Source organism: Odocoileus virginianus, chromosome 27 (genome assembly GCF_023699985.2).
Source record: "Odocoileus virginianus isolate 20LAN1187 ecotype Illinois chromosome 27, Ovbor_1.2, whole genome shotgun sequence".
Lineage (NCBI taxonomy): Eukaryota > Metazoa > Chordata > Mammalia > Artiodactyla > Cervidae > Odocoileus > Odocoileus virginianus.
Genome location: NC_069700.1, coordinates 12,211,077 through 13,246,850, shown reverse-complemented (window position 1 = coordinate 13,246,850; position 1,035,774 = coordinate 12,211,077). Strand labels below are relative to the sequence as shown.

The following is a 1,035,774-nucleotide window of genomic DNA, read 5'->3' as shown; positions in this document are numbered from 1 at the left end:
GAGTGACAGTGAAATCAGTTTGCAAGTTAAAAGCAATCACAGCTACAGCCTTGATGTAAAAACAGCAGCCAATAGCCTCAGTGTTGCTCCTAATTTGGGTCTAGATTGACCTGCTGAGGAACCTGCCAACACAAGAACACTAGTTGGTCCTGTCACTTATGTCCCACTGAAATGAACGCATTCAACTTCAAACTGGTAGCTTCAAATAAAGGCAATGATTTTTTCCAGCTGGTACAATTATTTAATACAATACCTGCTGGCTCTCCAGAAGTAATATTTTCCTCTCCTCGGCAACAATGAAAATTACCCTGTCTTGGGGACCACCAATTCAAACCATACAAAATGTTCTCAACTTGAAGTATAAGATTTTTCAATGACAGTGATTTGCCATATGGAGGAATGGGGGGTGGGGGGGAAAGTTCCAGAGATACAGAATAAACTAGAGGAGAGAGGGGAAAAAAAAAGTTAACAGAAGGCCAAAGCCATTTCATTATTGTAATAATTATTCTTGTAATGTTTTAATCAAAGGAAGCAGCCGGTCTCTCTCCCCTCATCTATATTCAAGCTCCCACACTTCGTAGGTGTTAATCTCCACGCCTTCAGGCTGTTAGGAGGGAGCGGAAACTGGCAGCCCCTGCGCTGCAGAAGCCTGTAGCATAACAGTACCTGGCACTGCCCTTAATTATCTCAATTATGTTAATATGTGTTGTTTGTCAACAGCTAGAAAGAACTGCGACTGTTAGGCAATTGGGGAGATCGGTTTTTAGATGTAAGCTTGGGCAACTTGGAGGTTTCCCTTTGGTTATAATTTTTAAAAGATTGTTTAAGGGATTTTATATTTACAAGAGTGAAAGAAGAATCTAAAAACTCATTCCACAATCTCATCTGGTGTCTGTTTTCCGAAAGTCATTTGTCCTATGTTGTTACAGTAAGTTTTTATTCTTCTTCACTGGTGATCAAAAAATATGTAAATGTGTAAAGCATATAAATGAGTAAAGACAAACGGGATACCCACAGATTGTAAGGGGATGTGAGAGATTTATTTCTCAAGAGCTAAATTAACTAATTAATATATAAAATCAGTAGCACATGCTTTTCAAATACAACAGAAAAACATTTAAGACTATTCGTGTAAGAGAAAACAGTGGTATTAGTATTCAAAACCCTAACACTAGCCTCTGTTTTTCAGAGCAGCATGGCGAAGCTTATATGAGAGTTCTGGTCCATTTTCTAGTTTCCTGGCATAAACAACGCCTGGAACCCAGCCCAGTCCAGTCCACCCATGCGGAGACCGCAGAAGTGAATCGGACCAATGGCAATAGAGTCATTACTAAGTCACCAAACACATGCCGGGTGTGATCCCGTATCAGCAACAGAAATGAGAAACAGCACTGTGTACTTTTTTCGTAAGCCATTTCTATTCACAGTGTGAGCTTTTCTGAGGATTTCCAGGGCTGCCTGGGCTGATCATGGCCTGATCACTGGAGGGAGAGAGGCGAGCGGTGGCTTGCCTGCTCTGATATCAACAATCTGACCTGCAGTTTCCTCATCTGTGGAAATAATGTTAATCAGCCTAGCTGGTTTTGATCAGCCAGCTCTCAGAGCCTCTGTCCTGGCTTGCTGGGTTGGCCCAGAACTGGGGCCTGTGTAAAGATGGGCATGTTACCATTCTGTCAAAAGTGTCAAAAAGGCACTGAAACTTTCTTTCCAAATCCCCAGGGGACCCTCGAAATATGTGACTCTTCCAGAAAAACAGTCCTTAGACAGCAGGGCAGATGGAGGGAACTGTGGTTAAGAACCTGGGTTCAAGCCCCATCTTCCATCGACTTGCTGGGTGATTTGGGGAAAAAGTGTAACCTAAGTCAAATTCTTTACCTGTAAAATAAGATTAATGCAATAATCTTCTCACTGAAAAGCATTAGTCACTCAGTTGTGTCTGACTCTGCAAACCCGTAGACTGTAGCCTGCCAGGCTCCTCTGTCCATGGACTTCTCCAGGAGAAGTTGGTAACCATTCCCTTCTCTGAGGGATCTTTCTGACCCAGGAATTGAAACTTGGTCTCCTGCATTGCTGGCAGATTCTTTACCATCTGAGCTACCAGGGAAAACCCACAATTTTCAATGGGTTACTGATAAAAAATTAATTGAAACAATGTAAGAAAAGTTTTATAAGCTATCAAAAACTACATAATGTAAATCTCATCCCACTTTTCTTGTGAAGGTGAATCCTGCTTTTAGATTCACAGCACACTTATTCTCACTGAGGTGCTGGTACGTCACCCTCAGTTCAGTTCAGTTGCTCAGTCATGTCTGACTCTTTGCGACCTCATGGACTGAAGCACGCCGGCTTCCCTGTCCATCATTAACTCCCAGAGTTTGCTCAATTTCATGTCCACCGAGCCAGTGATGCCATCCAATCATCTCATCCTCTGTCATCCCCTTCTCCTCCGGCCTTCAATCTTGCCCAGCATCAGGGTCTTTTCCAATGGGTCAGTTCTTCGAATCAGGTGGCCAAAGAATTGGAGTTTCAGCTTCAGCATCAGTCTTTCCAATGAATATTCAGGACTGATTTTCTTTAGGATGGACTGCTTGGATCTCTTTGCAGTCCAAGGGACTCTCAAGAGTCTTCTCCAGCATCACAGTTCAAGAGCATCAATTCTTCGGTGCTCAGCTTTCTTTATAGTCCAACTCTCACATCCATACATGACTACTGGAAAAACCATAGCTTTGATTAGATGGACCTTTGTTGGCAAAGTAATGTCTCTGCTTTTTAGTATGCTGTCTAGGTTGGTCATAGCTTTTCTTCCAAGGAGCAAACATCTTTAATTTCATGGCTGCAGTCACCATCTGCAGTAATTTTGGAGCCCAAGAAAATAAAGTCTCTCACTGTTTCCATTGTTTCCCCATCTATTTTCCATGAAGTGATGGGACCAGATGCCATGATCTTAGTTTTCTGAATGTTGAGTTTTAAGCCAACTTTTTCACTCTCCTCTTTCACTTTCATCAAGAAGCTCTTTAGTTCTTCTTCACTTTCTGCCATAAGGGTGGTGTCATCTGCATATCTGATATTTTCCCGGCAATCGTGATTTCAGCTTGTGCTTCATCCAGCCTGGGATTTCGCATGATGTACCCTGCACAGAAGTTAAATAAGCAGAGTGACAATATACAGGCTTGACGTGCTCCTTTCCCGATTTGGAACCAGTCTGTTTTTCCATGTCCAGTTCTAACTTGCTTCTTGACCTGCATACAGATTTCTTAGGAGGCAGGTCAGGTGGTCTGGTATTCCCATCCTTTTCAGAATTTTCCACAGTTTATTGTGATCCACACAGTCAGAGGCTTTAGCATAGTCAATAAAGCAGAAGTAGATGTTTTCCTAGAACTCTCTTGCTTTTTCAATGATCCAACAGCTGTTGGCAATTTGATCTCTGTTCCTCTGTCTTTTCTAAATCCAGCTTGAACATCTGGAAGTTTACAGTTCACGTACTGTTGAAGCCTGGCTTGGAGAATTTTGAGCATTACTTTGCTAGTGTGTAAGATGAGCGAAATTGTGTGGTAGTTTGAACATTCTTTGGCATTGCCTTTCTTTGGGATTGGAATGAAAACTGGCCTTTTCTAGTCCTGTGACCACTGCTGAGTGTTCCAAATTTGCTGGCATACTGAGTGCATCACTTTAATAGTATCATCTTTTAGGATTTGAAATAGCTCAACTGAAATTCCATTACCTCCACTAGCTTTGTTCATAGTGATGCTTCCTAAGGCCCACTTGACTTTGCATTCCAGGATGTTTGGCTCTAGGTGAGTAATCACATCATCATGGTTATCTGGGCCATGAAGATCTTTTTTGTATAGATCTTTTCTGTATGTCACCCTCACAAAGTGAATTTTATTCCAATGCATACAGTCTCCAAGATTTTTTTGTTGAGGAGGACCTACCTCCTTGCTTACATGGTAGAACTTGATTCCATGGAGAAACAGAAAAAAAAAACTGTCTGCTTATACTGAAAAGGAGTTGTTATTACTTTTTTGCTTTTCAATGCTGATTAGAAATGTGGTCAAATTACAAAAACTACCACAATATTGTAAAGTGATTAGTATCCAATTAAAATAAATAAATTAACTTAAAAATTAAAAAAAGAAAATGTAAGAAAAAAACCACATTATTGAATCAGCATACACTCATTGAAACTTCAAAATAGTGCTGCTTTAAGGGTGTCTATCTCATGAGTTTCACTGCATGAACCTAAGGAAATAAAATGTTCTCTGCAACTCAAAAAAAAAGAAGAAATGTGACCAAATTAAATAGAATGTTGAGCTTTTCTGCCTAAAAAGATCTGGAGAGATTTTAATTTGCTGCATCCCTGATGAGAGAAAAGTTGAGTGAGACAGTGGGGTCTTCTCTTGTTCTGCAGTCGTGGTGACCAGAGCGATGGGGTGGGAGGGAGCCTGTTCTCACAGGTACCTTCCACTGGTCCTGCTTCCAGCCTGGGTCAGGGAGCAGAGCCTGGGTCAGCTGATCTCCTCCCAGCAAAAATGTAATTGCAGTAGGGTTGCTAGATACAATACACAACACTGGGCTGAATCTGAATTTCAGATAAACAACGAATGTTTTTTTTAGAATAAGTGTGTCCCAAATATTGCTCAATCTGGTAATCCCTAACTGTTGCCTGAGGCAAAAGAATTGTGGAATCATGTCCTTTTTTTTTTTTTTCTTTAGAAGAAGATGAACCATAGCCATCTTCTAGTTCAACCTCCTCGTTTCATGTCTGAGAAACAGGAAAGCTACTTGTCCTCATAAACACTACGAGAGCCAGGCCGAGAATCCCCCGAGTGCTAAGGTTCTACCAACAGCAATTCTGGCACGGCAATTTCCTCTTCTTCTTTTTTTACAAAGCTACTGAATTTACAGTATCTTCCATTTTTCTGAATATTTTTTCACATAAATACAGGAAATTATTGAGCTGCTGTTTTTCTCTCTGTGTATGTGTGCTAGCCGCTCAGTCGTGTCCGACTCTTTGCAACCCCATGGACTGCAGCCTGCCAGGCTCCTCTGCCCATGGAATTCTCCAGGCAAGAATACTGGAGTGGGTTAGCCGTTCTCTTCTCCAGGCAAACTTCCTGACCCAGAGATCAAACCCAGGTCTCCTGCATGGCACTGTTTTTATACTGAAGCCTTTGTATGTCTGTGGCCAACAGAAACAGCCAGCACTAAACGGTTCACTAATGATTACCTAGACCTGTGCTGACCACAGGATGCGAGGACAGGAGAGGACTTTGTGTGAGGTCAGTTACTTCACAGGGTTTCCACCATGGCTTAACTTGAGACAATGAGGTCATCAAGCCAGGAAGGTGTAGAATAAAGAGGGAGAAGGAAGGAGGCCCATCTGAACTCAAAAGCAAAGTATGTGTTTTAGTCACAGTCTCATCCTTTGCCCTTTGTCCTCTGACCTTCGCCTACCTGCAGATTCAAGGCTGCCCTTGCCTCCTTCCGCTGCCATAGCTGGGGCCCGTGAGGACGCAGCCATTTATCACACTAGCTCCCTTTCTTCTCTCAGGAGAGCTGGGCCTGGGCATGGTTTGGCAGCAGATTGCTACCTCAAGGTCAAAGCACACAACAAAAACATCACGTAGCACAATTAAAGCTGGATTTGAAAGAAGGCTGGGAGCCTTACCATGTTTTAGGTGCATACGGGGCAGGGGAGGTTGGGGGAGACGACATTCAAAGGCTTCAGTTTCATGAATATAAGGCAGGACTTCTCCCCCTTTCCTTGTCTTTTCAGATATTTTCCCCCTGTGGTATGAGACACTTTGTACCCACTGAACCTTCTAAAAAGAATGGTGGGGACAGGCTTTGTCTGGTCACTTTTCCCCCCATCGTTCAGAGCTGGCCAGCACACGGCAGCTCTGCAACAGGCCAAGCCTTGACGCTTGCAGACTATCTTTGGAGCTGATATTCATCATGCCCTCTTCTGTGACTGGCACGCAAGGGACTTTCCCCTCTGTGCTCCCTAGTTAGTGCTGAATCTCCTTGGCAAGGCGGATGGTGACCGCACAACTTCACACCTGCCAGTGCTGGAAAGTTCTGGAAATACGAACTCTGTGCCAGACATTCCTCTGGAGCACTTCACCCCATCCAGTTCCTCATTCTCCCGGCCGTTAGCCCAGTCACCAATTTCCTGTACTTGGTTCAACTTTTTGCAGCGAAAAGTATGCAAAGAATGTAGCTGAGAACCAAGTGGCTGCCCAGCCCTCGGGCTCCAGCTCTGGTTCCCTGGCTGCCCTCAAGACCTCCCCTGGGCAGCAGGCCTCGCATTTTCCCAAGCGCCCTCACAGCTGTTCCTGCCTCACTATTTGGGCGACTTTCACTTCACTTCACTTCACTTCACTGTGAGACTGAGTGGGCAGATTCAGATCAGGCAACATGTTGTGAGGATTTCCCTCATGACAGGTTCATACTGGGCCATTTCATCTATTTCACCTAGTGGTATCCTGCTGACCATCCTACAAAGTCAAGAGAAGTTACCCATCATACAGATGGAATGCTTGAGAAGCAGAGAGAGGAATGCCCCAGGACTGAAAGCTGACTCTTCTGCTACATGACAGCTCACTTACTTTCAATTCTGTGCTCCAAACAGACATATGGATTGGTGAACAGAAGAGAGAGCCTAGAAATAAATCCACACACTCATAGTCCATCTTTGACAAAGGAGGCAAGAATATACAGTGGGAAAAAAGGCTCTTCAGCGAGTTGGGACAGTTGGACAGCTGCATGTAAAGCAACAAACTTAGAACACACCCTAAGAGCACACACAAAAATAAACTCAAAATAAAACAAACATATGACACCATAAAACTCCTATAAGAGATCATAGGCAAAATGTTCTCTGATATAAATCATACCAATGTCTTCTTAGGTCAGTCTCCCAGGGAAATAGAAATAAAAACAAGAACAAGAAAAAACAAGTGGAACCTAATCAAACTTACATGCTTCGCACAGCAAAGCAAACTATAAACAAAATCAAAAGACAATCTACAGAACTGGAGAAAATATTTGCAAAAGATGCAACCAACAAGGGCTTAATTTCCAAAATACACAAACAGTTCATATAACTCACAACAAAAAAGCAAACAACCCAATTTAAAAATGAGGAGACCAAGATAGACGTTTCTTCAAAGGAGAAATTTGTTGTTGTTGTTTAGTTATGAAATTGTGTCTGACTCTTGCAACCCCATGACCTATAGCCTGCCAGGCTCTTCTGTCCATGGGATTTCCCAGGCAAGAATACTGGAGTGATGCCATTTCCTTCTCCAGGGGATCTTTCCTGTATCCCAGGAAATTGACCCACGAATTGAACCTGTATCTCCTGCATTGGCAGGTGGATTCTTTATCACTGAACCACCAGGGTAGTCCAAAGAACAAATGCAGATGGCTAATAGGCACTTAAAAAGATGTTCAACACTGCTAATTACTAGAGAAATGCAAGTCAAAACTACAGTGAGGTACCACTTCACGCTGGTCAGAATGGCCATCATTAAAAAGTCTACAAATAACCAATGTTGGAGAAGGTGTGAAGAAAAGTGAACCCTCCTCCACTGTTGGTGGGAATATAAGCTGGTACAGCCACTGTGGAAAACAGTATGGAAGTTTCCCAGAAAACTTAAAATAGAACTACCATCTGACCCAGCATTTCCACTCCTGGGCGTACATCCAGACAAAACTATAATTCAAAAATATACATGCACCCTTTATGTTCATAACAACACTATTTACAATAGCCAAGACACAGAAACATAGATGAATGGATAAAGAAGATATGGTACAAATATACAGGGAAATATTACTCAGCCATATAAAAGAATGAAATAAGCCATTTGCACCAACATGGATGCAACTAGAGATTATCATACTAAATGAAGTGAGACAGAAAGACAAATGCCATATGTTAACACTTATATATGGAATCTAAAATATGACACAAATTAACCTATCTATGAAACAGAAATAGAATCACAGATATAGACAAGAGACTGATGGTTGCCAAGAGGGAGGGGTTTGGGGAAGGGATGGAATGGGGGATTAGGGTTAGCAGATGTAAGTTTTTGTATACTGAATGGATAAACAACAAGGTTCTACTGTATAGCATAAAGAACTATTAATGTATTCAATATTCCATGGTAAACCATAATAGAAAAGAATATTAAAAAAAAAGAATCATGTGTGTGTGTGTGTGTGTATCAACTGCTTTGCTATACAGCAGAAATTAACACATTGTAAATCAACTATATTTCAATTTAAAAATTTGATAAATAAATTCTGTTAAAATTCTTTCATTAACTGATCCCCTTCAAATGTATGTTCTTAAGTACTATTTCCCTAGGAGTGCTGAGTTAAAGTATATGTGCATTTTATTTTTTGTAAATGTGGCCAGATTACTTTCCTAAAAAGTTGTGATAATAATTCACATTTCAGACAGAAATGTGGGTCCAAGAGCACCCATCTCTTCCATATCCTGGCTAGCTTTTGGTGTTTGTTGGTTAGTTCTGTCATTCTAATAGGTGTAATGTGACAGCTTATTGATATTTTAATTTGCATTTCCCTTGCTATGGGAGGGGGGGTGGGGGGGGCGAGGCTGCATATCTTTTTATGTTTGTTGACCATTTGAATTTGTTCTTCTTCAAATTCTCCGTAATTGTTTAATTATTTTTCATCTCCCCCTGGAGTGCAAGCTCCACCAGAGCAGACACCGTGTGTCTTATTATTCTGGTTGTTAGCTCTGGATCCTAAGATAGTTGCTGGCAAACAGTAAACACTCAGTAATGAGTTGCTTAATGAATAAGTGAATATCCTTAACCCAGTCATTCTCCTCCAAGTAAAAATACGAAAGAAATAACAATAGCTGTCTGTAATGACCTGTCCATGAAATTTTCAGAATTAAAACAGGTAATGATATTTGATACATAAAATAATAACTATAACAGTGAAGGTTTCTTTAGTGGATATTAGTAGGTTGTGTGTTGAAACTTTTTTTTATAATTTACCCTGTTTAATCCTCACAATATATTGAGTTAAAAAAGCAATTATAATACTGTATACACAATATAATTCTCATTGTTTAAAGAAATGGCTTTGAATGCATTGACAAATAACTGGAAAGATATATACCAAATTGTTAATAGTAGATTATTTCTGTGATTTTAAAATGATAGATTAGTTTTAGCTTCTTTTTTGCTTAAACCTACTTTGACCTCAGTCTTCTTCACCTCTTGAAACAAGAAAAAAATGGAAGAAAAGCAACTCACAAATAATATTCTATTATCTAGTGCTTTCTTCTTGTTTTTAATAAAGTATATATATGTATATACAGTTAAAAATATACATACATATAAATATGTATATAAAAACCAAATAAACTCTGACAATAAAGACTAAAGCTGATAAATACCTAACGAAACAGCTCATTGGCCACCTCATTTTTCCTAGATAATATATGTCCCGGGGCTTGTTTCCCCAGGAACGAGGTATATTTGTCTCCTCCGTCTTGGAGGGTTGACCTAAGGGGCTATTAATCATTCTGTCGGGAGCTCAGAGAGAACACTCTGGAAACAGAGAGAGGAGTTACAAGCCTGTCCAGCCTCAGCATCAATGATGGAGACGCCCGGCCACTGGCATGGAACCGAGCACAGGCACGGATAGAATGATGGAGAGTGTCATTTCCTTTCTCGCCACCCTGAGCCGCAGGTGAGACCCCCGCCAGCTCCACTCACACCCTCAAAGCAGTTCTTCCCCATCATGTTGTATGAAATCGAATGAAATTTTTCTCTCGGTGGAAATCAAGACTGGAATCCCAAGGGCAGAGGTGAGAAGAGGTACAATGTGAAAACGAAGAAGCCATTGACCACAGTGCTTAAGGAGGGTTTCCTCTGAGCAGCAGAAACCACCCGCCACCCCAATCAAACAAGTAAATCAACAACTGAAATTCCAGAAAAACCTACTCTGCCTCTCTGGTGTGTTTCACCCTAAATTCCCTTTCTGTGTTGAGCAAACTCAATAGAAGCCACACAAATCAATCTCCCCATTCTCCGCCCTCAGAAAACTCAGGCTGATTCCAGTTTTGTGAATGGAAGCTATTTCTAAGTACCCTGTGGACATCGAGCAAAGCCCAGGCCCAGTCTTGGGACTTGAAGAATGCTGGGTTAAGACACGATGTGAATGCCACAGGGTCAGGCCCCGAAGATGCACAGTAAGAGCCTTAACATAAGCATAGATTCAAGGTGTTTAAAAGAAGAAGCAAATGTAAAAGCACATGATGAATATGATGGCTTCATCTGCTGGTCTCCCCTCAACACACATAAGTAGGAATGGAAAAATGGAAGATGTTGGTAAGCTAACAGACTTTCCAAGTCCATCCAAGAAGCCGAATTCCTTCACAGCAATTATTCAGATGATGTTTTTGCTTAGATGGTTTCTGTTTACAAAAAAAAAACAAACAAAACAAAACCAACCTCCAAGAGCATTTAGCTCACAGATGTAGAAATCTCAGCAACTTCTCATGCTTTGCAAAGCTGCTGTTGGATCCAAGCATCCTTGTGAAGTGAGTGGTAGCAATAAATATCTTTTTTTTTTCCCACACGAATAAAGTTCTATTTTACCCAACACTTCACTGACCCAGGCAATCACAGTCAAGTATTCAAATCTGGATTTCTGTTTCCCGCTTTGGTTTCTAGCACACTGGGCCCCCTGCCTTCTTTTGGACTCTGTGACTTCAGGTATTTATCATTGCAGGGACAGACTTTGCCAAGAGCATTTTGGTTTCAGGCAGAAAACAAAAATAGATGCACTTCAAAAATGATCCAAGTGGCACTATGTTTTTGATTATTGTTTATCCCCTCAACCATTAAAAAAAAAAAAAAATCCTGCCGTTTGAAATAATCACCTGAATCCCTGAGAAGCATGAAAGCACGTTAGACAATTAAACAGGTTCCCGGCATCACTAGGGCCAGCTGTGTGTGTGGGTAGCCGCAAGCAACACAGTGCAGCCAGAGGGACTGATCGGAGGACGCGCAGCGGGTGTAGGGAGCATCGTTTTTCCCTAGAAGAAACCACATCTCCAAGTCGCTTTGATAATATCCCCAAGACTACTTGTCAGCAGGAGGCTTCTAGCACTGTTGTTGCGAGATGCCTTTTGTGCTGAGGAGATGTGAAATTTGACCCCCATCTTGTTTTTTCACATTTAATAAATTAGAAGAAAACAGAGTTAGTGGACAGTACTCCAAAGACATGACTCCAGAACTTTCTTTTCTGTGATTATCCGCAGCATAGCGTGTGCCCGAGAACACGGACAGGAGGCACTGCCGCAGTGTGATAATCCTGCCACCAAGGAGCTAAAAGGAGGCTTCAGGTTCTGAGCATCTACTCTTTCCGGACAGGGTTCCTTGGCGGCACTGACAGGGCAACACAGAAGCAGCGCCGTAATGCAAGAAGAACTCTTCCGCCTCAAGTAGGTACAGTCTGCTCTCCTACTCATGGGTTTGGCGTCACAGATGGAGGGCCAACGATACTACGTCATTTTAGATAAGGGACTTGACCGTCCCCCAGTTTCGGTACCATGGTCCTGGAACCAATCCCCCATGGACACAGAGGGAGGACTCTACTGTGACTGTGACTCTGCGTTCATAAAAAAGTTATGGGTATAGGAGCAAAGATGGGTACTGCATGTCAATATCAGACGGTCAGAATGAAAGGATGCAAATGTATAGAGACACCATGTATAGCGACAGGTGAGCAGTTACAGGAATGAAGAGCAAATCCACCGCAGCTCTCATGAGACCAGCCAGGAAATGAGTTTCAGGAAAGGCAGGGGCTGAAGGGTGTTGACAAGAAACATACATGAGAGTAGACAAAAAACCAACCAACCAACCAGAGGTGGATGGAAATGAGGCAGAAATGAAGAGAATCTAAATGAAACTAGAGGATCTTCTAGAGTTCCCCAGGCGGAAGGATAATCTGCAGTTTGCTTGACCCAAGTTGGAAGTGAGAGATCAAGACAGTTCAAAAGAACTCAATCTTAGACCCAAGAGCAGCAAACAGCAAGCTAACTCAGATGCTTGCTGCATCCACGTGGGGAAGTCCTCTATCCACCCAAGTCAGTGGATAAAAGAAGAAAATCCACCTTAAAATCTACTTTTAAGCTAAGCCTAAAATTTATTTTCAAACAGGTAAGTTAGATTTCCATATTCCTCCTTTCATAACACACAAGAGTTCTGAGATTATATACTACTGAGGAAAATCCTTCGGAGGCCGACACTTGAATCTACTAGGAAAAAAAAGGGGGGGGGGTTTCTTCTAAATCCAGGCATAAACAGAAATGAAAATCTGTCCCACGGGATTGATGGCATGGATGGTATGGAAAAGAAAGTTTTCTCAGATTCTCAGAAAGATGCTTTTAGCTCCACAGAAGAGAAAATGTCCAGTGTGGACATTTCCTGTCCACATTGGATATGGATGTTCCTGACAGCATCTCCCAGCTTTACCTGAAAGAATTTCAGCAGTGTTTTTGAAACCTGGAGAGTTTCCAAGCATATTGTATGGCTTTTTAAATAAGTCTATGTCCTATAGAACTAGAATATTCCTCTCGTACCTGATAGAAACACTCCCATTACACTTAGGCTGTAGTCGGTGCCGGGGGGAGGGAAGGGCATTGGTGTTAGGTTTCAGGACCAGTTCCCAAATTTATTAGCATTGCAACATGGGGAAAATCACTGAAACTCTCTGACCTTTAGATTTCCATCTGTAACCTGCAAGTGATAATACTGTCTTATGAAAATCATTGGGAGGAATGTGCCTTGAGTTGCATGCAAGAATGTGTTCAATGGATTTCAGGATATAATATTGAATTTCCAGCAGCACGGCAGATGAACCTGATGCGGCCTCAATCCCTCCAGTTACAAAGATACTCAAATGCTGGATAAAGCAGAACACTTACAAATACAGAGGGAGAGCTGAGCTTGAAGGAAAACAGGGGAAATGGCCAGGTGCCAGAAAGGAAAGAAGTCAGAGAAATGAGCAGAAGCTGATGCAGAAGCAGTCCCGAGTTTTCGCTGGGTTTCCCAAGTTCCTAGATGGAGACTTATGGGTTTCTGGTGTTCACGGAGATAAGTGGTAGAGCCTCTGCCTGCAGACGGTGATGGGAGAATACAGTCCACAGTGAAGAGCTGCCCTGGCCATTAAAAAGAGCTGTGCTCTCTGCTCAGGCTACCAAAACAAAATGCCACAGGCCGAGCGGCTCACGAGAAGTTTGCTTTCACACACTGGCGGAGGCTGGAGTGCACGATTAAGGTATTGGCAGATTTGGTTTCTCCTGAGCCCTCTCTCCTTCGCTTGCAGATGGCCACCTGCTCCCTGTGACCTTTGCATGGTCTTTCCTCTGTGCATCCTTGCTGTCTCTTTCTCTTCTTATGCCGACATTTGTCAGATTAGATTAGGGTCCCACCCATATAAGCGCATGTAACTTTCACTCCTCTTTAAAGATCTCCTCTCCAAATACAGTCACATTCTAAGGTACTAGGGATTAGGGGCTGCACCATACGAATTTTAGGGGACACAGTTCAGTCCATAACAGAGGCTGACAAAAACCCTACACAGAGGCTCAGAGAGGCAGTAAGAAAGTTTAAGAAACTTCCTCACCATTTATAAGGGGCTTTGGATGAAAAGGGTGTGACGATCACCAGAGAGAAAAGCCCTTGTAATATGTACAAGGTGTAGACGTACATATCCTCACTGGATGTTGTGAGAACTGTACACTAAGAAACTGATATAAAGTGAAACTTCTCAAACCCTACCAGAAACTTACCAAAAATAAAAAGACTAATCAGAGCAAAACTGTTACAAGCCAAGATATGACACATGTATGCTTTGATCCTGCTAAAAACTGATTAAACAACAACAAAAAGCCACAAAAACTACAGAGAGAATCGACAAACGCAACAGACTGACTGGGCTTCCCTTGTGGCTCAGCTGGTAAAAATCCGCCAGCAATGTGGGAGACCTGGGTTTGATCCCTGGGTTGGGAAGATGCCCTGGAGAAGGGAAAGGCTACCTACTTCAGTATCCTGGCCTGGAGAATTCCATGGACTACAGTCCATGGGGTCGCAAAGAGTTGGGCACGACTTTCACTTTCTTTTTCAGTGGTTCTCAAAGTGTGTTCCCTGGACCAGCAGCATCAGTCCTATCTGAGCAACCTGTTAGAAGTGCAGATCCTTGGGCCCCAGTTAGATCTTCTGAATCAGAAACTTTGGGAGTGGGGCCAAGAAATCTGTGTTCCAACAAACCCTCCAAGGGATTCTGATGAAATGTGGGAAGCCCTGCCACAGAGGAGTGCTGGGCCGCAGTAGCAGCATCACGCTTCCAACAACAGCTCCCTTCCCCCGATGACACCACCAGCTTAGACACTCATGCCATCCCGGGCACTGCCACTACCCTTCCCTGCTGGCCTGCTGTTCACAGCCCCAGGTCATTTCTTTTCGCTCCAAAATGCCTTTCCCCCTCGCTCATCAGCTCTCCCCACAGTCCTAGGGCATAGCACATAGTTGGTGCTCAGAACATTTTTTACTGGAGAGAATAAATAAGAGGTGCATGTGCTGTGGGGCTATGTTGTCTTAAAAGATGTTAGCCTTAGATGGGGGTGGTGGTCAGCTACCTCTGACACTGCTAAACCTAGACAGCATAGCTCTGAGGCAAGGAAAGTAACTCTGTGGGAAGAGACTGTATCAGTCAGAAAGGGTTGCCCTAACAAAGTACCACAGACTGGGTGGCTTCAACCTCAGAAATAAATTCACTCATGAATTTGGAGGTCAGGAACCTGAGATCAAGAGGCTGAAGTAGAGGATGAAATGAACCTGGAGACCAAGATGGTGAGAATGACGAAAATGAAGATGATGGCAAGGAACAGGGCCATACCTAGCTGTAAAATCTCTAGGAATAATAGAGATTATATTGTAACTTTGAAGACAGAGTCTTAAGAGAGCACTTTAGTTTGCTTCTGCAGAAAATGATTTAGAAACCAAGTGAAAAACATTCACTAGTATGACTGTTAATGTATTTATTTAAAAAAATGATGCCACCCATGTTGATAATCCTATTACTCTAACTTTATGCAGAACACACATCTTTTACTTAAAATTATCTGAACTGTCCCAAAATATAATTTGCAAAGAGCTACAGACACCAAAAATATAACATTTTGAGGCACATGGTAGCAATGCTATTTGCCTTAGTTCATTGCTTGTTTATATAAGTTCTGTTTTTGTCTGCTATTTTTACTTTTCAGAATTTGTGACTTTAAGTACTAACACATTTGATTTAATGTGTTGAAATCATTGTTTCTAAATTTGATACTGCAGTACTTGGCTAACGATTTCCTTTCAAAGAAATGGATTTACTTAAAGGCAAGATAGCATGGTCTGGGGGTAACACAGCATCAGCCCTCCACCCAGTGTGACTCCTAAGATGAGCAGGACAGCACAGTCTAGAATGTGCCTTGACACGTGATCTGGCTGCATCTGTACCTTGGTGAAGAGACAGAAGGATGCTGACACAGTGCAGAGGAGGGCGTTTCTCAGAAACTTCTGCAGCAGTGTATCACATGTGTTTGGTTTTATTTGGTTTTTGTTTGTTTTATCTGGTTTTATTTTAAGCTCAATATTGAAACGAACTATAAGTTAAAGGCTCATACATCTCAGGTTGAGTGTTACTGTTTGATTATTATTAAACAGATCATGTTGCTAGTTTTAAAAAGACCCAAACTATAGTTTATATTATTTATTGGCATTTTTTTGCTGAATAGGCTTAAGTCAGAAAGTAGGTTTTTTAAAAAGCAATAAAGCAACATGTCAACATTCAATGTTTTCATAATAAAAATAGACATTATGGTGCACTTTTTAAAAAGAGGGGTGACAGGGTTCCCTCTGAGAGCTGGGATGACCTGCTCCCATACCTAGGGTGTTCCTTGGCTTATTCAAGGTGTTCTCCTGTGTCTACACCCCGTCTTCCCCCTGGAGGGCTTTCTATTCCCAGGATGTTCTGTTTGTAAAGACAGCAGTCACAGGGGCTCACTCGACTTCAGCAGGGCCACACCATAACTCAACTAGTCTGCAAAAGTACTTTTTCCAAATAAGGCCAGCTTCTGAGGTCCTGGGGGTTAGGCCTTTAACAGAGGACTTCACGGAGACAAAGTTCAACCCATAACAGATACCATCAGCATACTGCATAAAATTTTAAGTTATATACAACTGTAAAACAAAAACCATGGCAGATATAATTCATGGACACATAAATGCACAGTGAAAGTATGAAAACATGTGCGGGAGGGAAAAGACCCGCTTCAGCACAGCGCTTCCCTCCAAGGGAGGAGGAAGGAAGCTGCGCTGAGAAGGGCTCAGGAAAGGAACGTGACTCGTCTGCACCCTGCAGCTTTTAAAACCTGAAGCCAGCGCAGTTCAATGCTAATGTTTGTTTAGTGTTGATGGTGGGGTATTATTTTATCTCTTCATTTCCTCTCTCTCTTTTGTTGGCATGTCTGATATATTTCAAAGTATCTTGTTTGTTTATTTGAGAAGTTAGCATGAGGGAAAAAACACTGGGTTGGCCAAAAAGTTTGTTGGTTTTTGTAGCATCTTATGGAAAACCGTGAATGGACTTTTCAGCCAATCCAATATTCCTACCTATAGTGAACATGACATTAAGACATGTCCCAGTGTACAACAATACGAACTTTGCGCAGGTGACAACATCAGGGGGGTGCTCAGTGGCAGGCGGCTCTATGAAAGGACAAGGGATTGAAACCAAGGGCCGGGCCAGGCTGCAGGGGGACAGACAATGTCCCATGTCAGGCCACAAGTCACAGGAGATGGGGGATCAGGCAAGTTAACATGTGCAAAACCCAGGGAACCCCATCCAATCAGTAGGGAAGGTGAGGCTGTGGCATAGATGTAGGTGAGATCCAGGTAAGCCAGGCCTGGAAATTCAGTCCAAAGAGGCAAGCATCCAAGAGGCAAACTTGCTGCAGGCAGTAAGCTCAGACTGGTGGCTGGAACAGGCACCTGGCAAGCAGGACTGGATTAGGAATTTTGCCTTAGAATACTAGTAGGGGAGTGGGGGTTAGATTCCTACAGTTTCACAAGAGATGCTTGGAAAGTGAATGGCAGAGATTTAGCAGTGGCCCCAAACCACCTGGTACCTGGGTGTTCAGTTTTCCCCACATCCTGGGGCAAAAGTTAGGCAACAGATCTACGTGGGGCAGGAGCAGGGAGGGGAGATGTGATATTAACCCTGGCCCATCTCTGCCTCACTCCAAAGACTGAAATGTTGCCAGGCTCAGAGTTCAACACTGAGCCCAGATAACAAGCATTATCTCACTTAAGCTTCACGACAACCCCATGGAATTGGTACTATTACCCTCACTTTCCAGGTGAAAAAGCTGAGGCTTAGAAGGATGTCATAACTTGCCAGTAGACACAAGATGACACAAAATCAAGTAGATGGCAAGACTGGGGATACAATCACAGTCTGGATTCCAGAACTCACAGTCTCAGGCCTCCTTTCATTAACATCAGAAATACTGACCTGACCCCCGTTCAGCTGCTAGAGATACAACATTGAATAAGTCAGAGAGGGGCTCTGACTTCCTGGTTCTTATGTTCTAGAAAGTAGCTCAGCACCCCCATCTTAAATAGCAACCATAGCATTAGATGCTTTTTCAGAACATGCCCCAGTAAACTTCAGTCAGTCAGTTCAGTCGCTCAGTTGTGTCCGACTCTTTGTGACCCCACGGACTGAAGCATGCCAGGCTTCCCTGTCCATCACCAGCTCCTGAAGCTTGCTCAAATTCATGTCCGTCAAGTTGGTGATGCCATCCAACCAACTCATCCTCTGTTGTCCCCTTCTCCTCCTGCCTTCAGCCTTACCCAGCATCAGGTTCTTTTCCAATGAGTTAGTTCTTTGCATCAGGTGGCCAAAGTATTGGAGCTTCAGCATCAGTCCTTCCAGTGAATATTCAAGAATGATTTCCTTTAGGATGGACTGGTTGGATCTCCTTGCAGTCCAAGGGACTCTCAAGAGTCTTCTCCAACACCACAGTTCAAAAGCATCAATTCTTCAGCGTTCAGCTTTCTTTATAGTCTAAGTCTCATATCCATACATGACTACTGGCAAACCATAGCTTTGACTAGATGGACCTTTGTTGTCAAAGTAATGTCTCTGCTTTTTAATATGCTGTCTAGGTTGGTCATAACTTTCCTTCCAAGGAGCAAGCATCTTTTAATTTCATGGCTGCAGTCACCATCTGCAGTGATTTTGGAGCCCCCAAAAATAAAGTCTCTGTTTCCACTGTTTCCCCATCTGTTTGCCATGAAGTGATGGGACTGGATGCCATGATCTTAGTTTTCTGAATGTTGAGTTTTAAGCTAACTTTTTCACCCTCCTCTCTTTCATCAAGAGGCTCTTTAGTTCTTCACTTTCTGCCATAAGGGTGGTGTCATCTGCATATCTGAGGTTATTGATATTTCTCCCAGCCAATAACCTTAGCCTGACTTTTCTTTTTTTTAAAGTGGAGAGGGTGGGGTCTGGGGAAAGAAGTACAGGCAGGAGGACCTACTACACGGAAAGGCCAGGATCTCTAAAAGACACCTCTAATCATTTGTGATGTGACGAAACTGTAATGATGACCTTTGAGCTGAAAGGAGAAGGAGGAGGCTTGTATGGATGGAATGCCCATTGACAGGGAGCCCCTGGTCTGGCTGAGGTGCGCTGTGCTTATTATTTTAGCCTGGGGAGAAAAGAAGTCAATTCAAAAATTGCTTGTTCATGTCATGGTAAATCCTTAATACTTTTAATGAAAATTCTTCTCCTTCATGAAATATTTTCTATTTTAAAGAAGAACGGCAAATTAATACAGCATTTCCAATAGCCTTTAAGTCAGGTTTAATTGGGGCAATTCCCTCCAGTGAATCGAAAGATGACACTCGTCCTCATTGCCTGGGTGGAATGTTAAACTAGAAGCAGGGGAAATGTCAGCGTAAAATAATGCTAATAATTATTCTGAATGTTACATTCTCCTTGACCTTGGAATTTAAAGGGCCAAGATGAAGGCTTTTTGTCAAAAGTCAAGAAGTCATCTAGAGACGCTGCTGACATTTATGATTAATGTAATCTGGGATTATTAGGAGAGAAATGCAGAATATGATTAGCTTCATAGGATCTCAGTAATTCATTTTTATATCATTATAGAAACCATATAGTATATGGACATAAAACAAGCTGACATGCTGTGGATAATCCTAATCTCTAGAAATTTAAAAAGGAAACCTCTAAAGATAAGTAAGAGTTTTTAATTAAAGCTGCAGTGACCAAATAATTAAATTTATAGGTTGGTAGTAAAAAGAGAGAAGAAAATGACCCCAGTCTATGGAAAGATAATGATTTCTTATGCATAACACACATGTGCACACAAAAGAAGTCAAGCCTCTGTCTGTTGGGTCCTGTCGCTTCAGAGAATTTTCTGGTTCATTTGCGGTGACAAGAGAGAGTGTCCTGGGCACTGAGCGAGCAAGTCAAGTGCTCCCTGAAAAAATGACAGTGAATAAGAGCAAAGCACCTTTGTAATGGGGAAAGATGGCTTTCTGTTTTTGTTGAGGAAAATGAAGCTCCTGTTTTAAATAAAGCTTTTGGTCCAAAGCTCTAGCTGAAAAAAGTGCAAAGGGGAAGGGGCATCCCCTCTTTGGGGCCTGGTTTCCTTGCCCCCAGCCCTGCCCCCCACAGCACATTTCATCCCATTCTTCTCCTCCTTTCTTCCTCAGCCAGAAAGCAGGAATGCGGGAGGGGTGGGGCAGGCAGGGAAACTGATCCTTAGGAAGAAAAATAATAAGAAAGACTCACATGTACATGACAAAGAAAAAAGAACAAATAACTGTTCTGAGAGAGAGAGAAATATAAACTGTTTAACGCACCCATTTTAAAATTAAAAACTGGAAATGGGAAGCTTTATACCATACACTCAAGAAATATATATAATTCTGTTACAGGTACAAACAATATATACATATGTATCAGATGTGTGATACATGTACAGTAATTCTTCATCAACTGTTCCCAAAAAGGGGGCAGATGAGAGGCAGCGAGAAAACAGAGAAAGAAGAGGTAGGAAAAAGTGAGAAGGCATGTGCAGGAGAAAAAAATGTGGAAGGGAGAGGAAGCCAGAAGGAGGAGGCACAAAGAGAGACCCACATGGAGCGGTTTTCCTTGTATATCCTAGTCCATCCTTTATTGGAGGTGTTTTTGATAGCTTTGACTTCTCCCCGGTAACTGAGAACAGGCTCTCTGTTTTAAAGTCTCACTCTCATCATCTTGCCCCGAATACGGGCAGATTTCTACGTTGGTGCACATGTCAATCAATTCCATGTACAGAATCTGTGTAGGTCAAGAGAAGGGCTTGCTCTTCCAGGGGGTCTGCACTGCCTGCATGACACTGCTTGTCTTCAGCATTGTAAGAAACAATTCAGGGGGAGTTGAGAGAGGCATTATTTGAAAAGGCCATCAAATGAGTATTTCTTATGTTGTACTGAATGTACCTGTGGGAACAAATGAAAGGAATGTACTTACAAAATCCCAATAAGGTTGAGAAAACTGTGTTTGAAAATGTCTCTGAATCAGTATGGCCAATGAAGGACTTGAGTGGACTTCAAAGCATCTGGGATCAGAGATGTAATCAGTTTGCTCTACTCATTCCAAGCCTCCCCTAACCCACCCCAGATGTTGCCATCTTAAATAAACACCCAAGGGACATCATCAGCACCTTAAAAGGCATAACACAGATAGACATGGAAAAAGTCTCTAAAACTTGCCGTTGCTGCGTGGCAGCTGGGAGGCGTAATGGTGACCACTAAAACCTGGAGAGGAGCTCCATTTGATTTCCACAAACATTCTTTGTGGACCATGTGCAGACACTGCGCTAGGCCCTGAAAGAGGGTGACAGGTAAGGCACAGGGTTTGTTGTTCTCATGGTCTAAGGGAGGAGACAGACATGAAACCAGTCATGAGAAGACACTGGTCTGAGTGCACAAACGTAAATACTGAGCACCAGGGAAGGAGGAGGGGAGAGACACTCACCCAGCCTATCTCTGGGTAGGAGAAGGGGAGATAAGGTTTGTGAACAGGCAACTCTCGAGCTGAAGTTTTAAAGAAAAAGGAGTTGGCCAAATCAAGAAGGAAGACTAGGGTGTCTGAGCAGGAGCTGGGGTGGGTGGGCATGAATGGGGACTCCCACCCCAGGAAACTCTGCAGGAACATACAGCTGCCCACTTCCCAACAAATGGCACCAGAGTCCATCCAGTGGCTCAAACTAGAACCTAGAAGTCACTTTGGATCTAGTTCTTTTCCTCACTGTTCACATCTAATCATTGATTCCTATTGAAAATTTCAAAGTGAGAAGACACTAATACCTGGCACAGCCAAATAAATAAATATTGAAAAAAAAAAAGATTACTCTTGATACCAAATAGAAGATGGACTGGGGGGTGGGGAGAGAAGAGGAGCTTTAGCCTTATGTGTATAGTTACAGAAGTTCATCAAGTCAAAGCTATGGTTTTTCCCATAGTCATGTATGGATGTGAGAGTTGGACCATAGGAAGGCTGAGCACCAAAGAATTGATGCTTTTGAACTGTGGTTTTGGAGAAGAGTCTTGAGAGTCCTTTGGACTGCAAGGAGATCAAACCAGTCAGCTCTAAAGGAAATCAACCCTGAATATTCATTGGAAGGACTGATATTGAAGCTGAAGCTCCAATACTTTGGCCACCTGATGCGAAGAGCTGACTCACTGGAAAAGAACCTGATGCTGGAAAAGCTTGAGGGCAGGAAGAGAAGGGGGCAACAGAGGATGAGAAGGTTGGATGGCATCACTGACACGATGGACATGAGCTTGAGTACCCTCTGGGAGACAGTGAAGGACAGGGAAGCCTGTTGTGCTATAGTCCATGGAGTCTCAGAGTCAGACATGATTAGTGATGAATGACAACAGTATAGCTGAGGAGCTGTGACCCTCCACAGCTGTTTAAGAATTCTGAAAATATAACCACAGTATCTAACTTTCAACTCAGTTTGACAACATAATTTTTATGATTCCCAAGAACTATATGGTAACTGCTAGACTAAAAGGTTTCTTCCATTCCACATAACTAGAAAATTCATCTCCATAAAGGAAATCAACAGCTACTTCCATTCCTTAAAAGAGTTTATAAACCACATAAGTAAAGATCTCAATACTTAATCAGGATATACTATTTTCAGTTAAAAATTATATTTTCCAACCTGATAAACCATCTTAATCATCAAGTTTGACCCCAAAATCCAGTTGTTTATCCCAGTTGTTTTCAAACAAGCCACCCTCCTAGGGCAAAGGTTTGTCAACTTTACTGTTTTAAAAAATCTGAGACAAGTTCTAGCTGTATTTATTTTAAATAGTCAAAACTGGTTTGAGCAAAAGAAACATTTGACCAACATTGTTTTAATAAGTTTTTAGTCTCAGAGTGATTAGGTGGTAGAAGCCATTGGGATAGAATTTCTAACATGCGTATTTTTTAGAAATCAGATGTGACTTTCTTGTTAAATGATATGTTTGCATGTGCTGGGGTGATGGAGGGGCAAGGCAGAGAATTTATGTATATATTTCACGCATTCAGATCATCACCAAGATTCTAATGGAATACTCCTAGAATCTCATTATTCCTGAGGTTATGGGCCACACAAAATGTAATTAAAATACATGCAAACCAGCCACATTATAATCAACCTTCTGTTCAGTTTCCTTTTATAAAACAAAAGAAGTAATAGCATTCCTTTGGTTCAGTTTCTAAACTCGCACTGCTTTAAAAAATGACACTAATTTGGATACATTAATACACATTAATGTAAGATCCCATTAAGCAGTCATAGAGAAAAGCCAATTACTCTCGTTTCTGACAACACATCTTTTCCTGGCTAGCCCACACCGGCTTCAGCCAATTCAGAGAAGGAAGAGATAACAGTTACAGTCTACAGAGTTAATTCTCCTATTGCCCACTAAATACATTCTCTCACAAAAATTGCAAAAGGTTATCTCTAAAAACCACAGTGGAATTCATAATATATTGGAGGTAGATGATAAATATTCTGCACAAAAATTTACTTTTAGAACTAAATATATGTCATCGACTTCGGTACCAATTACCCAATTACACAATACTTTTGGAAACTGAGTTGGCCAACTGTACCACTTACTGCGGTGTTAAGGGTTGATGCCAGAACAAACTCCAGATATGTCAAATGTTTTAAAAACCAACTAAGAGATAAAGGAGATTTGAACACTTTTTCCCAGGTGTATTGAGATATAACCGACATACAACACTGTGTAAGTTTAAGGTGCACAATGTGTTGGTACACTTACCATAGCATTAGCTAACCCCTCTATCACATCACATATATGTAATTACAATTGTTGTTTTGTGATGCGAACATTTAAGATTTACTCGCTTAGCAACTTTCAAGCATACAGTACAGTATTAAGGATAGTCATCATACTGTACATAGATCCTCAGAACTTACTAATCTTCTGATGAAAAGTTCATACCCTTTGACCCACATCACCCCATTTCCCCCATCTCCCAACTCCAGGGGATCTTTCTGATCCAGGGATCAAACTGGTGTCTCTTGCATCTCCTGCACTGGCAGGCAGATTCTTTACCTCTGTGCCACCTGGGAAACTCCTTATTATTTAATAGTAAGAGTTTAAAACAATATACTCCAACTGCAAGCCCTCTATTATATACAAAAATATATGATTTACAGTGAGACATATATATATAAGACATACTTATAAAATACTTGAGATTTATATAAGATATTTTATAAGGTATTGAGATATCTATAAGATAGTATCATGTGTGTGTGTATGTGTGTTCTGGATAGAAGTCTTCTATTAGTTTTGCAAGCATTATCTCTTAGTCTGTGACATGGCTTTTTATTTTCTTGTCTTTTGGAGGGCAAACATTTTTAATTTTGATGAAGTCTGATTTATCAACATTTTTAAATGGAAGTTAACTTTGGTGCCTAAGAAACCACTGGCTAACCCAAGATCACAAAGATTTTTCCCTAAGTTTATCTCTAGAGCATTAGCTCTTACATCTGAATCTGTAATCTATTTTGTTTTTTTTGTACAGTGTAAGGTCTAGGTGGAAATTCCTTTTTAACTTAAGGGAAAAAAAGTTACTAATTGTTCCAAAACCATTTGTTGAAAAGATTGTTCTTTCTCCCACTGATCTGCTTTGCACTCTCGTCAAAAAAGACTATAAATGTAAAAGTTTATTTCCAGATGCTAAATTTTGTTCCATGGATCTATATGGTTTTCCTATGCCAGTGCTACAGTCTTCTTAGTTACTATGCCTCTACAGTGAGTTTTAGAATTGGATAGTGTAAGTTGTCCAACTTGATTCTTCTTTTTCAGAAGTGTCTTGGCTATTCTAGGTCTTTTATGCTTTTATATACATGAAGGATCAGTTTGCCAATTCCTACCCCCCAAAAGAAAAAACTGATGGGATTTTGATATGGATAGTGTTTAATCTATAGATCACTTTGGGGGAGAATTGTCATCTTAACAATATTGAGTGTTCTAATTCATGACCACGGGATGTCTTCCTACTTATTTTGATTGCCTTAAATTCCTGACATCAATATTTTACAATTTTAAGTGTTAGAGACATGCTCTTTTGCTAATTTTTTCTGAAGTATTTTATTCTTTTGGAAGCTATTATCAATGGAATTGTTTCCTAACTTCATTTTTAATTATATATTTCTAATACATAGAAAAAACAATTGATTTTTGTATACTGATCTTTTACCTTGTTGTTGTTCAACAGTTGTGTCTAACTCTCTTATCTTAGAATCCTGCTAAATTCTCTTGATTAGGTTTAGTAGCTTTTGTGTAATTTCCTTAGGATTTTTTATACTGGATTCTGTTTCTGCAAATGAAGACACCTTTACTTCTTTCTGATTTAGACCCCAATGATTTTTTTTTTATTGCTTTATTTCACTAGCTAGAAACTTTGGTATGTGTTGAATAGGGATGGTGAAAGCATTCAGTTTACTATTAAGTATTACATTAACTATACATTTTTCATACCTGCCCTTTATTAAGTTAAGGAAGTTCCCTTTAATTTTTTGAGTCTTTATAATGATTGGGAGACGGATTTGCCAATGGCCTTTTCTGCATTTAGTGATTATCATTAATCATGTGGGGAAGTTGGTCCTTTATGTATTAATATGGTGAAAGCGAAAGTTGCTCAGTCATGTCCAACTTTTTGCAACCCCGTGGACTATATAGCCCATGGAATTCTCCAGGCCAGAATACTGGAGTGGATAGCCTTTCCCTTCTCCAGGGTAATCTTTCCAATCCAGGGATCGAATCCAGGTCTCCCACATTGCAGGCAGATTCTTTACCAACTGAGCTATGAGGGAAGCCATTAATATGGTATGTTAATTGATTTTCAGATGTTACACCAACCTTGCATTTCAGACATGAATCTTACCTGTCAATGAAGTATCATTTTTTAGATGTTGCTAGATTCAGTTTGCTAACATGTTTAAAAAGATTTTTGCATCTATGATATCTTTGATTGGCTTTGTTATCAAGGTGATAATGGCTTCAAAGAATGAATTGGGAAGTGCTCCTTTCTCTTCTACTTTCTGAAAGCATCATCTAGAAATGGCATTAGCTCATCTTTAAATAACTGATAAGATGCACCACTTGGGACTGGGGGACTCTATCTGTAGCAAGATTTTTAGTTACTACTGTAGTTTCTCTTACTTCTTATCCTTCTATTCAGGTTCTCTACTTTCTTCTTGAGTTAATTTTGGTAATTAATGCCTGTCTGGGAATCTGTCCATCTTTTAAGTTGTCTAGTTTATTAGCATAAAGTTGTACAATAGTCCATTTACAGTTCTTTCCATTTCTGTGGGGCCAGTGATGTCCCTTCTTTCATTTCTGTTTTTAATGGTTTGTGTCTTCCCTCTTTCACTCCTGGTCAGGGTAGGTAACAGTTTACCAACTTCCTTCATCTCTTCAAAGAAGCAACTTCGATTTCTCTGGATTTCTTTATTGTGTTTTTGCTCTCCATTTCATTGAGTTCTACACCCTTTATATTTCTTTCCTTTTGCTTGCTTTGGGTTTGATTTGCTCCTCTTTAGCTGGTTTGTAGTAGAAGCTTAAATGATTTATTCTGAGAACTGCTTTTCTAACATAGGTATTTAAATCTGTAAATTTCCTTCCAAGTACTATTCTAGCTGCATTCATAACTATTGGTATGTTATGTTTTAATTTTCACTCAGTTCAAAATACTTCCCTTTTGATGTCTTCTTAGATCCATGTGTTATTTGTAATTGTTAATTCCCAAATAACAGGAAATTGCTAAATTTCTTCCTGTTAATGATTTCTACTTTAATTCTGTTAGGGTTGAATAGTTCTAATCTCTTTATTCTTATGAGATAATATATGTTCTATCCTTGAAAATATTCCTTTTATATTTGAAAATAATATATATTAATTACTGTCTTTGGGTGGAGTGTTCTATAAATGTCATTAGGTCATTTAAGTTTGATAGTGTTGGTCAAATCTTCTATATCTTTGATCATGCTCTGTTTAGTTATTCTATTAATTATTGAAAGAAGAGTATTAAAATCTATGATTCTTCAATTTGGCATTTTTTCTTTTCTTCTGTCAGGTTTTGGTCATGTATCTTGGAGTACTGTTGTTATATATATGTAAGCTTATATTGTCATATCTTTTTCATGTATCGATTCTTCTGTCATTATAAAATGTCCCTCTTTGTCCTCTGGTAATAATTTTTTATTAAGGACTACTTTGTCTTATAGTAATATGGTCAAACTCTCTTATGATTATTATTTGCATAGTATATCTTTTTCTACCATTTCACATTCAATCTATTTGTGCCTTTGACTCTAAAATGTATTTGCTTTAGACAGAAATATTGTCAGCTTTTGTTCTTTATTCTGGCAATCTCTACCTTTTAATTGGAATGTTTAGTTCACTCAAATTTAATGTAATCACTGATCTGGTTGGATTTATATTTGTTGTTTTGCTGTTTTCCATATTTCAAGTCTTCTTTATTTCTCTTTTACTTTATTTTGTGTTAAATAGATATTTTCTAGTGTGCCATATTAATTCCTCTTTTTAATTTCTTTTTTAAAGTTATTTTCATAGTGGTTGCTCTAGGGATTACATTATGCATCTTAAATTAGAACAATATACCTCAGTTTAATTCCGGTAAAATATAGAAATTTTGCTTCAGTGTATCTTCATTTCCTTCATCTTTCTATATGTTATTACTGCCACACATATCATGTGTATATATTATAAACCCATCAGTACAGTGCTGTAATTATTGCTTTATACAATTCTAAATGTCTTTTGAAGAACATAAAAAAAATATATTTACACAGTCTTTTATATTTACCCATGTATTTGCCACTTCCAACCCTTAGTTTTATTTTCTTCCCATATGTTCTCTACCTCAACCTTCTCTTCTACTTCTTTCAAATTAGCCCAGCCACAGAAAAACATGTTAGTAACCAACCAAAGAAAACATCCTGAAACAAAAGGCTGTCTAGAAGTCTCATTTTTGATGTAAGTCAGAAAAGAAGAAACTTCAAAATGATTCAAGCGCCATCTTCCTAAATAGCCTCTTCCTAGAGGCAATCTTTCTGTATAAGATGAAAGAGCCTTTTAGCCTATTGTTTCACATTCTTCTGTTTTGAGGGTAACTTGCAACAACTTATGAACCTCATCTTTGAATACTTGCTGATTTATTCTTTCCCACAGATATTCTTGGCAATCTCATTTGCTGAGCTTGCTGTTCATTTCTAAAATTCAGGTGTTTCCCTTTACCTCTCAATAAGCTGATTCATTTCCTAGGTGTGATTTCTTGGACTATTCTTCCTAGATGTATTTGAATGATAGGGTTAGCAAGAGGGTATCTTTCTGTCCTGCAGAGACTGAACCCAGACTTAAATCTATACTAAACACTACCCTGGAAAAAAATCCTTCCATTTTCAAACTCTTTCGACTGTAAGATAATTAATTGAACTCTTAGACTTCTAAGTTTGCATCCCTAACAGAACAGTAAAATAATTATTCTTGGACCTGTTAAAACTTGACGAAATGCTTCATTAAGATTATAATTATAGTTCTGAGACATCATTAACGAAATATTCCAACATGCCATATCAGTGTAATTGTATGTATAACTGAAGTATGCAGTTGATTCATAAACAAGCACCTAGTTGCTTTCTATGTTTTGTTGTTGTTTTCTTGTTCTTGCTGTTACTCCAGTGGTTTGGGGTTCCTTAAAATACCGTCCATACATCTTTTTATCAGTTTATAATAGAAATAAAATGTTTATAGGTGTAAGCTTCCTATACTGATTTCTATACCTATACAGTAGGGTCTGCTTAATTCACAGTTGAAGGAGAAAGAAAGGAAGGAAGGAAGAAACAGAGGAGGGGGGGAGGGAAGGAAGGAGCAAAAGGAAGAAGAAAGAAAAATTATAAGCAAAGATATGTGTGAGAATTGGGGAGAAATAACCTGTGCCTGAATCCTTCCTTTGATCTAATTATACCTGAGAGAGTGAAACCTTGGAGCCTTGAAGAGAAGGAAGTAGAGAACTGGGGTCAGGGTAAAGTCTAAAGAAATTGTATACTAGTCACTGAGGTGCTTTAATTAAAAAAGGTAAAAAGGACATTCTTCTCCCTCTAAACAAAAGGCCTATTGAAATGGAAACTAATGATATTTTCAGGAAAATAGAAGGGGTTTGATGCGGAAAATAACTAACATCCTACACAGTAATATTTTGTTATTGGCAAACAGAAATAGTTCAAAATTTATCAAGCTTATCAGTTCCACCTAATTAAGGATATAGCCAGAGGGTATAGTAAACAAAACTCTAATAACTCACTTCTGAGCTACTGGCTCCAGTGAAATCTAATATCCTTCTTGAAATGTACTTGGTGGTCTCTGCTCATCTTGACCTTCGTCCAAGAGGCGACCACATGGAAACACTCTATTTCTGTTGAGGTCAAGGATGGAACTCTTTAGAGATTACATTTTTGTCCTCAATGGCAGACTCTTGTCTCCAGCCATAATTTTGCCAGGGGATGCATGAAATTTGTATGTGATCCTTCAAGGAAAAAGAAGGTCTATACAATCTGGAGGAGGAGAATTTAATCTCTATCTCAATTATAGACACCATTTGTTTCAAAATGAAGCCCAACATTTTCCCAGAAAACCTCCCCTTTGAACTGAAAAGATATTTCAATGTGAAAGTTAAAATGTTCATCAGAATGTTTAGTCAAGTGTCTGGAAAGGGTCTCTAAAGCTAAAGTTACAAACACTGGAAATGATACATGAATGCAAATCTGAAGACCTCAGCTTCCTCATTTCTAATCCTCTTTCACCTCTGCCCTCAATTCTCTTTTTCATTTTTTAAGACAAAATGGACTTTATTATTTTTTCTGAGTTAAAGAATTTTATTTTATTGAAAATATAGTTGATTTACAATGCTTCGGGTATACTCTGTCTTTTTCCTTGGAAGTCACTTCTTACCCTCTTTCAAACTACAGTCAGAAAGGAGAAAATATTATAGACTAAACACTTGTGTCCCTCCCCCATTTCTTTGTTGAAGCCCAACCCCGAATGTGATGGTGTTTGGGGATGTGGCCTTCAGGAAGTCATGAGTATGGGACCTCCATGATGGGAACAGTGTCTTTACAAGAAAAAGGTTTGACCAGAGCTTCCTTTCTCTCCACCATTTGAGCACAAAGTGAGGAGGTGGCCATCTGCCAGCCAGGAAGAGAACTCTATAGTTCTCACCAGAACCCAGAGTGCAATCTGCTCTCAGGCTTCCAGCCTCCAGACTGTGAGAAGTAAACATATGTAGCTTAAGCCACCCAGTATATGGTATCTTCTATGGCAACCTAAGCAGACTAAGAGAGAGATATGCCCTTAAGAGGGGCTGGTCGGCCTTAGACCACAGCATCTAAGTCACGTGGAGACGTGGGCAGCCACAGGAGCCAACAGCCCAGAGGGGCAGGGCAACTGAGTCAGGCAGGCAAGACATCTCTGCCCGACGTGGATACGATGACTGGAAGGAGCAGGCTGATAAATGAACAAAAGGACAGCTTTGGAAACTGGCCTTTTTCTGTAGGTCGTAGTTTCTCATGTGAAAATGTTAGAGTCGCCTAAGAGTTATAATTAAAGAGTGTAAGTGTGTGCATGCGTGTGTGTGTGCACACATTTTCCTGGGAAGAGTTTTTAAAAGATTCTCACAGAGGTAAAGAATAACTGCTGTGGGTAGAGAGGAGTCAAAGAACATTTTTTTAACCTGGAGAAGGTCATGACCCAGAGTCTTTTCTCCTGTATTACAAAGAAAAGTTGGGAATATGCCACTAAAGTATCACTTGTAACAACCATCCTCACTTCCTTTTAAGGAAGCTAGGATTTTTTTTTTTTTCTGTCAGTTTTACACTGTCAAAGAGATACTGAGTTGGCCAAAAAGTTCTTTCAGGTTTTTTTAAGATGGGCTTATACTTTACAAAGTATTAGAAACTGTTTATAAGCCAATACTTCTAGGAGTAAAATTCCCTTTGCTCTCCACTGGACCTAATACTCTGTCCAGATGAGGAATCCTGTTCGTTAGGCCCAGATATACCTAGGAACTTGTTCTGGGCAGGTGGTGGAGAACCAAAAGTTCCCTCCTCCAGCCCAGAGTTCACCTGACGGTCCAAAGAAACCACATTCCAGGGGCCCATCTGCTACTCTGTCATCCTGCCTTTTCACCATGCAGGACATGGAAGTTTCCGGTTCCTAGTCCACCTGCAGGGCTTGCCTTCAGTGCAATTGAAAAGTAAGAAAAGCTTGCCTTAATTAGGCTCTGCGACCTTTCTGGCTTTGGGCTTCTAAAAATTGAGTCTGACAGCTAAGTAGTTTGTGGTTTTCAAATCACATTGTCTGTCTCACTACAAAATCTTCCTTTTAACCAAGCTCTCCTTGTCTTCTGTTTTATGGGCATTTCCAGCTCCTCCTCTCTCTCATGTCCACGCTGAAAAGCAAATTCACCACCTGGTCTGGGACATGCATGCCTTTGGAAATGTGCTACTTCTCCCAAAGGTGCTGAAATAGAGAAAGGACTTATAGAAGTAGAACAAGAGACTCTATCAGAGGGTAATAGTATCATAAGCTATTTGGAGAGGTAGGACGTTTTTTGACTGCCTAAAATCACACGAGAGGGTCCTGCCTATAGGCAAAATTTGACTTGGCCATATTCACCTGTAACCTGGGAGAATTTTCCTTTAACACACAACTCTGTTTGGGAAAAAAGTGGAGAACCCCGACTCCAAAATAGTTATACAGTCATCACCACAGGATCTCCTCAAATATGTATTCTAAATCTGTTGACAATTCTTCTCTGTATACAAATACGTATATACAATAAATCCATCTACTTTGTACTAAAAAAAAGGCTGAAATAGAAAATTTTAGTTCAACATGCAAAATGATTATTTTTTAAAAAAATGCAGATGTCATTAGACTCATAGTTCCACCCAGGCATGTAAAAGATCATTTTACACCAGGACTCCCACAAGGAACTCTGAGCCAGGAACTGTGGGCTCATTTTTCTTATAAGCCAGAGAACTGTTTTAAATCCCTTCCACACAATTTGCAGAAGTCTTACTAATGCAAACCATATAAATGGTAAATGACACACACAGAATGACTAAGCCTTTTTAAAAATATTATTCCTTCAATATCCTTGAGAGCAGGAACCAGAAAACCATTCTGTACCTTGGAGAAGCCCAAAGTCAAGTCCTAGATCTTTCTCTTAAATCACTGGGGAAAGTTAATCTTCACCTTGATTATTCTGAAAAGAGTGGCAGTATTTGACCATCCCCGCTTTAAATATGACATGGTTATTCCCACTCTGCTTCACTCTGGCCAGAAGAACATTGCCAAGTTTTTCTGTTCTTCTAAAGGCTGAACAAGTATGGCTTACAAAAATTCAGTTTGACAGTTAGGGAGTTTGAGGACTTCAAATCACATTGCATGTCTTGCAGTAGGATTCTAACATTGTAATCAAAACATGTCTCTGTGAAATCTAATTTTGACCAACCAGTTACAAGCAATGGGCATTATCAAACAGGAAATTCCATAATTCAAATAGACCGTTTATCCATTTTCTGCATTTCAGAAAAACCCTTGATGGGATTTGAATTTTTTCCAGTTTTCTTCTACATCACTGATCCTCTGTGGGACACACAAAGGCCCTCTTCTGGCTTTAAAGTCCATTATCTTCACAAGGGGCTCAAAATGTCTGGCCTTCCCACCAGGGAACTAGAAAAACATTCTCAAATGGTCTGAAGTGCTTTTGGCTCTAGATGGTAAACATGTTTGTGGCCCCCTTCTCTTGAAAAGAACCCCTCAAACGCCCTCAAAACAACAAGGATGTAGAAACACAAAGTTTATGTTTAATGAAACCAGAAGATAACTGTAATGGAAACAACACCATATAAAGATATATATATATATATATATATATATATAAAGATAGAAAGAAAAGGAAGGAACAGTAAATACTTTGCAGATAAGGGAGGATTCAAACTGAAGAGTTGGCAGAGATGACAATGCTGAGAAACCAGCTACTTTGCATTACTTTGCGTCTCAGAAACCCAGAAAAGCATACTGGAGACAGTTTCAGTCTGAAGGACATATATATGAGATATGAGATAAATACAGGGAAATTGTTTGAAATTCTGTATAGGAAACAAATTTGACTCTTGCCGCCTCCTCAGCCTTTGAGGAAAACTTCCCAAATGGAGAAAACTATAAACATATAACTGCCCTCCCCCACAAAAGACTCAGGAAATAAAAATAACACAGAAAGTCAAAGAAAACTTAGACATTACATTCATGAAACAAGAATGAAAGTGAAAGTGAAGTCGCTCATTCATGTCAGCCTGTAACTTGCACCAGGCTCCTCCATCCAGGGGATTCTCCAGGCAAGAATACTGGAGTGGGTTGCCATTTCCTTCTCCAGGGGATCTTCCCGACCCAGGGATCGAACCAGGGTCTCCCACATTGCAGGCGGACACTTTACCCTCTGAGCCACCAGGGAAGCCCTGATAAGATATATTTAATAATCATAATAATAATCAGCATTTAAGAGCTCTTGGAAGCTAAAAAATATGAGAGCCAGACTTACAACTTTAATAATACAATTAAAAGATAGGTAAGACTTTAAAAAAAAAAAAAAGAAAGGGAAGATTTTTAAAAAAATGATAAAAATGGACAATAGGAAGAAAAAGGCAAGAAAATTAAGGGCTGGACAATAATGTCCAATACCCAAATAATAGAAATTCCAAAAGAAGAAAGCAGAGAAAATCTTAGGGAGATATAATAATACAAGAGAAAAACTTCAAAACTGAAATAAATGAAGCTGAATCTCCAAATTGAAAATGTCTACTAAGTTCATATTTTTTAATGACTCACATCAAGATGCACTATCATATTTCAGAACATTAGAAACAACAGATCCTAAAGACCTCTAGAGAAGAAACTAAGGTTACATGCAAAGGAGCAGAGGCAGAGCAGCGTGGGGTACTGGGTTAGCCTGTTTGAGTTGCCCTGACAAAGCATCATAGACTGGGTAGCTTAAACAACAGAAATCCCTCTTTTCCTCTTCTTATTAGGCCACCAACCCTACTGGATTACGACCTCACTTTTATGACCTGATTTAAACTTAATTACCTCCTAAGAGCCATGTCTCCAATCACATTGGGGGTTAGGGCTTTCACATTTGAATTTGTGACAATTCACTCTCAATGGCAAAATTAGAAACTGGAAATTCTGCCTCAGGATGAATCTTACCTCAAGTCCCCTCCATATCTGGCTTAGGTGATCTTTAGGTGAGATTTTAGGTTTTAGACTTTGGAGTTGATCCAGGAATGAGTTAAGACTTTGGGGGCTTTGGGATGGAGTGAATGTATTTTGCACATTGAGAAGGACATGGATTTGGGGAGCAAGGAGCAGACTACTATAGATTGAATATTTGCATCTCCCCCCAGATTCACTGTGTTCAAAGCCCTAACCCTCAGTGTGGCTGTATTTGGAAATGGGGTCCCTAAGGAAGTAAAGTTAAATTAAGTCATAAGAGCAGGGCCCTGATCCAAGAGGATTAGTGTTCTTATGAGAATTGGCACCAGAGTCCACTCTCTAACCATGAACATGTGCTCAACAAGAAAAGGCCATGTGAGGACCTAGAGAGAATGTGGCCATCTGCAAACCCAAGAAGATGCTCACCAGAATCTGAATCAGCCAGAACCTTGATCTGAAACTTCCAGCCTCCTTATCTATTGTTTAAGCCACCCATTTTATGGTATTTTATTATGCCACTCTGAGCAGACTAACTCACAGTCCAATGCTCTAGTGTGTTTGTAGTTGAATATAAGATTTTCTAAGTTTATCCCAACTATTTAAGAAGTGCTTTTAAAATAGAAAATATATTGTGTCATGGATGGAGAGCAAATAAAACAAGAGCTTCCTTAATATAATACATAAGTACAATGTAAAATTGCTAGTGCTAAGTGAATATATCAAATAGCAGTGAAAAGAAGTGAAGCAAGAAGCAAAGGAGAAAAGGAAAGATATAAGCATCTGAGTGCAGAGTTCCAAAGAATAGAAAGGAGAGGTAAGAAAGCCTTCCTCAGCGATCAGTGCAAAGAAATAGAGGAAAACAATAGAATGAGAAAGACTAATGATCTCTTCAAGAAAATTAGAGATACCAAGGGAACATTCGGAAAGAGATGGGAATACCAGACCACCTGACCCACCTCTTGAGAAACCCGTATGCAGGTCAGGAAGTAACAGTTAGAACTGGACATGGGGGAAAAAAAAAAAAGAACTGGACATGGAACAACAGACTGGTTCCAAATAGGAAAAGGAGTACGTCACAGCTGTATATTGTCACCCTGCTTATTTAACTTATGTGCAGAGTACATCATGAGAAACGCTGGGCTGGATGAAGCACAAACTAGAATCGAGATTGCCGGGAGAAATATCAATAACCTCAGATATGCAGATAACACCACCCTTATGGCAGAAAGTGAAGAACTAAAGAGCCTCTTGATGAAAGTGAAAGAGGAGAGTGAAAAAGTTGGCTTAAAGCTCAACATTCAGAAAACTAAGATCATAGCATCCAGTCCCATCACTTCATGGAAAATAGATGGGGAAACAGTGGCTGACTTTATATTTTGGGGACTCCAAAATCACTGCAGATGGTGACTGCAGCCATGAAATTAAAAGACACTTACTCCTTGGAAGGAAAGTTATGACCAACATAGACAGCATATTAAAAAGCAGAGACATTACTTCGTCAACAAAGGTCCATCTAGTCAAGGCTATAGTTTTTCCAGTAGTCATGTATGGATGTGAGAGTTGGACTATAAGGAAAGCTGAGCACCGAAGAATTGATGCTTTTGAACTGTGGTGTTAGAGAAGACTCTTGAGAGTCCCTTGGACTGCAAGGAGATCCAGTCAGTCCATCCTAAAGGAGATCAGTCCTGGGTGTTCAGTGGAAGGACTGATGTTGAAGCTGAAACTCCAATACTTTGGCCACCTGATGTGAAGAGCTGACTCATTTGAAAAGACCCTGATGCTGGGGAAGATTGAAAGCAGGAGGAGAAGGGGATGACAGAGGATGAGATGGTTGGATGGCATCACCGAGTCAATGGACATGAGTTGGGTAAACTCCGGGAGTTGGTGATGGACAGGGAGGCCTGGCATGCTGTGATTCATGGGGTCGCAAAGAGTCGGACATGACTGAGTGACTGAACTGAACTGACTTAGAGTTTTGCCAGTGGTTTCAAAATGAAGGCTCATGAATTGAGCACTTAATATGTTCCAGATTCTAGGTGAATGTCCTTGGTACACCGATACTCATATTTAATTGTGTGCATTTTTTCTAGGAATGTGCTACATTGTCATGACCAAGGTACTCTGATAACACCCTTCTAGAAAGACAATGCAGCTTCCTTGAAAAGTTATCATGCATGGGTAGATAAATCATGTTCACAGTTCATGAATCACTTTGATCCACACAATGTTCACTGCAGACAGGAGCCAGTTTGGAATCTTGTCCTAAGAACTGCAGGGACGGGCCAGGGAAAAAAATGCCAGTCCTAGAAACTGGAGTGGAAGTGGCAGCTCACATCTGGATGTGTGGTGGTGGAGGACGCAGGACATTAGTATTCAACACTGCACATTAGACTTTCCGGCAAGCACCACGCAAACAGATGCCGTGCAGTGCACACAGTGATCTAATTAAGGGCATGGGCTATTTCTCCAAAAAGAAAGGCAATTACTATCCATTGTAGTTGTAACTGCTTGGCTTGTGCAGAACACTTTAGGAATTTGTTACAAAATCAGAAGGTATCTATGATTTTTTAAATAAAATCTATAGAAGATATAAAGAATCAGGCAATAACTAATACCTGTGTTCTCACTTTCTCAGTTTAAGAAGAAGCTGGCATTTTTCTCCTCTGATGTAACTGCTGGAGTTTGAGAAGTGTCTTGAAAGATGACTCTGATGGGAGTCCCTTAATACACAAGACTGAGTTGATTAAAACTGACCAACATGTGGGTGAACTACAGAACAAAATATGCTTCCATTCCTCTGCCTGTGATGTTTATCTATCCTCAGAAGTTTCCAGATTATCTCATTTTTTAGATAGAAGGTATCTGATTACACATCAGAATAGCTCTTGTCCTCAACTGAATATGGGTTAGAGATGCTTCTATCTATACCAGCCCAACGTCTCCATCTCAGACCTACCGCCAGGTTCTCTGGCTGTGGGTTCTCCCCTCCTATATTCCGTCCCATTTCCCAAGCTCAACAGTGCCAATCATACTGGGAGCAATAGTGAGACCTTGGAGTAACAGAAACCCACACACAAGAATGTCTCTGCTAGGGGAAGATCATTTACATGCCTGAGGCAGAATTGTTAATGAACATCAACAAAGCTCTAACCAGAAAGGCAATGGAACAGAGCCTCCACACACATACGTTACCTAAGAGAGATTTCCTGGACCCTTCTCCTAGAACCTTTCCAAAAGCAGTCCATAGTCATGCTACTGGGGACCAAGTTTTCCCCAGGGAAATGCCAATGCCAGAACCAGTAATAACATCTTGTGGCATTCAGTAGATTCACTTTCAAGACAATCACATCTTTCAAACACCTTTTTGTCTCAGCATTTTAGAAGACGATTCAAAATCAAGAATCTTGCTTCCAGAACAAGGAGGTCATTCTTATGTGTGCTACCTAGTTTAGGACTCAGTTCAGTTCAGTCGCTTAGTCATGTCTGACTCTTTGCGACCCCATGGTCTACAGCACGCCAGGCCTCCCTGTCCATCACCAACTCTCGGAGTTTGCCCAAACTCATGTCCATTGAGTCGGTGATGCCATCCAACCATCTCATCCTCTGTTGTCCCCTTCTCCAGCCCTCAATCTTTCCCAGCATCAAGGTCTTTTCAAAAGAGTCAATTCTTCACATCAGGTGGCCAAAGTATTGGAGTTTCAGCTTCAACATCAGTCCTTCCAATGAACACCCAGGACTGATCTCCTTTAGGATGGACTGGATCTCTTTGTAGTCCAAGAGACTCTCAAGAACTTAGGACTAAGTGGTCATTATTACTAATACAGTTATCTATTAATTGGTGGTAGATACTTAAAACACTTTCAGTTAATGTTGCTGTTAATCAATGTCAAAAGCATTTAATCTGTGTCCATCATCTGACGAATGAATAAACTAAATGTGGTCCATCCATACCACACACTATTATTCAGCCATAGAAAGGAATGAAATATTGATAAGAGGCAGACCCAAAAGGCCACATATTATATGATTCCACTTATATGAAATATACAAAATAGGCCAATACACAGAGACAGAAAGCAGATTAGTGGTTGCCAAGAGCTGCAGGGAGATGGAATGGAGAGTATCTGCTTAGTGCATAAGGGTTTCCTCATCGGGTGATAAAGAGTTCTGAACCTGGATGGTGGGAACAGATGCACAACATTGTGAATGTACTTAATGCCATTAAACTGCATACTTGAAGATGGTAAAAACTGCCAATTTTGTGTTCTATGTATTTTATCCCAATTAAAAACAAAAAGATTTAACCTCTGGGTTTCTGTTTCCTCAGTTATATCCTTAGATCTATTGTCTTCGGTACATTATGGGAGATATAACTGATTTTGTGAAAATCTTTGCAAATGGAAACTTCTGAATTTTTTTTTTTTTTTTTTTTTGGCTGCACAGCATGTAGGATCTTAGTTCCCTGGGCCTGAGTTCAGGGACTGAACCTGTGACCCTGCATTGGAAGCACAGAGGCTTGACCACTGGTCCACTAGGGATATCCTGCAAATGGAGACTTTTTGGGAAGAGAACTGTAAGACCTACCATACTGAGCACATACTCAACGGCTGAAGAAATCCATGACACCAGGCCACTGGGATGATACTAAAGGTGACAGCTGCACTCTCCCAAGCATGTTCCCCTCAATATCTCTCGTTCTCTCTCCACCCACCCCCAAGACAGACTGCTATTCACAATCAGAACACTATTTAGAAGCATCAACAGGCAGTTGTGCCCGTTCCTAACAGATTCTAAGCACATGATGTGCTGAGAGCACAGGATGATTTCTTTCACATGATTGAGCTCCATAGGGTCGGTCTTCTAGACCATTTTGTTGGTTTAAAATACACCAATACTCAAGCATTGTGAAGTCCGCCCCTGTGGGGAAAGGGGGTCAATTTGGCTCACTGTGCAGAGAATTTTCTTTTATTTAAATCACCTAAATTTCAAACCACATCTTCTATTTCTTTCAACAACATCAGGCATTAGCATGTCACTTGCCTCTCCGTTTCTAGGAATAAAGACTAGAAATCTTAATATAAAACATTAACTCAGTCGGCTGGACTGGCAGAGTAATAGATCTTTGGATCTGCAGTGGCAAAACCTTGCTGGGGCTTCCTCAAGTCACAATAAAGCACTGTAATTCTTTTATTGAACCAAGAGCAGTTAAGTCACAACACAAATGTATCTATGCAGAAAGCAATTGTGGCAGCAACTCAAATAGATGACTTCAGGAACCATTCAGTACTGGTGCTGAAGGGCCCTGATGCTAAAGGTGAAAATAATAGATTGGATTAGAAAGCACTGCTCAGACCCAGAGCAATCAATGACACCTCAGCACTCTTTTTATTTGAGCTCTGATCGCTCTTACTTCACATGCAAGGCACACTGCATTAGCGACCAGATGGTATTTTCCTTTTCCTGCCGGACTTTCTAGGATTTCCAAAGACTCTTGCCTGAATTAGTTCACTTTCTCTGGCCAGCCTAATAAGGTTACAGCTGACAAGCCTGAATACAAGGAAAAATGAATCCCAACAGATAGCACAGCTATTTATTGGGCTTAATAAGAAAAAAGGAGAAAGAAAAGAAAAAAACACAGCTTAGATATCAGGTATAGTCAATGCCTTTGGGTTTCATTTTTTTAACCTCTGAAAACTCATAGAACCCTACAGGTCTGGAAGCAATATCAGAGGTCAACTACTCAATGTGCCAAAGTAGTTATCTACTGCTACTTAACAAACCACTCCCAAACTCAGTGACTTGAAACACCATTCATCATTTCACAGTTTCTATGGGTCAGGGATCCAGGTGCAGCTTATGTGAGTCTTCTGCTGTCAGAGACTCTCACAGGCTGCAGTCCCAGTGTTGGCAGGGGCTGTGGTCAGCCGAGGACTTGACAGGAGAAGATACTGCCCTCGATCACTCTAGAGGTTGATGGCAGGAGGCATTTCCTCTGGGCTGTTGGACTGAGGGCTTTGGTTCCCCATGAGCTGGCGGCCAGAGGCCTTACTCTGTTCCTTGCTTCCTCACATGGCAGCATGCAGCGTGGTGGTTGGCTTCATCAGGCAAGCAAAGGGGATGGCGAGAGAGAGAGAATGAAGACAACACAAGTCATGGTCTTTTGCAAAGTAATACAGGCAGACCTTGAAGATACTGTGCACTCGGATCCAGACCACGGAAATAAAGGGAATGTTTCAATAAAGTGAGTTACACGAATTTTGGGGGGTTCCCAGTGCATATAAAAGTTATGTTTACATTATATTATAGTCTAATACATGGGCAATAGCATTATGCTTAAAAAATGTACAGACCTTAATTTACAAATATTCTATTACCAAAAATTGCTAACCATCATCGGAGCCTTCAGAGTCATAGTAATGATATCCAAGATCATGGATCACAGGTCATCACAACAACTATAATAATGAAAAGGTTTGAAATATTGTGAGAATTAGCAAAATGTGTGTGGCTAAAATCTAACTCATCAACTTAAACAAAAACTTCTAATGAATTAGCAAGATAATTGACTCAGATAGACATGGGTGGCAAAAGGAAAATTGAAGCCTTTGTATCCCAAAGAGGTAGAATGCCCCCTGAATCAATCTGCTGGAAAGGTTATTTCCAATCAATACAATGGTCAGATTGTATTGTGGCAGTGTTAACCTGTTTCAGTCCCTTTCCTTTTTCAGTTTCTCTCTCTGCCATTTACACTCTTCTCAGACACAAACCATGAGCTCTCCATTCTGTGTAACTGTCCTCAGCTTCCAGGCTGATGGTCAGCACCCACGCAGCAGGAGTTCAGTGTTTGTCTTTAGTTGAAGGGTAAGAATGAGAAACAAAAAATGCAATACCAACTCCTAACTCCACTGCATTTTCAAATGCCCTGGAGCAAATTCAATATGCTCACTTACCCTCAAATCTGAGCCACTGGTAGATGATGAACACAAATCCCAACCAAAGTTAGAAATACCCTGACAAGACTGATGAGAGTGCATTTGGGTGTAGTTCTCCAAATGTTCTGCTGAGGACCAACCAACATTAGCCTTTTAGAGATACATAGATGACAGTGTGTGTGCGTGGGGATGTAACAAACATGGATCCAAACTTGCCCTCAGATTCCGGAAGTGCTTTTAGCAAATCTGAAGTTCTTTGGGAGTATAGAAATATTTACACAGCAAACCTAAATTAACACACAAGCTATAGGCTGATGACTTCCAGAATCCATGGGGCCTCTCAGTTCAGTTCACTCAGTCATGTCCGACTCTTCGCGACCCCATGGACTGCAGCATGCCAGACTTCCCTGTCCATCACCAGCTCCCAGAGCTTGCTCAACCTCATGTCCATCCAATCAGTGATACCACCCAACCATCTCATCCTCTGTTGTCCCCTTCTCCTCCTGCCTTCAATCCTTCCCAGCATCAGGGTCTTTTCAAATGAATCAGTTCTTCATATCTGGTGGCCAAAGTATTGGAGCTTCAGCTTCAGCACCAATCCTTTCAATGAATATTCAGGATATCCTTGCAGTCCAAGGTACTCTCAAGAGTCTCCTCCAACACCACAGTTCAAAGGCATCATTTGTTCAGTGCTCAGGTTTCTTTATGGTCCACCTCTCACATTCCTACATGACTAGTGGAAAAACCATAGCTTTGACGATATGAACCTTTGTTGGCAAAGTAATGACCCTGCTTTCTAATATGCTGTCTAGCTTTGTCATAGCTTTTCTTCCAAGGAGCAAATGTCTTTTAATTTCATGGCTGCAGTCACTATCTGCAGTGGTTTTGGAGCCCAATCTTGGGCTCCAAGGGCCCTCTAGGCCAGTTCACAGGTAACTAAGTAATGATAAAGCATTTTAACTTTTTGAAAGATAGGTGCTTTAAAGAAAAACCTATTAGCCAATGAAGAGAAGAGGGTCAAAGAATGGTTTCCTCTCCTGTCTTTCTTTTCCCATTAGGAGGGAAAGCATGTTGGGCTTCTCCAAATGTGGGCTACATACATTCTCCACATGGTTTGTCAGCTGGCCTCTTTGTGAGACTCAAGATTACAATGAGGCCAATCCATGCCTGTCTCTGGCCTGACTTAATAACTTAACTAATTGTAATTGACTAAACACCAGGCATCAACTCACACATGTCAAGACTCATTTCTATCACCATCTTGGATCTATTGTAGTCTATGGCGAAGCATGCTGGGAAATGTCTGATGGGTCACCCAAACATGGCAGATCCTAGGTCGATATCATGACCCAGAAGATGAAGCCAGATGGTCCCAAGGCCAGGGCATAGGAGCGGGGAGCTGAGGTCAAGCAGGCACTGTAGCTGAGTGAATGAGGTCACTGAGCCCGGGCCACTGTGACTGCACGTGCTTAGTATGGGTGAGTAAACCCACATCAAGGGTTTTAAAACAGGGCTGATCGCACACTAGTGAGGCACACCACCCAAACCTTCTGAATGTCTTCAGATCCAGATATCTCTGGTCTCTCTAACCCTCATACCTGGAATTCACTGCTTTGGGGGAGGAGGGGAGGAGGGGCCTGAGCCAGTCTTCTTTCAAAAATATGAATTTGTCTGTATCTAGGGGTGATGAAGATGCAAAGGGGCAACACACCGCCCAGGGCAGTGGACAAGCCCATTAGCACCTCCGTCACCATCAAACAGGGTTGTCCTGAGAAACCGGCATGGAGAGAGATCACGTATCTTGGCAAAAGAACTTCTGAATTTAAAAAGTACACTCCAACTCATCGGGACTTCTGATTCCTGATTTGATACTCTAAGGACCCAGCTATTTTTACTTGCAAATTATTAGGATGCAATGTGTCTCTCCATTGCCTCCCAGCAACAATTATGAGACTGTGTCACTTAGAGGCTTATACAAAACTAGGCCCATGAGATACTTCTTGAGTAAGAGTACTATGACCAGAGACTATTCAAAGAACTAGAAACAGGAGGGCAAACTAGAGAGGGTTCCTCACCTCAGGAAGGGTGCGCTGGGGGCTCGGAGCTACATGTTCACGCATGTTCTCTACCACGGGAAATCTTCCCTTGACTTCCTCCTCTTGAACTCCCTCAATGACAGGAAGCCCTGTTATAGAGGAGCTGAGGTATCTCTTCTCCACCCCGAGCCCTTCCCTCAGCTCACGTGGAGGGACACTGAGCCCAGCCAACAACCTTTGCCTCAAATCTCTGCGAAATGGAAGAGCCTCTGAGCAGAGTCTGTCCCGAGCCCCGTGCGTTCGCTGGGACAGATTTCGCCTCTCAACACTGTATTTATTACTGGGGTGTGAAACACAAATCTGCAGATGCCCGTTCCACTCGCCTGCTGTTGAGAGCCTGCTCAATAATTTAGCGCTCCCTCCCTTAAGGACAGGACATTTGGTTTCTGTTGGCTGTTGCCTAAGACAGAAGATGATGTGGGATGGGTTCCGAAGTAGCTGGACCCCTGCGTCCTCTCTCTGGACTCCCTTGTGGTTGGTTCTTGCAGACACTGGTTTACAGCTGCAAAAGCAACAGCTCCTTAACTCTTGGCCAGACATTATGGCTGTTTCACAGATACCTTACTCTTCTGTCTCCCCATTCCATTATCACAGTGAATTGATGACTACTTTAAAAAAAAAAAAGCTGTCACAATAGGAGACCAAACACTGGCAACAGATAAAACAAAAGGAGGCACCGAGCTCTTTAATTAAGGTTTGCGAAGGCATGTGAATCCTCGCTCTGAGTTAGCCTGCTGTGTCTCTGCCTGATTAGCGACGATGCATCTGCTCGGTTTCCTGGTATCCATCTGTACTGCTACGAAGAAATGTATTCGGGTCGCCCTGATCCTCAATGAGATGGCTCAAAGGCATCAGCTGTAGATAGACTAATGGTTATGCGTGTTGACAGAGTGTTTCCTGCGCCCCTTGCTGTGCTGACATGCAAGATCGCACCACCTTACACGCACCTGAAGTTAACCCACATCTACACAGACAGCCCAAATGAAGTGCCTACTGCCAGGAAACCTGAACAGTTTTAGGATGACCCATTTCTCTGCTGGAGTGTTCAAGACTGGAAATAGGCCTCAATCACACTTTTTTCAGAAGCTCCGCCTACCTGTTCTGCCTGGGCTCTTGCCATAGAATTTCTCCTTGAACAGATTAGAAGGACCAGGAGAACTGGGATCTTCCTGCATGTTACAATGGAAGGGACTTCTCATCTCAACGTGTCCTGAAGATCTGTCTGTATATCCGAGGATTTTTTATCACCAAGAGAAGGGCAGCCAAGACCTAAGTGGCCACTAGTCAGAGGTGTTTGGGCAGAATACGCTGCACAACTGAAGTGATGCTGGCCCTGTATGATTTTTGTTCTCCCAGTGACTTTATTCCTCTCATTTCTAAAAATGTCGTAGCACTACGTGGATCTTAAAATTCTCTACTATACCATTCTGTGATTCAACATCACCAGCTTGAGTTCAGAATAGAACTTGAAACCACTGAACTGACCCATGTACACAGACTCAGACATCGGAGATTTGAAAATATTTTTCTAAAGCTGGTAAAACCCAAATAAAGTCTGGAGTTGCATTAATAGTGGCTATCAGTGGTTTCTTAGATTTGACAAATGTACCATAGTAATGTGAGATGCTAACAGTAGAGAGAACTCCGTGAGGGTTGTGTGGGAACACTGTAATATCTTTGCAACTTTTCTGCAAATCTAGAATTATTCAAAAATGAAGCATTTATTTAAAAACATTTTAAATATATACTTTCCTCACTTGGGTGTAAGTGAAAGAAACACTGAGTTTAAACTAAACAGGGGTATTACAAGATGACATTTTGTCAGCCCTTTCATTTCAGAAAAGACACGTTATTTCTGCTATTGCCATGAATACAATGTTTGCACCATCAGATCATGGTCACTTCTTGAACACTTTGTATTTCCTCTCTTAATGTGAGAAGGGTCTCAGAATTTGAAGAATTCACATTCTTGGAAAACTCCAGATTGCATGCCTTGAACTATGACAGTAATTAGTATAAAATACAATAAAATATTAGGAGTAGGACAAACTCCAGGGGGAATTTCCCTTAGATAATGACCAAACCAGGGAACCTCAAGTGAAAAGCCTTCTAAATCCTGAGAGTTTATCGGCAAGTGTGGACCAAGCATTGTTGAGTCACTGGATACTGGAATTCCTACTACCTGTTCACACTAGCATGTCAGTTAGGCTTAAATTTGGTGCAATCATCATTAGGCTAGCCTTTTTTTTTCTTTCTCACTTAACCACCTTATTGAACTCATAGTGGCAGCTTCAAAAGAGACTTAGAAGGGCTTGACCCGTTCTCTTCCTGAGTCCCTTAGGCAGATTTCAAATGAAACAAGGACACACAGCCACAAATACTTTGAATAAATTGCTGCAAGATTATAAAGTAAAATTACTACTGATATCATGACCAGCCACTTGGCTAAGGTCACCCAGCTGCATAGACCATGGAAGATTCTAAACTCCAAAGAACCTGGCATGGACTCTTTGCACTTTAATTATGGACAGTAGTGAACCCCACGTGAGGAAGTGTTTAATAAACAAGCAACCCATCAGAATGGGAAATCTTCAGTCCCAAGCCAGTAGACAGGCTCGCTTTCCTCTTCAAAAAGGGCAAAACCTGAAGAGAGAGCATTTGTTTACCAATTTGAAAAGGGAGCAGAGAAAAGTCTGCATTTATTCCTGGGGGAGAATAATGTAACTGTTATAAGCTGCTGTGTTACATCAAATTAAAAGTAATTTTTCTGAATTAAGCTTCCTTTTGGAAATTTAACTCCCAACTGAGTATTTATATGCTGATAGTTTTCGCAAGTACATAGACTGTAAACTGCTTCACGTGCCAATAGCATCAACCAGAACAGGAAAAGAGGCGTTCTTTAGATAGTCATTTTCCTCCCAGCCTTACCCTCTCCACACCCCCAACTTCTAGTCCTTGTGATCTCACGAAAGCCCAAGCCAGCTCCTTTAAAAACAGATTGGCACAAAATAATCAAGTTCCATGATGAATATCAACAAAATCCATGGCCATGAATGGGAATGAAGGAGAACATTTCATTTCATATTTAAAATGTTAAATTGGGCACTTACAATTCCCCTGATTTAGCTTTTTTAATTAAAAAATTCAAGCTTTATTCAACATTTGCATATTCATGCCTCTATAATGTGCACTGATTGCATTAAAGGCGGAGAAAAAGCATGTAAGTGCAGTACAAATATAGTTACTCATCAAGTGCACCATCTATGTGTGCATAGATAAATATTTCCAAACAAATTAACATACCCCCAGCACAGGTGCCCTGGCCTCACAGCTCCCTCCAGCTATTTCAGTCTGACTTTCCTTTCCACCAAGTTTCCAGAGCCAGAGCACCAGTTTAAAATTTTTATAATTTGATGATTTGTAGGCTTGGTGGGTCCCTTTGCCAAAGGCTCTGATCAGTGACTAACCCTTCTGATAAGTAATAGACAGGGAAGAAAACATTCAGCTGCACTTTTTACTGAAAACCAAAAGTACGGCTTCCACGATTCAACAAAGACTGCCAATGTCTAGTTTGTGGCCTTCAGTCACAGGAAGGGGCATTTCCCATGCCTGAGAAGAGAACGCCCCTGACCAGGCATGGCTGGCCCTGTTAATGGCCCACCAATCGCTGGGGTCCCCTGCCTTCATGCTTACGGAATCATGACTGTCTGCAGCTCCAGTGTCCCTGACTCTTAGAAGTAGGTCATGCTTTGTCTAAGCCAGAGGCTGGAAAACAACCCCTGGGTCAAATCCAGCCCACCACCTGGTTTTGTCCATAAAATTCTATGGGAACACAGACCTACCCACTCATTTACTTGCTGTCTGTGGTTGCTTTCACACTCCAAGGACAGATTTGGATAGCTGCAAAAGAGAGCATATGGCCTGCAAAGCCTCAAATATTTACTGCCTGGCCCTTCACAGAAAACACTTGCCAAGCCCTGGTCCAAGTCAACTCCAGCCCAATTTCCCAGCATCCCTTGCAGCTAGAAAGATGCTGAGTTATATTCAGTAGATGAGGAATAAGATATTACCAAGAGCTACCTTTGAAAACATAATAGATGATAGACACATTCATGGAAGTAAGAACCACAGAAGAGCATTTGAACTGGGGAGCGGAATGTAGGAAGGAGGATGTAAGTCCAGGACAGCTGAATATATGATTTGGGGTACTTTGGGAAAGTCCAGTAACTACTTCAACATACAAGGCTAGAACTCAGAAAAGAGGTCTAGCCTGAAGACCTCTAAGGTCAACTGGTCCGTTAACTTTAACTCAAAGAGACTCTTTTTGGAGCTTATCCCCTGTGAAACATTACCTCCAATTAAAACCTTCTGACACTGCCTCCTTTTTACAACTCTGTCTTAACTTAGTTCCTCTGGCACCAGCCTGTCCTGCTCCTCTTCCCACCTCTTTCACTGTTCTTCCATCTTCTTTCTGTTAGTTGCTCAGTCATGTCCGACTATTTGAGCTCCCATGGACTGTAGTCCGCCAGGCTCCTTTGTCCATGGGATTTCCCAGGCAGGAATACTGGAGTGGGTTGCCATTTCCTTCTCCAGGGGATCTTCCCGACCCAGGGATCAAACTGGGTCTCCTGCACTGGGGGCAGATTCTCTACTGTCTGAGCCACAAGGGCATCTTTGTCTGCTCACATGTTGTCCTTCACTCCTTAAATTGGGAGATTCCTTTAGGATTTATCATCAAGCTTTTTTTATTTCCTCAATATTCTTTCCGAATATTCTCACCAGCCTCCCAGCTCTCAAGCAAATGACTCTTCAAGTTGACATTTCCAGCCTGGACTTTTCCCTAGATCATGATCCACTGTTAACTGGTTGCATATCCCAAAATGGGTGCCATGTTGCCAACTCAAATGCTATGTACCTAAAATATTTATTGACCTTGCCCCAAATAGAGAAAAGACACTGGTCATGGAGTTGGAATTGCATGTTCAGAGTCCTGGCTTTTAGTCCTACTGTGTGAGCTTAGCAAGTTTCCTCATTTCTGAGCCTCAGTTCCATCATTTCCATAGGCTTCAAGAGAGGTATGAAATTCCATTTATGGCTGTGGATGAGAATAAATGATAAGAGAAACCTAGAAAGAGTGGAAGAAGAGGATGGTATTTAAGCTTGAAAAGCATGTGGGGAACTTCAGGAATCTACCTGTCCTCTTTTCATGGGAACTATGTGGTTTGATTTGAGTATACACGTGGGTAGAGCATACTTTGACTTCTGGCCCCTTGTTGAGAAGAAGACAAAGACCTGAACACCATTTTTGCTTCTGTCCTCTGCTCCCAGCTTCATTTCATACTTGCTTAGTTGCAACCTGGTTCCAGCCTCAGCTCTGGTATCCGTGACCTCTGCTAGCTGGTGTGTATCCAACTCACCTTAACTAACTTCTGGCCCTTTCTGAAGCCTGTGCATCTAAGTTAGCTCAAATGTGATCTCAGGTTTGCCTCTGCTTTTCGTAGGCTTAAACTTCCCAGATTTAAACCACCATCACCACCACCAACTGTAAATGAACTTTACAAAGAGGCAGACACTTAGAGTGGCTTTATATCAAATCAGAGAATACAGGCAAAATAGCAGAAGCAACCTTCAGGGATGTTCTCTTAGGCTGTGGTCAGCTGCATCCTGGCCCTTCCCAGCTGTGGCATAGTTCTCGCTGATCACCCTAAGACGCCCAACTGAAAAATGTCACAGCAGTGAGCTTCTTTTGTCCCGTTTCTATTTCCTATACTCCAGTTTTTATTTAGTGTTTGCTTAAAGATCAGCTTCTAGCCTTTACACGTGTCCTGAGAGGACTCCTTTGCCAAAGAAGGCATTTTCTGACTCCATAAGCATTCCAAGGGCAGGTTCAGAATACTTTATTCATTTCCCTTTGAAGATCTTTCCACGGGAGCCATCATTTCAGAGATCTACACCCTGGTCTCTCTGTTTCTACTCCCCGAGAACACGAGAAAGCAAACTTGACCTGAGAACAAGAAACAATTTCAAGCCAGGGTGGTTCCCAGCAACAGAAAGTAAAGATGGAATCCCGCATCGCTCTCTCTCAACTGTTGGTTGAGAACTGGGAGCTGCCCGGGAAGATGGAGTTAGCGTAGACGCCCCACTCCTCCGCAAGAGTCCAGGGGCAGAGTTCTTTCTTTGTAGTGATGACAAGATAGTTCTGCCAGTTAGTGTGAGGCTGCAGGCCTGGCATTTGAACAGGAAGTGAGGCCAACCCTAAATGAAATCACACTGTGAATAAAGGAGGATTCAAATAAAAATCGACAGCGTAGTTCACAGAGCTCGTGGGTGGCTTGGCTGCCTGGAAGTCACTGCCGTCGCTCGCCTTGGATGGGAGGCCTCCAGAGCGCTTGGCTGAGGAGGTTGTGTGAAGCGAGTTTGTCTGCACTTTGTCGTGCCTGTGACATGGAGAAGGTAAGAGGGGCTGGTGAGAAGGCTGACAGGCTGATAAGTTTCTCTGGAGACAGCCTGGAAAGGCTGCCAGGAATGCAGGAAGCGGAATGTTCTAATTCCAAAGCGCTACTCCACATGCTGTCTAACTGCGGCCATATGATTTTAAAATAACTATTTTAGATTAGTACTACAAACTCTGGTCCTGCCTTTGCTAACTGGTTGTATAACCTTGACAAATTGCTTCATGTCTCCAGGCCCATGTGTTTAAAGTGGGTATCTCCTATTGCGAGAAGAGAGAATAAGGGGGTTGGGGGTGAGTAGGAGATTGACAAGGGGGTGGTAGAGAGAGATGAGATTTGGCTCCTGGATTCCTGGGTCCAGTCTGGGGAGCCCTAAGCCCTGAAGAACAGAGAAAGTCAGAACAGAACTGAGCTGACATGGCTCCCAAGAGGTTTTAGCTTATGGGCGACCAGCTCAGTGGAAACATTCCCACAAGCAGTGGGTTGAATACAAACTTTCCAAACAAGAAGTCCAAGTCCTAAGCACCAGGATCTGTGAAGGTGATCTTATTTGGGAGAAAGATCTCTGCAGATTAATTAAGGGTCTCAAAACCTGATCACCCTGGATTTGGGTGGGTCCTGCATAAAGTGACTAGTGAGTGTTCTTATAAGAAAAAGACAGAGTAAGGGTTTGAGAGACTCAGACACTCAGGGGAGAAGGCTATGTGAAGAGACAGGCACGGGTGGGATTCTATAGACCCAAGTCAGAGACGGCCTGGAGCCACTGGAAGCTGGACAAGGCACGGAGGAAGAACCCCTGGAGACCCTAGAGGGAGCGTGGCCCTGCTGCCAGCTTCATTTGAGTCTCCTGGCCACCAGGACTGGGGGAGACTATGTTTCTGTTGTTTTAAGCCACATGATTTGAGGTAATCTGTTACAGAAGCCCTGGGAAATAAATACAACATCCTTGAGAGTCCCACAGCCAAGCATCTCTTGAAACAGACTTCCTTCCTCCCTTTGGGATCCTAAAGATGTTCATTTAAACCAGATTTGAGTCCCAATTTAAACATGGGCAAGGGCAAAGAAACATGCTTCTCTTACACTATTAGTGGCTCAGTGGTAAATAATTCGCCTGCCAATGCAGGAGATGCAGGTTAGACCCCTGGGTTGGGAAGATCCCCTGGAGGGGGAAATGGCAACCCACTCCAGTATTCTTGCCTAAAGAATCACATGGACAGAGGAGCCTGGCAGGCTACAGTCCATGGGGTCGCAAAGAGTCAGACAGGACTTAGCACAGCACAACCCTATTAAAGTCTATGCTATTCCCAGGAAAAAAGAGACCCTGCTGCTTTAGTTTAACTCCAAGACGAGCACCAAAGTGTCAGAGGTGTCTGAAGCTGTCTCCACCGCCCCCTTCTCCCCTAAAACCTCGCCACAGACTCCCAAAGGTGGCAGGGAGCCTGCTTCTCTTCTGGGTCCCTGCGGTTCTTAGTGTGCAGAGTCTGGCTTCTAGAAGCTGCCTGAGGAGCCAGCCTCCAGTTCTCTCCTCCACTCCCCAGCTTTCTCCCTCATGCCACTGACAGGCTCATGAGGTGACTGTGGCCGTCTCTGATGGCTATGCGTCTTTGTTGCACACTAGCTCATCAAGAGGTGGGAATCAGCCTCCATCTTGCAGACGCAGGAGCAGGAAGCCCATTTGGGGTTTAGGCTTGGGCCTTTCGTTTCGGGGAGCACGTTGTCCAGTTTCCCAGGGGGCGTGCTTTGGCTAGTGAAACTGTTAACTCTGTTACTCATCTGACTGCTAGTGTTTGTCCTCAATTCACTGAATTGAGTCGACGAGCGGCACGTGGATACTCCAAACACTCCGGCAAGATCACACAGCTACTGAGGACTTGCCAGGCGCCAGGCACTCAGTTATCCATGTTTTTGGATTCTTGCGTCTTTTCCCTCAATGCAGATGGCTTTCTGAGACTATTTCCCCATGAACTAAAGAGAATCTTCCATCCTATCTTTCAAGCACATGTTTCAAATTGGTCTCCTCCACAAAGCCTCTAGAAATAATTTCAAGGTCACAGATACTACATCTCTACTTTGAATTTCTTTATATTTATAAATGTCATATATTAATTTTTAATATGTCTAAACACCCTGGTTATTTCCTACATATTCATCATTCTACTCTATATCTGCTCAAAGTTATACAATCAGGAATGATCTTTTCCCAACATGTCTCCTGTCCATATGAACTTTTCCAAATCTCAGGTTCTCTGAATGGAGTTTCAATTTTGTGTCATTTTATCAATTTATTCAGCCAAACATCTACTGAAATCCTCCAACAGGCAGGCACGATGCAGATAAAGATAAATAAAACATAGTTCTGGCCCTTGTTGCTCTCAAATTCCACTGGGAGGGAAGTGTCAATAGGAAGTATTGTTATAGGCTTTACTTTATATTTACTTTACTTTGGGAACAGAATCATGAAAACCGAAGACAGAACAACTCACTCGGCCTAACAGTCAGGAAGGCCTCACAGAGAGGGGATGTACAAATAAGGCTCTTGTGGATGGACAGAAATACACCCGACAGATTAAGAGGGAAAGGAATTCGAAATGGAAGAAATAGTATATGCAAAGGCATAGAGTCATCAGTGGACCAAGCACCACCCAGGAAACAATGAAAATCTCCAAGGAGCTGGAGTTGCCACGGAGATGACTGGCAAGGGATTAGGTTGGCAAGGCAATTGGCAGAATGAGGTGAGCCAAGCTAAGGTGTTCAGATGTTATCTGGTCAACAACTGGCAGCCAATGGCAATTCCTAAAATCACCTTTAGCTTTAAGATTTAAAAAACCAGAAATTGAGAATAAATTTCTGGTTTGAAAATTATGGCTAAGGTGTGCACAACACCCAGGATAATGCTAGACACACAGAAGGCACAAGATAAGTCCCTACAGAACTTGAATTCCTACAGAGCATGAATTCAGAGTCAGAAGGGAGGAAACTTGGAAAGAAATGCTGAGGCCATATTTACCACTTTTCCAAATCTTAGCTGCCATTGGTAATTCTACCACAGATAGAATGCGCCACAATGATACAAAAAGAAGTCCTTTTCCTCGAAAGGACAACTCTGTGCTCACAGAACTCTGGTCCCACTGACGCTCACTTTGTAGTGAGGAGATGGCAGAAACCACACTCACACACTCAGTTCACACTTGGGGAGGGCCTGTCATGACTCCCCCCGCCTCTTAACATGGTTGATGAAATGACTATCCTATGTCTAGAAATAAATCTGGAGGTGGAGTCATCAGATAAAAATATTTTGAAAAATTAGCCACAGATGGTTGAACATTTCTGTAACACTTTCTCAGATTTTTTTCTCTTTCTTTTTTCCTTCTCCTTCTTCTGTAAATAATGCAATTAAAGGAATTCCTTAAGGCATGTGTCCCCAACCTCTGGGATCTAATGCCTGGTGATCTGAGGTGCAGCTGATGTAATCATAATAGAAATAAAGTGCACAATAAATGTAACGTTCTTGAAACATCCTGAAACCATCCCCCCATTGCTGGTCTGGAAAATCGTGTTCCATGAAACCAGTCCCTGGTGCCAAAAAAGTTTGGGGAGTGCTGGCCTAAGGGGAGACTCAGTTTCAAATCTCCAGGCAAGAATACAGGAGTGGGTAGCCATTTCCTTCTCCAGGGGATCTTCCCTGACCCAGGGGTCAAACCGGGGTCTCCTGCATTGCAGACATATTCTTTAGTGCCTGAATCACCAGGGAAGCCCTCTGTAAAAAGGGCTATTGTAAGGATTAGATAATATGCAGAATAGACCTAGAAAAGCATCCTGTACAAAATAGGTACTTAAAACACAGTACCTATTATTATAACAAACTCATATTGATACTCCAATCTCTCAAACCTTTGGATAAATTCTAAGACCAATATACATACAGTGTATCAGGGTGACATTATGGGGCATTATCCAAGAAACCTTCTTGATTTGGTTCCACTTTGACTCTGAGAGCCAAATCTATGTTTTCAGTTTCAAAACTGTCTTTTGTACTAATTATCAGTGAGACTCCAGTCTCAGGGGCTTCCCTGGTGGCTCAGGGGTAAAGAATCCAGTTGCAGTGGAGGAGACACAGGTTGGATCCTTGGGTTAGGAAGATCCCCTGAAGGAGGAAATGACACCCCACTCCAGTATCCCTGCCTGGAGAATCCTGTGAACAGAGAAGCCTGCTGGGCTATCGCTCATGGGGTCACAGAGAGTCAGACATGACTTAGGAACTAAACAACTCTGGTCTCATCTCCTTCATCTTTACTGTAGAACTGTGTTCCTCAAAAGGGGCTTTAGCTTACCTTCTCCCTAAAAGAAACTTTTGGGCCATTGAGCAAGCTCTGGAAATGGTTTAAAAACATTTTAAAACCATGAATCAAGCCTCTGAAGTAATGTATTCTGCCACAGGTGAAATCATCCAGCTCAAAGATACATGAAACAATTTCTATTAATTATAAGTGAGCGGGGAAAAAAATCATCTCAAGTTTGTTCTGATCTCCATTCAAAATCAAAGCAGTCAGGTTTTGAACACAACACACACTCACCCTTCCAGAATTAGCAGGATAGTATGACCATAGACAAGGATACACTGAAAATAAAACCCCCAATAAGAGTTTGAACAACTCACAGGGCAGCCCCGGGCAGAAAATTCATTATCTCCAGAAGAGCTTCTCCCTCCTACTCACGGCACCCTGCAACCCCACCATCCACAAATAAAAGGTATAATACTCACCTAGCTGCTGAGAGGGTCCTCAGAGAAGGAACTGAAGACCTAAAAATATCCAAGGATGAAAAAGTCCTTTGCAAATCTCTGCCGACAACTAGTGCTTTGTAAGCGTGTCGTTGTTTAGTTGCTAAGCCGTGTCCAGCTCTTTGCGACTCCGTGGACTGTAGCCCACCAGGCTTCTCTGTCCTTCACTGTCTCTCCGAGTCTGCTCAAATTCATGTCCACTGAGTCGGACATGAATTGGACAATACAAGGCTGTAGAAACTGAATTATTCCTCTGTCTTAATCATTGTCTTTCAAAAGCATCCTCTCCGTGGTCTGTCTAAAGGCTCAAACGATACCAACTCTGAAATCCCAGTTTTTAAGAGCAGGAATGGCGACCCACTGCAGCTCCCGACTCAGCACCCACGCGCTTTCTGCTGAGAAAGGAGCTGCCTTCACATCGTGGTTCTCGGGCGGACTGCACATTGCCATCACCTGCGGAGCGCGAACAGCTACTGAGGGCCGGGCTTGCTGGGGGCATGGTGGCTCCCAGACGTTGCTAGGTATTAGAATCACCTGGGAGCGTTTACCCCAGAGCAATCACATTATTTTCTCTGGAGGTGATACCAGGTTATTAGGAGTTCTTAAAACTTCTCAGGTGATTCCAACGTGCAGTCAAGGCTAAAACCCACCGTGAGACGTCAGTGGTCTGGGGTGAGACCTGGCAGTGGGATTTTTAAAAAATATATATTTATTTAGTTTTGGCTGTGACTGGTCTTAGTTGCAATGTGTGGGCTCCTTCCTAGTTGTGTCTGGGGCACAGGCTTCAGTTGCCCCCAGGCATGTGGGAATCTTAGTTTCCCTACTAGGGATTGAAGCCTCGTTCCCTGCATTGGAAGGTGGATTCTTAAGCACCAAACCACCAGGGAAGGCCCCCTGGCATGGGATTTTAAAATTCCATTTCCTTCATCCTTGCTTGATCTCACTGCTCACAGAATGTGCCCAGCTTTTAAACACTCTATTTCCCAGCTTTTTGTCTGGATGGGAGGGGAGGCTGCAGGAGAATGGATGTATGTACGTCTATGGCTGAGTCTCTTTGCTGTCCACTTGAAACTATCTGCTATACTCCAACATAAAATAAAAAGTAAAAAAAAAAAACAAAACAAACCACTCACTAATTTCCCAGCTTCTTGCAAGTATGACTGGATGGACATACGATATGTTTCTTACCAATGAGCTGTAAGCAGCAGTCACAAAGTGAGGATTCTGGGAAAACTCTTCAAAAAACAACCAAATCCACGAGGAGTGCTTTTGGCCTCTGTCCTCCTTATTCTTGCCTTAAACACAAATGCGAGGCTACAGATTAGATACCCATCTCACCACCCAGAGGACATCACCACCACACACTAAGAAGGTCTCACTAGAGATCTGAAAAGAATCTGGGTTCCCGAAGCCATAGGGAGCCACTTTACCAGCCAATCCACTCACTTGTTTAAGCTTTTTCTCCCTCATATTCCTGGACTGTGTGATAGGCCCTCCGAAGACGAAAGGGACCAGATGAACTAACAGGAGAAGATTTCCACAGCAAAGGTAACAAGGAAGTCTAGATGGAAAGTGTGAACTGAAGACAAAGTAGGAAGAGAGAGAACCATCATTAGCAGAGCACATTTATATTTTAGAGACAAACTTCTTGGAAAACACGGGTTTTTTTTGTTTTTCTATCCTCTCATCACTTGTTAGTTCCATGACTCTTTTTGAAATTTTCTTGGATCTGGTTGCTTGTCAATTTTCATGGCTCCAGAATTAAAGACCATACCATTTTTTCATAATATAAGGTGGCTGAGATGGTAAAGAATCTACCTGCAATGCAGGAAACCTGGGTTTGATCCCTGGGTTGGGAAGATCTCCTGGAGAAGGGAATGGCTACCCACTCCAGTATTCTTGCCTGGAGTCAGGTTTTGGACAGAAGAACCTGGCGGGCTATAGTCCATGGGATCATAAAGAGTCAGACATAACTGAGTAACTAACATTTTCACTTCTTTATCACACACACACACACACACACACACACACAATGCAAAACAACAAAAGCATTATTTTTCTAGCATTTCTGAGCACAAGCACAGATATTTCTTTAACATCCCCAAAAGGCATGCTGCTAAATAAACACTATTAGCTCTTTGTGGATGAGACCGTGTTTCTTTCAACTTCATATTCCCATCGTTTAATAGAACTTAGCACATAATAGATACCATTAAGTGTCTGGAAGAAAGAAAGGAGGAAGGATGTGTCGTCAGGAGGAAAGAAGGAACACACCCATAGAGGGCTGGAAAGTAATGAGGAACAGTTTGTAAACAATTTCCCATGCTGGCCTCTGGTGGGGAGGCTGGTTTAAGGCAGTTTTGTTGTTATTCAGAGCCCATATAAAAGGATTTAATCATTTTAAGAGGACATTTTAAAAGTCAGGTCTTCATAAAAAAGTATTTTTTCATTACAAAGCTCAACTCCTCTCTACTTCTAGGTTTCTTCCCTGAGTTTTATCAAGTGTCCCTAGGTATTTCCTTAAAGAAAACATGACCATCTTCAACTTGTCTTTGTATCATATTATTCACAGGTCCTGTCTCAATGCTATATGGATTAAACTATTTCCAAATTTTGAGAACTCTAAATACTATTAATTATGTTCAGTGAGACAACTCCTATAAAGTGCCTAGTTTGTGTCTGGCAAAATGAAAGAAGCACATGCTGGCTTCCTTCCCCTTTCTTTTTTAACTAGTGACAAGAATTGAGACTTACAGAGATCTCTTCTACACCTGCTGTGTGTTACTGAAAACTCTTTGAAAAATTATCAAAAGCATTTTTTGAAAATAAATAGTAAGTTGAGAAAATGTTTCTAATTTTCCAATATTTTCATTTTTCTCCTCCTTATTATCTCTTAATCTTTCATCTTTCCTGACAGTAAGATGACTGGTTATAACTGTACAGGTCATAGCATAGGGAGAAAGTGGCTGACAGCTATGAGGATGACAGTTTTGGAATATGAATGAAGGACAGTGAACCAAGAGCCACGGATTCATTCTCCTGGTGCTTTCCTCATTTGAATGGGCAGTGGACTTATGACCTTTTCTTCCCTTAATTAATATTCTGTGGCTCATGACATCAGACATGTGCTGGTATTGAAATCTCTTAGGAAAAAGAACTAATAATGAATAGAAAAAGTAGGTTCATTATTTTGTAAATGTCAGGAATAGCGATCGCAGGAGGATACAAAGATCCAAGAACCTCAGACACTTTTAGAAAGTAGGTGGGAGAATTCATCTTAAATAAAGGACCTCACAGACAATTCTCTTCTCAAAAATCCATAGTTGTACAGTAATATGATAGCAAATGTTAATGTAAGTATTCTTTATAAAATATAAAGAACAGTGTTTAAGAAAACTTACTTTAGAGGATATGGTTAATTTTAAGAGCTTATCGAAATAAATCTGCTCAGAGAAGTGAATCACAATTTAAAGCAAATGCCATCAGTAATTTGAAAGTTATCCCCAAAGCTATTTAAAAGCTTTCCGTCAGTTCAAACCCTGCATTCATACTCAGAAGATGAATTATAAGATTGTTTGTTAAACAAAATTATTTGACCAAGTGATTTTAGATGGGGCAATGATTCAACAAATTAAAAAAGGAACAATAATTGCTAGGCAATTAACACTACATTTTTATAACAATAAATGTAGTTTTAAGATATTCCAAATAATGTTATACAAGTACACATTACAATATCAATATTTACAATATTAAGACATGCACACAAGGATATTAAATTCCCAAAATCCACTAAGAATTTATCCTTGCTAGTCACACTCAGAATAGAACATTGAATATATACCAATGTATAAAATAAGGCATTTGTTGTCCACAACAATTGCCATTATCTATTTATTTATTGCTTGCCATTTATTAACATGGAATGAGAGAGAAAATTAGTTTATAAGGTTGGCCAGATGTTGCTTTAGCAGTCTTTCCAGTGCTTTCTGACCTACTACCCATGGTCAGAACAAATACAAACATGACAAATATAGAAAAAGAAATGTCTAAGATAGATAAAATATACAGCATCTGGGATATACTGAGACACCCCGTCAGCTATCTGAGACCTCTCTTAGACACCTTACAGCTGAGGAAATCCACATTTTTCCAGGCCCAGGTGGGGACCTGAGTTTAGTCCTTTCCTTGGATAATGAAGCTGTGGGTAACTTGAGATGTCACTGAATCAGCACAGTGAGTGTTGGGTGGTCATTTCTAGTTTATCTAGGGTAGCATTAGAGTAGCTAATTCTTATTTATACTGGGTTAGTTAGTTGGCTACCGTCTACGGGGTCGCACAGAGTCGGACACGACTGATGTGACTTAGCAGCAGCAGAAGTTAGTTGGGTAACTGAAATGTATGGTTAAAGTGTGGAATAAAAAGTGACTTTAAAATATACACATGTCCCATCACACTGCACCATGAAGGTGAGGCTTCTACCTTGTAGCCAGGGACCACCTGCAACTAAATTGCCTGAGAAGCTTGCTTAAGATGCAGATTCTGGTTTGTAACCCACACCTCCTCAGTCAGACTCTGGGGAGCAGAGGGGAATATGAAGGGAGGGGCACAAGGGCCAAGAATCTGCATAAAAAAAACCTCAGGTGACTCCTACTGTTGGTTTTAAAGTCGGAAAGAAGCTTTACATAAGAACTGACTACTGCAGGAACTGACTACTATGTAAGAATTGACTCTTGTAAGAATTGACTGTATCACTATTATAAACAAAGTATGTTTACCTTAACAGAGAACATCAACAATACCACGAGGAAGAAACTGGTTCATTCAAAACGAGAACCTTCCGTGAGACACCTGCGTGCTGCGGCTTAGTTGCTCAGTTGTGTCCTATTCTTCGCAACCCTTTGGGATAGCCCGCCAGGCTCCTCTGTCCATGGGATTTTTCAGGTAAGAATACTGCAGTGGGTTGCCGTTTCTTCCTCCAGGGGATCTTCCCAACCCAGGGATCAAATTCGCATTTCCTGTATCTCCTGCATTGCAGGCAGATTCTTTACTTGCTGAGCCATCAGGGAAACCCTGACCTGGTCTCTTTCATACATCAATGACATGGATAAAAGGGAAAAAGATTTGGGAATTCCCTGGTTGTCCAGTGGTTAAGACTTGGGCCCTTTAACTGCCATGGGCCCTGACTGGATCCATGTTGGGCCACTAAGATCCACAGCCTCAAGGTGCAGTCAAAAGAAAAAAAAAAAAAAAAAGGAAAGATGCTAAAACCAACTTACAGGGACACTTCAGATATAAACCAATGAAATACAATGGATCTTGTTTGGATCCTGATTCAAATAGACCAAAGGCAATACAGTATTTTAAGACTATTGGGGAAATTTAAATATAGACTATTAATTGGTTCTTATTGAAGAATTAATGTTAATTTGGTTATGGTGATAATGTAACAAGATTCTGCTCTTTATTTTTAGTAGTATACTTAAGTTTTGATTGGGGAATGGAGGGATTATATGATTCACGAAACCCAAATGAGGTAGTCTGTGGGGAGAAATAACGAAACAGCTTGTAGCAGAAGGTTGATGGCTATTGCAGATAAGTGGTATCTACACAGGACTTGTACTTTAAATTTCTAGATATGTTAGGAAATTTTTAAAGCAAATTGTTAAGAGGATCTAAGGAAACGGGAATGCATACTCCAACAGAATGAGTTACCAGAAGCAGATTTGTAAGAAAACTGTTTGACAGTTCCTCAAAAAGTCAAACATAGAATTACAATATGACCCAGAAATTTCGCTCCTAAGTATATACCCCAAAAGGGTAAAATAGGAAATAAAATAGGAACCAAAATACATATGTACACATATTCCTAACACCACCAGTCAAAATAGCCAAAAGATGAAAACGGCCCAAACAACTACCAACAGGCGAGTGGACAAACAAAATGGTATATACATACCACTGAATATTATTTAACCATCAAAATTATGAAGTTCTGATACATGTTCCAATGTGGATTAAAAATATTATGTGAAGTGACATAAGTCAGACACAAAAGGACAAAAAATAAAACAGAGGCTACAAAGAGAGGAGGGACAGGAAAATGAAGCTATTGCTTACTCCATGCAGAGTTTGTCTCTGGTGATGAAAAAGTCTTGGAAATACAGTTGACCCTCATATAACATGGGTTTGAATTGTGCAGATCCACTTAGATGCAATTTTTTTTCCAATCATAAATACTATAGTTTTAATACTACAGGATTTGTGGTTGGCTGAACTGAGGATATGGAGGAAAATTAGATATAGAGCAACCTCAGGCACTGGGAATCAACTCTAAGTTGTGTGTGGATTTTTGCACTGAGGGTTGATAGCCCTAACCCCAAGCTGATGAAGGGGTTCAACTGAACACAGAAGCCGAGGTTGTACAGCATTGCAAATATACTACATGTCACTGATACGATCCTTTTAAAGTAATTTTATGTTATTTGATTTTTACTGCAATTTAAAAACAAAAGGTGGAAGTCAGCCCCCAAAAAGCTGAGAAACAGGTGTCCTACCTCTGTACTCATGGAAAGCATTGGCTCCAGACACTGCCTGATGCTAAGTGATCATTCTACATAAAAGATGAATCCGAGGATTACTCTCCATCTGTTACTTAATCTTAGTAATTTCCTTGTCTTTGTATGCCTTATTTTAGGACAGTTTTATATTTTTTCCCTCTAAAATGTAATTTTTATTCAATGTCATAATTATTTCCCCTCCTTTGCATAATTATTTCCCCTAGGTTCTTTTGAGATCAAATTGTGAACAACACGACTGAGAATGGACAGGTGAGGTTTACCAAGGGGGTGGCCTTTGTTGGTTACCTGGGGTATGGGAGCTATTGGAGCATCCCGAGGGGTGATCACAGGAGCTAAGTAGAAAGGTTGCAGTAGAAATTTAAATTTCTCATCATCTAACTCCTTTGTCCCAGAAATATCGATGTGGCCAGTCTGAGTCTAGCCATGGACTTTCACCTATAGATGACCTTTTCATTAAATACAGTTTTAAAAATGTAGCTGAAACAGGTCTTAATATCATTCCCAGAAGGGACATGGGTTTGGTGTGGAAATTTTAGAAAAACTCTTTCAGAAGATAAAGATTAACTTGGAAAATAAGATGATAAAATCACATGATTTGGTAGTTGTAGAGAAAAGACCTGCTTCATAATTTTTCTTTGAAAAACGGATCAGATCAAAACGAACCAGGGGTATAACTGGATAATGTGAAAACAGTGAACAAAAAGTGTCCCTGCTCGGGCCTGTGTTGCTGAGTGGGGCACTCAGGAAGGAGGGAATGAAGTCAGGGTGTGGGAGATACATCTCCCAGCTCTGCTCCATCAAGGCTCCTGACCACTGAGAAATTTCGGAGCAGAATGGGTGTTACTGGGTAACTGCCAACTCTCACTGGCAGGTCTGCGTGTTTCTTCATCAGAAAGAAAATGAGTTTTACCCACGTGCTTTCGCTTGTAAACTGACATCAGGGTCTGGGGAGTAGAGTGAAAGAAAGACTCAGAGGGATTAACTCCCTTCTCTGCTATATGGTTGTCTATTTTCAAATGCAAGCAGGAGACTACAGAAAATGAAACAACAGGCTCATAGAAAATGATCAGATCCACAAACACCTGCAGGGGTGAGTAGCTAATGGGGAAGCAGGACTGAGACATCCGTTCAGGGAAGACGCTCAGACTGGGGCAAGAATGCCCTGGATGCTTCTCTATCATTTCTCTTGTTTCCTCTTTTCCATTTTACTTTTTTTAACCAATTAGAGTAAGCCCCAAATCCAGAGCCTTCTTCACCAGTGCTACGTAGAATTCATTAACACCTTTTTTCTTTCATTTTTTAAATGGTAACTTTCTATGGATGGCAAGTGATAAACGTTTCCCATTTGTAATAATTGTTTTCTTTTAAAATAGATAAACTTAAGTTTCCAAAGTAATTGATTAAAAGCAAACTATTTAGTAAGCAACTCTGTCAATGGTACTTGGCTGTGACAGAAGTCCTGAGGTTTGGGAAACTTCATAACTGAGAAAAGCCTTTATGTTTGGTCATAAAAGCTAATATCTAATCAGCAACTACTATGGATAGGCCACTGTGTGGAGCACTTTTCACATCCGACCCATCACAAGCTGCTCAGTACTGTCTGACTCATTGTGACCTCATGGACTGCAGTACACCAGGCTTCCCGGTCCTTCACTATCTCCCAGATCTTGCTCAAATTCATGTTCATTGAGTTGGTTCATTCATGTTCATCCAACCATTTCATCCTCTGTCACCTCCTTTCCCCACTCTCAATCTTTCCCAGCATCAAGGTCTTTTCCAATGATTCAGCTCTTCACATCAGGCAACTGAAGTATTGGAGCTTAAGCTTCAGCAACAGTCCTTCCAATAAATATTCAGGGTTGATTTTCTTTAGGGTTGACTGGTTTGATCTCCTTGCTGTCCAAGGGACTCTCAAGAGTCTTCTCCACCACTGTAATTAAAAAGTTGGGAAAGTAATGCCTCTGCTTTTTATTACAGTCTAGGTTTGTCACAGCTTTCCTTCCAAGGAGCAAGCGTCTTTTAATTTCAAGGCTGTAGTCACCATCTGCAGTGATTCTGGAGCCCAAGAAAATAGAATCTGTCACCCTTTCCCCTTTTCCCTTTCTATTTGCCATGAAGTGATGGGACCAGATGCCATGATCTTAGTTTTTTAAATGTTGAATTTTAGCCAGCTTTTTCACTTTCCTCTTTCACTGTCATCAAGAGGCTCTTTAGTTTCTCTTCACTTTCTGCCATCAGAATGGTATCATCTGCATACCTGAGGTCATTGATATTTCTTCCAGCAATCTTGATTCCAGCTTGTGATTCATCCAGCCCAGCATTTCTCATGACATACTCTGCATTTCCCCTTCAGATCACAGGCTTGCTGTGGTGAGGGGGCTTGCCTAACTCAATGAGGCTATGAGCCATGTCAGGCAGGGCTACCCAAGATGGACAGGTCATAGTAGAGAGTTCTGACAAAACATGGTCCACTGGAGGAGGGAATGGCAAACCACTGTGGTATTCTTGCTATGGGATCCCCATCAACAGTATGAAAAGGCAAAGAGATTGGTGTTATGAGCCCCATTTGACAGAAAAGGAAGTTGAGCCTTGAAGTTTTAAATTTTGTTGTGAAAGATAACACAATGAGAGGAGAAGCCAGGACTAGAACTCAGGTCTAATGCTCAAATGTCTGAGTTTTCTGTTAAAACACACTACTGCTTTTCCTTTGCAGGGCTGGAGCAGAAGAGAACAATGAAGACCTTTTAGAGAACGTGGTAAAGGTCATGTGCTTCTGTGTCCTTCCCCAGGTTAGGGCTCAGAACTTGTCCGTGTTCTCATTTGGTTTATACAATAGCCAGGGCCCCTTTCTTTCTTCTTCTTTATTTTTGGCTGCATCACACAGCATGTGGTATTTTAGCTCCCCAACCAGAGATCGAACCCACGGCCCCAGCAGCAGAAGCCCAGAGTCTTAAGTGCCAGACCGCCAGGGAAGTTCCCCATTTCCATTCATTTTCTTCCTAGTCTGAACACTTATTCCCCTCCCAAGCCCTCTTTCTGCTTCATCATTATGAAAACACCTGTCTTCCGCAATCTAGTGCTATAACAAGTTATGCTGGAAGGAGGCAGTGCCCGCTGACCTCAGAGTGAATTACAACATATCAAAGAGTCCGAGTTTTAAAGTTGTCAGACCTCTGTTTCCATGAGGAGGAACTCTTTTTTTGCACTCATACCCCAGCAAGAGATTAGCAGCCTGAAATCACTTTGACAGTGTCAGTTGCTCTATTGCAGACCACAGGGAATTTTAATTCCAGCCTGTGAAATTGTAATTGCTTCTCAAGGAGAAGTGAGGAATCCTGGGTAATGGCCACAGCCGAGCTCAATGTCAGAGTTGCCAGTTGCTGCCACATCAGATATTACTTGCTGTTATTCAAAAATCACTCGAGTTTTCCATATGGGAAGTTGGACTGGGGAGTGAAAGTAAATTAACAGAAACTGTCAGCTGCTCAGAACAGCATGGACAGCAGTGTGACAGAGGGGACTGACCTCCCATCAAAAAGGGTAACTTTTTCTCTTTTTGGGGGGATTAAGATAAAGAGTTTCACAAACAACTTTCATTATTTAAGGTATGCAGCTAAATGATATCATTATTAAGCAAAAAACTATCTCGTCTTTGGCATGATAAGATTAAAGCTGCCAATTTCTATTCACTTCTTCCAGGAAGGATGGGGGGGGGGGCATGGGGGAAGTGGCCCAAAAGAGTAATTAAAATAATGAAGATAGCAAGTCCACGTCAGGTTGATGTTTGCAATGGATTAAAATTACCTGCTATCAAAGTTAAACTGTCTGAGAAATTGCTTCCTGCCTATGTTTGGAATAAAGGGAATTTAGAACTACCACATCTGATTACGAAACACTGAGAGATGGAGAAAATTATCAGCAAAGGAAAAGACTTGTCACCTGCCACCTTCTGAAGATGGGGGGGTTCTGACGAGTACTAAGTGGTTCCAGAATTAATTTTTTTTTTTCCCTACAGAGGGTCAGAAAGAAAAGAGAAGGGGCTAAATAAAATTGCTTAGGTAAATAGCTACAATCTGTGGCTTTTTTTGTTCTAGATGGTAGAAACAATTCATATATGGGCTTTACTTTTCCTCATTTGATCATTTTTAGGGTAAATTTTAGGCAAGACATTTCACTCGTCCGATTATAGGAAACTTGCCCTTAGAAGGTCCATCAGCGGGGATGACCTTCTGGTGAAGGTCCTACTGCCCTACTCTCTACTGGCCCTTGCCTTCCGTCTCTCCCAAACTCTACCCGACCTCTCTGCCTGGCTAAATCCCCTCATTGTTTAGCAACCTGGTTTATACTCTGCTTGCCCCCTGATCTCATGACATCTGCCCTTTCATTGTACTTAGTATTTTTTTTTAATTTTTGGGCCATGCAGCATGTGGGATCTTAATTCCCCAACAAGGGATTGAACCTGTGTCCCCTGCATTGGAAGCACAGGTCTTCACCACTGGATCACCAGGGAAGTCCCTTAAGCATTCTTTAGAAAGCCTCTGAGGACCTCCCCAGTCCATTGTTTAGATGTCCCTCCTGTGCTCTGATGATTCCTTGTATTTTCTATCTTCAGCAGCTGGATTGCAACTGCCCCCAGCTTCCCAAAGGTAGGGATGGCATCTGTCCCATTCACTTTTTGCAATTCCAGTGCCAAGCACAGTGCCCGGCACCCAGCACCAAACAACTGCCAAGTTGTCCTTCTCCTTCAGAAAGTCTTCAACCTGCATCCAGAAGGGATTCTGTTTCTTCCAGTGCCCTCAAGTTAACGTGAGCACCTCCCATGTTCATGGTCTCAGTGCATCTGTGGGTGCCCTGCCCACCCTCTAGCTTGAGAGCAATAAACTGGTTGAGAACAGGCTGTAGTACCAGGTTGCCTGGGCTGTAATCTTGGCTCTGCCATTTACCTGCTAATGACCTTGGGCAAGTCACATCTCTGTGCCTCAGTTTCCTCACCTAGAATAATTGCTTGGAGTGACTACGGGGATTAAATAACCTAATGTATTCAAAGTGCTGGGGAAACTGCCTGACCATGTAAATGATAGCTACAATGATGATGTTGTTCTTTACTTTTACTATTACTGCTACATGCATCAGAGGCATTCTGGCTAAGCTTCCATTTGCCTTGATTCTTGTGCCAATCCAACTAATCCTTAAGCATCATTTCTAAAACTAAAAATGGCAGGAAGGAAATACACTCGAGCTTGAGGAATATACATTTTATAACTCTACTCAAGTTTCTTCTTATAACTCAGCTTTTTATAAGCCCATTCCAGTGGAGAGATAAGTCAGTCTGGGTTGATTCAACACAGAGCCCCCCACTGCCTCTTCTGGGGTTGGGACTGACAACTGAGGGGATGGAGACAGGTGCAGGGGACATCTCTGACCCCAGCTGGCATTGGGTTGCATAGCATTCTCTTAGCCATGAAGAGGGACCTCAAGAGACCCATTGTCTGGACACAGGTAAGTCCCAAAGCATCTCAACACCAAAGAGAATACTTGGATTTCCTGTTCAGAAATGCTCCAGACTAGAGGGATGGATCTTAGACAAGTTACCAAACTCCTCCTAAGCTCAGTTTTGCCATCTATAAGGTCAGGGGGTTCAACTCTATGGTTCCCATGAGCCCCTCTTATTTTTATTCCAGGCTGACCTGTAGGGTTCACCACCCCTACTTTTCCTGCAAGCCCAAATCATGGGTGAAGCAGAAAGACGTGTGGCAATCCCAGGCTTTTATCAAGCTATGAGAAAGAACAGTTTCTTTGTGTGTAACTTATTCAAATTTCCAACATGACTTGAGGAAAGTTTAAACTCCCTGACATGCTGCAAAGAAACAGACGCTGTTTGGGACTGATTACCAGAAGGCAGCCGCTGGTGACCTTCCAGGGGTTTACACTTGTGACTTCAGTGTTGGACTGCTACGAGTTTTGCTTCAAATATTAATTGGAGTTACTGCAGCTCCTCAGATAGACAGCTTGACTCTGCCACACAGCGTGAGGGAAGGCTGGTGTTAAATTGCTCCCCCCAACCCCCACTCTCCTTTCCATTTGTGTGTCCAAAGGCATTAAAAATTTTCTTCAACCTGAAATACGACATTTTTAGTTAGTGAATGTTCTTGTAGTTGGTATAATTCTGACTGCCCAAGGCAAGCTGGTTTGATAAGATTAATTTTTTTTCAGACTGGGATCCAACCAACTTGGGCTTGTCAAACTGCTTTGGAACTTTCAACCTCTCTAACCTCAAAAATCTTGGAGGATGTTGTGTTAAAAGGGGAAAAAGAGAAGATGGATCTTAATTGGAGGCTTGCGAATCTTATCCCGCCTGAATAGGGTTAGAGATCTTACATGTGAAAGAAATGTATAAGAAGAAAACCTACTGGAAAATCAGAGACCAAAAAAGACACAAAAACAGGAAAGGTGAAAAACGGTCAAGGGCAACAGCTAGAGCAGACCTTTTCAATGACACAAAACTCAACCCATCCCGAATGCCTCTTCATATAATACATTTAAAACTGAATTTTAAAGCTCCTTTACTTTCTCTTGAGGGGACCCAGACTCTACAAGTTCCATCTCCTGGTTAATTTTCTGTTTACCTTCCAATTTTATTATCAGATATGGAACCAAATAAGACACGGCATTGACTATTTTCCATTGATTCCCCGGTGAGAGAAAGTGCTACAGTCGAGTTTCCTTCCTCAGGCCCAAAACATGGAGTTGAGACCAACTGGTAGCCTAGTTTCTCCTTGTTCTGTGGACACGACAAGTGTTAACACTTCCATGGGCCAATAATCAAAAATCTGGAGTTTTTCTGTGGAGTTCGGAGTGGAGGGTAGTGGACCATGAAGGTTCTGTGGCAACAAAAACCCTTCCCTTGTATCTCAAATGACACCAGGTAAGGCTGCAGAAATCACACTGACGGAAACCTCCAAAAACAGAGAAACCAAAAACCCAGGAGCATCTGCTGTCTAAGGTCACAGCCTGAGATAGTTAGCCCAGGTGGCTTTTTGGTTAAGGATTCTCATCCATGTGTTGAGAACAAAGCATGTGAATTCTTAACTGAACAGGTGTAGTAAGAGAATTTGAGATACAGGAGATCAAGACAAGAAAGCTGGAGTCACTGATTGGAATCGCTGTAGGTAAGCAGAGTAAGTAGCAGGTGCTGGAGGAGCAGAGGGCTGCTAGGTCCCCAGAAGCTCCTCGGTGTAGGAGTGCCAAAGCAAAGATTAACGCTCAAACACGCTGAACTACGAAGACAGGAGCTGGACTCTTACTGAGGCACTCTCTTAATTGAAATACTGATGGGATCCACACAACCAGCTCTAGTTACGTGTTACGGCAACAACTGTAAAATAAAGCCCCATATCAGCAATACCAGTGTCAGGAATAGCAACGATAAGAACTATCACCCACTGGCTAAGTGAGGCTTGGCAAATGGTTCTCTTGAAAATGGACAAATTTGAAGCTTGGCAGAAGATAAAAAACTTAAAGCCAAGGACAGAGGTTTAACCTTCCCCAAGTCTTGCTTTGTGGTCCCTGAAAAGTGATGCATGTTTTCAAAAGTGGCAGAATAGGGTGAGGTAAGGGGAACCCATTGACCTGATCATCAACAGGAGAACAGGCCATCTTCCAGACTGCTAATCTTTCCAATCAGGAATCTCTTCAGACCTTAGAAGCCCATTTAGAGTCTACAGTGGCTCTTCTTTGACTATCAAATAGCCTAAATTCTTTAGAATGGGATAAAAACTTTTCACCACCTGAACTGCTTTTTAGTGTAATTTCCAGGCACTTCTCTTGTATACCTTTCACTCTAGCTACACTGTTTCTCAAACTCACCATTTGTAGACTACAATGACATTTTTATTTTGGTAAAATATGTATAACATACTATTGATCATTGTAACCATTCATAACTGTAGAGTAGATAAACTCATAGAGACAGAAAGTAGAATAAAGGTTACCTTCCACTTCTGAAAAAAAAAAACTTGTTTCAAACGTGAATGTATTGAATCTGTAGCTTACTTTAGGTAGTAATGACATTTAAACAATGTTAAGTCTTACTATCCATGAACAGTGGATATTCTTCATTTTGATATGTAAAAATGTCTTTCAGCAATGTTTGGTAGTTTTCAGCACACAAATTTTTACCTCCTCTGTGAGATTTATTCCTCAGTATTTAGTTCTTTTAAATGCTGTCATAAATGGAACTGCTTTCTGAATTTCTCTTTAGATTGTTCACTGCTGTTGTGCATAAACAACTGATTTTTGTGTGTTGATCTTGTCATCTACAATTTGGCTGAATTTATTAGCTCTAGTAAATTTCTTGTGGATTCTTCGGAATTCTCTATACATAGCATCATCATGTCATCAGCAAATATAGTTTTCCTCTTCCTTTTCTTCCTTTTTCTTAGCTAACATTTCTGACTAGGATTACTAGCACAGTGTTGAATAGCAGCTGTCAAAGTGGGCGTTCTTGTCTTGTTCCTTATCTTAGGGGAAAACTTTTGGTCTTTCACCACTACATGGATATTTCATAAATATCATGTTGAGGAATTTCCCCCATACTCTTAGTTTTCTAAGAAGTTTTTGTCATGAAAGGGTGTTGGATTTTGTCAAATGTCTTTGCTGGATCAGGGGAGATGATCACAGCCCCCGCCCCCCCCAACCGCCCCGGTTTTTTTAAAATTAATGTGATGTTACATTGATTAACCTTACATTGATTGGTTTTATATTGAACTTGTATTCTTGGAATAAGTCCCACTTGGTCATGGTAAACAATCCTTTTGATATGTCGTTGAAGTTAATTTGCTCATACTTTGCTGAGTATTTTGGCCTCTATATTCATCAGTTCAGTTCAGTCGCTCGGTCATGTCCAACTCTTTGCAACCCCATGAATCGCAGCACGCCAGGCCTCCCTGTCCATCAACAACTCCGGGAGTTTACTCAAACTCATGTCCATTGAATCGGTGATGCCATCCAGCCATTTCATTCTCTGTTGTCCCCTTCTCCTCCTGCCCCCAATCCCTCCCAGCATCAGGGTCTTTTCCAATGAGTCAACTCTTCGCATGAGGAGGCCAAGTACTGGAGTTTCAGCTTTAGCATCAGTCCTTCCAATGAACACCCAGGATTGATCTCCTTTAGGATGCACTGGTTGGATCTCCTTGCAGTCCAAGGGACTCTCAAGAGTAACACCACAGTTCAAAAGCATCAATTTTTCGGTGCTCAGCTTTCTTTATAGTCCAACTCTCACATCCATACATGACCACTGGAAAAACCATAGCCTTGACTAGATGGACCTTTGTTGGCAAAGTAATGTCTCTGCTTTTTAATATGCTGTCTAGGTTGGTCTTAACTTTCCTTCCAAGGAATAAGTGTCTTTTAATTTCATGGCTGCAATCACCATCTGCAGTGATGTTGGAGCCCCAAAAAATAAAGTCAGCCACTGTGTCCACTGTTTCCCCATCTATTTCCCATGAAGTGATGGGACCAGATGGCACGATCTTAGTTTTCTGAATGTTGAGCTTCAAACCAACTTTTTCATTCTCCTCTTTCAGTTTCATCAAGAGGCTTTTTAGTTCCTTTTCACTTTCAGCCATGAGGGTGGTGTCATCTGCATACCTGAGGTTATTGATATTTCGCCCGGCAATCTTGATTCCAGCTTGTGCTTCCTCCAGCCCAGCATTTCTCATGATGTACTCTGCATATAAGTTAAATAAGCAGGGTGACAATATACATCCTTGACGTACTCCTTTTGCTATTTAGAACCAGTCTGTTGCTCCATGTCCAGTTCTAACTGTTGCTTCCTGACCTGCACTCAGGTTTCTCAAGAGGCAGGTCAGGTGGTCTGGTATTCCCATCTCTTTCAGAATTCATAGGGGGATTTTAATTTGCAATTTTCTTTTAGTGTCTATCTGGCTCTAATATCAGGGTAATTATGGCCTCATAGAATGAGTTAGGAAGTGTTCCTTCCTCTTCCATTTTTTTGGGGTAAGAGATTAAGAACTGATGTCAATTATCTTTAGATATTTGGTAGAACTCACCTGTGAAGACATGTGCTCCTGGACTTTTCTTAGTCTATGCTAGTCAGGGATGAAGCTCTAGTGCTAAAGAAAACAATTCCTCCTGCAAGGTATTTTCTCAAGAGAGCCAAAGCCCACAAAAGAATTTTCCCAGGAACCCCTACCAATACATTTAGTTCAGTCTTTTGCTTCACTGTTTAAATTACTTCTGGTTATTTAAAAATAAATTACACCTGCAAGAGTGAGAAATATATGAATTCCTATTGCAAGGGCAAAGATTCACAAGATAGCATGAGGAACTACTTTCAGGATTGATCATCAGAGTAATTCCAAACTGACATTTTGAGGGAGATAGCAATTTAAAAGTAAGCTGCAGTGCGTAATTAGATTCATTACTTCATTACGTATGCATACATTATGTGAATGGTGTGCTTCAGGTCAAAAAGGCTGGGTTAGAGCATATCAAGTCACAAGTACACAACTTGCTTTATTATCCACTTGAAAATCTTGAGGTCTGTTTAAAAAACACATGTGTTATATTGCTCTTTATAGAAACTGGGAGTTAAAAATCAAAGGTAAAAGCTTGTTCTCAGAATTGGACGGTCTGGGATAACTCTATAGTTATTATGACTAATCAGGCATATTAAAATCAGATTAGATAAACCCAAGAATTAAACTTCCTGGTTCTTCAGGCTTTTCTGAACTCCCAGCTTTCCTTTACCTTGATCCAAGATTTTTGGGGTTTTTTCCCTCCACAATTTTTCTAGGCACTTATCAGTGCCTCATCAGTACTTATAAGTGTATTCAGATGCCCATAAATTAAGAAGACCATAAGAAACCAAAAGAAACTTTGCTTCAACTGCTGCAGCTGGGATATTTTGGCTATAGAGCTCTAGGAAACAGTATTGGTATGAAATAATTGACAGAAAACTAATGAAGAATAATAGTGTCTGCATTTCCTTTTATCCCCAAGGTAGGGTGGAGGAGGGCATGACTTCTAGACCTCCCTATTAATCTCTTTACTCTTTTCATCTTTGGCCATGGAAAAATCTGCTTCTTGATCTTAGATTGGCCACCCAAATCTGTGTAGCATTCATTAATGTGATCTCCTCAAATACAGCTGCAACCCATTTTCTTTGAATTTTTCTTCGTCTGCTACATTTGTTAAAATTAGACTGTAAGTCCCTTGAGGCAGAGATCTTTTTATTCCACATATAATTCTTTTGGCCATGTGTTAATATCGAAATTTAAAACACCTACCCTTATTTATAAAATCAATTTTCATGTTTAAACTGCGAAAGGAATCATGAAAGGGGAAGAAAGGATGTGTCCTAAGGACAGGCTACTTGATAAATGTGATCTCATTTCATCTTTCGAAGACCCTGCAATGGAGTTTTGTTCCTATTTGACAGATGAGGCTCAGAAAGAAGAAGTGGTCTGGCTGCAAATGTAAACCAAACTTTGGTTGATGTCAAAAATCTCATGCTCTTTCCCTATACTGTCTTCCTCAGATTTGTTCTGGAAACAACTGAGATCTGAATCCAGTCGATCCAGGCCCTTAACTCCTTCATGGTTCCTTAACTCAAATTCTGCAGTTTCAACACTGCAGAAACCAAAGTAAAATAAGTAAAGTCGCTTAGTCATGTCCGACTCTTTGCAACCCCATGGACTGTAGCCTTCCAGGCTCCTCTGTCCATGGGATTTTCCAGGCAAGAGTACTGGAGTGGGTTGCCATTTCCTGCTCCAGGGCATCTTCCCGACCCAGGGACCAAGCTCAATGGTAAAGCAAGTGTAAGTTTATTAAACATGTGCTATTGATGACTTAGCTTTTAACAGCACTTTGAGAAGTGATTAGGACACCAGATTAAATATAAATTTGGCATGGATGCTATAGATTAGGCTGCATCATAGAACAGAGGTGCCCAAGCTTTCTTAATTCAAGGTACTCCTAGGCCAAAAGAAACAGCTACCCATTTTCTTTCATTAAGTAGGTAGGGACTAACAACTTAATAAGTACTTCCATCTTAATATATTACAAAAAGTGTTTAAAAATATACATGTAGATCGAAATAAAGATATCTTTATTTAATTCTAAAATTATAATTATCTGCATCTATTGGGCACTGCTCAACTTCTCAAAGTTTGAAATAAAATCACATTCATTTCTTGTTAAAAGATTGATTTTTCACTTCATACCTGCTTTTTCTCACAGCAACCACCTAAAACCTAGTCTTAGAAAGATATTTTTGTTGTTGTTCTTTAGTCCCTAAGTCATGTTCAATTCTTTATGACCTCATGTACTGTAGCCCACCAGGCTCCTCTGTCTGTGGGATTTTCCCAGGCAAGAATACTGGAGTGGGTTGTCATTTTCTTCTCTAGGGAATCTTCCTGATCCAGGGATCAAATCAGCATCTCCTGCTAGGCAGGTGGATTCTTTACTATTGAGCCACCCGGGGAGCCCATGGTAACATCAAAAAATGTGCACTTTCATGTTGAAACTGTAAACTATTTTGAGCTATTATTCTACATGGTATCTGACAGATTCGCTCTGTTTCCTTCAAAAATTTAAAATATCCCATAGTTCTCACTACAGCACCTTGGGATGCCTAGGGTCAGGCGAGCCTTAAGAAAATCATTTAGCTTCCTTCTTTTTTCTTCCTTCTCTCCCCACTTTCTTCCCTTCTCTACTTTCTCCCTTCCTACATTTTTTTCCTATGCTTGTTTTATAATGCTAAAGCCTCTTGAAGCTTCATTTGTAACTCTAATTCTTTCTCCATGACATCTTATATTTTACACTGAAATATGCAACCTGGAGTGAAATCAATGGAAAAGCCTATGTTTTGACTGAACGACATATGGAAATCTGATGTTTAGACACATTTCCCCAGCAACAAAGCAAAGTTTTCACCAAAGAATTTTTACATTATCTTATTGACAGTCTCACACTTGGTGCATCAGGCAAGACAGAAAGAAAAAGAGAGAGGGAGAGGGAGGGACGAAGGGAGAGAAAATAAACTTGCATGATACATCTTTTAAAAGTGCATCAAGTACCACGCACATTCTTGGAGCAGGACAACACAGAGGGCAAGGCTGGGCTCCCACAGAACCCAGGCATCACAGGGTCAATCCTAGATACACATCTACCGGCTCAGGTCAAGTTCACATGGAAGATGGAGTCAAGGGAGTAGGAAGAGTATACAGCCCAGGAGCATATAGGCTTTGGAGTCAAGCTGAGTTCAGGTTCTGCCTCTACAGCTTAGTGGTTCTGTGTCCCTTGCAAGTTACTTAATCTTGTGGGCTTTAGTTTTTGTTTTCCCTCAGCAAAATGAGAATAACAATACCTATCTCAGGGCTGTGTTTTCAAGAGGAACACTTGTAAAGTCCACATCATTTTGTCTGATGCTTTTAAAGGCTAGATGGTTAATGATTATCAGCATTGTCATTATGATGAAAACAGGGCTAGGCATGATGAGAGACAACAGAGACGAGATCAGCTGAAGAAAGGCAAAGGTGCAGCAACAGTGGGGAGAATGGCAAGGTACACGTCAACAAGTGGACACATACAGAATTCTCAGTGACCGCTGACGGGAATGGAGATTGGTACAACCCTTGCAAAGCACCATTTGATGGTGTGCACAAATGCAACACCACTTCTTGATATAAGTTTACACAAATGCATACATATGTGGACCCAAACATACGTTCACAGCATCATTATTCCAACAGCCACAAAATCAGAAACAACTCAAAAGTAGGATGGATAATCACAATGGGGTATATTCATACAATGGAATTGTATTCGGCATGGAAAGTGAATGAACGACTGCCACATACAACCACATGGATGTGTCTCACGTGCAATGCTGAGCAAAAGAAGGCAGACACACAAGACAGCACATGCCATGTGATTCCATTTCCATGAAACTCATGAACATGCAGACCAACCTATGATGTTAGAAATAAGGACTGTAAGCTCTTGGGGGGCAGAGCTAGTGACTGGGAAGGTGCACAGGCAGCCTGCTGTCTTGTGTCAGAGGTGACGCTTTTCTTCTGCCCTGGATAGTGTGACTCTAGGCTTTCGGTGGTATTTCCACGTCTGCAAGGTTTTCATTAAATCAGTACTATGCTGGAACCCACTGTTTATTAATAAAGAAATGACTGCACGTATCTCAAAAAGGAAGCACCGAGCAGGCTCCCTCCGATACTCGGCCAACACTTCCCCCTCCTCGTGCGGATGGAACAGGCTGATCATAAGTGGCTGAGTCACTGCAGGGCTCCCAGAGGGTCAAGAGCAGATCCTTGCATTTTAAATGTGATCTCTTCCTAGAACCACATAGCGGGTTTGGGAGGTATGTACTCAAGTCTTTTACTTTTTTTTAACTCAATGACTGATGACATAATTTGAACTTAGATTCCTTAAAGACACAAAAAAGGCTGAAACATTTTGGGATAAAGCCACAAGCTGAAGAGGGTGGAGATTTAAAATGAAAACTGTCCTGTAACCACAGGGTGCCTGATGTTCCTGTGACTGTACAATCCAAATAAATTATTTCAATTCTGATAGTTGTGAGACTTGTTCATTACACAAACTGCTTTTATTGTGACAGAAATCACTTCATTTAGTGAACACCAATGACATCAGGTAGAAATAAACAGTTGATGTAAATAGATCCAAAAAAAAAAAAAATGCCAGAAAAGAGGCAGAGCTTATTTTAGACAAATCCAGTTTTTGAAAGTTTGTGGGTTATTAAAGAAGGGGGTGATTCCTCAGATTTTTCAAAATATTGCCACGATTGTTTAATTGGCAGGCTCTTCCTGTGCATTCCGAAAGGACTGAAATTCCAAACACAGGTTTCCATATAAACTTTTCCGTAACACATCTGTTGTGGAAAATAAAAGCTTTGTAATATGGGGCCCCAAACAATGCATAAAGAGAAAGATAGGATTTTAAAATGTTTATTGAAAATGGAAAATTCTTCCTGCATGAGGAAGAGGTAACCAGACCCACCATACAAACAGGTTCTGACTTGAAGACTGGTGATTTAAAGAAAATGCAACCACTTGCATTTTTTTTTTCCTAAAAATAAACCCAAGGGCGCTTAATTGAAAAGATATGCTATGGCAGCCGTTATTAGATTTTAGGTCAAATAACCAATGGGTTCAACTCAATGTGAGACAGGGAAGCCTCATTAAAGACTGTAGCTGAAGAGCCGTTAGTGAGGCCAGTATAAATCATTGCCCTTTGAAAACTGATGTGGTTGCTCTCCTTTGCTTTGAAGGTTTGAAATAGAAATTTATTCTTCTTCACAGATGCTTCAGCTGGTTGTGTTTTAATTATAGACCTTGACTAAAAGCGCAAGAAGAAGAGCAAACAGAGCCAGGCCCACAGACATCTTCAGTGCAAAGTCCCGGTGCAGTCTTTGCAATCGTAGCACCATTCGGGAACTGGCCGAGTCTCGTTGGGTTGCAGCTGAGGTGTGGGATACTGAATTCAGGTGGTTCCCAAGCCTATTTCTGAATTCCTACAGAGAGAGAAACATAGAGGAAAGCGAAAGGTTTTAAAGACAAAAAAGAAAAAAAGCACTGATATTATATCAATTCAGCAAAAGATCCCTAGAAGGAACGAATTTTTTTATTGTGATATAATTGATATATAACATTGTATTAGTTTCAGTTGTACAACATAAGGATTCAATATCTGTATGCACTGTGAAATGAGCACCACAGTAGATCTTGTTACAGCACAGTTACAAAATTCTTCCCTAGTAATGAGAGCTTTTAAAGATCTATTCTCTAGAACTTCCAAATATATAACGCAGAATTGTTAACTATAGTTACCATGCTGTACTTGCATCCCCGGGATGTATTTCTAACTGTAAGTTTGTATCTTTTGACTCTCTTCACCCATGTCTCCCACCTGCCATGCCCCTGTCTCTGACAACCACTGATTGGTTCTCTGCATCTATACAATCGGTTTTGTTATTTTAGATTCCATGTCTTTCTCTGACGCATTTCACTTAGTATAACGCCCTCAAGGTTCATTCGTGCTGTTGTGAATGCCAAGACTTCCTTCTTTTTTATACCTGAGTAATATTCCATTGCATATATAGGCCACATCTTCCTTGTCCATTCATCCATTGATGGACATTTGGGTTGCTTCCATGCCCATGTCTTGGCTACTGTAAAAAACACTGCAATGGACATGGGAATGCAGGTATCTTTCTGAGTTAGTGTTTTTGTTTCCTTTGAGCTAACACTCCAAGTAGAATTGCTGGATCAAACCATAGTCCTATTTAATTTGTTGAGGAAACTCCATACTGCTTTTCAGAGTGGCTGCACCAGTCTGCATTTCCACCTACAGTGCACGAGGGTGCCTGTTTCTCCATGTGCTCACCGGCATTTGTTAGCTCTCATCTCTTTTGATAATAGCCATTCTAACAGGTATGAGGGTATATCTCATTGTGTTTTTAATTTACATTTCCCTGATGATTAGTGCTGAAGAGCATCTTTGCACGCACCTGTTGCCCATCTGTATGTCTTCTTTGATAAACTGTCTACAGTATTCAGATCCTCTGCTCATTTTTAAGTTCACTTATCTGTTTTGGTATTGAGCTACATGAGTTCTTTATATGTTTGGGGTATCAACCCCCCCATCAGATATCAAAAAAACAGTCTGCAAGTATTTCCTCGCATTCGGTTGGATGCCTTTTCCTTTTGTTGATGGCCTCCTTCGCACTGCAGAAGCATTCTAGTTTGATGTAAGAAGGAGCTATCACTTACTCCTTCACCAGAGACGCATTCAAACACCCACCACAGTCAGGTGGGCCAAGTCAGGTATAAGCGAGGGTTCCTTTCCTTTAAGGGTCAGACCAAGTTCATAAATTTCCAGGTTATACTCAAACTATATGGGAGAGACAAAGAGTGCTTATGGAGAATCAAGGCAGAATTCCTGAAGGGCAGAACTGATGTGGAGTTGCATCACAAAGGAGCTTAACTTTGCGGGATATGACTGTATCCACTCGGGCAAAGAACAATGACAAAGGAAAAGCCAAGGAAGTAATTCCATTCAGCAAACACACTGGTTGGAGGAGGGCGGCTCCAGACCCTCAGGGGTACCTGAAGGGGTCTGGGTGGCCAGAGGGATCCACCCCACACGCAGCCCTTCCCTTGACCCTGGGGTGCCATGTAACCCTCTGGGTACCACACATGGAAAGACTGGGAAACCCAGCTCGGCGGGGGCACAAGGAGCCAGGAGACCTGGCAGAATTTTGAGGTGGTGTCTGTTCCCTGAGGCATCTCTGCGGGTGTGGGGAGGACGGGGGCCCCTGGCCACTCTCAGGGTGGTTCTAGGGTTTCAAAGTGTAGTTCTGAGTCCACGATGTAAGATTCCACCTGATGCCTGGGCCTTAGAACCAGTGCCTCCCCTGCTGAAACCTGAATAACATTTTGAGAGATGGAGGTGGGGTTGGGGGAAGCAGAATACTGGGTGGAAGGAATGAACCAGGGATGGGGAGGAGGGGGCGACCCAGGGGCAGGACCACGGAAGAACAAGAAATCTACAGACGCACCAAAGGTCTCTGAAGAGCCACTTCCCTTCGCTTATTCTTTCTCTCCACGCTTTCAAACAACCCGCTGGTGATGGCTTCAGCCTCTGTGGGGAATGGCAGCCCCACTGCGCACAGCAGAAGCGCTGCTATGGCGCTTCACAGAGGCGACGCTGGCAGGAAAGCAAGGTGGAGTGAGGGGAGCGCAGAGAATGCGGGTCGGGAATCCAGGCAAGGTGTGGCGAGAGATGGGGTGCAGGGGGATGAGGACTGTTAGGATGGTGGCGGGAGGCATGGAAAGGAGGGAATGGCAGACTTCTGAGCTCAGCCAAGCGGGTAATGGAGGGACGAAGAATAGGAAGGGGGAAATGAATAGAACTTTCACAACCCAATTTCTACCAGCAAAGATATCCATGTGAAAGATATGGAAGAATTTTCTTGCTTTGACTGCAGGAGACTAATTGTAAAATTAATACAGCTTTTGATCACAAGGATAAATCTCTCAATCCCAATGGCAGTCACACCGTCATTTCCTTCTGGGCTCTTGGGGACCAGGGCTGACCCCCTGTTGTCCCTGTGCCAGGGGGCCCAGACAAGGAGGCTCGCAGCCGGTCAGATGGAGATACTGTCCCCACCGCAGAGACATCTGCACCTTGACACGCCCTGGGAATCACTCTCCTGTAAGATGGGTGTTCTGTGTGGTATTTTGGAACCGGGAATATGATGACAAGCTTTCATTTCTGATTGGTTTAAAATAGCCCCAAGGTCTCGAGGACAGCACTCATATGGATAATGGCAGCCTTGGGAAAGAACGTGTACTTCTGCAGCTGAAATGACAGAAGCTCTGCAAGTTCCTCAAAAGCAGGGAGGTTGCCTAGTTCATCGCTGGGCTCTTGGAACCTCCACAGCTGCAAACACAGAGCAAGTATGCAGCAAGTGCTCAGAAATGAATGGATGGATGGATGGATGGATGGATATGAGGATGTATTGCAGATGAGATCTAGCTGGTCAAAAACAGGCTCAGCCATGTCTCTGGTGATCAATGGGCATAACTGTACACGAGTCATGAGTTGTTGCCTCTAGCAATTAAAGCATCACTTTCTAAGCTTATAAGACCAGAACTAAGAGGCTGATTAATTTCTCCTAGGCCTGCGTCCTTTGACCTTTTTAAGTCGCAGATGGCTTTGAGAAGTCAGTGAGGACTACAGACTGGTCCCCCAGAAAAATGTGGAGGCGTCTGTGCACATACACACACAGCCTGGCTCACACCTGGCAGATAACTTCAGGAGGTTCAAAGGTCCAGATACTGTGGGGCCTGATCCTTTCTCTCAAAAAAAAAAATCAATTCAAAATTATGTACAGGTACTTGGAGCAGGCCCCTCAAAGTGTGAGGTCCTGAGTCTTAAGCTTTACTAGCTTCAGGGAAGATCTATCCCAACCCTCAGCTCTGAATGCTGGACCTTGGTTCTGTGTCCACAATTCCAGAAGCTGCCACTCGGTGATGACTGGTGTTGGACCAGGGGTCAGGCTGCCCTGGGGCAGGACTAGGTGAGTCTCAAGCTTTAATCATTTGTGTATGCTTAGTCACTCGGTTGTGCCCAACTCTTCGTGACCCCATGGATTGTAGCCCACCAGGCTCCTCTGTCCATGGGATTCTCCAGGCAAGAATACTGGAGGTGGGTTGCCATTTCCTTCTCCAGGGGATCTTCCTCATCCAAGGATCAAATCCACGTCTCTCATATCTCCTGTGCTGGCAGCCGGATACTTTACCGCTGAGCCACCTGTTTGGTTGGTTTTATGAAGATCCGCTGGAGAAGGGATAGGCTGCCCACTCCAGTATTCTCCGGCTTCCCTTGTGGCTCAGCTGGTAGAGAATCCATCTGTAATGTGCGAGACCTGGGCTGGAAAGTCCCCTGGAGAAGGGAATGGCTACCCACTCCAGTATTCTGGGCCCTGGAGAATTCCATGGACTGTATAGTCCATGGGGTCACAAAGAGTCGGACACGACTGAGTGACTTTCACTTTGTAACACCTTCTGCTTCACAAAGCTACAAGAATAGGTAAAGTATTTGTGCTCCGAGTCTGAAAAAAAAAAAAAATCCCTTTGACTGTTAACAAGAGTTTCATAAAAATTTTTCCTCTGCTCCTTCCAAGTCATTTGCCATAAAATTATGCTCAAAAAAGAAATGGCACCTATTAAACTACTATTGTAGATTACCTGGGGCTGGGTCTGCCTTAGTCATTCTTTCTCAGGCACTGATGTTTTTTCCTCTCTCACGCAAACATTGAACACACTTGAACATAACTGACCCTGTTATGCTCAGCACTCTCCTGTCCTGGAGGGACAGGCTGCATCAGAGGAGCATATGGGAGTGCAGTGGCATCTCTCCACAGCCACAGGAAGCCCCCTGACCTGCCACTCTCCCTGAGATCAAGGTGAGCTTGACAACAGGGCAGCAGAGAGAAAATGCAGCCTGTCTTTACCACGCTGTGCTTCTGTTTTTATCTCTGCTCAGGCGTATCTGACCCTTTGCGACCCCATGGACTGTAGCCCGTCATGCTTCTCTGTCCATGGAATTCTCCAGGCAAGAATACTGGTATGGGTAGCCATTCCCTTCTCCAGAGGATCTTCCTGACCCCGGGATCGAGCCCAGGTCTCCTGCATTGCAGGTGGATTCTTTACCATCCGAGCCTCCAGGTCTTCACTCTGTACCAATTCACGATCTTGATTAAGAGAGTCTGATGATATGTTTTTAAATATGATTGAAAAAAAGTTTCTCAGATGACAGAGTAATTGGTAGCCAATTACAGTGTAGCTTTGTACATTTCAATTGTCAACTACCACTCGGACACTGAAGGAAAAGTAATTTGGAAATAAGGAAATATAAGGACTTTCTCATAAAGTCCAAGTTCCTCTAACATGCAAATGCACAACTATTGCAGTTTCCACAGTCAGAAGCAGCATTCACAGATAGAAAAGAATGTATATAGTATTTCCATGCTGTACTGAAAAAAAGTGCTTATAGGTGAAGTGATGATAAATAACCAGTAGCAAGATAAAGTTTAAACATATGCATGTGCATAGAATAATGCACATAACTGACTTTAGAGAAGAAAAACTCGGCATAGTCAATAGTTCTGGAAAGTAAACAGAAGGCTTGAACCTTCCATAAACCTCTTAAATATTTTCAGAGTTATTAACTCTTGAAATTCAAGACACACTTGTTTCTCTCAAGCTATATTACAACAAATACAAGAAATTTTATTATTTACTATAACCAAACATCAACACTCAGATTTATAATTCTTAAGAAGTCAAATTCCACTTAGAAGTGCCTTTACAAAACCGATAGAAACAAAGCAGGATATGGCCTTCGCTCAGTCAAAAAGATTCATGTATTTATCTAGTCATAGTAGATTAAGGACATATTGAGAAAGTGTTAACTTTAATTAACATGATCTTTCCTCCTTGTAAATCTCACTGTTTCACTGATTAATTTCTAAACATACTTACATCCAAATTCTTAAACATATTCTATGAATTTTCAAAGGTGTAGCTTATCAAATCCTATTAAAGTAATAAATCTACTAGAATAGAACCATGAATATACACTAAAAAAAAAAAAAAATTCTAGAAACCAAAACAATTTTGATGTTCAGAACTTCAGGAACCAGATAACACTTTCCTCCAATATCTAATATTGTTGTGGTGCTATTTTCAAGGAAACTAAAAAGGAAAGAACCAAGTCACAGTCAACTCCAACTTCCTTCTCTTTTCACCAAAAACATTTATGAAGTGAGACATGGCTGCAGAACCAGAGGCATAACGATCCAGCAAGACAGGCAGGAGGTAAGCTCTGCGTAAAAACACCAAGGAGAAGCAGTGTTTCTGGAACGTCCCCCAAGTGTCCAGCACATGTTTTTATTCTCCATGCCATCTCTCCTTTAATTCTCCCAACCACTCAGTGAAGAAGTTAACATGAGTTTCTCCCAACTTGAAGTACTTGCCCAGTTTATAGAGTAGGTGTAAATGGGGAAGGAGGGGAGAGGCATGCCTTTAGTCATATTAAGTCTAGCTTGGTAGTTACACGCCAGAGATGCACTTATAATGCAACGCAAAGAAATGAGAAAAATCAAGGCACTGCTTAATTATTAAAACAACCGCCAGTATCAAGATTCCTACCAAAGTGAGTGTGTCCACTTCCCAGGGAGGTAATGGTGTTCTTCTGTGTTTCCCTACAGAATGCCTTTCCGGGAAAACCAGCCTCAGGTCGGGTGATTTCATAGGGCCTGTCTCGCGGCTCTGAGCCACGCTGAGACTCAGTAAGCGTGACCGGTGGATGGTCTGTCATTGGGTTTTCTCTGCACGGGTGACACACACACGTCCCTAATCTGCTCACATTAGAACAAGTTGCAAAATGTGTTTTAATGAGGAACAGTTGGTCTGGTTCTGCGCAAATAAAAGACATCCCTGTAAGAGCGCTGCCACCTGTCTCCCCATCTCGCAGCGCGGCTTCTAAATGAATTCTTCAGCCCCTGCCACCTGCAGGTGCTGCCAGGGCGCAGCGACGGCATTCCACGTGCCAGTGCACCGTCCTGGACGAACAGACCACCTCGTCCCTGTGTTTGTCTCATCATCTGATGCCAGGACAGACGGCATTACTGGGGCCAAGGTACCTTTCTCCACTATTCTTCGAGATATTTCTCTAATTGGGAGCATATTAATACCATGTCACTAAGAGGGTTCACGATCTCCAAACCAAACATGGGAGTACTTTCTAGCTCTTGTAGTCTCTGGAAAGAATGCTACACGTATAGTCCATTAGCGTTATAGGTACATCATCATGTAAGAGGGTCAACAAATGAAACTGGGAATCTATTACACCTGTTTGTTTATTCTGGGAGAAAACTGACATTGGAAAACCTCTGTGCAATTACAGGATGACAGCACAGCACTATCAGCCTTTGGGCGCTACTCTGGGGCGTGAGCAATTCTAAATCAGCCATTATTCATGTGTCATTTCCCCTCCCCCTCACCGCAAATGGGTACTTGCTATCAGATCATTAAAACTGCAAAGAAAATGTTTTCAACACATTTGAAAACATACACACAAAACATACACACAAAACATAAGTGTGACCACATACACACTTAAAAAACTCACTATGATCTTAGTTTTTTTCATCTTATTTTGGTGATCGAGTAAACACATGGCTTTGCTAATAAGGCCAAACATAAATTATTAAACTATCTACCATAGGATCAAATGCATTTCTATTCTGAATAATTCTGGCTTGACATCCACCAAAGGAATAGATCTGATGTGTCCCTGTGTGGTCTCGGTGACCCCCCCTTGTTAGGTGCCCAACCTTCTGACTTGAGCTGCGCCAAGTGAAAGAAAGATACATAATCATATCCAAAACCAAAGCTCGGCATCTGCCCATCACCTAATTATTTCCTGTAAGATCGTATTTCATCCTACTCAAGAGATCTGAAAACAACTCTTAAGCTCTGAACTTCTCTTAACGAATTCAAAATATTTCTTATGTGTAAATATTCTCATGGCCCAGAGGCACTGTTACAGCTTGAAGTGGAAGCTAACAGGGGGGAAGGAAAAATCGTTTGATATCTTATAACTCAAGATAAATTAGAGTTTAGAATGTTTTTTTTAACTGAGCCTGAACATATGGGCTACACAGACAATCTATCGAAACCAAATATGTGATCAATGCAAGGAAACTGTCTTAAAATATACATTATGCAGTGCAGTACACTATTGGAAAAGAAATTCAAGATCTCCTAATTTTGAAGTTTGCTTAGAATACAAAATTATCTTCATAGCAGAAATTTATGTCTATCGTAACCGCATTTAATCCCTAAAATATAAACTTGGGGAGGCACATCTTCACTTGAGCATCCCTAATGTGCACTGCTGAGAGAGTTCCAGTAAGAAGGGATGAACGAAGGCGACTACTCAGTCTCGCTGCCTTCTCAACCCTCCATTGTGGGCTTCTATTTGAATGCTTTCATCTTTTTTGATCTTCTTAATCTTAGCACCAAATGTCCATTCAAATAAACCTATACTTTCCTTATTTTCAACTTCTTACACTTACCAAAATAAGGAGCAGGGTAGGGTAGAGAGTCAGATTCAAAATTAATAGTACAGTTCTCTCTTCTGCTTACTAAATATCAGCCACAGATGTGTACTCACACACACACACACACACACACACACACCTCCACTCCAAGAGGCTCGCTTAGAACTATGAAGCCTGGGATTACAATGTTCATGACAGTAGCAGAAATTAGAACTCATCTATTCCAAATTACTGGCTGGAAATAAGCAAAATGCTCCACAGGTGTGGTAAAGTTAAAGAAAAAGAACGGACGAATTGGGTCAAAATGCTTCGTTGACAATTAAGTCCTTTCCATAATCTCTTAAACCACAACCGAAGCCATCCTCCTTCTTACATGGAGGAACTGGGATGCAGATGAACATAACAATTGAGTGCCTTAAAGTTAATCTTTAATCAATTCAACTCAAAATAATTACTCTTAAGGATTTTGTCCAAATAGGTCACCATGAGAGTGTTTTGGCTGATAGTTTGGGTTTTAAACAATACGAACAACAACAAAAATGGGTGATGTTCCCTGCTGTCACAATCAACTCTGTCATCCTAAGTATTATCCTCAGCGCCGCTGGATATATGGTTTTAGAATCAATGAGGTAAGGGATATCCTAACAGCGCAAATACATTCATTCATTCATTCATTCAAGAGACACTGAGTGAGCAGGCACTATTTCAGACATTCAGGCCAAAGGTGTGAACAAAGCAGAATAGCTCAGCCCTCATGGATGGGACTCCTGTTGTATTAGCTGGAGACAAACACGTACATATTTGCTATGTCTGATGATAAGGTGTACCATCAAGAAAAGCAGAGTAAGCACAGTGGGTACTAGGTCTGATGGAAGGTGGGGGTAACTATTTTACAGAGGGCTCCTCAGGAAGCCTCGTGGATAAGGTGCTATTTCAGCAGCGACCTGAATGGAGGAGATGACAGACATGTCACACAGGCATCTAAGAGAAGCATGCTCCACGTGGAGGGACAAGCAAGCGGAAAGGCCCTCCGGACGGAGCAAACCGGGTGTGCTCACATCCAAGGAGCGGCGTTGAGCTGGGGGCTGGCTCAGTGGGTTCGACGGGGAAGATGTCGATGATAATAAGGTGGAGAGACCAGCGGAGTGTGCAAGGCACTAGCTTTGGAGGTCACTACAGGGCCTTTGGCTTTCATTCTGAGTGTCATGGGAAACCCTAGACTTTTTTTCTTTTTAATTTGTGATGAGATATATACATATAACATAAAAATTACCATTTGAATCATTTTTAAGTGTACAGATCAGTGGCAATTACGATTGCCATGGTGTACAACCATCCCCACTGTCTCTAAAACTTTTTCATCACTCCAAACAGAAACCCTACAACCATTAAGAAACAACTCTTGTACCCACAACCTCTGACCTCTAATCTACTTTCTGGCTCTACAGAAAGAGGCTCTGCTTATTCTAGATCTTGTATGTAACTGGAATCATGTAATATTTGGTTTTTTGTGTGCCTGACGGGTCATTTAGCATAATGTTTTCAAGGTTCATCCTTGTGGTAGCATGTATCAGAACTTCATTTCTTTTTATGGCTGAACAAAATTCCACTGCATGTATATAAATCAACATATCAAACACATTCTGTTTAATTCATTTATTTGTTGATGGACACTTGGATTGTTTTCAGCTTTTGATTATAGTGAATAATGTTGCTATGAACACTGGTATACAATACAATTGGCATACAAACAGAACAAGTATTTATTTGGATGCCTGCTTTTAATTCTGTTGGGTACATATGTTAGGTCATGGAATCCTAGATGGTTTTGAGCAAAAGAGAGACATGATCTGACTTTTATAGAGGGTAAAAACAGGGAGAACAATTAGGCAGATTGTTTGTGTTTATTATCAGATTATACAGTACAGAGCATGGACAACCACCTCCTACAAGAATAGTTTTTTAAAAAAGGCCTGTAGCAAGTAACACTATCCTACACCCTGGATGCTTTTTGACAGTTCAGAGGAATTGACATCATCTGAAGGAGAGCAGAAAAGAAACAGCACTCAAAGTCAACGATGAGGGGAAACTTAGAAACACGATCACAAAGTATTTATTTTAAGGTATTTAACTATACTTTAAAAAGTGCTGTTGCGGTCATAAACATTACTGAAAAGGCCAACGACCACCTCCTCTTGGTGTATATGTCATGGATGTGATATTAGAGTCTCAGTTAACCGGGCCCAGATCAATCTTCAGTGATCATCAGCATGCCGCCAGTCTCGTACCACGTAGTCACGGATCACCTCCTCCGTGCCAGCACCACTGGGGCCCGCCATGCATCACCTCATTTCATTGCCAGAATTACTCTATTGAATAGATTCTATCACCCTCAATTCATAGAAGAGGAAACACACCTTGAGATGGTAAGTAACCAGCCAATGATCACACAGTTATAAGGGACAGAACCAAAATCCCAAATCTCTGTAGACAGATCACAAAGTTAATGTGCTTGAGAGATATACTAGTCTTTCAGTGTAAATATCTGCAAGAAAGAATCCCCAGGAGCCAGGGGCCTCCAGAAGGAAAATGCTGACCTTGATTAAGTAAATCTCCAGTGTTTTTTTGGCTTTTATTTTTTTGTCCTTTGGACTTCTTTCTCAAGTGGTGGCAAATTTGAAAGTTACCAGATCTTATTTTACAGGTTGACTTCCTACCAGATAAATGCTGACTTGACACATGGCTTCTACATTTATGTTTCTCAGTAATTTTATACAATGGCATCGCGGAGATTGAGGGACAGGAGAGAATTTCTTTCTCTGAAGCCCTTTAAATATAAAACACGGCAAACTATGCTACAAAACAAAAGGTATTCATGGTTCTATTATTTTAGGCACAACTCAAAGTTAGTACTCTGAAGACAACAGGAGAAATTGGCTGAAAATTTATGGTTAGAAGCATGCCTGGCTGTAAGGTACTCATCGTTACAGTTTCCATGAAAAGAATTTAAGCTCACAAGATTATTATCAATTTAAAACGGGCTTTTGCAATCTGCTTATCAAGATGTCAAATGACTTCAAAGAGCAGGTTGGGTGGCTTGACTGTGATTTTTTTAGCCTTTGAAGAATATACTAATGTCCTAAGTTGAAGGAACTGAAGATTATCAACCTATCATGCACTGTTAACCTCCTGCCTCTGGTCAAGAAACCCTCCCTCCTACCATGTGTATCAGGGAGAGTCAAGTTCATCAACAAATGTGTACAGAGCACCAGCTCCGAGTCAGGCTCCGTGCTATGACCCAAAGCTGGCGGTGGCCCTGCCCCTGTGAACTTGGCTCACACAGGCAACTTTCACCATGGCACTCGTGCTCAAAGACCTTCCAACGTGCATGGCAGAAACTTCCAGTACTCCTGCATATCTTATTCATGCAGAAGTGTGTATCTCCTAAACTCTAGGCCATGTGAATACTTCTGGCCAATGGACACAAACAGAAATACCCTACACCCCTCCTGTGCTGAGGCAGTGAAGAGCTGGTTCTCCAGGCAGTCGATCTGGGTCCCTGAGTGCCTGTGTAGAGCAGACAAGCCCTGATTCGAGATCATCCATTAAATGGTACTAGATGCATTGCAGTGAAGAGTAGGAAATTAACCTTTTCTGTGTTAAGCCTTTTCAGGATTAATGTGTTACTGTAGCACAGCCTGGCTTATCATAGACTAATATACGTGCTTTACTGTATTGGGTTGGCCAGAAAGTTCATTCAGGTTTTCCTGTAACATCTTATGAAAAACCCAAATGAGCTGTTTAGTCAACCCAGTGTAATATGCTGTTGTTGTTGATGTTTGGTCGTAAGTCATGTCTGACTCTTTTTTGACCAGGCTCCTCTATCCATGGGATTTCCCAGGAAAAAATACTGGAGTGGGTTGCCATTTCCTTCTCCGCAGGATCTTCCCAACCCAGGGATTAAATCTGCTTCTCCTGCATCGGCAGGTGGATTCTTTACCACTGAGCCCCCTGGTAAACCCAATATAATCTGCTACTTCACTTCAAAGCCCAGAGGCCCACTCTTTACAATGAACATTATTATACACTTGCGCCCAACTGCCCACGTCTACTTACAGATGCCCAAAGAAAGCCAAATTCATTCCTGCTCATTCTGTCACTGAGTTATATTCCTTTGGCATTGAGAAGAATCTTCTCCTTCACTTGCCTGATTAAGTCCTTCTTATCTTCCAGTCCAATTCTAATCCCATCAGATCCATGACACCCTCTGCAGTGGGAACTGTGTGAATACCCTTGTCACACTGGTGTTCTCCACACTGTAAATTCCACGTCACTGATACAGATTCCAGGAAACATGTTCCATCTCCCCATCCTCCTCTGTCCTTCTGGTGCAAATCTGAGGCCCTGGTTCTACACTCAGATGCAACAGGTCTGAGACCTGGATTGTGAAGCAAGCTTCGTGGGGAAGTAGACAGGAGCTTGGGGCTTCTGTCTTGCTGGGGCAAGACGGGCAGAGGCAACATCTCTTACCAGCAGCTTCGATGTGGTTTCGGTCTTATTTCTGGAAAACTCAGCAAAGAGTCTGCTCTGCAGCCCTTCTAATTATTCTGTGAACTGTTCAGTATCCCTTTTTAGACCCCTTTCTGTTTAACTGTTTTCTGTCGTCTTTAGAGAACCCTGATCCACATATTCGCTGATCCCTCAACTCTACAAAGGTCTCCCATCTTCCAATTTCTTATGATGTGACGTCATCTCATTTGTCACCTTATATGTTACAGATTTTGTCCAAAAGGCACCTGCCTTCCTTTTCCAACCACACTTCCATCTTCTCGAGGGCAAGGGTCACACCTTAGACTTCTGACCCCAAGCAGTGACTGGAATAGTGCTGGACCTACTTCACAGGCTGATTGGAGGACCACTTACTTAATTTATCATCCAAACGAGGACCCCTCAGAGAATGGAAAAAGGGCACTGTTATTAATTATACCAGGACTGTGGATCTATGGGGTCGCACAGAGTCAGACACGACTGCAGTGACTTAGCAGCAGCGGGTATAAACCAGGACCGTCCCAGACAAACCGAGACATGATCATACTCGGCACTGCTCACTGATGCTCAAGACTTTTGAGAGGAAAGTAACATAGTCCAAATGAGAGCACCAAAGAGAGTCTTGCACACCTTAGATTTGGTGAGCATCACCTATAAAACGGTCATCACCAGAGCAGAGCACACCCACAGGACCCTCTCTCTCACTCCAATCCCTCCCAACAAGGGTCACAACAGAACAGCAGCACTACCAGAAGAACATCCAGGCTAAAATCTCCTCGGAAGCTAAGACCATATTTATTACTTCTATCTCCAATATGCAGTCCAGTGCTGGGATAATATGTTCCTTAAGTGCTGAGACATATCCCAGGGCCAGGCATTACCTGTGGGTTGAACGTGTGAGTCATTCAGGCTCGGGAGTCTGCCCCCCGCCTTCGCCTCGAGCCCACTGCCCCTTGCACTTGCTTCCCCACATGTGGGCAGAGGATGCAGAGGACCCAGCCCCACCCTAGGATGCCTCTTCATGAGTATGCACAGCTGTGTAAAGAACACTGTGAGTGTTCTTGCTGCTCCAATCCAGGCTGGAATAATAAGTAGCGGTAACACAGGTAAGAAGCCTCAACACTCAGTACACAGTAGAGGCTCAGTAAATGGCAGCTATTATTATTATCACTGAGACACAGTCAGTTCCTTGATGCATGCAATTCCCCTCACCATGCCCCGGCCACAAGCCTCGGGAGGGGGAAAATGATCATGAGTGATTGCACAGTTAGTGATACAAGTGAAATGAAAGCTAATTGTTTAGCTTCTGCTTGCTCTGACCATACTGTGGATGGTACTCAAACTGGAGAGTGGAAGGCACTGCTAACATACTAAAGGCCTTTTGAACTCACATAGTCATACGAGTTAGGCTGTAATCCCCAATAAATTCAGCTTAAGAGCACCGAATAAAAGCTATATATCCAGACTGTGAAACCCAAATACGCCCTAACAGATCTACAAATGAAACTAAGTAGAAGCCACAAGAAAGGCAGAAATGGACTAAATATTCAATGTGCTACAGTTTTCACTGTGACACCAATTTAACATGTGGGCAATGAAGAATTCAATTTTATATGAAGTTAAAAAGGAAAGGAAAAAAAAAAAACAACACTAGGGAAAACTGCTTTGGGATTGGAGCCAGCATCTTGGGGGGTGGAAGGAAAAATAGGAAGGAACACGCCCTCATTTGCTTCTAACACGGTTAGCTGATCTGTTTGAAATTAGATCTACTTTCAACTGTTTTAACTTAATTATTAAGCCATTTCTTAACCTCATGAATGCAGTTTTCATGCACTTTCAAATCTGGCCCTGAACTAATAGACCCTTTTACTTCAGTGGTATTGGAAATGAATGTTAGATGGAGAGGGAAGCATTTTAACGATGCTTTTCTAAGGGTCAAAGCTCTGAAAATATAGTATAGTTTGTACATAAAACTCAGTACACCTGAATACCCTGCTGGCCCTTTGTCTGGTAATGAGGCAAACCACGCCACCCTTTAAAACTCCCGCTTCCTCTCTGCGGGCAGTCGGCTGTGTTGGTGCTGAGCTATCTGACCGCTCAAGTGAATACATTATTAGGATCAAAGTCCCGGCAGATGAGAAACAGGCGACAGCTGGGGACCCGGGGGCAGCCTTCCCTTCCCTTGTGAGAAACAGGGCAGGTCCTGGTCTCCATTCTAGAATATTCTTCTTTAAAAGGCGGTGTAAGGAATAAGAGAAAGAAATGCCTGGCAGTAAGAACAGTCAGTGTTGTAAGATTGTTATGAGTCTCTCTCTGGGAATCTGTCATTCTCTCTGTGTGGAGGAACCCTTAAATTGATCTGGTTTCATCTGCCATTCTGTATGAGATCAATGGCTGATGAGCACAATGTTTGCGATGATACAAGACTGTGCAATTTTTACCTTCATTGCCTAAAGTAAAATGATGCCCTAGCATGTGCTGGAAATTATAATGATAATTATTATTAATTATCAGTGACCAACATTTACTGTGACAGGAGCTGACATTTATTGATTGCTGAGTCATTTCTCTGGAAATCCTATGAAGTGGGGACTATTATTATTCCCCAGTTCTAGAGGCAAGAACTAAGTGGGGAAGAGGTTGAATAAGTGGCCCAAGCTCTGTTTCTTATGGTAAAACAGGGATTCAAATGCAGATGATCAGAAACAGAATCCATGTTCTTATTTGCTATACTGTGCTGGATGGCGAAGACCAATGGAAGCAATGTACCACTTAGAACAGTAAAGACATTAAAATAAAAGCCATTAAATCACTGATTTTTAAAGGAATACTTACTACATCACTTTATCGAATACTAACATACATACTATGCAGTGGGTATGTTGTCCACATTATCTAATTTAATCTTCTGCAAATCACTTATCTCCATTTTACAGATGGAGAGACTTGACTGAAGAAGGTGTGCTGTACAACATTGTAGGAATTGTGGTCTGAATCCACACTTGACAGACTCCAAGTCTCAAGCTCTTTTCAGAAAGTTACCCTGCCTCTTCTTTCTTTAAAGTGATTCTTTACAAATATGAATAAACCTAAAAAGAGGAAAACTGCCTACTTCTAAGTTTAGAATTAGGAGAGAATTTTTTTTTCTCTTTTTCAAGGCACAAAATAGCTCTGACTTCTTGACTGTGGATCTAAGCAATGGGAGGATTCAAATGGTGTGTGATAACAGGGGCCACAGAAGGAGGAGGAACATCAGCAGTGAATCTGGCTCGTCTTAATTCTTGTTAATGCTCACATTACCTGGTATTCCTAAGGCAGACTCACAGCTCAAACACCTCATAGAACAAGGGGAAGACGGCTAACACTGTACATTTTCTCATCCTTTTTCCCCTCTTTTTGTACCTAGTGTAAGCTCACTCTGGTATATAAAAAGTCTGGTATTACTACATTAAAATAGCAAAACCGCTTTTACAAATATCAAACACTCCTCCCCCACTTCAGCATCATTTTCCTGGAAAAGTGGGTCTCAAACTTCAGTGTACATCTGTATTATCTAGACAGCCTCTGAAAAAAAAAAATAGAGGACTAAGTCCCTCTCCCAGAGTTTCTGGTTCAGTTTTGGGTTGTGGCCCATGAATTTGCATTATAACAAGTTTCCATATACCGCTGATGCTGCAAATCTGGGGACCACACTTGAGAATCATTATCATAGTCTTGTCCAACTTAGTCATGTCCAACTCTTTGTGACCCCATGGTCTGTAGCCTACCAGGCTTTCCCGTTCATGGGATTTTCCAGGCAAGAGTACTGGAGTAGGTTGCCATTTCCTTCTCCAACTATCATAGAACATCTTATGAAAATGTACATTTCCTCTGCTTTCTCCCATCTCTTCTTCATCCTAAGAACAAAGCTGCCTGACAGTGTCCAGAGAAAAATGCATGATCTGTCCTTTATGTTTTTACCCCTTTGAGCCCTATAGTGCTTTCTATAGGATAACTATTACATAGTTGTTGTTTTTTTTTTTTTATGAAATTAATTATCCTTAAAGAATACTTATTCAAAAATGTTCCCTATTTGGTTAGAGGTGGCATTTTTGGCTCCCATCTTCTCTAAAAATAATCAGAGAAATTTGTCTCTCTATCCTAGTCTCCTCTTCTTCCTGTATTCCTCTAACCAAACTGAAAAGAGGAATAGCAGTAACGATTAAAAAATGTTACTATATGCTGTTTTTATTAGAATATAATTTCTTAGAGGACAGTTACCTTTTGACTCTATAGACGCTTTCCTTTTCCACAATGCTATGGGTATTTATATAACTATCATTGTTTGAAAATAACTAGGCCTTATTTCTATTAATATTTACAGAATTCAAAGTCCTGCCAAAGCGTAGGCATTCAATCCGTTTTTGTCAGATGAAATATTTCAGATACAGAGTCTTAGAGACAACAGAGGTCCAGGGAACCTAAGTGATGTACAGAAGGTCACAGAGTCAACTACTGCAGAGGCCAGAATCCCATGATCCAGATCTCGTAACTCCCACCCGGCCTGTGCTTTCCCCCAGTCTGTTGTACCTCTCCCAGTTTTATCAGAAGTCAGTGGTGCCTAAAGTGAGACAAAATAAGGCCAAAGTAGTGTAGGACTAAAGACTTAGAGAATAATCATAATATTCTCAATTAAGGAAACACATTTACTATGGGAAACACTTTTTTTTTTTTTTTAACAGTAGTTTGCTTTAGATGCTTTGGCTTTTCTAGATTTCTTTATAATGTGCGGAGGAGGAAGCATTTACTGTAGAAAAACTCAGGAAAAGCCAAGAAAATTTAAGAAGATAGAAATTCTGATGGGATTAGTTTCTTTGGCACTGAATAGATTACCCTACCAGAGAAATTCGCTTCGCCCCCCCCCCCCCCCCCACCCCTGGGATTATGTGCACTGTATAATCACAGCTAACTAATTAACAACCAAAGGTCATCTTCAGAGTCTGCTGTTTCTAAAGCAGCTAGATTTAGCAGAAAGGGGAGATAACCACTTAGTAACTACTTACTCTGTCCCAAGCCTAGTTTTAGGTGGTTTACATACCCTATTGAATGCGTTCCTTTCAACAACCCCATGAAAGAAATGATTATCCCCATTTAACAGACTAAACCAAAGCTCACAGGAGTAAATTGACAAGTCGAGATGCAAACTCAGGTCTATCTGACCCCAGGGTCACATTTCATCCACAGAGTGAAGCTCATTTTTTCACTGAAGAGTTCCAGCACCTTTATCAGAGCTCAAAATGTCTGAGGCAGGATTATAACCTCTATTGCCTTCCTCTAAATCCTATAAAAATGGAAGCTGTTCTTCTGTTTAATCTATTTTGGTTCATATCATCAGCAAAAACATTTGTAACACCAGGACAAATGCTTTTTTGAAGAAGGCTTTTTGAACCCCGAGTTTGGCATATCTTTAAAAGCAGACAAATAATGAAGCGGAAAGCTCTGTTCATTAATTTACATGAAGTCACAAATGGTGATAAAGGGCTTGCCGGATGTTCCCCTTAATGTAAATGCACAAATCAATATTCTGAACCCTCTGGCCTCATGCCTGAGATCAACCTATATTTCCTAGAGGGGAAGAAGGGCCAGCAGTCAAATAACCTTTATCCTCATCTCACATAGGACTTCAGGGTCAACCCAGCCCAGAGGAGGGCTGGTCAGGGAGCTGCTGACACCATTTCCCAGGCTGGAGGGAGGCAGAGGAGAATAGAAAAGGCTGGCCCATGGCATTCAAATGGGGCTGCCCTCTTAGAAAGTAACATTCCAGAGAAGGAACCAGTGAAAGGGTGCTGTTTTTCCTCATTTGTATATAATTATAATGTGATGTTTTAAAATACCAGCAATTTTGATAGGCATACATGAAGGAATTAAATCAGGCAGGTTTCTTTGAAATAACACTTTGGCCACTGCTGCTATTTGCCATAAAATCCTTTTCACTGTGGCAATTTAAAATCAACCTTGTAAAACAGACCATGAGGAAAAAGAGTTTTTTTTTTTTTAAGTCACTTGCTTGAAAAATTTCTGAAGTATTACCTAACATATCAAAAGCAATATAATTTAAATGCTGGATTTCATTGCTCCTTCCTGGTCATCCATCCAAACCCCCCAGTATGACGTATGATTTTTTTCTAAACAACAGAAAACATTAATTTCTATGGTTATCAAGTTGGAGAGTTCACTCCTGGTCAAGTAGGCTGACACAATTGGCAGGGTTTAGACAATCCTGATGTCCTACCGACATCACTCGGTATCAGTCAGAGGGCTGTACCCACAGAGTCCTCAGTCAGAGGGCTGTACCCACAGAGTCCTCAGTCAGAGGGCTGTACCCACAGAGTCCTCAGTCAGAGGGCTGTACCCACAGAGTCCTCAGTCAGAGGGCTGTACCCACAGAGTCCTCAGTCAGAGGGCTGTACCCACAGAGTCCTCAGTCAGAGGGCTGTACCCACAGAGTCCTCAGTCAGAGGGCTGTACCCACAGAGTCCTCAGTCAGAGGGCTGTACCCACAGAGTCCTTAGTCAGAGGGCTGTACCCACAGAGTCCTTAGTCAGAGGGCTGTACCCACGGAGTCTTCAGTCAGAGGGCTGTACCCACGGAGTCCTCAGTCAGAGGGCTGTACCCACAGAGTCTTCAGTCAGAGGGCTGTACCCACAGAGTCCTCAGTCAGAGGGCTGTACCCACAGAGTCTTCAGTCAGAGGGCTGTACCCACAGAGTCCTCAGTCAGAGGGCTGTACCCACAGAGTCCTCAGTCAGAGGGCTGTACCCACAGAGTCCTCAGTCAGAGGGCTGTACCCACGGAGTCCTCAGTCAGAGGGCTGTACCCACGGAGTCCTCAGTCAGAGGGCTGTACCCACGGAGTCCTCAGTCAGAGGGCTGTACCCACGGAGTCCTCAGTCAGAGGGCTGTACCCACGGAGTCCTCAGTCAGAGGGCTGTACCCACGGAGTCCTCAGTCAGAGGGCTGTACCCACGGAGTCCTCAGTCAGAGGGCTGTACCCACGGAGTCCTCAGTCAGAGGGCTGTACCCACGGAGTCCTCAGTCAGAGGGCTGTACCCACAGAGTCCTCAGTCAGAGGGCTGTACCCACAGAGTCCCCAGAGGGCTGTACCCACGGAGTCTTCACGTCCTTGTCAAGCTCGTGAGAAGTGTCACTCACTTTCGGGTTTCAGAGACTGTCATCACAATAGGTGAGAATATAGATAATACGACCTTCTTTGTCACTATTCCTAACATTTAATTAGCATGCCTTTGCCATTTCTTTGGGGTGGGGGGTGGGGTGGGTGGGGTGCAGATAATACATCTACTAAAACAAAACTGGAGTTATACAGCCAGATAAATATCACTCATCATTCTTCTGAATGTTAAGTCATTGCTCTACTTTTTATTTTTTTTGGAGCACTTAACAATTGTGTTGAAGAAAGGACATCAAATGATGCTTAGAAACGTGATACACATTTTCATTTCACACTCCATCAGCTTTTACAGCTGTAGCTCAATGAAATGTAAGAAGAGCCTGGCAAACAGCCATATTTACCAAGGTATAAAATAGGGGTCAGGTTACTTTTTTATACAAAGAAAAAAACATGTTTAATTTTCACTCCACATGACTAAAGCAGATACTCAGCTAACACCCTAGAGAAAGGCACCATGACCACATACACTGACATGGTTTAATGCCTGTTTAACTGTAGGTAGGTGGGGTTTTTTTTTTTTTTTTTTTTTTACTGTATTATAATCATTTTCGCAAAGCATGAAAATGATCCTTTTCTTACCTGCTTCCACTCAGGATCTACTGACACAGAAACATACTGGATCAGATCATCTTTGGTGTTAAATCTTTCACCTGGAAATAATGGCTTCTGCCCTCTGCCTCTAGCCTAGAAGCAGAAAGAGCTTCTTCCCTCCGCAGGCAGAGAAGCAAAGCTATAGGCATCAGCAAAAATGCATCTTTCTAATTCGGATTTCGATCTGTCAGAAAGGATTAAAGCCTCATGCATATATAAAATGGGAACTGTACAAGATAACAGAAACATGGTTGGAAATTGCAGAGCTTCCACAGCTGCCTTTTTACTAGCTGGGCAGAGAGGAAGGCCGCTTTTACCTACCTCTGTTAAACCCGAGACTTCTCCTCTTGCTAATGGTTTGCTGATGGATGGCGTGTATACTTTGGCGTCTGAAACTGGCTGCCCCTTCATAAAATGTTTTCCTGATTCATAAATGTCCACTTCGACCATTTTCCCCATGAATGTGGGGTTCTTTGGCACTAAAACCTGAAAAAAAAAATGACAGAAGAGTTAGTTTTTAAAAATAAAATTTTATTTTAGAACAGTTTGAGATTTACAGAATTTTTGTTAACATAGCACAGACAGCTCACATAGCACAGACAGCTCACACACCCCAGGCGCAATTTCCCTCTCATTAACATCTGACGTTGGTATGATACATTTGTCACGATTAATAAGCCAATATTGATGCCTTGTTGCTGTTCAGTCACTAAGTTGTGTTTGACTCTTTGTGAACCCATGGATTGCAGCACGCCAGGCTTCCCTGATCTTCACGATCTCCCACAGCTTGCTCAAATGCATGTGCATTGAGTCAGTGATGCCATCCAACTATCTCATCCTCTGTCGTCCCCTTCTCCTCCCGCTCTCAGTCTTTCCCAGCATCAGGGTCTTTTCCTATGAGTCGGCTCTTGAGGTGGACAAAGTATTGATGTATTACCATTAACTAAACTCTATCCTTTATGCAAATTTCCTCACTTGTCCCTTAATGTCCTTTTTCTCTTCGGGGATCCCATCTTAAGCGGGCTCTATCTTCCAGATGCTCAAAAATCTGGGTATCTAGCAGACAAGGAGGGCATTTCTGGGAGGGGTGGGGCTGCAGACAGTGCTCACTCCTCGCAGGACGCCTGTGTTCCTAAGGCACGTGGAAGGCATGCTCGGAACCCCTCAGGCATCCGCCAGTTACTTCTGCACAGGCCTTTGATATCCTGCTCTCGGCTGTCCCAGGCAATGAAGGAAACTGGGACAGCACCGATGAAACCCTCATACGTTTGGAAGCTTCCAAGTTCACTGTCAGAGTCATGATTGAAGCAGCCACTTTAAACTAAGGCCTGTGTGTTTGGGTGCGCGCGCGCGTGTGTGTGTACATGCCTGTTGTTTTGGGCGGAGAAGAACATTTCACAGCCCCCTTTGCCACAGTTCAAACCTTGGTGTTGAGCTAAATGACTTCTTTAACTGATGGTTTCCATCGTTTCTTTCACTCTGTTATAAAATGCATGTTATTTGCTAGTTCTGCGTCCACACAGAACCAGCTCCTCTGAAAGGTATTTTGGCTGGCTCACAGGAACCTGTCAGATGGTCTCTTTCCACTCGAGATTATAGATCAAGGTACTTGTTTACCTCCAGCAAATGTTTTCCCTCCTCTGGGACTTACAGGTAGCCCGTATGTATTCTGTTCTCCCTGACACTTCTATTTCAGAACTGGAGCTACCTGCCAATCTTTTCAAGTCAGAATCCAAAATAAACAGACTAATTCTGATCCAGCAGTCTACTCTGATATCTAGATACAATCTTCACTTCTGGAGGTCATCTTTTGTAGAAAAATAATTCCTATGAAATCTTTGATAGGCTTGGTTGTAGAGACAAAAAAAAAAACAAAAAAAAAAAACAGTCAGATGAGAGCCAGAAATTCCACATCCAGTTTCTCCAAGTGGCTAAATTGGATCTTGGTCCTTCTGAGTTTGATTTTTTATGACCGCTGAGTACACTGCTTCATCAAAGTATAGGAAAAAGGTCACCTGGGTGGTGGATTACTCATGGCAAGCTAATGAACTAAGAGAGCCTTAGTGTCAGGATATGAAAGCTCTTTTAAATCAGTTTTTATAAAACAAGAAAATCTCTAGAGTAAACTGTCCCTGGGAGATCTGGTACTATTCTGGGGGAAAATAACTCTCCTTGATCTGCTGCCTTGATCTGAATGAAGGGCTCAGTGTTTTTTTCCCCCTCCAGTTTTAATAATTGGAAAAAGCTCCACTGCTTTAAATTGGAGGAAACAGCTAATGAGGCATGCCATCGCCTTTAAAATGAAGGGGAAAAAAAGTTCCCTGCTGAGGCAAAAACCCAGATGGCAAGAGAAAGAAGAGGAAAGAGGCTACCAAAATATAATCCAGCTCCTCCAGAGAGCTGAGCAGAAGGCTGACCTGAAGAGGAAGAGGGTTTTCTGGAGTCGAGATGGAAAACGGGGAAGGCTCAGCTCAAACATGGAGGGCTGGGATCAGTCCTCAGCTGGCTGGCTCAGAAGGTAAAGCGTCTGTCTGCAACGCAGGAGACCCGGGTTCAACCCCTGGGTCGGGAGGAGCCTCTGGAGAAGAAATGGCAACCCATTCCAGTATTCTTGCCTGAAGAATTCCACGGGCAGAGGAGCCTGGTGGGCTACAGTTCATGGGGTCGCGAAGAGTCAGATGCAACTTAGCAACTAAACCACCACCACCACCACCTCAAGTGCAGTCTCCACTGGGGCCTGAACAGGGCACGCGCGGCCTGGGCCTTGTAAAGCTCCCCCCTGCCCCTGAGAGCCCCGTGCCCGGTGTGAGGCGTCCACATGGGGCGCCACGCTGGGACCGCCTCCCACTCCTGCTCCGCTGCTCCCAACACAGGCGGTCGGCCGCACCCGCTCGCCCCTCACCGGGGTGGCCCGTGCTGGCCTGGAGAGCCTTCCCAAGCCACGATCCTCAGGAAAAAAGTCCACTTCTCATTTCATGAGAGAAGAACAAAAGAGTAGGAACACCCACCTGATATTAAGAAAATATAATCCAGGGATGACCCACGGAATCCCTCTCCCCTAGGAGTGTCTCTGACCCGGAGGGCCTATGGCACTTCCTCCCTGCCAGGGCCGATGGCCCCTGGAGGAGGCATCGTGTGCTTTAGTCACTTCTGAACTGCTTTACCCCCTGGGGAAGCGCAATCCTAAACACTGAACGAGAAGTCTGGCTGCTGGCGCGGCAAGGCACGCTGCCTTAGACGGGCGGGGACTGGGGAGTCCCTTCAGGTGGGCCTCGAAGAAAACTCTCAAAGTGAAGCTAGCTTGATCCTCACTCTGGTCTCCAAAGTTGTTCACACAATGTGAGCTGAGTCCAAGGAACACACTCTTTTCCTTTGGCCCTCAGCACTTTTCATTATGATGGAAGTTAAAAAAAAAAAAAAAGGCAATACAAAAAAATAAAACCCTGAAACTAAAAAAGCCAACCAACAGACAACCAACAAAAAGGCTGTGTGAGCGCTGAGACAGGGAGAGGAAGTCCCCGCCCTTCCAGGCTGATGTCGCCGGTGCAGACATCCTTCCTGTCCCCTGGACAGAACTTTTCCCTCCATGGTGCCAGGCTGTGGGAGGCTGGGGCGGTCAGAACTGCCTGTTTCAAACTCCCCAACACCAGAGGCTGCTCCCATCAAAGACGAATGAGGACTAAAACACACTTACTCCTTTGGATAGAATGTTTTGTAGATTAAGCCACAAAGATAAGCCCCATGTTAGTTTGGCTGGCCTGATGCTATAAAACAGCCTTCCTGCCACAAAATGCTATCAACACAAATCTCTGCTACTTTAAGTCTCTTTTGCTTAAATTGATTTACTTTCAGAACTCCTCCTTATTTTGGAGAAATCCCGAGAGTGTGGGAGTGTCTCTTACCTGCTCGTAGAATCGATTGTGCGCAACATAAAACTTGGAATCAAAAGATTCTTCGGTGACTAACACTTGTTGTCTCTGACCAATCTGCGGAAAGAGGGGAGGAAAAAAAATAGAAGCCATCAGGCCAATGTCTGAGAAGCCAAAATAAACGCCAACCCAAAGAGTATGGACCAGTAAGTCATGTCTTTTAAAATTGTTTTTGAAGATTTCTTTTTTTAAATGTTGGCCATTTTTAAAGTCTTTGTTGCATTTATTACAATATTGCTTCTATTTTATGTGTTGGTTTTCTGGCTGTGAGGGATGGGGGATCTCAGCTTCTCAGCCAGGGGTGGAACCCACACCCTGTGCACTGGAAGATGAAGTCCTAATCACTGGACCACTGGGGAAGTCCCAAGTCCTGTCTTCTTGAATTTAAAGCAGATCCAGATTGCTAGCAGATCCAGATTGCTAGCTACTTAACAGCCAATACAAGAATCACTGATTCAAATTTCCAGAAAGGCATTATTACTTATGTAGTAATATAAAATTTGGGTAGAAAAAATTTTATTGTCTTAGAGAACTATGAAGCAAAACTTGGTCTTATGTCTTCCTTTAACAGAAGTTAGATAATTAAGGCTTCTGAGACATACAAAAATCTTCTAAATATCACTTTGTTTCTTGAAACAAAGTTGCAAAACAAGCCAGAACAAGCTGCTTCTAATCCAAATTCATGAAAATATTTTGGCAATATGAAAGACTGGTAATAAACATTAATTTGAGTTATGAGGGATGTAACACTAAAGAAAATGCCTCAAAAACTAGTCATTAAGTCTTTGCACCTAAACATTTCATACACTGCATGCAATTCTGAAATTATTGATTAATTCAGTTATTTGCTTAATATATACATTTTCTCTCTCATGGGCAACTGTCTCTTTTTTGCTGCAGCTGTGACTGCATATTCATTTTATTTTTTTAAGAGGCTATTCTCTACAGGATCTGTATTTAAGATTTAAGCATGCATTTTTAATAACCAAGAAGTTAAATTAGCCAAAACGTTGGTTAAAGCATTGTGACCATTCTAAATTATTCTACCATTTCCAAGTTTATTCCACTGTGAAATGCAACATTTAAAGTATCAGTTATTTTTTTTTTTTAAACAAGGTTGTCAAAATGGCTGATACAGCAAACCAGCTATATTAGATGATTATGACTAGAATCGTTTTTGCCACTGCCCCTTGATAAATACAACCCTCCATGTTAAAGTACATTGGCAAGATTTTTTTGAACAAAATCCCTTTTCTCATATGTAGGGACTTGTCACCATGTTCAGGCAGTTACCACTTAGGAAACATAAACACAGCTGCACTAAATAGACCACCTAACAATTAAAAAGAAAAAACTGAACACACCAAACTCCTCTCTCCATTATACAGTGCCAATACACTATAATTTGCTCTTTTTTTTTTTAACTCTATCATTCAAATGTAGCCACTTAGTAAGGTCTCCAAGACGATACATCACAGATTGATGTAGTTCACTCCTTGAAAACCACTGAAAGTTCCCGCAACATTAATCTCTTTTAAACATCAAGTTACAACAAAAGGAAGTTCTCCTAACTTCTACTTTGAGTTTTAATGGCCCTGTTTATTAAAAAAAACAAAAACAAAAAGAAAACAACAAAAAAAAACTGATCAATACTGGGTTTCACTGAAGTATATTCTTCTGGAAGGAAACTTAGAATGTTTGCACACATTTCACAGTGTGAGTTGCTTATGACTTAGGATAAGTATCTGTCAATGGTTCTTAAGGAAATCTGCAATTACACTTCATCTAACGTTAAGTTTTCAGGAAATTAACAATACGAGACTGCAAAGCCACCTAAAACGAATGCTGTGACTCTCCTCTTGTTAGAATCAATGTGGATGGTTGCAGTTATCATTTTGGGGGTTATTCCATTTTATCTGGAGAGACTAACCATGACAGTAATACATACACATAGAGTTAGAAAAACTTGCTATGTTTATACAGCACAGGGCAGGGCATTTGATCAACCATTAGAGAACAATCTGTAAGGCGTATTTAACTATTTGCCAATGGGATTCAGGAAAATTGCGATGGGAAGTCATTTATAGCGGCAAACACCTCTCCAGTCACCCTTTTGGTCCCTTCAGCCATTGATTTTGTCTCATTGGCTCTTTAAGTTCCTCAGAAGCTACTGAGCAAAAATGAGCATGAGCAACCTAGGACTTTGACCAAAAATTGATGCCATCTATCCCCACCCCCTGAAACTGCCCTCCCTGCCATAAAAAAAAAAAAAATGCTCTAATGCAGTATTTTTTAATGAATGAACTGAACATCAAATATGACTTTTAAGAGAATTTCAAATAACCTTAAAAACAACAAAGTTAGGGAAGTGTGTAGAGGGGGGATTGAGCTGGAATTCTGGAAGAGGCAGCATTGCCTTGGTGACAGTAAGGAAACTTACAGGCCAAATGTGTAAGTCTCAAATCTTTTTTTAAATGAGCCATCTCCCTATTTTCCAACCGCTTTCTCCCCAACCCTATGTGAACTGTAAACCCACAGAAGGATCCAGAGGGTGACTCCCAGATAACGGGAACTTTCAAGGACAGGATGGAAGGGGAAAGTGATGAAGGGAGAAGGAAGGGTCAGAGCAGGAATGCACAGTTCCAGCAGAACCCTGGGGAGAGGAAGAAGGGTTATTCAAAGACATCAAATGCCACATGTTCAAATTGGAGAGCGGGGCGAGAGGACACGGGTCTGAGTAGATTATTTTTAAAAGATATAAGAAATTTGGCTACATTTTGGGCCTTTGATTTCCTCATAGGAAAAAAAAATGAGAGTTTGGTAGAAGTGACATGGAGGTGGAGAGGTGAGCAGACAAAAGAGGAAGTGGATTCTGATTTTTAGAGGACCTTTCGGTTCCAAAATTCTAAGTTGTCATTCATAGTAGATTTGATCTGCTGACAAGGTTTCAGATGAAGGAAATTTGTACTCTGAATCCAGGCTGTCCCTTTTCTCCCAGTCAATGAGTGCTTAGAGCCCTCTGCAAACTAGAGCCATTTTCTTGCTGCCCTGAAAGGAACAACTTGATTTTAATACCCACCAGAGAAACATTGACCAAGTCTCTCATAAAGCTATCCAGTGACCTGTACCTGAAGAATCCTGTTAAAATCTTCCCAACAAAGCCCTTTTTAAAAATAATTTCTTTGCCTTTTGATTTGCTTTACAGGTACATAATCTATAGCTGATTTAACAAAATGCTTTTCTAATTTCTAAAACATTTTAGAGGTTAAGAAGTTGGGCTAGGAATACAGTCTCTTGCACTTCTCAGTTTCCATTTACAAAGTCTGACCTTCAGGACATGCGTCAGAACTTTTCAAAGTGGCTGTCAGACCTGGCACCTGCTGTAAGCAGCCAGACATACTCTAATTTATTCATCAGATGTCAGTGAAGACAGTGGCTTTTCCTAGGACATGCACAACTTCCTACAGTCCATGTGAACCTGACTTCAAAATTACATTTTATGAGAAATGAACTGCAGAAATGTTGCAGGGAGGAAGCCAATTCTGACTCCATGTTGGAAACTTTCCTTGACTTGCATTTTGTTGCTTTTATTATGATAATCAATACTCCATGGCTTATTATTATTGGTACTCCATGGTGTGCCTGGAGGACCCTGCCCCTCTGTTTGACTGTAAGCTATAGTGCCTTTGTTCGGCTCTTGGAGAGACAGTTTCTTCCTGCCCACCTGTGAATAGATTAACACACCCCTTCCAAGGGCTGGCCACTCCCTTGGAGATGTTTGGCAAGATGGAAGACCCTTTCACTTGACTTCCCCACTGCCTCTCCCTCTCTGTTCTGCCTTTTGACTTTAGTTCCTCATTGTTTCTTTCTCTCCGATCGATTAAAGAATCTGGCATCCAGACCCCAATAAGATGGTTATTTTGAGGTGCTAGCCTGCCATCTTCTCGGCCTGCCAGCTCCTCGATTAGAGTCTCTTCCCTGCCTCAACACCTTGTCTCTGGGATTCACTGGAACCTGTTGTAACAGAAACAGTCCTATGAAACCACCCCACCATTTCACAGATGGGGTCACTGAACGTACAGAACAAGCCCACAGGATCCTGCATGACTGCTGATCTCACAGAGCTGATGGGAACCATGGTCCCTCCTATGAAGGGGGAGGTGCAGGTGGGGGTAGAACTTTCCAGGCTTTGTTGGAAAGATGTGAAAAAAAAAAAAAAAGCACTTCTGCTTTTTTTTCCCCCCAAATACAAAGGCAGAAAATAAAGACTGCATTCCCTTGAATAGACAAAGAAGCTCAGAACCTGAAAGGGGCTTAGCAAACTCTGATTTCACAGAGAGGAGACTGAGGTTCAGCCGAATGCACTGATCTGTTCAGTGGCCGAGAGAAGTCTCGGAAGCGTCCTTGCTACTAGGTGTCTCCTATGTAATTCTGAGCTGCAGAAAACATACAACATCGTGGCTCTGATTCTGGAGTGTGCAGCTTTCCTTGAGCAGGGAAACATCTGTGACAAACAAAAAGCAGCAAAGCAGTGGCTTTTTTTTTTTTTAATTCAATTTAGGGGCAGATTTTTCAGTCCGTTATATAATCAGCTGGCTGTGTTATTTGTGTCACATCTATGCTTCAAATTTCCCCAGTGCCTGAAGTGGTGAGAAACATCAGTTCTAACCATATGGGCAGATAACACACAGAAAACACACACTTGCATGAAAAAAGCAGAGGTTTCCAACAGAACTGGGTTGCTGAATGAATGCTCATTCAAGTACATTCTATTTCTCCACGGGTCCTAAAACAAACAACATTCTGCACGGCTATTTCAGGATGTAAAGAGAGATGTAAAAGAACTGCTTCAAGACAGGCAGATAATACTGAAATTTAACAAAGACATTAAGAGTACTTGGGTTTTTACCTTTAACCCAGTAAGAATTGTGACTTGTATCAGCATTCCTTGAACTAGAAGAAGCAGAGTTTCTTTTAAGCCCATAATGTGGCTTTAAAATACAAACTTTATGTAAATTTTACTTTTCTCAACTTTTTTTTTTCCTTCTCACTTTTGTTTTACTTAAACAGAAAACCTTATGTGTGGCTTTGGAAAATAATTGCAATTCACCTTCTACTCTTAAAGGGTCAGGTTACAGAGATTTCAATAATTCAATATAACTGCTCAGAGTACCCAAAAACATTCATAAAGGACAGATGTATATTAGACTTGTGTAAGAGAAATATTTATTTCTTGAAAACAGTTATAAGAAGGTAGAGGAATTATTTTGCTTCCTCTGAAAAGTTTCTAGCAATTAATTTTTCTGTCTAGTTGCCTTAGGTGGAGAAATGGAGATTAAAACACATGTATCAAAAGCTCTCATAATTATTTACTGCACATTTCTAATAAACTTGAATTTTATCTCTGCTTATCCTATATAATATTTTGACATGCTACTTTTGTAGCTAAGTTTTTTTTTTTTTTTTTAAATTGTAGATAATAAAATACAATTTTTCTACCTGACTGGTTTCTGAATGCATGACTCTGGAAAATGTCAAATGTCTTTCTTTAGCTCCAGTCAAATTAGTTTTTTTTTCCCCCTAAGCTGCCTGGAACATGTTAAACACAAGGCTGTGACCTTAAACTCTGAAATAATATTTCTAGTGTCTGTGCAGAAGCCTGCCCTCACATACACCTTTAGACTAATTACTGCAGTGTAATGTTGCCAGTGAACCACTGTAATTACACTTGGAGAAAAGTATGGTCTTGTTCTTTCCTAGCTAATGAAAATGATAACCTTTCCATTTTGATTCATCATTCACAACAGGCAGAGCATGCGATGCTGGGTCTCCAGGGTATACAGTAATTTTCCTGACTGTTTATGCACACTTCTGTTTTCTGGCCCTGCAGAAGCTGGAATTAAAGAAGCAGGCATACTTAAGCTAAAAACAGTCAACAGTAATAATAGCAATAACATTAAAATTTAATATCATCCTTATCCACAATGCCATTCTATAACGAAACAGGGCCGTGACATGGGAATGTGTGTCAACACGATGATAGCACAGAAAACAAGTAATGAGCCTGTAAGTCCAGCGTATTGAAAATGCCTGCCATCAGTTTGCTGGTCTACTTAAGGATTCCCGAGAGACGATGGAGGACAGTTCACTGTGAAAGGGGCTGGACTTGTATCCGACTCTTAAACAATGATGGGAAATACATTCTATTAGATTTCTTTTTAATACTATCCTCTGTGTGAAAAAAACACATATTCGCTAGCTATTCTTACTATTAGAATTAAGCGTGTTCAAAGGGAAAGAATGCTCCTTTAATGCAGAATATCCATACCTCTAAAGTGTTTATATATCTAGTAATTGCCATGAGTATCTTAATGTCTCTATTATTCCTTCCTCACATTTCAGAAATAACCTAAACACACACAAAAAACAATCTGGCTTGCTGACAGTCCTTCCTCCCAAAGCAGTGATGAAAGTTACAAAGACCAGACCCAAGGTGGTTCTGCTGAATCGAATCAGACAATGAAATTTCTTCTAACAACGGCCCTTGTGTTTTTGTCTTCAGTTGCTGGCTGATTTTCTTCTAGCTATGTGCCCATCCCAGTAAGAGAAAGGCAACCAAAGGGGGTCTCTTCCCAGGTGGAGGCAATTTCATTCCTAACAAAGGGTTTTTTTCTACTGTTGGTTGATCAGTTCAGTTCAGTTCAATTGGTCAGTTGTGTTCGACTCTTTGCGACCCCATGGACTGCAGCATGCCAGGCTTCCCTGTCCATCACCAACTCCCGGAGCTTACTCAAACTCATGTCCATTGTGTTGCTGATGCCATCCAACCATCTTACCCTCTGTTGTCCCCTTCTCCTCCTGCCTTCAATCTTTCCCAGCATCAGGATCTTTTCCAATGAGTCGGTTCTTCGTATCATGTTGCCAAAATATTGGAGTTAGCCAACAATAATCAGTATAGTAACAGTGCTTTATTGATATAGTAATTCTCAACAGCGAATAGTTACATGACAAATGTTGACCTGATTCCTTGGCTGCATTAGAAATCTGCACCTCAGCGCTGACTGAACTTCCAATTTGAAAACCAGTCAAGTTTTAATTATATGCCTGGAGATTTTTGGTAATCTAGAACATTCTGAGGTATTATCTGCAATGCTTTTGTGGAATTTTTAAAAATTGTGATAAGAACATACAACATGAGATCTATTCTCTTAACAAGTCCAAATAAATTGCCTTTCCTTATCACATATTTGGCACAAGTACGTTACACGTATTTTTCCCAAACTAGGCAGGCTCTACAATGCCCACGTGGTATAGGAAAGAGCTCAACATGTAAAACTATCAAAAGTGCTAAAATCAGATGTTGCCAGTAAAATCGATTCATGAGATCTTATTAATGGGATGACCAAGCAGGGGCCAACATGGGATATGTATGTGGAACCCTTTTTTATTAAGATTTCAGTTCCAAGATTGAACGAATTATCTCCATTTGCTTCTGCCTTCCCAATCTTTTCCCATTGGTCCCTATCAATCATTGCTCAGCATGTCTGGGCCACTGTTCTTTGACGAGCTTTTCACATAAGTGTAAAGGTGACCATACTTACATCTTAGAACTGTTGAACAGATTACCTCCTTGGAAAGCATCTTTAGAATTTTTTGCTTCACTGGTAACACAATAAATGATTCAAATTACAAAAAGAAAGGAAGGTAGGCAGGTGAGTTTTAGAGGAGATTTAATGTTAACATATAACTCATCAAGTTTATCTGTAACTTTAAAATTGGATTTTATCCTGACAGGTGCTTTCAGGCATGTGGTAAAGAAGTAATCTAAAACTGCACTACCCAGTCCAGTGGCCACTAGCCACAGGTGGCTGCGGAGCACCTGAATGTGGCAAACCCTCAGTGAGATATGCGGGAAAACATACACCAGGATAAAAAACAGCAGATCTCAAAAATTTAACGCAATTAAAAGTATACAAACTAACTTATTAATTTTACATTGATTACAGGTTGAAGTCGTCAAAACTGATAAACAGAAACCTCAATTAAATTAGTCAAGAGGCCGGAAGAGGAAGCTCTGTGCTTCAGGAGGATTGTACCAGCCAAGAATAAAGAAGATTTCCTCTACTTTCCTGGCAAGAGCTCAGCCAATGTGAGACTGAAACAACGCAGCCAAAAAAAAGTTACAATAGTGCTCTGAACTCTCAATTCCTCCAGGGAACTCTTCGCTTCCTATAGCCCTCCTGATGACTTCTCGCCTTCTTTAAAAGAGTTCTCTTCTCCCTGCTTTGTGGAGACTTGCATGTGGCTCCGTGGTTGTGGCTTCCCAGGTGGCTCAGTGGTAAAGAATCCACCTGCCAATACAGGAGACCTAGGTTTGATCCCTGGGTCAGGAAGATCCCCTGGAACAGGAAATGTCAACCCACTCCAGCATTCTTGCCGGGAAATCTCATGGGCAGAGGAGCCTGGAGGGCTACAGTCACAGAGCTGGACACAACTGAGTGACTAAGTACCCACACATGTACCATGGTTGTAGGCACCAAACTTGCAATTCTTTGTTGATCTGTAATAAATCTATTTTTTTGGAGAAACAAATGGCAGTCTTATTTGTTGTATGGCAATGAAATAGTGATTTCTGATATGCTGAGTTAAATAAAATATATTAAAATTTACTTCACCTAGTTTTTATTTTTTTAGTGTAACTACTAGAGAATTTAAAATAACATCTGTGATTCATTTCCATTGGATAGTGCTGTTCTAAAACATTACTATGTGATTTTAAAAAATTTAGCAGAAATTCCCCCTTTCACTATTTAGGACCAGATTAATTTTTTCCCCTTTAACTCACCCCAAACACCCTTATTTGCACTAATTATGTAAATACAATGCTTTAATTTTAAGAAAGAATACCTACATATCTATAAATTTTAGTTAAACACAGGGATTTTAAACTACTAAATTTTTCTTTTTGACCTTTAAATTAATCTTGTTTCCTTTTTTTCCTGGTCAACCCTAGCCTTTCCAAAAGCTTAAGGCATGATCAATTTGCTGGTTGTTTTCCAGGTAATCCGGGCAACCAAAGAAAGGCTGTCTAAAATTTCCAATCTGTCATTTCCCATTCTGTGTGGCTGCAAGAGCAACCATATAAAAAACAATGATGTTTGGCAGAAATAGACCATTCTCAAATTCATTTTTTAAAAAGCCAAAATGAACATCCAAAATCCCTACCGCCTTTGGTAAGATCAATCTTTTGTTAGCAACCCTATTACCAAAGAACTCAGCATAGATGTGAGCAATAAATAACACGTGCGGCGCACCCACCATCTTTCAACCATTTGCCAGTCAGGATGGAGGCAGAGGAAGCAGAAAGGATTAAGCAGAAATCAAAGACAGCCAAGCTCTAATGGTGTCTAATTAACATAACAAAAGACACAACTACAATCTTTCAGCAGTGGGCAATACATCTCATTAAAGACTGAATAACAATTATTCTCTCCTGCTCCCTACCAGCCCCGCCCCCCTCCGTGCTTCTTGGCTCGGCTCAGGGAGACCCTGAGAGCTGGGCTTGAGAGCGTCTGCCTTCTGGGCCAGGCATTATGGCTGCAGGCAAAGAGGCCACTTGTATTGCTCTGCACCTGCATCTCAGTGCTTTATTCTGCTTTCCTCTTCTGCTGTGAAAATGTAGCTTCTCCAAGCACATGGCAAGTCCTACTATAGGGCTGTTTATAGGTATATAATATTGAGAAGTGGCAATGACGACTTAAAAAATAAATACCAGTTCCCTCCTGAAATATCTTTATTTAAAGACAATTGATCTGTTTCTCTTCCCTTATTCTGTTTTTCCCCTCCCTTTGATATCACTATCCTGTTTCAGAGTTAATGAAGCTAAATTGAAATTCAACCAAATTTATTGCAACCAGTAATTAGTCTGAGCATGTGTGCGTGTGTGCATGCACGCACACACACACACACACACCATGAAATTTAAATGTCTGGTTCAGACCTATCCCTTCTCCCCATCTTCTCTTGATGATAGACAACTGAGAAAATATATGAAATTCAACACAAGGAAATTGAGGTTGCGGGTGAACACGTGGGTAGTTTTTGTATAAATTTAAACCAAAAACAAAAGATTCTAGTTAAATCAAGGATAAAGAAATATTCTTCCAGGGTGATCACTAAGAAAGATGGAAGTGTCAAGAAATCCTATGTACTTTTTCATATCAATCTACTTCAGGGGAAGGACTGAGTATTGAGAGGGTAGGAAAGAGAAAATAATGCAGTTATTTAAATTGAACAATTTCCAATTCTAAGCTGTAATTTTTTGGTCAGTAACCTTTCAAAAAGGAATCTAGTTGTGAGGGCTGCTTTGATTTTTTTTTTAATGGCCTTTCCTGCCAAATACCAGAGTCTACTTAAACCCAAACACCACTCTAGGAAAAGCTGTTGATCACAGGGGTGGACAGGGACCTCTATAAGTGTTACAGAGACTCAAGAACAGAAACTGAGCCAACGCATCAAGCAGCTGGGAAAACGTCCTCAGCCCGTGTAGTACGTCTGGATTGTCCACACTGGCAAAGTCACTGCCGTGCAGGGACTGAGAGACCTTGAGAATATTAAGGTAGTTCACATCATGAATGGCAGACTGGAGTGAGATATTTTGATGCTACATGCACTCTGCATGTGGCAGCATACAGTTAAAATAAAACTTGAGAAGTCACTTTACTCTTAAAAGACCCTTCTCCTTCTGGTGAACTACTCCACATTCAAGAGCCGGTTTCCACCTTCCACCCGTGAGGAAGAGTGAGTTTTTAAAAATCTTTTCTTCCACTAAATTTTTTCTGTTTAGTAGATCACCTTATACCTTTAGAGAAAACAAAACAAAACAAAACACCTTCTTAGAAGTCTATCCCAATTTATATTTTAAAGCATAACAATTTGGTGTTTTAATTCTCAGTCAGTAACTAGATCTCTGGAAACCATCACAGTCTGAATCTATGGTCTAATATCTTACAAAGCTTTCTGGGTACATTGGTAGAATTTCATTCTCTTTTAAGACAGAGCCCTGGCCAACAGAAAAGCTTGAAGACTACTAAGCAGGGAATCAAGAATTCTTTTGTTTTCCAGATGAAGGAACAAGATAAAACCCCAGAAGATCAACTAAGTGAAGTGGAGACAGGAAATCTACCCACCAAAGAGTTCAGGGTAATGATTGTAAAGATGATCCAAGAACTCAGGAAAAGAAAGGATGCACAGACTGAGAAATTACAAGAACATTTTAGCAAAGAGAAGATGAAACAATCAATCAAACAGAGCTGAAAAATACACTAGAAGAAATCAATAGCCGAATGAATGCAGCAGAAGAACAGATCAGTGAGTTGGAAGGCAGAGTGGTGGAAATCGCTGTCATGGAACAGAATAAAGAATGGAAAGAAACGAGGACAGTTTAAGAGACCTCTGTGACAACATCGAAAGCACCAACATTTGCATTATAGGAGTCCCAGGAAGAGAAGAGAGAGAGAAAGGGCCTGAGATAATAGCTGAAAACTTCTCTGACATGGAAAAGGAAACAGTCACACAAGTCCAGGAAGTGCAGAGTCGTTCCAAATAGGATGAGCCCAAGACACATAATAATCAAACTGACCAGAAGCCTGTGGTTTGACCTCTGCCACTAACAAGCTGTTTTGACTCCACAAATAAATGACTTTGGGGCCTCAGTTTCCTCATCTTAAAGGGGGTTTGAAACCAGTCAACTGAAAGGCTACTTCTGGTTCACATATCCGTGGAGGCAGCAGTGCCAGCAAGGTGTCCTGCAGTGAGGGCTAAGCGCCCACAGTGGAAACTGCACTTCAGCAGGCAGTGGTCGTGGGGGCAGCAGCAGGTTCAAGCATCCGCTGGACACAGCCGGGCTGGCCCTTGCTGCACACCTAGCACTAGTCTAATCACCATTGTTCCTTCCCTTCACTTCCAGAGCTGACAGGTAGCCTGGAATTAATAAAATTTGCCAAAGGCAAGGTTGAACAGAAGAATGAATGGGGGTAACATTTCAGGTATTCAGTTTACCTGTCTGAAAGAAATAATGACAATAATTATCTGGTTTGAATCTTGAGTTGTCTTTAGATTAATGACCTAACTTTTGGGAGTCAGTATGTGTGCTGGAAAAGTTGGATGACAATTGGCATTACAGCTGATGGGACTCCTGTTTCCGCCAGGAGTAAATTCCCAAATTTCATGTATCTTTCATTGGCTGTAGAAGGTAGATCTGTTAGCTGAAACATATTTATGAGTTCAACCTTACTCCTGGATATCTTGACTGAAGGAGTCAGGAGAAAAATTTAATTTTAAGTAGAAAACCATCTTGGGGCTCTATTCAATTACTGCTGCAGAATAGACATAAGTTTTAGAAAGCAATGCCGTATGGATGCAGGACTATTTAGCGTCTATAGATGGTGGCTAAACAAGCTAACAAAACAGAAGGCTGCAGGGGCAATTAGGACCAGGCCTTAAGGTCCCCAGGTCAGTGTCTTACTGGGCTTGTTGTTACCTCTCTTGAGGAAATCTGCCCCCAAAGCAGAGATAGCTCTGTACTTCCTTTTCAAAGCCATGACTGGAAAGGATTTCAGAGAAAGCAGAACACATTTAAGGGGAAAAAAGGAAGAAGACTGTCCAATATTGATAAACCTACATTTTTTCAGAAGCTATTGGAAAGATGAATTATGCTAAAAAAAGAAAAAAAAAAAAAAAAACCACCCCAAGCAGCTTCTTGTCATTTCTAAAACATGATCCTGTGCCTTCCTGAAAGAGTTAAGGCTATATAAATATTTATCATTCTTCTTTCAAAAGGATAAGAAAAATTCCTTCTGCATACATGAATTTCAGATTGCTAGGCAAACATCAGGATATGGTCAGAGGCCCATCATCTTAATGAGGATATGGTAGTGATAATTTTTTTTTTAAAGCTTGCTTATATGTGATCAAAAATACCCTAGAGATTTTGATTTTATACTTGGGCACGCACAGGCCCATGAACAGTTAATGCTTTCAGAAGCATATGGGTGGGATAACAGGAATACCATCAAGGGCTTACAGTGGGACTAGGGTGAAAGATTCATTAAAAGTGATAAATAGGATATGCCTTGCTTAATGTCTTGCAACTGCAAATTTAATACAGCAGGCCAGTGACTATGCATTTTAACTGTCTTTATTTTTAAGAGAGCTGCCAGATTTTAATTACAGATTAAACAGTTATTTGCAAATGAGTACCTCTTCATTAACATATCAGAATCATAATAATAAACAATTCTGTTACCAAACAGTGCATAGGGCAGTGGGAAGTTCAAGAACAGTACATACACATGGCCCCATAGCAGGGCAAAATATCCTACTTATGGTAGGCGAGCTGATACCTTAAATTTTTTTAGGGGAAGTAAATAACCTAGATGAAAGCTCACAAGATTCTACATTTTATGAGATCAGAGATTGTGCTTCTTTTATCTACAGCTATATCACTAGTGCCAACACCATGCCTGGTTCACTGTAGGTGCTTAATAAATGTGGAATGAATGAGTGAACTAGTTTAAAGAGTTCATATTCGTATTTTGCAGTTACACTCAAGCACTGATATTTTGTAAAAATTTGCTAAACTGGAATCAAATTATCAGTGAGGTTATTCTCAAACAATTTAATTCTCAAGTTTATTCCAAGGAACATAGAAGAAATACATTTTTCTGTTACCACCTTCATAACAAACTATTGCTGTGTGTGACTCAGTCATGTCCAACTCTTTTGTGACCCCATGGACTACAGCTTGCCAGGCTCCTCTGCCCATGGGATTTTCCAGGCGAGAATACGGGAGCAGGTTGCCATTTCCTTCTCCAGGGGATCTTCCTGACCCAGGGATCAAACCTGCTTCTCCAGTGTCTCCTGCATTGGCAGGTGGATTCTTTACCACAGCGCCACCTGGGAAGCCCAATAGCAGCTGCAATAATTTTGCTGACATAGCTCCTTATTTATTGTTATTAAAGACCTTATTATTTTTAGGGCAGTTTTATGTGCATAGAAAAACTGAGAGGAGGATTCAGAGACTTTCCATGTATCTCCTTGTCCAACAGAGGCACCGCGTCTACTGATGTAAAAATGCAGGCTCACAATGGGTAACAGATGCACTACTCTGGTGAAGGATGACAACAGTTCCCTGTTTCTCATTTTCACCAATACTTCTGTTGTTTCTGACTCGGAGACCGAGAAACACAAAGTGAAGTAACTAGCTCAAGGCTAAGTGAGTTAGATACAGCTCCCTGGGCACCAAGCATCCTAGCCAAGTGTTTTCTGCAGTCTCCAATGCTGCACCATCCTTCTTATTTTGCGTCTGGAAAAGAGCAGGAAACAAAGCCCTTGATAAGAGGTATAAGAAAGTCAAGGTCACATAGTGTATGATGGTGAAGCAGAATAATTTCCTTTTTAGGGAGGCATAGTTCATAGCCTACAATATTCAGTCACAAAAGTTTTATCTCTGAGTTTTTAAAAATACAAAGTAATTTATTATGAATAAACAATTCCTTCCAAATTCTTCAGCTTGCCAGAAAGCTAGTAGGCAAGAAATAGAAAAAAAAAAAAAAAGTTAAGGCTAATTACTGAAATATACCCACCCTAGAAAATAGGGTGGGGGGGGGGAAGCCCTCCTTCCCCCAAACTATTTGCTTCTAACTAGGCAGCTTCAAGTTCAGTATGTGACTTTGTTTAGATTAGTCCTGAGGTTAAATAAGGCCGCAGACTAATAAATGAAGGAAACATCTGACTATCAACAAGCACACCCATGATAAAGAACTGTTAGGCAATTGACTTTATAAGTCTATTTTGGGTTATGTTTCTATTATGGTCTCATTCATTCTCTCTCTCTAATTCTTTCTTCCCCTGCCCATCATGCCCCCACCCACGCACCCCACTTCCTCTTCCCTCTTTGAAAATCCCAGACCTTCTTTGCAAAGATATTGGGGCCTTTTCACACCCTGAGAAGAGGTGAGGGAAGATATGCAGCCATACTTGACAGAATGGAAGTCACTTCCCTTCTAATGAGTCTCTCACTTGCTGTGTCCTAGGTTAAAAGATAATAGCAACGCTGGCGAGGAAGTTTTTAAACTTGTAAAACTCATTGTGACAGCTATCCTCTCACACTTTTTGAGCTGAAATGTTGCTTGTGTAAAAATTCAGAAAAATGTGGCAGGCTGGACTCACTCCCTAAGCCGTGTGCCCTGCAAGGGGCCCAAGTACTACAGAGAGAGCATGGGACCGGCTGGAGGCCAGAGCTGAGCTCTCCTATGTTTTGCTAAGTCCTCTCTGGTCCTCAGCCAGATGCAAGCACCGCCAGTTCACTCAACAACTGAGAGCAGGTGGGCTTTCTGAAGAAAGTGGTGCCTGCTCCACGAAAGTACGTGGCTAGTGATGCTGGTATCACCATTACAACTACAGAGGCCCAGGGATTGTACAAGTGAGGAAGTTATTTCTGGAAGCTGCCTAGGATTAGAAACTTTTTTGGGTACCATTTTTTATCAAACAATTCCTTCTGCTATGGCTTTTAACAGGATCATCTTTGACAATGTGATTCCTCCTTGCTTTCAATTAAAACACCTTATATACAACTTAGGGCTTCCCAGGTGGCACAGTGGTAAAGAATCTGCCTGCCAACACAGGAGATGCAGGTTCAATCCCTGGGTCAGGAAGATCCCCTGGAGTAGGAAATGGCAACCCATGCCAGTATGTCTTGTCTGGGAAATTCCATGGACAAAGGAGTCTGGTGGGCTACAGTCCTTGGGGTTGCAAAGAGCCGGACATGACGGAGCTGCTGCTGTTGCTAAGTCGCTTCAGTCGTGTCCGACTCTGCGACCCCATGGATGGCAGCCCACCAGGCTCCTCTGTCCCTGGGATTCTCCAGGCAAGAACACTGGAGTGAGTTGTCATTGCCTTCTCCACATGACTGAGCATGCACACACATTTACAATTTAAAATTAATGCTAAAAGTGAATGTGAAAGTGTTAGTCGCTCAGTCGTGTCTGCTCTTTGCGACCCCATGGACTGTGTAGCCCACCAGGCTCCTCTGACCATGGAATTCTTCAGGCAAGAATACTGGAGCGGATTGCCATTTCCTTCTCCAGATGAGCTTCCCAACCCAGGGATGGAACCCTGGTCTCCCGCCATGAAGGCGGATTCTTTACCATCTGAGTCATCAGGGAAGCCCTAAAATTAACACTGAAACCAAGTTTTTTTTTTTTAAAGCTAAAAATATAGCCTCTTCTTCATTATTTGAGCTCAGAATCTACACAGAGCACATCTATATTATTAGCACATTGGTGTCTTTTCCACTATCAGTGCAATCACAACATCGATGGTGAAGGATTTACAAAGAACAATAGGCACGCGCTTTGTGCAAGAATTTTATATTATTAAAAATCATAAATATATCACCCCTGTCATATGGTTTAGAACGATGATAAGAATGTAATTTCACGACAGTTTCCCATTCTCTCTCATTTTACTCTCTCCCCGGTAACTTGCCCTCACCTTGGATACTGTATGATGGCCCCTTGAATCTTCATTTCTCATTTTTTTCTGCTGTTCTGTGCTTGCAGCACTGGCTACTCCTATCTTGTAAGTGACATTTTCTTACTTAGTTAACAGACTAGACTGAACATCAAGGGGTGACAAAACAGGTTGAGGTCAAGTGAGATTCTGACTTTTGTTTGGATAAGCCATTCACTTCTGCTGCCTATAAAATGGGAAAAGCTTACATCCAACTACCTTAGAATTAAAGAAACATACATAAAAATAGCAGCTAAAATACTATGAAATATATTTTAAAATGTCATTCCTCATATTGGTTTATTCAACACTTCTGGTTAGGTTGCCAGGCTCTAAGAAAACTTTTTAATAAAAAATAAACTATTACTCTATGTGTTTGCTTTCATTATCTTTTTGGAAAATCATCAAATATCTCAGTAAATGACGATTCTCCAATTTCCTTATGGAACAAATGTTCGAGTAGATCCAGCAGTTATCTTTGAGGTAATGTATCATTGTCTTGCTACTAAAAGATGAAAATCTTAAATAATACCTAGCTGGGCTGAAAATCATATCACACTCTTTAAATCAAGTCTTTGTTTTTGACTCTTTAAATCAAGTCTTTGTTTTTGTAAATCAAGTCTTCTGGTTTTGCTCAAAACACCTACTTTTTATATATTCACGTTTAGAAGTTAACCAAGAGAGTAGAAAAATAATTAAAAAAAAGAGAAAATAATATGAGGTTTCCAAACAGAATTACGCAAGCAAATCAAATCGATGAAAAATAAGTAATCGTTAGAAACTGGAACTAGTTCCTCCTTGTGTTTGATAATAGATATACTTTCTACAAAATAGGATTTATGAGTGTGTGTGTGAGGTGTGTTCAATTTAGCAAAACAGTAATTATCGTGACATATAAAAACAAAATATCCTAAAAATGGAAATAAGCCAGTGTATTAATATGGAGGAAAAAACCCCCAAAACCTCCACAGTAGAAGACAAGAGACCTAGTTTTAAAAATAAGGCCCAGGGAACTCTGCACAATATTCTGTAATAACCTAAATGGGCAAAGAATTTGAAAAAGAACATGTATATAAATAAGCGAATTGCTTTGCTGTACATCTGAAACTAACATAGCACTGTTAACAAACTGTACTCCAATATAAAATGAAAATTAACAAATACATATTAAAGTGGAGCACAAAATAAATTTCTCATAAGAGTATATTTTATCTGTGTAACAACAGTTTCAAGCTCTGCCATACCACAGGGCCACCACTAATACTCAAATGGGTTAACAGTCTCAATTTTCTGTCTCTCAGATCCATTTCCTATAATCCATCTAAAGAGATATTTTAAAAACTCAAGTCTGGTCATGTCGTACACCTCCATTAAAATCCTACAATGGTTCCCCAGTGCTCTCAGGAGAAAGCTATCACATAAAGCCATATTTTATTTTTTAAATTAGTGCACAGGAGACCATGTAATAAAGATGTCATAATTTATTTGACTACTTCCCTATTAATAGACATTTGGCTTGTTTCCAATTTTTGGCTATGAAAAACAACAATGCATACCTTTCTGAACACATGGGTGAGCATTTCTCTAGGAGTGGAATCACCAGGTTGAAGGAAGAATATTTACAGTTATAATTTTCACATATACAACCAAATTGTCCTTAAAAATGGCTTTATCAATTATACCTTCCCATTTAGCATACCCAACAACATGGTATGTGCATGCTTGCTAAGTCACTTCAGTTGTGTCTGACTCTTTGCAAATCTACGGATTGTAGCCTACTAGGCTCCTCTGTCCATGGGATTCTCCAGGTAAGAATACTGGAGTAGGTTGCCATGCCCTCCTCCAGGGATCTTCCCAGCCCAGGGGTCGAACCTGTGTCTCACATCACTGGCATTGGCAGGCAGGTTCTTTACCAGTAGTGCCACTTTTGTAGTATAAAAAGTAATGAAATATTTTTGGTGTAATTTTCATCTCCCTAGTTGCTAGTGAGATTGAATATCTCTCATACCTTTGTTGAATGCAATTTGCCCATTTGTCTATTAAGTTGCAATTACTGAAGTACAATGATTAAGTATGGATGTGAGAGATGGATCAAAAAGAAGGCTGAGCACTGAAGAATTGATGCTTTTGAATTGTAATTCTGGAGAAGACTCTTAAGAGTCTTTTGGACACCAAGGAGATGAAACCAGTCAACCCTAAAGGAAATCAACCCTGAATATTCACTGGAAGGACTGATGCTGAAGCTGAAGCTTCAATACTTTTGGCCAACTGATGCAAAGAGTTGACTCAGTGGAAAAGACCTGATGTTGGGAAAGATTGAGGGTAGGAGAAGAAGGGGGCAGCAGAAGATGAGATGATGGGATGGCATCACCGACTCCATGAACATGAGTTTGAGCGAACTCTGAGAGACGGTGAAGGACAGGGACACCTGGCGTGCCATAGTCCATGGGCTCGCAGAGTTGGACACGACTTAGTGACTGAACAACAACAAAATATTAAAGATATTTTCCCCTGATTTCTGCCTATCTTTTAATTTTATCATTTATTGTATAGAAATGCTTACTCTTTGGTAGCAAAATTTATCAAAAAGTCCTGTTGGCCTTTTGATTAAGATTATATTGACAATATAGAATAATATGGGGAAATTTGACAGTAGCATGATATTAAACTGTCTACAAAGGAAAGTGTTACGTTTTATAATTTAAATATACCTTCTATATTTTTCAAAAAAATCAGCTTTCATCCTAAAGATCTTATCATTTGTTACTGGATTTATCTGTTGGCATATGTATTGCTTACTTTCTATTGCGAATGGGATCTTTTTCCATTACTTTCATTTAAACAGTCTTTTTCTGTTAATTTTAGTTTTGATGGAATCTTGTACCTGGCTCATACCCCTTAGTTTTTCAGTTAATTCTCTTGTACTTATACACTTGTCTGCATGCTCTACCAGAGTAAAACTTTCATGAGAAAGGAGATGACGTCTATCTTTTCACTGGCATGTTCCTACTACCTAGCATAGATCTTGGCACACAGTGGGGGAATCAACAAACAGTCGTTGAACTGAACAGAATTGAAAATGTAAATTCACGTATGAGCGTCAGTTCATGTTCATTCCTCTCTATGATGGTCAAATTTCTTGAATGGAATGAACTTAAGATTCTACTATCTTAAGACTTATTAACCTATTAAAATACATATGAAAATTAAAAACACTATGCTAATCAGTAGACCAAAGAGAAAATAAAACCTCCAAATAAGTCAATTTAAGAATAAGATTAGAACACTACATACTAGACAGGGAAGAAGACAACAAATTAACAAGTATGTAAGTTTGGCCATTAGAGAAATAGAACAACAACCCCAAGGATGGCCACACACTATGAAATGCAGAATAAAGGAATACAATTAAAGACAGAAATAGAAAACATAAAAATAGGAACAATTAATCATTCAAGCATATTTTTGGTCATGTTGAGGGGGGAGGAACTCACAAAACCAAAATGAAACACAGCAACAAATCAATACTGAAGCAGATAAAATGTTAGCAAACCAGTCAAGATGGGGGAAAAAAGAAAAAGGAGGAATGAAAAGGGCAAGAGAACATTACATACAACTCTATGCTAAAAAAGGTGAAAAAGGAAATCAGTGTAGGGTGGATTGTAGGACTGTATTACAAAAATTGACTCAAAATGAAAACTGATACGCATATAAGCAACTGAAAAGGTTATTATACAATTTCCTCTTAAAAGACTATGCAAAAAAAAAAAAAAAAAGACTATGCAAGAAAGCTTTTTAGCAGTCAACTCAACCTTTTGAGAAACAGGTAACATCATGCTAGAGAAACAGATCCAGAGCATCGAAAAATATGGCAAATCTCCCCATTAGATTTTTAGGAAGTCAGCTTTACTATAATTAGAAAAAACCTGAGAAAATAATATGAAAAAGGAAGATGAAAGATGAGGTATCTTAATCTCAATACAATGTAATATGTTGGATAAAAGGGCAGGTTCTGGAGCTGGCATCCCAGCTGGCCACTCACAGCTGACCCTTGAGTAGCACAGGCATTAGCAGTACCGACCCTCCGTGCAGCTGAAAATCCTTGAGTAACTTTAGTCTTTCCTCCACATCTGTGGTTCCGTGTCTGCAGATTCAGCCAATTGTGAATCATGCAGTACTGCAGGATGGATTTATTGAAGAAAAAAAATCCACATAGAAGTGGACTTATGCAACCTGAATGCAGGTTGTTTGAGCATCAGCTGTGCTAGTTATGTCACTTTGAGTGAGTTATTTTCCTCCGTGATGCCCCAGACTGTGAGGATTAAATAAAATAATCCTCGTAAAGCATTTAGTATAATGGCAGCCACAATATTTTAAGGGGATGACTGTGGACAGTCCTCCCTTGAAAATATGTAAAATTATGCATTTTGTTGGTATGTCAATTTTTCTGAGCGGAAGGTTAATGGTTTTCATGAGATTTTCAAATGAATCATGACTTCCTCCAAATTAAGACCCACTGTTACACATTAATCTTACTTTAGAGTACAGATGTAGAAAATCTGGATGCGATAGAAGCAAAATAAATACAACAGCACATTAGAAGAATCATTCTTCGGTACCCCCCAAATTAATCTTTGAAATTGAAGGCTATACTGGGTTGAGAATGTACAGTGGTCAGCTTTTCTAGAAAACAATTTCACAGCATCTATCAAGAACCCTTCACTGAGTAATATTTATACTCTTTAGCCTAAAATTGTGCTTCCAGAAATACATTTGCTGAAAATGGATATTGGGACCAAAAAATGTGTGTTATATGATGCTTATTATGGGGTAATTTATAATAACAAAACATGACAAACGATCTGAGTGTCCAACAATAGATGAATAGCCAGCAAACTGATGCATCCATTCCAGGTTTAGTGTGTAGCCAATCCTGACTTCACGAACTTCAAAGACACAAATGACGTTCACAATGTAATTTCTTAAAATTAACTTGAATACAGAGTATAATGCCAGCATCATAAAATAAAGGAACATAAGCTAAAGGAAGTAAATACACAAAAAAGTGCTAACGGTTAACTCTGGGTGGTGGGATTATGAGTGACTCATTCTCTTCCTTCCTTCCCTTCCTCCCTCCTTTACAGATGCTCTACAACAGGCATTTTAAAAACAATCATATAAAACTCATTTAATAAAAATATCTTACTCAGAGGGGCTTCCCAGGTGGCTCAGTGGTAATCATTCACCTGGAACAGGAGAAGCAAGTTCGATCTCTGGGTCGGGAAGATCCCTTGGAGGAGGAAGTGGCACCCCACTCCAGTATTCTTTCCTAGAAAGTCCCATGGACAGAGGAGCCTGGTGGGCTACAGACCATGGGGTCCCAAAAGAGTCAGATATGACGGAGCAACTAGCATACAAGCAACAAACAAGATGTGTATCTTACTAACAAAGGTGAGCAAACAAATGGATCATCAGAACCACCACTCCCCATTTTGTAACTTTAGCTTATAAAATTGTTTCAGCTTTCTATTTAGTATTATGATAATTAAAGAATACTGACAATGAATGACAAGAGTTGCAAACAAACCATTACCTTACAACCCTCCTAAGCAGTGAATTAATGTTGGCTTTGCAATAGAGTCTGTTTTGGTAGGTTATGGTATCAATACTTTCTCAGCCTCTGTAAATGGCAGGAAGTTTTCCCTACCATTCCTGTGAAAACAGTGAAACATATTCATGGCCTCAGAAATATTTTAGAAACTGGGTCATGATTTTTTGCTCCAAACTTCACGAAGTAGCAGGGAAACCTAAAAAAATCCTTAAGTAGGTAATATGTATGAAATAAGATGACTAATAAAACTATTAATTCTTTTGCAATCTTCCCTTGTAACTCTGGCCTTACTAATATTAAACGATTTCCTGGTCAACCAGCCCATCTTCCGTGACAGTGCGGTATGGTCCTGATAATGGCCTCGGGTGATCGGGCATGCTTTCAGGCACCTTATCGGACACACCAAGCTTCACTTGCAAGTTCCACAGGTCATGAGCTACTCTCATGGTTACTTCTGTTCTCTCACTGGCAGGTATGTGTTCATCTACGTCCAGCAAAAACTTGATGGCTTTTCTATTTTCTTTTTTTTTCTTCATCCTGTCAAAAGACTGACCAGGCCACTGAGGGTTAGGCTAGGTGTGATACGAGGTCTCAGTAGGGACCCAGGTGCTCAACATTGGTATCAACATTATACTGTGATGGGGTGGACTCTGTGAAACATTCTAATCTCATATAGATTTTTAATGTTCAACTTGTAGACCATCTTATTTTGTTTCTTCCTATATTCCTCTCATTGGGATAAAAACTGTCCTGTGTAGGTTCCTCCTTTCTCTAAATAAATAATTTATTGCCTCTCACATGGATTTCTCACAAGTCCTCACTGATCTGGAACTTTGTTTAATAGCCCAAGAGATCTAGTCACATCACATCAGCTCTTGTCTCAGATAGGAAAGAATACACTTACATATTTGTTTTGGGGAAGGAGGATATTTGTAAAGAGGAAAAAGGAATCTCTGAGAAAGAGAGAGTGGGACGAACAGGAGTAGAAACCAAGATGGAGAGAGACAGAAAAATACTGGGATGGGATGGGGAGGGAGGTGGGAGGGGGGTTCAGGATGGGGAACACATGTACACCCGTGGCAGATTCATGTCAATGTATGGCAAAACCACTACAACAGGGAAAAAGAAATACTGTAAGTGCTCTTGGTTTGGGGTTAAATATATTACCTAAAAGAAAGCTTCTGAAAGCTTGCTATTTACCTGGGCTATGGAGACATTAGAAATTGTTTCTATAGCTCTTGGAAATCACCCTGATTTTCAGAATATTCCCTTTAGCCCTTAAAAACAGATGGTATGCATTTTATTTTGAAATTACTCCTATCAACTTTTCCCAGCTGTGGTGTATTACTTTCTGATTTGTAAGACAACAGCTTTGAGTCTAAGGAAATGTCCACTTACAAAAATGTCCTCGTGTGTAGCTCTGTCAGTTAAGCATTAAAGGTTCTTCCCCAAAGTGACTCAAAACTAATCTCTCTGTAGCCTCCATGTTTGCTTGTAGAGCATCTGCTCAAACGAGTTGTCTTCCAGGCTGGCTGACACTTGACGACCCTGATCATGACCCCATCTTGCTTTAATCTCAAATGCCCTTCGTAAGCGTCACTGATGAAGCAGCTTGAGTGCCCGGATGTTACCCGCGTGGAATTCGGTTCTTCACTGAGGAGAAAGTTGAGTTCAGTGGTGTGAGAAGCTGTCTGTTATCTTCTCAAAGGAGATACTGACAGACTTCATTTCATCTTCTGCTTCTGTTGTTCTCAAGCCACCAGTCAGCATGCTTCCTTCAGTCACCTGCAGTCTGTGGCCACAGACGGGACACCTCCCACACATACAGCCTGATAGAACCGCACCAGGCCTCAGGCTAACTGTCAAGCACTAATGTGCCGCCAACTGTGCACAGCCATTTATAATACAGCACACCTTCTAGGCATCTATCACACATGACAGGTTTGAGGGTTTCTGAAGACATCTGTCGAAGGCAATGTAGGAAGGCCTCAGAAACTCACACATGTACTCCGACATCAGCTTGCAGGCCCTTGTGTCTCCCTGAGTAAGGCGCATAATGCCTCATGGAAAATACAGTTTATTAAATTAAATCAAATAGAATCTCTAACAGTCCTGATTTACTTCAATGGCAGAGAAGAACATGTTAGATAAGGGCTGCCAACTGGCCATCCATGTAAACATACTCATGAGTTTGGTCCCTTAGTTTACAAGCTTTGCAGCAGTCATCTGAGAGGGTACATTCACACTGTGTCAAAGGGAGGTCACAGAATAGAGTACAGAGACCATAAAACTGTTGTCAGTAGTGCATATACTTTACCACAGTGAGGCCTAAGATTGTTAAATAATTCTAGTGACCTAGGCAGAATGATAAAGTTGAGTAGCCATTGCTAGGTAAGATCGTCATGTCTATTATAAACTAGCTGCTGTCTTTGTTTCCAAGCTAGTTAAATATTTTCTGGTATTTATTAAATAGCCCTTCATATGAATTAGTTATGGTTACTTTTAGCGGCATTTTCATTACAAGTGATTAAGTCAATCAACTGTCAGCTTTGACAGTGCATTTGGAAGAAATATTTTGGAAAAGCAATTCAAAAATTAAAATTGAATAGCATTACAACTCAATCTCCTCCCCTGGCTCAAAAACTCCACAGAAACTAAACCCAAGTTCATAAGAACCAGAGGACAAACAGCTTAAAACAGCCCATAGGAGACGCATAGCTCGGCAAACCACAGCGCCTCTGCTGTTTTTCTGTTCCACATGACTCTCACCTACATTATCACATCTGTTTTTCATGACAACCACCTGAAGTTCAGATGGCCTTCTATATCTGTGGATTCTGCATTAGCAGATTCAACCAACTGCAGGTCAAAAATATTTGGAAAAAGAATTCCAGAAAGATCAAAAAAGCAAAACTTGAATTTTATGTATGCCTGGAAACTGTTAGATAGCAGTTGCATTGTATTTACAGTTATTTGCATTGCACTTACATTGTGTTAGGTATTATTAAAATCTACAGACCATTTAAAGTATACAGGAGGATGTGTGTATTTTATATTAAAGTATTATGTCACTTTTATATAAGAGACTTGAGCACCCGCAGATTTTGGTGTGGGTATTATGTGTGTGTGTGTGTGTCCGCATGCACGTGCGCGTGCATTCTGTAATTCCCAAGGATACCAGGGCATGACTATATTATCTCCAGGAAACTGAAAAGGAAACCAAGTCTCTCACAGGTTAAGAGATATGCTCGTAGTCACCCAAGGCTTACCCAATGGCTCAGCAGTAAAGAATCTGCCTGCAAATACAGGAGCCATGGGCTTGATCCCTGGGTCAAGAAGATTCCCTGGAGAAAGAACTGGCAGCCCACTCTAGTATTCTTGCCTTGACAATTCCATGGACAGAGGAGCCTGGCAGACTACAGTCCATGGGGCTGCAAAGAGTCAGAGACAACTAATCATGCACACATGCATTGTCAGTTGTATAGGTTTTGTATCTTCCACCCTCATAATAGACCAGTACTGATGCAGACAATAAATAGATGTTTAGTAGCAACATATGAGATAGTCAAAGTGTGGTACCCATGTATTTATTAGCTTCTGCTTCAAAAATCACTGTGGATAGTGATTGTAACCGTGAAACTAAATGACACTTGCTCCTTGGAAGAAAAACTATGACAGCCTTTCTAGACACCGTATTAAAAAGCAGAGACAAACGTCCAGCAAAGCTTTGCCAACAAAGGTCCATATGGTCCAAGATATGGTTTTTCCAGTAGCCATGAATGGATGTGAGAGTTGGATCATAAAGAAGGCTGAGCACCGAAGGATGGATGCTTTCAACTGTGGCGCTGGAGAAGAGTCCGTGGGAGAAGGGGACAACAGAGGATGAGATGGTTGGATGGCATCACTGACTCAATGGACATAAGTATGAGGGAACTCCAGGAGACAGTGAAGGTACAGGGAAGCCTGGTATGCTGCAGTCCATGGGGTCACAAGAGTCGGACACGACTTAGCGACTCAACAACAACAACCTTCACTGAAGTTATTTAATTATTCCTCTATTTTAAAAATCCATACTCCCAATAGTTCACAGGTCTAAATTTTTCTTTTCCAATAATAATTTTTGACTATGTTCTCTTTGATTAGTCTATTGAAAGCTAAGCCTTTGTCCATCTGAAGATTTTTCAGTAGTTAAATTCGAAATGAGGACAGTATACTTGTAGTAGTGTTTGATTTGGCTGATGACTAGTGTATCAAAGGACGTGGCCCATCAAAAGGGACGCAAGCAATTAGGCTTTAACAAAACGTCCATGTGAGGAGTGGAGCACCCTCTCCTCTGCCGCTCCTGTGAGTCCACCCTGCTGCTTGTCTGCCACGTCATACTATCTGCCTTAACGTTATCCTCAATCTCCTTTTCCTGCCTTAAAACTGGCAGGAGGATATTCTTTACAAAGCCCAAACCCAGGCACCTAGAGCCTTTTAATGGGTGCCCCGTCACTTTATCACAGAGTAAAGTCCCAACCCCTCTGCTCACAGTTTTCACCTCTCTACTCTTACATGTAGCACCTCCTTTGGGGGCACTACTGAAAAACCACACAAAGTTCCCTGAACTTCGTAGGCTCTCTCACACTCCTATTCCCCCACACTGACTTCTTTTCCCTAATGCAACTGTCAGGTCAACTCCTAATGGTAGTTAAAGTTAATTCTGTGCCAGGCACTGTCCTAAGTGCTCAGTGAGTATCACATGAGTCATTTCAAATGTGTAACACTTAGAAAAAATTGTAAGAGGTAAGGACTACATCTACCCTCCATTTACTTATGAGAAAGCTATCAGTGCAGGCAGGTTAAGTTACTTTCTGAAGGTCACGCAGGTGGTAAATGGAAGCACTAGGATATGAATCTGGGCAGTCTGCTTCCAGAATGTCCTCCTACGCTCTGAACTAGACTTAAGGTTCAGCTCAGGTTTCTCTTCCCCTGCGAAAGGTCCCTTCAGTTGCCTGCCTGCCCCAGTCCTCAGGTAGCTAAGGCCCTCGCAAAATCTTCACAGGTATCACCCTGACAGCATCCTACCCACTCCTCGGTGAGTGTTCGGTGACACGCGGCGCTGACTCCCACCAGCCTCCCTGTCTGGGGCAGTGGGCAGCGCCCTCTTCACCCTCTCCTCGGTATCTGCCACAAGCCTGGGACATAGTCCATTCTGAAGAAACGCATTTTGCTTGAATAAAATGAACAATGTTCTTACAATGAGAACAATACATCAACACAGCAGTTTATTGATCTAGTCTCTTCTGATGGTTCTCAAATTTGAGTGTTTTTTTAGCAGTTCCTTCTCCATAAGGCAATATCAAGAAATTTCATATAAATATGAAAGTAAAAAGAACCTACTAGCTTATTTATCATATCAGACCACTCTGAGCAAATAAAAACAATCTGATATTTTGATTAGCAATCAAGTATTTTTTTGGCTCTTTTGTTTAGACCCCTAAACAATACTATTGATACTTCTTTTACTTTACCACCACACAAAAACTTGAGCACCAAATTTTAGGTGAGCTGGGCAACAGAGAAACTGATTTCAGGAGTGGAGTGATTGCTCAGATACTCTTAGAAGAGTTGAGTGATTTAAATAAGAATGAGGTGGTCCCACCCCTCATGAAAGAGAAAGTGGAAGGGAAGGGATGTAAGAAGTGTTCTTTGTTGCTGCCAAAGCTATGGTCAGTAGCTTTGCAACAGGGTTTTAACCAGGAAGGAAGTTTGCTCCTCTGAAGGGTCACTTGGAGAAGGAAGAAAGAAAGTGCTTCCATCCTGCTTAGCCACATCTTAGCTGTCTGTTCCATTCGTTTCAGTTCAAAAAATCTTCCGAGTGTGTGCAGAGGTTACAAAGATGAAGAAGTCAGACAGATTCCTTACCTTGTGGAACTTTCCAGCTTAGTGATGGCGACAGATGTAAAAAAAGATTCTTTCTGATATAATGTGCCCATGCTCTTGAGGAAAGCAGTGAGCATTGGTGTGGAGCACAGAGACTGGTACACTGATGGTGAAGCTGGTAGTTAAGTGTCAAGAATGAATAAAAATTCATCAGATTTCAACACTGCTAATTATTAGAGAACTGCAAATCAAAACTACGAGGTATCACCTGATGCTGGTCAGAATGGCCATCATCAAAAGTCTATAAACAACAAATGCTGGAGAGGGTGTGGAGAAGAAGGAACCCTCCTACACTGTTAGCAGGAATGTAAACTGGTGTAGCCACTATGAAAAACAGTAATTCAATTTTTAAAAAAAGAAAAACAAATCAAACCTCCCCAAATTAATCAGGTTTACAAAGGTGGGAGAGCTGGTTCAAGCAGAAAAGAAGCCACAGAAGAGGAAAAGGCATTCTGATCTAGTCTCAGGATTGAGAAAACTTTGACCCTGACTTTATGAATATAAGTTTCTCAGTTTATATTATACCATCATTGATGTATTTTTCCCCAGCCAGAACTTTTAGGAATGAATGCCATCTAGCCAATTGAGTTCTGAGGCAGGAAATGGTAAGAGATGATGGAAAGTAGAGGGGGCCAGTCCAGGCCTTTGTGTTGTGCTGAAGCTTAGATACCAGTGGGTATTATAGGGTATTAGAGAGAGCAGGAATACTAGGAAAGTTGGGGAAGGGGGCAGATGAAGCTTCTAAAAAAAGAAAGAAAACCAGTTCGTTTATAAGGTTAACCATTTGGTTTTTTTACTTTACAAGTAGGGGCATACTTTTGTGAAGATTTAATATTTATGATCATAATCACTTCAAAATAGGAAGGCACTTTAAAAAGTATCTCTTCAACAGTGATTTTAAATTTACTGTATTTTACTATCCTTGTGTTAGATTGGTGAAAACATCACCCTGGACCAGCACTGAAGGTTTAAGAGCACTGGGACAGACCAGCCTGGGACTATAATTTAGACAGAGCTACAGAGGCAAGACTGCGAGCCGCAGCCCAGCTAATTAAACCACAGAATCACTGTAAGACCACAAAGTTTATGATGATTTGCTTGAGAACTCGGTTCCATATGCCTTTTCCTGATATTCATCTAACAAATGTCTGTGGTTTCCAAGCCTCCATGGAGTAAGGATTTTGGCATTTGGTTGGAGAACCATTAAAGGTTCAGAATGGTAGGGACTAAGGTGGAAGAGAAACAGCCAAGGAAAGAGCAAACGGTGGTGACTAGAAATCAAGGGCTACTCGGTCCCCAAACCACACAGGGTTCCTCCTGGGGCTCCACACTGGCGTTTGCTTCCTGTTATTGTGAAGACCGAGAGGCCAGGGTGCAGCTCAAAGAGGTGAGGAATGCACCGAGGCCGCTGCAGTGTGGAGAGGTGTGAAGTGGCACGGGGCACTGCAGAAACCCCGGAAGGAGCCAGACGCAGCCAGGGCCAAGAGACCACCACGTCGGCCTCTGCCACCTGAGAGAAGTGTCTTTTTCACAAGGCGGGGCTACCGAGGAGTACAGAGGAGGGGAAGAGGGCCATTTGCTGGCTCCCTACATTGGGCAGGAATTTAAGGCCAAACGCCGTGTGTTTTGTGAGACAGATGTCCTGACTTCACTCTGTGGGTGTGGTGAGTCCACCCTGATGGGCTCAGGTGTGACATAGGAAATGAGACATCAACATTCTTATTCTAGGTCCATGAGAACAAACGGGCAGCACAATAACTACAAATGTGATGCTCAGCCTGACTGATCCCTGGGGTTTTGTTTTCATTTTCAACCTGAGAACAAAACCTCCATTAAACAGAATTCATCCAACTTAAATCCTGGGCCAGGGCTGGCTGTACGCAAAACAGTGGAATGAACTTTACAGTTCTGAGCCCCATTTACTCCCTTCCCATGAAAACTTTCCAGGGTCTCTTAAATTTTAAAATGTTGCCTCTCTTGGGGAAATATTTATTTTCACGACCCCAAAGAGATGTAGCTTTATGGGGAATGAGGAGTCTGTAAGGAGACAGGATGGGGGCTTCCGAGGTGGCTCAGTGGTAAAGAGTCTGCCTACATTCAATGCAGGAGACTCAGGTTTCATTCCTGGGTAGGGAAGGTTCCCCTGGAAGAGGAAATAGCAACCCACTCCAGTACGCTTGCCTGGAAAACTCCATGGACAGAGGAGTCTGGCGGGCCACAGTCTATGGAGTCACAAAGAGTTGGACACAACTGAGCATACGTGTGGAGAAGGAAATGGCAACCCACTCCAGTATTCTTGCCTGGAGAATCCCATGGACAGAGGAGCCTGATGGACTGCTGTCCACGGGGTTGCACACAGTCAGACATGACTGAAGTGACTTAGCATGCATGCATGCATGCATGCATTGGAGAAGGAAATGGCAACCCACTCCAGTATTCTTGACTGGAGAATCCCAGGGACAGAGGAGCCTGGTGGGATGCCATCTATGGGGTCGCACAGAGTCGGACACACAGCAGAGCATACATGACCACACACAAGGAGACAAGACAGGACAGGAAGTATCACCTATCTGTTGCCCTGACAACCATGCCACTAGGAAAGGCTCTGGATGTTCTCTAGACTTCTGGGAGAAAACTGTAAATTAAGGCTCATAATCAGAGAGACAAAACTTCAAGGAATTTTGTGAGGACAGTAAAGTTCAATACCTTACAATATCCACAGAGAGAATTTCAGTACCAAATATATTAATATGCAGGGGAAAAAAAGTCCTAAAAAATCAAAGATACCACACTCACTGACACTCTTCAGACAGAATTTTTAAAAGCAAAGGTTGAAACTGCAAGGACAGAAGACGGCTGTTCAGTCTTCCAAACCAGTCCCAAATTCACGCTGCCGAGTCCTGGAGCTGTTTCAGTGTGTTTCTTGAGTCAATAATCAAATTGAAAACCTTTCTAAGATTTTAAATTGGTCTGGCAAATTAGTCACTACATTTTTGGAATTTGAGACCAATCTCTCCCTTCACTACCAAGGCACATCTCCATCTCCAATGATGACTTGCTGCAATTAACACTGTTTCAAGAAAAATATCAGCATAAATTAGGGAACTCAGGCAAGCAGTCTTATTACTTATTAAAAGCCTCATGCTAGGCACAATAGGCACTCGCATTCAAGTGCTGAATTAATGAAAATGGCACTATGTACTTTCCATTCAAACACATCTTTTCCTTTGCGCCGTAGTTTAACTTCTTTCTAAATGTGGCTTTTAGTAGAAAATGACAACAATTATGAGCCCTTTGAGATTTAAAATCTGAAACTCAAATTATCCAGCCTTAATAAAAGCCTAATAAATTCCTTTATGTGTTATATTATGTCTGCTTAATTACTCCAATCCCATAATGGCAGCAACGGAGAGGCAGAGTTTATAGTCAGCTTTACAGAAGAGTGATTTTTGAGACTCTTTCCTCTAAATTTAATTTTTATGTGTACAATGAAAAACATATATTCAGAAACATTTTAAATCTGAAACTAAGATTCCTTCTATTAATATATTAAGTGGACAAATTCTCCTGAAAGGCAAAAGTGATTAAAACCACCCCAAAGTTCTTTATCACAAAACAGTATATTCTCAGTTCGGTGGGCAACTCTTCATTATTGCTAACGGTTTATCTCCTGCAGTGATTGGGAAGAGAGATATTGGTCCAACTTGCTTGCTGGAACTACCATTTCAATAGTGTTTTGCTACAGAACATAAATAATCTTTTAATGAAGCAGGAAGTCACTGTTACTTAGAAAATGGCCTCTGCTTATCTGCTGCCGTTTAGGAAAAAAATAGCAAGCAACATTATTTTCGTTCTGATAATGTCAATCTTATACAGTATCTTTGGAGGGGAGAAAAAAATGTAGCCTCGTCAAGTATGGGAGGAAGATGGGCCCATTTATATAAGGTTTCCATAATCTCTCAGCTCAGAGGAGTGGGTTATTTCATTATTCTGCACTTGTGACATGCAAATTGAGCTGGTGACACCACAAGGTCATTCTCTGTCCATCCTGACCCCACCTCCACCACATCTCCTAGGCTTCCTGTATTACAGTTGACTCCTGTTTTTCCTAAACTTGCATTTTCTCATTAACAGCTATTTTCTTGACTGAATTAGCCACTGTTTAAGTAAAAATATATGTATCAAAAACTATAGTGAATAAAAAAATCATTTTTTTCCTCCTTGAAACTAAAAGATAAAACAAAAATGAAAAGGTAGCATGCTTAGACGTCATTTTAAAGCTGAAAGATTCTTACTGATCTTTCCCTGGAACCCTCAAGCCTAGGTCTAAGCGTGGTTTAAAGTGGATCTACAAAACTATTTACAGACCACAAACATGCCACATACTGCCCAGATTGGCAAAGCAATCCCTGAGAGAACTGTCACAAATGGACAAAAAGCAAAAGGTAATCCAAAACTATAGGGACAGATCCTGTCCATCTGGTGTCACGGCGTCTTTTTCTTTTTTAACATCTCTTGTTCTAAAAAATACACGATATGAAAATAATCAGGTCTCATTGGAAGAATCTTTTCCAAGAGGTGCTAGGAAGTCAATAATCTTCCTCTCTTGTCTCTGATGGAAACATCCTCAAATCTGATCCTTTGCTTGAAACTAGAGGGAATATTATGGGCTTCCCTGGTGGCTCAGAGGTTAAAGCGTCTGCCTGCAATGCGGGAGGCCTGAGTTTGATCCCTGGGTCTGGAAGATCCCCTGGAGAAGGAAACGGCAACCCACTCCAGTATTCTTGCCTGGAGAATCCCATGGACAGAGGAGCCTGATGGGCTACAGTCCACGGGTCGCAAAGAGTCGGACAGGACTGAGCGACTTCACTTGCACTTTCTTTTTGAATTTCAAACCCTGCTTGGAGCAGGCATTTTAATTTTTAAAAGGCTAGTCTATACTGCAGACTACAAAGTGAATATACAAGGGAAGCAAGTTCTCAACAATGATAATTAAGTGAATTAGGTGTCACTGTTAAGAGTGATTACCTGTAAAGGACAGGTTTGTGGCTGTGGGGGGGTGGGGGGGAGGGAGGGAGGGATGGGTTGGGAGTTTGGGGTTAGAAGATGCAAACTATTATCTATAGAATGGATGAACAACAAGGTCCTACTGTACAGCACAAGGAACCATAATGGAAAAGAACATAAAAAAATGTATACATATGTATAACTGAATCGCTTTGCTGTACCGCAGAAATGAACACAACATTGTAAACTGACTATACTTCAATTTATTTAAAAAAAGGTGCATATCTGTGAAAACTGTAAACCAGGGTGACTGAGGATATATTTTCATAAAACAGAAAATACTACAGATAGGGTTGTCTTCATTCCATTCTCCTGCAAGCTTCCACTGAGCACGTACCATATGCCAGGCTTTGGGCTGGGCTCTGCTGACATGGTGAGCAAAACCAGGTATGACCCCTGTCCTTACGGAACTCAGTCTAGTGAGGGACATGAACCATGATCAAACAATGACACAAGTATAAAACGGTAACTCGGATGCGTGTTTAAGAGGCGTGTCACCTGTTATTAACAAGGATGGTAATCTGGCCTTGGCAGACAGGTCTGGGAAAGGTTCTCTAAGGAAGCTCTGGGGTGAGATCACAAGGTAACCAGGAGCTAATGGTCTTAAAAAAACAAACGGTGAGCAGAGCATTTTGGGCAGAGAAACAGCACAGAAGGAACAAGGTTTGCATGAAGGAGCTGAAGAAGGTGACGTAAGCTCAGAGCAGAGAGCCAGGGGTGCACGGGGAGAGATTCAGCTTCATGTACAGGAGGGCTTTCCATGGAATGAAAAGTCCTCATAAAGTTTCAAGCAGAGAAGTGATATGATCAGATTTATTGGTATGCAAGATCATTCTAGTTTCCCTTCAGTGAAAAGATTTGAGAGGGAAACAAGAATGAATGCAGAGGGATGAGTAAGCAGGTGACTGCTGAAGTCCAGGTGAGAGAAGAGGGCTGCCCTGGTCAAAGATTTTAAGGAGAAATACACAAATGTTTCCCTGAATCAGGGTGGCATTTTTCACTATTGGCAGATTTTCTCTTACCTGAACAAGAGAAGTTGCATTCTATCCTAGCAATGAAAGCATCTTTTGGAAGCACAAAACTTCAACCCAGAAAGACAAGTCATATATAATTAGATGTATGATTACAGCCATGTAAAACCAAAAATACATAATTATGTATACATGTGTCTAATTAAAAAAAAAGAAAGTCTAGAAGTTGAAGAGTTTAAACATCCAGTGGGAAATTCATGTGCGTATTTAGCTATTCTAGATTGAGTTTAGATACAAGGATTCCTATTTATCCAAATTAAATCACTCAGATTACAGATTGTATACTTGTAGTTAGTGATGAAACCCACACTGAATTTCTAGACTTACACTGTCAATACTTTCATGAGTGCTATCACAGATGATTTGCTTGTAGTTATTCACTGCTCAGAAAAAGAGTGATGGAAATATGTAAGAAACTACCAGCCAGCCAGAAAATGGAGCACACTTTTGCAGTCTGGTGAGGGAAACAGTGGGGCAGAAACCTGAGTATCAGCAAAAGGGTTAACCAGTGCCTACAGCCCTCATCTTGTGCATTTCAGAGTTTCCCCCAGAGTAAAGCAGGAACAGCATATCAGATCCCTGCAGATGCTGAGAGCTGAAGGTAACGGAAAGAAAAGCTTTGACATTCTGTCACTGGAATGACAGGACAAACTGGACTGTAATAAACAACAGTTTGAGCACGATAATTTGATGCATTGGGACCTTAAGCTTCTTCAGATGCTGAACTCGGCTTGGGCTGTGAGATAAGAGGACAGCATTTACCCTCTTGGATAAAGCAAGGGTGGGTGAAACCAGAGAAAAGAAACCTCCTTAGGCAAACAGAAATCAGTTCACCAACATGCACAGCTTCAGGTATTATATACACCAATTGATGTAGAGACCACATACAATATCCATACATGTTACCAACAACACATGTAAGCCCTCACACTCACGCTTATGTATAAAATATAACTTGTCCATTGTCCTAATAGGAAATGAGAGTTAAGCCAGAAAGAAAAATAAATGCTCATGAGGAATCTTCACATGGAAAGTGCACTATGCCACTATTCAGCTCACCCACTCTCATGTTGCTCCATAACTATTACAAATAAAATGTCTCTGAATAACATTTCTTTTCCAAATAAACAAGCACATGCAGACACAGACTTCGACTGTGAAGATTTAATTCACAACAGAAGGATGTTGCTTATGGAGTGAGAAATGGAATCACAGTCCCTGTGGGCACATCCAGGTGTCTGCCAGTTTTCCATAACAAGGCTGAGTGATGTGCTTGCATTTCTCAAAGACTGTTTTGTTCTGGGAAGGCCAGTTTAGGTGACTGCTAGATGTCAGAATGAAACAGAAGTATCACCACACTATTGATTTTGGTTAGGATCACTCAGAATCAACAAAGCAGCTTGCTTTGACTGCGGAAGATTTGAACTTTTTAAAGATTTTGACTAGTTTTTCTTTACTTATGTAAAAAAATTTTTGAAAATGACAAACAAAACAAGACATCAACACAAGCATATGGTTTTGTAGTTATAAGATACACTGTGCTTGTGTAAGCAAGAACAATGAGAAAAGACAATCTTAAGGACAATAGCTAACATTTATTAGCTTTCTATGACTGTGAAAGGCATTGAGCTAGTGACTTTATATACATCCATCCTGTTTAAAACCCTGCAAGGTACTTGTTATTAGCCTCATTTTAATACTCTTGGCTTAGGGCATGGAAACAAAGTTGTCCAAGGTCATAGAGCTCAGAGTTGATAAAGCAGGGCTCGAGCTCCTGTCTGCTGAATTCGGCCAAGCTCAAAAGCCCACCTCTTTCCACTCTACCCACTGTCTTTCAAAATATCACTGCAGAAACAAAGAACAAGGTGCAGAAAAAGAAAGCAATAACGCATATTAGAGTCAAACGAATACATGGCTAATCCTACGCTGAAAAAAAACCACCCAGGCAGAATACAGACCCTTGCTCTAGACACAACTTACCAGGATTCTGTTTTCCACCTACTACACATGGCTTAATATTCTTCAGAGGATTCCATGCCAGAGCAATGACAAAGGTGATGCATACCAATCTTGCTCCTCAGGTCCCAGGATCTCTCTGCACCAGGCGAGCTAGCCGAGCTCTACTGACCCCGCCAGACAAACGCTTTGGTGGCTGTCCCGCATGACCACTGAGACACCTGTATCTTGAGCACACACCATCTCTGCTCTTCACCATCTGGTGCCCTTTCAATTCCTTTCTCATGCGTTTGTCCCACAAAGTGACATTGGAAAAACTTCCTTTCTTCCACCCTTCTACAAAAGTGCTATGTGTTTGTTTTAGAAATTTTCAAAAAATTCAGAAAGGCCACCAAAGGAGAAAATGGAAACCACCCAGGATTCTGTCACTTAGAGATAACTACTATTAATGTTGTGCTATGTGTTAACAGTCTTATTATTTTTTTTCTAAGCAAATGTGTAGTAATTATTATTTTAATAAAGTTGATATCAAAGATATTGTTTCAATTTTTGACACATCAATAAACATTCCCCCATCATTAAATATTTCTTTACAACATGATTTTCACTGACTGCATGGCCTTATCCTGTAAATGTAGAGTATCTCATTACCTATTTTTGGATATTTAGGTTTTTTTTTTTTTTTTAACATTTCATTATTACAAACAGTTCTGTAATGAACATTCTCATAGATTTATGTTTACTCAGATTCACGACTGTTTCTTTTAACATATTCCTCTATACACTTGGAAGGCCTTGATATGTACTGGCAGGCTGTCCTTCTCACAGATTTTATGGATTTAATTCCCTGCCAGCCTGAGTACTAAGACATGGGAAAGAGGTCTTTGGAACACAGTGAATAATCACCAACTTGCAAAGTGACGTATAAGTGAATTTACTAATTCATTCAACACATACTCGTTAGCCTTCTAAAGGCCCTAGGTACTGGGAATACAGCAGGCAGACACAGTCCTTGTTCCTCAAGAGCTCTCATTGTATCAAGACAGAAAATGAAGGAAGCAATAACAATAAGATGTAAAAAGTGCAAAAATGGGAGGGAGGTCTGAGAACAGAGAGGAAAGACCAGGTTGGAAAAGTGTCTGGAGGTAAAGGGGGAAGTATTGAGACGGGCCCGATTTCCTGAGTGAGGTCGGATTTCTCCATGTTCTTCTCAAGTCAGGTCCCTCATCCTTTTTGCCATCATGATTTCCCTTGTTCTCCCATGTTTCCTATTTCTAACTTGTGCTGAGCTGAAACAGAATATTTTATTTCAAAAGTTCCCTCCCAACTATAAAAGAAATCACTATTAAATAGTGTATCTTTTTAAAGTTGCGCCCCTACAACACCCTGCCACCCTACATACACATTGATTAAAAGGCAGAATAGGGGACCTCCCTGCTGGTCCAGTGGTTAAGACTCTGTGCCTCCAACGCAGGGGACATGGGTTTAATTCCTGGTCAGGGAACTAAGATCCCACATGCCTGCAGGGCCAAATAAATAAATTTAAAAAAAAATAAATAAAAGGCAGAATAATTCTGGAGAAAAATTAGGTAAAACAAACAGTTATTTAGGGGAAAAGGTTTTCTAGAAGATTATTTAGATATAAATTATAGTTTTTCATGGCTAAGTTTCTAGATATATTGGAATCAATAGGGTAAAACAGTTTTTATGAACATAAATGGCTACCAAAATTGGTCAGTAGTAAATGGCCAAAAGGTTTAAAAGGAAGCAATCAAAACACACAGTAATTACATTCTCAAAATAACATCACCATCCCTGTAGTTTAATATTTTACACAGGGCAGCATTTAGTAACCGCTGAAGCTAATAACTTCTACAAAGTAAGCTGCTTTTCTTATGGAGACAAGAGCCCAATGATTAAAACTATAAAAGTTATGTCTAATGAGTCCTAGTTATCCCATTACTTTAGAAACAAAGCACTACCTCTGAAGAGCAAATATATGTGGATTGGAAAATGTATCAAGACTTTGATAAGATTTTGGTCTTATATAATATATAATGAAAAAAATAAATATAAGACGACAAAGGGAGCCAAATAATATACAGATAATATATATGGATTCTATATCTCAAGATACAGATCAACATATAGATATCTATATCTCAGTATATAGATATCAATATATATTCATACATAGATATCAATACATATTGATATACAGATTAATCAATTACTCATTTAAGTATAAACTACTTTTTTATATTTAAGAGAGAAATAAGGGTGTTAGAAAAAGTGGATTTTGAATCAATTTTAACTACTTAAAATGGGTTTTATAGATTTTCCCAATGGCACAGCAAGTAAAGAATCTGCCTGCAATGTAGGGGATATAGGAGACACAGGTTTGATCTCAGGGTCAGGAGGAAAATGGCAACCCATTCCAGTATTCTTGCCTGAAAAACCCCATACAGAGAAGTCTGGTGGGCTACGGTATTCAAAGGGGTCCCAAAAAGTTCAGTCACAACTAGCCACTCATCAAGAACATGGCTTTTATATGTATTACTTCTTTGGAACTCAGTTTTAAGGGTATACATGGAAAGCAAACCCAAATGTTCTATCACATGCATGCTTGCATGAGGATGGATGATGCATATGGCCACATTCAGTGCTTACTATGTACAGAACTTTTCCAACCTCTTCACATGTATTAAATTATTTCATCAAGAGAACCCAGTTAAATATATATATATATACACACATATACATAGACTTCCCAGGTGGCACTAGTGCTAAAGAACCCACTTGCCAATGCAGGAGACACAGAAGACTCAGGTTTGAGCCCTGGGTTGGGAAGATCCCCGGGAGGAGGGCATGGCAACCACTCTGGTATTCTGGCCTGGAGAGTCCCCCGTGGACAGAGGAGCCTGGTGGGCTATGGTCCACAGGGCTGCAAAGAGTCAGATACAACTGATGTGACTTAGCATGAATGCACGTACATACACATACATACATATATATATATACACACACACATATATACTTTTATTATTTCTATTTTGTGAATGAGGAAACTAAGGTACAGTGCAATTATATATCTTTCCGACGGGTACACAGCTGGTAAAAAAGGCAGAGCTGAGAATCAAAGCCAGGCATGACTATATATGAAACACAGATGTCAGCTGGGGTCTTCTTGCTCCTTTAGATCTAGGCTCCAATGTCCCACATCTTGTCTTATCAAAAAAAGTACAGTTCCTTCTCCCCATGACTTTCAACATCTAGGGGTCCTGCATTCTCAAGGTCACATCTAATTTCCAACTTCTGGTCTTCTGACTCAGTTTTGTGATTTAGGGCACAGAGGAAAAAAAGTACAAATCACCTATTAATTATTTAATTGAACTGAATATTATTTCCCCAGTTCATTCCTCTCTTTAATCACTCTTTCTTCCATTTATACGGAAAGAAAAATTCCTTCTATTTTTCTACTGCCAAGCACTCAGTTCTATCTTTCACAGTTTTGTTTCCTTCTAATTCATGGCCTCAGGTTCTTTTTTCATCCATAAAACTGTTTCTCAAAATAGTTTCCTAGATAAAGCTATTTCCTTTCTTAAGAGAAATTCTTTTCCAAGCTAAGAGAGTAATACCCTCCCCACCTTGCCCTAAATATGCACACAAAGATAAAGGTGAGACATCTTACATTTTGATTAACATGAAATATTGCTATAGATACCATACTGCTGCCGTAACAGAAGAAATCTGACATATGTTCACTGACATCAGAACAGAAGCAGAACCAACTCAAGTTTAAATGACGTTACGTTAATTCTCTGAAGTCTTAAATCCATACAAGAGCAATCATTCTTTGAGAGTCCATGGTTAGAAACGAAAACCCTCAATGACAAAAAGAAATCACATGCCTCCACCCTTCCAATGAGGTTCTCAATATGTATAACAAGTGTTACAAAGTCATGTCAAAACACCATTAGAAAACAACAGGTTAGGAATTTAATTGGAGGCATACATAGATTCCTAAACCATACGTATCTGATTCATAGGAAAATGAATTTTCAAAACATCACCTACTTCTGAACCAGTGAGTATGAATTATTTCCATGGCTTTATGTTCTAGAGGAAACTGAAGAGAGGAGGAGAAAGAAAGGATTTAAGGATACATTTTTGAAAACAAAACAATGTTTCATAAATTGCTGGCATCCTAAGAGTCAAACAAATATTTCTTGAGCACCAAGAGTCACTTAGATGGAGATGTGTTTGGTCCCCTGGGAGCTGAACAGACCATAGCTTGAGGGGCTGCAGGAGGCAGCCCTGTGCTTAGCGTCCCCTGTCAGGCAATGACCATTTGAAAGACAAAAAGCAATTGAGTTTTGGAAAAACTGTCTTTGCCTTCAAAATGTTTCTACCAAAATTGAAGAAAAACCACATGAAGCATTCTGGATACATGTAAAATACACCTCAGAATTTGGGACAGGAAACAAAGGCAAGTTCAAAATGAGATGTGAGGCTGGCATGGGCTCATGGAATTGCAAACACTATGCAATCCCCAAGCAAGCAGTGTCATTAGCCATCACTGTGTCACTTGGATTTGACTCAGGAAATGTTTGCTGAATGACTGTGGGGGTGACACATAGAACAGGTTACCTGTTGAATCGGTTTGACAGCTGTCAGCTACTGAAGAGATTCGACCTTATTCAAAGCTATATATATATATATAGATAGATATAGATATACACCCACGTGGATTACTTGGCCCAATGCCTGGGACCCATTGAGTATTCATTCATGTTTAGTATTTAATGGTCGTTAAAGAAGGTGGGCTTCCCAGGTGGCGCTAGTGGTAAAGAGGCCATGTGCCAATGCAGGAGATACAAGCATTCGATCCCTGGGCCAGAAAGATCCCTTGGAGTAGGAAATGGCACCCCACTCCAGTACTGTCGCCTGGAAAATTCCATGGGCAGAGGAGCCCGATGGGCTACCACCCAAGGGGCCACTAAGAGTCAGACATGACTGAGCGAGTAAGCACACAAAGAAGGCAGGTTAACCCGGGGATTATTAGTAGGCCCATCAGAAAGCAAAAAGGAAGGAGTCCCAGAATTGGGGAAACTAAAGACTCCTGGGGACAAGTGAGAGAATTCCAGGAAAGCCAGCAGAGACCTGATTGAGTCGAGGGGAAGGAAGAGAGGAACCTATTTGGGACAGGAAGGAAAGGAAAGATCACGAACCAAGCGCAGGGTTACTTCTGAGGGGGAAAGGCGAGAATATTTAGAAAGTCACAGTGGTCTCCATCTTCTCAGTTAATGAAATAATGATACTTATTTTTAAAGTGCATAGGTCGTGGTCAGCAAAGCCAACATTATTATCTGACCAGGAATAAAGCTGGACTGAGTAGAATCTGAGTCTTGAAAATGGAACCTGAAAGTGACTGCGTGTATGGGGAGGGGTGGCATGCTAGCGAGAACTAAAACATCTAATAAATTAGATATGAACCGTATTTCCCAAACCAGTGCTGTAATGTTCAATAATTTTATCAAGAACTGTGCTAGGCACTGCGGGGAATTGAGAGAAATGTAAGATACGGCTCTTGTCCCTGAGAAGTTAAATAACAACCCAGGGATACTTCATGGTAGAATGTGAACAGATGCCAAAAAAAAAAAAAAAAGTGAGAGAGATAAGGGCAAGAAGTTCCATAACAAGAACTACATTCATTACATGTTACTTCTTTTTACATTAAATTCTAATAATTATCTCTTCTGCCCTTTTTTTTTTTTCATTTTTGCTGCTGCACATTTTGTTGTTTACAGTCAATAAGAAGTCATTTTCCGGCTTTCATCTTGGAATAGTTATTTTAGTACGTATTTGAGTTCTTTTGTTTGTGAAGAAATTGCTTCTCCTCAAGGTTCACTGAACAAAACAAGTCACAAAGCTTTGGTTGAAACAGGGTCATTTCTTAAGTAGACAGAACAGATTCTTTTAAGAAACATTCTGTGCAAATACAGGCCTGTTTCCAAGCTATGCAACAAACAAAAGCTGTCATTAATGTCGGTCCATGCCGGGGCTGGGTCTGAGAGGGTTAAGGTAAAAAGCAAGTTATTGTTACTTCTCCTTCAGTTCGGTATGGCTTTTCTGTAATTCTCCAGAGCTAGGCAGCTGACAGCATGGATTTTTATTGAAGAAATGCTATGACATTTGTTCTAAATGTCACATTTCTCCCCCACAACCTAAAAATAGCATGTCACCATACCCCTACCCCTAATAAAATTGTTGGCTTGGAAATGACATTGATAAGCAAAATGAAGCATATAACCTTTTCTCCCCTTTCTTATAAATGTTTTATTTATTCCTGAGTAACATTTGGTATCTTTTGGAGGCTGAGATCAAAGGGACAACGCAGTAAATTTTACTGCCGAAGGAGTCTTTACAGTACGGGGCTGTCATTTTTAAAGCTTGTTTCAGGCTGGTACTGCTGCCATTTGAGTAGTGATCTAGTGACTGACAGAAAATATCTGTAGAAATAATGTGTGCTCTCATAGTGATGTGACATTTTATGAGCAGTTTGACTGTTTTCATTACTCTGATTTCAGTCTGGTGAAGAGTGAGTGAGAAAGCCAGCAATGGAATATGGAAAGCCAGTCAGGATGAAGTTGATAGGATAACCTTGAAATCAGGCTGCTGTATTTAATAAGGCTCAGTGGCAATTATCTGAAAGCCTTTTACATATTAAGTTGGCAGGAGTACTTAATCTGATCAGTTCCAAGGTTACTGGTTTTATTGATAAGAATGTTTGGCTAGCTGACACTTGAGCCAGGTTTCAAGGAACTTTATGGAGGCTTTGACTATACTTGCCCTCATCATCTTAACTAGGTTTTAAGGGTGACAATTTGGTTATATAGAGAAATGTGCATTACAACAAAATTCCTGTCTGAACCATTCCCTTCAGTGGTGGGATTCTGTTAAAAAGAACATATTGCTAGAAAACACAGTCCTGGACCAAAGCCATGTAAACAAGCTTCCACCAGATGCTTTCAAAGCCATCACTGGAAGTTTTGACTTTTAGTATTGCAAATGAGGGATACCTGTGTACCTTGTTTATGAATACCCAACAGCCATTTTCTCTTGCTCCTCAAAGTGTGTGCTGTTTGATAAATTTGCAATTAGTGCAAGAACTCTTACAAATGAGTGTGAGATCCTTACTACTCCTTTGAACTGGGATGTTCAGGACAAATATCTCCTGGCTTTTTTGGTGACACACAATCTGGAATTCCCAACTTCAAGACTGGTGGATGGGACGGACTTGCTTAAAGAGTGAAGATAGCCAACTACCCAGTGTTTACATCTTTACATGGCTTCTTTACCACCAGTGTACACAGTCTCTTTCAGAAAACCCTGAAGCTGCCAGGCCTTAATAAATTTTCAAATACTTTTATTAGCATAATGTAGGGGGGTAATGATAAGCTGTAAGGTTGTTGGGGAATCTGTAGTTTCACAAAGGCTCTAGGATATACAGCTGGCAGAATGCCAAAAGGCCATTGTATATACAAATTACTGCGACCAGATCAGTGCTATTTTCATTGTATACTACCAAGATCATTTTATTATATAAATTCTCCTTAGAATGTTTTTTTTGTATATAAAGGACTACAATTTCTTTTTGCTTTAGCTGCTAGTGCCTCAAATGTTGACTGACACCATGAGCTCCTTGAAGGAGGCTGTCTTTATCTTCTGTCTCCCTGAGCACACGGCAGATACCGGGGCACACAGCGGACACTGGTGTTTCCTACACAGAACGAATGCCAATGTCTCTTCTGCCTCTAGATATAAAATTGCATCCGCGTATTCTCGGACTTAACCAAAAATTCAGTCTTCATATAGTTTTTAAGATTTCAGTCATGAGTGGCCATCTTTTCCATTTGCAAAGTAGGTAGCCTTGGTTTTGGACAACAGCCTGCAGCTCCAATTGTGTCTCATCTCTCCCCCCACCCTTCAACTTTATCCTCTATTTCTGTGGACATTTTATCAGTACACTACCGTTCTCTGAAATTATAATCAGATGTTTTAAAAACCTCTGATCATTCTCTGTAGCTGTGAAAACATAATCAAAGTGTTTGAAAAAGACTGCTGTGGTAGAAGCTAGCTAAAAAAGGAAATCATGTCCAGAAAATCTGTAATTTTTTTCAAAAAAGGATAAAATAATTTATTGGGGGCTCAAAAGTAAAGCACTCTGATTCTGTGCTTTGCTCAGAATACACAAAACACTGAAAAATCAATGCGTCTGAGTTTCATAAAATAAAGATCTATTCTTCTGTATATATTCTGAATGAGGTTATCTAGGGTATTATTATTGTTGTTGTTATTAGATGGTGATTATCTATGAGATCAGATTTTCTTAAAGGATGATTTAAGACTATTTCCCAATGTAAACGTTAGCAATAATGTGAAGCACAGAAGGGCAACACCAAAACCTCAGTCGTACATGTCTAGCATTTAACTTCATAACCCCTCAGTTAAGACACAGTCTCTTCCTTTGGTTCATTCATAAACATTCCCATCTTCTTGACTGCCTCCCCATTCCCCTCCAAAACAAAACATTTATTAACTGAAGCTTCCAACTGTGACAGAAATTACAGTCATGTTAATGGTACAGATGGTGTACAAAATGCAATCTAAAAACATGATTAAAAACTCAGGAGTTAGGTAACCCAAGTTCATCTCGGATATGGCTGACCAGACAGCTCTCAGGAAGGAAATACACGTTTTTGGTTAATTAGGTTGCTTTTATCCATCCCTGTAATTAGAACATGCTTTCCCCCTACTTAATCCTCAAACAGTCATTAGATTTAATAAACCTTTCTCGATTGCCACAAATGAGAAAATGAATTAGTTAAAAAGTAAGCATTAAGCTGGTATTAGCAATATGATTGTAACATTATGTGAATAAAAATGTTTTTGTTTAATTATTCAAGATTAAATATATCATTTTATAGCTTGTTGCAAAAAAGTGCACCAGGCTTCCTGTTTCTTTTCTTTCTTCCTTATGCTGCTTTATAAGGGAGTAAAAGCATTAATACTGCCTCCACAGATTACATTCCACCAAATGGAAGTGATTATTAATCATTCTTTCAAAAAAAAAAAAAAACAAGCCATAATTAACTTCTTCTCAAGTCAAAGTAGAGTCAGAATCCCACATGACTAAGGAGAGAGGGTGGTCCTGGTTGCAGGGCACTAACCAGGGAGCTTGGCTCAAATAACTTGCAAGGCTCCCGTGAACTGACAAGGGAAGTGGAGATGCAGTTTAGGCTTCTTTATTCCTACTAGTTTAGGCTCTAAGTCCTTGTGTGATGGTCTGATCTTTCCTAGGTCCAGACCGGTCCAGAGAGGCCTCCTAACTACAAAGGTCCCATTAATCCCCACCTGGATCTACGGGCCGGTTTGGTAAGAAAGTTACTCACTCACACGGTGCTACTTTTCAGACGACTAAAGGTGAAAGTCATTTTTTAAAGTGAAAAACAATACACCATAAAGTTGAGGACCTAATTCCAGACTTTCATCTTGCTGAGCGTTCTCTGTACTAAATGAAGTCACTCTGTGTTATATGTCAAGAAGCATCTCAATAAAAATGACTTGATATTTGAAAAAGAAGCCAAGCTGGTCCTCACCTGTATCGTGTGATACAGTCACAGCGAGAACCAATCTGCTAGATGGCAGGGTCTAGGGCATCAACAGTCATCTCTCTGCCTGTGCTAGCTGAAGAGCCTCTGGCCATGGCGCCCACAACCATGACGGCTGATGGGCATGGACAAGTGTGGGCTCCCCGAAATGTAGGTATGGATCTAGATCAGATAGGAGAGTGCAGGAGAAAGGAGGTTTATTTTGATCATAAGAAAACAGCAAAGATTTGAATACACCTGGGTAGGAAAGTGAGTTCAAGAATGTCTTAGTGGGACCAGTCTATTCCAGGAACAATGCTAGACTCTCTAGAAATATGTCTACATATTTTCCCTCTCACTTCAAAACTCATAATGTTAAGAGTGGAGGCAACTGAGTCCAGTCCAGTCTTTCCATATTTACTCTGAGTTGAAACTACCTTCAAATTTGTATGGTAGATTGGAGAGGTTAGGGTCTGAAATCAAAATCATTTGTTCCTCTGGGCTATGGGACAACAACTGTAATATTTTGGGGTAATCTTAAAGGAAGAATGCTATGCTGTGGAGCTGATAGCTGGTCATGTCAGCCATCTTATCATTCTAAATTTCAGAGCAGGGGGAAAAAACCCAAGACCCAGAAACTACATGCTGGCGCTTAGGCAGCTGCCTGGTCCCTGACTCCCAGAGCCATACCCGAGGATACGTTTTCTTTTACTGGGCGATTGTATTGCATACAGTCCAGACCCAATAAGGAGAGCAGGAAGATGTAATACTGAATGCTAGTTTGGAAGTGCAAAGTCTCCAAGCCAGTTGTCACATGTATTTATTTTAATAAGAAACATTACATTTTAGTCCACCATAACCTTTAGGAAATATCACCCTTTATGTTGCCTAGTGTATCAAATTATAGAATCGGTCAGAAACCAGCCATGTGATTTTAGACAGATACTCAGCTTCTCTGGGCTGTGGCAGCCTCAGTGCAAAATGAAGTGGTTAGATAAGACGATCTCTATGGTTCTTCTAATGCTAAAATTACTTGATTTCACCTGTTCCCTAATACCACAGACTGCAAATCCAAATTACTATTCTTTGTTGAGATTAACTTGGAATGCTCCCTAAAAAGAGGTGAGGAATCAAGTTAAGAAAAAACTGCTCCTTTACAAATGAGGTAGAATAAGAGAGATGCGTGTCAAGATGGATGCTTGACCTAGGGGTTAATAGAGAATTCCAGTTTTCTGGGATGTTGCTAACACAGGAGGAAAAAAACAATCTCTTCTCATAATAATGTTACAAGCTTTTGGAATCTTTTTTGCTTTTTAAGGAGTTACTACAAAGGAGATGTTTATTCTGAACATGAAAAGTTCAGTTCTATAAATGAAGACATTGACATTATTACTTTAAAATTTTTATAGACTTTCTGCTCTTCTTTGTTAAAAACAAATACAAAAATCTGCACACTTTTACAAGTCAAGACATTGTTCTGAGAAGGCAAATGTAACTGCCTGGGAAGAGAGGCTGTGACTCCAGCACACGTCCTGCACACGCAGCTCTGCAGACCTCACAGAAACACGTGGAAGATGTTAACATCTTCAAGGCTACAGGCAACTGAAGGGGACGTGACCACCTAGCGCTCAAGCCTTGGGAAAGTGGAGAGCTAATGTTGGTCACTTCATGAGGCTGAAGCCGTGTGTAAATCTCTGATTGAGAGTAAGAATACTTGAAACAGAAAAGTCTCAGAAAATAATGTGAAGTGATGGCGGGCATTCTCCTGGGTTGCCTCCTCACTGGGGTCCCAGCTTGCCTGCACCCGTTTCCTTCATTTTGAAGAACTGACAGGTGATTCAGAGTGACCCACCCCATCACAGAATCCACTCCTAGCGCCTGTGAGACACTGGGCTCTCCGCTCATGGCTCAGACCTTACCAGTGGGTGGTTTGTTTAAAAGCAGTTGTTAATGGATGTAGGCAACTTTACTTGAGCCAAGGGGAAGAGACCTGACACTTGATTGACTGAACTCTACATCATTTGACCTTTGCAGGTCGGTGGGGTTAAGAGGACCATTTGCAACTTTATGCTCATTCTTTTTTTTTCCCCCATGAATAAGAAAACTGAGGCTCAAGGAAGTGAGAGATTGAAGAGAACAGGGCTTGGTGGTGCCTTGTGTAAAGTACTATACAAATGAAAGTAATTACTAGGATGATTTTGGCACATCTCTATAAATGAAGGCAAAATTAAAACTTCACCTAGAAGGGGTATGCTATTCTTTTCTGAATATGACTACTAAAATATTGGTGTTTCCCACCTTCAAATTCCCTCTTCACTTAGCCACCCATGAAGAGGTGTGCCTCCTCTGTGGCAGACAGCAGGCCAGTCAGCATGGGTAAATGCACTCTTCTATGACCTGAGCTATTCCAGACGGCCTGTCACTGGGCATTCAACAGAAAGCAGCAAGACACACAATTACCCTCCTGACGATGCTCCCTGGGGACACAGGCCTGGAGAATTATGGCATTAAGAAACGGGGTTTGGTACAATCAATAGTCTTTCAAAAGGGTTGACTCTGTGTGGAAAGAAAACAGTATTAAACAATTACACTGCACATAAGCCTTCTCTAGAAGAGTTTATAGTTGATCATTTTTATGGTTTAATAAAAATGCATTTGCTTTCACTTATTACAACTTCACCAGGAAACTGAAACACCTAGCAAGACACCAGCTGAAAAAAAAATGAAAGCCTGGCAAATTTAAGAAGCAAAATATCAAGTTCTAATTTAAATAACATTAAGCCGATTTTGTTTAAAAACAAACACAAAGCTTTTGTGTGAGCTGTTAGTCACCCTCGTTTTTCTGCCATTGAAAAATGAACAGCAGAGCTTTGGGGAGGAAATACTAATATTAAAGGTTGACATGGTCCTACCTTGCACTCATGAGACATGAGTCATCCTTACAGACACTTGTTTGATGATACACACGAAAATAGAAAAAAACAACACCTATAAAACAGAGATATGTTCAAAGAAAAACAAACTTTTAGAAATTTATTACTGTGTGTGTTTTTAACTTCCCCAACTAAGGGTATACTGACCTATCCTGGTTGCTCTTATTTTTGATGTCCTGGCAAAATTGTTTTGAGCTTTTAAAAAATAAAATATGAATAAATGAAATATGAACTTACAGATTATTGTTTCTTCATTGGAAAATAAGGATTAGACCAAATCAGCAAATTAATTATGCTCCCAACACTTTCAGCCTGATGGAATGATTATTTGGTTGGCTACAGGCTGTCGGATCATGCATTCTTCTCTGTAACAAGGCAAATTAGATATTTATGCTGCTATTCCAAACAAAGCAGACATGTTGTCTGGCAGGGATTTTTTTTTTCTACACTAGTTAGAACTCTTGTGAGTAAAGCTTACGAGTTTTGTCATGTGGCACTTCTACCCCATCACACATAAACAATCTTTATGAGGGTCATACTGTTTCTTATTTAACAGTCAATAAATGTACTACTGCCATTCCTGTCTCTGACTTTTTGCAAGACTTTTGTAAAAATGATGTTTTCTTGCTTTAATCTGTACACAAACTAGTTCATGTTTATTCTTTACGAATGTCTTACTACAATTTGTATTTCCTGTTTCTCTGAGAGGGTTCTGTGTTCTGGCCTATGCTTTGGCTCAAATTGTCAACACAACTGTTCACCTCTGAACCTTCGTAATATCGGACACAGTGCTCCTCACATCCTCGGCATGTCAGCTTCCACCTCCTGTAACCTGCTCAGTTGTTGCCAATGAGAGTTCTCAGCTGATGAATCTAGCCAGTCTCACTTAGTTCTTGAGCTAAATCATTGTCAGCGTGGAGGGTACCTTGGTGGCCACTAGCTCACTAGGAGGTAGCAGCTGAAATTAGGTGTGCTAAACCCCGCTGCTTGAAGTGAAAATGGAGTATCCCAATTTCTGTGGAGTCTCAGCTCTCTGTAAACTCCTGACAGGTTGACTTGATCCACACAAATTCTTTCTTTCTTTCTTTTCTGTTGGTTTTCTGATTGGTGACCCCATGGACTATAGCCCACCAGGCTCCTCTGTGCATGGGATTCTCCAGGCAAGAATACTGGAGTCGGGTTGCCATGCCCTTCTCCAGGTGATCTTCCTGACCCAGGGATTGAACTCGCATCTCCTGAACTGCAGGCAGATCCCTTACTGACTGAGCTGTGAGGAAAGCCCCAGGTACGCAGAGAGGCCCCTAATTCTCACCCTGTGGCTCTGTCTCAAGTTCACTAGTCCCTTGCCAGCAGGGGAGGAAAGGAAGGTGAGAATTAGCAGGAAGTTCCTGCTTTCGCATCACCCAACTTGAAGGCTGGTGAGAAACAAATTCATCACTATTCTGGGATTGCCTGGACCAATGATGCTCAAATTTCTGAGGTGAAGAGCAGCTTAAAAAAATTTTCCCCTCTTTCCTCTCTTCCTTTCTGAAAAATATTTCAGATGCATCAGGAACCAATTAACTTATGAATTACTTTGTCAAATTCTTAAACACTTATTCCCACCTCTGTACATAGCTCCTCTGAGATCAAAATGTTTGAGGACCTGCTGGATCTGATGACCTCACTTAGAACAACATGGGCCAGGCTTCTTATGCTCTTGGGTCCCACGCACAGTCTCAGAGCTACTGAGTGAATCAAACCTGAGCTGGCCCCACTGGAAGGATAATTTTCCATCCTTTCTCCTGACCTCATCCCTTCCCTCGCTGTCCACAATGCCAACGGTGCTGATACCCTCGTATGCCTCGTGGCAAAGGCTCTTCCTAGTTATGAAAGGTACACAATAAATATTTGCTGAATGAACTCCTGTGTGAAAATTGCACTGATTGATTCACTCACTCAAAAAAGTCTTTATGAAGTGTTCAGTATGTGTCAGGCACTCGGTGAGATCTTGGGACATCCAACTTATTCTTAAGTAGATTTCAGTCTATACGAGAGACAGGAAACAAACCCATAACCACAATTTCATGGGGATACACGTCACGGCAGAAGGATGGACACATATGAAAGTGCCACTTATGCCAGTCTGGGTTTGAAACAAGCAAGGGCTTCCTGGAAGAGCTGGTGCCTGAGCTGAGTCCCAGTGGGTTAGAAGGCATTCATCACAGAACGCAGGGCAAGAGCAGAGGAAACAGAACCTGCAAAGATAACGAAGCAGACGGAGCCTGGCATGATTGAGAATCAAGTAGGGGAGTGAAGCTTAGACACGGTGGGTAAGCGGCAAGGCGTGAACATGAGGTGTGAGTCGGAGGCAGGGAAAAATAGGGAATGCAGTGTGTCCTATGAGCTCATGACCACAAGTTTATGCCGTGCAGGACTGTGCTGTGCAACACTCATGATGTTGAGCATCCCTGACCCTGGGTACCACATGTCAGGTCATCATCATAGTATGACAACAACCCTGGTTGAGAACTTCGGGTAGACACATTATTTGGTCAAGAAGTGGCTAAGTCTCTTAAGAAGATGCAGTGGAACCGTTAGTCTGAATTAAAAGTGTGATCCTAAATCACGTGTTCAAGGAAGATCACATCAGTCACGTCCAGGTTTTTCCCAAGAAAAATCACATCAGATTCCTCCAGTGTTTACATCTGGCCTCTACAAGGGGGGAATCTGCAAATAACTTTACCGTAAATCCAATTCCACTCATCAAGTATCTACTTAGAACCTATTAGATGTCAACCTCTGGCCTAGTTTCCTTTAAAGCATTTGAAAATGTAAGACATGGCCTCTACCCATGAGAAATTTATAATCTAGTTGCCAAGACATAATTAAGGATACACACAAGGCGGTATATAATCCCGTGCTTGACAAGAGCATTATTCATATGTTTCATGGGAACATTTAGCAATTAAGTGGATTCCTCTTTACTCCTTCTCCTTGATCTTTCATATCTGACCACATCCTCTATCAGGGAAGTGCAACAAAGAAACAGAAAGTCGGCAGAAAGCAGAGATTACCACCAACTCCCTACCAGTCTTCCCAGTCTCTCCCTTACTAGGGATTTTGGAGAAGATGCAATTTTAATTCCCCTAAGAGGAAACAAAGTTATTCTTGCCTGTAACATATGTCCTAACAATTAACATGATTTTCCTATATTCTCCCTAAGTGATGATTTTAAGAAAAGACACACTACTACCGGTTTTGCGCTGAAGGTGGAGGTTGTTTTTCTCTGCCTTCTCCAGTGCTGTTATGTCCTTCTTAGGATACGCTGGTGACCAGAAATAACTCCTTCTGGTCACTGTGCTGCTGCTGCCATCCTCTCTTCACCCCAGTTCTCTTCCTCAATGACACTGCATTTTCCTCAACTACATGGTCACCAAGTGTTATGGGTTTTGCCTGAAAGGGATAGCTGCCAGTGATTTGTGGATCTCTTTGCTGGGATCATAGTCACCAAAAGTAACCTCCCACTGGGGAGAAGGCTAATTTCAAGTTATCATTTTCATAGATTGCATAATTGATCAGTTCCAGAAAGTCTGTTAGAAAATAAGAAGGTTCATTAACACAGGTGAGTGAACAATTAGTTATGAATACTTGGGCTTGAGTCCTTGTCTCTTCTATTAAAATGAAAGTAGCCAGGGAGATTCTCACACTGACCCTTTTCAATAATTTATACCTGGTAATGGACATGTTTAGCATATTCTTTCCTGCAAGTGGCTTGACTGTGAGAGGTGGAGGAGTTTGGGAGCAACGAGCAGGTCAGGCAGAGAGGAAAAGGGGACGGTAACAGCCAGAAGAGGCAAACTTGACTTCACAGCCCTCTCCAGGCCTGGGCTGGACTTTGAATTTATGTATAAAAATGGCCTTGACTGAGTCAAGCCATGATATGTGTGTATTTTCATTACGATGTATTTTTCTCAGCTGCCATGGAAAGGCGTGAGAAATACAACATGAAAATATTCAATAATTCAGTATTTCTAAGTGTCTAGACTCCTGAGCATATTAAATAGTAATTGTTCAGCAGGAAGGGAAAGGAAATGGGTAAGAGACTTTATGAGCACTTACGTACAATGAATCAGTTGTTTTGAGAGGTTCATTTCTCACAACAATTAGACACTGTGCTCCTCTAGCTTACAGATGACCAATGAGAGGGTCAGACAGACTAGGAAATGCGCCCAATGTTTCACAGCTAGTAAAAGGGAAAATGCACTTTTCAAGCTAGGTTCACCTAACCTTCAGATTACTTGCTCTTTCTCCTATTTGATATGCTGCCCAGATGTTCTGCCAAATTTAGATTACAGAAATGGGAAAAAAATTATGTTCGCTAAAGGATGGGCATTTAAAAAGCTTTGGGTTGTGGTTGCCTGGGTTGAAATGTTAAATAATGGTTTCCTCCAAACTCACACACCCCCTGATAACGTTGGTTACTATGCCTGAGCTACTGACTTTGGAGAAATTGTTTTCTTTAGCATGACAAAATCGAGATGGCAATAAAGTATCTACATAGATCTTCTGGGGTTAAGGGCATCAAGCATCATTTGAAATAAAAATATGGTCTTAGTAACACATTTGAAAGTGAATTGCTTTGCTAATGTTAAAGGGAGAGAGAGGAAAATGAATAAAACAGCAAGAATGAAACTGAAATGAGGCTGAAAGGAGGGAGGAGGATCTGTGAGGAGAACAGGGCACACTTGTATGTTACATGGAGCTCTTCTAGGAATGTTTATAAACAATAGATGTGGAATGAAAAGCTGAATAGCTGTGATATTAAGACTTTCCATTCTTAGGAAAAATAGGGACACCTTGACCTATATATTATTTGATTCTGACAAGTGACTTCCTATCTTGTCTAACCTTTCTATTAACGGTGCAAGAAGCTTTCCTTTCAGTATTTTTTCTGCCATCTGAAAAAAATGAGCTTTAACAGCCATCATGCTGTCATTATGCCCTGTGAATAGATTCTTTTAATAAAGAATTCTAGTGAAATTACTGCTTAGGAAAAGAAAACCGATTCACAGTTTTATATGTGTCTTATTTAAAAAAAAACCCTACATTATAAAATGAAGACTCTTTCAAAAGGTAAATATCCCATATATTTAGAAGACTTCAGTCTATTTACCATTTCAAGACTTTTTCATGCTTAAACTACCTTTTGAAAATAGGTAACAGATTGAAAAAGAAGGTAAGTTAAGAGTAGTTCCTTTCTTTAATATTATAAATCTACCTTTGGCAGTGAAGGTCAAGTGCAGGTTGTAAATAATTGAAATAACTCATAACTAATACACAGGTTGACCAACTATTATAGAAAACAGCCAGCTTTTTTTTTTTAAAATAGCAAGAATGGGTATTTTCAACGTGAAACTAAATAATTACAGCAAACTAGGTTAACTATGACATGTAGAATTCTACAGAGCCAATGTTCTTTCCCTGTTGTAAATGAGCCTTGATGACCTTTTGTTCACATTAATGCTGACAAACTCTGCATAATGCATGACTGTCCCATCCTCTAGCTCCTCCCAATAGTTTCCTGCTTTTATCCAGTCAGTGCACTTACTCCATGTCTATGGATGTGGCGCAGGGCACACATTAGTCAGGGGTCGGGGTGAGGGGGTGGAAATGGTAGACACCAGTCTGGACTATCAATAACCTTGGAGGCCTTGGGGAAGATACAAGGGCAAATAATCTATTGTGGTAGAGAAGAGACAGCTAGGAAGCAATCCCTCAGTATTATCTTTATGATTTGAGTTAGCATCAAAAGACATAATACATGAGAGTATTTCCTCCATCAAGGAAAAAGCACTGGGAAGTTACCTGCACAGGCACATGCTGGTTCTTTGGTTACAATTTAAGCTGGATGTAGAAACCCACAGAGGTACACTGGGACCATTACCCTCTTGGTGAATGAATACAAGGGCCATGACAATTTTAGATAAACTTCTAAATGTGAGTTTTAGGGGGGAAATGTGGGTAATTTTAGGACTTAGGAGAATGAGGAATACATTGACCTGAATCAAATAATGAATGAGCCTTGATCCCCACCACTGTCTTCAGGTGTGAAGCTGGTACAGCATTCCTTGTGCTTTCAAAGTTTCCTAGGATGTGGTTCCTTTGAACTGTATCTGTAGCTTGCTATGAACAATGTTACTATAATAGAGTCACTGCTAACAGTGGTGTGAGTGGCACTCAGTGTGGCTGTTAGAATTAAAATTAGCTGCTCACTTCTCTCCTCCTCAGCACACCACCGTGTTGAGACCTTGGCCTACATGATTCTTTGTTTCCAGTGCCTTGCTTACAGCGACTGAATAAACAAATGCAAATTTTATAAAATTTCATATAATGATTTCTGAGTCCCGAGTTAAATGGGGACAAAGCTGGCATCAGGGCAAGACTTACTGTTTACAGACAATAAAATCCGCCCTGTGATATCAGGCTCAGTTCACAGAGGCACCTGATTTCATCCAAAGTCAGAGCAAACACAAAATCCAGCCTTGAACAGAATTTATTTTTTGCTGATTAGCAGAACCATACACATTCCTCCAACAAGCTGGCAACATGAAAAAGCACCTAAAACTCAACAACAAGTAAATGTTTATATATTCATGATAATGCGAAATCAGGATAGTGTAGATTCATTAAAAAGTTACAGATTTAAAAGTCACTTGTGTTCTTGTATTTACTATTTGAAAGAGGTTTATTTGGCACTCTGGGACTTTATCGCCTTTTGAATCAAAGTCTAACGATGAGTCGTGGAGGAAGGGGAAAGCTGTCTAGTTTGTAACTTGTCCATCTGTTCGTGCCCTCTCTCTGCGTGGCCCCAGTTCTCCGAAAGAGAAGTGAAGCACTGGGCTTAGAAAGCTGTCTTTCAGGCATTGCCTTCCTGAACCAATGAAATGTTTTGCTCAGAAGCCCTACCGTTTCAGTCCTGTCCAGGCTTCAGGATGAATGTCCTTCATTTTAAAGAAGCACGGTCCAGTAGTTTAGATGTTGCTTGAAGAAGGAGTTAAATTAAGTTTTATTTCACTAGCATATGGTCCTGTACAGGAAAAGAAAAGTTTTCAACCTCTGCTGGAAACTCTAAAGGGATTTTATACAAGAGGAGGAACCCAGGCACCAGGAAACACATGTGTTCATCATTTCACTGGTTTTTAAATTTACTGTGATGTAGGACGGGTATGTACCACTGTGCAAACTCTCTCCCATGAATATAACAGATGAAATCCAGGGAAGTTTCATCGACACAAATTATAACACATATATTTCTCATGCACATTATACCATTTGACCCTCACAAACCATGTTTAATAAATCAGGTTTGAATTAAAGATATTTCTTTTTCAGATAAAAAGCTCAGTGAGACTATTATGTATGAGAAGGATAATTATATATTTTCTACTCTCTAGTTTTTCAATGCAGTGTTCTTAGTAGTTGAGTGTATTTTTAAAAATCAATTAATAGAATGAATTAAGAAATAATGGGATGTAAATACTGAAAATAGGCTGGCCAGTTTGAACCCATTTTCAATACTGTTCAGCTAGCCGAGTGGCACTGCCAAGATATGAATCCTGCCTTTCCTTTAGCAAAATCAGAGTTTTTCACAAATTCCTAGAACTACATCGGTGTTCTCATGGTCATAGATCTGTTTATCACAGATTTTCTACTCTCTAGTTTTTCAATGCAGTGTTCTTGGCAGTTGAGTGTATCTTTTGAAATCAATTAATGGAATGAATTAAGTAATAATGGGATGTAAATTGCTGGAAGAAATAGCTTAAAAGAGCTTTAAAATAAGAAACAGATGAGATGAATATTTTATGTTACTGCTTTAAGTCTTAAAAACTATTTTTTTTTAGCTTTATAGATAATGTTACCTTAATATCATAAACCCTTTGGATATCCATTTGGACCCATGGATTACATCTTATACAATTGCTACTGGTATTGCTCACAGTGCTCACGTGACACATTAAACCTCAATGAAATGACATTTCAAACAGAAATTGCAGTTTACGTCTTTCTCAACAAAAAAAACACAGTATCAGCCTTGTGTTCCATGTATTCTTCCAGGACTGAGCCCTGTTAAGAGTTGGGGTTGAACTTTGCATACAACCCAAGTTGAAGCTTTAAGAAGCTTTAACCTTCACTCTTTCTTTAGGAGTAGGATTCATTAAAATACATCCTTAGAATTTAAGGCACACATTAAGAAGACGTAACCACTGAGGAATACGGTGCTGTTAGGATAAAATGTAATTAATAAAACACAAAATGTGTTTTAAAGTTATGGTTTTAATTTGCTACCTTAAGAAATATGCTCTTGCAACTGTGTACAAGGGAACTTCCCAAGAGAATTTAATCCTCTTTTACCCTTTCTCCTTGAGGTGCTGAAACGATTATGATTAATGCACACTGAATCTCTCTTCACTGGAAAGGGCCTAGCAAATTTCTAAAACCAAATTTAAGCTACTGAGAAGTACGATAGTCTGGAATCTGGAACAACTTCCTCAGACTTGAGAATTTCTAGCCTCTCTCTTCTTCCCTTCGATGTTATGACACAGCAGGAGACAGAATGTGTCAAAGGTGGGCCCCGCCGGAGGCAGCACAGCAGAGCGGGCCACATACAATCCCAGCGATCCCAGCAAATGGATGACCTACATTGGATGCAAGCAGTTCACAGGAGAAAAAGTGAATCTGTGTTGCAGCCTGCATTTAACCTGCATTTTAAGAAGCAGTTAGAGAGATATACAAAGTAAATACGGGCAAGATAAGTACTATAAGCACGCAGTGCTCTAAATTCATAGGTGACATCAGCAAAACATATATATGTTCATGTAAATGTGCACATGGCCTTCTTTCTCTTAATTCCTCAATCTTCACAAACAAATGTACTAGTGGGAGGTTAGCACAAGTAAAAACAGCATTAATGGGTCGCATATTAATATTTATGCTTTACTATATAAAGACCTTGCATACATTATGACTCTGTTTTGCAAGCTGAATGAATAACTAATGTTACATTATGTATGGGTACATATTAAACAGACGTGTCTACACTTTCTTAGTTCAGAATATGATTAATGCAGCCTATCAGAAGCCAGATGGTGCAGAACTAGAACCATCAATCAAAATGAAAAGACCACTGCGTGCTCTCCACAATGAGGTTCTCACAAATGGAGATGCTGTTCACAGACCCTAACTGGTAATAGGCAGAAAATGCCAAGAACATAGCTGCACTGTCCCACTGGGATAAAAAGTCGCAGCTCAGGCTTGGCGGGATACAAAATCTGGCGTGGGCATTCGTCGCTGGAGCCCTCCAGCATTAGAGCTGGGAAAACCCCAACAACCAGAGAGTCTGTCCTTAAGGTTAGCAAAAAAGAAATTCAGAAGTTTTTTCATTATTTTAATAATGTTTGCACTGATGACAGTATCTGTCAAACAGCATCCATTTCCCACTTGATTTGGGATGGGACGGTGCCACGTAGCGACACAGCAGCTGCCACTGTCTGCCTGCCACGTGAGCTGGCGTCTTGCTTCTCTCGCACAGGCTTTATTACAAATAACCCCAAATGCTTTAGTATTACTTTGCAGCCTTTCTCCATGGATCTATGGGAAACAATTTTAGTCTCTGTTATGTTTAATACTAATGACTATTTTGGGGGCAGTTGTAGGCAGAAAGGTGGTCGAAAGATGTTTCCTGTTCCTTTAATAGCTTTACATAAAAATAACTACAGAAACACAAGGTGCTTTGTTTTTGTAAATGGATCATGTGTGCTTAGAAAATGTTAAATAATCCCCATGCACTGCAGGACTAGGAAAAAAAATTAAAACAAATATATATAATAGCCACTGAAATACCATCTCGGAATTCTAATTTTCTAGAATTTAGAGGAGGTAGACAGATGTGCAGGCAAGAAGAAAATTCCAGGAAATGTATACTCCTTCCAAAAGAGTTATGCAGCAAAGTGAGATATTTAAATTTGTTGAAAACCACAAATTTAAAAGGCTAATGGAAATAAAAATATTTGGAAAACTTAAATGTGTTATCTAAAGATATTTTCACCTAAAGATAAAAATTATATTATGACCTTCATAGCCTGACATGTGAGATAATTTGGAAAGAGAACAGCCTACTTTAACTTTTGTAGCAATAATGGAAAAAGAAGTGATTATGCATATTTACATAATTAAGACCCTGAATAGAATTGCAGTACTTAGGAGAGTTTTTAATTTTTTATATTTCTATTTTCAGTATTTCATTGCTTTAAACCAGGACTAACATGCAAAGTTATGTAAAATTCTGTTACCATCTTTCCCTTAATAATATGACCATTTCTTACATTGTTATAAATTCTGTGTAAATAATAGTTATCAGCTGGGTATTATTCCACTGCAATTATATATTATGATTTACTTATATAATTAATTTCCTTAATGGCAAATGTTTGAGTTTTTTTTCTCTCTCTTTCCTATTATCATTAATAATACAGTGAACATTTTTGTGAAAAGTGGTGTTTCTGTCTTAAATATTTCCTTGGAATAATTTTCAGAAGCAGAATTGCTGAGCTAAATGATACAAATTTTAGGGCTCTAAAATTTATATTCTCATTCAGCACTTGGTAGTCTCTATTTAAAAGTCTTCATAATTTTATGGTTGAAAATAATACTTTATTATAATTTAAATTTGTACTACTTTAATTACTGGCTAGGTTAAGAATTGTTCTGTGGTTAAATAACCACATTTCCTTTTTAAAGTCTTATTGATGTCTTAGAAAATATGTCACTCTTATCTACTCATAAAATGAATCAAAGATACTCCTCCTTGGAATACTGAATTTGTCTAATTCTTTGAAATCAGTTGAGATTACTTGAAGGTAATAAGCTTTCAAGTTTATGTATTTATTATCCATTATTATTTTAACTAAATATTCCCTTATTTAAAAATAAATATTTTTCACTAATTTGGACCTTGCATACATTATGACTATTTTGTAGGCTGAATTAGTAACTAAAGTAACATTATGTATGAGTACATGTTAAACAGAGAGGTGTCTATACTTTCTTAGTTCAGGATATGACTAATTCAGTATCTAGTCTCCCTGGAAACTACCTCAAATCAATGAAACTTTAATGTAAAGAACTAAACAGTCTGAACTGATCAAAAACATTTTAGAGTAGCCATCTAGTTTTCATTAAAATTTTTCAGTGTCAGGAAAGTTGAACATTTACCTTTCTGAGTAATTCCCTCCCATGTAATGTTTCTCTGTTTGACGTCTACTAAAACTTGAATATTGGGTGGTTTGTCAAGCTCCTTTTGACTTATTTATGGTGACTTTCTGTTCCATACAGAACAGCGTGGACCACACCAAAGTAATGAAGATGCATGGTGATAGCTGAATGGAAAATAGTTGTGACCTTTTTTAAAGTTAACTTATGCATATAGTGAATAAATTGCTCTCCATTAGGAAAAAAAAAAGAAAATAGTTGTGATCAACACATACAACATCACTCCATCAAAAAGGGCCAATAAGAAAGTGGAAATTAAACTGATACAGAAATGGTATATCCTTCTAGAACTACAAGTTATTGAGATAAACGCCCTCAAAGACAGTGTCTGTCCTCCATTGGTAGTTCCAAAATTCAGTAGTATTTATATTTAAAGCAGATAATACAGATAAAAAAAAAAAATCAAGAGTCTGAAAAATCTAGAGGCATCCAAATTTTCTCCAGCCCAGTCAAAGACTTCTGAAAGGAAAGGGATATTTACTCCTTTTACTCCTCTTAGAGAAATCATATTATATAAAAGGTAGACAATTCAGAAGCGCTGATACCTAACATTGCATCATACTGAATATGCCATTTTGAAACTGCTTTTTGAACTCTGTACAGTCATAAGCGCGACTTTGTATGGCTAGGTAGTCTTTGAGAACACACTCTTTTTCAGTCCACTGAGGCAGGCAGCTATTGCAGAGGGCAACCCAGGGGGAAGAGGACTGATAGCTTATAACAGAGAAACCAAGTTTACTTCTGGTGGCAGGTCCTTGCTGTCTTGGCACTGGAGATTTCTGTCACACTGTCCTCTCTCAGCCCTAACCACTGAATTCCTTGGGCTATGGAGAGGTCTGCCAGGGAACCGAAGGCTTACCAACTAGCTTGGCCAATTCTCTGACCTTCTACTAGAAGAAAAGCCAAGAAGGCCACCACAGTTGCTTCCTTCCATACAAATCCCAAAGAGGCCTAGGTAATCTGAAAACAGTTGGTGTGTTATGATACTGTACCACTAAAACTGATAAAAAGCTAAAACTAAAACCTGCAAAGTCACATTCACAAATCAACTGCACATAGACCTGAAGGGCTTAAACTGTTAAGTCCAGTTTGCTACAATGTGGAGTTCACTGAAGGTATGAATTCCAGAGTAATTAGAAATAAGGAAGCTCTTATTCTGTAGAAAGCAAATATTGAAAATCAGTAATAGCTACAAACAAAAGTATACAATGATGCCCCCAAATCTCCAAAGCACCTTGTGGTGAGGTGAAAGGCCTCTCAGACTAGGAATTGGCAAATCTCACTGTAAGGTGTAGTTTTATCATTAATTAGCTAACTGCCAGGGCACGTAACCTCTGTGGGCCATAGTTTTCATATCAAAATTAAAAAGAAAGAAAAAAGAAGGAACTGCTTATTAATTTGACCTTAACAATTCCTCTCAGTGCTAACATTAATGCTTCTAAATATATACCCTATTACTTTGACTATTTAAGGGATAAAGGTAAAAACCATCTACTGCCAATGTATTAGCATGTAAAATAATCTAAGTAACCTTATTTTGGATTATATCTACAGTTATCAGTACAATTTATTTTTTTCTCCTTGTTCTTTTTTGGGGGTGGGGTGGGGGAAATGGTAAACTAGAGTTAGCATCCTGCAAGACAATACTGATTATACAGAGGAATGGCTGGACCACAACAACTAGGCTGTGATATGCTAATATGGCAACACACATCTAAGCAGCATTCTAAGGCAGGTACTGTCAGTCAAAGTGTGAATTATGAAGTCTACTTTGGGTTCACACATATTAGTTAGCTCTTTGGCCCTTCACAGCACAGGCTTTTCACTGTTATGCTATCCCGGAGTGCCTCAGTGCTATACTAAAATGACTTACTTCGAAAATATACATATAACAGAAACTATCAGTTTACAGAGAGAATTGAACAATTATTTTCACTTCTCTCCTTTAGATTTCAAGTTGGTTAGATTTTTATCTAGTTGCAGGGCCCTGGTGATACTTTCTCGTATCCAATCACATGGATGCTTTAACTGCCATAAAATTACCTCACTGCTGATAGTCTTTAAAAGATATCTAATTATAGCAATACAAGTTTACTGGTGGATTTATTTTTTAATGTTTATTAAGCACAACATTTGGAGCACTGTATCAATCTCTTCAACATACACTCTCTTTTTTATTTCTTGTAATAATCCCATGGGGGTAGGTATTATTTTTTAATCTCCATTACAGAGATGAGAAAGTTGAGGCTCAGAGAAGTTTAGCAAACTGCTTATGTCACACAGCTAATAAATGGCCTATTAAAACCCAGGCTTCAGTGTTCTCTTTTGAAAACTGTCCAAAACAGTTTGAAAGCTTACTGGGTTTTATAAATTTGATGGTACAATAGCCCATTATGCTGTTCAATGCCCCTTAACAGGAAGATTGATGGGGTATATTCTATTTAGAGATTTGCCCTAAGAAAGGGTGTCACTCCTCCTGAGTGATATACTTTCCGTTATTACAAAATGAAAGCTGTGCATTTAGCTGTTTATCTATTTGCCTTTGCTTCCCAGAAGCCCAGGCTCTTATTCTCAACTGGAGCCATGACTCAGACTTTATGGGCAGACAGCACAACTCTTCTTATTCTGTTCTAAAATGTATTATGTACTTTTATATAAGCCACGCTGAAGCCTCAGATAAAGCCAGAAAATAAAAACAAAACAGGCTTTAAGTAATGAAGGCAATGTGTCAGTAAAAGAGAATAATATTTTAATTATAATGATACTTTCTTTGGTCAGGTAAACTCAACCTGATGAAACAGTGAAATAAATAACAATTTGTTTTTTATTATATGGTTTAACATGTATCACCTCATTTGATACAATAACTCTATGAGATAAATAAGACAAGTATTGCTTGTATCTACATCTAGCAGTTAACAAAATTAGTGATCAGACAGAATAATGTATCCAACATCAAGTGATGAAGCACTGATTTGAAGTTGGTTCTTCAGACTGAGGGCATAAGGAGAAGGGGATGACAGAGGATGAGATGGTTGGATGACATCACCAACTCAATGGACATGAGTTTGAGCAAGCTCTGGGAGATGGCGAAGGACAGGGAAGCCTGGCGTGCTGCAGTCTATGGGGTTGCAAAGAGTCAGACATGACTGAGTGACTGACTGAACGAACAATAACTTCAGACTCTATTTTACCACAATTCTAATATTTAGTGGAACAATTTTATTATTTGTAAAAAAATTAAACTCATAAATTCAAATGACAGAGAGTGATTTCCTATATTGTTTATAAAAACAGAGCATATTATAACTGTTTTGGCATTCGCTTCACTAGAAAATCGAAATGGTCCAATATGACCCAGCAATTTTACTATATCCACATGTATGAAACTTCAAATTAAATATACATTGCTCAAATGTGGATGAAATCCTTAAAGACAGACTACATTATGATAATGCAGGGACTGTGAACATTTGTTGTTTGCCCTAGCTGCATCCATTCTTTACTCCTTGGGGAATTCATTGGCCCCTTCATCTCTCACGCTGCAGCCAATGTGGTCTGAGTGAGTTAACAACATCCCCTGCCTCCCAGGGTAAGAACGCTGACTGGCTTCAGTCCATAAACACACTGACCCCAAGTCAGGGAAGAACATACAATTCAAACTGATCAGGTTTGGTGGAACTTCAGCTGGATGTTTCAGGAGAGTGGCTTTCTCTCTTCCTTATATTAGGTGGTGTGAGGAGGGGGCTGGCCACAGCCACTTTGCTCACTCCAAGGCGGGGAGCTTGAGGATGGCTGATACATCAAACCCTGCCAAGTGACAGAGCAGAGATTGCTACTGGTGACTCCATGTGAGTTCTGAATCAAACCTGGCTTAATGCAAAAATCTACCTTGACAGTTCAATTAAGGAAGCCGATAAATTATACATATAAATTGTCTCTTCGTTTAAGTCAGCATGAGTTGAGTTATTCACAACATTACTTTAAATAAAATATCCAATAAGTCAATTAGGATCCTTAGGGATATGTCACATTATCAAATTAAGTACAATGTGGGTAAAACTAGCAAATCAAAATTGTAGACTTGGGTCTTCTGTTTGAGCAATATTAACAGAAGACCAGTTCGTGACTGGGCTGTGTGTGTGTGTGGTGTGTGTGTGTGTGTGTGAACGTGTGTACATGTCACAGGTAGTGGTGAGACAGGAGGATTCAGAAAAGTTATAAAGGCTTAGGATACGTGCCAAGAGAAATGAGAAAGGGAGCTGACTGCTGATATAGAAAAGGCTAAGACTGAGAGCTCAGCTGAGATGGGAATGCATAACTTTATAATGAAGCCAATTACACTCACATAGAACATTTGGAAGCAATGTAACACACAGACACACCCCCAAGTTGTGCAGACAAGTGGGATGCAAGCATTAGCACATTTTAAAGCACCCCCATTATTCTAATTTGCCATCAAATTTGTAAACCTTGGGTGTGGAAGAGTCAACACACCCTTGTACACTCTACTCAGCCACAGAAGAAAGCAAACCCTGCTTTCAAACCATTCTCCTTAATTTTATATAAAGGTAGCATAACTGGGAACAGAAAAGATAAATCTTAAATATGAAATACAGAAATCCAGTGGGATCACTGCTTGTCCATACAAGCTTACAAATTTCCCATGCGTGCACAGATATAGATGCTTCAGAGATACACAGCCAAGAGTATGAGACAATCAGACCTTGAAAAAACATTATGTTCATCTCTTAAATTACCATTTATTAAACATCTTCTGTGTGTCAGCCATCCCTAGTCCTTCAGGGCTGCAGACCTCACAGACACAAACTCTGTCCTCAACAAGTTCAGTCATCCAGGGCAGACAGAAGGACCAAGAGGCTGGGGGAGCAGGTGGAGAGGGAAGAAGACAAGGATGGCTTCCTGGAGGAGGTGACTGGATTTGAGTTTGGAAGAGGAAAGATACAGCAGGGAAATGAAAGAGGAGCAGCTCCCAGAAATGGAAAACAGGGAGTATAGAGACACGGGGGGCAGAAGGAGCGTGGGGTACCTGGGAGAGGCATGTAATTCTGTTGGCCCTGGGAGAGCCGGAGAATGAGGTAAAAGGAAGGAGCAACCAGCCAGAAAGGGCCTTAGCCATCTCTCTGGGGCTTTGTTCTGTAAGTGACTCAGGGCTGTGGAAGTATTTCATGCAGGGGATGAACACACTCTGAACTGTATTTCATAAATATCCCCATCAAATTGGGAACTGCATACATACACTGTGTGCGTGTGTGCTCAGTCGTGTCTGACTTTGTGGGATCCAATGCATGTAGCCCACTAGGCTCCTCTGTCCACGGGATTCCCCAGGCAAGAATACTGGAGTGGGTTGCCATTTCCTTCTCCAGGGGATCTTCCCGACCCAGGGATCAAACCTGCATCTCCTGTCTCCTGCACTGGCAGGCGAATTCTCTACCACTGAGCCAGCTGGGAAGCCCCATATATACATGGCTATGTATAAACAGAAAACCAATAAGGATCTACTGTACAGCACAGGGAACTCTACTCAATACTTCGTAATGACCTATATGGGAAAAGGATCTTAGGAAAAAGTGTATGTGCAGCCGTTTCACTTTGCGCTACAGCAGAAACTGACATGACAACTGTACAGCTACACAACTACAATCACACAACTATAGTCGCAAACAACTACACTGTGACAGAAAAATAAACAATCTGCTATTAAATTTAAAAAACACAATCAACCAACCAGGTGAAAAAAGAAAGCAGTAGAAGAACAGATTGGGGTTTGAGAGCACAGTGAGAATGCAAACAGGGAAATCAGTCTGAGGCAGGTGAAGAAACTCAGGCGAGAACTGTCAGAGGCCCCCATGAGGGTGTCTGCAATGAAGACCATGGTCAGATCTAGATAAAGCACAGGAGGAGATCTGGGAAAATCTGTCCAGGCAAAGGTGGTGGGTAAAGGGGGAGGGAAGAGGCCAGGGACGCCATCCTGGACTGTGGCTGCGGAGCCAGGATGACCTGTTGGCATTTGTCAAGGTGGTAAACACAGAGGAGGAGTGCTGGGTGTGGAGTGGAGGGAGGGGGTAAATCCAGTCCAGGATGTGGTGAGTTTAAGGGATGATTCAAAAGGAGATGCCTTGGAGCCTGCTGCATGGATGCTCAGGTTCCTGGGAGCATCCACGGGCATGCAAGGAATAGAACACTACTGTGAATGGGCGAGAGCTACCTTCGTCAGAGACACAAACGAGGAGCATCCTGCAGGGGAGACCAGGGGAGGTGAGGGGAAACCCTGGAAGAGATCAACAAACTAACATGTGTGTATTACACTATGAACCTATTACCTGAAAATCAGCAAATTATATCCTTAGACAAGGGTTTTGCAATTCTTAAGGGACATTTTAAAATACATGTGTGTTCCATCTTCAGAATTTGTCATCATAAATACTTAATCTGAAAAAGCGTCCTCATCCCTGAATTAAAACCATGTCTTAATTAAAATGAGTATATTTGCATATTACAACTGAAGTGAAGACTGGTGGATGTTTACACCTATCAAGTCCAAAAAGAGAAGCTGAACTCAGTCATCAGGCAGAGAGGCATCACCGAAGGACCTGAAGCCTCGGCAGCTGCTGACCTTCGGTGGCGCGAACTCAGTGACAACTCAGTAGCAGTTCTCTTCTGTTGTTCTAACCTCACTATAGATTGTGACAGCATTTCAGCAGGAGAAACCAGGTTTGCCTCAATTTTTCAGAGCAAACTTTCAGGTTTTGACCTTATCTTCTTCAAGTAAGTGAAAGGTAAGCGACTCTAAAGTCAGATAAACCCATCAGCAAATGGGGCTGTGATAAAAAGGGACTTTTATAACCCATGGGATTGACCTCCATCTACACCAAGATGCTCATACAAGAGCAAGAGGCCCTCTTTCCTTCACTAAGGGCCCGAGAGCAGGGCCAGGCTCTGCTGATTTAAGAGATAGCTGGATTTTCAACCCAACTGTCACTCAAACACTCAACTAAATTTAAGGTAAAAACATCCACATTTAATTTTTGAGTACCGTTGAAGCCATTCAAGGAATTTTAAGGTCACTTCTAAGGTGGGAACAATTACCCAGAAATTGGCTATTTGTAGAGAATTAAGTTATTCAAGCTAACCTTGATATTGCTTGCGTGCTCAGTTGCATCTGACACTTTGTGACCCCATGGATTATAGCCCACCAGGCTGCTCTGTCCATGGGATTTTCCAGGCAAGAACACTGGAGGGGGCCATTTCCTTCTCTGGGGATCTTCCCGACCCAGGGATCGAACCCATGCCTCTTTGCATCTCCTACATTGGCAGGCAGGTTCTCAACCATTGTGCCATCTGGGAAGCCCAACCTTGATATTAGCTAGAGCTTATATTTTCATCATATCACACATGCACCTCTCTCTACACACTTAAACACACATACCCCACAAATATTTATAAGACACATACACACACTTGAAGTCTATATTCCATATCTCCTGTATTTCATAGATGGTGCTAGTGATAAAGAACCTGCCTGTCAATGCAGGAGATGTAAAAGACCTGGGTTCAATCCCTGAGTCAGGAAGATTCCTGGAGAAGGAAATGGCAATCTGCTCCAGTATCCTTGCTTGGAAAATTCCATGGATGGAGGAGCCTGGCAGGCTACAGTCCATGGGGTTGCAAAGAGTTGGGCACAACTGAGCTCACACACACAGAGCAATTATTTCCACAGAATTTACATTGTATTAGGTATTATATGCAGAGTACAGCACGTGAAATGCCAGGCTGCATGACTCACAAGCTGGAATGAAGACTGCCAGGAGAAATATCAATAACCTCAGATATGCAAATAATATCACTTCAATGGCAGAAAGTGAAGAGGAACTAAAGAGCCACTCGATGAAGGTGAAAAAGGAGAGTGAAAAAGCTGGCTTAAAACTCAATGTTCAAAAAACAAAGATCATGGCATCTGGTCCCATCACTTTAGGGCAAATAGATAGGGAAAAAGTGGAAACAGTGACAGATTTCATTTTCTTGGGATCCAGAATCATTGCAGACAGTGACTACTGCCATGAGATTAAAAGACGCTTGCTCCCTGGAAGAAAAGCTATGACAAACCTAGACAGGGTATTAAAAAGTAGAGGCATTACTTTGCCAAGAAAGGTCCATATAGTCAAAGCTATGTTTCTTCCACTAGTCATGTACAGATGTGAGAGTTGGAGTGAGAAGGCTGAGTGCTGAAGAATTGATGGTTTTGACCTCTGGTGCTGGAGAAGACTCTTGAAAGTCCCTTGGGCAGCAAGATCAAACCAATCAATCCTAAAGGAAATCAAACCTGAATATTCATTGGAAGAACTGATGCTCCAATACTTTGGCTACCTGATTGTGAAGAGCTGACTCACTGGAAAAGACCCCAATGCTGGGAAAGATTGGAGGCAAGAGGAAATGGGGGCAACAGAGGATAAGATGGTTGTATGGCATCACTAACTCAATGGACTTGACTTTGAGCAAACTCCAGGAGACGGTGAAGGACAGGGAAGCCTGGCATGCTGCAGTTCATGGGGTCACAAAGAGTTGGACATCACTTAGCAACTGAACATCAAGGTATTATAAGCAACCTAGAGATGATTTAAAGTACATGGGAGGATGTGTGTAGGTTATATACAAATACTATTATCTTGTATCAGGGACTTGAGCATCTGTGAATTTTGTTACCCTTGGGCGAGGGGGCTGTCCTGGAATCAATGCCCCATGGAAACTGAAGGATGACTATACCATGGTTTGACAATGCAAACTCTAAAAATGTAGGACTTACACAAACCTTATTAGTTCTTATTAGAATCATGTATGTGCTAAATTGCTTCAGTCGTGTTTGACTCTTTTGCGACCCCATGGATTATAGCCTACCAGGCTCCTCTGTCCATGGGATTCTCCAGGCAAGAACATTGGAGTGGGTTGCCATTTCCTTCTCCAGGGGATCTTCCCAACCCAGGGATTGAACCCACATCTCTTATGTCTCCTGCACTGGCAAGCAGGTTCTTTACCACTAGCGCCACCTGGGAAGCCCTAGAATCATGTACAGATTATATAAAGCTATTTCTTTTTTTTTCAACTGAACAATAGTCTGACTATTGTTTAGAAAAAAAAAATTATACTAACAATATTCTGAAGAATTCTTTCTATTCAAAGTTTTTAGCTTTATAAATACAGGTTTTTAAGTGTTTACACTGAGCTCCATAGGGCTCTGCTATTTCTGGAATTAAAGCAGGTGTTTTTTAATAAGGTCTAGGAGTTTCAGTGAGTATGGAGGTGGCTGCGGGGGGGGGGGGGGGGGGGGGGGTGGGGGGGTGGTGGAGTGCGGAGAGAAGAGCCCAAACCACAGAACCCTAAGATCCCCAAATGCTGCTACTCAGAAAAAATGAAGATTTCTACATACAATTCTGCTGAAGCTTTGGAGGAGGCAGTAGATTAATTTCTTCAATCAACATGCATTTATAGAGCACCTGCCATAGGCCAGCACTGTTTCCGATGGAGGAGAAACATCATTGAACAAAACCAACAAAATCCCTGATTACATTCTAACAATAAATTTTGCATTAATAATAAAAATAATTACAGCAGCAGTTATTTATTGAGAATGTACTATATGTTTAGTACTAGTGGTGGAGCTGATATTCTGTTAATTATGATTTTACTGCAAGAACAATAGTGGACATTTTTTGAGCACTTATTATGTGCCTCTGGGTGCTATTCCAAATGCTTTTCATCTTCAGGACAACCCTACGATGCAGGGTACAAGCAAATTTCACTGATTCTTAACTGCACATTTCTCCTTTACATTTTAGCATTTCTCAGTTTGAGATGCATCTTCTAATGAATGGTGTCTCACTATTATAATAGCTAGAGTTTTTTCTTTTCTTAGGGTTATATACATTTTCATTTTGCATAGGAGAAAATGGAGATAAATACAGCTTCAGTTTCTTGGCAAAGGTACACAGCTGGTACGTATTGGGTTGGCCAAAACATTCTTTCAGGTTTTTCTGTAAGATGGTACACAAAAACCTGAATGAACATTTTTTTTTTTTTTTTTGCCAAGCCAACCTATGTGTCAGAATTTCAAGTTTTAAATGTGGAGACAGCTACATAAAATCAAAGATTCAATTATTCTATCTTTTGTGGCTATTTCTGACAACTGAGTCACTACACTCAAAAAAGAAATACAAATGAAAACTACAAGAAGATGTCTTTCTCTAATAGGAAAGGATTTTAAAAGTCAGTTGACAAAGTATGTCAGAGAGGGTGTGGGGGAACGACCCTGTTGATGAGCATCTACGTTGCAACATCTTGTCTAGGGGGTATTTGGCAATTCCTATCGTGACTTAAAATGCACACACCTATGATCCTGTCATTCCACTTGTAGAAATTTATCCTACAGTTAATATTTATACATGCATGAAATGACATGTGAGATTATACACTGCAACAATGAGTATAAGATCAAAAGATCAGAAGTTATCCAAAGATCTATCAGTAAGAGTCTACTTAAATAAATACAGTACACATCTGGAGCAGCACATATACATCAATTTTTTTTATAAGAAGGAAAAAGGCAGCTCTTCATATACAGATTGAAATTATCTTCAAGACACATTATAAAGTGAAAAGGAGAAGCATTTGAGATGGGTGGGAAGGAGGCTCAAAAGGGAGGGGATATATGTATACTGATGACTGATTCGTGTTGGAGTTTGACAGAAAACAAAATTCTGTAAAGCAATTACCCTTCAATTAAAAAATAAATAAATTTTATTTTTTTTAATGAATAAATTAAAAAAAAAGAGTATGTATGTACATAAAGACACATAGGAAAGTATGTGTTTTTATATGCAGAAAACAACTTAAGGTATACACAAAGAACTTAAAACAGTGGTTGCCTCTGGAGGGGAACAGGGATCTCTAATAATGGGTTAGGAGGGAGACTTTCTTTGAATATGGTATTAAGTGCATGTATTACCTACTTTATGATTAAAAACCAAGAACAAACTTAGTGCATCCTCCTGCAGCGGTGGTCATTACTACTGGAACATTCCAACTACACAGTGTCATGGCCAGGGCACCAAACTGGCAGTTAGAAGGCTGCATTTTCACCCTGTGTTTGCTGTGGGATAACAGGCAAGGGCTTGGTATGTTATGGTATGCAGAGCAAAAGAAGAACAAAATACACTTCATACACACAACACATTCGATTCTAGTCCATCAGTCAGGGTCTTCCCCTGGAGGGGAAAGAAAAAGATAAGACATGATCTTTATCCTGTTGACACTCACAGTGTAATAGGAGGAAACAGCTATGTCAGCAACAAATATATAACAGAACAAAATGACTCTAATGCAGCATTTGTTGCCACCTCCTTCTCTTGCCCCCTGGATTCTAAGCATTTTATCCCAGGTATTGTACCAGTTCCCTAAAAAACAAACAAGCAAGCAAACCTCATGGTTGTTGAATGGAGCTGAATTCTAAGAGCGTGAGAACTCAAATAATAAAGACACACGCCCGTCATAGAGGCAGCATGAGAACAGTTTCCCAGGTACATCAGAAAAGACGCAAAGACGGTAAAAGGAAACTGAGTCTTGAAGTAAAGGGGAGAATTCAACAGGACCAGAGAGACTTCATGTGTACAAGAAGTGGAATGGGGAGGGTGGTCGGGTTACAGGAGCTCTCTGGTTTAAGAAGGGGGAAGGGCCGGACACACTGCTGATTTTTCATGTTTCTGTCTCCAAGGGAAGGGGAGCGAGTCCCAGAATATGCCACCAGGTTGAAGATCCCAAGAATTATCACCCATACAACTCCAAGCAGGAACACGTTAGAGGGTAAAAAGCAAAAACATCTAAGAAACTGTGTGGAGAGATGTAAAAGTAAGTGGGAATAGTAAGGAAATATAGTACAAACAATGGGTGAGGAAGATATTTAGCTCATGGGGAGAGAGAGAAGCTGAAGAATAACCAAAGGAAGCACCCAGGCCCTAGAGGTGAGGGTGTATGTGCACGCTGGTTACTCAATCGTGTCCGGCTCTTTGCCACCCCATGGCTGTTGCCTGGCAGGTTCCTCTGTCCAAGGGATTTTCCAAGCAAGAATGGAGTGGGTTACCATTTCCTTCTCCAGGGGAGGCTCCCAACCCAGGGATCAAACCCAAGTCTCTCATGTCTCCTGCACTGGCAGGCGTATTATTTACTATTGTGCTACCTGGGAAGCTAGAGGTGAGGGGAGGGAGGCAACTGTAAAAGTGTTAACTACATCATAGCTTTAAATTAGAAAAATAAAGAGTTGATAAGAAATAAGAAGTGAGGGATAGAGACAAACAAGCAACTTTAAAATTACCCCCTCAAAAAAAAAAAAGGGGGGCCTAAGTTGAACTAGAGATCTATGTCAGATGATTATAGTTTACAGCAATTAAAAATGGGATAGTTTCCTTTCTTACTCACGTGCGTGCCATATAATGACAGAGCTACATTAAAAAGAACTAGAGTCTTCAAAACTCCTTTATTTTTATTTGACACACGTGCATTTAAAATACTTCTGGAATTCTGAAAAGCATCCAAAGCTAGAACGCTGAATAATGAAAAATATTAACAATCATGACAAGAAGCTGGTTAACTCATTTTTTTCTCAGATGCTAAAATTCTCTAGATTTCCAATTTCAAGAGAAGAGAGTTAATGTATACATTTTAAAAATGCCACCAATGCTAACCGTAATTTTTTTTTTTGTTTTGCTAACCGTAATTATGTCTTCTTAACCTTGCACAGAAACCCCAGGGAGAATGAATTACTGGCCCATGGAAATACCTTCATTTCACTACTCTTTGTCAAGAGAATTCTGGAAAATGTGGAAGTCACAATCTGTATTGAAGGCTGGTGATCATAGGAGAGTGGTACACAGAATGAGGTCTGTACCTGTTGCTAAAAATGTGCTGAGGAAGATAGAGGCCAGGCCTGAGAAGAAAACTCTGCAGACAGCATCCACCCTCACATCACCAATGAAAAGATTCTCAACCAGTTGAAAACTTGAGCAGCAGAGCTATAGATGGGAAAAAAAAAAATCAGGAGTAGCTTCCTCATTTCTCTAGTGGATGCCTGCATTACTTGCTTTAAGCATCACTGGCATTAATGCTTTTTAGTGTCAAAATATCTCAATAAAAAGAACTTCAGCTGGAGAGAAGTCATTAACATATTTTACAACAAAATGTATTGCTGGAGAAACAAAGTACTTTTCAGGGGGGATCTGAAAACTCTTCCTTGAAAATAAGCTACGAGCACTTTTTAATTTTAACTTCTGTGTCTTCCAAGCAATTTTCCAAACAGGTTTCCCAGTTTAAAACACAGTCACAAGATTTTAGAGAACAAAAGTTAAATGAATAACTTGTTTTATCTTCTTCATTAAAACAGTAAATGTTAGAAAAACCATTTGACATTGGTGTCAGTCTTTGCAGGGAGGCCAGGCACATTATACAAGGATGGGGTTAAAAAAAGGAAGAAACTTGCACATATCCTTCATATTATATATAGGGGAGGTTTTAAACTCATTTTTTATTTCATTTTCTCTGGGATATTCTTTTCCCTTTCATCTTTCTATCTCAATTTGCCAAAATGTAATGAACATACAACTGGGGTTTCCAGAAAAAAACAAAACATCCACTTACATGTGAATTTCAGATGAACGAATAAATTTTTAGTACAAGTAAACTCCAAATATTGCATGAGACTTACTTATACTAAAAAAAAAAAAAAGAAAAAGAAACAAACAAACAACAACAACTTGTTGTTTATCTGAAGTTCAAGTGTAACAGGCGTCCTCTGTTTTCATTTGCTAACTGGCAACCTGACATGTTGGAAGGACTGATACTGAAGTTGAAACTCCAGTATTTTGGTCATCTGATGCAAACAGCTGACTCACTGGAAAAGTCCATGATACTGGGAAAGACTGAGGGCAGGAGGAGAAGAGGGCGTCAGAGGGTGAGATGGCTGGACAGCATCACCAATGCAACGGACATGAACTCGGGCAAACTTCAGGAGGTGGTGGGGGACAGAGAGGCCTGGCGTGCTGCAGTCCACGGGGTCGGAAAGGGTCAGACATGACTGGGCAACTGAACGACGATGACAACCCAACATGCAACAGGCCTAATCCGTCAAGTGGAGGGCTGCCTAAGTATGCTGTTGGGCAAGGCTGGTAAGTGATAGTGCCCGCTGGTGGTCAGACACAGAGAAAAAGGTTGGGGCAGGGTGTGGATCAGGACAGAAAGAGGCTGGTGATACATCTGAACTGCACGCAGAGGCTGATGGTAGAAGACTGGCCTGGGGGGTGACGGGTGGAGCAGAGGGAGGCAAGCAGCTCCGGGCTGAGTGGTACACGCACACACTCTGATGCAGGTCCTCTTCCCTCCTCTGCCGATTTCTTCCTCACACTAGTGAATTTCATAGAGGCAGTATATAACAACGACAGCAGAAAATGAGATACCCTTAGACTTGATAAATAATTTAGAATATAGTAACTGCCACTTCCATGTAGATTTTATTTTTTTCCTTGAGATATGATTGAAACACATTATGTTAGTTTCAGGTGTACAACATAATGATTCACTTTTTGTATATACTGCAAAATGATCAGAGTGGGTCCAGTTAACATATGTCCCCATACATGTAAGATATTTTGCTTTTAATGAGAACTTTAAAGATTTACTCTTTTAGTGATTTTCAAATACACACTACAAAATTATTAACTCTAGTTGTCATACTGTACATTGCATCTCCATGGATTATTTATGTTATAATCAAAAGTCCTATATTTTGACTCCCTTTATTCATTTCTCCCACATACCACCACCACCTGCCTCCGGAAATCATCAATCTGTTTTTTTGTTTGTTTTTTAATCTATGAGTTTATTTTGCTTTGTTTTAGATTTCACATTTAAGTGAGATCATGCAGTATTTGTCTTTCTCTGCCTGACTTATTTCACTTAGAATAATGCCCTCAAGGTCCACTAGCAAGACTTCTTTTTATGGCTAAATAATATTCCACTGTGTGTGTGTATGTATACACACACACTTGTTTTCCTTATCTATTCATCTTTCCATGAACACTCAGGTTGTTTTCATATCTTGACTATTGTAAAGAAGGCTGCAATGAACAATGCAGTGTATATCTCTTGCAGAGTTAGTGTTCTTGTTTTCTTTGAATACATAACCAAAAGTGGACCTGTTGGATCACTTGGCAGTTCTGTTTTTAATTTTCTGAGGAACCACCGTACTGTTTTCCACAGTGGCTGCACCAACTGACAACAGTGTGCAAGGATGCTTCTTCTCCACATCCTCACCAACACTTATGTCCTGACTTTTTGATGATGGCCATTCTAACAGTGTGGGTTAATACCTCACTGTGGTTTTGATTTGCATTTCCCTGATGATCAGTGATAAGGGCTTCCCTGATGGCTCAACTGGTAAAGAATCTGCCTGCAATGCAGGAGACCCCGGTTTGATCCTTGGGTCGGGAAGATCCGCTGGAGAAGGGATAGGCTACCCCTCTCCAGTATAACTGGGCTTCCCTTGTGGCTCAGCTGGTAAAGAATCCATCTGCAACGCGGGAGATCCCGGTTAGATCCCTGGGTTGGGAAGATCCCCTGCAGAACGGATAGGCTACCCACTCCAGTATTCTGGCCGAGAGAATTCCATGGACTTTTTAGTCCATGGGGTCCCAAAGAGTTGAACACGACTGAGAGACTTTCACTTTGATTCCTCTGACTCTGATGATCACTGATGCTGAGCATCTTTGCAGGTGTTTGTCGGCCATCTGTATACCTTCTTCTGTAAAATGTCTATTCAGATTCTCTGCCCACTTTTTAATTGAACTGTTTGTGAGTTACTTTGCTACTGAGTTGTATCAGTTCTTTATATATTTCAGAAGTTAATCTCTTATGAGCTATAAGATTTGCAAATATCTTCTTCCATTTGGTAGGTTGCCTTTTCATTTTGTTGATGGTTTCCTTTGCTGTGTAGAAGCTTTTTAGCTTGATGTAGTCCCACTTGTTTATTTTTGCTTCTGTTGCCTTTTAGATTTTCTTTTGATTACTTTTTATCAATTCTTTTACATTGAATGCTAGCAAAATATTTGATCAAGAACTTTGTTTCTCCTTATTCCCGATATTTCCTGGGAGCAGCTGGGCAAAGAGGTGTGAGCTAAGAGAGCATGCTATTAAATAAAACATTCTTAGACTTTCTGACTTCTAATTTAGAGCCCCAGCTGCCTATAAAAGAAGTCAGAAATGCCAGCGGGGTTCCTGATAAATGAAACAGGTTTCCAACCTGTCTTGCTGCCATTTTCCCATCTCCATGTGACTTCGCGATTCCCTCCTCAACCTTTCTCTGGGCTCGAGGCTTATAGGCTGGCTTGCCCTAGTTCTCTGGCTTGGATATCTCCTGCTGTCTTGGCCCTAGACACTCCAACCTTTAGCTGCAACTTGTCCTGCACCCGCCCTCACAGATGGGAGCTGAGAGGGGAGCAAGGTGAACAGGCTCTGCAAACAGAGTGCCCAGCAGTGCTTAACAGTCAGCTGTCAGTCTCTGATGGTAGGAGCCCTGGCGTCCAGCATCGATTAAGTTCCCCGTGCCCCGGGCTGACGGTGGACTTATTGGACTGGGGGAGAGCGAGGTGAGGGCAGCGGCTCTCGGCATGGTTGGCTGCTCTGTTGTCTGCCTTATGGGGAAGCAGCCTGTGGAGTCCCTGATGCTCCTCCCCTGGACTATTTCTGTCCTCTCTTCTTATTCCTTCTCCTACCTCTGTGTCTACATAGAGTTTGCTTATTTAGATTTAGATTTGCAGGTGGAGGGTGAGAAGGCCCATTTTGACCTGGAACTTGAGTTGCGCTCATCAATCCACCTTTATTAGAACCTCTTCATCTGCAGATCTGCAGCAGCTTGTGGCGCAGGGGTGCTAAGCGTGGACTCTGGAGCTAAACTGCCCTGTAACTTACTAGCTATGTGACCGTGAGCCGTTTCTTAACCTATGTGTCAGTTCCATCATTTGTAAAACAAAGGATACTGCTGAGTTGGCCAGAAAATTTCTTTGGGTTTTCAGTAAGATGGTACAGAAAGACCTGAATGAACTTTTTGGCCAATCCAATAACAGTACTGATAGAGTTGGTATGAAGATTAAATGTGTATATGCAAAGCTCTGAGAATAGTACCAGTTACATGGTGTGTGCTTTAAGTAATGTAATGATGATGATGATGACGATGATGATAATTCAATCAGATTCCAGTCTCCTTGCCAATCCTCAGGGAAACTGCTGGAGCGGAATTTCTGACATCTATGGGTCTCTGGATATATCATTTTAACATACCACTAAAATCTTCATTATTTACATAAACTTCCATACAACCTAACCCTGAAGTTACAGTAATAAATCAATGTGTTTTAAAAAAAAAGTTTAATTTTTAGAACAATGCCATGTTAGAAGGAAAAGAGAAAAATACAATGGTACAATATCAAAGTTAGGCTCCAGGAAACATGACCTATTATTCAACTTGAATCACAAGCTGAGAAAAGTTAAAAATAAAGAAAATGCTTTTGGATCAGGTTGGCATGGATCAGGAAGCAAAAGGATGTCTAGAGATACCTATTCTTGAAGCCAGAAATAACAGAACTATATCTGCCTCTTTTGTAACAATCATATGGTTACCTTAAGCAGGAAGCACAGATTTTACACCAAAAGAGCTCTTTAGAATGTCCATTATTTTGAGACTGAGTTACTCATACGACTATAGTGTAGAGTTCCTGAGGCCAATGAAATGAGTTTAATATTTACTGAAGTGCTCACTTCCCTGTGTTCCAAGGCCATAACCTGAGCATGGTTTTAATATGCTCTATGCTTTTTAGTCTACTAAAACTAAAACTATGGTTTTAGCATGACATGTGACAAATGTAACAATAAGGAAACTTAATCAGACATTTATCCAATTGTTCCTGCTATTTAGCAACATCCCCCAAATTACTTTTTAAACAACTTTTAGTCTTTGCCAAAGATGGGGACTAGAGTTAAGTGCACAAATGGCTTTGCCCAATCTGCTGTAGAGAACCGTTTTAAGCATGGCATAAACATGGCAAATCAATAACTTGTCTCTTCCTCTGCACGTGCCATGAAAATCTGGCTATCAAAGAGTGCTGGATCCGTTAAGAACTGAAGTTGCTATTTTCAGACAGCAGATAGCTCAAAGCCCAACAGGGCCAGCAGGCAATAATCCAAATTCGCATCTCCTTCTCTAAATGTACAACCCAAGGCACTCTGATGCCACTTCACTCCAAGCACAGGGCATGATGAAGCTCTGACAGTTCTGTAGCTGCCTCAGGATTGAGTCAAATGGCTGTGACTCTTCAAACATAAAGAACTGGATAAAGTAACTTCTATCTTAAATTACTACACAGATGTGATTAATGGAAAAATGTAAATCAGTAGATGATTTTCTGAAATGCAACTGTTCCTTTGGCTTAAGTTGTGATACGTGGATTTATGAAACTTGATGCCATAGAGATTACTAGTCTCTTAGGGAAGAAAGGACGGTATATAATCAAAGACTTCTTTCTCCCAAGACTTCTGAAATAGATTGGGCTTCTGCCCAAATGAAGCTGCAGAAAATATAATTTTACACTTTCTGTTACATAGTTCACTATACTCTAGTAGGTACGAATTCCAAGAAGTATTTGTATTCACAACAGTTCTTAAGGTAATCTTAGGAAATGTGGATAAGGGAAATACATGTCAATTATTTTCGTATATTTAATACTGCAGGTAAAGATGCACTGTCCTGGACTTCCCTGGTAGCCCAGTGGTTGAGAATCGGCCTATCATGCAGGGCACATGGGTTTAATTCCTGGTCTGGGAAGATTCCACATGCCTCAGGGCAATGCTACAATTACTCAGCCCGCGCGCCTAGAGCCCGTGCTCTGCAACAAGAGAAGAAACCACACTGGGAAGCCCATGCACCATAAATAGAGAGAACAGTCCCACTCACTGCAACTAGAGAAAGTCTGTGCACAGTAATGAAGACCCAGTGCCACCCACAGTAATTAAGAAATCTAAAAAAATGCATTGTACTGATTCACTACTTACAAGTATTCACTCAAGTTATGCCTAGAATAAGCTTTAGGATAAAAATATAATGATTCTCAAAGGCTTTAATAAATTTAGAGTATCTAATTAAATAAATAAATAATTGGGGGGAAGACAGATTCTACCCTCTCACCTCTTATGCTCTCATACATTTTCTGTCCCACCTGGTTAATTTCTTTACCCAATTACCAATACATGTTCAACCACTCTTTGACTATTTCTCATTTATTAAACCACTCTCTACAGTAATACGTACTTCATTTATCCAACGTGATTAACAACCAGCTCTTCCTAAGAGAGTTTTCAGGATAAACACAATTTATTCTTAAAAGATCAATGTTTGCAAAAATAGATTATTCACATCTCTACTATTTTTTAAAGAAAACATCTGTTTCCTGAGGTAATTTAGGTCCAATTATTTTACTCTGGGACTACAAAAAATGTATTATAGGGATATTTGGATTCACGTTAAGTGGCCTTGGGCAGCTGCACATTTAGAATCCCTCTGTTAATGACTTAGAGCTTTTACAGCCGACCTTGTCCTTGCATTCGTTTTGCATGCTGCCACTTCTTAATGGAGCTCTGACTTCTTGAAGCAATAACCACCCTCTTTTTAACTGCTGCTAGAGTTGACTGTGGTTTGGGAAATCAGGCATCTATGTTTGTTAGAACTTTTTTTTTTTTTTTTAAGTGGACTGTTTGTGAATGGAGAACTGAAGAACAAACGAGGCAGGGAGAGAGAATTAGATGATTGTGACAGTCTGGACCTAGGCTGGCTTACTTTCAGGATCTGGGTTGTGTTTTTGACAGCTAAGATTGCTACACAAAAGACCTCCAGTTGAGTGATTTTCTGTCTATTCATATGCTAACTTCTCAAGTGTATTCAATTCACAGGCAGCTGTTTTTTGGACACACATGAGTCTGTTTACAGTTCAAGCGATACATGTCTATGTGTGTAGAAAAAAATCATTAAAACAACCTGGTCACCAAAAGACAAAGAAAAGTTTACTTCACCAACACAAGTATGTTTCTACTCATGTGTGTCCACTGATTTATGTAGAAAATTATTCAAACAACATCAGTCACTAAAAGAAAATGAGAAGCCCACTTCACAAAATACAGAAACTGAAACCATGACAATCTGTTAAAAGACTCACTTTTAATGGTCGAATATATATTTATTCATATAGATTATCTATGTTTAGGAAGTATTGAATTTTGCAGATGTAAAAACCACTACAGACCTAAACAGAATTGTGAACCTTTTCCTTTCCAAGTATGCTCATATTTTATAGTAGCATTTTACGATAGCAAATTATAAACATCTGTGTTTAGCTGATAAACCTAGACTTCCCCCAACACGTAACTCTGATAATATGTAACAAGAAAGAAAAGAAGGCAATAGGAAAGGGGGAGACATCTTATATATGCATGGCAATTTTTTCTTCAGGTCAGAGACAAAAAGCATATGCGAATCTGCATAGCTTTAATAACAACGTTCTCATAATAACCTATTCCACTTATCCTTGACTTATCCAAAGGAAAAATGCAACTCCAGGCTGGCTGTCCTTGGCCTGGGAGACCTTTGGTCCTATAAACTTGTGGTTAGCTGTGATGTGGTTTCAGAAATTCCAAGCTCTGTTTATTATGTGTTTATTAAAACAACAGAGGAAAGAATATAATGTATAAAACACAATCGGATTACCTGCAGCTACTGGATTTCCTTTACCAATGTTCCCTTTTAACTAGGAGAGAGAAATGAGACTTAGGGTTTGGTCAAGCCTTTCTGTGTACGTTTATGAGAATTTCTAAAAACAGTTTTTAAAAAAGATGAACACAGGACTAGAGATAACTATCCAAAGCGAAATTCTTTCAGGCTCCAGCAAAATTTGACTTAGAGTATAAAAAAAAACAAATCGAGTATTTTCCTCCAGACTCATTCTGAGTGCTCATTTTGCCCTAAGCTCTATTTGCTTTCTGCAACAGCACTTAGAGAACACCAACTGACCATTTACAACCTGAACAATGGCTTTCAAGTCTGATTAAGAAACACACCTGGCTTCACTCAAATAACAGATTTGTTTAACCTGGTGACTTTCCTGTGTCTGGGGTCAGGCAGGCGCAGTCTCGGTTTGGTGGAGAAAAGGAGAGCAAACATAAGTGACTCACTGAGAACAAAATGGTGGGACTGACTCCCCTTAGTCATTACAACTCTTTTTAACAGTTTCTTGGAGGCAAGACTATCATTTAAGTGACCCACTATAATTTGGGATGAACCCCCAGAAAATGATGCCAACTTTAGAACAGGATTTGCATTTCTGAGTTTACTCAGCATGATGAACCTTCTGAAATGCTAAGTATTCCTTCTTTGGTACAAATTTACATCAAGGGAAAAACGAACAATTAAAAAAATTTAGCTAGAGAAGAACAGAATACCATAACACTCCTAGGAGTAGACCATAGTGGTTTTTTTTTTTTTTTTTTTTTACTTTTGGCATCATTTTTATTATGGAAAATTTCAATCATATAAAAAAAATACACAGACTAGAAGGATGAACTCCCACAAACCAATAATTTAGTTTTGATAATCAACACAAGGCCAACCTTATTTTTACTGTGCCCTACCCACGTCCCCCTTTTAATTCTTTTTTAAAGCAAATCCCAGACAGCCTATATTTTATTTTATATAAGCTTTCATTTACAACATATGTATATATTTAACCTGAAAGATCTCTCCAGAAAGCTCACTGAGCATGAGATGTTTAAATCAATTTTAACCACATCTTACAAAACATTTTACACTAAAACCTATCTGTCTAGAAAACTAATTTGAATATAATTGGGTAATTAAAAAGACAAGGTAACTCAAATCACAATCTTCTATTACTTTATTTATGGAGAAAAAAGGAACATTCTAACATTGAGAAAACAGTGCACCTCACTCAATGCCCATGATTCAAGAGACATGGTTAAAACTAAAGTGGTTAAACTTGCCTGGAAGGAGTTTAGAAAAACATGAGGAAGTGAGTAAGGGGAAAGAGAAATTTTCCTAGAAAATTTCCCCCTTTTTACTGCACATATAGAATAAAACAGAATGCCATCAGGCTAAACCTTGGGTGCTTCAAAAATCACTCATCAAGCCTTCCAGCTACTTAACAGTAATTTAGGACTGACCTTAAAGCAAAGATCAAAGGGAACTCCATCTAGCATTTATGTTCAGTTCCTCACTGCCTGATGACTAATTTGTAGAGGAATGAAGTCTTCACAGAGGAAGCCAAAATCATCTGAGGTGACTTTGATACAATGCCACAAAGGATATGAAGAGGAAGCCAGGAGAAGCTGTGAGTGGCTAAGCTCCATTAAGAGTTCTAATAAAAGAATAATGGAATTTCCCTTAACAGTGAATTCAAAAAATGTCAGAAGTGGGCAAAATTAGACAAGTCAGGCAAAACCTTTGATTTGTCACAGCCTATTGCTGCTGCTGCTGTTAAATATTAACTTCAGCCACTGTTGCATTTATGTTAATTAAATGACACTGTCTTAAAAAAAAAAAAAAGGCAACTTTCCCATCGGAAATCTGGCCAATCTCATTCCTCTGGCTGTTGTGTTACTTATCAGTCTGCACCTTCCGCCTGCATTGTCAGACACTCCTGGCTTGCTCAAGTTCTTTCCAACAAATTGCTATTCTGCAGTGATCGATTTCACTTGAAAAATTTAACTTGAAATGATAAATGTTTAGTCTTGTACATCGCTGTGGTCACATGGAATACAAACATCTCTCTTGACAGATTTCTGATGCTTAAGTCAACTGGTCACTATAGAAAAACCAGGAGCTATTCAAATTCTTTCAACTTCTATGAACAACTGGCACATTTTTCCTCCCGAATCCAGACATCTCTGTATTCTCAAACGAAGAAAGTAGTTTTCACACTCCTTATTTTGGCTAGTTAAAAAATCCCTACCACATGTCTCTTTGTAAATTCACAGATAAAGATTTAAGCTTATATTAGCATTTCAACCATGCAAATGTTTTGTTTGCTTCTGAAATCACCTCAAATTAACAGATTTATCAGAACCTTACAAGATATAGAAGATTTAAACAAGTCTCAGGATATTTTCATATATTTCCCCATGAAGATGTGGTATTGCGCATTTTCTTTAAAAAGTTAGTGAACTTTTTTTTTAAGAATTTATGTTTTATAAATATATAGTGAAATATTTGTCAGTGAGAAGAGGCTTAAGAATTCTTCAAAGACAGGGAGTGGAGAGTGTGGGTATAAATGCAACAAGACTAGCTGTGGATCTATGAAGTTACTGGATGGATGGGGCAAGGTCATTAACTATGTGGTCTTCGGTACAGCAAAGCTCTTGGGAGTGAATATTTCAGCTATAATTCCAGGCACTGCTTTCTGTTAGAGGGTTTTTTTTTTTTTTTTTTTAATAGAAATATAACTTTCTGTCAGGACCAATGGTGAACTGAGAGTTGGCAGATAATATTTCAACTATCTTCATCAATTCAAAAGCCAAGTTCATTTACTACACTGTTTGGAAAGAAAAAACCCACTAATCGAAAAACACCCCCAAATCTGTCTTTTCACAGTCTTTGAGGATTCAGTGACAATATGTAACCAGATTTTAATGTGAATACAGAAGAATATTTTAGTTCAGAAATACAAATTTTCTCTCTTCTTTACAAGAGATAAAGAGTTAAAAATTAAAACTGAAATATAAGTGTAATTGGTAGAAATGTACTTCAAAATCACTGTGTACTGGTGAACATTGTGCTCTATGTTCAGAAGGACTTATATTACCCAATTACACTAATAACATGCTTCTCTTACCTTGTGATCATATGGGTTGTACGAATGAAATATCCGAGAAAGCTCCTTTGTTCTTTGCTTTTTCTGTGGGAGAAAACACAAACCTTTGAGTTGACAGGTGGCAAAAATACACACATGTGTATATATCTAAATGTAGATCTCTAGCTCCGTCTCTCTATCTACTTTATGACATTATTTTGAGATTTTTTCTTTGTGCAGGCCGAGGACCTACACAGCTAATTTGGGATGAATGGATACAAGCAGAAACCAAGGCCACTTGATGGTCATGTGGATCACTGTCACAGACCAGCCAGGCAATCTCTTTCTGGAAAGTTTCATAATTACAACTCTACTTATTACAAATGCATAATTCAGACACTAAAATTAAAAAAAAAAAAAACTATGAGAAGAAAGAAAATACATTTAGAATACTTTCAGATTCACAGCAACACCAACTTCTGTTACCCTGAGCTGGGCACGAGTGAGTCTTCCCTGGAGGCTCAGTGGTAAAAGAATCCACCTGCAATGCGGAAGCTGAAGGAGACAGAGGCTGGAGCCCTGGACTGAGAAGATCCCCTGGAGAAGGGACTAGCAACCCACTCCAGTATTCTTGCCTGGAGACTACCACAGACAGAGAAGCCTGGTGGGCTAGCGTCCACAGGGTCACAAGGAGTCGGACACAACTCAAGTGACAGCACGCATGCACGCACACATATATATGACTGCTATGGATATAATGGTGTCTCACACACAGTAGGCCCTCAATAAATATTTGCTGAACTAATGAACAAATGAATATACCTGAGATAAATAGGCATATACCAACTGTATCAGTAATGACAACACGTGACTCTCATACACAGTTACGAGAAGAAAAGCCCCCTTCCCTTCTCATGATGTTTTCTTCATTACAAGAAGCAAGGCCTCTCCATCTCCTTACTCCCAGCATCTGTGATAATGAAGGGTGCTGTTCTCTTAGGAGAGGTGGCTGTAAGAATCAGCTTGTTTACTTTTGTTTTACTGATTGTTTTGTTTACTAATTGTTTAATCAGCGTGTTAATCCACTGTGATCTGTCCACCTTCCCATAACCACTGTGAGAAATTTTGTGGATGGTTCCAGACCTCCCGTGCATGTATCTTCACACACAACTGATAACTTTTACTTTCTAAGAAAAAGGATCATTCTGTATACATTCTTCTGAAATTTACTTTTTTCCCACTTCACTATTTATCCTTGCCAAACTTAAGTGCCTGTATATCCAGCACTGTGATCCCTTAAGAGTTCTAAAATCCAAAAACTCCTGAAATCTGAACTTTCTTCCTGCAATGCATTTCAATTTATAAATATAGTGATAATCTTTGCACAAACATCTAGGCCAGCTTGAGAGTGTGTGTTTTTTAAAAGGATAAATTATGGAAGTCCAGTTGCAGGATCAAAGAGTAGGCATGTTTATTACTTTGATAGGAACAGCCAGGCAGACCCCTCCTCCAGAGAGTAGACCAACTTTCCCTCTCACCAAGAGTGAATGAGAAAAGGGATTATGGCTTAGGTTGGAAATTCTTAATTTCTCTTTGCCGTTTAAAGGTTAGAACATTGATAAATTTAGAGAAAAGATAAGACATTTTAAAAAACAGGTATTAAACACCATCCCAGCTGCTGATTATAGAATGCATTTCTTGTATTTAGATTTTGTGTATCACAGAGTCAGCCCACTTCAGTTCAGTTCAGTTCAGTTGCTCAGTCGTGTCCGACTCTGTGACCTCATGGACTACAGCACGCCAGGCTTCCTTGTCCATCACCAACTCCCAGAACTTGCTCAAACTCATGTCCATTGAGTCGGTTGATGCCATCCAACCATCTCATCTACCACATTTTAAAATTCTGTCATGAGAGTGGCCAGTCTGTCCTTAAGACTGCCCCCCATCTGGCTTCTGGGTCTACTCTGATGTTGTTGATCCTTGCCTAGTAGCCACATTTCCTAGGGAAGGATTTCCTTCCTTTTAACTCCAGTCTCCTCCTGAGCACATACATTGCACCTTCCCAGGGTGAAATCCACGTAGATCTCCAGCATAGGTCCTGCATGACCTTTGGCATCTACTTGGTTGAAGAGTCAGAGCTAATATCAATGAGGCCCTTGTGTTAAGAGTCATTTGTACACACTCACGGGTTTCGTACAGGTTAGTTCTTTACTTCGGAACTGTCTTTGGAGCCCAATTCAAGTAAGCAGTCCTTCAAATCACTTGGCCTGTTTCCACATTCTGACACTCACTAGCAGACATCCCTCCCTGCAGCTCAGCCAAAATTCCCACTTCCCCTGTCCACCTCTGAGCCGTGTTGCTGACCACCTGGATGCCCAGTAGCTAATTCCAATTTCTCTGGAGAGCAGAGATGTATGTTTAACTGTATGGAAACAGTTTCGTGGCTCTCCAAGCCCTGGCATCTGTTCTGAACAGGTCACCTGCCCGCCAGAGTTTTCATTAGCTTCTAATTTTCTCTTTCCTTTCCATACACCCACTTAGCTGGTTTAACAGTTTTTGGCTTATACTTCAATCAGAAGAGAAATGACGGATATTAACACTTCCTTTGGTAGGAGACAATATAAAACACTGGGGAAATTTTTTTTTTTTTTTTTCAGAAAGGAAATTATGCTAGAGAAGATAAAATAGGTGGCATATCAGTATTCAGCTTAGGAGGTGTCCCCAGGACTGATCAGTCCAAAAATGGTAGAGCTACTAGTGTGAGTCAGCAAGTGGATGAGAGATAGGCAGAGGTAGTTTGGTGTGGCCTTTTTATGTGGGTTTGGATTTTATATCTTTATTTTGATGCTAAAACCTAAATATACCTTCTATTATTTGGGCAAGAAAGTAGGGTATAAATAAATAGCAAATAACACTATTCAGATTAAACCCCAAAAGAAGACAGTGAAGAAAGAATGCCCTTTTGTCTGACAACAAATTTACTATATACAACTATAGTGAAGTCTTGGCTGTGACTACTATATTATTAGTCCAGTTAACTGAATACCACTGCTGTTTTCCCTGTGAGGTCAGAGTCATGTAGCCCAGAGCTGCATCTTCTGGGATCTAGAATAGGGTTTGACAAATGATGGCCCCTGGGTCAATTCAGCCTATTGTCTGTTTCTGCAAATAAAATTTTAATGAAACATAGTCACACTCACTTGCTTATGTATTACCTATGGCTGCCTTCACGCGATAACAGCAGAATTTGAGTGGTTACAACAGAGACTCCATAGTTCATAAATGTTGAAGTATTTACTCTCTGACCCTTTACAAAAAAAGTTACAGAAACAGCCATCTCTGATCTATTCATAGAATCTCTATCTTTGACCATGTCCACTTCTGGCAATAGTCCCATGACCCCAAACCAAATGAACAACTATTTGTCTAGCAAAATTCTTTGTTCCTTTTGCTCACTGAATGAAGACAGTTCAAGAATCAATCATAACCTATATCCTGACACATCAGGATGAACATATCAAGGAAAATATCAATTAGCTGTTTTTTCAGAATTTTGCCTTCTGAGCATTCTACATTCAGACAGAGAATGTTACAAGTTGTTTTTGAGAGCATGCTGAAAAAGATATAGTGCTTCTGGAGCTTTCTGTACTCACATTATAACTGCTGGTGACAGAAACTTTGAGAAGAGACCCTTTACTAAGTTCTAGCACTAAAGTCAAGTAGAAGGTTTTGTGTACAAGTTACTAAAGTAAGCCAGTTGCTAGTGAGTCAGTTTCTCACATGCAGACCATGTTAACAATATGAAGCTACAAGACCTGTTAAGCCTTGCTATCAGCAGTTTTAACTGAAACTAAAAGCTGAGCCAAAAATAGAATAATTAGGTATTTTCCTATTGCATCACAGTGTGTGTCTAAATTACCTCCCACTTTTTCGCCTGTTAAAACAAACATCTAAGTCATGCAACCACCTGTTAATTCTCCAAGTGTTTAAAAAGTAAACATGTTAAACAAGTTGTGTGATGAACTTGGAATGAGGGTGGCCAAAGTACAATAAGTACGGCAACACCTCCCCGAGAACTGTGTAAGGTGCCTTCAAGCCCACCTCATCACTAATCTCAAGGTCCAGGTCACAGAGATGTGCGTGCATGCTCAGTCGTGTCCGACTTTTTGCGACCCCATAGTCTGTAGCCCACCAGGCTCCTCTGTCTGTGGGATTCTGCATGCGAGGATACTGGAGTGGGTTGCCATGCCCTCCTCCAGGGGAAGCCAGAATCTCACTCTGCAAGGACAGAAAACACCAACGACCCCTTTTATGTCCATGTTTAAACTCCCTTTCAGACAAAACCAAACAAAATTAAAGGTCCTACGGGAGAATTTTTTTTAACAGTTCAGGTTTGCAGATAATGTAATTATTTCAGTTTTCATCAAAGATAACAACAGAGCTCAGATCTGAAAGGCATTCCACATGCGATGAGAACCTGTATTTCGAAACAAGATCAAAATATAATCAATTGAATTTTAACAATGTCCACCAATTTTACTTCTCCTGGTTCCCCAAACAAATTCAGTGCTTTCTGGGCCCATTCTCTATTTATAGATTAAAGTTTTATAAAATAAAATAGTGCTGAGTATAAGGTGAAATTTTAATAACTCTACATATGGATTCTCAAAAACAAGAAAACCTACAAGCTTTCAAGGAGTTTGATGTGTTAAGGCATGTTCTAATAAAACACAAGTGTTTCAGCAGGTCTTCATCATACTTTGTGGTAAGAAGACAAAAGAACAAGTTCAAGTTTCAATGGATTGACTGCTGGTTTCTGGTTCTGTCTATAAGGAACTTGGAAGTTACTGTTCTGAAAAATCAGCAACTCGTCTTGGACCCAGAGCAAAGGACACACGGAACACTGTTCCCCACCCACCCACCCACAACTGGAGAGACCAATAAGCAACCGAGCAGAGAGGTCCTTGCTGGGACCAGGGCTGGGGCAGGGAAACCCGAACAGTAATTACTGGAAGCTCAGTGCTGACAACTTTGGGAGTTAAGGACTCCAATGGGATCCAGTTGTAGGGGGGCCCCACAAGGCTGTGAGATTTACCAGCAGAAGCCCCACAGAAAAATCAGAGAAAAATCCCCTTGGGCTTCTGGTGGGAGGAGGGGGAAAAGGAATCGTTTTGGAATACACCAGTGCATTTTGCTCTTCTGCCCCCAGGAGAAGCCAGTTAACCAGAGCCTAACCCGCTAGGGTATTACCACAGCCTAACTGACCTCGGAAGGGAACACACAGCTCCAGCCCACCTCACCATCCTATCCCACCTAAAGAGAGAGAAAAACACTGAGAAACACTTGTGAAGATCACTGCAGAGGCCTAGGCTAACTAAAAGACTGAGATGCAATCACAGGAATACAGAATACTTCCCCTCACACACATTGTGCCATATTATTAAAGGCAGTTCCTTTTAACCAGGACATCATATCTGATGATCAAGGAACATCACAAGGTATGTCAAAGGAAAAAAACACCCACGATTTGAAGAGACAGAGCAAATGTCACAACCAGACATGGCAGAGATGTTAGAATGATCATAAAGCAATTATGATTAATATACTAACATCTCTAATGGGTAAAGCAAACAGAATGCAAGAACAAATGGACACTGGAAGCAGAGAGATAGAAATCCTAAGGAAAAAAAACAAAAGAAATGTTAGAGATCAAAAATAATGTAACAGAAGTGAAGAATGCCCTTATGGGCTTATTAATAAGAGTGAACACAGCTGGGGAAAGAATCTCTGAGCTAGGGGATATTTTGATAGAAACCTCTAAACTGCAAAGCAGAGGATAAACACTGAAAGACAAGAGAATTTCCAAAGACTGTGAGATAAGAGGTATCACACATATGCTATTAGACTTACAGGAGGAGGAAAACAGAGAAAGGGGAAAAGACAAAATACCTGAAGTTAGAATGACCAAGAATTTCCCCAAACTAAGGTCAAATTCTGGAAAATTCTGGAACCAAACCACAGATTCAGGAAGCTCAGAGAACATCAAGCAGGACACGTGCCAAGAAAACTACACCTTGGCATATCATTTTCAAATTACAGTAAATCAAAGATAAGAAAAAATCTTGAAAGACGCCAGAAAGGAAAAAACACATTACCTGCAGAGGAGCAAAGGTAAGAGTTACATTAAACTTCTCTTCAGAAACCATGCAGGGAAGGAGAGAGTAGAATGAAATATTTGAAGTGTTGAGAGACAAAAATCCACCAACCTAGAATTCTGTACCCTGAACAACGATCCTTCAAAAATAAAGGAACAATTAAGACCCGTATCACATATGGGTGTGAGAGTTGGACCACAAAGAAAGCTGAGTGCTGAAGAATTGATGCTTTTGAACTGTGATGTTGGAAAAGAGTCTTGAGAATCCTTTGGACAGCAAGGAGATCAAACCAGTCAATCTTAAAGGAAGTCAGTCCTGAATTGGAAGGAATGATGTTGAAGCTCCAATACTTTGGCCACCTGATGCAAAGAACTGACTCATTGGAAAAGACCCTGATGCTGGGAAAGGCTGAAGGCAGGAGAAGGGGACGACAGAGAATGAGATGGTTGGATGGCATCACCTCCTCAATGTACATGAGTTTGAGCAGGCTCCGGGAGTTGATGATGGACAGGGAAGACTGGCATGCTGCAGTCCATGGGGTCACAAAGAGTCAGACACGACTTAGTGACTGAACTGAACTGAAGACTCTTTCAGACAAAGAAAAATTGAGGGAATTGGTTAAAAGAAACTTTTTACAGAAAAGGAAAATAATATAGGTCAGAAATGAGAGCCTTAAATAAATTGATCTAATGGCAACAGTTTGTTCAAAACAATAACAACAATGTTTTTGATTATGCATGCTCATGTATATGTGAAATAAGGCCTTACTCCTCCTGTAAGGGCACCATACAAGGGATGGGAGGAAAGAATGAGCATTATTTTGTTATTACAAAGTATTCACACTACTTGTGAAGTTTATCATCCTATGTGAAAGTGGATCTTTTTTGGGGAGGGATTAGTTAGAAATGGATGTTGTAAATTCTAGAGCAACCAATAAAATAAGTTAGTTGCTTTTCTAAGTATAACTGATATGCTAAGAAAGGAGAGTTGCAACACTTTCGTTTTCCTGCTTCTTTTCTGGCAGTGAGTCTAAGAAGTGGTTAGCTGATTAACTGGCAAGTAGCAGCCGCAAAGTCAGAGTGAGAGGACGGGAGCCGAGGAAACTCAGGCTCTGGACGGTCAGGTCTGAACAGCTGCCCTTTATGCTGTGCAGAGGCAGCGGTGACCATCGGGCAGTGATGGTGCCGAGGAGACTAGAAGAGTGTGGCTCTAAGTTCAACTCACGGGCTGGAGTCAAAACTCCAGGGAATAAGGGCTAGGGAACAAGGACTGGTCAGTCACCACGTGACACAGAAGCGGCAGGTGTTCCACAGGAAAGCCAGCGAACCATGTCCTGAGACAAAAGGGTGGAGAGAGCCAAGAGTTGCAAGGTGATAACAAAGGACTGAGAATCCAAAGGGCTGTTGGTGAAGGACTAGGAACTGGGAGAACCCCCGTGAGAACAAGGACTCAGCAAAGAGTAGTCAGGGATGAGAAGAAGTGGCTGGGACCCCTGCAGAGGCCAGCGAAGGCCGTGACTCCCAGGGACGTGGTCTGGGGCTGAGGCGGGTCTGATGTTGATCATGGGATCCTCTGTTACATTTTCTGCATCGGCAGGTTCCTCCGGTCAGGGTATGGGCAAAGTGGGGCCCATTAAACTCAGCTGAAATAGGACAACGTTTGGTTGAGGAGGGAAAATCGTATCGCCCTGGGGGGAGGTCAGTTTTTGATAAAAGCAGAAAGAAAAGAATTGAGTCTATAGATAGATTGTGCCGTTTATAAGCCATAAGAAAGTAGGTCGAGCACAGGCACGCAGAGACAGAGAAAAAAGGAAGTGGCTCTGTTGAGCCAAAGAAACGGCTAAATGATTCGAGTGCACGGTGTAAGAATTGTGACAAATGATCAGATGTGTGTCTCGGAGAGGGTTTTTGTCATGGTGTTAAAGATGGAGCATGAGAGCAAGGCTAGAGGCTGAAGACTGAGAGAGGAGGTTCCAAAAGGTGACACCATCCCACAGGAAGCGAGGGGCAAGGAGAGCGGGTGAGATGAATGGGAGAAACAGCCCAGAGGCAGGACGGGGGCACTTGGGTTAGACAGCAGTACAAGGGGGCGGGCAGAGGAAGACACCATGATTTCTGGCACAGATGGCTGACGGCAGAGGGGTGCCCTACGCTCAGATAAGAAACCTGGACTGACAACACCTCTCTGACCACTGCTCAGGGCATCTACTCTGGACCTCAGTGTGAAATGAAGGAGTCGGGTTAGGTTCCACCCTGCTTGCAGGTCAGAATCACTGTGGAGCCTTTCAAGCAAACCTGTGCTCCAGTCTTCATCCCTGGTGATGCCGACTTCACTGGTGTGGTGGAACCTATGCAAGTGTGTGACTTAAATGCTCTTGAGTTTTCCAGTGAGCAGCCAAAGCTGACAGCCACTACCCCAGGTGACCTCTAGGGTCTCCTCCAACTGGTAACCTCTGTTCCTCTATTTCAGTCCCCTCTGTCTTTCAGCTGCTGCCATCCTGGGTTGTGAATTAGACCAGACATTCCCATTCTTAATCCCCATATTATGTCTGTGGCTTTGCCTTATTTCCTGACCTCTTCCTTTCCTTAAAAATGGACTCCACGCAGGAATTCCTCTGGGGCACATTGAGGCTTTGACTGCAGAGAACAGGCTGCTGTTATATATTCAGTTCCCTATGTGGTGAGAGCTTTTGAAAAAACAAGTCGAAAGCTAATTTAATAAACCTGAACCTTTACTTTGTTATCAATGTATAAAACGTCAGAAGCTTAATTAAAAGCACTTGACATTATCAGTGTTCAATCACAACCTCACTTTTATGTTGTATGTTTTTGGCTAGTGTCCCTAAAATGATGATAATCATTCAAGGTCACTGCAAAGAAGGAAAAACAAGTCCCTGGAATTTAAACAATGGACCCCTACATTTAGAAATTGGTGGGAAAAAAATGAGTGATGTGAAGTATGTTTGGTGATCAAAAACACCCCAAAACACTCAGTAAAACAGACTCTTCAGAATATCAGCTGCTTTTCCTTTCTATGTTAGGTTTACTACTGCCGTGTTCTTTGAGAAACAACTCTACTGTGAGGATGGTAGGAAAAATAAAGAAAAAGAAAACTGCTCTAACTTCATAGATTTTTTTTTTAACCTCTTATTTTCTAGTAAGATCTGCAAGAAAATGGAAATGATCATGAACGCTGCTGGCTGTAGTCTTAAATCTCCTTCTCTCCCTCCTGTAAGAGCAAATTCAAGGAGACTGAGTCTGTTCTTTTGTTTCTTGTCTTCACAGTTGGGTGGGGTCAGGATAGGCATCTCTTGGAGAACACTGAGATGCAGACTTCTAAGAGTGAAAGTCAGAAAACAGGTAAGTGAATCTATTCACTCGACATAATGGTGCTCAAATAAAATAACCAGGCCATCGTGGAAATGTACCACTGATTTTAAAGCGCAGTAGGTATCAGTGGGAAACTTTCACCAGCATTATGTTTCCTAAAATAGTGAAAAGAAGGAGCAAGAATCAGTCTCTGGGTTTCATGGTAGGGGTGGTGGAGGAGCATTTACCCGGGGAGGTCCTTAACTAGGCAACAAATGCTGGAAGAAAATGGAGGGGGGAATTCTGCATAAATTCAGAGGTATCTGATAAAATAAAATATAAGTAGCCCTATCTCCTTATATCAGGCTCACCTTACTTTCTAAAGAGAACATTTGTTTGCAAGGAAAGGTCATTCTTTGAAAACAAAGGCATGGCTGGCACATAAGAAAGGAAGGAGACTTGGCTCTTTGGAGGTGATGGGTGCTGCTGAATGAAAAGCCATCACAAGCAGTGGGAAAAGAAACAGCCTTTCAACGTAAAACAAATCCCCGCAAAGAGAACAAAGTCAAAGGGGAACCAAGCTCTACACACTAGGAACAATGGTTCCTCCTTCCAGGCTCCTTTGTACCTCTGGGTGCTTGAAAGTAGTGCATGAGAACGTGAGTCGCTATAAATATCGACTCAATATCACTTATCTTCACTCTGCCCTTGCAATGAACCACAAAAGAGAGTTAACTTTACCTCTTATCTGAACTGCTGTAGAAATGTTTTCTTTCCTGGACTACCTGAGGCCAATTTTCACCCTCTAAATCAAGAACTGGCAAAATAGACTCTGTGGGCCAAATAATGACTGGCTGCTAGCTTTGTACAGTCTGCAGTGTGCTTTTATATTTGCAAACGGCTGTTAAAAAAAAAATTCCAGAGAACAAGAATACTGGTGACCTGTGAACATTATATGAAATTCAGATTTCCATAAAGTTTTATTAGCACACAGCCACACTCATTCATTCACATATTGTGTGTGGCTGCTTTTGTGGGCCAAGGCGGCCTGGGACGGCTCCAACAGAAACCCTGTGGCCCGTAAAGCTAAAAATACTATCTGGCTTTTGACAGAAAGAGTCTGCCAAACCCTGTTCAAAATCATTGGTGTGTAGTCCTCATTGCACGCTGGAATCGCTGGGGGATTTAAATACTGGCATCTGGGTGCCGCTGTTAGAGACTCTGGTGACTCAGATAGTAAAGGGTCTGCCTGAAGTGTGGGAGATCTGGGTTGGGTCCCTGAGTTGGGAAGATCCCCTGGAGGAGGGCATGGCAACCCACTCCAGCATTCTTGCCTGGAGAGTCCCATGGACAGAGGAGCCTGGTGGGGTGCAGTCTATGGGGTTGCAAATGACTGCGCGACTAAGCACACACAGCTGATTGAATTGATCTGGGGTTCAGCTTGGGATGTGGAATTTTAAATCTTTGCAGGTGAGGCTAACGTAAAGCCAAGGTTGAGAACCACTGCTTAACCCAACTCTGTCCTGAGGCTGGAGTGAATTTTCTAAGACACGATCATCTGTCACACTCCTCTTTCAGAACCTGCAAGGGCTCCCATCACTCGGAGAATCAAGTTTCAAGTATTACATCAGGGCTTCATCCCACTTTCCCCACTAACACCAAAGACAATGTCCCGCTGCTGGTAGACCCTGCCTTTTCCTGAGTCCGTATCTTGCTAACGCTAGGTCCTTTGCCTGGAACGCTTTCCCTACCACCTCCATATATTATATCCATTTGAAAAGCCCAGTTCAATCGTGCTCCAGTTCAAATTCGTGCTGGATCTCCGCCCCTCCCTAGCAAAACAGAAAGAAACTTTTAAACCATGGGCTTCCACAGATCTCTCTACCACCTCCCTGTCTGTTTGGGGCAGAAGCCATGTCCTGGTCATCACTTCCGTCCACAATGATTTATTAAAAAAAGTGACTTGCATATGGGATCTAACCAACAAATGCTGCCACTCCCATAATCCCACATCATTTTGGTTTAATTTTCATTGATCCTTTGAAATTGAGCCTCAAACGACTAACCCAGGTCACCTATTCCCCCAGGCTCTTGATTCATGAACACAACACTCAACTTGGTAACACTCAATTGTGGGCTTCCACATATTCCTTTGTACTTCATTTTCCCTACCACTCCTGCTCCCCCATCTCATATTAATCCAATCTTGCCCCCTGGGTAATTTGGGTACTACCTCTGAACCAAAGCCACTGCAGCATTACTTGGTCATTCCTCAGAACTTCCTCAAGAGTTTTTCTGTCTTCACTCTCTTCCTCTAAGCTTTAAAATTTAGTTACTAAACCCCTATGTGCATGGCAGCATTATTTACAAAAGCCAAGACATGGAAGAAGCCTAAATGTCCACTGACAGATAAATGGATAAAGAAGATGTGGTGCATCTACATAATGGAATACTGCTCAGCCATAAAAAAGAATGAAATGATGCCATTTGCAGCAACATGGATGAGCCTAGAAATTATTATACTAAGTGAAGTCAGTCAGAAAGAGAAAGACAAATACTATATCACTTATATGTGGAATCTAAAATATGACACGAGCTTATCTACAAAGTAGACTCACAGATCTAGAGAACAGACTTGTGGGTGCCAAGGGGCTGGGGGTTGGGGGAGGGATGGAGTGGGAGCTCGAGGTTAGCAGATGCACACTATTATACACAGAGTGGATATACAACAAGGTCCTAACTGCATAGCACAGGGAAATATATTCAGTGTCTTGTGATAAATCATAATGGAAAGAGCATGAAAAAACAATGTATATATACAACTGAATCACTCTGCTGCACAGCAGAAATTAACACAACAGTGTGAATCAACTACACTCCAGTAAAATAAATTAAAAAGAAACCCTCAGCTACTAATAGAATCGATTATTCATTCAACTGATGCACTGACTGTGTACCCAGGGGGTCATACTAATCACTGTTGAGATGGAAAGCAAGTCAGATGAGGCCACTGGACTCAAAAGAACTTACAAACTAGCAGGGAGAAATAATAACATTTAACCACAACCAGGAACACAGACAGCAAGTACTTAAATGTTTGCTAAATGAATTGCAAAAATTCTGGCTACTGACATTTTGGCATTAACACTGTTTATTAAGTGACTGTGCTAACGAATGACCTGTTTATGGTTTGTATACAGATTACTAAATCAGTACAAATTAATTTTATGCTTGATAGTTATTTTTATAACCATAAAATGCTGCTTCAAGATGATAATCATAAAAACTCCAGAATTTGAAACTTATTTCCATGGGACTTTGCTTTTGAGTCAAGTTATATGTACACAAAATTTTTTGTTAGCATGTCTACACTCTCATAAACCCTGCTCCTCTCTCTAACAAGTTATATACAGGATAGGGGAAGGACAGCACCAGTATCTTTTGCCAGGTAGAAAAAATACTAGGAAACGACAACATCAACAGCTATTAGTCATGCATTACCCACAAGGGCTTCCCTAGCGGCTCAGAGGGTAAAGTCTGTGTGCAAAGTGAGAGACTTAGGTTCGAGCCCTGGGTTGGGAAGATCCCTGGACAAGGAAATGGCAACCCACTCCAGTATTCTTGCCTGGAGAATCCCATGTATGCAGGGGCCTGGTGGGCTACAGTCCACGGGGCTGCAAAGAGCGAGACATGACTGAACTACTAACATTTAAAATAAACAGGTAAATAAAATAACCAATAACAGTTCAGAATAGAGTCAGATAACTGACTCGCTATCCATATATTCAGTACTAGCTTTTACAACATACCCCAAACACTTGCTGAGCAAGAATAAATATTACCTCTCCATGGAGGTTTTTCCACTCCCCCACCCCATCCCTTTGGTTACTCTTTATCTAAGCAGTTTGCCAAAGGAAAGAAAACTGTTCAGTTCAGTCGCTCAGTTGTGTCCCACTCTATGAGACCCCGGAAGTGGGCTTAATCTAATTCCTGTAAAATTTGCTTTCACACAATTTGAGAATTTCTAGACCAATTCATATATATAAATATTACCAATACAAGAAGAGGTTTCACTGTTTTAAAATTTTAAAAATCCCTTTAACATGTGACAACTGTTCTCACTGTGGTATTTTAGAATGACCAGTTAACAGTGCTAAAGCCCTCTGGAAGTCTGGCTCATCATCACAACCCAGTGAACAGTGTCAGGCAACAAATCCGCTGCCATCTATGCACTTCATGGTCTTTATTTTTGTCTCCAAAGTTCGACTATGCTATGACCTGTTTGAAATTAGGGAGAGGGCGGGGACAAGTGATTTTATTTAGCTTTTTTCTACTTGCTTAATAATAACATATGATGTCTGTAAACCATTTTCGTAAGGACAAATCATGTAACTGAAAAAAGGTAAAAATAGTAAGTCGTAACAGAGATTTAACTATGAGAGGATACTATTTTGCAAGTGGATAAAAATAAATGCAGGTTGGCTTTTTCTAATTAGTGCTCTGGAGTCCTAGGTCTTTCTGTATTGCCATTAAATACTTTCCTTCCTGTCCTTCACACAGAGATGGTAACATGCTTTTACTGTATCTAACATTTGGTGAGTTTGGAGCCCAACACAGTGAAATGCACAGGGTTATACAGTCTGTATCTGCACAAACTCTATTAAGGCTCAGAGTCTCATTGTGGCTTCCAGAAGCTAACCCACCTCTCACCCAAGGGGAAAAACGATGACAAGAGAATGGAGCAAACTAAATTTCTCTGACCCACAAATAAGCTGCTCTACGTTTCTAAAAACTGATCAAAACCAATGTATCTCCTTCATGACCCCAAAGAACCCCTGGTATCACTCCTTCAAAGAGAAGCTCGAAAACTGTTCTGCGCCAGTTATTGCTGCATCTTGAGATAAGCCCACAACTCGTTTTTATTATGATTCCATGACTGGGACCTGGAAGGTCAGACATGACAATGTAGTTTTGATAACTCTTCTGCTTTCTACATCTAATTCAGCACCTACTGTTAAAAAATCACTTTTATCAGCAACACGACCATCACCCATATCTCTCTCTGCCCCATCACATCAATAAGAGTCTAAAATTCATTTCAGGGGCGGCTGGGCTTTTTGACCTATTTTCTCCTCCAGTCCTATGTCAAAAATAGACTTATTTTTGTTCTGTGTATTAAACACACACATTTTCTTTTTTTTATCGTTGGCCTTTATGACAGAGGACTCTTTATTTGATAACCAGAAGACAATTTAATATATAGTTCAATCTCCTCCACTCTCTTGTCCTCGTCACTTCAGAAATCAGTCGATTCTCTTTCACGTTGCAGAACAAGGTTACTAGGCATCCAGCCAGTGGGTGAAAATTTCTGAGGTTGGCTCTAAGACAAACAATATTTTCAACCACTGTCAGGAAAGAGGCAGGTGGAGGTGGGTAGGTGGTTGAGGCCTGGGAAGTTAGACAAAGGGCAAGACAGGAGGAACATAAAGTGGCTGCGGGTTGCCCTGCGCCCATTCCAACACTTCAGACTACTCCAGCTAAATGTAACTCATGTTACGTAATAGCTTCTGGGGAAATTCACCCATGTTCACACAAGTAGGAAAAAAAATCGCCCAGAGAGGGTAGGTTTCTGTACCAAACGACAGGCCTGACTAAGGTAAGCAATGAGAAGACAGGCATGCTTCTACTAAGTCCAGGATTACAAACGTCCCTGGAGGCTGAACAACTGTTGACTTGTCCGCCAGGCTCCCGGTTCTTAGGGAGTCATCCCCTGAGGCGTTTCCTCGGGCTCAGGGTAGGACTCCCTCCCCAGCCTCCGGGAACCACTCTCACATCCTCACAGCCTCATCAATCTCTCATCTCTTACCTATCTTTCTGTCTCCAGAGAGGAAGAGCTAAGGGACAAGACCCTGATAGCTACTTATTGTCAATACTGTGTGCTTTCTGCTTTTTCACTGGGAGATGATCCTAAGGTGAGAAAAAGAGAAAAGCCTGCAGGTAAACACACATGCACGTTTACAATGCAAAATTACAAGCGTGTCTTAGAAAAAGCTGCACAAACTAGCTGACTATGATGATTTTTAAGAGTTAGGCTTAAAGTAACTTTTGTGTCAAAGTCCAAACACTATTTTTTGACATTTATATAGTGCTTTACATATTTTCAAAGTGCTCATAACTGTACAATGATAAGTATTTATCTATTTACTCAAAGATTTACTGAATGCTCCATGCACTTTATCAGCAATTGGGCTTCCCTGGTGGCTCAGCTGGTGAAGAAACCGCCTGCAATGTGGGAGACCTGGGTTCGATTCCTGGGTTGAGAAGATCCCCTGGAGAAGGGAACAACTACCCACTCCAGTATTCTGGCCTGGAGAATTCCACAGACTGTATAGTCCATGGGGTCACAAAGAGTCAGACAAGAATAAGCAACTTTTGACCTCCGTCTCGTCACCCAGTGAATGGATAAACTGGTTTCCTCTGCCACCAACAGCAAATGACCATAAGCTGCTTTTTTTTTTAATTTCAGAGCAATGTTGGAAGTTCTTTATGAACCTATTCGTCGTAGAGAGCTATACATTCTTTATAACTCTTTTTCTTCTTCAACACCACTGGCCTCTTCTTTGGCTTTTATGTGCACCCCGACAAGTTCCTAGGCTGTAGAGTTTGCAGTGATGGGGTAGTCTCTTTTTCGTGTGTGTTGTTTGAGCAACTCTCTCAATCCTAATCTCCCCATCATTTGCTTTTCTTTTCTGTTGTTTTAAAAAATCATTTATATCTGCATCTAATCTGAAAGAGTCAACCTCAACACACTTCCCAGCTGCCCTTTGCCAATTCTGCTTCCTCGGTAGTATTTACTCTATTTACCATCATATTGCTAAGCAACATGTCTTTATTACTATTCTTACTTTTTAGTCTTAAATACTATGCACTGCTCTTTCACTATAGGACATAAGCTTTCAAACCTTTCCCTCCCCCTATTTGCTTATATGTTTCCTACCTCCACATCCGGATGTGATGATATCATACACATGCCATTCAGCATCTGGATGTGTAACAAGCCAGATTATGATTACATTTCCTTTCATGTATATTTTCTTTTCCTGGAGTTAAAGTCATTTTTCTCACTTACTTAATCTTCTATGCATTTGCTAATTCAATCCCCAATTCCCTTCCACTTATCTAAGTCTTTGTTCAAGAAATTCATTCACATGAAGTAGTCTATACTTTTAATCTTCTTGAAGTCTTTCCCTCAGACTAAATGTTTAGTCTGGTTGTTCTCCAAGCTCTTCTCATTCACGGCTCTCTCTTTAGCCATAGTCTTGGAGACTCTGCTTGCCTCTCATCTGTGTTGTCTTCTGTTTCCTTTATCTTAAATCCTTTCTCGGTATACTCCTTTGTTTTGATGATGCCCAGAAATTCTCTAAAAGCTTTCTGAAAAAGAGGTAACTTGGAACCTGATTGATACTTTGGTGAGATATTAAATTCTAGGATGGGAAGCATTTTACTTCAGAATTGAGATGGCATCATTTGTTTTCTGGGTGCCATTAAAAAGTTTGAAGCCATTCTGATTAAAGATCCTTTTAATGTGACTTGGATCATGTTTCTTGTCTTAGTATAGGTCTAGTCTTAATACATACTGCTGGGCTTGGGATGATGGCTTTCTGTTGGCAATTCATGTCCTATAGTCATAGGAAATATCCCTGACTTATTTCATTGATAATTTCATCCTTCTCTGTTTACTTATTTTGGAATTCCTAATATTTGAATGTTAGCCTGTTCTGGATTGGTTCTTTAATTTTCCTTTCTTTCCTGAGTAAATCTGCTATCTCATTTCCTTTTGTTCTACTTTCTGGAGATTTCCTCTACTTTATTTTCTAACTCTCCTGAATTTTTTGCTACCATGCCTTTAATGTCCAAGAATTATTCTTGTTCTCTAAATCTTTACTTTTGGCAGTCTGATCTTGTTTCAGGAATATAATACCTTCTTTCATTTCTCTGAGAATATCAAGGATTTTTTTTAAAGCTTCCTTCCTTCTGCATAGTCCTGTGTCTATTTTTTTTCCCTTTTTCTCATCCCACTTCTCTTTGTTTGCTTTAGCCCTATTCTTCATGTTAGTTAGTGGCGTTCCTCAGCTGTTTAGTAATCTTTGATTGCCTAAGTGTAAGATACAGGAACTGAACTGTGTCTCCCCCAAAATGCAGATGATGAAGTAAGTTGGTTGTTTGGAATCAGGCTGCACTGTTTTCATTATAAATGATGATTACATTCTGATAGAACTTCCACATCCCCTAAACCCAAAACAACAACAAAAATCCAACCAATCATTTAACCTACAGATCATGTGCGTTGTTTCGGTTACATTTAAGTGCCATTTATAAACTGCTTCAGTGGATTCTTTTCCACTTTCAGGTCATATTTTATGACTCTCAGAGCAGTCTCTTTCTCATTCTATCTCAGACCTCTATAAACCCAGTTTCTAGAAGTGCTGTACTATCTTTGTTCTCGACTTGGTTTTCTCTGTCAGGTTTATCCAAAGCATATTCACTAACCATATGTTCAAGTATGTTTTCCTCATGAAAGAATCTAGATATCAAAGTTATTGTTTTCATGAGACTTCTTCAGCAATCATGTGGTTAGTCTACACTTAATCTTTCAATCCACTCAGCAAGCATTCACTGTTGGCACCTGCCACCTCTGAGGAAATGTCCAACTGTGGACAGGAAGTCAACAGAGACAACAGTAGGCCAGTCAGGTTACTCTGCACATTGGTGCTTATCATGGGCGGTTTAAGGAAATCTATATACTCTAAAAACATTAACATTTTTAGGAAAATTTGCTTTTTTTCTAGAAAGAATGCACATGTATGAATATATATGCATGTATGTATGTGTAGTAAATACTATATTTATATATATCATCAAATTCTCAAAAAATGTTAAGACCCATTGACCTAGAATTAGAGACCTAGACTAACACTTTGACTTTTTTGACCCTAACTATAGTTTTAACTATATTTTTAAAAATAGCAGATCCAATTTCCAAAGGGATCAAGAGACTTAAATTACTCCCCAGCACCATGTTTTTGGTCATTATGGGCACTCTGACTGCTGCGGTTACATTACACTGGTGTGAGGTGCCAGCAGAGAGCCTCTGTTCATCTTCCAATCTGTCCCTGTATAATTCTGGCCACTAATAGAAGATGAAATCAAATTAAACTACTTCACAGTGGTCTTTAAATTCTCTAATGGAATAGGATTTCAGGTACCTGACAAATTATCCATTTGGATAACCTTTCTAGACCTTTGAAGAACACTCTGATTTTCATTTTAATAGCATCTGAATAAAGAGGGCTGCTCCCTGGGGGGTCTTGGAGCTCCTGGGCTCTCTAAGAATTACTATCAAGTTAGTTGGGAAGAGATCCATCAATTACTGAATCTTTTCATTAACTCTGTAATGTCCCCAGTGATCTCAATCATGTTTCTGTGCTTGATTTCAAGTAGAACCAACAGTAACTGGATTCCGCCATGGAATTTACATACAGAATTCTCCCCTCCACCTTTTTATATTTGTTTGTCCTAAAATAATAAGTTAAAATGACTCAGAAAGTAGTTTGAGAGGATACCTTTTCATTTCACTGATAATAAAGTTTAAGAGGAAAGACAGTAAAGGAATAAAAGATACATGGAAAATATTTCTTATTCCAACAGTTATAACTTTGACACTGAGTATATTCCATCAGAGTTGGTAAGTATCACAGTATTTCAAGAGAAATATCTCACTCATGACCTACGAAATCCCTCCAAATGTTAAAGATCCATGAATTTTCCTAGCTCCTCTTGACCCACACAAGTTTTTGATATGCACAATTTTTAAGAATGAAAGTTCTACATGTGCTTATTTGCTGTGTAAATATACAAGCACGTCAATGAAACAATTTTTCTGCCTTTCCAATTTTAGTTTCCCCTCTCTGTCACTGCACACTCAGTTTAAAGTTCAGGGGTGGGGAGGGCTAAATTAGGAATTTGGGATTAACAGATATACACTACATTAAAGGAAAAAACAGATGGACAACTAGGATTTGCTGCATAGCACCCATAACTATATTCAGTTTCTTGTAATACCCTGCAATGGAATATAATCTGAGAAAATACACAAATATACACATTCACAAAACTGAATCACTCTGCTGTACACCTAAAACATTATAAAGCAACTATACTTCAATTAAAAGACAGGAAAAGTAGCTTGTTTAAAACAATTGTACTCTAAGGATTAAAAACTGATAGAAAAAATCCAAAAATTTAGAATATATTAAAACTAAGAAATGAAAAATTGCTTTGATTACATCAGTATGGCAGTTCAAGCTATCATAAAATTGAAAGTGTGAATTAAACCACTAAAATTTTTGAGTTTTCAAGGCCTTTTCTTTTCTTATCCCAGTCTATGATCCTATTAAATACTTGAGAATAAACATTCTTTTGCTAAAAATAGGTAAGTATTCAGTGGAGAAAATCAGACTCCACCTTAACCGCATGATCACCAGCAAGGGACAGAAAGGCATTATGTGTTTCCGGATGTGATACGCTGAGAAGGACATAACATCATTTATTTACTTAAACAGGGCCAAATATGTGACACGAATCTAAACAGGAGGAAAATTCACACCCCAATTGAAGGACATTCCATAAAATAACTGGCCATTATTCTTAAAAAGTGTCAACACACCATGAAATAAAAAGAAAAGCTGAGAAACTATCTTGATTAAAGAGGACTAAAGAGCTTTAAATGTAAGATTCTGAACTAAGTCCCATATCAGAAAAATGACAGTTATGAAGGACAATGTCGGGATCCTTGACAAAATTGGAATCTGAACTGTAGATTAAAGAAAGCACTGTATCACTGTTAAGTTTCCTGAATTTGATAAAAAAATTGTGACTAAGAAACTGTTTTTAGGAAATGCACACTAAATATTAAGGGGCAAAGCAGCATGATGTCAGTTTTGTGAGTGTGTGTATTTTCTCAGATTATATTCCATTGTAGGTTAGCGGGAAAAGCCAATGTCTAAATGTCTGTTTCTTGAGAAAAAGCAAATGTAGGGAAATGTTAAAAATTGATAAGTCTGGGTATAGTCTATACTGGAGGTATACAACTTTTCTATCAGTTTAAAATCATTTTTAAGAAATAAAAGTTTTTAGAAATCACTGCTATGATAGAAAAACAACTTTGGGAACCAACACTTTTTGGTAAAAATACTCCTAAAATTATTTTAAGTCTGTGGGATAAATGCTTATTTTACTGTTTATAAGAGTATGGAGCCAAGAGTCAGAAAGAGAGGAGTCTCAGACATGTCACTTGTGTGTACGTGCATGCTCAGTCGTGTACTCTGCAACCCCGTGGACTCCTTTGTCCATGAGATACTTCAGGCAAGAACAGTGGAGTGGGTTGTCACTGTCTTCTCCAGGGGATCTTCCTGACCCAGGGATTGAAACTGCATCTCCTGGGCTGGCAGTGGATTCTTTACCATTGAGCCATCGGGGAAGTTCATGGATGAGTTTATTTAACTTCTCTGAGTTAAACTAACTTCACCTAACTCACCCCTAAAGTATGAAACAACACCTAAAAGTATTGTTGGAAGAATAACATAGGACAAAGTATATGAAAAATACAGACTATATGATTCAGGCACATATTAATATTTAAACAATGGAAGGTTCTGTTCCCTGCCAATATATCTTCTAATCTTACATACCACTTCAATAAAGGTATTTTATTATGAGTAGCAAAAATAAAGATAGTCCTTAATTATGAAATAAACATGATCCTAAGAGGCAGAAGTTAGAAAAGAGTGTCATATTAAATTACCAAATATATTCTGTTGACCTAAATACACATTTAACATTAGCTCTAATACTTGGAACTACACATATAAATCCCTTGGAAGGTCATAATATGGAGTTATTAATGAACCATAGTTATCACAGAAAAAATAATATAAGATCAAAAAACAGGATAGATTCTAAGGTTCTTTATCTTTAGAAGTTATTTTGAAGCGTCTACTCAGTTCTAAAATTGTTATTAAGGTAATAAAAATGAGTTCAAATTGAATATTACAATTTTAATAAATCAAATTCATATAAAAGGCATAAAAGAATTATGTAGCTCTTTCCAACTTTTCTGAAACTTATATGAAACAAAGCACGTAATCATTACTGAAAAAAAGTTAGACTAAAATATAATAAAGATGACTTTGCAAAGGATAGAATTTATATTCTCTTTATTTAATACAAAATCACTCAGTCCTTCTCAATCCGAAGACCCACAATTATTCAGCATCTGAGAGAAAACTTACAACCAAATACCTTCCCACTATTTTGGTAATTCTAAATTCATAAAATAAGCAGACTAAAAATAAACACCAAAATGAAAGCAACAAATCTAAAAAGAAATCATAAGGAACAAGTGCATTTTTTTCTAAGAAAGGTTAAAAAAGAAGACTTTCTATGAGGTCACTATAAAGTACAAATTCAGACTGCTATCACTGAACTCAAGGCTCTCAAATCATATCTGACTTTTCACTGTCCTAAACTTGGGTTATCTTAGAAAACTTGAAATACTAAGATTTTCAAGACAAACTATGGTTCTAAAGTATGGCCATCTCTAAAGGCTTGTATTTAACAGAAGAGTCATATGAAAAGGTTTCGGGTACTAACAAAAATCTGTGCTTTTTCTTCCTTTACCATCCTGAGCAAAACATGGCTCCATCCTGGAGTTTCAGTCTACATATGTCTAGTCCTGTGGGCTTGACTACATGAGAACTGATTTACATGATAATGGGATTAGTTCATTAACGTCACATCAGGACTTAATAAAAAGTTAGGCAGCGCTCTGTGGCAGGCAGGGAGGCAAAAGGACAGATTCAGATTGCAGAAAGCAAGGTAGGGGCAGTGAGGAGTCACTGAGGGCGGGCTGGGATTGTCTGAAGAATGAATGATCAGGCCGAGAGGAATCAGGACCAATCACCTTAAAAAACAAAAACCCACCTATGGCAGTAAAGATGAACAGTGGTCTCACTCATGCTACCCCATTCCTAGTTTTGGAGGTGAGAAGCCTACAACAGGTCTCATGGGCTAAGATCAAGGTGCTGGCAATGCTGTGTTCCTTCTGGAATATCTAGGGGAGAATCTGTTCCTGGCCTTTTCCAGTTTCTAGAGGCCACGTGCATCCCTTAGTTCATGGTCCTGTCCTTGATCTTCAAAGCGTATTAGTTGATCTCTGCTTCTGATCTTACATCTCCTCTCTCTAGGTTTAACCTTCTTGCCTTCCTCTTAGAAGAAGTCTTGAGATTACACAGAGCCCACTCATTTCACATGGTTTCACTTAATCACATCTTAAAAGCCCTTTTTATTCTATAAGGCAATGCATTCACAGGTTTGAGGATTAGCCTGTGGACATTTTTGGGAGCCAATTATTTTCTCTACCACAGTTGGTCTCACTGCTGCCATTTCAAGTCCCCACAAAAAACTAATTATTGTGTTTACTATTAGTAGTTTATATGCAAGAAAAAGCCATTAATTGACTATACAAACAAAAAGTCATCAGATTTATAATAAAGTAAAAGGTGAAAGAATAGGGAAATGCAGAAAATATATTTAGGTGGATGATCTAGGAAACTAAAGCACCCAAATTTTCTAAATATTGGTTTGAATGGTGGCCTTAAAATCAAATGATAGAGAATCAAAGACAAGAGTTTCAAGGGGCCTTAGAGACCATTCAAGTTGATTCTCCATTTGTTAAATGAACACCATCTGTATTAAAACTCATACAAGGTTGGTGATTCCCAACCAGCTGCTACTGCTGCTAAGTCACTTCAGTAGTGTTCAACTCTGTGCGACCCCATCCCTGGGATTCTCCAGGCAAGAACACTGGAGTGGGTTGCCATTTCCTTCCCCAATGCATAAAAGTGAAAAGTGAAAGTGAAGTCGCTCAGTCGTGTCCGACTCTTCGTGACCCCCATGGACTGCAGCCTACCAGGCTCCTCCATCCGAGGGATTTTCCAGGCAACAGTACTGGAGTGGGGTGTCCCAACCACCTATATGGATGAAAATCTAGCTCATACTTCTCACTGTTACTCTAGAGTCATCATAAAAGATTCTAAGTAATCTACTGAAATATATAAAAACAAAACTATTGTCAGGCTAAAAACTCTATCAAAAATGGAAGGAGAAAGAGATATGACATGTCCAGAAAAAAGAAACTTAAAAGACCCACTGGAGGAACCAAATGCTATTAATTGCTTAAGAAACTCAAAATATTCCTTCTGAAAAGATAAATCAAATGAAAAAGACCATGAGAAAAAGGGCTTGCCTTGAGGTATGACTGGAAATTGGTTTAGAATAAAATACAATGAACAATCTAGAGTATAAAAACTCTGGAAAATACTTCTCCCTCTCCTCCCAAAGAAAAAAGTTTAATTTGAAAATCAGAAACTGTGTAAATAATGTAATTATGCTATCAAGGCAAGGTAAAAATACCAGAATTCCTTCCATTAAGGCAGCTTGAGATTCTCTAAAATATTGAGCTGTTAAATTTTTACATCATATTCAGAAACAACAACATGTTTTAAAAACATTTACAGAAAGTGACAACGTTCTTTTCTATCTGCTTTATTTCTCCATTCTGCTTTTTGAAAGAATTCACAGGCAGCTAGACTTGGGAGAGCAGTTATATGTCACTGTTCTTAAATCTGCATATGATTTAAGAACATTTCTTATTTGACATCTATTCCAAGTGGTCACCTTGCCCTGATCTGAAATACCTCCAGCAAAATTTCACTCCCTCAGTGAAATCCACTAGGGACAGTTTCAGCAAAGCTACCTTCGTCTGCCCCAAGGATGGCCCTGCAGCTGTCTCAGAAACAAGCACCCACACTGTTCAAAGGTGAGGAAGAAGTGTTCTCCCTAGGGTAAATGTACTAGAAACTGCACGTGAGTGAGTTACGAGTATTTTATGCTAACATAGATCTAAAGACATTATCTCTATCTCTGGTTCCAAGATGTAAGACAAGCAAGCAGGTGGATTTAATATTACAAGGTAATGTTTTAAACCAACATGAACATTCCAAAGCTAGTCTTGTCACCTAAAATTTATTTTTTTTAGTCATAGGCCTCTTAAAACACAGACTTCATTACAGTTTCATTATTCTTCATCAAAATTTTCTTAAAAAGAAAGTCTGGAAATGATAGCTAAGAATCAAAGGACTTTTTCAACTTAAGTTACCTTTTCTAGTTAGACTAAGAACCTCAGCCACAATTTTTAAAATACTAATAGAATTACTTAAGATTAATAAAGACTAATAAATGAAGATTCAATGAAATAGAAAATATAAACATGCAAATTTGACCTTTTGAAAGAACATTTGGGGAGTTTGATTTTAATGGAAATAAAATATATTTAAGGCAACAACATATTTTCACTAAGAGGCATTCTAAAGACAGGATAAAAAGTGTTGTTTGAAAGTAACTGTTATTTTTTCTTTCAGTATGGGTTACAGCCCATTTTTATCACTGGTTTTTTAGATAAGGAAATGGGAAACAAATTACAGAAGAATTTGCTATCTAAGTATTTGGTAGCAGTGTTTTACTTCAGTGAAGTCTAGTTACTAAGGAGTTTCATAAAGTACCTACTTTAGAGTAGACAATTGTTAATTTCTGATAAATTTAAGAAAACCAGTGAGATTCAAGGCACATGATACATCCTCGCTTTGATGGAAAGTCTCTGAAGTTTCATCATTAGTACTTAATTCCCTTTACTTAAGATTCTGAATTTTATAAAGATGAAAGTCTTTCAGGCTACAGTTTTCACCTAGAGCATAATTACAGAAATTTAGAGAAGTGCTGTGGATTGTGTTGTATGTTGAAGTCATAACCCCTTAACCTCAGAACACAACCTTATTTGAAAAGGGGGGTAACTGCAGATGTAAGAAGTTGAGATGAGAAGTGCAGTGGGTCCCAAGCCTGTTCTGACCGGAGCCCTTACAGGAAGACGGCCATATGAAGGCAACAGACACATAGGGACACCGCGTGAACACAAAGGCAGATCATTAGCCATGAGCAAACAGAAGACGATCTGGAAACCACCCAAAGCTAGGAAGAGGCAAGGAAGGATTCTCCTGTGTGGTCCAGAGAAGCAGGGGCCTGCCTCTGGGCTTTAGTGTCCAGAATTGTCAGACAATGGCTTTCTGTTGTTTTAAAATGAAATGAGCTATTAAGCCATAAAAGGACATGGAGAAACTTTAACTGCGTATTACTAAGTGAAATAAGGCAATCTGAAAAGGCTACAATACTCTAGGATCCCGACTACATGACACAGTCAAAAAGGCAGAATTATGAAGACAGTAAAAATAATCAGTGATATTGAGGGGCAGGGGAGCAATGAAAAGGGAGAGCACAGAGGATTTGTATAGATGATCAAACTATTTTGTACGATACTATAATGGTAGTTACATGTCTGTACACATTTCCCCAAACCCACAGAATATGGAGTGAAATGAAATATAAGCTACTGACTTTGGGTGATAATGATGTAACCAACATACCACTCTGGCGTGCGATGCCAGTATCAGGGGAAGCTGCATGTGTATGTGGCAGACTATATGGGAACTCTATGTCCCTTCTACTCAATTTTGCTTTGAATCTAAAACTGCTCTAAAATATATAAAGTCATTAAAAAAAAAAAAAAGGTTCTGCTACGCCCGGGCTGGATGACTGAAGTCTAATAATGTAAGGAAGATGCTGAGGGGTTATGTGTAAAAGATGAAAGAACAAAATAAAAAGCATCTGAAAGCTGATTTTATGCAGAGTTCTGCTTCTGGCTAAGGCAAACCAGCTTGTATCAGACCAGTGATCTTGCCAACAAAAGTTAGAAAAGGTGAATAAAATTTATAATATGTACTGTTTCAATGTCAAAAAGCTATCAAGGCAGTGAGAACCTGAGGAATTAAAATCCTAGAGAAAAGCTCAATATTGAATCTACCTTTCCCCTCTGGGTATTTACCAACTTGTAAGCAGTGGATGGGAGCCTGAGAAGCCAAGTAAAAGCTAAGACGCTGAGTAACTATGCAGAGCCTTAAGGGTTTTCATGAGCTTGCAGAGACAAAAATTAAAAGTTGAAAACCTGCCATAAAGAAAAGGCCCTGGTAACCACCACAGAATTTTGGTTTGCTCAGGCTTTTTATCAGTTCACAAGAGTTGATTATGTGTTTCTCTTTCCAATTTCATGTTGAGTGATATCACACTGGTGATCTGAAATTGGCTACAGTGGAAGTATTTACACTATGGAAATCGGCAAAAGCTGCAAGTCAGAACCCATCCCAGTGAATGTCAGCTGTTAAATACCAACACACCACTCTCCGCCTTCAAAAAGTTAGGGCAAGCTAGAAATAACCCAATCCTCAGAAAGATTGAAAATTAGTTTCAAAAATCAATCTCAGATCAGTTGCAATAGCCAGTCCTTACCTTAGAGTCTAACAAAACCAAAGTCCTCCCAGAGGAAGATATATTACAGTCTAGAACCCATAGCTGTTTTTTAAAATTAATCATAGGTAATCATAGAATGAAAATGATCATATATATGGAAAGAGAAGACAAGTTATCAAAATCAAGGGAAAAAAAGACAATACAAACAAACTGACATTAGATTCAGATATTAGAGAATTCAGTATGGGCTTTAAGGTAACTGATTAAACATGTTAAAAAAAAAATACAGAGGAAAGTATGGGGAACTTCACCAGAACACTGGAATCTATAAAAAAAAGAATCAAATTGTAATTCTAGAAGTAAAAAATAAATTAAAGAAAGTTAGAAATTCCTTAGGTGGATTTGAGGACAGATTAAAAATAGATGAGTAAGTTCAGTTCAGTCGCTCAGTCGCGTCCGACTCTGTGCGACCCCATCAGTTGCAGCTCTCCAGGCGTCCCTGTCCATCAACAACTCCCGGAGTTTATTCAAATTCATGCCCATCGAGTCGGTGATGCCATCCAGCCATCTCATCCCCGTTGCCCCCTTCTCCTGCCCCCAATCCCTCCCAGCATCAGGGTCTTTTCCAATGAGTCAACTCTTCGCATGAGGTGGCCAAAGTATTGTAGTTTCAGCTTCAGCAACAGTTCTTCCAATGAACCATAGCCTTGACCAGATGGACCTTTGTTGGCAAAGTAATGTCTCTGCTTTTTAATATGCTATCTAGGTTGGTCATAACTTTCCTTCCAAGCAATAAGCGTCTTTTAATTTCATGGCTGCAGTCACCATCCACAGTGATTTTGGAGCCCAAGAAAATGAAGTCTGACACTGTTTCCACTGTCTCCTCATCTATTTCCCATGAGGTGATGGGACCAGATGCCATGATCTTAGTTTTCTGAATGTTAAGCTTTAAGCCAACTTTTTCACTCTCCTCTTTCACTTTCATCACTCTCTGCCATAAGGGTGGTGTCATCTGCATATCTGCAGTTATTAATATTTCTCTCGGCAATCTTGATTCCAGCTTGTGTTTCTTCCAGCCCAGCGTTTCTCATGATATACTCTGCGTATAAGTTAAATAAGCAAGGTGACAATAGACAGCCTTGATGTACTCCTTTTCCTATTTGGAACCAGTCTGTTGTTCCATGTCCAGTTCTAACTGTTGTTTCCTGACCTGCATACAGGTTTCTCAAGAGGCAGGTCAGGTGGTCTGGTATTCCCATCTCTTTCAGAATTTTCCACAGTTTATTGTGATCCACACAGTCAAAGGCTTTTGCGTAGTCAATAAAGCAGAAAGAGATGTTTTTCTGGAACTCTCTTGCTTTTTCGATGATCCAGCGGATATTAGCAATTTGATCTCTGGTTCCTCGGCCTTTTCTAAAATCAGCTTGAACATCTGAAAGTTCTTGGTTCACATATTGCTGAAGCCTGGCTTGGAGAATTTTGAGCATTACTTTACTAGCATGTGAGATGAGTGCAACTGTGTGGTAGTTTGAGCATTCTTTGGCATTGCCTTTCTTAAGGACTGGAATGAAAACTGACCTTTTCCAGTCCTGTGGCCACAGCTGAGTTTTCTAAATTTGCTGGCATATTGACTGCAGCACTTTAACAGCATCATCTTTCAGGATTTGAAATAGCTCAACTGGAATTCCATCACATCCACTAGCTTTGTCCGTTGTAATGCTTTCTAAGGCCCACTTGACTTCACATTCCAGGATGTCTGGCTCTAGGTCAGTGATCACACCATTGTGATTACCTGGGTTGTGAAAATCTTTTTGTACGGTTCTTCTGTGTATTCTTACCACCTCTTCTTAATATCTTCTGCTTCTGTTAGGTCCATACCATTTCAGTCCTTTATTGAACCCATCTTTGCCTGAAATGTTCCCTTGATTATCTCTAATTTTCTTGAAGAGATCTCTAGTCTTTCCCATTCTGTTGTTTTCCTCTATTTCTTTGCACTGATCGCTGAGGAAGGCTTTCTTATCTCTCCAGGCTATTCTTTGGAACTCTGCATTCAAATGGGAGTATCTTTCCTTTTCTCCTTTGCTTTTCACTTCTCTTCTTTTCACAGCTATTTGTAAGGCCTCCTCAGACAACCATTTTTCCTTTTTACACTTCTTTTCCTTGGGGATGGTCTTGATCCCTGTCTCCTGTACAATGTCACGAACCTCTGTCCATAGTTCATCAGGCTCTCTGTCTATCAGATCTAGTCCCTTAAATCTATTTCCTACTTCCACTGTATAGTCATAGGGATTTGATTTAGGTCATACCTGAATGGTCTAGTGGTTTTCCCTACTTTCTTCAATTTCAGTCTGAATTTGGCAATAAGGAGTTCATGATCTGAGCCACAGTCAGCTCCTGGTCTTGTTTTTGCTGACTGTATACAGCTTCTCCATCTTTGGCTGCACAGAATATAATCAATCTGATTTCGATGTTGACCATCTGGTGATGTCCATGTGTAGAGTAAAGTAATGGTAAACTAGGATCAGTTCAGTTAAGTCGCTCAGGCGCATCTGACTCTTTCCGACTCCATGGACTGCAGCACGCCAGGCTTCCCTGTCTATCACCAACTCCTGGCGTTTACTCAAACTCATGTCCATTTCATCAGTGATGCCATCCAACCATCTCATTCTCTGTCATCCCCTTCTCCTCCCGCCCTCAATCTTTCCCAGCATCAGGGTCTTTTCCAGTGAGTCAGTTCTTGGCATCAGGTGGCCAAAGTATTGGAGTTTCAGCTTTAGCATCAGTCTTTCCAATGAATATTCAGGACTGATTTCCTTTAGGATTGACTGGTTGGATCTCCTTGCAGTCCAAAGGACTCTCAAGAGTCTTCTGCAAGACCACAGTTTTAATGTGCACACAAATCACTTGGAGAGGAAGACTGACTGGGGAGGTCTGCGGTGGGGTGGGGCTTCAGAGCCTGCATTCCCAGCAGCCCCACGGGTGGACAGCAGCTTTACTTCTGTCCAAACATGTCACCGCTGCTGTTCGCCTCGCTCCTCGCTGCCACAACAGCAAGAAACCAGAAAAGAGGCGGAGAGAAAACATCTAGAAACACGCTTTCCTGCATGCATTTCATAGTTCAAAACCTTTTTTTTAATTTAAGAAATTTAAAAAAGAATGAATTAGACTATTTAAGGACAATAGAACAGCAGTTGCCAGGAGCTGGGGATGGAGAGAGTAGATGACTACAAAAAAGTAAAAGGGAATTTGAGGGGATCTGACGGAACTGTTCCATATTTTGATGGTAGGTGCAGTTACAGTAGTGAATGCATTTATCAAAATTCAAAAACCACATGCTGGAAGGAGGTAATTTTGTTGTATGCATATTATATGTCAATAAAAATTAAAATTTAGATATAAAAAGCAAGGTTCATTTGATTTTTTATGTTTATGAAAAATTAATGGTAGCACACAATTTGTTTTAGCTATCAGAAACAAAGCAGAAAATTTTCATTGAAAAAAATTCTACTTCCTCTTAAGACTTACTAATATTTTTTCACCTTGAGCCAATGAATTTAACTGAAATTGGCCTACTGTGTGAGAAACTGTGTGAGGCTATTAATTTCTGGGGCATTCTGGGAAACAGTTTGCCCTTCCTGGATCTCAAGCTCTTTCACATTTATTTCATGTCATCTTATTCTAATATATCAATGAACATGTAAGGATGAAATTGAGGTTCATTGTGAAAGCAATACCACATACAAAATAGAAAGACAGCATCAAATCTATCCTATGGAAAGGGAGAAAAACCAGGGGACTCCCCAGTAAGCAACAAATTATGAAAAGCAGCTCTTATGAAGCAGGGAAGCCTCCTTTACTCACAGATATTTATATTTTGCCTTATTTTCAAACATCCAAGGACTTATCTTGTAAATATAGTTAGTACTAAATATAAGTTAAAAAATTTTTTTCCAGTGTTATCTGACCCTCATTCCCCAAGAGGAAAAAAAAAAAAAGGTAACATTTTAGTCGCCTAAGGTCATTTAGTGTATTAAGGTCTCCCTGCCCCTGACCCCAGCTGGGAACAAACACTCCATAATTTGTAACTTAAGGGTCAAACCATGAGCTGGTTGCGTGAAGGTAGGCAACACAGCTGCATTGTTATAGCTACTGGCTAAATTTAATATCTTACAAGAAAAGTGTCTTACCACTTGTGCTGGAACTTGTTCCATTTTTGCAGCAGGAGTTCCTGGTCTTGGGTAAAACTGGTTAATAAAGAGACTTGGAAATTTGTACTCTTCAACAAGTTTCACTGTTTCTTGAAAATCTTGGTCTGTTTCTCCAGGAAAACCACAGATGATATCTGTAGCAATAGTTATTCCAGGAACTCTAGGAAATAATGAGACAAAATGTACAAAGTTGACTACAATCCATAATTATTCTACTTCCTTGACATTTTAAATACCATTATTCCTTTAAAAATTAAATTTTATTTTTAGGAAAGGGGCGTTTGCAAAGAGTTTTAAAATGCCCTAAATAGTAAAATTTTATAAAAAACATGGCCCCCTACCATTCCCCAAAAGTACCTATTTTTTTTTTAATAATTCAGATGTTTGTCTTTTCTTTTACATTTTAGTACTGATGCTTATTCTGCTATTTCTAGATTTACTGATTGTTAGGCAGCATTTGTTGACTTCAACAAGGATTTAGCTCTTTAAACTACTTTATCCTTCTCTTCCCAACATAATCAGTGCTCAACTTTTAGTTAAATTAACAGTATTAATGGTATTTCCATTGGTGTAATTGCTAAGATATTGTTCACTCTACAGTCAACTGGTATACTCTCAATGGGGTTTCTTTTGCACATTTAATTTTTTGTATAACTGCCTAATTTTTAAAAAAATGTTTAATATTCTATATACTTAATTAAATGTTTTCCAGATCCATCAGTTCTGTCAAAACCCAATATTATTTTCTAAATTCTCAAAGTACCATATAATTCACCGGTTTCTTCAAGCATGAGTTGCTTTCATAATGGACCAGCTCTCATTCTTGAATATGGTTCCTTGGTCTTTTCAATCACCTTTTTTCCTGGATCCTATGCCTTCCTAACACTTGACTATTCTGTTCTCCTTAACTCTGCTGGAGTATTCTTTCAAAAGCTTCATCAAAAAGAGTGGCAGGGAAATGTTGTTGTTATTGGCTTAGCATCTCTGAACATCTTAATCCGCACAACTGACCAATAGTGTGGCCATGCATAGTACTCCAAAATAAAAAGTATTAGCCATCAGAATGTTGTGTTGTTCTTTTTTTTTTTAACTAGGCAAGATGCTGATGAGATTTCCAGATTTACTCTGATGCAAACTTTTTACATGGGCCCCCCTAACTTTTTCTAAGTTTTTAGGGTGTTCATTTTATTTTGAAAGTTTTAAAAATTTCATGTTAGCCTCTTGGCAGTCATTTCTCTTTGGCTATTGGGCTTCTCCATAAGTATGCTACAATATTGTGTGAAAGAATGACAAATTCATTTTTAAAAATGTTTCTTGCTTTCTGCTTAGTCTCACCCAGCTATTAATTTGGCTGAGCTTTAATTAGAAAAAGTTCCAACGTCTGGAACTTTTCTATGTGCTGCTAGATAGAAAAAGAGACAAACTGTGCAGAGAAAAATGAAACAGCATATTTGGAAAAAAATTTTTTTTAATTTTTATTGTGATATAAAAATATATTTTCTTTTAAGGGTAATTATAAAAATTATTTTTAAATATCATAAAAAATATGCTTTAATAGTAAGTTGTAAATAAAAAGATGGTTTTTTAGACTTACTAAAGCATGTGAAATAAAATTATGTCAATAACTTCAATTAGCAATTTTTTTTTTTTTTACAGCTGACATAAAGCTACTTCTGAACAAAAGAAATCCACAACTAAAAATAAAAGTAATAGATCACAGCAGAAATGACAGAGACGAGTCCATCTCCCTAGGAAATTAGAGGAAAAAAAATCTGAGAAATTGCCTGTGAAACACTGCAGTGACAAAGACAATTGGCTATTGTCCTAGGCTATGAATTGGAATGAACTTGGCACTAGACTGTGGGGCATTCCCAAAGGAAAGTACCTTACTGCTCCTCCCCCCTCACCCAGCATCCTTCTTGATCCCGTGTAATTCAGTTCAGTATGATGCAACACCTGCTTACTTTGGCCTTCAAGTCCATAGCCAAAAAGGAAAGACAAACCTTTACAGTAGTTGCCATAAATGTTAAGGAAGAGGGTGTTCAATGCATAAATACGTTTGATAATCTGCAAAAAAGCTGACCAATAACAGAGGTGAGGGTAGGACACTATGAATTAGTGAAAGACCTAAGTTAGTATTTAAAAGTAAATGCAATTTAAGTTTCAAAGTATATAACAACATAAACTGACTACCCATAAAATGTTTCAAACTAGAGACTACACATTAATGTTGAAACTCATCTATATATTGATTTTATATATGCAAATCATTCTACATAGGTTCTTCAAAATAACTGGGCTCCTTAGATGAACCAAAAAAAAATCTGATATTTACACTGTTAATTGCTTAGTAAATAATTCTCTTCAGTACATGAGAAAAATCAAACAAGTTTGAAGTGGACCAAATTCTAAATTAATTGTATATGATTTCAGAGACTGTTAGGAAATTTTAAGGGGCGTAAAACAGAATATTAATGCAAATATTTAATGCTAATTGTGAGTAAATGCTGCTTTTTGAGACGGTATAAGTTTTAAAATACTAATATTTTTAAATGACCATTTCCACAAATTTATTGAAACTGTGAGTCTAATAAATATAATTACTAGCTGTTAAGCCTTTTTAAAATCTAGAAGACCTTCTGTATTTACATTTTCATAGTAGTATTAATTCTGAAAGAATGATGAAAATGTTCAATTAGCTTAAATAAGAGAAATTTTGATGTATTTTTCCCGACTTACACTAGTTATTCACTTGCAAAAAGGTTCATTAAATAACTTGGGAATGGAATTAACGAGAACGTTTCTAACTATGCCTCTGCTCTGATCTTATGATTAGTTCTGAGAAATCAGTCAGGGACGTGTGAAGAGAATACTACCTATGTAGTAGGTAGGCCAGCATTTAAGAAAACTCCAAATATTTAAAAATACTTATTATTTAGACTGACTGAAAATATGTACAAATATACACTCCATACTATATCTGAAATGCTACAAAAAATGTGGTGCTTTAATTCACTTCAATATTTTCACTTGCAATTTGGTGTTTTATTAGCAAAAGTATAAGAAGGATGATTCTATATCATTCTTTAGGTCTCAATAAATTATGAGCTTCAAATTCCACATGTGAAAACAGTAAGACTAACACACATGCTATTTATCAAAGCAGTAAAAAGGATCAAAAAGGATCAGACCTATTAAAATTATTAAGCATAAACAAAATATATGATTAAAAGAATTATTTTTTCATTTTATGGAGATTAATTTTAGGACTATCAGTCCATACTTTCAGGAAACACTAACTTAGAAGTAGAAAGAGAAAAAAAATCCAGAATGAAAATAAAAATATAACATATCTAAATATATGGGATACAGTTAAAGGAGTGCTTAGAAAGAAATTAATAAATTTAAATGTCTGTGTTAGAAAGAGGTAAACAATAATCTAACCTTCCATCTTAAGAGGTTTAAAAGGGAGTAAATCAAGCCCAAAGTAAGACAAATAAGCTAATAAAGGTAATAGAAGGAAACAAAAAAATAGAAAAAACAACAAAAGTAAGGGTGTATCTTTAAAAATAATAAAATTACTAAACTAGTAGTAGACTGAGAAGATAAAACATAAATAACCAACTTCAGGCATGATGAAGGAGACAGCACTATAGATGCTATCAATATTCAAAGGATACTAAGGGAATATTATGGGCTTCCCTGGTGGCTCAGAGGTTAAAGCGTCTGCCTGCAATGCGGGAGACCTGGGTTCGATCCCTAGGTCGGGAAGATCCCCTGGAGAAGGAAATGGCAATCCACTCTGGTATTCTTGCCTGGAGAATCCCATAGACGGAGAAGCCTGGTGGGCTACAGTCCACGGGGTCGCAAAGAGTCAGACACGACTGAGTGACTTAACTTTCACGAACTTTCACTTTCACTAAGGGAGTATTATAAGCAATTATAAACTAAACACTTAGATGAAATGGGCAAATTCTTTTAAAGATGTGAGTTATAAAAATGGACTGAAAAAGACAGGAAAATCTGGACAGTCTTTTATCTACTACAAAAATCCAACTTGTAATTTAAAATACTGTCAAAGAAAACAACACAAAACAACCCAGTCCAGATGTATTCCAGAGGGAATACAACCAATTCTACAGATTCTTTCTTTCTTTTTTTTTTTCTGGCCAGTTGGCATGCCATATCTTAGTTTCCTGACCAGGGATCAAACCTGGAGCCGTGGCAGTGAGAGCATTGAGTTCTAACCACTGGATAATCAGGAATTCCTAGACATGATTTCAAAAACAGATGAGAAATAAACTCATTTTACAAGTCTAGCAAATGGAGCTTATATGAAAAAACAGAGAAAGAGATGGAAATATTAATATTTTCAGACCAATAATCCTCATGAACTCAGAGACAAAAATCCTTAACAAAATATAAGCAAACCAAGTACTGAAATACATAAAAAGCATTCTATATCTTGACTATGTTTTTAATCAGAAATGCAAGGGTTGGTATGACATGCAAATATTAATGAAATAAGCCATATGAAAAGAAAAAAGGATAAAAACCCCATGGTGATCTTAGTACATGCAGAAAACTCAGTTGACAAAACCAACCCCTATTCATGATAAAAATTCTCAGCAAAGAAAGAACAGAAGGAAACTACTGCAACCTGATAAAGGTCTAGAGCAATTATATTTATTGGTAGAATACTAAATACTGTTCCATTAAGAACAGCAACAAGGCAAAGAATTCTGTTCTTCTTCAATTCAGCATTTTAGTGGAGCAGAACATATATTCAGGGCAGGAAAGCAAGAGAAAGAAATTAAAAGCATATAGATTGAAAAGAAAAAGGTTTTTTTTTGGGCAAGTGACATAATCTCATATGTAGAAAATTCAAGGAAACTAATGAATCCACTAGAAAAAATGAGTTCACTAATGCTAAAGATTAACATACAAAAATCAATTTTATTTTTATATATTAAATGAATGAGAAAATTAAATTAAGAAAAGAATTTCATTCACATTAGCATAAAAATACTTAAGAAAACATTTGAGCATAAAAACAGATAACTTACAGAGAGTTTCTTAAAATTTTCTGCAATGTTAAAGAATAGTCAAATAAACTGAAAAATATCATTTTCATGGATTGGAAGATTTTACTGTTGTTGAGATGGGTGGTCTCTTCAAATTGATGGAAGATTCAACGCAACCACCATCAAAATATTTCAGCAAGTTTTCCCATGGAAAACATCAGCAAGCTGATTCTAAAATTTATATGAAAATGCAAAGGACCTAAGAGAGCCAATACAATTTTGAAAAGGAACAAAGTCAGTGGAATGGATAAACCCAACTTAAAGAGCTACTACAAAAACTACAGTAATCAAGACAGCATGGTAGCAGTGTAAGGACAGACCAGTGAGAGAAACAACACAGAGAGTCCAAAAATACACCTATAAATTTAGAGTTCATTTTCAACAAAACAGCCAATGAAATTCAACAAGGGCAAGAGACAGTGTTTTTGGTAAATGGTGCTGGAGCAATTGCATACCATATGCCAAAAAAGAAAAAAAAAAAAAAAGAACTTATTAGACCCTCATCTTGCATTATACATAAAAAGTACTTCTACATGAATCATAGATATAAATCTAAGAGCTAGAATTACTAAATTTCCAGAAGAAACTTTTTGAGACTTGAGTAAGGCAAAGATCTATCAGCTATAACACCAATACCAAAAGCACAATATACGAAAAAAAGCTGGATAAACTGATAAATTGGGCTACTGAAAAACACACCGTTAAGAAAACAAAAAAGAGAAGCTACAGACTGGGGAGAGCTTTACAAATCATATATCTGATAAAAAGATTTGTATAGTTTGTACACAAAATATATTAAGAACTCTTAGCTCATCAACACAGGAAGACAACACAACTGTACGCTGGGCAAAGGGTTTTTAACACTTCACTAAAGAAGATATACAGACAGTATAAAAAAGCGCATAAAAAATTGTCCAACATCATTAGTAATCTGGACAACCCAAGGTAAAACCGTGTCAGATGACACATACTCAGGAGAATGGCTATACTGAAAACACTGGAAAACAGCAGACATCAGTGCACATATTGAGAAACTTAAACCCTTAACCCATTGCAGGTGGGAATTTAAAGGGGCACACTTTGGAAAATGGTTTGGCAATTGTTTAAAAGCTAAAAACACACTTAGTGTTTCTAGGAAAGTCTATTTCTAGTTATGCACCAAGAGAAATTAAAACATATGTCCACACACAGACTTGTATGTAGATTTTTACAGTAGCTTTCTTCATAATGGTTCCAACCTGGCAACAGTCCAAATGTCTATCGGCTGGTGAATGAATAAACAAATGGACATGCATACAATGAAAATTTACAAAAAAAAGAGAACCAACTAATGATACATGCACCAACATGGATGAACCTTGAAAACATTCCTAAGTAAAAGAAGGCAGACAAAGGATTACTTATTGTTTCCACTTGTGTGAAATTTCTTCAAGAAGCAAAACTATAGAGACAGAAAACAGATCAGTGGGTGCCTGGGGCTGGGAGCAGGGATTCACTCCAAGCAGTCATTAAGAGAATCTTTGTCATAACGAAAGCATTCTAAACCTGAGTTGTGATGACGGTTGCACAAATGTATACATATGCTAAAAATCTTCAAACACACACTTAGGTTGGGTGCATACTGGATGGCATCCGAATTATACCCACAACAACCCTCTTAAAAGGGAAAAAATAACACCCAAACAAAAACTATCTGTCTGAAGATAGACAGTTACGGAATTCTCCATAATATACTTTATTCTAAAAAGTCCTTAGCCACGCTCTTGACAGAGCATAGCCCAAGAGTTAAATACGGTCAAATAGAGGAGAAAAGGCAAAGATAATAAAAGGTAAAGTTAAGGTTGAAAGGGAGTTATGTTCAGAGCCTGCTTTCACGAAGGACTAGAAGGAAGAAAACTTGAACTTATTTCCCAACTACTGATTTATGACAACAAGGAGTCATTCTCTTCATACTGAAAGAGGAAATTTAGGGAGAAACAGTATGACATCTTCAAATGAAGTTAAAAAAATTTTCAGCAGCTTTAAATTTCCTTTCATAAATTTACAAAAAAGTTCTCAAAGGACCTGGACTGAAAACAGAAAAATCCCTGACACATTTAGCTAAGGGCTGAAAAGCCAAAATGGGTCACTAGGACAAAGATAGAATAGAAGGCTTGGGAATCCATTCCTAATCTTTTAACATGGGTGAGTAGGAGAAAAATCTTCCCTGAAGGGCTCTGCTACTAACTAGCTGCAAGCTTTTGGGCAAGTTACTTATTTAGTACTAGGATGCTTCAGTTTCCATTTCTATAAAATGAGGATAGTGAAAGTATTCACAGATAAAGGATTAATGAGTCAGTACATATACTAGCTGCTTAGGATAGTACATGCTACATACTACCTGACATGTTTTAACCAGTATTATTCTAATCCCGTCAGAGAGATGTTAACAATAACCATCATATATCATATGATACTAAGTAATAGGCAATATGTGAACTTAAATATCTTGTTTAATATAACCTCCATGTAAGGTAGAGTCTATTTAGTCCCTATGAGAAGGAAAGTAAGATGAGTGAAACAAAATTCAGAAAGGTAGAAGACATTGCCAACAGTCACAGAATCACTAAATGGTAGGACTTCCCTGGTAGCTCAGCTGGTAAAGAATCTGCCTGCAATGCAGGAGACCCTGGTTTGATTCCTGGGTCGGGAAGATCCACTGGAGAAGGGATAGGCTACCCACTCCAGTATTAGAAGGGAACAACTACCCACTCCACTATATGGCAAAGGAGGGTCAGTCTTATCTGTGATCTGTGTCACTTAGGTACTGATCACACTTATGTACATATTTGAGCAAACCTTACCAAACAGAAAATTGTGTATAGAACTGATGGTTAAGTTACTTTCTAGGTAGAAACTTGGCTCAGATATTTTAAGTTCTACTTATTTAATTTTATTTTTAGTTATCAACTTCTATGGACCAGTTTTTATTTGTGCAATAGGTTTTAACATAATTAACTACAGAAACAAACTCAGTGCTGGTATAATTCCTGTGTTAGATATTTTTGGACGTTTGTCAGGTTGTGCTGAGGCCAGAAATTGTTAGTATTAAGAGTATTTTAGAATTTCTTATACTTTACACATTAGTTCAGTTGCTCAGTCGTGTCCGACTTTTTGTGACCCCATGGACTGCAGCACGCCAGGCCTCCCTGTCCATCATCAACTCCCAGAGTTTACTCAAGCTCATGTCCATTGAGTCGGTGATGCCATCCAACCATCTCATTCTCTGTTGTCCCCTCTTCCTGCCTTCAATCTTTCCCAGCATCAGGGTCTTTTCAAGTGAGCCAGTTCTTCACATCGGGTGGCCAAAGTATTGGAGTTTCAGCTTCAACTGATCTCCTTTAGGATGGACTGGTTGGATCTCCATGCAGTCCAAGGGACTCTGAGGAGTCTTCTCCAACACCACAGTTCAAAAGCATCAATTCTTTAGCACTCAGCTTTCTTCATAGTCCAACTCTCACATCCATACATGACTACTGGAGAAACCATAACCTTGACTAGGTGGACCTTTGTTAGAAAAGTAATGTCTCTGCTTTTTAATATGTTGTCTAGGTTGGTCATAACTTTTCTTCCAAGTTTACACATATTCATACATATTTATACTTTAATCACATCACCATGTCAGTATCTTCTAATTTTTTGTGTGATGAAGAGTATCAAACTAATCATGGCATGTCAACTCTTAAAGTCTTTTATATTTTCATCATATACTACTGCTACAATTTTTTACTACACTTACCCACACTATCCTGATAGCTCAGTTGGTAAAGAATCCGCCTGCAATACAGGAGACCCCGGTTCGATTCCTGGGTTGGGAAGATCCCCTGGAGAAGGGATAGGCTACCCACTCCAGTATTCTTGGGCTTCCCTTGTGGCTCGGCTGGTAAAGAATCTGCCCTCAATGCGGGAGACCTGGGTTCGATCCTAGGGTTGGGAAGATCCCCTGGAGAAGGGAAAAGCTATCCATTCCAGTATTCTGGCCTGGAGATCTCCATGGACTGTATGTATAGTCTATGGGGTTGCAAAGAGTCGGACATGACTGAGCTACTTTCACTTTAACTACCCACACTATCAGATTCAGAAGAAACCTGAGCAGAAATAGGGGCCCTAAGTGTAGCAGAAGGAGACGAGTCCACGTTCAGGGGAGTTGGCATGGTCTTGTTCCCCATTTCTGTTCGTCTCTTAAGGAACACAAAAGCAAGCTGGCATCTATTAAGCATGTACTGTACAACAGCTGCTATTATAAATGCTTCATACTCATCACTTTACTTGGTCGTCACAGCAGTCCAGGAAGGGATGTGTTGTCATCTCTATTTTGTGAAAGAAGGACCCAAGGCTCAGAAAACTAAGATAATCTATGACGGAGTGGCTAGAAACTGGGGCTAGAGGCCCAAATCTGTTTGGATTTAAAATATGATTTCTTTCTAGGGATATTATTACTGCTTCCTTTCTCGGAACCATCTGTTAATAGGAATAATTACATCTAGCTATTTCTTGATGAGTGATGATAAAGATAAAAAAGTATATATCAGTATATATCAGGTAACCATTTAGGCTTTAAATGCTTCTATAATCACCAGAGAAGAGCAGTGGAAAGAGCACTGATTAGGCTGAAATGTTTGGGTTTATTAAATATCCTCTGTTAGAAAAAGCTTGCAAAATTTTTCCGTATGAAAGGACACTGATCAAAATAATCAAACTCATCAAAGTTCATATTCTACTACCTTAATGAGATCACATTTACACAGACCACATTCCCTGAGGATAAAATTACAAATAAATGGTAAAAACATAGGTTTAGAAAAACTTCAACCCTATTTTTTAAGAACCTGAATACAGTAAGAACATAAATGTATTCCTACAAATAAATAGCTGTGATCTTTTTCAAAACAGAACATATAAAATTCCTGACCTTCAGAGAGCAGTTTAATCTACTTGTTTGAAGAAATTACTTTCAATAGTAGCCAAAATCTACATGCTAATATATAATTCACATAGTAATTTTAAGTGATATTTATAATCAGGGATAGACTTTCAAGGTCTCTCTCTGAGAAAGAGCAGCTAGCAGTAATTAGTTTTTAAAATTATTCCTTCTCTTTGAAAGTAATAAAATCTTTTGATAAGCTTAAAAAAATTCAGATGTTTACTGTTGAAATTTGGTACAATTTTACTTTTTTGAAGTAAAAAAAGTAATATACATGAGACAAGCAAAGGAAGATGGATAAAATGACAGATAATCTGTTAAAGCTTTGCAAATTTCTAGAAATTCTAAGAAATCAGGATTTTAAATGGATTAAAAATTTTAAATCAGAATTTAAAAAGAAATGGGTTGGTGGAGGGATGGCATGGGAGGTTGGGGTTAGCAGATGTAAGCTTTTATATAAAGGGAGAGAATGGATAAAGAAGGTCCTACTGGATAGCACAGAGAACTATATTCCATATCTATGATAAACCACAATGAAAAAGAATATTTACAAAAAAGAAAGTACATATGTATAAGTGAATCACTTTGCTGTACATATGTATAATAACATTGTAAATCAACTATACTTCAATTAAAAAATATTAAAAAATGAAAAAAAATAAAATGGTAAAAAAAAAAAAGACTACAAAATGTCTGTGTAAAAACTAATCAGGTTCATGGGCAGAAGTGTTTCTGAAACTCAGAAAGAAGTGTAGCTGGTAAATAGGGGGGAAAAAAAAAGGTGGGGCTGTGCATATGCATAACACCAAAGAATTTAGTGTCATCCATTACATTTCTAAACCTGGTTTAAATCCAGAATATACAGTTTGGCTTCAAGCAAAAAAATCAAATGAATCATCACAGTTAACTAAAAACTAAATAAATACTATGTTAAGTAAGTTTTTTATCCTGTAACACCATGCTTGCTTTCCACAGCAAATATGTAGGAGTAAGCACAAAGCCCTACATAAGACCAAAGATATTGCTTTAAAAATTAAAAGCAAGCAAACTGGATAATATTGTTATAATAGTTAAAGGAACCATATTAAATTTCACACAAGTTTTACACATCTTTTATTAAAATCATTTTATGATATTGCTGGTTAAAGTGAAGGTATTTACTATCTATGCTACTGTTAACACAATTCTTATATGAGTTTTTCTGTTTCTATGGTAACATGAATTATAAGGTTCAATGAAGCCAGATTCTGTAATGTGTATTTTTCTGTTACTCAAGGTGAAAAGGAAATGAAACATTTCTAACATTCATAAACTGCTGCAAATGTCTGAATTCCATTTAGAGATAAGACGATAATTACTAAAGTAATTAGAATTCTTCCTGGATGGAATTATTTTGCACACAGTGGAAATTTAGATTTGGGAATGAAAGCAGGGGCCAGGGTATATTCAGCATCGGTAATTAATTACAACCAGAACCAATACAATATTCTGATACCTTGGAACAGACTAAACCTTCTGTCTGCTTCTGACTACAACATGAAAGAAAACTGGTCCCCCACCCCCATCCCTTAAGTCAGAAAGATAAAGTGGGTAAAATCATTTTATTCAAGAGAAAATCCAATTACAGAAATAATCAACTTTTCTCTCTTGCTTTATTTTTTTCATATTTGAAAGGGTTTTCACATTAGCAGAACCAATTAAACGAATAACAGGACAGGGCAAAAACTACAAAGTTGGGCAAGTTGCTTAATTTTTTTTTTTTTAATTAAACTTTGAAAAAAAAAATCACTTATTGAAATTTTAGAGACTCAGAGCCAGATCACAGCATTCTCTAATAGGAAAGCATGACTGGAAGGTGACTAAACACTGGGTTCAGGAGGAATAATTTATAAAATGCTATAGTGATATACCTATGTTATCACTATGTTATCCAGTCAACTACAAATAAGAAATTAGACAAATTTCTACTTTTAATAGAAACGTTATCATCAAGAACTCAGAGATGTCACATTTCAAGTCTATGCTATCCTAAGCTGCAATCTGTACGCGTCTTAAGTAATACTGGAAAAATGCAGACAGAGGGGGCATGCCAAAAGCCATCAAACCAAAACACAGAAGCAGTATTCACACTTTCTTTATCCCTCACTGGTTGAACTCCTGTTTTGTTTTGCTTACTCTCAAAATCAGATCAAGGGTTGGCAAACTGTGGCCTGTGGGGCAAAATTGGCCACTGCCGATTTTTATAAATAAAGCTTTATTGTAACTTGGCCATACTCATTCATATCCATGTCAACTATGGCTGCTTTGGCTACAAGAAGAGAGCAATTGTGACGGTTGCAATCACAAAGCCAAAAATATGTATTACTTGCAGCGTAAACAACCAAGCAAACTGATGAGTCTAATTGTCGGTAAGTACTCCCAGGGACACTCCAGGGTAACTGGCTGGGGGATGGGGTGGGGGAGGGGGGAGGTGTCAGTGGGCATGTGATGCTCTGCAAAATGTAGCCCAAATCAATCTTTTTCATTATCACCAAAGTCCTCTTGATACAGTTCAAATCAGAATACTCTCTCCCTGAGGAATCTGGTGCACAATCTATTAGCACCTATCTGTACAATTCATCCCTCGTGACACATTTCTCAGACAAAATATTTTATGATTTTCTCTCAGCATCTTGACTCCCTGGTTCCTACTTCGTACCTCTGTGAAGGCCAGATTATGATGGCACCTGGCATCTTTCACATTGGTTGTCTTCTTATGTGTCCCAGTAAATCATAAGCACCTGGTGGAATTAGGATGGGGTCAGAGTCACATTCTCATACTCTTCAGCAAGGCTGCAGCAGCTTTACTGATAGTTGAGGCTCAATAAAGGTGCCCATTGAATTAAAGGTGACGGGTAAGGGAGAATTCAGAAAAAAGACAGGGGTGATGAACAAAAAATTTCAATAAAGTAATAGGCTTTATTCATACATGTGTGTGTGTGTGAGCATGCTCAGTCAGTTGTGTTCAACTCTTTGAGACCCCATGGGTATAGCCCAGCAGGCCCCTCTGTCCAGTGGAATATTCCAGGCAACAACATTGGAGCAGGTTGCCATTTCCTACTCCAAGGGATGTTCCTGACCCAGGGATCAAACCCGTGTCTCTTGTGTCTCCTGCACAGGCAGATGAATCTTTTACCACTGCGCCACCTGGGAAGCCCCTTATTTATATGCACTAATGAGTAATCTCTGTTCTGATATCAATCTCAGCATTCTACTTCAAAGCCCTAGAAGCCCACTTCTGGCCTTTATCTATCTGGCAAGGGAAGAGAAGGGGCGATTCTTAGGGCCTTCAAGTGACAAGCTTCTCTTTGGAGTAAAGGCTTCATGGATGCTGCCCAGACACTGGCCACCAGAGTTGATCTATCCTGCTTACAGTGAGGGCAGTGATTCTCCAGTGAGTACTTTTAAAAATATGTATTAGTTCACTAACAGTTGCTTCACTCTTAATTCTTATTTCTAGAAATAAGTAAAACGTTTACAAGAAAGCTTATTTTAAATGACCTGCGTTTATTTGTAACTTTCAGTTTAAAATTTGGTGAAATGGGGTTTGAGCTGGAATGTTTGAAGTTGAAGCCAGATTTATGAGACTTGGGAGAGGAGTTTTCATTATAATGCTGCATTAGAGTTGCTTCCTTGTGTTCTTGAGGGTGCTAAGTCCCATCATTCAAAAACTGCTTATTAACTGGACGGTACGTTCTCAGTAAAGTGTGTGTGCACTCAGTCACTTCCGTTGCATCCGACTCTGAGACCCCACGGACTGTAGCCCACCAGGCTCCTCTGACCATGGGATTCTCCAGGCAAGAATACTGCAGTGGGTTGCCTTGCCCTCCTCCAGGGGATCTTCCTGACTCATGGATCAAACCCGCATCTCCAGCGTCTAACACATTGAAGGCAGATTCTTTACCCAGTGAGCTCGGGGGATGCCCCTCTCAGCAGATGGCCAGGGAACATCTCCGAGGGCTGCTACGGCAGAGAGGCAGCAAAGGACCAGAGCTCTTTCCACACAGACGTCACATGAAATGGGCCTGTGTATGAAACACTACAGACTTTACGTGACGGGCCCGTCCCTCTTTACGCCACTGCCTTCTGGATCCCCCGTTTGGTGCAAGTCTCTACCTCCAAAAGAGCAATTCTGCTGTCTCATACCACGCTAGACTGGTCTGTCAGCAGTGGCTGTCCCCCAGCCCTCCACAGCCGGCCTAAGACACGCTTCTCCAAGCCTGAAGATGCGGGAGGCGCTCCCCGACGGTGAGTAATCCAGTTCCATTCTGACCACAGCAGCTGTGTGCAGGCAGCCTGCGCCTCACACGCTGGGTTTAGTGGGGCTGGGATTCTGGGCCTCACTCTGAGGCTGCTGGAAGCCGATCCTAAACCAAGAAACATTCTAAAAGCCAGGAGCAAAGCCACCGCATAAGGGAACATCAGGATACTATAACAAACTCTGAAGTCACTGTTAGGAGAAAAGACAGGCACAGCTAGTCACACCTGAATTAGCTCAGTTCCAGGTTGACTGTGTGGCGCTTTCTGACGCCAGCCTCTCTGAACCTTATTGAACACTTACCCTAGTCCAGGCATTCTTTAAGTATCTTTCATATACTGACTCATTTAATCCTCACAGCAGCTAATGAGACAGGTAATATTTTCTCCATTTCACAGATGTGGCAGCAGAAGCACAGAGAGATTAAGTCTCTTGCCTAAGGTCACGCAGCAATGAGCAGTACAGCCTGGGTCTGTTTTCAGAGTCTGTGATCTTAAATGACAAACTGCCTCCCTGCGATGCTGGGCAGTGCATGTCTAGTAGTGCTAGATACAATTATTCCAAAAGACCTCCTTTTTCAGAAACACGAACTACCGGACGTCATTGTACAGTGACTTGACCGAGACATTCATCCAGAGACTCAAGTGCCATCTGACGAGACCACAACCATGAAATAACAAAAATACCCACTTAACATTATCTGCTCAGTCTCTCCTCAGTTATGCAATTATTACTTTCACGCTAAAAAACAAGGTCACTGAGGACAAGGTCGCTTGTCCAGAGTCACACACAGTGAGTTAACAGGACAGCAGGCCTGGGATTATGGTTTCTGACTCCCAGTCCTTTACTCAGATACTTACCCTTTCAGCCAAGGAAAAGAAATGTAGAAGGGAAAGCAAGGAAAAAAAAAAAATCCTCACCAGATAGCCTATCTGTGCCAGTAGCTAGCAAAAAGATATTCATGAAAGTTCAGATTTTATCACACACATTTTCAGCAGTGCCCAAATCAGAAGAAGAGATAGGTTCCCAGGAGATTAGAAACATGAGCAGACAAAACTAGCCCTTGGCTCAGAGAGTCAGTGAGGAAGCAAAAAATCTTGTTAATTTTTAACACTTCACAGCACGTCCCAAATTATGCAAGGTCTAGAAAGTAGTCCTGACTGTATCCTTTTTTGGTGAAGTAATCTAAGGAATAGTCAGAAGATAACTATGGCGGTGCTGGATTCCAAGTCCTGGACAGTTCACGGGCTGGTGGTACCTCTGTCTTGCGTACAGCTCTGAGACTACTAGCGGCTCTAAAGAACCACAATGTGTCACATGCTGATGCTGCTGTCTCTGTGCTGTCTCAGACATCAAAGCAACCGTCTCAGAAGGATGGGGTGAGATTCACAGAGGCTCTGAGAGGCAAAGCCTCTGCCCAGAGGAACACTATTACCTCTCAAACCTACTGAACTGGACAATTCTCAGGAACCACACTCCATCTAAAAGGTTTTTGTACTGTGATGTTAGACCACCAAAAATTTTTTTGTGTGAGCACCAATGTAAACAGAGATGTGTAGTCTATCAGAAAGGCATTGGGGTGGTAAGAGCTACCAGATGAACGCCTGATTTAAAGGCAATTTGATTCATTCCAACACACAAAAACTGAAAGGTGTGGGCGTGCCCAGTCGTGTCCAACTCTGTGACTCCAGGGACCGTAGCCCACCAAGTACCTCTGTCCATGGGACCCTCCAGGCAAGAATACTGGACTGGGCTGCCATTTCCTCCTCCAGGGGATCTTCCTGACCCAGGGATTGAACCCAGGTCTCCTGCGTCTCCTGCATTGGCAGGCAGATTTTTTTTTATTGCTGAGACACCTGGGAAGCCCACAATAACTGAATTTCACCTACAAACCAAAGGACTGAGCAAATAGAATCAGAGTCCACTGGAGGGCTGTGCATCAGTGGGAGTAACAGTAACACGGCTGACAGGGCCAGATTTCATACCTGGGAGAAGGTGGTGAAATAAATGGGATTATGAGCCATAGGAAACATGAAATTAGGAATAACATGGGTTTGGAGATGGGGAGAGAAAGGACACAAGGAAAAACTGCAGAGGCTTGCTGGCATGATAACAACAAGGCATGACAGGGCGCACAGGGCCCCACAGTGCCACCTTCTAATGTACAATCTCCTGAAATGAACAAAGTGTGACATCACTAGAATCTACATTCCACTTCAGTCTATGTATGTAGCGCCAATCATAAAGAATACTTCTAAACAGCTTTAACAAATCAATTTCTGATCAAAAAAGTAAATGAAGAAACTCAAGGTGATAAAACACAACCGATGCTACCACATCATACCTAAAGGGTAGATCTTTTTTAAAAGTCCTCATCGGATACGCACACACAATTTGTAACTCTGCATGAAAACAGATGTTAACTAGACTTATTGTGGCCATCATTGCATAATACATTCAAATATCGAATCATTATGTTGTACACCTGAAACTAATATAATGTCATATGTCAATTTTAGACAGTGTTTGTTAGCACAGGAGCAGGGATGGGTGGATGGTGGTAGTGGTGGCAGAGTACATAGCAGGAAAGTTAAAAGATAAAGTTGAAAGGTAAGCATAACGACTGCACTATATGAAGCGCTGGAAAGGCAGGTGCACTCTCTCAAGATGGACTAAGACTTGACTGTACATTTCCCATGTAGTTCAGAACATTAACGAATAAAAACAGAACCAAAGGAGAAAAACAAAACAAAACACCTTTATCAGAAAGCAAATTGCACTCTTAGTATTATAGATGACTATTCCTTTATACAAAGCTAAAACTGTTATGCATGTAATTTATTATATTAAAACAAATTGTGCTGATGAACATGAAATAACAAGAAAATGAAATTTTGTACATCAACTATAATAAGAGCTGTTTACAAATCTGTATGCTACTCACCATAAAAATTACAACCAAGACAGACATTAAACATTAAACATAATAGTCAAATATTAGAAATTCTACAAAAACCATTATCATATTATGCAAAGGACACACCACATATGATAGGCAGTTACTGCATATTGTGTGTTAAAGTATTTTCAAGGGGAAAATATGAAATACCCAGAAATATGAATTTCAGAATAACAGTGAAAAATCTAAGATAAAAGGTAATTTGATGAAGAAACTCTATTTTATTAAATTGGAAATTCAGTTTAAAGGAGTTACATGATTTTAAGCCTGAGTTTTTTATTCAAACTTGGTCCAATTACTTTTTACAAATTTAAATCTGCTGATGGTGTGCATATTTCCAATAAATACAACAGCATGAGATTCCATACTAGCAGGACACCTGCTAACATCTTTTATTCATGTGCGTGTTCCCAGTGCAAAGCAATTATATTATTTCAAATATTTTAAAATGTTTTCTATTACTGCCTAACATAACTGCAGGTTACCTTACAAATCATGACTTTCTTTTTGCACTCCCTCTGTCTAAATCTTTGGGGGGGAGAAGGGGAGACTTATCTGTGGTGTTATTTGTAGATGTCAGTAATAGCTCAAAAAATAATCTCAGTCTAGTTTACCTGCATCTGATTATAGATGCGAGAATATAGCTTCCTATCAAATGCAGGGAAAAGGCATGAATATATAGATTTTGTTTCTTATCCTTGATTCAGCTCTTTGGGACTGGTTCCCAACATTATAAACTCTGGGACAGGAAATAAGTGCTAAAAACTAGTTACTATAGCTCTGAAAACCTTTCAGTCCTCACTGTTCTCAAGGGCTCAGCATCTCATGAGCCACTGCCGTCTTGTCAGCTTCTCATCCACAGGAGCGGGCATAGAGATACGTGTGGGGGCACGATGCTTCAGAGAGTGAGGGGTGCAAGGAATTAAGGAATGCACAATGTGTGTTTATGTCATATTTTTCTACATTTGTTGAAATAACAATTGTTTAGGCATATCTCACAACTGAAAATGGTAAATCTGAAAGGCAATGAGTTTCTTTATACTGATTTTAGATCATCTTTTTATAGATTATTATGCTAAATTAATTTATGTTAATTTTAGATCATCCTTTTATAGATTATAATATTATTATAATAATCTGTAATAATAGATTATTATAACAAATAATATTATTTATTATAATAAATGACATTATATTACGTCATTTATTTTAGTACAAGTAGTTGTACTAAAAGTTACAAAGCTTGGCTTTGAAGATTAATACAGAAATCTCACTTTTAGCATTGAAGTAAGGACCCCAAAGTATTAATGTAACAATATTTTTAATAAATCTGAAACTCTTCATTGACATATGCCTATGTCATATGTCATAAAAGAAAATCATGTAAAGATTTTTCAAGAAGCTATTCAATGTATATGGCTTATAAAGTATTAATTATAGCTAGTAACTAATTTTTAACAGCCTACTATTTATCCCTTTTTTATCTAACTTTCTCAGCAATGGTGAGCACTCAACAAAAATATTTTTAATCTTGACAAAGAGACATTCATCTAAAACAGAACAGGCTCACACAAAGCTTTATCACAGGGGCACAGGACTTCAGACCATTATTGTTTTATGACTGAAAAATGAATGACTTAAGACAAAAAGCTCAACATCCTTAAACTTCATTTCTATTCATTCTCTAATAAATGCCATCTGTTGTGTACTTTAGGGATATAATACCCGTCAAGAACTCCATCGTATTATGAGAACCAGCACCAAGTTGATCTGAAATGCATATTTGAACAGATGTGTTTAAATTACATCTCCGTCAATCCACATGCATAAATTCAGAGCAAGCGTGTGTTGATTTAAAATGCATAAAAAAAGGGATTTGGAGATGCATCAAAAGTGAAGAGCACCTCAGTGGATCAAGGCTCACATTACGAAAGGTCATTACTAAAAATAAAGTTTGCATTTATTAAGGGTTGCACCAAGGGGCTGTTCATGGGAACTGATTTAATGTTTGTTGCACAAAATCAGCCACTGAAACTAAACTAATTTTTAATATAACTCCTCCATGTAAAACATTAAAATCATCATGCATGAACAGAAAAAAAATGTAATAGAAGACATCAAAATAGAGAAAATTATATGACAAGTCTACTGACTGACATTGGGTTCATGTGGCTCAGTTCCCCACATTTCAACTATACTTTGCAGTTATTCAAGGGAAAATACATGAAGTGATTTCTATAGGCATAATACTGCTCTGATTTCATTTTTTACAGACATGCTTCCAAAAGTAAAAATTAATTAATTGGAATTATGAAGATTATGAAGTTCATCAATATTTAGCAAGAAATTAAGCACACTAAAATACAAGTATGATGGTAGAGGCCCTAATTAAATGGTTCCTATATTCTACAAGGTGCTAATTTCTAAATAGGTTTTTCACAAGTTTAGAGCAGGCGTGTATCAATGTAAAGCTTAATGGTGAGCTGTTGAAAACCGCGCCCACTTCTCATTAGGTTAGTGGTGTAAGAAGAAAACTATGCTGAGTGAAATGCCTAGTTATCAATATCATCATCAGACATTTAATTAATGTATACTATTTTACATGATATATATGTACAAGCAGGTCCCATATATTCAGCTCTCAAGGAAGAAACTGAATATGAGAGTAAATATACTCATGCATGAGGTTTCATTCTTAGGCAGTGCTACTACCTACACCAATGCTAAATACACCAGGCAACTGATATTTTCTTTATTCATAGATGAGGAAAGTAAAGATTAAGCATAAAAATGATATGGGAGGGAGGAGAGTTAAATTGAGAAATAGGGATTTATTGACATATACATACTACTACATATAAAATAGATAATTATAATGAGAACCTACTACATAGCACAGGGAACTCTACTCAGTACTCTGTGATAACCTACATGGGAACAGAATTTTAAAAAGAGTGGATACATGTATACGATTCACTTTGCTATACAAAGAAACTAACACAACACTGTAAAACAACTATACTTTAATAAAAGTTAACTTAAAAACTGATAATGGAAAAGCTTTATATACTGGCCATCTTTCAAGTGAAGCTTCTGAGGTGGCACAGTGTAAAGAATCTACCTGCCAAAGCAGGAGATGCAGGTTTGATCCCTGGGTCAGGAAGATCCCTTGGAGAAGGAAATGGCAATCCACTCCCATGTTCTTGCCCAGAAAATCCCATGGACAGAGAATTTTGATGGGTTACAGTCCATGGGGTTGCAAAGAGCTGGACATGACTGAGCACACACACATATATCTCTTGAATAAGCCTTTAAGGTACTATAATATGTTAACACAGTTTAAGAAAAATGACCATTTCAAGAGGAATTTCAGATTTGTACAAAAAGGATTTTTCTGAGGTGTAAGAGGAGAATCATCTTTCTAAGAGGGTAGATTTACAGTTCTTACTGAGTGATCCCCCAAATTCTCTCAAGCTGGAATTAATTAATAAAGAATGGTAATGAAAGTAAGCATGCCTAGTAAGTGCAGTAGTAAACAAACGAAAAAAACTCTTTTTATTAAACCAAAACACCATCTAAGTTTTAAAATTTGAGCCAAGTATTCTGTCCCCTGCCCCCTGCCAGCCCTTCCTAGCTTCTGTGTCCTGCCATGCGCCCCTAGAGAACTGAGCTGCACAGGATACGTCTGAACTTCGCATCCTGTGTTACAGTCCATCCCACTGAACTTCCATCCCTTCTTTGCAGTCCCTGCTCTCTAGCTGAATACGTCACAAGCAACAGTCTCCTTACTGCTCCTCTATATCTTCTTGGAAAAGCTAACCCTGCCTCATGATTCAGGTCTCTAACTAAAGGGCATTTCCTCTAGGAAAACTTCCCTGCACTTTGACTAATTCACTCCTTTTCCAAGCTGCCAAGTCTTCCATATTTTCTAATGTTCCAATGTAATTGCTTGTTATGTCTACATTTTCTCCACTGGGACTGGTAAGTTTCCAGACGACACTGACTGTCCTGCTACCACTGCATTCCCAGGGTCCAGCTCAGGGCCTGGCACAAAGTGGGTGCTGACTAAATATTAATCGATCAGTGAAAGATCTACTCCTCCTTTTAAGGAGGAAAAATCAAATCCCATAAATGCTTTTTTATTGAGGCCTGATTGTCAGCTTTTTAGTTTAAATAAGTCTAATTAAATATTTATTGATACACTGACAAAATAGTCTAAGATAAATATAAATCACATAATAATCTTTCCAAGGAAATGAAAGTAAGAGGATCATTGGAGAACAAATCAGTTTGAATGAGACTGTTACTTAGAGCTGAATTTTCACATATAGGAGATGCTATCTACCTATTTAAATGAAAGTGAATTAAAAGCAAATAAATTTAAGATTCAGTTCCTCAGTTACACCAGCCACCTTTCAGGTGGTTCGGTAGCCATACGCCTACTTTCTATCATATTTGGCAGCACAGATAAAGAACTTTTGTTTGTAACTATCATGAAAAAAACTCTATTGAATAGCACTGTTCCTGAGAGCTGAGATTCTATAGATACTTAAAAAAACAAACAAACAAAAAACCATCTCTCTAACCATGATTTTGAAGTTTCTTTTCCCTCGTTTCACAAATTGGTGATATCTACTCATTATATTGCCATGAGGATTGAGATATTTTAAAAGACTTACTAGCTCAATGTCTAATACATAATAGGGATTGGTTAGGTTTCTTCCCTCTTGCTCTGGTAATGCAATGGCACTTTGCTCAAAGGACATTTTATCATATGTTCCCCAGTCAAGCTAAAAACAGTGGTTTCAAATTGTTCTGCACAAAAGGCTAAGGGAACAGGGTTGAGTGGCAGTTTAGGACCACAGGCTCTAGGTCTCCCACTTCCTGACTTTTCAACCAAAACAACTTCATGTTTAACTCTTCCAGATTGGGTTTACCCTGGAGATATTTTTTTCCTCTCAATAAAGGCCTGTGAGGCCAAGCAAGCTAACAAACAAAAAATCCTAAAACTTCCAATGTCTTGGAAGATACATCTCTAGTATTATGAACAGCAAGCAGGTAAGGCCTGTAACAACCTAACTCCTCTGACCTCATCTCTCCCCACAACCTCCTTCTTTTCAATGTTCTATCCACACAGAGTTGAGGATATTAGGACCAACGCCCAGAATCAACTAGAAAACAAAGCGAATGATTCTGACATGTAACCCTTGGCTCTGATGAATTAACAAATGTCACAAGTGCTGCAAAGTTATTTTTGTTTCTGGGTTAAGTAGAAGGTGTGTGTGTGCTCAGATGTGTTCAACTCTTTGCAACCCATGGACTGCAGCCCGCCAGGCCTCTGTCCATGGGATTTCCCAGGCAGGAATACTGGAGTGGGTTGTCATTTCCTTCTCCAGGGGATCTTCCCCACCCAGAGATGGAATTACGTCTCCTGTGGCTCCTCCACCGGCAGGCAGATTCTTTACCACTGAGCCACCTGGAAAGCATGTTTATGAGTGAAGTCCATGCCAAAATTGAAGTAACTGAAAACTGGCCTCTGTGAATAATCTGCACGGCACACCTACAGGCAAGAATATTTTCAAAGGAGTTGAGAAGACAGCGATTCATTACAATCTGAAGTGGAATCTGCTATGATATAACTGATGGCAGGTAAAAATGATGAAACACAAAGCCTTAGGTGAACAAATTTACAAGTTTGTGAGAATGAAAGCCAATGATACTGATGAGCAGGTACTCTGTGGAAATATTTGAATCTTATATTATCGAGCCAGGAGTACCAACAATTCCATTTACTCCTGTGGACTTAACTTTCATCAATTCCTTGAATTTTTGTTAGAGACAGAAGTTGAATATTTGGCCTCACCCTACCACAAGCCACTTCAAAGGCTTAGCAGTGATAAAGTCATATAGTGATTTTTTTGAGATGGAGGTTGATAACTGAAATTTTTCTTGACAAGAAGAATCAACTCCAACCAATATTATCAAAAGGTCTTGAAGATTATATGTTGTTATAGATTTGATAATGTTTCTTAATGAATTCAACTCAATTATTCAATTTCTTAATGAATCAACCTGTTAAACAGTAAGTTTCGCTTTTATGCAAAACTTATTATACTGTAGTAAAGTCATTTATGGGTTTCCCTGGTGGCTCAGGTGATAAAGAATGTGTCTGCAAGGCAGGAGACCGGGTTTAATCCCTGGGTTGGGAAGATCCCCTGGAGAAGGGAATGGTGACCCACTCCAGTATTCTTGCCTGGAGCATTCCACGGACGGAGGAGTCTGAGGCCGGGTGGGCTACAGTCCATGGGGTCAGAAAGAGTCTGACATGACTGAGCAACTAACACACAGAGACAGAAAGTCATTTACGATGACAACTAAGTTGTTTAAATCACAAGTGTTTACATCACAATGTTCATCTGCTTTGTATATTTACTATGCTGTCAAAAGTGAAGCATGCTCTCCATTCCCACACAAATTTCCAGCAGATTTATTTTTTGAGTTCAAACTACAGTATAAGCAGCGTTTTTTTCTGATCTTAATACAGGTGCTTGGGAAACATCCACATTTAAAAATCATTTAATTGTATGACTTAGAGGAGTTTCCACTCAACCTTCAGTTGGAAGTGACAGATTTGATAAAAGGAAAATATATATATAAAAAAAAGGATCTAACAGAATTCTATAAATGCCAAGTGATAGAAATATTGAATTGAAACCATGATATACTGATATCATGAAGTGATACCAATATTCAGCATTATGGATCTGTGTGAAAAGATATTTTCAAAAAAAGAAATACAAAAAGTCTCATTAGATATCAACACTGACAAATGAGTGATGGTAGGGAACATTAATTTCTGTACTCCAGTAAGTGAAATGTTATTCAAATAAATTAATTCCATCCTTCTTACTAGCAGGTCAATATTTTAAATACTATAGTACATTATTATTATGTTTTTAATTTTAACAATAAACATTTGTGAAGGCTGGTGTTCTTTAGAGATGGATGGTACATAAATCATCCTTGATTTTGTTTCTTGATCTACAAAATCTTAAAACACTATCCAGCCCTTTATCAAAAAATCTTGCTTATCCCTATAACAGATGCTTCTCTAAATACTCTGAATAGCTTAAAATATATATAAAAGTAAAGCATTCCTCTCAGATATGTTATGCTGAAAACAAAGTCTATGGCAGCTATATCATTTAACAGTAAAGATAAGCACCAGAGCACGGGGGATTCCCAAGAAGCCACTAGGCAGGTGGACCTCGTCTCAGAGGCTGCCTGCACTTTAGTCTGAACAATTCTATAAAGAGAACTTCAATAGATTTGAAACAAGCCCAGTCTCCAATCGAGGGTCTCAAAAACTTGCTTATTGAGAACTTGACTCTTTAGGCAATATTTGATGTTAATTAAATCTTATCTGTTCATGTGATATGTTCCTAAGACTGCCTAAGACTGCTGTCAATAAGGAGAGAAAGATGCTGAAATAAACTTTGTACTGAATCTCAGGCATAAACACCAACAAGCATAAACACTAACAGAATAAATATATCAATATGAAAGTTCTTAGCATCCTATAAAAAACGAGAACCAGTAAAACACAGTGTATCTTCACACATGCCATGCAGACAAATCCACTACACTGCAAACTTTATAGATTAAAAGGTTTCACAAGTAACTGAGTTTACAACTCACAGATAAAATCCTTAAAACGGAATTCTGTGCCCTTGTCTCTTTTGTTTACACAGGGAAAATGTCATACGTGAAGTGCCCATGTTTTATTTCTTCATATTTATCTTGAACCAAAATTGGTTCTTTAAAAAATAACAAAAATAATTTGCTGAGATTAGATTATCCATTTTTTGGTTGGATGAACAAACAGCTGCATTAAACTAACCCTATGTTCACATGAGCAAGTCTTTTATGCATTGAACTTGTAGGCAGTTTGTGTTGGCCTGATAACAAAGCAGATGTTTTCCTCAGTGATTTGGCTAACTCTACTAGGTACAGGCCAGCCCTGAAAAAACTACATGTGTGCTTTGAAAAACTGCATTCATCTCTATAACATAAAGCCTATCGGACAAGCTCATCTATGAGCTGCTTTAACTGGCCACTTATTTAAAATTAAATAGGTGTAATTCCAAATGGTTTTTTACTTTACACTTTTTTAAATTAAAAATACTTGGAGGATGTTAGAATCTCCAGAGACGAGACAACCACGGCTCAAAGGTAAAGAGTGGGGAGCTCATAAGAGGACGAGCTGCAAAGCCAACATGGTGAGAGAAAATAACACTGGCTCCTGGAGGACGATGGAGACCACCGGGCAGGACCAGCGTTTTGTTTTCATCCACACGTATCAGCATGGTTTGGTATCGTTTTCTGTATCTTCCTTCCAGGTTCCTAGAAACACACTTACTGTTTTCTTCCTGCTCTGCATTCCATTTTGCTGGAGACCCTGACGGGCTTTCTTGTCCTTAATGCTTGCTCCTTCCTCTAGCAGCACCATGCTCTTCTCTATACAGTGGCTTGCCTACACTAAGTAAAAAATCTACCCAGCTGGTCTTGCCTGGGTCCTCCATCACTTTTCCCTAACTGGCTCCAAATATTTCCTCTTCTTCCTTTCCCTTCCAGACTTCTGGAAGAACAGTCCATCGTTGCTGCTTCTACCTCCTCATGATTAACTTCCTGGTAAACCTGCTATAACCTGGCTCCTGCCCCAGCACAGTGATGAAATGATCTCACCTCTGGCAAATCCATGGATGTTATTTTCTGCCCTGATTCCACTTGACCTACTTACCGTATTTGACGCTGTTCATCATCCTTTCCTTAATTGTGCATATGACAAATGATGTAGCGGGGTGAGCTTTAAGGTCGGTGGGTTGTCAGTAGATAAAACAGTATCAGGATGGTAGAAAGAAGAAGCTGAAAAAGATGCACTTTGTGGAAGCTAAATGATACAGATTATGTGTCTAAGCAATTTATCCTTCATACAAGCACAGGCACTGTGGAGTGAAATCATGGTGTTATTAATAAATATGCCAGGACAACAGGCATAAACCAGGAAAGTCCTAGGCAAACAAAGGAAAAGAAAAAGAAAAGTCACCACAGGTAATGCAAGAATAAAGGCCTAGATGACTCCACACTTTGGGGAAACTTGGGACATTGAAGCATTTTCCTAATAATATTCAAAGGTCATGCAAACAACACACTTGAAAGAGACTGGGCTTTGAGATGTCATAATCTATCACTCAGTAATAAGAAATGAAGACAGAAAGAGTGAACTAAGGCCAAGTCCTAGACTTGTACTAAAACCTCTGTCAGCTTCAATGAAAAGAAAGGATGGAACAAGAGAGTAATTAAATCAACTCCCTTCAATTAAAAATACCCCAGAAAAAAAGAAACTGACTGGCTGGAGTGAGAGACTTATTTTTGACTGCATCCCCTTTGTAATTTTTTTGAAATTTTTCCTCTACTACAAAAAAAATGAGAATGAAATTCATCATGACAAATCTGCAGATGATTTCAAGAAAGCATCAGAAGACGGGATTTAGTGGAAACTGATGTTCATGTGTGGATCACAATAAACTGGAAAATTCTGAAAGAGATGGGAATACCAGACCACCTGACCTGCCTCTTGAGAAACCTGTATGCAGGTCGGGAAGCAACAGTTAGAAATGGACATGGAACAACACACTAGTTTCAAATAGGAAAAGGAGTACGTCAAGGCTGTATATTGTCACCCTGTTTATTTAACTTATATCCAGAGTACATCATGAGAAATGCTGGGCTGGAGGAAGCACAAGCTGGAATCAAGATTGCTGGGAGAAATATCAATAACCTCAGATATGCAGATGACACCACCCTCATGGTAGAAAGTGAAAAACTAAAGAGCCTCTTGATGAAAGTGAAAGAGGAGAGTGAAAAAGTTGACTTAAAGCTCAACATTCAGAAAATGAAGATCATGGCATCCGGTCCCATCACTTCATGAGAAATAGATGGGAAAACAGTGGAAACAGTGGCTGACTTTACTTTTGAGGGCTCCAAAATCACTGCAGATGGTGACTGAAGCCATGAAAATAAAAGACGCTTACTCCTTGGAAGGAAAGTTAAGACCAACCTAGACAGTGTATTAAAAAGCAGAGACATTACTTTGCCAACAAAGGTCCATCTTGTCAAGGCTATGGTTTTTCCAGTGGTCATGTATGGATATGAGAGTTGGACTATAAAGAAAGCTGAGCACTGAAGAACTGATGCTTTTGAACTGTGGTGTTGGAGAAGACTCCTCAGAGTCCCTTGGACTGCAAGGAGATCCAACCAGTCCATCCTAAAGGAGATCAGTTCTGGGTGTTCATTGGAAGGACTGATGCTGAAGCTGAAACTCCAGTACTGTGGTCACCTGATGCGAAGAGTTGACTCATTTGAAAAGACCCTAATGCTGGGAAAGACTGAGGGTGGGAGGAGAAGGGGACAACAGAGGATGAGATGGTTGGATGGCATCACCGACTCAATGGACATGGGTTTGGGTAAACTTCGGGAGTTGGTGATAGACAGGGAGGCCTGGCATGCTGTGGTTCATGGGGTCGCAAAGAGTCGGACATGGCTGAGTGACTGAACTGAACTGATGCTCATATACACATACAAACCTTAAAGTTAGAGCACTTAATCCACATATCAAAACGTATTTATCCTACAGAGAAGCTCTAAGTTTTATAGGAAATTTTATAGGAACACAGGGCTTCTCCATGACCACCTCCATCACTCTGACTTCCAATGATCTCCACTCTGACTTTCATCTAATTTTTTTTCTCTTTTTCATTCAGAGAGTGATCAACATTATAAAAAAGAGAGGGAGAGAGAGTAGTGACAACCAGTTAATTGCTAGATGGGAGGGAGAAGGAGGAGAAGAGCATCAAGTTCAGTATCTCCAAATTTTAAGTTGTAGCAACTGTGAAAGCATAAGTACAGTGAAGAGAAACAATAAAGCTTTAAATCAGTGAGGCCAGCTTGAGGAAGGGAATATGATTTCTGTTGGAAGCTGAATCTGAATCATCAATGGGACATTCAGGTTAAAAGGTCTAGCAAGTACTTGGTAAAGAGCTGTATGATCTTTAGCATCACCCCCCAGTTTTAGAGAAATTTTGAGCCTCTTTAAGGTTGTATGCTTTAGTCTACAAACTGAGGTAAAACCTAACTAGCCGAATGCTGGGATGACCAAATGAGATTAACATTTATGTAGTTCTAAGATACTGCCTGGCACAGATCCTTAAAGGTTAACTATTATAATTTTTGGACATGGGAGGTGAGTTAAGAGTCAGAAAAAAGGACCTAGTTGAAAGGTCTTTCATAACCAAGGTTTTTCACTGATTCAGACCCTGGGCTCACCTTCATCACAGTGACTCCATTCTTCCCAGATGACCCTGTCATACCAGCTTCCTTCAGATTCCCTAGAACCAGGGCCCACCTGTTCCTTTCTTTGCTTCCCTGACTCCTCCTCAGTTCCTGTGTTTCATCCCTGGATTTCATCCTCTCCAGCCCTACCGAACACCCCAGACTCCCAGCCCAAAGCCTTTGGCTGTAACTGCTTGGCTCTTCTCCACTGCATTCTGTTATCCAGAACGTGGTCCATGCCTCTTGTTTCCCTTTCCATTAGGATCTGCATCAGTTTGGCTTAAGAGAGAAGCAAGGAGCAACAGATTCTTAGGCAGGCTGGGTACAAATACCTTCTGAGCTGCACAAGGAGGGGAGGTAAGGTGGTGCTTGCTGGGAGCCCCATCTCATTGCCAAATACGTTAGGTGGGGTATTACACTGAAAGAGACAGCGGGTGGGGTGGGGTGGGGGGAATGGATGTGGCTAATTTGAATATGGAAAGCAGACTGAAAAAGGAAACAGAGATGACCAGCAAAAAGGGCTAAAGATTTAAAACATTTGACTCCTTTGGTTAAGCTTTACGCCAGACTTCTATAAGTATATTTAGCAATCTGGAGCAGGGAGAAGTGAACGCTAGGGGTAGGGGCAAGGCTAGTGGTAGGGTGGGATTAGAAGTAAAGGAATGTCAAAGCTGTTATCAAAGAATGTCACTAAGAGAGGACAATGGGGTCCAGGCCAGGTGGATACCAGGAGATGAGAGAATTAGGAGAGATCAAATGATGACAGTTTATGACAAGGATGAAGAACAGGAAAGAGAGAGCATAGGGAGGCTGAAGTTTACCCTCTGGCAGCCACTCATTATTGTAAATGGACAACATAATGTATAAAAATCATGTCCAGTAAGAGATGAAGTGTCTAGAAATGAGGCCATTTTTTTCTGAAAACATCTTAGTTAACCACACATTTGTTTGTTTTCACACATGAGTATTTTCCACTTTTCTCCAAAATAAATTCCTGGAAAAAAACATCATGAAAGTCTGCCTTTTCTCAAAGGAATAATAAAGATATTGGTTGCTGTCCTCCTGGTTGTGACTCAATATTAAGTAAATCAGGGCCAAGAATATATCATAAAAAGCAAAGATATAATGATAATCACATATAACAATTTAAAACAGCAAAACTGTGTTCCAAGTTTTAGAATGGTAGCATTTTTAGAGCAAAAGTGAACTTCAGAACATGTTGAGTCTACTCTCTGCATTCAAAAGATGAGACTCAAATTGAAGTTACAACGATTAAATCAATTTTTCCAATTCAACAAACCTATTTTTTTTATTTCAAATAAATGTCTTCACAGTCTGTTTCAAAAGAATCCCATAATATGAGCAAAATTATACTGTTTATTTTGAATATACATGGATATATAATTTACTTACAGTGAATCTACAGAAATGAAAAATCCAACTGTATAGTATCATAATTTTGGCCTATCTAACATTAATACATTAGCTGTACATACAGTCGCCCATCCGTATCCAAGGATGTGGAACCCATGGGAGCCGAAAGTACTAAGCCACTTTATGTAAGGGACTTGAGCCAATATGAATATGGAAAGCAGACTGAAAGAGAAAACCCATGGATTCTGACATGTACTGGGGCCCTGGAACCAATTCCCCGAGGATACCAAGAAACAACTGTACAATGAATTTAATTTCTATAGTCTCCACTTCAGGAAAAATCAAAAGGAATTCTTAGCCAACTCTTTACATGATAGTTGGAAGTTGAAAACAATTCAAATGTTCAACAATGAGGCATAACTAAGGAAAGAAGTGAATGTTAACTTACTAAAATGTTATATAACCTCTAAAACTGATAAATACATGGACAACACTGAATCATGGAAATGTGTATTCAAAAGAATGATGTGAGAGAAATGGATACAAACTAATAGGTATTCAGCTGTAAATTCAGCGAACAATAATAAATAGTTGAAAATTAGCCGACATTGTATTTCTTTTCTATAAAGTTCTTCCATGTCCATAATATAAACCAATGAAAAGCAAGCAGATGAATGAGCAAGCTGTCAGGCAAGTTTGGGATGGGATGAAGCTTTCTCTCTCTTGATATTAAGTTCCTTGGCAGCTAGAGAGAGCAGCAAGTGTTCACAAAATCAGTTTACTATTTATTTATTTCAAAGAGAATGATTACAGCACATATATATTCAAAGAATTCCCTTAAAGCTTTCGTTTCCAAGGCCCAGAGAAAACAAAAGTTTGAATTCTTTTCATTCATCTCCATTTCACTGCTCATTTAACAGACCCAAATCTCTGTCTCCAAATGGAATAAGGAAGAAGTCAAAGGGTGGCCTGAAAGTTCTAGAGAGAGACGGATGACAAGAACATTTATCCACCTTTGCATTTCTTTAAAACTTGCTTAAATTTATAACAAATATAAACAAGCAAAACCAAGTCAAGACAAAAAACTAGAGCAGACAAGTAAGTCTTTAAAAAAAAAAACAAACGAACTGAAAGCATACAGAAAAGCAACTAGATAAGAGCATGCTTAATCAGAAAAAGTGTGTCTGAGTGTTAATTACACTGATAAGAAATACTATCTTAGCCCATCTTAACAATCCACAAAGCAGAAGGAATTTGGGGGAAGAAGAAGGATGGGGTGACAAATGTACAAGTAACAATTAACCAGAACCAACTTGAAAAGTGCTCGACACTGGAGGATGTATATTTTTAATAATAACTTGACCATTGGCATCATCTTATCTCGCCAACATTAATTTTCTCCCTTTTCTTGATTTCTTCAACTGCATTAAAAAAAATACATTCCACATTTCTCTATAAACTACTCAATTCCTGCATGTAGGTATAAATGAATAAATTTTGTTAATATATGTTAAAATTATATAAGCTCATGTCATGTATCAAACTGTTTCATACCTTGTCCCCTCAAAAATTTACTTCTAATATTGATGCTTTTTATCAAGTCATCTCTGTAAAGTAAAACCTAGCAGATTTAAAAATATGCATATTATTTTGTTGGCTAAAATAGAACTGTCATGTCTTGTTATTTTACTATCTCTATGATATATTTATTTACAAAATAATATAAAAGGAAATGCCACACACTAAAATTCATGACCCATTCTTCAAGGACAGTTTCTTCTCATGTGAAGACATTATGTAAACCAAAGGAAAACAATTGTAACTTTCCTTTCCCATGTCACACCATGTGAGTAACTAACGTACCCCAGTAAAGTGAATGACACAGAAAATGATTAAAGAGCCATGATGGATTTGTCCCCATTTTGCCAGGGAAAAGCGAAATGGCCATGATCAATGGTAAATAAAAATATATCATGCCACTCCACTGCTTCTATTCTCATGAAAATTTGCACTCTGTTCTAAGATAAATGAAAATGAAACAGAGAAGTAAAATAAAAACCAAGGGAAATTTGTAGCAGATATTCTCTAGAAGGGGCTTTCCAGGTGGCACTAGTGGTAAAGAAGCTGCCTGCCAACGCAGGAGAGAGATGCTGGTTCGACCCTGAGTCAGGAAGATCCCCTGGAGAAGGAAATGGCAACCCACTCCAGTATTCTTGCCTGGAGAATCCCATGGACAGAGGAGCCTGGAGGGCTACAGTCCATGGGGTCGCAAAGAGCCAGACACGACTGGAGCAACTTACACACACACACACACACACACATACACACTCTCCAAAAGATAAAATACTAGTCATTAGAAAATGGAATCATTTATGATTGAGAAGCAAATCTTTTAAATGATTTGGAGACTTCCAAAATTTTAACAGGAAAGAGACAGGGAATAAAGTGTGATAAGGCAATGGAAGAAGAAAATCAGTTGATTTATGTACTTAAAGAGCTGCAGCTTTTTGGCTTTCCAAACCAAAAACTAATTCATAGAAAGAACATGAAGATAACCAATCAAAGCACGGTCCTCAAGGGTTGCCGAGACTCAACAGTCAGGTACCAACAGGAGGGTGTGAGGTCACAGCCACCTTGGCTCGCCCTCTGGGGTCCAGTTCCTCACAGGACCTCCCCATGAAATAAAAGTATCCTTTAAGAGGATCTATTGAAACAAACATACCTACAGATGGACATTCAGTCACTTCAGAGTAAATACACTTAAACCCATATCCAAGGGCTAACAAGTTTCCATTTGTCTGTGTCTCAATTTCGAATCACTACTTATCTTCAGACTAATGGTAGAAAACAACTGAATATAAATTGAGAAACATTTACCTTCAAACTTAAAAAAAAAAAAACACATTGAACTGTTAACGTTTTGCCCATATTCATCCTCATGCTTTCAACCTTAGATCATTCTTTCAACCAGTATTAACCCGAGTGATCTAATCATGAGGTAACAAGGATGATTAATGCTGATGCAATGTACTTCTTGCCCTGCCCTAGCCTAAAATATATTGGACAGATATGATTCCCTATGAAAATCATGAAGTGCAACATAGATGCAGCACATGATAAAGTGAATATGAAAGCACTTCTTATTAAACATCACTGACAGAAATAAATAGAGATCAGACAAAGCACACAGTATACTGGCTTAGTGATTTAGTGACTAAAACACAACAAAGAGTCAGACACGACTTAGCGACTACACACCACCACCACACTGGCATCTCCCTTGGGCCGTGACTGGATAACCAGTGATGGGAACAAGTGGTATGAAGAAGCCAAAGCCTGGGCAGATGAAAAGTCATTGAAAGAGCCTCGTGGCCAGGCTGGTAAGGCCACTGAGAGTGGGAGGAGGGGTAACATGACCAGAGGTCATCCCCTCCCTCCTCACACACAAAAGCAGCCTCCTTTACTGGTAATGGTTTACAGATAAGTCAGCTGATCCAAACTGGTGTCAGGTCTAAGTATGAGTCAAGCTCTCTTGACAACTTAAATCAACAGTTTGGGCGCAGTCAACCCGCCACTTACTGGAGTTCCCGCCACAATCTATTGTTTAGAATTAACTGAAACTGATTACATCTCCCAGCACTCTGGGCAGTAGCCAGGCCATGAGTTTTGAAGTTAATCTACCCTAACCACTGCCTCTTCCTTTTCTGCCCCCAGGTACAAAATGTAGTTTCATTTAAAAGCAGAATTAGTTCTGTCATCTCTGGGTGGTGTAACACATTACCCTGTTCCACTGTTTTAAAATAAATACAGAAAAGTATTCTCCTGAGTTGTTGCACAGGTTTCTGCCTAGCCCAAGAGTTAATTTTGAGCACTATTGAAAGAGGGTAGATTATCTATCTTGCATACTGGCTCTTCAGAGTTCTTAACCTATTCTCTGTTATTTCTTCTTTTCCTTAAGTCAATAAAGACCCCAGCCAAATGTAAATTTTATTTAGGAAAGAAGTTTTCAGGCATTATCAATCAATGACATTTCAACAAGAATAATTTCATGCAAAATTAACTGCCAGTGACGAAGATTTTGAGGTGTTCCAGGAAAGCAAAGGTTTACAGTGAAGAGGCAATTTGATTTCTGGTTCCTCTGCCTTTTCTAAAACCAGCCTGTACATCTGTAAGTTCTCAGTTCATGTACTGCTGAAGCCTAGCTTGGAGAATTTTGAGCATTACCTTGACAGTATGTGAAATGAGCACAACTGTAAGGTAGTTTGAACATTCTTTAGCACTGCTTTTCTTTGGGATTGTAATGAAAATTAACCTTTTCCAGTAATCTGTGGACACTGCCGAGTTTTCCAAATTTGCTGACATATTGAGTGCAGCACTTTAACAGCATCATCTTTCAAGGATTTGAAATAGCTTGGCTGGAACTCCATCACCTTCACTAGTTTTATTCCCATTAAGGACAGGGGAGCCTGGTGTGTGGCAGTCCATGGGGTCACAAAGGGTCAGACATGACTTAGTGACTGAACAACAACAATGAAGAGGAAAGACTGAAAGGTTTAGAGGACTGGCACAACTGTGGATTGAATGAGGCTATGGAGTAAACAAGGGAGAAAGGTCTTGAAATGGTGATGGAAATTCTAGTTCTTAAAAAAAAAAAAGTGACCCCAATTCAAAGCATGATCCTTAGAGACATTAGTAGACTTTAATTAGTAGGTGTTACACTTTCACCTTCTTCTCAATCTTTTGGATGAGTTCTGCCAAATAAACTACATTTTCTAAAAATTTGCAGAAGAAAATAAAATAGAAAAATATTTTCAGTGAGTTTTTCTTCTTACATACTGATTTTGTGTGTATCTTAGATTGCATAGGCCATGTGCACTGTATTTTTATTTTTCACTTATCACCTAACACTTATCACCTATTGTTCTGTGTGGTGGTTGTGCTGCTGTTGTTATTGTTATTAGAAGAAAGAGTAGCAGCAATAATTTAAAGAGTGCATACCAAGCACTGTACTAAGTATGTCTTGCTGCATATTAGCTCATCTAAGTCTTAGAACCTTAAAGAAAGGGTATTGCTATCCCCATTTTAGTAAGAAAACCAAGGTCAAAAAGGTTAAGCAATTGGGTCAATATTACAAAGATAGTCAGGATTTAAACCTAGTTTATCTGGCCTGTGCTCCAATATTCTGACTTTAACTATTTCTACACAAAAAAGTTCTTGTTTAGAATGAAGATATGGGGCCATCTCCAATACAACCAACTTACAGATTTCTGTCTGATATTTTCAGAAACAACCTTTTTTAGGGCAGTCAAGAGGTGCCACAGAAAACCAGAGATTGATGTGGCCACTTGTTGGTATTTAGTTGCTAAGTCATGTCCGACTCTTTTGCAACCCTGTTAAATATATATAAAACAGAAAAAACAGAATCAAAGAAACCCCAAAACTTCTCTAGGCTTTGGTTGAAAATAAGGAAAGACAGACTATGTTTCTAAGCTTCCTTCTCATTCCTTACGTTCATGAGCATACTAATTAAACTGGCAAAACCACATATCTTTTCTTTTTTTTTTGGAGTAAAGAATAAAAGAAAAAGAGGAAGAAACATGTGTTTCTAATGAGGTTACCACCATAGCTCCTAAAACTTCTAAACAGTATCATTTAGGATGCTGGTGTTAAAGAAGCATTTTTACTTTGCAGATAAAATATTTGGGGGGTGAAGATGGAAAGAGAAAATGACCACTGCATAAATAAAATGCTTTGAAAAAAGGTAAAGTGGAAAAAAAAAAATATATATATATATATAACGCCAGAAGCAACATTTCAGGTTCCTTCCTTCATGCTAGCTGACATAAATAAATTAAATGGCCATATTGTTATTTAGCATCTCCTAGTGGCCTGCCGGCATATGATACATTTTTAAGGATAGACTTAAATAGGTTATATTTTGCTTAATGCTGTATGGATGATGATCCTTATGTACATCCAATTAAGTAAGGCAAATTTTTTTTAAAAGATGCACGCCACACCAGACAGCAGTTCATTGTGAACAACAGCTGAAGCATAGGCTACTAACTACTATACTGAGTGACTTCTAAGGCTCTGGCAAAGTTATTATTTACATTTCATATATCCAATCATACCCAAAACCACTAAGACGAATGCCATTTAGACTCCAGTCTGTTTTTTTTTTTTTTAATGCAAAGAACAACTCCTTTAGAAACTCTAATTCTGCACACAGCACCTGACACAGCAGTAGGGATCTCAGTTAGGAAAAAAATAATACATCTGCAGGACTGTAACTAACGGGCACCCAGAAATAGTTTCTTTTTAAGCTGAGAGAGAGAGAAAAGAAAAAAGGAATAACTCAATGATGAGCACAATAGAAATCAATTATTATAGTTAAAAATGAAAACCAAATCAAAACAAGAAAACACCTAACACCAAGAAAACACCAAATGAGACATATGACAAGACAACAGAAATGAAATAAGGTAGCTGAGGTATAACCTCCCTTTTGCCACTAAGAAAACACACCTAGTTGATATATGGATGTAACCTAAACAACATGTAAGGGAATGTAGACCAAAAAGAGTTCACTTCCTACCTTCACAAAAGATACCCTGACCACAACAAGGAATGGAAAGTAGTGACGAAATGATAAAATAATGCAGAAACTTGTATTATTTCATTTTAGGCCATTAAAGGTTTGCTTGACTTAAGAGTTCACCTTTACCAAAAGCACTCAAAGTCACAATATTTGCAAAAGGGTAGACAATCCTTCTATTTTATATGTAAGTATAATTTCTATTACTTAGACACAAGCTTATTCCAATATTTCAATGACATTTTTATAAGAATACATTCTATTAAACCAGTATGAAATAAACAGACACAATGAAAAATTGCAACATATACATATTTATACTTGAAGGATCAACTTTGGTTTCTGCATTTTCTTTTAGGGAATCAGCACCAAATTAGTTCCTCTGAAATCAGTGTTTCTTTAGTTTTTCTCAACTGCTATTACAGCAGAAACAGAAATGCTAAATCCTGTCTTGAAACATACAGTATAGACCAAACACAGCCTGTCTGTATATACTAGCCTGCATTGTTAGATTTATTTCTCTTGGCTTGGTATTATTTCTAGAAAAGTAATCTTGAGCCCTACATTTAGCTAAGTAAGAAATTCTATTAATCTACACCTATCTTAAGCAGGGAATATTCTAGCAATTTGTTTGAAGGAAGGCGTAAATTCACTCTGCCCTTTCTGCCGGTGCACCAAACACTGCAACGGCTTACCCGAGGGAGAATGTACGGAGGAAGGAGACTCCCGTTTGACCCCTGCTGGCAATCAATTTATGGCCGCAAGCACAGAGCTTGAGAGTCCCTGCAATTCTTTATTAACTTCTGTAACTCTCGGTATTATTCTTATTCATATAAATGTCAAATTCCTATTGGTAACCCGACCTAAAAGTGTTCACAAGCTCAGCTTACACCCTTTGAACACCTCAGAAATGGAAAAAAAATTAAATTAAACTTTATATATTTTAAATTAAACACCCAAGAAAGGAAATTAAGAAGAACCGTTTCTGCTGCTAACCAGAGAATACTGTGTTGTGTGAAGGCTGATCATTTAGGAAATAAAAAACAGCTTGGAAGAGTCAGCTCTCTTATAGTAGCGATAACGAAATCACTGTCTTTCAGTGAAGGGGGTCGGCAGTGAAGAATGAGACCAACTGGAGCAAGGAAGGGAACCAAATTTCCAAGGCCATTTTCTACAGAATACAATTATTTTGCCTTAAAATATGGTGCATGTGGGCGTGAGGCTGCTAGTGGGAGGCTGTATGCACTGAATCAAAGCATAAAGACCATCGTTTTCACCCTTCCTGAGACCTGCTGCATCTAGGTGATGATGAAAGAGGCAGGGGTGCTGGGTTACAGGGCCTCTGGCTCCCTGAGCTGGGACAAGTATTCTGTCCTCACTAGCAAAAGCCTTTGTCGTCCTTACTGTAGGCTTTTCTACTACAGCTTTCTGAAATCTCCACATCCTGCAACATAAGTTAGTCCTATGTCAACAACAACAGAAACCCTTCATTCAGCAGAAGTAGAATGGGTTTATGTTTCAGGCACTATAGCAGGTGCTGGAGAGAAATACATGGAGAGACTCATGAAGTTATACAGGGTTGGGGGAGTGTCTATGGAGGGAAACACAAGCATAGATCCATGTGGGAAACACCACAATGGAGATAAACTATAAGCAGATTATGCAGGTGAAATCCTTTGCAGAATTTCTGGCTTACACATCAGTAACTAGGAGTTGGTATAAGGGCTACTGTTGTCATTTCTGGTACTGAAGGCCAGAAATGGGGATTGAAGAATGATTTTTTTTTTTTTACTGGAATATAATTTTGATTAAAAAATACGAGGTCAGTACATATTTTAGAAAGAACAATCTGGCAACAAAGATAAGAATGGGTTGGAGGGAATGAGCCTGGAGTTTGGGAAGGAGTTTAGGAGGCAACACAATTCAAAGAACCTCCACGATGAAGGCAGTCACAGTGGGGATAAGGTGCGGGACACGAGTTGAGTGGAAGATCAAACTGATGAAACCTGGTGGCAGATGAGATTGAGTGGGAAAAGGTAAGAGGGAAGTCCAAAAAAAGCGTGCTTCTGACTTGGTGGATGCATGGGGGGCTTCTTAGTAAGATGAACAGAAGGGCAGGAAGAATAAGCATGAAAGGTGAGCACTTGAGGGACACCCAGGCGAAAGGCTCTCATTGAAAAGCAGTCTGTAGATGGATGCACATGTGTGAGGCCCGGGGTGGGAGGGGACAAGCCTGGACTAGACTGAGCCTGACTCACAGGAGGGAGCTGGCCAACCTAAGAGAGGAGAAAACTGAGGCTGGCAGAAGACGGCCTGCCAGAGTCTGCAATGAGGAACTTGACAGGAGTGAAGCAGAGTGGGCAGAAACCAGACCCCAGAGGACTGAGGAGCGGAGAGAATGCTGAGGCTGGAGGCAGGCAGCGGAGGTGGCGGCCACTCTTCAAGAGAAAGTGGGCGTGAGGAGGAATGAGTCAAAGGTCAATGCAGGCTCCAAGAGGGGTTTTTGGAGAATGGGAGTAACCGGAAAGAAGAAAAGACTAACATTCATCAGAAGAAAGCTAAGAAAAGGGCGGGGCGGGGGCGGGGGGCTGGGGAGAGATACAAATCTTCAGTAAGACTGGAATTCAAAATAACTTAGCTCATCCTTTTGAAAGTTAAATTAAAAAAAAAAATTTTTTTTTGGTAGTACTGCATAAGCATGTGGGAGCTTAGTTCCCCAACCAGGGATCAAACCCGTACCCACTTTGGTAGAAGCGCCACTACACGCCAGGCAAGTCCCAAGCCCTTTTCATTTTATAGATGAGGAATCTGAGGAAATGCCACCTTATCCTCTGCTGTTACCATAAGAAGATCTGAAGTCCTCATTCCAAGCAATATTTACTAGTAAGTGAAGGAACTACAGTTGTCAATAAACATTTGAAAAACTGCCTCTAAAAAATAAAAATACTATCTTACCAAAGTATTAATAAATGACCAGGTTGTATTAGTCTCTGTAGAGTTCAAGAATCTTTACATTTTTAAAAAATTCTTACTTCCTCAATCAAAGTTCTCTTTTACGAAGATAACCGACAAAAGAAAAAAATATCTTGAAAGGCTTCAACAAATTTATATGTTTCAATATGAATGTCACCAGGGACAGAAGAATATGGTTTCTGTATTTTACAGAATAAAGAACAGGCTTTGAATTGTAGATCTATTATATATATATATATATATATCTTCTCTGATCTTTAGTTTTTCAACCTAAAAAATAAGTGAATAGCACCATAAACTTCCAAGGTTACTGTGAGAACTGAATGAAATTTTGAATTTAAATGCACCTAACAGCCATAAAAGGCACTTTACTCAGAACAGTGCTTCTTGAACTATTTGTGGAGAATAACCAGTTTTCCTTCCAATTCATTATGGACTGATACATTTCTAAAATGTAAGTAAGAAGAATTACTAAAAATATATATCATAAATTTGATGTCCTGGAAATGTTAAATGACTAGAAAATCTAAGTGTTTGCTTTCAGTTTCAGTAATAATCTTGGACATCGATGACAAAGAGTTTGCAAAGAGGCACTGGTCTATGGGCCAGTTTTTGAGCAGTACTTATTCAGAGGAGGGCACATTCACTGGCAGAGGACAATAAATAGTTAAAAAGAACTAGCTCTGGTGCCTGGCAACTAGGGCTCAAAGTTTTCTCTGTCACTCACTATCTATGTGACCTCAAGCTCTCTGTGCTTCAGTTTTCTTTGTCTCTAAAATGTGACTGTCAAAGATACCTGTTTCATATGGTTGTTTTAAGAATTAAATGAGTTCATATATATAAACCAATCTGAAGAGTGACTGAGACATTTGTAAGTACTCAATAAGTATTAGCTATTAGTATAATTATTCAGTGAGTAATACATATACAAAAGGTCATGACACTAAGTGTAAATACTTATATGCAAATGTTTTTCTATTTGTATATTTCTGCTGTTTATTTATGTGGGAAAAAAACAGATTTATTTTAGCTTACAGAAAGGGAAAACATACATTTTTTATGCATGAAAATATTGCTTGAAAATGTTTTAAAATTTAATAGTTTTCTTAAAGCTTCCTATGTACTAGGATTCTTAATGTTGTAAAGTGTTTCCCATTAAATTTAGTCTCTTTTATCACTAGAAGAAAAATTCAGGGAATTACACTGCTATAAAAGAGAATTCTGACTTTCTTATAAGTAGAAAAACATTCTGCAAAATTTAATTATATCATGATTTTTGAAAGCACAAATTATTTAAAAAGAAGAAAAAAGAATGAAACCCAATTATAACTGTTGAAAGAGTCAGAACAAACTAGACAATGAAGCAACTTTTTTCAAGGAAAAACTGAAAAGAATAGTATTTTTTTCAAATGATACAATTAAAACACTGAATCACAATAAATTAGCAGAAAATATACGAAAAAGAGCCATTATTGGATGGTTAAATTAAAACAGTATTTTCTAAACATATTTAATGCTTGGTCTTATTTACATGTTTAGACTAAAAACAATTTACTCCAAATAATAATTCAGGGAAGAGAAATATGCTCACTTTCAAGGACACTGGGCTTCCCTGGTGGCTTAGATGGTAAACAATCTGCCTGCTATGTGGGAGACCCGGGATCAATCTCTAGGTTGGGAAGACCCCTTGGAGAAGGGAATGGCAACCCACTCCAGTATTCTTCCCTGGAGAATTCCACGGACAGAGGAGTCTGGCAAGCTACAGTCCATGGGGTTGCAAAGGGTCAGACATGACTGAGTGACCAACACACTCATTTTTAAAGTCTTTATTTGATTTGTTACAATACTGTGACAGATTGGCAGCTCCAGTGTACTGTCATCTTGAATTGGAGATGGTAGCAGAAGAGATATACCTAAGACTTTACACCTACTTTCTTATAACTAATTAATTTATATTCGGCTGCACTGGGCCTTCGCTGCTGGGTGCCATGCTTTCTCTAGCTGTGGTGTGGAGGCTTCTTTTTGAGGTGGCTTCTCTTGTTGCAGAGCACAGGCTCTTGTGTGCAGGCTCGTCAATAGCGGTGGCACTCGGGCTTAGCTGCTTTGCAGCATGTGGAAGCTTGCTGGACCAGGGATGGAATCCGTGTCCCCTGCACTGGCAAATGGACTCTTTATCACTAAGATATCAGCATCTACTTTCTGATCTAGCATGACAGATACAAGCAATGGGTAGAAGGATATGCCCTAGAAGTTACAGAGCCACCAGAAGGGACTCACCATGACGCTGAAGCAATTAATAGTATACACGAAAAGGACAACAAGATAAAAAAAACTGAAGTTAACACTGATTTCTATTTGACATGAGAGCAAAAAAATATATATATATATAGATGTTAAATGTCTTCAAGTCTTCAAGTTTTAAATGACATTTTCTGACAATCACTCAAAATAGACAACTGATAGTTTGCCAAAATATTATTTAGTTTGGGAGGTGGTTTCAGTATGTGTTCATTTTAAAAAATAAAATCACCATCCCCACCAGCAACAATAAAAAAATAAAGAATATTTATTGGCTTATGTGCAAAAGGAGTATGATATTGAGAAAAGATACCTAGATGCTTAGAATTATGATTACAAATACAATTCATTTTAGAGGCAGTTACCAAACTTCAACATGAGAACTTTTTAAAAAGTATATTTAATAATGGAGATTGTTAGTGACCCATCCATATTCATTCCCACCATCTTCCATAGAAACATATCATTAGCTAGACACATGGATACCTGGAAGGAAGTATTTCCCATCTTCCCTTGCAGCTAGGGATGGCCATGTTCTAATCAATGATATATAAGTGGAAGTGTCATATACAACTTCCAAGAAGCTAACTTTTAAGGTAAGGAGGAGTATGTGCGTGCTCAGTCGCCAAGTTGTGTCGAACTCTTTGCAAAACCATGGACTGTAGCCCACCAGGCTGGTCTGTCCATGGGATTTTTCAGGCAAGAATACTAGAGTGGGTTGCCATTTCCATCTCCAAGGAATCTTCCTCACCCAGGGACTGAACTTGTATCTCCTGCATTGGCAGGTGAATTCCTTAACACTGAGCCACCCACGAAGCCCTTTCTTCAATTCTTTCTCCTTTTTGTTAGCTGGAATGCAGATGATGGATGGATTTTAAGCAGTCATCACGGACCATGACACAGAAACTAACGTTGAGGATAGCTGAGCAACAAGATCAAATCCTGAATCTTTGCTACTAGGGACCATCCCATCAGCTCAAGATCACTACCTCCTCAATTTTTTCTTTAAATGTGAGAGGGCAATATACATCCATCTTCTTTGAGATATTATTTTATGTTTTTGGCCATTCATAACCTTATCTAAGGTTGCCAAAGCCTTTGACTGTGTGGATCACAATAAACTGTGGAAAATTCTGAAAGAGATGGGAATACCAGACCACCCGACCTGCCTCTTGAGAAATCTGTATGCAGGTCAGGAAGCAACAGTTAGAACTGGACATGGAACAACACACTGGTTCCAAATAGGAAAAAGAGTACATCAAGGCTGTATATTGTCACCCTGCTTATTTAACTTATATGCAGAGTACATCATGAGAAATGCTGGGCTGGAAGAAGCACATGCTGGAATCAAGATTGCTGGGAGAAATATCAATAACCTCAGATATGCAGATGACACCATCCTCATTGCAGAAAGTGAAGAAGAACTAAAGAGCCTCTTAAGGAAAGTGAAAGAGGAGAGTGAAAAAGTTGGCTTAAAACTCAACATTAAAAAAAAAAAAACAAAAAAACTCAACATTAAGAAAACAAAGATCATGGCATCCGGTCCCATCACTTCATGGGAAACACATGGGCAAATAGTAGAGAACAGTGGCATTATTTTGGGGGGCTCCAAAATCACTGCAGATGGTGATTGCAGCCATGAAAATAAAAGACGCTTACTTCTTGGAAGGAAAGTTATGACCAACCTAGACAGCATATTAAAAAGCAGAGATACTACTTTGCCAACAAAGGTCCGTCTAGTCAAGGCTATGGTTTTTCCAGTGGTCATGTATGGATATGAGAGTTGGACTATAAAGAAAGCTGAGCACTGAAGAATTGATGTTTTTGAACTGTGTTGGTGTTGGAGAAAACTCTTGAGAGTCCCTTGGACTGCAAGGATATCCAACCAGTCCATCCTAAGGAGATCAGTTCTGGGTGTTTACTGGAAGGACTGATGTTGAAGCTGAAACTCCAATACTTTGGCCACCTGATGTGAAGAGCTGATTCATTTGAAAAACCCTGATGCTGGGAAAGATTGAAGGCAGGAGGAGAAGGGGACAACAGAGGATGAGATGGTTGGATGGCATCACCAACTCAATGGACATGAGTTTGAGTAAACTCCAGGAGTTGGTTATGGACAGGGAGGCCTGATGCGCTGCAGTCCATGGGGTCTCAAACAGTCGGATATAACTGAACTACTGAACTGAACTGAACCTTATCTAAACTGGAGTGCTACATGCAACAGAACCAAAAAGTATGGCAGAAGTTTAGTTGGGCAGGAGGTAGAAAGAGCTCACACTACAGGCTGTAAAGCTAATTAATGTTACAAGTTGGTAAAATACTTGGTCAAATTGTTACCTGCTGAACCTCCGGAGACAAACCAAATGTTAACTAAGTCTGTGCAGTAGAATTGTTACAAATGCTGCAGCAGTGGAATTGTTATGGGTGATTCAGAATGTTAAATACTATTTGGCTTCTCCTTGCTGTTCTTAGCCACAAGGAACAGACTTGGGCTAGCCAGCTGCAAGCTGAGATCGAAGAAAACAGAGCTTTTCTAAGAAAATCTTTGCGAATTACAGTCTAATTGGACTGAGAATCCTGTGATTTTGAGGTCTGCAGGTTTGCAAAAGCCAAGGAAGACTCTGGCTACAATACCATGGAAGATGGAACTGGTGACCTGTCATATACTAGCCCAAGTTTACCAGCAGTGATGGGATTAAGAGTGTTTTAGATGGTCTGAAAGGAGTCATCAGTAAGTTCAGAGGAGGGAGATAAAGAGGCCAGAGGTCAATAAATAAGACACCCTTCAGGTTCAAAACTATGTCCAGACATGACTTTTGACTACACTTGTTCATGGAACTGACAAGAAACAAACAGACTGAAAGCATACTAAATTTTTGAGGGGATCGAATTGCTTAAGATACAGCAGGATGCCATGTATAGACTGGACAGCTCTTAAAGCAATTTCCACGTCTCTAATCAGCACCAGAAGGAAGCAGGGATGGGAGTGTTTGAACCCAGACAGAAGATCACATTGCTTACTGTCTTTTCTCAGATATGGCCATGAAGGCCTGTCAGCTGGGGAGCTGCCCTCACAGAAGGAAATCAGGGCTTATCAGATGGGACAACTAAAGAATGTACTTCAGTACTAGGGCAGAAAATCTTCATGATTTCTACCAAGCAGGGTTTATTAATTCCCACCAAATGGTAGCGGAAATGTGTTTCCTATTCTCCCTTTCTTCAAATGGGAACTTAAAAGTTATAATACTCATCTTATTTTTATTCCATTTTAAACAAAGACTTTACACCACCCTTTAGTTTATAGCCATCAGTCCACAGAAAGCCACATCTGGACCTTCTAAAAAGGAAGGAGCATCAACCACAAATCATGGTACAATAGGACAGGGTAACTAGATGGGCTTGGGTTGTCTCTCAGATAAAGGATGAGCTCTGTACATAGCAAGAAGAGTGATCAAATGGGACAGGCTGAGACAGAGACCACTAGTTGTTCCCCACTGTCTCACCTACTCTTTACTTCCAACAGAGTTCTTCATTTACAAAGGGGGACAAAGCCACTCAAAGGTTACCTTTCTTAGCCTTTCTTTCTGCCAAGTGCAGACACATGACTAGGTTCTGACCAACTGGATATAAATAAAGTAACATGTATGACTTTCAGAAGTATTTAAAGAGAAGGAACACATACTCTTCTTTGCCTCTCACATTCCTACAGACTAGAAAGCAAATCTGATGGCTGGCGCTCAATCTTGGACCACGAGATGAAAGCTTTATCCTGCCTGCACCCCTGATATGCCCAAGCCTTATAAAGCCCTACTTCCTAGCTCTGGACTTCATTTACATGACTGAAAAACAAACTACTTTCTTTATGGCATTATTATTTTTTTTTTCCTGTCATTCACAGACAAGCTGAACCATGACTTTTATATACATAAATATACGTGTTGTTTTTGTTCCCGTTATTATAGTGTTAGGCACAAAACAGATAAATAAAAAACTGAACCATTTAATTAGCATTATTAGAATCAGATGGAAGACTGAAGCAGTAGAAACTGAAGATCTAGTCCTACAATGAATTAAATCACTATGGGATTTCAATAAGTCTTTTTAACCATGTGAACCTTGACTTTCACCCTATAGTGCAGATTGAAAACACGTAACCTACATATTTGCCTAGGTTTCTGTGACAACATTATGACAATGTGTGAGCCTTATGAAATAAAAGAATCACTCTGATAGGAAAAATGCTTACTGTTAGTACATGACTTTACAGTCTCTAATATTTACAAGAAAACACTTAGGTAGAGAAAACACACAATGGATTGAAGGAAGGTAACATCTCAGTTTCTACAAGAAATATCATATTACAATCATATTACAAAAGAAGGTGGGAAGAGGTTAGGGGTGATGAGACTTTTCTCTTAACTGGGCTAGAAGGAAAATAGCTAAATCAATAGAAAAGTTAATTACCTTCAAACCAATGAGTCAAGTTTGGGGTAATCCACAAGTAAAATGGTATTTACTATATAATGTCAAAATCTTACAAATATAATACCATGTTCAAAAAGAAAAAAGTAATTGCTTTTTGACCAGGTAACTGCTCCAATGATACACATTCATTCTTGTGAAAAAATTTAAAAGCAGCAAGGAAGAGAAGGGAGAAGAGCAGAACTTCACTAACTCTGAAAAAAATCTGACAAAAGATAAAAGTGTGAAAAAGACCCTAGGGTCGCCCCAAAATAACAACCAAGTTAAAGATATTAAAGATGATGATAAAGAGCCAGAAAATATATTTGAGGGAAGTGTTTTGCCTAAGTTATTTTGGAGGTGGGTATTCAGAGAACAGAAACACATTTGGGAAGGCATCTGGAAGAAAACTTAATTACCAAATCCTTCTTGAATCACCCTTCTTCTTCTTCTTCTTTTTTTTTTTGTGGCAATTTTCTTTTCTTCTATTCTGACAAATATTGCTAGTTTCCAAGCCACTAGGAATAAAACTAGATGGAGGTGGGAGGGGATGAAATAAAATACAAGTTTAATATAATCTGCCTTTTATCAGATTGTGCTCCAGTATGGGCACAGGAAAGGAAGAAAAAGAACTCAGCATGCTAAAAAGAGAGCATTACTTTTTTTCAGCTAGATGGACAAAGCAGGGCATAGGACAGACTGGACGTGGTAACTCCATGACTCACTTAGAGAAATCAGCCTGCCCCGGTGATCCCGGCTTCGCGCCCTTGTGACCCTTCGCTGTCAGAGTGGAGAGTGGAGAGATCAGAGGTCAGAACTTTCTCTGCAAAGCTGCCACTTCACCTCTGTTTTGTTTTCACCACTAGAAGATTCCTCTTTAACCCCTGAGTGCTCACTAGTTATTGGTTGTTGGCATTTCACCGGGAAATCTGAGTATAGTAAACGTGGTGTGTGAATGGATATCACAGGGTGGAAGGGACAAATGATAAAAGGTAAATTCTGAGACAGCAAATATCATAAAATTATAAGGCAACACAAAGATGCTATCATATGGTGCGACTTACTTTAGACCCATGCAACTTGCAAGTAAGGTCACTAGTTCACTCAAATTTCATTTACTGAGTAAGGGAGATGAATCCTTTTTTTTTTAAAGTCCACTGTGTATCTATAGGACTTCACTGGTGGCTCAGATGGTCAAAGAATCCACCTGTAATGGGGGAGACCTGGGTTCGATCCCTGAGTTGGGAAGATCCTCTCGGGGAGGGTGTCATATCATATCTTTTTTAAACTAATTAATTTATTTTAATTGGAAGATAATTGCCTTACAACATTGTGATGGTTTCTGCCATACATTGACATGAATCAGCCACAGGTACACATGTGTCCCCCCATCCTGAACTCCCCTCCCACCTTCCTCCCTGCGCCATCCCTCTGGGTTGTCCAGAGTACTGACTTTGAGTGCCCTGCTTCATGCATGGAACTTGCCCTGGTCGTCTGTTTTACATATGGTAATATACATTTCAGTGCTATTCTCTCAAATCATCCCACCCTTGCCTAGGAGATGGATCTTGTCTCTCATGTTTAAGGTCTACTTAACATAAACCGCAAGGCCACTGGACTTTTAACAAAATAATTTGTATAAACAGTTAGGTCTTTTAATTCATAAACTATTTCATTTCCTAAGAGGCATCTATCAATAGGACATTCTTGCTTGTTCCGTTATGTGTGAATCTGAGGACTAAGCAGTTCTTTTACTTAGCATTAGAACACATGATTGAGAGGAGAACTCTGCATGTTATCATTTTTAAAACATATATGACAATATATAGTTTTCATTGGGGAGTGACTGTGTAAATTCAACCCAGCTCAAATGGGGAAGGACTCAAAGTTTATATCTAAGGCCCCAAGGTCCTGGGAACCCTCATTACAATCTCCTCATATATCATGATGAAAAATTCTCTCACTGGGAGGTAACTCTTTAAAATTACACGAGAAAATAAAAGTAAATGATTCAAATTTTCTACTTTCTTAAATCCCAGTATTATCTTAAAAAGGCAACAGAGAAACCAGTAAAGTGACAGGGAATGAAAGCGAATTTACGAGGTATTTACTAAAAATTATAAAAACACAAATCTCTTGAAAACTCGAATTGCATCTCATGCTTTGTTCTATATCGTTTCCTTCCATATCCCTATAAACCCCATTACATCTTTCAAGAAATCATCTTATTCATTTAAATAAAAACATCAAAGGACTACAGTTAATTTTCCAACTAGATTAATAAATTTGAATAGAATAATTTCAGTCATATGAGTGTCTGCTCATGACCAGCTGTTTTAAATTAGGACATTAAGTAATTCAGACACTTTTCTTTGCAAAGGTTGCACGATTTAATAAAGTCCCATATGCCTGCACAAGTGCCAACACTGCTAGGTTATCTTCAATCCAGCTGCTGTTATGATAGTAGCTGCCAACTTTCAACCAACTGAAGAGAATAATGAATCAGCTTCAAGTTGGCTCATATGTAAACTTCTACTGCTCCTAGCTAAAACACGGGCCAATTTCAACTGTAAAGAAAATTAATTAAAAAGATTTCACCTCTGCTGTTTGAGAGACATGGCACCACAAATACTGCTGAATGAGGAGTTTAAAAGCGTGCAGCTTCAGGTAAAATCCCATAGTGTGGATTTCACTCTTAAATGCAGTAGGTTGTTTTAAAGATTGGATTTTTTTGAAGAAACAGATTAGGAAATGCCTCGTCCCTAATTCATAACATGATTATTTGAGAAGCCTCACACTGCTGGAGAAAAAATGAATTAATGTGACTCTTCATTTGTTAAAGGCTCATTACAGAAAAGGCTTCAGAGGAAACAAGATGCAAATAAAAAGGGCCACATTTATACAGAGGCTAAAAAGCAAAAGAGGCAAGTACCAGACCTACCATTTTCAGTGAGCACCATTGTCAAGTATTTAGTATGAGGCACAAAACAGGGCAACATAGCAGCCAGTCCTATCACTTCATGGCAAACAGAAGGGAAGTATTTTCTTGGGTTCCAGAATCACTGCAAACAGTGGCTACAGCCATGAAATTAAAAGATGCTTCCTTTGTGGCAGGAAAGCTATAACAAATCAGGACAGCATATTAAAAGGCAGAGATATCACTTTGCTGACTAAAGGCCATATAGTGAAAGCTATGGTTTTTCCAGTAGTCATGTACAGATGTGAGAGTTGGATCATAAAGAAGGCTGATCATTGAAGAATTGACGCTTTAGAACTATGGTGCTGGAGAAGACTTGAGAGTCTCTTGGACTGCAAGGAAATCAAACCAGTCAATCAATCCTACAGGAAATCAACCCTGAAAATTCATTGGAAGGACTGAAGCTGAAGCTGAAGCTCCAACACTTCAGCCACCGGATGCAAAGAGCTGATTCACTGGAAAAGACCCTGATGCTGGAAAAGATTGAAGGTGGGAGGAGAAGGGGACGAAAGAGGATGAGATGGTTGGATGGCATCGCTGACTCAATGGACAAGAGTGTTCGCAAACTCCGGGAGATAGTGGAGGACAGGGGTGCTCAGTGTGCTCGGTGTGCTGCAGTCCATGGGACTGCAAAGAGTCAGATACGACTTCCAGACTGAACAACAACACAGGAGTAACATGGTAATATCAGACCTTCTTTCTAAGAATGACAAAATTGTATTAAATTTTAATAAACACTAGATGAAACAACTATGTGCTGCATCAGTTACCCAGACTACTGTTCTATAGAAATCCATGAAACTTTGGTGTTTCCAAGAAGCAGGACTCTATTTGGCTTGAAGTTACGCTAGATTTTTATAGGGAAAAATAAGCAAATGTCAGAGCTTAAAATATTTCATTTATTTCTATATATCCATCATCACTGGAAATGATTCACTGGATAGATGGACTGAGAGGACAGGAAAAATTTTCTACTCAAGAGTAAAGTTAGATTAGAGTCTGCACAAGAGTGAGCCTATACTAGTCTAAGCAAGAAGACAGTTTGGACAAAACATACAATTTTTTGGTTCTGATGAACTGTCTAAAACTATAAATAGTACAAGAGTTAATTTTAAAAAGAAGTTTAGATCCCAACTGGCTAGACTTGTATTTTCCAGTTCCAGTGATTCACAGTACCTGAAACTGAAACTGTGGATGGCTGGGTGGGATGGGCTATGTTCTCCAGGAATCTCTAATTCCCTCTTGTAGGGACCTCTGATATTTCTAGTGCTGGAAATCCTGGAGATTCCTGAGTAGGTTCTGGAGTCTTCTAGACAGTTTGGGTAATTCTAGAAAACCTCTGTGGATGCCTCAGAGTAATTCAGAATCCAAAGAAAGAAAAATGAGCTCAGCACTATTTTCTAATACCTTGATGTCATCCATCTTTTGACCCCTATTTAGCTCATGGATGTTGCTGAAAGTGTTCAAGAGGCAACAGATTTAAAAGGTCCATCTTTGGAGTAGCATAAAAAGCTAGAACTTATCAGGAGATTGTTGCCCAGTTAAGCAGCCACAGTAATTCCCCCAAACAACTGAGTTAGCACTCACCCAAATGGAGGCAAAGGAAGCTGTTGATTCCTCTACCTCACTGAATCACATTAATAAAACTATTTGGAAAGTGCTCTTGTCTATTTTGCACAATAGGCTACATGTCTGCTCTCGGCAAAATCTTGTGCAAACGTATGAACCATGTGCTTATCTGCTATTGCTACTGCATTACCTGCTACTGCTCTAGTAAGCAAGAGGCAAGAAATTTCACAGGTGTTAACAATTTATTTGAGGCTTCCGAGGTGGCCGAGTGGTACAGAATCCTCCTGCCAAAGCAGCAGACTTTGGATCGATCCCTAGGTCAAGAAGATACCTTCAAAGAGGACATGGCAACCCACTTCAGTATTCTTGCCTGGAGAATTCCATGGACAAAGGAGCCTGACAGGCTATAGTCCTTGGGGTCTCAAAAGAGTCAGACACGACCAAGCAACTGAGCACAGCACATATCACAATAATTTATTTGTAATTCTGAAAACAAGACATTCACCAATACTGGTGTGCCCAAACTTGTCTGCACATGAGACAACTTTACCTAGAATAAGCTAGAACAGATTCAAAGGAGGGACACAGGCCAACAACAAACATCTAACATAAAAATCCTTATTCTTAAAAAAAAAAAAAAATCCTTATTCTTTAGCATTGCCCTCAGTTCTCAAGATCAGGAAGTATTAGTGATTCATCATTATTCTGTTTTCTACTTTGAAGGTTGTATATACTTAATGATTATAATTATGAAATCCTAGAATAAGTATACTTTCCATTTACTGATTTGAATATTTGAACAATTAGCTGGATTTGCTTGAATGCAAACCAAGTGTCTTTATTTCTGGTGGTTAGGATAATCAAGAGACGCCTAGAGGTGAAAAAAAAAAATTAGACACATAAAGGGAAGATGAGGAAGGAAGGAGAAAGTAAACAGAAGAAAAATGTTCATATGTAGTCAGGATAAGTGACTAATTGAAGGTGGAAAAAATAATTGCTTACAATTTGTATAAAGCAATCATATCCAGTAGTACTTGGTACAAAGGTACATAATTATAAACAAGATGGAAATAAAGAGTTGTATTTTAATTAAGAAAAACAACAGAGGAAAAATTATGGGAAAAAAATTATGGAAAGTAGACAGACCCATGCCACAAATATGCCAAGATAAATGACATACTCCCCAAGGGGAGAATAGTGCCCTGGACTTGAGAACGTTCGAATGACCTTGGCCGGCACTATTTCCTGCCCTGTATAATCATAGAAGGCATTCAACCCTTGGTGATGATGAGAAGTAGGATTTTTAAGAATATAATTATAGGCTGCAAGTGTTTTCTGTGGAAGCAAAATTATCATTCATGTCTGAGATTGTGTAAATATGCCTTAATTTTGGTCAATGGCAATTTGAACTTTAAAAAAAACAGACTCTCAAAACCTCCTTATAAAGCTCTATTCTTCAAGAAAACTACAGGGGTAAGTGTGTAAAAGCAAAGACGTTCCCAGATACTCTTCCAAAAATGTTATTTCGTAGAAAATTATCTCTTTTGTAGTGACATGATTTGACCTATCTCCATGTCAGAAACAGTTGACAACTTCAAAAAACCACATGAAAGGAGATGTAAGCAGAGCAAAGCTAAAGCAGTTTTCATCTTCTAGGTCAGGTACAGAAATGATCACAATGCACATTACCTTGGGAAGACCGGCAACCTCACACAAATTAATGGTGTGTGATGCACAGATGGAAGGTGGATAAAACTGAGAGGAAAGAAGAAACCACATCAAGGGTGTCTAAGGAAAACTTAAAGGCTTTGAAAGCTTCAAAAGTCTCACCTCTCTCTGGTGCCTTTAATTGTGGCTACCATAAGTGCATTTTTGCCACATGCTTTTAAAAGAAAAAAGAAACGGTGATTTTCTTAAGTGCTAACAGACTTACTTGTCTTTCAGAAAATCCACCACTCTTTTGAAGTCAGCCACGCAGTATTCTCTTTTCATTTCCATGAGCACAGTGTCAGAGGCAGACTGGACTGGTATGTGCAGAAAAGCATAGACTCGGGGGTGATGAAGGATTTTTGCCATTTCCTTGAGAAAAATGGAAGGAGAAAACATTAATCATTTTAACAAATCAGAGAAGGGTTTCCCTCAGATTAACTCTCACAAGTGCAAGTGAATAAGCACAGCTAAAAACAGACCAATCCTCTAGGCTCCTCAAGTGAAGTCCACTGGCTGCACTCTAGGATGACATCTGGGAGTTTAACACTTCTGGAGGATTTAACAGAAGAGCTATTTCCTCATGGTCATTGCCTCTCTCAGGTGACGAAACAGAGATAAACTCATGCAAATCCTAGAGACTAAAAAGATTTCTGAGTTCTTCAAAATAAGCACCACTCCTCCCTTGCCTCAAGGCAGTGTTAATATTCTGGCCTGCTGCATTAGCAGCAGAAACAACAATATTTAAGGCAAACAGTTGAAGCTGTAGAATCCTGAGTACTTGAATAAAGTTCCCAAATTTACAACAAGCCAACACTTTTTTTTTTTTAATACTAAAGAAGAAAAAGAAATCTGTGCCTCACCTGTTTCTTTTTCAGTTAGTTAGCAAACACTTATTTTTGAGCATGCAAAAGGCACAGGATCAGACAACGACGCCAATCAGTTCGCCTCTGGTCACCTACTGGCATCTACCTATAAGCTGCAGAGTTTCAAAGAGGAGAAAGAAGGGAAGAGCAGGAAGAAGATCTGTCTGGCAAAGTTAAAGAGAGCAGGTTTGAGTGAAATCATTAGGAAATACACAGATTTTTCTAAATTCCTCCAAGGATATGAAGTGGGCAGGAAAAAGAATGGTAAAAGGAAAACTGAGGTAAGGAAACCATTTATGTGAGCAATAAGGAAAATGTGACGAACTTACGGCCCATCAATGGTGGGGGGGGAGGGGGGGGAGGGGGAGGAGAGGGAGAGTGGTCGCTAACGGTCCGAAAGAGGTCAAGTCAAAGCAGGAACTGCTCTGTAATAACTTCATGTGTCCAGTGATTTTAGTTTTCAAAGTGCCATACTGCACTCTCACATCTGCTGTCTAATTTTATCATTAGAAAAGCATTTTGAGGGATCTTGTGGAGTCAAAGAGCCACCTAATTCCACAGAGGTGACTGCCTCTTTGCTATTCAGGGCTCAGTCATATATATGTATCACCCATGCCCTTTGTCCCTTCATTTTCTTTCCACTGACTATGAATACTAGTATTTTGACCAAAGTGGAAGAAAAGAATGACAAACTCAAGCGACTTAGTTTCTCAGGAGCGGCTTAGTTGGTTTAAAAAAATCCTTCTGATTAAGAAATTCAAATAACCAAATTATATTACTCATGGATATCCTTTATCGACCTTCTCTTTCAGGAATTAATTGGGATATACGACTGAGTGACTAACACACACAAACACACTGTGTTAAACATAGATTACTAAATTGGAACTGAAGTTCAAGAATTTATCTGGCAGCAAAATAACTGGCTAACACATTACCTGAAGTTCTCCTTCACAAAGCTTACATTTCTTGGCTGGGTATTTAGTCAGAAGGCTCTTCACCTCCTTATTCAAGGTTACCATTTATAAGGCTACGGGAGGCAGGGCTGAACACTTATCACCACTACTGACTCAGTAGATACACTGGCCTCCTGCTATGATTCTTCGTCTTCCAGGTTTTTTACACCTGAGTATCAAGATTCCTGAACAGTGTGAAAAAAACAATTATACAAAAATCTCTGTTTTCTAAAGGGGCAGGACTCAGCTTTGGCTAACTTGCAACGTACATACTGTGGCAAAAAAAATGACACCTTTACAAGTAACACAATTTGTGAATTAAAGTTCTACTCTTAATCTCTGTGCACTGGTTTTCTTATCTGAAGAATGAAGACAGTGGTAATACCCACCTCATAGGGTTACTGGGCTATGGTAAGAATAAGACAACCCAGTAAAGTGCTTATGTGTTAGCATTTAAGACATAAATTATCTAATGTTCTTCTTCTTTGGAGAATGTTTAAAATTCACAGTAACACATTTTCATACATGTTAATGAAGCACCAATAAACAGAATAGCTTTTCAACAAGGTAGCTTCCTTAACTAGTAAGTGAAGGAGCGATAACTTGTACTGATTTGCAAAAAATAAATTTGGAAGGGATTCCCAGTGAACATGACCTGGGGCCAGAAAGGGTGCAGTTTCTGTTGGAAACACTCAGGGTGGCCCTTCTAGTATAAACAGGATACTTCAATAGATGAAGCATTGCCCTATTACAGTATGACAATTTTCAAATTAAAACGTTAATAGAAAACAAGCAGGATAAATTTGGTGGGTTTTTTCCCCCTTTGGCTCTCAAAGTAAGATTTCCCAACAGTAATTATCTTCAGCTTCATACTACAGACTTTGTAACTTCATAAAGGTAGATTCCAAAACACAAAATAAAAATAAACTCGCCCCTTGCAAAAAGTCTATACTTCTACCACTAGAAGAACCACAACTTAATGTATATTAACATAACCCAAAGAGACAAGTAGATATTTTTTGTATTGTTTTTCCTTCTGTCCCTCTTCTCACTTAATACTGTTGGTTACATACACTCCAATACTTTGGCCAACTGATGCAAAGAAATGACTCACTGGAAAAGACCCTGATCCTGGGAAAGATTGAGGGCAGGAGGAGAAGGGGACGACAGTGGATGAGATGGTTGGATGGCATCATTGACTCAATGGACGTCACTTGCAGTTTGAGCAAACTCCAGGAGATAGTGAAGGACAAGGAAGCCTGGTGTGCTGTACTCATGCAGTCACAAAGAATTGGACACGACTGAGTGACTGAACAAAAAATGAATAATCTTTGGGCTACTTCCCCTTTCAAAATTCTCTATTTTTAAGGTTTAGTTTGGAGTTCCAGATTCTCCGGTATAAAGGATGACTTCTTATTTCGTGATGCCTCAGCAACCTGTTCCTGCTATCACCAATGTATTTCCTTAAATCTACCATGCAACATGGCCATGCATCTCCCAAGCAGAAGGTCTACAAGGGCAGTAATCAAGTCTTACTCCACTCGCTGGATTCTACAATGGCTGGGACTATGCCAAGTATACACCACCAAACATATAAATGGAGATTTAAGTCAAAACTACATCCACATACAAAGAGAAAGATTTAAAATATAATTGATGTTTGACAGTAAAACAAACTTTCCACTAGCTCCACTTGGCTAAAGCAGGTAGATAAGCACATATTCAGGCAGGTATACAAGCAGATAATTGGCCCGCCTTAATTGTAGATCTTTGGTCACCTGATACAGTCCAGTCACTGGAAAAGACCCTGAGGCTGGGAAAGGTTGAAGGCAAAAGGAGAAGAGGGCGGCAGAAGATGAGAGGAGAGTGTGAGGGACAGCGAGTCCTGGCGTGCTACAGTCCACAGGGTCACAGAGAGTCAGACACAACTTAGCGACCGAAGAGCAACGAACAATTTTAGAAGCCAAGATCAGATACTTTCTAGGTAGCCCCACCATGGTTTATTGCTCTAAAAATCTGCTGGAGCTTTGAATTAAAATCACAGTGTATATTCTTATGGAAGTAATTTACAAATGGTGCGTTCCAGAACAGCAGTCAAGAGCAACCCTAAGCTCTGAGGTGGGTAATAGAGACTGAAAGCAGAGATATCACTCTGCCAACAAAGGTCTGTATATTAAAGGCTATGGTCTTCCCAGTGGTCACGTACAGTTGTGAGAGCTGGACTGTAACGACTGTAAAGGCAGAATGACAAAGAACTGATGCCTTTGAACTGTGGTGCTGGAGAAGACTTCTGAAAGTCCCTTGCACAGCAAGATCAAACCAGTTGATCTTAAAGGAGGATCAAACCTGAATATTCACTGGAAGGACTGATGCTGAAGCTGAAGCTCCAGTATTTTGGTCATTTGATGCAAACAGATGACTCATTGGAAAAGTCCCTGATGCTGGGAAAGATTGAGGGCAGGAGGAGAAGAGGGCATCAGAGGATGAGATGGTTAAATGGCATCACCAACTAAATGGACATGAATTTGGGCAGACTCCAGAGATGGTGAAGGACAGGGAGACCTGGCGTATTGCTACAGTCCATGGGATCATATAGAGTTGGACACGACTGGGTGACTGAACAACAACAGTAAAACAGGCAAGTATGTGAGCAGGCATGTGTGGGTCTGTGTGTGTGTGCACATGCCTGTGTGTGTTTGGAGGAGCCCTTGTGGCATCTAGCATAGAAACAGTATCTATTAATATTTTAATGCAAGTTCACTTTTAATGTGAGGGTTGAAGTATCAAGGCTGCTTAAAATACAAATGCTGACTACTTTGTAGGTAAGGACCACAGAATGCCTAATAGATCAAGAAAATAGTATTTCTATCTGGTGTTTTCATATGGAGTTTTCCTATCACAAGCTGGTAATCATCTCAGTGCTTGTGATTTTTTTAATGAAGTTAAAAAGCAAAGAAAAAAATAATGAATGAAAACAGATTTAATTTTGAAAAGTAATTTATATATGGTATATTTTTTTAAAACAATGTTAAGTCTCACTTTTATTGCCCTGCAATTATCAAATTAGTCATCATTTTCTACCTGGTACTGAATATATATACACTCTAGGAGCCAACAAAGTCACTCAGTGTGTGAGAATGTATACATTAATATACATTAATACTTGCATTCAGATGCCCCTGCAGTTCATTCACAGGGAAAGCCCTCTCAGATTCTAACTTTGTTAGGAAGTATATGCATACTGACAATGCAAAATTTAACATTGCTATTTTTTTTTTAGCTAACTTAAGATACATGAACTAACCTAAGAAGCAAGCATACACAATATACATAAGCTAACCTAAGAATACCTTAAAAAATAAAAAAGAAACTATGCCATTTACCCTTAGGAATTAAAAAATAGCTTATTTGATATATAAATACATACCATACCATTCGCTCATAAAAAGTAAGCAATTATTAATAAATGTTTTTAGCATATTCACAGGATGGTGCAGTGTGCCTGGAAAATTCTTATCACTCCAAAGTAAACTCCACCCAGCAATCCCACTCCTAGATATACACCCTAAGGAAACCAAAATTGGAAAAGACACATGTATCCCACCGTTCACTGCAGCACTATTTAAATAGCTAGAACATGGAAGCAACTTAGATGTCCATCAACAGATGAGTGGATAAAGAAGTTGTGGTACATACACACAATGGAATATTACTCAGCCATAAAGAAACCACATTTGAGTCAGTTCTAATGAGGTGGATGAACCTAGAGCCTATTATACAGAGTGAAGTAAGCCAGAAAGAGAGAGATAAATATCGCATATTAACGCATATATACGGAATCGAGAAAAATGGTACTGAAGGATTTATTTGCAGGGCAGCAATGGAGAAACAGACATAGAGAATAGACTCATGGACATGGGGAGAGGGGAGGAGAGGGTGAGATGTATGGAAAGAGTAACGTGGTAACTTATATTACCATATGTAAAATAGATAGCCAGTGGGAATTTGCTGTATGGCTCAGGAAACTCAAACAGGGGCCCTGCATCAACCTAGAGGGGTGGGATGGGGAGGGAGCTGGGAGGGAGGTTCAAAAGGGAGGGAACCGATGTGTACCTGTGGCTGATTCATGTTGAGGTTTGACAGAAAACAACAAAAGTCTGTAAAGCAACTATCCTTCAATTAAAAAATAAGTAAGTTTAAAAAATAAGTAAACTCCATTTGGGGTGAAACTTTCTGTTGCCTATAAAACTACATTTCTCTGTCCCGTGTTCTAGTTTTGTAATTGATACACATTTCCATTCCAATGTGTATTGAAAAGTGGCTAAGAGAAAGGACTTAGCAGTCTGAACAGGCTTAGGCTCTAACGCTAGTTATTCCATTTACAGTTCTTCACTGTGGACACATTGTTTAAATGTCTCTGAATGCTTGTTTTCTTCATTCATAAAATGACAGTGTATCAGTAGGATGCATCAGATGATGCTGTATATGATCTCAAAACTCTTGGTGGCTTGTAACAACAAAAATGTAACTCTTCCTCATATTACAGGAATGTCATGGACTGGTTGAAGCTTTGCTTAAGTCGCTTTCACTTACAATGTGGAAGAGGGGAAAGCAAAGAGAGACACAAGAGAATCATCAACTTGAACCATATGCCCAGAAATCGAGCCTGTCACTTCTGCGTGCATTTCACTGCCCACTGCAGGTCTCACAGCTACTCTCAGGTCTAATGAGAGGGAAACCAGAATGTCTGGTAAGCAGTGATAACAATCTACCAAAGAAATAATAAAAAATACCTACACCAAAGAGGGAGGGGTCAGATGAGATATACATACTTAGTGGAGTGCCTGACACAAGTGAGCGCTTCTTCATCAAAGGAGGCTGTTTACATGTTCACATGTTTGTTTAGAAAACAAATGTGCAAAGGAGGTTACTGCCTTCTTTGCATCCCCATCCCAGAGACACAGTCTGCTGTTTAATAAACACTTGTTTTGCTGCATCATTTTACATACCAAGCATACCAACTAGAGCAGACACATCACCAGAACATACTTTCCACTCTAGTCCATGTGACACATGAAACAGAAGTTATCTGAAGTTAGCATCATTTGGGATAATCAGATCATAAATAAAGGAGAGCTGAATATTTCTAGACAGATCTTTAACATTTACCTTCTGATTGGATTCTTTAATTGGGGCTTCCCGGGTGGTGCTGGTGGTAAAGAACCCACCTGTCAATGTTAATTATTTATTTACTTCATATTAAAGAGAAGCCAACTGAACTGTCTGAGCTGAATGCTCAGTCTAACTAGGTTGAATGTATCAGTACTATCCCTATTAAACTGATCAGGTATTGATTTGTTCTTTTAGTGTTTGGTAAACATGGTCTTTTTTTAAGGGAGAAGTATATATACTTTTCAAAGTACACACATACACACACATATATATACTTGTTTTTTACCATATACTTGTTCATGTTATATAGTGTTTGAATCACAACAGATTTTGTTGTTAGTTTTCTGTTTTATCTTATTTTAAAATGAGTACAGTAAACCTGACTTTTTTCCTATGTGTTCAGTTTCATGAATTTTAATATATGTGTAGGTTTATGTAACTATCACCACAATCCAGATATAAGAGCTTTCTCTTGATTTCTTGGCCTTAGCAGAATAGAATAATAATTTAAAAATAAAGCAAACCATTGATAATATCAGTTGAAAATAAATGTGTGTATAATTACAACTCTTAGCACTCTGACATTTAGTATTAACATATATTCTTATCTTCATAATGTAAAGTCTGATTATTGACTCTGACACTGAGCTGACTATGACACTGAGGTGAAGTGGTAATGGTAAATGAGCACGAACGTCCTTTTAACATTTCTATGAAAGCTAATTAGGACAGACATTTTGTCTTCACTTATTTTAATGCAAATACTGAAAATGTTAGCTCTCTGCAGTTTAGAAGTGAATTTCCTATTATAATTAAGTTATAGATCAAGTGTAAATTAGAATCTGTTCACAATATCGACTCCTTCTCATTTGGGATATAAGGATGGGAAATGTTCTCTTTTTATGCTCCCTAGTTCACTTTCTAATGCTATTAATGAGAATTTATCTTTAGATGGCTGACAAGAAGCTGGCGCGCAGGTGTGCTGAGCTGTTTCAGTTATGTCTGACTCTGCCACTCCATGGATTGTCGCTCGCCAGGCCCCTCTGTCCATGGGATTCCCCAGGTAAGAATGCTAGCGTCAGTTGCCATGCTCCCCTCCAGGGGATCCTCTCAACCCGGAGATGGAACCCGAGTCTCCTAAAGCTCCTGCACTGTAGACAGATTCTTCACCACTGAGCCACCAGGGAAGCCCCAAGAATAAGTTTAGATGCTGGGAATTGACTTAGTGACTGATACAGTGTCATTAATGACGTAATGGGTGAAATATAACTCTGGTCTTATTTTACATTGACTTATATGACTTTAAGAGTCTTGAAGGGGACTCCGGAAATAGGATCTCCGAGAACACAGGCACTGATTTTGTCTTTAATGCAAATCTTCAAAGAGTTAACATTTTCAGTGTTTGTATTAAAATAAGTGAAGACAAATTTCTGTCCTAATCAAACATTTTACCTTTACCTAGAACCCTTTGTAGGACTTACTCCAAAATAGCCATGTTGATTATTCGACTGAATCATTCCATCATCCATTCATTCAACTATAAATTAATTGTTTAAGTGCCAGGCATCAAGCAAAGAAATGAGGAGAAACAGAAAAACACAGTATGCTCCTGGGGTATGTGCATGGATGGTAAAACTGTAGGACAGAAGAGCTAAAGGGAGTCTGTACAGAGTGCTCTGGCGGTGAGAATAAAACTACCCAAAAAAGAGATATTTAACGTAACATAATGTTGCTACAACAGGGATGAACTTTGAAAACATTATGCTAAGTGAAATCAGCCAGACCAAAAGGAAAAATATTGCATGAGCTCACCTACATGAGGTGCCTACAATAGGCACACTCAAGAGAGACAAACGGGAGAGAGGCACAGGGAATGTATTGTTTAATGGACACAGAATTCCAGTTCAGGGAAATGAAAAAGTTCCAGAGATGGACTGTGGTTATGAGTGCATAATACTGGGAATGTACTTAATGTCAGTGAGCTGTACACTCAAAAACGGTCTACAGGTGTGACAACACGTAAGATATAAGGCGGTACATCTTATAAAGTGACCCAGTGATCTGTCATACCAGTTCTGCTTTTTTAAATCTAATAATAGAAATTCTATCTTTAAAAGTACATTTGGGAAAAGTAATAAGTACGCTTGGAGACCACTTAATGATTCTCTACCTATTTACTCTTTTATCAAATACACTGACTGTAAAATTATTTGTTGAAATTACTTTAAAGAAAGAATCGTTTAAGGGTTGGACTCACTGTTACTCACTTCTAAAATAAAGATGTACATGGTAATTAGTCAACATAAAATAATGAAAAAAACACACTATTCTGTTTTAAAAAATGAACGTCCTTATGTTATACAAAGGTAATAGACACTCATTTTTAAGGTTTTGGAAAAACAGAAAAAATAGAGAAAAACAAATCACAGTTAAAGCAAAGTTGTTACTATCATCATGAAACAATGATAAAATTATACTTGATACAATCTAGTGGGCTTAGAAAAACTAAAATGATTTTCAAAGACCAAATATCAAGTTAATAATATTTCTTGACAGTATATCATTCTGTGAGAGCTCTATTTCTTCAGAAATGAAAGAAGCAAAACTTTCTTCTAAGCAGGGTCCAAATCACCCAAGTTCTTACACTCAAGGGATTCCCAATGCTCCCACATTAGCATAACAGGAGAGAGAAACTAGAATATGAAAACAACAAACAAAGGAAAATCAGAGATAAGAATCAGCAAAACAGCTCAGAATCATTCCTGGAGAAGTTATTACCATTAGAGCAGCGTTGTCCCTGGTGCTATGATGAGAGAGTAGGGAAAAACAGACATGGAAGAAATTTCTTTGTTCAAAAAGAAGACAAAAATGGGAATGAAAGTAAAAGGAGAAGAGGGATAGGAAATTCTTTCCCCACTCCCAAATTTATTCTAAGGGAATTCTTGCCTGGAGAATCCCATTGACAGAGGAGCCTGGCAGGCTACAGTCCATGGGGTCCCAAAGAGTTGGATAAGACTGAAGCCAACTAGTACAAGGGAATTAAAAAAAAAAAAAAAAAAAGGACCATAAGCAGTCATTTAATTGGAATGATTATTAGAGGAAAGGAGAAAGATCTCAGGAGTCTCTGAATCACCTACTATTAAGTGGTACAGTAGTAGTAAAAGTGAAAGGGAAAGTTGCTCAGTCGTGTCTGACTCTTTGTGACCCCATGGAAAGCGGCTGCTCTGCCCATGGAATGCCAGGCTCCTCTGTTCATGGAATTCTCCAGGCCAGAACCCTGGAGTAGGTAGCCTTTCCCTTCTCCAGGGGATGTTCACAACCCAGGGACTGAACCCAAGTCTTACACATTGCAGGTGGATTCTTTACATCTGAGCCACCAGGGAAGCCCAGCAGTGGTAGCAGTCATAGTAATAACACCAATGATGACAGATAGCCTCCTTAGGTGCCAGGGGGTACCATTTGCTGATTCACATTGAAACCTGGAGAGCTGAGGGGCAAGGGCTTTCAGGGGAGTTTTAGTCCCTCAGGCCTCCCCCAAGTTCCAAAGAGCAGATGCAAAGTCTAATTATCCAAGTTAGAGAACGCAGATACAAAGGAAAAGTGGTGAAGCAAGAAAAGTACTAAAAGCCTAAACAATAGTTTAGGGATAAAAGAGAGTCCAAGTTCCTCCTCAAGGGATATACATAACAATCTGACACACACCTTTGAGATGTTCTACAGAAACTTAAGACCCACACCCACATGGAAGATGGCAATTACATACTGACCACAAGCTGTAGACTTCTGACTATGGTACAACCACAGGTCTGTGAACCACAAGGTGGATGATTAAGATTTCTAGAACATCACCCTGTTACCTCACCACCAGTGGATCACAGGAAGTCCATGAGCTGCAACCCTCACCCCAAATTCTGTCTTTAAAAATCCTTCCCTGAAAGTCATCAGGAAGCTCAGGTCTTTGGAGTGGGAGGAGACATTTCTCCTTCCAAGGCACCCTGCAATGAATGCTATACTTTCTTTCATACAATTTAGTGCCAGCAGACTGGCTTTGGTGACTCAGGAAAGTAGACTCAAGTTTACTTTGATAACAACACTCAGTATCTCATTTAAATTCCTGCACAAACCTAGAGAGTAGTTTTACTGAATCTAAGACTCAGGGAAGTTAAAACCTTGTTCAAGGTCAATGGTACAGCTGTAATGTAAACACAGTCACCCTGACTAAAGTTACAATAGACCAATTCTCAAGTATGCCTCTTTCACATACACATTATTTTGAAGTAAAGGTGACTGAGAACCAGCAGACCCAGGAAAAGTTAAAAAAAACGGCGCCTTCATTTTCCTTTGGTAAAAGGTATTTATACACATAAAATTTCCATTTTTAAAGGTAGAAATTTTGGGCAAAAAAAGATGTAAACATGGAAATTCCACACTGAGAACAAAATTTTAACAATTCATATCAAGAGTGGTGACAGAAGACTCTTGAGAATCCCTTGACAGCAAGGAGATCAAATCAGTCAATCCTAAAGGAAATCAGTCTGGAATATTCACTGGAAAGACTGATACTGAGGCTGAAGCTCCAATACCTTGGCTGAAGCTCCAATACTCTGGCCACCTGATGCAAAGAGCCAACTCATTGGAAAAGACCCTGATGCTGGGAAAGATGGAAGGCAAAAGGAGAAGGGGCTGGCAGAGGATGAAATGGTTAGATAGTATCACTGACTCAACAGACATGAATCTGAGCAAATTCTAGGATACAGTGAAGGACAGGGAAGCCTGGCATGCTGCAGTCCATGGGGTCACAAAGAGTCGGACATGACTGAGTAATGGAAAACAACAACAAATCAATGGTGAAGACAAGACTTAAATATGCATAAGAAACCTTTCTAAACAATCCCTGTTCACTATACATTTCCTAGTCACTTTCCCATAACTAGTTTTCCACACCCAGAAGCTACAAATACATTTTCTTTAGTTTTAGCACACGATGGTAAGTAAACCCAAGTTCTAATAACCCTTTAGAGTTACTGACAACTGGATCTTCCATGCATGTAGGCTGGAAGCACATGTAAATAACCTTTTTTCTCTTACTAATCTATCTTTGGCTAGTCTAACTTAAAGAAACCACCTGGAGAACCTTAGATAGGGAGAGGAAAAGATTTTTTACTCTCCTACACTCTGCTCCACCAAAATGTGTCTCACAAATGTGTCCTTACTAAATCTAAAATAATTTCTGAGGAACAGCATTAACTAATTCACATGACAATGTAAACAGTAAACCATTACCAGAAGCAGGGCTGCAAATAAACAGTGAAGAGTTTTAGCTCCAAAACAACACCCAAACCACAAAGACAATTAAAAATATTCAGTTTGCAAAATTCTCCTTACGTTTGATTTATTAAAATGTGAATTTTTCCCAAGTGTCTCAAAATGCATGAATTAAATGGCTCTTACTACAGTACTTGAAATTAAAAGGTAACAAATTAATAGACTCTTCTTACTCTTTTGTTATTGAGTAATATGGAATTTGAGTTCAAACTGATAAATGGGTATATGATTTTTACAAAGGAACAAAGAGGACTATTTCCTTTTTGTACTACTTTAATTGTTCTCACTTGGTAAAACTGGCTTCACATGTCAGTTCCTTAATTGGACCTGAAATGAAAGCATTTCCAGTTACTGCATGGTAGGCTAGCTTGTCTAAAAACACCTTAATAGAGTATTTTCTGAGATTTGAATCTGCTGCTTTTTTAAGCACCGTGGTTCCAAAGTTATATAGGATCAGATAGCTTGTCTAGAATGTAAAGAAATATCAGGAAAATTTTTCATTTGATGACCAAATTTACCTGTTAAGATTTGAGCTACTAGGTTGGTGCAAGCATAATTGTGGTTTTTGCATTGTTGAAATCTTCCCTTTGATATTGGAATAAACAAATGTGGTTATGTTAAACATCATTTGAATGGGGACTTCTCCTTTATGTTTTTTGCTAAAGATTTATTACTTGATGCTTGTTTTATATTTATTTTAGACTAGGGAAATGATGTTAGACAAAAAGCAAATTTGAGTGATTTTCTTATTTGAGTTCAAAATGGGTCATAAAACAGCAGAAACAACTCACAACATCAACAACGCATCTGGCCCAGGAACTGCTAATGAACGTGCAGCATAGTGGTGGTTCAAGAAGTTTCGCAAAGAAGATGAGAACCTTAAAGGTTCAGAGTGCAGTGGCTGGCCATTGGAAGCTGACAACGACCAACTGAGAGCAATCATTGAAACTGATCCTCTTACAATTATACAAGAAGTGGCTGAAGAACTCAACATCAACCATTCTATAGCAGTTTAGCATCTGAAGCAAACTGGGAAGGTGAAAAAGCTTGTAAGTGGGTGCCTCACAAGCTGACCAAAAACAAAACAAGTCATTGTTTTGAAAGGTCATCTTCTCTTATTCTATGCAACAACGATCATTTCTTGATCAGGTTGTCATGTGCGATGAAAAGTGGATTTTATATGATAGCCGGCGATAACCATCTCAGTACTGGGACCGAGAAGAAGCTCCAAAGCACTTCCCAAAGCCAAACTAGCACCCCAGAAAAGGTCATGGTCACTGTTTGGTGGTCTGCTGCCCATCTGATCCACTACAGCTTTCTGAATCCTGATGAAATCATTATACCTGAGAAATATGCTCAGCAAATCAATGAGATGCTTTGAAAATTGTGACACCTGCAGCCACCATTGGTCTACAGAAAGGGCCCAATTCTCCACAACACTACCCAACCACATGTCACACAACCAATGCTTCACAAGTTGAATGAACTGGGCTACAAAGTTTTGCCTCATCTGCCATATTCACCTGACTGCTCACCAGCGGACTACCACTTCAAGCATCTCGACAACTTTTTGCCGGGAAAATCCTTTCACAATCAACAGCAGGAAGAAGATGCTTTCCAAGAGTTTGTTGAATCCTAAAGTTGGGATTTTTATGCTACAGGAATAACCAAACTTATTGCTTGTTGGCAAAAATATGTTGACTCCAATGGCTCCAATTTTGATTAAAAAAGATGTGTTTGAGCCTAGTTATAATGATTTAAAATTCATGGTCCCAAACTGAAATTACTTTTGCACCAACCTAATATTTTTTTAAGTGTTTTTAAAATAAAATTGAAGTTAAAATCCTATGCAATTAAAAGATTTTCTCAGATAAGAGGGGAAATTGAAGATTTTTATTTTCCTTCATTCTGTCAAAGTCTGTGGCCTTTAAAAATATAAAAAACGAATGTACTTTTTTTTTTCTAAAGGATCAGCCTAATAAGAGAAGTGATCATTTGATACAAAAGTATTTTCAGATCTTACATGTTGCCATTTTTAGAGGATTTACCTATTTAGAAAATAAAGATACTAGAGTAGGACTTGAACTCCATCTTTCCAATGATCAAATGTTATAAATATATATTATTCACAAATTATGTTTACTTGGCTTCAAAACTGGATAAATATAGGTCTAAATAACAATCATTAAGAGCTTCCCTGGTAGCTCAGCTGGTAAAGAATCTGCCTGCAATACAGGATACCCTGGTTTGATTCCTGGGTTGGGAAGGTTCTCTAGAGAAGGGATGGGCTACCCACTCCAGGATTCCTGGGCTTCCCTGGTGGGTTATCTGGTAAAGAATCCACCTGCAGTGTGTATTACAATATGGATTAACAATCACTAGGAGATTTAAGACACCATATTACATGCTATGTATTTCCTTCTGTCTTAGGTGAGAAAAAGAATTTCCAAGTCAATTATTCTGTCTTTCTTAATATTTCAAAATTATCTAGAGATTGATAATCTAAAAGACAGGAAAACAGAGAGTCAAAGAGAGGCTAACAAAAATGCAATACATTGAAATGAACCCTATGGAGCATGATGGTGCCATCCACAGTTGTCCACAGAATGTTCAGATCATCTCCTTTGTCCCATCTTCACAGGACTCTAAATAACCTCTCCACAGAACTACCTAAATGGGCACAGTTCATACAGGTGATCTATAAAGATCTGGGATTATACTGAAATAAGAATAACTTATTCTGAATAAACAATACTTAGTGCCCCTGAAGAAATGGTATTAAGAAGTAGGAGAACAAGGTCCAGATAAAGAAATTTCTCCCAAGAGGCTGCCCTGAGAACAATCAACACTGTGAAATGTTTTCAGCTGAGTGAAATGAAGACAGGAAAATCCAACCCCTTAGAGGTTTAAACATTAGATATTAAAACAACTCATTAAAAATTAAAAACAAATGGGATACTCCCATCTGGGTGTTTATTTTCCCCTTAATAAACTATTGAAAGACCTTCCCAAGCACTGATTATATATATGACGTTTAAAAATGAACTCACTGTGGATGAATGGATAAAGGAAATGGGGTGTATGTATACAACAGTATACGTATTATTCAGACCAAAAAAAGAAGGAAATCCTGTCATTTGCGACAACTTGGATGGACCTTGAGGGTGTTATGCTACATGAAATAAATAAATCAGACAGAAAAGACAAATGCTGTATGATCTCACTTACATTCGAAATTTAAAAAAAGAAAGAGAATTCCTAAGACACAGAGAGCAGACTGGTGGCTGCCTAGTCTTATCACCTACTGTGATCACTTCAGAATACATGCAAATAACAAATTTTTATGTTGTACATCTGACACTAGTAAGTAATATGTCAATTATAGCTAAGTTTTACAAAATGAACTCAGCATATCTTTGCCAAAGAATTACAACCTTTTCCTGATCAGTTTCAAAATCTCTGTGTTTCTCACCTTCATCCATTACACCCCGTGAGCTACTGCATGTTTCTTCTACTACTGAACCCTCAGAAATCTCTGATATTTGGCCAAATCCACCTTCTGAACATGATTTTGCACTGTCGAGGTCACATACTTCTTATAAAGCATAGTGTAAGTGCGGCCCTTCAAATGGGCAGAGTATTCCTAGAGCAAAACAAACCAGTAGGCGAGGGTCATTTAAAAATGAATCCATGTCCAGGTCTCTAATTTGCATTTGTACATTTTCATAAAACCCATTTGTCTGTGGTCAAGGCTTCATTCGGAGTTCTCCCGTCACACCTCCCTCTCACTTTTACTGAACACCTTCAGGTCACCACACAGGGACTTATGAAGCTGCCTTTTTCAAAGCAACATAAAGAGTTACCATGCCTGCCACCCTCAACATCCATTCATTCAAAGCAGAATTTATAATGCATTTCTATACTAATGCTTACTAAGTATTTATAGTTTCTGACGAATTGTATACTACTACTAATGACAATTTAATAAAACAGTGTTCTTTAAAAAATACAAATAAGCCCATATGGGCTTAATTGCTCAGTTGTGTCTGACTCTTCACGACCCCATGGACTGTAGCCTGCCAAGCTCCTCTGTCCATGGGCATTCTCCAGGCAAGAATACTGGAGTGGGTTGCCATGTCCTCCTCCAGGAGATTTTCCCAACCCAGGGGTTGAACCCAGGTCTCCTGCACTGCATGCAGATTCTTTACTGTCTGAGCTACCAGGGAAGCCCATATATGTATACACACACACACTAGAGTATTACTCAGCTGTTAAAAAGAATGAAACAATGACATTTGCAGTGACATGGATGGACCCAGAGGTTGTCATGCTGAGTGAAGTCAGAGAAGGTGAAATATCATATTTATATATTTTGATACAGAGAAGGATGATAAAATGATCAGTAGATGACTTTCAAGCTTAAAAATACACTCTGTTAGGCTTCTGTAGTCGGAGAAGGCAATGGCAACCCACTCAAGTACTCTTGCCTGGCAAATCCCATGGATGGAGGAGCCTGGTGGGCTGCAGTCCATGGGGTCGCTAAGAGTCCGACACGACTGAGTGATTTCACTTTCACTTTTCACTTTCATGCATTGGAGAAGGAAATGGCAACCCACTCCAGTGTTCTTGCCTGGAGAATCCCAGGGATGGCAGAGCCTGCTGGGCTCGCACAGAGTTGGACACGACTGAAGCTACTTGGCAGCAGCAGCAGCAGCAGCAGGCTTCTATAGAGAAAATGGAGATTTAAATCCAGGGGAAAAAAGGATGATGTAAATTTTTCTAATTTTTATTATTTATTTGAATACATATGAGTGATAACAATTTAATTTGACTACAATTCTTTACTTAAAATATAGCAAATATTACATCTTTTGTAACTATTTAAACCTACCATGAAAAAACTTTAGTATCAATCAAAAAAATGTATGAGGTGGCACATGATTTTAAAAAATTATTTTGGAGTAATATCAAGCATAAGTTTCAATACCACTCATGGGCTTCCCAGGTGGCACAGTGGTAAAGAACTCGCCTGCAACGCAAGAGATGCAGGTTTGATCCCTGGATCAGGAAGATCCCCTGGAGTAGGAAATGGCAACCCATGCCGGTATTCTTGCCTGGGAAGTTCCATGGACAGAGGAGTCTGGTGGGCTACAGTTCATGGGGTCACAAAGAGTCGGACAAGACTGATTAACTGAGCACGCACAGATCTGTAAAACCAAGTCCCAACATCGTAGTCTGGCATTCTGCTCTCTGAACAATCTCATTTCCGTGATGGCTTTCTTTTCTCTTTCCAACATATACCAACTCCCTGGTTAGCCATTTCCACTCAAAAAAGATCCATGGCATTTTGCCTGGAATGTGCTCAAGATTTTTCACCCTTGTTCATATGTCAGCCTCAGCCTAGAATGCAACTCCTCACTTGTATGTTACTTCTGCCTATGAAAAACTACCCACATCTTATGTATCAATTCTTCCTGTGTTTCACAAGGTACACGAAGGATCATTTCTTTTCAATATTCATTTAAAGCACTTTATATTTCAACCCCCCACCATATCATAAGTAAAAAAATATTTGATATCTTTTTGTTTGAGTGGAATAGCAGTTAATTTCATCATGGGTCAATGCGTTTAAGTGAGACAAATTACAGACTCAGTATTCACAATTCTCATTTTGGCTTTTTCAATGATTTTGCATGTCTCTCCAAGGGAATCCTCAACTTTATAGGCAGCGTATACCTAAGTTTCTGCACTTTAAGCTTGAAGATTATAGTGTTGCTTTTTTGTACAGTTTGAGTAACTTTGTACGGTGGTACAACCAAAAGCAAAATTGGCATTCATTTTCTAAAATTGAGATATAATTGATATATACATTATATCAGTCTCAGGTGTACTTCATGATTTCACATACACACACACACACACACACACACACACACACATATTGCAAAACGATCACCACAATAAGGTTAACATCCCTCATGACACAAATTTTTTTTTCTTGTGAAAATAACTTTTAAGATGGACTTTCTCAGCAATTTTCTAATATACAATATTATTAACTATAGTCACCATGCTGTACATTACATTCCCAGGACTTGTCTATTTTATAACTGAAAGTTTGTACCTTTTGACTACCTTTAGCCATTTTGTCCCCTTTCCTACCCCTGGCAGCACCGATCTGTTCTGTTTTTATAAGGTTTCTTTATTCTTTTCACATATAAGTGAATTCATACAGTATTTGTCTTTCTCTGCCTATTTCACTTAACATAATGTCCTCAAGGTCCATTCAGGTTGTTGTTTTTTTTATGCATTCATTTCATTAATGGACATCTCACATTTTTATACAGTAGAATTTTTAATGAAGTTAATAAAAAATAATTTGTCACCATTTGCAAATATGAGACCAATTATAGGTATTACTAAATTATAGGAACCTAAAATTAAAGCCATTTTTAAGATGCAAGGAGGTCACATGACAAGGCCAATCGGTTGAAGAGCAGACAATACTGCTCAAATGCTAAAATACTCAAACATATCTTAAATTTTTCCTGTTCAAAATATGAAATTTTCTAAGTAGAAAAACTACAATCCCAAAAAAACAAAAAAATTCATATTCACTAACCATTTTACTGTGTATGTCTCTCAAATAACAACCAATAACAAAATGACTAAACATTTTAATTTTTTTGCTCAACATTAAAATGTGCAGTGATAAATCCCCATGTCCATTTCAAACAGAATATATAACATGTCATAACTCAGTAATATAATTATTAACTTATAGCCCAAAGAGAATATGAAAACATGGTACTCTTCAGATACAGCTCAACTTTATAGTTATCTGTATGTCTAACTTAACATCTGTTTCCTGTTTATATTTTCACAAGGTATTCTGCATTGCTCAGTGTAATTATATACTCTTCAGTAAGAAAAAGTACAATATAAGGCTTCCTTTAGTCCCATCTGGATGTAATAGAAGAATCAAATTCTGAAATGGCAAGACTGTGAAAGGAAATTTCTACCTTTAATCAGAACAGAAACAGCTATTGCCCTTTTCCCTACACTATGGCACTTACTAGTAACTGTAAGAAAAACACTAGCCACACGTGAAACTCGGAATCAGTGTAGGTAGGATCTGAAGGGCCACAGACGGACTGAATCTGTTTTAAGCTGACTTTACAAAACCCAGTCCAAAGCTGAACCTCTGCAATGTTATATGTAGAAATTCCTTTAGGATTCTGATTATGTAGTAGCGGAGTAGACACATCTGTGACATATTACAAAACCAAAGTAGTTGCCAGAAAAGTTGCTAGCATTTTATTTTTTAAGAACTTAACATTTTTGGTTTACTAAATCCTACAGTCTCAGCAGTCGAAAATTTGAGAGTCACCTCTCATGTCCTTGAATCTGTAACCACTTCTATTCTTTGAGTTAATGAAAAATAATCTGTTAGGTCATTAATTTATTATTTAGATATTAATTAGAATACAATATTAACTTTAACTGACATATTAAAAAAATCATAGAATGAGGAAACTAAGTGATATATATATATATATCAAACTCCCATTCTACCTCTAATACTTCTATAGGAAGATTTAAAGGAGTTACATGACTTGCCTAAGGTCAAACAGATATATAGTGCTAGAATTAGGGTTAGAACTAAGATCTTCAGATTTTCAGAGCAGTGTCCTTTCAAATATAAATCTAAATTGTATTGTATGATAGGAAGTTTAAACTAAATTATATCAAAAGGCATTCTAACAGAATATTTGGTTCAATCTGCTATCATATAAACATATTTAACATAAATAAAACCTGCACATTTAAATTTTTTAAAATTCTCGCACCTCCAGCTGTATTAGTGCCATTAGAATAATAAACTTGACATGGTGGAAAAATAAATAAATAAATAAATTTTTAAAAATTCTCTTGAATAGGCATTACATCAAGTACGTATTGGAGAAAACCAACTCGCAACCAATTCTAAACTATTAGCCTTACAGGGGGAATATTATACTAGGCCACCTGTTGAAGGGTCTTCCCATTCAAAAGTCTATTTAAGGGAATAGTGACAACTCTCACACAAGGCTGGCAATACCCGATGGCCCAGCAATACCACTCCTAGAGAAATACCTCAGAGAAATGAATACATTGGTTCAGTAAAGGATGCATATGATAATGTTCATGTAAGCTTTATTCACAATAATTAAAATCTGGAAATCACCTTAGTGTTCACCAGGAAAATAGCTGAACAAACTATGATATACTCACACGATGGAACACTTCACAACAATGGAACAGTAACAAATTCCCAATACAGAGAATAACGTGGGGGACTCTTGCAGACATTCTGGTGGTCAGTGACAGAGAGCAGCATCACTGCAGAGCCCAGATGAACGATGGCATCCCTCCATCTCTGCTCATAGTTACCAATTACCTACAAGCCATTCTTCTCCCAGAGCCCTTGGAAAGTCTCTCACTTCCCAAATGAGTCCTGCTTCACTCCCTCACTAGATCTCTTTCTCCTTCCCCATGAGGACCCTATACTTCAAGTTTATTCTATTAATTGTGAGATTTCTGATAAGCGAATTCATGTATGATCCAAAAGATACCTTTATACAGAAAAAGAACAGGTTATGTACTTTCTGATCTGATGCATCGGTTTAAGATAAAGTTCCAAAACTCTGATATAATAATAGTAATATTAATAGCTAAAAACTATTAAGTACTTCTGTATGTTAGATACTATTCTAAGATGTTCACTGTTCTGCCAATGTTACTCTAATCCAACTAAAACAAAATTTTACATTTATATAGCATCCCATAGAGCACTGGTGATACAGTGTTAATACTCTTTGTACAGGTAACTGCTATTATGCCCCGGCTGATATGTGAAAACATCAAAACCCAGAGAAATGTGAAAAATTCCCTCAGTGCCCCACACAAATCAGCAGCACATCCAGGATATCAAAATAAGGAAGTACAGGACTTCCCTGGTGGTCCAGTGGTTAAGACTCAGCATTTCCACTGTAGGGGGTGCAGGTTTTGACCCCCTGATTGAGGAACTAAGATCCCACATGCCACACAGCACAGCCTCCCCATCACCCAGCAAAAAAAGGACTGGAAGTATAGAAGAACAGAGAAACAGAAGTAGGTTATTGGTTTTCCTGCTCTATTTTGACAGCTTCTTTACAGAAATGGAAAGGACTCTGAGGAATTAAGTTCTAGGAATCTAAAGCACAGCATGGCAATTATAGTTAACAATACTGTATTGTATCATGGAAATCTGCTCTGAGAACAGAGCTTTAATATTCTCACTATAACAAGAACAACAACAAAGTGGTAATTACGTGATGTGAAGAATGTGTCAGTTCACCTTGTTGTGGTGAATTTCACAACACATATTTGAATCAAATCATCACATTGTACATCTTAAACTTACACAATATTATGTGTCAATTATATTATAACTCAAGTTGGGGGGGAGGGAAAAAGGGTGGGAAAATTTATGTTTATATTTTACTGTAGTCTAGTAAGTGGGCAATAGCATTATGTCTAAAAAAGTGTACATACTTTAGCTAAAAAAAACTTTACTGCTAAAAAATGCTAATCAATCATCTGAGCCTACAGCAAGTCATAATCTTTTTGAAATAGATTTATCAAAGATCACAGATCACCATAACAAATACAACAATGAAAAAGCTTTAAATATTGCAAGAATTACCACAATGTGACAAGAGACATGAAGTGACCAAATGATGCTGGAAAAATGCCACTGACAGGCGCCCAATGCAGGGTTACCGCAAACCTTTTAAACCTGTATAAAGCACCATATTTGGTAAGTGCAATTAAGTGAGATAGGTTTGTATATAAAAGAAGAGCGGCTGGTGCCCTGGTAGGCTCAGAGAACAGAGAGTGGAAGTGAAAGTCGCTCAGTCGGGTCTGCTGCTTTGCAACTCCATGGGCTTCCCGGGCGGCTCAGCTGGTAAAGAAGCCGCCTGCAACACGGGAGACCTGGGTTCAGTCCCTGGGTTGGGAAGATCCCCTGGAGAAGGGACAGGCTACCCACTCTAGTCTTTTGGCCTGGAGAATTCCATGGACTGTATAGTCCATGGGGTCAAGTGCTCCAAACCCAGCAAGACTGGGAGCGAACACTGGCGGCATGCCCAAGGGCTTATGGTGCCAGCCCCCCAAATGATCCCCAATTCCTCTCCAGGGTTGTAAGTGGGGAACCAGAATGGTCTTTGGAGCAATTATTCCTTCAATGAGAGAGAGATCTTCTTGATACGGTTTTCTACAGATTCCATTTTCTCCTGTATCATCTGCAGCATGAAAAGCACTTGCAAGTGAGGAGCGCCATGCTTCTTTCTCGGGTGTTCGGCAGAGGATGCAAATTAAGTGAGTCCCCACACTTAACTGCAGAATCAGAAAGCTTCTGTGATCCAGGCCTCTCATTTACAGGCTTATATAAACATGATACAAGTGTCAAAGAAGTATTAGGATGATTATTTCACACCAAATATGGAATGATGAAATGACACAACATTTCTTTGGCTTTTTTTGTTTGTTTTGGTGGGTTTCTTTTTTTTTTTTTTTTTTGGCTGCACTACACAGCTTGTGGGATCTTAGTTTTCTGACCAGGGATTGAACCTGTGCCCTCAGCAATAAAAGCATGGAGTCCTAACCACTGGACCACCAGGGAATTCCAGCAATTCTCTGAAATGCTATATTTTAAAGTTCTAGGTCACATCAAGTAAAATGAGTTTGTCAAGATTTTAGAAGGCTCAGAATTAAAGAGATCAAATGGAAAAATTTCAATCTATCTCATTCATCTCAATCCCTTCAGAATGATGTTCCCTTTTCAAAAAGACTGAAATGTAAATAGAGTGATCAAGATTCAACTAGTTTCCCAGATTAATGACAAACTGATTCAGACTCAGGTCTCCTACTTCTGTGAACATTTCAGTTCAGTCATGTCCCTTTCAGCTAGACGGATAATAAAGAAAAACGTCATAAAGATATTTTAACAAAAATTTTGGTAAACCTTAAAATCTATGTTTACTTTAAAATCTGTTTATTTTTGTGACAGTAAAACAATGCACTGAAAATTTCAAAATGACTCTTTAATTTCAGGAGTTACATATCTGCAAATTACCAATATTTTCCAGAGCTTCACTGCAAATTCTACAGCATACAGCTTAATTCTAAGTTTGATATCTTCCTAGTTTAGTAAAACAGCATCAACAGCAAACCTCTTCCTAATTAACAAATACCTAGTCAGCTGGTGCACAAAGCTTTCTGGAAGACGACCCAGAGGATGGAACACAGATGGAAATACCACGTATCAACAAGATGAAGCATTTTCATGAGAAGAGATTTACAATAGCTTCAAGAATACAGGAGAGTGATTTGGAGGCTGATCTATTAGAATATATATAACAGAGTAATATTTGGTATGGTTTTTAGAAAAGGACTCAATAAAAAAAGACAGGGGAGCAACTATATGTCTCAGGCAAGGTTCCATAGATGTAAGCGACATTATCCTGTTTGATGCCCACAGCTATGAGTATCTAACGAGGGATGCATTTTAGTTGCTAAATCTCGGTGCATTCTGTGAGGGTGTTGTTTGTTACAGGCCACTGAGAGACTCAATTAATAGTCATCTGTTGCAGTCAATAACATACTAATAACATGAGTTCCTCCTCACAACTTTTACAAGGGCAGATGGAACCATAAGTGGCTGATGGCACCTTTGACGTGGAACGCAAAAATTAACGAAGAATATTGAGCCAACCTCATACACTCCTGGCCTGACAGACACAGAGGCAGCCCATTTTAAGGTATGAGGAATATTTATTGACATCAGCAGGGATGGCAGAGTAAACACCCCAAACGATGAGGACAGTGACAAAAATGGTCAGAATCAATTTTTCTCCAGAACTCTGGAAATTAACTAAAGGCTTACAGCAACCTGAGGAGTGTTTATTCAGGAAAAGTGGAGGAGTCTCGGTAAGAACACAGAGTTACGTGGCATTTTAAACTGGCTCTTTTCTCACCTCCCACTCCTCAGTTCTGTGGTGGCCTTAAAAACCAACCGTCTTTAATCATGGTGAAAACCGGCAGCTGTGGCAGCCACTGGAGGGGGCAGAAGAGGGTTGGAGCTCCTTCAAAACTCCATTCCCAGAAAAACTGTCACTATTTGACCTGTGTCGTGGTTTCATGGAAGACTCCACTCACATGGATTTCTTATTTAACCTGACCTGGCACTCACCCAGTGAGAAAAGCCTTTTTCCCAGGGGCATTTGTCAAAAATAATCAGCTGCAATTGCTTAACATCATGGCTGCCTGGGGCTGCAAATAACAGAGCAAATAATAAGCAAATCAAAAAGCTTAAAAGGAAAAGCTAGGGAATGTGATGTCCAGAAGGGGTTTTGAAACACACTGACATATTCCTGGGACTCTAGAAGGCTGTGTGCATGCACAAGGACGTGTGCATGTCTGGCTATGCACCTACTCAGCAGACATGAGAAGGCCCTTAGCTCTCACCTCTGGCTAAGTCTGAGATTTTACACAAACGAGAATGGTAAGCAACCTGAGTGCTGAAGGATGCTCCAATATGCATAAAGGGCTCTTCTGCAAAGACAAAAACTTATTGGTTCTAGGCATTTAAGGAAATTTCTGTCCAATCATTGGTTGACTATTAAGATTTTAATTTGATAGAGACTTCACTGGCCATATATAACAAAGTACTGACTTGACTGAATTTTAAAAAGTCACTAAACCATCACCAACAACAATAAATACTGGGGAGTAAAGAGTATCTGATTTCCAGAGCTGCCACATTATATTTAAAAGTCTAGTTTTCAACAAAAAATTACAAAGCATGAAAAACACACAGAAAAAAAGCAACCAATAGTAACTCACCCAGCAAAAGCCCACATGGTGGACTTGCTAGGCAATGACTTTAAATCATTATTTTAACCATGGTGGCTCATGTGGTAAAGAATCTGCCTACAATGCAGGAGACCTGGGTTCAATCTTTGGGTTGGGACAAATCCCTGGAGAAGGGAATGGCTACCCATTCTAGTATTCTTGCCTGAAGAATTCCATGGACAGAGCAGCCTGATGGGCTATTGTCCACAGGGTCGCAAAGAGAGACATGATTGTCTGATTAAGACTTTCAAAGAAGTAAAGAAAATCATGCTTAAAGAATTAAGGAAAAGCATGAGAACGATGTCTCATTGAATAAAGAATACCAATAATGAGAAGACATTCTGGTATGAAAAGTAAAAGAAATGAAATTTAAAAATTCACTGTAGGATCTCAGCAGATTTGAGCTGGCATAAGAAACAATCAGCAAAATTGAAGCTAGGTTAATTGAGATTACTCAGTCTGAGGAACAGAAAGAAAAAAACAATGAGTAAAAATTAATAGTGTCTCAAATATGTGGGATACCATCAGACATATGAATATATACATAATATGAATTTTAGAAGGGAAGAAAAAAGTAGAAAAATATGAGACAATTATATCCCCAAACTCAGAAATCTGAGGAAAACCATTAATCTGCATAACCTTGAAGCTGTATGAATTCTAAATAGGATAAATTCAAAGAGATCTATACCTAGCGATCTCACAAAGCACTGAAAGACAAAAAGGGAATCCTGATAACAGCGAGACACGTATTTCATTATTAATAAGCGATCCTCAATAAGATTAACAGTTGCTATCAGAAATCAGAGGCCAGAAGGTAGTGGAAAGACAAATATAAAGTGCTGAAAGACTGCTAACCAAGAATTCTCTCTCCAGAGAAGCCATCTTTCAAAAATAAAGAAAAAAGCTAAGCTATCCCAGGTAGCGATAGTAGTAAAGAACCCATCTGCCAAGGCAGGAGACACAAGAGATGCAGGTTTGATCCCTGGGTCAGGAAGATCCCCTAGAGGAAGGCATGGCAACCCACTCCAGTATTCTTGCCTGGAGAATCCCATGGACAGAGGAGCCTGGTGGGCTACATCCACAGGGTTGCAAAGAGTCAGACACGACTGAGACAACTTAGCACATGCCTAGATAAACAAAAACTGAGAGAATGCTTTGCTAAGAACCCCAATTTAGAAATACTAGATAGAGTCCATCAAGGTCCAAATGAAATGACACTACATAGTAAACTCCAATCCACATGAAGAAATAAAGAACATGGGTAAAGGTAAATATACAAGATGATATAAATGTGGCTTCTGTTTGTAACTCTCATTTTTGTCTTTCTAACTTAAACAACTGCATGAAGCATTAATTATGAACATGTAGTTATATGTACATTTTATAAAAATATGCTTGTGTATGATAACATCAGCATAAAGAAGGGGAGAGAGAATTGAGCTACATATAGAAACAAAAATTGTGCATCTTATTGCAAAGTTGATATTAGCCTAAACTAGACTACTATAGATTAAGATACCAAAGTAAGCACTGAGAAAGTAATTTTAAAGATTATAATATATAAATTCAAATGGCATATAGAGGATATGTATTTACCACAAAAGAATGCTGTTGTGGGCTGAACTGTGAGTCACAAAAAGACATTTTTGACATCATCATCCCCAGAACCTTTGAAAATGAGCTTCTTTGGAAACAGGGTCTTTGCAGATGTAATCAAGTTTAAATGAAGTCACAGTGAGTTAGCGTGGGCTCTAATCCAATGACTGGTGCCCTTATAAAGGAGAGGAGGTTTAGTCACAGAGAGAGGAGAACACCATGTTACAATGGAAACAGACTGCAGTGATATGTCCACCTGCCGAGGCACGCCAAGGACTGTCAGCAATCAGCAGGAGCCGGGAGAACAGGTCAGAAGGAACTAACCCTGACAACACTTCGATTCAGGAACCTCTAGCCTCCCAAACTGTGAGCCGAGATTTCTGTTATTTTAAGCCACCCGATTTGTGGTACTCTGTTAAGTGACCTTAGGAAGCTAATACAAAGACAGTAATTGTCAGGCGAGTGTATGCTCCTCAGTTCTTTGTCTCCTCACAACAAAGATTTGGAGCGAGGGACATTAAAGCCCGCGGCGCGTCACAGCTCTTGGGTCTTGGACAAACCCTGTTATAGCTCTAAGACAAATCAGTGTTACAGCTCTATTTTGTTCAGAAGATAGCAGGAGAACCCATCTTCCAAGTGTGCGGGCATGCCGGCCCAAAGACACGTAAAGAAGAGAGTGGAGGAGTGCAGGCATGTGGGAGAGAGAGACAGAGTGCAGGCACGTGGGGGGAGAGAGACAGAGAAAGTGCATGCACGCTTGCGGGGGGTGGGGGGTGGAGAGAGAGCACGCACACACACGGGACAGAGAGAAAGAGTGCACGCACGTGGGGGGGGGGAGAGTGAGCAAGAGCAGCAGGAGAGAGAGAGAAAGCGCATGCACACGTGGGGGGAGAGAGCGAGAGAGCGAACACATGCGGGAGAGAGAGAGAGAGAGAGAGAGTGCACGCACACGGGGGAAAAGAGAGAGAGAGAGAGAAAAAGCACATGCACGCGTGGGGGAGAGAGAGAGAGCACATGCACGCATGGGAGGGGTAGAGAGAGAAAGTGCATGCACACGTGGGGGGGAGAGAGAGAGCGCGCATGCACGCATGGGAGAGGAGAGAGAGAGAAAGCGCATGCACGCATGGGAGAGGGGGAGAGAGAGAAAGTGCATGCACGCATGGGAGAGGGGGAGAGAGAGAGCGTGCATGCACGCATGGGAGAGGGGGGAGAGAGAGAAAGTGCATGCATGGGAGGGGGGGAGAGAGAGCACATGCACGCATGGGGAGGGGGAGAGAGAGAAAGCATGCACGCATGGGAGAGGGGGAGAGAGAGAAAGAAAGCATGCACGCATGGGAGAGGGGGAGAGAGAGAGACAGCGCATGCACGCATGGGAGAGAGGGGGGAGAGAGAGAAAGTGCATGCACACATGGGAGAGGGGGAGAGAGCGCATGCATGCATGGGAGAGGGGGGGGAGAGAGAGAAAGTGCATGCACGCATGGGAGAGGGGGAGAGAGCGCATGCATGCATGGGAGAGGGGGGGAGAGAGAGAAAGTGCATGCACACATGGGAGAGGGGGAGAGAGCGCATGCATGCATGGGAGAGGGGGGAGAGAGAGAAAGTGCATACACGCATGGGAGAGGGGGAGAGAGCGCATGCATGCATGGGAGAGGGGGGAGAGAGAGAAAGTGCATGCACGCATGGGAGAGAGGGAGAGAGAGAGAGCACGTGCACACACACGGGAGAGAGAGAAAGAGTGCACGCACGCGAGGGATGGGCAGAGAGAGAGAGAAAGAGCGCATGCACACGCGGGGGCGGGAAGCCCTTTGGCTCCTCTTTTTATATGTTTTCCCTCCCCCTGGGCCTGCCCTATGCAAATCGGGCTTGGCCAGGAGTACTGTTTGTTCTCCCGGAAGTCCTCACTCGGGTCTTCCGACCTTCCTTTGACCTTCCTCTGTTCTATTTTCGCGGGCTTTTCCCTTCCTTGTCTTTTCGCCACCGCCATTTTGGACTCCTGTTTCCTATTCTAAGTACCTAACAGTAATAGAGCAATTGAGGATCAAAAAATAACATCTACTGAGGTGGAAAAACGAAGCATGAATATAGAGCAGACAATGAAGGAAAAGATGAATGTCTGAAATTTCAAATGAGTAGCATTTAGGCTGCTATTCCATATGACTGTGTAATAAAAGGTTGATGTAAAGCTTGCTTTTTAGACATATTTTAACACATAACTATGAAAGTTACTTCTTTGTTGCTACATATTATAGATAGATTTATCAACAATATTTTCTCTAATCAAACAAGGTTTTACGAGGAGCAAACTTTTCACAGCAATTTGAAAAACGGAGAAAAATACAAGCTATAAAGCTACACAACAGATTTCTGCCCCCCTAAACTAATGAACAACTGGAGAACTTTCAATATCACTCTCAACAGTTTGACTCATCTGGCCCACGTGCAGCACCCACCAATGCTAACAATGACTTATTATACATACATTACTCACGCTGATTATCTACTTGATAGTTCTGTTCAACGCATTCAAATACAGGCATTCTTAATAGTTTAAGAACCCTTATGTTTCCAATTTAGGACACAATCATCATTTACTGTTAAATGACATTGAAGAATTTTGGACTTAAAATGCGAAAGCCTAACATTTTCATGTGGATTATCTTTGTGGTAGGCAAAGGAAGATATGGGAAACAGGACAGATGCACACTGGATCTAAAAACAACAAACAACTTATTAGATTAAAAATAAATAGAAGCAAACCAAGGAACTATTTCTGAAAAATATGCAGAATGTCTCTCAATTATTCTATGAACCATTAACTTCATTACCAACTTTTCTGTTCTACACCACGAATCACGTGAAAATTCCATTACCCACCTGATATAAAATATGAAGATTTCACTTTACTAAGTGCTGAATTAGCAATGGTGTATGGTAGCCTTTTGTAGGCTATCAGAGCAAAGAAATCAATACAGAAATGATCCTAGTATTCAAAGAAAGGTGTAAAGAAAAAATTACATCGAATGCCTTATGTGTTAGCCATGTTCTGTGCTGTTGAAGGAAAAGTCAGAGGCAGCTTTTCTCAATGGTTTGAGCATAACTGACTTCCTAAATTAATGAGGAAGATAAAGCCCACAGATGGTGTATTGTGGAGTTTGAACTATACTAATTTTGACAGGTGACATGGAAGCCTTCTCAGCTACTCCTGTGAAATTAAGGATTCAGGAAAATGGCAAAGTGAAATGCCTTTAAGATGCAAATTAAAGCATATACATATCTAATGCCCTTCTTTAGAAACTGAGATGTACACCAGAATACTAAAAGATGAAACAGGATTATTTTGTATGCCACAATCAAAATATGTAAATTTCCAGACTTCTAGTATCCTAGAATTATATTTACAATTCTGACATATTAAAGTGTTCTGCTTTGTTAAAGGATATATATATATATATATATATATATATAGAGAGAGAGAGAGAGAGAGAGAGAAAGATACACACACACACACACATAATTCCAGATATTTGACTGTGACATAAGTTTCTTTATAAGTCATTTGCTGAGGACTTTTCACTTATTATCTTGACCCACGTTTTATCTCTATGTTTTTTCCTTTCAGGAAAATGATCAACTCTTCGGGGAATGATTGTCAGTAAGTCACTGGATTTCTTGAGCAATACGTAAAAGTTTTGGCCAATGGCAAGAGAAAAATGTTATCAGTGGTTGCAAAGTTCAGATAATTTTATCATCAAGTGGATTAAACCATATTATGATAACCAAAACCAATCTATCTATATTCCTTTGCTGAGTCTACACTCCCGTCCATGCTATCTGGTCATTCAGAAACTGGGGGCGGCAGGGCGGTCCACAGGGTGAGTCGCTGTATAAATTACCGCCACATAAACAAAATCTTAAAACATGGATTTTCCACTGTTCTCCCCAAGAAGACAGAGATAATGTTTTCAACATGAGAAACAGTCATGCACAAGGTAGCTCCTTCTCCCCCTGGGAAAAATATACCTGGGATGACAAACATAAAATTCCTGATGAAGCTGATGAGTCTGTGGCTGTGAGGATAGCAACAGTTATTTGTTGAGAGCAAGTCTAACTCTTTATGAGCTCGTTTCTTTTCTGGGTCCGCTGGCCTGCGTGCTGTTATGAGACTTAGTCACTGAAACACTACTATAAGCAAAATAGATAACTAATAAGAGCCTGCTGCAGAACACAGGCAACTCAGCACTCTGTAATGACCTATATGGGAACGGAATCTAAGAAAGAGTGGGTGCATGGATGACTGACTGACTTGGAAGAGTGGGTGCATGGATGACTGACTGACTTGGCTGAACAGAAGGAACAACACAATATGGTAGAGCCGCTATATTCCAATAAAAATTAATTTAAAAAATACAAACAGTGCTTTCATAAATAAATGAATTTATTTCATGATTTTACCAGGATTCAAGTCATTCAGCCAACAAGACTGGGGCACAAGCCCCGTTTATCTTCCTTTCTGGGGGGGCTGCTCCCAGCTCTCAGAATTAGGCTTGATGAGCTCTTTATTAAGGATATAGAAATCCTTTTAATAATTGATGAAGGCCTCTTCCCCCTAAATTTTCAGAGGCACAGACTCTGGTTTCCAGTTTCAGAAGTTTCACTGATCTCTTAAAATCCAGTCAGAAATCAATGGCAGGTTAAAAATGAAGTAAAGTGCTGGTGATTCTAATTAGTAGAAAGCTGGGTGCCAACAGTCACATCAAACCACACTGACAAGACTCAAAAAATATAGTGGACTGCAGAAATAAAAGATTTTTCCTTTTCATTTCCTTGCCCTTCTATTCAAGGAAAGGGTGAAATAGTTTGCATACAAGAGCACAAAATCTGTTTGCATATTTTTCTATTATGCTGCAAAGTACAAATCTCAAGGAAAAATCCGAAGGTTTAAAGACACATGTGAACTGTTCACTTCAATCTGAAAATTCTGTATTGCTTTGATGAAACATAAGCACAGCAGGTACTGAGTTCGCTATTATTTTGAAACTATGAGGCATTTTTCAGAAGTCGACCAAGCCAAACATACCGTTAATGTTCATAAATTACCATACAGCAAAAGTCCTTGACAGATATCTACTGTTTTTTACCAGATAAATTAACTTTGCTAAATCAACAATTAGATTAAAATGTAAGGTCTTTTAAATAGAAGTAAGTAAATAAAATATACAAAAATCAAGAGTAGCAGAAAACTATCTTATAGTAACTACAAGATTTCTCAATCAAAAACGGATGGAATATGTAAAATATCACTATGATTAAACTTACATAATATATATAACAAATATACTAAATATAAATCTTGTAAAAAACTATACATTTTAAATCAAGCTGATTAAAATCTAATAATGTAAATATGAGTGGCAATACTTTTCAGCAATGTTTTGCAGAGTAACATAAATTTAAAAGTAACCAATTTGCTTTATTCATAATCCGAACATAAGAAAAGTCCTTAATAAAAAGCATATGTACTACAGATTAATCAACTCCCTCTCTCTGAACCAGGCTGTAAGTGGTACACCAAAATTCTTATATGACTCTAAGACATACAGGCATCTTCAAGGAAGATAAAAGTTATTTTAAATTATTCGTAACACAATGAGAACAGGATAGGTTAGATAAATTGAATTCACAGATAATCTGCATATCCCTGACAGGTCAACAGCTTTCATATCTTTTCCCTACCAGCCAACGTATAAAATAAAGAGCAAGACAAACTGCCTGGTTTTAATTTCTCCTCCTTGACCATCTACTGTTGATTTCTCTGATGGAGGTGATAAAAAGCAGTGAAAGCTAAGAGGCAGGAAAGAGAAGAAAGAAGCTAAAAACCTAAATAATCGACAAGTTCAGTAATCATATAATGAACTCATTGGCTCTAGGTAGTTCTAAAGAGATGATCTGTCACCATGATATGTTAGCTGGCAAATAACTAAAGCATACCACTCAGGTGGGTTTTCCCCCACCACCTAGTGCCTCCTCACACTAGGGTGACTCACAGTGAGAAGCATGTATGACAACCATCCACAGACTATTCCAAAACCAGATGCTCGGCCCAGATATGAAAGTGCCTCAATACGTGTAAGACATGCAGTCAAACAGCAGGTAACATGAGAGCCAGCACATCATTCCATACACGCTTCTCAAGTACATGTCTTCCGTGGCGCTGAAATGCAAAGACAGACAATACAGCCTCTCCCTAAAGATGAGAACACTTTTGTTGGATTTAGCTATAAATAAGGAATCATGATACCCCATGATGAATGCCAACAAAGATATGTCAGACAGAGTCTGACAAAGCAAGGAAAGAAACTGGAAATTATTGGGGAAGGTATTATGGAAGATGCAGGATTGTAGAAAATATTTCAGAATCAGAGGAGATTAGAGACCAGGCAGCTGCTAATCATTTATGTAACACAGTCAATTATTAAAGCTTTCTAAGACTTGGCTTCTCTGTCAATAAAATGAAGATGCTGTTAACTTGCCCAGTTGTGTTCCACTCTTTTGCAACCCCACGGACTAGCCCACCAGTCTCCTCTGCCCATGGAATCTTCCAGGCAAGAATACTGGAATAGGGTGCCATTTCCTACTCCAGGGGATCTTCCCAGCTCAGGGACTGAACCCACATCGCTTGCATCTCTTGCACTGGCAGGCAGATTCTTTACCACTAGAACCAACTGGTCAGTCTGAAGTAACATAATACCTTACCTGTGGACTACCCACAACGCAGAGGGCAAAACCAAGCAATGTAGTTTCAAGAGTATCAAATTCACAAGCCACTCCATCTCAAAGGTCAGAGTTCATTGAAGAGGAATATGCTAGCATTATTATCTTAGCGGTATCAATAGGAAAGCAAAAATAGAGGGAAAATCTCTCTTATTAGATGCTATAAGAGCATATATTAGGGGAATATATTAGTCAACATATGCAGTAGCAAACATTAGTAATTCTGATTAACTGATTACTACCCACTGTCATCATATGGTAAGTATGAAATGTCAAAAAAAATTAAAGTAAAAATAGCAGGAGTATAAAATGGTTTTTAAAAAATGCAGGTTATACAGGAGGCATCGTAAGAACAGCAAAAGGGAAGAGCAAACAGGAATGTAATGAAAAAAGCATCTTAAGGACCTGGTCAGTCAGTTCAGTCATTCAGTCATGTCCAACTCTTTGCAACCCCATGGACTGCAGCATGCCAGGCTTCCCTGTCCAACATGATGGACATGAGTTTGAGTAAGCTCTGGGAGTTGGTGATGACATCCAACCATCTCTTCCTCTGTCATCCCCTTCTCCTGCCTTCAATTTTTCCCAACATCAGGGTCTTTTCCAATGAGTCAGTTCTTTGCATCAGGTGGCCAATGTCTTAGAATTTCAACTTTACCATCAGTCCTTTCAATGAATATTCATGACTGACTTCCTTGGGATTGATTGGTTGGATCTCCATGCCGTCCAAGGGACTCTCAAGAGTCTTCTCCAACACCACAGTCCAAAAGCATCAATTCTTTGGCACTCAACTTTCTTTATAGTTCAACTCTCACATCTATACATGACCACTGGAAAAACCATAGCTTTGACTAGATGGACCTTTGTTGGCAAAGTGATGTCTCTGCTTTTTAATATGCTGTCTAGGTTGGTCATAGCTTTTCTTCCAAGGAGCAAGTGTCCTTTAATTTCATGGCGGCACTCACTATCTACAGTGATTTTGAAACCCCCCAAAATAAAGCCTCTCACTGTTTCCATTGTTTCCCCATCTATTTGCCATGAAGTGATGGGACTGGATGCCATGATCTTTGTTTTCTGAATGCTGAGTTTTAAGCCAACTTTTTCACTCTCCTCTTTCACTTTCATCAAGAGGCTCTTTAGTTCCTCTTCATTTTCTGCCATAAGAGTGGTGTCATCTGCATATCTGAGGTTATTGATATTTCTCCTGGCAATCTTGTGCTTCATCCAGCCCGACATTTCTCACGATGTCCTCTGCATATAAGTTAAATCAGCAGGGCGACAATATACAGCCTTGACATATTCCTTTCTCGATTTGGAACCAGTCTGTATTTCCATGTCCAGTTCTAACTGTTGCTTCTTGACCTGCATACAGATTTCTCAGGAGGCAGGTCAGGTGGTCTGGTATTCCCATCTTGTTCAGAATTTTCCACAGTTTGTTGTGATCCACAGTCAAAGGCTTTGGCACAGTCAATAAAGCGGATTTTTTTCTAGAACTCTCTTGCTTTTTTGATGATCCAACGAAGGTTGGCAATTTGATCTCTGGTTCCTCTGCCTTTTCTAAATCCGGCTTGAATATCTGGAAGTTCACAGTTCATGTATTGTTGAATTGGAGAATTTTGAGGAATACTTTGCTAGTGTGTGAGATAAGTGCAATTGTGCGGTAGTTTTAACATTCTTTGCATTGCCTTTCTTTGGGATTGGAATGAAAACTGACCTTTTCAGTCCTGTGGCCACTGCGGAGTTTTTCAGATTTGCTGGCAGGACCCTATAGGTCATGATAAAGAGTTTATCTTTATGTGGTGAGTAATGAAGAGGCATCACAGATCTTATATGAGGTAAAATGCTTTTTTAATCTATTATTTTATCAATAGTTTCTATTTCATATTCAAATTAATAATTATTACATAGATTATAATTATGTTTCTTCAATTTCAGGATGTTTTCCCACCAAGCATTTTATACACACACATACATGTATATATAGATTATATATACATGTATATGTGTGTGTGTATAAATAAGATATCTTTGTCAGTTATGTTACCATTTAAAATGAATCCCTTACGGTTTTTTACAGCATCCACAAGTTAAAAATAGGGTTTGTAGGTGTTCCAATCAGATACTCAACTTTGACTGCCTGTTAGGGATTAAGAATTCTCCCCCCTTTCCTTTTATTCATTACACATCTATGCAATATCTGCTATATAAAGTGCCACACAAAATGCTAGACTCTCAATAGAAACTTAAACCTACATCCTATGTTAAGTGTGATATCTTCTGTTCCTAGGAAGATTTAATAAAATATATTTTCAACAGACCCATTTTTCCACACCATACATTTAAATAATGATAGAAACTTTGGTATTTTCCTTTAAACTGTTCAATTTAAAAAAAACTGTTAAAAGAGTTTAAGAAAAATCTCAAGAGTCAGGTAATATGAAGTGAACAGAACCAAGAGGAAGGAAAGCCACCTAGTGAAGTGCTCTGTAATTAAAGTCTGTAGCATGAAGCATCTTCCAGAAACACAAAAAGGCTGGGTCCTCCCAATATAATTTGCCAGGAATGCCCACCATAAAGGTATTAAAGCATCAGAGAAGTTATTCAAGAGTGGCTTCCTTCTATCCTGATGTTTAAAAAAAAAAAAAAAATCGGTCATCCACTGGGATTTTTCTTCCCTCTATTTTCAGCTTTTCTTCTGTTTTCTTCCTTTCCTTATTGATGGACTCTCTTCAGCACTTTAGATGAATCAGGTAATTTCTTCAGCGTGGTCTAAGCTTAGCAAGAGTAAAATGGGTAAATCAACGCACTGCGGGTGCGGGCTGAGGCTCCCCCGGGGGGCTGCTCCCTTCCCTGATGGCCTTTTTCACACATGGGAGCCCTTGAAGCTCATTTACTTTGTCATCTTGTGCTGCCTCTTCTGGCCAGAATGTTAAGACTTTGAAATTCAAAACTATAGCATGGGCTCTACAATCTATTTTATGAAGAAAGCTCTTCTTTATTCACCCTTTGATTTACTCATTCACTGAGTCACTACTGGTTGGGGTATCAAGAGACAGATAATGACAATGCCTTCATGAAGATGAGAATGAAGGAGGGAAGGCCAACATTATAGATATCTTAAAGCAAGCATTTTTATAAAGGTAATGTTATGACCAATACTTTGGTCACCTAATGCAAAAAGCCGACTCATTGGAAAAGACCCTGATGCTGGTAAAGATTGAAGGCAGAAGAAGAGGCCGACAGAGGATGGGATGGCTGAATGGCATCACTGATGCAATGGACATGAACTTGGGAAAACTCCAGGAGATAGTGAGGAACAGGGAGGCCTGGCATGCTGTAGTCCATGAGACTGTGAAGTCAGACACAACTGGGTGACTGAACAACAACAATGTATGACAAATGAAAGTTATTTTCAATCTAACTACAATCTATGAACTAAACACCTATTGTTTTTCCAGGTAAAGTATAAAGCTGCATTTGGCATCTTCTGTTGATTTAGTGGCTCTTCTTGGAGCATCTATTTGAGGGTCAACAACTCTAGCACCATGCTAGGAGATGAGCATTAGGGTTTGCTATAACTGCAATATTAGCTTCTGCAATTTTGTAATTAATTAAAAGGCTGAATTTTTTCCAAGAGATATTAGGTTGCTCATCTCAGAGCCAATACATTAATTTTTTCCCCTTGTGTTTATACCCACCTGAACTTCTCTGACTGTAGCTACTAATGTTCCCTTAATCTTTAATGAGTTTTTTTTTTTTTTAATTCAAAGAAAGTGGCCTGTTATCATCTGTATACTGGCAGGGCTTACTTCTCTTCCTACCCACCAAAGACCCAACACATCTCCTGGTCTTCATGATGCCTCACATTTACTGCAAACACAGCAAGACTGCTCTTAGCAGATTTGATTTTTTACAGAGAATCATCTTGGTTTTTCAAGTTCAAACAGTTAAATAAAAACAGACATGCCTGCAACTTATTTTTAAATAGCAAATCATAATTGTCCCACACTGCCCAAAGTACCACAGTTAACATATAAATCACACACAGTTACTAAAAAGATCTTGCTGGGAAAATGTAACAAAATTGCTAAATCTCTTCATTATTATATATTTATATTTAACAACCAGATTGCGATCAACTGTTTTCAGAATTTCTAAAATAGTTTGTTCATCGTAGCGTAACTTTTCAGCAACAACCTCATGGTAAAGGCCTCTAAACCAAATCAACAGAAGCAATTCAGGGATATTTATTTGCACTTACACATTTAATTTCAGCCACTATACTTGCTTTTAAAATTTTGCAATGTCGTTTTTCTATGCAAACTTATTGCAAAGAACACAACTGATTAAAAATATAAGTGACTTGTTTCTACACTTTGTGCATGATTTTCCAAGAGTACTTGTCCTCAACTATGAGATTAATAGCATAATTTATTTCTCAAATAAAAATCATGGATCCCAGCACATAGTTTTTCATTTAAATGGTTGCTCCCTTGTCCATATTCTTTGCTCATACTTATTGTACCATTTGTCATCGAGTACCCCAGTTACTTGGGCTTCCCTGGAGGCTCAGTGGTAAAGAATCCACCTGTAATGTAAGAGACATGGGTTCAATCCCTGGGTTGGGAAGAGTTTGGAGGAGGAAATGCCAACCCACTCCAGTATTCTTGCTTGGGAAATCCCATGGACAGAGAAGCCTGGCAGGCAACAGTCCATGGGGTCACAAAAGAGTTGGAGATAACTGAGTGACTAAACAATAACCACCACCATAGTTACTTGTACAAATGTCCATTTTCCTAATTTAGCAGTAGGCTACTTGAGGGTAAGCAACCTGATCCATGGAAGTTATGAAAATAAGACTCTGGATCTTGCATTATTATAACTCCTTTTTTCACACTGGTCACAAGAGAACCAAGTGGAAGAATACGAAGCTCTGTGTCTCTTTGATCTCATTTCACCCCTAACTATCGCCAGACAAAGGGATGGAGTTTAAAAATTCTGCAGCACAGTATCCTTACTGGTAGGGCTAACAGCAGTTCAGATAATGCAATGTTCACAGTTGGTTGCAAAATCAATGCACCATATTATCTGTCCTGAAATAGACAAGGGTTAAAAATGGAGGGATTGAGGCAAATTTACACATTGGAAAACTGAAGGGTTGTAAGCAAGATGCAAAGAACTGGGACAAGATGGCAAATGCTAGAAAACCGAGGCAACATTAACTAAGGGCGAGGAAACAGAAACAAGATGTGCAGAATGACAAAGAAGGGGACTTGAAATTCCCAATTCATTCTTGGTAACATGAGACCACAAAAGAAATGTGAAAAGTGGTCTTAAAGGAAACTTGTGGGATGGTGCTGAGGCTGCTGCCACGCTGTCTGGGTTGGTTCAGGTCTGTGTCAGCATGGAAATGAGCTGCTTTTCCTTACCTCCAGGTGCTCTAAAATATAGGGTGGATTGGTCATGCCCAGCCTCAGCATCGCTCCCTCAGGAATCACTTCAACCAGCTTCCATAGCAGGGCTGGGAGGCTGGAGCCAATATCTCTGCCGTAAGCCCCGGTGTCTTCACTGGTCAACCATATCTCACAAACACCCTCTGTGAATCAAAGGAGATAATTAACAAATCTGTTGCAGAGCTGTCTCCTTCATCATACAGCTGCTCACTCTTTTTAATGCAGGTTTTTTCAACACTATTATGCAAGCAAGTCTGGGTATTCAATTGCAGAGAGAAAGCAGCTTATTCCATGGTGGCACCGGGTTATTAAGTTCATTTTATGAACACCAGAGAGTTACAACAATGCTGTAAATTATCAGTGCGTCCTATGGAGTGATTAACATTCACAGCCAATCAGTTCAACCATGCTTCCTTCAAAGCCCTTTGATCAAGACTAAGGCTTTAGTCCCATCACAGAGGATACCTAGTTGATTGAACAGCATAAGCCCCAGAACTGAAAGAGTCCCTCCACAGAATAGGTACCATCAGCAGTTAACTCACTAATCAGTCTGTCAGCGACCTAAGGAAAAATGTCAAGTGTAGTTAAAGTTGGACTCACAAATTATTCATCACGAGGTACCCACTTCTCCTGCAGTAACTATGCCAATTTGTTTTCTTTATTCAATTAAGAATAGAGTGCATTGTATTGCTGCATTCAAAGAAGCTGGTCACTGTAGGAACTAAGCATCTGTGTTGGAAAACCTGTTCACTAAAAATAGGACAGATTGCATCCTATTTTCTATCAGTTGGAGTTTAGTGAAATGTATCTACGTTTTCTTGCTACTGTTACAAAGAATCCTGACTTCAAACATTACCACTTGCAATAACAGTCTTCCAAAAATTGAAAGGAAATACTTTGGGATCACCTAGTATTATTTAAAATAAATAAAGCAGAGTTAGCAAGAGCCACCCAAGTTTGTAGGGTGCACAGAATGTTTCTGAAGGCATATTCAATTAAAGGATTAGCCTATTTTATAAGGCCAAATGATTCACAAGGGGAAAACAAATAGTGACAAGGGCCTGTGAAATTTGCTCAGGCTAATGTGGTTTGTTGCTTCCGAAGAATCTCGACACACACACAAGGCACACAAACAAATACGACAGCCTGAACTAAAAGAAGTTTCTAGGAAGAGACTTAAAAATTAAAATTTTAAATTGTCTTTGGTTGACAGTTCTAAAAAATACACTTAAATATTCCTAGTCAAGAGAGACAACAAATAAAACATATCGTTTCTTTGTGAATGTGAACTTCAACAGAAAAAAGAAGCAAAAAAGAAAGATATTCACTCTTTAATGTGTTGCACAGAGGTGGAAAAATATACATGAAGTTAAGATCTCCAATCACAGGTCTTGCCATTATTAGAAGAGATATATTTACTTTATCAACAAACTAATCAGCTGACATAAAAACATATTAATTCTTCCCCACTTGATTCTCTTTCTCAGACAAGCACATCCTCACCCACACCCAGACAACATGGAAAACAAGGATAGAAATAAAATTTAGTTTCCCCGAATTAAAGAAGACATTTAAAAAAAAAGTTCATTTTAAAAGTTAGAGATTTTTTTAAACATTTCTAACACCTCATATTTGAAAATCTGTAATGTTATGAATATATGTCTTTTCTTAATTTAAATATGTTGTTTCAGAAACTAATAAACATTTGCTTAGTTTTAATCATTTAATAAAAAGTTTTATCCTCAAAGTAAATAATCTGGCATATAAACAGGCTATCTTTGTGGCTCTATAATTTTATAAATATCCTCTGTACAGAGTGTTTTTCTGTTGAAAAAAACTGGTTGCAATTAGTGGTATCATCTGTATTTTAACATGACATATGCCATCAGACACTAGACTCATACAACCATTTTTTTAAAAAAATCTTATCACAAAATCCACTCCAGGAAAAGAGATGGCTAAGTAACAACATAAACGGATTTTAAAACACTCTGAAAGAGGTTATAAAAACAGGACATTATCCATGATTTTCCAGTTACTGGCATTTGAGCAACACAATATGAATATTTTAAAATGAACAGAATAATTTTAATTTATAATTTTTCCATCCAAATGGTTCCATGTTATGCCTTATGTAGAGGGAGCAAGTTCCTGGAACAGTGCCTTGCTGTTTGCTAGATGAATACAGAAGGGGAAAAATCGCTATGAATAGGATGGAAATAATAGCCACGCGAAAACAGCAGCCAGCTCTTCAGCCTGCATAGGTGGGGACCAACGGCCCCCTGGTGGGCTGAAGCTTCAAACTAAATCACAGAAAGAGGAAGCAGCTGTAGCACTAAGTCAGCAACAACACGAGTAATGGTCTCCCTGCCTCCAAGATCAAGGCTGCTAAAATGCTTGATATAATAGCAACCTGGTGTAAAACACAATGAAATGAGAAAACATGTGCAAAATGTGAAGTCCTTGGACTTGAGGAGAACTGTGTCTTGCTCATTCAATTCCCAACTTTGTCAAAGATGATTTTGCTCTTTACGTCAGAAAGTTCAGGTTTTGGAAGGCGACCTTTCAAGCGTTCATTCTAATAAGAGTGGATCCCTCCCACCGTTAGGACACAGAAAACCATTTCATAGCACAGGTGAAGCTCTGTGGTGCAGAATCTCCACCACTGAAACCCTGCCCTCTGGGAAGCCTTGTGATTATTCATAGCACAAGTGGTTCCCGTCAGGTCAGCCTGCATATGAATTCACCGGGGAAACCCAAGGCTGCAGTCTGTGATCACTAATGGATATTGGGACGCATGCTGCTTCAAGCTGCACACTTAATTGGCTATACTTACGGACAGAAGTGCTTGCCTAAACAGCTTCATTCCTCAAGGACTTCAGTTATGAGCTCTATCCCTTTGCACAGTCATTTCTTTATTTGTCCATCAAACATTTATTAGGCCCTTACCTACTGTGTGCCCTGCAGATCTTCCAGCTCATGACAGATATGGATTCATCATTAGACTTTTGTGATCTGAGACGGGCTATTACTCAGGTGTCGGTGAGGGGACACTGACAGACGCCCTGGGAACTTCATATACATACCTATCAGTGGTGATGGTGGACAGGGGTGGATGCGGGAGAACACAGCCTGAGAAACGGAAATCAAGGGCAATCTGAGGGGCCTGAAGTGCATATGAGGTAACCCCAGGGACACAGAGCCAGTCTACACTGCAACACAGATTTTAACTAATACTGATATATTTTAGAAAAACAAACACATGGAAATGAAAGAGAGTCGGAGGCAGGCAGAACTGAGATAAGAGAAGTGAATCACCAATAAATCCTTCCATATTTATGATAATAAATACATGCATAAAAAGAAAGTGGTGGGTAGAAACTCAGGAGACAGGAATGAGGTTTTTTTAAGCATCCATGGAGATATCTTATTTTTTTCCTAAAAATGACTTTTGTTCATGTTCCTTACTATCTATCTGACTTTTCTAATGAACACTAGGTTCATAAGATCATCTATCATACTTTGGTTGTGTTAATTTTGGTTTTAAAAAAAGCAGATACCAGGAAGAAATGAATTGCATCTTACAAAGGAAAATTCTTTAAAAAGTTTAGTTATTGGAATTTATTATCATTTTACGCAAGTAATTACAGATCAGCCTATAGCTGAAATGCTCTTTTCCCTGAAAACAGAGCAACATCAACAGTTGGATTTTGATCTCTGCTCCACAGTAATTTGAGATGACAGGGGATGGAAAAAGTAGAAGACATAAAAGGTTAATAGTAAAAGAATGATAATATTCTCAGTAAACAGTCTCAAAATAAAGAAAATCCTTTCTAAAAAACCAAACTTTGCCAAAACTCAATTCCAAAAGACTATGACTCACTATAAATTTTCCTGTGCCTAAGCTTTATTGTAATAAATTAAAATATGGGTGATGATCGATTTTATCTGATCAGACAAGTGATATTTCTCTGGTAGCTCATGTTTTATCACTGGGAAAAATTTCCACCATCATGAGTTGTTTCAGTTATTCCATGTGAGTAGTCTCTAGAAATAGAGACTATACCAATATAAAAACTACAAATTGTGATGTTTTCTTAGCACTATATGGTAAGAAAATCAATACCAACTAAACATAATCTCAAAAAACCCACCTCTTGTGAAGAAAAGAGAATCCTCTTCCACTGTTGGTAGGGATGTAGATTGGTACAAAAACAAAGTTGCCATATGATCCAGCAATTTCACTTCTGGGCACATATATCCAGAAAAAAACTATAATTTAAAAGATTCATGCACCCTTATGTTCACTGCAGCACGGTTTACCACAGCCAAGACATGGAAGCAACCTTCGTGTGTTCAAGGCAGGTGCATGGATAAAGACGGGGTACATATATACAATGGAATATTAATCATAAAGAAGGACAAAATGCCATCTGCAGTAACATGTATGGACCTAGAGATTATCATACTAAGTGAAGTAAGTCAGACAGAGAAAGACAAATATCATATGATATCATTTATACATGGAATCTAAAGACATAAACGAACTTGTTTACAAAACAGACTCACAGACATAGAAAACAAACATACAGTTTCCAAAGGAGAAAGATACTGGACGGAGGGATACAGCAGAAAGTTGGGACTAGTAGATACAAACTACTATACATAAAATAAACAACAAGGTCTTACTGTACAGCACAAGGAACTATATTCAATATACTGCTGTGAACCACAATGGAAAAAAAATATGAAAAAGAATACATACACACACACACACACACACACACACTCACACACACACAGGTATAACTGAATCACTTTGCTGTACACCAGAAACTAACACAGCATTGTAAATCAACTATACTTTTATACTAAAAAAAAAACCACCTCAAAATCTGCGACACCTTGCTTCCTGAAAAGACGCATTCTGTCTCCTGTGCTCTCCACTACTAACCCTGTCTTTCCCTTTCTCCTACAATTCCATTCCCCAGTCTTTCTCACCATCCATCCCAGCCTTCATGCTCCCTTTTCTTCTCCAGATAGGGAATATAGACCAGTAGGGAACAGGTATTAAATATACATTATTTGTTATCTTTATTTGGCTTCCCTGATCGCTCACCTGATAAAGAATCAGCCTGCAATGCATGAGACACAGGAGACACAGGTTTGATCCCTGCATCGGGAAGATCCCCTGGAGAAGGAAATGACAACCCACTCTACCACTCTTGCCTGAAAAATCCCATGGGCTGAAGAGTCTGCATTACATTCTCTGCTCTTAATTCCCCATTCTCTCTTTTAAGGGTCACAGTGTATATGAACTAGACTTTTATGGGCTCTTTCTTCTTAAAAAATTATCTTAAAGAAAATTCAGAATTGAACATGATCCTCTGTTTAATCATATAAAAGGTCATGAAAATTTCTTCAATGGCAACATTTCTAAATAATAATATACACAGGTAGCCTTCTATGTATTTAGCTAATTCATTTAAGAGTGAATTGGACAATGTAACTCTTTGGTCCTTTCTAATCCTACTATTAGACACTCAGTGATCTTATGTTTCCATTGAGATAAAACGGGCTTAAGTAACACTTTTATTAAAGGTAGAATCACAGCAGATCCAATCGAGGCTATCTTTTATACAACAATGATTTATCATGGACAAATACCCAAACAGGCCACCAAAGAAGACAGTTACTGAGGAGCTAATTCTTCAATTATGTTTATAATATTTTTGTAAACTTAAAAAAAAGTTTATTAGTGGCCTGAAGGTTTTTGCCCCATTTTTATTTTGAACAGTGTTGAATTTCAAGAAAATTTTCAAGAGCAGTACAACAAATGTATATACCTCTTTCACCCAGACTCAGGAATGACATCTTGTCACATTTGTGAACACTCTCTCCACATCCACAAATACAACTTTCTTTCTTTTTTTTTCCCCTGAACCATCTGAGAATTAGCTGCAGACATTAGGGTACTTTACCTCTAAATATGTCAGTATATGTCTTCTAAGATCAAGAACATTCTCCCCCACATTCTCACAATATAACCACTACTCCAGGCAAGGGGGACACTGGAGAACACCGTGGTCAGAACTCAATGCTTTGGCACACACTGTTCTGTCTAAAAGTCACCTCACTCTTCTTGCATAATGAACACGTCTTCCAGGAAACTTTGTTGACCAGCCAGGCTAATTGAGATGCTCCTCTCCTGTGCTTCCCAGCATCTTGTACAAAATTCCATACCACAATGCATTATAATTACTGGTTTAACTGCTTGTCTCTCCTGAGAGGATGGAAGAATCTTCCGGGCAGAGATGCAAAATCTTCCTAATACATTTATGCTGAGGACCTATTATGGTGCCTTAGCACACAGGAAGCCCTCAATAAACTTTGGTTCCAATCAATTTAATTAATAAGATTGTGTTCAGTAAAAATGACTAATTAAGTTGAATTCAGCTAACATTTGAAAGTGCCTCTTCCTTGCCCCCATATATGTATGCACATGAATACACCCAGACTGTACACATTAATGTACCAGGTTCTGCACTAGGCAATGAGAAAATATCAAAATCAATTTTCTTTGGACATTATGAAAATGCAACTTAAATACTGCACGTTTGTTGCCTAGTTTCTTAACTTCTAAGCAATCCTTACTTACAGTTCTTTGTTAACAGATAGTAATTACAGGATACCAGGGCAAGTGAATACAAACCATCTTTTTACTTAGAGGTAAAACTTCCCATGTACATGTAAATTCAGATGAATCAATTATGCATAAATTTACTAAACTTTAAAATGATCTTTTTAAGTGCTTTAACAATAAGAGTTAACAAAGAAACAGTATTTCCAGAGTACACTGACATCTGACTGCAGTCATACACAGAAAAAAAAAAAATTGTTGGAATAGATTGACGATATTGCTGTTAAATAAAAACAACCTACTTAATTCTTTTTGAAAGGTCATAATCATATAAAAATTGTTTATTTCCACACTTTCGTAAGAATTTGGAAATAATGGAAAGCTAAAACCAAACTAAACACCACAAAAGGATGACACGTTTTCTAAAAATAAGGCATCTGACTCCCCAGTCTCCAAAAACCTGCAATAAGCCTCAATGAGGCAGATTAAGTTTATCCTCTTAATACCAGTGTGTTCTGCTCCATACATGGGGCTTTTTAAACACCCCTAGAGAGAATACAGACAGCCGTGTCTATGAAAGGGCCCTCTGGTGTTTCAATAGGATGTAGGGAGGGATGTTATTCTGTTTTTGTTTCTTTTTTAAATTACAGCAGGCCCCACTCCCAGCAGTCCAAACAGTATAGATAAAAAAGGAAGTAGGAGCAGGAAAGAACAGACACCTGTAATGCAGGACCTAGTCTCAGAGAAGATTAATATGAGCAGATCCCAGTCATGGGCAGAAATTTACCTAAATTCCAAGACAAACTAGAACAGCTACAGAAGAGCTTAGAGGGTAAAGGAAACTAAAGAAGCAAAAAAGATTTGGTGTTATTCTGGCTACTGAACTCAATTACAGAATGAGGAACAAACAGAACTTAAATTATTACAGAATAATTTTACCTAATTACTACATATAATTATTATAAAAACATTTATAAACAGAACTTTTTCTTTTTTTTTCCATTTATTTTTATTAGTTGGAGGCTAATTACTTTACAACATTGCAGTGGTTTTTGTCATACACTGAAATGAATTAGCCTAAACAGAACATTTTTATGACTAACATTTTCTGATCCTCAATGTCTTTCTCACAAGTGAACTCCACCAAACATACAGTCAAATAGGATCTGAAATTCTGTAGTTATAACCAGGGAACTTTGACATTAAATATAAAGCTTATTAATATTTCAAGTATTTAAACAGCAAACACAGTTTTCTGTTTTCTAGTACTTTTTTTTTTTACAGCTTTTTATTTATTTATTTTTCCATTTATTTTTATTCGTTGGAGGCTAATTACTTTACAATATTGTAGTGGTTTTTGCCATACATTGACATGAATCAGCCATGGATTTACATGTGTTCCCCATCCCGATCCCCCCTCCCGCTTCCCTCCCCATCCCATCCCTCTGGGTCTTCCCAGTGCACCCACCCTGAGCACTTGTCTCATGCATCCAACCTGGGCTGGTGATCTGTTTCACCCTTGATGGTATACTTGTTTCAATGCTGTTCTCTCTGAACATCCCACCCTCGCCTTCTCCCACAGAGTCTAAAAGTCTGTTCTATACATCTGTGTCTCTTTTTCTGTTTTGCATATAGGGTTATTGTTACCATCTTTTTAAATTCCATATATATGCGTTAGTATACTGTATTGGTGTTCATCTTTCTGGCTTACTTCACTCTGTATAATGGGTTCCAGTTTCATCCATCTCATTAGAGCTGATTCAAATGAATTCTTTTTAATGGCTGAGTAATATTCCATGGTGTATATGTACCACAGCTTCCCCATCCATTCGTCTGCTGATGGGCATCTAGGTTGCTTCCATGTCCTGGCTATTATAAACAGTGCTGTGATGAACATTGGGGTACATATGTCTCTTTCAGATCTGGTTTCCTCAGTGTGTATGCCCAGCAGTGGCATTGCTGGGTCATATGGCAGTTCTATTTCCAGTTTTTTAAGGAATCTCCACACTGCTCTCCATAGTGGCTGTACTAGTTTGCATTCCCACCAACAGTGTAAGAGGGTTCCCTTTTCTCCACACCCTCTCCAGCATTTATTGCTTGTAGACTTTTGGATAGCAGCCATTCTGACTGATGTGTAATGGTACCTCATTGAGGTTTTGATTTGCATTTCTCTGATAATGAGTGATGTTGAGCATCTTTTCATGTGTTTGTTAGCCATCTGTATGTCTTCTTTGGAGAAATGTCTGTTTAGATCTTTTGCCCATTTTTTGATTGGGTCATTTATTTTTCTGGAATTGAGCTGCAGGAGTAAAAATACGGAACGCTTCACGAATTTGCGTGTCATCCTTGCACAGGGGCCATGTACCATTCCAATTTTAGTGTATGTGCTGCCGACACGAGCACTGGTTACATTTTTTAATGCTTTAATTTACCTCTATTAAGTCTGCAAAATCTCTTCTAGGAAATCTAATCTCAATATTTCAAATGGGTTTACTTAAATATTCTTAAAAAAATTAAAAATGCTTTGTGTGTGGGGGGGGGGATTTATTCTGTCTTCTGAAATTTCCTAGTTCTTTGGTATTATTTCATGTGACTTCAACTGGCTGAGGATTAAGCTGAGGTCCTAGAGAGGGTCTCTTTCACCCTCTACCTATTCTTAAGATCTCCAAAAGTATCCCTGGTAACTCGGTGAATAGCACAGGAGGGAAGAGCCAGCAGAAGGAAATATGGAGAAAAATGTCTAACACAGAATAGCTTACTTCTAATTATGTTTATAGTGTATTTTCATTCTTCCCTACCACCAAGTAGGATGAAAACTACAATAAGACTGAGATTTTCACCTGTTTTCTTCACTAATGTATCTCCTGAAATAGACGACTGCCTGAGACTTCATGAGCATCCAATGTATATTTGTTGATTTAGTTACTCAATTAATAAAAAGACAGGAAGAAAGTGCTAGAGAAGGAGATGACAACTCGGGGGTGAGAACATGGAGGACTAAACTAGGAGCCTACAAATGCAGTTCTTAGGTTTAAGTGTCAGGAACAGAAGAAAGTCATAGAATATCAAGCAGAATACAAAATATAAATATGGGGGGGGCTGGGAGGAAGCTTCTAGAAGGAGGGGATATATATAGTTATGGTTGATTTGAGATGCTGTATGGAAGAAACCAACACAATACTGTAAAGCAATTATCCACCAATTAAAATTTTTAAAATGCAAAAAAATGCTTTCCTCATTATAGTAGAAAACTGCACAATCAAAAAATACTTAAAATACACATTTAACAGAAAAAAATCAAAGACTATAAAATAATCATAATAAATTATTTGAGTTTCAGTTAATACATGTTTTCTATTTAGGAATTAATTTGTCATCTTTCATACATCCAGTCAAGTAAAGGCTAGACATCAAAATAATGAGAAAAAGTTCTCTGAAAAATACTGACAATTGAGATACTTCTATGAATTAAGTTAATATTTTCCTTTTGAAATGAAGAAAACAGCATTATTTTAATGGGAAAAAAAAGTTCCACTAGAGAATCATTTGAAGATCATCACTTTATACAGAAGTGCACTTTATTCAGTTCCATAGAACTCCACACATTTGAAATGTCAAAGATCAAGCCAGAAGATGATAAGCTAGAAGCAGACAGCACAACTAGTGACCTTGGGTTTAAACACCATTCCCCCATAAAAACAACACAAATCAAGAACCCATTTCCTTTAGCAAAGAGTACAACTTCCTGATTTAAAGTAGCTAATGTCAGGATGCTTCTAAAAATTATCACCTTATTTTTTTTTTTAAATACCATCAAATGAACCAAATTTGAAGAATTTGTCTTCAAATTAAAAGCTTCACACATAACATAAAGAAGAAAACTGTTATATACTTATTTGCTATTAGAAGTGAAAAGTCCGGCTTTTGAAACAGGTCTTATTACTGCCATTAACATCACAAAGTAGTACTTATTAAAAAGTCACCACTGAGTCCTATGTGACGTCTGCCAGTTTCTTAAGGCACTTATAAACAAAATGGATGACACGTTTATGAAAGAGAATTTAAAAGTAAATGCACAGAATATTTTTAAGTTCCATATTTATGAGATATTGTCTATCTTGTAAATAATCATAAGGAGTAGGCCAGGGAGATGTGAAAATGATAATGCCAACATGCAATGGAAAGAATATTCCATGTTTCCGAGGTATTAAACTGAGATATACCTGGGTTCCATCACTGGGTTGGGAAGATCCCCTGGAGGAGGACCTGGCAGCCCACTCCAGGATTCTTGCCTGGAGAACCTCATGGGCAGAGGAGTCTGGGAGGCTCGTGCATGACTGAGCAACTTCGCACAGCACAGCAAATGACAAAGATAAGCCGTATTACGTCTATTTTTATTATTATATAAGCACTAATACAAAGGAGAATCTAGAAGAGAAGAAACTGTGGTGCAAAGGAATCAACACAACACTTGAGACTGATAAGGAGCAGACCCCATCGCTGGGAAGGTGCGGACCTCTCTTCCACAGAGAGGGCAGGTGAGGGTGTGGCGCGCGGCAACAGGAGTCCAGTTCCGCAAGCGCACAGGGCGACCTGAGCAACTGGAGGAGAAACAGTGGGAAGGACAATGGGGGACAGTGGCTGGCTTTTTATCAAATATATTACATTTCATCTTGAAACCATGACTTGCATAACAGTTACCAGAGGAGACCAAAGGTAAAGAATATTTATTATAAATTACAAGGCTATTAATAGTCATTAGCAATAAAAAAGGGGCTTTCCTTGATGATGGCTCAGCGGGTGAAGAATCTGCCTGCAATGTAGGAGACCTGGGTTCAATCCCTGGGTCAAGATGATCTCACGGAGGAGGAAATGCCAACTCACTCCAGTATAATTGCCTGGAGAATCCCATGGACAGAGAAGCCTAGTGAACTACAGTCCACGGGGTCACAAAGAATCAGAACTTAGCGACCAAACAACATGCAAGAAATATGATTCCGTCTTCTTTAAATCAGATATTCATGGGAAATCATTCTCTCAGTTAAATTCCATCCTTCTGAAATTTTCCATTTCACATCCTCTAGTTCCATTTTTGACTGAAATTCTTTCACACCACGTACTGACCCATGGTCTTTTCAAACGATTGTGATCAGCACCACAGTGCACATGATGCTTTGCACATCACCAGTTTCAGCAAATAACAAACCAGCTTTACTATTAAAATAAATGAAAACGAACAATGAACCTAGATTGCAGAAATCTCTATTGACCACAGAATTGCTGTCAGTGACCCTAACAGCTATTTTATTATAAAAGGCCCTCAAATGACAAAATATGCAAATTATCTTTATGCAAGAAATGTACCGAATATAGTCTTAAGATTCAGTGCTTAAAAATATTCATCCAACTGGGATGATTTCAGATTAAAGAAAATAAGGACTGTGTAATTATATACACTTACCTTGACAAATAGAAAGCAATCTGTGATTAGAACATAGCAATTAGTTACAAAATGCTTCACATGGATTTAATTACCCATCAGTCTACATGTAGCTTAATTACTTTTATCTCATTGCATCAGTAAAAGATTTCTGCCTAAGGCAACTGCCAGTCATATATTTATAAGGCTTCTAGACTTTACAGTGAATACATTATAACATTCAGTCGAATGTGCTAAAGCTACAGTTGCAGAGACAATCTTAATTCTGAGGCTCTAGTTTTAGTTCAGCAATGTCTCATCACTGTCTTAGCGTCAACTCTCATCCAACTTTCACGTGGACAGCATCACCTATTTGGCTGTATAATATTGTTTACTAAAACATAACTTCTGTTTATTCTAAACCTGTAAGAGTCAAAAGAAAAGACCTCTAAAACCAAAACAAGTATCTTACTGTTCTGAGGCAAAGGACAGTATAGACACTATAGCCTCATGAGTAAGGTAAATACTTAAATTCAGAAAGAGGGTGACTTCTCTTTCAGGGGAGATGAAGAAAGTCCCTTCACTCAGTACTAATCTGCTGAGAAACTTGGAAAGATGTTGGCTTCATGGGATGGGAATTTCTGTGTGTGGGGCTCAGAATGGGAAGTGCTGTCTTCCATTGTTCTTGCCTTAGGAAGAGGGTTGTGCAATTCAGCCAACCACAGTTTCATTCCTAAAATCTTCGCTGATTAACTTGGTATCTTTGGGCTAGTTATTTAACTAGGATGTAAGGATAAATAATAACCATCTCACCTAACTGTTCAATTCATTAACACAAAAATAACTAGTAGAGAGTCTGATCCGAAGCAAGGATATAACGAAGTCAACACTGTTTCCTGGGAGGGGTCTGTGAGGATTACATGAATTCATCAGAAAAAGATGTCTCTTTGAAACTAAGTAGAAAAAGAATAAATTCTCCCTCCATTTTTTTTAAGGGAATATTTTTGGTGTTGGTTAGGAAATTAGATTCTTTGAGAAGTGGGAGTTTTCAAAGCTCTGGAATCTGGTGTTACGGAATTCTGGCCTCCCCCCACTTAGAACCTTTGAAGAAAAGAGCATCTCATCTGTAAAGGAAGGCACAGCTTTGGGCCAGAAGGCACATGGACATCTAGTAAGGCTTTCTTTAGGGCTCACAAGTCACTAAGTATCTCTCTGTGATTTCTGTTTTACTCAAACCAGAGTTGCTTCTGCTTAAATACATACAAAATCAACAAGAAAAGAGATTTGAAGTGCTACTGTGCTTAAGAATCACTTACAAAGCATCTTAAAAATTCAAGCAGGGTGGGTAAAATTCTACCGAAGTACCTCTGGGTGATGTCTATCCAAGTCTAGGTATTCTGCTGATATGGATAACCACACCTAGAGAAACACCAGGGGTTAGGCTTCGTGGGAGTATACAGCAACAACAATTAAATATATTATCAAAATTCTTTTAAAAAATCTTTTCAAGACTTTTAAAATTCCCTCCCTAAAATCAGTTAACACACTATGATTTCCTACTTCCCAATTATTGATTCCCAAAAGGATTATAGGCTCTCAATCCTTAACAAGAGTTTGCAAATAGTTCTTACGTCACCATGATGAACAGGTTTCCCACTACAGTTAAACACAGAACAGAGAGAGATAAGACAATGGCCAGATTTTACGGTTAGGAGTGGGAGCTAAAATACAGAATAACATCTCAGTGTTTTGAGATGCATATTAAATATGTAAATATAACCTATACTATAAAATCAATCCCCTGAAGATCTTATGGAGTTTTACTCCTTTACTTGTAAACCTCAAAGTAAGCAGTACACAGTAGTTGCTCAAAAAGCACCTGGAAGTTCTTACAGGTCACACGGTGTGTTTCATTCACTTAGTGCTCTCAGCTCTTCATACAATGACCATCAGTTCAGTTCAGTTCAGTCGCTCAGTCGTGTCTGACTCTTTGCAACCCCATGAATCGCAGCACGCCAGGACTCCCTGTCCATCACCAACTCCCAGAGCTTACTCAAACTCATGCCTATCGAGTCAGTGATGCCATCCAGCCATCTCATCCCCTGTTGCCCCCTTCTCCTCCTGCCCCCATAGCACGTAATAACTACTTAACTAATATTTGCTAAAGGAAGAAAAGCAATGGGGCAGAAAGCAGGGAAATGATTCAAATATTTAACCTTTGTGGAAAGGATGCATTCTTTTTTAATAACAAAATTTTCCAATATTTCTGTAGTTAGGAAACAATTTTTTAGAAAGTGTTCTGAAGACGATTAGATCCCACAAATAACCACCACACACTACAACAAAACAAACAAACCACCCCCCCCCACATCTGTACTTTAATCCTTTTGTGTAGCTTGTCCAATAGTACAGAAATAGAAAATAGTTTTTCTATTTCCTAAATAGAAAACCCAGAAATAGAAAAATAGTTTTGTTTGGAGAAAGAACAGGTTCTTTTTCTTTCTTAATTTTTACTTATATTGTACCATAGTTGATTAACAATGCTGTGTTAGTTTTAGGTGTAGACAGAAGTGATTCAGTTGTACATATACATGTATCTATTCATTTTCAAATTCTTTTCCAATTTAGGTTATTACAGATTATTGAGCAGAGTTGCCTGTCCTGTACAGTATGGGTCCTTGTTGACCTAAATTCTAACTAGAGCAGTGTATGCATGTCAATCCCAAACTCTCAACCTCCCCTTCGTCCCCATGCTTCCCTCCTGGTAACCGTAAGTTCGTTCTCCAAGTCTGTTTCTACTTTGTGAATAAGTTCTTTTTTTTAGATTCCACGTACAAGTGACATCACATGATGTCTGTAAGAAAGGCCAGGCTCTAACGCCCCACGACGGCCGTTCACTAGTCGGTGACAATGACCACATGAAAGTTGTCTGCACTGTTTGTCAAGTGGGCACAGCAACGTTGGGTTGTGACGAATCAACGATGGCAAACTTTCCAGTAAAGAACTCAACACAGGACCTGAAGCCAGCAAGGCCAACTACTCTGTATAGTTACTCCTCTAAATTGAAGAGGCTTCAAAGATGAATTATCACTAGAAACACACACACAGATATACATCCCTGGGTATCAGTACAGTACAGATGCTCAGTATGTTACAGGAACTTTCGAGTCAGCCTGGTTTAGAATTCTGGCTCTACCATTTGCCAGCTGGGTAGTAGACGCAGGTTCGATCCCTGGGTTGGGAAGATTCCCTGGAGAGGGAAAAGGCAACCCACTCCAGTATTCATGCCTTGAGAATCGCATGGACAAGGAGGAGCCTGGTGGGCTACAGTCGATGGGATCACAAAGGAGTTGGACATGACTTAGCAACTAAACAAGAAAGCCTTGGGTAAAGTCAACTCCATAACTCAGGGCACAAGTTTTCTCAGGTGTGAGATGAAGATAATTATACCCACACCTCACAGGGGAGATATAAAGATAAACAAAATAATCCATACAAAGCAATTCCCACTCCGGCTGCCACATAGTAGACAACAAATACTAGAAACATCACTATTATGTGAAACACCAAAGTAACAAGGCGTCTGGGTCCATTTCAGGCCTCAATGCGGGTTTTGTTTGCTGGATCAGGGGCCATTGCCTTTGGAAATTGGAAATGACAATATGTTTACGAAGGCATTTGAGTTACTTTGAATTTCCATTTGGAGAAGAAAACTACTTAGTTGACAGTCGAGTTACAATAAAAAGGATAATTGTGGCACAGTCTGTTCAGACCTATATGCAGAAACAGCCCCATTTGCAAATGGAACTACCCAAGCACAGAAATAGAGCTTGATGCTGGGCTTTAAAAACAATAAAGTTAATTAAAAGAAAAAAAATACTTTTTATAGAGTTCAAAAGCAAGTTAATTTTTCTCAAATTCACGTTTATAGTGTTAACAGTCAAGGAGTTAAGAAAGCAATGAAATAAGTGCTTAGAACCACTTCAACTGACTTCTCTTAAATAGCTTTCATTAGTTTGGTTTGAGTCTGCTTTTTAACACATGAAGTGCTCTTAAAATTAGATTTGTTGTTTTAATGCAGCTTTTCTTGGCACTTTTTGGTCAAGAAAGAAGTCCAGAAATTACTGACACTTTTGATCTGGAAAATCCAAACCAACTTGATAAATTTTTTTGAAAATGAACTTTATGAAGACAAGTTAAAATTAGAGAAGAAAAGAAAGGACAGTTTTAGAATATTTAAACAAGTACTTACATCGTAAGCCAGGAGCTGACACCTTTTTTTTTTTTTTTAAATAAAAGTGCACTAAATCTCTAGGCTTTCTTCCTTGTATATTTTCTGGTCCAGATGGGATGGGAGACACTGACATAAGTTGGTCCTTGAATGATGTGCGGGAAGGGGCCATCAGCAGCCCTCCTGCCCATGGAGAAGAACACAGGTGCCAGCGACTACTGAGGTGGACAGGGGTAGATTTTCAGTGAGGGCTGGTGTGAGCCAGCAAAAATTAAAAATAATAAATCTAGCCCATGCCCTGCCTGCTACAAATCAAACCCCAAAACCCTATTTTGATGATTATGAATGTTAAAGAAAGGCCAAATACAAAGCAAAAATCTCTGCTACTGACATCAAGATATACAGAAAGACTATTAAAAAACAGGATTAAGATTAAACAGAAAACATCCAATCTGCTATCATTCCTTCCTTGTGAGTAACTGCCCCTGTCAGAACATCCCCATCCCACTGTCTTCTTGACTGTATCTTACTTTCCCTACTGTGGCTCTGGATGAAGACCATCTCTGCTCCTTGGGACACTCTCCTCCATCTTCTCCTACACTGGTAACTAGTATCCTTGCCCTCAAGTTAGCCTTTAATACCAGAAAGAATGGGATAATATCTCTATGTGCCCTCACCCCAAGAAGACCAGGAGTATACCAAAGAAAACCCAACAAATGAGCGGTTGCATGTATTAAAGCTATATGTTGTCACCATCCTCACAGGAAGGCCATCTCACTAAGCTGGGGCCTTTAAGTGAAGGTCTTTCCAGGGTCTACTGGGAATCCTCCTTATTATCTGGGAACGAGCAAGATTTATTCAATAAATGTCAGAAGAAGGAGAAGCTAAATCTACACTGTATAAGGTTAAAATTAGGCAGAGGAGGAGGCATTACTTCCCCTTACAAAATGGAATCAATACTGGCTGTCTTCTGCAGATAATGACTTCAAGCTCAGATGCAACTGAAAACAGTATCTCAGATGTATTATAAGTCCAGTTCTCTAGCTCATATGTATCTTGGGTTGAATAGATTTTTGTATGGAAAAGGTCCATAATTTTTTTCAATTCCAGGTTTTGCACATGTAATACTTAAAATAGGGAAAACTCAGGGACAGTCTATGGTGGGAGAGAGGATTTTAAATGAAGCTCTTTCAATACTGTTTACCTTTAAATAAGTCACTTGACTTTGCTGGCTCTTACTTTCTTCATCTGGAAAATAAAGAAATTAAGATAGGCTACTTAGCTCAAATCTTCTGGGTTAGAGATTGCCTTTGACATGGTGGAAGTTATGGATCCCTTTCCAGAAATAAGCCACATATTTAGCATGCTATTTCAGGGGATTCAAAGATGCCTGAAAGCACATGTGTGGAAGAATTCTTCAATTATGTATTAAAAATGTGATGCTAGAGACCATACACATAATAAACCATTAAAAAAAATTAAGATACACAATTTTTACTACTAGAAAATCAGCTGCCTAACATCCACACTAAATAACTGTCAAGCAACTACTTGAAAGATATAAATTTAAAAGAACTCTGAAATCACCAGACTGTCCATGGTACCCACACACACCCATACTTTCTGCTAGTTGTAAATAATCACTTTATCAACCAAGGATGGCCACTAATGACTGGAAAGTGACTTAAGTAATACAAGGGTCATAATTTCTCACCAACTAGAAACTTTCAAAGCTCTCACCAAACATTAATGAAGTAGTTGGATGAACTAAACTTGTTTTCAGAAACAGTCATTACCCTTTTACATCAAATGCAGGCTGTTCACTTAGAAAGAGAGAGTAAGAGTGGTTAAGAAGACAGCATCTCAATTATCAAAAGTCAGATGAGACAGTTAATAAACAACCTTCTAAGATTTTCATAAAAATTCACAGAACTCATTTTTATATTCAGCAAAGCTCTTATTAAAGAGAACAAATTTTATCATGACTACTCAAGACAGTAATATAATTAAAGATAGATAGTTCTTCCAAGTTTAACCTAGAAGACATCATTCTCAAAGGCAAAAAAAAAAAAAAAGTATTATTCCTGGTTAAGTGTTATTGGATGGTTTCCAATAAATAACCATCATTCAGGCTTATCAGCTACCAAGGCAAATAGAAAATAGTAAAGCAAAAGGGCACATCCTTCCTTCAGGAAACTAAGGACGTGACTCCCAGAGTATCCTTTAAGTTGCAGAATTCTAGAGTTTAGGACATATCTTCTTGTACAACATAGGTCAAAAATTTGATTTTCCACTTATCTTTGTTACTGTGGATAAGAATCAATGAAAAAGTAATATTAATGCAAAATAGGTGTACTCCTATTGAATTATTAATAGGCAATACAACTGTAAATGTTTTTGTTCATCATTCTTCACTGCCCTTGCAAACAATTTCAAAATGGAAGGTGCTGAAGCATGAAGATTGTTTGCAGCCATTTCTTTTTGAAATCACAGTGCTGGGAATTGGTGGAATTCTAGCTTCCTTGGGTTATTATCAGACATTGTGAACTTTTCTTTGAAAGTAAACTATAAATTCACAAGGGGGTCCCTTGCCTTCAATCAAGGAAATGTTTAAAGCAACCCCCATCTGCCATTTTAATGTATTCTTCTCAAAGACTGCCATAAATATTTAATATAAGAAAGGCACTGTTTAAACACAACGAATAGCTTATGAAATTAAAGTTGGCTGACAGATTACACTATGTACATAATACACTGTAAATAGTGACAAAGAAAATATAAGCCGCATTACTAACCTTCTCTTGCTTCTCTTGACATTTCTTAAGGAATATGCAAAAGACACTTCAATATGAAGGTCAGTTTAATTGACATCAAAAAGTGGCGAACTCTATAGAACCATTCTATTCTTGACTGTATGTAACAGTGATATATCACCTCACGGAATAGATACCACAGACGTTTTTCCTTCTCAAGAAGTCTCACTAAGCCTGCTAACCACTTTCATGAATGAGAATTAGGAAGGGTACTGTATATCTAGTCCTTAGTTTCCTGGCTTCAAACAAGAATCAATACCTAACATTAGACCTTCCTATAGAAGACATTCAATATTTATGAAATGAGTACATAGTTATTACCAGGTACAACTATGTATTGTACTCAAAATTCCTAAGAATAGGTTCCTCTTTTTCTTTCTGTTACTAATACAGTGACCAACCTGCTTCCACTCTTATTGATACTCATTTATTCTTACTCTCTGTTCACAGCAATGGGGGACAGCTGGTACCTCTTCTTATAACTCAATCACTTGATTCTTCTGTTTAAATCAAACCATTTGAATTTTTAAAAATTTTTCTCAGAGGTCACTTTTTCTAACCCATTTTCCCTGAATTTCCCCAGAGACTAACAGAAGAATTATTTCTCAATACTTATATATCAATAGTTTACCCCAAAGTAATATTAACTCTTATAAGAACAACATATCCTTGACATAATCTAAATGAGCTGCCCAGACCCCCAACTCCCCAAGCAGGGTGAGTGCTAAACCTCAATTCTTTATAGAAATAATTATACAAGCTCAACATACTAATTCACTTACTGATGTTTTAGACCAAATCTTCTGCAGTTAATTCAGAGTCTTCCATTCTGTTACCACCACCAGTTTCTCCCATACTCATGTCATACATCAATACCTTCTGTATGCTTTTCATTCTATTTACTAAATAAAGTGCAATAATGTTTCAGTTTAATGATATCACCTGTAGGAAACCATCCACAGGCTAAATATTAATAGACCGTTGTAGAGTATCTTTTAATATGTTTGAGTTCATCTTCCTAACATTCTTATGGAAAATATATATTGGAATTTGTCAAAATTTTTATTGATGTCTGGATAATCAACATTAATTTCTTTTCACATTTTTGGCTGGGCCATCCCTATCATAAAAGAGAGAAAATTAATTGGAAGTATTCTTCAAGATGCCATAGTATTTACCAACCCATATCACTGGTTTAACACTAGAACCTCAAAATTGGCTGAGGTTCTAGTATCTTTACAATTCTTATTTATTGATATGTATACTTAAAAGATAATTACTATATATAATGGAATGTAAGACAACAATAAAAATACCCTGTTTTTGTTATATGTCAATTGTGTATCAATAAAACTGGGGAAAAATAAAATACATTTTGTAAAATGTGGTTCTAAAGGAAAAAACTACCATAAAATGTTTCCAAATAATTACAAAATTTCCTCATTTATAAAATTTATTTAGGTGTAAAATGATATATAAATGCATCCTCACTTCAAAGTAAAAATCAATGTATCCTAAAATTTACTAAACAGGGTACTGTGGATTTTTGCTCTTGCAACACTATATTCTATAGTAAGTACATCTTAGAATATCACTAATGTAGTACTTATAATGTAAGCTAGAGAGTTAACTAACAAGTCAGTGTGCTAATAACCAATTTTCTCTATTAGAATTTTGAACACCTTTAATACCTGTTTATATGTTCATGCTTTTCTCCTCTAAATACCTTTTAAAAATGACAGTATCATTTTTATAAGCGCTACTTTGCATAATAGAACACTGTTGAGTCAAATACCATCCCACCTAATAAATATTCTGGTTCCTAATGCTTAAGACCTATACCTTAGACATAAGTTATGCTATACATTATTTTTAATATATCAGCTCAAATGTATGAAGATGCAGCTGAACTTACAAACTATTTGATAAGTGATGGAAATTTCTGTGCATTATTTAGACTTACTGAAATAACCTATTTTTGTAATGAGCAAAAGCTTCCAAAGGGATAGTTTTTGGGTGAATAAAGTCAAGCCATAAAATTCAACTCCCGTTTCTCTATTCTCATCCCAGTCTTCAGTCAGATCTTGCAAACTGCAGACTATTTTTCTGGGTGAAAAAGCTTGGAGCTGTTTGACTCAAATAATTAAAAAAATAATATTGAATGCAATACACAGGGAAATGAAGGAACCCTCAGTTTAACCTCACCACTTTTTCACTATAGCCGTTTGCCTGTCATCCTTCCCAAAATAGTACATATACCCACATGACTAGATGTTACTAATTATTACGTAAGACTGAAAATCTCCATTTCCATACTTTCTCCTCTTTCTGGCTCCAGTATTTCTCAGGTGAGATCACTGTCTTGTTAAGTTCTTCCTTCACCCCTACTCAGACATCCCAGAAAGAAGAATACTGAAGAGGGTCAGGAAAGAAAAACTTCAAAACCACAATTTCTTTATAGCTGAAAACACACAAAAAAATTTACAGGGCTTCCTTTTATGTCTGTATTTTGAGTATGTGATTCATTATGGAACATGAAGCTGATCCTCTGAATGTTGACGGGGTGATGATCTATTCAAATATAAAGTTTGTTCCCCAAGTAGCACAGGAGGACTGACAGGAGTTTGATGTGCTTCTTCTCTCTGCGTTGGCTCAGAATGAATGCCCTGATCGCAAAACCAGGTGGAACTTTGTTCAAATGTCCTGTTATAGTTTATTCAAAATATCCTATACTTTTAAGTACTACAGCTCTGGAAAATCTATCCGAGGTACTTCACAGTTAACAGCATACAAATAATATATTAAGGCTTCTAAAGTAAGTGCAAATCAGGCCTAGCATCTCCCAGGATAAGAGGAAACGTTTGACTTATTTTTCCTTCTTAGAACAAGAAAACAGTGGAGGTATCTGCAGTTATTGAGAAACAAGTCAGAGGGTTTACATTCTCAACACAACACACTCTCAACTCATTTTACTGTTTTGGCCATGCGTGAAGAATGGAAACTAGACAAAGTGAAGCTGAAATCTATGAGGAGTTACTTCAACAGGGAGTGAAATGAAATCATTCTCAGTAGTCACTGCTGGTTGTTACAAGATAATAACTCGTGACATCAAGACACAGATCTGGTCCACAGAGTAAGTACAACTCTTCTCTGAGTATAAAAGCTAGGATGGGCCACAGGGTCACTATACTTAACACTCTGAGATCAGGTTCAGGGTTAGGCAACAAGTAAAGATTCCTAATAAAAGCACCTTTGTCTCCTTTTGCTTAATTTAAATTACTCTGAGAACTTCCCTAGCAGTCCAGTGGGTAAGACGCGGCGCTCCTGCTGCAGGGGGCACAGGTACCATCCATGGTCGGGGAGGATCCTGCCTGCTGCTTGGCATGGCCAAAAACAAACAAACAAAAAATTACTCTTAAACATCAACTTTAAACAGACCTGGAGGGCTATGAGCAAGTCATTTAAGCTCTCTGAGCCTTATATTCTTGGTATTAATATGATAGGGTAACAACTTGTCTTGTGGGTGTTGTTTAGATTAGAGATAATTTATGTAAAACATATAACACAGAGACTGGATCCAATCACCACTAAATAAACGGAGGCTATTTTTATTATTATCATTATACTTAATAAGAAAATTTTAAGAAGGAAACCTTCAGTTGTATAGGTATGAGAAGGACTTTAAGATAACCATCTGAATCTCAAGGAAGAGAGGCACTTAGCATTTGGTTTGTATTATTAAAATAACATTACCTCCTGACTGCCATATTCCCAAATTAAGAGTCAGCATTCATTTTAAGTAAAACTCTCAATATTGTAATAAACCTACTAAACTAAGAGTATACAAATGATAAATTCACAGGTCCACAATTTTTGAAGCGTATTTTCATTTTAAGTACTTTCTTGCACATACTGTTCACTAAAAATTGAAAAATTAGCATCATTATTTGAAAATCAACTAAAAAAAAAGGAAAATCAACTAAACAGAAGTGTGGATGATAATACATAAAATAATCTTAAAGATAATTTAGGCTTAGTCACTTCTGTATATAGTAGACAAAGAACCCAATTCTTTGAAACTTTTTAAGACTTAATATCTTGGAAATATGACAAAGGAAAGTCAGAATCAAAAAATGGTATTGAAATCTAAAATTTTCTAAAACCAAGACAAAAATTACCCATATTTCAACATGCCAATCAAGCATGAATCTAACATATTCCATTCACTTTATAGACTTTGATATCTACTGTTACCTCATGTTGGAGTTGTCTCTTCCCAGAGTGAACTCAAACCTTTACCTTGAATCCAGGCATCACTTCTCATTGACAGGCCTACCGTTCTAGGTCTAGTCCTAAAACTGACTCTTCAAGTTCTAAACCTAGACCCTGCCTTTTGCCTTTATCTGTTACTGAAATACAGGCATGATACATTTAGTCTGGCACCCAAATGAGATGCTTCAGTGTTAATTGAGAATTGATACTATTCAAGTTCCTAATTGTAAGTAACAGCAGCGGATTAGGGAGAAAAGGGAGTTTATTAACAGTATACCGAGAATTAGGCTCAGTACTAAGCTTCCGGGAACAACACATGACACAATACAAAACAGGCTGAAGGAGAACGTCAGTGCCTCCGCGGCACCAAGAATCCAACCCTGCAAACGTGGCCACTCCCAAGCGCAGGCGGCTGCTCCACCTCTATGGCTAGCAAAAATGGACTACAGGTGGAGCCTCTATCCTCAAGTTGCTCATTTCAGAATTTAGATTTCTTGGTGGAATCGAGGTCATGCTCTAGTGCCCTAGGGCACAGGAGGTTGGTTTTCTGAGCTCCATCCACGGGAAGTGGTTCTCCAAGGTTGGAAACATCCCAGATTACACCCAAGAAAGTTCAAAAGGTACTGGGTGGCCAGCAAACACAACTAATGCCAACAGGATGAAGTTATAAATTGCTAAGACCAAATAAACAGCCTCACAAAGAAGAAAGTAAAGAGCTTTCCTCCCTACATCGTGGAAAAGAGAATGTTTTAAAACAAGCAATTATATCAAATACAGCAAACAAATATGGTCTGGCTCAAGTAGTATCTTCAAGCATGATTTAAGTCCATTATAAACAGAGAAGAAGAAAATCTGCAGTGTTTCAAATTGTCTGGTGCCAACATTTCCAATACATATTAGTCACCCTCACCCTTTTCAAATTGTACAGGCACAGCTGATGCTTCACGCCCTTTACTGATTTATGTCACACTTGGTGAATTCTGTTTGCTTTGAACCTCCTTTTCCTCTTGCCTTTTTCCTTTTACCTTTAGTAACCAATGACTACTGACATACTAGTTTTTGCTAAGTTCTCACAAAAGACCACTTTTATCATTAAACACGTGTATTCACGTGGAGCCACCTCTGTAACATGACACTGTGTTCTGACTCATAAAGTGAAGGATTTCAGGATAAGATACATACAAAACTGCTACTAGTCAATCCTAGAGGGTAGGATCGTCCAGGAAAGCCAAGCGCTGGTGGCATTCTTGCTCACCTCAGCATCATGCATGGATAAACACAACAAAGATGGGTGGATCTCTGTTTCTTAATCCTCCACAAGACAGCATCACTTTATGGAGCCTCCCATGTGAAAAATTGTATTTAGGGGTAGGAATATAAGTGAGTAAATAGACTGAGAAGTAGATGTAAGAGGATTATAACCTCCAGGCTGAAGTCCTAAAACAAACACTGCATTTACAGTGGGTCTTCACTGCATCTGTGGACTCTGCATCCTGGAATTCAACCAATCCCTGGTCAAAACCAACCTACCATTGGCTGAATCAGTGAATGTAGAACCATGGATACAGAAGGCCTGTACTGTTCAAATTTATATAAGGGACTTGGGCAGTCTAGATTTTTGTGTCTCCAACAGTTCTGGAATCCCTTCCTGTAGTCAAGTAGAATGACTGTATAAGCCTGAAAAATAATTAGAAGCACACACAAAACTTCACAGTACTTAAATGTGGGCAGAATTATAGAATGAGCATGACTTACTCTTCTCTGTGGCTTTTCTCTGATGTGCAAGAAAGACCATGTGTCACAATTCTTCCACTAGGGAAAACAGGCAGATTCGTTAACTGAGTAAATAGTTCCCAAATCTAACTAACCTACAATGCTGTCTTCTAGAAAAATTCAAGATTATTATGATTTTCATTTTCTTTTAAATAACATTAGAAAATACTTTTAATAGAGAAAGTTTTGTGTGAAACATGGCCTTTTAAAAGTGAGTGACCTCGCACAAGGCAACGTGGAAAATGAGATGTGCAGAAACTTCCCTGAGTTAAAGTTGATTCTTAGATCAACTGTCTGACCGTGTGTGCCTCCAACTTAATCCAGCTTGCTGAGCTATCTGGTTTTTCACAAGATGCCTCTGATTTCACTTCTGATTACCCACCTCATTCAGCTATTCCTAAATTAGATCACCCCATTCCTCATGTATCTAGACTCCTGAATGCCCTACCCTTGGTAAGGAACTGAAGGCCAAAGTAATACACCACTTCCTTGATAAAATTATTCATCAGCAAAATCTAGGAGACCAACTTCACCTCAAGAGAAGGTGAAGCTGGTCTCCGAGTTGATGCCAGAACCCAATCCAGGAAAGTCTGCTGCTTCCCCACCGAGACAGGGAGTCAAATAGGTTTCACTGAACTCCACTTTAGATGAAGGAAAAACAAATAGCTAAAGAGAAGCTGGGGGGTGGTTGGAGGGAAAAGAACATGGGAAATTTTTATGAATTTGAATGAAACAATAATAACAACAATAAAATCACCCAGTAGTTTCCTGGTAAAAATCAAGAGCAGAAACAGGGGCTTCTTCATATGCTTTCACTCCAAACAAAATGACAGTGGATCATGGGAACATCAATCACCAAGTGGTTAAAAAAAAAAAATCAAGAACTATCAAACTATTGGGTGGTCCTTCTCAGAGGAAAGTTGTCAGATCCATCTGACTTTGATCTCTCATTCACAGAAATAGCCTGGAGAAACTTCTCCACCCCATAAAAATAATAAATCTCAGAAGCCACACACTCTGTATGCCAGAAATCACCTCTGGTGAGAAACTGTCCTTTCCAATGTTACTAGGCAAACATTAACTGTTAAAATGCTGGACTAGACACATTGCAGTGAAAACTCAAAGGAATAAATCTGCACCACAAATCTCAGATGCTGGGGAAGGCACAGGAGGAAGACTGAAGTAAAATCTTAATATTTCCCTCATCAGAAAGATTTTATTGACAGCAATCCTATAGGGAAACTGCTGAGCAATAATAGGAATTTAAAACTCAGAAATTAAATTTGACAACATCTATTCTGGTCTAAAGGCAAAACAGAAAGAGCATGAATTAAAGTGCCTGTAATAATATGAAAACTTTACTTTTACCATGTTCTTCTAATTCTTGGTAAAAACTCATGAACAAAGGCCTTGTGGGTGATCTTGCCCACATCAAAGATTACTGATTTATGTGCATATATGCAAAATGAAAACATGAAGCAAAATACATACTGCTACAGCATTAAAAAAATCCAACTAAATAAATAACCTATTTTTCTCTCATCTATTCCTTTACAGAGCTACATGAGTGGTGAGTGTCTTTCTCGTCCAGAAGTAGTACAGAATAGAGCTTGGAACCAGAGGACGTGAGCTTGATTCCTGGCTCCTCCTCTTGAAGCAGCACTACTTGACTGTGCCCAAACCCTTCATCTTCCTCAGCTTTGATTTTCATCCATATGAAAATCAAAAATGATTTTGATTTTTTTGAAAATGAAAAATTAACAGTCCCTAATCACTGGTTATCTTGAAGATTAAATAGATAATATATATGAAGTGTTTGGCATAAGACAGTCACTCAACAAAGGTTAGTACCTTTTACTTTACTGGAAATAAATATGATTCCTGTTTATACATTAATAAATGCTGGTAAATATGAAAGCCACCTTGATCAGTGGCTTGCTGTGCAAGCTGGTGTAAGTCATTTAACTACTTTGTGCTTCAGCTCTCACATTTGTAAAATGGAGATCATGCCAGTTGTCAAGCCCACATTCTACAGATTTTCCACACCAAAGTGAGAAAAAAAGATCATCAGCCCAATTTTTGTAACCGCATGTTTATTAGCTTGCTAGGGTTGCCCTAACAAAGCACCACAAGCTGAGTGCCTTAAACTGCAGAAATTCCTACTCTGGAGGCTAGAGTCTAAGACCACAGAGTCGGAACAGCTGGTTCCTTACAACGGCTGAATCTGACGCCTGTCTCCTAGCCTCCTGTGGTCACTGGCCACCTTTGGTGTTCCCGGGCATCACCCTCGTAGCTGCCTTCAGCTTCACATTGCATTCTCCCTGCGTGAGTGCCTGTCAACAAGATTGCCCCTTTTGATAAGGACACCAGTCATAATGGGCTAAGGCCCATCTTAATGACTTCGTTTAAACTTGACTATCTCTGTAAGAACACTATCACCAAATAAGGTGAGGTACTGCGGCTTAGGACTTCAACATATGAATTTGGGGAAGGCGACACATTGAGGGTTTGAAGAGGCACCTCCATTTTATGTCCGAGAGACTTCTCACTCTGGCTAGAATTTATCTGGCCCCCAGGCTATATAAGTTCAAACAGGTGCGTCTACAGTAGAGATCTATTTTTTCCCCAAAGGTAGGATTGCCAGATAAAACACCAGGTTAAATTTGAACTTCAGATATACAATGAATAATTTGGGGCATAAGTGCGCTCCATGAGTCTCGGCTGTTTTATTTGCCAAAGCTGGCATCCTACCCATATATGGATTTGCTGGAGCGCTGCCACACGGAGGTCGAGGTCAGGCAGTGCCGCCGAAGCCCTAAGAATCCCCTGAGGTGCTTGTTATACCCGTGCGTCCCCAGCTCCACCCAGAATCACAGGAGCAGACCCTCCACGGGCAAAGGCTAGAAAACTAGAAGCGTAACCAGTAGCCAAGATGACTCCTACCAAAGACATCTGGGAAACAGTGGGCTAGCTGAGGACACAGAACAGCTGCTAGAATAAGAACAAAGAATGATCAAGTGGAAACACCTAGAAATAAACCAGTTGGGAATAACAAGCCTTTTCTCATTTAAAGCATGAGAACAGAGGGAAGAGGACGTGACAGCCAGAGGTACTGAGGCGTGTCTTCTGGAGGGGTGGGAGTGGGTGTGATGACTGGGCTACACTGCTCCCCACCGGGCTCAATCCTGCTCCCCACCAGGGCCTCTCCTGGAGGAAAACGAGCAGCTGCGGCTGCCTCTCTGGGCACCACAGCTCTGCTCTGCCCGAGGCCTGCCCGGGAGTCTGTTCTTCCTACCTCCCGAGTCTCGGCCTCCTTCCTACCAGGGCATCCTTTTTCTCCCTGTAAATGGAGAATAAGGGCAGAGTTGCACCTCGTTGGTGGGTGGTCTGGGTGCAGCTCAACGTACTAATGTATGTTTCAAACGCTGGAAAACAAAACCAAACCAGGGCAAAGACTACATGAAAATAAAACCTGTGTTTTAAGTTGATTTTAAATGAAGCACCTAAAGCATTTAGATAAATCTTATTGACTGCCTATGCAATAATAGTCTAGATGTGACTAGTGGCCTTTTAAGCAAAGTATCAGTGGTTTACAAAACTAAATTATAGTGAATAAGTCAAGACTTGTTGGATTAATTCTAAGAGGTGCTGATCCGTGACATATTCTTGGGGAAATCTGACCCATTTTTGGTCCCTTCATCAATTCTGATTACCTAACCTCAATTTTCTTCTTGTATGAGATATTTAGAAAGATTTCTCAGCCCTGTGTAATTTGAACTGTCCTAGAGAGGCATAAATTCAACAAGACCATTATATGTATCGCATCATATACACAAATCACAGAGAGAAAAGCATACATGGTTTTATCACATTACTGGTTATTTTAGCTTTTGGGTTTTAACATACAGTGCTTGAGCTTTTATTGAGTATAGTTTTGTATATGAGGAAAGGAGACAGCACCAAAGAGGAAACAACCACAAAATCTGACAAATCATCAGAACAGATCAATGCCCAGTGCTCCTTCAGATGTGCTGTACAACAGTGCAAACAAGGATATAATTTCTAGGATGAAAATGAATAATTTTCATATTATTAAAGCTGACCCAGTACTTTCACTGAAAATACAGGTGAAGAATCCTCTTAGAACAACAACCAAGAAATATGAATACTTAAATTTTATTAAATATATTCTGTCAGATTACAATTGCTTGAAGACAGACTTCACTGCAGTCAGACTTACTAGGTATTGCACATAGTCTATTCGTTAAAAGGTTGTTACTTCAAATAAAAACATTTATCAGTTAACCTTTTGTCGATTGGAGGGAACTTTTCCCCTGAAGACATAGTAATATCTGAAGATTGTATACTGCTTCTTAGTTTTCACTTAGTTTTAATCTCCATAAATAAAGAAGGTAAAGATGAAAAACATTAAATATTTATGCCAAGTCACATAGCTGTGTTTGTAACACAGCTATAAAAAATCGAGAGAGAGTCATGCCAGGCCCAGTCTGTCTTTTTATTTGCCTACCAACGAAGACTCAGGAAGGAATTCACTGTATCACTAATTAAATTTAAACTTATAATTCCTAACATTTTGAATCAATACTAAATATTTTCAAGCAATTACACTTAGGCCCATCTAAATCTGATAAACATATGCAGTATGTAATTTTAATAAGCTGACCTTACATATTCAAGACTTTTGTTTTCGAGTGAAAAATACATTAACATTTCTTTTATCTCCACTCGATAATTCTGGTATTTAAAGTGGATGAAAGCAAACATCAACTGTCAGGAGCCCTGTTGCTCAGATTCTGCACTGTGGCTGTCTATCTCTACTTTGCTCCATCCTGAGTAAAAGCAGCCCAAGGAGGAGCTCACATCAGGGTTGGAAACCAAAGTGAGCCAACAGCCAACTCTGAATGAAACTCATTGTAATTAGGAGTGTTGACAAAACAGAAATGCCAGCACATTCGAACTTCTCATTCTCCTCCATTTGGTTTCCAGCGCGTGTGTCCAGGCTGTGGATCAGCAGCAGCCTGAGGCCCTAGGCCAGTCCCCCGCCCGGACGTGCATCCTCAGTTTCTGCCCCACTGTGGAAGCTCCACCTCCTATCAGTCCAGTTCAGTTCAGTTCAGTTCAGTTGCTCAGTCGTGTCCGACTCTTACTGCAGCACGCCAGACTTCCCTATCCATCACCAACTCCCAGAGCTTTTTCAAACTCACGCCCATTGAGTCAGGGATGCCATCCAACCATCTCATTCTCTGTAGTCCCCTTCTCCCGCCTTCAATCTTTCCCAGCATCAGGGTCTTTTCCAATGAGTCAGCTCTTCGCATCAGGTGGCCAAAGTATTGGAGCTTCAGCTTAGCATCCGTCCTTCCAATGAATATTCAGGACTGATTTCCTTCAAGATTGACTGGTTTGACTTCCTTGCAGTAGAAGGGACTCTCAAGAGTCTTCTCCAACACCACAGTTCAAAAGCAACAAGTCTTCAGTGCTCAGCCTTCTTTATGGTCCAACTCTCACATCCATACATGACCACTGGAAAAACCATAGCCTTGAATAGATGGACCTTTGCTGGCAAAGTTATTCTCTGCTTTTTAATATGCTGTCTAGGTTGGTCATAGCTTTTCTTTCAAGGAGCAAGCATCTTTTAATTTCATGGCTGTAGTCATCTTGGAGCCCAAGAAAATAAAGTCTGTCACTGTTTCCATTGTTTCCCCATCTATTTGCCATGAAGTGATGGGACCAGATGCCACAATCTTCATTTTCTGAATGTTGAGTTTTAAGCCAGCTTTTTCACTCTCACTTTCATCAAGAGGCTCTTTAGTTCTTCACTTTCTACCATAAAGGTGGTGTCATCTGCATATCTGAGATTATTGATATTTCTCCTGGCAATCTTGATTCCAGCTTGTGCTTCCTCCAGCCCAGCATCTTGTATGATGTACTCTGCAAATAAGTTAAATAAGCAGGGTGACAATATACAGCCTTGACGTAGTTCTTTCCCAATGTGGAAACAGTCTGTTGTTCCATGTCCAGTTCTAACCATTGCTTCTTGACCTGCATACAGATTTCTCCGGAGGCAGGTCAGGTGGTCTGGTATTCCCATCTCTTTTAGAATTTTCCACAGTTTGTCATGATCTACACAGTCAAAGGCTTTAGCCTAGTCAATAAAGCAGATGTTTTTCTGGAACTCTCTTGCTTTTTCAATGATCCAATGGATGTTGGCAATTTGATCTCTGGTTCCTCTGCCTTTTCTAAATCCAGCTTGAACATCTGGAAGTTCTCAGTTCCTGTACTGTTGAAGCCTCACTTGGAGAATTTGTCGCTTCCCCCACTGCCTATAGGGAATCCTTTATCCCATAACTCCCAGTGGCCCTGCTTCCCCTGACAGGCCTAACTGATCCATACACCTCCTAGACCACAGTGGTGAGAGGACCAGCTAACGGTTGTTATTTGTTTTCCTAATTACTAGTTTTTCTTCATAGTCACTTTTGAGACTACAATTTCTAATCCTAAAAGGATTTATGTCTACCATGACAAAATAAAGCAAGTCTAGCTCTGTTCTATGACAGGACTGCATAGAGATTTGAGTTGCATTTACTCCTTAGAGTTGGTTATACGCACCTCCAAGTAAAACACTTTCTATTTAAAAATAGCATGTTCGTTGCCAGAATTCTTTTGTCTTCTATGTTACTATATGCACTACATAGAAAATGCAATCATGACTGAACCATTGAACTGAAGCATGCAGGAGCAGAAAATCATCTGGTCTTTTCCAATAAATACATAAGGGCACGTAAGAGCAGTAAAGCTAAGAGAGGGAACATCAAGATTGATCTCTGCAGACTTCTAAAATGATGCATATTACTAATGCTCAATTACAAAGTCTCAAAGGAACTTGGGCTGAGTCAAGTAATGAACATACACATTTACTAATTCCAGCAGCACTTTATTCAAGAACACATCTCCAAATAATGATGCTTGGGAAGATTAAAGGAGCTAGTGTTTCAAAGACTAACATCCTCAGAAAAGCTTTGATATCAAAATTAAGATATTCAGCATTAAAGGTATGTGTGTGTGTGTGTGTGCGTGTGTATAAAGGGGAGGGGGGGAGGGAAGACTGCAGTTAAGCTTGGTTGTTCAGATATAGAAATTAGGCATAGACATTTTGTAAGCAGGACTGGCAAATATATATTAAAAATAGTCTGGCTTTTTCATCCACAACTTCAAACTTGCCCATTTTCCCTCAAAAATCACCACTTACACTAATGCTGAAGCCCCAATACTTTGGCCACCTGATGCAAAGAACTGACTCATAGGAAAAGACCCTGATGCTGGGAAAGATTGAAGGTAGGAGGAGAAGGGGATGACAGAGGATGAGATGGTTGGATGGCATCACCTACACAATGGACATGAGTTTGAGCAAGCTCTGGGAGTTGGTGATGGACAGAGAAGCCTGGCATGCTGCAGTCCATGGGGTCACAAAGAGTTGGACATGATTGACTGAACTAACTTTTATAAGCTAAGTGCTATTTAGCCTATAGAATGCAGTGATAGCCACACTATGACAGATGAATGACTTGTGGGCAAAAGCCCTAAGGTCACAACCAAGCATATCACTACTTTCCTGGGCTCCCAAGAGGGCTTTACCTCAACAGGCTCTTCATCCATCATCCATGTGGATTGCCTGCCTAAATGACCTGCTGCCATCCACAACCAATGGCCATTCTTCAGTAAATGCCTTTTGGATCACATCTTCATTTCTCTGTCTCCCTTTTATGGTATCCCATGCCTTCTTAAATCATGTCCTTTAGCGATTCTCAAATTCAGATCTTCAGCTCAGCCTCTTTTTCTCAAACTTCAGATATAGCTATATATTTAACCACCTCCTTGATCATGCCCCTTTGACAGCTCAGGTATTTCAAAATAATATGCCCCACACGGACCTCCAGAGCTTCTGAGACAAATTTGTGCCTCTTCTGGTTCTTCTTATTCAGTACATTATATCACAACGATAAACCTGGAAAATATTAGTGCCTCCCTTGCTTCTTCCTCACACGTTACACCTAAATTCTGCTTACCTGACCTAGCCAACTGTGCAGGCAAGGGGTGTGTGTGTGTGTTTTCAATCTGTCCATTTCTTCCCATCTGCACTGCCAGGGCACTAGGTCAAACCGCGAGGTGATTTCATCAAACAGCCTCTTATCTGGTCCCTCCGCTTCAATTCTGGACCTCTACTACTTGTTCTCTACACTGCAGCTACTGATCTCTTATGAATGCAAATCAGATGATGACACCTCGCTTCCTCCAAACTTCTGCTATGACTTCTTTCCATTGTTCTTAAATACAGTTCAAACCTATAATCTGGCCATTTACAAAGGCAAAACTAATCGATGTATTAGAAGTCAGGGAAGCAGTTACTCTGGTGGATGACTGGGAGATGAGAAACTGGTTTCTGAGTTGCTGGGAATGTTCTGGTTCTTAATCTGGGTGCCATTAGATGTTACATTTTATGGTTTCAGTTTCCAAAAATCAAACTGTACACTTAAGATTCATATAATGTTTTGTATATATGTTATACCTGAATAGTGATATTAAACAAAATTCAAAAGAAAAAAACAGACTCTGTAAATAAAGGTAAGAGTCACAAATAAAGACTCCACCTTTATAACTGTATATCACCAACAAACTTGACATGCACGTGACAGACCACAGAACTGGGAGTGGAACAGAAAGATTCTAGGATACTATGTTTTGTTGTGCTGAGTTCACTAGAACTAGTTAGATAATTATATAACATGGGCAAGTCACTTAGCTCCTTTTGCTCTCAATTTCCATACAAATAAAATATGGAATTTAGTAAGATGACATCCAAAATACTCATTAGCAATAAAATATTTTATATAGAGGGAACCTCTGGAAGTCATCAATCTTAGCAATAAGCTAGCTTGAGCAAACATAAATTAGGAGGGAACTGTTTTGCAAAAAGCTCCATCATAAGATTAACTACAGAATCTTACTGTTTGAGAATGAGATAATATATATGATTGACTTCATAGAACATTATTTTATTTAATAATTTTCATGGTGGTAGTATTTAAATGTTGGTCCATTTATCAGTACTCTCAATAAGTATTCCCAATCCTACTGAATTCATAGTATGTAGAAAACAGAATTGGTTTTCTGTTAGATTTCAGATGCCAAGAAAAATAGCCATTAGTCAAGAGTAGGCCACTTTAGAATAATGATAGCATTCCTACAAAAATGAGTTCACTTCTGAGAAGAAGCTAAAGAAAACTAAGCATGAAGCCACTCTTTGGATGACAGTCACATTTAGTGAGTCTGCTCCAGTCATTAAGGTCTAGCCTATCTAAATATCTCATCAGAATGCCCCAACTAGAGAGGGCTACAAACTGATCAGGAACAAGAAGGGAGACAAAAGGAGGGGGTGGGGCAGAAAGACTGCACCCCTAAGGACCAAGAGAAGATCTAGAGGCATGGAGAAAGACACACCAGCCAGAACAGTGTATGCTGAGATACGCAGAGGCAAACGAAACAAAACTCAGACCAAGCAACAACAGGAAAACAGAGTCCAAGGAGTCCCCCATTACAGAGCCCAGCTGTTATAAGCTGTCACAAACTGAAATGTACCCAAGAGTCACTGGGATATCCTTCTCCACCCAGGCGTGAATGAGTAAAAATCTGTTGATTAACAAGACTACACCCTGAAGAGTAACTACACTTTTCCCGGACTTTACTTAATTTCATCAATTCATCAGACCTTGACTGAGTCATTCATATAATCCACTCTTAAACAGATTGATTTATTAGTTGCAAAGACATTTAACTGAAAAAAAAAGAATAAATAAATGACACAAAAATCACAGCTGCCATACATCCTCCTACTTTCTATGCAGCATTAAAACCATTAAGTGCTTTAGCTATGTATTTTTTTATTACTTTATAATGGGGGGGTGTGATTCACATTAATTGTGTGAAAAAAGATTTCACTGTAAAAATTCTATATAATATAAAATTAAAATAAGTTCCATTACTGATAGATAACTACTTATTTAAATTCTCATCTATCCTTTATATCTCAGTTGTTTTTGGTCTAAGAAGGTCATCTTTTCCATAAAGATAACCATGTCTCTAGCAGAACACTGGTTGTTGAACACATTAAGATAACTGTCTAGGACAATTCTGAATCTACATTAGTAGCACAGGAGTCCTGGAAACAATAAAACTTAACAATTGGTTTCCAAATTATTAGGTACATTTAGCCAAGACTGTCACACTTCTCAACACTCTACCTGGCAGCTCGTCATTTAAATATAAGTTTCATACAGAAATTCTTTTAAAATTCACTTTTACCAACAGAAGTTTCAAGTCCTTTTCATTTACTGTTGGAGACAGCAGGTCTAAGTAAAAAATAATTTCTGAGACCACTCTATGAACTCAAGAACATTTTAACCCAACTGAGTTCTACAAACTACAGGGTTCCAAGGCCACAGCTCTCTTTGAGAAGACAGATTTATTTTGAGAAAGACAGGGAGAGAAGAGGGATGGAGTTTTCATCTTGGTGGTTCCTGCTGCACTCCACACCTAATCTGTAACATCTAGCAGTCTCAAACAGTGGGGTGCAGAAACCTAATCAACATTGAAATGTTAACTGAAAAATGAAAGAACCACATTAATTTGATGAGTTCACAAATTAAACACAACCAGACATACTTATTTTCTAAACCACAAAACCCAATCCTGGCTTTCGTTATTGACTTAAAATATTTTTTACCTTTTTATTTCCATTCTCAGATGAGCAGAAAACACTCATATAAGCAATTTCTGAAATATGCATTTTTCATCAACTGGACGTAGGTGGCTCAGTGAGTAAAGAATCTGCTCACAATGCAGGAGATACAGGAAAGATGGGATTCGATCCCTAGGTAGCAAAGATCCCCTGGAGAAGGAAATAGTAACCCATTCCGGTATTCTTGCTTGAAGAATTCCAAGGACAGAGGAGCCTCATGGGCTACAATCCATGGAGTCACAAAAGACTCAGACACAACTGAGCACACATACATAGAGGACATAATATATATGTCCTACTTGATATGCTTTTACCAAGACTTTGTTATCCAGCCTCCTGAATATCATTTCTAAATTTCATAAAGTGATTTCAAAAGAAAAAAACCCATTTCCAAATCCCAATCTTTTAATTTTTATCTGTCAGTGTTCCCTTTTAGCCTATGTCCAGAATGCTAAGTTATTTTTGACACGCTGCCATGGTGCACAGGAAATCAGACTTTGAGCTTCTTCAAAAGGGGAAAAGAAAGCTGAGAAACAGAATTTTAAGGAGTGATTAAGAAACATGCATATTTCTACTGGGTAATCACACACCTGAGTGTGGTTTGGACACAGCAGTGCTTGCACTAAGGCAGATTATCACGGGAATCCATTCCTGTTCTTTCTAGGAATGATTATAAACAGTGGAAGTTAAACAAAGCTAAAGAGACAAGAGACGTATCTGACCTTCTCACAACAGCAAATGTTAGATGTAACCTGCAAATTCTGAAATCTCCTAATGGAAATTATCAATACAATGATGGTAAATACCTACTGAACAAAGGCACCTCTGTCTGTTCACTGGTCTATGTACCTGTCAGCTTACATCATTTTTCTGACAGAAATTTTAGATTCTGAATTCTAAAAAATGAATTGTATGGATGTGGGGAAAGAGAAATACTTATATGCTTCTGGAAGGATTATATGAGAGCAGTAAAGTAATATCCAGTAAAGCTGAAAATAAACACATCCATTAACCCAAGATTTCACTTAGAGGTAATAAACCTTGAAGCCACTACCACACATGTATGCAGGGAAATAAGCATAAGGATATTCATTTTGATTTCAATATTTGTAATTGTGGTTTAGTTGCTAAGTCGTGTCCAACTCTTGCAATCCCATGGACTGTAGCCTGCCAGGCTCCTCTGTCCGTGGGATTCTCCAGGCGAGAATACTGGAGTGGGTTGCCATTTCCTTCTCCAGAGGATCTTCCCAACCCAGAAAGAATCCAAATGTTCATCACCAAATAAATGAATAAACTGTAAACTCATAAAATGAAATACTATAGAGCTGTTAAAATGAGTGAAACAGATATATGGACCAACATGGATAGCACTGTAAAAGAACATGTTGAGTGAAAAGAGAAAAGCTAAAAAATATTTTAGAGTATGAAACCATTTTTCAATGTTATAAAGTTACAAAACATACACACATGATAAATACCAAATTCATGACAGCAGTTACTTTCGGTAGAAAAGTAGGAGAATAAAACCTGGTGGGAGATGATAGGGTATTTCAACTTTATAATATTTTATTTCTTAAAAAAACTAAAGAGCATGTGACAATACCAACATCTATTCATTCTCTTTGAAAAATTCAGTTTTTGCTATAATAGCTATGTATCTCACATGTTATTTTTGTTTGTCAAAACTAAAGTTAGAAAGTGCATAGCTTAGTGAAAAATAAAAATAATGGTTATTTCTAAAAATCTGTGGTTTAGCTCTGTAAATGTAGGGTCACTTATTATACCTGAAACAGTCAAACATGAAATAAAAGACCTTCTTCCAACTTTCCCAAATGGAAAATCTCTTATTTAGAAGAGCCGCCTTTACAAACAAGATTATCATTCAAAATTATTTTTAAAAACAGCTTAAATTTAAGGCTTTAAAAAAAATTTAAGGTGTTAATGTGCTTTCCCCTTGATACCACTTGAAGAATTATTTCCTATATGATTGAAAACACAGCAAAAATAGTTCACAATGCAAGATCAGAGGTTAATTCTCCCAAGTTCTAACACTAATAAATTTATTACTGTCGATTTATTAAGACCATCTGAATGGCATGGTAAAAAATAAAAGGATTTTTGTTGAATATGTATACTAATTTACTAATTTACCATTTTGACTCAAAAAATAGTTAAGCTGAATTTTTAAAAACCAAATAGTTGAGGTCAATAATACACTGAATTGAAAACCAATCTATCAGACTGACTCCAAAATGACATTTTTAATATTTATTTGTATTTATTTGGCTGTGCCAGTCTTAGTTGTGGCATGTGGGATCTTAGTTCCCTGACCAGGGATCCAATCCTGGTCCCCTGCATTGGGAGCACAGAGTCTTAGGCATTGGACCACCAGGGAAGTTCCCAAAATGACATTTTTAGATACTAAGTATGCAGCCAATAAGCAAATGAACTACCAGTATCCTTGGCAGTAATTCCATTCTTGCCTTGATAAAAATGGGCTCAGTACACAATTATATGTCAAAAAGCTTGCAACATTCTTTTATGTATTTACATGTCATTTATAATCACACCACTTGAATGCTTGAGCAAGGTCTGTTTTGTTAGCATGAAATAACGTTAATTTCTAAAACTGTCCAAAGTTATATACCCAAACTCTTTGTTCACACACTGCTATACTACTACTCCTGCTCACTTCACCATCACCACCACCACGATATCACCATCATCACCGTCACTTAAAGAGCTGTTCAAGCCCGATCCCTGCCAAGCCCTTCATTTGATTCCCACTGCAACTCATGAGGTTAGTTCTATCATTTTCCTCACTTTGTAGACAAGTAACTGAGGATAATTATGTTAAATAAGTTATTTAAAGTCATGGAGATTCACCAAATAGGAGAAGAGCAATTCATTTAACTATGGAAGTCAATTACTTAACCATTATACATTCTATACTCTACCAGACAGATAACCTTGAAAACTGTATAGATAAGTGCAACTCTTACTACAAATAAAAATCATGTAATGAGACAAATACACCTTAAAATTTACATTAAGTGCCCTGCTGAGTCAGGCCCTCCCCATTCAAACAATCCAGCCTTAACACAGCATGTAACATGCCTTTGTGCACACAAGCTAAGTCACTGCAGTCATGTCTGACTCTCTATGACTCCATGGACTATAGCCCTCCAGGCTGCTCTGTCCTTGGGATTCTACAGGCAAGAATCCTGGAGTGGGTTGCCATGCCTTCCTCCAGGGGGTCTTCCTGACCCAGGGATCATCTCCTGCATTGGCAGGCAGGTTCTTCAGCACTCGAAACATTCCTGCACTTTCCTGCAATTATTAAACACTTGCTACAGGCCTGAGATCTAAAATGAATGTGCCAAGAAGCATCAAGCCATACAGCAGGAAGGCAGGTGCACCGAGTCCTACTATCCTGTGGCTCTGAGGCAAGGAAGAGGCCAGCAAACACCTCAGGAGAGTAGGCTCTAGACTGCATTTGGGGCAGGTAGTGGCATGAAACACAATTACTTGACTCCAATCAAAATCTCAAAGAATTTAGTACCTTATTCGGATGTCCTAATGTGTTTCTTCTGTGATGCCAAGTTAAAGCTATCAGCTATTAAAAATGAGGCTGCAAAGAGAGCTGCCTATTTGATATCATTCCAGGCCCACCACCTACAGAGTAATACTATTCTGCTTTCCACAGCTGTTTCTCCTTACCTGAGGTGAGGCAGGTGCAGGACAAAAGAAGCCAAGGACTCTGCACCTGCTCCCTCAAATACAGTTCAGGTAAAGCAGGTAGCCTGACCTTTGTGAGCCTGTCACCAGGAGCAGATGTTCGGTGAAGACCAGGAGGTTCTCATGCACTTGACTTTGCCTCAGTTGAATTCATTTAATTTAACCAATCTGATCAGACTCTACTGACAGATGCTAAGGGGAACTGCTTTCTAAAGGCTTGGTTTATCTCGAAGATCTTGTCAGAAAATACTGGAACAAAATATTAGCAGTTCAAGGTAGAAGTGGACAGTTACTATAAGGTAAATGAAAACTCCTGATAAAGAATCCATTTTAAAGTAAGAACTGCTCATTAACTCTGGAGGTTTATGCAGATAAAGGAGTATAAGCACATATTTCATTTTAACTATTTATAATGAAAAACTGCAAATATATATACAAGTAGATAGCATAGTATAATGAACCCTCATATACTTACCAATCAGCTTCAACAAATAGAACCCATAGAGACCCAGGACCACACACTCATACATGCCCTCCCTTCTGACCCCACCCAGAGATTTTTGTGGCAAATTGCAGATCTATCACTTCACTACAGATATTTCATCACCACATTTAAAAAGTTTTAAAATATTTTTTAACTCATCAGTATTCAATTTTGTAAGTGTTCATCTATTAAAAGTTTGTCTGAATAACGATCCACATGCACTCCACACTCCACAATTTTCTTTTAAAATCCTTTCATCTATATGGCTCCCCTTCCATCTCTCTTCCTATCACTCTTTTTTTGATGAAGACACGTATCTTTGATCCCATAAAGTTCCTCAGTCTGGAGTTTATTGACTGCACCGCTCAAGTACAGTTTCCCAGGTCCCTATGTCTTCAGCGTTGCCTTCATCAAATTTTAGTTCAACTTTAAGGTACCGATTCTTCATGGGGGGTGGTGTGAAACACTTACTTTTACAGAGATACACAATAAGCAAAAGTCACAAAATGCTAAAGAAGAGGAGAGATACAAAAGCAGAGCAGCTCTAATGAAGCTTCAGGAACTGAAAGAGTTGAGGAGAAAACTCCCTGGAGATTAGACAGAAGGCCCTAGTGGTAAAGAACCTACCTGCCAATGCAGGAGATGTAAGAGACTCGGATTTGACTTCTGGGTTAAGAAGATCCCCTGGAGGAGGGCATTCCAGTATGCTTGACTGGAAAATCCCATGGACAGAGGAGCTGGTGGGCTGCAATCCATGGGGTCACAAAGAGTTGGACATGACTTAGTGACTAAATAGTAATAGCTAAAACGAAAAACAGGCAACATCAAGAAAAGTGGATGAGCCCCATATGCATAAAAGAGCAGGAAGGTCAGCAAAGGGTGAAACGGCATGGGAGTAGAAGACTGGTGACATACCCCTTGCATCCCCGGCCGTGATCCAGCCACCGCAGGAAGCACTGTGAGCTCAAGGGAAGGACAGGCTGCAACACGCCCACCATCCTGCTGCTAATAAGTGATCCTGCCACAGGTCAAGCCAAAGCCTTCCAACCCCTATGTGGTTCAAGGTCAAGAGTGCTAGAGAGTCAGTAAGGAGAAAAGAGAGGAAGGATCCAGGCACTGGATCATTGTTCTACCTCATCACACTTGTGGAGAAAAGTTCCTTCCAACCTTCAAAAGAAGATATTCTCGGGACTTCCCTGGTGATCCAGTGGCTAAGACTCTGAGCTCCCACTGCAAGGGGCCCCAGGTTCGATCCCTGGTCAGGGAACTAGATCCCACACGTGGAGACTAGGATTTTGCATGCCCCAGTGAAGATGGAAGATGCCACGATGTGCCAAATCTAAGATCTGAGGTAGCCAAATAAATAAGCATTTTTAAAAAAATTTTCTCAAGGTTTAAAAAAAATTTTTTTAAGAGGTTCTTTCCACAACCTATTTTTGTGGCCAAGCAAAGTGCTAGGTAGGGGATGGGATCTGCAGCCAGAATATCTAAGTTTAATGCCTGATCCTTCACCTTCTATCCTCGTGACCAAGGGCAAATTAAATATCTGTCCTTTCTGGGCCTATTTCCTCATTTGTAATATAAGATAATAATAGCACCTTCTTCTTGTGTGGCGGATTAAACAAAGCAATAAAAACAAGGTATTCAGAAGAGTGACTGGACTACATTAACAGTACCATATTCAATAATATTATTGTATAATTATTATCCTACTAATTAAGCTATTATTGGTCACCACTAAGAACTACCAGAGTACTTCATGTCTGATGTTTTTACATGCAATCTGAAGGCAGTGTCTCCCAAACAATTTGACATGAACTGCCTTATGCACCTGTTCAAAAGACATGTACCATGATTCCCATCCAGACACACTGGGGCAGAATGTCCAGGAGGGGAGTGTAGAAAACGTATTTTGAACCCACACTCCAGGTGATTCTTATTTTAAGCAATATTAAAGAAACACTTGGAGAAGGAAATGGCAACTTACTCCAGTATTCTTGCCTGGAACATCACGTGGAAAGAGGAGCCTGGCATGCTACAGGCCAGGGGGCTGTGAAGAGCTGGACATGACTAAGCGACAGCACACAAAGAAATTAGGAGGGAAAAATCTGGATGTCACCAGAAGGTTCTTTGCCATCAGACTAAAATTAAAAGGGGCACAAACAGAAAAAGATGATTTTATAAATACTCTGTTATCCCCGTATCGAATTATCTACTGCACACTTTCCTCCATTTTCATTGTTGAGCACCTTTTTTTTTTTTTTTAAACAAATGCACACAGTGTTCAAATTTGGGCCCCAACGACTTTATCACTAGACAGGAAGTTCTTGAGAAAGGAAAGCTTCCATAAACAGCATTTATGCATCCTGCTCAGAGTCTACAAATTGATAATTAAGCAGCCAGAAACACCAAGATGTAGCTTAGAGAGTTTGTTTTTAAGATGCATGGTGAGTGCATTGTAAAACAGCAGGCTCTTGCTGCCCAAGGCCATTGATAACAGCCCCATAAGACATGCAGTTGTTTTATGCTACTGAGCGACTGACTTCGAAGCTTAGAATTATCCTCTTATAGCATGAACTAGAGTTTTTTTTTTTCATTTGATGCAAAATTTACATAAAAGGAAATGCACAGATCTTAAGCGAGTTTTGACAAATATACACACTTGTGGAATCCAAATGACTCTCAAGATGCCATCAGCACTCCTCTGGAAAGTGATCCCCACACACCTGATCAATCAACCTCTACAACTGCCTCCCGCGCCACATCCCAGAGGAAACAATACACTGAACGTTTTCCCACCGTATGTTAGTTTCGCCTGTTCTACAGACTCATGTAAATAGAAAACATATCTTGAGTACTTTTTGTGTAGTGCTTCTTTGACTTAGCACGTTTTGAGACAAATCCGTGTTTGCTTCTATCAGTGGTTTCTTTTAATCTATAAATAATACTCTCCTGTGTGAATAAACTATCCTTGGTTTATCCATTTTCAACTGATGGACACGTGAGATATCTCCAATTTTTTATTTTTTTTTTTTTGGCTACTGTCAACAAAATGGCTATGAATATTCTTGTACAAATCTTTTCTGACCACTTGCTTTTCTTTCTCTTCAGTAAATGAGTAGACTACCTGGATCATTAGAAAACTGTACACTTTTGGGCTTCCCCGATAGCTCAGTTGGTAAAGAATCACCTGCAATGCAAGGGACCCCGGTTCAATTTCTGGGTCAGGAAGATCCACTGGAGAAGGGATAGGCTATCCACTCCAGTATTCTGGCCTGGAGAATTCCACGGGCTATATAGTCCATGACACTGCAAAGAGCTGGACACAACTGAGCGACTTTCACTTTCACTTTGACAAGAAACTGCAAGACCTTTTCCTAAGTGGTTCAGTTCAGTTCAGTCGCTCAGTCGTGTCCGCCTCTTTGCGACCCCATGAACTGCAGCACGCCAGGCCACCCTGTCCATCACCAAGTCCCAGAGTTTACCCTAACTCCTGTCCATTGAGTCAGTGATGCCATCCAACCATCTCATCCTCTGTCACCCCCTTCTCCTCCTGCCCTCAATCCTTCCCAGCATCAGGGTCTTTCCAAATGAGTCAGCTCTTCGCATGAGGTGGCCACAGTATTGGAGTTCCAGCTTCAGCATCAGTCCTCCCAATGAACACCCAGGACTGATCTCCTTTAGGATGGACTGGTTGGATCTCCTTGCAGTCCAAGGGACTCTCAAGAGTCTTCTCCGACACCACAATTCAAAAGCTTCAATTCTCTGGCACTCAGCTTTCTTTATAGTCCAACTCTCCCATCCATACATGACCACTGGAAAAACCATACACAGTCTTGACTAGATGGACCTTTGTTGGCAAAGTAATGTCTCTGCTTTTTAATATGCTATCTAGGTTGGTCATAACTTTCCTTCCAAGGAGAGAGCGTCTTTTAATTTCATGGCTGCAGTCACCATCTGCAGTGATTTTGGAGCCCCCCAAAATAAAGTCAGCCACTGTGTCCACTGTTTCCCTATCTACTTGCCATGAAGTGATGGGACTGGATGCCATGATCTTACTTTTCTGAATGTTGAGCTTTAAGCCAACCTTTTCACTCTCCCCTTTCACTTTCATCAAGAGGCTCTTTAGGTCTTCTTCACTTTCTGCCATAAGGGTGGTATCATCTGCATATCTGAGGTTATTGTCAACCTTTTAAATTTTGATTATACTGAATGTACACCAGTGGTGGTGTACACTGCAGATGAGATGGTTGGATGGAATCACCGGCTCAGGGAGGCCTGGCGTGCTGCAGTTCATGGGGTCACAAAGAGTCGGAGATGACTGAGCGACTGAACTGAACTGAAAATTTTGCTAGTGGAAAGCAGTGGGCTCCCAGATGTTAGCTAGGAACCAAGAGCAGCAAGATTGAATGTCCTTCTTACCTGTTACCTAATGAGCTTCTCCCTGTTTCCCCGAAGACTTTGATCTCCAGCACCCCTTTCTGTGCTAACCTCCCCTGCCTGGTTAAGAGGAACAGAATACACCTCTTGGTTTAAAACAGCTCATATACACTTTAAAAAGCTCTCAATAAATAGTATTTTCTGCCAGTTATGTTCAAGGTTTTTGAATAGTTCCTATGTCATTTAATCTTCAAAACAACTTTTTTGGGTAATTATTATTCCTGCTTTTATATATGAAAAGCCTGAGATTCCAAGATACAGAAAGCAAAAATGTATGTCCCGGTGTCAGGCTTACTGCTGTCTCTGCCTGGTGTTTTGAAATTAATTTAAACTTCATTCTCCTTTCTATCAGCTAATTCCTTCTTATCCTTGCTGAATTTCTACACTTTTTGCCCCTGACCTCCTCTAATTATTCTTACCTCTCTCGTTTTAGAAGTCATCCCTGATTTCCTGGACTTCCGGGTCCTTGTCTGTGCAACTATCCCTGCTATTTATTAGCTGCCTGCATCCTGTAGTGATATTTAGTGGGAGAATCCAACCCATTAAAAGCAAGCAGTTGACCATGTGTCTTAAACAGGCTTTTCCTCATTGTCAATTAAAAGGTTCACCACGACTGCCCATTTCTTAATTACAGGCAGAACTGTGGTGCTGATTATCCTCTCGCTATTCCCAGCCTTCTTTCAATTTCTGTCTTACTGTGTTTTACATCTGCTTGCTCCTTTCTTCTTCCGTCTCAGGCCTCTTTGGCTATTACGAGCAGGAATGCTGCCATGTTCTTGCCATTGTTTTCCAGTGTTTGGTTCACCAAGAGAGTCATTTTAATTTTCTCAGAGGTTGTGACTTAAATAGTTCAATTATTATTTTTTTTATTTTTATAAATAAATTCCATGTCTTCAACGTAACAGGCAGAGAAGCACTCAGGAATATTACATTGGAATTGTTGTAAGTAATTTCCTGATGCATCAACACAAAGAAGTTTTGGTGAGGGCTCCAGAATATTTAAAATGGGAACATGAGGTAAGGGTAAGAAGTTCTACATATTTTATGTTATGGGCTTCCCACTCCCACACCCCAATCAGAGAAATGAAATTCTTTCAGTTTTTACAATATTTTAATGTAAAATATGTAAATTAACATTTACATTACTTCTTTAATGTAAAAGATGCTATATCATAAAAGGTATTTCTGTTATTTATATAGTTCTCTGGTGGCTCAGACGGTAAAGCATCTGCCTGCAATGCAGGAGACCTGGGTTTGAGCTGGGCTGGGAAGATCCCCTGGAGAAGGAAATTACAACCCATTCCAGTATTCTTGCCTGGAAGATTCCACGGACGGAGGAGCCTGGTCAGCTATAGTCCATGGGGTCGCAGAGTCGGACACGACTAAGCAACTTCACTTCACTATGACCTATATATCTTATATGATCTACAGAAAGTCTCCTGAATTTATAGTGTAGATCTGAAAACATATTGGAAGGTTGACTATCTAGAAATTTGAGTTATATGTTATATAACTATATATATATATATATATATATATATATAGAGAGAGAGAGAGAGAGAGAGAGAGAGTGTGTTAAATGTTATAAAGGGCAGAAGTTTGCTAATTAAGTTCCCATAAGGCTTAAAGGAAGATTATGAAATTTGTTATCACTGGTTCTTGTGACACCCGAGCAGCTCGGCAGGCGGAAGAACATCCACAGATAACTTGGCTGGATGGGTTTGGGTGTTTCCTCGGCAAGGGGTCACCAGCTCTCTGAGGATGGGGCGTTACCCAGGCATCGCCCTTAGCTACTTTTTCCATCTGGCGCTTATGCAGGATAAAATCTGTTAATATATATACGAGCATATGTATGTGTGTGTGTGCTCAGTCACTCAGTCACGTCTGACTCTTTGAGACCCCTTGAACTATAGTTCCTGAACGAGGCTCCTCTACTCATGGAATTTTCCAGGCAAGAATACTGAAGTGGGTTGCCACTTCCTCCTCCAGGGGATCTTCCTGGCCCAGGGATAGAATCCACGTCTCTTGCATCTCCTGCATTGGCAAGGCGGGTTCTTTACCACTGCCCCACTTGGTACCCTTAAGTATAAATTGTGTATATATTAATTACACAATTAATTAATGTGGTGTCCTTCCAGATATCTGCTAAGTCTTTGTTCCATCACTATTCCTTAGATAAACTACCAGTTCTCCGAGTATGATCCCAAAAGCAGCATCAGCATCTTGGTTCTCAAACTTTGAGGAACATCACAGTCACCTGGAAGGCTTATTAAAAACACAGATCTCTGGGCCTCATCCCCAGAGTTTATGATTCAGTGGATCTAGAGTAGAGCATGAGCACTTGCATTTCTTTCAGGTTTGAAGATGCTGCTGCTGGTGGTGCTCTGGGACTGTACTTCAGGTATCACTGGAAAGAGACCTTCCTTTCTCCACTGTATTATTCCTTCTTCACTATGCCGACTTCAAGTGCTCAGTCGTGTCTGACTCTTTGCAACCACATGGACTGTAGCCCACCAGGCTCCTCTATCCATGGGATTTTCCAAATAAGAATATGGGAGTGGGTTGCATTTCCTTCTCCAGGAGATCTTCCTGACCCAGGGATCAAATCCAGGTCTCTTGAGTTGCTGCATTGGCAGGGATTTTTTACCACTAGCACCACCTGGGATGCCCCCTTCTTTAAATATTTATAAACATATATCCCATATATATGATATGTAACTCTAAAAACCTTACTTTTTTTCTTTATTTGTTATGATTTTATTTTTAGCTTATTCTTGTGAATGGATTTTCTTATTTAGTTATGTCTTCTGACTTTATCACCTACAGATGGGCACGCTATTGATTTTGCTATATTTATCCAGACATTTGATTGAGCTTCCTTATTAATTATTAATTCTGTTGATTTTTAGTTGCTTCTTTAGGGCTTTCTAGGTAAACACCCATATTATCTGTTTTCCTGTTTGAACTCTGCTTATTCTAGAAATGGCTCTCTGTGAAATGTTTTTCCTATCTGCTACCATGTTGCTGTTATTTGTTTGTTAAGATTTTTTTAAGTCTGTCCTTATTTATTTTTATGCAATCTCAAATCTCCTATATCTGCCTTCAAATTAAAAATTTTTAAAAATTTACGTAGTTTTAAATTCATTCTGCTTGAAAATTGTAACTGCCATTACAATCAAGATATTAAAGAGATGTGCGTGCTCAGTCACTTAGTCAGGTCAGAGTTTTGGGACCCTATGGACTATAGCCCGCCAGGTGTCTGTCCATGGAATTTTCTGTGTGAGAATACTAGAGCGAGTTGGCATTTCTTTTACCAGGGGAACTTCCCAACCCAGAGATTGAACCGGCATCTTCTGCATTGGCAGGCGGACTTTTCACCACTGAGCCACCTGATAAACCCATTAAACAGCTGTTACCACCCATGAAAAATGGCCTCTTTGTTCTTTTCCTGTCTAACCCTCTTCTCACTGCAAGCCCTGGAAACCACAGATTTTTTTTTGTCCCAGTAGTTTTGCCTTTTCCAGAATGTCTTGTGAATAGAATCATATAGTATATATGGTATGTAGACCTTCCAGACTGGCTTCTTTCACTTAGCATAGTGTAATTAAGATTCACCCATGTTGTTGCATATTTATTCCTTTTTATTGCTGAGCAGTATTTCATTGTATGAACATTCTACAAGTTGTTTCATCAGTTCACCAATTGGAGTACCTTTGCATTGTTTCCAAATTTTGGCAATTATCAATAAAGCCACTATAAAAATTTATGTATAGATTTTTGTGAAATAACATCCAAGGTAGTTTCTGACTTTCCTCACCAGTTTTTCTTTTTCAAGTAGTCTTTACTTACTGTGATGTCTTCTCTTCTCACCGTGGCTTCCTCTGATTTATGGACTCAATGTCTTTTGCATGTTAAGAACAAGTTTCCAAAAAGTTCTTATATTCACATTTTGTACTGATGGAAACTTGTCTGTCTTTAGTACTTGATTTTTTTATTTTCTGTTTTTCTGCTGAAATTTTTGTTCAGTGTGAGTTTTTTTAAATTCATCCTTTTTAAGAGAGTGGTCTAAAGTCATTTGTGAGCCATCGATAAAATTGGATACTTTAAGTATTACCATGAGTTCTGTTACAGATTAGCCTAGGGCCCCAATTATTCTTTCAACAGGAGCTTCTCAGATCAATACTGAAGCATAATAAAACCTAATTCTTAATAGGTGACTGGATGGGAAACAGAGCCTGAGGAACTGAACTTGAGCTCTTCTTACCTTCTCTGGCATGCTTTGCTTTCACAGTTGTTGCACTGTCGTCAAGATCAGGATGTCTAATTCCAGGCAGCTGCCACTTTCCCACATGTGGTGAGCAGAACTGAAATATGGTCCCTAAGATTCTCGCCCTCTGCTGTACATGCCTTACATAACTCCCTCCCTTTGAAAGTGGGTGGAACCTATGAGCGTGATGGGGTATTCCTCCAGTGATTTTGTAGCCACTAGGTACACTGGCAGTTTAACACTGAAATCTGGCTAATACAACTGAGCAGCTGAATGCTTTTATTTACTTAATGTTAACTAATTTAAAAATAAATAGCCACATGTGCTTGCTGAAGTATTTAGAATGAATTGTACTGATGTCTGCATCTTACTTTGAAATGCATAAGAACATTAAGATGGATAGTTCAGTTCAGTTGCTCACTAGTGTCCAACTCTTTTCGACTCCATGAACCGCAGCACGCCAGGCCTCCCTGTCCATCACCAACCCCCAGAGTTTACCCAAACTCTTGTCCATTGAGTCAGTGATGCCATCCAGCCATCTCATCCTCTGTCGTTCCCTTCTCCTCCTGCCCCCAGTCCCTCCCAGCATCAGGGTCTTTTCCAATGAGTCAATTCTTCGCATCAGGTGGCCAAAGTACTGGAGCTTCAGCTTCAGCATCAGTCCTCCCAATGAACACCCAGGACTGATCTCCTTTAGGATGGACTGGTTGGATCTCCTTGCAGTCCAAGGGACTCTCAAGAGTCTTCTCCAACACCACTGTTCAAAAGCATCAATTCTTTGGTGCTCAGCTTTCTTTATAGTCCAACTCTCACATCCATACATGACCACTGGAAAAACCATAGCCTTGACTAGACAGACCTTTGTTGGCAAAGTAATGTCTCTGCTTTTTAATATGCTATCTAGGTTGGTCATAGCTTTTCTTTCAAGGAGTAAGCGTCTTTTAATTTCATGGCTGCAGTCATCATCTGCAGTGATTTTGGAGCCCCCCAAAATAAAGTCAGCCACTGTGTCCACTGTTTCCCTATCTACTTGCCATGAAGTGATGGGACTGGATGCCATGATCTTACTTTTCTGAATGTTGAGCTTTAAGCCAACCTTTTCACTCTCCCCTTTCACTTTCATCAAGAGGCTCTTTCGTTCTTCTTCACTTTCTACCGTAAGGGTGGTGTCATCTGCATATCTGAGGTTATTGATATTTCTGCCTGAATCTTGATTCCAGCTTGTGTTTCTTCCAGTCCAGCATTTATCATGATGTACTCTGCATATAAGTTAAATAAGCAGGGTGACAATATACAGCCTTGACATACTCCTTGTCCTATTTGGAACCAGCCTGTTGTTCCGTGTCCAGTTCTAACTGTTGCTTCCTGACCTGCATATAGTTTTCTCAAGAGGTGGGTCAGGTGGTCTGGTATGCCCATCTCTTTTAGAATTTTCCACAGTTTATTGTGATCCACAAAGTCAAAGGCTTTGGCGTTGTCAATAAAGCAGAAATAGATGTTTTTCTGGAACTCTCTTGCTTTTTTGATGATCCACGGATGTCGGCAATTTGATTTCTGTTTCCTCCGCCTTTTCTAAAATCAGCTTGAACATCTGGAAGTTCACGGTTCATGTATTGCTGAAGCCTGGCTTGGAGAATTTTGAGCATTACTTTACTAGCGTGTGAGACGAGTGCAATTGTGTGGTAGTTTGAGCATTCTTTGACATTGCCTTTCTTTGGGATTGGAATGAAAACTGATGTTTTCCAGTCCTGTTGTTTTCCTCTATTTCTTTGCATTGATCACTGGGGAAGGCTTTCTTGTCTCTCCCTGCTATTCTTTGAAACTGTGCATTCAAATGAGTATATTTTTCCTTTTCTCCTTTGCTTTTTGAGTCTCTTCTTTTCACAGCTATTTGTAAGGCCTCCTCACACAGCCATTTTGCTTTTTGCCTTTTTTTTTTTTTTCCCTTGGGGATGGTCTTGATCCCTGTTTCCTGTACAATGTCATAAACCTCTGTCCATAGTTCATCAGGCACGCTATCAGATCTAGTCCCTTAAGTCTATTTCTCACCTCCACTGTATAATCATAAGGGATTTGATTTAGGTCATATCTGAACGGTCTAGTGGTTTTCCCCACTTTCTACCTGAATGGTCGGGTCTAGTGGTTTTCCCCACTTTCTTCAATTTAAGCAAAATTTTACTTAGAACCTATATGTAGGTTCATATAGGTAGTACATATGTGCTACATATAGACAGTACATATGTGCTCAGTCACTCAATCATGTCCAACTCTTTGTGATCCCATGGACTGGAGCCCACCAGACTCCTCTTTATTCATGGGATTCTCCAGGCAAGAATACCAGAGTGGGTTACCATTTCCTTCTCCACAGGACATGGACAAAAACATCTTATGCTCTAGTAGAGGGGGTAAGGCACAAAACAAATAAACTACAATGCAAAGTAGAAAAAGGAAAGTATTACTAAATACAAGACAGTTTCAAACAGGGAGAAATTATTTCTGGTAGGAGAAATCACCTCAAATTTCAAAACCAATGTGGCAACTTCGAGCTTGACCTGAAGGAATGAAACAGGTCGGCAAAGATCCATCATCTTGGTGGGAAAGCCTGAAACACACGTGGAAAAGTCTAAGTAGGTGAGCTTGACAGGAGCAGCAGGAAGTGGGGTGGTTAAGCCACCGGCTGGAAATAGAGACCACAAGTAGCCTGAAGTTCCAGGCTGTGAAGCTAGGATTATAACCATACAAAGCCAAACACAGACACCTCAAACAGTCAAGGGCTGAGTCAACACAGCATAAGTACAGGATAAGAGATTCTGCTTCTAAGAGAAGGAAGGCTCAATTAAGAGTGACCCCAACGCACACATTTAAAATGAGAGCCAAGCCATGAGTCATGCATGGATGAGTAACGGTGAGAAATGCACAGAGAACTAATTTAGGGTCACAAAGAGGTTCTGAGTTCACACTGAACTCCCACTGAGGAGGCAGTCAGGGCCAGTCAGAGTAACACAAGGTGAGTCACTAGTCAATCGATGACACAAGTCTTCGCGTCAGTGAGCTCAGGCAGGCCTGGTGGGTACTCTCAGGACTGGTCAACCTGGGCAGACACCTGAAGGTTCTGTGATGGTGGTAACAGGACAGAAATTTTAGACAAAGAAAGATCTGAAAACTCCCAGGATACTTTCACTGTAATTACCTAAAAATTCTCTAAATTGTGGTCAGGTCTTAGACCACGCAGGTTTGTATATGGCCTGCACAAATCTGTCACAGTCAGAATCACTATGTTTATCGAACAACGGAGGCATTTTCATATCCTTGTCCTAACTGCTATTACAGACATTTTTGGGTAAAGTGTTGCAGATTTTGTACCACTTGCTACAGGAAAGCTCCCCTCACCACACTAGTCTTCCCCATCACAGCACTGGCCAGATCACAGTACAAATGCTCGTCTTTTCTCAGACATTTGCAGCCGTCCCAACCATCACCCCCTCCACTCCCATTAGAATGTCAGCTATGTGAGGCCAGGATTGTGACAGTCACAGCTAGGTTTCCCCATAGCTAGCACATACAGTACACTAAAAATATTGTGCGCTGACTGAATAAATATTGACTTCGAGCGGTTTCTGGCTAGCATGTAAATCTAGAAGACTTACAATATCTAGAAGACTAACTGGGAAGAAGATAGACAGTCAAGAGGTAAGAGGGAAACATCGAGATGTGTGCATATGTGTGTGTCACACTGGGAACTGATCAATCTATTGCATAACTGTTTTCATTACTTAAAGGTGCTAAAAGCAAAACACTTAAAAGTGACTGTCCTCTTCAATATGAGGAAAAACAGCAAAATGTTTAATGATCACACACTGAATTCGAAATCTGTTCTAGAAGCAGAATGTATTGAATTCTCATGATACTGCCAACGTAAGGATGTAGGACACCGATGTTTCAATTCTGAAGCAAACAAATTTTTAGTAAGCATTTGTCCTTTTGATAAGTCTACACCCAGGAATTGAAGAATCGAACCAGGGTCTCCTGCATTGCAGGTGGACTCTTTAGCAGCTGAGCTCCCAATGTAATCTCCTATCTGTGAAATGAATACAGCGCCATTTTGGCACATTATTACTCAGTGAAGCTTCACATCTGTGTCTTGGTTACTACTCACAGTATCACAGATCTTAACATGTGGAGGAAATTAAGAGATGACTGAGCTGGGTCTTATTCCCTCAGAAAGGCGTAATGACCAAACATAAGCCATTGTTGTTTTTCTCCCTCAATTTAAATATATTCAGGGCTATAGAAACAGTTATCAGAGTGAGGTGGCTTTCCAAGGTGTCAGAATCGTCCTGACAACTTCACCAGATAGATACCATCATTCTTTTATAGATGGGGAAACTGAGGCGCAGAAGGTTTAAGCAACTTCTTTGACAAGATCACATACCTAAGAAACGACAGAGTCTGAATTTACTTCTAGGTATGTCTACTTCAAAGTTCAATTTCTTTCCAAGAAATCATTCTCTCTTCTAGGCTCATAATAAAAGCTTTGGCAATAAAATGCAAGAGGAAAAATATTGAGAATTTGGAGTATGAAATTTCATGGCAATATACAAATACTGCCATTTAGCCTAAAATGTACCTACTAGAAGGGCTGAAGCTGAAGCTGAAGCTCCAATACTTTGGCTACCTGATGCGAAGAACTGACTCATTGGGAAAGACCCTGATGCTGGGAAAGACTGAAGGCAGGAGGCAAAGTGGATGACAGAGGATGAGACACTTGGATGGCATCACCAACTTGATGGACCTAAGGTTGAGAAAGCTTCAGGAGTTGGTGATGGACAGCGAAGTCTGGCATTCTGCGGTCCATGGGGTCGCAAGGAATCTGACTCGACCAAGTGACTGAACTGAGATAAAAGATGGGTGCCATTTTTTCTTTTTTCCCCTGCAAGGACAACTCCTTGCTCAAATACTACTGCTGAGGAGTCAGAACAGCATCCTGAATGTTCTGACTCCTTCGCAGCAGGTAGTGGTACCCATCTTCCTCCTTTGTACTTAACATCTATACACAAAGTGTGCCCTTATTTCCTGCCTCAGATGGAAGAATCTCTGTTGCTTAAAACTGCAGCGGCTTCTCTAATCACTGGTCCAGCCCTCCCTCAGTCTAAACTATAGGTTCTTATATCCATCAGTAGCAACCACCCCATCAGTGTGTTCAGATCCTGAGTTAGCTTCCAAACCCCAGCAGCAGCTGGTAAAATGGAATGCTAATTCATTACAGATGGCAAAACACTGCCTAACATTTTAATTTATTTATATTTTGAGAAATTTTGAATCTGCACTTAGATTGCCAAATTATTTTAACATGGAAGTTTAGCCTTTTTCAATTCAGTCTGTGCTCAATAAAAATTAATGTTTATATGTTAAAATCTCTTTCAACAAGCACAATTAGTCCTATATTCCCACAGTTTACATTTTAAAAGCCATTTAAGCTGGTGAGCTTTTTTTTAAAAATTTTTTATTATACAAGCCACACACAGACATGAGGCAAAATTAGGCCAATCTCAAATCAAAAATTTTCAAATCAAACTATTACATAGAAGGATAATTCTTAGTACTTTCCACAATTGCTATGATTAGTAGTGAGACAAATTAATAAATTGTAAAACAATTAAGTACCTTTATAGACTGTATTTTTTTCATTAGTTAAGGTAATAGGGACAGAAAACACATTATTACTTAATTTTTAAAAGCCCAGTGAACAGAGGAAAGAAATATGTACCCAAATTAAATGCTTATAGCGCTGCTGCCCCCTCCTGGAATCAGTCTTCCAACCCCCACCAACACATCTCAGAAACAACAGTGAAGATGAAACGTTTTAAATACTGAAACATCTAAAAGCTTCTATTACTTTTTTCTCTTACTAATCTTAAAGGTCTACAGAAACATATAATTATCAGGTGATATACAACCATTCTCCTCAAATCCCCAGTGAGTCCTGGGAGCCAACGACCTTGCTATCAACTTATTTAAAAAACTGGAGAACATTCATCTTGAAAGTCTCTCACCTTCCTTCCATCACTTCAAGATTTCTCTCTTTTTTTTGACATGAACTCTCCTTTTTCCTTTTTGTGTCACAATAACAAGTGTTCCTAGTTTTCTGCTTGTCTAACCTTGCTATCCTTTCCCATTTCCTTTGAAATTGCTCTCCCATTATGCAAGATTTGTCTCTCCAGTCAGACCAAAATCTTTATCTCTACTTTCTTTTTCCTTGTCATAGCGACACATGCATAAATAGCCCCTAATGTAAAAATAGCGGTCCCTCCATACAATTTCATCATCTACCACATCATTTTTGTTCTTCTGTCCATAGTTGGGGATACTGAAGTGTAGTTTTCAATGGGGCTTTAGCAATCTCCCCCTGACCCAACTCCCAACCTCAATTGTTTCCTTCTGTATCCCTGGCCCAATGCCCTAACCAAGTAGTACAAGTTAACATAACTCAAGTGGACTCACTTGTGTTTGTTTTAAAGCCACAGCTTCCCCACTTCGGATGGTCTCCCTAAGTCTCTTCTACATAGACTTCTGGGCCAGGCGCTACTCCTTAACCCCCAAACCCAGCTACTTTTGACTTCTCTGCCTCCCCTCACCTACTAATTTCACTGCAATCCAACTCCCTCTGCAATCACTTGCCTAGGGCCTCTGGAAAGTGAAAAGAAACCTAGTCACTTACATTTTTCAAGGCTCAAATAATATTAAAAATTAAGCAAGGTCAAAACAGGGTTACAAGAATTATAACAGGAAACAAAGCAATGCCTTTTAAGACACCCACAGAAATAAATAAATACAATGACTAAGGGCTTTGGTAGATGAAAGGCTGAGTCAATGGTCTCACTTTATCTGCCTTTGACGCCGGGTATGCTAAGTTACTGATTCTCAGCGCTCTCTGGAAGCAATGCTGTGGTCAAGATCACAAGCTGTGGAGTCATCATTTCTTGGCTGTGTAAACCGGGGCAAGTTATTTAATCTCTTTGTGATTCAGTTTTCTCATTTGTAAAATAGAGCAATTATGGTACATACCTCATAAAGTTCTTATGACACTATGATTATAATCAACTTAAAACAGTGTCTAGTATATAATAAATCATATATATGTGCGTGTATATACATGTATATATATGTGTGTGTGTGTATCAGCTACTTATAAACATCACCATCATCATCATCTGAGTAATTTTCAAAGCAGACTTCTAGGCCCTGCCCTAGTCCTAGAGACCGGTGATAAAGATTTAATAAACCTACATTTTAGACAAGCTTTCTAAGGCCATTCTAAAGTCTGGGGCTGGCTACTATGATAGAATTGCTCTCTTCAGGTAATCAATGAGTTCCTAATTTTCGCATCAATGGTATCTTCTTAAATCTCATCCTAGTCAACCTCTGCAAAACAGATGGCACCTCTTTAGCTTTCTGTTTTAAAGTTTGACTCCCTAATCTTCTTTAAACTTGAGCTTCTTAGGACAGCGTCAGATGAGAATTTGCAATAGGCAGCTATATTTTTCTATGAAGAAAAGCTTCCAACACTACACCGAGCCTAAGCCTAAAACTGCCTTTTCCTCTAAAGCAAGCTCTTCCTTTTTCAATTTCCATTTCCTTTTCCAATCACGCAGGCTAAAATGTCAGTTATTTGCGACTGTGTATGTTTTTCCCATCCTCTAATTTTTTAAAATCTGTATCCTAAGGTATCCCTTGGTTCTAACGCATCCTTTTCAAAATTCCCAATGCTAAGTTCAAGTCTCTCACATGAAACATTCGAACGGCCTTTGACAATCTCATTCTCCAATTTTTCCCTTTTCTCATCATCCTTCGTAACACAACCTGAATTATTTCCCTAAAATGTAGATTTGTTCCTATGTTTTTTCTGATTAAAAAAAGAAAAGTTTATTTCCTTCCAATAATTAGTGGTTAAGCTAAAATAGTGGTTAAGCTTCTTAGCTGTATACATAAATCTTCAATAATTGGGCTTCTATAGAGTCCATCACACACTGATATGAACCTAGCTGTTCGGACTGCTCCTAATGAAATATGTACGTCACTCTTCAGTATTTGATCATGTTCTTTCTCCAGCCTAGAAATGTCTTCCCTGGTGACTCAGCAGTAAAGAATCTGCCTGCAATGCAGGGGGGCTAGGGTTCGATCACTTGGTCGGGAAGATCCCCTAGAGAAGGGAATGGCTACTCAGTCCAGCATTCTTGCCTGGAGAAGCCCATGGACAGCGGAGTCTGGCAGGCTACAGTCCAGTGACTAACACTTTCACTTTTACTTTTCATTACTTCCTCCAGCCTAGAAAGGTCCTTTACCACATGACCATCTATCAAATCCCACATGTCCTTTGAAATTCAGCTTACAGGTACCTCCGACATAATCCTGCATCCATCTTGAAAGCCAAAATTCATCTTTCTCTGCATTCTGATGACTCTCACTAAATTATTTTTACTTAGCTCTGAGTACAACTTTGATAATCAAAACCCTAATCAGAAAAGCCCATATTAGAAAAAATAAGATTTTCAGAGTTAAAAAAAAAAAAAGGGAAGTACTGCTGCTTTAAAGTATGTACTTTAAATTAAAATGTTTTCAATAGTATAAGTTGCTGAATATGTTTTTAAAAACATGGTATAGTTTTGTGCCTACAATCTTCTATAATTAAAGATATACAAAACTATGCAACTACAATTTCTAAGAAACATGCTTGGATCTTTCCTGTTGCTCCATGTTTGGACAAAATAATCTGAAGATTTCAATTTAGGTATTTACTCAAGCTAACATCACATGGTTTGGGAACTCCAAGTCTACCGTGTTTCTGAATAATCTTTGCTCACAGGTAAAGGAATAGATATTTTCTTATAAACTAAGTGAATGTTATAGACCTATGACAGATCTAACAAGAAGTTATATCAATTTCATGGAAAATCTGTATTCTAGTTCAAATAAAATAGTTAAGTGTATTTGTAAACATAATCAAATAACAAGGAACTATTGAGTATAAAACCGTGACGGGATGGACAGAGGTAGTATTGAAGAGTCCATTTATCAGGGATCTTGGTCAAGGGCTAATACAACAAAAAACCAGCTGGTCTGAATCATTTTTGGATTGTTTTGTTGATATTGATAAGTGTATATATTAGCTTCTGTCATTGTTGTATACATCTCTTCCTTCACTAAGAAAGCTAGTTGAAAGTTACCTATCCTCCACCTAGGGGTTTTATTTTGGGTACAAAAAATCTGAAGGTATGACAGATTTGAGGGGTGGAGGAAAGAATGCCTGAACTTGAATGAGAGGGAAAAAATATATATCACAACTCTGCTTTCACTAATCTTGCCAAATTTTTGCATTTCTAGAATAATAGTACCAAGTTACAAGTATTTACAGTACCTATAATTTTTGTCCTTAAAAATTATAGTTTTATATATTATAGTTATTCCAGATATTTTGATATATCACTATTAGGAAATTATTAAAATTATTAGATATATAGCTGCATCTTGCTATTTAATATATTCATTAAAAACCCATACCACAAAAATGTCCTTTCTGCACATTGATGATATTTCAATATAATTGGTTTCTTTTATTCTTATGTATTTTATTTATTTTAAAATAATACATACATAATACATACATACATACATAATACCACAATGAGAAGGGATATACATGTAAGTTTTTCTCCTAATTGATCAATACATGGCTGCTGCATTTCTAACCTATTAAATACCTTGGAACTATGTAGGTAAATGTCCACCTTTGCCTTTGAGAAACGTGTGGTGCTAGTCAGTATAGGATGACTTGCTCTTGCATTTTTCTGGGCAATGGTTTCTTTGAAGATAATCTAAACACTGGAATACAGGTTCTTAATCACACTTGTAAGTAAAAAACCGTAACCGCAGCAACCGTCCACTGAGGGCCCATTCACAGGCCCTCTTCTAGGAATACATTATCGAGAATTCTCATGATTTGTGTAAAGGATTCTTATTTCCAGGTTATAGATGAGAAGACTGAGGCTTCGGAAGGTTAAATCACTAGCTCAAAGTCACATATCCAGTAAGTGGCCAAGTCAGGATTCAAATGGTTTGACCTCTTGCCCAGACTTGGGCTAAGCTCACAGCCTAATAAACAGGTGATTTAGCTAATATCCGTTGAATGTATGGGGTGGGGGGGAAATCCTATTTAAATGCTCTGAACACAAATGCGTAAACTTTGAGAGAATAAAGTACTGCTGACATGTTCTCTGTACACTACCATACTACTTAGTAAGTAATAATCAAATAATTTCCCGAGAGATAACTTACAAGGAGTTTTCAACCTCTTCTCATCTGCTGCCTTAAATAAATTTATATAAATAGAAAGGAGGGGAAATGTTCCCTAAATTAATGTTTTAGGAACCTTATTCAACCTAAAACATTAATGTTTTAGGAACCTTATTCAAGACAAATATGAAAAAAAAAATAGTTGGGTATTTTAAAGCAGTAAATTGCTTTTAACTCTCTCCTTCCATGCAGATGGGGGTATCTGGTACCAGGCTGGAGCCACTGAAGCGATGTTCAGATGGCAGCACTGCCGCACCTAGAAAAGCCCACGGACAGACAGAGACATCTGGGGCAACACTGGGGGCGTTCCTAGAGTTTTTAGAAGAAGCTGATATAGTTTTCTTTCATTTTTCCATTTTAGGAAAATTCATGGAAATGGAATGACAAAATGTATGGGGATTCCCTTGGTGGAAAATTTCAGTAGGGGTATTTTTATTATTTATAAAAAGCTCTTAGAGAACAATGCAGACCATACAAATATTACATTTGTATTTATTAAAGACTGTGAAATCACTAATCTCACGTCAGTTAAATGCAACCACAGACTCCAGAAGACTGTCCACATTATTCTGATATATCAAACTCTGATATAAAATATATGGTGTAAAACAGTCATCCAGTAGATGTTACTTTGTTATTTTTTGTATTTATATGAATGTATACTACAGATTTCACTAAAACTTTTTAAGATATTAATATTTATATTAATAAAGCAGCCATGAGAACTACCTACAGATGCTATGCTAGGTCCCTTAGATTTATTTTTCTTAATATTACGTGAAAATATTTATAAAATTCATTTAGCAAATTTCAAGCATTTAACTTCCCTACAAAAAACATACATAACTTCAAATATCACTTTCCTATTCCTTTTTTAAGAACCATTTTAATCATTCTTAAATGCACAGCTCAGGGGCATTAAGTGTATTTCTGCTGCTGCTGCTGCTAAGTCGCTTCAGGCGTGTCCGCCTCTGTGCGACCCCATAGACGGCAGCCCTCCAGGCTCCCCCATCCCTGGGGTTCTCCAGGCAAGAACACTGGAGTGGGTTGAGATTGTTGTGCAAATAATTTATCCCTAAGCTTGGCTGTAAACTAAGTTTTTGTTATTATCTGAGACAAAAATTATATCACCCTGTAGAAATAAGACATATAATTAGTAATTACCAAAGAAAATGCACTTTTGTAAATTTTATAAATAAAATAATCTTGTGTTTTATAAAATGTTTTGGAGAACCATGCACATTTAGCCAATGTGAACAGCTATTCTACTTATGTTATTAAAAAATAACTACAATGTGGTGAATCGTTTATAACTAGCCATGTGGATATTACCAAAGACAGTTAGCTTTACTGCAAAAAAAAAACAAAACAATCACCTCGATGATTTGCTCTCATATATTTCACATAGCTGAGACTGTGAATTACATCATATCAATACCACTGCTGAAAGCAAGTCCCAACTAAGATGAGATGAGATACTGAACAGATGAAGCACTGTTCCAAGTCAATGTAGCCCAGACTTAGGGGACAGAAGAATTAATGAGAAAATGAGAATCTACCAGATGGTTGCTGCAGGGTCCCTCGCTGCACATCCGCCACCTCAAGCAGCGTCTATACATGCAAAGCCCCAGGGCCCCACCTGGTAGCGGCATAATTACCCTAAATGTGCACTTATGTTTCATTACACCTTGGCCGTGACTATGTGCGCTGATTACAAGTATCAATCCCTTTCATTTCCATACACCTCTGCAGTTCCACAGCGCTCAACTGTGAAAACCCAGCACTCCGGCTGCTGCTAACATGCGGCCCATGCTGATAAAACCGCAGAGGGTAAATTATTTGTCACTCTACAGGGTGCCAATTCAGTCTGATAAGGATGACATCATCCCCATTTTACCAATAACAATGGCACTAACAAGAACGTGTAATCAACAAACCTCAGTCCTCCACTAGCCCTGGCAGGTGCAACTCTTTTTATGCTAAAAATAAGCCAACATTAGCTTCCAGCTCAAAACTATTTCTTTTATCACAATGCTAAGCAGAAGTTGGCTTCCATAAGGCACTGCAGCTGCCGCCGCCGCCGCCGCTTCTGCAGATGCCTGCATTAATTGTATCAAGGACATACTGAAATAAGTGCTTATTCAGCACAATGGCTATTGGGGAGCAGCTGGAGGCATAAGACAAACTGTCTTGAAGAGAATGTACCAGCCCAGTGTGTAAATTACAATGATGAAGCACAAAGAGAGTCTCTAAGTTTAAGGGTCTACTATAACTGCAGAACAGCATGAAAATGTAATGCTATCAATGGAGTCTAAACCCAAGTATTCTCAAAGGAACAGACCCTTTTGGATTTCACTAAAACCACTTTCAGAAAGGGGGGATATAGAGTACCCCTTCAATAGAGCAGAAACAGAAAAGTTACCATTAAAAATATCAAACTACAATACTGGTCTCCTTACATGTGTATGTCATAATTCCCCTCAGGTGTGTGTATATGCAGTGTGTACATTTCAAAGAAACAGTAATTTTATAATAACATTGTTTATCACACAGAAGCAACCTGTAACTGAAAAGGACTGACTTGTCTTTCTTCCTCATGCTATTATTACACACTCATGCCCCCTTTATACATCACTTTTATTTTCTTCAGTCATTTCCCTCCTACTTTCTAACCTTTACATTAGAGGGCAAAAATGAATTAATGGTGATTAAAGGCTATTTCAGGTGATAGGGTACTATAGAGATTCAGTTGTGCCAGTTTGGGTGGGGAGAGGGGAAATGGGTCCATAAAGGTACTGCTGGAGAGGAATGGAACGTGAGGTCAGAGAAGTCTAGGGCCAGATCACGACATCTCATGATTCTTTGTCAGCCTGGTCCCCCCTTTCTAGAACAGACTGAGGATGGCCACACTCTTGCACTGGTTCTGAAACTGGCCTGAAAAGAAACAATGGGCCTAAGAATCCATCAGTATATCTGATCTGACTTATAGTTGAGATCACGACCAAGCTGCTCTATATTTATATCACAGACATCACACCCATGCAGGCTACACTTCAACCACTGACATGTTTTTTGAACTTCCACAAAATGATCTGTACTCCTGAAAAAGCACTTTTACAAATCAGAAATGACCTCAAATCAAAATAACTAAGCTTTTTAAACTTTTCAAATATTCAATTATTAAGACAGTAGCTCATATATAGATCTCCAAATCCACAAAGTTTACACCACTAGTACTGGCTTTCCTTTAGGCGACATCTTGGACACAGAAACGAAGATTTAGTCACTTACAACTAAAAAATTACAAGAGACTTACTCTACATCACATGAGACAAATGCTGAGCTGCTATCTAAACTCACTCATCAGATAAATGACTTGATCTTCCACTTTAGCCTTAGAACACATCTGCTACTGCTAAGTCACGTCAGTCATGTCCAACTCTGTGTGACCCCATGGACGGCAGCCCACCAGGCTCCCATCCCTGGGATTCTCCAGGCAAGAACACTGGAGTGGGTTGCCATGTCCTTCTCCAGTGCAAGAAAGTGAAAAGTGAAAGTGAAGTCACTCGGTCGTGTCCGACTCTTCGTGACCCCGTGGACTGCAGCCCACCAGGCTCCTCCGTCCATGGGATTTTCCAGGCAAGAGTACTGCAGTGGGGTGCCACTGCCTTCTCTGCAGAACACAGCTACTCAAATACAAATTCAAGCTTCAGAAAACTCAAACTGCTCTTCTCCACAATTTCAAAGTATCAAAAATAGTTAGACACATGAATGGTAAGTCTTGAACTCCAAAGATATGCCATGTAAGTCACTAAAGTACGACAGGAAGAGTTTCTTTTATTTTAGCTAAGCACACAAGGCGTACTTTACATAAATAGACTGGGGTGGATTTGCAGAAACACTGCTCAAAGCACACAGAGACAGTAATAACTGTACTTGTAATCAGTGTGGGGAACCAACACCTCACTGAGTCAGGAATAATTTCCATCTCTACGTAGCATTTTCTAGCACAATTGCCACAATGCTAAAATGTTATTACAGCCATATTCAAACCATTATGTCATCTTCAATCCCATAAAATAAAAACTAACAGTATGTCTTCAAATGACAGACAGCTGAATTTTAAAGTTCCTAACCAATGTAATCACAATGGATACCATTCAAAGGATTTCATTCACTTACCCATAACCTTTCACTCTATAAAATAGCATCCCTAAGAATATATGAGGGGTTAGAAATGATACATTTAAAAAAGAATAAAAATAAAATTCCACTGTAAACCACAAAGCAGGATAGCTATGCTCCAAAGAGTCTTAATAGTTTTTTGTTTTTCTAAAAGTGTTTTTTTTTAATGTATTTGATATTTGACAGATATATAAGCTCTCAAGCATCACTTATCATGTTTATTTTTAATAGGGTTCCCTTAGAACAGCTGCCTAAGATGCTAATCTTTTCTTTTTTCTTGGGCCTTTTGTAAATATTTGAAATAGCTATTCATTAACAGTTGCACGTTTATTCAGTCCTGTTGTATGGCTTATGAACTGGAATTAGCTTTTATTTTATTTTTTCTATCTGTTGGCCAGACTAGAGAAACCCTGCTGTTTGGGTTCAATCTGTCAAGGTTCAAATTATCCTCCAACTGAGAGCTAATCAAGGGCGTCTGACCTGGTTTGCAAATAAACTAGGAACAAAAGTGGGTTTATTTTTTCTTTCTTTAGAGCACTGGTTCTCAAAAAGTAAAGCCAAACAAGAGTGGGTCACAAATGCAATTGCCTAAAATTAAAAACAGACACAACTGGCAACTGAAGATGAACTGGATTTACTTGGCATTTACGAGGTACCCAGTTTTCAAGCTATAAATCCATTTTTTAATAGAAATTGGTTTCCAAATACACTTCAAATTAAAATTCACAGTTCATTTAGTGGAAGTCTGTGGCGTGAGGAGAACATAGATTTTAGGCAATCAAGCTACTCTGATGGGTACACTAGAAACTAAGGATCTTCACGGATCCGAAGTCTCAAGTTAATAGTTACATACAGAACTAATCTTTCTGCATCATTAGCATCATTTCTATATTTGTTTCACATACACTGAAATACACTTTTAAACATTTTTAAATCTCCAAACTTGAAAAGAACAGGTAATTTTACAATAAGGCAGAGTTTTAAATGTACCTTAATGAACTACTTAATGAAAGGATTTAAATGTAAATACTTTCTCCTGGTGTACTAAGGTACCTAGAACCTAAAATTTCTGTGTGGGCCTGATTTTTCCGCATTCTGTTATTTTTCTAGGTATCTGATCTTTTGAAAGAGTGATGACCAAAGAAGCCGAACACCTGTGGAATGTGGCAGTGCCGCCATTCGAGAACATGATGACTGCATCTCCACGAGGGGCGTCTCTCAAAATGATCCAGCGGGCGAGACGACCCCAGTTACCGTAACAGGTTAAAGCGCACTACAGCAACTAATGCATTTGCAATGTTCTCCCTAAGGAGCAGCAAGCTACAGTGCAAAGCACACGGGCCCATCCATCAGGAAATCTCTACCTTCACATCCTTCTTCAGACCTTCAGAGCAACCTGTGTGGCAGTAAAACAGGGCCAACAAGCTCAGCAGCTATACTCACTCCATGAATGTGAGGGTGAAGTGAAACGCTAGATGTAAAAGTACAAAGAACATTACTTGACACACTTCTTACACAGCTTTATTAATTGTCTGAACAAGATTTACAATTGTACCTTTATTCATCACATACAAAAAATCAGTGTCACTAATATGAATAAAATAAAGCAAGGAAGAAAATCAGTGATGTGCAAAAATTCTATGCTGCTTGGTGGTGGAATATAATAAATACTATGCAGCATACAAAATAATTTTTTCTTTGCTTAGGGATGGCAATTTGGTTTCCTGAAGTCCATGTTTAAAAATAATTAGCAATGTAGGGGCTGAATATGTGATTAGATGTCAAGACTTAGCTGAAATCCAACTTGAGAAATATCCTGTCTTACCTAAAATACACTGATCCAAGTGTCCATTTACTTTTCCTTTGATATGAATTATTCTGAACAAGTCAGTCATTTTTAAGTAGCAACTTTTATTTTATCAAATTCTGTATTTTAGTGAAGAAAAATATATGTCTCATAACCTGCTATTAAGTCATACTTAAAAATTACAAATTGTTTCCTCTAGATGTCCCAGGATTCACTACAGAAAATGTAGAATGTAAGCAGGATTTCACTATCACATATCCCCACTTACTAGGTACTTGACAAATGTTTGTTAAATAAACAAATAATAATAACAATTAATCTTGGCCAACACTAATCTTGGCCAAGGGTCTTAAAAAATGAAACAACATACACTTCCCTGTATGTACTCATTTCAAATCAAGAACTATTCAGCAAAATGTCAGTCAATCAGAGCAAAAAAATTTACAGATTTTTCAAAATTCACACGGAGAGGTATATTTTCATATGATTATAATATTTATGAATTTATAAAAAGCACATACTATTTGAAAATTTAGGTGCAGAAATAATCCTGCTGGAAATATTCAAATACAGGGCTAATACATTTAGGGAAATTATTTTTAAAATCTTTATTCAATTATTCTCCACTTAACATAGTCCCAGGATTCTCCTACTCACCTCCCCTTATTATTATTATTTTTTTACTAAAAATAATTACACAGTGAATTATATCTGAAAGTCAGTACAACTGTAAATGAAGGTCAGACCATTGCATATAAATTATTTCTAGTTTAAAAGATAAAGCGTAGATGTAGCTGGAGTGAACAAATATAGATACAAAAGCAGAAATGAATTCACTTATACGTAATATGTAGCAACCCAATTTTTCAAAGGAAACAGATATTATCTTTTTAAATACAAGCTTTCTTTAACATTTCCTACCTAGAACATTAAATTTGCTTCAAACATTCCAATTTTCTACTATTTGCTTATATGATATAGTATGGGTGTACGTTAATATTCACAAAAAGAAATAGTCTGAACTGTGCCCAATCCCCATTATCCTCCCCAAATTATTCACATCTGTGAACAATCCATTCCTCTCTCATTCCCAAGCAAGGACACTAGCTGACTATTCCTTCAAACTCCAGGATTCACAGCCAGATATTGAGAAGGTTCATTCTCTGCACATTTATTATTTCTGATTAGTAAAATGGAAGATGAAGTTCCCAGTTCAGTTATGAGAATCGTAAGGGCATGCATCAAAAGACATTTATTGAACATTAACTGTGATATGAAGAAAAGTGAGATCCAAGCAGTTCTTATCAGAGAGATCACAGCGGAGGTAAGCAGAAAAATATAAACATTTAAACAGATCACTGTAACTACACCTGGCAAGCGCTATCACAGACGCATGAGGAAAAAAGTTTGAGTGAGTGAAGAACAAATTATGAATGGTGAAAGATGATGGCTGAAGAGGGGATTCAGGACTAAAATATAAAAGGTCATGAGGACCAGCAGTTATCAGTACCAACAGAGAACTAAAAACGCAAATTCTCAGGCCTCACTCAAGACTCATCAGAAACAGAATCTGCATGCTAACAAAATCTCCAGATGATCTGTCTGCCCTTTAAAGTGTGAGAAGCACCTCTACCAGACCATGTTTCCTCTTAAAAGTAGCCAGGCTTGGGCATGTTCCTGTATGCACTAATACACACAGGGCAGATTTGGAAAGAAAAATAAAATGGCAACATTTTCTTTTTTCTCTTCCCCTTTCCCCTTCTTGCCCTTTTACTAAGTCATTAAGAACAAACACAATAATAATTAGCGACCATTTATTAGAAGGGGAAAAAGTGGAAGCAGTGACAGATTTTATTTTCTTGGATTCCAAAATCACTGCAGACATGGACTGTAGCCACGAGGTTAAGAGACTTCTTCAGAAGGAAGGCAATGACAAACATAGCATATTACAAAGCAAAGGCATCACTTTGCCGACAAAAGCCCATGTAGTCAAAGCTATGGTTTTTCTAGTAGTCACATACAGATGTGAGAGCTGGACCATACAGAAGGCTGAGCATCAAAGCACTGATACTTTCAAATTATGCTGGAGAAGACTCAAAAGTCCTTTGGACAACAAGGAGATCAAACCAGTCAATCCTAAAAGGAAATCAACCCTGAGTATTCACTCAAAGCCTGATGCAGAAGCTGAAGTTCTAGTAGTTTGGTCACAGGCAAAGAGCTGACTCACTGGAAAAACCCTGATGCTAGGAAAGACTAAAATCAGAAGGAGAAGGGGACGAGAGGATGAGATGGTTGGATGGCATCACTGACTCAATGGACATGAGTTTTAGCAAGCTCCAGAGTTGGCAATGGACAGGGAAGCCTGGCGTGCTGCCGTTCATGGGGTCGCAAGGAGTTGGACAGGACTTAGTGATTGAACAAAAACAACAGTTTTCAAGTATTCTCAAAGTATCATAGATTTAGTATTACAGCATCTTGCTTAAAATCCATGCTGATTATTTAACAAGTATGCTTTATTTCTACTGCTCAGACGAAAAAACTGAACCTGAGAGAGAGAACAAACTGCTTTCTTAAGGTCACAGAATTTAACCCTTTCTATTCATAACCAAAATGTAATCCTGAATCCATTTGGCTAAAATGAACAGGTACTGTAAATATAATGATAGCATTATTACATTTTAATTTAAAATATATTTTTAAAATAGCTAATATACTTAATACTGCAAAACAACTACACAAAAAGTTAGTGGCACAAAACAGTAATTTATTATTGCTCTAGCTCTGCGATGTGGATTTTGTTTTTTTGATCAGTGTGATAGTGGGAGCATTAAAGATGGCTTCCTCATTCACATCTCGAATCTCAGCTGGTACATCTGTGGGCTGACTATGTCCACGCAATAACTGCAGTAGGTTAGCTGGACCACTTTCAAGTAGACTCAGGGATCCAAGCAACGTTCCATAAGAACAAACCTCCGTATACCAGTGCTTATAAAACTGCTTGCATCAGGCTTTCTCATGCTCCAATGGCCAAAGCAAAACACATGTCAAGCAGACGGCCAATGCAGAACAGCCCTGTCTACACAAAAGCATGACTATCAGGGGAGTGAGTCAATGGTGACCACTAGCAATAGATTTTTCACTGTTCATCCACATGATATTTAGAGAGAAGAAAACAGGGATTATGATTTGCTGGGTTTGTTAAATCTCAGATTCTAAAATGCATTTATAAAATATGTAATTAATTATGAAACATAAAATCAACTAAGCTTATGGGACTTCTTCAGTGGTCCAGTGGTTAGGACTCCATGTGTTCACTGCAGGGAGCACAGGTTGGTTCCCTGGTGAGAGAACTAAGATCCCACATGTCAAGCAGCACAACCAAAACAAAAAAATAAAAATCCTAAGCTTAAATATTTCAAACAGTTTATAATGCCAAAAGTGGGTTTTGTCCATTGCACACATTGCCTTTAAACCCTGAATTAGGTTCATCACTCTGCAAGTAGCAAGCAAGCAATATGGCCCATTCTAATTAATTAGTTAGGACTTTCACTGATTTATTCTCCAGGCACTTGGATTATATTTTCTCTCTGTCTTTTTGGTTTCAGACTCTAGTTTTAATCTCTGGCTCAGATCTCTGCTTTCATGCCTTTCCAGGCTACTTTTTTTGAGTTCGACCATATTTCTGGGCTCTAATCATGCCACATCAAATGTGCACGCGTGCACACACACATTCTGTATCAGGCCTGACTCATGAAACACTGCTGCTGTCCCACACCCACCACTGAAGCCTGTCACTTCACATCCATTGACAAAGGTATTTAGAGAAATTAAAGATGTATTTTCCAATAAGATAAACATGTAGAAGACCATTTGTGTAGCTTATGTTGTTTATGCTGATATTCTTGACATAAACATTACATTTCTTCTTCCCTTCAATATTCTGATCAAATGACTTGGTGTGTTTAATCAAGAAAATTCTCTAGACAAGTTTCTGGAAGTGTTCCCCACAACACCTGCATCTGGGTCATTAGGAGTGATTCATTTGAAAATATAAATTCATGGGCCATGGCAGACCTACTGAATCGCAAATTTGGCCAGATCTGTTCAAGCTTGTTCAAACTCATGTTCATCAACTCGGTGATGCCATACAACCATCTCGTCCTCCTACCTTCAATCTTTCCCAGCATCAGGGTCTTTTCAATGAGTCGGTTCTTCCCATCAGGTGGGAAACTCCCAAAGTATTGGAGTTTCAGCTTCAGCATCAGTTCTTCCAAAGAATATTCAGGACTGATTTCCTTTAGGATTGACTGGTTGGATCTCCGTGCAGTCCAAGGGACTCTCAAGAGTCTTCTCCAACACCACAGTTCAAAAACATCAATTCTTCAGCACTCAGCTTTCTTTATAGTTCAACACTCACATCCATACATGACTACTGGAAAAACCACAGCTTTGACTAGACAGACCTTTCTCAGGAAAGTAATGTCTCTGCCTTTTAATAGGCTGTCTTGGTTGCTCATAGCCTTTCTTCCAAGGAGCAAGTGTCCTTTAATTTCATGGCTGCAGTCACCACCTGCAGTCATTTTAGAGCCCAAGTAAACCTCTCAATGTTTCCATTTTTTCCCATCTATCTGACATGAAGTGATGGGACCAGATGCCATGATCTTCATTTTTTGAATGCTGTTTTAAACCAGCTTTTTCACGCACCTCTTTCACTTTCATCAAGAGACTCTTTAGTTCTTTTTCGCTTTCTGCCATAAAGGTGGTATCTGGCCAAATACTTGCATTTTAAACATACACCTCCAACGTCCAAAAGTTAGTCTCAGAGACAGGCAAGTTTAAGAACCACTTTACTACCTCACCATCATTCCACCTTGCTTAACTAGAATTCCGCAATTCAAAAGGATCTATGTGTTATGTATGATCATCGATGGTGTAATCACTCATGTAGAGCCAGACATCCTGGAATGTGAAGTCAACTGGGCCTTAGGAAGAATCACCATGAACAAAGCTAGTGGAAGTGATGGAATTCTTGTTGAGCTATTTCAAATCCTGAAAGACGATGCTGTGAAAGTGCTGCACTCAATATGCCAGCAAATCTGGAAAACTCAGCAGTGGCCACAAGACTGGAAAAGGTCAGTTTTCATTCCAAGTCCAAAGAAAGGCAATGCCAAAGAATGCTCAAACTACCGCACAATTGTACTCATCTCACACACTAGAAAAGTAATGCTCAAAATTCTCCAAGCCAGGCTTCAGCAATACATGAACCGTGAACTTCCAGATGTTCAAGCTGGTTTTAGACAAGGCAGAGGAACCAGAGATCAAATTGCCAACATCCGCTGGATCATCAAAAAAGCAAGAGAGTTCCAGAAAAACATCTCTTTCTGCTTTATTGACTACATGAAAGCCTTTGACTGTGTGGATCACAATAAACTGTAGAAAATTCTGAAAGAGATGGGAATACCAGACCACCTGACCTGCCTCTTGAGAAACCTATATGCAGGTCAGGAAGCACAGTTAGAACTGGACATGGAGCAATAGACTGGTTCCAAATAGGACAAGGAATACGTGAAGGCTGTATATTGTCACCCTGCTTATTTAACTTATATGTAGAGTACATCATGAGAAACGCTGGGCTGAAGGAAGCACAAGCTGGAATCAAGATTGCTGGAAGAAATATCAATAATCTCAGATATGCAGATGACACCACCCTTACGGTAGAAAGTGAAGAAGAACTAAAGAGCCTCTTGATTAAAGTGAAAGAGGAGAGTGAAAAGGTTGGCTTAAAGCTCAACATTCAGAAAAGTAAGATCATGGCATCTAGTTCCATCACTTCATGGCAAATAGATGGGCAAACAGTGGAAACATTGGCTGACTTTATTTTGGGGGGCTTCAAAATCACTGCAGATGGTGACTGCAGCCATGAAATTAAAAGACGCCCTCTCCTTGAGGAAAGTTATGACCAACCTAGAGAGCATATTAAAAAGCAGAGACATTACTTTGTCAACAAAGGTCCGTCCAGTCAAGGCTATGGTTTTTCCAGTGGTCATGTATGGATGGGAGAGTTGGACTATAAAGAAAGCTGAGTGCCAAAGAATTGAAGCTTTTGAATTGTGGTGTTGGAGAAGACTCTTGAGAGTCCCTTGGACTGCAAGGAGATCCAACCAGTCCATCCTAAGGGAGATCATTCCTGGGTATTCATTGGAAGGACTGATGTTGAAGCTGAGACTCCGATACTTTGACCACCTGATGCGAAGGGCTGACTCATTTGAAAAGACCCTGATGCTGGGAAAGACTGAGGGCAGGAGGATAAGGGGATGACAGAGGATAAGATGGTTGGATGGCATCACCGACTCGATGGACATGAGTCTGGGTGAACTCCAGGAGTTGGTAATGGACAGGGAGGCCTGGCGTGCTGCAGTTCATGGGGTCACAAAGAGTCGGACACGACTGAGCAACTGAGCTGAACTGAATTGATGATCATCGAATTATTTATCCCTTCCCTTTTTCATTCAATTCATTCTTTCATCAGATCTTTTTCATTCTGTTCCAATCATAATTTTACTGGTTAAATCCTCTTACTCCCATCTTTTTCTTTTGACAAGACCAGAAATGAACTAAAGGGCATAGTTTTTAAAGTCAGCAGTCTAAATCAAACTTTTCTTTCTTATATTACAAATAACAAGAAACTTACCAAGAGAAATAAAAACCATAACTGAGAGTAACAAATAAGAAGAAATACAGAAATTTATAACCTGTGCTGAACCGCCAAGGTCCCACTAACAAACATTTTTTTCACGCAGAAAATTGTGCTTGCTGTACCTGACACTGTGCAAGTATGTTTACTGCAATTTAATATCCACACAAGCAGGAGAAGAAATTTAATAATTTTTCAGCTGGAATGAATTGACAGCCGGTGTTAGAAAACTGCAGACTCTGCAGAATCAATAAAAGCTGCTGGCATCACAAAATAGTACTTTTGCCCAGAAAACATCTCACAAAGGTCAGGTTTACAAACCACCAGGTAGCAGTATCACTTTCACATCTTTCAAGGGCTATTAAAATTCCATTAAACAACCTTCCAAAACTAACTTGCAGCCTTTAAAGTTCACCAAAATGATCCCAAAGACAGATTACCTTCAGTTCGAACTTCCGAAAGCAAACCCTCAGTTAACTTTGGTCCCCGTGTCACCACAAATTGTTTGCTGAATTCTGTTTTGCAGAAGAGAAATGTCAAAGCAAATGTTGAATTATAACTAGAAACATGGGACCTACATGGATATACTCATTTGGTAAAATGACAGGTACTGTTAACTACCAGGAGATACTTTCCAAAAGTAAATTAATTATCTTCTGCAAAGCTTAGAAAGCCACCACCACCAAATGTCTGGTGTCATAAAATCAAGCCTATGTTATGAGACAAAGTTGTGTCTGTCTGACAGACACTCAATTGTGAAGGAAGAGCAGCTGAAACTAAGCAATATCCCTTGCCCACTTTAGAAATATAGCTTTTCCAGGCTACATTTTCATTGCAGGTTCCAAGTCACATATAGAATTTCATCGAGCATAATCAATTCAGGATCAGCCACCGATTCAACATTTACTGAGCACCTACTAAACCCAAATGTGGACTGTCACCGAGGCCTGACCTGACACCCTCCTGGCTCAGTCTTCCAGTGATCTGAAACCCAGATGGAAGCAGAGTGGAAACACATGTTGCCGAGGACTTAGAGCCTGCCTCTGAGCAGATGCTCGGCAAGAGTCTTCATTAAGTACTACAGGTTTCCTCCAAAGGTCATCAACTTTATTCTTTGCTTATTTGATCTCAAAAGCAGATGGATTTGCCCTCAATCAAAACAGAATATGGACACCTTAGGACCTTGACAAAGAGCAAACCCTACTCAAACCAGATGACTGGTGGAAAGAATTGGGTTTCTAGTGGTAAATGGGCAGGATATTTGTTCTCTGAATCAGTAGTCTCCATATTTTAGAAAATCACTCTCCCGAATGAATTTTAAAAAAGGTTTAATGAATCCCCACGGAGATGTACTTACTAATTATAGTCAAACACTAATGTGCTATTATATACAATATAAAACATATACCAAAAAAGCTTTTAAGGAAGAGAAAATGCAAATCAATACAAAACCTCATATCTTCTTTCTGCACTCTGACGTATCATCTCGCAAAACAATCTCAGGTGTGCAAACCCTAAGCTATTAGCCTCTACAACAGGATTCTTTTGTAGTACCCAAGGACCACGGGAGTGGAGCCAGATCACTAGCAAGTCCCAAACACTTGGAATATATTCTCTTAGGCTCCCAAGAAATCCTGTCAGAGTGTTATGCTTTACAGGGCATGGCTGCAAGTTCTAACAAGGAATGCCAAAACATACAACTGTAAGAAACTTGGTATGTGGATCTGAGTGTTAAGGGGATGCTGTTGAGACCTAATGCATCTTTCCCATTCCCTACAAGAGCTCACAAGTGAAAATTTTCTTTCAAATCTAATGCCAAGCTGGTTTTTTTAGTCTTACAGAAAATAAGCTTTTAAGACAAGTTCAGAGTCGAAACAGCATATGTGACTATGGCCTACTTTCCCAAGTTCCAATTCCACACCAAGTCTTGACTTTTCCCATCTGTTTTGCAAAGGTCTTATCATATTATACATAATTTTTCATATCTAATTGCATACTTGCAGGTTGTTTTGTAGAACAAACAGTGTGGAAAAGGTAAAACTCACCAGTAACAGTGGGGGATTGATTACACTCTAGTTTTCCTAGGGATAGACTTAAAACGATACTCCCAGAAGCTCCAAATTTTCTGTACTTATGGGTTATATGTACTCTGAACTATGAAAGTTTACAGAATTATAAACAGATGCTGTTTTGTAAAACAGCCTTGGGACTGCATCTTTCTTTCCCATAGCAGGGATAAGCATACCTCACCACTGGTCTCCCTATCTTACTGGCACAAGTAATCAAAGATTGATTATAGTAATGCATTGTTATCACCACATATCTAAAGCACATACCTCTCAGTAGAACTAGGAACTGTTTCTAATCAATGTTCAATAAGTATTTGTTGAATGAATGTCAAAACAACAACTATACCGTTCCAATAGTTACTGTGGTTTCTTCCGTCTACCTCCAGCCTAATACAAACTTTAAGATTCAGAATGGCAAGTAGAGTTTATCTAGAATACTAAGCAGTGGTGAATAGCATTCAGTATTGAGAGGGATTCTAAGGGGAAAGCTTGGCTGATCAGTGAAGGCTGCCTGGAGCTGGGAAGGTGGAGGAGGAGCACAAGGGCCATCAATTTGCTGATACCACCCAGACAGATCATGGATCAAAATCCAAAGTTAAAAAAGCTCAATGTTTTTTGCCATCTGAACACTGTCTTTCCTGGCTCGGTGTACTTTAATTTTCATTAGTCCAACTGGCTACTCTGTCCCCCTGAATTAGGAGGAGCTCCTTGGAGACAAGCCTCTTCCATCTTTCTGATTTCCACAGAGCCCAGGAAACACTTGTAAAATGCCAGCTGACCCTTCTGTGATACCTAGTGAAAACAAAAATCATTGAGCCTCTTCACCTAAGTAAGCACCATCAGGGGATTCTGAAGCCAGTCATTAACCAGCAGGGTGGTATCTACAAATGAACAGTACTATGGGAGAAGGAAACAGCAACCTACTCCAGTGTTCTTGCCTGGAAAATCCCATGGACAGAGGAGCCTGGTAGGCTACAGTCCATAGGGTCACAAAGAGTCAGACAGGACTGAGCGACTTCACTTTCACTTTTCATTCTGCCCCGCCACCCTCCCTGGCCTGGCTCATTCTTTACTAATCAACCAGGATTTCCTCCTCACAGTCCCTCTCAGTAGAGATTGAGAAGGTCAGTTCACTTAGTAACTTCAACCAAAAAAATCATCTAAACTAGTGGATCTCAATTCAAGTTCAAAACTCTGGCTTATACGTTAGAATCATCTATATTTTAGAAAATGCAGGGCCTCCCAATCCACAGAAATGATGATGCAATTGTCAGCAAGGGGACACAGACATCATTGTGGTTTGGTTTTACAAAATTTCCAACTGACTAAAATGAACAGCCAGACTGATAATACTAATCGATGCCAGAGGAACAGTAGTTCCTAGAGACTACATCCTTCTCTTATGAATTTATGTGTATTAGCTAGCATATCAGAGACCATAAGATAGTTCTCAATAATATCTTATTTAAGTTACCTTTCCCCAAAGCTGACCACCAAGCCCTTTTCTAACACAGCCACACCCATTCTTTCATGTCCACAGGTAGCTGGTTTTATGCTACAAGGACAAAAATGAACAGATGTGACAGAGCTTGTAGCCCATACAGCCTAAAACATTTATGATGTGGCCCTTTAAGAAAGCATCTGCCAGCCCTGGACTGGTGTATTTAAGGAATAGAGCAGAGAAATATTAATCAATACCAGCCAGTTCAGGCTGAATCCTAAATGTTCTGAGGAAAGAAAGGCCTCAGCAGCAAAGGACTCATATTAAACAGGACCCCATCTCTTACCTTCAATCCTGGCAATTCAGCTTTTACTTTTCAAATTTCATTTGAAAAAAGAGTTGTTTTATTGCTAAGAAAACTTTGAACACCACTGACTTAGAAACTCAAAGGTCTGAAGAGGCAAGAACCAAGTCAGTTATACTCCGGTCTGCTGTAGATAACCTTTACTAACATTCTCTGACACCAAAGTGATTAATCTCATCTTATTCAAACCGAATATCTGACAAACAGCTATTTAGGTATCAGATCCTCCTATCAAGTTATACATATTACATAAATTTATGTAGCTCTGCCATTAAAATTTATTTTAAAAGTTACAGTTTAATGTTATATTGGGGGGGTTTTGTAACTGTCAACAGAAGAAAAGGCCATGGAGAGACTATCTTGAAATTCTATACATCACCGTGCTAAATCACTCAGTCGTGTCTGACTCTCTGTGACCCCCAAGGACTGTAGCCCAACAGGCTCTTCCGTCCAAGAGATTCGTAAGCAAGAATACTGGAGTGGGTTGCCATTTCCTTCTCCATACATTACAGGCTAAAGGCATTTCTATTATATTTGTCGATGTCTCTTAGAAAAGGATGTAAGCAAATAACTCTTCTTAGTATTTACAGTCTAGAGATATGTGGATTTCTCTGATTAAAAACTGATTATCAAATTATATAAATCACCCTAACCCTCTATTCTTTGGGAAAGCCAAGATTCACGAGTTGATAAAATTATCTTTCCTCTTTTGAAACATAATACAGTATTTCATATAGCCTTTATTTTTTTATGGTCTATTACATATAATCCTTTAAAGTAAGCTGCCTAAAATCCTTTTGTGGAAGTTGACAATGTATAAGAAATATATATATTAATGTTATTAATCCTACAGAAGAAATAGATTTCTCAGTTTGAACACAGCACAAATGAAAAGATAAAAGAATAAAAGAGACATTTAAACAACTGCCATATAAATTAATAGGATGCAATTATTGGTCTCTTTTTCATCTTAGATGAAAATCAATATACAGTATTAATTGCTAAAGGTTATAAGTCAAATGTGACTTCATGTAAACCATACAACTCAACAATTTCAAGTTTATACACCAGAAAATCAATTGTTGCTCATATTCTCTCCCATCCAAAAGGGCAGGAAGTAATGTTTTCCAGCTGCATTGCATAATTAATCTCATACACATTAGATGGTATCTTTGCAAGTCTTGAAATAAAACTGAATTCATCAAATTCCAACATAAACCTCTAAATTACTAAGCATCAAGAAATTTTCTCCTTGCTCTGAATATTTCATCTTAATTTATTCATCTTTCCATAACCGGTTTATGCCACTTATCTTGTGGGGGGCTGTTCAGATTTATGAGGAGGAAGAAAAAAAAAGTAACTACACAGAAATGAGATCTAGAAAAGCACACCAGAGCTATGAAAACAGCCCATCCATCATCTCTACATTTTGATTCCAGAGACAGCAGAGAAAGGTGCTGTTTCCACACCACTCACCCAGCACACTTAAAAAGGTTTGCTCCATCACTTATACAGCTGAAACTGATTGATTAGCTGCTGGAGAAAAATCAATACAAATATCCTAGAAAACACTAGCGTGTAAATTCATTCTGGCCCCAACAAAGTCCTGGTCATCGCTTGACATGTTTTTCTAGATATCTAAAATGCAACCACGTCAAACCCCAGTCCCCAAAGACTGTCATGGCTAGGAATTTTTAAAACCTAAAGCTCAGCACAGGTGAAGTGAGGGTGGGAGGTTTCCCAATGGTCTATTAGAACAAAGAGATGATACCCAGAAATTAACCTGGTAAATATCACACTCATAAGCAGAACTGAAACAAAAATGAAAAACACATGAGAAGGTTAAAATAGTCAATGAAAATGTAAAAAAAAAAAAGCTAGGAAACCAACAAAATATAAACTATATATATGTTTCATAAAAGGTAAACTAAAGTTTCTATTAAAAAATATAAAGTTTGTTTAATGATATCCATTCAAAAGTTAATGGGCTCCTTTTCCCATTCTTGGCAGCTGAACGTATAGTCAGTATATTTTTAGTACTTTAGGAAGCCACTTTATATTCAGAATGATTTCATGATTATTTCAGAATCTCTTCTGAATGTTCCCTTGCCTATGGGCTAGCACTAGTCTCTTCACTCATTAGATGTCTAAGAAATAAATGTTTATGAATATAAAATGTTCCATGAATATGCTATTCAGAAAGAAACTGTTACCTTATTGTATAGTCTATCACATGACAGGCAACCAGGGATGTAATCTCTATTCTACAACTGGTATAGAGATTTTCTAAAAACCATTTTGTATTTGTGACACATAGTCATTTAAAAATTTAAGAAAAAGTAAGAAAAGGAACGCCATTTTCAGTTGGGAAATCTAACTTGCACTGACATAACAGCTTTAAACACTAAAATTTAGTGACAGCATATTTAGACTTTTCTTCTTAAATTCTCAAAGAACCATAATGTTTATTACTGATTATGGGAAATTTTAATAATGGAATAATGTAGAATTTAAGGGGCTCTGATCCTCTAAATATTCCTAATTTCTTAATTATTAAAGAATAAGATACACAAGAAGAAAAACGGGCTATTTCTACTATTACATTTAACTTCATAATTATTCTTTTCAATTTAAAAACTCACAGCAATTTTAAAAACTCATAGGAAGTCTATACAACCATTATGATACCAAGGCTTGTTGCAGAACAAAAGACGATGCTGCTAACTCAATGTCTTTAAAATGTGAGCTTATAGATTGCTATTTCCTCTTGGGAAATTATAAGGCCGTCCTTAACATGATTTTGCATTTGTCAAACTGAGAAAGCAAAAGGTGACTGTCATACTCAATAGTTCCTATCTGTAAAAGACATTCTTCATAAAACATATTTTAGAAGTAAAAGAAAATGTCTCCTGGTTCTAATCATTAATGTTATAGATATTACAATATTCTCACTCAAAATTGGACTTCTCAAAAAAAAATTAGACTTCTCTTCTTCAATTTATTTTAAATTCCTCCAGTTTAAGTCACATGCCTTCTTTATGATAAGGGCACAACCAACAACTTCATGTAAGTTATCTCAAATTCAAACAACAAGCAACACTACATGTCACAGTAATGAGAAAACCATGACTTGCATACATCAAGTACCTTTGTCAGATCACGTGGCTGGAACCCAGCAGAGCACCGTTGTGAATTCAGACTATCCTATGGCAAAGAGCGTCAGATACTCACAACTTAAAATTCCCTAAACACACCAGCTTACCTAGAAAGTTAAGACCTTGGTATTTTAGTAACAGTTCCATGTATCAACCCATTGAGCCCATCAGTTCAAATATTAGCCTTCAATCAACAAGACAATAGAAAAACATTGTACTGCACACATTTCATTGGCGGGGTGTGGGGGGTGGGAAACGGGACTAACCAAGCACATATGTATCTAATGATGATGATGAAAGTAATATTAAATAAATCTCTTTTAATACTTTCTCTAGAAATAGCCACTAAGTCACTGTTAACCTCTGATATATTCTTTGAGTCACTCATCTTAATCAGTAAACCCACTTGTAATTTGTATGCCTTCTAACCACAGAGTTAGTGGATAGATCATACAGTTCTAATATCTCTGTTACTCAATAGATATAGGGAAAAACAAACACCAAGTAAGAATGCCAGCAAAGGATCATTTTTCAAACAAAGTAGGCTTCTGTACAAATTCATTCCCTTTCTAAAGAATCCTTAAAGTAGCCATATTGCAGAAAAGACAACCACTCAGACTTCTCTGATTAGCCAATTCAGCGGGTTCTGAAACAGGATAACTACAAGAGTCGATGAGTGTCCATTTATTTCTTTCAATACAAGTTGAATGTGAACAGAAAATGGGACTGTGCTAAGGATATAAAGTTAGAAAAAAAAAAAATGTCCAGAAGTGTTGAATTAATCAAGAGTATTTTTCTCTTTGTTTTAAAGAACAGTTCAAATTCATGTTGATAAAAGCTTTTGACTAAATACATGTGTTTGTAACACATACTTTCTGAGATTTGGGGTGTGAAGTACTGGAAGTAGCACTCTAAGTTACTTGCTAAAAGGAAAAGCACATTGTCAATAAGTATTAACCCACAAGATTATGAGACAATAGATTATCTCATGTTGGTTATAAAAACACACCAATGTTATATATACATACTATAAACAAAGACAAAAGAGGAAATGTACGGTTATGTGTCAACACAATTGTGATTCATGTTGCAAATGTCTTACTGTATGCTGAGAGATATCAAGGCAATGACATTTTCCAGCAAGTGATGAATCAGAAGTAGCTGGCCACCCACACAAAGAATTATTCTTTTTAGGACTCTATACCATTACCAATCTTCCCAGCTCCAACAGTCCTATGGATGAGCAGGGGTTATCTTTACTTGCTCAAAGTAAAATCCACCTTCTCTTTCCAAGACTTGATAATCGTTATTAGTTCTGTTTTCTAAATGGCCCAGAAGTTACCAAAGAGACAGAAATCTTTAAAAGATATTTCACTCAGTCCACAAAAGTCTAATTAACACACACCAGAAGGTCATGGCTTTCATTTTTATTTTTTTGTCTTTTCCATGAAATATAAAGACAGGTGATAAATTTCAAAGTATGTCACCTACCTTAGAGTCATAAGAAAACAGAAGAGTGGTGAAAGAAAAGTTATGCAAATATCATAACCTGAATCTGACAACATCTTCTATTAGATAAGCTGAAACATTTGTAAACTCTTCAGAAAGCTAAACAAGCATAACCTAAAGTCAAGTTTTACTTAGAAGACTATTAAAATTTATTAAAGAGACTGAAATCACATAGAATTCTAGAAACTCTTACCTTGAAAAGACTGCTTGGCTCTATCTACTAATTCATCAATTGGATAACTGGCCAAATTTCCTCTGGCGTGTTTAGTTTTGCAGTAGGTACAAGCATTGAGACACCTGTTCAAATGATAGTGATAAATACAGTTAAAACTTTTAAAGACACTTAACACGGGGGGAAATATCCAAGATATACACCAAACTGCTGTTTTAGTATCATTTGCCAGTTTATATAAGAGATATGAAAAATGAGTATCTAGCAACCTTCACATTTTATTTCCACCAGGCACAGAAATCTGCAATGTGTAATTCTTTTAAGTTTCAACTATTTAAGAATGGTTGTACAAACCACATAATATTAACTTCAAATGCACACATTAATATGGAACAAAATTTATAAATGCTTAAAATGGTCACTCAAAAGAAAAAAAATTCCTAATTTTTAAATCAATGGAATTTATTTGGCTATTATAAAACTAAAACTTTAGTGTCACTTATATATACTGCATTATTCATAAATGAAAAAGTTTTAACTATTAACTAAAGAATAAATCAGCAACATAGAATTCTCATAAGAAAATACATTCTTAGTAATCTTCAGGTAATATCTTTAACTCTTCGAAATCAGAAAGAAATACTAAAACAGGTCCAATGAATGCTCTTTGGGATTATATTAGTCAAAGAAACCAAATGACAACATTAGTTTTAAAAAACTAAAAAACAGAATTATCTCCCAAAATATATAAAGTGATGACAAAGAATTGTCTTTTAATAATGAAAATGTTGGTTCTACTCTTATAACTTAAAAATAGTTTAAATACATTTTATTATATTAAAAAAAACCATTGCACATAATAAAATATCCTTTTGCCAAAAATATAAGTCTCAGCAACACTGAACAAAACAAAGAATAACATCTCTTCAAAGATTCAACTGCTATAATAAATAGCAAGGTTTTTAAAGACTATCACTAAGAAAATGCTTTAAAATTTCAAACTGAGAAAAATTAAAATTCTAATAATTACAAGTGGCCAATGTGTCATTTTATTAATATATAATTTAAAAATACATATAAATCATATAAATCAGGAGGCAACAATGTAATGTTTAATTTATAATTATTTTTGCATGGAACTCGAGTAAACACATTTGTTTTGGTAAGGATTTTTAACTGTCAAACTGACTCCATACTCTTAAAAAACTAACATCCCTTTCTTTCTAAGCCATTTATACACACACACACAAACTGTGGTCTCTCATATGAACACAGGTTCTGGTCCCCCAACTGTTACATGTCTTCTCTTTTGAACTTTCATGTGTTCCATAATAAGGAAAAAAAGTAAGCTTTTTAAAAACTTCTCCTTGGAAGACTAGGGCTTTCCTTTGTGCCTCAGCTGGTCAAGAATCTGCCTGCAATACGGGAGATCTGGGTTTGATCCCTGGATTGGGGAGATCCCCTGGAGAAGGGAAAGGCTACCCACTCCAGTATTCTGGCCTGAAGAAGTCCATGGACTGTATAGACTATGGGGATGCAAAGAGTCGGACACAACTGAGCAACTTTCACTTTCACACTATGGAAGACTAACTTCCTTTTTTTAGCCCTGACTGAGCACCAGGCATTTTTCTAGACATTGTACATACATTATCCCATTTAAGTCTTCTCAAATTGGGTGTTGTTGTCTCCATCTTACAGATGCTTTGAAAAAGTTAGATAATACAGTTGATTCCACAGAAATACAAAGGAGCATAAGATACTACTGTGGCAACAACTACACACCAACTAGACAACCTAGAATAAATAAAATCTCCTAGAAACATAGAGCTTTCTATGTTTCACAGCCCACCAAGACTAAATCATGCTCCCATTTACAACAGCATCAAAAACAATGAAATAACTAGGAATAAATTTAACCAAGAAGGCTAAAGATCTGCAGAATGAAAAGTTAAATACATTGATGAAAGAAAAATTTTTAAAAAGAGCAAAGCCAAAGACAGCTCAATACTTAATTTCAAACTATACTACTAAGCTACAGTAATCAAAATAGTAGGTGCTAGTGAAAAAACAGGCATATAGGCTAATGTAAAAGAATTGTGAGTCTAGGAATAAACTCATGAATATACAGTCAACTAACATTTGACAAAAGAGCCAAGAATACTCAATACAGAAAAGACAGTCTATTCAACAAATGGTGCTGGGAAAATTGAATATTCACTTGCAAAAGCACTTATTATATCACTGAGAAGAATTAATAGAAAATGAATTAAAGACAGATATAAAATCAGAAACCATATAAATTACAATTAAAATTAAATGTAAAACCAGAAACTCCTAGAAGAAAACACAAGGGAAAAGTTCCTTGACATTGTTCTTAGCAATGATTTTATTTTCGGATATGACACCCAAAGCACAAATACAGAAGCAAAAATAAACGAGCTGGACTACATCAAACTAAAAAGCTTCTGCACGGCAAAGGAAATCAATCAATGAGATGAAAAGACAAACAACAGAATGGGAGAAAATATTTGCAAACCACATATCTGATTCAAAACAAGTGATTCATAATATGTGATTATTATTCCATAATTCCGTTCCATTTAGTCCCTCAGTTGTGTTAGACTCTTTGCGACACCATGGACTGCAGCATGCCAGTCTCCCTGTCCATCACCAACTCCCGGAGTTTACCCAAACTCATGTCCATTGAGTCGGTGGCGCCATCCAACAATCTCATCCTCTGATGTCCCCTTCTCCTCCTGCATTCTTTGGCACTGGAATGAAAACTGACCTTTTCCATAATAAGGGATTCATAATATCTGATTAGGGGTCAATATTCTAGATATAAAAATCCTCATACAGCTCAATAAATAATAATTGAATATTAAGATGGTCGAAGACTATGACTAGACGTTTCTCCAAAGAAAATATTCAAGTGGTCAACAGTCACAGGAAAAGATACTCAAGATTCCTAATTTATCAAGGAAATGCAAGTGAAGACCACAATGAGATAGCATCTCACCCCTGTTAGAATGGCTATTATCAAAAATAACAAGAGTTAACAACACCTGACAAAAGGAAACTTGTGCACTATTGGTGAGAATATAAATTGGTATTGCTAGCATGAAAAACAGTATAGAGGTTCCTCAAAAAATTAAAAATAGAATTAATATGATCCAGCAGTTCCATTTCCGGGTATATCTCCAAAGGAGATGAAATCACTATCTCAAAGAGGTACCCACAACCTCATTTTCACTGCAGAATTACCTGCAACAGCCAAACAGAAATCAACCTGTTTCTTCAACAAATACATGAATGAAGAAAATGTGATACATTTATATAAGGGATATTTCTCAGCCATTAAAAGAAGGAAAAACTGCCATTTGCACCAATATGAATGGATCTTGAGGACATTATGTGAAGTGAAATAGTCAGAGAATGAAAAAAACTGCATGATCTCATTTTTATGTGGAATTCAAAACCAAACAAACAAAAGCAAAACAAAAAACAACTTCATAGAAATAAAGAAAAGATTGTTGGTTGCCAGAGGGTGGGATTTGTGAGAGGTGGGGAAAAAGAGTGAAGGTGGCTTAAAGGTACAAACTTCTAGTTATAAAATAAATTCTGGGGGTGTAATGTATAGCATGATGACTATAGTTACCAATACTGTATTGTATATCTGAACAGCAGTAAGAAAAGAGAACTGAGAAGTTCTCATTACAAGAAAAATCTGTAATTATATAAAAAGAGGAATATTAACTTAATGTGGCAAACATTTCACAATATACACATGTATCAAATATTTATGCTTTATGTCTTAAGCTCATACAATATTATATGTCAATTACAATCTCAGTGGAACTGTGGTGGCAGTGCAGGGGGACCAGAGTCAGATAAGCGGCTTGTTCAAGACATCTAACAACTAAAATCCAGAACACAGGGCCATCAGATTTCAAATTCCCTTCTATTGCCATAACAAGCTGCCTCCCCAGAGTAAATGTGTATCAAATATCTTGTGTGTGCGTGCTAAGTTGCTTTAGTCGTGTCCAACTCTTTGCAACCCTATGGACTGTAGGCTCCCAGGTGCCTCTGGTCCATGGGACTCTCCAGGCAAGAATATAGGAATGGACTGCCATGACCTCCTCCAGGGGAGCTTCCTGATCCAGGGATCAGACCCTCATCTGTTACATCTCCCACACTGGCAGGTGGGTTCTTTACCATCGGTGCCACCTGGGAAGCCCATCAAACACCTCGCTACAGACAAATGCAGATGAGACATAATAAGCAATCATCTGCCATGAGGTGTAAAGTGATGCAGCACGGACATTCAAAGACACAGCCGGTGCTCACCATCTCGTGTTTGGAAGAATAAAAGTGCAGTCACTCCGCTGTGTCCAACTCTTTGTGACCCTGTGGACTATAGCCTGCTAGGCTCTTCCATCCAAGGGGTTTTCCAAGCAACAGTACTGAAGTGGGTTGCCATTTCCTTCTCCAGCGGATCTTCCCGACCCAGGGTTCAAACCCAGGTCTCCCTCATTGTAAGCAGACGCTTTACCATCTGAGCCACCAGGGAAGTCCTCTTGTGTGTGGAATTACTTGTCTGAAACCCGTTTCTCTTTCATTCTTTGGAAATCTCAGGCTAGGCTTCCTGTCCATCCACTGGCCCAAACTAGTTATTTCACCCTTGTTTATAAGAGTTCTATTTTCACCTTACAGCTGCTCTGTGGCAGAATGCGTCACTCTCTTGGTCTTGCCATGGCTTTTAAATTCTACAGCTAAGGTCCTACAAGCTGAGTGCTCTCTCTGCCCCTCTCACCAGTGGCTCCATGATGGGCTCGATGCAGCACACCCCGTATTCATCCAACCAGGATCCCTCTGCCATTCACTCAAGTTGAACCAGCACCCTTCCAGGGAAAATACGCTCTACCCCCTGATACTACTTCCCCTAATCTATTTTTCCTGACCCATTCTCTTATTTCTCCTACTCCCAATGCAGACCTCCATAAATTAAGTAGACAATCTCAACAAAAGCTGATACTATTTCTAACTTGGGCTATTTCTTAGAAATAACTTTCTTAAGGGACACTAGCCTAGGGGAGGGGAAGGAAAACAGAAGGGAAAAATGCAATTTAAGTATATATAATATAAATGAATTAACACAAATAAAACACTTGGAATACTGCTGGCGCCTAGTTAAGTGATCAGTAAGTACCGGTCAGTGGTTGTTCACTGTGACCATGCTCAACAATTCTGTAAGGAAATCATATGCACCATCATGTTCCAGGAATACCTGACCTCTGGAACTGATGTGTTGCTGATAGGTTGACTTCAATCAACTATGGAAACCAAATCATGTTTTCCTACTGGCTCACTTAATAAAGGTGGGAATGCACTCCCCATGGAAAACCAATCAGGAAAATGTACTAAATGTACTTGTTTTAAATAAAACAAGGTGACTGATACTCGGAAACATTTATAATAATCAAAACAAGGCAGTAAGTATAAATGTTACATTAAGAATTCAAAATAGTCTTTACTAAACTGCTCCCTCCAGGTTAGAGTTGTTGATGTTATGCATTTTTGACATTCTAAACTCTCCATTGTATAGACAGGTTCATCCCTATCTGCAGTTACCACAATAATACCTATTATTATTTAAATAAAGTGAAAATTTCTATGTAGAGTATTTCTTAAGCATGTTAAAACAGCACTAATCAAGCACTAAGTCTGCTACATTTTACATTTAAAAAGGAGAGAGGTTTGTTACAATACACAAGAAAAACAGCCAATGAAAATCAGAAAAGAGTGAGCTTTTTGATGCTCTTTGGTTTAAGAACAATCTTCTCAATCACCAGGAATTATGATGACCAATCATTTCCACACATAAGCCTCCAACAAAAGAGATTCATCACAGAAACCTTTCGTAGTTTCAGTTATCTGTAAACAATTAAGTAATTGTTTAAGAGTAAGAACACTGAGCCTGTTTCTTTAACTGTCAGAAAACAAAAGATCTTTGAGGGTTGACTGTTGAAAGCCAAAACCAAAAAGGGATGGCTGTTGAACTGTAAGGAAGAAGCAAAATCCTGAACAGACATACCCTGTTGTCACAGAAGGGTAAAGCTAGCACACTCCACCTACCCATCTTTGTACAGGTTGTTAGATGGCCACATGCCAAGAAATAACTGAAAACCTCAGTGAAGGCAGAGGCAGACCAGGAATTTAATTTAGCAGGATAACTCACGTCCTGAAAGACATCTGTGGTAGAATAGATTTACATTATAGAAATGAAACAAAATAATGAATTTCCACAATTTTAAAATTATGAAAAAAATATTTCAAAGGGTTCAAATGCATAACATGCTAATTTGATACCTAAACCACATAGAGTGAATGAAAATTAAAAGTTTTGATACATTAGGCTTTCTCTTCTAAACAGCATCTTCTGCTATCACAAGCTTTAGAATGACTTAAAAATAAGTGTTATATTTCTAAAAATTCACCCATACTGATATCTCTTTTTAAGGGGAGAAAAAATTATGTGACTGAGGATTCTGTCTCTGCTTCCAGACAAAGATGATTTTAAATATGCAAAAACTATTGTTTTTAACAATAATATTAACACTTCAAACTAACTTTCTGTGTCATTCACATACTCTATTCCTTATTTATTTTTAATCAGTTGACAGAGCATCATCTTTCTCAAAGCTTCAAATTTTACAAAGTAAGTCCTTTGTAGACCAAAACCTTGGAGAAATCATATTGTGGCTTTCCATATGGAACCCTCATGAAGCAAAGAAAAAACAAAAGCTCAAGAAACAGAAAGGTTTACACCCTGCAGGCTGTGCCAGACTTCATTGCTAAATATAGTCTATTGTGAACCCTCATCATGGTTTTTAAAGTATTCAAGAGTACTTCCAGGAAAATTACAAACTTTTTGATCTTTTAAACAAATCCAAAGATACTCTTTATCAGCAAAATCTGATTGGAGCTTCAGATGATACTTTCTGTTTGCCAAGAACAAAATCCTGAGCAAGCAAAGGAAAAATAACATACCCGAAAAACTAGAATATATCCTAAATTCTTTAAGCTTCCTATGGACATGGAACAACAGACTGGTTTCAAATCGGGAAAGGAGTACATCAAGGCTGTATATTGTCACCCTGCTTATTTAACTTATATGCAGAGTACATCATGCGAAATGCTGGGCTGGATGAAGCACAAGCTGGAATCAAGATTGCTGGGAGAAATATCAATAACTTCAGATATGCAGATGACACCACCCTTATGACAGAAGGTGAAGAAGAACTAAAGAGCCTCTTGATGAAAGTGAAAGAGGAGAGTAAAAAAGTTGGCTTAAAACTCAACATTCAGAAAACTAAGATCAGGGCATCCAGTCCCGTCATTTCATGGCAAATAGATGGGTAAAAAATGGAAACAGAGACTTAATTTTGGGGGGCTCCAAAATCACTGCAGATGGTGACTGCAGCCATGAAATTAAAAGACACTTGCTCCTTGGAAAAGCTATGACTAACCTATACAGTATATTAAAAAGCAGAGACATTACTTTACCAACAAAGGTCCATCTAGTCAAAGCCATGGTTTTTCCAGTAGTCAGGTATGGATGTGAGAGTTGGACTACAAATAAAGCTGAGCACTGAAGAATTGATACTTTTGAACTGTGGTGTTGGAGAAGACTCTTGAGAGTTCCCTGGGCTGCAAGGAAATCAAACCATTCAATCCCAAAGAAAATCAATCCTGAATATTCATTGGAAGGACTGATGCTGAAGCTGAAACTTCAGTACTTTGGCCACCTGATGTGAAGAACCAACTCATTGGAAAAGACTCTGATGCTGGGAAAGACTGAAGACAGGAAGAGAAGGGGACGACAGAGGATGAGATGGTTGGATGGATCACTGACACAATGGACATGAGGTTTGAGTAGGCTCCGGGAGTTGGTGATGGGCAGGGAGGCCTGGATGAAAGAAGGCCTGCGTCCATGGGGTCATGAAGAGTTGGACACGACTGAGCAACTGAACTGAACTAATGGCCAGGGCTCCTCCCATGGAACAAATCTCTCCACTTGAGTTCCTGCCTCCATATCCAATCTCAACGTCCTACTCCAAAATTTCATTGTAATAACTGTTGCTTCTGTCTTTAACTGTAATTGTGCCCTTTGCAGTTGCAGGGGTTGGGATAGAAAGGTCTGGGAGCACAGCTGCTAACCTTTCTTCTATTTGTACTAAATTAAAAAACAACTGCAACTACATTTTTTCCTTATCCTACTCCCATTAACTGCTGTGCTACATCCTTTGCTTCAAGGAGTTGTGTCAATGTATTTAAACTCTGTTCCCTTATTTCTCATTTCCTTTACCTGAAAGATATCCTTATCATCATCATCAATCTCCATAGAAGTCAACACAAGCTTTAAAATCGTCTGGGGTGAGGAAGTGCTAGTAAGAGTAAAAGATGGTTGTGGAATGCTTACAGGCACTCAGCCACACAATAATTTTATATTAATTGTTTCATTTATCCTTGCAACAATCTCGGTATAATTATCTTATTCCTAACTTTCATACAGGAAACTGAGGTTGAAAAGGATTAAAGAATTTGTCCAAATTTGCATAGATGGCCAAGTGAAAGATGCAATCAATCTTATCAGAAATTCCTGTATCATGGATTGTACTCTACTTCTCATAAAATACAATAATTTACTCTAGGTAAGAATACATGATTATTGGGGAGGATTATGGTGAGATGGCAGAGTGGAAAGCTCTAGGCATCTGTCTCCCCACCTAGACAACAACTGCACTGGCAGAATCTGTGTGGTGTGACTATTTTGGAATTCTGGGGTCCTCTGATGGTTAGCAACTTCCAGGGGGAGATCTGAATGCAAATTGCCCAATAACAATAGAATAAACATGGGACATTCTCCAGGACAGACGAGATGTTAGACTGAAAGTTAAGACTCCAACTATTTTAAAAGACAGGTATCAAACAAAGTTTCTTCTCAGATCACAAGAGAATGAAGTCAGAAGTAAATAACAAAAAAGGAGAGGAAAATTCACAATATTATGGAAATCAAACAACACATTTGTAAATAACCTATGAATCAAAAAAGAAACCACAAAAGAGAAATTAGAAAACAATTAGATATGAACAAGAACAAGCACTGCACACCAAAAGTTATGGGGTGCAGATAAAGGAATACTATGGGGAAATTTCATAGCTAGCTAAAAACACATAAAAAAAAAAAAACTCATATGAATAGTCAACTTACAAAGTAAGTAAACAGAAAAAGAAGAATAAACTAAAATCAAGACTAGAAGAAAGAAGAAAATAAAGATTTGAGAGAAGATAGAGAATAAAGAGAAAAATCAACAAAACCAAAAGTTGATTCCTCAAAAAGATTAATAAAAATGACAAACTTTAGCTAGATAAAGAAAAAAAAAGAGGAGACTAATTATTATAATCAGAAATGAAAGTGGGCCATTATTACTAACTCTAAAGATATTCAAAGGATTATAAGAGTGACATGAACAATTGTACACCAACAAATTGAATGACCCAGTTGATATGAACAGATATCGGAAAATAAAAAAAACCATTCAGACCAAATAGGCTTCCCTGGTGGCTCAGGCAGTGAAGATCTGCCTGCAATGCAGGAAACCTGGGTTCGATCCCTGGTTTGGAAGATCCCCTGGAGGAGGATATGGCAAACCACTGCAGTATTCTTACCTGGAGAATCCCGTGGACAGAGGAGCCTGGCAGGCTACAGTCCACGGGGTGCAAAAAGTCAGACACGACTAAGCGACTAAGCACACATACATATCCAGACTAAATCAGGAAGAAAGAGAAAATGTGAATATATCTGTAACTAGTCCAGAGCTTGAATCAGTAATTAAAAATCTCTCAACACATAAAAGCTTTGAAGCTGATTACTTCACTGGCGAATTCTATCAAACATTTAGAGAAGCACTAATAATAATTCCTGTCTAGCTTTTCTGAAAACTGAAGAAAAGGGAATATTTTCCAACTCATTCTGAGAGCAAAATTACCTTAACGCTCAAGTCATAGAAAGCCACTGAAAGAGAAGGAAATCACAGAAAAGGAGAAGGAAATCCCTTGTGAACATCCTCAATAAACAAGATGCTAGCAAACAGAATTCAGCAGCACATTACAAGAATTATATAGTACAACCAACTGGGATTTATTGCTGAAATGCAAGGATGTTTCAACAATGTGAATTGATCAACATAATATGTTATATTAACAGAATGAAAGAGAAAAAAAAAAACATGATGTCAGTTGATGAAAAGAAAGCATTTGACAGAATTCAACATCTTCTCACTATAAAAACAATCAACACATAGAAACAGAAACTTCCTCAACATAATAAAAAAAAACCCATCTATGAAAAACTCACAAAGAACATCATGTGCAGTGATTAAACTGAAAGTTTTTCCTCTAAGATGAGCAACAAGGCATGGATGCCTACTTTCACCACTTCAAATCAACATAGTACTTAAAGTTTTAGCCTGATCAATTAGATCAATTAGGCAACTAAAAGAAAGAAGGGACATTGAAATTAGGAAAAAGAAGTAAAACGATCTCTGCAGATGATTCCATTTACAGTAACATCAAAAAGAATAAAATACCTACAAATTAGTTGAACCAAAGTGCTGTAAATAAAGTCTTTTGCATTGAAAACTGCAACACTGCTATAAGAAATTGAAAACACAAAAATACATATAGGTGTCAATTTAGATTAGAAAACTTAATATCATTAAAATGTCAATGTTACTCATAGAAAATAAATAAAACATAAATAAATGTGACTAGACCCCTGTTAGATTAGAAACCTAATATCATTAAAATGTCAATGTTATCCATAATGATTTCAAGATTCAATGCAAATCCATTAAAGAAAAAAAAAAGACTCCAATGACATGTTTTGCAGGAATAGAAAAACCTATCCCAAAATTTATATAAAATATCAAGGTAGCCCAAACAGCCAAAACAATCTTGAACAAAACAGAAAGACTGGAGGATTCACAGTTCCTGATTTCAAAACTTTGTATAAAGCTACATTAAAACAGTGTGGTACTGACATAAACAGACATGTAAAATAGTGGAATAAAATAGAGAGCCCCAAAATAAACCCTCATGTATATGGTGAAAAGATTTTGACAAGAGAGTAAAAATCACTTTTTCAACAAATGATGCTCGGAAAACTAGATACCCATATGCAAAAGTGAAGTTGGACCCTTACCTGAAATGATACGCAAAAAATAACTCAAATGGATCAAGGACCTATATGCAAGACCTAAAACAATAAACTTCTTAGAAAAAAAAAAACAAAGGACAAAAGCTGCACAACATTGGATTTGGCAATTATTTCTTGGATGCGACATCAAAGACACGGACAATGTAAGCAAACAGACAAAGGACTTCAGGAAAAGTCCTTAATTTTTTGCATCAAAAGACATTATCAATAGAGTAAAAGAGCAGCCCCAGAACTGGAGATAATATCTGCCAACTAAATACCTGATAAAAGATAATGTCCAGAATATACAGAGAACTTCAAAACTCAGTAACAACAAAAACACCAGCCCAATTCAAAAATGCGCAAAGGACTCGAACAGACATTTCTCCAAAGAAGATACATGAGTGACTAAAGTCTGTGCTGAGTCACTCAGCTGTGTAACTCTTTGCAACCGCATGGACTGTAGCCTGCCAGGGGGATTCTCCAGGCAGGAATACTGAAGTGGACCACCATGCTCTCCCTCAGGGGATATTCCCCACTGAGGATTGAAACCCAGCTCTCCTGCATTGCAGGTGGATTCTTTACCACTGGAGCCACCAGGGAAGCCCAGAAACACCACAATGGATAACCTATCCCATCTCCAGGGGAACTTCCCGATCCAGGAGTCAAACCAGGCTCTTCCACATTGCAGGCAGATTCTTTACCAGCTGAGCTACCAAGGAAGCCCTACGAATGACCAAAAGAAGGACATGACGAGATACTCAAATCACTAGAGAAATAAAAGTCAGAACTCCAGCAAAATACTAATTCACACCAATTAAGACGGCTACTACCAAAATAACAAAACAAATCCAAAAACAAGTGTCGGAGTATATGTGTAGAAACCGGGATCCCTGGGCACTGGTGGAAACGTAAAATGGTACAACCACTGTGGAAAACAGTATGGTGCTTCCTCAGAAAAGTAAAAGTAGAATTACCATATGATCCAGCAATTCCACTTGGAGAGCTATACTGCAAAGAATTGGTGGTTCTATTTTTAGTTTTTTGAGGAACATAGATACTGTTCTCCATAGTAGATGTAACAATTTACATTCCCAACAACAGTATAGGAGGGTTCCCTTTTCTCCACAACCTCTCCAGCACTGAGTGTAGACTTTTTGATGATGGCCATTCTGATCAGTGTTAGGTGATACCGCATTATGGTTTTGACTCACATTTCTCTGATAATTAGTGATGCTGAGCATCTTTTCATGTGCTTTTTGGCCATTTGCATGCCTTCTTTGGTCAATGATAGCCTTTAGAATTGAAGATGGATAGGTGAAAAGAGCAGAAAAAAAAGATGACTTTTACTGAATATTAGCCTAAATCAAGTAAATGTCAACTGATACAAACATAGAATATAATTAATAAGCAACAATAAAAATCACCAGTTGGATTTCCAAATGTGTTCTATTTGTAGCTAGTGGCTTACTCCTTGGGGGATACAGTTCCACACCCATAACAGCAACAACTGTTTTCTGAATATATTTACCAAAACAGCATGGTGAGAGATGAGGAAATCCTGACATTCATAAAGCACATACTTTTCCAAAATATTCTTTGATTCCATCTGCATTGTTATTTTTAATTTTATAAAACAATAACAGCAGTACAAACAACTAAGGTTAAGTGATTATCTCTCTCTCTCTCAGTGGAGATAGCTGTAGTCACCAAGTAATATTGACTAGTGAAGCAAAAACACCTGATTGGCCAAAGTGACTATGTGCAGAAGATGTGAATTAACTTATATATGTCCAAGCTGAAAAAGAAACAGGGACTCTGATGGCAGCTATTTATCTGCTAACAGAGTAATAAGGCACTTTACTTACAAAGTGTGTGTAAATCATATATATATATATATGGTAAGGTCAAAAAAGCAGTAATGAATACTCTTTTAAGGTAATATAATCAAGTAGATGTATACCTATATGTAAAGCACAGATGCGCAAGTACACAGACATACACACAGAGAGTTCTGCCACTTTCACTCCTAAATATTCACTGCATCTCTGAGTTTGTTTTTAGTTTTGACTTTTTTTTTTTTTTAGATAGAGACAACTGGTCCCTTTTCCAAACATACTGAATCAGAATCTACAAGAACGGAACCAAGGCATATGCATTTGTAAAAAGTGGTACTGTTTTTATATGCCTGAGTTGAGGCCAAATTTACTTGGTGAAATTAGAAACAACAATTTACTTCTTGTGGCTTAATAGTTAACATATTTGCTAACGTTATCTGCTATTAAGGAAAACTGAAGCTTCACTTTCAAGTATTCTAATGAATAACATATGAGAAGTAATCTCCAGCAACACTTATCTAAGGGCTAATCTCCTCAAAGTTTGATGAACCATACACTAATTACACCAAGAGAATAAAAACCTGAATAATTGACCCCAAAATCTCTTAAAAAGTAAAGGAGTATCAGCGAAGAGCTATTGTTTTTGCTTCCTCAGTGGCTCTGGAGGCAGACATCTGCCAGGGTCAAGTCTCACAGAAAATACTAGCAGGAATGAATTCTATAACACATAACAGGTACCATATTTTGGTGCCTAGGATAAAAGGTATTGCTCCAACATGGGTCTAAACATCCTGTGGAAAGAAAAAAAAAATATCTTATATTCCAACTGTGTTAAAACTAGAAAGCTAAACTCAGGATTTTCAAACCTGTGTAGGAAAATAGTTCGGGCCAAATAATGGTGGAATTACATAATGAAGAGGAGGTGTTTTAAATTTAAACGTAAAAGTAACACCTAAGCAGTTATGCAAATACCCACCATTTTAACTTCAACAAAACCTCCAAATTTGAAAAGTACAATTCTAATTAGAATTAAAATAACTGAATGAGTAAAATCCATCTACCTATTTCTTCCATTTGGCAATTGTACCTAAAGCAGGGCCAAGACAAAATAGCACATATCAACGATAAAATGAGGGGACCAGCAGGTCCCTAATGTAAAGTCACTGCCCATGAAGCAAAACACCAAAACCTCCAAAATGTTGTCTGCACTCAAGTCTCAGCTGCACAAAGGTTTGTTTTGTGTACAGTGTTCTCCTCCTTCATACATATTACACCTATTTCCTTGAACAACTGCAAGAACCCCTAGTGATCCCAAAAAAGCTCTTTTTCTTCCCTTTTTAGGGGACAGGGAGAGGAGTGATAAAAGCTATCCCAATTAAATACAGAATTTAATCCTTTCTAAAGAATCATGCTTGGGTAAAAACATTTACCCAAATTTTGGAGATCAGACCAGGTAGCTGAGTGCCCACAACTCCCAAAGAATATAAAACAAATGATAGGAAATGCTATTTATTAGTCTCTTCCAGAGTAGATGTCTTACCTTCGGGTTTTTTTTTTTTTTTTTTTTGGCTTTCAACAGATCCTACTGGAAAATTCCAGTATCTCCTATTCAACTTTTCTTCTAGATAAAATAGGGGAAATCAGTTCATTTTCAGATTTTTCAAAATAAAATCATTCTAATTTGTCTTGGTAATTCCATTTCCAGGGTTTTCAAAGGTTGCTGATAAGGGTGCAAATTGGTCTAACTTTTCTGAAGACAAATCTGCTAATATGTGTTAAAAGCCTCATAATATTCCCCAATATCTCTACTTCCAACCTAATACTATTTTATGGCATTTTTAAAACTGTACAATTTACAGCAGGATCCTCTATGACCCACCTCCCAGAATACTGGAAATAAAAGCAAAAATAAACAAATGGGACCTAATTAAACTTAAAAGCTTTTGCACAACAAAGGAAACTGTAAGCAAGGTGAAAAGACAGCCTTCAGAATGGGAGAAAATAATAGCAAATGAAGAAACAGACAAAGTATTAATCTCAAAAATATACAAGCAACTCCTGCAGCTCAATTCCAGAAAAATAAATGACCCAATCAAAAAATGGGCAAAAGATCTAAACAGACATTTCTCCAAAGACATACAGATGGCTAACAAACACATGAAAAGATGCTCAACATCACTCATTATCAGAGAAATGCAAATCAAAACCTCAATGAGGTACCATTACACACCAGTCAGGATGGCTGCTATCCAAAAGTCTACAAGCAATAAATGCTGGAGAGGGTGTGGAGAAAAGGGAACCCTCTTACACTGTTGGTGGGAATGCAAACTAATACAGCCGCTATGGAGAACAGTGTGGAAATTCCTTAAAAAACTGGAAATAGAACTGCCATATGACCCAGCAATCCCACTCCTGGGCATACACACTGAGGAAACCAGATCTGAAAGAGACATGTGTACCCCAATGTTCATCGCAGCACTGTTTATAATAGCCAGGTCATGCAAGCAACCTAGATGCCCATCAGCAGATGAATGGATGAGGAAGCTGTGGTACATACACACCATGGAATATTACTCAGCCATTAAAAAGACTTCATTTGAATCAGTTCTAATGAGATGGATGAAACTGGAGCCCATTATACAGAGTGAAGTAAGCCAGAAAGATAGACCAATACAGTATACTAACGCATATATATGGAATTTTAAAAGATGGTAACAATAACCCTATATGCAAAACAGGAAAAGAGACACAGATGTACAGAACAGACTTTTAGACTCTGTGGGAGAAGGCGAGGGTGGGATGTTCAGAGAGAACAGCATTGAAACAAGTATAGTATCAAGCGTGAAACAGATCAGCAGCCCAGGTTGGATGCATGAGACGGGTGCTCAGGGCTGGTGCACTGGGAAGACCCAGAGGGATGGGATGGGGAGGGAAGCGGGAGGGGGGATCGGGATGGGGAACACATGTAAATTCATGGCTGATTCATGTTAATGTATGGCAAAAACCACTACAATATTGTAAAGTAATTAGCCTCCAACAAATAAAAATAAATAGGAAAAAAACTGTACAATTTGTATACAGTTTATAAAGAAATAATCTTTCAACTACAGATTCTTAAAACACTACTGCTTGCATAATAATAAAGAGTAAGCTAATACGGGCACAATGTTTACTGTGTGTGAGGTACTATTTTAAGCACCTCACACGTAGTAAATCACTTTATTGGGCTTCCCTGGTGGCTCAGTGTTAAAGAATCCGACTGCCAATGCAGGAGATGTGTGTTTGACCCCCAGTCTGGGAAGATCCCCCGGAGAAGGAAAGGGCAACCCATTCTGGCCTGGGAAATCCCATGGATAGAGGAGCCTGGTGGGCTACAGTCCATGGGGTCAGCCAAAACTTAGTGACTAAGCAAAAAATCACTTTCAGTCCTTATAGCAACCTAGTGAGGTTCATGCTTTTATCGACCTTCTTTCACACACGAGAAAACAGGTTGAATAAGCCTAGGTATGTATAAAATGGATGGCTAATGAGAGTCAAGCACAAGGAACGCTACTAATGCTCTGTGGTGATCCAGATGGGAAGGACATCCAAAAGAGAAGGGATACATATGCATATGCATAGCTGACTCACTTTGCCATACAGCAGAAACTAACAACAATGTAAAGCAACTATAGTCCAGTGAGTTCTTTTTTTAAAGGCTGCTTATGAGTGGTATGGCTGGGATTTGAACTTAAGAAGCCCTACATCATCTGACTTCAAGATACATAGTCAAAATAAGCTAGATTAACAGACAAGATCCCATCGATGTTCTGATATCCATGACCAAATATCAATATCCTACGGCATTTAAATTTCAAGAAAAGTAGCTTGTAAGCTACACTAATGTTAACCTAGAACAGCTGCAGACCCTGCAAAGTCACTACTCAGCCTGCCAGGCATCCCCCACTGCAATGTGCTACAGGCGTAGGAGCGTCTATTTCTTTCTTACTGTAAAGTCATTCAATTCACCACAGAAGGTAAGTTTAAGCTGAGTTTCTAGGTATGATTGCCTTGGTGGTGCTGCCTTTTTATTTCTAAGAGAAAATATTTGCATAACATGCAAATTAATTACGTGTACAGTGAGCTAATGAGCAAAATTCAGCAAATTAAACAGCCTTTGAAACACAAGAGACATTACTTTGCCAACAAAGGTCCGTCTAGTCAAAGCTATGTTTTTTTTCAGTGGTCATGTATGGATGTGAGAGTTGGACTATAAAGAAAGCTAAGTGATGAAGAATTGATGTTTTTGAACTGTGGTGTTGGAGAATCCTCTTGAAAGTCCTTTGGACTGCAAGGAAGTCCAACCAGTCCATCCTAAAGGAGATCAGTCCTGAATATTCATTGGAAGGATTGATGCTGAAGCTGAAACTTCAGTACTTTGGCCACCTGATACGAAGAACTGACTCATTTGAAAAGACCCTGATGCTAGGAAAGATTGCAGGCGGGAGAAAGGGATGACAGAGGATGAGATAGTTGGATGGCATCACCAACTCAATGGACATGAGTTGAGTAAACCCCAGGAGTAGGTAATGGACAGGGACGCCTGGATGAAAGAAGACCTGCAGTCCATGGGGTCGCAAAGAGTCAGACATGAATGAGTGACCGAACTGAACTGAAACACAATCATCAGTTTGATTCACTTGAAGCCTTTTCTTTTCCCACTGCCATTTCTTGAGGGCATCTCCAAACAAATGACACCAGGTACTCAGTCAATTCACAACTCAATAGTGCATGTGTGGGCAATATTACCTTTCCATTACACAGGAGGAAAAGGAGGTCAAGGCTGGAACCCACAGGCTATTGCTCCAATGCTCAGAAGAAGGAAGGAGGGAGAGGTAGAGGGTTAATTTGAAGGACACAAGAGTTCTCTCTCTCTCAGCCTTTCTTGAGAGGCAACCCAAAAATGATGAAATGATGATGAATGATAAAAGAATGATGAAGAATAATGAAATGTGTTGCCTACTTAAGATAAGCTGAGGCTAAAAGCAGAGAGGGGAAACAACAGATCTTTGATACAAGAGACTCTCTCTGCATCTAAAACCCAAATAACCTAAAAGTCTGGCCTTATGCGGACTCCAGCAGGGTTAAAACAAAAACCAAGCAAACAAAAAGGTAAGTTGTGAAAGCCAAACTAAGGTTTGTGAAACAGTCTGGGAAGTCAGATTCCACAGGACAGGAGACTGCAGCCTAAAAGACACCTAACTCCCGCCCCCACAGCTGTCCTTTCCAGAGCACCTCCAGCTAATAGGCCTTGCCCTAGACTAACAAAGAAGACAATACACTTCTTTGTGAAAATGTATTTGAAATGCAGCCTAAGGGTAAGGAGCAAGCAGAGGCCAAGATAGGGCAATGGCCTTTAAATTAAGGTCCCAGGGCCTGGGTGGAGGCTTCACGTTCTAACAGGCTCCAGAAGAACAAGTCTGGGTACCTAGAATGGGAAGTGACCACAAATCAACCAGTAGTCTACTTGGGTTTTACGGGAGCTAATCTGCCAAAGAAACCACAAAACCTGCTAAATGTCTACGTCAACGGCTCAGAAACTCGAGAGTAGGTCCAGAGCTCTAGAAAGTGCTGTCAACAGACAGGCTGCTGGTGGCCCTATTCTGACTCAGTAGGTCTGGGGTGACACCTAAGACTTTGCTCTCTAGGTCGTCATTGTGCTTCTGGTCCAGAGACCTCACTGAAAACCACTGCTCTGAGGCAGCCTCCCATCCACTGTGAGAGAGTTACTAGAAGCTGCAGTTCCCAATGGACAGTCCTTCCCAAAGGCCACCCCAGATGTGCCATGGAAGACAAGAAAAAGGAAACATTCTCAGAGGGAAAACTCACTTGCTGTCAAGAACACTGACTAAGATTGCAAGACTGAGAGGGGTTCCATCAGACCGGAGAAAGAAGACCTGGCCTTGGAACTGAACGAGGTATTGAAATGTCCCTGTTTGGAGAAGTGGTGAAGGTATCTTGTTGAAGAGCAAATTTTAGTTAAGGACATGTATGAGAGGAGTCTGGGAGTGAAAAGTGAACTATAGGGCATGTCGTTAGGTTCCTGCCCTGGACTTAGTCCCATTCCCTTTTCTAAAAGAATATTGGCTTTGTTCAGGGATCGATTCCTCCCTCATGTCATCCATAAAGCTCATGAAAACCGGCTCCAGCACCAGCTGTAGAGTAGGGCATGATTACAGAGAAATCCCTTTTCCTTTTCCAATAAATGATTTCAGGAACTCAGAACTAAGCCAATCAGGACAGGGCATTCTTATGGAAACTGGAATTAGTTTTGAAGTGTGTAAGAATAAAATTCTTATCAACAAAATGCACTGAGACTTTGGGGGAAATATTTTGCTCTTAAAATATAGATAGTCCCTCTCCTTTAGAGATCATAAAGTACAGGTTTGCACTCAAGACCATTTGATGTTCTGAAAGTCAGAGGAAGATCGCCGTAAATACCACATAAAAATGCAAACAAAGCAACTGAAGTAAGGTATATCTCTTAACTTAGCATTATATAAATCATTATATTTCATTATCATTAGGTTATTGATGATCTGTAGTTGAAATATGTGAATGCTAACAACAATATATGCAGCAAAATCCATTAAGAGCTTGTAAGAACCAATTAAATGCTATCTGCCACAATAATTTTATACCTTCCTTAACTCGAACAGGGCTTCCCTGGTGGCTCAGATGGTAAAGAAATTTGCCTACATTGTGGGAAACATGGGTTCCTTCCCTGGGCCTGGAAGATTCCTTGGAGGAGGGCATGGCAACCCACTCCAGTATTCTTACCTGGAAAATCTCATGGACAGAGGAGCCTGGCAGACTACACAGTCCATTGGGTCAAAGAGTCGGACACGACTGAGTGACTTCCACTTTCACTTTAACCTGGACAACTTTCTTTGCACTTGCACTCTTTCTAGGTGCCAACTTTGAAAAATGCCTTATATTGGGAGATATGAGGTTTACAAGACAGGTCAGTTCAATTCAGTTCAGTCGCTCAGTCATGCCCGACTCTTTGCGACCCCATGAATCACAGCACACCAGGCCTCCCTGTCCATCACCAACTCCCAGAGTTAACTCAAATTCATGCCCATCGAGTCGGTGATGCCATCCAGCCATCTCATCCTCTGTCGTCCCCTCCTCCTCCTGCCCCCAATCCCTCCCAGCATCAGGGTCTTTTCCAATGAGTCAACTCTTCGCATGAGGTGGCCAAAGTACTGGAGTTTCAGCTTCAGTACAAGACAGATAGACCCTTCAAATTAGGAAAGAATTATATCATAGACATATTATCAAGACTCCATAAAGATTACCTGGGTAATGTGCTAGGTTTCAGAATTTGGGGTGTTTCTAAGAGTCCAGTATCATACTCCTCCCCCCCTACCCGTGCCCCCCACACACAGGAGAAAATCAGAGTTAGAAAAAACATCCTTCTAGTTCAATCCTCTCATTTTACCAGTAAGAAATGGAGACTGAGTGATTCAGCTAACTAATTTGAAGAAGAAAAGAAAAAAACATGTTTTCTAAAATGCAGTTTAATGGTACTACTTGTCCACCTTTTCTCCTGACCAAAGACAATGCTGAGACAGGCCCCAGTCCCATCAACAAGAGGGATCCTTGACTGAAGAGGAGAAAAGAGGTGGAGTGAGACAGCACCACCTGCTTCTTTTAAAGCTTAGAGAATAAAAAACCTACTGTTAAAATACTTACGAAAAGTCATTATCATATTCACATTATCAGAGTCACATTGAAAACAGCTAACCCAAGTACTAAGAGGTACATGATATAGTCTCTTCTATGAATCTGAGAAATCAAAACTATAAATGTTAGATCACTGCCATACCATCAGGACAGAAGGACCTGAGATAAAATACTTGAAGCTATTTTTTGTGTTGTGTCACCTCAGTCTTTTGGTAAGCTTGAAAAAAAAATTGTTTTTCAGGATGACTTGAACACAAGATTCTACTTAATCCTATAGCTACCTATTTTGATGTTAAGTCATAAGACTAAAGCTGAAAGGTAATGCGGTGCATTTCACCTTCCCAGGGAAGTTTCGGTAGAACAAGGAAACAAGTGGGTGGCTTAATAAAAATAATGTCTGGAATACAATATTCACTGTATTAGGTATGTAGGAACTAAAATGAACCTGATAAGGACCAAATACTAGAACAATGGCTCACTTTGAGACTTTGACCAAATCTCATAATTGATTCCCAAGAAAAAATGTATACAGTGCAGAATTCTACAGACAGTAGAATATAGCCACTGTGGCTAACAGTAAGCTGGTTCCAGAAGAAATGAAACACAGAATCACAATATGATCCAGCAACTCCACTTCTAGGTATACACACAAAGAATTGAAAGCAGAAACTTAAACAGCACATCAGTGTTTATAGCAGAATTATTCACAATAGTCAAAATGCAGAACAACCCAAATGTCTGTCAGCAGTTTAATCTGTAAACAAAATGTGGTCTATACATACAAAAGAATGTCATTCAGCCTTAAAAAAATAAAACTCTGACCCATGTTGCAATGAGGATTAGCCAGGAGGACAAATGTATAATTCTACTTATTTGAGGTATCTAGAGTAGTCAAGTTTCTAAAGACAGAAATTTGAATGGTGGTTGCCAGGGGCCTGGGGTTGGGGAGGGGATGGAGAGTCACTGATTAATGGGCACAGAGTTTCAGCTTGGGGTGATGAAAAGTTCTAAGAGATGAACAATGCTGATGATTACACAAAAATATGAATGTATTTAATACCAATGAACTAACTGTACACTTAAAAATGGTTAAAATGGTTAATTTTGTTATATATATCTTACTATGTTAAAAAAAAAAAGTAAAAATTGATTAGTGAAAATATCATAAAGCCTTCAAAAACAAAGTAAACTCTACAGCTAATTTCCAGAGTTCACAGATCACCTAAAGATCCACAAGGAATCCCAAGTTATAAACTCCTGCTAAATTTCAACACAAATATAATGAAATGGGCACCATAGGACTTTTTATAGAAATTAGCCTTTCATGATCCCCATAATGATTGCCAAGAAAATCCCATGCCTAAATATAATAAAAATTTATTAAAACAGCATAAAGTTTTCTACTTCTCTGAAGTTGTCTTTCCCACACAAAAATAGAGCACCAGCAATTCCACATTTGTTGTTTGTGTTTCATCACTGTTTTCAGACAGAACAAGAGATCTGCAGCCTACACACCATTTCTCAGCATCAACACCCATTTTCTTATGCAATTTTAAGTTCTCTTGGCAGGTTAAAGACATTTTTTCCAACCACAAACAAAAACTTCTTCTGATACTTTAAGTGAATGTTCAAGGAAATGTTCCCAATTAAAAAAAAGACTATTTAAAACAATAATGTGGAAGTGTATCAACAGTCAAGAAAACTTAAGTGGTAACTCAATGAAAACTGAAGTTTTAGATAGAAGACACAGAAGATTTGGTATCTACTTTCTGTAGAAAATCAGATGTTTTATGTCTTGAACTAGGAACTTAAGTAAATCTTAAAAGAACAAAGAATGCTAAAAATGGTAGAACCACATTCCTTGATCTTTCATACAACTCCAGGTACAATTTTTTTTTTTTTAATGTTTAAAACACTACTTTGCAATTGTCTTTGGTAGTGAAAAGTGTTTTGCTTCAATTGTTCACTTCTTAAAGAGTTATGGGTGAAAAATGGTTTCTACAGGAAATTTTTAGCTTTAAAAACTATAAATCCCAGTACATACTTTTAATATAGAATATATTCTTGTTATTAACAGTTTTATTCGTTAGTGACACTAGACAATCACAAAGATGATTAATAATAGCTAAGACTTACATAAACCTACCTATTGTAAGCACTTTATATATATTAAGTTAATCCTGAAAACAACCTTCTGAGGTAGGTACTATTATTGTTCCCTATTTTTCTGAGGTACATAGAGACAAAGTGATTTGACAAATGTTACAAACATCACAGAACCAGTTAACTGGTAGAGCTAGTTAGTATATAAGCCCAGACGGGGCAGGTTCCACATCCATTCTTTTAACCATTACACATACTATATTTGGGAAATAAAGGTGATCTTGATCATGCTGAACAGGTTTTTCAATAATATATGAAATATTTCAGTTGCCTTTTTGATAATTAGTATTGCTTTTTAAAACTATGAGCAACTGAACTAGAGAGTGTAACTCACAGGATTCAACACACAAATGAAATCTAGATTTTTGGTACTGCATATGACTAAGAAGGATGTAAGTTACAGAGATTGAGTGATACTTTTTTAACAAAGTTGGTGCCAACAGGACTTGTAGATACTCAACCAAGACAAAACTGCAGCAACCTATGAAGGAATAAAAAGTATAGATGAGTCAGCTATCCTTTATAAACAGACACACAGTTGAAAATTTTATTATTAGCTTCTAAATGCCTAGGTAAGTTGTTCAAAATAATTAGATGTTTGGAAGAAGGACACAGTTCATGATAAGTATGACTCACATGTGTCTCACAGAAAAACAAAAACCACCAGACGTTTATCTCTTAAAAACAAAAGGCACAGCGTCTGGCACCAGCCGGCCAAGCAAGAAACACCACGTGCGAGTCAGACACTCGTGTGCCGTTTAAAAATAAAAAAGGGAGATAGGCATGTGATGACTGATGACCTTTTCCAAAATACACAATTCCATTTATAACTTCCCTCCAAATCAAAACACCTGAAAATAACAAGTTTCACCAAAGAAGCAAGAAAGAAAGACAAAAAGAAACTATAAATCAGAGGATGAAATATGTCACAGTAAGAAATTATTATATTTAGGGAGAAAACAGTCACAGTGTTTTGTCGTAAGGACTTAATTCAGCAGGTCCCTCTCCTTCCTGCATTTACATGAAGTCCATGAGGACAACCATTCTCTCCTCAAGCCAACTGGCAAAGTCTACCAGGATGCGGGACTGGCTTCCCTTGAGAGCAATTTTCCCTCAAAACTCCACTTCTATCTCAAAAGAGAAAGGCTGCAGATAGACTGTAAGTTGCTACATCTACTTAAATGTGGATCCTCTATGAAGAGGACATTAAATAATTACATGTTGCAAAAACCTCTCTTCCAGGACCAAAATTACTCTGTGAATAAAAAGAAATTAATTTTCCCCTCAAATATAATGTAACATCGGAATCCCTCAAATTTTATTTTTAAAAAAAAAGTAGAATGGAGAGGAGATATAAATCTAAAAGAAATAACAGACCACAAGAGGTTTAAGGGCCTGCGGAGCCTGCCCATATTTGGAATCTGGCAATACCTTCATTAAGGCACTTACAAATAACCAACCTGGGTCAGTATCTGTAAACTGGGATCATTTAAAAATTCATTTATTAGACTTATCAGCAAAAGTTCTTAATAGTCTTTACAGTGAATACAGTGTGTCACCAAGGGATATACCTTCATGTCACAAGTACTGCCAAGAAGAATCACATCACCCCCTAAAAGTTTACAAGAGCTGTCATAAAAGCACAGGGTGTGACACAATGAAATATTACTTATATCCAAAATGACCAAAAAACAAAACAAATTTAAAAACCTGACGCAAAATTTCTCAACACTGACTATTTTTCTGTATGGACCTTGTCTTACACCAGCAACATATTCTTTACAAGGTTCATATTTTGAGCATCTCAGTCCATAGAGCTAGAGCGCCATACTGCTTTCCACAGTGGCTACCAATCCATACTCTCACCAACAAACAGAAGGGCTCCCCCTCCTCCTCCGCCACAGCCACCACCATCACGCCCGTTAAAGAACAGACTGGCTTTCAGACATGAAAACTGGACTCCAGCAAGACTAAATGTGTTGGCGTAACCACTGGCAGCAAAAGGAGCTGAAATCAGAGTTGGAAGCCTACACTCTCTTCTGCCGGCACTATTACAATCCTCGTTTCTGAGGGGCTGTGAGCAGTGACAATACTGTTGACACATTTTAGGCCTAAGCACTTCTGCTTACTTTCGGGATTTCTGAGGCGCACCAACGGAAAGCAAGCACAGGCTTCTTGCAGAGAATCCACTGGTCCCAGGGCAAGCTACACCCTAGACTCCAGCCCTTTGGAGTTCTTGGAGTGGAGGGAGCCAGGGCAACCACGGATACTAGGCAGCCTCCACATCAGCTCACGGCGTCACAGGCAGGAGTGAGCAAGGTTCTTGAGAAATCCTCTAAAATATTCACTCAGAACACTGGATGAGAGGTAACATTTTCTGACATGGGATTTACTGCTACCTTCCTATCTCTGTAATAAAAATCCATTTGTAATGCAGGATATAAGAAAAATATTCATATACCATAAATATATCTTTCAACTCAGCATTTTTTTCAAGTATAGAAAAGCCTCATGTGCTTAGTGATCCAAGACTTCAATGCATCAGAAGATGAATACTTAGATCATCTGTCACCACAGGGCCGTATCTAGTTAGTTGGTGTTTTCTGTCACCAAAGGGGTGAAGCAGAGTTCAGGTATCAGTTAGACCATCAGGAATATAGGAGATAAAGTTCTCAGTTCAGTTCAGTCACTCAGTCATGTCCGACTCTTTGCAACCCCATGAACCGCAGCACGCCAGGCCTCCCTGTCCATCACCAACTCCCGGAGTCCACCCAAACCCATGTCCATTGAGTGGGTGATGCCATCCAACCATCTTAAGATAGAGTTCTAAATGAACCCAAAAGAAATACATTTGCCAGCAACAATGAAATATTCTGCCACTTCTTCAAAAAACTCCAAATCACTGTATCCATAGAGGCCTGGAGTCAGAAGAAATCTACAAGGCATGCCTATCACATTCTCATTCTTTTCCCAAGCAAATTAAAAAAGATGTTTGCTTATAACCCACATGAAACATTTTTGGACAGCCCAGTAGACTATCATCTTTGCCAAACTATCCATCAACATAGGTAAAGAAAAAAAAAAAAATGCAGATTCTTTGCCAGCTGAACCACCAGGGAAGCCCAAGAATACTGCAGTGGGGGGTCCATCCCTTCTCCAGCGGATCTTCCCAACCCAGGAATCAAACCTGGGCCTCCTGCATTGCAAGGGGCTTCTTTACCAGATGAGCTACCAGGGAATCTCTATACTCTAAATCTTTTCCCAAGCAAATTTAGAAAGATGTTTGCTTATAACCCACCTGAAACATTTTTGGACAGCCCAGCAGACTGCCATCTTTGCCAAACAATTCATCAATATAGGTAAAAAACACATACTTGAGATAAACACTTGAGCATACCAAAACATGGGGAAATAAAACAGCAAACAGATAAATCAAAGTTTTGCAACAAGATACACTGACCACATGAGGGCTAAAAATATAGAAAACACCATTGAAAATGGCTCTATGAGAAACTGCTCAACAGTCAGATCAACTGAGTAACTCGCAAACACAATTAAGCCAAACAATTGTTTTAACAGAAAACATATATCAAGCTCTTGCATCATCTATGTACTGGAGAAACACATACTCCTGCCATCAGTTAATAACACATAGAGGTTGAAAAGACTTTTAAAACATTCTATAAGATGTGTCACAAGAGGATGAACACTGAGCCACTCCACTCTTCTTACTCCGCAGGGTACCTCAGCATCTCACCGTGACTTGACAAGGAACACTTTTAAAATATATATACCACACTGGTATAACATAATTCACTGATATGAATTTTACTATGAATTCTTAAATGTTTATGTAATTTGAACACATCTGTTCTAACAAACCTTAGATTCTGAATGAAGTCTTATTAAGGAGAAGCCCAGAATGGGCAATTATGTAGTTACTCTTCTTTATTTTCTGTGGTTAATACAGCTCTACAAGTCTTTGAAGTAACTGATTTCAATTACAGGAGGTAGAAAAGTAACACTGGCTCGATTTTAATGAGAAGAACCTTATCACTTTTCTTAAATACAAAACACTCAGACAAAAAAGATAATTAGTTGATACTGGCTTACTATTTATAACACTGACAACCCAATAATGTTATATAATAATTTGACTTTCTTGCTCCACAGTATGTGAGTAATGACTGAGGTACTAATCTGAGACACAGGGCATTACTATCAGAGAACAGTTTACAGGATTCAATTCAGAAACACCCCTCAAGTGAAGAAACAGTGCTTATTCCAACTCTGAGACATGTTATCAAAGACTGTAATCTACCCCTTGATTGTGACAGTGTAACATTTGGTTCTACAAGACCAAATAAGAGACTGTGAAAGCTCTGAAATAAGCCATCATCATAGAAATGACTCACTAGTTTGAGGGGAGCACCTTTGGGAAAAGTTGATACCACAGTATGAACCATAATGTAATGACCACTTGGTAAAGTATTGACGGGGATGGGGTTGGGAATGGGAAAGCAAGGCTTGGAAAAGAGTAAAAAGACCTTTTTTTTAAGGAATAGGGAGTTTCTTTGAGAGCTAGGCACTTTAGGTTATACTCATGTTCATCCAGTCTGCCATTATTTCTGCAAAGCATTTTGTAAAATCAAACCATTTTTTTTCCCCACAAAAATTCTATGATAAAGTTCTTTGTTGACATAAACCATAAAAACTCTCAGTATAATGTAGTAAGTAGGCTTTCTCAGGTCACACCAAGCTGATTAGACAGTGGTGCATTTGTGTGCTTGCTGGAGATGGAGAGCAAATTTATATCATCATTACCCTTCAAAAAATATTAGTAATTTCTTGTTAGACAGGTTTTTTTTTTTTAAGGTAGGTTTTCAAAATACCTGAAAAGTCCCCTTTTATTTAATCCAACAACATAAAACAAGTCAGTAGCATAAAATAAAGGCAGTTTGAAAATGACTTTCTCCGACCTTTTGACAAATAACTTTAAACCTATGATGATGATGAAGGGATAGTGTATGGCTGAGAATTTAAATGATTTAAATAAAAAACTAACTAAGCAAAATTCCACTTCAGCTCTTAAATATGGGTTTCCTTACAGAAGACTTTATAGAGGATGCTTACACACACACACACGCACACACACACACATCTCTTGTCTCTACACCGGGGCCTGTGTGTACATTTACTAATATGAACTACACACTTTCCTCAACTTACAATGAGATTAGGTCTTAAGATACTCCTTCAAAATTGAGAATATGGCTATATCTAAAATGCATTTAAAACAGTAAGCTTCCAAACCTCCTAGTTTAGCCTACCTCTCCTTACACATGCTTACATTATCCCACAGTCGTGTAAAACCACCTAACATAAAGCCTATTCGACAATAAAGTGTTGGATCTCTAGCATACAGAATTTGTACTGAAAATGAAAAACAATGGCTGTTTGGGTCAGGAATGTCTGTAAGTGTGCAGGTGTTTACCCTCTTGGTGGACTGGCAGGTGGCGGGCTGCTCACCACTGCTGCCCAGCATGAAGGAAAAGCACTGCACCCCCTACCACTAGCCTGGGAAAAGATCAGAATGAAAAGTTTTAAGTAAGACTTCTGCTGAATGCGTATCACTTTCACAATAATCTAAGGTGAAAAATCCTGTCTGCAGTGCTATAAGCAAAATTTTGAATATTAAGGCCTAAATTACATTTCCAATTATATCAATAACAACTGATATAATTTTGTCTTCATGTTCCTAACACTGAAAGTGGTGTTCAGTTCAGTCACTCAGTCATGTTCTACTCTTTGCGACCCCATGGAATGCAGCACGCCAGGCTTCCCTGTCCATCACCAACTCCGGAGTTTACTCACTCATGTCAATTGAGTCGGTGATGCCATCCAACTATCTCATCCTCTGTCATCCCCTTCTCCTCCTACCTTCAATCTTTCCCAGCATCAGGGTCTTTTCCAATGAGTCAGTTCTTTGCCTCAGGGGGCCAAAGGACTGGAGTTTCAACTTCAGTGTCAGTCCTTCCGATGAATATTCAGGACTGATTTTCTACAGGATGGACTAGTTGGATCTCCTTGCAGTCCAAGGGACTCTCAAGAGTCTTCTCCAACACCACAGTTTAAAAGCATCAATTCTTCAGCACTCAGCTTTCTCTATAGTCCAACTCTCACATCCATACATGACTATTGGAAAAACCATAGCTTTGACTAGACGAAGCTTTGTCGGCAAAGTAATATCTCTGCTTTTTAATACGCTCTCTAGGTTGGTTATAGCTCTTCTTCCAAGGAGCAAATGTCTTTTAATTTCATGGCTGCAGTCATCATCTGCAGTGATTTTTGGAGCACCCCAACTCCAAAAAGTCTCTCACTGTTTCCACTGTTTCCCCATCTATCTGCTGTGAAGTATCGGGACCAGATGCCATGATCTTAGTTTTCTGAATGTTGAGCTTTAAGCCAACTTTTTCACTCTCTTTCACTTTCATCAAGAGGCTCTTTAGTTCTTCTTCACTTTCTGCCATAAGGGTGGTGTCATCTGCATATCTGAGGTTATTGATATTTCTCCCAGCAATCTTCATTCCAGCTTGTGCTTCATCAAGCCTGGCATCTCTCATGATGTACTCTGCAAATAAGTTAAATAAGCAGGATGACAATATACAGCCTTGATGTACTCATTTCCCGATATGGAACCAGTCTGTTGTTCCATGTCCAATTCTAACTGTTGGTTCTAGACCTGCATACAGATTTCTCAGGAGGCAGGTCAGGTGGTCTGGTATTCCCATTTCTTGAAGAATTTTCCACAGTTTTTTATGATCCACACAGTCAAAGGCTTGGGCATAGTCAATAGAGCAAAAGTAGATGTTTCTCTGGAAATCTCTTGCTTTCTCGGTGATACAATGGATGTTGGCAATTTGATCTCTGGTTCCTCTGCCTTTTCTAAATCCAGCTTGAACATCTGAAAGTTCACGGTTCATGTACTGTTGAAGCCTGGCTTGGGAGAATTTTGAGCATTACTTCACTAACATGTGAGATAAGTACAATTGTGCAGTAGCGTGGACATTCTTTGGCATTGCCTTTTTTGGGGATTGGAATGAAAAGTGACTTTTTCCAGTCTTGTGGCTATTGCTGAGTTTTCCAGATTTGCTGGCATATTGAGTGCAGCACTTTCACACGATCATCTTTTAGGATTTGAACTAGCTCAACTGGAATTCCATCACCTCCACTAGCTTTGTTCACAGTGATGCTTCCTAAGGCCCACTTGACTTCACATTCCAGGATGTCTGGCTCTAGGTGAATGATCACACCATCCTGGTTATCTGGGTCATGAAGATCTTTTTTGTATAGTTCTTCTGTGTATTCTTGCCACCTCTTCTCAATATCATCTTCTTCTGTTAGGTCCCTACAATTTCTGTCCTGTATTTTGCTCATCCTTGCATGAAATGTTCCTTTGGTATCTCTAATTTTCTTGACGAGATCTCTAGTCTTTCCCATTCTATTGTTTTTCTCTTATTTCTTTGCATTGATCACTGAGGAAGGCTTTCTTATCTCTCCTAGCTATTCTTTGGAACTCTGCATTCAAATGGGTATATCTTTCCTTTTCTCCTTTGCCTTTAATTTCTTTTCTTCTCTCAGCTATTTGTAAGGCCTCCTCAGGCAACCATTTTGCCTTTTTGCATTTCTATTTCTTGGGGATGGTCTTGATCACTGCCTCCTGTACATTATAAGGAACCTCTGTCCATAGTTCTTTAGGCACTCTGTCTATCAGATCTAATCCCTTGAATCTAATTCACAATTCCACTATATAATCGTAAGGGATTTGATTTAGGTCATACCTGAATGGTCTAGTGGTTTCCCCTACTTTCTTCAATTTAAGTCTGAATTTGACAATAAGGAATTTATGACCGGAGCCACAGTTCCCGGTCTTGTTTTTGCTGACTATATAGAGCTTCTCCATCTTTGACTGCAAAGAATATAATCAATCTGATTTCGGTACTGATCATCTGGTGATGTCCATTTGTAGAGTCTTCTCTTGTGTGGTGTAATACTTACCTTTCAGTCAGTTTAAGGAAACAAGCAAAAACAACCGGATAGCACACAGTACATTACATGTAATATCCACAAAGAATGTTTGGGTCCTTGCCCATAACCTGCCCTCTAGAATCCTGAATCCAGACTGATTAAAATGTAAAATGTTAAACAGCCACAACAGTAAGTACTTACTTATTAAGTCATCACAATAAGGAAAAGCCATTGACTTTTGTGTTACAAAAACAGGAATGGAACTAGACCAATATTTGTTAAAGAAATGTTGATGATAACGAGACAATGTTATAGGGTATGTGAGGACCAGGATGGGTATCATGATAAAGGTCCAGGAAAAACCACCACCACCAAAAACAACCAAAAAAAATAACCACTCAAGCCACCCATTTTTTTTTTTAAGTTTTCCAATGACACAATTTGACTAAATCTATTTGCTTTTTAATAATACTTAATTTGGGTTTAAAAATACCAAATTCAGTCTCTGCACTTATATATGATACATTTAAATTATTTTCAAGAACATTAAGAGAAAGAACATTCTCATCCTCTAAAATGAACCAGAATATAAGCTCTAAGGAAACGTAATGCACCCTGCTCCTCTTTTCTATGAGGACGTTTTGTTAGGTAAAGACAGCAATTTGTGCCTGTGGGAAAACTGTAAATGTAGTTTGCTGCTAGCTCATCACAATGCTGATTAATTCTAGCACTGACAGTGCCAGCAGCAGATCCTAAAGTTCATCTATAAAAACAAAAGTACAAAGAAGGCCTTGTAATAAATAGAAGGGGAAGTAACAGAATATAGTATTTGGGTGAATGGTGAAAGTCGCTCAGTCATGTCCAACTCTTTGCAACCCCACGGACTGTATAGTCCATGGAATTCTCTAGGCCAGAATACTGGAGTGGGTAGCCTTTCGCTTCTCCATGGGATCTTCCCAACCCAGGGATTGAACCCAGGTCTCCCACACTGCAGGCGATTCTTTACCAGCTGAGCCACAAGGGAAGCCCTGGGTGAATGGTACACCCCCTTTATTCATGCCCACCCAAAACCTGTGACCTTATTTGAAATATAGTCTTAGCAGACATAATTAGGTTGACCTAAAACACTGGCTTCAGATGAGCCCTAACTCACTGAATACAGTCTTTAAAAGAACAGGGAAAGTACAAACACACAGAAAGAAAGCCACATGAAGGTGAACAGAGATTAGAGTTCTGTTTGGAAGGCACATGGCCTTGCCTACTCCTTGATTTTGGATTTCTGGCCTCCGGAACCATGAAAGAATAAATTTGTTATTTTAAGCCACCCAGTTTACTTTGTTATGGTTACCCTAGGAGATTAATACGAATATGTGCACAGAAAAGTGATCTCAGTTGTGTTAAATTAACATGCAATTAATTACACACATAGCAACACATGAAATGTCACCAAACTGTTAACAAAGGTTATCTCTAAGTGGTAGACTAGCTGATTTTTATCCTGTTAGCTGTGCTTCTTCCAAATTTTGTGAATCATTTTTCAATAAACATGTTTACTTTTTAAATCAGAATAAAAGCCAATAAAGGATGACTCCATAAAAAAAGTGTACAAACACTAACCTAATCAGGAAGCAAGGCATAAAAGAAAAAACATGCAGAATCAGAAAGGCCAAGAAAGAAAGAATCATCAAAACAGGCAAATTTTAAAAACCAGAAATTACTTTGCATAAACTTATGTAAATGATTTTAAGACTTTAGGTAAAATGAATTAACTTCTAAAAAAATACAAATTAGCAAAACTGATCCCAGAGAAGACATGAAGAAAAAAGACCCAATATCAGAGCAGACAATCTAAAGCATCCTTCCACCACTGAGTCTTAAGAGAGCAGATGATTCAAGTGCTACATAAACTCTTCCTAAACACAGAACAACAAGGAATTATCCAATACTTTTCTTCTTAAACAAACATGACAATAATTCAGAAATCTTACAATTAAACCAAAACTGCAACCATTCCCGAGAATGTTGGAGCAAAAACGCTAAATAAAACACTTGCAAAAAGACTTTAGCTTCTGGCCAAGATGAAGCAATAGGAAATCATATTTATTATGTGGTTTAGAATATATAAAAAAGCAAAATGGAGGACAGCTGAATAAAAGAAGAAAAGAGAACGCAATCATACACTGCTATAAAGTTCTTAATCTGTATCTAAAATGGTATGACTTGGACGTATAATAAACACAAATACTGCAGCAACTGCTAAGCAAATGGAACCAAAATATAGGATAGAATAAAAAAAGTTCACATTTCATGCAAAAGAAGGCATGAGAAGAGGACAAATGGAATCAAACCACATGTGATGACAGCAAATAGCAAAATGGGTGAATTAAATCCAGTACACCAATAACCACACTAAATGAGTGGTTTAAACATACCAAAAAAAGATGGAGGTCAGCATTTCCCATATATAAAAGCTAGACTTCAAGAAAACTACAGACCAACATTTTACATGAAAATACGTTTTTAAATTCTTTGCAAACTTTAAGCAAATTGAATCCAAAAATACATAAAATAATAATATGTCTTAACCAAGTGGAATTTATACCAACCAGTAAAGCAAAGTTGGTTTACCATTTAAAAATCTTTTAATGTAGTTCACCATACTAAGACTAAAAATGAGTAAATATGCTCATGATCATCTCAATAAAAGCAGAAAAAGCATTTGACAAAATTAAACATCCACTCATGATTAACATCCCTAGCAAATTTAGGAATAGAAGCAAATTCTCTCAAGAACATAAAATTCACAATTAACAACAAAATTTGAATGTTGAAATTCTAATCCCCAAAAGTGATGGTATTAGTAGGTGGGGCTTTGGGGAGGGGAATAGGTCATGAGGGTGGGGTCCTCATGAATGGAATTAACACCCTTATAATTTTTAGGCTCCAGAGATTGACCCTTCCACATGTGAGGACACAGCAAGAAGGTGATGGCTCTGAACCAAGAGGAAGGCCCTCAGCAGAAGGTGACCATGCTAACACCTTGATCTTAGACTGCCTAGCCTCAGGAGCTGCGAGCAATAAATTTTTGTTGTTTATAAACTATTCAGTGGTATTTTGTTATAGCAGCCCAAACAGGCTAAGTACAGCTTAACGAAAGTAAGGTAACTAAAAATAAGCCTCCTGATATGATGCATAAGTAGTACATACCACTTGTTATGAAGTATTTTTGCCAAAATCCTAATTCTGATCAAGCCTCCAGATCTAATTTCCAGTTCACAGCAGAAACTGGGAAATAAAGAAACATATTAAATAACATGGTGAGGATGTAATCAACAAAACCCAGAATGTGAGAAACTGGAGGACACATGAAATGATTTCCAAGATCAAAAAGAAAGAACAAAACTAAAAAATACTTAAAGAGAACAGGTGAATAAAGGGTTAATAATGGCCAGGGCTGACATCATGGGGATGATGTCAGTGTCCTTCTTCTCCCACTTGGAAATGTTGGGGTTATAAAATCAGAATGTTATGCCTGCTTCATCTGCAGTATGGAACTGCCCCTGGTATTCAGCAAAGCAGTACGCAGGGTGGGGCCTACTTCACTGAATGGTTTAAAAATTTACGAAAAAACTGAGGCTGAAGCTTCACTTGTGTCAATGTGGCATCCACAGCCTTGACCATGGCAGGTGAAATGCTCAACACAGGTGAAGGCTAAAATAAGCTGCATGTGGAGTAGGTAGGCCAGGCTTCCTGCTGAGATGAAAATGCTGTACCTGTTCTGTCTCCTGGCCTTGGTCCTTCTACGAACTGAAATAAAAGCAGTATTAGATTAAAACTCACTTGAGTCTCATGAGTCTGACAGCCAACTTGGACACGTAACACCAGTGCTATGATGGTAGATATATCAAGTAAAAGCATGTGTGGATCTCCTTCAGGACCTGATTCAAAAGAACCAACTGTAAAGATGGTTGGGGAGGAGGAGGAGAAGAATGAGCAAGGGCATCAGCGGGAAGTTTTGAGACTGACTATGTATTTGTTGATAGTAAGGAAATTCATTAATTTTATTTTAGGTATAACAATGATATTAGATTGGTCTCTCTTTCCCTTCCCCTCAACATAAGGAAAAAGAATGAACAAGATCTTTTCTTCAGAGATATATAACTGATATACTTACCAATTAACAATGTCTGAAACTTGCTCCAAAATAAATCAAGTTGAGCTAGGGCAGACAAGGGGCAGGGGGTGGTGGGAGGCACATGAAATAATACAGGTTGCTCATTAGTTGGTAGTCACTGCAGCCGAGTGAATGCTTGAGGGTTCATTATACTACCCTTTTTTTTTCCTATATGCTTAAAACTTTCCATAATGAAAAAAAAAATAAAGGAAATGTGGAAGAGTACAGGCAGAAAAATGCAACACAAAATAAAGTAAAGGATAACTGTCAGTCTACAGTGATGTCTACCTGTAAATAAGTTTGTTATTGTTTAGTTGCTAAGTCATGTCTGACTCTTTTGTGATCCCATGACTGCAACCTGTCATGTTCCTCTGTCCATGGAATTTTCCAGGTTGGAATAGGTACCATACTGGAGTAGGTAGCCATTTGCTTCCCAGGGACATTCCAGAGCCAGGGATGGAACCTGCATCTCCTGACTGGCAGGCAGATTCTTTACCTCTGCATCACCAGGGAAGCCCTGGAAGTTTAGATGCACCTTTAAACTGATTCGCTGCATTCCCTTTCTTTTTGAATTTGTTTTTTCATGTGACAAGATTGGAATATTAAACATGGTTGATATTGTTGAGTAATTTCTATTCAAAAGACCTCAAAAATAAAATTACCTTTCTTCAGGGAGTTACAGTCTTAAAAGAAAAAAAAAAAATCAGCTAAAAGGGACAAGCCAAACTAATCCCCAAATTTCTGTCACTCTTTAAGAACCAGAGCAACTCATCTGCAAGTGTCTCCTTTCTCCCTTTCTAAAATGTACTTATTCTTCAATTGTTAATCCTCTATTTCACTGATTTTACTGAGTTCAACTGAACAAATATTTACTGAGTATTCACTAGAATGAGGCATTCTGATGAGAGCAGACAAGAACAAAAAGAAGTGTGTTGCCTCCTTGGGCCAGTGCTTGATCTCACATACTCCAGATACCAAAATATCAATACATTAAATTCTCTGCTCACAGTTGGCTATTGAAGAGATATTACTACTCAGCACACTGAATTTCTAATTTACTTTTTCAAAAAAAGGCAAAAATAAAAGTTAAAAATCACTTGTGATATGAAGTAAAATAACTTTTTGTAACATATTATTTTAAGCTAAAAAAAGCACAGCCCTCACCTCAGATGCTGACTAATAAGTTGAAATACATGCCGTATTATGGAAGGAATGTGTGTATGTGTGTGGGGAGTGTGTGTGGGGACTGTGTAAGGAATGGCCCTATGGGTGATGGCTGGGACTGGGAGCCCCAGCTCTAGCTGAATAGTCTTAATTAGGAAATACTGACCTTAGATGTCTGTTACAGTAAGTTGTTTTGGAAAGAGTCCTCAGGCAAAAAAGATCACAGATTTTGTTATGCTTTCCACTATAAACAAGTTTTTGCTTTCCCCCTGATAAAAACACTGTGGTTTCTGCAAGCAACACTGGTGGAGCCAAAATGCATGTATGCCGTTTGCCTTCAAAAAAGATCTTCTAGATGCTACTTCAAGCACTGTAGCTGAGAATTAAAGGTGTGTGTAGTGAAAGAGAATTCTATCATGATGTCAAGAAAATAATGTGAAATATTCCACTTAGTATAAAATCAAAGACCAGTAGTTACTTAGTGACCAGAATCTGTGTTTTAAGAAGTTCACAAAAAATAAGCCTTGTTTCAAAACAGAAAACACAGTAGAAAAACATACTTTTTTCCTAAAGGATTACAGAATACCTTTAAAACTATACCCTTGGTTTCTATCATCATCTTATGCTAGTGACAGCAAATCTAGTCCTGGTTTCTCTCCTGAAACCCAGACCCAAATTTTCAACTGGCTCCTGAAAATCTCACCCAGGCAACCCAAACACAGGGCCAAAATTCAACTGCTCATCTTTGTCTCACCACCAAACCTCTTCTCTTGACCTGTCTGTAAGAACATCACAGCAATGGCCCACCAGAAGCCATGGGCTGCTCCTGCTACCATGGGTAGCATCGTGTCTCCTGCTACCATCATTCCCTCTCCACATTCAATCAACTAATAAAGGCATGGAACATTTTATTTTTTTAAATAAAGGGCCAGGGAGCAAATATTTTTTCAGGTCAGGCTTTCCAGGCCAAAAGGCAATATCGAGGTCAATATGTAAGTGCTTATATAAAAAATTAATTCTGTTAATAAAATAACTGAACTAATCCATACATTAATATATTAATGTAATAGAAGTATATTAATGAGAAGAGTGACATTCTTTCCTTACGAGAGAGAACATTTTACTTAATTTCAAAGTTAATGTCCCCTAATCATCAAAATCAACTACAAATGTTCATTTGTTAAGACTGATACATGAAGAGACTTTATCTATTTTACCTTTGAAAACATCTTTTCACAGAGATAGGTAATGGCAAATATGAAGAGCCACACAAAAGGATGATTTTAATTGAGCATACTCATCCCTTGGAAGGCATCTACAGGATTCTATTCTTGATATTTGCCTTTTAGTTTGCCATTTACAAGACAGATGAATCCTTTTCGATGAAGACCAGGTGGGAGCTCCTCACTGCACATTCAAATGGATTTTGAAGTATGGAAATTCCCTTTGCTCTGACACTGTGGTTCAAAAAATGCTGCTAGATGGTAGTTGCAGATCGAAAGATGTATCTGCTACAAAACCTGTGGGGAATGGAGAGTGTGTTTCCTAGTTTAAGTTCTGATGGCACATGAAGCAGAGAGTAGGTGGAGATTACTTGTGATGTGAACATTAGTTGCAAACAATGAATTTACTGTAGTATAAGCTTTACATGTAAGTCCCATTTTACCATTTCATTTTAAGAAATATTATCAAATCTTTAGCAAAGATTTGTTATTTCCAAAGCCATTGAACATTCAGCAATAGTAGCTAAGAGTGGTTCTCTCCATTCAAAAAATTTCAATTCCAGCCCCCATCTCAAAAAAAAAAAAAAAGTCACAGTACAACTTTGCCACTGCTAAGTAGCCAACTGCTGTGTAGTAAGGCAAGTCACTATATTTAGCTTTAGTTTCTGACAAAAATTCATGGAAATGAGAGAGACTTAGTCTGAGACAAAAAATGAAGTTCACCAATGACATCACTGGTAAATAATACATGCCAAGATTCAGATTATTTTCCTTAAATCTTATCTGCTGATGAATAAGACAATACATAACTATATGCTTTACACATCTTACAATTTCCCTTTGTAACTTCATCAAAAATTTGAACACATCTTCACAGATTCCATTTCAGCTCATACTAAATTAGTGCTTTCTTACTTTCTTTGTAAAAATTCTCACCTTTAGATCATTCCACACAGTCTATTCAGAGAGGCTCATCCATCCTTCCATCACCACAAATTCATCAGTGACTCCACTAATAAACCATAACCAAGCAGCATTAGCAACATCTGTTGACTAACAAAGACCCAGAGAAAACCACACAAAATCATTTGTCTTGCTTTTTAATTAACTCTTGATGTAGCATCCCACATCCTCAACTCTTTGAGCAACTGTTCTCACCTAACATTTAACAAGTTTATTTTCACTGGATACACTTCCTTAGCACTACAATCAAACATGATTTAATTAAGTCACTATTGATGAGCAGCTTTTCTTATTTGGCTAACAACAGTACTCATCAGAAACTTAATTTGCTTGCAAGCCTCACTTTCATTTTTTCACTTTTCTAAAGAAATTCTGCTGTGAATAGATATTTTATGTTAAAATGCCAATTTTTCTGATTGCTGCCATCCTGTGGATTGAGAAACCTGTGATGAGTGCTCATTCTGGTTACGTCAAAGAGTGTTGTATTCTTTCGGCACAGTGCCAGGGGATAATAACCACAATGCTCTGCCACCGAATCTGGTAACAAACTTATCCTCATTACACTATACCTTTAACAGTGAGACATTCAAAGTATACCTGTCTTTTGTTTGGGACGATGGCTATGCGCTGATCATCAAAAATATCAAAAATAAAATAAAAACAGCAATACACATCTCAAAACACTGCTGAATTAGTTACAACTGCAAACTGTAACATGCTGAGCATCAGTGCAATATCCCACAGTAAACTCCTGCTTTAGGAGACCCGAGACCACGCCCAGATGTGGTGACTCACCATAAGGGAGACTGCTGCACTCAGGACTATAGTTGGTTCTAGCAATCAGCAAGAGAAAAACAACTTAGTACGTGAAGACTGGAGGCATCACACACAGGCTTCCTGTTTTCTCTCTCAGGAAGGGACGTACAGAAAGCACTCCTTTCTCCAGCAGTGACACAGATAACACACATGGATGATATTTTGGTATGTAAGACATGCTACGACCATGACATACAAGCCCACCCAAGGAGTGACCAGTTTGACATTCAAGTAGTAAAGGCTTTACAGGAGAGAAACACAGAAACATGAGAACTCCATTACACAATTACTGCTGGTTCTTTGAAAAGAATAAGCCAATTTTCTGTAACTTATTCAGTAAAAAAGCAAACTTAGCAACCACCCTTAGTAAAAATTTAAGTCTACACAACGTAAGGGAATGTGGAGTGGAAAAAAAAAAAAAACTGGTATCCAAATGAAGTCAATCAATGATGACACTTCTTAGAAAAGCAAGTTTTAAGAAGGGTATTAGAGGGTCAGATAAAGTGAATAAACCAGACTTTCTCAACCAGTGTGCCAAGATAACTAAGTAGTAGAAAAAATAATCTAAGTGATCACTTTCTCACTTCTCCCAAGAATTGTACATGGCTATTTACCAATCCAGATGTCCATAAGAGAAGATAATCCACGAACCACAGTGAATGCCTACAACATTTGGGTTGTAAGTTTAGGCTTAATTCTCTAAGCACAAACTGAGAAAGGCTGGAGTACATGGCCAAGTCAGGAAACAGTGACACTTAAAAATGAAAATACACCATTACTAGGTCATAAAATCATTTTTGAGAGCATCTGCATGCTAGTTGTTATTAGCATACAGGTGCTAAGGATACAAACACATAAACCAACAGGAATAAATGTAAGGTACAGATTAGCACCAGAAATATTGACAGAAAAGGCAAATAATGAGTCAATAAAAGAGGAACATAAGGATATGTGAGGTCTGGAGCTGCTGTGAAGGTTCTCACACATCAAATGAAAATCTTAGTTCTCAATAGCCTTGTTAATCCATGCAATCCAATTCACTTCATAGAGTCACTGTTTTCCATTGTTTATTGGTCAAACATTAATGGCCAAAGTGATACCACTTTCTGGAGTTTTGATCTATATTTAACTCAACACAAGCTAAAATAAAATATCATCTTTATGATGTCTTGCAGACCATAAATGCTTCTAATCCTCCCACCAACCTTCGAAATCCTAAAGCTGAAGATCTACCACCTGTCAAAGTGGCTTCCGTTTGTCATGAGCCAAATTCTCCAAAGTGAGTGTGACAGGCAAGCCACCAGACCTCAGGCTGTTGTGTCCTGTGGGCCTCAGTTTCATCACCTGTGAAAAAAAGATTTTGAATCTCTAAAATCTTTTCTAGCTCTAACAGTCTCTGAATATATAAATCTGCCAAAAGGATTTTTAATTATCCAAGAATAGATTCATATTAAGAAGATGTGTGGGCAGTTGGTATTTGGCCATGGGGCTACAAATAATAAAGAAAATTTTAAATAGTTTGCAAAGTCTATCCCTAATTAAAAGGTTTTATTTTTTCCATCCCTTATTTAAAAGGAGGCCTCAGACCATTCTCATTAATTGGCAAAAGATCTTAGGCAGTATAACCCATTACTAAATAGCTTAAATGAAACTGCTGTTTAAAATGCAAACTACTACTCTATGACCCATCCAAACATTTGGCAAGGAAATGTTACAAAGGACAAATCCATATGTTTACAATAGACATTTTTAAGTTAGACTAGTTCTTTCTCATCTAGTATATCAAAATAAGAAGGCTATTAGTAAAACATCGTAATTATATAAAAGCCAAAGATGTGGGTTCTAAGCTGTTTGGCTAACTGGCTGGCTTTCTTTCATGCACACAAACCATGGTTTGAATGGTTCAGTAATCTGATTACCCAAATGCCTATGTTGTTTTAGAAAGAATAATGGTGACAATGATAACAATCTTTTATACAGCAATTATATTTACCAGATGCTTTTCTAAGCTATATATATATAGAGAGATATACTTAATCCTCACAATAATCCTATGAAACATACTATTTTCATTATTATTCCTACTTTAGAGATGAGAAAACTAACAATGAAACCTGCCCAGAATTACATAGTCAAGCACTGAAGCCAAGATTTAGTCCCAAGTAGTATGGCTCCAGAATTATACTCCTAACACCAGGCCTAAGAGGCCTCGTTAACAAAATGAGGCTGCAAATTTTAGCTGTATCTATACAAAGGTGGTAGTTCTGGGCACATTATTTAATCTCTCCAACCTCAGTTTCTCTAAAACAGGAATAATAATGAAGACTTGACACTGAAGTAAAACGTGTGCCTCTTGTTAGCATTGTAAATGACAATATTTTGGAAAGCAATTTGAGTTTATATTCCAAGATCCATAAAAAGGTTCTTAACCTTGACATAACAATTTCATTTCTGTAAATTCACCCTAATGAAATTATGAATTTATTTGAAAATCTATGCTCTTTAATATGTAATAGTACAAAAGTTAGACGTGTCAGAGCTAACTGCCTTAAGACCAACAGTGTGCGCAGTCACTTCAGTCATGTCTGACTCTTTGTGATCCCATAGACTGTAGCCTGCCAGTCTCCTCTGTCCACGGGATTCTCTAGGTAAGAATACTGGAGTGGGTTGCCATGTCCTCTTCCGGCGAATCTTCCCAACCCAGGTCTCCTGCATCCCCTGCATCACAGGCAGATTCTTTACCCAGTAAGCCACCTGGGAAGCCCATCAGAGTAAAAGGACAAAGATAAACTTATAAAGAACTATGTTCTAAAAAGAAGAGATAATTGAGCCTAGATCATAAAACCAACTTTCTGACTGTTGTCACTATATCTATCTCAATTCAGGAGAAAAGTCCTGCCAGGGTCCACTCTTCAGAAAAACCACAAAAACAAAAACCAAACAAACAAAATACTAATAATTCCATATCAGATGTAGAGGAGAAAACAGTACATTAGTGATTTCTTAAGACCAAACTATTCTAGTAATCAAAGCACCTTCACGGTAATGATACCTCACACAAAAAGACAGAAGACATAAAAGGTGTAAGAATGGGAATGGGAAGGGAACAAAGAAATAATTTAAAGAAAATAAAGAGACTATAAGACAAATCAGAAAATATAGACATGACAGGATCAATTAATTAAAGCTGTCTAGGATATATTTTTAAGATACAAGCAAAAAAGATAATGAAACTAAAAAATCAGGCAAGTCACAGTGATGTTGCTTCAAATAAGCATTTTTAAAATATATCAGGAAACTACTCTAAATATGAGTTTTACCCACATTTGGATTCTGAATTAGGGTATACAGAAATAAGATAACCCAATTAAAACTTTATAAAAAGAAGAAACCCTGAAATATCTGTATTATTCTTATTTTCATCATTCACCTTTGAAAAACTATCACAGAATTTAAAGTTAGTGGAGTATTAAATTATGTTAGTCATACTGCAAATACAAAATTTAACATGCTCTCCGAGCAAGATGACGGGGGGGGGGGGGGGGGGGGGGGGCGCGAGGCTGGTGTGACTTTAGGGCAGCCACACCTTTCTCGGCAAGATCTCGCTACTTTGGATGTTTCCAAGTTGACGCCACTTTCACATGAAGTTATCAGCAGACAAGCCACAATTAATATAGGTACAATGGGTCACGTAGCTCATGGGAAATCTACAGTTGTAAAAGCTATTTCTGGAGTCCACACTGTCCGTTTCAAAAATGAACTGGAAAGAAATATTACAATCAAACTTGGCTATGTTAATGTTAAGATTTATAAACTTGACGACCCAAGTTGTCCTCGGCCAGAATGTTATAGATCCTGTGGAAGTAGGACACCCGATGAGTTTCCTACAGACATTCCAGGGACCAAAGGGAACTTCAGATTAGTCAGGCATGTTTCCTTTGTTGACTGTCCTGGCCACGATATTTTGATGGTTACTATGCTGAACAGTGCCACAGTGATGGATGCCGCTCTTCTGTTGATAGCTGGTAACGAGTCTTGTCCTCAGCCTCAGACATCTGAACACTTGGCTGCTATAGAAATCATGAAACTGAAGCACATTTTGATTCTACAAAATAAAATTGATTTGGTAAAAGAAAGCCAGGCTAAAGAACAGTATGAACAGATCCTTGCATTTGTTCAAGGTACAGTAGCAGAAGGCACTCCTATTATCCCAATTTCTGCTCAGCTAAAATACAATATTGAAGTTGTCTGTGAGTACATAGTAAAGAAAATTCCAGTACCCCCAAAAGACTTTACTTCAGAACACAGACTTATTGTTATAAGATCCTTTGATGTCAACAAACCTGGCTGTGAAGTTGATGACCTTAAGGGGGGTGTAGCTGGTGGTAGTATTCTAAAAGGAGTGTTAAAGGTGGGCCAGGAGATAGAAGTCAGGCCTGGTATTGTTTCCAAAGACAGTGAAGGAAAACTCATGTGTAAACCTATCTTTTCCAAAATTGTATCGCTTTTCGCAGAGCATAATGATCTTCAATATGCTGCCCCAGGAGGTCTTATTGGAGTTGGAACAAAAATTGACCCCACTTTGTGCCGGGCTGACAGAATGGTGGGGCAAGTACTTGGTGCAGTTGGAGCTTTACCTGAGATCTTCACAGAATTGGAAATTTCCTATTTCCTGCTTAGATGGCTTCTAGGTGTTCGCACTGAAGGAGACAAGAAAGCAGCGAAAGTACAAAAGCTGTCTAAGAATGAAGTGCTTATGGTGAATATAGGATCCCTGTCAACAGGAGGAAGAGTTAGTGCAGTCAAGGCTGATTTGGGCAAAATCTTCTTGACTAATCCTGTGTGCACAGAAGTAGGAGAAAAAATTGCACTTAGCCGAAGAGTTGAGAAACACTGGCGTTTAATTGGTTGGGGTCAAATAAGAAGAGGAGTGACAATCAAGCCAACAGTAGATGATGACTGAAGAATTAAATAACAGATTTGGATGAAGTTGGAATTTCTCTTAACAACCTAGGGGTATATTTTCAGAACAATACTGGGAAAGTAATTTCACAGCTCATTACCTTAGTAGTAGCTGTAAGGTTATTCTCATTTTTTGGTGATGAAAATTTAACCTCTAGTACTGAAATAGAGCCTACAGTAAATGTAGAAATTAGCATCATGTTGGGTTGAATTTACATTTTACCAGAAATTAATCATTCCCAAATAATGTCTAATTTATATGTCAGTGCAGATTTGAAAGGAAACCTTCACAATCAGACTTTGCTGTAGTAGACATACCACTGAACCTGTTTGAAATAAAGTCTTTGTTCTTATTAAAAAAAAAAAGAAAAAGAAAATTTAACACCAAAATCACAATAAAATTAAGAGGAGTTATTATTCAAAATATTAGTGTAAAAAGCAAAATATGTAAGTGTAAGTCAACTCAGTTACACATAAGACTTGCAGTATGCCAATCACCATGTAGCAACCATCAGATGTCACTAAATATTACTAAAATTTGCTTTCAGCACCAACAGAACCTCATTCTCACTCTCTCCTCGTAGGCACTGGACACAGAGATATTTTTTTTAAATATGAAAAAAATTGGGGGAATTCCCTGGCTGCTTAATGGTTAGGCCTTGGAGCTTTCATTGCCAGGGCTTGGGTTCAATCCCTGCTTAGGGAACTAAGAGCCTACAAGCCGTGAGATGCACCAGAAGAAAAATACGTGAAAATTTTTCAAAATTTTGTTTGCTTTTACTGTTATTGTTTTGCTTCTTTGCATGTTATTGACAATTACGGTAGTAAAATGGAAAAGTAAACATAATAGTAGAAATAAGAATGAGAGAGAAGTTGGAGGAACCAAAAAGGGGTCTTAACAGTTTCATTCTTTAGAAAGGAAATCAGGTGTTTCACAGAATAGGCAGAGGATCACATTCAAAAGATCATGGGTTTCCTGAATTCCAGAGTGAAAACAGTATGTAACAATGGATGATGTAATTCTCAACAGTAATCGATTTACCAAGGAGGCCTACCCAGTTGACCTGTTACAAAAGTGATATCCTACTGTTGTACAAATCCATTTTCAGCCATCATATATGAGACAAGTTCTGTTCTATACATTCTTTATATTTGTGGCCATTTCTAGGCACATAGCTCTATGTCTCACACATTAAAAAAAAAAACCTGATGATTATTATATTAAATGAAGATTAAAACAGGGTTACTTACCAGTTAACTAAACTACATTAGTAATAAAAGACTCATAGGGGCTGTGATAAAATAGGTAAACCTTGTTTTCTTTCACTGCATTTAATAGAGGATTTGATACATACAGATACCTGTAAATGTTTGCTGAATAACTGAACAACTGAAGAATAAACAAATGAATATGTGAACAAACCAATGACTAAAGTATATGATCATCAATGATGACTAGGGACATTGTTCAGTCAGAAGGGTTATCGGTCCTAAATAAATTGATCCATCCGTACATACCTTGTTCCCAAAAATTTATAGAAGGGGTAGAAAAGAGAAACAGAGACGGGGAAAAGGAAGTGCGGGAGGAGGAGAACAGACTAAAAATCTCATTTCAGAGTTTGTTTTCCCCAAGAGCAGTAATGGAACAATACATAAAAGGTACTCTTCGAGGTACAAAGATTTTCCTAAATCTGTATTATCTCTCACCATTAATATTTTAAGAACAACCTAAAAAGAACCACAAAAATACACATGACAAATCACAGAACTATATATGCATTGTTTAAAAATAGAAAACCAGGATTTTAAAAGGTGACCTCGTCTTAAATCCCGTTTCCTTAGTGGATTTACAGAAAAACAGACATTCCTCAGAGATGACTTCATCAGATAAAGTAAAGGAAGTCTTAACTACACGCACTACTGCCTTTTTAAAAAGCCAAACAAAACATGCTGCTTTGTTAGGGTTAGCAAAAATAAAACAACTGGTGTGCTACTGCACTGAGACGTAGCAGAATAAAAACAAAGTGGTTTCAGAAATAAATATAAAATATTCATTATTTTTGTATTAAAAAAACTGACAGGCTTTTACTACATGTGTGTCCAATTATACTTAATTATTTTTTTATTTTTATTTTTATTTTTTTTACCAATTATACTTAATTAAAGTTGAGCAACCCACATATTGGGGGTTTTTTCTCCCCTTCCTGACAAGACTGGAAAACAAGTTTTCTTGAAGCAACAGGAAAAGTGACAAATGGCAGTGCTTTGGGAACATCCATTCATCCACTCCTACTGCACTCGTCTAAGTGCAGCCTGGACTTCCCAGGTGGCTCAGTGGTAACAAATATGCCTGCCGATGCAGGAGAAGCAGGTTCAAGCCCTGTGTGGGGAAGATCCCTTGGAAAAGGAATGGCAACCCACTTGCTTGGGAAATCCTATGGACAGAGGATCCTGGTGGGCCACGGTCCATGGGGTCACAAAGAGTCGGGCACAACTTAGCAACTAAACAACGACAAAGTGTGCCCTAACTCAAGCACTGATTGAAAAACACACCAAACAAAAAGCCAAACAAACAAGCAGAGAGGAGTGCATACTGATCACCTATCTCTAAATCTCTATGACTGAGCAGTCCTAGACTTTAAACATCGGAATAGGAATCTCAGATTCTATCCCACTGGATAAACTTAATGTATCGTAAGAGGCAGCTGACACTGTACAACCTAACAGCAGAAATTCTCCCAATCCAACTTCACTTGACAGCCCATGTTTTCCATTCTCCTCATAAAATCACAGGGCCCAGAGGATCTTTTTTTAGTTTAGTTGACTATCCTATAGACTAGCTTCACTTTCTGCTAACTAAACAACTATGGTTCCAATGCAAGGAAAAACAGAAAACTGTGCTAGAAGCCAGTGAGCCTGTGGTTTACTGGGAAAAGAACTGGTTAGATGATGTGGTTTAAGTTAGGACTCTGTCACTTACTTCTCCATGGTCTTAAGGAAACTGAAATCTAGTGAAGCCTGAGGTCTAGCTTCTATACAGTTGATTGTTGTTGCTGTTCACTCACTAATTCATGCCCAACTCTGCAACCATGGACTGCAGCACGCTAGGCTTCCCTGTCCTTCACTATCTCCCAGAGTTTGCTTAAACTCATGTCTATTAAGTTGGTGATGCCACCCAACCATCTCATCCTCTGTCACCCCTTTCTCCTCTTGCCTTTAATCTTTCCCAGCATCAGGATCTTTTCCAATAAGTCATCAGGTAGCCAAAGTATTGGAGCTTCAGCATGTCATTTCAATGAATATTCAGGGTTGATTTCCTTGAGGGTCAACTGGTTTAATCTCCTTGCAGTCTAAGAGACTTTCGAGAGTCTTCTCCAGAACCACAGTTTGGAAGCATCAATTCCTCGGATAGCAGTAAACAATTATCATTGCATGAATAGATACTACATGCTATGCATTGTGTTAATTACTTTAAATGGATGATCTCTTTAAATTCTCACAACACAATCACTACCCCCTTTTATAGGTGAACCTATGGACTGCGTGCTGCAGTCCATGGGGTCGCAAAGAGTTGGACAAGACTGAGCGACTGAACTGAACTGATAGATGAGAAAATTGAGATCTATAGAGGAGCTGAATAACATATAATATCACAAAGTAAATGATAAAATGAGGCCAAATTTGAACCCCAGGAAACTCAAGCTCTCTCTTCCCAGCCTTTCTCCTACCATTCCCTTATTCACAATACCACCACACTGATCCACTCATCATTCTCTGTGTGACATACTGCCTTTCACAAGTCAATACCACTGTTCATGGCAGTGGGAGGGGGGCCTGCTTAAACTGCCTCTGAACCCATCTATGAGATACACGTTGAGAGACAGGATCCACTTTTCAGTGAAGCTCCTTCTAACTCATCCAAACAATCCATCATGCTCATAAACAACTCTGCTCACTCCTATAACACTGCACTTACAACATTACCATTTAAGTGTTTTGTGCTTGTTTTACTTCCTCTCCTGTGGAATTCTTAAGGGCAGACAACAAACTAACGCACCTTTCAACTCTCTGCACTTAACAAATGTTCAGCCATGTTCGCTGAATAAATCAATGTCCAAAAACAGGGTTCTTTAGTTTTCTTAAAGAATAAATATAAAAGACTTCTATACATGAAATAAAATAATAAACTTTCTAAGCTATAAAAGCATTTTTAAGCATCTATAACTAATGTATATCCTCATGATACAATCTCCAAAACTGAAAAAAAAATGTGAACCATTCTATTCAATTAACTTTAAGGTTTCTTTAATGATACACTGAAATTTGTTGTTCTTCAGTTGCTCAATCATGTTTGATTCTTTGTGACCCCATGGACTGCAGCACACCAGGCTTCCCTGTTCTTCACCATCTCTCAGAGTTTGCTCAAACCCATGTCCATTGAGTTGGTGATGCCATCTAACCATCTCATCCTCTGTCGTCCCCTACTCCTCCTGTCTTCAATCTTTCCCAGCATCAAGGTCTTTTCCAGAGAGCCAGCTGTTCGTGTCAGGTGGCCAAAGGATTGGCGCTTCAGCTTCAGCATCAGTCTTTACAATGAATATCCAGGGTTGATTTCCTTTATGTCTTGATCTCCTTGGGGTTTAATCTCCGTGCTGAAATTTGAGTACTTTTAAATTTTGCTTTTTTATCCAAATTCAGAGTTATTCTAGCTTCATCAAACTAAACAATTTTGTTGATCAGAGAAATATAGTAAGGAAGATGCACTTTTTAGTTACAACGATGTTATAGACTGTAACATGATAGAACTTGAAATGGCTTTTAAAAATCAGCCATTATATATAATTACTAAAAAAGTTACATATTCGTTTCAAAGTTTATGTAAAATAATGACACATAAAAAAGAAGTTACAAAATTTAAGAATAAATATCCACCCTAACACTGCCTAAAATGTTTAACTGGGCCACATAAAGCCATTTATTAAACCTTGCATTTCAAAGTTCTGCAGCTTAATGATAATTACTTCACAGGTCTGAGCCAATGGTGCCATCAACTGTCCTTATGAATGATCTTGCCCAAATACAGTTTTTATGATGCATTAAAAATAAGATTACTTTAAAATTTTATTTGCACAATAGTTAAGTGGAGATAAGGTATCTGGAGATTTCACTGAAGATATGAAAAAAGCTGCAAGTTTCAGGAAACTAGTTCTGGGATAAAAGCAAAAATGTAACAAGTTCAAAATTGACATAAATGCTTCAATTTCAAACATTTAATTTTTTGAGATAAGTTTCACTTCATTCATGGTCCAAATTAACATTTTTTTTCCTCTACAAAACAATCATCTATAGCCGGAGAGAAGTAATTAGAATTATATTCCAGCTCAGCCAGAGAACTTCCTGCATTTTAGTAACCTGCTGTCACTGAAATACTAAAATGCTTATGAAGTGAATATGTTGAGTAAGACTGCTATACAAGCTATGGGTGAGACTAAGATTAATTTTTATTCCATTTATTTATCAAACATTCACTTAAAACTCAACAAGTGAAATAGGAAGTTGAAGAGCTGATGATTCTCAGATATACTCCTAACCTTAAATTCTAGTACCAGCACCTTTCCAGCTGAAAAAGTACAAAGGGTGAAGAGAAAGGATAGCAGGGGTGGCTTGGAGGATGCTGGTGGAGAACAGGATACGGCAAGATCACAATGCTGTGGAAAACACTTACTGAAATGCCCATGATGTGTCTGGCTACATCTACAGCAGGTAGTACGTGTCCAACGTACAAAAGAGACCTGATCTTAGCAGTTACCCAACTTATCTGAAACATGGAGCTAGAAAATAACAGTGTCTATGACTCTAACGGAAAGGGCAAAATGGTTGTCTGAGGAGGCCGTACAAATAGCTGTGAAAAGAGAAGAAGCGAAAAGCAAAGGAGAAAAGGAAAGATATTCCCATTTGAATGCAGAGTTCCAAAGAATAGCAAGAAGAGATATGAAAGCCTTTCTCAGTGATCAACCCAAAGAAAGAGAGGAAAACAACAGAATGGGAAAGACTAGAGATCTCTTCAAGAAAATTAGAAATACCAAGGGAACATTCCATGTGAAGATGGGTTCAATAAAGGACAGAAATGCTATGGATTTAACAGAAGCAGAAGATATTAAGAAGAGGTGGCAAGAAAACACAGAAGAACTGTACAAAAAAGACCTTCACGACCAAGATACTCATGATGGTGTGATCACTCACCTACAGCCAGACATCCTGGAACGTGAAGTCAACTGGGCCTTAGAAAGCATGACTAGGAACAAAGCTAGTGGAGGTGATGGAATTCCAGTTGAACTATTTCAAATACTGAAAGGTGATGCTGTGAAGGTGCTGCACTCAATAGGCCAGCACATTTGGAAAACTCAGCACTGGCCACAGGACTGGAAAAGGTCAGTTTTCATTCCAATCCCAAAGAAAGGCAATGCCAAAGAATGCTCAAACTACCGCACAATTGCACTCATCTCACACGCTAGTAAAGTAATGCTTAAAATTCTCCAAGGCAAGCTTCAGCAATACGTGAACCCTGAACTTCCAGATGTTCAAGCTGGTTTTAGAAAAGGCAGAGGAAACAGAGATCAAATTGCCAACATCCGATGGATCATCAAAAAAGCAAGAGAGTTCCAGAAAAACATCTATTTCTGCTTTATTGACAACGCCAAAGCCTTTGACTGTGTGGATCACAATAAACGGTGGAAAATTCTGAAAGAGATGGGCATACCAGACCACCTGACCCATCTCTTGAGAAAACTATATGCAGGTCAGGAAGCAACAGTTAGAACTGGACATGGAACAACAGACTGGTTCCAAATAGGAAAAGGAGTATGTCAAGGCTGTATATTGTCACCCTGCTTGTTTAACTTATATGCAGAGTACATCATGATAAATGCTGGACTGGAAGAAACACAAGCTGTAATCAAGATTCAGGCAGAAATATCAATAACCTCAGATATGCAGATGACACCACCCTTATGGCAGAAAGTGAAGAGGAACCAAAAAGCCTCTTGATGAAAGTGAAGGAGAAGAGTGAAAAAGTTGGCTTAAAGCTCAGCATTCAGAAAACTAAGATCATGGCATCTGGTCCCATCACTTTATGGGAAATAGACAGGGAAACAGTGGAAACAATGTCAGACTTTATTTTTTTGGGCTCCAAAATCACTGCAGATGGTGACTGCAGCCATGGAATTAAAAGACACTTACTCTTTGGAAGGAAAGTTATGACCAATCTAGATAGCATATTAAAAAGCAAAGACATTACTTTGCCAACAAAGGTCCGTCTAGTCAAGGCTATGGTATTTCCAGTGGTCACATATAGATGTGAGAGTTGGACTGTGAAGAAAGCTGAGCGCTGAAAAATTGATGCTTTTGAACTGTGGTGTTGGAGAAGACTCTTGAGAGTCCCTTGGACTGCAAGGAGATCCAACCAGTCCATCCTAAAGCAGATCAGTCCTGGGTGTTCATTGGAAGGACTGATGCTGAAGCTGAAACTCCAGTACTTTGGCCACCTCATGCGAAGAGTTGACTCATTGGAAAAGACCCTGATGCTGGGAGGGATTGGGAGCAGGAGGAGAAGGGGATGACAGAGGATGAGATGGCTGGATGGCAGCACTGACTCGATGGACATGAGTTTGAGTTAACTCAGGGAGTTGGTGATGGACAGGGAGGCCTGGCATGCTGCGATACATGGGGTTGCAAAGAGTTGGACACGACTGAGTGACTGAACTGAACTGATGACTCTAAACCCCAAGCACAGAGGTCCCTTCGATGAACCATAAATTCTATCTTCTCTGGACTACACTGGAGCCACATTCCAGCCTCATTACTAAGAGATATTTCCTGTCCTCCATAAGCTTGCAGAAGCACAGGAATATTAACAGTTATCTACTGACTTTAGGGATGTGCCAAAAGAATAGTTATAACCTTCAGGTTCAAGATTCATGTGGCTCTGTTAGGACTTCTATAAGTTACTTTCCAAAACCCTAAAGTCAAGTAACATAAAACTGTGTGAGTTATTTTAAGCTACAACTAAGAACAGACTCTTTTTGCTAGTACTTAATTAGAAAGATTACCTTCCAGAGATAATTGATACATTTTAGCTGTCTTTTATCTTTGGTCAACAGCAGAGGCTGTTCAAATTAGCATAATAAATGACAGAAATAAATTTTTATTTCTGAAAGTAATGGCTGAATCCTAAACACAAGTGCTTACTGATCAGCATAAAAGATAGTACAAATGGATTCTCATTATGGAAATCAGTGACTCTCAAGATTAGTTGATTGGCTGAAACATTTGCTGGAAGAGGGTAAAGAATCTTGCAACACTCTAGCTGAGACTGATATTTCTCAAACTGTAGTGACAGACCAGGATTTTTGCTTCCAACCTCTTGTAAACCAGTATTTTTGTAAAATACAATGAAAGGAATTGTAAGACATCACAGCAACGTTAAACCATCTTAAAAGTTTCTAAGGTGCTTGCTCTCAATTTCTATACTTGTCACAGACAAGCCATCCACAGTTGTTAATGAGCTGGCACTAGTCCACATATCACACTTCAGGTAGCACTATCTTGGACCATTCAGTTCAGTCCAGTCCAGTTCAGTTCACTCACTCACTCACATCCAATTCTTTGCGACCCCTTGGACTGCAGCATGCCAGGCTTTCCTGTCCATCATCAACTCCTGGAGCCTGCTCGAACTCATGACCATTCAGTCGGTGATGCCATCCAACCATCTCATCCCTGTCAATCCCTTCTTCTCCTGCCTTCAACCTTTCCCAGCATCAGGGTCTTTTCAAATGAGTCAGTTCTTCACATCAGATGGCCAAAGTATTGGAGTTTCAGCGTCAGGATCAGTCCTTTCAATGAATATTCAGGACTGATTTCCTTTAGGATGGATTGGTTGGATCTCCTTGCAGTCCAAGGGACTCTCAAGAGTCTTCTCCAACACCACAGTTCAAAGGCATCAATTCTTCGACGCTCAGCTTTCTTTATAGTCTAACTCTCACATTCATAACATGACTACTGGAAAAACCACAGCTTTGACTAGCAGAGTAATGTCTCTACTTTTTAATATGCTGTCTAGTTTGGCCATAGCTTTTCTTCCAGGAGCAAGTATCTTTTAATTTCATGGCTGCTATCACCAGCTGCAGGAAGACCTTTTAAAGGAGGTCACCATTATCTTCATTACCTTCACCATAGTTTGGTCTCAGGTCAAACAATGGGAAGAGAACACAGTCCTGCCCATTAAAAGAAAATTGGACTAAAGATTTACTGAGAATGGCCCTGCCCATCAGAGCAAGACGCAGTTTCCCCCTCAGTCAGTCTCTCCCATCAGGAAGCTTCCATAAGCCTCTTGTCCTTATCCCTCAGAGGGCAGAAAGAATGAAAACCACAATCAAAGAAAACTAATCAAACTGATCACAGGGACCTCAGCCTTGTCTAACTCAATGAAACTATGATTCATGCCCTGTAGGGCCACTCAAGATGGACAGGTCATTGTGGAGAGTTCTGACAAAACATGGTCCACTGGAGAAGGGAATGGCAAACCACTTCAGCATTCTTGCCTTGAGAACCCCATAAACAGTACAAAAAGGCAAAAAGATCTGACACCAAAAGATGAACTCTCCAGGCCGGTAAGGGCCCAATATGCCTCTGGAGAAGAGCACAAAAGTAACTCCAGAAAGAATGAAGAGACGGAACCAAAGCAAAAACAACGCCAAGTTGTGGATGCCACTGGTGATGGAAGTAAAGTCCGATGCTGTAAAGAACAATACTGCATAGGAACCTAGAATGTTAGGTCCATGAATCAAGGTAAATTGGAAGTGGTCAAACAGGAGATGGCAAGAGTGAACATCGACATCTTAGGAATCAGTGAACTAAAATGGACTTGAATGGGCGAATTTAGTTCAGATGACCATTATATCTACTATTGTGGGCAAGAATCCCTTAGAAGAAATGGAGTAGCCCTCATAGTCAACAAGAATCTGAAATGCAGTACTTGAGTACAATTTCAAAAACGACAGAATGATCTCTGTTTCCAAGGCAAACCATTCAGTATCACATTAATCCAAGTCTATGCCCAAACCAGTAATGCTGAAGAAGCTGAACTTGAATGGTTTTATGAAGACATATAAGACCTTCTAGAACTAATACCCAAAAATGATGTCCTTTTCATTACAGGGGACTGAAATGCAAAAGCAGGAAGCCCAGCCAATGCAAAAGAGATACAGGGAGTAACAGGCAAATTTGGCCTTGGATTACAGAATGAAACAGGTCAAAGGGTAACAGTTTTGCCAAGAGAATGCACTGATCATAGTAAACACCCTCTTCCAACAACACAAGAGATGATACTACACATGGACATCATCAGATGGTCAATACTGAAATCAGATTGATTATATTCTTTGCAGTCAAAGATGGAGAAGCTCTATAAAGTCAGCAAAAACAAGACCAGGAGTTGACTGTGGCTCAGATCATGAACCCCTTATTTGCAAATTCAGACTTAAAGTGAAGAAAGTAGGGAAAACCATTAGACCATTCAGGTATGACTTAAATTAAATCCCTTACTATTATACACTCGAAGTGACAAATAGATTCAGGGGATCAGATCTGATAGACAGAGTGCCTGAAGAACAATGGACAGAGGTTTGTGATATTGTAAAGAGGTAGTGATCAAGACCATCCCTAAGAAAAAGAAATGCAAAAAGGCAAAATGGTTGTCTGAGGAGGCCTTACAAATAGCTGTGAAAAGAAGAGAAGCTAAAGACAAAGGAGAAAAGGAAAGATACACCCATTTGAATGCAGAGATCCAAAGAATAGCTAGGAGAGATAATAAAGCCTTCCTCAGTGATCAATGCAAAGAAACAGAGGAAAACAATAGAATGGGAAGGCTAGAGATCTCTTCAAGAAAATTAGAGATACCAAAGGAATATTTCATGCAAAGATGGGCACAATAAAGGACAGAAATGGTATGGACCTAACAGAAGCAGAAGATATTGAGAAGAGGTGGCAAGAATACACAGAACAACTATGCAAAAAAGATCTTCATGACCGAGATAACCACATGGTGTGATGACTCACCTAGAGCCAGACATTCTTGAGTGTGAAGTGAAGTGCACCTTAGGAAGCATAACTATGAACAAAGCTAGTGAAGGTTATGGAATTCCAGTTGAGCTATTTCAAATCCTAAAAGATGATGCTGTGAAAGTGATACACTAATATGCCATCAAATTTGGAAAATTCAGCAATGGCCACAGGACTGGAAAAGGTCAGTTTTTATTCCAAGCCCAAAGAAAGGCAATGTCAAAGTATGTTCAAACTACCACACAATTGCAGTCATCTCACAAGTTAGCAAAGTAATGCTCAAATTCTCCAAGCAAGGCTTCAATAGTACATGAACTGTGAACTTCAGATGTTCAAGCTGTTTTTAGAAAAGGCAGAAGAACCAGACATCAAATTGCCAACATCCACTATATCATCAAAAAAGCAAGAGTTTTCCAGAAAAACATCTGCTTCTGTTTTATTGACTACTTCAAAGCCTTTGACTCTGTGGATCACAACAGACTGTGGAAAATTCTTCAAGAGATGGGAATACCAGACCACCAGATCTGCCTCCTAAGAAATCTGTATGCAGGTCAAGAAGCAACAGTTAGAACTGGACGTGGAACAACAAACTGGCTACAAATAGGGAAAGGAGTACATCAAGGCTGTATATGTCACCCTGCTTATTTAACTTATATGCAGAGTACATAATGTGAAACGCTGGGCTGGATGAAGCACAAGCTGGAATCAAGACTGCGAGGAGAAATATCAATAACCTCAGATACACAGATGACACCATTCTTATGGCAGAAAGCAAAAAACTAACGAACCTATTGATGAAAGTGAAAGAGGAGAGTGAAAAAGTTGGCTTAAAACTCTAACATTCAGAAAACTAAGATCATGGCGTCTGGTCCCATCACTTCACGGTGTCTGGTCCCATCACTTCACGGCGTCCGGTCCCATCACTTCATGGCAAAGAGATGGGGAAACGATGGAGACAGTTCGACCTTTAAGGACACTATTCTGTCTTGGTCCCTCCTTTACCCTCACTCTTGACACTGGGTAGAGGATTCTGGCTGCCTGAGGCTAATCATACTGTCATCTGACTCAAGTGACCCTTTCCTGCAAGGTATGATTTAATCACCCAGAACAGGTAGAAGGTGCCAGCTTACTTAAACTCTCATTGCAGATTTTGTGCTGGGACTTGCTTTCATTATAACCTGACAGCTGGGTTGTAGAAACCAAACCAATCCTCATTGGTAGCTACTACTGTCTACCAAAAAACCTCTAGAGTTATACATGACAAAACTGACTTACATTAGTTTATAGTCAATCAGTGGTCTATATGTAAAAAAATGGTGCTGACCATAATTTTTAAGTAAATGAGTGACTATTAAGTCTGCTGGATTCTTTTTGGAACATGTTTTATCTTGAGATACTGTCTCCTAGAGAAAGGTATCAGGACCTGGATGTCTCTGAGGATGGCACCAGGCTTAGGGAACTTTTCTCAGGAGAGTAGATTCAGAATAGGGACATGGTTAATACAATCAAGACATGTGAACAGAACAGTACAGTATAACTGAGCAGAAAAGAACATCTTATTTATCGACACCATGCTAAGATATAGCAACTTACAAAATATTAGAAAGATTCAGTGTGAATCTGCATATATTCAACCCTCTAAGGATCTCTTTGGAAACTTAATTCAAGCTTTATAAGAACACTTACAATTAAATACCTCGAAAAAAAAAATTTTAAAAGAACATTATTTTCTGAAAGCTATCATTTAAAAGTAACATTTAAAAAATAGCATTTGAAGTTTATATTTTCCACGTATGTACTGATAAGAGCAGTAGTCTTGTTTGATGACAAAGGTCAAGGAAAAGATGACCATTTTTCTGTGTGGCTGTCCATCTCATAGGGGCAGTAAGAGGATAACTGAGTGTCTCACATCTCTTACCTTCAGAGGTCTCAGGAGTCACTGCTGTGTATCCTCACCTCTAGACGAGGGTCATGCTGGAACCTATGCGCATTCATTCCCCAGAATACAGAACAGAATAAGCTCCCCAAACAGGAGCTGCTATTTACTCTGCATTTAGAGCCGCATGTTTTAATTAGATTATTTCAGTCAGTGTTGGCCACCTGTTGACTCCGGAAATGTTTATCTTTGTATATGTCATAATATCTAACATAATACCTGGTAATGTGGAAAGCAATAATAATTGTATTTTCAAATGCATTGTGATTATATCAAGTTAATAGCTACTTCATGTTTTACCATTAGAACCAGAAAGATAACCAAATGTTATTAGTAATTCTGTTTCTCTAAAAATAACATCACTTATATGTGAGAAATTTGTATTTTTGTTCTCTCATTCATTCAGTCACCTACCTATCTAGCTCTGGAATAGGGACTTATAAATTCTGGACATTACAGAAAAAAAGTTAAAACATCCGAATTAGTTTATTTTCCCAAAGCTAAAATGTCATGGGGTGGGGAGGAGAAGTAACAGATACATTTAAAATGATAATAAATTCAAGTATGTAACCTCAAAAAAATTAGATTCCCCTTTAAAGTTCCCATATACCATCATTTTATGTATGGCAGATGGCAAATAACAAGAAAGACAAGATAAATTTTAAAAGGGAAAGTATCAGTAAAGTATTACAGGGTCAGAGGGTATTTTCTAAGATGTGTTTAGCCCTGGGGAGGATTATTCCTTCAAATTGGGGATAATCTGATAGTAGTGTCTAAAAAATGATATACCTCATATCAGAATCGCTGAGCAGCACCCAACTCCTGGCTTCAGAAGAATGAAAATTGCCAAGGGATTGTAAAAAATGATGACTTTAATAATGACAGAGAAGGCAAAATGAACCAGAGATTTTCTTTATGGAAAAACTTCTGATTTTTAATTTTTGTCCCTAGCACTACCTTCTATCTCCACACTCCATTCTCACTACTAAAAAAAAAAAAAACAAACAAACAAATAAAGCAATCACACAAATGGGGTCCCTGGACAAAACACTGAGCTTTTCAACCTCAGCATACTTCTTCCTTTTATGCACATGTTGACTCCCCATTATATTGACCAGAACACTTGGTTGATACGCTTTACATAAATACCCACAGATTTCCTACTCTCTTGTGTGTCAGAACCATGACCTCACTCCATGAATTTAATGAAGGAAAAAAAAAAAAATCAGAAACAAAAAAACACTCTGGATGAATCTTCAAACTTCATTAACTATATCCTCAGAAACAAGATTATTTCTGGTCAAATATTTCATTAGAATCTCAGATTGCATATGGCTTCCAGTTTATAGAAAATGCCAAGGGTAGAATATCAGCTGAACACTATCACCAAAGGCAGAAAAGGGGGGGAGAAGAAAAGTGATAAATCCTAAAAGGTGAGGGTTATTCTGATCAAGCACTGGCTGTATCTGAAGTCAGTGGCATCAAAAAGAGACTATAGCATTAATATATCAACCAAAGCATTAAGGGAGGTGACACATATCCTCCACCTTCCATCTTACCTGATAGCATGGAGGGACTGAACATCTTTCTCTAAATCAGTGAAAATCTTTAGGAAAAATGAAGTGATAAGTTCTGCAATTAAACTTACATCCTTAAATCCTATCTCTAAGGAATTATGAAAGCATCTTTCTCCCCAGCACTTACCTGTCTACCTATGTTCACAACTGTTCCTGTTCAGTTTCTCCTGTCAATATATTTCTAATCCTTACCTCTCTGCCTCTATAAACAAGCTCAGAAAAATCTTTCTAAAGACCATCTCTCTCATTTTATAGCTGAACTCCTCCAAAGAGGAGTTTAGCAAAGTCTACTAATTTCTAACAAGATTTCTAATTTTCCTACTCTTTCAAAGAGTAGGTTCATCTATGAAATTAAGACACTTTGCCCCTTGGAAGGAAAGCTATGACGAACCTAGACAGCATGTTAAAAAGCAGAGACCTTACTCTGCTGACAAAGGTCTGTTTGGTTAAAGCTATGGTTTTTCCAGTAGTCATGTAGAGATGTGAGAATTGGACCATAAAGAAGGCTGGGCATTGAAGAACTGATGTCTTTGAACTGTGGTGATGGAGAAGACTCTTAAGAGTTGCTTGGACAGCAAAGAGATCAAACCAGTCAATCCTAAAGGAAATCCACCCTAAATATTCATTGAAAGGACTGATGCTGAAGCTCCAATACTTTATTCACCTGATGTGAAGAGCTAATTCACTGGAAAAGACCCTGATGCTGGGGAAGATTGAAGGCAGGAAGAGAAGGGGGCGACAGAGGATGAGATGGTTGGATTGCATCACCGACTCAGTGAACGTGAGTTTGAGCAGTCCAGGAGATAGTGAAGGAGAGGGGAGCCTGGTATGCTGCAGTTCATAGGTTTGCAAAGAGTTGGACAGGACTTAGCAATTGAAGAGCAACAACAATCCCAGTATTGCTTCTCCTTAAGGAATCAGAAGTAATAGATATGTAGACATTACACATTTATAAAACTTTCACCTCTGACTAGTTCTACCTCATAAATAACCCCTCTCTCTTCTTTTATTTTCTCTACACAGGCACTGACCATTCACCTTCAATGACCTCAACTCTCATCCCTCCAACTAAGGCTTCTTTTCAGCCTTGTACTTCTACCTCCAACCGCTCTTTAGAACTTCTGACTCCATGGTAACAAATAAATCCACTGAAGAATGCCAAAGCCCATCTTCTTAACCATTTCACAGTTCTGCCACCCTAGCCTTTCATTCCCAACACTGCCACCCAAGCACGTGTTCCTTCCTGGCTGGGTTGCTATCAGAACCACGGGCAAGAAACATGGGTGGCCTACAGATACTGATGTGTAGTGTATATATGTGTGTATATATATATATACACATATATACATATATATATATGTATATATAGCATTTCAAATGTTATTATAATGCAAAGATTATCCTGTCCCCTCACTTGTCCCCTGGTTCCTATGAACCTACAAAAATATCTGATGGAAACAGTAGATAAGTCACAGTCTTGGCCACCTACTAGCTGCAGGACAAAGTGAAGTCATCAAACTTCTCTGTAACCTAGTTTCCTCATCTAATAAAAAAACCTCCTGGGCTGTTGTGAGGATTAAATACAGGAGAAAATATGCATTTCACAGAATTGTGTCTGGCACATATTAAGCACTTAACATACATTGTTGTTGTTATTGTTCAGTCATACTCCTTTCCCAATTTGGAACCAGTCTGCTGTTCCATGTCTGGTTCTAACTATTACTTCTTGACCCACATACAGATTTCTCAGGAGACAGGTAAGTTGGTCTGGTATTCCCATCTCTTTAAGAATTTTCCACAGTTTGTTGTGACCCACACAGTCAAAGGCTTTAGTGTAGTCAATGAAGCAGATGTTTTTCTGGAAATCCCTTGTTTTCTCTATGATCCAATGAATGTTGGCAATTTGATCTCTGGTTCTTCTGTCTTTTCTAAAGCCAGCTTGTACATCTGGAAGTTCTCGGTTCATGTACTGCTAAAGCTTATTAGTTTGAAGGATTTTTGAGCATTACCTTGCTAGCATGTGAAATGAGCACAGTTGTATGGTAGTTTGAATATTCTTTGGCATTGACATATACATTAGCAATGATTAATTTTACTCTCATTTGTATTGAGTCATATCCAAATAGCTTTATCATCCTATTAGAAAATATGTGCCTATTTATGTCTACAAGGAGTCTAGAAATAAGAGTGACATTGGACAAGGGGCAGCTAACCTCAAAAGGTTCATCTCAAAAGCAAAAAAGAACATTGTAAATTGGGACAAGGAACAGAGTGGACCAAATTTATACAGGCTATATAGCAAACATGAGCAGGATGAATAATTGAACATGAAATTGGGAGAGTATAGAAGGAAAAGATAAGTGTTATTTAAGAAATAAAGGTACTCATATTATACACAATATGATCAAATAAATAGTCGTCTCAGCTCATCCACAATCTAGCATGACCTTAGAGTTTCAGTTTGTTCCTTGGCTAAAGCAACTAATATAATCCTTTTACATTTTAAGTTAGAACTGTAAAACTGTAGAGTTTAACAGTCACTTTGATAATTTACCAACACATGGAATGAAATTTGTTATGAATGGAATCCTTTCCCTAACTGATAAATACATTTAAATGAAACTTGTATATCCATATTTAATTTGAAAGCCATAAAACTTTGAAAAGTTTAAGATGTTGATGGAGATGATCATTTTCACTTGAAAGAAATAACTACCCACAGAACTCTTAAAATATTTAAATGTAAATGAAAAAAACAAGTTATGAGTTCTATCAGAAGTTTAAAAAGAAAAAAAATCAAGGTAAAGATGTTAAGAGTGATATCGTTGACAAACATTCACAGAGATACTTTCATCTGGGAATAAGGAATAGGGCTCCAATTGACTCTGAAGAATGATTAGCAGTCGGAGAAGTTTAGAAACTCTTACCTCAACGAGTGACAGTATGAACTGAATCTTCTTAATAGCAGAAGAATGTTTGCTAATTTACTAAGGGGCAATCCTATACAGTAATACAAGAGATGTAAGAGGATGAGAGAGTGAAAGGAAATATCCAGCAAGCTTTAAAAAGTCCACAGCCTCATTTTAGGAAACACTAAGTCCAAGAGAAGAAAACGTTGAATTATAGGGAAGAAATTTAACTTAATGCATTTACAATGGCTATCTAGGGGAAATTTTGGAAAATGTAGGGCCAAATAAATTAGAAATAATTTAAAAATACAACATTAATTGAGTACTCACTTTGTACTAGACACTGAAGTCAGAGGTAGTAACAGGGATAACTGAAATACTTCCTAAACTCACGATGCTCCTGATGTAGTAGAAAAGATAAATTATACATTCTGAGAAGTGCCACGATCAAGGCAAACAGGGAATGCTGTAGGTGTAGAGGAACCAGCAGCCACCCACAGAAAGGGGCACACAACTGTCAGCAGGACGGCGCACGAGTGAGTGGAGGAGAAGTAAGACTTGCTTGGGGAGGGGGCGGGGGCTCTGAATCTTCCAAACTGAGAGCCGAAGTTAGTCCTGGACGAGTTCACAAAGTCAGCTAAAAGTCCCCCAGGGCTTTTAGGGAAAAATCAAACGTCTTCAACGTTCCCTGTTCTTTGGTCGCAGCGGTGGGATGAACCAGAAGGTGATGAGACAAGAGCAAAGATGACCAGTGACAAGACAGTTGCCATAGTGGAAGGGGAAAGGATGGCATGGGCTGGGAGAGTGGCAGGAAGATGCTGAAGCAGGAAAGATAAGTTCACCTGTTCTCAATGGGAAAGAGCATGAAGAAAGCAAAGGGCAGGTAAAGAACAATTTTTTAAAAGAGGGAAGGAAGACAAACTTTTAAAGGAGCAGGAAGGTTTAATCTGTGGGAAATGTGAGGCAGCTGCATAAATGGAGGGACCCCTTGAGGTTTAAGTATATTATCAGCCTATGATAATATAGATCAAAGTGGGAAATAAGTAACTTTATCAGAGGCAGTCATAATTTAAACAAAAGGAAATAAAACCAAGTATGACTGGTTATCCCAGGAGTTAAGAGTCAGGCAGAACTTCAGATCAACATGGAACTCAGAGTACTTGATATCCAGTCCCAATGTGTATTTATTTGCAGTTTAAGGCTCATAAAAGTAACACTGAAAAACCTTCATTTCAGATAGTTAAGAATCAGAATATGGTTAGGATCTTGGACAATATTTACTATAAAACCCACTGAAAATAGTCAAAGATGACGGGTATAGTAACCATTTTACAGAATGAAATACTCTTCTTAAAAAGATTTTATCCAAGGGCAGAGCTGAAAAATAAAATCTGTATTTATAACCAAAAAGGAGAAGTTAGAATAATGTTAATTTTTTAATTTTTTATCTTTATAAAGACAAAAACCCTTGCTGCAAATATAAGCATAACTGTGTACAGGGAATATCTTAGAGGGAATGATATACAGGTATTATTCTTTAAAAAATTCACTTTTTATTTTTCTTTCCCATGGAAATGTTCCATTACTTTCCTATGTCATATAGCCAGGAAAACAAACAAAAAAACTAGAGTACACTGAATATTTAATGAGTAAGTGCAAGAGAAGCTTACCCAGTATTGATGGAAATGATTTCTATGAGTGGATTCTTCCTAATCTTCGGCAAATCCAATCGTGCTCCCCCCAAACGTTTTCCATTATCCTTTTTCTGACCCAACAGTCTCACAGAGTGACCTTCAGATAAAGCACATAAATATATGTAAGCATGAGTCATACAACATCACTTTAATTTACTGCTTTCAACAAATGTGTTGATATTCGCATTTAACTTTTTCTTTTATGAAAACAAACAAAAATGACCCAGAGAAGATATGATCATTGACCCTAAGTAATATTACCAAAGGGAAAGGCAGCTGTGGCCAAGTCCTCCAATCATTAAGCGCCTTGCTTAGAACATTTGCACATTTATACTGCACAGATGAGAGAAATAGGGAAATCAGAGTGCCATTCCACAGGTCTGAGTGATCTCTAACACACATCAGATGTGTACAGGACGTAGGAAGGCCTCACTTGGGCACTGGTCCTGAAGGCCAAGTGCAAAAGCAGATCATCTGCTCAAGGCAAACTGTCAATCAAAGAAATAAAAACTAAAAAGCTGAGATAAAATGACACGTGAAGTTTGGATTTTTAAGAAAAAAAAGTTTTAAAACAATTTTTCAAAAATATTACAAAAGAATCAGAACACTAAGACCCGTTAAAATTCTGAATTAACTGTAGACTTATAGACAAGTTGAAGAACTGAACAAAGAATTTCCATCTGCTTGATATATCCTGATTATTATTTTCTGTATTTACTTTACTTTGCCATTTTATTTATATACATACATATGATTTTTTAATAATATCACTGAGGTACATCCTATATAACTCACCCATTGTACATACACTATTCAACAATTTTAAATAAACTTACACAGCTGTACAGTCATCATGACTGTACATGACCCATTTTTAGAACATCACCTCCAAAATTCCCTCAAGCTTATTTATAGTCTATCCCTGCTCCCATACCAAAGATACTACATTTTGTTAATCTATCAACCAGCTGATGAACATTTGGACTGTTTCCAATTAACACCTTTTATAATAATGCTTCTATGAATATCTGAATGCAGATCTTCATGCAGATATATGTGTTCATTTCTCTTGGACAGATATCCAGGAAAATTGTGGGTTATGCTGTAAATTTAAATTTTCTAAGAAAAACCTGTTTTTGAAAGAAGTGCTACCATTTTATAACCCACCAGCAATGTATGAGGGTTTGAGTTTCTGCACATCACCAAGACCTCATACTGTAACTTCTGAGAACAGCTATTCAAGTGGGCATGTAGTGGTATATTGTTGTGCTTTGAGTGACTGTGCATTCCATGATGATAATGATACTGAGCACCTTTTCATGTGATTAGCCAACTGTATTCCCAATTGGTAACATGTTGTGATGGTTAATTTTATACGTCAAGCTGACTAGGCCACAGGGTGCCCAGACATGTAGCCAAACACTATTTTGGGTGTGTCTTTGGGAGTGTTTCTGCATGAGACTGATATTTGAATTAGTAGACTTGAGTAAAGCAGACTGCTCAGCCTAACACTGGTAGGCATAATGCAATTAATCAAAGATTTGAATAGAACAAAAAGGCTGAGTAAGAGGGAACTCCTCCCACCTGATGACTGAGCTGAGTAATCGGTCTTTGCCAGCCTTCAGACTCAGACTGAAATATTAGATCTTTTGGGGTCTCATGCCTTCACAGTTTCCTACCAGAACTTACACTGTCAACTCTCCTGATTCTCTGGCCTTTGGTCTTGGACCAGAACTACACATCAGGTCTCTGGAGTCTTCACTTTGTTGCCTATAGACATTGGGAATTCTCAGCCTCCTTGATGGTGGGAGCAAGTAACATAATAATACATGCCTTTTTACACACACACATACACACACACCCTACTGGGCTCTCTTTCTCTGGGGAACCCTCACCAGTGCAGATGGCTACTCTAGTATTTGCCAATATTTTAGTTGTAGTGTTTGTCTTATTACTGAATTACAAGAATTCTTTACATATTCTGGTTATATGACCTTTATGACATATATGATTTGTAAATATTTTCTCAGTCTGTGTGCTTACAGTTTCACTTTCATGATAGTATATTTTGAAAACTGAAGCTTTTTTAAATTTAATGAAGTTCAACTCACCTATATTTTATTTTATAGCTCATGCTTTGGGTGTCATACCTAAGAACTCTTTGACTAGCCCAAGAGCCCAAAGATTTCTCCTACATTTTCTTCTACAAGTTTTATCATTTTCACTCTAATAATTAGGTCTAGGGTCCACCATGTTACTTTGTTTTAATAAAGGTCTAACTTTATTTTTCCACACAGATATTCAACTGTCCCAGCTTCATTTCTTTTCCTTCCTCCTCCTTTGTGCTATTGTCATCACATATATTAACATACACTGCTGTCAAAGTGTTAGTTGCTCAGTCGTGTCCGACTCTTTGCGACCCCATGGGCTGTAGCCCGCCAAGTTCCTCTGTCCACGGAATTCTTCAAGCAAGAATACTGGAGACAGTAGCCAGTCATTCCCTTCTCTAAGAGATCTTCCCAACCCAGGGATCGAAGCTGGGTCCCCTGCATTGCAGGCAGATTCTTCACCATCTGAGGCACCAGGGAAGCCCTCAAATAGTTGTATAAACCCAAAAATATAATGCTATAACATACAATTGCATGTTTTTTAGACGAGATTGGACGCATTCAGGGTGGTATGGCCGTAGACTCAATCGCATGTTTTTTAAAATGTTAAAAATATCTATGTACAGAGCATAATATATTTACCCACATAATCACCACTTCTAGCACTCTTCATTTCCTCCTGGGAATTTCCATTTGGCACAATTTTCTGCCTGAAAAATCATCTTTAATATTTCTTGTAAACCAAGAAAAATTGTTTTTTGGAAATATCTTTAGTTTGCTGTTATTTGTGCAGGATACTTTGGCTAGATATAGAAATCTTGGTAGACAGTTTTGTTCTCTGAGCACCAAATGCATCATTCCACTGTCTTTGACCTCTGTTGCTTCTGATGAGAAGTCAACCATTAATCTTGTTGTTCTCCCACACATAGTATTAATATGTCATTTGTCTTATGCAATAAAGATTTTCCCTCTCTTTCAACAATGACTATGATGTGCATAGGTGCAGATCTCTGGGATTTTTCCACATGGAACTCACTTAGCTTTTTGGATCCAAAAGTAACAGTTTTCATCAACTTTGGGAAGTTTTCACCCAGTACTGTTAAAAAATGTTGTTGTTATTGTTATTGCTTTTTCACTGGATTCTTTTGTGACTCCCATGATGATACATCTGTTGGTGTGCCAGATGCCCCACTGGTCTCTGAGGCCTTTTTCATTTTTCATCTGCTCTCCTACCCAAGTCAGGTCTCTCTCTTAGCCTACCCACAAATGTTCTTCTTCTGCCATCTCAAATCTGCAGTTGAGTCTCTCTAATACATGTTTCACTTCAGGTACTGTACTCTTCAACTCCAAATTTCCTACTGGTTCTCATATAATTTCCATTATTTTGTGATTCTTTATTCAAGTCACTGTCATCATCCTTTTCTTAAGACTTTTAACATCACTTCACTTAGTTCTATCAAGTCTCTGTCTTCTAAATCCAAAATTTCTGGCCAAAGACAACTGATACTTACTGCTTGTTCCACCTTGATTATGGTTATACTTGGTTTTGTTTTCATTTCACTGAAGCATAGTTGATTTACAAAGTTGTGTTTAATGTCTGCTACATAGCAAAGTGGCTCAGTTACACGTATATTTGGTTTCTTTGTATCTATTATAATATTTTATTAAATATTAGAAATTTTAGGTAATATATTGCAGCAATTCTCAATTAAGATTTATCCCCTAAAGGTTGCTGCTGTCTTTGTTTAGTAATTCACCTGGACTAAATCTATGATTTCTATGTCTCCACAATGAATGGCCATTGATCTCCCTTCTTGTTTTTTTTGGCTTTTATGCCCCCAAACATAACTTTCTAGCAATCAATTCTGTATCTGCATAGCAAAGCTAAGGGAAAGACTAGTCAACAAATGCTCAAACACCTTAAGCCAGTAAAATTCCTAACTATGTGTTGTTGACTAGTCTGTGTGTGAGTTGAGAGCATTCAATGTTAGGGCCATTTTCAAGTCTGCCCCACCTTTTACCTTCTCCTGGACTTTTTTGGGTCCTCTCCCATCTTCTCAGGGTGTGCATGCAAGCTCCAGCAGACAGGTAAGTTTAAGTGGCTTGGGTCCACTCTGGTCCCTGCTGGGCATATGCACTCTCTAATCAACTTACAGTTTGTGAAGAGTTATCAAGCATCCTCTCTGTCTCACTTCCCAGAAGTCTCTGCTAAATCTGCGGCTAGTCTGTCTGTCTACTATTTCTGCTGAACAAGCTACAACTTCAGGTGTATAGAGTCAGAGACACTCGATCCCCTACCTACCCTCCCCCAACCTACTCACCACTAGTCACTTGCCATTAAAGTCTAAACAGTTCTCCAAGTCAATTACGCCTTCTTGGTGCAGCAGTGAAGCTGCTGGTTTTCACAGCCTGCTCTGCCCTAGGTGACCAACCTTGCCTATGGAGCTGAGGAAAGAAAATAACAGTACCACCTTAGACTCACACTGTTCTTACCCAAAGCACAAACACCTTAGACTCACAGTGTTCTTACCCAAAGCACAAACACCTTAGACTCACACTGTTTTTACCCAAAGTTCAGTTGTTCGCAGAAAGAAACACTTCTCAGTTTGCTGACTGCTATTAGTCAATTTCCACAGTGCCAGAATAGCTTGTTTTAGACCATCTGTCCAGTTTTATTGCTGCTTGTGGGGAGATTTGTTGACCTTCACATATGGTCATGCCACAAACTAATCAAAGCCAAATTTTTTAAAGCAATTATTTAAAATAACTTCAAATACATAATTAGCACAGATATAAGATTCATATAAGCAATTACATGTATGTTTCATCATCCCTCAATTCAGAAAGATATATTGCTTAAACATCTCCTGTACAGACAGCTTTTCAGGACTAGAAGTAATAAAACCATTAGTCATAGCCTTTTTGTACTAATCACTTTAATAAGAAACATTAAGTACTTCATTTACTCTGAAAATTCTTGCTCTGGTGGAGAAACATAGCTCGACTCAGGCAAGCATTTGGCATACCAGATTTCACAGATTTCCAAGATAAGTTCAACTCTTCCATCACAAGTCCAGTTAATGAAGAGGTGAGCAAGATTGGCATGATAACATAATAGTTCTGAGAGATGTCAAAAGTTCGATAATGACTATGCAAAGGCATGCTACTTTCATACTAGCATGAGACAAATTTCATTATATCCTGCTGAGACTTCAGCAATATGAGCCCGTACTAATAACATTTGATAAATTATTCATCTCCACTATCTACATGCAAATAAAGGAACATATCTCTGCCTGATGATATAATGAGTTATTTTCCAATCCAATGATTCATTAAAGAGTGGCAGACGTAATAGTCTGGGTTTTTTTTTTTTTTAATTGAAAAAATATACTACACCAAAAATAAAGTAGGAAATAATATAAAAGCCCTTCATTATATCTGGCCAAAGATGAAAGAAAGGAAATTCAATCACATAATGATTACTAAAAATAAAAACAGGCTAGCAGTATAAAACTTTTATACCTGTTATATACCATCTCTTTAAAAAATCTTTTTGCAAACAGAATTGCTGCATCAAATTAACTCCTTATATCTACAGACCACAGAATAAAAACATATACTCTTAATATTAATACAAATCATTACCCATTATATGAGTAGGTATCAATACTACCCTCTAAAACAAACTGAAATTTGGCAAAATAAAGAATAAAACTGAAGCTGTCTTAAACAAGGTTTATCTGTGGGACAGAAAGATAGGAAAAAAGGACTCAGGAAAGGGAAACATGCTCAAGGAATAAAAATATGGAAGGCAAAAAGGAAACTCTGAGAACAAATTTATATTGAAAATGAACATGCTGTACTTCTGAAGGGACCAAGCCACATGGACCACCATTAGACACTCACACATGGCTTCTCTGTTCAATTCCTTCTGGATGATCACTGATGCCTAGCACTGTAACGGAAAGAGAACGCTGTTCAATGAATACTGATTTATTTTGTGACTACTGTGAATTTCATCACCCTTTGTGGCTAGATAGGAAGAGAGGAAGAAAAGAAAACAGAACAACAGAATTTGAAAGAAAAGCCAAGTGAAAACATTAATTTTTACATCATTTCAATGGGCTTCCCTGATAGCTCAGGTGATAAAGCATCCGCCTGCAATGCAAGAGACTGCGGTTCAATTCCTGGGTTGGGAAGATCCCCTAGGGAAGGGATAGGCTACCCACTCCAGTATTGTTGGGCTTCCCTTGTGGCTTAGCTGGAAAAGAATCCACCTGCACTGTGGGAGACCTGGGTTCGATCCCTGGGTTAGAAAGGTTCTCTGGAGAAGGGAACAGCTACCCACTCCAATATTCTGGCCTGAAGAATTCCATGGATTATATAGTCCATGGGGTCACAAAGAGTTGGACACAACTGAACAACTTTCACTTTTTCAATCACACATAATAAGGGGAGGAAGTACTAATAGGAAGAGTTGGAAACAATTATGCTCAGGGTGACCAGGTCAACTGATAATAACATGAGACCACTGAGAAGACAGAAATAGACATAAGTGATTAAAACAGAAATGTATGATTTTAATGCAAGGATGGAAAAAGAAGATCGCCTTATATGTAGAATGGGACACACTCAAATGTCCTATTTCCAGAGATCTTCTATCTTTCCAATTTTCAATGTAAATTCACATTTCATCTCCTTTAAAAATTGGTCAAATATGTCTCAGGGGGCTTATTAACCATCTTTAATAAACATCTAAGTTGTTACTTACAAATGTCACATAAAATTTGTCTTGTTAAACCAAATTTAATTTTAAGCCTGCGGCTTTCAGCAGTTATTTATAAATCAGCTACAAAACCCTGATTCTGTGCTGGTTTTTACATTTGATCTAATTCAGTAAAGAAAGTTACTAAACCATTAGCTAAAATTATTACACATTACAAAGTATGGAACCTAAAGCTAACTTGCTTTATATAATTCACTATTTATGCATATTTGTGAATTCATAATACTGATAAAATTATATGAAAAAAGGCATGTTTCTGAACAATAATTGCTATACTTGTTGAATCAACATTCAATGTTGTTTATGGATTTTTCAAGAGCAAATAATCTTTCCCAAATCTCACAGGGCTAACTGCATTGAACGTTATTAGAGCTGAGGAAAAACATCCCACCCATACATACTAGAAAACCCAACCTGTCGACATATCAGGAAGCCAATTATAATGGTCATTTACAAGCAGAAACGTACCAACCCCTGGAATATAAGTGTATATATAAACAGACACACACACAGTGATAGAAATAGAATTACCTACAAAATACATATTTATTATTGAAAATATGTTTCCATATAAAAATCAAACTTCCCCCTCTGATTCTTCAAACTAAAGTGAATTGTACAAAAGCTTTAGAATATCATTACACATTAGAGAAGCACTGGTAATCTGGCAACTTGTATTTCAATTGTTTATTTCTTCTCCCTTTAATTTCTTTTTCTTCTAAGGGCTCTATAAACAGCCAGACTTTCCTTCAATATTTCATTCATTCCACTAAATTTTAAAGGTCATTCACTATTTCCTTAATATGTGACCACCCACCTCCACCACCACCAGAGAGGCCTCATGCCAAATTTTTTTCATCCCTTACTAACTGCTCTCACTTCACACAAATTCAGTCCTATTAATAGACACTCAGAAGACCTATCCGAACCCTAAGCTCTGGGTCAGCCCACTGGAAAACTTCCAAATACAGCAATCCAACACGATGCCGGGGACAGAGGGTAAGAGAAGACAGACAGATACTCAAGCAAAAATTTCTAAAAACGAGTAAATGCACTACAAACACAACTCTCACCTAAGTAAATACAGTCCCATCAATTTGAATATGGTTTAAGAATATTAGAAAGCCAAGGTTCAATTTACTCTGTTTTTCTACAGTATGCTTGGTGTTTCTTGGCATAGACTCCAAAGGCTTTTTAACTACTTAATTACACAGAAAAACAAAAATTTGGCCAGAAGTTTGTCTCTACTCCAACCAATGTCATTCTTTAGAATGTAGGCTCCTCCCAAGAAAGCCAGCATTCTCCAATAGTCACACTTAGTAACTCTCTTGAAATACTGTCATCTTAAAAGAAGAGAGCAAAGTAAAACAAAGAAGTTGGGTTAAGTGAGAGAAGCAGCTAATCTAAGCTGGAAATCTTTACCTGAAATTCCAGAAATGATGCAAAAATGTAAGATCAGTACAATTCGAGTGCCAATTTTAACTACTAAGATTTCAGCAATCATGAAAATTTTTAATGTTAACTAGAACAATGACACTTAGAAAAAAGACAATAAGAGAAGAATAGTAAGAATCAACTGTCCAAAAAGACAGAATTCAAAGCATGAATCAAAGTAAAAGTGAAGAAAGCCTACTAAGGTTCTGATGTTACCAGCATGCATTTTCAGAGTTTGGGGTTGGAGAGGAAGACAGGACAAGAACAGAATACAAAGTCTAACTCCCCCCTCCCCTGCAAAAGTTTGAGGGTTACTTAAGTATCAAAACTCTTGTTGCACAAAAATGTATTTATACTGTAATTATCATGATGTGAAATTAATGTCTGATCTGGAACTATGGGGAGAAGGCAATGGCAACCCACTCCAGTACTCTTGTCTGGAAAATCCCAAGGACAGAGGAGCTTGGTAGGCTGCAGTCCATGGGATCACACAGAGTCAGATATGACTGAAGTGACTTAGCAGCAGCAGCAGCTAGAACTATGGAAGATGTAAAGAGGAAAACATGTTGGAATGGAATGTTCTAAGGCAATTTTTTCTTTTATTTGCACAGCGTATAACAAATGGCAACTATTTTAAAGTAATCACACTAGACAAAGAATACTTACAATAAACAATCTGCATAAGCAAGATATCTTCATTAATGGAGATACCCTCTGGAGGCAAACTACTAAAAGCATTTAATTGTATGTTTTAATTACCTCTTTTCTAGGTGGATATATCTTTTATGACAGTGAGAGGTGACTTGTATGGTGCCAACTTATTTTTCACAATCTAAACCACGTGTACATCAAAATACTCAAATATCCAAGCAGTCCCATGTCAGTGACTCCACCTTAGTACTGACTCTTAAAAGAACTCCGGTCATTGGCTACAGGAGGCCCTCCTGAATTCTAAAGGTAAGTGGCTCCAAGACTTGAATGTTTATAGCAGTAAAGCTACTGAACACTTCAGTGTCGACAAGGAAAGCACCCATGGCAGCGATGCAAAACCTTAATCACTGCTCGTGCTCAAACCCATATTCCCCACTGTACCAGTAACGGAAAGCAGAGATAACAGACCGAATAACAGATGGCATTCAAGGTCCTTGAAAAAAAAAAAGGAGAACGATATTATACAAGAATAGAGAACCTGAAAGCCACATTTACCTTTCAAAAACTGAAGCTCCAGTCCCCAAGTCCAATCACAAATGAACACGCCAAGTTCGTCCTGCTATTATTCAAATCATTATAAAATATGACAGAGGAGAGTGGGAACAGTATAAAAGCAGCCTCCAAGGAAGGAAGGTAGGAAATGGGGCATCTGGCACTTGCTATTGGCTTTAAATTCACACTTGTGGTCCTCAACCCCTTGTGACAGGCATTATCACTGCCTTTCTGCAGAAATGTGGACAGTGAAACAAGTGTAGAAATGTAAGGAAAACAAAGAGGAAGCACATTTTATATCACAACACAATACACTGATGCACATGCATAACTGAGAAAAGTTCCAAAATGCTACAGATGAGTAAAAAAATGAAGTATGTTTGAAATATTATATCCGTATTTGGGTACAACATAAAGACTCCCCAAATACAAACACCCCGACCCCCAAAAAACTATTCTGTCCTGAGTCACCACAGTGACTTCTGCCCTACAGGGACTTAAAGTCTTGAGGGAAACAACTTGTAAACAAAGAACTGGAATGAAGTGCCAGAGGTGATCAACATCTTTAAGAACGTTTTTAAGTGGTTCACCATGAGAGAGTGGTCAGCTTTCCTTAAAAAACGAAAAAGATCAGGAAAGGCTTCAGGGAGAAATGACATGGTAGTGTGGGAGGCCAAGCAAGACATGCGCCAAGTTACACACACTACTGCATACATTTCCCAGCACATCTGGACCCCACACTACTAACACAGCGAGCCCAGACCGTTGCTACAATTCCTGCTTGTTCACTTTCCACTTCTTAAAACCAGCCTATCACTAAAATCAGAATTCACTGAAAAGACTTATTAAGACTTGGCATAAAGGAGCTCCACTGTGAAAAACCACACCTTCAAAAATTAAATGTGTCTAAACATAGTTTATGAGGTAGAAATTATGTGGGTTTGAGATGCATTCTTAGTTCTAATCAGAAGACTGGCCAAACATTATTTTTAAAGCTTAATTCAAACCTTGAGTCTTGAATACTGGAGGGAAAAGAAAAACAACCTTAATTGAAGAAATTACAATTAATACTGACTATGAAATGTTAAAGACTGAAAGCTATCTACATCAAAATCCTCTGGTTACAGCTTCAATACTTATCTGGCCTAAACACAAAACTAGAATTTAGAACATAGGATGTATCCTTAAAAAACATAGGAAGATTTTCTTGACCTAATCATTTGACAGTAAAAACTATACAAACTGTGTTTAACTTTAAAACCCTCAAAATTACCCTTAAAAAAACACCCAAGAGAATGTTCTGCAGAATCTCTAAGCTTTTTTTTTATTTTGGTTAGATTAACTTTTTATTGGTTGCTTACAGTTAACAAATATGTGTACTCACTCATTTCCTAAATTAAACACCTTTACAACAAGATTAAGACTAAAATATGCTTTTCAGAATTTTTAAAAAAGATACAGCAAATCTTTATTGAAGTGAAGTGAAAGTCACTCAGTCATTCCAACTTTTTGTGACCCCATGGACTATACAGTCCATGGAATTCTCCAGGCTGGAATACTGAAGTGGGTATTTCCTTCTCCAGGGGATCTTCCCAACCCATGGATTGAATCCAGGTCTCCCACATTGCAGGTGGACTCTTTACCAGCTGAGCAACCAGCAAATCTGTATTAACTCCTTACCAAAAAGTTTTTTATGTTGGCACGAAATAAAATCACATGCAAAACTGAGAAGAAGCGAGAAAAAGAAATCAAAGAGGGGAACAAGAAACGTAAAGGAACAAAATATGTGAGAGAATATGACAGGGAACTAGAAATAGGTGAGCCAGGACCTTAGTCAATAGTCAGGAGGGATGGAGATAATAAATAGGTCTCACTTTCTCACTTCTCTCCATTCCAGGTAAGCAGCTTAACAGAATTTGAGATTACAGGACTAGGTTTCAAATTATGGTACACTGTAATGTACCATAATTACGGTATAATCAGCAATGCCAGGGTTCCTGTGGAGTACAAATGAATTAACGTATATGAAAGGGTAAGTTACAAAGAGCCAGAAAGAAGTTAATTACAGTTGCTACTGTAATTAATGCAATTGTAATCCTATCAAGACCTATAATGCAAATGACGTTTCTCAAAAGGAAGAAAGCAGCGAGATTTTTACAACTTTAAAGCACTGTAAGTTAAAGTTAGATTCCATTTATCTTTAAACCTCTGGAGGGCTAGGATATAGGTCACAAATAATTGCATTGATAATGATAATCAGGTTTTCGAATGGTTTTTTTTTAATGTATAAACCAAAGTAGATTCAAGGTCATCCCTCTCAGATCACTCACTAGCATTCTGATACAATTTCTTGGATATGAAGGAAGAGAAAGAAGGCAGGAGGGCACCAGGAACTGTACCTGGCCCTGGGTAAGTCTAAGCGTGGGTGCCCGGACAGTCACGGCTATCTTCCCACCCCAGGACACCTGAGTGACAGGATCCTTGGCATCATACCAGCGACTCACAAGGCAATGAATCCAGGTGAGAGGCCACATGGCAGAGTCCCCAGCAGCCCCTGGCTTCCCTGGGTTCAGATAAAAGACCCTACCATCTTGCCATTCTGGCAAAGGTCCCCCTCCCAGCAAACACTCTAGAGAATCACTGCTGCAAGTGATGTTCATGCCTTACACTAAATCCTCTCAAATTACTTTTCCCCCCCAGCAATCCCAGCCACCAAGATGCAAACTACCTGTCTCAAAGCCCCAAAATAAACATGCCCCAGGGTAGAACTGAAGTTGCTTTAGAGAAGCACGAAACTCTTAAGCAACACTGGGAAGTACACAGCCTGTCACCACCTAGGAGGGCGATACCAGGGAATGGAACAACGGCAAAGGACTGAGGGAACTGTCTTTACTCAAGACCCTTTTCCCTGGAGAATATGAAGACACAGAGAAGAAAAATGCAGTGTGTCTGCCACAAATGCCTTCAGATTCATTTTGTAAGTAAGACGACATGGGGGGAAAAAGGAAAATCTGGCATGTGGAGATTAGTCTGCGAGAAAAAGCTACTGACATTACAGTAACTTTTGTTAGAGATCACTGTCCAAAATGTCACCACTTCCTTCTAATGACAGGCTCGGAAGCTCAGTTTTATATTGTAGACTCCCAATACTCCTAAAATTTCCGAGTTGAAGGGACCTACCATGTCCTACAATTTACGGCCCAGGAAATGGAGAACCAAGGAGCTTGTGTGGGTTGTTAAACACGAGACTGGGAGCAGCAGAGCCAAGTATTTCAGCATAACCCTACATAGTCTCAATCAATGATTCTTACCCATTACAGCACCAGACTTCAGGGCAGCTTAAAGAAATGGTGCACTTGAATTTTCAGAGTTACAATAAAGATTTCATGTGTTAGAAAGCATCTTTTATGAAGACATTTCAATTACTATTTCTTTCTTACTCAATACAGCATATGCTTTGTTATAGTGGTACTGATTAAGTTTCTGCTTAAAAATCCATCCCCCCAAAAAAATCCATCCATAGTTGATCTCCTAACTGGAGATTCTGCAAATGAATTTTTCCATCCTCTAACTAGTAAGTAAGTGAAATTGGTCTTTATTCTTGCAGTCTCCGAAGTAATGGCTGTACATATGCTGTATGCTTTGTAGAGGGTTATGGGATGAAGTTTTCAAAGAAAATATGTGCATCTCCAAACATTAGATACAAAACTTTAATATTAATTGAGCATTCTTTCTCGACATCAATTGCTAGCAATATTAGATTTTCTAAGGAAGGGTCAATGACATCACTTAATAGAAGATATCCTACAACTTGTCTCATTAAGTAAATTCTTCTGTCAAAATGTTCAAGAAAAAGAGAGGATCAGATTTCAATTTCTTGTCCAGTAGCATCTGAGCCATCGAATTGCTCTATGTGGCCAACTTTCTCACTTGTCTGTGATATATGATTTTACTGGCAATAATATGTTTTTAAGAAATTTTTCAAAGATGTCAAAATTTTATGTATATTTTTGCTACTGAAGTTTTAGATAGTGCACCTCTATCATGACCTGGTTTTTCACTTTGTATTTCTATTTTTATAGAACTCAGCTATAAAGTACTAAAGAAGAATTACCATTACAATTTACTATTTTGTTGACAGTCATATTGGAACAGACAACACCACAATCAACCTACAATTTTACTCTCTATTTAAAAAATGTAATAAAGCTGATAGAATTATTCAATAGTCTCAACTATTCTTGCCACATTTTACTAAACAAAAATAGTAGAGTCTTTAAATGAAGACAAACTTTTCCAAATAGTAAGAAAGCACATATACACATGCAGAGTATAAAAGCAGGGTACCACATGCTAATTCTCTAAAAAGATAGTTACAATAAAAGAACTTAAGTACACTGAAGTTTTTTTAATTATATTAATTTTAAGGACTTCTATGAGAGCCTCAAAATAGGATTAATTGATCTACTTGGCATTACTGAAGAAAGTAGCCAAGTGAAGTGAAGTCATTTAGTCCTGTCTGACTCTTTGCGACCCCATGGACTGTAGCCTACCAGGCTACTCCGTCCATGGGATTTTCCAGGCAAAAGTACTGGAGTGGGTTGCCATTTCCTTCTCCATAGAGTAGAGTAAACAGAAATTGGAACTACAGGACTCAGAAACCTAAGAATACCAAATACTTGAAAATTATTAATCTACAGACATGAATAATGTGACTGATGTTCAAAGTTTATAAACTGTTTTAATATGAACAGCACTCACAAAAGTTTAGACTACAATAATGCATTTTTAGAGAATTCAACAATCTGCAATCTGCCAAGGCAGTATCAAACTTTGCAAAGAGTTAACATGTAAGCCTAATTTTCACAGCAGGCAAGTCCTTGTTAATATTTAAACAAGAAAGGATGGAGCTGCTTTACCAGACAGATCACTGAGACCACAAACACATGGGCTGGGTCATGGGAAGCCTGAGAAGTTCAAACTTAAAGTAATTTCCTTTCCTTGTTTTGAACAATCAAATCCAGTGAACCATTATAATAGTTATGTGAAAACCACATTACAATCATCAACCTAACAAACTAATCAACACTATGCACCCACCCCACTCCCACTCTGGAATAAAGAAATCAAAGTTAATGAAACACCCAAGTCTTTGTATCAATAAATCCCATTATCAGTGAAAGAAAGTGAAAGAAAAGTGAAAGTGAAGTCACTCAGTCGTGTCCGACTCTTTGCAACCCCGTGGATTGTAGCCCACCAGGTTCCTCTCTCCATGGGATTCTCCAGGCAAGAGTACTGGAGTGGGTTGCCATTTCCTTCTCCAGGGGATCTTCCCGACCCAGGGATCAAACCCGGGTCTCCCGCATTGTGGGTAGACGCTTTAACCTCTGAGCCACGGTACCACAAACCTTTATAAAGGTTTATAAACGTTCACAAATTATCAGTGAAGGTAGCTGCAAACCATAAGATCATGCATCTCTGAATAGAAAATGTAAGTGATGAACACACAAAGGGAGAGTAATTAAATTAACACAACCAAAACATACAAAACACTGAAGTTAGCATAGCAGAATTCACCTGGGAAACATACTTATGCATTTGAGTTTTAAAAGCTTTAAAGGCAGAAAAGTATTTGACCAACTTAAAGTTCTTTAACTACTTTTATTTTCAAAAATAAACATGACTATTTCCCATGTTTAAAGAAGACTCTTGGGAGAGCATCTATTGGCTATTTTTGAAGCAGATAAATAATATCGGGACTGCTTATTATTTCTGTGGTTAGAAACAGGATTAATAATTTATAAAGTTATAGATATCCAGACAAGACATGCTGGTTTCCTCTCCCAAACAGTCCTATCCAGTCACTATTCCAAACCATCTATGATAGAATAAAGTGATGTGAAGAAATCAACTTACAGTCTTATGGGAGAACTTTGCTGTTTGGGGTCATAAAGAAATTTGCTTGGTCTTATTTCTAAAACTATTATGATTTGAAAAATGCTATCTAAAAGACATATGATGAATAAAAAGTTCATTCTAGGACATACAAGAAATATAGAGGACAAATAAGTAAAGGGAGAGAACTATGGTTATTCAGGGAAACTAAAGGAGAGGAGAGAAAGGAAAGAGGATGGAAAGAACATTAACCGACACATCTAAGGAGGTAAAAATGCAATGCTTACCAACCTGTAATCACAGGTTAATACAGAACATACAGGTAAAACAAATATGCTCATGAAAAAAAGAAAGACTGCAATAAATTTCTGGCTCCTTTAGTTCTCAGAAGGTAGAAGTTATCACCTATCTAATTGCACCAGTGAGACTGGAAAGTGTTCACAACATGTAGAATCAACATCCACCTTTTTCCACTATATTCAGACTATAGTAACTACATCAGAGATAACACATAACAATAGGCTGTGTAGGAGTGTCCTTTCAAAGCATATTTTGAAAAATCAAGAAAATTATTTTACTGAAAAGCAAATACTGAAAAAGCAGCTGTGATCCAATTCTATGTGTGATCCAGTACTATCCCAGGTGTATGAGGCTACTTATCCAAGCTCAGGTCACTTGCTTATTAAGTATGAAACATCTTCAAGAAAATCTCCACTGGACTTTGTAGGGAGGTTACTCAGTCATTAACACTGGTAAAACCATACTTGAGACAGTTCCATCTTTCAGTTTCAATTTACAAAAAGTTTATATTCTAAATCAGTAATAAATGCAAAGTACAGTTCTGACAGAGTAAAGATTAATAGCAATGTGTTAAATAAGAAAGAACTGTTTGGTGAAGTACCCTGAGAGTTCAGGTCAGTCTAATCCAGGACCACATCAATTACCAAGAAGTCAGAAGAAATGGAAAATCAATTAAACTTGCAGATTGTACCGTATTGGAAAGCTTTGAATTACTAACACTGGAGGCATCTGGAATTAGACGAAATGAAATACCAGCAAAACATATAAAACAACAGAGGCCTCTTTTACTAGAGACTGATGAGGGAAGAAATATGACATAACAGAAAAAACATTTTTTCTATTTTCAATATGTAATATTTATTTGCAATCATTTATCTTAAGTTACCTGGTTAGGCTATCTTTTACAAAAATGAGAACATTTTTTTAAAGATTTTTTTTTCGTTTAGAGGACTTCATATATCAGAAAAAATGCTTAGATTTGTATTTCCTTCAAAGCTTTTGTACCAAAAAGTGGGTGGGGCGCTTTAATGATCATGTGAAACATGACTAAGGTGCAATGAGTATTTTTTAAAGAAACATAAATCCTTTAAATACTGTACTCCTTCTGTTAGCTTCATCTACATATCTTGTTGAACTGTGAAGATGACACAGAAGAAAATCCTAAAGTCATCATAATCTGGTCTCTCCTAAAGCAAATGATATATATGGATGGTATTTTCAGGCCACTAGTGTTAAACATTGTAAGTTTTTAAGCGTTAACTTAAATTCTCCATTTTCCTCCAACCAAGAGAGACATAAAAGGAATATGCTTTATATGGTTTTACTATAATTATTTGGGTTGGCCAAAATATTCATTTGGGTTTTTCTATAACATCTTACAGAAAAGCCTGAATGAACATTTTGGCCAACCCAATACAATAGATTTAAATATCTGTCACCAGAGTATCTTACTATGTTTTTTTTAAAAAATGACTTCATATAATGTAAAAATAACGCAAACAGGCTGTGGTAGGAGCTGTGTGTCCAAACCCCCATCAAGGAAGACATATGAAGGGAGCCCTACAGGAATCAAATGTGGAAACAAGACAGTTACAGCAGAATCCCCTAGTCAGCCTGTATTCCATCTGGCCCTTCTGGGCAGAGTCTTCTTCTCCACGGAGCATTTATCACCCAGGGTCCCAGCAAAGCAGATGGCACACTGCATAATGGAAGAGATTTTAATAAAGGTGCTAATTACTAAAGTTTGGCAAAGTTAGGAAGACCAACAAGAGACAATGCAAGAGCCTCAGGCAAGCAACAACAGGGTGCTGTTTCCAGCCTTGGGCCTGAAAAAGCAAAGGAAAGGAAGAGTGACAGGAACCAGGAGAAAAACAGATGACTAGAGAGGGCCACCTGCTAGGAGTTATGACCTTCGGGTTAGGATGAGCAGGAAAGAAGGAACTGAGAGAAGGGGATGAATCCTCCCATCTCACACCTCTAACAAGAGAAATGCAACTAGACAGCGGGTAGCAAGGATCCTACCAATGTAGTCCACACAGGTCTGCCTCCATGGACACATGTCGAGTGGGGGGAAGGGTGGGGAATGGGTCTGGCCGGCAAACAGAACTTCTCTGCTTATGTGTAAGTTCCTAAAATGAATGTGGAGCAAATTGGAAATAATATACAAGACACATCAAACAGTGAAGTTTTCTAGAGCAAAAGGTTTAGCATGGAAGTAATGGAAGAAACAGTGGAAATGGCGGAAAGAGGCAGAAGTCACCAGTTAACTTGGTAGGTAACAGGCAACCACGGAAGGTACACGTGCAGGAGAGGAAAACATTTCCAGAACATGAGGGTCGTATACACAGTCCCATTGAAAGGAGCATCTCTGCAATTGAAGGCCAGTTAGATTATTCCAGCAGCCTGAGTATTAAGGAGGTAGAAATAAATACACAAAAATTTTCCCCTAGTATACCCCAGGTATCACAAAAGTCTTACCCATTTAATCCTTTCCATTCTAAACTGAGCCTCAGAGAAATAACTTACTGAAAGACAGACAAGAAATAGTTAACTGTTACAAGGACCACATTATTTCACTAACTTGTGCTGTCTTAACAAAAGTAGGGATTGACGGAAGAAATAGAAATGAAGAATGGAAAAGAATCAGGCCCAGATTTCCATTCACCAGAAGATCTCAGATGAGTCACATAACTTCTTCCTGGATCAGCTTCCTGATCTGCAAACTAAGAACATCTACCAAAATTATTTCTTCTGTCTCTAAAATTCTCTTGTTGTATTCAGTTCAGTTCAGTCACTCAGTTGTGTCCAACTCTTTGCAACCCCATGGACTGCAGCACGCCAGGCCTCCTGGTCCATCACCAACTCCCAGAGTTTACTCAAACTCAAGTCCATTGAGTCGGTGATGCCATCCAACCATCTCATCCTCTGTCATCCCCTTCTCCTCCTGCCTTCAATCTTTCCCAGCATCAGGGTCTTTTCAAATAAGTCAGTTCTTCACATCAGGTGGCCAAAGTACTGGAGTTTTAGCTTCAACATCAGTCCTTCCAATGAATATTCAGGACTGATCTCCTTTAGGATGGACTGGTTGGATCTCCTTGCAGTCCAAGGGACTCTCAAGAGTCTTCTCCAACACCACAGTTCAAAAGCATCAATTTGTCGGCACTTACCTTTCTTGGTAGTCCAACTCTCACATCCATACATGACTACTAGAAAAACCATAGCTTTGACTAGACAGACCTTTGTTGGCAAAGTAATGTCTCTGTTTTTTAATAAGCTGTCTAGGTTGGTCATAGCTTTTCTTCCAAGGAGCAAGTATCTTTTAATTTCATGGCTGCAATCACCATTTGCAGTGATTTTGGAGTCCCAAAAAATAACATCTGTCACTATTTTGACTGTTTCCATCTATTTGCCATGAAGTGATGTGACTGGATGCCATGATCTTACTTTTCTGAATGCTGAGTTTTAAGTCAGCTTTTTCCCTCTCCTCTTTCACTTTCAAGAGGCTCTTTAGTTCTTCTTCGCTTTCTGACATAAGGGTGGTGTCATCTGCGTACCTGAGGTTATTGATATTTCTCCCAGCAATCCTGATTTCAGCTTGTGCTTCATCCAGTCCAGCATTTCTCATGATGTACTCTGCATTTAAGTTAAATAAGCAGGGTGACAATGTACAGCCTTGATGTACTCCTTTCAGGATCTGTATTACTAAGATTTAAATCCTCAGCCTTCCCATCCTCAAACCAACCTGCCAGTGAACACCTACATCAACTCCACATCAACTTCATTTTCAACTCAACTCTTGCTGTAGACTATCAAAAACTCAACTACAATCTCTCCAATAAATCTACTTTAGCAAAACTCTTCAGTGAGAGGCTATCCCTAATTAAATCAACCTGGAAGTGATAGGCCTTCTGTGATTCTGTGATACAGAAATATATAACCATCCCTCATTCCTGGTACCAATTTCCTAAAACTCTTATTATTTCTTGAGTGACAGCAGTGGGAGGGGCATCTTTTGTTATTCATAATAAGCTCCTTTCAAGCAAATCTGAATCTGTACTAATGAGTTAACTCCTGGAGCAAAGAGGCTGGTTGGTATCATCCCTGATGACATATCATGTGAAGTATCTTTTCACATGGTTATTTTCCACCTGTGTGTCATTGGGGACGTTTCTGATATAGTCACTGGCCCATTTCTTCATCAGGTTGTTTATTTTCCAACTGCTGGGTTTTAAGAGGTATTCTGTGTAATTAAGCTTACAGTTAATCAGGTATGTCTTTTGCAAAAGCCTATAGATCATCTTCCCATTCTCTCAATGCTATCTTTTGCAGAGCAGAAGTTTTTAATTTTATCGAGGTTCAACTCATCAATTATCTTTCACAGACAGTCCCTCTTTGGTATATCATCTAAAAAGTCATCGCCACAACCATAGTCTGCTAGATTTTTCTCCTGTCTTCACTGTCATTTAGTTTTTTTAAAATATAATTTAGGGACTAGTATATGCTTGGTGGGCTTCCAAGATGGTTCAATGGTAAAGAACCTGCCTGCTAATGCAGCAGAAGTAGGTTCGAGCATTCGGTTGGGAATATTCCCTGGACAAGGACATGGCAACCCACTCCAGTGTTCTTGCCTGGGAAATCCCATGGACAGAGGAGCTTGGTGGGTTACAGTCCACAGGGTCACAAAGAGTCAGACACAGCTGAGTGACTAAACAACAACAACAGTATATGCCAGGTTCTCAAGATAAACAATAGAATCCTCAAGCATCCTGAAACACTACCTTCAGAAGCTCAACTGAACAACTGTTAAGGTAGTGATTCTCAACCAGGAGAGAGCAGAGCAGTCATAGTATAGTGTGAATGGAGTGGCAGGGGCATCGCAGCCATAATGCTTAGATTCAGATTCCAACTCCGCCATTTACTACCTGTATACCCCTGTGTCCAAACTTTCTCTTCTGAAAAATGAGGAAAACAGATGTACCCACTTCACAGCACTGCTGCAAAATACTGAAATGGCTTACTCCATGCTTAGTATAGTGCCTGTCATTCTGTAAGTGCACAATAAATGCTAGTACTTCTAAACCTTAAAAGACTGTGTTGAGGTATGGTTTGAAAAAAAGTTTCAACATTATCACTGCTACAAAGTTTTAACCCTGATACTTCATTTTATCTCAGAATTTCAAGGAAGACTAATATATAAGTCTAAAATTCTCATATTCTGTGGTCACCTAATAAATTATATAAATCTGGACCATAAAGAAGGCTGAGTGCCCAAGAATTGATGCCTTGGAATTGTGGTGCTGGAGAAGACTCTTATGAGTTCCTTGGACAGCAAGGAGATTAAACCACTTAATCCTAAAGGCAAACAACCCTGAATATTCATTGGAAGGACTGTTGATGAAGCTGAAGCTTCAATACTTTGGCCACCTGATACAGACAGGTAACTCAGTGGAAAAGACCCTGACACTGAGAAAGATCAAAGACAAAGAAGAGGCCGGCAGAGGATGAGTTGGTTCAGTAGCATCACTGACTCAATGGAGATGAATCTGAACAACTCCAGGAGACAGTGGGGGACAGAGGAGCCTGGCATGCGGCAGTCAACGAGGTTGCAAAGAGTCAGACACAACTTAGCAACTCAACAGCAACAGTAAATTAAAGATTCAAAATTAATGAATAACAGCATGTGGAAGGTAGTAAATACAACCCAGCAGGAAAAGTATGTGGCTAAAAATCTCAACTTTGTGGAAGTAGACTTTAAAAAAAAACCCACAAAATTTGCATTTATTAGAAAAATGGTTAAAATTTTGAGAACCTCAATTCACTTAATATTTTAACATCATATTATCAGTTTTCATTTGTACTAACAGAAGTAGACTATAAATATTTACAAATTAATCCACAGAATTAAGAATGGTTTATTCCTCAGTGGCTTCAATAAGAATCTATTTCAAAGAATACTGTAAACTAATTAGCCTCCAACTAATAAAAATAAATGGAAAAATAAATAAATAAATAAAATAAATAAATAAATAAATAAATAAAAGCCAAGCAGTTTCAGCAGGGGAAAAAAAAAAAAAAACAAAGAATACTGGCTAATAAAACAATCAAAGGATAATTCCATTTTCTGGTGTAACTACAAAAATTACATACAGAAGACAAATCAAAATTGAGTACTACTTTTAACAGTACTTTCAGAGGAAATAACTACAACTAATTACATGATATAAAAACAAACAATGTCATTGTAATAAAACTGAAAAAAGAGCAAATAAAGCCAGTTCCTTATTTTAAGATTAAATCCTGTCTTCCTGATTCCAGATTCAAATTAAGTCTACTTTACACTAAAATAAAAACACGATTTATAAGCCAACCAAACACATGCCTCCCATATTGGACTGGTCAATGCATGAAGCAGGCAAGGACAAAATTTTATGATATTTGTCCAACAATAACTTTCATAAAAATTCTTAACAAGTGTTAACTAAGTATAGTACGTTCATGATATATTTCAAACATATACATTACCCCACTCATAACACCCCCTAATACTACTCCTCAGATGAAATCATTTTATGGTTTGATGAGCAGATACCAAGTGTTAACCATTTATCCATAGTTGTTCCATAGTGTTTTTTTCCCCCTTACAAACTATGAGATAAAGTAACAGACCTGTCTCTTGATTTTTTCTATACATCATCAATTCACTTAGATCTACTTCATCTGTGATACAGTTCAAACAATACACACATTATCTCACTTTCAACGTTTACCTTTAATTGTTTCCTCCACAACTTCTACTACACGGTCTATCTGTTGAACCTAAAAAGAAAACAAACTGTCAGGCAAGCAATATACATGCAAAAGAAACATTAATGTTTGTTTATCCTTCTACTTGGGTCAAGAGAACACATTTTGAAACACATAAATGCAGGTCTTCTTTAATTAAAGCATTTGAAGATAGTATAAAAATACTCCACATTGTTTCGTGTTACAATGAAGTATGAAATTATCACTTGCCACCCTATAATTATAATTAAAGAAATCATATTACATTTAAATAAACTGCCTGGAGTTCAATTAGAATAGCCTATCAAATATAAACTCAGCACATCCTGAGATATAAAATGCAGTTTAATTAAAACATGTATCTTCACACAGAGCTTCAAGGAAAATAGCATAATATGACAACCTACAAAAAAGGACTTGCTGGTATTAAGAAGATCTACTTCAAATTTGATGCTTTATTATTTTAACACTGAAACCCCTTTTAATGAATTTCTACCATGTGCTGAGTACTCTGCTCAGGTCCATGGAATACAAAATCAAATAACAGCTCCTGCTCCAGACATCAGTGACTAACGATTTCCCAGGGTGCCATGGGAACACAGAGGGAAGGCATTAATAATAAAAGATGTCTGAGTAATCCAGCAATGCTTAGTGGGAACCAAAGGTGACTCTTGCGGGATAAACAGGATTAAGATAGAAGCCCACTAAGGGGATTCAGAACAGTGGCTAGAGTTTGGAAGGAAAATGAAAACAGGCAAAGACTGTAGCCCAAGAAGCAAGAAGAAGGAGAGCAAGACAAGTAAGAATAGGTCATAAGCTGATATTTTTTTCTACATTTAAAATCCTCAAAATCATTATTGTTCTATTACAAAACAGAAATATTAAGGAGAAATAAAGTAATTTGTAACACGCTCCATTTTCCACTCCTTAGATGAAATCACTCAAAATAGTCTGATGAGTAGATATCAACTGTTAAACATTTATACATAGTTCTGTTCCATAGCGTTTTTTCCCCCTTACAAATTATGAGATAGATGACAGATAAATTAACAGAACTGCACCTTGATTTTTTTTCTAGACATCATCAATACACCTAGATCTACTTCATTAATTTTTCTAGTGCATATTATCCTATATATGGATATAACATAATGTGGAAAGCGAAGAGGAACTAGAGTCTCTTGATGAGGGTGAAAGAGGAGAGTGAAAAAGCTGGCTTAAAAGTCAACATTCAAAAAACGAAGATCATGGCATCTGGTCTCATCACTTTGTGGCCAATAGATGTCATAAAAGTGGAAACAGTAACAGATTTCATTCCCTTGGGCTCCAAAATCACTGCAAACAGTGACTGCAGCCATGAAATTAAAAGACACTTGCTCCTTGCAAGAAAAGTTATGACAAACCTAGACAGTGTACTAAAAACAGAGACATTACTTTTCCAACAAAGGTCTGTACAGTCAAAGCTATGGTTTTTGTAGTAGTCATGTACGGATATGAGAGATGGACCATGAAGAAGGCTCAGTGCTGAAGAATTGATGCTTTCGAACTGTGGTGCTGGAGAAGACTCTAGAGAGTCCCTTGGACAGTAAGGAGATCAAACCAGTCAATCCTGAAGGCAAACAACCCTAAATGTTCATTGGAAGGACTGACACTGAAGCTGAGGCTCCAATTACTTTGGCCACCTGATGTGAAGAGTCAACTCACTGGAAAAAACCTTGATGCTGGGCAAGAGAGAGGGTAAGAAGACAAGGGGGCAACAGAGGATGAGATGGCTGGATGGCATCACCGACTCGATGGACATGAGCTTGAGCAAACTCAGGGAGACAGTGAAGGACAAGGAAGTGTGGTGTGCTGCCATCCATGGGGTCACAAAGAGTCAGATGTGGTTTAGCAACTGGACAACAGCAACAATCCACGCATTCCCCTATTGATGAACATTTCTGTTATTCATCTTTCATTATTATACAAAAACATCACAATAAACCCAACTGAAACAAGAACCTTTTAAAAACACTTTATTAAGTCTCTTTGAAACATTCTTCTGGCCTCGGTGCCCTATAGGAAATAAGGGAAGAGGCGTGAGAACACATTGAAGCCAGCTCCACCTGTGATCACTCAGCCTAGCATGATGGCGGTGCTAACAATAATTGCTGGGAAATTGTCAAAGGCAAAGTAAATCTCAAAGTTAGATCTTCACTCCTCAACAAACCTACCTAACTGGAGATGGATGTGTCCACCTAGAACCACTGGGACCATTGAGCTTGGTTATAAAAGAAATCCACATGGCTTCCTTATGTTAATAGACTGTGATCAAAGCTGAGATAGTAGAGTTCAAAAAGGAAGGAGTAGCCAACAGTGTCAAATGTTTCAGAGGTAACAAGTAACAGAAAGACTAAAGTGAGCATGCCTGATTTAACAATAAGGGCGTCAATTAACCCAGGAGAAACAGTTCACTAATCATGAATCATAAGAAAATGGCGACAGCTAATTTAGATGATGCTTACTAAAAGCCAAGGAGAAAAAAAGAGAAAGAGGATGCCTGTAGCTAAAAAAAGATAATTGAGTATATATGTGTTAGTGTATTAATCCTTTTTTTCCTTCTTACTCTCCTTTTTTAAAGTATACATGCTAAGTAGAGAAGGGGCACAGGGAAAAAAGAAATGGAGACAGAAGAAATAACTAACAGAGCTAGGCCCTTCAGGAGGTAGAAAGAGTAAGATCCAAAACACCAGTAGAGACACAAGCCCAGCATGGGAGAGGGGCCAAGTCATCCTCTTCGGAAACAGGGGGTTAGGAAGGAAGCATGAAAACAGATGCTATTATTCTTGTAGAAGCCAGAGAATATTAAGCAAGATTCCCATCTGTTGGCCTCAACTTCCTACATGAAATAGAAGTTCATCTGCTATGAGAGAGAAAGAATATTGTTAAATAGGAACACAGTGGATGTTTAAAATACGTGTTAAAAGGTTTAGTACCTGTTAAAAGTAGTAAAGACTAGAAATACATAAAAATTGCCAAAGTACTGAGACACCAGTTGAAACACGGTATTGAGACACCATGAACTTCTAACAGGGACTCCTTGTATAGGTGTCATTTTTCTCAGGGCCCAGCAGTTCTTCTGCAGGAACTGAACAGTTAAATTAATTGATCCAAGGTTTGTTCATTCTATCATTCATTCATTCACTCATCATTTATTGAACATCTAACATATGTGATGAACAACGAGTCCAAGCAAACTCTGGGAGACAGTGAAGGACAGGGAAGCCTGGCGTGCTGCGGTTCATGGGGTTGCAGGCAACTTAATAACTGAGCAACAACAACATGTGTGAGGAAGGTTCAAAAGGCTGAGGAAAGAGCATGGAGAGATTTACAGGATGGACATGAAGGATACAGAAAAAAGGGAACAAACTATGCCTGTTGGAGAAGATGATACTTCAAGTACAGGGTGGAGAGCAGAACCAGGAAGGAGAAACAAAGTGGCTGGGCACTGGAGAAAGCAAAGAAAGAAAGGAGGACGGGTAAGAGGGAGAGAGGACAGGGAGAGAGAAAGAAGAAAAAGAGAACAGGAGGTGATGATAGAGGACAGGTATAAGCATTTAGCATTTTTGAAGAATAGCAAGATCTTGTCATGAGAACAATTTGCTGGAAAAGGATAAAAGTGATAACCACTGGAGTTAAGTAAGGAAGGTTAGAATGTTGGCAAGACATTCCATATGGACACTCAGATTGCCCACGATATTAGAAACACGGGTAGGACAAGGAAGGAAGAGTTGGTCACATTTCCCAGCCAGTGTAGGTGAACAACCGACACATCAGTTGAGGATGAAGGCAGCATAAAAGAAGCACAATATGAAATAATTCAATAATGGAATCAAAACAAAAATTCTTTCTTAGGCACTTGGAGCACAGCAGTTCAAACGGAGGACTGCACCCAATCTCACAGCTCATGGACTCAATAAGAAGCAGGATCTCTAGAGAAGAGTCAGAATAGCATGTGGAAGGAACAGCTGAAAAGTTGGAGGTAAGTTAAAACTGCAAAATTTAGAAGAAGACACAGCCATAAAGCTAAATGAACTGTGTATAAGACAATGGTTTCTTACTATTACATCAAAAGTATGAGTGACGAAAGGAAAAAAGGCAAACTGAACATGAAAATTAAAACCTCTTGGTATATCAAAAGACACTACCCAGAAAATAACAAAACATAGAAAATGGAAGAAAATTTTTGTAAATCATATACCTGAGAAGAGACTTGAATCTAGACTATATAAAGCACTATTCCAATGCAGTAAAAAGAAAAATAAGCCACTTAAAAATGGGCAAAAGATCTGAACAGACACTTCTCCAAGAAGATATACACATGGCCAATAAACACATGAAAAGACGTTCAACATCATTAGCCAACCAAAGAATGCAAATCAAAACCACAATGGAGAAAGTGGAAAGTTATTGTTTAATGTGCATGGATTTTCAGTTTGGAAAGATGAAAACGTTCTGGAGATGGATAGTGGTGATGGTTACACAGCAGAGTGAATGCACTTAACACCACTGAACTACACACTTAAAATTGGTTAAAGACAGTAAATTTTATGTTATGCATATTTTATCATAATGAAATACTACTTCATACTCATTAGGATGGCTATTATAAAAAAGACAGACAGTAACAAGTGTGGGCAAGGATATGGAGAAATTGGAACCCTCATCACATGCTTCTAGTAGGAATGTAATAAAATCATGCTGCTGCTTTGGAAACCAGTCTAGCAGATCGTCAAACCACTAAACAATATGATCCAGCAATTCCAACCCTAGGTGGATATCCAAGAGAAATGAAAACATATGTCCACACAAAAAACTTGTACACAGTCACAGCATTATTCATAATATGCAAAAGGTAGAAACAACCCAACTCCCAGTTTCTGATGAACAGATAAACAAAATCTGGTATTATGCATACAACAAAGTATCATTAAACCATAAAAGGGAATGAAGTATTAATAATGTTAAAAACATTATGCTAAAGGAAAGAGGCCAGAGGAAGAAAAAATATTGTCTGATTCCATGCAAAAGATATAACCATAACAGGGAAACCTTGAGAGTCAAAGTACATGAGTGATTGCCTATGGATGGCTGGGGGAAAAACAGAGAGGCACTGCTAAGGAGTATTGTCTTTCTTTTTGAAGCGAAAATATTTTAAAAGCTGATTGTGGTGATGGGCACATAACTCTGTGAACATACTAAAATCCATGGAATTACACACTTTAAATGGAAGGTAGTATGATGTTCCAATTGTATCTTTAAAAAGCTGTTTTGTGTATCTTTAAGGAAAAGGGGGGAGGAAGCATTTGGTTACAAAAGGCAGGGGAGAAGTTCATGAAATGCTTTAAAGAGAATATTGTGTCATTTCCATCTCTAGTAAGGAGGTTCCTGGAGGAAGCAGTGGGAGAGAAAAAGAAAGAGGAGGGGCCAGCGAAGAAAGAGAAGGCAGGGGAGGGGGAGTCAAATGGAAGAAGGAAAGGCCAAGAGGCAAAAAGCACAGGGTGGGCAGCAGGGAGAGAAGAAAAAACAGTCATGAATGAAAACAAACTCAAGATTCACATATAATAATGAAGAATATATTGAATTCATTCCAGGGAGAAAAAGAAAGCTGTTCTTAATTAATACTATAAATTGTAGCCCCGAATACACAAGAGCTTAGTCTCAGGCATATAATTCAAATAAAATAAATAAAACAGTATCTTGTGTCCTTCAGGCACTTCGTTATAAATATACAAGGGGAAAAAAAAGACATGCAGTATGTTCTATTACTGACTCCATATGTTCTTGACAATGAAGAAAAGAGTTGGTGAATAAACAATTCATAAATAACATTAATGAGTCATTCTGCTCCAGAACTTTTAAAAGAAGCCCATAAAAATATTTTTTCAGCTATTATGAACTACTCCAAATTTATAATGCAACATATATTCAAGAAATAAAACTATACAAAGTTACCCAAAGCAAATAAAAGAGCTAGTCTGTTTCCTAATTCTTTTGAGCAGTGTTAATAGACCTTTCTACAAAGAGGGAAATGTTTACATGTGGGGCTGCCCAACATGGCAGCCACTAGTCACATGTAGTTACTGCCTGCTTGAAACCTGGCTAACTGTGACTGAGGAACTGAATTCTAATTTTAATTCATTCAAATATACACCTGTGGTTATTGGCAACTGCAGTATGGCTAAGACAGCCACCCGGTTTGCCCTGATAAAGGCGGCCCCAGGAAACTAACACACACCTCAAACACAATTTTGCCAACCAGGCTAAAATAAAAGCACAGACCAGGAAGAGGTTGAAACTGCCCTGCAGTCAGAGATACAGCTTTAGTATGTGCATGAAGCATCCTTTGTTCTCAACAACCAGCAACTAGATAAATTAATGACTAGTAATAATGAACAATTACCTTGCCCCAGGCTCTGTACTAACATGCCACATGCACCATCACTTTTAACCCTCACAACATCCCTCGGCAGTAGATACTTACTGCTATTTCCTAGGCTGAGGGAACTAAGGCATGAAGGTATCCTGCTAAATTCTTACCAAGTAGTCTTGAAAAGACCCTGATGCTGGGAAAGATTGAAGGCAGGAGAAGGGGATGACAGAGGATGAGATGGTTGGATGGCATCACCGACTCGATGGACATGAGTTTGAGCAAGCTCTGGGAGTGGGTGATGGGCAGGGAAGCCTGGCGTGCTACAGTCCACAGGGTCAGACACGACTGAGCGACTGAACTGAACTGAGTCTTAGTAAATCTTATCTAGAAACAGCACCAAGGGGGCAGGTTTCTCGAATTTCCCTTTTCCTTTTTATCCAGAAGTCATTACTAAATAATCACAAAATGCTATCCAACTGAACTTGGACTTTCAAGTGAACCCAGGCAACAACTATCCCCCCAAATGCTCATCCACAAATCACCTCTGCTGTGCATGCATTCATTCGACACGTATCTATTAAGCACCAACCAAGCACGATGACTGTTCTAGGAACCCAGGAACTAATGGCGAAAAACACCAAGTCCTTGCTTCTGGCTGGGGGAGATAAACAGCTAAACAACACAACGCATTCATTTCCTATCATGACAGACCCTATGAAGAAAGCAAAATGTGGCAGTGACTGGAGGAGGAGACGGCAGTTTTTTTACAGCAGTCCAGGCCAACTTCTGGACAGGCAGTATTAATGCTGGGACCTGAGCTATACACCAGAAACACCAGCCTGAACCTCCAGGGGGAAGGTCACACGCAGACACAGAGGAAGAGACACAGAAGCCATGGCGAAGGAGGGGCGCCGTGGTAGGTAATGAAGTGAGATAATCACAGGAGGGAGCCTATGGAAGTCCTTGCAACTCATGATGTGCCAATCAGATTTTATTCTACCCGCTGAAGGAAGTCACTGAAGGGTTAACAGAACAATCTCAACAGCATCGCTCATGTTAATACTATCGAAAATATGCAAAGACTACTCTTAATCCATATTTCTCTATTACTTGGTGTGGGTCTTTTTATACCTGCATGAATCTGGCTGGGGTTTCACTATCTCTTGATTTTATCCCAAGACACTTCAGATCCTTTCAGGAGTAACAAAGGTTATACACTATAGATACACATCAACATAGAGACTCTCTCTCATTAGCACTCCTAACCCTGCCTGCACATAAATAAACTAGGACAATCTGCCATTTCATTCTAATTAAGCAATATCAGACCAAAACTTTAAAACCACCTAAAAATTCTATCAACCTTTGAAAGGAAAAAAAAAAACCTTTTCTTTTTCTGTGAGTAACTATACTATAAAAAGCCTTTTCCATTAAGTGTATATTCAGATTTTTCACTCTTACCATAATGGGAGTTTGATCCAATAATCAGCATTTGACAGGTTAAAATTCAATACTGACTTCACGGTTAAAAATAAAAATTTTTCTCTTTAAAAAAATTTTTCTTTAAGCTATTAAGGAAAGTCCCTATCTCTATAAATGCTACTGGAAGAGAACTCAATTTCCAAATCTCTTAAATTTGGGGAAGTCCAGAGTAGTCACTAGTTAACTCTACTGGAGTAAAATTTTTTTAATTCACAAGTCCCTGAACAAGTTTACTCATGAATTACACAAAAGAGCATTTGATGCTACATGTGGTTTAACTTTAAAAAAAAAAAAAAAACAAAAACTCTCTCATCTGCCAGTACATGATCTCCTTTCATCTCTTCATTGAGAAAAATTCTTCCCCAGTGGTAGAAATAGCCCTTTCATCAAAAGTTATGTGACAACACATTCCACACACCACTGAAAGCATACTTTCTACCTGAATGGTACCAGTGAGTGACGAACACTAAGAGATAAAAATTACTAAGTGAAAGATGAAGCCAGCCTAGATGGATGCCAGCAAAGTGGCGATTGGTACCAGGAATTTTTCCCTCTTAAATCCAATTAAAATACCTATAAAACATTCTGGGGGCAACAGGGAGAAACCTTAAGCAGCTAATCAACACACTAAACTCAATTATACAAAGAAACATTCCCTGGAACATTAGAATATTATGGCCATGTTAAATAATAGGACATGTTATAAAGTAAAAAATTATTTTTAAAGTAATACTAAAGTTGAAAAAACAGTACTATTAGAATTAAAACAGACATATACATTAGGGATGTAAATCATCAATAAATAATTTGCAATGCAATAGGCAGAATAATGGTCTCTCAAACATGTTCCAATCATGATCCATAGCTGGGAGAGTAAGTTACCTTTCAAGGCAAAAGGACTTTGCAGGTATGATTAAAGACCTTGAGATGATGAGATTAACCTGGATTAGGCAAAGGGACCCAATCTAGTCCCTAAAAAGGGAAGTCCTTAAAAGCAAAGAATCTTTCCCATCTCAGGAGATGAGAGGCGATGCTAGAGGGAGGTGCAGAGAGAAAGACAGCATTGCTGGCTGTAAAGATGGAAGAAGGGGCCACAAGTCAAGGAATGTGGTGCCGCTAAAAGTTGGAGAGACCAAGGAAGAAGACCCCCAGCTAGAGACTCCAGGAAAGAATGCAAGCCTATCAACACCTTGAGTTTAGCCCAGCAAAACCCAAGTCCAACTCATCTCCAGAAGCATAAGATAATAAAAGAGTTATTTTAAGCAACCATGTTTATAGTAATTTGTTAAGTGACATACAAAACTCATACACTAATTAAGAAACAAACATGATAAGAGTTAGCATCAAAGGAGGAAAAGAAATTTTAAAAATAAATGCTGCTGATAAAACTGAGAACAATATGGAAAAACATAAACGCATACTTGATATTTAACAAATATCCACTCAACAAATATTTACTGAGCCAGGCACTAAGTACAGAAAATAATGTAAAATATGTAAAGCTGTAAAATAACAGCAAAAAAATCCTTGGCTTTCTGGACCTTGTAAGTGTTCACCATGGTAAACTGCAAACAGATTGAAGAGTTGAACAAATCCCTTCCATTCTTTAAAAAAAAAAAAAAGGGTGGGGGAAGGTTAAAAGAGAAAAATATACATATTTTATCAGACCTGTTCCTAGATCCTGGAAACATAAATTCTAAATTTTGAAACCACAGGAGATATTATCCACTCATTCCCTTCTCCCTCAAATTCCAAGCTCCCACGATATCAATATTTTAAAAGGCAATAAAAAATAATGATTAAAAGAAACACACACACATTTTCCCCCATGTTAAAATAGGTTGATTCCCTGCTGTTGAGTTGTAGGAGCCCTTCATATATTCTGGATATAAACCCTTTAGGAGATATGTGTTTTGGAAATATTTTCTCCAGTTTGTGGCTTATCTTTTCATCTTAATAGTATCTTTGAAAAGTCCGATTTATTCATTTCTTTTCCTTCCTGTCCTAAAAAACAGTGCTGTGTGTGTGTGTGTGTGTGTGTGTGTCTGTGTGTCTGTGTCCTATCTAAGAAACACTTCCCTAACTCAAGGTCACCAAAAGAGAGGGTGACTAAAAAAAAAAAAAAAAAAATTCAAATGTTCTATTAAAGATATATGGATAGCAAATAATCACAAAAAATACAGTCAGCATCACTAGCCAACAGAGAAAAGCAAATTAAAACCACAATGAGACACTATTAATACCAATCTCCTACTACAACTGCTAAAATTAAACTGGCAGTACCAAGCTCTGGTCAAGAGGTGAAGCAACTGAACTGCTGGTAGAAATGCAAAACAGTACAGCTGTTTTGGAAAACACTTTGGCGATTTTTAAAAGGCTGAGCAAATGCTAACTACATGACCAGCCAGTATCATTCCAAGGTATTCACCCAAGAGAATGCAAACACACAAAGACTGTGCACAAATGTTTACAGGAGCTTTATTCTTCAGAGCCCCAAACTGCAAACAACACAACTTTTCCATCAACTAGCTGAATGGATAGACAAACTGTGGTCCATCCATATAGTGAAGTAACTCCATACAATAAAAAGTAAAAGAACTATTGACCACAACATGTATGAACACTGAATGAATTATGCTAAGTGAAAAAACAAAGTAACATACACAAAGGCACAGCGTCTACCATCGCACTTTCCAAATACTGAGGCTTTTAAATTGAAAGTTTATGGAAACTCTGTATTGAAAACGTCTTTTGGCACTATTTTCCCTCCAGCATTTGCTCACTTCCTATCTCTGTGTCACATTTTGGTAATCCTCACCATATTTTCAACTTTTTCACTATTATATTTGTTATGGTGATCTGAGATAAGTGACCTTTAATGTCACTCCTGTAATTATTTTTGGGCACCATGAACTGTGCCCACATAAGACAGCAAACTTAATTGACTACTGAAATGACAAAAAAGGCTTTAGAATACTACATAAACTTAGCTGATAAAGAAGCAGCAGGATCTGACAGAACTGACTAATTTTGAGAGTTCTTCTTGTAGGCAAAATGCTATCAAATAGCATTGCAGGCTACAGAGAAATCATTCATGGAAAGGAGAAATCAATCAATGAGGCAAACTTCATTGCTGCCTTATTTTAAGAAATTGCCACAGCCACCCCAACCTTCAGCCACCACCACCCTGATTAGTCAGCAGCCATCAACACCAAGGTTAAGACCCTCCACTCTCAAAAAGATTATGACTCACTGAAGACTCAGACCACAGCATTTTTAGCAATAAAGCATTTAAAATTAAGGTATGAATATATTTCTTAGATACAGATACACTTAAAAGACTATGGTGGTGGTGGTTTAGTCACTAAGTCATGTCCCACTCTTGCGACCCCATGGACTGCAGCCTGCCAGGTTCCTCTGTCCATGGGATTCTCCAGGCAAGAATACCAGAGCCAGTTGCCATTTCCTTCTCCAGGGCATCTTCCCAACCCAGGGATTGAACCCAGGTCTCCTGCATTGCAGGCAGATTCGTTACCAACTGAGCTACAAGGGACTATAATATGGTATAAACATAACATTTATATGCATTTGAAAAGAAAAAAAAAATCATGTAACTTGCTTTACTGTGATGTTTGCCTTATTGGAGTGGTCTAGAATCAAACCCACTGTATCTCTGAGGTATGCTTATGATTTTATTTATGTGACATTCTGAAAAAGGCGAAACTGTAGGGACAGAAATCTGAAATGTGATTTCCAGGGACCCTCTTTACATCTGTTGAGGGTAGGGGGTGGAGGATGTAAGAGAACTTTCCAGGGCAATGGAAATGTTCCACATAAAATTCAATGGTGATTTCATTACATGTTAATTATATCTCAATAAATCTTACTTAAAAGAGAAGTTAGTACCAATAACATAGAAGAAGAGTTTAAAATAATGAACAAAGGGTATATAGAAATAGCCACCAGATTATACTGCTTGTAACACCTTTTCATACTATCTTACTCCTACCCTCATCTTTCACCCAGTCATGCTGATTCTGACTTAAGCACTGCATTGAACTGCTTCTTTCCACTCTATTTATCACTAGTCTGCAGTACTTCAAACCACACCTCTTAAAGCTAGTGGCTCCAAGTCATACTCAAATCAGGATACACTTCGTGATATTCCTTCTACCTCCACGGTACTCTTAAGCACACATGCCTTTCCTTAGATATGAGCCTTCTGCTCAAAAGCCCTCACTCCTTCCTCCATTCATCAAACCACTACTCAACCTTTGCAACTCAAATCAAGAATGACTTTAACCTCTGTGTGCCCACCAGACTGTATCCTTATGTGTATTTATCATGATTACTTGTGGCTTTCTTCAGATTTCACTGTCTTTAGGGAACAAATTTTATTCAGCTCTGTATCTCTAGCAAATAGCTTCATTCCAGGCACATAGCTGTACTCAGTGTTAATCCTCCTAGTAAGAGAATTAAATAATTTTAAAAAGCTAATACAGAACACTAATGATGTGCCAGGGACCATGCTAAGCACATTACATTTATTAAATACTTTAACCCTTACAAAATTCAGAGTTAGGTTCTATTATTATTCTCCATGCTACAGATGAAGAAATTGAGGCACAGAGAGGTTGAGTAACTTGAACAAGGTCACACAGCTAACAAGCTGTGGGCCAGGGACATGAACCTGAATCGTAATATGCTAGACCTCCTTTTATATAATTCAGTAGGTGAAAAATATGTACACATATACATAGAAGCCCCAAAAAGTAAAGATAATAGATTTAGGAAGGCACAAAAATGAACGGGCTTTTAATCTACATGTCATTCTGTTCCAATGCTGTCATTTTGATAATTAAAGATTAAAAAAAAAAAGGAATATGACAAGAAGAAATATTAAATGACATGAAGTAGAAAAAAAAACAGAAGAATAGTTTATCAAGTTTTGCCCTCAGTATCGATGCCACTGTTACTGGGACATTGTTTCATTTTATGAATTCACCTGTTGGAACACAGTGTATCATAGAAATATTCTAAAACGTATCCTCTTTCAAATGCTCTTTTATTTACACACATAATTTTCAAAATTAGCATTCATATATGAAACAATCATCATGCTGTCTGACTCTTCAGGATTAGAGCAGCCTGCCTGAAAAAATGTTTAAACCACTGCAAATCAACCTGGTAATAGTCCCTGAGATAAGTGGACACCTGTGTTAAAGCACATTTTTGTTCATTTCTCCAAAGAAAATATGCACCTGCCTGCAGGGCTCACAGCTGGCACATCAGGAAGTTCTATCACAAATTTTCAACATCCAACTGTATATTCCATTTTGAACTGCATGTTTTAAAATGTTACAACCTGTTTATTAATTGAGTTATTTAGTATTTCTAGAGATGTTATACAAAGACAAGACTAATGAGCCAACACCTAGCCAAGTTCAGATGCAAGTCTTTGTCTACGAGCACAAAAAACTACACAAAATGTATAGTTCTGTAAGCCCACTTTCTCGTAACAGAATAAAAACCAACCTTCTTAATAAACATCATGCCTATCAATAATGACTACTCTAAGAACTGAGGAATAACACCACCTCAGGGAGAGCTCAAGTAAATAAATACTATTTCATCTGTCTATTCTAACAGAACTCCCAGCTGATGGACACAATGTGTATTTGCATCTGACCCTTACAAAGAAATTCCCACCTCATCAATCTCCCTGTTGCCTAGGCATCCATCCCACCAAATCCTCCAGGAGGCTGAAGATGTTCTGGGCTCAAACCAGATTTCTCTCCCCAAGAAGTGGAATGTAAGCTCTGTGGGGACAAGGATCTCTGCTGATTTTATAAACCACTGCATTCCTTGCACCTGGAACAGTAGCTAGCACTCAGTAGGTACTTGGTAAGTATTAGCTGAATAGAAGAAAGAATGATGTGGCAACCCTGGGATTTAAAGTCTGGCTTTCAGAGCTCTGATGTCTGCTATTCTTTCCTGCTACCAAACTTCAAAAGAGAACATCCTTTCTGGCTAACTAATTTAAAAGCAACTTTCATGCCAAAAAATGAACAAAGAGAAGAAAAATAGCATTCAATACAGCAGTCACACAGTCTTGGAACTACCTACAGCTAGGCAGAGTAACCAATGTAAACAATTAAGAGCAGGGATTAAAAAAAAAAAAAGGTGGCATTGCATGAAAACTAATTGCAAGGTGAATAGTTAACTATAAGTATTTGTCAAAAGAGGAGTAACAGTTTTCATGGTAAGGTAAAACGTTTCAAGATCCCTTAAAAATGGAAAAGATCTTGATTCTTCACTGATTACCTATAAATTTATTATAAATTTATATTCTACATATAAACTCCATTTAATCACATTAGGAAAAGAGTTTTGGTTAAAAAAGATCTTTTTATCCAACACATATATGTTTTCAAATCTGTCCTTTCTCTTCTCCTACTGTAAGGAAAAAACCAGAATGGGAGAAGTCTAAAGATTACTGCCACCGAAGCCAGTACTTCTAGACCCAGAGGTTGATAGGTATTACCTCTGGTTTTGATATTCTGTCCTCTTTCTCTATCCCACACAGATAATATTAATCACAACTGGATTCAGAGGGCATTAAGACATGACATTATGAAAGCGCAGGCGTCAAATCACCAATTACTATGTGCCCCCACCACACTGCCATCTCTGATTATGGAAACAAATTAAATGTCCCATTTTTTTTTTGCAATTAAAAATAAATGTTTTATTTATTTATTTTTTTTATTGTAATGGTTTTTGCCATACATTGACATGAATCAGCCATGGATTTACATGTGTTCCCCATCCCGATCCCTCCTCCTGCCTCCCTCTCCATCCCATTCCTCTGGGTCTTCCCAGTGCACCAGCCCTGAGCACTTGTCTCATGCATCCAACCTGGGCTGGTGATCTGTTTCACCCTTGATAGTATACTTGTTTCAATGCTATTCTCTCTGAACATCCCACCCTCGTCCTCTCCCACAGAGTCCAAACGTCTGTTCTCTACATCTGTGTCTCTTTTTCTATTTTGCATATAGGGTTATCATTACCATCTTTTAAAATTCCATATATATGCGTTAGTATACTGTATTGGTCCTTATCTTTCTGGCTTACTTCACTCTGTATAATGGGCTCCAGTTTCATCTATCTCATTAGAACTAATTCAAATGAATTCTTTTTAATGGTTGAGTAATATTCCATTGTGTACATGTACCATAGCTTCCTTATCCATTCATCTGCTGATGTCAATGCCCCATTTCTAAAGGCTGATATGGATGGAAATTAGCATGTCCCAACGGTAACAAACATCATTCTTCCTTAGTAAACATCCTCTTAAATGCTTATTCCAGGAGCACTTGCAAACATGGGACAGAATGTCTTTTTAACCCCAGGGTTGTCATAAGTACCTTGCTCACGATCTAAAGCTTTTTTATTTCAATCACTTGGTCAACAGTGCAGACCACCCTTCCTGGATTGTGGAGCAAAAAGACAAATCTTAGCAGGAGGTGGAAGCACAGGACATAGTTACAGCTGGTCTTCCTTCCATCTCTATTAATGCCTCCATCATAGAAACACTGGGAGGGAAATACTGAGAAGGAGTAACAGTTTTCACACAGTCTGTAAATCAACTGTTTAATACAATTCTAAATATCCTCCTAAAAATAGTTTCCCAAATCACTGAATTTAAACATCTTCATATTGTTTTACACTTCAGAATTGGTAAACCAATATAATTTGTTTCTTTAGTTGACTATAACTCACTATATTTCAGAGGGTTTTTTATTTTGTAGCAGTTCAACAATTCAATTCAGAAACTACTGTTTCTGTTTTATTCAACAACTACTGTTGTTGGTTTTTAGTCGCTAAGTTGCATCAGACTCTTTGCAACCCCATGGACTGTAGCCTGCCAGGCTCCTCTGTCCATGGGATTTTCCAGGCAAGAATATGGAGTAGGTTGCTATCTCCTTCTCCAGGAATCTTCCTCACCCAGGGATCAAACCAGTATCTCCTGCTTGGTAGGTGGATTTTTTACCACTGAGCCATCACGGAAGCCCTATTCAGAAACGGATTTCTCCAAATGCCAATTATAAATGATACTGGTTTCCTTCTCCAGTTTTTTTTTTTTTTTAAGATTTCCATTCTCCTGGACACGGTTTTTATACATAGTCAGTTATGACAGATGTCATATAGCTGCCACATATACAAATGCTGTGTAAAAGGATGTTGACAGAGAACAATCTTATACTTTAGTAGTTATTACTGAAGATATAATTATATTACAACTCTGAAATGTTGTTATTGATAGAGCAATTCTACTTTTGGGAACTTTTCACAATATGCTGATCTTAAGATAGAAAGCCCTTGATGAGCACTATTGTATTATGTATATTTCCTAAAAATTAGAGAACTACTTATATCCAACAATTAAGAACAGTTAAGTAACTTGTGGTATATCCTTCAGTAGAATACGAACACAGGACTTAAAATGGTTAGAGTTCACGGGATAAAATCTCATAGAAAAACAGGAACACAAAATAGTTCTGACACTGCAATTAAGTAAACTACGCAGAGGTTAAAAAAAAGTCTGAAGAGGATGAAAGTAAAAGTGTTAGTCGCTCAGTCATGTCTGATTCTATGCAACCCCATGTACTGTAACCCACCAGGTTCCTCTATCCATGGAATTCTCCAGGCAAGAATACTAGAGTGAGTAGTCATCCCTTCTCCAGGGGATCTTCCCGACCCAGAGACTGAACCCAGGTCTCCCGCACTGCAGGCAGGTTCTTTACCGTCTGAGCCTCCAGGGAAGCCCCTGAAGAGAATAAGCAAAGTTATACGTATTGTGTTAGGGTGAGAGGATCATGAGTTTTCCTTCTACTCACTTTTTTCAAACGTATTATTTCTCTAATTATGAAGAAACTAAGTAAATCTAAAGAATTTTAAAGGTAATAAAATGAGACAAGGAGACAGAACACAAAGCATGCTAGGTTAAATGGGGAAAAATTTTTACTGCCACATCCGTGAGTCACATCATCTCTGAAAATTGTCTCCCGTATCCCCAGCACTGGCATCCTCTCTTACAACATCTCGAGAATCTCTCCAAGATCCTCACATACACTGAACGCTTCACAGCACATAGCAGAGTTCCGGGGAGTGTTCCTATAATGCAAACAGGGAGGAGGCTTCTGCCATACTGCAGAAATTCTACTATTCTGGGAAGTTAATTCCCTGAGACAAACTCAAAAATGAATTCCCAGCTTTTGCCACACTTTGTCTCTAAAACAGCATTCTGACTAGTTTTCTATTTCCCTAACACAGCAGGATCATGTTTATGGAGAAAGCTAGTTTGACATGAAAAGATAACTCAGGAGTCCATATTCAGTTCATTCCTTAAACCAAGAGAAATCAAAATGTAAACAGACAAGTGGTAAAAACAAACTAGAGTTCCCAAACATTCAGGTTCTGTTTGTTTAACAGGAGAATGTTTGTTCAAAGATTATTAAATTTGCCAGTGGGGCAAGAACTTCACAGTAGAAAACAAGTTCATTACACTGAGAATACAGTATAAGAACCTATCAACAGTACATCAAAGAAATAAAAAATCCAATGAGTCTCAATCCAGAGGGCGATTTTATACATAGTCTTTTCTATCAGCATGTAATATTTTTATATATTTTTTAAACTATGAAACCTCTTTAAAAGAAGATCATCACTGAGCACAGTGAGTACAGCTGAAGTAGAATGGTGGAAAGGATGAAGCACCAACATTTGGTCACAAATACCATCCGAATGCTAACTACCTCTAGGCATGTGTGAATAGTGATGGCCACAAAGATAGTAGGTCGTTGTCTCCCGACTTCAGAGAGCTTACTGCCCAACAGGGAAAGGAGCGCACCAACCATCAAAGTACAACGGGAAAACTTCTTTCACTCAGGCACCAAATACTGACTGAGAGACTGTCTACTGTATCTCTGGCACCATGGGAAAGGCTGGAGAAACACGGTCAGAGTTTTTAAAAAAAAGATAGAAAAGCTTCTGGCATGGAGCTAATAATTCAAAGAGAGGTGGGCTGTATTCAAAACATCATACAAGTTAACTCCAAACTTACGACTCTGTGAAATGCTGAGAGAGTAAATGAAAGATAACTGCATAATAAGTAAGGGAAACCAAGAGACAGGATTGTCAAGGCTGGTACAGAGCGCTCAGCACAGACTGAGACAGCGTAATGGTGAAGCCAAGATTCAGGGCACAACTATGACACAAGTGGGACATTCCAAATGAAACAGCAAGAGATAGTGCAAGACAGGCAGACATAGACCAGGTTATAATTAACAAATTTAAATTCCATACCATGGCTTTTTATTGTGTTGGGTGTTTTTTTTTTTTTCAAATGAGAAAACCTAGAACCTGTTTCCATGTTAGGTTCAAATGTTACAAAGACATAACAAAATTTTCACAACAATAGGGAAAGTGTGTGAAGGACAGCCAGGAGTGTAACCAAACTTGTAAATAACCTGGAAACAGAAAATAAGGGGCCATGACAAGTTTTAACAGTGTGGGACTATATTCCCCTCAGGCGCGAGCTTACCCCAATGATGCTCAGCCCTTTGAGGTAATCCTGACGAGGCTGAGCTTGAGGAACACAACCAGCAAGCACTATTTTCTTGTTCTCCTCTTGAGCTTTTCTGAAAGATAGAAGAGAAAACGGTGTTAATTCTTTTCCTCACAAGTGTACCCTGGGACACCGATGTTAGCGCACACACGTTCCCTAGAACTCAACAAGCCCATCTAGCACAAAACAGGGTTTTCTTACAGCTGCTTCAAGAAAGTACAGTTTACAATATGACTTCGGAACTAGGCGCCTATTTATCACACCGTAAAGGACACCATGGCAGTTCAATCTGGTAAGGTCATTCATTACCGCCTCATTCAAAAACAAAAAAATTTTACTTATGTGGAATTCTCAAGGATATAAATCATTCTTGAAAGCCACATTTTCCAGACAGACATTAGCCATTCAAATAAGTTATATTTATTTTAAATATTAATGAAAATGTTCCTAAAACATACTATATGATTTCCTAGTCTTTTTGTCTAGTATAAAAGTAAAATATACATTTAAAAAGTTGAACAGAAAAGAAACAAAAGGTATAATATCCCCCTCTCTTTGGAGAATTCACACAGCTTCTCACTTCTGTTCCTCAGAGATGTCTACAAGTTACAGATTATTTATGCTTATGTCTAGACAATCCCTCTCAATGCAGGTATGTTGTGTAAATACACCTGTGTTCACTATAAATACACAAAGATGAAACAATATTTCAATACTTTATTTTACAACTTCCATTCAATACACCTTGTTTATCATTTGAGTCTTTACCTAAAGATTAGCCTCATCCCTTTTTTTGTATTCTACTTTTTTTAACAGAAGTACATTCGATAATACAGTTAATAGTACAGTACAATATTATATGTTACAGGTGCACAACATAGTGATTCAGTTTTTAAAGGTTATACTCAACTTACAGTTATTATAACATATTGGCTATATTCCCCATGTTGTATAATATGTCTTCATAACTCACTTTATACCTAAGTTTGTATCTCTTGATCCCTTACCCTGACCTTCCTTCTTCCCACTGGTAACCACTAATTTGTTTTCACTGTGAGTCTATTATTTTTTGTTAAATTCACTAGCTGTTTTATATTTTAGATTCCCCATACAAGTTGGTATCATAAAGTACTTGCCTTCCTCTGTCTTACTTCATCAAGCACAACGCCCTCCAAATCCACTCCTGTTGTTGCAAATGGCACAATTCTGTTCTTTCTTATGGCTGAATAATATTCCATTGTGTATATAGTGAATATATACCACATCTCCTCTATCCATTTATCTGTTGATGGACACTTAGGCTGCTTCCTAATCTTCACAATTGTAAATAATGCTGCTAAGAACATTGGGGATGCATGTATTTTTTTTTAATTAGTATTTACATATCCTGGATATACACCCAGGAGTGGAATCGCATCCTTTTTAAACATAACAATGTAGGTATACTATAGCTTAACTAACCTTGTTCTGATAGGCATTTAGGGCATTTCCAATTTTTCACTATTACAAATTATCTTACAATAAACATGCATATAGATATGTGCACACATATACATGCACAAACACATGTGGATGGATAGATAAGATAATCTTTGAATATTTGAGAAAGTATTCCTGGATTATAAAAACCTAGGTGCGAAAGCTATGCCAAGTTGTCTACTTCCCTAACATAAATTCTAAGTGGAAATGCTGGTTCAAAGGTATATATGTCTGGTTATTGTATTAGGCATTTCTTTACTTAGGAGGAAGCTGGTACATATTTGATGTGGGTGAGAGTTAGGGTGTCAGTCATTCGTTTAGGTACATGTGCATTCAGCAAACACTGGTGCTTTGCTAGAAGACAGTGGTAAACCAAGCAGAGCTAACAACTCTTCCTGGAAATTATCCATATTCTTTGCTTATTTTACATTAAAATTTTAAATCTTCAATTCTTTATCAAGTATGTGGGTTTTGGTCCTGTGATACTCTGTATATTTTTTTCACAGGTTGCTCGGGTACGGTGATTTAAACACCCAAATGTGCTTCTGACTGCCCGCTCCAGGCAATGCGTAGGGTTCTGAAACCAACCAAGAAAGCTAAGGGAATCAGCAGCCCCATTTCCAGAAGTGGAAACTTTAGGCTACGCACTGTGAAGTGAAAAGTCTGTATACCTGGCTCACCTTGTTTCTGTCAACTTTCTCAAGTATACAGATTCAGAACTGAAAGCCTAAAAAAGGCGGGGGGGGGGGGGGGGACAAGGAGTGGACTAACAGAGCCAGCTATGTGTGACCAACAGCCAACACCAAAACCTGCTGGGAAGTATGCAGAGAATGATAAATGAATGAACAGGCAGAGGACAAAATACTAGTTTATCAGCACCTATAAGCATTTCACTTCCATAACTTCTTAGAATATTCTGGTATAACTTATCCACTTGGAATCATGAAAAAACTTGTTAACAGAATCAGGGAAATGTGACTGTGGTAAATTGCTTAACATAACCAAGAGAATTACTGCCTGGGTCTGCCACTTAGTTTTACTTTAAAAAAAAAAAAATCAGTACCAAGCACATCATTGCACACAAATAGCTTCCTCATAGTAAATGCGAAATACCTTATCAAACAAACAAACAAAAAAATCAATCCATTGTAACAAAATTCTTTACATTAATAACACATACAATGGAATAATATCTGGTTTCTTCAAAAATTTCAGCTATGCACCTAGATTCACTGCCAAATGTGTAAGGGTCTGACTGGTCACCAAAAAGTAAACCCTCCCCCCAAAAAAGCTGGCTTCCAATAATGTGATTCAATTACTTAATTATTAAGTACATCTATGACATGATGGAGAAGAAAATGGCAACCTACTCCAGTATTCTTGCTTAAAGAATTCCATGAACAGAAGAGCCCGGCAGGCTACAGTCCATAGGGTTGCAAAAAGTCAGACACGACTGAGGAGTATCCACACAAGTCACGACAGAGAGTGTTTAAGGGGCCACAGGAAGAGGAAGACACGCACTTTGTACTTGACATGGTTCTGGTTTATAACAGATAAGAAGTAAAAGAACAACATCACAGCATTAAGCAACAGAAAGATATACAAGCAACATATGATGGAGGGAAAAAGAATATGCACACAGGAAAAGACAGTAAAAAACTTTATGAAAAAATCTGAGAGGATTTTAAAGCAAGAAAACAGTGGAGAGGGCTTGCCAGGTGGCACAGTGGTAACGAATCTGCCTGCCGATGTAAGAGATGCAAGAGAAGCGGGTTCAATCCCTGGGTCAGGAAGATCCCCTAGAGAAGGAAACGGCAACCCACTGCAGTCTTGCTGCCTGGAGAATCCCAGGGACAGAGGAGCCGGGTGGGCTACAGTCCACAGGGTCGCCAAGAGTCAGACACAACTGAGCATGCACTCACAGGAGTGGAGAGGGTGAAATGGAGGCAAAAAAAGCTTCAGGCAGTTGTTACAGCATGGACAAAGGCAAGAAGAGAGAAAGCTGGGGGAAAGCATTTCATTACAGAGAAAACTTCTGTGTAAAGGACATGAATAGGGTTTATACTGTGGAAGAAGCCTCACAAAAAAAGGCTGGGCAGGCTCCAATTTAGTGGGCAGTGGGGAAAGTTTTTAAGTTTCGGTGGCAGAGTGGACACCAAGTGGAGCCAAACTGAGTAAAGGACCCTGGTGGCGAGGTGCAAAATGAACTGCATGGGGAAAAGAAGCCAAGGGGTGGTGAAATTCATTGAGTACCCCAGGCAAAAGGACATGAGGACCTGAACACACAGGGAGGATCCAAAAAAAAAAAAAAAAAAGAAAAGAAGTTAAAAGGAGATTGCGTTCTCTTGGGAAAGCTTAACGATGAATCAAAGGTGGTGCCAAGGTTTTGAGACTAAGGCAAGGATTAACATTTTCTAAAAAACAGCCAGACAGTGATTAATTTAGGCTTTGGTGACCACAGGTTTCCGATGCAACTGCTTAGCTCTGTCACCTTAGAGTAAAAGTAGATAGACGCGGTACTTAAATGGGTGTGTTTCAATAAAACTTTATTAGCAACAAGCAGCAGGTGAGATTTAGCCCAAAGGCCAGAGACTGCAAATCCCTCCTCTAAGAAAATACAAAAGAAGGTGGTGCCACCAGCTCTCAGCGGGAGCTGAGAATAAGGATAGAAAGTGAAAGTGTTAGTCGCTCAGCCCAGTCGGACTCTCTGACTGTAGCCCGCCAGGCTCCTCTGTCGGTGGGATGTTCCTGGCAAGAATACTGCAGTAGGTTGCCATTCCCTTCTCCTGGGGATCTTCCTGATCTAGGGATCAAACCTGGGTCTCCTGCACTGCAGGCAGACTCTTTACCATCTGAGCCAACCGGGAAGCCCCAGTAAGGACAGAAGGAAATTCAAATAGGACAAATCAGATCTGAGGTGACACTAATGCCCAGCAAGTCTCTGGAAATGCAACTCGGCTGGCTGGCTGGGAATAAAGTTGGGGGTAGGTTTTAGAAATGCATTCCAAAGTGATGGTTGATGATAATGGATGCGACAGTCTCTAAAGATGTGGAGGACAAAACTGTAAGGTTCTTTAGCAATGTATAAAACTCCCATAGGCTAAAAAATATTAGTGGGAAAAACAAAAAAGATAAAATCACTACCAACAATTCTATAACAGCAGTAATAATCATGGTTAGCATTTATATGCACTTCCTCAAGGTCTTCATTATGTACTTTTGAAAACAGTACAGCCAACATACAACAGCCCAGGGAAAGTGTTCTGCTGACATTATCAACACTAGACCAGGTCAAGAAACAACAGTCCAAGGCTGATTTTAGGGCGTAAGCAGAACATCAGAAAATTAGTAGGAGAAGTTCAAAATAGAGATGCTTAAATAATTTATTTAAAATATTATTTCATGCTTTTTGTTGAATTTGGCTTTAAAATGCTAGGGCAGACCAGAACTATAAGCCAAAAATCATACCCCAGCTATGGAATATTGATGCTATACTCTGTGACCAAAAGTTTTAATACAGTTTCTCAAAGAGTGTTCTTGTTCTAAATATTCCTTTCTTACATCCTGTTCTTTTTGCTTACTGAACTTTGTTTAGGTTAATAAGCCTGAAATAAAGCCTGAAATTTCTTTTATTTAGAAATGTACCTAGCACCGGCATATTTTTTAAAGCCTTATCCTTCAAAATATGAATGCTGACAAGAATAATACTTTAAGAAATTCTAAAATACTATAAATTTTAGATAACCTTGAAATGTCAATTAAAATGAAAATTGAAAAGTTAATTCAATATAATCGTTCATATTTCTGAAGCCTATTTCTAAATTGAAATAGAGATATATCCTTGTCTAAAGCATTAATCTGAATAATACAGAAGACAAAGAAACCTTTTCTTCTTTTCTGCCAAGCATCAAAAGACATAATTCATACAGAATCTTAAAATTCATAGCATCATAGAAAATAAGGGGCTTCCCAGCAAGGTAAAGAATCCTCCTACCAATGCAGGAGACCAAAGAGATGACCCTGAAGCAAAGAGCTGACTCGTTGGAAAAGACCCTGATGCTGGAAAAGCCTGAGGGCGGGGGGAGAAGGGGGCAACAGAGGATGAGATGGTTGGATGGCATCACTGACTTAATGGACATGAGTTTGAGCAAACTCCAGGAGATAGTGAAGGACATGGAAGCCTGGTATGCTGCAGTCCATGGCAGTAGCAAAAAGTCAGACAAAACTTAGTGACCGAACAACAATAACAGAAGATAAAGATGACATGATATCACTATTTCACAACTGAGACTCAAGAAGATGCAATGGTCGAGGCCCAGAGTTCCACACTTTGTGGGGTTAGTGCTGGAGCTGGGATGAGTGCCCAGGATCTCCTGGGTCCTTGAGTATCACATTTCAGAACATAACTCAAACTTGAGTTTTGACTGTATAATAAACATTGAAGCAAAAGCTTCTTGATTAAAACACAGAATGACAAAGATTAAATTATGTTGAACATCTTCAAAGTAGAAACACTATTTAATACTTCACAGTTCTTGTTTTTCTGAGTCTTGTGAACAAAATCATAGTCTAACAGAAGAGTAATAAATTCATGGATCTATCAAGAAAAGCAAAGTTCTCTAAAATAGCAGACAAGGAGGAAATGTTGCTTCTTCTCCATGTTCATTTCTCTTATTCCTTATATCCTTTCTGCAAATTGACACTTAATCTATATAAAAATAGTCATAGAATATCTAAGCCTTCAATCAAAATTCTCTTTCATGAAAAAGTATTCTTAAATGTACATCTGATTTTTTTTATTTCTAAATGTCTACTGATAACACTTCTAAAAACTCTTATTCACAGCAGTACTGGAAAGAGGGTCAAAACCAGCTGCTTCTATGCAAAGGAAGCAGCCTAAACTACTCTGCCCGTTAGTATTGTCTCCATTCAAATACTCAAGTGAGAGGATGCTATTTTAATTATTTACATGCAGGCCTACAGCCCTCTGAAACTCATAAAAATATCTCAGCAAATAATCTAAGACAAAACAACTAAGGATCTAAGTTTGTGATCTGCGTCAATAACCACAATGTCCTTCCTAAGTTTTGGAACAACCAGTCAAAGAGGAAAGTTTACACCAACAGTGCCACTGTCTCCAGACATGACTGTTGTTGGGACTTGCAGAGTTAGGCCAGGAGCTGCCAAAGGTTGAAAATAAAGTTACTCTTAAGTCTTGATAGGATTTATCAACCTAAAAAATAATCCAGATGTATTCAAATATGTAACTGGGGCTATCTGGAGACATTCAAATCCAAAGTAACTGGAGTATAATCTCAGGATCACAAGACTGAATATGATTTTAACCAACAAAGCTAAAAACACATTCGCACACTGTACTATCCATGAGAATAAAGAATGCTTCCATAAGGCAAGTGGTCTTCACCGCACTAGAAAGGAGGAGTCTGAAGGCTCAAAGCTTCTCAACACTTCTAACAGTGGCAAACAAAGTAGGCCATCACCACAGTGGTTAATCCTTTTAGACACAGCAGGCATTTCTTCAAGGTGTATCTGGATATAACAAGCTACCATTCCCTGAGGAGCTGGCCATATAAATCCAGTCAGGCAATCTGTACTTAATTTCAGGTCCAATAGGTTTCCTTTACTGTGCTTATTGCCAATACAAGTTTCCTGGGTTCACCTCTAGGAACTATTATTTATTGAAAAGTCACTAATTCAGCATTTCATGTTTCCACTCTACCACCAGCCCGTCACCACATGCTAAACAAAGGAAAATGAAAAGAGGATAATCTCTACTCTTCAAGATGTTTACAATCTAGTGAGAGGAGGAAGAAACAGGCCTTAGAACCCAGGTTTTTGGATAAAGGGGGAGAACAGAGATGTCCAGATCGCAAGGAGAGCTGCAAACATCTCTGTGGGAGAAGCAGCACCTGAGCATGGACGGAGACCCGAGGGAATCCAGCTATGAAGAAGAGGTGGGTTCTCTGACAGCCAGAGTCTTCCTCTTCCTCCTGCAGCCTGTTAACTGTGCTTTCATCTGCTCTACATACCAAGAATCTATGAAACATTTTGTTTGACCAAAGGATTCTGTGACTTTAAGAAAGACCGTGAGAACAGGGCATGGACTTTTTTTTCTTCCCAGTGTCACTGATGTATAATTGACAAGGACATAGACCACTGTGGAGAAGTTAACAGGGTAAAGAAGGTTGGTTCATTATAGGAAAGGGAATTACAATGAGAAGTATAGAAAAGTTTTTTTAAAAAAACTACAGGGGAAAAGTGATGGGGGACGGGGAAGAGACCCAAGACAGGAAGTTCGGGAAGAAGCTACAGTCATCAAGATTGGTACTGGCACAAAAACAGAAATGCAGACCAATGGAACAAGAGAGAAAGCCCAGAAGTAAACCCATGCACCTACGGGTACCTTATTTTTGACAAAGGAGACAAGAATATACAATGGGGCAAAGACAGCCTCTTCAATAAATGGTGCTGGGAAAACTGGACAGCTACATGGACAAGGATGAAATCAGAACACTTCCTAACACCATACACAAAGATAAACTTAAAATGGACTAAAGACCTAAATGTAAGACCAGAAACTATAAAACTCTTAGAGGAAAACATAGGCAGAACACTTGATGACATAAATCAAAGCAAGATCCTCTATGACTCACCTCCTAGAGTAATGCAAATAAAAACAAAAGTAAACAAGTGGGACCTGGTTAAACTTAAAAGTTTTTGCACAGCAAAGGAAACTATAAGCAAGGTGAAAAGACAACCCTCAGAATGGAAGAAAATAATAGCAAATGAAACAACTGACAAAAGATTAATTTCCAAAAAATACAACCAGCTCATACAACTCAATACCAGAAAAACAAACAACCCAATCAAAAAGTGGGGGAAAGACCTAAACAGACATTTCTCCAAAGAAGACACATAGAGGGCTAACAAACACATGAAAAGATGCTCCACATTGCTCACTATTACAGAAAGGCAAATAAAAACTACAATGAGATATCATCTCACACCGGTCAAAATGACCATCATCAAAAAGTCTGTTGGTGGGAATGCAAATTGATACAGCCACTAAGGAAGATGGTATGGAATTCCTTAAAAAATTAGGAACAAAAGCACCATATGACCCAGAAATCCCACTCCTAGGCATACACCCTGAGGAAACCAAAACTGAACAAGACACATGTATCCCATTGTTCATTGCAGCACTATTTACAATGGCTAGAACATGGAAGCAGCCTAGATGTCCATCGACAGATGAATGGATAAAGAAGTTGTGGTATATATACACAATGTTAATACTACTCAGTCATAAAAAAGAATGTCTTTGAATCAGTTCTAATGAGGTGGATGAACCTAGAACCTGTTATACAGAGTGAAGTAAGTCAAAAAGAGAAAGATAAATATTGTATTCTAATGCATATATACAGAATATAGAAAAATGGTACTGAAGAATTTATTTACAGAGACGCAATGGAGAAATAGACATAGAGAACAGACTTATGGACATGGGGACTTATGGACATGGGGAGAGGGGAGGAGAGGGTGAGACGTGTTAAAAAAAAGAAAAAGAAAAAGAAAATAAGAAAGAAAGAAAGAAACAAGACTTCTGAAAAGAATCCAGATCAAAGTCCTTTTTGAACAGTAGGCGTAGGATGGCCTTGGCAGGGGCTTTCTCAGATGATGTCTCATTATTATCCATATACTGTCAGAGTATTAGTGGACTTAATGATAATTTTAGTATTGAACTGAAATCCTATGACAAGGCCAGGTGTTGATAGGGCTGAAGGAGCTCTTATAACGGATCAGGGACTAGGATTTCTTCTGTGACATGCAGGGGTTTGGTGAGTCATTGACTGTTGTCATCTAAGTAGAGACTTACAGAAAGTCTGCTATATATGAACCTTCAAAAATAAAAATAGAAGTTTTTTTAAAAAAAAAAGCTATAGGGTAAAAGTGATGGGGGACGGGGAAGAGACCAATGACAGGAAGCCTGGGAAGGGGGAGGAGGAAGGGCCTCCTGCACGACTCAGAGAATGGGTGAACGGTGCTTGCACGCTGGGGAGACGGTAAGAAACATGGCTACAGAGCGCCGGGTGGGCCTATGACCTCAGGCTCCAAGGGGAGTCAAGGGCAGAGAAAGGAACGATTCCTCAGGCTTATGGGAAGACGCTTCTCTCTGAATCCCACTAGGGATTCTGAAAGAAAATATCCCAAATTGTAAATAATAGTCCCCAAATTGTAAATAATAGTCACCTCTATTGGATAAAGAATTAAGAAAAATAAAGCGGACACTCATAACACTGTTTTTAGAAGCCTGACACTCACACAGGGCAAGGGAACGATTCTCCAATGCCTGCAGTAAGGCAGGCCGACCAACTTCTTGGAGACATCACCTTGGAACAAAAACCAACCTAAGAGGACAGATGTGCCATATACTTCTCTATCTACATCCCTAACTTACTTCAGTTCAGTTCAGTTCAGTCGCTCAGTCATGTCCAACTCTTTGCGACCCCATGAATTGCAGCACGCCAGGCCTCCCTCCCTGTCCATCACCAACTCCTGGAGTCCACCCAAACCCACATCCATCGAGTCGGTGATGCCATCCAGCCATCTCATCCTCTGTCGTTCCCTTCTCCTCCTGCCCCCAGTCCCTCCCAGCATCAGGGTCTTTTCCAATGAGTCAACTCTTCACATCAGGTGGCCAAAGTACTGGAGCTTCAGCTTCAGCATCAGTCCTTCCAATGAGCACCCAGGACTGATCTCCTTTAGGATGGACTGGTTGGATCTCCTTGCAGTCCAAGGGATTCTCAAGCGTCTTCTCCAACACCACAGTTCAAAAGCATCAATTCTTCATTGCTCAGCTTTCTTCACAGTCCAACTCTCACACCCATACATGACCACTGGAAAAACCATAGCCTTGACTAGACAGGCCTTTGGTGGCAAAGTAATGTCTCTGCTTTTTAATATGCTATCTAGGTTGGTCATAACTTTCCTTCCAAGGAGTAAGTGTCTTTTAATTTCATGGCTGCAGTCACCATTTGCAGTGATTTTGGAGCCCCCAAAAATAAACTCTGACACTGTTTCCACTGTTTCCCCATCTATATCCCATGAAGTGATGGGACCAGATGCCATGATCTTAGTTTTCTGAATGTTGAGCTTTAAGCCAACTTTTTCACTCTCCTCTTTCACTTTCATCAAGAGGCTTTTTAGTTCCTCTTCACTTTCTGCCATAAGGGTGGTGTCATCTGCATATCTGAGGTTATTGATTAGTTAGGTAACCTCAAAGTGGTCCCCAACATTCCCAGACCTCCTCATGGATAGGAAGGTTGCCCAGATTTTACTCAAATGGTTAATATTTTCTACAACAGCCTTGTAAGTGGACGTGTGTGTGGCTTAGGCTTTACTTCCTCAAAGGAACCAAGTTTATTACTTCAAAATTTCTTGTTTAGTCACCACATACCTGTTTTTGTCCATATGTTTGTATTATTAAACTCTAACTCTAGATAGCTTCCAGTTAGTCATTCTCATTTGCCTTCTTTCACCTCCCAAAGCTTTATCCTCTACACACTGGCCTACATCCCAGGCAAAATATATATAACCGTTTCAAGGAAATATTTCCAAAATACGTGACAGGCCTCCATTTCTTATTACATAAGGTACTGTGAACCTAATTGAACCTGTATTTGACTGCCATCTAAAACTTTCCAACTCTGTCATTTCACTTTTAAAAAAGGAAACAGAGGACCACAAAGATTAAATAGATTTCCCAAGATCAGAGTAAAGACAGTACTGGTGGTCATGCATCACTACTCTTTGCTTTGATATAATGATGTCCTAACCAGGGAGGGTAACAAGATTCATAAGGTTGGGTGGCCCCATAATAAACAATCTCAGTAAGCCATATACATTGATTCTTCTTTTTCCTGCGTGTCAGCTATTACTTCAAGATACTTCTAACTTTTCTATCCAAATCTACCACCATTTCTAACTGCCATGCAATGAATCTACAAAAATTTCTGGAGTAATTTTGAAACAATCAAAAACTTCATTTTAAATTATTTTCACAAATTCATTAATGAAATATTGTGTGTCTGTTATGTGTACAATATATGCTTAGAGGTCTGCCAGATACCAAAAGGAATTTGTGCCTCCAGGAATACACATGAAATTTAAAAGATCAAAACAAAAGTGTGAAATATGCAAACTGAACAGAAATATAAAAGCAATATATTTTAAGCACAAGGTTAGAACTTGAGTAAATACAATTAAGTTTACAGACAAATAGCAACCAGACTTTTTATCAAGGAACCCGCCAGTTAAAAACAGGGATGGCTCAGTGCTAAGAGCCCACGTGCCAATGCAGGAGATGGGAGTTTGATCCCTGGATTGCGAAGATTCCCTGGAGGAGGAAATGGCAACCTACTCCAGTATCTTTGCCTGGGAAATCCCATAGACAGAGGAGCCTGGCAGGCAAGAATCCATGGAGTCGGAAAAGAGTCAGACACAACTTAGTGACTAAACAACAACAAATAAGGCCTTATAAAATCTAGTGTAATGTTATCAGTCACCTAGGACCCTTTCTCATTGAAGGGTTAGAATATGCCAACCCCAAATATGCCATAAGAACTATTCTGGGCTGAAGGCAATTAAGAAATAGCAGACTCAGGACATAGATTTTTTTTTATCTGTAAAAAGCAGGACATAGATTTCCATTTGTAAAGGTTCTCCCTCTCTAGTCCTAGGAAGAGAACTACTCCAGAGACAGCTCTTATCACCAGACTCTTATCTGCATAATAAGTCTTACTAAAAAGCCTTTCTTATTGTATATCTTCTAATTACCTTCTCATAATTTATACCTCCCCAATAAGCCCCAAACCCCTTAATTCTTCTCAATTCTTTACCCACTTCGTTAAGAGGGTAATAATCTCCAAATTCTAATTCCTGCATACTTACATAATTACATCTGTTTTGTTTTTCTGATTAGTTTGTCTTTTATCACTTTAATTTACATGGCCCAGTTGCTAAACCTAAGAGAATACATAAAAAGAGGTTCCCCGGAATCCTATATCATGACGTTTAAGGTTCAGTGAATTTACATAACTTCAAAATTCAAGGCAAAGTAAGATGAATGAAGCTAATGAACATCAGACCACTGTATACATGATACCTCACTACAAATCAACTTTTTAAAATATTTTTTAAAACTGCATTTAGAACTTGCATAGCACTTAATATTTCCATAAAATGAAAAGCAAATCTGTAACTATTTCACCTCCCTACAATCAATACACTGATACTCCAGTCATAGCAAACACTTGAGAATATCCTTCAACAGAGAAAAGGAACAAAGAAAAGAAAAAGAAAAGTTATCAAAAAAAAAAAAACTCAAAAAATATCAGTATATAGGAGGACCTTAATAAGACGACATTGAAAGGAAGTGTCCTGATCAGCTGTTACACTTATTCAATTCACCATCCAATTTGCACATTTAATTATAATTTACTCTAATTATCACGTACACCAAGAAAGGCCAAAATTAACTTACGATAGGAATCTATATTTTGAGGAAGGAACGAAGAAAATTCACAGTTCTTGTTCCAACTAAACATAATATTACAGGGATAAAAGTTCTGAAGAAAAACACATACTTGGTCTTTTTCACCCGTATTTAGAGTTCCAACCTGAGTACAATTTGAGCTAGAGTACAATTAGATCCCAACCTGATTTCTGGTGGGAGACCCAGGCAAAATTATAATTTACAATTGGCTTAGTCTGAATAAAAAGCTGTTGTAAAAGCTTATAAAAGGTTCCTAAACAAAAGTTTCGGTTTTTTCACATCTTTTCAAAATCACTTTTCCAAAGAGGCGTTAATGGAAAAACCGATCCTCTGGCGGCAGTACCAGAAACGTGCTCTGTTTAAACTGGCCAAGCAGGAAACACTTTGCCCTGGGAAAGGTGAGAACCTGCAGCTGTCATCTCTTTGGCTACTTTACACAGTCATGGAATCCCCAACTCACAGGACTGAGGCAACAGAAGAGACTCAGTGAAACTGCCCTAACTGGGCTTCAGGCAGCTCTAACTCCTGCACGATCAAGAGGCTGCATTAGAGGGGAAGAGACAGAGAATACCAGCATTTTACGGTGTTATTTTTTAAAATATTTATTTACTTATTTGGCTGTATTGGGTCTTCATTGTGGCAAGGGGGATCTAGCTCCCCAAACAGGGATCAAGCCCAGGCCCCCTGCATTGGAAGTACAAGTCCTAGCAGTGGACCACCAGAGAAGCCCCTGGGGTGCTATTACAAAACTCATTTTTAACATACTCTAGTCAAACCAGCTAATTCAGAAGAAGTCATTGTTTTCAATAATCAATACTGTTCAGGCAGATGATTTCCAATCTTCAGCACTCTAGTACTATGTCTTTCAATAGATATTTCTGCCCTACAAGACCTTAAGTTCCCTGAGGAAAATTCTGAAAGAGATGGGAATACCAGAGCACCTGGCCTGCCTCTTGAGAAACCAATATGCAGGTCAGGAAGCAACAGTTAGAACTGGACATGGAACAACAGACTGGTTCCAAATAGGAAAAGGAGTACATCAAGGCTGTATATTGTCACCCTGCTTGTTTAACTTATATGCAGAGTACATCATGAGAAACCCTGGGCTGGAAGAAGCACAAGCTGGAATCAAGATTGCCAGGAGAAATACCAATAACCTCAGATATGCAGATGACACCACCCTTATGGCAGAAAGTGAAGAGGAACTAAAAAGCCTCTTGATGAAACTGAAAGAGAAGAGTGAAGAAGTTGGCTTAAAGCTCAACATTCAGAAAACTAAGATCATGGCATCCAGTCCCATCACTTCATGGGATATAGATGGGGAAACAGTGGAAACAGTGTCAGACTTTATTTTTGGGGGCTCCAAAATCACTGCAAATGGTGACTGCAGCCATGAAATTAAAAGACACTTACTCCTTGGAAGGAAAGTTATGACCAACCTAGATAGCATATTAAAAAGCAGAGACATTACTTTGCCACCAAAGGTCCATCTAGTCAAGGCTATGGTTTTTCCAGTGGTCATGTATGGGTGTGAGAGTTGGACTGTGAAGAAAGCTGAGCGCTGAAGAATTGATGCTTTTGAACTGTGGTGTTGGAGAAGACGCTTGAGAGTCCCTTGGACTGCAAGGGGATCCAACCAGTCCATCCTAAAGGAGATCAGTCCTGGGTGTTCATTGGAAGGACTGATGCTGAAGCTGAAGCTCCAGTACTTTGGCCACCTGATGCGAAGAGTTGACTCATTGGAAAAGACCCTGATGCTGGGAGGGACTGGGGGCAGGAGGAGAAGGGAACGACAGAGGATGAGATGGCTGGATGGCATCACCGACTTGATGGACGTGAGTTTGTGTAAACTCCAGGAGTTGTTGATGGACAGGGAGGCCTGGAGTGCTGCGATTCATGGGGTCGCAAAGAGTTGGACATAACTGAGTGACTGAACTGAACTGAATACCTAGATGATTCTCTTTACACACCTCAGTACATTTTCAAGAAACTTCTTGCAATGTAATAAACCAATGAAAAAGCAATTAGCAGGAAATAACACTAGAATCAATTATTCACTAAAGTTATGGTTAAAAGTCATGTGTATATCCCTTACAATTTAATAAAGTCAACACTAAGCAGGAATCCATCTTTTTCATCACCAGGAATATAGATAATCCTATCATAGGAACTACCTTTGATTAGTATCAACACCATTTATGTACTCTGAATTCTATGGTAAGTCCTTAAAGGTCTCTGACTTTCAGAAATCAAATAAACAGTTTATAAGAATTACTATCATATTCAGAACTATTTTCATAGGGTTTAAACAGCACCATTTTCCTTTCAACTCTCTCCTTTGTCCCCTCCATTACTCCTTCTTTAAATTTTTATCTTCAGAAAAGTAATATAGCTATTAGTTATAATTACTCTGACCTCAGATGAGAAAGGTATCGATCACAAACACCTTTTTTTTTTAACCTCACAGACAAACTTTAGAAGCAAAACAATCTCAGCAAAATAAACCACTGCCTTCTATGTGAAAATGCTCCATTACCAAAATCCACTTTAGGGTGGGGGAGGCTGTCAAGGTTTTCCTGCTTGCAACACCAGCCAAAGGATAAACTTCATCACCTTGACACCAATTCAAATTATCAACTGAAATAACCAAGCAAATGGCATTTACCATTTAGCAAAATGATTCAAACTAAAGTATACCATAATAAACTAAAGAGAAGATTTCATCATTATCAGCAGAATCATATAGAAAGGGACTACAGGCTCCCACTGAGACATGTAAAACGACATGTGTGTGTATATATACACACCCACAAAGAACAACATGTAGGACTGCAGCAATTAAAAAAATTTTACTTAATCAACAAATACTTATCGAATAATTGCTATATAGCAAGCATGCAATATCTGGAGTCAAAAACTATATATGTTAAGAATGAAGGGAATGATTTGGTTTAGTTTAACTGTATAACCTGACTAATTATCCATTGCCCTTTATCTATACAAACAAAGCATGTCATTCTTGTGGTTTTCTTTTTTTAATTATTAAGGCTAGCTGACATCCATGGTTAATTTAAAGTTTACATTTTCCTCTGGAGACTTTTCTCTGAATTCTACTGAAATTAATCAATTAATTGGTCCTATAAGTAACTATATTTTACTAATGCACAGAAATAACACACACATATCTATATACATGAGAAAAAGAGAGAACAGTATTAGACTCATATTCCTTCATTTTTATCTCAGAACTAATAAACAAGGTACTTCATATTATCTGTAATTAACAGCTAACATGTTTTCTCCCTAAGGTGAGAAATAAGGCAAGGATGCCCATTCTTATCACTTTTATTCAGTATTATAATAGAGGGCCTAGCTATAAGGAAAGGAAAGACACACAACCATAGGGGAAAAGAATTAAAAAGGTTTCTTCACAAATGAAATAACTGAGTATGTATAAAATTCTAAAGGAATAAAAAGCTACCAGAACTAACAAGTTAGTTGAGCAAGACCACGGGATTCCAGAGAAAGTAGCAGTTAATAGATAGTCAAAGACAAGCTATCATATGAATAAGAGGAGCTCTTAAGAGAGAAAAATAAACCTGAAGGCAATGGAGCGGTGTACTAAAAATTATAATTCAAGAAAAGCCATGTAAAAACATTTTAAATGACTTGTCTATATGTTGGAAGATTATACTATATACCTGAGAACATCACCCCAGAACAACAAAAACAACCAACACCAAGACACACTCTAATAAAATTACTGGACTCAAAGAAAACAATTCCTTTGAGCTTCGAGGCAAAGACAACACATGATTTTAAAAAAGGGGAAAACTTACACTGTCACCAGACTTTGAGCACAGTGCTCTACGCCAGAAAGAACATGTGACCCAGAACTTTATATCCTACAGAATTTATTATCAAGTAAAAAGAGCACTATTTTCAACATACCGTGACTAGGAGGCTGCTGTTCCCAGGAATCCTATCTAAGAAACCTACTCAAATGCACTTCAAACCACCAAAAATAACCAGAAGGAATATTTACATGGGATGTTGTGGCAGGCATTAAACACACAGTCATTTATGGAATGAATGCCAAATAAGGGTAGAAAATGAGAGATTATATAATAACTACATGATGATAGAGAATTCCCATGGAAAATAATTGGGAGGAGAATGGGATTATAGTATTAGCAAAAAACAAACAAAACTTTTTAACATTGTCAGTAATCATAATTGGTGATGAACAAGTAGTATTATCCTGAAACTGTCATAGGGCTTCTCTGGTGGTCAGACAGTAAAGAATCCACCTGTCAATGAAGGAGACCCAGGTCTAGTCCCTGGGTTGGGAAGATCCCCGGGAGAAGGGAATGTCTCACCACTCCAGGCAAGGAAAGCCTGGAGAATGCCATGGACAGAGGAGACTGGGGGGCTGTAATCCATGGGGTTGCTAAGAGTCAGACACGACTGAGTGTCTAAATCTAAAATTTTCACCATATGTAGAAAGTAGGAAAAGCTAATGACAACCATGAAGTGAAAGTGAAGTCGCTCAGCCGTGTTCGACTTTTTGAGACCCCATGGACTGGAGCCCGTCAGGCTCCTCCATCCATTGGATTTTCCAGGCAAGAATACTGGAGTGGGTTGCCACTTCCTTCTCCAAGGGATCTTCCCAACCCAGGAATCGAACTCAGGTCTCCCACACTGCAGGCAGACTCTTTGCCGTCTGAGCCACCAGGGTACCCCATGACAACAATGGGATAATTCTAATTCTATCAACCTCAATGCACTTGAGAACTAGGATTCTTGCTGAAGAAGGAAATATATATATGTAATATATGAGATTAAGGTGAAAACCCTATAATCTTAAGCATAAATTGGAAATGTCAATATGAACTCGTGATCTATTTTATCTTAAAAGTTGTGTTTTTGTCCATTGAAAAGGCCTAGAAATAATAACCAACACAGAAGCAAAGCACCCAGGTGTGGAGATGAAACTCCATTTCCCATTAAAATAACTGAGGCGTCTTGGAGAAATGGTTGATTGTATATCTGGGACAAGAAGTGTACACGATGAGCTTGGAACATCTTATCAAACTACCTGAGAGCAAGGAAGCTATCAGAGAGCACCAGGGTCATGTCAAAGGGTCTCAGAAACCAACCTGAAGGGCATCACAGAGGCCAAAGACAGGACAGTTTGAACTTAGGCAAGAATCGCCTAAATATGTTTAAATTCATGAGTTTCTAACTATGGTTTCTAAAAATGGATTATCATTCACCTTCTGAGAATGACAGAAAACTAAGTTATTATCTAGGCAACCTGGTAACCAAGAAGAATCTAAAATTTAATCTGCTTTCTCTATAAACTCTACCAACAAGTAAATAGCAGATAAGGAGAAACATGTCCTTATAACATCATTACAGCAAATTTCTGACAACAGGATGATATGGTTGGATGTCACCATTTTCCAAACTCCACAGAAATACAGACTCTGGGCATTATGCATCAAAGGCTGGTAACACTGCAGACAGACAAACCACCAAACATTACGAGCCTCCTGATGAGAGAATACAATTCACCCTAAAATCCCGCCAAGGCACTGCAGCAAGGGGCCAATCCACAGCAAAAGTCAGACAGGGGAACGTACTGAACCACACTGGTGTATGCAGTTGAGCAAAATCTGGACTATGACGAATTCGCAGGTCGAAAGGCCCAGGTTCTTCAACAGGTACATTTTCAACAGATAAGGAAAGAGATAGAAGGGGAACCTACTGATTAAGAGAGATTTTAAAATACACTTCAGGTTTTTTCTCCTTCAGGTTATTTCTTGAACTGAGGGGATAGTGACAGGGGCGTTTGCTTTAAAATAATTCCCTAACCTCTACACTGTTCGGCATATAATTTTTATATATTATAAAATTATAATAAATTTTAAAATTTATTATTGGAGAGTTAAAATAAAATAAATCTCTAACAATGAAAAAAATACTCTAGAACTAAATAACTACAGATTTCCCAGTAAACAAAAAGAGGAACAGAAGTAAAAGAGCAGTAGCTGTCTCTAAAGTCTTTTCAACCTCCCTATATATCTCAGAACCCACACAAAAGCGGTTTGAACCCATGGTATGTAAACAGGATGTCACAGTTAGCTGGAAGAACCCCAGTGCATGCTTGTAGAAACAAGACTGTATTTTGTCCTCTGACCATCTTTGGAGGAGGTGACTAGAATGGCACCAAAAGAGACCAAGCAAGTCAGAATTATTACTGAAGAGATTCCAAGAGAACATCACAAAAAAACTTGCTTATTTTCTACATTTTGTGGCAACTGGTTGCTGTTTACACCCCTGAAAGGGCAAGAAAATGAAAAAGCATGAAGAGTGAATAGAATTGCACTCTGTCTGCTCTCCTGTACTGGGGATAGGGAACTTCCTTGTTCTTTCTGAGAACACAGCTGAGAGCTTTAAGAGGCACGCGGTTCAGGAAGGAGATCTTAAGCTGTCCATTTGGGTTCTGGCCGTGTCACAAATCATCAGCAAGACAAACTGCCTTCATCTCTGAGTCTGTTTTCTCACATACACATGAAAATGGTTCAACAAGATGAACACTGACACTTATTCCAGCACCAAAAATCTTGGTTTGGAAGTATTTGCCCCCAAAAGGTAATATTTGCCATGAGAATCCACCAAGATTAAGCAAATAATACCACAGTGGCAAAGATCATTAGACATTTTTTTCTTTCCCATTTAGAAAGTTTTATTTAACTAGAAAAAAATTAAATTTCTTTAAAAATTCCCCCCAAAAAGCTGTGATGGATGCTCAATCTCTTTACACCCCACTGAGCTCCAGTAGAGTTGAAAATCAGCAAATGAAAACAGGAGAAATTCCATTTTGAATATTTTAAAGTCTGGTTTATGGTTTCACAAATTCATTTGCAAAACTGTCATGATCATCACGACCACAGAATTTTCCTTTTTACATCACGTTAGGATTTTTCAGAACGATTTTCACGGACATTACATGCTGCCTCATGCAAGCTTCATGAAGAACCTGTGAGTTAAAGGATGGATTATCACTTTGCAAATAAGGAAAATGAAGGTTAGAGAAGCAAGCTTTAAAAAATGGCATAAAAGAATAAGAGAGGAAATTAACATTAGGCTCTAGAACTTAAAAGGGATACGTCAAAATACTCAGGAAGAAACAAAACAGAATATATGGAAGAGATTGCTACCTGCTGAAGAAGAAAGATGAGACTTCACTTAAAACCTGGACAAAAGCATCTCTCTACTTGGGTCACCCTCACTAGAGGGGTAGGGAGGCCACTGGAGCTTCAGAAGTTGGAACACTTCACTGTAGGAGGAATGTGTTTTCAACTACTCACAAGTCTTGTAAGCAAGTGGATGCTGCAGAAAGTAACTGAACTGGGTGAATCCGTCTTCCCTCTCTACCACTGAAAAATTAAAGAACTAGAATACAGAGAAAACCCCAAACCTTTCCTACAGTTACAGAATTTCAAATCCCCATATTCTGAAGGCAGTGGGAGGAGAGAAGGTGGAGTCTGATTTATGATGTACGAGCCCTAACGCAATTCAACTCTCTCTGTTTAAATAAAAGGTATTTGGGCATGGACTGCTAACCACTATAGCGACAACAAAAGCCAAGAGCTAAGGGGAGAATATATCTCTAAAATACCATTTAGAAAATGAAACATTTTTTATGGCCTCTCTCCTCTAAGGTTCTCAGAAGATGATCTCACCTCTTGTTTCTCTGAAAATCAGAAGCAACCAGAAGAAAACTGGCTTCCTCCCACCGCTGTGTCCATCCGACTACTTGCTCTGTGTCCACATCTGTTAAAATAAATCGACTGCCCCGCGGCCATGTAAGCCCAATACTTCTGTTGGTATGCTGGACTCCAGACCCTCGTGTACACTTTGCTCCCATGTGTGCTTAGATGCTCAGTCACGTCCAACTCTTTGTGACCCCGTGGACTGTAGCCCTGCCAGGCTCCTCTGCCCGTGGAAATTTTCCAGACAAGAATACTGGAGTGGGTTGCCATGCCCTCCTCCTGGGGATCTTCCCAACCCAGGGATCAAACCCAAGTCTCCTGCACTGCAGGCAGACGCTTTACCAGCTGAGCCACCAGGGAAGCCCATGAACACTGGAGTGGGGTAGCCTCTCCCTCCTCCTGGGGATCTTCCCAACCCAGGGACGGAAGTTGGGTCTCCTGCATTGCAAGCGGATTCTTCACCAGCTGAGCTATCCTGTGTGCTGCAACTTCAGATCCCACGTGCCACATCTGGGACCTGGTGCAGCCAAATAAATTGCTTCTTTTCTTTTTTAAAATAAAAATGCAAAACAAAAACTCTCTATGACTCTAAACTTTTCCCCACTCAGCTCCAGCTCCATTTCTGCTTCCCTTTATATAGCAAGCCTCCTTTAAGTTGCAATCTGTACTCTGTCTTACTCTTTCATCCTGTTTGAAATTCACGCACATCGGTCCCACCTCCCCACTGCAACTGCTCAGCAAGAATCACCACCAGCCTGCTCCCTGTTGACAAACTCAGCAGATCAATTCTCGGTCTGCAACTGACTCAATCTCTCGGCAGCACTTACACAGCGGACCGCTCTCTCTTGTTGAGACGTATCCCTCACTTGGCTTCTGAGACAGAACACTCCTGGTTTCTTCCACCTGGACTGGGACCCCTCTGCTGGCTCCTAGCCCTTGGTCTTCTCCTCCTCTGTCTACCCTCATTCCCGAAGCAAACTTCTTCAGGCTCGTGACTTCATATACCAGAATGAGGATTCCCAAATACTTTCTCAAATCTCAACCTCATCTGTACAAACAGCTGTCCAGTAACCATCTCAAATGTAGCATGATCCAATCAGAATTCCTGATCTCCCTTCTGTGAAACAAGCAGGAAAATCCATCTCTTTTCTATCAAAAAGGGCCAACTGCATATGCTCTGCATCCTAATCAAAAAGAAAGGTCTCTCATCTGTACTTCCTGAATAATGAACGTCATCCTAGTTTTGTTCTACTCAACACTTTGCTCACTACAAGGTGTCAGGTAAGTAAAAGCTGCTTCATACAGGAGTTACGAATATCACAATTACAGTTCTCTGATTCTTAGACTCCTATATAAGAGTTTCATACTTGGACTCTGTGGAAGAAGGCGAGGATGGGATGTTCTGAGAGAATAGCATTGAAACAAATATACTATCAAGGGTGAAGCAGATCACCAGCCCAGGATGGATGCATGAGATAAGTGCTCAGGGCTGGTGCACTGGGAAGACCCAGAGGGATGGGATGGGGAGGGAGGCAGAAGGGGGGATCAGGATGGGGAACACATGTAAATCCATGGCTGATTCATGTCAATGTATGGCAAAAACCACTACAATATTGTAATTAGCCTCCAACTAATAAAAATAAATGGAAAAAAATCTTTAAAAAAGAGTTCCATATTAAAAAGATATGGCCCTTGGAAAGTTATTTAACTTTTACTTGAATAAGAAACATTCTGAACATTAATTGTTATAGCTGTAGGTAATGGGTCTTAAATCTGTTGGGTATTGAATCCAAAACTTTTGCCCTAAAACTTTTCTTAAAATAGTCTCAGATACACCATCATGACGTTTTGACCGCTTACAAATGTGGGGAAAAGAAGCGCAGCCCCATGACTAATAATTGCCTGATTTCCACTCATTCTTCAAGTAACAACTTAGATGTCATTTCCTCCAGAAAAGTCTTTTCTAACCACTGCAACTTTAGGTCTGAGGTTTTTTAATGTGTATTCTTCTGTAGTGCCTGATACATTTCCCTAGCATAGATTGTATCATATTCTATTATCGCAGTCTCTTGGTTTATGTGCATCTCCTATTAGATTCTGAGAAAGCTGGAGTGCTCACTATTGCTTGCCAACTCATATCTCTTCTCCCAACTTATACCTTTTTTCTTACTAACAGAAACTTGATTTTGTTTGTTGTCAATCCTTTGAGGCATTGTGCTTGGGAATGTCTCCCAAAATCCCAGGTCAGGTTAAAAAAAATAGTCTAAAGAAGTCACTGAAGATGTCCCCATTCTCCTTGCTAGTAACTTTTAGGTCTGACTTTGGGATCCAATTCTAGCCAGAGGTATGCAGTTCGAGTTTTGAGGAATGATTCTCCTCTCTGCTAAAAAAGAGAATGATGAGGGTAATATCTCTCTTCACTGGCTGTGCACCATAAATGCACATAATACTGGAAACTATTGCTACTATAGCAATATTGCCACAGAGAAAGAAGAGCAGCATCAAAAGGACCATGTATCGTAGAAGATACTGCTGCCACGGAATTAATCAAACCACAACTATGACCACCAGGCTTCTTGCTATGTGAGATGATAAAACCCTCATGGTTCACGCTACTTTTGGTTGGGTCTTTTGCTACTTATAGCCAAAGGTATCCAAGCTGAAATGTCTTGGTTCATCATAATATATTGATGTAGTGGTAAAACCAAACAAATCCCGGTGTCCATATTATTCTACTGTACTACCAGGCTTTCTTCTTAACTGGCTAAGCCAGAATTTGAACTTTTTTTTTTTGCCTTAGCGCAGGACTTGTCACAACCAGACATGACAGCGACAGTCACTACGAGATGCTCCTGCCTAACAGCTGACAGAGTCACCCTCAGTGGCGCCACTTCACCCTTTCATAGGCTGAACAGTGATTATCTATCTCAACCAGCCTGACTCCAAACCCAGACCTCTTTTTACTGCATTACAGTTGATCTAGGAAATCTAGGCATCTGCATTTTATTTACAAACTTACTAGCCTGACATTATTCCAGATGCCAGACATCACTAGAAGCTCATTTTGGCAAATGAGGTACAAGAAGTGTTGGGAAAATATAAGACTCTTATACCTACAAAATACTTGCCTTTCTGATGAGTTAATATGTATGTTTCAGAACAGAAAAACTCTTTTCTGTAAGTATGATATGCACTAAAGACCAAACACCTATCTAACTCACAACCAGGACTCACTTTTTATCTCTCCCTCCTAGTTCAAATAAACTTAAAGTACACATAATGTTAATTACACTAAAAACCACACCTCTAAAGGAAAGAGATATGTCACTAAACTCCAAGGAAAGGAATGGTTTCAACCAATGAAGTGCACAACATTTTTAGGAAACTAAAGGGGAACTCTTTTACAGATAAAGAAATGAGGGCTTACAGAGGCCGTTTCACTAGAAATCAGATAATTAGGGCCAGAATCAGAACTAGAAATCTGGATTCAAATTCCTAATTCAGTGCTTTCCCCACAATATCATAGTGCTTCCAAGTTGTGCATTAAATATTTACTGATAATTCTTGGCCAAACAAAAATAATCCATTACTGTATGTTCAAGTAAAGCAAAAACCTTTTAGTAAGTTAAGGTGACAGATGCACGTTGCCTTGTATGTTGACTTTTTATTTTTTTAAGTAAGCTTCACTATGTCCTATTTATCTTTTTCACTTTTCAAGTCAACAAGATTTAGTTTTCTTTAAATAATTTAAACACACCAATTGTTAACAGTGCAAATACACTTAAGGGGGGGTTATGGTTCTGCCTTTTACACATCTACTTTCTAAAAGCACTGCAGCATGTCATCTTTATTAGACTTTCGCAAGACATACCAAAATTGTCACATTTTTTTAAACACTATAATTTCCCTAATGAAGCAATTATCATGATAACACTGACTTTACTCAGCATCCTCTTGGTTATGAACCTAATTCCTTTGGGAAGTACTAACCTGGAACTCAGGAAATCAACAGTCTTTAGAAATTTATTTTAAAAGGTTAATTTATGTGAGATCTTAGTGTTGTACCCGATTCCAATATCTATTTCACTAGAGATGATGAGTCCAAGTCAATTGCTATACTTCCGTCTTCTTTGCCAGTGCTCAGGAAGGAGTAGTCTGACATCAGTTTGGACCAATGATATGTGCAGAAAGTCTTGCTTAGGTCTTCAGAGAAGGAAAAGCCAGTCTCTTCCCCACTTTTAGTAAAATAAGGACTCAGCTGTTGCTCCTGTCCTTATAACCACAAAAAGGACCAGGTTTAAGGACGAAGGTAAGAGTGTAAAAGGAAAAGGAAAAAGAATAAATGAACCTAGATCTCTTATGGTAACAGTTAAATTCAGTCAACCCACCTTGAAGCTTCCCAAGGCTTCCTGTTGTGAGAATAATCCACCTCTTTATTGTGTAAGTGAGATTCAGCTGAGATTTCTACTACTTGCAGCAAAAAGGATCTTAACTGATGAAATAGTAAAATCAAGTCTAGGGACAAAAAGCACTAGAAAAGGAAGAGGCTTGTAGGCCTATACTATTACAACAAGAATCACTACAAAGAACTTCCCCCCTCAAGAGACGGTTCAAATACCAGCCAAGACTCAGGTTTTCTCTAGAGCAAGGGAACTCCAAGACTCTCCCCAATTAATACCTTGACTTAATAAACTATCAGGAAACTAAAGCATTTCTATTCATTTTTTCACATAGTTATTAGCCACCAAGCATACTTCTAGGCTCTGGGAATACAGCTATAAACAAGGCAGAATGCCTGCCCTGGAAGCTTCCACTGCAAAGAGGGAAAGATAATTAACTAATAAATAAAAATCTCCCTGATGGATTTAGTTCCACTGTATAAAAATCAGGAAGCACTGAGCAAGTTCTATCATGATCAGTATCTGAAAATTATGAACCATTAGGGTAGAAATATACAAGAAAACTGCATGAACTCTCACTAACATGAAGAAAAAGTCAGAGAAACACGACCTGAGAACAGTAAGAAAAAAAACTGAAAGAGGGGGGGAAAAAGTCAGGTCAGAGTTGTTGAAAAGAAGGGAAAGATGGAGAAAGATCAAGACTATGAAATCATCAAGACACAGACACAATGAATAAAGAAATGGAATTTAACATCTATTTCAATTCTTTTTCACATTAGAAAGAAAGAGACTAGGGCAAATGGTGTGTTAGACCAATTAACAAGGTCTAGAACCCCAAATCTTCTAATACCTCTCTTAAAAAAATTTTTAAAAACCTATCTCAGACCAGAAAAAAACACTGAAGTTCCCAGCCCACCATCACAGACTACCTCTAAACCACAACTGACTTTTCAAAACCCACCACACTGTAACCCACATTCCAGGGTACAAAATCCACCTCATGAGATGGCCACATGAGAAAGAGACACCACTTGATTATCTCATATAGAAAAAGAGAGAAATTCCTGCACCCTTTTCTATGTCTTACATGTAAAAAATAAAGGCTAATAGAGAAAACTCAAATCAAAGAAAATTTTTAAAGTGATAAACACAAACTTAAAGCTCTGCATAAAAATTATCCAGAATTGCAGTGCTCCCACACTATGAATTTCTCTGACTGGGTACTATCAGATGACTAAACTGAATAACTTGGTGTCCTAATTTTGTCAGAAGAAATTTAAGGAATCACTAAGTATCTAATGAATTGTTTAACAACTTCAAGTAACAAGGTAAAGTAAGTTACTAGGCTAAGTCATAAGCACTTGACTAAATGGTTCACTCTTTTAATATGTATTTTAAATTATTTTAGACAGAACCTTAGGCAATTGCAATTTTCTTATCCTACCTTTATAGCAAACTACATAATAAAATGGTTTCAGAGTTCACATCATAAGCCAATGGGGACTATCACTATGGGGCAGCCTGAGACTAGGCCCAAATATCGGGAAAATACACAGAGGATTTTTAACCCAAAGTTGCTTATAAATGTACATTTTTAAAGACAAATGTCTTTAAATAGCAGGAAACTTTAAACATCTTAAAAATATAAACATTATTCAAATTGCAAATACTGAATGCCTACTCTGTATGGGGTACCATACCAGCCACAATTATTGCAATTTATATAAAGAAATTATCCTTAAATGCATACGGAATATTTGGCTATTCCTGATCACAGGGGAGGATAAAGATGCTTTATACACACAGGACTCATATGTCGTCATCTATGGCTCTAACCCCAGTATGATCTTAGTGGCTCTCTGTCACTCTCAGAGGGTCCCAGGCTGGTCACTGAATTACAGGCTTACTCTACCACAGTGGGTAAGCAGACAGGTGCTATATGGTAGCTAGTTACCATAATGCCAAATACTGCTACTAGATTTTTGTTACTGTGTTGTAGGTAAGAATAACCCAACCTCAGATAAAATGTTAAGGACTCAGATGTTATATCAACAAGATAAACGCATTCTGTGATTGCTGAATAACAACTTTAAAAGGGATTTGTTTTCTTAATTCAAACACCCAGTAGTCAAATATTCCATCGTTCAGTGCTACCAGATTAATGGTTTGCAACTAAACCCGGCAGATCTCCACGGCCACGTGACCAAGGAAAGAACCAAAACACTGGGGCCACTTGCCAGACTGCCACAAGAACAAAGGCCTAGCAGGTGGCCATCCGCTGCTCCAAATTAAATCACGCTGCCCGGAACATTATCTCCAACATTGTATGATGTTGTTTTTGTGTCATGTTACTCCTCACATTCAATTTTCAAAATTAAGACAAAATTGGTTTTAACGATGGGCAAACCACAATAGGAGATAACAATGAGCTAAATAACACTGTTCAAGACTCAGTGAAAAGGGCCCCTCCCAAGTTGCAGAAGTAATCACCAAACCCCACCCGCCCCTCACCCCAATATTTGTTCAATGAAGCAGTGCTGTATCTGGACCAAATCCCGGGGCCTAGTTAAACACCAGGTGGTACACCGGGGTAAAATTTTTTTAAGTAACAGATGGCTCAAACTTTTCATCTTTATGACAGGCAGCAAGGACTTAGGCAAGTGAAACTGTCTTCTGAGCACTTCGCACAAGTTATACAATTACTCCTGTGACTCATCCCTTCACATCGTAAAGAGCAGCAGGTGAGAGACAGATGCTGTGCTCCTGGGTTATTTATTACTCTGTGTAACAGACGTGCAAATGATACACATAAACAGATATGCAGTTACGTACTTAAATATGCTTCTGTACTTACATATGGTTATATATTTGATGGTATTCTGCTTCCTCTGTTATAAAATTAGGGGGCTCAATTAAATGAACACGCCTGTTTCAGTAAATAAAGGTGAGAGGTTACAAATCTGAAATAGAGTCAAGAGCAAGGAGAAATGTGTGGCCAGCTTCCTTGAATTTGACTTGCAGGATATTTTTAATAGAAATTTAAGAGTGGGAAGTAGGCAAAAGCTGGATGGGTCAGCCTACAGGCATCTTATCACTACTTCAGATTTGCCAAAAAGGACCAGAAAACCCTAATGTAAAGTAAAAGGAGTTAGGCTGGGTGGTTTTTTCTTCTTTCCTCCCTATCTATTTTCTCCCACCACACAATTCACTCTCCAGCCAATGCCCAAGCACAAACAACCCTGCACCCCCACATCAGGCAAAGTTAGTGAAAGGGGTGGGTATCCCCTCATTAGAGTCAAGTTAAGTCAATGGAATTGTCACAGGACACACCTCGGGCCATTAAGTAGAAAGAAGGCAAGGTACTCAGCCTTCACCACCTCCTACTATGGGACACGGCGAGAAGCACATGGTGGGGTCAGGGGCTGCCCTGCCCATCGCCTCAGCTTTCTTGTGGCTGAGAATCAAGGGACGGTGACCCATGGGCAAGAACTGCTGACCCGGGGAAGAGCTAGTGACAGGTTAACTGTTTGGTGACATCAATAACAGCCTCACCAATACCTGAAGCAATCCTACAAACACAGACTTCCTTACCCATCACAGGGGACAAAGCAACACAGGCAGCAGACAAGTGACTCTAAGCAGAGGAGTGTGCTGCTGAAACACGTGCACCAGGGAAAGAAAAGCTACAGGTTTTTACTGGAAATTAGATCTGCTCAAAATTGCACCAGAGTTGTCTCTAAAATCCATTTGAATAGATTCCTAATACATTTTGAGCTTGGCTGAAAATCAAATATCATACATATTATTACTCCTGAGTAAAAATGAATCCTGAATTCTGCCAAGTTTTTGCAAAAGAACTTTTTTTAAACACAATCTGTTTACATGTAGAAGCTTTCTTGGTGAAATACTTCTCTGAATGGTACAGATCTAATTAGTCTTACCTTTGTATGGCATTTCAACAATCATCACTGAGTTTCAAAAACCTGCACTATTTTAAATATAGTAGCTTTATAATAGTTGATTATTTTCTTTATAAATATTTTTTGAATAAACTGAAGTAATAATATTATGCCTGAAACAAAATCTCATTTATTGAGAACTGTGTCTAAATTGAAAATCATCACACAAAAAAAAGTGCTCAATGATATTACAATAAATTAAAACTCCACAAATATTTTCTTTGGTAAAATGAAAAAAAGCAATTATTTTTAAATATCTGCTTTTACTAAAGCATATTACACAAGCCCTGAGTTAATTAGTTCACACTTGAGGTCAGCTACCTAGCATGCCTGTCAATTACAAACACTATGATCTGAGTTTCTACAATTTCTGGAACTTGACCATTTTGCACAACACTTCCAGGAAAAATTAACACTTGGAATAAAGCTGACTTTTAAATTTACAACTATTAATTATCATTCTACTTCTGGTCTCCCCTTAACCCTACTACAATGAAAAATTATTGCAGGCTGTGCACATTTTAATTGAATGTGAATTGTTATTCTCATTTTAGTCAGGCTTTCTGACCCATTTATTCCAAACCTCATATTCTTTGTTGCAATTAACCGGATGGCCACACTGTAATGGGTATTGGCACACCATAAATTCAACAATTTATACAGACCTCAGGGCATGGACTATACCATGTAGAATTCCACTTTGAAAGAGTAAATCGCCAAGAGAGTCACAGAAGTGAGATTTAATTTCAGGAACAATGAGCAAATTGATTCTATTATTTCCTGGTCTGGTCTAGGGACATCTTCCACAGATCCTTATTTTCTTGTTTTATACCACTGTCACTTCATATAGAACTTAGCTTGGCCCCATGTGACTTTACTCCTGATATGCAAGCATAGCCATTCATTAAGCAGAAAATAAACTCATCTCCTATCCTCCTTCCGCTGACTCCTTCTCCACCACCACACTGGTCTGTCCTAGCTGTTCACTCAACAACCTAACACGTTCCCATCCCAGCACTTTCTCACCACTATTCCATTTGCTGGGAATATTCTTTCCTCATATATCTCCACTGCTAGCAGTGTATTTCATTCAGGTCTCAGCTCAAATGTCACCTGATCAGAGAAATCTTAATCTTTCTCAACCATTCTATCCAAACTAGAATCCCCAATCTCTCCCAAGACTTTGCTTTCATTTTCTTCGTAACATTTGTCACCAGAATTACCCATTACCTCTCTTCTCTAACTACAATGTAAACTATAAGAAAGACACATAAAAGATTGCATAAAAGACCTGCTTTAATCTTACTATGTCCTCAGGACTTAAGAATATTTGGTATACCTCAATAAATAACTTATCAATGCATATTTATTTCTCTCTGTGCCCATATAAGCTAAGTGTTTTTTTTATTCAATGAAGCCCCAGTGCCTAGAACAGTGCTTAATTCCTGAGACACTTTGAACATCATGCTGACTGAACCTCACAACACAGGCCTGTTACTTTCAAATGTTCTCAAAATAAACAATAAACAATTAACAATAAAGATCTTTAATTCATGTTTAAATTGATCATAAATTAAACTTCACTATTTCCCTAATAATTGAAACTTTTAGCCGTTTTCAAAGTTTAAATTAATACCACAATGAACCATATGTGCACATTTAAGCATTAAATATATTCCTGAAAATATATTACATGTAAAACTGGTTACATAATGTCATGCTTACATACTTACTGCCATTATATTCTTCCCTCCAAAAGAGTTGTGGCCCAAAACATAACAGAAGCTTTATTTCACTAGTTTTTACTAATATGATTTTACTAACTATATTAATCCATGCTTTCCTGTTTATTATTATTATTATAATCTTCCCCAGCAATAACAACATGGTGCATGAAGGGGGAAACAAACCTGGCAATTTTAAAATGGGGAACTGCCTAATGGAACCTGAAGGTAATAAAACCCCATTCCATTAAAAATTTGCATTATTTTCTAAGAAAACCAAAAAAAGTACAATTCAGGTATTCCCAAGTATAACTAAAATTGCTTTCTCCTTTAAAAAAAGCCACTATGCTCCAAAGACTGAAAAACAAGATGTTTTAGAAACAGACAATATAAAAAGTATTTTTTAAGAAAAAAGTCCAGACCACCCTCCTCCTTGGGTGTTGAGTGATTTATTTCAGTCAACATGTAAATCAATGTAAAAACTCATCTGTAAAAATTCCATCTGGTTCTGAAGTCACATAAAAGGTGACTCAATGGACAGTTTCCTTTCTCAGTATTCTGTATATGTTTCTCCCTTTGCAGCTGGTATCTAGTCTCAATCACTGAAGTCTTATAGCAGAAGGTGAATTTTGTGCTATAAAACAAATCTGAGCTTGCCATGAAATCTAGGCTACTTAACTCAGGTCAGACCTGTCACAGGTCAGGCCTGCCAGCTGTTCTGCAACTGCTGTTCTAGTTTCTGCCCAGGCCTGTAATTATTTACAGTTTTGCACCTGTCAAAATCTTGAAACAATGACTTCCCTTGTTTCTCAGGATTTATAGACAGTTAAGTGTACTTAGTTTCAAACCTGAACACTTAAGGCACACATGTGAAACGGTGGTCATTAACATTTAAGTTTTTAAAATTTTATTTAAACAGAAGTAAAATAGAAATGAGGGGGAAAACATAAACTCAGGTTTGATGGTTAATAAATAAAACATTAAAAGTAGGTATTCTCCCACTTCATGAGTAAGGAAATTAACCCACAAATTGTTTTTGAAAAAATGCTTAATCCAAGGCCAGATCTCCAAAATCAGAATGTAGAAATAGAGAAAGTAGATATACCTTTACTATGTGGCCTAGAAAACATGGTTTTTAAAATACTGAGTACAAATAATAAACCATAACCATTATATTAAAAGTTTGATCACTCTTTACTGTTGAGTATACAGTTGAGGGTGGGGGTTATTTGCTTAACCAGTAGGCAGGTAAAATAAAAATACTAAGTCAGTCAAAAGAAGGAAAGGTAAATAATAACTGAAAGTGGTTCTTTCAACTAATGTGACCACTCATGAAGACACAGAAATCAGTGTCCTTAGTACAGCTGATTTTGCAACCGAGGACAGGAGCGCTCTGGCTGGCAGAGCTTTTATTCCTTCTCCTAAGTTATGCAACTCTGTCCAGAAGGTGTCTACTCCTTTAAGAAGTCAGCAGCACTGGGTAAACAGACTGCATCTGGTGCACACATGTCCACGTGCAGGTAAACACATGATTCCAGTAATTACTTCCAACACCATCTGTCAGGCAGATAGTTCAAAAGCTACTCAACAGGAAAGGCGGTTTGAAGTAATTTTTAAGTAAGTACCCTTCTCGTCGGCCTAAATGAAAGTAAAGATCAAAATACAAACCTGGAAGCCTGTCTGCTCCATCCTGAATTTATCCAGGGCAGAAGCAGGCAGGTTCATTCTTGCCGCTAAAAAAGATGACAACCCAACACTGGTGGGGAAATATACGAATCTGATTAATTATCCTCAAAAGAAATTTTCTTCTGATTAAAAATGGCAGTAATTTATTCCTCACTAATCAATAACTAACAAGACTAGTCTCTGCAACAGATTAAAGTGTGCCACCCGTCTGCAAAACCACCTCACCATTAATTAAGGGATAAGCTACTCTGGTGTCAAATGCTTTGAAATGTTTCTCAATATCATTAACTCGGCCTGCAAAATATCAACCCTAACGCAGAAGAACACAGGGAAAGCAAAACAGAGCCGCAAAGGAAAAAAAAAATACCATGAAGAATGTTTCTGACTTCAAAAAATTGGTTATTTGAGAGACTTTTTATAGATCATTGCAGTACTACCTTGATGTGTATAATCTATTATACCACTGGCCTTTTCATTGCTCTGATTTGTCTCACTCAAGCATTTAAATAAATACTACCAACTCTCCAACATACAGCACAATGCACGACATGAGTGTCAAGGACTGAATTCCCCCAGATAAGTTTACGTTTTTCTTTAAGACTCAGAGTCCTTGCCTTATCCTTACCACAGTTTTTAGCATGGCAAAATGGATTTAAAATTTCACCGTCTTGCTCTCTCCACCTCTCCACTCTGAGATTGAAATATTAAAAATTTGTTTAGTATGTACTCCTGATAAGTGGCACTTCATCTCTGATCTTCCTCCCTCAAACCATAACCCCACTATAAATATGAAGAAAAATAACAGACAAATGCAAGCTGAAGGACATTGTACAGAACAGCTGACATTCTTCAAGATAGTATTCCTCAAAATTGTCAAAAACAAGGAGAGTCTGAGGAACTGTCACTGACTAGAAACTAAGAAGACATGAGCATCAGATGCAATCCTGGAACAGAGAAAAGGAAACTCGTGAAATCTGATTAAGTCACGGTGTTAACTTAATAGTAATGCACCAAGGTGAATTTCTCAGCTGTAACAAAAGCACTGCAGTGACGTAAGAGGTCAACAGTGAGGAATGGGTAAAAACAAGGCTTCACAGCAATACTGGGTGAAGGGTATACAGGAACTCTACATTATCTTCCAACTTTCGTGTAAACCTAAAATTCTTCCAAATTTAAAATGCCGTCTGACATTTTATTCAGCAGGCATTTTGACTGTCCATTATGCAGTCAATCACAACTCATTCAGCAGCCACTGTATATAGCCACACACAAGGAAAGGTACTGGAGAGCACACCATGAGACAGGGACCACGTGCACACACGCTGGACCACTCCACACGTGGGACTGAAATCAACCCTGATAGGAAACTGATTACAAGCAGGTGGATGTGAAACAAGGGTCTCATTGAGAGAAAGCAGCCAAGTATCTGTTGTTACAATGTCTGTCAGCTAATTTAAATACTTGAGCATAAAAAAGGAAGTTTCTGTAGTTCAAACCTGGAGTCTAGGGACATTCAGGGTGCTCTAACCAGAATCCTTTCACTTTTCACTTTCATGCATTGGAGAAGGAAATGGCAACCCACTCCAGTGTTTTTGCCTGGAGAATCCCAAGGACGGGGGAGCCTGGTGGGCTGCCGTCTATGGGGTTGCACAGTCGGACACAACTGAAGAGACAGCAGCAGTAGCAGCAACCAGAATCCTAATTCCAGACACAACAAGTATAGATATTTCTATTATCAATATCTCAAGTAACAACTTTGTGCTTGCTAATTGGTACATTAAATGTCAGAAATGAGGGTTTCTGTTTTTGTTTCTTGTGTGTGTGTAAAAACAGTAGCTTGTTGATCTGCAGGATTCTTGCCAGAAATGGGTTTCACTTACTGAAAGTAACGGGAGGCAAGACACGTGAACTGACTGAACAAGTCAGGGGTAAGACACTCTGAGCCGACAGGGCAGACGGATTAGTGAGGTCCATAGCTCTTTCCCTTAGAGACAGCTCCCAAAATTTCATCTCCAGGAGGTCCTGTGTCCAGTTTTGGGTGTAGGAGGATTCTGTCAATGCTGAATATAAAGGTGACTGAATCCTACTCCTAAAATGTCACTGCATCTGCCTGGATGAAACTTCCAGACAAAGGTGCCAGTTGAGGCACCAAAGAGAACAGAGATCTGAAACTTCAGTCAAGCTTATATAACAAACTGCATTAACTGTTCTGAGCCTGTCTCACTAAGGACTGACCAACACATACTGTGTATTAATGTGGTAGGAGACTAGTAGAGAAGAAGTCCCCCTGCCTCAAACTTATTTGACAAAAACTAAGTGTCGTGAAGGACAAACCCAACTCACGCCCATTCTCTACAGTCTCTACAGAGAGACCTGGTGTCCGTGTATGTTCTAACTTCACCCCCATGGATGGCCTTCCAGAAATCCAACTGAAATGGTATGAAAACTTCTCACATGTTTGTGAATGTGCTTCTTTTCAACAGGGAAGGAATGTCCTTAGCTTGTACCAGATTATTAAAATGATTTGTTGCTCAAAGATCATATAAGTCAACCAACAACTACTGTTCCTTTCCATTAAAATCACTCTTCTTTTAAATTATGCAATTTACATTTTCCCCAAAACAAGTGGGCCTTCTCATTTGATCTACATGATCACTCCATCCCTTCCAAAAACAGATAAGATCTTAACTATTAGGAAATACAATTTACTTGACATCCCAAACATCTCACCCTAAGCAGAAATCAAAACTTTCAAGAAGTCATTATTTTTCAATCAATGATGCATTTTGGATTTCCAACCATTTTATCCAAAGGTGTGAATGATCTGCACCACTCAGTGGGGTTTAGTTTGGCTTGTTTTTTGTTGTTGGTGTTCATTTTAAACAAAATCAGTTTACTTCAGCTATGTTTTACACTAGTTGCACCTCTCTCATCTTTTTCACCCTGAATGAGCTGATACAGAAAAATAACTTTCTATGTAGTCACCAGAAATGCTGCTAAACATTAGATCATCATCTAAGCAGTCAAGTGTCTGATAAAACAACATAGGGGATTTTTTTTTCCAATCCTCATGAGCAAATGTGGGAAAATGCTAAAATTTATTACAAATGAACACTATGAAAAGTGAGTGTCGAGAACCAACATCACACTAATATCCTTCAGCATGTACTATTTTGGATCAAATCCTACCTGGGGAAAGCTGGAAGGAAAATGAGCAGCGGACGCGGTCATGGACTTACTTCCAAAAAGCTAACAAAAGGATAAAACAGCATGGACTCAAATGCTATATAACCATCAGCTGTGATACTTCTTCCATCATAGTATATTTCAATTTCATACATTTTATATTAAAAATAACTTCAGAGATATTTGGTTAAAATACACTTTTGTCAAAATATTTACTGTAAAAAATTATTAAAAAAAAAAAACCAAATTTCTCTAATCCAAGCATGAAATGAGAGCTAGAGATAAAAAGGAGTTCTGAATTTAAATGTCCATATGCTAGTGTTAGAGAGGAAAAAGCTAGCCAAAGGAAAATGTCCTTGTTGAATTGCTAGGCAAAATTCTAATTTTTGTTTTCTAAGAATGGACTTTATTTCATTCACTAATTTGAGATGCCTTTAGCTACCCAATTTCTTAAAAAATTCACAGTTTAACCTTAAAAATCTTTGGAGACTAAGTAAAGCCTAAGCAACCTGCAATTTGTTCTGTTTTGCAGAACTACAACATCGCTGTCACTGAGGGCTATAAAACACACGGGAAAGAACTCTTTCACTTTTAGATAACTTCTCAGGATTAGTTTTTATTATAAGGAAGAAGGCCCATCATCTCCAGGGTCTCCCTGCATGTTTTCCTCTCTTGCTTCTAGCTGGCCAGTCACTGCAGAATGCCTTTTGGGGCCACAGGCTAAGAGAAGATGAAATGTAAACTTAACTGGTGATTTAAGCCATGCATTCAAGAACCATGGTAGTGATCTTTTCAGATCTATGTTTTACATTTCAGTGAATCCACTTATATGAGGTACCTGGAACAAATTCATGAAGACAGAGAGTAGAATGGGCGTTACCAGGGACTGGGGGGAAGGAAGAAAGAAGTTATTGTTTAATGGGTAGAGTTTCAATTTGGGAAGATGAAAAAGTTCTGGAGTGGAAAGTGGTGAGCATTACATAGCAATCTGAATGTACTTCATGTACTTTACTTTATATTTAAGGGTTTAAAATGGTAAATTTTATGTTATGTACATTTCATCATGATAAAAAATAAAATCAGCAAAACCCAGACTGGCTACACACAGCATCTTGCAGAATGAGTGGCAATCAAGGGTATACCTTCATGGCCAGAGAATATGTGAACAAAAGAATGATGGAAGTAGCAGGAACAGGTATCAGGAAGCCAGGTAGCAACTGAATTAGCAGATATGAAGACCCAAAGCTCCCTCGTGGTATAGAAATACCACTTCCTCCAAGGACAACCTGACATCTGGGCTCGGCTCTAAAAGAGAAAACTGTGTGTGTTTATGAACATCTGGATAGCCCTATAACCTGAGCAGCCCTAGGGGATGAGTTTTACAACAAGCCCTCCATCAGGGATGGTGGGCCAAATGTCCTACATACCCTTTTAGAAACAATTCTGGACAAACCTATCAGGATCAAATTTCATCTAGAAGTATGAGAACATCGAGTTCTGAAAGTGCTAGACAACTCAATTTTTCCCAGGAAGACAACATCCTAAAAAACAGTCCTGCATCTACTTTCAAAGTTACAAGCTGGCAGAGAGGCAGCTATGCATTATATAGGGACTTAAAACATTTTTACTTCTTCTCTAGAGGTGAAATGGAGTGACAAAGGTCTTCAGGACATTTTTTATGTATTTCAGTACGTGAGTGATGACATGCTTCATTACCTTCTTGGGCTGTACGGGGAAAGACAGAAAGGGCTTCTTTAGCCCTGGCATCTGTGTAGCTGTGGTTCCTGTTACCTCTGCTGGATGCCTCCTAACAAATTAACGTGCAACATACAGAGAAGATGGGGGCAGAGAGCACTCTGCACAACTCAAAGAATGACATCCATGATGCACAGGTACAGATGTCCTTTCTTCTCCTGCTGTGGAAGGAAAGGGGTTCCTCCTGTATCAAGAGCAAAAACTGACTCCTTACAAATTTAGCTTGTAGGTTCTGAACTCCAAGTTAATTAAACCAACATATTTCTAAGTCAAGTAACCTCAAGTTCAAGTATAACTATGTCTTATGAAAAGCTTTTACTATTAAGACTTTAATCATCCACATTAAATGGATGAGACATGACAAGAGAAGGCAAAAGTATTTCTGTGGTCTTGACCTTTTAGCAAGCCACAGGCAAGAAAGTAAGGCTGTTGTTGTGTGTAGTACTAGGTGTACATTAATATAAAGTCTATCAAATTTTTTAAAAAAATCAGAATATTCATCCCTGGAAGAAACTCGTCTATCTGGAAAGATAATTTGGTCATCTGTCCTGTTCTTCACTCCTGGGTTTCTAGGAAACAAGAAAATGACTGCTCTTCTTACCCTGATTTAAAAAAAAAAAAGTTCTAATAGCTGATAATTCTACAAGTTTTGGTTTGAAAAGAATTTCAGTGATGTGCAAGTAACAAGAATTATCTTATCTCAGTTGGGTAAATTATCACAAACGGTTAGTATTCCTGACTAACAAGAAAAGCCAGTAAGTATTTGCACATTTAAAACATATGTCAAGGAAATGACAATATAGAAAGAAAAGTGAGTCTCCCTTAGAACTGGAAGGGTCACCCCCCTCAAAAGACCAGCTGAGATCTGATCCCTTCCAAGTTCTGACTTCTTCTTAACTTCTTGCCACTGTTGGCAGCTCCTATTTTCTCTTAACTGTGACCCCTCAAAATACGGGTATTCCAAATTTATCCAAGTGGTTTGGTTATTCTTTCTCATATTTGGGGCTGCGGAAAAACAACAACTAAAACTAAAAATGAAGCACTGATAAATTATTTATTCTAAGGGCAAAAAAATGCAAAAATGAGAATTACTATAAATTCTCACAGCTGATATTCCCCATCAATAAGCTTTCTACAATGGTTTCACTGTAGGTTTCATGATTTTCAAACCACAAGAATAATAAAATATCAGAGTTCCCAAAAATAACTAACCCCTCAGTGACCCATACAGAAACTGTGCAATACACCAAATTAAAAGGCCAGAATGGTTTCAACATCATAAACAAACACTTAAAAGAAGTAAAGATGAAGAAAACCAGAGACAAATTACCATCATTACACCTATTTATTAGCTGTAGACAGAATTCACAAGAGCTCACAATGGTTGGGGCTCCAAACAGAGAGCTGCCTAAAACAGTTATAAGACTCCAGATGAACTCTGAGGTTAAACAACAAACCGAGAATACATCCATACTAGCCATCTCTAAAGTATTTCCTCTTTTTGACATTTTTAAATTCAGAATGCTATCCTGGCAAAGAAACAGTGAGAACTGTCCTCAACCTCACGGCCTTCATATATACTCTATTAAGCCTGATTTACTCTGAGTGGGAAAAAAAGGCAGAACAAAAAAACTCTTAATAGGTAGACAGTAATCTTAAGTAAATGTCCCAATGACAGGGATAGAGTAGGATAATGAAATAGTTACTTTCAAAGTCCCACTAAGGGATTAAAGACAGAAAGGGAATTTTAAGGGAGTTTGGGAGACTATCCTAAGCTAATGACCACTCAAGAAAAGAATCCAGTAACCCAGCAACAATCTACACTACCTTGAAGCAAGAGCAGGCGCATTGGAGCTCGTGGCACACCCAAGCCACCAGTCCTCAGAGTTGGAACACAAGACGGTAGATTTGGGGTCTGGATCTTGTTACATGACGACAGGCAGTTAACAGTCCTTGAAGAGCTGCATTTCTGCTTTTGCCCAAGACAGGAATATAGGTGAAGGGGGAAAAAGCTAGGTGAAAGGGGAAAAAAAACTAGGTGAAAGGGGACACTACACCGAAACCTGAGATGAGTTACCATATTTCAGTGTCTGCTACCACTCTTTTGCTAATACACACATGACTTAAGCAGCACCGTGACAGCTCCAGTTTGGGACGGTCATGGACACACTGCTGTGTTTAAAACAGACAAGCAACGAGGACCTGCTACAGAGCACAGGGGACTCCGCTCAATGTTACGTGGCAGCCGGGACGGGAGGGGCTTTTGGGGGTGAACGAGTAGGTGTCTATGTATGGCTGAGTCCCCTCACTGCTCAACTGAAACTATCACAACATCGTTAATCAGCGACACTTCAATGTAAAATAAAAAGTTTTAAAGAAATAAAGAATAAAACAACAACAAAAAAAAAAAGACAGTGGGTTTGAGTCCCACTGTCAGGGATACTCAGGGATCATAGATTCAAGTCCCATCCAAGAAGGACTGTGGCTTCACCAATGTCCTAGTATTAATACGCAAAAGTTACCAGACCTATACAACAAATCCCAGAAGACAAAGTCCTACAAAATGTAAAAGCTGCATGCTATGAAAACAAAGTCAAAACTAAAAGGCTTCTGAGCATACCACCCCAATTTATAAATGTTTATTTATAAACTATATACTTCTTCAGGTGGCACTAATGGTAAAGAACCTGCATGTCAATGCAGGAGACATAAGAGAGATGGGTTTGACTCCTGGTTGGGAATATTCCCTGGAGGAGGGCATGGCAACCCACTCCAGTATTCTTGCCTGGAGAATCCCATGGACAGGGGAGCCTGGCAAGCTACAGTTGACGGGGCCACAAAGAGTCAGACACAACTGAGGTGACTTAGCATGCACACGTGCAACTCACTGTACAAACTGATTGTGTATTTTATAAAAATATACAGAAACAAAAAATTTAAAGAATGAGATAAAAATGAAGCTTTTACTATTTTCTTCCCACCCGACTCCCAATGTACTGTTTTATCTATCCTATGGGTATGTGTACTCTATTTTGGAAATACCTACAAGACAAGACAGAAACCAGACTGAGGCACATAATGAGCTGCCTTTACACTGCCTTGGAGTCCATTCAAATTATGAGAGCACCGATGACTGAATATCTTCTGCAACTCAAGATGTTTGCTTTCTACCCTTTCTGAAACCTTAAGTATCACCTCCATCAGAAGATACAGGGCAAGAGATGGACAAGGAGGCAAAACAGCATGTACAGAGGCCACTGCTTAAGAGCACTAATGAGGAAGTCTAATAAAATTCAGATTAAATTAAGTGTGCATGTTTGCCCTGCCACTGCTGACTTTCACCTAGCCTGGTACGCTTGCTGCCCTTGCTTCAGACCATCATGCAGGGCAAGCAGTGTGATCAATCACCTCCAGCACCACCCAGCAGAAGGCAGGCTGGCCCCACCACACCATCTGCACATGCACCTGCTCTCAGCAGCACTGGCTGCTCAGGGTCTGCTGGCCCAGAGATGCCCGAGCCCGGAGGGCCACCACTGTGAACTCATATTTTCAGCAGAAACAAGTCCAAAGATGAAGGAAGAAAGCTGGAGAGAGCGAAAGACAAGAGACGGGATAATGAATGGCAGCTTACAAATGAGAGCTACAAAATCTCTTGGGAGCTAGATCATACAGCATTTTACCCACCCACAGTCACTAAAGATTTTTTTAGGCAATACTGCCCATTCCCTTGGATATTTCCTACTTTTAAAAAAGTCTAATAATACAGTATTTGTTGCATGAAGTATATATTTTATCTTATTTGAAAAATATATTTATCATTATGTATGAGAAAAATGGTTATTAATATAACATACCATAATCTCTATTTCCTGTTTCTGTACACTGATGAAAGTACTCAAGCAAACCATGGTGGATACATAGGAAAAATAGCAAAAAATGATCTGCAAAACCTTCTCCCAAGATCTGAATGTTAAATTCACTGTCTTGATTACTGTCTAAATGGGCTCCCCTGGTAGCTCAGATGATAAAGAATCTGCCTGCAATTCAAGAGACCCAGGTTCAATCCTTGGGTCAGGAAGATCCCCTGGAGGAGGAAATAGCAACCCACTCTAGTATTCTTGCCCAGAGAATTCCAAGGACAGAGGAACCTGATGCGCTACAGTCCATGAGATCACAGACAGACACGACTGAGCAGCTAATGCTTTCACTTTCACTGTCTTTTTAAGAGCACAGTAAAGCAACCCTGACTTTAAAAGTTCTCCTATGGCTGATTCTCAATATACAAAGCAGCTCACATGAGCATACATGAAAAACAAAGTCTGTACTTAAAGACAAGATAAATGGTAACTAATCCAAATACATTAAAAATAGTCGATTCCACTCATAATCAATGAAACACATACTAAAACAAGGAATTATCATCTGAATCCCCATTAAATTAGCAAAGTCAAAAGGTGTAATTCTAAAAGAACATGAGGGAGAAGTGTGTCTCTTTCACTGTTGCACAGAGAACTAATTCATACACCTTTGCCAGAGAACAATGTGACAAAATGTACCTGAGTTTTTGAAATGCTGTTTTCACCCAAAATTATTCTTTTGCAAATATAAGCAACATTAAAAAATATATACAATAGCCAGCAATGAACCCAAAGACTCACACCTGAGATGTTCATTTCTTTCATGTTTATAATACATGTATTGTAGTGAATGACAAATTGGATGAAATTTAAGCATCAGCCAATATAATATATATATAATACATATTATAGTTTTAGTTTAGTATAAATAAACTATAATATACCCATAACATGAAATATTACACAGCCACTGAAAATTAATATTAATCAAGTAATAAACTTGAGTGTATAAGTAGGACACAAAAATAGCACAAAACAATTTCATCTGTATGAAAGAGGAACCCATGCAGATAAACACTGGGAGTCACAGAGCAGCATGCTAATTGCACAAAGGAATACAAGCAACTCTGAAATTGCATTTTCCAAACATTCTACAGTCTGCTGCTACCTTATTTTTTAAATAATTGGGAAGAAAACTAGCTTTAAAAGTCTAAGGATCAACATGATATTGGAAGATCATAAAGGTACAGATGTTATGGTACAGCCAGGACCAGAGTTGCCTGAGGGATGTGGCCTGCAGTGTCATCATCGCCGGAAAGGATCTGTACTGTCCACTCCAGCCTCACCAGGCCTGCTAGGCACCTGGCCTGGCTCTGAGAATGAGAAAGGAAGGAGGCCTAGAATCCAGAGAAGTGCTTTCCTGCTCCTTACAGCCCTGCAATTTCCCACCAGCACCCTCTACTGACCGCAGCAGCTAACAAGAGAACTATTACCACCAGGTCCAGTTCCAGTTCCACAAAGCCAGACAGAGAAGGCTGGACTAGGGGCTAAGAGATGGTAAACTGAGAGCTGGCACACTCTCTCTCCTACAAATAAAGACAGGACTCTCCCGTATTCATTTTTGGGTCCTTGGCCCCTAGTAGGAATTTAAGACCTGGAAAGAAAACAATTTGGACCCAGGCAAATACTTGTTTCAGGAGGACACAGCAACCCACTCCAGTATTCTTGCCTGGAGAATCCCAGGGACGGAGGAGCCTGGTGGGCTGCCGTCTGTGGGGTCACACAGAGTCGGACACGACTGAAGCGACTTAGCAGCAGCAGCAGCAGCAAATACTTGGTTCAAGCCTGTCCAGCCAAAGGCCAGGGACAACACATAACTCAGCAGCAGAAAAGCACTGATTTCCCCGATTCAGCGAGCACAGGACTGTGGCTGCCTAGAAACATTTCTGACTCCAGGTCACACTTGGGAGTTACTGTTACAACTTCCTATGTTCTTTATAGGGATTCATCTACAAAAGAGAGGCCATCTTGCAAAAGAACTGTAAGTGCATTCATGACAACACTGAACAATTGAGGCAAAGCGGCCAACAGGAAAGAGGTTTGATCTAAAGATCCCCACCTAAAGTGACGCAACAAACAAAACTGAAATCATGGATCCTTCCCAACCTGTTTCTCAGTTTTCATGAAATGCTGATTGTTCATCTCGGATATTAAAAACTTTAGTATCATTGATATCTAAAACTTACTTTTTTTCGTCTTAAAATCACATCCTGATGCCAGAAAACTTAGATGATAAAACAAAATACCTCTTTACAAGCAAGCAAATAAGAAATATGGGTTTAAGTTTTGCCCTATTATCAAAAGCCTCACCTTGCTGAACAGAACCATCATTAAGTTGTCTTTTTCAAGGTTTTTTAAAGCTCAAGATTTGATCCACAATTGCCCTGTCCAGCCAGATTTCTATGTAAAGCTACACGTGTGTGCTCGGCTGCTCTGTCATATTCGACTCATTGTAACCCCAGGGACTGCAGTCTGCCAGGCTCTTTTGTCCATGGAATTTTCCAGGCAAGAATACTGAAGTGGATAGCCACTTCCTCCTCCAGGGGATCTTCCTGACCCAAGGATCGAACCTGAGTCTTCTGCATCTTCTGCATTAGCAGGTGGAACTAACATTGAGCCACCTGGAAGCCCCACATAAAGCTACATGCGGAAAGTAAAGATTTTCTTTCAATCAGAATAAAGAAAACCGCAGATGTAGACAGTGACCGACAACACTCAGTCTTAATGAAGTCTTGCTTACTGAGAGAACAATTCGAGGCAAGTGATAACTTGTCTAGTCTTAACCATCTTATATTAAAAAAAAAAAAAAAGACTAGTCCTAGAGTAGTAGTGCTTTGAGCAATAAAGATAAAAAAATCAAACACTGCTAACAGCACTGTCAGGAAATTCACTCCCAGTTTTCCTTAATTTGGCACATACTCACAACAAAACTAACTTCAAATATAATATTGTAGCTTTAAAAACTACTAACACATGGGAGTCTACAATCATTACAAAATAAAGCTTTTCTTAAAATAGAAACATAATTGACAATGTCCTTGTATCCTAAGATGTTCTCCCAATAAATTTCAGAAGGAACATTCATTCATCTTTCAGAAACTATACAATTATGCCAGAATCTCCCTCTAAAACCATTCAACACAAAACAGACCTAGACTCAAAGCTCTCCCCTAAAGAGGCTTATCTATAGCTGAGGACAGGGTCCATGCTCCAGTTTCCAGAACACTGTCCCATGTGTAAGACATAAGGGATGATGGTGTGCTGGAAAAATAGCTAAAAGGGTCTCTCCACATAGAAGTCTAACACACAAGCTGGCCCAGGTTGTGGATAACAATGCCACTCATTTTATCTCATAGTCACTATTACTAATTAAAAATTAATTCAATTTATTCTATTCACTGCTACTGGTCATAATGAACCCTTTGTCAGCTGGTTCCAAGCAGAACAAAATACTATCCACATATAATTTCCATTCCTACTAATAATCTAGGTCTCACCTAAGGAGGGCTGGAAATGGAATGGCAGAAATAGGAATGGCAATGGCAATTTAACACACGTGTTTTTTAAGTGTTTTTCTGCTATGTTTGAAATGTTCTTCTCTTACTATGAATAAATATTCTAGAATTCATTTGAAATCTAGATTAAAAGTTATTCTTTCAAAAGCCTTCCCAACTAGTTCACCCCAAAATGATCCCACCTAACTATAAAGAACCATTCTAAAACTAATAAAAATGCAATAGAGAATAATTAAGAAATGCAATAAATCAATCAGCACCAAAAAAAAAAAAAATGAAATAAAGAAGCTAAAAAAAAACCAGCAAGTCAAAGAGAAAGTGAGAGAATTAGAGAACAGGAAATGCGAATAACATTCATAATACTGGATTATTTAAAAAAAAAAAAAAAAGGAATACAGCCAATATTTAAAATTAGAACCCAAGAAAATTTTCCGGAAATAAACAATGATCTGAGTCTACATGTTCTTCCAATACCTAGGAGAGTTAACGTGGAAGAATTCCTTGGATAAACCTTAGTAAACTCTTAGGCTTTAAAATAAAGATACTCAAGGCCCACAGGCAAAAACAAACAAACAAACAAACAATGAACAAAGGCAAGCAAGTCTGACTGACATCAGAGTTTCTAAAACACAATGCACGGCAACAGCAGAGCAGCTTTTTGTTTTTGTTTTTATAGAAATTCAATGCAAGAAAGTATGGATAATGGATTTTATATCCAATCAAGCTGTCCTTCAAATATCAATGCTATATCAAAAGTCTTAAACATATAGGAATTCATAATCCTTTCTTGAAGAATCTACTACAAAATAAGCTTATTAATGCAATCAACCAATGACTAGGGAAATTTCAGAGAAACAGAGTGGTAAGTCCATTCATACAAGTAACTGTAAATCTGAGACTAAAAAGTGAGAACATTAATCTTTGAAAGCTGAAGATTAACATACAAACATTGTAAGTTGTAACAAAGTACAAATGGTGCAAAAAAAAAAAAATCTGAAGAAACGGGAGAGGAAGTGAGAAAGAAAACTAAGTTCATTGGTTGGCAAAATGTCAGAAGTTAAACTCTAACATTGAATAGATGGTAAATGATTAAATAGGTAAAAGAGGAATGCAATCATTTAAACAGTACAGAGACAAACGTAACTACTAAAATAAAAACACAAATGTTCCTAATTACAATTTAGTTAATCTAAGGAAAAAACTATATCTCATAGAGAAACATAACAAACATAAAACAATATATATATAAAGAGAATCACAAAATAACACCACGGAGATGAGACACAAATATGTCAGTCATATCAATAAATACAAAGGAGCTTGGCTTTCTTTATTAAAAGAAAAAGATTTTAAATTTGGCTTACAAAGTAAAGATCCAACTCTGCTCTATACACAAGAGACAGGTAAAGCAAAGGAGCTCAGAATGGCTAAATTGAAGGGACAGAAAAAGGCATAAAAAGTACAAAAGAGAGCAAAGCAGAACCCAAGCCACAGGGTTAGATACGAAGAGAACACTTTAATTCCAAAGCCACAACTGACAACAGAATTCTAAGACTTAGAAATACTCATGGATAGTGCTGGAACCACACTTATAAAATAAAGAAGCTGAGTCTGAAAGGATTTTAATCTCAATGGAACTAGAGGATATGAAATGGAGAATCTCACAAATGTGCCATCAGAAGAAAGAACCTTAAAAACAAAGAGACTGTCCTTTTTTTTTTTTTTTTTGGAGAGTACTTTGGTAACTAATATCTATGTATGCACTTACCTTTCAACCTAGCCATGTCTACTCGAGAAATTAATCGTGAAGATACACTTCCAATAATACAAAAATATATATGCAAAAGTTTAGTCACTGCAGCACTATTTGGAGCTACAAAATATTAGAAACAACCTAAATGTGCACATGTATGAAGGTAGCTGAAAATACAGCCAATCAAAGTACTATTCAGCCTTAAGAAAGGATGATCTCTATCAACTAAAGCAGAGTTTCCAGCCTCTATTACCAAAAAAGGGTAAAGAATAAAGAAATATCTAGAATATGCTATCATTTAAATTAGAGGGAGACTTCTAAAGCTTACATGGATTCCACATACAGAATTCTGTATATTTATTATGTGGAATAATGACCCACAGAGAAAATGACCATGAGTCAAAACTGATATAAATAAATGATTAAATAGAGAGGGGACAAAACTGTTACCTTCACAGTAAAAGTCCAATTAATAAATGTAAAAGACATGATGGACATAGAAAAATCAAGACTTGACTTGCGCTTATATGTACCAAAAAAAAAAGGAGAAACCAGAAGCTAATGGAGACAGGTGGGAACAGGATGGAAAGAAAAGAATGGGGATGACAAACAGCATAAGTTGCCAGTGATACTTCTGAGTAAACCGTTCAGTACAGTTTTGACTTTGAGAACCATGCTAATGTTTCACATACTCAAAAAAAAAAAAAAATTAAACCAGATAGGAAGTAGGCAGAGTTCACAATGAAATGCTAAAGTAACAAATTAACCGAAGTAAATTACAAATTAATAAGATAACCACACTCAATGGGATGGCAAAGGAAAGAACTAACCATAGTCACTTTGGAAAGCAGAAGTCTGACTACATGATGTAAGGCTAAAGACATAAAGGACTTAAACCTTATATTCTAGTTAGTAACAAGTCTTTCTCTTAGGATGAGTAATTATGAAACTGTATGTTTAACAGGACTGGACAAATAACATAAATATATTGTTAAAATAAGAGTTGTATTTCTCACTCTGATAGAATGCAGTTACACAGAATAAAGAAGCCTAGAAATAAATCCTATGCAGTTGAAATAGAATTGAAGGGTATATAGCATGATCATTATACTTTTTAATACACATACAGATACTGGGTTTAGAAAAGGCAGAAGAACCAGAGATCAAACTGCCAACATCCTCTGGATCATCAAAAAAGCAAGAGAGTTCCAGAAAAAAAAATTTATTTCTGTTTTATTGACTATGCCAAAGCCTTTGACTATGTGAATCACAACAAACTGTGGAAAATTCTTGAAGGGAATACCAGACCACCTGACCTGCCTCTTGAGAAACCTGTATGCAGGTCAGGAAGCAACAGTTAGAACTGGACAGAACAACAGACTGGTTCCAAACAGGAAAAGGAACACGTCAAGGCTGTATATTGTCACCCTGCTTATTTAACTTACATGCCGAGTACATCATGAGGAATGCTGGGCTGGAAGAAGCACAAGCTGGAATCAAGGTTGCCGGGAGAAATACCAATAACCTCAGATATGCAGATGACACCACCCTTATGGCAGAAAGTGAAGAAGAACTAAAAAGCCTCTTGATGAAAGTGAAAGAGGAGAGTGAAAAAGTTCAACATTCAGAAAACTAAGATCATGGCATCTGGTCCCATCACTTCATGGCAAATAGATGGGGAAACAATGGAAACGGTGACAGACTTTATTTTTGGGGGGCTCCAAAATCACTGCAGATGGTGATTGCAGCCATGAAGTTGAAAGACGCTTGCTCCCTGGAAGAAAAGCTACAACCAACCTAGACAGCATATTAAAAAGTAGAGACATTACTTTGCCAACAAAGGTCCATCTAGTCAAAGCTATGGTTTCTCCAGTAGTCATGGATGGATGTGAGAGTTGGACTATAAAGAAAGCTGAGCACCGAAAAACTGATGCTTTTGAACTGTAGTGTTGGAGAAGACTCTTGAGAATTCCTTGGACTGCAAGAAGATCCAATCAGTCCATCCTAAAGGAGATCAGTCCTGGGTGTTCATTGGAATGACTGATGCTGAAACTCCAATATTTGGCCACCTGATGCGAAGAACTGACTCATTTGAAACGACCCTTTTGCTGGGAAAGATTGAAGGTAGGAGGAGAAGGGGACGACACAGGATGAGATGGTTGGATGGCATCACCATCTCAATGGACAGGAGTTTCATTAAACTCTGGGAGTTGTGATGGACAGGGAGGCCTGGCGTGCTGAAGTCCATGGGGTCGCAAAGAGTTGGACATGACTGAGCAACTGAACTGGACAGATATACAGATATAAATATGTGTGTACAAATATACTTTCCTAGGCCTGTCCACAATTAACAGTACCTAATTACAATGGTAACAAGGAGCGTACCTATTTCTCAGAGGTTTCTTTATACCCTTCACCAATGAAAGAAACCAGAGCTTCTTAGAGAAATGGCTCAAATCAAGACCAAAGCAAGAAAAGCACAAGAGAAGAATAGATTCTCATGGTACTGGGAAGTAGCCAACTTGGAGCAGTGTCCATTGGCCAAATCCAGAACAATCTGAGCGGCAAAATAATGACAGCAAGGAATTTTGTCTAAGATTAAAATAAATAACCTTTCAATCATGTCCGACTCCTTGTGATCCACGGACTACAGCCCACCAGGCTGCTCTGTCCATGAGATTTTCCAGGCAAGAATACTGCAGTGGGTTGCAAATTCCTCCTCCAAGGGATCTTCTTGATCCAGGGATTGAACCTGCATTTCCTGTGTCTCCTGCATTGCAGGTGGATTCTTTACCGCTTGAGCCATCGATAGACAGATGGAAGGGGGAAAGAGTCAGCTGTTTCTTACAGCAAGATTCCTATTAATTAATGCAGAATGCATGATGGCAACAGGAAAAAAAATCACTTGAAAAATAACACAGTATTAATTGTTATATGCAAAAGTAATCAATGAAGGCAAAAATTAATGGTGAAAACATAAGAAACAGGATACATGCATAATACCAAAGTATCACAAAATATTCATTCATTCCAAAGGTGAAGATAGTAACTTCAGTGCAGAAAGTTGAAAGCCACCACCTTAAGCAGATAAATTTAATACCCAACTACTATATGCCATTGGGGAAGGAAATGGCCACCCACTCCAGTACTCTTGCCTGGAAAATCCCATGGACAGAGGAACCTGGTAGGCTACAGTTCATGGGGTCGAAAAGAATCAAACACGACTGAGCGACTTCACTTCAGTTCACTATATGCCAAAGTTAACAACAACAAAAGAACATTTCACAACACCCTGAATCTTCTCGGTATGACACCCTGATAGGACACACACCTATCACTTTCTGTGTTCTCGATAAAATGCGTAACATCTGAATCCAATCATGAGGAAATATCAGAAAAGTTCCAATTAGGCAATATTCCACAACAGAGGTCACCGGTACTCTTCAAAAGTGTCAATGTTGTAAAAGACAAAGACAGACTGAGGAACCTGTCCTAGATCGGAAGAGACTGACATGACAGCTAAATGCAATGTAGAATCCTAAACTGAATCCTGAACCAGAAAAACACAAAACTCTGAATGAAGTCTGTACAACAGTTCATAGTACTGTATCAGTATTAATTTCCTGGTTTGATCACTGCATCATGGTAATGTAAGGTGTTCAAACATTGCAGGAAGCTGATGAAAGGTCCGCAGGAAGTCTCGGCACCATCGTGGAACTTCTCAGTATGACATTATTTCAAGATGCAAATTAATACAAAGGTTTAATACTCTATAAAATTCCTACCAAAGCATGTTTATAAATATTTCTAAAAGCCAGTATTGGGAAAAAACCTAAATGTCCATTGGTAGATGAGTAAATAATATTTCATGTATATAAAATAGAACATTTATGAATCCATAAATAAAGGAGAGCACAAAGAAGTATTCTATGAATCTCTTCAGGGACACAAAGATGCTGTTGCAGAATGTTCAAGTCACAATCTAGAATGAGAACTGGATATCCAACTTTCCTCTAATAATATCCAATGGCACCTACAGAAATCCAACAAGTATTATAGGACTCTTCCCTTTGGTTAGCTTTTCACTGATTGTATCTAATTCTCCATTTTCAAATCAAACACAAAACACTAAACTTCCATCTGAGAACAAGAAGCATTGTTTTCAGATGAAACAAACTTTTTAGAATTATATAAAAATACTGTTTTCTAGGAGTTAATTATAGAATGGATTTAAGTCTCAACCTGTCTTCCAATTGTTTACGACCTTCTGTGATAAATTTCAAACTCTGCTTTTGTTTTCTGTCTAAACTGTTGTAAAACTTTTCTAAACCAGGTTTACTTGTTATCACAAAATGAAGTATCAGAAAAATGAGATACATACTTTCCTTATAAATTCTATTTCAAATATGGTCACTGCAGTTCTTAAGAGTAGAAAGTATGTGAAAATTCCCATTTTGCTATTATTATTTCTGAAATAGTGCAGGGTAACCAAAAAGGAGAAAAGTTTTCAAACATCAACTATGCTGTTTCTTAAATATTCTGAATAAAGTAAAGAGGAGGGAGAAGGACCACCGGTTCACAAATGTGCTAAGAATGTCACCCAACATTCTAGATGTGATAAATGAGGAAGATAAATAAAACACATATCTTGCCTCAAAGACTACAACCTGTAGCAGAGGTATCAAGACACAGTAAGTATTCTCCCTTTCTTCAGTACTGACAGGTTCCTCAGTACTAACAATTCTGCTGGGAGCAAAAACAAGACTGAAGTGTAGTAAAAGTGTTAGCTGCACAGTCCTGTCTGACTCTTGGCGACCCCATGGACTGTAACCCGCCACGCTCCTCTGTCCATGAATTCTCCAGGCAAGAACTAGTCTAAATCGAATGAAAATATACTGCATTTCCTAGCCTCCCTTACAAATAGAGGTGGTCATGTGATATGGCTCCAGCCAAGAGATGCAAACACAAGGTTTTGCGTGAGACTTCCTATGAAGCTCCTTTAAAAAAGGGACAAACTCAGCTGGCATTGTCCCTTTACGTAGTTCCTCCTCTCTGTAAAGTACATACAATGCCTGAAGAGTAGCAACCATTTTACATCATAATGGAAAGATCAACAGAACTTTAGGGACTCAGCCCTCAACATCCTTGAGTTGGTAAACCAAAGCCAGCAACTTCCTAACTATGAACTTTGTATTATATAAAGAAAAACAAACCCCAGAACTTACTTAAGCTTCTATTTTTAGGGTCTTCTATGACATGCACCTGAACTTAATTTCTAAGTAATGCAATCTAATAGGAAAGACATACAGAAAAAGTTCTATGAAAAGCTACAAAGGAAGACATTTGTTCTGACAGAGGCAGGGAGTAGAGTAGGTCAGGAGAAAAAGAAAAAAAAAAAAAAGCCAACATATCAAGAAAGCAAACACATGGGTTGGTTCATTCATTTGTTCAACCATTATTGTCAACCACTGTATGAGGTGCTGGGATACAGATAAAAGACATAGTGGCTGTCCTTAAGAACTTCAAAATAGGTTACAGACAAAGATATGATTAAAATTCAGGGTTATTTATAGGGGCAGCCACACGCAGCTGTGTTAGATTGTGTCTACGAAGATCGACATACCAAGTCTGTGCTCAAAGCTGTGTCTTAAGGACTGCCCTCAGCCCTCGGGCTATAAAACCAGTCACAGAGAAGCTAAACACAGGGAACTTTGGATAGACTGTGCATCCACAGATAAGACCACTCATTGAAGGCAGAGCTGCACTTAACCTGATGATTTTATGTATCCTTCACTGCACCCCTATCCAGTTTTCCATGATCACCGACGACCAAGTCTTAATGTAGTCTAAAATTCAGAGTAACTATTTTAATATGACCCAGAAGACACCTAAACCTAATTGTAACCACAAGGAAGGGACAGAAACAGTTAACATTTAATATTTTAGTATCTTATCCTATGGGTTTAAAGGTCATACTTTTTTTTATTATCGGCTAATAGGCAACACTACTGAGTCACCAAAACTTCAGAAGGATGATGTTTTTCACATTTAGAGCATAAAAGAAGGGGAAGAAAAAAAAAACACAAGCATCTTTTTTTCTCTCCAAGAATAAGTAGAATGTCTTTCAAACCAAAACAATAGGAAATCACTCTTGGCTGAAAGCACAGGCTTAGATCATGTTGATTTCATCTTTAATCCTGCTGAAGCAAGTTTCTGCATGCTTTCTGGGCCTCCACCTACAGAGATGTTAGGACAACAGCCAACACATATATTTAATTACGTAAGTATTCAACGCTATCAGCCAGCTGTTGCCAGTACATAATACACTGACCTCTTTCACTCACTCTCCTGTTTAAAACAGCAAATACAAAGCAAGGGTTGATGTAACAGTAATCATGAAATATGCAAAATACTATTCTCCAAAAACATTTTAGGTAACTATGAAACTCAGCTTTGCATTTTAAAATGATTTACTACATCTAAACTACTTTTTTTGTTCCTGATTTGCAAATTAAGTAACTAATCTTTCAACTGTAAATTTAACTATTCCTTTTCTGTTTGTTTGAAGTTAACCAGGACTTCAATCCTAAAATATACTTTCTCCTTTACTCCCCATCAAATTTCTCACTGGGATTTGTCACATACCAATCTCCCCTCACTCCCATTCATTTCCATGCTTTTCCATGGATAGGGTACATGCAAATGAAGCCTGTAACAGGTCAATATCTGTCCTGAATTATTTAAGTCTCACCCTTCACTTTAGGAATCAACAGAGAGTTCTTCATTTATGTTTCCAGAAAGCATGTTCCTCCAATACCATCATTAACCCCAGACTAGCTGACAGGGGAGAAAAACAATACAAAGTCCTAGGAACAACAGAAAGTAGACTAAACAGACCCATGACTTAAGACTTGAATAATATGAATTCACATATGGTAGACAGTAAGAAGATCTAACACATAAACAGCAACTTTTCCAGAGAAATTTGGCCTGCATCAAACCAGCTTTCAATTAGATGAAAAACTCAGTGCCAAATACTTACCAGGCACCATTCTAGAAACTAAAGATCCCTCAGTAAACAAGAAAACATCACTGTCTGCATAGATCTTACTGTTCCACTTCTCTCACAAAGATCCTGTATCAAGTCAACCTCCCCAAAACATCTACTTCTTCCCCCACAACAGTCATGTTGATTTTTTTTTCTCCCACTTTGGGGTTTTTAATATTTTGTTCATTCATTGAAACTGGACAACTTGATACTCAAATATAAAGTTATATAATTAATAATATACTTAACATAACACATAATAATATATTAGCATATGACTTGTTGATGCCCGGACAGAAGAATGATGCCAAGCACTCTTCCCTCAAAAGGAAGAATCAATTTAACCTAATTGTACAAATATATGTGGAGTACAACTTTGTGTCTAAAACAAGGTCAAATACTACCTGTTTTTTATCTACCCATTTCTATCCTCTGACTTGAGATGAGAAGCTTCAATTAATCCAATGGCCAAGATTCTGAAGCAGGCCCAGCTTGCTTCACGTGGCAGGAAGAACAGGGTCCTGCCACTCAGAGCTGAGCTTCTGCCAACATGACCAAGCGAAACTCCAAGAGGGAAGAATCCTCATTCCTTTCACTACCTCCCTCTGGGAAGAATTGTGGACTCATTGTGACAAGCACGTTTCTTATCTCATTTAGGACAACAAGGGAGCAGGTTTCTTCCTAGTTGATAAGCAAAACATAAGCAAAATGCCATGATTCCTTAAAAAGAGAGCCTCTTTGTACAGTTTTGCAACTTAAAAAGTTCTTCCCCCTTTTAGCAAATAAAAGCCTGTGTCTACAAGGGAGTCACAGTGGTCTTGAGAGTTTCCAAACAGCTGACAAACAAGTCTTACTCTATTGATAGTATCTGTTTCCTAAGAAAAAGAAAATCATTATATGGTGGGGGCAGAGGGTCAAAGACTTCATGCAAAAGGATTTTCTTGAGGTCAATAACCTGACTTAAAGACCACAATCTAGTAGAGAGCCAAATATGTAAACAAATAATAAAACGTAATATGCAACAATAGATGTTTGTCTGGAATGAAGCAGCAGCACAGAGCAGAAGGTGATTACCTCTGTGGACCCTGGGAGATAACCTTACACAGAATTACCTCTGATAGTAGTGCCACAAGATGACTAGGTTGCCAAGTAGGATTGCGTGGGGTGCATAAGAGAAGAGAAGAGAGAGTATTCACATGCATGCATTTGTGGGGGAAGAAGAGAATACTCCAAGGAAGAGGAAAAATATATGCAAACACATATGTGTCTAGAAAATCATACAATTTTGGCAGGAAGTAAAATTCTATGGAGTAGAGAGAAAAGAGGCAATGGAGGCAGGCAAGGAACAGATTATTTCAAAATACCTTGTTAAACTAAGAAATTCTATCTTTATTCTGTAACTGAGAAGGAACTGTTACAGAGTGTGAAGGACAGGAAAGCATGAACTGGAACAGAAAAGAAGCTGGGAACAGGCTCAACTTCTGCTGTAATATTAAGAGCAAGAAACACGGAGGACCGTTACTAAGACATTAGCAACAGGGATAGAGAGAAAACAATAAATTTAAAAAGTATGTGTCCAGTCCATGGCAATTTGGTGAAACATGAGAACATAGCGGTTTACTGCAAATTCCAAGAAGCAATAAACACTAATAGCAATGGGCAAAAGCAAAGAGAAGGAAGAAGCTGAAGGGAGGGAGGAAAGGGTATTTAAGGAGGAGACTCAATTCTAAAGGAAAGGGAGGGAAACCTGGGGAGGGAGAGAGGGAGTCAAAGAAAACTCCCAGACTCTGTGGTCAGTGACTCGTAACCCACCAAGACAGGGAATCGGAACGCTGCTGGGGAAAAGTGAGGCAGATAATGGAGAGCTTCAGACACGATGATTCAAAGTGTCCACGGGGCATCTAAATGAAGAAGTCCAGAAAGGAGCTGGACCTACAAGCTTGGTTCTTGGAAGGGGAGACCAGGGTCAGGAACAGAAATTTGGGAGTAATCAGCACACAGATAGTATCTATGAGAAATGGTAGGAGGAAATGTAAGCTCATGTTAAAAATAGCACTGCTTTGAGAAAAACAGTCGCATTAGACAAAACTTGAGCAATAATACACATTAGGTCAAACAGTACAATATTTTGAACTAACACTCCATATTGAGGGAGACCTTTAAGGTGGGAAAGGAGAGCTAGAACCATGATACTGTGACTGGTACAAACAATGATTCGCCTTCTGTGGCTGACACTTGAAACAGTAACATAAAACTGATACTGAACCAAAGCCACTTCATACAATCAGAAAAGCCAAAATTAAAATATCTCAGTTTAAAGAAAAAATCCATAGCCTACAGCATTAAAAAAAAAAGTTTAACAAAACAAACTGTTATCTAACCTGTTTCTTGCGAAAGGCCAAACTAAAAGCTAGTATTTTTATCTCCCAATGCCAATTTTTTTAATTAAAAAAAGATTGCTTGATTACTAACAAATCTAGTTAAAAATAGAACCTGTTGAGTTTTTTTCTTTCTTTAAACTGTATAAGTACTAACTGAAAACGAAAGCATTTTCTGTTCTTAATAAGTCAGCTTTTTTGAAGGCAATTTATTTTACAAATTCAAGTTGAAATAATATTCTGATGTGTCCCCCAACTTTAACTTATGATGAGGAAGTTCACTAAATCCACATAAAACCAAAAATATTTTCATAATAGGAATGAAGTTCCAATAATTTGTTTGATCATCAGGATGCTGTTTCTAAAAAGAACTCTCCTTTAAACTGAAGATATCATACAAAGCAGGTTACCCTCTGTCTCAACACACACTTTCATCTTGGTCCATTTGTCCTTATATTTCCATGGTTCTTTCCAGTAATTTCACTTAGATATCTAAACCATCCCTTTAACATTACCATTTATTTCTTCAGGCAAAGGTGGTTCAAAGAACTCATGACTTGTCTATCTACTATCAGTATGGCTAAACCACAGTGCCCATTTGGGTTAATAATGCACAAGGTCAAACAGAGGTTGACAGTCCATGATCAAAGCAAGCTGGCTATTCTTTCTGTCATTTATATAGAACACACAAGACGTGTTTATTTCCACCAGCCTCTGAATGACCTCCTTTAGGTGGCATGGAAAAGATCCCACATTTCTATAAAGCACGAACCAAAGGAGTTTTCTTATTTGATACTCTCATTAAGAGGAAATTCTATTTTTTTTTAAACTTTTGATCTTTTTCATTTACTCAAGAGCCCCTCAAGTTAAAGGCCATATTGTCTAAATCAAATTGGTATATTGGATAAAAACAAGGACGGGGCAACTGGCAAGGGCTCAAGAAGAAAGAATATGCATGCAACAGCCTGCCATCACAAAACATGGGGATCATTAGCGATTTTTTTAAAATTAGTAAAGGCAATAAGCATTTAAGATTTCAGAGTTCAAAAGCAGACAAAAAAATCATTCTTAACTCCTTTTTTACTACTTAAAACTGCTACTCTTTTATCAATCTGAGTATCAATAATATAAACACTGCAAAACCTTAGTGATTAGATCAACTAGTAGAAAGTCCTGAGCGGCAGAGCCTACAGATGAACAGACACGCATTTTCATCCCAACTATGTTATTTTGACTAGGTTAAGAAATTACTTAGGGATACAATGATTTATTATCAGCACCAGTGTATAAAATGAAAACTTCCTAATAATTTTAAGCCAATGTGCTCTGCAACAAAGGTTAGATAATAGTCCCAATATTTTTTATACTGTGATGCTGCAAACCTAATACTTTTGACCACCACCACAAAGAGAAAAGGAAAAGGCCATGGCTGCCTTGTCACAGATTTACAGTTCTGAGATCTTAATCAAGACTGCATTAATCACATAAAAGATAGTAAATCTCTCAGAGTTTTCTTTCTTTTCTCCTGTTAAAACAAGAGGGTCAAGAGATAGCTCAAGAGATAAAATGATTTGATAGCAGACAAACTACTCTTAAATATCAAGATTACATCAGGAGAGAAACAAAAGCAGATGATCAGAAATGATGACAAACACCCAGACATAAATGGCAAAGTGAAGCAATCATCATTTGTAGGGCTTTCAGACTAGAGAAATACAGCCCCCAGCCCATTCAATAAAGGGTGATTTCGAGCGTAAGGGATTAGGTGCAGCTGCACAAGGAGAAACGCGACACCCTACCAGGTACTGTGCTGTGCTGAGTCGCTCAGTAGTGACCAGCCCCATGGACTGTAGCCCACCAGGCTCCTCTTTCCGTGGGCATCTCCAGGCAAGAGTACTGGAGTGGGTAGCCATTCCCTCCCCCAGGGATAAAACTCAGGTCTCCCACACTGCAGGTGGGTTTTTTACTGTCTGAGCCACCAGCAAAGCCCCGATATGCTCTCCTTGCATTTAAATGTTGCCTCAGTATCATAAGAAGAAAAAAATCCATCTAGTGAGCAAGCTGAAGGGAAAGGATGGAGCCAGAGGTAGAGAGAAGACAAACATGTCGCATGACTGAAGGTATAATAAAGTTTATGAACTATTCATCTTTGTTTTGCTTTGTTAGGAGACAGTGATGAAAGAGGGGAAAACATTTAAATAAAGTGAAATGCTTGACGAGAGTAGGTAATCTTTCACTAAAAGTCTTTACATATATAAATGTCACTTGAAATGGATGTTTTCTCAATGTTAATTGTTAATGTGCCTTCTACAGGATTATATTTATTCTGGAAACAAATCCAACGTGAGCTTAGGTGTTACGTTAACAAGAGCTAGTTGTGATTATCAAAAGCCATTAAAAAAATACTTAATCACCTATAATACTGCTTTTAAATTTTCTCTCAATCAAGCAGAACAGCGCATGAAAGGAACCTGCGCTCGCTACCACTAGCTTTGCAGTATTAAAATGACAAACACATCTTAAGTGATTACCTCACTTAATCAAACACCGTATCATTATCTTGAACCACTTTCACAACAGTTTATATAAGAAGACCCACTGACACAAGTTATATTGAGTTTTTAAGTAAACTTGTAGAAAGAGTCTAGAAGTGTATCCATTAATTACATTATAACATTGATAATCACAGAAAATAAGTTCTCTGGGTTTTGAGTTTAGAGGCTATCAGTAGCACTAAAATATCTTTGTATCTTACGCCTTTCCCGTGGGGAAAAAGTAGATTATGTGGAACATGACAGACTTCTCACAAAATAAAAAGCATTCTTTGAAAATAAGCAGCACCTGGCAAATTTCATGCTCTGCTCTTGTTTTAACTCTCCCTTCTTCTGGTCCTAGCCACAGCCCTAACTCCCCAGTTCCTTCCCACATCACCACCACCCTCCTAAGCCTCCCACCATCATTCAGGTAGCAAGTCTTCTCTGCTCCTTCCATAGTTACTGAGTTGAGAACACCATCACATTCAAAGGTCACTTCTATGGAAATAAAAAGGCTGTATCTCAAGTGTTGTCTGATAATCTGCCCCAAATCTACAACTGGGTACCTGATGTCTTTACCTGGAAAGCATAGTATTAAATTTAACAAGGCACAGGCTGTAGTGAGACTGCCTACTTTAACATCCCACCTCCACCATTTATGAACTTAAGGGTTTTAGAGAACTTTAGCAACTGCAAAACAGATGCTGCTTCCTCTGTAAAACAGAAGTAAAAGTGAAAACTACAATTCACTGGAAGACTGCAACAATCAAATAATATCCAATTGATGTAAAGCACCTTCAACAGTGCCTGCCATACAGAAGACACCTGATAAAGATCAAATATTATCCATTACTTTATTATAATATTTAGCTGTAGCTTTGCATTTTCAAAACTAAAACATGTCTTCCTTCAAATTGAAGGACAAAAAGGCACTAGTGCTATCAAACATTTAGGCCTATTATAAATCTATACTAATTATGACTATGTAGAATAAGCACCAAAACAAAGAAATAGCTCCATGAAACCGAACACTGTGCCAAGGGACAGGCCCAAATATCTACAGACAATGAGCCTATAACAAAGCGGGTAATCAATAAATAAAAGGAGAAAGGGCAGGCTTTTTAAAAAATAATAGATGTTACTGGAAAAGTTGGTGTTTATGCAAAAGATAAATAAAATGGAACCCCCGTCCTGGTAACACAAGAGAAAAAAATAAATTCCAGATGAATTATAAATATGAATGTAAGAATTAAAAACCACAAAATTTTTAGAAGAAAATACACAGAATATCTTTAGAGTAAGGAAAAACATCTTAAAGAATACAAGCACAGACCCAAAAGCAAAGATTGAAAATTTTAAGCCAGAATTTCTCTTCAGCCTGAGATACCATTAAAGAAAGTGAAAGATAAGACACAGCTGATAGCTGCAACAAATGTAATGTGTAAGGGTGAGTACACAGAATGCATTGAATGTATTTCCACAAATAAAAAGACAAGTATCAGAAAAAATACTTTAAAAGCATTTCACAAAAAAAATACAAAATTCAAATGGCAAACATACAAAAAGATGCTCAATATCACTAGTAATCATAGAAATGCAAATTAAGACCACATTGAGATACCATCTCTACCACCAGATTGGCAGAAATTTACAACCCTGACCATATCAAGTATTGGCTAGAATGGAGAACCACCACACACATCCATGACTGGTGGGAATGAGGTTCGGTACATTCATCAGGGAAAAAGTTCAGCATCACCTAAAAGTTTGAATATGCACGCACCTGTGACCCAATAATTCAACTCCCAGGTATATATCCTAAAATAATTTTAGCATGGCTGCACTGGAAAATGTTCGAATATTCAGAGCACCAATGCTCATAAAAGCAAAACATGGGGAAAACTAAAAACTCTTTCTATAATAAAATGAATACATTATGACATATTCATTCAGTAAGATACTACAAATGGCCCGAGTTATTTTACATCCATCAACGTGGATAAATCTAAGAGCAAAATGGAAGAGAAAAGAAGCAATTCTCAGAACACAACAGTGTAAGTCCAATAAATAAAGTTTACAACAGGGCAAAACTAATTAAACACATTGTTTACAGATGTATTTAGCAGACGATAAATAAAAGGAAGGGAATGACTCACACAAGTCAGGATAAAGATTACATCTTGAGGATATGACTAAAAGAGGGACACAGGGCATTTACCTAAGGTCTTGGTAATGCCTTATTTCTTATGCTTGGTGGTGGATGCATAAGTGGTACATTTGTTACCCTTATTTAAACTGTACATGTTTCATAAACTCATTTATGTATGACATATTTCACAATAAAACCAATGTGGTGGGGATTGAATTTGAGAGTGAAGCCAGGAAATGAAGAATCTTAACAAGTTTCTCAGGAAAGGCAAGAAGAAAAATAGGATCATAGCTAAAAGGGGTGCATGGAGCTGAATAGACATGAGTGTGTTTATAGGTCAATGAAAAGGCAGCAATGGGGTTGGAGAGGTTGAAAATAGAGGTGAATGAGAATATAAATTTAGAGAACAAAGGGTCTAAGAAGGTGGGTGGAATAAGATTCAGAGACGTGAAAAAAGAATACTTCTTTCACTGTAAGTTGAAGAACAATTCAATAACCATGGATTACATGGCTACTCCCCCAGAAAACTGCAATTTCCTTGATGGCCAGGCATTATTAGCACCTAGAACAGCACTAACTAACAGGCAGGCAAGAGAGAAGAGGTAAGGACTGCTTTGGGTAGTTTCAAAAAGTAGGGACTGGATTCCCTGAGAAAACTGTTATTAATACTTAACAGATACTCAAAACACTTATTAGCCACCTTTATAAATACTCAAACATCTATTAGGAAAGTCTACATTCAAGTTTCGCTCTTTATCAGATAAAGTCAAACAGTATAATTACAAAAGTCCAACTCATATTTTTATTGATAACATCCTGAGTATTTGTAATGTTAGGAATCTTTTAAAAGCTATTTTCCCAAAATTCTTACAACACTTAGAAAAGATGAGGGGAAAAAAAAAATCAGCTTTCACTTACTTAATTGAATTTCTAAAGTGGTCTTCAGCCGGGTTTTTTACAGTACAACTATTCAGGAGCCATAAGTCTGCATCTGATGCATTTTCTATTAAAAACAAATATGAAACAGGAAAGTAAGTATCACATTTAATCAGCCAAAAACATCCAAGTGCTCACTCAGATGGCACTGGGACTGCGGGTGTTGGGAGGTTGGGGGGAAGAGCTAGTAGATGAGTCAAGTCAATGGGCCATTACAATACAATATGTAGCTGCTTCAATATGGAAACACTGGTGAGAGATAAATATTAAAAATATATAAACTGTGCTCTTATCTTCTCATTTAAAATATAAAGAGGATAAGCATTTTCTTCCTACATTGTCAATACCTGCAAGTATTTAATAACATCCAAAAGATAAAGTAAAACTGGCCTAATCTTACCTCTGAATATAAAATTAATTGCCTCTCTGGGGACTGTGTGTTAACATTATTCAAGCACATGTATTATACACTGAATATTCTTCAGCTTGAGATGTTACTAAAAATATGGTTTGTCCTCTTTGAAAAAGTTAATGATTTACATCAAAGTGAGCCTTTTATTCCTCTCACTAATTCGATTAGATAGTTATATACAATAATAAACTCACTAGCAATGCAACAAATCACCTAAACTCAAGTTAACTGAAATGAATTTATAAATGCCTGAAGTGCTTGATGCTATTCCAACAACCTTACTGCCTAAAAGGACTTAAACAGTAAAATAGGATTACCACGATGAAAGGAAAACCAAAATTGAAAACTGCAGCACCTTCACTGGTATTTCATTAAGAACAGAAGCAAAGGTCAAAAGAAATGAAGAACCAAGGACACTGATGTCTGTGTGTGCATTCTCTACCTGGGAACGGAACTTCCAGTGAGAACGCAACATGAAAGGGAGGGTGAGCATGTCCAAGCTTCCAATAAAACTTAGCAAAACCTTCCCCAGCATCTTTTATAAAAATGGTAAATTTCTTTTTACAAAGGGGCAAGATACACAACTATCTGAAAAGAAAAGCCCCTCATTACTATACATCAGCTGAATGCTAAGACTCCCTCTAGCCTGTCTTACTCCTTCCATTCACACACCTCATTCACACCCCAGAGTCTATCTTCCCTCCCAGAAGCCAGAGGGGCTGTCCATAAAACATCGATCTCAGAGATTACGAGTATTCACCCACCTTTTCTAGTTCCTCCCAAATTAATTCGTATCTCCTCCCAGAGATACGATCTAAAAGACAATCTTCTTGTAGCAATCTGATCAGATGCCTTTTCAATCTTCCAGTGAATTCCAGTTGGTATTCAAAAATCTCCACCTCCTTGACTTCAATATTCATTTCTCCCTATATTCATTATCCTTCCAGCCACAGCAAACCAAATTCCTCAAGTTTGCACCAGTCCATCTGAGGAGCACACTTGATTTTCTTCACAAAAAAGCTCATGCCCCTTTCATCTGCCTACCCACTTGGCTAACTCCTATTCACCCTTCAGTTTCCCCTTGATGTTGGTTCGATGCCTCCTCTCTGCACTCCCATAGTAGACCGTGTGGAGACTATCCTTGTACTTTATAATTCTGCATTACAATAATACATTTTCCCAGTCTGTCTATATTACTATTAAAGAGATATTGAAGACGACATTTTTTTCTGCTGTTATCTGAATGTCCAGGGCCTAACACAGTGATGGGCACAGAACAGACATTCAAATAACCACGGAAAACAAAACAAGGCACAAGCAGGAACAAGAAAAAAGATCCCAGAGGGACAACGTTCGGGGCATTAGATGCCTCCTACCAGCTTCCTAAAGCTCTGAAGGCCACACCAGTCCTCTGAAACAAGCTTCAAGAAGCTCACCAACTTATTTAACAAATACTTAGGACTGGGATTTTACCTTATTCACAGCCAGATCCCCAGCACTTATCACAATGCCTCATTAGTAGATACTCACTGAATACCTATTTACTGAATGAATGTTGAATCCTGAAAGACAAAGCAGTACTATGAGCTATGTATTATGCACATAAGAAAAAGTCACGGGTGTCTGTTAGCTAATGATGAAGAATCTAGAGACTATGGACTTACTTCAAACAAACAAAAGTCAAAAGACAGAACCATATGTGGCAGATGCCAACTCTATATCCTGGCACATTCTTTTCTTACCTTCAAGTCATCAGACCACTTTCCCCATACTTCAACAAAAGACTTCTCAAGGAGAACTCCATTAATAAATAAGGCCCATTATTCTACTTTGCCAGGAATTCTGCCAATGTTGAAATGTACTGCCTTTCAAAATAAAGTGAATACTATGCTTGGTGATCCAGTACTCGTCATCAACAGGAATCCTGTGACTATACCAATAAGCCCACAATGTTATCTAACTTTTTGGTGTCTGTGTGTTAGTTGCTCAGTTGTGTCCGACTCTTTGTGACTCCATGGACTGTAGCCCACCAGGCTCCTCTGTCCATGGAATTCTCCAGGCAAGAATACTGCAGTGGGTTACCATGCCCTTCTCCAGGGGTTCTTCCCAAATCAGGGATTGAACCTGGATCTCCTGCATTGCAGGCAGATTCTTTACCATCTGAGCCACCAAGGAAGACAAACTTTTTGGTAACCACCTCCAAAAAGACAACGTCCTTTCTCCAATGAACACATGAGTTTCTTATCCAGTTATTTGTGAACTGAGTTTTGAGCTAATATATCTTATTTAATATTGTCAAAAAGATCATTCTGCTTAGAAGTGAAAAAGATTGTTCTACTCAGAAGTATAAATCAACCAACAATCAAAACACAATGAGGTTGTACTATGTGTCAGGCTCTGTCCTAAGTGCTGGGGATGTGGCTGTGAAAAGAGATTCCAACCTCAAGGAGTTTACAGTCTTAAAGAGGAAATCTGATCAAAACAAAAGAAACAAGCAAGGTAATTTCAGGCACTGGTCAATACTAAAATGATTAAAGAGGGTAATGAACACAGAATAACTGTGGGGTTGCTGGTCAAAGCAAGTCTCCCTTAGAAGTTTAAATCTGAGTTGAGATTGACACAATGGGAAGGAATCCGCCAAGCAAAGATCAGAAGAAAGAGCACTCTGAGAGGAAAATACCACAAGTGCAAAGGCCATGAAAAAGGCCCAAGCTTGTCAAGTTCCAGTTACAGAGATGATCAGCATGACTGGACACAGGGAGAGAAAGGTCAGAGAAGCAGGCAGGAATCAGATGATGTTGGCAACTTAAGAGCTTTCAGTTCAGTTTAGTCACTCTGTCATGTCCAACGACTCTTTGTGACCACATAGACTGCAGCACACCAGGCTTCCCTGTCCATCACCAACTCCCAGAGCTTGCTCAAACTCAGGTCTATTGAGTCGGCGATGCCATCCAACCATCTCATCCTCTGTCATCCGCTTCTCCTCCTGCCCTCAATCTTGCCCAGCATCAGGGTCTTTTCCAATGAGTCAACTCTTTGCATGAGGTGACCAAAGTACTGGAGTTTCAGCTTCAGCATCAGTCCTGCCAATGAATATTCAGGACTGATCTCCTTTAGGATGGACTGGTTTGATCTCCTTGCAGTCCAAGGGACTCACAAGAATCTTCTCCAACACCACAGTTCAAGACCATAAATTCTTCAACACTCAACTTTCTCTATAAGCCAACTCTTACATCCATATATGACTACTGGAAAAAACATAGCTTTGACTAGATGGACCTTTGTTAGCAAAGTAATACCTCTGCTTTTTAATATGTAAGAGCTTTACATTTATTCTGAGAGTAAGGGGAAGTCACCATCGGATTTCAAACATATAAACTAATTTCTACCTCAGTAATGCCATTCTGCAATCACTCTGAAGAAGTCTGTAGATAGGGTAAAAGCAAAAACAAGTGGGAGAAAAAAGTAAAGGCAAGAAAACCAGTTGGAAGCTGATGTAATGTAATGGTCTAAGAGTAACGGAAAGGTGATGGAAACCTGGACTGGGGTCAGAGCAATGACAGGAATCAGAGAAGTGAAGAGAGGCATGTTTCAGAAGTAGAATAAAAAAAAGAACTGATAGCGTAGGTATGTGTCATGCAAGAAGCAATCAAATAGGATCCCTAAGCACATGGCAAAGATTCTGGCCTGAGTATCAATTGCCTGTGGTGCCATTTACTGAGATGAGGAAGGTTTACAAAGACATGATTTGGGGAACAGAGAATCCAAAGTTTTGTTGTGGCCATGTTACATTCGAGATCCTGATTAAACATTTAACTAGAAATACTGTTAAGTCATTTGATCTCAGGAGTCTTCCAGGCTGGAGACACAAATGGGAGACTCAAAAACCCCAAAAAATAACTCAATTCATAGGAATGGATGCACCCACCTAAGGAGAGAACATAGGGGGGAAGGAGAGAGAAAAGTAGAAGACAGAACACTGGTGCTTTTAAGGAATGGTGGAGAAGCGGAGGTGAGAAAAGGCCATCGAGAAGAAAGAGCCAGTAAGATAAGAGGATAAAAACCAGGACCATGGCATCACAGAAATCCAAGAAGAGAGTATTTTTAAAAGGAGTAATCCACTGTACCAAATGCTAAGAGTTCAAAGAAAGATATCTGTATAGTTACTAAAAAATTAAGATGATCCTCCACCCTTTATCATTTTCCTTTCTCAATTTTGAGTATTTGCTTGCTCTGTGCCAACCCACACACAGTCAGCAAAGGCCTTTTTCTAAGGTTTTTAAATAACACAGAACAATTCATTACAAAAGGGGAGTGAGGAGAAAAATTATATATGGCTGCTTGCCATTAAGAAATGTTGATTCCACATGTTCTGTCCCCTTATGAACCCATTTTCTGGGTTTTAAAATGCCATCAACCATAAGAAACACAAGTCAACTTTGTAATAGCTCTTCAAGAGCTATTACACTGAACACTATATTCAGTTCTTTTTTAAGATACATCCCAACTTCAAACATTACTATAGGAGGCAGGGTGAGAGTGACATGCATTTGAAATGGAAGAAATAAGCTAGTATTTGGTACATCTACCTTAGAGCAGCACCATCTAGAACAATCAAGAAATAACAGAACACCTGCAGTGTCTAGAACCTCATCACCCAAAACAAAACACATGTTCAAACATCCTACTGCTAGAAGGTAAGTCTTATTGGACTAAGTACCTGCTAAAAGAAGGTTAACACCTCATGGTCTTGCCTTAATCCATGGCAGCTTCTCCAGTCCTGAGAGCAGCAGAATTAGAGCAAGAATGGACCAATGAAGGGAAAGCAGGGGGAAGGCACCAAGACGGGAGGCACAGGCTTCGAGAAGCCGAGGGACTGAATTCCACCCACCCTCAACCTGTTCTCTGGCGCTTGTCAACCCCTGATCTGCAGCTGAACATCATCTGGACATAAGCCAAATATTGCCAATACCAGAGCTGGGATATCAGGACTGGTGTGAAAAGCTACCTGCTTGAGGCTGGCCAGATGGGATCTAGAGCCCAAGATTTGATGATTCACAGACCTTTATTATTACAAATGGTGTTGCAATGAACAGCACTGTGCATGTATCATTTTGTATTTTTCCCATATTACCTTTGGAATCAAGTCCAAGTGAGGCTGTTCAGTCAAAGGATAAATTCCCATCTGTAAGGGGTACACAGCTTTGCACTCCCATAAGCAATGCATGAGATTACCTACTTATCCACAGCATCGCCCATGGAGTGTGCAATCAAACCTCTGTACTTTTGCCAATGCAATGAGAAATAGGAAGCCAGTAGGATTTGAATATGTACACCTCTCTTATGAAGAATGAGTTGAGCATCTTTTCACGTGTTTAAGGATCATTTGCAGAGTCATTCCACACCCCCACCCCCATTTTCTGTCTGTTCAGATCTTTTGATCACTTTTCTACTGGGTTAAAGAGTCATTTTAATTTCACGTTTTAATTTACTCATACATACAAATACACACACAAAGAGGATGTTAATCTTTTGTCTGTGATAGAAGTTACAATATTTTCTCCTGGCTTGTTATTTTACTTTTTATAGTTTCCTCATGCTTTTTAATTTTCAGGATATCATATTTATCAAACTCTTAATTTTATTGAAGTATAGTTGATTTACAGTGGTAATTTCTACTATAAAGCAAAATGACTCAGTTATACATATATATATTGTTTTTCATATTTTTATTATGGTTTATCACAGGATATTAAATATAGTTCCCTGAGCTACACAGTAGGACTTTGTTGTTTATCTCTCCTACATATAACAGCTTGCATTGGCTAATCTATCAAATATTTCTCTTATTGTTTCCAGATTCTGAGTCATAATTAGAAAGCTTCCTCTACTCCCAGATTACTAAGGAATTCACCCATATTTTAATATACTCAGGGTTTTACATTTAGATTTTGGCTCTATTAGAACTGTATCCCAATGTACATTGTTCGCACTGAATTTTTTTCATGCAAACCAAAATAAGATCCTTTGTTCTCATGCCAAATTGAAAAATATTAAAAAGTATGGAACTACCTAGTGATAGCCAAAGAATGAGGAAGCTGTCAAGCTCTACTCTATCGATGGAGCCTCTACTGATGAAGCTGTTTGGAATACAACATAGGAATAGCTATCAGATAGTTAAACTTGCCCTAGAATCTCTCCTACACATGCTTGTAGGATACTTGCACCACACACGTTTATATACAAACACACACATATACATGTATGTGTATATATGTACACACACACAAACTTTAAAGTTCACATGGAAGATTGACAAAGAACTCAGAAAGCTTATATATTTATTATAAGGAGACATTAAATAAACAATGGGACTGCAGCTACAAAGCCATTTAGCTGTTAAAAAAGCAAGATATATCTATAAGTACTTATTTATAATAATTGTTATATCATCAGTGAAAGCAAGGTAAAGAGTAGGTCTTCTACTTCCCCTGTGTTTTAAAAAAGGAAAAGGAGAAAAGAGGAAATTCTAAGTAAAAAACAAAATTTCTTGAAGCATAAATATGAAAAGTGTTTGAGGTGTTTACCCTTGGAAATAAGATGAAGGCTCAGCTGGCCTCCAATACGGTCTAATGTGCACCTTTTATAGTCTCACCCTCTCTTCTTTGTTTAAACTTGCATGGATATTACTTTTATAATTTTATGGAGTTTAACCCTGAGAAGGGACACGTTAATATTTAATTTATATCCATCTGCATTGTTTGAATTTCTAAAAGCATTTCAACTAAAAATACTAGTCCAGTCTTTTAAAAAAAAATCATTTTTAATTTCCTTTTTTTGTAGAGCTCAAAATCAACAGCATTCTTTCATTTTTAAGGTAAGAACATAAACTGTGCTCCTGCTGTGATCCATCATGAAAACAGTGACCTGATAAACATTTTCTGGGACTTTTCTTCACACTGCTAAGAGCTTTTGTACTCACTGAACCAAGAAAATGATGGCCATTGACACACCACCCACTTTGAGTATGAGGATAGAGAAACAAACTATTATTTATTTTAATAGAAATACATTTACTTTCCAAACTATTTCTTTATGTACACAAGATAAATCACTTCCAAATCCAAAGTAATAAAAATCTGATTAGCAATAATGATAATAGCTAACATTATTGAGTATATATTATGCACCCAGCAATGAGCCAAGCATGTCATATTCCTTTTCTTTTTATCCATCTAATCCTCCAAATTGAGGTGGGTTCAACTTTTACTCCGGTTTTACAGAGGAGCACTCTAAAGGATAGCAAGGAAAAGTAACTTGCCTAAAATCAGAGTAAGACAGTGGGGGCAGGATTAGAAATCCAGACAAACTGACTCCAAAACTGTAAACTTAAGGAAATCAGAATGCCTCATTAGTGGTTCTTTGCCTCCTGATCAAAAATAACAGCCAATACCTAAAAACAAAATAAAGCAGCATTCCATGACCATGAGACTGCCTCATGATACTATTTCTAAAAAGGCAAATAACCAGGCTTCAAAAGGAGCTGTGAGGCTATTTCCAAAATTTCCAAGACCATGAACACGTCAGTTCTTGGCCTTCCATAAGCAGTGGGAAACTGGCAAGTGAAGAAAAGCTTACTACTGAATACAGGAGCATCATTGGAAAGCACAGACTGACTCTCAAAGCAGCCCACCTTTCCGTCTGCCTGCAGCCTTCTGCATAAAGGTGGCATTACAGAAGAGATGGGCATGGTTCACAACAGCACTACTCACAGTGAGACATTTACCTTAGGTTAGCGAACCGCTCCACTGTGAAGTGCACAGAGCAACACCCTCAAACAGTACAAGGAGCCTTAAAAGACTTAAATTCATAGAGGTAAGTAAGGAAGCTAGCAAGCTGATACCAATAAAAATCCATCAGGAACACAAAGAAGGGGGACAAATGGTCCTGACTGTTTCAGACCCAGCAGCATCTGGGGGCAATTTCTTTACCACCAAACTCTGGAAGACAAATCATGGCCCAACAGTTTCAATATCCATTATGTTTAATCCAGCTGGGGAATTTCTTTATGTAAGACAAACCACTGGATGCCTACGAAAAACTCAGAGAATGGAGCATGCTTTAATAAGAAAATTTTAAAGCACTTTTAAGGAACATATTGAAAAATAATATCTTCAAACCAATGAAAGGCAAAAAATAAAAATTCCAGTCAATGCATTCATATTTTCCTTCCACATTTTATTGTTCTTTATAGGGAATGTATAAATGCATGAAAGCATGGAATATCCATGCTTTCAAGATCTATTTTATAAAAGCAAAGTGATCCTGACAAAGTACACTCTCTTTAACCAGTTAGGCTTAGAGGGCTGGGAGGCTGGGGATAAGACAAAAAAGAAAAAGGAGTAGGAAAAATGAAGAGAAGAAACGAACGGGGGAGAGAGGGACAGACTGACGGAAAGTATCTCCAGCTCCCAGGCTGAAATGCTTGGAGCCAGAACTGACCCTCCCTCTCACTGGACAGCGCTGGTGACTGTTTGGCATGTTTCTGAGTGAAGCAGAATACAACATCTCCCGGGGAAGCACTTATGCTTGGAGATTACATACATAATGAGTTTGTTCTTTTAAAATACTCCTGCTGAGCGTTTCATAGAAATACGAAGAAGAAGCCAAGGGTCAGCTTGAACCCTGTTTACTGTATGAAGGGAAAAAGAACATTTTTTTTTTCTTCTTCTAAATGACAAATAAGAGTCGGCAAAACTCTACCAATAACCACTGAAAATTAATTATATACCTAAATAGACCTGGTCATAATCAAAATCAGAATGCTAGACAGACCTTTTACAGAACACTGCTAATATTCCTCCATCCTCTTTCCAGGTTAAACTGTTCTGCTAATCCTGACACAAAATTACTTCAAAAGTAACTGTGTCCAAAGAACCCCTATTTCAAATTTGTTAAACAGGCTTCTAAACTAAGAAGCAATATACACACCAAATGGACTTTACGGGGCACTGCATGATCGGGTTCCCATCCCTCTGTCCAGAGCCCACCTTATATGCTATGTTCCTGCCACTGAGCTTCTAGGCCCTCAGGCCTAGCAAGTAAAATTCAAATATTGAGACAACCAAAATCTAATTGGATTAAAAAAGGGATATAGAATATGAACAGAGTTTATGAAAGAAGAAACATATAAGGCTCTTGAACAAAGACATTCAACCTCCTTCTTAATCAATGAAAACTAAAACTGCACCAAAAACAAAACAAAACTACACCTGTACCATTTTTCTTCACTTCCTATATTGTCAAAAGCCCCAAAGCTTGATAAAACACTGAGCTGGTGTAACTATGAGGAGACAGGAACTCTCGTGCATAGTAGGGGTTACAAACTAGACCATCATCCATGGAGGCAACTTGACATTATCTCCAAAAATGGAAAACGCATATCCTGGGACAGAGAAGTTCCATGAATTTAGCCTATGACAAACATATTTGCACGGGTGCAAAGTCATTCATTGCAGCATTATTTGTAACAGCAAAAGGTGACCAGCTAAAGACATATTAGTATATTCAGAATTGAAACTCCTATAAAGTTGCTTTTAAAAAGGGAAAAAAGAATACCCTCAAGGTCCTAAAGTAAAAAGATGTCCAGAACATATGGTTCAAAGAAAATAAGAAACTAAATAATAAAGATACTATGCCACCAGGAGAAATCAAGAATATATATTCATATTTGCTTGCATTTGCATCAGAAATTTGGGGATGTGTATACAAGAAATGAATAGCAATGGCTGGGACTGGAAGAGGAAGTGGAATGGGATTGATGGGAGACAAGGGGAAGATATTTTCCTTGTATAATGTTTTAAAATTTTTGAGCCTATTCAAAACTTCAGCATTTTAAAAGTAAAAAAAAAAAAGCAATTTTACAAAATGTAGCTTGTCTTAATCATCCCACCATCTTCCCATTTCTTATACTCCCTTCCACAGTCAAATATCTGGAAAGAACTTCCTCTCTGCATCAGCTATACTCTGTTACCTCCCAGTCACTCTTCCACCTCTTCATTTTGATGAAGAGCTTCAACCACTCTCAATTTCCTGCAAACTTCTTTCATCAAGGAAATGGATAACCAAACGCAACAAGACAGCACGCCATGCAGTCGAAATTCCTTTCTTCCCGTTGTCCAGAGCATCACTCTCCTGTTTCCCGCTTACCTCCTTGGCTACTCTACTTTATCCATCCCCATCTGTCCTCCACGAAGTAGATTTAAAGCCTAGATTTTGGTTCCCTTGTCATCCATTCACTGGATGCTTCCAACTGTATTTCTCACAGTATTAAACACTACCAGTGCACTGAGAGGTGGTACCCACATTCACATTCCCAGTTCAGACATCCATCTGAACTCATCATCCAACTCATCTGGCAACATCTCCACTGGAACATACCGAAAAAATATTAAATTCAACACCAACCATTTCCAAAATTGAACTCTTAAATTTTCACCCTCGTATTCTTAAGGGTCTAGTTAGGAAAACAGAAACCACTCTAGGCATTAAGATAAAGAATAATTAATACAGAAGGTGTGGTTACATGGGCAAATGAAGAAGCCAAGGCACCAAATGGAGAAGGTTAAGTAACCAGGAGCTGAGTAACAACAGGAAACCATTACCAGCCCAAGGGCTAGAGGGACCCACTGGAAGAACCCAGAAGCTGCCTCTGACCACTGGCAGCAACAAGAGCAACAGGAGCTGCCCATCGCAAACTAGGACTGCAAGCAAAGGAAGAGCCCTCTGATAGGAACTGAAGCCACAGGAATGAAACCGCCATTTCCTGGGACCGGACCCAGAGTGAAAAGAGAGGGAGGAACAACCCTACCTCATCCCTACTCCCATCTGCTAGGCTTACATCAGTGCCCACAACATGCCAAATCTGACCACAAACGCCAAAAGGCAGGGAGACTGTGAAATGCAGTTCCCTGCAATACAGAGGACAGAAGTCAGGAAACTGAATCTGAGAGCCAAGAGGCAAAAGACTGACCCCACCCTCTTCCAGAATTCCCCATCTCTATAAATGTTGCTGCTCAGCTGCTAAGTCATGTCCAACTCTCTGCGATCCCAAGGACTGTAGCAGGCCAGGCTTCCCTGCCCTTCACTATCTCTCAGAGTTTGCTCAAACTCATGTCCGTTGAGCCAGTGATGCCATTCAACCATCTCATCCTGTAACCCCCTTCTCCGCCTACCTTCAGTCTTTCCCAGAATCAGGGTCTTTTCCAATGAGTCAGTTCTTCCTATCAGGTGGCCAAAGCATCAGAGCTTCAGCTTCAGCATCAGTCCTTTCAATGAATATTCAGGCTTGATTTCCTCTGAAGATTGACTAGTCTGATTTCCTTGCAGTCCAAGGGACTCTCAAGAGTCTTCTCCAACACCACAGTTTGAAAGCATCAATTCTTCAGCGCTCAGTTTTCTTTACAGTCCAACTCTCACATTCATACATGACTACTGGAAAAACCATAACTTTGACTATACAGACCTTTATCGGCAAAGTCATGTCTCTGCTTTTTAATAAGCTGTCTAGGTTTGTCATAGCTTTTCTTCCAAAGAGCAAGCGTCTTTCAATTTCATGGCTTATGTACTCAAATACTGAAACCAGAAACCTGGGAATCATCACTGATCCTTCTTTCACCTCATCATCTCCCACAGCCAATCCAACAACTTCCAAAGGATTTCACCTCCAAAACAATGTGCATGTGTCTGCTCTTTATCTCCACAGCCAACACTCTTGTTTAAGTCACCTGGACCACAGCACAGGCTCATCCCTCCCTACGGCTGCCATTAAGGTAACTATGAAATTAGCAATGAACCACAGGGAAGCAAGAGCTGTTTTCGCCTTCACTAGATTATCATGGATAATCTACATATGTGGACAGCGAAAACTGGGTGAACAAGATACACACTATCAGCAGCTATTTGCAACTATATTTTGGTAAGGAGAAAATAGGTCATTATTAAAAATTTGCTGCAAACCAGAAAATAGAGTTGTTTAAAAAAAAAACTGTCTTTTTTTAAAAAATGATTCAGTAAAATACAATTTCAGTTTATTTTTGAACAACAATGCTTCAAACAGGCAAAAAAAAATAAACAAACAACTTCGTGGAAAAAATAAACCTTTTATCTTTGACCTTTATAATCATCTCATAAAACTACTTAGGGTACAGTTAAGTACATACACAGAAAAGGTTACCAGCATCTTGGGAATAAGACTGCTTTTGCTGTTGCTTTTGTGTTTTTTTTTAAACCAAGTTTTTTTTTTTCTCCTTTGAAATTATAATGAATATGGTCAGTCAATAAGTCAAGTCAGAAATAGGATGGAGAACACTCCAAAGGCTGGTCTGGTCACTCACAATCATTAAAAATGGCTAAATTCTAACAGTATGTTTAAAAATAAAAATCCAAATTAAAAATACAAACAAATCTTCCTTTCAAAAGTACTCTTGTTAAATTGGAGTATAGCTGATTTACAACATTGTGTTAGTTTCAGGTGGATAGCAAAGTGACGCAGTTATACAAATATATATATTGTTGTTCACTTTCTAAGTCATGTCTGACTCTTTTGAGACCCCATGACCTGCAGCATGCCAGGCTTCCCTATCCTTCACTATCTCCTGGAGTTTGCTCAAAATCATGTCTATTGAGTTAGTGATGCCACCCAACCATCTCATCCTCCATCACCTCCTTCTCCTTTTGCCCTCAGTCTTTCCCAGCATCAGGGTCTTTTCCAATGAGTTGGCTCTTCACATCAGGTGGCCAAACTATTGGAACTGCACCTTCAGCATCAGTCCTTCCAATGAATATTCAGGGTTGAAATAAATATAAACCTATTCTTTTTCAGATTCTTTTCCATTTTGGTTATTACGAGATACTGAATATAGCTCCTTGTGCTATACAGTAGGCCCTTGTTGATTATCTACTGCACATATAGTAGTGTGTATACATTAATTTCCAGTTCCTAATTTACCCCTCCCACCCTGGTTTTCCTCCTTGGTAACCATAAGCTTGTCTTCTATGTCACTTTTAAGAAGGACATGCCTAGAAAGCTTGGGGGTTTTTTCCTTCTCTTAGCGCAAATTCATGCTGTGAGTTTGTTGGGTGGTGGAGAGCATGCATCACCTTTGGGTGGGCTCTGCCCACAGTGGGCAGCCTGGACAGCCTCGCCCCTCCAAGGTAATCATATTGTTGAGGTCCTAAGAAAGGAAGTAGACAATGAATCGCTCAGGGTGGCCTTTTTTTCCTCTTTATTTCTTTTTTGTTGTCTAGTTATCCTCATCTGTTTTCTTCTTCTTGTGTCAATATCATCATCCCTCTTTCCTTCAGCTGCCCTGTTGCCAGTAGCTGCCTCAGTTTCCTCATCTTCATTTCACCCTTGTCCTCACCAACACCTCCTTCCTCTTCCACCACTTCCTCCGGGCCTTCTTCTACCTCACTGGCAGCCCACTTTCCTCACTAGCTTTCCCATTGCGGGTACACCTCTCCCACGTTTCATCTCCTCCACAGCTTCCTTCTTCTCCTTTAGGTCCTTGGCAGTGATATCAGAGCTGGTGTCCACAGCGGTGTCTGACATGGTGGGGCACCCTGGATATCCGATGCAGCAGACTGAAGAGAAAGCCCAGTTCACAGACTCTGGCAGTACAGTCCCCTGAGTCCACATCTGATGAGGAGGTGTACAGACCTATGGCCGAGGTGCGCAGGGAGCTAGGCTCAGGGACAAAGAAAAGATGGCTTTTCGGAGCAGCCAACTGTCCGATTATATCTTTACAGTCATGTATTCCACGAAAAATTTTCTTCCTGATTCAAATATTTTTAAAGTGGTATACTGAAGAGAGTTCTATTCAGCTGAGGAGTAAATCTTAACGACCTAAAGAAACCACTCACGAGCAAATTCACAAAACATTTGGTTTCCACTCAAAATTATATACAATCCTCAACTGGTTAGCAACTGATAACTCTGTTTGGAATAGTACACTTCCATGACCAATTTTAGAATGCAGAAGTATCTCCTTGAAGGAAAGTTTACGATATCTGCTGAATATTATTATCTCTAATACAAGAGTTATCTCTGATTTTAACACCCAGAAAACTTACTGGGCCAAAATAGTTATCAATTTGGCAATCAAAAGAGAAATACATGAAACTACCAAAGGAGGAAAGATCCACATCAAAAAAAAAAAGCAAAAAAAAAGCTATGGACTAGGCATAGGTTCGCTAGATTTCAAAATTCAAAGAATAATATAATACAAAGGATCTATGACTAAAATAATGAAACTGTGAGTGAAGTACTTTAGAGTCAGTCTCCATTTTGATTTGCTAATGTCCACACAACACCAATGTTAGATATTTTGAGTATGACCCCCGAAGAGAAACAAAGTGAGTCAACCATATACCTAAGCAGGCATCCAATAATTGCTGTTCAACTGACTGACAGATATGCATAAATAATATCCCTAAATCACAGTATCACTGTCTGAAGTTACAAATGTGTTTGACCAACTTGAGATAAAGAGAAGAAAAACAATTGCCTTAAAGGACTATTTGGGCAAGAAGAACTACTAGAAAATGTTGCCCATTTGTCCCAGTAGCTGGGGACTCTCTGAGAGAAGTCTGTAATGCTCTGACACCCGTGCACATCAGTGGGGCTTCCCAGGCGGTGTGGAAGTAAAGAAGCCAATGCAGGAGGATGCAGGTTCGATCCCTGGGTCGGGAAGATCCCCAGGAGGAAGGCATGGCAGCCCACTCCAGTGTTCTTGCCTGGAGAATCCCATGGACAGGGGAGCCTAGCGGGCCACAGTTCAAGGAGTTGCAAAGTCATACACAACTGAGAAGCTGAGCTGGCAAGGCAGTGCATATAAACAGGGAGAATACGCTTGATAAAAACAAGTATGATCACTTAATAGCATTTGACTTGTGGAACCTACGAATTTTTTTTTTTTTGAAAATTAGTATTGATATCCCCATCTCCAAATCTATTTTTCAGATTTAAATTCTTTCTTTTTAGGCGGTTCAAAATTTTGATTGAATCATTTTCTACTTAAAAGTCAAAAGCAAAGTAGTATTAATTTTGCTTCAAAACACTTGAGACAATAAAAAATCACTATATTCAATGATAAAAAGGCAAATAATCTGACTTAGAAATAGGCAAATGCTCTGAATAAGACATTTATCTAAAGATATACAAATAACATCACATGAAAAAATGGTCAACATCAATAGTCATCAGGAAAATGCAAGTCAAAATTACAAGGAGTTACTTCTCATCTACTAGGATGACTATAATAAAAATAAGTGCAAGCCTTGATGAGGATGTAGAGAAATTAGAACCATGATATACTGCTGATCAGAATGGAAAACTGTACAGCTAATTTGAAAACAGTCTGGAAATTCCTCAAATTGTTAAGTATAGAGCTATTATATGATCCAGAAATTCCTTTCTTGGGTGTAGATCTCAGAGAAATAAAAATAAATGTCCACACAAAAATATGTACATCAATGTCCACAGCAGCATTATCTATAATAGACAAAAAGTAGGAAAAACCCAAATATCCACCAGGTAATAGAGAAATAAAATGTGGTATATCCACACTGAATTATTAGGCAATAAAAAGAAATGAAGTACTAACACATGTTAGAACATGGATGGACCCTGAAAACCTGAAAAGTGAAAGAGGTCAGTCACAAGGGAGCACATGTCATATGATTCTACTTAAACGAAATGTCAAAAGAGACTACTGGTTACCCAGGGCTGGGAAAGCAGGCGGACTGAGGGGTGATCGCTGAAGGAATTTCTATTTCAGGCAGTGAAAATGTTTCTAACTGACTGGTGATGAATGCACAACTCCAAATACACTCAGAACTACTTAATATAGTACACTTTAAATGGTGCATGGTAGGAGAATCATTATCTCAATAAAACTGCTTTTAAAAAATAACAATAACAAAGTACTACAGATAAGCTAGAGCCACACCTTCACCACTGTTCTCATTTCTCTGCCTACTGCCTAAATACCTCTTCCACCCACCTGCCCTAGCAAAATCCTCCTCACCTTTCACAGTTCAGGTACAAGTCACCGCCCCAGGAAGCCTTCTCTACCCTCTTCAGAAACAGTAAGGCACTGCTCCCCATGTGCACCCAAATGAGCCTGGGACACAACCTGGCAAAGATTCATAAATGTGTCTCTCCCTTGGTAGAGGTCCCTCAACTGTCTATTCATCTTTAAATCCCCAGAGGCAAGCTCGGGACTTAGAAGAGAACATGCTCTTATTGTGGATGGATGGATGGAAAGAAGGGAGGAGGGGAAGGGAGTGGTAGAGGAAGGAGGGAGTGAGAGGCAAAGAGGTGAAGGTGGGGCGGGAAGAGAGAGAGAGAGAAAAGGAGAGGGGAAGGGAAAACACGTGGATGAACAAATAAGCAAAGTAGCAAAGGTCAGGACAGTTAATGAATTTGCATCAAGACCAAACTTTGGAGGCAAAAACAGTAGCTTTTGTCAGCAATCAAAAGTTAAATCTAGAGAAACACTGCTTTCAACAGAAGCTGGGGTCAGGCTCTGACAGACAATCCAGTATTTCTTCCAGGAAGAAAGACAGCAGCAACTTTTCATTCTATGGAACACTATGCACCAATCATTTTTTTCAGTTGCACTTGCAAAAATACCATGGAAAATGTTTTCCATTTAATAGATATTATGCAATTTATACATACAATTATATAAAAAGTTTTTTTTAAAAAAACTATGCATTAAAAATAGATTGGAAGGAAACATACTAAAATGTTAACTGGAGCTGCATCCAGATAATGCCGCTCATGTTCTAAAGATGAGCTCTTCCTAAATTCTAGAGGCTTTCAGATAGGAGTCTGAGCCTGACAAGGCAGAGCTTCTTCCCCAAGTCTGATCTCAACTAAGGTCTCTGGAGACGTGTTCTATATCACCCTACTGACGCAACTGCAAGGGCTGGCCCCTCTGAGACCTGGCTTTGGCCCCAAGGTTCCTCTTCATCCAGTTATTCAACAGATACCCAGGCTGGGACCTGGCAAATCAAGGTCTGACACTGGCCTTGAAGAAGGCTATTTTGATAGCTCAGAGATTAGGTAATAAGGGTCAGAGATAGGCTGTTAATTACAGGAAGAGGAAGACTCAGGTGGGAAAGAGGTTTCTGCAAAAACAAAATAATTTAGTGAATGATGATGTGATAGGAGTAGAGCGACCGGAGATTCGTTCCCTGTGGACCTGAGAATGGGAGGACGGCTGAAGGAGGAGGCTGGGTCCTGCCCAGATGGGAGATAAGAGACCACATATTCCTCATCCTTGAAGTCAGGAGACCTCCCTGACCACACAAGCACACAAAGGCTCCTTAGAGGTCAAAACGGGAGTGATGCTAACTGATGTTCTACCCAAAAGCCTCTTTGGCATGGAATCGATCCTGGCTGAGATGCGTGTGCACACATGGGAGGTATCTTGAGATGTCAAATGTGGGCTCGGAACCAGGCAAATCAAAAGGACTGGCCACAGGAAACCTGGAAGAAATGCCCCATACAAGTAAATCAAACTACCACAAGGGCGCAACTAGCAACTCTGTGTCTGCCTGTGTTTCTATCCACACTTACTGTACTCTTTTTCCTCCTGATAAATACTTTACTTGTTTCACTACCTTCCGTCTTTCGGGGAGTTATTTTTCTGCAAAGCCGAAGGGCCAAGGCCTTGTCACTGAACACTGGTCTAGTGGCTAGGATTTGGTGCTCTCAATCTCCAGCAGGAAACCAAAGCCCTGCTTCAAGCCACTGCAGGCCCAGGCCACCCAAGATCAATTAGACAGTAGGAAACAACAGAGGGTTTAAAGTTTCTAACCTAGAAGGCGCATGCAGAGCGTGACAGCAGTAACACAAATGGAAGCTGTAGGGAAGAGCAGGTCATAGGAAAAGCGTGTGACTGCAGCATTAGACACATTCACTTAAAGATACTCTCCAGTGATCTATGAGAATACAACTGCACCACAAACAACTCATATAAGGTCAAACACAGAATTCACATAAGGTCGATGATGCAGATGTCACTATGGATGACAGCAGGCAACGTGGTGAACAGGACTACTGTACACCAGGGGTAAAAATCAAGGAGGTGGAAATGTGTCACAAAGGCAGAATGGGTGGGCAGGACTTCAAAAGAGGAGTGTTTGCCTGATTGAGTAACGGTGACAGAACAATAGATTTAAAGTGGTAGCGAAAAGCAAAATCTATGCTGACCTCTTTCCTGCCTTATGAATCAGAGGGAATTTGCCTAGAAATCACAAGTGTAATTTAAATGCTTGACTTCATTTCCTGTAGATTCCCATTTGACTCTGCAATAAATTAGAACTGAAGAACCACATCTGCATGACATTTTACCCTCTGCACAGCACTTTCAAGTACATTATCTCATCGGAGCTCCAACAGCTCAGGTAAGTATTTATGATCCCCAGGTTGTGGATGAGGAAACAGGGATAGAAAGATGTCATGACATGGAGACGAGCGTCCTAAGCTGGAAGCCAGGAGGCAGGACCAGGATGGATGTGTCTCTCTAACAGGTGAACTGAAGCACTTGTGCTCTGAACTATCGCTTTGCCTTTTGAGGGAAATAGTGATGTTGCCTTAAGGCCCATGTAGGGAGATTATTTTTTTCATGATACTTAAAACAGCTAAGATCTGCACACTGAATCACAGATTACAGTCATCTACTTTTCTCCAAAGAAAGTAAATTTAGCACTTTGAATGTTATAAATTACCTCTAACTATTCCTCATAAAAAAGAGCTACAAAGGAGAGAGAGGAGATGAAGAAGCAACAAGGTGGGGGCTGGATAAGAGTAACGAGAGGAAACCTGGGCGCCCCTCACCCTCCCTGCCTTCCATACAATTTCCCACAGGGCGATGAGGGGCGCTGAACAAAGGGGGCACTGGGGAAGGTGGGTGGTGGCCATGAACTGGTACCAGAGCCCAAGCGAGCGGGCGGGGCTAGGGACGGGAGTGTCAGAGCACAAGCAGGAGGATGAGAGTGACTGGCATGGGGTATCAGCAGGAGGATGAGAGTGACTGGCATGGGGTATCAAGCAGGAGGATGAGAGTGACTGGCATGGGGTATCAGCAGCCAAGAAAGGAAGACGGCAGGGACAGTCTAAAGGAGTGCGGCCTGACCCCAAGTGCCAGAGTCTGAGCAAAGCGGTAACACCCACTAAGGCGGACAGCCCAGCGCAGGGTCTCAGGGCCCAGGAAGAACAAGAAGGGCATCCCAGCTGGGGCGTGGGGGACAGCCCAGCGGGGTGTCGGAGCTGGAGCACAGTAAGAGGGGCGTGTGCACAGAGGGCAGCCTGGTCTGGGAGGTGCAGAGGCTGCCACAGGAGGCAGCTGTCCGCTGTCCGAGCATAAACAGGGTGAGGTGACTGTGCACACAGGAGGACGGCCTTGTGAGCTGTGAGGAGGGTGTGCTCGCAGGACACCAGGATACAAGAGGGCTGAGGAGGCCACCCCTGTAGGACGCAGCAAGGTAGAGGGTACAGGAGTTCGCGAGAGGTGAAAAGTTTTAAGAAGAAATTTACATAGCTCAAAGAACCTTCTCACAAAATACATTATTAACTATATAACAGGGAAAAAAATAGCCCTATGTCACCTTAATCAACTGATCAAAGTTAACGTCATCAATAGAGACAAATCCAAGTCAGGTGTCACCTGACAGGATACACTAAGAGGATCGATTCTCAAGACAGTCCTTCCAAAAACGCCTAACATGAACCTACTCACGAGCAACATCAGACAAACACAAATCACAGGATGATCATTCAAATAACCGCCTGTACCCCTCAAAAAGGACAAAAATAAAAGGGCAAGGAAAGAGAAATCGGTCCAGAGTAAGAGAGTCTTAAGGAGATGCGACGCCTCAATACATAATGTGATTCCACTTTTCCCAGCACCACTTACTGAAAAGGCCAACTCTTCTGTGTTACGTTTTTACCTCCATTGTCAAAGATAAGGTGCCCAAAGGTGTGTGGGTTTATCTCTGCGCTTTCTATCTTATCCTATTGATCTATACTTCTGTTTCTGCACCAGTACCATACCCGTCTTGGTTATTGTAGCTTTGTAGTACAGTCTGAAGTCAGGCAGGTTGATGCCTCCAGCTCCACTATTCTTAAGATTGCTTTGGCTATTTCGGATCTTTTGTGTTTCGATAAAAATTGTGAAATTGTTTATTCTAATTCTGTGAAAAATTTCATTAGTCATTTGATAGGAATTGCACTAAATCTGCAGATTGCTTTGGGTGGTATAGTTTCTTCCAACCCAGCAGCGTGGAATATCTCTCCATCTGTTTCTGTCTTTCATTTCTTTCATAAGTGTTTGCTGTAAACAGGTCTTTTGTCTCCTTAGGTTTATTCCCAGGTATTTTATTCTTCTTTTTGCAATGGTGAATGGGATTATTTCCTTAATTTCTCTTTCTGATTTTTCACTGTTAGTATATAGGAATACAACAGGACAGCTATATGTAAAAGAACAAAATTAGAACACTTCCTAACAATATACACAAACTCAAAATGGATTAAAGACATAAATGTAAGGCTAGAAACTATAAAACTTACAGGAAAACATAGGCAAACACTGTTTGACATAAATTACAGCAATATCCTCTTTGACCCACCTCTTACAGAGTAGTGGAAACAAAAAATAAATAAGTGGGACCTAATTAAACTCAAAAGCTTTTGCACAGCAAATGAAACTATAAACAAAATGAAAAGACAATCTTCAGAATGGGAGAAAATGATTCAAATGAAACTGACAAAGGATTAATATCCAAAATATACAAGCAGCTCATGGAGCTCAATACCAAGAGGAAAAAAATAAAAAAATTAAAAACTGAGCAGAAGACTTACACAGACATTTCTCCAAAGAAGACATACAGATGGCCAACAAACACATGAACACACGCTCAGTATCGCTCATCATTAGAGAAATGCAAATCAAAACTATAATGAGATATCATCTCATACTGCTCAGAACGGCCATCCTCAAAAACTCTACAAATAATATATGCTGGAAAGCGTGTAGAGAAAAGGAAACTCTCTTGTGCTGTTGGTGGGAATGTAAATTGATACAACCACTAAGGAGAACAGTACGGAAATTCCTTAAAAAACTAGGACTAAAATCACTGTATGACCCAGCAATCCCACTACTGGGCATGTGCTATAAGAAAATCGTAATTGAAAAAGACACATGTACCCCAAGGTTCACACAAGTACTGTTTACAATAGCTAGGACAAGGAAGCAATCCAGGTGTCCACAGACAGATGAATGGACAAAGCAACTGCGATACATATATACAATAGAATATAACTCAGCCATAAAGAGGAATGAATTTGAGTCAGTTCCAATGAAGTGAATAAACCTAAAGCCTGTTATAGAGAGTGAAGTAAGTCAGAAACACAAAAACAAATACATTAACAGATGTATATACATGGAATCTAGAAAGCTAGTACTGATGAACCGAACTGCAGGGCAGGAACAGAGACACAGAGAACAGACTTTGGAAGACTTTGGACAGAGCAGGGGAAGGAGAGGGTGGGATGAGCAGAGAGAGTAGCCTTTAAACACATACCTCGCTGTATGTAAAACAGCTAATGAGAAGGTGCTGTGTAACACACCGGGAGTTCCACGCGGTGCTCGGTGACAGCCTGGAAGGGTGGGATGGGGTGGGGAGGGGGAGGCTCAGGGAGGGGGGGACACATGTATACTTACAACTGACTCACACTGCTGTATGGCAGAAGACGACACAATATTGTAAAGTAATTATCCTTCACTTAATAATAGATTTTTAAAAAATAAAACAAACAAAATTCCAAAGCAGATCCTCCTGCTATAAAGGACATTATGGGGATAACCTGTGTGAGGGTCAAGGAGGAGGTGAGGGTGAGGCCTAAGAGTCAATTCCCTGTTTTAGATGGCGGTATTTTGACTTTTCTTGGACAATAACTTTACAGGAAACAGACACTCAGTATTTGGGAGTGACAAGGCATCAAGCTTACTATCAAATGGCGTAGAAAAAGAAAAGAATTTTCTACAGTGCTGCTACAACTTTTCTTTATTTTTTATTTTTTAAATGAAGTAACTAGAGAAAACAGACTGTTCCACAACATAAACACAAGCTCAGCTCAGCCTAGCCGCTCAGTCATGTCCGACTCTTTGCGACCCCATGAACCACAGCACGCCAGACCTCCCTGGCATCACCAATTCCTGAAGTTTACCCAAACTCACGTCCACTGAGTCGACGATGCCATCCAACCATCTCATCCTCTGTCACCCCCTTCTCCTCCTGCCCTCAATCTTTCCCAGCATCAGGTCTTTTCCAATGAGTCTTCACATCAGGTGGCCAAAGTATTGGAGTTTCAACTTCAACATCGGTCCTTCCACTGAACACCCAGGACTGATCTTCGTTAGGATGGACTGGTTGGATCTCCTTGCAGTCCAAGGGACTCTCAAGAGTCTTCCCCAACACCATAGTTCAAAAGCATCAATTTTTCGGCGCTCAGCTTTCTTCAGTCCAACTCTCACACCCATACATGACCACTGGAAAAACCATAGCCTTGACTAGACGGACCTCTGTTGGCAAAGTAATGTCTCTGCTTTTAAAGCTGTCTAGGTTGGTCATAACTTTCCTTCCAAGGAGTAAGCGTCTTTTAATTTCATGGCTGCAATCACCATCTGCAGTGATTTTGGAGCCCAGAAAAATAAAGTCAGCCACTGTTTCCCCATCTATTTCCCATGAAGTGATGGGACTGGATGCCATGATCTTAGTTTTCTGAATGTTGAGCTTTAAGCCAACTTTTTCACTCTCCTCTTTCACTTTCATCAAGAGGCTTTTTAGTTCCTCTTCACTTTCTGTCATAAGGGTGGTGTCATCTGCATATCTGAGGTTATTGATATTTCTCCTGGCAATCTTGATTCCAGCTTGTGCTTCCTCCAGCCCAGGGTTTCTCATGATGTACTCTGCACATAAGTTAAATAAGCAGTGTGACAACAGACAGCCTTGACGTACTCCTTTTCCTATTTGGAACCAGTCTGTTGTTCCATGTCCAGTTCTAACTGTTGCTTCCTGACCTGCATACAGGTTTCTCAAGAGGCAGGTCAGGTGGCCTGGTATTCCCATCTCTTTCAGAATTTTCCACAGTTTATTGTGATCCATACAGCTAAAGACTTTGGCATAGTCAATAAAGCAGAAATAGATGTTTTTCTGGAACTCTCTTGCTTTTTCGATGATCCAGCAGATGTTGGCAATTTGATCTCTTATTCCTCTGCCTTTTGTAAAACCAGCTTGAACATCTGGAAGTTCATGGTTCACGTATTGCTGAAGCCTGGCTTGGAGAATTTTAAGCATTACTTTACTAGTGTGTGAGATCAGTGCAATTGTCCGGTAGTGTGAGCATTCTTTGGCATTGCCTTTCTTTGGGACTGGAATGAAAACTGACCTTTTCCAGTCCTGTGGCCACTGCTGAGTTTTCCATGTTTGCTAGCATATTGAGTGTAGCACTTTCACAGCGTCATCTTTCAGAATTTGAAATAGCTCAACTGGAATTCACACAAGACTGCCATGAGAAAAATTGCAAGAGAATGAAAGGCACTAAAAATCATGGAACATGACTATCCAAAAGAAGCATTTTTCCTCTTACAGGAAAACAGGCATCATTTTTATGGGAACAATGTCTGGCAGGACCAACGAATATACTGACAAAGTAGGTTTTTTGTAAATCTCTTTATTAAGGGAATATCTATTTTAAAAGCTAGAGAGAAAAATATTCACATGTAATTATATTCATAAATCTTTTTGTAAATATGGAGAAATAAGTGAAGTTGCTTCAGAGCCAGATCCTTATGTCTTTGGTGTATTAAGTACTATATGTATTAGGTAAGAGACTTTATCATTCTGCTATTCATGCAGTAACATTCTTCCAAGTAAAAAATAATTCAGTTTCCCTCACAGCATTTTTAGGTATCTATAATTCATCCACACCCTTTCCTGATAAAAACACTCAGAAAACTAGGAAAAGAAAGTATTTTCCTCAAATAGATAATGAATATCTACCAAACTTCTACAGCTCACATCACTTAATGGTGAAAGACAATGCTTTCCCCCTAAGATCAAAAATCCAGGCAACTGCCCCATCTCACCTCTCAAATCCAACAAAACACAAGGCGGTCCAGACAGCACAATGAAGGAAAAAAAAAGTGAAATGCAAACAAATTGGAAAGGAAGCCTTCTGTTTTTGCAGATAATATGATTATCAATATAGAACATCCCAAGAAATTTACAAAAGAAACTGTTAATAATCGAGTTCTGTAAGGTCGCAGAATATAAAATCAACAAACAAAAAGCAAGTGCACATGTATATTCTAGCAACTAACAAGTGAAAAAAAAAAAGTCAACAAAAAGAATAACACTTAAAAGTGCTTCAACAAAAATGAAATAGGTATAAATCTAAGAAAAGAAAAATATGTACCAGATCTGTATGCTGAAAATTATAAAATTTCATTGAAATAAATTAGAGAGACTTACCATGTTCATGGATTAGAAGACTCAACATAGTAAAGATGTCAATACTCCCCAAATTGATCTATAAGTTTAATGTAATTCCCATCAAACTCCAGTAAGATTTTTGGTAGAAATAAACTTACTCCCAAATTTAAATGAAAAGAGAAAGTCCCTAAAATAGCACAAACAATTCTGCAAAGGAAGAGAAGATGGGGAGGAGTCAGTCTTCCTGACAGCTACAGGAAACAAGACCTTTATGACAGAGATTCTCCCAGGAAATATAAAATGGGGCAGCTGATAGATTAACTCAGGAAGTTAAATTCACTGCCAGAACAGAAACCTTTGATATTCATATCCTCCAGAGTATGCTGTGTTTGTGGACCAGTGAGTTTCTAATTCCCCGCTTTCCTAAGTGGGAGGATTTATTATCTTGTTCCTTAATCCACTGTAGTGTACTAGGATGAAGATTTTCTCCTTTAGCTTTAGGTCACCAGAAGACAATAGGCTATAGCCAGAGCTGATGGAGAAAACTACATATCAAGCAGACATCCTGGTCTATAAGGTAGATGTATGTCATCTCCCCAGAGAGATGGTGACTGCAGTCGTGAGAAGGCGGCATTTTGATTCTGGCGAGCCAAAGTGATATACTTTGCAAATACTATGGATGAAGCACAAGCTGGAATCAAGATTGCCGGGAGAAATATCAATAACCTCATATACACAGATGACACCACCCTTATGGCAGAAAGCAAAGAAGAACTAAAGAGCTTCTTGAAAGTGAAAGAGGAGAGCGAAAAAGTTGGTTTAAAACTCAACATTCGGAAAACGAAGATCATGGCATCTGGTCCTATCACTTCATGGCAAATAGATGGGCACAGTGAAAACAGTGACAGTCTATTTTGGGGGGCTCCAAAATCACTGCAGATGGTGACTGTAGCCATGAAATTAAAAGACACTTGCTCCTTGGAAGAAAAGCTATGACCAACCTGGACAGCATATTAAAAAGCAGAGACATTACTTTGCCAACAAAGGTCCGTCTAGTCAAAGCTTTGGTTTTTCCAGTAGTCGTGTATGGATGTGAGAGTTGGACCATAAAGAAAGCTGAGCGCCAAAGAAATCATGCTTTTGAACTGTGGTGTGGGAGAAGACTCTTGAGAATCCCTTGGACTGCAAGGAGATCCAACCAGTCCATCCTAAATGAGATCAGTCCTGAATAGTCATTGGAAGGACTGATGCTGAAGCTGAAACTTCAGTACTTTGGCCACCTGATGCGAAGAACTGACTGACTGGAAATGACCCTGATACCGGGCAAAGATTGAAGGCAGGAGGAATAGGGGACAACACAGGATGAGATGGTTGGATGGTATCACCGATTTGATGGGCATGAGTTTGAGCAAGCTCCGGGAGTTAATGATGGGCAGAGAAGCCTGACACACTGCAGTCCATGGGGTCACAAAGAGTTGGACATGACTGAGGGACTGAAGTGAACTGATGGTTAATAAGGGGCTTCCTGGTGGTTCAGTGGTAAAGAATCTACCTGCCAATACAGGAGATGTGGGTTCAATCCTTGGGTTGGAAGATCCCCTGGAGAAGGAAATGACAACCCACGCCAGAATTTTTGCCTGGGAAATCCCATGGACAGAGGAGACTGGTGGGCTACTGTCCAAAGAATCACGAAGAGTCAGACATGACTTAGGGACCATGCAAAAACAACAGTTAACAAACTCAATATCTCTTTCCAAACTTTCTCCCTTCCTCCCTCTTTACCAAAGGCTGGAAAAGCTTTTTCAGCCTTCCTTTCAGTTAGGAGAGACCACTTGAAACAGTTTTGGCAATAACACTTAGGGCAAAGTCAGCTGTGCTACACGGTTTCCAAGACAGCTTCTGGTTTCCTGGTGAAATGAAGAGAGATGTCTCACAAAGGCTTTTGGCTTCCTGACAGATACTTCTGTCAATCCATACCCTTTTCTTGACATCCCACACAGAAAGGTGATACCTAGAGCAGGAGCAACCATCTTGCAACCATGAAGGAAAGGCCAAGAAAATTACAGAACAGACCTGACACTGTTGAGCAGCTCAGCCAATGTCAGCAAGATACCTGCCTCCAAACTTCTCCTCAGGTAAGAAAAATAAATCCTCATTAGTTTAAGCCACTGCTGATTAGGTGTTTTATTATATACAATATAAAGCATCCCTACCTAGAAACAAGGTATGTTATCTAGTAATAGATTCTTTTAAAATATGAATAATGATTTACTACTGCATGAATATCACATATAATATCTTTCTAAAGCCTTCTGGAGCACTTTTATAAGGGATATTAATTTGATAGTATGTGTTATAATATACACTCTGCACATATGTTCACTTAGCCTCTCTGGGATCTCATTTCCTTTCTTTCATTCAACAGGTATCCTGAGGAGCCTACTATGTGTTAAGCATTCTACCAGGTGCTGGGAAAACAAAGTGATCAAGATTTTGTCAAAGCCTGTTTCCAGTCAGCTTACATTCGAGCAGGAAGCTGATTTGTAAAATGAGACACATGGAAAATGGTATCTCCCAATACCCACACTTACAAAGCAATGTATATAATACAGGCATCAGGAAAAAAACAATAAAGGGAGGGGGCTTCTCAAAGAGACTACTCCAACTCCCTGAGTCTAGGAGGGGAAAAAAAGGTAATAACTATGAAGTTAGAAGTTAAATAATTACAAAATAAAAGAAACAGGAAAAAAAAAAAAAAAGAAGCAGCAGCACTCAATTCACATTTTCAACCCCACTCTGCACAAAGGAACTGCAGTAAAGAAAACAGATCCTAAATCAGACGTAACAGTTGGGTAATAGGAAACGCAATTAAGGTAGGTCTGGGAGACAGTGCCATGGCTTTAAGCCTAAACCAAAAAAAAAAAAAAAAAAAAAGCAGGATTTGTCAAACAAGGGTAGAGTCTCTCAATTTCGATTTTATAAAATCTCACAATTTTTCTTAACTTTACCAGTCAACATTTTCTTCTACGATGTTATTTTATAACCTTCACTACAGCCAAATCTGTTTGTTCTGTTCTACCCAGAAGCAATTCATTGATTGTTAAATGCCTTACTTCTACTTAACCTCATGGGGCAAATAGATCTAAATATTACAAATCACATAAGAGAGTTAAAATACACAAAGTGCATTTAAGTCAAATGTGTCTAAACACTTATTAAAATGTACCTTAGAGCAATATATTGACTTCTTACACACTACCTATATAACTCGACTCATTAGAAAGCCCCAATTTTCAGCAATTTGTCATGAGTCACAAAGACATTAAAAACTTTTCATTAATTGAGTGAAATTCACACATTTCCCTGGTGAGAAACTATGGGTAACATTCTAGACTAATACAGACACCCTGGAATTCTTGTCTAACTAACCAATGCAGAAAAAGTAAAATGAATGCACACTGACTACACACTAGCTTAATTAACCAATAAAATTTTCTCTAACAGCCATTCTTACATTTGATAGATGAGAGAACTTACGTAAATAAAAGTTTTACAACATATTTAAAAGAAGTTTGCCAAAGTGGAATAGAATATGGAACTATATCTAGGTTAGTTATTAAAACAGATACCAATCATATCTATGACTCTATTCTTACAAAAAGCTTTAAAAGAAATAAAGTAATTTTTTCTAGGAATTAATTGTCCATAATATCTTTATCCATAATGCGTCAGTGTTTTATGTCACTGCAACCACAGAAAAGACAAATATTGTCTTTTTGAATTAAGTGTGCTAACTATTCTGGGAATTCATGCTACTACTCAGAAAACAGGATGAAAAAGAAGGTGAGACTATTTTTACAAACCATAATGGTAAGATCTATGCAAAAAGCATATAAGCATGAGAGACAGAATTTTGTTTCAATAAAATCATTGTTACAAAGAAACTTTCTATTCTACAGCCTACTCTAATACCAGTTGTTGGTGTGAATAAAACAAAGTCAATTAAAAACAAACAAAAACTGGCTTCCATCAACTCTGCAAAAATATTACCCTACACAGCATTTTAAACATAGAAGTTTATGTACATATTTTAGTACTAAGTCATCTTATAATTTGAAATACTTTTCAGATTTTCGTGTCTCTTTTTTCCCCCTATTATTCCCTTCGTTTGTGGAAATGGATGCTTTTAAATTAAGTCTGGCCCTCGGTTCTCATCTGAAATGACAGCCCAGTTTCATGTGAGTTTGGGGAGCTTAGGGTGGTGGTGAGTTGTTGAGACAGAATAAAGATGAAAAGAAGTAGGGATCCAAGTATATCAGAGGCAGGACTTTCATATTTTATATACAAGACACCCTATTACCTGCCTGGCAGCTGGATACCCTATTACCTGGATATCCTATTATCAGAGGATAACAATAAGCATCTTCAAAAGAGAAGGAAAGTCTTACAAAAACAGACAAAATACTATGAGTTTTTCCTAATGAGTCATCCTCACTGACTGAAGAGAAGAGACCATGTCCATGGGTCTCACCTCTTAACTACTGCTATTCCATTCCTAAACCAAGAGCTGACCAGCCCCTTGCCCTAGCAGTCACCCCAAATCACCAAATGCTTTCTCATTAACTTTGAAAACAAATCCCTTGAATTAAGTAGTAAACTCCCCCAAACTTCATAGGATCTAGTTTCAAGAAAAGAATTCCTTGAAGAAGAAATTCTTCAAGAATTTCAAAAAGAAAAGCTGCAAATAAACGGTTCTACAATCTCCCAAAGAAAGCACATGAATAAACCAATATGCCTTTTTAAAATGAGATGTAAACAAAATAACAAATCATAACTATTACTTATTCAGCACATTCTTGTGCCAGATTTTGAGAGTTCTACATGCATAAATTCATTCAATCCTTACAACAGTTCCACAAGACAGGAACATGGTTGTTTCCACTTTACAGATGAGGAACCTGGGCGTAAGTAACAGCCAAGGTTACACATTGCCAAATGATAAAACAAGGATTTGAATTGAGTAATCTGGCTCAAAACTCTCAATTTTAATCACCAGTTATACACTCCTGCTGTCAAATGTATTTAAAAGCACTTCAAAATATATCAGGAATAATAAAAGGGTCTATTACATAGCACTATTTTTCTTTATGTCAGGCACTATGACTTAGAAATCAGCAAAACCTCCCTATCAATTACTAACTTCCATCTTGATTTACATTGCAAAAACACATACAGTAAGCATCTTGCACTTGATAAAAAAATTTCTGAATCAGTATACCTCTCTTTCTGTAAATTACAGTAATAAGACTTCATTTTAACAAGATCTGAACACAACATAGCAATTTCCCTTTCCTGTGGAGTTTGGGAAAGTATATTGTAAAGGATCCCATTTTAAAACCTTTAATACAGTAAATAATTTAAGTGTTACAAAATAAGTGAGTTGGCAGGCTCTTATAATATTGTATCATCTCCCCACTGTCCACAGTCCAAATAGATCACTACATAAACTTACTAGCTTTCTTGGCTTAAAAAGTTAGCTTGTATAGTGATTATCTTCAGATCTTTCAAAATTAATTTCACTAAAGTCAGGGTATATATTTCACTGGAATGTTAAAACTCTTTGTTACTAAAAAATGAATGGGATTTCAGCAATAACAAAACTTATCTACAACTGTTTATTTGAAGAGAAGTTAGTTTTGCTCTGGAAATATACAGTTTGATTTATATTTCACTGCTCACTAACCAACAAAACAACTTTAATACACATTTTTCTTCACCAAAAAGCCATATAAAAATAATACAATTAATCCCCACAAAGATGCTTGGGAACAAAAACAGTTTATTGAAAAAGCCTGGCAAATCCAAGTGGTCTCCTTTCTGTTTCAGATTAGTATAAAAAAATCAATTTGTCAGTTTCTAATGAAAATGACAGCTGATTAAGTTCTTTAAAAACTGAGAGTTGTACTAGATAACAGCTAAGATTAATAATTAGATGACACAATAGTACTGAAATGAAAATAGTAAATTTGAGGAAGCAGTAAACCAGAGTAGGAAGGCTTTCAGGAAAAAGTGTGCTGGTGAAGGGAAAAGATGGCAAATTAACACAGAATCACTGAATTTGTCTTTTTCAAACCCCAATGAACTAAACAGAAAAAATAAAATTAACAAAGAAAAAAAAATACCATTGACATTCTAATCTGAGAAGGGACCAAACTTAATCTATAAATTTTTTTTTAAATGTCATCTGGAAGCAGAGCAAACATATAAAACTGAAAACAAAATATTTTAATCATCATCTCAGAGTTATCCTTCACTCTTTTGCCCCTATTATCCATTCAAAATCAGAAACTATGAGGGAACTTCCTGATGGCCCAGTGGTTTATAAGACTCCACACTTCCACTCTAAGGGGTGTGGATTCGACCCCTAGTCAGGAAACTAAGATCTCTCATGCCTCATGGCCAAAAAATAAATAAATAAATGTAGAAATAAAAGAAATATTATGAGGATGAAAGGTGAATGGATAATATTTTTGAATATCTCACTGATAGAACTTAAATTTTTATTTTTTATTCTTTTTTAAATTTTATTTAAAACACTGGGGAAGGAGGAGGCAGCAACTTGAGTATAAAAAAGCTATACAGTCCATAGAAGAATGAAGATGACACAGGAATGGAAAAGTCCTTACAGGAAACAACTGGGAGGGAACAATGAACCCACCTAATATAGCTAAACAAGCAAGACTGAATAACAGAAGAGGGTATCTATTATGGGACAGGATAAAATTGCCATAAATTTAAAAAAAAAAAAATTTTTTTTAATTACTTAAAAAATTAAAGTTATACTGAACTAGAGTTGGAGACATAAGAACTCATGTTTAACCCAACATAGATACAGATAGAAATATTTATACATATGTACATATACATGGGTTGGAGAATTACTAAAGTGAAGTCGCTCAGTCGTGTCCGACTCTTTGCAACCCCATGGACTGTAGCCCACCAGGCTCCTCCATCCATGGGATTTTCCAAGCAAGAGTATTGGAGTGGGTTGCCATTTCCTTCTCCAGAGGATCTTCCCCACCCAGGGATGGAACCCGGGTCTCCCACATTGCAAGCAGATGATTTTACCATCTGAGCTACGAGGGAAGCTCCACACATGGGTTAGAGTACCTATATGTATTTCCTTGATCTGCCATCAGAGATGGTCTAAAAGAAATGACAAGCGCTGGCAACCAGTATACCCAGCACCCCAACCTTGGTTTCGAACACCTCTCTCCAGTAAAAGGAACCAGGGCTCCCTGGAGAAACGGCTGCTTCTGGGGATGAACAAAGAAGAACAAAGGGTGTTGCCCGCCACCCAGGTGCACAGTGGTGAAGTGGGCAGTCAGTGCAGCTGCTGACTGACAGGCACCCTAGAGCAACTTAGGATGAAAAAGAGAAAAAGAGGGTAAGGCACTCTGTGTTTTTGATGAACTAGCTCCATAGATAGTTAGAAGCTTACCTGGGAAGAATTTCAATGACCCCAGATTCCGCATCTTCCCATACACAGAAAAACACTAAAATCATTAACTTGAGATAAAGAAAGCTGAGCACCGAAGAATTGATGCCTTTGAACTGTGGTGTTGGAGAAGACTCTTGAGAGTCCCTTGGACTGCAAGGACATCCAACCAGTCCATCCTAAATAAATCAGTCCTGAATACTCACTGGAAGGACTGATGTTGAGGCTGGAAACTCCAATACTTTGGCCACCTATTGCGAAGAACTGACTCACTTGAAAAGACCCTGATGCTGGGGAAAATTGAGGGCAGGAGGAGAAGGGGACGACACAGGATGAGATGGTTAGATGGCATCACCGATTCAATGGACATGAGTTTGAGTAAACTCCGGGAGTTGGTGATAGACAGGGAGGCCTGGCATGCTGCGGTCTCTGTCGACTCACAGAGAGTCAGACATGACTGAGCGACTGAACTGAACTGAAATATTCATTTTTTGTGTTTAGCAGTAATCTCTTACCAAGAAGAATGCTTTGCTGCATATATTTCCTAGCCAAAAATCAGATATAGACTGGCTTCTGCTCTACCTCTTCAGAGCAGTTTCCTCAGAGATGAGTGGCGGTCTCTTGGTCTGAAGAGGAGCCTGGCAACCTACATCTGGATTTAGTAAAAAATGCATCAATATTGACTCTCTAATTGTAATAAATACACCATATTAATATGTTAATAATAAGGGAATGCATGGGGGAGTAGGGGCATATATATGAACTCTTACCATATGTTTAACCTTTAAGTCTAAAACTGTCCACCAAAAAAGCATATTAAGAAAAAACATTCACTATTTTAAAGTTTAAAGTTCTCCAATCTACCCCGCAAAAATAAGAGTTAGATAGACAGGGAATAAAAGTACAATAAATGTCAGAGTGCTATCGATAGTTTTTTCATCTTCATGAATTCAATAGAAACCATCAAATGCTGCAGAGTTAAGAATTTTGCATTCAGAAATGTAGCTTTGAATCTTCACTCTGCATATACTAGTAGTGTGAATGGCAATGACAACCTCTAGAGCTTCAGTTTCTTCATCTAATGGGGATAATATTCAGTTTATGGATTTGTTCTCAAAATTAAAGATGATATACACAAAGTTGTTACTAGGACAAGATAGAGCAAATTGTGAAGCAAACTGTTGAAGCTTAAGAGACGGTACAAATATTTAAATTCTTTAAGTATCTGGACTAATAATTACTTTCAATAATTCTGAATTTAGTAGTTCTGAAAGAAGGTTAGAATTATAAAAACTGAAAAGCTATCTTGTTAAATACATAGTGCCTAGATACTACTTTGAGATTTTTACCATTTCCCTCAAACAGATTGAGGTTTTCTGTTTGTTTTTCCTCAAAGTATGGTTTTTTTATATGTAGAAAAGTAAGGTTTTCAGCCCACATTCTGTTTTATCTACTTAGCCAGCACATATGTATTAATAAGAGACAAAAACCTATCAGAAGGAAACGAAGAAATTCTAACATGGAAAAATGGAGTCTATTTGCCATAGATAATTTGCCACAGGGTGAAAAGACGATTTCAAACAGTTTATTCAAGTCAAATAAGAAAGGTGTGCTTAGACTTCCACTAAATTATTCATTAAGAGATTGCGCTATAACCTTCCCAAGTCAGCTGAATTACACACCAGAAGTTAAGGGGATATTTAAAAGCTCTTAAGAATATGGAGAGTTTATTTCAATTCAATCAAATGACTAAATAGTAAAAATCAATGACATAAAAGAAAAAGTGCCTCCACAGATCATTTCTGGGAGTTGTAGGGCTCTGGAAGACCTAACTAGTCAAATATCTGTGAGACTCACTAGACAGTAACAGATTTTAACAAGGCATATACAACACTGTGAAACTGAAGAAAATCAAGGAATGGTAAAATTCTTAAAAAAAAAAAAAAAAGGAGGAATTCCTAGTCAAATTGGATATACGAAATGTGCAAATGCTAACTAAATTCCAAACTCATTTTATATCACAGTAAGATATTTGGTGAATCACAGTGAGTATCAGGGCTATTTGATGAAAATGGCTTATCATTTCCAAAAGTTTTATAGTGTGAGACATGTTTTAAGTTTCTGAAGCTGCCTTTGGAAGTAAATCTGAGGATATAATTGAATTATTATGAACAAGCTCTATGAAGTTAGTTCAGTTGTAAGATTAAACTGAAAGGAAATGTACTAGCCATGAAATCTGACAAATATAAGTTAAACTGAAATTTATAGTTATGTAAAACATTTGTACCCATCTGGCATCATGGACGTGTAATTTCTCATATGAAACGGACACACCTGAAACTGAGCACTAGCGTTAGTGACAGAACTCTAGAAACAAACGGGACACACAGTCTGAAGCCCTGGTTCTCAAGTACAATTTCTAGCCTCCTCTACAGTGTCAGAAATAGATTAAGATGTAGCTTAACTGCTTATGTATCACTCCCTTGCTCTCATCCATACATTTGGCTATATTTAACCGCCATTTACAATTTTATTATTCACATACCCTACACACAGACTGGTCATTATGCAGCCCACTAGTGAAATCATCTGAACACCTCTACACTAATAAAAACATCTCAAAACCCATGGTACACAGATCCAGGATCTTCAAAAAAAAAAAAAAAAAACAGTGCAGGAGGAGAACTTCATGATGATTCAACACTAAACAACCAAAGGGCTAATATGACATCACCCTCTAAAGCAACGGATGACTAATAAAAGCACAGAGACACCAAACGCTAGCCTCAAATGTTTTTTCTCTTGAATTTGAAATTAAAAAGTCAAATATTTAACTTATCTTTTAAAATATGTGTATTTTTAGAGTTGCAGGCAAAAGTTATATAAGGGTCAAATAACATATCTGGGACTGCTTTAAAATTCCTAAGTGGAAACAAATAATGAAAGAAAGATAAATTTTAATTACTGAACCTGCTGATAGGTGTAGAGGGTTCACTCAACTATACCCTCTACTTGTGTGGATATTTGCACTTTTACAATAAACAAACATAACTCCTAATATGGAAAAAACTACAAATGCATATACAAAATTAGTGTATGGTAAAGGTACCATTTCAAATTAAAGGAGAAAAGATAAATGACTCAGTTAATAGTGTCAGGAGAACTGGTTAGTCATATGGGGAGAGGGTTGGATCCACATGTCACACATAAATCAAAATGAATTCGAGGCAGCTCAAAGATTTAAATGTAGGAAAATGAAACCATTAAAGTCACAGCAGAAGCAATGAGAGAATTATGATGATCATCTAGGTATAAAAGAAAACACTGATAAAGTCAACTGTATAAAAAAACAATTACTTTCTTCATGGCAAAAGCAACCATAAACGACAAGTACAATAAAGAGGGGACAATCTGGAAATCATTTCACAAAGGAACACTTTCCCAAACAGCGATGGCCTACCAATTAGTAAGCATCACCCAATGGAAAAAGGATAAAGGGATATGGACAGGTCACAAGAGATAAAAATAGTTCTTCTGAGAAATGCAAATTAAAAGACATTGAAATACCATGCTTCATTCATCACATTAGCAAAAACAGCAACTTGGCAGCAACCAAAATTATAAATGCATACACTGTTTGACCCAATAATTACACTTCCAGATATTTATTCAACATATATATGTGCAAAATAACACACAAACACAAGGATGTGTGTATCCCTGCAGTGCTGTTGGTAACAGTAAGAGACAACAGAAGCAGTGTGAATGTCTAGAACAAACAGTCCAGTTTAAAAAAAAAAAAGATCCTATACCTATACAGTAGAATACAATACTAGTTCAAAAAATAAGGAAATTTGCAAATGAAATGGTAAAAACAATCACTAAGTCATACTGTTAAATAAAAAGGGTGCAAAACCATGTGTATTATATGCCAGCTTTTAGGTAAAAGGAAGCAAAAAAATGTTTACACATGTGAGTGTGATCATGTATGCACATTTATTGTTATAATTCCAAGTCCTTCTTTATAAAGAGAAAGAAATTTTAAAACCAGATTTCTTCAGGAAGATTTAGTAACTAAAGTGGATGGAGACATTACTGTACACCCTTTCATTCCTTTTGAATTTTGTGCCATGTGAATAAATTATCCACTCAAAAACTTTTTTTTTCTTTTTAAATATTCTCCATCTGATTCAAAAGCATGATGGCAATAGTAAACACCAGAGTCTTGGTTACATACACTATTAATGTAAAACTGAAAGACGTAACTGGGGAAACAGTGGAAACAGTGGCTGACTTTATTTTTCTGGGCTCCAAAATCACTGCAGATGGTGATTGCAGCCATGAAATTAAAAGACACTTACTCTTTGGAAGGAAAGTTATGACCAACCTAGACAGCATATTAAAAAGCAGAGACATTACTTTGCCAACAAAGGTCTGTCTAGTCAAGGCTATGATTTTTCCAGTGGTCATGTATGGATGTGAGAGTTGGACTATAAAGAAAGCTGAGCGCCAAAGAATTGATGCTTTTGAAATGTGGTGTTGAAGAAGACTCTTGAGAGTCCCTTGGATTGCAAGGAGATCCAACCAGTCTATCCTAAAGGAGATCAGTCCTGAATAGTCACTGGAAGGACTGATGCTGAAGCTGAAACTCCAGTACTTTGGCCACCTGATGCGAAGAACTGACTCACTGGAAAAGACCCTGATGCTGGGAAAGATTGAGGGCGGGAGGAGAAGGGGACAACAGAGGATGAGATGGTTGGATGGCATCACTGACTCAATGGACATAGGTTTGGGTGGACTCTGGGAGTTGGTGATGGCCAGGGAGGCCTGGCGTGCTGCGGTTCATGGGATTGCAAAGAGTTGGACATGACTGAGCTACTGAACTGAAGTGAACTGAAAGACATAACAAATGCTTTGGTCCTGAGTCACAAAAAGTCCTCCCTACTCAAAATATGCTGATAAAAAAGTTAAGACGCCAGACAATGATACTATCACTTAAAAATAATCTCTAATTTGTCCTCAATCAGACTATTAGAATTCCTCCTACATCCACAGAAGTAGCAGGCACAACTAACTGCTCATTATAATTACTGGTCTATCATCAAGGCACAATGTCTGGTTTGCCTGCCATCTTTCTCTGCACTAAAGAAGTAAGATGATGAAATGGTCACAACTAGAAGAAAATTATTCTGGGGTGGGTAGATGGGCACTTACACACTTTCTCAGGCTAGGAAAGAGGCAGCAAAAGCAAAAGATGATTTAGTTAAAAGAAAGTAACCTACAGCAGAGAACTGAGAGAAAATTCCAGAGAGGCATGAAAGATGAGCCCAGAAGTCACTGTTGATAAAGAGGTGGTCATCCTAGCACACAAAATTAACACTGTATCTGTATATATAAATTTGAGAATATATTAACAACCTGCATGAAAATATGGAATGTGGAAAACTTATTTCTTTAGGTATAGTTATTGCACATATGAATTTTTAAATATGCACTAAAGTTAACTGCTACCATGTATTTTTTCATGCACCACTGTAAAGGAAATTCCAGAAAGCAAAAAGACAAACAGAAGATAAGTTAAAAGGCAAAGAAGTTCGGCCCACAACATCTATCAGAAGACTGGCAGAAAAAGACAAAGGAAATAAAGTATGGAAATAAAGAAAAAAATTGAAAATTTCCTGGAGATAAGACTTTGGAACCTTCTGACTGATAATAGAGTGCTAAGTATGGTAACGGAAAGATCATCCACACCTGGAAATACCCTTTTGCTATTTCAGACTGAGGCTTTCTGAAGATAAAGTCCTAAATGTTTTCTAAAAAGGAAAGATAAGAAAAGATAAGATACCTACAGAGAGAAAGCCAGATTGTCATCAGACTTCTGATCTATTAGACTGAACTCTAAAAGGAAAGAATGCCTCAAAGATCCGAGGGAAAATCATTTTCGGTCTAGAAAACTATGTCCATTCCAACGAGTATGAATCATGTTTGGTCAAGGAGGAGCAGGCAGTACTATCGCAGACCTCTTCAGACACAATGACTCAGGACAGATTCTAAGTTAAAGTTGAATTCTGGTGCCATTTCTCCCTACCTTTTATATTTTGTTAATTTTTGGTTTTGTCACCTGGATAAGATTTACTCATGGAAGGGAGAAAGGGGGAAAGGAGGGGGAGAGAGAGAGGGAAGGCAAATCCTAACCTGATACTGGTTATTGGTCCTTTAATGAGTTTGGGCAGGAAGGGTGAGTCAAGAAGACACCAGACAAAAGCACAACCGTAAGTAATTTCAAAGTCAAATCTATTAAAAAATAATAAAACTGTTCCAAGAGCCCAGCGGGAGAGACCAGAAGAGTGACAGCATGCACATTTACTACCCCCCACAACACAACCACAGAGGGCTGTAAGGAACCCCAACAATGTGCATACTCCCACCCCCCAACAAGGCCTCTAAGTGTGCTATTGCCCCATACAGGCAATGCAAACTTTTATTTCACAATAGAGTCAACGCCATGAAAAGGAGCAAATCATAAATGTCTAATAATTTTCTTAAGATTTATTTTACTGTACAAACTTGTCCTAAATCCAAGTCTATAAAAATCATTCTTGTAAAAGTTTCTGCCTCATTGTATGAACACCTTTTTGAATCCTCAGCAAGTTAGCTGCAATCACAAACCACAAACACCTGTAGTTCGAGAGCATTAAAAACAAAGCATATCATGCAAATCTTTTAAAATAACTTAATCAAGTGTTATTTACTTTTTATAACACATTACCCTTTTGCTAAGAGTAAATAAAGATGCTAAATCATGTTCTCTCCTGATCTGGTTTCCCAAGGTAGCACCAGCACCAACTGTTTGACTAAATCCATTGTAAAGTACTTGACTGCAGGCAACTTCATACATACTCTCGTTTACTCCATGCTTACAAACTAAATAAATAATTGGCTTCCTCTCTACTGGTATCAGTCATAGTTCTAACAGATGGTGCCATTAAATGAGGAAGGTACGGTACTGAATACAACTAATGACTAACCATATGCCAGCAACAAAATAGTGTTCTTGTCAAGGATATAACAATGAATTTTACTTACTTTTTGGTTTTGGCTAGAGTAAAACATAGTACAGTTCAGTTATAAAAACTGATACCAATTTGAGACCAGGAATCTAAAAAGTACTAAAAAGATCTTCAATTTCTTAAATTTTTAAATTTCCTCAAATATCAAGTATATGGGCTTCCAGTGTGGTGCAGAAGTAAAGAATCCACCTGCCAATGCATGAGACGCAAGAGACACTGATTCGATCCCTGGGTCGGGAAGATCCCTGGAGTAGAAAATAGCAACCCACTCCAGTATTCTTGCCTGGAAAACTCCACAGATAGACGAGCCTGGTAGGCTACAGTCCTGTGGGGTTGCAAAGAGTCAGACATGACAGAGCATACACACACACAGGGAAAACAAACGCACACAAAGTGCCAATTTCACTGTCACAATCACACAATGAGAATTATTTTTATTAGTGCAAGAATCTTCTCAACTTTGGCCACAGGCTTTATACATTACCAAAAGCAGAAATATCTTTTTTTTTTTAAGAAATATCTTTTATATGATGAGCACTAAACTGCTTTCCTCGGTAAACTTCCATCTGTCCACATGGTGATATCTCAGAATCTACTACTCATATATTATTTTAGGAACTACAGAACATACTCAGACTTAAAGTAACATGAGCTATCTAAGTACACCACTGTTTAACATTCTTAATAATGCAACAGGTTTAACAAAAGAATACACGCTGGCATTGAACATGTTCAACTCTATTCTTACACTGCCTTCAAGAAAAAGGTACAGCCACCACCCCCCAGTCATAACAACTCTACTTTTATAGTATTATTCAATTGTGCTTCAGGATCAGATGATTTTATTTGGAAAATGGACCCTGAATCTTCCTGAGATACTAAAATTATGCCTCCACGTGCTATCTGATACAAAAACTTACTTTAACCCTTGGATCGTTTACAAGAATGCATGATTAGCTAGTTTAAAAAATGCATTAAAAAATATGTAACTATTTTATTTAGAAACATATATGGCCACTTCAACATAGTGACTGTGGGCATTTCAACAAAATGTACGTTAAGTCAGAACAGGGGAAACACAAAACTTGGGTGTTAGACAGGCTACTCAGTCTATACTTCCCTTTTTCTGTTAATTTGGTGGCCAGAAGAAACTGAGATAACCTAAGAAGTACTTTCGGTTCAGTTTTTGCTCTCTACCCACGGAAAGAAAGCTTTATCTATTACCTTCAGAAGGAAGGTATAAACACACAACCCATGTATGTGATCAAGTATAAAGAATATCGTCTATGAAGTCAAAACCCCAGCATAATCCTTGCTCACTAACCAGCAGTGACCTTAAATAAACTACCTAAAACCCTTATAAGCCTCAAAAATCTCCATTTTAAAAATGAGATTAACACGAAATACTTCACAGGATTTGTCAAGGAAAAAAAAGATGAAATAATATATGTAAAGCACCTGGCATGAAATGAAAAAGTTAGTTGTTCAGTCGTATCCAACTCTTGGTGACTCCATGGACTGTAGCCCACCAGGCTCCTCTGTACATGGAATTCTCCAGGCAAGAGTACTGGAGTAGGTAGTCATTCCCTTCTCCAGGGAAAGCACCTGACATACAGTAAGGCAAAAAGAAGTTAAAGAAATAAAAACCTCACTTCATAAAGACTCAAACCAACAACCAGAATAGCCTTCAAAACCACGGTGGGAGCCACAAGGTTTTGCCAATTTCTCCCTTAATTGAGATCGATTCAATGAAAAGTTGCAAAGTTAGCTCTTTGCTCTCCCATTTCTTACCCAGCATTCCTGCAGCATGTTTGGATCATCTCCTTCAGCCTGATAAATTCTCCAACGTACACAAAGCTGATCTCAAATCAATAAACAACAAACACAGAAACATATACTGAAGACAAGAACTTAGGAATACTGGGCATTAAAAGCTTCTCTTTTGATTCTTCATTTTCATCCCATATTTATTTACAAATGATTCTTTGGTGCTCAGGTAAACTTCTCAACTTCTCTATCACCTTGAAATTCTACACATTGAACTGCTCTGCAAACACAAACCTACAGAGGCAATCAGGTCAATCTTATCTGCATTCTCTCTTCTCTGTGTTCTACTGATAGAATTTATGAAGAAAAACTCTGGAGACAACAAAAATCTTCAAGAAAAATGCATCTCGCCAAGATTAAGAAGTGGATAATAATGGATAAAAACAGGTTCCCATGATGCAGAAAGGTTTTCTTTTTGACTTTTGAAGTAATGAATATGTTTTGTTCTGTTTAATCTTAGCCTATTAAATGTTACATGAATATGTGGCCTCAAACACTATACTAAAACCTCCCACCTGAAACAACCAAAAAAAGACATGCAAAATATATAAAACAACAGTTTAAGATACTGAACATCACACTGTGACAGACAATGAGCCTTGCAAGATGGGATACAAAGCAGGTGGGCTCTCAACTGCCCCAGCTTACTGCCTTCACAGTTTCTAGTCTGAGATGTATTTGACAAAGACAGTCTAGAGGAATCTAAATTGAGAAGAGTTAAGGGTCTGGAGAAACCAAGGTTTCCTATGGTTTGCAGGACAGAGTACCGGAAACAAGAGAACTACAAAGAGAACTCCAGAGATCTGTAGAAGAAACTCTTCAAATATTCAGCTGAGCATTAATCAGTGCAAACATGTGAGGAAACAAGCCAAAGTCAGAAAAAGAATGACCTCGAAAGAATGGAGGTGACAGTGCCCAAAGCTCACTCGGGGTTGGAATAGTGCCTGTTCTCTCCAGCCAGATGGAAAAACCTTATGATTCACGGGACACGATGTAGAGTACACAGAAAGGTCTTGCCTCAGTGGCAGCCCCTGATCAAGCATGGCTCTGGTCATGCTCCAAAGCACCAAACTGCTTCCAAGTAACTTAGCCGGATCCCAGAACAAAGCTTAAGAATATTTACAGGAATACAAAAATACCACATCCAACAAGGTAAAGTCTGCAATGTCTAGCATCTAATCAAAAATTACCAGCCATGCAAAAATGAAGGAAAATAAAATCCCATAATGAGGAGAAAAATCATTACATCAAAACTGACCCAGAATTAACAGACATTAGAACTAGCCAATAAAAACATTTAAAAGTTATTATAACTATACTACATATGTTCAAGAAATTAAGCACAGACCTGAGAGACTAAAAAAAACAAAAACTGAATCTCTAGAGATTAAACTATCTCAGCTGCTCTGGGTTCTTCAACTGGCAGAGTGAACCCAAACCTTCATTTTTAAAAGACGAGTCATTAATCAGTGTCCTTTTTTGACTGACACAGTTTTCCAGTGACCTTTATCACTATGAATAAAAATACTCAGTGGAATGCCCCAAAACCCTTTGGGTTCCAGATTTTGTCTCCTTGACTCCATAAAATAACAGTAACCCAAATTCCCCTTAGTAATCAACATCAATCACTCCAGTGCATAAGTTAGCCTCATTTTTCACCACATGTTGGTTCAATGGCACAACGTCTCTAAAATAGCCAAATGGTATCTTCATCTTCCAATTCAGCAGAGCCACCGTCATTACCCCTAGTGGAAACATTCTCCCTTGGAGACTAAGATCTCCAAAACCACAGAGCTTAGTATTCCCAAGACGGGAAGCAAAAGTTCTACAAGTGGATTATTAGGTAAAACAGTGAGAAACGCCACTCTCACTTCAATCCTTAATTCCCAGAGCCATGAATTCTAACTGTGGAAGAGAGAGAATTGTATAATTCAGTCCAGACTGCATCCTACAATACAGAAATCCATCCTTTCGTGGTACTGAAGGATGCTACTGTAATGGAGTGTTCAGTAAGCCACTCCACCTTTCAGTCAGGCTAGCCACTTTCAGGTAACAGGGTACGTGGCAAGACCAGTTAATTCCAAGGACAGGAGCCTATTTCACACCTTTGCTGCTGTGAAATGAATGCCCTGACCAGAAGCAATACAATATAGACTGCCATGTTGTTGTTGTCTAGCCGCTAAGTCATGCTCAACTCTCTGCAACCCAATGGACTGTAGGCCACCAGGCTCCTTTGTCCATGGGACTTCCCAGGCAAGAATACTGGAGTGGGTTGCCATTTCCCTTCTCCGGAGGATCTTTCCAACCCAGGGATCAAACCTGCATCTCCTGCATTGGCAGGCAGATTCTTTACGGGTAAGCCACCAGGGAACCCACAGGATGCCAGACAGTGGGTGAAATATTCTGTGAACCCAGTTGGTGGTGCTGGCAGAAGCATTAGAGGTGAGAATGCAAATTCATATGCAGAGTATGTGACTATTCCAGTGAAGGTTTAAACCTCTGTTCTCTCCATGATAGAAGAGGTCCAATATAATCAACTACTGGCAGGCAGATGACTGGCTCCCTTGGACAACAGGGTCCTGTCAGTGACTCAATGTTGGACCTGCTGCTGGCAAATTAGGCACTCAGCAATAGCATAAGTCTGGTCAGTCTTGTTAAGACAAAGTCCACACTGTTGAACCATGAGCACCCCTCCAGCCCCGCCAACAGTCACTTTTTCATAGGCCAACTGAACAAGACCTAGGGAAGCTGGAGAAAGAAGCTAACTGACTGGCTGATTCATGTCAATGTACGACAAAAACCACTACAATATTGTAAAGAAATTAGCCTCCAACTAATAAAAATAAATGAAAAATAAATAAATAAATAAAAATTTATTAAGATCAGAAAAAAAAAAAAAAGAAGCTAACTGACATCCACAGAATACATCGTTTCGTCTAACTCATTTGCTGTAATGCCCTTTGGTGGGCGTTCACAAGGGAAACAATCTTCACAGCCTGAATATTCAGAGTGGTCCATCCATACACCTCTTCCCTAGACTTCTTGTCACCAATCTTCAGACTATGTTCCTTCTACACAAAACATCTGCAACTGCCTGTTAATCAATCTAGGTCTTTCTCTCTGGTCATCTCCCACTCCAAGAATTGCAGGCAACAAAATACACTGCTCAAAGTTTGCCAGCTGTAGGGATTCTCCTTCACCACTGTCATGCATGGTTAGTCTTGAGTGGGGCTTTAGTGCTATAGCGTCTGCTTTTGAGTGATAACCAACATATCATGCAGACTCATCTGTAAACCAGGCTCAGGTTGTTTTCTTCTTTGCTTAACTGATCATAAGGAACTCCAAAGAGGCCAGAGACACAAACTAAGAAAGAAGAAGCAATGCAACAAAAGCTGGCATTGAAGGCGTTGGACCCCCCACTCACACACCCAACTTACACGTTCCACACCTGCCCACATTTCATCTCACATATCATTCCCATCTGACAGCAGACTGCTGCTGTTCACTCCCAATCTCTGGCCAAATGGGTTAGACAATACCCAGTGCTCAGGAAGCTCAGGTCACATGGTCACCTGGTATCTCATGATTGCATATTCAGTCTCCAGTAAGGCCCAATATAGGCCAGCAGCTATTTGTCAAAAGAATCATTATCTGCATAAGAGGCCATAGATTTGCCTCTAAATCCTTGACGTCTGCACTGTGATTCTTACTGGTGTTTGCCAGAGGCAAATAGTCACAAGAAAAGGGAAAAAGTAGGAGGGGGAGAAAATCACAGAATACAACTTTTGCTCCCAAAAGGGAACAAGTGAATGTTGCTCCCTAAATCTATCCCCTTGAGATTTCATCAGTACGCCAGGACTACAGTCCCAAGCAAGAAAGGAGACCCAGAGAAAAGATGATTACTGAGTTTTTTCTTGCCTTGAAAAACTGGATGTGACCCTTTTCTTCAGATCAGAGAAGAAAACAATGAATGCGACAAAAAGGAAATAGAGGTGAGGATGAGGAAGAATAAAGTCTCTCTGCTCTAAATCCAGCCCAGGTGATTGATACCTCAGGTAATGAGAGAACAAGCAGGTGAGGCTGCCGAATCCATCACTAATCTCTGAAGTTTTGGAGAAATAAGGAAACATGGGAAGACAAAAAGGTAGGTAAATATTCCAATTTTCAAAGATCAAGTACACTGGGCAACTTGTCCATTTGCCATTAATCCTCAAAGGACTGTAAAGAAACCATTTTAAAGATCGTTTCAAACCACTTCAGAAAGTAATCACTAACCAGTCAGGGGAAGCCTGAAATCTTGAGGACCAAAATTACATATTTATTTGCTTATCTGCGATCAACCTAACCTCACTGTTCCCTTTCTAAGGGTTATCAGACCATCCAGCACAAGCTCTATCACATAAAGGAGTCTACTCACTTAGAAGTTAGAGTGACTTCCAATAAGCTAACTTTCCCATTATAACTGAAAAACAGAAGAAAAGATACTAAAATTCAGTGGTCACTAGACGTTAAGAGCTAGAAAGGGCTCTGGGTTTTTTCAAAGGCCTTCCCTTAGATGTTGATTGACTACAATGGGAAGCAGAACGGGATATGACAGGAGTTCAGATCTGCGCTCCTACGCTCAGCAGATACTTATCTTTAGCAGATTACTTCATCTCTTTAAGACTTACCTTTTGCATCTACAAAATAGAATAACAATGCTCTCTAGTTCCCAGATCTCTTTCGAGGATTACAGGCAAGTGCATGGAAAGCTCTCTGCTCCAGGGCTCTTACCCAGCAAGCCCTCGATGCTATAGTGGCTACTATGCTTGTCAGCCACCCTGGTCCTCGGTAGAACTGTGAAAAAAGGAGGTCTTCCTACCTCCTTTCTCAATCACACCTAACCATCTGATAGCCCAATAATTATTCTGTATAACCAACAAACAAGTAAGGATAGTAGCAAAAGAAAAGGTGCTGGGCTAAACAAGTAAGACCTGGAATCCAAGCGGTCACTTATGAGTTCAATAACCTGGCACAAGTTCCCTATTCTCTATGGGCCTCAGTTTTCCTATTAATACAATACATGTGTGAGTTAAGTGCTGGCAAGGGTTTCTTCCTCCACTACAATTCTATAATTCTATAATCACAAAGCAAACTTTTAAGTTCTGTGTTATTAGTGTACCTGTGCTTGATCCTCCCAGATTTTTACTCTATATATCATCACCTTCATCACCATCACACACCAGCTCACTACCAGGGATGCTCTGAGTACTCCCATTCCTCCAAGGACAAATTTAAATAAATTCTCGGGGCTTCTCTTTTCCTTCCACTTATTAAACTCAAAACTTTAATCACTACTTACCCTTCTCCCAGAAAAAGTTTGCTCAAGCTTAATAAAAGTTTGCTATACTCAAACATTAATTTATCTAAAAGGAAAACTAAGAATTATTAGACAGACCCCGTATCCCCAAGTGGTCAAGGGCGTGGGATTAACCTACATTAACTCAAAATTAAACAAGTTACTACCATTTGCATTTAATTACATCTCTCCTCTTTCTCAGAGGTCCTGAGACTTCTATAATCGTGTGCAAAGCATTCATCAGTAACACTGAATGTCTCAGCAATCTGACCTCAGTGTGGGCCACACGGAGAACAGGTCAGGAAGAAACTAGAAATTTAGAAATGCCATTCAAGGGAAATTACCAGTTCCCTCAGGGGATCCAGGGTCAACCTGACTAAGAACATGACTGTTTATCACTCAGTACACACAACACAGAATTTGGGAACAAAAAAACATGCCAGGTTTCATAGAGGCATTTGCCTGGCTTTATGTAACACACGTCCTAAACTAATACTGTATATAAAGTGAATTTTACAAATCTAATACTTTAAATACACTAAGGAGTGCACATTAGCCAGAAATAACTTATAAATAATGCTACAAAATATTTTATGTTTATATATCTATAATTCAAGGCTTTTTTGGACATCATTAGATTTGTTCAAGGCAGTCAAAACTTTACAAGTATCTTGAGTATTACTCAATTACCATCTTATTAAAAACTTACTTTAGAAGGCATAGAGACTATTCATAATAAAAGGAGAAATTTAATTGAAATTGTGCTACTTAAGGACTGATGTTTGTTCAGCCAGTACCTCGAACCTGATATCATCCTGAGGTCCTACAGAGAATAACGACCTCAGTGGAATTGATAGAATCAAACTGTTCAAATACAGCCGCCCAGTCAAAGGCCTAACACCCTTACCAATATATTTACAGTAGGTTTAACAGATGGAGAAAGTAAAGTAAGAGGTGTGATTTTCCTCTGCCTTCGCAAATCTCAGGCAATCACTGTTTCAAAAGTAATCAACCTCTGTAAATAACCAAGAACTTTATCTGAAAAGATTTATATAAGCTCACTGCCTCCAGTGAAGGTTTCCCTAGTAGCTCAGATGGTAAAGAGTCTGCCTACAATGTGGGAAACCCACATCGGGTTCAATTCCTGGGTTGGAAAGATCCCCTGGAGAAGGAATGGCAACCCACTCCAGTATTCCTGCCTGAAAAATCCTATGGATGGAGGAGCCTGGTGGGCTACAGCCCACGGGGTCACAAAGAGTCAGACACGACTGGGCGACTATCACTCACTCACTCACTGCCTCCAGTAGATCACCACACACAGATACACTCACACAGTATTTAATAAAAAAGAATCCGCTTCTAAAAACAATAACAAAAAAGATGAGATGACTGGGAAGTTATCAGTTAACACCAGAAATAAAGCCTACAATGAAACAAGAGCCAACATGAAGTAAACAAAATTAGTGCAATTTCTTTCAAAATTATAAAATACACCATTCTCCTGAAAGATCCATATAGAGAGGATTTAACACGGCACAGCTTCTAGGATTTGAAACATGCCATCCACCATCTCCTGTGTGAAAAGGCAAACCTGTCAGACATGTGTCTGACACTGTGACATGATACCACAGCTAATTTCCAGAAAAAATTATCAGTAAACTAAATGTGCTTAGATTAGCTTTTCATCATGACAGTCAGTTAGAGCTGCACATGCTACATAAATAAGGAGTTAAAATTTTGCTCACTATACCATAAGCTATCAAGCAGGCCAATTTTATGCAAATCTTCATCAACTGTAAATGGAGTTGGGTTAATAATCATAGGTCTAGATTCAATATGCAAATTAAAATTTGAATATCTGAGACAGAGTTATCCTGAGAACGTTGCCTGTCACAGAACTTTTCTGTTTGGTACACACTATAATGTTTCATATCCACAGCATTTGAACTCCTAACAATATACAAAACTAGATAAGCTGAATCACTATGCAAATTTTACCAAAAACTCCTTTGAGAAACACAAATAAAAAATACAGGTGGTAATATTTGTATAAAGCACTCAGTGTTTGCATGACTGAGTAAGTTTGCATAGGATGGGTCCGACAGAAACAGTTCCAGATAGGGTAGATCTTCACCAGGAACTTTCTATTCTGAAGATGAAGCAAACACGTGCAGTAACAGGGGAGCGGGTGATTCACGCAACTGAACGACCTCCGAGAACAACAATACTCTGACTTTGTTCTTTCCAAGGGATTACTAACATTTGCTATCTATTACCTTATATGCCTGGATCTCTACCTTTTTTTTTAATGTGACAATGTATTTGTTTGCATTTTTTAAACTATGGAAGGATACACAGAAACTAATCAATGTTTTTCACAAAGAGAGGATATGAGAACAGAGCAAATAAGGAATGAATTCGGACAGGAACATACCTTTGTCTGTGAATCTTTTCATGTCTTGGGTATTTTAAACCATGTGAAGACATAAACCACACTAGAGACTAAGAAAAATGTAAATAAAATGATTTGACAATACACCACAGTAGCAGAAAATACCTTTTCATTAACTGCAGAAGTTAAAGAAGGAATTTTAACATTTCAACAGACTGTAACTGAACTTAGGTAGACTAAAAAAGCATTAAGTATATTTTATAATTATAGTTTTATAATTTAGAAAACTCAGTAAGTTCTTTTGTTATATATAAAGGCCCCAGAGAATAAAAGCAAAAATGCCAATATTTAAGTGTATGAAAAATAAATGTCCTCTTTCATCTTCCTGAGGCAGAAATCTTATAGCATGGAGTAAATCTATTTTAATTACCTTTATTCTTAGTGCTAAAAACTAATTAATTATTAAGAGTTGATAAAATGAGCTGTTTGAAATGTTTAATTTGATTCCAGCTTCATATGTATACTTTAATGAACACAGTAGACATTTCTCAGTGGGCCACCATTTATGAATTTAAAACATGTGTCTGTGCTCATGACAGGAGGTCATGTCATTACCGACTTGCTTCAGCAAGATGTGTCAGACACATAGCACATGCCATTCTTAATGCAGAAGTTCAAACACATTCTCACTTCAAAAATGGCTGTAACCTATTTTTCAGTCATCACTATACAGCCCTCAAAATCAATATTAAGCTTAGTAAGCTGAGGTTTCAGTTTAGAAACAATTTTGCCTTCTGGAGAAAAGAAAATCAGCATGTGACATTAGCAAAAGCAAGTTCTGACACAAAACTAGCCCATGCCACAGCCTTCCCTAGGTTCCAGATTATTCCCATGCTTTCTGTAACTATAACCATGACAAATGTCAGAATTTAAGGAAATGCAACTTCATCTTTCTAACAGTGCCTCTGAAGCTCATTTAATCCTTTAATGCCTTTACAGTTTTATGTGGCCCCATGCCGACACTCTAAAAGGACTGTGATTCATATCATAGCGTCTGCACCGTAACTCCAGGCACTGTAACAACCTCACAACAGATACAATAACGGACAAAGAGGAGGGCCTATCTGCAGACAGACAGGAGATAAAGGAGAGGGGAAATGTTGGCCCAGCACTCACATCCTCACACGCAGTGGTGAAACCATAATGGTCCCCACCATGTTTCTTCCACAGCCAGCGATTAAGCAACATTTATTTCAATTCCATCTAAAGTCCTGAATTCCAAAAGCGTTCCTCTCTTTTGGAAACTCTCTAGCAGGATACAGTGAAACATTACAACAGGTTAAAGAAAAAGGAAAGTGGATATCAGGCAGGATTTCCAAGAGAAAAAAATACTAAATAATACGACTGCTAGTAATAAAGTTATGATGCCCTACTCTGCTTGGAGATCAGTGTAGCAGATGATCTGGATATGCGTCTATGCCTCCTGATGACTTGTATTAGGTACAACATAATATAATCTTCATTTTAAAGATGAAAATTTAGACGTGAAGTAAAGTAAGCTGGGAGAGTCGCATAAATATTCAATGACAAGGCAAGAATCCAGGCACAGAACTGTTAACACTAATAAGGACAAGAATAATAGTAGGAGCAGCTGCATTACTATCGGACTGTTTCTTCTCAGTATACTTTAATGCATTTCTAAGTGTCTTAAATATTTTCATCTAAGTTCATTTATTATTCATAACCACCACACAGAATAGGTACTATCATCCTCCTTACAGATGAGAAAACTGTGTACAGAGAGGTTAAACAGCTTATTCAAGGTGACAAAGAAAATAAGTAACGAAGTGGCTCTTGGACTTAGGCAGCCTGGTGCCTGCTTTCCTACACCATCCCTCTAAGGTCCAAAGTAACAGAATGTGGTTCTACAGTCAATGAGTCACTCTGTAAATCTCTGAAATGTAAATTTGAGCTTCATAAAATTTCACCGAAATAAGAGCAAACTCACCTAACAAAATAATTTAAGTATTTTTGTGCAATATACTCTTTTTCTGAAATTCAGTCTCACTGATGTGAACCGGGAGGCTCTCTACTTTCCTAAAGAACTGAGAGACAGGTCATGGATAATTTTCTAATCAAACAAGAAGTATTATAGGATCCTGGAAGGTTCCATGAGAAAACCTACCAAAGGAAAAGTTGAGAAACAATAATTATTAAGTATAGAATTAAAGAAACAAAAACTCTCTTATAAAGTTAAGCCTTTGAATTTCACTGACTTTCAGTAAGAGTATCAACGACATCTAAAATCAAGTAGCAAGTGATCTGAAACCAGAAGGGGTGTGTGTATGTGGGTGTACGAAGAATAAAGGAGAAAGCAGAGGCAAAGCCATCACCACAGTAAAAGCCCAACATAAATATGCAAGGCATTATGATACACGTAGTGTAACAGCTCTGACTAATGCTATTTACCCTGAACATTCATAACATATGAATCTGATAACAAAAAGCAAAGCACATTTCTCAATGTAGGAGAGTAGATATGAGACAAAAAGACTACCAATAATCTCACTTAGGGGTACCTGAATGAAAAAACAACAAGATACCTTCTTTTTTATAGTGAGAGTTTTCATATTATTCCCTGGCCCAAGACTCTGATTCATGTAAAACCACAAAATAAAATCTCACATTGTAAGTTTTCAGATTTTTCATTTCAAAACTTACATGTATAATCCTATTAAACAGAAATGGATAGTAGCTAGACTAGACTCAAGACATCTTGATTAATTGAATTTTCTAGTCTAGACAAGGAAAACAACAGCTTGTTCTTAGGACTATTATACCTACAAGAGAAGCAAAAATAACATGTAAAATAGATTTTAAAAAACACTTTAAAAGGAGATCTAACTCAAGCAATAATATTGGTAGAGAGGTGGAGTCTGAAAACAATAAACGAAGTTCAAAGCCTAATTTTACTAATTTTGCCTCTGAACTTCTGAAAGACTGCCAAAGAGACCTAAGTGAAACAGGAAAAAAAAAAATGTTTTAAAGAAAAAAACCCACCTCTGAGCCACTGAATGTAGGAGTGCTAGAGGGAAAAACTGCAACAGAAAGAAAACTTCAAAGAGATTCCATAATCGAAGATGCCTGACTCTTGACTGCCTCATCTCAGAGATTAAAGAAGATTTTTAAAGCTGTTCCATGGACTTAGAGATCAAACATTTATAAATGTTTATAATTTTACAAGTCCAAAATTCAAAGGTGGGCTCAAAGAATTAAGAGGAACATAGGCAGCTAGAAGGAAAGATGAGTTTTCTTGGGTGAGGGAGGGATGTTGAAGGTGACTTTGAAGAATATACTCTTTGGGTTGAAGAAAAGGAAGTAGTTTTGAAAAGCTCATTTGTCACCCAGGACATCTAAATGAACCATAACACGCTGGGAAATGGGTACTAAGACACTGCCTCAGTTTGTATTTACTCGAACTTAAAAAGCATTAAATTTATCAAATATTCACATAGTATCTACTCTGCAGCAATCCAAGATTATCATATCAACCTAGCTAGTGATCCTCTTTTACATGAAAATCTTAACAATTCAGATTTGTAATTTTTCAAAGTTCATAGACAACTGATGAGTTTTATTGGCCTGGTCAGATTTCTACAGAACCTGATCCCACAATGAGAAGAGGAGGGAGGTAGGAAAAAAAAAAAATTTGATCCCCATCAACAACAGCTTGGAGCAAATCAACCATGAGGAGGAATGGTCATTATTGGTACTGATGGAATCAAACAGACATTTCTCAATATATTTTTATATGTCAATCTCTTAATTATTAAATAATGCACATATCATTTAAATGCTAACAGAAAGAGCTGAACTTAAACTTTTCACTACTTTACTCTATTTCCAATCAGTAAATATCACTATATCACATACAATGAGTTCCTGGAAGGAAGCAAGAACATCATATTAATCTTCTTTATCTCACTAGGACCCAGCACAGAGTCCACCACACAACAGAACTTGTGTATTCATTTGAGTTGCCTAAATGTCACCATTGTTGAAAACGAGGTAAAAACAAAATATAAATTAAGTCACATTAATTTTATCCCTCCTAAAATAAGACAATTTTCTATTAAGGCCTAATTCAAGTTTCAGTGTTCTATGAAGACAGTCCTAGTCCTGAATCTGAAGTCATTACTAATTCCTCCATAACGACAAGACACCTTCATTCATCAGTCAACAGGAGTATATCATCACCTTGACTAATCTTACTCATTAACTAGTTACTAACTGCCAACAACTGCTCTAGGCTCTGGAGCTACAGTCTCGCGACACCAGGCCCCTGCTCTCACAGCACTTACACTCTAGTGAGGAAGACACAGATCACAGACAAATGTCTACCAGCTGGTGACCATTACTCAAAGGAAATACAGAAAATCAGAGAGAGAGAGAGAGAAGGGAAAGATGCCATTTCATATAGGGGAGTCATGGAAAGACTCTCTGAGAAGGTAACATTTGAACAAAGTCTGAAATGTGAGACAAGAACAAGCAGACACCTGGAGGGAGGACAGTCCAGGCCACAGGAACAGTAAGTGTGAGCACATGCTTCCTGTGTTCAAGGAACAGCAAGAACATTAAGGTGACAGTGGTGGTAGATGAAGTCAGAAACAAAAAGGGTGTTCATCCAACACCTCAACACTCATGATAAAAACTGGCTTTTACTCACATGGCTATTTATATTTAAATTCATTAAAATTAAATAAAATTTAAAATTCAGGTTTTTGGTTACACTAGCCAATTCTCAAGTGCTGAACAGCCACCTATGGTCAATGGGTATCGTATTGCATGCATGTATGCTCAGCTGTGTCTGACTCTTTGTGACCCCATGGACTGTAGCCTGCCAGGCTCCTCTGTCCATGGGATTATCCCAGCAAGAATACTGGAGTGGGTGGCCATTTCCTCCTCCACAGGATCTTCCCAACCCAGGGATCGAATCCACATCTCTTGTACCGGCAGGCAGATTCTTTAACATGGAGCCATCTGGGAAGCCCCAGCTACCACATTAGACAATGTAAAACAGAACATTCCCATCACTTAGAAAGTTTTATTGGAAAGTGCTGTGATTTTTGAGCTGAACAGCAAAATATGGTATTCAAAGAATCTCTTGACTGCGGGGTGGAAAACAGATTGTAGGAATGAAAACAAGGAAGTAAGTTGGGCAACTATTTTAATCTAGGCAACAAGATGCTGCTGACTCAGTGTAAGATGGTAGCCTAGGTGTGGGTGATAAAACTAGCAGGACTCCAGATGTCAAGACAGAGTCACCAGGATCTGCTGATAGATTCAGTGTGGGGTGTGAAAACCAGAGGTGTTATCCTTGACGCCAAAATTTTGCACCCAAGCAACTGAAAAGTGGACTCCTCTTACTGAGATAAGAAGACAATGAAGGAACAGATTTGTTGGAGAGATCAGAACTTTTAAATATGTTAGATAGACAGGCCTATTAAAGATCCATGATCGAATAATACTCAACCAGAGAACTTAGGGTCCAAAGGAGAGATTAAATTCAGAAATATATACTTGAGAATGCCAGTATATAGTTATTTAAAAGCTGTGGAGCTCTATAAAATTCCATATCAGTGAGTATAGGCAAGAAGATAAACAAAGAAGTACTTTGGAGACTCTCGGACATTCAGATATCATAATAACGAGAAGAAACCAACAAATATGACTCAAGGAGCAGCCAGTGAAATGGGAAGAGAACCAGTAACCAAGAGGGAGTGGTGTCCAGGAAGTCCAGTGAGTGTATTTCGAGAAGGAAAGAGCTGTGACAAATGCAAACAGATAAAAACTAAGAGGACAAAGACATACTGATTGCGTTTGGTCACTGGTGAACTTGACAAGAGCATTTTAGTAAAGGGGTACAACTGGAGTAAGCTGGGAGCAGAAGGGGAAGCAGCAGGTATAAATAACTGCTTACAAGGAGTTTTGCCACCTACAAAAAGACATGGAACAGTTGGAGAGAAATATGGTAACAAGGAAGGAGATTATTTTAAGATGACATGTTTGATGATAGGAATAATCCAATAAAGAGGGGAAATAGTTCAATAGAGGAAGGAGAAAACAGAAAAGAGCAGATGAGAGGAGGTGAGTTCACAGTGATAAAGCTGGCCTCAGTTCAGTTCAGTTCAGTCGCTCAGTCATGTCCAACTCTTTGCAACCCTAGGGACTGCAGTTTGCCAGGCTTCCCTGTACATCACCAACTCCTGGAGCTTACTCAAACTCATGTCCATTGAGTCGGTAATGCCATTCAACCATCTTATCAGAAGGGTGCATAGACCATTCATCAAGGGCCATGGAGGGGCCAGGGTGGGTTGGTGAAATAAACTCATGCAGACAGGAGGATTTGGTATTGGGAACATGTGACTATTCTCTTCTGATGGTTCTAAACATTTATGTGCCTCATTAGACACTGCTTTTCAAAGGAATCAACTGTGTTTCGGTCATCATTGTATTCCTAACACTAGCAAGCTGGCACACATTAAATTATTCAAGAGCTCTATCCAACAAACATATTCTTGGAACTACGTGACTACACAGGGACCTCAGCTTAAGCCCTGACTTGTGCAGGACTTACCAATCCATTCTGTATGGAGAACACTCAACATGCCACAGAAGAAAAGGTGTCAGTCATCACCAACCACAGCGTGCCGCCTTGCCCTCCCCACACAGCGCTGTTACTCCAGGATGGGGTGGGAGGATGATACACATATCCAGCTTCCCTGTGCAGAAAGTGTCTCCTGCGTGTTGAATTAAAATCCCCAAATGGCAACAACCCCCCACTTTTATTTTGACTGATGCCCCCCATCAGACAGTGGTCTGTTTACTCAGGACAGACCAAGTGGTTCTACTTTCTTAGACTACTGAGCCTCTTTGCCTTTAAGCATACCATATAGAGTACCTTTCTCATTGTGATCAAACCCAGCTCCTGTGTGGTCTTTCCCTTCCTAGCCTCCAGAACTTGCAAACACTACAGACCCCTGTTTACAAAGAGCTTTCAGAAATTACACAAAACTTGAACAATATTAGAAATTAACTATATAAAACATAATTCAATTTCCTGAGCCCTTTTCTAAGAGTAAGGGCATTGAAAACAAATCAAATGTGAAATAGGAGTAGTAACATTAGGAAAAAAAAGCAGTCAACATTACTGATATTCATTAAAGGGGCAAAGTCCCCTCTAATCTGGACTACATCTAGTTTGCTTCCTATACTTGCTTTCCTAGCTTAACGTAGTATTTTTCTAACCAAATAAATTTAGCCTTATTAAATCTGTTAAAACTTGACAAAGATAAAATAATATCCTCAGTCTTTCAAAAATTTTGTAAGTAGTTTAAATTGTTGAGAGGAATCATTCTCTGCAATAAGCATGCTGAAACTAATGGGGGGGACGCTTTGACTAACAAAAGTGTCTGATTAGATAAGATAATGCAATACATCTATTATATCTAGTGTAACAATACCATTCACTATAGCTAAGACTCTTAGCATTTCCATTATAAAAAACCTGTTTTTCAACTCTGCCACCTGCCATCCATTAAAATAATTTTCTTTTTCTCCTACAGCACTCAAGTGTTGATCCTGGAAACATTCTACCACCACTCCCACTAAATGTTTTTGTTCTTTAGATTATCATGCAAATATTTTAAAAGCGTCTTTTGTCTTTCTGCACTGCACAGGTCTGAATTCAAATATTAAACTTCTGATGTGCAAGGATGGAACACAGGAACATTCATTCCAGAAATACATCAACATGCACTAGAGGTCAAGTTGGTAGAATCTTAGCCAATAGAACATTATTCTAATGTCCCAAATAAGAGTTACAGATATTTATGATCCTGAAGACATCAACAGTGATAAATGGTTCTTCACCTGATGAGGGAAAAAAATCTAACAAGGTAATATGAAACCTAAAAACATAAAAATAAAAATCAGGTAAAAAGAACTAAATTCATGGCAAGGAAAAGCAAGTATGCAATGGTGACAGTACAGTAAGAAAAAAATGGGCTAAAATACAACTATCCACTCTCTCCACAAGGTGTTAGGTAGCTATTAAAAAAAAAAGCCCAAATGCAAAGGTACTGTTTATTTTTCCTAGAACAATTATCCCTCAGAAGAGAAAATTGTTTCACATTCCTTTTAAGTCTATATCAAGTCTTTCTTTTTTACCGCAGCTCTTACTCTCTCCATCCCCTTATTGTGAGTTACAGCATCACTTCAAGTTACCCCAAGTAACAGGATCGCTGGAAGCCTAGGGAAGTTGCCTGAATCAGTCACCTGAATCGGTCAGAAGGGCTGTAAAGGATTTAAGACTGATTTAACTCCGAAGGATATAACCTGACACTGGCAAGTATTTGATTTCACTGTAAACAAGTCCTTCCAAAGACAAATTTTTACAAAGCATTATAATAAGTGGTTACACTTTAGAGATCAACATATATGCTTCTTCAAGAGGAAAGACAAAACCAACTGTCCTTTAATTAAAAGAACGGGCACCAGGGAGACAATTTCCAGGGACCTCAAAGACTCAAAATATGTTGGATTTCAAACAAGTCAAATGGAAGTAAAGTCTTGAAAACTGTCAGGTAATTCAAAGTGATTTAAGGAGGAAGAAAAAACCCTTATGTTCAAGATGCCCTCGAAGTGTTTAAATCACTTCATGAAAAGCCAGGGGAGCAAAGCAACATTTAAAAACTACTTCATATGATGCAACTTTAAAGCACACCTGTATAACTTAATATAAGGATATGTGACAATTTCATCTGCATTCCTAAACTTTATATATTCCAGTTAGTCAAAACACTTTACTTAACCTACTCAACGGGAAAAAAAGGGCACCACTTTATATCAGAATCATACATATTTGCCGCCTGCAATAATTGAAAAAAATAAGGACAAAGACCAAATCTTTTCATTTTTAAAATCATTTCTCTCAACCCGCAGCAGTGTATCTCACAGATTCATTCAATAGCTAAGCAACATGTTAAAACTGACTTCACATAAATGAAAAGGTTGATATAAAATGTCTTGTGAAAGAAATAGCATTTTATGCACTAGATACATGAATTAGAAAATTGCAGTATGTCTTCTTTTGAAAATATACATCTGTAAGCACATTTTTTTTTTTTTTCCCAAAAAAAGGAGTTGGGGATACAGTGCTAGGCTTTTCAAACCCAGGGTCTGCAAGACAGCTTTGTTCTATTTTCCCAGAAAGATTTAGTATTACTTTTTGGAAAACCATGCTTAACATGAACCTAATATATGTAAAGCATTCAGAGTAATGCCTAGCATACAGTAAAAGCTAAGTACGTTTTCAATATAACCATGAACAGCTAAACCAAAACTAGGGTGTTAAAGGTTGTTGACTGACTTGTACTTTACTGAAAAAGGCAAAACCTGCCTTTTTCATGATATTTAGCATAAAGCATAAGCAAAACAACACCCAAACTGGAGACTGTACTCCAAGACCACTGCAGGCACTCCGCACTGGCCGTCAATCTGCTCAGGTTTGAAGGGCTGCAGCAGCCACCATTGCTGACTGTCACACTGCATGGGTCACTTTAATGCCTACACTGCACTAACGCAGGAACAGCATGAAAGGAATAAGGAACAGCATTAAAAATGAGGGTTAATGAAATTTGTGAAAAATTAATAATTATGTATAGAATTGTTCTTCAAAATTTTACCCATACTCTAACAAAAGGAATTTATATTTGGTTTGCCCAAAACGTTAACACCTTTCAACTTTTAAAAAAGGATGAATGTTTTTTAAGAATGGAAGACAAGGTTTCATCTCCAAGTCCCCCACAACACAAACCTCAGTATCTTTTACACAGTTTAGTACACCCTGCACAGGTGCTACGAAAATGACTCCTAAGAATTTCAGACAATTGTAAGTTGGCTGTTTACCAAACCAGACAGTATATCTCATGAGTGAGTATATGAATAAAATATTCTTTTACAAAAGAATTCTGAATTTGAAATAATCTCTACCAGACAGGATATATGGTATATTTGTTAAGATATAAATGTGAGATAACCTTTTATCCCCAAATCACAGTACAGTGAAATATGACTTTGAAAAAAATGAAAAATTTGTATTATAATAACCCCATTCCAGCTTTCCACAAGGCCCAAAGTTCCAAGTTAGTAGGAAGCAAAGAAATGATCTACTGCATCAAGGCACTACTAAGGTTCTGAAGGCCGTGCTGAAAAAACATCTGGGCTCCTCTTGCAAACATTAATAATGTATTTTAAGATGAAAAAAATTAGAGAGAGAAAAAAACGTCAGTGAAGCCAACCTAACCGTGAGTTGAGGGAGAGATACAAGAGTTAGAGCAGAGTGAAAAAGGGAAAATACTATCCAGAATGCTCGAACCCACAGCTAAGAAAGATGGCAGCCAGAAACAGTCTGCGTTACAACCTGGAGAGGGAAGACAGACAATAAATGATAAAGGGATTTCATCCTGAAAGACCAAACAGGAGTAAAAAGGAACTGCTCCATAAGTGACAAGGGGGCGAAAGTTACATTGAGGGCCTAAATCCAGGGAAGAAATTTGTGCCAGTGTGGACAGAGTGACAGTGCCTCCTTGACACGGCAAATGGGTGAATTGAGATCCTCCCAAATTCATGAACATCAAAAGGCAGATGGGAACCTCAGCTGGGTCACTGTCTAACAAAAGGACTAGAAATTGTAATCCTACCTCCTGACAGCGAACTCCTACAACTACCAAACTGATAGTATTCTCATAACAAACTACCAAATGTCATAGACTTTCTGGGTGCTTGAAAATAATTGAAACCCCGAAGGCTAAGTTCACAAATGTCAAGGACCTAGTGCAGATGTGTCCAATCCTTCTAAGCACAAGAACCCACATGGTGATATACTACTTTCAAATGCCAATGACTAAAAAAAGACACACATACATATATCCAGAGACCTTCCCTGCAATGAATCTGCTGAGTCTCTCACCCCCAGGGTGTACAGACAACTAGCTGAGAAGCATCAATCCTCTGTGCATAAAGGCTTGAAGAAGCACTATTTCATGGACAAGTCTTAATTTAAGTTCCAATCACTACCTCTGTATAAATATTGTCAATCCTCCCTAACCCAATACTCAGCCAGTATCACCACCAAGATCAAGCAAAAGGAAGAAGTTGGTTGGGGGACTGTGGCTTATACTGTAGTGACTAAAAGCAGCGTGGGTTCTGAAACCAGCCAGCCTGGGTAAGAATCCCAGCTCACCTTTATGACTCACGTGACTTTGGTTCAGGCTTTTAGCCTCACATGCAAAACAGGAATTAAGAAGAAAAAGTTCCCACTTTGCACATTTGTGAGAATACACGTAAATCAGTTAGGACAGTGTCTGGCACAGGGCAGGAATTACATAAGTGCAAGCAAAACAAAACCGACATGAAAACCCAAAGTTGGATGGAAAATCCTTTACAAAAAGAAAGGCACCGTATTATTACAAGCATCTTTAAAAAGTCTTAACACAACAACTTTTCATATATACAAAGGCTATTTCCTTGCAGTCACGGCAGGGGAATCTAAGCAGAGCTACTGCACAGCTTTCTTCCCTGCCCCGTGCCACTCTTCCATGGCCCTCTTACGCTCCTGCTCTTGGTTCATGCTTTAGCTCATCAATACCTGCCATAAACATGGCTTGGTCCTGAGGAAAGCAATCAGAATTTTACAACAATGACAGTCCTTCATCAGATGTCAAGACTTTCACCAAATAGGTCTGCCACAGAGGACTAAATAAACACATAACCACAGAACTCAACTAAATAAGATAATGTGTGCAAAGAACTTAGGATAAGGGCTGGCACTCCATCAATGTGAGTTGTCATCATTACTTCTCTTAACAATGCTCCTGAAAAAGCACTGCTCAATCTCTTGGCTTTAGGTAAGAATAAATTTTTATTTGGTTGTCAGTGTACACATTTTGTTATCGGAAGCAAATAGAATCTGCATATGCAATAATATGAATTTCAGAAACATTATTTTTGAGTAAAAGAAGCCATACACAAAAGGGTACATACCATATGATTTTGCTTATATGTCTCCCAAGAACAAGCAGAGATAGTATCAGAAACTGGCTGCTCAGGATGGGAAGGAAAAGGGAGGATGGATGGAAAAGAAGCACAACAAAATTTTCTGGGATGATGGAAATGGCCTCCATCTTCTTTGGGTGGTTGGACCATGGATACACAAAACGGGAAATATTCATCAAACTGAAACTTAAGACCTGTATATTTTATTGGATATAAATTATACCTGAATTTTTTACTAAAAAAGCAAATACCTCTTTTTAAATGAGAGTTAGGGATGTTATATAGGTGATTTAGGGGAAGGAAGACTAGAAGAATTGTGAAATTTAGGGTCAAAACTTAATGAGTTATGGTCTACGGAGAACAAATATATGCATCTGTGCTTTCTAGTAATAGCACACCTCCTATTTATATCCACCTCATGCATCTCCTCTTGTCTCTCTCAGTTCTGATCACTGGCTCATTCTTCCACTCAAGGCAGAGAGTTTGCTGTCTCTGCTTATACCACGATGCTAACAGAGTTAACAGAAAGAAAGACTATGAATACTCAATCAAAACAGCAATGTTTTTATTAAATAGGCGAGCAGCTGTGTGAGCAGAGACTTGTAAATGCATCTGTTCTACAGGATTTTATGTTTAATTCAATTTGTTCAAATCAGAGCGGCAAGGCCCTATAACTATGGCCTAGACATGGAAACAGTTTTGCAGAACAGAACAGAATCCTACATTTAAATGGTGTCTGTTAGGAAAGAACTGCACCTATTCATTCATTCGTTCATGCAACAAGCACTCACTGAGCACCTATTCCACCCCGTGATTGTGTGCAGTGCTGGGAATACAAAGGTGAGGCCCAGGCTGGCAGAGCCGACAGACATCTGAACAGATGGCCATAATATATTGGGTTCAGAGGCCTGGAGGATAGTACTCTGAAAGCACAGAGGAGGGGGGAAGATTTCCTTTGAAGGCTAGAGCTTTTCTGGAGAAAACAGGCAGAAAGAGAGAATGAAAAATAGACTCCCCCCTAATCTCCACCCTATACCTAAGGGAGCTGCAACTGTACCGAGAGCATTTGTTTCTAAATCTGGGTTGGGGGAAGTACGTGGCTGCTCTGTGCCTTATTCTTTTAACTCTTTTTCTCTGTCGAGTATTTTGTAATCAAAAAATTTAATGCAATCTGCCAAGTAGTGCCTGTAGACTTTGAAAACGTTCCCCACCAGTGGCTGCTTCTCCCACAACAGACAACTTAGAGATGCCAGGGTTAGCTGGTCAGAAGTGGAAGTGAATGGGAGAGGAGACAGGCTAAGATTTCTCTAGTGACGGCTATGTGTTAGGCCTGGGGTGTAGGACATATTTCAACTTCATTTTATATATCCACAGAAAAAAAAATGGGAGTATATATACCTTTGCCATAGGAAAAAAAATAGTTTATCATAAACAACTAACTTTATGGATCATTCTGATCTCTGTTCTCTAAGCAAATGTTAACTGAACACTTGCTCCACGCAATATTCACCCAGAGAAAAACAAGCTCCTGCATCCTAAGTGCCTGCCATCCAAATAGGAGGGATAGTCAGAGGTGCCAACTGCAGGAATACAGTGGGTAAACACTGGAGAAGACACAGCACAAGTCTGCAACAGGGGGTGCATAATGATTCAGTAATGATTCAACACCCATTAGCCTCCTATTCCATAAACAAGTGGTAATCACATCATCTCACTAGCTCCTCCCAACAGGGGGAAAAAAAAATTGACAAAATTCTGGAACTCGCTGTGAAGTTCAAGGTGCTACTCTCATGCTGAAACAATACTGCCTTAAGCCGAAATGACGGAGGAGAATGTGCTAGAGCCTTTAAGCAAAGGTAGACTTTTCTTGACTGGAGTGACTAATATGTTTACATGGATAATACAACTCAGTTACTTTTTCTTCTTTTGCTGTTCTCATAGACACTAAATGACCAGTCTCAAATTAGTTTTTTGGAAATTTCATTTTTCCATCCTAAAAAAAAAAAATGTTTGGTTCAAAATAAAGTCAACCATACACACACACATAGCACATGTGTATAACAAAGTAAATTTAAAGTACTTTTGAGATTAATTTTTTTAATTGACTTTCCTCTCCTTCCTCCAACCCTTCTGTAATCCAATATGCTCTAAGAATAATGCCACTGCTTACACATCTCCTTCTTCCTGCACTTGAGAGTTTAAAGGTAAGGGACAAGACAGATTTGCCATGTTTTGATAGTGTGTTGCCATGGAAATGACTGGCTTATTCCTTATGAAGCACCATGACTTCATGGCAAATGAGAAAGGAATAGGATGATTTCTGACGATTCAACCCCGAGAAAAATTAACAGCTAGGGGGAAAAAAAATCCAAAAACTGAACAGACAATCTGGAAAATACTGCAATGTCAAAGTTATAGTGAAATATTTTCAAAGAACTTATACAAGCCTGACCTTCAAAACAGGAACCCTGCAATCAAAAAGGAAGATATAATATTAACGTGAAGATAAACCATTCAAATAACATGGACCTGTGGTTTCTAAATAAATACATTACACCCTCAATCCTGATAGACTATGAGCAAAATCCTATGACTTTCTGTGGATACATTATAAAACTAAACCTACACCATATTTTTCCCTTCCTGAAAACAGCCTGCTTTTTTTTTCTTTTTCTTTTTTTTTTTTGCTGCCCCTGTTTATACAGCTTATGCCTTATCACACTGACAAGACTGGGAACCACAGCAGATGGTCCCCTCAGACATAATTCTAACAGGTTTTTTGTGCAAACAAAAGATAAAGAAGGCTACAGCAATGATTTACTGATATCTAAAGTTGAAAACTGACAAAACACAAACTGCTTTTTTCTTACTGTTTGAACTGTTTATCCTTTAAACTTCTAAGATAGATACGGCCAAAATTAAATATGATTTCAAGCTACAAAACCAAATACCCAGCCATTAAGTCTTGTCTTTTGAGTCACCAAAATGTCCTAAATCACATTTTTTAAAAACACTATTTACCATTCCTTTTGTACTGGCAAAATGGGAAAATATTTGTAAATTTCTGACTGATAAATTCAACCCAGTTGCTAGTTGTGAAATAAACTACTCATCTGGATTTTTCTTAAGCAAGGAAAATGCATTTGAATTGAAAACTCCAAAATATTTTCCCCAAGAAGAGTTAAGAATGAATTAACTGAATCAATTATGGAATCTTGGTTGTAGAACTAAAGTCTGTTCTATTTGAAAATAATCTACCAAGTGAATATAACACAAAACCAAATGAAAACCGTCCTCCAAATTACTCATCCTTCAAGATTAAAGAGTGTTTACATACCATAAAACAGAAGCTCCCTCATGACAATCTAATTGCAAAGAGCACTGTTTTTATGGTATACCTGAAAACCTAGCAAAAGCCACAAACAATAATATATAATGAAACTGACAAGCATCTGAAATAAACTACCCAGACATCAAGCAAAAATACACCAGACAGACCCACAGGGCTCTTGTAATGTAGGTCATGACTGTCAGACCATGGCGAAAACATGGTGACCCTTGATAAAAATTAACCTTGATTATATGTAATCATGCACATATTTTGCTCTCAGTAACCAGCCCTCTGAAGTAAGTCCATAAAGCTGCAAGAGGTGGATATCAGAGTCTGCTGTGAACTACTTTTCACCCAAGAAAATATCTGCCTCATCATCTGTCGATGGAGGTATAAGGTAGCTTCCAACAAAATTGTCCAAGACTTCTGTGGCCTCCATACCTCTTACTTCTGAGAGATCTTACTACTTCAACAAAATGCACTTCCTCTATAATGTGTTTGTACAGATGTCTAACCCTCCATAAAAATCTACATGTACATATATTCCAGCTAAACTCATCCTTTCTAGAGGTAGAATATGGCTGGGTTGTTGTTTTTTTTTTTTGGTAGAAAATTATAAAATAAGCAAATAAAAAGTCAGATCAGGAATAATAGGCCTGACCATATCATCTTATACGGTCTCTTTTTTTGTGGAAGTGACTCACAAAGTCTCTGACTGGAAAAGAGGTGGTGTTAAAATACTGATTTCTCAATGACTCCAGACTCAGATACAAAACCTCTTACAAAACCTTACAGAGGGACAAAAATTCCCCATGCAGCAGAACAAAAAGATATTGACCATGTTCATATGGTATAAGACAATTTATCCACAGCTAGTTTTAACGCAGGTAGTGACAGCATAATACTCATCAAGCCAGTGCTGTAAATCTGAACCCAGGATAAGCCAGCTAGTCACACTGCCTTCCACAGTCACAAAGCAGATGTTTAATTCTGCCAGCCAGCCGTCACACAGGAGGGCTGAAAACAGGACCCAGTGAAAGACTATGCTTGAATCAGGGCAGACCCACGAGCACGGGAAGAGCGGTGGGTCACAAAGGTCAAAGGTCAGGTCTGGAGGGCACACATCACTCACAGGAAACAATAGGTGTTCTCTGTACAATGATTCCAAATCCGATCTAAACCCACTGGATCATGGGTAAAAGTACATAATTTTCTGATGGAGGAATATCCAAGATTCAGGACACTAAAACTGTACTAAGAAAGTATTGTCTAACAGCTGTTATTTGATGGTCTCTATCCTAAACCAGATGATTTATTTCTGAACAGAAAATTGTCAGACAGAGCAGAAACCTAATTTTGATATTTGCAGCAAAAGTATGCCATTTATTACAACTCTAAGACAAAATAAAAAGCATGAGGCTGATTCTAAAAAATAGAATTTAAAACAAATGCAGTGTATTTTCTTTAAACACATATTAGGTTCACTTCCATCTGCCATCTTTCTAAAGGATGAAAAGCTCGCTAACTGAAATGTTTGCTAATAAATATAACTTGAGATTCTTCTTTGAAATTAAACTGTAAAAGTGTTATGAAAACTGTCTTGTTTGCAGACGGTGCCAATCACATACTATTCCCATTATGGTCACTACGTGTGCTTATCTATGTCTTATTTCACCTTGCTTGTCAGCATTTGTTACTTATCTATTAAGAATGTGTGTATAGTAAATGTGTATATATGGTCACATATACACACACACACACACGTTTGTTACTTGTGTGTAAATATGTATACACATATTCTTAATACATAAGCACCAAACAGTGACAAGCAAGGTAAAATAAGAATATTGTATTCCACAGTGGAAAGTTTCCATCTGAGAAGGCAGATCTAACATACTTTTTTAAAAAGGCAAACAGGAAATGTGTAACAATGAGTTGCACAACGTGGTCCTTAAAATCCTAAACTCACTAAATGTCATCATATTAGTAGGAGACTGGCTACAGGCTAATTTAATACTTAAATGTTAATGTAATTTTCCCATTACTACATCTGCCATGAATGTTTCTTTAACCAATATAAGCAAGGTTAGAAAATGGTACATAAGGAAAAGAAAAATCCTCCAGCAATATCCTTACTACATAGTCACAAATAGGCATTATTTCCAGGCCTAGTTTGTTAGAAATTACTATACTTTCAAAAATGTGTGATTTGAGCAGAAATAAAGGAAGGAACTAGCTTAGTTTAAAAAAAAAAATCTGAAAATAATATAACTGAAATTAGACTACTTGTCTTGCCAGGAATATCTTAAAAAATAGTGTAATTTTATTTAAAACATTCAATGACTAAATTCTAAAATAATTAATTTCTTTAGCCACCTCAAGACGAGTCACAAAAAATAGCACTGGATAAATCTTGCTACAAACACAGCAATGTGGACACACACATATGATAAATAAAGTATAAGAAAGCACTCAGCATTTCTATGTAAACTGCTTCTGAAGGATTATTATGGAATGCACACACTGGCTGAACTTAAAGTGTTCACGTTTTAAACATTAATTTACTTTGACTATGTGCATGTCAAAATGAAAGATTGCTGTCTGGATCCAGACATGCCATATTAATATTGAACACAAGCATTCACTTCAGGTCAGCAGTCACTCCAAGTCGACTTCAGCAGGTGGTAAAAGTAATGTACTCATTAAAATGTATGTGTTACAGGGTTATCTCCCCAAAACAGCTCTCAAATAGAGGGAGCCTTGAAACTGAAGCATTAGATATGCTAGAACCAACCTCTAATTGTCACAAGTCTGGAGAAAATTGAACTTACTCTCGCTCCCTAATAACCAATAAATTTAGCTGCTTTCGTCAGTATCTCAGGAAAAGCCAGAGTTTTAAATTCTCTGAAGCTAACCTGGTGGCCTCCAAGAGAGTAAAATGCTCTTGAACCAATCTACACAGACTAGAGGATCACTTCAGATGCAGAAGCCAAATACAGGAGTTTCCTTCATTTTGGATGCCTCAGTGTATTTCTTAATTAAGTAAAAATTTACTCCATTTCAATTAGCTCCATTCAAATTGTTTCCCCCTTTTCTGAGATAAATTTAGTTCTCCGACTAAAGGCATAAAGCTCAAGATATTAGAGCTGATTCAAACCAAGGAGATTCCCCCCCACCCCTCTGCCACCCCAAAAAATTACATCTGACCTTCAGCATGAGTAAATATTCCAAAAACTCACTTCTTAAACTACTTTTCAAGACCAGGGATAAATCTATTCCATTTATAACTGGCACACCTAAACTCAAACAAGATCATTCTCTAGCCATCTTTCAGTTCTCTCACTCCTAAGTCACCCAATCATTTCCACTAGCAGATGACTCACTTCATTTTAATAACATTTTTAATATATACAAACTATGTTCTTTACAAATTGTTCCCCCACCAAAAAAAAAAACAAAACCACTGATCCATTCTGTACATAAATAAGCAGGGCCTCCAAATTTGTAACTAATCACCTCACATTGCTTCATTATCCACCCAATTACCAGATAAGCGAAGAACAGGCAGAAAGACAGGTCAGCAGAGACAGGAGAAATAGAAGTCTTCTTACAAGGAAGAGACTGTATCTGCCTTGTTCACTGATGAATACACAGCACCATAGGCACACGATGAATATCTAATGAATAAATGAATTTATAAAGAACCAGAGAACACTGGAGTTCAACTCACTCATTTTAGATATAAGTAGACTGAAACCCAGAAAGATTAAATGGCTTGGCTAAGATCACAAGGCAAGTTGGTCAGCCCTGCAGAGTCTAACACAATAGATGCTGCTTTAACATCGAGTTTTTTCTTGTTCTCCCACCTATAATACTTATTCTTCAAGCTCAACATAGATCTTTCTAGAGATTAAGAAATACAGATGCAAAGTAGACCCTCCCCAATCAGGGGGCTAATGTTTCTAAAGATTCCCATAGCAGGAGAATAATATATTTGGAAGGAATTTCAGATCTAACTGGATGACAGGACAGGGAGACCAAAGGTAGAAAAAGAACCCACAGAAGCCCCTACCAATATCTGTAAAATTTACTACAATCTAATGAAGATATCACACTAAAAGAAAAGAACAGTGACATTTTACTTTTAGTTCGTAATGACAAAGACTGCACTTTTCAGGTTCTCTAACCTCCCCTGCTCCCGAGAAAATTCAGGATTTCCTTTGTATAGTTTAATTTAAATATGAGTAAACTTCTTTTGACTTGCAGCAGATTAAATGCATACTCAGGATGTATCCAAACATTTATAAGTCCAATAGATTCTTTCTGGGAATTCCAACAGATTCCCATTTGCAGGGAGGGGTCCCAAGAGGCCCCAGGGACCCTCCAGCACCTATCTCAGCTTCCTCCCATCTCTCAGATAAAAAATGATAAGCACTAGGGCCCCAAAGTATCTCTTTCTTCCAGTGTGAAAGGTTAAAATCTCTACCAACGATCTAGGAGCCATTTTTCTTCCTTTTTAATCACTAACCCTCAGTGTCCTCTTTTCTAAATTAACTTAAAAAGGAGTGATTTAAATATACCTGAGGAAACAACTTCTAACAATCCTGAAGGATTATTAAAAAGTAAGTATAATCTATAGGAACTTCACACAATGTAAAAACCATACTGGGAGAGGGTTAAGTATTCAAACTTGGTAGCTAGTTTCATACTCCGATAAAGGATTTTTCCATCCTCCATAACACCTTTAGGTTTAAAAAGCAAAACACCAGAATTAAGCATTCTAGTGGCTGCCAGTCAAGGCTAATTAGCATAACATGCTTAGATTTCTCAGGTGCTCCATAACCTACACCATAATGAAATCTAACTCGCCCCAGATGTTCTTGACCAAAGTAAAAGCATATCTTTGGCAGGTGGCAGAAGAAATGATGAGTCAGGAAGAAATACTCAGCACTGGCCAGATGCCTTAAGGTATCACCAGTAGGAACAGGAAAATTAAAAGAACCAATTGAGGAAACTAACAAAGAACAATGTGTCTATTCTGTTCAGTCATTTCAGGCAGGAAATCTATGCTTAAGGTGCCCATGAATCACAGCATTTGTAATGCACCAAGAAGGCCCCTTACTATGGTCAGACTCATTAAATGGTCTCAAAAACTTAAGACTACTTGACCTAAAAAAAATGCTAAATTTAATTCTTTCAGGTGGTTAAGAAACCATCAGTGGTTTACACCTAATAGTAAAAGAAAGGGCAACGAAAATGAGAAACCACCTCGGTACTTCATGGTATCACTCGGTAAATTTGACCCATTTCTCAAGAATGACATGAATATTGATATAAATTCATTCAACAAACATGAACTGAGTGTTTATTATAGGCCAAATATGGTAATGGGTACCAAGAATACAAGAAACAAGGGCTATATCTGTACTCAAGTTCAGTTTTATAAAAGAAAGATATGTAAACAAATAACTCTAGAGTCTAATGAGTGCTATAAGGAAAGACAAAGATGATCTTGGTGGTAACAGCGTGTTAAGGAAAAAGCCTGATTTGGGAGGTGTGGTGAGGGAGATGGGATAAGGAGGAATGGAATTAGTAAGATTTCACACCTGGTACTTAACCTGGAGCTTTACCTCTTTCAAAGTGAGACAAAGTACGTGAAAAAACATGATATGTCCACTCGCCCCCTACATTTCCATATTGTCAAAATGTGTTATTTCACAAATGAGAATTAAAAAGTAAAAAAAAAGATACGTGTGTATGTGCAATGAAACTAACACCGTGGGCATGTGTTGAGGTGCTTCAGTCGTGTCCAACTCTCCGCGAGCCTGTGGACTGCAGCCTGCCAGGCTCTTCTGTCTGTAGGATTCTCCAGGCAAGAATACTGGAGTGGGTTGCCATGCCCTCCTTCAGGGGATCTTCCCGACCCACGGATCAAACCCAATGATCGAATCCAGGTCTCTTACATCTCTGCACTGGCAAGAAAGTTCTTTACCACTAGCAACTTCTGGGAAGCCTATGTATGTATACACTATCAACTACAGTTCAGTGACAGCAAGGAGATCAAACCAGTCAATCCTAGAGGAAATCAACCCTGAATAGTCATTGGAAGGACTGATGCTGAAGCTCTAATTCTTTGGCCACCTGATGTGATGAGCTGACTCAATGGAAAACACCCTGACGCTGGGAAAGATTGAAGGCAGGAGACGGGGATGACAGAGGATGAGATGGTTGGATGGCATCAACAATTCAATCGACATGAGTTTGAACAAACTCCTGTAAAGGACAGGGAAGCCCAGCAAGCTGCAGTCCATGGGGTTGCAGAGTCAGACACTACTGAGCGACTGAACAACAAAAACACAGTCCAACGTAAAACATTTTTTAAAAAAACAGGGGAGGGAAGCCAAAGAAAAGATAAATTCCCTGATAATCCATGTCATCTTAGAAGCAAGACCTCCAATCTCCCAACTTCTAATCTCTTATTTCTTCTATGAAATCACTCCATTCTGCCTCGCTGGTTCCCTGAAGAAGCCATACATTACTTCAATATACTAGCCTCATGTCCTAGTTAGCACTCACCATAAGAAAAAGATGTGCAAGAGAAATAGTTTAAAAGATACTTAAACAGATTACAGTAAATTAAGTACATGTTTAAATTAAATTTCATTAAGTTACCAGTTCATTGCAGAGACTCAAATTTAAAACATAATGGTGAATTTTCTTTATTAAATACTTAACAAAAGCTAACATTTTATCAACCATTTATTAATTTTCACAACAACCCCATAACCCATTTTAGAGACAAGGAATCACAGACTCAGAGAGGTATGAGAAATACTTACTCAGTGATGCTAAGTATGCATATTTAAAAATTACCCCATGTTGTTCAAGCATCTGAGTTGATCAGTGTCTTTCAGATTATGACAAGAACCAAAAACTGGGGGACAAAAATTCCAAGACAAAGCTACAGGGGCATTACACTTTCAGATAAAGGGCTGAATAATAGAAGGATAAATAATCCCCCCAGACTATTTTTCATAGAAAGAATAGAAAGACTAAAGATACTTTGTAATTCTCATTGGATGAAGAAGAATGGGTAAGTTGAATTACTTATGTTTAAGTCATATACATTGTTCTCTAAGAAATTTTTATTTTAACACGTTTTTAAAAATATTTTAGTTCACCCATATTTTAAGCCTTGGTCATCCTCACTGCATATTCATCATAAGGTCTTGCAATTTTCAACCACAGGTAGTATTTTTCTACTATTGGGGTTTGGGGATACATGACCCTCAAAGTTCACAGAATAGGTAAGAAGGATAATAAAATGGTTGACTTCCTAGAAACTGTCGATGATGTCTATTTCTCTTGAGATATTTTCTCATTGACATTTTTAAAAATTAAAAAATAAAAAGATGTTGATAAGCCTCTGCTTAATAAAACCAATGATCCAATTCCCTTTCCTAATTAAAAGCTGACAGTACTTGGAGTACTTACTATTTTCAATGAATGTTCAGATGTAACAGTCTTATTAAAATTATGTCTATTTTGTAATTTCCTTCATTACTAATGCATGCTTAAAGAAACTGATTCTGAGATTCATTTTTCTTGTTCTTTTCCAGTCCCTGATATAGACTGGTGAGTGGTACGGTGGACTAACAAGCATATTCAACCAACACAGATGAGTAAAATTAAAAAGCTGTAACAGATTTACATATCTAGGCCACAGAGAAGGGTCATACCATTAGACCAGCAGCATAAATTAGCACATTATGAGGGCATCTAAAGGAGCCAAACAAAATTTGTATGATGAATCTTTTTTTTCCGTACAAATATATAATGCTGATTGACTGGATTTCTTTTAATCACAAGCATTACTTAGGGGAAAGAACTGCTTGTATAATATCACATTTTATTACTTCAGCTCTTATCCTGAGAAGCACATCTGAAGCTATGGGGAGCCTGGGGAAGGGCTGGTAGGTGGGAACCTATTGAAAGCATTTTGAGGACACTGAGCTGTCTCTCAGTTTCATGTACAGAAACAATTTTTTTTAAGTTACTATGAGTGCATTTTTGCTCTAACTTACAACCAATCTGTAAACGCAAAGTCATTTAGGAAAATAATCTGTTATTTACCAAACCCACAAGTTTTACATATATTAAAAGACTAGGTTAAAAAACAGATCTGTCTCTTGCTGAATAATTAAGACACTATTAACCTCTACAACAAGAATTTCCTAAGAGTATGGGCTCTGAAGTATTAAAGTGTCATAATACTTTCCTTTAATTTTTCATACTATTCCATAGCTCACGGAAAAATTGTCAACCACTGGAAGAAAATGTCTAAATGATAGTTTTTAGCTACTGAAACAGTTGCTGAATAGTCAAATCCTTCTTTAATTATGCATTTTTTAAATAACTCAGACAAATCACACATGTATCATATTAGTAACACCAGCAAAAGCAGCAGTAAGAGTGAACATTTAGATATAAGCACATACACTCTCATAAACATAATGAGCCCCTCTAACTGCCAAGTATGTCTTCACTTCCCCCAAGCTACATACATTTAGTAACTGAGACAATCACGTCAGCACTGTAAAGATGAGTTTTTAATGGAGCAAGATGTTAACCATTTCTAAGGATTAGCACCTTACAAAGAGATATTTAAGAAAATAACATAAACTGAAATGTACAAGCTATGTTGGCTGGAAATATTTTCTACTTTTAAGTAAAGGAAACAGGGGAACCACACCTGAAGTTGTCTTAGATTTCTTAATCTTACCCCCAAACAAAAGTCAAGCATTTTATAATACTAGTCACAGAAGCATTCTGTGCTGGTCTACATCCAGCAAAAATCACTGGCAAATTCTATTTATATTTAAAAAAAAAAAAAAAACTACAGATAGCTTTGATTGGACATTAAAAATATAATATTAATAGTTGTATTATCTTCTTGGGTCATAAACTACATTGCATGTAATACGCTCCATGAATTAAAAAAAAAAAATCAGGAGGTTTTCACCTAATAGCATGGGAAATGTATTCACCACATCCTATTATATAAATAATCCTCACTCCGAGTCAAATTCACTTTATTTAATTTTTGCATTCTTCACCTAGAGAAGCTATTCATAGAATCTAGAGTCTCCTTTCATCACACTACTGCCAGTAGGAATTTCAAGCAATGAAAGATCTTGGTAAATTTTCAAAGGTATTTTTACCATAAAATAACACTGCAGAATGGATAACCTACGTGGTATGACCTAAAAGCCACACAAATCATTTATTTATAGCTGTTATGTTTTAATCACTGGATAGTTTTTAGAGGCTTAAAAAAAATTAATGGTTTTTGCTACACAAAAGCAACTGTGTTTTCCATGAAACATCAGGCTGTCACATTAATACAAGGTTTTATCATTAATTATACCGGATTATACAGGAGTTAATGTCTACAAGATGATTGTTAAATATCTGAATTTCCAAACCATTTCCAAATAAAAATGAAACCTGGTCCTAGCAAACTTCACATGAATTAAAAATCCATTTACGAAAGAGAAAATTAAACCTAAAAAATATAACCTCAATTTAATACATTTGCAGATAAAACAGGCAACATTTTTTTTCATCAAAAAGCAGAGTATACATATGTAAACAGTGCCACCTTTTGGTATATTTAGGAACTGAGCTTCTAAATTGTACAAAAATATCTTTAAATGTAACAGATCAAAGAGAAATTTTTAAAATACCAGTTTATAATTTAGTAACATTAAAGTGTAATAAATGAGCTGTTTGTTTAAAACCTAAAAATATTTTAAAAAACTGAAGCATTATCTCATGTGTATATGCTTCCATTTCATTTTCATGAGGTTGGCAGACCCACCATGTCATTTCAAAGAAAACTGAGGTTCACAAAATGTTAATGCCTGAACAAATAATCCCTCAGTTAAGAATGGCTGAGTCCTCAATATCTTGAAACTGCTAGTTTTTAAATTTCAACATTAATTCCTTACTCAGTCAAATCCTGTAAGTTATAATAATGCACTGTACTGAACAACTGAACAATAATGCACACATTTCCACTCTACATAAAATTTTGCAAAATAACTATTATTTGTACAATGTTTTTTGTATATACTTTCAAAGAAAAGATATTTATGTTTAAATTATTACATGAAGAACATGCATTGACTACATTCACACAGCTGTTTACATTTTACAAGCACAAAAACTCTTCATCTAACACAGTATTCTTCCTGCCTCTATGCTAACAGAGAAAACCTTCACTGAAAACTAAAAAACCTTCTCTCATTTTTTTTCTCTCAGGGTAAAAAAGCCCTTGTTTATGGCTTGCATGTGATTTGCAACTTACCTAAGACACAAGATAAAAAGCTGCTTACAGATGAGATGGAAATGATAAGCTTCAAATACTCTCCCTAAAGCTTCTCTGTCTTAATTTGATCTCATATTTAGACATCTGTAGAGCATTTTCAACGTCTTCTATTTTTAATCTCTTTCATTGATTTCCTGAATAATTTTTATGAGACTGTAATACATTTATTCTAAAATACCCTCACAACTCCCTTATTTTTGTAAGCTCACTAAGAATTCAGCTCTCACATGGAAAAAAGAAAATATTCAACAGTCTTTTATCTTTGATTCATTTGTTACCATGAATTTTACTCAAAGTGCAGTCATTGATAGTAATTTATGGAAATTTCAGAAATAGTTAATATATGTAATGAGTACTTAAATTATTGTATACTGCCACTCAATGAAGAGCTGGTAAGATGGTAACTAAAATGGTTCCTGAAAATACTGAAAGAGTAAAAGCAAAGAGCAAGCCAGAGGGAAGAGTCAGAAGTACTACATCTTCTGGGAAACCAAACTCCACAATCAAATGCAATTATCAGACATTAACTACAAATGTTCGTTAAGTAGCCTCACCTCTTGTTCCTAATATATTCAAGAACAAGCACAGTGTGAGGCATAAAAGCTGGTAAAGCTAGCCATTTCTAAAAATAACTTAGTGGGAAAGATTGAATATAAACATACTAAATACATTTTTGAAGGATTCCATTTCACCCTCACAGTTCTTTTTTCATCCCTGGGACGGCTGAATGCACCCCCACCCCCCAAGAGTAAATAACATAGAAATCTTCTCTAGATACTCTTAATTTCCCTCCACTATTTCTGAATGAATGAAAATCCCATTTGGAAGACCCTTGGTTTTATTTCTTTTGCTTCTTACCCTAGGTAGAAGGGTAAAAAAGGAGAAAATGTCACTTTCGTTGACACCCTGTACTATATGCCCCCTTACCAATTCCTGCAAATAACTCATTTGACTACAAGCAATGCTCCAAGATCACTTCTCTCTGCAAATGTACAGGCACACGCATAGATACATGAAAATATATACATAACTAAATTTTACTGCATTTGAAGGAACATCAAGATTCCTAATACTGAATTCAATCCCACTAAATTGAAAGCAATTAATTCCAATTTATAAGAATGGATTAAATTAGACTGCTGATTCAATATAATTTGCCGTGTCCATGCCAGGCAAAGTGATAATATGAGGATCTTACCAAGGTATGTCAGGACCATGCAGTCTGGACTTGACAGCCACTAAATAGGATTTTACTGAAAAAACTCAAGGGACTCACACACACACACCACACACTTTTATTGAACCTTTAGAATATACTTATAATTTGTATATTTTGCAAATATTCTTTAGAGCATAAAGAATAAAGTTAACTTCATTATAGTCAAAAAACAGTTTTCATTTGTTCACTAACGCACACAAAAAAACACCTGAGTTCCTATTGTGCGCCAGGTACTGAATTTGATTATAATGATGAAACCACACACTTCTGTATATACTAACATTTAATGTTTAGAAAGAATTGCTATTGTCATCTTCATTAAATAAATAAAAATACTGAAGCACAGAGGTACTGTCCTTTGCCCAAGTCATAAAGCTAATACTGTCCTTTGCCCAAGTCATAAAGCTAATACACTGCGGTAGCTGGTTTCACAGTCTGACTCAATATTAATAGCTGGCTACAGTCTGCTCTTAATCACTAACCTACAGTGTCTCGGAGATGGCAAACAAAGGCAAAGATGATCAAGACAGAAGGAACTCACACACCATGGGAGAGAAAAGGTAAAAAAAAAAAAAAAGAAAAAAACACGATAAATCATCCTAAGACAGGAAGTAGCTGTTACTACGCTAAGTCAAGGGAAGTAAGCCGAACCGGAGCAGAGCAAGTGGAGACACAGCTGTAAAAGGAGTTAAAACGGATCTAAAATGATCAGATCAGGTGATCAAAATAACCACACCACACACACACACAGCCCTTAAGCACCCATATACATGAATCGGTGTATACAACACGACACAAAAATTCGTAGACACTCTTCAATTTGAGAATCACCATGCTATGATGAAGAAATGACCAAACGGAAAGTCTCTGAAAATGCCTGGACATTCAAACCATCTTGAATTAACCAAACACATGTTGGTAAGGCAGGAATGAGGGGGAAATTTTAAAGTGCTATAATTCACTCTATTCTCCTTTAATATGGAACCTCTTTAACCTCAGTATTTGTTAGCAGATTTGGGGAGTAATGAGATACTCAAGATGTACCTTACACAAAGCTTAGTTTTTAGTTAAGCATGAAAGCAATATAATAGCAAAAAGAATCAAATGTTTGTCCTCAGATTCAAAATCTCCCACTTTAGCACAGCAAAAGGACAATAACCACATTCTAGAAGAACCACAGTCAGGGCAACAAAGCAACAAGGATGTCAAGTAGTACGCAATGAAAGAATAATTTCACATGCAGTGTCCAGCACACACATGGTGGGCTGTATCCAAGCTGAATCATGCTGCCTCTGAAAAGGTCAATTTGTCCAATTCTTACACAAGTCCTACTAAAAGTTTAAAAAGCAGTAAGTCAGAATAAAATAGAGTTAACAAACTTAATGACTTCTAATAATTTTATTAGAAGACTATTTGTAACATGAAATTCACGTTTCCTAGTAATGACACAGCTGCAGTGATCATGTAATGTAATACTGCCATCTATTGTCCAAGAGCTAAAAATACATGTCTGTCTAATCCAAGCCCACTGAAATTTAAAAGCCAAAAAAAGCCAACATTATTTTACATTTTTTGGTGTCAATATCTCAAAAAAGTGTTTTCCCCAGAATCAGAGAAAACAATGCCTAGAAAGATTTTGAAGTGAAGCCTTCGTGGTAAATTACTCATCTGCCCATTTTCTTAAAAAATAAATAAAATTTTAAAATAGCCTATTTCTAAATTATCCAAAAAAAAAGTTTTATAAAATCTCAAAGGGTAATATGAATCATTAAGCAATAAGCAAAAGTTTCTGAAAATCTATCAGTCTATGTCAATTTGTCACTCATAAAAATTCTAAAATACTGAATCTAGAAACTATTTTAAGTTGTTCAGTACCAGAATGCTAGCAATTCTGAAAAGACATTATCTTAATACAACTCAGCACTCCACAGCAGTTTATTCACAAAAATTAATGAAACTATGTGTGAGTTGAATACTACCACTTACATGCTACATGGCAAAAACCACCACAATACTGTAAAGTAATTCGCCTCCAATCAAAATTAATTAATTTAAAAAAATGCAAACAAGAAGTTTAAGTGACTTGAAAAGGTCAGGCCAAAAGTGGAACAGGATGAAAAATGATCTTCACGTTCTCAAAGAAAGATGATAAAAAAAAAAGGTAAAGCTTCCCCACACCTATTAGTGAGAAAATTAAGAAAAAGAACACAGAACTTTTATCCAAATAATTTGATTACCATGCACAGTATTACCTATTACTGGGCATTCACAAACTGGAGCCAAAATATTCTAGAATTCACAAGAGTAAACTAGATTTTCTCTGTATCGCTGAAAAAGGAAGATTCTAATCAACCATGCAGGTTCACTCTCAAATACAAGGGAGACACTGCTCAGGATGTAAACAACAATGACAAAGCTGACACCACTCAATCCACATGGAAAACAGAACAACCAAAACCAGTGCCACTCGTTGGCTGCTGTCTGAAACACATGTAGTTTTGTGCTTCTTATTATGATAAGAGGACATTCCTGTTGAGACAAAAAGAGGAGAAATAACAAACTAAATATTCCCATGCTCTATTTAAAGAAGAAAAAACTAGAAATGTAAAGATAAAAAAAAAAAAAACCAGCATGTATCCTGATCTCTATCACAGTAACAGAGTCCCAACACACCTTTTCGAGATGTTTCATTCCACTTAAAGCATTGCAGGATTTAAGTAAACTTTTAGCATACAGAATTTAAATTTTAGGAACTTGAATAGAGAAAGCTATTCACTTTTACAATATAAAGCATACTATTACTCCTTATGTAACAAAAAGCAATTTTCTCCTATTTTCTCAGTCATCTCAGGCTCATTTTAAAATAAAGACAACTTCCTTACAAGACTTTAGAGAGAAAATAGGTAAATTTTAAGGGTAAATATAATCTAAATTATACATCAGTAAAGTTGCTTAAAAGTAAAAAAAAAAAAAGAAAAGAAAGAAAGAAAACTTACAGGAAAACCATTCATCACAATATGCCAATTAAGATATGCAATTCTTTATTACAACACTTATGAAACGTACATGTTCAGCTCCATTTTCAGGTAACCGAACAATGTTATAACACTTCTATGAAGTCTACTTACTCCCTGAGCTCACAAAGGCAACAGTTGATAGTCTTCCAGAAAGTGATGCACAACATATGGCAATTAATTATATGTATCAATGGCCTCCCAAATGGAAGCACTTTAAGATCCAATTATAAAAATTATTTCTCATTTGTCCACATTCTTCCAAATGACGGAGTCTTTCATTAATACACATTCACACCCTCAGCTAATTAATTCTCCTACACTGACTTTCATTTCAGTCTTTAGTTTTATTTAGGAAATCAAATCTGTAGCCTGCAATTTCCACTATAAAAATCATACTTTTAGCCCCTTGAAAATAGCTGCTCATCTTCCACACTTCAACCATTGCATCTTTTACTTTGTCACCATTCCTAATCAACTTTCTTCAACAAAAGAGGGATGTGGCTGAAGACTAAGTCTTGACTCGATTCCTTCTGAAATCACAAAAGGATGTTCTTGTTTCAGGTAAGCCATTCCAGAACTCCAAGTCCAGGATTCCAAAGTCTCACCCAGCTAGGACAGGAAATCGTGTCCGACTCTTTGCGACCCCATGGACTAGACAGTCCATGGAATTCTCCAGGCCAGAATACTGGAGTGGGTAGCCATTCCCTCCTCTAGGGGATCTTCCCAATCCAGGGATCGAACCAGGGTCTCCTTATTGCACGTGGATTCTTTACCAGCTGAGCTATCAGGGAAGCCCTACCCAGAACAGGAGGTCTAATCAAAAAGGAAGTGGTTTGACTTTCTGGTTTGACTGTTTCAATCACAATAAATAAAAGTAAATAATATATATTTAGATTTAAGATATAGATATCACCAAATTACTTTCTGTCTACAAATCCTAACATTGTGAGTTGTTTTGGTTTTTCTTCTGTCTGAGCAGATAAAAATGGTCTTACTTCTCTTTAAGACCTCTATCCTTAAAAGCTGAATCTGTTGGAGAGAGACTCCATAGAAAGAACAGAGCTCAGTGATCCAATACCAACTGTCATCCCTGCCACAACTGGTTCATCCCTTTTATTTTGTTGGAAGACACACCCTGAAAGAAATGTTTACTCTTACTACCCCTGCACCATCAGCTCTCCATACAAGACCAGCTTTTAATAAAATTCTCAATTTTCTAGGTGATTTAATAGTGGCAAAAAGTAACCATAAAAATATTATGACTTATGAAGAATATTCTTACAATATTACATGAAAAGCACCTAATATATTCCACCTAATATACTGTGGAATATATTCCACAATAACCAGGGAGAGAAAATGAAAGTAAATTACTGGGAAGTTAGTAAGAAGTATTTTCTTAAAAGTACTTTCTTATTTAAAAGAAAGTACTTTTAAATAAGAGTATAGTTTTCTTGAACATATGATATACATAAAAAGTAAAAGCTTATAAAATTAGCCTGAAATGCCCACATGAGGACGTTTTACAGATCAGATACAGCTTCTATTTTAGTGGAGGAAAGGCTTTGTTTCCCTTTATATAATCCTTTCTATGTTTAACTTCTGGGCTTTAAAATAACGCTAAGATTCAACAATCTATAAGCTGCAGTCCCCTCTGCATTACAAGCACTCTGCAAATGATCACAATAAAATTTACTTTCACTGTAATTCCAGACAGACTTCAAAACCTTCAGATAAAAGCAACATCTCTGGCTACACAATAAAGAGTTTCTGCAAGGAAATTCTGTATTACATTAAGAAAATGTTCTATTCAGCACATAACCAAACCTTTCATTGTAAACATTAATGACTAATATATATAATTTAAGTCAGCCACCTATATGTCAGGATATTTTTAAATAACTTTTTCAAAGCCTAGGTCAACAAAGTCTTTGTTCTGTCTTTATCCCGAAGCTACATAAAGCTAACAATTAGATATGAATGCATTTTACAAACTGTAAGACACTACCCACATGTAAGTAATTGTGGCGATGGTGAAGGGGCAAGAAGGCTAAATTACAGAGGTCCATGGAAGGCAAGCTAAGAGCTCTGCACTAAGATGGCTGATGATTCTTTCACTGAATTGCACTAGAAATTCAAGAATACAAAAGTCAAGAAGATAGGAGATAAGCTTATAATTAAGGAGGTAGGAATGGACCAGGAAGCTCTCAGCTGACACCACTGACTGTAACTAAACAGTGAATCCCAACTCCTCACTCAGAACAGAATAAGCTGTGCACATCCCTGCAGCATGGAGTCCAACGGTATATATCCCTCTCGCCCACCACTCCAGGAGAAAAATGGCTTCTAATAAGGATCACGTAGAGACTACTACATACAAGAGAAGAAATTCCAAAATGAGGGACAGCAAAAAACAACTACTCTAATCATTAAAGCCATTAATATTATTAAATGTCCACACGAGATCGCCCTTAAAATGTCATGAAATTAAAAGACGCTTACTCCTTGGAAGGAAAGTTATGACCAACCTAGGCAGCACATTAAAAAAAGCAGAGACATTACTTTGCCAACAAAGTTCTGCCTAGTCAAGGCTTTGGTTTTTCCAGTAGTCATGTATGGATGTGACAGTTGGACTATAAAGAAAACTGAGCGCCAAAGAATTGATGCTTTTGAACTGTGGTGTTGGAGAAGACTCTTGAGAGTCCCCTGGACTGCAAGGAGATCCAATCGGTCCATCCTAAAGATCAGTCCTGGGTGTTCATTGGAAGGACTGATGTTGAAGCTGAAACTCCAATACTTGTCCACCTGATGCAAAGAACTGACTCACTGAAAAAGACCCTGATGCTGGGAAAGATTGAGGGCAGGAGGAGAAGGGGACAACACAGGATGAGATGGTGGGATGGCATCACCGACTCAATGGACTTGAGTTTGGGTGGACTCCGGGAGTTGGTGATGGACAGGGAGGCCTGGCATCTTGAAGTCCATGGGGTCACAAAGAGTCAGACACGACTGAGTGACTGAACTGAACTGAACGAATGAGGACACTGAAAATAATTTAACAACTTTCCAAAAGAAATAATCCAAAACCAATAAACCAAAGGAAGCATTATGGTGAGGAGGGGAGTGCATTTTCTAGTTAGTCTATAAGAAATCACTCATTTGAAGAATACACTCATGAAATGTGTGTTCAAATCATACTTCTTTTAAAAGCCACTGTACCTACCAGGACAGTTCGACAGTTTCCATGATATTAATTTAATTGTATCATGTAAACAGGTGTCTGAGTTTTGGGGAATGACATCATTTTTCCCTCAGCAGGGCAGAAAATGAAATGAAAAGCAAGCAGGAATTATTTTCTAAGGTTTAAATCACCTTCTCCTCAAAATAAAAAGGGTTTGAAAGAGTCAACAAACAAGCACTTACTACTTTGAACAAGCCTCTGTGCAGTGTTACTATGGAGTAATTATATTCCTAGATTTACACAAAAGCAGCCATTTCAAGTATATACTGACATAATCTCTCTTCTTTCCTCAAATAGTAAAAAATACCCACTTTCCTCAAATAGTAAAAATATCCACCATTGGTAACTGAGAATTCTGAATTTCTCTGTATTCTGTTTTCAATAACCTCTGTGTACATTATACATAAACTATTTTATACCTCATTCTTATCAATTACAGAGTTAAATGAAAATATTTTAGGTCTGTGCAATGCTTAGATGCTCAGTGATGTCCAACTCTTTGTGACCCCATGGACTGTAGCCCAAAAGGCTCCTCAGCCCATGGGATTCTCCAGGCAAGAATCCTGGAGTGGGTTGTTAATGCCCTTCTCCAGGGGATCTTGCCAACACAGGAATCAAAACGCAGTCTCCTACATTGCAGGTGGATTCTTTACCAGCTGAGCTACCAGGGAAGCCCATTTTAGTTCAACATTTGATTAGTTATAAGCTATTAAGCAATAATATTTTTTACAAAATCCCATTATTTCACAATAACAAAAGAGACCACTGGCATAGGCATCCAGAAATTATTGATGTATCTAACTTAAATGAGAGATTTCCTCTAGAGATTTCCTTATTAAATGTCTTACTGAAGATAATGATTCTATTTTCGGGGCCTATAGCATCTAGACAAGTATGAAAAGTGGTCCTAGTGTCTACTGCATGCAAGCCATACTAAACTGAAACCGATTAAGATTTCTCAAGTGGGTAAAATCAACAGCATATAAAATTAATACAAATATGTATGAGTAACACAGGCATATAAAATAAACCACATTAAGAAAAATAAATTTCAGATGCAAGTGATTGGTTCCTTAATGTTCCCTTTTTAGTAGTCCCAAATGAGAAACCAAAATTAGGTGGGCATAACAAAGCTTAACGTTCTTGTGTAAACACATTAAGGCTGTTACTTCACATAGAAGAGTACTGTTATAAGATTTTTTTTAAATGCTAATAGACAAAAATATTAAAATATGCTGGATATTTAATATCACCTAGGATACTGGAGACCCACTCCAGTGTTCTTGCCTGGAGAATCCCAGGGACAGAGGAGCCTGGTGGGCTGCCGTCTACGGGGTCGCACAGAGTCGGACACGACTGACGTGACTCAGCAGCAGCAGGATAATGGCAGCCCACTCCAGTGTTCTTGCCTGGAGAATCCCAGGGACAGAGGAGCCTGGTGGGCTACAGTCCATGAGGTCGCACAGTCGGACACGACCGAGCAACTAACACACACACACAGGATAAATCAAACTTTGAATTTTTTTTAATGTTTCAGGAAATTACCTTTAAAGTGATTTCCTTAATTTTCAAATGCACCATCAGAAGGTATTAGATAAGTCTAGGCTAAATTATACAAAAATTACTAATGAACCCAGAGAAGTAATTCTAAAAGCAGATTTGGAGTGTTTTTTTTTACCTGTTTTAAGACTGATTTTGCTCTCTAAACAATGTTATCAAAAACAAAATTAATGACATATGATCATTTACTTATTGAAGGAAAGAAAGCTATGAAAGGAGTTAACTTTCCAATCCTCCCTACTCCTAACATCTGCACTGAACCTAGGACCAGCCAATTACACATGCAAAAGCAAGTTGCTATGTGACATAGACTAGCAGTTAAAAGCAGTGTTTTGGAATAATGGACTTCACTGCCCATGAGGTTTAAAGAAACAACCTCTCTGCATTCTCACTTATAAAGGTGGGAATACTAGTAGGTCCTTTATATCACAAGGACTAAAGGTGGTGCTAGTGATAAAGTATCCACCTGCCAATGCAGGAGACTCAGGTTTGATTCCTGGGCTGGGTAGATCTCCTGGAGAAGGAAATGGCAAGCCACTCCAGTATTCCTGTCTCTGTTCACGCCCCTGGAGAGGAGCCTGGAGGGCTACAGTCCATGGGGTCGCAAAGAGTGGGGCACGACTGAGCAGAGTACAAGCATGATAACACAAATAAGGCACCGGGCCACTGCCTGCCACACAGCACTCAAACTCTGTTCCCATCTAACACACATACAGCAGAAATAGAGATGTGTGCGCGCCAGTCTGCACACCTACATATTTCCTAACTGTCTGCGGAGAGGACCTAGAAGCACTGGTACTTTGTGGTGGAATGAGCACACCTACTGCCCAGGTCTTTGGTCCGGTTCTAAACACGAGTCTCCTAACGAAAAGCATCAGGATTCCTCGCAAAAGTGGTTGCTTCCGCGGCTGGGAAAAGGACAATACAAGACTAGAACCTCTTGTGGTGCCAGAAAATAAGGACATGCTCAGAAAGCAAGGGGGGCGTGTCTGAAAGACACAGGCGCCAGCCTGATGAGGTCCTGTGGCCAAAGCTGGAACAACACAAGCAACACCATGATAACAGCACTGAACTATAACCTGCAGAGTAAATATCCTTTAGTTCATACTGATGCAAACAGGTAAAACGGTGGCCAAAGGCCAGCGCTTCCTTAGAGGAGAATGTGTGCAAGCTTAGCCGCCCGGTTGTGTCCGACTCTGTGAACCCACGCACTCCTGGACTGCAGCCCACCAGGCTCCCCCGTCCATGGGATTCTCCAGGCACGAATACTGGAGTGGGGTGCCATTTTCTTCTCCAGGGGATCAGAAGAATCCAAACGATTAAATGTGGAAGGAAAGAAAACAGAAAACCACCACTATGCAACTATCACAGTAACAACTGTTGCAGACGAGATCCACCAACAGATACTAAAATTAGTATGCAAAAGGTTGAGGAAACACAGGAGATTTATTGGTTACACTGAGAAAAATAACTCAGAGGAGAAATCTGGCAGATAAGGGTTGGTGTGTTAACATCATGAAGCCCCTTACGTGATGTGCTGAGAAGGATACAATATCACTTGTATGCTCCTCTTGCCAGAAATGCATTCATTACCTTAATCTAACCATGAGAAACTACCAGACAAACCTAAGGTGATGGACATTCTACAAAATGACTTAATTCTCTTTCAGAAGTGTCAAGGTCACAAAAAGTGAGAAAAAAATTGAGAAACTGGCATAGATTGGAGGAGGTTAAAGAGACATTCCAAATAAATGTAAGGTGAGATCTTAGACTGGATCCTGGAACATAAAAAGGATGTAAGTGGGAAACCTGGCAAAATCCAAACAAGCTCTGTCATTTAGTTAATAGTATTGCATTAATGCTCACTTCCCAATGAATTATACCATAACCACGTAAGATGTAAAAGGCATACACAAACTTAATTTTCTCACTTTTCTGTCAGTCCAAACTTATTTCAAAATGAGGGATTTTTTTTTCTTTTTTTTAAATGAGATATATACAGTCATCCCTCAGTACTTGCAGGGGATGGGTTCCCAGACCTGCAGCCAATACCACAATCCACATATCCCCCAGTGCCACAGCTGGCTCTCCTATTGGAGAGCTCCACATTCCAGGACTCAGCCAGCCCCAGACTGTAAGTCCAGTAGCATATGCACTGGAAAAGGTCCCTAAATGAGTGGCACACAGCTCAAAGCCACGTTGCTCAAGAGTCTAGACAATATATTAGCTTTTTATTTTCTCTTAAAATCATTAAGTCACCCACCTCATAGAATATTGGAAATAAAAGCAAAAATAAACAAATGGGACCTAATGAAACTTAAAAGCTTTTGCACAACAAAGGAAACTATAAGCAAAGTGAAAAGACAGCCTTCAGAATGGGAGAAAATAATAGCAAATGAAGCAACAAAAGATTAATCTCAAAAATATACTAGCAACTCCTACAGCTCAATTCCAGAAAAATAAATGACCCAATCAAAAAATGGGCCAAAGAACTAAACAGACATTTCTCCAAAGAAGACATACAGATGGCTAACAAACACATGAAAAGATGCTCAACATCACTCATTATCAGAGAAATGTAAATCAAAACCACAATGAGGTACCATTATACGCCAGTCAGGATGGCTGCTATCCAAAAGTCTACAAGCAATAAATGCTGGAGAGGGTGTGGAGAAAAGGGAACCCTCTTACACTGTTGGTGGGAAGGCAAACTAGTACAGCCACTATGGAGAACAGTGTGGAGATTCCTTAGAAGACTGGAAATAGAACTGCCATATGACCCAGCAATCCCACTCCTGGGCATACATACCGAGGAAACCAGATCTGAAAGAGACACGTGCACCCCAATGTTCATCACAGCACTGTTTATAATTGCCAGGACATGGAAGCAACCTAGATGCCCATCAGCAGACGAATGGATTAGAAAGCTGTGGTACATATACACAATGGAATATTAAAAAGAATTCATTTGAATCAGTTCTAATGAGATGGATGAAAATGGAGCCCATTAAATAGAGTGAAGTAAGCCAGAAAGATAAAGACCAATACAGTATACTAACACATATATATGGAATTTAAAAAGATGGTAACGATAACCCTATATGCAAAACAGAAAAAGAGTCACAGATGTACAGAACAGACTTTTGGACTCTGTGGGAGAAGGCGAGGGTGGGATGTTCTGAGAGAATAGCATTGAACCAAGTATACTATCAAGGGTGAAACAGATCACCAGCCCAGGTTGGATGCATGAGACAAGTGCTCAGGGCTGGTGCACTGGGAAGACCCAGAGGGATGGGATGGAGAGAGAGGCGGGAGGGGGGATCGGGATGGGGAACACATGTAAATCCATGGCTGATTCATGTCAATGTATGACAAAACCCACTACAATATTGTAAAGTAATTGGCCTCCAACTAATAAAAATAAATAAATACAAAAAAAAAAATCACTAAGTCATGCTAAAATATTCTTTAGTTGTTGAAGCTAGAACTTCTATCTCTAAAAACCTTGGCTTTAAAAAATGTAATCAATAAAACACATTACAGATCTCATTACCTGTAATTTTATATCCATAAGCAGCCAGTTGTCCAGCCATGTATTCTCCATCTGAATTATTATGAGAACAACCCCAAGTTCGTATCCAAATTTTCTGTATGCCTGGAATAGTGCTGTTAATCAATTTTAAAAAACAAGTCTCATTAAGGGATTTTTTAAAAATAAAAAGCACTAGTTAATTTCTAGGCATATTATGCAAAAGCACTCAGTGCATTCTATTCATAAGTTATTCATTAAAAGTACCAACTTAATACATAATCTGCTGTTACACCAAAAGTCTAAAATCAAGATAAAATAACAGTATAAAATTCTAAGACTCTCTATGTGAAGAATATCTTTTCTATAAGTTGTATTTTAAGTTCAATACTACTAAATACTACCAGTAAGTTCAACTCTTGGAAAGGTACCAACAACAATGGCACAGAAAATGGTTCTAGCAGCAACAGCAAATAAAGAAAACCTAAACACATCTAAAGACTACTGTATACTAACCACAATCTTTATAACTTAGATATAAATAACTGAATCAAAATGAAAATCTGTCACCCTACAGCACTATTAATAATAAAAGTATTCCACATATAGAGTTCTAAAAAATGTAATTTTTAGAAAGGGAATAAAAGGACTCTCAACTTGGATTGCCATAAATAATTAACAACTAACTAGACATTACATTTAATGATATGTTCAAGACAAATTTAATAAATTTCAGGCATTAAAATAAGTAAATTTAAATTCATAGACTATGACTCTGTTCCAAATAACCAAATGTATTAAAATGCTCAAGTTTACTAGATATACAAATATAAGCATGTTAAAACTATATAACTGCATAATCCTTTCTGGCTAGGTTGTATTAGAATTTCACTAGACACCTAACAGTGCAAACAGCACAAGAATTTGTGTCCAAAGCCTTTAGTTAATTCATAAGTACTTTAAATGTGCTAAGAAAAACCACATGCTCAAACCACCGCTATCTCGTAAGAATCACAAATTCCAATAAAAATATTAATGCAGAAGTAACAAGAACATAACCACCACAGTGATATCAAAGAGATCTGGCCAGAGGAGGGTGGGAGGCAGGGAGATCTATCTTTGTGCCAAATACACTGCCCTAGGCCAATATGCAATTCGACACGTTTAATATATGACTTTGCTAAATATAACCATTCAAATTTTTAAAAACCCTACATATTTCCTTTAAAAACTTCAAAGATTCTTTTAAAAGATACATTATGTATATCACATACAGTAGTGTCAGCCTCTCCCATGGTACAATGCCGAATATAATTTCAAAAAAAGCTTACCTATCACTTGGTGGACTGTTTTCCTCTTGCAAATATTTTTGGGTATTTCGCCTTCGCACCTTTGGAACAACGTGCTTTCTCGAAAAATGCCTATCTTGTGGCTTTGAATCTTCTTGTGACACAATATCTTCTATGTCATCCAGGAATGTATCACAGGATGCAGAAGGCATCTTCTCTATCGTATAAACAAGTTATAAATGATACAGGCATGAGTCCTCAGAACATCTGTTTAACATAGCACCTATGAAATATTCTTGCCAAACTTGAATCTAATAAAGCCTTTAGATTTTTACTTCAACTTTACAGAAAATACAAGAGATACTGAAAAACAAGAAACATCGGATAAATCAGACAAATCTTACTGAGTGGGACATAAAGCACATGGAAAGAGATTTAACGTTATCAGCAATCAAAGAAATACAAACTAAACCACAATGAGATATCACTACAAACCTGTAACACACCACAGCACGCATACCACCAGGCATTTACAGGCGTCCTCCCTCCCCAGGCGCAGCAATGGCGCACGTGACCCACACCTGCCAGAGTAATTCACCCTGAGCCACAAAGACCGGCTCAGGGTTGGACGTAACACGCCCAGTCAGTCACAATCACCACGAGGAGTTCCACGCCAGTGCTAACTTCTCTTTCACTGAAGTGGCTCAGTTAGGAGGATGTCAGCTTGAGGCTACTGGGGGGCCATCCTGCCTGCCACAAAGCAGAAGAAGACCCAAGGCAGGAAGTCTTATAAAAGCTGGAGAGATAAGATACTTGAGCAGCTGGATCCAACCAATGCCTGAAGCCAGACATAGCCCTGCTCTGCCCATTCATGTGAGCTCAGGAATTCCCCGAGGCTTAAATTCATTTGAGGTGGGCTTTCTGCTCTTGCCAACAAGAGCCCTGGCTGACTCAGCACACTAGGGAAGGTGAAATGACCCAAGTTTCTTCCAAACTGGTTCTATGAACTATCAGTGAAAAACTAGTTCTGTGGTCAAATAAATTTGGAAAATTCTGCCTCTCACAGACTCCCAGGATGTGTGTGCATCCATGTATGTATATACTATGAGAGCAAGACTGGGAAGAACTACAGTAAAGAAACAAACTCATTTATCTTAGAAAGTTTCTGAAAATTAATTTCTCATGGACTGCCTGTTCATGAGGCTGTAGATGGTACTGAAAACAGGAGGCCTGAGTGAAGCCCACCCTCAGATCCCCCCCCTGCATTCCACAGACAGAAGACGGCATTCTCTAATAGGAAATGGTCCTTTGCCCACATATCAACCTGTTACTAGGAACTACCCACCCTCTAAGAACCACCCCTCTCCTCTAACCTGCTTGAGCACAGAATTCTAGTCATGCTCCTCCCTACCTAATCACCAATTGTATATGGGTACTGTTATTTCTCCCATTTAAAAAAACAAAAACCTTATCGTGGCCTCACTTCCTCTACCTACTGTCTCCACCACATTTCTATCCTTTAAAACTCCTTGCAAGCACTGTCTCGTTTCCCCCTCCCAGTCTCTCATATGCCAGGCTTTCACCCCCCCATCCCAAAACTGCCGACCTGATTCAGTGACTCACAGCGATGTACGTAACAGTCAGCTCTCAGCCATCTCATGTGATCCTACCGGCGGCACTTGACATTACTGACCCTTCATTCCCTCAAGGTATCTCCTTCCCTGGCTTTTGGGGTCCCGCACGCTGAGTTCTCTTCCTACTGCATTAGCCCCTCCCCAAGTCTCCGTGGCCCATTCCTCATCTCTCCAACTTCTCAAGGTCAGAACACCCACAGGGCTCCGTTACAGGCGCACCCTAGGTGATCTCATACAGCCTTGTGGCCTTGAAATACTAACTATATGCTTCTATAACCAGTCCCAGGCCTCCCTTGAACTTCAGACTCTGATGTCCATCCAACCGCCTACTCAACACCCTGCTTGAATGGCTAGGAGTTACTTCAAACTTAAAATCAAAAACAGAACTCCTGATTCTCACCCCACCTGCAGCCAGGAGGAACACACAGATCCTCCCATGACTTTCTCCATCTCACTGAAAGGCAATACCAACCTTCTAACCTCTCAGGCCCAAAATCCTGGCATCATCCCCAACTCCTCTTTCCTTCACCCTAAGTCCAATACATCAGCAAAATCCCATTGGCCTGAGCTTCCAAATATATTCAGAATCTAACCATTTCCGATCATACCCACTGTTACATTCTTGGTCAAAACATTAACTCTTGCCTGGATTACTGTCATAGTCACCTTGCTTCTACCCTCAATTCCCAAAGGAATCTTGCTGCACACAAGCCAGGGATCCCTCTAAAACCTAAGTTCTTCTCAGGTTTCTGATCAAAACCTTCCATTGGTATTCCATTTCAGAGTAAAAAGCCCAGAGTTAAAACCGTTACTAAGTTCTACAAGGACAAGGGGCTTTCCTGGTGGTTCAGTGGTAAAGATCCAGAATCCACCTGCCAATACAGGAGACATGGGTTTGATCCCTTCTTGTCCAAAAAGATCCCACAAGATTCCATGGAGCAACTAAGTCCATGTGCCACAAATACTGATACTGTGTTCTAGAGCCGGGGAGCCGCAACTACTGACGCCCGTGCACCCTAGAGCCCATTCTCTGTAACAAGAGAAGCCACAGCAGTGAGAAGCCCGGCACTGCAACAAAGAGTAAGCCCCACTCTGCAACCAGAGAAAAATCCATGGAGCACCAAAGACCCATCACAGCCAAAAATAAATAAAACTATATTTTAAAAGAATTCTACAAGGACATAATCAGCTTCCTGCCTCAGAAAAGTGGAAGTGACAGGACACCACTCCCACTCTCCTGCCTCACTCTAAAACAGGAGGGAAGGCGGCAGGGCACAGCCGTGGAAAGAACGACTTAGCCACAGGACACACTGCTAAGAACCAACTAGGTCTGAGGCGGCAGAAGACTCAGCTCCCAGTGGGCCCTGGGCCTCACAGGCTCCCTGGACTCCCGGCATGGCAGCTCAGAGCTAATAAAGGCTGAAAGGCTGAAAAGCAGCCCAGCTCCTGGAAATCCCCACCCCTTCCCCAGAATAAGTGGAATAATCCTCTTGCTCGCTAGCCTATGAAATTAGAGGCTGGTGGTTGAGTCGCTACGTCATGTCCAACTCTTGCGACTCCACGGACTGTAGCCTGCCAGGTCCCTCTGTGCATGGGGTTTCCCAGGCAAGAATACTGGAGTGGGTTGCCATTTCCTTCTCCAGGGATCTTCCCGACTCAGGAATCAAACACAGATCTCCTGCATTACAGGCAGATTCTTTACCAACTGAGCTACAAGGGAAGCCCATGAAATTAGCCTATGAAATTACCCAGACATAAACACTAACCACACCATATTTTGGGGCCTCTTACCTTCTGATAAGGTCCACATTCTGTGGAGTGTGTTTCTCTCTAAATAAACCCACTTCTTACCTATTACTATGTCGCTCACTGAATTCTTTTGATAAGAACAACGTGAGCTTCTTAAGAGTCCTGAGACCAGGTATGTGTTTCGAGCTAGTCGCTTGGTTGTGTCCGACTCTTTGCAACTCCATGGACTATAGCCCACCAGGCTCCTCTCTCTGTCCATGGAATTCTCCAGGCCACAGTACTGGAGTGGGTTGCAATTTCCTTCTCCAGGGGATCTTCCCAACGCAGGGGTCGAACCCCGATCTCCTGCATTGCAGACAGATTCTTTATCATCTCGGCCACTGGGGAAGCCCTGAGACCAGGTGCTTGATCTCAGTTAAGACTGTGGGTTCAAGTCCCAGTCTGGGTTCTGGCCGGGTCTGGGTCCCAGCCCGTGGATTCAAGTCCCGTCTGAGGTGCACAGTTTCAACTCCACTCAGACACATGGGCTTTCTGGCTAGCTCACACCCACCAGGCACACACTAATCTCAAGGTCTTGGTCATGCCTGGAATGCCTTCAAGCCCTTTGGAACTCTGTCCAAATGTCACCAGCGAGGTCTTTCTGAACAACCCCCACCTCACCACGTACACACACCTCCTGCCCCCCTCCCCCCAGCCTTGCTTTCGTACCATAGCACTTCCCCACATGCTTAGATACTAAACAGGAGCAAACCTGCCACCCGAAAATGTCTCTTGCCATGTGGATTATTTTGAGCTGAAGACAAATCAAGGCCAGGAAGAAACTTTGACCCTCCTTCTAATTGCTAAAAGAATGTAAAGAAAGACATGTTTCAGGAAGGGATGCGATCCCCATAGATAACTATAGTATGAACTATGTGCACAGATGGGGAGGAACCAGGCAAAGTCTGTCTGTTAAAACTATTACCAAACATTTGCTTTTCCATCTCACGGCAACTGCCTTCCTCCCCTTTGAGGTCCCAAATCACTACACCCAAGATCTTTTGTCTTTAGCTGAAGACAATACTTAAGGTAAGAGTTTCAGCCATTTTGGCAAGTTACTCAGTTTCCCTGGGTCTGTCCCATGTATGTGAAAGTGTTAGTAGCTCAGTCATGTCCCACTCTTTGTAATCCCATGGACTATAGCCTGCCAGGCTCCTCTGTCCATGGAGGAGAGGAGTAGGTATCCACTCATTCTTCTCCAAGCCAGAATACTGGAATGAGTAGTCATTCTCTTCTCTAGGGAATCTTCCCAACCAGGGATCAAACCCAGGTCTCCCATATTACAGGCAGATCCTTTACCCCCCTGAGTCACAAGGGAAGTTCATGTATACATGCCACATGCTACTAAACTTTTGTTTGATTTTCTCCTGTTAATCTGTCAATTTAATTCTTAGACCAACCAGAAGAACTGAGAACTGTAGAGGAAAATTTCTTCCTCCATGACAGTATCTTCATCATCTTATTACTCTCTTTCTACTAGGATATATACTCTGGGGGTGGGGAGGTTTTTGAGTGTTTTGTTCACTGCTTTATCCCAGGTGGTGCCTACAACTACCTAGCGTACTGCAACTTCTCAAAAAAAATTTTTTTGTGACCACAACCCAGTCTACAAAACATGGTCCCTCTGCCACCTTCCACTCTGCCCCAACTGTAATAACTTTTCCGACATTCTCCAAGCAGACCAAGCTAGTTTCTGACTCAGGGCCTTCACACTTGCTCTTCCTCTGTCTGGAATATCATCCCCAGATATTTGGATGGTTTGCTGCCTACTCCTTTACTCAAATAACACCTCCTTGGAGAGGGCTCTTCCTAATGACCTTATCTGAAATAACCACACACTGATCAGGCATCCCACACACTCTCACCAGCCTCTAACTCCACTTTATGCTTCACTTCCCTTCATCACACTTACCTGACTCCATGTATATAACTGCTTGTGTCTTTTCACTAGAGTGTAAGCTTCAGAACAGAGGTACCCTGTCTTTTTCACCACTATAACTACCAACATTTGGAACAATGCCTAGCACACAGCAAGTGCAGAATATTTGCTGAATGAAAGGATGAATAAATCCTTGTTTAAGCTGAATTTAGCTAGTCTTTCTATAACACAGAAGGAAATTCTTACACTAGATGGGAGAAGTCCAGAGGAGTTAGAAGATCTATCCACTAACAGAGCTAGAACTGGACCCTCTCTCAACACCAAGATCTCCCCAGATGACTCCATTTTGTTGGCAAAGCACAAACAATGCAAGAGTCTGAGATGACCCTGAGGAAGAAAAACATTCCAGAAAAAAAACGGGCAAAGGAAAAACTGGCAACACACTTAAGCAAGTCAAACAGCCATTAAGCATAGGAAAGAATGCTCAAACACACTAAGGGCATGAGCTTAAACAAGAAATTATTTTCCATCTACCCCACTGATGACAAAGACTGACAAAAACCCAACCGTTAGCTAAGAGCATGGTAGGACTGGCATACCCTTTCTGAAGGGCAATCTAGCAATACATATCAAACTTTAACACATATATATCCTTTAGCCCAGCAATTACATTTCTAGAAATTCACTCTAGGAAGACGAAAGAGACAGATAAAAAACGCAGAGGTTCCTAAACCTGGCCGCATATCATAAACACCTGAATAAACTCACCTATCACTATTTTTTTTTTTTTTTTTTTTTTTTTTAGTTTTTTTTTATTTTCACCTATCACTATTAACAAGCTTTTTACTTCCAACAAACCGGTAAAGCGAATTGTTAGCCTTCAGAAAATATTAAATAAGTGAATAATGAAAGTGTGAGAATAGAAGGAAAGTAAGATAGTAGTTAAGTGCTACAGAATGAATCATATAAAGTTCTCTCTTAAAGGTAGAGAAAATCAAGCTTGATAAAGGAAATAAAAACAGATAGTGAAAAAGGAGACATGGAAAATGATGAAGAATAGATTCAGTACAGAGTACTGGCTATTTACAGAGGTGATTTATTAGGAGAGGTATTATAAAAGCAAATACCGAGGCCCCATTTTGAATTAGAATCTCCAGAGTGGAATTTATGGGTGGGTATGTAAAACCTGTCCAGGTGATTCCACTATACATCCCACTAAGAACCCCTGTTCTACAAAGGTTCTCAGCTGATGTTCATTATAGTCACCTGAGGAGCTATAGAAAATCATCAACAACAAAATTATAACTAGAGCAAGGCTCTTAGTTGTATCAATCTCTAGAACTCAGCCTAGCCATCAATATTTTTTAAAACTTTCCAGTAAGTCTCATGTGCTGCCACAGTTGGGAACCAAAGTCCTACACCCGTAGTTTTTATAGTATGGTTCCCACACCAGCACAAGTAAGTGTCACTAGAGAACTTCCTAGAAATGAAGTCTTGGTCCCCCTCCAAACCAACTCAATCAGATGCCTGGAGTAAAGCTCAGCAGTCTTTAACAAACCCTTCAGGTGGTTTTGACGCGCACTTACAGTTTGAAAGTAACTGTCCTGGAGTTGTTTGTTTTTTCATAAAAATCATCTAGAATGCCTGTCAAAAACACATCACCTAGTCAGCTGATTTTCTAAAAGGGTACCAAGAATATTCAATGAGGAAGAGTATGCTTTCGAAAAATGGTGTTGAAATAGTTGATGGCTACGTGCAAAGAATAAAGCTGGATTCCAACTTCACATCATAAACAAAAATTAAATTGATTACAGACCTAAATTTAAGAAATACTTAAAGAAATCATAGGTATACATTTTTATGACAGCTTTCTTATAACAGGGAAAGAAAAGCAACAAAGGAAAAAAGACTGGACTTAAAACGTTCATGCTTCAAAGAACACCATCAAGAAGATACATATGTATCTTCTCCAAAGAAGATATACAAAGGACCAGTAACATGAGATGTCAACATCATTAGCTATCAAACAAATACAAATCAAAACCACAAGACACTTCTCACACACTAGGATGGCTAAAATAAAAAAGAATAGTGTTGCTGAAGAAGTAGATTAGATCAACTGGAGAGAAAAAGAATAGAATTTCTTCTAATTGGAAAAGGTGATGGACCAAGCCTTAAGGAACTTCAAATTAACCTACCCAACAGAAGACAAACCTCCTATAATGGAGACCAAGAAGCAGTCACCAAAGGACAAAAATCAGTGGGTCAAAGAAGGAAAATGAAGACAGTATGTCAAACAGGTGGACATGATCAGTGCTGCTTGTGATGCAAGTGATGAAAGCTCGAGTAAAATGAGTGAAAATGTTTCTTGGATTTAGTGATATGGAGATCTTGGCATTTCCATATAATGACGGCGAAAAAAAATCCCTAAGAAATTAAAATTAGGCTACCTCTTTGCATATTACATTGGGTAAATATCACTCCCAACATAAAAGTTTTAAAATAAACGAGTACCTTGATTATTTGCAATTAGCCTCAAATCGTCTTGAAAGATGAGTCTGGAAAATAAAAACTGTTTAGAAAAGAAAGTTCGCAACAAGTTTACAAAACCACAGTAAGGCCTCTAAAACTACCTAAAAGGGATTAAATTCTATAAAAGGCTGTTTCATACAACAAGGTTAACGGTGTTCCGTACTACTCCCAATTTCTTACTGATTAGGACAGGTATGTTGACATCTGCCACATTTGCTATGACTGAGATCCAGCATACGGTCTTAGTTATAAATACTATGCGGCACTAGACTACGTCTGCGTGATCCAGTAGTAAGGACACTACAAAACAGATCAAAGAAATAGGTGTCCATATCACCCGACACCCGAAAGACACGTGTCGTCCCGAGATTCAGAGACAGGTTTCACCAGCAAACACGAAAGAAAAGTGAAAAATCAAGACACCTGCTCTTCAAACTAACTTCAATTTAAATTTTTATTGAGATGCAGCCTTGTGAGAGCATGGTAACCGTAAAAGCCTTATCCCGTCCCACGAACTCACTAACGCAGAAAGTAGAACGGAGGAAATTAAATTTGACAGTAAGCAGCGAGATCTCTTAAGTACTCCTAACAGTCCTGCAGCACCTAAGGCCACCGTCCCGGTCCTCACTTCAGGCAACGCTATCTGCTTCCCAATGCTCCCTACCCAGCTGGTAAGTTTCCTTTCAATTTCGAAACAAACCAGCGACCGGCCACGAGAAGGACTGAAACCGGGGGAACAAGGCTCTGCCGTAAAAGGAGCTCTGGCCAAACTCTGCCCCACACTGATCCACCCGCCACCCTTACCCAGCAGTCGGGAAATAACAAGCCAACCAAAAGTAACAGAACCTACACGCCACTCTCCGGAAACTGCAGAGACTTCAGCTGGAGCTCGCCATGACACGTACGTGCCGCCACGTTTATATACGCATGCTCGCAGACGGCGGCCCGGAGAGGTCAAATTACATCGGCGCCGAGCTTGCGCGTTCAGGTTTAACCGATTACACTTAACAATTCCTTTGACGGCAGCAGGGAGAAGACGACCTTCAAGACATAGAGTTCTTCAGAATCGTTTGATAGCTAACCTCCCCGAGCTCTTCTCTGCAGAAGGAAACGGCAGCCCACTCCAACATTCTTGCCTGGGGAATTCCATGGACAGAGAAGCCTGGCGGGCTACATACAGTCTATGGGGTTGCAGAGGGGGACGCGACTGAGCCACTGGGCACGCATACGTGCCCAAGCTCTTACTACTGTGGGACAGTGTTCAACGCTTTATATAAACATTACCTCCCCATTTATTTATTGTTATTTTACAGAAGAGGAAGCTAGGAGTTTAATTACTTGTCCAAAATAACTGTGCTAGTCGTGACTGTCCTCCATACCCAATCCAATTCTGCCGCACTCCCAAAGAACCTGTACTTTTCATTACATATCCCCAGCTTCCTCAGCCTTTTGTGAAAAGAGGTCGTGTTAACGAACATGGAAAAGGGTAAAGAAAGAACAGCGGCATTAAACTTAATATAGATCATTTAACACCAAGCAAGGGTTTTTGTTGGTTTTTGTTTTTGCTTTTTAACGGTCAGAAGATAGTTTAGGAGTAGAAGTTTAGAGTAAAAAGAGAATTTTTATAAGGGGTATGTACAGATTCTGACCTGGTTACCTTTTACATGAGTTATCTCACCTTATTCTTTACCCTAGACATCGATCGTATTTGACCTTGTTTACCAGAAAAGCATCTCCACTATAGAAGACAGTAGGCCACAAACAGGAATTCAGAATTATGCCTGACTCTGGGTTTCACACTGATTTGGGGTTATTGCCTTGTTTTGTAAATACATTTCCTAGTGCAACTCCCTCCAGTTAAAATGCCACACTTTGTTCATCCTTATCTATAAAAAAATTCTAAATTGTGACGTAAGGTCCATGGCAGTCTTTACCCAAATGAATTAGAATTGTGTGTTACGTTGCCCCACCTCTTTCTGTAGACCAAAAGTAGGCCCTGATTCTTCTTCTTCTTGGTGGTAATCTCACTGCCTAATACATAATCTTGCACTTAATAACCTCCCAATAAACATATGTGAGGTGAAGAAATGAGTGCACCCCTTCTCTACAAGATCTGATTTAAGTTCAATCAAAGAAAGTGTATGGAGTGCATGCCATGTGACCTCAAGCAAGATGATGCTGGATGCTAGGGTTAGAAAGGAAAAAAGACAACTCCCTACCACTCTTTGAGGCTACTTCAAGGATATAGCTTCAGTAGAGAAGAGCAGTCCCTATGGAAGATGGATGCAAGGGGCCTGTAGGCACAGCAGGGAGGTTCCTTCTCTTACGTGAGGAAATCAGTACTTCTGCCTGGGGTGCCGTGAAGGTATTCCAGACTCGGAAGACAGTGAGGGCAAATACATGGGGGCCTAAAACTATAAACTGTTATATATTATAAAAGCAAAAAGAGTAAAGTTGGGTGAGAGCAGAAAAGGCTGAAACGGATTAAGGTGAGCTTTGTTGGCTAAAATTAAGACATTAAACTTAATCCTGGTTGTATTGGGTAGCATGAAAGTACCTGAGCAGGAGGCTGGGTGTGAAGACATTTCAAACATGAACAAACAGCGAAAAGCCTAAATGAAATTGCTGGCTGTGAGCAATGGGAAAATGAAATGAGAAGACAGAAGAGATATTGAGAAGGTAAAATGAGCAAGACTTAGAGATTGATAGGTGTAAAAGAGAGGATACAAGGATGTTTCCAAGTTTGGGAATAAAGCAGCTGACACTAGCACTCCTTTGGTGAAATCTGTCTCTTTAAGGCACTCAATCTGAATAATTTGAAAAGCCAGTGACACTGCTTCTAGGAATTTCACTTATGGAAATGCTCACGGTTACACAAAATGACATATGTGCCAGATTAGTCTTTGAAAGATTGCTTTCAAAAGCAAAAGACTGAAAACTCTCTGGCTTCTCAGTAGGGAATAGGTTAAATATCTTTATGGTATCTATACAGCTCTTGAAAAAGAACAAGGTTATTTTTAATGCACTATCTATTCTTTTTTAAATTTATTTTTAATTGAATGATAATTTCTTTATGCACTATTCTTAAGTGGAAAAAGAGTGTGTGACTATAGCTATAACTACAGTTTTATACATGTATAAAATCTCTGGTAGGATGTGTAAATAATTGGTAATATAATCATGTCTCTAGGAAAAGATACTGAGTGGCTAAAGGAAGATTTGCTTTTCCCTGTATGTCATTTTGAACCTTTCATTTTTGGACCATGCAGATGTATTATTTATTCAAAAAGTAAATGGATGCATTTTATAAATAAAATTAAAATGACATTTGATAATTTATTATTTACTGATTTATCTGCTTACACTGTATTTTTTTCTTATGAACATTTAAATTTCAAATCTTTTTATTTTGTTAAGAGGTACATAACATAAAATTTACCATTTTAACCATTTTTAACTATACAGCTGAGTAAGTAGCATTCAGTACCTTCACATTTTTAGACAATCATTTATCTCCAGAACTGTTTCATCTTCCCATACTGAGACTCTCTACCTATTAAACAATAACCCCCTAATCCCCATTTTTCCCAAACCCTGATGGCAACCATCCTGTAGAATTTGTTTGTATGAATCTGACTATTATAGTTTCCTCATATAAGTGGAACCATGCAATATTTGTCCTTTTGTAACTGGCTTATTTCACTTAGTATAATGTCTTCAAGGTTCATCCATGTGGCAGCATGTCAGAATGTCCTTTCATTTTAAGGGTAAATAATATTCCATTTATGTATATAGCACATTTTGTTTATAAATTTAAATATTCATGCTTTGTTTCTTAAATTAGCTTTTAAACTTGCTAAGAATAGACACTCCATATTGTTATTGTTTTTCCAGCCAACAATATAATATTAAAATATTATAGTTTTAATGCTTTATAAGTGATTGGTGGTAGACAAACCAGTTGGTGTATAAAAAGATACATTTAAACATGCAACTGAGCCTATAAAATAATTGTAAAAGCTAACATATTTTGAGAATTTACACGTGCCAGTAACCACCCTAAGTCCTTTATGTGAATTATCAAATGTATTCATTACAATGACTCTATAAGTAATCCTATAAATTAGGAGTACTAGTATTGGTCTCATTATCCCCTTTTTACAGAGAAAACTGAAGGTTAGGCAGTCTGACTTTAGGTTTTTGTGCTTGTTTCAACTCTATATAAATAACTCAGAAGAAAGAAACTGTATACTTTCATTTAAAATGCAAAATTTCAAATAAAGAAAATCACTGGAGAAAAAAGGAAAAGAATGAAAAGGGAAATATGGAGTAAAATTATAAACCTTCAGAGTGATTAACTCAATCTTTTAATTTTATTCTTCACAGTGAACATTGAAGAGAAAATGTGGGCAATAATGAAGTTAGAGAATTCTTACTATCGCAGCCACTTAACAAAGAAAGAAAGAATAAAATATGAAAGTTATAAAAATTTAGGAGCCATATTTAACATTTAGTTTATGATTTGAGCAATTAGCTGGCATACTTATAAATTTGCTCCAATCAGTATCTCTTTATGATAAATCATGCATTTAATTCACTCTTGAAAAATGATAATAAATATATATGAAATTTTCTGTGTAGAATATTAGATAAGTTTAGTAGAATGAAATTTAAAATGAATTAATCTATTTATATATATGTTCTCAATTTTTAAGGTTCAGAAGGTCAACATGTATTATGCAAATATATTGTTACATATGCTACCTTCCCACCATAGTTAGTTAGTAGAAAGCTAACTATGATTTCTCAACTACAGAAGAATGAGGGGACACATGAAAATTAATTCTAGACCCAGGGATTTTGATTGGGTTTGATAAATTGTTAGGTAAACTTCCCAGCTGAATGCCATACAAGTAAAGCAGTTTTTTAGTAAGAGTTTCAGGTGTTTGTTTTCATAAAGGATAAAAAATAAGGATATTATCACTATAGTCTAAATATGAAACCAAGAAGATGATGATAGCAGAAACAGAGAATTAAGAAAGGATACAAGAATAGTCAAAAGAACATTCGTTCCAGATGGGTGAATGTTTCAATGGAGAGGAATAAAAGGACACTGGTGTCCTTAAATAAATTGAAAAAGTGAGTGAGTGAAAGTTGCTCAGTTGTGTCTGACTCTGCGACCACAATGACTGTAGCCTGCCAGGATCCTCTATCCAGGGAATTCTCCAGGCCAGAATACTGGAGTACTGGAGTGGGCAGCCGTTCCCTTCTCCAGGGAATCTTCCCAACCCAGGGATTGAACCCAGGTCTCCTGCATTGCAGGCGGATTCTTTATCATCTGAGACACCTCATGTTAAAAACATGATGTGAAATAAATTAACCTGCTATTGTCTTTGGGCTAATGATGAATTTTCTCAGTGTAATCTAACCACTAGGGGTCAGAGTGCTATACTTCTAGTATCAGCTACCCTGTTCTATCAATTTACACAAATTGGTTTAGCTCAATTTTATAATTAATCTTATCTTTCCCTTCTTCCACTCTCACTGTGGGTGGTTGGGGGCTGTTCTTATGGCCCAGGCCAGAGTAATGAGATCACCACATTGCCTTGCCCCAGGGCAGGTAACCCATGCCAAGCCAGAGAGGATTCTGGGCTCTCAGTCAGAGGGAGAATCTACGGCTGGAACTTCCAGGGCCCCCACGTGGACAACACCTGCCTGAGACCTGGGCTATTTCAGAGGAAAGTAGAGCTGAGTGATGTAGGGAGACATCAAGAAGTTCTAAAGACAGCTGTAAGCCCCCTACTTCCACATGCCTGGAGCTAGGTTTACTTCTGAGTTCTTCAGTTTTGTGAACAAATCAATTCCCCTTTCCATCCCTAAAACTACTTTGAGCAGATGTCTTTCAATTGCAACCAAAAGAGTCCTGGCTAATCTTTTTTTTTTTTCCCCCCTGGCTTCCCTGGCGGCTTAGATGGTAAAGAATCTACCTGCAATGCAGGCTACCCAGGTTCGATCCCTGGGTCAGGAAGATCCCCTCGAGAAGGGAATGGTAACCCACTCCAGTATTCTTGCCTGGAAAATCCCATGGACAGAGGAGCCTGGACAATCCTTGGGGTTGCAAACAGTCAGACACGACTGAGCAATAACACTTTCATAATCTTATTTTTACATATTCTCTTAGCTTTTAAACAATTGATATTGGTTGTCTAACTCCCTGATTGGAGAAGAGACATATGATATTTTCTCTATCCTTCTCTATCCTTTCTCTATCCTTCAGTAATATATGACTCAAATAACAAATTTATTGAGCTATATAGTAATATATTTATTGAGTATATACAGTACACCAAGAACTATTTTAACACTCAGGGGAAATAGTACAGACCAATATCTCATCCCTCTTCAGAGTCTATATGACAGCAGGTAATAGACAGAAAATACATAATAAATATGATATAAATTAAAATTATATAGTATGTTCAGAGGTGATAAAATAACCTCAAAATTGCTGCAGATTAAGGAGAACCAAGAGTGAGCACTGCAATTTTTAAAGATGGACTTGCAATTTTTAAGCCTACATTGGTTGGGTTGTTGAGAAAAAGACCTTTAGGCAAAGACTTCAAAAAGATAAGGAGGTTAGCAAAAAAATGTGTGTGAAAGAGCATTCAAATAAAAGGTACCAGCCAGGGGAAAGTCTCTAAGGAAAAAGCACACCTGTCATGTTCAAAAGATAGCAGGGTCCATCAACAGATGAATGGATAAAGAGGATGTGATACCCACTCAGGCATAAAAAAGAATGAAGTTTTGCCATTTCCAACAACATGGATAAACTTGAAGAGTATTATGCTTGGTGAAATAAGTCACACAGAGAAAGACAAATACTGTACATTATCACCTACATATGAAATCTAAAAAATAAAACAAATGAGCAAATATAAAGAAACAGACACAGATATAGAGAACAAACTAGTGGTTACCAGTGGGAGAAGGAAGTGGAGGGACAAGACAGGATTAGGGGATTAAGAGGGGTAAACTGCTATGTATAAAATAAATAAGCTTCAAAGATATACTGTACAACACAAGGAATATAGCCAATATTTTATAATAACTATAAACAGTATGACCTTGAAAGACTGTAAATTGAAATTTTTCTGTTGTACACTTATAGCTTACATAGTACTGTAAGTCAACTATATACTTCAATAAAAATAAATAAATAAACAATTTTTTTGAAAAGAGATGGAAGATAAGCATGGTTGGAACAGAGTAAGTAATAAGATGTCAGAGATTGAACAAAACCAAACTACAAGTGTCTTCAGACCTTTGACTTTTCAAGAGTTCCAAGAGGAGGGGCAGATGAAGAAGTTTGGTTAGAAAGCTGTTGAAATAACCCAGGGAGTCACTGATGGAATCCTGGACTAAGGGGGCATGCGTAGGGGGTGATAAAAAGTGGTTAGATTCTGGACATATTTGAGGACACAGTCCTTAGAATTTCCTGTGGATTGATTTAGGGTATCAGGAGAAAAAAGAAATAAAGGATGATGACTTCCAAGTCTGGGGCCTAGACTACAAGAACAATGAAATCGCTATCAATGGAAATGGAACAGTCTGCTGAAGGGGGAGATTAGGAACTTAGGGTATTTTTGAATCTTCTTACTTTTTTTTATTTTGAAAAAATTTTAGATTTTTTAAAGTTGTAAAATTATTATAATTATTTCATGTATAACCTCCACCTAGCTTCCCCAGAGGATAGCATTTTGTATAACCAAAGTATAACCCCTGGTGTCTCAGACTATAAGCAATCTGCCTGTAACGCAGGAGACCCCGGTTTGATTCCTGGGCTGAGAAGCTCCCCTGGAGAAGGGAATGGCAACCCACTCCAGTATTCTTGCCTGCAGAATTCCATGGACAGAGAAGCCTAACAAGTCATAGTCCGTGGGATCGCAAAGTGTCTGATACAACTGAGCAACTAACACATACCCACACAAAGTATAATTATCAACACCAGGAAATTAACACTGATACAATACTATTAACATTGATATGATATCCAGCCTAGGGCAGTTCTTCATTCTTCGTTTGGGTTTGGTGACTTTGACACTTTTGAAGAATATGGATCAGATGTTTTGTAAAATGTCCCTCAATATGAGCTGGTCTGATGTTTGCTAATGACCAAATTCAGGTTACAAATTTTTGGCAACACTCTCCAGCAGTGATGTTGTGCCCCTCTCGGTCCATCATATCAAGGAGGTACTTGATATTGATAGGTCTCACTTACCAGTGATGTAAGTGAACATGGCTTCTGCAGTGTAAGGTTACTATATTTCCCATTGTTATTAGTAAGTGTCTTGTGGGAAGATACTTTAAGAGTATATAAATATTCTGTTTCCCACCGTGTATTTGCCTCCATTTTAGTATCCTTTAATGATCTAGGAATGTAGACAACAGCTATTATTATGCTGTTTGACAAAGGTCATTTTCCATTTCCATTATTCCTTCTAGTTTTACTATTAAATGGGCTCCCTTCTCATTTCTCTATTCAATTATTTATATTAGTATGGCTTCACAGATACTTACTTTATTCTCTGGTTTATAATCCACTACCAAAATTAATTTGATGCTCATGTTATTCCAGGTTTGACCATTGGCCTTCAGGTTAGCTTCTGTGCTCTTTTGACACATCCGCCTTGTTTTTTCTTTTATGGCCGTGTTGAGCAGCCTGTGGGATCTTTGTTCCCTCACCAGGAATTGAACCCCTGCCCTTGACAGTGAGAGCACAGAGTCCTAACCACTTGACTGCCAGATAATTACTCCTTTCCCCCCTCCCCCAGCACCTCATTTTCTGGCAGCACAACATGCCCTAGGCTCATCTTGCACTTGCTCTGTCCTATGCCTGGAACCAGCCAGTTCTCCAAGGAGTTGTGGTTCCTTTCAGGAGGAAATGGTATTTAGAAACTAGATGTGAGCTCACTGCTATTGGGTGCATTCACTGCTATCAAGTGGCATTGCTTCTGGAGCTCGGTTTCAAAACTATTTAGCTTGTGATGCCTACTAGACATCCAATTGGGTTGTTAACTTGGCAGTTAGAATTGTGATTCTGAGGTTTGGGTGAGAAATTTAGATGATATTTAAGCCAAAATATTAAATGAGATTAGAATTGACATAAGAAGTGAAGAGGATCAAAGACTGGGACACCTGGGGCACTCCAATACTAAGATAAGAGGACAGAAGAACCAGCAAGGAAAACTGATAAGGAGTAACCAGTGAGGTAGGAAGAAAATTAGGAGGGTTGTATCCCAGAAGTCAAATGATAACAGCATATTATGGAGGAGTGAGTGATCAGCTGTGTCCAGTTACGTGCACAGGTCAAGTAAGAGGAAGCCTGAGAAAAAGTTACTGAATTGAGCAACTTGGAAGGGTAGTTTTGGTGGATGGGAGTGGGTAAAAGTTGAATGAAGTGGATTCAAGGGAGAAGGGATGATAACTGGAGGTAGGACTTAGAGACAACTTTGAAGTTTTACCACAAAGAGGAGCAAAGATCATCCGGGTGCTCATGAAGACCTACGGAGCAGGGGTGGGTGGGGTGGGAGGGAGATTCAGGAAGGAAGGGACATATGTACACCTATGGCTAATTCATGTTGATGTATGGCAAAAATCAAACCAATAGTGTAAAGCAATTATCTTTCAATTATAATAAATAAATGTTAAAAATAAATTTTTTTAAAAGAGGAGCAAAGATACAGGACTATAAAAGTGCAGAAAGTGGGTTCAAAAGGAGGGAAATTTTGTTAAGATAGGAAAAACAAGAGCATTATTATGTGTTAAATGAGAATAATCCTTTGGAGATGGGAAAATTCATGGTACTGTAAAAAGAGGGAAAAACTACTGAAGTCATACTTCTGAGAAAGGACAGTGACGATTTTCTAAGCATTATATCATAGTACCTGAGACATAAATATTCGGAGACTAAATAAAGGTTGTTCACCTAGTTTTAAAAAATCGAATACATTTGGCTGATGTTATTTTAAAAAGCATATTTAAAGAAATGTGACTTTTTAATAACTAGAACTCTCTGTGAAATAATAAGACCTTAGCAGTGATCATCAAGAGTCAACTAATATATTATATTGGAGATGTATTTCACTGGAAAATAGCAGAATGTGATCATTGCCAGGAAAATGTAGAAACAGAAAATCCTTTTTTCTTTTTTTCTCCTTAACCATTGGATACTCATGGCTTGTGTGTGTGTGTGTTTGATGCATTCATTAAATGCTCTCTATTAGTCATATCTCTCACTGGCTTCTTTCCAAGTACTTTCTTACAAGTGATAAATCTGTAGGGGAAATTCAGAGATTTGCAATTCCACTGAGAGAAAACCTCTTTGAGAGTGAGTGGTGAGAATGACAAAGGCCATGGAGGACAATACTAGTCAGAGTCTCTATGCCAGAGAACAGAACAACTCTTACAACCCAATCCTATCAACATATAGCTGATATCATGAGAATTTATTCCCTGAAGTTGCAGAGAAATCAGGTTTAAACTGCAACAGCAAGGACTTTCCTGGTGGTCTAGTGGCTAAGTCTCTGTACTCCCAATGCAGGGGGCCCAGGTTGGATCCCTGGTCGGGGAACTAGATCCCACATGCTGCAACTAAGACCCGGTACAGCCAAATAAATAAAATAAGTAAATAAGCTGCAATAGTTAGGAGGGGAGGAAGTAGAGTGTCCAGTTATTCTAAATTTCTCAAAGACCCCCTTTAGTTTGTTGTCCATTCAACCAGAAAGTAAGAACAAAGATCAAAAGGAAAAGCAAGGAAAATGAAGGAAACAAGACATTTTGTCTTCTTTTTGTTGTATTCTTATATTTACCCACTTTAATTTCTCAACAAATGATTTGTAAGGAGGCAAAAAAGTCTGTTTAAAAAAAGGCACTCACTGAATAATTAAAGCATTTCTTTTCAAAGGATATATTTATGTTATGTGTAAATATGGCAAAATTCATATCCTAAATGAATTTGCTCAAAACAAAACTGTATTCCCTGAAGTTGACTTGTTTTGACAAAATTATGATGTATTATTAGACAAATGACATATAAGTTTATTTAGTTGATTGTTGATTATCTTGGCTAATGGAGGAAAACAATGATGTGGTTAATCCAAAATAATCTAAGGTCATTTATATTTGACTTTGAAAAAAGTGTTTGATATTTGGCAATGAATGTGGATATTTTTAACATGCTAAGATCTTTTTAAAAACTTCAAATAAAGCAACAAAAACATACTGAGTAAAAACTTAGACCATAGCTTAGCCCTGCATATGAAAAAATTTCCAATAAACAGATGTACCAGGAAGTTTCTCAGCTTCATTATCTGTCATTAGCAACTACATCAGATGGTCATTGTTCTTCTTTGTCCAGAAGAACCTACTCTAATTCTGTGTGGTTCAGGCAGCCATGGACTACTTTCAGCCTCTATTAGTGGGAAAGTGACTAAGACCAGTTCAATCAGAACACAGAATTCCTCCAACCATAGTACTGGATTTTACATATAATTGGGCAAGCCCATCAGCATATCTTATCCTCCCTGGCCATAAGTTCATGGATGAGCACATGGTAACACAATCCCTTGGTAACAAGAGTCCCCAGCTGCCATTTTTATAAAACATGACCATGGGACTTACCTGGTGGTCCAGTGGTTAAGCATCTGCCTGTCAATGCAGGGGACATGGGTTCAATCCCAGGTCTGGGAAGATCCCACATGCTACGCAACAACAAAGCCCATGCCCCACAATTACTGAGGTCACATACCCTAGAGATCGTGCACCACAAGAGAAGACACCTCAATGACAAGCCTGTGTATCGCAACTAGAGAAAGCCCATGTGCAGCAACAAAGACCCAGTGCAAACAAAAATAAATAAATAATTAAAAAACAACAACAACAACAACATGACCATGCCCTTCTGGCCCTAATAGATTAATCTAGAGTTGACCTCTGACCAAAATTGGCCCAATCAAAGGTCTTCCCCTATGAAGTCAAAATTGAGACTAAGAGTCCAATATCAGTTTTGACATCTAACAGAAGAGTTGTTTGTAAAGGAGAATCCATGTGACTATGGGAGATGAGAAAGCTGATCCAAAGAGAGAGAATGAGAGAAGAAAGAAGCATTCAGGCAGACAGAAACAGAGATAAAAATGAAGAGAGAAGTCCTGAGCGGGTGCAAATGTGAATATTCATGATAATTTCCTTTGAAGCTAGCTCCAGTTGACTTCTCGTTGTCAATAAAGAATCCTTACTGATTCTGCAGCCCCTGAATGTAGTTGAATGAGTGTATTGACAGAGAAGGCAGATGAGCGTCTTGACCCAATGTTGGGGATCTGTAGGACAGATAGAGTAAAAGGACCAAGAAGAACAGGAAATTCAAGGTACCAGTGAGAACGAAGCCACAGTGGTTGAAAATGAGAGTCAAATTGGAATGAGAATCCCAAATGGGATAAATCCAACTGGAAGAAGGAAAAGAGCTGAGAGGCTACAGGACATGATTAGATGAATTTGTTGCTTTGTGGGAGTCAGGAATCAAGAAGAAAGATGTGGTCTGAGAGAGCAATGTCATAGGTGGAGGAGCCCCAAGCCATAATAAGGTCCAGGATATGGTGAGGAGAGTGAGCTGTTGAAAGGAAGTAAGAGTTGGAGGAGAGACTAAGAAACTCTGACAGTAAGAAATGGAATGTGTAATTTATGTGCAGAAGTGGCAGAAATTAGGTAGAGAACGTGACCCAAGTGTCAAAACCCTGGTGTATATGTGTTTGTTAGAAATACAGGCAAGTGACAGACTCAAAATTATGCTAGAGATTTTAATTCTCTATTGTCAATATGAGAGATTGAGTGAATGAAGTATTATATAAAAGGTCCTGACATCTTCAAATACAGAATTAATTGATGTTTGTAATAAATTAAATGAGGTGCAGGAATTCTATTTATAGTGCATACATAATGTTCTCCAGGCCATTAGTTGTGATAAAAACAGAAATTAATAACAAAAATATTAAACCAAAAAAAAGCCTAGTTACATACAAAAAAATTTAATTCTCCTAGAATTAGACTTATCAAGCAGAAAGAACACAATAAAAACTTATTTTAAAAAGTAAAGTACTTATCAAAAACTGTAAAAGGCAAGTAAATTCAATACGCTGGGAATTCCCTGGTAGTGCAGTGATTAGGACTCCATGCCTCCACTGTGGGGGCGGGGCGGGGGGAAGATGTGGGGGACCCAGATTTGAATCCTGATTGGGGAACTAAAATCCCATAAGCCATGCGATGTCACCAAAAGAAAAAAGAAAAATTAAAAAAAGAGAAGATATTCCTCTAAATTATTTGGTTACTAATAATTAAATAAACATTAAATTAAGATCTTAGATAAAATTTTTAAACCTTGGGTGAAAAAATAATAAAAGCATAATAAAACAAATTAGAAATTAAAAACACATGACAAAATCAACAGCTGATTTTTCTAAAAGAGACTACAAAACAAGTGACAGATATAACACAGGAAAGAGAAAAAATAATAATTAGAAGCTAGAACATAGACATGGCAAGCAAATAAAAAATAATATAAAACTATACATGAAAATAATTAGTATCAAAAGAATTTTTGCAGAAATCAGGAAATGTTCATAAACTTCATTTTTTCAAATACCAGAAAAACCTGAAAGCAACCCAATGTCTTTCAACTACTAAATAGTTGAACTTTAGTACAGACATTTAATGGAATATTATTCAGGAAGAGAAATGAATTCCTTAACATACATAAATATTCTGCATGAAAAAGGCATAAATGGTTACATACTTACATGATTCTATTTGTATAACATTCTGGAGGTTAAACTATAAAAACAGAAAACATCAACTGACAGGAATTGGGAATAAAGGAAAGGGTTACTGTAAACAGTGAGAGAACATATTAAGGTGTTAAAAAATGTTCAATATCTTAATAATGGTTGTTATATGATTCTGTGCATCAAAATTCTTAGAATTGCACACCAAAAATGTTGAACTTTATTGTATGCATATTATACCTCAATAAAACTGGAATACCCTGATGCTGGGAAAGATTGAGGGCAGGAGGAGAAGGGGACGACAGGGATGAGATGGTTGGATGGCATCACCGACTCAATGGACATGGGTTTGGGTAGACTCCAGCAGTTGGTGATGGACAGGGAGGCCTGACATGCTGCAGTTCATGGGGTTGCAAAGAGTCAGACATGACTGAGTGACTGAACGGAACGGAACTGAAAACTGGATTTTTAAAAATTTTAATGGACAGAATATTGAAGAATAGTTCTGAAAAGAATAGATAAAAAAGTGCTCTTGGGCTTCCCAGGTGGCAGTAGTGATAAAAGACCTCCCTGTCAATGCAGGAAACATAAGAGATTCCCTGGGTGGGGAACATCCCCTGGAGGAGGGCATGGCAACCCACTTCAGTATTCTTGCCTGGAGAATGCCATAGACAGAGGAGCTTGACGAGCTATAGTCCATAGGGTCACAAAGAGTCGGAATGACTGAAGAGACAGCATGCATGCACATGCAAAACAATGCTCTTATAAAAGAACATCTATAGACTAAAATTAAAATGATATGTTAGTAGCATGAAAACAGAAATCCAGAGCAAAAGAAAAAATTAAAGAAAGCAGCTGTGTTTTGCTGCTGAATCTCTAAGCCGTGTCTGACTCTTTGTGACCGTTTGGACTGCAGCCCGTCATGCTCCTCTGTCCTTAGAATTCTCCAGGCAAGAATACTGGGAGTGGATTGCGATTTCCTTCTCCAGGGGGGTTTTACTGACCCAAGGATCAAAAGCTTGTCTCCTGCTTGGCAGGCAAATTCTTTAGCACTGAGCCACCTGGGAAGCCCAGAGAAACCAGACATAGACATAGACTTAACTATAGGTGATAGTTTACAACTATCTCTTCCTTTTCCTCTTTTCCTTCCCTTCCCTTGTTTTCCCTGCTTTGCTCTGCTCTGCCTGAACAATTTAGTGAAAAAGTCATTAGACTAGGAGAATGTAATGGGGTAGAACCACTCTGGAAAAGAACTTAGTGTGGTTTTAAAAAAAACTAAACATCAGATGATCTATAATTACATTTCTGGACATTGATTCCAAAGAAATGAAGACCCATGTTAACACAGAAACATGCTGCTGTCCACAGCAGCTTTATTTGTAATACCACACACTATTACTGGACTAACACATCCTTCAACAGGTAAATGGTTCCATGAACAATGGTATCTCCATACTATGGACAGTACCTGCCAGGGATGACCCAGGATATCTGTATGGGACAGCACCTGTGCCAACCTGGCACAAAGTATCAGAACTCAGACCGAGTAAGAAGAGTGTCTGCCAAGGGTGAGGGTGGGATTCCAAGGGTGAGAGGGTGTCTATGACAGGGGAAGAGGCATGGTGGCCACAATGGGAGATTAGTTACATATAAGAGGATCAAGCAAATAATTTATTGAGGATAATGGGAGCCAAGTTTCTCACTAGCAAGAGAATGAGAAATACAAAAGCAGACAGAATAAGGAGGAACCATGTGGTACTGGATTTAAATTAGAGATGTCAGTGTGTACTCACTTTTAATATAGAAGTAGATACAGAAGAAAATATAAACAGAACAGCATGTGTATATATGTGTGTATATACATCTTAGGTCTGTGGGGAATGATGTGTGTGTGAATACACATTAACCAGATTTTCTTAAGTAAAACTGGATGTTGAAATCTTTGGAAGGTTCATGCTTCAGGCAAAAAATAGATTTAGAGCCTCTAATAATTTCACCCACAACCAATTTCTCCCTCCATGTCTTGACTCTGTCATTCAAAATGTCATTTTCACTCTCAGACTCTGTCATTAGTTTCCCGGCCAATTTCCAGATTCAAATCCAGAAGAAAAGAAGAACAAGTTACTTTTCACTAAATAATCTAAAAACAAAAGTCTCATTGGAGACCGTCAGCTCTGACTGGGTACTGTGCCTTTCTTTGAAGAGTTGCTATGACATGGGGGCTGCAGTACAATGACTGAGAGGCACTCACCTCTGGATGCAAGTGTGGAACAAGCTTGTTCTAAACCACCTGCACTGGTGTGGAATAGGGGGCCTCCATAGAGGAACATTGGAATGATGACCAAGTACTAGGTAGAAAAATGGATTTTCACTAGTCATTTCATTCCTTTCAGCAACTCAACATTCCAACACACCCTTCTTTCCATATGCACACCTGAAAACATGCCCACACTTCTATACAGGAATACCACATGCAACCAAAACACAACCACTCCATTCTTAAGACAACTCAAAGGCCTGTCTAGTTGCTCCATTGAAATACGTGTCTAAGTCCTCTAAGTGATTCCATATGATCTAGGAAAGTCCAAATTAAATGATAAAAATGACTCGTGTGCATGTGCATGCACACACACACACACCACCACATATGCAATATGTATTATTGGTAATGAGAGACACAAGCTGCTCAGATGGTCAGATCAACTGATCACCACCCTGTGGCAACTATGGAAGTGCAACCAACAGGGCTGCTCTCAAAAAAGCTGTGACGAGTGCAATTAGCTACCAGCTTCAGCCAGCAGCGCCTTCAGGATCCACCCCGGCCTCTCAGCTGAGGTCATGCTCTTCCTGAGCAACCGCCCCCAGGTAATGATGAAACTTGATAGACTTATTCATATGTAGCCATTACTCTGACTGCAGTTTTTGCTACAAAACTGCCCATGGCACTGACCTAGACTTCATTTGATTGCTGTTGTCAACTGAAGGTTTTCCCTACCCAACTTGCTCCCCCTCTATCTTTTACAGACATTTGTTGTTGTTGTTGTAGTCTCTAAGTCATGTCTAACTCTTTGTGACCTCATGGACAGTAGCCCACCAGGCTCCTCTGTGCATGGGATTTCCCAGGCAAGAATACTGGAGTGGGTTGCATTTCCTTCTCCAGGGGGTCTTCCTGACTCAGGGATCAAACCTGTGTCTCCTGTATTGGCAGGTGGATTCTTTACCACTGAGCCACCAAGGAAGCCCTTATAGACATTACTCCCAATATACTTTTTTAAAGTAGTATAAAGCTCTCCCCACCCGCACTCCCCATCCCTCCCACCCCTCAACCCCTGGCCAATACACCTTTTTGCACTTCTGACTTCATCAGCATTTGCTTCCTGATAGGCTAGAACCAACACTACACTCTAAACCGAATTTCAAGTTATCTGGGGAAGAGAATCAGAAATAAAAGTGAAGTCATGATCTGTCTTTGTTACCAAGCTTCCATCAACCCTTTTTTTGAAAAAGGAAAAGGAATGAAAAAACACACAGTGGTCCCCAGTTCATATAGATCATACACTGCTGAATAAGAATAGCAAGGTTCCCAATCATAGCAGTGGAGTCTGTTTCTTCATTGGTCAAAATGGTCCCTGTTCTCCATGACTATTTTTGAGGTGGACTTTGGGGAGGATTTCCCTTCCTATCTCTTTAGCTACTAATAGTGTGGCAAGAGATTCAGATGTGAGATAATCACTAGTCTTTGTTTACCAGACTTGGAGTTTAGTTGGCTCTTGCTTCTTTGCAATTCTCTGGGCTAACAGCCAAAGCCAGACAACTAGTTGAGTCTAGAACAGGATCTCTGGACTTCTGTTTCTTAGCAGCGGGTTTCAGTGCCCTGTTGTTCTTCTATAGCCCTTAGTTTAGTGACCTTTCTTTCCACATCTGTCTTGAAGAGTTCAAAATGATGTGCTGGGCTAGGTAGGTGAGGTTCTTCTGCTCCAGCCCTATGTTACAGCCACTCTTTTGTAAACAGTACTTGCTCAGTTTCTCAGGCAGAAGTGCTTTTTGCAAGGTGGTTAGACTGAATCTGTGGGGTTAGGAGTATTTTTTAAATGTTGATGCTGGCTCTTCGATTTCATAATGAATCACAACCCAAGCCCTCCTTTTTGGAGCACAAGAACATAGGCCACAAGAAATAGCCAATATACTCTAAAATTCTGACATCATTCTACTTCGTCCTCTGATGTTCCATCCTTCCGTCAATAAACAGTCTGAGTCCCAAGATAAAATACATGATAGTCATTTGATCAGTTATTTACCACTTTACATGAAAGGTTAAGAGTTACCAACTTTCTAGCCCAGAAGAAAGGATTCTTCACTCTTCTTGAAACTACCCTACCCTAGATTGTTCTACAGTCTAGTGTCCTTCTAGTATGCATTTCTTCATCATTTAGAACTTCTTTGTCATTGCAAATAACAGAAACTATAATCCACATTGGATTAAATAAAGATAGGTTATTGGCTTGTTAGTGAACTCTTGATTAAGATCCCACTTCAATCAAGGTTGGATTGGGAGAAAAGAGAAACAAAATGTCATCAGGAAATACCATTTCAATTTCTTGTCTTGAGAAGCCTGGGCTTATTCTCTGGCTCCATGAGGTAATGAGATGGCTACCTGTAGAAACATCTTCCTAGATTCAATTCAATTAAAAAAAATTTTTTTAAGTGTGCCTTTCAACAATCCCTGCAAAAGTCTCATTTCTTCTTATTAGCTTGATTAAGTTGCATAACTGTCCCTGAACAAATTTACTGTGGCCAGGAAAATGTAATGTTTTAATTTGCCAGTCTAAGTTGCATGAATTCTACTTTTTAAATGACAGCTTTATTGAGATAAAGTTCACACGCCATAAAGTTTATCCCACACCAACTCTTTGGAAGTGGGACATGGAATGAATGCCACCTACAGCACCTGGACTGAAGGTTGGGGAGGCAAGGTTTCACAGTATAAAATGAGCGTTCTTTTTAAAAGACAGGTGAATGGATGCTATATCCATCAGAAACAGTTTAGGAAGAATGAACTGATTTTCTAAGACTCTCCCCTGATATGTTGATCCTTTGTCCAGTTAATAATGATCCTCTGGGTTGCCTCCAAGATGCAGCACCCTGTGAAATCTGGCCTAAAATACTTTAATCACTGCTTTTCTACAGATGTTGAAAAGGTCTTAGCTCCAGTTTATACTCACAGCTCTATTTGGCTTTGTGTTTCGCACTAAATTGACACAAAAGAAAAGTTTTCTGAATTTCCATATTTAAAACAGTTTGAGTCATAGTATTAATTCTGTTGTTCTCCAGCAACATCCTGAAAAGACTGTGGGGCTGATGGAGAAATGACTCTATCAGTGCTTCTCAGCCAGAGCTCAGTGACACAGCATGGTTCACAGGTGCACTTAATGTAAAATAAAGATCAAGAGCCCACAAATGGAACCAGACAGGCTGGCTTCAAATCCTAGTTATTCCACTTCCTATCTCAGTGAGTTTGAGAAAATGGCTTAAACTCCTTGAACTTCAATTTCCTAATTGGTAAACTGAGATAATAATATCCCAAATGACAGCCATGGTATAAGAGATGACCTATGAATAAACAGAGAGGAGATAACATTCTCTTGAATTCCTCTTATGACCTAGCACATTAGAGTTTAGAAGAAATACTTTGGTGACTAAGATCTCAAGAGTCAAGCTATGCCAACAAAATATACTGCCATATGAGAAAGAAATGGCAACCCACTCCAGTAGTCTTGCCTGGAAAATCTCAAGGGCAAAGGAGCCTAATGGGCTACACAGTCTTTGGGATTTCAAAAGAGTCGGACACGGCTTCACAACTAAACAACAACCTCCACACATGGCAGAGTGAGCTCTGGAAAACAAACCTAAGCATCTAACTTTCCTCCTGCCGATTCTTCAGTAGCTTCCAGCTGCTTTTGGAATAAAGTCCTACATCCAAAGACCTTGTGTAAATCAGCCTCTGCCTGGCATCACCCACTCTTGGTTCCCCATGTTCCAGTCACACTGGCTAGCTTTCTGTTCACTGTCTTCCTGCCTCAGAGCCAGCACTCAGGCTGTTCTCTCTGCTTGCAACACTCTTCCATTTCCCACCTTGCCAATCCTAAGTGTTTCTTCCTCACAGAGACCTTGTCTGATTTCTCAATGTAGGTCAAGACATTCTGTTAAATCTTCTCTTAGCACCAGGCCTGTTTCAGAGCATTTATTATATTAGTAATGTTAAAATTATGGATGTAATTGGCTGGCTGGCTGCTAGATTATAAACTCATGAGGACAGAAAGCTTGTCCTCCTTGTTCACTGCTGTATTCTAAGGTTTGGGCACATAGTTGCTATTCAATAATTTTGATCAAATAAAAAATATATATACTGCCTTCTAGAAAGGCTGAATCTTGTTGACTGAGGCCCTTTGTTTTTCTGAGTAGGTTTTAGATATGGGATGTTTGATAGTCAGGAGCTGAGAGAGAAGTTAAATCTGTGAGGAAGAAGAAAAGAATCGATGTGGTTGGTGTTAAGGGGATAGTAGGGTACTCTAGTTGGCTCCTCTTGGTTCCCAAGGGCTGATGATTGGCATTTCTTCATAACTCCATGTTCAGTAATATCATGTTGATGGTGTTAAATCAACTATGATGAGAATATTTACACCACAGCAGTTGGCAACTCTACGAATAAGTCCTTTCTACCCCTGAAAGAGCTGGTTGGTAAACATTTAACACTGGATAAAATAAACCAAAGCAGCAAAGAAAGTTGCTTAGAAACGGAGATATATTTGCAGATTATTTTCTTCTCATTCTTCCCATGACATCTTTAGTAAAGTCCCTTTTATTCACTCTTTATGAATTCTTAAAAGAGATGAGGACAAGGGTACAACTGCTCTCTAAGTACTGACAAATAATAGCAGTAATTTTATCATCCTTCATAATAACTGTAAAAATGGTGCCATTTCTTCCCCACGTGGGTGCTAATGGAGCTGCGTTCCTCAATCAGAGCAGAGTTCTTTTCACCTGCTTCATGGCAAGATGTCAGTTTCAGGGCCCCCCCCCCCCCCCCAGTTATGAGAGGCCATTACTCGTCTGAATCTCATATGAAGAGGAAACTACTCTCTGAAGTAGTGATATGTAAACTGAAGCCTAAAATAAGAAATCAGAGGAGAGAGAATATGTGAGGAAGCAAGGAAAAAAATTCTAGGCAAAGGGGTCTGCAGATTCAAAGGCTCTGAAGTGGAAAAAACGGCCAGTGAAACTGAAATATATGAATGGGAAGAGAGTGGCCTGACAGGAGGTAGACAGAGACCCACTATGCTAGTCCTTCTATACTGTCAGCCACCAAGAAAGCTTCACTGGTCTCAAGGAACCAGTCAGTGATTACCGTGTCAAATTTTCTGATACTCAACATTGACTAAAGCTCGGTTGACAGGTTCAATATTAGTAAAAGATTGCCTCAGGGGTATGGAGTGCATGCTTGTCTCCTGCCTGCCAATGCAGGAAACTTAAGAGTCACAGGTTCGATCCCTGGGTGCCCTGGGTCAGAAAGATCCTTGGAGAAGGGCATAGCAACACACTCCAGTATTCTTGCCTGGAGAATCCTGTGGACAGAGAAGTCTGGTGGGCTACAGTCCACAAAGTCGCAAAGAGTCGGACATGACTGAGGCAACTTAGTGCACACACACACACACACGCACACACGTGGATTAAGTCAGTTGAGCTGAGAGCTAGATTACACTGTTGAAAGGTTTCATGACTTAATGCCACAAGGTGAGGTTAGAGGACATACAGCAGCCAGTGTCCAAGATGATCCCAACAGGCTCAACTTTATATATTCCTCTTTCACACCAAATCTGGCTAACTTGGAGAACCACTAGGATATTGAAGAAATGACTGTGTATGACTTGGAAGGCTAGGACATAAAAAAACAGTGTAGCTTCCATCTTTTTCTTTCTCAGATCATTCACCCTGGGAAAGTCAGTGGCCATGAGCTGAGGACACTCAAGTATACCTATGAGGGGGTCCACATGGGATGAACTGAGGCCTCCTGCCAAAAGCCCACACCAACATACTGACCACGAGTGAACCAACATGAAGGGGATACTCCTGTCTCAGTCCAGCCTTCAGAAGACTGCTGCCCTGGCTGACGACTGGAGCATCATGAGACCCCTCAAGCCAGGACCACCTAACAAAGCCACTCCCCAATTTCTGACCCATGGAAACTGTATGAGATAATAAATGTTTATTGTCATTTTGAGCCAATAGCTTTTGGTATTTTGCTATGCAGTGATAGATTAAAGCAGACATTAAAAGAAATGACCCTAATAAACTATTGCTAAAATACCAATAACACTGTTCATTAAGGGTATTGTCTGTGAGTTTTGGCAGATTACTTAACCTTACTACCCTGTTTTCTCATCTGTCAAAAGGGACTAATGAATAGTACCCATTTTTCAGAACGTCTGTAACATTAACTAGAATAATAGATGCAGCTATTTCAAAGAATAAAACAGAATTATAGAGACATAGTAGAAGCTCCAACTCACTCCAGTATTCTTGCCTGTAGAATCCCACGGACAAAGGAGCTGGCAGGCTACAGTCCAAAGGGTTGCAAAGAGTCAGACACAATTGCATGACTACACACACACACAGTGGAAACTCATGAGATGTCATCTATATTATTATTTGCGATTTTTGTTGTGACTATTTTTTTTTAATTTTAAGCAAATCTGTTTCCCCTCCTCTGTTGTCTTTTTTAAAGTCAGTAAGACAATGATCCAGTCAAAATACCAGAAAATTGGATATTATCCTTGACTGCTTTCATTCTTCCTCTTTACATCCACTCACTCATTATGCTCTAATAATAATATCTATAAGTACTTTCAGATAATTTTCTTTATTCCTACTCTCACTGCCTAGTTCAGGCCTCCATCCATCAACTCCCATCTACACTGTTAAACAGTTTCCTAAATTATTTCCTGCCTCTAATCTTATTCCCCTGGAACTTGTTTTTCACACTGCAGCCTGTGACCTGTCTACAACACAAATATGATAAAGGCATTCCCTGCTGAAACCTTTCCTGGCCTTCTGAGAGCTGTACAGCATCCAGTCTCCTTAGCATGACCAGAAAGGCCTGTCAGGACCCGGCTGTTGTCTGTCTCTCCTCTAATGAACACAGTGTAACCAAGAGTTAATTCTCTTCCTTGCTGCACTTGATGCCGCTCTTTCAAAGGGTTGATCTTCCCCAGATGTTTGGTGGATCTTGCTTTGTTTCATTTTTTTCTTTCTTGTTAATGTTTGCTGTGTAGACCTAAATTAAACATCTTATTTCCACACTCCAATGAGCATGCATGTGTGCTGTCACCTCAGTCATGTCTGACTCTTTGCAACCCTATGGACTGTAGCCCATCAGGCCCCTCTGTCCATGGGATTCTCCAGGCAAGAATACTGGAGTGGGTTACCATGCCCTCCTCCAGGGGATTTTCCTGACCCCAGGATGGAACGCACATCTCTTTTGTCTCCTGCATTGACAGAGTGGGTCTTTACCACTAGCGCCACCTGGGAAGCCCTCAAATGAGACTCTCTGGTTACCTATCAGTGGATTCAAGTTTGTTTGTTTGTTTTTTAAACAGAAGGTCCTGCTTTTTTTTTTCTTTTAAACTTATTTTTGGCTGCACTGGGTCTTTGCTGCTGCACGTGGCTTTTCTCTGGTTTCAGCAAGCAGACTCAGTAATTGTGGCGCATGGGCTTAATTGCCTCGCAGAATGTGGAATCTTCAAGCCCAGGGATCAAACCTGTGTCCTCTGCACTGGCAGGTGGCTTCTTAACCACTGGCCCACCAGGGAAGTCCAGTGGGCTTAAGTTTTGATCATGAAAAACTATTTCTGATGATGGCACGTGAGAGCTGGGTCATGGGGCAACAGGAGCATTCACACTCTGACACTTGGGCATAAAAGACTCTGCACAGAAATAAATTATTAAAGAGAACACAGGTGCCTTTTCTACTCAGGACAGGAACTCAGTCCTGGCACATTGAGATCTGCATCCCTAAACATCGGCTGCCATGCCAGTACCTTCCCTCAAGTCTGTGACCTTGAAATGGAAAAAAAAGCAATCCTGTCCAAAGGCCCTTAACATTTGTTAGCTGTGTTCTGTCAATTTCAGAAATGGGTATTGTTTCAGCAGGGAGGCTTCAAGAGGCAGAAACACTGAAACACTGAAGAGAGAGAAAATACAAAATAATACTTGTAACAAATCCTTCCTCTCAAGGTGAATGCAGTAGATTCTTGCATAATGAAGGATTATTCTCTAAGAGGGCTCAGCATCCATTTTTCTTGCCTGCCTTTGTGAATCTGAAGATTCTTTTACATTAGCTCAACATTTGTAACAATTGTACAGGTGAATAAAATTTCCCAATATTATCATTCATATTACTCTTAAATTTGCATATATATATGTACATGTTTAGACATAATAGGCATGTCACATGATGCTGATTCTATTGACAACCAGATGGATAATAAAAACTAAATATGTGACTAGCTTTTAATGTATTTTATTTTAAAATTATTAGCATTTAAATAAAACTTTTAAAATAAGATTAAATTTCAGTTTTAAAAGTAATTTGAAAAATTCAATATGCATTAACTTAAATTTATAGTTTGTCATTTTAATGATTTAAAACCTTAGAAAAAATAGCATTTGAAACCTTATGTAAGAAATAATTTTCATATTTTCAAACACATTTTCATTAAAATAATTCAAATGTTATACATTTAAAGATATTTACATTTTCAATCCCTCAGATAATAACTGCCAGTAAAGCACCAGTTATGTGAAAATATTGATATAATAATAGTTCGCTGGTATGGTCGGAAAAAGAAATGCTATGGATTAAATACATAATCATTTATTAATTACAGATTTTTTTTTTTTACACATTTAAGCATGATTGGTCCCTAAACTGACCATCCAGACAGGTGCAATACTTTTAAAGTCAGACATCTTGAATATTTTGCAAACCATGGCTTTGAATATAATACTTAAAAAATTTTTATTATGAAGGAGTATTTGTCAAAGTAGAAAGATGATATATACATAATATACATGCGTGTATGTATGTACTTGTTTATATACAGAGAGAGAGATGAAGAAAGATTGAGGATGATTTTTGGAGGCACCTTCCTCTTACCTGAGGCCTCTACCTATCTTTTGAAATACAACTCTCTTTAGAGAGCAGTGCTCCTGACTTTAATTTAATCTTTCACCCTCCATAGTCTTGGCCAAAGTCTAGAGTTACCTCTGGCACCTCCCTGCTTTGTTCTCTGACCCAAATATCCATGATAATTCTAACCTTAACCATGCCTTGCCACGCTTAGAAAAAACATTCCCAGGCCTTTATTCTGGGAGCAAACTGTTGGCTAGTACATAGGGAGGGGAGGGAGATCCAACAGATCCTGCTGTCCCAAGTCAGACTTTTCAGTAATTCCATTTTGATGTATCCAGGCTCTTTTCTTTTTTTTCTATGTGTGGACAACGGAACTTGAGGTTTCCTTAGGAAAATTCATTCTTACTCTTGAGATATTACTGAAGTGACTTTGTCCTATTTGTGTTTTGCCTATAGTTTCTCCATTTTGTTGCTTTGCTAATGTGATGCTATAAATGTTCTATTTTCCATGAATCCCTCAACTCTTCTATCTGCTGCCTACAGCCCTTCTACATTTCTTGTGTCATTATGAATTACATTTTTAAAAATATCTTTCCTGACATTACAATAGGCGCACACACAGACAGAAAACCATCATGTTTAGTGTATTATCTGAATCCCTGAACATTCACTGACATTTTAAATCTCCTTGCCTGCACTGGGGCGCTTTGGTGATACCAAAATGCTTGTGCTCCCCTCTCACACACTGCCGCGTCATGCCTCTATGCCTTTAGTCCTGTTATTTTCTCTCTCTCACTCAAATACACTTCCTGCCTTTCTTCCCCTGGTGAACTCACACTTGTCCTTTAAAACTCAACCCAAGTGATCTTTTTCCAGAAAAGAACTAACCAAGCAGATATAAAAATAAATAAGATTTCTGAGACAACATAATTTGAATTAAGCAGCCCCCTCCTCTAACAGCACTTCCCAGGTGGCGCAGTTGGTAAACAATCCACCAGACAATTCAGAAGACACAAAGGAAACGGGTTTGGTCCCTCGATCTGGAAGATCCCCTGGAGGAGGACAACCCACTCCAGTATTCTTGCCTGGAAAATTCCATGGACAGTGGAACCTCATGGGCTACAGTCCATGGGGTTGCGAAGAGTCAGACATGCTTGAGCACGCACGTGCACACACACACACACACACACACACACTTCTCTAACATCTTGTCTGTGGTTTATCCTTTCATTGGGGTTGCCAGATACAATATTTGGGAATCACTTATACTAAAATGTGTTCATTGTTTATCTGAAATGCAAATTTCACCAGGCATCCTGCTTTTGTTTTTGTTTTCTAAATCTGGCAACACAACGTATCTCCTCACTTAGTATACTGTATAGACTTTATCTGCTTACATGTGTACCTCTCCCTTAGGTACTGGAAGTTCCCTGCAGGAAGGGACCATATCTTTTTTTTTTTTTTTTGGTGGAGAGTTGTGGGCTGGTGGGATAAGAACAATATCTTTTATTTTTTAATCTCCATATCCCTACTGGCTGATAAACTATCTGACACACTAGGTTATTAAATTGGTTAAGTGGCTTTGGTTGCCAGTAATACAAAAAACTCAAGCCCAAGTAAGCAGTGAAGAATTTATTAGAAGAAGAATTTCAGGGCTGGAGGGCTGCTGGCCTCAGGAAGCATGTGGAACTCACAGCTCTCTTACTTCAGTTCTTCTTAACTTCTGGAGTTCCTTTTTCTTTAATTGCCATGGCTTCCTCTGCTACTCACTTCATGTGAAAAATGGCTACACAACACTCCTGAATCGTTTGCTCTCCTCTATTCAAGAAATAGATATGAATTTCTCTTAACTTTAATTCCGATTCCTAGAGAAGAGACTTCATTCAATCAGCTGAGTCTAGGAAATGAGGGCCATGTAATATTAATCAGAGGGCCCACCAGTGTTGACTCAATGGTTTGACTTTGGAGGAGGTGCAGACACAATTTTTTACTATATAGATGCTACATTAGTCAAGTTCTCCAGAAAACAGAACCCATAGGATATCCATATAACAGACCAGTCTTTTTTTTAAAAAAAAAAAGTCATCATGTTACTGAGCCCAAGCTTGTTCTGCTTACCTCACAACAGGCCAATAAATTGGGAGACGAGTTCTTGGAGCAAGGAATAATGATTTTAATCAGAAAGCTGGCAGACTGAGAGGCCGGCAAACTAGCCTCTCAAAAAACCAACTTACCTCATGCAGAATTCAGGCTCCTTTTATATACAAGAGGGGGGAGGGGGCGCCCCTGTGGCACCGACCAATGGCTGAGCAGGAGCGCTAACGGTCAGTAGTTGACAGTTGCTCACTACTGGTCGCTCGCTTGGGGGAGGGGCCGATGTGAACACCAACCAACGGCAGCCATAATTCGTACCCGCCATAACTGGAGCCCATCTCGCCACCACAGCACCCTGAGCTGAGAGGTTTGACTCCAGAAAGCTGCCAGGTCCGAAGAAGTAACCGCCGCTCCAGCAATGTCATCCTCCAATCCTCAGTGGAGTGCGGCTTGCAGGCGGCAGAGATCATGAAGGGCACGCAGAGGCAGTTGACACCAGGATCACTGCCTGAGGTGGCGGGAACCGTGGGCTTAGCCCTTCCCTGGCCCCACCAGTCACCTCACGACCAACAAGGCGGTCTGGGAGCTGGCACCTCCAGAGTCGAGCTCCCGTCTGCCAGTTTGTACAGCGGTGGGTGGTGGGAGCAGTGGCCTAGTGGGCTAGGCGCAACTGGGCTAAGAAAGGGGCGATGGATCAGCCCCAGCCTCAAACAAAGAGCACTAGCCAGTCCAGGAAGGGAAGAAGGAAGGGATCATCACACCTCGGATTTGGGCTGGGGAGCCACCGCTACAATCATGTGCTTTGATTCTCACATCCATTCCATTCCAGCTTTCCTGTTTAGAGTTTCAAAAGAAACAGCACATATCATCAATCTCTCACCATTAAGCATAATGAAAGCCAAGTGCTCAATGATGCAATGTGTTGTCAAAACAGCTCCAGGCATTTTTTTTTAATTGAAGTATAATTGATTTAAATAGGGTGTACCTTTCAGGTGGAGAAGACCACAATTCAAAAAGATACAGGCACCTTCATGTTCATTGCAGCACTATTTACAATAGCCAAGACATAGAAGCAACCTAAATGTCTATTGTAAATAGTCATTGACAGATAGATGGATAAAGATGTGGTATATGTATACAGGAGCTTCCAAGGTGGCGCTAGTGACAAAGAATCCACCTGCTAATGCAGGAGACTTAAGAGAGGAGAATTCGATCCGTGGGTCAGAAAGATCCCCTTGAAGAGGGCATGGCAACCCACTCCAATATTCTTGCCTGGAGAATCCCATAGACAGAGGAGCTTGGCAGGCTACCGTACATAGGGTCGCACAGAGTCGGACACATCTGAAACAACTATACACATGCGTATATATACTTTTTTTTCAACCGGCTTAAACTCTTCTCCATAAAACCATCTTAAAACACATGCTATGGGACTTCCCTGGTGGTCAGGTGGTTAAGAATCTGCCTGCCAATGCAGGGTACGTGGGTTCGATCCCTGGTCCAGGAAGGTCTGACATCCTGAAGAGCAACTAAACCCAAGCACCACAACTATTGAAGCCTGAGTGCTCTAGAGCTCTGCAACGAGAGAAGTCACTGCAATGAGAAGTCCATGAACCACAACTAGAGAGTAGCCCCCCAGGTCGCCACAACAGAAAAAGCTCATGTGCAGCAACAAAGACCTGGCACAGTCCCCCCGCCCTCCAAAAACTGCTGTTTTCCTCAGATCTACAAGCATAATGGCTTCTAGAAGAAGCCCTTTGTTTGGGGGTATAGTGTATAGTGTGTTAGTCACTCAGTCGTGTCTGACTCTTTGCAATCCCGTGGACTCTAGCCGTCCAGGCTTCTCTGTCCATGGATTTCTCCAGGCAAGAACACTGGAGTCGATTGCCATTCCCTTCTTCAGGGGATCTTCCCAACCCAGTGATCGAACCTGGGTCTTCTGCATTGCAGTCAGATTCTTTACTATCTGAGCCACCAGGGAAGCCTTGTTTGGCGGTGGCAGGGCTAAAAAAGTAAGTTAAAGTAAGAGAGAGTTGCTGAGATCAAGATAAGAACTGAGAAAAGGGTCTTTGTCATTATAACTGAATCTGTTCAATAAACATGGATGGCACTAGAATTTTCCTGAACCATCTGGAAAATCTCCTTAATTACACAACTATATAATTAAGTTTAGGAGGTTACATTGAAACCACTATATTTTAGATAACTGAAGCAATAGGAACTTTATTATGTACGTAACACTAAGAGTTGAGGCTTTCTATGTGATGTTCGTTCAGCATTTCCCAGGCATCTCCAGAGTAGCAGCTCTAACTGGTACATAACAAAATGGGGAAAGGCCAGAGAGTGGTCCCCATTTCCTTTTTTTTTTTAATCTTAATTGAATTTGTTAAAATATCGCTTCTGTTTTATATTTTGGTTTTTTGGCTCTGAGACATGTGGGATCTTAGCTCCCTGACCAGGGATTGAACCTGCAACCCCTGCATTGGAAGGCAAAGTCTTAACCACTACCAGGGAGGTAGCCCCCATTTCTTTTTCTATTATCATATCACCTTTTTACCCTACAAAGAAAAATAGTCATCCTAAAACAAAAGTTTTCATAAATGACATAGCATTAGTACTATTTCTGTTATGTCAAAGAATCATGTATATATATATGAAGACCAAATTGTGATTTCACCAGAAACAAAATACATCTGTGATTTTCCGAAGCTAGATAGCTGGGGCGGTGGAGGATCCTGGCTAGTCTGGTTTCAAGCTGGAGCTGGGTTTTCTCCATCTCTGTTTCCAGGCACACGGGGCTGCACAGGGCAGGGAGTCGGCTCAGCAGAACCTTGGATTTGGTTCTAAGGGTCCTGGGTTGAGAAAGGGTGAGCGGAAAAGATCTTGGGATGGTCAGAAGCTAGTCATGGCTGGGAGTGAGAGAGAAGATTCCAGGAGGAAGAGGGCTTCCAGTCTGAAGGGGGCAAGAAAAGGTGTGAAAGTCGCCTGAGAGCATCGGGTAGGCGGCAGGCAGGTCACTGTCACTGGTCTGTTTGGGAAGCACAAGCTTATGGGGAGAGCCAGCGAGGGGGACGTAGGGGAGTCCAGGGTGCTTCCGGATGATCAGGAAGACTTAAGCCAAAGGGACCTCGCACAGCTGTAGAGAACTGGGGAGAGAAATTTTTAAGGTCAGTGCAGCCAAGAGCCAGGAGCCAAAGGGTGCAGGCAGTGTGGGTCGGACTTAGGCGTGGCTGCCCGGTACTAGGTGGGAGATATTGATATGGAATTTTCTAGTCTTGCCCTCCTTGGGGAGAATCACAGAAGGAAGGAGCCAGGATGGCCTGGGCTCTGCAGCTGCCTCTGGTGGATGAGGTGACTGAATATGGCTGGTGTAGGACTTTGATGCTAGTCTTTCCTGGATCCACCAGGAACTGGGTGCTGGTGCCTGTAGCAGAGGTGAAGGAGACCCTGAACCTTCTAAATAACAAAGGTAGGGTACAGAATAAGGGGGTATAAAAAAAGGTGTAAAGAGTTAGGTTTTCTTCTGCATCTAGGGAAGAGGAACTTGTTTCTTTTGTTGTTTTGAGTATTGTGGGAGAAATGGAATAAACAGCTAGTAGGCAGTGTCAAGAAGAATGACTCGTAATTAGCAACCAGATGAGTGTTGACTGTTGTGTGTTGTGGGTGACTTGGAGACTCTTAATATGTGCGTATGTGGGTAGTTTGCACTGGACTAAAGAAGAGGCCACATTGAACTTGTAGGTGGTAGGGAATTGGGCTTGATGATGAATATTGGTTGACTGCTTAGGAGGAAACGTGAGACTTCCGAGACGAAATCCACACAACTGCAGCTTTACTCAATATAGGGTTTCTGATTTTTGAAACATAAGCAGCTAAATGAAAAAGTGTCAGGAATAAATTTTAGATGCTTCTAGACCTTCATGTGTTAAGCCAAATGTTGATAATACCTAAAAATCTATTTTGAAAGAAAAGAAGAGGAAGAAACTAAACAATTAAAGGATAAAAGTATATAGATTATATAGAATTTTCCCTCAAAGTACAATAAGTGGGGGAGAAAAAAGATCAGAGAACCAAAGAAGGTTGTAAAATGAGTTGAATGGCTCTTTCCAGAGAACAGTTAATGCAATATTGTTTGATTGTCCCTGCTCTTTCACTAGTGCATACTGTGAGAGTCAGAATTGGAATATTAAGGTCTAAGATGTGAAATACTAACTCTGGGTGGTAAAAGGGGATTTGGGCTCAGGGGTGGGAGGTCAGTGACGGGTCAGTATGCATCTGAATCAAGTTCACACTGGTTGTGATCTTCTGACAAAGAGCAGGCCTGAAGGAAGAAAGAAGTAAGATAAGGCAAAGATGGTATGATATGAGCTGTGAAATTTGGAGGTGAGACAGAGGCAAGAGGGAATAAATCAGCAAGAATGGCTTAAAAAATCCTTTCTTACTCCAGTTTTTGCGGAGTGTTTTCATGAAATTACTACAGAAGGGGCAAGGCACACAGTTCAGTATCAGCGGTGGTTCCTGCTCTCACCGACCTCTACCCTGTTGTCACCCGTCCACAAGCAGGTTGTGCCTGGGGCCTTTGAAAAGGTAACTGAACCCAGCTGGACAAGGGGCCTGGAGGAAAAGCAGTCTTAATCGAGGGCAGTTCGTGGAACTCTGTCTGCACACATCAGCACTTCAAAGAAGGGCTAGGCAGAGCATGCCGTCGCCCTGCTGAGGTGAAACTAATTTTTTCTGTCTACTTGTTTCTCTTCTAAGCATTCTGTTTCTGATTTAATTCTTGGCTTTAAAAAAATAATGAATTGTAAAGCTTTGCCTTTCTCTTAATTCTACCCAATTCCCTATTTTTATCTATCAGAAGGCTTTATGGTAGTGTGCAGCACAGAAAAAAAAAAAGATAAATCAACCTATGGTGGGTTAGCAATATATCAGGTATTTATCATATCTGGTACTCTAAAGAGCAGTTGTCCCCCTTCCCAGGTGGCTCAGCTGGTAAAGAATCCGCCTGCAGTGCAGGAGACAGGGGTTTGATCCCTGGGTGGGGAAGATCCCCTGGAGAAGGAAATGGCAACCCACTCCAGTCTTCTTGCCGGGAGCATCCCATGAACAGAAATGCCTGGCGGGCTGCAGTCCATGGGGTCGCAAAAGAGTCGGACATGACTTAGCGAATAAACCACCATAAAGAGCAGTTGGTTGTTGCAGAACATGCCAATCCATTACCTTTATCCTTCTGACATTTTGAGGCCCAACTTCAAAATTTAAGAAAAAAATTGTGTAATTATTTTACAAAGTATTATGTGCAGGGTGAATGTAAGGTTGATGCTTAATAATAAAATTAGTACCTATGAACTCACTACCTACTTTTAAGAATAAAGGACCATGACTATCGTATCAAACTGACTAACTTATCAAAACAGTTTTCACAAATCATACTTTTGGTGTTGTATCTCAAGCCCATAACCAAACCAAAGGGGACCTAGATTTTCTTCTGTCTTCTAGAAGCTTTATGGATTTGTGTTTTACATTAGGCCTATGATTAATTTGGAGTTAATCTCTGTGAAAAGAGTAAAAACTGTGTCTAGATTTTTTATCTTTTGCATGTCGATGTCCAATTGTTGTAGCACCACTTGTTGAAAAGATTGTCCTTTTTCCATTGAATTGCCTTTGTTACTTTCTCAGTGATCACTTGACTACATTTTTGTGATTCTACTTCTGGACTCTCTTTTCTGTTCCACAGATGAGTTTGTCTATTCTTTCACCAGTGTCATACTGACTTAATCACTACGGCTTTATAGTATTCTTCAAGTTGGGTAGTATCAGTCTTCCAACTGTGTTCTCCAGTTTTGGGTTGGCTATGCTGGGGATTTTTTCTTTTCATATAAAATTTAGAATCTCTTTGTTGATATCCACAAAATAACTTGCTGAAATTTTAATTTGGGATTGAATCTATCGGTCAAATAGGAGACAACTGATCCCTTAACAATTTTTAGTCTTCCTATCCATGGACACGGAATAGCTTTCTATCTATATAGATCTTTGACTTCTTTCATTGGAGCCTCACAGTTCTCCTCATGTAGATCTCATACATATTTTATTAGGTTTATGCCTGAGTATTTGTTTCTGGGGGGCACTAATTCAAACGGTGTTGCTGTATCTGAAATTAATATAGCGAATCCACTTGGCTTTGGTTAGTATTTTCATGGCATATCTTTCTCCATTCTTTTATGTTTAATTTAGCTGTCTTTATATTTAAATTAGATATCTTATAAATAACATATAGTTTGCTGTCTTTTTTTTTTTTTTTTTTTGGTGTTTTAAAGGCCAGATTTGGAGGTGATGGCCAGTGCTATCATTCATTCCATTCCACTGCGTAGAAGGCAACCATGTGCTGTGTCTCACTGCAAGGGCAGCTGGGAAGTGCAGTCCAGCTGTGTTGCCAGGAAGCAGGCAGGTACAGGTTGTGATATGTGTCTGTGTCACAAAGGGTTGCACACATGTGTGAGAATATTCTGGAATTAAGTGAGGTCAGCAAGGGCTTGGTCTTTTATACTGAAGTCATCTTTTTGTTTAAAAAATGTGTTACAAAACTCTGCACCTCCCCTGTGTAGTGTCAGCGTCTCCAGATAAGGCTAGAATGATCTATTTTGCCCACCTGTTCTAGTTGCTTCTGGAGGTGGTGTGGCAGAGTGAAAAAACATTGGAGTCAAGTGTCCTTGGGTTCACATCTCCAGTTTGCCATTTACTAACCCTGTGAATTTGAGCAAATCACCTAAGCTCGTGGAGTCTCGGTTTCTTTATTGTTAAATGGGGGGCAGAAAGAAACTAGGTTAAGCAGTCAACATTTATGGAGGTGCTCCTATGTGACGCGTTCTGTGGCCCATTGGGAAATAGTGGAGATCTGCTAGTGTTGGAGGGTTTCCTGTGAAGATGTGGGTCGCAGTGGCTCACCGTGGGGGTGGGGGCACTGGCAGCAGCAGTCCTGGGAGGTGCCCCCTGGTCTGAGCCCTCGTTGAGTCTGTAATTCACTCTGACGGTTGCTGATTTTCACGTTGTTCAGTCTTTTCCTTGTTCTGAGGACAGGCGTGACAGCTTCCACACTCTACATGTTGGACCGGAAACCACCCACCACCTCTTTTTGTACAACCTGTGAGCTAAAAACAGTTTTTACATTCTTAAAATGGTTGAGAGAAGTCAAAAGAATATTATTTCATGACAAGTGAGAAATACATGAAAATCAAATTTTAGCATCCCTAATTTTATTGGAGCACAGCCATGCTCATTTATTTACTGACTGTTTATGGCTGCTTTCATGCTACAGAGTTAAGTAGTTTTGACAGAGACCTTATGGCCCACAATGCCTAAAATATTTATTATCTGGATCTCTCAAAATGTATTTATATTTTCCATTTCTTTTTCTCTCGGTGCTACACTTTGGGTAATTTTGTCATACCAATTCATTTCGATCTCTTTAGCTGTATCTAAACTGCTGGTTTAGCCATCATTTCTTTTCTTCAACAACTGTATTTTTAATTCCTAACATTTTATTCTTTTCCAAGTCTCTGCAGGTTTTGATCATTTCTTCTTGGTCACTCGTTTTTGTAGTACTGTTTCTTAAACACTTCTTACATATTTATCTTATATACTATATCTGATTTCCATTATTTGAATTTTTTGAGGTCTAAATCTGATGTTTTCTGCTTCTGCTATCAATGCTGGTTTGTTTCCTTTTGTATTTGTTGACCTTTCACTGTGATCTTATATTAGGGGCTTCCCTGGTGGCTCAGATGGTAAAGACCCTGCCTGCAATGCAGGAGACCCAGGTTCGATCTCTGGGTTGGGAAGATCCCCTGGAGAAGGAAACGGCACCCCATTCCAGTATTCTTGCCTAGAGAATTCCATGGAAAGAGGAGCCTGAGGGGGGCTACAGTCAATGGAGTCACAAAGAATCGGACACGACTGAGTGACTAACACTCTATTTGGTAGATACAGTCTGTGGTCCTATGTGGTCTTGTCCAGAATATGGATGAGTTTGCTCTGCTGAAAGCCAGAGAGATGACTCTGAGCTGGAGCACTAGAGCCTTCTTCTAGTTTATCTTGTTTAATCTGAATCTTGTTTAGTTCTTCAGGCTTTCTTTGTTGACCTGAGACATTTTTTTCTCAATTCCAGCTACAGTATTAGAAATGCAACTGGTAGCCAACCTTAGGCTTATCTATCTTTATTGTTTACATGCTTTTCAATCTTTCTTTTTAGCTCAGTTCTTTTTTATTCTTCTGGCTCATGGGAATTCCTTGTAATCTCAGCAGTATAATACATTTTTTTCTGTGCAGTCTAGATGTTTTGTAACAGGAGGGTTTCCTGGCCATTTAATCTGCCATACTGCCAGAGCAGGAGTCCTATCCAATTCTTTCTTCTTCACTGAGATATAACTTTGCCCCCTGTTGCTGGTTTAGCTCCTTCTCAGGACCAGGTAAGGGAATCATTTCTACACTTCTATTGTTGCCTTTTCTTTGTTGCACCCCTATGCCTGTCCCTGTCTTTAGTACTCACTTTATTCCTTTGATAGATAACCAAACTTTGAGTCAATGGTGATGGTACCTTCTCTTTGACTAAAGAACAGCTGTACTTTGGTTTCTTGCCAAGGGTAGGATTTGGCTGTGGCTCTTTTCAAGCATCTTGGGTCTTGTTCTGCTTCCTCCCATTTCTCAGCACATACAACCTCTCTTCCCTTCCCTAACCCATTGAAACATGCTCTCTTTGTTGACATGGTTTAATTTTTACTTACTGATGTCTTTATTTCAGTTCTCTCCCGTGGAATCACAGTGTTCTTTCTTGTTCCTTGGGTCTCCAGAATATGGCTTAAAGCTAAGTGCTTTTCATCCTTTCTTCATATCACTGCCCACATACTGTTCTGTCATTTTTAGATTGATTAGTTACTTCTGCAGCTAATGCCATCAGTTACAAATGGCTTTAGATGCAGAGATAAGGCAGATGAAAATGCCTTGTAAACTGTAAAGTCCTGTACAATGCTAAGGGCTGTTTAAGGCTGAGAGATACAGTATAATTTAGGTTTCAGCTGAGGCAACTATTCCTGAATTTGATTATGCAGAAAAAAGTCTTAAAGGCTTCTGGAGCTGAAAAGTAGTCTGTACAGGAACAGAAGTTTGAGTCTTTCAAGGGGGAAATGGAACATCCTATTTAGAAGCTGTTGTGGATTCAATTCTTCCTCTGTTTAAATACAGCAAATCCATTTTTATCAAAGACTGAGGACAAAAGAACCACTGAGGTGTCCTTTGACTTAGACTTCCAATGGTTTCCATCTCTCTCAGTTTGTAAAACTGTGCACAGAGGCACAGAAGACAGTGATAGCATCCATGAAACATGATGGGGAAGAGTACAAGAAATTAGTGCCAGTGGACAGGATGTCACAGATCTTCCAGAAGGTGATGTTAACTCAGAAGGATGAATTAACCACGTCAGCCAGGCTGTGGTTTCAAGAGTAAAACTGGGAAGAGGCAGGTTTCTGATATGTGTGTCTGAGGAGGAGGAACTAGGAGACTTTAAAATATTGCAGAAAAAGTACTGGATTAGGATTCTGGAGATGGTTTTTTTGATGAAAAAAAAAAAAAAGTGATGGTTGAATTGTCACATGATGAAACCAGCTCCTTGTTCAGGATCAGGTTGCTTTCCAACTCAAATCCTGTGACTCTCTGGTCATTATCAGTTGACATGGTTTTGTTCAAGTTGAAAAAAGTAGGCTTTATTTAATGTTTTTGGTTTATCTGAATTCCCTGCTTAAATTAAAACATGGTTCTGATCCCCTTGTTTCTGTATTCCTGATGTGTGCAGGTAGCTACTGAAATTGATGTAGCAAAGAGAAAACACACACATCTTCCCTTTTCCCTAGGAACTAACTCTGTTTTTTCTGTTGTATATACTCAAGTCCTAAAACAGCCCAACAGAAGCCCAACATGCCAGGATTTCCAGTTTTGTTTCTAAGGCACGTGATAACATGGGACTTTGTCCCTTCTGTTTCCCACACTTTTCAGACACCCCAGCATAAGGAATTCCAGAAGTTTTTGATAGTACTCTTTGCACAACAAAATATAATAGTAATTCCTAGTGTTATAAACATTCCAGAATATTTTAAGAAACTGTTCTGTCTTTCAGTCTTCAAGTCCCAGATTTAAGGGCACAACAGAAAGCTTGCTCTTTGCATTCTGTGGATCACTGCAACTTCCTGCTGTTAATGGTATTTCGGTTAAATTCTGACTGACTCCTGGCTGATTAATTCTAAGTAAGCAGGGCAGGGATTCTCATTTGTATCCCAAGGCATGACCTACCATTTAATCTTTCCATTTTCTTTCATGATATCTGGATTGTAGTCTAGATTGGATTCAGGTGCTCCCCAGCTTCGGCGATCCTAGATGAATCCACTGGCTATTCAAGTTTGAGTCGTGCCCACCCAGGCAGTCTCCTGCATTCAATGCATAGCCCCCTAAAGCTCTCTGGATCAGAATCTCTCCTTGTACAGCTCTCCAATAGCAAGGCTTTATCTTCCCTTCATTTCCATTTTTGCCTCGAAGCATCTATCCTTAAGTCTTCCAAATATGGCTTCAGAAGAAAAAAATCACTTAGGAGCCTGTCCTCAGAATTTAATTCTCCTAATTAAAACTTATTTCCCTCCCTACTAGACTGTAAGCTTCTTCATGCTGATAAAAATCTATGTCTTTTTCAATCTGGACTCTAGCACTTACACCTTATCCGACATGTAGTAATCACTTCCTGCTTATTCAAAGAGTGACTGAATGAATAAATGAACAACTACTTCTCTTAATGAACATGGAGTGAATCGAGAACAAAGGAGGCAGTTACCAGTATTGAGAAATAACCTACTGGCTTCAAGCTCCTTATGAGGAAGACGACTTGGTGTTTTCTCGGTGTACAGATCCTTCTTCCTTACCTGGCGTGGCTTCTGCAAGTGATCAGACACGGCAAGTTCTTTTGCTTCCTAAAGTGGCAAACACTCACAAGTGGTCAAAAAACTTTTTGCTTAACGTTCCCCAGATCCCAAATAAATGGTAAGGCATATGATGTTTTGAATTTTTTTCAAACTTCCCCCTTAACTTAAGCACGTTTTTAGAAATATAATGTAGGAGCATAAGACAATAGTAAGAAACCATCCACAAGGCTGAACTCTTAAAAAAAAAAATCATTTTATTGATCCTTTACCATACAAAATTTATTCAAATTACACCCATTTGAAGTGGTAAGATCACAGCTAGAGAACAGGTTACCCTGTAACAAATCTATTTACAAAATCCATCATAAAAGCTTTTTTTTTTTTTACATTATATTACATATTTTCTTTTTTAAACTAGCATACAACACAAAGCTAAACTGATTAGTAGTTTGCATACTCCCAATTCTGGGAGAAATACTTCCTTTTGACAAAATCTCGTACCCCACAGGAAAAGAAATTCCCACAATCGGACAGTTGCCACCCGACTCACTCTGCAAGGCATCTTCCTTCAAATCCCTCATTTCGTACACACAAGTTGTCATGCACACACTGAGTTCTTACTTTCTTTTTCCTGAAAGCTAAAGCTTTAAATACTGCAATTATATTTACAGATCTACACTTACAACAAAAATGAACACAAGAACCACCACAACAAGAACAACAACAAGAAAAAAAAAACAAAATAACACTCTTAAAAAATTACAAACCAGCTAGAAAATATTCTGGCAGTGTTTACAAATTAATTGCTATTTTTGTACAAAATTGCTAGATAATGAAAATATGAGGAGACTGCATATCAACTTAAATAAAATGATTACTACGCACAAATCTGTACATATAAACACACACCTAACACTGTTTGACAGCTCATGTGTTGCTCTTTATACAATTTACTCTCTAAGGCTCACGCAGTCATAATTCGCACACTTGTAACTTTTAGCCATTTCATGTGTGAGCTTTAATAGCAGCAACTCAATGGTACCAGGAAACCTGCATACTCAGTACTTAAAGTAACACAAATACTGTAGTACTAACCCACTTCGTGTGCCAGAAACTTCTGTCAAAAAGAAAAATGACTAATGCAAACAGAATACAGTATGGACGTCTAATTACTGTACACCAGTTAAGCCCATTAACTGGGAAAGCCTTATGCATGAAGGAACTTTTAAGACTTAATAGGATTCCTTTCATTTTTTAAAACAATAAATACGGCATCACGTTACGAAAAAGTTTAACAAGAAACTCAACCAAACACACAACCACCTAGCCAGGTGAGCTCAGTCTTTAGACTTTGGAAAAAAATCAGCTTTGTGCAGCTGGCAAAGAGAATGACACAAAGCTGGAAGCAGAGGCAGCTAACCAGATGAGATAAATATGGGAAATAGGGAAAAGCTTGGCATAAATGGTTTCCCATACAGGAAAAAAACCCCACAGTGCATTTCCAGTAGGCACTTGACACAAAGCTCCCCCTCCCTCCCCCACCCAATGCTTCATCTCGGACCAAGTCCAGTGTGTGTCCAGGGGAGGAGGGTGGGGATGGAGGCCGAAGAAAAAGGAGGATAAACTGCACCTTTGTTTTTCTTCTCAAACATACACCCATGCATACCTACACAAATAGTTTAAAGTGCTGGTGTCATTTGTGTTGACCCCACCACCACTTTGCATATTGTGGAAATCTACCTAGAGTAAATTGGCTGGGGCTTCCGTGGGTTTTGTTTTGTACTTTTCCTAAGGGATATAAGTAAGGAATATTCCGTAAGATGGTATGGAAAAGCCCAAATGAACTTTTTGGTCAACCCAGTATTTCTTTTTTCCCATTCCGTTGAACCGAGTGCCTACCACGCGCCTCCCACTGTGTCAGGCAGAACAGCAATTCAACTCAACCGTTCTTGGTGTTGAGGTTTAATTTATTTATTAGATGACTCCTCATTCCCACAGTCATTAGCATCCAAGGAATGGACGTGAGGTACTCTGCCACATTCCCAGTGGGAGATGGCCATCTGCCCCCTGGCCAATGGGAAAGCCATTCTTGGACTCAACTGGTAGGATTTTGCTGCTATCAGGAAGCCTCCGACTTGGGACGCTATTCCCGAAGAGTTCAGTGCGAGATGCCCTGGCATCCTGCCCTGCCTTTTTTCTACAGCCCCAGCTTTCCTTGGTCCAACCTTCTCCTTCACAGTGGAAGGGGGAACAGGGGTTCTGGCCAGGACTCCTGTAGCCCCCGACACAGTGGGAGCTCCCTGCTCTCAACGGCTGAAGCAAAGTGCCACTGATAGCATGCTACTCATGACGGGGGATGTCCTTCTACCCAGAGGCCTCTCCATCCGACCCCATCCTGAGAAGTGGTCTCCCTGAGTGCAGTGTAAGAGCCCTTTCCCCGGTCACAGGGGGCCTGGGAAGCCCAAGGGACGGAGGGATCCATCCATACCTGCTGCTCTTGGGGTCTGACCTGGTTCTCTCCAATGGGCCGCCCCGCTGTCAGCGAGCTCCACTCGCTCCAAGCACCCCCTCCTGGGGAAGGAAGCGAGATGGGGCAAAGCTTCTCACCAAGGCTATTAAGCCTTAGATCACACATGCTCTGATCAGTAGAGGTTCTCTACCTCTGCTTAAAATAATTTGAATTAGCAAAAACTGCTTCAAAGTAAACAATTAAATTGAAATGGTTGATGGGTGCCACAGGAATGCTTAAATGGCAGCTAAAAAAAGGAAAAAAAAAAAAAAACAATCCACAAAGAACTCCTAAGTAGGCATTTGCTATAAACTTCAAACTTACAAATACGTTGGGGGCAAGAGTGGGAGTGGTTTATGGAGACAGGATAATCCACAACAGCTTAGAGGGGCAGAACTCGACTGTTCTTCTGTATCTGCGATGAATATTGGAGAACAGTTTCTTCATCCGAAAGGCTGTGGAATATCTCTTGGCCTCCAAGTGGGACACGCGGTCCATAGCTTAAACTGAATTATGACAGTAATTTAAATATTCCTAAGAAGAGCTGAAGAAATCCATTTCATACTTTTGCATGACTTCAAGTTTACAGTTCCTGCAGTTTCCATCCCAAATTAGCAGACCCCAAAGACATGCATTCTGCGGAGAAGGCACGGCTTGAAATGCTATTAAGGAAGATTGCTGTTTTCGAGTGGGCCAGGTGGCCAGACCCCATTCTACAGCCCATCCGTCAGGCACAGCAAGCCAATCCGGGAGGGAGGGAGGGAGGAAGAGGATGGGTGAGAGACACCTGATTGCACATTTTCTCACTTGCTGACTCATCCAGGAGATTTTGGAGCCTGGGGCAAGGCAGGGCTTTCCCAAGGGAGCCTGCAACTGTGCGTTGATAGACAGTTTTTTTTTTTTAATTCATTAAAATGTCAGCTTTGTTCTGAAGTCTGTAGTTTACTTCATGATACTATCTTGGAGGAAGAAGGGAGGAAGGGACAACACTGCATGACACATGTTCTGGTTCCATAATAAAAAAATATTGGTTTATAAGGGGAGTTCACACAAAGCATAATCAACTACACATAAAGTCTTCCACCAGCGGGAGCTTTTCCAAATCGTAAGCATCAAAGAGATCACTGATGCCTTCTTCCTCCCCGAGGCTTAGGAGATAGTCTTCTTGGAGCAGGGGAGGCAGTAAGTTCACAAATGGTCCTTCTAGGTTGGAAGGAATTTGGTCCTCAGTCTGCTGTAAAAGGTTGGCCGGGGAGGCCAGAGGAGAAAGGTTTGCCATAGAAATTGAGCAATCACTATGTCCTGAGTTGGTTGAAGCCAAGTCTGAGAAGAAAGAAAAAGGTGGTGGAAATAAGAAAATAAGTCAGGCGAAAATCTAATTTGGGGGAAGCATATACATGTTGCTGTTATAGACGCATGCACTCTTTTGTTAAGGGCAATCAGACAACTTGATGACATTGTTGTTGTTTACTCTGTAAGTCACGTCTGACTTGTGTCTCCATGGACTGTAGCCTGCCAGGCTCCTCTGTCCATGGGATTTCTCAGGCAAGAATACTGGAGTGGGTTGCCACTTCCTTCTCCAGGGGAACTTCGCACCCCAGGGATGGAACCCATGTCTCCTGTATTGGCAGGCAGATTCTTTACCACTGAGCCACTAGTGAAGCCTGACATTATGGTATAGATCACCTCCTATACTAATGGGCATTGTTAAGTAGGGACTCTGGTCAGCCTTTTTTTGTTCTTGTCTACTCACTCATCTTTTAAAATATCAACTGTTAGCAAACAAGAATACAGGTAGCTTCAAAGATTAGAGACTAACAAGTTCAAAAACAAGTTCCTGATACCAGTTAGTCATCCTTTAGGAAAAACAAAAGAAAACAAAACACGCAGACTGAAAAGTTGGCTCCCAAGTAGAGATCACTGATTTTAACTTAGTCTTTTTTTGAACAACTAGCTTATTAAAGATAATTCTAAAAATACAAATAAAAGGACACATCCACTTTGAAGTTCTAGGGTGGGGGAAAAAGTGGTCTTTGGTTTTACCATTTGAGGTACCTTTTTTTTTTTTGCTCAATATTGAGTCAGATCTGGTTATTTAAATCACTTCTTGCTGCTATCTTGGGAGGGAGAAAAAAATTAAGTACATATCTCCAATCTGAGACAACAAAAAGACTACAAAGAGCTTCCTTTGCTGTGGAGACAATGAAGGGAGGAATTAGATTTATTTTTTCTTCTCCTCCCTTATTCTCTCCCCACTACACTGGGGGGGAAAATTAAGATAAAAGTTCTTGGGCAAAAGGCTTCCTTCTCCCAACTTTTTTCCAGTTCCCTCTCCAATGATCTCTGTGGTATCACTCAGAGGTATGCGGCCAAGTATAGCTGGTAATTCAACTGGATAGCTCACACCTTTACTCTTCACTTTGATTTTCCAAAACACTGCAAAGAAATGGTTTCTGCTGATAGCAAAAGCCTGAGGGGACTCCATTTAGTGGGTGGAGGAGCCGTTTGCCCAAGATCATTATTTTCTTCTGCAAACTATTTGGAATGTTTTTTTTTTTTAATGTAACATTAATGATAGAAATTTTTGTTTCTTGCCAAGACTTGTGATTCTGATAAAGGATCCTTCTAGTTACCTTCATTTTTAACACAGTTTCCAAATGACAAAAGTGGAATTTTTACCTTTGGAAGTGGGTTTAGGGATATTCCCATTGTGGTCTTGGTTGCTTGTTTTCATTGGACTGTGTGTTTCAGTCTCTTCTGGACATAAATAAACCTCAATGGGTCCTTGGGTACTTGCCAAATGTATCTGGAGGCTCTATGAATAGAAGTGAGGAAAGTTCAAACTGGAAGCTGTTTTGTAATTTTCATGGAAAAATGGGAAGTCAGAGTAATTTTCATTGTTGCTTTTGCTTCTCCACCGGTAGTCTATGTCTATCTCAGTCAATGACTGTCAGCCTCTAGAGCAGGGGTCAGCCAACTACAGCCCGAAGGTCAACCCTGTCCACCAACTGGCTTTGTAAATAAAGTTTTATTGGGAAAAGTCACACCCATTCTCATTGTTTATATGTTGCCTCTGGCTTCTTTTTTTTTTCTAAATGCTATAACGGTATGGCTGTGCAGTTGAGTAGTCCCAACAGACTACAGGGATCACACAGCCAACAATATTTACTGTCTGGCTCTTTATAAAGAAAAGCTTTGCTGATCCCTGCCAAGAGGAGGTGAATCTTTAAAAAAAAATTATTTCTTTTATGCAAACTATTAAAAGGTCTTTTAAATGTTCCAAATACCATATTTCCATGTTACTCATTCCTGAAGAGTAGGGTTTTTTTATATTGAACTTTAATCGCCACTGCATGAATAGTAAGTAGTCTTAAGTGCTAGGAACTGAGTTTAATAAAAGAATACAGCACACTAATATTTAAAATTCTTCTTCATCTAGGTCATAAACCTATTATGATCATTTAAGGTGAGAACTCTACCCTAGATGGGAGTTTATAAATTTCATTCTTTTCATTTTGTATGCATTCTTTTACTACATTTCTTTATCTTGTAGTCTAAGCTTGTATTATCAAAGTATATCCGAAAACAATCACAAAAATATCCTCCTTATTTTCTTATAATATTCTCATCTATCAACAAACCCAAAGTCTCATTTGATTTTGTAAATGTTCGTGTGTTATAAATGAATAAATTCTTTAAATGTGCTAAGATAAAGTAGGGAGCTACTTTAAAACATCTATATCTCTATTCATGGTGGAGACCATATCCAGGGTAATCAACATAAAAGTCCCCACTGGTTCAAATCAATCAGAACCACCAGATAACAAATTATGAAAAAGAGTAATCCACAAGAGGCACAGGACCCCATATACCACTTTGCAAACTATCAACCACTTTGAGTTGAAGGCCCTGCTATGTTAAAATTAGACTTTTTGGACATTCAATACATAGCAAGCTGTTGATATGTTTTTAAGGTTAGGATTAAGTAAAACAGATGGGGAAAAACTCTCAAGCTTTCAGGAAAATAAGGATATTAACTGATGTCAATGATTCTTTAAACACTAGGCATTCCAATTTGCAGCAACATGGATGGACCCCGAGAGTGTCATACTGAGTGAAGTCAGTCAGAGAGAGAAGGAAAAATATCGTATGGCATCCCTATGTGGGGAATCTAAGAGGAAATGGTACAAATGAGCTTACTTACAACTTACAAAACAGAGACTCACAGACTTAGAAAACGAACTTATGGTTGTGGGGGTCGCAGGGTCGGGGGGGAGGGCAGCTGGGAGTTTGGAATGGTCAGGTACACACTGCTATATTTAAAATGGATAACCGACAAGGACCTACCATACAGCACATGGAACTTTGCTCAGTGCTATGTGGCGGCCTGGATGGGAAGGGAATTTGGGGGAGGATGGACGCGTGGCTGAGTCCCTTCACTGTTTACTGAAACTATCATGACATAATCAGCTATACTCCAACACAAAATAAAAAGTTTATAAGGAGAAAACCAAAAAAACACCGGGAATTCCAAAAAGATCTCTGCAGATGAACAGAGATATTATCTCCTTACCTCTATTGGGTCAGGCACTTCAAGTCTTGTTTCTGGAGGGGCTTTCACAACTATAACAGTTTGGTCTTTAAGGCCACTAATTTTTCGAATATCTTGATATGTAACATAAGCTAACGTGATGAGCGTTAAGGAACTCTTCCAACTAATTGTCTCAGATGTAACCATTATGAACAGAGCAAAATAGATGCGTGGAAAAAATTTTAAGTATTTTATGTCTTATAAGAAGATACTGATATCTTCTTCTAGATCTTCCAAACAACAAATTAAATATATAGCTTTTTTCCCTGCCCATTTCTAAAAAGTCCTTGGCTACTTAAGATATAAGCACAGAAACAGAATAGTTAAACTCTCAAAAGAAAACTAATACTCAGTTTGGTCAGGGCTTTTCAAACCAGATTCCGAGTGTTCTGTCACTCAAGTTGAATGACGGCAGAATCCCAATTTACAGAAAAAAATTTGAGCTCTATTAGCCATAATTTTGTTTAAACTGCAGTAACTTCTATCTGCTACTCTATTAGAAAGTGTCAGCAGCCACCCAAAATGAATGAATGAGTAGCAAATACATTTATCCGTGGAAGAACTCCAAGTCCCACTCAGGCAGACAGCTTGTTTTCTTAAGTGCACCTGGGCTGGTTGTGTTATAGACTGCTTGCTGATAAGAGTGTCATTATTTCTCTGTTAGGAAAACTGTCCTTTGTATAATATTATTAGCTACAATATTTCAGTGCTCACAAGGAGGAAAGCAGCTTCCAGATGCTCTGCAAACTAAATGATTGAGGAAAAGAGAGTAAAATCATATTCAGTACTCTCGGTAGCTACTTCTGGGCACTGAACACTTCTTTAAAGTGCCCTGACTGACAGTCAAACCTAAGAGGATATTACGAAAGAATATGGTATTTATTATATGATAAAAGTATTTGTGCAAGCTTGCTTAGAGAGACAGGCTTTGACTTGGTGCTACTAGAGGATAGGTCACATAGCTTTCTTTTATAAGGGACATGGAATAACATAATTAATCTACAATGACTTTAGCCAGTTGCTTTTTTATATTAACTTACCAAAAAATGCCTAGGATGAAACAGCAAATCATAAGCCAATGAAGGCATTCCCAAAGGTAACATAGTGAAAGGAGGCTGTGATCTAATATGTTCGATATAGTCATAGGACTTAGCCTAGAGGAAATGATGTCCCTCAGATTAGTAGCTTTTTATTAGAAATTAAAGAAAGCTATGAACCTACTGTCCAGAAAAAAACACCTTCACCCATAATCTGCATGCACATTTAAAAAAATTTTCCTGACCATGCTGTGTGGCATGTGGGATCATAGTTCCCTGACCAGGGATCAAACCTGTCCCTGCAGTGGAAGGACAGAGGCTTAACTACTGGACCCCCAGGGAAGTCCCTGCATGCACATTTAGGGGCATCTCTCACAGACTATTGAAGTAGGAAACCACAACCCACTCCAGGCTTCTTGCCTGGCGAATCACATGAACAGAGGAGCCTGGTGGGCTACAGTCCACGGGGTCACAAAGAGCTGGGACACGACTAAAGCGACTGGGCAGCCAGCATCTCACATACTATCATGTTAAGTCTCAGAACTTCAGACAACAGCTAATTTACTGTTGAGCTTGACAGAACAGCTCATGCAGGATTCTGGGTTTTAGGTCATCATCAGTCTCATCACAGAAGCCAATTTCTATCTTAATGGGAGACTTGATGGTTGTGGATTTTTCCTGAGAACAGTGGGGAAACTGATAACTAGGTACTTGCCCCACAGCCCACTGTCAGAAAGCTATCTGACAACAACTTATTAAAATAAAAGCTCATCTACAATTACCCAACATGCTGCAGGAAGGAAAATTTCAACACATCTGTGAACAAGCTGTACCACATTCGGAACTGAATGGAAAATTGAAATAAATTGTGCAAACATATTCTCTACTCTTAGAAACTTAAAAGTGCTTCCACTGTGGCTCCCTCCTGAATTTGTTTCTTGGGATAGCAGCCCCCTACAAGGAAGCTTCCACCTTCTGCTACAAAGGTGCAGGTGGAGGTGATATGTAGGTGATAAGACTACAATGTAGCCTTATAATGTAGGTGCAGGTGTAGGTGATAAAGCTACAAGCTGCCAATCACATGTAAAAACCACATCTCCTCCTCTAAGGGGCTCCTGACTACACAATGTAGGAAACAGCCCAGCTACAGCTATTCTTATTTCTTCCCCTGTAAACCCACCCTGGCCACTGAGGGAGGGGGGATGGGCGTCAAATCATCACACCTCTTCTCCAGCTCACTAACCATCAGCTGACAAGGTTAATCCTCTGGCCAACAGGAAATGAACAACTGAGTTTTCAAAAAAACTGCTTCAATTGGAAAATAAATGTCTCCATAACTTTAAGGGAAAGGTTACTTTAGATGAGACACTACAAGAAACTGGGCAGGTCACATTTTGGTTTTTGTCTGACAAGGATAAATGTGGAGCTAAAATTAGAGATAGGATTATTTAAAATACTGGTTTTGTTTTCTGCTAATAACTGAGAAGATTGCAAAATCTTCTTGTCAGCACAATGAAGTAATTGCTCTCCCCTATGGTCTGACGTGAAGTGATGACCAGGAAGTTTCCTTCAGGTAGTCAACAGATTGTCAGCCAGTTAAGAAAAAGAGTTGGCTTTTTAATACTTTTACTTCCAAGGACTAAAACAGATAAACTGAGATTTCTTAAGCCTTAGGGTGCTTCTGAAACCAGTCTTCAGTGCTATGATTCAGCGCTGTTGTTTAGTCGACCAGTTGTGTCTGACTCTGTGACAGCATGGACTGTAGCCCACAAGGCTTGTCTGTCCACGGGATTCTCCAGGCAAGAATACTAGAGTGGGTTGTCATTTCCTTCTCCCGGGGACCTTCCCCATCCAGGAATCTGACCTGCCTCTCCTGCACTGGCAGGCAGATTCTTTACTGCTGAGCCACCATAATGTGCTTTCAAAATTACAGAACAATTCTTACACTCTTTCAATTCCTTCAACTATAGTTCAGTCACACAGAGTCAATAAATTCCAATTGCTTCCAATATCTGATGAAAAGAAAATAGAATATGAGAACCCCAACAATGATAGCTAATACCCACTCAAAATCTGGGAAGCCTAAGATGAATGTGCTGAATGTTATCATTAATATGAATACTGATACCTTATGGATCTCATTAATAGTGTTGCCCTATGCTATGAATGTACCTGTATGTCCCAACCACATGTGAATAAAACACTTTAAAAAACAGTTCCCACCTGGTTATCAAAAGAGAGATGATAGGATGCAGTCTAATAACTATCATTTCATAAATACTGAATACACATACACGCGCCTCCTCCCATCCCCCCACTTACTTGGACGAAACTAGGGTAAAATTCTCCCTTGTACATGAAAGTCAGATGGTCAACTCTGGAAATAGTCTAGAAAGCACTGACCCCCACTGAACAGGTGGCACAAAGGATATCTTTGATTCTCTGAATCCTCGGTTAACAGTTTGAGGTCCAGGGTGCAGCTTTGGATCAGTTCATCTAATTTCTTCTCTTCCTGACTGAGCTCGGTCACTTCTTTTGACAGGCCTTGACACTGGGCCAGCATGCCCCCGTCCTCAGACAGACTGCAGCCCCTGGAAATCCAAACACAGACTCTGCCTGGCTGTTCAACAGGCCAAAGGTGGGGGGGTATTGGGGGGGGGGCAGTGAAAGGGAGGGCTGGGAGAAATGGTCCTTTGGGTAAATGTCCCCTCTTGATGCAGGAGGTCACATTGCTTGTTAGCCAAGTGTTAAAATTAGAACATTTATACATATTTTTTTTTATACATACGGTCCTTCACTTTTCACACTATAGAAATTAAGTGAGGAAACACTGCTATTTTCAGGTTTCTTTCCTCCATAGGAGGCCTGTTTCTTTAGAAGACTCAAATTCAAAAGGCAGAAGGAGGCAGCTCTTCTTCCCGCCACGTGCCTCCCAGCAGGGAAAAGAAATGGAGGGGGAAAGTCAAGAAACAGCAAAGTAGAAAGACTGGAAGGAAAAGATGGAATGGTTCAAAAATTCAACCAAACATCATCCCAAAAAAGCATGAAAAACCTAGGTAATTTCTGAGGGTCTTATACCAACAACTAAAAAGGAAAAGGAGGTTAAGGAAACACAGATGTGGTGGATGCAAGAACAAAGACCAATCCCCAATAGGTCTGTCTCAACCGTTGGCTAAAATGGGTTACTGAATCGTCACGAAATTCCAAAAAGTACAAAAAAACTACCTGTTTGTTTTACTATGTTCGAAGTAGTATTTTTTCAAAGTCAACCCATAACAGACTTATTCCCTCTAATAATGCTTTGGACGTTGCTTCTCAAATACTGGGTGTTCAGATTCTCTGTCCATAATTCACAAATGACGTGATCATACATTTAATCATGTGTGTGGGTGTGTAGGTGACAAGTATTATCATCTCGGCTTTCCAGAAGGAACCAAGGCATTTAAGTCTTGACTTAGTTTACACAGAAAGTGAGTTAACCTACAGTGAGAACCATGGATAAAGATACTGTGTATATACACGTATGTGTTGATACACAGCCATAGATAGTTTCTAAATTCCTATTAGAGACAAGCCAGAGACCTGTGTAAGCATCTGTGAGATTACATGGGAGCACACACGCTGATATCATGGGGACCGCTGAACAGCGTGTTACTGCACATCTGCGGAGCCCTATTTAATCCCAGGATCCCCTTGCTTGAGGTTGATTGAATATAAGTCCTTTTATCTACGACACCATCTAAACAGAAGGTCTCTTTGTAAAGAGACTTTGAACTTCGGGCTAAGGAACTGAGGAGGGAAGAGAGGAGAGAGAAGAAGAGAGTAGGAGAAAAAAGGAATGAAAAAAAGTGTGGGCATGAGTGTGAAAGCTGGGGCTGGGAGAAACCCCGCTGCAGTTTGCAAAGAACCCCACCCCCACCCCCAGCCCAGAGCCAGCGAACTGGGGGGCGTGGCGGGGTGACCCATACTCACATCCACTGCACGTTGTTTTTAGACTTCTTCTTAATGAGGTGGATGCCTTCCAGGACGTTGGTGATGTCATAAATCCTTCTCTTTTGCACCTTCAGCACCTCTGCTGCCTTGTTCAAATCCAAGACCCCATCAGGGGACTGGCTCAGCAGCTGAATGAACTTCTTGGTGAGCAGACCAAGGGATGTATCATACCGTGTTTTTTCTGAGGGAGATTTTGGAGCTTAAAGAAAAACAAAAACCGAGCGGGTGGGGGGGATACGGGGAAAGGTAAAGAAATGAAGGGTTTCTTTGCAGTCAAGCAAGCCCCCTCTCCCCCAGCAGCCCAGCTATTAGCGTCAGAAGCAAAGCTGTTGTTGCTGATGTTTTTGGTGAGTCATAGAAAGCTATGAACTGCTTTATTAGAAAGGGAAGGGATGTAAAAATTCCTGTTTGATGAAAGTGTTTCACTGTGAATTTCTCGGTAGTTTCTATTTTGACTTATCTTACTCCCTGGGACTAGTGAATTATCTCACACATGGTAGGTGTTCAAAACTATCTGCTGAATGAATGAAAAGTGCTGTAGCCTCATGGAATCAGCACACAGAGCCTAACTCAACGGGTTCAGACTGTGAACCTCTCCAGCCTTCAATGACAGACCCATCCTAACTGGCTTTTCAGACTCCTTTATCTGTTTGCATATAACTTGTTCACCAACTTTTCAAATAATGTAGATGAACAATGCCTAGGAAAGTCTTTCAGGCCCATCTCCCCATCCCTCTGGTATGAAATATCCCCATTTAATATTGTATTTATTCTCTTATAGGTATACAGGTCAAGGGTTTAACTGAGTTTGACACACCATTTGTGGACTGCCTAATTCATAAACTACAGGTTAGGAGAGGATGAAGTCTAAATTAATTTAGCCTCCACATTAAACGCCAGAGACATAAAGGACAATTTAGCTATTTACAACCTCCTTTTCTCTCAAAGAAACAATTATTGTGTCGATGGAAACGCAAACTAGCTGCAATTCATTGGTCTCCATCAATTCTTATGCTGCCATATGCTGAGCTAGAGATTTAGGCCAACAGAGGTAACATCTAACGCCCAGCTGGCCTTGGTCCCTCAAGTAAGGTCCATGAAGGAAAGTTAAAAGTTAGCTTTGATTACAGAATGGTGCCAAAGGGTTTGCATTCTGAGTTGAAAAATGAAACTGCGCACATCAGCAGAGGCCTCCCCTGAAGTCAGCACACAGGTAACAGGACTCACTCTGTAAACCTTTCACTGGATGTCTGCAGACATTATATTTATTTTTTTGGACAGGCAAAGACAGAAATGGAAAAGGACCAAACATGCCAAAATTGTCCACACCTTGGCGTCCCTTCAGCCACAAGCTCTGAAAGTCGGGAAGCTCCCACCTGGGAGAGGGAGAGAGGACAGAATCCTTACTTTTTGGGCTGTCTGGACTTCGGAGTGCAGCTCGTCCTTTGCCCTTGGGGGTTTTTAAACCATCTGAGAGGTACTGCTGACCGCTTTCTCCTAGCTCCAGCCTGCGCTTTGCCTGGAATAAGAGAGTACAGTTGTTGGTGGCGGGTCATGTGGACAGTCACAAGTGAGGCTGTGGCCTGGCTCCTGCCAAATGCAGCAGGCTCGCATCAGCCCTATCCTGGGCCTCTCAGCCTCCTCTGGGTCTCAGTTCCCTCCAGCCTGGGCTCCCCGGAACCCTCTGAGGTGGGGCTCTCGCCTCCTGTGCACAGATGGACAAATCCAACGCTCCGTGGCCACTTTGTTCATTTACTCATGGATTCAACACACGTGCTAGGCATGGGGCTGGAGGCTGAGAATACCGCAGGCACCATGGCACTTTAATTCACTTTCCCCCAGCAAACCTTGGCTGCTACCTCCATCTCTGACCTGGGCTGAACCCCCTTCCATGTGCTCCCCCAAACACTCTTGTGTTTGTTGGTATCATAACACTTGCTGGATATGAGAGTTATTTTACTTATCTGTTTCTCATTTCCTTTAAGGCAGGGACTGTTTCCCATTTATCTTTGCATACCTAGGGCTTGGCACAGAGCCTAGGTTTCTGTAAGTATTCAATCACACACACAGTCTCCCTCTCTATATATACATATATTGATATATTCAATGAAAGAAAGAGTGATTGAACAGGAACACAACTAGTCACAGACTACAAATGGTCATTCATCAGAATAAAAAACACCACAAACACTCAATCTTGAGCTTCCACTAGGATTACTTTCTGCATTTTGTTACCAACCTAGGCAAACGAGTAAGTTCTCACCCAACTTTTTCCTCTGATTTTCACTTTAAAAATATCCACTTTGGGTCTTCTGTGTATTGGGCTCTGGGCTTAGGGAACAGAGCTAAGCAAGACAGATAAAGAGTCCCTTGGTTCCCAGTGTGTAGAGACCAGGAGAGAAGCCAGGTAATTAAGTACGTAATTGCTGACTGCTGACTGCATGGGTGTGAAGGGTGTTCAGACAGGGGTGGTACCAACTAGACACCCACACGGCAATGTGCATTTAGGCTCATTTCAGGGCGGATTCCTCTAATGAGAAGATTTACAATTTCAAAATAATTCCCCATGACATAGACAACGAAGTAACAACTTATCAGTTGATGACACATATCCAGTTTCTCTACGGAAAAGTTATCAGCTAAATTCATTCTGTTCACTACAGTGGCCATAAGCCACAGGAGGCTCATGTGAACTGACATGTGCTGTCCATTTAAGACACACACTGGATTTCAAAAACTACGGGTGAAAGAGCTCATGAATCATTTTTTATATTGATTACATGTTAAAATGGTGCAGTTTTGGCTTTATAAATTATTAAATAATTTACTATTAATCATTTTACCCATTTCCATATCTATATACATACACACATTTATATCTTTTTATAGTGTGGCCTGCGTTTGTGCACACATTATCTTTCCACTGAGCAGTGTTGAGCTAAACATCATCACTCCAAAGGCCCAGAAATGACAATTAGCAAATTAATCTTGTGTGCGTGCTAAGCAGCTTCAGTCGTATCCGACTCTGTATGACCCTGTGGACTAGCAAAGCCTGCCAGGCTCCTCTGTCCATGGGATTCTCCAGGCAAGAATACTGAGAGTGGGTTGCCATGACCTCCTCCAGGGGATCTTCTGGACTCAGGGATTGAATACCGCGCCCCTCCACCCCCGTCTCATGCTTTCTGCCTTGGCAGGAGGGTTCTTTACCACTAGCACCACCTGGGAAACCCTCTGCATGTCATCATCTGCTCCCAAATAGTTTGTCAAATCCTTGTATGGGCCTGTTGCTTTGGTTGGCCCAGCAAACATTCCCTCTTCATTGGGCAAGTTCCCTGATTGTTCTTTGGGGAGCATCTCTTCCCATAGGCAGGTGTATCCGTGCACACGGGTGACCCTGACTGGGCTGGTCTTTCTTCCCATCCTCACTCTCCCCGACAGTGAATCGAGTCAGATGACCCAAGACCAAACCTGGGTGAACAAGGCAACCCAAGGAAGTTTTCTGGAACTACTGCTAGGAAGGAGTATGGCTTGTTAGTAAGGTTAAATTATTAGCTGGAAGCGGCCTGAAAATGAGGCCTCCCCAGGGGAAAGCGGAGTGCGGAAAAGGAGCGATGGGAGCCTGAGGCCATCCTTCAGAACTCTGGGTCAGGACATGAGGTTGGTCTTCCCCAGACTTCTCAGTTACACTAGCCAATAAAGCCTCTTTATTTCCTCAGAGCACTTTGAGCTGGGCTCCTGAAGGAGGGTGAGGTGGGCAGAATGACTGAGTCACAACGGTCTCCAGCACAATGTGGAGCCAGTGTACGTGGCTAAAAAGGGGCAGGGTGTGGGGGCCACTTCTTGTGGTCTTCAGGAAATTACTACTGGGAGAGACAAGCTTCATTTGAGGCTTACCTAAAAGTAGAGAAGAAGAAAAGCTCTACAGCTCTGCTCTAGAGACGCTTTCTCTCTGTAAAATGAATCCAAGAACTTGAGAGCTGTATTCTCTGCCTGGGCTAGCGCCCACAGAAGGAAAGTCAAATGGGAAAAGAGCTTGGGATCCTAAACTCCTGCACCCTACAGGCTGCATCCTCCTTGACTCCTCAATAAAGAACCATCCACTGGCCAGCAGCCTGGGGACATACTCGTTTTTGCTTCCCTATCCTAGGCTGTTGTTTCCAATTGCTCTGAGGCTAAGGTCCATGGAAGCAGTAGGCTGCGGGCTGGGGGAAATTCTGAGATCTGTTGCTAAGAAACTCAGATTCAACTTCAAGGACCAGAACTAAGTCAGGCTGTGTGACTTTGGTAACCAAGCACCAAACCAAAGTGGACCAAATCTCAATACTAGATAGAAAATTGACTCAATTTGAAAGGCACCCAAGAAAGCAATGGCCTATGAGACCTCCGTCTCTAAGGGAATCAATCACTAAGCCTGTGAATGAGCTATGAAAGAAGGGCACCCTCAGAAAAATCCTCCCAAAGGATAGAAATCAGAGTGGCCATTTTGGCCCCACAAGCAGGTCACATCTCCAGAAAGCCTTCTGCTGTGGGGATGACACGATACCCTTCGGGAGGTGACCTCCGTGTGTGATCTCCCCTTTTTCAAATGGAAGTTTCGGGTTATTCTGTTACCTTTCCTCCACTAGGCAGTGAGTAGGGACTCAACTGAACCATACATAACTTGTGCAAGTCCTAGATCTTAAGACAGGCACAATAACTAGACTCTTTTGGGGGAAGGGCTCCACACTTTGATATATGATGCAGCAACATTACTTTAATGGTTACCTTAGCAAGTTCGAGCACACGTGCTTGCTGAAACAAACAAGAAGCCAGATGGGAGGATTTAAACAGGGCAGGTAGCCTCCACCTACCCTGGGCAGAGCCCTGGGCAGAATATCAGCATAGAGGAAAATCTCCTCTTGGTTATCTCAGTGTTTATTTGCTCTTAGTGTGAACGTCTTGCTGAACGGAGAGCTAACCTGTTTATAAAGGGATCTTTACATTACATGTCCCCAACCAGTAAAGCAACTAATACATCTGGTACTTAACAGAAGGCCCAGCCATTTGGTCCTGAGGAGGAATAAATGCTGACCATGAGCCATGCAGCATCTTCCTGAGCTGTTATTATCAAGGGTGGTTTTTACTGGAAAGGAAGTATGTGCTAACTTCAGGACCTCAGCCCTAACTATGGTGACATGACTCTATATGGAAGAGTTGCACCATCAAGCGTTTCAGAAAATATACACATGAAAATAACAGGAGTAACTGTCAGGCAGCCAAGCAGTGGGCTGAGGGGAACATCCATGCTTTCTGTCTACCTTGGTATTTGTTGCTCCTATTTTTTCATCTGGGGAACTTCTTCACAGTTCTTAGTTTAGGTGGTTCCTTTGTCTCCAAGCTTGAGAACGAAATGCCTGACACTGCTCAGCATCTTAGGCTGGCCCTTCCCATTAAGGCTGCAGAGGTGGGTGCCTTAATCTGGGCCCATCCATCAGCATGGTCCAGCCGGCTGGCTAACCTGACTGGTTGATGGATGGGCCCACGACCAAAGCAGGATCAAACAGTCAGTAACAGGATTTCTGTTGCAAAGTACTGGGTTCTTCTCACTGTGAGTTATTAGGCTAGTAGGACGTGAGCCTGGAGCTCCCTAGGAGATGAGCCAAAAGAGAAGAAAGCAGAGTTAAGAGCTGAAGAGAGACTGAGTCCCTTCAGAGGGGTTGCTAGATGTCACCAGTCCCAAAGACAGAGCTACCCTGGACCTTCATTTGTGTGAGCTGACAAATGCCCCTTTTTGGTAAATGACAACAGTTAGATTACTATCACTTGCAACCAAGAGTCCTAGATACAGCCTTTTAGTATTAACTATGGCACACTCAACATTTGAGTGCTTACAATATATCATATAACAGGTTAATAGCTTTCCACTCAACTATGTATCTTATTTTTACAACAACCCCATAAAGTGGTTAATATAATTTCCTACTTTACAGGAGAAAATGGAGATTTAGGTTTCTTAAATAACTTTTCCAATATCCCCACAGTCAGTAAATATGTACTCCAAAGTCTGTGTCTATAACCATTCCATAAAATGATAGTGAAAGATTGGCATATAAAAATATTTGAAGTTATATTAAACTGATACCATCTTACTTTATGATAAACCTGTTTTATTTTATTCATAATTTTAAAAACTTTCCTTTATATAATAAACGCACAAGATAATTCAAGCAGCACAAATAGATATACCTGGACAGCTAATCTTTCTCCCATTCTTTTCTGTTCCTTTTAAAATTTTTATTGAGGATAGTTGATTTTCAATGTTGTGTCTTTCTCCCACTCTCGATCCCCAATTCCCTTCCTCAAAGGCAAGCATTACTGAGTTACTTAGATATCCTTTTAGACAAGCTGTGCAAATACAAGTACATATAATTTTAAATCATCACACCTTATAAAAATTTTACACAAATGGTACCAAACCACACACTGTTAATAATGTCTTGGAGTTTGGTCCCTATCAGTATACACAGAATGACTTTATTTTTTAGAACTGCATAATAGTGTATCCATCAAAATATATCATGATTTGTCTACTTAAGACAGACACCTACTAATGGGCATTCAACACTCCTCTGCTATAACCACTTCCCCAATAAATATTCATGACAGCATCGTGGGCTAGGCATTCCTAAACCCATCTTGCACTGAGGCAGAGAAGTTAAGGATTTACCTAAAATCTCAGTTAATAAATCACAGAAACCAGGACTGAACTCAGATCTGTTCAAATAGCTTGTGAGTGACCATGACTTCCCTGGACTGATTGACATATCCCTCCTTTGCTGCCATAGTGGTTTCTGAGCTGTTGGGGCATGATTTCACTATCATAACACATAGACTCTCCAGGTTTCCACACTGGACCATGAGCTCAGATCTTAAGTAGCTTAGTTTCCCCAAAGCCTTGCATATGGTATGCACTCAATCAAACTGACGTCTTTATTTTCAATGAATTGAGGAAAAGTTTCTTGGCAGGTAAATCACAAAGCTCCAACATTACCAACCTATAAAAGAGATAAATATATACATACATATACATACACACACACATATACATACATCTACATGTTTGGAAGTATTTTTTTAAGACATATTTATAAAGGGGAAAATTAAGGTTACACAAGGATATGTATAGTATTATCTCAAGGGGGTAAAAAAACTATAAAACTATAGACTCAATATGAAATTTCCCATGTATCCACAGAGAAGTCTGAAAAGATCCACATCCAATGTTAATGGAGATTATGTCTAAGAAGTAAAATTAAACATGAGGTAATGATTTCATGTTTATAGTTCTATAATATTTGGTTGGATTTCACAAAGTGAGGTGTCTGTATACACATTAAATTTATATCTTTCAAACTAACACTTCCACTTTTAAGAGTATATTCTGAGAACATTTATGTTGTTTCTACACTTTGTCTATTAAAAACAGCACACCCAGTTTCTTGAATATTTATACTTTTCCACATATGTCCAACACAAATGCCCAATCTCAGAAGAAAAATTCAGGAAGTTATTCTACATTTATATAACGGAATGTTATGCAATTAATAACGTACATTTATGTATGTAAGGTTTTTTTTTAAGCAGTAAGCAGTAAGATTTACTACTTCTGTGGGAAAACTATATCCATAGAAAGAAAGTATCTAAGGATACATAATAACAGTTTAAGAGTATTCATCTTTGGGTGGTAGGATTACAGTGATTTTATTTTCTTAACTTGTTTTTTACTTTTTTTTTTTTTAATGTTTTATTTATTTATTGGCCTCACTGTTCCCTGACCAGGGACAGAACTCATGCCCCCTGCAGAGGAAGCACAGAGTCTTAACCACTGGACTTTCAGGGAAGTCCTCTTAACTTTTAATATTACTAAGTCACTTTAAAGTGAGTGTGGGTTTCTTGCATAAAAAGAAAAATAAAAATCATTTCCATTTGGAGTTCAGCAAAAGAAGTCTAGTGGTTTATACCCACTCAATGTGTATGGGTACTGTACTGGTTCAAAACAAAAATGGGGGTATGCTACCAGAACAGGCATCCCATTTTCATGGTGGGAAGGGAAGGGGTATTCTTATCTAGCATTCAACTGAGTCATAGGGAAAAAAAGATAAATCAAGAAAAAAATCATGCTGTGAACATTAAAATAAACTCCCTTTACCCTGGTTAACAGATCTGAGCAAAGGAAAGAATTTAGAGATATTTTGTCTCAAAGTCAAGGGCAAGACAGGGCATTCTGAACAGAGGGAGGGAAATAAGAGGAAAACAGACTTTAAATAAATAGCATGAGGACCAGATTCAACACAACAGTGAAATAACCCAAAGGAGGCGATCTCCAGCTTGAGACCAGATCACACTCGAAACTCACTTGGATTCTGGCCATTAGGTCAGTGGGTTAGGGCACCGGGATTTTAAGAAAAGAATACCTAGTTTCCAGCTGTGACTACATATTAACTCAACCTGGTTAGCCATTTAAAAAGGGAGTGGGAGCTGGGGGCCTTAAGCGGGCTGTCCAAGCACCAGAAACACAGTGACTTGCAAGGGCCCTGGTTTGGAGGGGCTGGCGGGTGAGGAGGGGGGCTTGGGTGCAGAGGATGAAAAAAGGGCCAGATCATCGTCCCTGAACTACCAGACTAATAACCACACTGCCAGCATCCATCTTTCATTGAACATGAGGTTACCTAAGAGCAAGAACTCTGGTCTTCCTAGGAGTTTTTTCCAGCAACAGGTTAAGTTTAGAATCTATTGAGAGTAGCTGTTAGATGAGAAGCCTACTCAGAAACCAGTATCTCCAAGGACTGATGAACAGCACACAGGAAGCTCACATGTGAGCACCTGGCACTGGCAGTAGCCAGCGTGCATTCCTCTGGGTGGAGATGCCGCCTCATGTCCCACATTCCAGCCACGAGCGTCTGGTGGGCAGAATAGTATCTTTTCTTTTTCAGGTGTCCCCCTCCACGCCTGCTTCATGGCCCCAGCCAAATCCTTTCATCATTTCTCACTGGACTACTAGAATGGACCCCAAAATTGACCATGTTGCTTCTTTTGATTTGTAAACAATAGATCTAGGCATTTTAAGTTCACTCTAACTTGTATCCGTGGACTAGTTTGGGAATCTAACCAGGTACACAGGAGTGTTTCTAAAGGAAAAGAGATCTTAAACTGAGGTGCAACTTTTGGAACAGAAGTCAATTACTTATGAACTGGTGACTACCTTCCTTTCTATATTTAAAAACTTTGAATTAAAGTTACTTGACTGTTACAACCTAGAGAGGTGGGATGAGGTGGGAGGTGGGAGGGAGTCTCAAGAGGGAGGGGACATACGCATGGATACTGATGGCTGATTGACGTGGGTATGTGGCAGAAACCAACACAATACTGTAAAGCAGTTATTCCCCAATTAAAAATAAATTTAAGTTAAAAAAATAAAGTTAGTTGAGGAAATAGATGGGAAAAAATATGTTAAAAAAAAGAAAAAAAAACAACCCTGTCTGTCCCCCCAATGCCCACCCCATTCCCCATTAAAGTGGGAAATACTCTCTCATATGAAGGTATAGAAAGCCTCCTTATCACCAGAATTAGGGAATTCAAGGGTAAGGAAGCCGTATAAACAAACTTTGTTACTTCTTCATTAGGTTGTTACCCCAAGCACAAGCCCCTTTGTGGTTAAATTTTCACAAGAAATTGGTTCTTCATCTAAAATGATAAACAGCCTGCTTCGATCACTTTGGGGATCTTAGTCCTCTGAGACTTCGTGCGTATGAATTGCTTCCCCCGCCCTCCCCGGTTAATCGGTTTTGTGTTAATTAAATCATTACACTAGCCAAAGGAACTCAAGAGGGGTAGGGGAGAAATTCCCCCCTCTTGAATCAACCACAGAAACTGAAGACTCCCAGTCCTCTCTCCCAGTTTCCTGAGAACCTGGGCTAGGGTTCCCTGGGCTGGGGACAGGCAGATACACCTTCCCTGGATCTGGAATCTGGAGTTGCTCCAGCACAATAGATCGGCGGCTGATGGCTGCGGTGAAATGTTTTAGCTGTGGTTCTGGCTACAGATCCTTCCTTGTTTCTGCCTGTTTGCCAAGCCTGGTTCTCTAATCTTCCTGACAATTCAGTGGAGTTATCCAATATCCTTTCAATAAATATCTTTTCTGCTTAAGCTGGCCAGAGTTGAGTACTATTGCTTGCAACAGAGTCAGTTTCCTGGTCCCGCTGTTAATCCATTTTTTTCCTGGAACACCTTCCAACAGTAGTATGGAAGAGAAAATCTGAGCCCTTATATACCTGAAACGTATGTTCCACCCTCACACTTGACAGTTTGTCTAAGCTAAGAATTGAAGGTTGACCTTCAGTAGTCCTCGGGACTCTGAAGTCACTGCTCCCAGGGTTTTGATATCCAGAGTAGATGATGAGAAACCTGCGGTCACAGATTCTCATTTCTTTGAAGCTCTTCGATTTTTTAACTTCCCTGAAAGCTTCCAGGCCTGTCTCACACTTGTAAAATTTCACAACACATAGGTGTGCATCTTTTTTTCACTTACTGTGGGCTTCTAGAAACTACATGCTTGGCCTTCAGCGGTGAGGAATATTTATGCTGTAAACCATTCCCTCTCGTTGTGGTCTAATCTTTCTGGAATTCCTATTGCTCTTGGATTGATCCTCTAAAGCTTTTATCTTCTATTTTCCATGTCTTTTTGTTGTTGTTGTTCTACTCACTAACATCAAATTTACTTACTTGCTTACACCAAATTTAGCTTTTATTTGACTTAAAAAAAGGGCAACTAGATTTTTAATTTCCAGGTACGTTTGTTTCGCTCCCTCAACCTATTTTCATAGCATGTTGTTCTTGTTTCATGAATAGCAAAGCCTAATACCACTAATTATTTTTAAGGTTTTTTTTTTTTTAAATTGTGGTGAAAGTCACATAACAGAAAACATACTATTTTAACCATATTTAACACTATAGTTCAGTGGCACTAAGTACATTCACTAATGCCTGAATGTGGAATCCAGAAAAATGGTACCAATGAACCTGTTTGCAAAGCAGAAATAGAGACACAGATGTAGAGGGCGTATGGACACCAAGCGGGGCGGGGAGGGCGGGCACAGGGAATTGGGAAATGGGATGCATTGGAAGGTTGGGATTGACACATACACTATTGGGTCTCTAGGTATAAGGCACTGTGCTTGGCACTTTATATCAGTAAATGGACCCACACAATAAAGGCAATTGTTTCTTTTGAAAATAGGAGCTGAAGCTGTAATGTCTTTCTACCCCTAATAATATGCTGGTCTTAAAAAGTGAAGACCTCTGAAAACCTTTAACAGATTAATTCTGTCAATCTGTCTGGTTATGTATCTCAAACTAAGAGTAAATGGGTAAGAAGCTTAAGACAAAGTAATGATTAATAAGTTATATAGACCTAATGCTACTCAGATGAAATAAGAAAAAATGGGTAATACTTTTAATAATAAGAAACATTACGATGACTCTTTTTATCTGTGAGTCATAGAGGTCTCTAAATCAGAGTGGGCAAAAGATTTTTATCCCCTCTGCAATGCTTAAGCTTTATTGCTCCCTTCAAAGTCTGAATTTTCTATGCTCTTACAGAAAAATAAATGACAGGGAAAATTGTGCAATTAAATTGCTAACTTAAAAGACAGTTTTACATTTATTCATATTACCAAATTCATAATGTGTTCTTCTTTAATTTAAATGATTGCTAGACTTGAATATGTAGTTATTGCCCATAAAATGGAATTCAAGAATTCTTCTCTTCAGACATCTGAATTTCCAATTTGGAGGTTGGCAAAAGTATTTAAAATATATTCAGTGATGGGCAGTTAGGAAACTTAGGCTCTCATTCTGCTGCTCTCACTGGAGTACTATCTAATCTCCACTTCCCTTTCCAATTCCTAGTGTTTTTCCTTCAGATTTTACCTCCTTTCATCAGCAGTGGAATAAATCAGGAAGACCAGGCAGTAAATATTTCAGGCCTTGTGGGACACAGCTCTGTGGTGACTGCTCAAATCTGCTGTTGTAACAAGAGAGCAACCAGAGCACATACAGATACAGGCTTGACTCTATTCCAACAAAACTTTATTTAAAAACAGGCAGTGGAACAGACATGGCCTTGGGCCACAGTCTATGGACTCACAGGATAAATCATTATCATCTTAACAAATTTTCATTATGTTTTATCAAAGGACATCTATGTTGCTCACACCAAACACTAAAATTTTATGAAGTGACAAAGCCAATCATCTTTCGGGTTAATGAAATTACATCTCTATCGTGCTTAATGTTATCTGTGAGGACTCAAAACAAGTACTAAAAATAAAAGCAACTCTGAGCCATCCATTTGAATAGTTGGACCTCATTCCATCCATGGAAAACAATGATAATTAAACACACAAAGGTACTGCTTTCTATGTCCTCAACCATTCACCTCTAAAAAGATAGCTTATAGATGTAATAAAGAGATATAAACAAATTCTTACCATGGGTTTGATGGATCAGTTTTAGAGAGTAGTAATTCACTGTTTCATTACTAGCACCAAAAAATGTCAGCAATCTTTCTCCCATTGAGTTACTGTTAACACATGAGGGTAATTGTTCTGAATCTAGACTGGTAAGTTCACAGAAGCTTGCTTCAAAACATAGTTGCTAAAACAGCTTGCAGCACAGTGCTGGTACCTTAAATCTCAGAAAAACAGCATGTGTTTAATTATCACCCAGGGTTCAAGGGACAGGGCACTTGGCTATGGAGGACATAGATTCACAAACTATCTCCTGGTACAGAAGTAAGATATTAATAAATGGACTTCAAGAAGTAAGAATGGTTTTGGAAGATTCATGACCCTAGTTGAAGAACTCCTTCTTAAAGTAGTAAAGTGTTACTTTAAGAAATACAAAGAACATAAAGCTAACATCTGCTAGTGTCGAATCATGTCAGCAATATTCAGTACTTGTACAACTGACTTGATGGCCAAAAAGTGCTGCTTTCCTGCTCATTCAACTTTCATTTTGTGGCAAACTCAATTCCTGTATTTGAGGGCTGGGAGTTTCCAGGCTGCAGTAGTACAACAGGAAGGAACCCAGGTGAAGGCTGAGTTGAGAAGATGTTGCTTAGAGTCTGGGAGTTCAAAATAGCTACAATTTGGACAAAGGACCAAAAAGGAAAGAACTATTTAAAGACAGAATCTTGGAAATCTGCAGAAGGTCCCTTGAATTCAGCAGACCCCTGATCTGTTGATGTATGTGAAGACACGAATCAAGTCTAGGAACAAGAAACACCCACAAGGGATGGAAAACACTGTTGAGAGTTCCCACAGGGCCTGAAACCACAGGCACATTGTTCCTACAACTGTTCTCAAGCTGGAAGGAAAAAAAAAAACTACCCATAACTCATGAGGTATAGGGTAGAAAACTCAGAAAAGTGTTGTCTCATTGCTGAGGCAAAAGCAGCCCTTAAATAAACATTGCTCTTGTCCCACCCAAAAAAGCAAGACCTGAAAGATCAAACTGTTTCTAAGAAACTAAACTGCATTTCAAAACAAAACTCAAGAATATTTACAGAAATACAAAATTGTCTAGCACCCAACAATGACTGTTATCCAACCAGAGATAACCAGGCTTCCAAGGAAGCATGAAAATCCCACCCTATACTTAGGAGAAAAAAAAAAAAAAATCAATCAACAGAAATGAGCCTAGAACCAACACAAATGTTAGAAATAGTAGACAAAGACATATGTAAAAGTTAATGTAACTATATTCCATATGTTCAAAAAGTTAAGTAGAGACATGAGTGACATAAACGTACAGATTCAAGAAGTCCAGTATCTCAAACACATAAAGAAAACTGTATCAAGGCACATCACAATCAAATTGCTCAAAACTCAATGACAAAGCGAGAAAATCCAAAAAGCAGCCAGAGGGATTAAAAAAAAGGACAAGTTAAAAAAGGAAATAAAAATGACGGGAACTTTCCCATTTCTAACTATGTAGTCAGAAGACAGTGGAGCAACATCTTTAAAAGCATTGACAGAAAAGAAACTGTCAAACCAGAATTCCATACCAAGCAAAAATATCTTCCAAAAATCCAAAGGCAAAACAGATTTTTTTTCTGAGACACAAAAGCTGAAAAAAACTTTAACCAGTATATGTGCACTAAAAGAAATATTAAATGAAGTATTTCAAGTAAAAAGAAATTATGCCAGATGGAATTATTTGTTGTTCAATAGCTCAGTCAGGTCAGATTCTTTGCGACCTCATGGACTGCAGCATGCCAGGCTTCCCTGTCTTCACCATCTCCCGGAGCTTGCATAAACTCACGTCCATTGAGTTGGTGATGTCATTCAACCATCTCATCCTCTGTCATACCCTTCTTTTCATGCCTTCAAGCTTTCCCAACATCAGGGTCTTTTCAAATGAGTCGGCTCTTTGCATCAGGTGGCCAAAGTATTGGAGTTTCAGCTTCAGCATCAGTCCTTCCAATGAATATTCAGGGTTGATTTCCTTTAGGATTGACTGCTTTTATCTCTTTGCTATTCAAAGGAGTCAAGAGTCTTCTTCAACACCATAGTTCAAAAGTATCAATTCTTAAAAAAAAAAAAAGTATCAATTCTTCAGTGCGAAGCCTTCTTTATGGTTGAATTCTCACATCCATACATGACTACTGGAAAAACCATAGCTTTGACTATATGGACCTTTGTTGGCAAAGTAATGTCTCTGCTTTTTAATACCTTGCCTAGGTTGGTCATAGCTTTTCTTCCAAGGAGCAAGTGTCTTTTAATTTCATGTTTGCAGCCACTATCTGCAGTGATTTTGGAGCACAAGAAAATAAAGTCTGTCACTGTTTCTATTGTCTCCATATCTATTTACCATGAAGTGATGGGATCAGATGCCATGATCTTTATTTTTCGAATGCTGAATTTTAAGCCAGCTTTTTCACTCTTCTCTTTCACCTTCATCAAGAGGTCCTTTAAGTTCCTCTTTGCTTTCTGCCATTAGAGTGATATCATCTGTATATCTGAGTTTGTTATATTTTTCCCAGCAATCTTGATTCCAGCTTGTGCTTCATTGAGCCCAGCATTTCACATGATGTACTTTGTATATAAGTTAAACAAGCAGGTGACAATATACAGTCTTGACATACTCCTTTCCCAACTTGGAACCAGTCCATTGTTCCATGTCTGGTTCTAACTGTTGCTTCCTGACCTGCATACAGGTTTCTCAGGAGGCAGGTAAGGTGGTGTGGTACTTCCATCTCTTGAAGAATTTTCCACAGTTTATTATGTTCCACACAGTCAAAGCTTCCAGCGTAGTCAACGAAGAAGATGTTTTTCTGGAATTCTCTTGCTTTTTTTTTCTGATCCAACAGATGTTGGCAATTGGATCTCTGGTTCCTCTGTCTTTTCTAAACCCAGCTTGAATATCTGGAAGTTCTCAGTTCATGTACTGTTGAAGACTCACATGGAGAATTTTGAACATCACTTTGCTAGCATGTGAGATGAGTGCAACTGTGCGGTAGTTTGAACATTCTTTGGCATTGCCCTTCTTTGGAATGAAAACTGACCTTTCCCAGTCTTGTGGCCACTGCTGAGTTTTCCAAATTTGCTGGCATATTGAGTGCAGCACTTTCACAGCATCATCTTTTAGGATTTGAAAAAACTCAACTGGAATTCCATCACCTCCACTAGCTTTGTTCATAGTGATGCTTTCTAAGGCCCACTTGACTTCACACTCCAGAATGTCTGGCTCTAGGTGAGTGATCACACCATCCTAGTTATTTGAGTCATTAAGATCTTTTTTGTATAGATCTTCTGGGTATTCTTGCCACTTCTTCTTATATCTTCCACACCTGTTAGGTCTGTACTTTATTATGCCCATCTTTGCATGAAATGGGAATCCCTGACTTTATTATGCCCCTCTTTGCATGAAATGGGAATCCTTTGCCTGTGCAATGCAGGAGCCCACAGTTCGATTCCTGGGTTGGGAAGATCCGCTGGAGAAGGAATAGGCTACCCACTCTAGTATTCTTGGGCTTCCCTTGTGGCTCAGCTGGTAAAGAATTCACCTGCAATATCGGAGCCCTAGGTTTGATCCCTGGGTTGGGAAGATCCCCTGGAGAAGGGAAATACTGGAATACCCACTCCGGTATTCTGGTCTGGAGAATTCCAAGGACTGTATAGTCCATGGGGTCGCAAAGAGTCAGACATGACTGAGCCACTTTGCAAGAAATATTCCCTTAGTATCTCTAATTTTCTTGAAGAGATCTCTAGTCTTTCCCATTCTGTTTTCCTCTACTTCTTTGCATTGATCACTTAGGAAGGCTTTCTCATCTCTCCTTGGTATTCTTTGAAACTCTGCATTCAGATGGATATATCTTTCCTTTTCTTCTTTGCCTTTAGCTTCTTTTCTTAGCTATGTGTAAGGCCTCCTCAGACAGGCCATTTTGCCTTTTTCCATTTCTTTTTCTTGGGGATGGTCTTAATCACTGCCTCCTGTACAATGTCAAGAACTTCTGTTCATAGTTCTTCAGGCACTCTGTCTACCAGATCTAATCCCTTGAATCTATTTGTCACTTCCACTGTATAATTGTAAGGGATTTGATTTAGGTCATACCTGAATGGTCCAGTGGTTTTCCCTACTTTCTTCAATTTAAGTCTGAATTTGAAAATAAGGAGTTCATGATCTGAGCCATAGTCTGCTCCCGGTCTTGTTTTTGCTGACTGTATAGAGTGTCCCCATCTTTGGTCACAAAGAATATTATCAATCTGATTTTGGTATTGACCGTCTTGTGATGTCCATTGTAGAGTTGACTCTTGTGATGTTAGAAGAGGGTGTTTGCTATGACCAGTGTGTTCTGTTGGCAAAATTCTGTTAGCCTTTGCCCTGCTTCATTTTGTACTCTGAGGCCAAACTTGCCTGTTACTCAGGTATCTCTTGACTTCCTACTTTTGCATTCTAGTCCCCTATGATGAAAAGGACATCTTATTTTGGTGTTAGTTCTAGAAGGTCTTGTAGGTCATCACAGCACCATTCAACTTCAGCTTCTTTGGCATTAGAAGACCCCCCATTATATTCTAATTGGTTTTTCTCCAGTAAGTTCCATGGAGGCTTCCTGTTTCTGGGAAACATTATTTTAAATGTATTACCCACTTACAAAAAAATGCCAGTTTATCTGCTTTATAATGACAGAATTTTACCAACAGGCCCACCTATTCTTGAGAAACTTCCCAGAGTTTATAAAAGATAGAATGGATTCACTGGAAAGTGAATAAAATAATACTGATAAGACACATATTGGCTCTAAGATGAGAATTCAGCACTCTTAAAATGTTCATGTTATTTCATGGGGCTATTTTTTGGTATCCTTTGTACCTGAAACATTTTACAGTAAATTTTAAAAAATTACACAATGAACAGGAGTTGGCTACTAAAAGAGTAGGTACATGCCCAACAATTTGGAGGGTAATCTAGCAGTGTGATCAACATTTTAGACGCGCACATCATTTTGACCCTACAACTGCACTTCTGAGAACAAATCTATCCTAGAGATATACTAAAAACATATGCACAGGGAGGTAAGTACAAGGATTTAAATACAGCATTGTATTTAACAGTGGGGGGGGGGGCGCTAAAAAAACAAACAACAAAAAAAACACCTAAATGTCTGTTGTTCATTAATTGAGGAATGGTTAAGTAAAACGTTACATTATACACCCACATTATGTAGCTGCAGTATTTTATGGTGAGATCCACCTTTGTCTTTATCTAGTTAGAGAAAAATAAAAAGCAAGTCAGAACAGTATTTGCCCGATGGTATCCTATGTAAAAGCAAAACCAACCACCATTGAAAATACACAGAAAAGGCCTAAGCGGAAGTCCATCGATGAGGAGGAAGGTGAGGGGTGAAGGAAGGCAGTATGATCTATAGACTTCTGCTAGAAGGTGTATCATAATACACTACCTTGTGATTCACTTTAAAAACTGATTAAAAAAGAATATTAATAGAGGAAACGTTAGAAACAAAAATGCCGAGGGACCAGGAATTCTAGTTCTAGAGGAACTAGAAACTAAAGATGAGAAGTGTGAGGGCCAGCCAGCCCTGGCCCTCATGATGATGAGGTTTTGGGATGGCTGGGCTTCTGGGAGGTAGGGTGGGCGGAAGCTCCGTGAAGACTGACAAAGAATCAAGTCTATGAAAAGGATGGAAGGAAAAGAGAGAGAAAGGAAGAAAAAAGGGGATGAGAGCCTTCAGGTTCTAGGGTTATTGACCATTTCTATAATATCACTTTTCTGCTTCCCTCTAATTAGGTAACTTTCAAATTTTCAGAAAGGAAATTGATTATCCAATGCCTACTATGTATTTTCATATAGATTATTTTAATTAAGGAAAGGTGGGTCCTCTGACAAATTTTTCACTTGCTAAGATGAAAATTTATTTTTAATAAAAAAAAAACCCAATGTAAACATAGTGATGTCAATTCTCAGATACACTGACTATTTAGAAGCACAATATTAAACATAATACAGCAGTAACTGGAGAATTTCGGAATTCCTTTGTCCTTCAGTGTCCACAGGGAGATTTGTTCCAGGACTGCCTCCCCACCCCTCTGCCCCTTAACCAGGATACCAAAATCAAAGGACCCTCAATTTTTTTGTATAAAATGTCATAGTATTTGCATGTAATCTATGTACATTCCTCCCATATACTTTAAATCATCTCTAGATCATTTATAAAATCTGATATGCTTTGTAAATACGATGTAAATGCTATGTAAATAGTTGCTGGTGTGCATGGCAAATTCAAGTTTTGCTTTTTGGAATTTTCTGTTATTTTTTCCCAGAATATTTTCAATCTGAGGTTGGTTAAATCTGTAAATGGAGAACCTGTGGATAGGAAGGCCCGATTGTAGTCTCTCCATATAATGGTAATAAGGGAGTCTTGGTTTTTATAGGTTATCCTGGGATTAGTGAGTCTCTTCAGATAATCCCTGTAAATTCATTCCACCCACTGGTGTTCGTGGCAAGATCACTGAAGAGCAAACACTTATGGAAAATTTAACATAGATCCCAATTCATATGATCCCCAACAAAGTAAACATGGGATTAAACAACTTTTGAGATGGGAGAATCACCCTAAAACACCCAGACAGGGAGCACATGATAGAAGACCCTCATTATTCTGTTTCCTCTCCAATAACTTTCACAGAAGCTTCCTGTTTCTGGGGAACAAATTACTTTAAATGAACTACCCACTTGCAAAGAAATGCAAGTTACCTGCTTTATAATGACAAAATTTTACCAACAGGCCTTCCTATTCTTGAGAAACTTAACCAGAGTTTAAAAGACAGAATGGATTCATTGGAAAATGAATAAAATAATACCCATAAGACATGTATTGGCTCTAAGACGAGAATTCAACACTTAAAATGTTGAATTTTCAATGTTAAATTTCTATCCTTTAAACATTAAATTTTTATTCTTTAAATAATAAAGAATAGAAATCTCTCAGCAAGTAGGACAGCTAGTGAATTTTCTAAAGCTGAAGAAATGGAGAAATGGTCTGAGGCAAGGGAGGAGAGGAGTCGGCTGGCTGAGTGGGGGCCCTGGTTTAGCTGCGGAGCAATTCCTGAAGAGTAGGTACTGCCTGACCTCGGTTTTAGAGAGCCCTCAGTCTGGGGAACACAAAGCATGGATCCTCTCTTTTTAGATTTGCAGGGAAAAACATCAAGATAGAAAAATACATAACCCTTTGAAAGGAGTCAAATTCTCTCATGCACTTTTGCAGTTCTGACTTCTCAGGTTCTGACACACGAAATGGACTTTAATTCCCTGTTGTATTAATGTGAGCAAACATTTTGATAGAGATTATAATTCAGAATCCTTTCACTTACCCAGGAAAGGTTCAGAACAATGTCTTAGCTTTTTCTACTTCATAATGAGCCACTACCTTTGAGGTCCAGAAGAAAATCAAACAGAAAGGCCTATGGCAGTGATGGCTAATGAATACATATGAAATCAGTTCATTTCCCAAGCGCACATAAAAAGATCTTGCAAACATACTAGGAATAAATGCTATGAAAAATGTGGGATTGAACACTGGTGTTACAATAGCTCTAAAAACGTACAAACTTGATAATACTGAATTCAAAGAGCATGTAGGCAAAGATATTTCTTATCGTAACGAGTTAAAAAAAAAAAGCTACTGCGTTGTATAGGAGATGATGATAAATGTTAACCTTTAGTAATGATGAAAATCAATAACAAACTGTAAAGCTTATCAAGGACCTGGCTCTATTCAGCAGCTTGGTAATTACAGGAAAAGCAGCGATTTATCTGAACAGCGCTTAAGCTCAGTTGTGGAATAAATCAGGTTCTTTTTTAGGGGCCAATGAAGCTTGTCTCCTTTTTTACAAGTGAGTTTTTTTTTCCTAACCCCTTTTATGTTTTTACTACCTCTAGCCTATGTACCTTACTCGGGGCCCTGGATGTTATCTCGATAGATATTATATTAATTGGGAGACAAAAGAGAGATCACGAAAATGACTCAAGTTGAACCTGACAACTTGGAGAACAATTTCTCCCTTAGTCTGTATACAGTCCGCCCTCTGGCTCAGTGGGTTCCGCATCCAGGGATTTTGGTATACGCAAGGGTCCTGGACCCGATCTCCCGGGGAAACCGAGGAACGACTTAACTTTCTTCCAGATGGCGGCATGATGGAGGCACGAATCACAAGCACGCTCCTCATCTCTGAAGTGGTACCTGCATCGCGACTTCTCACCAATCCTCCTCCTGCGGCTTCTCGGCCAGGAAATCTCGCGGTTAGCAACGTGAGGTCACAAACCGGAAATGCATAGCTTTTCTTGACGTAGGACCTCTGGCGAATGTTAAAGAATGGCCGGAGGTCTCACCTCAGAGTTCATCTAGGGACTCCTATAACTTGTGTTAAACTTTTCCACAATTAGTTATTATAAATGTGCAATAAGTACCTGGTTATTAAAAATAACAACTCATCTGTGCGATAAGTCAAATTTCCTGATCTCTGCAAACCAGTTATGTTTACTGACCTGAGGATGTTAAGATTTTTATAGAATAAACGGAACCAATCAAAAGAAAAAAAAACCTGGATAGTTTTTATTAAACATATTATTAATGAATCCTGTAATTACTTTGGTACTTTTTTCAACTCATGAACTGACATTGATTTTTCACAAAAATCTCTCTATTTGTACTCACAATTGCATTTGCTCACTGAAAGACATGTGCAGTGTAGGCAGCCACTTCATAAAAAGCAGAGAGGAAAAGAGGGCTATTTGAGTCACATTCCAATTTTGGAGAACGCTCTTTATTTTGATATTCTCAGAGTGGTTTATAAAGGGGAATAAAATAAGAAGCTACAGGAACATATACATTACAGTTATTTCTACCACAGTAGTATATCATTCTTTTTGTCAGTTCACAAAATATAACTTAAAAAAAAGATTTTTCTTTTAACAGGGAGACTGTGGAGGAAGGGCAAGAAACGTTGGCCAAGCAGCAGAGCTTTCTGGGCCTCAGTTTCCTTGTTTGTACACAGTGAAGAGAGGACTAGAAAGATCCCTATAATACTGTTCCAGAGCCTTAATGCCTGTGAACATCTCTGAAATCTCATCTACTAATAAAGTTCAGTTGTATTTACATTTCTGAGCAAGATCCCTTCCATAAGAGGGTTCTAACCAGACCCTGGGAAGTGCTAAATTCACCAGAAATTTTTACTAGATTAGTAATGAAAATAAAGACACTTCAAAAGCTGTCATAGATCCTGAAGCAGAAATTTAAGAAGAGCAAAAGTCTCTTGATTTGTGACTTACTTTGTAGCCAAACACTGTTGTGCCCTCTCCCCAGCTCCTTCAACCGTTAAACGTGAATGGCCAAGGTGTGTGTGTGGGTGTGTAAGCAACCTCTGGATCATTTCCCAAGCTCTTTCCCTGGGTTCCTCAGGGTTTGGTGCTAGACTTGTCTGGAGATGTAAAAGGCATGAGAGAATTTCACTTCTGTCCCCACCCTGTTATCACACTGTTTATGACCAAATGGCACCCTTGTCAAAGCATTCGGGACACCCTTGCCTCAGGGCTTGTGCAAAAGAATGTTTGCTTTATTATTAACAGTGCCCTGTCTTCAGGGAATGCAGAATGTTCAGAAAGTTTGCACTCAATCTTCATCTTCCCTTTCGGCCAACTATGATTCTCTACAGAGAAAATTATATGGCAGTCAGTTAATAAAGTCACAGACTTCTAGGCGTTGATTATCTCCTCTTGCTGTAGAGAAAGCAGTATCTGATGGGCAAAAGGCAGGAAAAGATCTGAAAAGGACCACAGCTTTCCAGAGGCTCTCAGATAGCAGAACCTTCGGAAGTTCAAAGTTTCCAAAGGGGGTTGGAATCAACCCACTAAATGCATGAAAGCGGAGCCAATGGGAAAGTCCAATAATGACCCACCTGGCACTTTGTCACTTTCTCTGCAGCCAACCAAATGAGCAAGACTATTACCACGAAATACAGGGGCTTTGGAGAGAAACACATGCTATCACCTGGAATCATCAAAAGATGAGAAAGTCATCCCCAAAGCAGGTGATTTAAGTTTCAAGCCAGTTGCTGTTCCAACTACAAGTTTCTTGTTCTGATTGTGTTTAGCATTTTCAGGACCCTTTTCTTGCATGTGATGTCTGGTCACTGTTAAGAGTCTTTGTTGTAATATCCAGGAAGACGGTAAAATAAACACCCAAGTCCTGGTTCCCAAACTTGGACATACATTGCAATCAACTGGGACATTTAAATAATTCTGATGCCTGGGTTCCACCCCTGAGATACTGATTAGGTATATGGGTGTGGTTTGGGTGGCAAAATTGTTTTTCATATTCATTTATTTAAGCCTTTTAAAATGAAGTATCGTTAATTTGGGCTTCCCAGGTGGCTTAATCGTAAAGAATCCTCCTGTTAATGAAGGAGACGCAAGTTTGTTCCCTGGGTCAGGAAGTTCCCCTGGAGGAGGAAATGACAACCCACTCCAGTACTCTTGCCTGCAAAATCCCATGGACAGAGGAGCCTGGCAGGCTATAGTCTATGGGGTGGAGAAAGAGTCAGACATGACTTAGTGACTTAACAACAACATAGTTAATTTACAATGCTGTGTTGTTTCAGGTGTACAAAATACATATATGAATATATATATTCTGAAAAGGAATATATATTCTTTTTCAGATTCTTTTCCATGATGGGTTATTACAGTTCCCTGGGCTATACAGTAGGTCCTTGTTGCTTATGTTTTATATATAGTAGTGTGTTTATGGTAATTCCCAACTCCTAATTTATCCCCACCTCACCATCCCCTTTGGTAACTCTAAGTTTGTTTTCTATGTCTGAGTCTATTTTTGTCTTGTAAATAAGCTCATTTGCATCATTTTCTAGATTCTACATATAAGTGATATCATATTTTATTTGTCTTTCTCTGTCTGACTTACTTCACTTAATATGATCATCTCGAGGTCCATCCATGTGGCTGCATGGGTAGGAAGAGTTTTTAAAAGCCTTGCAACTGAGTCTCACGCCTAGCAAAGTTTCAGAACTATGGCTCTAAGGTAAACCCTGGTTGGCAATTAGGCTCAGAAGGTACTGCTGTTTATGGGAAGTCTGCCTTAACCTGCCAAATAGAAGCACAATTTTGGTGTAGTGAACACTCATTGGAGGGAGATATGTATTCTGTTCTGATACCAAATTATTTTTAAAGGCAGAAGGGCAAGAGACAGAAGGAACAATGATGCTCTTGTAGGAGTAAGGCAGGTCTTCAGTGCTACAAAACTTCCTAGCGTATGATAGAAACCAGTTTTGCTGGTTTTTTATTATATGACAAAGGGAAGCACTGATCCAATCAGCTGAATTCTGGATGGAAGATGTACTAGTCCAAAGCACTAATGACATTATCTCTGTGACTTCTGGGAGAATCCAGAGAAGATGTCTATTCTAAGACTACTACTGCTAAAGTGCAGATATTGTCATTTCTTACCAGTCTTTAATTTTCCCATGACAAGAAGATAAGGATCAAACCTATCCACCCTAAAGGCAGTGCTCTAAGGTTGCAATTTTCCATTCATAGATTGAACATAATTTCTAAGGCCATGGGTCCCAAACTTAAGTACGCTGAGAATCACCCACAAGGCTTGTTAAATGCAAATTGTTGGACCCTGCAGGACAGATCTGTGATTCTAGAGGCTGAGGATGTGAAGCTGCATTTCCAAGTTCCCGGGTCCCACAGATGCTGCTGGTGTGGGGACCACATGTGGAGGACCCCTGTCCCCAGGGCTCACAGATGGCATGCTCTGAAGAAACAAGAAATGTTTCTGTCTTGCTTCAGGCTTTGTGATAAAGAGAAAACTCACTTTGACTGAAACGAGATATTAAGATAAATCTTGAGATTTATGTCAAGAGGCAAAACTGTATCATCCCCCTAGAAACGTACAGATGGGTAAACTTCATTCATTCACTTGTGAGTAAATGTTACCCTCAGAGGAGAAAATGAAAGAGATGTCTCAAGTTAAAAGAGGAAGACCTTAAAAAATTTACCCTCACAAAAACACCGACTCATGATTTCTTTTTTTTCCCCCCATGGTTTCCTGTTTCAGAAAAAAATAGTGGCTATTTTTCATACACAAAATGCTCATTTCATAATGTGGCATTTGTGCTGTGTGTGCTAAGTCGCTCAGTTGTGTTCAACTCTTTGCAATCCTATGGACTGTAGCCAGCCAGTCTCCTGTGTACATGAGATTCTCCAGGCAAGAATACTGGAGTGGCCCCACGCCCTCCTCCAGGGGATCTTCCCAATACAGGGATCGAATCCACATCTCCTGCATCTTTACCACTAGTGCCACCTGGGGAGCATTTAATTGGGTGTAAATATAGACTTTTTAACTAAGTGGTCAGGACCACTAAGTAGTATCTGGAAAAAAACAACAACAACAAAGTTGAGTCTGTGCTTTATAAAAGAGCAGGAAAAACCTCAAATGAAGCAAATATTGAAATGTTAAAAAAAAAAAAAAAACCTACATAATTCTGCAAAAAAAATCGCTCAATTTTGTATGTGTATATGGAAGGGGGATAGTGGAGGATGCTTTCTGTGACTCAAAATCTGGAAGTCAACAAAGAAAGAATGGAAAAAAATATGCTTTATAAAAATTGACTTCTGAGTGTGGCAAATCAAAACCTTAAAGACTAAAGAAAATGATAAACTGAGAAAAATATTTGGAGATCATACCATGGTCTCAGAGCTAATTAATCTCCCTATTAGATAAAGCGCTCTATAATAACAAAAGACCAGCAACTCAGTAGAAAAGTAAGTTAAGTACAGGAAGATACAGTTTGCAAACAAAGAAATACAAATGGCCTTTAAATGGATAAGATGTCTCATCTCACACTCTTTAAAAAAGGCATGCAAATATAAAATATATATTGAGATATGGTTTGCATATCAGACTGGCAAAATTTCAACAGTGTGAAAACTCACTCTGTTGGTAAAACTCTCGTATGTTGTTGGAAAGAGAGCAAAATAAAACAAACCCTAGGAAGGGCAATCAACAACATCAAGTATGTGTGAACATATTCTCTGATCAAAATTTTGACCCGTTTTTCAGGAAACTGCTCTGCCGTTACAGCTGCAAGTGGGTGAAGCTGATATACCTGCAACTTTGTTTGTAATAAAAGAATGACAGAATCTGATAAGACTATTCACAGAAGCTTGGTTTAGTAACTGACACTTCCATGCAGTGGAATATTATTTACCTCTAAAAATCATGAGGTGGCTCTGTATGTTCTGACATGGAAGGCTCATTAAAGTATTTCATTAAGGGACCAACTGTATTGCCCAGGGAGCTCTACTCGCTACTCTGAGTATATGGGAAAAGAATCTATAGTAACAAAGACTGGATATATGTCCATGTATAACTGATTCACTTTGCTATACACCTGAAACAGCATTATAAATCAACTATACACCAACAGAAATTTTTTTTTAAGTTATTTCATTAAATGTAAATACAAAGTCCAGAATAACAATAGCTGTCATCTTTTGTAAGAAAAGGAGGAAAATTAAAATATTTAATTTTTTCAGTTTGCACAAACAGTGGAAGAATTCACAAGACACGAATGGAAATGATGACCATTATATCTACTACTGTGGACAGGAATCCCTTAGAAGAAATGGAGTAGCCATCGTGGTCAACAAAAGAGTCCAAAATGCAGTACTTGGAGGCAATCACAAAAACGACAGAATGATCTCGGTTCGTTTCCAAGGCAAACCATTCAATATCACCGTAATCCAAGCCTATGCTCCAACGAGTAATGCTGAAGAAGCTGAAATTGAACGCTTTTATGAAGACCTACATGACCTTTTAGAACTGACATCCAAAAAAGATGTCCTTTTCATTATAGGGGACTGGAATGCAAAGCAGGAAGTCAAGAAACACTTGGAGTAACAGGCAAATTTGGCCTTGGAGTATGGAATGAAGCAGGGCAAAGTCTAATAGAGTTTTGCCAAGAGAACGCACTGGTCATAGCAAACACCCTCTTCCAACAACACAAGAGAAGACTCTACACATGGACATCACCAGATGGTCAACACCGAAATCAGACTGATTATATTCTTAGCAGCCAAAGATGGAGAAGCTCTATCCAGTCAGCAAAAACAAGACTGGGGCTGAGTGTGGCTCAGATCATGAACTCCTTATTGCCACATTCAGACTTAAATTGAAGAAAGTAGGGAAAACCACTAGACCATTCAGGTATGACCTAAATCAAATCCCTTATGACTATACAGTGGAAGTGAGAAATAGATTTAAGGGACTAGATCTGATAGACAGTGCCTGATGAACAATGGACGGAGGTTCGTGAAATTGTACAGGAGACAGGGATCAAGACCATCCCCATGGAAAATAAATGCAAAAAGGCAAAATGGTTGTAGACCTTACAAATAGCTGTGAGAAGAAGAGAAGCGAAAAGCAAAGGAGAAAAGGAAAGATATTCCCATTTGAATTCAGAGTTCCAAAGAAAAGCAAGGAGAGATAAGAAAGCCTTCCTCAGCGATCAATGCAAAGAAACAGAGGAAAACAACAGAATGGAAAAGACTAGAGATCTCTTCAAGAAAATTAGAGATACCAAAGGGACATTCCATGCACAGATGGGTTCGATAAAGGACAGAAATGGTATGGACCTAAGAGAAGCAGAAGATATTAAGAAGAGGTGGCAAGAATACACAGAAGAACTGTAAAAAAAGATCTTCATGACCCAGATACTCATGATGGTGTGATCACTCACCTAGAGCCAGACATCCTGGAATGTGAAATCCAGTGGGCCTTAGAAAGCATTACTACGAACAAAGCTAGTGGAGGTGATGGAATTCCAGTTGAGCTATTTCAAATTCTGAAAGATGATGCTGTGAAAGTGCTGCACTCAATATGCCAGCAAATTTGGAAAACTCAGCAGTGGCCACAGGACTGGAAGAGGTCAGTTTTCATCCCAATCCCAAAGAAAGGCAATGCCAAAGAATGCTCAAACTACTGTACGATTGCACTCATTCACAACGCTAGTAAAGTAATGCTCAAAATTCTCCAAGCCAGGCTTCAACAATATGTGAATTGTGAACTTGCAGATGTTCAAGCTGGTTTTAAAAAAGGCCGAGGAACCAGAGATCAAATTGCCAACATCCGCTGGATCATTGAAAAAGCAAGAGAGTTCCAGAAAAACACCTATTTCTGCTTTATTGGCTATGCCAAAGCCTTTGACTGTGTGGATCACAATAAACTGTGGAACATTCTGAAAGAGATAGGAATACCAGACCACCTGACCTGCCTCTTGAGAAACCTATATGCAGGTCAGGAAGCAACAGTTAGAACTGGACATGGAACAACAGACTGGTTCCAAATAGGACAAGGAGTACGTCAAGGCTGTATATTGTCACCCTGCTTATTTAACTTATATGCAGAGTACATCATGAGAAACGCTGGACTGGAAGAAGCACAAGCTGGAATCAAGACTGCCGGGAGAAATATCAATAACCTCAGATATGCAGATGACACCACCCTTATGGCAGAAAGTGAAGAAGAACTAAAGAGACTCTTGATGAAAGTGAAAGAGGAGAGTGAAAAAGTTGGCTTAAAGCTCAACATTCAGAAAACTAAGATCATGGCATCTGGTCCCATTACTTCATGGGAAATAGATGGGGAAACAGTGGAAACAATGTCAGACTTTAATTTTGGGGGCTCCAAAATCACTGCAGATGGTGATTGCAGCCATGAAATTAAAAGACCCTTACTCCTTGGAAGGAAAGTTATAACCAACCTAGATAGCATATTAAAAAGCAGAGACATTACATTGCCAACAAAGGTCCGTCTAGTCAAGGCTATGGTTTTTCCAGTAGTCATGTATGGATGTGAGAGATGGACAGTGAAGAAAGCTGAGCACCGAAGAATTGATGCTTTTGAACTGTGGTGTTGGAGACTCTTGGGAGTCCCTTGGACTGTAAGGAGATCTAACCAGTCCATCCTAAAGGAGATCAGTCCTGGGTGCTCATTGGAAGGACTGATGCTGAAGCTGGAACTCCAATACTTTGGCCACCTCATGTGAAGAGTTGACTCATTGGAAAAGACCCTGATGCTGGGACGGATTGGGGGCAGGAGGAGAAGGGGACGACAGAGGATGAGATGGTTGGATGGCATCACCGACTCGATGGGCATGAGTTTGAGTAAACTCTGGGAGTTGTGATGGACAGGGAGGCCTGGTGTGCTGTGATTCATGGGGTCGCAAAGAGTCGGACACGACTGAGCGACTGACCTGAACTGAATGGAAACAGGAGGGCAGGGTGTGAATGGGAACAAGCCTGAGAGTAAGATTTTCAAATACACCTTCTCATAAAATTTCCTCTATAATAGTGATTGAAATCAAAGTGTGCTGTACTAAGTTGTTTCAGTCGTGTCCAACTCTGTGTGACCCTATGGACTGTAGTCCACCAGGCTCCACTGTCCATGTGATTCTCCAGGCAAGAATACTGGAGTGGGTTGCCATGCCCTCCTCTAGGGGATCTTCCTGACCCAGGGATCAAAGCTGCGTCGCTTTGTTTCTTTACCATCTGTGTTATTACCAGGGAAGCCCCAATCAAAGTGTAGTACTATTTAAAACATGAGAAAACTTTGGTGTCTGTGAGTACTTTTCCTTTATATGTTTTCAGCACCTTTCAAAGCCCTGCACCCTGCCCCCATTCAAAAAAAAAAGGGCTTAGCAAATACAAGTCAAGTGATAGGGTTGGGCCAAAATCACTGACCTCTAGGAGGCCAGACATTAGATGGCAAAGTCCACTCTGCAGGCAAGGGCTTTTCAGAAGAGAATTTACTACAACAGGTCTCTGAAGATGAAAGAAGCCAGGCTTTTAATTTTACTGGATCATTCAAGTTCTATAAATATTCTCTTCCAATTAAGTCAATGAATTTCCATTTCTTTGCAGCCCAGGCTTTTAAGCCACACTCAGATGTTTACCATCCAGTGTTTTTTTCACTCCGTGGCACTCTCCCCCACTTTTGTTTTAATAAATAAACAATCAACAGAAGCGCCTAATTATAGACTTCAGGAACATAAAATTCCCTAGATCAGATCAAGAATGACACCCTCTCCTCTCCCCTCCTCAGACCTGTCTTTTCTCTAATTCAAAACCAGGAAACATCTTTTGATACTGCACAAAGTATAATATATAGAATATACAAATAAGTCAGAGTAGCCAAATTTTTAATACCTCCATGCCTCCCTGAAGAGATGCCAGTTTTTACATAATCCCTGAAGTATCTTATTTTAAAATCATCCTCTATGTTCAGACTGTTGTTGCATAAAATTTATAAGGTAAATATAAACTTTAATTCGTAGTTACCTGAGATGAGGGGTGGGGGGGAGGAGGAATTGGATGAAGGCAGTCAAAAGGTACAAACTTCCAGTTATAAATAAACACTAAGGATATAATGTACAATGAGAGAAATATAATTAACAGTGCTGTATGTTAAATATGAAAGTTAAGAGTGTACATCCTGAGTTCTCCTCATTTGCCAAGGGTGCTAAGTTGCTTCAGTTGTGTCCTATTCTTTGCGACCCTCTGGACCATAGCCCGCCACTGTCTGTGGGGTTCTCCAGACAAGAATACTGGAGTGGGTTGCCACTTCCTTCTCCAGCAGATCTTCCTGACCCAGGGATCAAATCCACGTCTCTTATGTCTCCTGCACTGGCAGGCAGGTTCTTTACCAGTAGCTCCACAAACACTTTTTTTTCTTTTCTTCTATTTTGCACGTATATGAGATGACAGATGTTCACTAAACTTGTGGTAATTATTTGATGATGTAAGTAAGTCAAATCACTATACTGTACACCTTAAACTTACATGGGGCTGCATGTCAATAACACTTCTATAAAATTGTAAGAAAAACAAAAACTAAAGTTAATATAAACCTTATATATATATAAATGTTATATAAAAATTTTTTTAAATAAAAACAAACACATTTAACTTAACACATTAACTCTGGGAACATGTCAAGGCACTAGAGTTACAGTTCTATGACTCTGTGTCACGTATCAATGAAAGAAAACAAGTCAGCTGACCTTTCTTGAATGGACCCCCAGCGGCAGGAACCTACAAAAGGGCGTTTATCAGCAAGCAGAGACCCGGCCAGTGCACAACACTCCCTGGAGAACCAACGATCATTTCCCGGGAGGTGTTTCTAGGCTGTGCACAGACAGCGCTCCTGACAACCGAACCAAAAAACAAAAAAACAAAAAACCACCTACTCCACAAACTAGCTTTCCGGCATCTCTTGCTCAATTTCTACAATTGCTACCTGTAACCTACTTGGAAAAACAGAATGGGGTTGGACAAGTGAAAGACCTTTCACTTCAACCCTAAAGAAGGAAATCTGAGCAAAATCCTATCCACTGTGTCATCAGGAAATGATTAGAAAGACCCAAGGACAGTATCAAGAACTACCCATTTCCTAACCCTCGATACGGCCCTGAATTGCTGTGTGACCCTGGGCAAGTCAATGCTCCTCTCTGGGCCTCTATGTGCTCATCTCCAGAAGGTGGTGGTGGTACTTGAGGTCTCACAGAGGTCTTCCCCAGCTTTCTCCAGCAGAGACGGGAACTCCAAGTTGCTTAATTCCACGAGCTTACTCTGTCACGAATAAATTATGGCGACGACAGTGGCTTCTGTTGCTTTACAATGAATGAGTGTGTTGTAACCCAGCTCGTGGGCAGAGTGACTTCACGGCCTAATCCTTTCGATTTCTGACTCCCGATTATGTAGCAGTCTCTGCACGAGATGACATAATATAAAAATAAATTCTCTATTTCATCCTGTCCCCTTCCCCTTGGAGGCTGGATCAGTACAAATCACTGACACTCAGGAAAAAGTATCCCAGAAGATCACCATGGGTCTCTGTCGGGGGCAGTGGGGGAACTAGGCTTGGCTGGTCAGATGTAAAGCAAAATGGCAGGACCTGTTCAGCTCTGCCACTGTGAGTTTCTCTCTCTCTCTCTCTCTCTCTCACACACACAACCAATAATGCGGTACTGCTTAGCTCATTTGTCCCATGGGCGAAAAAACCTCACAAGAGAGCCTGGGCCCTTCCCCCAAGTTTTTCAAAAGCTGCAGAATACCAAGGCAGTGGCTGGTCCTATTCCCCTTCCAAGGGCATTCAAGATGGCATGGAGGGTCCTCTCTCCTCTGTGCTGAGGACCTCCCTGTTTTCTCTGAAGCCACAGCTAATATAATACATTAATCTAACTTATCATACTATATCCTGATATTAGTCAAGGAAGACACTTTTAAAAACTAATGTCTTCTGGGTCCAAGGTGGCTGTGTTTCTTTATAAAGTTGCAGTAAACCAGTGACATTTTATAAAGCTGCTTTTATGGCATGAAGGTTTATTTGTTCTTAAACTTTCTAGGTTCTCTCTCTCTCTATATATATATATATATATATAGAGAGAGAGAGTTGTCTATTCTGTCAAAAATAAGACAAAGGTGGGTTACAAACCTCACTTTCCGTTTCCTAATCCAGAAACAGGTATTTTACATCAGGGGTCAGTAATGTGTCCAGCTTAAGCACTGCCCGTGGTATTACCCAACCCCTGTATGTATGTCAAGAGGATGTTCCTTGAACTTTCAGGAGTAAGTCCCTAAACTTTTGGTGAAATAATTATAGTTAGCATGCAATGAGCCTGTGCTGAAAGTTGGATTGGGGTGTTCAAAATTATTATTTCATCTTTCCTGAACTCCTGTGGCACAGATGAGGAAATGATGGCAAAGCGAGCAGCCACTTGAACCCATCTTTTAAGTCCCAGAACCTGTCTCTCTAATACCCAATTTCCCACCAAGAGTGGATGAGAAAACAAAGTCCTTGGCTCTGAGAAGCCCGGATTGCAAGATGTACCATCATTTCATAAATGAATGGAGAGATCAATGGTAAGAGGCAAATGACATCCACCAAAAAATGTCATGTCTTGGAAAATGGAGAAAATACACTGATTCTTACACAAAAGCGACAACTCACAATGACCTGCTCCCCACTTCCCACCCTGATTGCAGAGGAGCCTGAGGTTCAAAAGGCTGTGATTTGACCAAGGGTTCAAGGCGTGGCAGGACCAAGGCAGTTAAGTTCCAAAAAACATGCACCTATTATGTGGGAGAAAGTGGGCTAGACCTGGGTCCCGTGTGATACCTGCCTTCGGGGAACTTAGCATCAGAATGAAAGCTCAGAGGTCCTGATGCTACATCCTGGCCATAAACTACACACATTCATGATTCAGGGTGACTTTCCAAGGCCTTTGGATTGACTCTGCAACATTTCCTCAGACTTGGTAGAAAGTCTTGAATTGAACGGTCAAGAAAGAAAATGTGTTTTCTCTGTTCTTTTTGTTTTGTCTTTTGACATAACATTTCATTTCCAAGGATCTTGCCACTACTGGGTGAGGATGTGAACAAGGTGGGCAGAACTGCCAGGATGGCACTCACTCTGCTTTCCTGCCTTTTCTTCTGGAATCAGTCACATGAGGAACTGACACACAATGGGATGAAGAGAAATAGACCCATGACATGGACAGGTGGAGATGGAAACTGACATCTTTTGAGGGCTACTAGAGATCATACTAGAAACTAGATGTTCTTGTTTTGTGAAGGGATGAACTAAGAGATGGATAAACCTTTAAACTGTTCAGGTGGAGCCACTGGGAAAGAATCTGCCTGTCAAGGCAGGAGACACAGGTTCGATCCCTGGCTTGGGAAGATCCCCTGGAGTAGGAAATGGCAATCCACTCCAGTATGCTTGTCTGAAAAATCCCATGGACAGAGGAGCCTGGTGGAGGCTAGTCTGTGGGGTCACAGAGAGGTTGATGCAACTGAGCACGCACTGGCTGGCTTAATCTGTTCAAGGTGTCGACTACGTAACTCTTCTACAAAACACACTGGACATTTCAAGGGTTTGAATGAAGCTTATTTCACAGAGGCTGAACTTGTGATGAATCATGAGTATCTAATGTTAAAAATCTCTTTGCGAGACTTCCCTGGTGGTTTTAGTGGTTAGGACTCCACACTCCCAGTACAGGGGGCCACCAGTTCAATCCCTGACCTGGGAACTAAGATCCTGCATGCTGCAGCACCTACCCCCACCCCCGCCAACAAAATACCTCTTTGCTCGAAAGTACGGTATCAAATCATAAATGTGTGGTACAAGACACCATAGGGAAGACACTAATGTGTCTTCATAGGTACAAGGCACTAATATGGAACTTTTATCTCAACAAAACTTACAAGCTAAACAATGATCAAATAGTTGATAGGAAGTTAAATAAATAAAACAACCACTAAATTTTAACTTACGGAAGACATGCAATATTAGTACACTGTAGTCCACCAGACTCCTCTGTCCATGGGATTTACCAAGCAAGAATACTGGAGTGGGTTGCTATTCCCTTCTCCAGGGGATCTTCCCAACGCAGGGATTAAATCCAGGTCTCCTGCATGGCAGATGGATTCTTTATTGACTAAGTTACCAGGGAAGCCCATTATTGTCGCTCCGTTGTGTCCGACTCTTTGTGACCCCATGGGTTATACAGTCCTTGGAATTCTCCAGGCCAGAATACTGGAGTGGGTAGCTTTTCCCTTCTTCAGGGCATCTTCCCAACCCAGGGATCGAACCCAGACCTCCCACATTGCAGGCAGATTCTTTACCAGCTGAGCTACCAGGGAAGCCCAAGAATGTTGGAGTGGGTAGGCTATCCCTTCTCCAGCGGATCTTCCTGGCCTGGGAATCAAACCAGGGTTTCCTGTACTGCAGGCAGATTCTTTATCAACTGAGCTATCAACGAAGCCCCTATATTAGTATACACACAGTCAAAAATTTCCATAGGCAATACAGCCATGGGAATTCACACAGGCTGAGATAGCATCTGAAGCACTACAGTTTTCAAAAAACATTATCCCAAATCCCTGAGGATAATGGGGATTATCTCCATACTGGGGATTCCAGATGAAGAAAGTGTGTATTTTGTAAAGTGTGAGGGCATGGGGAGATGACAAGTTGCGATGTGGGACAGTTATGTCCATATCCAGCATAGTAATCCAGGAAGAGAAAAAGAATGAGGACCCAAAAAGGATAAGGCTACAGAGAGAGACAGAAATGAAAGCAGATGTCTCTGCCCCCACTTGTGTCTACACAGCTCCCACCACAGATGGTGGTACCCAGTCTATACTGGCCTTTCCCACATCATACCCCAAGAGAATGTGGCAGGTCCAGCTTTCCTCACTGCTCACTTCTTCATCTGCCAAAAAAATGGTGCTCAAGCTACCTACTTCATACAAATGTTTCAAAGGTCACAATATAAAAGGTTTCATAGGTTTACGATAGCTAGGACATGGAAGCAACCTAGATGTCCAACAGCAGATGAATGGATAAGGAAGTTGTGGTACATATACACAATGGAATATTACTCAGCTGTGAAAAAGAACTCACTTGAATCAGTTCTAATGAGGTGGATGAAACTGGACCCTAATATACAGAGTGAAGTAAGTCAGAAACAGAAACACCAATACAGTATATTAATGCATATATATGCAATTTAGAAAGAAATGATGACCCTATATGCAAGACAGCAAAAGAGACATAGATGTGAAGAACTAACTGACTTTTGTACTATGTGGGAGAAGGTGAGGGTGGAAACATTTGAGAGAATAGCATTGAGACATGTACATTACCAAATGTAAAACAGATGACCAATGCAAGTTCCATTTATGAAGCAGGGGACCCCGAGCTGGTGCTCTGAGACAACCCAGAGGGATGGGGTGGAGAGGGAGGTGGGGAGGGCGTTTGGGCCCGGGGGACACATGTACACCCACGGCTGATTCATGTTGATGTATGGCAAAAACCTCTACAATATTGTAAAGTAACTAGCCTCCGATTAAATAAATTACTTTAAAAAATTAATTTAAAATTTAATTAAATTAACTAATTTTTAAAATCTTAGATTTCCATAAAAATGATTATTTGGCAAACCTACATGAAAGGCTTTATCTGCATTGATGAAGGAAAAGAATCATGTCCAAATATAAGCACACACACACAGACACAAACACATATGCAGTTGAAGGTGTCATAGCATTTCGAATAATTCTAAAGTTTGCTTAGTTTATTGTTACTAATTATAAAAAGGTGCAAAAAGTTGAAGGTTATGGAGGCTCAAATAATTCTAACCTTTGCTGGAAGAAATGAAAAGTACAGAAGTTACCAAGATAATTGGTAAAACAATATCTGACATGTGAGGAGCCTTTCCTTTGGGTGAGCAGCACTAGATAAATTTTTCATTTAGACGACCCAGCAGCTATTAAGACGGTTACTGAGAGAATGAAAAGACGGAAAGTAGACTGCTTCCAGGGGGAGGGTGAGCCTTTGCCACGCGGCTGCCTTTACAGTGGAGAACCCAGAGACCACAGCACCCTCAGCCAGGCCTCAGGAAGCCTTCCTACCCCTCATCAACAGGCTGGCATGTCCAACCAGGCAACAACAGAACAAATACGCTCCTTTCCCCAACCACAGCCAGCTCACCAGATGGTAAAAAACAGCTACTCATGGGAAACCCAGTGAGGAATGAGGCCTGATGAGCAAATCAGAGTTAGGTGACATTCAGAGGGGTCAAAACAGCCTTGTGCAAGGCTGGTGGGAATGTGGAAAACAACCTCTGTGGAAAACAACCTCTGTGGAAAACAGTTCAGAGGTTCCTCTAAAAAGTTAAACACGGAAATGCCATATGATCCAGCAATCCCACTGCTGGACCTACACCCAAAGGAATTGAAAGCAGGAACTAAGATGTTTCTATACCAGTGTTCATAGCAGGATTATTCACAATAACTCAAAGATGCAAACAACTGAAGAGTCCATTGAAAGATGAACAGATAAACAGACGGGTGTATTATGTACACAATGGAATATTATTCAGCCATAAAAAGGAGTGAAATTTTGATATATGTTACAACATGGATGTACCTCAAAGACACTAGGCAAAGTGAAATAAGACAGACACAGAAGGACAAATAGTCCACCATTCCACTTGTATGAGGCACTCACAGCTGTCAAGTTCAAAGACAGTAAGTAAAACAGTGGTTACGAGGGACCGGGCGGTGGGGGATGTGGGGAATTACTGTGTGGCAGGTAGCAAGTTTCTATTAGGGATGGTGACAAAAATCCTGGAAATAGTCGTGAAGGTTGTACAAGGTTATAAACGTACTTAACGTCACTGAATTATACACCTAAAAATGACAAATGTTATGTTATATATATCTTACCACAATAAAACAAACTAAATAAACAAAGATTCCTAAAGGATATGCTCACCCCTGCAGGTCCTTCCCCGGTGTGGGCTTCACTGGATTGCCGGGTCTCCCCACCCCTGCCCCTGACTACTTTCCCTCTCCTTGACCATCTGTACTCAGTGAGATATCCACTGAAATTACTCCTGGCAGAAGTAGGCTGAAATAAATTTGAGAGTTAAAGCAGCTTCGTGATCCTCTGGCCTGTTGTTCCACTGTGAGCTCCAGCCTGTGACTTCCCAGTCCAGAGGAAAAGAACTCATTCCTAACGAGTTTTCACAGAGACGGTAACTACCAACACTTCAGATCATTATGGAAAGAAAACTTCAGTGTCTCCACTGGTTTCCAGAGAACAGACCAAATCTTAAGTAAGAAAAACGGCCTTTTTGTACTGGTGTCACTGACTTCCTACCAAGAACCCTGAGAGACAGAGGTGAAGCCTCGAGGTGTGTGGATGGTTTTTGCTCTCCCTGATGGGCAGGGGAGGGGGGGCTAAATTTTCTCTTCTTTTTTGGACAGATGGATATATAACTCTCATGATAGGAAGTAAGCTAGGGCTAAGGTAAAAATTCACAGCAAAAAAAAAAATAATAATAATAATAATAATCACAGCAACCACTTGTTTCCACTGAATAACTCTACAGTAAAGTTCAATGTAAGATCATGGTGACACTATTAACCTGGGTTATTATAATTAAATAAAAATAATTCATTATTACCATTTCTTTGGTAGTAATAGCTCTGCCACAAAATATGCATTGGTTAAGTGTTTGTGGAATGATGAATACAATCCCTCCAATGAAAGATGAGTTCAAAATCTCTGAAGCCTATAGTTCAATAATGTGACTACATCCTTGATGTATAGTGACAGGAGTTCAGAAAGTGTGACGAAGGGTTCTGATAGCACAAGACGTGTTTTTGTTGTTGTTTTTTTAAATTTTATTTCTTTATATTTATTCTGCTTATCTTATCATTATAACTGAGTTTCATTCTATTTATTTCACTGCACCAGGTCTTAGTTATAGCATGCAGGACCTTCAGTCTTCATTGGGGCATAAGCGGTTTTTAGTTGCGGTGTGTGGAATCTAGTTCCCTGACCGAGAATCGAACCCAAGCCCCCTGCAATGGGAGCTTGGAGTCTCAACCACTGGACCACTACAGAAGTCCCCATATAATGTTTTGATAAGGGGATTTCACAGCAACAGGTGAAGTACTGGGCAGAGAACACCCTGGCTAGGCTGATGGTTCACTTTCTCCACTGGAGTTTATAAACAAAATACAAATATATAGAAAGCACGGGTCATAAAGTATTTTCATTACATATGCTTAAGTAGGATGAGGTTGGTGAGGTCAGTGAAAGGTGAATTTTTTAAAGATTTTTTTTTTTTTTGATGTGGACCATTTTTAAAGTTTTTATTGAATTTGTTACCGTATTGCTTCTGTTTTTTGTTTTGCTTTGGTTTGAGTGTTTTGGTCCTGAGGCATGCGGGGCTTAGCTCCTTGACCAGGGATTGAACCTGCACACCTCCACATTGGAAGGAGAAGTCTTAACCACTGGGCCACCAGGGAAGTCCCTCTTTCTTTCTTTTTTTTTTTAAAGAAAAAAAATAGGAGGAAAAAAAGATGGGTACAGACGGACACGGAGCTGCACTGGTAATCAGTTAAAAGTATGTGGAAAGAACTGCAGGATTAAAATCAGATCCAACAGAGAAATTAGCAAATAAATTAAGGATAAACATACACACAAACAAAATGAAACATGTGAGTAAGCATCTTCCTCACTCTTTTAGGAGAGCTTGCTTTGTCAACCCATGTGGAAGGGTGGTGTCTACATTCTAGAATTCAGTTCAAAATTTCAGTCATTTTACATTCGTTTTCACATTGACAAAGCAGTGCTTTGCTGCTACTTATTTATAATTTAATTCCCCTGATGGTTCTAAAAACAAGAGAAGAAATATTTTCAAACAAAAATCATTATTTATACAGCTGGAGTTTCCATTTAGTTAGGAAAATTAGTAGAAAAATATTTGGTCAGAATGTGAGATAGGTTTTGAATATTTCACAAAATCTCAGACCATCAACTTCCAAATCTCTTTTATTGTATGTAAGTCTTTCCCGGAGTCAACAAGGGAGCCCCCCAAATCAACTAAATTCATGAGTTCTCATCTGGGTAACTCCTTTGGCAAGAGATGGGGGACCTTTGAATCAGTGGCAAAAATAGCTCAATTAAAATACCATTCTAGTATGTAGTTCGGTTTTGTTTGAAAATGGAAACCAGCAACTTGCTTGCATGAGTAAACAAGACAATTACTCAGGCTGGGGTCTACAGAACAGAGCGCAGAGGAGACAGCTGGCAATTATCTGGCTAACTTAACCAGATAACTCATGCCTAAAAATTCACTCTGGTGCCCAAATTGCCCAGATCGGCTATATTCATAGAAGAACAAAAGAGTGCGATTACCAGATCTCCTTCCAATCTGCGTTGCCTAGGTGGGCTGTTTTAAAGCGATGATCTTATCACAAACCATACTCCGTTCTCCACTGCGCCAGTGGAGAGCAAGGATTTTCACAATGTAAGTTTGAACATTTGAAAGTCAAATGAAACAAAAATTTAAGACAGATCGAAGGACTGACAAATCGCACCAGAGGTACTACTTTGAGTGTATACACCTTGAGACAAAGGCCAGATCAAGAGAGATGCTATCATTCCTAGCATCTAGAAATTCTAATGGGAAAAGATACTCAGAGTAAAAAACAGAGAAAAAGCATTTGTACTGATTAGGCAAATTCAGTTCAGTTCAGTTCAGTTGCTCAGTCATGTCCGACTCTTTGAGACCCCATGAATTGCAGCACGCCAGGCCTCCCTGTCCATCACCAACTCCCGGAGTTTATTCAAACTCATGCCCATTGAATCAGTGATGCCATCCAGCCATCTCATGCAAATTAGGGTGAGCGAAATTTGAAAACATGAATACCCCTATGCTTATTTACTACTTTATACTTTACAAAGCTTTTCACAACTAATCCTCACACTGTGGAGGGTAAATTGGGTATTATTATCCCCATTTTATGGATTAAGAATACAGGGCTCTCAGATTTGCTGAAGAGAAGCTAAGGTCGAAGCTGAAACTTGAACTCAAGTCTTCTGGATCCAAGTTTAGTGCCCTTTCCAACACACCATGCTAAGGGCTAAAGTTAACTTAAAGCAAATAAAAAGGATCACATTACCCAGTCAAATCTGTGGTATTCACCATCACAAACAATCCTAGGTCAACACATGTCGTTAAATAAATCTTATAACCAAGCTCGGCGGGAGAATACAGATGGCACGGGGAAGGTGGTAATGAAGAAGGCAGCATTCCCACTGGCTTTCTCTGACCCTGGACAATTGATTTCTCTGACTCAGTTCCTAAATAGTAAAGCAAAAGTACTAAGTAGAGAATCTCCAATAGTCCTTTCAATAGCAAGTTGGTTACACAACTGAGTGGCTTCACTTTTTTTCTGTTCATGCCTACTCAGAATTCCATGTTGAATTTCTTTCCCTTCTGGATATTAGCTGCTTCTCCAAATCAATCCCTCTCCATCCTCCCCAACTAAACAGAACGTTGTTGTTGCTGTTGTTCAGTTGCTAAGTCCCGTCTGACTCTCTGGGACCCCATGGACTATAGCCCACCAGGCTCCTCTGTCCATGGGGTTTTCGCAAGAATACTAAACTGCGTTGCCATTTCCTTCTCCAAGGGATCTTCCTGGACCAGGGATCAAAACAGAAACTGGGTTATGAAATGCATTTTGCCAACTTTTGGCCAACCTAAGTAAAGCAATATGTGAACAAACTGCAGAACCAACATTTTGAGAATCATCTAATGTTTTCTGTAGATTAGAATACTGTTTCGTTTCCAAATTGGATTTGCATCAGCCAATTTTTATACTCTTCTGATAGATCAAGGTTATCAGAAGCCAGAATAAGAACAGTCTTGCCCTAGAGAGAAAAACTGTTCCTTTAAAATTGGTGCCATTTCAAAAGCTGATAAATTCTACTCAAAATGACCGGTCACCTGTAGTTGGCAATGACTGATGTTTCTTTCACTTTCCATATCAGTTAGGTCCAACCAAGAGACTTCATTTTCTCAGTAGTACATCCTACCTGGGAATGTTGATTTTTGATGTTTTAAAAGGTATGAAAGATTTCCCTGCTCCCTAAATGGACTTAATGGATACAATTTTATGTTAAGCCGATATTAGAACTTTACTGGAATTCAAGGGCTTGAATTACAGTCACTGTGATCTCTTTACCTTCATGCTTTCCTACTCCTGCCTGGTACTTTTGTTTAAGGGAGGGGGGAAAGGGCTGCTAATGAGAGAAAGCTTCTCATGTACAGAGAGAGGAAGAAAATCTAGAATTTCCATTCTACTGTAAATGTTCTAAGAGAAAACGCAAATATTCCTTTTTCACAAAGGCAATTCTTTGGTGTATGATCTTAGTTTTGATAAAGTTCTCTTTTTCCCCAGGGGAGGTTGAGAGGAACAAGAAAGCAAGGAAAGAAGGAGCCGTAATAGCAATTGCTGACACCTGAGTTCGATCCCTTGGTTGGGAAGATCCCCTGGAGAAGGGAATGGCAACCCACTCCAGTATTCTAGTATTCTTGCCTGGAGAATTCCATGGACAGAGGAGCCTTTGGGGCTAGAGTCCATGGGGTTGCAGAGTCGGACATGACTGAGGGACTAACAACAACACTTTTTTTATTCTAGAAGAACAAAAGGAGCTCGTTCTTCTTGCGTCCGGTATCCCTTTAATCACGGTATTCAGCCAGTGTAATGAATTTTAGTAACGCATATTGTTCCCTCTTTTTTTTAAGTTAACAAACTGACTTAGTAAACTTTTACAACTTTTACTATGCTAAAGCAGTCTGGTCTTGTTATCAAGTCAAAAAGCCCAAGCAATATTCAAGTCGCCACATGTTCAGGGTGGCCTATTATTTTTTTACATGACTTTGGGCAAGTTATAACCAACCTAGGTCTCAAGTTCTTCTGTAAAATGGATCCACTAGTAGACTACTTCAAAGAGCTGTTGCTGGGAAGAGCATATAAAAACCATCATGAAATATTCTGAAATAATCCAGTGGGACCTCACTCATCCACGGCGACACCCACCAGCACATCAGTGCTGTACCGAGGGTGGGGGGCAGATGCCAACTGTCCTGGCTCTGGCGCCGCACTCCAGGGCCTTTCTCCATGGAGTATGCCTGGAACTGGTCATCCTCTAGGTTGCCCACCTCCTCTCCATCTGCCAGGCTCTGATTGTGTGCATGTGCCTGTGCTGATTTTGAAGGGGAGAAGCTACTCGCTCTGCTCAGTATGGTGCGAGACTGGTCCCCAGTGCTCAGTCATTCCGAGGATGCCCAGAGGCGTTCAAAAGTTTGCAGCAGTGAATGGGGTGTCCGGGCAGGGAAGGGATATTCAGCTACCTGGCCCCCTTCCAGTCCCAAACGAGACCAAGAAGTGAAGCTTCCAAGCTATGACAGTTAAACTGAATAAAAGGACATTTTGGAAGAAACCTGCATTGCTCTATGTATTGTCCAGAGAAAGGACAAGCAGAACACTTTTGTTAACACTGAAGAATCCACTGATGCGTTGAGACGCTTTTTGTGGGTCTAAGAGGTGTCTCGCATGAGAAGTGAAACTGAGATCTATCACTGGTAAGTTGTTCTTCTAACACCTTGACATCACAGTTTAAACTATACGTAAATATGTCACAGATCACTGTGTCTTCAGGTTCAGAGACTTTCAGATCTTAGTGACCAAACCACCCCCTAATTATATGGATCACAAACTGTTAAGTGACCGGTCCGAGGTTTCTTGGGTACTCTGCACGAGGTTCACCAGGATTCAAGCCTCCTGACCCCTGCTGGCATGCTCCTTTCTTTAGACCACAACAGAGACTTACTCATGGTTATTTTCCTTAAATAAATTCTTGCCAAAAGTGAATTTAAGCTGTTTTTTAATTAAGGTCTTAAACCAAAAGATCATTTGAAAGCCCTGTCCCTCCCACAAGGCAGGACAAGCTTGTTTTGACCAGCTGTCCTAAGATTTTTCTGCTCTATCATCAAAGCTTGCAATATCCTCTTACAGTCCTGTCAAGGTGAGTACATCTTCCAATCAAACTATGAGAAAAAAAGAATCTTTCACACAAGGTCCATCTCAAAATTACAAAAGATCCTGGGGGCCGGAAGAAGACTCAAAAAGAATCAGTAAGCCCAGAGCAGGGGGCCATTTTTGATAGGAATTACTAACTATCCTACTTTAAAATAACGTGATAGGACCCGGGTATTTTTTGTTTGTTTGTTTTACATAATTCCACTAAGGCTCTTAACTTCTTTTGTGCTATGAGCTTCCTTTGGTCTTCTGGGGAAGCCCATGAAAGCTTGCTCAGACAAATGTTTTTATATGTCTAAGATAAAATACACACAATCATAAAGGAAACACTTGAGATAGATACGGCTACCCAAAATATTAAAAAGACATTTATGATACAGTAATCTGTGTGTTTTACTAAGCATTCAATAAAATATCCAGTAGCAGGTCCAAGAATCACTGTCATTTTGAAGTTGTGATGAGCATTTCAAGATATCTACCAATAAGTGTAATGTGATATGAAAATAACTGTGATTTCTATAGGTGATGAAGTCACAGGTACTGTCAGTACTGCTCTGATTTATTGCCTACATTCATAATGAAAGGAAAGGCTAAATTTCAGTCATTGCTGTTGTTGTTTAGTTGCTAAGTCATGTGTCACTCTTTTGCAACCCCAAAGGTCGCCAGTCTCCTCTGTCTGTGGGATTCCCCAGGCAAGAATACCTAGAGTGAGTTGCCATTTCCTTCTCCAGGGGATCTTCCTGACCCAGGGATGCAACCTGCATCTCCTGCATTGTCAGGCAGATTCTTTATCACTGAGCCTTCTGGGAAGCCCCAGATTTCAGTTAGAGGCTAGTAAAAACAAAGAAAGAAAATCTAGAATTCTATTTGGGGGCTCGTCAAGAACCATATACACTGGGGCCTTCCCTGGTGGCTCCGAGGTCAAGAATCCACCTGCCAACGCAGGAGACGTGGATTCAATCCCTGACCCGGGAAGACCCCATATGCCACAGAGCCACTGAGCCGGTGTGCCGCAGTGATTGAACCTGTGCCCTAGAGCCCAGGAACCACAGTTACTGAGCCCGCTACTGAACCTCAAGCACCCTAGAGCCCGTGCTCTGCAACAAGAGAAGCCCGTGAACCTCAACTAGAGCGTAGACCCTGCTCCCCGCAACTGGAGGAAAGCCCGCGTGGCAACGAAGACCCAGCACAGCCAAAAATAAATAAATAAAATTGTTGAACGAAAAACAAGTTACTGCAAACTTAAAAAAAAAAAAAAAAAAAGAAGGATCATACACTGACCTGTGATCTCCTTGAGGTCTTATTTGCTCTGTGATTCCTGAGACCTACTTCACAGTAAGCTTAATGCACAGCCTGGAGGAGGGCATGGCAACCCAGTGTAGCATCCTTGCCTGGAGAATCCCATGGACAGAGGAGCCTGGTGGGCTCCGATACCATCAGGCAACTAAGCAGAGCACAGAACGACACACAGCAACAAGACAGGCACTCAGTAAATGTTTGAACTGGAATAAGTAAATATGACCTTCAAAAAAAAAAGTAAGATGCTGAGGAAACTCTCAGTGACCTTCAACCTCCCAAATCTCAGCTAGTCCACCTACTGCCAGCAACTGAAAAGAAACGTATCCTTAATACACTGCAATAGACTCGCAACTCGGTGCACGGGGCCCGGAAGCCAAGTCCACGAGGACAGCTGGTCAACTGGGCGGTCCGGGCCCTGGAGCCCAATCGAGTTCTTTCATTTAGCAAATATTCACCGGGCACCTGGTCAGTGGCGGGCGACATTCTAGGTTCTGGGTGAAGAGCCCGGGTCCATGTGGAGGTTAGTGTGACATAAATAAAATACAAGAAGAGGAGAGAGTGGCTGGTGGGAGAGAGGCATTTTTAGACTGGCCGGTGGCAGGGCCCTTTCTGAAGTGTCGGCTGAGTCAGTCACGACCAGGAACCACGGTCACGTGGGAAGACGTGAGTGAGGCGATTCCAGGCAGAGGGAAGAGCAAGTACCAAGGCTCTGAGGCAGGAAGAAGTTTGGCTCAGGCCTTTCTTATTTCCTAACTTTTCCCTCGAAAAAGCTGCTCTACTCCCTAGACCCCCTTTCCCTCCCACAAAACACCCAGAGCATCTTCCTTTGTGCTGTGGGACCCTCAAGAAAACACATAAAAAGGTCCTTCTCCTTCCACACAGCTGACTGCGCCATGACTTGTCAGCGTTTCCTCTCACAGACCCTCGGGTCTCTTCCAAGACCCCAAAAGAGGCTCTGTTCATCTCTGCCATAACCTTCCCTTCTTCCCTCCGTCTATCACACGTGTTCACATGCTCCAGGCCACACTGATCTCTCAGTCGGGGAATCTCAGGGTAGGAGTTCCCCAAATCATCCAATTCTACCATGACCTGTCATAATCTGATCATTCTTTCAGGGATAAGGAATTCAACCCCACCGAAGCAGCCTGTCTCCCTTGAACTTGTAAGTTCATGGACTGTACCATATAGTCAGTTGTATCTCAAACAGTTTTCTGCTGATGTATGTCTAATGATCTCTTTTTCTTCTTTAAGACATTAAGCTCCTTCAGGCTAAGAGGCAGCCTTGCCTGGCATGACTGCTCCAGAATACAGGGGGCGGGAGTGGACTCATACAGGCTGCTCGCTAAATTTAAAGCAAGATAGCCAACTACTGTAGTTTTTTTCCCCTCCAAGGTCCTAGGATAGACAAGATGGAAAATTTTTGTGGAAACAGCCACAAACTTGGGACCAAATAATTATGGTGGGGCAGGCTTCTCTGGTGGCTCAGACGGTGAAGAATCTGCCTGCAACTCCAGAGACCTGGGTTTGATTCCTGGGTTGGGAAGATCCCCTGGAGAAGAGAATGGCTACCTGCTCCAGTATTCTTGCCTGGAGAACTTCAGGGACAGAGGATCCTGGCAGGCTATAGTCCATGGAGTTGCAATGAGTCGGACACGACTGAGTGACTAACTTTCACAATAGTTCGTTTTCTACATCAACCTTTTCTTCTTCACAGGTGTTCTGGGCTGAAGAGCGTCCACCTCAGAATTCACAGGTTGAAGCCCTAGCCTCCAGTACCTCAGAGTGAGTCTTTCAAGAGATGACTAAGGGAAAAAGAGGCCATTAATGTGGGCCCTAGCGCAATGACTGGTGTCCCTATTAGAAGAAGAGATCTGGACACAGAGAGACACCGGGATCCACATGCCCAGGGTCCATGAGAAGAGGCAGCAAGAGAGTGGCCATCTGCAAGCCAAGATGAGCAGCGCCTCAGGAGAAACCAGCCCTGCTGGCCTGAACTGAACCTAACCTTGATCTTGGACTTGCCAGCCTCCAGAACTCTGTAAAATAAATTTGGTTGCTGAAGCCACCCAATCAGTGATAGTTCATTATGACGGCCCTAGCAACTAATACAACAGGTGTCTTAACATTAGACATTTCCAAAAGCAAAAACCGAGACAAGGATTTGGGTGCAAACAGTTTATTTGGAAGTGTTCCCAGGAAGAAGTGGGCAGCAGGGGGCAGGAGGCAGGTGTATTGTTTAAGAGTGTGTGGCCCAGTTCACAGCCATGAGTAACAGAATGCCCCCTAAAATTGTTCTGGGAGGCAGGGCCATTTAACTGATGGCTTCCTTCCTTTCCCAGGGTGGAGGGTTGCCTCTGGGGGTGTTAGCTCCCTTGACTTGTAGGCTGCAGTGTGTATGGCACTAGAGAAGCTCCTCGGGAGAAAGCAAAAAGTAGTTCTGCAGGTACCGGAGGTTGCTGAAAACAGGGTGGACCGCAGGGAGAAGATATGGGACCCGAGGGAACGTGCAGTTAGGTGACGACAGTTGACACAGCTGGCCCTTCCTCCAGAGGCAAAAACATCCTTAAAACAGCAACGTTCTGCAATGGACCCATTTCCAGGCCACAAAGACGTAAAAGATGTTGGCATCCATGACAGCTGCTTTCCTCCCAGAGGGTAAATATGGGTATCAGTAGATAATTGAGAGGAAGGTCACAGAAGACTCACTTGGGCATGCTGGCTTTCAGTAGACTCTTGCAAATCCTTTTATTGCTTAAGATTCTTTTTTTAACATGGACCATTTTTAAAGTCTTTATTGAGTGTTAAAATATTGCTTCTGTTTTACGTTTTTTGGTTGGTTGGCCACGAGGCATGTGGGATCGATCTTAGCTTCTCAGCTGCCTAACCAGGGATCAAATCTGCACCCCCTGCGTTGGAAGGTGGAAAGTCTCAACCACTGGACCACCAGTGAAGGCCCACAAAAACTTCTGTCTTTCAGAGAAGAATTTTGGTTGGCTTTTTTTGGGGGGTTTTTTTGCTATTTTCCAAAGCCAATCTAAAGTCATTAACATCTACCTGTTCCATTTGATGTAACTGGCCCTTCAGCACTGAAAGGAATTCTACCGCTTAACGAGCAGCAGAAAGTTTAGAGATTATTAAGTCCTCAAATAAGTTTCAGGTAATCTCTGGAAGTCAAACCATAGAAAGGATTCTCTCCCATCCAGGTAATCTCTGAAGCTGGGTTTTAAGGTCAGATATATGGCACTTCTGAACTTCAGATAAGATTACTTCTAGTTTATTCAAGCTATCCTTAAAGACCGATGAATGGGATCACAGAACGAATTTTCTAAATTGCCTTCAGAAAATTATTTCCATATTTTTAGCAAATAATTGTCTGAAACGTAGTATTTAACAGTTTTGTAAAGTACAGCATCCAAGATGAAGTTATGCAGGGAGATGCCAGACATGAGTGGTATTTCCTGGTATTTTCCAATACTCTGAGTTCTATCACTAGAGTTGCCAGATTTAGCAAATAAAAATGTAGAACACTCAGCTGAATTAGTTTCACACAAACAGCAAATAATTTATTATAAGTATATCCTAAATATCGCATGGAACATACTTAAACTAAAAGTACTTGTTCATCTGAAGTTCAAATTGAACGTGGCATCTTTTATTTTATATGGCAATCCTACCTACCTTAAAATCCCGGAATGGAAAATTATCAAAATTAGGATTTAAAAGTAAGATTTCTTTTAGAATTTAAACTTACTATTTTAACTTCTATAAACCACATGCTCAAAAGCATGACTAGTTCAAATAAGCTGCTATTCTAATAGACAGGATTCCCATTAGAACTGATGGTTCATTCTAACAATTATGGCCGTTCAATTTGAAAGAAATAAAAAAGTTTAAGAATAACTATTAAAATTCCCCTGAAATCCATGTGTAGGAACAAAAAGTCATAAACTACCTGTACAAAAAAGAGCGATTAAAATGTAGTAAGAAAAAAAAAAAAGTAGTAAGAACCCATTTTATTTGTATAGCTTGCCACTGTTTACCTAGTGCTTACAAAAACTAAAATATTAATGTAGGCTATATGACCCTGGGGGGGGAAAGAAACAAAAAAAAAGAAAGTTGTTGAGAAAATATGACTGGATTTGAATACTTTACAAAGAGTATGAACAATTTCCTCTCCTGTCTCCTCCTTCCCTTACGGTCCAAGACATGGTCCAAGGTTTTCAGGACTTAGAAGACTGCTCACATGGAAAACACTATACCTCAGGAAATGAGTACACATTGTTTGGAAAGATTTGAATGATTCTGCAATAACGGAAGAAAGTCTGAATGCAGTAGAAGTAGTTACCTGAGAGCACGACCTCTCAACCTCAGCACTACTAACACTGGACTTCCCAGGTGTGAGATGCAAGAGACATGGGTTCAATCCCTGGGTCAGGAAGACATCCTAGAGAAGGAAATGGCAACCCACCCCAATATTCTTACCTGGACAGAGAAGCCTGGCGGGCTACAGTCCATGGGGTTGCAAAAGTGTCAGACACAACTTAGCGACTAAACAACAACAATCCTTTGCTGCAAGGAGGGCTGCCCCTGTGCATTTTGAGGTGCTTAATTAACATCCCTGACCTCTGCCCACCAGATGCCCATAGCAGCCTCCTACCTGCAGTTATGACAAGCCAAAATGTCTCCAGACATTGTCAAATATCCATCCCCAGGAGGGCAGAACTGCTCCAGTTGAGAACCACTGGCCTAGGAGAACCTTTAGTGTCTTGGTTCTCTCTCTAGTCCTGAGCTCCCGGCAATTTTTAAAAGTATCATTGCAGGGCAGCTTGGAATAACAGAGAGAAGGGGGGAAGAAAAGCTATAACAAAATATGCACCAAATCCAAGATGATCAAAATTGCTCTAAACATATTTATAGTATAATTAAATGCAACAGGTCTATCTATCTAAAGACACCTCTAATTCTCTTTATATGAGGAAGTGGAGCACTAATGCAAGGTTTAGACTGGAGACCTGTTTTCAGCTCCATCTCTCCTACTTGCTCACCACATCTAGGAAGACCTAACCTTCTGGTCACTTTATATGATGTACCTTCTCATCTGTCTCTCCATCAACCTGGAGATGCAGGCCATGAATTGTCCCACCTTATGGATGAGTAAACTGAGGTCTATAAAAGCAAAATAACTTTGCTGAGCCCCCACAGCTTGAGAGATATTAAAACTAAGTAACTGCAAAGTTCTAACCTCTTAACCTCAGGGTGGGGGAAAAACAAGTCACTAAATGTCTCTGACCTTCATTCAGTTTCCTCACCTGCAACCCAGAAATAACATTTCTCAGTATTTCTCAGAATCGCTGCAAGAACTTAAATTTCAGTTCAGCGAGTTGTTAGACAGATGGCAGGGATCAAAGTCCCGGGCGCGGGCAGGCAGCGATCTTCAGCGATTTCTGAATGACTGTGGCATTCTCTAGGCCTGCTGCACTTGAACTGTGCCCATCTCAAAGGCCAGAAGAACCACACCCTGCTTCTGAGATCTACTTAGACTAGAAAATGAACTGGAGCCAACTCACTGTGAAAGAGCACAATGAGGAATGCAAATGTAAATAGTAAACAGCATAATTAACCCTTAGGACTTGAAAAGAGGAGAAGTGAGCGACATCAAGTCTGGCTGGGAAAGGGTGTGGTAACTGCCGGGGAGGCCCCCGCCCTCCGTGGTTTCCCCTCCTTGCTAGGGGCCCAGTCACCTCCAGTGGAACACCCAATGCACGGGTGCACCGAGTGGCTACCTGAGCCCCTAAGTACTCCCATAGCTTAGTGGACAAAGTCACAGGGGATCTGAGCAGGAGGAGGCCATAAAGATCGCTCAAACCTCACAGATCAGAAATGAGCCAATGTGTGAAAGAACTGATCTGGCCCTTCCAAGCTGTGAGCCCCACCAGGCCCCAGGTCCCCACGAGAACCCTGACCCCCCAGCAAACCCCTCTGCCGGCTGGGCCCTGGCCCATCCTTCTTTCCTAAGCAGCCTCCCAAGAAATCACCGCGCAGTCTGGCCCGCCTCCAACAGTCATATTTGTCACATGCCTATCTTTGCAGGAGTAGATTCGGGACCCAATTATTGTTTTGAACTTCTAAAGGAAAACGCCATTTGGGCAGCACGTTCCCTAAAGCACAAGTGAAACGTTTCATCTCTGGGTTACAAAGTTCCACTAGGGTAAGAAGCAGCTGTGGGTGTGAATACAGGGAAGGTTCTCATCCCTATCACAGGATAAGAAATGCAATGAGGTTGAAGTCCATTCAATATGCTTGAGGGGAGGGAGCAGTTAGCAATGGTGGGCAACACCCTGCTGCTTTATTATGGAGGCAAAACCAGCTAACACAGTGCCTTATACAGAACTTTTAATTCTATTTCCCCATTTCCCCCCACCCCCCCAGTTATAGTGGGGAAGGTACAGATAGGTGGTTTGGAGTAGCAGTAGATCACACAGGCTAAGAAAAAATGTCTCACCCATCGTTCCATGAAGCCGCATTTAGATTCTAGGTCTAATTTCAACAGATATCAGCACAACGGAGCTACAGTTACAGTGGACAGATCATTTGTCAAGAATGGAAAAAGCCAGGATGCCGGGGCAGTTGTATTGGGGGTGGCGGGGGCGTGGATGAGAAGGAAAAAGTGAAAGTAGATTTTAAAAGAAAGATGGAGAAGAACGGCTAATAGAGTGGGCAGAGTTAAAACTTCAGCCCCAGGAGCGAGGGAAAGCTCAGGTCAGCGGAGGTGAAGCCAGGGCGTCCGAGTTCCCGGCACCACGTGGTCACCGCCAGAGCAACCCCACGGCCCACCTGGGGGTCACAGTCCCGGGACAGTAGGTGGTGACTGGAAAGATTTGCCCAGTGGGCAGGTGGGACTGAAACGGATGTACCCGCCATCACTGCAGACATAAAATCAAGACCGGGCAGCCAGTGCTAAATAGGTAATAAAGTAATCATACATTTACCTTTCAGTCTGGAAGGAAACCATGCAGGTTTTCACAAAATTAAGAGTGCAGTCATGCAGCAAAAGAATTCTTTGATGAAGTGCTTGTGTTTTATGGTAAAGTGGGCTGATTAAACAAGTGAACAACAAAACACAACTATATATTATTGTTTTTATATAGGTCCCTGAGATTTAATAGCTACGCCTCTATCCTTACACCTGTGACTGTTGAAGAAAAGGAAAAAAAATGAAAGAATTTAGGACATTAAAAAACAAAATTTGACCTGCTGATTGCCAATTTACTGCACACGAGAAATTCACTAAGCATCTAGTAATTTATATTCGGGGGGTAGTAGCTCTTCCCCGGCTATTCTGTTAGGTATTTTAAATTATAATTTCAAATGGACTCATTGTCACAGGCCTCTGGGTCCATTTTACACACAAAATCAATATACTACTACTAATAAATAGGATTACTTTTCCACGGCTCCTGGTGGGAGCTCAGCTGGACTTGTTTGGGAGGCAGTTTCAAAGTTCTCTGAAGAAAATTACTTTCCTGATGTTCACCCTTAAAAACCCACAGAAGACACCCGAGAGAAACTGAATCCAGAGGCAACCAGCAGTGGGATGCAAGTCTTAGACTGGTACTCAGGAGCTCAGGCGTGACCGACTCTTTGCGGCCCCGTGGACTGTAGCCTGCCAGCTCCTCTGTCCGGGGAATTTTCCAGGCAAGAATACTGAACTGGGTTGTCATTTCCTACTCCAGGGGATCTTCCCAGTCCAGGGATTGAACCCGCGGCTCTTGTGTCTCCTGCATTGGCAGGTGAATTCTTTGCCACTGCACCTCCTGGGAAGCCCCACAGACTGGTAGGAAGATGGATTTAAAGAGAGAGAAAGCGTCCCTGTTTAAACCCGCCTCTTAGGATCTCTGCAGGCCTTTGTTCCTCCAACATGTGCTGCCCTTTCTCTGAAAATGTAGAAGCTCCCAGGATCCTGTCTGTGGCCTCTTCCATCACAATGCCCCTCCTTTAACATCCAGGGCTGTGTATGCCTCACCTCTGTATGATCCATGCCCTGACCCAAAGGTACTCTCAGAGCCGAGGACGAGTTAAATCAGTATCCTGGTTGCCTATCCAGATGCCTAAGAAGCATCCGCTAAGTGATTTTTCTCTTCTCACTTTCTATATTTTACACTGTGGCCCCACCTTGACTCATCCTAAATTGGAAAAACTACTCTTGGCAAAGCCGGGTCTTTCAACTCTTGCTGCCCCAATGTGTGAGTCCTTAGCAGAGATCCTTGTTAGGTCTTCTTCGCACAATAAAGACTGCTTAAGTGCCATCAACTGCCCCACAGAACATAGAAACAGTTGATAACCCACCCCAGACAAAGGCCTTGTAGGTATCCCATGAAGACACTCCACGTGTCTGGGGGTGGGCGGGGAGCATCAGAGTTAAGGGAGAGGTTTGAAATCCTTTCTTGTCTGGAAGTGTAGCTGAGGACAAACAGCTTAATCACTGAGCCTCACCTTCCCCCTTTACAGATGAGGGAGGGTTGCTTTACAAGATGAAATAATATATATAAGACATTCATTGCCATTCCTCGTGTACAAAACTATTCAATCAGGTTGTTGTGGGGGTGGTTTAGTCACAATAAAATAGGCAACTGTTATCTTTCTTATGGCCCCAAATTGGCAGTGGATAGGGAAGAGAGAACCCCAGTCTGTACAATTGCAAGAATGTATAAAAAAGAATGAATAATGAAAACCAATAATGAACCAATAATGAAAAGCAATTTTAATGAAAAAACCAAGTATAAGATGAAAGGAGATGGGATTTTTCCAATTTATAGCACAATATAGCATAAAGTTACTGTATTTAGAGGGATGGTATTTCCTTAGAAAGAGACAAAGATATCAGTAGAGCAGAGTAGAAGGTCCAGGTACTGATCAACACAGATCCATGCATGAGGCTGCACATGTGTGCGCACACACACACACACACACACACACACACAACAAAAGTGGCATTTCAAATCCATGGGTAAAGGCTGAACCACTCAATAAATGGCACTAGTATAACTGGCTATCCATTGGGGAAAAATACAGGGTCAGATCTTTAACATCTACACATAACCCCTTCCAAAGAGGTTAAGCATCAAAATGATAAAATTATAAGATCAGAAGAAGAAAACAGAGAATAGTTTATAATTTGAGGATTAGGAAGGGCCGCCAAACTGACAAAAGTAAAGACTATAATTTTATATATTAAAAAATGAGCAAAATTTCTGTACAGAGAAATACATCTCACAGATAAAAGAAAAATGACAAACTGGCAAAAAAAATATTTAGTACACACACGTATGCACACACATACATACAGAGAAAGTGCAGTATCTGAGAAGCTCCAATAAATCAGTAAGAAAACTATAAATAGCTGTATAAACACAAACGATAAAGGATTCAAAGAAGCAACTCACAGAAATACATTGGGCAGAGATGCTTAAATTGACTAATTCCTCTTTCTTTCATCATTTGTAAAATCACAACAATAATCATACCAAATTCACAGGGATGTTGAACTTTAAATTAGTAAATTTCATTTAAAGTGCTTAAAACAATCATGTCACATAAAACATCCAACAAATATTATTAACCAGCAGCAGTAATAATAGCAGCAGTGGTAGTGATGACAGTCGTATAATTAAAGAAACACAAAACAAGAATCAGGAGATAGTATCTAGCATTTCTAGCAAAACCATCATGAGCAAAACTGTAAAACAACTAAGGTAATCTCATATTATAAAGAGTATGAGAAAAGAAGCATTCTCCATACTGGTAAGAGGAAGAAGAACAGCTTTGGCTTTTAGTGGGGGACAGTTTGGGTTTCCAGGTAGCTCAGTGGTAAAGAATCCATGTGCCAATGCAGGAGACATAAGTTCAATCCTTGGGTCGAGAAGGTCCCCTGGAGAAGGAAATGGCAACCCATTCCAGTATTCTACCCTAGAAAAATCCCATGGACAGAGGAGCCTGGTGGGCTATAGTCCATGAGGCTGCAAAAGAGCCAGACATGGCTTAGTGACTAAACAACAACAATCCATCATTTTACTATATGCGTTCTGTGACAGAAATTCAATGTATGTACAGAAATCTACATATTCAATACAACATATGAATATGTATTCATAGATATGAATGTGTCTACATATTCAATATAATATATACAATCTACAAATTCAATATATGTATAGAAGTCTACATATAAGAACTTCAAATGGAGTGTTAGCTATAAAAAATTTGAATCGCCATGTTGTACACCTGAAACTAATATTATTGTAAATCAACTATACCTGAAATAAAAAATTTTTAAAGAAATCTAGCCTTCAGAAATACATGCATACACAAAAACATATGTACAAGGATAAGCAGTGTAGAACTGTTTATAAAATTAGGAATAACAATCAAATAGGAAGAGTTAACTACATTCTGGCATATCCCATATAATGGGCAGCAGTTCCCTGGTGGCTCAACTGGTAAAGAATCCGCCTGCAATGCAAGAGACCTGGGTTCAATCCCTGGGTTGGGAAGATCCCCTGGAGAAGGAAACAGCTACCCACTCCAGTATTCTGGCCTGGAGAATTCCAAGGACTGTATAGTCCATGGTGTCGCAAAGAGTCGGACACGACTGAGCGACTTTCACATACAAGGTGTAATGGACATCGAGATGGAAATACATCCAATACCTGTTAAGTACAAACTGCAAGCTGCAATTTGCATCTGCATATAAGATATATATTTGCAAGTGGATATAAAAGGGACAAATCAAGCTGTGGTAGTCACCTCTGGAAAGTGAAGCAGGATTAGGAGGGAGTGGAGAGGGTATTTCAAATTTTACTTCACTGACTTAGACCATCTTTGATTTATTTAAATAACAAACCTGGACTAAAAACAAGTGTTTTCCCTTAAAAAAAAAAAAAAGGCAACAAAGTCAGTGTTATCCTAACAGACACCACTGGATGCCTGAATAAACGACAGTGTCCATTATGTTCTTCCAGCAGAAGGCAGACTCCCAACCCTGCAGGTGAGCTCCAGAGGGGAGCTGGCATAGTGGGAAGATGCTAACAGGATGAGTCAACCCCCTGTATTCTGACTCAGCTAATAACCTTCTGATCACAAACCCAAGGCAATACCAATTTCTGCAACTGTCCACTTGGCAGTTAAGTTTCTCAGAGTAAATTAGTAAGTTTGCATTCCAGTTCATCAACATCTAGAACTCTGATTTACACCAAGTAGTCCCCAGGGCAATACATAAATAAAGTCCTTAATCATGCCAAGTTGGGGTCTATGTCTAGTCTGATTGAGTGCCCTTCTCCAAGGTGCAAAGAGCTGGAGATTTAGCTGACTTGAGGGGGGCAGCCCACAACCTGACCACTGCAACTTTATTCTTCCATTACAGCAAAACTCCAGCACTCGGTAACTTGTTACTGTCAAATGTGACAATGCATGTTTAGATCCATCTGAAAATTATTTATCAAACTCAACTAGGCAGCCAGCATGGCTCTAGTCTTTTGCTTCTAGTCTAGATACTTCTTTGACTCTGCACGGCACAGGGGAGGCCCGCACCCTGGTCCCCAGACCTGGTTTTGGAAAGGGTGGTGGGCACCGAGTCATGACAGATCTTCAGAGGTGGCGGCACTGCAGGGCCACACCCTGGCCACCCTCGCCGTATACAGGAGCCAACGTCGAAAGTCAAGGACTGAGAAAAGCCGATCCTTATTCTCGAGCGAGGCAGGAAGCAAGAAATGAGTACTGCTCGCCTTACTTTCCCAACCTCTATAATACAATCAACCACAAATGATAAACTGAAAACCATCACTGTAACCAGAAGTTGTTTTGGCTGAAGGTGGGCAGATGGAAGGGGGGTGGGGTGCAGGAAAGGCCCACCAATGGCCGGAGAGACACTTTAGAAGAGGACAGCAACAGAACCAAGCTGGACCACAGTAAAGCTTTATAACCTTCCATGTGCATTTTCAAGACACAACCCTTTATCAAAAAGAACCATCAGTCCACCTCAAGCACGCCTTTTAACATAATCAACATAATAGTAATTAATTAGCATTTGTAAACTGCAGATGGCTGCTATATTAACAGATTTCATATAAGCAGAACCAGATTTGGGTGAGTGAAGTAAAGAATTTCTGTTAATCTGATTAGGGCTTTAAAAAAATAAAAATCCATCTTTGGGACTTCCCTGGCAGTACAGTGGTTAAGATGCCACGCTTCCAATGCAGGCGGTGCATGTTTCAAACCCTGGGCAGGGAACTAAGATCCCACATCTCTTTCAGACAAAGAAAAAAAAAAAATCCATTTTCATGAAAAAAATAAAAAGAAAAAGAAACATCAGGTAACATCTACTTCTTTGAGGTCTCTAAGTTTATTTAATTACATACATATTTAATACAAGTTTTAACAGATCAAAACTTCTGATTCCATGATTTTGGTTATAATTTATACGGTTATTCATACTCAAACTGTCTATAGTCAAAAGCTTTTCACATAAATAACTGTGGTATCTATTTAATGCCTTTATTGGTTTTCATAATGAGTTGGGAACAGGGGCGGGAATTTATCAAGTGGCTGGACACTCTGTGCCCAGCTCCAGGCTGGATGCTGGCCCAGGGTCTCTCATTTCATTTACTCCTCACGGTATCTTTAAATACCCAAATTACCAGACATGTAAGGAGAGCTACCATTTCATCTCCAGGGAAGCCTGGTCCATCTAGCTGGCTTATGATGTGAGGGTTGTTTTTTTTTTCTGGTGCTAGATAGAAAAGAATGGGATTCCCTGGTGGCTCAGATAGTATATGCCTGCAGTGCAGGAGACCCGAGTTCGATCCCTGGGTCGGGAAGATTCCCTGGAGAAGGAAATTACAACCCACTCCAGTATTCTTTCCTGGAAAATCCCATGGAAAGAGGAACCTGGTGGGCTACAGCCCAGAGGGTCGCAAAGAGTCAGGACACGACTGAGCGACTTCATTTTCACTTTCACTTTCAGATAAGAGGACGATTAAAAGAGAAGACATTAAAAGAAGGAGCATAACTGTCAAACACGTACATCACAAGCCTCTGGAGAAAAGGGAAGGAAGCAGTTTTCCCATTCATGGGATGCGGAAAAGTCCAAAGAAGGCTAAGAATGTCTGTGACTGAGTTCTGCGCTGTGGCTTGCAGGATCCTCCTGTTTCAAGGAGGGAGGCCAGGCCTAGAAGAGATCAAAGCACACTGCCAGTTTTGAACTGTCTCGATACATCTGAGACTGTCTTTCCTAAGCTCTGCTGTTTTGGGAAATGTACTATATGGGGCAGGGCTTTCCTGGTGGCCCTGAAAGCAAAGAATCTGCCTCCAACACGGGAGACCCAGGTATGGTTCCCTGGGTCAGGAAGGTCCCCTGGAGAAGATGGAATGGCAACCCACTCTGTATTCTTGCCTGCAGAATTCCAAGGACAGAGGAGTCTGGTGGGCTACAGTCCATGGTGTTGCTAAGAGTCAGACACAACTGAGCGATTCACACACAGACACACACACACACAGACACACACACACAGACACACACACACACACACACACACACACACAGACACACAGACACACAGACACACACACACACACACACTATATGGGCAACTCCCTCTCTGACGGCAGCACGTAACACAGCCCAACCCAGACCCTGGTTTCCCCTAGTCTTTTTTGTTGAGGGGCATCTTTCCCCAAACCACGCCTCTCAAACTTGATGCTTCAGAACGACCTGGGCTGGGGGTCAAACCCCAAGCTGCTGGCCACCCCCAGAATTTCTGAGTCAGTAGGTCTAGGGTATAAATCCAAAATTTGCATTTCTAACAGGCTAAGTGCTGCTGCTGATCTAGAACCACAGATTTAAGAAACAACATTGTGAAAAAAACAAACAAACCATAAAACAGGATCCATCTAACACAGGAACGGGTGCTCTGGGACAACCCAGAGGGATGGGGTGGGGTGGGAGGTGGAAGGAGGGGGTGACAGGCTGGAGGGGGCACATGTGCACCCATGGCTGATTCATGGTGATGTATGGCAGAAGCCACCACAACACTGTAAAGTAATTGTCCTCCAATTAAAAAAAAAAAAAAGACAGGAACGTTGGGAGGTGGGTATTTTGCCAAAATGTGGCAAGATTTTCATCAATCGTGATCCAAGCCACATGAAGGCAGGGGATTTTTGTGTCTACACTGCTGCATCTCCAGAACTTAGAACAGGGGCTGGCATATATACTCGGTGCCCCAAACATACCTGCTAAGTAAGTCAAATGGATCAGCTTGCCCCGTGGTGGAAACTGGGGCCGGCACGGGGATGGGGGTGCGAGGGAAGTGCTTGCGGAAACACCAGCAACAAAGGGAATGGCTTTTAATAGCTGAACTGCTCTGAGAGGGAAGCTCAGCTTGATAACAATGACTGCAACAGCAATAACGATACACATGATGACGACAAACATGTCGGAGTGTACAGTTTGCGGCCAGCGCTGGAGCCAGCACTTAACATGAGTTAGGGCGTTCAATTTGAACAACTACCTATGAGATGGGAAACTTGATTCTCCTCATTTAACGGGTGAGGAAACAGGTTAGAAAGTAAGTGATATGGCCAAGTCCTTAGTCTATCTATGGAGAAGCTGGTCCTGAGCAGAAGGTCCCTGTTTTTTCAGAAAGTCTTAACTACCCAGTTGAGTCAATCATAAATGCAAAACTTCTTTGGCCTTCGTGGAACTGCAGACTTTGATCCCTTCTTCTCCAGGTTAGGGAGGGGCTTCGAGTGGCCCATTCCTAGTACGCCTGCCTGATCGGTAAAACAGGGCTTTGCTGGCTACACAGAGCCTGTCTTCTCTGTATCATGTCTCAGTAGTGGACAGTGATCCCAGCGCTGGGATCCATGTGGTTTCATGTCGGCTTGGGCATGCCCAAGCTACAGAGCTAGTTCAGTGGTTCATCAACAGGCCGGGGGAGGGGGCCAGGCAGAGGTGCAGGCTGATTTTGCCCTCAGGGGACCCCGAGGCAACGTCCAGAGATATTTTGCTTCTCGTAACTGGAAGGCGCTACCGGCATCCAGTGGGTGGAGGCCAGTGACGCTGCTCAACACCCCACGGTGCACGGGAGGAGTCTGGCCAAAACGTCAATGGTGCCAAAATGCTGCTCCTGTTTTGAACCTCCAAAAGCCTGCTCCATCCTCACCCCTAGGGTTGGATCCCTAAGAAACTTCATCGATACTCACTTAGGGCCCTCACCATCTTTTATCTCATCTTAGTTACTGAAAACCTTGTTTCATCTCCCCTATCTCCTGATGAACTTGAAGGCAAGAGTATCTTAGTCACTGGAGCACCCAGAATACTGGGAACCCAGTCAGCTCAGAGTGGGTGTTCAGTATCTGTCCTGTAGTTTGTTTTCCCTCAAATGGGTAAAAACACTGAGAATTCAGATGTAATCAATTCTCAAGAGTTCCTACCAGGGAGGAGGGGCGGTGGGGTGTATACACTAAGTTAGGAATGCACAGTACACTTCCTATAAACATAGGAATTGAATCCTTTCAATTACTGAAGGAGACAGGAACACTATTTTCGGTAGTTACAGCTCAGAGATGGAATTTGTGAAGGATCACATGCTGGTAACTGACAGGGCCCATTTCTGGAGCCTGATCACCAAGCCCTCTTTCTCCTTCCATACCCCACAACCAACGCCATGGGTCCCCAGAGCTGAAAACCTCCCTCCTAAAGACCAGTCCCAGGATTACAGTATCTGAGATGCTGGCAAGGAAAACAGGAATAGAAAAGGTTGAAAACTTTACCACATTATTAGTGAAATCATCACAAGTTTGGGCATCCACCACACCAACAAAAATCGGTCAATTCAAGGGTTATTGCAAATAGGCTTAAACACAAGTTACATATTTAAAAATCAATAACAAAGAATTTACACGGCTCTTTCATTTTTAAACTTTAATATGCTAGGACTTAAGAAAAATATATCCAAGATTTTTTTTTTTTAACCTGTAAAATCAGAGAGCCTAGGAAATCATGGTCAAAAAAGCCATCTTAGTTCAAGACATAATTATGTGACCTTTCTCTATGCACAGCTCTCTCCAGCTGGCTCCTCTCTGCTTTGAGAGCCTGCAAACTGTGGGCTTTCTCAAAGCAGCCAGGAGCCAGGCCCAGACCTGGGAAAGCACGTCATAAATAACAACTGATGGCTCGTCTCTGGGAGCCCTGACAGTATTGATCTCCCCCCTACCCCAAATCAACCTGATGAATCTGTCTTGTTTTCATATTATAAAGGCAGTGAAAATGAAAGGTTTTTTGTGGCACCACATTAATTTTTTTTTGTTTTTAAGTTAGGGAGATCAGTTCTTGGCTGGCTGTTGTTCATCAAGCCTTCCCCTCTAACCTCTGTGCCAAAGTCATATTTCTAGTGCTGGGTCCCAGCCTCTTAGAAAGCTGGGTGGCCCCTGGCATCCCTCACAGCCAACACATTCCAAACTCATCATTCCCTCCACGTGGTGCAAAACCCTGATGGAGGAAAAACTCAGTCCATTCTTTTAGCCCCATAAGCTAACCATGTTGGGAGCCAAGGTCATGTATTTCCTCTCTCTTCCATCTTGCCTTTCACACCATTCCTGTTGCTGTCCTGCTTCTAGATTCATCGACACTGTAGCACTCAGGCTCTAAATGGTATGCCCCACTTCTCTTTCCAGGGGGATTTCTGGCTTTTTGTCCACTTAGTAACCTGTTCCAGGCAGGCCCAGACCCAACAGAATGGAAAGCCTTCCTACTATCAGGCAAAGCAAATCCCTCAAGGGCAGGGTGTCCAGTGAACTGCCATGGTTCCCAGTGGTGTTGGGCCAGGCAACAGTGCTCACTTGGACCCCCTAAGATTCTTGGCCTTTTGGGAAGTCCTTGTTTCACCTCCTTTGGGTTTTGGGTCACATTTCTTTGGATGGTTTGCCTTTGGCAATGAGCTAGAAATCCAGAAGTTGGGAAAAGGGGAGGTATGGGATACCGGTGCACCTGGCCCATGTTTCTGGGGTCTGCGAAGAAGGACTTGGGATGAATGGAATGTGCGCTGATTCTGGAGGCAGCTCCTGATTCTGCAGGTCATTCCAGCTGCAAGAACCTTTGCTTGTGCTCAACCGCCTGCAGCAGTGTTTCCCAAATGTTCCAGAAGGCCAGGGCACTTCTCTGACTGAGGGTAAAGTGCCTGGAAACCTGCATCCGGAACACACGCTGCAGGCAATTCTTATTTTCGAGTAGCTTGGAAAAAACACTGGATCCCTTCTTTTTGACAGGTATCTGGGGTCCGTACTATGGAATCATTACCCTAACAGAGACCATAGAGGATAAAGACCAGGAATAAGCAGAGACCTTGGAGCGAGGCTCCTTGGGTTCAATTTCACCTGCCTCACTCCTCAGTGAAACCCAGAGCTAGCCTCTTAACCCCTCACTGTCTGCTTCTTCCTGCATAAGCATGATAATGATACCCACTTCACAGGTTATATGGATAATGTGCTAATGCACGTAGAGCACTTAGTTTAGTGCCCTCCACGCGCAGGCACTTGATAAACATTAGCTATTATTATCCCATAGACCAGAGACTGCTGAGAGGCCGCGCTGAAGCCAGATCTGGCCTAGAGACCTATTTTGTTTGGCTTGCACATTTTCCTTTTTAATTGAGCCAACATTTAAAAACTGGTAGATTCCTGGCCATTTTAAGACACTTGAAGACCTGGCAACAAACGCGGCCTGCTTTCCCCTCTGGCAACCATCACCTGGGGCGGGGTCCCTTGGCACTCTTCAGAAAGGGCATTTCTTCTCTGTTCAAGAGCAACCTCCATGCTACTTATTCTCACCTTCCCATACCCCCCCACCCCCGGTGGCTCAGCCAATAAAGAATCTGCCTGCAATGTGGGAGCTCTGAGTTTGATCCCTGGGTCAGGAAGAGCCCCTGGAGATGGGAATGGCTACCAACTCCAGTATTCTTCCCTGGAGAATCCCATGGACAGAGGAGCCTGGCGGGCTACGGTGTGAAGGGTCGGACACCACTGAGGGACTAACACTCTCACTTTCCCATACCCCTGGCCCTTGCAGCAAGGCAATCTCTATTCTAGACCAGTCGTCCCAAGGTATCCAGTGTCAGGTCTGAATATTTCCCTGTATGGACGCTGGTCCAGCTGGTCTCCTTATGCTACTTCCTGCCTCCCTATTTGGCCTCGTGATGTCTCCCCAGCCATGATCAGCCTCCCCAGCCCTCCTTGTCCACCTAGTCCAGAGGTTCCAACTGAATGCACATTAAAATGACCTGGGACACTTTCAAAATCTCATGTCTAGAAGGGGGTACTTCTCCAAAGTGCCCAGGTGATCCAGAAGTGGACCTGCACGCGCTCTAAGTTTGGTGACCAGGGGAGCCATAGCCTCCCCATTCTGCTGGCCCAGCGGGCACATCCTGTCGACACTGTACATCCCAAGGACGAGATGAGTCGTGTTTTCCTCCTGACTCCTGTTTAGTCTTGCCTGCGACTCAGTTTGTGTTTAAAGCCTGGCTCCCCACAGACTGTAAACTCAAAGAGTGGGTGGATCGCACACCTCATACTTCTTTTGTGTCCTCGACAGGAAGACTGGGGTGCCAATCACATTATGGTTGCCTGATGAAAAGGCCTCTTCTCAAATAATTGAGCATCCACGATGGAGAAGCCAATGCAAGGACAACATGAAGACAAACCACAGGCTGGTTTTCTTGAAGCTTGTGGGTTTGGAGGAAGAGCGAGTCAAGGGCACCGCTGATGGGGATGGAAGGAGAACTAAGAAGTGCTACAGGAAGGAAGGAAGCAGGAACTCGAGGAGGGGAGGCGGCCCGAGGCCCCGGGAATCAGCGGAGGCTCTGTGCAGGACGTGCCCTTGATAGGCCACCGGGAAGGGCCGAGAGGAGCGAGCAAATACATGCACTAGAGCCAAAGCTCCTAGCGAGCTGCAGTCCACGGGGTCACAGAGATGGACGTGAGTGAGCGACTGAACAACAGAGGGAAGCAGCAGCACCTTAAACGCTGCGCCCGCCAGCATCCCAGCTGGGAAGAAGAACGGGAAGGGCGAGATTTCCCGGGCCCTCAAACGGTAGGGAGGAGGTTGTAATTAATTTGATAAGTCATTCGAGCGAGCATCCTTCTATAAACGCCAGGCAGAGGGAGAAGTGAGGGGTAAGTGGCAGAAACAGGCATAACACACCAAACCACCGGGCGCCGCCAGCCGGAGATGAGAAAGGAGTGGGGGTGGGGTCCACCCAGAGACAGACCCCCTCCCCCACACTGAGTGGGGACTTCCCCATCCTGCCGGGGCCCAGAGACCTCAGACATCCTGATCTCCGCCATTCTGTCTCAAGCCCTCGTTTACTGTACAGAGGTGACAGCACGCTAATAGTTGCAACTTTCGTAGCACAGATAATCACAGAAATAAAAATTCTAGTCATGAAACTATCACTACTGAGAGGGCTATTATAATAAAGAGCTTATTTTTCTGCTCTTTCTCCCAAGTCCATGCACAATTTATAAAGACATACAAAAATCCTAAAGAATACGTTTAGGAGAACCCGCCTCGTGGTTCACGGCTCCTCCCCATCACCGTCATTTTTAGAGGCATCACTGGGTTTGGATGAACGCTGGGGCTGGTTCTGAAAATAAACCACCGGAGGAAGGGCCTGAGACAGCGTGAATGGAAAGAGCAATTTCATCAGGAATCCACCGAATTCTTCCCATGGGCCAGGCACTGGTCTAGACACCTTACGATATGAACTCATTTAATCTTCCGGATCCCATGAGGTAGGTACAATGATGTCCCCATTTTACAGGGGAGGAAATGAAGATGCAGAAGTTAGGCGGATTTGCCCAAAGTGACACAGATGATGAGAAAATAAGAACCCAGACACTGGCTTCACGCTCCATCATCTGAATCTTCTACTTGGCTGCCGTTTACTTTGCCCTTTAGGTGGAGGGTATGGGTTCGGTACATAGAAGCTTTCACCTCTCCTAAGGGCCGCCAAACCTAGAAAGGCTCAGAAGGGATGGGGCCACAGCATGGCTGCTCGGGTTCTATTTCTGGAGCCTCAAAGCATCAGACACAGAAAAGGAGCAAAGGAGGGGTGAAGTCTACAGGCTCTGAGTGGACCTCCCGTGACCCCCAGTGTCCAGAGCTGCAACATTCAGGATCATAAAAACCAGAGCTCAGAGAAGCCCTTCTCAGCAGTCAGGCTGGAGGAGCCAACGGGATCTCCTGGGTAGCCAGGCATGGGCTGGCTGGCAACACCAAGGGTGGTTAGCTCCCCCGCTTCTTGAGAGATGGACTCCATCCTCCATAGAGCCCTCCAGGGGAAATCAGCTTCACTGTTGACCACAGGTCTCACCAACAGTTACCCTGATCTAGACTGTACCTGCATGCGGCACCTTTCCGGTCTGTGGATTATAGACCAGCCATATATCCCCGCCTCCTAACTAGTCAGTGGACTACTGCCACATTGGATTATGTTTCACTTTTGGGCTTCAGGGCTTGAAGTGATTCTATTTTTAAGCTTTCTCAATTTCAGGAGTAAAAGAAGACGTTTTAAGGAAATTAGTTCTGGCTTTTAGGGGATGAGGACTTCCTCTGAAAGAGTTAAACTGACCGGCCATTCTGTTTAGCCAGCAGTCTTCAAAGACGGCAGGGCACCTGGTCTAAGGTCACTAGGCAAGGGCCCCTGACCTCTAAAAAGCACAGCAGTCACCCAGGATGTGGACGGACTAGACAGATCTCCAACACCAGAGCGACGGCATGCCCCTCTCCCAAAGAGGATGGCAAAAATCCTTCCAGGTTCTATTCTCTGTGAAGTATATGTTTCACTTTCCGAGCACCGGAAGTGTCATATCCACAGAAGTCTGCAAATAACACATAAAGCTTTAAACATGCTACTAACACGTTTCTATGAGTCAGTCATTCCTTCTGTTTTTTTTTTAAATTCCCTTTCACTGAACATCTAAAGGAGCTTCACTTATTTTGTATCTTTGAGAATGAGCTGTTACTCTAAAGCCAACTGTTCAAAGGACACTTTTGTATGTGTCTATTTTCAAAAAGTGTAACCATTCCTGAAGGCAATCTGAAATGTATTCTACTCATCCCAATTTTCCCATACAGGGCACATGGGACACAGTTAACTTTCTCTTGGCGAATGAGGCTTCTAAGAATTCAAGTCTCCGGTTTCAGTTCTGGCTTTGTCGCTAGTTAGCTTATGACCTTGGATAAGTAACTCAACTGCACTGGGTCTTAATTCCTCATCTGTGAAATGAAGGGTATGGGGTCACATGATGATTCTTCTTTTACAGCTCTCACATGTTATGATTCAAAGACCATCAAGAATATCAATTATTGCCTGTGCTAATTATAAGAATTGTTATAAGAATGCTGCCGGGACACTAGAAATGGCCCCAGACGGTTGGGCTAAAGTAATAGAAAGCAGACGGAAGTCAATTACTTTTATTCTTCCTACCTCCTCTGAAGTCCTTTCTATTCCATCAGCTGTCTGTTCTATCAACCTCCGCTGACCTAAACCTAAGCAGTGGTCTGTTTCACCCAGGTTCTCCAGCAAAGCAAGGTACACAGGCTTTGTGATTACAATCTGGTGACCAGGGGGTTTACCTCTTTGATCTAGGAGCTTGGGCACCCCTACTGTAGATGACCGTAGCCGCCACAGCAACAAGATTGATCCCCAGGTAAAGTTGGAGGCGGCCTGAGAATACATTCTTGTAACTCACACATTCTTTGAGTTCTAAAAATGCATTGCTTTGGGGGAAGAGCGTTTGAAGCAAAAGTGACAACAGAAAATAAACCGATTTCCTTTTTACTGATGCAAAAGCTGTATGTATGATCCCTCTATATTATCCCGTCCCCTTTGTGGACTCCTTGACCCCATCCCAGTTGCTGCTTTTTTGTCTCTTCTGCTGTACAACTTGGCCTTGTGTAAGATACATTTTCCAAGTCACTCTTGGAAGCCAAAGAGGGGGTCAGGGTAGGAGGAAGGAGATACCATTGGTGGTTTCCTAAACTCACTACTTTCCCAGTGAGCTGGACCTCTTACTCCCCTGAAAAATGATTAGTTTAAGAAAAAAAAAAGCGTCTTAGCCATTGCAAATACAGTACCCAAAACACCATTTTTAAGCTGCTAACAAGCATGAAAAATATGCATTAAACCACATGCCTAGTACCTCAAAGAATTCAGGGAAGTTCCTCTATTTAAAAACTAAAATGAAACAGAGCATCTGATAAGAATTGCAGTCTACCTTCTTTGCCATGCACTATTTGTGGTGGTTTCATGTGCATCTAGGAGGGACATGATTTAGTGAACACAGGCAGTGGTTGATTTTTCACTCATCCTAGTTTAAAATGTTAGTAGAAAGTAGGTGGTTAAAAAAGAATTGGGAGTTGGTCAGCCTAGGAAAGTAGATGAAAACTGGACATACAAATGGAATACATGTAACTCATGTCAAATTAGAAAAGCAGCCAGAAAATCAACTATGAATATTTGAAGCCTTGCCAAATGGGTCCAGGTCCTTTGGAAAGAGGCTAAAGGTATGGATGGTGTATCGCTGGGAGTGGCAATAAGACAACTATGCATTATACCTGTAAGAAATGAGAATAAAAGCCACTTTTCTCTATAACCTTTCAATCTCCAGGTGCTGTTATTTATTCATGTCTAAGCTTAGAGTATTATTTTCTGTTTTCAAGTTAGCTTTTACACAACACAACATTAATCTCAGAATCTACTCTTCCAAGTATTATACAAGGTGACGATTTATAGAAAAACAGAAAAAAAAAAAAATCCTTTCCTGTTCGCAAGCTTGGGTTCCTTAGCTCACAGAGCCACATTTAAGAGTGCTTTGTTTCAGAGGATGATTAGAGTGGCACCATGGGTACTGATTATAGTGGAGCTATTTGTACTGCCCGAGTCTGGGCACTGCATTATATTAAAACTTCCATTTTGGGGTATGTAGTGACTAAAAATTCTCTCCTAGCTTAAACTTGGCACCAACCATCTATCTCAGCAGAAGCAAGATTATTGAGTACAGAACCACAGGAACCCAGCATTTTTCTTCTTTTATACTCATACAGGAAAAAAAAAAAAAACAAAACAGACTCAGCTGTAGCACCTATGGTTTCTCCATTCTTACACGGAAATTTCAAGCATTGTGGGTTCCTTCCCAAAGTCTAATCAGCAGGTTGCTGTGACTGGATCAAATTAAATCAGATGTGACAGGTCATTGTCTCTTGCATTAATAGATCCCAAACTTTCTAGAAGTGGGATGAAATCATTCAGCTGCTTTTTAGCAGAGGCAGAAAATGATGAAGCCCCTTCTGTTCTAGAAAGCAGCACTTATTGACTATGGTTTCCCTAGATCGCTGTGCCCAACAGCTCACCATCTGAAACTGCATTTACCTGGTGCATATCTCTGACATGGCAATGATGAAGAGCTCAGTTCTACAAAAGCTATAGAGCACAGGCTGCACCCAAGGATGGTAGGTCCTTGGGATCAAGGGAGGAGCAAGGCCAGAAAGTGAGGGTGAGTTGATCTAGATTTGTCACAGCTCAAGGCACAAGCTCATGCTTGGGCAGTGCATCACCGCCATCTCTAACACAGGCCTGTCCTAGTGACGTGTCCCTATTTTAACCGTTCTTGAAGATCGCCATGACATATGGATTTAAAAACTCTAAGTTAATCAGGTATAAATAGTTATGTTACCACTTTAAAAAAGTTTTAGCCATTTTACTCACACATGTCAACAAAGGGGCAGTGTGCACATGTTCTTACATTATTTCTCTAAGTTTAAAAAAAAACACCACAAACATTTCTGGATATTCATTTTATTAGGCATCTACTATTTGCCTGGTTCAGTACTGTTTTACTTGCACTGTCATATTTAACCCTAAAAAAAACTTTCATGTTCATATTTCTTATTGCCCCTTTTTTACAGTGGTGTTGTGAGAGAGATTATTATTTGCCTAAGATCTGATGACTTATAAATGACACAGGCAACTGCAGCTAGTAAGAATGTACTAAATGTGTGTATATATATATATAATAGATATATTATATATATACAAATAATAGATAACACACATATATATGGATTTTTCCCCCACATTAATTAAAAAAAAAAGGTGAAGAGTATGCTCTTAGTTTTAAATTCCAAAGACAGAACATGGAAATCAGAACCAGGTAGGTCTGCAACTCTGGCAACCTCAACAGGATTTCTCAACCTGTTTTGGATGGAAAGTGTTTAAATGATCTCTTTGCTCAGCCAATCACTTAGCTCTCCCTGTGCTGTCTCTCCTGCTTAGGGAAAGAATATCAACAAAAGTTCAAGACTTAAATAGAGGGCTAATACAATATTGATAAGAAAAAAAAAAAAAAGAAACCAAACTTTATATACAGTTTTCTTGTCTTTAGAATAATAATCTCATGAAAAGGAGGATAAAGTTTTTAAATAGCTTGGAAGGTGGTGAGGGTAATTTTCTATGCTTAAATACAAGGCACTACAGAGAAGTTTGGCTACACAGTTTCAAAGACTTGGCCCAAGTGGGCTAAAATTCAAAAGTTAAAAAAAAAAAAACACCCAAAAACCGGTGGTCGCAATTTCCCATGATCAAAACTACCCTCCCATAAATCTGAATCCAATCCCAGAAGTATGTCAATAGCTGGCTGTTTCAGATTAGGTTTATGATATAGGGGCAGAACCGAGTAGGGGGCATATATGCTTGAAATATATCCAAGCATGTTTAGCTCAAGTCAGTAATAGTATTTAATGCCAGTAAAAGCGTGGCATATTCCTGTGACTGAGAATCCGGCACAGTGGATACTGTATGTGTGAGCAGGTCCTATACTCTTTTCCCCCCTGCTGGCAGACCCTAGTCACTAAACGCGATGAGAGCTTCTTTGACTGAGAAGGTATCACACATCCCTAGCAAGTATCTCCGGGGCTGGAAAGCACTTAAGACCCAACTCGAGGAGAAATTGAGAAGAGTCAGGAAATAAAATATTTCATTCTTCCCAGACCCATCTCTTGCCCCCGAAGTGCTGCCTGGGTGCTGCCGCTCTTAAAGACCTCCGCAGAATCTTGAGTCTCCCCAAATTTCAGCCCATTCGGAGCCGAGACAAGGTGAGGTCAACCACGGGTCCGACCAACCCACCATTTATCTAAACTGGGTCTGGTTTGTTCCTAGCCTCGTGGGGGCCAAGCCTCACCACGAGGGAGAAGACTGGAGGCATGGAGGAAGGGAATGCAGGAGAGAAAAGGAGAAAGGGGGAAGACCTCCCGGCCACACTTCTTTCTAGTATCAACAAAAAAAGAAGCCGCATACTGACCTAAATCATCTCTCAAAGGCGCTTTATAAATTACAGGGACAAAGGGAGGGGGTGGCGGGTGGCCTGGGAATCCTACAGACACCCTACCCTCTGACCCGCCCCCCTCCCCCTCCAGCACAAGGGAAGGAAGAGAGAAAACAGAGCTCAACTCGGCCATCGGCGAGAAGCCCCCCTCCGATCGCCCATCCCTCGGCCCCCCTAGGAAAAAATCCACGTAAACGCCATACCTACCCCCTGGGGCGGACACTCCTGCCCCCCGGGTTCCTAGAACCGGAGGCCGGGGCATTTACTTAGTTACATTTTTCTTGCTTACTCATTTCCCTCGAGCACCCAACCCCCCGTTCCCACTCCAAAACCCCGCTCAACCGCCTACCCTCACGGCTCCAGCCCCCCAACAGAATCCGGTGCCCCCACGGCGGCGGCGGCCCCCCGAGCCGTCCCGGTCACTAACCTGCTGCTGTAAGGGCATTTCCGAAACCAGCCTGGCTCCGGGGGGGAGGTGGGGGGTGCCGGCTGGAGAGGGGGCCCGGAGGGCCGAGCGGACCGGCGGCGCCGGGCGAGGGCGGGCGCCCGTGGAGGGGGGGGGTGCCGGGGAGAGGAGAGGGAGGGTGGCCGCGCCGGGGGCGGGTGCGAGGGCGCCGGGACGGTCCCAGGCCAGGGAGCCGGCGAGCAGGAGGAAGTGGGTGCCCCCTCTCCCCCTCCAGCGCCCCCTCCCGCCGCCGCCGCCTCCTCCCCAGTCACAGGCGCGTCCTCCGCGCACGTGTGCGAAACGTCACCGGCGGGTCCCGGGGAGAGGGACAGACCCAGGCGGCGGGACGGGAACACGGCTGCCCCCGCCCTCCGTCGCCGGGGGGCGGAGAGGGGGACAGGGCGGGGGGAAGGAAGGGGCAAGGGGAGAGGCGGGTCAAGGGCAGGCCCGGGGCCCGGCAAGGAAGGCCCGGGCGCTCGGGCCACGCGGGCGCCGCCGCGGCCACCGCCGGGATGCGCCCAGGCCGGGGCCGCCAGCCCGCGAGCCCCTCACCCCCCAGACAGCCCACGCCCGGGCCCGCACCGGGCTCCCTGCTCCACCGCCCCCCTCCACTCCCCCCAGCCCCTTTGTTGCCGGGAGTTAACAGATCCCCAAATGTGTCAAAACGCAACCTGGCAAGAGCCCCTGCACTCCGGGCACGCCTTAGGAACCCCCGGCTGCCAACGGGCCTCGGAGGCCGGAAGGGGGGGCCATCAGCCCCAGGACCCCCACCCCGGTTTCCACCCCCCGGAGTCTCCCACTCCCCAGTTCCCTACTCCCTCCTCCACCCCCTTCTCCATCCGGGGCGTGACCCCTTCCTACGCCCGAGAAAGAGGAAGCTTCGAGTTGGAGGGGAGGGGAGAGTGGGGGTAGGGAAAAGTGCAGGAAAAGAAGAGTAGGGGGGGCCACGAAAAGTTTCGGAGTGTTTGATGTGGTTCGCGCCAAGGCGATCCCCACCGCCCCGCTCTGGCGGCGGAGCCCCCCGACCCTCCGGGCGCTGGCGGGGGGCAACACGAGTCTTTAACAATAAACCCTCGCTGGAGGGGCAGCCGCCGAAGCCCGAGACGCTCGGCCCCGCGCTCCCCACCAAGGGCCGCCCGCAGCGCGCCCACCACCCCGCGCGATGCGAGCCCACCTCCCGCCCGGGCTGGGGACGGTGGGGACGGGAGGGCATTTACCGGAGGGCCGCCGCCGCCGCTGCCGCCGCGTCCCAGTGCTGGTGGCTGCTGCAGCAGCCCGGCTCTGCCGGAGGGTCCGTGCGGCGTGGTGTAGATGAGGCTGCCAGCGGTCTGCTCCACGCCGGGGGCACTGGGGAGGAGGGGGCCGGCGGCGACGGCGCCGCTTTGGAGGGAAGAGGAACAGGAGGTGGTGGAAGTGTTCGTGGTGAGGATCTGGATGTATGCGCTCGGGGCGGCGGCGGCGGCGGGGAAGCCGGGGCTGGCTAGCAGTGCCCTTTTGTCCATGGAGGCTGCAGCGGCCGCGGCGACGACAGCCGCCCCCTCCCCACCCCCGGCGGTCACCAGGTACTGCTCCAGGGCGGGCTGGATCCCCTTTCTCATCTCTCGCTCCTGCTCTTTTTATTGCTATGGTAATATTAACGTATTGTTTGCAATTTCTTTTATTATTTGCAGTCGGAGTTTCCAAGTCTCTCCTTCTCTCCTCCCCGCCCGGCGCTTCCGAGCCCCTTCTCTCTCTTTTCTTTTTATTTTTCCGCACCGCACGGGCCCCGGGGGCCAAAAATAATCGGGGCCCTGGAGAGAGGAGGGTCCCGGCCGCACGGATATCGGGCCCCGAGGGGGGATGAAGGCGTCGGGGGCGGCCGATGCAATGGATTGCGAGGCGGCGGCGGCAGCCCGAGTGCTGCGGCCGGCAGCTGAAAAATGGCTCCAGGAAGCTGCTGCTGACAATGAATGAAGGGATACGGTTTACGCGCCAAGGTCCTCCCGCGAAACTCAGATTTCCCGCCGGCTTTTCAAACCATATTTGCATATCCCCGCCCCTCAGCCCGCCGAGGACCGTTCCCACAGCCCATTGGACAGCTGTCTCATCCCTTCCGTCCCAATCGTGGAGCAGGGCCGCGACTTGCCTGTTTCAATTGGCTGCTGCGCATCATGGTTGCCGGGGCGACAGGGCCCCTATTTGCATAGGCTTCCTTGATTGGCTGGGATGGAGTGTGGGTTTTAGAAGGTGGGGGGTAAAGTCTGCCTTCTCTCCCACGGAAGACCACGCCTTGTACAGGCTCCTCCCCCGTACCCGCCCTCCAGCCGGGCGGGCGCTGCTGACCTGGGCAGGGACTCCGCGCCCCGCAGACTCAGTGTGGATTTAACCTAGAGCGCAAGTTTCGCTTTTAGAAATTGTCAAGGTGACCAAGGGGACACTTTTCGGGGCCTCGCTTTCGCTTCACCAGTAATCGTAATAGGTGAACGACAGCGAGAGATTCTCCCAAGTATGTGCCAAAGGCAAGTTGGACCTTGCAAATGACGCCTGGCAGGTGGAAACTGAGCCCTTTAAATCGTGGGTTTCCCCCTTCCTGAAATCCAACCAATGCGGCAAGAGCTGATCCTGAGGCCGAGGCTGACAGACAGAAGCATGTGGGCAGACAGAATCGTTGGGGCAGAAGGTTCGACTGACGTGGTTGCGGGCACCATTTAGTTACCATTCCAGATCATTTCTGGTAGTTTCATTATTAGCCTGATGGGATTTAAGTAAAAATTAACTCCAAATGTTTTGCCAAGTGAAATCTTATAACGAATTTCGGGTTCAGCAGACACCTCCTACCCCTCACCCTCTGGCCCAGAAGCACCCAGGGCAGTTAATCTGGGCTAACCTAGGACTGCTCGGCGGGTTTCTAATCCGCCGAACGGTAATCCGAAGAAGTACATGCTTCCCACGATGACGTCTTGCTCCAAACAAACGCTGCACGCCTGGCACCAGCACTTTACAATTTTGATTTCCTAGCAAGTTCTCTGACAGGACGACCCAAACCTATTCCAAAATATTTTCAAAGAATTTTTTAAAGTAAACTAGACATTGCCACCAGAAAAATATTAAATTGTCGTCAAACTGACTTTTGTACTGCTGCAAGTATTCATGGATTTTTAAATTAAAGATTGTGCCTTTGAGACTGAGCAGGAAAAGGACCCCGAGCAGGTTGAGAGAAAAGGTATACATAGGTCAGGTCATCATTTACAGTTCCAGTCACTGAGAATTGTACAAAATAACTGCTGATCTGGTGTTCACTAGGTGATGAACATTGCAATACCTCCAGCCCTTTTGCAAGACTATTATTATTATTAATTTCCAAAACTCATATACTCAGTCCTATGAAAAGCCTGACAAGATATATCAACCTTATTACCTGAAATAGGGTGAGCTAAAGGATTGTTAAAACCTGCACCAGGCTCAGGAAAATTTTGGTTTTTGCATTCAAGCTCTTTGAGGATCCAAGGCCCAGTACCCAAACCTTTAATAACATAAATGATACATGTCATCAAGCTGACACTATCTTTAGGACAGATTAGGTGGTATTTGTAGGTCATCAATGCCTCGTTGGGCTAGAGGCATAAGGTATTAGCAACTTCCTTGGTCTTGATCATCAATGTTACATTCCACTGTGAGTCACTGTGGAAGAAACTAGTAACTACTTGGATATCACCAGCTGTAGAATGTCACTGGACTTCGCTGTGGGCTCAGCAGTGGGCTCCTCTATTGTAGGAGACATGGCTTTGATCCCTGAGTCAGGAAGAACCCTTGGAGTAGGAAATGGCAACCCACTCCAGTATTCTTGGCTGGAAAATTCCATGGACAGAGGAGCATGGCAAGGCTACAGTCCATGGGATTGCAAGAGTCGGACATGACTGAACAGCAATAATAATGTCACTGGCAGCATGAATTGGGTGAATATTGTGGGGACTGTGGAAGGAGTGATGGTGCAACAGGCACTCTCATTATAGACCTGATTTTAAGATGAGAGACAAGCTTAGGACTTGGGACTGTGCACAAGATCTCTGCCTGAGCTCCTCACGCTCCTTACTGCTCACAGTAAGATGGATAGGACATAGTCACAGGTATCAAGTGGTCACCACCTAGACCCACCCCTGTGGTTCTAGTTTAGAAAGCTTTGAAATATTTACCGTTCTACCTTAGCCAAGTTACACTTTTTAATGTAAGGTATTTGGTGGAGAAAGACATGTTTTGACATGTTATGCTTAGTGACCCCCAGGATGGGGTGGGAAGGGTTCAAAGAGTGAAGAGGAAGGACTGGAAGTTAATTTGTGAAGAGGTAGCATGTTTCAGTAGAAAAGAAAGGGGATTTGGAGCCAGAGTGATCTGGGTTTAAATTCTGTCTCTTCTACTTACTGGCTATCTAACTTTCATCTTTAAAAGCTTGTGTTCTTGTATGTTAAATGAGATCCCGTATTGTTAATACTGATATCACAAGATTATGATGAAAAGGAGCAATAATAATAGCACTTTAATTAATAGGTATTTGTGATTCTGGGCTTCTCCAGTGGCTTAGCAGTAAAGAATCTGCCTGCCTGTTCAGGACAGTTGGTTTCAATCCCTGGGTCAGGAAGATCCCCTGGAGAAGGAAACGGCAACCCACTCCTGTGCGCTTGCCTGGGAAATCCCACGGACCATGAGCCTGGCTACACTCCATGGGGTCACATAAGAGTTGGACGTGAATTGGTGACTAAACAACAAACAACAATTTATGATTCTGCTTATTTGTGCAATTGCTCTTTTTGGTCCAGCTCTGACTCAGCCTGTAATCTTCCCACTGCCGCTGGATGTCCACTTGCCGTGGCAGCTTAGCTTTGTTCCAGGGCAGGAGCACAATCTAGTCCTGGTCAGGGGAGATTATAGAATACTGACTCAGAAGTTCAAGGTAACAAGGTCAACTTTGCAGCTCCTACTCCAACCCGCTCATCTGTCAGTGGCCAGCTTCTGACTGGTCCCTAAATCTGAGCCCCAAGACCTTCCCTCAAAGGTCAGACTGCTCTAGCACTGGAGCCAGACTGTTCTTGCCAATCACCCCCACGCTCTCCCTTGCTCTGGCAGTGACTCAAGGCAACTAATTGGCCCAGAAATGGCCCCTGATTCCGTTTGAATAGTGTCAGTGCTCCCAAAACACATTTTCGTACTAATCTCTAGAACCTGTGATTGTGGCTTTATTTGGAAGAAGGGTCTTTGCAGATATAATTAAGCTAAGAATCTTGAAACAAGATCATTCCGGATTATCTGAATGGGCCCCAAATCCAATGACAAGTATTCTTAGACACCCAGAAGGGAAACGTGTAGAGAGGGCAGGATGACCATGTGAAGACAGCAGCAGAGGTTGGAATGAGCAGCAGAATTTGAAGAATGCCAGCAGCCACCCGAAGCTGGAGGAGGCAAGGACCAGAATCTCCTCTAGAGCCTCTCGAGGGAGGAGAGCCTTGCTAACACTTTGATTTTGGACTTCTGGCTTCTAGACCTGCAATAGGGTAGGTTTCTGTTGTTTTCAGCTCCCCAGTTTATGGTCATTTATTATAGTAATCCTGGGTTGGTTAACCTGCCTACCTGAGCCTCAGACATCTTAGCTGCTACTCTCCCTGTTTTGAATTGTTGCCAAGATATCATTCCTTACTAGACACAGATGATATTCATTGCCAGCCTGGGTGATAGCTCCTGTTGAAAATTCTTCAAAGTATGACTTGCTGACCACCTGGTGTAGACTTAACCTAGAAGATTATAAAAGTGCAGATTCCTGAGCTCTACCCCAGCCAATCAGAATCCCTGAGACAGGGCCTGAGAATATCATTTAATGAGTCTCTCCAGGTAAGTCCTTTATGCTCTAGAGTTGACGGCCAGAGTCAAATAGTCAGCCCATTATTTCCCATTGCTACAGCCAGCCTTGCCACCCCAGTGTCTAATACTCTGATGGGTGCTTCCAGTCTCCTACTGCACCTTCTTATCCTGCCATTTATTCTAACAAGTTCTTGATTCACACACACACACACACACACACACACACACACATATTTATAGGCTTCCCAGGTGGCACTAGTGGTAAAGAACCCACCTGCCAATGCAGGAGACAAGGGTTTGATCCCTGGGTCAGGAAGATCCCCTGGAGAAGGCATGGCAACCCACTCCAGTATTCTTGCCTGAATCCCCAGTCCATAGGGTTGCAAAGAGTGGGACATGACTGAAGCAACGTAATATGCATACACACACACACACACACACACACACACACACACATTATACACACTACTGGTATAAAGTTTGACATTACAGTTTTCTCTAAAAGCCTTCATTTTTCAGTGTCAAATACAATTTGGCCAACATCCATAAGATCTATATAAGTAACTCCCAAGAAATAATACTGTTCAATATTAAATGGTTGTCTTGGAATTCAATGTTAAATCTTCAGATGGAAAAATTATGGGTTTCCAAGATTAAGGAAACTGCTCACAAGCCCAGATAGTCTTTGGAACATCTAAAGTTTAAATTGTGCCTCTAATTTAGTTTAGCCAAATCTGGTTGCTGCATTAGATTGACAGTATAGAGTTTTGAATCTGAAGATTTGAATCTAAGGGTTTTCTATTGCAGTCCTGTTGGTTGCCCACATAGAAATAGCATTCTGTTTTTTTTTTTTTTTTAATCTTCCTGGTTAGGAGAGAAAAGGAGCATGTCCTTAAGCCAGTACCATAGCAAACACTAGTAACAAAATTTCTAGGTGCTCGTCCTTAAAAATTGACCATTATAGTTATTACAGATGGTTTAGGTGCCAGTGTAGAGTTTCTTGTCTTCATTTCTTTGACCAGACCAGGAAAGTACTGTTTAGATAGAACTTTTGTCGTTTTTAAATAAATCTCAGATGAACTTCCTGCATTAGAGCATTAGTCTCCATTTCATCTACTGAATCTGAACTTCTGGTTGGACTCCAGGAATGCACATCATAAACAAGATAATTGTGATGCAAGTGGTCCAGAGAATACACTTTGGGAAACACTGCCACACAGGTATGCATGCCCCAGCAGTCTCTGCTCTATGCACTGGCTTCCTAGGCAATGATGACATAGACAATTCTCTTGTATATAGAATCTTTGAGCAGCTAATGTTAACCATTGTTAATGTAACTGTTTATTTAGACTGTACTGTGATTGCAGATTGCCTCTTCTACTAAAGCTCTTGCTGCTCAGTTAACAGTACTATTTAGATACAATATACTGGATGGGGGAAAAATGGTATTATCTCAAAGCTGTGTGTTTCCTTGCTGTCTCGAAGCAGATTTTAATCTTTTTAAAATTTTTGACAACTTTTAGTTGTCTCCTTATTCACCTTAGCTCACTGAAAATGTACTTACTTTAAAGATCCTATAAATAGAGTGACCACCCACTAGTGTGGGATATAAGTAAGTCACCCCTCTCAGCGTGGTATTTTTATCTTTAAAAAGCCGAATTTCTTAGAAGAATCTTATGGATCACACAGTAGTTACCAGGCTTTTATTGAAACAACAACAACAAAAATACAGGTACAGAAAACTAAACAAAACAAATCACGGATTATTGAATTATTATAAGGTGAACACTCTTGTAAGCACCATTCAAGTCAAAAAGTAGAACTTGATCGGCACCCCTGAAGTCCTTTTCCTTCCCCACAATCCTGATCACAGCCCCTTCCCTCCCAATAAAAGTACTATTAGCCTGGTAGTTTTAAGTCTTCACTTCTTTGTTTTTAAAAAAGTTTGTCACCCAAATATGCATCTCCAGGAAATATAATTTAGTCATGCCTATTAAAAATGTTGATATGCCTTACTGTGTGCTCAGTCACATCTAACTTTATGCGGCCCCGCAGACTGTAGCCCACCAGGCTCCTTGTCCATGGGATTTCCCAGGCAAGAATTCTAGAGTGGGTTGCCATTTCCTTCTCCAGGGGATCTTCCCAACTCAAGGATCAAAGCTGCATCTCTTGAGTCTCCTGCATTGGCAAGTGATTTCTTTACCACTAGTGTCACCTGGGAAGCCCTGATATAAAGTTTATTTTTTTAATTTATTGAAATATAGTTGATTTATAATGTTGCATTAATTTCAGGTATACAGCAAAGAGATTCAGTTATGTATATGTATATATATTTTTTGTATATTCTCTTCCATTATGGGTAATTACAAGATTCTAAATGTAGTTCTCTGTGCTTGTTGGTTATCTGTCATATATATACTAGTGTGTATCTGTTAATCCCAAACTCATAATTTATCCTTCCCCTTTGTTAACCAGAAATTTGTTTTCGAAGTCTGTAAGTCTATTTCTGTTTTGTAAATGAGTTCATTTGAATCATTTTACATTCAACATATAAGTAATATCATGTGATATTTCTCTTTCTCTACCTGACTTAGAATGATAATCTCTAGGTCCATCCATGTTGCTGCGAATGGCATTATTTCATTCCTTTTCATGACTAAGTAGTATTCCACTATATATATCTAGATACACACACCACATCTTTGTCTGTCTGTCAGTGGACACTTACGTTGATTCCATGCTGTCCTGATCAATTTTGACTCCACTCCCAGCAGTTCCTCATTGGTCTTCCTCTCTGTCTTAAAAGGGAGCCCTGAGGTTGCTTTTGAGGGGAGTTGGGTGAGACTGCACTGGGCCCTCTAGACTTTCCTACTGCAGTCCCTTGCTCTTACGTGCTCCTGGGGAGCAAAACCACTCTCTGTTCCAGCCACCATTACCCCATCAGTCCATTCTCATCCCAGTGAAGATCTGGATCTCTTGGAGGTGGGGGCTGTTCTCCTGTTCTTAGGTCCAGCAGGCACCAAGTGCCATGCAGGTCTTTCCTTCTCCCTCACATACAGGGGCTGACACCACACAGCTCTTAGGGCAGCTGGTGGTTGCTTCCCCTTCATATGCGTTTTGGACTTCCCGGGGTAACACTGCCACCAAGTCTTGTAGCCCATGGGTTTCGGTTTTCCTATCCAGATGTCTCTCTGTTCTCATGTGGGAGTAGGGAGAGATGGAAAAATGATGCTGCTTCATCCTCTTGTTCAGATTTACCTTTCCTTTTTTTTTTTTAAATGTTTGTTTTGAGACTACCACATTGAAGAGTCACTGAAACAATGCCACATAAGCAAAAAATGTTTCCAACAAATGTTAAGGGAGGGACTTCCCTGATGGCCCAGGAGTTAAGGCTCTGCTCTCTCAATGCAGGGGGCCCAGGTTCGATCCCAGTTAGGAAACTAGATCCCACATGCTGCAACTAAAGATCCTGGAAGACCTTACACAGTCAAATATATATGTGTGTGTGTGTGTGTGTGTATATATATATATATATGTGTATATGTAAAGTGATGAGCTGTTTTCTTTTCAGTTTCTCAGAGAGAACTTGAGAAAGTGGAGAAGAAAAGTGGAGCCAAGGTCCTTAATCCCCTTAGGTAATGGCTAGAATGAGATCTGGGATGGGAGGAAGCGGAAGGATGCAAGCTACCTTTTCAGATTTGGTAATCTGGGCATACTTCTTTCTTGTGGGTTTTAAATAGGGAACGTGGTTGGCAGCATGTCACAAATGGACCTGTGGACAGAAAAGCGCATTTTCTTCCCCACCTTCATTTCCCTGACAGCACTACCTCTGATTTCTCATTGTAACCCTCTGACCTTCTGGATCTCCTTGATGGCTTCATTTTCTTCTTTATTTCCTTACAAATCTCTTTCTCCTCTTCCTTCACTCTTCATTCTCTCTGGGTAATCTTTTATACTATTATTAGTATAAAATCTGTATAACGTAGTAGATATCATTTTAACCATTAGTGAGGGTAAAACTCAGTGGTATTAAATACATATTGTATAACCATTGCCACTATCTACACAGCAAACTTTTTTTTTCATCCCCAACAAAAACTCTGTATCCACTCAACTATCTCCCCATCCTCCTCTTCCCTCAGTTCTTGGTAATCACTATTCTACTTTTTGTCTTTATGAATTTGACCACTCTAGGTAGCTCATTTAAGTGTAATCATATAATTTGTCCTTTTGTGTCTGGATTATTTCACTAAGCATAGTATCTTTGAGGTTCATCCACGTTGTTGCATGTCAGAATGTCTTTTAAGGATGAATAATATTCTGTTATATGTATACACGTTGTGTTTGTCCATTCATCTGTTGGTGGACTCAGGTTGCTTCCACCTTTTGGCTATTGTGAATAATGTTGCTATGAATATTAATATGCAAATATCTGTACAAGTACCTGCTTTCAATTCTTTTGGATATATAGGTATACCTTGGAGATATTAAGGGTTAGATTCCAGACCACACAATAAAGTAAATATCACAATGAAGTGAGCCACACACATTTTCTGTTTTCCCAATGCATATAGGATATGTTTATACTGTCCTGTAGTTTATTAAATGTGCAATAGCATTATGCTAAAGCAACAATATACATACTTTAAAGATGTTTCATTGATAAAACCTGCTAACTGTCATTTGATCCTTAAGTGATTCATAATATTTTTGTAGGTGGAAGGCTTGAAGTATTGAAGGAATTACCAAAATGTGACACAGAGCCATGAAATGAACAAATGCTGCTGGAAAAACTGTGCTGATAGACTTTGTTGGTGCAGAATTGCCACACAACTTCAATTTGTAAAAAAATACAATGTCTGCAAAATACAGTAAAGCAAAGCATAAATAACATGAAGTATGCTTGTATACCCAGCAGGGGAACTTCTGGGTCATATGGTAGTTTTATATTTAACTTTTTGAGGAACTCCTGGGACAATCTTGATGTATGCTACAATGTCAACAACAATCTATGTAGCTTTGTCCCATAGAACTTTGTACAATAATGGAAATGTTCTATAATTTTGCATGTCCAATACAATAGCCATTAACCACATGTGGCTAATGATCACATGAAATGTAGCTAGTTTGACAAATGAGCTGAGTTTTTAACCCTCTGTCCATGGGATTTTCCAGGCAAGAATTCTGGGTTGCCATTTCCTTCTCCAGGGGATCTTCCCAACCCAGGGATTGAACCCAGGTCTCCTGCATTGTAGACAGATTCCTTACCATCTTGAGTCACCAGAGAAGCCCCTTATATAATTTTAGTTAACTTAATTTAAATAGCCACATGTGGGCTGGTAAATCAGACATTGTTATTGACAGGCTGTGACTTCTCCTAATTCTGTATTTCCAATCTGGCCATTTTTCCTGTTTTAAATACACACTTCCACTAACTTTCCACTGACATTTCCTTAAATCACATGGACCTTATTGCTTACATACATTGTCACCGCAGACTCCAATATTATTTCCTAAGGAGGTTGGCATCAAAGTCCAGTTACCTTTACTGCCAGAATGATCGTGTCTACTTTATCCTAGGCACTTTCATTGTATCTAGACTATCTCCATGTGCAATGAAATCTAAGTGAAATTTCTAAAATGTAAATCCAACAAACTGTCCTTCTGAGGCTCTTCATTACCTAAAGAGTTAAGACTGAAGTCATTATCTTCACCTACAAGCTCTCCAGTTATCTCTCTAGCCTTATTTCCCATCATTTTCCAGTAGGCAACATGAACTCCAAGCTGTACTCACACTTGAATATCTCAAATGGTCTCTCCCACTTCCATGTCTAATATAACTGTCATTCTGCTTTAAAAATGCCTACCACTCCTTGTCGAACTTTTTAAAATATTTATCTATTTATTTGGCTGTGCCTGGTCCTAGTTCTGGCACGCGGAATCTTTGATCTTCGTCTCAGCATGAGGGATCTTTACTTGCAGCATGAAGGATCTAGTTCTCTGACCAGGGATCAAGCCCCATTCCCCTGCATTGGGGGTGCAGAATCTTAGCAATTGGACCACCAGGGAAGTCACCCTGTCAAATTTTTAAACTGTTACTCATCTGTTAAGACTCTCCCCAGGAAACATCTCCTCTGCAAAGTCTCCTAAGATAGCTCTCCTCATATTACTTATTTATCAGATAAATGTTTGTTGAGCATCATCTTTGTGCCAGACCCCAATTCAGAAACTGCTATGTAAGTGAGAAACGGATAGACTTAAGGATGTCTTCATCCAGCTTGAAGATGCGGGCTGGCAAACAGGAAATGAGAATAACATGGTCATTGTAATTACATATTATGATGTTAATGATATCATATTTAATAGGTGCTGTGAGGTGAGGCACTACACAGTGCTATCAAAACACTAAGGACACCTAACCCAGGCTTGGGGAAGAATTTAAGGATGGTTTCCTGGAGGAAAAAAGTAGGTAGAAGAATGAGTAGGGATTATTTCAGTATTGTGGAGTCGGAGCAGGGAATATGGGATGCATGACTTGTTGGAGGAAATGAAAGCGTTTCAGCAAGAAATTGTGAAGAAACTTACCATTAACAAGAGATGTGGAATTTATTCTGATGGCAATGAAAGATCACTGAGACAGATGTGTAACATGATAAGACTTGGTCTTAGAAGGATTCCTCTGGTGGCAGGATGGGGAATGTATTGGAGGGGCCAGGACTGTGGCGATGATCTAGGTCAGAGATGGGCAGTCTGGCTTCTGGACCAAATCTGGCCATTGTGTGTTTTTGTACAACCTGCAATCTAAGAGCAATTTTTAGACTTTTTTACTCTTTTGAATGACTGAAAAAAAAAATCAAAAGAAGAATATATCCCATGATGTGAAAAATTAAATGAAATTCAAATGTGGCCTGGTCCTGGCCATTAAGTCTTTCCTAAGCCTTAGATTTTCCTGCTTCAGAGCTCAGAGGTCCACTTTCCCTTCCATTGATTTTGCCTGGAGTTGACCTTACTTTCATTCTACCCAAAACTGGAGAGCTATCCATGAGTAAAATTGAAAGATTTATCCCTCTAGGGATAGGAACAGGACTCGCTTGTCCTATGCTTGAGTGATACCAAAAATAATATGATAAATAAGATCAGTTCAATTCAGTCACTCAGTCATGTCTGACACTTAGTGACCCCATGGACTGTAGCATACCAGGCTTCCCTGTCCTTCACCATGTCCTGAATCTTGCTCAAACTTGTGTCCATTGAGTTGGTGATAAAATCCAACCATTTTGTCCTCTTTCATCTCCTTCTCCTGCCTTCAGTCTTTCCCAGCATCAGGGTCTTTTCCAATGAGCCAGTTCTTCACATCAGGTGGCCAAAGTATTAGAGTTTCAGCTCCAGCATCAGTCCTTCCAATGAATGTTCAGGGTTGATCTCTTTTAGGATTGACAAGTTTGATCTCTTTGCAGTCCAAGGGACTCTCTAGAGTCTTCTCCACCACCACAGTTCAAAAGTATCAATTCCTCGGTGCTCAGTTTTCTTTATGGTCCAACTCTCACATCCATACATGACTACTTGAAAACCATAGCTTTGACTAGAAGGACATTTGTCGGCAAAGTGGGGTCTCTGCTTTTTAATATGCTGTCTAGTTTTGTCATAGCTTTTCTTCCAAGAAGCAAGTGTCTTTTAATTTCATGGCTGCAGTCACTATCTGCAGTGATTTTGGAGCCCAAGAAAATAAAGTCTGTCACTGTTTCCATTGTTTCCCCATCTATTTGACATGAAATGATGGGACTGGATGCCATGATCTTAGTTTTTTGAATGTTGAATTTCAAGCCAGCTTTTTCACTCTCCTCTTTCACCTTTATCAAGAGGCTATTTAGTTCCTCTTTGCTTTCTGCCATTAGGGTGGTGTCATCTGCATATCTGAGGTTATTGATATTTCTCCCAGAAATCTTGATTCCAGCTTGAACTTCATCCAGCCCAGCATTTCACATGAGATACGCCGCATGTAAGTTAAACAAGCAGGGTGACAATATACAGCCTTGATGTTCTCCTTTCCCAATTTGGAACCAGTCTGTTGTTCCATGTCTGGTTTTAACTGTTGCTTCTTGTTCTGCATACAGGTTTCTTAGGAGGCAGGTAAGGTGGTCTGGTATTCCCATCTCTTTAAGAATTTTCCACAGTTTGTTGTGATCCACACAGTCAAAAACTTTAGCTAATTTTTTTTTGAGCCTTACCTTGCTAGCATGTGAGATGAATGCAATTGTGCAGTAGTTTGAACATTCTTTGGCATTGCCTCTCTTTGGGATTGAAATGAAAACTCACCTTTTCCAGTCTTGTGGCCACTGCTGAGTTTTCCAAATTTGCTGGCATATTGGATGTGGCACTTTCACAGCATCATCTTTTAGGATTTAAAATAGTTCAGCTGGAATGCCATCACTTCTACTGGCTTTGTTCGTAGCGGTGCTTCCTAAGACCCACTTGACTTCACATTCCAGGATGTCTGGCTCTAGGTGAGTCATCACACCATCATGGGTTATCCGTGATTATTAAGATCTTTTTTGTATGGTTCTTCTGTGTATTCTTACCACCTCTTCTTAATATCTTCTGCTTCTGTTAGGTCCATACCATTTCTGTCCTGTATTGTGCTCATCTTTTCATGAAATGTTCCCTTGGTATCTCTAATTTTCTTGAAAAGATCTCTAGTCTTTCCCATTCTATCATTTTCCTCTATTTCTTAGCATTGTTCACTTAGGAAGCCTTTCTTATCATTCCTTGCTATTCTTTGTAACTCTATATTCAGATGGATATATCTTTCCTTTTCTCCTTTTGCCTTTCGTTTCTTTTCTTAAGGTAAGGTGAGGTAGAACTGAGTGTCATCAGTGGGCATACGACTTAAACCAAGCCAGTGAAACTCCACTTAGGATTTTTTTTTTAATATCTATTGGAAAAGAGGAATTTTTTCTACTGTATTCTAAACTGGGAAGGTATAAGTCTAAATTGTCTAGAGACCACCATTTAGAGAGAGACTACCTGAGAATGAAGTCAGTGCAAAGGACAATGCAAGTGAAAAAAAAAGAAAAGAATTCAAGTACTAACAATACAATTAGAGTCCCTAGGCCTAGGTGTACTTTCAGTTATATGAGTTGGACCCTCTTTGCTTAATCTAGTGTGAGTTGGATTTCTGTTATTGCAAATGGAATAATTCATATCTAAAGACTTATGGAGTTGAAGTCTATGAGATGTTGTCTCTTTATTTTTTTAACATCAGATGTTGTCTTAGTCTGAGCTCCATAGCCAAAGATAAGTATTAGGGTGTGGGTGGCTTATTTGGGTGAAGAAAGCAAGGGTGAAGAAGCAGTGAGAGTGAAAGAGCAAAATCCAATAAAGAGGGATTGTTGATGACCTGGGGACCCTCTGGGTAGACCATCTCAGACTCATCCCTCCCAAGGAAGGGAGACGAAGGCATCTACCCAGCATCTCTGATCCGTCGTGTATCAGAATTTAGGGCTGCTGGTGCACCCAGTTGAGTAGGCTTCCTCGCCTTGGGAGAAAACTTCAAGCAGAGCTGTAGGGAGGTGCTGGGCTTACACGTGGGGGGCAGCAGCCTTGGGGAGCGCTCCAGCACAGCTGCTCTGCAGTCGCAGGCGAGCGGTAAGTATAACGTAGTGAACTGAGTGGGCAGGCCACACCCTTGCCCATTCCGTGTTAGTGGGCAGCTGCTTCTGTTAATCCCGAATGCCCTCGAGCCGAGAAGCAGCCCTGAAAGAAGCAATAGAGAAAAGGCGGAAAAAGGACAAATGGGAAAGGTGAAAGGCAAGAAGAAGAAAAAGAGGGAATTGTAGGAGTGCTGTGGGCAAAATTGCGTCAAATGCCATTTACTTGCACGAGTGATGTCTAAGATAAACGGTAGGTGCTTTGGAAAGAATATTAATATTTTTAAGACCTTAGGTTTGATGAGCACCGAAGAATTGATGCTTTTGAATTGTGGTGTTGGAGAAGACTCTTGAGAGTCCCTTGGACTGCAAGGAGATCCAGCCAGTCCATCCTAAAGGAGATCAGTCCTGAATATTCACTGGAAGGACTGATGCTGAAGTTGAAACTCCAATACTTTGGCCACCTGATGCGAAGAACTGACTCATTTGAAAAGGCCCTGGTGCTCGGAAAGACTGAAGGTGGGAGGAGAAGGAGAGGATGTGATGGTTGGATGGCATCATCGACTCAATGGACATGAGTTTGAATAAACTCCAGGATTTGGTGATGGACAGGTAGGCCTGGTATGCTGCAGTCCATGGGGTCACAAAGAGTCGGACATGACTGAGCAACTGAACTGAACTGACTGATGATTTCTTAAGTGTAATAATATCTTAATTTGGGAGTGCTTTACAGATTATAAAGCCTTAAGCTTTTTAATGTAGTTATTTTAATCTATGAATACAAGTAATCTATGAATACAGTCTTGTTTTGAACAATTTAAAATATTCACAATAACCCACTAGGCTAGGTGCTTTTGCTTCTTGAGATACATAGGTGTGTCTAATCTTCTGAAAAACCTAGGTATTTTTACCCTCTGTAACACAAGAGATTACAGATATCAAATGCATAGCCCTAAATCATACACTTGCTAGGTGGCAGAGCTAAATTTCTTTTCTTTTTAAGTTTTGTTTAAAAAAAAACTTTTTGTTTTATATTGGAGGATAGCTGATTAACAGCATTGTGATAGTTTCAGGTGGACAGCAAAGGGACTCATCCATACATATACATGTATCCATTCTCCTCCAAACTCTCCTGGCAGAGCTGAATTTCAAACTCCGATGTTCCTATGCTTGATTCAGTGACACTTCTACAACTCATACCACCTAAATGGGAGCCCAGTGACCTATATATAACAGAGCTCTGAAAATGGATCACTGGTCTAGACCAAGTACCCAGCTCCTCCAGAGAGCCATACCTGGTTTCCAAGTCATTCTCAAATAAAACTGCAGATTCTGGATGTTATGGCTTGAGTCATGTCCCCCCCAAAAGATAAAACAGTGAAGTCCTAGCCCTCAGGAGGATAAGAAGACGACAGAGGATGGGCTAGTTGGATGGCATCACTGGCTCAATGGACTTAAGTTTGAGCAAACTCCAGGAGATGGTGAGGACAGGGAATCCTGGTGCACTGCAGTCCATGGGATCACAAAGAGTCAGACACGACTTAACAACTGAATAACAACAACTGACAGTACTGCCCAAGGTCATCTTATTTGGAAATAGAGTCATAGTTAAGTTAAACAAGGTCATAATAGAATAGGGTGGGCTTTTAATCCAGTAAGACTGGTGTTTGCATAAAAAGATGGCCTTGTGAAGACACAGGCAGGGAAAACACCATGTGATGATGAAGGCAGAGATTGGGGTGTGTAGATACAAGCTGAGGAATGCCCACAACTGCCAGAAAACTACCAGGAACTGGAAGAGGCAAGGAAGGGTTCTTCTACAGCTTTCAGACGGAGTATGGTCCTGCTGACACCATGATTTCAGACTTCTAGCCCCCAGGACTATGAGACAATAAATTTCATTGGTTTTACAGCCCTACATGACAGCAACCTAGGATACTAACACAGCAGGTAAATTTGTTTCTAATAAATTCTACAAAGGTAAATGTCTTTGCTAACGTCTTATTTGCCAAAGGAAAAAAAAAAAAATCACATTCTTTTCTCCAGGATAGTATTTTCTGTTTATATGTTAAGTTTCTCAACACAAAATGAAAACACTCATAAAAAGCCAGAAAAAATATGATTTTTATCTTTCAGTTACTCAATGATGGTTTCAGAGTTCAAAGAAAAATGATTTAATCCTATGATTATTTCCCCCAACATTTATTACAAAAACAGATTTCTTTTTAAACTCTGAGGTTATTTTGGGGGGAGGTTGGGAAATGTATAGGGAGCTACTTACACATTATGGTTGTGTGAAAACGTTTTAAACTTAAACTATGGCAGAAAGTATATAAACCGTGTAGACGGCAGCCCACCAGGCTCCCCCATCCCTGGGATTCTCCAGGCAAGAATACTGGAGTGGGTTGCCATTTCCTCCTCCAGTGCATGAAAGTGAAAAGTGAAAGTGAAGTCGCTCAGTCTACCCTAGACTAAAATTCCTTCTCTTACAGAGTCAATTCTTTGGGTTAAGCGAACAAAGGTCAGGACATCATTGTTTTGCGAGATTGTAATAATTCACAGATGACATCTGAGAGCGGTAACAGATAAGTGTTTAGATTCTCCATGGCTCTTCTCCCATGAGCTGATTAGCCTGGAATAATTTACTTGATCTGTTAAAGTTTGCCAGCATTGTCAAAGAATCTGGATCAGAGAGGCTAAATTTGGTAGTGGAGAAGCACAATAACACAAGCTTGGAGGATGTTGGAGAGACCAGTAGACTCTCTATATGGACAACAGCCCTTCTCTGTCTGGGAAGGTCATCCTCTTCTTTGGCTAGTCAGCTTTAAGGGGTTGGGACAGGGGTGGGGGGGGGGTGGTGGTGGTGCTCTCAAGCAGGGAGGAAGGGAGATCCATCCACCAGAAGAGTTGGACCTCCTCTGTTGATGAATGAAGGAGGGGCCTGGATAGAATGCTGCATCCTCATACCCTAGTGAGGAGGCAAGACAAACAGTAGGACCTTGGGTAGCAATGTCTGGGAGCAGAAAGATAGGAGGGGTGCTGATGAGGCGATGGTGATGAGAAAGCCCACTTGAGGGTAAGCAGGAGGAACAAAGGAGGAGAGGATGCTCCCAGGGCTACCTTTCTATCTTTCCTTCTGTTGGTTTTATCAAGAAGTGACCTTATTTTCATCCTGCCCAAAGCTGGTAAGATATTCAGTGAAAAGGTCATCCTTTTAGGTACCCACGAACTGAACTGAACTGATTCTTGTTTTTGCATCTCTCATTTACTCTATGTCTATCTCTCATACACACACACACACACACACACACACACACACACACACACAAATAGTACCTAATGTGAAACTGTTCAGTACAAGGCAATTATTATTTTGACTTTGGACTGTTAATTCAACGGGAGGTAATTTGTCTGCCACCTTTAAAATCCCTCCTCTCCTCCACTCACCTTACTGAAGGGAGAGGGTAGGTCTCTATTACCTTGACTGTGTTGTCCCTCATAGGAAGCTTGGCACACTTCTTGAGAATGAGAATACTGTTTTGTATGTTCAGGAATGTCTCATAAGTCTTTGTCGGTTGATTGTGTCTACATTGCCCATCAAATTGTATCTACCCAAGCTCCGTGCATGTAAACATCCTGCTCCAAGACGTCTTTCCCACATGTCATCCTGAATGTAGAACAGAAGAAAATGAAGCAAGGAGCAAGCACGTGTTACCCAGACACACTTGTTTTACTGCACTGCCTAGTACAGAATCAAGGGCAGAAATATGCAGAGACTAATAGACTTCAGATGAGCAAACGTTAAAACCTGTGTTTGCGAATAAATAGAAATGACTTTCTGGAGGGAAGAAAGGGTGGCAGAAAGGGGGTAGGGTGAGAAGGAATGTTTGGAATTATGGGAAGAACATCTGGTTCAGTTAAAGAATCAAACCTGAGAAAACAAAAGCTGGGGGCCTGGATACCCAGTTTATGTTGGTGAGAGCTTCCTCAGAGCTGGGACTTTGTCCTTTTCACTGTTGAGACCCTAGTGCTGCAAGAGACATACAAGAAATATTTGTTGAAGGCATGAAGGATGAATGAATGAATGAATCTCTAGAAATACTCTTCTGTCCAGGAGGATGCCCATTAGGCCTATGGTGTTTCAAAATCAAAGGTTAATTTAATTTAATTTTATTTTAGATGATGAATTCAGGATCTTGCTGAATAGAATAAGGGCAGAGCCTCAGTGATGTGAATTTGGATGAGAAGTTCAGGACGTCATCTAATCACCTCTCTACCTGTTACATCCCTCTTCATTCCTGATGCTCCAATTCACTGGATGTGGGGAGAGGCACCCAGGGATTGTGTTCGTAGGATGCTTCCCAGGTGAATGTAATGGAGACACTCCAGGCTTAGATACTGCATCTCCAGGGTTCCCCTGGACACTAGGCTGGATGCTCCATAGGAGCAGGGAATATATAGGTTGCATCTCCCACAACTGGAGGGCCATCTTCATCCTGGACCACTGTGCTATTTTCTCTACTTCTATTTCTGCAGTTGCCTGTTTGTGGTCTTCTAAGCTTCCCTTGGAGCTGATTTGGAGTTATCATAGATGCTCAGTGAGTGTTCATTTGTCTAGCTTTTTCAGAAAATTTGGGACTAGGACAGACAGATATTTTCCTCTCTTCATCTGAGACAGAGCTTTCCCCTCTTTGAAATGTCCCTCTCTGTCATTTTTCTTCACAGCATCCCAGTGGGTGGGGAAAGACAGGTTTTTGTTTTCATTTTGGCTGTGCTGGGTCTTATTTGCAGTATGTGGGATCTTTAGTTGTGGCATGTGGGTATAGTTCCCTGACCAGGGATCCAATCCATGCCCCCTGCATTGGGAGCCTGGAGTCTTAACCACTGGACCACCAGGGAAATCCCAAAAGATAGGTATTTTAATTCTTATTTCATAGATGAGGAAACCAAGGACTAGAATAGATATTCATTTCACTCTTTGCCAAAAGAAGAATACCAAGTGGAGCTGGGATTGGCTTCCATGGACATATGTACAGTAATTGGTTTTCCTTAAGCACTAACAAAAAACAACTTTTCTTGGGAGAGTACATTAGAATAAGCCCTTATATGAATGTCTCCTACTTAGCAGAAAACTGGTAACATATGGTTACAATACAATCTGATGGTTTGGTTGAGTAACAAATATGATCTTATATTTTATTTCAAAGATTATATATTTTGCAATTAGTTGATATTGTTGTATGCACTTTGGGTCTCTCAGTTCCTTTCAAAGTACTGCTTAGTATCTTTATCATCACCAATATTTATACATTGCAGTTCCCATTAATTTTCAAGTTTGTTTTCTTGAAGTTTCTAATAAGCTTCCTTTGTAACTGAATTCCTCTTCTTCCTCCCCGGTATGCATTAAAAAACAGACCTCCTCTGAAAGGCACAATGTTTAATGTATTATCTTGCAGTCTAATTCTCAGACTTTTTGAGATAACCTTGAAAAGGCATCAACTCCATGGCATTCTCTAATGAATATCACAGGGACGTGCGTGTTTTGACCCAAACGATGAGAGGAGTTCCTTTGGCAGCAATCCCAGAATTTGGGTCTGTAGATCATAAGAATGAGTTTATTTATGGACAATGATGATGTGAAATCTTCTGTAGAAATACAGAAAATTCTAATCATTGCCTTACTCTCGAGCATCTCTCCTCAATCTGAGCATAATTTCTTTCAGTTTTGATCAGGATGTGTGATGCATAACTAATGGGCTTCCCACAGCCATCTGGCAGAGTGTGTGAGTTTGCAGCTCATGCTATGGCAGAAGCGAGACCACGAGTCAAATTTAAAATGAAAGTGAGCTACAGGACACTTGAACCTGTAAGAATGAGTTCTTGTTTTGCTCCGTAAATTCTTTCTGGTGGGACTGTCATCCTTTAAAAGTTGGCAAATCTCTGTAGTCTTCCCCTTGGTCCCCTTCACCTGTGCTGACAAAGGTAAATCTGAGTTTCTCAATGGTTTTGTTCCCAAAGAAAAGTTTGCAAATAATTGTAAAGTTTTAAAGCTTTCTTTAAAAATGTTAATTTTTACTGGTTATCAAACCAGTCAGTCCTAAAGGAAATCAATCCTGAATATTCATTGGAAGGACTGATGCTAAAGCTGAAGTTCCAATGCTTTGGCCATCTGATGCAAAGAGTCAACTCACTGGAACAGACCGTGATGCTGGGAAAGACTGAAGGCAAGAGAAGAGGGCGGCAGAGGATGAGATGGTTGGATGACATCATCACCTCAATAGACGTGAACTTGAGCAAACTCCAGGAGATGGTGGAGGACAGGGAAGCCTGGAGTGCTACAGTCCATTGGGTCGCCAATAGCTGGACATGACTTAGCGACTGAACAACAACAAAGCTTTCTTTAGTTTGAATTATTCTCTCATCACTAATTGTTAGAATATGATTTAATTATATAAAGAGGCTGGATTCTGAGGACTTTCTCACTCTTGAGAAGATGCTTGTGTATATGAACCAATATCCAAAATTGTGTTTGTTTGATAATTATAAGAAAACAGCTTAATTGACTTGCTTGAAACTATTGTTACTGTCATTAGTTCTTCACCTCAAGATGGGGCACCAGAGTGCTTCCAAGTAATACTGGGGCAAATGAGGACACTGGCACTCACGCTTACTTTCAGGGTAATTTATGCTGTTTATAATTCTTGCATGAAATATTTTTTCCCTTAAGAAATACTTACTGCCGTGTGTTTTTCACATTATCCTACTCCCAGGTCGGAACTTTTTTCTGCATCATTCACATATGTAAGTCTATAATATATTAGTTATTCTTGTCATTGTAATTCATGGCAAGCCAACTTGAATTTGCTTGGATGCCAAGGAAGAGTTGAATAACTACTCTATCTCATTGATTCTAAAATTTGCATTACAATTTTAAAAATAGCTCTGAAATGAGTCTGATAATTGATGGAACATTACTGTTTTATTACAAGTATATTTACATAAAATACATACATAACATGTGGTGCAACTTTTGTATGATGGTGTCTGAAGCTTCATCAGGTATGGTAAGTCACAGAGGCCTGTATTGCAGGTGCATCCTGGGAACAACTTGAACCAGTAGCTCAAGTACTACTGGAACTGTCTATGGCTGTGGCTTCCCTCATTTGGGTTGGCTTTATTTCTTTCACTGCAGACTAGTAAGAGACAGGGCTACCAATAGCTCTCTTGGGTCAGATCTTATGGGTTCCACCACCAAGTCACAAATTCAAAACCACCAGTAAAGGTAGGCATTATTTTGGTTTGGATCCAGTTACCACCGCTTCACTCAGCCACATTTGGCTGGGAGATGTAATCATGCAAGAATGACAAAAACCATAGATGAACAAGGGAAGTTCTGAAGTAGCCATGTATTGAATAGATGGGAGTAGGGATGGGGAGGGCACTTCTCAGGAGCAGAGAAGTCAGTGCTGGGGGGGGAGGGGGCAATGCTATGGATGTCCATTACTGTCATATCTGTACTATCAGGTGATCAGTTATCCTGGTTTGGGAATGTTGAATCTTCACCGGTTTCCAGTTCTCACCTTGTTCTTTTATTTATTTATTTACTTTTGGCTGCATGTTGGGTCTTAGCTATGGCACAGTCTCTTGAGTTGAGGCCCAAGGGCTCAGTTGCCTTGGGCTTAGTTGCCCCACAGCATGTGGGATCTTAGTTCCCCGACCACGGATCAAAACCACATCATTAGCATTGCAAGGTGGATTCCTAACCACCAAACCACCAAGGAAGTCCCCTTACCTTGTTCTTAGAGCTGGAGCCACTAATTCTCTCTCACAGGCCTGCACTCATGTATAGGACACATTGTAAGAGAGCCAATTCAGCAAAAATAAAGATGTTTCTAAATCATATCTCTGTTCACCCCCTCATTCACAGAAGACAAAACTTTATTGAATCTTTAGGGAGAAAAAGTATGTTTCCTTGTAGTGAAATCTGTCGATTGTGTAGCTGCTGCTGCTGCTGCTAAGTCGCTTCAGTCGTGTCCAACTCTGTGCAATCCCATAGACGGCAGCCCACCAGGCGGCCCCATCTCTGGGATTCTCCAGGCAAGAACACTGGAGTGGGTTGCCATTTCCTTCTCCGATGCATGAAAGTGAAAAGTGAAAGTGAAGTCGCTCAGTCATGTCTGACTCTTAGCGACCCCATGGACTGCAGCCTACCAGGCTCCTCCGTCCATGGGATTTTCCAGGCAAGAGTACTGGAGTGGGGTGCCATTGCCTTCTCCAGTTGATTGTGTAGAGCTCACTCCAAACCCTTCTGGATTGTACTTCGGAGACTAGAAAGCTTAAAATCCACTTTGCAAACTCATCTGTAAGTAGCTTCTGCCACTCAGAAGGTGGAGCAAATGACATGAGCTGGCAGCCCATGGGGAGAGAGAATTCTGTGGTGGAGACTATGATCCCTCCAGGGCCACCTGATGGTGGCACAACTGTCTTGTGTCCAGTGGTCCTAGCAGCAGCTGAGTGGGTGTTAGACAGGATCCTGGTGCGGTTGGGCGTTTATCCTGAAGGTATTGTTCCTGGCCCTGTGGCCGCCAAATCTGGTCCCGACCCTTTTGGAAATTCCTTTAGCTTACATAGCAGTGATAAATCCATTTCTGTCATGGTTGGCTAGAGTGATTCTGTTGTCTCTGACTCAGATCCCTCACCAGTACCCTTATGCTGACTGCAAGAACTTCAGTACTTTTCACTTAGTCACAAAAATATTTAAAAATGCATTCTGGTGGCTCAGATGGTAAACAATCTGCCTGCAATGTGGGAGACCTGGGTTTGATCCCTGGGTTGGGAAGATCCCCTGGAGGAGGGCATGGCAACCTACTCCAATATTCTTGCCTGGAGAATCCCCATGGACAGAGGAACCTGGCAGGGCTACAGTCCATGGGTTGCAAGAGTTGGACACGACTGAATGACTAAGCACAACACAGCATTTTAGGGCTTTGCTTTTGATACATACCATCAAGATTTGGGAACTAAGAATACTTTATATCAGGTCATTGGAATCGAAAACTTTGGCCATGAGTGACCTTGATTCCTATGCTGCCCTGGCTTCACAGTCCTGCTTTCATGGTGTGTGTGTGTGTGTGTGTGTGTGTGTGTGTGTGTGTGTGTGTGTAGGGTCTATAGGGAGTATGAATAAATGAGTTATCACATAAAAAAGAATTACAAAAAAAAGAAAGGAAAACAAATATCAAAGACAAAATCACCCTGATTAATATATCAACATATTTCCCCACACACAGAAGAAAATTTGGGAAACCTCCCCAGTTATTAGTGGGGTTTACCGCTAAGGAATGGAGGGGAACTGAAAGTGAGGGGAGAGCAGACTTTCTGTTTTTACTTTGTAAGTCCTCTTTTGGCTTCTTTGAATTATTTACAGACATGTTTTAATGATACCTTTTGTAATTAAAGCGAATCACAGACAACAAATTTTACAATCAGCCCCTAGTATTTGGATCTTCCGTTTGGGGCTGAGTGTATGAGTCCTGGGTTTCTACCCCACTGACTTTCTCCACTGCTCACTGTACTTACTACAGTCTGGGCTGCTCTTCTTCACCTGGCTGACTCTTCTAGAACACTGCCTCAGGAAGTCTTCCTGGATTTCTTTCCCATTCTCTCTTCCAAGCTGGCTTGATAACCCTTCCTCTGTCCATTGGCGCTCCCCACAGACCATAGTCCTTACCAAGTGGCCCTGAAATGATCTGCTTTTGTATTTGTCTTCCCTACTATTCTTTTTCAATCTGAATATAGAAATCACATCTCATTCATTACTATGTCTCCAGATTATACCCTAATGCCTGGCCCATGGGAGTACTCAACACAGTGTTGTTTGGATTCTGTCCCTCTATTCACATCAGAGAGTCACTACCCTGGCATACTATAGAAATGTGCAAATATAAACAATTACTAATGCCAACTCAGCTTTCCCTGATAATTGATAGTTCTTTTTTCTGTATCTACCATATCTCCTTCTTCACATTAGTTGTTCCAACCTTCTTTACATTCCAAAGGTAAACTTCCTTTCTCTTAAATTTACCAGGAAGATCAAGACCATCCCTGCTTTCTTTAGCAGATTATGAGTCCTTCTGTTGGGACTACTCCCCTTCCTTGGCTTTTGATAGTATTTCTATTTCCTCCTAATGGCAACCCACTCCAGTACTCTTGCCTGGAGAACCCCACAGATGGAGGAGCCTGGTAGGCTACAGTCCACGGTTGCAAAGAGTTGGACACGACTGAGCGACTTCACTTTCACTTTCACTTTCTATTTCCTCTTGAACCAGTTTAGTTACTTTGTTAATTATCACTCTTGTCTCAGACATAGTTGGGTGTGACTTGATGAACTTCAGCAGGATGACATATTTATTCATGCAGTCATTATTGAGCACCTACTGTTTGCCAAACACACTGCTAGATGGGAATATCCAGAAATAACTATCCTGTACCAGTTAGGATTCCAGTAGACAATGTATGGTATTTGGTATTTAAAACTTGGTAAGTTGAGGAGAATGTGGGGTGTGGTGGTGGGTGGGAGGAATTGGGCAATTGGAATTGACATATGTACACTATTGATACTGTGCATAAAATGGACAACTAATGAGATCGTAGTATATAGCACAGGGAAGTCTAATATACTGTGGTGACCTGATATGGAAAGAAAATCCAAAAAAGGGGGGGATATATGTATATGTATGAATGATTCATTTTTCTATACAGTAGAAACTAACACAACATCACAAAGCAACTATACTCCAATAAAAGCTAATCTAAAAAAAAAAAAGAGATGCTGGAAAAAAAGTAAAAAAATGAAGAGAATGTCGACAGAGTGTAGGAAAACACATGGGATACTGTAGTCCTCTAAGACTAGTAACAGCAGGAATCCCTTACCATCGTTTGGCATGAAATCGGGGGAGATGGGGAGCAGAGCTACTGGGATATGGGAGGTGAAGGAGAAGGAGGAACAGGAAGGTAAGCAGAGATGCTTCCTGCCTAGGTGTGGTTGTCAGTCAAGGGTGCCATTCAACCAAGGACAAACTAGCAAGCAGGGAGCTGGGGAATAAATACCCTGACCTCCTCACCCTGATGGGTCCCTTTCAAACCAATTGGAAGTGAGTGAAGGAGGTACCCAGTTGATGCTTCCATACATCACCCTCCTCACGCAGAACAAGGAGGAGTAGGGTGGAGTGGATCTGGATGCACAGATGAAAGGTATCCTGCAAGTCCTCAAGTCGCTCAGTATCTAAGACAAATAAGCACAGGAACTATTAATATGATGTGGGATGCAATACAGTAGCTATGTAGTGTATTGGAGTTATTACTCTAGGCCGTGTGTTAGGTACAGTTCTGAGTGTTTTATTGCATGAACTAAAAAACGTACAAGATACTAGGAGGAAAAATAGCCTGGAAGGACCAGATAAGCTTTTTGGAGAAAGTTATGAGTCTTAAAGTATGAGATGGTCAGGGTGAGCTAGGTTCAGGGAAGAGGCATGAGCAGAGAAATAGAGGAATAAGTAGCATCTCATGTAACTAGAACCTCATAAATTTCATTATTGTTGGAGTTTGGGGAAGAGTGCATTGGGAGGAGATGGAAGAGGGAGGCAGGGGCTGGATGATGGAACATGGAACTTTTATCCAATACATGATGGGCAGCAAGTGAAGTTTTTTTTCAACTGAGATATAATAGACATATAACATTATATCAGTTTCAGGTATACAGTGTAATGATTTGATAGTTGCATATATTGCAAAGTGATAACCATAGTAAGTCTAATTAACATCTGTCATCATACATAGAAAATATTTTCCTGTGATGATAAATTTTAAGATCTACCTTCTTAGCAAGTTTCCAATATGCAGCACAGTATTATTAACTATGGGCTTCTCTGGAGGTTCAGATGGTAAAGAATCTGCCTGCAATTCAGGAGACCTGGGTTTGATCCCTGGATTGGGAAGATCCCCTGGAGAATGGAATGGCAACCCACTCCAGTAGTCTTGCTTGGAAAATCCCATGGACATAGGAGCCTGGCGGGTTATAGTCCATGGGGCCTTAAAGAGTCGGACATGACTGAGTGACTAACACACACACGTATTATTAACTGTAATTTCCATGCTGTACATTACATTCCATGACTTGTTTTTTTTATAACTGGAAGTTTGTATCTTTTAACCACCGTCACCCATTTCGCCCACACCCACCTCTTGCCTCTGGCAGCCACCAATATGTTCTCTTTATTGAGGAGGGTTTGTTGTTGTTATTGTTTTAAGATTCAACATATAAGAGAGATCACATGATATTTCTTTCTCTGACTTATTTCACTTAGCATAATGCCCTCAAGATTCATCCATTTTGTTGCAAATGACAAAATTTCTCTTTTATGGCTGAATGATCTTCCATTGTATGTTGATACCACATTTCCTTTATCCATTCATCCATCGATGGACACTTAAGTTGTTTACATAGTGTCCGTGGACGATGGCAGCAATTGAAAAGTTGGGTTTTTTGGTATTTATTTATTTGGCTGCATCGGGTCTTCAGTGCCACACGTGGGATCTTCATTGCGGCATGCGAGATCTTTTGGTACCCTGCGTGTGCTTCTCTTGTTGTGGGCTCCATGCACGCAGGCCCAGTAGCCTCACAGTGTGTGGGGTCTTAGTTCTCCCACCAGGGATGGAACCCGCATCCCCTGCATTGGAAGGCAGATTCTTAACCCCTGGACCACCAGGGAAGTCCCAGAGAAGTTTGAAAGAGGAAAGTGAAATAAATGGTGAGCTTTGCCATCAGCTGCCCTTGAGAATGTGGGAAGGATGGCTTTGAGGGAGGCAAGACCAGAGAAGAGGAGATCAGTAATAGGAGATCATCATGGTGGTGGCTTCCCAGGTAGCTCAGTGGTGAAGAATCTGCCTGCCAATGCAGGAAACATGGGTTCAGTCCCTGGGTAGGGAAGATCCCCTGGAGAAGGAAATGGCAACCCACTCCAGTATTCTTGCCTGGGAAATCCCATGGACAGAGGTGCCTGGCAGGCTACAGTCCATGCGGTTGCAAAGAATCAGACTTGACTGAGTGTGCACATATATATGCATAGTGGTGGTAGAGGAGAGAGGTGAAGTGGCAGGAAGCACTCAGGCTGGAGAGCAGATAATGAATCTGAGAAATGTTTAGAATTCAAAAGAGGCAGTTCTTACGGATCAGAAATGAGGGTTGGAGACAAGGAATTATAAAAGATGCCTTTCAGGTTTCCAGCTTCGGTAGTGGTCAGATAGTAGTGCGTCTAGCTGAAAGTTATAGGCAGGGAGAATTGTTCACTTGGGTCAGTAGGACATCCAGGTGAAATTGTTTAGCAAGTAGTTGAAAAAGAAAAAAATTGCCTAAACTTCAGGGAGAGATCGAGAGAGGTGGGGTTAATCTGGGAGTCTGAACATGTAGACCAGAGGTGTCTAAAATAAGGAAAGTGTCACCAAACTAAGCTTTGATCTGCTCACCCACGTGCAGTAAAGTCAGTCTGATTGTGGTGAAGGAAAGTGCAGCGTTTACTGCAGGGCACCAAGCAAGGGATCCAGGACAGCTAGTGCTCAAAAAGCTCAAACTCCTCCAAAGGTTTTAGCAACACATTTTTAAAGGCCAGGTAAGTGGGGCAGGGGTGGGAGGGATGCGTTCCAGAGTAAGACTCATGCCCAATCCTCTGATTGGTTCGTGGAGAGGTAACAGATGTCACAGGTATTAACCTGATCACCTTAGGCTTCAGTAGGCGTGGGGGCTACCTGCTCATGATTATCAAGTAGTTATTTCTTCCATTTGGTTAGGGTTTTCTCATCTATAAATTAACTCAGAAAACGTGCATCAGATACTGTGACCTGGGTACTTGAGCGAGGAGGTACAAGAGCGGATGGAATTACTCAGAAGCAGGGTGGAGAGTGACGAAAGGACAGTGGACTTCTCTTGAGGAAGAGCGTGGTTGGACAGTAGCTGGGAGAAAGCACAGGGAGATGTGTAGGATTCAGAAAGGACTTTTTTTTAAAAGATGTGAATGTTTCAAGACACCTATTATTTGGACACTTTTAACTTTCTTGAAACTCCCTACCTTCTTGGCTTCCGTGTAATTGCTTTTCACTGGTCCCCTTTTTTCCCTCTTCTCACTCTTCCTGATTCTTCCACTGATGCACTTTGTTCTTCTGTCCCCTGCACTCATACCAGTGCAACTACTTAAGTATCCTTGATGATTCTAAATAGTAGTAGTTCTTGCCGACTTGTTCTAACTTACAGTCTAAACACTCCTGGTTGCTTCAGGGAGGGCCCCAGAGTCTCCTTAGATGTGAGATCATTTCCTAAAGCACACCCTCACTGCTGGAGGTGGAAGTTTTACTGGTGCCAACACCGCTCTCAGCCACTACCCTCCTTTTGACGTCACTTGATTTCTCTTCCTCCTTATCTTCCTAACAACTTCACATGTGCCAACAGTTGGGTGTACTATAGAGAAAGGAATAATAATGATATTTTATAGAGAATAGGTCATGGAGGATAGAGCCGCCAATGACATTTTTTTTTTTTTTTTTTTTTGCTGCGCCAGGCAGCATGCAGGTATCTTAGTTCCCCAACTATGAATCAAACCCACACCCCCTTGCAGTGGACGTATGTCTTCTTAGTCACTGAACCATCAGGGAAGTCCCCAACGATCTATTTTTTACAGTCAACTTCTTATAATCAGGTCTCCAATAATCAGTTCCTTTACCCTTCCTATTCTCACAAGTTTTCCATACACTCGTACACCAAAACCTTTAGAGAAGGATCAAGGAGCAAATAAAACAGAGAGGAAGGCACAGCATTTGGGTCAAACGCTTTTGCGGCCTCACAGGCTGTAGGTATTTCCTGTGTCCCTCACGCTTCTGAGCTGAGAACCCGGGCTTTGTCTTTCTCTCCTATTTTTGGTTTGAGAAGTTTGATATAATTTAGGTACTTTCCGGGAGATATCAAAAAGAAACCATCATCATTCACATGTGGGAATTATTTAAGGGTAATCAACTCTAGAACACGAAATATTGAGTCAGAGTCACTGGTTTGGAGACCAAGTTCCTCTCTGGAAGAAACATTTGGGCTTATCGCTGAGTTTATTGTTAATTGCTGAAATATTACGCTCCCCGCAGTGGACTAGTGATTACAAGACAGTTCCCCCCTCCCCGGCCCCATTTCAAGAATTCATTACAATAAATGGCCTATTCTGCCTTCTGTTAATTGAATCTCCAACCCACGATGCATCATGTTGTACTGCTCTAGTAGAAAATGGATGTCATCCATGCTTATGTAACTTCTGGTTGAGTGCTTTATGCTCCAGCCATGGTTATCTGTGAGTCATAATTATGTCTGTGTTAAAACACTGCTGCAAGCTGTGTGTGCCTGTGTGGGTGTTTTATGTATGGGTGTAGTCTGCAGCCTGGGAAGCCAAACCTGTTGGTGGAGGGATTTTCATTTACCCAAGAGAAAGCTCTTAACACGTAACAGAAATCAGATTAATTTCACCTGGTTTTTTACATGGGCAATAAGGTTTGTTAGCAAAAGTGTAACCAAGTGGGTGGCTGATGCTTTCCTTCTTTACCTGTTTCTGAGGATAGGAGTGGGAAGGAAAAGAAAATCAAAGAAAACTCTTAACTTCTCTCAGGATAGGCAAGCTGCGGTTAGTTCTCCTGTCTGTCCAGTAGATCTAATAGGTTCCCCTAGTCTAGAGGAAGATTCATTATTTTTATTTTTATTTTTTTTTTGAGTAAAGGGGACCCAGGGGAGTATAATGGATAAGAGGGTAGCTTCTGAATGCACCTCTCCAGCCCCTGGGTAAATTTCTTTATCTGTAAAATGGGATGATAATAGTATAATCCCATAGGGTTGCTGTAAAGATTCAATGATTTACTACAGGAAAAGAGCTTAGTACCTAATACATTATGGTACTCAAATAGCTGTCTTTTGTCTGCAGGGTTCAGTGTGTGTGTGTGTGCGTGTGTGTGTGTGTGCATGCGCGTGTGAGTGAATGCATGCTCAGTTGTGTCCAACTCTTTGTGACCCCATGGACTGTAGCCCTCCAGGCTCCTCTGTCCATGGGATTTTCCAGGCAAGAATACTGGAGTGGCCTGCCATTTCCTCCCCTAGCCGATCTTCCTGACCCAGGGGTGGAACGCGAGTCTCCTGCGTCTCCTGTGATTGCAGGCATATTCTTTATCACTGTGCCACCTGGGAAGCCCTTGAAGGGTCCAATATTGGTCCTAAAGCTGAGGCTGGCTCACTTCCTTGAATTGCATGAAGGAATAAGGTCTCAAGCGTTCCCAGCTGGGTCTTCAGCACTGTCTCAGGCAGACACATTCTGGCTGGTTCTCCTCTCCTCCATTCTCTCCTCTCTCGAAGGTCCCACTGCCTGGATCTGCCTTGTCCTAGTCTCTGGTAAGGTCAAGCTTTCTTTTCCTTGAGTTCCATCTTCATGCCAGCTGCAGTGTATTTGTCTTCTGTTCCACTTGCTTCCTTCCACCCCCACTCCGCCCGCAGCCCCATGGCACGGTGCGTCCTCACCAGTGCTGAGGCTTTTCATCTTGCTCAAGTTCAGGCAGCTCTGTCAGCCCCCCAGTTTGCTCTGATGGTGTGTGGGTGACTCCGTGACTGTCTTCCCACCTTATCTGAAACCAGTTTGTTTTCGGCATGGTGCGGTAATTGGAGGGCTCGGTGTGTTTCCTGTTTTTCTGCACCCTCTGGCCTTGGTAGGGGACTCCGCTGAGACAGGAGCCCTCTTAGAAAACCTGGGCTTTGTGCTTCTCTCTGAGTTCATTCCACATTTTGCATTTCTACAGGCTTTGGATCCCTTCTCCGGTTTAGAGCAGTGGTCCCCAATTTTTTAGCACCAGGGACCAGTTTCATGGAAGACAATTTTTCAGTGGATGGCGGTGGATGTGTGATGGATCGGGGCAAGTGCATTGCATTTCTTTGTTTATATAATTTTTTGCTTGGGTTGCTCTGGGTCTTCGTTGCTGTGCTCAGGTTTTCTATAGTTGCATGGAATCAGGGCTACTCCTCCTTTTCAGGGCACAGGCTTCCTATTGTGATGGCTTCTCTTGTTGTGGAGCTTGGGCTCTAGGGCATGGGCTCAGTAGTTGTGGCATGTGGAATCTTCCCAAGCCAGGGATCAAATCTGTGTCCCAGGCATTGGCAGTCTGATTCTTTATCACTCTGCCACCAGGGAAGTACTCAAGAACATTACATTTATTGTGCACTTTATTTCTATATTATTACATCAGCTCCACCCCAGAACATCAGGCACTAGACCCTGGAGGTTGGGGACCCCTGGTTTAGAGGGTAGCCTGGAAGCTTTCCCGTCTAGGTTATTCCAATTGACTATTTCACCCAATTTACCTCAGCAGCCATTGCCATTCCCTGCAATCCAGAAAGCAGAAAAAATAAGGGTAGTCACATAGATTTTCAGGTATGAAGTTTTGATGAGAAGGTTTAGGGTTTGGTAACTTGGGACCCAAGGAACTGGGGTTGGCAACCCTGCTTGACCTTGAGTCTGTGTTCTTTCTGGACCATCGTTTCAAGGTTTATGGCAGTGGAATAGGCTCCTTTCCTCACTGGATTTCTGCTGATGAATTTTTGGAGGACTTGCTCCTACTTTTTCCCATTATTTCCCTAGGAGCACAATAAGATTCAGCTTCATTCTACCATATTAATCCAGAAGTTGTATTTTTTCCTTTTAGTATAATAAGACCTATTTCATATGCAGTAGAAACCCTGACTTCATGAGCCTATAACATAGTTGTTTTCTTCTAGCCTGGCTTTTTTCTTTACAAGGCTCCACACAAACCAGGAATACTTCTACTTGAGCCATCTCATCAAATGGCACCGTATCTATCTTCAACCTTGAAATATCTTCCTAGTAACTGGGATGATGGTGGATTAGAGGATCAGTGCAGTGTGCCATACAAACTAATTTGCTATAACCAACCACAAAATTTAGGCTTCCTCAAGACCAGTGAAGTAGTAGAGTGATGATCAGCCTGGGCTTCGGAGCCAAATTGCTTGGGTTCCATTTCTGTCTCTACCACTTCCTAGTTAGCTATGCAAACTTGAACAGGTTAGTTTTCTGTGTCCTGTGTCCTCATCTGTAAAATGGGATGATGATAATTAATTTGACCTACCTCTTAGAATTACTAAGAGGCATAAATAAGTAGTTACATGTGACACAATAGTGCCTTGCTTGTTGTAACTATTTAATATGTAGTATTTAACATGTATTTAGCAATCTCCTTACTCCATTGTTTATTGTTTAATGAAGCTATTTCTGGCAAGTCTTGGTCTTCATTGACTACAGGAGCAAATATGTCTTTATTTAAGAAGAATAATGTATAAATATAACAGCTCTGCTGGTAGAAAGAAGAAATGGGAGTAGGAAGGGGCAGAGATGTAAGAGTGGGAATTATTGGTGCTAGCTGATGGGTACATGGTCGTTCATATATTAGTTCCTCATTTTGTAAATGTTCATTTTCCATAGTTAAAACTTTAAAGATAAAACAAGAAATGAAGTCTATAATATGTCAGTGTGGATCAGTGCAGTGCAATGGGCGGTCTCATGTACTCTAGGTGGGAGGCCAAATTGCCATAAGCTGCCTAGAAAACAAATTGACAGGATAAAACAAGGACCCTGAAAATGTTTGACCCAGTTACTATTGCTACATGAAAAATTACCCAGAAACTTGGCTTAAAACATCATTTTATTAAGTTCACAGATTCTGGGAATCAGGAATTCAAACAATGGGTTTGTCATTCGAGCAGATGGTTTGTCTGCTGTATGACATGTGGAAGCTTCAGCTAGTGAGACTTGAAGGTTGGGGGTGACTCAGTGGCCAGGGGCTGGAAATTTCAGAAGGTTTGCTCACTCACAAGTTTGGTTTCTCAACTAGTGATGCACAGGCCAGCCATGTCCCCTGAAGTCCTCACTTGGCTTCCATGTGGGTTGGCTTCCTCACAGCATGGTAGCTGTAGGATAGTCATGTTGTGTATATGAGAGCTCAGAGATTCAGGTATGAGTGCTCCAGCCATCAAATTTCAGAGACCACACAGCATCAGTTCTGCTTACTCTGTTGGTTGAAGTTGTCCCAAACCTGCCGAGATTCAAGAAGAAGGGATATAGACCCCCAGTCATCCTGTCAGAGAATTTTAGGATCATGTTTCAAAACTACTTCAGTGTTTGTCTTCTGACTCTGGGATTTCACTTCTCAGAATTTATCTTAAAGAAACAATTCAAAATATGGACAAAGTTATATGCTTATATATATATATATATATATATATATATATAAAAATATATTTAATACATATTTATTTTTTTAATTATACTGAAATGTATTTATGAATGCTTTTCAGTATAACTTATAATAATGAAATGTTGGACTAACAGTATTGGACTAACAATAGGAAAATGAATAAATGTTAGTGAACCACTAAGATGATATAAAGCCATTAAAATAGTGTTAGAGTTTTCCAACACATAGAAAGACATTCATATTTTATTTAAAATTGACAAATATAGTGTCCAAACTATATAAGATATAATTTTAAATGTTTTTGCAAGTCTAGATTGTTAAAAATTGCAAAGAGAAAGATGAGAAGGAACTATTTTAAACATTAACAATAGCCATCTCCTGGCAGTGAGCTTATGGTTACTTTAAATTTTTTTCTTTACAGTTTTCTGCTTTTCCAAAAATATTTGAAATTTTCAGATATTAATTTTATAATTACAAAGTATTTTTTTAAAATTCCAGTATATTTGATGCACTAAAAAAAAATAGCTCAACCATTTTGCTATTATATTGGACTGAAAAAAATACTTGCTGGCTTGATTGAAACTTGCATATAAATCACCAAACATACACCTTCTGGACTTTGAAAGAAGGGTGGACTAACTGGGCTGTAGCAGGATTGGCAGCATTTTTCTGAATCCAGTTTCGCCTCATCTTTCCCTCTTCCCTCAGCCTGTCCCCTCCGTTTTTAGGACTGGGAGACCCTCACTTCTCTGCTCAGGGTAGCCGAGGTCTGGCAAGAAGTGTGCGTGGACAGAGGCCAGTTTCACCCTCTCTAACCTGCTCAGGGACCAGAAGGCAGGGACCAGGAGGTGAAAACCAAGCCCTCAACCCCCAGCTCGGAATTCTCTGCAGCACGCTTTGGTTCTTCAGGGTCTTCATGAATTTTTTCTAGGAAGCATCCTCCTCTGCTACCCCAGGTGCAGAAGTCCTTTCCTGCCCACATCCCAGTAAGACTTGCCCTGGGCCTCAGGGAGTCCTCTGTGTGCCCACTGCTGGCTCGGTTCCCCATTCCAAGGGCTGCCAATTGTCATCCCATCATCTCTCCTTTTCCTGCTCTTTACCAGTGAGTTGACGAGATTGGTTAGAAACGAGCGTTTGTGTCTAGTCTCATCAGAGGTCATCCCTGGAACCTGTCTGCCTCAAATCCATAGTTTCTAGTATGACTCAATCAGCTACCTTTGCTTCCATCTTTGCAGCCGCCTAACTCAGAGGGCTGTATACTTTGGTACCCAACTTGTCCTAGACTCAGATCCCCTCTTAAGATGTCCTTGTCCATCTTTCTCTTGCCCAAGACTGTGCCCTTTGGGGTCTACCAATGAATGTAACAGTTAGATATATCTTAGTTGCATCATACAACGGCTAAAGATGTTGCTTTCCCATATTCTATGTAATATATCTGCATGCATGCTCAGTCATTCAGTCATGTCTGACTCTTTCAGACTGCATGGACTGTAGCCCACCCGACTCCTATGTCCATGGGATTTCCCAGGCAAGAATACTGGAATGGATTGCCATTTACTTCTCCAGGGGATTGTCCCAACCCAGGAATCAAACCCATGTCTCCTGCATTGGCAGGCGGGTTCTTTACCACTGAGCCACCAGGAAAGACATATAATATATCACTTCTTTAAAAAAGACTTTAAACACTAATCAATTAATATATTCGGTAGGCAACCCTTGAAATAAACTGGTCCCTGAGCTACCTACTATTATAGGTCGTATTTTCATAATAGTTTCCTGGTCTGAATCACTGATGATAATACTCTAATATTAATATTCTATTCCTCGGGATAGTTTTAAAAGCAGTTTAAATAATCAAAACTATTCAGAATTTGTTTTAGATCACCTAGAATGAATAACTCTGGGCTTTTTATTTAATAGCATATCTCAAAGTCATCTTCTGTGCGAGTTACTGACACCAGCTGTCCACATCCTTACTTTCTTGTTCATTTGGTAATAGAGGGACAGAGGAATTAGGGCAAGGGAAAAATACAGTTTGAGATAGAAATGGAAATGATTTATGATGCACACTCTGACTAATACAGTTAAATCATTTGATCCTCTTAGAGGATTTGCAAATTGGGAAAGATTTTATTCTCCATTCCAAACCTAATTTCTACTACTAAATTGTTTATAAACTCCAAAAAACAAAATGTCATCTCTGCCACTTGCCACTCACAAATATTTTCATTCTTCTGAGGACATGGCAGGGTCACATGGCAGGATTGCTGCCGTAGGGTTAGCTTGGCCATGAGACTTGCTTTTTTTTTTTTCCATTTATTTTTATTAGTTGGAGGCTAATTACTTTACATCATTACAGTAGTTTTTGTCATACATTGAAATGAATTAGCCATGGATTTACATGTATTCCCCATCCCGGTCCCCCCTCCCACCTCCCTCTCCACCCGATCCCTCTGGGTCTTCCCAGTGCACCAGGCCCGAGCACTTGCATGAGACTTGCTTTGGTGAATGAGTTATGATTGGAAGTAAAAAGATGTATCACTTCTGGGTGAGGCTTTGAGAACTAGAATGTGCTTTGCCATATTCGGTGTCCCTGCTGGGTTGAATGGAAATTTTATTACCTTGGTTCCCAGGTACCTAGGTGAACAGAATCTCCCCAACCTAGATTGGACATGTGGTTGGATGAAGCAATACATTTATTAAGCCACAGAGATTTCATGGGTGTTTGTTACTGGAGCATAACTTAGTCCATCATGACTGATGTAGGTCGCTAGTCAGATGACGAATAGGTATGTATGCAGGTAGAAAGATACATAGACAAAGAGATGGAAATTCAGATATACTGGTAGTGGTTGTTCTTGGGTAGGAATAGAGGTCTAGAAAGCATAACTGTAAATTTTTACTCTAACATTGATTAGTCTAGTGGTCACTATCTTTGATTACAATTCATTTGATTCTCCTCACTCTGAATTAAAAACTATATTTCGATCTTGTTGCTATTTATATAGAGTTTTCACAAGGTGTTAGGTTGGTCAAAAAGTTCCTTTGGGTCTTCCCATGACACGTTAACAGAAAACTCAAAGGAACTTTTTGGCCAACTCAATATTTTAAGTGAAAAAAAGGCAAATTATAATGCGGGATATACAGTATGGCTCAAATTTTCCAAGGAAAAGAAATATATGATTGGAGAAGTGTCTGAAAGGCTATATACCAGAATATAAACTTCTTGGGAATATAGATGATTGAAATTTTCTTTCTGTATATTTATTTTTATTTTAAAAGTATAAGCACATGTCATAAACAGCTATTACTTTTGTCCTAATCGGTGTTCATTCTATTGAGTAACTACCCTGTTTTCCGTCCGTGTGATTCTGTTTACCACCTTCTATCCCACCCAACAGAAAAACAGATAGATATCACCTAAAGTTAGTCAGTCTGATACTTCCCTGGAATCTAAATCTTGATACAGATAATGTAGGGAAAGATGGGTTTTAGAGTCGAATTTCCTGTTGGCCGTGTTAAAAGAGAGACCTGAAACTTCCTTGGTTTCTGTCTTTCTCGAGGATTTAGGAATTTCTTTGATTTTAGGGTTACCCAGCTTCTTCTATTTGTATTGTCTTTGGTTTTTAAGTTACTCGAAATTGATTTGGCAGTTTGCAACAAAATTATCTTTTTACTGACACAACATGTATTGCTTGTTTAGTTTAAAAGATTAGTGAGTTAAAACATAAAGAATAAATCAATCTTGTCCTCTTGCCTATGAAAAATTAAATCATGGAAACTTTTTGGGCTTTTAAAATTCTTTTTTCAAGGTGATGGTAATTATTACCAAGCCTTTAAAAAAATGAAAAAGACATTTATAATCAGCTAGTGCTGGGTGTATGTATGTGTGTGTTGATGTGTCCATGTAGCATTATGAGGTAATTAGAATTTAAACTGATACACATGTGAACTCAGAGGCACTGAGAGTGTGTGTGTGAGTTAAGGTGATATGAGTCTGAGTGTGTGATGATGAGAATAGTGGGTCAATATCCTTCCATCCTAGCTAGCTATCCACCATTTCACTCATGCCTCCTAGTTATATAAACTTGTTATTTCTGGCTCCTTTCATGCGGTGAATTGAAATGCCCCAAGCAGGCAGTCACCCTTCTTAGCATTCTGTTCCTCTGCTCTCCATCCTCCAGTACTTTTTATATAAGAGCAATTCCCTCTCTCATCCCTCATTCAATTAATATTTGCTGAATAATTGCCAGGAGATGTGCCAGGTGTTGGGGATCGAAAGCAAATGAGACAAGATTGTATCTTAAGGAGATGGCAGGTTCATAAGGACAATGGAAAACAAACCTAAAAGCCCTTAGAAAACCAACCAAGATGACTCTGAAGTTTCCTAAAATCTGAAGTGCATTCCCCATCCCCTACATCCCGGGGAATGAGTCTGATCATCATCAGTGCTGTTCGCCAGTGTTTTCTGGTTCCCCTCCTTCACCGATCATGGTAGAATTTCACGTCTCCTCCCCCATGAAATGAAGTCTAGCCGTATGACTTTCTTTGGTCCATGCAATCTGAGTGGAAATCACATGTCACTTTTTTTTTTCAGAGACAACATTCTTTATTGTGTGGGGAGGGAGGTGGGAGGGGGGTTCAGGATGGGGAACACATGTACATGTCACTTTTTTAATGTATTATTTATTTTTGGCTGTCCTGAGTTGCTTTGATTGGGCTTTCTCCAGTTGAGGCGAACGGAGGCTGCTCTTCATCACGCTGGCGTCTTTCCTTGTGGGGCCTGGGCTGTTGAGTGTGTGGGCTTCAGTAGTTGCGGCTTGAGGGCTCTAGAGCGCAGGTTCAGTAGTTGTGGCGCCCAGGTTTAGCTGTTCCGAGGCATGCGGAGTCCTCCCAGACCAGGGATCAAACCTGGGTCCCCTACGTTGGCGGGTGGATTCTTATCCACTGTGCCACCAGGGAGGTCCCCACACGTCACTTCTGAGTAAAAGCTTTTGTGAGCAAGTACATGATTTGCTGTGTTAGGGGCTGGCCATGTTCCGCATGGTGAGGCTCTATTAGACATGGTCTCGTGCTAAGACGGGCGTGGAGTAGAGCCCGCTACTCCTAAACGGTCCCAAGATAGACAGTGGTGTAAGCATGAAAAAGTTTTTGTTGTTTTAAGCCACTGAAATTCGGATGGGTTTGTTACCTCAGCACAACAGATACTGTGAACATCTCCCAGACCTGGCAGTGATTTTTGTGGTCCTGGATCAGGCTCTCAGTTAGGACTGGGAGTCCTGGGTGACTGGTAACATTAAAGGAACAAAGATAACACTGAACTTAGTTTACCTGGAATTCCTGGGAGGAACAGACCTTTTAAGTTCTGAGGAATTCAGCCCTAGCCTCAAAGGAGCTGCCTCACCATGCCATGAAGTCTTTGAAATAGTAAAACCTGTGGGTACCTACTTGGTAAGGGTAGATCCATACCTGGTAAAAGAAAAAGGGCCACTCCTGAGAGTGCATTTGTCTCTGCCTTTAGAATCTCAGAAGCCACTTCTGAGATGTATTTCACCAGAAAAGTAAATGTTACAGATATCATCAGAAATTAGGAAAATGCAAAATAAAATAGCATGATGATCATTTTGAGTTATTAATTTGGCAGGATATTTGAATTGTCCTGTGTTGGCACAATAGAGGAAAATATAAATAGCTACAGTCTTTCTGCAGATCAATAAGGTAGTTTATATCAAACACCTTAAAAATATGTATGTTGTTAACCCCTTCTTCTATGGAAATGGAATTTTTAGCCAGGTTACTCAGGATAAAGATCATATTCCCAGCTTCCCCTGCAGCAAAGAATGGGTACATGAGTAAGTTCTGGCCAATGGGATGAGAGAAGTGATGTGTGTAATGTCAGGATTGCACCCTAAAAGGGCAGGAGTGTAGGGGTTCAGTGTCTTGTTCCCCCTTTTCCTTGCCAGGCATTCACGTGTGTCTTTCAGTCACATGGCTAAGAGAAATGTCTAAGGATGGCAGAACCACAAGATGGAAAGAACCTGGATCTTGGATGTCATGATGCAGAATCACCATCCCAACTCTGATTTTATCCCAGATATAAATACACTCTTATGTTATCTAAGCTACCATTATGTCACACATGTGACCCAAAATATCCTAAGTAATGCCTCTGGATTTGTACTTTTGGATATTTACCCTAAGTCAGTAATTGAGGATATGTGCCAAGATTTAAAAACCAATGAAGTTTATTATAGACCTTATGTGAAATTTGCAAATAAATTAAATAATGGCTTGGTTAAAGAAACTATAGTTTCTCTGTACAATGGAATACAATGAAGCCAGTCAAAATTATGACATAGAATATCGATTGATGTAGAAAACATTCTTTTTTTTTTAATGCACATATAAGACGATGACCAGAACATGAGCTCGACTTTCCCCTCTCTCCACTTGCAAAGGAGAATTCTAACTGCCTGAGAGGTTTATTTTCTTTCCCTCAAACTCTGTGGAAGAGACTGTCTTTCCAGATGAACTCCTTTGGGCTTTTTGTGATGAGTATTAAGAGGAAAGGCATATTGGCTAGGGTGAGGAGGATATTTTCTGAAGGGTTTTGAGAATCGAGAAGTGAGCTATTGAGTGTAGGGCAGCGGATGAGAGAAGAAAGAGATTTTTAAAAGGATGTCATAATGGCTTGTCAAGATATTCGGGCTGAAGTGATTTCAGGCTGCTATGATATGCAAGCATTAGACCACGGGGCTCTCTATTGTGGGCACAGAAATGAGTCTTGAAGACATTTATCAACCACCCACGGTTTTTACCAGTTTTTCCTCTTCCCTGGTGGCTTAGATGGTAAAGAATCTGCATGCAATGTAGAAGACTCAGGTTTGATCCCTGGGTGAGGAAGATCCCCTGGAGAAAGGAATGGCAACCCACCCGAATATTCTTGCTTGGGAAATCCCATGGACAGAGGAGCCTGTTGGGCTATAGTCCATGGGGGTCGCAAAGAGTCGGACACAACTGAGTGACTAAACACAGCACCTCTAAGTGAGTAGCATTCTGTTTTCTGCCTTTTTGCTAGTGTTTGTTATTAAAAATGAGTGCTAAAATTTATTTTTTTTAAATGGTTGCTGAGTCCTGCATAAGGGGCTGTGGAGCCACAAATTCATCTCAGCCTTTTCCCTTAGCACAGAGAGAAGGAAGGGGAGAGGAGGGAAGTTCCTGCTTTCACCGCCCTCATCTCACAGGCACACTCACCCCCATCTGCTAGAGATGACCATCTGCTTCCCTAAACCAGTTAGAGTCAGGGCAGGTGATGTATGTCAGCGGTTCTCTGCCCACTGGTGGGGAGGATGAGGGAGCTTGGGAAAAGTCTGCTGCTTTCTTTCTGGAAAATGGGGCCATAGACACCCTCATGGACATGAGACCCTGGTTCAAATCACACCCTTACCATCTGTGGGCTACACCCCCAGCAGACCTCCCACCATTGGTTTCCATTTCAGTAGGACTAAAGCTCAGCCCAGCAGGCTGGAGGCCTGATCACCGTGTCTTTATCTAGAATGGGAATGAGCTCTGCATCTGGGATTCCTGATCCACAGTTATGGCATATGCCTTGTTGTTTAGTCGCTCAGTCATGTCTGACTCTGCGACCCCATGGACTGCAGCATGCCAGGCTTCCCTGTCCTTTACTATCTCCCAGAGTTTGCTCAAATTCATGTCCTTTGAATCGGTGATGCCATCCAGCCATCTCATCCTCTGTCATCCCCTTCTCCTGCCCTCAGTCTTTCCAAGCATCAGGATCTTTTCCAATGAGTTAGCTCTTCACACTCTTGGCCAAAGTGTTAGACCTTGAGTTTCAGCATCATTCCTTCCAGTGAATATTCAGGGTTGGTTTCTTTTAGCATTGACTGGTTTGATCTCCTTGCTGTCCAAGGGGCTCTCAAGAGTCCAGCACCACAGTTTGAAAGCATCAGTTCTTTGGCACTCAGCATTCTTTATGGTCCAACTCTCAAATCTGTATATGACTATTGGAAAAACCATAGCTTTGACCATATGGACCTTTGTTGGCAAAATGATGTCTCTGCTTTTTAATACACCTGACAACTCGTAAATGACAGCTTCACAAAACACTCTGTTGTCCCCTTTGCCCCACCTTAAAGGTGTCTATGAGGTGAAGTCCCAGCTTCTGGTAATCTTAAATGTAGAAAGGAGAAAGAGAACAGTGTTTTGTTCATCTACATCAGTAAGAGTGGACGGATCAGATCACTTGCTTAGCTATTTTTAGCTCTCCACGTCCTCAGAGAGACATCCTGAGGTCTTCTGAACAGCTAGAGAGATAAAATATAATGAGTATGGCAACCAAGGTCATTGTATCCATATAGAATCCCCTTTAATCAGCTGCATTCTTTTTCAAAGAATTCATACCATGCCTTTGCCCCATGAAGTGTGTCCCAGAGACTGACCGGGAGCTCATCCTGTGGGTGCAGTTGTAGTCATGGGCTGGATGGACCAGAGAATTCATAATTACTGTGGGCAGAATATTTCAGCTGGTAATATAGAAGGTATTAGTCAGCCATGGGCCATTCAACTGCCCAATTATCAGGGTATAATGGGGTACAGCTCTTGAGGAGTTAATTCACAGGTCTGCTCGCACATTTGACATTGTGATGCAGGTGTTGGGCAAGAGATTCTTGGGCTCGAATGAACGGTCTGAATATGGAGGTACAAGAGTCTCACTTTCCTTGTGGTCATCTGGCCCAAGACTCATGGGAACTGGAAAATTTCCTAGATGGAAAAGGCCACTTTCTTTTCTTTTCTTTTTTTTTTAGAGGCCACTTTCTTGATGTCCATCTGGGGATCTGTTTATATGACACTCTGTGCCACATTATTTAAAGCCAGGGGAATATAGTACCCTCAAGACAAAAATCCATTAGTAATAAAAGTCCAAGTTGTTTCTTAGTACGTCACATATGTGGGTAGTAGGAGCAAGAAACTTTTAGGCAGGACTGTCTACATGGTCTGTAGGACTCTGCAAAATGAAAACAGGGGGCCCTTATTAAAAAATCAAGACATTCAAGACAGAGAGTAGAGTGTTACTTCACATGTGAGGTCCTTCTCAGCACAAAACTCTGGGCAGCTGTGCAGGTTGCCTGCCCTGGAAGCTGGCCCTGTTTTTTTAAAAGATGATTTTATTTATTTATTTATTTATTTTTGGCTGTGCTGGGCCTTCTGCCTTTCGTTCCTCGGTGTGGGCTTTCTCTGCTTGTGGCGAACAGGGCTACTTTCTAGTTGCGGTGTGCGGGCTTCTCATTGTGGTGGCTTCTCTTGTTGAGGAGCACGGGCTTCAGGGTGCGTGGGCCTCAGTAGTTGGGGGCACATGGGCTTAGTTGCTCTGTAGCACGTGGGATCTTCCTGGACCAGGGATCAAACCCATGTCCCCTGCATTGTCAGGCAGATTCTTATCCACTCTACCACTGGGAAAGTCCTGGCTCTGTTTTTAACAATTCCAAGGGAGTCTCTGAGACTGGCTGGTCTATGGCCACACCACCCCGAACGTGCCCGATCTTGTCTGATGTCAGAAGCTAAGCAGGGTCGGACCTCATTAGTACTTGGATGGGAGACTGGCTGAAGACAGAGAGAACCAAAGGAAGATTGAGTTGTGCCAAGAATTGCTGAGGTCATCTTTTTTCCAGTTTTCAATCTCTCAGGCTTTGCTAGATAGTGCCTCATGGATTATAAAATTTTCCCATAGGATCGCCCACCCCAGCCCAGCTACCACTTCATGTTCTTGTTTTCTTCAGAGTCAAATTTCTCAGAAGAGTAGATTACAACTGTTACCTCCACTTTCTGATTAGACAGTCACTGACATTTTAAAATCAAATTTTATCCCTCCAAAATCCACCAGATCTCACCAGGCTAACTGTAAGTAACAGATAATCTGGCATAAATAGCAGCATAAACAAACAAGAGTGTGTTAATTTTTTCCCCATTTCAAGAGGTTTGGAGAGAGATAGTTGTGGGTGTTGGTTCAGCAGCTCAACGGTATCAAGGCCAAGATCGTGCTTTCACCACATGGTTGTAAGATTTCTGCCGCTCCCACTCTGCTCAGCTCCTAGAATCAAGGTTGGAAGAAGAAAGAAAGGGTCAGGCCAGCTATATCCACACTCCAGATGTGAACAAATCACCCCAAAGCTAAGTAACATAAAAGGAGCTACTTTATTTAAAAAAAAATTTTATTGGAGGGTAGTTGCTTAACCGTATTGTGTTAAGTTTTTGCTGTACAGTGAAGTGAATCAGTTATATGTATACGTACATCCCTTCTTTTTTGGGTTTCCTTCCCATTTAAGTCACTACAGAGCACTGATTAGAGTTCCCTGTGATATATAGTTGGTTCTCATTAGTTATCTAGTTATCCCTGAAGAACCATTTTATTTTGCTTGTAGATTCTATAGGAATTTGTACAGAGCACAGTGGGGAAAGATGGTTTCTGTTCCACCATGTCTTGGGTCTCAGCTAGTATGAAGGCCAGGCGCAATTCCCTGGAAGGGGCTACAGTCACTGAGAGATGTCCTCACGCACACATTTTGTAGTTGGTGCAGTGGGCTGTCTTGTCCAGAACACCGAGACATGGTCTCTCCCTGTGGTCTCCCGGCACAGTTTGGGCCTCCTTGCAACATGGTGGCTGGCTTCCAGAAGCAAATATCCCAACAGATCAAGATGGAAACACATGGCTGTTTCATGATCTCGCCTCAAATGTCACAGTGCCACTTCTACTGCACTCTGTTGCCTAAGACCGTCAATGCTCACTCCAGGATCAAGGGAGCGGGACCTTGACCCCATCTCTGAATGGGAGAAGCTTTAAGATCACATTGTAAGAAGAGCATAGGACTGAGAGCCATTGTTGTGGCCACATTCATTTATTTATTTTTTTGAGTATAATTGCTGTACAACGCTGTGTTACTTTCTCCTGTATAGTAAAGTGAGTCAGCCACACGTGTACATATAACCCCTCTTCCTTGGACTTCCTTCCCGTTTCGGTCACCAGAGGGCATGGACTAGAGTTCCCTGTGCTTACAGTAGGTTCTCAATAGTTCTATTTTATACACAGGAGTGTATTTGTCAATCCCAACCTCCTAATTAATCCTAACCCTTTCCCTCCATTGATGTCCATATATTTGTCCTCTACACCTGTATCTCTATTTGTGCTCTGTAAATGAGTTCATCTATACCATTTGTTGTGGCCATCTTTGAAAAATACAATCTTCCATGGGCGCTTTTATTAAGAAAGCAAAACTAGCAAATTTATTCTTGTATCTCACTGAACACATCTATGTCACATGCATGCTTAGTTGCTTTGGGAGAGTGAGAAAAGGAATATTTGACCTTCAAGTCTGTGCAGTGGGTAGCAGAGTTGGGGAAGGGGAAAGGGTGACTGTTAGCTCGGCAGTCAGCAACATTTATCACCCCCCCCACCCCCAACCAATGCTGGACTCAACCACTCCCTCCTGAGTGCTGTTTCTTCTCCATACAAGCTTCTATACACCAACAATAAAATTTTATTGCACTTATCTGTTTCTTTCATTCATATTCCAAACCCTTTATAGGCAGGAATTCAGAATTATTTGTCTTAGCATCTCTAAGGTCTATTGCTGTGCCTGGCACAGAGGAACATTTAATAACACACAATACTGAATAACAGGTGGCTCAGATGGTAAAGAATTTGCCTGCAGTGCAGGAGACCTGGGTTCATTCCTGGGTTGGGAAGATCCCCTGGAGGAGGGCATGGCAACCCACTCCAACATTCTTGCCTGGAGAATCCCCATGGACAGAGGAGCCTGGTGGGCTACAGTCCATGGAGTCACAAAGAATCGGACATGACTGAGCAGCTAAGCACAGCACACAAGGTCCTGAATTTTCTGAGTCGAGTACCTTAGATGTTTGGGATTCGAGATTATAAGTAATTTTAATGGAAAGACACAAAGAAGTCCACCTTTAATGCCCACAATAGCTAGGTTGCCAAGTGGTCTACAGAGAGCAAAGAACCCGAAGGTCTACAAAACACTTTTGACTCATTATCATCACAATCCCTTTGTTTCATATAAGGTGGTCTTACCAATATGGTTCTATTTGTTCCTCATAATCACTTGAAAGTTCAGAAGAGCAGATATCATCATTTTCATTTTATAAAAAGGTGGCTAAGATTTAGGTTAAGTGACTTGTTCAAGCTACTATGTATAGGAAAAGTGTGGTAATTTCTTTCTAAATTAACCACCCATACATTTGCAGTCTGGAAGTCTGTGAGATGCAGTCAGTGCACTTCATGCCCAGTCATAGGCTGCTCTAATTACAGCTATAGTTTTTGAAAGTAACCATGAAGTTCAAAGTTTGCACATAGATTATCTATATGGATACACACACATAAGCAAGCACCACTTACCTTGAAGTTTTATGTAAAATAATATTCTAGAGAAATAGCTATGATTTCCCACAAACATAATTTTCTATCAAAATTTAGGGTACAACATGTTAATCCATGGCTAATTCATATCAATGTATAACAAAAACTACTGTAATGATGTAAAGTAATTAGCCTCCAACTAATAAAAATTAAAAAAAAAAAAACAAAACAAAATTTAGGGTACAGAATTGCCCGCTTGAAGATTTGGATTCATCCACTTCTTGAGTGCCTGTCTTGGAGTGTTGGCAGTGGTGGAGATATGTCAGAATGTTAGCCACTCCCAGAAAGGAGTGAGAAGGAATTGTGAAGGATGTTAACTCAGCATCAATAGTCTTTGCTAAGATACCAGGGAGAGTCCCACAGAGAAGAGAGTCCACACACAACTGTTGAAACTTAGCTCTCAAATGTTTCCAGGTAACATGGTGCTGAGCCACCAGAACTGGAAATCAAGTAATGAGAATGTGATAAAAGGATTCTGCAGCGAAAGAAAGAAAGCCGGGGAGTAGAAGGAGGCTCAGCAGGGAGGGGATATATGTATACATGTAGCTGATTCATGTTGTTGCACAGCAGAAACTAACACAGCATGGTACTCCAATTTGAAAAAAATAAAAAAATAAGCAATAACTTTAAAAAGCTAGGAATGGCTTTAAGATGTCAAGAGCAAAATAAAAAATAACCATTTCCCCTCAGAAATTTAAAATTGATTTCATGGGTGTATGATAATTTGCAAAAATAAAATAAAATAAAATAAAGAAACAGGGCTTCCTCAGTGGCTTAGTGGTAAAGAATCTGCCTGCCAATGCAGGGGACACGGGTTTGATCCCTGATCTGGGAAGATGCCACATGCTGTGGAGCGACTAAGCCTGATGGCACAACTATTTAGCCTGTGCTCTAGAGCCCAGGATCCACAACTACTGAAGCCTGTGAGCCTGGAGCCCATGCTTTGCAACAAAAGAAGCCACCACAATGAGAAAGCCAAACATGGTAACTATAGAGCAGTCCCCACTCACCACAAATAAAGAAAAGCCTGCACAGCAACGAAGATCCAGCGCAGTCAGTCAGTTCAGTCGCTCAGTCGTGTCCTACTTTTTGCGACCCCATGGACCACAGCACGCCAGGCCTCCCTGTCCATCACCAACTCCCGGAGTTTACTCAAACTCATGTCCATTGAGTTGGTGATGCCATCCAGTCATCTCGTCCTCTGTCATCCCCTTCTCCTCCTGCCCTCAATCTTTCCCAGCATCAGGGTCTTTTCCAATGAGTCGGTCCTTCACAGCAGGTGGCCAAAGAAATTGGAACTTCAGCTTCAGCATCAGTCCTTTCAGTGAATATTCAGGACTGATTTCCTTTAGGATGGACTGGTTGGATCTCTTTGTAGTCCAAGGGACTCTCAAGAGTCTTTTCCAACACCACAGTTCAAAAGCATCAATTCTTTGGCACTCACCTTTCTTTATGGTCCATCTCTCACATCCATACATGACTACTGGAAAAACCATAGCTTTGACTAGACAGACCTTTGTCAGAAAAGTAATGTCTCTGTTTTTTAATATGCTGTCTAGATTGGTCATAGCTTTTCTTCCAAGGAGCAAGCGTCTTTTAATTTCATGGCTGCAATCACTGTCCACAGTGATTTTGGAGCCCCCCAAAATAAAGTCTGTCACTGTTTCCATTGTTTCCCCATCTATTTGCCATGAAGTGATGGGACTGGGTGCCATAATCTTAGCCTTTTCACTCCTCTTTCACTTTCATAAAGAGGGTCTTCAGTTCCTCTTCTCTTTCTGTCAAAAGGGTGGTATCATCTGCATATCTGAGGTTATTGATATTTCTCCTGGCAATCTTGATTCCAGCTTGTGCTTCATCCAGCACAGCATTTCGCATGATGTACTCTACATATAAGTTAAAAAAGTGGGGTGACAATATACAGCATTGACATACTCCTTTCCCAATTTGGAACCAGTCCATTGTTCCATGTTTGGTTCTGACTGTTGCTTCTTGACCTGCATACAGATTTCTCAGGAGGCAAGTAAGGTGGTCTGTTATTCCCATCTCTTTCAGAATTTTCAACAGTTTGTTGTGATCTACATGGTTAAAGGTTTTGGCATAGTCAATAAAGCAGAAGTAGATGTTTTTCTGGAACTCTCTTGCTGTTTTGATCCAATGAACATTGGTGATTTGATCTCTGGTTCCTCTGCCTTTTCTAAATCCAGGTTGAACATCTGGAAGTTCTCAGTTCACATACTGTTGAAGCCTTGCTTGGAGAATTTTGAGCATTACTTTGCTAGCATGTGAGATGAGTGCAATTGTGCGATAGTTTAAACATTCTTTGGCATATCCTTTCTTTGGGATTGGAATGTAAACTGAACTTTTCCAGTCCTGTGGCCACTTCTGAGTTTTCCAAATTTGCTGGCATATTGAGTGCAGCACTTTCACGGCATCATCTTTTAGGATTTGAAACAGCTCAACTGGAATTCTATCACCTCTACTAGCTTTGTTCATAGTGATGCTTCCTAAGGCCCACTTGACCTCGCATTCCAGGATGTCTGGCTCTAGGTGAATGACCACACCATCGTGGTTATCTGTGTCATGAAGACCTTTTTTGTATACTTCTTCCGTGTATTCCTGCCACCTCTTCTTAATATCTTCTGCTTCTGTTAGGTCCATACTGTTACTGTCCTATATTGTGCCCATCTTTGCATGAAATGTTCCCTTGGTATCTCTAATTTTCTTGAAGAGATCTCTAGACCTTCCCATTGTATTGTCTTCCTCTATTTCTATGCACTGATCACTGAGAAAGGTTTTGTTAACTCCTTGCTATTCTTTGGACTCTCCATTCAGGTGGGTATAGCTTTCCTTTTCTTGTTTGCCTTTAGCTTCTCTTCTTTTCTCAGTTATTTGTAAGGCCTCCTCAAACATCCATCTTGCCAACACAGCCAGAGAAAAACAAATAAATAAAATTATTTAAAAAAATAAAGAAACAAAGCTCTCCAAGGTCATCCTAAAAATGTTCCTGCATTTTCCTAGGACATAATCCCACACCTTTTTGTGTCTGTCTAAACACGGGCTCCAGAATCAGAGGAGCAACGGAGGTGGTTACCAGAAGAATGTGTCTGGGTTAATTGTGAAGAAAGTGATTGAGGTACATAATACCACATGAGTCAGTATTCCTTATCCTCTGTTTCAGGAACAAGTGCATACATATCTGTGGGCAGGGTCATTACTATTTCCAACAAGTAATTCAGATCTTTACCATTTCAACCCAGTAACTTTGTGAAAAAGGTTGATCCCTCTACACTGCTTTTGCAGTACTTTACCTTAGTTTTCCTGGATTAGAGTATATGCATACAAACCCTAATTGTTCTGAGACCATGGTCTGCCAGACAATAGGGACTGTGTCTTATTTATCTTTGTGTCCAGCCCAGAGCTTTGTACTTATTAGTAGCTTAGTAAATGTTGTTTGAATTGAATAGCTCTGTGCAGAGGCTGTGAAAGCAGATAATAGTAAGCAAATTCTTGACTTAATTAGGTTCAATCAATATATCATAAAATGCCCAAGGAAATCTAATGATAGATACAGGCTAGGAAGGTAAGAGCAGTATCTGAAACAGCCAGGATTATTATCTGAATCTTTTGGCATTCAAAGGAAGTTGACCCCCATATCCGGATATCTATAGGAGGTACAAAAAGGATCTGGCTGGGAATTTAAGGAAGAGCATTTTCCAGTAGTGCCTGAAATGCATTTTAGAGAATACTCCATACCTTTGACAGCTTTTTAGGAGCAGAACTATCCAACAAAGAAAGTATACTGCTTGTAGAGCTTCCTGCTCTGACTAGATCTTTGATATGGCATAAAATATAATTATGAGTCCCCAGAAGTCAGGCACATCACATAAAGAATATCTTTGTGCCTCTGACAGCAGCTTATTATAAGATTGCATGACAACAGGGATAAGGGTGAGTGAACCTTGACCTGCCTGGCTAGTGAAAAATTACTTTTAGTTTCGTGAAAGCTCTGGATGGATGATAATGTCTCAGACTCCTGTCTTCTTCCTTATTTGATTATTGTGATCCCTGACACCTGAATATTGGGTCAAAGTTTACAAATTTACTTAGCTAGAACTACCTCCTGTTGTTATAGAACCCAACTGATGACAAGCTGTCATCTGTTTCAACTGTGCAATTTTTCATGGCTTCATTGCTTACCGATGAAAGTGGGCTATTAACTCCAAGACTTTGGCTGAAGCCTGAACATCTTGTCTGAGGGTCATCTCATTCGTTAATTCATTGAAAATTTATTTATTGAGATTTTATTAGGTGCTGGATAGTGTATTTGGTGCTGGTGATATAAGAAGACACCATTTTTTCCCCTAAGGAATTCACAAACGGTTAGGGAGACAATTGTTGTTGAGTTGCTAAGTTGTGTCCAACTCTTGTGACCCCACAGACTGTAGCCTCCACCAGCCTCCTCTGTTCATGGGGTTTTCCAGGCAAGAATACTGGAGTGGGTTGCCATTTCCTTCTCCAGAGGATCTTCCCTACCCAGGGATCAAACTTATGTCTCCTGCATTGGCGGGTGGATTCTCTACCACTGAGTCACATGGGAAGCCCATTATGGAGACAGAAAAGCCAGTAATCATTGCTTTAGGGTCATCAGGGCTACAATTAACGCATAGAGGATTCTGAAAGCACCAAAGGTGAGGAGGAACCCTCTCATAGGAGATGACCTTTCAAGTGGCCATTTCCACTTACCTAAGACTCAACATTTCAAATAAAAAATTTATAATTTTCTCTCCCCAACTCTCATTGCATCCTGATATTTCCCTTTCTGTAAATAGTACTATTATTTATCTTCCCAGTGATTCAGGTTTAAAACCTTGTGTTTCTATTTTATTTACCCCTGGAGCCATTCAGCTATTATGTTTTGCTAGTTCTTCCCTTTCCTTTCAGGTCATCAAGTCCCTGGGTACAATAAAGCCTGCAGCCTTTGTCATCACAATTCTAGGCTCCCAGTATTATCAAAATTAAAAAAAAGAAAAGAAAAAGAAAACCCAACTAGCTCAAACCACCTACTAGTCCACACCCCATGGATGACTGAACTAGCCTCTAGACCTGCTGAGCACACTCTATCCTGGATTCTGCCACCCACATAATAAAGATATTTGCCTGGAGTCTGACTAGCTAGGACATGGGGCTTTCAGATAAAGACTGCAAGAGGGAAAACATCCATGCAGAAAACTGTGAAATTAGGATGCAACAAACATGAGTGGGCATCACATCAAGAAGCCTAAGAATAGGGATTATCTAGCAATTCACCAGGAAAGCCAACAGCAAGGTGCTGTGACCTCCCAAAGGGACAAGATGCCAAGTGAAAGAACAGCGTAATTGTGCTCATTTCTCATTGTTATTGTAACAAATTACCATAAACTTGGTGACTTCAAACAACAGAACTTAATTCTCTCACAGTTCTGGAGGCCCAGATAACTGAAGTCAAAATCACTAGGTTGAAACCACGTGTCATATGGCCACCCTCTCCAGAGGTTCTAGAGGAGGATACATTTCTTGCTACTTCCAGCTTCAGGTGGCTGCTGGCATTCCTGGGCTTGTGGATGCATCATTCCCATCTTTGTTTCCGTGGTTACACTGCCTTTCCCCTTCTGATCCATGTTTTTTTCCCTCTACTGTTGTTTAATAAAAATCCCTGTGATGGCATTTAGGATGGGCCCAAACAGTGGACTATACTGTCCCCATGCCAAGATCTTTCATTTAGACCCATCTGCAAAGTCCTCTTTTAGCCATGGGAAATAACACTGACAGAGAGTTTAGGTATCTGGGGCGATGGCAGTAGGAGGGGGCATTTATTCAGGCCTCTGCGCTAGTAGAGTAAGTGTGAAATCATGAGCCAGGCCTATAAGTCAGATATTCTGGTTGTCTCAGGATTAGAGTTGGGTTTTGGAGATGTGGGTGAGGCCAGGGTATTTCTTTGCAGGGAAACAGCATAAGCAATGGCCTAGGGAGGCAGCCAAGAGGATATAAACAAGATAATAGGGACCAGGCCAACTGGACTGAAGATGTCATGTGATATATTGTTGTGGTGGGAGAAGAAACTGGCTACACAAATATAGAGGGACCAAACAAGAGAACAGCTGGAGCAGCTGGGGACTGGTTCCCATAGAAAGAGGATGCCATTGCTGCCTGCATGGAAAATGGCATCTTGGCAGTTCTGTTGTAGGAGGACCAGTCTGCACTCTCCTTGTGAAGACCACCTCATTCCTAACTAAGAAACCTAAGGAAATAGGCCAGAAATCCATACTCCATCTCTGGACACCATCTCTGATATTCCTCTCAACTTGCTGCTAACAAATCTTGCCTTAGAATGGTGAATAGAATCTAAACTTTGTTATAGTCTATCAGGTCCTCTTCAACATCATCTCTTGTCATTTTTTTCCTTTACTCTGGGTACCCTATCAATACTTTGAAGATGTCAAACTCATTTCCGCTTCAAGGTCTTTGAATGTGTTTTTATTTTTTTTCCTTCCAGAATGGTCTTCCCCCCTACTTTGCAGGGCTGGCCCTATCTCATTCTTCTAATCCTAAACATCATTTCTTTCCCAAGATCCCTCTTGACCATCCTATTCAAAGTGGTTTCTCCATCACTGTACCTGTTAGCTTCCTCACAGCACTCATCTCAACTTGTAATTATATGTGTTTATTCTTTTCTTGTTTATTGTCTGCCTCTTACAATGATTATCTTCACGAAGGAAACCATTTCTTTGCCTCTGTGGATTCAAGAAATATTGAACAAGCATTTACAACAGTGCTTCACCAGGCTTCCCTGGTGGCTCAAAGGGTAAAGCATCTGCCTGCAATGAGGGAGACCTGGGTTCGATCCCTGGGTTGGGAAGCTCTTCTGGAGAAGGAAAAGGCAACCCACTCTGGTACACTTGCCTAGAAAATCCCATGGATGGAAAAGCCTGGTGGGCTACAGTCCATGGGGTCATAAAGAGTCAGACACGACTGAGTGGCTTCACTTTCAGGTGCTACTGGGAGACAGTAGTGAACAAAAAGATACACTCCCTATTGTCAGAGAGTTCACATCCTAATAGGAGGCAGGTGATAAACACAAAAGTGAGGGATTTCCCTGGTGGTCCAGTGGTTAAGACTCTGCTCTTCCAATGCAAGGGGTGTGGGTTCGATCCCTGGTCAGGGGACTAAGATCCAACATGCTGCATGGTGTAGCCAGAACACAAAACACAAAAAAACATGGAAGTGAATATACAACAGATACTGATGAGCATCAGGAAAAAAAAATCAAACAGAAGAAGGGGATAGCACGGAATAGAGTGCTACTTTATAAGAGGTGGTTTGGGAAGGCCTCTTGAGAAAGTCTTCTGAGTAGAGACTTGAAGGAAGTAAGGAAGCAAGCCATGCAAATGTCTAGGAGAAGAGTTTTCTAGGGAGAGGCAATAGCAAATTGAAAGCCTCTGAAGTGTGAGCATCTTGGCTGGTATGTCTGTGAAAGCAAGGACACCAGGGACCAGGGTGGCTGGATTGGAGAGAACAGGGGGACTATGGTAGGCCTGGTCGATACAGTAAACACTGGATTTCACTTAGAGAGGCTGGAGTGTTCTGAGAATGATAATGCTATAGCTCACATTTTTTTAAGGCTCACTCTGGCCTTTGACTTAATAATAGACCATATAGGAGGGCAAGGATACTAGTAGGAAGACTGATTAGGAAACAACTGTAATATTCCTCCCTATTCCCCCATAAGAGATGACTGTGGCTTGACCCAAGGGAGTAGAGGTCACCATGGAGAGAATGGTCAGAAAATGGATATATTTTAAAATAGAGCTGATAGGATTTGCTGACAGATTAGAAATGGGATGTGAGAGAACGAAGAGTCAGGACAACGCCAAGATTTTTTTTCCTATTTTATTTTATTTATTTTTTATTTAATTTTTCATTCTAGGCAGGAGGACTGCTCCATGTCTTTTTAAATTTTTTATTTCATATTTGAGTATGGCTAATTAACAATGTTGTGATAGTTTCAGATGCAGAACAAAGGGACTCAGCCATACACATATATCTATCCATTCTCCCCCAAACTCCCCTCCCACGCAGGCTGCCACAAAACATTGAGCAGAGTTGTTTTCAAACCTAAACAGCTGGAAGAATGGGTTTTCAATATATCAAGTTGGAGCAGATTTTAGAGGAGAAAGCAGAAGTTCACTTTAGATGTGTTCCATTTGAGATGGTTACTGCACATCCAAGTGGAAATGTTGAAAAGGAAGCTGGATATATGAGTCTGGGTCCAAGGGGAAGGTGGGACCAGGCGTTTGGTCATGGAGATGAGATGTTGCTGCAGCATGGATTGAATTTGCAGGCATTGGAAGATAGTTATAACCTGGGGAGTTTGTGACGGTAAAAAATGAGGTATGAAGACTGAGGGAGCTCCAGGATTAAAAGATTGGGGCAGTTAGGAACTAGTTCAGAGATGGAGGACTGGACAGTTAAGTAGGAATAACTAAGAAAAAGGGATGTCTAGGGGTGACAAGGAGCAAGTTTTTCAGGAAGGAAATTTCAAGGTGGACTCATCAAATTCTGCTGGTAGAGCCAGATGTCTGTTTTGATATCTCTTCTATTCAATGCTGGGCATAGAATAGACATTGCACAAATATTTGTTGAATGAATAAAGAAATGAGGTAAGGTCTATGTCCTTAGTAACCTAATCAAGGACTAATTCTTCTAGTTTCAGAGGTGGAGCTAGAACAGGTTTTGGGATATAGCTAGAGGGTGCTAGCAAAGTCGAGAGCTCTGCAAGATATTTTAATGGAGGTTCTGTCCTCCAAGGTACCAGCTGGTGAAAAAATAGAGTTAAGAATTTCTGTTTCTACACACACAGGCAGGAACGATAAGGTGCTGATGGTGGGGAAAGGGTAGGAGTGGTTCTCCTGCTGCCTGAGTGTCCTTTGTGTCTGATAAGAAGCAAGATAGCACTTCCTCAACAGATCCCAACAGCAGGGATAAAAGGAAAGTCAGTTATTTTTTAAAGTCTATTTTTTTAGGTTTGGTTGATTTATAATATTATATGAATTTCTATGAGCTTATATATATATATGTGTGTTCAACATAGTGTCAACACACTGACTCATAATTTTTAAAGGTTATACTCCATTAGTGGTTGTTATAAAATATTGACTACATTTCCTGTGCTTATACTATATCCTTGTAGCTTATTTAGACATATTTTATACATAGTAGTTTCAATGCTTAATCCCCTACCCCACATTGCTCCTTCCACCTTTCTTTTCCCTACTTGTTTGTTCTCTGTATTTGTGAGCCTATTTGTTTTTGTTTTTTTACATTCTACATGTAAGTGAGCTCAGATGGAGTTCATCTTTCTCTGTCCGATTTATTTCACTTTTAACATAATACCCCTTAGGTCCATCCATGTTGTTACAAATGGCAAGATTTCATTCTTTTTCATGGCTGAGTAGTATTCTATTGTGTGTATATATATTGTGTGTGCGTGTATACATACACACACATCTCACCTTCTGAATCCATTCACCTGTTTTTTGGGGTTTTTTGTTTGTTTTTGGCTGTGCCATGCAGCTTGCAGAATCTTAGTTCCTTGACCAGGGATTGAACCCTGGCCCTCTGCAATGAAAGTGCAGAATCCTAAGCCCCTAAGTCAGAGAATTCCCCATTCATCTATTGGTGGACATTTAGTTTGCTTCCATATCTTTGCTATTGTATTTAATGCTGCTATGAACATTGAAGTGCATCTATCTTTTCAAATTAATGTTTTTTATTTTCTTCAAATATACACCCAGAAGTGGAATTACTGGGTCACATGGTAGTTCAATTTTTAATTTTGTGAGAAAACTCCATACTGCTTTTCATGGTTGCTGTATAAATTTAATTCCCACCAACAGTGCACAAAGTTTCCCTTTTCTCCACATTCTTACCAACACTTATTTCTTTTTGATTAAACCCTTCTAACAGCAGGTCAGGAAGCAACAGTTAGAACTGGACATGGAAAAACAGACTGGTTCCAAATAGGAAAAGGAGTATGTCAAGGCTGTCTATTGTCACCCTGCTTATTTAACTTATATGCAGAGTACATCATGAGAAATGCTGGCCTGGAGGAAGCACAAGCTGGAATCAGGATTGCCGGGAGAAATATCAATAACCTCAGATATGCAGACAACACCACCCTTATGGCAGAAAGTGAAGATGAACTAAAAAGCCTCTTGATGAAAGTGAAGGAGGAGAGTGAAAAAGTTGGCTTAAAGCTCAACATTCAGAAAACTAAGATCATGGTATCTGGTCCCATCACTTCATGGGAAATAGATTGGGAAATAGCGGAAACAGCGTCAGACTTTATTTTGGGAGGCTCCAAAATCACTGCAGATAGTGATTGCAGCCATGAAATTAAAAGACCCTTACTCCTTGGAAGGAAAGTTATGACCAACCTGGATAGCATATTTAAAAGCAGAGACATTACTTTACCAACAAGGGTCTGTCTAGTCAAGGCTATGGTTTTTCCAGTAGTCATGTATGGATGTGAGAGTTGGATGGTGAAGAAAGCTGAGCGCTGAAGAATTGATGCTTTTGAACTGTGGTGTTGGAGAAGACTCTTGAGAGTCCCTTGGACTGCAAGGAGATCCAACCAGTTCATCCTAAAGGAGATCAGTCCTAGGTGTTCATTGGAAGGACTGATGCTGAAGCTGAAACTCATGTTTCACAATTGGCCACCTCATGTGAAGAGTTGACTCATTGGAAGAGACCCTGATACTGGGAGGGATTGGGGGCAGGAGGAGAAGGGGGCGACAGAGAATGAGATGGCTGGATGGTGTCACTGACTCGATGGACATGGGTTTGGATAAACTCCCGGAGTTGGTGATGGACAGGGAGGCCTGGCGTGCTGTGATTCATGGGGTCACAGAGAGTCAGACACAACTGAGTGACTGAACTGAACTGAACAGGTGTAAGGTGATAGTCTATTCCAGTCTTCTTATTTTTTAATGGGATTGTTTGTTCTTTTGATACTGAGTTGTATGAGCTGTTTATATATTTTGGATATTAATTCCTTATTAGTTATATCATTTACAAATATTTTCTCCCACCCAGGTTGTCTTTTCATTTTGTTGATGGCTTCCCTTGTTGTAGGGAATGTTCAGTTATCTTTGCCTACTTGGAGTCACTGCCTCCCTCTCACCAGAGGAGCTGCCCCTCTGTGATTGGCCAGAGGTCAGGAACCCGCCCGACTGACCAGTCACCGTGGGGGTGGCCAGACCTTTGGGGGCTGGGGCTCTTTGGACAAAACTAAGTCATCAATTTGTCTAAAACAGTACTGTCCAATAGGAACATAATGCAAGCCACATGTGGAATTTTAAAAATTTAGTAGTCACATTAAAAAAACCTAAGAAAAGTGGAATTAAATTTCAATAATATATTTTATTTAATCCAGCATATTCCAAATCTTGTTATTTCCACATGTAATCAATGTATAAAATTATTAAAGAGGCATTTTCCATTCTTTTGGTAATAAGTCTTTGAAATCTGGTGTGTAATTCATATTTATAACACATCTCGGTTTGAACCAGCCACATTTCGAGGGCTCAGGAGCCACACAGGCTACAGGTCAAAAACTTACCTTTGCAAGCCAACCACACATACATTTCTCATGTATCTTTGGAGCCTAAATTCAAAGCTGCCTCAGCCAGATTGTGTCCAAGTATTAGCTTCGTCAGGGGAAGTCTGGAGAACAAAGAAATTCTCATCAGGGTTTAGACAACGAAAAAAGGAAGTGGTAGAGACAATGTTCCTTTACTTACCTTTCCAGGCCATCTTCCCTATGACCAGATGCCTGTAGTCCTCGCGTTGAGAACTGAATCTAGAAAATAGACCCCATGAAACACCGATGTGAGCAGGAAGAAGAGAACAAATGCTGTGTGAACTTCCATCTTTTCTCACTTTCTTCCCAAGTCTTTCTAAAGATGCTTCCTCATCTCCTCTGGTGCTGGCTGCCCCAGGTCTGGGGAAGGTCAGTGCCCACGTGAATCCTCTGGGAGGGTTGTGGGCATCTCAGCAGATTGAGGTCTGGTTACACGAATTATGAGTGGCTCAGTGTGTTCCACATCTTCCAAGGCCTACGTTTTAAACAATTACGCCTGGGGAGAACATCTAACTCAAAGAAATGAACATGTAATGATGGAATTTTAGGTACCAATGGTCCTGAACTAAGGTGAGGGGCTATTTTTTGGATGACAGGGTCCACTGGCTCTCAAGGTGATGAGCTCTTTATTTGCTGAATCCCATATCCCTTCCCTGTTTCTGCAAGGGTTGTCTGGACCTTGCTTATAGGCTCGGAGCTCCTCGAGCTGGAAACAGGCCAGTGAGTCGGCACCCCATGGCTGGTTCTTCTCTGAACCTGAACTCCTATTTTAAGAAACATAGCTCTTGCTTTCTCCATAGGACCAAGCCCACTCCTAGTCCCTCTATCTCAGCACCATCCAGCCTCCAGGCTAGGCATCATCCATTTCCTTTGTTGATCTGGACCAACCTGGCAGTGTATGAAAGGCTCCATCCGCCTTCCTCCCTGTAGGTGTGGTTTGGATTTAGTCTTAATGATAGTAATAGCTCTGTTTACAGAGTATCTAGCATGGCGCCAGGCACCAGGCTTAGGGCTTCATACACGTCCCGTCACATAATCTTCACAGCCACCGTGTGCCAAGTCCATGTTGTTATCCTCATCTTCAGGATGAGACAACCGCAACTCAGAGATGTTAATTAACCCGTCGACAGACTCACAGCCAGCTCACGGTAGAATCAGGACAAAACCCCAATTAGTCGGAGTCCAGAGCGGATGCCAGCTTCCACGCCCCTGCAGTCCTGCTGCCCACGGCCAGGATCTGTGGACTTGGGCGGGTGCAACATGCTCCGGCTTCACGTCTCTCCTCACTGCCTGTGCCCCGTCCGTGTGCCTGTGCTTCTGTCCTCGATTCTGACGTTCCCTCCTAGCCCGAAGCTCCAGCCTGACTCCCGCTCTGCTTTGCTGAAGCCCTCGCATCCTGCCTGGACCTTCCCTACCTCCTCTTTTGCACCTGTTCCCTCCAGCTGCCTGGCGCGACCTTGTGCTCAGCTGACCAGGCTCTCATTGAACCAGGAGCCCTCTCCCGCTTGACTGCTTGCCTGACCTTTATCTGCAGGTGGTTGTTGCCATGTGCTGTTGGCTCCTCTCTCAGGGGCTCAAGCGCATCTATGTCAGTCCCTCTTGGGACCGCTACATATAAAGACCGCTCTAGGGGCTCAGATTTTGTCATGAAATTGCCCCGGAAGCTGTCCTGGGGGCCCTGTGCTCCTCACCCCTTTCCCCTAGTTTCCTGATCTCCCAGTGGGCTCTTTAACTCACAAACTATTCTCAATCAAACCCTTGTTATATGACCTAGTTTTATTTGCTTTTCCCAGCAGAATGAATTTATTGGGAATCAGCAGAGAATTGCAATCTGGGGTGAGCCATGTTAAGTCTCCCTACCGCAAGAGAGAGAGGACGCTTTTATGGAGCAGAAGGGGAAGTTGGGAGGGTTATATTGATAGTAAACAAGGAGTTCATGGCTTTTCATTGACTGAGTATGACCTAGTTTTAGATTTGCCATCTAAGTTTTTTTGTTGAAATTTATTACTTTTTACTTTTTTATTGAGGTACAGTTAATTGACAGTATTATATTAGTTGCAGGTGTACAACATAGTGATTCAAAAATTTTACAGATTATACTCCATTAGTTATTATAAAATATTGGCTCTTTTTCCTGTGCTATACAATAATATTCTTGCAGCTTATTTATTGTATAGATAGTAGTTTGTACCTCTTAACTTGCTACTCCTATTGTATCCCTCCTTCCTTCCCTCTCCCAACTGGTAGCTACTAGTTTGATCTCTATACCTGTGAATCTATTTCTGTTTCATTATATTCATTTGTTTTATTGTTTAAATTCCACAAGCAAGCGATATCATATACAGTATTTGCTTTCTTTGTCTGACTTATTTCACTTAGCATAATACCCTCCAGGTCCATCTATGTTGTTGCAAATGGAAACATTTTCATTCTTTTTAATGACTGGGTAGTATTCCATCCTGTGTGTATATACCACATTTTCTCTAGCCTTTCCTCTGTTGATGGACACAGGTCATTTCCATATCTTGGCTGTTGTAAGCAGTGCTGCTGTGAACATTATAAATATTTGTCTTTACTAAGAGTGCTGAGTTAGTCTTTCCTAATAACGATAGAGCTGAAGAGATTATGTCAACAGATATTAGTCATTCATTTGTCTTAAGAAGCTATTCATGCCACAGAGGTTGAATTGTAGGTGCACAAGAGTGAAAATACTTATTTATAGAATTATTAGAGTCTAGGAGCACATTTCTACTGGCCACCTAATATTTTATTATATCTAATTCCTATGAATTTTTTTTTTTTTTTGTATATACTATACTATACTAAGTCATGTCAGTCGTGTCCAACTCTTTGTGACCCGATGGACTGTAGCCCACCAGGCTCCGCTGTCCATGGGATTCTCCAGGCAAGAATACTGGAGTGGGTTGCCACTTCCTCCTCCAGGGGATCTTCCTGACCCAGGGATCGAACCCATGCTTCCTGCAGCTCCTGCATTGCAGGCAGATTCTTTACTGCTGAGCCACCAGGAAAACTCAATGAAGCCAAACACAAAGTCAGTTTTAAAAAAGATCCAGTGTAAATATTAAAATTTATATTAAAAAAAAAGTCTCTCCCTTCAGCCTCACCCACTGCAACACTTACCCTGGGGAAGTCATGCTATGCCCAGGGTCCCATTATATCTGGTGGGATTAGCCCCAGTGGTTTTGCCTGGTTCTGTCTAACAGGAGGCAGAGACTGGGCTTCTGCTGCCAGATTTGAACACTGGTGCTAACCCAAGTCAGACCCTAGTTTGTGGTTTGGACATCCGGCTTCTCTCCCTGGGGCCATGCCTAAAACCACATTAATCCCACTTCTTGGTCTCCGCCAGCTTTCTGCTCATTCTTTCAGTTCTCACCCACCATTGAGATCCAAGCACGTCCCTTGGCCAAATCAGCCCAAATTAGGGCATCCACTTTCCCCCAACATGCCTTGTTCTTTTCCAGGGTTTGGCAGCTGCATGGGGTTGCCTGGACCCGATGCCTGGCTTGCCCTTACTGCGCTAACCCCACTGCTATTGGCCTATTCACACAAGGTCCTGACTGACACCGCTGCCTGCCTGGATTGCTGTCAATTGTCTCACTCTGTGAGTGCTACCAGCCAGCCAGCCAGCTAACCAGGCCCACACTGTGCCCCCCTGATACTCACTACCTTGAAATCCCTGTGGCCCCAGTCACGGTTCCTACTTGGTGGTCTGCTGTGTCTGGGTCCTGGCCATTGCTCAGCTGGCTTCTCTCACTGGCTCTGATGTTCAGAATCTCACTTGCTGTGATGGGAAGGACCACCTGTGGTCCTGAGCACATGAGATCTGCCTGCAGGCCTTCTCATGTGTCTTGCAATTTACCAGCCCTCCCTGGACACTGGTTTGTACTGATTTCCAGAGGCTTCATACATGTAAGTCATCTCCTCAGCTAGGTTTTGAGTCCCTTTAGGTTAATAATTATGTCTTACCATGAATTAATTTAATACACATTGAGTCCTTATTATGTCCTAAGCCCAATGCTGGATCCTAGGGTGTGTGTGTATACATGTTAGGGTGTGTGAATGTGTAGATGAAGCACCAGCATGCAACTGTTAGTTGCTCAGTCATGTCTGACTCTTTGCCACCCCACGGACTGTAGCCTGCCAGGCTCTTCTGTCCATGGAATTCTCCAGGCAAGAATACTAGAGTGGATTGCCATTCTCTTCTTCAGAGGATCTTCCCGACCCAGGGATTGAACCTGGGTCTCCGGCCTTGCCAGCAGATTCTTTACCGTCTGAGACACCAGGGAAGCCTGTAGGGCCAGCACAGCATCATGAATCAAATAGAGGCCGTGGGACTTGCCCGGTGATACACGTTCCCAATGCAGGGGCCCTGGGTGTCACCCCTGGCCAGAGGAACTGGATCCCATGTGCTGCAACTTAGTAAGGGGTCACATACCGCAACTAAAGATACTGCATGCCACAGTAAGACCTGGCACAGCCAAAAAAATTAAAACAAAATACACAAACAAATATTTAAAAAAAAAATCAAAAAGAAGCCTTAAAGAGAGAAGTCATATGATTATCATCCCAGATCGGGAGACTTCTGAGAGTGTGTGCTAAGTCACTTCAGTTGTGTCCAACTATTTGCGACCCTATGGAATGTAGCCTTCAAGTCTCCTCTGTCCAGTGATCTACAGCACACGGAAACCAAGACTATCATGGGATACTGGGAATTAGGGTCACATTTCTTATGTGCTATCCAGTTTGGTCTTCAAAGGCCCAGCACACTGAGTGGACGCATATGCAAGGCCTGATGCCTGGCAGTGTCAGGCCCAGAACTTCCATCTTCTGGCTCCTAGCCCTTGCTGTTTCTGTTGTTGTCATTTGAATCTTTGCCCTTTAGGAACTTGTAATCAAGTTGGCAAACCTACAAGAATCAGGGGGAAGCATAAGACAGTGTATTACAATTAACTGCCGAGTAAATGATCAGTTCAGTTCAGTTGCTCAGTTGTGTCCGACTCTTTGCCACCCCATGCACTGCAGCACGCCAGGCCTCCCCGTCCATCACCAACTCCTGGAGTTTACTCAAACTGATGTCCACTGAGTCGGCAATGCCATCCAGCCATCTCATCCTCTGTCGTCCCCTTCTCCTCCTGCCCTCAATCTTTCTCAGCATCAGATCTTTTCCAATGAGTCAGCTCTTTGCATCAGGTGGCCACAGTATTGGAGCTTCAGCATCAGTCCTTCCAATGAATATTCAGGATTGAGTTCCTTTAGGATTGACTGGTTTGATCTCCTTGCTATCCAAGGAGCTCCCAAGAGTCTTCTTCAGCACCACAATTCAAAAGCATCAATTCTTTGGTGCTCAGCCTTCTTTATGGTCCAACTCTCACATCCATACATGACTACTGGAAAAACAATAGCTTTGGCTAGATTGACCTTTGTCAACAAAGTGAGGTCTCTGCTTTTTAATAGACTCTCTAGGTTTGTCATAGCTTTTCTTCCAAGGAGCAAGTGTCTTTTAATTTCATGGCTGTAGTCACCATTCACAGTGATTTTGCAGCCCAAGAAAATAAAATCTGCCACTGTTTCCACTTTTTCCCCATCTATTTGCCATGAAGTGCTGGAATGGAATATTATCCAACTATAAAAATGAATTAGCATGTCTTTATTAACATCCATTTACAGAAACATGGATAAACCTAGAGAGTATCATACAGAGTGAAGTCAGAAAAACAAATATTGTATATTAACACATATATGTAGAATCTAGAAAAAAATAGTACCGATGAGCCTATTTTCAAAGCAGAAATAGAGACTCAGACGTAGAGAATAAATGCATGGACACCAAGGGTGGAAAGCAAGGGTGGGGGATAAATTGGGAGATTAGGACACACACACACACACACACAGTACTATGTATAAAATAGATACTTAATGAGAACCCACTGTATAGCAAAGGGGGAAAAAAAAACAAGGTAAAAATAAAGTTTGAAAACTTCTGGCAGACAAGAAATAGAAGTTCAGAGGATTCTGTTTGGTAGGTTTTTTAGAAGCTGTGGTACTTAAGTTAGGCCTTGAAAGATGGGTGGAATTCAGATACTTCTAATGCGCTTCCAGCCACATCCAACTCAATATTGTGATCAACGTTGTTGCTTAATGGATAACTAGTTGACTTTTTTGGGCCCTCATATACACCCAAGTACGTTCTGTGGTTTCGTTTTTTTTTTTTTAAGTGCCATAATAATAGCTAACCAATATGACCTCATGCTTATCTCTGATTCCTGCTTCCTGAATCATTTCACATCCTTACTCTTCCTATCTTGTTCCTACAATACACTTCGCATTGCTGTTCCCAGTAATGATGGTATGAGGATCGTCCTCGGGTAGGACTGTTCACTTTCCCCAAAATGAAGGAGTCCTGTGGTCTTTCTTCCTAGTTAGTAGTGGCGTTGACCTTGTGATGGGGATGTGATGAGGCTGTTTATCCACAGGTCGGGCAGCTGGTGGTGGGTGTGAGTGTGTGTGTGTGTGCATGTGTGCCTGTGTGAGAGAGAGAGAGAGTGACTTTACAGGTGGTAATTGGTCTGACTGTGGCTAACTGATTCCCACCAATCGAACACCAAGGCAGTGGTCCCAACACATTTCACAGGAAAAGTGCTAATGAGCTCTGTGCATGCCATGACCAGTGATCTGATCAGCAGGGATTCTGCAGGGCTTTATACACCTGTATCAGAGTGAACCGAAAGCAACGACCTAGAAACTCCTGCATAAAGTTCTGCTAGTGGCAGCTGCTGGTAATTCCAGATGCCGTGTTGGTTGTAAAAAGGTGCAGGGGGGCCAAAGTATTCTCCTAAGAAGAATACACCCAACAGAGCAAGAGATGGAAGAGAAATTGAGTTTGGGTTACATCCAGGTCCTCATGGCTCAGCTGCCTTACGGCCATGGGGGTGTCAAAGGACACATCATAAGCTCCAATTCTAATTCAGTTATTAGTAAATAAGAGATTTTTCCCTCTTAAAATCAGAGCTTCTAATTAGATCATCTACAAAAGTAAAATTCAATTCCATCACATCTACAAAGATTTTCTACTTGCAAAAGGGTAACCAGCTGGGTTTTCTAATCTTCAAGGATACACCACTACCTTTCTGTGACCCTAGGGAAATGGAAGGAACTCTGTCTCCCTCCTCCTAGAAAAGATTGGAAATCAATGCTCTTATTTCTTACAGAAACTGAAAGCTCTACCACTTGCCTGTGAGACAACTGGACCATCTGCACTCATTCAAATTATAAATGGACACACAGTGACTTTGCTACCTTGTGTCTGAGACATACAACAGTATACAAGATGAACAGAACAGGATGCAAAGTTCAGGTTAGCACCAATCATCAGGGACAAATCGCCTTGAATATTCTCATACACACTAGTGCAATTAACAGCCTCTTAAAATGCTTAAGCATACTCTCAAACAGTTGCTATCCACTGAGTGTTACAAGGATGCTTTACATGCTCACTTCGGCTTGGTTCGGATGCTAGGAACTGGGTACCATCAACATTGTTTAAAAGTGAGGAGACAGGCAGAGGAAATCAACTGTCTATCCCAAGGCAGCAGAGAGCTAAGCTCTGAGTCCACAGCTCTCTGCAGCCCATTGCTGTTAATCAACACACTCTATCCTCCTATTAAAAGCCTCCTCGAATATTGATTCTTTATTCTCTCTACTTCATTTTCACTGATACATTTTCGATTAGGGAAACAGTGTCTAGAAGACCCTGACACCTAGAAGGCGATTCATGCTAAATAAAAGCTTCCCCTCCTGGAATCTGCAATATGTTTTAAGAATAAGTGATGTGATCCAGGAAGAGTTTGGTGTTTAGTGTAAGCCCTTGGATGCTTTCTGAATGTTTGCTGTCAAACGCCTATTTAAAAACCAAAGATTCAACTTTTCTGTCACCTAACCATGGAAATGACAAGGACATTTGACTACAACCCCTAAGGAAAGTTATACCCCCTGGGAAATTAATTGTTATTTAACCCTGGTTGGAAAAAAATCAATTTGTCAAATTTAGCCCTCCATCAGCGAAGGGCAGACACATGCCTCCTGGAAATGAAGGCTGAATAGCATAAGGCCTGTACTCTCTGCACCCACAAACCGTTGTATTTTGATTGTACAACATTTTGTGCTCCACTTAACAACTCAGCTGCATTTCAATGTATGTCACAAGGATTTTGGTTCATGTCTTTTAGCTGGTAAAAATAAATGCACTCATGAGCTTTAGGAACACAAACAGGAAATCAATTCATACTCAGAGACAACCAAGGATTAGGGGAAAAAAAAGATTCTGGTGTCAGGAAGAGAATTGATATCTGAGAAGAAAATCAAGGGAGACAGAAAGAACGGCAGTGTGCAGAATAAAGGTTCATAACCAAGCTGGGTGGATTTTTGCTTTGAAAAATATAAGTAGTTTCTAGACTGGCTGATAATTAAGAGTGGATTTTATTCCCAGCATTATCTCTAATGTATGTGACTTTGAGGAACTCAATTATTCTGTACCTCAATTTCTTTATCTGTAGAATGGAATCATTGACCGCCTACTCAACTCCCCTTGTGGTTATAAAGATGACTGAGATAAGGATTACAACATTCTGTGAAGAAATGCATGGTACAGATATAGACTATGTCTATTATCATAAGCTATGCTATATTTCACTTTCGGTTTCCTCTGACTGTAAAGTAATACTTGAAGACAAATCCTCAAGCACTCATTAAAATCCACTGTTCTGGGTAACTGCTTCCCCATTCTCCTTTTCAAGTTCTTATTTGGAATTCATAAGAAATGAAAAGTTTATTTGTTCCTCCAGGTTCTTCTACGATGCCTGAACTAGAATGCAGGTCTATAATTAATGTCTTAAATGTCAGGCTTATTTAAAAATGATATGGGTGGTAAAAATAGGGAATTGGATATTTTACCTTCCGGAACACAATTTTCATGATAAAGGTCAATAGCTGTTCTATACAATGTAAATTTTTTAAATGAGTGCATCAATTTGGCATCACTGACTCGACGGACGTGAGTTTGAGTAAGCTCCGGGTGATGGTGATGGACAGGGAAGCCTGGTGTGCTGCAGTCCATGGGGTCACAAAGAGTTGGACACGACTGAGTGACTGAACTGAACTGATCAAGTAGGAAGACATCTAGGGGAAAAAAAATTAAGTATTGTGGGAAAAAAAGAATATTACTAACATCCTGTTAGGCTAACTTAGTGTGTGAGAGTTATATTTCAGGAGGATTCAGTCAACTTTAAGGTCTTTGGGGATTACCTGTAAAATGACAACAGTCAGGAAATGAGTGTATCTTCTTACAGATGCTAGACAGGGTTTAACTTTTGACTATTTCAAGGGCACAATATTTCCTGGCCAGTGAGTAAAACACTCTGAGGTGGAAATTTACCAGTGTAGTTATACTTCTTAGACACTAACTGCTGCCATCTTGGAAGATCACTGGACTTATTATCAGGATACAAACCAGATAATCTGTGGAAAGGAGGCCCTGGGTGGCTCAGAAAGAGGATGCAATGAAGGAGCTAGAGAACAGAACCCCCATTCTGGCATCTTTTTACTTCCTGTCCTTCATCCTGGTGTAGCAATGCACTCATCCCAATTTGTGTCTCACCACCCAGAACAGCTCAGGCCAGCTGAGTTCTGAAGACCAGGGAGGAAGGCAACTTGGACTTTGCCTTCTAAAGAGCTGGACCTCAGGGGAAAGAGGGTTGACTGGTTACGACTAGGAAATGGAAGGCATGCTGTGAAGCAGAGCAGATTATGCAGGATCAAGTGAGAATCAAGTCAGAACTCAGAGGAGAGGGGCTGAGAGTAAAGAAAGCCAAGAGGGGCATCTCTTACCAACACCACTGGGTGCTAGAATCAAGGCACTCCTCTTTAGACCTCTTACTGCAATAATAAACTGAATAAAGACTTATGAGCTCCTACTATGTGCCAAACACTGTGTTAGGCAGTGGAACTATTGCAGGAATATGTGGGGTTTTTTTGGGTTTCCCAGGTGGAGCAATGGTAAAGAATCCACCTGCCAATACAGGAGACCCAGGTTTGATCAGTGGAGAAGGAAATGGCAACCCACTCCAGTATTCTTGCCTGGAAAATTTCATGGACAGAGGAACATGGTGGGCTACAGTCCATGGGGTCACAAAGAGTAATATTTTGATCACTTACTATCCCTTCCACCTTTTCTTTCAGTAAAATCTCCATGGGTTTCTTTTAGGGAACTACTCCCAGCCAACCTTGCTCAGTCCCAATGGTTTAGAGTCTCCATCCCCCACTTCAGAGATCAAGCATGTGCCTCAAGACTGACCAATAGCAGCACTGAATTCTCCTGGCTAGTGATTGGTTCAGAAATGGCTGAGTCGCTCAGGTTTCCCCAATCAGATTGAACCCAGAACTTAAGAGGGAAGCACTAGCACTACATTAATATCTGCTCGGGTTGATAATAGTAAGAATGAAGTGAACCTGACCTTGCCAGCAGTCAGCACATAGCGTTTAACCCCACCATGGGAAGCAGAGCTGAGATGGAGAAAAATGGAATTCTGAAGATAACTATTTGGGCCTCTGGGTCCAGGCTTTATCTATCTGGTACTAACCTTGAACTTTTCAGTTTCATGAGTCAATAGATTTCCTTTAGAAAAAACAAGCAAACAAACCACACTTCCTCTTAGCTTATGCCAGTTTGAGTTAACTTTTTGTCTTTTGCCACCAACAACTCAAGAGTTTTGATTCCTGATACTGAGGAGGCTAAGTACAAATTTGGAGATACCTTCCTCCTGTGATGGGAGCAGAGCCACTGACTCTGTCTGGAGGAGTAAGTTTCTTCAGCCTGGAGAGGGTAACAGTCGGTGACTAACCTACACTCCTACTGACCACGAGACATATAATCTCTCTTCCTCCATGCCTCGAGCTAATTAGTTCTAGGAGGAGCCAGTGGTCTGGAAAAAAAGTTTCTGGTAACTCCTTTTCTTCTCCAATTTCCCCTTGTCTGTGCATTTTCATTAACCGGTGGGTATTTCTGAAGACCCAACAGCGTTAATCAAAGACTGAGCAGGTGAAATGGTGAGAAAAAAAATATTTTTCTGTCTTTTGGGCAGCAGTAACTGGCCTTAAGCCCTCATCCAGAAAGAATAGGTCATGTAAATTACCGAAAAAAAGAAAGAAAAAAAAAAGGCAGCAATTTATTGTTCTGTCAAATATTTCTTATGGCTGGATATACTCTTGAGAAGGATAATTATTGAAAAACACTGAATTCTTGGATTCATATGGTTCCAGTGCTCTCCTCCAAGCTGGGCAGCCCACTTGCAGCTTCAGCATCAGTTCTTGTGGGGTGATTGTTGTGGCTGTGTTTTCAATTTGTATGATTTCCTTGGCAAAACTTAAACGGGCCGTATTGTCCAGGATCCAAGGTCTTGAATTGCAGGCTGGCATGGAGGAGGCAGAGCGGTGAAGTGACCTTAGAGCCTGATGGATCAATTTTGATTTCTTACTGCACCCAATCAAGATAATGAACTTCTCTGAGCGCTGATCTCATTTGTAAAATGAAGATAATAGTGTATCACTCTCTGGGTTTCTGTGACGACTGAGTAAGATCAAGTGGCTTGCACACGGCAGGCCATGGTCTGTGTTCATTATAAAATAAATGGTTATAATCAGTGTGTATATTGTATTAGAAACCTGTCTTTAAAAACCAAGATTTAATAACTACCTAACCAGACCTCTGCCCCCCCTTCTCTAAGCTCACAGTACCCCAGCTTCCTCTCCTATTCCTAGAACATGAGGGCTAGAGTTCCTATCCATAATTTACAAAGGAACAGGGAAGCTAGTGAGCCGTGGGTCCAGCCGGGATCACGGTGGGGAGGGCAGATTAGAGAGCGACAGCTGGCCTGAGAGAGCAACCCTCCCTTAAAGGGCGGGGGGGCTCTGTCCCAGGCTGCAGAGTCATGGGCAGAGATTTCTTCTCCATTTTCACCCACGCAGTCACCTCCTCTTGGCTGATTCTATAACTCAGCTCGGCTTCCCAGCAGCGGCCCCACCAGAGTGCCCGCTTCCTGAGGGTAGAGCCTGATCTTTCATTCCTTGTTGCCACTTACTGCCCAGACCGTGTCTGGCATACACAGTGTTCGTGTGGGACACACAACGAGGAGTTAGGAAGCCCTGATAAACAAATGAATCCAAAGTCAGGCTCTCCACAGGGTTTAGTCTGGATAAAGGGCTGATGACAGGGAGTCCCCTTGCAGGAAGGATGGAGGGAAGGGATAGTCTGGGAGTTTGGGATGGACAGGTACACACTGCTCTATTTAAAATGGGTAACCAACAATGACCTACTATACAACACAGGGAACTATGCTCAGGGTTATGTGGCAGCCTGGATGGGAGGGGAGTTTGATGGAAAAAGGATACATGTGTATGTACCTTTGGCCATGAGTCCTTTGGCTGTCCACCTGGAACTCTCACAACCTTGTTAATCAGCTATACTCCAATATACTAGAAAAAGTTTAAAGGAAAAAAAAACTCCACACAAAAAAATAAATAATTTTTATTTTTAAGAAGAAATAATTCCCTTGCCAGATAATAGGGCAATCTTTCATTGTCTCAACCTTAACCACCTGGGTGAACATCCAGACCTTAAACTGGCTCTGAAGATGGAGGGAGACCCTCTTGACTGCTGGAAGGAGATTAGCCTGGGCAGGTGAAAAGGCCAAGCTGACTTTCTAGTTCCACTTTTCTCTAGAGCAAAAATCACTCAAAAAGTTCCATTTCCAGCTGGATATTTTATTGCATTACGTTTATATTATGAAGGAACTGCTTTAAATGCTTAGGAAAGGAGAACCCCCCCACCCCCGAGTAGCTTTAACAAGATCAGTTTGTTGCTCACATAACAGGAAGGCTGGAGGCAGGCAGTCGAGGGCTGGTGTGATAGCACCGTTGTGGCATCAGTATCCAGCCTCCTCCTCCTGGCTTTCTTCTCTGCCATCCTTAGCACATGGCTTCCATCTTCACAAGAGCTGGTGTTAAAAACATCTCGTCCAAGTTGGAGGATGGTCTGTGGACAAATGAATGCTTGCCAGCAAGTACAGGCACATTTCGTTTTATGCAGATTCTTTTCATTGTCCTTCACAGATACTGAACTCTTTTTTTTTTCTTTTTAAACAAATTGCGGGTTTGTGGCAAGTCTATTGGTGCCATTTTCCCAATAGCATTTGCTCACTTCTTACCTCTGTGCAGGATTTCAAGCTTGTCCACGATGATTATATGGGTGATGGTGATTTGTGATCAGCGATCTCTGGATATGACTATTATAAAAAGATTACAATTTGCTTAAGGCTCAGCAAGATGAGCTGATGATGGTTAACTCATGTTTTTAAGCAATAAAGTATTTTAAAATTAAGGTCTGTACATTTTTTAAGACATAGTGCTACTTAGCAGACTACAGTATAGACTTAACAGACTGCACGCTTAATAGACTACACTTAAGAGACTACAGTATAGTGTAAACATAATTTTAGATGCACTGGGAAACCCCAAAATTGGTGTGACTGGCTTGCTTACAGTGGTCTGGAACCGACCCTGCGGTATCTCTGAGGTCTTGCCTCTAGATCTTTCCCAGCAGTGCTGTCCAAACTCTTCCATTTCATCTCCTTGGCCATTCATTCTGCGAAGGGATATGGAGATGGAGCATATGTTTTTAAAGCAGGACATATTTACACCTCCCAAATATAGAAGTTAGTGAAAGAAGAGAATAGATACAGGGCAGGCAATCTGCAGTTTCAGACCAATTATTCTATCACTCAAGAGAAATAAATGAAGATGACAGAATCCAGGCTGTAAATTTAGGGAGAAATTGTTGGGAAGATGCAAGAATAGACCAAGGAGGCTGTGTTTGGGGGAACAGCTCCCAGAAGCACACTGAGGACTGGCCGGCTCCATTGGCTGCTGCTTCCAGGACCCAATCAGGTCCGCCAGTCTCTGAATAACCAAATGTTTCTCCATTACTGTGCTGGCCTGAAAAACCGCTCTACCTATGCCCAGCTTTCTCCTCATGTGGCTTCATGACTCCTTCCGAGATGGGTAAAGTAAGTTTGTCAGGACCACCCTCCCCAGAGTTGCTGTGTAGGAGTCTAGGAAATGTAGTTGTAACTAGAATGAAAATTATTGTCTGTTGTTATAGAAAATGCTATGGATGGAAAAGCCTGACAGGCTAGAGTCCACGGGGTCACAAGAGTCGGACATGATTTAGGGACTAAACCGCCACCATATTTGCTAATTCTCTCCATCTCACACTGTTCTAGAATAAACAGTCTATTAAAGGGACTTACCTGGTGGTCCAGTGGTTAAGATGCTACATTCCCAATGTAGGGGACAAGGGTTTTGATCCTTGGTCAGGAAACTAAGATCTTGCATGCCGCGTGGCATGGCAAGAAAAAAAAAGTTTCTTAAAAACAAACACTGATGTGTTTGCACTAAATTAAGGTGGAATTGCTCACAGGGTAGGACTCAGACATGGACATGTTTTGAAAGTTTTCTGGGTGATTTTAACGTGCATTTGGGGGTGAGAATCAGTGCTTTACCTTTAGCAACCCGTTCGTATATTTTAAAAACACTGTGATGGTAAAACAAAACATCTGTGGGACCATATGCAGCCCTTTGCCACCAGTTTGGGAATTCTGTTCTGTACTTTAAAGAAACTTACACTTAGAGAAATGCAGAGAATCAGATACAGGAGCAGTGGCTGAAATTTGTACAGCAGATAAGAAGCAGGAGGATTCCAGTGGGAGAGGAAAAGGTGGTGGACTGAGATAATATTTGCAGAACACCCTCTAAGACATTTTCCCGTTGAGTGCCTTTTTTCTTTCCCTGAGCCACTTTCCCTGTCCCAGGGAAGTGGAGTGAGGGAAACAAATACAATCCAGTGAACGAGGATGGATCAGCCTGGTTCCTGAGAAAGTGGTGGTTGACGAGCCTGCTTGGTATCACCTGGTAACTCATAAGAAATGCAGACCCTCAGGTCCCACTCTAGAACTATCGAATTAGAAGTCTGCATGTTAATAGCATTCCCAGGGGATTTATATTCACATCAACGTTTGAGAAGCACTGATGTAAGTAATTCCTATTAGGCTGGGAAGGGACATCAGAAACCCATTCCAGCACTAAGAGAAGGCACTCAGGAGAGAGGAGGTGAAGGGCAAGAGTTGAGTTATAACTGTTGAACTTCATCTTCAGGGTTGGGAAAAGATGTAGAAACAGTCTGGTATTATATTGGGGCAGATCCCTTGTTTCTTTGGGTATTATTTGCGGGCAGTTCATCACATTAATGCACCCTGTGTCTCTCAAGAACAATAGGATGGCATTGGCAGAGGATGGACAATGGATGAGCCTGATCGCAGAGTACCAGGTGCCCAAAGCCTGCATATGGTATGAGGTTTCCAGAAGCTCCACATACACGTAGGAGCAGGACTGTTCAGCCAGGAGACTGGAAAGACTCCTGGGCTCAGACTGAGGAGGCTTTAGAATATAGGCATGATGCCAAAGGTCGTGGATTTCTTATTACAATGTCCTCACCATATCTCAGCAGCTATGTTGTGTTCAGAGAACCGACAAGGCAGGTGCCACCTCAGCAAAGCCAGGAAGGAGACTGGTGTCTTCAGACTCCTATCTTCAGACACATCGTGGTGAAGATATGGGATGTCCCTGCAGGCGGTGTTGGGTGGGGATGGTGGGGGTGCATGAGTCTCTTTGAAAAAGAAGAATTTTGACTCCTGAGGTGTTGGAACCTTCCTCATCTTCCTGAAAGTTAACAGTTTTAAACCCCAAGAGCCGGAATTATCAAGACATTTTGGGACTGCCCCTATCACTAGCAGGAGTAATACAACAGAAGGGAAATCAATGGAGGAATGCATTTTTGCCTATCTGAGACAAAAGTGCATACATTTTACCCCTGCTATGTGACGGAGGACTTATAAGGAAGTAAAGCTTGAGTGAAGGTTAAAAGGTGAGGCGTGTTTGTCAGGAGGACATGAAGGGAGGGGAGAACATTCCGGGCAAAGGAAACAGCATTGTAAATTGTCAACAGCGTGATGAACTTGCTGAACTGAAAATGGTCCAGATGGTTAGAGAACAGGACTGTATGTGTGTGTGTGTGTGTGTGTGTGTGTAGGGAGTGGGGGATGGGGAGCGGTGTGAAGAAATAAACCGGCTAGGTAGGGTCAGGTCTGGGAGAACTTTGGATGCCATGCTGTTTCGATTTTAATTTTATGGGCGATTGGGGAGAGGGGGATGGGCGCTATAGGACTTTCAAGTAGACTCGAGTTTCAGAATTAGCACTCTGGCACTGTTGCGGAAAATGACCTGGAGGAGTCTGAGATTGGAGGCCCAGACCAGTCAGGAAGCTAACAGATGGGGGGAGGGCTGGGATATGGTAAAGAGAGAAGTCTTAGGTTTCTCTGTTGGGTTCCTGTGTGGGCGGCGCTGTCATTCACTGAGAGAGGGGGTGAAGGGGAAAAGCAAGCACTTCACGCAGCACTTGCCTTCATCTACTTAAGCATCTACTCCTGGTTGGGCATTTAGGCTGTTTATGATAGCTTGCTATTAAACCGCTGCCATGAACATTCTTATGTAAACTATTATTCCTAAAATTTGGAGTTTGGAGGAGAATGAGAATAGATTGGTCAATGTGCAGAAGAGTTTGATGATGTTTTTAAATATTGTCAGAGTGCTTTCTGGAGAGACATGCTAGTAGGTAGCTGTTAGTATGCCCTTCTGCATGCAGTCCCGATGTATTGGATTTTTGCTATATAAATAAATTTTAGCTGATTTAAAAGGTGGATCCTAGAGTTATTAAATTTTGATTTTCATAATGAATGGTAAGCCTGTGAATTTTGTATACGTTGTCTTGTTGTATTTTCTCATCCTACCCATTCATCTCTTTCGAAATCTTATCTTTGACTGACAACAGTGATGACCAGCCATCCATAGGTGTAATACTCTTATAGCGTCTAGTTTTTAAAATAGGCTTTATTTCATTGTATGACATAATGTAATAATCCACATAAGTTTTGATATGGATAGCTAGTTATCCCAATAATACTCATTAACAAGTGACTCTTCCTGATTTGTATTCTTTTTGGTTAATCATTGTTTCCTGGTCTCTAGAACAAACATCTAGTACCATTTCATTGGTTGTTTTTTTAAGGCATGTCACTAATTTATGACAATCCAATTAAGATGCATGGATCTTCCTTATAACCTGCTTCTTCATGCAACTCATATATAACATTTTGTAAAAAGTCATAGATTATTTTTTCCTTTGTCTATATTTGCATCTCTTTTATTTAGAATAACAGTGGACAACTTTTCTAGTACAAAGGATTAATGACAAAGGGAAATTTGTCATCTTCCTATTCTGAAGCTGAACATTTCTAATGCTAAGTTCTATGCTATGTGTGATAGTTACTATCGGTTTTAAGTATGTTCTCTTTATCAGATTAAGAAAGAAAAATTCCTAGAGTTTTAATCAAGAAAATATTTTGCATTTAATGAAATACTTCCTTTGTGCCCATTCATATAATTATAAGATCTTTATTCTTTCCTGTTAATATAATGATTGTCTTGATCATGTTTTATGTTATATTAACCTTGCATTCCTGAAATAAACCTAGCTCAGTCATCAGTGATTATTTGTGTTTAGATGTTTGGAACAATCTCACTCTCCTCCTTCCTGCTACCTCACTTCCTCCCTCACCTTTTCCCCTTCCTCCCTTTTACCCTTTCTTCCTTTGCATCTATGCTGATAATTATAGCTTTCTTCTTTGTTACTGGCCTTAGGTTTGGGCCATAAATCCATGTTTAACTTATAAAGTCAGGTCAGAAACATATTGTTTTTTTCCATTTTTGAAACAACATGTGACAGAATTATTTATTATTGGAAAGATCCGCAAATTTAGCAGGGTCAGTTGCCTTTTCTTCTTTTTTTTTTTCATTATATTGTAAAAGCTTTTCCTTTTCTCCCCCCTTGTATTTAATTCCGTTGGGGTGTTTTCTTCTCTGCTATTGGTTTGGCCAAAACATTTGCCTTGGTTTTTCTGTAACATTTTACAGAAAAGCCTAGCGTAATTTTTGGCCAACCCAATATAGTAAGTGTGTTATAATAAATCATCTCCTGTTGTTAACTTTTCACTCTAAGGTGGAATAACAAAGGTACTTGGTGCTTGGAGATTAATTTTTAAAGACATTCTCAGAAAACCTCATGAGGTATTCTTTAGGACACTACACTAATCAAAATGAGACCTTTTATTTCTGCAAGTTCTGTTAGCTTTTATATTTTTGAAAACTCATCCATTTTGTTTTGGTTATCAAATATTTTAATATACAATTGAAAATAATAGTCCTCCATCTTAGTGAAATAAAAAAATTTGGGTTTGAATTGTGATAGCTACTTTTTTTGGACTGAATATTATTAATCCGGGTTTTCTTTTTATTTCATTGATTAACACTTTTTAAAAAATTGTCAAAGAACCTCCTGTTACTCATTCTATACCTTTTGCTTCTTTATTTATGCTTAGTTTGTTAGTTCTCCTTTTCCTAGTTTTTCTTAACGATTTTCTTTCTTTTTAAAAAACCGATAATTTAGAAAATTCATTAAATAAGGAAAATTAGGCTGAGTCCGACAACCCAAAGACAACTATGTTTATTTTGATGCATTTACTTGCATTGGCAAAATTTTGTGACAGTCATGTATAAGCTTTATGGATATTAGACCAAATGGGTGTGTTGTTCAAAGCATACTGAATTATATAGTGGATTTCCTCTCTGATGTAGGTTATTATTTAAAATTTTAATCAACTCTACTATTGTTTATTCTTTGAAGTTGCACTATTTTTTACTTTGGGAATGTGGTGTGTAGAATCTCTTTTTTTGTTGTTATTCAGTGAAGAAAATTTTTTGCGCTTTATTTGATTGATATTTTTGATGATCCATTATACTAAATAAAGTTTAACTTCTGTGATTCTATGTCTGTTAATTATACATAATTTATTATAGTAATCAACCCCACGCTTTCCTTGTTCAATCTCGATCCTTCAGATTTGTCATGTGGAATACCATCATTTCAAAGTATAATTGTATTTCTGTCTATATTTTCCTTGCATGGTCTGCTGGTATTCTTAGACTTTTGCTGTTTGCTATAACTTTCATTATTCTTTGATGACTTTATTTCACTTTGAAATCAAGCAGTGAGATAGCAACTCTTAGTTTCCTTTCTTCTTTTTTGACAAGGACCATTTAAAGTCTCTTGAATTTGTTGCATTATTGCTTCTGTTTTATGTTTCAAATTTTTGGCTGTGAGGTCTGTGGGACTCTTAACTCCCCACCAGGGATTGAAACTGCCCCCACTGCATTGGAAGCTGAAGCCTTAACCACTAGACCACCAGAGAAGTCCCACAACTCTTAGTTTTCCTAAAATCAAACAGGCAAAGCCTTGTCAACCCCTCCCTCAGTGTTTTCCCCAAACATGATCCTTGGCACATGTATTGGTTTCCTGGGACTACCTTAACAAAGTACCACAGACCAGGTGGTTTACACAACAAAGGTTTGTTGAGTCACAGTTCTCCGGCTGAGTCCAAGATCATGGTGTTGGCAGACTCGGTTGCTGCTAAGAGCTGTGAGGGAAGGAGTGGTTCCTGGCTTCCCTCCTTGGCTTGCAGACACACATCTTCTCCCAATCTCTCTTCATATTGTCTTACTTCTTTGTGTCTACGTCCACATTTCCCCCTTTATAGGGTCACCAGCAATGCTGGATCAGGGCCTGCCCTAATGATCTCATTTTTAACTTGATTATCTCTGTGGAGACCTGTCTCCTGATAAGGTCACATTCTGAGATCCTGGGGGTTAAGACTTCATCAAATGAATTTAAAGTATTAAACATTCAGAGGATGATGTTTTGGGGAGATACTCAATTCAACCATTCAATTCAGCAAATCTTTATTAAGTACCCAGTGTGGATTGGATCCAATAATCGAACTAGTCACACACTTTTCTTGCACCTCCTTGTAAAATTATCTTTATTTTTGCTATTCTTTCTTCTTTCATTCATCGGGTTTTTAGAATGTGCTTTAAGCTCTTTATATCTTGAGATGATGATCATCTTAACTAATTTGGTTACTTTTCTCACATTTTTAAACATTAAGTATTTAAACACAATATTTACTATTTACTCCTGTAGACTTCTCATACAAACTGGTGAGCTTTCTCTCCTTCTAGGGGTGACGAGGAGTCAAAAAGTTTTCGGTGAAGGTGTCATGCATCAGCAGTGTATGTGAGCATGTGTTTTCTTTTACGTACATTGGGCTTCCTGATAATATCTTGTTTGAAGAAAGCCATGAGTTCCCTGTCTAGGTTACCTTTCCCAGGTAATCTAGGGGGATGGGTGTACCCATCTCCTCACTGCAGGGAACATTGACTGTTTATGACCCACTGCTGCCCCCCCTGGTCCAAAGAATTGCCCTCGGCATGGAGCTGCCTGGAGGTTATACTCCTCTCAGCCACCCCCAGTCAATGACCAACTGGTGGGATACAAAAGGCTGACCCCTTGCCTAACGCACAATTGACTCTGGTGTAAATAGGCTCCCAGGCTCCCTGGGGATCAAACTGAAGCTAGGCTCCAGCTGAGACAGCATCCTTGTCCTTGTTCAGTTTTTTCATCCTGCCCTGTCCTTCTTCTCTTATTCCTCCTCTCTAAGAGCATTTCCTCCATAAATCACTTGTGCAAGAATCTCCATCTCAGCTTCTATGCTAGGGAACTTCTATTCTAGGGAAACTTTCTTTAGACAAAAGGGTTCCACAACTAGATATTGTGTAAAAATCATAGCTCTAATATAAATATGTTGTGAGACATCTACCAGGGTAGGTGAAATCCCAGGTGGTTCTAGGAAAGAAGTTAAAACTCATATTTCAATGATTTTCTTGTTGTCTTCTGAGAAAGAACCCACTGGAGACCACTTTTAATCAACAGATATGAGATGAACCATATAACTAGCCATTATTGTGGGGACGTTCCAGACCAGTGAATACCATCCAATCAATGGACGCAGATGCTTCAGACGCTGATATGAAATTGTCACATGTCTTCTCTAGGGAGAATTAATTATGAGTCCTTCTCATAAATATGTTTTTATTTTTGTTTCCTCTAATGGGAATTTTAAACTCAGGAGAGAAAGAGAACAAGTAGAGAAAGGAAGCAGGTCAGAGGCACACGGCGGGAGGTAGGCAGCCGAGAAGGTGTGGTAAGAGCTTTCTCCAACTGGGTATCTCATGGTTCCATCAAACACATGTGCAAAACAGAAGCATCTTGTCCCTAAATCAACCCGTTCTTCTTCCCTAGCTCAGTAGATAACGTGACCATCTATCCACCCCTTGTCTTCTCCCAGACTGTTATCCTCTTTTCACTGTAGTCTTTCCCATGCCTTATTCTCAGAAACCAATCTAACATTGTGTCAATTGTACCTTTTAAATATTTCTCTGGTCCATTCGCTCTTCTCTGCCATTTCTACCAATCCTGTCTCGGCTACCATTACCTCATGCCCAGACTATGCGATAGATTCCTAACGGGTCCATTCTCCACACTTAGCCACCATGTCTTCTGAAACACAAATCTGACTTCTGCTACTGTCCTGCTTAAAACCGCATAGTAGGTCTCCATTTCCCTCCAGATGAAGTCCAAAATATATATCGTAACCCACATGACCTTGCTTTATTTGGACTCAGACTATGAAAATACTTTAAAAATCATTTTAAATTGAAGTTTATTTATAACGTTCTGTTAGTTTCTGATATACAGCAAAGTGATTCAGTGATACACAGATATACATAAATTTCTTTTCAGATTCTTTTCCATGATAGGTTATTATAAGATATTGAATATAGTTCCCCATGATATACAGTGAGACCTTGTTGTTTATTTTATGTTTTGTATACTGGTATGTTTCTATTAATCCCAAACTCCTGTCTTATCACTGTCTATTTTTCCCCTTTGATAGCCATACACGTGTTTTCTATATCTGTCAGTCTGTTTCTGTTTTACAAAACAGATAAGTTCATTTGTATCATTTTTTAGAGTTTGCATGTAAATGATATCCTATATTTTGTCTTTGTCTGACTCACTTAACTTAGTGTGATAATCTGTAGGTACATCCAGGTTGCTGTAAATAGCATTATTTCTTTCTTTTCTATGGCTGAATAATAGTCCATTATATATATATATATATATATATATATTATATATATATATATTATATATATATATTTATTTATTTACTTACTTATTTATTTATTTATACACACACACACACACACACACACACCCCACATCTTCACATCTTCTTTATCCATTCATCTGTGAATGGACATTTAGGTTGCTTCCAGGTCTTGGCTATTATAAACGGTGCTGCTAAGAATACTGGAGTACATGTATTTTTATTGTTTATTGCACTACTTTAAAGTTTTTTTAAGTTGGACTATACTTAGTCTATAATGTGCTAGTTTCTGCTATACAACAACATATGCACCGTTATTGTTCATAGAATTCACATAGATACATGCTGTGCTCTGCTTAGTCGTTCAGTCGTGTCTGACTCTTTGCGACCGCGTGGACTGTAGCCCACCAGGCCACTCTGTCCATAGGGATTCTCCAGGCAATACTACTGGGGTGGGTTGCCTTGGCCTCCTCCAGGGAATCTTCCCAACGCAGGGATGGAACCCAGGTCTCCTGTATTGCAGGCGGATTCTTTTCTGTCTGAGCCAGCAGGGAAGCCCAGGAATACTGGAGTGGGTAGCCTGTCTGCAGGGGATCTTCCCGACCCGGGAATCCATCCAGATTCTGCATTGCAGGTGGATTCTTTACCAGCTGAGCTACCATAACATGGAATAATTATGTAAAAGCATGTAGATGTCTAAGGAAAGACTGAATCTTCAGTTCTTTCTCTTTCTCTCTCATCTATTATCCATTATGTGAATTAAAAAGATTGTGTTTCTTACTACACTTTTTATCTTTTATTAATCATCTCTGGAGCAGGAACTGGCAAAGTATAGCCTATGGACAAAATCTGGCTCATGACTTGTTTTCATGAGTAAACTTTTATGGGAACACAGCCATGTCTATTCATTTCAACATTATCTTTGACTGCTTTTTTGTGACCAGGACAGAACTGAATAGTTGTGACAAAGACCTCAAGGCCTGCAAAGTCTAAAATATTTATTATCTTACCCTGTTACAAAAAGTTTACTGACCCCTGTAGTCGAGTCTCATTTAATTCTACAGCAGTCTTGTAAGACATGTATCATGGTTCCCTTTAGGCTATAATGGTGCTGGAATACATAGCAAGGTCAAGGTCACAATGCCAGGATCCAATCCCAAGTCGAAAACTCCAGTATTTGTGCTCAGCCTCTTTTATATACACAACGCCACAAATCTTACAAAAAATGCTCTCACTCCTCTTTTTGAGATGAGGAAACCAAGGCTTTGTAACTGTCCAAGTTATATAGCTGATGAGTAGAAGAGACAGAACGTGAATCTACGTTAGTCTAAAGCTTCATTTCTCAGCCTCTATGTACTTCCAGGTAATCCTGCCTCTTGCCTGGAGAATTCCCTGGACAGAGGAGCCTGGCAGACTACAGTCCATGGGGTCACAAAGAGTTGGATATAACTCTGCGACTTTCACAACCCTGCCTCTAAAAATGTATTTTTCTCAAAGTTTTTTGAAGAGCCATGATTTGATCCTAGGTTTAGAAAAAAATTGTCATGAAATTAATACTGAATTCCATTCCCTCCAGATGCAAAGGTAAGGAAAACAGCTGACAGGGTTGGCATTGTTTGACAGATGTGTTTTTGTACCTCCAGTGCTGGGATTTTCTAATTCTTAAAGCATTTGAGGATATCATTTACCTAACAAAACTTGTTAGAACTGAGCTAATTCATTGCACAATAGTCCTATTCTTCCCCCTATTTTTTTTGCAGATTAGCAGGCAATAGATGCAAAATTACTTCTTATACAAATTCACTATGTAATCCCATCAGATTGACTGGAAGCATACAGTTTAAAAAGGAAATTGGGGACTTGCTTGGTGGTCCAGTGGTTAGGACTTTGTGCTTCCAAAGCAACGAGCACAGGTTTGATTTCTGGTCAGGGAACTAAAATCCTGTGCGGTGTGGTCAAAAAGAAAAAAAAAAAAAAGAAACTGGATAGGACTCTCCCTCCTGTATTTCTTTTGGACCTTCGAACATGTAACACTACAAAGTAATCATCACTTTATGATGTCCAAAGAGTCTCCTTTTATCAAAGTACAGCTAAGATGTACGGGACACGGAGGAAATCCACATTTGAACGGTGCAGTGTTGGGTTGTAATTCCATCTGGCTTTGTGGGAATGAATTGGCTGCCAGATGGAAGTGTGTAGAACTAGAGAGACTGTGTCAACAGTGGGAATAGAAAAAGAGGCTGTGATAAAGACAGAGAAAGAAACAGAAATTCCCCTTGCAGATTTTCACGGGGGTTTTGCGGGCACAGGCGAGGAAAGTGACACAGACGTAGACGGGGGCGTGACTGTGAGCCCAGTCCTCACGGAGGTACCTGATGTGTGAGGTTATCATCGTGCTTGTTTCACACCTGGGAGAGCAGAGGCTTCGTGTGATGTCTCACCCAGGGAAGCAGGGGGAGAGAAGGGCATACACAGCGGGGTTGGTTAACAGAACTGGTGCCGTCGAGCACCTGCCCATCACATGACAGAAACAGCCTCTGAGATGAAATCTTGCACCCATGGGCTCGTATGCCTCGTAATGCATTTTGTCTCCGTGTTGGTTTGTTTTTATCCCAGTGAGAGTGAGCAGTGTGGGCTTGCTTTCCATCATAGACGAGAATGCATTTGCCTGTTGCTTGTTATGCTTCTTCTAAGAAGTAGCATTTTTAGACCTGGAGCCCGTACTGCAGAGGGCAGGAAAAAAAGAGAAAAATACTCCTGGGACAAAGGGTTCCCTTCTAATTATGTTATGAGGAGTCTCCTGTTGATTCCCCTGGCTGCCCTGAATCAAGCCTTGGGATCCTTAACAAATGACAGGTGAAATTCACACCAGGCAGTCTGTCAGAGTTGAAAACTGACACCAATAATTCCCAGTGGACTATTTTTGCAAAGGTGTAAAGTTTGTTTTCTTAAATTACTTTGAACACAATTCCCATGATTTTAGAGGCTCTTTTAACAGGACCTAAATGATCTGGCAGAAGGTAGGGGAGGAGCTCACAATGATCAGAAGGACTTTTGAAATTAGTTACATCAACCTTAAGTACCCAAAACATTGCTCTTGTAATTGTCATGCTTTTTTCTTCATAAGCCACTGCAGCTAGACAAATAACAGGTCACTTACTCTACCAGCTTTCACACACCACTGAAAAAAATTTGCAGAGCTAGTGGGGGAGTTGATGCTGCATTGAATGAGAGAAAAATCAGGTGATGTTTCATTTGTATTAACTAGAAAAAACAAAGAAATTAATTCATGAAACAAAAATATAGACTCTGAATTCAACCTTGTATATTCATTAGAAGAACTGATGCTGAAGCTGAAAGTCCAATACTTTGGCCACCTGATGTGAAGAGCTGACTCATTGGAAAAGACCCTGATGCTGGGAATGATGGAAGGCAGGAGGAGAAAGGGATCACAGAGGATGAGCTGGTTGGACGGCATCACCGACTCATTGGACACGAGTTTGAGCAAACTCTGGGAGATAGTGAAGGACAGGGAAGCCTGGCATGCTGCAGTCCATGGGGTCGCAAAGAGTCAGATGCAACTGAGGGACTGAACAACAACAACAGCGTCACAATAGGGAACATTCATTAGAGAGACCAACCAGATGACTCTTAGCGGTCGCTGGAAAATGCTACTAATGTGAAGGAAAGTGACCCAATGGGCTGTTTTTCTGCCTTGCTTGGACAAGTTTTGCCCGTGTGTGGTTACAACAGTGTAGTGTACCTAGAGGCTGGCTAGTTTGGTGAGCTTCTAGGATTTCCAGCAAACATTGACACTGTTTTACAACTCCTATGATTAGTAAAAAAGATGACTTGATTTAAGAAATAGTTGATAGTAGAAAGAGGACACATAAAACATGTGCAGGTAGTATTTATTTTTATTTTGCTATTTTTCAGTGCTAGAGTAATCAAAATGTCTCACAAAAGTGAGAATGCAGAGGCTTCTAATGAAGGCAGGCTGGATCTAGACATGCTTGGGGTAGCTGCCACTGAAGAATGTCACCCAGCAGCCCGTCAACTGGTGCCTGAAATAGTACCACCTGATTCATGCCTTTGGATTTGGGGTGGTTGTTAAAGAACCAGTGCCCACATGGCATACAACCCACAAAGGGCCTCTCTCCCTGGTGTGGCAAGTGATTGGCTGGGGACACCTGTGTGTAGAGTTTCCAGGGGAGGGTACTGGGTGGGCAGAGAGTCATCAGGTGGCAGCTGGGAGGAGAAGAAGCTCTGAGGGTGCCAGCAGGTGTCCTAGCAGAGCCAGGTGGGCTGACTTCACCCATTTCGGTGTTTCTTAGCCTGGTGGTCAAATCGAGGATGACAACATAACGCTGAGACAAGTGCTCAGCTGTTACCTGCAAAGTCAGAGAACCAAGAAAATGCCTCTGGATTTCAAAGGCCTCCTACCCTTGTTATTTGTAGAACTGGGTGGAAAACCACCAAGGACCTAAGAAAAAAATCCATTGTTGGCAAGAGCTTGACTTCTGGGGTGACTAGCATTGTCAATCAGGGAGCTTCGGCCCCCGGTGTGGAAGAACAGATTGAACCGTGATCTTCGCAGAGTGATGGAGGCAGGGAAAGCCAGCAGATGGTTGGCAGTGATGTGGCCAAGGTGTTGATAGCAACAGAGCCCGGGGCTCGCAGTTCCTGAGTCAGCGGAGGCCCCGCGTACTGCACAGACGAGGGGGTGGGCTGTCACAGGGTCATGTCGGGACACGCGTGGAGCCCGCGTCCCAGGCTGAGCAAAGCAGATTTTCCCTAATCTCTTCAGCACATGGTCCTGGGGGTGCAGCCCTAGAGAGCTTCACAAATGGCCTAAGATGATCTCTAAATGTTTGTACAATTTCATGCTCCTAGGATATTTTCTGAAATTTTAGGGGCAGTTTTCAGTCTTTAACAAAGTAGGAAAGTTTCCCTGTGTATGAAAGCTGTCTTCAGATATCGACTTTCTAGGTCATTTTAAAAAATTTTTAAATTTTATTTTGATGCTTGATTATGGTGGTATAAAAGGATAAAACTGGAAGACAATCTTATGCACTAATAATTCCCAATTGAGAGAGAAGGTGTTGGCAGCTATACACACACACACACACACACACACACACACAGACTTATAATGTGTACACTCATACACACACTAGCTTCTAACTACAAATATTCTGATAGATCCTACCCCCATCCCCAACCCTTTCAACTTGAGTTGTTTCATTAGTGTTTTGGGTATAATCATATTTATTTACAATTTATGTATTTTTAAAAATTAAAATAATAAAACTTACTTAAACTAAAAGAATCCAATTCTCTCATTTCTTCTATCACTTCACCACCTCCCCAAAATTGGATTGAATAATCTAATATAATTGCATTTAGATGTGGGAAACAGAAAATACATTTACAGTGGCTTAAACAAAAAGAGAATAACTTTTCTCACTTGAGAGATCTGGCATTGGTGGGTTTTGGTTCAGCAGTGAGACAATGGGAGGGCCCCTATTGTGTGATTCGCTTGGCCCTTTTCTTCATAAATGCAAGAAAGCTGCTGTAGCTCAAGCCATCGCATCCATAAAAAGGAAGGGAAATGGGAATAGGATCATGCCAACGACCAGCATCTGCCTGGGAAGACCTCTGCTTATGTCTCATGGATCTGAATTGAGTCCCTTGGCTATCTGCACTTCAGATAGCTTCAGGAATTTGTAGTAGGAAGGTCTGAGAAGTGGGGGAGGCTTGGGGTAGCCAAGAGTTTGCCACAGTTAACAGCCTGGATGGGAGGAGAGTTTGGGGGAGAATAGATACATATACATGCATGGGTGAGTTTCTTTGCTCTTCACCTGAAACTATCACAACATTGTTAATCAGTTACACCCCAACACAAAACAAAAAGTTCAAAAAAAATGTTGATTGCCTTTGTAATCACACATGTGATAAAAGAGTCTGCCATAATTAGTTTCCACTATGGTCAGAAAATGACCAACTCTGATTGAGTGACCCTCACAATTGAGATGGTTCTTTATTCTGCTTCTAAGGTAAGATTTCATTGCTAGATGTGGGCACTGAACTTTGATCCTTAGAGACATCATCTAAAAATGTATTTCCATGAAGTAAGAAACACATTGGAGAAGAGGCCTGGAGTCGTTGCAAAGTCCAGACTTTAAATCAAGAAGGCAGAAATGCCTTGCCCTTTTTAGTAATGTGAAATCCTGAGCATGTCTTGGAGGCCATATCTCTATTTTCAAGCAGTTCTTGTACATATTCGCCTTTGCAGAAAAGTAATAAAGAGTGAAGACTTGGTGTCTAACAATGCTTCCCTGGATGGGACAGCCGGTAACCGCAGGATCTCTGGGTAGCTTTGGTCTTGGCAAACCATATACAGTCGCGATGAGCAGTTTTGAAGGAATCCTCCAAAGATACACCGAAATGGAAATCAAAACAGTGTGCCCACAACTATGAACTACTGAGAAAGAGTACGAGCTCTGGATTCCAGTTCTATTTTGTTACATCCAACTGTGTGAGTTGGGCTTTCCTGCTGGCTCAGTGGCAAAGAATCTGCCTGCAATGCAGGAGATGCTGGTTCTATCCCTGGGTCAAAGAAGGAGACAATGGCAAACCTCTTCAGTATTCTTGCCTGGGAAATCAATCCTATGGACAGAGGAGCCTGGCAGGCTACAGTCTCTGGGGTGACCAAGAGTCAGATATGACTGAGCAACTAACACTTTCACTTTCAGATGGGTGGGTCACTAACGTCCAAAGGATATTATTTCCACATAAGTGAAATGATGGAGTTGAATTAGGAGCCATTTTTTAAATATAAAAGATAATGATGTTCCCATAAAGGCCAAACATTAATCTGTATTTTTAATTAGGTGAATTATAGAACATATGGTTTAAGGATTGGCTATCATACATTAAAATTGACCCAGTTACAATTAAAAAAAAGAGTAGCGTTACCCCAATTTTTTTTTAAATAAAAGTTTCATTTCCTGCATTCCTTACAGTTTAAAAAATATGACCAGCTTGGCTGACTGTGAGAGCACATGAGTCTGTTTAATTGGCAGCAGTGAATATGTACATTTAAATACTTATTCAAACAGTATAACCTCCAACTAACTGCTGCTCAACAGTTATCAAAATTTCCACTGAGATTATATTTATGAACTGCCAAATCTGCATTTCTAACCCAGATTTCTCCATTGAAGAAATTGAACTGCCCACTGAATATTTCTATGGAGAAAGTCCACTCTGAGTTGAAGATGGAGTTCACTTCTGCAAACCTGCTCCTCTTTCTGACTCTTCTACTTCTTTGAATGAACCCTCTGTCCCGCCTCTTGATTCACTCTTCTAAATATCTGTCTCCCCAAATCTCCTTCTGTACCACCTGGCTGTCTCAACACTTGTGTGATTAAGAAGCAGCCACCCAACCCGGTTTCTCCCATTCTAGTCCCCACTGCAATCCATCCTCACAATCTTGCTGTAACAGAACTATCATCATTCTTTCATTCACCAGATGTTTATTGAATGTTTCCTGCATGACTGCCTCTGTTTCAATGACTGGGATTCAGTAGCACCCAAAACTAAGTCCTAGTCTTCATGGAACTTAACACTGCAAGAGAGACAGACAAGAAATTAACAAACGGATATTTACTAAAATGATGGGTGGGTTGAGTGCTATAAAGGAAAGCAAGGTAGCCATATTTTTAGGTAAGGAGGTCAAGGAAGGTGTTTGAAGGGTAATATTACCTTCAGAATGAAGTAAGACAGCAAACTAGGTGAGCATCAGAGGAAAGGATGTTCCAGAATGAGAAAGACCTAAAGTAAAAGAGCTTTCTTGGTAAGCTCAGAGAGACTAGTGAGGCTGGAGTGGAGTCAACCTTTGGAAAGTAGAGGAAGGGAGGCTACGGAGGTGATGAGGGACCAGATATCTAGAGGCTGTCCAGCCACTGAAAACTGTTCAGCCAGAAAGGAGGTGACCTGACTCATGTTTCATCCATCACTTGCTCTATTGAGTAGAAAATAAACTTTGTATAAGGGATCAAGAATGGTCACAAGGAGATCAGTAAGGAGGGTTTTACATAGTTTGTGCAAGAAATAATGAAGAGTTTATTTAATTTTATTCATTTATTCTTTATTAGGATAAAATATGCATAGCAGACAATTTACCATTTTAACCACTTCTAAGTATACAGTTCACTGGCATTAAATATGGTCCTATTTGTTATGCAACCGTCACCACCATCCATCTCTGGAATAGTTTGCATCTTCCCAAACTGAAACTCTGTACCCATTAAACAATAACTTCCCATTCCCTCCTCTCTCCAGTCCCTGGTAACCACCATTTTCCTCTCTGTCTCTATGAATCTGACTGTTCTAGTTACTTCATGTAAGTGGAACCATATACTACCTCTCTTTTTGTCTCTAATCTGTTCACTTAGCATAATGTCTTTAAGATTCATCCATATAGTAGCATGTGTCAGAATTTCCTTCTTTTTTAAGACCAAATAATATTCCACAGTATGTATAGACCATGTTTTATTTATCCACTCATCTGTTGATGGACACTTGGATTGTTTCCATCTTTTGGCTCTTGTGAATAGTGGTGCTATGAACATGGACATACAAATGCCTATTCAAGACCGTGCTTTCTTTTTTTTTTTTGGTATCTATAGAAGTGGAATTAGTGGATCACATGCTAATTCTTGTGGGTTTTTTGAATGTAGAGATCATAAGAATCTACTCCTCTGTGTAAAATGTTTCAGTGGTTTTCCGCTGCCTTCAGGACAAAGTCCAAAGTCAGGTCAAACATCCTGCATGATCTCACCCTTTGACAACCTTTCACAATCCTCTACCCCCATATTCTGAATTCTAGTGAATTTCTTTGAGCCTGTAGAGGAAGCCATGCTGTTTCCTCTTCTGAAAACTGCTCCTCCCCGCAGCTGATTTACGCTTATTCCTAGTTCTCCCTTACAGAGCATCTCCATCCTGTGTGGCCCCCATGGACCTTGCTTTTCCCCCAGCACACACATCACCCATCCTTGCAGGGCTGTCATAGATTGATCTGTCTGTGCTGACCCCCGAGATGGTCAGTGCTCTGTTGCTCCAGACCTGATATATGTAGAAAGAGTGTTGAATAAATGAACAAAAGGAGATATGCAATAAAATGATGATCTGTCCTTCCTCAAAATGTGGTGCTTTACAACATGAGTGACACACAAAAATACCTCTATTGTAGAGTAATTAGCCTCCAGCTAATAAAAATAAATGAAAAAAAAAAAACCTCTAGGGGCCAGACAACCTAAATGTGTGATGTTGAGGGTGGGAGGTTTAATAGAGTAGAAAATGGTGGGACCTGCGGTCTTCTAGAGCTGCACTGCCCAGTAGGGTCACCACGAGACACACATGACTACATTAAAATGAAATTAAATTTAAATTCTGTTCTTCTACTAAAGCAGCCACAGTTCACATACTTAGTAGGTTGCTGCATGGGATTGTCAGCTCCCGCTCTGCACAGTGCGGGTAACAGAACATGTTCATCATGGCAGAGTTTTTAGCAAGTCTCCTCCAAGGAGTATATGTCCCATCCGAAGGCATTCAAATCAAAAAATGTTAAACACCATGCTGGCCAAGCAAAGCACCCAGTTTCTAACCCCTGCTCTCGAAAATGAATATTCTGACAAAGCCAGACTCTTGAAGACTGAAGCACGGGGATGTGTCTTTGTGGAAATGAGGGTCTCTTATGAATGAGAGATTGACACCGAGGATGCTAATTACTCACCTTCCATGGTTGTTGTCTCTTTCTGAAAACCCTGGGGGAAGTTTCCCTTGGATCTTGGTGTCAGGAAGAGTTGTGTGTTTTTCCATCACGGTCTGATTCTGTGATTGATCAAATTTCGTTTTTTTGCATTGACTGCTAAAGGTTCCCCTAGTGAATCTAATTTATTTTAGTGCTATACGGTATTCTGTTGTAAACATGTACTACAATTTAATTCCCCATCCCATTATTGATAGATCCTTCAGTTGTTTCCTTTTTTTCCTATTACAAACAATGCTAATGGATGTCCCTGTCTATATATCTTCACGCTGCTGTGTGAGAGTGTGCTGAGAAATGAAACGGAAGTGCCAGGTGGGAGGGTATTCTTATCTCTAACTTTGAGATGTTGCCAAATCACCCTCTGAAGCTCTTGTACCAATTTACATTCCCACCAGCTGTGTGGGAAAGTGAGAATTTCACTTTCACATCCTGATATCATTTGGAATTGTTACCGTTTTTGCCAATATAATGGGCTTACCTATTTCCTTGTTGTTTGCCCTCTGCATTTACCCCAGTCCTTTGTGGGGGGAACCACTTATTCATCTAATTCTGGTTCCTCTTCTGAGAGTTCCCAATACATATCCTTTGCTCATTTTCTATTTGGTTATTTATTACCCTCTTACTGTTGGATGGGAACCATGTACATTTTAAAAATAACAGCTTTATTGGGATATAATGCACAAAGCCATAACATTCCCCCTTTCACAATGTACAGTACAGTGGTTTTCAGTCTATGCACAGAGTTGGGCAACCATCACCACTATCTGGTTTCAGAACATTTTCATCATCTCCAAAAGAAGCCTTGTACCCCAAGCAGCCTCTCCCCATTTCCCCGCATCTCCACCCTCCAGACCTAGGCAACTGCCAGTCTCCTTTCTGACTCTACAAATATGCTTATTGTGGATATTTCATATAAATGGAATCATAAAATAAAATTGAGGGCTTCCCTGGTGGCTCCGTGGTAAAGAATCCACCTACAATTTAGGAGTTAAAAGAGACTTAGGTTCGATCCACAGATCGGGAAGATCCCCTGGAGAAGAGCATGGCAACCCACTCCAGTATTCTTGCCTGGAAATCCCATGGACAGAGGAGCCTGGTGGGCCACAGGCCATGGGGTCACAAGAGTCGGACATGACTGAGTGACTGAAAACCATAATAAAATTCATTTTGAAATAATATGGAGGTATAAGTAAACAGTTATTTTTATGGTTAATAGTTCTGTATTTTTAAATTATGACAGTGTCTGTTCATGCTTAGATGCTTTTTACTTGCATCTAAATCTTGTTTTTCCCCTTCTAACATGAGAATGATGTGTATATATATATATATATATATATATATATATCCACATATAATTTTGCCTTCCTGATCCTTGTCATTATTCACCTTCAAGGATTCCCAGAGATCAAAATCTCCTCCTTTGGAAAGCATTGGCCTGAAGTAAATCATAATCTAAACACAGCCCTGTAAGAGCAGGGCTAAAATTCAGTTCTGTTTACATTTGGCTGAACTAAAAGGGGTCATTTCAAGAAAGAGTCAAAGACTAGAAAAGGAAATGGCCTGGAATGAGTCTAAAAGACTTAATGTTTAAAAATTGGGGAACTCTAAGGGAACTTCCAGCTATTATCAGCTGCATGATTGAAAAGGAATCAAGTGTTAGGGTAACCATCCACATCAGTTCTGTAAGGGTAAACAGCACAGAGTACATGCTTACGTGTATGCATGATACAGTATGCACTGCAGGAATGAGAACACAGACCATAAAATTCCTCTAGGAAATACATTCCTTGAGAGCTCAAGTTGGGGGTGGGGAGAAGAAAGGATGGTCTGTACTGAATGAGAAACAGAATTTTTCAGCTCATGAGGCAAAAAGGATTGGGTTAAATGGCACTGAAAGTTAAATCTAATCATAAGTCAAATATAATGTTCACATATTTTGTTTTTCCAATCGTTCCAAAGCAAACAATGACTGGTAGTTATTCGTTTTCTTTGCATATTCTGATAGGAAAAGTGGAATGTTTAATTGTGTGGATTTAAAGTTCAAAAGCATGTTATTTTCAGTGGGAGTCGTCTTCCTAATTTTCTACTGGGTTTTAGGAATCCAAGTTATTCCAACGTTCAACGTTAACATGGAGGGTTTTTTTTACCCCTAGAATGTAAACACTTATAGAAGAATTATAACTCAGCATTCACACATGCCCACAAGGGCTTAACAAATGTGATCTGCTACCAGACACAGATAATGACTGCAGATATTGTTATACAGGCTGGCATCTCCTCCAAAGGAAATAAATGTATATCAAGGTCTTCTGGGCATGCGCTGGATCTAAATATAAATGGGATTATAAAATAAATGCAATAGACTTGAAATTTCTACTTATTTCTCACTGGTTCACCTCTTCTGTTTATCCTGTTTTTAACGAGAAAATTGACAAATCCTCCAGGGGTTTACTGAAGTAAGAATGGGGAGATTCACAAAGCATAGACTGTAACACTTCAATAACCTCAACGAAGTGCGCGAGTACAATCTAAACTTGAGAACAGTTTTAAAGAACGGTGGTTTGTGACTTTCTGCTCATACGTGAACTAAAGCCTCAGGCAAGGTATTTCCAAGTTAAGGGTCTCCCGGTCTGTGTTTATGCCCATCTGCAGGCTTCTCTGGTGGCTCAGTGGTAAAGGACCTGCCTGCCAATGCGGGAGACACGAGTTCAATCCCTGGCCTGGGGAGATCCCGCATGCCTTGGGGCACCTAAGCCCATGCACCTTGGCTATTGAGTCGGTGCTCCAGAGTCCAGGAGCCACAACTACTGAAGCTCGAGCACCCTAGAGCCTGTGCTTTGCAACAAGAGAAACCACTGCAATGTGAAGCCAGTGCTTGCTGCAAAGAAGCATAGCCTCCGCTTGCTGCAACTAGAGAAAAACCCAAGCAACAAGGAAGACTTAGCACAGCAAGAAACAAATAAGTAAAACAAAAAAGGCCCTGGTGGCTCAGCTGGTAAAAATCTGCCTGCAATGGGGGAGACCTGGGTTCAACTCCTGGGTTAGGAAGATCCTCTGGGGAAAGGAATAGCAACCCACTCCAGTATTCTGGCCTGGAGAAATCCATGGAGTGTATAGTTCATAGGGTTGCAGAGAGTTGGACACGACTGAGCAACTTTCACAAAAAAATTTATGTCCCATTTGTGATGGGTGGTGCAGACACTAACATATAGTGTGCTAACATGCTTACAGCTGATAGTTTGGGCAAATAGAAGTGAAAATATGATCAACCTCATTTTTTAAAAAATTCAAGTGTTTATCGAGACTTTTTTTTTCAAGAGATGATCTATAGTACGGCTTCTTTGGTAGACTTACACACTTCAAAGTATTTAAATTGCCAAGGTTCCGTCAATAATATTGAAGGTTTGCACCCCAGGCACTTACCAAAGAACTCAGCACTTAATTGGCTGCCAAAAGCACAGTGGAAGCAATTAATATTGAGAGATGGTTTAAAGGGCATGTTATTTAATTATTCATTTTCCCAAATCCTTCCATTTCTGTTTCTGCATGCTACGGGACCTAAAAGTAGCCATATTTTTTAATTGGGGTGGTTTTTCAAACTTTAATGTACCAGGTTCCTGGGCGCTGTCTACTCCAATTTTGAATGAGTTTTTCCGGGGTGGGGTTTAGGAATTTGTATGTGTATCAACTAACACCAGCTTCCCCAGTGGTTCAGATGGTAAAGAATCTGCCTGCAATACAGGAAACCTGGGTTCAATCCCTGGGTTGGGAAGATCCCTTGGAGATAGGAATGGCAACCCACTCCAGTATTCTTGCCTGGAGAATTCTATAGTCAGAGGAGCATGGCAGGCTAGAGTCTATGGGGTGGAAAAGTGTCAGACACAACTGAGTGACTAACACACACACACAAATAACACCAGGGATTTTGACCCACGTGTACCAGAGACCATGTTTGAGAGACTGGATATGAATACATTGACTTTTCCTACACTCTGTGTTCTGATAGATTATTTGGAAGGTGGAATGCAATGCAATTTCCTATGAAGAAATTTTTGCATCTCTTGCAAAACTGGTTTTCATGATGCTAGTCAATATTTCTTATGGGTCTTTTATATAAGAAATTATGTGACAAATTTTGTCTGAGAATTAGTGAAGGAAAACGTTTTCCTCTCATGAAAAAAGTTATTTTCCTCCAATTAACAACCAAAAGAATTTTTTTTTTTTGCCCTGGAAGATAATATAGGAAGCTCAGAGAACAAATAAGCATCTCATTGCAAGTTTGCAGCTGAATTTTTTCCTTGCTTCTTCCTTAATATGGCTTCTGAACATTCTATCTGATCTAGGTTTTAGTTGTTTTGGTGTATATGTTGTAATAGTCGTTGTTTAGTTGCTGAGTTGTGTCTGACTCTTTTGCGACCCCATGAACTGTAGCCTGCCTTACGGGCAGATTTTTTTTTTTTTAAACCATCTGAGCTACCAGGGAAGCCCAATAATAAAACAAGCAAAGCAATTAAAAATAACAAAAGATTTGAATAGACATTTCACCAAGGAACTTATATGGATGGAAGTAAGCATGTGAAAAGATGCTCAACATTGTCACTAGGAAAATATATATTAAAACCACAATGAAATAAGCCTACCAGAACTGGGAAAATAACAATAATAAAGAAAAAACTGATAATACCAAGTGCTGTTGAGGATGTAGAACAACTATCCTATATTGTGCCAGGGATGTAAAACGTGACCGTCCCTTTGGAAGACAGTTTGGCATTTCCTTAAAAAGTTAAATACACTATCTGCTCCAACAATTTATGCTCCAACAACATGCTCTGTATGTTTATCCAAGAAAAATGAACATATAACATTCACGTGAAAACCTGAAGATGACCAATTTCAACCGCTTTGTTCATAATTGCCAGAAACTGAAAACAGTTTAAATGCTCTACACACTGCTGGTTCACCCATACAACAGAAAAAGGAACAGACTACTAGTATATGCAACAAAATGGATGAATCTCAAATATGTTATGCTAAGTGAAAGAAGCTAGGCTCAAAAGATCACATAGTGGATGATTTCATTTATATGACATGCTAGAAAAGCAAAACCTATAGGAACAGGAGACAGATCAATGATTGCCATGGGCAGAGAGAGAGACTGACCACACAGGGACTCACAAATGTTTCAGTAGAGTGCCCTCATTATTCTGGATCTTGATGACAGTGGCAACGTAACCACATGCATTTGTCAAAGCTCGGAGAATTGTACACCGTGCAGAGAAAATCTTGCCTGTGTGCGTGCTAAGTTGCTTCATTCATGTCCAACTCTGTGTGACCCTACGGACTGTAGCCCGCCAGACTCCTGTGTCCAAGGGATTCTCCAGGCAAGAATACTGGAGTGGGTTGCCATGCCCTCCTCCAGGGGATCTTCCTGACTCAGGGATCGAACCAGCATCTCTTAAGTCTCCTGCCTTGGCAGGCAAGTTCTTGATTATTGGCGCTACTTGGCCACAAGTTTTCTTTTCCATGACTCTGGTTACCTTCTTCCCTTCTAGCATATGTTACTTATAATGCCTGTTGTTGACTGACTGCCTTCCTTTGATAGACTACAAACTCCCAATGGCAGGGATCATTTGTATTTTTGTCCATGGATGTATCCCAAGCACTCAGAATATACCTGGCACAGCAAAGGCAATCCATAAATATTTGTGAGTAAATGAATTCTAATAATTAACATTTATCGGGCACATTTTTGGACTAAGCACCTTACTATATTCTTTATATCATTTAATCTCATTGAGTCCTTACAATTGTTCTGTACTCTATTAGTTTTTAAATTGAAGTATACTTGATGAATATTATATAAGTTTCTGTGCTGCAGTCCATGGGGTCGCAAAGAATCAGACACGACTGAGTGACTGAACTGAACAGAACTGATATGTTTCAGGTGTACAACATAGCGATTCACAATTTTTAAAGTTATACTCCGTGTATAGTTATTATAAATGGTTGACTATATTCCCTGTGTTGTACAATATATCTTTATAGCTTATTTATTTTACACATGGTAGTTTAGACCTCTAATTCCCAATCCTTATCTATGCTGTATTATTTTTGTATTTTACAGATAAGAAAACAGGTTGAGGCATATTAAAAGACTAACCTGAAGTTACAAGTATCTGGTAAGAAGTGGTGCCAGCAATCAAACACAGAAATGCCTGACCCAAGAGCTTGTTCTGGCCTGTAGGACACACTCCACTTCTTGGCTGCCGGGCACCTGGAGACCTAACAGATTCTCGGTAGACAGGTTAGATCTATAGGATGGATTTGTTGGGCTTTCCAGGTGGCCCAGTGGTAATCTGCCTGCCAAGCAAGATAAGCCGGTTCGATTCCTGGGTCAGGAAGATCCCCTAGAGAAGGAAATGGCAACCCACTCTAGTAAAATTGCCTGGGAAATCCCATGGACCGAGGAACCTGATGGGCTACAGGCCATGGGGTCTCAAAAGAGTCGGACAGGACTGAGTGACTGAACATCAACAGCTTTATTAGTGGAAGTCATTTGAAGGAGAGTCATCCAAGACAAACCCTGTACCAAGATATGGAGATCAGTGAGGCTGAGACAGGTGTAAACAACATGTTTGGAAGATAAAACTGGAATCTGAACTCAAGTTTTTCACTCTTCAAGAGTTTATAAGAAATTGAAATTTAAATTCACATCTTCCCTCCCTCCCTTTCTAAATGGGAAACGCAGGCAGAATCCCTTTTATTCTCCCCCCCACCTTTTTTTTTTAAACTAGGTCTACCTAAAGTAACATCCACTTAATGCTGACTTTTACTGTAATTATTTTATGTGAGCAGTTTATTTGATTTCTGTTTTGCAATACAGACAGGAAACTGTTTTCATTCTTTATAGAATGTCTCTTAGAATTCATTACAGAAATGGGATTGACGACACAAAAATAGTATTGGAGGGGGAAAAAAATCTTAATTTGGATCATTGTTTTACCAAACCATCTAGCAGCAGCGCCTGATGATATAAATATTCTCAGGCTTTTCGGACAGGGATTTACTCTTCCGGTGCATATTTAGGGCAGGATGACCTTTCACTCCCTTTTGATGAGCGCCCTCTTGTGGTGGAATGTGAGTATGCACGTCTCCATCTTGCTCCTGGGTTCTTTGTGACATGGGATGAGCCGTGGTTTGTCTTGAGCATCCTCTGCCATCCCTGGGGAAGAGAAGCAGGCCCCGTCTTGAGAGGTCTCTGGTTCTTGAAACATAAGGACAACTATGTTGTTTTTATTTCTAGACTTTATTTTTCTCTGTTTCTTTTTTCTGCCAACTGCTGTTACTGTCACCGGTTTTAGTTTTCATTTTCTCTTTCTGTTTGATGGAGGATAATTGGTGAATGAAAGCAGAAAATCCATTTCAAACAGGTTTTAAAAGGCTTTACATTTTAAACTATGAATTCATTCCTAACCCAAACAACTCTGCATTTTTGTGTTACAGGGATAATGTGATTTTAAGGCTGAGAAATCTCAGAATGTCTTGGGATTGTGAGTTCAGCTCATTTCAAAGCTATCTGAAGGTCAGGGAGAAAATGACACGATTTGGGGAGCTGTAGGAGGATGATGATTGTACAAGACTTTAGAAGGTGTCTCCTGTGCGTGGACTCTTGATAATATGCCTCTTGGAAAAATGACAGATATTATGTATAGGTCGCTAGTGTCAATTGAAATTCTTCTATACAATGACTGCCATTTTAATTTCGCTAACTCAGGGGGTGGTAACCCAGGTGGTGCAAGTGGTAAAGAATCCCGCCTTTAATGCAGGGGACCCAAGAGAAGCAGATTCGATCTCTGGGTTGGAAGATCCCCTGGAGAAGGAAATGGCAACCCACTCCAGTATTCCTGCCTGGGAAATCGCATGGACAGAGGAGCCTGGTGGGCTACAGTCCGTGGGGTTGCAAAGAGTTGGACGTGACTGAGCAGGCAGGTGCGTGCGTGCAAAGGGAATGATGTCTTATGCTTATTTCAGCATCCGCTGCAAAGGTCTTGGCTCTTTGGAGTCAAACAGAACTAAATTTAAATCCAAACTCTGATACTCAGCAGTGCGATTTTGGACAGATTACTTTATCTACTTTGTTGCAGCAAGGGCGCACCATTCCTACTGCGTGGGGGCATGAAGCTCAAAGGAGGTCGGAGTACAAAGGGCCTTTCTCTGGGAAGGAAGACACCCACTCATCGCTGATTTATTGCAATCTAGTTGGGGTGACAATACACACAATGAAATACTGAACAGAATATATCATACGTTGAAATTATGTTATGTGTTCACCAAATTTCCTTTTTGTCCTATTAGTTTTTCTTTGTGTTTGGAGGCTCTCTCAATAAGAATATATACATTTAGGATTGTTATACCCTCCTGGTGAACAGAAGCTTCTAGAAATATTATTTGGTAAGCCCTAATAAAATTATTTGCCTTAGAACTTCTTTGGTTTGCTATTACTGCAGGTATACCAGATCTTTTGCCTAATACTTGCCTGCTTCTGTAATATCCCTATCTGCAGTTCTGAAGATCAAAAAGCTCTGGAAAAAGGTTTTTTCCATGAATCATTTGGCAGCAAAACCTGATCTGTGCTGATGTGAAGTTCTTTGGTCTTTATTCCACTTAGTGTAAATATTCATGTTTCTTTCAGAAATATTATTGTGCTTGATTAAAAGGTGCTGCTTTGAACTCCTCCACTGAGGGTGTTATGTGGGTATAACACATACCTCTATTAATTTCTTAAAATAAATTAAAATTAATATGAATTTGGAAACATCTTATCCTAGGGTTTGGATCAAAGACTTGTGTGTGTGCGTGTATAATTTTTATATGATATAAAATACTTATATAAAATATATAAAACTATATAATATATAAAATATGTAATACACATTATATGTTATGTAACAAATACAATATAAAATAAGCATATTTATAAATTATATGATATATAATATATATTTTATATAGTTGCATATATAATTAAATATATAAAATATGTTTTATATGTATATTTTCCCCCATGCTCTTGTTTTAGAAATGTATCTTTAGGTGGCATTTAGCTAGATTTAATGTTTTAAGAATATTTTTATGATATATTGGGTAGATGCAAAGCAATGTTTATAAAATTTTGAAAAAATACACATAGCTGGATTTGTTTTTAATCTAATATAACAACCTGTCTTTTTTTTTTTTCATTTATTTTTATTAGTTGGAGGCTAATTACTTTACAACATTGCAGTGGTTTTTGTCATACATTGAAATGAATTAGCCATGGATTTACATATATTCCCCATCCTGGTCCCCCCTCCCACCTCCCTCTCCACCCGGTCCCTCTGGGTCTTCCCAGTGCACCAGGCCCGAGCACTTGTCTCATGCATCCACCTGGGAACAACCTGTCTTTTAAATGAAAGGCTTAGTCCACTTACATCTATTTCTGATGTTTGTGGAATTTTTTCTGCCCTGTCTGTTTTGCTTTCTAATTGTCCCACATTATCTGTTCTTTCCTCCTTTCCAACATTCCATTGGATTAACTGAGCTTCCTTTCTCTTTTTTTTAAAGTTTTTGCTCAATTAGCTAGGAAGTTATACCCTCTTTATTCTCATAATGGTTCCTTTTGAAATATTTTCATGCTTATTTCATTTATAAAATCTGTCATCCATCAGTCGCTTTAACCCATGCCTCAAAAATGCCAAGGCATTTCATTGCTCTAACTGATCACATTCTCCCAGCTTACATGCTATTGTCCACTATTTTTGTTTTATCTTCTTTTTTGGTTTAACCATAAAAGTTAGAATTTATTGCTTAATGAAAATGTTTATTTAGATTTATGTTCCCATTTACCAGTTTGTTTGCTCATCAGCCATTTCTCCAATATGCAATTAAAAAATATTTATTTATTTAATTATTTGGCTACAACAGGTCTTAGTTATAGCATGTGAGATTTTCGATCTTTGTTGCAGTATGCAGGATCTTTAGTTATAGCATGTGGGAGTTTTTAGTTTTGACATCCTTAAACTTCACCTCTACCTGGAACCTTGGAATGTGACCCTATTTGGAAATAGTCTTTGCATATGTACTTAGTTAAGATGGCATCAATGTAATAACCTCCACTTAATTTGTGTAATAACAATTAAAATGGGGATATCTAGAGGGATGACAACATGAGTATTATACATATGTGTCTGAAAGCTAAACTTTGAGAACTGTAGGTATAAATGACTGAACTCTCCTCTGCAGTCCACGGATCAGATTGCATCTGTCCATCGGTGTGGACAGATGCAAATCAGCATAGGAGGTGGACCGCCATGGGCTGTGGTCCACTGGAGAAGCACCTCAGCTGATGAAGAAACAGAATGTGATGATGGAGATGCAAAATGAAAGAAGAGTCTTCAGCCAGGACACTTTGAACCGCAAGGGACAGAAAACCAATCCAAACTAGGCTAAACAAAACAAGCAGTTTATCAGAAGAGCATAGAAGTAGCTCAAAGGACCGTCACAAGACCTGGAGCCATTTTGGAGTGTCACGGACTAGAACCCCAATGCTGTTTCCTCGCCGGTTCTCTCTCTCTCATATGTTCCACTTAAGCTTCCTTCTCTGTTAATAGAGATGGACATTCTCTGCCCAGTAGGAAAAATGGCCTTCAGCAACTGTCAAAGTCACATCCTGAAAGATCTGCAACTAGAGATGTCACTTCATCTTTGAATTTCAGTTGCAAAGATCCTGTGGAAAGATTCAGACAGTTTATATGGGGTTCTGACGCTTGGACTACTGGACCATACCGTAGCCAAGACGTGGGCTATCTGTTAACCTAGAGGGGGTCACAAACCCTTCTTGGGGTTGGAGCGAGCAGCTTCTGTAGCGGGTGTTGGCTTAGCACACACACGACCACTGGTGCATCTGTCTGTGGGACGGCCCCTACAGTGCACCCTGACCGTCACCACCCTGGTCATTCCCAGCACCCCTTGGAGGAGCATGGCTGGATAGTCACTATGAAACCTTCACCCTGGGGGTACACGTGCACACCTGTGCCATCAGACCAACTAGATTCCAGTGGCTACTCTCTCCATCACTTACTTGCCAAGAGATCTTTCTATGTATCAGTTTCTTTGTTTGTAAAATGAAAATCATAACTTCACGGGGTTGTTCATAGGATTAAATGGCTTCTATGTAAAACCCCTCGAACAAGCCTGGAGTATGAAAGCTGAGTTGTCACTCTTCCTAAGGATAAAGCCAGAAAGACAATGGACTAAATAAGGACACTTTTCAGGATCGCGTCCATGCCCTTTACAGACCGTGAGGTCCGCGGAGTCACTTTCCATTCATCCTCGTTTGCTCACCAGCAGCTGCGCGAGCTGTCCGGCCAGACGCTCAGCGGGGCTCTGAGGCTGCTCTGTTTCTTTCTGGGCCTCCTTCCCAGAGCGAATGTCTTTCTCATTTTATGATCCCAGACAGTTTACTTCTCAAATAAATAAACTTTTATTGTAGGATCCCTATGAGGCCGCAGAGATAATCACTGAAAGCTGGCAGTGAGCAGAGCTCTATCAGCCTTGCTCAGCTTCCTTGACCCCCAACAGGCCCGTGTTGCTCAGCAGCCTTCCTGACTTTGCAGCCAGCCTTCCGCCAGCCCTTGGTGGCTTCGTGTCAATCAATTTGCCATCAGATCCTCCTTTTCCCATCGTAGGCTTCTCATTCCTAGTAGTGTGTTTCTAAAGCCTGCATTTACTCTCCCTCAGCTTTTTTTTTTTTTTTAATATATCTTTCTCTTCACTTTATTACATAAACCTCAATGTCCTTATCTTGATCCAACTCAAGTCAGCAAATATTATACACCAATAATCATGCTTGCGGGCTTCCCAGGTGGTGCTGGTGGTAAAGAACTTGCCTGCCAATGCAGGAGATGTAAGACATGGGTTCAAGCCCTGGGTTGGGAAAATCCCCTGGAAGAGGTCACGGCAAACCACTCCAGTATTCTTGCCTGGAAAATTTCATGGCAGAGGAGCCTGGTGGGCTACAATCCATAGGATTGCACACAGTCGGACACAACTGAAGCGACTTAGCATGCATGCAATGATGCTTGTATCACTCATTTTACTTCCTTTTTTTCTGCCTTTAATTTTTTTCAATTTCCTTCATAGAGGGAATCACAACTTTTAATACACATTTAAAAAAATATTTGAAGTAAAACTCTCTTTTTTGTTGAAAATATTTTGGAAAATAAATCTTCACATATCAGGACTTGATGTGAGAGTAAATTCCAATTGGGAAAAGGTTACATACACCTGGCTCTTTTATCTATAATATATACCTGTAGTTAGTAAATTACGTGTTGTTCATTCCACATAGTGGCTTCATTAGTCTTAGTTAATCTTTTTGTTGAATTTATATATTCCTGAGTTTTGAAGTTGTTCTTCATATACTCTTAAGAGAGGTATCTAAATCAGATAGATTGAGCAACATTTATGGTCTCTAATTGGCTGGTGTGTGTGTGTGTGTGTGTGTGTGTGTGTGTGTGCGTGCTTAGTTGCTCAGTCGTGTCCAACTCTTTGCAAACCCATGAACTGCAACCTGCAGGCTCCTCTGTCCATGGGGATTCTCCAGGGAAGAATACTGTAGTGGGCTGCAAAGCCCTCCTCCAGGGGATCGTCCCGATCCAGGGATCAACCCCAGGTCTCCCACATTGCAGGTGGATTCTTTACCATCTGAGCCACGGGGGAAGCCCAAGAATAGTGGAATGGATAGCCTACCCCGTCTCCAGGGGATCTTCCTGACCCAGGAATCAAATTGGGGTCTCCTGCATTGCAGGCAGATTCTTTCCCATCTGAGCTACCAGGGAAGCCCCTAATTGGTTGTTGAAGGTGGTTCAATCAGTCAAGATCTTTAGACAGATGGATGCCTGAAGGGGGTTTCCTCTCATGTGGGTGTGGCTTCTTACATTTTCATGCCTCTTAAAGTGAAAATAGTAATACCTCACACATGGAACAGGTAGAAGATAATAGGTTAATGGGATGTCAGTAAAACTGCTTGAATATGTAACGGTGTAATTAGAGAAAAACAGGTTTTAAATAATTTAATCATATAATCATAATCCATGGGAAGGCAAGGATCCATAGAGAGATAGGTACTATGTTTGGAGACATTTACCTAGTTTCATTGCATCTTATTCTTTTCAGAGGAAGCATTAGAATTCTGAGTTGACTTCTATAAAATGGTACCTATTGGTTAAATAGTTATTTTCTTGGAAGGCATTCTAGGTCTTCTGCAGAATCAGCAGAGAGGATTGAGGAAAAGGGGAAGTGTCCATAACCCGAGGGCTTCCCAGGGGGCACTACGCGTAGCGCAGCTGCCAATGCAGGAGACGTAAGACATATGAGTTCGATCCCTGGGTTGGGAAGATCTCCTGGAGGAGGGCATGGCAACCCACTCCAGTATTCTTGGAGAATCCCATGGACAGAGGAACCTGGTGGGCGACAGTCCATAGGGTCAAAAAGAGTCGGATATGACTGAAGTGACTGAGCATGCATGCATGCCACAACCTGAATCTTCTATTTTAAAAATCAGATTTACTATTTATTCATTAATTCCAAAATCATTTTTCCAGCATATATGTGTCAAATCCTCTGATTTGAAAATGAATGGCATAGGGACTTTCCTGGCGGACCAGTGGTTGAGACTCCATGCTTCCACTGCCGGGGGTGCAGTTTCGATCCCTGGTTGGGGAACTAAGATCCCACATGCTGCATGGCATGGCCAAAAAGTAAAATCAAATAAATAGAAAAGAATGGAATAAAGTGATTCTCTTGGAAAAGTTGATTCTCTTCTGGTGAGAGTGAGGGCAGGGGATCCAGACCTATAAATAAATTGTAACACAGAAAGGTTAGTACTAATAGACAAATGTACCAAGTGTTGTGAGAAAAAGAAGGAATGAATGAATAACTAACTGTTTAGTGAGGAATCAGAAACATCTTATTCATTTATGTGATGAATGGTTCACTGAGAAGACAGGGGCCCAGAGAAGAGCATTTCTGGAAATATGTGCAAAGACCACCGTGGTCTGAAAGAATACGGAATGTTCAGAGGGTGGAGGGGAGCTCAGTGAGATGTGAAGGTAGGGTGTGTTTGAGGAAAACCTAGGAGTGAAGCTGGAAAGATGAGTAACAGATTGGGGAAGACCCTGCATTTCGAGCTAAGAATTTCAGACTTTCTCTTGGAAGGAACGATTTACTAATATTAAATGCGGAAACGATTTGATCAGAATGCAATAACAAATTATAGGAACACTTAGTGAACAAGGTGATGAACCTCCAGAGATAGTTGAGTAATTGCCCTCCAAATTAACTTTTTGGGGATGTTCACTTTAAACACGAATTTCTGTTAAGTTTGAGAAAAACTGCACATTCAGTTCCCTCTCAGAGAAATATTATTTACCAGAATCTATTTAGTGGCTCTGTGAAGATTAGCATTTAAATATATTTGTTTAACTTAAGTCAGTATTTTATAAGGCTATAATATAGATTTGACACATGAAATTCTGAACATTCAGTTTAAAGTTGAATTTTAGATAAACAAGGAATTAAAGGATATTGTGGGGGACATAGTATGTGAAATTAAAATTCTGGGGAAAAAAAAATAAAATTCTGGGGGACACTTGTCCAGCTCTGAAAACTTCAAAGATACTTTCTGCTGTGTTTCTAAGGAGACATGAAAAGGACCCCACTCCTCAGAACTCCTTGCACCCTTAAGAGATCTGTTTGATGGAATCGAAATCTTTTTTATATAATTGTGGTAGGTACTATATGTTTGTTGTCTTTTTTTTGTGTGTAGTAAGAACTTTAAAGTCTACTGTTTTAGCAGCTTTCAAACATGCAATATTGTATTATTAACTACAGTGACCATACACCATGTTACATCCCCATGATGTTTATTTTTTAACTGAAAGTCTGTACCTTTGATCACCTTCACTCACTTCTGCCCCCCTCCCCAATTTCTCTGTGTCAGTGAGTTTGGTTTTTTGATTCCACATATATGCGAGATTATATGGTATTTATGGTTCTCTGTCTGGCTTATTTAACTTAGCATAATGTCCTCAAGGTCCTTCGGTGTTATTGCAGATGGCAAGATAATCCTTCTTTTTTGTGGCTGAATAATACTCCGTTGTGTATATATGCCTTTTCTTCACCCATTCATCCATTAGTGAAGACTTAAATTGTTTTCATATCTTGGCTGTTGTAAATGCAGTTGATCCTTGAACAGCATGAGTTTGAGCTTCGTGGATCCACCTGTGCTGGATTTCTTTTCAACAAATATGTACTATAGTACTATAAGATCATCAGTTTGTTGAATCTGCTATTGTAGAAGCTTGGATGTGGAGGGTTAACTATAAAGTTATAATGTAAAGTTTTGACTGAGCAGAGGCCAGTGCCCCAACACTAAAGTAGCTCAAGGGTCAACTGTGATGCTACATTGAACATGGGGGTGCCAGAGTCTTTTCAAGTTAGTGTTTTTTTCCTTTGGCTAAATACCCATAAATGGGACTGCTGGATCATATGGTAGTTCTATTTTTAATTCTGTGTGGCACCTCCATACTGCTTTCCATCGTGGATGCACCAATTTAATTCCCACGAACAGTGCAAAAAGTTTCCCTTTTCTCCACTTTCTTAGCAACATGTTTTTTTTTAATTATAGCTTTATAGCAGGTGTAAGGTGTTATCTCATTGTGAGTTTTATTTGCATTTCTCTGATGATTTGTGATTTTGAGCATCTTTTCATGTAAACGTTGGTCATCTACCTGTCTACTTAAGGAAAATGTCTATTCACTTAAGAACAACTCATTGTCTTGAAAGTTTTTTTTTTTATCATAAACACTTGTTGAATTTGTAAAATGTTTTTTTTCAGCATCCATTAAGATGATCATATACTTATCCTTCATTTTGTTAATTTGGTCCATCACGTTGATTGATTTGTGGATGTCAGACCATCCTTGCACCCATGGATAATATCCCACTTGATCGTGGTGTATAATCCCTTTGCTGTATTGTTGATTTTTGCTTACCAAGATTTTGTTGATAATTTTTGAATCTATGGTCATCAGGGATATCAGCGTATAATTTTCTTTTCTTGTGGAGACCTAGTCTGGTTTTGGTACTTGGCCTTATAAAATGAGTTCAAAAGTGTCCTCTCCTCTTCAATTTTTTGAGAAAGATTGGCATTAATTTTTCTTTAAATGCTTGATGGCTTCTCAGGTGGTGTTAGCAGTAAAGAATCTGCCTGTGCAGGAGCTACAGGAGATGTGGGTCTGATCCCTGGGTTGGGAACATCCCCTGGAGGAAGCCATGGCAACCCACTCCAGTATTCTTGCTTGGAAAATTCCATGGACAGAGGAGCCTGGTGGACTACAGTCCATGGGGTTGCAAAGAGTTGGACATGACTGAGCAACTGAGTGCGCACACACAAATATTGGATAGAATTCAACAGTGAAGACTTCAGCTCTTAGACTTTTGTTTGGGGGGAGGTTTTTTAAAATAATAATTTTATTGATTTATTTTTGGCTGTGTTGGGTTTTCACTGCTGTGCCGTCTTTTCTCTAGTTGTGTGAGGAGAACAGAGGCTACTCTCTGGTTGTGGTGCATGGGCTTTTCTCATTGAAGTGGCTTCTTTTATTGGGGAGCATGGGTTCTAGGGTGTACAGGCATCAGGAGTTGTGGCTCTTGGGCCCTAGAGTGCAGAGGCTCAATAGTTGTGGTGCATGGGCTTAGTTGCTCGGAGGTGTGTGGGATCTTCCCAGATCAAGGATCGAACCCATGTCTCCTGCATTGGCAGGTGGATTCTTTACCACTGAGCTACCAGGGAAACCCTTGGGAAAGGTTTTGGATTACTGAGCCAATCTCCTTACTGATAATTCTCTGTTTCCTCATAATTCAGTTTGGTAGGTTGTATATCTTCCAGGAATTTACCCATTTCTTCTAGGTTGTCCAATCTGTTGGTATCTAGTTATTCACAGTAGTCTCCTATGATCTTTGTACTTTTGTGGTATCGGTTATAGTGTCTCCTCTTCCATTTCTGATTTTATCTATTTGAATTCTCTCTTTTTCTTGGTGAGTCTAGCTTCTTCCCAATTTTATCTTTTCAAAAAACAAACAAAAAAAATTGTTTACCTTTAACTGAAAGTATCTTTTGTATTTTACATTTTTAAAAAATTTTGCAGTAACCGTATGCTAATATAAATAAAAGTTGTCCTTCCCTGTAATTGATTTAAAAACTCTTCTCCTTCCAATAAACAATTAATCTAATTTAATTTAAAAACTGTAATTGATTTTAAAACTCTTCTCCTTCCAATAAATAAATTAATCTAATTGTCCAGCACACGCCTATTGAGAGTCTATCCCATTCTAGGCACTGAGGATACAGCAATGTGCGAGGAAGATCTGTTCTCTGCCCTATGTAGCATTTACATTAGAGGAAACCGCCTGAGCCACCCTGCGGTCCTCTAAGCTGAGCTTAGCACGGCAGCTATGGCATGATCTGCCTCCGCCTGACTTATGTAGCACCACCTCCCACTATCCTGCAACCCACCTTTATCTCTAGCCATATTTATGGTTCCCAGGACATACCAAGACATGGCACCTCCATGCCGTTGCATGTACTAAGGCCTCTCCCCAGAATGCCCCTGCTTTTTCCTCCCTTCTCCTTGTCTTTCCTCCTTTCTCCATGTCATACTTGGCTTTCAAGATTCATTTTAAACATCAAACTTGGAAGCATTTCTTAATACCACTTCCCCCAGTCTGATTGGAAGTCCTGTTTTTTTTTCTTTTTTTTGGTATTCCAAATACTAATCAGGAGACAGGGAAGATGAAAGAAGTTATTCAGTAACTAAAATGAGCTAAATGATGGTGAGGGTCATAAGAGAATACCCGTGAAGTTTCTCAGGTATCCAACCTGGGGATGAGGAAAACTGAGAAGGTCTTTGGAAGTTCAAAACTCGAGCAGAGTTTCAGCACCATTGACATTTTGGCCAGACACTTCTTTGTGATAGGCAGGCAGTCCTGTGCCCTATAGGGTGTCGAGCAGGGTCACTGGCCTATGCTCACTAGATGCCTTCCAGTTATGAGAAGCAGAATTGCCTCCGGACATTGTCCAACGTCCCCTGAGGGCAAAATCAACTGCCATCCCTCCCCAGCCCTCTTCCCCACCTGTTGGTGAACCACTGACCTAGCCCTTTAACTTGGGCATGCCTAATTAGCACATGGAACCCCACCGCTGTGATCACTGTCCACCCTTGAGAGATGCTACAGAGAAAATGGGCTCTGTGCAGCCAGCAAAGCCCTGACTGTTTTACAATCAGGTATACTAGGAATGGGCTTCCCTGGTGGCTCCGTGGTAAAGAACCCGCCTGACAATGTAAGAGACACGGCTTTGATCCCTGGGTGGGGAAGATCCTCTGGAGAAGGAAATGGCAACCCACTCCAATATTCTTCCCTGAGAAATCCCTTGGACAGAGGAGCCTGGCGGGCTACAGTCCATATGGTCGTAAAGAGTCAGACACGACTTAGCGACTAAATAAACAAGCCCAAATATAACTCTATCATAACATTTACTGAATAAACTGGCTGTAATTGCTATAAGCCAATTGTGCAACTTTATACAGAATAAAAAGTTTAAAAAGAAATATCTCCTGTTAGAGGAAAATGAAGTTATAATTTAGTTAATTGTGACTTTATTGGGCTAAGAATGAACATGGAAGCATACCTTTTCTATATCATGTTCTTCTATTCCATTTCTATATGCCTATCAATCCTGATCCCATTTCACCAACCAAGACAGGTGGGCAGACATGGTGGGGCTGTGGTTCGAAGGCCGAAATGCTTTCAGTGGAGAGTCTGGCTTCCCCAGCAGGGAGATTATGCAGTGTCCTTTGCAGATCCAAACAGAAAGGTGCTTTCCCTTCCTCTCCTAGTCACTGGTCACACCCCTAATTTTGAGTAGGTGTTTTGAAACCTCAGTCACTGAGACAAAACTTCACCCCAACCATCTAGAATAATATAGCTCAGCATATGCCCTGGGTGGGACCCCCCAAGACAGATAAGACCCCACAGAAAAGGTGGTTCCTCTTTGATCAAAATTTGTGATTGTTGAGCTGGGAAGGGGCATAATGGCTAGAGAAGAAGTTCTGGAGATACACACTTTCATGTTGAAAGATGCCCGTGCAGTTTTTGCCCTAAGTTTCTGAGGTTCAGGTCAGTTTAAGGAAGATTTATGGGGTGCGGGAGGACCAGGTGCTAGAAATGTAACAGTTTGCAAGGTAGATGCAATCCTGCCCATATTATACTGATGGGCAAGTGAATGCAAAGAGATACAGACAAGTGTTGTGATAAGGGACGTACAAGAGGGTAAAAGACCAGCCTGAAGGAGAGGATATTATACACCTGCTAATCAAAGAACATGAATGAAACTGTCTAATCTATCCGTGTGAAAGAATAAGTAGTTGGGCTGACTCATACCTCTTCAGAGAAAGAGCAACGTCGAGGATCTGCATTGGGCAACAGAATGTGTACAGCTGAGATGTCCCTTCTGTTCTCAGCTTCTCAAGGAACTAATATGAGACAGCCAACAGAGCCAGTGATGACAGAGTCGGTGATGGCTGGCAGGGCACAGTGAGAAATGTCACTGGCAGGGGGATGTCTGTGAGGCTAGCTGTCAGAGCCGTGACTGGGTTCCAGTGGTCAGGAAGTAAGTGCCAGCTTGGTGGTTGACAAGGCAGGGTGATTGGCAGCCAAGAGAGCCCGCAGAGAGAGTGGAAGCCACATGGCACTCAAGCGCCAGGAAGAGCAACCTGATCAATAATACCTGGGGTTGATAAAAGGGTTTACCTGGGGTCCATGCATTCCTCTGGAAGGGGAGAAATGAGGGAGAATCTGACCCCTTTTCCTGAAGACTTCTGATTGAGTTATGGGCATTTGTTACTTGAAAGGGAACTATCCTTACAGGATTTGGTTTCATCTGGATGGTGAGTGAACTTACTGGGTTGACCAGAACATTCATTTGGGTTTCCCACATGTTACAGAAAAACCTGAGTGAACTCCTTGGCCAACTGAGTATATTCTCTTCAGGACATTCTTTTACCACTGTATGTTGTGTGACCAAACCAATAAGAGGATGGAATTTAATACTTATATCAAATCTTTAATTAAATACCCAAAGCCTAATAATATGGCGAGGGAGCTAAGAAAAGTAAAAAAAAAAAAAAAAACCAAAACCCAAAAATCCTGTCCCCCTTTCACAAAGACTTTGAAAACTTCTGTATTCATGGTAATTGGCAGTTTACAACCATGCTGTTGCCCGAGATGGCTGTTAGGGCCAGGGCACAGATAAGATCCCCTGATAATGAGGTTCCCTGGCAACTTAGTCCCTTAAACAGTGTTAGAGACAGACTGTAAAACAGGATCCTGTACTTTGTCAGGATGCGTTTAACAAGACTTTGGTGTCTATTTGGTATTTTTATGAGTGGAGCAGCAAGGCAAGTGATCCTGGCCCCCAAGCTAGTTACTATAGTAATAACCAGTGCAAATTGTGAGAGCTACTAAACAATTTTTAGAATTAAAGATGTTTAAATGTTTTGATAGTGCTCTCTCTAAAATAAACTAAAACACAGAAAATTCAGTAATTTACTAAATACTCAGACCTCGAAAAGTCCTTTTGTAAAGACATCTAGGAAGAAAGTGTCTAGAAATTTAAATAAATTGAGCAGCTGTCACTAGAAACTTCTTGAAACCATAATCCAAACTGACACCTTCATTTTCCTTTACATTAAAAACCATAGCCCCTCTTCTGGTATTGTCATGAATTATTGACAAAAGTTACAAACTGCTCTAGGGTATAGAGCATACCAATCTCCTTAACAGAATGATAAGTTGACACATATCAAAGAAACAGCCATTTACTACTGACCAAATTCAAATCCTTGTCATCATGAAAGCAATAAAGAACCAACCTTTGATTGAAGTGCATGGTATACTCAGCCCACTTCCAACACTTGCATGGCCCAGGCAAAAGCAACAATAGAAACCCACATGCCATAGCTTTAAACAGTGGTCCCCAACATTTTTGGTCCAGAGACCAGTTTCTTGGAAGACACTTTTTTCATGGAGGGAGAGGCAGGGATAGTTTCTGGATGATTCAATCACATTACATTTATTGTTCACTTTATTTCTATTATTATTACATCAGTTATACCTCCAGATCATCAGGCATTGGATCCCAGAGGTTGGGTATCCCTAGAAGGGTTAAACCAAGCTAACGACTTGCTAAACAAAATATATTCTATCCTCCTATATCAATAGATGTACTTTCATGATTGGAAGTCAAGGTCAGATTTAGAATTCTTAGACCACTTCCTGTTGAATGTACACAGCCCCTGGCCATCCCTCTTGTCTTCCCATCACCAGCTCCATCCAGTACTGTGGGCGCTTTGTGGCATTTGTCACATGTGGGCACCCTAGTCTTGCACAGAATCTCTGTCCACATTCTGCCTCCTCCTTAACAGCTGTCCCATGGGCTGGGAGTGGGTATTCTGGCAGTTCTGTCTGCCCTTACACCAGACCCAGAGAAGAGACCAGGGCAAGCCTGGGAAGAGGGCTCAGGGTCATTTGGGAAGGGAACACCAAGGTCTTCAGAGAGAGGTCATGAGTTCCAGGTTGGTGTGTCCTTTTGCCCATGAAGGTGGGGGTGATGGGTATAGAAGAGCCAGAGGGCGCTTTCTATGCATGGAGTCCAGGGCAGGAACCTTTCTTGCCCACATCGTAACCCACAGGTAACTTCCGGGTATTTGCCTAAGGGCTTAAACCACCCCACTCCTATTTAACAGTATTACTAAAATATATACTCTCCAGTGCATCTTGTTTATTTTCCTAAGATAATTGCTTTTATAAGCTTCTGGACAAACACAAGGATATGCCATTATTCATGGGAATATATAGGTCAGGAGAAGGCAAAGGAGCTTCCGGATATTACCGGAAGTTTGAGCTGCAGAGAGGATGTCGAAAACGGAACTGAAACCACCCTTTCACCTTTGAGGATCCTCCTTCAAACATGGCAGACTTTCTGAAACAAGCAAGTGCCTGGACTCCTTTGGTCAGGCAGACCCCCTTCCCAGTGGCCCCGGTGTTGTTGGCTCTCTGCCATCTCTTCCCTTTTCAAGGATGTCAGCAGGCGACCTGTACTCAACCATCATCACCTCTCTCTGGTACTCATCTCTTAGCTCTTGCCACCTGTATCTTCCTGTGTGACATCAGCGATTTCTGTGTGGGTCAAGACCTGACCTGGTATGCGCCTTTTCTCTGGCAGAAGTGTTGATTCATCTTCCTCTGCTTACCTCCCATTGAGTGACTCATCTGGGGGAGGAGTGGGAAGACCAACCGCATCTGAAAAAAAAAAGTGCCTAGACATTTAATTGCTCTGTATTTCATATTGGATTTTACTATTTCAACCAGTGTGATCAGAGAGATGAGAATCAGGCTACATGTTGACATGTCGTCATCTCATTTTGGGAACTAAAAAATAAAAAAAGAACTCATCTTTTTTACTGGTGGGGGGGGGTGGCATCTCTCTTTCACCTGGACTGTGTTTTTTAAGCTCATTTCCTGCCTGCCAGGGCAATTTCAGGTTCAACCTGTTTTTTTTTTTTTTTTTTTTTAATGTTGTGAATCATATCAGTGACTCAAAGCCAATTTGGGGAGAAAAAAAAACAGTTAAGCTGGCTGTTTATAAAGAGTCAAGCCTAGTTGGGAATGTGAATTATTATTCTTGGAACTTTTGGCAAACACCCACTAAAGTATTATTCATTCCTTCATTCAGCAAAACTATGTTGAAGCAAAAATATGCTCAATGGATGGTGTCATATGTAAAGGCAATTAAATATTTTCTGAAAGATGCATAGGTTTTTTTTTTTTTTAAGTTGGATTCTTAACTCTTCTCACAAAGGGAATAAAATTTAGAAGTGGTGGTTACTATAAATTTGTCAACTGTGTTGTTTTAAAGAAAGAGAATTATGGAGCTCCTCAACCCAGACATACTGTGATAAGGAGCTGATACATTAAACACTTATTTTCTAAGTCATAGAGCTGGGAGACACCTCAAGGATTATATGTACTTTTCAATTTCACAGATGAGGAAAGGGAATCCCAGACAGGGTGATGACTTCCTCAAGGCTGCACAGGTGGTCAGCCTGTGACAGAGCTGGGAGGGAAACATCTTCCATCCTTCTATGAGCAATCTCCCTCTCCAGGAACAACCATGTATAATTATTGTTTATTTATTATGAGAGCAAGGCACTTTCTCTTATATCGTGTTACTTAATATTCATATATCATTACAAAATAGGTGTTATTCTCTTTACTTTAGAGAAAAAGAAAGAAAGTATAAGCCTAAATATAATTTAACCAACAATTTCCTGATGGGCTAGGAACAGAGCTAGAATTGGAGAAGGCAAGTATCTGATTCCCAAGGTCGTATTTTTCCATATTTCAACACCACTCTACCCTACGCCATGCTTCCAGAATGCGTCTTCTTATGCTTGTCATCTTTTCTTATATACCCAAGACAGAATGGGGCTGAATGAGATTCTGTCCTAAAATTGATGTGTTTGTTTGTGGGGTCATTCATTGTTTTATTCATTATTCTCTCTGTAAAGCACAGTTAGGTGTTATGCAAGATAAGAAGACTGGGTAACATACATACCTGCCTCTTAAGATATTCAGTGTCTGTAAGGGGACATAAGAGTTGTTCACAAATAACTACTGTATAGAGTAGAATGTAGGAACAATTAAAAGTGGTAGAAGGTGTTACAGGAATTCCCATGGTGGAGGAAAGTAAGATAATTTTGTGCAGTTAAGAAGGGTTAAGAACCTGGGGTGGAAATATCTTGGAAAGATTATGAGTTTTACTCTTTGACCTCTAGGTGGGAAAAGAGAGGGAGTACATGTGTATGGAGATTTCCTTCCAGGAGAATGGGCACAAAGATTTATAGGAAAAATAATTAGAATGAATGAACTTGAGGGGAAGATAAGGAAGTTTGGATTTTCCAAATGGGTCCTTGGAAGATAACCCAAAAAAGCTTCTAAACTTCTAGATAGTCTAGTCTTCTAGAATGTGAAAATTTCAATATTAAGTAAAATTTAATTAATAACTAAAAATACATATTTATTACATTTGATGGGCTCTCACCTTGAGTTATGTAATTGGTGGCTAAGTAACCATTCAGACTTTGATGGAAAAAAGTAAAAAGTTGAATAGAAAGAGATTCAGTTTTGCAAGAAGAGATATCAGTTATTTTTGCAGGAAATTTTGCAATTTTAAATGGCTACTCTATAGGGAAATAAAATAAAAAATCAAATATCTTAACTTGTGAAATTATACAAGATTTTTATGATATCTTTGGGCATCTTAAGCTTTAATAACTTAGATTGAAGGCAGATAAAAATTTCAAAGCACATTCAGATCTGTTTTTTGTTTATAGCCTAATAGCACAATGAATTCTAATTCTGGGTATGAGATTCTTTGGAAAAGAATGGAAAAAAGGCCTATAAATGACAAGGAAAGCATGCCCTAAGACTTGTTAAATTAAAGCCCATAGTAACAGGAGAAGAAAAATTTCACTTTGCCTTTGAATGTTATTTTCAGATTTATTACTACCATGCTCACAACCTAGTGTTTATAAAGTTTGAAGAATAATAATAACTTCAACTTCCAAAAGAGGTGTAAAGAGGACTTCAACTGCATCTGTGATATTTTATTTCCTCAGAAACATCTGAAATAAACACTGGGATAATGAGAAAAATCTGGATGGTGGTGACTAAGAGCCTATTATTTTGTTCTCCCTGGTTTATTGTCTATTTGAAATACCTCATAATAAAACACCTGTACACAGGCTTTCTGAAGCCATGATCACTTTTAAAGTCATCAAATTATTCTGTACACCCACTCTTTTTTATCAGTGTTTTGATTTACCACTGGGGAAATTATACCACCAGAATGACAGGCTAGAGGGATGAGAACTTCCAACCAATTAGTGGAGGTAGGGAAAGTGATTGGAAGAGGGGTGGGGAATTTGGAGGGGCAGTTCAGTTCAGTTGCTGAGTCATGTCCGACTCTTTGCGACCCCATGAACCACAGCACACCAGGCCTCCCTGTCCATCACCAACTCCCGGACTCCACCCAAATGCATGTCCATTGAGTCAGTGATGCCATTCAACCATCTCATCCTCTGTCATCCCCTTCTCCTCCTGCCCTCAATCTTTCCCAGCATCAGGATCTTTTCAAATGAGTCAGCTCTTCGCATGAGCTGGCCAAAGTATTGGAGTTTCAGCTTCAGCATCAGTCCTTCCAATGAACACCCAGGGCTGATCTCCTTTAGGATGGACTGGTCGGATCTCCTTGCAGTCCAAGGGACTCTCAAGAGTCTTCTCCAACACCACAGTTCAAAAGCACCAATTCTTAGGCGCTCAGCTTTCTTCACCGTCCAACTCTCAAATCCATACATGACTACTGGAAAAACCATAGCCTTGACTAGACGGACCTTTGTTGACAAGGTAATGTCTCTGCTTTTTAACAGGCTGTCATAACTTTCCTTCCAAAGAGTAAGCATCTTTTAATTTCATGGCTGCAATCACCATCTGCAGTGATTTTGAGCCCCCCAAAATAATGTCAGCCACTGTTTCCCCAGTGATGGGACCAGATGCCATGATCTTAGTTTTCTGAATGTTGAGTTTTAAGCCAACTTTTTCACTCTCCTCTTTCACTTTCATCAAGAGTCTCTTTAGTTCTTCACTTTCTGCCATAAGGGTGGTGTCATCTGCACATCTGAGGTTATTGATATTTCTTCCAGCAATCTTGATTCCAGCTTGTGTTTCTTCCAGCCCAGCATTTCTCATGATGTGCTCTGCATATAAGTTAAATAAGCAGGGTGACAATATACAGCCTTGACATACTCCTTTTGCTATTTGGAACCAGTCTGTTGTTCCATGTCTGGTTCTAACTGTTGCTTCCTGACCTGCATACAGATTTCTCAAGAGGCAGGTCAGGTGGTCTGGTATTCCCATCTCTTTCAGAATTTTCCACAGTTTATTGTGATCCACTCAGTCAAAGGCTTTAGCATAGTCACTAAAGCAAAAATAGATGTTTTTCTGGAACTCTCTTGCTTTCTTGATGCTCCAGTGGATGTTGGCAATTTGATCTCTGGTTCCTCTGCCTTTTATAAAACCAGCTCGGAAGTTCATGGTTCATGTATTGCTGAAGTCTGACTTGGAGAATTTTGAGCATTACTTTACTAGCGTGTGAGATGAGTGCAACTGTCCAGTAGTTTGAGCATTCTTTGGCATTGCCTTTCCTAGGGATGGGAATGAAAACTGAATCTTTTCTAGTCCTGTGGCCACTGCTGAGTTTTCCAAATTTGCTGACATATTGAGTGCAGCACTTTCACAGCATTCATCTTTAAGGATTTTAAATAGCTCACCTGGAATTCCACCACTTCCACTAGCTTTGTTCATAGGGATTCTTCCTAAGGCCCACTTGACTTCACATTCCAGGATGTCTCGCTCTAGGTGAGTGTTCACACCATCATGAACATCTGGGTCATGAAGATCTTTTTTGTACAGTTCTTCAAGAACTTGTCTATTCTTAGCATCACCAAAACTTGTTGATGTCATTGTGCACAGTGGGAGTGGGGCGGGGAGGAATCTGCATGGTCTTCTCTCTGAGTCCCTTCCCCTTGGCGGTAGGTGTTGGTTAGGTTCCTTCTGAGATTATCTGGCTACTGGAGGACTAAAGAATGTCTTTTCAAGAGCCTAGGAAAGGTTTTCTACCCACAAAACTGGGAGAAACCTCTTAAATATTTTGTGAAATGTCATGTCACATTTAGGTTGTCAGAGATACAGGGAAGAAGGGCCAAGTGTATGATACCCAGCTAGGTATCACCAAGGTATCAACTTGGTCATCTTTTACTACTACCTTATCTTCCTCTGTCTCATAGTATGCTTTGAATGAGAGGGCAGGAGGTTTAGCTGCAGAAGGCCTCACGGAAAAAGATGGTGTTTATGGGAAAGTACTTTAGAAAATGTCCAGGTTTCTCACTAGTATTCTTTGATTTGCCTAACCTGGGGTTCCCCACAGCTATCAGATACAGTCTCAGGCAGAAATAGGTGAAAGGTGTTCTTACTACCTGTTGTGAAAGATTGAGTGCTTCTAATGAGGTGGGTACCACACAAAACATTTCTTTGTGTGCATTACCTTGTTTGATTCTCACACCATTCTTGAAGACAGGAAGTGTCCCTATCTTAATGATAAGAAAACAGGCTCAGCACTATGGAGAAGAGTATGGAAATTTCTTTAAAAACTAAGACTAGAGCTACCATATGATCCAGCAATCTCACTCCTGGGCATATATCAAAAAGATAAAAACTCTAATTTGAAAAGATGCATCTGAGTGTTCATAGCAGCACTACTTATAGTAGTCAAGACATGGAAGCAACCCGAATGCATATCAACAGGTGACTGATTTAAGGAGATGTATATGTGTATACACACACACACACACACACACACACACAAAATGGAATACTATTCAACCATAAAAGAATGAAATATTGCCATGTGCAGCATCATGGATACACCTAGAGAATAAAATACTAAGTGAAATAAGTCAGAGATAAAGCAAACATTATATGATATTACTTAAATGTGGAATCTGAAAAATAATGCTAATGCCAATGAATTTGTATACAAAACAGAAACAGACTCACAGACATAGAAAACAAACATGTTTATCAAAGGGGAACATCTGGGGGAGGGATAGCTTAGGAGTTTGGAATGAACAGACACACACTACTGTATTTAAAATAGATAAGCAGCAAGGATTTATATATAACACAGGGAATGATATCGAACATCTTGTAATAACCTGTAATGAAATATAATCTGAAATATATATATATATAACTGAATCACTCTGCTGTATACCTGAAACTAATACAATATTGTAAGTCAACTATACTTCAATTTAAAAAAAGAAGAAAACTGTCTAAGAAGTTTAAATGACTTGACAAAAGTCACTTAGTTAAATGATAGAGTCAGGATTTGAACCCAGATCTGTTTGATGCCACAGATTATGTTCTTTTTAAAAGCCCCTTCCTTTACAATCATCTTCAGAGGTTCTAAACTTCCTTTATGTACTGTTCTTAGAGCGGTAGGGATGGGATACATGGAGATGGAGTATGAGGGTCTAGAAGTAGTTTCAGAGCTGAAGTAATATGTTCCTCCTCTTCAAGTCTGGTCTCTCTGGATCCTACATCCTCATATCTCCTTGGAGACCTTGTCCATCATTGTGAGGCACCCACTCGTCCTCTCCAATCAGCAGCATCCCTTCCATGTACAAAGTGTGCAAGTCTCTCTTTTCTGTTGAGACGCTTTCCCATGACCCTGCATTTCCTTTCACTATTGCCAATATGGTAACTATTAGTCACATGTGTTTGGTGAGTACTTGAAATATGGCCAGAGTAACCGAGGAACTATTTTTCACATTTTATTTCATTTTAACTTAGAAACTTAAAGCAGTGTGAAACACTTTCCCATTAAACACAACTCTACCATTCTGGTAGAACTGTATTTCATGTCAACCATTGCATCACATAGTAATGTAGTACACGTGTAGAGTGTGTGTCATCTAGTATTACTCATAAACACATCACCTATCTAATTGGTCAATGGGTTGACTCAGTGTGAGTTTTTTTTGTTTTTTAACATATACCAGTATAACATTGTAAAGTGTTTATTTGAATATTTTCAGCAGAGAGCACAAATTAAACTCATACCTGTTGAATCATAATTTATAAATACATTTAAATATGATTATTTTTATTTTTACTATAATATCTCTAAGTCATTTTCTAGTTATCTGTCATAGTTATTTGAGTGTTTTATATCTTCTGTTAAACACTGAAACTCTTAAGAAGTAGATCTATAAGTGCAGAAAAATTTGAAATTTAAAATGAAGGTACACCCCTGATGCAGAGTAGAGATGTAGAAGGTGGTACTACAAATGGACCAGTGATGAAAAAGACTGAAAAGAGATACAGATTTCACAATAAATGGTAATTGCAATTTGCTTCAGCAGAGCAAAATGCAGTTGTTATGTGAAACAAAAATGCACTTGTGTTGTTTTCATCATATAACTATTGAACAGCATGTCCTCAAGCGAGTTCCACGAAACATTAATCAAGAGAGATGTTCACAAAAGAAAAGCAAGGGGGTCTGTTGTCAACTAAGTTTTGGATGTGGTGACTATTTTAGTTCTTTACTGGAATTCACAGCGTAACTTAGCACGTTAAAAGCATTACAACATCTGGTTTAAAAAAGAGAGAGAAAAAAAAATAAAAAATAAAAAAAAAAAAAGAGAGAGAGAGATTTAAAAAACCTGATTTAATCCAGTGTTCCCTAAAGCTATTTGCACTTTAAAGCTTATGTTTTATTTTGATTGATCTATTCAGATCATTTATTAGAGCATGACACTACTACTGCCGGAAAACTGACTCTCGTTCTCACACAGTAGATAAATCTTTGGGCAGGAAGGCCTTGGCTAGTGGGCTAGCCCCCTTCCCCATCATGCAGGCAGAATTCTCTGGCCAGTGATGTGATATGCACAGAAGAAAAAATATAATTCAAACTGATCAAATAAGACTCCAGGAAGGGGACTTCCCTGGTGGTTTGGTGGCTAAGACACTGCGCTCCCATTTCAGGGGACCCCGGTTCCATCCCTGGTCAGGGAACGAGATCCCACACACTGCAGCTAAAACTCAGTGCAGTCAAATAAATGAAAAAATCCAGGAAGTGTGGTCGGGAGCTTGGAAGGGAGTGGCCTGGAAGTTTGGTGACAAACAGGTCTGGATTAGAGGCCTATGGTTGGGTGTATGCAAATGGGTACAAAATGTGAAGATATTTGTGTCACTATACCCATCAGAAAGTATGGGTCATGGGAGATGCCATCTAGCCAGTTGACATGAGCAAGGCCCCCTGTCATTGGCCATTCAGGAACTGGGCACTTGAATGGAGTAGCCATGGTAGCAGAGATACAGATTGATTTGAGAAGTGATCACTTCATGGGAAATAGATGGGGAAACAGTGGAAACAATGTCAGACTTTATTTTTTTGGGCTCTGAAATCACTGCAGATGGTGATTGCAGCCATGAAATTAAAAGACGCTTACTTCTCAGAAGGAAAGTTATGACCAACCTAGATAGCATGTTAAAAAGCGGAGACATTACTTTGCCAACAAAGGCCCGTCTAGTCAAGGCTATGGTTTCCAGTGGTCATGTATGGATGTGAGTTGGACTGTGAAGAAAGCTGAGCGCCGAAGAATTGATGCTTTTGAACTGTGGTGGTGGAGAAGACTCTTGAGAATCCCTTGGACTGCAAGGAGATCCAACCTGTCCATCCTAAAGGAGATCAGTCCTGGGTGTTCATTGGAAGGACTGATGCTGAAGCTGAAACTCCAATACTTTGGCCACGTGATGCGAAGAGTTGACTCATTGGAAAAGACCCTGATGCTGAGAGGGATTGGGGGCAGGAGGAGAAGGGGATGACAGAGGATGAGATGGCTGGATGACATCACTGACTCGATGGACATGAGTTTGAGTAAACTCCGGGAGTTGGCGATGGACAGGGAGGCCAGGCGTGCTGTGATTCATGGGGTTGCCATGAGTCGGACATGACTGAGCGACTGAACTGAACTGTCATGCTGGCAAATATTGAGTCTTCTAATCCAAAGTATAATCTTGGATGAATGAGGTATAATCTCTCCATTTTGTGGTTGTTGTTCAGTCGCTAAGTCATCTTGAATGCTTTGTGACCCCCTGGACGGCAGCACACCAGGCTCCCCTGTCCTTCACCATCTCCTGGAGTTTGCTCAGATTCCTGTCTGTTGAATTGGTGATGCTGTCTAACAGTCTCATCCTCTACTGCACCCACCCTCCCCCCCCCCACCGTTGCTTCAATCTTTCCCAGCATCAGGGTCTTTTCCAATGAGTTGGTTCTTTGCATCAGGTGGCCAAAGTGTTGGAACTTTAGCATCAGTCCTTCCAATGAATATTCAGGGTTGATTTCCTTTAAGATCAACTAGTTTGATCTCTTTGCTGTCCAAGGGACTCTCAAGAGTCTTCTCCAGCACCACAAATTCCTTTTGTTTCGACCTCCTTTAATTTTTCTCTATTTTTATGTGTTTTGTGATTTTCAGTGTAAAGATCTCAATTTTAATTATATATATATCATTTCTCTTCATCTTTTTCCTTGTAGATAACTGAAAAAATTCTCAGAAAAATAATTGAGTGTATCTGTAGCCCACAAAGTATCATTCCCACAAGTAAAATGCTATGAGCAGAGCAAAGCCAGTAAGAACTTAAGTAGAAAATAAGAATATAAAAATATTTTTTAATTTAAGAAATTGATTATTCAAAAGTTTTGTACAAAAATTTGAACAAAATTAAAAAAAATTAACTTGGATGATAGTTTCATCATTCACTCATTTATTTTACAAATGTTTCTTTTTTAAAATTTAGCATTTTTTAATTGAGGTACAGATAAGGTAAGCAATTCTTAATAAAAGTAGGCAGAGTGATGTATTTTCCTAGCCACTGTAGGAAAAAGGATTTGTTTTGAATTTGGCCATGTTTTCTTACTGAGTTCTCACTGGAAGTCTTCCCGATGTCTGACTACTCAATATCTTTGCAAAACATACAGCAATCTCTACTGGGTTAGAGACAAATTATGTAGATAATTCTTCCTGCAAGAAAAAACCTCTTGTGTATATGTACCATAGCTTTCTTATCCATTCGTCTGCTGATGGGCATCTAGGTTGCTTCCATGTTCTGGTAATTGTAAACAGTGTTGCGATGAACATTGGGGTGCACGTGTCTCTTTCAGATCTGGTTTCCTCAGTGTGTATGCCCAGAAGTGGTATTGCTGGGTCATATGGCAGTTCTATTTCCAGTTTTTTAAGGAATCTCCACACTGTTCTCCATAGTGGCTGTACTAGTTTGCATTCCCACCAACAGTGTAAGAGGGTTCCCTTTTCTCCACACCCTCTCCAGCATTTATTGCTTGTAGACTTTTGGATGGCAGCCATCCTGACTGGTGTGTAATGGTACCTCATTGTGGTTTTGATTTGCATTTCTCTGATAATGAGTGATGCTGAGCATCTTTTCATGTATTACTCAGTCACTAAAAAGAATTCATTTGAATCAGTTCTAATGAGATGGATGAAACTGGAGCCCATTATACAGAGTGAAGTAAGCCAGAAAGATAAAGACCAATACAGTATACTAACACATATATATGGAATTTAAAAAGATGGTAACGATAGAGAGGAGGAGCCAAGATGGCAGAAGAATAGGACAGGGAGACCACTTTCTCCCCTACAAATTCATTGAAAGAACAATTGAACGCAGAGCAAACTTCACAAAACAACTTCTGATCGCTAGCTGAGGACATCAGGCGCCCAGAAAAGCAGCCCACTGTCTTCGAAAGGAGGTAGGACAAAATATAAAAGATAAAAAGAGAGACAAAAGAGCTAGGGACAGAGGTCCGTCCCGGGAAGGGAGTCTTAATAGAGGAAGTTTCCAAACACCAGGAAACCCTCACACTGGTGGGTCTGGGGGAAGTTTTTGAATCTCAGAGGGCAACCTAACTGGGAGGGAAAATAAATAAAACCCACAGATTACGTGCCTAAAAGCAACTCCCAGCAGAAAAGTACCCCAGATGCCCGCATCCGCCACCAGCAAGTGGGGGCAGAACAGGGAGAGGGCAGCATTGCTTAGGGTAAGGACCGGGCCTGAGTGCCCTGGGAGCAATCGGAGGGAGCTTTTGTGAGTTACCAACTTAAACTGTGGGACAGCAAGAGAGAGAGAAAATTAATCAGCTTGAACACACTGCCGGCCAATCACAGAACAAAGGGACCAAGCAAGTCCAGAGGAGCTAGCCAGCTGCGGACCGGCCCAGCCCCGCCGGAGGCAAGAGGCAGGGGGGAGGGGAAAGAGGCAGGCTCAGCCCCAAGGACCGCATCCCCTACCGCACTGCAAACAGGCCTCCAGTTTCTAATCAAAGACCTCCTGAGATTCTGGATGGTCGACATCCGCCGGGAGGGTCACGGCTAGACACAGGGCGCAGGCACCCGACCGCTACGCGGGGACTGGGGCTGGGGACGCGGAGGGCCGAAGGCGCACCGCACCCGGGGAGAGTGCGCCCGTCAAGCTCCTGGCTGCCTGAGCTGCTTGGGCCGGGGAAGGCACAAAACGCAGGCTCAGCCGAGTCCGCACTTTTGTGGAACACCTGAGGGCTGGAACCACGCGGAGCGCAGGGCACGCTCCATATAGAACAGCCAGGAGCCTGAGCAGCGTAGACGGGGAAAACAGCGCCCGTCCCTCCCTGAAGCACGATGGCACTAGCGAACCTGAATAAGAGACCACCTCCGCCCGCCTGTGTCAGGGCAGAAATTAGGCACTGAAGAGACCTGCAAACAGAAGCCAAATAAACAAAGGGAACCGCTTCAGAGGGACCAGTGCAACAGATTAAAATCCCTGTAGGTAACACCGACTACACCGGAAGGGGCCTATAGATATCGAGAAGTGTAAGCTGGAACGAGGAGCTATCTGAAACTGAACCGAACCGCAACAGCTCCAGAGAAATTCCTAGATATATTTTTACTTTTTTTTTTAATTAAAAAAAATTTTTTTCTTTTCTTTTCTTTTCTTTTTTATTTTTTCTCTTTTATTTTCTTTTAAAATTCCCTATTACTCCCCCATTACTCCTTAACTTTCATTTTCATATATTTTTATGATTTTTTTAATTAGGAAAAAAATTTTTTCTTGTTTTTTTTTTTCTTTTTTCTTTTTCTCTTATTTCCTTTTAAAGTCCTCTATTACTCCTCTACTACTCCTTAATTTTCATTTTCATTTCACTTATAACCTTGCAAAAAAAAAAAGTGAGAAGCCCTATTTTTAAACCAAACTTCATATATATTTCTAAAATTTTTTGTTTTTGTTTTTAATATTGTATTTTTAAGAGTCTAACCTCTACTCTAGATTTTTAGTCTTTGTTTTTCAGTAAGTGATATAAATTTTGGACATTTAAGAATCCAATATTCAGTTCCCATTTTTATTCAGGAGTGTGTTGATTACTCTCTCCCAATTTTGACTCTCCGTTTTCTACCTCAGAACACCTCTATTTCCTCCTTTCTCCTTCTCTTCCCAATCCAATTCTGTGAACCTTTGTGGGTGTCTTGGCTAGGGAGAACACTCTGGGAACAGACAACTGTGTAGATCTGTCTCTCTCCTCTTGAGTCCCCCTTTTTCTCCTCCTGCTCATCTCTATCTCCCTCCTCCTTCTCCTCTTCTTCATGTAACTCTGTGACCTTCTCTGGGTGTCCCTCACGGGGGAGAATCTTTTCACCATTAACCTAGAAGTTTTATTATCAGTGCTGTATAGTTGGAGAACTCTTGAGACTATTGGAAGAATAAAACTGAAATCCAGAGGCAGGAGACTTAAGCCCAAAACCTGAGAAAACCAGAAAACTCCTGACTACATGGAACATTAAGTAATAAGAGACCGTCCAAAAGCCTCCATATCTACACTGAAACCAACCACCACCCAAGAGCCAGTAAGTTTCAGAGCAAGACATACCACGCAAATTCTCCAGCAACGCAGGAACATAGCCCTGAGCGTCAACATACAGGCTGCCATAGTCACACCTAACACATAGATCCATCTCAAAACTCATTACTGGGCACTCCATTGCATTCCAGAGAGAAGAAAGCTAGTTCCACGCACCAGAACACCGACGCAAGCTTCCCTAACCAGGAAACCTTGACAAGCCAATCATCCAACCCCACCCACTGGGTAAAACCTCCATAATAAAAAGGAACCACAGACCTCCAGAATACAGAAAGCCCACTCCAGACACAGCAATCTAAACAAGATGAAAAGTCGGAGAAATACCCAACAGGTAAAGGAACATGAAAAATGCCCACCAAGTCAAACAAAAGAGGAGGAGATAGGGAATCTACCTGAAAAAGAATTTAGAATAATGATAATAAAAATGATCCAAAATCTTGAAAACAAAATGGAGATACAGATAAATAGCTTGGAGACAAAGATTGAGAAGATGCAATAAATGTTTAATAAAGACTAGAAGAAATAAAAAAAGTCAATTAAAAATATATAATGCAATAAATGAGATCAAAAACACTCTGGAGGGAACCAACAGTAGAATAACGGAGACAGAAGATAGGATAAGTGAGGTAGAAGATAAAATGGTGGAAATAAATGAAGCAGAGAGGAAAAAAGAAAAAAGAAAAAAAAGAAATGAGGACAACCTCAGGGACCTCTGGGACAATGTGAAATGCCCCAACATTCGAATCATAGAAGTCCCAGAAGAAGAAGACAAAAAGAAAGGCCATAAGAAAATACTCGAGGAGATAATAGCTGAAAACTTCCCTAAAATGGGGAAGGAAATAGCCACCCAAGTCCAAGAAAACCAGAGAGTCCCAAACAGGATAAACCCAAGGCGAAACACCCCAAGACACATATTAATCAAATTAACAAAGATCAAGCACAAAGAACAAATATTAAAAGCAGCAAGGGAGAAACAACAAATAACACACAAAGGGATTCCCATAAGGATAACAGCTGATCTATCAATAGAAACCCTCCAGGCCAGAAAGGAATGGCAGGACATACTTAAAGTAATGAAAGAGAATAACCTACAACCTAGATTACTGTACCCAGCAAGGATCTCATTCAGATATGAAGGAGAATTCAAAAGCTTTACAGACAAGCAAAAGCTGAGAGAATTCAGCACCACCAAACCAGCTCTTCAACAAATGCTAAAGGATCTTCTCTAGACAGGAAACACAGAAAGGTTGTATAAATGTGAACCCCAAACAACAAAGTAAATGGCAACGGGACCACACCTATCAATAATTACCTTAAATGTAAATGGGTTGAATGCCCCAACCAAAAGACGAAGACTGGCTGAATGGATACAAAAACAAGACCCCTATATATGCTGTCTACAAGAGACCCACCTCAAAACAAGAGACACATACAGACTAAAAGTGAAGGACTGGAAAAAAATATTTCATGCAAACAGAGACCAAAAGAAAGCAGGAGTCGCAATACTCATATCAGATAAAATAGACTTTCAAATAAAGGATGTGAAAAGAGATAAAGAAGGACACTACATAATGATCAAAGGATCAATCCAAGAAGAAGATATAACAATTATAAATATATATGCACCCAACATAGGAGACAGCAATATGTACGGCAAACGCTAACAAGTATGAAAGAAGAAATTAATAGTAACACAATAATAGTGGGAGACTTTAATACCCCACTCACAACTATGGATAGATCAACTAAACAGAAAATTAACAAGGAAACACAAACTTTAAATGACACAATGGACCAGCTAGACCTAATTGATACCTATAGGACATTTCACCCCCAAACAACCAACTTCACCTTTTTCTCCAGTGCACACGGAACCTTCTCCAGGATAGATCACATCCTGGGCCATAAATCTAGTCTTGGAAAATTCAAAAAAATTGAAATCATTCCAGTCATCTTTTCTGACCACAGTGCAGTAAGATTAGATCTCAATTACAGGGGAAAAAAAAAATGTTAAAAATTCAAATATATGGAGGCTAAATAACACGCTTCTGAATAACCAAGAAATCATAGAAAAAATCAAAAAAGAAATCAAAATATGCATAGAAGTGAATGAAAATGAAAACACAACAACCCAAAACCTATGGGACACTGTAAAAGCAGTGCTAAGGGGAAGGTTCATAGCACTACAGGCTTACCTCAAGAAACAAGAAAAAACTGAAATAAATAACCTAACTCTACACCTAAAGCAATTAGAGAAGGAAGAAATGAAGAACCCCAGGGTTAGTAGAAGGAAAGAAATCTTAAAAATTAGGGCAGAAATAAATGCAAAAGAAACTAAAGAGACCATAGCAAAAATCAACAAAGCTAAAAGCTGGTTTTTTGAAAAAATAAACAAAATTGACAAACCATTAGCAAGACTCATTAAGAAACAAAGAGAGAAGAACCAAATTAACAAAATTAGAAATGAAAATGGAGAGATCACAACAGACAACACTGAAATACAAAGGATCATAAGAGACTACTACCAGCAGCTCTATGCCAATAAAATGGACAACTTGGAAGAAATGGACAAATTCTTAGAAAGGTATAACTTTCCAAAACTGAACCAGGAAGAAATAGAAGATCTTAACAGACCCATCACAAGCAAGGAAATCAAAACTGTAATCAGAAATCTTCCAGCAAACAAAAGCCCAGGACCAGATGGCTTCACAGCTGAATTCTACCAAAAATTTAGAGAAGAGCTAACACCTATCTTACTCAAACTCTTCCAGAAAATTGCAGAAGAAGGTAAACTTCCAAACTCACTCTATGAGGCCACCATCACCCTAATTCCAAAACCAGACAAAGATGCCACAAAAAAAGAAAACTACAGGCCAATATCACTGATGAACATAGATGCAAAAATCCTTAACAAAATTCTAGCAAACAGAATCCAACAACATTAAAAAGATCATACACCATGACCAAGTGGGCTTTATCCCAGGAATGCAAGGATTCTTTAATATCTGCAAATCAATAACTGTAATATACCACATTAACAAATTGAAAGATAAAGCCATATGATTATCTCAATAGATGCAGAGAAAGCCTTTGACAAAATTCAACACCCATTTATGATTAAAACTCTCCAGAAAGCAGGAATAGAAAGAACATACCTCAACATAATAAAAGCTATATATGACAAACCCACAGCAAGCATTACCCTCAATGGTGAAAAATTGAAAGCATTTCCCCTGAAATCAGGAACAAGACAAGGGTGCCCACTGTCACCACTACTATTCAACATAGTTTTGGAAGTTTTGGCCACAGCAATCAGAGCAGAAAAAGAAGTAAAAGGAATCCAGACAGGAAAAGAAGAAGTGAAAATATCACTGTTTGCAGATGACATGATCCTCTACATAGAAAACCCTAAAGACTCTACCAGAAAATTACTAGAGCTAATCAACAAATATAGTAAAGTTGCAGGATATAAAATTAACACACAGAAATCCCTTGCATTCCTATACACTAACAATGAGAAAACAGAAAGAGAAATTAAGGAAACAATACCATTCACCATTGCAACAAAAAGAATAAAATACTTAGGAGTATATCTACCTAAGGAAACAAAAGACCTATACATAGAAAACTATAAAACATTGATGAAAGAAATCAAAGAGGACACAAATAGATGGAGAAACATACCGTGTTAATGGATTGGAAGAATCAATATTGTCAAAATGGCTATACTACCCAAAGCAATCTATAGATTCAATGCAATCCCTATCAAAATACCAACGGTATTTTTCACAGAACTAGAACAAATAATTTCACAATTTGTATGGAAATACAAAAAAGCCAAAGTAATAGCCAAAGTAACCTTGAGAAAGAAGAATGGAACTGGAGGAATCAATCTGCCTGACCTCAGACTATACTACAAAGCCACAGTCATCAAGACAGTATGGTACTGGCACAAAGACAGAAATTTAGATCAATGGAACAGAATAGAAAGCCCAGAGATAAATCCACCAACCTATGGACACCTATCTTCGACAAAGGAGGCAAGGATATACAATGGAAAAAAGACAACCTCTTTAACAAGTGGTGCTGGGAAAACTGGTCAACCACTTGTAAAAGAATGAAACTAGAACACTTTCTAACACCGTACACAAAAATAAACTCAAAATGGATTAAAGATCTAAATGTAAGACCAGAAACTATAAAACTCCTAGAGGAGAACATAGGCAAAACACTCTCCGACATGAATCACAGCAGGATCCTCTATGACCCACCTCCAGAATATTGGAAATAAAAGCAAAAATAAACAAATGGGACCTAATGAAACTTAAAAGCTTTTGCACAACAAAGGAAACTATAAGCAAGGTGAAAAGACAGCCCTCAGATTGGGAGAAAATAATAGCAAATGAAGCAACAGACAAAGGATTAATCTCAAAAATATACAGGCAACTCTTGAAGCTCAATTCCAGAAAAATAAATGACCCAATCAAAAAATGGGTCAAAGAACTAAACAGACATTTCTCCAAAGAAGACATACAGATGGCTAACAAACACATGAAAAGATGCTCAACATCACTCATTATCAGAGAAATGCAAATCAAAACCACAATGAGGTACCATTACACGCCAGTCAGGATGGCTGCTATCCAAAAGTCTACAAGCAATAAATGCTGGAGAGGGTGTGGAGAAAAGGGAACCCTCTTACACTGTTGGTGGGAATGCAAACTAGTACAGCCGATATGGAGAACAGTGTGGAGATTTCTTAAAAAGCTGGAAATAGAACTGCCATATGACCCAGCAATACCACTTCTGGGCATACACACCGAGGAAACCAGATCTGATAGAGACACGTGCACCCCAATGTTCATCACAGCACTGTTTATAATAGCCAGGACATGGAAGCAACCTACATGCCCATCAGCAGATGAATGGATAAGGAAGCTGTGGTACATATACACCATGGAATATTACTCAGAAGTTAAAAAGAATTCATTTGAATCAGTTCTAATGAGATGGATGAAAATGGAGCCCATTATACAGAGTGAAGTAAGCCAGAAAGATAAAGAACATTACAGTATACTAACACATACATATGGAATTTAGAAAGATGGTAATGATAACCCTATATGCAGAACAGAAAAAGAGACACAGATGTACAGAACAGACTTTTGGACTCTGTGGGAGAAGGCAAGGGTGGGATGTTTCGAGAGAACAGCATCGAAACATGTATATTATCTATAGTGAAACAGATCACCAGCCCAGGTTGGATGCATGAGACAAGTGCTCGAGCCTGGTGCACTGGGAAGACCCAGAGGAATTGGGTGGAGAGGGACGTGGGAGGGGGGGATCGGGATGGAGAATACATGTAACTCCATGGCTGATTCATGTCAATGTATGTCAAAACCCACTACAATATTGTAAAGTAATTAGCCTCCAACTAATAAAAATAAATGAAAAAAAAAGATTGTAACGATAACCCTATATGCAAAACAGAAAAAGAGACACAGATGTACAGAACAGACTTTGGGACTCTGTGGGAGAAGGCGAGGGTGGGATGTCATGAGAGAAGAGCATTGAAACAAATATACTATCAAGGGTGAAACAGATCACCAGCCCAGGTTGGATGCATGAGACAAGTGCTCAGGGCTGGTGCACTGGGAAGACCCAGAGGGATGGGATGGGGAGGGAGTCGGGAGGAGGGATTGGGATGGGGAACACATGTAAATCCATGGCTGATTCATGTCAACGTATGGCAAAAACCACTACAATATTGTAAAGTAATTAGCCTCCAACTAATAAAAATAAAGAAAAAAAAAAAAACCTCTTGTCTATGTCTTTCAGAAGTTACTGGTAGAGAGAGAAAAACATTAAAATAAGGATAACTAGAGTTGCATTTCCTGATGCCTGTAAAAATCCACAACCGAGAGATAAAGAATTGACATTTTATTGTAAAAGGACAGTGTTGGCTAAAAGGTAGACACAAGTACTTCAGTTAGAAGCAGGGATTAGAGAGGAAAAAGGGGAACCAGAACCATCACTGTCTCCTGCTGGCTCTGCAGCTCCCCTGTGCTTCATTAGTCATGGGAGAGAGAGTTCTTTGAATTAAGAAATCATTGAAAATAATTTGCAGAGAGCAGGGATATGTCAAGTGCGAGAAGTTCTTCATGGAGGAGCACTTCAGGGCTAAAGATGAGGAGGCTGACAGCAGTTTGGGATCTCAGGATCTTATTCTGGCAGCTTGAAAGAGCACCCAATTAGCATCAATGGTTATGTTAAAAATAAAATGAGGGAATCAAGATAGTGTATGGTCTTGGGCCAGGACATTGTCAGTGGCAAGAAACCTTTATGTACTCAAGGAATTTGGCCAGTCCTGTTTGCTTTCTTTGGGGAGTGGGCTAATAGCATCGCAGGTTTCTTCCTCCCAGTTTTACTGAGAATTTTTCTCCTTGTGATGAGAACCCTTAGGATTTCCTCTCTTAACAATTTTCTTATATAGCAAACGGCTGTGCTAACTACAGTCTTCATGTTGTACCTTACATCCCTGAAAGTGAAAGTGGTATTTGCTCTGTCGTATCTGACTCCTTGCAACACAGTGGACTGTAGATTGCCAGCCTCCTCTGCCCATGGAATTCTCCAGGCCAGAAAACTGGAGTTTTCTCCAGTTTTTCTTTCTGCCTTTTCCTTCTCCAGGGAATCTTCCCGACCCAGGGATCAAACCTGGGTCTCCTGCATTGCAGGCAGATCCTTTACCGACTGAGCCACCAGGGAAGCCCCCATTACATCCCTAATGCTTGTTTATCTTAAAATTTTGTACTTTTTGACCACCTTCTTCCAATTCCTTCTCCCATAAATCTGATCTCTTTTCCTATGAGGTGTTGTAGGACATGACTTCAAGGTCCATTATGTTGTCATAAATGGTAGAATTTCCTTGTTTTTTTAAATATTATATTGTATTCCATTGTATGTGTGTGTGTGTGTGTGTGTCTGTAAATGGATTAGTGGATAAAAAAAGTTGTGGTATATACAATATATATATTTCAGTAAACATTATATATATATATGTATACACACACACAAACACACACACACACACAGTGGAATACAGTACATGGGGATACCTATATCTTTTCAAGTTAGTGTTTTCGTTATCTTTGGATACATTCCCTGAAGTGGAATTTCTGGTAAGGTAGCTCTACTTTCAGTTTTTTTGAGGAACTTCAATACTGTTTTGCATAGTGGCTGCACCAATTTGCAATTTCTCCACCAGTGGACAAGGGTTCCCTTCTCTTCACATCCATGCCAGCATTTGTTTTCTCTTGTCTCTTATTGATGGCCATTTAAATAGGTGTGAGGTGATATCTCTTTTTAACTTGCATTCCCCTAAAGACTAGTGATGTTGATGTTTGTGTATCTTCTTTGAAGAAATGTCTATTCAGGTCCTTCTCCTATTTTTTAGTTGAGTTATTTGGTTTTTGCTATTGAGTTGTATGAATTATTTATACATTTTAGATATTAAGCTTTTATTAGATACATGATTTGAAAACATTCTTCCCTTTCCATAGATGTTCTTTTCACTGCACTGATGGTTAGAATATACAATTTTTAGGTATATATATTTTGACCATAATTATGTGAAATAGTGTTTAGCAAAAAATGATAGAAATAATGCAGAGGGGGAGATGTCAGCAGTGGCAAAGTGTTTCAATCTTTCTGAATCCACAGCCTGGTGGTCCAATCATTTAGACTCTGTGTTCCCAATGCAGGGGGCATTAGGTTTGCTCCCTGGTGGTGGCGGGGGCTAAGATCCCATAATGTGGGGTAGCCCAAAAAGCTCCACCCCCAAACAAACGAAAAACAGAACTAAAAACAAACAAAAGACAAGACAGAGAACACAAGAGCTTTCTGAGCCTCACTTGGGTTTTGCCAGGTGCTCCTGAGACCTGGGTTCGATCCCTGGGTCGGAAGATCTTCTGGAGAAGGAAATGGCAACCCACTCCAGTATTCTTGCTTGGAAAATCCCATGGATGGAGGAGCATGGCAGGCTACAGTCCATGGGGTCGCAAAGAGTCGGACACAACTGAGCGACTTCACTTCACTTCACCTCCTGAGTTTGCAATATACGATTTAAAAATGACATGACATGGAACAAATAAATCAGTGTTTTGATTTGGTAATACTATACCGTGAGAATCTACACAGATATTCCAGGAATGTTGCCACTGTTCTAACTGTTCTGGATTCCTCTTTTGAGTCTCTGGCATATCCTTTGGAGATCTTCAGATGATAAAAGACCATCGTTTGTGGACAGGCATAATTTTTAGAGCAAAAGTTACCTTGATCCCAGGATGGTAAATGAAGTTGGTTATCAAGTGGGTCACATGCACAACTGAGATACAAACAATCAAATGAGACATTTTATGGGATGTGCGCCAAACTGACCTTAGTCTGGGTAAGAGGAGCCCAGCTATTGGGTCCATGATTGAGAGCGCCCTGTGTATATCACAAATGTACTAACAAGTAAAAATCCATGGGGCCTTTATATTCAGGGTCTAGTGCTGGTCCAGTAAAACTCATATCCTTAAGACATCTGCCCTCTATGAACACTGCTGAGATCCCAGGAACTGCTTCTTAACCTCTGTTGAGATTCTTGAAACAAAAGGTAAATGAATGTTGTGAACTGAGACTTGGAAAATTTTTGAGGCTTTGGAAATTGAGGCTTTGGAAAGCCCAGCAGTTTCAAGCAGTAGACATTAAGATAAATTAATAAACTAGTTAAACACATGTTCTCAGAGAGTTGAAGGCAATGGATTTTTAAAAATATTGAAGTATAGTTGATTTACAATGTTGTGTTAGTTTCCAGTATCAGATCAGTTCAGTTCAGCTCAGTCACTCAGTCATGTCTGACTCTTTGCGACCCCATGAATCGCAGCAGCACGCCAGGCCTCCCTGTCCATCACAAACTCCCAGAGTTTAGTCAAACTCATGCCCATCGAGTCAATGATGCCATTCAACCATCTCATCCTCTGTCGTCCCCTTCTCCTCCTGCCCCCAATCCCTCCCAGCATCAGGGTCTTTTCCAACGAGTCAACTTTTCGCATCAGGTGGCCACAGTATTGGAGTTTCAGCTTCAGCATCAGTCCTTCCAATGAACACCCAGGATTTATACCACCCTGCAAAACCTAGATGAGGCTCAGAACACTCCTGTGTTTCCTGGGTTTTGTTTGTTTTTGGCTGCACAGCACAGCATGTGGACTTTTTCAGATTCTTTTACATTATAGATTATTATGGGGTATTGAATATAGTTCCCAGTGCTATATAGTGGTTCCTTCTTGGTTATTTATTTTTTGCATAGTACTGTTTGTAGGTTAACCCCAACCTCCTAATCTGTCCTTTTCCACCTTTCCCTCTTGGTAACCCTTAGTTTGTTTTCTATGTCTGTAGATCTATTTCTGTTTTGTGTATAAGTTGGTTTGTATAATTTTTTTTAGATTGCACATATAAATTATGTCATATATTTGTCTTTGTCTGTCTGACTCACTTCACATAGTATGATAATCTCTAGGTCTACCCATGTTGTTGCAAATGGCATTATTTCATTCTTTTTCATGGCTGAGTAATACTCCATTGCTTATATACCACATCTTCTGTCTTCATTCATCCTTCACTCATCTGTCCATGAATATCTAGGTCGCTTCCATGTCTTGGCTCTTGTAAATAGTGCTGCTATGAACAGAGGGGTGCACATGTGTTTTCAATTTATGGTTTTTCTCTCTTTAGCAATAGCTCCTATCACTGCCCACATGTTTCAGCATGAACATTACATATATGTCTTCCTAAAAGGTAACATGTAAATTAGATTTCCTAAGTGATTTAAAGGGCTCACTTCTTGAAATATTGCTTATGATTAATTTAGTATTGTAAGCAAAGATTTTTAATAAAGCAAGTTATCATTTTTGTAATTTGCACATTTTTGGAAATCCATACTTGCCTAAAGCAGTGGTTCAACCCTGAATGCACCTTAGAATAATCTGGAGAGAGTTTAAAAAGTATTAGTGGTCTGTCTTACCCCAGGAAATTTTCACCTAATTTGTCTGGAATAGGGCCCAAACATCAGCATTTTATTAATGTATTTTTTTGGCTTAAAAGTTTTACTTTGAAATAATTTAAATTCACAGGAAATTGGAAGAAATGTACAGGGAGATTCTTTGTGCTCTTCATCCCGCTCCCCCCAGTGATAAGTATATATTGCGTTAAGTATAGTGAAATGTCAACTCCAGGAAAACAACATTGGTACAGTCTTCAAGAGTTTATTCAGATTTCACCAGTGTTAATATACTTGTGTGAATGAGTGTGCGTTTCTATGCAATTTTAGCACAAGTGTAGAATTGTGTAACCACAACCACAACCAACATAGAGAACTGTGCCATCACCGCAAGGCTCCCTCATGCTGCTCTCCCACTCTCACCCCTGGCAACTTATCTGATCTCCATCCTGACAGTTTAATTTGGTATTTCAAGAATGCTATGTTGATGGGATCATGCGGCATGTGATGTTTTGGGGTGGGCTTTTTCTTCACTCAGCATCATTCCCTTGAGATCCTTCTAAGTTGTTGATGTATCAACAGTTGGTTGCCTTTTATTGTTGTGTAGTATCCACGGAGGGCTTGCCTGGAGGCTCAGATGGTAATCTGCCTGCAATGCAGGAGACCCAGGTTCAATCCCTGGGTTGGGAAGGTCGCCTGGAGAAGAAAGAATACCCACTCCAGTATTCTTGCCTGGAGAATCCCACAGACAGGGCTCCAGCCCATGGGCTCGCAAAGAGCTGGGCATGAGTGAGTGACTAACACTTCAGCCATGGAATGGGTGCTTCAGTCTGTTTTACTATTCACCCACTGAAGGATGTTTGAGTTTTCAGTTTGGGGCTGTTATAAATGAAGCTGCTATAAACAATCATGTAGAGGTTTTTGTGTGAACCTAAGTTTTTACTTCTCTGAATAAACGACCAAGTGTGGAATTGCAGGGTCATATGGTCTGCGTATTCAAAGCTATGGTTTTTCTAGTAGCCATGTATGGATGTGAGAGTTGGACCATAAAGATGGCTGAGTCCCAAAGAATTGATGCTTTTGAATTGTGGTGCTGGAGAAGACTCCTTGGACTGCAAGGAGATCAAACCAGTCAATCCTAAAGGAAATCAACCCTGAATATTTATTGGAAGGACTGATGCTGAAGCTCCAATACTTTGGTCACCTGATGCAAAGAGCTGACTCATTAGAAAAGACCCTGATGCTGGGAAAGACTGAGGGCAGGAGGAGAAGGGGACGACAGAGGATGAGAAGTTTGGATAGAGTCACTGACTCAATGGACATGAGTTTGAACAAGCTCCAGGAGACAGTGAAGGACAGGGAAGGCTGGCGTGCTGCAGTCCATGGGGTTGCAAAGAGTCGGACATGACTTAGCAACTGAACAACAATGGAACTACATGCTTAGTTTTATAAGAAACTGTCAAATTATTTTCCAGAGTAGCTGTACCATTTTGCATACCTACCACCAATGTATGAGTGGTCCAGTTTCTCTCCATTCTTAGCAGACTTTGATGGTGATACTTTTTTTTTTAAGTAGCCATTCTATTAAGGATATAGTGATATTTCATGATTTTGATTTACTGTTCCCCAATTGCTAATGACGTTGAACATCTTTTCATGTGTTCTGCTCACTGTCTGTATATCCTCTTAGGTGAAATGCCCCTTCGTGACTTTTGCCCATTTAAAAATTGGATTGTTGGCTTTTAACCATGAGTCTTGAGTTCTTTATGTTTTTCTAGAAACAATTCTTTTGTAGGATATAGGGTTTGTATCTGTATTCTCTCACTCTGTAGTGTCTTTTGATTTTCTTAGACGGGTCTTTCACAAAGTAAGGAAATTTAATTTCATTGAGATCCATTTTCTTCAGTTCTTTTAATGTATCATGCTCTTGGCCTCAAGCCTAAGATTTCTTCATCTAACCCTTGGTCCTGAAGATTTTCTCTAAAAGGCTTGTAGTTTTATATATTACATTTAAGTCTGCGACCCATTTTGAGTTAATTTTTGTGTAAGACATGAAGTTTACTCTGAAATTCATTTTTTTTTTTGCCTATGCATATCCAATTGTTTCAGCATGATCTCTTGAAAAGGTTATTCTTCCCCACTAGAATTACTCTTCCATCTTTGTGCAAAAGTAAGCTGGGCATATTTATGTGGATCTACTCATAGGTCTTCTTTTCTGTTCCACTGATCTATGTATCAATATCTATCTTTCCATTGTACCACACTATGCTGATCACTGTGGTTATATAAGCCTTAATAAATGTAGTGATTCCTTCCATTTTATACCTCTTTTTCAAAATTGCCTTAGTTATTCTAAGTCCTTTGCCTTTCCATATCAATTTTAGAACACGTTTGTCTATGTCTGACTGGGAATCACTTCACCTTAATTGTCCTGGAATAGAGCCCTGGCATCAGTAATTTATACTCCAACCTGCAGGGGATTCTGATGTATAGCCAAGGTTGTGAACTTTGGTTTAAAGCTAAACACACCTAAACAAAAATTGCCTGTAGAGAGTAGATGACTCAAATCTTGGCTTGAAAGTTTAAGGAACAGGTGGGATCTTCTAAGAAAGAGACTATGAAATGAAATTTAAAGAAGTGAAAGAAATAGAAATTTCTTTACAGCCCTCCAAATCACCTCCATTATATGCTCATCTGAATAGGAGGAAGCCTAGGTTTGAAAAAGTAGCTCAACTAATCTTGACAAGCTCCAAAAATGGAAATGGTTGGCCTCCAGCCACAGTATTCTCACTTGGCTTGAACACAAAAAGACTGTGGCCAAGACCACACCTGTTATAGGCAAAATACTCTAGATAGGTATGGTACAAGTTAGTAATGTGAAAGCATTTTTCCTCTATGTGGATGGTGCTACAAAGAAGTGTTGAAACTTTAAAGGATTCAGAAGGTCTTCTGAATCCTGCTCATGCATGTGCTCAGTCACTAAGTTGTATCTGACTCTGTGACCCCATGTAGCCCACGAGACTCCTCTGTCCATGCGATTTCCCAGGCTAGAATACTGGAGTGGATTGCCATTTCCTTCTCCAGGGCATCTTCCCAACCCAGGGATAGAACCTGTGTCTCCTGCATTGCATTCGGATTCCTGGGCCACATTCAGAAAGCTCATCTGGACTGAAATAACAAATGGCAGACATAGTCATACATTTGTTGTCCTTTTTCTTTTATTTTAACTGAAAGCCTTTTTAGGTGTATCCAGTGAGCCTCGATGTTATTACTTTTCTGACAATGTGCCTGTGATTTATAGTTGCTGTTGGTGAATAAATGACGATATGCTTGAGGGAATCTCTCTCCTTTTAAATACCGTTGACAGATAGTCTTCCCCTAACTGCAATTAATACAGATTTCCCCCATAGTTATAGAAGAGACAGAATGATTGAAGCAAAATACAGTTCTTTTTCTACTTTTAAAATTACCAAGTAGTTGGCACCACAGAAATTTGGGTCTGAGAAGAGATACCTAAGGAGGTTGAATGTCTCTTAGTGATCCCATTTATGTTTCTCAAGGCTGCTTTCTGCAGCGACCACAGTACCAGGAAATGGAAAGTTTTTCTCTCCATCTTCTTCCTGTTGGCTCAGTTCATTGACCTTCACCTGAGGGTGAGGTGTTAATCTGTTTTCAGTGATCTCACTCGCAGGGAAGGAGTTGGGTCACCTGCCTCCCTGGCTTTCAACTCCATCTCCTTGGGGAATTTTGTTCAAAAGGAAGATTCCTGATTCCTGGTCCCCCAGCACTAGCCACTCTGCTCTGGAAGGTCTGCCACGAAGCTCTCAAGTCGGCACTTTTGACAAGTACCTTTGAAGGTTCTGATACTGGCTGGGTCTGAGCCTGCTTCGGGGTTTGGAGTCGCAGAGGGCTGGTTGGGATAAAGATGCTTTTCAAGCACACCTGGCTGGGGATGAAGGTGGCGGCCATGGCTGGAGGAGCCCTCTGGGAGAGGCTCTCCTGAGTGCCCACCTGCCTCTCCAGACCCTTTTCTCTGAAGTTGCTTCTGCCCTGAACTGCTCCCTTTAAGCGGCCACAGGAACAATCCTCTGTTTCAGTTCTCACCACTTCACTGAAAATTTGCCTATTTCGGTCCCCATGGCTCTCCCCCTTCTCTAGACTTGCTGTCATCACAATGAATGAAGTGGAGGCATTCTGAGGGGGCACTTCTTGTGCCAAGGCTCATGAGGAAGCGTCCAGGCTCTGGCCAGCTCATGAGACACCTGTCCTTGCAGCAGTTTCTCCCTGACCCAGCCCTTCTTGCTGACTCCTGCACTCCGTCCACAGGGCCTCTCCTTCAATCAACCTGCCCTCCCTGGGTCTTCACTGCCATTGTGACTTCACCCCAGCACATGCCACTGCTTCCTCTGCTTTGGGGACATCATTTTTTCCATGGTGTCCAACACCCCAAACAGTTCCATGCCCACCCCACTTGTGTGCAGGAAATTAGGAAGTTATCCTCATGACTAAACGTTAGCAGTAGGTTTCCACAGCCAGAGACTTTGTAAGCTGAAGTATAACCACGGTGTCTATTATGGGCTTTGCTACTTGCCAACCCAAATTGAGTGCAATAGTTGATATTTCTTCTTCCACCCCAACTCCCCTGGAAGCTCCTTAACTGCAGGGACCGTGTCTTCTTTGTCTCCCACGTTTTCCATAAGCTTCATTGCGAACTGGAAAGAGGAAGAGAGAAGGGAGTATGATGTAAGAAAAGAGAATGGGCTTTGGAATCTGTGTGGGTAGAATCACGATCCCCCAACGACACAACCTGTGAAACTGGTAAAAATAATTGTCTTAATTGTATAGCTGAAGCAACTGAGGTTCCAATTGTTTAATACATGTCAAAGATCACATTTACAAAGAACACAAAGCTGACAAAGGTCCATCTAGTCAAAGCTATGGCTTTTCCAGTGGTCATATATGGATCTGAGACTTGGACTATAAAGAAAGTTGAGTGCTGAAGAATTGATGTTTTTGAACTATGGTGTTGGAGAAGACTCTTGAGATTTCCTTGGACTGCAAAGAGGTCAAACCAGTCCATCCTAAAAGAAATCAGTCCTGAATATTCTTTGAAAGGACTGATGCTGTAGCTGAAGCTCCAATACTTTGGCCACCTGATGTGAAGAACTGACTCATTGGAAAAGACCCTGATGCTGGGAAAGACTGAAGGCAGGAGGAGAAGGGGACAACAGAGGATGAGATGGTTGGATGGCATCACCGACTCGATGGATGTGAATTTGAGCAGGCTCTGGGAGTTGGTGATGGACAGGGAAGCCTGGCAAGTTGCAGTCCATGGGGTCGCAAAGAGTCAGACATGACTGAGCAACTCAACTGACTAACTGAAAGATCACATAGCAAGTTAGCATGAAATCTTTTTGAATCTTGACTTTCGTTTAATATAATTCCTGTGTTTCCCAGGTGGCACTAAAGAACTAAAGTGGTAAAGAACCTGCCTGCAGTGAAGGAGACATGGGTTGGATTCCTGGGTCAGGAAGATCCCCTGGAAGAGGACATGGCAACTCAGTCCAGTATTCTTGACTGGAGAATCCCATGGACAGAGGAGCCTGGTGGGCTACAGTCCACAGGGTCGCAAAGAGTTGGACACGACTGAAGAGTAAGTTTTGAATGACTCCTTGTGACTGAAATTTACCTGCATAATCTCATTTTCCTGAGCTCAGTTGCTTCTGTCATGTCCAACTCTTTGCATCCCCACAGCCCGCCAGGCTCCTCTGTCCATGGCATTTTCCCGGCAAGAATACTGGAGTGAGTTGCCATGCCCTCCTCCAGGGGATCTTCCCTACCCAAGGATTCTCTTGAGGAAAAGTCATTATATCCATTTTACAGATAAGGGAATAGATGGGATAGTTAAGTTGCTCAAATTCCCAAAGGCAGTAAATAGTAGGTACAGAAGTGGCCTTTATCCCCAGTTCTGTCTGAGTTCAAGGTCCCTGGTTTCTTTCCTTACACCAGGCCACATCTCAGAAGGCAAGCCTCAGATGGTTCTGGATTTTGGACTTCCTGTTATTTCTTACAGGTCAATATCATATTTTGCTTGTGCTTGGTTGTCTCCCTCCGACCACCCTTCCCAAATATCATTTTAAAAATCTGATTTAAATAGAGCCTGCAATTGTAACTATTTTTAAAGATACCCACCTCCCCTACCCACTTTGGTGAACATTTGCAATTACAAAATCAGAATTCCTCTCTTGAATACTTCCCAAGAGTCTTTTTCCATTTAAAGGAGCACTTGCTGATTAATTGATGGTAGAGCACTCAATGGAGATTTTTAGAATTTAATTTAAGGATTCCCATGGAGCCTGCATACTTGATAAACCTACAGCCACAGGAATTTTAATTTTATCATTACTTACATTTGAGAGGACATTTTTTAATTTTTAATTTTAGCTTTTGTCTTTTTTTATTGAGGTATACTTGACTTACAATATTATTATATATTCATTTCAGATGTACAGCATAGTGGTTCAGTACTTTTATAGATTATACTATATTAAAAGTTATTACAAGATAATGGCTGTAATTTCTTGTGCTGTAAATGGTATCCCTGCTGCTTATCTGTTTTATACATAGTTTGTATCTCTTAATCCCATACTCCTAATTTGCCCCACCCCCTTCCCTCTCCCCATTGGTAAGCACTAATTTTTCTTTTATATCTGTGAGTCTCTTTCTGTTTTGCTATATACATTCATTTGTATTATTTTTTAGGTTCTACATATAAGTGATAATATATAGTATTTGTTTTTCTCTGTCTGACTTTTTTCACTGAGCATTAATATTCTCTAGGCCCATCTACATTGCTTCAGATAGCAGATTTTCACATTCGAGAATACTTTTAAAGTCCTGTTTCCTGCACTTAACTTACATATCATGGAATGAGGGAATTAAAAGTGGAAATAGCTTTAGTGATTATTTCACCACCTTTTCTTTTTCATTTTATGACGAGTAATCCAAGATGTTAAGTGATTAAACCAAAACAGTGCAGCTAGTTACTGAAGGCATCCACATCAGAATATAGAAATACAGGTTCAGTTTAATAGGGATAAATATATCTGAGCTTTAGAGCTAAAATGGATGATTGTTTTTTTGAAAACCTAAAATCCATTTCTCTTTGTTTTGATAACAGAACTCTGTTTTTTTTTTCCTTAGAAAATTACTCCTCCTCTTTCAGTTAAGAGATAGTATTGTGCAAATTCAGCCAACATTTCTATAGATGGGCATATGATAATGATCTGGCCAATCAGAGTGGTACATTCTTTATTTGGTTCAGAGATGGGCACATGACACATTTAGGGTCAATGAGATTCAGTCCTGGGATTCCTGCTGGGAGGACTGCATCCTCTGGTTACTGAGAGGACAGGAAAGTAGCCTGGAGCTGCACGTCCTAAGGGGAGTGTAGCAGAGAATGGAACATCACAGAGGAAAACAAAAACCAGAGATAGTAAAAGACCAATCCTGAAAACCTTGAGATCCTGGGTCTAGATGTATCTGAAGTGCAAATACTCTGGACTTTTCAATTATTTGACTAATTAATTTGATAGCCAATAAATCACCACCTTGTTTTATTTTTTAATTGCCTAAGGATGCTTGAAATGACATGTCTGTCATTTGCAACTAAAAACAAAACAGAACAATGAAAATATGATCAAAAAGTTAATTGACAAGGATAGCATTGGGGAGACATGGCCTAACAATTATTTGTGTGAAAGAGGCTCTTGGGAGAATTTTTTTTAGTTGAAGTATAGTTGATTTGCAATGTTGTGTTAGTTTTAGGTATACAGCAAAGTGATTCAGTTTTGCATACATATATATCTATATTTTTCAGATTCTTTTCCCTTATAGGTTATTAGACTATTGAGTATAGTTCCTTGTTGGTTATCTAAAGAAATTCTTATTCATATTAGTTTGAAATCTGATTTCTTGAAATGTATGACAAGAAGTCTGGGTACTATACTGAAAAATGAAAAGAAAGAATGTACATTTACTTAAGTGTGGCAGAGATTGCTTTTTGCTTGGCTTCACTGGGTTTTGTTTCTGTATGTGTCCTTTCTTGAACTGCAGGGGACCTTCCTCTAGCGGTGTGTGGGCTTCTCATTGCAGTGGCTCCTCCTGTTGCAGAGCACAGGCTCTAGAGTGGCTTCAGGGGTTGTGGCTCATGGGCTCCAGAGTGCAGGCTCAGTAATTGTGGCGAATGGGCTTAGTTGCACCATGGCATGTGGGGTCTTCCTGGACTAAGGATCAAACCGGTGTCCCTTGCATTGCAAGGTAGATTTTCAACCACTGGACCACTGGGGAAGCCATGGGCAGGGATATTTTTAACTTCTAGAAACAGCAGATAATCGTCTCCATCTATACTGCATTTGTCATCTCTTGCTTGGAAGCCTGTTTTCAGCTTTCTGTAATGGTTTTTAAGACAGACAGGGACAAACTACAGAATCTCAGGAATAGGGTAATTAGAATAGTACGAGATCTTAAAATGACACCATTATTGAAGGAATAGTTTAGCTATGGAAATGGAGGCTTATAAGAGGGGGGAAAGAGAGACTCTTTTCAGTCTTTAACTGCTGTCAAGTGGAAGAAAATATTTTTTAATTTTATTTGGCAGAACTAGGAAGAGTGGTTAAGAGTTTCAGGACAGCAGGTTTTAATGCAATATGATCGAAATTTTTAACCAATATGCTGTTTCCACAAGGTCTGTCATGGGTTACATATGAGCCCCATATGTTTGTTATTTTCTTGGAAGAACCAATTGACACAAAAATGTTTCACTGTTTAAACAGAGTCCCTCCCCTTATTCCAGTTAATAACTAAGAGCAGACTGTGTTTGTCTGTACATCAGTATGCTGTATGGTCTGGGACAATGTTGAGTAAAAGTGTTATAAATATATATTCAATATATGTATGAACAAAATTATTATTTTTTAAAATATATCTTCTCACTTCAAAAACAATGCTCTACCTGTCTGAAGTCTTTGTGAATGATTATATATTTGATTTCAGTTAGCAAAACATTAATGTATATATTTAAGCTACAGTGATTAGTGTAGGATTGGTCTCTGTCTTCTACAAAGGAATTAAATGTAGCCTTACTCAATTTCCGTGTACTCTATACAGCCTGTTCCTATGTCCTGTCATGATGTATCATACTGATTACTTCCCTGAATAAAGCACTTCAAGGAGAAGGACTATGTCCTATCAAATTCTGTATAAAAGTCCTGGAGGTTTTAGCCAGCTCAATAGAATAAGAAAAAGAAATAGAAATACAAGGATTAGAGAGGAGGGAATAAACTGTAACTTTGTAGAGAAGATGATATGATTTTCTACTTAGAAAATTTGAATCTATATACAAATAAGTAAAATTCATAAATATTTTAAAGGGTGCTACATACATATAAGATGATAGATCAATTTCAAAAGTAAATTGCAACAAACAGAATATGTAATGTATAAAACAAAAGAGAGAACATTTACTATTGCAAAAGAAAATATTAAGTACCTGAAATAAATCTAATCAAAATGATCAAGGCATTTATATAGATAGTAATAAAAACTTAATCAGAAACTTCAAGGTCTGAGTAAGCAGAGAGAAATACTATACTCATGGGACAAAAATTCTACATATCATAAATATTTCAGTTCTCTGCAGACTGAAATTTTCTCTACAAATTGAGAAAGTGACTCAACACAATTCTAATCAAAACTCAGTGGGGTTTTTCATGAAACTAACAAAGTGGTTCTAAAATTTACATGGAAGAAAAAGGTCCCAGATTGTCCAGATGCTCCTGAAGAACAATATGATGGAACATCTCATTCCAGGTTCCAAGACTTTAACACATCGATTGTAATTATGACATTGTGGTATTGGTCCACAGTAGACACATAGAGCAGTGGAATGAAATAGTGAGCTTAAAACAGATCAACACAAAAATGATAACTTGATATATGACAGAGCTTGATCAACAGGAAAAAGGGGAACAGGTTGATAAAAGGTTCTGAAACATCTAATAATCCATATGGGAAAAAAAATGAAACCTGAATTCTATTTCATATCATACCCAGGAATTAATTCTAGATGAGACAGACTTAAGTATAAAGCAAAATTAAAAAAAAAAATCAACCAAGATATTCTTTAGTAGTTGAATGGATAAACAACTGTGAGGGTGGCTTCCCTGGCCACTCAGTGGTAAACTCTTTGAAAAATATTTCTATTCTACTCCCTCTACAAGTTTTTGTCCTAATATGATTGAAAGTCTTCTATTAATTATCCTATCATACTTATTCAAAACAAAATATGCATATAAATGTAATCTTAACATTTATCTCATTTTCTGGTCATAAGGCTCTAAGATTAAAATTAATTCTTCTAAAAAATAATTCTTCTAGATTGAGTTATCTTTGTAATTATTATTGTGCTCGGTTGCTTCAGTCCTGTCCAACTCTCTGTGATCCATGGAACGTAGCCAGTCAGGCTCCTCTGTCCCTGGGATTTTCCTGGCAAGAACACTGGAGTGGGTTGCCATTTCCTTCTCCAGGGGATCTTCCCAGCCCAGGGACTGAATCCTCCTCTCCTGCATTGTAAGCGGATTCTTTACCACTGAGTCACCAGGGAAGCCCTTCTTAAATATATTTATAAATGTTGATATCATTAAATATAAAAAGTAAAATTTATTGGAAATAAATCCTTTTTTGCTTTTTATTTAAATTTAAAGTATAGCCGATTTTAGAAATAAATCATTTTATAAGAAGAATCATGCTCTTTTTCTATGCTTTTAGTAAAGAGAACAGTTTATACTGGTAAGAACTGGTGGGACTAGCAGTTATTTTCTATATTGTTTTTATTGAAAGGAAATAGAACATAATAAACATTTCAAAGGATAAAATAATAGGAATCACTGTAATTACAAATAAATGTATAATTGATAAAACAGGTTTTAATTACCACACTGAGTACTACATACAAAAACCGGGAAAAAAAGTTTTATTTTTGGATCTCACCCAAAGTTATCCTGAAAATTTTGGCAGACCCAGGAAACATTCCAGTAACATTGAAAAGAATCACAGTCATTCTGCTTCTTCAGCCGATCAACATGTTTTTACTTCCAGCAAATGACACACCCTAGGAAAGAGTATCGAAAATAGCTGAAAAGAAATTCTTGTCTTTAAATACATGAAAAAAACCCTCAAGTTTTCACTGTTGAGTCTTTTTTTTCTCTCTCTCCCTCCCTCCTTTCTTTCCTTCTTTATTTGGGCACCCCAGGCACCATGTGGGATCTTAGTTCTCAAATCCATGCCCCACACAGTGGAAGCACAGAGTCTTAACCACTGGGTCTGCAGGGAAGCCCTGGCGTTGAATATTTCTTACCCATCCTTTCTTTGTTTTTCTCTCCCATGACTCTTCCTCACTTTGAAAATAAGCTGGGGAAGAAAGAGGTGGAAAATTATCATTGCCATCTTCAATTCTCATTACTACCATAGATCTGATGTGAGTATATCTTGACATAGTTAACTCTAAAATTCATGCTCTGCCATTAACAGAAATATGCATAAAATGGGAACCAAGAAAGCCCTGTGGGTTTATGGAGCCTTACTTAATCCTCAGGAGACCTGGCCCATTTGGTGATAAGAAGGGTTCACACCCAGGACCCTGGTACACTGTGAAATTTGCAGTGGATGCTTTGATCAAGTGGGAGAAGGACTGTTGTGAACTTGAGACTTCTCGGGCAAATTTGGTTTAGCAAGAGTATATATGAAATTTGGGTATCTAGAAGTAATTTACATTAACTGGTAGATAATAGGTACTCACTAAAGTCCTTATGTACCTGAGTAGGGGTGGGAAGGTGAGAGGCATGCAAGCCTTGGTTTAGAGAGCAATGCTGATGATGTTTCTGATGTTCTATTTCTTATAAGAGTTGTGGTAACACACATTTATCTTTTATTGGTCTGTTTTTAGTTAAATTATAATTGTATAGATATATACTGGGTTGGCCAAAAAGTTCATTTGGTGCTTCCTATAAGATCTTATGCAAAAACCCAAACTTTTTGGCCAGCTCAATATATATACATACATACACATAATAATAGCAATATATTATTATACTTACATATATGATGTATCTTTCAATAAATACAGTTAAAAAAAATCTATAATGTTTGCAGGGCAGTTTTATTCCTCAAACACATACATACATGGGCAGGGTTTGTAGGTGTGACAGTTGAGGGAAAATCTAAAATTTTCACAACTGGTAGGAGAATCTCTTTCAGAGGGAAAAATGTCTTTATGTAGGCAAATAATAAGCACTTTTATAGGCTGGATTTTAATGAGGATGGTAAGCAAAGAAATAGTTCCATTGTTTTACATTAAAAATGAGGGAACTCGAATGAACTCTCACAGATATGATCAAATGATCTTTGACATGGGTGTTAAGAACACTCAGTGGGAAAAGGACAATCTAAGACTGTTGACAAGCTGGAAATCCATATGCCAAAAAACTGAAGTTAGACTTTTATATTATATCCAAAAAGTAACTCAAAATGAGTAAAAACATAAACAGAAGACCTAAAACTATTAGTAGAGAACTAGAGGAAAACATAGGGGAAAAACTTTATGACATTGGATGTGGCAATGATTTTTTAGATACAGCAAAAAAGTGCAAGAAACAAAATTAAAAAGAGAAAAATGGGACTACATCAGGCTCCAAAACGTTCATGCATCAGAGGACACAATCAACATAGTGAAAAGACAACTGATTGGATGGGAGAAAATATTTGCAAGTCATATATCTGATGAGAGGGTTAATATCCAGAATAAATAAAGAACTCTTACATCTCAACAATGAAAAAATCAAATAACCTCACCAAAAAATGGGTAAAGGACTTGAACAGACATCTCTCTAAAGATGATGTAAAATGGCTAACAAGCATATGAAAAGATGCTCAATGTTACTATCAGAGAAATGTGAGTCCAAACCACAATGAGGTTATTTCACACCCATTTGGATGACTACTATTGAATAAAAATGAAATAGAAGATAAAAAGAGTTGGCAAGAGTGTAGAAAAATTGGAAGCCTTGTGCAGTATGGGTAGGGTTGTAAAGTGGCAGAGCTGCTATGGAAAATAGTATTATGGTTTCTCAAAAAATTAAAAATAGAATTGCCATATGATCCATCAACCCTGGAGAAGGCAATGGCAACCCATTCCAGTATTCTTGCCTAGTGAATCCCATGGACAGAGGAACACGGTAGGCTGCATTGCATGGAATTGCAAAGAGTCAGGCACAACTGAGTGACTAACCCACACACACATACATGATCCAGCAATCCCATTTCTGAGTACATATCTAAAAGATTGAAAGTAGGGTCTCGAATGTTTTTGTTATGTCTTCACCTTTTAGAGTATAAGCTCCAATCAGTTCAGTTCCGTCGCTCAGTCGTGTCCAACTCTTTGCAACCCCATGAACTACAGCACGCCAGGCCTCCCTGTCCATCACCAACTCCCGGAGTTTACTCAGACTCATGTCCATCGAGTCGGTGATGCCATCCAGCCATCTCATCCTCTGTCATCCCCTTCTCCTCCTGCCCCCAATCCCTCCCAGCATCAAGGTCTTTTCCAATGAGTCAACTCTTGAATGAGGTGGCCAAAGTATTGGAGTTTCAGCTTCAGCATCAGTCCTTCCAATGAACACCCAGGACTGATCTTTAGGATGGACTGGTTGGATCTCCTTGCAGTCCAAGGGACTCTCAAGAGTCTTGTCCAACACCACAGTTCAAAAGCACAAATTGTTCGGCACTCAGCTTTCTTCACCGTCCAACTCTCACATCCATACATGACCACTGGAAAAACCATAGCCTTGACTAGACGGAACTTTGTTGGCAAAATAATGTCTCTGCTTTTAAATATGCTATCTAGGTTAGGGGAGGGATTTTTGTCTGTTTATAGTTGATGTGTGTCCCAAGCCCCTAGAATGATGCTTTATTAAATAATATTTATATTAAATAATAATAGTTTATTATAAACAATAAACATGTGCTGAATGTCAACTCGGTCTTCACAAGCAAAAGCACTGTTTCCCCAAGTGAGTCTGGGGAAAGTTAGCTCTGAGGGATGCAGTGGGAACACATAAAATGTCCTATGGTGAGTGGAGCCTGATGTTCCTTTCTTGCAGATCACTGACACGAGCGCCTGTTAGTATGTGGTTGAGATAGACTATCTGAAGTAATTGACCAGTAGTGATGGAAATTGTTTTGAAGAGAATGGAAGTTGCAGAAATGGCACAATAGGAGTATAGGGAAGGCTTAGGGAATAGAGACAAATACCTACTTTAGTTCTACAAAGAAGAGATTACACTGCACAGTCAGCATTTAGGACTGGCCAGCACATCAGATGTGCTGACACTGATGGCCACACAGGCTCTGAACAAGCTGGGTCATGGGGATTTAAGTGAGAAGTCATGAGTACCATTGGCTGCATGATGGCCAGGAAGCCAGCCATCTCTTCATTCAGAAGCACCGTTGTGCTTGGTATTGTCACTGGGCCCAGGAATCAGGCAACAGAATGAGGAGAGAAGCGCTCAGTCACTCAGTTGTGCCCGACTCTTCGCGACCCCGTGGATTGAAGCCCACCAGGCTCCTCCATTCATAGGATTCTCCAGGCAAGAGTACTGGAGTGGGCTGCCCTTTCCTTCTCCAGGCCCTAACTCATAGTAGAACCAAAATCGCTGTCAAGGAAGCAACAGCTGAACTATTGAGAGGAAGTTGAAAAACTAGGAAGTAGACACAGTAACTGAAAAAGTTTATCTCTTTGGGTGAAATTTACTGCCTGGACAAACTCTTGACAAGTCAGTGGACTCTAAGATGTCATCACTGTATTGCAGGGGGGGTTCTTGATTCATCAGTAAAAAATTCAGTTATGATCACTAGCTCTATTTAAGTAAGCAGGGACACAGGCAATCCATTTTAGAAACCTCTTCGTCACAAAAGACTAGAGTTAAAACTAAAACGTTAGCTTGTAGAGGGTAAGCTTCCACTGAGCAGTTTTAGCATTTTTTTTTTTCTTTTTACCTGTTACTTGGTAATGGTTTAGTTCACATGTAATCTTTCCTTCAGTCCTTACACCAGTGAGAAGAGACCGTAGTTCTTATTTCCATGTTGTAGAGCAGGAAGCTGAGATATGATGATAACTAACCTGCTCAGTCACAAAACCAGTAAAAAGTAGTTCTGGTTTTCATGTCCAGTTTTGTTTTGCTCTAAAGGCTGGGTTCTTTAGACTTTCATTACCTGTTCCTTTTCTGTGTTTTAGGCTCCAGTCCTGCCTACTCAGGAATTGTACAAAATCATATTTATGGCTCTGTGAACTTTCAGTTAATGGCATTTTGTAGCAGGTTTTATTTCTGCATTTGCTTATCAGTGACTAACTTCTGCTTTGTATTTCTCATAACTGGTTTCTCTCAGAGGCTGGCATATTATTTTGGATTCTTTTGTCTTTACAGCATCTCCCTGATGTAAGTACAGAGATTAGCAGGCTGGGAGGATTGTGTTGATTTATTTTGAATGACTAAATGATACTACTATTCTCAGGGGAAAATGCTATGTTATGAAACAGTAGGAGAAAACTCTGGCATGTGTTCAGTTATATTAACTTCTTAATTTTCTGAACATGTACAAATATGAAAATAATGTTTAACTGTGATTGCAACTCGGAAAATAAGTTAGGCAGGTAGGTAGCAATAGCTGCTCCAAGCCAGTGCAGAATGGTTGAGCTAAAAGTGTGAAGAAGCGAAGCACTGATTTCAAAATCTAAATTCCCTGCAATTTTGTGTGGATGATGCTTAAGGAAGCAGCTTAAAAAGCAAGAGCGGTACCCATCATGGGTCAATTTAGACCATTCTCCCGATCAGATCTCAAATATTAAGGCATGGAGTTTAATGCCCTTGGCAGGCAACAATTTCTGCTGTTTTCCTGAAGGTGGACTCCTAGTATAATAAAAAAGATTTCTGTGTGATAAAAAAAGAACAACGGAATAGCTAAGTTTGAATCCTACTTTTGCAGGTTACTAGGTGGATAAGCTAGCTGCAAGTTACCAGAAACTTCATATTTTCAAGAACAAAAATGGAGATGATGATGACATAATAATAAAAGTGGTAACACCTTCCTTTCCAACCTCCTAGAGTTGGTGGGAGGCTCAAAGGGGATGATATAAATGAATGTTCTCTGTGAATACAGAATGTCATTACACAAATATGTGGTATTATTAGCATGGTAATTTATTTTTATGTGGGTTATGTCTTTTAGATGGCTCAATTAGTTTTTGCGATGATTGTTTTTAATTGAATCATGAGAATCTATCTTCTTGAGGGGGTTATACCTTCATAAATTTTGAGAATGATTTTAATTTAATTTTGTTGTTTATATTTGGCTGGGTCTGAGTTGGCATGAGACTGGTGTTGGATTTTCATCAGTCAATAGCATCAAGCTGCCTCCCTGAAACATGCCAGATTCTTTTTCAGGTCTTTTTTGTCTGGCCTTTAATTTTAGACCAGTCATCAGCATAAGCACTGGGTCTTCTGGATGACTTCACATTCTGAGCATAGCTTCATAAAGGAGATTAAAAACTTGACCTTGATATCAAGCCTCATTTTACTGCAGAAAGAAAACAGGTGAGACAAAGAGCCTATAGCATCTCCCCAGCCACCTCATTTTTGAACAGTAAATGCAATGTTTTGTCCATAGGAATGACAGGCCTGTGGGTATGTGAGCAGGCCTCCTGATAGGGAGAGAAATGCTTTGTTTTAAAAGAGGCAAATGGCATAATGACTGAGAGCCCAGGCTCTGGAATCAGACAGGCATGTTTTATTCAACTTCCCTTAACACTTAAAATCCCCAAACTTCAGTTTTCTCATTTGTAAAATAGAGATTATAATAACTACCACATGGGATATTGTCACTGGTAAATGAGAGCGCTTTTGTAGAGGTATATCTAATGTATAATAATGACAATGATGAATGTATGATTCACAGAGGATGGAAACAAAGGGGAAGGAAAAAAGTGATAAGTCCATGGTGCATCTTAGAATCATAGCCCATCCTCCAGAACCCAATTGAATTAACCTGTAGTATAACTGGGGCTTCCCCAGTGCCTCATACGGTAAAGAATCTGCCTGCAATGCAGGAGACGTGGGTTCAATCCCTGGGTCAGGAAGATCCCTTGGAGAAGGGCATGGCAACCCACTCCAGTATTCTGGCCTGGAGAATCCCACGGACAGAGGAGCCGGGCGTGCTATAGTCCACAGGGTCGCAAAGAGTTGGACACGACTGAGCAACCAACAACAACAGTGTAATTGATCCCTTCTCTTGATGCTGTGTCTCCTACGAGTTCTTTAAGCATTAATTGTACTACAGTTATCAGTAGGACAGGATTATTAAGTTCTGTGATGTTTTGTTTTCAAGATCTAAGCATAGTTCCTGCCTTTTTAAGGGTAAATTTTAGACTAGATGATGATCTGTGTTTTGCTGAGAAGAAAATCCAGGTAAGGCTAATCTTCTGTTTTCAAACCTATACCAATGTGAGGACTATTTTTTGAAGTCTGAAGAATATAGCTTTGTGGAGAACTATGAATGGTCTGAGCGTTTTCTTCATAAACACCACCCAAACTGGCCTACTTTTCCTTTCTAGCAGTTCACAGTTAAGTGATTTTTTTTTTTTTTTGACTGAAGTTTCAAACTCTTTCTGCCCTCAGACACCTCATGTAAGCTGTCATCTTGCTGAAGATAAAAGGGACATTGCTTCAATTCTGGTCAGTTTCTAGAACTGTGTGATATTTAATAAACCTGTCTAGCCTCATTGGAGCTTCCCAGGTGGCAGTAATGGTAAAGAATCCACCTGCAATGCAGGAGACTCGGGTTCAATCCCTGGGTTGGGAAGATCCCCTGCAGGAGGGCATGGCAACCCACTCCAGTATTCTTTGCCTGGAGAATCCCATGGACAGAGGAGCCTGGTGGGCTACAGTCCATAGGGTCAGACACGACTGAAGCGACTTAGCACGCATACACACAGCCTCATCGTTCCTCAAGCATATGCCTGTGTGTGTGAGTGTGTGAATTGTGTGAGTAAAGGAGAGTGGTGATAGTGGCCTCCTATAAAATCTTCATGGGGACCAGGAGTGGTGGTTGGGACATTTTTTTTGCTCCTCAATAGAGGACAAGAGTTGAGAAACCCTGGCCTGACCATCTAAAATTCTGTGCAGCTTTTTGGTGATGAAACTCTTCCAGAAGGCCAGGGTGAGGCTGAGCCTTGGAGGGAAAGGTGTTAAGAGTGTCTGACAGGCCTTCAGTTGGATTTGAAGCTGAAGGTCACATTGAGGACAGTTAGTTTTGCTCTAGAGGGACGGCCTCCCTGTTTCGTTGGTTTCTCCACCAACTAATCCTTGGCTGGGTGGCTCAGGGCCCGTTCCCAGGTAAACTGCTGATGCAAAGTACTGAGCTTGGGTACCTGGTGAAGCCTGGGGATTAACACCAACTCACTTTTTTTTTTACTACCCATTTGATTTCAACACTGCTTTCCTGAAAGTCTTCTTCATCAGCAAGCATTACAGCAGTTCCTGGAAAGAGCAAGACTTCTATGATTCTCAAAACCTCTGTATCAACTGAAAAAGTTTCCCAAGGACCAGTGATACACTTTCGAGGACAAAGAAGTGAAGGGGCCAGGTAGCCCCTTTTAGAACCGGTGCTGGCAAAAAAAGGGATCAGAAAGCACACAGTATCACAGTAGCATCGTTTCCTACAGGAGTGAAAAGAATTTACAGTCCACGGGGGCGAGGGGGCGGACATCCAAGGTCAGAAGCTAGCAGTCCTAGTGTCTGAGCTTCTGCGACACAATCCCAGGGTGTAGGAAACTATCCGTGCCCACAGGAATGTAAGGAGAGAGGGAGAGAAGGGGTGGGTGACGGGGCGCTGGCTGGGAGCATCGGGGTGTCCGGGGTGTCCTTGGGTTTCCAGCCCCGGGCAGATGAACTCTTGGCCGCAGGGAAAGCGCAGGAAACCTTCACCCGAGCGGGAACCGGGAGGGCGGGGGTGCTGAGACTGCGGCGGAACCAAAACAGGGTGTGGCCAGGGTGCTCCCGAGAGCTCGGCGCCCGCCTGGGGGACCCGGGAGGAGGTCGTTTTTGGGTGGCGGGGAGAGAGGACGGAGAGCTCGGGAGAAGGAAGAGCACTGGCTCTTCCCGGGGGCTGCGCAACGCCGGGCGCGGGGCTAGGCGGCGGCGCTCTCCCGCCCCGCGCGGCCCGGGCAGGGCGGGCCGGGTGGCGCTCGGGGGGCCGGGCTCCGGTCCCCACTCAATCCTCCCTCCCTCCGCCTCCCGGGCCGTGGGGCGGCCGGGCCAATGAGCGGCGAGAGGAGGGGAGCGGGAAGCCGAGCGCGCTGGGCCGCGGCCCTCCTACCGCGCCCGTAGCCGCAGCGCCAAACACTAAGTTTTGCGCCCCGAGACTTTGCGCCGCGTCTCGTCCTCCGGCTCGCAGCTCGCTCCCCGGGAGCCCGGCGGCCGCGCGCGGCCCTCGGGACGGCCGCCAGCGCGCACTCGGGCGGGAGGACGCCGAGCCGGGGGCCGGGGTTGGGGGCGGCTCCTCCCGAAGATGCAGGATGGCAGCGGAGCCGCGGTCCAGCCTGTCCTACCGCACGACGGGCTCCACCTGTCTGCACCCGCTCAGCGAGCTCCTGGGCATCCCGCTGGACCAGGTAACTGCGGGCGGGCGGCCAGGCCGCGGCTGGGGCGTAGCGCAGGCACCCTCCCCGAGCCGGAGCGGGAGGGACGCGGGGCGGGGGGGGGGCGGCGGAGGGAAGGGTATGCGCAGCAGGTTCGAATAAACTTTTTTTTTGTCTTGTTTGAAGTTTGGGGTTGCCTCCTTTCCTGTAAGCCTTCTGATAAATGAAATCGTGTTCCTTCCGTCGATGCACTCAAGTCTTCATTATTTTTAAGTTAGTTGAGCCTACTTAGAAAGTAAACCTGAGTGATGTCTAAGCAGCAGCCTACCCTTTGGGGATGAGAGACCCGGGTTTTCCGGGCAGCGAGGCTTGGAAAATCGGCTTGACAGTTATTTTGTACCATGTGCGATCTCCATCCGCAAGGGAGGAGGGACTTTCCGAGGGCCCTGGTTTATTCAGTCCGTCGGTCTTCGAGGGACAGGTTATTGGGAGGAGACAGAGGCTGCTGCAGGTGTTTGTGCTGAAACTGAAAATGGCAACAGTCAGTCATTCCAGGTAAGAAATCTCCCTAAACGTTGAGGCGCTTAACCCTTTTTTTTTTTGGTCTCTCTAGATGCTACAGGCTAGATCTGTGTTTAGTAGTGAGTCAGTGAAAACACAGTTGACCCTTGAATAACACAAGTTTGAATTGCATGGATTCACTTATACGTGGATATTTTTCAATAGTAAGGACTACAGCGCTGTACCAGTACTGAAGCTGCTTAAATCTGCAGCGTCTAGGAAGGCGGATACAAGGGGCTGTCTGTAAATTATAGGCAGATGAACACCTGTGTGGTTGAAGGGTCAGCTGTATGTTATTTAAATGGAATTGGGTGAGGCGTCCTGGAAGAGGGCCCACATACTCCTGTTTCACCCTGTTTTCTTCCTCTGCCTGCTCCCTAGTGAACTTTAAAAAAGAAATTCTTTCCTTCACACAAGAGCGTACCTGCGGCACTTTCCACTCCCATTCCTTCAGCAATGAGGAAGTGAGAGCTGGATGTTTGCCTCACTCAGACACTGTTTTCTGAGCCACCCTCTACCTGGCCCCCTTTGAGGCTCTGATTCAGAACTCCACCTGGTCGGACAGTTGCCTTCTCATCAGTTGTGAAATCCCGAAGGTCAAGAGAGGTTTTTTTCAGCTGCCAGTGCCTGTTCTTGTAGTGAGGATGTAGTGATTGCCAGGGGCCTGCAAAGGCAGCAATAATAGCAAATTCTCTAGCCCTGAAATGAAATCTAACTCAGAGCCGAATTTCCTTTCCTGGGAGTTTGTTTGATACTTAACCCCTCTACCCTTCATCACAATTTATTTTAATTGCACTTTTCATTTGCAGCGATGCAGCACAACTAGAGAGAGGAGGAATCCAGGGAGAGTTTGTTTGGTTTTTTCTTTTTATGGAAAGAGATAGGCTGTTAATAGATCCTGGAGATTGATGGCTAAGAGGTACCTAGGATGGATGTTGTTAAGTGCCCTGTAACTGCCTCCACCCTCATCCCCGGTGTCCTGGATTTCTGGCAAAGGAATCCTGGTTTTATTTTTTTGGAATCCTGGTTTTAATTTATAAGAAAGAACAAAAGACTGAGAGGGGAGGGGTTTGGGGGTACACTGAAGGAAATATGTGGGCTATAGACAAGGAAGGCGCACCTGTGATCTCTTAGATCTTAGGGAGTCCTACTGCCCTTCAGCTGGGTCCAATCACAGTGACGCTCGGTGGAAGATACGCGTAAAGGGCAGTACCCCAGCTGGCTTGTTTAGGCCGAGGGGGAATCCCAAACCATAAACAATGTGGCTTGAGGCGAAACTGTGGCTTGAGGGTTTGGAAGCTTGATGTGCTTTTCTCCCTTACACTTTCAAGGGCCTTTTAGTTGTTAGACTGACTTGCGGGTAGTTTCTGGTCTGCCAGCAAACTTCTTTTGTGGCTGTCAGTGGTATTCTACCAACCTGGAGCCTCAGGGTCCTCACGTGTAACGTGGGAGATGGCAGAGGGCCTTTGGGAGTCGAGACATTTTATGTAGATGTAAAATGCCATATGGTCCTTGTATCAGACAGGGGCCTGGCAGGATACAATTCAACTCAATGGCTTGTAAGGAAGAAACTTCCCTGAATTGCTTAAGAGTTGTGGGTGGCACTACGGGAACCAATAAAGGATGTTCAGGTACCAAGACCGGGTGCTGAAGGGGAAAGGGGAGAAAGTCCTGTTGCCTGGATGCAGGGGCGAAGGAGAGAGAGAACTTGGCCCCTTTTGCTCCCCATTCCCTGACCTCTGCACCTCTTGCCGTGGCCCCTGGTGGCTGGCCTCGAGCACCTGGGTGAAGTGGTCTGAGGGGCTTCTCCTGGGCCACAGAAGGGGGACGACAAACGTGGAGCCAGCTCTGGAGGACAGTCCTAGGCTCAGAGTCCAGCCCTTGATATACATTTGCTCCTGGCCCATTAAAGAGTGCCTTCTTATTGGCCTGCAATTTGCCAAAAATGATAAAACATATCTCAAGTTGCCCAAGTAGTACCTCACGTACCAGTTAAAGACAACAGTGAATCCTCTCCTTAATGTTTTAGCGTCTCACATGTGTGCTTGTAGTTTCTGAATTGATTGCACTTGTGAGAATGTCTTTGGCTTCTGGGTCTCCCTGGGTCGAGTCGTTTATTATTTGTGCACCTGAAATATCTGCTGAGTATTCTGCTCTGTGAGTGAAGAACTCTGATTTTCATCCAGTTCTTCCATTTGTCTGTTCTGTTAGCCCCTCAGGGAAGCCCAAATGCGCTGTGACTGTGCCCAGGAGAAGTCTCTGGTTTTAGTTTCCGGGGACTTTGACTAGCCTGGACTCCTCTGAAAGAGGTTAAGTGCAAAGTCATCTTATTTAATTAGAGACTTGGAGCCCATCAGTTCAGACCCAGAGTATAGGAAATGGAGGATGTAGGGGCCTTCACAGGTGCGGCACAGATGAGTTTGTTGAAAACTGTGTTTCTAGAATGAGTTCCTTTCTGTTGAGCAGATGTGGAGCTTGGGCAGGGAGCGGAGGATGACTGATTTGCTTTTCTGTTTAAATCATCTGTTCATGCCCTCTCCACTCTGTTTAGGTTGTGGGCTGTGGCATGATCCGTCTTTAAACTGTCCCAGCCTTCCAATGGACTAGGACTAAACTAGTCCTAAATGGACTCGGCTACCAGAATGCTGACATTCCTAACGTCTGTGTCACTTGATCATATCCGAGGAGCTGTGCAAGGGGAGGAATTCCTGGCTTTAAGAACTTTGCAGTTTGATGGTGGGGAACTCTTGAGTGCCAAGACTGTTTTTACCAACTGAAATCCCCCCAAATTTGTCTGTATTTGCATAAAGTATCAATTCAGTATTAAATTAGGATTCTTTGTCTGGATTTCAGTTTTTCCCCCTCATGTGGCATCAGCAGAAAAAAGGGGCAAAGGAAAAATAGATCAGGAGATAAGAAACTAGGAAGTGATTTCCGAGATGAAAGCAGTCAAGGCTTAGGCCTCTTCCTGTAGGCTTGTATTATAGTTTAAAAGGCTAGAGGAGTGAAGACCAGCTCTCAAGGCCTGGCCTTCTCAACTCATGGTGATACTAGCCCTGGGGTTTGATGATGCCACCCATGCCTCTGGTGGCTCAGATGGAAAAGAATCTGCCTGCAGGGCAGGAGACCCGGGTTCTATCCCTGGGTTGGGAAGATCCCCTGGAGAAGGGAATGACTACCCACTCAGTTTTCTTGCCTGGGAAATACCATGGACAGAGGAGCCTGGCGGGTTACAATCCGTGGGGTCTCAAAGAGTCTGACATGACTGAAGCGTCGAACACACAGCGGGGCCTCTGACCATCAAGTTTCTCTACCTGCCTGGAGTTTTCAGTCACCTGGTTCCCTTGCCTGTTTGTGGAAAGCCCAGCCCTCAATTCTCATCTTATCTAAGCCTTGCCCTTGGTTAAAAGCTTAACTCACATTCCACAGTTATTATTAAATCAGTTAAATATTTATTTCACACTTGTAATGCCAGGGACTTGGTCAGGTCATAGAAATATAAGGATTAAAAAAAAATCAAGTTTTCTACCCTAGAAGAGTTTATATATCGACCCACATAAATATTAATATACAAGTACTATGTCCTCATGAACCTGTGTTGGGGCTGATAGAGGTTTGCTGTTGTTGTACAATTGCTCAATCATGTCCAACTCTTTGCAGCCTCATGAATTGCAGCACATCAGGCTTCTCTGTCCTTCACTATCTCCTGGAGTTTGCTCAAATTCATCTCCATTGAGTCGGTATGCTATCTAACCATCTCATCCTCTGTCGCCCCCTTCTCCTCCTGCCTTCAATCTTTCCTAGCATCAGGGTCTTTTCCAGAGTCAGCTCTTTGCATTGGGTGGCCAGTTGGAGCTTCAGCTTCAGCATCAGTCCTTCCAGTGAATATTCAGGGTTGATTTCCTTTAGGATTGAGGTTTACACATGGTACCTTAGTGGAATGGAGATGGGAAAGCCACAGGACACCTTGGACTCCTGTAGAATTTACTGTTTACCTTGGACACCATTTGTATTTGACACTTAGTAAATGTTACCTTATTTTGTTAGCTGTCCTACATTTATATGCTGAGTTTCAAACTAAAGTTTTCTTGAGGCAGGTTTTATCTTCCCTTGTATTCTAAGCAGGTGGTAAGTGTTCAACAAATGTTTTATCATTAGTGACAGTATCAGTTCAATCAGTTCAGTCGCTCAGCCCTGTCCGACTCTTTGCGACCCCATGAATTGCAGCACGCCAGGCCTCCCTGTCCAACATGCCAAGAGTAACAGTATAGACCCATGCTAATGATGTACGTGATCAGATGTTGATATAGAGAATCATGTTTTTCAAGTGACAGTGGATGGGCCTTTGTGGGGAAGGGGCCCGCCACTGAACATCCCTCCTGTTGGTGCTGCCTCCAGGTTGTACTCTTGGGTTTCTGACTTAAACTATCTGCTCTCCACTCTAGGGCTTTCCAGTTGATCCCAGCTCAGGATGCATTTGGCAGGCCAGAAAATGTTGGTCCTGCAGAGAGCCACTTCCATTTATTTCTTTGGCCTCACTGATTCCTGCAAGGCCAGATCGCCTCTCCCCACTTAATTTCCCTTTCATTGTCCAAGAGTGACAATGATTGATTTCCAGGAGGAAGCTCATTCGGTTAGACCACAGATAGCAAATCCTGAGTTTCTGCCCATTCCAGGAATTCCCGGAACCAAGTGAGGCTGGGATGAATCAAACATGGATAAAATTGGGCCCTTAAAAAATTCACTGGCGACTGGGGTGGGGGACACAGAAGTCAACCGGTGTTGCTTCTGTGCGGTGCCTGGGGCAGCAGTGTTGGCCTTGAAACTTGTTAGAAATGTCCAGTCTCTCTGCCTGGCACCCTGTCCACTGCTCTGGGGGGCGGACCCAGCCAGAGGGTGATCTCATGAGCCCTCCTGGTGGTGCTGGGAGCAAGAAGTTTGAGAATCACTGCCGTATATAGATAATTGGGATCCAGATGAGTTTAGTGCAGTGGGGGTCAGGTGAGGTTTGGTTGTCAGAGGGCATCTCACGGGTGGGGAGGAACATGAATTGGGTCTTGGAAGGGCGAAGAAGTGTTTGTGTGGCGAGGTGGGTGGAAAGAACAGCACATACAGAAGCGGGGAAGTGTGAAACTGTGCACTTCACTTACGGCAGTGACCCACTGAAGTGGCCGCTGGGGCTGCGCTTGTGAAGTCTGTGGGACTGTAGGTTGGGGACGCAGGCGGGGGTTACATCACAGAGAAGCTAGAAGGCTCTGGTGAGGTGTCGGCACGTCATCCTGCGGACCATGGGGCGGCAAGCTTTTTCTGCAAAGGACCGGAAAGCAAATATTTTCAGCTTTGCGGGCAGTCTTTGTTGCATCCACGTCGCCTTACCTTTGTGACTTCAGAGCAGCTGTAGACAGTATGTAAATCATTGGGCCTGGCTGTGTTCTCCTGAGGCTTTATTTATGGACACTGGAATTTGAATTTTATGTCATTTACAAGGGTTGTGGCATTCCCTTTTTTTTTTTAATTATTTTTGGCCGTGGTGGGTCTTTGTTCCTTCCTGTAGGCTTTTCTCTAGTTGGGGGGTACTCTTCATCGTGGTGTGGGGTCTTCTCACTGCCGTGACTTCTCTTGTGGAGCTGAGCCCGAGGGCATTTGGGCTTCAGTAGTTGCAGCCCACAGGCTCAGTGGTTGTGGTTCTGGACTCCCGAGCACAGGTTCAGTAGTTGAATTGCACGGGCGTAGTTTTTCCGCGTGATGTGGAATCTTCCCGGACCCGGGAATCAAACCTGTGTCCCCTGCATTGACAGGAGGATTCTTACCTACTGTGCCACAAGGGAAAGTCCAAAATTCTCTTCTGTTGACTTTTTTTTTCCAACCGTTAAAAAAATATAGAAACATAGTTAACATGCAGGCCACACAAAAACAGGCAGGGGTTGGATTTGGCCCGAGGGCTGGAGTTTGAGATCCACGTCCTAGACTGATTTTCCTCCAATCTGATGGATGGGCACCAGAATCTACTGCCGTGTATGCTTCTGGGATTCAATTCAGGCCTAGTGAGTCCAAATACCTGTCTGAGTGAAGGGGCTGCCCAGGAGACTCTCCTGACAACAGACGTTTAGAGGCAGTGCTCACATCAAAGGGAAAATGTTGAAGGGTTTAATGTGAATGGATTTTCATCTTGTGAAGTGGGGTGGGAGGTCATGGCTGAGGGATGAAGGGATGGAAGTGAAGCCGGGGTTTTGAGGATGAGTGGATGTTTCAGGTGGTCTTTATGGGGGAGCAGAGAAGGAGCTGCCTGGGGTCAGTTGAATGGGTTGCTGGGTATAATCAACCCACTGAAAGTAAAAAATGTCAGGATTTGTGCCAGTCTGTGATTTTTGTCTTTTTTCAGCGCCTTCTCAGAGCAAAAGTGAAATAGACAGTTGGAAGGGAAAGTTGTTGAGACGTTAAGAAGTAAGGGTGTTGAGAGATGCTGACAAGTAGCTAGAGGTGGTGACAGTGAAAAGGGAAACATTAGATTGGAGAGACTCTGAGGAGCAGGTGCTAGGGAAGTGAGAGAGCCAGGCACTGGGTATTAAAATTGAAGATCCTTAGCAATGCTTCCCCGGGTGAGGATGTGAGTGAGGGCGCGGACCTGGGAGAAGGGATGGAAGTCGATTTAGTTTAGCAAGCCCAGGATCTAGCGGGGTTTGAGGGATTGTCCTCTTAAACACTGAAGCTCCCCAGGTGACTGGGGATGTGAGGTGTGGTGCCTAAGATCCCAAGGAATGTGGAGGTTGGTGGATACTGACAACTAGGAGGGACCTGAGAGGGCGTGACCGGCTCTGCTCTCAGGCTCTGCAGGGTGCATCCTATCCAGTGTTAGGAGGAGCCAGCCTTGGGTCTGCAGGGGAGGTACTTTCTGGCTGGAAGGATGGTGCCTCTCTTGAAGGATGTTAGGAGGTCTCCTAACCCTTTATAGAAGGAGGCAGCAGCTGAGCCTGATGAGGGGAGCAGAACATGCCTGTTGTGTTCTTTTGGTGCCTGCCACCCCCGTTCCCTCCAACAGCCCCATCCTAGGGGCCCGGTTCATAATTGGTGCTAATTAAACACTTTGAGAATTGATGCTTTCAAATTGTGGTGCTGGAAAACACTCTTGAGAGTCCCTTGGAAAGCCAGGAGATCAAACCAGTCAATCTTAAGAAAAATCAACCCTGAATACTCATTGGATGGACTGATGCTGTAGCTCTAATACTTTGGCCGCCTGATGCGAAGAGTCGACTCATCAGAAAAGACCCTGATGCTGAGAAAGATTGAAGGCAAAAGGAGAAGAGTGTGGCAGAGGATGAGATGGATGGATGGCATCACTGATTCAATGGACATGAACTTGGGCAAACTCCAGGAGATAGTGAGGGACAGGGACAGGGAAGCCTGGTGCGTTGCAGTCCGTGGGGTCATGAAGAGTCAGACACTACTTAGTGATCGAACAACAAAATGCTTCATTGTATACAAGACCAAACAAAATGCATTCAAATGCTTTCTAAGAAAAGTCCATTTTAGAGGTCTTTCTATTCAGGCTAATAAATAAAGACAGAGATGCTTCTTTCACATGATTGGCTGAATTTACACAGCACTTAGAGCTTTTAGTCCACAAGTGTATTACTAAATGACAGAGGATGGTTGGAAAAAAATGGTCCAGAGCAGCACTGTAGGAGTCTGGACAAGCTGTGACTTTCTTCTCTTTCTTCGCCCATGTGGTGGTAAAATGGGAAAGCAGACGCTGGGGGCAGACAGCTCTCCCACCAGGCTGAGAGCTGAGGGAGGGAACTGGGAAGACTCTGACGTTTCCGGAGCAGAGCAGAGGTCAAAAGTGGGAGGGAGGTCAGTGGTGGGAATGTGAATCATGGAAGCAGAGGAAGAAGTCCATGGCTGCAAGCCTGCACGCCAGACAGGAGGCTGGGGATGAGAGGCAGGGTGCTCTGCAGGGCCGGGAGGGGTGCCCCCTGGGGGGCCCAGGGGCCTGGTAAGGCCATGGCCAGCAACTGACCCTGAGCCTTGTGGTATTTCCTGGAGCTGCTCACAAAGAGAGTGGAAAGATCCTTTGTGCTTCTGAAGAGACAGCTTTTGGGAGATGGAAGGCAGCTTTTGTTTTATTTTTTTTTTCACTTTTCCAGATATTTTTATTTTTTTTCCCATTTATTTTTATTAGTTGGAGGCTAATTACTTCACAACATTTCAGTGGGTTTTGTCATACATTGACATGAATCAGCCATGGATTTACATGTATTCCCTATCCCGATCCCCCCTCCCACCTCCCTCTCCACCCGATTCCTCTGGGTCTTCCCAGTGCACCAGGCCCGAGCACTTGTCTCATGCATCCCACCTGGGCTGGTGATCTGTTTCACTATAGATAATATACATGCTGTTCTTTCGAAACATCCCACCCTTGCCTTCTCCCACAGAGTCCAAAAGTCTGTTCTGTACATCTGTGTCTCTTTTTCTGTTTTGCATATAGGGTTATCGTTACCATCTTTCTAAATTCCATATATATGTGTTAGTATACTGTAATGGTCTTTATCTTTCTGGCTTACTTCACTCTGTATAATGGGCTCCAGTTTCATCCATCTCATTAGAACTGATTCAAATGAATTCTTTTTAATGGCTGAGTAATATTCCATGGTGTATATGTACCACAACTTCCTCATCCATTCGTCTGCTGATGGGCATCTGGGTTGCTTCCATGTCCTGGCTATTATAAACAGTGCTGCGATGAACATTGGGGTGCACGTGTCTCTTTCAGATCTGGTTTCCTCAGTATGTATGCCCAGAAGTGGGATTGCTGGGTCATATGGCAGTTCTATTTCCAGTTTTCCAAGAAATCTCCACACTGTTTTCCATAGTGGCTGTACTAGTTTGCATTCCCACCAACAGTGTAAGAGGGTTCCCTTTTCTCCACACCCTCTCCAGCATTTATTGCTTGTAGACTTTTGGATAGCAGCCATCCTGACTGGCGTATAATGGTACCTCATTGTGGTTTTGATTTGCATTTCTCTGATAATGAGTGGTGTTGAGCATCTTTTCATGTGTTTGTTAGCCATCTGTATGTCTTCTTTGGAGAAATGTCTGTTTAGTTCTTTGGCCCATTTTTTGATTGGGTCATTTATTTTTCTGGAATTGAGCTTCAGGAGTTGCTTGTATATTTTTGAGATTAATCCTTTGTCTGTTGCTTTGTTTGCTATTATTTTCTCCCAATCTGAGGGCTGTCTTTTCACCTTGCTTATAGTTTCCTTTGTTGTGCAAAAGCTTTTAAGTTTCATTAGGTCCCATTTGTTTATTTTTGCTTTTATTTCCAATATTCTGGGAAGGCAGCTTTTAAAATAGCCAGAGGCTCAACGGCAAAGAATCTGCCTGCAATGCGGGAACCGCAGGAGATGCAGGTTCAATCCCAGGGTGGAGAAGATCCCCTGGAGGAGAGCATGGCAACCCACTCCAGTACTGTTGCCTGGAGAATCCCATGGTCGGAGGAGCCTAGCGGGATACAGTCCGTGGGGTTGCAAAGAGTTGGGCATGACTGAGTCGACTTAGCATGGGCATAATGAAACAGTGAGATGTATGAGACTGTTATTATTACATTATATGTTGTTATTATATTATAAACCCCAAATTCCATATAATAAAGAGGACAGGGCGGGTGGCGTTGGGCAGTGTCCCTTAGTCTAGCCCTGTGTAGGGGAAGGATGACAACTCCATCCTAAGGGACTCGGGTGGGTCCAGGGGGTGCTGGCCGGTGACACAGTCCGGTGGCCGGATTTGACCACAGTTGAAGGGGGGTGTGGCTGTATGCTTTCTGGCATTTCAGGCAGAGGCCTGGTGGGTCCTGGAGCTTTTGCCTGCCTGTCATGCAACAAGACGTGTTTCTTCTCAACTTGGTCTCAGTTTATCTGTCTGCCCTAAAGACACCAGCACCTCCATATGCTGGATGCTTAAACAGGCTTACAGGTCTTCAGTGGGACTTCCCAGTGGCTCAGTGGAAAAGAATCCTCCTGCAATGCAGGAGACTCAGGCTCCATCCCGGGGTCAGGAAGATCCCCTGGAGAGAGAAATGGCACCCCACTCCAGTTTTCTTGCCTGGAGAATCCCATGGACAGAGGAGCCTGGCGGGCTACAGTCCATAGCATCTTAAAGAGACACGACTGAAGCGACTAAACACACATAGGGCTTCAGTAACTTGCCTGCAGCCCTCGGGTTGGGTGAGGGCAGAGGCAGGACTTGAACCTGGGACTCTGCAGTCTTGACTGTAGTCACTGCCTTGCATCCCAGCACGCTTTCCTGGGTTCTGTACAGTCAGTGCAGCAGACAGTTCTTTCCTGTGGCTCAGATCCTCTGTGTCTTTTACACCTTCCAGCTTCTGTCCACACGTTCCCCTCTCCCAGGCATCAGCCCCCATCCTGATCCCCATTTCCTGTTTCAGCCCCTGCTGTCTGCTCTCTGTGACCCTGGCCTTGCTCTCCCCTCTTCCCTTATAGACTCCCTCTCCCCCAGGGCCAAATGGACCTACTTTTATTTTCTTTGTTTCTCCACAGCACTCTCTCCATATCACATATCACCTCTTTTTTGGGTGGGGGGAAGGATTATGACAGTAATTCAAAGGGTTATGTTTATTGACTTTGTATATGCATATCTAAAGGAAACCAACCCTGAATGTTCATTTGGAGGACTGATGCTAAACTGAAACTCCGGTACTTTGGCCACCTGATGCTGAGAGCCAATTCATTGGAAAAAAGACCCTGATGCTGGGAAAGATTGAGGGCAGGAGAAGAAGGAGGCGACAGAGGATGAAATGGTTAGATGGCATCAACTCAATGGACGTGAGTTTGAGCCAACTCCGGGAGCTAGTGAAGCACAGAGAAGCCTGGCGTGCTGCAGGCCAGGAGTTGCAAAGAGTGGGACGTGACTGAACGACTGAACAACAATATATGTATCTACTTGTCTGCATATTGGTTCTGTGTGTCTGTTTCTGTCTTTTTTAAGTTGAAAATACGTAGTTGATTTACAATATTGTATTAGTTTCAGCAGTACAACAAAGTGACTCAGTTATATATATTTTTCAGATTCTATTCCATTATAGGTTATTACAAGATACTGAATATGTTCCCTGTATTGTATAGTACATCCTTATTTCTTATCTATTTTATGTATAGTTGTTTGTATCTGTTAATCTCATACTCATAATTTATCCCTCCCCACCCTTTCCCCTTTGGTAACCATAAATGTTTTCTATGTCTGTGAGTCTGTTTCTGTTTTTCGTATGTAAATTCATTGGTATTATTTTTTAGATTCCACATATAAGTGATATTATGTAATATTAGTCTTTGACTTCACTTAGTAGGATATTACTGTAGGTCCATCCAAGTGGCTGCAAATGGCAATGTTTCACTCTTTCTTTATCACATGGAGCCTCTTACCTTGTGTCTCAGATATTTATTGGTCTTTCTGCCCTGCCTCATTCTGAGAGGCTTCTTTCTATAGTTGTTTATTGAACACCGGGTACCACATACTGGGCTGGAAGGGGGATACAGAGATGAACTAGGGTCTGTGCCTTCTAGCAGACAAACCTATCAGCAAGTGTAAACTCTTATAATGCAGTATGCTTAATGCTCCAGAAAATGTGTGCACCCAGGCCTCAGCACCCCTGGGCCTCTTCTGGGGAATTGTGTGTGTGGGGAGTGTTCTTCCTGGGAGTTCCTGCTTTAGAAGGAGAGAAAGCTCAGGGATGGGGCCTGGGGGGGACAGGCAGAATATGCCAGGAAGAGGAAACTGAGCAAAGGTTCTGAGAAAAGATGAACTTTCTCTGTGGGCAGTGACTAAGGCTTAATTCACGTGGTTATCTTGGTATGCTTAGTAGTATGAAGTAAAAACTAAATAAACCTTGATTCCATTGTAGTGGAATTTTATTTACATATTTGCATTGGAATGGGTGACTAAGTGATGAGAAACTTAGGGGCCAGTTCTTTTTACCAGTGGGTTAGGCCTACCTATTTCTTATCTGGACCCTGCATTTCCGATTGAATAGGCCTAATTTCTGATTGAAAGTTAATTAACAGCCCAGTTGCTGATAGTGAAATGTGAATCTTGGATTGTTTAAGTATAAAATTCTCCAGTCCTGTTTTCATTGTGTGAAGTTGGAAGATCTGTTACTTGACATCATAAATGCAGATACTATCATCATCTTTTGGGGGGTCAGAATGTCTCATGTTTGTGTGGACAATATGTAGAAATGCCTTTCCCAGTCTGAAGTCAAGTCACTTATACAAAAAGTACAATATACCCCAGTACTCTCAAGTATTTTTGAAGCATGGCCTCTGAATTACATTCATAAAGAAAAATTTCATGAAAAGTTTATATCTAAGGAGATATAATCTGGAAATATCTTTTTGTGGCAGCAACTTATAAAAAAAATTAAGAATTCAGTCTGTGTAATTTAATCGCAGTATTTGGTTGTGTGCTTTTCAGAAGCTTTCAGTTTTAAGTAAGTCAACCCTTTCAGTAAATAAGACAAAGGAAAAACTTGCTGCAGACTTACTAATGACAATTTTTAGTAGTTTTGCCAGAAGCGCAGAAGGAGAGAGAATAATCAGTGGGAAAAGTACCCTCACATAGTTTATACTGGTTAAAAATGGGCTTTATTAAAAGACCACTATCCCTTAGGGTTCAGTTACATGACCATGTGCCACAAGATGAACTCATTAACCCATTTGTAATGGGTTTTTAGTTGGCCAAAAAATATGTACTTGGTGAATCATTTACCAACTTCCTTATAATAGAAGGGCTCTGCTTATAACTGTTGTCAGTGGTTAATCTTCTTTGAAGTGTGTTTTTGAAAGTCCACATGGCATTAAAGCATCTCTAAGTGTTGAACTAGGATTTCTGGGGGGTGGGAAAGGGGGTTGGTGCTGAGGGTTTCCCAACCATCCTATTATTAAAAATATTCCATACTCCAGCTTATTTACCAAAACAACAACGCAAAGCTTGGGTTCTTGTCTCATTTGAAAAAAAAAGAGCAGGGTTATACTGGAAACGTTTTCTTCAGTTCTAAATTTGTATTTCAACCAAGTAATTAAAAAATCCTGTGGTTTGTCCCCCCTCGCTTTTGGCTAATTCCTCATTCTGTGCTGCTTATCTGAAACAGAGTCCGCAGAGGTGTATACAACATAAAGTTGCTAAGGCCTAGAGGAAGTTGCTAAATTCAAAAGTCATCTTGTGAAATGTCACGAAGTGGTTTAAGTGTGTGTGTCATTGGGTTGAGATGTCTTTCCTCCGAAGACCTCCCCCACCCACCCCCACCCCTGCATTATTTGTTGCTCCGTCTTTCTAAAAATTTAATTTCACTTATTTTAAATATTTATCTGTTTTAATTAAACATGACTTGTGTTTGATTAGTTCATTTTTTGGGGCTTTTACTTTGTGTAAATACAGATTTTAAGAAATGAGTTTTCTGACTAGGTAGCTTGTGTATTTAGTGTCAAAATCACAAGGCAGAAAATGGGGGTAGGATGAAAGGTCAGTCCCAGTGGTGTTCCCCCCCCTTATCTCCCATCCCCCTAGTTTGAAACTGCTCAGATTCCCTCCCCACTGGCAGCCAGTGGCATCGTTTGAGAGGTAGGTGAGACATCCATGTACACGGAATCTTTTTTCTTTTCTGATAACAAATGAGAGTGTACGGTTCCTCCACTCTTCTCCTTTAAAAAAACAAACAAACCAAAAACAGTGTCTCCTAGGAATTGATTCATATCTGTGTCTACAGAGCTCTTGCAATGCTGACTTCCTTTCTGCCTTTTCTGAGAGTTCTGTTTCTGTGCTTCCAGGAGTGACCTCATCCTTCAGCCAAAACTGAAAAACGCTGCTGGGGGTGGGTGATGGAATTGGGGCGGGGTCCTCCACATTGGCATGATCCCCAGGAATTTGGAGAGTGTGAGGATCACCTCCAGTGGGACAGGCTGGGGGGTTGAGCACTTAACTTAAGAGAGGGGGCAGAAGATGGGGTTTGCCTCCAGTGTCCGCTGGGAGGGAGCGAGATCCACACTGGACTTAAGCTTGAGGACATTGAAGATCCTCTGCCCCTCGTGGCCCAGGGATTCAAATGGCTCTGCCTCTCACAGACCTGGTGTCCATGGCCCGTCTCCAGAATTTCTGATCTGTCTGCCAGAATGATACCCTTGAAGTCCAATGCAGCTCTAAAATTCTGTGATTCTGAGATCTTCAGCAGTCGAGGGAAGGCTTGGTTTCAGATTGTAAAGAAAGTCTTGTTGAGGGTGAAGACCCCCCTTTCCTTTTCCGTGGATGTAACTCAAAGGATTGCACCTGTATATGTTCCTTTCTTATTTCTCTCAATGAAATGTGCGCATTTCCATGCGTGTTGGCTGAAGCGAATAGAACTTCAGGGCTCTGGAAGTGTTTTGCTTCCACCTCCTTGTTAGAGTCTGGTCAGAATGCCTTAGAAATTTGTGTGCTTTGCTCTGGAAATAAGAGTAATTTATTTGAAAAGAGCTTCTATTTCTTGTTCACATGTTTGAGGAGAGAAATGTTTATCTTACTAAACAATTAATTGTTTATGAAAATCACCTGATGAGGAGCCTGAGGATTCAGGATGAACCAAAGGTCCTTTGTATCTTTACTGAAAGTGACTTAGATGCATGCAATGATTTTAATAAATCTGACTTTAAAGTAAAAGTGAATCTAAAGCACAAACACATACTGGTGTAATTGTGTGTGAAAAAGAGCTTCTATTTCTTGTTTACTAGGGATATTGAGCTGGTTTTCCTCCCTTCTCTATCCCAAAAGAAAATTGCCCATTCATCTCCAAACACTAACTGTTAACTTGCTTGCAGATTACTGAGCCAAAAGGAAGCAAATCAAATTGGATTTGAAATTGTATTCAGAGGTCCACTTTCTCTACCCTTTGGAGGGAAGAAAAAAAATTTTTTAATGTTTTTTTTTCTTAATGACTGGGATCTGGGGGTGGAGTTTACAAAAAGGGTATAATGAAAGGCTGTTTTGTAATCTCAGCCTTATTGAGTTATCATTTACCTCAGTCTCATAGTGATCTTGACCTAGTTGCAAATCTTGAGTTATGTGTTTTATCTTTCTATAGAGGTATTTAGAGTGTCTTTATAGATACCTTTTCCAATACTTTGGCCACCTCATGTGAAGAGTTGACTCATTGGAAAAGACCCTGATGCTGGGAGGGATTGGGGGCAGGAGGAGAAGGGGATGACAGAGGATGAGATGGCTGGATGGCATCACTGACTCGATGGGCACGAGTTTGAGTAAACTCCGGGAGTTGGTGATGGACAGGGAGGCCTGGCGTGCTGCGATTCATGGGGTCGCAAAGAGTCGGACACAGCTGAGCGACTGAACTGAATTGATAGATACCTTTATCTGATGGCTAGTTTGTTATCTTAATTTAAAAGAAGGCTGAAAGGAGGCTATAACCTAAAAGTAATCTTTTCATCAGAGTACAAGGTGGGGCCCAATTTCACTGTCTTGAGCAATAATGAATTATGACTGTGCACCTTAGCTATTTGAAACTTTGAGAGACTCTGAAGGACGATAGTATGCTGTCAACGTGATTTAGAAATTGACCACTTTTTTTTTTTTAATGAGAACCAGAACACCATCTGTTGTATGCTTGGCAACCGCCAAGTATTTATTAGAGTTATATGTATCAAGATTGGTCCTCTATTGCAAAGTTTCTAGAGGATATGGTGCAGTTAGAAAGGAGCAGGAAAAACTGTTATAAGGACAACTGAATTGAAGGTTCCTAAACAAAAGAAAGTGAACTTGAGTAGAGTTGACTAAAGGCCAAAGCCACAGACTGTGGAATGGTGATCAAGGAGGACGTAAAATGCTGGTTTGGTAGCCTTAGGCGGGGTGTGCCACTGATGCACATTATTTCCTGGAGAAGACCTTGAAAATCCCAAGTTTATTTTGGAATAATTTTAAATGTACAGAAAATTTGTAATGATAGTACAAAGAGTTTTTGTATATGCCTTCCCCTATTTTCCTCGTTAGGTACCCTTGTCAGAAGTAAAACATCAACACTGTAAACTGTTAAATGCATTCCAGACTTTTTGAATTCCACCAGGTTTTCAACTAATGTCCTCTTTCTAATCTGGGATTCTGTACCTTACAATTCACCCATTTCAGGTGTATTTTTTAGTATCTTCACAAGGCTGTGTGACCATTTTAATAACCAGGATGAGTCTCAGGAGACAGAACAACTAATGTATGTTGTGTCCTGGGGTAGACAAAGAGCATTAGGCAAGTCTAAGGAAATCTGAATAAAGAACAGGCTTCAGTTAATACTAATGTATGGATATTGGTTCATTACCTGTGACCCATGAAACCTTTTTATGTGAGATGATAATAATAAAGGAAATAGGATTAGGCCATATGAGAAATCTCTGTACTATCTTTGCGATTTTTCTTTAAAGCTGTTCTGAAAAATAATTTTTACTTAAAACATGATGCTATTTAATTAAAAAAATTTTAATTAAAAAGTACTTATTTATTTTCGGCTATGCCAGGTCTTAGTGGGATCTTTAGTTGCAGCGTGTAGACTTCTTAGTTGGGGCATGCACATGGGATCGAGTTCCGTGACCAGGGGTAGAACTCACCTCCTGCATGAGGATAGTGGCGTCTTACCCACTTGACCACAAGGGAAGTCCCTGCCTTTTTGTTTTTAATCAAGGATCATTACTTGTGCCGTGTCTGTGGACACTGGGACCAGTGTGGTTTTAGAGTATTTTCTAGCCAGCAGAATGAAAAGGAAACATGTGGTTACCCTGGTATGTGTGTGTTCTTCACATTCACTTTTGCTTTAAAGTCAGATTTATTAAAATCATCTCATGCATCTAAGTCACTTTCAGTAAAGACACAAAGAAATGTGCTTCATCCTGATCCTCCAGCTCCTCATCAGGTGATTTTCATGAACAAATAATTGTTTAGTAAGATAAGTATTTCTCTTCTTGTAACATAAGACAGCAGAACCCCTTCCCCCCACCCCCCACCTCCACCTCTGAAGGAAACTCTCCAGGCATTAGCTTTTGCTCACTGGGGCTATTTCCTCATTAAGTTTTGACCTTGGAAGTTATATTCTGCATCTCAGTTGTCCGTTCAGCAGGATAAGTGTCTATTGCTTAAGCCAAAAGAATTCATGCAAAAAAATCTTCTCAAGTAATTATGGAGGGCAAGCTGTAAAAAGCTGACCACATTTTAGACCCAGGCTGTGTAATTGATATTTGTGTTTCCTTCTGACTTCTGTCCCGTGAACTCACCTTGCTCAATTGTAGTAGGAACAGTGGTGCAGTAGACTTCTGGGTTTTAGGCTTAGAGCGTCTTTTGTAGATGTGTAACCTTTTGGGGCTTCCCAGGGGGCGCTTGTGGTAAAGAATCCACCTGCCAATATAAGAGACAGCGGCTTTGATCCCCTGGAGAAGAGACTGGCAAACCACTTAAGTACTCTTGCCTGGAAAATTCCATGGAGAGAGGAGCCTGGCAGTTGCAAAGAGTCGGACTTGACGGAGCACAGGACCTTGGCCAGCCTATTTAAGCTTTCTGAGCTTGATCCCTTATTTGTAAAATGAGCTATTATCGGTACATTAAGAGTGGTTTGAATTTCAAATGAGGCAGGTGATCCACGGGGAAGATTTTAGTAAACTGTCCATCAGTTATGTGCATGTCGTTTGCTGTCACTTCCCCATCACCACTTCCATCACATTTTTGAAGTTCAGAGGGAACAATACACGCTCAGTGCTCATGTCACAGCACTGAGCTTAAGTGAGGTGGGTGTAGGTGGTGTTCGGAGGGGAAGTTGAGTTTTCAGTTAGTATCTGGTGATGAGTAAGAAAAGACTCGATTTTGAGGATTCTAGGGGATGAAGAAATTTAGTACTTCAAGACAGAAAAGATGGGGCAGAAGAAGGCAGTGAGTAAAGATAAGGATGACAGCTGGGGGTGGGGGGGAAGCAAACTTTTTTTTTTGGACTGTAGTGAAATGGGAAGGGGTGGATCCAAGCTGAAATATAAGTAAATTTAGTGTACCCAGGAAGTGAGAAAGAGCCTCTCATAGGAACCATTCTTTATCAGATAAACATTACCTCTTATCAATGAAAAGGCAGGGTTAGTTAGTTTGGGTATGTTCACAGCCAGCAGTGTGGCTGTACCTGTGGGATATTAGGAAAAATCAACTGTTTTTGAAACAGACACCGAAGCTCAGGTATTTACTTATTTATTAGCCACTTGGATATATGAGACAAGACTTCTGTCTCTTCCAAAGAAGAGGAAAATATAGCTTAATTCCTCAGGAGGTATGGGCCACATGTATATTTATTCTGTCATATGGCAATAATTCTACTTTCAACTTCTGGTCTCTGTGCTAGTCTAGCTATGCATGCATGCTAAGTTGCTTCAGTCATGTCCGACTCTCTGTGACCCTATGGACTGCAGCCTGCCAGGCTCCTCTGTCCATGGAATTCTTAAGCTTTTTGCAATGATTGCTTCCTACTTACTGTGCTAAACATTCCATATGAATTATCTAAGTCACACAACCACCCTGTGTGGACTTGTTTGAGGTCCCATGGCTGGCCTACAGTAGAGCCAGGATTGGGACTCAGCAGCTTTGATTCCAATCCTGGGTTCTTATCCACTCTTGTGTTTTATGCCTAAGGACATCAAGTGCAGCCTTAAAGCAGGGCTGATTAGAGAATATTCGAAAGAGAGTACTTGGTAAATCTGGGAATGAGTTAGAATACACAGCAAGTTTTGCAGCTGTCCTGTTTGACTTTGGCCATCTGATGCAAAGAACCGACTCATTGGAAAAGACCCTGATGCTGGGAAAGATTGAAGGCAGGAGGAGAAGGGGACAATAGAGAATGAGATGGTTGGATGGCATCACCGATGCGATGGACATGAGTTTGAGTAAGCTCCATGAGTTGGTGATGGACAGGGAAGCTGGAGTGCTGTGGTCCATGGGGTTGCAGTCGGACACGACTGAGCGACTGAACTAAACTGAACTGAACTCTTTGGCTTGTGGCCTGTGGTAAAATGACCCAGGGGGATGTGTTACACTCTCCTGTCCATAGCAGGTGATGCTGTGGAGGGATGGATGGTCACAGCAGTTCACTCTGTGCTGGTTGAGTCACAAGCCCCTCAGGTGTTTAGTGCTGTGTGTTAGCTTTTGAGAGCAACATTGGAGGGACTTCCCTGGTGGTCCAGTGGTTAAGACTTTCCCTTCCAGTGCAGGGGATGGAGATTTGATCCTTGGTTGGGGAGCAAAGATCCCACATGCCTTGTGGTCAAAAAAGCAAAACATAAAACAGAAGCAACATTGTACTAAATGCAACAGAGACTCATAAAAGAGAGATGTCGCAAAACAGGAAGAGCTGAAGGAAGGTGAGAGGCCAGGTGAGAGCCCTGGAACCTAGTTCCTGGGAAGAGGATTATTGAAGGAAGAAGAGGTGTTTAATTTAGAGAAGAAAAGCCTTAGATAGGATCCCATAGTCGTGTTCAGATATTTGATGAATGTAATTATGCTGTGTCCTCAGCAGAATTGAACTCAAGGGATGGAAACTTTAGGGAAGTAGACTTCAATTTGTCACAGAGTTTCCCATTGAGGAGATTTGTGTCGATAAAAGAATTGGTCATCACTGAAGTTCATGAGTCCCCCATCCCTGGCAGTTTTTAAGTACTCAAGCAGAGGCTGTGTGGTGATGATACGCCTACCATCAGGATCTACCCCCTCCCTTCCTAATAGCCCTCCCTGCTTGCCCCGAGTTCTTTGTTTATCCAGCTGTCAGTGGTTCTAGTTTTAGTATCAGCTAAAAAATAAGCCAGTGGTTTAAGGAGCATCTTTTCTCAATGGACATTTAAAGATAGAAAGATCCCTAAATGATAAGTAATGGCGGAATAGTTAGATTGAATTATAGTATACTCAAGCTATGAAATTAGATACACATATTAGAGGAAATGAGGTCAGGTTGAAAGATAGTCGTCTATTGAGTGAAAAGAGCAAATTGCAGAAGGGTATGTGTATTATGATCTCATGTCCTGATTAAAAAGTAAAAATGCCCTCTCTTCCATCTATTCATCTGTCTGGTTTTGGAATGAGAGTCACCAACATGTGGCTAGCCATCGCAGTGACCTCTGAAGATGTTCATGTCCCTGTGTGGGTGACAAAGAAGAGGAGCAGGCGATCTGCATAGTCAGTGTCCCAAAGAAGACATACAGATGGCCAGCAGATACACGACAAGATGTTCAACATCATAATCACCAGGGAAATGCAAATCAAAACCACAATGAGATGCCACCTCACACCTGCCAGAATGGCTATTTCAAAAGGATAACAAGCACTGACAAGGATGTAGAGAAAAGGGAACCCTTACGTGCTGTTGACGGGAATATAAACAGGTACAGCCACTGTGGGAAACAGTATGGAGATTCCTCAAAAAATTGAAAAAATACAACTGTCATGTAATTCAGCAACTCCTCTCCTGGATATTTACTCAGGAAAACAAAAACACTGATTAGAAAAAAAGATATATGTACCATGATGTTCTTTGAAGCATTGTTTACAGTAGCCAACATAGAGAAGCAGTCTAAGGTGCCCATCAATAGATGAATGGATAAAGAAGATATGGTATATAAATCCAATAGAATATTTTTCAGCCATAAAAAGAATGAAATCTTGCTATTTCTGACGACATGGGTGGACCCAGAGGGTATTATGCTGAGTGAAATAAATCAGAGAAAGACAAATACTATTTGATGTCACTTATATGTGCAATCTAAAACAAGACAGAACAAGAGTTATAGATACAGAGAACAAACAGGTGGTTGCCAGTGGGGAGAGGGGAAAGTAATAGGTGAGGGAAGTTAAGAAATACAAACTTCCAGTTCTAAAATGAGTGAGTACAGGTATAAAATGTACAGAGTAGGGAATATAGTCAATAGCCGTGTCATATTGATGTATGGTGATGTAACTAGACTCATTGTGATCTTTTTGAAATGTATAGAAATATGGAATTACTATGATGTGATTGAAACTTACATAGTATTGTAGGTCAGTTATGCTTCAAAAGCAAGCCAACAGTCTCATAGAAAAAGGGATTGGAATTGTTACCAGAGGTGGGGAGTGGGTGAAGCTACTCAAAGGGTACACACTTGCAGTTGTAAGATAAATAAATACTAGGGATGAAATGCACACCATGCTAAATATAATCAACACTGCTGTATGTTATATATGGAAGTTGTTCGCTGAGTAAATCCTAAGGGTTTAGGATTCATCACAAGGAAGAAAAAAATTTTTTTTTTCTGTTTATTTCATTATGTATCTCTAAGAGGTGATGGATAGTCACCAAATGTACTGTGATAACTGCTTTGCGATGTATGTCAGTCATATCATTATGCCGTACACCTGAAACTTACACAGGGCTGTGTGTCAATAACATCTCAATAGACCTGGAAGGAGAAAAAATAAGGACTTAACATACTCCTCAGAAGCTGCCTGGGGTTCTGGGAGTCCTAAAGAGGAAGAATACCTTTCTGGAGGAGAAAAATACTCTGTGTATTGTCTATAGGTTTGTCTGAGCATTTACTCCTTTGGGGACTTGTTCTAAATTTTGCTCACTTGGGGATGTCGGGTCTCCCATGGTGATCAGACACCTTGCTATTTCTAAGGCTGAGCGTTTGTAGATGTGAATATCTGTGGTGTTGTTTCCAGTTCTTGGTCTGCCATGTCTGTTTTCACAGAGACTCTGAGGCCTCTCTGAGCACTCTGGCGTCATTTTCTCTAGGTACTCTTCCAGTTCACAGGGTTGCCTCTTACGCCTCACACTGGCAGACCTTGGAGATATTGGGGCTCCAATTCCAGACCACTGCAATAAAGCAAGTATTGCATTTTGATTTCCCAGTGCATACAGAAGTTATGTTTACACTATATTGTAGTCTGTTAAATGTGCAATCGCATTGTGTCTAAAAAACCAATAGGCACACCTTAATTAAAGAATGCCTTATTGCTAAAAATTGCCGACCATTATCTGACTACACAGGGTTGTCACAAACCTTCAATTCATAAAAAACACTACCTGTGAAGCACAGAGACGTAGAGGTATGCCTGTATAGTGCTCCCATTTCACTCTTAAACTTAGGTAGAAATCCAGTGTGGCAAGTTTCTTTGTTTCTTCACCTGACTTACGGAAATTCTTTTTTTTTCCTCTTTTATTCTTTCATATTAATTAATCCAGGAGCCTAACCCTTAGTGTCATGACTCTTTTTTATTCCTTCTCTCCTTTGCTGAAGATAGAGATTGTTGACCCCTTTTGGCTTTGTAAAGAGGAAGTAGGAAGAAGAAAGTGAGGCTCTATAGAACCACAGTAAAAATTTGCCCTGGAGAATACTCCCCATAAGTTGTGGGAGAGCCCTTTAGAGGCTTGTACTAGTGTATCCATATATTTTGTTTTGGAAATTTCAGAATTACCCTAACAGTTATCTTTCCCGCTTCCTCATTTTACAGACAGGAAGGGCTAGGTTCCTCGAGATTACAGCAGTGTCCAAGGACACCCTAGGTAACTCATGGCAGAACTGGCTGTCAGACTGCAAAGTCCATGCTCTTTCCTATATGACGTTTACTGTTTTGCTCGTATCTTCGGAATTAGTAAAACATGGCCATGGTGGAGAGACTAGATCCCTGGATTACATGGTTATGGCACATAGAGTTGCTCTTGTGGCGCTTAGTCACTATATGTGTCTGACTCTTTGTGACCCCACGGACTGTAGCCTGCCAGGCTCCTCTGTCCATGGGATTCTCCAGGCACAAATACTGGAGTGGGTTGCCACTCCCTTCTCCCCAGGATCTTCCTGATCCAGGGATGGAAGCCAGGTCTCCTACGTTGCAGACGGATTCTTTACCACCTGAGCTACCAGGGAAGCCCAGAGTTGCTGTTGGTCGGTGTTTAAATATTCCAGGAATCTTGAGAAGCCTCTCTTATGTTCTGGGAAGGACTTTATATTCACATCTGAGCGAGCAAGTTGTGATGTTCAAAGATGTCTTAGCGGAATAAACATAGGAAGTTATTTTTATCCTGAAGATGTTTAAGTTTGAAATAAATGTTTCCTACCAACTTGGTAAATAGTTTTATAACCATATTTACAGGCTGCAGGTTTTGCTTAAAACTGAATGGCTTATGCTCTGCTTTCCATTTGTTGGAGTGTGGAACTTGTTTAATTACCTGGAAAGTAGTTAATTGGGAATTACTCAAGGCACTATAGTTTTTCTCCTGACTTTCTGGTTAGTTTATTTACTTTTGGAAATAGATGCTTGCTTTCTCTTGTGGCTTTCTTAAGTCCCCTACTCAGAGTTTAAACTCCTTTACATTGTTCAAGGTGTACTTTGATAGAATATTCTAATTTGTGCTACTTCTTCAAAGATTTCGCCAGGGGTCTACTTCAAAGCGATGATGTTTCAGGCTGACCTCATTGACCCTCCAGATTCAGATCCAGCAAACAACCAGGGAAGAACTTGCCCAGTAAACTTGCTTCCAAGAAGCAGGTGCTTATCCATTTCCCACAGGGTCACAGTATTGCTTCTCCTATTTCTCATTCTCTTATTCAGGGCTGCAGAAAGGGTGGTGACACTCAGGATACATGGATTTGTAGTTGCTTGGACCTGGAGAATGCAGGCAGCAGAAAGAGGTATGCTGGAAGCATCATTGGAGATGGAAGACTTACTAGTACAGCCACTATGGAAAACAGTGTGGCAGTTCCTCAGAAAACTAAAAATAGAATTACTGTATAACTGACCAATCCTACTTCTCAGTATATTTACAAAGGAAATGAGATCACTGTTAAAGAAATATCTGCATCCACATTCTCCTGTTCAGCCCCTCCCCCCAACCCCCTCCACCAAGAAAAAGGAAGTCTTGCCATTTGTCACGAGTGGATGAACCTTGAGGCCATTATGTGAAGTGGAATGAGTCAGTCAAACAACTGTATGATCAGACAGCCACTGTATGATCTCACTTACGTGTGGAATCTAGAAGAGCTGGCTTCATGTTGAAATACCCCTGATCATATTGAAAAGTCTTGTTCTTATTGAAGACTGTTGTTCCCTGGGGCAGTGAGCCTGGTGGGAGGGAGGAGATAGATTACCTACAGATGAAGAAAGAGCTGAAGCTTTCAGCAAACTCCAGAGCTGAAGCTTTCAGCAAACTCCAGGCCTCACACCTTCCCACCCCACCGTTTTCCTTCAATCATTTATGGATGTGAAACAGTACAAAGACAGGGAGTCAGAACTGGTATTAACTCTCTGTGAGGGCAAGTAGCCAACCCTCCCTGTTTTTTTCAGTTTTTATAAGTGAAAGTGAAAAAGTGAAAATTGCCCAGTCATGTCTGACTCTTTGCGACCCCGCGGACTATACAGTCCAAGGAATTCTCCAGGCCAGAATACTGGAATGAGTAGCCTTTCCCTCCTCCAGTGGATCTTCCCAGCCCAGGAATCGAACCGGGGTCTCCAGCATTGCAGGTGGATTCTTTACCAACTGAGCCCAGTTTTTATATTGGGGCATAGTTGATTAACAATGTTGTGTTAGTTTCAGGTGTACAACAAACTGACTCAGTTATCTATGTATCTATTATTTTTCAAATTCCTTTCCCATTTAGGTTATTACAGAATGCTGAGTAGAGTTCTTGTACTATACAGTAGGTCCTTGTCCTTGTTGGTTATCTGTTTTAAATATAGCAGTGTGTACATGTTAATCCCAAACTCCCAGCCTATCCTCTACCCTCTCCATCCCACCTCCTGGTAACCATAAGTTCATTCTCTAAGTCTGGAGTCTATTTCTGTTTTGTAAAAAAAGTTCATTTGTATCATTTTTTTTTAAGATTCTGCATGTTAGTGATACCATATGATATTTGCCTTTTTTGCTGACTTCATTTAATAGGATAATCCTTAGGTCCATCCATGTTGCGACAAATGGCATTATTTCATTCTTTTTAATGGCTGAGTAATAGTCCATTGTATATACATACCACATCTTTATCCATTCATTTGTCGGTGTATGTTTAGGCTGCTTCCCTATCTTGGCTATTGTAAATAGCACTGTGATGAAATTGGGGTGTGTGTATCCTTTTTGAACCATGTTTTTCTCTGGATATATGCCCAGGAGTGGGATTGTGGGCTTATTTGGTAGCTCCACTTTTAGTTTTTAAAGGAACCTCCATATTCTTCTCTACTATGTCTGTGCCAATTCATATTCCCATCAACAGTATAGAGGTGTTCCCTTTTCTCCACACCCTCTCCCGCATTTATTGTTTGTAGATTTTTTTGATGATGGCCATTCTGACTGGTGCAAGGTGATATCTTATTGTAGTTTTGTATTCTAGTATTTCTCTAATAATTAGCCATGTTGAGCATCTTTTCATGTGCCTTTTGGCCATCTGTCCTCCCTGCCTTTTAAGACTTTTCATCTGTTGAATGGACATGATAATGGACCTGCCTCATAGTTTTGTTAAGGGAATGAAATGAAAAAAATAGGGAAAATGCTAAGACTATGGAGAGTATAATTTTGATTATCATGTGTTGGGCTCTGACCGAGGTGCTGGGCTTACAGAGATGAGTAAAACTTGTCCCTTGCCTACAGAGAACTCAAACATAGCTAGAATTAGATTCACACACAAATTGCCATTATGTTAAAATATTAGATACCTCTAGTAGTACAAGGGTTTTCCTGGCTCAGACAGTAAAGAATCTGCCCGCAATATGGGAAACACAGGTTCCACCCCTGGGTTGAGAAGATCCCCTGGAAAAGGGAATGGCTACCCACTCCAGTATTCTTGCCTGGAGAATTCCTTGGACAGAGGAGCCTGGCGGGCTATAGTCCACGGGGTCACAGAGTCAGACACGACTGAGCATACACACACAATATAACTGGTAAGCAGAACAGAAATACTGATATTGGGTAGTCATTCTCTTTATCTCCTACATAGGAGACTTTCTCTGCAAATTCAGAATCGAATCAGAAATAAATGGATAAAAAAAAAAAAAAGAAAGAAATGGAGTTCATTGATGGACATCATGGTCACGGTGATTGAGCCAGGCTGACCAGATAGGCCCAGTTGCATCATTTGTCTGTACCTGGATGGGCTGGTTGTAGTACTCTTTACCTGTTTGGTGCTCATGTAGTCAACTCTTTCGTCTTTTTTCCTTTGTTTAATAAAATCCTGGCAGACTTCTCCTTTCTGTAAACACACTGTCTAGATCACAGTACCATGGACTATAGTGTAAGCTGCTCAGTCGTGTCCGACTCTTGGTGACCCCATGGACTATACAGTCCATGGAATTCTCCAGGTCAGAATACTTGAGTGGGTAGCCTTTTTCCTTCTCTAGGGAATCTTCCCAACCCAGGGATCGAACCCAGGACTCCCGCATCGCAGGCAGATTTTTTACCAGCTGAGCTACAAGGGAAGCCAAGCCGTGGACTAGATTATGGTTTATTTTAGTTACATTCCATCCTGGAGGACAGGACCGCCTGGCAGGCCCCTTGAGTGAGAGAGTGAGAGGGGTCCAGAGGAAGGGATTTCTCTCTGGCTGCAGTCATACCCTCGGCTCTTTGCAGAGGGATGGGAGATAAGGCCAGGGGGGTTTTCAGTGTCTGGAGAGTGCTGTGTGTCAACTTGATCTTTTTTGTAAATATAATACCAACTGTTTCCATTGTGTTATCTGAGTTTTTCTCCACCAGTGAAAAATTCTCCATCATTTCCCATAATAAATATTGGGGTGTGAGCATTCCATTTTCAGCCCCCTCCAGTGGGTGGTGAATCAGTTGAGACATGTGCATAGGTATCAGCTAGGGTGCTTGATCATGTCTTTGATAGTGAGAGAGCTCAAACAGAGCTGGGGACCATAAATGTGAGAGCTCTTGCAACCTGAACCAAGCTGATTTATCCTGATGATAGATGTGTGTGTTGTTAATCCCGTCCTTACATTTGTGTAGGTGTGACATAGTCTCTCATGGTCTGAGGCACTGTAAATGTATACACCTGTGCCCTTGAGTCATGCACTGTGTTGGAAGCACGGTCTTCACTTTGGATGGCTCCTCCTTCATCACCTGGTCCCCATGGAGACGTGAGCTCTCTCCTCTGGATGCCCGTGGGCTTCTTGTCTCCTGTGTGTGAGGACCGGTGATGCCTTATGCTTTAGGGGCTTCCTGGGTGGTGCTGGTGGTAAAGAATCCACCTGCCAATGCAGGAGACATAAGAGACATGGATTCAATCCCTGGGTCATGAAGATTCCTCTGGAGAAGGAAATGGCAACCGACTCCAGTATTCTTGCCTGGGAAATCCCATGGACTGAGGAGCCTGGTGGGTTACAGTCCAGGAGGTCGCAGAGAGTCAGACCCAACTGTAAGCGACTTAGCATGCATGCACACATATGTGCTTTTTGGTCTGATGTATTGATACTAGCTTTACCCCTTTCTCTAGAAGATGGGAACCAGAGCGCCTGTCCTTTTTCTACCATGGCATCATGTGGCACAATGCCTGAACTCTGGGACTAGTTATTTAATTCAATACATTAAATGACGACTTTTCATCCACTTTAGAGTTCAAGAGAGAAGAAAGTAAGATGGAGAGAAAAGGCCAGCAGCTGAAAATAGAATAAAATGGGAGCAGGGGTTTCCCTGGTGGTCCAGTGGGTTAAGACTCCATGTGCTTCCAGTGCAGGGGTTATGGGTTCCATCCCTGGTCAGGGAACTAGGATCCCTGACCCACATGTCATGCAGTGTGGCCCCCCGACAAAGAATAAAGTCTGAGCAGGAAGAAGGAAAACAGAGGGAACCTGATAATAAAGAGGTGAAAGGAAAGAAATGTTTTTTAAAAAAAGAGGTGACACAGGGCTGGGACCTTGCGCTTCCTCCTGCATTCAGTGGTCCTGCCCACTTTGAGTGGCTCCGATCACTCCTGTGTTGGGGCGGCAGGGTACTTACAGCGGAGGGTCACCACAGCAGTGAGCAGAGTGTTACCCCCTAATTCAAACCTCTCTGCTACAGCCACCAAATGGGAAACAGCCTCAACGGGCCAGTCCTTTGGCAGCTGTGAAGCAGACAAGATTAAATTATCTGGTTTCTATTTTCAGCCTGCCGTTAACACTGCCTAAAACTGATCACTTCAAGGCAATCATTTGCTACTATTTCTGTTTTCATTATCTGTCTCCTTAGGCTCACTGCTTCTCAGCTGGTGCTAGTGGTATGCAGGAGACATAAGAGACGAGGGTTCGATCCCTGGGTTGGGAAGATTCCCTGAAGGCGGGCACAGCAACTCACTCCGGTATTCTTGCCTGGAGAATCCCATGCATGGCCAGAGGAGCCTGGTGGGCTACAGTCTGGGGCTGCCAAGAGTCGGACACGACTGAATCGACTTAGCAGGCGCAAGCATAGGCTCAGTTTGGGTGACATCAGGCTGGTTTCTGATCATTTCAGTTTCTTTCAAAGTCTTCCTAAACCTCCAGTTGGAAAACACAAGTTTACATAAGCGATGCCATTTGTTAAATAGAAGTTTCCATTAAATTCACTTGTCTGTGGATACACTGTTTGTTTTTAAGCTAGAAGATGAACAGTAACAAATAATTCACATTTGTTGGATGGTAGAAAGAAGAGTCGGAGAAGGAAATGGCACCCCACTCCAGTACTCTTGTCTGGAAAATCCCATGGACAGAGGAGCCTGGTAGGCTGCGGTCCATGGGGTCGCTAAGAGTCGGACACGACTGAGCGACTTCGCTTTGACTTTTCACTTTCATGCATTGGAGAAGGAAATGGCAACCCACTCCAGTGTTCTTGCCTGGAGAATCCCAGGGACGGGGGAGCCTGGTGGGCTGCCATCTATGGGGTCGCACAGAGTCAGACACGACTGAAGCGACGCAGCAGCAGCAGCAGCAGAAAGAAGAGTTGGTGTCCTATTTAAAGGCTAGAAATTTAAATAACGTTTAGCATAGCTCAGAGTGGAACTTTGTGGGCAGATTCATTAAGTGCAGATGATTTTTGAGTTTAGTTAGCAAAATATCAGAGCAGCTGATTTTGTGTTGGGGGGAGCAGAATGTGGGGTGTAGGAGATCCAGGGCCACCGGTGGTTATTGGAACAAGCAAGGGGTTAGTTAGCTGCCCATGAGGCCTGAGAGTCCACACTGGGAGGCCCTGGAGAGATGACCAGAAGGGGGAAAAGGTGGAAAACAGCAGGACATTTTCATGGGGAAAGACAGGAGAGTCAGGGAACATATGAAGATGGCCAGTAGTGAGAGCATGGAGGGATTGGAAGTGATTGGAAAAAGGAGTGAGGGGGAAATTAAAGCAGGTTCAGTGACTTTAAACTACATCAGAGTTTTATTGAAAGGAGTCTGAGAAGTGTCTTCTTTTTGAGCAGTGCCATGACTATCCAGATAAGGATCCACTCTTCAAGGAAGAAACAGTCTAGTAGTGGAGGTGGCATGAACACATCTTAGGGGACCAGACAGGATGTGATGGGTGCAGTGTGCTGGCGTGAGGCAACTGCGGAGGCTGCCAAAGGGAGGGAGAGAGATACAGTGTTTGGCTTCTCTGATTTGTTGAAGGAAGCTGTTGGTTTTTTCTTTTTTTATTTTTTTTAAATCCAACTCTTGGGGCTTTGCGGCAGTCCAGTGGTTAGGAAGCTGTGCCCCAGGGGCCATGGGTTCAGCCCCTGGTTGGGGAGTAGGATCCCACATGCTGCGCAGTGTGGCCAAGAAAAAAAAAAAAAAAGTAAAATCTAACTCTTAGCAAATCCCTGATAGAAACCAGGCACTCACTGTAGGTGGTGAGCTACACTTTTAAGAAGACTGGCCGTTCAGTGGGATGACCTTGCTTCACTCATTGTCTTGTTGTCAGTACAATGAATTTATTTCCTGTGCTGTGGGTGTAGTCTGTACATGAAGTGGATCGGTTTACATGAAGTGGATCAGTTCATCATCACCTGTCAGATGTCAGTCAGCCTTAGGCTGAGTCAGTCACCTTATCCAACCAAAGCACAGGAAGCATTTATAAGTATTTTCAAGTTAGAAAGGATACTATGGATCATAAATATGATCTCCTGATTTTTCCAGTTGGAAAGCTTAGGACCTCAGGGGCTAATGATTAATGTTCCATACATAGATGTTGTCAGCCCACGATGAGCCTGTCTCAGACCTAGTCTGTGTCTGGTCCAAGATTAGGCAATGGGTATCTGCACTCTGACACCAGGTGTATTTGGCAGGGACATCACGTTTAGAACAGCAGCTGCTACTTTTTAAACATTTCCCAGAATCCTGTGGTCCTTTTCTAACATGCCCTTTTCCTGGCATGTTTTTGTGGCCAAGTATTGCAACCGTGGAATCTTCATAGTGTTAACAGTAGGTGGCCATGGCCGGCTCAGCTTCTGCTCTAAAGAAAAATGGTGTCCTGTGGGGGTGGCCTTAGAAGTCCATTCATTGAATACCCAGTAATGACTGTGTGTACATTACCTACATGCTGGAGGGACTTTGCTGGTCATTCTGTGCCGGTGCCTCTTGCCTGCCTCCTCCTCTTCCCCTTAGAATTTGCATCCCTGGAAAACCAGTAGCAGGAGGCAGGAACTTCTCCCTTGTGCCCTGGAATGGTCCGACTTCAATGTAAAACAAATAGAAAAACCACAATAGAAGACAGGAAGTTGCATCTTGGCCTAATAGGCTTTTGAGGTGAGTAACTTCTTTATGTTTACACCACTGAAAAATTATAGACTCTAGAGCAGCGGTCCCCAACTTTTTGGCACCAGGGACCAGCTTCATGGAAGATGATTTTTCCACAGACCGGAAGTGAGGGGTGGGTGGGAATGGTTTCACGATGGTTCAAGCACTTTACACTTATTGTGCATGGAAAAAGCAAGAGAGTTCCAGAAAAGCATCTACTTCTTCTTCATTGACCATGCTAAAGCCTTTGACTTTGTGTATCACAATAAATTGTGGAAAATTCTTAAAGAGATGGGAATACCAGACCACCTTACTTGCCTCCTAAGAATTCTGCAGATGCAGATCAAAAAGCAACAATTAGAACCGTACATGGAACAACAGACTGGTTCCAGATTGAGAAAGGAGTATGTCAAGGCTGTATGTTGTCACCCTGCTTCTTAACTTGTATGCAGAGTACATCATGTGAAATGCCGGACTGTATGAAGCACAAGCTGGAATCAAGATTGCCAGGAGAAATATCAATAGCCTGAAGTGACGACATACAGAAACTTCAGAAGAGGAACTGAAGAGTCTCTTGATGAAGGTGAAAGAGGAGAGTGAAAAAGTTGGCTTAAAACTCAGCATTCAAAAAACTAAGATCATGGCATCTGATCCTGTCACTTTGCTTCATGGCAAATAAATGGGGAAACAATGGAAACAGTGAGGGCTTTTATTTTCTTGGGCTCCAGAATCACTGCAGATGGTGACTGCAGCCATGAAATTAGAAGATGCTCCTTGGAAGAAAAGCTATGACCAACTTAGACAGCATATTAAAATGCAGAGACATCACTTTGCTGACAAAGGTCTGTCTAGTCAAAGCTTTGGTTTTTCCAGTAGTCATGTACGGATATGAGAGTTAGACCATAAAAAAAGCTGAGCACCGAAGAATTGATGCTTTTGAACTGTGGTGTTGGAGAGGGCTCTTGAGAGTCCCTTGGACTGCAAGGGGATCCAACTAGTCCATCCTAAAGGAGATCAGTCCTGGGTGTTCATTGGAAGGGCTGATGCTGAAGCTGAAACTCCAGTACTTTGGCCACCAATGTGAAGAACTGACTCATTGCAAAAGACCCCGATGCTGGGAAAGATTGAAGGCAGGAGGAGAAGGGGACGACAGAGGATGAGATGCTTGGATGGCATCACTGACTGGATGGACGTGACTTTGAGCAAGCTCCGGGAGTGGGTGAAGCCTGGCGTGCTGCCGTCCATGGGGTCGCAGAGTTGGACAGGATTGAATTGAATTGATTGATACTTACTGTGCACTGTTTTTATTATATCAGCTCCACCTCAGATCATCCGGCAATGGATCCAGGAGATTGGGAACCCCTCCTCTAGAGGATGAATGGATTACGTGTGAAACCCAAAGGACTTTCCCCTCCACACTGAGAGAAAGTAGCTTTAATGCTCAGCAGGGACTTTAGAATCTTTTAGACAACTGCAGGACGTGAGTCTTGTGAGTGACACCTGATGCCCACTAATCTGCCCTGTTGCCATTGGACCTGCTGCCAGGGACTTAAGAAGCTGGCATCAGAGTGACGGGAAGGAGGGAAGCAAGGTGGTAGAGGTGGCAACAGGTAGGCTGGAGCTTTGGGCAGAGGGGAACAAAGTAAGAAGATAAGCAGAAAGTTTTAGAGGAAGCTGACATTTTAGGATAATGTCTCAGAAACATTTGCCAAGTTTCATGAGAAATTCCAATGTTGTGCTTTGCTGTATTGTCCATATCAACATATCTTGGATTTTTTTATAGGCATATTTGTTATTATAATGTCCCCAAGGCAGGTCTGAACCCTTCTGTTTGCTGCTTAGTAAGCTCATGGAGCAAGAGAGAAGGTAACTGCCTGAAGATCACAGGCCAACTCACTGGCAAAAGGTGACTAAGCACCAGCCTATTGTTAACTGTCGAAATACCAACAGCTAGGGTCTTTATTAGTATTTTCATCCGGGTAGTGACTAAGGACAGGTCATTCTTGATGATAGACTAGACTGTCAAAATTTTCAGTGTTTCTAATATGTGTGAAAACTGAAAGTTCATCGCACAGTCATGTCCAACTCTGTGTAATCCCATGGGCTGTATAGCCTGCCAGGCTCCTCTGTCCGTGGAAGTCTCCAGGCAAGAGTACTGGAGTGGGTTGCCATTTCCTTCTCCAGGGGGTTTTCCCGACCCAGGTCTTGAACCCAGGTCTCCTGCGTTGCAAGCAGATTCTTTACCAACTGAGCTACTAGCAGATAGCTTTATGAACTATCCGATTCTATGCATTTTTTATAGTTAACAATTATGAGGTTATAGGACTTCAGTGTCCAGTGGTAAAGGCTTTGCCTTCCAGGGCAGAGGGTGTAGGTTCCATCCCTGGTTTGGGTGCTAAGACCCCACATGCTTGGGGCTCGAAGCCAAAACGTAAAACAGAGGCAATGTTATAACAAATTCAATAAAGATTTTAAAAATGGTCCACATCCCCCCAAAAAAATCTTAAAACAATTTATAACACTAGACCTTTTATCATATTTGAAATGGAATAAATGTTGATGGTAAATGCCAGTATCTCTTCTGCATCTTACTTTGGGACTGCTTAAAGCTTAAACTTATAAAAAAAAAAGTTAGCTTTTAACCACACCACTGCATTGTATTAATCCTAAAACAAACAAAATTTAAAATGCACACACCCCCATAGTCAAGCTTCAAATAGCTCTTTGCCAACAGCACTTTTGAGGCTGTTGTCTACTCAGCATGTGTTTCAATTACAGGTAACATTTTTTTTTTAATTGAATTTCAAGAAAAGATGAATTTCTCTTAAGAACCTAAACTTAAAATTCTCCATTTAAGAGAAAGCAGTATCTCTGCTACAGATAATTTCTCTCCTATGGCCTTTCTGGCTGTGTTATTTTTGTTAATTAAACGCCTATTTTTGTGGGCTCTTAAAGGGGACCAGCTTTTAGGGGAGGGACTGGTTTTGGATACGTCTCTATTTCCACTCCTGGCCTGCAGACATCTTTACCCTGCATCCTGAACTTACCAAGGTGTGGCTTTGCTGTGAACTCTCTTTCTTGACTGTCTTATTGAATGATACATCAAGGATGAATTAAGTTGCTGCTTGTGGATGTCACTGCCCTTCTTCTGGCATATCCCCATCATGTCAGACATGAAATAGCAATCAAAGGAATTTAAAAGGAGTAACTGACTTTTTGCTTTGAAAATTCCTCTTCATCACTGGCTTGTTGTTGTTATTTAGTTTCTAAGTTGTGTCCAGCTCTTTTGTGACCCCGTGGACTGTAGCCACCAGGCTCCTCTGCCTATGAGATTCTCCAGGCAAGAATACTGGAGTGGGTTGCCATTTCTTCCTCCAGGGGACCTTTCCAGATCAGGGCTGGAACCCACTTCTCCTGCACTGGCAGGCAAGTTCTTTGCCACCGAACCACCTGGAAAGCCCTCCATCGTTGGATCTTGGTATTATTTTTATTCAGCATGGATCCGGTGACTGGAACTGTTTTCAAGTACTCTTGATTTCCTCAAGATACTCGCATGAAACAACTCTTTCTTCTTGAGCCCCAAGTCACCCCCAGTGTTGCATACAGCAGGGCACTGGTGCTATGAGTGGCGTCAGGAGGGGCCACCTGGAGGTGATCGGTGAGGCCGTGCAGCACACCCTTTTATAGATGGGTGGCTTGGGTTCCTGGACTCCTGATGCCTTTTTCCCCATTTCTCTCTCAGATGTCTTAATTTTCCTCTTTCAAGCATACTAAACAGCACGAACCACATTCTGAGGCTCAGTCTTGAATCTTAAGAACACGTGTGTCCTTGCCGCCTGGAAGAGGTGGTCCACTGACATCTGTGTACAGTGTGTGTGCACGCGCGTGTGCTCTGCTGCTGGCGCTCACTCGTGTCCGCTCCTCGTGAGCCCATGGCCTGTAGCCCCCCGGGCTCCTCTGTCCTTGGGATTTCCCACGCAAGAAGACTGGAGTGGGTTTCCATTTCCTGCTCCAGAGGATCGTCCCCACCCAGTCAAACCCAGGTCTGTGAAGTCTGCTGCATTGGCAGGTGGATTCTTCACCGCTGTGCCCCCTGGAAGTGTGTGTGTATGTGTGTATACATCTATAGAGATGACGTATATAAGAAATACATATGTGTGTATATATATGTGTGTGTATATATGTGTATTTAAATATATGTAGATGTGTGTGCATATATGTCTGTATCTTTCTTGGACCATGATGGGTCTGGAGGGCACCATACGTATTTCAACTTGTATCATCACAGATTTGTTTAGTGAGCGTGCTATCATTTCTAAGATTCCTTCAAACCCTTTTGCTTTTTTTAAAACATGCAAATCTCTGCAGAAGTCCTGACAGATATTATTAATCCCATTTTTCATTTGAGTAAGAGAGTGGCCCCAGGTTATTGGGACCAACCAGCTAGCCTGTGGAGCTTGGCCCACAGGATGGAGAGAGAGCTGCTCCCCACTCCCCCCAACTCAGTTCAGTTCAGTTGCTCAGTCGTGTCTGACTCTTTGTGTCTCCATGGACTGCAGCATGCTAGGCCTCCCTGTCCATCACCAACTCCTGGAGCTTGCTCAAACTCATGTCCATTGAGTCTGTGATGCCATCCAACCATCTCATCCTCTGTCACCCCCTTCTCCTCCCACCTTCAGTCTTTCCCAGCATCAGGGTCTTTTCCAGTGAGTCAGTTCTTCTCACCAGGTGCCCAAAGTATTGGAGTTTCAGCTTCAGCATGCCCACTTTCTCCCCACTTGGTCTGGTGTATATCGATGTGTAGGACAGGTTCCTTGGGCATTGAGAAGAGGTGGGTGGAATGTGAGAACATCAAGGTAGATTGGCCTTTGATTTTCAACTCCAGAGAAAAAACAAATCAAGCAGTCTTCTAATTAGCAAAGCCTGGATTTAATTTTCCTTTTACTCACATGGCTGTGATCTACTGTAAAGCCAAGAAGAGAAACTAAAGTCGTTTGGAACCACCAGTTGTGGGCGCCGCTGACTGATACCCTTTGCGGATATCTTAGTGTTCCTCCTTTCTCTCCTAGATTTTCTTTAGCTTTCTTTTATGGACTTTTTTTTTTTTCTCATTTATTCATTTGCTCTACAGAGATTAAATACTTACCACGTGCCAGGGACTGTGCTAGGTGCCAGGGATCCAAAGAGTAATAAATAAGTCATTAAGTTTCTGCCCATGAGACCCTCACATTCTGCTGGGAAAGTAGACTTTATCTAGCATTTGAATTGTTTATTCTGCCAATTCTAGGACCTCATCTGAGTTTTAGAACCGTCTTGTAAGACAGCGGTCCCCAACCTTTTTGGCACCGGGAACCCGTTTCATGGAAGACAAGTTTTCCGTGGATGGGGATGGTGGTTTCGAGATGATTCAAGTGCATTACATTTACTGTGCACTTTATTTCTGTTGTATTTCTTACCACATCAGCTACACCTCAGGTCATCAGGCATTAGATCCCAGAGGCTGGGGACCCGTGTTGCAAGAAGCAGCAGTTAGACCATGTTCTCTTTGTCGTTTATTTATTTCCCTACCCCAACATTTTTGTCTTTCTCCTTTCTCTGTGTTTTAAACCCTCTGTCCCTAAATATTTACTGGCATTGCCTAGTTCTCCATGTAATACTCAGATTTAAAGATTTGCCCAGTTTCTGGTCTGTCTCTTCCTAAGTCAAACACAATTTTTAATCTCCTTTGTGTCCTCCTACTTATGAACAGCCAAATGTATTTTGACTCTATTTCAGGTATTTTCCAAAATGAGTCATTAATCATTTTTTATTAAATGTTTCCACTCAATTGTGGTGTCTTTTAAAAACCAGTTTGACTCTCTACGATTATTTTATGGAATTTAAAAATTCAGATCCTGGATTAACTTTCAAAAGACATTTTTCTTGTACGGGAACAGAGATCTAGAAAAGACCAGCTTCTACTACTCAGAGACCACAAAATTCCAATTTTGTGTGACACGGAGAACTCACTTTTTCTTCGTAGAGTCCTTCTTGGAAACCAAAGCATATTTATATGTTTCTACACTTTTAGCCTTTTTTTCCATATGTTTTTGTGCATCCTATCATATTGAAGTGTTTATTAAGTATATGATTATAGATGTGCATCAAGATTTTATACATATACACACATATTTTTCATTTATGTGTTTGCAGGACTTTGCACTATAGTTCTCCTGGGAACTTACTTTTCTTGGAACAAGGAATCGAGGCATTTGCTAACTACAGATTTGGAAAGGCAAAAGAGCCAATTTCACCTCCTTTTTGGTTTTCAGAGCAAGAGTTGAGACAGCAAGGCAGCAGATCCTCCTTTGATTCTGTAGGTATAGTGTCAGAAAATTGAGGCATCCCTACGAATCAATTTTTCATAGCAGTTTATACCACAGCATCTTTATTACCTTCTTTTTTGTTTTCCTTCTATAAGAATGTAAAAGAATTCCCTGCTGTCAGCAGTGCTCCTGGGGATTGTGTTGATGGAGTTAGTTGTGTTCAGTCACTGAGTCATGTCCAACTCTTAACAACCCCATGGACTGCAGCACGCCAGGCTTCCCAGTCCTTTACTATCTCCCGGAGTGTGCTCAAACTTATGTCCATTGAATTGGTGATGCCATCCAACCGTCTCATCCTCTGTCATCCCCTTCTCCTGCCTTCAATCTTTCCCAGCATCAGGGCTTTTCCAGTGAGTCAGCTCTTCCCATCAGGTGGCCAAAGTATTGGAGTTTCAGCTTCCGCATAAGTCCTTCCAATGAATATTCAGAGTTGATTTCCTTTAGGATTGACTGGTTTAATCTCCTTGCTGTCCAAGGGTCTCTCAAGAGTCTTCTCCAGCACCACAGCTTTAAAGTATCAGTTCTTCAATGCTCAGCCTTCTTTATGGTCCAGCTCTCACATCTGTACATGACTATTGGAAAAACCATCGCTTTGACTAGATGGACCTTTGTCAGCAAAGTAATGTTTCTGCTTTTTAATATGCTGTTTAGGTTGATCATAGCTTTTCTTCCAAGGAGCAAGCATCTTTTAATTTCATGGCTGCAGCCACCATCTGCAGTGATTTTGGAGCCCAAGAAAATAAAGTCTGTTACTGTTTCCATTGTTTCCCCATCCATTTGTCATGAAGTGATGGGACCGGATGCCATGAACTTTGTGGGCTTTTTTTGTTTTTTGTTTTTTGTTTAGTTTTAAGCCAACTTTTTCACTCTCCTCTTTCACTTTCATCAAGAGGCCCTTTAGTTCCTCTTCACTTTCTGCCATAATGGTGGTATCATCTGCATATCTGAGGTTTTTGATATTTCTCCCAGCAGTCTTGATTCCAGCTTGAGCTTTGTCCAGGCCAGCATTTAGCATGATGCACTCTGCATGTAAGTTGAACAAGCAAGGTGACAACATACAGCCTTGATGTACTCCTTTCCCAATTTGGAACCATTCCATTGTTCCATGTCTGGTTCTAACTGTTGTTTCTTGACCTGCATACAGGTTTCTCAAGAGGCAGGTAAGATGGTATGATATTCCCATCTCTTTAAGAATTTTCCACAGTTTGTTATTGATGGGGTTAACTGTAATGTTTTCTGTTCAAGTTGAGAGGAAGGATTAGATTGGAAAGAGATTATCAGGTTTGTTTTGTATTAACTACATATAAATAGCTGAATAAGAAATAACATTGGTCATTTTAAAAAGTGACACCTGTAACTCAAAAGATACTTCTGGCAAAGTCACCCATGGCCCCAAAACAGTTCATTTTTGTATATCAGCCTTTTAGCAAACTGTTTCTGAATACCTGGTAGAAGCCTGGAACTGTATTCTTTACAAAATAAAGAGGGAGCATGATCTCCAGATTCTTTTATTACTTGTTTTCTGCTTTCCTTTTCGTTTATCTGTCTTTTCCTATCCCCTTAACATGCTGGCTAACCTCCCTTGCTCCTGAGCCTACCATTCATTCATTCATTCATTCAAATATTGAGAACCCAATATAGAGCAGGCACCGTGGATGCATTGAATATTCATTGGAAGGACTGATGCTGAAGCTAAAGCTGCAATACTTTGGTCACCTGATGCGAAGAGCTGACTCATTGGAAAAGATCCTGATGCTGGGAAAGATTGAAGGCAGGAGGAGAAGGGGACGACAGAGGTTGAGATGGTTGGATTGTATCAGTGACTCAATGGACATAAGTTTGAGCACACTCCGGGAGACAGTGAAGGTCAGGGAAGCCTGGCATGCTGCAGTCTGTGGGGTCACAAAGAGTTGGACATGACTGAACAACTGAATAACAACAAAATGGATACTTTGATCAAAAGTAAAGACACGACCTTTACCTTCTTGAAGCTGTTTGCCCAGGTAATGAGGTCAACACAGTTCAAGAAGTGCTGTGACTACAGAAGCTTAGGATACTACGGGAATGTCAGAAGAGAAGCCTTCCTGGAGGGAGTGACTTCTAAGCCGTGATTAAAAGTTTGGAGGAAGAGGGGAGAAGGAAGTGGGCATGGTCTGAGGCGATGAGTTCAATGGCTGTTGAAATTGTCCAGGTGAAATGAAGGGTGACCTGAATTAAGGTAGAAGTATGGAGGGAAGCAGATGGCTTTAAGAGACTGAGGTAGAATGAACAGAGTCAGGAGGTTGATTCAATTTATGGGATTTAAGGGCAAAGGACACGTTCTCTGGTTTCTGGCCTAACCAGCTGGGTGGTTGAAGGGCCCACCCTAAGAGAGGAGGCTGAGGTGAAGGGGAAAGTGATAAGCTCTTATGGACCTCACGAAATTGAGGTGTCTATGGTTTATCCAAGTGAGGATTCCAGTAGGCACCAGGGTATATGCCTAGAGATTCAGGAGGGACATCTGGGCTGAAGAAAAGAGATCTGGAAGTCGTCTGCTGGTCATCAGAAGCATGGGAGTACAAGAGATCCTGTGATGTATATCTCGGCCTGGGAAGCGAAGCTGGCCTGGGATGGCCCCCCAGAGGGCACCGTCTTAGGCGGAGCAGCTTTCCAAGGTGAAGACCACCACGGAATGTCAGGGAGTCAAGCAGAAAGAGAAGAGAATAATGCTCTGCGTCAAATGTTGCTGAAAGCTCATGGCAGCTCCTGGGTCCCATTTGCCGGCTTTGGCCAATGAGATGGTTGGTGACTTGGTCACAGCAGTTATTTTAGAGAAGGTGATTTACCTAATAGGAATTGTAAATAGCTTAGGACTTAGTGACCAGGCAGAATCACAGGTATTCCCATTTTGATATTCCCTGGTTGTATAGTGACCACTAGGGCTTGGGTCTCTCCACTCTTGGAATTGTGACATTTATGTTATATCCCACCTGTTCCCACAAGAGTTCTATTTTATGAAAGCTAAATGGTGCTATGTTTTATTTTCAACTGGAAGTGAAAATTAATTCTGTTTTGAGACATTTGAGAATTTTGTAACTGTGTGAGATAATTGGTCACACCCTAGGGAAGTTGCATAAGAAAATATAGCTCCGAGTTCTGCATTTTCATTTTCTCTAAAGATCTTACTCACAGTAATGTCTTAAATAGTAAATAGTAAATAATATTATGGGTGATGGGAAAGCGGATCTACCTGTAGAGGGCACTTTCTTTGAAGGGTTTATAGCCCACCACAAAAGAAATTGTTTAAGTCAGGCTTTTTGTTCAGGAGGCAGCAATAGATTATTGGGGACAGAGGTGACTTGGGAGTCTGTTTTCCTCTCTCTCGTTAAGACACCTTATTTAACCTCTCCATTTTACCCATTGGGAAACCACTGACGATATTTGTACTTACTGCCTCCCTAGTGACATGAAGCAGCCAAACACAGTGTGTGGATGTGTGTGTGTGTATGTGGGTAGTTACTTTTTTTAAAAAATAAAATGACAATGTAGAACCAGAGTATAATTGATTCATGCTCCATGCTGATTGGATTCATATTTCTTGATTGATTGTACTATTTCAAATGTGTAATGTCTCAGAATTTTAAATAATGAGATGTTTTAAAAATGTTAGGATAATGAATGTGGCCTCTTTAAAGCACCATCATCAACTCAATTGAATCTCATTTGGGTGAAGATGGGCTAATTTCATTTTACATCTAGGACAGGTGCCAAATATGCCTACAGGCTTCCCTGGTAGCTCAGTGGGTAAAGAATCTGCCTGTAGTGCAGGAGACCTATGTTTGATTTCTGGATCCAGAAGATCTTCTGGAGAAGGAAATGGCAACCCACTCCAGTATTCTTGCCTGGAAAATCCCATGGATGGAGGAGCCTGGAGTTTTGCAGTCCATGGGGTTGCCAAGAGTCGGGCATAACTGAACGACTAACACACTTGCCAACTATATAGGAACTTATTATGCATTTGGTAGACCATCAGCGTGCTAAGCCACTTCAATCGTGTCTGCCTCTGCGATCCTATCCACCATAGCCCGCCAGGCCCCTCTGTCCATGGGATTCTCCAGGCAAGAATACGGGAGTGGGTTACCATGCCCTCCTCCAGGGGATCTTCCCAGCCCAGGGATCCAACCTGTCTTACCTCTCCTGCACTGGCAGGCGGATTCTTTACCACTAGCGCCACCTGGAAAGTCCTCAGAGATGGAGTGGGGAGTGGTCATCATTTATATGTTTTTTTACTGAAGGATGTGCAGAGAAATTGATCAACTCGAATGAATATATTTGTGCTTTTCTCCTTGTTGCTGTATTGCGTAGACAGCCTGATGGAAAAGAAAAGAGGTGCCATTTAGCACACACTCAGTATTTCATGCTGGACAGGCACCATGCTAATAATCACTTTATAAGCATTAAATCATTAAATCTATGACTCAATATTAAGTATTACTTCTATGAGGGTAGCTATATTATTGTCCCCATTTTACAGAAGAATTGGGGGTAGAGGTTACATAACTAGCCAAAGTTGTACAGCTATGGGGTGAGTTGGGGGGGGATTCAAGTCTCAGCAGTCTGGCTCCAGAGCCTATGATCTTAACTCTTTACACCACTAGCTTTCATTACAGTCTGCTGCATTGTCTGCAGATCTGCAGTTTGTTGAATCCACAGACAGAATCTGAGAATAAGGAGGTTTGGCAGTACTTGGCTATTTTCTATAAGAGACTTGAGCATCCACAGATTTTGGTATCTGTTGGGGTCCTAGAACCAATCCCCACAGATTCCAAAGGACACTGTCTTATTGATCAAATCTGAATGCTTTAACTCATCTGCATGATGCTCTTTTTACAGTAATGAAAGTGAGTCTTGTGGTTAATAAATCCATTGGCCAAAGGCCAATAATAAATGAAAAGATGCTCAACCAGTAGTCAGGAAAATGCTAATTGAAATGAATATACCACTAGTTCTTTACCTGATTGGAAAAATTGAACAGATTCATAGCATCCAAGTGTGAGGGGTAAGGACATATACTCATATGTAACTGGTGGGGAGGATGGAAGTAAAAAATTGCTTCAAATTTTTATTTAAAATTTTAAATAAACATTTCTTTTGACTGAACTCCTAGGGATTTATCTTGTAGACATAAAATCACCAGTACATAAGGATGCATGAACAAGGATTTTTTTTTTTATCATGCTATCTGTAATGACCCTAAACTGGAAACCACTTAGCAGCTGGAAAATGCTGGCATAAATTATGCTGCATACCAAATATTGGAGTTTGGGGAAACTAAGCAACAATTCCTCCCCTAGCTAGCATGCATGCATGCACATGCTCAGTTGTTCGGTTGTGTCTGATCCTTTGTGACTCTATGCAGCATAGCCCTCCAGGCTCCTCTGTCCATGGGGTTCTTCAGGCATGAATACTGGAGTGAATTGTGTTTCCTCCTCCAGAGGATCTTCCCAACCCAGAGATCCAACCTGAATTTCTTGCATTGCCTGCATTGCAGGCAGATTTTTTTTTTTTTTTAAACCACTGAGCCACCTGGGAAGCCCTCTCCTTCTAGTTATGGAACCAGTTAGGAAATAAGACCCAAGGGACAGAGGCAGATCAAAATATTGTCTTTATTTGTGATAAAGCTGACTGTGTTTCTTATTTGAATTCTTATCTTGAATGAGATGGACGCATGCCCTCAACTACTGGTAGTGAAGGACTGATGCTGAAGTTGAAACTCCAATACTTTGGCCACCTCATACAAAGAGTTGACTCATTGGAAAAGACCCTGATGCTGGGAGGGATTAGGGGCAGGAGGAGAAGGGGACGACAGAGGATGAGATGGCTGGATGGCATCACCAACTCGATGGACATGAGTTGAAGTAAACTCTGGGAGTTGGTGATGGACAGGGAGGCCTGGCGTGCTGTGATTCATGGGGTGGTAAAGAGTTGGATATGACTGAGCGACTGAACTGAACTGGTAGTGATGTGGGAAGGACAGCAGGGGAGGGAGCACAGATCAGAGAATGTCCTTGTCTAAGTGCAGACTGGCCACCAAAGGCCACAGTCCCCAGTGAGTCCAGCATGCCCAGTGTCTCCTCTCAGATTCACCAGTTGGGCTAGTCATTTCCTCCCTTCCTGGAAGGAAGGAAGTGTGGAGTCAGAGCGGGGAGAAGGTGGAAATTCTCCTTTTATATTTTCCCTCCTAGGGAAGGGAGTGGAGATTATTCTTCCTTATGGAAATCTATGAAGTGGGGAGTGTTCCCCTCTCCTCCAACACAATGTTTTGGAATATCATGCAGTGTTAAACAGTATGACTTAGCTCAGTGTGAGCAGACTTGGGAAGATGTCTGTCATATTTTAGGTGAAAAATTGAGCTATAGGTGATTTTTATACCGTGATTATATTAAAAGGAGAAACCATGTATATGGGTATGTTTTTGTAAATATAGAAAAAAGTATTTAAACACGTATTGTAGTTGCTAAGAAGAATGGTGTGTGGAAGGTTTTGACGATGGGGAAACTGAGCTTTTTCCTTGCATTTCTCTGTATTGTTCAGTTGTTCAAATGAGCGTTTATTAATTTTATAAGAAAATGTCTAGTTGAGAGTTGTTATGAGATACATATGGGCTTCCCTCGTGGCTCAGATGGTAAAGAATCTTCCTGCAGTGCAGGAGACCCTGGTTAGATCCCTGGGTTGGGAAGATACTCTGGAGAAGGGAATGACAACTCACTCCAGTATTCTTGCCTGGAGAATTCCATGGACAGAGGAGCCTGGCAGGCACCAGTCCATGGGGTCACAAAGGAGTCAGACATGACTAGCAACTAACACTTCATACTTCACTTCATGATATATATATATATATATATATATGTATATATACATATTTTCAGATTATTTTTCCATTATAGGTTATTACAGGATATTGAATATTGTTCCCTGTGTTATACAGTAACTACAGGATAGATCTTGAAATTTCTCATTACAAGAAAAAAAAAGTTGTAACTGTATGGTGATGGATATCAACTAGACTTACTCTGTTGATCATTTTACAATATATGCAAATACTGAGTCATTACGTTGTACACCAGTAAGGGAGTCTTAGTGGCTTAGCTGATAAAGAGCCCGCCTGCCAATGCAGGAGACACAAGAGATGCAGGTTCGATCCCTGGGTCAGGAAGATCCCCTGCAGAAGGAAATGGCAGCCTACTTCAGTATTCTTGCCTGGAGAAGCCCATGGACAGAGGAACCTGGTGGGCTGAAGCCCATGGGGTCACTGAGTTGGACACGACTGAGCTACTGACACATTGTACACCTGAAACTAATATAATGTTTTATGTCAATTGTATCTCAATTAAAAATATCATAAAGTTGTCTGCAGATATTGCATTGTGTGTTCAGTGGTGTTGCCTTCAGCAGCTGGTGTCCCCTCTTCCCTTTGGCAGTTCAGGAGTCTTCAGTGAGAACTCATTTCTAGATGGGCCTAGCGGATCCCCTGCACCTTGCTTTATTTCCCCCCCACACCCAAGTGTGCATGTGCGTGATCAGTCTCTTCATTCGTGTCCGACTCTTTGTGATCCTGTGGACTGTAGCCCGCCAGGCTCCTCTGTCCATGGGACTCTCCAGGCAGGAATACTGGAGTGGGTTGCCATGCCCTCCTCCAGGGCATATTCCTGACCCAGAGATCAAACCTTCGTCTCCTGCATCTTTTGTGTTGTAAGCGGATTCTGTACCACCAAGCCACCAGGGAAGCCCCTACACCCAAGGCTGGTGGGGACTTTTGGGAGGGTGCGCTGGATTGGAGTCAGGGCGGTCTGTTGCTTGGTGATGGTGAACCTGGCTGAGTGATTGGCCATCTCTGGGCTCCGCTTTTCTTATCTGAAAAATGAAATGTTGGAATTACATGAGAAGATTGAACTAAATGAATCATTCTGGGGGGCTGAGCAGATGAACTCTGAACCCTGTATCCCCAAGTTTAAATTCCCATATTGCCGCTTACTAGGTGTGTGATACTTAGGAAACTTTTGTAACCTCTCTGTGACTTACAGGCAGAAGGATTAGAGCAGTGCTAGAATATATGGGGTTGGTCAAAAGTTCATCTGGGTTTTTCTGTAAGATGTGATGGAAAAAACCAAATGAAGCTTTTGGCCATCCCGATAGTTAGCACTCTAAATACTGATAGTGTTAGTCACTCAGGCAGGTCCAACTCTTTGTGATCCCATGGACTGGTAGCCCAACAGGCTTCTCTGTAGAGTTCTCCAGGACAGAATACCAGAGTGGGTTGCCTTTCCCTTCTCTAGGGGATCTTCCTGACCCTGGGATTGAACCCAGGTCTCCCACACTGCAGGTGGATTCTCTACCGTCTGAGCCACCAGTGAAGACTACTCTAAATACTAGCTATTATTAACTAACAATGAAATTAATTCTAATGGGGAAATGGTATCTCCAGGGAGGTGGGTGCCAGCATGCTTCTGGACAAGGTTTTCCAGGATTCCTCGAATATTCCTCCTGAATTCTATCCAGTCTTCCCTGTCTTCTTGGCCAGTGATTATAAGGATATGGTTTATGGGGTGGGAGGCAAGCTAGAGGGATATCCTTAAAAGATACTACCCACCTATATTAAGGTTTTTCTTTGCCATGGCTAAAGAGATGGCTTAAGTATTTTTCCCCTTTGTATACACTGGAGTCAGTTTCTAAAGGGTTTTCATTGTAAATTATAATAAATACATGGTGTGATATTTACAGAATAAGGTCAGCATGAGTCTTCCTGTACAATTTAAACTCTAATCAAGTATATAGGATTCTGTTCTGAAAAGGTGTTTAGTTGCTAAATTGTGTCCGACTCTTCTGTGACCCTATGGACTGTATCCTGTCCAGCTCATCTGTCGATGGGATTTCCCGGGCAACTATACTGGAGTGGGTTGCCATTTCTTTCTCCAGAGGATCTTCCTGGATCAGGGATCGAACCTGCATCTCCTGCATTGCAGGTGGATTCTTTACTGCTGAACCACCAGGGAGGGTTATCTCATTCCAGAAGGACTGGATGACTTACTCTGAACTAGTGGAAAGAGGCTTGTTAAGTGAGTATAAAAAGTCAGAGAAGGGGACTTCCCTGGTGGTCCAGTGGTTAAGACTGCCTTCTGATGTAGAGGGTGTGGGTTTAATCCCTAACTGGGGAGCCTGAGATCCCACATGCCTTAGGGCCAAAAAACCAAAACATAAAACAGAAGCAATATTGTAACAAATTCAATAAAAAATGTTAAAAATAGTCCATATTAAAAAAATTTTTTTAAAAAGCTCAGAGAGAAAGTTTGCACAATTTGAAGAGTTGGAAATGACTTCGAGCAGCTTAATTAAAGCCTCCCGCTGGACAAGCCTGAGGTCTTGGGAGACAACCACAGGCAGTGACTAAGCATCTCGCTTTAATTCCTGGAGCTGCCCTGCAGCTGAGTGTTTGGGGGCCATTTACTTTACATCTTAGTTTCTTCAATAGTCCTTGAGGGTTGTTGGGAAGATTCAGTGAGATGATAGATGTGAAGTGGTAAAGAATCTCCTTGCCGATGCAGGAGATGAGGGTTCAAACCCTGAATCAGGAAGATCCCCTGGAGGAGGAAATGGTAACCTGCTCCAGTGTTCTTGCCTGGGAAATTCCATGGACAGAGGAGCCTGGCAGGCTACGGTCCTTGGGGTTGCAAAAGAGTCAGAGGCAACTGAGTGACTGAGCACATACATTTAGAAAAACAGCCAGTATTTGTGTTGCTCAGTCCACATACATGCTCAATCAGTGCTGATTGTTATTACTTACACGTGTGTGTTTGAAACAAAAGGCTGAGGGATCATGAACTTTCTAGACAAGTGTAAACCCTTTGTAGGCTAATGAGCTTTTGACCTGAGTAGGAGCAGGGAGGCCAGGGCACTGCTGGGAAGCCTCTCAGTAGCTGTTTGCAGTGGGCTGAGAGGCACCTCCAGGCAAGGAAGGGGCCCCAGCTTATGCTGAGCCTCACGGCATCCCTCACAGATTGGTTTGGGTGTTGCCAACTTCCCACCTGCAGGCTCCAGGAAAATGAGGTCTGTTTCATTCCTTGTCTTTGAGTCGAGGCTTCTTTATTGGGAAGTGTTACAGGCCAAATTCTGTTCCTGCAAAACCCCGTTCTGAAGTCCTAACTCCCAGATGGTTGGATGGCATCACTGACTCAGTGGAGGTGAGTTTGAGCAAACTCCGGGAGGTGGTGAAGGACAGGGAAGTCTGGCGTGTTGCAGTGTGGGGTTGCAAAGATTCAGACACGACTGAGTGACTGAACAACAATAAACCTCCTCCAGTATCTTAGAACCTGACTGTATTTGGAGATAGTATCTTTCAAGAGGTCACTGAGTGAAATGAGGTCTTTCTTTTGGGTCCTAATCCAATGACGATGCCCTTATAAAAAGGAGGAAATTTGGAAAGACCCTCTGGGAAGGAGATGTTGGCCGTCTGCAAGCCAAGGAGAGAGGCCTCAGAAGAAACCAGCCCTGCCGCCATCTTGAATTCGGGGCCTCCAGAATTGTGAGGCAATAAAGTTCTGTTGTTGAAGCCCTCCTGTATGTGATACTTTGACACGGCAGCCTGAGCAAACTAATACCGGCAGCTACTAAATTCTCCCCCGAGTGATAGTGTTTCTGGGCAGACTATTTGAAGGTGAAGGAAGTGATACAATATCTTCAGTAAGGACTCAGGCCAGGTTTTAAACTCTGGCCCTGTTGCTCACTGGCTTTGTGAATTCAGCCTTTGTTTTTTCTTTTCCTCCTGCGTAAAGTGGGAGTAAGCTACTTCATCTATATAAAGTTTATCACTGTGCCTGACACTTGGTAAGCACTCAAAAAAAGAAGTGTTGATTGTTACAGTGAGATGGAATATCAGGAGTTTGGTTATAAATTTGCACGTTGATTATCACTTTTAAGTACTGTTTGCTTACCTACAAGCTTGGAAAATGGCTTATCAGATTTGAAGGCATTTCTTGCTGACCTCCCAAGGAGCTTGGAATTAAAGTATGACAAGGATGTCTTTGAAAGTGCAAAGTAGCTAAAGAGTATGGTACAGCCACTTTTTGTTTTGTGGTACAGAAAGGAATTGCATTTTTTGTTCTCTTCCCCAGCCACATTCATTTGTAGGAGGCAATGCAAAAGAGCACTGTTTGTGAAAGAGGGAGGCCTTGCCTTTAAATAAGGAGTTGTTTAATTAGGTTGGTTTCGTCTTGGGGCATATAAGGCAGTGCTGCTGAGAAAAACATTCCAGGCCTGAACAGCTGCCTTTGTCTCATTGGTGAGCCGCCGGTAAATCACTGTGGTAGGGAAATAATTTTGGATTGTTAATATTTGCTGTTTGTTAAAAATAGCCAGCTTGCATCTCTTCATTAGGAGGCAGGCAATGTTTTGCGCTCCTGGCAAAGTTTGGGGTTTTTTTTTTTTTTGGAACATAAATCCCCAAGAACTGCCTTTCAAGCAGCACATGACAGCAGAAAGATTGAAAACTTCCATTGGAAGATTGCAGCTCACCGTGATTGGGCTTCCCTGTGGCTCAGGTGGTAAAGAATCCACCTGCAATGCAGGAGACCCTGGTTCCATCCCTGGGTTGGGAAGATCCCCTGGAGGAAGACATGCAACCCACTCCAGTATCCTTGCCTGAAGAATCCCCATGGACAGAGGAGCCTGGTGGGCTACAGTCCATGGAGTTTCAAAGAGTCAGACACAACTGAGCGACTAAGCACTAAGTGATGGGCCTTTGGTGAAATAAGTCAGACCCTTGGGCACGTATTTTTTTTTTTTTTTCTTTTTAATGGGAGGGTAATTACTTTACAATATTGGGTTAGTTTCTGCCACACATGAATCAGCCATAGGTAATATGTCCCCTCCCTGTTGGAACTCCCTCCCACCTCCTTGCCGTGACTTTGAAATCTTGTGAGAGTGGTGGAAATTGAGCTCTTGCTGAATCTGAGTTGTGTTTGATCAAAAGAGCTGTGTTGTACCATTTCCTTCTGCAGAAGGGCCTGGGCAATCCTTTCATTGTGAAGGGCGTGTTGTTGGACACCATGAATGGAAATGCAGCTTGCTTTCCTGCTCTAGAGGGAGGGCATCAGTAGAAAAATAATAACTTGGCACATCTTCCTTTTAAATATGAAAGTGTGAAAGTGTTAGTTGCTTGGTCGTGTCTGACTGTTTGCTACCCCATGGACTGTAGCCCGCCAGTCCATGGGATTTCCCAGGCAAGAATACTGGAGTGGGTTGCCATCCCCTTCTCCAGGGGATCTTCCTGACCCAGGGATCAAACCTGTGTCTCCTGCATTGCAGGCAGATTCTTTTGTGTCTGAAACCACCAGGGAAGGGTTTATTAAAATAAAACTACCTATTTTCATCTTCTTTGCCCATCTACATGGTTAACTCCTGACATTTTGCTGCCTGTAAAAAGCACATTTTTCTTTAAGATGAAGCTTTTTTTAAGTTAACTTCTGTTTATGCCTAATTCCTCCCTAAACTTGATTTATATAGTAAGTGCTAATAAATGTAGCCCTGAGGATAGAGTAAGTAGAATTAAATAAGAATTGTTAAGAGTTTCTTAAATGCCCTGATTGTGTGTGGTGTGTGTGTATGAGAAATTCCATATGGAAATTGCAATTATAAATTGGAAAAAAATTTACAAAGAATTTGCTAAGATTCCTGCCATCCTGATAAAAGAGCCATATTTAATTTTACATGTCTTTGCCTTTTCACATGCTACTGTTTTTTTTTTTCCCATTTATTTTTATTAGTTGGAGGCTAATTACTTTACATCATTACAGTAGTTTTTGTCATACACTGAAATGAATTAGCCATGGATTTACATGTATTCCCCATCCCGGTCCCCCCTCCCACCTCCCTCTCCACCCAATCCCTCTGGGTCTTCCCAGTGCACCAGGCCCGAGCACTTGTCTCATGCACCCAACCTGGGCTGGTGATCTGTTTCACTATAGATAATATACATGTTTCAATGCTGTTCTCTTGAAACATCCCACCCTCGCCTTCTCCCAGAGTCCACAAGTCTGTTCTATACATCTGAGTCTCATTTTCTGTTTTGCATATAGGGTTATCATTACCATCTTTCTAAATTCCATATATATGTGTTAGTATACTGTAATGGTCTTTATCTTTCTGGCTTACTTCACTCTGTATAATGGGCTCCAGTTTCATCCATCTCATTAGAACTGATTCAAATGAATTCTTTTTAATGGCTGAGTAATATTCCATGGTGTATATGTACCACAGCTTCTTCATCCATTCGTCTGCTGATGGGCATCTGGGTTGCTTCCATGTCCTGGCTATTATAAACAGTGCTGTGATGAACATTGGGGTGCATGTGTCTCTTTCAGATCTGGTTTCCTTGGTGTGTATGCCCAGAAGTGGGATTGCTGGGTCATATGGCAATTCTATTTCCAGTTTTTTAAGAAATCTCCACACTGTTTTCCATAGTGGCTGTACTAATTTGCATTCCCACCAACAGTGTAAGAGGGTTCCCTTTTCTCCACACCCTCTCCAGCATTTATTGCTTGTAGACTTTTGGATAGCAGCCATCCTGACTGGCGTATAATGGTACCTCATTGTGGTTTTGATTTGCATTTCTCTGATAATGAGTGATGTTGAGCATCTTTTCATGTGTTTGTTAGCCATCTGTATGTCTTCCTTGGAGAAATGTCTGTTTAGTTCTTTGGCCCATTTTTTGATTGGGTCATTTGTTTTTCTGGAGTTGAGCTGGAGGAGTTGCTTGTATATTTTTGAGATTAATCCTTTTTTAAAATATAGTTGTACATATCTATGTAGTTTTATCTTCTGCTTATTAGTTATAGCAAATGTTTTTCATTTTATTATAGGTGCTTTATAAGGCCCATTTTTAATACTGTTGTACTGAACAGGTTTACCATTAATTACTATCCCTCTATTATCCTATATGTAGGTAGATTTTGCTTCATTTTGTCTTGTAAATAATATCTTGACTTTTGTTCGGCATTAAGCTTTTTATCATTCCAATGAATAAATTTCCAGGAATTGGTCAAAAGTGTTATTCGTAGTAAATACTATTTACCATATTCATTTGAAAGGATTATAGTGCCAGGTGCATCCTTTTTTTTCACGTGTTAACCAATGTCTTTACTAATTGTTGAACTTTTAGTTTGCTTCTTTTTGCCATTAGAAATAATATTGAGGTGTCTTTTTTTATGTATGTGTATTAAAAATTTGGTGCACATTTCTAATAGGAAATTGTGGTTTTAAAATTTACAGTCACACCAGACTGGCTAGGAGGGGAGTTTGGGCGAGAATGGATACATGTTTATAATGTATAGTTGAGTCCCTTTGCTATTTACCTGAAATTATCAAAACATTGTTAATCATCTATATCCCAATATAAAGCAAAATATGTAAAAAAAAGATTTATAGCCACAGACAGATAATGCAAAAAAGTAGAACTTTAAACATTTTTCCCTACTAAACTTAATTTAGTTTTCAAGCTGAATTGCCAGTTTTAGGCAGCTCACCTCCTGTTTAAGGCTGTGAAGGTTTGTCTCCCTCTGCACCTGGGAATCGGAGAAGGCAATGGCACCCCACTCCAGTAATCCTTCCTGGAAAATCCCATGGACGGAGGAGCCTGATAGGCTCCAGTCCATGGGGTCGCTAGAAGTCAGACACGACTAAGCGACTTCACTTTCACTTTTCACTTTCATGCATTGGAGAAGGAAATGGCAACCCACTCCAGTGTTCTTGCCTGGAGAATCCCAGGGATGGCAGAGTCTGGTGGGCTGCTGTCTATGGGGTCACACAGAGTCGGACACGACTGAAGCGACTTAGCAACAGCAGCAGCAGCACCTGGGAATGAGTTGCAGAGTTTGTGCTCTTGGCGGGCATCTGGTCCCGGTGCCACTGGGACTTTGCTGGCCTCTCCATCTTTGTGTTCCTCTAGAGTGCTTCTCTATACAGTTGGCCATCTCCCCCGGCTGCATTCTGAGAAGCCAGGCAACCATCTCATCTACTGTGATACCTGCATCCTTCCTCTAGACTTTTCTAGGCATCCCATCCACTTAATGGTCTGAGCATCTTTCCTTTTACCCTTTTGTCCCGGTGTCTTAAGTGCTGGTCCTGTGTGGTTCTGTGCTAAGTTGCTTCAGTCATGTCCAACTCTTTGTGACCCTGTGGACTGTAGCCCACCAGGCTCCTCTGCCCATGGGATTCTTCAGGCAAGAATACTGGAGTGGGTTGACATGCCCTCCTCCATGGGATCTTCTTGACCCAGGGATTGAACCCACAGCTCCTGCATTACAGGCAGATTCTTTACTGCTGAGCCACTGGGGACGCCCTAAGTGCTAGTTCTACCCCATGGAATCTCTCCTTCAGTCTGCTGGCCAAACAATTTTATCAACTTTTGTGCCGAAAAATAGCTCTCATATCATTAAGAGCTTTTCTGTCCTCTGGGATTAGGGTGAAACTCCATGCTTTAAATTCTTCACTTTTGCTCTTGAGCTATGAAGATAAGCTTTCAGAATTAAAAAGGAAAAAGAAAAACTTTCCTATGTTTCTGGAGACTGCTTTGACTTTCAGATTTATCTCTGCTTTAGGTTTAGAAAACTCTACTCAGGAACTGGAAAACCCAGGGATTGCCTCTCTCACCCTAGGCTGCATGGCCTGTCCCTGGGGGAGAAAGGAATGTGGAGGGCTTGGGCAGCTGCTTGAATGATGGGTGGGAAAGGGAATCAGTCCAAGGGCAACAGTAAGGAGACTGGGGAAGCCAGTTCTTAACAACACAGCAGTTAAGTGCTGTGACTTAACTGGTGACTGCGTATTAAGTTTATCGAATGCACAGTTTGTGTGTTGTCGTTGTTGTTCAGTCGCTAAGGTGTGTCCAACTCTTTGTGATGACATGGACTGCAGGGCACCAGGCTTCCCTGTCCTTCACTGTCTCCCGGAGTTTGCTCAAACTCATGACTATTGAGTCAGTAATGCCATCCAACCATCTCATTCTCTGTTGCCTCCTTCTCCTCCTCTGTTAATTTAGTGGATATAGAATAATATTAAGAGCAAGTACTTGTCAGCACCAGGACTGTTTTGAGTAATCTTCTAAATTAACTTCTTTAGTCCATAAAACAACTTGAGGAGGACTACTACTATTTTTTTTTTTTTTTTTTTGTCCATACCACGTGGCATGAGGGATCTTAGTTCCCTGACCAGGGATTGAACCCTGCCCTGGGAGCTTGGAGTTTTAACCACTGGACCAATGGGGAAGTCCCTACTACTGCTGTTATTACCTACACCACATGCACTAGGCGCCAGGACGAAATGGCTTTGTAACTCTTCAACCTGTAAGTGGTGAAGCCAGGTCTTTCAGCCCAGGAGACTGTTGTTGAGTCTCTAAGTCGGGTTTGACTCTTGTGACCCCATGGACCGCAGCCCACAAACCCACCAGGCTCCTTTGTCCGTGGAATTCTCCAGGCAAGAATACTGGAGTGGGTTGCCATCTCCTACTCCAGGAGATCTTCCCAACCCAAGGATCAAACTCATGTCTCCATTGGCAGGCGGATTCTTTACCACTGGGCCATCAGGGAAGGAAGCCCTGGTTCTATTTCATTATAATTGAAGGGGAATCCTTTTCTCTTCTATTTGTGACAATTTTGGCTTTCTTCTTTCAGGAGTTTGATCATTTCATAAAAGGTGGTTCTTTTCCTATTTAGGAAGGCATCATCCCCTTACTGTTTTGGTTTGTTCCTATATTAATATGTATTTCCTCACTAACTTAGCTGTTTCTCTGATGAGGATAAAGAAACCTTCATTTCAACTACTTGGAATCACTAGGGTTTAAAATTTGTATTATGTCAGGTCAGTGACTTGTCTTCCAGAGTTGTGTTATTTTTTTAAATATTTTTTAATTTTTTTGGCTGTGACGGATCTTGGTTGCGACACACGGGGTCTTCACTGTGGGATGTGGGCTCTGGCTCCCTGACCAGGGGTTGAACCCAGACCCCCTGCACTGGGGGCACAGCGTCTTAGCCACTGGACCACCAGGGAAGTCCCAGAGCTGTGTCATTTTAAAAACATATTTATTATGAAAAAGGGTAAACATAAAGGTGAATGTGGAGATAACAGTAGAGCAAACTTTTCATGTGCCTAACACGCCAACTCAGTGGTTTTCAACTCATGGCCAGCCTTGTTTCATCAATACCAGGGGTTCTTCACCTTGGCGCTATTGACATTTTAGACTGGAAGAGTCTTTGGATCGGAGGCTGTCCTGTGCCTTGTAGGATATTTAGCAGGATCCCTGGCCTGCACCTACTATGCCAGTAGCACTACACCCCTCCCCACTTTCTGGTTATGACAACAGGAAATGTCCCCTGGGGACACACCATCCCGAGTTGGGGGCCACTGACTTATACTCACTCCACTCTCCCTCCCTTTAAGATTATTTGGAAGTAGATCCCATAGATTAAGTCAAACCCCTTTGTGGATTTACTTCTAAAATGTAACATATATATATGTAAAATATAATGTCCAGTTTTGTTAACCCTTCAGAGAGGAAAGGAGCAAAGATCTAATAATGTTTGTATATGAGTTGCTGTCAGGTAGCTACTCTTGGCTGCAGAGATGGTCATAGTTCCTACCAGCTACCAGTATTGATATAAACTAGGAAACACAAAGAAATGGATATCGTGTTCCAGCCTGTGTATATTTTTAAAACCGTGGTAAGGTATACAAGATACAAGGTTTCCCGTTTTGAAGCATGTAGTACAATTTAGTGGCAGTAAGTACACTCACTCTTATCACGCAGCTATTACCAAATCATCCATCTCCAGAACTCTCTTCATCTTGTAAAACTGGAACTCCATACCCATTCGGTAATAATCCTATTCTCTCCACCCCTCAGTCCCTGGCAAGCACCACTCTGCTTTCAGTCTTGATAAGTTTTATTTTTCTAGGTACCTCATATGAAGTGAAGTGAAAGTCACTCAGTCATGTCCAACTCTTTGCAACCCCATGGACTACACAGTCCATGGCATTCTCCAGGCCAGAATACTGGAGTGGGTAGCCTTTCCCTTCTTCAGGGGATCTTCCCAACCCACGGATCGAACCCAGGTCTCACGCATTGCAGGTGGATTCTTTACCAGTTGATCTATGAGGGAAGCCTGGTACCTTATATAAGTGTAATCAGATATTTGTCCTTCTGTGTCTAGATTATTTCACTTAGGATAATATCTTCAGGGTTAATCTGTGTTGTAGCATGTGTCAGAATTTCCCCCATTTTAAGGTTGAACAATATTCCATTGTATGTATTTATACCACATTTTGCTTATCCATTCATCTGTTGATAAACATTTGGGTTGTTTTTGTCTTTTGACTGTTGAAAATAATGCTGCTCTAAACCTAGCGGGCAGATATCTCTTCAGGACCCTGCTTTCAGTTCTTTTGGGTATACACCCAAAAGTGGAATTGCTGTATTATAAGTTTTTGAAGAACCACCGTACTGTTTTCCATAGCAACTGTACCATTTTCGATTCCCACCAGCAGTGTACAAGGATTCTAATTTCCCTAAATCCTTGCCAATGCTCATTGTTTTTAAAATAATCACCATCCTAATGGGTGTGAAGTGGTATCTAATTGTGGCTCAGCATGTACCTTTTAGGATGTACCTCTAGTAATTGAAAAGCAATTCTGCTAGAACCTGCCTGCTAGAACTAAGTGCTGCCGTTGTGTGTTTTCAATTTCGCCATAGAATAGTTTGCTCTGGAACCCTCAGCTCGCCATCTGAGGGTTGGCTAGAGACTCACTGCTGGGGAGAAGGTGGAGGGGTGGGTTGTGTTTGTGTCCAGGGGGGAAACTTTTAATCCATAGTGAAGTGTTGCATTTGGGCACCAACAGTTCAGGGAAAAAGATTCTGGTTAGATGTGGAATCAGAATCCATTAGGGATGGAAGACCACTTCAAAAGGAATTGAAACCCAGAGCATGAAAGTTTCCTCTTCTTTACTTGAGGGTAGTGACAATGTCTTGCTCACTGTCCCCAGTATCCTATGTATGGAGTCAATCAGTAAATGTTTGTGAAATTAACCCATGAATTACCTAAGTCCACCCAGTTGACCTTTTAGTGGCAGAACGAGGGCATTCTGTTGGTTACACATGATATTACGGTGACTATTATAAAAAATAGCAGATTGCTCCCATGGCCAAGTGAGTCGTCTTTTTCTCTTTTTCAATCCCTAGGGTAACAAAGTCAGATGTGATTTTCCCAAAGTGAGGCTCGCTGTTCCTTGGAGATAGGTTTAGAGGGGTCTTGAAGACAACCAGCCCAGCTCAGGAGACTTGGGGTTGACTGAGTGATGGATGCAGGCTTTGATCACTCTTAAATCTATTTCACTTCATCCTTGCCCGTAACTTGCACAGTCCAACCTCCCTATCCTGTGTTTTTCATTCTGGAAAAGTCCAGCTCATAATGGGTGCCTCTGCAGGACTCTCTTCTTCCAAACCAAGTTGTATCCATCCTGCCTGCATAGAAGAATCACCTGAATGCTTTGAAAAGTCCTGTCGTCAGGCCAGTTACATCAGAATGCTTGAGGAGAGGGCCTAGGCAACAGTATTTTTAAATGTTCCTAACATTCCTCAGTTTTCATTTATTTCCTGATTGTCCATCTGAATCGCATCCCTCCTTAACCGTGAACTTCTCATTTACTTTGGGTGTAAAGGGCACATAGCGTTAATGTCATTTTACAATTACTTATGGATTATCTGTGTTCTGTTGCCAGGTAGACTATAAGCTCCTGCAGGCAGAGATCATGCCTTCTTTCTCCTCTAGTCCAGTGGATCTCAAGCTTGAGTGTGCATCACAGTCTCTTGGGGGGAATGATAAATGCAGATTGCTGGGCCCACCCTGGAAATATCCAGTAGGTCAGGGGTGGGGCCCGAGAGTGTGTGCTTCTAACAGGTTTGCAGGTGAGGCTGCTGGGCTGGAGCCACACTTCTGAGAACTGCTGTTCTAGCCCCTGAGCGTGAGTGGAAGTCACTCAGTCGTGTCCGACTCTCTGCCACCCCATGGACTGTACAGTCCATGGAATTCTCTGGGCCAGAATACTGGAGTGGGTAGCCTTTCTGAATCACTCCTCATGGCCAGCGATGCTCAGTGATTACTGGCCAGCCAGAAAGAATGGAGCCGATTTCTCCTTGTTTGCACTTCTGAGTCACCACGTTCCACTGTGGGCTGGTCTCTGGACTGAGAGAAGGAAGGAACATGTGATTGATCACCTACAGATGATCGTAACTTTGACTTTCTAGTTGTTAGTTCCTTTACATTCAGAACCTTGCTGAGACAGTTATTTTTCTATTTGTGTGTTCATGAGGTTTTTTTCTTTAAAGGTTTTTTTTTTTTTGATGTGTACCATTTTTTAAAGTCTTTATTGAATTTGTTATAATATTGCTTCTGTTTTATGTTTTGGGTTTTTGGCCCTGAGGCATGTGGGATCTTAGCTCTCTGACCAGGGAGCAAACCCGCACTCCCTACATTGGAAGGTGAAATCTTAACACTGGACTGCCTGGAAGTCCCTATGTGTGAGATGCTGGCTGTACATTTAGTCTGTAAAGAGATACAACCAGGTTACACAAGAGAGGATCAAACTTCACCTCATCTCCGTCTTTCAAGGTAGAGAGTGAGGGTGGGACTGTACTGGGAACATGTTTTTGGAAAGACTTGTGGAGAGCGATCTCCAAATAGAGGGGAAAATCAGCACAGTCAATTCTTCAAAATAAAATTCTCTAAAAGTATTTCCTATGAATTATAAGGAACATTCTTGTTTTCTTTTATTACCAAAACAGTTAAGCTGGAGTAGAGTTGATGTCGCCTACGTCCAGCCCTACCATGGAGCATAATAACCCTGATGAATTTCACTAACAGCCACAGTTTTTTCTGTACCATAAAAAACTGTCAAGGCTGAAGTTGAGGATTTATTCAGATACTATATCCTTGATCCCTTCTAAAAGCAAACTGATACTGAAGTTTTCATTCTGAATACTCTGAAAAGGCTAAATTACTTTTCTAGGGTTAATTTAATGGTTAAACCTTTCAATATATTTTGTGTTAAGTCCCTTGCTCTTTCCTAAGGCTATCAGTTCAGTTTAGTTTAGTTGCTCAGTTGTGTCCGACTCTTTTCGACCCCATGGACTGCAGCGCGCCAGGCCTCCCTGTCCATCACCAACTCCCAGAGTTTACTCAAACTCATGTCCATTGAGTTGGTGATGCCATCCAACCATCTCATCCTCTGTCGTCCCCTTCTCCTCCTGCCTTCAGTCTTTCCTAGCATCAGGGTCTTTTCCAATGAGTCAGCTCTTCGCATCAGGTGGCCAAAGTATTGGAGTTTCAGCATTAGTCCTTCCAATGAATATTCAGAACTGATCTCCTTTAGGATGGACTGATTGGATCTCCTTGCAGTCGAAGGGATTCTCAAGAGTCTTCTCCAATACCACAGTTCAAAAGCATCAATTCTTCAGCACTCAACTTCTTTATAATCCAACTCTCACATCCATACATGACTACTAGAAAAACCATAGCTTTGACTGGATGGACCTTTGTTGGCAAAGTAATGTCTCTGCTTTTTAATATGCTGTCTAGATTGGTCATAACTTTTCTTCGAAGGAGCAAGTGTCTTTTGATTTCATGGCTGCAGCCACCATCTGCAGTGATTTTGGAGCCCCCCGAAATAAAGTCTCTCACTGTTTCCCCATCTATTTGCCATGAAGTGATGGGACTAGATGCCACAATCTTAGTTTTCTGAATGTTGAGTTTTAAGCCAACTTTTTCACTCTCCTCTTTCACCTTCATCAAGAGGCTCCTTAGTTCTTCTTCACTTTCTGCCATAAGGGTGGTGTCATCTGCATATCTGAGGTTATTGATATTTTTCCTGGCAATCTTGATTGCAGCTTGTGCTTCAGCCCAGCGTTTTTCATGATGTACTCTGCATACCTAAGGGTATCAGGAAATTATAGATATTTTATAGTTTCTTTTAGGTAAAATATTTTTGAGAGAGAGGTCATTGAGATTTTTCTAAGGAAATATAGTACCTATTTTGCATAACTAGATAGTTTTGATATTAAAAGTTTAATGCAGGGCTGTCTCTTTTTCTGAGGGCCTTTGGGGGTACCCCCTTGGATTTGGGCAATGCTCTTATTTGTTGTTAATTTAAAAAGAGAAAAATTAGAAAACAGCTGATGAGGGACTTCTCTGGTTAAGACTTCATTCCCTGCAGCAGGTTGCTGGTTCGATCCCTGGTTGGGGAGCTAAGATCCCACATACCTCAGGGCCAAAAAACCAAAACATAAAGCAGAAGCAATATTATAACAGGTTCAATAAAGACTTTAAAAAAATGGTCCATATTTTTAAAAATCTTTAAAAAAAGCCCCAGAAACCAGCTGATGATTGTTTTGGAGAAGCATTTGATTTCTTAGGTACCAGTGAGGGAAAGGGCTTCCCTTGATAGCTCAGTTGGTAAAGAATCTGCCTGCAGTGCAGGAGACCCCAGTTCGATTCCTGGGTCGGGAAGATCCCTGGAGAAGGGATAGGCTCCCCACTCCAGTATTCTTGGGTTTCCCTTATGGCTCAGCTGGTAAAGAATCCGCCTGCAATGCGGGAAACCTGGGTTCAATCTGTGGGTTGGGAAGATCCCCTGGGGAAGGGAAAGGCTACCCACTCCAGTATTCTGGCCTGGAGAATTCCATGGCCTGTGTAGTCCATGGGGTTGCAAAGAGTTGGACACAACTGAGCAACTTTCACTTCACAGTGAGGGAAACCTCAAGGATTTGATTCATCTGCATCTCAAAAAGAATACCTTCTTTATCTTAAGGGCTGGGGGTAGGGAAGATGCTCAGCAAAGTGACCTCACAGTCAACTAAGGCTCTTTCCAGTAAAAAAAAATCTCCAGTTTGTCGGTGGGAAAGCAACTTTGCCTCATCTCAAAGGATTGGAGAAGAAACTTTTGGGTTTATCACTTCTTCTACCAGATGAGGGTATGGTTATCTTTTAACCTCCTCCAAACGAATGCTGTACTGATCAGAACATCCATGTCTGAGAGGCATCTTGATGTAGAATCTGAAAGAAGGAGGGAAAGAAAATTCACACACAGGCCAAACAGTAAAGGTTCTGATTCTCATTTCCCTTTATAGGTGAATTTTGTGGCCTGCCAGCTCTTTGCGTTGTTTGCTGCTTTCTGGTTCCGCCTCTACTTGAGTCCTGGTAAAACCAGTCCTGATGTCCGGCATGCATTTGCCACCATTTTTGGCATCTATTTTGTCATCTTTTGTTTTGGCTGGTGAGTATGAACCTCCTACATTCTAAATGTTTATCATTTGAGTGTTTTTGTGGAGATACTCTTAGCATTTCACAGACACTAAGGAAGAAAAAATATGACATTTACTCTTATTGTAAAATAATGGGGATATTGCAGGAATCTCCAGAAACTGAAACCAAGAGATTGACTCTAATAGAAGTTAATTCAGTGAGTTTTTCTTAAAATTAGACTTCTGCTGATCTCACCCAGGGTCATGTAAATAGAATGCTCTAAGGTTAAATTTTCCTAGCAAGGATCTTTTCCTAAGTGTTAAAGCTATTGGTGTTTTTCTTGTATCACTGCTAGAGATGCTGGCATTAATCCTGCACTTAGAGTAGAAGAATAGTTTTAGGGCCCGTCTATGGGAATGTGTCTTTCTTTAGCAGGGAAAGCCTTTTCTCTACTAGGTAAGCTGGGCAGGTTCCCTGGGAGGGACACTTCTTAGGAAAGAAGTTCTAGGAATGAACATTTCTAGAAGTCCAGCTTGAGGGAATTTGTTCAGAGTAGTAGCTTATGGCTCCTCTTCCTCCAGTGAAAATTTGAGAAAGGATGATGAGTATTTTGAATCACCCCCTGGTCAAAGTGATGGTGTCTGGGGCAGCTCAGTTTTGGTCTTGATACTTTAAAGTTAGAAAGAACTCTCTTCTCTGCAGTTGGAGGTCTATGTCATGACTTCCTAGTGACTTATCAAGGTATCTTACTTGCATAGAATGAAAATACTTGATTTATTTTCTCTTAAATATACATGAGTTGACTGATCACTTGCTTTTTGGTGGGAGTGGAGGTGGAGACCACCAAAAGGTATGATAATATGAAATACATTCAGTGTCCTCCCTTTCTCCCCATGATATCCTGCAGGTATTCTGTGCATCTTTTTGTGCTGGTGTTAATGTGCTATGGAATCATGGTCACTGCGAGCATATCCAATATTCACAGGTAAGACCCTGGGGATGAACAACACAAGGTGAGGTTTTTCATGATCTTTAAAATCTGTTTCCAGGATGAAGGGATGCCTTCTCCATTAGCCACATGTGGTATATCCTAAGTTCTCTGGGATATCTGAAGGGAGGGATGGAAAACCTTAAATGCTGGGGGTCTTTGGAGAAAGCTGTTTGAAAAAAAAATGTGTGATGCAAACTGGGACTCAGGGGAAAGAGAGTTTATCAGAATTAGACAGCCTCATTTGTCATGGCACCAACCTGGAAAGTGGTCACATTATGGAATACTACTCAGCCATGAAAAGGAATGAGTGATTGCTACACACAATGCCATGGATGAATCTCAACATCAATGTGCTGGATGAAGGAGGTCTCATGAATTCTGTTCTCAAAAAAGCAAACTAATCTGTAGTGACAGAAATCAGATTGGGGTTACTGGCGGTGAGATGGCTCAGGGAGATGTGAAAGGGATCACAAAAGGTGTGAACCAGTCTGGGGAGGGGTGATGAATATGTCTGTTATCTTGAACTTGGCTCTGATTTTCTGAGTGTGACATGTGTCAAAACTTTGGATACTTTAAATATGCCCAAAGAAGTGTTAAAAAAGGAAGAAATATTCTTTACTATATTTTGACTTCAAAGTGAAGAAGTAATTTAATTTTACCTTGAAGGCTGTATGCTTGGACAATCCAGGAAAATACCTGGAGTGGTACTGTCTCTGATTCCTGTGGTTTTTCTGAAACCTCAGAATTAATTCACCCTCTCAGTAACACTGGAATGTGAGCTCTGTGAAAACAAAGACTTTTCTCTCCACTTTTGTAGCCTCAGAGCCTAGAACAATACCTGGCACAAGTAAAGACTCAGTAAATATTTATGGAATGAATGACTGAATATACTTGAAAAGACATTCACCCTTCGTTGCCTTCCTTTTTGATGACTCCTCTGGGAAAGCAGACGCCTTATTTCGACCTCGGAAAACTCTTAGATTAATAGGACTATTAGCACAATAGTTTTCTTTCTTAAAAGCATTGGAAGTTAATTTTTTAGTGTATCATCTTGTAATTACTTCCAATAAATTTCTGGTTTGCAAGGGAAAATATTTTTGCCTGGTTTTAACTTGGATAGTCATTGAACTTCGTATTCAAATGAACTTGGGAAATTTGAATTCTAGTCATCTCTCTGCTAAGTGTCTTTCTTAAAGGAGATAGAGTCATTCCTTCAGAAGGGAAATAGGAAATCTGTATTTCTATAATTTGTTAAGAATGGATTTGGGAAATGCTTCATGTTATGACAAAATGCCTTTTTTCAGTGGGAGGTAAAAATGTGTGGCTTTTCCTCCACTTGACACTGGAAGCTATTAAATGATGAATAAAAATGTCGCGTCTCTAAAGCAGGTTTCCAGCTACCTTACAAACTATAATTTGTCAGCTCTCCCTGCACCTGTGTGACACTGGTGAGGTGGGGTCCATTTTTCAGAGGGTTCAGCTGTATTTCCAGGCTTGCTGTGTTAGTCTCCAGCCAGGAGTGGGATCCTCCAGCCTTGGTAGGGAGATCCCTTCACAGGCAGGCCCCGACTGTTTCTTCACGATAACATTGTGCTAGCAGAGGGCCGTGTCATAAGACTGAAAAGAAAAAAATGCCACAACAAGTTCTCCTCCTCCTTCTGTGCTGGTGTGGTTGCCAATACTGCCGAAGACGGGAGTGGTTCACATTTCCCCGTGGAGGGAAGTTGTTTCCTCTTGCTGCTGGGAAAGAACAGTAGGCAGGAGTCAGGAAACCTGGCTGTTTCCAGCAGCATGAGGTTGGAAAAGCCAGGCGGCATCTTTGCATGTCGGGCTTCCCGCCTATGCGATGTGGGGCTTGTCGTGGGGTTTGTTGTTTAGTTGCTGAGTCTTGTCTGATTCTTTGCGACCTCATGGACCGTAGCCTGCCAAGCTCCTCTGTCCATGGAATCTCCCAGCAAGAACACTGGAGTGGGTTGCCATTTCCTACTCCAGGGGATTTTCCCGATCCAGGGATTGAACCCGCATCTCCTGCATTGGCAGGAGGATTCTTTATCACTGAGCCACCAGGGGATGGCTTGAGCATAAGTTCGCTTCAGGATTGCTGGGTTCTTTGTGATTGTCTTCCTCTGCCTTTGCCTGAGTGATGAGTTGTGTTCTATGCACAGCTGGGAATAGGAGGGGAAAGACTGGTACTTGCTGCCACGCGGACCTAACCCACTGCAGAGCTGCCTGTTACTCAGGATTTATCTAGAGAGCTCGTGGAGTACCGACTCTGTTTCCTTCCCAGGCCACTCTGTTGGGCAAAAATCACGAGTGTTCACTTACCTTATATGAACCCACTGGAACAGAATACAGTACCTCCTGGGATGGAAGGCCTCGTGTGGGAACTTGGCGATGCACTTACCAACTTTTGAGGCCAAGCTCTCTTAAATATGTTTCATTATTTTGATACATAAACTCTTATTGAGTATATCAATATACAGTTACATATACTATTTCCTATCATTATGGCAAATATATTCTTTCTAGGACAAGTCTATGGGATATAGATTTTTTTTTTCCCCTGAGATGAAAAATGATGAAAGTTCAGAGAGGTGAATGTGTGTGCTCATTCATTCAGTCGTGTCTGGCCCCTTGGTAGCCCTCCAGGCTCCTCTGTCCATGAAATTTCCCAGGCAAGAATACTGGAGTTGGTTGCCATTTCCTACTCCAGGGGATCTTTCCAACCCAGGGATCAAACCCAGCACGGCTTGTGTCTCCTGCATTGGCAGGCGGATTCTTGACCACTGGTGCCACCTGGGAAGCCTCAGGTATACAAATGGCTCTGCAGTTCAGTGAGTTTTCACAAAGTGAATACGCCCCTGCAACTTCCACGAAGGTCAGTGAGGTCTGTGTTACCGTCACTCATGTTCCAATCTCTACCACACCCTTCCTTCCTAAAATAACGACTAGCCTGACTTCTCACACCTGCAGATGAGTTTGGCCAGTGCTCGGATTTGAACTCATGTTGGTCTGTGCTCAGAATACATGCTCTGTCTGCTGCTCCTGGATTCAGACTTCTCAGGGGAAATGAATGTATTGCTCTATCGTTTGGGGACTCAGTACTTGGCCCCACCCTTGGTAGGTGGGGTTGTATTATAATAATTGAATTGAACTTGGTTTTCTCTCTGGGTGAGGGGTCCTGGGAATGCATGGGTGTAGCTCCTTTTGATTTGAAAGGATTCTGGAAAAGTCTCTCAAATCTTCTTTCTGCTACTGCCTTGACCCTTGTGAACTGCTTGGGAAGGGGAACAGATAATGGAGGGAAAATGTCTAACTCCATTCTAGTGCTTCAGCTCATAAGGGAGTTTTTTCTTAAACATTTGCTTTGTGCACCATCTTCTTGGTCTGGAAAGGGTTACGGTTGAACCCAAGGGAGGGAAAAATCATTTCTGTGTGGTAACATCTTTGCTTGCAAATAATGAGGAGAGCTAAAGTCGTGGAATGCTTTACTGTATCTGGCTCAGCATCCTGCTTTCCCTTGCTACCAAATGAATGTTTATTATCCCTTCTTTACTATTCCTGAGGTTGATCCAGGCTTCATGAGTTATTTTAATGTGAATTTGTGAATTTCAACATCATTCGGTATCAGAATATACATCTTCCCAGTTTTATTACACTTGCTTGAAAATCATCCTTGTGAATTTATGTATGTTTTTGATGGGCTCCTGAACCATTCAGTTCAGTTCTGTTCAGTCGCTCAGTCGTGCCTGACTCTTTGTGACCCCATGGACTGCAGCACGCCGGGCTTCCCTGTCTATCATCAACTTCCGGAGCTTGCTCAGACTTATGTCCAGTGAGTCGATGATGCCATCTAACCATCTCATCCTCTGTCATCCCCTTCTCCTCCTGCCTTCAATCTTTCCCAGCATGAGGGTCTTTTTCAGTGAGTCAGTTCTTCGCATCAGGTGGCCAAAGTATTGGAGTTTCAGCTTCAACATCAGTCCTTTCAATGAATATTCAGGACTGATTTCCTTTAGGATGGACTGGCTGGATCTCCTTGCAGTCCAAGGGACTCTCAAGAGTCTTCTTCAACACCACAGTTCAAAAGCATCAATTCTTCGGCACTCAGCTTTCTTTATGGTCCAGCTCTCACATCCACGCATGACTACAGCAAAAACCATAGCTTTGACTGTATGGATCTTTATCAGCAAAGTAATGTCTCTGCTTTTTAATATGCTGTTTAGATTGGTCATAACCTTTCTTCCAAGGTGTTTAATGTTCTCAGTTTAGTTCATTTCAACTAATAGTTAAGTGAACCACTTGGTGGGCAAGAGTTTGGGTGCTCAAAGTCACAATGAATTGGGGAAACAGATACAGATGTGTAATTTTAGTGTTATGATGATATATGTTAGCATGTGGCACTAGAGAAACACAGGCAGTTGAGCCGTGAATTGAGTTAGGAGTTGGGGTGGGGTGGATGGAGCAAGACTATGCTAGGTAACATAAGAGCTCAGCCATGTCAGATAATTTGTGTCCAGACAGACCATAGGAGGGAGCAAAGAGTTGCAGGCAGAGGAAGGAGAAAGTAACCTGAAAATTCAGGATTTAATTGTGGGAAGGGAGCAGTCTGGTGTGGTTTAGCACATGATGGACGTGGAACATGATCCAGAAAGTTCGGAACTGCTAAGGTAGAGCTTAGCATGTGAAGCACCTTGAATGCTGTATTCGGGAGTTTTGATGTGATTAGACAGTAGGGAGTAGGGATGGGGTGGATGAACGAGAATTTTTTTTTTTTTAAACGGCTCTTTTTATTTATCTATGGCTGCGCTGGGTCTTTGTTGCTGTGCCCGGCCTTTCTCTCGTTGCAGACAGTGAGGGCTACTCTCTAGTTGCGGTACATTTGGCTTCTCTTGCTGCGGAGCATGTGCTCTAGGGCACGCGGGCTTCAGTAGTTGTGGTGCTTGGGCTTAGTTGTCCTGTGGCATGTGGGATCTTCCCAAACCAGGGATTGAGCCCTGCGACTTTTAAGTCAAGAAACATTCATTTATTGTGTGTTCATTCAACACTGGCAACAGTAGCAGCTAGTGGTGGATGAAACACACATGACCATCCTTACTTTCATGGGACTTTCAGGCTTGTAAGGGAGACGGTGGTTAATCAGATTATCACAGATCTTTATATGTTCAAGTTGATGAATGTTTTTAATGGCATGCATATGTGTGTGTGTGTGTACCTTGCTGGTTTATGCTATAGGCTGATCCTCTGAAGGAGGCCGGGGAGTGAACAGGAGAAAGTGGAAACTGGAGCCTCGGGCATCAGCAGGGAGGGTCCTGAGCAGAGCACTGGGACTGCTGAGACCTGAGGAGTAGGGGGGGGAAGATTCGCTGAGCAGGAGCCTGGGAAGAACCAGAAAGCTGGGAAGGAAACAAGGAGCATGGAAGCCAAGGGAACAAAGTGTTTCAGGAAGGGAGTGGTTGGCAATAGGACGGTTTGTATTTTAGGAAGATCGTTGTGTAAACAGGATGGTTTGGGAAGAGGAGGATCTGAGTGCAGGACCTTACAGGTCCGCGGTTCGCAGCGCTGGCTGCACATTGGAGCGACACCTGCCAGATGCACCCATATCAATGAAATCAGAATATCCGGGGGTGGGGCCAGTTACTCCCCAGGTGATTCCGTCACGCTGCCCGAGTTGAGGACGGCCGCAGTGGTCCAGATGAGAAAAGATGAAGGGCTGAGAGCCGTGGGTGTGCAAGTGAGGAGCAGGGGTGTGCTGGGGAGGGAGGTGGGCCGGATAGGACTTTGTGGCTAATCGCATGTGGGGGGTGAGGGAGAGAAAGTCGACTGAGTGCATGCACAATGATCTGATCCTCGGTGTTTTTGGTTGCAGATACTCCTTTTTTGTAGCGATGGGCTACCTTACAATCTGCCACATCAGTCGAATCTACATCTTCCACTACGGAATTCTCACTACAGATTTTTCTGGGTGAGTATCTTCATTTGCATTGCGGTGGTTGGATGGCTGACTTTGACTCAGTCCCTTGGAGGTCTGTGAAGATCAAGAACACAGGTACGAATCATCAGTGACTTGGTGAAATCATTTGGTAAGACTGTGCTCATGAGGTTGAGGTTGGAGACTTGATTGCTCCATAGGATGGTGAGCTCTGCCATTGTTGTAAGGCAGGGGTCGCCAACCACATACCGTAGGCTCTGACTGGACTGCCACTTGTTTCTGTAGTTATACTGGAACATGCCCAGACACTTACTCATGTATTTGTTATCTGCAGCTGATTTTTGCACTACGGTGGTGGCACTGAGTAGTTATGACAGAAGCCATATGACCTTACAGAAGCCAAAATATTTCCTATCTTGTTCTGTACAGAAAAGTCTGCCAACCCCTGTTCTAAGGTCCCAAACACAGGGTTGGTGTTTTATCTCTTACTGGTTAATAACACAAAATTCTTCCATAGTAGCTGATAAACATTGGGTTGGCCCAAAAGTTCGTTCGGACTTTTCCATGTGATGTTGCGGAAAAGCCAGATGAACTTTTTGGGCCAGTCCAAAAGCTGCCACGTGAGCCCCATTGAGTGCCCCCAGCTGCTCTGGCCTTCTCCCCAGGCCCCCTCCCCAGCTCCCCCAGACTTCTGGCAACCAGAAGGGTAACGTCTGGCATAGCCGGGGTCTCCGTACTTCTTGTAAAGTTTTGTCTGTCACTGTGGCCTTCACCCGGGGGCCACCCCTGTCCTAGTGGGTCACCTAGTGAAGCTGACAGTGAATCAGTGAAAAATTTGTGCTCTGTTGATGTTCTTTCAGGAACAGCTTTTTGTGAATCTTGAGGAACAGGCACTATAGCAGAGACACTCCTCCTCACACGTCTTGTATTATCCACGTCACTTCCTTAGGTGTTCGGTTCTCTTCTACGCAGGCAGTCTGAGGTCAGGGAGGGCCTGGGTTCTCCCCTCAGGTTGACCTGCCTTTCATGGGCTGAGTTGGTAGAGAGTAATCAATGAAATAAGGGCTACAGCTTACCACTCATTTGTAGGAACTTCCCAAGTTGTGCAGCTAAACTGTTCCACTGTGATGAGGCTTCAGGAGGTAAAGTGTTGCTTGGAACACAAAAACTGTTGCGTTGAAATATCCACAACCCTGGTTTGGTCTCAGACTGGCTTTCTGGGCAAGGTTCCTCTTACCCTCAGCCCTCTGGGTTTTGCCTGTTTCTCTTTGAGTTGCATCCTTTCTTTCTTTCTTTCCTTCCAGATTGTGGACCACTGTTTTTCAGTTTTCCTGAAACAAGTTCACAAACTGCTTTTTGTTTTTTTTTTAAATGATGTGTATGGCTAACAAAATATGGAAAATATGGGAGCAACAAAGATTAGCAAAGTTGTAGCATTAAAAGTAATTTCAAAATTGTGGTCATAACTCTCCTTAGAGTTTAATCCACAAACTTCAGGTTTTTTGGTTTAACCCCAGAACTGTGTCTCCCGTTCCCCATACTTAGATGAATTCCTGGCATATCATAGTGAAAGTAAAGTCGCTCAGTCGTGTCCAACTCTTTACAACCCCATGGACTGTAGCCTACCAGTTTCCTCCGTCCATGGGATTTTCCAGGCAAGAACACTGGAGTGGGTTGCCATTTTCTTCCCCAGGAGAGCTTCCTGACCCAGGGATTGAACCCGGGTCTTCCCGCATTGTAGGCAGACGCTTTACTATCTGACCCACCAGGGGAGATCAGCCGGCATGTCATAGGTGTTCACTAAATGGATGAGTTAAATACTCTAGTATTTGAGAACTCCAAAAGGGTGTGGGGCAGGATTATAAAAATGAAAATCCTGCATTACGATTGCTTTGCAGGCATCTTTGCTTCCCTTTACTGTCTCAATCTGTGTTGGAGAAAACCACTCCGGAGATAGTGGATGGGGATTGTGTAAGAGCGTAGCCATCCCTGATCAGATCCACACTCCAGGGAAGCGCTTGGGTCCTGCCTTGGAAGATACCTTCATTCATCATTCAGCAGACATGACTGAGAGCCTGTAGATGGCAGGCACAATTATAGGAGACAGAGGTGAGGAAAGACTGAGGAAGAATGAATGTGCAGTGACCCATTTCAGGTTTGTATATAGGAAGGTTGCATGTGAGTGCGTCATCACGTACTGGTTCGACGAGTGTTCCCCTAATTCGTGTCCACTTGGAGCCTCAGAATATGTTCTTATTTAGAAATAGGACCTTTGCAGATGTAACTAGTTAATGTGAGGGCGTGCTAGATTAGGATGGGCCCTACATTCACACGGGGGTGTCCTTATAAGAAATCCACGAGAGAGAGGCAGAGACGCACAGAGGGGCGGGTGGCCACGTGAAGACGGAGGCAGAGAGAAGAGTGATGCGGCCACAAGCCAAGGGACTCCAGGGGTTGCCGTCCGCCCCGAGGAGCTAGGAAGAAGCATGGAACATTCTCCCTCAGAGCTTTCAGGAAAACCCAACTCTGCCAGCACCTTGCTTTTGGCCTTTCTGACCTCCAGAACTGTGAGACAGTAAGGTGTTTTTTGGTTTTATGGCACCCATTTGTTATGGTGGCTCTAGGAGATGAATATCCATTGTTCTGATTTCATATATATCTGCTGACCGCGGTCCCCGGCTCCTGGTCACAGAGGTCACATTGCCTGCCCCTCCACATCCCTCCCTGCCCTCGTGACATCTCCTCCAGTGGTTTTGTCCGTAAAACTCTCGAACGATTGTTACATCATTTTTAGTATAATTGCAATTGTGGAAATTTACCAGAAGGGAAGGATAGAGGGCAAATTATGGGAAGACAGTCGTGTGTTTTTGAAACGGGGTGGATCTGGGGTTTGACAGCGGGAGAGGATGGGAGTTCCTGTCCACTCCGCTGTCAGCGGCGTAGGCAACATCGTGCTACATTTCCTTACATGGTGTTTGTCCCCTGGCATTTCTTGGGTCTGCTTGTGTTAAGAAATCTCTGACTTTACATATAAAAGTGCAGACTGTTTCAATGAGAAAGGACGCTTCTGTTAGGGAAAGGAGACAACGAAAATGTGTCTGCTTCTGTACATTGAAAGTGATTTAGATCCCTAATTGGCAAGTGACCATACTATGTTCAGTTCTTGGAAGGTATGTGTCTTTTTTTTTTTTTTTAATTATAGGGCATTCTTAGGCAGCAGCATTATTTTTCCCCTGTCACCATAGATGCACAGTGCCTCACTGATATAAATCCATCTTCTTGGGTAATGTCAGAAACATAAATGGAGAGGTAGAAACTAACCGGAAATTGACAAGATGTTTTACATCACCAGTGGTCAATAAGAGATTCTTTCTCAGTGTCTCTTCTCATTGTGTTGGTTGCTCACTCATGTCCAGCTCTTTGTGACCTCATGGACAGTAGCCCACCAGGCTCCTCTGTCCATGGAATTTTCCAGGCAAGAATATGGGAGTGGGTTGCCATTCGCTTCTCCAGGGGATCTTCCCAACCCAGAGATCAAACCCACATCAGATTCTTTACCATCTGAACCACCAGGGAAGCCCCAGTAGGAAACAGTCCTCATTATGAACTTACAAGCAATCAGCAGTTCTCTTTCAGAATGGAGTTCATTTATGTTGGCCTAAGAATCTTACTTAGGATTTTGTTGAGGAATCAAGCAGTGATTGGAAGTTACACTTGGTGTTTTAAGGCAGCAGCCCGATGTGATAGCTTTTCTCTTCTGAGCATGCGTGCCAACCTATATGCTTAACACTGGTGTTTGGAGCAAGAGCACAGACAGGAGTTGACAAGAAATGGATTATGTTAGGGTTGTTACAATGATGTATGTGTGTGAGTTACTCAGTTGTGTGACTCTTTGCAACCCCACAGACTGTAGCCTGCCATGGAATTCTCCAGGCAAGAATACTGGAGTAGATCGCCATTCCCTTCTCCAACAATGATGTGTATATGTTTCTAATTTGGGGGAGCACATAAACTTGTACTTCAGATTATTCTGGGGCTTGAAATTTTGTCATTCTGAAAGTAATCAAAACTGGTGTGAACGGTGAGGGTAACACACGAGATTCACTTTTATTAGTGGTGCTGATTTCACTTGTATCAGTACACATAGAGGCCAGTGTGCTCCGTATTTTCTCTGTAAATGCAGGTTATTAAAAATATGGGAAGATTTAACTGTTCTCTCCGGGGAAGCTCAACAGTTGCTTGTAATAAAGCTGATACTTGATTCCTTTTAAGTCTGTGATAGTGAACTGATTGTTTTTTGCTCACAGAAGGGTGCAAATCGAGTTTTCTTCTGAGGGAAACAGCAAGAAGGAACCTTAATCCTTTTGCAGACAGGGCCAGATTCAGGCAGATAATTGCTCTGTCATCAGGATGGCAATTTGAGTTGCTCATGCTTTTTTGAAAACATCATGAAATGAGAACTTTTATACGTCGCTAGTGGGACTGTAAATTGGTACAACTGTTCTGGAAGGCAACTTAGCCACAGATTTTAAGCAAGAATGTTTTTAAAAGTTTATATCCTATTATAAATTCCTAGGAACTGGATTACTTGAAGGAAATCAAATTTATTCATAAGTGTATTCAACTGTTGTCAATAATAGTGCAAAATTAGAAACATCTTAAATGGTCCAAAAGAGGTGAATGGTTAAATTATGATACTAAATGGGAATTCCTTGGTCATCCAGTGGTTCAGACTCCATGCTGTCACTGCTAAGGTCATAGGTTCAATCCCTGGTTGGGGAACTAAGATCCCACAAGCCACATGGTGTAGCCAAGAAAGTTAAAGAAATAAATTCTGGTACTAATATGCATCCATTAAAATGATGTCTTCAGAGAATATCTAATAACACTGGAAATGCTTACAATATAATGGAAAATCAAAACCACAAAAAAAAAATACATGTACTGAGATTCCATTTTCATGAATGTGGACGTGGAGGGGAAAAGAGTGGAGGGAAATAAATGCTAAGACAGTGATTCTGTCTAGGGTTGGGGAGTGGTCTTTATCGGTGATTTCAATAATTTTAAAACTTTTATATAATAAGTTGTAAATGTCATTTAAATATAATACAATTAAATGCATACTGTACATGCTTATCATGGTGAACTGCAGCCTACACCAGTGAAACAATAGCCATTTGTGTTCCCAGTTATTCTGTTGGGCATTCTAGAAATACCACTCACTCACACCCCTTGGGGTAGTAGAGCTCATTTGCCTTGTTTCATGGGAGATATTTTCCTCTGTTGGTTTATTATAATCCCGATCACTGCACTGACTAGCCCCATATGTGTAAATAGGTGGGGGGCTGTGTCTTAGATTATATTACTTTTTGATTGAAATGCAACATAGATGGTATTATGGTATTTGAATTTTTTCCTAAGTCAGTAACTCTGAAGTTTCAGTAAGCTGTGCTGTCTGAGTTTGGCATCTGATCTACCCATTGGTTTAAATAAATTGACGAGTGAAAAAACCTTCAGAATGGACATCCTCTGAGCAGAAGCGTATGGCACTGTTCCTTACACCCACAGGAAAGTAAGAATGTAGGAGGAGTCTAACTCTATTTCCTTTCCTATAGGTCGGCAGTGTGTGTTTTATAAGCCCATTATTCCATGTGTGAGTTGTTTCTTATATAAGTTGCTAGAACTTTCTTCAGATATTTCAAACAGAAACATTGTATTATTGAAAGTATAGTCTGGGTGATGAGTAACAATATTTGACCCATGGCTTCTTTCTTTTGCCCCCCAGAAGGGAGATTTTTTTCATCAAGAATGATATGATTCTTACATAGACCTAAAGGTACAGATTTCATATGGAATAATTGTTACTCATTTACATTGATCCAGATATTTACTATTACACATTTTGCTAGTCTGGGTTCCGTGAGAAGTGGATGCCAAGGTGGGAACAGAAGTATGAGATGTGCTGGGTGAAATACCTGTGAGGGAAAACGTGGAGGCAGCTAAACAGGGAGGCTCCTCCATCTGGGAGAGCCGTCAGATGGAAATGCCCCTCTGGCCCCTGAGACGGAGAGGAAAGGAGGGGGCTGAGGTCTTGGACTACAGTGCAGTTCTAGTAATATTTCAGCGAGTTCAGTGATAAGTCCTCGAGCTCGAATCCCCAGCTGAGGAGCACCATACCGGGCCTGGAGGGTCCTGCTGGGTACCCAGCTGTGCTCAGTCATTGCCTGGACACAGCCTCAGGAGGCGTGGGCTCAGCACCAGCAAGGCGGTGGAACCATAGGATGTAGCTGGAGCCAGTGAATTACGCATCCCCAGCAGCCAATCAGAGAGCTGCTTTCTCAGCCCATTGTTTCTGTGAATAGATACGAAACGCTTTGCTGAACATGTGTCTCATTGTGGATTACATCGAATCCAACCCCAGGTAAAGGAAAAGAAATGTTACATTTCTTAAAATTTTTTTTTTTAATTTTATATTAGAGTGTGGTTGATGGGCAGTGTTGTTAGTTTCAGGTGTATAGCAAAGTGATTCAATGATAAATATGTATCCTTTTTTCAAATTCTTTTCCCATTTAGGTTATTACAAAATAGTGTTCCCTGTGCAATACAGTAGGTCCTTGTTGGTTTCTATTTTAATTATAGCATTGTGTACATGTACATCCAAAACTCCCAATCTATCCTCCCCACCCCACACCTCATTTTTCCCCACTGGTAACCATATTCATTTTCTAAGCCTATGAATCTGTTTCTGTTTTGTAAATAAGTTCATCTGTATCAACTTTTTAAGATTCTACATATAAGTGATATGATATTTGTGTTTCTCTGACTTAATTCACTTAGTTTGATCATGTCCATGTTCTTCCATGTTGTTGCAAATGGCATAATTTCATTCTTTTTAATGGCTGAGTAATATTCCATTGTATATATGTACCATATGTTCTTTATCCATCCATCTGTCTTCTGTAGAGAGAAGGGCAAGTTAATTCTGTGACACATTTTCTTTATGGATATATCAATATTATAGGCCCTTTAAAAATGAAGTTATAAATTAAATGTAGAAACTCGGTTTGCAAATTGCATGGTCATCAGAATGTGTGTCTCAGAATACAAAAAAAATTGTGCTGGGCCCTGGTGGCTCAGAGGTTAAAGTGTCTGCCTCCAATGCGGGAGACCCAGGTTAGGGAAGACCTGGGTCGGGAAGATCCCCTGGAGAAGGAAATAGTAACCCACTCCAGTACTCTTGCCTGGAGAATCCCATGGACGGAGGAGCCTGGTGGGCTACAGTCCACGGGGTCACAAAGAGTCGGACACAGCTGAGCGACTTCACTCATTTCACTTGTGTAAAGAAGGCTGGGAGCTTAGGTCCTATTCCCGATTCCTCAGAGTTAGAGTCTTACAGGACAAAAAGGCTTTGGGGAAAAAAAGGACATGTTTGGCAACTACTTGGAATGTGATGCTTAGGATGAGTCCCTTTCAAGATAAATGGCCCTTGGCATCTGTTATACATTCTGGGTTAGAAGTCTGGTAGAATATCAAGAAGACAAGCTGTGAGGTTATATTGGTCTATAAGGCCAAATTGCTCTTATAGAAAGTTTTGATGTAGTCCTTATTTTAGGACCCAAACCTCCATCTTCTGGAAGCAGTTTTTTTTTTTTTTTTTTCTCACTATATAACAGTGTGATCAAAATCAGTGTCAGCTGTGAGCTGTCTTATTGCCCTAGAGTGACCACTCTGGGGGCCCCCTGTCCACCCCCGTCCCCGGAGAGCAAGCCGCCCCTCCCTCCCACAGGCAGACCACTCACTTCCCCTGCTCTTCGCCTCTCACAGTGTGAGGACTCTGGTTTCAAATGGTGGTGGGGGGGCTTTTGCAAATAAGATATAAAGTTGGGTGTAGGTGTTAAGATTTCAAAGGGCCTTTGTTGACATGCTCTTTAAAATAGTGTATCTTCTTAGTTTATCCTGGTAGTTTGAAATATTACATGCTTACTCTTTTAAGGCGATGGAAATGGGAACCAGAGGAGTTAAAGAAGAAAATGACCTCACAGAGAGGGGGCTGAGTACAGCAGACGCATTAGCTTTGGCCTAAGGATGCTTCGTGTCCACTCGCATCCTCGCACACCCGGGCCTGGCCTGAGCTCAGGGCCCGGAGGCTGTACTGCATATCGCGGATGCAGTCACAGGACAGAGACCAAGCCTCAGCTTTGTATGTAAATGAGCCCTCAGAACAGATGGGGTAGAGATGGCAAGTTCAGAAAGAAGCCGTGAGGATGGAGGTCAGAAAACCACGCTAAACTTACAAGGTTTAGCGGGAGGTATGATAGTTGGGCGGTGAGATTTTATCTTGTCTTATGGGGCAAGAATAGAGCTATTAAAGGTACTGAGCTAGACCAGATGATTAGAAAAACCAAACTGCAGCTTTATTGAGATATAATTCACGTACCATACAATTCATCCATTTGAAGGACACAATTCAGCAGGTTTTAGCATGTATGCAGAGTGAATTTAGAGTGTAACCATTTACAGTAGTTAATTTTACATTTTCATCACCCTCCTACCCAAAGAAACTTGTGTGCATTAACTATCACTGCTTATTTCCTCCCTTTCCCTAGTCTTGGGCAACCAGCAGTCTATTTCATTTCTCTATAGATTTGCCTCTTCTAGGCATTTTACGTAAATGGAATCATATAATATGTGGCCATTGAGGTCTGGCTCCTTTCACTTAGCATAATGGTGTCAAGGTCTGTCCATACTGTAGCATGTAGCAGTGCTTCATTGTTTCTATTGAATTATTGAATGTTCTGTTGGATGGACACGTGTGTGTGTGTGTGTGTGTGTGACTGTCTGCTGTGCTCAGTCGTGGCTGACTCTTTGTGACCCCACAGACTGTAGCCCGCCAGGCTCCTCTGTCTAGCGAATGTTACAGGCAAGAGTACTGGAGTGGGTTGCTATTTCCTCCTCCAGGGGATTTTCCTGGCCCAGGGATCAAACCCACATCTCCTGCATTGTAGGCAGATTCTTTACTGCTGAGCCTACCAGGGAAGCCCTGGATGGACATATCACATTTTATTTGTCCATCAGTTGATGAGAAAGAAAAATATGTCTACACATAGACTTGTACATACATGTTCAGAACAACACTATTAAAACAGCCTGAAAGGAATGATACAAACACCCATCAACTAATGAATGGATAAATAAAATGTATTTATATAACATTTGGGTTATTTGGGTTGTTCCTTTTGGGCTGTTTTGAATAATGTTGCTCTGAACATGTATGTACAAGTTTATGTATAGACACATCATGGGTATATACCTAGGAGTGGAATTGCTTGGTCATATGGTTAATTCTATGTCTAACTTTTTGAGAAACTGGCAGAGTGCTTTTCAAGCAGCACTCTGCTTGAAATATTCCCACCAGTAAGGTATGGGGGTTCCAGTTCTCCGCCTTGTGGCCAAAACCACCTGTCTTTTTGATTCTGGTCATCCTAGTGCTTGTCAAGTGGTGTCTCATGGTTTTGATTTGTGTTTCTCTGATGGTTGATGACAGTGGAACATCTTTTCATGTGTTTATTCACCACTTGTATATCTTTTCTTTAAGATCAATGTCCATTCAGAGCCTTTGGCCATTTAAACTGGTTATTTTTGTCTTTTTATTTTCAACTTGGAAGAGTTCTTTGTGTAGTCTAATACAGGTTCTTTAGCAGATATATGATTTTCACATATGTTTGTATATTCTGTGAAATGTCTTTTCACTTTTTTTGATGGTGTGTGTACTTTGAAGCACAAAACATTTAAGTCTTAATGACATCCATTTAATCTGTTTTCTTTCTCTTTGTTACCTGTGCTTTTGGTGTTATCTGAAAGGCTGTTGCCACATTGAAGGCCATGAAGACTTATGCCTGTGTTTTCTTGTAAGAGTTTTGTAGTTTTAGCTCTTACATTTAGACCTTTGAACCATTTTTAGTTACTTTCAGTATGCTTTTTATGTGGCTGTCTAGTTGTCCCATCACTATTTGTTGAAAGACTATTCTTGCCTCCATTGAACTATCTTGGCACCCTTGTTGATATGGGTGTCACTTCTTAAGATTTTTTTTCCCCTCAAATTAAGATTGTTGCTATTTTAGGTCACTGAATGCTTTATTTACAGGAAGCTACATTTTACAAATGTATTTTTTTTTCTTTACTATGTGTGCATGGAAGAATTGCCTTTAAATAGGACAAACCATGTTAGACCATATTAGGATGAAGAAACCAAAAAATATACCCATCCAGGTGGAACCAGGGCACTGGATCGGGTGTTTCCCAGAGTAGTGCTGCTTGTACTTAAACGTGCATTTGAATTCCATGGAGATCTTGTTAAAATTCAGGTTCTCATTTTCTGGTTGGGGTTGGAGCATGAGCTTCAGCATTTCAGACAAGCTCCAGGAGATGCTGGCAATGTTGGTCCTGGAACTTAGCTTCGAGTCAAAATACGAGAGAGACTTTTCAGGGTGATCTTGCTGTTCACTTGTTCTCTGTACTTATTTAAGGTGATTTGGAAGGGGAAAAAATGTTTTGAATTCCATGGTTTTTGTATTTTACTTAATAACCTTCACGGTGAGAAACTACCAGGACCAGAGCTGGAAAAAACATTTTCTCCCGTGGCGATGTGGCCAGTCTTCATTATTTTCTATCTTCCTTTTAGGCCTCTGATGATTGTTACTCAGAAGATCACAACCTTGGCATTCCAAGTTCATGACGGTAAGAACAGCAGCCCTCCTTTTGGGTCTAAGAGTGAGCTTGACCTTCAGAGTTCTTCTTTTCCACTGTATACACAGCCTAAAGTTTAGACAAGGGCTGGCAGATCTTGTTATATGTTGTAAAAAAAAAATTTTTTTGCAACTCAGATTAATCATAGCTTTTTACTTTCCCAGCCGTGACCTACCACTCCACTGCTGAATCTGTAGCCTTTGCTGAAACATTTGCATCGGGAACAGTGGGTTTTCAGTTTAGCTTTATGATGTTTTAAATTACAGTTAATTTTGTGGTACTCTCTGCCCTTGATTTCCAAATCTTTCCAGAAGAAATGTCATCCTTTGTCCTTTGGGTTCATCTCTGAGAAGCTCAGAAGGTAATAAAAGATGAAACAGCATTGGCTAGTTAAGTTACCTTTTTTTTTTTTTTTTTTGGCTTGGAGAATTATCTAATGAGATTGGCCCAAACCTGTAAAAAGCTGGCAAGAGGAAGAATCTTCTGTTTGTCTAAAAACTGAACATTTTCTTCACTTGGGCCTTTCTTGATAATGGCCAGAAAGTATGATTATTTCCAGTGTTAACAATGGGTTCCAGGAAAGGAGGGTGGCGCTTCTAGCCCGGAGGAAGGTCTCAATATGGGCTTAAGAGATGCAGGTGCGATTAGTAAGGATGTCTTCTTTGGGTTTGTAGGGCTGTAACAAATGCTTTCCGATTGTTGAAACTTCTTTATGTGTTGACAGATTGGGAAGATTTAGTCCCCACTAGCGAGTCTTCTTGTTTTTCCTTAAAGCTTGAGAACTGATTTAATTTCATTTTGACCCTGTTTATTCCCAGTTCATACTTGGTGATTAGTCATTCTCTAGAGAACTGAGTAATTTTATTCTACACTGACCAGCTAATCCGGGTCTGCTCAGAACCCAGGGTTTCGCAGGACAGGAGATATTTAGTGCCCCAATTGGCAAAGTCCTGGGCAAAATGGAGTGAGTTGGTCAATGTTTTTGTACCTGAGAACCATTTGATTGTAGTTATAGACTCATAGTAGCGCCATAAGTCAATAAGCTAAAATCAATTTAAATGCTGAGATTGCTGGAGTGGGTAGCCTATCCCTTCTCCAGCAGATCTTCCCGACCCAGGAATCGAACCTGGGTCTCCTGTGTTACACACGGATTCTTTACCAACTGAACTATCAGGGAAGCCCTCCTTAGATTGCCAGAGCTGGACTATTTGATGAGATCTTAGAAAAAAGTGAGTGTGATTTTGTTTAATCAACATTCCTTCTTGCTTTTGTTTTTAATACATAGGCTTTTTGCCTGAATTTACTTTTTAAAGCATTCTCAGTTTACCCTGTTTTTTGTTTTTAGAATATCCCTTACATGCAGCAAAATGTTTATTTGCCTTTTTTTCTTTCTTGTGTGTGGGAGGAACAAGTAAATTCCAGAAACACTCTGCCTTCTCTTAGGCATGTTTTTGAGTTGTGTTGGTGGTTGTTGACCATAATCTGTCTTAGCTAAATATACAGTTTTAAAGTTGAATTCTTTTGCTTTTAAGATGACAGTTTGGTTTCCATGACTGTAAGTTAACATACGCATTTTCTAGGAGGCACAAGTGTGACTTGGTTGGGAGTTCTGGCATGGGTGCGTTTTAAGAGAAGAAAAACCTCCTGATAATTCTTTGGTGTTTTCCCTGCATTCAGGGTTACATTTCCTGTTTTTTTTTTCCTTTGCAAGAGGAAAGTCCCCTATTCGTTTCCCACTCCATTCCATTCTCAGTGTCTAGCAGGTGTCTGTATGAGCATAATCTGGTTGGCAGTTAGCAAGCGCAGGCAGCAAAGGGAGCCTGTGTCTCACGTAGCAGTGAAAACCTTAGCGTGGTAAGGAGCATATGCAGTGTAGATCCCTGTTCATCCTGGCAAATTAAATAAGGGTAACCTCCGAATCCTCCCCTCTTCCTAAGAACCTATAAAGACTTTCCTCCTCACTCATGTACTTATAAGCAGCCCAACACATATATATGGAATTTAGAAAGATGGTAATGATAACCCTGTATGCAAGACAGCAAAAGAGACACAGATGTATAGAACAGACTTTTGGACTCTGTGGGAGAAGGCGAGGGTGGGATGGTTTGGGAGAATGGCATTGAAACATGTGTATTATCCTATGTGAAACAGATCGCCAGTCCAGGTTCGACGCATGAGACAGGGTTGCTCAGGGCTGGTGCACTGGGATGACCCTGAGGGGTGGGATGGGGAAGAAGGTGGGAGGGGGGTTCAGGATGGGGAGCACATGTACACCCATGGCTGATTCATGTCAATATATGGCAAAACCAATACAATATTGTGAGGTAGTTAGCCTCTAATTAAATAAATTTTAAAAAAAAGGAAAACAAAGACTCTTTATGACTGATGAAATAAAAATGAATCATTTCTTTCAAATGAGTTTTTATCAGCCTCTTTTAGGATGTAGTGATCTACTTCACTCAAAATCTCTTATTTCTAAATGTTTCTTTTCATAGGATTAGGTCGAAGGGCTGCAGATCTTTCCAGCGAGCAACATCGACTTGCTGTAAAGTAAGTTTGATGATATAGTCTTGAGCCCTTTGGGCATCAATATTCAGAGCTCTTCCTTGTTTAAATGGATGTAATATTGTTTATGGAATGAAGCTACTGTTGATGGACAATCAGTAGACTGGGTTGTCTACCAGTCTTTGGCTTTTATAAATGGCAAACCATGATAACCTTGTTCATAGGTCATTTTAAATGGATTTGGGTGTAGTTGTGGGATAGGTTTCCTCTATTAAAGGGTCAGTGGCTCTGTAATTTTCTTAGTTTCCCAAGATTCTTCTTCACTGCGGTTGTTCTGCTTATTCCAGGATTATTTTTATTGGGCATGTATCTAGAGTTGGGGGGCGTCCTTAAGAAACACTTATCTGTGCCCATCAGTATGATTATGCTGGCATGAAAAAAGATAGGATATAGGGTTGGAGAGAGAAATATGGGCTGGGCAGGAGGAGGAAGGAGGAGGCTAAAGTTTGAAGGTGGATTTTGGCCAGTGTTGATGTGAAGTAGAGAGGGGGTGGGTGTCAGAGAGGAAGGGAGGCCGTGTAAAGAAGGGAACAGCACTGATAAGGCAGTTGAAATGGCACGTGGGGGAGGGTGGTGCAGCCACGGCGGAGAGTTCCTACCAGAGAGTTCAGTTCAGTCGCTCAGTCGTGTCCGACTCTGCGACCCCATCGACTGCAGCACACCAGGCTTCCCTGTCCATCACCAACTCCTGGAGGCTTGCTCAAACTCATGTCCATCAAGTCGGTGATGCCATCCAACCATCTCATCCTCTGTCATCCCCTTCTCCTCCTGCGTTCAATCTTTCCCAGCATCAGGGTCTTCTCCAGTGAGTCAGGTCTTCACATCAGGTGGCCAAAGTTTTGGAGTTTCAGCTTCAGCATCAGTCCTTCCAATGAACACCAGAATACCAGACAGTAGCAGGAGATAACTGGGATGTATGAGTGAGCGTCCCAGCTACATTTCTTTGTTAAGGAATCGAGACTTGGAAGTGATGGAAAAAGAGCCACCGCGAGAGTCTCATGAACTAACTTCTTTGCTAAGCATCATAGAGGTGTAAACGCTAGAGGGCATAATTCCCGTGACTGGTGAGCCATGCCCCGTGAGGAATCCTTTCCCCACAACTCTGTTGTTAGAAGAACATGCCCTTTGGTACTTATTTTTGCTTTCCAACGTTACGATTTTCAATGAAACTCTACTCAGACAATACCAAAGCACTTCATTTATTTTTGGTTGCGAGACGTATGGGATCAGATTAGTTCCTGGACCAGGGATCAGACAGGCACCCCCTGCATTGGAAGTGCAGTGTCTTAACCACTGGACCACCAAGGGAATCTGAGCCTGCCCTTTAAAATGCCATTAACGCACTAGACACAACTGGTCTCTGCAGTGTTTTCCTGCCACTACCCTTGTCTGTTGGCCAGGACGTCATGCCTGGAGGCCAAAGCAGACAGGAGACTGCTGCCGCAGTAGTTTTGTGTGGCCTCTTCAAGTGGAAACCAGTTCCACCCATCATTTGTTTTGTATTTATTTTGGCAGTTGGGAGGGAGTTTTCCCATCTCACACCATCTCGACCAAGTCACATTAGGCCGGGCTCCCACCCTGCCTGATGTTTATTACCTTCATTTTCTCGGGTGAACATGGACAGACAGCTGAGTTTGCCCAGAAAGAATGTTTGTTCCCCAGCCTCAAGGCTGCCTTTGTCCTGGCCTGGCCCTCCGCGTGTAGAGCTGCAGTTGGCCAGCAGAGGGCGCCATGGAGTGCTGTGCCGTCTCTGAGCCACTCACCTGCTTAAACTTCCTTTCAACTACATTTCTCTCTTAGGTGGGTTTTTAAAGAAACAGAACAAAGAGAGCGTGTAGCATTTAACTAGCTACAGAGACAACACCTGTCTTTACAACAGGCATATTTGCAGATACGAAAGAAAAATCAAAGACTGAAGACTCTTCAACTTTTCACTTTATTTTCGCAGAGCGAAACCCTCCTTTTTGGAATATGTGAGCTACCTTCTCAACTTCATGAGTATCATAGCAGGCCCTTGTAACAATTTCAAGGATTATATAGCCTTCATTGAGGGGAGACACACACACATGAAGTTGCTGGAAGTCAACTGGAAGGAAAAAGGCTTCCACAGTCTGCCAGAACCTTCTCCCACTGTAAGTTTTTTTTTAGTGCCAAGTATTTATCCAGAGGTCTAGAAAATACAGCTTTGCTGCCAGGGCTGATGGTCACTTTTAATTGTTCTAATTAAAAAGCCAAACAGTTTCCAGAAAGCTTAGCCCATAACTTTTCCCCCCTGTTTAAAATATCAACATTGGTATTTATTTGCAGGAGTTCTCCCTGTTGGAGCAACAGGAGTTTATTTCCCAGAGAAGCTCATTGGCTGGAAATATTACAGCAATTAATCTACTTGCCAACCAGCCAGTATTTACTGCCTATGATGTACCTACAATGGTGCTAGTTAATACCTTCAAATGTGTCTTTATGAATAGAAATTCATAGACAGCCAAAGGATACTATGTCATAAATGGTGAAGGGGGAAAGAGTGGGAACCAAAATAAATGTGCTTTTTATTTCAAAGTCTTACTATGGCAAGGGAAACCAGCTTTATACCAGCATGCCTTATAGTCAGTAAGCTTCATCTTATTGACTTGTAGACAGTTGAAGGTGTTTTTTAGAAATAATGTTTTAATTTGAAGTGTATTAATCTCAAATCAGTCAACATGAGGATAACTCATTGAAGTTTGCAAATCTGCTGAACGTATCCAGACCAGATATCCTATATTTAAGGAAAATTTGCAATTAATGGAAAGAATGAGAAACGTTGGAAAGGGAGAAATTGAGGATAATTTAAATATTTATAAAATGCCAGTCAGGCAACATTAAGTATTTGAAAATTTAAATGACTGATGAAACATATGTTTTCTGAGAGTTTTGACACAGTCAGGCCCTCTGCACTTTATGGTGAATCAGAGACCTTTACGACAGAATCGAGGAGGGAGGTCACTGGCTGGGCGTCATCTGAGTAACCACAGGCGCTTATATGCAGGGTCGGTCACAGGAGTTCTGTGTCACATTATTTGGAAAATAATATTATCAGAGAGTCTTCAGGTCACCCTCCAAGGAGACTCTTGCATTTTTGGGCACAGAGAACAGGAAGCTCTGAACTTGCATTTTGGCCAAAGACACATGGATGTGAGGGGCTGGTGCACGCTAGTGGTGAACAGTTAGTTAAGCGTGATGTGCTTTACTGCGAGATGCCGGGAATCCGGCACTGTTCTCAGTTCCTAGTTAAGAGTCCTGCGCTGAAACCCCAAGCCACCCTGTGAGGCAGGCGCTGTTACAAATAAAAGTAGTCTCTTTTATAAAGTTGGGGACTATAATTCTTTGGGTGTTAGCGGACATCCCAGGATGTCAGGGGATCTGGGCAAAATGACTCCATCCAGGGGAGTTGAAAACCTCAGTACATCTCAACCGCAGAGCAGACTGCATGGAGACCATCCGGAAAGGGTCCGTAAGGCTGCCTGCCCAGCCCTGGCTCAGACATGTAGCCACGTGCCCGGAATCCTTCCTAACCAAGCCTCTGTGCTCCTTGCTGGTGACTCAGGCCCATTTCCTTGGCTGTGCCAGCTGCGGGACCAGCAGGCCAGAGGCTCTTTCTTTCTGATGGAAGATGGCCACCCTGTAATGTTACTGCTTTTGCGTATGTTTGGGGGCTTCTCTAATGGCTCAGGCGGTAAAGAATCCGCCTGCAACACAGGAGACCCAGGTTCAATCCCTGGGTCAGAAAGATCCCCTGGAGAAGGAAATTGCAGCCCACTCCAGTATTCTTGCCTGGAGAACCCCATGGACAGAGGAGCCTGGTGGGCTTGCAAAGAGTCGGACCCGACTGAGCAAGTGGTCACTCACTTGGGTAATAAAACCACCTGACCTTTGATGGTAGAATGTGCTGGTAAGAGTTTTCTTTTTTTTAAGATCCATCCCTTCCTGGGGTGTCAGAGGCGTATCCTGCATCTAAATATAGCATGTGCCCATCATCTGAAACTGTGCCCTGAGGAAGAATGCCCTTCATCTAGAGACGATTACCGCAGCATCCATGGAGCAGCTTTATTCTTAGCATGCCTGTGCTGAAATTGTTTTCCACGCACCAGTGTCTCCTGAATAGTTATCCATTCTTCTCCCCCATTTCCAGGGAGCCGTGATGCACAAGCTGTGCATGACCTTGGCATCTCTCCTTTTGTTTCTGACGCTGACGAAGACCTTCCCTGTCACCTCCCTGGCTGACGACTGGTTTGTTCATGAAGCAAACTTTCTGACCCGACTCTGCTATTTATACGTTGTCATGCAAGCCTCCAAGCCCAAGTATTACTTTGCCTGGACATTAGGTGAGTTGGCTGGAGGACGCTGAATACATGAGGAAAAAAATGCTACTCCTTGGAGGGCTTGGCCAGAGCAACATTTGGATCACTTAATCCAAAAAAGAAAAAGTCTGGTGTGTAACGGAAGGCAGTTGAGCCAGGAATCCTGACTCTGTACTTTCCAGGGTAACCCTCCTCTCAATTATCTGTGATAAGGAGAAAAGAAATCCTGGCTATTGTTTAAACCCAGTGCTATTAACAGATGTCAAACCTTGGAAGCTGCTGGGCCTACCCATCAAACTTGGCTATTTAGGGCAATGGAAAGTTAGGGGAAAATTCCAGAATGATCTGGCTTTCTTGTAATTTTTCTGGGTTGTCTGTAATACAGGATACAGGCCGAATTTTACCCATAAGTGTGGTAATTTAGGTTGAACTTCTAAAGAAATGGTTGGTTAAGCTTTATGCCTTAGAAAGAAGCTGATTTCAAGTGATTTTTTTTTTTTAAGGTAGAAAGTTCCACTTAATTGGGTATTATCACAGTTTTCTTTTTCCCCTGTGAGGTAACTTTAGTCAATATTAAGCATTTATATCTTTCCTTTTAAAGACTTTTACACTAGAAAAGTTTAAACCTTTGCTAAGGTGAGCAATAAATCTTCTATTTACATACCAAGAATGGTAAAGTATTTTGATAAAGCATGGTAACCATAGGGAATATCTACTTCACATTTGGAAGACTTTCAGGAAGGGAAGTTTAACACCTTAGCTGCAAGTGACGTGGGGCCTGATGTCAGGAGCAGTGACTTGGTTTATGAAGTCAAGTAGATTATTAAACTCCGTCCGTAGTAGTTAGACCATATTCCATAAGGGTGCAGCCCTTCACTGAATTCTCTCATTTCACACTCTTAAGTTTTTAGCACCTGAATTGTTTGTAACTACTGATTTATTCATTTATCATTTTTTATTGTGGTAAAATATACGTAATGTAAAATTTGCCATTTTAACCACCTATAGTGTGTAACTTAATGGCATTAAGTTTGCTCACAATAATGCAGTCATCACCACCATCCATCTCCAGAACTTTCTCCATCACCTGAAACAGAAACTCTGTCCTTTCAACAAAGCAGTAATCCCCCATTCCTCTTTCTTCCCTGCTCCTGGTCCAAATGATTTTTTAAAGGTCACAGTGTTCAGAGACAAGTGCAGTCCAGTGCAGAATATATGTCACTCTTGACCAGAGAGAGATGTAAGAGCTTTTCCAAAATTTGCTGTGTGGGAAAGTTTGTTCCCGGTCCCATTCAGTTGAATGCAAGGAGTTTTTGTTGAGTACCAGACTGTGTGCTATGAGGAACTCAGAGGTAGGACATCTCAGTCCTCAAGGTCATTGCACTCGGTGGGGCCACAGACACGTATACCCACCAGGCAGTACACCCCCAGAGCTGTGACAGGATGACAGAGGAGATGATGCGTATGGACTGGTCCTTGTCTCCTTGTATCTGATTGCCTTTCCTGCAGATGCTTTATTACTGAAGAGTCATTTCCTTAGTAGGTAGGCATGATGCCTCCTATGGATGGAGCTCTCCTGGGAACACTGAGCGTGTTTTTCTTTGTTAAGTAGACTTTTCCCCTTGCTCCAACCTGGAGAGGGTGTGTGATAGAATCTCTCACTCCTGTCCTAACTTCTGCTTCTTCGCTTTTCTTCCCTTTCTTTCCCTCTTCTTCCTCCCGTTCCTGCTCCCATATTCTGTACCCCAGGGCTTATGGGCTGGCTTCTGGACTAATCGGCTCCTGATTTAAGGAGGAAAGAAAGGCCATTCTGTGGCCTCGTGGGGCAAGTCTAACACGAGGTGGGTTGTGCTGGCGGGAATCTGGGTGGGGAGGCGGTTACAGGGCACAGGGGTGTCCAGCCTCACTCTATTCTTTGTGGAGTGACCCCAGATACTTAGAGAAGAGAAATAACCCTTCCCATGGCTTGCTTTCGCTGTGGACTTACCTCTTTGTCTTTTCTTCCCCACCACCCTTTCTTCATTGTTTTTGGTAGCTTCAGTAGAAATGCTTCCTTAATTTGCATGGCCTCAATTTGAAGTTTGTAATAGTTTAGATTGCATGGGCTGGTCTGAAATTAACCTTTGTATTATTTATGAGTAAAGATGCAATGAATAGTGTAACAGGGAATATTTAAACTGCTTAACCGAATAATTGTTTTATCCAGCTCCTTCAAACACCATTTCCATATAATTGATGTACTAATTATACACAGTTATAAATTTAATCCTTAAAGCTGGCCTCTTGATGAATCTCAGCTGACTTGCACTGTGTACGTCTAGATGTAGTTACCGTTTCTATCGAAAGAATAGAGCTGTTTTCTTTGGACTTAGCATTTGAGGCTAGTGTTTTTTCTCCTACTAATGAGTACTAATTGGTGAGGCTCAATTATAGCCCAGGCTGTGTTCTAAAGATCAAAGATGCCCAAATAGGGGTGTCCAGCGAATTTATCTTCCGTTATATGTTAGGGCCGTGTAGAATGCAAGTGAAGCCAGTTTTGGATTGGTGAACTTAGACATTCTAACTGCTCTAAGGCAAGAACAGTCTTGGATAAAAGGTGGCAGGATGCACTAAGGGGAGCAGAGAATTCCAACCATGTATAAATGCGGCAGTTCTGAGTCACCTCTTCTGGTTCTTACATTTATCTTTCAGATGGCTCCTAGCCAATATCAGGCTGGTGGAATCAGAATTTTACCACCTGAGTGATCTTTTCTTTTTTTTTTTTGATGTGGACCATTTTTATAGTTTTTATTGTGTTTGTTACAGTATTGCATTGGTTTTATGTTTTGGTTTTTTTGAGCTGAAGGCATGTGGGATCTTGGCTCCCCACCCAGGGAATCGAACCTGCATTGGAAGGCGAAGTCGTAACCACTGGCCCACCAGGGAAGTCCTGCACGCCTGGCGGGACTGCGTGATCTTAATGTTAACGTCACTCAGCTTTAGCTGCCTTACTAACAAGATGGGGGTGGCAGTAATAATGATGATGGTGGCAGCTAACCATTCTTGAATGTTGACTTCGGCCAGGCCCTGTATTATGCACTCTACATATATTCAATTTGGTTTAATCCTTTCAACATCCCTTTAAAATAGGTACAGTGTGGTACAATGGTAATATAGGTACAATGTTATGACATCCACTCATGAGAACAGTTTCCTAGAAGTTAGACAGCTCTCCCAAGGCTGTGAATTGACCCCGCTCCCAAGTGGAGAAAGGAACCCAAGATATCACCATTCCCACGACGATGGTAGTGTGAGCCACCATCTTCACACCATTGTGAGCGTTAAATGAGAAATGTCTGTGGAATGCTTTTCAGAATCCTGGGGAAATATTTAAGGACCAAAAAAAAAAAATTGTTATTCTTCTGTGTGTGTTAGATCTGAGGCTGGAGCCGGGACAGGGCATGCCTGGATTGCTGTGCTGATCCCAGCACCGTCAGCCCAGCCCTCGGGAGCGTGTCCTCCCCTGGTTTTGTTTAATTCTGTGCTTCACTGTTTGTGCCCACACAGTGTAAATTCGTGGTCTCTTAGCTGCTGCACCCTGGCTGTGTCGTCCTCCTCTTCCACCGAATTTCCCTCCAGTCTGCATGGGAGGAAGAGATTTCGGGACTCCTTTCTTTCCTCCCTTCTCTGAAATAAACCAGATATTTTACAGTAAAGCTAAGCGTAAGATAAGCAGTTTTAAGTCATCAACAATGCCAAAAGGAAAGCAGGCCAACTTCGAGGGGGTGGTTTTTCTTCCCACTGGCCCTTCAGAAGTCCGACGTGAGTTGGACCTGAACTCCCCTAGAAACGGAATGACCAAAGCTATGGGAAGGGTTTCTCTGACATCTTCCCCAGATGTCAGGCTCTCCAACTTCATTAGTTTGATTTTTTATGTTTATAGCAGCTTTATTCATAACTGTCAAAAGTTGGAAGCAGGCATCAAGTAAGTACATTTGCTGCTTTTTTATTTGTTCTCTGTAGAGTGCTTTATTAAGTTAAACAAGCTCTCTTCTCTGCACAGGTTTAGGGGTTTTGATGAGGGGATGTTGTTTGTTTTTCATTAGGAAAAGATGAATTCTATGCAATGTCATCTCTGTATCTGTTAATATGACCATATTTTTCTGTTAAAAAGCTCATTTGATTATTTTTAAGGAACTATTCTAACAGTAAACTTGAAAGAAGATATCTTGGCCATCATAATACAAGTGTGTTGATTTCATCAGGTCTCTCTTTGAGTGTAAAAAATATCATCAAGGAACTGATTAGAAATGAAATACAGCAGGGGGACAGTTTCACAGAGTTCAGTGAAGTCAAGTGAAGGTGGACACAGGAGCCTTTAGACTGACTTTGTGGGTAGGGTGGCTTTGGTCATTGCATCCACGTGTGGCCTCTTTGGCGGGCTTCCCAGGTGGAGCTCATGGTAAAGAACCCGCCTACCAATGCAGAAGACATAAGAGATGTGGGTTTGATCCCTGGGTCAGGAAGATCCCCTGGAGAAGGGCATGGCAACCCACTCCAATCTTCTTGCCTGGAGAATCCCACAGACAGAGGAGCCTGGTGGGCTACAGTCCATGGGGTAGCAAAGAGTCATACACTGACTGAAGTGACTTAGCATATATGCATGTGGCCTTTATGGCAGCTGCCTCCAAATTCACAGCTCTGGTACTATTCTTTGTCATAAGTTCTAAGTTGTTCTAACTGTATCTTGGCCATCCCAACTGATAATGACGTGTCATGTTTAACATGTCCAGAATGAGCTTCAGTTTCTCTTTCAGAGCTGCTTCTCTTCCAGATGTGATGCTATCGATAGCCTGTCTCCTACCATCTTTAATGACAGCTCTTGGATGGAGTTCCCTCTCTTCTGAGCTTATATGTAAATAATTCCACCTTTTTCCCTTTCCCCCCTTATATCTAGTTGGCCTCTAAATCTTGATGTTTCTTTGTTTTGTTTCTTCATTTCTTTTTCTCATTCTGCACATTCTGTGAGCATCTTCCTTCTTACTTAGCAGGTGCTCATGAAATGCTAGTGAATGAATAGAAATGAATGAATAAAAGTTGACGTCAAGAGCCAAAACTCTTTTAGTAGTACCAGGAGATCCTGTAAATTTATTTTGGTTTCTTACTCAAGGAAACTGCAGCCATCTCTCTTACTCTTAAAGCTAGACAGATATTTAGTTATCTTTGAAAGCAGCAATGTGACTTTTGTCCCACATCCTAATGTGTTGTTTTAAAAACCATAGCTGATGCAGTGAATAATGCAGCTGGCTTTGGGTTCAGCGGAGTGGATAAGAATGGAAATTTCTCTTGGGATCTGCTTTCTAACCTAAACATCTGGAAAATTGAGGTGAGTGTATCGTGCTTTTGAATGACGCTGCCATTGTGAATACAGCAAACGGTGTGCTGTGAGTGTGATATACATGGGAGGTCCTCGTTAGTGTCCAGGAAAAAGCCACTATCAGGGAATGCTGGCTCCAGCAGTCTCTGAAACATTCTGTATCTCAGAACTGTCTTCCTTATATATATATATATATTTTTTTTTTTTTAAGGTACCTACTTTCTTGGCATTATTAATGGTTCTAGTTATAATGACACATGGAAAGCCTGCCAAATATCCAGGAAAATCTTTTTGTTGTATCAACTAGAAAGTACATTTTCATGTCATTTTCTCTTGTTGACATTCTCCTTTCCTAAAGATACAGACTAGCATTGTATTGCCAGTGCTCTCTGGGGTTCCTTTGGAAACATTTATAATGCATCTGCTTTTAAGAATTGCAACAGTGCACAGCTTTTAGGCCTCTAGAATTAGAGTGGTGTTTTCTCTTTCGCTGGCTTTGTTCTTGGACCACAGTTCTCGGTGTTATCATTTCCATCTCTAGAGGTGATCTCTGTGGGGCCCCATCCTTCTTGATATCCTCAGCGTTGTCATCCCTCAGAGCTGAAGGGAATGCCAAGCCTCTGGCTGTTTTCCTCCTTGCAGCCGGAGGGCGTGATTCTCAACACACAGAAGTGCTGGTTCTCCAGCCAAGAGACCCACGGGTGCTGTTGGCTGTGCCACTGGAGATTCTAGGCAGAAAGAGGATGTCCGTGTGGGGCAGGAGGCCCGGGAGGTGGAGACTGACCCCCCGCCAGCCACATTCGGTGGGAACAAGGCCTCAGGGAGGCCTGGGCGCAGCCTCCACCTTCTTGATAGCTGGGGCTTCTCTTCCTTTGAATGGACACGATCCAGCCTCCAGAACGACCTCTCTCTCTTGTTTTTCTATGTAGATGATGTCAGAGAGCAACGCGTTATGACTTTCCTCCCCTTTCCCACTAAAATTCTCGTCACCCTCAAAACTCTCGGACCGCGGCTGGCTGCTTTGGCATGCTGAGGGTAAATGGGCCTTCAGGGTGGGTCCCCTGGACCTCCTGCTGCCCACCAACCCCTCCACTGCGGCCCTGAGGACAGAGCCGTCTCACTGTGCGCGTGTGTTCTGATGATAGAACACCAGGAGGAGAAAGTTTGTATTTCCGGTGAAGCTGATATACAGCCAGGAGCTAAGTAGGACTACCAAAGAAGTCTGATTGAAGTTAGGCACTTTTGGATCTGTGTGGATAGCATTTCATTAGCCACGGAAGATGGCTAAATGGATAAATAAAACTCCTTAGGGCAGCGGTCCTCACCGGGGACCAGTTTCATGGAAGACACTTTTTTCCTGGACCAGGGGCAGGGAATGGTTTTAGGGTGATTCAAGCTCATTACATCTATTGTGCGCCTCACATCTATCATTATTACATCAGCTCCACCTCAGATCATCCGGCATTAGATCCTGGAGGTTGGAGACCCCTGCCTTAGGGTTTTGAAACTAAAAGCTCGTAGTAGAGAAACCTGTCTGTCCATCTTTGATGCATTCTCCCTCTTCCTCCATTCCTTCTAAACATATTACATTAGGCCAATGTGTGGCCTAAAATTTTTCTTATGGTTAAAACAGAAAACAGTGACATCTACATTTTCCAACTTCATTAGGAATTCTAGTTCTTAAATGTTTGCTATGTGCTTTCTACACCCAGCCTTTATTAATTTTTTTTTTTTTTGGAATTAGGAAACCCAATTTATGACTTATTTTGGAATCTTTCTGCATGGTTGACCTACCTGCGTCATGCCGGCGGGGTGATATTTTCTTGTTTTCTTTTCTGTATTGTGACTCCTTCATGCGTGAAATCTCCTTACTATTCTAGATACAATTGGAAGCATTTGAACCTGTGTAGCTCTTTGCAGAATAACTGCACCAGACTGACCTAGTTTACAGCTGGCCCCAGAGTGAAACGATGAGAATTGAATTCAAGGTGTCTCCGGAAGGGCCCTAAATTCACAGGATGAAGCTTTTCCTGTGGCAAATCCCATTTTAGAGGGTTTAGTTTTAAAATTCAGATGACTTGGGTTTTGTGTTTAACCAGAATGGAAGGAAAACCCACAAAACATTCTTTCGGTCATCCTATAATTTGAAAATAGATTTTGAGAGAAATTGAGACTCTGCGAGCCAAGTTTTAGTTGCAAAGGAAATCTTGTGAAGCCCATAAAGTCTGACTGTGTACACTGGAGCAGCTGAGCTGCCCCTGAGTCAGCCACCGTGGAAATAGCACATCTAGCCTGCCGCCAGGGAAATTCTGGGGAGGACTTTCCGTTTCTGGGGATATTTAAAGCTAATGATAGGTGTTATTTTCTCCTTTCTAGACTGCCACAAGTTTCAAAATGTATGTAGAGAACTGGAATATTCAGACAGCTACTTGGCTAAAGCGGTAAGGAAAACCAAAATGACCTTGTTACTCATGGCACTGGGATATGTTTAGATGGGCAGCATTAGATGAACAGCCTTAGTCTGCTGGGTCGTGTCAGCTGGCACTTTTGTTTGGTTTTAACATCTATGCTGTGTCAACAAAAAAGCAGGAATAATTTGAGAAGGTCACAATGTAGTATATTTATTTCACTGTACCAAATACTTGCTAATGCCATTCCTGTGTACCAGGTACTCATTTAATCCTCATGGCAGTCCCATGAAGTGTTGGTACTTCTTATCTCCATTTTACAGATGAGGAAAGTGAGGCACAGAGGGTTTGTGTAACTTGCCCAAAGTCACACAGCTAAGGAGTAATAAGCATGAGCCCAGGACATCTCCAGAGCCAGGCTCTTAACCTCTGTGATACGCTGCTGCTTACCTAGAGGAGAGTCCATTGCTCAGATGTCAAGGAGGGGCAGTGTCAGCATCACGTCACGGAAGACTGCTGTGTATTTTATCTATAGCATTGAAAACTTTATGGTACCCCCCACATGTTGATGCTTTTTAACTTTCTATTTTTGGTATTTCTCTGTCTTTTTGTTTTTCCACCCATTCCAAAATTAGAAATATTACTGCTTATGGGACTAATGACATGCTATCCTCGAAGCAACAGACACTAGCTCATGAATATTCCTATTAGTGCAGAGAGAGTATAAAAATATTAAACTGTCAGTTCTACTGTTTTTGATAAGTAGCATTTTTCATCTTGTTAAAACATTGGGGTCAGAGACAGTGTATAACAGTTCTACCAGAGTAAACTCATGCAATTAATCTAAACATGCACGTTTTGAAAATTTGCCCTTAAGGTATTGCTATTAATTTTGTGAATCATTTTAGCATAAACCTCTATTTCTGTGTATTGAATGACCCCAATGTATTGAGAATCCTATAGTCTCTGCTAGGAGCTTGTTCTCCATAAACATTTTTTATGTGAACAGATATAAAAAATAAATTTTTTTAAAAGTCATTTTAGAAAACGGAATATTTCATTCATACATGAAGATACAGAGAGGTAAGAAATAAACATCCATGAAAAGTACCGCTCGTTTAAGAAGAAATATCACACGTGGAATTCCATCCTTGTTTCTTTCCTCAAATGCATTCCCTCTCTTCCCATAAAGAGAAAGCCATGATCCTTTGGTTTTAACTCTGTTACTTTTGACTGTTGGGATTTATTTTTCATCTGGGCTGTCTCATTTAGGAAGCCATAAAGTTGCTCCCCAGGGTACCACTGTCAATCTTTAGACTGGATTTGGGAGGAAGTCCCCTGTCACTTCATTTTAACAAACTACCAGGAAGCCGGAGCTCTCCAGGGTATTTCCTGGCAGTTCCTGGATTCTCATAACGCCCTCACTCTTGAAGGCAAATTCATGGATTGGAATCCGATGGACACCGAGACCTGAAAAGTCTGCAGTATTTTGTTGTTGTTGTTGGAGGTGGCATTGGGCCCAGTGTGGAAAGTAAATTATTTCCACTAAATGAGGACACTTATCTGGTTCTAAAAGTTTTTAAAGCCAATGGCACTTTCCAGTCTGCAAGATCCCCTCGAGAAGGAAATGGCAACCCACTCCAGTATTCTTTCCTGGGAAATCCCATGGATAAAGGAGCTTGGCGGGCTATAGTCCTTGGGGTCACAAGAGAGTCAGACACGACTCTTAGTGTTTAAGAAAACTAGAGTTCAAGGCTGCTTGGACTACACTGCAAGTCGCTGACGAGGGTTAGGCAGAATTGCCATCAATGGATCATCAAGTGATCTCTGCATGATTGGATCCAAACAGATGCAGGTGTCGTGAAAATTCCTGATATGTCTGACCTGAGGCTCATTGTACCTTCTTGTCTCCAGCGTGTGCTACGAGCGGGTTCCCTGGTACCCCACAGTGCTGACCTTCATCCTGTCTGCATTATGGCACGGTGTCTACCCTGGGTACTACTTCACTTTCTTAACTGGAATCCTTGTCACTCTAGCAGCCAGAACGGTAAGCTTCCTTCGGTTATGGGGTGTTCTCCTTAGTAATCAGATGCCTGTGTGTGTGTTGTCTTTTAGGTCCCAGCAGGTTGGGGACCATGGTGGGAGTGATGTTTTGAGAAATCAACAGAAGGCTTCCCATTAGAGAAATATTTCAGTATATAGGAACTTATGGTCATAAAATGGTTAACTGTTTTATTTTCATATTACTTACAGGGAGTGTTTGCAAAACTAGAGGACTCTTAGGAACAATGTTTAGTACCTTAAGAGATGAAAATATTTTTAATCATTAAATGCTACTAATTACAGGTGACTAACATTATCCATAGAGGAGGGGGAAATGACAGCCCACTCCAGTGTTCTTGCCCAGAGAATCCCGTGGACAGAGGAGCCTGGTGGGCTGCTGTCCACAGGGTCACACAGAGTCGGACATGACTGAAGCGACTTAGCATGCATAGCATCGCATCATTATTCATTCATGGAGATTCCATAAAACTTTGTTTTGCTTATACTATACATAATGTCTCTTCATAATCCTACACATAAAAATAATTTGATCTCTGAGCAACTGTAAAAATTGCAGCCACAGGAACTGTTCTCTTAAAGATTTCTCTAATCTCTCATGTTTAATCCAATTAAATTAAGTTTGTGTAAAGTCCTTTGTGAGTTTTATAAATTCAGTTCTCTAGGTTTTAGGAGTAGCCTTCAGTTTGTCCTAGACTGTTCCTATGATTTGCTGGGTGCAGAGCAAGAACAATGACAGAATTTTTTAAAAAAATGACTGTCCTCAAAAATGAGGTGAACATGTACAAAAGTAATTACAAGTCTGTGTATTCTGTCAGATACAGAGCTTTGCATTTTATTTCATTTCAGTACTTGATACTGATTCAGGTACCAAGAACTTTCAATGAGATTTGTTGAGCTGGTATTTTAGATGTGGGTTTAGGAGCCCTAACAAAGCTATTCATTGATTCTTTCACTTTTTAAAAATATGTTTATTGAGTGCCTCCTACATGCCAAGTGCTGTGATGGTTACTGGAGGAAAAAATGAAGAACAGAAAGGGTATGGTCCCTATTCCTGGTCTGCCGCTGAGTATAGAGACATAACATCTATTATAAACGGGAAACAGCTCATATAAATGCATCACATCTTCCTGTTTGTTCAGTGGAGAAAGTGGGTAGAGTAGGATTTCTTTCCCATTTCTTTTAGCTGCTGACTCACTGTTGAATTCATCTGTTCAGTTAATATTTCAGGAGCCCTTTTATATGTTAGTAGGTGCTGGGCTACTGCAGTGAACAAGAGTTCTTCACCCATGGAGTTTTTATCAGGTTGGCCAAAAAGTTCACTCGTGTTTCTCCTTAAGCACTTGTAGAAAAATTTGTATGAAACTTTTTAGCTGACCCAATATTTTATTTATATAAATGTTTGTTGTGTGAACATAGGTAATTGATTATTCTGATTAGCACAGTTTAAAGTTTCATAGCAACCCAGTTCAGTATTGTTGCCTGGGAAATCCCATGGACAGAGGAGCCTGGCTGGGCTACAGTCTTAATAAAATCTCTTACATGCTTCTCAGTACTGCCCATGGATGGACCTCCAGCCTCTGTCTAGAGGATCTTAGAGCCAAGGAAGAGTCCTTACCCTCCTAGGCAGCCCTGGGATGCCTTTCCTGCTTTGGGGCTGACCTGCCTTTAAACCAGCCATTGTTTCAACTCTGTCTTTGGTTCTGGCATCTGGAAATCGGGTGTCTTTCTGGAAACAACTCTGTGTCCAAAGACCTACAAATCCTTTGACACCCAGCATTTTTCATCTCGAAGAGTTTTGTTTCCTTGTCTGTAAAATGGGCATAATGATGCTTACATGATAGATTTGTTGGGAGAATCAAAGATGATACCCATAAAGAATTTGCACAGGCTTGGCACGCTGTAAGCACTCAATAAATGGTAGCTCTCATTATGACACTATTATATTATCACCATTATTCAAGTAAGAAAGACAGTGTTACAAAGTTTCCCATAATTAAAATTGTGTCAGATTAGTATTTACTGACATAGAAAAAAGTTCATGCTATGTTGCTAAGTGAAAAAACAGGCTAACCATCTAGTGATGCCATTGGAAATATAAGTATGAATATGTATGAATAGAAGAGAGACTTGAAAACATTTTTCAACAATGCTTTTCTCTGGGAGATGTTAAAAAAAAATCTGACTGCTTAGTTCTTTAAACATTTTTCCACAGTGAATGGATGTGTACTTTTTAAAAATAACAAGAAAAACTATAATGGTATTTTTGGTTGAAAATAGAACCCAGATGGTTTGGTAGTTTTTATCTCCTGTGTTCCTGAGGTGAACTACCTGCATGCATGGAATAAAAGTGTTTATTTTTTGCACCCCGCCCCCCACGACTTCCTTGGCGAGCAGGTGAGGAAAAACTACAGACATTACTTCCTTTCTTCAAAAGCCCTCAAGGTTGCTTATGACATAGTCACCTGGGCTGCTACTCAGCTGGCCGTCTCTTACACGGTGGCCCCCTTCGTTATGCTGGCTGTGGAACCCACCATCAGCTTGTACAAGTAAGTTTCCCTTGTTCCCGACTGCTCTGTAGAAAACTCGTCTGGTAACCTCGGTGTTTGACTTAGGAGCTGGTAAACTGAATCAGCCAGTACTGACAGTTTCTATGTACAGTCTCGAAGGGAAAATGTCTAGAGAAGGCTTTAGGAGGAAGGATGCCAACAAATGGTAACGCAGATGGAGCAGAGTGCCCCTTGAGCCATTCCTAATATAAGTAAGGGATGCTTATGGTAGTGAATCCCTACGGGATGTGTCTGGATTACGAGCTCAGAGGGTGAGTTCACTGCCCTTACCTCTTTTTCCTGGGGTTAGGCTCTTTTGGAGGCCTTGGGGCACCCCAAGAGGGACAGAAGCAGGCAGGAGCTGGATTCACCCCACAGACGAGGCCTTTAGGGAAAAGGTGTCAGGCCCTTGTATTCAAACACCAGCCCTCCAGCTGAACCGCAAACCTCCTCTTGATTACTTTTATTGTTTCACTCCTCTGTTGAATTAGTCATATTTCTCTACTCTCAGAGAAATGGTTGTGTGACCTCTGGCAAGTTATTAACCTCTTTTACCTGTGTTTTCTCAACTGTAAAATGAAAGTAAGAATAGAATTCATCTCAAAACATCTCATTCAGGATTGAATGAGGCAGACATACAAAGAACCCAGCCCAGTGTTGGACGCTGTAGTCTGTGCTCGGTAAATACTGACTTGTATTGTTTACTGATTTGCAGGGACTTCTGTAGGTTGTTTGGGCCATAGCTACAGTCAGAAAAGTGGCTTGGAAGTAGACATGCAAACGTGCCTTACTGTACATCAGAGACTGGATACACTGGTTAGGAGTGATCAAAGATACTCTCACTGCTCAGTATAGGTATCAGAGTCTAGAGGTAGGATTTTTTTTTTTTTCCTTTTCAGGTTGAAGTCTGTTTCTATAATTCCAGTTAGGTCATAGGAGTTAATGTCCAGATAACATGGAAGTTGAACTGGTTTATATACAGCTTTATCTAGACAAGGGATGCCAGATTAGTGGAAAAAGAATTATAATCTTCAGCCAAAAAACCCCTCAGTTCAGCTGCTGCAGAGATAGGAGCCATGAGCTGTCGCGCCTGTACGAGGCTCCCTGTTCCCAGAGGTACGTGCCCCCCCCGAGGCTGCACCATCTTGGTTTTACCGTCTATGCCCTCTCCCTCCGAGCAGCGCTACAAGCTCACAGCTCCATTTTCCTTTCCCTTTCCCAGTACCCTCCAGCCAGCATTTGCCCTTTATTATCTTGTACATTTTAACACTCTCTGAAGCAGCCTTTAAGTCCAGCTGAGCTGTCCTCCTGGGCTTAGGTGCTAATTGTCTTTGTTAGTGATCTGGTTACAAAAAGTCTCATAGGTTTTGAGGTGTCTGCTTGTAACTTGTAACCCTCAGTCCTTTTGCCCCTTTTCTCTGGAGAGCGGAAAGAGGAGAGAGCTGCTCCTGAGGAGACGACCTTTTATAAAGAAGTGGAACCGTGAAATGAACAAGGAGTTATGTTAAACAGGTGTTTTTTTTTTTTTTATTAACAGGCGTTGAGACACATTGATTTGCATTCCTCAATCAGATGGCTGAGGGTTCCCCCAGTGTTTGGAAAATCTAAGTCACTATGCAGATAAAGAAACAGGAACTGGAGAGGCGAAACATCCCCACCCCAGCCCTGGTATTTTAAGTACATGATATTGCTAGATGCAATATTATTTTTCCAGGAATATGTGTGTCATATTATAGCAGAAGTGCCTGTATTTAACTCAATATCATTTAATCGATCCCTGGGTCTGAAAGATGCTCTGAAGAAGGGCAGCTCACTTCAGTATTCTTGCCTGGAGAACCCCATGGACAGAAGAGCCTGGCAGGCTGAGGCCATAGGTTTGCACAGCCACAGCAACTTGGCACAGCACGGCATGCTAGGCACCGCTCTAGAAGCTGGGACTGGGATGGTGAGCAGAAGAAGATAGAACTCATTCCTTCGTCCATGGAGGAGATAGCTTGATCACTTCTAAGTGATAGGAAATAATCGACAGATTTATAAATACCCACGAAGATCAGACCCTTGAATGAATGGTACAAAGATTTTGTACCATGTACATGGTGCATGTAACAGGAATCCGACTCTTGAGAGAAAGCAGCATTGAGCTTTCTTTCCTGGAGGCTGCAAACCCTGGGAGCAGCACAGATAGGCTCCACTGTAAGAGGAAGAAACCCTGAGAAAAACATGAGCGTGGGGCGACTGTAGAACCAATCCAAGGTCGAGCAGTGAGCTGAGGAGAGAGAATGGTAGGTGTCACTATCCCTGTTTATTATTTATGGCCATGGAGGCTCAGAGAGGGTGAGTAATTTAACAGATGTCACACAGCAAAACCCAAGTTTCACTTGCAAAGTTTGTTTTCTTTTAAACAGCAAGAGCAGGAGTGCAGTCACTAAAAATTTCTATAAGACAAATACTTTGGAAGAATGTTATCACTTGGGAGTCACACACCAGTGGTGATTTGTTTGTGATCACATGCATTTAACCAACTAAGTATGCTAAATTCTGCATTTAGGCAGGAGCTTTAGGGAAAGAAATCATTATCAGTCCAGATCACTCTCAGGAGATTTCCATTTGTTTTTAAAAACAATCTAATTTACTTAAAACTCACACAGACCTCTGTTTAGAGTGAAATTGACATTTGTGTCACTTTGTCAGTTTCAAGTATTTCAGCCTAAGTGGTGTGTTGTTTTCCTCTCTGCTTATGTATACTATTTAAATCCCTACCTAGGTCAGCTCTCTCCAGGAGAAGCTTCTACAGTGATGGAAATGCCATCCAGTAGGTTGGCCGTCAGCACATGTGGCCACTGAGCTTTTGAAATGTGTCTAGTGTGACTGAGAAACAGTTTTCAACTTAATCTAATTTTAATTAATTTGAATTTTAACAGCTGCATGCCTGTTGCCAATGGCTATTATAGATTGCCTCTCAGAAGTGTTTTTAAAACAATTCTTTTTCAGAAACTCTTAGGAGACTCTCTGAATCTGGCCGAAGAAATTAATGGAGATGGGTCTGGCCAGATCTGTTCCTCTCTAGTGGGTAATTTCAGTAACTGGAGATGATTGGCAGTCGTATGCAAATCCACTTCTCAGGGTACCCTTCCTTGATTGACATTTAAGTGTCAGACGGGCTTTGTTTTTCTGTCTTGTCACTTTTCAATCTGTAGTGACTAAAAATCCTGCTTTAAATTTCTTAGTCTACTTTTTTCCCTTGTAGTTGTGAGACCCAGTGAACATCTGAATGTATTATGAAAGAACTTGTGTTTCCAAAAACATGGCAGAGTAGAAGGATTTGAGCTCACTTCCTCTCAGGAAATCACAAAACTCACACCTAAGTGCTGAACAGCCATCGACCAAAAAGACTGGAGCCTACCCCAAATGATATTATATATTCAAAGAGAAAAAAGAAGCCACACAAGACGGTAGGAGGGGTGCTTTCACAGCACAGTCAAATCCTCTCTCCACCAGGAGGGCAGCCCATAGACTGGAAAAGAATGAAATCACAGCGGTTCTCTCACAAGATCGGGTCCTGAGCCCCACATCACGCTCCCCAGCATAGAGGAGGGACCCCAGAGCATCTGGCCTTGGAGGTCAGCGGGGCTTGAGTACAGGACTGGGCGAGACAGAGTCCACTCTTGAAGGGCACAGACAGGGTTTTGTACACACTGGGAGCCAGCCCAGAGTCGTCAACTCCATAGGGGCTGGGGCTGGACCTATGGGTCCTGGAGGATCTGCTGTGGAGACAGGGGTTGGCTGGGGCCCATTGGGGGAGGGGTAAGGACAGTGGTGGCAGCCATTTTTGCATCAAGACCGGCTCTAACCAACAGCCTACAGCTCCAGTGCTGGAATGCCTCAGACGGAACAATCCGCAGGAACACAGCCCCACCCAGAGGTCACCTGGTCCTTGTGTTAGTCGCTTAGTTGTCCGACTCTTTGTAAGTCCATGGACTGTAGCCCGCCAAGGTTAGAGTTGCTCTGTCCATGGGATTCTCCAGGCAACAATACTGGAGTGGGTGGCCATTCCCTTGTCCAGGGGATCTTCATGACCCAGGGATGTAACCCCAGTCTCCTGAACTGCAGGCAGATTCTTTACCGTCTCAGCCACAAAACCACCTCTAAAGACACCCCTTGACACAATCCTGACCAATGCCAGAACACCTGACCTGCCTCCTGAGAAACCTGTGTGCAGGTCAAGAAGCAATGGTTAGAACCAGACGTGGAACAACAGACTGGTTCCCAACTGGGAGAGGAGCATGTCAAGACTTTATATTGTCACCCTGCTTATTTAACTTCGATCAGGGGACATCATGTGAAATACCAGGCTGGGTGAACTACAAGCTGGAATCTAGGTTGCTGGGAGAAATATCAATAACCTCAGATATGCAGATGATACCACTTATGGCAGAAAGCAAGGAGGAACTAAACAGCCTGTTGATGAAAGTGAAAGTGGAGACTGAAAAAGCTGGCTTAAAACTCAGCATTCAAAAAACGAAGATCATGGCATCTGGTCCCATCACTTCATGGCAAATAGATGGGGAAACAATGGAAACAGTAACAGACTTTATTGTCTTTGGCTCCAAAATCACTGCAGATGGTGACTGCAGCCATGAAATTAAGACACTCACTCCTTGGAAGAAAAGCTATGACTAACCTAGACAGCATATTAAAAAGCAGAGACATCACTTTGCTAACAAAGGTCCACATAGTCAAAGCTATGGTTTTTCCAGTAGTCATGTATGGATGTGAGAGTTGGACTATAAAGAAAGCTGAGCACTAAAGAACTGATACTTTTAAACTGTAGTGCTAGAGAAGACTCCTGAGAGTCCCTTGGACTTCAAGGAGATCCAACCAGTCCATCCTAAAGGAAATCAGTCCTGAATATTCATTGGAAGGACTGATGTTGAAGCTGAAGCTCCAGTACTTTGGCCACCTGATGCGAAGAATTGACTCATTGGGAAAGACCCTGATGCTGGGAAGGATTGAAGGCAGGAGGAGAAGGGGATGCCAGAGGATGCCATGCAATGATGAGTTGTATGGCATCCCTGACCTGATGGACATGGAAGCCTGGCGTGCTGCCGTCCACGGGGTCACAAAGAGTCGCACACAACTGAACTGAACTGACAAGATCCTGACCACCTGAATGACAAGACCCACCTCCTGGTGGGCAGGCACCAGTCCCAGCCACAAGGAAACCTGCACAAACCTCAGGACCAATGTCAGCCACTAGAGGGCAGACATGTGAAGCAAGAGAAGCTACGATCCTGAGGCCTAAAGCTAAGGAAAGAAAGACAAACGAAATTCAAAGTTAGTAGAAGGAAAGAAATAGATCAGAGCAGAAGTAGATTTTTTCCATTATTCATCTCTAACTAAAAGCTTTTTTAAGAATGTAGACAAGATTGATAAATGTTGGCCAGACTCATCAAGAATAAAAGGGAGAGAACTCAAATCAATAAAATCAGTAATGAAAAAGAAGTTAAACTGACACCACAGAAATATAAAGGATCTTAAAAGACTACTAAAAACAACTATATGCCATGGACAACCTAGAAGAAATGGCTAAATTCTTAGAAAGGTACAACCTTCCAAGACTGAACCAGGAAGAAATAGAACAGACCTGTTCAATTTCAGGTGCTAAAGTTGAAACTGATTAAAAATCTTCCAACAAATAAAAGTTCAGGACCAGATGACTTCACAGGCAAACTCTATCAAATATTTAGAGAGGAGTTAACACCAATCCTCTGAAACTCTTCCAAAAAATTGCAGAGGAAGGAACCCTAATATGTATTGCAGCACTGTTTACAATAGCCAAGACACGGAAGCAACCTAAATGTCCATCAACAGATGAATGGATAAAGATGATGTGGTGTATATATATATATACAGTTGGTCCCCTGGAGGAGGGCATGACAGCCCACTCCAGTGTTCTTGCCTGGAGAATCCCCATGGACAGAGGAGCCTGGTGGACTATAGTCCACGGGGTTGCAGAGAGTCAGACATGACGAGCAACTAAGCACATTACTCAACCATAAAGAGGATGGAATAATGCCATTTGCAGTGACATGGATAGACCTAGAGATTGTCATACTAACTGAAATAAGCCAGACGAAGGCAAATACCATATCACCCACATGTGGAATCTGATTTTTAAAAAATGATACAAATGAACTCATGGACTTATTATGAAGTCAAAATAGACTTACAGATACTGAAAACACACTTATGGTTACCAGAGGGGAAATGTGGGGGTATGGAGGATAAATCAGGGGCTTGGGGTTAACATACACACACTACTATATATAAGATAGGTAACCAACCAGGACCTGCTGTTTGGCACAAGGAACTCTACACAATATTCTCTGATAAGCTATATAAGGACAGAATAAGAATGAATATATGTATAACTGAATCACTTTTTCACACATTTGAAACTAACACATTGTAAATCAACTATAATACAATAAAAGAAGAAAAAGAATGAAATTGTCTTCGTTCAGGCTTCTGTGACTAAATTCTATAGGCTGGGTGACTTAAACAACAGACTGTTTTTTGTTTTTTTTTTTTTTTTCCTTTGCAGTGGTGGAAGTTGGGAAGGTCAAGATCAAGGTGCCAGCAGATTTGGTTTCCAATGAGAGCTCTTTCAGGCTTGCAGAAGTCTGCCTTCTTGCTGTGTCCTCACATAGCAGAGAGAGACTGATGGAGGCAGGGACAGAGAAAAAGATGAGTTGAGGGACAGTGAGAAGGACAGAGAGATAGCTCACACTCTGATTTCCCGTTATTTTCTAATAAACGCACTAATACTGTCCTGGGGATCCCACCCTCATGGCCTCTTCTAAACCAAATCACTCCTAAGGCTACTTCTTCCAATACCATCACATTGGAAATCAGGGTTTCAACGTATGTATTCGAGGAGGACAGAAATATTTAGACTAGAGCAGAACACTTCCCTGAAACCATTTTCAAAAGCAAAGTCTCCTACGTTGTCTTTAACTAGATAACGCTTACTAAATTCAGTGTATAAGAATGTTAGAATTTGTGTAGGAGTTTTTGTAGATAGCAGACTCCATGAGAGTAGAACTATGCCCTATTCATCTGTATATCTGGATACTTACTTTAGTGCTAGAACACTATATAAATGTTAACTGAGTTCTTCCATAATAAAAAAAGATGAAGGGTTCTTTAACACTGGAGAGAAGTATGGAGTGTCAGAATAGGTTACTAAACCTTCCTGGGAGGTTGAAAAGAAAATTTTTAACCCCTTGACTTCCAGAATATTTGATTGTAATCTAACATAACTGCTCCAGGGTAGATTTGATCACATGTAAATGATTCAGGCAAAAGGCAAAAACAAAGTCTGTTTTAGGAGAGCAGCTTTGGAAGCTGGAATTCCCTATGCTTTGGATGTGCCTATGAGAATCCCAGTCTATACTTGCAGAGCTGTTTTTCACGCTCAATAATGTCCTGGTTTAAATAGTAAATCAGATGACCACTCACCTGTGGTTCTTCACCCCTCTGCTGGCTAAATTGCTACTACTTTGTCTGCACTGGTCTTTTCCATTCCCAAAAGAAGGGGTGTAGTCTTTGTCTTTTTGTAGATTCCAGTTTAATCCTTCCTACATTCTAGGTGGGCTTCCTAGGTGGCTCAGTGGTAAAGAATCCCCTGTGATGTAGGAGGTATGGGTTTGATTCCTGGGTCGGGAAGATCCCTGGAGGAGGAAATGGCAACCCACTCCAGTATTCTTGCCTGAAAAACTCCATGGACAGAGGAGCCTGGTGGGCTACAGTCCCTGGGGTCACAAGGATGACTGAGCAGCGGCGTGTGCACACGCTCAGTACATACTTACTGAAAGAAGAAAAGGTATGCTTGCTTCTGCTGGAGCTCTTGACTATTCTGTAGACCTGACCTTATGATCACAGAAGCTGGGGAATGAGATGTAAAGACCCCTTAACATTATTTTCTTCTGCTTTTCAAAAAGCATTGGAGAAGCTCTAAGTTCAGTTTTTCCAAAGGAATATATAGCAATCATATAAAAGCTGTTCCTAATTACTTCATTCATTGATGTGTACAGATTTACTGAACATCTATACTGTGCCCAGTACCACACTTAGGCTGTAAGTCCACAAACCTCAAAAGCAAAATATGTTCTAGTTTGGATGAAAATTATTGAGTCATGGGGTAGGCTTTTGAAATCTGGACTCTTGGGGCTCATGTCTACAAGAACCCTTGACACTTAGTGGAGCCCATTGGCTAAAGTGTCAGTTGCTTTTGTGTTTGGGGAATATAGGGTAAGGCTTGAATTTGAATTCCATGCACCCTTATACTTTTAATATGGTGAGTTTCTAGCTGTGGGGTTAATGCTCTTGATCTGCTTATAACATCAGTGGGATAGTACCATGTGTCTGTCTGCAGATAGGCTGGTTGGTTTGCTCTGCCCAACTCTGAGGTTTTGGTCCATCCTTGGCCCACTCACCCACTGCAGGGAGTTATCTATGGAGTAGATCAAGGCAAGCCCGAGGGTGGTTAGGTCTGCTGGTGCCAAAGGATGATGTACTTGCTTCATGTGACATTTCCCTTGTATATCCTCATTTGAAATACAGTGTGTATGTTTCTTCCTAGGTCTATGTACTTTTACTTACACATCATCAGTCTCCTGATCATTCTATTCCTGCCAATCAAATCACAAGCTCATAATCAAAGGCGGCCTCAGACTCTGAACTCTGTTAATAAGAAAAAAATGGATTGATACCTCCACCAAAAAAAAAAAAAAAAAATGCTGAACACTCAAGACTGCAAATCATTGGACAAAGACTCCAGAGTTCTCCAGTGACTTAGAGGCGATGTTTACATGCATTTTTTTTTCTTGTTTTTGTTTTTCATGTGCAGGGAGTATTTTTGTAAGCCTTTTTGTACCATTAAATCAGCCATGCCCAGTTGATTTAATATTTTATAGGACATTTGAGTGGCATGGAGGTATGTGGGGAAAGTGCCAGAACGTGCAGAGACAGTGCATTCTGGGCATCTGGGCTTTTGTTTCTCTGGCATGATCTCCAGCCCCTGAAATCTGAATATTGGAAACCTGAGTGTCTGCTCCTAAAGTGAGAAGGGGAAGCTGAGATGACTTGTCTTCCATAATACACCCAAGATGGCTGTGCCTTGGGAAGCCCCCAGTCCTTTGACTGGTGACATTACTGTTCTCAAACACATTAACTACACTCAGAAGACTTCCGGGGAGGGACTGTGTGAAGGGAGGCCTACAGAATACTGAAAAGTCGATGAGCCAAGATCACCAACCGTGGATGGACACCTGTATGGACTTGAAGTCAGGCATGTGCCCTGAAGGCGGCTGTGTCCCCACCCCCCCAACGAGGGATGTAACCCTTCTTTCTTCTGCAATGAGCCAAGATTGAAAATCAGCAAGTCTCCTGTCCAGGTACAAAGAGGTCTCAGAGGGGTTACTGTTCCCCATTGCACAAGTACATGCCTTCCACTTGCCCACACGTGGTCCTGAGAAAACACCCAAATTTCACACTATGAAGGCAGGAGGATACCTTTTTATAATTTTTTAAAAAATAAAGTTACATTGAAGTTTGGGAAGAAGAGGCAGACATTTCTCTTCTCTTCCCTCACATCTTGGGAGTGTTCATGATCATGGCCATGGTGTTCACTTGGGCTGGTTTCCATTTTTCAGTTTCATAGCTGATTAAATTTGACATTATTTGAGTTGAATCATCCTGCCTGAAAGCGGAAATTGAAAAACGGTTTTCTTTCCTGCCTTTGTCATGAATGTGCTGTGGCTCCTTTGGGAAACTTCTATGGGGTGATATTCTATGTGGGAAAAGGAAATGTGGTATTAAATGCTATGGAAAATAACAATAATGACAATAAAATATGCTATCGTGTTGTATTTTCAATCAAAAACCTTGGGAGGAGAGGACTTGTTCAAATAAGAGAGTAAAAAGTTAGTTTCTTACTAAATGAATACTGTGTTTCTATATAAAGGAAATATTTCTGAAAAGCATTGCTTATTGTGTCAGTAGCATCTTGCCATTCTGAAGCACATGTGTGCATTTTGTGTGTGTTAACAAATGTGTACAAACTTAAAGGTCTTACTTGCTTAAAATTTGAGCATGGTGTGCTCAATTTATACTTTATGTCAGGTGCTTGGATGGTTTTGGTTTTTGGTTGGATTTCTGATCTTCATCCCCCTAAGTGCAGATAGGATTAACTTCCTTTTACAGATGAGGAAAGAGAGTCAGGAAGATGGTTGCTAACTGCCCCACAGTCACAGACTTCCTGGTTGAGCTAAGATTGGAATTCACGGTGGTCCCAGGAAGGCTGCTGGCCATGGGATCTTCCCATGCTGG

At 40.1% G+C, this 1,035,774-nt stretch overlaps 3 protein-coding genes, 4 long non-coding RNA genes and 3 pseudogenes across 16 annotated transcripts; 5 read left to right on the top strand and 5 right to left on the bottom strand.

The window, feature by feature from the left end:
* Window positions 1-75,479: 75,479 nt before the first annotated feature.
* On the bottom strand, window positions 75,480-678,608 carry CDKAL1 (CDK5 regulatory subunit associated protein 1 like 1). 7 transcript variants are annotated; one of them, XM_020875784.2, is made up of 17 exons: window positions 652,214-652,307; window positions 651,346-651,389; window positions 643,573-643,747; window positions 642,266-642,378; window positions 554,716-554,800; window positions 492,935-493,031; window positions 474,419-474,467; window positions 451,899-452,019; window positions 388,391-388,494; window positions 307,710-307,876; window positions 268,885-269,030; window positions 215,987-216,167; window positions 184,904-184,966; window positions 100,817-100,900; window positions 97,236-97,400; window positions 76,249-76,428; window positions 75,480-75,786 (listed from the first exon to the last, which is right to left on the bottom strand). In XM_020875784.2, exons 3-17 carry the CDS (start codon window positions 643,740-643,742, stop codon window positions 75,619-75,621), a joined length of 1,893 nt encoding a protein of 630 aa, XP_020731443.2. In that variant the 5' UTR covers window positions 643,743-643,747; window positions 651,346-651,389; window positions 652,214-652,307; the 3' UTR covers window positions 75,480-75,618. The 7 variants fall into 7 exon arrangements, with proteins under 7 accessions (XP_020731443.2, XP_020731444.2, XP_070312305.1 ...); XM_020875785.2 differs by having other exon boundaries at window positions 651,346-651,403; window positions 652,214-652,298; XM_070456204.1 differs by lacking the exons at window positions 651,346-651,389; window positions 652,214-652,307 and adding an exon at window positions 678,502-678,608.
* Window positions 295,641-299,294, top strand: LOC110126244 (uncharacterized). Its single transcript, XR_002310361.2, has 2 exons — window positions 295,641-295,878; window positions 299,132-299,294. It is a non-coding gene; the product is annotated as an uncharacterized lncRNA (long non-coding RNA).
* LOC139031667 (U6 spliceosomal RNA) lies at window positions 316,683-316,776 on the bottom strand (annotated as a pseudogene).
* LOC110126241 (eukaryotic translation initiation factor 2 subunit 3 pseudogene) lies at window positions 431,322-432,715 on the top strand (annotated as a pseudogene).
* Window positions 568,361-569,246, bottom strand: LOC110126242 (prothymosin alpha-like; annotated as a pseudogene).
* Window positions 573,364-582,619, top strand: LOC110126243 (uncharacterized). Its single transcript, XR_002310359.2, has 3 exons — window positions 573,364-573,622; window positions 581,713-581,847; window positions 582,138-582,619. It is a non-coding gene; the product is annotated as an uncharacterized lncRNA (long non-coding RNA).
* Window positions 678,609-678,760: 152 nt separating the features above from the next.
* On the top strand, window positions 678,761-689,566 carry LOC110126237 (uncharacterized). Of its 2 annotated transcripts, XR_002310356.2 has the most exons (3): window positions 678,761-679,108; window positions 683,041-683,195; window positions 689,226-689,566. It is a non-coding gene; the product is annotated as an uncharacterized lncRNA (long non-coding RNA). The 2 variants fall into 2 exon arrangements; XR_011483852.1 differs by having other exon boundaries at window positions 678,761-683,195.
* Window positions 689,567-689,672: 106 nt separating this feature from the next.
* E2F3 (E2F transcription factor 3) lies at window positions 689,673-773,799 on the bottom strand. Of its 2 annotated transcripts, none has more exons than XM_070456202.1 (7): window positions 773,068-773,799; window positions 702,976-703,087; window positions 701,548-701,767; window positions 700,008-700,166; window positions 696,521-696,635; window positions 694,627-694,762; window positions 689,673-693,270 (listed from the first exon to the last, which is right to left on the bottom strand). In XM_070456202.1, the coding sequence occupies exons 1-7, from the start codon at window positions 773,446-773,448 to the stop codon at window positions 693,008-693,010; spliced, it is 1,386 nt and encodes a 461-aa protein (XP_070312303.1). In that variant the 5' UTR covers window positions 773,449-773,799; the 3' UTR covers window positions 689,673-693,007. The 2 variants fall into 2 exon arrangements, with proteins under 2 accessions (XP_070312303.1, XP_070312304.1); XM_070456203.1 differs by lacking the exon at window positions 773,068-773,799 and adding an exon at window positions 771,833-772,170.
* A 145,045-nt stretch (window positions 773,800-918,844) lies between these two features.
* LOC139031400 (uncharacterized) lies at window positions 918,845-933,374 on the bottom strand. Its single transcript, XR_011483851.1, has 4 exons — window positions 933,179-933,374; window positions 927,796-927,993; window positions 919,137-919,189; window positions 918,845-918,890 (listed from the first exon to the last, which is right to left on the bottom strand). It is a non-coding gene; the product is annotated as an uncharacterized lncRNA (long non-coding RNA).
* Window positions 927,364-1,035,328, top strand: MBOAT1 (membrane bound O-acyltransferase domain containing 1). 2 transcript variants are annotated; one of them, XM_070456200.1, is made up of 13 exons: window positions 927,364-927,500; window positions 988,323-988,468; window positions 989,345-989,422; window positions 995,298-995,393; window positions 1,006,042-1,006,097; window positions 1,008,602-1,008,656; window positions 1,010,620-1,010,803; window positions 1,012,840-1,013,032; window positions 1,018,270-1,018,373; window positions 1,020,741-1,020,805; window positions 1,022,687-1,022,819; window positions 1,025,231-1,025,382; window positions 1,034,027-1,035,328. In XM_070456200.1, exons 1-13 carry the CDS (start codon window positions 927,405-927,407, stop codon window positions 1,034,151-1,034,153), a joined length of 1,485 nt encoding a protein of 494 aa, XP_070312301.1. In that variant the 5' UTR covers window positions 927,364-927,404; the 3' UTR covers window positions 1,034,154-1,035,328. The 2 variants fall into 2 exon arrangements, with proteins under 2 accessions (XP_070312301.1, XP_070312302.1); XM_070456201.1 differs by lacking the exon at window positions 927,364-927,500 and adding an exon at window positions 927,808-928,022.
* The last annotated feature ends 446 nt before the right edge of the window (window positions 1,035,329-1,035,774 follow it).

Coding starts and splice junctions, on each gene's coding strand:
- CDKAL1 (XM_070456204.1), bottom strand. CDS start 643,742: ATGCCTTCTGCATCCTGTGATACATTCCTGGATGACATAGAAGATATT. Junction 452,020..474,418: donor TGTGGAGGAAACAATTAAAG/GTAAACGTTGAA, acceptor CTTTATCTGAAG/GTCACTCTGTGAGACTGTTG. Junction 184,967..215,986: donor AACAAGTTCCAGCACAAGTG/GTAAGACACTTT, acceptor TTTCTCCCACAG/AAAAAGCAAAGAACAAAGGA.
- E2F3 (XM_070456202.1), bottom strand. CDS start 773,448: ATGAGAAAGGGGATCCAGCCCGCCCTGGAGCAGTACCTGGTGACCGCC. Junction 700,167..701,547: donor AAAAACAACGTGCAGTGGAT/GTGAGTATGGGT, acceptor TTGGATTTCCAG/GGGCTGCAGTCTGTCTGAGG. Junction 693,271..694,626: donor CCCTAAACCCACTTCCAAAG/GTAAAAATTCCA, acceptor CTTTCTTCTCAG/ACTTGGCTTCAACCAACTCA.
- MBOAT1 (XM_070456200.1), top strand. CDS start 927,405: ATGGCAGCGGAGCCGCGGTCCAGCCTGTCCTACCGCACGACGGGCTCC. Junction 1,013,033..1,018,269: donor TTACTTTGCCTGGACATTAG/GTGAGTTGGCTG, acceptor TAAAAACCATAG/CTGATGCAGTGAATAATGCA. Junction 1,018,374..1,020,740: donor TAAACATCTGGAAAATTGAG/GTGAGTGTATCG, acceptor TCTCCTTTCTAG/ACTGCCACAAGTTTCAAAAT.